At 39.6% G+C, this 1,123,819-nt stretch overlaps 1 protein-coding gene across 2 annotated transcripts; it reads right to left on the reverse strand.

Annotated features, from left to right (window-relative positions):
- Positions 1-117,690: 117,690 nt before the first annotated feature.
- On the reverse strand, positions 117,691-974,675 carry PLCB1 (phospholipase C beta 1). 2 transcript variants are annotated; one of them, XM_027560330.1, is made up of 33 exons: positions 974,498-974,675; positions 948,290-948,367; positions 697,477-697,545; positions 405,885-406,022; positions 376,228-376,307; positions 373,910-373,963; positions 372,816-372,891; positions 363,960-364,060; positions 362,569-362,735; positions 332,404-332,550; positions 316,020-316,177; positions 303,660-303,742; positions 297,231-297,315; positions 295,779-295,956; positions 291,518-291,585; positions 289,077-289,173; positions 286,725-286,809; positions 284,824-284,948; positions 279,389-279,543; positions 274,007-274,171; positions 272,218-272,317; positions 271,321-271,425; positions 270,201-270,310; positions 254,611-254,743; positions 252,693-252,746; positions 248,898-249,117; positions 243,040-243,220; positions 220,019-220,095; positions 219,825-219,914; positions 219,357-219,414; positions 218,459-218,545; positions 207,519-207,645; positions 120,883-120,953 (listed from the first exon to the last, which is right to left on the reverse strand). In XM_027560330.1, exons 1-32 carry the CDS (start codon positions 974,594-974,596, stop codon positions 207,550-207,552), a joined length of 3,519 nt encoding a protein of 1,172 aa, XP_027416131.1. In that variant the 5' UTR covers positions 974,597-974,675; the 3' UTR covers positions 120,883-120,953; positions 207,519-207,549. The 2 variants fall into 2 exon arrangements, with proteins under 2 accessions (XP_027416130.1, XP_027416131.1); XM_027560329.1 differs by lacking the exon at positions 207,519-207,645 and having other exon boundaries at positions 117,691-120,953.
- Between the last annotated feature and the right edge of the window lie 149,144 nt (positions 974,676-1,123,819).

Genomic DNA, 1,123,819 nt, shown 5'->3' on the forward strand with positions numbered 1-1,123,819 from the left:
GTTGGACACGACTGAAGCGACTTAGCAGCAGCAGCAGCAGGATCAGGTCTTTACTATACATCATTTGTGAAAACATCTGTTACTCACGTGAGTTCTCACAGTGAGTCTAACGAAGGCTTAATGTTAAATAAATTGTGACTATTCAAAACCAAATAGGTTAGAAATCTTTGGAAAGGACTGGAGAAGGTGATGAATGGGGAACAGAGACGAACACGCTTCAACTGCTGTTCATCACTAACCTTTGGACTTTTTCCGTACATTTTCTCATTTAAGTCTTCCAAAAAGGCTCCGAGGTAAGCATTATGGTCCCCATTTTATAATAATAAGGAGCCAAATCACAAGCTCATAACCATCCAAAGCAAAATGTGGGGAATTCTACAGGAAAAATGACCTCATTTCTTTAAAAAAAAAAATAGCATGAAAAAAGGAGGAGGAGCAGGAACTGTCACAGATAAAGGCTTAAAAGAAACAAAGCAAACAAAATCAAGATTTTGTTTGGAACCTGATTTTACCAAAAGCAAGCAAAACAAACCCCACAAAACCCAGGAATAGACACATTTGAGACACTGGTAAAATGGATTGGGGACTGAATATTAGCTATTAAGAAATTCATTAGGTGTGGTACTGTTGTTACAATTATGTTATAAAACAGAGCTCTTATCTGTCAGAGGTTGATTGGCAAAATTATATCTTGTCTGGATGGGCTTTAAAATATTCTACCAAAAACATAATAAATTAAAAGATAAAAATGAGTGTAAACAAGAATAAAAGAAAGAATCAACAGTGGCAGAATATTGATTGATTTTACTTTTTAAAGCTATTTTGAAGCAATTTTGGATTTAAAGAAAAGTTGTGCTATTTTTAAACACAGGGTCCTGAATATATATTGCCTAACTTCCCCTAATGTAAACATCTTATGTAACTGTGCTACTATTGCTGCTGCTGCTGCTAAGTCGCTTCAGTCGTGTCCGACTCTGTGCGACCCCATAGACAGCAGCCCACCAGTCTCCCCCATCCCCGGGATTCTCCAGGCAAGAACACTGGAGTGGGTTGCCATTTCCTTCTCCAATGCATGAAAGTGAAAAGTGAAAGTGAAGTCGCTCAGTCGTGTCCGACTCTTTGCGACCCCATGGTCTGCAGCCTACCAGGCTCCTCTGCCCATGGGATTTTCCAGGCAAGAGTACTGGAGTGGGGTGCCATCGCCTTCTCCGGAGTTGTGTCTACTTTTTCTCAATTCTAAACCCTCAGAAGAAGTTATAGTTGCTGATTCCTGGTTTTCACTGTTCCAAAGGGAAGAAATAATTTACTAACACTAGGTGATTTGAATTACTTGAAAACCCCACAGTTTTATACTAAGGAACTGACATGTAAGTTCTTTGAGTAGCTTGGCACGATTCTTGACCTAGAGATGAGAGGCTACTAGAAGAGAGAGATGTGCAAATTTAAAAATGACAATACAATGAGGTTAATGCTGCAGTGGAAGTACATATAAGGTTCATAGGTATGATACGGAAGGAAATGTCACCCAGAGTGGTTGACATGAATCCTTCATTGTGTCTCAAAGCATCCATTTTAACCACTAGGCTGTTGAATTTTAGGGTGGAGGGTGGATCTGGTTACTTACCAGGAATGTTGGGTGGAGGACGTGTGTATATATACCTTCTGCTCTTCTGGTTAACCTGTGTGTAACCAGAAGTCTGGAAGTCACAATGTTTAGAGTAATTAAATGAGTAAAACACAGCTGGATTTATCATAGAACAATGGAAGAGCCACACTTTCCCCCTATAATATGCACAAGTAATGCCAGAAAAGTGCTACACAAATGAAGTCAGAATTTTAAATGGTCATGTCTATTTGCCATTAGCCATCTGGAACATATAATAAGAGGAAATCCATTAGAAGGAAACATTCAAATATACTTGGCTTTCAAAAGTTGGAAGAACAGCAGAACCAGTTCCTATTTGGACTGGAGTTTGTTTATTTTGCTTATTTGAAATCAGAGCCAAAGGCCCTAATAGTTTTGACTAACTCTAAGTGTTTCTTTGTTTCTGTATATTTGGGCTGGACCAGTATCTGCAAATGAGACTTTGCAGATGGCAGATGACTTTCCTGTCTACTTTCAAGGACCTTCAAAATTTCTGGGAAATCGTTGCTGAAGTCAGGTCTTCTCCAAAAAGCTGCCTCTGCATCATGAGAATAAAAAGCATTATTTAATTCATAACCATTTACAGAGTCCCTGCTGTGCACGTAGGATCATTGTTGTGCTGTGGAAAAGAGGTGTGAGGTGTCAGCATGGGTAGAAATAAATGTGAAAAGAGTAAACCTTACCCTCAAAAAGTCTATGCTCCACTAGGGGAGATGAGTATATGCCTGAGTCCCTTCACTTTGCCAAGGGAAAGTGGGAGAGAAGGGCAACCCAGTAGCTGAACGGTATTGCAGAGGGTGCACATTTCCCCCGCCTCCCAGGAACACGGTTGAGCACCGAGAGCCTTCCTCATCCGAGTCATATCACCACCAGGCCAGGCAGGGGCCCCATCATGCATTTTATCCCTTCAGGGTTGGAAGCGATAGGAGAGCCTTAGGACTTATGGCCTTGGACAGATGTTTGCCTTTGACACTGGGAGGATGTCCATGGTGTCTCTGCTGGAAATTGTAGAGCTGGGATTAAAAATCCAAATCTGGTTGACTTAAAGTCTCATAGCTCAGGTCCTGGCACTGATACAAATCAGTAAGGCACTTATTCTCTGACCCCAGATTTTTCATTGGCAAATTAAGAGACTTGAAATCAGTAGTTTGAAACTTTTTTAAAAAAAGACAATATAATACTTCGTTCAGATAAAATACTACTCAAGCCCAGGGTGGAAAACAGATCAAAATAAACTACTTAGACTGAAGCCTGGATGAGAACCAGAGCCCTGATCTCCATCTCATTCTGTAGGAGTTGTGTGTGTTCTATTGTGTTATTTTTCAGAAAAGACTCCCTCTCCTCTACCCGTCCCATGGGAGAGTATACTTTACCACTCCACTCATGTTGGACTTGCTTACAAAGCGAGGACTTGCTTTGGCCAATGACGTAGAAGTAGACATGCCATCCCTCACATTCAAAAGGAGCTTCCACAATCGAGATGGCTTTGTATCTTGCACTCCTGGACTCTGTTGTGAGAAAAGTATGCCCCAGGCAGTCAGTGCTCTCTAAGCCTGGAAGGAAAGACAGGTGGAGCAGACATGAGTTTTACTCTTAGTCTGGAGCAGAACCTGCGTGACCAAACTGCAAACCCACGAGTAAGATATAAAGGTTTGCTTTTGAAGGGCATTGAGATTTAGGGATTCTTGTTACACTGCCTAATTACAGCAAAGGGCAACTAATATAAGGTTCTTAAACATAGTCTCAGAACCTGTGTCACTCAGATTATAGATCTAACTGGTGGAGAAAAGTGACAATCTAAAATACTAAGCAAAAAACACAACACTGATAACAACAAAACCCCACATTTATTCCACTGATAGTGTCCTTACCAGATAATAAAGTAGTTTTTGCTGCTTAGATGCCTAGTGTTGCTCTATTTCCATGTTTTGTTTACCAGATACTACCTACTTTATCATGTAGTACCTACTCTGGGAGCTGCCCCCAACTCAGGTGGATGCACCATACTTTGTAATGCATCACCTGGAGTTTTTCTTCTTTATGGCTCACCCTAAAAATACACTATGCGCTTCCTCAGGGCAAAGTTCAGCCTGGAGTATAGAGAGTCAAATAACAATGAGAATAGATAATATTTATTGAGCACTTGCTGCAGAAATACACTATTTCCAGAATGTTACGCTAACTCATTTAACCTTTTCAAGCATTTTATTATGCGTTTTTTTGGTAAATGAGGAATGAGGCTCAGAGAAGGTAAGGAACTTTCTGGAGGTCAAGCAGCCAGGAGATGGCTAAAACAGGTTTCAAATCAGGCAGAATGCCTAGCATGGCTTCTGAGTCAAGCTCTTCATCTTACCAGGGGTTCCTCATCTGGCATCCACAGACCCCTGAGTCCGTGAATAGAATCCAAGGGGGCCTTTTTATAGGAACGGGGAAAATTCTGTCTTTTAATACTTTTAACTGAATTGTAGCACTTCCTTCAATTGTGAATGTAGGCTGCAAACCACAGCCATGTTTTCAGAATCTGGAACTTTGTCACAAGGACGCATCATAGATATATATTTTTTTACATAGCAGTTGTGGCTGCTCTCTCGAAACACTGCTTACATTCTCCACTAGTAATTAGCAGTTTCAGTAGCTATCACACCTATCACTCCATGCTGTTTTTCAAATATTTTAACTGTTTAAAGAAACTGTTTTTCTTTGTAATCCTTTGTTTTAAATTTACACATTTAAAAAGCATTCCTTTTTACATTTTTAGTTTATATTGAGTATATTTGATTAACAATATTGTGTTAGTTTCAAGTGTATAGTAAAGTGATTCAGTTATACCTATACATGAATCTATTCTTTTTCAAATGCTTTTCTCATGTAGGTTATTACAGAATATTGAAAAGAGTTCCCTGTGCCATATAGTAGGTTGTTGTTGGTTATCTATTTTAATATTCTGAATGAAGCACTGAAACATGCTGCAACATAACGAAACCTCAAAATCATCATATTAAATGAAAGAATCTAGCCACAGAGAACCAGGTATTATATGATTCCATTTATATGAAATGCCCCAAAGTAGGCAAATCCATAGAGACGGAAAGCAAATCAGTGCTTGCCAGAGGCTAGGGGAAGGGAGACAGAAGCGACTGCTGAAGAATATGGGGCTTCACCTGGGGATGAAGAAAAATGCTCCAAAATTAGATTCTGGTGATGGTTGCATTCTGTAATTATATTGAAAACAACTGAATTGTGCATTTTAAACACATGAGCTTTATAGCGCAGAAATTATATCGCAATAGAATTGTGAAAACAACAGCACATTATTCTGAGAAGGGGATCACAGGCTTCTGCAGAATCCGGTTGGGTCCCTCCGCAGATTCTGGTGGGAATGCAAAGTCAGAATCCCAGCCTGCGGCTGTGCCTGACGAATATGCAGGGGCGTTCTGAGTTAAATTTTCTAAAAAGTGCTAGCTATCATGAATTTAAGTAATTGGATTGACACTATGAAATAAACCATTGACAGGATGATGTGAACACCAGGGGAAAGCTCCCAGGTCACTTTAAGAGGACCGGGGTCTAGTGTCCAACGGATCAAATATCCGTTGCTCTTTTATCGGGGCATCAAATTTCCTTTCACTTCTTGAGTTAAGACCCTGCTTCCCAGGAAGCCCCAGGGGCAGGAAACAGTGACTTCCTTTCCTTTCCTGCCTCCCCCTACCCCAAGGAGTTGCTTCTGCCGCTTCACTGGCAGAGCGGACTCCTGTGGCTTGTTTCCTAGGGATCGGCACTGAGCCCTGAATGAAAGAGTTGTTTTCATGGTGGCTTTGCTGCCGGCAGCTCCGAGATGGGGCCTCTGCCCCTCTGAGAAGACCTCGATGCCCACTGCGACACCGTCCAGGCCGAGTGGCCGCCTCCTCTCCCGCATCGGCTCCTCCCGAGCCTGCAGCAGCTCTGGGGCATTTTCTACCCTTCTGAACAGCTTCTCGTCTCGAGCACCTGCTCCGCTCTTGGGCTAGAAGTGTTTCCTCCACCTCAGAAGGGTGCTCAGCCTGGCTAGGCTCAGCTTGGACCAGCCAGGGCCTTAACGAGCCCCAGAAACAGTCAGCAATAAATTGAGGACAGGAGTTGGTAGATAAACAGCCCATTTTCTTCAGTCCCCAGGGAGATTACTCTGCAGTGTATTCCCAGAAGGAGTGAGCCTCAGATGTCCAAGCAGTAATCTGCTCATAAATACATTTTTTAAACCAGCTTTCCTTCCTTCCCTGTCTTACTTTGTCACTCCCTCCCCCTAAATTGTGCTTGTTAAGATCATCTCCAAAAAAAAACCTCTTTGCACCGAAGATCCTATCTCAGGGTTTGACTGAGGGGGGACTCAGCTTAGGCAGAGGCGCCCACTGAGCAGCAAACTCAGGGTCAAGCAGATTCTCTGGGATGTCGGCTCCTTGAACCATGAACACTGCCATCACTCAGATGTTTGAGGAGCTGCTATTTTGAATTGCCTTCAGATCCCACGAAATATTGTATTCAGAACTGCACACATTTTCACATATTGAACATAAAGCAAATTGTGTTTCCTTTTTGAAAATTGTTTTAAACTACCAGAAGTTAATTCTGGCCAAGTCAAAAAAGCAAGGTTGGTTCAAGTAAGGTGATGGAATTCTCCTTGTATGCATCACAAATGGCTCTCAGGGGGAGGAAGTGTTATCCAGTTCATACCAGCCATGAAAGGTAAGGCCAACCCAAATGTCGCCCATGTGACAAATGGATAAGCAAATGTGGTCTATTCTTACAAGAACTAAATATTATTCAGTCCTAAAAAGGATACTGACAGCAGTATCCTTTTCAGGACTGAACTGATACTACAACTGGGATGAACTTTGAAAAAGTTAAGGGAAAAAAGTCAGACACAAAAGATCACATCCTGTATGATTCAATTTGTGTAAAACATCCCAAAGAGATAAATCCATAGAGAAAGAAAGCAGATTAGTGACTTCCAGGAAGTGGGTGGAGTGGAAACAGGGGGAGTGACTGATTAATGGATATGAGGTTTCCTTTTAGGTTAATGAAAATTTCTTGGAAACAGATTGAGGGTCATGATTATATAATACTGTGATTGTATTCATACTAAATGCCACTGAATTGCACCCTCTAAAACGGTTAATAGTTAATTCTATGTTATATGACTTTCCCCTCAATTTTAAAAAGGCGTGCATTACAAATCTTATTACTTAGTGGTGATGTAGGATACTGCAGGTTGGGCTCATATTCTGACGATTTAGCAACCTTTTTGTGGACTAGCTAGGCTGCAGGAGGGATGGTCTGGACCAGGCCTGGGAGGCAGGCCTTCTTCTATGGAGAAATCAGGGGGGCTCTTCAGGGGTTGGGGGCAGTGATTACTCACTTCTCAGTAGAAGTATCTCAAGGTCTTGGCAACTAGACAGTTCTAAGTTTCACTGGCTGAGCCCCCTTCTCCCAGGGGACTACTGAGAGCCTGACATCTGTATTTGTTGAGTGGAATCTTCTATTTTTTTAATTGAAGTATAGCTGAAGTACAATATCACATAAGTTACAGGTGTAAAATAAAAGTCATACTCCATAAGCTATTATAAAGTATTGGCTATATGTGGAATCTAAAAGATGCAGCAAACTAGAAACAAAAAGAAGCAGACTCACAGATTTAGAGAACAAATCCATGGTTACCAGTGGGAAGAGGGGAGAGGGAAAGGGGCAGGGGCAATATAGGAACAGGGGATTTAAAAGTACAAATTATTATGTCCAAAATAAGCTACAAGGATGTATTCTATAGCCCAGCAGGGTCTTGTACTGAGAATAATTCCTTCTTCTAGCCCATGGTCCACAATGAGGGCATGGCTACAGCCTGGCTGTGTCTGGGGAGGGGCGGGGCTCACACCAGCGGTCCTGCCAGCATCTCACCCCGTGGCCACCAGTCCCTGATGCCAGAAGGGCAGGCACTCTGCAGCAGGATGCTAACCTCCTCCCTGAGCCCAGCCCTGCTTGCAGGCTGGGGAGTCCATGCTTTGAAGCCGGGTAGAAGCACAGGCAGGAGGCTGGCTCTACAGCTGTGCTATTCTAAGAGTGTTCCGGGACCAATAAGTTTGGTATCACCTGGGAGCGTGACAGAAATGCAGAAACCTGGGATACACTCTCGCCCTGCTGAGTCAGGACCCCTGAGAGATGTCTATGCACATTACAATCTCAGAAGTTCAGCTTTAGCAAGCAATCCCTTAGGTCACTTACTGTTTTGTCTCAAATTTTAGGCTTCTGTCTCCCGCACTTGCTGATCTCTTATGGCTGTAGTTTGGAATGGACACGTCTTTATATCTCTTTAGATGCTGTCCAGGGGTTTTCTGGAAAGAACCAAAAGCAGTTCTAGGAAACCCATACTCTCTTTAAAATGTCTTGTTTCATCTTAGAAATTCATATGAATGTTGCACTTTATTCCATGTATATTGATGTTTACCTGAACCTAAAACTGGTTGCTTTTTACCTACAAAATTTTTGAATGAAACTGGAGGCTTTAAGAAGTTGTAGTATATTTTTATTCATGATGGCTTTGTATCCCCAGCATCATGTGAATGCTGCAGTCTGCAGAGCAATGTAAAGTGACTCAGGAAGTTTGTGATTCAACAGGGAAACCACTGCATTTCAGGCTGTATATTAGGGTAAATATAAAGATGCAGATATACGATTAGACTTTGAATTTTTAACTTTGTGTAGTGACCACAAATAGCTGTGAAAAGAAGAGAAGCGAAAAGCAAAGGAGAAAAGAAAAGATATAAGCATCTGAATGCAGAGTTCCAAAGAATAGCAAGAAGAGATAAGAAAGCCTTACTCAGCGATCAATGCAAAGAAATAGAGGAAAACAACAGAATGGGAAAGACTAGAGATCTCTTCAAGAAAATTAGAGCTACCAAAGGAACATTTCATGCAAAGATGGGCTTGATAAAGGACAGAAATGGTATAGACCTAACAGAAGCAGAAGATATTAAGAAGAGGTGGCAAGAATACACAGAAGAACTGTACAAAAAAGATCTTCATGACCAAGATAATCACGATGGTGTGATCACTCACCAAGAGCCAGACATCCTGGAATGTGAAGTCAAGTGGGCCTTAGAAAGCATCACTACGAACAAAGCTAGTGGAGGTGATGGAATTCCAGTTGAGCTATTTCAAATCCTGAAAGATAATGCTGTGAAAGTGCTGCACTCAATATGCCAGCAAATTTGGAAAACTGAGCAGTGGCCACAGGACTGGAAAAGGTCAGTTTTCATTCCAATCCCAAAGAAAGGCCATGCCAAAGAATGCTCAAACTACCGCACAATTGCACTCATCTCACACGCTAGTAAAATAATGCTCAAAATTCTCCAAGCCGGGCGTCAGCAATACGTAAACCGTGAGCTTGCTGATGTTCAAGCTGGTTTTAGAAAAGGCAGAGGAACCAGAAACCAAATTGCCAACATCCGCTGGATCATGGAAAAAGCAAGAGAGTTCCAGAAAAACATCTATTCCTGCTTTATTGACTATGCCAAAGCCTTTGACTGTGTGGATCACAAGAAACTGTGGAAAATTCTTCAAGAGATGGGAATACCAGACCACCTGACCGGCCTCTTGAGAAACCTATATGCAGGTCAGGAAGCAACAGAACTGGACATGGAACAACAGACTGGTTCCAAATAGGAAAAGGAGTACATCAAGGCTGTATATCGTCACCCTGCTTATTTAACTTATATGCAGAGTACATCATGAGAAACGCTGGACTGGAAGAAGCACAAGCTGGAATCAAGATTGCCGGGAGAAATATCAATAACCTCAGATATGCAGATGACACCACCCTTATGGCAGAAAGTGAAGAGGAACTAAAAAGCCTCTTGATGAAAGTGAAAGTGGAGAGTGAAAAAGTTGGCTTAAAGCTCAACATTCAGAAAACGAAGATCATGGCATCTGGTCCCATCAGTTCATGGGAAATAGATGGGGAAAGAGTGGAAACAGTGTCAGACTTTATTTTTTGGGGGCTCCAAAATCACTGCAGATGGTGTTTGCAGTCATGAAATTAAAAGACGCTTACTCCTTGGAAGAAAAGTTAAGACCAACCTAGATAGCATATTGAAAAGCAGAGACATTACTTTGCCAACAAAGGTCCGTCTACCCAAGGCTATGGTTTTTCCAGTGGTCATGTATGGATGTGAGAGTTGGACTGTGAAGAAAGCTGAGCGCTGAAGAATTGATGCTTTTGAACTGTGGTGTTGGAGAAGACTTTTGAGAGTCCCTTGGACTGCAAGGAGATCCAACCAGTCCATTCTGAAGGAGATCAGCCCTAGGATTTCTTTGGAAGGAATGATGCTAAAGCTGAAACTCCAGTACTTTGGCCACCTCATGAGAAGAGTTGACTCATTGGAAAAGACTCTGATGCTGGGAGGGATTGGGAGCAGGAAGAGAAAGGGACGACAGAGGATGAGATGGCTGGATGGCATCACTGACTCGATGGACGTGAGTCTGAGTGAACTCTGGGAGTTGGTGATGGACAGGGAGGCCTGGCATGCTGCAGTTCATGGGGTCACAAAGAGTCGGACACGACTGAGTGACTGAACTGTACTGAACTGAGTGACCACAAAATAGAAACAAAGATTTATGTGAGGCATTCAACTAAAGCATGAGGGATTTAGAATAGCTCCATAAAAGATTTCTAGACTCAGTGACTGTCTTAAGTTGGGTTCCCTAGAAGCTGAGCCTGAGATAAGGATTTGGGTGGACAGAGGAGCCTGGCAGGCTACCGTCCATGGAGTCACAAAGAACTGGACATGACTGAGTGACCGAGCACACACACACACGCGGGCACACGTGATTTATTAAGGGGCCACTTGGAAGATGGGGAGTGAAGGAAGCAGGACGAGGTTGGGAGCTGAGCAAGGATGTGTCCTTAGGGAGAGTCTTGGCCTGATTCACAGGGAGCTCGGGTGCATGGGTGGTGTCACAGAGCTGTCTCACCTTGAGATGAGCGCATTTGGTACCTAAGGCTCAGTCAGCCATCAATGATGACTGAGGGGCTAATACTTCTGGGTGATGTGGTCCCTGTTCACCCCAGGACAATTCACTGGAGAAACAAATCTTTGTGAGCAGTGAATCCTCTTAGCAGCCAGTAAGGACATCTGGTTGTGCAAAGCAGCCCTCATTACAGACTGACATAGGAGTATTCAACACTGGTATTCCCATAATGCCATTCTTTCACTTAGAGACTCCTTCCTGTTTGATTTAATCCCTTCAATTTACCCTGATGCCATTTTCTTTTCCAAAGTGTTGCTGGATACCACTAGTGTGGAGAGCCACTGGTTTCTGCTCTTGAAAACAAAATTCCCAGTGGATCCTGGTGATTCCCACCCAGTGCCTTGCTTACTTGTCATCGCATTCAGGTGAAGTTCCTGGGGTGGCTCCCTTCCTTCCCACTTTTGATTTCAATGTGGTCCTGCCCTGGTAACACCCATCAGTTCAGGGGAGATTTTTCCTGAGCACAGAGTCCCAAGGAAATAACAAAAGGACAGCCCTGGCCTTATCGTTCCAGCTGATTATTTAAACAGCTGCCAGAGAGCTGCAGCTGCCTTGGCAAGAGTCCCCATGAGGAAGCGAGTCAGTCTACATGAGCAAGTTACTGCAGTCACCCCGCAGGGAGGCACCCCTGAGTATCCTTCAGACTCAGAGAAGGCAAGGATCAGGCTATGCAAAATCTGGAAGTGGTTTAATCAGGCATGAATTAATCAGGATTCTTGTGTCAAAATAATCTGGAGGCAGGCGCCTTCTTTTTCTTTACGCACTCCTTTTTCATGCTGTTTTCCTCTCTGCAGCCTTTCCCCTCTCCCCAGACTGAGACTGGTTGGCCATGGGCCATGAATGGAACCTGCAGTAGTCTAAACAGGCCCTAGCAGTTCAGAAATAATTTCTGAGAACTTACAATAAAAATGATTCCTGATGCAACAATTTTATTTCTTATTGTTCTAAGAATGCACTGTAAGTAATAAAAAATATGTCTGTTATGTATGTAGATATCCTTTCTGGAAAGAGCAGTCTTTAAAAAAAAATTATAGTGTGTTCCAGATTCTTTGCTATGTTGACTGATAACACTTGACCAGAGAGTTCTTTTTCTGTGGAGTCACTCATGAGATTACTGCTTCAGAATATATTTTGGGAAGTCTCATATTTTACATTGGTGTAGGGTCTCCATAAAAACAAAACCAATTGGAAATGATAGGTGATAGATAGATACATACTGCTGCTGCTAAGTTGCTTCAGTTGTGACCGCCTCTGTGCGACCCTGTAGACGGCAGCCCACCAGGCTCCCCCGTCCCTGGGATTCTCCAGGCAAGAATACTGGAGTGGGTTGCCATTTCCTTCTCTAATGCGTGAAAGTGAAAAGTGAAAGTGAAGTTGCTCAGTCGTGTCCGACTCCTAGCAACCCCATGAACTGCAGCCTACCTGGCTCCTCCGTCCATGGGATTTTCCAGGCAAGAGGACTGGAGTGGGTTGCCATTGCCTTCTCCGAGATAGATACATGGGGAGGTACTATATGGAATTTTCTTATGATTATGTTGGCTGAAAATTTCAAGGTCTGCAATAGGCCCAAGAGGGCTAAAGGTACAGCTCCAGTCTGAGTCTGAGGGCCTGAGAATCAGGAGAAACCATGGTGTTTTGATGTGACTTCAAGTCCAAAGGCAGGAAAATAACTTTTCAATTTGAAGACAGGGAAAAAAGAAATTTTTCTAACCCAGCCTTTTATTCTATTCAGGTCAACCTACATTGGGGAGGGTAATTAGCTTTCTCAGTCTACCTATTGAAATGCTAATCTCATCCAGAAACACCCTCACAGACACATCCTGAATAATGTTGGATCTAGTATCTGGGCATCCCATGGTCTAGTCATGTTGACACATAACATTAACCATCACACATCTATTCTAATCTCCCTTGGGTTCTAGTACCACAGGTCTGATCCTAATCACCTCTGTCTCTATGGACATGAAAATCTAGCTCTTGGGGCCACAGTTTGTTCATCCGTGAAATGAAAAGTCTGAATAAGACAATTTATGAAATTCTGACTATATGATTAAATATTATTTCATGAAATTCATAAAATGCAGTAATAATCATATTTGATCTTTCTTTGGGATAGAAGAGTCAGACCTTGATTTATATGTGGAATTGTGCATATTTTATAAAAGAGAGTCTGGACCTGTGGTGGCAGAGAAAGTGAGTTGCCTATCAATAACTGTAATTTTAACCCAAGGGAAAGCCTGTATTCCCAACCTTCTCTTAAAAGTTATGGAAGGCCAAAATATATAAGTGGGAACGGTTGGGTGGGATCTGGAAATATTCCTTTAGAAATTTTTGCACACTACTTTCTTTTTCCCTCTTCCTCCTGCTCCTTGCCTGGAATAGAGATGAAATATTTGGAGCTCCAGCAGCCATTTTGAACCATAAAGACATCTCAAGGTTGGAAAACATATACTAAGGATGGAAGAGCAAAACAAATAGAAAGAACCTAGGTTTCTCCTGACACCATGGAGCCTTCAGATTAGCTCAGCATAGCCACTTCTGAACTTCATTATATGTTGGGATGTTATTTTGAAAGTCCTTAAAGGAACTGAATTCACTGAATTGGTACCAGAGAGAGCCTAGCTTTTGATTTTCTTGGAACAGTATTTTTCAAACTTCAGCAGGCATTAGAGAGATTGTTAAAAAATGGATTACTGGTATACCTCTAGAGACTCTGATTAAGTAGGTCTGAGGTGGAGTCAGATAATTCACACTTCAATGAGTTCCCAGGTGATGCTGATGGTGCTGGCTCGGGGATCACACTTTGAGAACCACTGTCTCAGAACATCTCTAATTCATTTGAACGGGAAGAAAGAAACCTCTGCCTCTTGGCAAAATGGTGTCACAATCTAGATTATAGGGTGTCAGCAAAATTTAAATTTAACTGCCGAACACCTGACGAATGGTGTCCTGGGAAGTTTTCATTTAAATGAGCAGGAGAGGATGGTCTTGGGGTCTTTCTCTGAGAGCAAAATACTGAGAGGCCAGAGTTGACATCATTCGGCTTTGAAGTTCATGGGCAGAGAGATGGCTCCACAGAAGGCTGTGTGTCACCATTTTCAATGTGTGGCCTTGTTGTTTCCTCTTACCTCAAACAAATGTCCATCAATGTTGATAATAGTCTCAAACATTCTTTATTGACACCAAGATCCTGAGGGACATGTTTTTTCAGGTGAATTTAAACTAGTGTTTTGGAAAGTCACCTCAGGAAGCCCTCCATTCTGAGGGAATGTCACTTTCCCAAGTCTCCTTGGGGCAACCTGTATCTCTGTGAGTCCTTTGCCAGGCTAACATCACATCTGCATTCATCATGAGCAACTTTCATGGGGATATTGGCCAGAAAGTCCTGGGCTTTGTGGTCTTGAGTTTGTGTTCAGGTCTTTAAGGAGAAAGGAAATGCGAGCAGAGGTGGTTCAGGTCTTAGGAACCCCCAGTCCCTCTAGCCCATCTGCTTCTTTATCTCCTCTTCAGACTTTTCATTTTCAGGCAGAACCAATCCCACCAGGTCAGAGCTCTGTGTACTCACCAATCTGCTTCTACTTTTTCTTTTTGGCTACTTGGCATAGACCAAGTGCTCAATAAAGGTCTGTGAAATAAACTGGCCACAAATGTGCAAGGGTTTACTATTGTGATTATGTAACTATTACTCACTTAACATCATTGTATCATGACTGGTCAACAAAAAAATTATAGAATTCTATATCATGAAAACTACTATTTAATAGAAAACCCTGTAATCATTTTTAAAAATCCAGATGCAAATCAGAATTATCTTGGAATTTTTTTGAAAAATACAAGTGCCCAGGTATTGCTTTTTTTTTTTTTTTTGGTTAGAGTTCCAGATATGTTTCTAATGAGCAGCCATGTTTAAAAACAACTGGACTATATAAGGGTCTTTTATCTAGTTTATTTCACTTTTTCTATTTCATATTCAGTGCTCCCATTTAATTTAGTTTAAATTTTCCAATTTCTCCATTTCTTCTTTTTTTTTTTTTGATGTTCTTTCTCAAGCCTTTATCAAGTGTAGAAGAAAAGCTTTCATATACATATATATATATAACATATACAATATATATTTTAGAAAACATGAATTTTTGTCTAACTAAAAAATTTATGATATTTTGATTCCACTTGCTTGACTTACTATGACTAGAATGCTAGATTTCTAATTTTAAAAGATAGATAAGCAACAAGCAGCAAGGTTTATTATATAGCACAAAGAAATAGTATCTTGCAATAACCTATAATGAAAAATAATTTAAAAAATAATGTATATATTATATATATATGTATAACTGAATTGCACACAAAAATTATTCTACTTTTTGAAATTTAGTAATGTTTCTCTATTTGCCAGTTTTTCTAAATGTGCTATAGACATCTAATAACAACATATGAGACACAAAATACTAAATATATTTATGTAGAATATAAGATCAATATGTTAATTAAATATAAATCTATTATGTTTAAATTATTAATGACATCATTCAAGATCTCCTATTCTTATTTTTTTTGCACTTGATAAAATACTCTCAGAGAAATGTTAATATGTCTCACTATGGTTATATATTTTTTCTTTTCTCTTATATGTCTTCTGATTTTTATTTAATGTATCTTTGCTGTTAAGGTGTCTAATGGTTTATGATGTCTATCTTTTTTGTGAGTTGTACCTTTATCATCAAAAATATTCATCTTTCTTTTGTTTAAAATAAATAATTTTTTTTAAAAAAGAAAAATTGTGCGAAGAGTTTGACTCAACTCTGACAGCTCAGGTCAAACAACTGGTGGCGCTTTTATGTCCATCTTTCCTTCCTCCATCCCTCCTTCCTTCCCTCTGCATGGGGTTCTATTGGAGCTCCAAGTCAGTACTCCACCGAGATATAATGTACCTGCAATGATGTGGACGGGTCTTCACGAACAGTTTGATGGTGGTGTAACCTTCACCTGGGTCAAGAGAAGAACACGTCTCTCATCCCAGAGAGACCCCTGGTTCCATTTTCAGTCACTTACTACTTTTGAACTTTGTATAAATATCTGGCTTATTTAACATAGTGGTTTTTTTAAATTTTTTTTTAATTGAAGGATAATTGCTTTACAAAATTTTGTTGTTTTCTGCCAAACCTCAGCATGAATCAGCCATAGGTATACATACATCCCCTCCCTTTTGAACCTCCCTCTCAGCTCCCTTCCCATCCCACCCCTCTAGGTTGATACAGAGCCCCTGTTTGAGTTTCTTGAGACATATAGCAAATTCCCATTGACGATTTTACACGGACAGGGAGGCCTGGCGTGCTGCGATTCATGGGGTCGCAAAGAGTCGGACACGACTGAGCGACTGAAATGAACTGAACTGAACTGATTTTACATATGGTAATGTAAGTGTCCATGTTACTCTTTTCATACGTCTCACCCTCTCCTCCCCTCTCCCCATGTCCATAAGCCTATTCTCCATGTCTGTTTCTCCATCGCTGCCTGTAAATAAATTCTTCAGAACCATTTTTCTAGATTCCGAGTATGTGCATTAGAATACGATATTTATCTTTCTCTTTCTGACTCACTTCACTCTGTATAATAGGTTCTAGGTTCATCCCCCTCATCAGACCTGACTCAAATGCATTCCATTTTATGTCTGAGTAATATTCCACTGTGTATATGTGTTGAGACTCAGATGGCACCTTTCTTAATCTTTAAAATCGAATGACCTGATCTTGAGCCCCTACGGTATCGGGCTGCTGGACAGTCCTCTGAGTTAGTAGGAAGGCCCTCCCCTACATGTCCCCTAAAGGTCACAGCAAACCTGGGCTGGGGGATGGGTGGTCTCAGGCATCTGCTGGGGCCCCGCGCCTCCTCCGTCCATGGCTGGCTCACCGTCTAAGCCGGCCCAGAGCCTGGAAACCCAGCACCCTGGGCTTGTGGGCAGTGAGAGAGCTCTTGAGGCCCCAGGGCGTCAGGTGCCCTTGTAGCTGCCGGGGAGGCCTGTCCCCTCACAGGGCTCTGTCTGGGGTCCCTCTGTCTGGGATCCCGCGCAGGGCTCAGACCTGGCGCCCTCTGCCAAGGCCTCTGCCGCCTTGTCTCAGGAATCTCCTTCTTCCCCTTTTCCCAGTCACAGGAATCTGCCTCCGTGTCCTCATCCCTTACTTTCCCCTTACTTTTACAAAAGCCAGGAAGGAGATTGCTTTCTCCCAGCAGTTTCTCTGTAGCCCAGCCTGGGCCTGAGACACACAGATCGTGTCTGATGGTTCTCCTGAGGCTGGTTCTTCTGGGCTCCGCTAGTCTGCTCTCCGTCCTCTCAGCAAAATCGCCAATCCCCAATAAATTGCTCATTTTTGTGAATTATTAAAATCACTCTTTGCAAGCTATTTAATTCCAGTTTCTTCACAGTCACCTGGCAAGAAAAGAAAAAAATAAATCATGCAACTCAAAACTGCACTTAAATACCTGCTCAGTCTGTGGCAGAACCACAGAATGTTTGTGAGACGCGCCACCATGCTGACTAGTCTTACCTCAAATTCAAGGCCACAAATACCAAATGGCCTGAAATGCTTTAATACGTCCTAAGAATGTTCAACGTCCTGGCCTCCCTAATGACCATTCACACCTCTTTGCCTCTCCTCAAGCTTCCCACTCAGTTACTTCCCCAGCCCCAACACACACACCTTTCCACCTGCTTTGTTGAGAACATCCTTCAGATTCCTATGAGAAATCAGAGTTTGCTAGGCTGTCATCCCTCTGAAAGCTCTGAGGGAGAAGGCTTCCCTGCTCCTTCCAGAGTCTGGGGGCCTCAGCTGTTTGCTGGCTGGTGGCAGCATCACCCCAAACTCTGCCTCTTATGTGTCCTCGTCTCTTCTCCTTTTCTTCCAAGGACAACAGCCACACATTCCGTGGACTCACTAATACCTATATGATCTCATCTTAACCAACTACATCTGCAAAACCCTGTTTCCATGTAAGTTCACATTCACAGGAATCAAGAGTTGACTTGAATGTAGCATGATTCAACCCAAAGTACCACCTCTCTCCCTCCTGCTCTTGTGCAAGGCCTCTGTTCCCCTCTGTGGACAGTGGTTCATTGTGTCCCCTCCTTGAACTCAGCCTCCTTACTCAGTCCATGCTTGACCAGCATTCCTTGGAGACTGCTCCTGTCAAGGTCACCACTGACTTGGTATCTTGATGCATGATAGAAGACACTAAATTCACATCTTCTTTGATGAATGAATGAGTTATTCTTTCACAATGAACAGAAGAAAAAATATTAAAAAAAATAACCCAGGCACAGATAGGTGTAATACCACTATTCAAATGAAAGATTCTTAACTGGAATGCAGTGCACAAATCACTTCACAGTATGCAGTGGCTCTGGGCAGTCCCAGACAACTTATTGATCTAGTGAAGTTTATTGGCTTGACTAGGGCTGTGTCTGGGTATTTGAATGCCCTCATTCTTCTACCTTGAGTATGGACTCTCACAAGCTGATTATTTATCTCCATTTCTATTACAGGAAAAAAGTGAAGGTTAATTCTACCTGGAAAACACTCAGCCTCCTGATGGGTCTCCTGAGGTGACATCTTTTCAAATTCTACCTGGAAATCTTACTGTGGTCCTAGGGGGAAATAATTCTTTAAGCCCTGGACATAAATCAATTTTCCTCATTCTGAAGTGGTGTCTTCAGACAAATGCCAATCTCAAATGAGACACCAAGGCAGATACAGATGAGGTTATTGTAGGTAAGACTGATTGGACTTGATAGGGAACATTGACCTCCCTAACTACTCCATCTGTTTAAACCATTTTTTACACATTCAGAAAGTCTCTAAAATGACTGATCCTTGTTTTGACCAAAGGATGTCTCATTCCCAGGGAGACATTTCTGTAGACATCATAAATGGTGTAAAGGGCTTGTCTTTTCATTTATAATGAATAGGTTTTTGAAATCTGCTATTAATGTAGCTCCTTTAAAGACTTCAAAGGGAAGGAAATTCAAATCATGATAAAGTACAAAAATTTGTGTTTCAATGACTATGACTCTTTATCTTTTCATGAATTAAAAAATAAAATTATATCACAATATCCTTCCTTCAAAATATTTTCTTTCTTTTTGTTAAAACATAAATAATCCATATCACAAGAAAGGATGAATAAATAGAAGGAAAGAAAATTAATGTCACTGATACACATACCAGCTAGTACCATCATCAGGTGTTCATAGTATTAAGTATAAAGGGAGGAAATTTTTCTATATGGTATTACTTTCCCTCATGGCTCTAAAATAACTATGATTACTGATTATTCAGGAAGAATCTGGGAAGCTACAGGAATGACTGTTTAAAATGCTATACCAAGCAGCAAATGATGAACTGAGTTTTCCAGGCTCAAGTGGTGGATAATGTGTTTATGGAGTTATGGACAATTTTTCATGAAGGAAATGCTAAGATGTAACTTCAAAGACACAGAAGCTCTATTAAAATTTTCAGTGCTAATCCTGGAACAGTCAACCTAAGTCCCTTTTGGTTATCATAAGTATCCAGTGGCCTTGAATGCCTTGCTGGAATTCTAATGCTGCTGATTATTGTAATTTGTTAGAGACTTGATGCAGAGAGTGATCTGAAATCAGGGAAGAAATGATGGAGTTTCTGCTTCACAGATCACTCATGAAAAGAAACACAAGTAGTGCAGAAAATGTTGATAGATTTTGTCCCAGTAAATGCTTCATCTCTATTTTTTCTCTACAGAATTACAGGTCATTACCAGCAACAATCCATGTGACTGAATCTTCAATAGAAACACTTGGTCTGATAGCCCATGCTATTTTATGGGACAATTTTTCCAAGTGACATAAAGTAATTAAGAGTTATCATAAAAATCAATCTAGTCAATCCCACTTCTTCTAAACTCAGAACAATATTCATGACAACTTGTTACTAAACTATGTCATCAGCCATCAGAAGCAGGTTCTTACAGATTTGGAATTAGCAAACAATTTCTGGTGAAGAGCCTGATTGTAAGTTTCTGGGCTGTATGATTTCTCTCTCAACTACTCAAATCTACTTTTATAGCCCCAAAGCAGCTCTGGATTATACATAAATGAGAGAATGATGCTCTACTCCAATACAACTTTACAAAAATCAGGTGGCCTGTAAACCTTAGACCATCATTGCAAAGTCTTTCAGAGTTCTCCAAGCAAGTGGCCAATCTTGGTTATTTCTTAGCGGAGGCAGTGAGTTAGAGAATATCAAGATTGGAGAAGCCAAAGGTAAAATTTTTGGAAAATACCTACTCTGCAAAAAAATCCCCCAAATCCTGTACCCCCAAAAAAGAGAAAAAGAAAAGCCTACCTAAATTGTTTGTTAGCTTTACTTGGAAAATGATGGTTTACAAATTTTCTTAGGTCAATAAATAATTTTTCTCAAATGAAAATCTATCAAAATCTCAGTATATAAAAGAGATTAAAAAGAAGTACCTCTATTTGAAAGGGGAGATCTAATTGCTCTTCTCCTTTGCCCTTTCAGCAACCTTTAAATATATTTCTGGAAAGTTCTGGAATATCTTGACTAAAATTTAAAATGCTACAGGGTAATAGAAAAGACACATTTGCCTCTAATTAAGTTTATAAGATTCAGCAAATAAAAATACAGGATGTCCAATTAAACTTGAATTTCAGATCAACAAGTTGCACTTTTGTTAGTATAAGTACGTGATATGCCATATATGGAACATCAGTTCAGTTCAGTTCAGTCACTCAGTTATGTCCAATTCTTTGTGAGCCCATGAATTGCAGCACACCAGGCCTCCCTGTCCATCACCAACTCCTGGAGTTCACTCAAACTCAAGTCCATCGAGTTGGTGATGCCATCCAGCCATCTCATCCTCTGTCGTCCCCTTCTCCTCCTGCCCCAATCTCTCCCAGCATCAGAGTCTTTTCCAATGAGTCAACTCTTTGCATCAGGTGGCCAAAGTATTGGAGTTTCAGCTTTAGCATCATTCCTTCCAAAGAACACCCAGGACTGATCTCCTTTAGAATGGACTGGTTGGTTGGATCTCCTTGCAGTCCAAGGGACTCTCAAGAGTTTTCTCCAACACCACAGTTCAAAACCATCAATTCTTCAGTGCTCAGCTTTCTTCACAGTCCAACTCTCACATCCATACTTGACTACTGGAAAAACCATAGCCTTGACTAGACAGACCTTTGTTGGCAAAGTAATGTCTCTGCTTTTGAATATGCTGTCTAGGTTGGTCATAACTTTTCTTCCAAGGAGTAAGTGTCTTTTAATTTCATGGCTGCAATCACCATCTGCAGTGAATTTGGAGCCCCCCAAAATAAAGTCATATATATACTAAAAAATTGTTTGTCATTGATCTAAAATTCAAATTTAACTGGATATCCTGCAATGAAACAAGGCTATATCTTCTTCTTCTTCATTTTTTAATTTAAATAGTAAAAGATGTTTGTCAGTTTTTACAATCAATAGCCAGACAAAAAAATAAAAGAAATGTTACAGTTGCAAGCCATAATAGGAACATGATTAACTTAATATAAAATAATTGCATACAACTTGGGAGGTTAAACAGACTGATGTGGTAGAGTGGAAATGCATACATGCACATGTTTTCATCTGCCCAGCCAGTCTATGTCTTTGGTTGGTGCATTTAGTCCATTTACATTTAAGGTAATTATCTATATGTATGATTCTATTATTGTTTTCTTAATTGTTTTGGGTTTATTTTCTGTAGGTCTTTTCCTTCTCTTGTGTTCTCTGCCTAGAGAAGTTCCTTTAGTATTTTTTGTAAAGCTGGTTTGGTGTTGCTGAATTCTCTTAACTTTTGCTTGTCTGGAAAGCTTTTGATTTCTCCATCAAATCTGAAGGAGAGTCTTGTTGGGTAGAGTAGTCTTGGTTGTAGGTTCTTCCCTTTCATCACTTTGAATATATCATGCCATTCCCTTCTGGCTTGTAGAGTTTCTGTTGAGAAATCAGCTGATAGCATGATGGGAGTTCCTTTGTATGTTATTTGTTGTTTTTCCCTTGTAGCTTTCAATATTTTATCTTTGTCTTTAATTTTTGTCATTTTGATTACTATGTGTCTGGGTGTGTTCCTCCTTGGGTTTATCCTGCCTGGGACTCTGTGCTTCCTGGACTTGGTTGACTGTTTCCTTTCCCATGTTAGGGAAGTTTTCAGCTCTTATCTCTTCAAATATTTTCTCAGGTACTTTCTCTCTCCCTTTACCTTCTGGGACCCCAATAATGTGAATGTTGGTTCATTTAATGTTGTCCCAGAGGTCTCTTAGGCTATCTTCATTTCTTTTCATTCTTTTTTCTATATTTTTCCTGAGGCAGTGATTTCCACCATTCTGTCCTCCAGATTATTTATCTGTTCTGCCTCAGTTATTCTGCTATGGATTCCTTCTAGTGTATTATTCACCTCTGTTTGTTTTTTCTTTAGTTCTTCTAGGTCGTTGGTAAACATTTCTTGCTTTGTCTCCATTGTTTTCCCAAGATTCTGGATCATCTTCACTATCACTATTCTGAATTCTTTTTCTGGAAGGTTGCCTGTTTCCACTTCATTTAGTTGTTTTTCTGGAGTTTTATCCTCTCCCTTCATCTAGGACATAACTTTCTGCTTTTTCGTTGTGATTAACTCTCTGTAATATGCTTTTTGTTTTAGCAGCTGTGGGACTGTGCTTCTTCTTGCTTCTGTCTGCCCTCTGATGGATGAGGCTAAGAGGCTTGTGCCAGCTTCCTGATGGGAAGAACTGGTGATGGGAAAAACTAGGTCTTGCTCTGGTGGGCAGGCCTTGCTCACTAAACCTTTAATCCAGTTATCTGCTGATGGGTGGGGTTGTGCTCCCTCCTGGTGGTTGTTCAGCCTGAGGTGACCCAGCCCTGGGGTCTATGGGCTCTATGGTAGGGTTAATGGGGAACTCCAAGTGGATTTACACCAAGGGGGGCCTTCCTGGCATGATGCTGCCAGTGCCCCTGTCCCTGCATTGAGCCCCTGGTGGCCCACACCACCATAGAAGACCCTTTAGTTCAGGGTTTTAGTTTAGCTTAGCAGGAAGTTTTAGTTCAGTCTCTTGTGAGGTCACTGCTCCTTTCCTCTGGGTCGTGGTGTGCACAAAATTTTGTTTGTGCCCTCCAAGACTGGAGTCTGTTTCCCCCAGTCATATGGAAGTCCTGTAATCAAATCCCTCTGTCCTTCAAGGTCAGTTTCCCTAGGGATTCCCAGTCCCTTCTTTGGATCCTCAGGCTGGGAAACCTGACATGGGGTTCAGAACCTTCACAACAGTGGCAGAACTTCTTTGGTATTATTGTTCTCCAGTCTATGGGGCATCCACCTGATGGGTGTGGGACCTGATTTTACCCTGGTTGCACCTCTCCTACCGTCTCTCTACAGCATCTTCTTTGTTTTCAGACATGAGGTATCTTTTTTTTAAGTGGGTTCCAGGATCCTCCCAGCTTCCCTTGTGGCTCAGCTGGTAAAGAATCCGCCTGCAATGCAGAGGACCTGGGTTTGATCCCTGGGTTGGAAGATCCCCTGGGGAAAGCAAAGGCTACCCACTCTGGTATTCTGGCCTGGAGAATTCCATTGGACTGTATAGTCCAGGGATCTCAAAGAGTCGACACGACTGTGACTTTCATTTTCACTGTCAGCATCCTCCTGTCAATGGTTCTTCAACAGCCAGTTGCAATTTCAGTGTTCTCACAGGAGAAGATGAACGTATGTCCTTCTACTTTGCCATCTTGAATTGGAAGCCTCTACCTCTTTATTGAGCCTGTCTGTGCCTTAATCTGTAATGAGATGAAAATCCTCATATGTAAAATGGGAAATGATAGTACTTACGTAACAGGATTTTTTTTTTTTTTTGAATTTAAAGAAGTTATATTTGAAAGCACATAGAAAAGTTCCTGGCATGTAGTAAGTGTGATATATCTACCTATTAGCCATCATTTGTTATGTCGTTTGCCAATTAACTATTAATAGTAGTGATATTGGCTATAAGTAGTTGTAACAGTCCTGACTGATGTAACTGTTATGAACTGTTTTCCCTCAAAATTCACATGTTGAATCCCTAAAAACCCCTTGTGACTCTACATAGAGACAGGAGATTTCGAAAGGTAATTAAGGTTAAATGAAGTTATAAGAATGAGATCCTAATGCAATATGACTGCTGTGTTTATCCTTATAAAAAGAGGGAGAAACACCGAGGATATATGCACATAGAGAAAAGACCACATGAGAACAAGGCAAGGAGTGGCCGTTTACAAACTCAGGAAAGGCGCCTCAAGAGAAACCAAACCTACCTGCACTTTGGTCTTGGGCTTCCAGCCTCCAGATCTGTGAGGAAATAGTCTGTTATTTCAACCACCTAATCTGAGGCACTTTGCTATGGAATTGAATCTTTTGCAAACTAGTACAGTAATCATACATATGATTTCAGAAATTTTTTCCATTGGCTATTACAGAAATAGAGATATTTAAAATATAAGCAAAAAATAATATTTTAATAAACTGTTCTGGGGATTCCTTTCATTAAACACACTTTGATATACATCTCATTTTTGTGCTAAAAAAAGTCTCATTCTCCTTTGAAATTTGTTATTCATTTTAAGTTCATTTCTGTAACTGTCCCTTATTTTAAAATGGTCCAATAGATGAAAATTAAGTGTCTTGAGGAAGTGACGTTAGTTAGTTGCTCAGTCATGTCCAATTCCTTGTGATCCCATGGACTGTAGACTGCCAGGCTCCTCTGGTCCAACGAATTCTCCAGGCAAGAATACTGGAGTGGGCTGCCATTTCCCTCTCAGGGGATCTTCCCTAGCCAGGGATTGAACCTGGGTCTCCTGCATTGCAGGCAGATTCTTGACCATTTGAGCCACCAGGGAAGCCTTTGAGGAAGTGAGGTTTTAGCCAAAAGGAATACAATTCTAGTCCAGAGATAAATGGATTAAAATTCTGCTGCTTTAAATTTTCTTTTCTTCTTCTTCCTCCTCTTCTGTCACTAAGACTCATGAACTAGATAAAGAGTAGGCGTTTACTTTTAGTTGTTTTTTTTTTTTTTTTTTTTTTTTAATGTGTGTGTGCTATTCATTATTCCAAATAGACCAGGCAGTTAAATATAAAATTCACCAATATTCAGTGTAAACTGCCCATGACAGCATCTTGGAATCAGTTCTCAGTATTCTTGAGACTGTTCTTGTACTTTATTTCACATCAAGTTAACTTACCAGTAAATCCCTTTTATTGTTTTGTAAACACTTTGAGGCCTAAGTAATCTCCCATGTCCTGCAAAAATATAGATTCACTTTCTTCCATTAAAAGACACTCATGATATCCAGGATTTGCTTCAAAATAATGAGGGACTGAGGGGAATGAAATAAGATTAGTGGTGAGATGGTTTTTTTAGCTACATGATAGGTACATTGGAAATTGTTATGACATTCTCTCCGCTTTTGGATATGTTCAAAATTTTCCACATTGTGGTAAGTTTCCAATGCCTCACTCCCTCTAAGTAACAGAATCACATGTGCACACGTGTATGCCCTTTTCTATTTGTGCTGTTCCTCCCACTCTCCGGGGCATAGTGTATGTCCCCACTCCCCGGATACCGGCCTCAATCCAAAGACATTCTTTGGCCAATGAAATATGAGTAGACTTGACATGGAATATCCAAATGTTTTAAATGAGCCTGTGTGTTTTGCCTCGGCTTCTTACACTTGCCCTCTTGACCTTCAGAAAAGTGTGTCCTGGGTACCTGTTGTTCCTGTAGCCTAAGTCCTGGAGAGATTGTAGAGCAGACTCAAACTTCACTCAATATGAGGTCTAGCCCAGCCTAATCCAGTCCCAAATGACTACAGCACAGTCACCCACCAGACCTGGGATAGTAAAACAAATGTTTGTTTTTTCAAGCTGCTGAGATGTTTAAATTGTTTGTTATGGAGTGTTTTCATCAGAGAAACCTGACTAATACACACAAATGATTTTTCTAAATAAAGAAAAAACACTATTAAAAGCTATATTCCATGTTAAGAATTGTATGCTCCTGAAAGAATTCATTTAATTAAACTTGATTTAAGTTATTTAGTTGTTTTCCTATCTAGAATTCATCAATGTCCATTTAGCAAATTTGAGACCTTGTAACTGATTTTACCATTGGTCCTAAGGGTCTTGCCCTTTCGTAGTAATTGCGAGAAGTGACAGAGGACCTTTTCTGTTTCTGCTCTAAGGCCAGAGACACACCAAACTCTGTTTAAGGACAGGATGAATGTGATGAGGATTCTTACCAGAATCCAAGGGCAGGAACCTGGCTTAGCTGATCTGTAGGGGAACAAGAATTGACACTGAAACCAAGGTAAAAGCAGAGTGGCCACATCTGATTGTGAAAGCTGGGTACTCAGGGATCCTTGCATATCCTGTCTATTACACATTTTGTATTTATCATGATAATTTTCTGGCAGATGACATTAAAAGTGCCTTGTCCTATATTATAAAATATTTCTGTAAATGAAAGCAAAGTGTCTTGAGGAAATGAAACATTTCTGAAATTTGCAAAAGGCACATATGTGCCTGAAATGGTTTTGATAACTTGATTTCTCTCCCGATCTCTTTGATCAACTGACTTTCTCAGGTTATTTAGTATGTTTGCTGCTGCTGCTGCTGCTAAGTCGCTTCTGTCGTGTCGACTCTGTGCGACCCCATAGATGGCAGCCCACCAGGCTCCCCCGTCCCTGGGACTCTCCAGGCAAGAACACTGGAGTGGGTTGCCATTTCCTTCTCCAGTATGTTTAGTTTTTCCTAATTTCAACTTGTGCTTGGTGCATTGTATTAGATGAAAGTTAATGGTCTTTGAGGGAAGGATCACATTTTTTTCCACTTTACCATCAGTGTTTTAATTAGGGTTTTCCCCCAAAGGCAGAGTGTAACAAGTAGTTGATTTGGAAGGATACCCCAGGAAAGTATAAGGAAAGAAGTCAGGAAGTAAAACAGAAAAAGGAGAGAAGCCAATAAAAGGCAGCCAATGAGAAGGTGGCTTCAGGACTCAGTTCCCTGGGGGCCCTCTGTGACCAGGCATGACCTATGCCTCAGATTACCTTGTGTGATGGCCGATTTTATGTTTCAGCTTGACTAGTTTTCCCATATGGCTCATTGGTAAAGAGTCCGCCTGCCAAGGTTGGAAAGATCCCCCAGAGAAGGAAATGGCAACCCACTGCAGAATTCTTGCCTGGGACATCCCATGGCCAGAGGAGCCTTGTAGGCCACAGTCCATGGGGTCACAAAGAGTCAGACACAACCTGGCGGCTGCACATACATGCACAAATGCACAGGGGGCCCAGCTGGGTGGACCTATTGCTGGTCATGTCCATGAGAGTGTTTCTGGAAAGAACTAGCATTGAAGTCAGTAGACTGAATAAAGCAGATTGCCCTCCCAGTGTGGGTGAGCCTCATCCAATTCATTGACAAGAACAAAAGGGTAGAGGAAGGGCAAATTTGTTCTGTCTGCCTAACAACTGATCTGGAGCACTGGTCTTCATCTGCCCTCAATCTGGGACTTACATATTCAGTTCTCCTGGTTCTCAAGCCTTGAGTTTTGGGCTGGAGTTCAACCACTGGCTCTCCTGGCTCTCTACCTTGCTAATCATTTTAGCCAATTCCTTGTAATAACTCACGTATTTTGGGTTGTCCAAAGAGTTCATTTGGGATTTCTGTAATGTTATATATATCAGATCAGATCAGATCAGATCAGTTGTTCAGTCGTGTCCGGCTCTTTGAGACGCCATGAATAGCAGCATGCCAGGCCTCCCTGTCCATCACCAACTCCTGGGGGTCACTGAGACTCACGTCTATTGAGTCAGTAATGCCATCCAGCCATCTCATCCTCTGTTGTCCCCTTCTCCTCTTGCCCCCAATCCCTCTCAGCATCAGAGTTTTTTCCAATGAGTTAACTCTTTGCATGAGGTGGTCAAAGTACTGGAGTTTCAGCTTTAGCATCATTCCTTCCAAAGAAATCCCAGGGCTGAGCTCCTTCACAATGGACTGGTTGGATCTCCTTGCAGTCCAAGGGACTCTCAAGAGTTTTCTCCAACACCACAGTTCAAAAGCATCAATTCTTCAGTGCTCAGCCTTCTTCACAGTCCAACTCTCACATCCATACATGACCACAGGAAAAACCATAGCCTTGACTAGACGAAACTTTGTTGGCAAAGTAATGTCTCTGCTTTTGAATATGCTATCTAGGTTGGTCATAACTTTCCTTCCAAGGAGTAAGTGTCTTTTAATTTCATGGCTGCAGTCACCATCTGCAGTGATTTTGGAGCCCCCCAAAAATAAAGTCTGACACTGTTTCCACTGTTTCCCCATCTATTTCCCATGAAGTGATGGGACCCGATGCCATGATCTTTGTTTTCTGAATGTTGAGCTTTAAGCCAACTTTTTCACTCTCCACTTTCACTTTCATCAAGAGGCTTTTTAGTTCCTCTTCACCTTCTGCCATAAGGGTGGTGTCATCTGCATATCTGAGGTTATTGATATTTCTCCCAGCAATCTTGATTCTGGCTTGTGTTTCTTCCAGTCCAGCGTTTCTCATGATGTACTCTGCATATAAGTTAAATAAGCAGGGTGACAATATACAGCCTTGATGTACTCCTTTTCCTATTTGGAACCAGTCTGTTGTTCCATGTCCAGTTCTAACTGTTGCTTCCTGACCTGCATACAAATTTCTCAAGAGGCAGATCAGGTGGTCTGGTATTCCCATCTCTTTCAGAATTTTCCACAGTTTATTGTGATCCAGACAGTCAAAGGCTTTGGCATATTCAATAAAGCAGAAATAGATGTTCTTCTGGAACTCTCTTGCTTTTTCCATGATCCAGCGGATGTTGACAATTTGATCTCTGGTTCCTCTGCCTTTTCTAAAACCAGCTTGAACATCAGGAAGTTCACGGTTCACATATTGCTGAAGCCTGGCTTGGAGAATTTTGAGCATTACTTTACTAGCATGTGAGATGAGTGCAATTGTGCGGTAGTTTGAGCATTCTTTGGCATGGCCTTTCTTTGGGATTGGAATGAAAACTGACCTTTTCCAGTCCTGTGACCACTGCTGAGTTTTCCAAATTTGCTGGCATATTGAGTGCAGCACTTTCACAGCATCATCTTTCAGGATTTGAAATAGCTCAACTGGAATTCCATCACTTCCACTAGCTTTGTTCATAGTGATGCTTTCTAAAGCCCACTTGACTTCACATTTCTGGATGTCTGGCTCTAGGTCAGTGATCACACCATCGTGATTATCTGGGTCGTGAAGATCTTTTTTGTATAGTTCTTCTGTGTATTCTTGCCATATCTTCTTAATATCTTCTGCTTCTGTTAGGTCCATACCATTTCTGTCCTTTATCGAGCCAATCTTTGCATGAAATGTTCCTTTGGTATCTCTGATTTTCTTGAAGAGATCTCTAGTCTTTCCCATTCTGTTGTTTTCCTCTATTTCTTCGCATTGATCGCTGAAGAAGGTTTTCTTATCTCTTCTTGCTATTCTTTGGAACTCTGTATTCAGATGTTTATATCTTTCCTTTTCTCCTTTGCTTTTCGCTTCTCTTCTTTTCACAGCTATTTGTAAGGCCTCCCCAGACAGCCATTTTGCTTTTGTGCATTTCTTTTCCATGGGGATGGTCTTCATCCCCGTCTCCTGTACAATATCATGAACCTCATTCCATAGTTCATCAGGCACTCTGTCTATCAGATCTAGGCCCTTAAATCTATTTCTCACTTCCACTGTATAATCATAAGGGATTTGATTTAGGTCATACCTGAATGGTCTAGTGGTTTTCCCTACTTTCTTCAATTTAAGTCTGAATTTGGCAATAAGGAGTTCATGGTCTGAACCACAGTCAGCTCCCAGTCTTGTTTTTGCTGACTGTATAGAGCTTCTCCATCTTTGGCTGCAAAGAATATAATCCATCTGATTTCAGTGTTGGCCATCTGGTGATGGTCATGTATAGAGTCTTCTCTTGTGTTGTTGGAAGAGGGTGTTTGTTATGATCAGTGCATTTTCTTGGCAAAACTCTATTAGTCTTTGCCCTGCTTCATTCCGTATTCCAAGGCCAAATTTGCCTGTTACTCCAGGTGTTTCTTGACTTCCTACTTTTGCATTCCAGTCCCCTATAATGAAAAGGACATCTTTTTTGAGTGTTAGTTCTAAATGGTTTTGTAGGTCTTCATAGTACTGTTCAACTTCAGCTTCTTTAGCATTACTGGTTGGGGCATTGACTTGGATTACTGTGATATTGAATGGTTTGCCTTGGAAACGAACAGAGATCATTCTGTCGTTTTTGAGATTGCATCCAAGTACTGCATTTCGGACTCTTTTGTTGACCATGATGGCTACTCCATTTCTTCTGAGGGATTCCTGCCCACAGTAGTAGATATAATGGTCATCTGAGTTAAATTCACCCATTCCAGTCCATTTCAGTTCACTGATTCCTAGAATGTTGACATTCACTCTTGCCATCTCCTGTTTGACCACTTCCAATTTGCCTTAATTCATGGACCTGCCATTCCAGGTTCCTATGCAATATTGCTCTTTACAGCATCGGACCTTGCTTCTATCACCAGTTATATCCACAGCTGGGTATTCTTTTTGCTTTGGCTCCATCCCTTCATTCTTTCTGGAGTTATTTCTCCACTGATCTCCAGTAGCATATTGGGCACCTACTGACCTGGGGAGTTTCTCTTTCAGTTTCCTATCATTTTGCCTTTTCATACTGTTCATGGGGTTCTCAAGGCAAGAATACTGAAGTGGTTTGCCATTCCCTTCTCCAGTGGACCACATTATGTCAGTAACCCAGTATGTATAAGCCATATCTCTGTATATTAGTACTATCTTATTGGATTTCTGTCTCTGGAAAACCCTGAATAATATACCCCAAAGAAATAAAGAAGCTAGGGTGTTTCCCTACTGACTTCTGTCTTTCATTAGCTGAGGGCTACTCCTGGTGGCATTAAATCCCCAACTTCTGGGCTGCGTTGCAGGTAGGCTGAGGCAGCTTCTGAGGCTCTGGCAAAAGGCCTCAAACAGTGAAAAGGCGAGAAGCAGATGCTTCAGGTTGGGAGCTGAAGGAGCAATCAGAAACTGTCTTCACCACAGCTGCGGATGACTCAGGGGTGTGCTGAGGGGCAAGGTAGGGGCCATACAGCTGCTGTGATCATTATTTAATTATACCCAGAATTGGTATAAGGAAGAAAAATGTTTTTGCACTCAGTGTTTCAAATGAATTAATATTGAGGCTTTATAGTCAACCACCTGCAAAGGATATCTCAAGCCCTCAGGGAGAGGGATGAAGAACTGAAAGGTAAAACAAATCCAATGACAGCACTCCATCTCCATGGCCCCCTTCTCCCTCCTGTGTATCCCTCTGCTTGGAAGGAACGAAGACGCCAAGGGCAGGTTCATGTAGTGGAGGTGTGGCTGGGAGGATCCACACCCCGCCTGCCATCTGTCTTGTCTGATGGTGGGCCAAATTTATGCTATCTTACAGTAAGTACATGGACGTTTTTGGCGGTGCTGAGTCTTCATTGTTGCACGTGGGCTTTCTCTAGCGGCGGTGGGGGCTGCTTCCTAGCTGCAGCACGCAGGTTTCTGGCGGAGGTGGCTTCTCTTGCGGTGCACGGCTCTAGGGTACGTGGGCTGAGTGGTCGTTAGAGCATAGGCTCAGGAGTTGTGGCCTGTGTGCTTAGCTGCTCCATAGCATGTGGGGACTTTCTGGACCAGGGACTGAATCCACGTCTCCTGCATTGGCAAGTAGACTCTTAACCACTAGACCACCAGGAAGTCCAGTGTGTGGACTTTTGTCTTATTCTCCCTCAGTTTTAAAGTTTCTTAGCATCTGCAACCGGAGAAGACAATGGCACCCCACTCCAGTATTCTTGCCTGGAAAATCCCATGGATGGAGGAGCCTGGTAGGCTGCAGTCCATGGGGTTGCTAAGAATCGGGCACGACTGAGTGACTTCACTTTCATGCATTGGAGAAGGAAATGGCAACCCACTCCAGTATTCTTGCCTGGAGAATCCCAGGGATGGCAGAGCCTCGTGGGCTGCCGTCTATGGGGTCGCACAGAGTTGGACACGACTGAAGTGACTTAGCAGTAGCAATAGCAGTAGCATCTGCAACTGCCTTAATATTTTCTTGAAAGAGCTCTCTGGACATGTTGATATTTGTCAAAATCTTTCCCACAGAAAAATACAATGTATCCAGAGAAACAAGAAAGTGAGCACAGGATTGTCTAGACTATTATTTATTTATTTTAATTGGAGGCTAATTACTTTACACTATTGTGGTGGTTTTGCCATATATTGACATGAATCAGCCATGGGTGTACTTGTGTCCCCCATCCTGAACCCCGTCCCCCCCCCTCCCCATCCCGTCCCTCAGGGTCATCCCAGTGCACTGGCTTTGAGTGCCCTGTTTCATGCATGGAACTTGGACTGGTCATCTATTTCACATATGATGATATACATGTTTCAATGCCATTCTCTCAAATCATCCCACCCTCGCCTTCTCCCAGAGTCCAAAAGTCTGTTCTTTATAGCTGTGTCTCTTTTTCTCTCTTGCATATAGGGTCATCGTTACCATCTTTCTAAATTCCATATATATGTGTTAATATACTGTATTGGTGTTTTTCTTTCTGACTTCACTCTGTATAATAGGCTCCAATTTCATCCACCTCATTAGAACTGATTCAAATGTATTCTTTTTAATAGCTGAGTAATATTCCATTCTGTATAGGTACCACAAGTTTCTTATCCATTTGTCTGGTGATGGACATCTAGGTTGCTTCCATGTCCTGGCTATTATAAACAGTGCTACAATGGACATTGGGGTACATGTGTCTCTTTCAATTCTGGTTTCCTCAGTGTGTATGCCCAGCAGTGGGATTGCTGGGTCATATGGCAGTTCTATTTCCAGTTTTTTAAGGAATCTCCACACTGTTCTCCATAGTGGCTATACTAGTTTGCATTCCCACCAACAATGTAAGAGGGTTCCCTTTTCTCCGCACCCTCTCCAGCATTTATTGTTTGTAGACTTTTTGATAGCAGCCATCTACCAGTATGAGATGGTACCTTATTGTGGTTTTGATTTGCATTTCTTTCATAATGAGTGATGTTGAGCATCTTTTCATGTGTTTGTTAGCCATCTGTATGTCTTCTTTGGAGAAATGTCTATTTAGTTCTTTGGCCCACTTTTTGATTGGGTTGTTTATTTTTCTGGTATTGAGCTGCATGAGCTGCTTGTATATTTTGGAGATTAATTCTTTGTCAGTTGCTTTGTTTACTATTATGTTCTCCCATTCTGAAAGCTGTTTTTTCACCTAGCTTATAGTTTCCTTAGTTGTACAAAAGCTTTTAAGTTTAATTAGGTCCCATTCATTTATTTTTGCTTTTATTTTCATTACTCTGGGAGGTGGGTCATAAAGGATCCTGCTGTGATTTATGTCAGAGAGGGTTTTGCCTGTGTTTTCCTCTAGGGGTTTTATAGTTTCTGATCTTACATTTAGATCTTTAATCTATTTTTGAGTTTATTTTTGTGTATGGTGTTAGTGTTCTAGTTTCATTGTTTTACAGGTGGTTGACCAGTTTTCCCAGCACTGCTTGTTTAAGAGATCATCTTTTTTTCATGGTATATTCTTGCCTCCTTTGTTAAAGATAACGTGTCCATAGGTGCATGGATTTATCTCTGGGCTTTCTATTTTGTTCCATTCATCTATATTTCTATCTTTGTGTCAGTACCATAGTGTTTTGATGACTGTAGCTCTGTAGTATAGCCTGAAGTCAGGCAGGTTGATTCCTCCAGTTCCATTCTTTTTTCTCAAGATTGCTTTGGCTGTTTGAGGTTTTTTGTATTTTCACATAAATTGTGAAATTATTTGTTCTAGTTCCTTGAAAAATACCATGAGAAGACTGCAGAAGGGTAATGTTGATTGGATTTCTTCACACACAGGAAGGATAGAATCAAAACATCACGGGAGGTTTAGTCAATGGTATGGTTTCTCTGGGCTCACATCATGATATTCCACCAACCAATGTGCTGCTCTGGATCCGGATGGATGCAATGAGCTGGATGGTCTTGGGAGACAGAGGCAGGAGGCCTCTCTGTGAGCCTGTCAGTGGGGACATTTTCCTCCAGAAATCACACCCCACAATTCATGGAGGAAACTGATTTTACTGTGGAGATGATATAGAAAGCTAACTCACAGTGACAGGTTCTGAAGTGGGCATCTTTGACCATTTGACCCAAACTGTCTAGAAGGCATGCAGGTGGTTATAATTACACCAGAGAGTCTATCATAACCTACATAGATGCATGTAGCTTCTTCTTTGTCTTAGGCTGGGTTTCCCTCAAGCATACCCTGAGATAAGGATTTGTGTGCAGTGTTTTTTTTTTTTTTTTTCTTCAAAAGGCAACTTGCCCAGGAGAAACAAGAAATGGTGCATGACAGGGAAGGAGCCAGAGAGGATGTGGTTTCCAGTGAGGCTCCAGCCTCAGGCTGATCCAGTGAGGTGGCTCTGGAGCATAGAATACACACGCCTCAGAGTTTGTCCCCAGCAGAAGGAAGGGAGCTGGCTTTTACATTACATACAACTCAGTCTCAGACTGACGGTCACAGGAGACAAGGAGAGAGGTGAACACACTGAGTCTGAGGCACTTAGAACTCTTGAGAAATGGGGACAAAGCAGCTCTAGTGGCCTGAAGAATATCTACAAATAGAGCCATGGTGTAGGCCATTTGAACCACTCCTGGAGGTTCAAAGGGCAGAATGTGAGGTCTATGCGGTCAGGAAAAAAGACAACTTAGGTCAGTAGTTCCATTCTCATGTGTGAGTCATTCAAAAATGACTTCAGTTCTTCCCTCTTCCCTCTATCTGCCTTTGCACTAACTCCCTTCCATCAAATTGACTTCCCCAACTCTTGGTTCTAGGCTGGTCTTTTGACTTTCTTTGGCCTATAGCATGCAGTGAAAGTAATGTGCTAGTTCCAACCAATGTTTCAAAAGGTCTTATACTTGTCTGCTGTCTCCCAGAGCTGAATCAAGCTGCCTTATGAATAAGCCCAGGTTATCCTGCTGGAGGATGAGGAGCACACTATTTATTTGCTCCTATCAACCCAGCTAATAATTAGCCAACCCAGAGTTATATGAGTGAGAGCATCTTAGACAAGCCAGACCCTGAAGACATGATTTGCCAGCTGATTAGCACCAGTCTATAGATGCCTAAGCCAAGCCTTAACTTCAGAAGAGCTACCTAGCTGAGCCCAGCCCAGGTGCCAACTCCTAAAATTGGGAGATAAAAGGCTTGCCATTTTAAGCCAGGAAGTTTTGCATGGTCTATTGCATAATAGACAACTGGTAGAATTAGCTCATTACTGACCAGGGATTTTTGCAGAAACTAACATCTGTGGTCAGTAATTTGTTATGTAAGTGGATGTTGAAATGTTTCTAATCAATAATGTTTGGGTAACAAAAGACATATTAATATCAATTCAGTTCAGTTCAGTCACTCAGTCATGTCTGACTCTTTGTGACCCCATGAATCACAGCAGGCCAGACCTCCTTGTCCATCACCAGCTCCCAGAGTTCACCCAAACTCATGTGCATTGAGTTGGTGATGCTATCCAGCCATCTCATCCTCTGTCGTCCCCTTTTCCTCCTGTCCCCAATCCTTCCCAGCATCAGAGTCTTTTCCAATGAGTCAACTCTTCCCATGAGGTGGCCAAAGTATTGGAGTTTCAGCCTCAGCATCAGTCCTTCCAGTGAACACCCAGGACTGGTCTCCTTTAGGATGGACTGGTTGGATCTCCTTGCAGTCCAAGGGACCCTTCAAGAGTCTTCTCCAATACCACAGTTCAAAACCATCAAGTCTTTGGCGCTCAGCTTTCTTCACAGTCCAACTCTCACATCCATGACCACTGGAATAACCATAGCCTTGACTAGATGGACCTTTGTTGGCAAAGTAATATCTCTGCCTTTTAATATGCTATCTAGGTTGGTCATAACTTTCTTTCCAAGGAGTGAGCGTCTTTTAATTTCATGACTGCAGTCACCATCTGCAGTGATTTTGGAGCCCCCCAAAATAAAGTCTGACACTGTTTCCACTGTTTCCCCATCTATTTCCCATGAAGTGATGGGACCAGATGCCATGATTTTAGTTTCCTGAATGTTGAGCTTTAAGCCAACTTTTTCACTCTCCACTTTCACTTTCATCAAGAGGCTTTTTAGTTCCTCTTCTCTTTCTGCCATAAGGGTGGTGTCATCTGAGGTTATTGATATTTTTCCCGGCAATCTTGATTCCAGCTTGTGCTTCTTCCAGCCCAGAGTTTCTCACAATGTACTCTGCATATAAGTTAAATAAGCAGAGTGACAATATACGGCCTTGACGTACTCCTTTTCCTATTTGGAACCAGTCTGTTGTTCCATGTCCAGTTCTAGCTGTTGCTTCCTGAATTGCATATAGGTTTCTCAAGAGGCAGGTCAGATGGTCTGGTATTCCCATTTTATCTCTGGTCAATAATGTGTTAAGAAACAAAAGCTTTCTGAAAAGAATTTTCCTCTCTATGGTGCTTCCTTTGCTGTTTTCCATTAGTAGAATTCAGAGATAGTCTGAGAACACTTTCTTGACCCCCAGATTAAGAAAGCAGTGGAATAGACCTGGGTAAAGTGGGACGTGAAATTTCCCTGCTATGTCAGGTGTTACAAAGAAGGCAAATGGTATGAATAATCATAGCCAACAAATTGGACAGCCTAGAAGAAATTAAACAAACAAAAAAAACCATGCCATTATAAACATGCCATTTACTGAGACTGAATCAGAAAGAAATAGAAAATCTGAATAGATCAACTACTGGTAAAGAGATTATTTCAGTAGTCAAAAATCTCCCAACAGAAAAAAAGCTAAACATTTAAAGAAGAATTAGCACTAATCCTTCTCAAACCCTTCCAAAAAACCAAAGAGGAGGGAGCACTCCCAATCTCTTTACAAGGACAGCATTATCAACATATGTAAATGACACTACTGGGGAGAAAAAAGAAAACAGTATAAGCCAATATCCCTGCTGTATAAGGTGCAAAAATTCTCAGTAAAATACTAGCAAACTGAATCCAGCAGCTCATTAAGAGGATCACTCACCATGATGAAATGAGATTTATCCAGGGATGCAAGAATGGTTCAACACAGACAAATCAGTCAATATAATACATCAAATTAATAAAATGAAAGAAGAGAACCATACGATCATTTCAGTAGATGGAGAAAACATTTGAAAAAAATTCAACATCCATTTATGATAAGAACTCTTAACAAATTTAAGGCATAGAGGGAACATTTTTCAATATAAGCCACACATGACAAGCTATACATGACAAGAGCACACATGCATACATGACAAGGGCCATACATGAGAAGCTAACAGCTAACATCAATGATGTTAGCATTTCATCAATGATGAAAGGCTGAACGCTTTCCCTTCAAGATAAGGAACAAGACAAGGAGACCCACTCTCCCCTATCCTATTCAACATAGGGCTAGAAGTCCTAGCTAAGGCAATCAGGCAGGGAAAAGATATAAAAGATATCAGAATTGGAGAAGAAGAAGTAAAATTGTCTCTATTTATGTAAGACATAATTTTATACATAGAAAATCCTAGACTCAGCCAAAACAAAAAACAAAAAACTGTAGATCTGATTAATGAATTCAAATTTTCTGAAAAGAAAGAAATCAATCCCATTTACAATAGCATACAAAAATACTTATGAATAAAATTAAGGAGGTGGAAGATCTCTACTCTGAACACTGTAAGACACTGATGAAAGAAATAAAAGACAGACAAATAAATGGAAAGGTAGCCTATATTCGTGGGCTAGAAGAATTAATATTGTTAAAATGTCAATTTGACCAAAAGCCATCTATGGATTCAGTGCAATTCCTATCATTATTCCAAAGGCATTTTTGTTTTTACAGAAATAGAAAACACTCTTCTAAAATTTATATGGAGCCACAAAAGCCACTATAAAGACATAGAAATACTGAGAAAGATCAAATCAGGAGGTATTAGACTTCCTGATTTCATGCTATACTATAAAGCTATAGTCAGACAGTATGGTACTGGCATAAAAGCAGAAAAATAGACTGAGGAATCAAGAGACTAAAGTAAACCTAAGCATATAAGGGCAATGAATTTTTGACAAGAGAATCAAGAACACAATGAAGAAAAGACAGTCCCTTCAATAAATGGTGCTTGGATAAATGAATATTCATATGTAAAGGGATAAAACTAGATCCATACCTTACACCACTAAAAAAAATTAACTCACAGTATATTATACACTTAAATGTAAAACCTTAAACTATACAACTCCTGGAAGAACACAGGTATAAAACTCCTTGACAAGGGAATTGGCATTGATTTTTTTTGATATGACACATAATGCACAAGCAATGAACTAAAAAATGGACAACTGGGTCTACATTGACTAAACTAAAAAGCTTCTTCACATCAAAAGAAACCATCAGTGAAGTGAAAAGACAATCTACAAAATTGGAAGAAAAATTTGCAAACCATATATCTGATATGGAATTCACATTTAAAATACATAAAGAGCTCATAAAACTAAATAGCAAACCCCCCAAATAGCTCAATTTAAAAAAGGCTAAAGAATGTGAACAGAGTTGTCTTCAAAGAGGATGTAAGAAAGACCAACAGGTAACATGAAAAGAAGCTTAGCTTTACCAGTCATTAGGGAAATGAGATTAAAACCATACTGAGATATCACATCATGCCTGTTAGAATGGCCATTTACAAAAAAACAAGAGAGAACAAACTCTAGCACAGGTGTAGAGAAAAGGGAACCCTTGAAAAATATTGGTGGGATTGTAAATTGGTACAGCCTCTGTGGAAAACAGTATGGAAGATCCTCAAAAATTAAAAATAGAACTTCCGTATGAGCCAGCAATTCTGCTTCTGGAACTATATCCAAAGGAAATAAAAACACTAACTCAAAAAGATGTTGCAAACCCATGCTCATTGCAGCATTATAATGGCAACACACGAAAACAACCCAAGTGTTAACTGATGGATGAATGAATAAGGAAATGGTAGTAAGTACTGTTTAGCCATAAATTAATGACTAAAATTAATTATATTAATAAAATCAAATTATTTTAATAATGATTATTAAAATTAATAACACTATTAAATAATACTATTTAATAAAATTAAATACTATGTAGCCATAGAAACAAAGGACATTTTCCCCTTTGTGACAACGTGGATGGACTTTGAAAGCATTGTGCTATGTGAAATGTCAGACAGAGAAAGACAAACGCTATTTATTCCACTTATATGTGGAAATTTAACAATAGCAAATCAAACTCATAGTAGAAGAGATCAGATTTGTGGCTCCCAGAGTCAAAGGGTGGGGGAGGGGAAACTGTAGGAAGGTGGTCAAACGTTACAGACTTCCAGTTTTAAGACAAAAATGTACTAAGGATGCAGTGTACAAAAAGATAACTATAGCTAACACTGCTGCAGGACAGATACGTAAGAAAAATTGTTGAGGTTAAATCTTACAGTGGTGGTCATCAATTACTTTTCAGTAAAACTTGAAAAAAAAAGCATATATTAAAAAAAAGAAAAAGAAGACAGTGGGGAAGGAGGCCCAAGAGGAGGAAGCAGATGACACAGTGTTAACAAAGGCAACTAATTCCTAGGTCAGGTCAAGCCAAACCAGAAGCCAAAGGGTGAAATCAGGGCACGATGTCTAAAGGCACAGATCCAAACACGAGTTCTTCCTGAGCAAATGTTTCCCAAGGACTGTCTCTAGAGCTCACCTGTGTGCTGCCTCCTGTAGCTGCTCATTCTGCTTCCTCTGAATTGAACTGATTTTTCAAGACCCTGTATTAGCAATAATTCTTTCAGGTCTTCCTTCTGAGCCCGCTGCTTTCTGTCTACCTGTAGATAAATATGTGAAAGTAACATCTAGAGATTATCATGCTAAGTGGAGTAAATGAGACAGAGATGAATACCACATTGTATCACTTCTATGTGGAATCTAAAACAGAATGATACAAATAAACTTATTTACAGAACAGAAACAGACTCGCACTTCAAAAACAAACATTGTTACTAAAGGGGAAAGGTAGTGGGAATGGATAAATAAGGAGTTTGGGATTAACAAATACACACTACAGGGCACCCCACTCCAGTACTCTTGCCTGGGAAATCCCATGGACGGAGGAGCCTGGTGGGCTGCAGTCCATGGGGTCGCTAGGAGTCGGACATGACTGAGCGACTTCCCTTTCACTTTTCACTTTCATGCATTGGAGAAGGAAATGGCAACCCACTCCCCTGTTCTTGCCTAGAGAATCCCAGGGATGGGGAGCCTGGTGGGCTGCTGTCTATGGGGTCGCACAGAGTTGGACATGACTGAAGTGACTTAGCAGTAGCAGCATATGTAAAATAGATAATCAACAGGCACCTACTGTATATCCCAGGGAACTGTACTCAATATTCTGTATATGAGTATATTCCCTACTTGGGAGAAGAATCCAAAAAAGTGGATGTATGTATATGCATAACTGAATCATTTTGCTATACACCTGAAAATAACACAATACTGTAAATCAACTATACTTCAATATAAAATAAAAATTAAACTAAAAAAGAAAGTGAGGCTATACAGACACGCTCTACACAGCAACTTTTCAAGAAACTCTCTAATTAGGATATTTAATCAAGCCACTTGATGGATCTTGTGTGCAGGTGGCAGGGCCAGCAGAGACATAGGCATCAATCTCCATTATGAGGCAGGAGACTCGCTGCCAGCCAGGTGGAAGGAGAGTTGCACTCCGACAGTGCACACACAGTGCCCAGGTGAGGTGTTCTTAAAACTGGTTCATTATTTTGTGGTCTAGGCTCTGTTTTAAATTTGAGAATAGTTTACTAAATTATTCAGAATGTACCATAGGCAGAAGTGCCAAGTTCTTTTGCAGTCATTGATGGATTTGGCTTCTGGCTCCCAACTCAGGGATCCTGAGGCTTCCTACTGTTTAAAATCTCCAATGATGAAAGAAATTGCTCTGCCAAATACATGCACACTCTGAATGCCACCTGTTCTAAAATCCCCGTGTCAAATTGCTAAAATGGTGCTTTACCCAAAACCAGTGGTTACCAATAAAGATTCCACCTAGTTTTGGGAATCAAGTAAGTTAAGGGATGAGAAAACAGAGAAGTCCAAAGTGCTGGGGGGAAAATGTCCTTGTATGGGATTTGCTGTCCAGAGGGGTCCTACCTTTTAGCCAAACTGATTTGCCAGTAGTGGAAGTTCAAGTGCCTGGAAATAGGGTGGGCCTACAATTCTTCAGATTGTGCCTTATACCTGAATGTGCTGGTTCCATCCTTGCTTATGGCTGAACCTGTTCTCCTCAGGGCTTAAAAGCCCCCCAGAATGCTGGTTATCTCCAGAGGAGACAAGCCAACAGCTAGACTAGCAGGTGCTGGTTCATCCACAGGTCTTGCATGAGGACACCATTTGAATCTGGCAAACATTTTTAAAGAACACGCTCTGTGCCAGATATTATTCAGAGCTATTTGGGCTTAAAAGTCAGGGATGGCTCTCAAAGATCTCTCCTTTCTGGGTCAATGTAGGCTGTAACTAAATCTGATGGAATAAAAATGAGTCAGATAATGTCTCATCAGACTGTAGGTGAGAGAGAGATGAAATAGATGCAAACACCAGACAAGATGTGGGGCATCACCCTCTTTTCTGACCCCAGCCAATACTCTCAACTTCAGACCCCCTGGCAGTGCCCACCCAGCTCTTCCCAGGCTCTCTTTGGGGCCTGGGTTGGATGACAAATTTAGGTTAGTGTCTCTGACAACTAGAGAAATAAGAATTCATCTTCTGAGGTTTTGCTTAACCTTTCATGGCCACTGCTTGAACACCCTGCAAAAGCCCATTCTCCTAGCAGATGCCCCATTTACGATTTACAGTGACAGTTACTGCCAAAATGAATGGAACTATAGTTCATCCTCTGAAGTTCAGTACTGAAGTCTTAGCCACCATGATGAAGACTAGCCTGCCCCCACAAATCTTATTCACTAGATCTTCTTTCTTACACGCCAGTTATCCTTGGCGAGAGTGACCAAGGGTCGGGAATGGCTGGGAAAACCCGAGTAAGTTCAGGGTGATGCTGAGCCTGCTGTGTATTTGTGACAGCAGTTGGAATTTGTTCCCTATCGGATCCCTCAGCCCAGATGCTAATAAGTAGTAGTATCTTCTCACTGCTTTTCATCGCCTCTGCCTTTCTCCTTGTTCCGTGGCAAAATAGGGCACGCAGAGGGAGGCTGCAGCAAGAGACTTACACAATTCAGAGCTTTGGAGAAGAGCTGGTGGAGTTACATGCCTCGGTCCTAATTATTTTCCCCTTGGGCCCCAATTACATGTCAGGAGCTTTCAGTCTTTCCACACGTTTATCATCTTCAAATTCCCAAGGATTATAGAAGCCGAAAAGCCCGATCCCAAAGCTTAACATTGTTTCCAGTGCCAGCAGGAGGCTTAAGGGATTAGATCATGTGGAGCTGGGAGAGGACAGTTTCTGTCTTAAGTGGGTAAATAACTGCCTTAAATAACAGGGCTGCCTTGCTGGAAAATCTCCCTTTTCTCATCGTTGTCAGAGGTGCCACAGCATTACAGTTTCTTACAGTGACTCTGTGATCTTTGGACACAGGGCAAAGGCTGTGAGGGGTCAAAATGATGAATGCTTTACACAGGTCTGGCTGCTTGACATGAGTGTTTCACAGGTCCTAACTTTTTTTTTTTAAAAGAAGACAGTTGAAACTTTTATTAAATAGAAATTTCATTGCATTACAAATGATGAATTAGATAAAGGAGAATTCCAGAAGATATTGAACCATGATTTTCCTTAGTTTCCTTTCCTTAATCCCAGCATTTACCCTTTTTTCAAGGGGTCCTAACTTCCTTATTTTATTTTGATATGCTCCTGGAGAATTTGGGAAAAGTTGGGCTACATCCCCTGAGTATATTTTTAGTGTGGGGATCATAGATATTTTCTATGAAATAGCACAGGTCTAAAACAAAGTTTTACTTGGATAATATTATCTTCTGTTTATTGAATTCTTATTTAGGGCCAGGGAATATTTTTAGGTGCTCTGGTCAGGAGCCCAGTGTAAAGCACAGCATACACTCAGAAGTAGTGATTGAAAGGTGTTTAATGAGGGGAAATATTTGGGTAAAGTAACAGTGGATATTGTCCTGCTAGCAATAGTCATTATCACTGATTGGCCTGAAGGAGGTGGAGTTTTAAAGTTCCTCGGAAAGGACCACCAGACAGGAGAACAGGGGTATTTCCTTGGCTGTCCGGTCTCCTGGAATGCCTTCCTACTGGGCAAATCCAACCAGAATCCAGGGGCCAAGTGAGCCGGATGGTTCAGTCCTTACAGACCAGTGTCTTGGGGCACAGAGTTGGGCTAGGCAGGATCTCATATTCACTTTATTGTTATCATCACTATTTTATAGGGAAACAGGTTAAATAACTGGCCTATAATCGCCCAGGTAGATAGTGATAGAAACTGGGATTCTAATCCCAGAGAGTCTCCTTCTAGACTCTGAACTGCTTGTTACCATGTTATACTGCCACTGGGGGCCTCTGGGCACAAAACGCTGAGAGAATCCCAGAGTTTCTCTAGATCAGTGCTGTTCTGCTTACCACTCTTAGCAAACGTGGGTTCATCTGTGAGACCACCAGCCCCTGCACCACCCCTGCGCCACCCCCCCGCCCCAGCTGACTATCTGTTCCAGGAAATGTCCTTTTATTCACAGCTGAATTTCTAGTACAGAACCATAGTAGACACCTACTCATCATTGTTTCTAAGGAATGAATGAATTTATGGAGAAACTGCCTTTGGGCCAGGTTCTATCCTGGGTGTCACCTCGTTCCTTTCTGGAGAATGTCTTTCAGCAACCTCCTCTGTTGACTTGCCCCAGGAATCATCTGTTTTTTCAAGTAGAAAATTTTCATGTCAGTTCTCCAGCCTGGATGGGCAGAAGTTTGGAGTTTCAGGCCACAGCCACGAGTGGCTGAATGAGGGGGTTGCAGAGGCGCTGTGCCAACTTCAGCCGCTCTCTCCCTCTCAGGGATGGATGGGTCAACTTCTCCTCCTGCCTCCTCTGGCATGGAGAGCATGAATGCTTTACAGAGGATCTCGGGGTTCAGTCTGCTGCAGTCTTGGTTTTCTCCCTCTTTCTTTCCAGTTTCCCTGTCTTTCCCTCAAATATGCAGCTGAAAAGTAATACTCTCTGACTAAGGCTAGACCATATCTGGTCTCTATTTCTCCCATTTTTTTCAAACTGAGAAAAGCCCAGTGTGCTGAGCAGTTGGATTTAATTAACCAATACTCAAAGGAGATTGGTGGATGTACTTGTGGAAGGAAGCTGGCCAGGGCAGCACGGGGAGTTTCCAGGGGATGATTTACCCACCATCGACAAGAACGCTTAAAGACACAGACGCTAAATCGCTCATTTCCAATGGCATCTTGTATTGGAAAAAGAAAAAATCAGTAATATGCTTCCCTCTCCCACCTAGAGATTTCAGGTACACGCTGCATTATTGATGGTTTTCTGTGTTCTCAGACAGGAGAATACCTTGGCCTTTGTTTTGGGAGAAACACTTCAATTTCCAAGATAGTGTAGTGGAGCGGAAAAGTATGTGTGTGTGTGTGGTGTGTGCAGCAGGAGAAATTCTAAGACATCTCTTGGTCCATTTCTGTGTTTCTGGGCCAGTCCACATCATCCATGACTGATCTCTCTCTCTCTTTTTCTTTTTTGGTAAATAAATTGTTCTAAAGGAATTTTAAAAAAAAACAAAACAAAAACAAAACATAAGCACGACGAACTGGCTTTTTGGAGCTGTTGTTTAATCAACTTAATATATTTAAAATCTAATTTTTTAGACTCTAAAAATAATTTTTATACTTTTTCTAATGAAATTTTCTAATACACACAAACTACAATGCATAGTACAATGAACTCCTATATACCCACCACCAGATTCAACGATTATCAAGATTTTGCCACACTTGCTTCATCTATTTCTTTTCTTTTTTCTTAAGTTTTATTATAGATTTATTCCAGTATTCGTTCCTGGAGAATTCCATGGAGAGAGGAGCCTGGTAGGCTATAGTTCATGAGGTCACATAGAATTGGACATGACTGAGTGACTAACACTTGTATGTACTTGTATGAATTTATTATGAAGCAAGTATCAGAAATGTCCATTTGTGCCTACACACTGCAGTATAAACTGTAGTACTATGTACTATATATATGCATCCATAAAAATTACGGCCACTGATTTCCACAGGATTAATGTCAGCTAATAATAAAAATAATAAACACCATTACATTATTGAGGAGTTATGATCTAGAAACTATGTATTGCTTCAGTCAGGGCATGTTTGTGACGAGAGGCTGGAATTTCTTAGGACTAATTTTAAAAGCAGCATCTGTGCATCATTATCTCCCTGAACCACGGGCAAAAGTATCTGGTTGAAACCCAAAGGCGTGAAAGCAGGAAATGCAAAGTTTTCAGGAACAGAAGTTTCTCAGAGCCGTCATGTTTCTCTGACAAATCTATAGCAAGAGAAATCTGGTCCCTCTGCTTTTGTTCTGTCTTATCAAATTTTGCATGTATCCACTACTCCTATACAGTCCTCAGAACTTGAGGGTATGTGGTGAGGGAGTTGTTATAACAACTTCAGTCTGAAGCTCAGTTTTTAACAACGTGTTGCTGATTATACCATTCCTGAGATTCGCTGGTCTTGATGCTCAAGTTCCAAAGCTCCGGTTTTATGGGGTCATCTGTCTCTGGGTACAATTGTTTTCCTTCCCTGTCTCGTGTCTCTGACACTGGAGGATTCCAAAGGCAGGGCTCTGCACTTAGTGTTTAGCATGCATAGTGAAGCACAGGAGATGCTTTGTCTCCCTGGTTTCTATGGCTTATCCATGAGAGGATGTGGATGCTTGAGGGACCGAGATGAGTGTGCGGCTTGGAGACAAGGGGAATGGTTCAAGAGTGCTCCATCCAGCAGGAAGAGACTGCTTTCATTCTCTCCACATAAGTATCTTGCGACATGTCTGTTCATTATCCTCAGTCTACAAACCAGTTTCTTCTACCTTTGCTTGTGGCCAAACAGGTGACTCAATCTAAGTGCCTCAAATGAACGAACTAGAATTTCTGTTCCATTTTCAGTAATTTAGGAGGAAGGGTATGGTTGGCCCAGGACAGATTTGGCATTTGGTGTTCGTGCTTTATGCCGTTGATTGTGGCCAGAGTAGAGAAGGTTGAGAGACCTTCCCTGGCTACCTTGGGAGCTGGGGGACAGTTCTCAGAGAAAGGACTTTGGGATGGGCAAGCACACCTAGAAGGGATTTCTCGTCTCTAATTTAATCACCCTAGCATCTCACAAGGAAGATAATTTTATTCCCATTTTACAAAAAAGTTTCACTGAGGCTCAGAGAATTGCCAAGACTACATGTGTAGAGGATGTGAATGAAGCTGTCCATGATGTCAAAGCTCACAGTCTTGCCAAACCCTGGTCTATATGATTCTCAATTTTTAATCTATTAATTCAATAATTGTTCCCTCAAGTCTGGAGGGCTGAGTACATTTTAAAAATAACCTCTATCCTATTAGAAAAGAGGAGTGACTATTTCTGTATTTCAATATGGGAGTCACAGAATCATTTTAACTATTAGGGTTCAGCTGAAAGGTTAGGAATATATTCCCTACAGATGGAACCCCAAGAATGATGAAAGTAACATTTTATCAAGGAATCAACCAACTTTTTTGTGAAGGGCAAGGTAGTAGATATTTTAGATTTTGTGGGCCATAGGGTCTCCATTACAACTACTCAACACTATCGTTTTAGCAGAAAATCACTGAAGTGTAAAAGCTTCATGTTACAAAGATAGTATGTGGGTGCATGGGAATCACTGTGTTCCAAGAAAACTTTGTGGGCACTGAAACTTGAATTTCATATAATCGTCACATTACATAGTACCATTCTTTTGATTTTTTTTTTAAAAATAAAGAAAGTAGAAACTATTCCTAGTTCAGAAATCAAACAAAAACAGGTGGCAGGTTACATTTGGTTAGGGGGCTATAGTTTGCTAACCCATGGTTTAAATTATTCTTATCCTAATATTAGTTTATGTATACAATAAACATTGAGAAGACACCAGCTATATAATAGGCATTGTGGTGGGCACTGCATACATGATGAAAATAGATTTAGACTTTGCTTTTCTGGAACTCACCATTAGTGGGAATGCAATATTAGTCAAATAATCATGTCAAAATTTTAAAAAAATTCAATAGTGATAAAGGCCACTAAAGAAAAGACTGAGGAACTTGAGTATGTATTACAAGGGTAGGTGATCTAATTCAAGGGAGTCAGAGAAAGCCCTTATGTATTTAAGGTAATGTTTCTTTCTATCCCATGGGCTCCTCAACTGAAACTAACATTGCTAATTCCTCTACCGCACCCCCCACCCCCATCACACGGTGCCATTGGCTCTGGGACAAATGGTTTATCTACTACGATTGTATCCAGATAGTCTTATCCACATTTGCAGCTACTTGGATTTTCACTGAGATAAGCTATCTTTACATTTGTTTCCACTGTTCAGTTCAGTTCAGTTCAGTTCAGTTGCTCATTGGTGTCCGACTCTTTGCGGCCCTGTGAACTGCAGCACACAAGGCCTCCCTGTCTATCACCAACTCCCAGAGTCCACCCAAACCCATGTCCATTGAGTCAGTGATGCCATCCAACCATCTCATCCTCTGTCATCCCCTTCTCCTCCTACCCTCAATCTTTCCCAGCATCAGTGTCTTTTCCAGTGAGTCAGCTCTTTGCATCAGGTGGCCAAAGTATTGGAGTTTGAGCTTCAACATCAGTCCTTCCAATGAACACCAGAACTGATCTCCTTTAGGATGGACTGGTTGGATCTCCTTGCAGTCCAAGGGACTCTCAAGAGTCTTCTCCAACACCACAGTTCAAAATCATCAATTCTTCAGTGCTCAGCTTTCTTTATAGTTCAACTCTCGCATCCATACATGACCACTGGAAAAACCCATAGCCTTGACTTGATGGACCTTTGTTGGCAAAGTAAGGTCTCTGCTTTCGAATATGCTGTCTAGGTTGGTCATAACTTTCCTTCCAAGGAGTAAGCATCTTTTAATTTCATGGCTGCAATCACCATCTGCAGTGATTTTGGAGCCCAGAAAAATAAAGTCTGACACTGTTTCCACTGTTTACCCATCTATTTGCCATGAAGTGATGAGACCGGATGCCACTGTAGTATATTTCATTTCTAACCAGCTGCTTTTTAATTTGTCCAGGATTATATTGAATTCTAGTCTTGTCCCTTGAGCCTTTTGGAACTCCATCTAGTTTCATCTTGCTTGCTGTTTTAATCCTTATTAATTCTCAATTCCTTCAGCTAGGCAATTGATAAAGATATTCTGCATCCAGAGTAAAATATTCTTCCCTCTTGGGTGCATAGTTCCAGTGCACAACCTAAGGATTGCTTATTCCATTTTCTTTGCTCAGAAAGGTAGCAAATAATTCACTCAGTTGGCACTAGTACAATGCCCAGCTTAAGCAAATGGGTCAGAATATCCCAGGATACAGTGCAGGGAAGTAAGATATCCTCATGTTCAAAGCATCTAGGGGCTTAATGCAGAATTGGTCACTGAAATGACTGATACTCATGTAAACTCTGAATTCACAGAACTGTAGCTATAAACATTGGATGTAGGGTCAGAAAACATAAGTTGAGATTTTAACCCTGCAGCTTAACAGCTAGGGGACTGTGAGCCCTTCTAGGTTTTAGTTTCTTCAAATGGAGCAGTTAGATAACAATGCTTATTCTACATTATCAGATCAAGGATCTATTTTCATTACAGGGGAGCATCTTGTTGCTTCTTTGATGATAAATATTGAAGAAATTTTGTTAGTTGTTTTGCATTTCTGTGACTACTTGTTACATTCTAGATGAAGACCCCAGGGAACTTCAGTATAAGGAAGGAATCAGTTACATTTAATATAGTTATTGTTTTGGTCACATAGCATGACCAAAATGATTAGAAATTCATTGTTGTTCCTCCCCTCAAAAAGTGGGGTTTAATCCCCTCCCCTCTAGCTTGGGTGGGGTTGTGTCTCATGTGTAACCAACAGAATGCAGCAGTAGTGATGCTGCACATCTGAGTCAGCGTCAGTTCTCCTGGGTTCTCAGGGAACACTCAAGCCAAGAAAATGGGTTCTTGCCAGAGCGCGACCTGGAGTGGGACTGGGCAGCTGCTCCTTTCGTCTGCCCTGTCCCACAGTGGCCGGAATGGCCCCTCTTCTTCACTCACCCACACTGGGGAACATTTGCTGAAAAATCCAAAGCTGCCAGTGCTGTGCTCGCAGGAGCATTGCTGCTGTGTTCACCTGTCTTGAGGCTACTGTAAAAGAAGGACTGAAACCCAGAGGCAAGGAGGTTTAATCCAAAACTTTAGAGAATCAGAGAATTCCTGACTCCAGAGACCATTAATAAACAAGAGATCACCCAAAAGTCTCCATACCTACACTGAAATCAAGCTCCACAGAAGAGCCAACAAGTTCCAGTGCAAGAAACACCATGCTAATTTTCCAGAAAAACAGGAACACAACTCTGAACATTAAAAGACAGGCTGCCCAAAGCCATGCGAAGACCATACACACCCCAAAACACTACTGGACACTTCATTGCACTCCAGAGAGAAGAGATCCAGGTCCACCCACCAGAATGCAAACACAAGTGCCCCCAACTAGGAAATCTTCACAAGCCACTGGTCCAACCCCACCCACAGGAAGTAGACTCCACAATTAAGAGGAGCCATGAACTTCCAGCCTGCAGAAAGGGCACTGCAAACACAACAATTTAAACAAAATGAAAAGGCAGAGAAATATATATCAGATGAAGAAACATGATAAAAAAACCCACCAAACCACATAAAAGGAGAGGAGATAGGGAGTCTACATGAAAAAGAATTCAAAATAATGACATTAAAGATGATCCAAAATCTTGAAAGCAAAATGGAGTTACAGATAAATAGACTAGAGATAAGAATTGAGAAGATGCAAGAAATGTTTAACAAGGACCTAGAAGAAATAAAGAAGGGTCAGTCAATAATGAACAATGTAATAACTGAGATTAAAAGCACTACAGAGGGAACCAACACTAGAATAACTGAGGTGGAAGATAGAATGGTAGAAATAATTGAATCAGAGAGGAAAATAGAAAAAAGAATTAAAAGAAATGAGGACAACCTCAGAGACCTCTGGGACAATGTTAAATACCCCAACATTCTAATCATAGGTGCCCCAGAAGAAGAAGACAAAAAGAAAGGGCATGAGAAAATATTTGAGATAATAGTCAAAAACTTCCCTAAAATGGGGAAGGAAATAGCCACTCAAGTCCAATAAACCCAGAGAGTCCCAAACAGGATAAACCCAAGGCAAAACACCCCAAGACACATACTAATTAAACTGACAAAATTAAACACAAAGAGCAAATATTAAAAGCAACAAGGGAAAGTAACAAATAACACACAAGGGGATCCCCATAAGGATAACAGTTGATCTTTCAATAGAAACTCTTTAGGCCAGAAGGGAATGGCAGGACATACCATGAAAGAGAAAAACCTATAACCGAGATTACTCAACCCAGCAAGGATCTCATTCAGATATGAAGGAGAAATCAAAAGCTTTACAGATGAGCAAAAGCTGAGAGAATTCAACCTCAACAAACCAGCTCTTCAACAAATGCTAAAGGATCTTCTCTAGATGGGAAATATAGAAAAGGTTTATAAAAACAAACCCAAAACAACAAAGTAAATGGTAACAGGATCATAGCTATCTATAATTACCTTAAATGTAAATGGGTTAACTACTCTAACCAAAGGACAAAGACTGGCCAAATGGATACATAAACAAGACCCTTATATATGCTGTTTACAAGAGACCCACCTCAAACATAGCAACACATACAGACTGAAAGTGAGGGTCTGGAAAAAGATATTTCATGCAAATGGGGACCAAAAGAAAGCAGGAGTAGCAATACTCACATCAGATAAAATAGACTTTGAAATAAAGACAATCATAAGAGACAAAGAAGGACAGTACATGATGATCAAAGGATCAATCCAAGAAGATATAACAATTGTAAATATGTATGCACCCAACATAGGAGCACCTCAACACATAAGGCAAATGCTAACAAGTATGAAAGGGAAAACTAACAATAACACAATAATAGTGGGGGACTTTAATACCCCACTCACACCTATGGATAGATCAACCAAACATAAAGCTAGCAAGGAAACACAAGCTTTAATGATACAATGGATCGGTTAGATCTAACTGATATCTACAGGGTGTTTCACCCCAAAACAGTGGATTTCACATTTTTTCTCAAGTGCACAAGAACATTCTCCAGGACAGATCATATCCTGGGCCATAAATCTAGCCTTGGTAAATTTTTAAAAATCAAAATAATTTCAAGCATCTTTTCTGATCACAGAGGCAAGATTAGATGTTGACTACAGGGGAAAAAAAACAAAACTATAAACAACACAAACATATGGAAGCTAAACAGCACACTCTTGAAAAACCAACAGATCACAGAATAAATCAAAAGGAAATCAAAATGTGCATAGAAATAAACAAAAATTAAAACACAACCCCAAATCTATGGGATTTAGTAAAAGTCGTGCTAAGAGGGAGATTCATGGCAATGTAAGCCTACCTCAAGAAATAAGACAAACATCAAATAAACAACATAACTTTACACCTAAAGCAACTAGAAAAACAAGAACAGAAGAACTCCAAAGTTAGTAGAAGGAAAGAAATAATAAAAATTAGAGCAGAAATAAACGAAAAGAGAAACGAAGGAGACTATAGCAAAGACCAACAAAACTAAAAGCTGGCTCTTTGAGAAGATAAATAAAACAGAGAAATCATTAGCCAGACTCATCAAGAAAAAAAGGGAGAAGAATCAAATCAATAAAATTAGAAATGAAAATGGAAAAATCATAACAGACAACACAGAAATACAAAGGATCATAAGAGACTACTATGAGCAATTATACACGAATAAAATGGACAACTTGGAAGAAATGGACAGATTCCTAGAAAAGTATAACCTTCCAAAACTGAACCAGGAATAAATAGAAAATCTTAACAGACCGATCACAAGCATGGAAATTTAAACTGTAATCAAAAATCTTCCAACAAACAGAAGTCTAGGACCAGATGGCTTCACAGGTGAATTCTACCAAAAATTTAGAGAAGAGCTAATGCCTATCCTACTCAAACTTCCAGAAAATTGCCAAGGAAGGTAAACTCCCAAACTCATTCTATAAGGCCACCATCACCCTAATACCAAAACCAGACCAAAATGCCACAAAAAAAAAAAAAAAAAAAAAAAAGAAAAGAAAAGAAAGAAAAGAAAAGTACCGGCCAATAACACTGATGAATATAGATAGAAAAATCCTCAATAAAATTCAAGCAAACAGAATCCAACAATATATTAAAAAGATCATGATCAAGTGGACTTTATTCCAGAGATTAAGGATTCTTCAATATTCTCAAATCAATCAACTTGATACACCATATTAACAAATTGAAGGATAAAAACCATATGATTATCTCAATAGATGCAGAGAAAGATTTTGAAAAAATTCAACACCCACTTATGATAAAAACTCTACAGATAGTAGGTATAGAAGGACCATACCTAACACAATAAAAGCCATATATGACAAACCCACAGCAATTTTTCAATGGTGAAAAATTGAAAGCATTTCCTCTAAAATCAGGAACAAGACAAAGGTGCTCACTCTCACCACTACTATTCAACATAGTTTTGGAAGTACTAGCCACAGCAATCAGAGAAGAAAAAGAAATAAAAGGAATCCAGATTGGAAAAGAAGTAAAACACTCACTATTTTTAGATGACATGATCCTCTACATAGAAAACCCTAAAGATACCACCAGAAAATTACCAGAGCTAATCAATGAATATAGCAAAGTTTCAAGACATAAAATTAAGACACAGAAATCCCTTGCATTGCTATACATGAACAATGAAAAAACAGAAAGAGAAATTAAGGAAACAATCCCATTCACCACTGCAATGAGAAGAATAAAATATTTTGGAATAGATTTACCTAAAGAAACGAAAGACCTATATATAGAAAACTATAAAGCACTGTAAAGACTTTTTTTGTAAAACTACAAAGACTTCCCTGGTGGCTCAGATGGTAAAGCATCTGCCTACAATGCAGGAGACCCAGGTTCAATCCTGGGTCGGGAAGATACCCTGGAGAAGGAAATGGCAACCCACTCCAGTATTCTTGCCTGGAAAATCCCATGGATGGAGGAGCCTGGTTGGCTACTGTCCTTGGGGTCGCAAAGAGTTGGACACGACTGAGCGACTTCACTATCTATCTATAAAGCACTGATAAAGAAAATAAAAGATGACACAAATAGATGGAGACATATACCATGTTCATGGATTGGAAGAATCAATATAGTGAAAATGAGTATACTACTCAAAGCCATCTATAGATTCAGTGCAACCCCTATCAAGCTAGCAATGGTAATTTTCACAGAACTATAACAAATAATCTCACAATTTGTATGGAAACACAAAAAAACCTCAAATAGCCAAAGCCATCTTGAGAAAGAAGAATGGAACTGGAGGAATCAGACTTCCTGACTTCAGGCTATACTACAAAGGTACAGTCATCAAGACAGTATGGTCCTGGCACAAAGACAGGAATATAGATGAATGGAACAAAATAGAAGCCCAGAGATAAATCCATGCACCTATGGGCACCTTATCTTTGACAAAGGAGGCAAAAATAGACAATAAAGAAAAGACAATCTCTTAAACAAGTGGTGCTGGCAAAACAGGTCAACCACTTGTAAAAGAATGAAACTAGAACACCTTCTAACATTATACACAAAAATAAACTCAAAATGGATTAAAGATCTACATGTAAGGCCAGAAACTGTAAAACTCTTAGAAGCAAACATAGGCAAAACACTCTGACATAAATCACAGCAAGATCATCTATGACCCACCCCCCCAGAGTAATGAAAATAAAAACAAAAAGAAACAAATGGGATGTAATTGAACTTAAAAGCTTTGCACAATGAAGCAAACTATAAGCAGGGTGAAAAGGGAGCTTTAAGATTGGGAGAAAATAATAGCAAATGAAGCAACTGACAAAGAATTAATCTCCAAAATGTACAAGAAGCTCATGCAGCTCAATACCAGAAAAACAAACAACCTAATCAAAAAGTAGGCCAAAGAATTAAACAGACATTTCTCCAAAGAAGACATACAGATGGCTAATACACATGAAACATAAACACATGAAAAGATGCTCATCATCACTCATTATTAGAGAAATGCAAATCAAAACCACAATGAAGTATTATCTCATGATGGTCAGAATGCCTGCCATCAAAAAGTCTATAAACAATAAATGCTGGAGAGGGTGTGGTGAAAAGGGAACCCTCTTGCATTGATTGTGGGGATGCAAACTGGTACAGCCACTATGGAGAACAGTATGGAGATTCCTTAAAAAACTGGAAATAGAACTGCCATATGTCCAGCAATCCCACTGCTGAGTATGCACTCTGAGGAAACCAGAATTGAAAGAGACATGTGTACCCCAATGTTCATCGCAGCACTGTTTACAATATCTAGGACAGGGAAGCAACCGAGATGTCCATCAGCAGATGAATGTATAAGAAAGCTGTAGTACCTATACATAATGGAATATTACTCAGCTATTAAAAGAATGCATTTGAATCAGTTCTAATGAGGTGGATGAAACTGGAGCCTATTATACACAATGAAGTAAGTCAGAAAGAGAAACACCAATGCAGTATATTACACATATATATGGAATTTAGAAAGATGGTAATGAAGATCCTATACGAAAGGCAGCAAAAGAGACACAGATGTAAAGAACAGACGTTGGACTATGTGGGAGAAGGCGAGGGTGGGATGATTTGAGACAATAGCATTAAATCATGAATATTACTATATGTAAAATAGATGACCAGTGTAAGTTCAATGTATGAAGCAGTGCACTCAAAGCCAATTCTCTGGGACTACCCAGATGGATGGGATGGGGAGGGAGGTCAGAGAGGTGTTCAGGATGGGGAGACACATGTGTACCCATGGGTGATTCATGTCCATGTATGGCAAAAATCACTATAATATTATAAAGAAATCATCCTCAAATTAAAATAAATTAATTAATTAAAAAAAGAAAGAAAATCAAGAAAACAGAGTAAATCCCCTGCATATGAATGACTTCAATTCCAAGAGCACATTCCTAAGTCCAACAAAGTTAGCTTAGGTACCCAACTAACACAATTTTCTATATAGTACTGTAATGACTTATAATACTTTTCATACAAACATATAAAAAACAAATACAAAAAATAAAGATAATATTTTTAATCTTACAGTACAGTACCTTGAAAAGTACAGTAATCCTTGTTGGGCTGTTGTTGTACAGTAAAAGTACAACAGCTGGCATACAGGGGCTGGCACTGATTGAACAGGCAAGAAGAGTTGCTGACAGGAGGCGGGAGAGAAGGTGGGAGACGACGGAGCTAACAGACCATCAGCAATAGGAGGCAGAGGGCGAGCTGCCCTTTTACTCATGCCTGACATTGATGGCACAGATTCTGGTTCCTTGCTGGGTTCAATTCTATCTACTCTCTTGAAAAAATGTCCCAGTGATGTCTGGGTAGTAGATCTTTTTTTCTCATCATAGATGACATGGTACCACTGGATTGCACTCTGAACAACTGCTGCAAACTTCATGTACCCTTTTACGTTTGGGTCCTAAGCCTCAAAAACCAACAGTGCCTCCTCAAATAAAGAAAATCCCATCACCATTTCCTGCATATTGAATCTCCTCAGTTACTTCTTCTTCCTCTTGTGTCTCTTTGTCCTTTCTCTGGGGTCCAATTCCATCAAATCTTCACTAGTAACCTCCTCGTCTTCCACAGCAAGAAGTTCAGTGAGGTTGTCCTCTTGCATATCTAGCTCCAGCTTATGTAATTGGACATGCAAACACACACTCGCATCTTTGTAAGTTCTCAACTTGAAGGTTTTTATGTAGGAGACTTACTGTACCCAGAGACCGTCATGCTGAGGAGGCATGTGTAAGTGCTTTGGTTACCAGCCCTAGCTGAGCCTGGCTGACAGCATGTCCCACTGGCCAGCCATTTGAGTGAAGCATCTTGGATATCCAGCCCAGCTGAACTTTCAGATGACTGTAACCCAGATATCACCTGATTGCAACTGTCTGAGAGACCCTAAGAAATAACTGCCCAGCTGAGCTATTCCTGAATTCCTGATCCACAAAACCAAAAACAAAAAAACTAAAGCTGCTTTGTTTTTAACAAGGGGGTAACCGGGTATGTAGCAATACTGCCAGCAGTAAAAACCAAAAACGCAGTAACAATACCAGATGGATATGATTGTAACCAACCAAGATGGTTGGTAAAGATGCTGGAAGTGATGGTGAAATAACATAGCTTTAAAATGTTACATTTACACTTACTGATTGTGACTGATTTTTGTCACCAGGATAAACTCAAACAAAAAGCATGACAGAAGTACTGGGTTGAGGGCCAAGCCTTGGTGGCCTCCCATCCCCACTAGGGTGTTAGAGATAACATTTTATTCACAGTATTGACTTCTTTGAGCTTATAAATGTCATGACTGCTTCATACTGTCAAGCAAGGACTGGTTTTGCTTCCATGAATTATCTATGAAACACAGACCACGTTTGAACCTTAGTAACCACTTTAAAATGTGATGTTTGCCTACAAAACAAAAGAAAACTGCAATAGATGTGAAGGAAGAAGAGGATTCCAATTTCAAAAACATCTGTGTAGACTCCGTTTTTGTAAAATGGTTTTAATCTGGTTGAATTTAAAGATGACATATGACAAAACTCAAGATGCAATTTTTTTCAAAAGTATATGGGGAGTATCTGAGAGTTCATTCATTACCTGAGACCTGATTCATTACCTGAGATCTCTACAAGGGTCATTAAGTGTGTTGTTTGATTTTTGTTGTTTATTGAAATATAACATATATATATATATATATATATATATATATATATATAAATTTACTAAATATGGTTCAGTGATTTTTTTTTACTGCTAAACACTCCTAGGAAATCAGAGCCCAGGTATGAAAACAGAACACTGCCATTTCCCTAGGAGTCTGTCTGTATCTTCCTCCAGTTTCTACCTGTTCTAACCTTTAACACAATAAATTAATTTGTTTTGTTTTTGAACATCATATAAAAATGTCATAAATTATGTATTCTTTTGTCTGGGTTTCTTTTACTCAGTATTATGTTTGTGAAATTTGTACATGTGGTCAGATGCAACTGAATTTTGTTAATTCTCATTGCAGTATGGTACACCAGTATGCCAATATATAATACCATAATTTACTTACCCATTCTATTGATGGCCTCAATGGGTTTATAATATTTTATTCAGCTTAATGAAGAATTTTCTGCTTTAGCTGGAGTAAGTCAACTGAAGATCTTAAATATCCAATGTGATAGTTTTTGGAATATGGGCTCACTATGATCTTATTGTTGATCTCCCACCATGGAGAATTTCTGAATGGCAACCATTGTCTTTGATAATTTTTTTTAATGGCAAAAGATGCAGAGCTGACTCTTTGTGTGCCATGTTAATGATCTTCGTTGAGTCACGGAAATCCTCTGGACCTAGCATCCATTAGCATACAGCTCTAAAAATGTCTATGCTTTCTGTTGAGGGTAAGTTTATGGCAAGAAAAAAATTGAACTAAGGAAATCATTGAGCTCATAAGGCTTCACAGGACCAACCAAATCGAAGTTCTGATTGCAGTTTACAGTGTTAGTGGACTCATGAAGAACAAGTTAATGTTAGCTTCAGAAGCCATGCTGTGAGGTAACTCTCTTTATGTGAAAATATCAAATGACACTACCTTCATATTAGGAAATAGAATCCATGCAATTCACACCTGTTAGAAAAAAGCAAGCTCAATAACACTTTCCAACAGCAATGATGATTGTGATAAACAAAGGAGATCTTTTGGGATCAACAAGGGTATAGGACGGAAACAGGCTGTGATGTCTCCCTACAACTTAGACCCCTATCTGACTAGTTGACTCTTCTTTTGTATAAAACTAGGAAACATTGTGTCAAACGTAAAGATTCTCTTTACTCAGACTCCTTAAGTCACAACTTTATGCAATGCTATTTTAGGAAGGATTCTACCTCTACACCCTCTAATTAATCTAGCATTAATTCTGCATGTTTACAATGTGAATCCATTTTTCCTAAAGTTAGTTTCTTAAAACCTAGACATTGCTTTTTGGCTTGGTTCATTTTGTGGTTTGCTGGGGGTGATTTTTTATCAACTGAGGGAATATTAACTGCTATTTCAAATAAGCCACAAATATCAGTGGTTCAGACAATAGACATTTATTTCTCGCCCACACAGTAGTACAATGCAAGTATCCTTGGTCAGCAGATAGCCTTGAAGGTGACATCCAGGAGTCCCATTCTGTGCTTCTCCCTCCCCAGAGAGGAAGACATTTAGAGACCTTTGCAATTTAGATAGCAAACAAAGAGAGAAAAATAGAGAAGATAATTGATTCTGGAAAGGACATACATCACCTCCATCCACAGGGAACTAATCATCTGGCCCTGGTGAGATGCAGAGGACTCTGGGTAATATAGTCTGTTTGTGGGCAGCTGCTTTTCAGTTAAGTAGGGAGCACAAATTTTGGTGGAGAGCTATCCATCTCTTCTGTAGAAAGGTTGGGATAGTACATTTTACCTTATTTTATAAGGAAAAATTATAAAAGCCAACGTGGGTTTTAAGTAAAGTATAAGATCCTAAGACTTCAAAATTGGGTGTGCAAGTTGGGGTTTGACAGAAAACAACAAAATTCTGTAAAGCAGTTATCCTATAATTTAAAAATAAATAAATAAATAAAAATTGGGTGTGCAAAACTATATAATTTACCTTTTATAATTCAGAATAACTTAAATTTTGAAGCTCTATGCCTCTAGTATAGCACAGTCATTTAATTTGGGGTTGGGGGCAGCTATCCAAGGTATGCCTTTTCCAAAATTATTTGGAAAAATTCTAGCATTCTAGAATTCTAGAGGGCAGGGAGCAGGCAGGAATATTATCATTGATTCATCTGTTGACATAGGTCTTTGAGAAATACTCTCTATAGTAGAAAGTTTAGCTCTTCTCAGAGCATGGGAATTTTCATGGGTTTTCCCACAAATGAATCTCTTAGAAAAGAAATACTGAAGGGATGGCGTTCTGTTCCTGTTTGTGCTTAGATCCCAGAATGCTCTCAAGCACTAATCTCCTAATCCTAATTCCAAATAGAGGAATTTAGTTATAAATTTTAGCAAGAGAAATCCTTCTTCTTTCTCGTTTCTGGCCAAAATGTTCTATGTAAACTGAGATCCTCTCTTTTTTCCTGAAGTTTAGATTGTTCTTCAAACTTGCCAACTATATTACTGCCTCTGGACCTTTGCACTTTCCATCAATAATGGATATCCAGAACTTAAAAACAGTATTTGGGACCTAGTCCTCAGTCATTAATTTGTGAGGAATGACTTACTTTCAAGACAGATCATACAATTCCCATTTTACAGAAATAAATTCTATGACTTCATAACGCTAAGAAATCTTCAAAAAAAATTTCTAAAACTGGTAAATGAAAGGTCCAGAATTTTTTTAATTGAAGGATAATTGCTTTACAGAATTTTGTGGTTTTCTGTCATACATCAGCAAGAATCATCCATAGATGCAACTGTGTCCCCTCCCTCCTGAGCCTCCCTCCCATCTCCCTCCCCACCCCACCCTTCTAGATTGTCACAGAGCACATGTTAGGTTCTCTGAATTATATAGAAAATTCCCATTAGCTATCTATTTTACATATGGTATTGTAAATTTCCATGTTACTTTCTCCATACATCTCAGCCTCCTCCCCTCCCTCTGTGTCCATAGGTCGGTTCTCTATGTCTGTTTCTCCATTGCTGCCTTGAAAATAAATTCATCAGTGTCATCTTTTTAGATTCCATATATATGTGTCAGTATATGATATTTATATTTCTCTTTCTGACTTACTTCACTCTGTATAATAGGTTCTAGGTTCATTGACCTCTTTAGAACTGACTCAAATGTGTTCCTTTTTATGGCTGCGTAATATTCCACTGTGTATATGTACCACAGCTTCTTTATCCATTCATCTGTTGATGGACATCTAGGTTGCTTCCATGTTCTAGCTATTGTAAATAGTGCTGCAATGAACACTGAGATACATGGGTCTTTTTCAATTGACGTTTCCTCAGGGCATATGCCTAGGAGTGGGATTCCTGGGTCATATGGTGGTTTTATTCCTAACTTTTTAAGGAATCTCCGTACTGTCTTCCATAGTGGCTGTATAAATTTACATTCCCACCAGCAGTGCAAAAGGGTTCCCTTTTCTCCCCACCCTCTCCAGCATTTATTGTTTGTAGACTTTTTGATGATGGCCATTCTGACTAGTGTGAGGTGATATCTCATTGTGGTTTTATTTGCATTTCTCCAATAATAATGAATGATGTTGAGCATCTTTTCATGTGTTTATTAGCCATCTGTATGTCTTCTTTGGAGACATGTCTTTTTAGGTCCTTTTCTCACTTTTTGATTGGGTTGTTTGTTGGGCTGTTTGTTTTTCTGGTATTGAGCTGTATGAGCTGCTTGTATATTTTTGAAATTAATTATTTGTCAGTTGTTTCATTTGCTATTATTTTCTCCCATTCTGAGGTTTATCTTTTCACCTTGTTTGTAGTTTCCTTTGCTGTGCAAAAGCTTAGGTTCCACTTTATTTTTGTTTTTATTTCCATTACTCTAGGAGGTGGGTCATGGAAGATCTTGCTTTGATTTATGTCATCAAGTGTTCTGCCTATGCTTTCCTCTGAGCTTTCTATAGTTTTTGGTCTTACATTTAGGTCTTTAATCCATTTTGAGTTTATCTTTGTGTATGGCATTAGGAAATGTTTCATTTCATTCTAATTTCATTCTTTTGCACATAGCTATCCAGTTTTCCCAGCACCACTTATTGAAGAGGCTAACTTTGTCCATTGTATATTCTTGCCTCCTTTGTCAAAAATAAGGTACCCAGAGGCACGTGGGTTTATCTCTGGTTTCTTTATCTTGTTCCATTGGTCTATATTTCTGTTTTTATGCCAATACCCTACTGTCTTGATGACTGTAGCTTTATAGTATAGTCTGAAGTCAGGAAGGTTGTTTCCTCCAGCTCCATTCTTCTTTCTCAAGACTGCTTTGGCTATTCAGGGTCTTTTGCATTTCAATATGAATTGTGAAATTTTTTGTTCTAGTTCTGTGAAAAATGCCATTGGTAATTTGATAGGGGTCATATTGAATCTGTAGATTGTATTTGGTAGTATAGTCATTTTCACAATATTGATTCTTCCTACCCAGGAACATGGAATATCTTTCCATTTGTTTATGTCATCTTTGATTTCTTTCATCAGTGTCTTATAATTTTCCATATACAAGTCTTTTGTCTCCTTAAGTTTATTCCTAGATATATAATTCTTTTTGTTGCAATGGTGAATGGGATTGATTCCTTAATTTCACTTTCTGATTTTTCATTGTTATTATAGATGAATGCAAGTGATTTCTGTGTATTGACCTTGCTGAATTCACTGATTAGCTCTAGCAATTTTCTGGTAGTTTCTTTTGGGTTTTCTATGTATAGTATCATGTCATCTGCAAACAGTGAGAGTTTTACTTCTTCTTTTCAGATCTGAATTTCTTTTATTTATTTTTCTTCTGTAATTGCCATAGCTAGGACTTCCAAAACTATGTTGAATAATAGTGATGAGAGTGGACACCCTTGTCTTGTTCCTGATCTTAGAGGGAATGCTTTTAATTTTTCACTGTTAAGAATAACGTTTGCTGTGGTCTTATCATTTATGGCCTTTACTATATGAAGTAGGTTCCTTCTATGCCCATTTTTTGAAGATTTTTTTTATTATAAATTGGTGCTGAATTTTTCAAAGGCTTTTCTGCATATAATCATATGGTTTTTATCTTTCAATTTATTATATGGTGTATCACATTGATTGATTGATTGAGTATATTGAAGAATCCTTGCATCCCTGGAATAAATCTGACTTGATCAGCTTTTTAATGAAATCTGTTTGCTAGAATTTTGTTGAGGATTTTTTCATCTATGTTCATCAGTTGGAATTTTCTTTTTGTATGTGTTATTTTTGCCTGGTTTTGGTATCAGGGTGATTGTGGCCTCATAGAATGAGTTTGGAAGTGTTCCTTCCTCTGCAATTTTTGGAAGAGTTTCAGAAAAATAGGCATTAACTCTTCTCTCAATGTTTGCTAGAATTACCTGTGAAGTCATCTGACCCTGGGCTTTTGTTTTTCGGGAGATTTTTGATCACAGTTTCTATTTTGGTGTTTGTAATTGAGTTGTTTATGATTTCTATTTAGTCCTGGTTCAGTCTTGGGAGGTTGAACTTTTCTAAGAATCTGTCCATTTCCTCTAGGTTGTCCATTTTGTTAGTATATAGTTGCTCATAATATTCTCTTATGATCCTTTGGATGTCTGTGTTGTCTGTTGTAACCTCTCCTTTTTCATTTCTAATTTTGTTAATTTGACTTTTCTCCCTTTTTTCCTTGATGAGTTTGGTTAGTGGTATGTCAAGCTTGTTTATCTTCTCAAATAACCGGCTTTTAGTTTTATTAATCTTTGCTCATGTTTCCTTCATTTCTTTTTCACTTATTTCTGCTCTGATGTTTATAATTTCTTTCCTTCTGCTGACTTTGGGACTTTCTTGTTCTTCTTTTCCAAGCTGCTTTAGATGTAGTTAAGTTGTCTATTCAATGCTTTTCCTGTTTCTTGAGGTATGATTGTATCACTATAAACTTCCCTCTTAGAACTGCTTTTGCTGAATTCCATAGACTTTTGGTTGTTGTATTTTCATTGACATTTGTTTCTAGGAATCTTTTGATTTCCCTTCTTATTTTTTCAGTAACATCTTTGTTATTTAGTAATGTATTGTTCAATCTCCATGACTTAGTGTTTCTCAATTTTTTTTTTCCTCCCTGTAGTTGATATCTAGTCTCATAGCTTTGTGGTCAGAGAAGATACTTGAAACAGTTTCAATTTTCTTAAATTTAATGAGGCTTGACTTGTGGCCCAAAATGTGGCCTATCTTGGAGAAAGTTCTATGTGCACTTGAGAGGAAAGTGTGCTCTGCATTTGGATGGAAAGTCCTGAAGATATCAATTAGATCCATTTGGACTAATGTTTCATATAAGGTTTGTGTTTCCTTATTGATTCTGTTTTGATGATCTGTCCACTGGTGAAACTGGAGTGTTAAAGTCCCCCACCATTATTGGGTTAGTGTCAATTTCCTCTCTTATGCCTGTTAGTGTTTGCCTTATGTATTGAGGTGCTGCTATGTTGCGTGCATAAATATTTACAATTGTTATGTCTTCTCCTTGGATTGATTCCTTGATTATGTAGTGTCCTTTGTCTCATAATATTCTTTATTTTAAAGTCTATTTTGTCTGAAATAAGGATTGCCTCTCTGGCTTTCTTTTGGTTTCCTTTCACGTGGAATGTATTTTTCCATCCTTTTACTTTCCATCTGTGTGAGTGTCTAGATCTGAAGTGGGTCTCTTGTAGGAAGTATATATATGGGTCTTATTTTTGTATCCATTCCAGTCAGTTTGTATCTTTTGGTTGGTGCATTTAATCCATTTACATTTATTGATACATGCACTCCTATTGGCATTTTCTTGGTGATTGTATTAACTGTGTTAAATGTTTCTTGCATTTTCTTCGGTCTATTTTCAAGTCTTTAGAACATCTTTACTATCATTATTCTGAGTTCTCTTTCAGGTAGATTGCTTATTTGCTCTTGTGAGTTTCTACCTTGTTCTTTCATTTGTGCTATATTTCTCTGTCTTTCCACCATTTTTCTAATTCGCTCCATTTGAGGTGTCCTTTATCCAGGCTTTAGGGTTATATTCCTTCTTCCTTTTGATTTTTGCCCTTGGAGGGAATGGTTGGTTGAATGGTTTGTGTTGATTTCTTGTTGGGGTGGAGAAGGACATGGCAACCCACTCCAGTGTTATTGCCTGGAGAATCCCAGGGACGGGGCAGCCTGGTGGGCTGCCGTCTGTGGAGTCGCACAGAGTCAGACACGACTGAAGCGACTTAGCAGCAGCAGCAGCTGGTTGGGGTGGCTTGTGCCCATGTTCTCATTTCTGGGAGCTTAACCTGTCCCCCCTGGAGGCCTGGGGTCTTCTGCTGTTGCCTAGAGGTTGCTTTGTAGGAGTCGTTCCATATCTTGATGAATTTTTGACCTATTTGCGGGTAAGCTGGTGATCTCCCTGTCTTACTCCTCCACAATCTTCTTCTGCCTCTAGCTTCCACCTTTTAAAGGCAGCCACCACCAGGGCCAGCGTGATGATAATGGAGAATCAGGAGACCCACAATGCCTTCTTTCTGTAGTTCTGGGCTTTGTGAGGTTTTAGCTGAGTGCTGCTTTCTAGTAAGCTGATCTTGCTTCTGTCTTCAGGTATTTGCAGACACATCCACACACTAGCTTCTTACTCCCTCCTGAGAGTTCTAGAATTTTAACCTGGACAGTCGATCTGCATTCACATGTATTTTTAAAATATGTATAATATGTTTCTTTCTCCCAATTCATCTGCAGTGCCTTAGAGAGATTCCTGGACTTGGAATATGAAAAGTCTTTGTCTTAGTATATTTGCAATTTGGGGGAAATCACTTAGTCTTACTATGTCTCAGTTTCCTCATCTGCGGATTAGAAATAATGATGCATGTCTTACTGATGACTGGAAGGTTTAAATGGTTGTGCATGCATGCATGCTCAGTTGTGTCCAACTCTTTTTGACCCCATGAACTGTAGCCCACCTGGCTCCTCCATTCATGGGATTTTTTAGGCAAGAATACTGGAGGGGTTGCCATTACCTCTTCCAGGTGGTGAGTTAAGGCAATTATGTCAGGTGTCTGTGGTTGCAACAATATATTAGTGACAACCACACAGACAACCACACAGCCACAGTGGCATACAACAGTAAACCGATTGCTTACATATATGGGGCCAGCCGGGGTTCAGGTGAGCAACTCTGCTCTTGACTGGACTCATTTATGTATCTGGGGTTAGGCTGGCTGTCAGCTGATCTAGGCTGGCCTTGGCTGGAATGATTGAGTAATTTGGTTCTGTTCCATTTATATCTCATCCTAGCAGGTTAGCCTGAAAATGTCATTATGGTGAGAACAAGGGCACAGAGGGTAACAGAAACAAGAAAATGTTCTTGAGCCAAGGCTCAGAAGTAGCACAACATTGCTTCTACTACATTCTGCTAACTGAAGCATGTCATACAGCCTAGTCCAGGCTTAAAGACTGGGGATATTGACTCTACTTCTTTAGCATAGGGAATAGAATGGCAATTCACAAGGCCAAGGGCTTACTTATAGAGAGCAAAAACAATTGGGCCGTTAACACAACATTTTCTGTAGTGATCAATGAAGTTTAGTTCAATCTGAGGGGCATTTGGGCACACTAAAAAACTTGGAATCTGTGGGACAGTCATTCTGGAATCAGTTTCATTAACTCATTTAGCTTCTTCCTTTTCCATTCCATAGGGTGAATTTCTAGCTACCTTCTGAAAGGGGAAAAGAGGATAGACACCTCTCAGTGGAAAAAGGCCCACTCATCTAACTGGAGACTGCCCCTTACTGCAAGAAAATCCACAGTGAGTAAATTACCAATGTCTATCTCACTCTGTCATCTCTCCCAGTGAAAGAAAAGTCACTGTCTTGTTTCTAAATGAACTTAAAGCATTTCTATATTCAGAGGGCCAGGCAGAAATTCCATCAGTACAGTATCTAGGACAGTTAAGAAGCTCCTTCCTGTACTGTCTCAGGGTCTAGTGAGCATGCCCTGGGTATTCTAGTGGACTTGCTCACTTCCTGACCCTTCTCTACTACGCTGGCTCTGAAGACATTATGAGGTTAGGTGAGCTCCAAGATCATGGGATAATTGAAGAAGCAATAGGCACTTCTACTCTGGACTCCTGTTTCTTCTCTTACAGAGTATCTGAAGTAAAACACACCCCACCTTACAAGACTTATTTCCTTCTGAAATCTCCATCTGGTCTATCTGTAATCCTTATAGTAACATAACTATGACTTTTTTCCCCTCAGTGAACAAATTGCCCTGATGCTGTTTGCTGAAACAGAATTTGTCTCCTACCTGTTCTGGGCTTCATTGTTAAGTTTTTGTTACACTTCACCTGACTTTTCTAATTGTTTTGAGGTCTGTAGGTGAGTAGTGTTGATTTACAGGGTCGCTAAAAGTAACCAATAAGCAATCAGTAATAATAGAAAAGAGTTTTATCTGAGCCAAACTGAGGACTGTAACCTAGAAGCCACATTATCCCCAGATTACTCTGAGAAACTGCTCCAGAGAAGCATGGTTTTCAGTATAGTTTTGTATCTTGTCAGAACAAAGAACACTAAAATTGATGCAGCTACTGTGAAGATCAGTATGGAGGTTCCTTAAAAATTAAAAATAGAACTACCATGACCTAGCAACCCCACTACTGATACCCAGAGAAAACCATAATTCAAACAGATACATGCACACCAGTGTTCACAGCAGCATTATTTACAATAGCCAGGACAATGGAAGCAACCAAAGCATCCATCAACAGAGGAATGGATAAAGAGGATGGGGAACATATATATACACAATGGGAAACTATGCAGCCATGAAAGTGAGAATTGCTCAGTTGTGTCTGACTCTTTGTGACCCCACAAACTATATAGTCCATGGAATTCTCCAGACCAGAATACTGGAGTGGGATAGCCTTTCCCTTCCCCAGGGGATCTTCCCAACTCAAGGATTGAACACAGGTCTCCTGCATTGCAGGTGCATTCTTTACCCACTGAGCCACAAGGGAAGCCCAGTGCAGCCATTAAAAAGGAACAAAATTGGGTTATTTGTGTAGACATGGATGGACTTAGAGACTGTCACACAGAGTGAAGTAAGTTAGAAAGAGAAAAACAAATATTGTATATTAATGCATATATGTGCAATCTAGAAAAAATGGTATTGATGATCTTATTTGAAGAACAGAAATAGAGACACAGATGCGGAGAACAAATGTATGAAAACCAGGGAGAAAGAGGGAGTGGGAGCAATTATATTGGAACTCTCTCTCTCTCTCACACACACACACATTTATGGGTGTGCTCAGCTGCTTCAGTCATGTCTGACTCTGTGACCCTATGTACTGAAGCCTACCAGGCTCCTCTGTCCATGGGATTCTCCAATCAAGAATCCTGGAGTGGATTGCCATGCCCTCCTCCAGGGGATCTTTGAGACCCAGGGATTGAACCTGAGCCACTGAACCATATCTCCAGGGGATATATATATCCAGGAGAAGGAAATGGCTACCCACTCTTGTATTCCTGCCTGGGGAATCCCATAGACAGAGGAGACTGTTGGGCTCCAGAGGACTGGTGGACTACAGTCTATGGGGTTGCAAAAAGTCAGACATGACTGATCATTTTTCTCTTCTTTGATACTATGAATAAAATAGAAAACTAGTGAGTACCTTCTGTACAGCTCAGGGAACTCAGTGCTTTGTGGTGACCTAAATGGGAAGAAAATTCAAAAATGATAGGTATTTGTATATGAATCCCTGATTCACTTTGCTGTACAGTAGAAACTAACTCAAGATTGTAAAGCAACTGTACTCCAATAAAAATTAGTTTTCAAAAAGAACAAAGAACATTAAATAAATCAAGGATATGTTCCTTTAAGATTAAAAAAAAAAAAACTGAAGAACCAGACTAGCCACATATATATAGAGAGTCAGTATGGCCTTGGCACCTGAGAAGGGAGTCTTATTATCAAAGAAGTGCCAGAAATTCTTCCCAGGAAGATAGGCATTTAATCTTTATTTTTAACATGGACATTATTTGCTTCTGGTCAATGCGCCCTTTTGTTTAATAGTTAAAGAAGGTGTGCAATATATGTTTGCTAGGCCACAAACCAGAGAAGGCAATGGCAACCCACTCCAGTACTCTTGCCTGGAAAATCCCATGGACTGAGGAGCCTGGTGGGCTGCAGTCCATGGGGTCACTAAGAGTCAGACACGACTGAGCGACTTCACTTTCAATTTTCACTTTCATGCACTGGAGAAGGAAATGGCAACCCACTCCAGTGTTCTTGCCTGGAGAATCCCAGGGACGGGGGAGCCTGATGGGCTGCCGTCTATGGGGTCACACAGAGTCGGACACGACTGAAGCAACTTAGCAGCAGCACCAGGCCACAAACAGATTGTTCTAGTCAGTATAAAATTCAGTTAACTCATGTGCAAGCCAAAATGACTTCACCATACTTCAATGGATGAGAATTTCTTTTAACAATAACCCACTCCCTAAATCCCTTTCTGTACAGCAAGACTTCAATAGGTTAACTTCATCTTTTTTTCCCATACATACTCCACCCATGTTATATATAAAACTATATTTTTATGAACCTGCTTTGTTGACTATATAATAATGAGCAATTTCCCTCTCCAATAAATTTCTGTCTATAATGTCCTAACACAACATCCCTTTGCACATTTAACCAAGTGTTTTGTTGAGCACCTAGATATTTTTTGGTTTGTCATGTTCATAAATGAAGAAGAAAGTTCTGAATGTCATATTTCTGCAACCAGTTCTTACAGATGAGTTATTGTCATTGCATTCGATGTTTCCACTGTGTAGGGGATAGAGTTTAAAAGCTATTAAACCAGACACCTGGTTATAATCCCAGAGCTTTGATTTATCCTAACGGAGCCAGCCTAAAGTTCTCTACACAGGGAAGTCTGAAAACCTATATTCACAGGAAAAGATGAGTGGGAACTCTCCAGCCTCCTTCTATTCATCAGCATTTTCAATAATTGTGCCTCGCCCCCACTCCTCACTAGTGTTATGGAAGAGGGAAGACAGATATCCTATGCCCATCTTAGAGAAGGGGGTTCTGAAAATGTGAGTGCTTGGTCCAAGTCACACTCCTCAGAAATCGTGGGATCTGTCCTCCAGCTCAGACTTTTTGACACTCAGCCTGCTGTTTTCCACTGCAGTGTGTTACAGGGACTTATTTGCAATAATAATTGTTGTAACAGGTAACTTAAGAGTCGGACACAACTGAGCGACTGAACTGAACTGAACTGAACTGTTATTAGACTTGTATTATATGCAAGACTGTGTTCTCAGTGCTTTATATGTTTTAACTCCCTGAATATTCAAAACCATCATATGTGGTAGATGTTATTATTGTTGTTGTTATTTGCTGAGGTAGTGACTGGGAGAGATTAAACAGTTTTTCAAGATCACATGGTAGATAGTAATAGAACTGCAATTCAAACTCAATTAAGAGATCAAGCTCTTAGCCTCTGTAACCCATGGATAAATATTGACTGTTAAATATAATTCAGGGTTACCATGAGGTTAGCCTGGAGCCTCACCTATCAATATTATTGCCATGCTAAATCCCAGGAAATTCCTCCTCATCTTCTTTTTCCTTTTCATAATTCTCCTGTGAACACACACACACACAATTGGAACGTTGCTTGAGCTAACTCGAGATCACAGAAGAATGTCCTTATCATCAAAACAAAGTAATCCCTTTTGGTAATCCTTCTATCCCCCTACAAATCCCTTCTGGGCCAAATCTCCTTCAATCTTATTGCCTTCAGCTATAAATGATAAATTAATTGTTCATCTGTATTTTATTTCTTCTTGTTTAAAATATTACTTATTGTTTTCGTCTGATTACAAAAGTAGTATACACTTACTGAAAAAAATATGGGAAACAGAAAAGTATAGGCAATAAAGTAAAACCATCCAAAATCTCTCTGGACCTGAGAGATAACACCTGTTAATATTTTTTTCCTATCTTCTTCTGCACATCCTCCATAGAACTAGATCATACCGTAGTATTATTTCATGCTGGCTTTTTTCACTTAATGTATCATGAACATTCCCATGTTTTATTAAGTACAGTGTGGCTTCTAACAACTGCATAATATCCCATTGTATTAATTAATATAGTAATTTAATTAATACACATTGATGAGCATCATTTTACACACATCTGTGTCTTATTCCTGATAATTTTTTTAGGAATGATTCCTAGAAGTAAAATTTCTGGCTCTAAAGTGCACACTTTCAGGTTCTCAGTGTACCAGTTGTCAAATTCTTCTCTAGAAACAGGTACCAGTTGGCACATGTTTCCATATGGATTTAAAATGGTGCCTGGATCCTTTTTGAGCCTGTCTCTAAAGGACCAGAGCTCCTTGGTACTTTCTAGATCTACATCTGGCCAATCCAACCCCTGGGGATGACAGTTGTGGTCACTATGGGGCCACATACACCCAGATCCCCACAGTCAGATAGACTCATCTCTGCTCATAAGGTTTTTATTGATCCCATTTCAAAATGACAAAAGGAGTCCAGCCCACCAGACACTTCTGTTCATGGGATTTTCCAGGCAAGAATACTGGAGGGAGTTGCCATTTCCGTCTCCAGACAAGTTCAGAAATACCTACAGACTTAGTAGGTAGAACTAGAACATGCATCATCAAAACTCTGCTAAAATAAAAGCTGAAAGTAAAGGTTTCAAAGTAAATGAAACCCCAATCTTAACTGGTGTCTGTTCACTGAAATATTTATCAATATGTTAGACGCTGGACAGAAAGACACAGTGCCTGTCTTCAAGGAGGTAATGGTCTAAAAGTGGGCACAAAGAACTAGACCCATGCAGAGAGTAAACCAGGGTGTTTACAATAAGCAGAATAGTGTCCAGGGCTTCTCCTGTTGTCTTTGAATGGCAGATGGTAGGAGGTGAATACTACATAGACACTGAAGAGCTGCCAGACACATCTCACAGGGTCAGGACCAACTTTGCTTCAACTATCTTCTCATCCCTTCCTTATTGCAGCCTAAACGGTCTTAGTGGAATTTATTGGAGACACCAGGATTGAGTTTTCGGTGGAAAACTACTCCCTTCTATGAGATGTGGGAAGGAGATACTCTTTCCTCCCCATAGCCAGGTGAGAAGGGCCTACGAGGCTTGTTACCTGGAAGCAAGAGGGACTTCCTCGCTGTGCCTGACAGCTCCATGCATGTGTAGTTCTGATCATTGACACTTCGCACAAGTGAAGGTAATTGTCAAGACATGGAGGGGAAGTAGAGCAGCCCTGCCTCCACTTTGGGCACAGAGAAGGTTTTAAGTTTTTGAATTTGGGTCATTTACCCAATGCGGGCCTGGTCTGGCGCTGTCTTTCCATTACTCTGAATACTCGGGTGGCAGAGGGACCACAGCAGAAGGAGATTGTGAAGTGCACTGTGGGAGCTGGAGATGGGGAGATGAAGGGGTGTTTGATGAGCTCGCCTGGAAGCAGAGCCTCTTCCTGCCAGGGATCTGTGCCCTAGCAACAACTTCAAGGATGCCCCACCAGGAGTCGGCATTTGGACCACTAACCCATCAGGGCAGGATCACAGCAGCATCTGTGAAGATATCCTCTCTGCTGTGGGTGTCTGGCTCATTGGCCATCCTCTCAGTCATTCTAAATGAGCAAGAATGACTCATCTAAGTGACATATTTCTATGCTTATGCAAAGCTGTGTCTGGAGACACTGTCCTGGCTGTAAATATGCAGACAAAAGTAGCGTTTGGTTCCTCAGAGGAGCTTGCCTGAAGAGGCAAATATGAGATCAGGTCATGAAACGCACACATTTTTCTTCCTCACAGCCAGTAACCTCAGGGTCAAGTCCTTGACGAAGGATGGTGATTACCCATCTGCTGTATCCAGGAATTTCAGCCTTTGCGCTTTCAAAGGGGCTTCAGCTATTTGACAGTTTGCTTAATTTTTCAAACTGCCTCAGGCTACTTTGTAAGTGTTGAGGCAAATTTCAGTTGTGTATGTGTATATCCCAGTGTAGGATGTGAAGATTTACACATGGACCGGGTACCTTAGATCAATACCAAAGCGAGTGTGCTCTCATAATAAACAAATGACTACAGCTGGAGTGTAAGCTGACTAATCAGCAAGCATAGGTCAATGTTCAAGAAATCAACCCCAGTTTATTCTTATTCTTATATATAGGTTTATGTTCTAAGGTCTCTGCAGTTAGGCAAAGCCCTAATTTGGAATGCCTATTTCAGCTATAAGCAGAAAAATTACCACCTGAAGTCAGTTAGGGAATCTCAGTAAACATTTATTTCTGTGATTTAAAAAGATAACCAAAGCTAATTTATTTTAAAGCAAAAGAGCAATAAAGCATTTTCCAAACTTATTATGGACATCTGCTGTGGGCTTGACCCGGAGGATACAGGGGGAACAGAGTGGATGTGGTTTTGCCCTCAGAGAGCTCACAGTCTGGCAGAGCGTTTGCTTGCAGCGCTGATGGTCATTCCGGTAACTATTAATTCTTTCCCCATAATCACTATTTTGTTTCAATAATTCATGAATAAGTTGCCACAAAATGTGGCAGTCTAAAACAGTCACTTAATTTTTGCTCACCATCTTGTGGCTCAGAAATTGGGAAGGGTTCTCCTGGGGCTTCTCATATGGTTGAAGTCAAATATCTGGGGCAAGAGTCATCCGATGGCCTGACTGATGTTTGATGCCTGATGGGTCTGAGGTCCATGGGGGCTCACGTGACTGTCAGCCAGAAGCTCATCTCGGCTGATGATGGGAGCAGCTCCATATGGCCTTTCCAGCATGGTAGTCTCAGAGAAGTTGTGTTTCTTGTATAGTAACTCTCTTTCCCAGAACAAGTGCCCTAAGAGAGGCAACAGAAGCTAGATAACCTTTCCTGACTCAGCTTTTGGAAGTGGTATTCTTTTGATTTCAATCAAGTCACCATAGTTGGCTCAGATTCAAGTGGAGGAGACATAGAGCTCACCTTTTGATGGGAAGGGTCCCAAAGAATTTTGGGTCATGTTTTAAAACCACCACAATCATAATCTGAAAGAGAGATTTTTCAGGTGGTAAACGGTCTCCCAAAGTTTGTATGACTGTTTAGGGAACCTATTACAGCAGAGAAGGCTGAGACCATACTCAGACAGGACTGGAATTTGAATCTACACCAAGACAGCCTCCTCCACTCTCTCTCCCTCTACAGTTTCTGCAAAACTAATTGAAGCAATTATTTCTCTACTTATTCCATTTGATATCAAGCTTCTTAATAGCTATTTTGGGAGAGAAGCCTACGCTGTCACAACCAGTACTGGCACTGATACTTGTAGCATTTTGGCAAAGGGGAAATTTTACCCTGCTGAAACAAGAGCTTTCTTGTTCAGATTTGCCAATCAAAACCCAAATGAGCATATTTATTCTTTGAACTAGTATAAAATTAAGAGCAGAGAAGTTAACAGTTATTAAGGACAGCAGGTGTCATATGCTTGTCATATTGCACAAAACACCCCTGAGGTATATTCACCAAGTCAATCTATTTTTACCTATAACCTTTTTTACTTTCTAAGCGTAACTTTCTCACATCCACCTGATGCCTTCCACTCTGGAAGGACTTTCCTAGGAAATAAGACATTCTCTGATGAAATTTTGAGGGTTCAGTTTTTTATTTAAGAAAATTTTTATTACTAATATAACATTTTGACCTCATTGGGGGTAGAGATATTATTTAATATTATAGTATGTTCCCTACATATGAACAAGTTCTGTTCTGAGAGCACATTTGTAAGTCCATTAAGCACAGAAAAGTCAGCCTAGGTACCCAGCTAACACATCAGCCATATAGCAGTGTATAGTAATAGGCTTATATGTTTCACACAAATGATACACAACAACACAATCAGCCATATAGCAGTGTATAGTAATAGGCTTATATGTTTCACACAAATGATACACAACAACACAATCAGCCATATAGCAGTGTATAGTAATAGGCTTATATGTTTCACACAAATGATACACAACAACACAATCAGCCATATAGCAGTGTATAGTAATAGGCTTATATGTTTCACACAAATGATACACAACAAACACAAAAGATAAAGAAAACATTTCAAATTTTACATTACAGTACCTTAAAACCCAGCTGGCATTCAGGGGCTGGCATTGAGGAGGGAGAGGAGGTGTGGAGATGCACAGCTAAAGGAACGTCAGCAGTAGGAGGTGGAGAGAGAGCTGCAATTTCACTCACAGCTGACATGATTGGACACGCGCATGCCATTCACGTCTTTGTAAGTTTACAGCCTGAAGGTTTGTATGTAGGGGACTTACAGGATACCACGTTTGCCACAGTCTCAGCAAGTAAGAAACCTCTTGAGGCTCCTCACTCCTCCCTGAATTGTCTAGAATTCCAGTGCAGATGGGTCACTAGCTCAGGTCAAAGGGTCAGCATTATTTCCCATGACCAAGCAGAGAGGGGTCCAGAAGACTTGGTCAGTTTAAGGCTTTTATCTGCTATCATGTGGTGTCATTGCTAAACACAGCTCTTTGAACACTGCCCACTAATGTAGGATGGTGGTCTCAATCTTATAGGTGTTGGCATTATGCGCCACGTTAGTCTCTGAAAATCAGTTTTGTTTAGTGTTTATGCATGTATGTGCATGCTGAGTTGCTTCGGTCGTGTCCAATTCTTTGTGATCCTATGAACTGTAGCTCACCAGTCTCCATCTTCAAATATTATCACATTAGGGATTAGAGCTTCAACGTGAATTTCAGGGGAACACTATTGGATTATGATAGGCTTCCCAGGTGGCTCAGTGGGTAAAGAATCTGCCTGCAATGCAAGAGACGCAGGAGGTGCATGTTCAGTCCTTGGGTCAGGAAGATCGCCGAGCAGAGTTCCCTGTGTCGTACAGTAGGTCCTCGTTAGTTATCTATTTGTACACAGTAGTGTATACATGTCAGTCCCAGTTTCCCAGCTCATCCTGCCTCCTCTTCCCCCTTGAAGTTCATACATTTGTTCCCTATACCTGTGTCTCTGCTTCTGCTTTGCAAACAGGCTCATCTCTATCATTTTTCTAGATTCCACATATGTGCATTAGTATACAAAATTTGTTTTTCCTTCTGACTTACTTCACTTTGTTTGACAGTCTCTAGGTCCATCCATGGAGAAGGCAATGGCACCCCACTCCAGTACTCTTGCCTGGAAAATCCCATGGACGGAGGAGCATGGTGGGCAGCAGTCCATGGGGTCGCAAAGAGTCGGACATGACTGAGTGACTTCACTTTCACTTTTCACTTTCATGCAGTGGAGAAGGAAATGGCAACCCACTCCAGTGTTCTTGCCTGGAGAATCCCAGGGATGGGGGAGCCTGGTGGGCGGCAGCTGTGGACAAAACTGAAGTGACTTAGCAGCAGCAGCAGCAGGTCCATCCACATCTCTCTTTACTTACTTAGATGTTCTTACAAAATATCACCACAATGCCAAGGAGTTTGGGTTTAGAAGATTTCCAAATACAGCCAGGCACAGAGCTAAACACCTACCTGCCTTTCACCAACTTCTAGATCTTAGTTACCACCATATTAGGAGTGTTTTGAAGAATTTGGTTTCCTTCTCTCTTGATAAACCCTGGTCAAGATCACCCTAGACTATTACAGAATCTTACTGACTTAGAACTTCCAAAGACACAGGCCATCTCTAGATAGTTTGTCTTCTAGAATACTTCTTGGTTCCCAGTGGAATCTTCCCAACTTTTCTAAGACAAACACAGTACAAACCAAAGGACTGAGGAAAGGGCAAACTCTGGCCAAAAGGAAATAAGGATAATAGTGATGACAACAGTAACAAACAATACACTTTATGTGTTTACTATGTGCTAGGAAGCAACAGTTAGAACTGGACCTGGAACAACAGACTGGTTCCAAAGAGGGAAAAGAGTACGTCAAGGCTGTATACTGTCACCCTGCTTATTTAACTTATATGCAGAGTACATTATGAGAAACATTGGTCTGGAAGAACCACAAGCTGGAATCAAGATTGCCGGGAGAAATATCAATAACCTCAGATATGCAGATGATACCACCCTTATGGCAGAAAGTGAAGAGGAACTAAAAAGCCTCTTGATGAAAGTGAAAGTGGAGAGTGAAAAAGTTGGCTTAAAGCTCAACATTCAGGAAACGAAGATCATGGCATCTGGTCCCATCACTTCATGGGAAATAGATGGGGAAACAGTGGAAACAGTGTCAGACTTTATTTTTCGGGGCTCCAAAATCACTGCAGATGGTGACTGCAGCCATGAAATTAAAAGACGCTTACTCCTTGGAAGAAAGTTATGACCAACCTAGATAGCATATTCAAAAGCAGAGACATTACTTTGCCCACAAATATCCATCAAGTCAAGGCTATGATTTTTCCAGTGGTCATGTATGGATGTGAAAGTTAGACTGTGAAGAAAGCTGAGCACCGAAGAATTGATGCTTTTGAACTGTGGTGTTGGAGAAGACTCTTGAGAGTCCCTTGGACTGCAAGGAGATCCAACCAGTCCATTCTGAAGGAGATCAGTCCTGGGTGTTCTTTGGAAGGAATGATGCTAAAGCTGAAACTCCAGTACTTTGGCCACCTCATGCAAAGGGTTGACTCATTGGAAAAGACTCTGATGCTGGGAGGGATTGGGGGCAAGAGGAGAAGGGGATGACAGAGGATGAGATGGCTGGATGGCATCACCGACTCGATGGACATGAGTTTGGGTGAACTCCGGGAGTAGGTGATGGACAGGGAGGCCTGGTGTGCTGTGATTCATGGGGTCGCAATGAGTCAGACACAACTGAGTGACTGAACTGAACTGAACTGAGGCATTGTTCTAAGTGCTTTATATTTCTAACCCATTATATTTTCACAGTGATTTCTTATCTTAACAGATGAAGAAACTGAAACATAAGCAGGGCAGCAGCTTGTCCATGTGACATTGTTAGGAGTGTCACCAGGACATGGACCTACTAGGTATTTTGGCTCCAGAGTTCAGGTTTTTACCTGGACTAAGCTGAATGGCATCCTTTAACAGTGGGCAAAGTTTGATCCATGGGCCCGCATCACCAGTAGGACCCGGGAGCTTGTTAGAGATGAGGAATCTCAGGCCCTTCCAAAAGCTGTTGATTCAGACCCTGAATTTTAACCCCAGGTGACTTTGATTTTGAACGTGCACAGCAGTAAATGGCAGCTTGTAGCAAGCAGCAGTGAGCAGTAGCTGGAAGTACTTTCCCAGACCAGGAGTCCTAACCACTGGACCAGAGGGGCCGGCAGTGAGGGCTAGTGTCCCTAGTCCTTGCCTGCCTAGTCAAGAATGAATTCAGGTGAGGACATACAAGGTAAAGAGTAAAGAAAGCTTTTGAAAAGTGCATTCAGATCTTGGGAGAATGGCATTGAAACATGTGAAATATCATGTATGAAATGAGATGCCAGTCCAGGTTCAATGCACGATGCTGGATGCTTGGGGCTGGTGCACTGGGACGACCCAGAGGGATGGTATGGGGAGGGAGGAGGGAGGAGGGTTCAGGATGGGGAACACATGTATAATTTTTTTTTTTAATTAAAATTGAATAAAAAAAATAATAAAAAAGAAAAAAAAAAGAAAAAAGAAAAAAAAAAAAAAAAGAAAAGTGCATTCAGAAAGGTGCGTGGGCAGGCTGAGAGAGAGTCACACCTTTGGGAAGTTTAAATTCTTTAAAAGGGGCAGTTTTCTGGGACTTGTCTTCCCTCAGGTCCGTTGTCTTGCTTTGTCCCCTTCCCTGGTTAATTTGCCTTAGGACCCTCCCTTGGGGTGTGCACACCACTTAGCCAAGATGGATCTTGAAGTGAAGGCTTCTGGAAGGAGCAAGACTGCTTATGGCCTGGAATTATCCTCTGACTTTTGACTCCAAGGAACCTTTCTGCATACATGTTGTGTCTCTCTGATCCTAGAAAGGGGGAAGTGGAGATCCCTTAATCCTTTGCTCGAATAGAGTTTTGCCTCTCTTTGCCCTTGCCATAATTATTTTCTTGAGATGCTTACAAGAGACAAAGACTGGCTATTTACCCTGCTTCTGCTGTTACTTCCATTTCAGAGGGCAAACCGGAGACTGGTTGTAAACTCCTCAACTGGAACCCACCTCTCTCTTGTCTCAGGAAATGCAAAGAGGAGGCTAGCTGATTGCAAATGTCCTACCTGGAGCCCCTCTCTCTCCTTTGGGGGCACATTCATGTTGGAAGAGTGCTGCTCCAGAGTGGTATATGTCTGCTCACCTTAACTTTGCATAACTTAGAGTCATCCTAAACTCCTTTCCTTCTGTCATACCTGGCATCCAAGCCATTAGCAAATTCTGGCAACTGTTACTTAAAATACATTCAGAATCTAATACTTTCACCTCCCCCACTGCTATCACCCTGTTCTCAAGCTCCATCTCTTCTCCCTGGATTTGTCAGTAGACTCCTTACCTACTTCTGTCTTTCTGTTTGTCTCCCAACCAGCAGCCAGCCTATGAAGAGAGGGTGTTGCTCTACTTAGAACCATCATAGTTTCCTAGCCTACTCAGATCAAAACCCACAAGGCACTGCATAATGGCCGTTTGCTTTCTCCTCTGTGACCTCAGCACTTTACTCCTGCTCACTCTGCTCCATTCACACTGACTTCCTTACCTTTTAAGTATGCTAACAAACCACTCTGAAGTTCCCTTTTCACATTCCCTGGAATCACCTTTCCTGCCTCTATCTGCACAGCTTGTTCCTCAGGGCTCCCGGGGCAGCCTTCCTCAGCTGCTTTGCATCAAGTAGCCAGACTCCCCCCATCCTAGCTTTCCTGTCCCCCTTTCTCTGTTTGCCTTTCCCCTACTGCACTTTACCAGCATCTGAATACTTTTACACTTCACATTTCTATTTATTGCCTCTTAGCTACACTGTAATATAAGGTCCATTCACTGCTATGAATGGTCCTGCGCACAGTAGGTGCTCAGGCACCTACTGTGAATGCGGTAATGAGTGAATGAAGGAGGAGATACTTAAGTACTGAAGTGAGAGTTAAAGATCAGTAGGAAATGGCAGTTCCTATTTAAAATTTTTTTAAAAAGTCATCCTTAGACCCTCCATAGGCTAAAATAGCAGATTTTGCTTTAGAGTATATTGTTGGCCCCATGGAAATAGCAGGCAATAATGAACAATTAAAAGTTCTTTTTGAGGCCAAATGAAGCAATGAAACAACTCTAAGTTTCTGCCTCCTAACCTAGATGGCTGAGAAGGTAGTACAGGGGTTTGGTTTGGTTTTTTAAAATTCAGCTCATCTAGGGAATGCACTGATGGGTGGGGCTGTGGTGGTTTCATCTGGAACAGGCCAAGCAGCTGGTTGCTGGTTGACTGGCTGTCAGCTAGTCTTGGGTTCAGAATGTGCCAGAGACCATGTTGCAGCCTTCACGTGGTTTCCTTGTTTAGTCCTCATCACAGTTCGGTGGGGAGTAAGCACTCTCTATGTTAAAGATGAATTAGCAGAGGGCATTGTGCATCCTGAGTCCCGTGGTTCTAAGAGTCAGGATTCCCGCTTCTGCAGAGCATTTCCCCTGGGCTCTTATTCAAGTCTTGCGATGCTCTGTGGGTGCTGGGGGCACGTTCCTTAACACCTGGTTGAAGATGAGAGACCAAAGGTTCCTAAAACTTTAGAGACTGGGCTCAGATGTGGCACTGTATCAGGTGAGTCCTACTATCTCACCTCCTCTCTCCACATTCTACACCGTAACAAGGAGGTGGCTAGATACTACTGGCAATTCTACGCTTCCAACAAAGAAGTAAGTTCCAGCCACTCCCCAGAAGTATTGAATGCAAGGTATTTGTTACTTTGGAGAATTTAAAATGACCGTGAGATCTCCAGTGCAAATGAATCCACTCACCTGGGGTTGGACTTAGCATAGCCAAATTTGCTAGTTTAAGAGGCACAGAAATCTGAATATCTCCTTTTTTTCCCGAAACTTGGCCTCTATTCACTGGTGCTGAATAGAAACGTGGAGACAGTTTTGGGTGAAGTAGAAAAGAGTGGCTTTTCTTGCTTTGCCCTACAAAGAGGGCCACAGTGGGCTAATGCCCCCAAGACTGTGTGGCCCATCTGGAGGGGGTAGTGAGTTTTACAGTGTTCAGGGAGCAGGGTGTGGTTCAGGGAGCTCGTGGACAATTCTAGGATTAGTTGGCTTCAAGCTGAAGTTTCAGGCATTATCAATCTCCTGGTTCCAACCAGTCTTGGGTCAATGTTCTTGTGGTCAGCAGTGTTCATCCAGAGGTTTGCTTCCTGTGAAAACAACTTAGGAATGTGTGTCCGGCCTTTATCTGTATGGTTCCGGAAACTGAGAATTTGGTGGTTTGGCTATGTGGCAGAATTATGATCTAAACTGTTAGCAGTTTCCCAGCCCAAGAGCTATTTTCTACATCTTCAAATTTCCCAGCCATTAACTCTCGAGTCAATCTTTTACTTCAATGTACACAGTTTCACGGTCTCCCTGTGGACAGGACCAGGGCTACATTGCTGGAAGGATGGAATGTCCCTGTGTGGTCCAGCTCCTATGGCGGTGCCCGGAAGCAGTTTCCCAGAATGCAGCGCTCACTCCCAGGGGTTGGCAAAGTAATCCCAGGAGGCCAAGCCCAGCTGTACCCATGCCTTTAAGGAGGGTTTAGGGCTGCTCTCTGCTACAAAGGGAAAGTTGAACACTTGTGACAGAGATCATAAAGCCCACAAAACTGAAAATATTTGCTGTTTTTAGAAAAATGTCCTACCTTCCCTTCAAACCTCAAAATGTCCTAGTAGATAGGACAGTGGCCACCTGGCTCCTCCTCCAAGGCTCTGTGCCCTCCATAGGGTCTGCCCAGGGATCACTGCACGCTTACAGCTTTGATTGTGAGAAGTCCTATCTCCTGCCTTCATGTCATCTCAGTATTCAGATTATGCTGGAGGACACATGCTTGCGGTGCAGAAGCTGTTCTTGCTGGGTCATTGTAGGGGAGGGTATTTGGTGCAGGGGGAAGGGTTTTGCTTCCATATTAGCCCCAGTGTGACTCCAGAGTATTAAAGCAACTGTGACAGTGGCCCACCTCTCAGCTGGGGAAACAGTGCAGGCAGCTCTCAGCCAAGCTGACTGAGGCTCCTTGGGTTCAACCCAGAGTTGGAGAGATGGGCCAGGATGCATGGAGGGCTCCCTGGGTTATTCAGGAACAGGGTTGGGGCTGGGTTGTGTACTGAATTTCTCAAGTGAAGGCTGATCTCATCCTTGCTGGCAAAGCTGGCATAATTCTGGGTCAGAAATTATGGTGGTACCTAATTCTCTGTTGCCCAGCTTCAAGCTAGAGCTTGTGTTTCTCAGGGCAAGAAATACATGGGAGAGAGTATAATTCAAGTTAGAGATGATGGATGAATTTTAAGAATTTAACAAAATTCTATTCAACCTCCTGTATTCATATGACCATTTCTTTAGGGACAGATTTCAGATTTAATCAGATTCTTAAAGATATCAATGACCAAAAACCAGTTAAGTTTGTAAGATTCTGTTTTTTTCCATAGAACCCATTGGATATGTTTTGTTGCTTCCTATATAAAATTCCTTAAGAATCAGTAACATAACCACAGAATCATATGGAACTTCTGAAAGTGATTTATCAGGCATTAGTTGAGTGTGTACTGAATGCTGTTCACGGTATGCGTGTTTCAGTCAGTTTGGGCTACTATAACATAGTACCACACCAGATGGCTTATAAACAACAAAAAAGCATTTCTTATAGTTTTGGAGGCTGGAAGTCTGAGATCAGGATGCAAGCTTAGTTGAGTTCTGATGGGAACTCTCTTCTGGGTTTTAGAAACTATTTCCTTCTCACTGTATCCTCACATGGCTGAAAAAAAGCAAGCTAGTTCTGTGGCCTGTTCTTATAGAGGCACTTATTCCATTTGTGAGGACTCTACCCTTGTGACCTCTTCATCTCCTAAAGACCCTGCTGCCAAAAACCGTCACACAGGAAGTTAGAGTTCACATATGGAAGGGGGGCAGTATCTGCTACATGATTTTGTGAGGTTCAGGGCAAAATGAAAGTGTGGGAGCCTGTATAAAAGTTATTAAGAATTTTAAGATAGTGTCAGCAGTGTACAAAACCAAGCCTGGGCTTTGTGTGCCTACATGGGCTGAACAAAGTTTGAGCAAAGAATGCTCAAACTACCACACAATTGCACTCATTTCACATGCTAGTAAAGTAATGCTTAAATTTCTCAAAGCCAGGCTTCAGCAATATGTGAACTGTGAACTTTCTGATGTTCAAGCTGGTTTTAGAAAAGGCAGAGAAACCAGAGATCAAATTGCCAACATCTGCTGGATCATGGAAAAAGCAAGAGAGTTCCAGAAAAACATCTATTTCTGCTTTATTGACTATGCCAAAGCCTTTGACTGTGTGGATCACATTAAACTGTGGAAAATTCTGAAAGAGATGGGAATACCAGACTACCTGATCTGCCTCTTGAGAAATTTGTATGCAGGTCAGGAAGCAACAGTTAGAACTGGACATGGAACAACAGACTGGTTCCAAATAGGAAAAGGAGTACGTCAAGGCTGTATATTGTCACCCTGTTTATTTAACTTATATGCAGAGTACATCATGAGAAATGCTGGACTGGAAGAAGCACAAGCTGGAATCAAGATTGCCGGGAGAAATATCAATAACCTCAGATATGCAGATGACACCACCCTTATGGCAGAAAGTGAAGAGGAACTAAAAAGCCTCTTGATGAAGGTGAAAGTGGACAGTGAAAAAGTTGGCTTAAAGCTCAACATTCAGAAAACGAAGATCATGGCATCGGGTCCCATCACTTCATGGGAAATAGATGGGGAAACAGTGGAAACAGTGTCAGACTTTATTTTGGGGGGGCTCCAAATCATGAAATTAAAAGACGCTTACTCCTTGGAAGGAAAGTTATGACCAACCTAGATAGCATATTCAAAAGCAGAGACATTACTTTGCCAACAAAGGTCCATCAAGTCAAGGCTATGGGTTTTTCCAGTGGTCATGTATGGATGTGAGAGTTGGACTGTGAAGAAGGCTGAGCACCGAAGAATTGATGCTTTTGAACTGTGGTGTTGAAGAAGACTCTTGAGAGTCCCTTGGACTGGAAGGAGATCCAACCAATCCATTCTAAAGGAGATTAGCCCTGGGATTTCTTTGGAAGGAATGATGCTAAAGCTGAAACTCCAGTACTTTGGCCACCTCATGTGAATAGTTGACTCATTGGAAAAGATTCAGATGCTGGGAGGGATTGGGGGCAGGAGGAGAAGGGGATGGCAGAGGATGAGATGGCTGGATGGCATCACTGACTCGATGGACATGAGTCTGAGTGAACTCTGGGAGTTGGCGATGGACAGGGAGGCCTGGTGTGCTGCGATACATGGGGTCACAAAGAGTCGGACACGACTGAGTGACTGATCTGATCTGATCTGATGGGCTGAACACCCATGAAACCACACTAAAGGAGGGAGATCTCACTGGATGGATTTTCTTATGGAAATAGGAAGAAAGAGAAGGCACTGGAGTAGCTGAAATGAGGGAATGGGTGGAAATTTGGAATTGTCCTTCAGGGGACTTGGAGATCATACTGACTATGGACTTGAAAAAGAGTTACTGGGCAGAGATAAAGGCCCAGCATTTGTCAGAGAACCTGAGTTTGTAAGAATATGGTTGTGACTTTTCACTATTGGATTTCAGAAGATTAGTTATAGGGCTTTAAACAACCTGAATAGTAGGACTGAGGCTTTTCTAGGTATATGTTATTGAAGATCAAAGGAACAAAAGAATAAAAGTTAGTAATCAGACTAGTAGGAATTACTAAATCCCTGAGGATGGGTCAGGGGAATTACCATGCATAGAAGGTATTCATATAATGCCTGAGAGTTGAACAGCCTGTGGGTCAAGGTCTTAAAAAAAGATAAATAAGTGTAGAAAAATGATGAAAAGGAAGGAAAATTGAAAGATTGTGGACTGAGATGGTGTCACTGGGATTTTAGATTGTAGGTGTGGAGTTCTGAGTTTGATTAAGTCCAGGATCCAATTCTGTTGACTTGAGGCTGCTTGAAATGATAATGACTTGACTCACAGAACATCAAACTTCAAAAAATGTAAATCTTAGGATCTAATTGAGACGAGTTATTCTCCTACACGGAAGGAGCGTCCTTAACTACGTACAGCAAATTGGGTGTTGATAGATGCTGCTGCATATGGTGTGACAGATGGGAAAATCGGGGAATGTGTTCTTCCCTTGTCACAGACGTGTTTTCTCTTGGCTTTGCTCCTTTATGGGCACAGTTGTGCTTCTCACAGTTCTCATCTCCTCCCCTGTCAGCTGCAGAGAAAGGATGTGCCAGAGGGGATTGGGGAAGCTGGCTGGCATTTCACTGTCCAGGGAACCACAATACCATTTCCACTCTGATTTTGTAAATACATTTTTCAAAAAAGTGCTACAGACCATGAGTTTACACACACTGGAGTCCATATATTAGGCCCTGAGGTCCCCTTCCCATTAAAACTCCTCCATAAGGCTAATGCTTCTCCTTGATTCTAACAGTGAAAATTAGTCTCTCCTGTTTTGTATTTCATAAGAAAAATTCTGCAATATGTACACTTCTGTATTTGACTTCTTATGCTCAACGTTGCATTTGTGAGACTTACCTATGTTGTTACATTGACTGGTTTATCCATTCTCATTGCTGTATAATATCTCCTTGTATAAATACACAACTTATTTGTCCATTCTACTATAGGACACTTGAATTGTTTCTAGCTTGAGGCTACTAAGAAGAGAGTGGTTTCTTGTATGTCTTCTGTGAATTCTATTTACATTTCTTCCACCCTCTTCTTCTTTTGCCTTGAATCTTTCCCAGCATCAGGGTCTTTTTCTTTGCATCAGGTGGCCAAAATATTGGAGCCTTAGCTTCCAGCAACAGTCCTTCAAATGAATATTTAGAGTTTATTTCCTTTAGGATTGACTGGTTTGATCTCCTTGCAGTCCAAGGGACTCTCAAGAGTCTTCTCCAACACCACACTTCAACAGCATCAGTTCTTCGACACTCAGCTTTTTTATGATGGTCCAACTTTTATATCTATACATGACTACTGGAAAATCCATAGCTTTGGTTATACAGATATGAATTTGAGCAAACTCTGGGAGATAGTGGAAGACAGAGGAGCTTGGCATGCTACAGTTCATGAGGCTGCAAATAGTTGGATATGACTTAGCAACTAATGTAACTTTTACATTTCTATTGTGTCTGTACTTAAAGTTGGCATTGCTGGTTCCCAAATATACCTACATATTCAGTTTTACTCAATAATGTCAAATAGGTTTCAAAAATGATTGAGCTAATTTTCATTTTCATGGCACTGTAGGAGAGTCTCAGTTTCCCCACACCTTTGACAACGTTGGTCTTATTTGTCTATTTAAACTTTAGTCAGCCTTTTCAGTTGTCCGATATCACATTGTATTCCTTCCTATTTACCTGGTATGGGCCCAGGACTATGCTGGATTCTGAGGGATGCTCCCAATTTTTCAGGACCTCTCTACTTGCAAATGAAGGGAACTCAACTTGAACTGCTGTAAATAAACACAGAAATAGATTTTTTTTGTTTTTGTCTGAACTAAGGTATGGGAAGGAGGCTGAAGTGGAGACTTGGACAGTGTCAGGACCCTTGGTCTTTCATCTCTGCCTTTATCTGAGTTTGCAACTCTAGTTTAAATAGTGTATGTATCTTGGGGGCATTTGGGGGCAACAGAATGACAAAATAAATGTAATTTAAAAAAAGTCTGGTAGTGGTGTGTTGAACTGGGAATATGGAGACAGGAGGCTAAGGGGCTGGAGAATAGCCAGCCCCTGGATGTGGATATTTGGAAGACATTGCAAATATCAAGTATCTGAAGACCTTGACAACTGAATGGTTTGTCATGATGAAAGTGGAGAAATTAGTCAAATTAGTTATGAGGGTAGAGTGATGCTTGGTTTATAAGCATAAGCCTAAAATTAATAGCATCCATTTCTAATGATGAATCACTTATTCAGGACACAAAATTCAGTTGAGCACAGATCACAGCTTCTTCTGTCCTAATAAATATAGGATGTTGAGGGTTTGATCCATTGCTGTGTAATATATAACCCCAACATTGGTGGCTTAAAACAACTGTAAAGATTTTCTGGTTATCTCTCATGATTCTGAGGGCTCAGAGGGCTCAGCCTGGCAGGGTAGCTCATGGAGCTGCGGTCATGATGTCAGGGATGCTGATGTCCTCTGAAGACTTCCTTGGGCTTATGTCTGGTGGTCAGAGACTGGGAGCTCAGTTGACGATGTCAGCCGAGACACCTACACATGATCTTCCCTTGTGGCATGGACTTCCTCACAGCCTGGTAGATGGATTCCAAAAGCAAGTTTCCCAACAGACCAAGGCAGAAGTAAGTGCTTTACTTATGATACAGTCTCAGAAGTCTTACAGTGTTACTCCTTTCTGTTCTGTTGGTAAAGGCAATCACAAAACATCTGTCCAGGTTCAAGGGGAAAGGAAACAGCCTCATGACTTGATGGAATGGATGCCACCATCACATTGTAAGAAGAACACATGGGATGGGATTTGGTGGCCATCTTTGAAAAATAACAATTCAAAGGTGGAGGTAATTCCTATTTCTTCTCTTTTTTCGGTGTATTTCTAAGAATTGATAAGAACATGAACCAGAATGAGGGCAAAATGAATGGACAACAAAAGGAGAGATCAGAAGTATGAATTGTTGCTATAAAGATTTAACCAGATTTAAGATTCCGGACTGATACAGCTTTCTACCTCAGTGAAAGAAAAGTAAACTCAGAATGATGAAACTGTTGAGGTGAAGCAGGTCATTAGGGAATATCTAGCACATTCCTTCAACTCCAGACAAAACCAAGTGCAGCACATTCCAAGGAGAGATTTAAAAATCACCCTGTCTGGAATGTACCCATACATGGAGATTCTATAGAATTTTTTGATTGTGTGTTACAGGTTTATTAAAGAATTTGAAATCTTTAAATTTTTTTTAATGCTATCAGTGTTTATATTTCCCTCACCATTACATCTCATGGTATCATTGCAACCTAGGTCTAAATCTGAAATATGCAAACAGATTCTGTCAATATCCATGGGGTGAAAAATCTGCTCTAAACCAAAATGTAGCTTTTCATTCTCTTAAATGTTCCTCTTTCCTTTCCGGAAATATCTTACTGTTGCAGGAAGGGGAACCTCTTCCAGGGCTGGAGAATGGGCTCTTGTCTAATGCTTGGGGATGAATTGTCTGAGGAGACATGCATGTTGACAAAGATGCTTTATTGAGAAGGGGCTCCCCAGGCAGAAAGCACCAGGGTGAGGGAACCCAGGAGAACTGTTCCACCACATGGCTTGCAGTCTCAGGTTTTACAGTAAGGGGTTAGTTTCTGGGTTGTCTCTGCCGATCATTCTGACCCAGGGCCCTTCCTGGTGGCTCACGCATTGCTCAGCCAAAAGGGATTCCAGCCAGTAGGATTCTGAGAGTTTGGTAAGACATGCGGTGTCTCCTTTTGATGTTTTCTGAATTCCTCCAGTTGGTGTGGCTTGTTAATTTCGTGTTCTTTTCCAGGACCGCCTGTTGTAAAATAACTCACGCCAGTGGTTTCTATGGTGCCCAGCCAGGGTGGGCGGATTCAGTGTTTCCTCTAACAGGAACGCTAGATATTCCAAGATCTGCTAACTATACAGCCACCACAATAATTGAGGCTGAAGACTTACTTTAAGAGGAGAATCTATGTCCAAATAAAACTATTTGCAAAGAAACTGTCTTTAATCTAGAAAACTGATTATTGCCAAGATACTCATCCTCATCCTCTGGATAGTAGCCTCATTCTGTGGGGTTTGCCAAGCTGTCCAGCTGCCTCCTTTCCCATGTCTGTCTCCCTCCATCTGTCTCCTCTTCTTCACCTATGTGACCGTAAGACCCTGGGCTCCATACAACATGGTTTGAAAGTCATGGGTTCCCTAGAATTCTGAGCAGATGGGTAAGAATGATTAGCAGGGAACTTTTGAAGTACTCTCCACATGGCATTATCACTATCATCATCACTATCGTGATCATCTTTAGAAACACTAAAAACCTAAACCTGCATGTTCATAAGCTCCGTGCAAGGTCAAATAGAGAGGAAGTAAACAATTACCTCATTTGAAGAAAAAACAGCCCAGGCTGACAAGGCACAAAAAACAAAGCATGGGGGAAATAATTTCCCAAATTCAGAGTTAATATTAACATCTTTAATCTATTCTATCCAAAGAACTTAATATCCCCAGTCAACAGTTCTAAGAGAGGGGAATGGGTCTGGGAGTGACCAGCCTTGCATTGATTTCAAATCCAAGAAGAGAGATGCAAGATCTGTGCGGGGCTATGGGAGTCTCCTCTTTGTTAGAAGTCCAACTTCCTTTTCTTAGGCCTAAGCTAACTCTCCGGGTATAGTGGGGCAGTCCATCACAGAGTCCTGTAAACTTCCCTGCAACCATGGCCTGCAGCCCAAAATATTGTTAAAAGGCAGATCCTGATTGAGTAGGTCTGGGGTAGAGACAACATCCCATATTTATAATAAGCCCCTAGATGATGTCCAAAGACCACACCTGGGGACAAAGTGTTTAGAGAGACATCCTTAGAGTGTTTGAATGCGTTGATTTACCAGGTTACAACTACCTGAACAAGAAAGGGAGTACTTGGAAATTTCTGGCTCATCAATTGGAAACAGTGACAAATTCCATCTACTTTCTGATACTTACTGGTGGCTAGACAAGGTTAATTACTAGTTATAAGTACTGATTAAAAAAAAATGAAAGAGGTTCTGTATATACTCCTGCATTACAGGCAGATTCTTTGCCGTCTGAGGCAAAGCCTGACTCTATGCATACATGTATATATATAAAGAATATACTATATAATATTTAACATACTAAAGCAAACACACATATATGTGTAAATATAAAACTGACTCCATCCATCAAGAATTTGCCATTTAGGAATCTAGAGAGATGGTACTGACAAACCTTTATGTAGGCCGCTGTGGAGACACAGGCATGGAGAACAGACTTACGGACGCTGGGGAGTGGGGGAAGGAGAGGGTGGGCTGTGTGGAGAGAGTAACATGGACACATATACACTACCATATGCAAACTGGATAGCCAATGGAAATCTGCTGTGTGATTCAGGGAACTCCAACTGGGGCTCTGTAACAACCTAGACGGGTGGGATGGGGAGGGGGAGGGAGGTTCAGGAGGGAGGGGACATTTGTATACCTATGGCTGATTCATGTTGAGGTTTGGCAGAAATCAACACAATAATGTGGAGCATTTATCCTTCAATTAAAAATAAATTAATTTTAAAAAGAATGTGCCATTTATACTTTCCTGTTAAACTAATGTAGAACAAGTTTCACAGTGGCCTTTGAAAAGAAAGACAATGCAAACTGATTGCATCACTTTAGTCCCTTTGTTTATGACATCAGCAAGAATGGATTGGGTATCTATTGTGTCTCAAGCATTGGAAGCCAAGTAAGATAATGTCCTTACCTCTGGGGCGGGGGATGGTGATTCAGAGTCTTGTGTAAGAGACAGATACCCGTTTCTAGGCAGTGTGGTAATTTTATAACACTGAAGTTCTCTCTCCATATGTCTGAGAAGACATTTCTGTTTACAAACTTGTTATTGAAACTTTCAACAAAGCAGGTGCAAAATGAGAAAGAATTCTTATCCTGGAAAGCATATGGCTGCAACAGATGACTGTTTTCTTAGTACAGGAAACTGTCTAACAGTGAGAAAACGTCAGAAGCTTAAGTGAATGAAACGGAATCACAAATTCTTGACAACCTGCCAGATTGACTCTTCTGTGAAAACTAATGTTTGTTGTTTTGAAATGATGTACTTTCTCTTTTTTTGAGGCCCTCTACTCAATATGTGAGTTTAGTCTATGGCCAGTAGCTAAGCTTTCTCTCTTCTTGGTAGGTAATGACTTCTATGAAAAGCCCTGAGAGCAATTATGGATCGTGTCCACATAATAACTTCTTTCCTCTAAGAAGATTAAGTTTCGGCCTTTCTCTAATATCCTCAGATCAGTGACCAGAAAGTTTATCAAACTCTCCAGAACTGTGGCCAGCTCCTACAGAACTTCTGTGAGAGTAATTTAAAAATACAGGCATAGAGTTATGAAAACAACATCCCTTTTGCTGTGGTTATGACTCAAGGTTTCATTTTATCCTTTAGCACCCCTTCATTGGGTCCACAGATTCCATATGCTCATGCAGCTGTCCCGATTTCCTCAATTCAGAAAACCTCCTCTTGGGTTTGACACCAAGTTGGATAAATGGCAATCTATTCTAAAATCCAGATATCTTGGTTAATGCTCTCCAAGGACCAGACATTTCAGGCATGGTTTTGATAGTCATATAAAGGAGGGAAAGACAAACTGAAGCTCAATGAAGTTTACAAGGGCCACCAACAGAGCAAACCTCCGAGTGGGACTGAGCGGGTATATGGAGAGATTCAGACAGCTCCTTGGAATTTGCCCTTCTGTCAGTGATGATCCAGGGAGTCTGACTCATCCCCCATCATCTTTTTAAACTCTAACTGTACTCCTAGGACATGGGGAAGAACTCTCAACAATGGATGTCCTGCCTATAGAAGTTGTGTGTGCATGCTTAGTTGCTGAGTCCTATCTGACTCTTTGTGACCCCATGGATTATAGTCCCCCAGGCTCCTTTGTCCATGGGATTTTCCATGGAGGAATACTGGAGTGGGTTGCCACTTGCTCCTCCAGGGGATCTTCCCAGCCCAGAGGCTGAACCTGTGTCTCATGCGTCTTCTGCATTGGCAGGCAGATTCTTTACCACCGAGACACTGGGAAGCCCTTTTCTCAGGGAGCTTTGATATTTCTTAAGTGTCAGGAAGAAAGTGAGGGAGCAAGTTCAAGAAATGATTTATCTAGGTAATATTTCCCACCTGGACTGTCTCAGGATTAGCACAGGTTTATAGAGTGCCCACTTGTCTCCAGATTTCACGTTCACTATATCATTTAATTTTTTGTTACATTTTAATGATAGATCCACTTTTGTTTATTTACTTATTTAAAATTGTTGGTCATGCCCTACAGCATGTGGGATCTTAGTTCCCCGACCGGGAATCCTTGCCCCTGCACTGGAAGGTGGAGTATTAACCCCTGGACCACTGGGGAAGTCCGTGTATCATTTAATCTCGGCCATGATACTGTGAGGTAGGAACTTTTATCCATTTTGTAGTTGAGGAAACAAGTTAACAAAAACAAAGGAACCTGTACAAATTCAAACAGCTAGTTAAGTGATGGGACTGAGTTTTGACCCAAGATCTTCAGGTTGAATTTTTATTTTGTTAATCACAAATATGGCTTAAAATTTTAAAAACTTTTATATTGGGGTATAGTTGACTTACACTGTTGTGTTAGTTTCAGGGGTACATACAGCAGAGTCATTTAGTTATACATATACATACAATACGGAGAAGGCAATGGCTCCCCACTCCAGTACTCTTGCCGGGAAATCCCATGGACAGAGGAGCCTGGTAGGCTACAGTCCATGGGGTCACGAAGAGTTGGACATGACTGAGTGACTTCACTTTCACTTTTCAGTTTCATGCATTGGAGAAGGAAATGGCAACCCACTCCAGTGTTCTTGCCTGGAGAATCCCAGGGACAGAGGAGCCTGGTGGGCTGCCATCTATGGGGTTGCAAAGTTGGACACAACTGAAGCGACTTAGCAGCATACATACAATATTCTTTTTCAGATTCTTTTCCCATGTAGGTTATGATAAAGTATTGAGTAGAGTTCCCTGTGCTATGTAGTAGGTCCTTGTTGATTATCTATTTCATGTAACACAGTGTGACTTTAAATATGATGCTTGACCAAAGGGGCTTAGGGCCCAGTGTAAAAAAGAACACTGGTCTGAGGCGTGGAAATTGACTAGAGCAAGTGTGCCCAGGACATACATTTCACGGATAATGTATCCATTGCCTCTGTACCTCCCAAGAAATCTCCTGTTTGTCCACTTAGGTTCTAGGCCTTGTGTGTGTGTGGTTTTTGGAGAAATAGAAAGAACTGGAAGAAACACATATGGTTAAATAGTTGCTGGGATATTTAGGACTTCAAGAAGCTGATGATGGGGAGAAAACTGTCTCATGTGATAATATTTACCTCTACCTTGACGCTTTTGCATCTTCTTGGATTCATTTAATTTTTTCTAAAAAAATTAGGGACTTGTGTTTCTTTGGAATGTGATCACGCACATTGATTGATAGCTGGCCATGGTCGTCCAGTTACCTCTGGGATCTACAGTGAATAGAGAGTCGCTGAGGAGATGGGTCCTGTCTGTCAATCCACTCTGACTAATATTTGCTTCAAGGTTTTATTGTGCAGCTTGGTTCCAGGGTTCGCTATGAAACATTAGGGCATCTCGGGGGGCAGGGCACTTCCGCTCAGGCTTGAATTCACAATCAGTTCACCTTGCTCCACAATTTCCTCAGAAAAACATGTTTGAAAGGAGTTTGTGTCCGATCCCCTAGTCCCTTGACTCTGTCTTAGAGAAATGACACCATGAAAGTGGCTGACTTTTCTCCTTAGAATGCACAATGACAGTAGAATAAGCAAGCAACATTCATATCAAAGAACCTACTTTCAGATTTCTTCCATTAGGAGGACATCTCTTGATGTGCTTAAGAAGTTCTCCTGCACAGATTACATCTGTGAAACTGGCCAAGGATCACGTTCTGTGCAGAACAGGCTGCCTGGGAACAGAGACCAAGACAAAAGGAGGATGAAGACCTCAGAGGCAGGGACAGATGGGATGGGAAAACCTTATGGAAACTGCTCGTAAGTAATTACTTGAACATCTCATCTGAGGCATTTGAATGTCCTCACCAAGGTCATTAGCTGTGTATGGAGCAAAGTCTTATTTTTAAAGTTTGACGCAGTCCGAGGAATGCTTTGTTCCTAATTTAGAGCACTTGTACTGGGAGCTTCCAAGCCCCCGGCGTCCACTGCCACCCACCGCGTGCTTTGCAGTGGGCCAGAGTCTGCTGGTGGTGAAGTCCCAGAGTTCGTCAGCCCCACAGGGAGCAAGCAAAGCCTGGGAGAGAGCTTATTTTGGGGAATTATTTAGAAAGAAAATGAGCTTTTGAAAAAGACCTCTTGGGTATTAGAATTTGGATTCTATTTCAGTAAGTATTCACTTCTCTCCCCTTTCTATTGTGGGCAGAGGATTCTTTTTTGCTCTTTTAATTTTGGGATTGGCCACGTAACTTACTTGGCTTATAACATGTTTGCAGGTAGGAGGCAGACAGAGGTCTTAACTGAACTTGTGCAGTTCAGCATGGCTCTTTCACCCTGGTGATTTTTCAGAAGAGCTTCTTTTGGGTAGCTGCCTCTCCTATGGAGAGCAAATTTGAAATCAATGCATAGTCTGGTGGACCCACAGCCTAATGCAGAACCATCCAGCTGAATCCAGCCCAGATCTGTGATCTGTTAGGATGTTTATTACATAGCATTATGATGACGGTAGATGACTAATACATGGAGTTAATAATTTCTATTTTTTTTTCTGTGTGGGGATGGATGTTTATGTAGACTACTATGATAGAGTTAAAACTCCTTTCACACAAGGTATGGAAGGGAGCTTCAATTAGCTTCAATTTAGAATTCTGAGACCAAAGAAAGCAGAGGCTTGTGACACAGCAAGCCACACTCTAACACAAACATCAGTTGCCCTGAAGTGAGTCCACAGACAGCCAGGTTTAGCAGACACTGAACGGCAGTGTCAGAGCATTTAAGTTAATTTGGTCCATAAGCCTGAAAAATTCATCGAACCCCTCTGGCCCATACAGACTACTTTAAAAACTGTCTAAAGTGTGAACTTAAGTTGAAAATTTTAAAAAGTCAAATTTAAGTTGAAAATTTAACTTAAGTCAAATTTAAGTTGAAAATTTAACTTAAATTTTAAAATCTCTAGCGTCTCTTAGAAAAAATCAGAATGCCAGAAAATGGTGAGCTCACATTTCTTGCCGATAACAAATGTGAGAGCTGAGTCGTTCCCCTTAGTTATGCTTTTCGCCTTGTGAAGTCCCTGCTGTGTTCTGTTACTCATTTTCAGCTGTCTAGTGTGATTCAGCTGCTTGTCTCATCCTTAAGGACCGGGCATTGGGAATTGTGTAATCTCTTAACTCAACAACCCTCTCTTCCTTTTAAGGAAATCTACAGAGGTAAAGAAAGACCCCCTGTTTAGCTCAGAGGAGATTCTCAGTAGGGTGACCCTACATCAGTTTTGCCCAGGATAGTCCAGGTTGATATCTATTGTTCTGGGTTAGTTTATCAATTTGCATGAAAGGCTATGGAGGCCCATCTGGCAGGTGACACTGGCTTTTAGTACCTCAGATGCATCTCACATGCCTGTTCATTCAGTCTTTTGTTCACAGCATGATGGTCTCTGGTTGTTCAAAGTCTTACATGGCGCTCAAGGCAGAGGCTGTAACCCCTAGCTGGCACTGGCTTCGGTAGTGGCATGCAATTACTATCATCTCATTCTATTGGTCAGGATATCACCCAGATTCAGGGAACGGAACTTAGATACCACCCAGTGCTGAATGAGTAGGCAGTTAGTGACCAGAGCCAAATCTGTTATTCCACTCAATGTGCATTCTTTCATTCCAAGAAGCCCTATGTGTCTCCATTCTCCATTTCACTTTTGATTTTTCCACTTGCATTACACTATTACACATATTATATTATTAATGTATGAGCACCTGTGTATTCTAAGAGAGGTAAGCCAAGAATGGTCTTCTAAAGGTCTTAAAAAATATTGGAATTATGTGCAAAAGTTGTTTGCACATAATTTGGACAGTCAGAGCTCTCTGTTACAGACATAGTTCAAGAATTTATTAAAGGGTTTAGATAGCTCATCACATCCCTAAAAGGGTCTGAGAACGAGGCTTGGAAACTACACAGCTAGGAACAACTCCAACGTTATAGCTCAGACTGCTCTGGGGAAGAACTCCTGCCTCTGCTCTTGGATGAACTCACGACACCTCACCAGCTGCCACGGAGCACAGTGCCAGGACCTCCACCCATGCTGTTTCTGAAAGCTCACCATCTTGGCCTTTATCCTAGCCAGAATGAATCTGGACATCCCTGCTTCCAAATGCCTTGTACATTTGTACCTGAATGGTTGGTCCTAGGCCATGTGTCTGTACCATGGTTGCATCTATGGGAAGTGAATTTCTAGCATCTCTTCTGGGGATATGCAGATTCATAAGGTGGAAAAATCCTCAAGCACAAAAACAGTGTTTATAAGGTACTGAGGAGGCAAAAATCACAAAAAAGTCCACCATATGAATGTGTACATGCATGGACTTTTCTGAATCAAGGTTTCCTAGTTTTCATGATATCTTCAGAGAGCATCCTAATCCTTACCTAATAAGAATCACTGTTATATGGACTTCCCTTGCAGAGACACAAATCTGTGTGTTTGTGTCCATTTGTGTACATGAATCCTTTATACTTTTTAGAATTGAAGATTGTGAGGTTCAATTTTCTACCTCTGTCTACTCCAATACCATAACTCATTAGTAAAAGCCAGATGGATACAAGAGTGGTATTTTTGTTTATTGCTAAACTTTGCCAACAAAGGTTCATCTAGTCAAGGCTATGGTTTTTCCTGTGGTCATGTATAGATGTGAGAGTTGGACTGTGAAGAAGGCTGAGTGCCAAAGAATTGATGCTTTTGAACTGTGGTTTTGGAGAAGACTCTTGAGAGTCCCTTGGACTGCAAGGAGATCCAGCCAGTCCATTCTGAAGCAGATCAGCCCTGGGATTTCTTTGGAAGTAATGATGCTAAAGCTGAAACTCCAGTACTTTGGCCACCCCATGAGAAGAGTTGACTCATTGGAAAAGACCCTGATGCTGGGAGGGATTGGGGGCAGGATGAGAAGGGGACGACAGAGGATGAGATGGCTGGATGGCATCACTGAGTCAAAGGACATGAATCTGGGTGAACTCCGGGAGTTGGTGATGGACAGGGAGGCCTGGCGTGCTGCGATTCATGGGGTCGCAAAGAGTCGGACACGACTGATCGACTGATCTGATCTGATCTGAAACCTGTTTTGTGTCCTCCTGTGGGATAATGGTAAAATATAAAGTTCACTAAAGCCTTGATTAACAAGAATGCTTATTTTAATAGATTTTTTGTTTAACTTTTACTTTGAGAACAGAATGGCAATATCAAAAGAAAACAAAAATAACAGACTGCTTCCAATAAGGATTTGTTCTAAAAATACCCTTTCTGGGGTGAGAGTAGCTTAGAATAAGACCACATTCAGCTCAGGTTTCTACAATTTCCAATACTTGATGCATAAGCAGATTCCTAGGAGGTGATTTAACTCCCTATTTAAAAAAAACAATTAAAAAAAAAACAATTTCCTACTATTTAAAAAAAAACAACTTTTCTCACTATTTTCTTGCTATTTAGGCAAAATGTAGAGTAAAACATTTTGGGAGATTCCAGACAATAGAACTTAGATTCCAGAACATTAGAACTTAAAGAAACCACAAGTCTGAGACTTAGAGAGGGTGAAGTATTTTACAAGATTAGCAAGCTATGGCAGAGACTGAACTGAAACTGAAGACTTCTTATTCCCAATGTGGTATCCTCTCCTCTAAAACACCTTAGGAAGGTTTGTAACAAATATTTTGTATCAGTTAGTTACTGCTGTGTAACAAACCACCTAAAAATTTAGCAGCTGAAAACAAAACCATTTATTCATGTTTACAAGTATGCAGGTTGGCTGAGTGGTTCTGCTGCATTGGGCTTTCTCTGCCTCTTTAACTGGGCTCACTACAGGTCCATGTTCAGTGGTTGGTTGGCTCGGTGGCTTAGCCAGGTTCGGTTGGGCTCTATCACACATTATCTGATATAATGTCACATCTGGTGCTTCAGCTGGGAAAATGAGGTCACCTCTGCTTCATGAGGTTCTATTCTTCTGCAGGCTACACAGACCTTTTCTCATGGTGATCTCAGGGTTCCAAAAGGTAGAATCTAGTCTGTGAAATGGATTATTGGAATCATCCCTCTCCATTATCCAAAGCCCCTCTTAAAGCCTACCCAGATTCATGGTTGAAGATGAGACATCACCCCATTGAGGGCAGAATCTATTAAGTCACAATACCAAAACATAGAGAAGCTGTAAAAAAATTAGTGCCATTTGTTTTCAATCAATTTGTGTGTGTGTTTATCACTCAGTCATGTCAGACTGAGACCCATGAACTGTAGCCCACCAGGCTCCTCTGTCCATGGAATTCTCCAGGCAAGAGTACTGGAATGGGTTGTATTCCCTTCTCCAGGGGATCTTCCCCACCCAGGGACTGAACCTGTCTCTCTTGCACTGCAGGCAGATTCTTTACCATCTGAGCCACCTGGGAAGCCCTTTAATCAATCTACCATAACTTAATTAATTCATTCAAACTTTACTGTCTTTTGTAATACTTTATTGGTTGTGTCTGGCCTAGTGCTACAATAAGCATTAGGGATATAATAAAGTCAATCCTCTACTTATTTCCTAGTCAAAAATATCATATAACCAAATCATTTTTTTTTTTTAGGTAATTTGGTAACTCAGGATCAGTTTTGTTTGTTTGTTTTTAAATCACTGTCCTGAAAGTCTTTAGTCCTTAAATTTGATATTATACCTTCTATTAAAAATCATGCAAAAAGTTCAAGAGTAAAATAGTGTACATAAATTAAAATTGACTTTAGTGAGACTAATTGACTTCTCAGAGGTGCAGCCAACAGGGAACTGTCAGGCTAGATGAGTTTTTACACATCTAAGGGAGAAATTGGAGCCCTAAATGCTAAATTTAGCTTCCAGGGATATCATAGGTACATTTGACAATCTGAAGGTCTTTAGATTATATGGAGAGTTTTTACCATTTCTATTTGATATTTCATATGTAATTGCTATTTCAGGTGAGATGTATGAGGGAGACTGTAGAACGACAAATGAGCCACTTAACTTTTAGACTCCAATTGACTAATACTAACTGGTTATTGGTAGCAATATTTTCATGTTATCCAGATGTAGGACCTGGTCTAGGCAGAACTGAGGATGTCCTTTAGGCAAATAGCTTAAGATTTTCAAAATATACCCAAGAGAAACTGAGTAACTCTCCTGTAGAGAACAACTAAAATGTTAAAGTAGAAACCAAAATATTTGCTTACAGGTAATGAGGAGATTGGGAAATGAAGAAATTTGGAAAGGAGTACGTCAAGGCTATATATTGTCATCCTGCTTATTTAGCTTATATGCAGAGTACATCATGAGAAATGCCAGGCTGGAAGAAGCACAAGCTGGAATCAAGATTGCTGGGAAAAATACCAATAACCTCACATATGCAGATGACACCACTCTTATGGCAGAAAGTGAAGAACTAAAGAGGCTCTTGATGAAAGTGAAAGAGGAGAGTGAAAAAGTTGGCTTAAAACTCAACATTCAAAAAACTAAGATCATGGCATTCAGTCCCATAACTTCATGGCAAATGGATGGGGAAACAGTGACAGACTTTATTTTTTGGGCTCCAAAATAACTGCAGATGGTGACTGCAGCCATGAAATCAAAAGACATTTGCCCCTTGGAATAAAAGCTATGACCAACCTAGACAGCATATTAAAAAGCAGAGACATTACTTTGCGACAAAAGTCCATCTAGTCAGCTATGGTTCTCCAGTAGTCATATATGGATGTGAGAGTTGGACTATAAAGAAAGCTGAGTGCAGAAGATTTGATGCTTTAGAATTGTGGTGTTGGAGAAGACAGTCCCTTGGACTGTGAGGAGATCAAGCTGGTCAATCCTAAAGGAAATCAGTCCTGAATATTCATTGGAAGGGCTGATGCTGAAGCTGAGGCTCCAATACTTTGGCCACCTGATGGGAAGAACTGGCTCATTGGAAAAAACCCCGATGCTGGGAAAGATTGAAGGCAGGAGAAGGGGACGACAGAGGATGAGATGGTTGGATGGCATCACCGACTTGATGGACATAACTTTGAGTAAGCTCCGGGAGTTGATGATGTACAGGGGAACCTGGTTTTCTGCAGTCTATGGGGTTGCAAAGAGTCGGACACAACTGAGCAACTGAACTGAACTATTTGGAGCCAAGGGAGGTAGCAAATAAGACAAATAGCAAAAAGCATAATATTATAACCTTAGAATTAGAATCTAGCACATAATAAGAATAATTCAATATATTGAATGTTTTTACTATGAAAAGAATATACTCTTTTATTATTTCTGTTCACACCTGTTGTCTTAACTTTCAGCAATAAAATTAAATAAATTTGATTCCTTAATCAGAACAAATTGCTTTACACATTATTTACATTTTGCCAAAGTCTACAGCTTTGGAATAGAAAAAGCAAAGTATAGTATCAAGCATATTCAAGAGAAAATTCAGGTGTGGCCAGGTCTGGGTCTGCCCTTTGCTGTAGGTAACTGGGGAACCACTTAGGGAAGCAACTCTTGGAGGATCAAAAGGCATTAAATGCCATTTGATGCTGAAGACCCTCTGTCCTGGTCTGGGTGAGTGTGAGTGCAAATGCATATGTGAGGCACTCTCACAATAAAAGGGAATTAAACCTTCCCTTTTTATCTTTACTGGGATACAGCCTTACAATATGATTCATTTTTAGGAGATAACCTTAAAGATATACTTTTCTGGAAACAATTATAATCAAGAAAAAAGCTGAGCTTCCAATCCAGTTGAGTCTGGGGCAGAACTGGTTCCTGGGAACATGGTAGGTGTTTATTAAATTGTGTTAACTGAATGTTTGGAAAATATTGGTACTGGAGTATTTAAAGCCTCTCCCAGTATAAGAATAATTCTATTTTTGCTCACTTCACTTATGAGTCTTTTTGGGGCTGAATTAAGCAAGACCGGAGCATTCAAGAAGGATAGGATGATTTACATTGGTAAGGTTAAAGGATAATTCAGAAGGTTAAAGAAAATAGGATAAATCCAGAGATGAAGGTATGGGGGAGAGAAGGCAAGAGCTTGAAATTTGGAGAGAAATACTTTTTCAATTTGAATTTATATACATATACATGTATGCATGTAGTTATTTATTTAATTTTTTAAGCAGTGCCATCCTGCCTGCAGGATTTTAGTTCCCTAACCAGAGTTTGAACTCTGGCCATAGCACTGAAAACACTGAGTCCTAACCACAAGACAACCAGGGAACTTCCAAAGATCCTTTATACCTGATAATCATATACAGAGAGACAAAAAGAAATGGGAAAAACAGTTTTAAGAGACTTTGTAGCATGTTATGAACCAAATCCTATTTTGGTATGTTTTATAGATATTTCACAACAAATTTATTTCCTTTGCAGCTATTTTTTGGATCTTGGACTGTTGCTGCTTTGAATGCACTGCTCTCTGGAGATTGAGCTTTCTAGCAATTTTAAATAAATGAAATGTACAATTGTCGGTTCTTATGAAGTAGAAATTTCTTTGAAATAAAGTGAAAGAAAGGAAATTATGATATCTTATTGATTCTAGAACACACTTTTACGTTTTTAAAATTGCTAACATTTTTAATTGAAGTCTCATTGATTTACAGTGTTATACTGCTTTCAGGTATGCAGCACAGTGATCCAGTATTTTTATAGATTGCTGCTGCTGCTAAGTCGCTTCAGTCATGTCCGAATCTGTGTGGACACAGCCCACCAAGCTCCCCCATCCCTGGGATTCTCCAGGCAAGAACACTGGAGTGGGTTGCCATTTCCTTCTCCAATGCATGAAAGTGAAAAGTGAAAGTGAAGTCGCTCAGTCGTGTCTGACTCTTAGCGACCCCATGGACTGCAGCCCACCAGGCTCCTCCATCCATGGGATTTTCTAGGCAAGGGTACTGGAGTAGGGTGCCACTGCCTTCAAAAGTTATTACAGAGAACAAGATGGTGGAGGAGTAGGTGGACGTGGAGTACATCTCTCTCCACGGATGCATCAAGAACACACCTTTAGACACAGAAGTTAATGCAGAACACCAGCTGAAAGTGGACAGGAGTACCTGACCAGCAGAAAAGAATATATAGAACCATGGAAAACTTGGTAGGATGAAGGAACTAGGGGGAAAAACAGGAGTGTTAGTAGGACTGGATAGGCCCTCAGTGGGGAAGGGGGCAGGGAACTGAAGCAGAGGTCCGATCCGCACATCAGGGCAGTTGTCTAAGTCAGAGGAGAAGTCATTTAAGGCTGAGAGTGAAACAGCTGATCTGTGGCAGCCTAAATGGAATGAGAATCAGATAGTCCTTGCTGCAGCCATATATACCCCAGACAGGGATGCAGGTCCTGTGCAAGGTGCAGTGGCTGGGAGCTGGAGTTTGGGGATTGTGGAGCGATCCCAGGAAAGGGTTGCTGTTGACTGTGGAGAGATGGATCAAAGGGATGTGAGGGAGGAGACTGTGGTGGGAAATGCCTGTGGAGGAAAGCCAGGCAGCCATGGAAGCAAGGAAATACTGCTGAGTTACATGTAGAGGGTAGAGCCATCACCATAGCCTCTCTCTCCACACATGCCAGCATCGGCAGCTGAACAATAGAGAGACTGGCCCTTCAAACACCTGATGCACAGAACCACAGAGCAGGACCCCACCCTGGGTGCCCCTTTAAGTGACTGATGCATTGATCCGAAGGGTAGGACCCCACCCAGGGGGGCAAGCCACTATATTCCTGATGGACTGAACAACAGAGAAGGACTCCAGGCAAGGGAGCCCTCTAAGTGCCCGAACTGGCAGAGCTATGGAAAAAGACTGGCCAAAGAGGCCTTCTGATGGCCAGCTACAAGAGGCTTGAAAAAAGACTCTGATAGGGCTGTAACTCCTGTGGTGGAGGCAGTCTGTGTCCCTGCACACTTGGCACCACCAGGGTCCCTGCAAGCCAAGCAGCTGCACCACCTTCACACTCAAATCTCACTGGGGCAGAGGTGCCACAGGCGGAAAAAAAGTCTGTGTCTTTGTGAAGGGTTGCTTCAGACGTGTCCAACTCTTTGCAACCCTGTAGACTGTGGCCTGCCTGGCTTCTCTGTCAGGGGGGTTCTCCAGGCAAGAATACTGGAGCGTATTGGTCAATACTGGCTGTCATGTCCTTCTAGAGCACTATATTTCCTGCTGCCCTCGCCGCCAACTCTCTTGAGTACCTGGTGCTGCCAGAACCCCTGTCACCCAAGCAGCTGCACCACCTCCACACGTAGACCTCAGATGGGCAAACCCAAGTCCTCCAGGGCAGCTTCAGGAGCAAACCTCATTGGATGATCCACATGCAAAGGTGGAAATAAAACCACAATTGAAACCCAGGGGCAGTGTGGCTAAGGAAGAAGACCCAAAACCTTCCCACCAGCTGTATAAACTGCATATTAAAACCACATGATCACCTAGGCAGACTCTGTGTCTATGGAGTATATAAAAGGGCATTGAGACAAAAGAAAATTTAGACAAAAGAAAACACACTAATTCTGATAGCTGTGGACATTGGAGGCCAGAACACACAGGAGTAGGACCAGATTAGAATCTGAGCTGCCCCCACAGCAGGCAGAGATCAGCACAGTGTTGCAGGGCATCCTATGGAGGTGAGGTGGACTGTGACTCCCAGAGAGGGACTCTGACAGCGGTGACTCAAGAAAAACATTATTCTGATGTTTTGACTTGTTCTGTAGATTGTTTTGGATTTTTTTCCTTCTCCCCCCTTTCCCCACTCCCCGCGTTGTAGTTGTCGATTTTATTGGCACTATGAAATCTAACTAAGCTTTTGAGCTTTTTTCCCCCTCAGTCGCATTTTATTATTGTTGCTATAAACCTCTGCCTCTACGTTGGGCTTTTGCAGTTCTGTGGAGTTTTGTCTTTTTTTAATCTTAATTTTTTAAATCTATGATTATTTTTCCTGCATTTATTCCTTTGTTTGCTTTTACTGCTGTTCTTTTCCTCTTGCAGTTAAACTTTAATGTATATAAATCTTCTTTATCTACCTCTATTTAACTTTGCATATCTATTCTTTCTTTCCTTTTCTCTCAACGTATTTGTTACTTTTGTTTTCATTGCTTTATTCTCCACTTGGCACCTTGCTCTAGTTTCTTTTTCCAGTTTGTGCCTTAGTGAGTTTTGTTCTTAACTGGTAAATATAATTTTTTATTTCCTTTGTTTACTGGGTCAATCTACTGTACTTTATTTTTGTTGGACTGTTTTGACTTTGCTTATGAGTGTATATGTATATGTGTATATTCCATTATTTTAATTATTATTTGCCTGATTTTGTAACTGCCATTTATCTGGGGTTCATCTTTGGTTTATCATTTTTGGGTATTTGTTTTAATCTCACTTAATGCCATAACAAACCACTTGTGGAATCTTTGTTCCTGACCAGAGATCAAACCCTGAGCCTTTGGAGTGGGAGCACTGACTCCAAGACCCTAGACAGCCAGAATAGTAACCTTAGGGAGTACTGAATAGTGAGAACTCACACAGAGACAAGACCCAGCATTGCCCAATGACAAGTAGTACCCTGTGCAGGACACCTCATTTAAAGAACAAACAAAACAAAAATACAAACCAAATCATCAGGAGACAGGATTACCACCTCACTCAGCCTTGCCCATCAGAGGAAAAACAAACAAACAAATGAACAAACAAAAACTCAGCACAAATCTCACCCTATACAAAGCTTACACAAACCACTGGACCAATCTTAAAAGGGCAGAAGTCAAAAGGAAGAAAGAATTAAACCTTGATGCCTGGGAAAAGGAGACCTAAAACACAATAAGTTAAAAAACAATGAAAAGGCAGAGAAATACTACACAAATGAAGGAACAAACTAGAAACACAGAAGTCCAAATAAATGAAGAGGAAATAAACAAACTAACTGAAAAAGAATTCAGAATAATCATAGTAAAGATGATCAAAACCCTTGAAAACAGAATGGAGAAAATGCAAGAATTAATTAACAAAGATCTAGAAGAATTAAAGAATAAACATACAAACAACACAATTACTGAAATTAAAAATACTCTAGAAGGAATCAATAGCAGAATATCTGAAGCAGAATAATGAATCAGTGAGCTGCAAGATAAAACGGTTGAAATAACTTCTGAAGAGCAGAATAAAGTAAAAAGAATGAGAAGAACTGAGGATAGTCTCAGAGACCTCTGGGACAATATAAAATGCAGCAACATTCAAATTATAGGGGTCCCAGGAAAAGAAGAGAAAAAGAAAGACTATGAGAAATTTTTTGGAGAAATTATAGTTTAAAACTTCCTTAACATGGAAAAGGAAAGAGTCAATCAAGTCCAAGAGGCACAAAGAGTCCCATACAGGATAAATCCAAGAAGAAACATGCCAAGACACATACTAATCAAACTAACAAAGACTAAGCACAAAGAAAGAACATTAAAAGCAGAAAGGGAGAAGCAACAAGTAACATACAAGGGAAACCCCATACGTTTAACAACTGATCTTTCAGCAGAAACTCTGCAGGCCAGAAGGGAATGGTAGGATATATTTAAAGTACTGACAGGGAAAAACATACAACCAAGATTACCTTACCCAGCAAGGATCTCATTCAAAATTGATGGAGAAATAAAAAGCTTTTCAGACAAGCAAAAGTTAAGAGAATTCAGTACCACCAAACCAGCGTTACAAGAAATGTTAAAGGGACTTATATAGATAAGAAATACAAGAGAAGAAAAAAGATCTACAAAATCAATCCCAAACAATTAAGAAAATGGCAATAGAAACATATTTATCAATAATTACTTTAAATGTAAGTGGATTAAATGCTTCAACCAAAAGACATAGACTGGCTGAATGGGTACTAAAACAAGATCCATATATATGCTGTCTACAAAAAACTCACTTTAGACCTAAAGACACATATAGATTGAAAGTGAGAGGATGGGACAATATATTCCATGCAAATGGGAAGCAAAAGAAATCTGGAGTACTACTACTACTACTAAGTCACTTCAGTCGTGTCCGACTCTGTGCTACCCCATAGACGGCAGACCACCAGGCTCCCCTGTCCCTGGGATTCTCCAGGCAAGAACACTGGAGTGGGTTGCCATTTCCTTCTCCAATGCATGAAAGGAAAAGTCAAAGTGAAGTCACTCAGTCATGTCCAACCCTCAGCGACCCCATGAACTGCAGCCTCCCAGGCTCCTCCATCCATGGGATTTTCCAGGCAAGAGTACTGGAGTGGGGTGCCATTGCCTTCTCCAAAATCTGGAGTAGCAATCCTCATATCAGATAAAATAGACCTTAAAATGAAGAATATTAAAAGTAATAAGGAAGGACACTACATAATGATCAAGGGATCAATCCAAGAGGAAGACATAACAATTGTAAATATCTATGCACCCAACATAGGAGCAACTCAATACATAAGACAAACCTAACAAACATAAAAGGAGAAATTGAAAGTAACACAATAATAGTAGGAGACTAACACCTTACTCACACCAATGGACAGATCACCAAAACAGAAAATTAATAAGGAAACACAAGTCTTACATGATATATTAGATGGGATGGAAGTAATATCTTCAGGACATTCCATCCAATTGCAGAAGAACACACCTTCTTCTCAAATGCACATGGAACATTCTCCAGGATAGACCACATCTTGGGTCACAAATCAAACTTCAGTAAATTTAAGAAAACTGAACATCTTCTCCAACCACAACGCTATGAACTAGATGTCAATTACAAGGAAAAAACTGTAAGAAACACAAACACATGGAGATTAAACAATACATTTCTAAATAACCAACAGGTTACTGAAGAAATCAAAAGGGAAATAAAACATTTTCTAGAAACAAACAACAATGAAAACATGACAACTCAAAGCCTGTGGGATGCAGCAAAAGCAGTTCTAAGAGGGAAGTTTATAGCAATACAATCTTAACTCAAGAAACAAGAAAAACATCTAATAGACAACCTAACTTTACACCTAAAACAACTGGAAAAAGAAGAACAAAAAAGCCCCCAAATTTAGTAGAAGGAAACAAATCAGAGCACAAATAAATGAAAAAGAAATGAAAGAAACAGTAGTAAAGATTAATAAAACTAAAGACTGGTTCTTTGAGAAGATAAATAAAATTGACAAACTTTAGCCAGACTCATCAAGAAAAAAAGAGAGAAGAATCAAATGACCAAAATTAGAAATGAAAAAGAAGAGGTTACAAAAGACAATGCAGAACTATAAAGAATTATAAGAGACTATTATGAACAACTATATGGCAGTAAAATGGATAACCTGAAAGAAATGGCCAGATTCTTAGAAAAGCTCAATCTTCCAAGACTGAACCAGGAAGAAATAGAAATTATGAACAACCCAATTACAAGCACTGAAACTGAAGTTGTGATTTAAAAAATCTCCCCAAAAAACAAAAGCCCAGGACAAGATGACTTCACAGGAGAATTCTATCAAACATTTAGAGAAGAGCTAACCTCTATCATTCTAAAACTCTTTCAAAAAATTGTAGAGGATGGAACACTTCCAAACTCATTCTACAAGACAACCATCACCCTGATACCAAAACCAAAGACAACACAAAAAAAGAAAACTACTGGCCAATATCACTGATGAAAATAGATTCAAAAATCCTCAACAAAATTTTAGCAAACAGAATTCAACAGCACATTAAAACTCTCATACACCATCATCAAATTGGGTTTATTCCAGAGATGCAAGAATTCTTCAATTACACACAAATCAATCCATGTGATACACCACATTAGCAAATTGAAAGATAAAAGCCATATGATAACCTCAACAGATAAAGAAAAAACCTTTGACAAAATTCAGCACCCATTTATGATTAAAACTCTTCAAAAAATGGGCATAGAAGGAACCTACCTCAACACAGTAAAGGCCGTATATGATAAGCCTACAGTAAACATTATTCTCAATGGTGAAACAGTGAAAGCATTCCCCCTAAGATCAGGAACTAGACAAGGGTGTCCACTTTCACTACTATTATTCAACATAGTTCTGGAAGTCTTAGTTACAACAATCAGAGAAGAAAAAGAAATAAAAGGAATCCACATCAGAAAAGAAGAAGTAAAGCTCTTATTGTTTGCAGATGACATGATACTGTACATAGAAAACCCTAAAGATAATATAAGAAAATTATTAGAGCTAATCATTGAATTTAGCAAAGTTGTGGGATACAAAATCAATACACAGAAATCACTTGCATTTCTATATACTAATAATGAAAAATCAGAAAGAGAAATTAAGCAATCGATCCCATTCACCACTGCAACAAAAAGAATTAAATATCTAGGAATAAACTTACTGAAGGAGGCAAATTGTACACAGAAAACTGTAAGACACTAATGAAAGAAATCAAAGATGATATAAACAGATGGAGAGATGTTTCATGTTCCTTAGTAGGAAGAATCAATATTGTGAAAATGACTATACTACCAAATGCAATCTACAGATTCAATGCAATCCCTATCAAATTGCCAATGACATTTTTCACAGAACTAAAACAAAAAATTTCACAATTCATATTGATTCACAAAAGACCCCGAATAGCCAAAGAAATCTTGAGAAAGAAGAATGGAGCTGGAGGAAACAACCTTCCTGACTTCAGACTATACTATAAAGCTACACTCATCAAGACAGAATGGTACTGGCACAAAATCAGAAATGTAGACCAATGGAACAAGATAGAAAGCCCAGAAATAAACCCATGCACCCATGGGTACCTTATTTTTGACAAAGGAGGCAAGAATACACAATGGGCCAAAGACAGCCTCTTTGATAAATGGTGCTGGGAAAACTGGACAGCTACATGTAAAAGAATGAAATTAGAACTCTTCTAACACCTACACAAAGATAAACTCAAAACAGATTGAAGACCTAAATGTAAGACCAAAAACTATAAAATTCTTAGAGGAAAATATAGGCAGAACAGTCGATGACATAAATCGAAACAAGATCCTCTATGATCCACCTCCTAAAAGAATGGAAATAAAAACAAAAGTAAGGAAGTGGGGCCTGATTAAACTTAAAAGCTTTTGCACAACAAAGGAAACTATTAGCAAGGTGAAAAGAATGGGAGAAACCCTCAGAATGGGAGAAAATAATAGCAAATGAAGCAACTGACAAAGGATTAATTTCCAAACTATAGAAGCAGCTCATACAACTCAATACCAGAAAAACAACCCAATCAAAAAGTGGGGAAAAGACCTAAACAAACATTTCTCTAAAGAAGACATACAGATGGCTAACAAACCCATGAAAAGATGCTCAGCACTGCTCATTATTAGAGAAATGCAAATCAAAACTACCATGAAATATCACCTCACACTGGTCAGAATGGCCATCATCAAAATGTCTATAAACAATAAATGCTGGAGAGGGTGTGGAGAAAAGGGAATGCTCTTGACTGTTGGTGGGAATGTAAATCGATACAGCCACTATGGAAGACAGTATGGAGATTCCTTAACAAACTAGGAATAAAACCACCATATGACATAACAATCCCATTCCTAGGCAAATACCCTGAAGAAACCAAAACTGAAAAAGACACATTATCCCATTGTTCATTGCAGCACTATTTACAATAGCTAAAACAAGGAAGCAACCTAGATGTCCATTGACAGATAAATGGATAAAGAAGTTGTGGTACATATACACAACGGAATATTACTCAGCCATAAAAAAGAACACATTTGAGTCAGTTCTAATGAGGTGGATGAACCTAGAATCTATTATACAGAGTGAAGTAAGTCAGAAAGAGAAAGATAAATATCATATTCTAATACATATATATGGAATCTAGAAAAATGGTTCTGAAGAATTTATTCACAGGGCAGCAATGGAGAAACAGACATAGAGAATAGACTTATGAACATGGGGAGAGGAGAGGAGAGGGTGAGATGTATGGAAAGAGTAACATGGACACTTACATTACCATATATAAAATAGATAGCCAATGGGAATTTGCTGTATGGCTCAGGAAACTCAAACAGGGGCTCTGAATCAACCTAGAGGGGTGGGATGGGAGGGAGATGGGAGGAAGGTTCAAAAGGGAGGGTTCATACGTATACCTATGGCTGATTCATGCTGAGGTTTGACAGAAAATAAAATTCTGTAAAGCAACTATCCTTCAATAAAAAATAAATTCTTAAAAAAGTTATTACAAAGTAATGAAGATAATTCTCTGCACTGTACAATATATCCTTGTTGGTTACCTATCTCTATACATAGTAGTTTCTATCTCCTTGTCCCATAGCCCTATCTAGCCCCTCCTCCCTTTCCTCTCCCCACTGGTAACCACTAGTTTGGTTTCAATGTCTTTGAGTCTGTTTCTTTTATGCTATACGCATTTGCTTATTTTTAGATTCCAAGAATAAGTGATATCATAGAATATTTGCCTTCCTCTGTCTGACTTACTTCACTAGGCATAATATTCTCCAGGTCCATCCGACTGTTGCAGACAGGAGCATTTCATTTTTTCTATGACTGAATAATATGCCGTATCTTCTTTTCCCATTCATCTGTTGAGAGGACTTAGGTTGCTTCTGTATCTTGGCTATTGTAAATAAGGATGTTATGAACATTGGAGAGCATGCATTTTTTTGAATTAGTGGTTTTTGTTTTGTTCTGGTTATATACCCAGGAGTAAAAATGCTTGAACATATGGAAGATTATATGATAGAGATCATATCGTAGATCATAAGGTGGAAAAGCTCTATACATTAGGCAAAAACAAGATCTGGAGCTACCTGTGGCTTAGATCATCAGTGCCTGATCACAAAATTCAAGCTTAAATTGAAGAAAGTATGGAAACCACTAGGCCATTCAGGTATGACTTAAATCCCTTATAGTCATAAGGGAATATACATTATACACTGGAGGTGATGAATAGATTCAAGGGATTAGATCTGGTAGACAGAGTGCTCGAAGAACTTTGGACAGAAGTTTGTAGCATTGTACAGGAGGCAGTAACCAAAACACTCCCAAAGAAAAAGAAATACAAGAAGACAAAGTGGTTGTCTAAGGAGGCCTCACAAATAGTTGAGAAAAGAAGAGAAGTGACAGGCAAAGGAGAAAGGGAAAGATACACCCAAGAAAAAGCAGAGGTCCAGAGAATAGCAAGGAGAGATAAGAAAGCCTTCTTAAGTGAACAATGCAAAGAAATAGAGGAAAACAATAGAATGGGAAAGACGGGAGAGTTCTTCAAGAAAATTGGAGATACTGAGGGAAAATTTCATGCAAAGATGGGCACAGTAAAGGACAGAAGTGAAAGCCACTCAGTTGTGTCTGACTCTTTGTGGCCCCATGGACTGTAATTCTCTAGGCCAGAATACTGGAGTGGGTAGCCTCTCCCTTCTCCAGGGGATCTTCCCAACCCATGGATCAAACCCAGGTCTCCCACGTTGGAGAAGACTCTTGAGAGTCCCTTTCACTGCAAGGATATCAAACCAGTCCATTCTAAAGGAAATAAGTCCTGAATATTCATTGGAAGGACTGATACTGAAGTTGAAACTCCAATATTTTGGCCACCTGATGTGAAGAACTGACTCATTGGAAAAGACCCTGATGCTGGGAAAGATTGAAGGCATGAGGAGAAGGGGACAACAGACAATGAGATGGTTGGATGGTATCATCGAGTTGATGGACATGAGTTTGCTCTGGGAGTTGGTGATGGACGGGGAAGCCAGGCGTGCTGCCCTCCATGGGGTCACAAAGAGTTAGACATGACTGAGCGACTGAACTCAAAGGGCAGAAATGGCAGGGACCTAACAGAAGCAGAAGAGATTAAGAAGAGGTGTCAAGAAGAACTGTACAAAAAAGGTCTTAATAACCCAGAGAACCATGATGGTGTGGTCACTCACCTAGAGCCAGACAGCCTGGAGTGTGAAATCAAGTGGGCCTTAGGAAGCATTACTGTGAACAAAGCTAGTGGAGGTGATAGAATTCCAGTTGAGCTATATAAAATCTTAAAAGATGATGTTGTTAAAATGCTGCAACATGATAGCAAATTTGGAAACTTCAGCAATGGCCACAGGACTGGAAAAGGTCAGTGTTTATTCTAAACCCAAAGAAAGGCAATGCCAAAACGTTCGAAATGTTTGAACCACTGTACAATTGTGCTCGTCTTACATGCTAGCAAGGTAATGCTCAAAATCCTTCAAGTTGGGCTTCAGCAGTATGTGAACTGAGAAATTCCAGATGTACAAGTTGGATTTAGAAAAGGCAGAGAAGCCAGAGATCAAATTGCCAACATCCATTGGATCATAGAAAAATCAAGGGGATTCCAGAAAAACATCTACTTCTGCTTCATTGACTACACTAAAACCTTTGACTGTGTGGATCACAACAAACTGTGCAAAATTTCTTAAAGAGGTGAATACTAGACAACCTTACCTGCCTCCTGAGAACCTGTATGTGGCTCAAGAAGCAACAATTATAACCAATGCTCAGTGCGTAATGAATCTGCCTACAATTCAGGAGACACAGAGATGCAGGTTTGTACCCTGGATGGGGAAGATTCCCTGGAGGAGGAAATGGCAACCAACTCCAGTATTCTTGCCTGGAAAATCCCATGGACAGAGGAGACTGGCGAGTTATAGTCCACGGGGTCACAAAAATTGGACATGATGAAACAAAACAATGGAATAATGGACTCATTCAAAATTGAAAAAGGAGTATGTCAAGGCTATATATTGTCACCTTGCTTATTTCACTTCTATGTAGAGGACATCATGTGAAATGCTGGGCTGGATGAATCCCAAGCTGGAATCAAGATTGCCAGAGGAAATAACAACCTCAGAAATGCAGATATGAAAGAGCCTCTTGATGAGGGTGAAAGAAGAGAGTGAAAAAGAAGGCTTAAAACTCAACATTCAAAAAACTAAGATGATGATATCTTGTCATCAAGATATCATGATGGCATCTTGCCATACTTCATGGCAAATAAAAGGGGAAAAAGTGGAAAGAGTGACTGGTTTTATTTTATTGGGCTCCAAATCACGGCAGATGGTGACTGTGACCATGAAATTAAAAGCCACTTGCTCTTTGGAAAGAAAGTGAAAGTTGCTCAGTCTTGTCCGACTCTTTGCAACCCCATGGACTGTATAGTCCATGGAATTCTCCAGGCCAGAATACTGGAGGTATTTCCCTTCTCCAGGGGATCTTCCCAACCCAGGGATCGAACCCAGGTCTCCTACATTGCAGGAAGATACTTTACCAGCTGAGCCACAAGGGAAACCCAAGAATACTCTAGTGGGTAGCCTAGCCCTTCTCCAGCGGATCTTCCTGACCCAGGAATTGAACTGGGGTCTCCTGCATTGCAGGTGGATTCTTTACCAGCTAAGCTATGAGGGAAGCCCAGAAAGCTATGACCAATTTTGCTTGCTGTTGTTCAGTGTCTCAGTCGTGTCTGACTCTGTAACCCCATGGACTGCAGCACGCCAGGTTTCCCTGTCCTTCACCATCTCCCAGAGTTTGCCCAAACTCATGTCCATTGAGTCAGTGATACCATCAACCATCTCATCCTCTGTTGTCCCCTTCTCCTCCTGCTTTCAATCTTTCCCAGAATCAGGGTCTTTTCCAGAGTCAGCTCTTCTCAACAGGTGGCCAAAGTATTGAAGCTTCAGCTTCAGCATCAGTCCTTTCAGTGAATATTCAGGGTTGATTTCCTTTAGGATTGACTGGTTTGATCTCCTTGAAGTCCAAGGGACTCTCAAAAGTCTTATCCAGCATCGCAGTTGAAAAGCATTAGTTTTTTGGCACACAGCCTTCTTTATGGTCCAACTCTCACATCCATACATGACTACTGGAAAGATCATAGCTTTGACTATATGGACCTTTGTTGCAAAGTACTGTCTCTGCTTTTTAATACGCTGTTAAAGTTTGTCACAGCTTTTCTTCCAAGGAGCAGGGTCTTTTAATTTCATAGCTGCAGTCACCATCCACAGTGATTTTGGAGCCCCCAAAAATAAAGTCTGTAAGTGTTTCCATTGTTTCCCCATCTTTTGCCATAAAGTGATGGGACCAGATGCCATGATCTTCGTTTTTTGAATGTTGAGTTTTAAGCCAGATTTTTTCACTCTTCTCTTTCACTTTCATCAAGAGGCTTTTTTGTTCCCTTTAGTTCTACCTCTACTTTCTTGTAAATTCCATTTGCTTGAAATATTTTTACATCTCCTCATTTTAATTCTCTGTGTGTCTTTAGCTCTGAAATTAGTCTCCTATAGCCAGCATATAGATGAGTTTTTTTGGTTTAAACCAATAAGCCACCCTTTGTCTTTTGATTGGGATGTTTATTTCATTGACACTTAAAGGATTGATAAATATGTACTTTTGGCATTTTATTTAATTTATTTTTTTTAGCTTCTAATAGCATTATTTTATTCTTTCATTGGCTTTTTATTTTTTTTTAAATTTTATTTTATTTTTAAACTTTACAATATTGTATTAGTTTTGCCCAACATCGAAATGAATCTGCCACAGGTATACCCGTGCTCCCCATCCTGAACCCTCCTCCCTCCTCCCTCCCCATACCCTCCCTCTGGTATAGATCAGTCTTACTTTTGGCATTTTATTGTCTTCATTTGTTTTTATAGTTCTCTGTTAATTTCTTCTTCTTTTTATTTCTTCCTCTATAGTTTGATGATTTTCTTTAGTAGTATGCTGGGATACACTTTTACTTTTAACTTTCTGAAGTTGGGGTGTGCCTTTATGTTTGATGAAAAGTCATAGTTTTATTGGCAAGATTTTTCTAGATTATTGATATATTTCTTATTGACACATTGAGTTTTTTGATAACATAAGTTTGATAACATAAATTGTTCGCTTCAATTCTCAAAGGTTATGTGGTAAATATTTCCTTAGCAATATTCAAACTTTCACTTGTCCTTAATAAATTTCCTTCCATAAAAAATTCACTAAATCCCAGTGAATTCTGCCCATTTTTATGGGACTTAATTTTTAGTTTGTTCTTGAAAGGCAGAGTCAAATCTTGGAAAATAAACAAATACATGAGATTTAGTGAAAAAAAATAAGCAGACCAATTACTTTTTGGCTTCACATAGAAAATAACCAGGAGCATATTCCAAATTAACTCCAGGTATTCAGTAACTAAGGGAGGAATGATAATTGAGAGAGGCTTCTTAGATAAAGCTTTGGGATAGATAGGCACAAAAGGGATTGGAGGACAAAAATCAAGAAAGGGGACCCAGATTTTAAAATATTTACCCAATTAAAAACTCAAAAAGATTTTGAATAGACATTTCTCCAGAAAAGATATGCATATGGTCAAGACACACAACATCATTAGTCATCAGGAAAATGCAAATCAAAACTGCAGTGAAATACTTTTCACATCTACTAGAATGCTGATAATCAACATGACAGAGAACGACACGCATTGGCAAGGATGAGGAGAGACTGGACTCTTCATACATTGCTAGGTTTCTAAAATGGTGCAGCCACTTTGGAAAACTATCTGGCTATTCCTCAAAAAGTTAAATGGAGTTAATATACAAATAAGCAATTCTACTTCTACGTATATACCCAAGAGAACTGAAAACATTTCCAAGCAAAAGCTTGTACGTGACTATTTATTTATAACGGTCAAAAAGTAGAAATAATTAAAATGTCCATCAAGTGATGAATGAAGGAATGAAATGTCTATAAAATGGTGTATTATTCAACTATTAGGAGGACATAACTACTGATTCATGTTGTAAACTGAACCTTAAAATTTTTGTGCCAAATGGAACAATCCAGACCCAAAAGGCCACGAATTATATAAATCTGATAATTTAAAATGTCCTGATTAGATAAATCCACAGAGATAGAAGATAGCCTAATGATTTCTGGGGGTTAAAGAGAGGAGGCAGGGAAAAGGAAGAGTGGAAAGTCCTGTTGATGAAGATGGGGTTTCCTTTTGGGGAGATGAAAATGTTCTGAAATTAGAGTGGTGATTGATGAATAACTTTTGACTAAACTAAAAGCTATTGAAAGGTGTACTTTCAAAAGATGAACTTTGTGTATGTGAATAAACTGCTAAATAAAACTGTAATTAAAAATATGTGCAGAATGCCCAAAGAAACAACTGAACTGTACATGAATTCCAGGGGACAAAGAATGGCTCCTGAGTTCACAGTTGTGGGCAAAATGGGGCTGTTGGTATATGCACTGCAATGCAAAGTGAGACTAGCTTTCTCCATCTGTGTTCCAGAATCTACTATTTGGTGACTGATGGACTTTCATCTGTCTCTCGCAGTGTTGTGTTTTGGGGTTGGTCCGGCAACTAAGGGTGGTTCTGTGTGATCTAGCCCTGTTATCAGAGAGCTGTGAATAAATAATACTGTAGCTTTGCGTTAGTAACTCTTATTCTTCATATATAAATTGTTATTTTTTCTACATCAGCACTAATAACTGGATAAGTAAACAAATTTATTCTCAATAAATGAAAATTTACTGAGGGATTTAATTATGGTGTGTTTGGGGATGAGATGTGACTTCTGATATGAAAGGTTGTCAATGGAGGATGGGCCAGTACACTGCAGTTGGTACGTACTCTATATGTGGAAGAAATTACATGGTTTTGATGGATTCATTGTGTCAGTGGCCACCCTGTGTCCACATGATTTTCTCTATAGCACCGTAGTATCCTTTTAATCTTAAACAGGACTGGTCTTGTGGCTTATGTTCACCAACAGAATGTGTTGGGAGTAATGGTGTGCTAGTTCTGAGTTTAGACTTCAAGAAGCCTTGAAGGCTTTTGAAAGGCTTTTGCTTGTTCTCTGGTTGCTGTCTCGGACACGTGAAAAACCCATTGCTAGCCTGCTGAAGGGTGAAAAAAATCACATAGAGAGGAGCCAAATCAGTCTAGTTGTTCCAGCCAACATTCCAGACATGTAAAATAGCCCAGCCAGGGTTAACCACCAGGAACTCATAGTTAACTGCAGGTTGACAGATGAGCCCAGATGAGATCAGCCTAGTCAAGCCCAGGTGAGCAGAACCAGGTACTTATCTGTAGACTCACGATAAATGGAACATTTTTTAAAAAATATAACACTGAGTGTTGGAGGTGTTTGTAATGCAGCAAGAGCTAACTGATAAAGCACAGGTAAAGGGAAGCTTGGGCAGATCAACGAAAGCTTCCTAGAAGAAGTGAAATTTATTCTATAAACCTCAAGTTCAATCAGAGTTAGGGAAAAGAGAGAACTTGAGTGTGTGTATAAGTGTGTTTTCAGGAGGGTTCAAGGAAGGGAAACAGAAAGTTTGAATCTAAGTAGTTGAGGGAATAGTATTTAAAAAGCCCAGAAGGTGATAAGGCAGGAGTGGAGAGTTACGTACAAACCAAATCATGTAAGATCTTAAACATTTATTATGGGATTTAGACTTTATCCTGAAGACAGCTGGGGTTGTTTTAAAGGCTGTTAATCTCAGTTTTGTTTGTATATGATCAGTCTGGCTCCAACATGTAGAAATGGTTACATGATTTAAAACTAGAGGCTGCAAACCATTTAGAACCTTGGCAGGTGGGAGGAGATGGAGGCTGAAACTAGCATTAGCAGAGGGGATAGAAAGAGAATGGATCCGCAGGCTATTCCACAGGGTCAGAACTGACCCAGGTTGGTGGATTATTGGAAAGGGGATGAGGGAGAGGGGACTGTCAGGAATGATGTCCACCTTTTGTCTTGGGCAACTGAATTGATAATGATTTTATTCTTTGATGTAGAAAACAAAGGCTATAGAGCAGGTTTGAGTGTAAAGAAATTCGGTTTGGTGCATACGGTATGCGGCAGGTTCAATTTTCCACAGATGGCCGTGCATATATTTTCATATACTTCAATGTGAGTGACATTGCTCCCAAAGTGAAATGTGTGTGTGAAATGTGAAATGTGCATGCTTGCGTGCATGTGCTCCATTTGACTTTTTGTGGCCCCTGGACTGTTGTCCGCCAGGCTCCTCTGCCCATGGAATTTTCCAGGCAAAATACTGGAGCGAGTTGACATTTCCTCCTCTAGGGGATCTTTCCAACCCAGGGATTGAATTCACATCTCTTGCATCTCCTGCACTGGCAGGCGGATTCTTTACCACTGAGCCACCTGGGAAGCATTTGGAGGCCTATGAGACATTCTCATAACTCACATGTATATTTCTTTTTCAAAAATCAACATGGCAGACTCTTTTTTATCTTTTGTATAAGAAAACTTACGTCAAATACCCTGTCAGTGCTTGTCACATCCATTCTTTGTCAAAAAATCCTTTGACAGTTTCGCCTTCCTTACCTTTGGTCGAAGAAGGAAGGGAATAAGGGAGAGTCCTGAATACAGGAGCAACTGGCAAGTTCAATGCCACTCCGGATGGAGGGGTGGACTGGCAGAGTGCTGGCAGCCGGGCCCTTGAGCACAGGCACTGCAGCCTCTGGATTTCCTGCACAGGCACTAAAGCGCCCCATGAGGGTGGGCATTATGGCCCTAAAAACTGGCATCAGAGCTGCTCCCACCTTCCTGCCCATCAAAAGAAGCTTGCTCCCAACACCACGAAATAATAGCTGGGTTGTGTTAAGAAATTTTTATTGTTTCCTTTGGATTTGTGATGAAAGCACATAAAATTACAAGTGGAAGAAACATCATGCCACAAAATTGCATAGAATTATTACAAAAATGTGAATTATGCATTTTAAATAATTTGAGATAGAAGAACCAAAATATGTACATTTTAAGAGCTTCAAATATTTTGTCCTATCTTTTTTTTTCTTCTGAAAAGGCAAAAGTCACAATGTCCAATCCATCACAAACAATATTTATACAGTGCACAAGCGCAACATTAAATTCAAAGTAATGCAAGCAATGGCCCTTTCTTTTGGAATTATTTAATGACTGCTTATCTATCACAGGAGTATTAATTAATGTATGGTGATACTGAAATGTTATAATGAACTGTTAAAAACCAAAACCACATGGCATGTCATTAGAACTTTGAAAATTGGTTTACACGGCCAAAACCACGCTATTCTCAGTAGTGTAAAGGATCAGAGGGGCACAGTCTAATTTAATACACAGTTCTACTCTCTATTATAGGAAAACCACAGTACAGAATTTCACACATTCAACAAGGAACAAGGCAAATACAGAAAGGCACAAACTGCACACCATATAGACCCTTTTTCTTTATCTTACTCTAGTTCAAGTAATATTAATATTATTAAATGATAGTATCACTGTAGTAGTTTCAATGATGCAAGATGGACAGTGTTACACACTAGCCCCACAACTGCAAAAAGTGTTACTGTACAGATTTAAAAATGTGATTACAGGAAATGGCCAAATACAAACGTATTGCAAAGTGGTTACAGTCACTAAGATAATGGACTCCAACTACTGAACAGTTTTGTGTAAGTCAAGGTTATTCAACTTCAGTCTATCTCTGGACTAAAATGTGATACGACGTTCTGTAATAATCACCACTGTGTGTTTTGGTTATTAATGCTATTGTTAGTTCATTCTTCTGCAGTTTTATACAGTCTGTAATTTTGTTTATAAAAATGCAGCATTCTATTTTGACCATTCTTGCTTCCTTATGATTAATGCCTTTCTTTCAAAGTGCAAAAGTTGAATGATGTACAAAAGTGTTCTCATTCAGTAGAAGTGAAGCTTTATTAAGTGTCTAATTAACACCCCAAATCCTTTAGATCAAAATATAATCATCTCCAAAGGGGATGGGATTTTTTTCCCCTTGTGTCTCCCTAGATGTGTTTTTTTTAATCAAATACTTTTTCCTAATGTTTGAACTAAGCCTTCATTTTGATTAAAACTTAATCGTGATCCCTAGTTATTGCTTAAAGTTAAATAGAATAATTTTCATAAAAATATGAAATTCTTGAAACACAATTTTCAGGACACAACTAGCTTTTGTGTTTTAAAATGTTTTGCTAAGCTACAATCAGGCAGGTTTTTTTAAAGTAAAATAAAACTGAGCATCTTGCTTCAGGGCTTTAACTTCAATGCTACTTGTGTTACTCTCTAATTATATTTTCCTCTATATAATTATTCTCTCTTAAGACCTTTCAATAATGTTTTAGATCCATTTTATTATAATATAATTTGTTTCTCTAACACCACTTAACATAGGAACTTAATTAAAAAACAGTTAAGTGAATTAAATGTACATAGCAAATATATAATGAAAGATTTTTTAATGTGAGAAATAAATTGAAATCTGTCAGACATAAAAGTTATGGAAAATACTAATACATTTCCATATTGCTGTCCTATATATTTTTGTATATTCTTACCATTAAAACAAGCTTAAAATACTTAAAATCCAGTTTTTGATCTTGCAAAATACACATCAAAACCATATTCTAAGTTTTCAATCTACCTCAACTTGCATCAAAATCTGTCAACTGTTTCTTAGAATTTTGACACAATTTAATTTCCATATAATCTATATGTTTGACCGTTTTCTTCTCTATGTTGAATTTGGTTTTAAGTCTTGTGGAAGAGATTTGGGTCATTGCCAATTAAGAAACTCATATCCAAACTCATATGAATGTGTGTGTGCTGTGTATGCACTTATATGGCTGAGTGCATATATATATACATGGAGATTAACTTGTAACATTTATATGTAGGTCTGTGTAGTCTCTAGATAAATATTCAATCTTTATCTCTGTATTAAAATAAAGGAACCATAAAGAAGTCAGACAGCAAAATGACTGCTGGAACCTGTTCACTCTGACTGAATCTCTGCTCAACAGACATTGGCTCAATGAGTTTTATTCAACTGAACAGATCTTTGCAGTTTTTTTTTTTAATGATTTTAGGCCAAGGACCAATGAATACCCAGACTCTGAGTGCAATAGTTGACTCAGATAGCACACTGCCTGGAAGTGTGCAGCCACCTTGCTCATGCAGCCAAATGTACAAGCCATGTTGTCAAGTCTGGAGATGGCTTCACTGAACATCAAGGCAGAAAGCCGGCATATTAAGTCACTGTGGTATCCAATAAAGCCGTGTCAGCAACAAGTACATTGATGCCTCTATGATAAATAAATCAGCAAACAGCAAGCCACCAGTGCTTGCAAAGCAAAGGATGAAACAATTTAATACGCATGTTAACCCAAAGATATGGTAGCTGAGGGGCAGTTAGGGGAAAAAAAAGCTCAAAGTTGGCTGTGCAATAGTGTTAAATAATGCTATGCATTTCTCAACTATTTCTATTACTTTGACATACTTTACACCAGAGCTTCAAATAAAAACATGAGCTTGCTTTTCTTCAAAGAAGACACTATCCTTCATTAAATGTTCCATTGAGCCTGGAAGTTACCTGCTTTGAATGTACTATTAGAAAGAAAACCAGAAGCCCACATACATGCACTCTTTACTAGCAGATCTGCAGTAGTTTCCACATGACACATGGAGCTTGGGCACAGGAAGCTGCATGGATCCTTCTGGAACTCTCCCTCCAGGTGGATTTTAATCTAAGGGATGCCTCTCAGGAAGATGCTCCTGGGCAGTGATCTTTGTAAGAAGAGAGAGTTTGATGGAGCTGGAGCGACAATGCGTGTTCTGAAGGCCTGGCAGGAATGATCACAGAGGGGTATCAAACTCTTTTCCTGGGTTTTCTCCTTCCAATTCTTCACTGGAAGGAGGCTTCTGGTTTAGTTTTCCAGAGTCTGAGGTCATCAGGGGAGGGGCAGAGCTGTGATTGCTGTCTTCACTAATCTTCCCTTTCATGGCTTCCTGCACAAATTCCAAAATCTCCAGGGGCAGCCTTTTGAACTTGTCTTGGTATTCCTGCTCCAGTTCCACCTGTAGCTGGGAGACAGCAAGAGACAGAGGGTGATTTTATGTCATTTAGGTTTCTATGAACACCCATGGAGGAGCTCCTTGAGAGATGGACAAAGACTGGGGAGGAATCAATTAATTTTAATGTCATCCACTGGTCCCTACTATGGAAAATTCTTCAAGGATGGAAATACCAGACCACCTTACCTGTCTCCTGAGAAACCCGTATGCAGGTCAAGAGGCAACAGTTAGAACCAGACATGGAACAATGGCCTGGTTCAAAACTGGGAAAGGAGTATGTCACGGCTTTGTATTGTCACCCCACTTGTCTAAATTCTATGCAGATTACAGCATGTGAAATGCTGGACTGGATGAATCACAAGCTGGAACCAAGATTTCCAGGGAGAAATACCAACAACCTCAGATATGTAGATGATACCACTCTAATGGAAGAGAGTGAAGAGGAACTAAAGAGCTTCTTGATGAGGGTGCAAGGAAAGGGTGAAAAAGCTGGCTTAAAACTCAACAATCAAAAAATGAAGATCATGGCAACCAGTTCCATCACTTCATAGCAAATAGAAGAGGAAAAACTGAGAACAGTAACAGATTTTATTTTCTTGGGCTCCAAAATCACTGCAGATGGTGACTGCAGCCATGAATTAAAAGATGCTTGTTCCTTGCAAGAAAAGCGATGACAAACCTAGATAGTGTATTAAAAAGCAGATACATCACTTTGCTGACAAAGGTCTGTCTAGTCAAAGCTATGGTTTATCCAGTAGTCATGTATGGATGTGAAAGGTGGACCATAAAGAAAGCTGAGCAATGAAGAACTGATGCTTTCAAACTGTGGTGTTGGAGAAGACTCTTGAGAGTCCCTTGGACTGAAAGGAGATCAGACCAGTTAATCCTAAAGGACATCAGTCCTGAATATTCACTGGAAGGACTGATGCTGAAGCTGAAGCTCCAATACTTCGGCCACTTGATGTGAAGGCCCAACTCATTGGAAAATACCCTGATGCTGGGAAAGATTGATGGCAGAAGTGGGTGACAGAGGGTGAGATATTTGATGGCATCACTGACTCAGTGGACATGAGTTTGAGCAAACTCCAGGAGATAGTGAAGGACAGGGAAGCCTGGCGTGCTGCAGTGCATGGGGTTGCAATGAGTTGGCCATGACTTAGCAACTGAGCAACAGCAATAACAACTGGTTACTTATAGAGAAGATGTAAATCCGAGGGGAGTTGGACATGTCATTTGTCCTTACCTAAAAGTCAATTCTGAGTTATGTGTGGCAAAATAAAGTTAAAGGCCATTTATTTAATATAAATACATACATGCAGAGGTGGGTCTGCTGAAAAAGTTTACAGAAGTAATCTGCCATGATGTGAAGTTCTTAAATTTAGAGACTGGCAACTCCTGATAGCTGGGGGTGCAAAGTCAGGCAGAAGTCAGGCTGTGAGAGCCAAGGAGTCCACTGGAGTCGACAGATGGTCAAGGAGTGGGCTTTATGATGTGCAGCCTCACCCAGAGGCTGGGGAGCCAACACTTCTAAACAGGAGCTCAGTGCGTTTCACAAACCCGGCATAGTTAGGCAACCAACTTGAACTTCTATAGTGACTTCTTTTATCGTATCTTTATTCCTTTTTTAATTCTAATTTTTATTTGCCTTGTAAATTGTTTCAATTGCATTTTAAACTGCCTTCAGATTTATCTGTTTAATGTTCTGGAGAACTTTCAGTATTTCAAAATTATAGAACTTTTCTTCAAATGCAGACGTACGGTGGCCTCAGCCATAAAACAGGTAAAAGCCTGGAGTCTGGCTGAAATGGGGTGAGGAGAGGTGGGTGCTCCCTGCTGGGAAGCTCTGCTGAGCAGAGTTCAATTGAAACCCAGAATCTTGAATAAAATTCTCTTTGTTTATCGAATGGTAAGCAGGGGGCTTAATCTTAGAAGCCGCATGTGAGACCAAATGCTTTTTCTAAATGCCCAAGATCTTGCATTTCTCAGCAACTCACAGGTAATTCCCATGTGGATGTGGCTGATTGATCCCTGATTCAGACACCCTGATGATCTTCCTGTCCTGGTTCTACTCTGAGCTCCCAGTTTTGCTTTGGTCTTGACTTGGCTGTATGTCTTCCATCTGCAACTTCAGGGCGGTCTGAACGCCGAGGAACGCCGAGGGCACAGACAGTCCTCAGGGCACCTGCCCCACCATGTCCTGATTCCCTTTTCTCACCCACATTCTGGACAGCACCAGCAGCTTGAAAACATCCCCTTTAGTTCACTTGCTTTTTCTCCTTGCTTCTATGCCAGGGAAGTATGGCCAAACTTTGTTATTTAATACTGAGCAGTAATCCCTTATCTACAATTCTAAAATCTCCGAGGTTCTATAATTAAGAAGCTTAAAAATTTGTCACAAAATGGTCTTTGTGACACTAATTGATATAAGCCTATTTATCAGTTCAGTTCAGTCGCACAGGCATGTCTGACTCTTTGCAACTCCATGGACTACAGCACACCAGGCTTCCCTGTCCATCACCAATGCCCAGAGCTTGCTCAAACTCATGGTCATCAAGTTGGTGATGCCATCCAACCATCTCATCCTCTGTCATCCCCTTCTTCTCCTACCTTCAATCTTTCACAGCATCAGGGTCTTTTCCAATGTGTTGGCACTTCGCATCAGGTGGTCAAAGTATTGGAGCTTCAGCTTCAACATCAGTCCTTCCAAAGAATATTCAGGACTGATTTCCTTTATTATTGACTAGTTTCATCTCCTTGCAATCCAGGGGACTCCCAGATAGTCTTCTCCAACTCCACAGTTCAAAAGCATCAGTTCTTTGGTGCACAGTTTTCTTTAAGGTCCACCTCTCACATCCATACATTCAGTTGAGTTCAGTTGCTCAGTCATGTCCGACTCATGTGATCTCCAAAACTGCAGCACATCTGCCCATCCAATCATGATCACTGGAAAAACCATAGCCTTGACTAGATGGTCCTTTGTTGGCAAAGTAATGTCTTTGCTTTTTAATACACTGTCTAGGTTGGTCATAAGTTTCCTTCCAAGGAGCAAGCGTCTTTTAATTTCATGGCTGCAGTCACCATCTGAAGTGATTTTGGAGCCCAGGGAAATAAAGTCTGACACTGTTTCCATTGTTTTGCCATCTATTTTCCATGAAGTGATGGGACCAGATGCCATTATCTTCATTTTTTGAATGTTGAGTTTTAAGTCAGCTTTTTCACTCTCGTCTTTCACTTTCATCAAGAGGCTCTTCAGTTCTTCTTTGCTTTCTCCCATAAGGGTGGTGTCATCTGCATATCTGAAGTTACTGATATTTCTCCCGGCAATTTTGATTCCGGCTTGTGCTTTATCCAGCCAGGCATTTTGCATGATGTACTCTGCATATAAGTTAAATAAGCAGGGTGACAATATACAGCCTTGTCATACTTCTTTCCCAATTTGGAACCAGTCTGTTGTTCCATGTCCAGTTCTAATTGTTGCTTCTTGGTCTGCATACAGATTTCTCAGGAGGTAGGTAAAGTGGTCTGGTATTCACATCTCTTTTAGAATTTTCCATAGTTTGTTGTGATCCACATAGTCAAAGTCTTTGGCATAGTCAATAAAGCAGAAGTAGATATTTTTCTGGAATTCTCTTGCTTTTTTGATGATCTAGCGGATGTTAGCAGTTTGATCTCTGGTTTCTCTGCCTTTTCTAAATCCAGCTTGAACATCTGGAAGTTCACGGTTCATGTACTCTTGAAGCCTGGCTTGGAGAATTTTGAGCATTACTTTACCAACATGTGAAGTGTGCGTTAGTCACTCAGTTGTGTCCGACTCTTTGCGACCCCTAGCTTGTGAGATGAATGCAATTGTGTGGTAGTTTGAACATTCTTTGGCATTGCCTTTTTTGGGGACTGAAATGAAAACTGACCTCTCAACTCCTGTGGCCACTTGCTGAGTTTTTCAAATTTGCTGCAATATTGAGTGCATTCAGGTATGGTCTAAATCAAATCCTTTACGATTATACAGTGGAAGTGACAAATAGATTCAAGGATTAGATCTGATAGACAGAGTGCCTGAAGAACTATGGATGGAGTTCATGACATTGTACAGGAGGCAGTGAACAAGACCATCCCCCAAAAAAGAAATGCAAAAAGACAAAATGGCTGTCTGAGGAGGCCTTACAAATAGCTGAGAAGAGAAGAGGAGCTAAAGGCAAAGGAGAAAAGGAAAGATATATCCATCTGAATTCAGAGTTCCAAAGAATAGCAAGGAGAGATAAGAAAGCCTTCTTCGGTGATCAACATGAAATAAAGGAAAACAATAGAATGGGAAAGTCTAGAGATCTCTTCAAGAAAATTAGAGATACCAAGGGAACATTTCATGCAAAGATGGGCACAATAAAGGACAGAACCGGTATAGACCTAACAGAAGCAGAAGATATTAAGAAGAGGTGGTAAGCATACACAGAAAAACTGTACAAAAAGATCTTCACGACCCAGATAATCACGATGGTGTGATCACTCACCTAGAGCCAGACTTCCTGGAGTCTGAGGTCAAGTGGTCTTAGGAAGCATCACTATGAACAAAGCTAGTGGAGGTGGTGGAATTCCATTTGAGCTATTTCAAGTACTAAAAGATGATGCTGTGAAAGTGCTGCACTCAATATGCCAGCAAATTTAGAAAACTCAGCAGTGGCCACAGGACTGGAAAAGGTCAATTTCATTCCAATCCCATAGAAAGCCCGTGCCAAAGAATGTTCAAACTACTGCACAATTGCACTCATCTCACACGCTAGCAAAATAATGCTCAAAATTCTCCAAGTGTGGCTTCAACAGTACATGAACCAAGAACTTCCAGATGTTCAAGCTGGATTTAGAAAAGGTAGAGGGACCAGAGGTCAAATTGCCAACATCTGTTGTATCATAGAAAAAAGCAAAAGAATTCCAGAAAAACATTTACTTCTGCTTTATTGACTATGCCAAAGCCTTTGACTGTGTGGATCACAACAAACTATGGAAAATTCTAAAAGAGAGGGGACTACCAGACCACCTGACCTGCATCCTGAGAAATGTGTATGCAGGTCAAGAAGCAACAGTTAGAACTGGACATGGAACAACAGACTGGTTGCAAATTGGGAAAGAAGTATGACAAGGCTGTATATTGTCACCCTGCTTATTTAACTTATATGCAGAGTACATCATGGGAAATGCTGGGCTGGATATAGCACAAGCTGGAATAAAGATTGCTGGGAGAAATATCAATAACCTCAGATATGCAGATGACACCAACCTTATGGCAGAAAGTAAAGAGGAACTAAAAAACTTCTTGATGAAAGTAAAAGAGGAGAGTGAAAAAGCTGGCTTAAAACTCAACATTCAGAAAACTAAGATCATGGCATCTGGTCCCATCACTTCATGGCATAGTTAGAGAAACAATGGAAACAGTGACAGACTTTATTTTGGGGGGCTCCAAAAACACTATAGATGGTAACTGCAGCCATGAAATTAAAAGATGCTTGCTGCTTGCAAGAAAAGCTGTGACCAACCTAGACAGCATATTATAAAGCAGAGACATTACTTTGCTGACAAAGGTCTATCTAGTCAAAGCTATGGTTTTTCCAGTAATTATGTATGGATGTGAGAGTTGGACTGTAAAGAAAGCTGATTGCCAAAGAATTGATGCTTTAACTGTAGTGTTGGAGAAAACTCTTGAGAGTCCCTTGGACTGCAAAGAGATAAAACCAGTCAATCCTAAAGGAAATCAGTCCTGAATATTCATTGAGAAGACTGATGCTGAAGCTGAAGCTCCAATAGTTTGGCCACTTGATGCAAAGAACTGACTCATTGGATAAGACCTGATACTGGGCAAGACTGAAGGAGGGAGGAGAAGGGGATGACAGAGGATAAGGTGGTTGGATGGCATTACCAACTTAATGGACATGAGTTTGAGCAAGCTCCAGGCATTGGTGATGGATAGGGAAGCCGGGCGTGGTGCAGTCCAAGAGGTACAAAAAGTCAGACACTACTGAGCAACTCAACTGAACTGAACTGAACTGAGTGTAGCACTTTTACAGCATCATCTTTCAGGATTTGAAATAGCTCAACCAGAATTCTATCACCTCCAGTATTTTTGTTTGTAGTGATTCTTCCTAAGGCCCACTGACTTTGAACTCCAGGATGTCTGGCTCTACATAAGTGATCACACCATCATGGTTATCTGGGTCATTAAGATCTTTTTTGGTATAGTTCTTCTACCACCTCTTTTTAATATCTTCTGCATCTTTTATGTCCATCCATTTCTGTCCTTTATTGTGCCCATCTTTGCCCATCTTTGTATGAAATGTTCCCTTGGTATCTCTAATTTTCTTGAAGAGACCTCTAGCCTTTCCCATTCTACTGTTTCCCTCTCTTTCTTTGCACTGATCACTTAGGAAGGCTTTCTTATCTCTCCTTGCTATTCTTTGGAACTCTGCATTCAGATGGATATATCTTTCTTTTTCTCCTTAGCCTTTTGCTTTTCTTCTCAGCTATTTGTAAGGCCTCCTCAGACAACCATTTTGCCTTTTTGCATTTATTTTCTTGGGGATGGTTTTGATCACCACTTCCTGTTCTGATGTCACAAAACACCATCCATAGTTCTTCAGGCACTCTGTCTATCAGATCGAATCCCTTGATTCTATTTGTCACTTCTACTTTATAATTGTAAGGGTATTTATAATCATAAGGCTATTCGTAACCATTGTTTAATCCCACTTCATGTGAATATCCATACATGGTACTGTAGCTATATTAATTTGCTTGATTATGAGGGTGACCCAGGCCCCCTTGGGGTATATCATGCTTATGGTATATGCATCATATTCTCTTTCTAAAATCAGCAAATTTATGAATTTTGAAAAACAAGACGTCCCAAGAGTCTTGAATTGTGGATATATTTAAATGGCCTTTTTTTTCTCTTTTCATATCAAAAAGTACCTAATAAAATTGCTTGGCCTGAGTATTGAAAGTTCCCTATTCTCCTCAAATATTAAATGTCGGGCATTTATGAATATGTTTTGCTGGCATATGAATTCCAATCAGCCAGGAAGGAAGCGTGCTATGACAGTGATACCCACAGGGCCCTGAGGGTCACACTGCCATGATGGTCAAGTCACCTTCACAGACAGCTGCACCCTCAGGGTCAGGGGACAAACCATGGGAGGATCAGACGCAAGACCATGGCCAGTTCCTCCCCAGGTTGGGTTTTTACACTGTCCCACTCAGGCATAAGTGAAATCTCAGTGTGGTGTCTGATGTTTTCCATTTACCTCCATCCTGACCTCATCATGGATTTGCCTCAGTTTTAGTTCAGCAACATGGACAATTAAAGTTTTGCTTCCAAGGAATGTAGGGAAAAGGAGGAAAGCATGGAGCCCTGTATTTAAGAAACAGCAGATTTCATTTAGGTTAGTTTGGGCAGCCTTCAGCTATAAATATATTGTACCTGACCTAGCAACCAATTTCTCTTAGATGACTGGTAGACAAGACCGCATGGTGCCTGGTAGGCTGTTACTTTTTTTAATTTATGAAAAAAAAAAGAAATGTGAGAAAATGCCAAATAAACATTTAAACTAACATTTTCTAATAATATTTTAATAATCTAATTTAATAATTATGATTTTGTACCCAGTTCAGATATGTGGCTATTTTTTCTCACACCACCAAGCAATCCTCTGTGACCAGCTGGGTGTCCTACAGTTAAACTCAGTTCTGACATGATTTACCTGGAGATAGAGTCAGATCACACAGTTTAGGGGCTCAGTCCACAAGACTGTGCCCTGCCCTCACCCCCACCCAACTTTAATGCCGATCTTAAGTCCAGGTTGCCACCTGTACTTCTGCCTGACCTGCTCTAGTTTGGAGGCTCCCAGAAGCCCCTCACTGGGATCCGTTTCTTTGAGAACTTAGCGAAACATTTTACTTACTAGATCATCGGTTTATTATAAAGTGATTTAACTCAAGAACAGCCAGATGTACAGAACAAGGTATGGGAAAAAGGCACAGAACTTGCGTGACCTTCCCAGGTGGGCCCCTCTGCCCAGTCTCCACCTGTTCACCAACCTGAAGAGCTCTGAACCCAGTCCTTTGGGTTTGTGGAGGTTTCCTATGTAGTCATGACTGATGTCACTCCTTGCCTTTGGTGACTGAACTCCATCTCCAGACCCTCTTCTCTCTCCACAGGTCGATAGGAAGTACCTGAAAGTATCAACCCTCCAATCACTAGAATGGTTCCCCTGATAACCAGTCCCATCCTTAGGTGCCTCCCCTAAATCACCTCCCTAACATAACAGAAGGAGAAGGCAATGGCACCCCACTCTAGTACTCTTGCCTGGAAAATCCCATGGACGGGGGAGCCTGGTAGGCTGCAGTCCATGGTGGGTCGCTAAGAGTCAGACATGACTGAGCGACTTCACTTTCACTTTTTACTTTCATGCATTGGAGAAGGAAATGGCAACCCACTCCAGTGTTCTTGCCTGGAGAATCCCAGGGATGGGGGAGCCTGGTGGGCTGCCGTCTATGGGGTCGCACAGAGTCGGACACGACTGAAGTGACTTAACAGTAGCAGCAACAGCAGCAACATGACAAAAGACACCTTTATTGCTTTTAATACTTAGGAATTCCAAGGATTTCAGGAGTTCTGTGCCAGGAACTGGGATGAAGACCAAATGCATATTCCTTATTATAAATCACAATATCATGATAATAATAATAATCTAATTGTAATTTTTTAAATTTAAAAATTGATCCAATTGTGGCTAAACTATAATTTTGGTAGATTCCTCCTTTTATCATGGGTTAGTTTATTATGGGTTTATTATGCTCTAAACTATTGTAATAAATCCAAATGATTAATTTATAAGCTAAATTAAATGTACATTAAATTGCCATATATTTCACTCTTAAAAAGTCTTATTTATTAGTGAATTACAAAAGTGCATTTATTATTGAATTCCAACTTAGAGCTTTTCTTTTTTTATTTTTCTTGTAAATGGAACACTTATTCATTGTAAGAGAAAACATGAAAACTATGTAGTGCAAGATCTGGCTCTGTTTCCTAAAAGCCCCATTGATGAGGAATCTAGAGCTATTCTGGTCCGAGGGTTGCAGAGTCAGGTGTTCGGGGGAAAAGGCAAGTCAGGAAAAAAAGAGAAGTGGGCTGTGTGCAAGGAAGTGGGCATTGGGGAGGGCACACCAGTCTAAAAGATCTAACAGGGGTGCCAGACCCTCGCTCAGACAGAAGCTTGCCAGATTCTAATTTTCAAGAGAAGTCAGACATGCAAATTTTCATGTAAGATCTCCTGAGTTTTTATTACTGGCAATCAATTCAGTTCACACTCATGAGTCCTATTGTGGAGAGTTTCTAACTTCTCTCCTCACAGACTTAAATGTGACTGAGATCAGAGGACCTGAGAGTTTGGGTCCCACTGTGGAATTTCAGTTTGGACCCCTCTTCATTTTTTCTCCCTACAATCGTGACCACCACCATTTACTATTGATTACTCCCTGCTCGTGTCCAGGGGGATGATCTCCCATCTAATTGCCACCTTATGGTTCATGTACTCAAATACAGCGAGCTTCAATTCTGTGCAACTCAAGCTTTGTGTTCTGCATAGATGGACTGTACAAATGGGCAGCAATTCTTCACCCCTCCTTGTAGTCATAACCTTTGCAGCTCTTCCCACCAAAAGTGGGATGTATTTTTCATTTTCCTGAGTCTGGGGGGGCTTTGTGATTTGCTTTGTCCAGTAGAATAAGCCAGAGATACAGTATGCAGTTCTGAGCCTAGACCTCAAAAAGCTTTGTGTGTTTCCACTCTCACTGCTGGAAGCTTATTCAGGTGTTGTGTGAAGAAGCGCAAGCTACCCTGCGGGAGGAGGAGACACATGGCCCAGTTATACTCTTTTCCATCACTTCAAACACCAGACATAAAAGTGGAGCTATTATAAACCAACCAGCCCTTAACTGACCCCTCAGCCAAACAGAGACTAGAGCCAGGCTACTGGGATCAGCTGGCCCAGATTAGAACTGCCGTGCCAGTTCACAGACTCATGAGCTCAGGAAGTGTTTGCTTTATGCACTTAAAGTTTCATGGTTATTTGTTAGATCAACAGTATTATGACAATAACATATAGTGGGGGGAAATCCATGAATCCACACAATTTTATTCAATTGGTGCCATCTTTCTATTGTTATGACCTCTAAACACATTGTTGAGGGAAAAATCACCGCAGAACAGACACATCGTCATGAGAAGGTTGATTTTGCAGGATATACCTTGGAGCTTGTCTCTATTAGTAAACATGAGCTCCCTTGACCTTAGGTTTGTAAGATCTATTTCTAGAAAATGGGAAAAAAGAGGGAAGAACACTGTCGAATTTAATCTCCAATTTTAAGGCAAATTGTTACATTATACTCAGATATTAATACATAAAAGCATAGTCAGAGTTTGTTTTATAGACTGAGTTCTCCAATTTGACTGCTGCTGCTGCTGCTAAGTCACTTCAGTCGTGTCCAACTCTATGCGACCCCATAGACGGCAGCCCACCAGGCTCCTTTGTGCCTGGGCTTCTCCAGGCAAGAACACTGGAGTGGGTTGCCATTTCCTTCTCCAATGCATGAAAGGGAAAAGTGAAAGTGAAGTCGCTCAGTGGTGTCCGACTCTTCACGACCGCATGGACTGCAGCCTACCAGGCTCCTCCGTCCATGGGATTTTCCAGGCAAAAGTACTGGAGTGGGGTGCCATTGCCTTCTCCGCCAATTTGACTAGCTAGACTCAATTTCTAAATTTCTTAGTTAACTTGATTTTTCAAAAGATGTTGCCCACTCATTGCTTCTGTGAACTCTGGAAAGTTAAGCAGGAAAAGGCAACACAGTCAAGTTCAAATGTGTTCAGTGCTCCCTGATTATATTGTCCAACATTTTTTAACTCAGAACTCTTCTGTCTCTGGTATTATTTTCAGCTGCCTTAAGAAATAGAGATCTGATCTAGTTAAGCAAGGTTTTTAGATACATAAATATAAGTGAAAACCAAGGAGAAAGCAAAGTTACTCTTAAAGATTTGTTTACAAATGAATTCAAACACTCAGTATAGCATAAATGTGTTATAAATAAAAATAAGCCAGATGACTGAGTTATTAAAGTGATATAATCAAAACCAATTTTTTAAGGAAACAAATCAAAATCAGAGAATAATGAGCTACAGTAGGATAATGAAGACAGAAGAACTACTGAAGCTTAAAAAAATGCTACAAACAATTCACAGATATTAAGAAGATAGTCACAATTTGACCTCAAGTCCAACTCAAGTCATTTTACCCAATGAAGTATATCAAAGACCTTAACATAAAACATAAAGCAATAAGAATTTGCAGAGAAGACTTAGGGAAATAATTGTATAACCATGGGGCTTCAGAGGTGGCTCAGTAGTAAAGAATCTGCCTGCAATTCGGGAGCCACAGGAGATATGGGTTAAATCCCTGGGTCAGGAAAATCCCCTGGAGGAGGGCATGAAAAGCCACTCCAGTATTCTTGCCTGGAGAATCCCATGGACAGAGGAGCCTGGCGGGCTACAGTCCATAGTGCTGCAAAGAGTCAGACACAACTGAAGCGACTTAGCACTCATGTACACATAGAGACATTTTAAGCAAGAGAGAAAAATCATAAGCTACAAGTATTATAGGTATATTTATCTAAGTGAAAATAGCCTTTTCTGGAAAATGGGCAAAACCCAAGCAGTTCATAGGAGAAGAAAAGCAAATATTCAATATACATATGAGAAGACGTTCACTCTCACTAGCAATCAGGGATGTGCCATAGCCTAATGCCTTTTTAAAGGGCATTATACTGGTAAAAAAACCTTTTTTTTTTTTTGAGATAAGCAATAACATCTAGTGGGTAACTGACACTTTCAAACATTAGACAATAATCTGATTATATTTATAAAAAGGAAAAGGTACATAGCTCTCGACTCAGCACTCCACGTTTGGGAATCTGGCCCAGAGAAGTAGAAATACTAACTGGTAAGGATGGAAACACTAACATACTTACTGCAGCAGCTGCTGCTGCTAAGTTGCTTCAGTCCTGTCCGACTCTGTGTGACCCCATAGACGGCAGCCCACCAGGCTCCTCCGTCCCTGGGATTCTCCAGGCAAGAACACTGGAGTGGGTTGCCATTTCCTTCTCCAATGCATGAAAGTAAAAAGTGAAAGTGAAGTCGCTCAGTCGTGTCTGACTCTTAGTGACCCCCCATGGACTGCAGCCTACCAGGCTCCTCTGTCCATGGGATTTTCCAGGCAAGAGTACTGGAGTGGGGTGCCATTGCCTTGTCCTACTTACTGCAGTGCTGTAGAGCCAAAAACTGAAAAAATAACAGCTAAGATAACAGCAGTGAACACCCAGAAAAAACCCTCAATACATTTTTGCCACCTGTGTATTGTCATTGTTTATCATTATATTTTGGAGTGAACCATTTGAAAATAAATTTCAGACATCAAGGCACTTCACCCTTAAAAATAAAGACAATTTTCCTACCTAGTGGCAATATCTTAATCATTTAAATAAATTAATAATTGCTTAATATTAGCTAACACCTAACCATGTTCAATTTTCCCATTACTCTTCCTAGTTTTTTCTAGTTTTTTTTTTTTTTAACTAAAATTCAAAGTTCATTTTTGCATTTGATTGTTATGTCTTTTTCATTCTTAGCACTTGAATTATTTATTGTTTTACATTTTTTTTATGACTTTAGATTTCTTTGAAGAACCCTATTCAACTTCCTTGTGGAATTCCCACATTCGGAATTTGTCTGATTATTTCCTTATGGTGTCATTTAAGTTGATCCTAGAAACCCTAAATTCTCTGTAAACTGGAAGTAAGAATCTAGACTTGGTTAGATGGAGATTAAACATTTGTTTGGTCAAGAACAGTCAGCAGGAACTCTTTTTGGGGTTGGCCAAAAAGTTCATTTAGGCAGAAAAGCCTAAAAGAACTTATTTAAAAATTTTTTTTAATTGGAGGGTAATTGCTTCACAAATGTGTTGTCCTCCGGGGTAAAACATAGCAAATCGGTTGTAACTTCACTGAGCCTCCCTTTTGAGGCTTCCCACTAACCCCCTCCCCGTCCCACCCCCGCCAGGTCATCACAGAGGGCCGGCCCGGTTCCCTGGGTTATACAGCAGGCTCCACTAATTACCTGTTTTATATACAGCTGGGTGAGCTTTTTGTCCAGCCCAATAAGTCTCGCATTGCCTCAGGGCACCGACTGCCAGGTGGTTGCATTATCTGGTTTTAAGACTGATCACTTGGCTAAAAGTAGTAACTAACAGACCTCAATTTTGTCTGTTTTTTCTTTTGAAATCAACACTTATTCTGAGGGGTAAAACTCTATCCACAGTAAAATTTCCTTAGAACCCTTTCATGAATGTGATGAGTCTTGCTTATCTCTTTGGAGGTAAACTCTTCCTTATTTAGCTAGCATTTTTCCTGTAAGGAAGATGTGGAGATGAACTAGAATTCCTCCTCAAAAGGCAGGACAATCTTTTAATGATTTTTGTTTAATTACATATATTGTGGTTAAGGAGTTGGAACAATAATTATTTCAAAAGATGGCAACTGTTTTCTTTTTCTTTTCTTCCTTTGAAAATAACAGGAGATGATATTTTAATTTTTAATTCCTGTTGTCCAAATCAGTTGCAGCCATCATTCTTTCTGAAGCTCACATTCTGCCACATGTGATCAGGGGGCTCCTTTCAGGCTGCCTCGTGGGTGCTTTTGCCATACACCCTCCCCTCTTAGTTTTTGAGCACTTGCTTGATTTTTGAGGTTTAACAAGGTACCTTGGACATCCTGTGTATTTTCCTTGCCTCAGACCTGATATCAGGCACTTTTCGAAGGAGCCTGTGCAGAAGGTAAGCCAAGCTCTGGGTGCTAAAACGTTGACTGCGACTGGACTGTCGCTGTGTTTAGGGCATCTCAGGGGACAGAATGCGTATTTTGAAAAAATCATTAGTACATATTTCAAATTTAAATGTCACATAGTAGAGTTTTTTCTTAACTTTGGTTTTTTTATTTGTGGTTTTAAAATTTTGTACTTTATTTGCGTATTTGGCTTTCTGATAACATTAAGCTATTTACTTACTTGATTTGCATGCAATACACTGAAATAGTTAGAAAATTATGATCTATCAACAAAATGACCATCTTTGCATGAAATATTCCCTTGGTATCTCTAATTTTCTTGAAGAGATCTCTAGTCTTTCCAATTCTGTTGTTTTCCTCTATTTCTTTGCATGGATCACTGAGGAAGACTTTCTTATCTCTCCTTGGTATTCTTTGAAACTCTGCATTCAGATGCTTATATCTTTCCTTTCCTCCTTTGCTTTTTGCTTCTCTTCTTTTCGCAGCTATTTGTAAGGCCTCCTCAGACAGCCATTTTGCTTTTTTGCATTTCTTTTTCTTGGGAATGGTCTTGATCCCTGTTTCCTGTACAATGTCACGAACCTCTGTCCATAGTTCATCAGGCATTCTGTCTGTCAGATCTAGTCCCTTAAATCTATTTCTCACTTCCACTGTATAATCATAAGGGATTTGATTTAGGTCATACCTGAATGGTCTAGTGGTTTTCCCTACTTTCTGCAATTTAAGTCTAAATTTGGCAATAAGGAGTTCATGATCTGAGCCACAGTCAGCTCCCAGTCTTGTTTTTGCTGAATGTATAGAGCTTCTCCATTTTTGGCTGCAAAGAATATAATCAATCTGATTTCGGTGTTGACCATCTGGTTATGTCCATGTGAAGAGTCTTGTGTTGTTGGAAGAGGGTGTTTACTATGACCAGTGCATTCTCTTGGCAAAACTCTATTCGCCTTTGCCCTACTTCATTCTGTACTCCAAGGCCAAATTTGCCTGTTACTCCAGGTGTTTCCTGACTTCCTACTTTTGCATTTCAGTCCCCTATAATGAAAAGGACATCTTTTTTGGGTGTTAGTTCTATAAGGTCTTGTAGGTCTTCATAGAACCGTTCAACTTCAGCTTCTTCAGTGTTACTGGTTGGGGCATAGGCTTGAATTACCGTGATATTGAATGGTTTGCCTTGGAAACGAACAGAGATCATTCTGTCGTTTTTGAGATTGCATCCAAGTACTGCATTTTGGACTCTTTTGTTGACCATGATGGCTACTCCATTTCTTCTAAGGGATTCCTGCCCACAGTAGTAGATATAATGGTCATCTGAGTTAAATTCACCCTTTCCAGTCCATTTTAGTTAGCTGATTCCTAGAATGTTGACGTTCACTCTTGCCATCTCCTGTTTGACCACTTCCAATTTGCCTTGATTCGTGGACCTAATATTCCAGGTTCCTATGCAATATTGCTCTTTACAGCATCAGACCTTGCTTCTATTACGAGTCACATCCACAACTGGGTATTCTTTTTGCTTTGGCTCCATCCCTTCATTCTTTCTGGAGTTTTTTCTCCACTGATCTCCAGTAGCATATTGGGCACTTACCAATCTGGGGAGTTCCTCTTTCAGTGTCCTATCATTTTGCCTTTTCATACTGTTCATGGGGTTCTCAAGGCAAGAATACTGAAGTGGTTTGCCATTCCCTTATCCAGTGGACCACATTCTGTCAGATGGGCTTGATAAAGGACAAAATGGTATGGACCTAACAGAAGCAGAAGATATTAAGAAGAGGTGGCAAGAATACAGAGAAGAACTGTACAAAAAAGAGCTTCACGACCCAGATAATCACAATGGTGTGATCACTCACCTAGAGCCGGACATCTTGGAATGTGAAGTCAAGTAGGCCTTAGAAAGCATCACTAGGAACAAAGTTAGTGGAGGTGATGGAATTCCAGTTGAGCTATTTCAAATCCTGGAAGATGATGCTGTGAAAGTGCTGCACTCAATATGCCAGCAAATTTGGAAAACTCAGCAGTGGCCACAGGACTGGAAAAGGTCAGTTTTCATTCCAATTCCAAAGAAAGGCAATGCCAAGGAATGTTCAGACTATGGCATAATTGCAGTCATCTCACACGCTAGTAAAGTAATGCTCAAAATTCTCGAAGTCAGGCTTCAGCAATACATGAACCGTGAACTTCCAATGTTCAAGCTGGTTTTAGAAAAGGCAGAGGAACCAGAGATCATATTGCCAACATCCTCTGGATCATCGAAAAAGCAAGAGAGTTCCAGAAAAACCTCTATTTCTACTTTACTGACTATGCCAAAGCCTTCAACTGTGTGGATCACAATAAACTGTGGAAAATTCTGAAAGAGATGGGAACACCAGACCACCTGACCTGCCTCTTGAGAAACCTGTATGCAGGTCAGGAAGCAACAGTTAGAACTGGACATGGAACAACAGACTGCTTCCAAATAGGAAAAGGAGTACATCGAGGCTGTATTTTGTCACCCTGCTTATTTAACTTATATGCAGAGTACATCATGGGAAATGCTGGGCTCGAAGCAGCACAAGCTGGAATCAAGATTGCCGGGAGAAATATCAATCACCTCAGATATGCAGATGACACCACCCTTATGGCAGAAAGTGAAGAGGAACTAAAAAGCCTCTTGATGAAAGTGAAAGTGGACAGTGAAAAAGTTGGCTTAAAGCTCAACATTCAGAAAACTAAGATCATGGCATCTGGTCCCATCACTTCATGGGAAATAGATGGGGAACAGTGGAAACAGTGTCAGACTTTATTTTTTTGGGCTCCAAAATCACTGCAGATGGTGATTGCAGCCTTGGAAGGAAAGTTATGACCAACCTACATAGCATATTCAAAATCAGAGACATTACTTTGCCAACAAAGGTCCATCTTGTCAAGGCTATGGTTTTTCCAGTGGTCATGTATGGATATGAGAGTTGGACTGTAAAGAAGGCTGAGCACCAAAGAATTGATGCTTTTGAACTGTGGTGTTGGAGAAGACTCTTGAGAGTCCCTTGGACTGCCCTAAAGTCCATCCTAAAGGAGATTAGCCCTGGGTGTTCTTTGGAAGGAATGATGCTAAAGCTGAAACTCCAGTACTTTGGCCACCTGATGCGAAGAGTGACTCATTGGAAAAGACTCTGATGCTGGGAGGGATTCGGGGCAGGAGGAGAAGGGGACGACAGAGGATGAGATGGCTGGATGGCATCACCGACTTGATGGACCTGAGTTTGGGTGAACTCCAGGAGTTGGTGATGGACCAAGGAGGCCTGGTGTGCTGCGGTTCATGGGGTCGCAAAGAGTCGGATACGACTGAGAGACTGAACTGACCTAATAAAATGACCAAGTGAAACTTGTAACTTTTTTGAAGTTCTTTTTTTTTCTTCCACAGAATACATCCCATGAAGAATGTAATTACATTACTCCTAAATTCACTTGAAACAATTATATTCTTTGCACAGTTGTGTTGCTTTGATACATACATAAGGTCATTGTTTTAGTTTGTTTTCTCATTAGACATTTTAGATTATTTCATTTTTTCTTTCTTTGAGAGCATCTGCTATATTTTAAACATTTAAGTGCTCAAAGCCTTTTTACCTTTTAAAAATATCTCTGGCCTTTAGGAAATAGATACAGTAATATGGTACTATAATTATCTTGTTCAAAGTATTTTGAAATTTAATGCTAAAAGTTAGGAAAATGATAAAACAAGTAAACAAGCAAATAAAAATCAATGAAACTTAGAATCTGTGTAAAATACAACAGAAGGCTTCCACTTAAAGAAATATAATTTATCCAATAAATGTAAACCAATAAATTTTCCTGAAAACAGGGATATATAATTATGTTACTGTGATAAATGAAGAAAGTCGACATACAGGAGTATATGTACTGTGGTTATGAGAATATATTCTAAGAATATAGAATGATTTTGAAAAGAAATCCTGATATATAAACTGTGGTGGGATTATGAATATTTTTATTTTTTACTTCTCATTTATGATAATGTGAATATTTATTTTTAGCACAAAATAACATTATAAAGGAAAAACAAAATTTAATATATATTTAAAAATACAAAATAGAAAAACACAAATGCTGAATGTGGATGACTGAATAGGAAAACCTGATGAAAAATTATTACAGAGACTATGGTATTTTAACCTTAATGTCTTCAATTAATTAGCAAAGAGGCTATCAAAAACAAAAGTATAAAAAAGTACATACTCAGAGTGGATGGTTTCAAAATCAGTCTGAACAACCTTGCAAAGTTTTGTCTTATTTTTAGAATAATCTCATGAATTTGTACTTTGACCAAGAATAGAAATAACAGAATCACATAAAAATTACAGAGTGAGGTCAGTCAGGTTATCAGAGGATAGACAGAAAATGGGATATGGGAAAATGGGACTACATTATATATCCCAATCATTCTTGGTTGTGTTTATTTGTTTTCCTCTAAATTTTTGTAGAATAAGTTACAATGGGACTTTGAGTAAAAATGGTGGAGCAATTCCTTTTTCTGCTCCAAAAAAAGGGAAATGCTAAATGAAACAGAGTGTATTCATTTATTGAAATTTGTAAATGATTTCTCATATGAGAAAAGGAAACCCCAAAGTCATGGGGATACAAAGGAACTCAAAGCCAAAAGGCCCATGGATGGCCAAGTAGATTGGCTATTTTGGGTGGTTTCATGTTCTAAGGCGATGGGGAGAAGGCCTAAGAACTTGGGATGTTGAAGTGCTGAAACTAAAGTCCCTGCAGAAAGCCTGGAGTCTCCACACTTGAAATGAGGACTCATAAAACACAATCTGTAATCTTGGGGACAAGTTGAAGAAGCTAGTGATTCATGGGGCTAAATGGAGGAAAAATGTCAGCAACAAGGAATCAATAACCCAGACCAGCACAGTAGTGAGAGAAATTTCCAAATTCACATTACCCCTGTTCAAGGGTACTCAGTGTCAATAAAACAAAGAAATAACTGTTCAAAAATTGAGACTTCTCGGGGATCCATTGGCGAAGACCCTGAGCTTCCAGTGCTGGGGGGCCTGGATTCCATCCCTGGTCAGGGAACCAGATCTTGCATGTTGCAACTAAGACCCAACACAGGCAAATAAATAAAATATTTTTAAAAAACTTCAAAAATTAATAAAACCCAAAGGTCTCAGAGCAGAGGCACAGCAAGTTCAGACTATTTGGAGTCTCTACAACCCAAGATAGGAATAACTTCTGTAGATAAAGAATTCCCACTGAACTTGAACTCAAAGTTCAAAATTACAAACCACTCAGGTAAAATGCAGCATTTGTTCAACCTTGTGATTCAAGGTTGCTATCAGCAACGGAAATCTAAAGAAAATGAGTAAATGATGATCTGCTTATTTCTAGGTCAAAATGGAAAGTACTCCAGACCAACATACAAATAAATGGAATAGTTCACGCTAATGTGGAAGAATACAATTAATTCATAATGGGGGTACATTCCTGATGCTTTTAATCAAGTGCTGGACTGTGGTGCATGCCTATATTTTTGGCAGATTTTTCCTAAATAATTACATCTTCTTGAAAATGATGTTAAAATGAATTTTCATCTTTTGAACAAATGCCAACAAACAATACAGCCTGTTGCAAAGGGCAAGGAAAGCAACAACAAATTAAACTGATGTCATAGATCAACACAAGTGGATTCTTCATTGAGGGATAGATAAGATCCTCTGGCCACACAGGGTGGTTGCATTTTACTATTGACCTTGGGCAATTTATTTAATGTCTTGGAATTTAAATAGTCTCATATATAAAATGGGAATAATAATATCAGTTTCCATAGACAAGGCTGTTATGGAAAGTTTAAATAAGATAATGCATGTTAAATAACTAGCATATTGTGCTTGCTTGTTAATTAATTTTGTGTAACTTTATCTCTGAAGAGAGAGAAAAGAACTCACAAATGAAAACATCCAGTACCCTGTTTACTAAGTGGTCTTTGTTGTTTCCATTTATATCATTTGAGTCATTATTTGGTCAATGCAAGATAATTATGGTACTTGTTAAATCTCTCTTTTTTGGACTCTCTTATGGGTTGCTGTTGATTTTTGAAGCATCTATTAACAAATATTTTTGAGCACCCTGATTGGTGCAAGGTCCTGTGTTTCATGCTGTGAAGAATGAAAACCTTAGAATTTTTCCAGAGAGACAAGCGATGTGGACAGGCACATAAGTCAGGCTGAATGGCTGCCATGATAAGATGTGCTGCTGCTACTGCTGCTGCTAAGTCGCTTCAGTCACGTCCGACCCTATGCTACCCCATAGATGGCAGCCCACCAGGCTCCCCCATCACTGGGATTCTCTAGGCAAGAATACTGGAGTGGGTTGCCATTTCCTTCTCCAATGCATGAAAGTGAAAAGTCAAAGTGAAGTCGCTCAGTCGTATTCGACTCTTAGCGATGCCATGGACTGCAGCCTACCAGGCTCCTCCGTCCATGGGATTTTCCAGGCAAGAGTACTGGAGTGGGGTGCCATTGCCTTCTCCATAAGATGTGCTATGGGTGTTAAACATGAAGAGTAGATCAGAGTCTTGAAGTGATCCGAGAAATACTTTATGAAGGAAGTGAAAGTGAAAGTCGCTCAGTCGTGTCTGACTCTTTGTGACCCCATAGGCTATACAGTCCATGGAATTCTCCAGGCCAGAATACTGGAGTGGGTAGCCTTTTCCTTCTCCAGGGAATCTTTCCAACCCAGGGATCGAACCCAGGTCTCCCGCATTGCAGGAAGACTCTTTACCAGCTGAGCCACAAGGGAAGTGGGGCTTAAATCGTTGGGCTTTGTGGGAGTCTGCTAATACACTTGGTATTATCACTGTCCTGGGGCAGAAGCTTTAAAACTTCTCCCCATGGGGTATACAATAAGTGAAATTTACAGGGTGGGGTGCTGGAGCTCTCTAGCTATAACTTCTCTTGTATAAGTACAAGTTTATCTATATATGGATACATCTGTAAGTAGATATAGATATGTCTCTCTATATATCTATATCTTTGAGTCTGCTCTAATATATAAATTAAATCTTTACCAAATTTCTTTAGTGTATGTAATTAGCCACAGATTACAATGGAGGAGCCTTGTGGTCTGTGATTGAGAATACTTTTTAAAAATATGGCTGCCTGTTAGAAGTGACATGATAAGCAAGTTTCAGGTCAGTGCCTCTCAGAAGTTAATGTACATACAAAGCACCTGATGATTTTGTTGAAATGCAGATTCTGATTCAGTAGATCTGGGGTGGAGGCGTTGAGATTCTGCATTTCTAACGAGTTCTGGGGTGGTGCTGATGTTTCTGGTCTAAGGACCATTGTTTGAATAACACCACTTTAGACAAAGGATGTCCAACAAAGTTCTCCTTTTGGGTTTCCCTACTCAAATATTATTTCAAGATCTGGATTTATCTTTAAAAAACCCTCTTTTTGTAGATTTCATACCTCTGAATCTCTGAAGTTGGCCAGTGTTCAGATTTGGATTCAAAATATTTGTTGGTGGCTATTGAGTAAAGGCAGAATGAGGATTTTCCAGTCAATAGAAAGGAAAGATGGAGGGATCAAGGACAAAGTAGGCAACAGATCCAAGTGCTGAATCAGGGGCTTCCCTGGTTCACTGAAGGTCCAGTGGTTAAGACTGTGCTTCCACTGCCAGAGGCATGGGTTTGATCCCTGGTAAGAGAACCCAGATCTCACACGCTGTGTGGCATGGTCAACCACCTCCCCGCTCCCCACCAAAAAAAACCTCCACCAACAAAACTGAATCAAGCGGTAGATCCAAACACTGAATCAATAAAAGAGGAAAGACAGGAGCTAGAGATCCCGTGGTTTACTAAGCATAGTTCCTAACACGTATTTGCATTTTAAATTTTATTTCAAACCAAAAGCCAAATGCATAGCTTTTATGTGTTGTTGTTGTTCAGTCACTGAGTCATGTCCAACAGCATTCCTTGTCCTTCACTGTCTCCTGGAGTTTGCTCAAACTCGTGTCCATTGAGTTGGTGACGCTTTTGTGTGTAAACTCCTCTATACATACATATACTCCATGAAACTGCCCATCGAGAAAAGTGGCTCTTCATACATCAAAGAAAATCAGATTCCTTTGACTTTTTTCCTAGCTCCAACCTCATTTCTTCTTCACTGTCCTTTCTGAAATAAATGTCTCTTGAAATGCTGCAATTTCCCAGCTTAACCTGTAATTTATACCTTTTTTGATTCTTAAAATGTATTTCATAATTTCTTTTGTAAGCAATTTACAGGTGTCTAAAGATTATTGTAGAAACCTTTGAAAGGGACATTAGCAATTATATAGTGAGCTCTTCTAAGATGAGGTAGTATTGGAAAGGAATTTTAGAAATTATATAGTCAAACCTTTTTTCCCCTTAGTACAAACCTGTGACTGAAAGAAGTTAAGTGGTTTTCTCAAGGACTTAGTTTGCTAATAGCGAAAGCAGGACCAGAACCTAGTTGATTCTCCTCTACAATAGACTGACTGGATTAATGGCCTGATGCTTACCTCTCCCTGTTTCCACCCACCGTCTTTGCCTTATAACTCTAAGTTTCTCTTAGGAAGGAGATAGACTCTATTTCTCCACCACTTGAATATGAGGTTGTCAAACACCGTTTTTGGCCAATAGAATGTTAGCAGAAACCACCCAAGCAGACACTTGGAAAAGCATGTGCACATTTCAGTTTTCACTCCTGTTATTCTGCCATGGGCATGGGAGCATGCCTAGACTAGTCTAGTAGAGGATGAGGCCTATGGAATAGAGCTTAGTCACCCCAGTCATCCCAGTCACACAGCCCAAAGATCAAAGAGCAGCTGACTGGTACCCGGAGATGTGAACAAGTCTGGCTGAGATTAGTAGAGTCACCTACATGACCTACTTAATTAATCATAGATGTTGAACATGCCAAACTAAGACCAGCTATATTCAGCCCAGATCAGTTGAACTCTGAAAAGTCATGAATTAAATAAATATTGCATGTCAGTGAAGATTTGTGGTTTGTTACACAGTGGTTATTGTAGCATTTCCCTATGACCCTCATAATTTCTCTCAAAAGTGTCCATGAAACTCTGTGGTGAAGGATACCAAAATCTGAGGATGTTTAAGTTCCTTATATAAAATGGTGCATATAACATATGAGCATTCTCCCATATCCTTTAAATCACCTCTAGATTACTTTGAACAGTTAATACAATGTCAATTCTATGTAAATGCTGTAAATTCAATGCAAATGCTATATAAATTCTAATAGTTGCTGGCATATGGCAAATTCAAGTGTTGCTTTTTGGAAATTTCTGGAATTTTTTTCCCAAAGATTTTCAATTTGAAGTTGGTTGACTCCACAGATATGGAACGCATGCATATAGAGGGTTGACTATACAAAAATGTAAGGCAATAATTATGCCATTTGGTAAGCCACTTCATCCCAGCTAACCTGTGCATTCTAGACCTTGAAATTTTTGTGTTAGAATTGGAGTTGTTTTTGCTGTTCAGTCTCTAAGTCATGTCTGACTCTTAGCAACCCCATGGACTGTAGCACACTAGGCTCCTCTGTCCTCCAGCATCTGGAGTTTGCTCAAACTCATGTTCATTGAGTCAGTGATGCTATATAACCATCTCGTCTTCTGTCCCCACCATCTCCTCCTGCCTTCAATCTTTACAAGAATCAGTGTCTTTTCCAATGAAATGGCTCTTCACATAGGTGGCCAAAGTACTGGAGCTTCAGCTTCAGCATCAATCCTTCCAATTAATATTCAAGGTTGATTTTCTTTAGGATTGGCCAGTTTGGTCTCCTTGAAGTCTAAGGGATTCTCAAGAGTCTTCTCCAGCACCAGCTTGAAAATATCAATTATTCAGTGCTCAGCCTTCTTTATGGTTGAACTCTCATGTCTGTACATGACAACTGGAAATATCACAGCTTTGATTAGATAGATCTTTGTTGGCAAAGTGATGTCTCTGCTTTTTAATATGCTGTTTAGGTTTGTAATAGCTTTCCTTCCAAGGAGCAAGCTTCTTTTAATTTCATAGTTGTCACTGTCCACAATGATTTTGGAGCCCAAGAAAATAAAATCTATCACTGCTTCCACTTTCCCCCTGTCTATTTGCCATGAAGTGATGGGACCAGCTGCCATGATCCTAATTTTTTTAATGTTGAATTTTAAGCCAGCCCATTTACTCTCCTCTTTCACTTTAATCAAAAGGCTCTTTAGTTCCATGTTGATTTCTGCCATTAGAGTGGTATCATCTGCATATCTGAGGTTGTTGACATTTCTCCCAGCAATCTTGATTCCAGTTTGTGATTCATCCTGCCCAGCATTTCACATAACATATTCTGCATATAAGTACAACAGTTCTCCTTTCCCAATTTTGGACCAGGCCATTGTTCCATGTCCGATTCTAACTGTCACTTATTGATCTGCATACAGGTTTCTCAGGAGACAGGTAAGGTGGTCTGGTACTCCCATCTCTTTTAGAATTTTCCACAGTTTGCTGTGATCCACAGAGTCCAATGGTTTAGCGTAATCAGTGATGCAGAAGTAGATGTTTTTCTGGAATTCTGTTTTGCTTTCTCCATTATGTGACAAATGTTGGCAGTTTGACCTCTGGTTCCTCTTCCTCTTTGAAACCCAGCTTGTACATCTGGAATTTCTTGGTTCATGTACTGCTGAAGCCTAGTTTGAAGGATTTGAACATAACCTTGCTAGCACGTGAAATGACCGCACGTGTGCAGTAGTTTGAACATGCTTTGGTACTCTTGTCTTATGGATGCCTGCTCCTAAAGCCTAGTGAAGTTGACTCTTCCTAAAACAGAGTTCCCCTGCTGGGTTTATGATTAATCTCTCTATTCGAAACTTTATTCCATTTCTTGTCCACCCTGGTTCCCTTTAAGACTGAGGAATACCAAAGAAAAGGGGAGATTGAAACTGAGCAGGACCCTGCTGGGCTCTCCTGGGTATAAAAGCCCCTCTTTGTCCCCTGTTTCTTGTTTGCAGAAAAAGCCTTTAGTTTTCTATATCTTCCTGAGTTCCAAAGAGCAGGCACAAGGAGTTACTAATTAGAGAAGTGAAGGAATGCCGAAACGAAGGAAACACATTTAAACAAGAAAAGAAATGAAACAATAGTCAGTGACAAAACAGAGTCCTAGTTTCTGCTCCAGAGATATACACACGGTTTGACACATACCTGTGAGTTGTTCTGTAAAAAGTAAGATACCCCCACCCGGGTGGAGGATGGTGACTGTATGCTGATCACAAGCACAGAGACTCCAGACTGATTGGAACTAGAAGGCTCATGGTTAAGATCCCTGTTACCTCACCACCTACCAATCAAGAAAGTCACTTAACCTGAAGCCCTCACCTCAAATACTGTCTTAAAAAACCCTTCCTTGAAAGCCATTGGGAAGTCTGGGTCTTTTGAGTTTGAGCTGCACACTCTCCTTGCTTGGTGCCCTGCAAATAAATGCTGTACTTTGCTTCAGTACAACCCAGTGTTAACAGATTGGCTTTGCTGTGCAGCAAGCAAGTGGATCCCAGCGTGCTTGGTAACACTAGGAATTTTCTGTTTTCAGTTTGCTGCTTTCTGTAGGAAGACTCAACTGGGGCTTATCACAGCTGGGAATAAAAATGACTGTGAAAGAGAAAAACAATTTTGATTTTAACAAAATGATTATTCATAGTCCAGAGACACCCTGTCAAACTGAAAGATGCTATTGTACTTAAAATACCAAAAGATGGTCTAAATCTTTGAAGACCTGTGCTCCAGGCTGTGGGAGCTAAGTAACTTGAATGAACACATATTCTGTACATTATTAACCATTATTTTTTAAATAAGGAAACTGAAGCCTACCATCTAAGCGGTCTAGGGCAGATTCAAGGTCTAAACATCAAATTCTTGCCTTCTAACCAAGGCTCCACCCCTACCATTCCAGGCCAATCTCCTCCTTCTGTAAAAACATGGTTTGTGAAGATTTTAATATTCTGCACGTTGAGAGAAGTATAACAAATAACTTCAGCGTATTTCCCTTATGTGTCTAGGATTTTAAAGTTGCTGTCACAAATAACTGGGAAGTGTCTTATACTGAAAAGTGATGCTGAGGAGGGGTTTCATAGTATAGGGTCTAACTGACATGCTCTTTTAATAATAGAGTACACTGGGGAGAATGGATACTGGTACACGTATGTCTGAGTCCCTTCACTGTTCACCTGACACTACCACAACATTGTTAATTGGCTATACACCAATAGAAAACAAAAAGCTAAAAAAATAACAGCAACAGAGTGTGGGCATACTTTGGAGATACTGTGGTTTCAGTTTCTGACCACCACAATAAAGTAAATATTGCAACAAAGCAAGTGGCATGAACTTTTTGTTTCCTAGCATGTATAAAAGTTACATTCATACAATACTATGGTCTACTAAGTATACAAAAGTATTGTATCTAAACAACAATGTGCATACCCTAATTAAAAATACTTCATTGCTAAAAATGCTAGCAGTCGTCTGAACCTTCCATGAATCAGAATCTTTTTGCTGGTGATGTGTTTGAAATATTATGAGAATTACCAAACTGTGACATAAAAACACAAAGTGAGCAAATGCTGTTATAAAAATGGTACTGATAGACTTGCTTGAAACAGGGCTGCTACAAACTCTCAATTTGTAAAAAAATAAAATAAAAATAAAAAATCGCTATCTGCAAAGTCTGATAAGGTGATGTGCAATAAAACAAGGTATGCCTGTATGGGTTCATGGAAAATAATAACGGCTCCAATCTGGCTGCAATTAGCCTGATTTATTTCTAAACCTTCACTGGGCTTTTCTGTTTGTGTCTGTCATGCTTGGAAGACACTGGCTGTTCACTCCCCCTATGCAATTTTTCAGTTTAGGATCTGTTTATTTGGTCAGCTGGCTATTTTCCTGTTTGTCATTAAGTGCAGTCTAATTTAATCAGACTATTTCTGTAAAGAGTCAGCTACTCCAAGAAAGGATAAGCAAATGGAAAACTGGAATAATGAAAAATTCTAGTTTAAAAGAGAAAATAAAGATCTCTTGGGATAGAACCTATCCAGTATATATAGCTAGTAAATTGCAATGAAATAGGGAACCACAAAAATAATGATGGTAACGCAGTGAAAATAGTAATTGCAGTTTTACTGTGTGTTTACTGTTTGTTATGCACAGTTCTTAGGACTTTTCATGTATGAATTAATACAGGAACATTAATTTCAAAATCTCTAAATTCAGAAACAACATAAAGCTACATAAAGCAGTTTGGCATATGGCATAAAGCAGTTTGGTATACGGCAATAGAGAAATACCAACACCTGTGGCCAAATGGAATTGTATTTCCTGTGTAAAATACTCAAATTAAAAAATGGTAATATGTACCAAAAGCCCAATAGAAGGCTCAATTTAGTCTGCAGTTTGTGGCTCCTGATTTAGCTGCTCTATAAAGAGCAAGGGCATGCCAACAAAGGGTGTTTTCTGTCTACTGGAGGGATGCTAAGAAGACACCACCAGAAGAATCTCATTCTCTCAACCACAGAAACCCTGAAAGATCAATAAAAAGCCTCTGGTCAATGGAAATATAAGGCCATTCAAGGGCTAATTATTTTTAGATGAAGTGTGTACATTTTCTCCATCAAGTGGAATGCCACCAGCAGGGAAGAATTGAACTTGCATTATGATTTCAATTCCTATGCTGAGTCATACTAGAAACAAATGTCTATAGTACAGATGGTGCTGTAATCGTTTCAGATAAGTGGGAGTCCCAGGGACTTGTCCTCCTGGCAGTCTTGGGATAGGAGCCCTTAAAACCTGCCAGAGTGGCCTCCCAAGGTTCTCCAGGAGGTCCTGCCCTGATGGGCCTCTCTTTGGATCAGTGTCCTCACCTGTACACACTTCTGTCTTAACTTCTTTTAATTCATAATTAGCCCCACTTGATCTCCAGCTAAAAATGCTCTTTCTTGACTTAAAGCCTGTGCATTTAAAAAGCAAGAGACAGACTGTGTCGAGCGTCCTTGAATGAACTCAGCCACGTCCCTGGAGAATGCTCTTCTCCTGATCACCTAAAATTAGTTTTGGTTTTTCTTTTTATAAATGTGTATTTCACAAGTGGTTAGCTGTACTTGGGTTTTATCAGGATAATTGATCTTGATGTTTAGGGAGTGAGTATTTTCTAGACAGTCACGCCTTCTAAACATGATGTTTATGTCTTCTGCCTAAAAGGCTGTGGTTTTAGGTTGACCATTTATAACTTGATCTGAGAGGAAACTAGACATTTGATCTCTTGGCCTCAGAGGGGTTTGGAGAAGTCTGGTTGTCACTCCTTAATTCTCTATCCAAGGTCAAGTTGGAAACTATGATGAATTTTCTTAGAGACAGCAAACTGAAACAAGGCTGAGAAGAAAGGTAAATGAGATACTGGGGCCAGGCTACGATCACAGACAGTGGTCCTCGGGTCCTTGGTTACCAAGAGGAGCTGCCCAATCTTGCCAACTAGACTGCTCCATGTTTACTCAAAGTTGGTACATCTGATTTTTCAAAGAAAACTAGCAGTCTGGATCATCCTGTTAAATCTTCTGGTTTGTCAGTGTTAGCATTTATATTAGAAATTTAAAAAACACCTTGCAGGTCAATTTGCAACTTCTAGACTATCTGGGTACTATATTCTGTGGGTATGTCTTTGGACTTGATAGGTAACTACCCAGAAGTCTACCAAGGCCTCCCCACTTAGGAACTGGCTACCACCCTCTTTGCTGCATGAATGGAGACATAACCATATTGTGCTGGTGTCCTGAATCTGTGGCAGGATGCTCATCATTGGGAAAAAGAAGATCCTTATATATGAGATAAGCTTTTGACTCTATACTGCACCAAGCTCCTCTGTCCATGGGATTTTCAAGGCAAGAGTACTGGAGTGGGTTGTCGTTTCTTTCTCCAGGGAATCTTCCCAACCCAGGGATCGAACCCAGGGCTCTCACATTGTAGACAGACGCTTCACCGTCTGAGCCACCAGGGAAGTCCCTTTATATATGAGATAAGCTTTTGACCCTATTCTAGGCAGCTCCTCCAGAAGGAACTTGTTAAATAATTTGATGTCTATTTTTCTATTTCCTTCTTTATCAAAAGCTGGTGATATGACTACTAAACCCATGGGGTCTGGAATATGGAATCTGATAAAACTAATTGCAAGGTGTTTTTATAGAAATGCTTTTTTTTAAAGTCTTTAAGGCCAGATTCTTTCTCTGATGGGTCTCTTTCTTTCTTTTTTTTTTGTTCATGAAGTCTACAGAAGTGATTTGGAACACAAAGTGTTTGCTCTGCTGAATTTACCTTTGGGGTCTTACATGAAAAGCAAAAACTGAAAGTGAGAGTCACTCAGTCATGTCCGACTCTTTGCGACCCCATGGACTGTATGTAGCCAACCAGGCTCCTCTGTCCATGGAATTCTTCAGACAAGAATACTGGAGAGGGTAGCCATTTCCTTCTCCAGGGGATCTTTCTGACCCAGGGATTGAATATGGGTCTCCCTTATTACAGGCAAATTCTTTACCACCTGAGCCACCAGGGAAGCGCTTACATGAGTGGCAGTTAATTCAGTGTCTACATTGTAGACAATGACCAGCCATCCCCTGAATTTACAGTCACCCTCCAAAGTGTCTGCTGTGCCTGGATGGCAGCTGCCTTGACAGGGACAGTGCTTATAGGTCCTTTTCACCATCTTCGCCCCTGGGATGGGGGTAGGCATTTGACCTGCCCTTGCAAATGAAATATCAGGATTGGCTTCTTCCAGGCATATAGGGGCATCTCTACTGTCTCTTTCCCTTTTCCAGCAGAGTCCTAGACAATGGAGCTACATAATGAAAAGGATATGGTTATCTAAATTACCATGTGGAATCATGCTGTCTACTATTGTTGAGAATCATTTATATATTTAATGATTAAGTCTTGCTAAGAAAGTAGCATCAGATTTGGAAACTATTTTGTAAACCTAAACACATTTGACTGTTGTCAGGGTACAATGTCAGATATAAAGTACCAGATACAATACCATTGGACTCTGGATTATGGAGGCTGCAGCATTATAATCTTGGAAGGCAGGGACGCTTCTCATTTATTCAGAAGTATGGATAACTGTAGAAGTGATTATACCATAGAAACCTTTGGAGTAGATTGCCCCTGACTCTCGGTCAGGTCCAAGCCGCGGGTCCTTAGTCCAGTCTAGGGTGAGGGCTAAGCCGGCCAAGGCCCCACCTCATCCCCAGTTCTGAGTTTTGCGTGACATATTTGGGACTAGGATGGCTCGCTGGCTGGCAAGGTCAACTGAGAACTAGAACTGGATTGGTAGAATCAAGTAGCTTTCCCTAAATAGCCACTTATTCCTGTGTAAATAAAGATGCCCATGACCCATCAGAAGGGCTTTTAATCCCCTCGATTGGGTGATTTGAAGAAATCACCCAGGTTTTTGAAAGTAGCCTCAGGGTTATACACACCAGGAGATGGTTACCTCATGGGAAGGTGGAAGCAGAAAGTAAGATTTGGTAAACTAGCTCTGCTTGTTTTCCAAGCAGATAAAAAAGGAATAATGTTTTAACATCGGTTTGCAATAATAATACTTAATTGGGAAGTCACCCAGTTCTGTCCTTACAAGCATAGCTTCATGATAGCCATAGACTGTATGTTCTGTATACATTTTAATACAGTGATAACAATGGAAGAAAACAGAGACTTTTTCACCCCCATAATTTCCTTGTAGAAGAGAAATAAAGATTGATGGAAAGTGATAATGCCTTTGGGGTTCATAACATCAGCTCTTTCTTTTAGCTGTTAAAGTAGGTATATAAAGTACTCAAGATCTATTGTTAGAATTAGTCTCTAATTTTACTTTAAATGCAGAATAACCAAATATTTCCCAAGCAACTTTAAGAAGCTATCTTTACAGTACAAAATTGCCTAATAAATATGAATCATAACTAGGAGAAACATTTGTCATATCTATACATATTCCATTAACCTTAACATAAATCATGCAACACAAAGTATGTGAGAATGTATTAGTTAGCATAACACTGGCTGCTGTAATAAATTGCACCAAAATACGGTAGAATTCTATTTCTTTGTCATGTAACAATTCAGTGTGAGTGTTTCTGGTTGGTAGACAGTATGCTTCCACATGGAAACTTAGAGAACCATATCCTTTTCATTACGCAGCTCCATCGTTGTCTAGGATGTCTAACTTGCTAACAAACACACACCATATACTGCTACCTTCCTTTTCCCATCTCCCTTCCCTACATTCCACTAGTTTCCTGGAATCACTTCTCAGAATCACTGCATGTACTTAAGTCGATGTCTCAGGGTTTGCCTCTGGGGGTACCCAAACCAAGACATTAGCTCAGCTTTTGAATTACTAGCTGGCATATATTAGGTGGGCTTCCTTGGTGGCTCAGCGGTAAAGAATATGCCTGTCACTGCAGGAGATGAGAGTTAGATCCCTGGGTCAGGAAGATCCCCTGGAGAAGGAAATGGCAACTCACTCCAGTTTTCTTGCCTGGGAAACCCCATGGACAGAGGAACCTGATGGGCTGCAGTCCATGGGGTTGCAAAGAGTCGGACATGACTCATTGACTAAACAAAAACAACAACATATAAAAATTGCAGGGGGGTTATTATAATTTTGAGATTGATGTGTCCCAGTGTCTAATGCACATTGATATTATTTGACTTGCTTATAAACTACTTGAGCTGAAGATCTACCTTAAATCATCCAATGCCTAGATTTAGACTGAAAAAGCCATTCCTTTCTGAATCTACGTAGATCTAACTGGTCTTGAAGTGCATTATATTCAAGCAGATGCTTTTCCTGCTTTTTCCACTTGTGTCCCTGTTGAAGTGTATGAATTTTTTCAGTTAATCATTGGATTGCTAATGAATATTTATTGAGCATCTACTAATGTAAATGGTTGGCTCTGAGGTAGTTGGCTTGAGGAATTCTGAATAGTGTTTCACAGTTGTCTCTTAAGGGTTAGAAACTTAAAATACAATTGGTGAGCCAAGTCAAAGTTACAAAATAACATGAGCTATTCATACAAGATGAACTGCCTGTTCAGTATGTTTTATTGATTTGCGAACTGTGAATCACTGTGGGGAGACCTGCCTCTGAGCTAATCTATCAAATTAAAGCTTCTAGTTACCATGAAAATGAACTAATCACCAGTGTCTTAAGCACAGAGAAGTTTCCTTTCACTAGGCCTTTAGCGATGTTCCTGTAATATTGTCAAATAACAATGACTTACTATGAATATTTATGAAGCTTTTATTATATGCTGGGTACTGGTTAAACGACTAACATGAATCACCTGCATCTATTACTTCTTTGAATTCGTACATTACTCTATGAGGTAAATACTACCATCAATTAGTAGCTATGTCACACAGCTGTAAATAATGAAGTCCAAATTCAAACTATGTTATTATTACACTACAGTTTCTCTTATAATAACCATCTCTTCTGTTAAACATGAGCAAGAAGCCATATATGTGTATTCCCTCAAGGATTCACTAAAGCAGAAAGCTGGCAGGAGATTTTTAATAGAATGGAGGAAGAACAAAGGCAAAATTGATATGTGCTATTATGGTAGGTGGAATGGAGACAGGACATTATATTCTCTTTTCTTCCCTCTCCTGTTCCCACTGTGTTATCCAGGTCTTACCACATTCAAGTAGATATTTATTCTGCTGAACAGTCCATAATCTTTGAAAATATTTTACATGGTCTAATATACTTCAACTTGGAGTCTACACTGGAAAAAAGACTTCAGTAAAAAACCAATACCAATACCTCAGAATTAGAGAGTCTGTAAATAACCAGACAGATAAAGAAGGAAAAAAAAAAAAAAAAAGAAAAAGCAGGTTCTTGAATTAATATAGGTCTGAGGTAAAAAATTCAAGAGGTTTTCCAAAGATAGCCAGAATGCCGCTCTAGAAGGAAAAGTTCTCCAACTCAGCTATGTGGGATAAAATCACCTTATAAAGCATTGCTACTCAAAGTACTTTTTTGCTTGTACTCAAAGTACATTGCTACTCAAAGTATCTTATCAAGCTTACCCCAGACCAAGAGAATCAGAATTTTTATTCTGAACAAGATCTCTAGGTAATTCATATGTATACAAAAGTTTGAGAAACATGGATTTAAATATATTTATTATTTTTAAAATATGGATATGAAGGGTTAAACTGAAAAATGTTTAAGTTGTGCTGTTTTGAAATATTTTCTATTTTTCAATAGATGTTATTTATAAGAAAGTTACAAATACAGGGCTTTTTTGAGATAAATTCAAGGTATTGAGCCAGTTAAGGATGAACCCTTTCTTCCTGAGTTCTGGCCTTAGAAGTGGATGAACCAACTAGGAATAGGAAGGTCTATCTTACCAGACACAGGGTGTTATGGAGTTATCGTAACCAAGAGGTCAGTTCACACACACGGATAGACACGTTAACCAATGGAATGGGATGGGTGGCTAAGAAACTGGCCTGTGTATGTATGCAACTTTGATATATGAACATGGTGACATGACAGATCATTGGGAAAAAGAGGAACTGATACATAAATATGTCTTTTAGAAGACAATATAAATAAATATAATTCAGACCTTGAGGGTAGTTAAGGATTGCTTAAACAAGCCTCAAAAGCTAACACTAAGCGTTAAAACAAAAATTTTAACACTTAAAATTAAGAAATCTGTTAATCAAATGACACTGTCAACAAAGTAAGAAACAAGTTATAAATTTGGCCAAGATGTTCACAATAGACCCCCGACAAAGGTGCAGTATTGAGAATGTATAAAAACTTCTATAAAGCAATAAGAAAAAATGACCAGTTTTTAAAATGAGTATAAGAAAGGCATTTTACTTAAGAAACACATCTAGCCAAAACCAGAGTTACAGCAAAGAAACAGAAATGAGAATACATACACTCATTCATGAGATGTCATTGTATTCCCATCTTCATGGGAACTCTTTAGAAATCTGACTTGAATATTGACTGTTGGCAAGTGTCTGGATCAGGGTTCCTTATATACTGCTTAAGAAGTGTAAAATGACAGAGTTACATTTGGCTTTGTCTTGTAAAATTGAAGATTCATATTCCTTGCTGCTAAGTTGCTTCAGTGGTGTCTGACTCTGTGCGACCCCATAGACAGCAGCCCACCAGGCTCCTCCGTCCCTGGAATTTTCCAGGCAAGAACACCAGAGTGGGTTGCCATTTCCTTCTCCAATGCATGAAAGTGAAAAGTGAAAGTGAAGTCACTCAGTCGTGTCCGACTCTTAGCGACCCCATGGACTGCGGCCCACCAGGCTCTTCTGTCCATGGGATTTTCCAGGCAAGAGTGCTGGAGTGGAGCAATTTCACAGTTTGGTATACAATCAAGAAAAACTCTTCGGACTTCCCTGGTGACCCCGGGAATAAGAGTCTGCCTTGCAGTGCAGGGGATGTGGGTTCAATCCCTGTTCCAGGAACTATAATCCCACATGCTGTGGAGCAACAAAGCCCAAGCCCACATGTGGCAGCTAGAGTCTGAGATTTGCAATGATGGATCCCAAATACTGCAACCACGATCCGACATGCTCAAATAAATATATACATAAAAGAAAAACTTATATTAGGGTACAGGTGCAGGAACATTCATAGCAGATCTGTGTATCACAGTAATAAACGAAAAATCCCTAAAGTGCCCCTCAGAAGGAGAGTGCATAAACCGTAATATACTCATGGAGTAAAATGTTAGACTGCAAAACAAACTACAGCCACATTCAACAGTATAAACACACATATGCAGATCTAATTAATTTTATTAAAAATTCTTATTATTACAAAAAAGATCTTCACGACCCAGATAATCACAATGGTGTGATCACTGACCTAGAGCCAGACATCCTGGAATGTGAAGTCAAGTGGGCCTTAGAAAGCATCACTATGAACAAAGCTAGTGGAGGTGACAGAATTCCAGTTGAGCTATTCCAAATCCTGAGAGATGATGCTGTGAAAGTGCTGCACTCAATATGCCAGCAAATTTGGAAAACTCAGTAGTGGCCACAGGACTGGAAAAGGTCAGTTTGCATTCCAATCCCAAAGAAAGGCAATGCCAAAGAATGCTCAAACTACTGCACAATTGCAGTCATCTCACACACTAGTAAAGTAATGCTCAAAATTCTCCAAGCCAGGCTTCAGCAATATGTGAACTGTGAACTTCCTGATGTTCAAGCTGGTTTTAGAAAAGGCAGAGGAACCAGAGATCAAATTGCCAACATCCACTGGATCATGGAAAAAGCAAGAGAGTTCCAGAAAAACATCTATTTCTGCTTTATTGACTATGCCAAAGCCTTTGACTGTATGGATCACAATAAACTGTGGAAAATTCTTCAAGAGATGGGAATACCAGACCACCTGATCTGCCTCTTGAGAAATTTGTATGCAGGTCAGGAAGCAACGGTTATAACTGGACATGGAACAACAGACTGGTTCCAAATAGGAAAAGGAGTCCATCAAGGCTGTATATTGTCACCCTGCTTATTTAAATTCTATGCAGAGTACATCATGAGAAACGCTGGGCTGGAAGAAGCACAAGCTGGAATCAAGATTGCCGGGAGAAATATCAATCACCTCAGATATGCAGATGACACCACCCTTATGGCAGAAAGTGAAGAGGAACTCAAAAGCCTCTTGATGAAAGTGAAAGAGGAGAGGGAAAAAGTTGTCTTAAAGGTCAACATTCAGAAAACGAAGATCATGGGATCGGGTCCCATCACTTCATGGGAAATAGATGGGGAAACAGTGGAAACAGTGTCAGACTTTATTTTTCTGGGCTCCAAAATCACTGCAGATGGTGATTGCAGCCATGAAATTAAAAGACGCTTACTCCTTGGAAGGAAAGTTATGACCAACCTAGATAGCATATTCAAAAGCAGAGACATTACTTTGCCAACAAAGTTTCGTCTAGTCAAGGCTATGGTTTTTCCTGTGGTCATGTATGGATGTGAGAGTCGGACTGTGAAGAAGGCTGAGTGCTGAAGAATTGATGCTTTTGAACTGTGGTGTTGGAGAAGACTCTTGAGAGTCCCTTGGACTGCAAGAAGATCCAACCAGTCCATTCTGAAGGAGATCAGCCCTGGGTATTCTTTGGAAGGAATGATGCTAAAGCTGAAACTCCAGTACTTTGGCCACCTCATGTGAAGAGTTGACTCATTGGAAAAGACTCTGATGCTGGGAGGGATTGGGGGCAAGAGGAGAAGGGGACGACAGAGGATGAGATGGCTGGATGGCATCACTGACTTGATGGACGTGAGTCTGAGTGAACTCTGGGAGTTGGTGATGGACAGGGAGACCTGGCATGCTGCGATTCATGGGGTCGCAAAGAGTCGGACACGACTGAGCGAATGATCTGATCTGATTATTACGCATAGTTGTTGTTCAGTTGCTCAGTCGTGTCCAGCTCTTTGTGACCAATGGACTGCAGCATGCTGGGCTTCCCTGTCCTTCACCATCTCCCAGAGTTTGCTCAAACTCATGTCCATTGAGCCAGTGATGTCATAGTATGCACAGAGAAAAGTACATATATCCTAAGTGTGATAGACTGATACTTTAAAAGGCCACACTTCTTCATTCTTCACCTGTGTATTTTATTTTTTGTCAATAGAGGATGACAAAAGTGGCACTGTACGAGTCCTATTTCTCAAAGGCCCCTGTGCTTCCATTCTTGCTCTTTGAACACCATCACCAGCATATGAATAAGCTTGGGCTTGCCTGTTGTCAGATGAGAAGCTAGGTGGGGAGACCCTGAGCTCCCTGAAGCCAACCTAGACCAGCCTAGAGCCAGTTGACTCCCAATCCTGAAAGAGCGTCCAGCCAAGCTCAGCAGAGTTCAGCTGACATGTGAGTGACATCGAGAAAGACCAGAAGAGTCCCAACTCTAAAACTTGTGACTAATGCTAAATGCTTATTGCTTAGGCACTGAGTTTTTGACTGATATTTGTTATGCAACCACAGATAATACAATAAGTCAATGGATTTATGCTTTTTCTTTCATAAAGTAAGCACATTCATCTAACCAGTGCCCAGATCAGGAGAACAAGAATAGCATTTGAGAAGTTTCCCTTTTACCATCTTTCAATTGCTAGTCACCCTGTCCTCCACTGAAAGTAACTATACTTTTAACTTAATCTAAATGTAGTGATATCATGTATGCTTTTGTATCTGGCTCCTTTCACATAATATATCACTTGTAAAAAGCATTCATTATGTTGTGCGCCGTTGCAGACTATCCAGTCTCATGGCTGTGCAGTAGTCAATGATGTGACTATATTACACTCTATTTATCCATGTAACACTTGATGGACATCAGGCTGATTCCAACTTGGGACTATTACAAACAGTACAACTATAAACATTCTGGTATTTGTCTTCTGGTGACTATATGTGCACATTTCTGCATATATTATATTATATTGTATTATATTATAAACAGACCAGTGGGGCTTCCCTGGTTGCTCAGTGGTAAAGAAACTGCTTGGCAATGCAGGAAATGTGGTTCGATCCCTGGGTCGAGAAGACCCCCTGGAGAAGGCAATGGCAGCCCACCCCAGTATTCTTGCCTTGGAAATCCCAGGACAGAGCAGCTTGTTGGGCTGCATCTCTATGTGGTCTCAAAAGAGTCGGACATGACTTGGTAACTAAAAACAAAAACAACATATAGACCAGTATGGTCTTGTATGAACCACTGAGAAGGGTGTGTTGTGAACTAAGGATTATTATCAGGTGTACACAATTCTGTACACCTGATGTAGTATCCATTTAAAAATGTGTAGAGGCACCTAAATGAAGGATACAGTTTGATCAGAAGGGCTTCCCAAAAGTCACCAATCTATGTGGCAATTTTATATTTGAAAAGATCGAAGACCATGAAGTTTAAATGACTTGGCCAAAGTCATTCAGATATTTTTCATGACATGAATCCATTGTGGAAAAACATTGTAAAGACAGTTTGGTTTTCTTTCTCTATGGTTTATGCATGGCATGAATTCTGTTTCCTTACAAATGCCAAATTCTGATGTTGAAAATGTTGCCAACATAATCTAGCATTGGAGGTCTCAATTGCTTCTTAAAATAAAATATTCCTGCTTTCTTCCGTTTGAAGTGTATTCTTTCTTCAGATAAATTTTCTGAACTTTCTTATTGAACTTGCTGAACTTTCTTATCGAACTTGCTAGAGCGCAGAATGAGGAAATTATAAAAGTAGGCTTTTTGTTCTGTTTTGCCAGTAATGTCATGAATTGCATCACATTTCTTACATTTCTTAGAAGTTGGAGGCAATCCTGCCTGGGGAAGCACTGATGATTTGGGGTAAGTTCTGTTGCAGCTGGACAAACTTGGCCTTTATAGACTTCCCTCTTCAAGTTTAAATCAAGAGGAAGATTTGACCACAGAGTTTCAATGGAAAACTGCATCGTTTTTATATCACTTATTGCTTACCTAAGAGCACAATTCAAAGTATACTCTGGGCTTCATTTCTCTTATTAGACAATCGCCTAGAATTTGTAGGGGTGGATTTCAGGGAGGACCAGGCCTCTCTTCCCCCCTTTTCTGAAATGTCTGAATCTTTCTCTTTTCTAATCACAAGCTCAAGAATGTCAATAGAGAAAGATTTCCAGATCAATTTTACATTTCGATCACATTCCCTTCTTAATCTGATGTTTTTGCTACTTCCAAAGCAGAGAGAAATTCTAAATTTCACCACACACACATCATTTAAAATCCCCCCCTCCCTGTTAGGTTATTTAAACTTTTCCTACATATCAATTAGTTTGAAATAATAAGTCTTTAGGCTATCCACTAATTGCTGCACTGTAGACACGATCTGTATTTAAAATTATGCCAGGAAAATTAAGCTGCAGCACAAAGGAGTCTTGGCTAACAGAGAAGGCGTCTTAGCCCTTCGGAGGAGTAGAGAGAGCTAACGGGGACAGGGAATACACAGGGGGCTCCTTTCCCAGTTCGTCATTCACCAGGGTGAGATGTGAAAACAGACTGCTCCAGCTGTAGACTCCTCTTCTTGCTTTACCGTTCGCATTTTGAATTCTTACTGTATTTGGTCATGCGAAGGCAGAAGAAAACGGTTGTCAGCCAAATGTCCTTTTCTAGTAGAAATTTATTATAAATAGTCTCAAGGCAACTCGCCTTCATAATGAATTTCCCAACCTCTCCTCCCACTGCAAAAACAACACATCTTGGGCTGTGATCTTCGTTAAAGAGGATGGAGAGAGGAGAGGTGTGACAGCCGGCAGCCTTACCCATCAGTGGCTCGATTTTGGTAAACACGGTGGCTTTATTGGAAGAAATATCACTTACAAAGAAGAGGAGGTGGCAGGATTCCCTATAGCTGGCTGAAACCCCTGGCGCTTTGAGAGTTTCATAAACTTCCCTCTAACCCTCATCAAAGCTCTAAGTTGAGCTGAAAAAGGCCAGCTGAGATCTGTCCGACTCAGTCCCACCCTACTGAGCTGTAGTTTCAACAACTGAGAATTGCGGCATCAATTTTTAAAAAGGAGGATGGAAAGAAAGAAAGAAAGAAGGTGACTCACAGGTGAATTTTTTCATACCCACCCCCCCCCCCCCAAAAAAAAAGTTTCAGTTTATGGGTGTATATTTTGCCTTCAAGTGTTCTTGCCTGGAGAATCCCAGGGACGGGGGAGCCTGGTGGGCTGCCGTCTGTGGGGTCGCACAGTGTCGGACACGACTGAAGTGACTTAGCAGCAGCAGCAGCTCCTCTCCCCTTTCCTCTCTGACTTCTTGTTTTTGCCTTGTTTTGCGATAAATCATTTTGATTTCAGGTCTGGCAAAGGGAAGTGCTGCGGAGTCGTTCTCGCCCTCTAGTGGTGAAAGACTAGCTTAACGTGCAGGTCTCCCGGTTATCCTCAAAAGATCCTATGAGATCTTGGTAAGCAGGAACGGCATACAGCGAAGGAAGAAGCAAGTACATCTTGCTAACTGAGGCACAAAACAAACCGAGATGGAGTACAGACATTCACAGACACAGTTCACACCTCTGGCGTTTAGATGCTGAGTGTAGTTCCGTGAAGCGGCTTGGTGGTACCCCTCTCCTGAGTTGAGTTCTGCCGCAAAACAGATGCTGGACACTATTCTCCTCCTTTTTCAAAGTGAAAATCCTCTTTGAATTTCTTTAGGTTAGCCAAACAGGTCCTAATGTAGGTCTTTCATAAAAATGTAGCTGCATAAAGTGAACTTTGGAAAAGCGGGGGATCCTGTACTAGAAACAGTTTATGACAAGTAATGTTAGCATTTTCTTTGTAGAAGAATGCTTTTGCTGGATCCCACCCAGTCATAATATGTCTCAGCACAGAAGATTGCTGAAGGGGCAGCAAACATCCCATTCTGGCTGTCATTGTTCAGGAGATTCACACAGAAGTAAGAGATTTTTTCCAGGGAAATTTCACACCCTTGCTTGTATTGAATTTATAACTTAGAGGCAGTTATCCTTAAGTCTTTACAGTTTTCTCTGCTGTAAAGTGTTCAGAGCAGCACTGCTCATAATAGTCCATCAAGAATGAAATGGGTAAATGAATTGTGATGTATTCAAATACACCCAACTGTGGCTACATACAACAAATAAGTGATGCCAGATGCAGAAGACTACAAACTGCATGGACCTCCCTGGTGGCTCAGATGGTGAAGAATATAACTGCAGTGCAGGAGATCCAGGTTCTATCTCTGGGTCAGGAAGATTCTCTGAAGAAAAGAATGGCTACCTACTCTAGTATTCTTGCCTACAGAATTCCATCCACAGAGGAGCCTCATGGGCTACAGTCCATGGGGTCATAAAAGAGTCAAACACAACTGAGCAACTATCACTTTCACAGACTGCATGAGTCTACTAATGTAGAGTTTCAAAACTTCAAAAAAAAAATCACTAAGTTGACTGAAGTTGGAATGATTATTTCACTATGGAGGTAGTATTGACTGGAGCTGAGGATAAAGGAGAGTTCTAGGACACTGATAATATTCTGATATATATTATAAGAATTATATATTATTTATTATATATAATTATTATATATTAATAATATTATTAATATATATCATATATATGATATATATAATATCATTATAATATCTTATATTGATATAAGTGGCAATTTCATTATCTTTTAAAAAATTTGTCAAGCTGTTCACTTATGGCCTGGACATTTAATGTTTCTTCCCATGTTTATTCCCTATGGAAATAGGTGAACATGGAAATACTCTATTTTACTTTTAATATGTCTGTCATTTATTTGAAATGCTTTCCCTGGATGAGCTACTTTTCAGAAACTTCAAAGTGTATACACATTTTTGTGCCATCTTGAAATGTGTCTGGTTGGTAGGGGTGATTATGAGGGCTACTTCCCACTCACCTGCTGAAGGAAGCTCATCTCTCCTCCCCGGTCCTTATCTCCCCACTGGTCTATGGACTGTTGCCCTGTAAACGACACTGTGACCTCTGGTCACCACGCTGGGGCCATGCTAAAACCAGAGCTCACTTCCCAGACACTGGGGTGGTCCAGGGGCTGCTTGGATGTAGTGCTGGCGTATTAAGCATCCTCTGTCTGGGATATCTAGCACTGCTGCTGCTGCTAAGTCGCTTCAGTCGTGTCCGACTCTGTGCGACCCCATAGACGGCAGCCCACCAGGCTCCCCCGTCCCTGGGATTCTCCAGGCAAGAACACTGGAGTGGGTTGCCATTTCCTTCTCCAATGCATGAAAGTGAAACGTGAAAGGGAAGTCGCTCAGTGGTGTCCGACTCTTCACAACCCCATGGACTGCAGCCCACCAGGCTCCTCCGCCCATGGGATTTTCCAGGCAAGAGTACTGGAGTGGGGTTCCATTGCTTTCTCCGTATCTAGCACTAGGGAGGTACAAATGACAGGCAAAGAGTACAAGAAAACAACAAACATTACACAGAGAGGAAAGAGTGGAGGGAATCAGAAAGAAAACAATGCTTCTGTAGGTTTGTGAGGACCTCTGGCCCTTTCCCTTCTTAGGCTCTAAAAGTGACCCTTTTCACACTTAGCAAATCAATCCCAGAACAAGGAATGCCTCTTAACTTGGGGCTCGTTATCTGTCTAGGACCGACCCCTGGATGATGTGCTTTCTGAGAGCAAGGGAAAGGTGAGGACCCACAGGCCCACCCTGAGGACGCTGAGATTCAGCCAGCTGCGCCTGCGTGGGTGAGGGTCCCCACTTCTAGGCCTGATGAGTCTCCAGAGGAAGGGGAAAGGGGCGATAGAACAAGCGGATAGGAGAGCAGGCGTCACTTCCGGGGAGCAGCCCAGGCCGGCGGCAGCAGACTCTTCCCGGTTAGAGGGGGTGAGGGTTTCCGGGTTCTGGCCTGAGGATGGCTCTGTTGTCGATGAAGAGGTACAGCCTGTGATGGGGCAGTTTGCTCAAGCTCTTCAATTAGCAGTTAGAAAAATAATCAACCTTTCTCTTGGGAGACCTAAGGAGAAGATGCCAATGTCAGTAGTTACTGTTTAGAAATGACACTTGGTAATCGCAGGTGTGGCTGAAGTGACAGAATAATTGAGAGGCAGGGAAGAAGCACAAAATCAAGAAAAAGTGCAAAGAGCTGATGGCTCTGATAGCACAGCTGTGGTGATCATGGCAGACATTACTAATCAACTGTGGCAGTCTCTCTGGGGGAGTCTGCATAGCCATGGAATCCTCATCAACATAAAGTGCCAGACGTCTACCACGATATGTTGGAGGTGGCAAGGAAGAAGAAACATGTCATCAGGATAAGACACTTGGGGACTAAAGGTTGGATGGGCACTTGGGGTTATTTGCCACCCAGTATAGCAGTGGCCAAGCAATGACTATCTCTTAGGCTAGTGTGACCTGTTGAAGCAAGGTTCTTATATAAGGAAATACTCATATCATAAATGAAAAGGGATCTTGAACAACAGGAAACTTGCAGTTATTAACGATAAACACCTATAGAAGAAGATGTAAAGTTTGGAGTATAAAGCAGTGGTGATGGTGGTGGTGGTATGTGTCTGTAAGGCAACAATGAAAGATGGTGATTTGGGCTACAGGGAGCGCATATGCTCATCTAAAGTGGGAACCCACTGCTCTGGTCCAGCCAATCACTGCCAACTGGTGACATTGACTCAATGCAGCTGTGATCTCCAATATTTCAATAGAAGTCAGAAAACATTTTAAAATAAGAAATCCCTTGATTTTTAGAAGTTAGAAATCAGTTCAAAGAGAAAATTATAGTAAAGAAAAAGTACTCTGACAACGGTGAGTCAGCTAAATTGTTTCTTCTGTTTATTTCAGCCTGGTTGTCTGTCTGCAACATCTGGCTCATGGATTTTGCTTGGAGTAGGATTTTCAGAGACTAACTTTGACAGCAGGCTGGGTAATTTCTTCAGACACTTAGGCTGAGACTCACCAATCAATTGCCCTGTGGAGTTTAGCCTTTTATCTCTTCCTAACCAAGTAAAGGGAGCCTAGCCTTGTTTCTAAGGAACATTTGCCTCATCCATGATTCATGAGGGCTATTGGTACAACTGCTGCTGCTGCTGCTGCTAAGTCGCTTCAGTCGTGTCCGACTCTGTGCGACCCCATAGACGGCAGCCCACCAGGCTCCCCGGTCCCTGGGATTCTCCAGGCAAGAACACTGGAGTGGGTTGCCATTTCCTTCTCCGATGCATGAAAGTGAAAAGTGAAAGTGAAGCCGCTTAGTCGTGTCGTGTCTGACTCTTAGCGGGATTTTCGAGGCAAGAGTACTGGAGTGGGTTGCCATTGCCTTCTCCGATTGGTGCAACTACAGCCTCTTAAATGCCAAGCACATTTCTTGGTTCTATAAGCTCAGGGAGAAATGTGTCTTGTGGGTATTTTTGAGCAACTTGGTCCACCCTGAAGCTACAGGGTCTGCTCTTGCTGTGACAAACATTAACATTCACTGTCACCTCCTTTGGTCTCAAGGGACAGAAACTCTGCTGGGAGTCACACAGCTCCCAGTTGAAAACGGCAGCACATTTACTGCACATGTGAGTTCTAGGAGGTCGTGGAGGGGAATGGTTTGGAGAAGGACTTCCAGGTTCCAGGTGCCTTGACTGACGTCTCACCTCTGCCAGTGAGGAGCTGCAGGAGCTTGGGCCAGTGGCCTGTCTCTGAATCTCAGTCTCAGTTCCCATGCATAACATGAAGATGCTGAATCCGCCCCACAGACAGAGTGGAAGGTCACAGGAGAAGACTCAGTGCTTAAGCCCCTAGAAAGAACTCATTCAAATAAGCTCTCTTTATTCAAAATCCTGAAGCCAAGGTGGGCTTCACTTTCCAGGGGAACATCCAGATGAAGGCAGTGCCCAGCTGGCTGTTTGGCTTCTCTGGTATTTCTTTTTTTTTTTTTAATTTAATTTTATTTTTAAACTTTACATAATTGTATTAGTTTTGCCAAATATCAAAATGAATCCGCTATTTCTAAGTCACACGTGATAACAGCATTCTAGCAGAAAGAGCTCCCATAAGCTGAGGGTGCAGCCAGCCTAAATCTCTAATTTTCTCAAAGCCTGTGGCCACTCTCCTCAAATTAATAGTTTGGAAACTCTAGCTCTTTGGCTACCAAGCTCCCAAAACATGATGCATCTGCAAAAAGCATGATGAATTCCTGGTTTGACATTCCAAGTGTGGCCTCCTCAGTGTTGGGACACTTAGGTGGTGTGTCGTAAGAAATATAGTGGGTCTTTGGTTCTTACACAGTGCTCTTAAAACCCTTGGAATTTCCTAAGTGATTGGAGTGTCTTTATATCTGAGTTAATGCTGATGAGGTAACTTAGAGTAGGGCCCCTGGGTAATATCAGAATGAGACTAATCAAAAGAAGGACCAAGTGATGACAGGGTTGGAAACTTCAGCCCCTAGTACCAATCACCAGGGAAGGAAGGAGTTAGCTTCAGAATGGTTTACAAAAACTTTTGAACAACAGTGTTCAGAAAGTTTCTGCATTTGAGAAACCCTGCTGGGAGGAGGGTATACCCTAGCTCCTAGGGACAGAAGGTCCTGCAGTCTGGATGCTTCCAGACCTTGCCCTGTGTGCCTCTTTATCCATTGTTCATCTGTACCCTTTTTAACAAACTGGTTAACGAAAGTGACATGCCTTTCTGAATTCTATAAGTCGTTCTAGCAAATTGTCAAACCTGAAGAGGAAACTCCCAATTTATAGCTTATTGGTCAGAAGTATGGGGAGCTCAAGACTTGTGATGAGCATCTCAAGTTGGAGCAGACTTGTGGACAGAAACCTTAAGCTGTGGAGTCTGTGCTAACTTGGAGAAGTTAGGGTCAGCATTGAATGGGAGGACCCCAGCTACTCTCAGAAAATTGGCTGGTGTCATGAAACACATCACTGGGAAACCAGGCTTTCCTTCCCAAGTGGCTCTGGGTGCCCTTTCCAGGCCCACATAGTCTCCTTCCCTTAGTCAGTCCTCCTGAGGGCAGACCTTGCTGCCATTTTGCATATACCTAAGTCTGGGGCATCACCAAGGGAGGACGCTTGATGGGAATAAGGACGGATCTTGGATACATGTGCTGAGGTGCCCCCTCCTGTGGACAGAAGATCCTCTTGGATACAAGAAAATGAGTTGAGTGGATGGTGAGGCATTCGAAGGGAAGGGAGAAGGCCATGGGTTGAGAGTCTCCTTTTGTCTTGGGTCCTGCCAATATTATGAAATGGGTGGTCTTGACCTTCTGAATCACAATCTAAGGATCGTGGCTGAGAACCTTGCTGGAGTGGTTGCTAAATTTATTTAAACAGAAGTACTTAACCTTGGCTGCACATCAGAATTGCCTGGAAGCTTTCAATGTGACCAGGCCTTATCCCACACCAATGACATCAGGCTCTTAGCGGGTGGGTCCCAGGCATCAGCTCTTCTCAAAGATCGCCTGTGATTGTAGTATTTAGCCAAGGGTGAGAGCCCTTGAGGTTAGTAAGATTAGATGGATCGTGGGCCAGGGCTCAGTGTGACAGAGCTGGGGATTATTTTAGAGGGTAAATCATGGCATCCCTAAAAGTGTCAGCCTCCACCTGGCTCCAGCTGACTGAGGCCAGGTGGGAAGAAGGCTTGCTCTGGCCAGCCCATCCCAATTTTCAAGGGAAGCTCCAGGTGCTTACATGCGATTTCACACTTTGGATATGTTAGTAGCTAATTCTACACAGCAGTAGTGAAACAGCTACTGTCATGATTTGGTGTTTGGGCGTCTGAGTTAGAGTCTTCCTGCTCGCAGTGTAGTCCAAATAGTAGCATCGGTTTCACCTGGGAGCTTGTTATAAAGTCAGACTATAAAGGTAGACTTGTTATAAAGTCTGCACAGACCTTGGAGAAGGAAACGGCAACCCACTCCAGTACTCTTGCCTAGAGAATCCTGTGGACAGAGGAGCCTGGTGGGCTGCCGTCTATGGGGTCGCACAGAGTCGGACACGACTGAAGCGACTTAGCGTGCATGCATGCCTTGGAGAAGGAAATGGCAACCCACTCCAGTACTCTTGCCTGGAAAATCCCTGGTAGGCTGCAGTCCCTGGGGTCACTCAGAGATGGACACGACTGAGTGACTTCACTTTGACTTTTCACTTGCATGCATTGGAGAAGGAAATGGCAACCCACTCCAGTGTTCTTGCCTGGAGAATCCCAGGGATAGGGGAGCCTGGTGGGCTGCCGTCTATGGGGGTCGCACAGAGTCGGAAACAACTGAAGTAACTTAGCAGCAGCAGCAGCTACACAGACCTACTAAATTAGAGCCTGCATTTTAATAGGATTGCCCAGGTGATTTGCATGCATATTAAAGTTTGAGAAACTGATTAGCAGGTTAAATAGTATGGTGACAGCCAAGACCAAACTGTAGGAGTGCTTCCTTTATGTGCCACCAGTTTTCCTGAGTTTCCTGGTTGTAGAATTGTATACCTCCTGCTGTGTTACTTCAACAGTCAGCGCCTGCCCGGGAGGAGACTGGGCATCAGACGGCACCTACAGCTCTGCTCTGTCTCCGCTGTTAACACCAATGTTCGTGCTCTGTTGCTCATGTTGCTCTCCTACTTTTCTGAAAGGTGAAATGTAAGAGAAGCTCTTTTCCAACTTTAAAACATTCACATTTAGTTGTTCTTCCTTCCCTGCACTGTCCACCGAGGCCCCTAGAAGGCTTCGTTTTAAACGTCCCGCTCCCTGCGCGCAGCATGTTCACAGTTCGTGTTCACTTCATTTCCCGAGCATTCTTCCCGCTCTCAGCACCTTTGCTATCCGGATCATGCTCTTATCATTACGATTCAACTTAACTGACGAAAAACAGGCTTTCAGAAGCTTGGCATAATGGAAAGAGAATTGACTTGGATGAAAGTTTAGCCAACTACAATTTCAAAGTAAACTTCTTGGTATCTGGGCAACAAATGCAATTAAGTTCATTAGAGAGATATCAGTCTTGGAGTGGTGTGTTTATCAATTTTATTAAGCATGTTAGAATAATGAACCAACCCTTTAGCCTTGTGGACTTTCTTGACTATTGCTTATTTTCTATTTTGCTGATTCCTAGTTTCATTTTTTATATTTCCTTCCTTTTACTTTCTCTGGGTTTAAGGTGCTCTTTCCTTTTTACTTTCTTGAGACGGATGCTTAGAGTATTAAGTTTCTTCTTTTTTAATACATACATATATATGTATGCATATGTATGTATATATACATGCATATATATACACATATATATGTATACACACATACATGATGGAATATTACTCAGCCATGAGGAAGCTGGCCCTGGTCATTTTATTCAGGCTTTGAGGATGTTGTAAAGTACGGTATTGGCAGTGGCCAAATTTCATTCTATTTTTACACTGATGTCATCATTTCCTTGTTTTGTCCAGAGTTTATTACAATTGGCAACAGTGGCCACACAAGCCAAGGTGCTTAAAACTACTGACAAAGGGTATTCGTTCCAGCTATGAGAAAGGTTGGACAATGCTAATGTCTTATTTACATTTACCCCCTTGTTACTCTAAAACAGAGACCACATCAGATAACTAGCTTTTGGCACCAAGCAAAAGAATCCAGTCAAAGCTGCTCCAAACAAGTTCAACATCCCTATAAAATGACTCCAAGATGTTACAACAAGCATGAATCACACATTCAAGGGCATGAGCTCAGTCAATGGAGAACCTGAATTTGAAACTGCAGAACCTGAGAGCCTCCCACATATATATATATATATATATATATATATATATATATATACACACACACACACAACCAACAGATATCATGACCTGCATAGTTCAGATTTATTTCCTTTAGTGACATTTACTCTGGAATCCTGGTCTTAATATATACTGGCACAGGTGTTAAGAATGGAAATTACAAACCAGGAGTGGCCTGCACACGTTTACCCAGTGCTTGCTGAAAAGCCCTTGCCAGCAAAAGGATTTGTCTTATGGAAGAACAGAATTATGAAGGCAGAAAACACTCGGGATCCACCTGAACACAGAATCAACAGAACTGCTGATCCCAGGTACTATGATTGCTCTGATTTTTTAAAAATCAAGATTGGTTTTAGAAAGAAAAAGGTGAGAGCATTAGCCTCATGATTCCCACAAGAGGAGAGATAACTTGTCTGTATTTATAACAGTCATGAGAAGAGGTTCTTTTCTTTAAAATACAGCCATAGCTTAAGGTAATTAAGGTAACATGATGGAGTGTATTGTTTGAGAAATCACTCCATATAGTGACTTAATTGCCATTACTTACTTATTTTAAGGAAACTGCCTCATGAGTTAACAACAGGCTACTTCTGCACATAGATTGCAATCCTAGAAATGCTGATAGAAAGGTTTTTATTAGTTGCTTTCTCTCTCTTTTTTTTTTTTTACTTATAATTGTGGATGCTATACCTGCATATAAAATAAAAACTGATTTCAATTTTAAAAAGAAGGGGAAGTCATTCAGTACAATGGGTGGCTTAGATCACACTATTCTTGATGAGATTCATTCTGAAGAGGTCTCTTACTAAATTAAAAAAGAAAATGAAATCAACGGAGGATTTCATGTTCAATTTGCTCTTACAGCATTTGTGAATTTATTGCCTCAAAAAAAAAAAAAAAAGCATACTGACCAAAGTTATTGGGAAGTTTTGAAAGCCTGGAAGTTTCAAAGATAGAGTCCATACTTTGCTCTGAGATAATTCACTCAACTTCCCAGTGCCTTTGAAGACTTTTGCACCTTCCCTAGATGTTTGCAATATTCTTCTCCACCCAGCTTGCAATGCCCTTTCTCCTGTGCAGCTTCCATAGACTAATCACTCTTTTGCTGTTATTAAATTTTTGTCTACTGAAGGTCAGAGTCACATAGCCCGGCCCTTATCTCTTCTCATCATTTCACTTTGTTATATCACCATAATGAGATTACCAGCAACTGAAAGCAGGGACCAGGCCCTTCATCTTTAGATGCTCCCACTAGTTTTGGATTGGCTGATTGAGGTGCAGGGCTGTGCATGGGCTCAGACAGGAGAAGGCCTATTGATGCTGCTTCAGAATAGTCTGCGAGATACTTTTGCGCCCTATGACAGCACCGCAAATGCTGAAGAATTCTCAGCAGTGAAATGAGAACAAAACACTTGGTGAAGTATGTAAGAAAAACAACACACACATCAGCCTTGAATGTTTTGGAGTTCACAGCTTTAGCAGTTTCTTTTAGAAGTACTTAAAAAAAAAAAAACTAATAATGAAAAGAAAGTAGGCTTTGGAGCCTGCTATAATCATGTCTGATGTCTTGTCCTACTACCTGTGTGTTGTGAGATCAGTCACTTAGCTGGTTTGAGCTCTTTGTTTCTTCATGGTGTGTGTGTGTGTGTGTAGTTGTGATAATATCTATTTCCCGGGTTTACTGGGACATGACACATAATGTTAAATCCAGACCCCGCTGGATCATCCATTGAAGGCTGACCCTCCTCCAAGTAAGACGGAATTCTCCTGTCTAATGGTCTTTAAACTGAAGCATCTTCCTGGTTCTACAGCAACTTCTGGCTTTTGAATTTGAACTAGGACACCTACTCTGCAGATTTTGGACTTGCCAGCTTCCATAAGTGTGTGAACCAATTCCTTATAATAAATCCTTTTATATCTCCTATTGGCTCCGTTTCTCTGGAGAGCCACCTCCACCAGGTCACCCTCTTGGTTATGCCTTCCCCAGCCATCCTAGTAGTCAGGCTTCCCAGGCGGATCAGCAGGAAAGAATCTGCCCGCCACTGCAGGAGACGCAGGTTCAATCCTTGTTCCAGGAAGATCTCCTGGAGAAGGAGATGGCAGCACACTCCAGTATTCTTGCCTGAAAAACCCCATGGACAGAGGAGCCTGGAAGGCTACAGTCCATGGGGTTGCAGGGCTGGACACGACTTAGAGAATAGCAACTACAATAAACCATCCTAGTAAGAATGGAGAACTTCCACTCCCCATCCCGTCTCTCCCTTTAATTTTCTCTGTAGTTTTTGTTTCCACCCATCATGTTATATATTTTGCTTCATTATTTTACTTATTACTTGCTATGAACACTTCATGGAAACAGACATTTTTGTCCATTTTCTTCCCTGCTGTATCCCCACCACTTAGAACTATGCCTGGCACACAGAAGATGCTCAAATACCTGTTGAATGAATGAACTTGAGAAAAAAGTACAAGAGTTGCTTTTTGCCAAATACTGTTTTTTGAGCTCTAGAGATTTCACACATACAATTTATAAGAAATGAGGTTGTAATGGTTTAGACTACTGCCACAGAGAATGTTCCAGATAAGGATGTGCAAGCACAGGAAGGGAGAAAGACCTTCAAGATATCTCACCCAGAAAGCAGACATTAGGAGAGGCTACCTCCTCTAGGGTGGGGGGTAGCATACCCAGATAGCATATTAGTTTCTTGTGGGGACTGTAACAAATTATCATACATTAAGCGGGTTATTCTATTACAGTTCTGGAGGCCAGAAGTCTGAAATCAAGATGTTGTTGGGAAGACCACAACCCTTCCAAAGGCTCTTGTGGAGAACTGGTTCCTTGACTCTTCCAATTTCTTGTGGCTGCCAGCTTTCTTTGACTTGGGCATTCAACACTCCAGTCTCAGCCTCTGTGGTCACATTGCCTCCTCTTTTCTGTGTGTCAAACCTATCCTTGCCTCACTCTTATAAGGACATGACCTACTGGATATAGGTCCCACTTGGGAAATCTAGGATGACCTCTTCATCACAAAATTCATCACTTAATTACATTTTCCAAGGGTCCTTTCCCCAAATAAGGTAATATTCATAGATCCAGGGAATTAGAATGTGGACGTGTCTTTTAGAGGACACCCTTCAATCCACCATAGTTTTGAAAAGAATTGGAGTTTGCTATGATTATACAACAATTCTTTATTGTTTCCAGCTGCCAATATGGGCTGCTTTCTGAGGGATGTGAGTCTTTGACCACATCTGCTTGGATTTCCCTAAGGACCCAGATTAATTCATGTGGTTAAATTTTAAACAACTACTTACTGAAGATCTTTGCTCAGGAAGCCATGTGTTGAAAGCATTATCAAACGTTTTCCTTAAAACAAGGAGTCAAGTGTGGGTCAGGCTTTCAGTCCGGATTCTTTCCACTCATTTCCCATAATCTTATGATAGGGATTCTTACAATCTGGCTCAAGAGCTACCATGTGCTTCAGTCCATGGAAAAGAAATACAATGCACTTTCCACTCAAGTTTACAAAATGTCAGTAGTCATCAAGATCATTTTTCAAACCATGATACCGTACAAGGACATGCAAAGAAATCCAAGTTCAGAATTTCTGGCTGTATTTCCTGGTGCTAGCCTTTATATCTCCTGACTGCATTTTCACCTTCCCCTGACATTCAGGAGACCTGAAACTTTTAAATGAAATTTAATTTGTTTAAAGTATTATAATGGACACTTTTTAGGACCAAGTGTTCCACAATTTATTTAAGTATCATACATAACTAACTCTCCATTTCTCTGATTAAGTATAAACAATTGTTCTATTTCAATTTTAAGACCACTAAATTTTATTGCAGCCAGTAATAGTTTTTATTTTGCTGTTAGAAATGGAACCACTTAAGTCTTAGTCCTCATCATCCCTAGGTCAATAACATGTTTATTACAAGGTCATATACAAATGGCAAGTAATAGCTACCAAGTGAATTCATTAGTCTGAACAGTCTGAACTTAACTTTCAAAATCCCATGAAAATTACATTTTAACTGGAAGAATGGGGAAGTATTTGTGAAACTTACTTCACAAAATTCATTTATCAAAAAATAAATTCCCATTTAAACTCTTTTATTTCAGGGCTTAGCTTTTAAGAAAAAGAGGCACATTATAATAAAAGGAACTGGTGAGATTTACTCAACATCCCAATATCTAAGGTATGTCCTGAGGTCATTAGTGATGGACGTCACTCTTTTATAATGACCTGACCTTCATGCTGATAACCCGAAGGCACTGGAAGCCAAGGTCAAATCATGCAGTGATTTGGATAAACAGCAGGGAGAGTCTAAATAAGTCTTGAGAAGAGGAAAGGTCACTGGTTAGCCTCTGGTTGACATCTGGATGAAACCTGATGGGATGGCTTATCACGTGGCAGACAGGCGTGTGAGCCAGTGACAAAGCTGGGCTGCCCTCTCCCTGCGCAGGCTGTCCTGAACTTGAGAAGATGTCATACACTCTGAGCGCAGAGGGCCCCACCTGCGGAGAACAGCATTGCTTCTAAAGGTTGCATCTGGTCTCAGAGTCATCCCTGTGGAATCTGGGCTAGAATATACCTTCTGCCTAGATATACTGATGCAAGCCTTTGGATACATTTGATTGCAATAACACATGGAGATTCACATTTAAGAGGTAACCATGAGACTCAAATATTTTTAAAAAGCAATTATATAGTTTTGTTTCATTTAGAAAGGGTGGTTGTTCTGTTACATAAAGGAACAGGGAAGTAGTGAGTTAGCAGTCTGCTAATGTGTTCTTTATCTTTCTTCATCATTGGTTGTGGAATAGTCTTATTCTACAAAAGATATATTGGGTGATCCTTACTTCTGCTTTCTTCTCAAGGGCATAGACACGAATAGCCTTCTAACTAGTCTCCTGGTTCTCTTTTCTACTAGAATGGAAAATGGACCATGTATCTTCAATGGTTGCTATTGTCCTCTGAGTAAAACTCCAAAGCCCTTATGGCTTCTCACAGCGATCTGCCTGTTCTGGCTCCATGTTCCTCCTCAGCCTCATCGCTATCCTAATGGACTTCTTTCATTTCCGCCAGCGGTCCCCTCACCTCTGGGCAGCCATACCTGCTCTCCCTCTGCCTGGAACCTCTTCTCATAACTTCTAGAGTCCTCACTCTTACGCACACCTGTTAGTGCCTCAGCATTCACATCCTCTAGGAATGACACATGGTGAAGCTAAGACTCTGTTTTATTATTAGCAGGTTATTTCTTGCTACAGCAGTTATATATCAAAGACCACTGGTCCAATAAGCATTTAAAAAGAGACTTAGGGTTATAAACATAGACAATTTGAAATAATTATGAAAGACAGTTTGGCCTCATGATATTTTCTGACAAAGCCATCCATCTATCTGGTCTCAGGTACTGTGCGTGGTGAAAAAAGACCTAGTGCTTCCAAAACTGCCACTCTGTGCTTCAGTTCAATTCAGTTCAGTTGTTCAGTTGTGTCCGACTCTTTGCGACTCCATGGACTGCAGCACGCCAGGATTCCCTGTCCATCACCATCCCCCGGCGCTTGCTCAAACTCATCACAGAGTTTGATGGACACATCAAGTCAGTGATGCCATCCAACCATCTTATCCTCTGTTGTCTCCTTCTCCTCTTGCCTTCAATCTTTCCCAGCATCAGGTCTTTCCCAGTGAGTCAGTTCTTTGCATCAGCTGGCCAAATTATCAGAGTTTCAGCTTCAACATCAGTCCTTCCAGTGAATATTCAGGACTGATTTCCTTTAGGATTGATTGGTTGGATCTCCTTGCAGTCCAAGGGACTCTCAAGAGTCTTCTCCAACAACACAGTTCAAAAGCATCAATTCTTCAGCACTCAGCTTTCTTTATGGTTCAACTCTCAGATCCATACATGAGTACTGGAAAAACCATAGCTTTGACTAGATGGACCTTTGTTGGCAAAGTAATGTCTCTGCTTTTTAATATGCTGTCTAGGTTGGTCATAATTTTTCTTCCAAGGAGCAAGCATCTTTTAATTTCATGGCTGCAGTCACCATCTCCAGTGATTTTGGAGGCCCCCCTCCCAAAATAAAGTCTCTCACTGTTTTCATTGTTTCCCCATCTATTTGCCATCAAGTGATGGGACCAGATGCCATGATCGTTGTTTTTTAAATGTCGAGTTTTAAGCCAAGTTTTTCACTCTCCTCTTTCACTTTCATCAAGAGGCTCCTTAGTTCTTTTTCACTCTCTGCCATAAGGGTGATGTCATCTGCATGTCTGAGGTTATTGGTATTTCTTCCGGCAATCTTGATTCCAGCTTGTGCTTCATCCAGAACAGCATTTTGCATGAAGTATTCTGCATTTAAGTTAAATAAGCAGGGTGACAATATACAGCCTTGACATACTCCTTTTCCTATTGGAACCAGTCTGTTGTTCCATGTCAAGTTCTAACTGTTGCTTCCTGACCTGCATACAGATTTCTCAGGAGGCAGGTCAGGCGGTCTGGTATTCCCCTCTCTTTCAGAATCTTCCACAGTTTATTGTGATCCACACAGTCAAAGCCTTTGGTATAGTCAATAAAGCAGAAGTTGATGTTTTTCTGGAACTCTCTTGCTTTTTTGATGATCCAGCAGATGTTGGCAATTTGATGTCTGGTTCCTCTGCCTTTTCTAAATCCACTTTGAACATCTGAAAGTTCACGGATCACATACTGTTGAAGCCTGGCTTGGAAAATTTTGAGCATTACTTTACTAGTGTGTGAGATGAGTGCAATTGTGCGGTAGTTTGAGCATTCTTTGGCATTGCCTTTCTTTGGGATTGGAATGAAAACTGACCTTTTCCAGTCCTGTGGCCACTGCTGAGTTTTCCAAATTTGCTGGCATATTGAGTGCAGCACTTTGATTTGAAATAGCTCAACTGGAATTCCGTCACCTCCACTAGCTTTGTCTGTAGTGATGCTTCCTAAAGCCCACTTGACTTCACATTCCAGGATGTCTGGCTCTAGGTGAGTGATCACACCATCGTGGTTATCTGGGTCATGAAGATATTTTTTGTATAGTTCTTCTGTGTATTCTTGCCAGCTCTTTTAATTAATATCTTCTGCTTCTGTTAGGTCCATACTCTGTGCTCCAGTTTAGTTCAGTTCAGTCGCTCAGTCGTGTCTGATTCTTTGCAACCCCATGAATTGCAGCACGCCAGGCCTCCCTGTCCATCACCAACTCCTGGAGTTCACTGAGACTCACGTCCATTGAGTCAGTGATGCCATCCAGCCATCTCATCCTCTGTCGTCCCCTTCTCCTCCTGCCCCTAATCCCTCCCAGCATCAGAGTCTTTTCAATGAGTCAACTCTTCGCATGAGGTGGCCAAAGTACTGGAGTTTCAGCTTTAGCATCATTCCTTCCAAAGAAATCCCAGGGCTGATCTCCTTCAGAATGGACTGGTTGGATCTCCTTGCAGTCCAAGGGACTCTCAAGAGTCTTCTCCAGCACCACAGTTCAAAAGCATCTATTCTTTGGCACTCAGCCTTCTTCACAGTCCAACTCTCACATCCATACATGACCACTGGAAAAACCATAGCCTTGACTAGATGGACCTTTGTTGGCAAAGTAATGTCTCTGCTTTTGAATATGCTATCTAGGTTGGTCATAACTTTCCTTCCAAGGAGTAAGTGTCTTTTAATTTCACAGCTGTAATCACCACCTGCAGTGATTTTGGAGCTCCAAAAAATAAAGTCTGACACTGTTTCCACTGTTTCCCCATCTATTTCCCATGAAGTGATGGGACCAGATGCCATGATCTTCATTTTCTGAACGTTGAGCTTTAAGACAACTTTTTCCCTCTCCACTTTCACTTTCATCAAGAGGCTTTTTAGTTCCTCTTCACTTTCTGCCATTAGGGTGGTGTCATCTGCATATCTGAGGTTATTGATATTTCTCCTGGCAATCTTGATTCCAGCTTGTGCTTCTTCCAGCCCAGCGTTTCTCATGATGTACTCTGCATAGAAGTTAAATAAGCAGGGTGACAATATACAGACTTGACGTACTCCTTTTCCTATTTGGAACCAGTCTGTTGTTCCATGTCCAGTTCTAACTGTTGCTTCCTGACCTGCATACAGGTTTCTCAAGAGGCAGGTCAGGTGGTCTGGTATTCCCATCTCTTTCAGAATTTTCCACAGTTTATTGTGATCCACACAGTCAAAGGCTTTGGTATAGTCAATAAAGCAGAAATAGATGTTTTTCTGTGCTCCAGGGATCTCAATAATAATTTCAAAATGCTTTCAGTAATAAAAAGTTTTATGCTAAGGTTTTTGTTTTGTTTTGTTTTATTTAAAAGCCAAATGGCCTAAATAAAGCCAAATAGCTTATACATTTCTAGTTTGTTCTACTCTCCCCATTCTTTAATATTAAATCAAGTAAATCAGATGCGTGTCAGTGGGAAATTTAAATGTCAAAATGGATGATATTTACCACTTCCCTTTTACTATGGAAACGCTGGATCAATGATTCCTTCCGGGAGTGCTCCTGTTAACATTATAATGAATCAAGGACACTGGATATACCTGTTGGCTGGAGGATATAAAGAAAGTGCAAACTAAGGTAGGTATACAGGATTCAGGCTCTGAAACTTTAGAGACTGAAGTATAAGTGTTCATGTTCTTAAGCTGAATTCCCTCCAGCAGCCAACGACAGGTTGAGGTCAACTGACATGAGAGGTCAGTGGGCACACATTTCTAAGGGGAGACTTGTACACATGCCTGAACTTGAGTCATGCCCAGGAAAACCTAGACAGCAATCTTTGGGGTCATGGACTCTTCTTAATGATTTATTCCTGTGAAGTCAATAGGCTCAAAGCTAATGCTAAAGAATTAGAGGCTTAAACAAGAAATACATTTGCTGAGGATTTCCCCTGCCTCTCAGATACAATCTTGTCCAGCAACTTATCAAATGCATAGGCTGGGCTCCCTAGGGTGCTTTGTAACAGACCAGTCAACTCACAGGTATAGAAGATACAATCCTACTCCTGCAGAAATTCTCGATAGCCTTGTGGCATTTCTAATAGAGAATGACTTCATTAAGTTCTTGCATGGATTTAAGCCTGGCCTAATAAGAGACTACAAATTCGTCTTAGTGAATGTATTCTCAAGAGGTGGGAAGAGAGGATAGACTAAGAGCTGAAGGATACTGAGTTGGCTAGGTCCCACTGCAAACTAATTTTTCATTGTCTCAGCCATTAGCCTAAGAGAAGGTTAAAAAGATAATTGGCATTGCTGTCAAGAGGGTAAGTGAATTTCCTTGTTTCATATTGTCAAGCCTTTGAGAGAATATAATTTGCCTTTTGACAATGAGGAGGATAGTGGACCACGGAGAGAAGTGAGCTTTAGACAGTATTTTTTAAAAAATTACAAAAAGACACTGAGAAAGCTGAGGGTTTGATGAAGCCCTTAGGATTCATGTTAAAGGTGACCTCCCAGTATTTCTGGAGGCTTAACACTCCAGTCACATCCTGAAAGGCAGGGTGGTGTCCTACAGCAATCAAGTCAAGACATGGGTTCTGCACACGTGTTCTCTTCCTCTGATGTCCTTTTTCAAACCATACAGGTCAGCCTCTAGTAAAGTGGGTTGTGACACTGTTACAGGGAAGAATAAAATCTGACTATATGTTGGATCTGTTTCTTTTACTTTAACCTTTTCTACTCATTGCTTCTGTTCACTGCAAGGACACTGTCTATACATAATGGCCTGTCTCAGGGAACCCTGCACTTCTGCCTGAAATGTTAAACCAAAATGCCTTTTGTTCAGGGAAACATCCTGACCCTGTACTCCTGTGAATGCATACAGGAAGTAAGAAATTAACATGTCTTTTCCCTGAGGTGGGCCATTCCAGGAGATGTTTGCGAGACTTGTGACCTTTCTGCTTTACTGTCCCACTTCCTACCCTGCTGGATTCCAGCAGGCATCCAGACCCCAATAAAATGGTGATTTTGAGATGATCACCAGTCTACCATCTTTTCAGTCAGCCTGAAATAAAGTCATTATTCCTTGCCTCAATACCTTGTCTCCAGTGAACTGGCCTGTCATGTGGTGAGCAGAATGAGTTTGGACTTGGTAACAACACTATTACCCTCCCTCCTTTAACTCAAATGTGGGCAAACTTTTCTGAAAAGCCCGAGTAAATATTTTAGATTTTGCAGGCTTTAAGGTCTCTATCATGGCTACTCAATGGGGCTGCTGCCAGGGGAAAAGTCAAAAACAGAATGAAAAGGATGGGGTTCAGCTGTGTTCAACAAACTTTATTTAATGACACTCAATTTTGAATTTCGAATGACTTTCCCTGCGGTCTAGTGGTTAAGACTCTGCTCCCAGTGCAGGGGCTCTGGGCTTGATCCCTGGTCAGGGAACTAGATTCCATGTGCCACAACTAAGCATTCCCACGCCACAACTAAAGAGCCTGCCTGCATGCCACGTAATGAAGATCAAAGATCCCTGCTGCAACTAAGTGCAACCACAGTAAATAAATACATATTAAAAAAAATAAAAGTTTCTTCCTTTGATTGTTTTTCAATCATTTCAAAATGTAAAATCATTCTTAGTTTGTGGGCTCTGCAAAAACTGGTAGGAGCCTGGATCTGATTCTTTCTTCAGTTCAGAGCTGTTTCACAGAACTTTCTGCGATGGTGTAAAAGTTGGATATTGGCACTGTCCAATAGTATAGACGCTATTGAATTGTGGCCAGTATGATGGAATAACTTAATTTTTAATTTTAATTAATTTAAAATTAAGTCACTATTTGTGGATTAGTGGCTTCCATGTTGGACATGCAGTTCCATTATATTCTTTCCTACTATCTTGAAAAAACATTATTTCCTCTTACCTATATTAAAATGAACAGCAAAAGAAAAGGAATCCTACTTGCTGCTTAAGTTATATAGTTAGTGCTCCTTCTGGGGATATTACAGGTTGGTGTTTTGGTTTTAATTACATAGTAAATATGGGCAAACACACAGAGAACATGTGAATATTCATAGTGCACACAGGCACACAGGAACACAATGCAGCTCTTTCTTGGCATGACATTACTACCATGTTCAGTGAATGAATAATCATGGAAAGAAAACCATGCTTATTAATAAGGATCTTTCCATCTCATGCACTGCCTACTATGGAAACACAATATTGGACAATGAAAACCATTGTATAGCATGAACTTAAGCTTTTTAGTTGGTTTCTTCAATTATCTGTCACAAAATTCTATACTTTCTTTAGCTATACTTTGCAATAATGAACTTGCAAAACTGACTGAATGGGTGTCCTCTTCTAAAATATGCAAAAGGATCATTTCTAAGTAAATGACAGTGAAAACTCCAGGTCATCTCAAATAAAATCTCAGAGCATCTCTGGGCAGCACCTCATGCAGATCTCACAGATAGATCAAGAAGAGAGTAATTGACCCTTAAAAGACAAAAGCATAAAGTCACTAACATTTAAATGGGTTTGATAACAAGCATCATTTAGCAGGCATATAAAGTCCTATTCATGAAACTCTAACCCAATTATAAAATATCTTTTATTTTGATTAAACCCATGTATGGTGAAACTTCTCCTATCATCCCTGGAAGAGGCAATTCATGGTTAACTAAGGAAATTCTAGAGTGAGAGATGGATGATAGTTGTCTATCCTTGGTAAAACAACACAACACAAAACAAAATAGGAAAGAAGTGTAAGTAAATTTTGGGGAAAAAAAGAAAAAGACTTGCCCCTGCAATCTTGTGTTCTTTTCAGAATAACCCCAACCCAAGGAGCATCTTAAAATCTCTTCAAGGCTCCATCTGTGGTCTCTTCTCTCTTTTGATAGTCTTTCTCTTGGAAACTTCATTTAATGCTCAGGCATTCTTCCATCTTTATATTATATATGATTTTCAAATCTTTTTTTCCTCCAGAAGACTTCTCTCAATTCCAAATGGATATATCTCACCATTTCCTTAACTTCTCTACTTAGATTTCAATCATACCATGTCCAGTACTAACCTCTCCTCATCTTCAGCTTTTCTGTCTCCTGCCATTCTCTAGGCCAGTGTTAGATGACAATACTCTCCCAGTTGCACACACTATTAACCCACATCACTCCTTGACTTCTTCCTTGCGCTACACTGTATCATCAACCCAGTACTAAGCTCTACCTCTCACATTCTTATACTTCTCTCCATCTCCAAGTCCATACTGTGAATGTCTCTTGCTGCATTGAGTCCTAACTAATCTCTTGCATCCTGTTTGACCTTTCTACCCTTCTGTTTGTTCTACACTTCAATCAATAGAAACCTTTTCAAAACCTAAATCTGATCATATCACTACCTCTACCCAGGGTTAAGGCTTATTAGAATAAAAACCAACCTTGCTAAGGCAGCAACCAAGGTTGTATGGGTTTCACTTCTGTCAACATTTCTTTTCCCATCATACACTCTTCCTCCTTGTTCTCTGTGCCCTACTGGTTCAGTTTCTTGAACACACTATGGTCCCTACAGCTACAATGTCTTTGCAAGTACTAATTCTTATTTCTAGAAGGGCTTCCCTTTATTTTCTTGGGCTCCAAAATCACTGCAGCTATGAAATCTAAATTAAATTAGACAGTGACTAATTGAAATTAAAAAATTAAAAAATGAAATTAAAAAATGCTTGCTCCTTGGAAGAAAAGCTATGACCAACCTAGACAGTGTATTAAAAAGCAGAGTCACTACTTTGCCAACAAAGGTCTGTCTAGTCAAGGCTATGGTTTTTCCAGTAGTCATGTATGGCTGCGAGAGTTGGACCATAAAGAAAGCTGAGCACTAAAGAAATAATGCTTCTGAATTGTAGTTTTGGAGAAGACTCTTGAGAGTCCCTTGGACTGCAAAGAGATCAAACCAGTCAATCCTAAAGGAAATTAATCCTGAATATTCACTGGAAGGACTGATGCTGAAGCTGAAGCTCCAATACTTTGGCCACTTGATGTGAAGAACTGACACATTGGAAAAGACCCTGATGCTGGGGAAAGGTTGAAGGCAGGAGGAGAAGGGGACAACAGAGGATGAGATGGTTGGATGGCATCACCGACTTAATGGACATGAGTTTGAGCAAGCTCTGGGAGATGGTGATGGACAGGGAAGTCTGGCGTGTTGCAGTCCATGGGGTCATAAAGCGTCCACATGACTGAGTGACTGAACAACAACAACAGCAGCAAGGGCCTCCCTCCATCCATACACTCCCCCTCGCTCCATGGATCTGCAACATTTACTCAGTTATGTCCTACTGAGCTTCAGCTCTCAGTTCAAACATTACTTGCTTCAAGAAATTCCCCCTAATCTTTATCTTTCTATTAGATCATTCTGTAGTTTTCTTCTTAGAACCACGTTTCTTTCCTACAGAGGTGTCTCATTCATTTATGTGATTATTTTGTCTCATACATTTTTGTGATTATCTGCTTTTGTCTATCTCTGTCACTTCTCTGAAGCTCCATTAGAGCGGGGATCATGTCTACTTTTACAAACCATGGTTTCCCAAGAACCTGACATGGTGCTGGCACGTCAGTACATTTACAAATGTTTGAGTAGATGAGTGAGTGCAGCAATGGAGACCTGGAGGTAGTGTGATTGAGTCCATGGAGGGCTCTGGATATGGGAAAGTGTATAATATCAACCTTCTTTGCAAGCCCAAAGTACTTCAAGGGGTTTTCTCCTCTAAAGCTAGTTTTGACCTGTGGACTCTGTGGCCCAACACCAATTAATATACAGGTCATTGTGGTGTGTGCCAGAGAAGGCAATGGCACCCCACTCCAGTACTCTTGCCTGGAAAATCCCATGGACGGAGGAGCCTGGTAGGCTGCAGTCCATGGGGTCGCGAGGAGTTGGACACGACTGAACGACTTTGCTTTCACTTTTTACTTTCATGCTTTGGAGAAGGAAATGGCAACCTACTCCAGTGTTCTTGCCTGGAGAATCCCAGGGACGGGGGAGCTTGGTGGGCTCTCGTCTCTGGGGTCGCACAGAGTCGGACACGACTGAAGCGACTTAGCAGCAGCAGCAGCAGCATGGTGTGTGCTCTTGTGTACCGTTTACAAACTCAATCCTTCTTGCCTCTAAATTACCTTTCTTATTTTCCCTTGATCTTATTTCCCTCATTTATTTTCTATTGATTTTTATCTTTCTATTCTGAACACACTATTTTAATCTGTATTCCATCTTATTGGAATCTTTTTATAAAATAACATTTATAATTATACTTATTAATCTCAGTCCTTACTGTACCAGTAAAGGTCTGAAGTTCAAATTGGGAACCAGTTCTGATGGTCAAAGGAAAACCCAGTAGCCAGTTGGATACACAAGCCTCTCTGTCTTAGTATTATTATTATTATTATTTTTGTCCTTGAGGCTACTTGTAGTTTTTATCACGCATTCTTTCTCATCTGCTCCCTGCTGTCCTTGAATGCCCCTGAATTTCTGGGCATGCAACAAAATTAAGGTAAATGAAGCAGAGATAGGACTTACTCAGACTCATAGCATCCAATGAAAGTAATAGTGAAATCATACAGCCAGTATTTCAACCTGTGCTGTGATCTTTGGATTTACCTTCAATGCAGTCTTCTGGGAGGGGGTAAATGTCTGAGGGTCTACGCTTGGTATATCAGCACTCTTTCCCAAGGTTCCCTCTCAGAGATATATTTGCATCCATCTGACATTGATTCATGTGGCCAGATGGCAGAGGACAGAGCTGGATCACTTAACACAATGTGTGACCCACTTAGAAGTTGAACAATCTGTGATTTAATATTAAATAAAAGAATTGAGCTTTTGAGTTAAAAATGCAGATTGGCTTGTTGGTTATCTTATACTCAGCATGAATAGTCTGAATGCTGAGTGCATCGGTTTGACATAAAATGCAAAACTAATTCCCCAAGGGTGGGTGATGGGATGTGTTGGTAGGTGTCATTACCAATCTAGTGCGGTGGTAACAAAAATCATTGAGAACTAAGAGTGCACATTTCAGCACCTAAGGAGTGAAAGGTCACTAGCAGACAACTGTGATAACCCATGGCATGGTCAGTAGTGTCCTACAGTAGTTAGAAAGCACAAATTCCTCAAAGAATTTCTGAACTATCTCACAGAGATTGTAGAGGGTAACTGCACCCTTTATACCCTCTTGCTTTGAGCATGTTCTCTGTTGGAAACGGTGTAAATAAAAAAAATATGAATGGAATCAGAGCATTCCATAAAAACAAAGATATAGTTGGGGCAAGTGTCCCTACATCAACCAGTGAACCAGTTATGTTAAAAAATGGCCTGTTCAAAACTGGACACAGATATGTCTAATCAAATGGTAATATTTTAGCATGATATAAAACTGGGTAGAGCGCATTGACTAGGAAGCTAATGTAGCATTGTATCAGGGATATTGCAGCATCTTCTTTGTTCTCCCCGGGTCATTTCTCATCTTTCTTGCAACAGACCAAAAGTAGAAGCATGATTTCACTAATCAGTCTTGGAATTAAAAAGGGTTTTCTCAGCTGGGTTTTTCAATGATATTTATGAGGAAACATTTAGAGAGATGTAGGACCATTATTTCAGAAACTGATGCAGTGACTCATGTTTTGTTGCCTCTTATTTTTTGCTGTCTGGTGGAAGCTCTGGCATTTGGTGCTATGATGGCCTTTCTATCCTAAAGCTTTCATTATCTCTGATATTCTCATCCTCTAATCTTCATGATGTCTTGAGGTGTCACTATGGAAATACCCCCAAATACCCTTAAACAGAAATACCCAGAATCTTGTCCTTAGTTCTTCAGTATCTTGGCCTCTAAATTACTCTGTTTTTGATTTTACACTGACCTCCACAAGCCCTTGCACCTAACAGCTGGAGCCCTGTCCATCCCCAGCATGAGGTTCCTGGTACTACCTTTCTGTTCAACCTACATCCTGGCATCTAGTATAATGCCTAACACATTAAAGATGACAAATACTTGTTGAATGAAGGAAGGAAGGAACTGGCTCTTTGAAATTTAATGTTTCCCAAATTAAAAAAAAAAATTATCCAGAGACAGACAAAATTATATGTAGAATCTAAAAACATGGTACAAATGACCTTATTTACAAGACAGAAATAGAGTCACATATGTAGAGAAAAAACTAACAGTTACCAAAAGAGGGAAGAAGGGGCCGGGTTAAATTGGGAGATGGGTATTCATATATACACATTGCTATATATAAAACAGATACCTATAAGAACCTACTGTATAGCACAGGAAACTCTACTCAATACTCCATAATGACCTATATGGGAAAAGAATCTAAGAAAGAGTGGATATATGTATAACTTAGCTGTACTGCAGAAACTAACACAATATTGTAAGTCAATATACTCCAATAAAAATAAAAAGTGCTAAGTTTTTTGCCCAAAATATTTAACAAAAATATTTATTAATGCCATTATTTTTTTTTAAGTATTTACTTATCTGGCTGTGCTGAGTCTTAGTTGTGACACTTGGGAATCTTTAGTTGGAGCATGTGGGATCCAGTTCCCTGACCAGGGATCAAATCCAGGTCCCCTGCATTGGGAGCATGGAGTCTTAGCCACTGGACCACCAGGGAAGTCCCCATTATTTTTAATTGACAATCTACATGCCAACCTTAGTGAAAGTGAAAGTTGATCAGTGGAGTCCGACTCTTTGCAACCCCAGGGACTATAGCCTGCCAGGCTCCTCTGTCCACGGCATTCTCCAAGCAAGAATACTGGAGTGGGTTGCCATGCCCTTCTCTGGGGATCTTCCCGACCCAAATCTCCCGCACCGAAGGCAGACTCTTTACCTTTTGAGGTACCTGGGAATCTGCCAGGTACTTAGGGCAAGACTAAAAGAGATGTGGCCCCTGTGCAGAAGTAAGGCCGCTAGCAAACACGTAACCACATGAACATGATAGGGGATAGTGTTGCAAATAAAAGGAAACAGACAGAGGCAATAAGAGTCTATTACGTAGTCTGAGAAGTTCTCTGTATGGAGTTGCTATTTGAACTGAGGACTGAAGAAAAAGGAGCAGCCACAGGGAAATGTGGAGGTGTGGTGGCTGGCAGCAGAAGGCAGAGAGGACTGGCCCAGGACTGCGCTGGGCTGAGCGGCGCAGCACGAGGGAAGGGGCAGACTGCAGAGGGAGTGAGGCAGCGGAGAAGCCCGCGGAGAAGGAGGACTTCATTTAATACTTTCCGACACGCCCACAGGGCGGTTAGCAAAGGAGCGACTTGATTTGAGTGAGTTTATTTTCCCTTTCTACATGTAATCATGGCAAATCATTTCAATCCTAGGAAAAATACTAAAGATGGCAGCATATGAAAAATCCCACCTGTTAAATTGAATTTAGTGTGTCAAAACATCATGATTACTCTTTCTTTCTATTTAAAACCTATGTTTCTTAAATATTAAATAAATATAAAAGTGGGTAAAATACTCATAAGATATCAAGAACAGTTTATTACTAATTAATACCCACTGCTGAGGCTGCTGCTGCTAAGTCGCTTCAGTCTTGTCCGACTCTGTGCGACCCCAGAGACGGCAGCCCACCAGGCTCCCCCGTCCCTGGGATTCTCCAGGCAAGAACACTGGAGTGGGTTGCCATTTCCTTCTCCAATGCATGAAAGTGAAAAGTGAAAGTGAAGTCGCTCAGTCGTGTCCGACTCCTAGCGACCCCATGGACTGCAGCGTACCAGGCTCCTCCGCCCATGGGATTTTCCAGGCAAGAGTACTGGAGTGGGTTGCCATTGCCTTCTGACCAGTTTATAAAACATTGGGCTTCAAGTTCTTATTGTGCCTCTCCACAATCTCATCTCTCTGACGACTCAGAAGGAAAAGCAGTCTAGGGTTTTGTTGTTTGTTTGCTTATCATTCCCACACTTAAAAAGTACTTTACCAAGTTTGCATTCCTAAGCAACATACTAATCTGCTTTGCAGGTTTTTAAACTCATAAAAGTGGAAGCATGTTCTCTGGCCACTTGCTTTCCACTAAATACTGTGGTCCAGGTTGCTGTCTGTGGCTCTAAGTCAAATTTATTTGGTGGTGGTGGTTCAGTTGCTTAGTTGTGTCCAACTGTTGCTACCCCATGGACTGTATCCCCCCAGGCTCCTCTGTCCATGGGATTTCCCAGGCAAGAATATTGGAATGAGCTGCCATTTCCTTCTCCAGGGGAACTTCCTGACCCAGGGATTGAACCTGTGTCTCTTGCACTGCAGGTGGTCTGCTGCATTGCCAGCAGATTCTTTACTAACTGAGCCATCAGGGGAGCCCTTCATATTTAGTTTGTTGCCATGTAATATTCTTGTGTACATACTATTAAAATTTCTTCATTCTACTCTTGAAGCATAGTTATTTCCAATGTTTTGTTGGTATAAAGGGTATTGTTATGAATTCTTGCCCAGTTCTCCAGATGCATGTAAGTGGGAACTTCTCTAGGGAGTTTCTACCTTGGTGAGGAATTTCCGGTCCTGGGAATGTATTATCTTCAGCTTTCCTAGATTGTGTCAAGTTGTTGCCCAGTGTGTTTGGACCAGTTTACATTGCTAGGGATAGCAATCTAGAACTGTCCTAGGCGTACCATTTTCTTGCAAATCACCTGACATCAGCAGACATAAAACTTTTGCCAATCTGACAGTATACAGTAATATAACCTTAGGGCTTCAATGTGCATTTCCTTAACTACCAAAGAGGGCTTCCTTGGTGGCTCAGATGGTAAAGAATCTACCTGCAATGTGGGAGACCTGGGTGTGATCCTGGGTTGGGAGGATCCCCTAGAGGAGGGCATGGCAACCCACTCTAGTGTTCTTGCCTGGAGAATCCCATGGACAGAGGAGCCTGGTAGGCTACAGTCCATGGGGTCACAGAGAGTCAGACACGGCTGAGAGACTCAGCACAGCACAGTTACCAGTGAAGTTCAGCCTACTTATGTTACTGACCATTTGTGCTTCTCAACAGAAGCATGGAAGTTCTTGCACATTTTCCAGTTGTTTGTCTTTTTCATTTTTTAATAGAAATTAAGTTTACATTTTTATTTTTAAATTTTGAAGTATTATATAATTGTCGTAATTTTTTCAATAGTAATTATATTTTAATTTTATAATTTATTTATTTTTGAAGTATAATTGACATACTTTTTCTTAACCTATAGAAATCTTATATATCTTATGGACATTAATTTTTGATGTTATATGTGTTGCTGTTACATTTTTCCACTTTCTTTAAAGAGTTTTATATATATATATATATGTATACATATACATAATTTTACTTATTTATTTTCGGCTTTGTTGGGTCTTGGTTGCTGTGTGGGCTTTTCTCTCACTGCAGACAGTGGGGGCTACTCCCTAGCTGCGGTGTGTGGGCTCCTCACTGCAGTCTTCTCTTGTGGAGCGTGGACTCTAGGGCTTCAGGAGCTGTGGTGCTGGGCTCAGTATTTGCAGTTCCTGGGTTGGAGCACAGGCTCAATAGTTGTGGTGCACAGGCTTGGTTTTGCTCCATGGCGTGTGAGATCATCACAGACCAGGGATAGCGCCCATGTCTCCTATAATGGCAGGTGGATTTTTCACCACCAAGTCACCAGGGAAGCCCTCCAGAGTATTTTGATGAACAAAACAGCTTTTAATTTAGGCCAAATCATCAATATTTCCTTTTATGTCTTGTTCTTTTCTCTTGATATTGTTAGAAAAAGCTTTCCCTTTCCCCAGTTCACAAACATACTCTCCGTTACCTTCTAAAGATTCATAGTTTTATATTTCATATTTAAGTCTTAAATGCATTTGGACTTGATTTTTGAGTATGATGTGAGGTAAGGATCCAATTTTTTTTTTTTTTTTGGCATATCAATAACCAATAGCCCTGACAGCATTTCTCAAAAACCCTTAGTTTCTTAGATAAAATTTTGAGTGCCAATTTTATCATAAGTCAAATTTTCACATCTCAGTACATTTGTTTATAGAGCACCTATTGTGTCAATGTTCAACTTGCCAAATTCCACCAATATCTTAACTACTATATTTTCATGATGACTGTGTATGATAAGTCTTTACACTCATACTTTGTTCCTTTTAGGAGACTCAGCAACTTATGGGCTTTTGCTTCTCCATGTAAATTTTGGAATCAGTTTGTCCAATTCTACAAATGTTGAGGGGACTTTTTTTTTGGCATTGCCTTTAATCTATAGATCAATTTGGAAGAACCCATTTTTTTATGCTATTGACTCTTCTAATTCATTAGCATATTATAATAGGTCTTCTTTGATGTTTTTCAATAGAGTGTTATATATTTTTCCATGATCTCTAATACATGTTGCTAAAGTTACTGGGTACTGTATATCTGCTACAGTATTAGAAATTTTAAAATTATGCTAGCTGCCTATTGCTTACTTACAGATATGCAATTGGTTTTTGTATATTAATTTTATACTCAGTAAATTTGCTAAACTCTTATTGATTAAAATAGTTTATATGGAAATCCTTTTTAATAGAGAGTCATAGCAATTGCAAATTATATTTTTCTTCACATAATGTCTAATTGCTATACCACTTTTTTTTCTTTTTCTTTGATAGAAGGGAATAATAAGGGAATAACAGTGGGCATCTTTATCTAAGAGGACTATTTTAAGTATGAAATTTCCCTTGGATTTGAGTTTTGTCTTGTTGTACATGCACATAAAAACATTATTAAAGTTTTCAATTTGTGTTGTTTTATCTGAATTTTGTATACTTTAATGATATTTTTGGAGGCGTTTGGAGGGTTTGGATATATTTGGAGGGGTCTGCTTGAAATATTGATTGCTAAAAGAAATATGAATATTTTCTACTAGAGAGGTAGATTCAATATTGCCAATATTTTTGCTTTATCCATTATAAGACTGCACATTATTTTGTGCACAGAAGTTTAAAATTGTTATAGTCTGTTAGAGAACTGAAAATTTTACCATGACATAACAGCCCTCTTTCTTTTTACCTTAAAATTCATTTTATTTGATACAAACATAGCCCATGCAGGTTTCTTTAGATTAGCATTTTCCTGGTATATTTTTTCTTTTCCTTTCCTAGTCCTCATTCTTCAGCTATGTTCTTATTAAACAAAGTAACTAACTAAAAATAACAACAACAGTAACATAACAAAAAAGCTGAGCTGAAAATCTTTTATGTTTATAAATGGAAAAATTTAGCAGACATACTTATTTAATTCCTCTAACTAGGATATAGATTTATGATTTCCTTCAGTGAAGGTCCTTTTATGGCACTCAGCCCTTCCTGCCACACTCTCACCTAAACATCTACAGTCATCTTGAGTTGATTGAAGGTGTGTTTATTGCTTTCACTCTAAGTGATACTTTCCCTAGATATAAATTGCTAGATTAGCAAATATTTTCCTTCAGCACATTGATGATATCATCCCACTGTTTTATTTTTCTTCCATTGTTACTGCCAAGAAATCAATTATCTAATTTTTATTTCTCTTTAGTTGTTTTAAAGATATTTCCTTTAAGATTTTAAACTTTTTCCTTTCCCTTCTGAAATATCAATGTGATGTATTTAGATATAGAGATGTTTAAAATGCTTCTTGATTAGGATTTCTGAATCTATGAGTTTGGGTCTTTCATCAATTCTGTCCACAACATATTTTGAATATTTTACTACCCTCATTTTTGCTCACCTCTTTTTCTCACTCTATCTTTCATGCCTCTTAATCTCTGTATTTTATTTTCTCTTTGACATTCTTCTATATTCCTGAGTCATATTATAGACCTCTTTTTAAATTTACTACTTTTCTCTCTATTGCTGGAACGATTCATTACATTTTAAATGTAATTATCTATTCAATTATAGAAATTCAGTTTGTTTTCAAACATACATCATTGTTTTCAGTTGACTGATCTTCACTCGTATTGTCAGTCTTAAACATACTTCTTTAACATCCTGTTCTCATAATACCAAAATACTAAGTTTTTGTAGGGCTCGTTCTACAGTCTTCTCTTTCTGCTGTGGTTCTCACTCATGGACTTTCTCTATATTCACTGTAATTGCTTTGATGAGTTGATATTTCTTGGAACTTTAATAGCTTAAAGCCTGCTTTGAAAACAGCCTCTTTTATAGACAAACTGATTAGTTATGCCAGGAGACCAGAGGATTTCCAAGATGAGACAGATTTACACTAAATTCTGAATTTGTCAGGTGGTGTGAATTGAATTCAGGCTTCAAGTTCACATGAGGGAGAGCTTTTAATCACAAATTCTCAGGAAGGATTTTTTTCTACCTCTGTTTAAAACCCAAGTTGTGCGAGTAACAATTTTCTTGCAGTTCTCTGAGATGACGGCTTCTTTATTCATGCCTTCCCTGAGATTATGTGGCTTCTTGCAGTCCCAGGTTTATGTGGTGAGTCTATTACTAGACTTCCCACTTTCGCTTCATTTCCTGTTTTCCCATTCCTCATGCATCATGAAAAATCTAAGCTCAGTAACTGGCAGATAACTTCAAGGTGAAAGACAGCTTTACTGCTCTGTCTACCTCTCTGGGTACTTGCTTTCACTAGGAGCATGTTCTTTGAGCATTCCTTGATTTCTTTTCCATTCACTGACTTATTTAAACATATTTTAAAAGTAATACAGAATCTTTGTTTTCATTGGAAACTCAGGACTCTCCAACTTGCTTTGGGACGTTTTTACATTTTAGATCCTATCAACAGCAGATGTAGGTTTTTATATGGCAGAGGAAAACAGGTGGCTTCAGGATTGCTTCAGAATCACTGTAATTCTACTAAAAACTAATCAAGTTTGAAGGGCTTATTATCAGAAATGCAGTGATATCCAGAAACCATAATTGCTCCTTTTAGTCTAAACCGGCTTTTTTAAAGCTAGAAAATGAGACAAAGAGAGCACTACAAAGAAGTGGACCCAGATGGACACTTACAGAAAAGCTTACAATTTCAAACAGTCTCCTATTTTGAACTAACTTTTACCAGTAATGGAGTCTTTTACATTAAAATTCAGAATATTTTTGATCACCTACATAATATATAGAGATAGATTATTTTAAGAAATGCATGCAAATACATAATATAGAAAGCGTATAGCATCCTGCCCACCCTCTCCAATCTCTCGCACTTCTTGCTGTCCATGTGATTTTCTAAAATTTTCTACCTTAGGATCACCAGAGTTAGCAATAGCTCTGTTATCCCACCTTTGAATGATTATAAATTCAACTTGTCCACAGTCCATCAACACATTTTTCCATGAATAATGAGAACAGCAGAGCATGACACCAGAGTCTGAACACAAGATGTTGTCAGGTTGGTAGAAAAATCCTCTATTAAGTCAGGGCAGATAAATCAATCAGGGAAAATGCTGTTCCTGGACACTGCAAGCAAGCCTTCAAGGTTATGTAATCAATTTTTCAATTAATATGCTTCTCTGTCCTTTTAATTGTGTATAAATTAATAGCAGCTGAGAATGAATAAAGAAAAGAACACAGAAGGAAGAAGAATGGAACAAACAACAAAATAGAGCAGAAATCACATTTATCTGATGTCTGCGCAACAGAGAACGGAAACGTGATCTGAAATCAAAGGGAGCTGGATTTTTCAAGTAGTGGGCCTTATACCTGGGTATAATCAGGGTAGATACAGCTGTGTAGCAGGACACAGCAAGATGCACTCATTTTAGAACATGTTTGCTGATGTCATAGTAGAAGTATGTGTATAATAACATTTACACATGTTTTTAAAAAGTCAATGGATTAACCAATTTAAGAGATAGGTAATATACATGGTACAAAACCCAAAGTGAGTAAGAGGTTATTTACGGGCACTCATACCCTCATTGTATTATAATACAATTTCACTGATAATAGGTTACTAAGTTTCAACACAGGCTTCTTTAGATTAAAGGTATGTAGGAGAAGGCAATGGCACCCCACTCCAGGACTCTTGCCTGGAAAATCTCATGGACGGAGGAGCCTGGTGGGCTGCAGTCCATGGGGTCACTGAGTCGGACATGACTGAGTGACTTCACTTTCTTTTTCACTTTCCTGCATTGGAGAGGGAAATGGCAACCCACTCCAGTACTCTTGCCTGGAGAATCCCAGGGGCAGGGGAGCCTGGTGGGTGCTGTCTATGGGGTTGCACAGAGTCGGACATGAGTGAAGCGACTTAGCATGCATGCATAGCATGTACCCAAACAATGAGTAAGTCTGCTTCTGCTTACATATATTAATACATGCAATATACGTAGAGAAAATATTTTAAATATATACAACATATTTAAGTAAATAAATATATATAAGTATGCATCATGGATGGATGGACAAATAGACAAACGGACTGCTTTCAAATCCACTGCCCTCCAGTTTCAAGAGACAAAAAAATATTAAAAAGAAAACCCATTTTCTATTTTACTCCTTGACATGTGAGTACTATAATTCCTAGATTAGAGATCTCTATGATAAAATAGTTCTCAATAAACAATTCCTAGGTTTTTCAACTAAATTAGCTCTAATCCTTAGAGAGAATGTCCCTGAAAGCCAGAATCCTGGTAATGCAATGATAGAAGGGCGTTGAGGACCATCCCAAGTGTCTTTATTCTTCATCTTGGGCTCTTACAAAATCTCACATAATAGTTTTTACCCATGTTAGTTTGCCAATAGTATTTAAATACTCAGGAATTGTAAGTATGTAAATGATCATAATAAAACTCTGGCCAACACACTTTGTATATTTAGGTACAAAGCTTTAAAGAAAAGAAGTGATTATTTGTGAAAGTTGCAGCTGAGCCACAGTTCTAGGGATTGTGTCAGCATGGAGAGGAGACTGGCAGGCCAGACAAAAGCTTTGCTGGCTTCGCACCCTTGCTGGGAGGTACCTTCACCTATGGACGCATCTACAGGATTAACCCGTTGAAATAACAGCAGAGAAGTGGCTGTCAAGAGCCAGTCTTATTAATCTATTAGGAATATCTAATATTAGAGCTGCTCTCAACAGAAGGGTATTCTGAGCTCTTACATATGAAATGGGCATTAAAAATAAATTTCTGCAGAATTAAATTCAGCAGAATTGAGCATAATTTTCAGCCCCCAAACAGTAAACATTTCTTCTTCTAAAAATAAGCATTTAAAAGGTTTTGACTAAAAATCTTGCTGAAGCATTTGAGCAGAGTTCAATTTGGTAGAGAAGTTGATGGGCGAGAACAGGGAAAGGTTCGCGCCACCCAGGCAAGGATGCCTTTTGTTCCTGTGCGACCTAACCTTCATGAAACTGTCATTCACCTCACTACAAACATCTCTGTGTCACAGCAAATGCTGGGTCAGGAGAGGACATGGTGTCCAGGAAACCTGCAAACAGGTTAGAAAACTCCCAGGTGACCCATTCCTTTTCAAATGCCTCTGAGCAGCTGGCCCTGCACAGTGCAGTGCCTGAGCTCCCTGCCTGTGAAGTGGCTGTCATTTAAGTCACAGTGGCGGCACTTCCCCAAACCACTCTCCCTGGAGGTATCGGAGCTGTTTTCAAATGACGGTGAGAGGAACTGTGCTGCTGCTGCTGCTAAGTCGCTTCGGTCGTGTCCGACTCTGTGCGACCCCAGAGACGGCAGCCCACCAGGCTCCGCCGTCCCTGGGATTCTCCAGGCAAGAACACTGGAGTGGGTTGCCATTTCCTTCTCCAATGCATGAAAGTGAAAAGTGAAAGTGAAGTCGCTCAGTCGTGTCCGACTCCTAGCAACCCCATGGACTGCAGCCTACCAGGCTCCTCTGTCCATGGGTTTTCCAGGCAAGAGTCCTGGAGTGGGGTGCCATTGCCTTCTCCGGGAACTGTGCTAGCCTTTCTATTAAAGGAAATGTCAGTTTCCTTAGAGTTGCTTCAAAATTCCAGTTTCCTATACTGTTAGTCGTAGGTTTCTTTCTCTTTAGCTAAAGTGCAGTCTTTCAAGATGTTCTTCCTATTTTCAATTCTCCAAGATGGTGGCTAAATCTCTATAGATCATGGGTCTTCAAAGTGGGGGAAGAGTTGGTGGTGGCTGAGACCCACTAGGCTTCCCTTACATCCCACAGGTCTCTGCTGTGAAGGGGCTGCTCTAGGTTTTTCCATGGACTAATGGCTACTGCCCATTTGCGATGATTGATTGGTGGCTGCTGCTTTAGTCCATGGTCTGGACCAACTGACCTGGGGGAACCGCTTTGTCTTGTTCTTAAGCTTCTACTGGCCACTCCCACCACCACCATTTCCCATCACTGGGGCATTCAGAAACACCCCAGTCCTTCCAAGGCACACATGATATGGGAGCCAGGAGCTTTGCCCAGAATCTTCCAGATGCTGGCCCGGAGAGAAGAAATCAGAGAGGTACATACACATCTCACCTCCTGCTCTATCCTCACTGTCCTTTCCTTCCCCACAATTCCTAGGGTTAGAAAAGGCAGGCCCTCCTCTCCCTGTGTCATATCCTGAGTCCTGGGGTGGGTGGTTAGTAAGGCTCTAGCCCTTCAGGCCTGGAGTTAAAAGAAACTAAAGGAATTTGGAGAAATTCCTTTCTCTCTTGAAATCTCTCTTTTCCAAGATTTCTGGCCTGTTAATTAGGGTCTTCTTCCTTGCTGGCATCTGGTCCTATCATTTTACAGCAAATAGATGGGGAAACAATGGAAAGTGAGAGACTTTACTTTTGGGGGCTCCAAAATCACTGCAGATGGTGACTGCAGCCATGAAATTAAAAGATGCTTGCTCATTGGAAGAAAAGCTATGACCAATCTAGACAGCATATTAAAAAGCGGAGACATTACTTTGCTGACAGAGGTCCATCTAGTCAAAGCTCTGGTTTTCTAGTAGTCATGTACGGATGTGAGAGTTGAACTATAAAGAAAGCTGAGTGCAGAAGAATTGCTACTTTTGAACTGTGGTGTTGGAGAATATTCTTGAGAGTCCCCTGGACTGCAAGGAGATACAACCAGTTCATCCTAAAGGAGATCAGTCCTGAATATTCATTGGAAGGATTGATGTTGAAGCTGAAACTCCAATACTTTGGCCACCTCATGTGAAGAACTGACTCAATAGAAAAGACCCTGATGCTAGGAAAGATTGAAGGTGGGAGGAGAAGGGGACGACAGAGGATGAGATGATTGGATGGCATCACCAACTTGATGGACATGAGTTTGAGTAAACTCCGGGAGTTGGTGATGGACAGGGAAGCCTGGCATGCTGCGGTTCATGGGGTCTCAAAGAGTCAGACACGACTAAGTGACTGAACAGAACTGAACTGAATTGATGCTGCACTCTCATTAATATATCCTTTTTATGCTGACTATTGATTCATCACATGAAAACATAACCCTGCCAACCACTTCCTTGGCAGTCATTTATTTAGTAATCTCATGATAAACTAGCCTGGATCCTAGGTTACATGTGCTCACTCATCTGTTCTCAAGTGTGTCTTCCCTTGACTCCTGACATCCCTTGTTACTATTCCAGATTTCTAGGTTCCTTCAAGTCTGGGCTTTGAGAAGAGGGTTAGACAAGCTGTCTACTGTTCCTTGCCTCCAGCTCATCCCACTCTTGTTTCACTTTGCTCCCACCTTTCCTGTGACCCCTCATTCAAATCCAGGGCACCAATAACCTTCTGGTCACCAAACTCAAGTGACGCCTGGTCACTGAAGTAGCATCTACTCAGTTCCAGAAACACTATGGGTGACTCCCTTCCTAGGGAGGCCTTTTATTTCTCTTGCTTTCCTTCCCAACTCACAGGGTGTAGCTTTTCCGTCCCTTTCAGGCCTTTTCTCCTCTACCAAACTTCTTAAAATGAAGAGTTGTCTGGAAACAAAGTCCTAGGATACTTTCTCTTTTCCCTCTCTATGCCAAGGATCTTATCCATCCTATTCTTCAGTTCAACCTAGATTCACAATTCTCAAACATTTGCACATGTAGGTTATCTGGAGAAAGGGTGAAAACTTCAAGTCACTTAATCTTTTCTGCTTGAATGCCTTCTTCTCTCATCACCCTCATGATAGCCTCATACGATATGCTGATGATAAAATAAATTGTAAATGAACAGGGTTGTAGTCAGAAAACAAGCTGTTCTGGGGTGTCAATTTGGAGTGAAAGACGTGGGTAGGCAATGAGTACTGTCCCTCTGTGACTCGGACAAACCACTTTTACCTCCTGGGCTACAGAGTTTAGAGGCCATAGGTGTGACTTATTTTTAGTTTTAATAAAAGATTGAATGAGAATTGTGCCAAGTGACATTTCATTTTCAAAGTCTGAGCTACTTCTAACTGGCTTGGAAGAAAAGGGTAACATTGGAGTGAAATGTTTACTACAAAAAATAAAATTTCATCTGAAAGCTGTTATTTACCCCAGTAGTTTTCTATTTTATTTCATTTATTGTTACTTAAAACTGTTAGTAGAGATAAAAATGGCCTCTTTAAAATGAACAAGGCCAGTGTTGGCTTAGTTTTAACTATGGGGTAGTATTAGCAGTGGGGGGGATATTATGTTATAGCTGAGGCAGTTTTCCAGTGGGAGACATTGCTAAGTGGGTTAGAAAAATGTTGTCAATGCTTGGATTAGTTTTGAGGGGACTTTTCTGTCGCTCTCCAATTTTTTGACATGTGCAGAGCCTGAAAGTTCACAGGCCAGAAAGCAGCATTGACTCTGGTGGAGGAAACATATAAAAAAAGGTTTTAAAAGGTAATATATCAATATATATAAAGAAGGCTGAGTGCTTTCAAACTGAGTGCTTCAGAGTCCTTTAGAGAGCAAGGAGACCAAACCAGTCAATTCTAAAGGAAATCAACCCTGAATATTCATCAGAAGGACTGATGCTGAAGCTCCAATACTTTGGCTACCTGATGCAAAGAGCTGACTCATTAGAAAAGATCCTGATGCTGAGAAAGACTGAAGGCAGGAGGAGAAGGGGACGACAGAGGATGAGATGGTTGGATGGCATTACCGAGTCAATGGATATGAGTTTGAGCAAACTCTGGGAGATGGTGAAGGACAGGGAAACCTAGTGTGCCTCAGTCGAGTTGCAAAGGGTTGGACACGACTGAGCAACTGAACACCAACAACAATATCAATATTACATTTTAGTAGAAAGTTTAATTTACAAAAGATGAGTAAGAATGTTTGCAAAAGGAACTCTGCATAATTCTGACAAAAACTTATGCCATAAACAGTTAAGATTTGTGTCAGTGGTATGCTGGTCAATATTAATCGGCCGTTCTCCTGGGGGGAAAATAGCCTGCTTTGTAGCATTTGTTGATTTGGTGTAAATATACCCCCTGTAGCCTATTTCAAGTTTCTAACATGATGCTCCTGAACTGAGAGTTAGGAAGAGGTGTGTGGTAGGAATCCTTTGCGGTGCCGCTACAGCCACCGTAGATGTCACCTACCTCCAGGGCACAGACGACAATGAAATGTCTTACCTAATTAGCAATGGTGACTTTGGGATATTTATTTCTTTTGTTTTTTTCTCCTTTTCCTTTTTTTCTCTTTTTTATAAATTGAAGTACAACAATGTGTTAGTTTACAATATTATGTTAGGTGTACAGCAAAGTGATTTATATATATGTATATTCTTTTTCAGAATCTTTCCCCTTATAGATCCCTTTGTTTTTAGTATGATTTGTTTAACTGTAAATTTATATAATTTACTTTTTCCCTGGTGGCTCAGAGGGTAAAGCGTCTGCCTGCAATGTGGGAAACCCGGGTTTGATCCCTGGGTCGGGAAGATCCCTTGGAGAAGGAAATGGCAACCCACTCCAGTATTCTTGCCTGGAGAACCCCACGGATGGAGGAGCCTGGTCGGCTACAGTCCATGGGGTCACAAAGAGTCAGACACGACTAAGCGACTTCACTTTCACTTTCTTTTCACTTTTTAATAGCGTTTGTGTTTAACAACCAGCTCACAGAATCCCTGGAAAAATTTTAAATAAGTTCCTGTGAGCTAGTATAACCAACTCTAGCTCACCTCTAGTTTTTCCTCAGAAAAAAAGGAAAATCAATATTAATATTTGCTTAAGCAATATTGCTTAAGCAGTCCATTCTAAAGGAGATCAGTTCTGAGTGTTCATTGTGAGGACTGATGTTGAAGCTGAAACTCCAATACTTCGGCCACCTGATGCAAAGAGCTGACTCATTTGAAAAGACCCTGATGCTGGGAAAGATTGAGGGCAGGAGGAGAAGGGGACGACAGATGGTTGGATGGCATCACCGACTCAATGGACATGGGTTTGGGTGGACTCCAAGAGTTGATGATGGACAGGGACGCCTGGTGTCCTGCGGTTCATGGGGTTGCAGAGTTGGACATGACTGAGAGACTGAACTGAACTGAAGCAATATTTAATTGCATTCAAGTTATGAGAGGTGGAACTTTGCTTTAGATTTTTTTTTTAACTTGCTAATTTTCCAGAACCCTATATTATAGGTTAATAGACCAATAAAATACAGGAATTAAAATCATGGGTTGCTAGATCAGTAGGTGATAGTTTTCTGCATACATATATTAACTGAGTGTGAGGTATGTATCTCCTCTCAGGGGAAAAAAAAAAACAGAAAAAAGATATTTGTTTTTTGAATGATGTGTTTTATGAACTGAACTGTGTCCTCTCAAAATTCATATATTGAGGCCTCCAACATACTGACTATTTAGAAATGGAGCCATTGAGGAAGTGAAGTGAAGTGAAGTGAAGTTGCTCAGTTGAGTCCAACTGTTTGCGACCCAATGGACTGTAGCCCACCAGGCTCCTTGGTCCATGGAATTTTCAGGCAACAATACTGGAGTGGGTTGCCATTTCCTGCGCCAGGGGATCTTCTGACCCGGGAATTGAACCCTGGTCCAATGGCACCCCACTCCAGTACTCTTGCCTGGAAAATCCCATGGACAGAGGGGCCTGGTGGGTTGCAGTCCATGGGGTCGCTAAGAGTCGGGCACGACCGAGCGACTTCACTTTCACTTTTCACTTTCATGCACTGGAGAAGGAAATGGCAACCCACTCCAGTGTTCTTGCCTGGAGAATCCCAGGGATGGGGGAGCCTGGTGGGCTGCCGTCTATGGGGTCGCACAGAGTTGGACACTACTGAAGTGACTTAGCAGCAGCAGCTCCTGCATTGCAGGCAGATGCTTTTACCATCTGAACCACAGGGGTAGCCACGAAGGTTAAATGAAGTCATAAGGATAGGGCCCTAACCTGACAGAGCTGGTGTTCTTATAAAAAGAGCAAGATGTACAGAGTTTCTCTCTCTCTCGAGTGCAGGTCAAAGGCTGGGTAAGGACACAGCAAGAAGCCACAGCCGACAAGGAGACAAGAGGCCAAGAGGCCTCACAGAAGCCATCCCTACTGGTACCTTGATCTTGGACTTCAGACTGCAGAATGGTAAGAAAATAATTTTCTCTTGTTTAGGCCACCCTGTTGGAAATATTTTGTGATGGCAGCTTAAGCTAATACAACATTAAATTATGAAATTATGTGCAACTCCACAGCAGTTGCACGATCCTTGCACCGCAGACTTTTTCATGATGTCATGAGGAGTTCCTTCCCATCTGCTCCTCTGCTGGATAAACTCAGACTTCATCCTGTAGGTCAGGGATTACCAGCTCTGGGAAACTTTCCTAGGTTTCCCCAGGAAGAGTCAGCCCTTCCTCTGCTATAAACAGCTCTATTATAAAGATGATAATAAGAGTTTGGTTCCAACACAAATCCTTTGTAGAAAGGCAGATTATACATTAGAAATCCAGATTCAGCATGTTACCTTTCTGGGCTGTCCATATGTTAGCCACTAGCAGCATGGAGCTGTTTATGATTAAATTTAAATAAAATTAAACATTCAATTCCTCAGTTACACTAATCACATTTTAAACATTAATTAACACCTGCGGCTACTGCACTGAACTCTGAGACATGGAACATTTCCATCACTGCAGACAGTTCTATTGGACAGGGTTGCACTAGACTGTAAGCAATCTGTGGTGGGGCCAATGGGGGTGTGTGTGGTAAGGCTGCAATCTTATTACATCATTTTATTTTCCCAGCTCGTAGCCCAGTGCCTGCTATGCAGTAGCATTCAATAAATAATTGAATTAAAAGAAAAAAATTGATGCTATTTACATAGTTGTAGCTCCGTAAGCATTCATGGTTCCTAGAGACCAGAGAAATGAACACACATATAAACATTTATTTTTATTACTGACAAGTAAATGAAAACTAAGAAATTTCATTTTCCCTGGGATGAGAACACCCATATGCAGCATTAAGATATAATTATAGAATTTCTCTCTCAGGTGTTCATATAGCAATCTATAGCTGTTAACTCAGAAGCCCAGTATTGATTCTAATTTCTTTTTTCTAGGTCATCTATGCTCCATTGTTCTATAACTGACCCTATGGACTCATTAAATCTTTCAGCACGATATTTATGCAAACCTATTTAATGAGTCCTCCAACACCTTGAATTCTCTGGATCTCATACCTATTATTTTAGTGGCAAACTTCTGAGTTTAATTAACTGTATTCTTCATGGACTAAAGGAGACCATAAAAAGTCACGCAGTTGGTACACAACTTTCAGACAATCTCTTTGATGCCGCATTTAAAGATCCTCAAAAAGACATGGAATAATCCTTGGGAATCTCTTTGGGTGTTTAGATATTCTACCTCTCAGAAACTTTTCTCTCTTGCTTAAGTCTTTCATAATTTAGACCAAAGCAGTTCTTCTCACTCTAACTCCAGAGCAAAAGGAAAACAGGGCCCCCCATCCTATGCTCTGGAGAAACCCCTTTCTGTGTTTTAACTCAGACATAAACATTAGACTGACCAAAAAGTTCATTTGTGAACTTTCTGGACAACCCAAACAATCTGAAAGGAGATACTGCTCTTCCAAAATGTTGCTTTGGATTTCCTAGTAATCTCAGGGTAAATACTAGGACTGAGTAGAAATATTATTTGAATGAAAAACTGAAAGCTGTAAAAATAATTCTTTAACAAATACAAATAGACCACAGAGCAGAGCTGTGTGTGGACCCCAACTCCTTTCTCATAATGCAGGATGTGACTTTCCAAATGGGAGAAGTAGGTAAGTTAACAAGGATGCTCTTCTAGAGTTGGGCAAAGAGGAGGGTTTAAGAGGACAGAGTGTGAAGAGATGAGAAGAAAGGTATTCTCAAGGGAAGCAAGCCCCCTCAGTCTCTGGTTGGTCTCAGCATCAACACATACAAGCTGGGTGTCTGTGAGTGGAGACGCGGGGAGGAGGAGGAAAGACAAGATTGGGAGGAAGTAAGGACGTCTGACCTCAACCCCAGTGCTTTAAGGAGTGGGGGGGAGGGCGTTCACCAAGCATGGATCCTTTGAACGTACTCATGCAGGCCCCACCATGTCTGATTCCCTCCCACAATCCCCGCCTACCATTCCCACTGGATGCATCAGACACAGAAAACAGCTACCCATACCTCAAGCACAGGTTTCCTGGAGATGAGGCCTGTTTTCACCAGGCTGGAAGTTTTCTAACATTTAATCTTGGGAGAGGTTCTTCTCCAAGACATTTGTTAATAACAAGTGATTTTGAGAAACTTAATGTCCTGCCAATTCCTCTTGCTGTTATGACCAATTTGGGGACTAAACCCCTGGCAACATTTGGTGGTGATTTGTAGAGGCTGGGGTGTGCCACCAGCAAACAAGCTTTGTTCCATGTGACTGGTGTCTGGCCCTTCTAAACACCCAGAGACCTGCTTCCTGCAGCAGAGAGGCTGGGAGTCTCTCCATTTTACAGATGAGTATACTGAGGCACAGATGGTGTGCCCTTATTGCTTGCCTGTCCATGAGATGTTAGAAAGTGATATCACACCCTGACATCTAGATCACAAAATCATAGTTTCTGATATTCACTGGGGAGGCTGAAAGATTCAAAACATGGAGTCTCCAAGGCTTGACACTTCTTGTATGACTTTAATAAAGTAATTAAGCTTTCCAAACTTTACTCAACTGTATAATGGCAAGAATAAGATGACACATGTGATACACTTTGAAGGTGTCGGCAACATAGTTAAGTGCTCAGTAAATGCTGGTTGTTCTTGTTTTTATTATTTAAGTGTCAGGAAAAAATGTTAATGTGCTTCTATGGCCTTGAATTGCTCTTTTTTTTTTTTTTAAGAGTGTGTAAGAACTGTGGTTTTTGTGTTCCCTATTAAAATAGGCATAAAGCAGACACTTAATGCAAATTGATGGTTTTCCAAAGCTTTATCAGTGTCGTTTTCAGAAATTAATTTTGTTTACTTATTTTTGTTTTTATTATTATTATTTAAATAGATCATTTTATAACTCTACCTAAAGGTTAACGCATACATACAATGAGAAAACATCCTTTTTTGTTTTTAATCTTGCCCTATTTAGTGATTTATATTTATTAAAAAATAGTTAACAGAGTTAAAAAAATGATTAACCTGATCAGCTTCACCTATTAGTCTTTAGTTAATAACAAGAAATATATTTTTTATCCCTGAAGGTTTGCATTCACGAATGAAAAGATGTGAAATTTCAAGTGTTTATATGATGAATATTCTTGGGATCAATTTCATAGCAAAAAAAACTCATTCCTTTCCAGCAAATGTGTGATAGTTTTAGGTACTATTACTTTTCATTATTCATTTTGTTTTTAACTTTATCAATGGAGATACATTTAAGGTGAAGAAGGGACATTTAGGGAAATATTAAACTTGGTTCTGAGAGACTTAGGTAGGTTGAGAAGTCCAAGGAAAAAGGGGTCTGGGGCTCTTAAGGAAGAGAAAAGGACAAACTTTTTTTCTACACTCACTCACCTTAGTCACATAGACATTTTTTTTTTCTTTAAGCCAAGAGCTAATGATTACACAACAAAACAACTCATCTTGCTCGAGGGTATGTTTTTCCTTAAACTCTGTACCAATGTATTCTGCTTGAGGACATGTTTCTCCTTAAGAAAGTGAAGTTGCTCAGTAGTGTCCTACTCTTCACGACCCCATGGACTGTAGCCTACCAGGCTCCTCCGTCCATGGGATTTTCCAGGCAAGAGTATTGGAGTGGGTTGCCATTTCCCTCTCCAGGGGATCTTCACAACCCAGGGATCGAAGCCGGGTCTCCCGCATTGTAGGCAGACGCTTTTACCATCTGAGCCACCAGGGAAGTCCTTCTTAAGAACTTTCTGACTAATCTTGTCATCTTAAAATGTAAATTGTAGGAGTAGATCTAGTAAGACCTTTACGAACTTGAGACATTCTTTTGATTTATTGTTAATAACTAATAGAAAAAGTATAGAACTCCCTTGCTAAGACTAGTGACAGGGTACTCTCCGTCCCCCTCTGACATCTGTGTTGGAAGCTTCCTCTGTCCTCTTTCACTAATAAAACTTCTGCCACACAAAAGCTCTGAGAGGTCAAGCCCGGTCCCTGATCCTGAAGTTAAATCTTCTTTGGAGACCATGAATCTGATATCCTTCACCGTAAGCTATCAGTACAAAATATACTTTCCATATACTGCTGTAAAAGAAGAAAATTTTGCTCTTTTGCAAATAGAAAAAGTGTAATTGTTTTAAATTTTAGCAATGAGATCTATTTTTCCATGGAAAGTGTGAAATTGGCTTATTTTTATGTTGCCTTTTTATATGTGGGAAGCTAAAGGGGTCAAACTAACTATGTGATTAGATAATTTTTTAATGTCCAGGTATTGTGGGAATCTCTCTCTCTTTTGAAAATAATTATTGTTGCTAAGCAGGAAGCTCACTCACATTCTGAAGGGAGATCAAATTGCGAACCAGCCATTACAAGTCTGATGGAGCACAGTGACAAAAATGTAACCTTTAAGTCTCTATTGCATTTGTTTTGAAAGACAAAACCCAAGTCATTTGTCTGTGATTCACTGTCATTCAGAGAGAATTCAATACTCTACCTGGGGTATTAAATGTTTCACAATAACTCAAAAATACCAGGCCTAGCAAGTGTAACAAAAAAGCAATCCAATGCTTATAATAAATGACTTTAAAGGCAGCCTAAATTTGATAACCCAGTGAGGAAGACATCTTCAAGGTCTCCCTGACACCTTCCTGGGGAAATCTACTCACCCCTCCCGCACCCCATCTTCCAATGTGAGCTTTATTACAAGGTCACTACAGGGACAAGATCATCACTGCTGGGAGGACATGGACAGAATTCATAGCCACCCTGTGGTTTGACTCTCAAATAACATTCTCTGCCCTCTAGTGTCACCGTCAATCAGTTCAGTTGCTCAGTCATGTCTGACTCTTTGCAACCCCATGGACCGCAGCACGCCAGGCTTCCCTGTCCATCACCAACTCCCAGAGTTTACTCAAACTCATGTCCATTGAGTCCATGATGCCATCCAATCATCTCATCCCCCGTCATCCCCTTTTCCTCCTGCCTTCAATCTTTCCCAGCATCAGGATCTTTTCAAATGAGTCAGCTCTTTACATCAGGTGGCTGAAATATTGGAGTTTCAGCTTCAACATCAGTCCTTCAAATGAATATTCAGGACTGATTTCCTTTAGGATGAACTGGTTGGATCTCCTTACAGTCAAGGGACTCTCAAGAATCTTCTCTAACACCACAGTTCAAAAGCATCAATTCTTCGGCACTCAGCTTTCTTTATAGTCCAACTCTCACACCCATACATGACTACTGGAAAAACCATAACTTTGACTAGATAAACCTTTGTTGGCAAAGTAATGTCTCTGATTTTTAATATGCTGTCTAGGTTGGTCATAGCTTTTTTTCCAAGGAGCAAGCGTCTTTTAATTTCATGGCTGCAGTCATCATCTGCAGTGATTTTGGAGCCCAAAAAAATAAAGTCTGCCACTGTTTCTCCATCTATTTGTCATTGAAGTGATCGGACCGAATACTATAATCTTTGTTTTCTGAAAGTTTAACTTTAAGCCAACTTTTTTACTATCTTCTTTCACTTGCATCAAGAGGCTCTTTAGTTCTTCTTCACTTTCTGCTATAAGGGTGGTTTCATCTGCATATCTGAGGTTATTGATATTTACAGTCACAGTCAATAGTACAAAATAAAAAGATATCAAAGGGTCAGACTCTTGATTTGGCCAAAAAATTAAAACACAATAAAACATCATGAAGGCAGCTTAAAGCTTTTCCTTCCAGGTGCTTCAGCCAGAAGCATTAGATCCCTGCTATTCAAATGTGGTCCCTGGAGATGCAGCAGCCAGGATACCAATGGGAGTGAGTCAGAAATACAGATCTCAGATCCCATCCAGACCTCCTGAATCAGAATCTGCATTTTTTTTAAGGACCTCCAGGTAATTCATGATGCTCTGAGCTACAGCATCACTGTATGTGGCAACTGATGTAGAGGATGACAAAAAACTTATACCTCTTTCTCAATAAAATAGCTGTTTCTCACTAATTCCTCAACATGTTTCTAAACTGCACTGCTTCACAGATCAACAAGTACTTGAAGACAAAACCATTAAAAATCTCACTACAAAAAAAAATAATAATAAATAAATAAAAAAAATAAAAATCTCACTACAGATCTATTTTCAATGCGTCAGAATAGAAGTTTGCTTTCTCTGTAATCATAACAAAGCCTCTTTTATCCCTGAAATGCACACCGATTGCAATGGCATAGTTCATTTTCTTATTAGCAAATAGATATCATTATGTATTTCCTCTAGCAAGTTAAAAACCTCTTTAATTTTCAAGCTTCAGTTTGTTCCAACTAGAAGTCCCTGGCCCAAGCTCCCTATTGGTGAGATAGTTACAAGAGTTCTTGGTTCTAAAGAATCAGTAAATCCTGAGATATCCCCTTGAGTCAAAGTACCATGCAGGAATACAACGACTTTTACTGGAGTTTTAAAAGGAGAGGTGTGATGAATTGAGTGGAGTGAATCAAGAAGATTTCCTGAGAGTTAATTTAACCCCATTGGATTTTAAGGTCATAAGACTGGAAACCAGTGCTTTGAGAAGGAGGAATTTAAAACATGTTTCAAAAGTGGAAATAATAGTGTGAGTGTAGGAAAGATCAAGGACAAAGGGGAAGCCAGTATTGCAAAGAGAAAAACAAAAAGATGACAGAAGACAGCAATATGGAAGAAGGGAATTTACAACAGAAGAAGAGAGAACAGTGAGGAAGCAGTAAACACCCAAGGAAGACAGGCGAAGATTAGAGACACATCACCCACCCGACCACGCAGGAAAATGGTGAGAGTGTAGAGCGCGGAGCAGAGGTGCAGGGCCACGCACAGTGCCTGTAACCCGGACGGCCACACGCCATCCTTCTCTTAAAAGTGCCCCCTCCCATCGTGTCCTACCTGGCCGGAAGGACACCGGTCTCACTGGTCATCACTTGAGAGCTTGAGGGTTGGGGGGAGTAAAGTTGGGGGAAACAGAGGGATCCTCATGGCAAGTTTCCGACAAGAATGAGGAGGAACCGTCCCCCTGTGTGGAAAAAAAGCGAGGCTGTCATTTTTGCGACACTGAAACTGATTTCCGAGTCATCTGCTGTTTCAAATTCTCTGTCTGGGAGCTCTGTTAGAGTGCCTTCTAGAATGGAGATTTAAAACCTCCAGTGCCTTTATGCTTCAACACTTCTGTCACAGATGCAATGGAATTGGCAATGGAATTTTCTTTGGTTCTTCCCTCCCTTTGTAGGGATTAGATATTCACAACTCCTGCTTTTGAGAAATTCTCCATGAAAGTGCACTACTGTCAAGAAACCTAAGAAAAGACTGCACTGAGTCACAGACAGTAGTTGAACAATACAGTCCAGTGAGTCTTTGCTTAACAGCTATACTTTTAGGGACTATACTTTCCTCTGGAAAAGACAGAACTATTTTTTAACATACGAAATTAGTTTCGTTATCTGTCAGCATAAGCAATTGAAAATTAAATTGAATTTAAAAATTATGCATTGAGCACCAGCTGTGAATCAGGCATTGTTCCTAGATGCCTAGAACTCAAGAGCATCAGTGAGTCAAAGCCCTGCCATCATGGAGCTTACTTTCTAATGGAGAGAAACCCATACTGAGTAATACACTAAGAAAGAAGTCGGTGAACTAAAGAGAGGTAATAAATGCTATAAAAACCAGAAAGTGCAGCAGAATAAAGGAGAGAGGTGATGCCAGGGATGGGAGGATGGACAAGGAGTGTAAACTTAAAGTGGTCACGGAAGGCCTCTTTGAAAAGACAGATTTGAGCCAAGACTTGAAAGGCAGGAGACAGTTGCCCAAGCAGACATGTGAGAAATGAATATTCTTGGCAGAAAGAATCTGTGCAGTAGTCCAAGGTGGAATTGGCCTGGCTTGTTGGGGCCCAGAGAGGAGCCCAGGATGGCCTGAGCAGAGAGGAAGGTCAGTGAGGACAGGCAGGGCTGCAGCTAAGTGGGGTCAGATCACGTCACACCTTGTCGACTCTGACTCTGAGATATAAAGGGAGCCGTGCAAGGATCTTGAAGAGTGGTCTGGTTTATGTTCCCAGAGGGTGACTCTGGCTGCTGTGCTGGGAACTGTCTGTGACTGGGCACACATGGAAGCAGGAAGACCCCTTAGGAGGTTATTAAGAAATCCTGGTGAAAGATGGCAGTGACTTTGCACTGCATGATTGATCTACAGTTGATAGCTTAATGATTATAAACATGTCCTAACTGCTTTTATAATATTTTTCAAGACCTAGGGTTATTTTCATTCCATCAAAAACAGAGACTCCATAAAAATTTAAGACTTGAAACAGTGTATTATGTATTTCCCCAACCTAGTGAAATCCTTTTCAACCAAAGCTAGAAGACAACATATTTATTTTTTAGTCACCAAATATATTAGTGCTATGGCTACTATCTTAGATATGATTTTTCCATGTATTAGCATAATTAGCTAGATCAAAATCTGTTTTGATGCCCAAATGATTAGGCACACTAAGCTTCCCCCTAAGTGCATCAAGTTGTATATGTGTGTGAGAAATGGCCATAAAGAGTACATAGTGGAAAACCCACCCAAACTATCAGAAACATGATAAACTGTTTAACTATTCTAGAGTCAGAAAAAGTTAAAACCAATTCTATTGATAAAACTCTTTGAAATATAAAATATTATTCATCTTGGTTTCAATTACAAAATCAAAGATTTGTCAAATTCAAAGATTATTCTCAGCAAATGAGTATAATAAATGCAGGACCTGTGTCAACTGCTTTTTGTTGACAGGAAATGTATAAGCAGGACTCTAAGTGGTAGGTAGATTTGTTACATTAATTTGGCCTTAATATGTGGAAACTAGAGTGACTCTTGTTCTGAGAAATTGCTTTCCTATCTGAACGGAAACTTTCTTCAGCATGTGCCTTTTTGCACTAGCCTTTTCTCTAGTTTCCACATATCACTTCATCAAAAATTTCAAAGCACTAACACATTTCCTTTTGGAACTTCTATAAGTAAATATTTGTCTTGGGTTGAGTTTGGCCATTCTCACCCTGAAAATGTTGAAGGTCATAGAAAGATCAGATATTGGTGTCCTGAGATCTATTAAATTTTACATTTAATAGTCTGTTTGATTATTTTTACTATGCTAGTTATATCAGAGCAGGGCTTTAAAAACAAACTGGAGCATGACAGAGGATGAGATGGCTGGATAGCATCACTGACTCGATGGACGTGAGTCTGAGTGAACTCTGGGAGTTGGTGATGGACAGGGAGGCCTGGTGTACTGCAATTCATGGGGTCGCAAGATTCGGACACGACTGAGCAACTAAACTGAACTGAACTGAACTGGAGCTAAATTAGGAACAAAACATCTAATGACTGTTGGCAAAATTCATATTAATCATGCACAGTGATAGGCACACAGTGTTGAAAGAAAAGTAAATCCAAAAGGTTCTGTGGGCCATCCATAGTTTTGGACTTCTGGTTTATGGCAGGTGGGTAGATGAAAGTCAGTGGGGTTGAAGTCCATCTCAGTGGACTTCTTTATTGATAGCATCTTTATTGACGGTAAACTCAGTGCCTGTTGGGAAGACTCAACTCCACCAATATAAATGTTATCTGTTATAGCAGGTGTTGAGTGTTGTCTTTGGATCCACTTTCCTCCATCCATTACACCCATCACCACACTCCCACACATTTTCTCATCCTTAGAAAAGGAAAATAAGGACAAAGGAAAGGAAAAGAAAGTTAATAGGGTGGAGGAAAAGGGGAGTAATCAATGGTGCCCAGGAGAATCTCAGTTCCAAATCTGTTTAAATCTCAAACTCAGTTGTCTTGTAGGGGCCAACAGATAACAGAGATGCATGCAGCAGCCTGGGGAATGCCCTGCAGGTCTGAGGAGCAGCTTCCTTTCAGTTCTAGAAATGTGTTTCCATGTTGGATCCCTGTAATTATATAATCTAATCTTTAAAGAAAGAAAATTGAATAAGAAAAGTGCTGATTTAAAAATAATTGTGAGATGGTTTCATCCTGGCTTCAACCTGGCTAGGCTGGACATATGCCAGAGTTTCCTTTCTGTATGTTCCCAGTTAGAGTGGGTTGGAGGGCTGATTAGAAAGGCAGCAGCCACATAACAACACACATGCCTTGTTGCTGATCTGTTGACTTGTCCTGGGGTGAAGCAGCAACTGGGCCTGTAATCACTTTCCCTCCTGCTTGGGTCTTGCTTTAGTTGTTCTGACTCCTAGGCCAGCTAGGCGTGTGTGTGCATGTGTGTATTCAACCCTGTGACAGAATTTCAGCTTCTTCAGGTTATCCTGATGGCCAAGCCCCACTGTGGTCTTCTCTTCCAGACTTCCTGCCAGCCAGGGTCCAACATTAGACTGAGAGACAGCCTTGTGGAGACTGCACAGCCAGCCCCCACAATGACATGAGCCAATCCCCTGTAACACATACACATAACCTCCTCCTGGCTCTGCTTCTCTAGTTGAACCCCAACTGATACAGATGCTCACATAATGTCCAAACTGACACTAAACCCAATGTATTTTAGAAACACTATGTGGAAAATTTCTATTTCTGGTAATGGTTAGGTTATTTGGACCATTATTCTCATTGAAAAACAACTAGAAAAGCTGAATTTGATATTAAAACCATATTCTTTAAAGAAACTAAGAATCACAAAAATTTAAGGAATGATCAGGCCTAAACTCCAAGGGATGGCAAAACCTACACAGGTAATTAGCAGGGAAGTTGCTTTTTTCCTAAGGGGCTTTTGCTAATGTTGGAAATTTTGAATTTATCTTTTGACAGCCTTCTAGGATAAGGACAAAATTCAAAGAAAGCCTGTGGCTTGAAGGAATGAGGAATCTCACAGGAAACCTTTCCTACAATAAGCCAGACACACAAATCATAGATTTGAAAATAAAATACATAGAATTTCTAGAATTAAATAAAATACAAAAGCTATAATTAACAGAGTGGATGAGTGAAATAGCAGTATAAACAAAGAATTAGGGAATTAGAAAAAGGACCAGAGATAAAATTGTCCACAGCACAAAGGATGGAAAATACTAGAAAGAGTTAAAAAAAGGAGAAAGAATAAGAAGGTCCATTCTATCTTATATGTAAATAATGTGATGGAAGGAATTTTTTAGAATACATATTAGAAATCATTTTACTGACATGATAGCTGAGATTTCACAGGACTAGTGAAATCTAACCATCCAGTCACCTCAAATGCTTATATAGATACATTAAAGGAATGTGCATAAAACATAAAGAACATTACATAAAACTTAAAAAAATATCTAAATGCATGCAAAGGAGGAAAAATACAGGTTATCACCAAAAGAATTACACTAGGATTTATAGTTAACTTCTCAGTAACAGGAGCAACTGGATGAATCTTATTTTCAATGTTCTAAAAGAAAATAACTGCCAACTTAAAATTTTATACCCAGTGAAAATTTTATACCCAGTGAAAGCTGCAGAATGAATGTCAAATAAAGACGTTTACACACAGAAATGAAAACAAACAAACAAACAAACAAAATCCAAGGAGTTTACCATGAGTAGACTCTATGAAAGGAACTTCTAAAGGATGTAGCAGATAATGATCCCAAATGGATGATCTGAGACACAAGTATCCAGCTAAGAAGTTTGTGAATATAAAGATAAATCTAAATGAATGCTGCCTATATAACACAAAATAATAATGTCTTGTGGGTGTAGAAATCTATATAATTAAATTTCAAAAATAAATCAAGAGGAGACAAATGGTGTTTAAAAAACTGTTTTAATGTTTGAATATTGCCCAAAGGAAGTAAAGCATGACTAAGCTTTACTTTAAAGAAAATAATGAATAGCTATATATATTTTTAAAAGGCAATTCTTCACATTGATAAAAATTAAAAGGAAATTTCTTCCAACCAGAAAAATAAAAAAACCAAACCAACGGATGGATCATCCAGTACTTGACAAAAGTAAAACTGGTAAGCATCCAGTTTGTACTCTTTGGTCTGGCTTTTATGAGAGGGCCCAATGAATGCTGGCAGAGAGAATGCACATTTTTCCAGAGGATCAGAGAAGGCACAAATGAATCATGGAATACAGGAGCATCTACTTTAAATCCCTAAATTGGTCTCTCTCTGAACACTGGGAAGGCAGACTGAAATAACTGCGTGTAGGGTTCTACCTCAGGGCCCAGTGGTGGGTCTGACAAGACTAACTTCACCCAGAGGGATGAGACACTCACCCTGTTACAAAGATGTCAGAGGAGAAATGAGGAAAATCAGTCTATATTCCCCTGGTGAAGAGGGGGGGAGGGGGAAACAACAGTAGCTACATGATGAAATGTTCTTTGGGTAGAAATTAAAATGCCCTAAAGCTTCCTGGAATTCTCTCTTGCTGATGAGCTCAATTAAAACAGAAAACCTGTGTTCTAAGAAGCATCAAAGACAAATTAAGCGTCAGAGAAAAAGCAAATTACATATTTATCGACTTTTATGAGGTTATGGAGATGGTTCATTAAAAAGTCCCCTGAAAAGATGATTCTTCTCATAATGATAGCCCATAGCTGCAAAATGATCAATAGATATTGGAAGAACCACAGCAGATTCAGGGCAATTCCTGATTAATGATGCTTCAACATATTAAACTAAATCTCTTTGAAGTGTTCAAGAAAAAGGCAGATATCTTTTTCAGAATGAATCAATTCTGAGTCACACACAACCACAAAAGGTGTTATTTCTTTGCACTGGCAGTTGGGTCCTTGAGTTGTTTCTAACACTGTCTGTACACATAAGCTCTTTCCTGCTGACTTTGGCAAACCCAAGTATGGAAATCCCAAGGAAAGCAATTATGTCACTGAGTTGAAAGACTGGTTAGGGTTTATTGCATTCATCTTAAGAATTCTGAAGGTATAGATTTTAAAAAAAGGACACTTTGAACGAATCTAAAAACAGCAGCCATTCAAAGACTGAATCAAATACCTGGCTGCAAATAAACATGCAGTTGAGCATATCTCCAGAATTTAGATCTCTATTGACAAGGTGCTGAGTATTCTTTCTTAAGAACTTAATAAATTTCCGTGGGATTTACGTACAGGAATGTACAATATAATGTTATGCCCAATTGAGGGCCAAAATGTTTCTATTGTATAAGTTGCCTCTACGGATCATTTACTTCCAGTTTCCTCAACTCTCTCAAAAATTACACACAAAAGAAACAGACTTACTGAATCTCCTTTCAAATGTGAAAAATGGATTCTACACATAAGCTTTCACACTGGGAGGGGGCGGAGGAAGCTTGCTAAATTTGGTCCCCTACCAAATACATATCAGCAGGATGAAAGTTCTTGCCCATGAGTGGAAATGAAATGGATTTTTAACCTGGTTTTGCCTGAGGCACCTTATTCTGTTCTGTTGTGCAAGGGTAAAAACGTTTGGAACTTGAGTTGATCCTTCAAGATCGTAAGCACATGGTTGAATAAAAGGCTATATTTTCAATTAATCTACATCCGTTAACTAGCTCTAAATCTAGCTAGAATTCCTTGCCTCTGAAGAATGGTTGTTTTTGAGCAACTGGATTTTCAAATTTCTTTGGTCAAAAAAAAATTTTATACTTGTTAGTTCACTTTTAAAGGAACTGTTTGGTTACCAAACACTTGGAAAATCACACAGATTGTGATTGTGGTTCAGGAAAACTGCAAATAGTGACACTTGGAGAAAAATAGGAATGGAAAAAGGGCATCTTCCTTGTTTAAGTGGAGGTTAAGAACAGAAAGTACATGATCACAATCATTAGAATAAGTGTATGAAGAGGAAGAAAATGATTGTAATCAACAGTACGGCAAAAGCCACTAATGAATGGGAAGAAATATGATGCCATGTAGTGCATGATTTGCTGTAAGTGAAAGATTAGCCTTTCCTGGTTTCTAATTAAAAATTGCTTATCCCACCTGAAAAAAACACTTGAAGGAGGAACTTTATTCTCTTCGGCAACTTCTGGCAAAGTTTGTCATCTTTCCTCTTCATAAAATTCAGTTCAGTTCAGTTCAGTCGCTCAGTCGTGTCCAACTCTTTGAGACCCCATGGACTGCAGCAAGCCAGACTTCCCTGGCCATCACCAACTCCTGGAGCTTGCTCAAACTCACATCCATCGAGTTGGATTCATAAAATTGCAGCTATCTTAATATTACCTACTACATTGTCAACTCAATTTCCCTTGTCCAACATTGAGTGATGAAACAGTTTATAAATTTCTACATGTCATAAAATCACCCTGTCTTCTCATCTTTCTGACTGAATGGAACTCACTCAATTAACCTTTCTCTTAGACACTGTTGGTCACTTTCACTTCCTTGAGTTGCCCCTCTTTCTATTTTGTTTCTACTTTTGTTAGTTTCCCTCACATCTATGTCAGGTTTTAAAGGGCATTCCAATACTGGATGTGAAGAGGGATTATTTCAAAGCCAGTGCTATTCTATTTTTGGTCCACATCCAGTAGTTACATGAGCAAGGAGGACTGCTCTTCTGGCCTGGCCTTTCACTTGCTCAGTTAGCCATCCTGTGTTTTGGTCCTCCATTTGAAAGGCACTTGACCTTATTGTTTTATTCCACTGATAATTAGTGCTCCTTCTGGTCACGGTCATTTCCCTTTATTAGTCACTGTGCCTACAATATTAAAAATCATGGTTTCTTATTACAGTGTGGTTCCAAAGCACATGTCATGCTGTCAAAGCACAAAATTTTTAGGCCCTGAAGAACACTTCTCAATAAATGCTTTAGTTGGACATAGAACCAATGATCTTCGAGGGCAACCTTCAAATCCAGACACAATAGGATGGTCATTAAGAGCAACCTCATGAGTGAAAAGCAAAGAGAAACCATTATGGTACCTATTTGCAATAAAAAATAAAGACAACTGAATGACTAAAAATTCATAAACACTTCAGATCTCTTTCTAAGGGGCCAAGAAAGAAATGGAAACTTGTTGTACATGTGGTAGGGCACACACAGTTAATTACCTACCTAATTGGTGTCTCTCCTCTTAACAAGAAAACATCAGTTTTGTTCAGAAGCCTGGTGAGTGTGGAACTGAGGAGAAAGTGAACTTCCTCTCCCCTTCTGGGTAAGTCCTAATTACTTTAAGCCTATCATGAAAATTACACTCTCCTGCTTGTAAATAGTTTAGGAATGGGCATATGACACAATTCTAGCCAATGAGGGGAGGCCTATTGAGGAGATTTAGGAAGTTTTCCTCAAACTTATAATCAGTTACAAGATGAAGACTATTTGCCTTTGAATAGTTTTATGTAAGGCTGTAATGCATGGAGCTATGGCAGCTATCTTGTAACTGTGGGTTTGCAGCCTGGGGATGAAAAGCAACAATATAAAATAACACAGGTAAAATTCTGAAAATACTCTGATTCTTGATGAGGTTATTCAACCACTAAATTAACTATTCTTGAACTTTCATCACCTTTGAACTTCCAGTAATGTGATTTACTAAACATTATTGCATAATCCAGTTTTAACTGGGTTTTCTGTAAAGTTGCTGCTGTATGCACACTGACTGATATATTATCCAACAGTTATTTGGTCTAATGTTTGGTTATATTAATGAAGACATTTACTACTGAATTTGATTTTAATCATGGTGAACCAGAGCAGTAACATAAAACCTTTGTAGAGTTATTTATACTGAGACTTAAACACATTTGTGATTGCATTTTATTTATGAGTAAAGTGGGCTTCTGAGGTGGTACTAGTAGTAAAGAATTTGCCTGCCAATGCAGGAGGCACAAGAGATGTGGATTTGATCCTTGGATCAGAAAGATCCCCTGGCGTATGAAATGGCAACCCACTCCAGTATCCTTGCCTGGAAAATTCCATGGGCAGAAGTGTGCAAAGAGCTGGAAATGACTGAGCACACACACACACACACACACACACACACACACACACACAGAGTAGTTGACATTTTTGGACAAAAATGAAAATGAAGCAAAACTGTGTGGGAATAACAATGTTTTCCAAGAGAGATTTTGTAGAAATATAAAAATTGGCTAGTGAAATATCAATCTTAAGCTAAGTATATCATACCAGTGTACAAAGCAATGACAAATTGGAATTCAGACAACATGGATTGAAAATGTATGTATTTGAATATATCACTGGGGACTCATTATTGTTAAGGCATTTCTGAAATTTCAGTTGAACTTTGATCTCTTGTTCCAAACATTTGCAGTTCATGGGGTTACAAGGAGTCGAACACACCTTAGCAACTGAACAAAAACATAAATCTTTTTAAACATAAATTTTTTAACATAAATTTTAAACATAAAACATAAATATTCATGAACATAGAATATTAAATATTCTTAGCCACCCTCTCAAGTCGATTATGCATTAGTAAGGTGGAATACATTTTAACATAATTTTAGACATTGCAATGCTCTCTATTTAGGATTGATTTTATTTTTTAAAAGCTCAAATGTTTGGAGCAAGACATCCAGGTTTGACTGAAATTTCAGAAACACCTTAACAATAACGATTCCCCAGTTATATATTCAAATACATACATTTTCAATCCTTGCTGTCTGAAACAGTATTAAATTGTGTATTTATATAAAAATATAAAAATTAACAGCATGCCTCAGTAATTATTAATTCTTGGGTTTTCCTCACAGTTAGAGAATCTATATTCCCAAGTCAAAAAACTTTGAATTAGCAACATTAAATAAAAGTTCTGTCCAACAAGTATGAAAGGATAAGAGCAGACACAACCACAAAAATGTATTAATATTTTAAATTAGCCACAAGAAACCTTTAAGAAGTAGACTGATGAATGGACTATTCAAAGAAACAAAAGTGACAGTTGATCTCTGCAGGTACTTAATGGCAGAGCCTGTTAAAGAAGGTAATTTAGAAGGTGTTTACAAGAAGGTATCTTCTGTTAAAGAAGAACAGGAAAACTGAAAAGCACACTTTTCACAAACAGAACAATAGTCAATGACAAATCAAAATTAATGGAATGATCTAAAACTGAGGTTTTGGCTGAGAGTATTTGATTTATATATATTTAGTTTAAATATGTATATTTAAAGTTAATATTCATGAAACAATTGATTTTTACCAAATAAACATAAGGTAATTTTAAAGTGGAGCCCCAATAAACTATTATGGGGAAAAATTATTTTCTTTCTGGTTTTTTTTGTTTGTTTGTTTGTTTTGGCTTAAGAGAATATTTTGTTAGATTAAATACCAGGGTAATTTTGGTACAAGACATCCTCTGCTGGACAGAGCCTGACATTACAATATTACATCATCTGTTCAGAGCTACAGAGGCTTAGCTAACTTCTTTTTTCTTTCCTGGGAGGTAGGGGGTGAGGGGGTGGAGGGGGAAGGTGTGCTTTAAAAATATCTCTGCCTGAGCTGCATCCAAGACTAACTAAAATCAAACTTCAGGATCTGAGTTTCATGTATTTGCAGTTTTTAAAGCTGACCAATATTGGGGAAGGAAATGGCAATCCACTCCAGTGTTCTTGCCTGGTGAATCCCAGGGACAGAGGAGCCTGGTGGGCTTCTGTCTATGGGGTCGTAGAGTCGGACACGACTGAAGCAACTTAGCAGCAACAGCAGCAGCAGCAGCAGTGATGATAAATGCTTACTGAATATTGCTGTCAAGATTTTTTTCCATCATTGAGAAAGTTACATGACTTTCACGTGCAAGAACTGGTCTGAGACTGTGTGAGAGGGATCTATGAACTAGGGAGCTTTTATTCTAATTAAATGGAAAGAAAATGAAGTTACTGTGTATGATTATTTGGTTCAGTTTACCTTGGGCTTTTCATCCAGGATCTGCTGGCGGATTTCTTTGTGTTTCTCTACGAGTTTTTCTTGCCGTTTACTTTGCGCCTCTTCTAACTGTAAGACAGTTACAGAGAAAGTCATTTTCATCTAAACATTCAAGTGAATGTTTTCAGGAAAAAAAAAAAAAACAAACTTTTCAGATCTCTGGCATGCATTTAACTATTTCACATCCTGGTCAGAACTGTCCTTATAGGAGACATGTAAGTGTTGAAGCTGGGTGATGGGCACACAGGGGTGGGAGTGATATGACCACTGGATATACCATTTTCACAGCTTTGTTAATGTCTGAAAATCTCCATAATACCAATTAAAATTAATTAAAAACCTTTAGAAGTTGTCATCTACCATTGGTGACAACTAAAGTTTCTTTGGGGCTTCCCTGCTGACTCAGTGGTAAAGAATCTGCCTGCCAATGCAGGATATGCGGGTCTGATCGCTGATGTGGGAAGATGCTCTGGAGAAGGAATGGTAACCCGTTACAGTATCTTTGCATGGGAAATCCCATGGACAGAGGAGCCTGGCGGGCTACAGCTCATGGGGTCGCAAAAGAGTCAGACACAACTTAGAAACTTAACAACAGCAGCAACAAAAGGTTCTTTTCAGGGAGGTCCCCTTGACATCATGTTTCTAGGTTCCTGACTCTAGAAAAGATTCTTAACATCTATCTTGAGATGAACCTTTTTATACAGAGGTTTGCAATTAAACTTGCAGAAACACTGATTACACACTGGCTGCTCTGGGCAGTTGCTCGGCTGGGTGCTGGTGATAAAGACTTAGCGTGAAGTGTGGCATTTCCCTCCAGAGACTCACACAGTACTCATCAAACACGGTTTGCAAAAGAGAGGGATTCATGAACACGACATACCCTCTTGATGTACTGCACCACCTCCTGGATGTATGACCGGATCATCTCTGTCTTTTCCCTGAAAGTGAATGACAAAGAAATCATCACATGAACTCATCCATCATCGACAAACATGGGAACTGTAGGTTTCCAGATGAAAGTTTATGGAACTCTCAACTTTCTTCTTACTGCTGCAAGGAAGATACAACTTGTCAGCTCTGACAGAGGTCAGGTTCTACCCAAGGCACAAGCTCTATTTTCACTAAATGGCAGGAAGGCTGTCTGACAATATCAGAAGAGAAGATAGAGCTTTTTCCTTAGGGCCTGTGGGCACCTCAGTGCTTCACTGAAAACCCTTACAAAGTGGGTCTTTGGTAGGTTAATTTGAGGAGAAATTTCGCAGATAGGTCTTTGTACGGTTGAGCCGCTGTTATTCTGTATAGGACAATCCCCGAGTAAAAGGTGGGAGAAAGGGTTCTTTCTACTTACTCCTCCATCTGGCTTTTGTCTTTGGATTTTGCTTCTGTTATCTTCTCCTGCCTCTTTTTATCCATTTTCTTCTTTAATTCCTTCTTCTCTCTGAAGACAAAATGGAAGCAAAAGGGAAAAATGGTCAATTCAATAGCAATTTGTACTTAATACATTTACATATACAAATCCAATGTAAGAGAATGGAGGCTTACTTCTCACAGATTTCTTTGAGCTTCTTTAACTGATTATTCTGACATTCTTCAGCAACATCAGTCAATTTTTGAATAAGCTGGCGGGGGCGGGGGGGTGGGTGGAGAAAAAAAACACGCCAGGTGGCTATTTTACATGATCACAAGCAAAGCACCCTTTCCCTCCCCCACCCCACATCAAACAGTATCTGAGGTTAGAAAAATCTGTGATTGATGTTTCTGTGCTACGTGTGCTAAGTCACTTCAGATGTTTCTGACTCTTTGAGACCCTGTGGACAGCAGCTCACCCAGCTCTTCTGTTCATGGGGTTCTCCAGGCAAGAATATGAGTGGGTTGCCATTTGCTTCTCCAGGTTAGCAAGAGTAAAATCGTCAAACATTTTACAACACATTGGTAATAAGGAAATAATTTTAGACTATACATTATCTAGGTTTTAATATGTAATTCTTACTATCTCTTTCTAATTAAACAGGATTTCTTAGATTATTGGGCTTGCTTTTGCCAAGTGCAATGATAGCTAACAGTGTGGACCCAGGTACCAATTCCCACTCTATGACCTACTAAAACTATGATTTTGGTCATAGAGCCTCCATTTCCTGAACCCACATTTTCTTGGTTATAAATGAGATAATCAATGCCTTTCTATCTTGGAGGTACTATGAAGTTTAAAATAAAAGTGAGTGTGATACAAATGTAAGTTTGCCGAGGTCCAGCCCTGGCTGATCCAGGGAGTTCGAAGGGGAGACAGTGTCGGCGATTAATTTAAATATTCATCAGAGATATAAAGAGTAATAGAATGAGGATAGCTCAGTAGGAAAATTCAGCGGAGAAAAGAGGCCGAGTAGCTTGGTTTACGTGGAAAATCAATATAACCTGTGACATCAGGTTAGCTCTGACCATGGAGGCCACAGGCGCCCTCTCGAATAGCGGAAGGTGCCCCACCTTAGGCACCTTCTCTAGTGGGTCTTAGAAGCCCAGGCAAATAAATGGTCGCAGAGGACCTCCACGCTCCATATGGAGACTCAGCCAGAATGTGAAAAGAAAGAATGACATGGGGAGACCAAGCTTCAGTGAGCAAGGCCCGTAGCTTTATTTTCAACAGGGGCTTTTATACCCTAAGTTGCACATAGAGGATAATAGGAGATGTGAAATCATGCAAAGTCAGCAGTCTTTGATCCTTATCGAAACCAGGGTTTCTTTCCTGCAAACTTATCTTACACAAATGGTTTAGGTGATTTACATCATCTTCTGGCCAGAAGGCCTATTAACATTTTATGACTCTTGACAAAGGTTTGTCAACAGTAAGACTTATTTTCTCTAAGAGTAATTATTTTAAGGTTTGGCACCATCCTCTGAAGGTGTTAGATAAAGTTGCATTCCTATAGGGCAGAGGTGCAGTGGGTTTACAACAAAGGAAAAAATTTATTACCTTAAGGGTCTAAAGTTTTTAACACCAAGGCCACTACTTATTTTTTCTACATACCAGGTATATTAATTAATACACATTCAAGGATACTTGGCAGCAAGCATTGGCTCATCAATGAAATCCTTTACTAGTTTTATTCTGACAGTTTCTAACTCTCTGAGAGGCTCTAAGCTATTTGAATATCTTCCCGTGCTTCCCATGCCTCTCGAGGCTGGGAGACTGAAAACAATCCTATACATAGCTGTAGGAGTCTGGGTAAACTTGTCAGGCGAGTCAGAGAGCTATCTGAGGGGTTTGGATTTAAACACTCCTAATGCCCAGGAACTTTATTAACTGGAGCTGTAAGTTAACTCTTTATCAGAGAGAGCGAGATGGTGGTGGGGGACAGCCCCCAGTAAAGTCAGAGGTGAGAGCACAAAGCAGTAAAGTAGGCAGACTCTGGTTTTGGGGGGTAGATGCTCGAGAATATCCAGGGGGACTCCTGAGGCTCGATCCCGCTTTTGCATATGTCGAGCCTCCTTCCTCATGACCTTTGCCATGGGTGGAGGTCCTCATGCTGGCTCCCGGCATAAGTTATAATCAACTGTGATTTATAATTCTTGGTTTCCAGTTATTATTCATTGCTTAATCACTTCAAGGATGATACGAGTTACCCATCTTGGAAACTGATGTTTTGTATCCTGTGTGGGCAACTTCCAAAGAGCACTGGAAATTCTCTTCTGTGCTACCATTTTGAATTTTGTCTTGCATTTATTTGCTTACCAGACTAAGATTCAAGAGGGCAGTGGCTATGTTTTCAAATCCCCAGCTCTCCACAATTTCTAGCTTTCAGTAGGTGCTCAATAAAAGCTTGTCAATTATGGGAGAGTAACTGTGCCTTCCAAGCACTGCTCTTTCTTTATTCTACATGAAGAACCTATGGAACCTTCTGCCATTGCTTAGGCAGCAGTAGCACCTGGACTTAAGCCTTCTTACTGGTGCACCAAATAGATGGTGTGGACTTCCTGTTGAACATTTACCCTGTTCCCCAGAGATGGAGATTCTCATATACAGCTGCCATTTATATATATGCCGTAGCTACAACAGTAAGGCAATATAATCATAATGCTAGCAAACTTTCATTGATAATTTACACATGCCAGGCACAGTTTGATAAGTTTTAAATGTACTAACTTATAATATTTAACTTATTCAGTCTTAAGAGTTGTCCTATGAGGTCATATTGACACATGAGACTCAAATTTGGGGCTCAGGGCCACAGAGAAGTACTTGGCAGAACTGGGGATGTGTGTGTGCATGCATGCTAAGTCGCTTCAGTTGTGTCCAACTCTTTGAGACCTTATAGACTGTAGCCCATCAGGCTCCTCTGTCCATGGGATTCTCCAGGCAAGAATACTGGAGTGGGTTGCTAGGCCTTCCCTCGGGGGATATTCCAGACCAAGGGATCAAACCTGTGCCTCATTATTTCTCCTAGCAGGTAGGTTCTTTACCACCAGAACAACTACCTGGGAAGAGCGGAACTTGGTACAAACCCAGATAAATTAGGCTCCCAAGCTTGTGGTCGTCACCACTTTCCCAGGCCACCTTTTTGTTATGATTTTAGAAATTGTTTTTAATAACCTCTTCTTATCTGAAAGAATAAAAGAAGCTGAGGGAGAAATTCTTTTACAGAATTGCCATAAAGAATCCACATTAACATGAAATTGAATGCACTCATCCGTGAGGCAGATTAAATCTGAACAAATATTAACTGGAGCTTGGGGCAGCAGAAAACCTATTTGATCATTCAAAAGACAGTACCTGATCATGACTGTCACAATTAAAGAAATCAAGAAATATTACATCCTGCTAATGCTATTTATCAAATGAGTTAGATGTAAAATCCCACTGCAGACTCTTGCCATTTCCTTGAGGATTCTCACAACACCTCTATTCTAACTGAGAGGTACCCACAGGGCTTTCCCCTCCACAGGGGACCTTCCTCCTCCCCAGTTCAGCCCAAGGAATTACCGAGGGTAATCCAGGGATCCCCAACCTTGGTGGCAACATCAGAATCTCTTGTGAGCAACTGCTTGAAAACACAGATTTCAGGGCCTGTTCCTAGGCCTATTGCCGCTACATGTTTAGGGACAGGGCTGGGGAATCAGTGTTTTCAAAGTCTCTGTTGATTCTGGATTCTTTGCCAGATATAGGGGGTCTCAGGGGTCTCTCATTTTATAGCCCCTGCTAAGTCTCTCAGCAGTGCTTCTGAATTCAGTGATATCCATGCTTCTGCTGCCATGTTCTCATCTCCAACGTTCAGCCTTGTCCAGGATCATTTCTCGATTTTGCCAGCTCCTGCTCACATTTACAGCTCCCTCCCACCCTCTTTCTCAGCAACATCAACATCCAGGCAGTGAAGCCACTGAGCCTGAGATCGCTCAGCCCTTCAGCTCACTCAGTTCTGAGGTTGACTTCCATCTGTGTTCAGCGCCCCCACAGCTGCCAGCACCGACCTCCCTCCCGTGCGCTGCACACCCTGGCCTTCCTCCTTGCTCCTCCCTTGGACCATCTGCACTTGCTGCTTATTCTTTTCAGAGCTAGTTCCCACCTCCTGTGCTCCCAGAACACACACATTCATCTAAACTATTCAAATCAGCCACCATTCAGCAAATATTTGTCAAATGCTTACTTAATACCCGGCATTATTCTAGAAACTCTGAGCTATGCATTGGCTTTATAGATCCTGCTACTTGAAGTGTGGGACAGGATTCATCAGCATTGGCACTGCCAGAGAATGCAACAAAAAATGCAAGTTCTCAGCCCCTACCACTTTAGATTAAATAAAGATCTGCATTTTAATAACATTCCCAGGAGATTCATGTGCACGTTATTGAAGAAGACGGAAACAGTGTAGAAACTGTTATGGGTAGAATGTTGTGTCCCTCCCAAATATCAATAAATATATTGAAATCCTGACCCTCAATGTAAGAGGTGGGAACTTTGGGTGATTAGGAGCCTTCATGAATGGATTAGTGCCCATAATTATAAAGCACCCCAAGAGCTCCCATACCCTTTGCACCACATAAGGACACAGAATAAAGCTCTCTATGAACCACGAACTGGGCTCTCTCCAAACACTAAATCTACTGGCATCTTAATGTTGTACTTCTCAGCCTTCAGAACTGTGAAAAATAAATGTGCGTTGTTTAAGCCACCCAGGCTCGAAGGCACCCTTTCAAATTCCCTCTTCTCTGTCTCAAAAGAGCTGTGAAACTTTATCTTCATTGTCTTCATTACCCCAAACTCAGCTAGCTTCCTCAACCCCTGAGGCAGGGATAATGCTTTCTTCCTTGGTGGTCGTGAAAGCTGGAGACGGACATGCGATTCCACATGCACCACGTCACAGGCTCTTGGTTTCCTTACCCCGCCTTCCCTGAAAAAAGGGGCTCCCCTCGCATTGCTTCCCATCTTCCCCCCTGCAGGAAGACCACCATTTCACTTTCTTCTCTCAAACTTTCTTCATATTGGACACACTCTTTCCTTTTGCCTAAAAACACATCTCTATTTTCTTATCCTCCAGAGCACTGAACTTTTGTTCCATCTTTGACTTTCCTTTTCTTTCTGTGCCTAAAATGGAAGACTGGCGGCTGCTTCCACAACTGTAATGCCCCACCTCACACCCTTCAACCCCACCATCTCGCTTCCACTCCAACCATTGGCATTTACCTGATTTCGCTTTAAGATTACAAAAACTCTTTTGTTATTGAACTCATTGGCCAAGTCTCAGTAGTGAACTTTTTATTATTCTAGAGATCCACAAGTTTTTTTAGTTCACAGTACCCTTAAGATCTCAATAATTTTTTCATGGCACCCCTAAGCCAAAAAAGAAGGAACAGTTCCATTTATCAAGAGATTAGGTTTAAATAACTCAATAGAAGTGCTTTGAACAGATTCCAATAGATGCTGCTGTTTCTTTCAAAAATGCAAACATCTCACAATGCCCTTGTGAGTTCAACATGGTATCTTGTGGTGCCACAGCACACGGTTTGGGAATCATGACTTTATCTTCTTGATAGTATGTCAGCTGCCAACCACTCTCATAAGAAACTCTCTTCTCTTCCTTTACAGGATCTTCAACATTTCCCACATCAGTCTTCTCTGACTCTTTTAACTGCTTCAGTACATTTTTGTGTCAATGGCCTTTGAGCATCTCTAGCTGAGGACAGCTCCCCAGCATCTCAACATCTCTCATAGAAGATGAGTCATCGTATTTTCCCATTAGGTATCATCACTCAGTTTAAAAAGTGTACATTACATTTTACTGGCCCCTTGAGTGATTTCCCCATCTAGTGAGTCATGGGAATTTGTTCATTTATCTCGTCATGAAGTATCTCTTAACTTTGTGTTCACAATACTCTGTGCAGATTCTCATTAATCCTATCTGGACTTGGCAAGCATTCCTTCCTTGCCTTCAGTCTCTTCTGAATTTTTCTACTCCATACCAAATTGCATTTTTCATATGTCCCAGAGTCTTAACTGGCTATCTATCCTCAAATATGTTATCTGTTGTTGTTGTTCAGTTGCTTAGTAGCAACTGACTCTTTGTGATCCCATGGACTGCAGCAGGCCAGCCTTCCCTGTCCTTTACCATCTCCCAGAGCTTGCTCAAACTCATATCCATTTTTGGATGGGTGCCATCAAACCACCTCATCCTCTGTAATCCCCTTCTCCTCCTGCTTCAATCTTTCCCAGCATCAGGGTCTTTTTAAGGACTCAGCTCTTCGCATAAGGTGGCCAGAGTATTGGAGCTTCAACTTCAGCATCAGTCTTTCCAATGAATATTCAGGATTGATTTTTTTAGGATTTACAAGTTTCATGTCTTTGCAGTCGAAGGGACTCTCAAGAGTCCTCTCCAACACCACAGTTCAAAGCAACAATTTTTCAGTGTTCAGCTTTATGGTCCAACTCTCACATCCATACATGACTACTGGAAAAACCCAGTTTTACTAGACCAACCTTTGTCAGCAAAGTAATGTCTCTGCTTTTTAATACGTGGTCCAGGTTTGTCATAGCTTTTCTTCCAAGGAACAAACATTTTTCAATTTCGCATCTGCAGTCACATCTGCATTGATTTTGGAGTCCCCCCCAAAATTCTGTCACTGTTTCCATTGTTTCCACATGTATTTGCCATGAAGTGATGGGACCGGATGCTGTGATCTGTTTTTTGAATGTTGGGTTTTAAACCAGTTGTTTCACTCTCCTCTTTCACCTTCATAAGAGGCTCTTTAGTTCCTCTTCACTTTCTGCCATAAGGGTGGTGTCATCTGTATATCTGGAGTTACTGACATTTCTCCCAGCAATCTTGATTCCAGTTTGTGTTTCATATAGCTCGGCATTTCACATGATATACTCTGCATAGGAAGCATTACTACAAACAAAGCTAGTGGAGGTGATGGGATTCCAGCTGAGCTATTTCAAATCCTAAAAGATGATGCTGTGAAAGTGCTGCACTCAATATGCCAGCAAATCTGGAAAACTCAGCAATGGCCACAAGACCGGAAAAGGTCAGTTTTCATTCCAATCCCCAAAAAAGGCAATGCAAAAATGTTCAAACTACTGCATAATTGCACTCATCTCACACACTAGTAAAGTAATGCTCAAAATTCTCCAAGCCAGGCTTCAGCAATATGTGAACTGTGAACTTCCAGATGTTCAAGCTAGTTTTGGAAAAGGCAGAGGGACCAGAGATCAAATTGCCAACATCTACTGGATCATCGAAAAAGCAAGAGAGTTCCAGGAAAACATCTATTTCTGCTTTATTGACTATGCCAAAGCCTTTGACTGTGTGGATCACAATAAACTGTGGAAAATTCTGAAGGAGATGGGAATACCAGACCACCTGACTTGCCTCTTGAGAAACCTATATGCAGGTCAGGAAGCAACAGTTAGAACTGGACATGGAACAACAGACTGGTTCCAAACAGGATAAGGAGTATGTCAAGGCTGTATATTGTCACTCTGGCTATTTAATTGATATGCAGAGTACAGCATAAGAAATGCTGGGCTAGAGGAAGCACAAACTGGAATCAAGATTGCCAGGAGAAATATCAAGAACCTCAGATATGCAGATGACACCATCCTTATGGCAGAAAGTGAAGAGAAACTAAAGAGCCTCTTGATGAAAGTGAAAGAGGAGAGTGAAAAAGTTGGCTTAAAGCTCAACATTCAGAAAACTAAGATCATGGCATCCGGTCCCATCACTTCATGGCAAATAGATGGGGAAACAGTGGCTGACTTTATTTTTTGAGCTCCAATATCACTGCAGATGGTGATTGCAGCCATGAAATTAAATGATGCTAACTCCTTAGAAGGAAAGTTATGACCAACATAAACAGCATATTCAAAAGCAGAGACATTACTTTGTCAACAAAGGTCCATCTAGTCAAGGTTATGGTTTTTCCAGTAGTCATGTATGGATGTGACAGTTGGATTATAAAGAAAGCTGAGCACCAAAGAATTGATGCTTTTGAACTGTGGTGTTGGAGAAGGCTCTTGAGAGTCCCTTGGACTGCAAGGAGATCCAATCAGTCCATCCTAAAAGAGATCGGTCCTGGGTGTTCAGTGGAAGGACTGATGTTGAAGCTGAAACTCCAATACTTTGGCCACCTTATGAGAAGAACTGACTCATTTGAAAAGACCCTGATGCTGGGAAAGATTGAGGACAGGAGTAGAAGGAGATGGCAGAGGATGAGATGGTTGGGTGGCATCACTGACTCAATGGACATGGCTTTTGGTTGACTTCAGCCGTTGGTGATGGACAGAGAGGCCTGGCGTGCTGTGGTTCATGGGGTCACAAAGAGTCAGACACAACTGATTGACTGAACGGAACTGAACTGAACTGTTCCTGGGGTTCTCAAGGCAAGAATACTGAAGTGGTTTGGCATTCCCTTCTCCAGTAGACCACATTTTGTCAGAACTCTCCACCATGACCCGTCTATCTTGGGTGGCCCCACATGGCATGGCTCATTGAATTTCATTGAGTTAGACAAGGCTGTGGTGCATGTGATCAGATTGGTTAGTTTTCTGTGATTGTGGTTTTCAGTCTGTCTTTCCCAAAGAAAGGCAATGCCAAAGACTATTCAAACTACCGCACAACTGCACTCGTCTCACACACTAGGAAATTAATGCTCAAAATTCTCCAAGCCAGGCTTCAACAGTACATGAACTGTGAACTTCCAGATGTTCAACCTGAGTTTAGAAAAGGCAGAGGAACCAGAGATCAAATTGCCAACATCCATTGAATCATCAAAAAAGCAAGTGAGTTCCAGAAAAAACATCTATTTCAGCTTTATTGACTATGCCAAAGACTTTGACTGTGTGGATCACAACAAACTGTGAAAAACTCTTAAAAAGATGGGAACATCAGAACACCTGACTTGCCTGTTGAGAAATTTGTATGTAGGTCAGGAAGCAACAGTTAGAACTGGACATGGAACAACAGACTGGTTCCAAATAGGAAAAGGAGTACGTCAAGGCTGTATATTGTGACCCTGCTTATTTAACTTATATGCAGAGTACATCATGAGAAACACTGGGCTGGATGAAGCACAAGCTGGAATCAAGATTGCCGGGAGAAATATCAATAACCTCAGATATGCTGATGATACCACCCTTATGGCAGTGGTGAATGTGAATGTGAAGAAGAACTAAAGAGCCTCTTGAGGAAAGTGAAAGAGGAGAATGAAAAAGTTGGGTTAAAACTCAACATTCAGAAAACTAAGATCATGGCATCTGGTCCCATCACTTCATGGCAAATAGATGGGAAAACAGTGGAAACAATGACAGACTTTATTTTTGAGCTCCAAAATCACTGCAGATGGTGACTGCAGCCATGAAATTAAAAGACGCTTGGTCCTTGGAAAAAAACTTAGGACCAATCTAGACAGCATAGTAAAAAATCAGAGACATTGCTTTGCCAACAAAGCTCTGTCTAGTCAAAGCTATGATTTTTCCAGTAGTCATGTATGGATGTAAGAGTTGGACTACAAAGAAAGCTAAGCACTGAAGAATTGATGTTTTTGAACTGTGGTGTTGGACAAGACTCTTGAGAGTCCCTTGGACTACAAGGAGAGCCAACCAGTCAATACTAGAGGAAATCAGTCCTAAGTATTCATTGGAAGGACTGATACTGAAGCTGAAACTCTAATACTTAGGCCACCTGATGCAAAGAACTGACTCATTTGAAAAGACCCTGATGCTGGGAAAGATTTTAGGCAGGAGGAAAAGGGGATGACAGAGAATGAAATGGTTGGATGGCATCACTGACTCTATGGACATGAGTTTGAGTAAACTCTGGGAGTTGGTAATGGACAGGGAGGCCTGGCATGCTGCAGTCCATGGGGTCTCAAAGAGTTGGGCACGACTGAGTGACTGAACTGAACTGTACTGACCCTGACCTTGGTGATAGTTCTGGTGCATCATGTCCAAGCCATGGTCTGTCTTGTTGAAAATACTTTTAAAACTACATAATTTTGATATTTAACAAGCTAAGCTTTTAGGAACAAATGCCTTATTGTGAAATCCAGGCATGTGTTTTTTTAATGTGGCTTTTGTATGCAATTAATGAAAATAGTATTTCCCTAGCATCCCAAAAATGTGTTTTAAAAAGGATAATATCTGTGTTTAATATGACAAATGTCCTTCCACTCTGCTCAGTTTCCCTGTGTCTCCCCAACACTCCCATACTATAGACCCTTCCCTGTAACATTCTGCCTTTTCCAGCTGTTTTTAAAAACTCTTACTATAATTCTGCTCTTATAGCATTTACTGTTTTCATTTAAACTTCTTCTACTTAAATTCCAGGAGGCAGAGTGATTAATATTATAAATTTGTTAATAATACTGGTTTTCCAGTAGTCATGTATGGATGTGAGAGTTGGACTATAAAGAAAGCTGAGCATTGAAGAAATGATACTTTTGAATTGTTGTCTTGGAGAAGACTCTTGAGAGTCCCTTGGACTGCAAGGAGAGCAAACCAGTCAATCCTAAAGGGAATACATCCTGAATATTCATTGGAAGGACTGATGCTGAAGCTGAAACTCCAATACTTTGGTCACCTGATGTGAAGAGCCGACTCATAAGAAAAGGCCCTGATGCTGGGAGAGACTGAAGATGGGAGGAGAAGGGGACGACAGAGGATGAGATGGTTGGATGGCATCACTGACTCAATGGCCATTAGTTTAAGCAGGCTCCAGGAGTTGGTGAAAGACAGGGAAGCCTGGCATGCTGCAGTCCATGGGGTCACAAAGGTTTAGACATGACTGAGTGACTCAACAATCACAACATTGTCGGACTCACATTAAACTAGCAATGAGATTACATCTATGCATATATTTTCTGGTAAGGAGAAGCCTGTGTGCTGCTTTGGAAAGGAAAAATACTAATATACAGGCTTCCCTGGTGGCTCAGCAGTAAAGAATCTGCCTGTAATGCAGGAGCGACAAGTTAGTTCCATGGGTCAGGAAGACCCTCTGGAGAGGGAAGGGCAACCCACTCCAGTATTCTTGTAGGGAAATCCATAAAGAGAGGAGCCTGGCGGGCTACAGTCCATGGGGGGTCACAAAAAGTTGTACACAACTGAGTGACTAAACAACAGCAACAATAATACTAATATACAGAGAAAATCAGGAGAGAGAGAGGTAGATAGGCAGACAGACATAGAAAGAGCTGTAAGTGATTTCTGGCAAGTGTCTGTCCACTCCTTCCCTCCTCCCTTGTCAGTCCTTTTAGGTCAGTCCTTTCTTACATGATCTACTCTGTGTAATTTTATAGTATATACTCATCTTGTCCAGGTCCAATATAGGTTTCCAACACTTGCAACTGAGAGAATCTTGACAAAAATAAATAAATACATAAAAATTTCACCTCTTAAACCCTAAATAAGATGAAGGACTCTTTGAGTATTAGGCCTAGGATTTCTATTGCATGAGGCATGAAAACTGAACCCAGAAGGATTTTTCACACAATAATCGAAGTGCTTTTTAACTAACCTAAGGGTACCCTCATTTCAATGTATTTTTAAGCAGACAGGCTCTACTCAAAGAGCCGTTACATCATATATTAGTCACAAAACTCACCGAAGATAGAAAAGAACAAAGGATTAGTTTAGAATTCCTAGGGGAGAAAAATCAGGAGAGTACATAGTAAACTGAAATGCAGTAAATAACATTTAATTTTAACTTTTAATATGATTTTTTTTCTGACCCAAAGGAATAGACACTTTTAAATTATTTTGCTTATTTATTTACCACTCATGACAACTCTCCTAGTTAAGTATTCCAAACCTTCTAAGGAATGAAAAAGAAAAGCCCTGGGGAATATAATGTCATGCTTATTCTCAGCTCCATGCTGAGTTTCACTTGGTTTAGTCATTTGAGGGTGAAAGAATGGTTTCCAAGGAGAATAATAATTCCTTAACTCTAACTGGAAAGGGATTAAAAGAAAAAAGTATGTGGACAGAAATTGCCATGTTTGGAAACTCTTCTAAGAAGGATAATTTGGGGAAGTGGGCAAAGAGTCAACTATAGAATGTTCATGATTGCGCTCAGTTTTGTCCAAATCTTTGTGGCCCACGTACTGCAGCCCACCAGGTTACTCTGTCCATGGAATTTAATGCAAGAATACTTGAGCAGCTTGCCATTTCCTACTCCAGGGTTTTTTTCCAACTTAGGGATCGAACCCACATCTCTCGTGTCTCTTGCATCACAGGTGGATTCTTTACCACTGCACCATCTGGGAAGCCCAGTAGAATGTTCATCCTTCAGGAAAACTCATTTCCCTTCTCCTTCCACTCACAGCTGGGAGAGAGAGCACCTACTCTTGCCTTTTTAGAAACTTTTTTATTTTATATTGGAGTATAGCTGACTAACAATGTTGTGATAGCTTCAGGCCACGGCAGACTGACCCAGCCATACATACACATGTATCTATTCTCCCCAAAACTCCCTTCCTGACCAGGCTGAGCAGACCTCCCTGGACAGCACTTTTGTGCTAGTCAAAGCATCCATTCTGAGCTCTCACCATAATTTTTTTTTCTATGAAGAATTAATTTATGTTGCTTCTAAACTAAATAACAATCTATGTATTACATACATTATTGATAATTTTAAAACAAGGGGAATGTTTATACTGGGATGTAAACTGGCTTTTCAAATTGAGAAATATTCATTTATTCATTCCACTTGTATTTTCTGAGCACCTATGATGTGCTGGATACTGTGTGATGCTCCAGCTAGGAGCTGGTGGACAAGTCCTGTCCAGGTGGAGCTCATTTCACCCACCAGCTCCCTTTTCTTCTCCAAAGAAGGAGAAAGTCTTGGACTAAATGAGCAACCATCTTGATCATTTCTGAGGCAGTCTATCATACCTATGAAATTAATTCCATTTTATATTTCCATAGCTAAACAGAATTTGGAGCTGCTCATTTGAATCTAAAGATTTAAACAATCCTTGAAATTTCCTTTTTTACTTGCTGGGCAAAGCAAAAAATGAAAATGAAAATCTGATCGCAACTCCTAATCAATGTCAATAAGTTGGCCTAATGAATCTATAACATTTAAAATTATTTTTCACTTTTGAAATATACCAAAGTAAATGTCAGTTTCTTAGTTTCTGGGAAATGTAAATGGGTCAATGTAGCATACTCCCTTGAATGATATTTCTGATATTTTTTTATGAGGCTATCAACTGGAAATGCTTTGATGCATGAGACAGGGTGCTCAGGGCTGGTGCACTGGGATGATCCAGAGCAATGGGATGGGGAGGGAAGTTGGAGGGGGGTTCAGGATGGGGAGTACATGTACACACATGGCTGATTCATATCAATGAATGGCAAAAACCACTACAATATTGTAAAGTAATTAGCCTCCAACTAAAATAAATAATTAAAAAAATAAAAAAAAGAAAGAAAAAAATCAAGAAATTTGGTAAACAAAACTCTGAATGAAGTTGAGATGTTTTATCACCGTAGATGATGCTTACATTTTGCTATCTTAACTCTTGAGCCTTGTTTCCTCATCAGTAAAATATGGCATCTAAATGATCGCTAAGATTCCTTTGATAAATTATAAAATTATGTTATTCTATCATTATAAATTTTTTTTTAGAATTCAATGATGATTTTAAAATGTCCTAAAATAATAAAAGTAGATATTTATGGCCATGAAATATTTATTTTAATGATAAAGGGAATTTATGTTATGATAAAAGTTTCATTAAAAATAATTTATATATAGCTTTAAGTAAAAATTTATAACAAGCAAAGACTTATCCCTTTGTAATTGTAAAAGACTAATGAACTTACTTGTAAGAGTTTTGAAAAGTTGGTGAAACAACTATTTTTGATTTAATTGAAAGAAAAAGATTGCATAGGATCAAATCAGTTGGAATCATCACATCTGGTTAAACCAATTGGAAACAAAAATCCAAACCACCAAAATTTTAGGATAAGGCTTCACAATTCTGAAAGATGTCAAGACCATTTAATTTAGAATAAATGAAATAAACAAACATTGCTTATCAGTCAGATGTGGGAAAACAGCAATAACCTTTCAAACTGGAGGTTTTCAAATAATTAGCAAAGGAGACATGCCTAAAACAGGCATGACTTGTCCTATGGATCATAACTGAAATAATGCAATAAATCAAGGGCTTAATATTTCAATGTGTGTATTCAGTCCCTCGGTTGTGTCTGACTCTGTGACCCCATGGACTGTAGCCTGCCAGGCTCCTCTGTCTGTGGAATTTTTCAGGCAAGAATACTGGAGTGGGTTGCCATTTCCTACTCTAGGGCATCTTCCCGATCCAGGGGTTGAACCCACGTCTCTGGCGTCTTCTGCATTATCAGGAGAATTCTTTAACACTGCACTGCCTGGGAAGCCCTTAATATTTCAGTAGTCCATTTGAAAGCTAGACCTAGAAGATCTGCCCATGAAGATAAACAGCACAGCATGTCAGCTCCTTTTTTTCTTAATGCAAAATACATCATTTCAAACATCTCTCACTTACCAGATGGAGTGCAATGAGTCTTGTAATTCCAGAGGGCACAAACTAAATTATCAGACTTGTGGATTCTATTTTGGAATTATCCTTTCAGCAAAATTTCTTCTGTTCTCTAAGATCCTTTAAGTTGGTATAAGACAAGACTATTATTTTCTTTGCCTTGGGGATGGGTTCTGTTTACTGACTCTTTTCCCTTCATCTTACCTAAGTAGTTATCAGTTAACACAAAAAATACACTGACATATTGTGCACACACACACCCACAACAACAACATTTGCTTATTGATTTAAACTGAAATCCCTAATTATCATTTTAATAGATATGAGAATTGAATGATCTCTGTAGTCTATAGAAGTCAGAGGGAAACCAGAAGTCAGAGGGAAACCAGAAGTCAGAGGGAAACTTAACCAGTATTCTTGTACAAACTTTTTCTTTTAGAAATAAGGATACATACACTTAAAATGGTGAAATGATTTAGCTCAAGCTGCATAACTAAAAATGGAAGCCATGTCTTCTCACTGTAAATCTTGTGCAAACTGTCCTTTGATAAAGAATGGTGACTATGTTCTAGGCACGGTGTTAGGTTTTCTGTGGATTATTTTATTGACTCTCACATCCAAACTGTGAGGGCTATGTGTTGATTTTTGCAAAGAAAAATGGCCCTCATGCTCCACCATTCCCTGAATTCACTCTTTGCAATGAGTTGCAGGTCCCCTGAAAAAGATACAGTCCATTTCCCTACCCCTGTATCTGGGTGAACCTTACGACTTGCTTGGAGGAAGATGTTATAAGACCTGTCAGGAACTTGCCCCCTTCTGCTTGCTCTCAATTAGAATCCTTTCCAATTTCCATACAGAGAAGCCCAGTTAGCCTTGCTAGATGATGGGAGATGTATGTCAGTCACCTGCCTGGGCCAGCTGACAGTCAGCCAAACTTCAGGAGCAGAGCCTCTAGGTAACTGGCAACTGAACCACAGATCATGAATGAGCTCAGCTAAGAGTAGAAGATCCTTCCAGAGAGTCAAGTTCAAATTGCTTCACAAAGAAACATGGGCTAAATAAATAGTTGTTGTTTTAAGTTTTGAGATGTTTATTATGCAACAAAGCTAACGAATATGGATAGGCATACTACTAGAAGGTTCGTCTGTCTTCGCAACTGTGTTCTTAACCATGGTGAGCCCCTGAGGGTAGGGACTACATTTAGGCTGGGGCCACGGGAATCCCCCTACCAGTATAAGAGCTGTGGTAGGCCTTCAGTAACTATAGCTTATATGATTACATAAGCATATTTTACACTCTCCAATTTGCCCAACTTCCCAAAATAATAAATTAAAAGACATAGCATAGACTCTGTAGGTCAAAAGAATAAGACAGTCCAACAGAAAAGTAGGCAATGGATATAAATTGTTTGTAGAAAAAAGAAATACAAATGGGCAATACACATATGGAAATATGTTCATTTTTTATCATAATTAAATCAATAGAAATGACAATAAATATCATTTATTTATATATATACGGATATATATTTATCTATATATATATTATATATAATATATATATATATATATTAAATATATACGGATATATTTATCCGTATCTATCTATCTATCTGAGCTTCGCAGGTGACACTAGAGTTAAAGAACCTGCTTGCTAATGCAGGAGACATAGAGACTCAGGTTCAATCCCTAGGTTGGGAAGATCTCTTGGAGGAGGGCATGGCAACCCACTCTAGTGTTCTTAGCACGCACTCACTCACTCACTCACTCAATCTATCTATCTATCTAATCTAGAACAACATCAGTTCAATGAATTATGCAATGATGATCAGGAAGACTGACAAATAAGAACACATTTTGACAATTATTTCATTCTTTATTTCACTACTAAAGCCTTTTATTTATTTGTCATTTCTTTTTTGGTAGAGAAAGTAAAGTTTTCAGGAAAGCTAGATCATCAATTTCCCAAGAAAAATGACCTACATTAAAGTCAGAATATTGGAAGAAGACAGATCACACCACCACAGCCACAGCAGATTAGTTACTTCTTGACACTGAAGTTACTCCTGGCACATATAGAACCAGAGACAGCAGAAAATTCAAGATTGGCTTCCAGAAAGGCTGCAGCAGCAAATAATGCTGATAGAAATCATCAGAAAAGAAGATGCTGAGCTCCCTCAGTCTGTAACAGGACATCAAAAATTGCAATACAAGTTTATATTTGAATTCAAGAATTCCTAGCCAATCCATGTATTGTTAAAAAAAAGGGGGGGGGGTGGCGTTTACTAAAAGCAGTGATTTGTGTACATTATCTCACTATTTTTTCTTACAGTTCAATAAAGTGAGGATTATTCTTATCTCCACTGGACAGATGAGAAAACAGAAGCCCTGAGTGGTCACATAGCTACTCGGTGGGGGACTGGTGGCCAGAAATGATGACATTTGACCCCACACCCTCACTCATCACCACTTACACCTTGATGGGCCTTTCCGTTAGCAGCTGGTCAGTATCCACCCAGGGCTTTCACTGTGAAACATAACTTCCATTCCCCAGAGTTGACAGGGAACTGGGGCACCCAGTGAACACTCAGCAGGTGCTACTGTGGGTTTGAGGCCCGAGACTGCTTGCCGATGGGACGGATAGGAGGGTATATGAGAATAATCCCCGCCATGAGATCCACGTGAAGGAAGGAGAAATGAACGGCTTGGAACACTTGGGATACAGAGTATGAGAAGAGGAGGAAAGGCAGGGAGGAAAGCACACTAAGACTCTGCAGAGGGTAAACAGAAGGGTGCTGTGAGAGGGGATGCCCCTGAAAGGGAGAAAGAGGAGGGAAGACGGAACAGTGGGTCTAACCCTGTGGCAACTGAGAAGCGACCCCATGGATGTCACTGTAAAACCTCTTTTCCTTGAGCTGTGGGTATTGTGCCTTGAATGTGATGCTGGGGCTGATTCTGAAAGTAATCAAGAACCCTCAGAGGGACCCCCTAGGAATTTCTCTTATCAAGCTCACATTTAAAATTAAGACCTTATCCTAATGGTGTCAGGGTCAGCCTATGGCAGCTGATGAAAAACAGGTAGGTTAGAGCAGATTCCCCAAACATAAGAGTTCTTTCCTGAACACAGAGCCTTCACTGGGTTCCACAAACCCCCAAGATATTTATGAAAATTTTTCAGAGGGCGCAAACACTTGAATGGGGTCAGAGAACTGACATCTTTATTTTCACTTATGCCCAACTGAAAGTGTTTGCTTCTATCATATGAACACAGGCAGGAAATCACAGAGGGGATTTCTATAGCATCTGTCCCCTTTATGACTAAGAGATAACCATTCAGCTTGACGGTCAAGGTGTGAGAAGTAGAGACAAATTTTCTATCTCAACCTAGAACCTTATGCTTATTCTAAAATGCATTTTGAGAAAAGGCTCTAAAACCTGTTTCTCTAACTTTAAAGTATAGCAAGTCACCTGGGCATCTTATCAAAACGCAAATTGTGATTTAGCAGGCCTGGGGTGGGACCTGAGACTCTGCATGTCTAACAGGCTGGCTTCAGGTGATTTGGGGATCGCACTGTGAGTAATTGGGCTACAGAGCTGTTTGCACATAGAATTTTAAGGCTAATTATTCTTATTTGGACAGTAGAACAAGTCCTTTGAAGCTACAGAGTGTATCAATCAAGCTTGGTGTGCCTCCTACAAAAACATGAACAGTCACCTCAAAAATATTCTTTTGGTGTTTATTTTTATGGTTAGGCAAATTGTTCCCACACCTGTGTCTCTGTATCAGTTTGCTGGTATCTGTGGTTTCATTTCTCATGTGGTGTCATGACTGGAGTACACGTTCCCTGCGTGTGTGCTGATCACGCCTTTCTCATCTGTATCTCCAGTGTCTATCAGAGGGTTTGGCAGATATTAAGTTGTAATGAATATTTGGCAGGGAGTTTATAGATGATGTGGTTTCTTTCTCAATCCTTAAACTGTGGGTTTACATTTGCATTTAATTCCCAAAGCAATTTTAGGAGATAAAATATCTTCTGTTTAATTTCCTCATCACCCAAATACTCCTTTTTACCTGCGGCCTATTTGCTGTTTAATTACACTTCCATTTGTCTCATTTAGCTTAAAAGGACATTTTTAATTCAGAACCATAACCAAAGATAGAATTGGCACTTCCAGGTGTCTTTCAATCAAAATACTTCCTGGTAGAACAATTTCTAGTTATTACAAATGGGGTTGATACAAAGTTCTAATCCACATGTCAGCTATAAAGACATGTCATATAAATTGAGGATGCTCTGAAATGACTTTAAAATAAACTCTGTGTTGCTCTAAATCCAAGATGTTTGGATCTGAGCCTTCTTAAAAGCGCCCACACAAGTGTGTTCAAAGGCACTGGGGCATTCTCTAACCCCAGATCCACAATCACAGTGGTGAAAGAGGCAGCATTTCAAGCAGGTTCCATACATTTGGCCTGAAAGGGCAGCCTGGCTTGGACATATGCATTTGTTTTTCTGAAAACCCTTTAAAGCTTTCACTATGGACTCACTCATTCCTTCCTGGGGAGAAGGAGGCAGAAGCACATGTTCTGGGATGTCACCTGCACCGGGCCCTTCCGGTGGGTTTTCCCACCTAAAAGTTCAGCTTGGTCTTCTTTAGCTTCCTGCCAACCTTCTCCTTCAGGGGACAGTCTGTCCAGCAGCTTTCTATGCCCCATCTAGTGGTATCTGATGTGGTGTCAACACTCACGTAAAATTACCCCTGGGACTTTGAGCTCGTGTAGCTGTTTCTTGGGATTTCTGCACCTCATTTCTGAAACTCAAGCCTCCTTGTCCCCAGGAGGCCTTTCTGGAATATGTGGGTTTCTGTTTCCACTCACACCCCTAATTTTTATTTCAGGAATCTGCTATGAATCCTGGGATTCCCTCTTATTCCACCATATCTCTTCTGAATAGCCATGTTTCTTTCCTTGGGGAAAGGATCCTGCTGTGGACTGGTGCTCTGAGGAAACTCCAAATGATTATGCCTGGATTGCTTAAGTCTTTGTGGTTCAAAAACTAACTAATTTAGTTCGTCGTGGAAACTTGGGAAAGTCACTACATTTCTCTCAAGTTTTTAATCTGCAAAATGGGCTGACAACAGTACCAACTGGTAGTGTTCTGAAGATTAAATTGGATAATTTCTCCATGATTTAGCACAGCGTATGGTCAATGGCAACCCACTCCAGTATTCTTGCCTGGAGAATCCCATGGACAGAGGAGCCTGGTAGGCTACAGTTCACGGGGTCGCAAAGAGTTGGACACGACTGAGCAGCTTCACTTCACTTTACTTTACTATGGTTCCATGGGGAGTGTTCAATATACAGTTGCTACTTTAATTTTTATGATTGTTATTATTTCTGGAGTCCTAGATATGCAGGACTGAGAAGACCAATGGTAGTAGACTGTAGCTCCCAAAGCTATTCTCTCCTGTTAAAATTCACTTGTACTTTCTCAGGCCTGGCAAGGCAATCTCTAGCTTATAGGAAACCTGACCTCTACCCAACTGTAATTTCACTGCTTGATCTTATTTCAATAGTTCAAAAATAAGGCAGCCCCTCAACAGCATGTGAAGCTTTAAAAATAAATCCTTGAGCCCAATGTTTAGATTTAAAGCAGTGGGTTTCAAAAGGGGGGCCTGGGACCAGAAGTGTCAGAATTGCCAGCCCCACTCTAGGCTTGCTGAACTGACAGTTCAGCATAGGGTCCAACAATCTGTGAGTTAACCACCCTCCAGGTGATTCTGATGCCTCTCAGGTTGACACTAACTGACCAAGTGGAATCTGATTTTTGACAAGCTCCTCCTGTGATTTTGACCTGCTCTTTCACATACTATCATTGCAAGCTAGACCAGTAATAGAACAAGAGCATTACCCTGAACCATCTAACACACAGTCGTGACGAAACCATCCACTGTTTACCACCTACCAGCAGAGAAAGCTTCAGAATTCTCTTTCATGGAGAGGCCTCCAGCAATGAAATGAACAAATCATATAAACACCTCTTAGAATCCATTTACCCTAGGTACACTGATTTCTATTACACTTACTCATTTGTTTTGTTTTTGGCATAAACTTATTTTCAAGGCTACTTTATTGCTTGATTCATTTAATTTACCTGTCACCAAACATTTATCATGTCCCTATTAGGTGTCAAGCCATCAACAACAATGAAATGCAAGTTGGTGCAGTCACTATGGAAAACCGGCGGTTGCTCAAAAAAGTAAAAGTAGACTTGCCACCTGATCCAGCAATACCGCTCCTGGGCATGTATCTGGACAAAACTATAATTCAAAAAAATACATGCATCCATGTGTTCATAGCCAATGGCTACTGGCTACTGGGGCTTCTCAGATGGCATGGTGGCAAAGAATCTGCCTGCCAGTGCAGGAGACACAAGAGACGTGGGTTCAATCCCTGAGTCAGGAAGACCCCATGGAGTAGGAAGTCCAATATTCTTGCCTGGAAAATTCCATGGGCAGAGGAGTCTGGTGTGCTATACTCCAGGGGGTCGCAAAGAGTTGGACACCACTGAGCACAGCGCAGCAGCAGCACATTGGCTATTGACAGTAGCCAAGACAGGGAAGCAACCTAAATGCCCATCTGCAGATGAATGGATAAAGAAGATGTGGTACACATATACAACAGAATGTTACTCAGCCATAAAGAAGTGAATTAATGCCATTTGCAGCAAAATGGATTGACTTAGAGATTATCATACTAAATGAAGTTAAGTCAGAGAAAGACAAACACCATCTGATATCACTTATATATGGAATCTAAAATATGACACAAATGAACCTATCTAGGAAACAGACTTACAGACACAGAGAACAGACTTGTGTTTGCCAAGAAGAGGTGGGAGAGGGACAGACTGTGAGTTTAGGATTAGTAGATGCACAGTATTATGTAGAGGATGGATAAGCGACAAAGGCCTACTGTAGAGCACTATATTTAACATCCTGTGATAGGCCATAATGGAAAAGAATTTTTAAAACATGTATGTATATATATAATTGATGCTTTTGAACTGTGGTGTTGGAGAAGACTCTTGAGAGTCCCTTGGACTGCAAGGAGATCCAGCCATTCAATTCTAAAGGAAATCAGTCCTGAATATTCACTGGAAGGACTGATGCTGAAGCTCCAATACTTTCGCCACCTGATGTGCAGAACTGACTCATATGAAAAGACCCTGATGCTGGGAAAGATTGAAGGCAGGAGGAGAAAGGGATGACAGAGGATGAGATGGTTGGATGGCATCACCGACTCAATGGACATGAGTTTGAGCAAGCTCTGGGAGTTGGTGATGGACAGGGAAGCCTGGCATGCTGCAGTCCATGGGGTCGCAAAGAGTCAAACATGACTGAGCAACTGGACTGAACTGAACTGATATATAATGGAATCACTTTGCTGTACAGCAGAAATTAATACAATATCATAAATCAACTATATTTCAATAAAGGGCTTCCCTGGTGGCTCAGATGGTAAAGAATCTGCCCACAATGCTGGAGACCCAGGTTCTGTCCCTGGGTTGAGAAGATCTCCTGGAGAAGGGAATGGCAACCCACTCCACTGTTCTTGTCCATTATTCCACGAACACAGGAGCCTGGCAGGCTACAGTCCACAGGGTTGCAAAGAGTTGGACACGACTGAGCAACTAACACTTTCACTTTCATTAAAAAAAAGAAAAAAATGGAGTGTCACAATTACTGAGAAAACATTTTGGAGGACAAAACTGGTCATTCATGGAAATGGTGGCATTTCCTTTCATAGGGAGCCTCAGAAACGGAGTGGACAACATTCCATACTGGCCACTTAAATATTGCCTTTTCTAAATCTAGGCAAGTGGATTGTATAAACTTTTCTGCTCTTTTTATACCACTGCAAAGCTACACTACTGCATAAAAAGTGAACCTTTATTTGCAGTGTGTTCTTAATTTTCTTAAATATAACTGTTTTCCAATTCCTTGTAAGATTTTCAAAATATCCCCCCAAATGATTATAACCAAGAAATGAATTAGTGAAAATAAAAATAAAACATAGCCTCATTGGAGAATAGAGAAGAATTTGGAAAAGATATTAGAATAATGGAATTTACAAAATATTAGTAGGGTGGATGCTATTTGCCTCATGTAATTTCCATTTCTAAGAAATGATGTCTTTGTTGCTTTTTAAAATCCAGCTCCTGAGTTTTGATCATGCTTTTATGTCAAGCATGTGTTAAATCACATGTCACAATATGGATCTGAGAAACGCATCTTACCTCTCTCTATAACCTGGTAACAAAATTAGATTATTCATTAAGGAAGCAAAATGAAAGTGCCAGCCAAACTTGCTGCTGCCTCCTGTTACATTATCCAAGAGCATCAAACGTGTATACCTATGGCCAATCCATGTATGGCGAAAACCATCACAATATTGTAAAGTAATTATTCCTTAAATTGAAATACATAAATTAATTTTAACATTCTTTATAGAGAAAAAGGTTTGGGTATAGACACATAAATCACATTTTTAAGGCTTACCAGTTTAATGTGTTCTCGTTTCTGGTATTTTTCGCTATAGTATTGCTCTTGTCGAAGATTAAGCAGCTGCTGCTGCTGTTTGTCCTTCAGATCTACTAACTTTTGGGTCATCTCGGCATCCAGGGCAGCAAGGTCTTGCTCAATTGTTGATGAGACGTGGTCAGGGCTACTGGGTTCTGATCTGCAGAGACAAAGAGCTCGGCTCACAAAATGTGCAGTTCAGAGCAAGGTAGAGAGAGGGCTGCTCACCAAAGTCCTTCCTAGAGAGAGGAATGTGTTTGGAAATAAATAGTCAAGTGGTTGAGACAGAGGCTGATACCCCAAGGACAAGCTTAGCAAGAGAGGGTCTCCAAACACGGAAAGTGGATGAAATTTGTGTTGCTCTACAAAGAGGTAGGGGCTGAAAAGGAAAGCCAGGTAGCTAGGGTTCCTCACGATGGTGCCGAAGAGGATAAACCTCCTTGGGAAAAACAATGTCTAATAAGGACTTTTTGAGGCTTTTGTTTTTTTAACATAGGATGTATAACACAATTCCCAGCTACATCTCTTCTATGCATTTCCTATACATTTCTCCCCTACAGCATTGATAATGCTGTAGGGGAGAAATGCTGAATTTTGCTTCCAGATGATGCAGATTGACAACAGAGAGCATAGGCAGACAGCACGGCAACACTCCCACCTGACATGTTCTGTTTCTTGACATCTTTTAATAACAAAGATTTGTCATTAACATAGTTTTCTCTGGGAGCTGAACCAACTTCATTGATATCTCCACCCAAATAGCACTTTGGTTCCAAGAGAAAGGAAGATGAATTGAGTTCATTATAATACATTTGTCAAGAGCTCACTCTGTGCAAGGGGAGTTCCTTTGAGTTATTCATAGAGAATTACACAGATATTTAGAAGCTTAGGACTAATGTTGAAACAAAACAAAGCAGTTCTCACTAACTTATTATTGTGCTAAAGTATATAGTGTGGTTCCTTCAAATTTTGTGCTCTTACTTCTTTAGGTCAAATAGAGAGGCGGTGTTGGAAACAGTACTAAGAGCAGGTCTGTTCTTTTCATTTACATAGAAACCTCTGCAGGAAGAACCACCCAGAACATCAGATTCTGTCTCTGTGGTTTCACTTGTGACCAAGTGGAAGAGGTTTCTTGGATCAGCTGGTACTGATTCCTCTTGCTTTCTCTTTGAATTAGGCCAACACAATAGTGCCATATGGATAAGCAGTTGGTAGAAGCTAGTGTTAAGATCCTAATTTGTCAAATAAGGCATTCAGGAGTCCCTCAAAGATCTAAACATCAGCATGGCAGCACTGAAGTTGCCCTCTATTCTGCATGAATATAAGTCTATTTATCAGCATCAGAGTGTTGGTGGGGCGACCTCCATCTTGGCACAGACATGAGATACATTTGTCATCTTCTGTAGCAGGAAGTTGGTGCAGCCAGAACAGAGGTGATGCTTGAATGAGTGACAGCCACGCCAGCAGAGGCACCAGGGTAACCTTTCGTGACCACTCAGCAGGTAACAGGGGTGCTCTGCTTGGCTTCTGGCTTTCACAGTAAGCCAACAAGAAGGCACAACCACCTCCAGTTTGCATCTGAGGAAACAGGTTCAGTGAGGCAACTTTCCTGAGGACACAGTACGAGGGAGCGGCAGTGCTGCTCACCACAGGACAGCCGTCTAGAAACTGCAGTCTATGCTCTGGGAACAACACAGTGCCCGATGGAAACCGTCTGAATGATCTGCTCTTTGCATTAGGTGAAAGCTCAGTTGAGATGATGGGTATTTGAATAAGAAACTAATCTAATCTAATATTTCGCACACGAAACTTACAAACCAATGTACCTCAGTAAAAAATACATCTAAAATGTAGTTATTAATTCATTTGAAAAGAACAAGCCCATTACATATTAATATGTATTAATTCCCTGAGCTTCCCTGATGGCTCAGGTGGTAAAGATTTGCCTGCACTGTGGGAGACCTGGGTTCAACCCCTGGGTTGTGGAGATGCCCTGGAGGAGGGCATGGCAACCCACTCCAGTGTTCTGGCCTGGAGAGTCCCCATGGACAGAGGAGCCTGGCGGGGTCGCAAAGAGTCGGACACGACTGAGTGACTAAGCACAGCACACACACACACATTAATATATTTTGTGAAAAATAACCATACTTTCTAAACACAAAGAAAGTTAGTGGGATTTTTATGGACATTGCATCCATTTATTACTCTGAGGTGTTCTCAGGATTTTTACATGTATCATAGGGAGATGGACAAACAATCAGATCTCAGTGGCTTTGCCTCTTGGAAAAAAAAGTTTCTCCTGATGTATTTTCTGATGCTAGATGCTTAAGAATTTTTGTTTGTTTGTTGAAAGAAAGTATAGGAAAATAACCAAGGGATGATGTTTCTGCATCATCTTCAAAAACAAGGTTGAAGACATTATTCCCTGTTGCCTAATGTTGCCTGCATATGATCCAAGAGATGCACTGAATCTTTTTCTTTGTAATTTATTAGTGATACCAGGAAAATGTTTCTTCCTCTTAGAAAAGAAAGCAAGTTTCCTTTAACCAGATAAGGAGAATTATCTCACCCATATTTCCTTTTCTCAGAAGCTAAGGGCTAACTTCAGGGTTCAAGGACAGAAATTACATTAAAAAGTTAGTGCTGTCCAGTTGAAATATAATATGGGCCATGTATTTGATTTTTTTTGACATAGCTATCTTAAGAAGAAAAAAGAAATGAGTAAAATAAATTCTAATAATGTATTTTGCATAGCCTAATCATTTCAGTATAGAATTAAAGTAAAATCAATATATGTTAATTTAAAAACATGAGTTTTCTAGTGAAGTCTTTGAATTCTGGTGTGCAGCTTGTACTTGAAAAACACTTTAATTACAGTGTGTCGCTGTTTGTGGCTGGTGACTCACGTACTAGGCAGCAGGTCTGGCAACTGGTAGACAGGCTGTGTGCATGTGTGTGTATGTGTATGCGTTTGGGTTTTTTTTCCTACTTTTATAGGATTTTTTTTATGTCTTCTATGATAAGTTATTTCAGTATTCTATTGGAAGTTTGCACGATATGACTTATAAGTAAATAAATATAGGAATAAACAAATGACTACATACATAGCACTAAAAGAGAAATTCAGGAGAAGTTTTAGGCCAAGTTTTCCTTAACTGTTTGTAACTGTGGGTAAATGTTAAGCCTTTAGTTTTCAGATTCCTCCCTGAAGAATTGACAACAGTTCACCTAGATGGCTTCTAAGGCTGCTCCAGGTCTAAAACATGATGATTTTGCAGATTTAAAAAGCCCATGTACTAGATTTTGATTGTTTTAAAGTTAAGCACATGTTAAAACATATATCACAAGATGCATCTGGAAAAGGCCTCTTACCTCTCTCTAACTTGGCATCAGGATTGGAATACTGAGTAAGGAAGTAAAAGGAAGGAATGGTACAGTCTTCCTGACTCAGTTTTTATGCTCTCATATTTTCCCACATTACCACCTTAGGCACACTGGGGTGATAACTGAATAGGTCATGTTCACTGCTATGTCCCCATTGGTTGAATAAATGTGTGAGATGCTTCTCCCCAGAACTATCTGAGTACCTGGAGGTGTGGGGCTTAGGCCCTGACAAGGCATTATCTGGACAGAGGTTTGTGGGTTTCAGATAGGGCAGCAAAGGGTAGTAGAGATTCTCTTTTCAGTAAGACCAGTTGCCCCTTCAGTGAGGTTCTAGTCCACAGCAAAATGTCATATCCCCCAGGTTGCAAGTTGCATGCTTATTTGCTTCAGTTCAGTTCAGTTCAGTCACTCAGTCATGTCCGACTCTTTGCAACCCCATGAATCATAGCACACCAGGCCTCCCTGTCCATCACGAACTCCAGGAGTTCACTCAAACTCACATCCATCAAGTTAGTGATGCCACACAGCCATCTCATCCTCTGTCATCCCCTTCTCTTCCTGCCCCCAATCCCTCCCAGCATCAGAGTCTTCTCCAATGGTCAACTCTTCGCATGAGGTGGCCAAAGTACTGGAGTTTCAGCTTCAACATCAGTCCTTCCAATGAACACCCAAGGCTGATCTCCTCTAGAATAGACTAGTTGGATCTCCTTGCAGTCCAAAGGACTCTCAAGAATCTTCTCCAATACCACAGTTCAAAAGCATCAATTCTTTGGCGTTCAGCCTTCTTCACAGTCCAACTCTCGCATCCATACATGACTACTGGAAAAACCATAGCCTTGACTAGACAGACCTTTGTTGGCAAAGTAATGTCTCTGCTTTTCAATATGCTATCTAGGTTGGTTATAAATTTTCTTCCAAGGAGTAAGCATCTTTTAATTTCATGGCTGCAGTCACCATCTGCAGTGATTCTGGAGCCCAAAAAAATAAAGTCTGACACTGTTTCCACTTTTTCCCCATCTATTTCCCATGAAGTGATGGGACTGAATGCCATGATCTTAGTTTTCTGAATGTTGAGCTTTAAGCCAACTTTTTCACTCTCCTCTTTTACTTTCATCAAGAGGCTTTTTAGTTCCTCTTCACTTTCTGCCATAAGGGTGGTGTCATCTGCATATCTGAGGTTATTGATATTTCTCCCAGCAATCTTGATTCCAGCTTGTGCTTCCTCCAGTCCAGTGTTTCTCATGATGTACTCTGCATATAAGTTAAATAAGCAGGGTGACAATATACAGCCTTGACGTACTCTTTTTCCTATTTGGAACCAGTCTGTTGTTCCATGTCCAGTTCTAACTGTTGCTTCCTGACCTGCATATAGTTTCAGTCATGTTCAAATCTTAGCAACCCCATGGACCGTATGTAGCCCATCAGGTTCCTCTGTCCATGGGATTTTCCCAGCAAGAATACTGAAGTGGGTTGCCATTCTCTCCGCCAGGAGGTCTTGACGACCCAGGGATGGAACTTGTGTCTCCTGCATTGTGTATCAGCTGCAATATGGCTAGTCAACCAGCTGGTCTTGGGCCTACAGGCTAGAACTCAAGGGTAGAACTTCCTGTGTATCTAGTCTCAAAATCTGGTCAAAGAAAGAAATTTACAGGCAAAAGTGAACTGAGGGGACACCAGAGCTGTAGAGAGAGGAGGGGGTTGGGTGGTTTTCCTTCTTGCAGTGGTATAGATCCAAAACATGGTACAAAACACTGAAAATTCATCAACTATATTTCAATGAAAAAAGTCAAGTAAAAACCACAAAATGACAATTTGCAAAGGAAGAAATATAAATTGACAATAAATATACCAAAAATTCAACTTAATAAAGAAGTGCAGATTAAGATACTAAAAGCATCACTTTTTCCTCCATCAGTTTGCACTTTCATATCTTGCTGATAGCTACAAACTGAAATAGAAGTGTCTTTAAATTGATCTAGGGATCTCATTTCTAGAATTTTAAGAAAATAATTAAGAATATGTGAAAGATTTATCCATACATATTTATCACTACATTCGTTGCAATGCTGCTGCTAAGTCTCTTCAGTCGTGTCCGACTCTGTGGGACCCCATAGACGGCAGCCCACCAGGCTTCCACGTCCCTGGGATTCTCCAGGCAAGAACACTGGAGTGGGTTGCCATTTCCTTCTCCAATGCGTGAAAGTGAAAAGTGAAAGTGAAGTCGCTCAGTCGTGTCCGACTCTAGCGACCCCATGGACTGCAGCCTACCAGGCTCCTCCGTCCACGGGATTTTCCAGGCAAAAGTACTGGAGTGGGGTACAACCCTTATGTTCAACAATAGAAAATCATTTAGATAAATTATAGTTTGTGCATTAAAAAAACATTGAAAATGCACACAAATAACTCTCTTCCTTTATACTATAAAACAAACAAAAAATACCCATTCAACTTACTTTTTCTTATTGTCCTTTTTGGCTGTCTTTTCCAGAGCTGCTCTCCTTCTCAAGTAGTCGTTCTGGATTTCATTGTATTTTGTAGTGTGCTCTTTGATGAGGTCGGTGGTTTTCTTGTGGTGTCTCTTAACCAGGTCTTTCATTTCCTTGTAGTGCTTCTTTTGAAGTTTCACAAACGACTTCTGCTGCTTTAGCTCTTCAATCGTCTGCGCTTCTACTTCTGCAACAAATGGGTATGAGAGCTGAGAGGGTGGGAGGGCTGGGCGGACAGAGCCTCGGCTGCTGAGCAGTTATCTGTCTGACCCTGGCCCACAGGCTGGAGGGCAGGGCTTGGAGGTTGGACGGTGCTCCCGGCTGCTGGCTACTGCGTGCTAACTTTGTGACTATGTTACCAAATTTCTCAGACTCAGTTTCTTAACTGGTAAGTTTTTTAAATGTTGCTGCTAAGTCGCTTCAGTCGTGTCCGACTCTTCGTGACCCCAGAGACAGCAGCCCACCAGGCTCCCCAGTCCCTGGGATTCTCCAGGCAAGAACACTGGAGTGGGTTGCCATTGCCTTCTCCAATACATGAAAGTGAAAAGTGAAAGTGAAGTCGCTCAGTCGTGTCCGACTCCTAGCGACCCCGTGGACAGCAGCCTACCAGGCTCCTCCGTCCATGGGATTCTCCAGGCAAGTTAGGGTTCCCCAGATACAGAGCCCAAGGGAGGGATTCAGGCATGTGTGATCTACCACGGGGCTCTCAGGAGGGGAGTGAGGGCAGCGGGTACAGAAGCAGCAGCAGCTGATGCGGTCTCGGCCAGGGTCTGCTTCTGCCTGACCCCAGGGAGTGCTCTGCAGCTGTGAACTATAACTACAGGGTCAGTTTCACCTTGAAGCAACATACTTGGCAACGACAGTGGGAGAGGCATAAGCTCCTTGGAGAGGGGGCTTCATTTCAGCTGGGGGCAATTTTCTTTCTTTTAATGAAAGACCTCCTACACAATCTTCATCTATCCCTGTGGTTTGCTGCTGCTGCTGCTAAGTCACTTCAGTCATGTCCAACTCTGTGCGACCCCATGGATGGCAGCCCACCAGGCTCCTCCATCCATGGGATTTGCCCGGCAAGAGTACTGGAGTGGGTTGCCACTGCCTTCTCCGTGTGGTTTGCTAATGTTTGCAAGTAGCACTACACCTGCTTTGATACAAATCTTTGATGCCTAGAACATCAAATGCATCAGGGCATTGTCAGAGACACAGCTGTGTAACAAGTAGCTCAAAGGGATATAATGAGATATGCTGCATGATCGAGTACCTGACACAGCAGCTAGATATTTCTCAGATGAGAAATCCCTCTTCCCGATCAGTGTGCCTTCCGTGAAGGCAGTTTTCAAAAGCAGAGGAAGTTCTGAGCTGTTAGCAACCAACGTTCACTACAGCTGGGAGCTGGGAGCACCAGATGGCAGAGGCAACTTGGGTGGGCACCAAAAGGATTCACTTCAAGGATCACACAATGTCTATTTCTTAAGGTTGTTATGGTGATGGTGAAAGAATTAATGCAGTTTTTAACAGTTTCTGGCTTAACAAATGTGTGCACAGGTTCTTGAGCACCATTTCTCGGGGGCACTATTCACAGGATGGACATGGCAGGTTTGTATGTTTCTCACAACATTGCTCCAGTATAAATCAGTAAGATGAAGGAAGGTCCTTAATGTGATTTGCCCAAAGGCACCATGAGGTTAGTGGTAGCTTACATGACTACATAGTGTTTTATTTAATGCCAAGAAAACACTTAATGTGACAGAGCCTGAGCTTAAAACAGTCTGCATTTTATTGATTTATTTAATCAATTTTAGAATATGCACTTAAAAATATGTAAACATTTCTAAAACTAAGATGCATCATATAGTTAATGGATAGTCACAATTTGTTGGTGCTTTTCCTTCTAGGCACTCTGTGAGTAACGGGAGACCTGAAATTGGACGGTGCCTTAAATTCAATGAATTATCATTTATTTAGACCTGGACTAAGTCATGGTTCACATGTTTCCAATCCTTTGATGTGAACTTTCCACTTCTGGGAACAAAAATAAGTTATTATAAATATTTAGCACTGTCAAGAGATTCAGAGATAATATATGCCATGAATAACAACAGACCTAAATAGAAAATGGAATGTCTAGTGGATAAACATTGATATCAGAGTAATAATTTATGTTCTTAAATGCTAAGGTCTTTAAGCAATTGAAATATGCTTCCCTTTTAATAATGGATCTATTCTCCTGACATTCAATTCCTTTTGAGAAAGAGGCCAGGGAAAGAAACACGTCCATTTGTTTAACAGTTTCCCTCAGGCCTGAGTGGACTTACTATGGTTGCATAATGACTTATTATGTTAAAATTTATAATCCTAAGGAATCACTGCCGTTTTGGTGACATATTCAACCCCACTTCTTTAAAAATGATGTGCAATGTGTCAGCTGTGGCAAGTTTTAGGAACAAGGCTCCAGGTGTTCCAATTTATGATTTAAAATAATCCCATTGAAAGTACTATTTAAAAAAAAAAAAACCTGTGGATAAAAGGCTACTTTTTGAATATGTCCTTAAACATAAAGAAAATGTCCATTTATATAAGGAAATAGATAGCACTCATAAGCAAACCACCCTGATATAATCACTGCTAATATATCGATACAAATACCCACTTTTCATCTATGCATTTGTGTATTTTTAAATAATATTGCAATCATGCTCTGATTTATTTTTTCTCTTGTTTTGTGTGTGAACATTTTATTGTTTCTCATGGAATGAAGTCTATAAACACATGTTTTCTTTTCATACATTTCGAAAATAATTTTGATGCATATTTTATGTGTTATTTTGGTGAAATCATAAATACACCTTCCTTTCACTTTTCACAAAGTGAACAGGCTTCTATAGCCACCACTTAGACCAAAATCAGGATGTTATCAGACCCCAGAGGCCTCTTTGTGACTCCTGCCCTTGCACCCAGCCTCCATGTAGAATCCAAATCCTTGTTTCTAAGAACACAAATCACTTTTGCCTGTTTTTGCACTTTATGTAGCTGGGATCGTAAAGAAAGTGCTCTTTTGTGCCTGTTCTCCTTTCTCCAACATTATGCTTATAAATTTCATCCATGTAGTTTGTGTAATTGTAGTTTATATCTACAGATGAATCCTATTTTATTCTGTCACTGAACCACAATTTATTTATCCAGTCTCCTGGTTATGGATATCTGGGTTGTTTACGGTTTGGGCTTCTGACCTGTAGTTCTGCTTTAGGTGTACATTTCTGTTGTATATTGGGCCAACATGCTACATAAAGCTACACACTGCTCACTGTATTAAAGAAAGGTCATACCAATTTTAGTCCTACTAGTTTAAGAAACTTACTGACTATAAAGTAGTTGCAAACTGTATCATCATTCTCAAACACCGTGTATTCTATGGTCACAAATAGTCCATATTCTGCATTTCTAAAACATGCTTTATTGTGGGTACTTCGGGAAGACTGCATTCCTGTTCATTGGGTCACATTTCCAACATGAAACTATTCCTTGATTCCAAAATATATGAAAATATGTTATTTTTTATATCAATAAGGTCCTATCTACCAAGTATGGTTACTTCTCTGTGATTACATTATGTAACATGGGTTGAACCAGGATATATCTGTAGATGGTTTTAGAAAATAAATACCAACCATGTTATATTTCAACGATAAAATTTCCTCCCCTCTAAATACTTACACTGTGTAATATTCAGGTGTCTAAATTCATAGGGGGCAAGATGGTATTTACCTGTTAAAACACTCTGAATAAGATCTTCTGTTTTGGCAGGTGCCTTTACAGAACCTAAAATAAAAAGACAAAATAAATAGCCTCCTATAACTTTTAAAATTATCTTCTTCCTGTAAAACAACGTTTGGCTCTGATCTCTAAGTTTCGTTATTACAGATTACAAATTCCTGAAGAAAATTACCCTAAAAACATTCTAAGACACGTCTTCTTTTGTAATTTCGTGTCAAACAAATTAAATGTGAACCTATATGCTCCATTTATAGAGAGAAAGGACATCTCTCCACTTTGAATCAAAACTCTGTCAACAAATTCAGTTTTGACAATGCTACCGCCACCTTCTGGCAAAATCAGGAGTGACAAGTGAAGACCACTGGTAGGTCAGCAGGCAGGAACAAAGTTGCAGGCAAGACCTATTGGGTGCCAAAGTCACTGGTCAAAAGTTTAAGGAGAAACAGGATAGTCTCATGGTCTTGAAGTCTCTCCCCCAAGATATTTATTAACTATAAAGGGGAAAACTACAACTCTAAGTGGGGGAATCAGGCAGGTGGCACCTTAATCAAGTGACCCAACATGAGGTACAGCAACATCAGGTATTCCTGACATGATGCTCTGAGAACAGCATCGCTTCTGTGACGTTCCTGTCACAAATGCACACCTCCAGTCTACCTGTGAGAAAACATCGGGCCAATCCAAGTTGAGGTGCCGTCTACAAAATAACGGACCAGTACTCTAAAAGTACACAGGGCATGGAAAAATGAACAGACTGAAGGACTGTTGCAGATTCAAAGATGCTAAGGACACATGACAATTAATACAGTGTGGGATCCTGAGTTGGAACCTGGAACAATAAAGACATTAGTGGAAGGCAGGTGAAGTTCAAAGCCTATGGTTTAATTCAAGGCACTATGCCAATGTTAATTTCCTGGTCTGACTTTGACCGATGTTAACACCAGAGAAAAGGAATCCATTTTTGTAATGTATTCTGTGTTATTTCAAAAATGGTTCTAAAACACCCAGTTAAAAAAATCAAATGCTAAAATGCTAAGTTTTATCCTACTCTCAAAAGCACAAGGTTATTCGCTATTTAAAAAACTTATTCATATTCTAGAAACACAGAGAATGTTTGTATTTGGTACATAAAATCTTCATTTGAAAATATCACGTCTTGTTTATACTTGTCACTCCTTAATATTAATCTCAACAATCTCCTTTCTTAAGTAGCCTCCATAGGAGAAGAGAAGCTAAAGGGAAGAATTTTAGGATCATGGAGAATGGTGTCAGTTTTGCCTTCACTCTACATTAGCAACATGGCCTTCAAGAAGTAACTTGTTTCTGCAATTTAAAACTGCAATTTATTCATCTGTACTGTGGGGACGATGGTGGAATCAGCCCTCAGAGGCCTAGTCTGAGAGTGAAATGAGATAATCCATGTGAAGGGCTGAGCATGCTCAGCACGTGGTTGGCACTTAAAATCAGTGAAAAGTGAGATGGAGAAAGACGGGAAGGAATTCTTGGTAGAGACTTAATTTAGTGAAGCAGAACTAAGAATGTACTTCTAAAGCATAAAGTATAAGGTGTTTGAAGAACCCCTCAACACCCTGCCAGCAGATGGACCAACATCCATTAATAAATAAAGATATGGGGAATCTGGGTGATATTTTGTTTTGGTTTCACAAGTTATTAGCAGAGCCAGATGAGCACTTACGAGTCTCATAAAGGACTTACGAGTCCTTCTTTCTTTCCTCCCTCCCTTCCTTCCTTCTGTTATTCATCCCTCAGCAAACATTCCTGGACCGCCTCCTAAGTCCATGTGTCTCCCTCGCCTCATGATGCTAACTCAGTCATGCTGCCCGCTTTTAGTGTGGACACACTAGAGACTGCTGTTTACGTAGTGCAGCTCTTTCCTCGGAATGTTTACCTGGAGCTGGCTGGCTGTGCAGAGCCTGGGAGGGTGGTTTGGGTGTCAGGGACGTTGTGTGATTCACCCCGTTTTCTGCTGGAGTTGGCCTGGCTTCACTCGGAGCTTCTGATGGTGTTTCCCCAGGATCAGCCTAAAATCATAGACATACTTTCATTTTCCACACTTCTTACAGTTCTTTTGTTATCTTCTGAAACCCACAAAGTTACATTTGATGCCATTTCCACAACGCATCTGGACTCTGAAATATCACATTTGAATCTATGTGGAAAGCAGGATAAAAACAGCATGGTATTGAACCATGATTGTGGTAGGTTAATTGTATTAAAGCCCCAATATCTATGCCTTCCTGTGTTCTGGCCCTTGAGTGTGTCCTCCCATACTGACAGTGGAATTGAGCATGTGATTTGCTTTGGTCAAATAAAAGAGCAGCAAACTTAATGTAAGCAATGGATTGAAAAGCCATGTGCAAATGTTTCTTCTCTCTCTCAGACCCCTGCTATAGCCATGGAGCATGAGAATCCATGTGGAGGCGAGCTGAGTCACACAGGCAAGGACATCCTGGACCAGGCAGCCCCAAGCTGACCATGGAAACTTAAGTGAGTCCAGCTCAGATGAGCTGAGACTAGTCCAGATCAACAGAACTGCCCAGCTAACCAAATGACTCATGAACAATAATAAGCAGTTGATGTTGTAAGCCACTAAATTGTAGGACTATTTGTTATGCAGCAGTAACCAACTGACAGTGGTTATAAGTGTTGATTTTAGAGTCAGACTTATCTGGGCTATAAGGCCCTGCCACTTATCAACAGTGTGATATTGAGCAAGTCACTTAACTGTCTGCCACTCATTTTTCTCATCTTTATTGATGAGGATATGTATTGGACTGGCCAAAAAGTTCATTTGCATTTTTTGAGACACCTTACAAAAAAAACTCAAACTTTATGGCCAACTCGATATGTACTGGGGATCATATTGTCTACATTGTAATGCTGTTTAGAGAATCAAGTAAGTTACTATTTATAAAGTGCTTAGAATAATTCCTGGCCCAGAGTATATATGTGCATGTTAAAGAGACAAAACATTTAAGCTTGTATAACACTACCAATGAATAATAGTAACAAATACATCAAGTGAAAGTGAAGTCCCTCAGTCACGTCCGACTCTTTGCCATCCCATGGACTGTAGCCTACCAGGCTTCTCCATCCATGGGATTCTCCAGGCAAGAATACTGGAGTGGGTTACCATTTCCTTCTCCAGGGGATCTTCCTGACCCAGGGATCGAACCTGGGTCTCCCGCATTGGAGGCAGATGCTTTAACCTCTGAGCCACCAGGGAAGCCCTATTAACATGTATGAAATTTCAAGACTTCCCTGGTGGCTCAGACGGTCTGTCTACAATGCAGGAGACCTGGGTTCGATCCCTGGGTGGGGAAGATCTCCTGGAGAAGGCAATGGCAACCCACTCCAGTATTCTTGCCTGGAGAATCCCATGGACGGAGGAGCCTGGTAGGCTATAGTCCACAGGGTCGCAAAAAGCTGGACATGACTGAGCGACTTCACTTTCACTTTCTATGAAATCTCTACTGCATTCCCTATAGCAGCGAGTCTGCTATGCACTGTGCAGAGCAAACATTTAATGTTTGATGAATAAATGTTGATCTTAATAAAACAGTTGCCTCCATAATTATATACCATCTCAGTGGTGCTTTCTGGGGTTCTACAATTCTTTTCTCAGAATTACCTTCTGAGTTCAGGGTGGATTTTCCTGACAATGAGGCTACCCCAATGCTCTACTTTGCAGTATCATTAAAAATATAATTAGGAAATGGCCAGAAGTCATTTAGAGCCCAATGTTATGACATTTTGTCATGTAATTACAGAAAGCAGGTTGTATTACAATAGCATTTTTAGAAAATGTAAGATGAGAATGAAAATAATTACTCTCATTGTCACAAGTGGCTTTTTTAAAATTTATTTTAATTGGAGGCTAATTACTTTACAATATTGTAGTGGTTTTTGCCATATAAGTGACTTTTAATCTGTTCCCCAAAGCATCTTTAAAACATGTTCCAACACTGCTTTTGGTGATGGATGGCAAACTTATTTTAATTCAATGAACAATCCCTGTTTACCTACCACAGCCTGCTCTGCTCAGAGCTGTGACGCTGAGATGCAAGAGATGAGCTGGGGTCAGTGGTGATGGTGGGGCAGGGAGGCAAGAACCTAGGCCTGTGGAACTCACGATACAGAACGCTGGCTTCTGAAAGATGGCTGCTCCGAAGGGGGAAGTTCTGGTGTGTGTTATTCAGTTACATCCATCAGGAAAATTCTCCTTAAAATCATGATGCCCAGGAGGGGATTGCATATTTTTTGTTCAGCAAGAGATTGCAACCTGAAGGCTTATGGTTCCACTAGAGTGCATGGAAATGCTAAGTGTTGCCAGATTTTAAAATGAAGGAGATTTTACCTTAATAAAATGGATTTCCTACTTCACTTGAAAAATCATATAGGGTACCACTGGACCTGCAATCTCACTCTGGATGAGAACAGAGGGGTTTCTGCTCCTTTAGCACAATTCCATCTTACTCATTTACCTGCCTTGGTCCTGTAGTCACTGGGTTTGCAGGAGACACTTGAGAAGAATGAACTATCAGAGATGTTTGACCACAAAATTCCTAAAGAAAGTGTATTTACATTGCACAGAAGAGAGCTGAAGTAAAGGGAGTGCTGGAAAGAGGACCGGGTCATCAGCAAAGTTACCCCCAGCTTTGTCCTCTGGCTTGAATACTGTGAGGGAAAATTTTACGCCTCCCAGTTGTAGGGGGTCTCCACCGTCATCAAACTCAGCCACCTGGGAAGTAGGGACAGAAGGTGCTCTGTTCCATGGGCAATCTGGAACCCATTTATATCCGGGCAGGTTTCTGGAACCATGAGGGGAATAAACTAGATTCTTTCCGGTATGACAGCTAGCTGATACCAGCCGTCTGGAGGAAGACAGGGAAGAGGACAATTTTGATGGAGCAAAGAATGGAGGTGGTGGAAAGTCAGTTTCCATGAAGGCAATCATGTGTGGCTGCTTTTTGGCAATTAGGAGGAGTGTCAGGGGCCCTCAGGCTGGAGGCATATTCAAAATGAACGCAGAAGGTTATTTCACCTGTATCCAGTTTGCAGGTATTCCATGCCAATGTGTCCCCTTGGGAAATCAAGTTCAATCATTAACTCTAGTTGAGATGCAGGAAATAGAAACCTCTGCTTATCAAGGGTGTGTAAGACAAAGCCCTTACATTCCAGAAATTGATATAATGTATGAATTCAAAGACATTTTTAAAAAAGCAGATACATGTTGGCTTTCCCTTAAGAATCCACCTTGCAACGGAAGGGACACTGGTTGGATCCCTGATCTAGGAAGATTTCATATTCCTTGGAGCAACTAAGCCTGTGCACCGCAACGACTGAGCTCAGGCGCCCAGGAGCCGGTGCTCTGGGGAAGCCACCGCAGTGGATCGCAGACACAGGACAACGAAGCGAAGCCCCTACCCCCCGCAACTAGAGAAAGCCCGTGTGCAGCAAGGAAGACCCAGCACAGCTGAAAAATAAACAGATTTTTTTTTTTTTTAAAGCAGATTAACGTTGAGGAAATACAACTGGCAAAAATTTTGTAGTTACAACTGAGGATCAAGAGATCGTCAAAGCCTGGAGCTGGATTTGGGGCAGGCTCTGGATAAATGCTTGGTCCGGGGGTCCTGCTCCAGGAAGGGCAGGCTGCATGGCATACATAATCCCAGGGTCACGTGGGGCCCCTCGCACTGTAACAAGCAGTTGGTAGAAATGATGGAGATGAGCAAAGCAGACGAGATGGAATGTCACAGGGCGAAGCGAGGCTGTGCCCAGACCTGGAGAAGGAGCCGCTTAGAGCGGTGACTGCTTTCAGCTCGGGCTTCCAGGAAAGTTGGAAAACTGCGTTTTTGTCAGCTGTCTCCCATTTTAAAACCACTGAGAAGCCAAACAAAGCTCATCTTCAGAGTGCATTTGGCTGAGAAGCTGCGCACCTGGGCCCTGCGCTCGGAGGAGAGAGCTTGCCAGGATTTCAGTCCGTCGGGGCCAGCTGTGTGCCCACCAGACGGCTGGAAACCGAGTGGGTGGGGCCACCTGCCTGCAGTCCCCGCCCACTTTCCTTATCGGGGCCAGCAAAGGAGGGCAGAATGCTGAACGCTAAGGACTCGGGGCCCCTTGTGCAGACTGACCCTTGTCAGAGACCTCTTAGGATTTCCTGGAAACTGATTATAAGCTAGTGAGAATTTATAGTGGCATAAGCATCAGACTGATGCTTAAAATATGTTGCTAAAGAAGGGCAGTATATACAGATTTGAATTGGCATCTCCCTGATGAAGATCACCATGTGCCAGACACTGTCACACATGCCAGCTTCATCTCAGCCAGCAGGGAAAGCAGTCACTCAACTCCATCAGACGGCGGAGATTAGTTGTTCAGTCGCTCAGTCGTGTCGGACTCTGCGATCCCATGGGCTGAAGCATGTAGGCTTCCCTGTCCTTCACCATCTCCCAGAGCTTGCTCAAACCATCAGGGGCATTAGTAAGTGTCTTTACTAAAGACTTTGTTAAAAGTCACTAGTAACTTGCTGGAAGCCACAATGTTAACAGGGGCATTAATGTTTGAATATATGTTACAGTCTAAAGTCTAGGTTTTTCTACCGCATTAGTTCACCCTCTATTCTGATAAGAGCAACTTAAGCAACCATAATAGTAACTTACTTTATTGATGAGCTACAGAGATGTATAAATGTAAACATTATTCTCAAAGAGCTTACTCTGTTGTACTAAAAAAGCATTCGTGTATTAAAAATGAGTTGAATAAAACAGCTAAACACAAGAATTTGTGGGAGGGAGCCCAATGCAATACTATAATTTCTAATATCATTGAAAGGTTGAATAATTCACATGAGATGAAATGTAAAAACCAGATCCCTTGCCCCACTCACAAGCATAAGTGGAAGGCAATACTTGTGACTTTATTTCTCCCCAGTCCAAATATTCTTTTTCATGAGTTAGAATAAAATAAACCTGCAATCCTTTCTCATTGCACTGAAAATTACAATAGAAGCAAAAGAACTAGAAATATTTTCTCAATTTAATGGCAAGACTCTTGGGATCCAATTAAACAAATTTTCAAGGAAAGAAGTTTCAGAAGTTTATTTCACTTGCACTAAATTTTGCTTACGTGAGTAGAGAAAAATGAGTTACAACAGAAATAGTTCACTACTCTCCAGTGGCCAAGTGGAAGCATTACACTATTTTTCTTTCAAAACATGAAATAGTAGATGTTTTTAAAGCCAAGATTTTATAAAAAATATTTTTATCCTTCCTATTTCCAATATGAACAGAAAAACCTTAAAATATAACATAAGTAGATCAGTAAAAAATATAACTAGAAAGACCATTTTCACAAGTTTTAGAGGAGGAAAGGCTACGTGGAATGCTAGCTAAAAAGACTTCAGTCCCAGGCATTAAAAATTGGGTCTGACGATGAAGCAATAGAGAACTAGGATTTAGGGAATTTAGTGAGGAGGTTCATATGGTAAAGTAAAAGGTTTTCCAAATACCAGATGTGTGACTAGGCTATTGGTAGTGTTGGTGTTCTGCCTGAGTCATCTAAAAATACAAAAGTAATTAGCCTCCAATTAAAATAAATCAATTAATTAAAAAAAAACACCACAGTGCCTTCCATGTCATTGTTAGGATAATACTATCTTCACTTGGATGCCAGATGGGTGAAGGCAAGGGCAAAGTCATTACTGTCTCCAGAATATTTAGGTCAAGGCTCATAATTTCACCATGTAGAGATCTAGTTCACTCAGGATTAATTCAGGCAGTGGAAGTGGCTACATCAAAACCAGCCTTTCCCTTAACAAAGAGCTTTCTTAAACACCTGTACAATTGGTACCTTAAATTTATACTACTTGAGTGAAATTAGATTATGTATCTGCCCCACATTTCTAAAAAATTTACATTTCTAAAACCTGTATCCTAATGTATGTGTTCTAAAGCACTGAGGGATGATGTATGCTAATATTTGCAGCCTACTTTTAAATGCATTAAAAATCAGATGGAATAATGAAAGAATAGAGGGGTTATATATGTGATCTATATATCCATATATAGATGGATATATATGTGATAAAGAAAATGCATCAAAATCGGAATTGTGGAATCCAGGTGATATACGGGTGCTCTTTGTATAATTCTTTCAACATTAGTGCATGTTTGAAAATCTTTATAATACGTTACGACAAAGCCTCTATCTTTTTAAGAGTCTATCAGAGTGAGTTAGAAGCAAAAGACAGCTTTAAGGAGCTGAGCAAATTCATTTGTTGATTTCAGTTTTTGTCATCATATGTGTCATCATCAAAGAAACTATCAGCATTCACGAGGTATCTCTTTGATGAAGCCTTAGTGACAGCTGCAAGTTACATGCATATGTGTGAATTTTAATTAAAGTCAGTTTCTTTCTCCAGACTGTAAGGACTATAAAAGCATCTGATTTTTCTAATCATTATATCTCTATATTGCCCAGTATGGAAACTGACACAGTGTGTTAAAAAAACCCAACTTTTATTAAAATGAATGCATGAAGAAATCGTTTGTTTCCTCCTCATGTATAATCAATAAACGAAGTATTAGTGACAGAGTCCTGAAATTAAAGAACCACTTGAATGTTATGGTAAAAAGATATTTTTTGAATGAATGAATCAATGGGTGAAAAATATGAAGATGCTGCTCTTCCTGTTGTCTGTGGTTAGAGAATCTGCATTTAATTCATAGTTGCAATAATTTATTTAGAAGGAGATTAAATGGTGACAGGACATAGCTCTGCTGAGTATTTTGTGTTGCGTATGTTACTCTTTTTACCAAATTTAATTTATTGGAAATATTTTGATATAGTCTCCAAAGAAATCAGCAGAAACAAACTCTTTGAGTCAGGCAGAAATCATGGATTTCTCCTTTAAAGAAGTCGTGGACCAACCACCCTTCACATTCATTTTTTTGTGTCTTTCATATTAATTAAATGAAATCATTTGGCAATGACTATGGCCTATCACTCACAGAACATATTCTGGGTCTGTGATGACATGGAGGGTGGGGTGGGGTGTGTGGAAGGGAGACGTGTATGCTTGTGGCTGATTCACATTGTTGTAGGGCAGAAGCCAACACAGCTCTGTGAAACAAGTATCCTCCAATTACAGAAAAAGAACAGATTCTGGACAATTCCCCAAGAAGAGTTTTTCCTGTCACCCTTCCCAGTTTCCAGACGACAGGTGAGAATGCATAGAATTCTTGACTTTGTAATTTCATTTTGATTCCATGTGGGGAGAGCCACGTGCTTAAGAGACAGACGTAGGGCTCCAAGCCAATGGTTCTCAACGTGTGGCCCTGGACCGGCAGCATTAGCGTTGCTGCAAACTCGTCAGAGTGCCAGTTCTTGGTCCATCCCAGACCTGCAGAACCAGAAACTGTGGGGGCAGGCCCAGTGTTTCTAGGAGCCATCCAGGTGATCCTGATTCACAATAATACTAAAATCTGAGAGCTCCACTACTCAAAGCATGATCCAGCAGCACCGGCATCACCTGGAAGCTTATTAGAAATGCATAATTTTGTGCCCTGCTCCAGACCTATTAAATCTGAATTTGCACGATAGCAAGATCTGTATGCTGGAGAAGGCAATGGCAACCCACTCCAGTACTCTTGCCTGGAAAATCCCATGGACGGAGGAGCCTGGTAGGCTGCAGTCCGTGGGGTCTCTAAGAGTCAGGCACGACTGAGCGACTTCACTTTCATGCATTGGAGAAGGAAATGGCAACCCACTCCATTATTCTTGCCTGGAGAATCCCAGGGACAGAGGAGCCTGGTGGGCTGCCTTCTCTGGGGTCGCACAGAGTCAGACACAACTGAAGCGACTTAGCAGCAGCAGCAGCAGCAGCAAGATCTGTATGCAGATTAAAATTTGAGAAGTCTTGCTCTAAGGCAGAGTGAAAAACTGTCATTTTTTAAAATTAGTGCCAAATTCTTAAATAGTGGATAAAGTGTCAAGCTTCCATCTTGGAAAACTTAAATGGCATCCAATGCCTTATTGAGTTTAAACACTATACGTTTTTGAGAGCACCACCTTGGACTTTTTGCTATTGGATTATTTTACTGCCAAAATTCACACTAGACCATAGGATATTTTTCATCCTGAATAATTAAACCCTTTGAAGATGGCCAGTGTGCTACACACAGAACTAAGAAGTAAATGGTTTTAGATAAATTTCAGCTCACTTATAAGAGCATGGGTGAGAAAACTAAAAAAGTAGGCCTCTTGGAATAACTGAAATTTGAGTATTAGCAAATAGCTTTCTCTTTCAACATTAAAAGGACGTGAAGATCACTCACACACTTCACCTGTATCATGCACATACAGATGATAGAGGGCTAGCAGGCAGTGTACAAATTAACCTAACAGATCCCACATATATAAACCGAACTCTTTGAAGAGTCAAGTGCTAATAATATCCAGTGATTTAAAGGAAGAAATCTTGACATTTGATTAAACAGAATACTGAATTCAAAGTATTACTATTTAAGGTAAATGTCTTATATTCCGTGCTCAGTCTTCCAGGTGACCTGCTAAAGGGGCCAGAAAGATGAACAAGGGCTAGTCCTTATTAAAGGTTAGTAGAAAACTACAGTTTTGTTATTGAGGTAGTGCAATGTGGTGTAGTGTTGACCTTTGCTACTCAGGGTGTGAGCCATGCAACGATGCTATCCCATTGCTGGGGCTTGTCAGAGATGCTGAGGCCCACGTCCTAGCCCAGACACACTAAAGCAGGGTCAGCATGTTGTCATGATGCCCCGCCCTGCACATAAACTTCCAGCAGTGTTGATGTAGAACATGAATTCTGGAGCCAGATTGCTTGGATTTCAATCTCAGTTCTGCTCCTTAGTATCTGTGTGGCACTGGGCAAGGAATAGAATCAGTCAGTGCCTCAGTTTCTTCATCTGTTAAGTAGGAATAATAAATAATCATTAAGAAATACGGACATTTTAGGACTTCACATGTGTTAATAGATGAAAAGGGTCAGAATGGTGCCAAGTTCACAGGAAACACTCAGTAAAATATTTCTTCACTCCTTGTGCTGAAAAGAAGTCATGTTCAAATAGTGCATTTGGAATATCACATACTATTTTGCAGTCAAGCCACTGGATATTTACTTTATGCTCTTCAGAGGTTTATTTTGAAAAAGAGAAAATAAAAGTGGTACTGATATCTCATTAGTGGCATCACTCAGTCGTGTCTGACTCTTTGTGACCCCATGGACTGTAGCCTACCAGGCTCCTCCATCCGTGGGATTTTCCAGGCAAGAGTACTAGAGTGGGGTGCCATTTCCTTCTCCAGAGGATCTTCCCGACCCAGGGATTGAACCCAGGTCTTCTGCATTGTAGGCAGACACTTTACCGTCTGAGCTCATCAGTCATCTCTAATAACCACATTAAACTAGTAGAGCTGTGGAAAATTTATTTTTAATTAAGAACTTTTGTAAAGGAATACTATACATTCATAGAAAACATGCTAGAATGATGACCACCAAAAATGTTAACCTGATCTGCAAGATTACTGAGAGGCCTTTTTGTTTCTTTATTATGTTTTAAAATTTTTATACACCATTTTATCTAGAGAAGTAACTAAAAATATTATAAAGCCTTAGTAATGACTCAGATTAGGTAACTTTCTACGACTTTACTAACCCACGATCCTGATTTATGACTTTAAAAGAGACAAAATAAATTCAGCAACTCAAATCTATTATTCCTTAATTTCTAATTATATACTGGAATTATATATATATATATATGTAACTATATATTTTTTTTCACATGATCTGAAACAAATGTCTATTGTTCAAAGCAATGGGGGAATTTTTAAATTTCCTACTTTTTTGGTTTGCCAATTACCTATGAAGATAATTTATTAGACTATTATAATTCTGGGAATATTTTGTAGTTCAATAATGTCTTTCATTTTCAAATAGAAATGACCTTTATAACTACCAAGTTAAAAGGATTATACTAAAAAAGTCTTTGCTGCTAAAATAGTGTCTCCAGTGTCTGCCATGTCCTAGATAGAATTTTCTTTTGAGAAAACCATAGTTACTTCTTTTCAGTGGCCTCATTCAAACAAACTTACATTATTACAAGACAAAATAAAGGGCATGCTGGTGTTCAAAGGTGTGAAATGCCATTTTTCTCGCAGCACTATATGGTAAGGGCAAATAATTTTTCTTCTTGAGTTTTAGAAATGAGGTCAGTTAAGGGTTTAGACATTTCAAAGGAAAAAAAATGTATTTTCTACAGGACCATGTAAAATTTATGCGATTCAATGTGAAATTTATGTGATTCAATGCTTCTAAAATTATTTCTGCAACTGAAAATGTTCAAATATTATTTGAGTGTAACCAACATTATACATTTACTGAAAATCCTTATGACCATTGTTTTAGAGGAAAAACAAAAGTAATGTTGACCTAAAATTCTACTTCTGTATTTTTATATCCATTATTCTTATATTCTCCACAAATAGCTTTTATTTAAAAAAAAAAATTAAAGTATAGTTGATTTACAATGGTGTTAGTTTCAGGTTTACAGTAAAGCAGTCAATTATACATATATATATATTTCAGATTCTTTTCCATCATAGGCTGTTACAGTTCTGTTTGCTATGTGTGCTGTTTATCTATTTTATATATAGTCGTGTGTATCTGTTAATCCTAAACTCCTAATTTGTCCCTCCTCCCTTTCCCTTGGGTAACCATAAGTTTGTTTTCTTTCTTTCTTTTTTTTAATTTTATTTTATTTTTAAACTTTACATAATTGTATTAGTTTTGCCAAATATCAAAATGAATCCGCCACAGGTATACATGTGTTCCCCATCCTGAACCCTCCTCCCTCCTCCCTCCCCATACCATCCCTCTGGGTCGTCCCAGTGCACTAGCCCCAAGCATCCAGTATCGTGCATCGAACCTGGACTGGCATCTCGTTTGTTTTCTACCTCTGTGGGTCTATTTCTGTTTTGTGAATAAGTTTATTTGTATCACTTTTTAGTTAAGTAAGACAGAGAAAAAAAATATTACATGATATCACATATACGTGGAATCCAAATAGCTTTTTGGTATGTGATATTTGGTGCTTTGAAAGGACAGTGACATAAAAGATCTGCAGTCTCAAAGGCCTTAGGTCTCCTACTCTGCAAAGTGACATTTTTCTCATTAGAGAAACAGTCTCTAACTGTTTCATTACAAGGCTTTTACCTCTATTACTATATTATATAAGCTGAAATTGGTGGTGTCTTGAAATCTCTTCAAGTCACAGCTTACTCCTTGGAGAAGATGGCCAACATCTAGGTACAAGTCGATGATATAGAAAGAATTGTTTTGAAATAGTAGCAAAACATAATTTTATCTGAAAATGCTTTCTTTAAACACCTATTTTTTTAAGAAAATAAATTGCATCCAGTTGATTAAAGAGATTCCTGTTTTCTAATTAGAGAAGGCTTAATAGTAATCTAATTATATCTCCATATATTATCTTTCGGAGAAGGTGATGGCACCCACTCCAGTACTCTTGCCTGGAAAATCCCATGGACGGAGGAACCTCGTAGGCTGTAGTCCATGGGGTCACGAAGAGTCGGACACGACTGAGCGACTTCACTTTCACTTTTCACTTTCATGCGTTGGAGAAGGAAATGGCAACCCACTCCAGTGTTCTTGCCTGGAGAATCCCAGGGACGGGGGAGCCTGGTGGGCTGCCGTCTATGGGGTCACACAGAGTCGGACACGACTGAAGCGACTTAGCAGCAGCAGCAGCATATTATCTTTACCATGAATTATATTTTATGAAACATGTTATTAAGTTAAAGTCAGTAGAAGAGAAAAGAGTTTCAGAGCTTGGAAACCCACTGATATCTAAGGGGAGCCTTTAATTTCATATTGGTGTTTATATGAGTAAAACAAGAAATTCACTGAAATCTCTAGTCTTAATCTTTTCAAAGGCCATTACAAAGGAAAAAAAAACAATATTATCTTTGAAGAAAAACTGAAATTAAAGATGTAACTATTGTCAAACATTTAAATTCTAGTTCCCAGAAAAAAAAAAAAAAAAAACAACAGAAAGTGTATTCAATCTTTGGGATTCCTTATTAGCAGAATTGTATTTGGGATTCTTGTTTGCGTGATAAATTGAGAGGATGTTCTCAGGTGAAAACTGCAGGGAAGTGAGGAAAACAGACTAAGACAGGGAAACAAGATAAACCCAGAGTGGTTTCAGCTGGAGTCTAGCCTCAGCCTGATCCTGTAGCATGGCGGGTGGGGTGGGGCATGGGAGCTTGAACTGCAGCATTGAAGGTGCCCATCCAGAAGCGAGAGCCTGGGCTGTTATTCTGTATCTGACAGTCACAGGACACAGTCACCTCCTTGAAAGAAGAATCTGCTAGACATCTGATAGAATCTGCAAGGCAGTTCCTATCAGCCTAGGCCAGGCTTCTGGAGAAGTTTGCGGCTATGAGCTGTTTTCAGCCCACCCTGCAGCAGCTCTGCAAAGGAACTCTGGGCTGGTACCAGCAAAATCTGCTTGCTCTCTGTGCCCTCTGGACCAGCCAAGCAGTGAGTGCTCAGACTAACTGCTCAAATTCAAGCAGTAGGCCTAAGTGGTGCTGTCTTTTTTTTTTTTTTTTAAGTGGTGTTGTTTTATTCAATTCTTTTTAAAATTTATTTATTTGTTTAATTGCAGGATAATTACTTTACAATATTGTGATGGTTTTTGCCATACATCAACATGAATTGGGCTTCCCTGGTAGCTCAGCTGGTAAAGAATCTGCCTGCAAAGCAAGAGACCCTGGTTCCATTCCTGGATCATGAAGATCCCTGGAGAAGGGATAGGCAACCCACTCCAGTATTCTTGGGCTTCCCTGGTAGCTCAGACAGTAAAGAATCCACCTGCAATGTGGGAGACCTGGATTTGATCCCTGGGTTGGGTAGATGCCCTGGAGGAGGGCCTAACAAACTACTCCAGTATTCTTGGCTGGGGAATCCCCATGCACAGAGGAGCTTGGCAGGCTACAGTCCATGGGGTTGCAAAAAGTTGGACACAACTGAGCAACTAAGCACAGCAAAGCAACAACATGAATTGGCCACAGGTATACAAGGAAAAGCTTTATAGACAAGTAAAAGCTAAGTGGCTTTTAACATATGAAAAAGAAACATATGCTAAGCATAGGTGTCAAAGACACAACATTGGAAGTAATTCATGTCTACTGTTAGGTGTACTTTTCCAGGAGTGTAAAATTTCCCTATTACTCCATTTTCTGCATACAAAGAAAAACATTATTTATGAAACTTTCCAGGCTAACTTTAAATTTCATCAAACAGGACAATATATTTATGGGTTCTATAGGATATGATGCTTGCAATGTAAATAAGAGCCTGAAAAATTTTATTTTGACATTAGATATTTTTCTTTTTTTAAAGAATATTTATTTATTTGACATGCAGGATCTTCACTGTGACATGCAAGATCTTTCACTGTTGTGTATGGACTCTCTAGTTGTGCACACAGGCTTAATTGCTCCTCAGACATGTGGCATCTTAGTTTTCTGACCAGAGATAAAACCTGTGTCCTCTGCATTGCAAGGCAGATTCTCAACCACTGGACTACCAGGGAAAACCATATTTTTCTTTTTTTCATTTCATTTTCTCTCACATTCAATTAACTCAACATCTTAGATCACAAATTTCTAAAATTCTATACAAAAAACAAAGAAATAATCATAAATGTGCTAAAAAACATACTTATATGATGTTTACTGAAGATCTATTTAAAATATTAAAGTATTCAAAATATCCAATTAAAATAGAGATTAGAAAGATAATGTGCAGCTATGTAATGGAAGATTACAAAGTTATTAAAAGTCATGTCATAGAATATTTTAGGACATGGAACTGTTTGCATTAAGTGAAAATAAAAGGTTAAAACACAGATTGTGAATATTATCCCATTTTATGAAAAAGTACTAATTGTGCATAAAGAGACCAGCTGCGTGTATACCCCTTATGTGCATAAAGAGACTAGCTGCATGTATACCCCTTATGTGCATAAAGAGACTAGCTGCGTGTATACCCCTTATGTGCATAAAGAGACTAGCTGCATGTATACCCCTTATGTGCATAAAGAGACTAGCTGCGTGTATACCCCTTAGGTACAGTGTTGGGAGTCCCAGGTGCCACTAGCGGTAAAGAGCCCACCTGCCAATGCAAGAGACATAAGAGACGTGGGTTCAATCCCTGGGTCGGGATCCCTAAGAGGAGGAAATGGCTACCCACTCCAGTAATCTTGTCTGGAGAATCTCATGGACAGAGGAACCTGGCAGGGCTACAGTCCATAGGGTCGCAAAGAGTCAGACATGACTGAAGTGATTTAGCACACATGACGCACACGTGTACAGTGTTATCTCTGTGTGGCTTGGGTGTTTGGATTAAAGGTGATGTATTTGGGATTTTCTTTTCTCATTTCCATTTAAAAATTTTTCTATGACAAGTCTAGGTTTCTTTATTCTTTTGGAATAAGAAAAAGCTGATTTAATAATATCAACTTGAGTGGACTTGCTATTAAAGTCACCCAAACAAATTTCAAGGTTTTTTCCTATACTGATAATTCTCCAATTTTTCATCTGTTTCCCTGAATCTATCCTCTGAATATTCAAATGAAGTGTGAAAATAGCTAGTTTTTAATCACTATTTGTAATGTTTATGTCATCCCAATAATCATGAAATTCTATTTCAGTCTACATGGAAACTTCATATTTTTTTTTTTAAATAAACACGTCAAAGATTTTATTCAACTCGTTGATTAATGACTAAATCAATCAGATGACAAGGCAAATTCACCAGGATTTTGAGGAAGCTTCATATTTTTAAACTTCACTTCTAATATTTCTAGGCCCTTTCTTACCTATTCTTTGCATTGTGACATCTAATTTAGAATAACACACCAATTATTTTGGGAATATGTATTATAATACATAAATACACAGTAATAATAGTTGCCACTTTGTGGCCTATATAACAACAGGTACTGTGTTAACTTTTGTACTATAAGAAATCACAAAAGCACTTCGAAAACCCTGTACTTTAAAGACAAAAGAAAACAAATGACTTGATGATCATCTTCTTTTCTACATGTTTTATTCACCTTTAATCAACATGAAATGATCTAGAAAATTTCCCCTCAAACAGCAAGATATCTACTGTTTAATGTGGTCACAAAAGAAGATGCTGGTGGTGGCCACAGAATGCCAAAAGAGAATGAAATATGAAAAATTCAGGGTATCTTCTAGATGTTTTGGGAGATGAGGCTGAACTCCACTAAAGTGGTTTTCCAGTGTTCTCTTTTCCTTTCCTGAGGGTGATGTTATGTAGGAAAAGCTAGCAACAAGATTCGGAAATCATGCTTCATGCCATGCACAAGGCTAGAACAACCCTCTCACCTCTTTCTTCACTTCTTCTTCATCTTCCAGTGTCAAAGCAGCCAGTTGTTTAGCTCTCTGCTCCATCAGATTCACATATCGGATTGGATTTGACAAAGCTTCAATCACATCTAAATAGGAAAGAGACATTTTAGATTGATGGTCCTGGAGATATTGATTAGCCACCATGCATCAATCTATCCATCCATCCCTTCATCCATCCTTCCAATCACCCATCCATCCATGTATTTGTTCATCACCTCTCTACTTGTCCATCCATTTACTGATTCACCATCCATCTTCCATCTTTCCATCTACCCATATAACTATCTACTTATCCATCCAACACTTTGGAAATGGACAAGAGCCCACTGGCTGAACCTCAGGAAGACAGAACTCAAAGGTCATCTCTGAGTCACACTGGACAAGCTCCAATTCAGGATGTGCCAGTGCTCCAAATTTTTAAGTTTTATTTGAGCATTTCATCCAATTCAGACATGGCCCACAAATTTGTCCTGTTTCCCACACTGGTGATTCACAGGGGAGACATTTCCCATAGAAAGGCTGCTTTACAGACTGTTGAAACAACCCAGTGATTTGGCAATATGGGTATCATTTGAACATGATGCTGTCTAGCTGGGATGAGTTATGGCTGCTGTCTTCAGATTGGACACCTGCTCCAAGACTGCCATAGTCTCCACCACTTCCCAGGATCTTCCACTCAGGTACCTTGGCACCACAAGCATTTAAATGTATGATTCCAGGCTGACATCATCATAAGTTAATTTCTATAGTTTAAGATTTCACTCATAGAAAGGGTCAGGATTCTAAAACTGGCTGAAGGCAAATTCACTGCACAGACCTAGATAGACTGTGTAGTATCAGGTAGCATTGGTTAGAAAGTACTGAACTCATGAGAATAATATTACCAATGGATAAAAATGCTCAATAATTTATTGAGATTTAAACTAAAATTTATTCACAAAGGTTTGATGAATTTACTTCTAAACATGCATACAAACATAGAGGTGATGCTGAGGTCACACTCTTTTGCCTTTGTTTAGTCCTGTTTTTTTTCCACTGAGTCACAAAACTACGGATGACCCCAGATGGAGCTCTCCTTCCGGGTTAGGTGGTTTACCTGCATATGTGTCTGGGACATAGTCCTTCACCTCTATGTAGACAAAGAGCGCTGGCAGCATGAGAGGCTGGTTCCTCTCATTCCTCAGACAGATGTAGTGATAGCCTGGGGGGTGACATGATACCATGCATCACAGTTTCTCATAATGCGAAACATCTGTTCGATCGGAGTACTTATTTCAGATGACTCTGGATGACCAACAGCTTACTTCTACCTCATTTTAATCATATGCTCTTGACTGACAGGCTATTATTTTTCTCATCAAACAGGAAACTAATGTTGACTCTGATTTTTTTTCTCCCTTTCCAACCCTGTTTTTCCCCACAAGAGAGAATTTGAAACCATGTGTCACAGATTGAATTATCAGTCCAAATTTGTGCCCTGTATATGATTTCTTGGTTGGGGGGTTAGCCTGTTTGGACAATGGGATGTTAGTGATGTGTACAAGCAGAGGCTTCACACGCACTTGCAGATACAAGCGTGCATCCCACTGGGCTGCTGTGAGATGCCTGGGAGTGCAACTGCTTCTTCACCTGGAGCCCCTGCGCGAGCAGGTGTGGGAAGCCCACAGCCTCAAGCACAGCTGCACAGCCAAACCTCACCAAGCCCTACTACTCCATGCCTGTGAGCACGAAGATGAAACACCTTTTATAAGCCTTTTAATTTTCAGGTAGTTTGTTACACATTACATCTGGCAAGAGCTGACTGGCCTAGTAGTCATAGCACATCACAAAAACATAATATTGCCAGATGAAATATATAATCTCATAATCCTTTTTACAGAGTGAAACACCAAAACAACAAGTAGCTTCCTACATCCTTCTTTAATAATCTTCTAAGGCAGTGATGATTTTCTTTACAACTTTGATAAAAAGTTTCCCACAATGCTATCCATACCTGGCCGAATTGCTTGTACTGGCAAGATTCGGTGACCAATAAATTTACCTCCTTCTTCATAAACTGCTATCCTCAGACAGGCTAGCGAAGGAAGAACCACCTATAGGACATTGAGAATACATGTGGTTACAAAAAGGAGTGACTCCCAGCGAGAATTAGAAAGGTAATATTCAAACAGGCCCTACTTTTCCAAATCCAAGTAGAAGTTTCTGCTGAGCCAATTGATAAAAAGTTAAGTTACTGCTCTATAATTTAGATTTTCAAAAAGAGAAGGATTACCAGAGATATGGCTTCATCTGTGTTTTATCACCTTTTCAAAATGAGGAATCTGTTCAACAAACAGACCATTTTCTTTTGACATGAACATTCTCAAGGCAGAAATGACAAAAGTTCTATGTTTAAACACTGTGAATTAATGGTTTAATCACAGTTTGAGCATTCACTATTATATTTTCAAAGCAAACTACCTTTGTACTTTGGAGCAAATGCAAAAATTATAAAGTAGCCTTCAAGGATAGCTTTCAAAATAAGATTGCTTTATTTATTTGTAAATTCCCAAATTAGCCATAAGTAGTACTCTTGCCTGGAAAATCCCATGGCTGGAGGAGCCTAGTAGGCTATAGTCCATGTGGTCGCAAAGAGTCGGACACGACCGAGCGACTTAAAAAAAAAAAATTGCTTACTTTTTTTTTCTCTCAGTGTAAAACATCTGGAGTACATATGCAACTATACTATATCAACATGTCAAGACCATGAGGCCAATTATACCTTAGATATGTATTTCTTTAGAACATAAGAAAACTAACATTTATTGACGACTTTCAATGGGTTAGATATTTTCTAAATGTTTTCAGTATATTTAGAAAATACTCATATAAGAATGCTATGATGTAGACAGTATTACTAAATCCAATTAACATAAAAAAAAAAAAAAGCTGGAGTGCAGAGATCTTTACCACAGATAGGATACCCTCTTTGCAGAAGACTGCCTTTGTAGATATTTTGGCCAGATAAAAGCAAAGTGATAAAGAGTGCACTCTACTTTCTACTGCACTTAATGTCTTCCTTTTTGTTTAAACCATGTGTGAAAAAGATCTGTTTTTTGGTGAAAGCAGAGGGAAAGACAAGTTGAATGTAAAAGGTAACTCTATCAGATAGAATCCAGACAAGTTACAAAGACCAGTGCCAGTGGTTGGAGATTCCAGGAGTTTAATGCTATGCTTTTTAAAGGAAGCACGGACTTCCTTTATTTTGGCTACCATATTACTCCCTATTTACCATTCCACTTCATTCGAATTGTAGTGAAGATATATCATTTATCACTTGTATTATGAGAGGCTATGAGTTAAAATTACATGTTATTCTGGTCTTCCAAATGAGGTATCCTAGAATTAATTGATTCACAATTATGAAAAATCCAAGCAAGCCATTCACAGAAATCTTGAGGTTTTCAAGACAGTTTTGAAAATGCTATTATATTATTAATGTGTAACTTCCCAAATGAAACAATAAGTAATTCCTCATTTCATATTTTTTCCAGTATGCTGCTGCTGTATAGAACACCTGAAATGACTCTTTGCGACTCCATGGACTCCTCTGTCCATGGCATTCTCCAGGCAAGAATACTGGAGTGGGTTGTCATTTCCTTCTCCAGGAGATCTTCCTGACCCAGGGACTGAACCCAGGTCTCCCACATTGTAGGCAGATGCTTTACTCTCTGAGCCACCAGGTAAGTCATAAAACACCTAGAAGAAGCATTAACATCTAACGTGAAGGACATAAGACCAACCTTTTTGAATACAATGGGTTCTTCTTCCCAGATGGGATTTACAGCGTTTCCTTGTGATGTTTTGGTCTTAAATGCCTTCCTCCTTGTGTCCACAGGCAAACCAAACATATCCACTTCCACATAAGTCCCGACTTTCTTATCAGAGAGAAACTGACCTGAAATAATCTAGAAAGTTTTTTTAAATTAAAAAAAAAAAAAAAACTCTTAAAAATGAATAACAATTATACAAGAGAAAACTTCAGGGAGGGACAAATGCTAATGATGACTGTTGAGCCATAATCAAAGTAAAACATAAACAACAGTACAAATATTATTTCTTTTCTGGTTAAAGAATTGTTAGAAGAATAATGATAATGCCAGGGTTAGGGGTTAATTAATAAGACAAAGTTGTATAGGGGTGAAATACATGAACAAGCATGAAAAGTTTGATGAGATTATGGCTTTTACATTTGAGAGATACTATCTATTAAAAGTTAAAAGTTGATTTTTAGAGCCAACTGAATATAAGGATTTTTCTAATACTTAATAACTTTATAAGAGAAAAAAATTCTCATTTTAGCATGATTCAGTTCAGTTCAGTTCAGTTCAGTTGCTCAGTCGTGTCTGACTCTTTGTGACCCCATGCACTGCAGCATACCAGGCCTCCCTGTCCATCAAGAACTCCCAGAGTTTACTCAAACTCATGTCCATTGAGTCAGTGATGCCATTCAACCATCTCATCCTCTGTTGTCCCCTTCTCCTCCCGCCTTCAATCTTTCCCAGCATCAGGGTCTTTTCAAATGAGTCAGCTCTTTGCATTAGGTGGCCAAAGTTTTGGAGTTTCAGCTTCAACCTCAGTCCTTCAACATCAGTCTAGACCACCTGACCTGCCTCTTGAGAAATCTGTATGCAGGTCAGGAAGCAACTGTTAGAACTGGACACAGAACAACAGACTGGTTCCAAATAGGAAAAAGGAGTACGTCAAGGCTGTATATTGTCACCCTGCTTATTTAACTTATATGCAGAGTACATCATGAGAAACGCTGGGCTGGATGAAGCACAAGCTGGAATCAAGATTGCTGGGAGAAATATCAGTAACCTCAGATATGCAGATGACACCACCCTTATGGCAGAAAGTGAAGAACTAAAGAACCTCTTGATGAAAGTGAAAGAGGAAAGTGAAAAAGTTGTCTTAAAACCCAGCATTCAGAAAACTAAGATCATGGCATCCAGTCTCATCACTTTGTGGCAAAAAGATGGGGAAACAGTGGAAACAGTGGCTGACTTTATTTTTTGGGGCTCCAAAATGAAAATGAAAATTAAATGAAATTAAAAGATGCTTATTCCTTGGAAGGAAAGTTATGACCAACCTAGACAGCACATTAAAAAGCAGAGACATTACTTTGCCAACAAAAGTCCATCTAGTCAAGGCTATGGTTTTTCCAGTGGTCATGTATGGCTTTGAGAGTTGGACTATAAAGAAAGCTGAGTGCCGAAGAATTGATGCTTTTGGACTGTGGTGTTGGAGAAGACTCTTGAGAGTCCCTTGGACTGCAAGAAGATCCAACTAGTCCATCCTAAAAGAAATCAGTCTTGAATATTCATTGGAAGGACTGATGTTGAACCATGATTGTAGATGAAATTAAAAGGTTGCTTAAGAATACAAATTTAACACATAGCATAGTAGAAAGTCTAGGATTAAAAAAATCTTCTTGTTCATAAAATTCAATTTGACAGAGTAGTTATAATACCATGCTACTCCAATTCTCAAAATTGTTACACTTTAACAAAAAGCCACAATAATGATAAAAGTACTAAAAACAAATACCAACTTTAAACTATTAAACTCAGTTTATCATCACTCCTAACTGCACTGGTTAACCATCCACATGATTGTGGTATCCTTTGCCTAGCTATAAAGCTAATGAATATCGTGGAATTAAATGAGGTTTTAAAACTACACGCTCATAATTTTCAGAATCTGAGGGGTTCTCGACTGTTATAAAAGTTAATGGAGACAGACACAATGTCCTTCTGCTTTAACAACAGAGAGGGAAATGTGGAAAGCAAGTGTTGGTGGAACGGACTCAGTGATCTGTGTTATCTGATTGACAAAGCTTCACTTTCTGAGCTCCAGTCGGTGACAGGAGACAGAATCACCAAGATGATGGCTGGGCTGGAAACGGACACAATGGCGGCCTGGGGATGGCCATGGTGACTGGGGAGGCCAATGGCAGCTGCATGCTGATGTGGTTAGAGATGCCACACAAGTTAGAAAGTTATGAGGAGGAGGCTGTTTACCCTGGGAATGCATTTACCCTGGGAAAATGCATTTCTCCTGAATATTCTCTGTGCCTGAGTGCATGAGACCTGCAAGGAACAATCTCTTTGTTTCCTTTGAGGTTCTACGTGAGAACAATGTAGCAGACATTTTATAGTATGTTTGAAACTTCCAAGTTAAACGAGTCATGCTGGGAATTCAGATGCATCAAAGATGGTGTGTGCTTAAGATTTTTTTTAAATGAGTTTCAAATTTTTTCTTTTCCTTTTTTTATCTTTATCTGCTCAGCATGTGGATCTTAGTTCCCCACCCAGTGATTGAACCCGCACCCCCTGCATTGGCAGTGTGGAATCTTAACCACTGGACCCCCAGGGAAGTGACAATATGCTTAAGATTTTGATTAAAATAGACTTCTTAACTAAATTAATAACACTGAGGCTCAATATTCTCTTAAGTAAAATAGGATCATGGAACACAACCAGAGCTCAGAGGTCCACTCTGGCATTATAAAGTCTATGTCAGGGGATCAAAACAAAGGCAATACTGGGTGGATGTGAGCTGCATTTTGGCTCCAGCCGTCATGGTGAAGGCAGGATTCTGCTGCAGGGTCTCTGAGGCATTATGGCCTGTCCATTCAGAGGACACTGACATCTCCAGAGCAGCGTCTCCACTCTGGACTCGGGCAGCAGTGTACACATGTCTGGGACTCAACTGTTTTCCCCAGTTTCTCTATGTGTTTATTTATAATCACTTACATTGTCATGGTAGAATTTTCAAGAAAGAATAAACAACAAAGCAAACATATAAAATGAGATGAATTGTCAAACAAGGACAAAAGATTATTTTGATAAAATATCAATATCAGTTTGACCTGACTACAACTACAGTTAACAAGAATTCTAAAATAGCATTTTATCTGTGAGTGATGTTTGAGTTTATCTTAATCAAACTTGACAGGAATTAAACATCCTTTGCTGAAAACAATTTCCTAAACTAAATATAATCTTGAAGCTCTAATTCTGCCAACTCCACTTGGCAGATATATGGGGTGAAATAATTTCAAATGATATCATTGAGAAACACTCCAGTGCAACTTTATTTTTAATCTCTAGTGTAAATGACATAAATTTTAAAGTAAAAAAGGGTTCAACAAGCTTAGAATAGATATAAATTAGTGAAATTGTTATTGTTATTGTTCAGTCACTAAGTCATATCTCTTTGTGACCTCGTGGACTATATAGAGTACTTTTTTAACACAGTTTTTTATATGCTTTTGGTTTAGGGTCAATCGGAAAATTGCATTTATGCTTTATTAAAAAGGTTTCTTAGTGCTGCAATTATCCAGTTAAACAGAAAAGAATAGAACTGCTTTATGATCCAGCAATCCCATTGCTGGGCATACACACTGAGGAAACCAGAAGGGAAAGAGACACGTGTACCCCAATGTTCATCGCAGCACTGTTTATAATAGCCAGGACATGGAAGCAACCTAGATGCCCATCAGCAGATGAATGGATAAGAAAGCTGCGGTATATATACACAATGGAGTATTACTCAGCCATTAAAAAGAATACATTTGAATCAGTTCTAATGAGGTGGATGAAACTGGAGCCTATTATACAGAGTGAAGTAAGCCAGAAAGAAAAACACCAATACAGTATACTAACGCATATATATGGAATTTAGAAAGATGGTAACAATAACCCTGTGTACGAGACAGCAAAAGAGACACTGATGTATAGATCAGTCTTATGGAATCTGTGAGAGAGGGAGAGGGTGGGGAGATTTGGGAGAATGGCATTGAAACATGTATAATATCATGTATGAAATGAGTCGCCAGTCCAGGTTCGATGCACGATACTGGATGCTAGGGGCTGGTGCACTGGGACGACCCATTGGGAAGGTATGGGGAGGGAGGAGGGAGGAGGGTTCAGGATGGGGAACACAGGTATACCTGTGGCGGATTCATTTCGATATCTGGCAAAACTAATACAATATTGTAAAGTTTAAAAATAAAATAAAATAAAAAAAAAGTAAATGAAACTTAGCTACAACAATCAATGGCTTATAGGGTTCATGTAAAAAGTTTTTTATAAAAATGATTTCCCATTTATAGTATTAAAAATATTTTCTCACAGCTAAAAAATACCTTGTATCTCCTATAAAATCAATTTCAAAGACTGCAGAAATCATTTGCAATTAATTTTTTGAGGGTCAGATATATGTTTAATGATGTGATTCTTGTATTTAAGCCACCAGGGAAGCCCTTAATACCATTACTCACTATGTGTTATAAATTCCTGAATACTCTGATAGATTTTCAAAAGCCATGCTATGGTAACTGGAGGACTTTTATTCAATATTTAATAATTTATTTAGAGAATACCTTTATTTTCTCTAATTTTGCTCAGTGTGGCTATTTTTCTAAAACTAACGGTGGGAGAGAAGACCAGATTTCTCCAATATGAGTCACTGATTTTTGTGGTTTTGGCTTTCCTGGTGGCTCAGACAGTAAAAAATCCACCTGTAATGCAGGAGATCTGGGTTTGATCCCTGGGTCGGAAAGATCCCTTGGAGAAGGGAATCCCCTCTCCATATTCTTGCCTGGAGAAACCCATAGACAGAGGAGCCTGGCAGCCTACAGTCCATGGGTTTGCAAAGAGGTGGACACGACTGAGTGACTAAGCGCATACACACACACACACACACACACACACACACACACACACACAGCTTTTGTGGTACATTTCTCTGTAGGATCTTTGCACCTAAAGAAAGGACTAGCCTTTCTTTAGGTGAATCTCAGCAACTTGCTTCACTGATTTTGGATCTAATTTTTGGCCCATTAAAAAGTGGGGCATCTTGTGCATATAGCTTTTGAAAACTTTTAAATAATTTTTAATATGAATATGAAAACTTTTAATGTGAATGAAAACTTTTAATATGAATATAACTTTTAATATTAAAACTTTTAATATGAACTTTCTGAAACTTTTAATATGAATATGAAGGAAGTGAAGACTTTATTGGGAAGTAAATGCTTAATGACTAAATTACTTTACACAAAATAGGTGTTGTTGAAGACTTTTGCTGGGTACAGTCGTGTGATGGGGTGAACATACCTTAACAGATAAAGTGTTGGCCACTATGCCGTCCACGATGCCTTCTGTGAATGGATCAAAGTGCTTGTCAGGTCTCCTCATGAACTCCGGCTTCAGCCTGTAGCCACTCTTCCCATTATATTCATACATCCCCATGTTTATCTGCATAGCCAGGTCTGTGAATAAAACACACAAACCTTACTGGGACTGTATTTACACCTGGAGCAAGAACATAAGATTGTATTACAATATACTTCTGCTCCCCCTTTAAGAAGAAAGACTTATCATTATAGAAACTTAGGAAACAGACAAGAAAAAAAAACCAAGCTGTCATCTCCAAATTCAGAGGTAAACCACTGCCAACAGGTTGGTGTATATTTTGTTTTTCTATTTAAAACATATTCATATATTTGAATATATAAATTATATGCAGTATGTCCATTTCATTAAATATTCATTTGCTTTAATTTTAACAACTGTATAAAATATTTTTGGATAGATATACCTGAATACACGGACTATACCAGGCCCCACTCTGGACATATTTATGCCTCTTCCAAATTTTTATCATTACATATAATGTTTCGATTTTACCACGAAAATTGTTGAGGTGTTGTTGTTGAGGTGAAATCTTTGAAATCTTTGAAGACATCATTAATGATGCTCTTAGGAGTGAATTCTCTAGGTCAGAAAATATGTTTATTGCAAAAGCCTTTTGATAATTCTTACTAAGATGCCCTTCAGAAAGTTTAAATCTCCAATCCATGTTTTTGAGGATGGACTTCTTCATACTTAACCAACAGTAGATACTATAATTCTTTTTTTAATTTATAGGAAAATTTTTTTCTTTTAATTTTTTTTATTTGTTTGATTACTTACTACCAATATCTAATCACTCCTTGACTTGTTTCTAATGGACAAAGATTCCTGGTCAAAGTTTGCTAAGACTTGATCAATGTATGAAATAAATGTCTACATTATTTGCAATTGCTAGAGCTAAACAAACAAGCTTTAAAGTCATAATGAATTTGAGAAGCTATCAATTTGTTCCAGATTGTCTGAGTTACAACTCATCTCTATTTAGATGGACAAAAAAGAATTTGATAGTAGAATTATTTCAAAGTTTCATGTAACAGGGAAAAGTCAGTGAATTTTTATTTATCATTTTGTAAGTTATTATGACTGTGATACCAAAACTGGATAAAGTACCAAAATTATGCTTGAAAAATTAACTTCAAAAGCCTAAAAATTAATTGCCAAGTCATATTTTCTAAAAAAACAATACATAAGCAAGTAGAATTTTTCTCAGGAACAAAACGATACTTACATATTAGGAGATATACTAATAAAATTTATCACATTTCTCACAAAGAGGAAATGAACATATGATCATCCTGATAGATGCCAAAGAGACATTTAATAATATTCAACATAAATTCCTAAAACCAGTGTTGTCATTTAGGCCACATGTAGATTCCTTTAGTGTGTGAAAGACTGTCTCAAAGTCACAGCTAGCATCTACTCATAGGCATCATGATGTGAAATTCTCATTAGTGTCAAGATGAAGTGTCCACTCTTAATACTATTTGTTAATATTATTTTAGAACAGTCAGTCCAAGGCAAAGAAACACTGAACGGTAATAGAAAAGGAGAATTTCCTTTTACATATATTAAACCATATTATTAAACATTATAATAATAACAAGGTTATTGGCTCCAGGAAGGTGAAAAATTTATTAATGGAGAAGACTTATAAATTGAAAAAATGGACCCAAATTAACAATGAAAAAGGCAACCTCTAGTATAAAAGACTGATCTCTTACCAAGATTATACATGAAAATTTAATCTGTGTAGATGAAAGGGTTAAATCACATGTGAAAAAGAAACTACGAAAGAAATAGGAGGAAGCATGGATTGACTTTCAGATGTGGAGCTTGTGATTGTTAGAGTACACTAAGATTCCATAAAACCAAACATTAATCAATCCCATCTCTTTTGTCCCATAAAATAAGACAACATAACTTTTATATTAAAAGTGCTGCTATAAATGAACAGAAAAATTGATAGCAGTCCTGAATAAAAGCAGAAATGCAAAAATAAAAACCATATCATTCCATCATAGGGGATTGCAGTGCAGAAGTAGGAAGTCAAGAGATACCTGGAGTAAGAGGCAAGTTTGGCTTTGGAGTACAAAAGGAAAAGGGCAAAGGCTAAAAGAGTTTTGCCGAGAGAACACACTGGTCATAGCAAACGCCCTCTTCCAACAACACGAGAGGATTCTACACATGGACATCACCGGATGGTCAATACAGAAATCAGATTGATGGTATACTTGCAGCCAAAGATGGAGAAGCTCTAGACAGTCAGCAAAAACAAGACCTGGAACTGACTGTGGCTCAGATCATCAGTTCCTTATTACAAAATTCAGACTTAAATTGAAAAGTGTAGGGAAAACCATGAGGCCATTCAGGTATGACCGAAATCAAATGCCTTATGGTTATACAGTGGAGGGGATGAATAGATCCAAGGGATTAGATCTGGTAGACAGAGTGCTTGAAGAACTAAGGACAGTAGTTCATAACCCTATTCAGGAGGCAGTGACTACAACCATCCCAAAGAAAAAGAAATGCAAGAAGGCAAAGTGGTTTTCAGCAGGCTTTATAAACAGCTGAGGAAAGAACTGAAGCAAAAGATAAAGGAGAAAGGGAAAGATATACCCAACGAAAGGAGAATTCCAGACAATGGCAAGGAGAAATAAGAAGGCCTTCTTAAATGAAGTATGCAAAGAAACAGAGGAAAACAATAGAATAAGGAAGACTAGAGATCTCTTCAAGAAAACTGGAAATATCAAGGGAATATTTCATGCACGGATGGGCACAATAAAGGACAGAAATGGTAAGGACCTAAGAGAAGCAGAAGTGATTAAGAAGAGGTGGCAAGAATACACAGAAGAACTATAGAAAATTAACTTCAAAAGCCTAAAAATTAATTGCCTAAAGGAAATCAGGTCTTAATGACCTGGAAAACCACGATGCTGTGATCACTCACCTAGAGCCAGACATACAAGAGTGTGAAGTCAAGTGGGCCTTAGGAAGCACTACTATGAACAAAGCTAGTGGTGGTAATGGCATCCCAGGTAAGCTGTTTCAAATCCTAAAAGAGGATGCTGTTAAAGTGCTGCACTCAATATGTCAACAAATATGGAAAACTAAGCAGTGGCCAGAGGACTAGAAAAGGTCAGTTTTCATTCCAATCCCAAAGAAGGGCAATGCCAAAGAATGTTCAAACTACTCTACTACTATGCTCATTTCACATGCTAGTCTGTTTATGCTCAAAATCCTTCACGCTAGGCTTCGGCAGTATGTGAACTGAGAACTTTCAGATTTACCAGTTGGGTTTAGAAAAGGCAGAGGAACCAGAGATCAAAGTGTCAACATTCAATGGATCATAGAGAAAATAAGAGAATTCCAGAAAAACACCTACTTCTGCTTCAATGACTATGCTGAAGCCTTAGACTGTGTGGATCACGGCAAACTGGAAAATTCTTAAAAAGATGGCAATACCAGACTATCTTATCTCTTGAGAAACCTGTATGTAGGTCAAGAAGCAACAGTTAGAATCTGTCATGGAAACTCACTGGTTCAAATTTGGGAAAGAAGTACGACAAAGCTGTATATTGTCATCCTGCTTATTTAAAGTATATGCAGAGTACATCATGTGGAATGTCAGGCTGGATGAATCACAAGCTGGAGTCAGAATTGCTGGGAGAAATATCAACAGCCTCAGATATGCAAACGATACCACTTTACTGACAAAAAGGGAAGAGGACCCAAAGAGCTTCTTGAAGAAAGTGAAAGAGAAGACTGAAAAGGCTGGCTTGAAGCTAAGCATTCAAAAACTAAGATCATGGCATCTAGTCCCATCACTTCACGGCAAATAGAAGGGGAAAAAGTGGAAGCAGTGACATATTTGCTTTTCTTGGGCTCCAAAATCACTACAGATGGTGACTGCAGCCATGAAATTAAAAGATGCTTGCTCCTTTGAAGGAAAACTATGACATACCTAGACAGCATTATTAAAAAGCAGAGACAGTACTTTGCAGACAAATGTCCTATAGTCAAAGCTATGGTTTTTCCAGTAGTCATGTATGGATGTGAGAGTTGGACCATAAAGAAGGCTGAGGGCCAAAGAACTGAGAGTCCTTTGGACTGCAAGGACACCAAACCAGTCAGTCCTAAAGGAAATCAGTCCTGAATATTCATTGGAAGGACTGATGCTGAAGCTGAAGCTCTAATACTTTGACCCCCTGATGGAGGAGCTGACTCAATGCAAAAGACCCTGACGCTGGGGAAGACTGAAGGCAAAAGGAGAAGGGGAGCAGAGGCGGAGATGGTTAGGTAGCATCACTGACTATGATGAATTTGAATTTGAGCAAACTCCAGGAGATTGTGTAGGACAAACATGAATTTGAGCAAACTCCAGGAGATAACGGAGGACAGTGGACAGTGAGGAGAGTGGAGGACAGCCTGGGGTACTGCAGTTCGTGGGGTTGCAGAGGGTTGCAGGCTTAGTGACTTAACAACAACAAAAATAAGAGCACAAACTTACAATGTGCAACTTCAACACTCAAAGAAATGAAATGAAAAAGAACAAGGAGATATTTGTCTGAATTATTACTATTATTTAATAATAATAATACTTAACCAAGAACACAAATGTGAGGGAAAAACATACCATATACTGCTGATTGAGAAGAAATCTCGTGCCACATTTTTGATGTACAATTTGGCATTGTACAAAGGCTCTTAAAACTTTCACTTAATTCTATTTTAGGAACTTTTCCAAAAGAACATTAGGAGATAAACTTGATAATTTATATTTCAGCCTGTTCTCAGGGCATTATTTATAGCAGAAAAAAAAGTCCTAAAGTTCAGTGATAGGAAATGTGCTTTTGTTAATTCTGAGATGTACTTAATATACAGCTATTAAAATTCATGTTTCCATATAATAAATATATATGAAGATATATATTTTAACAAGGTATTAAGTGAAAAAGCATATATATGCATAGCCAAAAACTTACAGATCACAAAGCCAGAAGTTAACAATGTTGAGAGAATCTCTGAGTGGAAACATTCCTGGAAGTTTTATTATTTTCTTTATACTTATTTTGAATTTATAATATTTTTTAGAATAAATGTGTATTACTTTTAAAAGTGTAAAAATTTGTTTGAAAATAAGTAAAACAAATCTAAATAAAGACATCTATAAACTATCAGAGATAATTCCTAAATATTCAAAATTTGCCTTTTTTGTAATGATATTTTCTTTATGAAAATGTGTTTTGTTTGTTTTTTCAATCCAGTGTGGCAGTCTTTCTCCTCCTTGGGATGATTTTCAGGCACTTGGAAATGTGGCTTTTATAGGATGGAAATGAATACTAACTGTGACTTACCCACTGTTTGGAAATTAAGAGCAACCATTTGGCAGCCTGCATTCCAGAAGAGCTGAGGCATATAGTTAGATGAATCCACGCGTGTTCCCTTTGGATATATCCTGCTAAGCTGCATTTTGTTATATCTGGGCCATCATGTTAAGTAGTGAATACAATTACAAAAAGAATTAGCCAATAATACTAACTGAGAAGCTGCTTCCCATCTTTCTCTGAGGGGGAAATGAATTAAAGATGGATGATCTCATTGAACTAGTGAGTGAAATACGTAAAAAGCTTTCTGAACAAACAGAATAAATGTGCTTTTATAATACAAATGGAGCGTCATCTTTGCAGAGCCTTGTGGGTAAAAACTAATGAAGCAGCAAAAATGGTTGAGTCAATGCAATTTTTTGGAGATTATTAAGGACTGGCTTAGTGATTAAGGACATAAAAGGAAATCCAAATGTAGCAAATCATAGGACAGGATGATATTGTGCTTGGCAGAAGCAGATAACATGAACTGTACAGCTATTTTTGAAATGCTCTCTGCTCATTTTCTTAATCTTCTCAGGAAATGCTCTTTGCCAAAACTATGGTACTCTTTATGACTGATAACAAGGTTAATATAGCACAGAAGACTTTGACTCATATTTTGATTCCTACCATCATCAGTTTTCTATCCTGAGAACCTTTTAGTTATTGAATGATGCTATATCTTTAAAACACAATTAACTATTGCTATTACCAAGCTTTAAAGACTGCTCCTGCCAATGCAGGAAATGCAAGAAACACAGGCTAGGTCCCTGGGTTGGGGAGATCAACCTGGAAATGCAACCTGCTCCAGTATTCTTGCCTGGAAAATCCCATGGACAGAGGAGTCTGACAGGCTACAGTCCATGGGGTTGCAAAGAGTCAGACACGACTGAGCAACTGAGCGCACACACACACACACATTACCAAGTTTGGCAGAGGTCAGCTCAGGTTCTGGGCTTGACAGGGGACTTAGGCCAAAGAGGGTTTGAAATTTAATTCTGAAACTTGTTAGCTGTATGATCCAGGACAAGTTATTTCCCTTTTCTGTGCCTCAGTTTCTTCATCTATAAAATATATATGATACCTATATCATAGGGCTGTTGTGAGGATTACATTAGGACATAACAAAAGTCTACCATGTAGTTAGTACTTATTGATTACTAATGATTATGTCTATCGTCACTTTGTTTATGGAGTTTACATCTGTTTCCTCTCCTATTGTTAATGAACTTTAAAGATGATATTTTTTCTTTTATATAACTAGGACATTTAATATTAATTTTATGAAAAAAATTCTAATGTTTATGACATTTTATTTTAATTCAGGAATGAAATTAAAAAACTGTCATCAGGAGTCTCAACAAAGCCATTATTAGTAATATAATTTATTATATATATTATATATTATTAGTAATATATATTTATATTCTCATCATCCCAACTATTTTCCAAATGGATGTCTATTACACGTAAGCATGTGAGACACCAGAAAGGTATCTCTATTATCTATATAATATTCTTTACGCACATCATATTTTACATATGTATAAAGTACACACACACATTTTACATATGTGATCCCTAACCCAAACAGCAAGCCACAAAGCTGGTATCATCATTTCTGTTTATAGGTGAGAAAACTTGGAATTGCCAAGGGATATAGAGCTTGATGGTGTGAAGGTAACCTGAAATTGTCCTTTACTCCAAGGCCAGTTCTCTCCCACGGGCCAGACTATCCTTCTCACCACTGTATATGAAACCTGAAAGTATTTATCACTCCCAAGTGACAGACTTTAGCCATTTCATGAAGCTTTCCCTTATAAAAGACAAAAATTAAACCAATAGCAGAAGACTTCATTTATGTCAATTCAGCACATGTCCAAGGATACTCTACAAATTCCACCGGAGACTTTGTAAGTTGCTCAAGACCTTTGGTTTCCACAAAGGAAGACATCTCGAAGCTTCTATTTCTTTCTGTGTTAACGACAGCAAAAAAAGTGAGAAATAAAATTCAGTGTTATAAATAATAGCATATAAGAAGTAGGCAAATGTCCCATGAAACTGAGGGCAAAGACCCTCAAATAACTTTTATATTTAATTTTAATTTTCAGTCTTAGTTGTGTATTCTAATATTTGCTACCTGGTTAGGTGTTGTGCAAGTTAGGGACACGGTGGCCTCAGTGTTAGAAGATGAATTTTAGACATGGAGAGTGTGGCCAGGCAAGCTGATCTGTCAAAAGAGGACCTTTTGTTCTAAATCCATTTGGATTGGTTTCTTGAAGCCATCACTGAGAATTAACAATACAGGCCACGACCACATGTACATTCCTGCCAGATGTCAGCACTTGACTATACCCACATTGTCATCACCTCAAGCTTGTAGGTACCCTTTTGGTTGAAAGAACTAATGTGACCTTAGAATTTTGTTATTTTAAAGCAGAAGGATCCTTGAACATTTTCCAGTTGGATGGCCTCATTTTCAGATTACATGTCAGGGGCCACAGTGGTGAATATCCTAGAAGGTCTCAATATTCTTGGACACGGAGCAACATCTTGAAAGCGAAAGTCAAGCTTCCAATTAGAGTGAGAGAAACCAAAAGAAGTTATCTTAGTTTAGAAAGACAAAGAGCCAAACAGCTTCTCTGACCTCTTTCCAACTAGAAATCACACTGCTACATATAAAGACATGTGACTTGGAGCTCAGTGATTTAAACCAAGTTACCGTCAGGCATTGTTCCCTCTTTGATGCCCATTTTCCAGAGTAAAAGCCTCATTTTTCTTCCCAGTCATTCCCACATTCCTCCTTTATCCACCTCTTCACCTTCCCCGATTTAGTCAACTCGAAAGGAAACGCTTGCTTCTCTTGGCCCATCAAAATTCTACTTTCATATGACTATTTTAAGCACAGCTGTTAATTAAAATTAAGTTGCTTTAATAGGTTCTTTGTAAACTATGTGCAGTGTTCTTTTGGAAAAAGTGAGAAAATGGTGTAAGATACAAGGAGAAAGTACTTGTTTGTAAATCTTTGGCTGGTGCTGTTGTTATCAGGTTCTTAAGGCCTAAATGTACCAGCTCCTTCCCAGTTTGGCTACTTGTCTGGGAGCTTTTGAATCATGAATTAAGCAAACATTTAGCAGCCAAAGACAGTCATAGTAATATAAAAATAACCACTTTATAGGATGTTTCACAGCTTGTGGTAAGAAGACTAGTAATTATAACATCAAACAAACTGTTGAAATTTTTATGTCTAAACCTTATTGAAAGTTAGGCTTCCCTGGTGAGTCAGACAGTAAAGAATCTGCCTGCAATGCAAGAGACCCCAGTTCGATCCCTGGGGAAGGGAATGGTTACCAATTCACTATTCTTGCATGGATAACTCAATGAGCAGAGGAGCCCGGTGGACTCAGTCCATGGGGTTGCAAAAAGAGTCAGACACGACTGAGCACTTTGATAAAATGGCTCCTTTCTCTTGCATCCAGTATGGATGGGTTGTCGGATGAAGTAAAACATCAAGTGATGTGAAGTTAATTATATATTCCCCTAAGTATATAAAACATCGGCTGAACAAATGAAATGTGGGTCAACCGATTTGGTTCCATTTCTATTTATCAGGATCGATCAAGTCTCTGCTTCCTTTTAAAGGATGGCTAAATAGTTTATTTCAACACTGTCATTTATATAATTGCCCTGTGTGGTCATGAATGAAAAACAATGTAAAATCCTCAATTAACTGTACTCTGGTCAGGTATCTTTTAGATAATCATATATAGCCTATAGGTCTATTTAGAATTTTGGGAAAATATCATGGAATATGTTCTCATATGGTTATATAGATGTATACAATACATATAAATATATACTTATGTATATCTGGGGTTTCCCAGGTGGCCCTAGTGGTAAAGAACCTGCCTGCCAATGCAGGAGACTTAAGAGACTCTGGTTTGATCCTTGGGTTGGAAAGATCGCCTGGAGAAGGGCATGGCAACCCATTTCAGTATTCTTGCCTGGAGAATCTCATGGACAAAAGAGCCTGGTGGGGTCTCAAAAAGCTGGACACGATGAAGCTACTTACCATGTATGTTTATTTAGATATATAAAAATCAAACAGTAAAGACATGCATATTTTAAAAACTTCATAGAATAGTTCTAATAAGGGTAATATTTCTTTGGTCTAATTATCTTGCGGGTATAATATACTCATTATATACTACACCAGGGGTTTTTCTCCAGGGCAAACTTACTTTTTGAAATTTCAAATGACTCGAACTTGACTGGCTGGATATAGTTCACCAGATTAGACATCTCTTCTGTGGCCATGGCCTCGCTCCCTGCGGTCCCCTGGAAGCAGGAGTAAAAGCAGTGTTCCCAGAGTCAGCATTATGTTAGTGAGGGTTGCTTTCCCAGGGCAATGATCAAATGACCCATGAGGGCAGAAAAGGATCACTCCTTTTCTGAAAACAGTTATTGCCAACAGAAAATGGATCAGAGGAGAAAGGAAAAGCAGCACCTCGCGTTACACAGTGAGGGGTGGGCCAGGGCGGCTCCCCGAGCACCCAGTTCCAGCAGCGTCAGGACCACCCGAAAGCTTGCAGGAGAGCAGCCTCCCAACCCTCCTGAACCAGGATCTGTAATGTACTAAGGTGACCCAAACGCACAGCAAAGTCGAAGAAGCCTCGAGCTGTGTCCCGTCTGTCAAAGCAGGGAGTCTGCAGGTGATGTCTGAAGTTAATATATCGAGAATTCATTGTACAAGACATGCCGAGGGGTCACTGTGCCTGTGCCCTGCAACTACTGAAGCCCGCTCACTCTGGAGCTCCTGGATTGCAACTAGAAAGTCTGTGTGCTGCCAGGAAACAGTCCCTCTGACACAACCAAGATCCTGCAGGCCACAACTAAGAGCTGACACAGCCAGATAAATCAATAGTTTAAAAAGAAGTCATCATACAATACGAAAATGAGCATGTAGGTGACCACTGGATGAATGGAGAATTGTTATTGCAAAGGGTCGCCAGTGAAAGTGGGTTGGGGTGGACAAACAAATATTGCTTTTCTTTAGAACCTTTCCGATCGGCCTCCCTTCCTAGCTCCTGGGCGCCGATTAAGCAAGCAGCACAATGCATCTTTCCCGCTGGCTCAGTGGTAAAGAATCCGGCTGCAGTGTGGGAGAAGACAGGTTCGATCCCTGGGTTGGGAAGATCCCTTGGAGAAGGAAATGGCAACCCATTCCAGTATTCTTGCCTGGGAAATCCCATGGACAGAAGAGCCTGGTGGGGCCACAAAGAGTCAGACACGACTTAGCGACTATACAACAATACATAGCAGGTCAGGAGCTCAGGTTCTAGAGCCAGTCTGAGGCAAGTTACTTAACTGTTCTGTGCCTCAGTTTGGTCACCTATAAAACCAGGAAAAAATTAGTCTCAATAACAAATAGAATTCTTGTGATTATTAAGTGTGTTAACTTAGGTGAAAGAGCTCAGAACAGTGCCTGGCATATTAAAGCCTCATGTTGCTTTAGCTAATATTAGCTATTCTATAAATACCACTTTGATGAAGTTTTTAATAAAGAAGAAAACCTGCACTGCAGTAACTGATATGGGCAGACCTCTGTAGGCTGATTTAACATTTTCTCCCACTTTTAGAAGGCAGAATACAAGGCAGACAAGGCTTCTTCTAAAAACTTCTGTAGCAAGATTAAGATTAAATGCTAAATAGGAAACAGCCATTGTAAATGGTTATCCAGTTAGTAAGACAGTTTTAAAATGATCAAAAGTTACTGATAAAAAGTTTACACAGTTGAAATAATTCTCAAGAAAAGCTACTTTGTAATAGTTTTTCTTCTGGGTATTAAGTTGAAATTTAGTGGGGAAAAAATAAGAATTTAGACTACATTCAAGGAAATAATTATAAGAGGAAGAACACTATGTCAGAACAGCTTATTATTTGTTATTTATCTTTATTAATTAAATTGTAAAGATATAATTACTGAGACATACTTTTCAATATATTTGAAAGCAGATTCAGTATAAATGTTTTGAACAGGACTCCTGCTAAAAGTTTTAAAATGTCAATTGACCTATCCTTGATTTGCTTCTAGAGTCTGTGCAATTAATACTTCTGAGTTATTTGGGGAATCTTGAACTTCTAAATATTAAACATACATAAATATTCAGTAGAAATCTCTAGTGGTTCCAAAATTATAAGAATGGGGAATTCCATGAAGGTCCAGTGGTTAGACCCCAGGCTTCTACTGTTGGGGCTTGGATTCAATCCTTGGTCAAGAAACTAAGATCCTACAAGCCAGGCAGCCAAACAAAGGTCAAAATCACCACGAGGAAATTAATGTCAAGTTTACAAACATTTTTCCAAACCTCATGTCTTCTCTGGACTTTGGACCATGACATCCATTTAACTGCCTCGAAAACTGAAGTGGGAAGATGGAGATCACAAATTTTGAACTCACCCTCAAGATACTACATTTGATGAAAGACAGCCTCAGCAAAACTGTTCCTTAGAACTTTGCTTAACACAATACTTGGTTTAGTGATCAATTTTGCATTTTCAGTTTTAAAGTATTTTTACCACTAGATGGCAGAAGGTGACCAGAACTACATTCAGAGTGAGCGGACTGGAATGGCAAGTTGGTGAAAACTCTCTGATCAGAAGTCAAGCCCTAGAAACCTACCTCATCCATTGAAGACTTTTTACAGTCATCATCATCGTCATCATCGTCACTCTCTGTATCAGCTTCTCCTGTCAAATTTTAATAACAGACCATGAAGCAAACAAGCAATTACAGGTTTGAAGCACATGTGACATGTATATTTACCAAACATTTCCTTGAAAGTTGGCCTTTCACTAAAATTATCCTTTTGGATATTTAAATTTTATTAATTATAAAGCGTTATACTGGGTTTGAATTGTTTTTCTATATTTGATGTGTGAAATTTCCAAACTCTATAAAAGATGCTTGTCTTAGCATTTTTATCTATGTTTTGCAAAGCATATGGCATCTTTTACAGTTAGCTCTCTCTGGTACACATATCCTATCTTGATGTATACATCCTCTTTCAGGGTCTCTATGACCTAAAACAGATAAACGATCACTTTTCCATCTTTCCCTTTCCTTCTCAGCCGTAACTCTTCATGTGATTCTTGGCCAGTGCTCAGTGACCTTGGCCAGAGAGGACATCATGGAAGTGGAAGTAGAGGACAAGAGCTGGGACAGGAACAGGGGCTATAGCAGCAACCTGATTCTCCAGAACTGTAAGGTACTGACTGTATCCTGTGATTTGCCTGCAGGCTTATCTGATGGAGGCATTGTTGTCTAAGGGCTTCCCAGGTGGCACTAGTGGTAAAGAACCTGCCTGCCAATGCAGGAGACAGGAGATGCAGATTTGATCCCTTGGTTGGGAAGATCCCTGGAGGAGGGCATGGCAACCGACTCCAGTATTCTTGCCTGGAGGATCCCGCAGCCAAAGGAACCTGGCAGGCTACAGTCCATGGGGTCGCAAAGAGCTGGACACGACAGAAGCAACTTAGCAGGCACACAGGCATGAACTGTTGTCTAAACAGTGCATGTATCTTTACAAATGGCATATTCTATTTAAAAGGGCAGAATAAAATGGATGAATCTTAAATAATTATGCATGGGAATCTCCCTCAGTCAGATCTCATGCAGTTTCATATTTAGCCAATATGCTGGCTTTTCAGTAGATTGTTTTTCTCTCCAAAGTTGAGGTGGATGTTTACATCCTTAATCATCATTACATACTTAAAGAGTCACATTGGCATGCAGCATTATGTTCTTCACAGCTCTGGGATTCAGTTAGACCCAGTGATATCAGTTACATAACAAGATTTTCAAGTAAAAAGTAATGAAAGCATACTTCTAAATTGTTTGATTTGACTTCCAGTGTCCAGACAGTGCAATAGCATAATAAACCCAGTAGATGGCAATCATGGCTCGACAACGAGGCAGTTTACATGGGCCAGCACCTCCCCTTCCTGCCATCTATAAATTAACTCCCCTGCTCGGGCTCTGTAAAAGGCACTGCCACTGCCTCCAAGAAGATTATTAATGTTTTCATTTGGCTGACAACGAGAGCAGTGGGCAAAGTATTCATGAAATAATCTTTAGAGGAAAAAGTTGTCTGGGACCAACATGGTTTATTATTTACGGCTTGTTTGTTAAAGAAAGCCACATATAACTGTTTTATGAAGCTAATATTGTGTTAGTTAATAAGGGTGAATCAATTCCACTTTGAATAGAAAACACTGCTTATTCTATAGAGATACATTCTTTTAAGAGGTTGATGCAAAATTTCTTACAGTCAAATTTATTGTCTCAAGTTTTGGTAACCACTTTTTTTTTTTTTTTTAATTAAAGAGGAGGTTCTTTTTATTGACTAATTTAAGTGTGCTTCATGGTACAACACACCAGAATTTCAAATAATCATGCCATTCTCCGGTTTATGTGGGAAAGAAAGGATTTGTCATCCTTTACTCTATGAGTAGGGACCTGGTTTCTCCCTTAGATTTTGGAGGGAACTTGAAGGAATCCTGTTGCGTAATGTTAATAATAATAAATTATCCTAGTTTTTTAAACAAGTGTACAGGCAAAGGGCTGGATCTCTTGGGGGAAGATCTTACCAAGAGGTGCTAAGAAAAGTAGATTAGCTTTGGTATAAGAAATATTTCATTTTTCAAGTTACTTGATTTCCCAATACTGAGCACACTGACAAGCCAAATGGCAAATTGTAGCAGTCTTTATTCAGGGGCCTACTTACATATATAAATGTCAAAAAATTTCCATCACAATAAATAAATATTGCACAACAAAGAATGGGGCTAGTTTAGGAAATCCACTGAATTACTAACAGATTGTAGCTCTTTCTCTGAATTAAGCAATAATGTTCATCGCCTGTAAAAATCGTCATTTGTGTCATGCATCCAGTTAATAAGAAGAAGAGAACTGGCGAAGGTAAAACAACAAGCTCCCACACACAAGGGAAGACTTGGTTTACTCAAGGGATAGAATCGTGCTGGGAGATTGGTGGCCTGTTAGTGACTTGCTTTCCAAAACTTCAAAAAGAACATTCTCACTGAGACTAGAAGTTATTTTTGAAAAAAGAATCAGAATTGTGTAGTTATGTTTTAAACACACTTTTAAAAACTACCAAAAAAATCTTTCTAGGAATTACATAATGTCTGTGGACAAGGATTTTAATGTAAACAATAAAAGTAATTGGTAACTATGATGGAAAAGTAGAAGAAAAGATAAGTCAGGCTCTTGATGAATCTTTTCTTTTTTTCTGATTTACCTAGAGTTTGTATTTTAACTTTTTAAATTTATTTTTAAATCTTTTAATTGACATATGATAGATATACAGAGAAGTATGCATACCACATGTGTACAGTAATGGTACCCAGATCAAAACGTAACCAGTGTTCAGAAGCCTCCTTGGGTCCCTTCCGGTCACCTCTTCACCAGGAGTAACCCTCTCTTGACCTCCAAAAGTCCTGGTTAGTTCTGCCATTTCTGTACTTTATATAAATGGGATCAGACAGTGGATACTTACTTTTGCATTTGACATCTTTTCCTCAACATTATATTTCTAAATGAGAGTCATCTATGTTGTTGTGTGCACTGAAGACTGCTACACATTATTCCATGAGGTGAATATTGCACAATGTATTTATCTGTTGATGTGCTACTCTGAATAGTGCTGCTTTAAGCAGTTCTTGCCCATACTTCTTGGTGAGCATCTACATGTACTTCTGTTGGCTCTAGACCTAGGAATAGAATTCTCTGGGGTACAGGGACTTCATATGCATCTGTTCAGTTTAGCTTCTGTAGAGGCTGCCAAACCCTTTTCCAAAGCCACTGTCCCAATGTTAGCTAAATTTTTATTGAAGAACTTTCTAGATTCAAGCTTAAAGTTTGCTTCACATATTCAGCCTCCAATCAGGAGATCTTCATAATGCCATCACTTCAGATCTTTTCAGACTACCAAGATTCTGACTAGAACTGGAAAAAAACTTAGACTGAATGACAAATAATTCAAAGGAAATGGGTGACTGCTTTGAATTCTTTTTTCATCAATCACAAAAGTCTATTTCAACTTAAATCTAATATGAAAATAAATGATACTAAACATCATCTAGTAGCTCTAGTAGATAATTCAAGTAACCTACCATTTACATTTTAAAAGAGTTCTGGAAAATATGGATGAACTGAATGACTCAGAACTCTTCAACAATGAGAATGCATTTGGTGACCATCTTGGGTCCAGATCTGCAGTTAATGTCAAGGGATCACTGTCCTGAGAAGCTTAAAAATCACCTGGCTCCTCCAGAGATTATTTGGCTTATATGGCGACCTCCCCAAAATGTCCATGTCCTGTGAACATCTCCTGTGTCCTGTGAATACATGGCACAGGGGACTTTTCAGATGAGATTAAGTTAAGGACCTTGAAGTGGGAGAGATTATTCTGGATTATCTGGATAGGTCCAGCGTAATGACGTGAGTTCTTAAAAGCAGAGGACCTTTTCCAACTGTGGTCCTAGGGAGACATGGTGACAGAAGAAGTGAGATGGGATCTTGCTGGCTTTGAACTTGGAGGAAGGGGGCCATGAGCCAATGGATGTGGGTTGCCTCTAGGAGCTGAAAGTGCAAGGAATGATTCCCTCAAGCTCCAGAAGGAAAAGCAGCCCTGCTGATGCCTGGAGTTCAGCCTGGTGAGGTCACGTGGGCCTCTGCCTCACAGAACTGGGGGCTCATATGTTTGTGCAGTTTTAAACCACTGGCTTTAAAACAGAAATAGAAAACCAACACAGTTTACTGTGCCCAGGTGGCAATGTTAAAAGTCCTTCTAAGTTACTTCCAGAGCAGCCGTTCTTAAACCCACACATAACAGAGGAATGAGAGTCTACCAGCCTCTCACCAGCTCCTGGGGACGAGGGCTCAAACACACTGGAGGAGTCGCTGTACGTGTTGGAAGCTTGTTCTGAGAGCTTCTTCTTGCCACTTCCTTCTGACGACTTGTGTGATTTCTTCTTATTTTTCACCAAAATTTTGTACATTAAATCCATAGGACTTGGAAGGGGAACTCCAGATTCCAACTAAGAAAGAAAAACACGTTCTTTAAAAACACTGACCTTTCCTTTCAGATTCTATCCCCAAACCCAAGGACTGCATTAGATACCACAAGCTTCTAGACTGTTCTTTACTACCTTCAACACAGCTCATTAAAGTATCTTATGTAGGGGCTGGTTCATAGCTCTTCCTTTTTTCACATGAAAGGTATATTTTAAATACTGTACCCTTTATTTTTCCACAAGAAATACACATGAATACAGCCATAGACATGTATTGGGTGATTTGGCCTGCTAACCTAAAGTTTCATGAGTTTTCTGTTGGGCATGAATCCAACCATCTTGATTTAGAACAGATTGGAAGGCCTCGGCTTGGATTATCAAAGGATGGAAACCTGTCACAGTGTGACTCCTGCCAGGAAGATGGCAAAGACAAGCAGGAGCTTCTGGGAAAGTCCTCAGAATCCACTTTTCAGATGATGCAGTTTAAAAGCAGCAAAGTCCTCATCCTGGCATGAGACTGTAAAGTGGCACATCTTCTTGGCCTCAGCAGAAGTGGACTGGGTGGCTTCAGATTTACCCACCGCCCTGAGATTCAAGCTGTTTGCAAGCCTTGTTTCTAGTGTATTCAGCTTGTCCATCTAATGGGGAAAATCAATTTCCCATGAGAAGGATATTATATATCAGACAGCATGTGCGCAAGTCTCAAGACAGGTTATTTTTAGAAAGTCTATGGGCTTCTGTAAGCGGGTCCTCGATTCTTCACTTGCAACCAATTTGAGGACTGGTGTGAAAACAGGAGAGACGGGTGGAGAGTGGGGCAGGGGCTGAGGAGGGAAGAGGCAACGAGACCATCTTTCTGCTGCTTTCCTTCCCCAAGCAGGGATACGGCCACAGCAACAGGGCAGCCTGGATTGTGCTGGGCACATGCGGAAAAGAGAAGCGTGGCCAGCAGGGGCAGGCTGGAATGCCCCCCACTGCCTTCAACGTCCGGTTTTCCTGGCCCGCGTCTTTCAGAGGTGAGGATCCCGGACGTGCTCAAAGCCTGCGCCCCGGGGCTCCCTCTGTGGGCGGATGCTGTGGTGGGGATTTTGCAGCCCCGGCTGGCTCTCGAGGGGCAGGGAGCGGAGCAGGGTGAGGGCAGAGGAGCAGTCAGACAGGGGTTTGCCCCCTCAGGGGCTCCCCGCCAGCCTCCCGAGGGCTCACAGTCAACTGCGTGACACACACCAAGAGACAGACACACGGAGCGGGCTAAGGGAGCCCCCCTAAGCCGGTCATAGGGATGGGCTCAGAACGCTTACCGGGTACTTGTCCAGCGGCTCCATGAGGAGGGCGTCGCCGAAGATGAGTCTGCAGTACTCCGCCATCTTGGCTTGCTGCTTCGGCCTGAGGGGAGAGAGGCGAAAGCGGGCGGTGATGCAAGAGGCGCCTCACTCAGCATGGCTGCACCGTACAGGTCACAGACAGACGGCATTCCTCCCCTTACCGTTGGGACTGCTTTCATCTTTCTAAATTCCTGCTTGCAATTCCCACTTGTGTGGATGTGAATGCCACAGGCAGGTGGAGAGAGGAGGCTCTTCCACCGAGGACACAGATGGAGGGGACAGCAGGTCACCTGCCTATTCCTGGATGCTTGAATGTCCCAGGGTTAGAGACTCAGTCCCTTTTGGTTAATTTCCCAATTCTAAGTCAAATGCCAGATACTTGGGGGTAGAACTCATTCATGACTCTATGTGAATTTTTGGGTGAGATTTGTCTAACAGATGGAGTTGCACTGCAAAGAAGTATTTAAAAGGAGGTGAAGAAACAGGGAGGAAGGTGGACAGAGAAAAAGAGAGAATCTAAAAATGCAGAAGCGAAAAGGCTGACAGGCAGAAGTGTGTCCACTTGGGAAAGGGCACTGAAGGAAAGACAAGTGAAGCAGGCATCTTGGGGAACGGTGTCTGCAGCCCTTTTGTGCACAAGAGGGGCACAAAGCTGGTGTCAGCCTAATGAGGTGCCAGGGGAACTTGGTCTGATGGGAAAAGGCTGGAGCTGTTAAGTTGGTTGAGCTGAGTTCCAGGCTCTCAACCTCTCAGGGTCTATAAAAAGTAGAGGAAAATAATTGTTCTTGGAAAGGGGCAGAGGATGCTGAGGAGACGAAGTGAAGTAATAGATGCAAACACCTTTGAAGAGGAAGATGATCCCAATGCTACAAGGAAGCCTCTGCCAGCTAGACGGGAGGAATGAGAGCCTGCTCATGTATAAACAGAGTTGATACGAAGGAACATCCATAATCTTTGAAAACTGCTTCCCTTGACCTTTTAAAAAGCCATTCTCGTTCTGTAGGATGTTAAATATCATTATAAAGGTATCCAATTCCATCAGGTTTTATGGACTGTGATTTTGATCTATAGGCTGTTGGACTCGATTTCCAATAGTTGTCTCTACGTGCTGCAATGTTAATACATTTTAGCAGAACTGGGGCTGTAGTAAGAATAAGTAAGTGATAAAACTTCTTTACTACAGTGCAAATTGATTAACAAATGTAATTCTAATTTTCATTCCTTTTACCATGACTATTATACCTGGATCATGGACCATGCTTTTTCCTGGGAAGGGGGGTGTTTTGGGGGTTCAAATCATATTGCAATGGATCCACAGGGAAAGCACTCTTCATATCCCCTTTCTAAAAAACATATATTTAGAGGAGGTGTCAAATGAGTTCTCTGGGCTTCACATTCAAGCCCAAGTTCACTACCTTCTTGAACTGCAAGGGGAGGCAAAGCAGAGCTTCACAGAACTTGCAAAACTCTACACGACAACTCCCAAATTCTCATGACACCCGTTTTGACCAGTTGGGGATTATCCTGTGTGACTCACGCAGCCTTTGGAATATCCTGCAGTTCTCCCAGCAGTATCACTGATGGAGGAAACCCTGCCAACTGAAGAACTGATCCTAAAAGCACTGGGAGTGGTTGTTAAAGGATAACGTGTTATAGTTGAGGGACAAGCAGAAGTGGCTGATTTGGCAAAGCATCCCTGGGCATTCACAGTTCAGACGCCTTTGCCCAAAAGACAGCTGGTTCCAGGGCTCCACCAAGCCAGTGGGCTCTACAGCTGTAGATTAGAAAAGCCCATTGAGCCTGGGCCTACATGTTCCATGCTGCCCCAGGGTTCTCCAGGCGAGTGGAGTGGGTTGCCATCCCCTCCTTCAGTGAACCACGGTTTCTTAGAACTTTTCACTATGACTCGTCCGTCTTGGGTGGCCCTGCACTGCGTGGCTCCTAGCTTCACTGAGTTACACAAGCCCCTTCACCACGGCAAAGCTGTGGTCCATGAACAACAATAACAATGTGAATAACAACAGCAACTACTTTCCAGGCTGCACAAAAGAAACTGTCCAACCCTTCCACTTCACTTTCATGGAATGATGCTATTAAATGGAGTTTTTCTGTTCCAAGTGTGGTCCACAGATTAGCAGCATCAACAGGGTTTGGAGCTGGTTAGAAAAGCAGATTCAAGGCCTCCTGGGAAGACAGGCAAGTTCCATGTTGGAATCTCAGGTTCTGAGTCAGAAAGGAAGGAAAGAAGGGAGTAGGGTTCAGGGGTCTCAAGAGGCCCCCTCTGGAGGATTCTCATATACCCTCAAGTTGGGGAACCACTGTGATGGGTGAACTAACTCACCAGGTTCCTCAAGGATGTCACTTTCCTTGAGAGCCCCAAGTTCCTTTGCTCAGAAGCCTGGAGTGAAAAGGAAGGATTTATTCCCTAACACCCTGCTTTTGGGATTTCTAGTGGAGCTGTATTCTCACTCTTAGAGGAACTTCAAGATGATGTCCCAGGTGTGTCTAAACAGGTGGCAGGTAGACTCTGTCCTCTGTCATGCGGTCCCCAAATCAGACCCTGGGGAGGATTTTGCTAAGCCAAAATCTTACTCGATTCCACTAAAGAATCACCTCGGCTTTTAATGCTGCAGGTGCCAGAGCTCTGTCCCCAGGCCCCTGATTCACTGAGCTGGCAGTGAAGCCTTGGAACTTGCATTTGTAACAAGCCTGCAGGTAATAAACAGCTGGTTAATGAACCTCAGTGTTTAGAGCAGTGCTCTGTCACTTCACCAAATCACCTGGGGTCTTAAGAAAATGAAGATTCCAAGGCAAAGACTGGGGTGAGGCCTGAGATTCTGCATTTCACACCAGACTTATATGGACATGTTAAACATTGGCAAGATGATCAGTTTTCTGACCAAGGAGCAAGCCCACATCATCCAAGGTGAACTAAACCAACCTCCTTCTCTATATATGAAATATATATGAAGGATTTACAAATCCCTTCCTATATATAAAGGATTTACAACTTCTGGCAATTAAGGACTTCATCCAAAATCTCACATTCTCTGTGGCTGAACCAGGTGTGGTGGTTTCTTCACTTGAGTGTAGTGGAGAATTCTTTTAGTCAAAGTGCTAGTTTACAAATTACAAAGTAGGTGGCCCATCAGTTAACTGGGACTTGTAAAAAATATGATTCAAAGTCTTAGTATACAAATTCAAATACAGGTGTGGAGGTGAAGCTCAGAATTCTGCATTTTATGGGGCTGTGACATAGCAGGTGGAAGAAAAGTTGTCAGCTGCTCACTGAAGATTTCTCCTTGTCACTCATTGATAGGTAGTTTCAAATATTAGGAGAGAAAACCAAAAAAAATTCAGAGGTCTCCTTCCTTTTTTTCCAATGTGGGTTTGTTTTCAAGGCGTGGCTCAAGTGGGCTGGAACTAGGGTTCTGATTCTGGCATTTTGTATACACAGTACAAAGGAGAAAAAAATAACTGTTGCTAGAGACGGAGAAGGCAATGGCACCCTACTCCAGTACTCTTGCCTGGAAAATCCCATGGACGGAGGAGTCTGGTAGGCTGCAGTCCATGGGGTCACTGAGGGTTGGACACGACTGAGCGACTTCACTTTCACTTTTCACTTTCATGCATTAGAGAGGGAAATGGCAACCCACTCCAGTGTTCTTGCCTGGAGAATCCCACGGACGGCGGAGCCTGGTGGGCTGCTGTCTATGGGGTTGCACAGAGTTGGAGACGACTGAGGTGACTTAGCAGCAGAGATGGCATATAGGTTTCAGATATTTTGGGTGTGTGTGTCCTGTGTTGAGTAAGATTCTGTATCTGGTGTATCTAGTTCAGTGGAGAGGAGTGCTATAACTGATGAATGGTATCCACCACTGGTTTGTTCAGCAATGAGGTGGGATAGCCCACGATTCAAACATAACGTTTTACCGGCAAAGGGGAAGCTTGTCAATTTTCTTGGGGTGTGTGACAGTCCTCCCAGGAAAGAACTGTAGCTGAATGATGTTGATATGTGTGTGAGGCTCAAGGACAATGGAAATAGGAAGCAAAAAACTTCCTCCCACAATACAATTCAGCATCTCAGGATTTCACTGCCATTCCATCATCTCAGTGGTTTGGGATCAATATCATAGCATCCTAGGAAGGCTGTTTTCCTGATTTCTTTTGTTATTCATGCATTATTAATGAACTTTTAGCAGCTCAATTTCTCATTTTTTTTTCCAACCTGAAAGGGCTGTATTAGGGGACAATCTTTTTTATGTTATGTCCACTGTAGATTTAGTTTTCATGCTCAGTTTGGCTCTCTGTATGATTGGGGTTGAAGACTAAAAAAATATGCTGTGGTTAAGGTCGTGAGCCACAAAAACATGACCACTTGCAGGCTGTTGCCTTGTGGAATGCTCTGCTTGTCTTTATCCATGTTTGGAATGCTCATGATCCTTTGGTTTAGGCTTGGGGGTGGTATTGCTTAAACAGATGAGTTTTGAAGCCACATTAGCCAAATTTAAATCCCCACTCTCACATTTTAGCTGCCTGGCCTTGGGCAAGTTACTCACCCTCTTTGGGATTCAGTTTCATCACTTGTAAAATATGGACAATGATAAAAATATTTATTTCTGGGAGCACCTGGGTTTGTGGTGAGGTTACATGAGCTAATGCTTGGAACCTTGCTTGGCACATAATATATAGTCAATAAATATTAGCTGTTGTTTAGTTTGTGGTGCTGGTGGTTGTTGATGCCTCTCTGGCTACATGGTAAAGTCCAATGACACTCAAGGGTGGACACTCAAGGTTATGACACTCAAGGATGGTACCGGAATTTTTCATTTTGTCTAACTTACATAGAAACATTTCCTGAAGAAAATGAGTGTACTAGACTTGGAGATATTTCTGCAAAAAGGAAAGGACACGTCAATCTCTCCAGGAAGTAGTGTTCTTGAAAAAAAGGCATTGTTAGAGCCCAATTACAAATAGATGGGCCGAGATGAGGAAAGTCACACGCACATCAGAGTTGTCACAGCAAGTGAAGTACTAAATACAGGAACTAAAGAGGTTCTCCTTTCATTAGAAAAGAAATTGCAATGAAACAGAATAAATGCTTTTCTCTTCAGTTGCCCCTCAGGAGTGCAGGAGTGCTAGAAAAACTATGTGCCAAATGATTACATTATTCACTGGATGTTGTTTCCTAATGAAATAGAGTCATGAGCTGGTAAATGTAGTATGGATTTCCTGAGGGCAAACTAGAAATACAAATAATTATAATTTGGTTACTTCTAAATAAGGTCTCTCTTCACATATATATAAACAAATGATTTAACTATTTTGAAATTGCTCAAGCTGAAATTCGGTCACTACCTAACTGGTTCTTTAAGGTTTAGTGAATTCTTTAAGAATTAGTGAATTGAAGCCTGTGTTGCAAATTAGTTGGACAAAGGGAATCCGTGGCCTGGAAAAGATTTTCTACTGGAAGGAGGATAAAAAGAGATCTAAGAAATCTGTGGGCCAACTTGGGATAGGTGTTGTAGGCTTTTAGTGGAGAAAACTGGCTTAGGTGGCAGCTTAGATGCTTGAATGAAACAGAGAGCTTCCCAAACGCTCTTGTGAGCAGTGGTGGTCAGTACTAGTGACCATAGTGTCTGACTAGTCTCCAGACATTAATTCCAGAGACTAGAATTTTAGTTTGTTCAATTTTGACTCAACGTAGATGAAAATCTTTCACGTTGAAGCTCTTTAGATTGAGTAACTGTGTGATAAATTAATATGTACGTATCTGATGTAAATGTGCCTAACTCTGATCCTTTGCCTTAAAATGAATGAAAGAGGTAAGTAAAAATTACCTATTTTTTATGTGGCTCAGCAAAAAACTCACATTGTTTTGAAATAAAATATTAACAAATGGGAAACCAACAAAAATAGGAAGGAGGGAGAATTTGGTGGTCTGAGTTCTGTGTAAGTACAAAGTGGCAAAATATAATTAATATATTTAACTCACCTCTATCAGCTCTAGTGTGTACAGAACCGGCCATTTTAGGGTGGCAAAACTGACTATAAATTTGCACACAGTAGAAAGAGCTAATGAAGGAGGGTTATAAGAGCAGCCACTGAAATAGAGACATGTATTATATAAGGAAATGGGTTTCATTTCATTGTAAAAAGAGGAGTCCTTAAATTAAAACCCTATCATGGCAAGAAAATAGATTCCACAAGTCCAATGGATCATTCTAATATTAATGAAATTTAAACCGATGAATCCCATCATATACAGATGAACATATGCCACTTAATATACAGCTTAATTGAGGAACAGCATTAATAATGTCAAATATCTTAAATCTGATGAACAATGATTAAACATGCTCTGTCTGGAGAAAGGACTCACTACTGAATGTGCTGAATACTTACGAGTCCACATGGTTCTCAAATGAAAGCAGAATTGGAAAAGGTGAAGTCTTAAATGCACATTCAGCAATGGCTTCAATCACTTCCTAGAAATGAGAACATATGTATTCAATAAGCCAGAAGTTTAATGTGTCTATTTTTTTGAGTTAAACCCTTTAATACCATTGTCTTTTTCATTCATAGAATTGTATCAAATGGCCTAAAATAGCTAGAAGGGGTTTGCGGGCTGCTGGATTGTAAATTTTATTACTCTTACCTTAGCAAGATAAAAGAAAGAAAACTGGATTTGGGTGGAGGGGAGTCATAATTGTGAAGGGGAATGGTTCTCCTCTTTGGTAATTACATTTATTATTTTTTAATAATGAACTCTAATCTCATTATAAGAATTTTGGACAAAGAGAAGGCAAAATTTTTCATCCATAAATTCACCTGTTGAATCAAACCACTGCAGGCATTTTGTTATATTTATTTCTACATTTGTTTCTCGTGTATTTGCATAACTTAGTAAATATTTTATTTGTATTTTAATATTGTTATGAATATTGTTTATTGTTTATATTGTTATGAATATTGTTTATTGTTATGTTTACTGTTTATATTGTTTAATATTGCTATGTATTGTTAATATTGTCATCCAAAGTATACAGCTGAAAATTTTTAATATTCACCCTTTGCAATCATCTCCCCAGTCTAAGTTAAAACATTTAGTCACCCCCCCACAAAGCTATGTCCCCATTAGCAGTCACTCTACATTTTCCCAACCCTATCCCACACACTCAGACATAGGCAACCACTAATCCATGTTCTATCTCCATAGACTCACCTACTCCTAACATTTCAAATAAATGAATCATACGACATGTGGCCTTTTATGTCTGGCATCCTTCACTGAGCCTACTTTCAGGGTTCATCCATTCTGTAATATGTGTCAGTACTTCATTTTTTAATCTATTTTTTTAATGTATAGGTCACAGCTTTAATATCTGTATACAATTTTAGGGAGTGGCAATATCATAATTTATTTAACCACTATCCAATTGTTGGACAGCCGTATTTTAAGAGCTATCATTCAAATAATTCTCCAAAGAAACTCTTCATTTTTCCCTTTAATTTTGAATTATTTTTAAAGAATGAATTATCAGAAGGGGAATTATCAAATTAAAAATAAGAATATTTTTCTAGTCTCCTGTGTTTCTCCAAATTACTTTTCATCTTAGACTCCCTAGAATAATAGAGCAGCTTTCAATGCATATTCACCAACTTTGGACATTAGTTTTTCAAAATGTTTTCCTTGGTATTAAAGGATGGTATTAAAGGAGCTGGTGTTAAAGGATGGATCTTATTTATTTTTAATTATATCACTGTCAATACTCTTGTGGCTTCACATCCTTTTTTTTTTTTAATTTTGTTTACATTTATTCTTTACATCTTCTCCTTCCAAGTAGGAATTTTTACTCTGAATCCTTATGCCTGAGGCCTTTCCATTATCTTCTCTACTTTCCTTGAAGAATTCATAGCTTGCTTTCTATCCATGCCAGGAAGCTATTTCTCTGGCCGCAGAGTATAAATAAGGCTTTCTAATTCTAGACTGCATTTGCATATACCCTCTAAGAAGGAATTGACTGCATGGAGCAAAAGAATCACTCACTGTTTCTAACAGTGAATTCACAGATTGCCTTTCATACATTATTTTAGTTGATACCATCAAAAATAAGTGTGCTATAAATAGCAAGCAATGGTCAGATTTTAAACTCTTTATTTGATTTATTTGAGTGTGGGCTTTGGATTCAAACAGGCTTGTATCTGAATCCCTCTTCTTAGCCTTACAAGCTGTGTGACCTTGAGAAAAATCACTTAATACCTCTGTACATTTAGCTTGCTGGCCTGCAAAGTGGGAGTAATAAGCCTCATTCCACAAGCTTGTGAGGATGCAGAGAGAGGAGATAAAGGACGCAGCTTGGGATGGGCAGACAGTCTCAAGGGAACCAAGGTTACTTACTTGCTGATGCCTCCCTCTCCATTCACCCTAAACCCAACTAATACAAACATAGCTGCCATTAGATGAGCGTTTACATTCCAGACAAAGATCTTATCTCATGTCATAGACATTCCCTAAGGAAAATACTGTATGTCATCTTACAGATTATAAAATGAAAACTCAAGAGATATTAACCAATATGCCCAAGATCACAGAGAAGAGAGTCCAAGAAACCCCAGGAAATTCTGTCTGACTCTAGAGTTTGTGCGCTTAACTATTTTGCTAAATCCCATGCAGCTAATTGGAGAGGGCAATGGCAACACACTCCAGTACTCTTGCCTGGAAAATCCCATGGATGGAGGAGCCTGGTAGGTTGCAGTCTATGGGGTCACTAAGAGTTGGACATGACTGAGCGACTTCCCTTTCACTTTTCCCTTTCATGCATTGGAGAAGGAAATGGCAACCCACTCCAATGTTCTTGCCTGGAGAATCCCAGGGGTGGGGGAGCCTGGTGGGCTTCCATCTATGGAGTTGCAAAGAGTTGGACATGACTGAAGTGCCTTAGCAGCAGCAGCATGCAGCTAATAACCTTAGCCACCTAAGATCAAAGGCCTCGAAAGAATCACACAGCACTAGTCACAACAGCCAAGACATGGAAAAAACCTAAATGTCTGTTGACAGATGAATGGATAAAGAGGATGTGGTATATATATACAATAGAATACTACTCAGCCATAAAAATAACAAAATAATGCCTTCTGCAGCAACATGGATGCAACTAGAGGTTATCATACTAAATCAGAAAAAGACAAATACCGTATGATATCACTTATATATGGAGTCTAAAATATGGCACAAAAGAACCTGTCTATGAAACAGAAACAGACTCACTGACATAGAGGTGAAACTTGTGGTTGCCAAAGGGGAGAAGGGGGGGGGTGGATTGAGAATTTGGGGTTGGTAGGTGCAAACTATTACTTATAGAATGGATAAACACCAAGATCCTACTGTATAGCATAGGAACTATATCTAATCTCCTGGGATATGCCATGATGGAAAAGAATATAAAAAAAGAATGTATATATGTATATTACTGAATCATATTGTATGGCAGAGTTTGCAAAACATTATAAATCAACTATACTTCAATTAAAAAAAAAAGAACTGCAAAGAGATATCATAAGGGAAGTGGGTAGATACATGGGATAAAAGGGGGCTAGATTTTGTTTATTTCCTAAATTTGGCACTGTTTTATTGGCTACAGGCAAAGCACATGAGAGCCACTCTTGATTCCTCTTTCTATCACATCTTTTAATTCATATGTAATCCTGTCCAAATATATATTTGGAATATAACCAAATATTTCCACCTCCACCTCTATCATCCTGGTCAAAAATCCTTGTACTAACTGCTGGGATAGATTTTGTTGTCATCCCCACATATTCACTCCCCTTCCTGTGATATCTGTTGAAAGTGGCCATGGCCTTGTGTTTTGTTTTCGTTGTTGAAATGCATGTGAAAATGACACAGAGTTTTGCTGAACGGGTTTTAGAGAACCATCTTGGTTTTTGCCATTTTTCTTTTCTGATTGCAATGAGCAATCTCAGATTGGTGCTGCTTTTTCTGTATGGATTGCAGATAATATAGCAAGGAGAGATAAGAAAGCCTTCCTCAGTGATCAATGCAAAGAAATAGAGGAAAACAATAAGAATGGGAGAGACTAGAGATCTCTTTAAGAAAATTATAGATAACAAGGGAAAATTTCCTGCAAAGATGGGCACAATAAAGGACAGAAATGGTATGGACCTACAGAAGCAGATGATATTAAGAGAAGGTGGAAGGAATACACAGAAGAACTATACAAAAAAGATCTTCATGACCCAGATAACTGGGTAAATAACCCAGGTAACTCATGTAGATCCAGACATCCTGGAGTGCAAAGTCAAGTAGGCCTTAGGAAGCATCACTACGAATAAAGCTAGTGGAGGTGATGGAATTATAGTTGAGCTATTTCAAATCCTAAAAGATGATGCTATGAAACTCAATATGCCAGCAAATTTGGAAAACTCAGCAGTGGCCACAGGACTGGAAAAGGTCAGTTTTCATTCCAATCCCAAAGAAAGGCAATGCCAAAGAATGTTCAAACTACTGCACAATTGCACTCATCTCACACGCTAGCAAAGTAATGCTCAAAATTCTCCAAGCCAGGCTTCAACAGTACATGAACTGTGAACTTCCAGTGTTCAAGCTGGTTTTAGAAAAGGCAGAGGAACCAGAGATCAAATTGCCAACATCTTTTGGATCATCAAAAAAGCAAGTGAGTTCTAGAAAAACATCTACTTCTGCTTTATTGACTATACCAAAGCCTTTGACTGTGTGGATCACAACAAAATGTGGAAAATTCTTAAAGAGATGGGAATACCAGACCATTTGACCTACCACCTGAGAAATCTGTATGCAGGTCAAGAAGCAACAGTTAGAACTGGACATGGAACAACAGACTGTTTCCAAATCAGGAAAGGGGTATGTCAAGGCTGTATATCATCACCCTGCTTATTTAACTTATATGCAGAGTACATCATGAGAAATGCTGGGCTGGATGAAGCACGAGCTTTAATCAAGATTGCCGGGAGAAATATCAATAACCTCAGATACGCAGATGACACCACCCTTATGGCAGAAAGCAAAGAAGAACTGAAGAGACTCCTGATGAAAGTGAACGAGGAGAGTGAAGAAGTTGGCTTAAAACTCATCATTCAGAAAACTAAGATCATGGCATCTGGTCCCATCACTTTATGGCAAATAGATGGGGAAACAGTGGAAACAGTGAGAGGCTTTATTTTTTGGGGCTCCAAAAATCACTGTAGATGGTGACTGCCAGAATGAAATGAAAGGACGCTTGCTCCTTGGAAGAAAAGCTATGATCAACCTAGATAGCATGTGAAAAAGCAGAGACATTATTACTTTGCCAACAAAGTTCAATCTAGTCAAAGCTGTGGTTTTTCCAGTAGTCATGTATTGATGTGAGAGTTGGATTATAAAGAAATCTGAGAGCCAAAGAATTGATGCTTTTGAACTGTGGTGTTGGAGAAGACTCTTGAGAGTCCCTTGGACAGCAAGGAGATCCAACCAGTCCATCCTAAAGGAAACCAGTCCTGAACATTCATTGGAAGGACTGGTGCTGAAGCTGAAACTCCAATACTTTGGCCACCTGATGTGAAGAACTGACTCACTAGAAAAGACCCTGATGCTGGGAATGATTGAAGGTGGGAGGAAAAGGGGACGACAGAGGATGAAATGGTTGGATGGCATCACTGACTCGAAGTACATGAGTTTGAGCAAGTTCTGGGAGTTGGTGATGGAAGGAAGCCCTGGTGTGTTGCAGTCCATGAGGTCGCAGAGTTGGACACAACTGAGCAACTGAACTGAACTGAATCCCAGACCTGCGTATCACCATTTAGGCCAATGAGAGGCCTGAAGGTGAGTGAAAACCCAAGGGCCTATGTCGCTTTGTGTTTGACCAATGCAATGCACACATTGTAGAGTCCGTGTCCCCACCTGTCTTTCTTGTTCTCTGGGTGGTGTTCTCTCTATTCCCACAGTAGAGATTCTGGTGTGCCCTGAAATGCTGCTGAATTCTAGGTTTCCTAGACCTTCTTGACTCATGTATCCTGAGAAAGTGAAAGTGTTAGTCACTCAGTCATGTCCAACTCTTCACGACCCCATGAACCGTAGCCCACCAGGCTCTTCTGTCCATGGAATTCTCCATGCAGGAATACTGGAGTGGGTAGCCATTCCCTTCTCCAAGCGATCTTCCCCATACAGGGATCAAACCCTGCCTTGGGGGTGGATTCTTTACCAACTGATCTACCAGGGAAGCCCTTTGTGTATCCTGCCTGCCCCTTTCCTGCCCCTGATACTGTACACATTTGGTCTCTGCATTTGACTGAGAGCCCCATGTTCACACTGAAGCCTGCAGACACACCAGTCACATCCTTCTCAGCTCCCACTGGGCCTCTTACCAAGACTGGGCTGTGTTTCATTTGCCACGTAGTGTGGCCTTCTGGCCTCTTCCTAGAGGTGAAGTGGAGGCCAAACGTTGTGTCTGGGCACTCCCCACATCCTCTATCATGACAGCTTTACAAATGACTTCATTCAACCCCCCACTTCACCCTGACTTAATAACGCCTTGCATATTTAATACTGCTACTATTTAAAAGTGTGGCTTTAAAAGTTTCAATTATAATGTCAGTAGCTAACATTTATAGAGTACTCACTATGTACCATGTATCATTCTAAGCCATGTTGTATATTAAGTAGGGTCACTGAATTCTTCCCTGGTGGCTCAGTTGGTAAAGAATCCACCTGCAATGTGGGAGACCTGGGTTCGATCCCTGGGTTAGGAAGATCCCCTGGAGGAGGGCATGGCAACCCACTCCAGTATTCTGGCCTGGAGAATCCCATGGACAGAGCAGCCTGGCGGGCTAAAGTCTATGGTGTCGCAAAGAGTCAGACATGACTGAATGACTAAGCACAGCACTGAATGCTCAGCACACCTCTAGGAGGTAAGCACTGTTATCACCCCCATATTCTCCTGAGAAAGAAGCTGTATCTGTAAGGGAGCTTCCCCTGGTCCTGCAGGCAGTCAGTGCCAGAACCCCAGCCAGCAGCTCCCGAACTGCACTCTGAACCTCAACAGTCTCCTTGCTCTCCTCTTCCCAGCCTCGCCCTCCTCGCTCTCCCCATCTCCACCATAGCTCTAGCCTTGGAAACCTTTCTGAACCTTTAAACACTGCCGAATTTCATCTTACAATTTTACTAGTTATTTTTCAGTCATTAACTCGTGTCTGACTCTTCTTGTAACCCCACGGACTGTAGCCTGACAGGCTCCTCTGTCCATGGGATTTTCCTTCTGGAAGTGGGTTGCCATTTCCTTCTCTAGGGGATCTTCTTGACCCAGGGATCGAACCCATGTTTCCTGCATGGCAGAAGGATTCTTTATACCTGAGTCACCTGGGAAACCCTAACAATTTTACTTGAGAGAACTTAAAAAACAAGTTCCCTGTGAGGGCTTTTGGTTTTTCATACCTTTGGAATACTTTGCATGGGGCACCCGAGGATGAGGATTCTGCTGAGGATGAGACCAGTCATAATTTTTAAGTTTGGTGCCAGGTTCGATCCCTGGGTCAGGAAGATCTTCTGGAGAAGGAAATGGCAACCCACTCCAGTATTCTTGCCTGGAAAATCTCATGGATGGAGCCTGGCAGGCTACAGTCCATGGGGTCGCACAGAGTTGGACATGACTGAGCGACTTCACTTCACTTCACTTCTTTCACATAAGCTGTCCTTAGTGGACGACGGGCCTGAAAGTACCTTACTGGTTGATTGCCCCTTATTAAGCCAAAATCACTTTTTTCATAGATTTCTAATACTGGATCCAGTAATCTATACACTATATGGCTCAATTACTAGCTTCCAGTGGGAAAAACTGCCCTTGAAATCCTTTATCCTTGACAGACAATAGCAGGGTATATTTGGATATCCATTTTATGTGAGCATTTATGTAGCAGTTAAATTGCATCCTAAATTATTATTACTTCTCTCAGAGAATGATGCTTTATTTCCAGAAATGCTCCATTTAACCACATACTCAAATTTAATATATTTTTATTATATACTTTATCACTTGACTCTGTTTTCCATCTTACATAATTGCTGGTTGTTACAAAGGAGCCGCCTGGGATGGGGGAGGGGGGCAGGAGCAGCTTGGGGGTGGAGGAGGCAGGTGGGCGTCCAGGGTGGGAGGAAGGAGACTGCATGGGAGAAGAGAGAATGCAGACCAAATGGCAAGTTACTATGTCGTGACCATTGGAGAGACTAAGGCAGTGAGACAAAGACACCAGCAGGCAGATATATGGGGTGTGTAATAAATAAATCCAGAATGCAAAATAAAAAGTCCTCCATAAAGAGGCTGAATTACAGCATGTCCACTTTCCCAGAACACACATTTTTATTTTGGCCCAACAATAAATAGGTGGTAGATGCCAATAGGAACTTCCGCTGTGGGGATACATCATAGACCTCACAAAGCTTTCCAGATCACATAGACTTAGAGCAGATAAACTGTGTGACATAAAATGATGGACTTTTGCACTTGGTTTATTTTGCTGCTGCAATACACACTGTGGCTATAGAATATAGTCTAATTACACCATGCAGATCAGGTCCAAATATACAGGATAGCCCAGACAGGCAAACATTGAGAGAATTTTTTCACCACCTATCAACATAGGCATTTTACAGCAAAAATGGAGAAAGACAAAATTCATCTTCCTGATGAACAGAGGCAAGAAAGACTAAAAATGAAGTCTCCACTATAGTTTGTCTATTTGTTTGGGGGTGGAAATAAAGTGAGAAAGTGTTGTTCATTTGTGTCTGATTCTTTGAGACCTCATGGACTGTAGCCCACCAAGCTCCTCAGTCCATGGAATTCTCCAGGCCAGAATACTGGAGTGGGTAGCCTTTCCCTTCTCCAGGGGATCTTTCCAAACCAGGGATCGAACCAGGTCTCCTACATTGAAAGCAGATTCCTTACAGTCTGAGCCACCAGGGATGGAAAAAGTGGCAAAATTCTGTAAAGCAATTATCTTTAAATAAAAATAAATTAATTAAAAAATTTTATTGTTGTTCAGTCGCTCAGTCGTGTCCGACTCTTTGTGACCCCACTGCAGCATGCCAGGCTTCCTTTCACCAGTACCTATTACATGCCAGTTCTTTTTAAACATTTTTTTAAAGATTTTTTTTCTGGACCATTTTTAAAGTCTTTATTGAATTTATTACAATATTGCTTCTATTCCTGTTTCGGCGTTTTGGCCACGAGCATGTGGTCTCTTAGATCCCCAGCCAGGGATTGAATCCACACCCCCTGCATTGGACGGTGAAGTCTCAGCCACTGTACTGCCAGGGAAGGCCCTTTGCCAGACTCTTTTTAAAGTGCTTGGGGAAGATTAGAAAACAAAACAAAGATCCCTATTTTTATGGTGCTCAATGCTATTAGAAGGCCACAGCTAATGGTGCTAATGGTAAAAAATCTGCCTACCCATGCAGGTGATATAAGAGATACAGGTTTGATCCCTGGGTTGGGAAGATCCCCTGGTGAAGGAAATGGCAACATACTCCAGTATTCTGGCCTGGAAAATTCCAAGGACAGAGGAGACTGGTGGGCTACAGTCCATGGGTCACAAAGAGTTGGACATGACTGAGTGAACACACACCACAGCCAATAAAGAAGGAACTCAATAAATAACTGAGTAAATTAAGCAGAGTGTTAGAAGGTGCCACTTGGTAAATGGAAGAAATAAAGTGATGGGGAGCAGACCAGGGAGGTGGGAGTGGGTGTGATGGCTGGTCACAGTATTAAATAGGTCCCAGGAGGCCTCCCTGAGAAGGTGGCATTTGAGAAAGACTTCAAGGAGTTCCCTGGTGGCTCAGATGGTAAAGAATCTGTTTGTAATGCAAGAAACCCAGGTTTGATCCCTGGGCCAGGAAAATCCCCTGGAGGAGGGAATGGCAACCCACTCTAGTATTCTTGCCTGGAGAATTCCATGGACAGAGGAGCCTGGCAAAGAGTCGGACACGACCGAGCAACTAACACTTGCAAGGAGTTAAGCGGTGAGCCATGCAGATAACTGGGGGAAGACTGTCTCAGGCAGAGGCACAAACTGGCAAAGGCTGGGAGGTGTCCCTGCCTAGCTTGGTCAGGAAATGGCACAGAGGCCCGTGGAGCTGCAGCCCAGGGAGTCACGGGCAGGGTGACTGAGGGTGAGAGAGCACAGGGCCGTGGCCCCGTTTCTCTTCTTACCCTTTATGAAAAAGTCACTGTACACAGTCGGTGCTGGAAGAGCAGGCTGCATGCTGATAATCAGGCAGAGCGGGGCTGGGACTTGGGTGAGGCACATGACGTGCCTAAGTGCAAAATTTAAAGAGATGCTCAATCTCAGGTGCCACCTCTGCATTTACACACCAGTGAGAATAGACACCTCTATAAGTTTTGCATGTAAGACATTTCGCTCACCTCCCTCTAGTCCTAATCCTGATGCAGAGAGTTCCTGCTCTGTTTCTGCAAAACAGGCTGGAATTTCTATTCCTCACGCTCATCCCCACCCAGCACCACCACCAGACACTCACATCTCTGACAAAATTATCTATCCTGCAAACACACAATAGCAGGAAGCAGAGCTGTGCCAATCAACCGCCAGGATGACGAGTTTCCTGCTCTTTTTTGGCCGTACCTCACCCGCAACTGCCGTAGCCAGAGAGAGGAAGCAGAATTCTGAGCTAGATTTAGTTTTTTAGTCTCTAAATCTGTCAACAAGTGTGTGCATGTGGTTGAAAAATTGTGCTTCTGGAGCCCAGGAATAGATGCTCACCAGCCCGTGACTCTGGGGTCACAAATGTGATTGAAGGACCACTTGTAAGGTCGAGTGAACAGGGAGATTCATTCCAAGCTGACTTGATGGCTGAGGCAAGAAGCAAAAGCTTCATATAAAATAAATATGCCTTAGAATGTGCTTGGTGTTTATATTCCCCCTGTAGTCCCCCTTACCCCTAAAGGAACTCAGACAACCTTGAAGATTATAAATGTTTAAGAAAATATAATTGCTCCTCACATGGACTCATGAGTGGGTGGTGGGCAGGGCTGTGAGTGGCCCTCCTGGAGTGGGTATGTGCACAAGTCCATCGGTCCCCTAGCTCACAAGGCTTCCATCTGGATGTGTTGTCTCCCATTGCATGATCCTCTTCATCCATCAACAGATGGATGAACCCAAATTGCATCCACTCCACACATGGTTGTGTGTCCCCCACTTTTTAAAAAGATCCCAACAGGTTAGGGCTGGTATCTTAGCCGACAAGGGACCATGGCAGGAGATGGGAAGGTGGGGGACTACAGAAATGGAACCAAAACACATGGATCTTCCATTAAAGAAAAACCAAAAGACATTGAGTGCTCACCCCATGAATGACCTGGTGAAGGTAATATTGTATCAGTTTTACAGATGAAAAGTTAACTTACAGAACAATTAATATAATTTGTCTAAGGACACACAACTGATAAAAGCAAAGACAAGATTCAAACTTAGCTATGTTGATGCCCAAATTCATTGCTCCACAGTGAGATAGAATCGAACAGGTTTCTATTGCTTTTCTTTGATTACCAGCTCAATAAAGTCTGAGCAGTGAAATACCAAAAAAAAAAAAAAAAGAGTGCTCAACTTCAGGAGCAGATAAAACTTCTAAAGATTTTCATCAGAATTAAGGTCAACCACATATTAAACATTGTTGTAAAATTTTGTGAAAGTGAAAGTCACTCAGTCATGTCTGACTCTTTGCGACCCCATGGACTATACAGTCCATGGAATTCTGCAGGCCAGAATGCTGGAGTGGGTAATTGCTATATAGTAACCTAAGTTTCAGAATACTTTGGCCACCTGATGTGAAGAACTGACTCACTGGAAAAGACTCTGATGCTGGGAAAGACTGAAGGCAGGAGAAGGGGACAACAGAGGATGAGATGGTTGGATGGCATCACCGACTAAATGGACATGAGTTTGAGCAAGCTCCAGGAGTTGGTGATGGACAGGGAAGCTTGGTGTGCTGCAGTCCATAGGGTTGGACACAGCTGAGTGACTGAACTGAAGTTTCAGAAATCATGAAAAGTCAATTTCATAACATAGTAAATACATTTTAAGGTGTAAATATTCCTTCTGAACATATATATGCTGTCAAGTAAAATATTAGGAAATCCATTTGTCTAAACTGAATCCTGGCTGTCCCTTGAAAATCTTGGTTCTTTTTGCTGCCCTCTCAAATGATAGATGTTCATTTTATCACATCCCAAGTGTTCCAGGGCTAAAAGCTGGGAATTGGAAACTTTTTGCTCCCAATGCTCCCAATGTGGAGAAGGCAACCCACTCCAGTACTGTTGCCTGAAGAATCCCATGGACAGAGAAGCCTGGTGGACTACAGTCCATGGGGTTGCAAAGAGTCAGACATGGCTGAAGCAACTTAGCACAGCAAATTCTTTATATATGTTGTATTTCGCAATGACAAAATACAATTTAAAAAAAGAGAATGTGCTAAATAGGCAAATAAATTGTTATTTCCTTTTATAAGACAATTTCCTTAGATTTTGGTGATCAGTTCATCTGATGCCAATCACTCATGTGAAAACTGCTAAATTTTAGCCTCAGAAATTACTAATATGATTAATAGCCTATGGACTTAACTGTGATCCTTATACTGCTAAACCTGCTGAAGCAGATTTTACCCAAAAAGGGGGTCAGGTCTCTCTAGCTTCTTCTCTTAGTAATATTCATTCACTCTACCTTGAAGGATATTTCTGTGGTCATGGTGAACCCATGGGTGATGACTGGCTCCTCTTCTGCAGTTCGTCCCTTCCAGCAGTCCAGCTCCACACAGCGACAACCAGACAGGAGCACTTGGCGATACATCTCAACGGAGGAGTTTCCAGCCAGCTGGCCAGCTGTAAAATGTCAATAAAATGAATCTCAGACTCACACAAAGCAAGGAACACACTGATGGTTTCCTAGAAGAGATCTTCAACAATGGGAAAGCAAAGAGTTCAAGACCTTGAGTAGTTCTCAGCCTTTCTTCTGTCTCAACATACCAGAGGTAGTAACATAATCCCAAATGGAACTGTTGCCCCCTAGCAGGGGTTTGGAGAAGAGAGACTAAAAGGATATGTAACAATAACAGCAACTCATGTTTATTAACTGCTAACCATGTGCCAGCTATAATTCTTTGAACTTTATATATATTACTACATTCAGTCTTCACAAAAATCTGCCCAATATAACTATCTTTGTTATTAAATGCCTATTTTCAGATAATAAACATGGCATAGAACATTTTATTTGTCCAAGTTCCCTACGCCTGTAAGTGGAAGATCAGGATTATAACTTCAAACCTCAGTCTTGTCATTCTGACTCTCCCTATGAATAAGTATTATTGACAGGCTCTTGTATTATACAAGTCAAACCTTCTGTCATTTTTGTCCAAGGCACAAACACTTAGCATAGCTAAACATTATCTTTGCAAAATGGAAAAAACTTTGTAGAACTAAATTTAAATTTGACAAATGAAGTGTAGAATTTGTACTCTATAAGACACTGTTTAACAAAATTAAACAAGACCTAGATAAATGGAAAGACATCCCATGTTCACGGAGCAGAAGACTTAAAATTGTTAAGGTGGCACTATGTCTCAAGTTGATTTACAAATTCAATTCCCATAAAAATCTTATCAGTCTTTTTTGTATAAATTGATCCCAAAATTAATATGGAAATTTAAAGGACCCAGAATAGCAAAAATGATTGTAAAAAATAAGGTCAAAGTTGGAAGACTTCCCAGCTTCAAACTTAACTACAAACTGCAGTGATCAAGGCAGAGTGGTACTGCCATAAGATTAGACACATAGGTCAATGGGATAAAATTGAGACTCCAGAGATAAGCCCTCACAATTATGTTAAACTGACTGACAGCTAGGATTCTAAAACAATTCACTACAAAAAATCATCTTTTTAAGAAATGATGCTAGGACAGCTGGATTGCCATATGGAAAATAGTGAAGTTGGATTCCTATTACATCATACAAAGAATACACACACACACACACACACACACACAATCAATGAAGCTCCTAATTGTATGGGCTAAAATGATAAAACTCTAAACAGAGAACGTAGAGGTAAATTTTTGTGACTTAGGTTAGGCAATTGTTTCATAGATAAGACATCAAAAGTACAAATAGCAAAGAAAATAGACAAAATGTACCAAAATTAAAAACCCCTGGAAGCAGAACTGAAAATCTCCAGTAAAGTGATATGAATTGTAGTCAACAAGCACTTGAGAAATCTGTGGGCAGGGGTAGAAGCCCAGCTATTTCTATTTCACTTAAGAAGTCAATGGAAGGTTGTAATTTCTTGATAAATTATTTATTTATTTATGGTTGCACCTTGCAGATTGCAGGATCTTTGTTCCCTGACCAGGCCTTGAACTCGGTTCATGGCAGTTACAGCTCCAAGTCCTAACCATTGGATTACCAGGAAATTTCTTTGATAAATTTTTTTGAAGATTAATAATAAATAATTTTTGAGGCAAGTCCACTACCATCAACACACAAATGGAAGTTTTTGGATTTCCACATTAAAGATTTCCTGTGAGTTATATTCTATATGCCTCCATTTTTTCAGCAGTAATTTAAAACTGATATATCAATGAAAACTGTCAAAATGATTTTGAAATGGACAAGATCTGCTTAGTGGAGACACACAGGACAGAGAAAATGGGATTAAACCTATGGCTTAATTTTAGTTTTATACGCATTTCACAACATCCAGTATCAGCATAGCAATAGGGTGACATTTTTCAGTTCTATAGAGCCCTAGTAAATGCATGGAAAGGCTGAATAAGTAGGTTTGCAAAATCACTTTTCTTTAACTGGAAAAAATAAGGCATTTTAAATACACAAATATTTGCAAAAGCAGAAATGCTGACAAAATAACCTAGACAGTTTCTGATGCTAGATAATTAATTTACCATTTATAATAGCTTCAAAGTTTGTTGTAATAAAGATTTTTCTGCATAAACAAAAAAGGGAGAGTGGGAATGAAGGAAAAATGATGTTCATTTACTTGTTAAACTTAAGGGAGGGCTACTTTAGCTAAAGAAGTGAAGAATTAAAATAATTAATCAGGTTAACTCATTAAAAATGCTAGCTCCTGCAGAAAATTGCACAGCTATTCAAGAGTAGAGCAGATTTTCTTGTGTACTACCTAGGATATTATTTAAGTATATTACTGACTATATCCAATAGTGTTACAAATGTGCAATTTCATTAATATTTTGTTAAGTGTTACTAACTTCGGTAAGTAAGACATAACAGAAAGACCTAACAGAAGCAGAAGATATTAAGAAGAGATGGCAATAATACACAGAAGAACTGTACAAAAAAGATCTTCACAACCCAGATAATCACGATGGTGTGATCACTCACCTAGAGCTAGACATCCTGGAATGTGAAGTCAAGTGGGCCTTAGAAAGCATCACTATGAACAAAGCTAGTGGAGGTGATGGAATTCCAGTTGAGCTATTCCAAATCCTGAAAGATGATGCTGTGAAAGTGTTGCACTCAATATGCCAGCAAATTTGGAAAACTCAGCAGTGGCCACGGGACTGGAAAAGGTCAGTTTTCATTCCAATTGCAAAGAAAGGCAATGCCAAAGACTGCTCAAACTACCGCACAATTGGACTCATCTCACACACTAGTAAAGTAATGCTCAAAATTCTCCAAGCCAGGCTTCAGCAATATGTGAACCGTGAACTTCCTGATGTTCAAGCTGGTTTTAGAAAAGGCAGAGGAACCAGAGATCAAATTGCCAACATCCGCTGGATCATGGAAAAAGCAAGAGAGTTCCAGAAAAGCATCTACTTCTGCTTTATTGACTATCCCAAAGCCTTTGACTGTGTGGATCACAATAAACTGTGGAAAATTCTTCAAGAGATGGGAATACCAGAGCACCTGATCTGCCTCTTGAGAAATCTGTATGCAGGTCAGGAAGCAACAGTTAGAAGTGGACATGGAACAACAGACTGGTTCCAAATAGGAAAAGGAGTATGTCAAGGCTGTATATTGTCACCCTGCTTATTTAACTTATATGCAGGGTACATCATGAGAAACGCTGGACTGGAAGAAACACAAGCTGGAATCAAGATTGCCGGGAGAAATATCAATCACCTCAGATATGCAGATGACACCACCCTTATGGCAGAAAGTGAAGAGGAACTCAAAAACCTCTTGATGAAAGTGAAAGTGGAGAGTGAAAAAGTTGGCTTAAAGCTCAACATTCAGAAAACGAAGATCATGGCATCCGGTCCCATCACTTCATGGGAAATAGATGGGGAAACAGTGGAAACAGTGTCAGACTTTATTTTTCTGGGCTCCAAAATCACTGCAGATGGTGACTGCAGCCATGAAATTAAAAGATGCTTACTCCTTGGAAGGAAAGTTATGACCAACCTAGACAGCATATTAAAAAGCAGAGACACTACTTTACCTAGAAAGGTCCATCTAATCAAGGCTATGGTTTCTCCAGTGGCCATGTGTGGATGTGAGAATTGGACTATAAAGAAAGCCGAGCGCAGAAGAATTGATGCTTTTGAACTGTGGTGTTGGAGAAGACTCTTGAGAGTCCCTTGGACTGCAAGGAGATCCAACCAGTCCATTGTGAAGATCAGTCCTGGGTGTTCTTTGGAAGGAATGATGCTAAAGCTGAAAGTCCAGTACTTTGGCCACCTCATGCAAAGAGTTGACTCATTGGAAAAGACTCTGATGCTGGGAGGGATTGGGGGCAGGAGGACAAGGGGACAACAGAGGATGAGATGGCTGGATGGCATCACTGACTTGATGGACGTGAGTCTCAGTAAACTCCAGGAGTTTGTGTTGGACAGGGAGGCCTGGTGTGCTGCGATTCATGGGGTCACAAAGAGTCAGACAGGACTGAGTGACTGATCTAAACTTCGGTAAGGAAGTTGTCGGTAGCAAACAAGCTTTAGAAGAATGACATAGCCCAAGGACATGACATAAACTGATTAGAACCAGTTCACGTCCAAAATGGTAGACAAGTCCACTTCCACTATACCTCAAACCTCAGAATGTACTCATTGTAACACATCAGCAAGTTAAATGACACACCCACAGGCACCATGACAGCTCCAAGTGTTGTTCAGTCAGTCATGTCTGACTATTTGTGACCTCATGGACTGCAGCACACCAGGTTTCTCTGTCCTTCACCATCTCCCGGAATTTGCTCAAACTCATGTCCCTTGAGTTGGTGATGCCACCCAACCATCTTGTCCTCTGTGGTCACCTTCTCATCCTGTCTTCAATCTTTCCCAGCATCAGGGTCTTTTTCAATGAGTCAGCTCCTTATATCAGGTGGCCAAACTATTGGAGTTTCAGCATCAGTCCTTCCAATGAATATCCAAGATTGATTTTCTTTAGGATCTCCCTGAAGTCCAAGGGACTCTCAAGAGTCTTCTCCAACACCATAGTTTGCAAGCATCAATTCTTCGGCATTCAGCCTTCTTTATGGTCCAACTCTTACATCCTTACATGACTACTAGAAAAACCATAGCTTGAACTATACAGACCTTTGCCAGCAAACTTATGTCTCTGCTTTTTTTTTTTTTAATTTTATTTATTTATTTTTGGCTGCACGGGTCTTCGATGTTGTGTGCTGGCATTCTTTAGTTGTTGGGGGGAGGCTACGCTCTAGTTGTGGTGCACAGCCTTCTCATTGGTTGTCTTGTTGCAGAGCACAGGTTCTAGAGAATGAGTTCAGTGGTGGGGCTTAGTTGCTCCATAGCATGCGGGATCTTCCTGGACCAAGGATTGAACCCATTTCCCCTGCATTGGCAGGCCAATTCTTAACCATTGGACCACCAGGGAAGTCCATGTCTCGAGGTTTGCCATAGCTTTTCTTGCAAGGAGCAAGTGTCTTTTCATTTTATGGCTGCAGTAACCATCCACAGTAATTTTGGAGCCAAAGAAAATAAAGTCTCTCACTGTTTCCATTGTTCCCCCATCTATTTGCCATGAAGTTATGGGACCAGATCCATCATCTTCTTTTATTTGAATGTTGATTTTTAAGCCAGCTTTTTCACTCTCTTCTTTCACTTTCATTAAGAGGCTCTTTAGTTCCTTTTCCCTTTCTGCCATAGGCATGTTGTCATCTGCATATTTGAGGTTGTTGATATTTCTCTCCACAATCTTGATTCCAGCTTGTGCTTCATCCAGCCTGGCATTTTGCATGATATAATCCAAGGGTGACCATCAAAAAATTGGGCAGTGGCCCAATTTCTGGAAATCTCTGCCCTTTATCCCAAATAGTTGGAATAATCTTACCACTCATTAGCCCATGAAATTATCCAGCCCATAAAAATTAACCACACTACCTTTTAGGGTTGCTCTTGCCTTCTGAGATGGTCTACACTGTCTGTGGAGTGTAATTCTAAATAAGTCCACTTCTTACCTATCACTGTCTCTCACTGAATTCTTTCTACAATGAGACATCAAGAACCAGAACTTCATTAAGTCTTGAGACCAGGTGTGTGATCTCAGTTAAAAGACTGTGGGCTCAAATTCCATCCTGAGTTGCAAGGTTTCACACTGAAGGTATATCTTACTTAACCCACAGCAGAGTGTTTGTCATAAAAGATTCAAAATGTTTCCAAAACAGTTTTTTTTTTTTTTGGATTTGCTTTCTACACATATATTTTTTTATCATTCAAATAGAAGGGATTTGATATACATTTTGAATGTTGATCAGTTAATATTTTGAAAGACATGGTAAGGCATGGAGTTGAGTTTGTGAGACAGAAAGATTCTGAAAAGAAAAACAAATCAAAACAAAGAAAGGGAAGGGGGAGAGTGTATATGTGTTTGTTTGTGTGTGAGTGTGTGTGTCTGTGTGGTGTTTACTGTTCAATATCTAAGACTCCCAAAATTTCTCTAAGGTAATTTGGTTCATTCTCAAAATGAACAATTTGTATTTGAAATGGAAACCTCTCAAAGGAAGCATTAAAAACCATGCATTTATCCATAATTGCCTTATTGCTTGGAATGCATATTTGGTTCTCCGTGTTTTCCTTCATTTATGGAGCTTTTTTCCAAATATATGAATTATTACTGATATTCTCCCCTACTCCATTTCTGCTTAAAGCCTCAAAGCTGGTTTATTGTTCTCTAAAATTTCTAACTCCTCATTATTATATTCCATCCACTCATTATATTTTCATTTTATTAGATCTGATAAATTGACCTTCTGGGGCCAGGGGATTGCTGTGGGTTAGGATTAATGATATGTCATGAGTCATTCAACCCTTGTTGTTTCTGAAACTAGTATCTGACATCATCTCTGCCTGGCTGTGAACATATTTTGGAGTACATTCCAGGCCCATGATTGAACTTTGGAACTGAAACTCTATCTCAGATTAATTCATAATACCACCCGGAGTCATAGCTCTGCACCTTTTCACTTGACTGCATTCATTTCGGGCAGCTGGTTCCATTCGCTTGAGCTTTGTCTCAGATTATCCAAGGCATCCATAGATGGAAGAGACCAAAAACTGAAAATAACAATTCCTCCATTAACACAGTCTTCTGAGAAATTTCTCATCTTGTGGACTATGATGATCGATTGCCTATATTTATATTTACTATTATTTATTGTCTTCTCTTCAACCTCAGGGAAAGAAGGTTATAGAATGTGATGCATTTGTTAATTCAGTGGCTTTCTTCAGTAAACACTGTCTCCTTCAACAAATGGAGATGGGCCCGTTTCTCCTTGCTTGAAATTCTGTGAAACCAACAGCTACACTTGAGAAAACTATTCAAGATACAGAGGATGTGTTGTTCATCCTGACCATCTCTAGGACTATTGGTTTGATCTGATCTCTCTCTTCCGTATTTTCTATCTGCCAACTTATACTTAAATTGAAGTGTAGTTGATTTACCACGCCATGTTAATGGTGCAGCAAAGTGGTTCAGTTATACACAAACACACACAATGTGTGTGTATATACTTTTTTACAATCTTTTCCATTATGGTTTATCACCATGAAGCTCTTTTGAAATAGACCCAATTGCCATGGGATGGCTTAGGCAAGTGGGAAAACAACTTTAAGCATATTCCTTATTGATTATAGGAGCCTCACCACTAGGGTCTATGCACATTTTCAAACATTCTCCGTGGGAGGCAAATACTGGTGGCTTAGGATGCAAAAATGACACAAGACATCTTCCTTACCCTTACCATTTAGGCAGGGAGGTAAGTATTGTATAAAGAAAGGAGAACATTTTTTTTTTTTTTAGGGGAACATTCTTATGTGTCAGGGAATTTAAACCCTCACCCCACTATCACACTTCTGGTTGTCATTTCTTCCTCTCTTTCCTTGGCAACAGAATAATCTGTTTAGATTCTAATAAGCTTTAGGGTCTCCTTCCCAGGTCTGGGGTAAATCTTAATTCTTCTCAGCCAGTCATAGTCGTTCTGTGGCCCCTGCTAATGCTATTTGTAGGTCATTGCTATATGGTGTAACTCTGCTCTACATCCAGTAGGGAATAAAGGAAAGTCTACTGGGTGGGGAGTGGGGAACCTCACTCACACAAAGGGCCACAAGACAGAGATGTCCCTGGGCCACACGTGGAGCTTATTTCTTAGGAGGCGATGCCCCGGGTGCACAGCCATCTTGAAACTGTAAGAGGAGCGAAAATATGGAAAGCATCTGGGTCTCTTACGACACCAACAATTCTGGATTTAATCGACCCTCAATCACTCTGCTTCTGGATTTCTTGTTGTATGAGGTAATAAATTTCTTAATGTTTAAACCACAGAGTAATAGTTTCCTTTTACATAACCAGGTGGCACCAGTGGTAAAGAACCCATCCGCCAGTGTAGGAAACAGAAGAGACATGGGTTCCATCCTTGGATTGGGAAGGATCCCCTGGAGGAGGGCATGGCAATCCACTCCAGTAATGTTGGCTGGAGAATCCCATGGGGTGGACAGGTGACCCTCGGTCCATCAGGTCATGAAGAGTCAGACATGACTGAAGCGACTTGGCACACATCACCCAAAACATACTGGCTGTTTCAACTTCCTTTCATTTTCTAAATGAAGAAGTTAAAGTTTAGAAGAGTTCATTTACTTAAACACAAAATTAAACTTGGTCTGTTTATTATTTGCTAAGCTCAACTCTTTACATTCTACCACCCAACTTTCATTGGCCTGTGTGCTAACTAAAAATTGGCACTTGCCATCTGCCTCTACAAGAATTAGGTCACTAGTCCCTGTAGACCTTCATACACACTGAAAGGAGTTCAGGGTGGAGACGACTCTATGCTCTGGGAAAAAACTGGCAGAACTGGTCTTCAGATACTTATATATCTCCAGGAGAAGATCTTATGAGCCCAATTGTTGCATCTTCTCATCCCTAGAAAAGCACTAAAATGTCTAACAGTGACACCAGCTCCTTGTGACTAGCAGCAAGCCTCTGTCAAAGCCTCCATAGCCTCTGACCACACATACCCATCTTCACTAAAATCATAGATACTATCTTCCCTCTCTCTTTGGAGCACTTTCTCAGAGCTATCTGAAATGTTGTTTCCCAGGCTATGGTCCTGATTTTGCCCCCAATAAAACGTAATTCACAACTTCCATCTTGTGCATTTTTTCAATTGACATATGTGCTCTTTAAACAAAAAATAGATGATGAAAAGTTGCATATGCCAAGGACTAAATGAGTCGAAGAGATGAAGAGAGGGAGTGACAGTAAGCCAGGGTTGGTAGTGACTGACAACCAACTGAGGTTGGAATGACTGATTCTGACAAGAGTGAAACTATTTTAAAGGGTATAGGTATATTTTTAGAGCTTTTCTGCAGTCAAGAACATACATCTTAGGAGTTGAATAATCAGATGGTTTAATTCATTAGACTGATAGCTAAAACCTCCAATGTACTGCTTTATTTCCTAAGCTGAATAAAAAATGTGAATTATTCAGAGATAACATCACTTTGCTTTTCCTGAGTATATGGAGCCATTATCTCCCACAAGCTGGAATCAAGATTACTGGGAGAAATATCAATAACCTCAGATATGCAGATGATACCACTCTAATGGTAGAAAATGAAAAGGAACTAAAAAGCCTCTGATGAGGGTGAAAGAGGCCAGTGAAAAAGCTGGCTTGAAATTCAACATTCCAAAAATTAAGGTCATGGCATCTGGTCCCATCACTTTACGGCAAATAGATGGGGGTAAAGTGGAAACAGTGACAGATTTTATTTTCTTGGGCTTCACAATCACTGTGGACACTGACTGTAGCCATGAAATGAAAAGATGTTTGCTCCTTGGAAGTAAAGTTATGATAAACATAGACAGTGTATTAAAAAGCAGAGACATCATGTTGCTGACAAAGGTCCATATAGTCAAAGCTATGGTTCTTCCAGTAGTCCTGTACGGATGTGAGAGCTGGACCATAAAGAAGGTTGAGCACCAAAAAATTGATGCTTTTGAATTGCAGCACTGGTGAAGACTCAAGAGTCCCTTGGACAGCAAGGAGATCCAACCAGTCAATCCTAAAGGAAATCAACCCTGAATATTCATTGAAAGGACTGATGCTAAAGCTGAAGCTCCAATACTTTGGACAACCGAGCAAAGAGCTGACTCACTGAAAAGGACTCTGATGCTGGGAAAGATTGAGGCCAGGAGGAGAAGGGGGGTGACAGGATGAGATGGTTGGATGGCATCACCGACTCAATGGAGATGAGTTTGAGCAACCTCAGGGTGATAGTGAAGGACAAGGAAGTCTCAGGTGCTGCAGCCCATGGGGTCTCAAAAAGCCAGGTATTAGCAACTGAACAACACCTCCCATACTGTTTGGAGTATGGAAAGATTTACTTAGAGCTAAAAAATTTTAGGTTGAAATGAATGGACACTGTTCAGTCCTGCTGCTGCTGCTAAGTCACTTCAGTCATGTTCGACTCTGTGCGACCCCATAGACGGCAGCCCACCAGGCTCCCCCGTCCCCGGGATTCTCCAGGCAAGAACACTGGAGTGGGTTGCCATTTCCTTCTCCAATGCATGAAAGTTAAAAGTGAAAGTGAAGTCACTCAGTCGTGTCCAACTCTTAGCGACCCCATGGACTGCAGCCTACCAGCCTCCTCTGTCCATGGGATTTTCCAGGCAAGAGTTCTGGAGTGGGTTGCCATTGCCTTCTCCAGTTCAGTCCTGAAACAATCTTGTTTTGAGTCATAGGGTAGATTTCTCAAAGGAAAACAATAATTTAAATCATAGTCACTACTTGATGTACTGCCAAGTCTATCCAAAACCCTAGAAAATGACCATTGTAATTAAAAATCTACTTATTTTGTGAGTGTATTTCTCCCAGTGATCCAATTTTATTTTTCCTTCTGGGTGTCTTGATAGTCAACAAAGGGGCAATAATGAGCAGGGAAATAGACATAATAATCAATAATGCATTGCTAAATGGATTGGTTTTTATACTGTTTATTAATTTTTACACTTCCTTAGAATGCTCAAAAGAAAACATTTGAAATATTGAAATTCTCCTTTGAATTTAGACTGGCATTTCTCAGGAAATACTCCAAGGAGATAAGTTCTTAAAATGTTACAAGGAAATAAGTAGTGTGGTCATGACTTGGGGCGGGGGCGGGGGGGTGGGGAGGATTGATCTTAACCTTAGTGAGAGTGTCTCTGTAAGTCTTTTTTCCTGTATTTGAAACATACTGCAGTAAGTGTCAACCTTTCTTTGTGCCTAGCATTTTAAAGGCTCACGTGAATAGAAAAACTTTTCTTTTTCCACCAAATACACCTTGTATGAAATAATGTTTCTATAGAAAATGTTTCTACTTCTTCTGGAACTGCTTGTAAAGTATAAAATCTAATTCATTTTCTAGATACTGATTTTAACATTTAACTGGATTCTATGGTGTTATTAAAATTTTATAATATTCATGATTGGCTTTTGGAAGTTTGAATTTCTGTATTACAGATGTTCATATTTACCCAAAGATCTCTGAAAGATGAGTTGTACATGAGGTTTATCTATATTTAAAACAAGGACACTAATAATATCATATGAATATCATACAAAGTAAAACCAAATTTTACCTCAAAAGACGATTTCAGTCAAAATCTCAAGATCCTATATTAGAATTTATATGTCGTTTTTAAAATTAATAATATAGAATTCTCCTTAATTCCGCAGAAGGAAAATAAGAAATTTTGACTGGTATTGGGACAAAATAATGTTTTAAGCATGGAAATTTACATAATGCAAACTTTAGTTTGACAATATATGGCTCTGAAAAATGAAGATTAGTTTAAAAACAACCTTAAAGATCAGAACATGATCTAACATAGTAACAGTTTTAAAAATTGAATATTTAAAAATATGTGAATTCTAATACTACTAGAAATTTAAAAATTGGGGAGAGTTGGTATACTTGGTCAGAAATCATGTATATTAGATGGTGGTGATATGAAATCACTGTTTAGAAATTTGGAGCTAGCTATTGGAGTTCTTTCTTCAGTGAAAAATAGAGTGGACCCTTCACTTTTTTAGTAGTTGAAAGACCCACTTTCTGAAAACTATTGGCCATTAATATGCTAACATCCCAAACCCAACTTACACAAAGAAGCCAAGTTCTTTACCTCATATGTGCTTAAACAAGTTAATCAGAGGGAGGGCAAATTAAGAAATTAATTGGATTAAAAATACTTAGTAAAAAGCAGTTAAAAAAACAGAGCTGCTAAGAAAAAGTTAACAGTATTTTGTAGTTTTATTGCTTGCATTGATATTGAACAAGTTTCTTACAGTTATTATTGTGTTGCCAGTCAAGCAAATGAGTGATTATGAATAATTTGGAAGGAATCAAGACTGATAAAGGAAGCACAGCTATAGAATCAAGAAATGAGAAGGAATAGAAATGGTTAAGTGAACTCTTGTGCCTTCACAAGAAAACAAAAAGTATCTTTTCTTGCTTTGTTCACTGAAATGGTCCAGAAACATTCCATAGCACAGGGTTCAAATTGCTGTTATCCATACACATATTTTTCACACACTAAAAGCAACAAGGACTCATTGAGGGTAAAGTCTGATTCCATGCATGGTGCAGGAAGGAACAAGGTGAGTCTGCAAGATCTCTATGTGCCAGAAAATAAGGCCATCTTCAAAGATTAATGGGTCATGTGAAGAAGAGAGAGCAGCCAACCTAAAAAATGTTCCCACTGACCACAGCTGAGACAATCTGACATCAAAAGGAGAATAGAGGCTGTGGTTGAGTGAATCTACATAAACTCTGAAAACTTGAGGTCCATAATGATACACATTAATTGACACACCCAGTCAATCTTGCAACTCAATTGTTTTGGTACCATTGCCTCTTTTATTTTATGGCAAATAATATAGATACTAATGGATGTAAATATATTCATTTTTGGACTTAAAAGGGGCTATTTGTAAAATTACTGCATATTGTGACTTCTAGATGAAACAACATCTAGAATTCACCCGAACATACATTTTTATGAGTTTTGTGGTCCTAAGTATATGATGAATGCAAGATTCAATCATGTGTCAAAGTCTTCACAGTTACATTTCTTAGTATCCTATTAAGTCAAAGATCTAGACTCTTAACTTGAGCTTCCATGAAAGTGAAAGTGAAAGTCAGTCAGTCCTGTCCGACTCTTTGTGACCCCATGGACTATAGAATCCATGGAATTCTCTAGGCCAGAATACTGGAGTGGGTGGATCCTTTCCCTTCTCCAGGGGATCTTCCCAACCCAGGGATGGAACCCAGGTCTCCCACATTGCAGGCGGATTCTTTACTGTCTGAGCCACCAGGGAAGCCCAAGAATACTGAAGTGGGTAGCCTATGCCTTCTTCAGTGGATCTTCCCAGCCCAGGAATTAAACTGCGGTCTCCTGCTTTGCAGGCTGATTCTTGAGTTTCCATACACCTCCTCAAACTTAGATGAGAAAAATGATTACATCTTCAACTCAAACCACCATGTGCAGTTTAACATTCTCTTCAGTTATGAATGCAGGTCACAAATCACTGTAGTATTAGTGATACTATGACTTTGTAACTACTAGAAATCACAGACATTTTCATATCATATTTCAACTGTTACAAATATCACATGCATTATTTATGATTCTTAAAAATTGTGTTAATAAAATACATATGATTTAAATTGTGTTAGTAAAATGTACACAACTGTATCAAAAATTTGTTTTTTAATATTTGATAAAAATATTTCAAGGGGATTTATTTCCTCTTTAATTTTACATACATTATTTTATGCATTTAACATCCTTAGAAGGGTTCATAGGCTTCACCAGAGTGCCATATACATCAATGACACCAAATAAGATTAAGGATCTCTGAGAGGGAAAAAAGTCCTTTACAAAGTCTTAACAATTTGAGTGGGAGCTACAAAACTTTTGTAATAAGCCTAGGAAACAGAATCCAAGAAAGTGGGCTAAGTGGAGACTCCCTTCTTGAAGCTATGAAACCTGTAGTAATTTTAAAAGAAGACTAAAAATATTCTAACACTCCTCCCATTGAGGGCTGTGGTCTGTGTCCCCTACCTTGAAATTGGGCAGGGTTCTGACTTTTTTGACAAAGCAGTGACAGTACGGAACTTCAGAGGCTAAGTGCACAAAGACAATTAAGTTTCCACCGTGTTCTTTGGGACACTTGCTTTGGCAGCTATAAGCTGCCATGTAAGATGCCCACCTAACCTGAGGAAGTCCAAGCCACACAGGGAGGCCTTATAGGCAATTAGGTCAGCAGTCCTAACTAAGCCCAGCTATTGTGTCGCTAGCCCAAGAACCAGACATGCTTGTGGAGAAGCTTCCAGATGATTCCCACAACCAAGGTGTTTGCATCACCCCAGGCGTTGGCTTCCCAGCTGGAGCCCAAGACGACAGAGAACAGGAACAAACCGTCTGCTCTGTGCCTTGTCTGAGTTCTTGACCTATAGAATATGGACCAAAATTAAATGGTGGCTCTTTTATGCCCATGAGTTTTTATGTGATACGAGAAGAGATGACCAGAATGGGTTTATGATGAGCCAAACATGAATCTAATTAGTTTTATACCATGAATCTCTCTTAGTAGGCAATGTGGTTGAAACAAAACAGGCCACACAAATAGTCTGAGAGCCATCCAATTTTCAAGAAAATCATGCCGTTGCAGTTCAGTTGATGGTAGAACTCAGTATATGATTCTGACTAGATGGTCTAGGATCATATGGAACCATCCTGAGAGTGCCCATTCCAGCTTTCCGGTGGCCACATATCTGTCTAAGAGGCATTTCTACTCTAAGCTATTTTCACCAAGTATGGGCTACCAGGCCAACCCTGGATTTGATGCCAGCACAACATACATTTGTGTCTAGAGGAATGAATTCCTTTAAGGAATTTAGAAGAAAGAACTGCTTATTTGTCAGATGGCTGAGCCCTGTGAAAACCTCACACATATTAAGTGCCTGGATCTCACTGCCATTATGTGCATGGCACTGCTGGTCTGTCTTGCTACACAAACCACATGCCCCCAGACAATAAGTTATAAACGCACCAGAACCACCCCTAAGGCATGGTGAGCAGCTACTATTTACAGATACCAAATGAGACCCCAGACTTTACTTTGTTTGCATTATGGTACATAAGGTCTGACTATCTTATATTCATTTGGATAATGGATTATGTGAAGAAAGAGCATGTAAGGTTTTTAAAAGTCTTTTTTTTTTTTTAACCAGTAGGTCTTTTTTTTACAGTCTTTCCAAAGCTAGTAATCAGAGAGTATTCTATAAGAAATATATTTTTATTATAAAAACATTTTTAGCTTATAGAAATTGGTATTTATTAAACTTTTAATTCTAAACTATATAGAGATTATATATATATATGTTTTAATATTTTTTCTATTTAAAAATCTACTAAAGACTAGATTGTCAATCTACTCAATTGATATTCCTCAATTTAGGGCCAAGTTAGGAAACATAGTGTTGCTTTTTTCCTCCTTTATTATAATATTTTGGAGAAGGCAATGGCACCCCACTCCAGTACTCTTGCCTGGAAAATCCCATGGATGGAGGAGCCTGGTAGGCTGCAGACCATGGGGTCGCGAAGAGTCGGACATGACAGAGCGACTTCACTTTCATTTTCCCTTTCATGCACTGGAGAAGGAAATGGCAACCCACTCCAGTGTTCTTGCCTGGAGAATCCCAGGGACGGGGGAGCCTGGTGGGCCACCGTCTATGGGGTCGCACAGAGTCAGACAGGACTGAAGCAACTTAGCAGCAGTAGCAGCAGCATTATAATATTTACAACAAAGTATAAGTTGTTGCCCACAAGAAATTTGTTTATGTCTTAAACCCTGTACCTTCCCTGGCTCAGTGGTGAACAATCTGCCTGACAAGCAGGAGATGCGGGTTTGATCCTGGGTGGGGAAGATCCCCTGGGGAAGGAAATGGTAACGCACTAACCCACTCCAGTATTCTTGCCTGAGAAATTCTGTGGACAGAAGGGCCTGGTGTGATAAAGTCTATGAGATTACAAAAGTCAGACACAACTTAGCAACTAAACAACAGCAATAATAAAGCCCTGTCCATTTTGAGAAAAATTATTAATTTACCTTAAAGCCAAAGTTATTTAAGGTTTTGGAAATTTTCTGTAGATGAAAACAGTCCAGAGAACTAGACAGGATAATAAATGGATTGAAGTCCATTGAAGAATGAATTCAGTTACATAAAAATTCCATTGGTCTGAAGATATCAGACATGGATACATTTCAGATGAGTTGAAAATGTAGGAAGTGTGTTACAGTATTAGTTGCTCAGTCGTGTCTAATTCTGCGACCTCATGGACTGTAGCCTGCCAGGCTCCTCTGTCCATGGCGATCTCCAGGCAAGAAGGACATGTGAATAAATGATATTGTTACTTTTGGGAAGAGCCTCTAGTCATGGAACCCCCAGTTCTCAAAGGATTTTTCACAGGAAGTGAAAGGAAATCCACCTGTACTTCTGAACAACAGAAAGCAGAGGTTGGTGACATTCAGTGAGACTGGCTACAATAATTGTCAAAGAACTATAAATTCATACCTGTGAGGTAGGTGTTGTGTGAGGAATTAATGAAATAGTGAGAAAGGGGCTGAGACATATCTTCATTCAAATCCAGTTTCTCAGGTGAAACGACTCCATTTTCTTCTCCACTCAGATAGCGCATAAATCCATCCACTGATATCTGTCCTAGAGGAAATGAAGAGTTAAGAGGAATGTGAATGTAATATTTTTATGGGTTTCTGATATCATATTATTATTTTTTTGCAGAAAACTCTGGTAGCATCCAAGATGGAAAACATTAGCCACAACTGCAATTTGATATGGATAAACAGTAGTCTAGGGTCATGCTGCTTTACTATTCTTATCCCCGAATGCCAGAAATAATAGAGAAAATGTAATTACAAGAGTCTCACAGACTTTCGGAGAATTTAAATACCTAAACATGGATCAACTGTTTTTAAAATATAAGAATGGTTACAATCCTATGCATGGACACCAAAATGTTTTTAGTGCTTATCTCTGGGTAGTAAAGTTAAGGGTACATTTCCCAATGTTCTCTCATAAAAACATGTTACTTTTATGATCAAAAGACTTATTCACACATGGTTTTATTATTTAAAATAAAGTGAAAATGTTTTCAAATAATAATCTTTTTCCTCTGAAAAAGGAAATAAATATGACCATAACTGAGGAATAAAAATCTGAATGTTCATAAAAATGAAGGTCCTTAACATTTCTTATTTAGAATGACTTTTCTTCAAATGAAAGAAATATGACTCACACTTTAGTTTACTCAGATTCTATTTAGAATTTTTCTTTTGTTGTAATATTTCTGAGGTGACTAATACTAAATATTGAGATAATTCTTTATCATTACTAAAGTAATTTTTATATAATACATGGAGAGAGCCATCTTCACGGTTTTGGCTCATCATCAGAGCTTGTTTTTTTAATATTAACAATCAAAGCCTCAAAACCCAACCAACCAACCAAAGAAACAAAACAAACACAACCACCAGGTCATTTGTGAATAGTGAAGATCTTTCTGGTAAATATTAGAGGATAGTATTTCTTTTTCCTTGTTGAAAAAGTTTTCTATTAATATAAAAGTAGTATATGTTTATGGAAGAAAAAAATAGGAAATGACAAGAGCAGAGAGGGAAGAAAACTGAAATTTTTCTGAACATGCCTAACTCTTCATTCAGAGAGAATTACTATTAAAATCTTAGTATATACACTTCCAGAGGAAGAAATGTATGTATGCATGTGTATGTATAGTTCTTTTATGAAGATGCAATCATATATATATATACTGAAAAATATATTATGAACATCATCATATAATATTAATATTTATATTTTGAAAGTGAAGTTGCTCAGTCATGTCTGACTCTTTGCGACCCTGTGGACTGTAGGCCACCAGGCTCCTCCATCCATGGGATTTCCCAGGCAAGAATACTGGAGTGGGTTGCCATTTCCTTCTCCAGGGGAACTTCCTGACCCAGGGATCGAACCCAGGTCTCCTGCATTGCAGGCAGAGGCTTAAACCTCTGTATTATAAAATATATAGAGCTATAACATGACTAACTAATATTTCATTATCTTTGGAGTTCTCATTTTTCACTAGTATAAATAATATTGTATTGAATACTCTGGTAGCTGAATCTTTGTATAAACTTTTTCCTCAGAATGAGTCCTCTGCAATAGAATTGCTGGTTCAAAGACTGCATATTTTTCAGACTTTTAGTATACGTAATGATTTGCTTTCTGTTAAAAGTTCTAGCAATTTACTCTTTCACCAGTGGTTTGCCTTCTCTTCATCCCGATGTCAAACTCAGAGGTAAAAACATGATAGCAGGGGGGTGGTCCTAAGATGGCAGAGGAATAGGATGGGGAGGCCACTTTCTCCCCCAGAAGTTCGTCAAAAGATCATTTGAATGCTGAGAAACTTCCACAAAACAACTTCTGAATGCTGGCAGAGGACATCAGGCACGCAGAAAGGCAGCTCATTCTTTTCAAAAGGAGGTAGGACAAAATACAAAAGATAAAAAGAGAGACAAAAGAATTAGGGATGGAGACCTGTCCTGGGGAAGGAGACCTGAAGGAGAAGTTTCCAAACACCAGGAAACCCTCTCACTGGCAGGTCTCTGGGGAGTTTTGGAATCTCAGAGGGCATCATAACTGGGAGGGGGAAAAAAAAAAAACCCACAGACTATGTGTCTAACCGCAACTCCCAGAGGAGAAGTAGCCCAGACACTCATGTTCACCACCAGCGAGCGGGGGCTGAACAGTGAGGCGCAGGCTGCACGCTTAGGGTAAGGACTGGGCCTGAATGCCCTGAGGGCAATCTGAGGGAGCTAACGTGAGATAGCAACCCAAACTGTGGGATAGCCAGAGAGAGAAAAAAAAAAGAGAGAATTTTCCCGCAAAAAGCTCACATCTTTTTGATTTGAGCAGCCTGGCCCATTCATAGAACAAAGGACTGAGAGATCACTAGAGGAGAGCTAGCCAGCAAAGACGGGCCCAGCCCCCGCAGGAGGCAGAGAGGCAGGCAGGCAACAGCCAGAGGCAGAAGGCAAGGGGCAATCTCGGCCCCAGAGATGGCATCCTTCACCAAACTATGAGCAGGCTCCCAGTTGCTAACCACATCTTCCTGGGATTTTGGACAGTTGACATCCACCAGGAGGGTTGCAGTCAGAGATAAGTTCCTCAGAGGAGACACAAGGCACACCTGAGATGGCACTCTTGTGGTGCACCCAGGAAACCAAGAGGCTGGGACAGGGGAGGTGATAAAATGCCCCGCCCAGCTGGGACGACTGCGCTCACCATGCACCTGGTCGCCTGAGCTGCTCGGACCTGGGAAGGGGACAAATCGCAGGCCCAACCGAGTCTGTGCCTTTGTGGAGTACCTGAAAATCTGAACCTGAGCAGATTAGACCTGGGAAGTGCATGCAACCCAGGGCCCACTTTAGACAGCTCCCTGCAGAGCAATCTGGAGCCTGAGCAGTGTAGACTGGGGAAGCACACATGCCGTGAGCAACGGAAACCCAGTGTGGCCCAGGCACTGCGAGCACTCCCCCCACACACCAGTATATTTGTTTGCAGTGCTCCTCCCTCCCCACAGCACAACTGAACAAGTGAGCCTAAATAAGTGACCACCTTTGCCCCCTTGTGTCAGGGTGGAAATTAGACACTGAAGATACTTGCAAACAGAGGAAGCCAAAATAAACAAAGAAGAGGGAACCGCTCTGGAAGTGACAAGTGCAACAGATTAAAACCCTATAATTAGCATTGACTACATTGGAAGGGGCCTATAGACCTTGAGAAGAAGTATAAGCTGGAACAAGGAACTATCTGAAACTGAACTGATCCCACATTGCCCTCAACAGCTCCAGAGAAATTCCTAGATACATTTTTAATATTATCATTTTTTAATTTTTAAGTTATTACTCCTTTAATTTTCATTTTGATAACCTATTACTTTGTTAAAAAAAAGACTATTTTTAAAGCAAATTCATATATATATTTCATAATTTTTGCAATTTTCTTTTGTTTTTTTATTATTGTATTTTTGAGAGTCTAACCTCTACTCTAGATTTTTAATCTTTGCTTTTTGGCATTTGTTATCAATTTTGTACCTTTAAGAATCTAATCCTCAGTACACATTTTTACTTAGGGGTGTGATTACTGGCTTGATTGCTCTCTCCCCTTTTGACTCTCCCTTTTCTCCCCAGGTCACCTATATTTCCTTCCTCCCCCTTCTCTTCTCAACTCTGTGAATCTCTCTGGGTGTTCCGGGCTATGGAGAACACTTAGGGAACCTATTACTGGCTAGATCTGTCTCTCTCCTTTTGACTCCCCCTTCTCTCCTCCTGGTCACTGCTATCTCCTTCCTCCCTCTTCTCTTCTCTATGTAACTCCGTGAACCTCTCTGAGTGTTCCAGACTGTGGAGAACAAATAGGGAATTGATTACTGGCTAGATTGCTCTCTCCCCTTTTGATTCACCCTCTTCTCCTCTTGGCCTCCTCTATCTCCCTCCTCCCTCTTGTCTTCTCCATGTAACTCTGCGAACCTCTCTGGGTGTCCCTCACTGTGGAGAATCTTTTCTCCATTAACCTAGATGTTTTAACATCTGTGCTGTTTGGATGGAGAAGTCTCGAGGCTACTGTAAGAATAAGACTGAAAACCAGAGGTAGGAGGCTTAATTCCAAAACTTGAGAACACCAGAAAACTCCTGACTCTAGGGAACATTATCATGTATACCTGTGATGGATTCATTTTGATATTTGGCAAAGCTAATACAATTATGTAAAGTTTAAAAATAAAATAAAATTAAAAAAAAAAGAAGAAGAGTTCATCCAAAAGCCTCCATACCTATACTGAAACCAAGCTCCACCCAAAAGCCAACAAGTTCCAGAGCAAGACATACCATGCTAATTCTCCAGCAACGTAGGAACATAGGCCTGTGCATTAAAATACAGGCTGTCCAAAGTCACACCAAACCCATGGACACTTCAAAACTCACTGCTGGACACTTCATTGCATTCCAGAGAGAAGATATCCAGCTCCACCCACCAGAACACAGATGCAGGCTTCCCTAACCAGGAAACCTTGACAAGCCACTAGTCCAACCCCACCCACAGGGAGCAAACTCCACAATAAAGAGGAACCACAAACTTCCAGCATACAGAAACACCACCCCAAACATAGCAATCTAAACAAAATGAAAAGGCAGAGAAATATTCAACAGGTAAAGAAACATAAATGCCCACCAAACCAAACAAAAGAGGAGGAGATAGGGAGTCTACCTGAAAAAGAATTCAGAATAATGATAGTAAAGATGATTCAAAATCTTGAATACAAAATGGAATTGCAGATAAATAGACTAGAGACAAGGATTGAGAAGATGCAAAAACTGTTTAACAAGGACTTAGAAGAAATAAAAAAGCGTTAATCAATAATGAATAATGCAATAACTGAGACCAAAATCACTCTGGAGGGAACCAACAGTAGAATAACTGAGGCAGAAGATAGGGTAAGTGAGGTGGAAGATAGAATGGTGGAAGTAAGTGAAGCAGAGAAGAAAAAAAAGGAAAAAAGATTAAAAGAAATGAGGACAATCTCAGAGACCTCTGAGACAATGTTAAATGCCCCAACATTTGAATCATAGGAGTCCCAGAAGAAGACAAAAAGAAAGGCCAAGAGAAAATACTCAAGGAGATAATAATGAAAACTTCCCTAAAATGGGGAAGGAAATAGCCACCCAAGTCCAAGAAACCCAGAGAGTCCCAATCAGGATAAACCCAAGGCAAAACACCCCAAGACACATATTAATCAAATTAATGAAGATCATACACAAAGAGCAAATATTAAAAGCAGTAAGGGAAAAGCAATAACACTCATGGGGATCTCCATAAATATAACAGCTGATCTTTCAATAGAAACTCTTCAGGCCAGAAGGGAATGGCAGGACATACTTAAAGTGATGAAAGAGAAAAACCTACAACCCTGATTACTATACCCAGCAAGGATCTCATTTAAATATGAAGGAGAAATCAAAAGCTTTACAGACAAGCAAAAGCTGAGAGAATTCAGAACCACCAAACCAGCTGTTCAACAAAAGCCAAAGATCTTCTGTAGACAGGAAACACAGAAAAGGGTTTATAAACTCGAGTCGAAAACAACAAAGTAAATGGCAACGGGATCATACTTATCAATAATTACCTTAAATGTAAATGGGTTGAATGCCCCAACCAAATGACAAAGACTGGCTGAATGGATACAAAAGCAAGACCTCTATATATGCTGTCTAAAAGAGACCCACCTAAAACAAGGGACACACACAGACTGAAAGTGAAGGGCTGGAAAAAAATATTTCATGCAAATGGAAATCAAAAGAAAGCAGGAGTGGCAATACTCATATCAGATAATATAGACTTTGAAATAAAGGGCGTGAAAAGAGACAAAGAAGGACACTACATAATGATCAAAGGCTCAATCCAAGAAGAAGATATAACCATTACAAATATATATGCACCCAACTTAGAAGCAATGCAAATATGTAAGGCAAATGCTAAGAAGTATGAAAGGGGAAATTCACAGTAACACAAAAATAGTGGGAGATTTTAACACCCCACTCACACCTATGGATAAACCAGCTTCCCTGGTGGCTCAGATGGTAAAGCGTCTGCCTGCAATGTAAGAGACCTGGGTTCAATCTCTGGGTCATGAAGACCCCCTGGAGAAGGAAATGGCTACCCACTCCAGTACCCTTGCCTGGAAAATTCCTTGGACGGAGGAGCCTGGTAGGCCACAGTCCATTGAGTCGCAAAGAGTTGGACATGACTGAGCGACTTCACTTTCACTTTAACTCTTATGGATAGATCAACTTAACAGAAAATTAGCAAGGAAACATAAACTTTAAATGATGCAATGGACCAGTTAGACCTAATTGATATCTATAGGGCATTTCACCCCAAAACAATGAATTTCTCATTTTTCTCAAGTGCACATGGAACATTCTCCAGGATAGATCACATCCTGGGCCATAAATCTAGCCTTGGTAAATTCAAAAATATTGAAATCATTTCAAGCATCTTTTCTGATCACAATGCAGGAAAAATAGATGTCAATTACAGGAAAAAAATCTATTAAAAATACAAACATATGGAGGCTAAATAACACACTTCTGAATAACCAACAAATCACAGAAGTAATAAAAAAAGAAATCAAAATATGCATAGAAATGAATGAAAATGAAAACACAACAACCCAAAACCTATGAGATTCAGTAAAAGCAGTGTTAAGGGGAAGGTTCATAACAGTACAAGCTTACTTCAAGAAACAAGAGAAAAATCAAATAAATAACCTGACTTTACACCTAAAGCAAGTAGAAAAAGAAGAAATTAAGAACCCCAGGGTTAGTAGAAGGAAATAAATCATAAAAATTAGGGCATAAATAATTGAAAAAGAAACAAAGGAGATGATAGCAAAAATCAACAAAACTGAAAGCTGGTTCTTGGGGAAGATTAAAAAAATAGAGAAATCATTAGCCAGATTCATCAAGAAAAAAAGGGAGAAGAACCAAATCAACAAAATTCGAAATGAAAATGGAGAAATCACAACAGACAACACAGAAATACAAAGGATCATAAGAGACTACTGTCAGCAACTATATGCCAGTAAAATGGACAACTTGGAAGAAATGGGCAAATTCTTAGAAAAGTAAAACCTTATAAAACTGAACCAGGAAGAAATAGAAAATCTTAACAAAGCTAAATCATCTAAATCATCACAAGCACAGAAATTGAAACTGTAATCAAAAATCTTCCAACAAACAAAAGCCCAGGATCTGATGGCTTCACAGGTGAATTCTACCAAAAATTTAGAGAAAAGCCAAAACCTATCTTATTCAAACTGTTCCAGAAAATTGCAGAGGAAGGTAAACTGCCAAACTCATTCTATGAGGCCACCATCACTCTTATACCAAAACCAGACAAAGATGCCACAAAAAAAGAAAACTACAAGCCAATATCACTGATGGGTATATGCAAAAATCCTTAACAAAATTCTAGCAAACAGAATCCAACAACATATTAAAAAGATCATACATCATGACCAAGTGGGCCTCATCCCAAGGATGTAAGGATTCTTCAATATTTGTAAATCAATGTGATACAACACATTGACAAATTGAAAGATTTAAAACCATATGATTATCTCAGTATATGCACAGAAAGCCTTTGACAAAATTCAACATCCATTTATGATAAAAAAAAAAAAAAAAACACAAAAAAAACCTCCAGAAAACAGGAATAGAAGGAACATACCACAACATAATAAAAGCCATATATGATAAACCCATAGCAACATTATCCTCAGTGGTGAAAAAGAAAGCCTTTTCCCTAAAGTCAGGAACAAGACAAGGGTGCCCACTCTCACCACTACTATTCAACAAGTTTTAGCTACAGGAATCAGAGAAGAAAAAGAAATAAAAGGAATCCAGATTGGAAAAGAACTAAAACTCTCACTGTTTGCAGATCATGACATCTGGTCCCATCACTTCATGGGAAATAGATGGGGAAACAGTGGAAACAGTGTCAGACTTTATTTCTTTGGGTTCCAAAATCACTGCACATGGTGATTACAGCCATGAACTTAAAAGACGCTTACTCCTTGGAAGGAAAGTTATGACCAACCTAGATGGCATATTCAAAAGCAGAGATATTACTTTGCCAAAAAAGGTCCGTCTAGTCAAAGCTATGGTTTTTCCAGTGGTCATGTATGGATGTGAGAGTTGGACTGTGAAGAAAGCTGAGCACCGAACAATTGATGCTTTTGAATTGTGGTGTTGCAGAAGACTCTTGAGAGTCCGTTGGACCGCAAGGAGATCCAACAAGTCCATCCTAAAGGAGATCAGTCCTGAGAGTTCATTGAAAGGGCTGATGCTAAAGCTGAAACTCCAGTACTTTGGCCACCTCATACGAAGAGTTGACTCATTGGAAAAGATCCTGATGCTGGGAGGGACTGGGGGCAGGAGGAGAAGGGGACAACAGAGGATGAGATGGCTGGATGGCATCACCGACTCGATGGACATGAGTTTGAGTAAACTCCAGAAGTTGGTGATGGACAGGGAGGCCTGGAGTGCTGCGATTCATGGGGCCGCAAAAAGTCGGACACGACTGAGCGACTGAACTAAACTGAACTGAACTATCCTTGAATGGTAAGAGATATGTCACCTGTAAATGGAAAAACTGTTTACTCACAGTGTAAATTTTTTATATCCAATAAATTTCTCAAAATAACTGATGAGTACATTCCCTAATTCTGGAAACATTATAGTTAAATTGTCTTTTATATTTTCCAGGAATTAATAAATAAATGAAAAGAAGAAATCTGGTTATTGGCTTTGAATGAGTGGAGCTATTTAAATGGAAATCTTAAATAGGAACAATTATCTGCACTACAAACTGCTTAAAAATCTACTCTAACATGCACCTTGATTAATATCAATAATTACCAAAGGAAAAAGTGCTAAGATAGTTTCTCTTGCATTAGAAATGAGAAATGTCACACAACATTCCTTACACTGTTATATTTGTGTGACCAATTCCTAATAGAGGCAAAAGTTTATATCTTCAAATAATCATCACCTAACAAAGTGATCATTTCAATCATTCTGATTGATGAGTACTCTTCGGTTACTACCTTTGAAGCCTTCCTTTGAAATTCATTTACAGTGGGATGCCTATATTCTTTCAGACTGGTTTCAATTTTTGTAAAAAAACCAAAGTCAATGTCAATGCCACTTAGGGCCAAAGTTATTTCAGTGGGTAGTTTCCAACAATATTTTAAAACTTAAAACATGTAGAGGTAAAACATTTGTTAAAAAATTGAATTTCTTCCTAGTTTTCTATTTCATCCCTTTTATTAGTAGGAACAAAGATCATATAGCAGGAGTACAAAAGATGAAGATCTGGGATACTTAAATTAAGCTTTAGAAGCCAGGGTGAGACAGCCTTGCTAGGATCAGGGCTACTGGGGCGCCAGGTCCTGGGTCTTTCCCTGCTCTGCCTCATTGGCACTTTTTAAAATAGAAAAAATTGGTGTTATTTTTACTTATTTTTTTGTAAAGTGATTTTCAGTTTGTCATTTGAAGTTTGGGTGGTCCGTCATCTGCATTGTGTACAATAATCATTTCACTCTGATTAATGCCATTTTGCCAGCTTCTTCTCAAATGAGTTTCCGTTCCTCCCTCCCTCATCTCTTCCTTCTCCTCTGTCTGCTTACCTTTGACTCACTTAACATTTATCAAATCTCTGCAATGTAATGAATTCACAGAAATATAAAGCACAGCAAAGCCTCTGCCTTCAAATAGATCATAATGTAACAGAAAATAAGACCATTCACCCCTTGAACAGCAGGCATGCACTACTCCAGAGCAGGACATGCATGTCTCTTTGTCATCCTTGGGAACTACCATGATTCTCTGTGCACAGTTGGTACAAAGTCAGCACTTACTTTGATGATTAGTGATTCAAAATAGAAGAGAAATTGTTTTGAAACTGGAAAATCACCAAGGATGGCATAATTTTGATTCTTTTATCTGCTTAGGTCGAATCATACGAAATTGTTAAAATCTGGCATTTTTAACCTACAGTTTCATACAACTCAATTTCTACTGCTATTCCTCAAAGCACACAGTAAATGCAGGTGTCTTTGGGGCCAACGAAGGAAGGTAATATGACTCCCGGAATAAAGTGTGCCCCAAGGAAAATTCACAAGTGTATACTTCTTCTAAAGGCATGCAAATATGGTGTGGCCACAAATATCACTTTTTATGTTGCTGCAGTGAACACTGAGTCTGTGTTTGTGTCTGATATCTTGAGAATAAACATTCTTTGATCTGATCAGCAACTTGTAAAAGCAATTAAAACAAACTGTATGCCAATATGGTTTGGGTAATAAGTTAATTTTAACTTTTTAGCCTCAATTTCTATGTATTACCTCTAGTGCCTTATGTTGAGAAAGGTTCTGAACCATGCTTGTGATTAATTTTTATGACAGTGATGGGTACAGGATAGAAAGTTATTCCCAAATGAGAATATTAAAATTATGGTCAATTGGTGCTCTGAAACATGCCAAAGAACACGTGTCAAAATTTTATTTAGTTCATTAATGAGGAAATCAGGAACATGACAAATCTATTTCAAAAGAGGCTATGAAATATTGACACATACATATATGTATGTCAGAACCCCTCTCAAACAAACAAACAAACAACACCAAAACCAAACTTATAAAAATATAGCTAAATTCAATATAAACCTGGTTAAAGTTCTATAGGTTAATTAAGTGTATCCTTTGGGTTATCTACTCTACCTTTATTATTTCCTGGAAATTAAAGATTTTAACATAATTTTTAGCATAGATTGACATCAGTAAAAAACAGAGTTAAGTGAGTCAGTGTTTGTAAGGATTATTTACAATTAATTATATCAAATAATTTCAAAATCCCCAGTGAAGGAATTCAGAGAAGGCAATGGCAACCCACTCCAGTACTCTTGCCTGGAAAATCTCATGGATGGAGGAGCCTGGTAGGCTGCAGTCCATGGGGTCGCTAAGAGTCGGACACGACTGAGTGACTTCATTTTCACTTTTTACTTTCATGCATTGGAGAAGGAAACGGCAACCCACTCCAGTGTTCTTGCATGGAGAATCCCAGGGATGGAGGAGCCTGGTGGGCTGCCGTCAATGGGGTCACACAGAGTCGGACACGACTGAAGCGACTTAGCAGCAGCAGCAACAGCAGCAGTGAAGGAATTTGCCTTCACTGAATAAGGACATGTGAGTCTGGAGGACAGTTCAGAATATGATTGCAGACTGCAAGTAGGCAGACACCTGGGAGTAACTTTTCAACCGCAAAGCTTTGTCTTGCTAACTAAAGGAGCAAATATGCAAGACTTTTAATGTGTCAAATGATTAGACAGGGATATGTTGAAATCAAGAAAAGCCAATGAAAAAGTAAAGAGGGAGTTGGAGGTTTGTAAGTTACAAGGCATCAACTAAAGGGGTCAAAAGTTCATTTGCAAAAATGTAGATATGTTTGACATAATGAATTAGCCTAAAAATAAAGTTCTGACTAGTAAAGGCTTTCAGAATAAAACACACCCTTAGAGGATGTTCTTTCCTTGCATGTAACCAACAGCTGGAATATTGCTGTTGCTGTTGACTTAAATGTACCAGTACTTTTCCACCAATGTCTTACTGTTTTTGCAAAGCTGCTTATGATTTTTTCTTTCAGGTCCACTGAGGCATGCAGACAAAAGAAAAGCCTTGTGAATTAAGATAGGAAAAACAGTGTTTTTCTAAACAAATTTGTCAAAATTAGTAACAGTACAAGATATGTGGCTTCCTTTCCTGCCAGCAGTAACCGATCAGTGACAAATTCTTCAACTACAGGAGAGAAAACTAGATGGGCTCGTATGTTTCTTTCAATTCTAAAATACTACGAATTCAAGTAGTTAAATATATTAGGGATAATTACCAGATAAAACAAAATGTCATGTATTAGAATGAGATTATGAAACATCAAACCAAAATTAAAAGCAATGTGATGATTTCATGGAATAAAATCAACAGGAAAAGAAGTTCAGAAGGATAATGCCAGCTGGGAAAGGCTAAAAATAAAGCCGTTTACATATTTTCTTAATAAAAGATTGATATGCTTCCAAGTGGACATGTCACTCTTATAATGGCACCTAAAGATCTTTATAAGCATATACATTATCTGAACTTCTTGGAACAAAGTAGGAAAAATACATCTCTCACAGAATGTAGAAACAATGCTCTACAAAGCTTTTTGGTTCAAAAGAAGTTCTCATGTATATTGAGAAAAAAGGCTGGTGATCAAAAGTGAAAATATCTGATTTAAATGGGGAGGAACCATCTTATAAAGGGATATGAGAGGAAAGTGGAATGACAAAATGATGGTCCCTAATGGCCATTTATACGACGTCTCATTTCTCAGCAATATCTTCACTGCAAAGAAACTGGCAAATGTCAGGTGGCTTTGGAATGCCAGGAACTGGACCTCCTTTGACTTCTGTGTCCCCTTGTAGATAGTGACTGAGGCTCCACTGGTATCTTCCTGAACATGTCAGAAAGACAGAAATTTGAAATTCTGTGACAAAAGGAGACCTTCCAGGGATGCTTTTATTTATTTATTTATTTTTAATGAAAAAAAAGTGTTGTTTTTTTTTTTTTGGCTCTGCAGGGCCTTCGTTGTGGTGCACAGGCTCCTTGCTGCTGCTCTAGGGCTTTCTCTAGTTTCAGCAAGCACTGCTATTCTCTAGCTGCAGGGCTTTTTTTTATGGGAGTGGCTCCTCATTGCAGAGAGCAGGCTCTAGGGCATGGGCTTCCACAGGTGTAGTGTGTGGGCTCAGTAGTTGTGACTTGCAGACTCTAAAGTGCTGGCTCAGTAGTTGTGGCACATGAGCTCAGTTGAGCCATGGTATGTGGGATCCTAGTTTCTGGACCAGGGATTGAACCCATGTCCTCTGCACTGGAAGGCAGATTATTAACCACTGGACCACCAGAGAAGCTTTTATATCTTACAGTAAATCTAGGACATTCAGCTGGACCCATTTCATGTTTACAAGTGCATGCCAAGGCCTTTAAATATATACTGGGGAACAAGCTATTCCACTGCCTTCTTTAAACCTGGAGGCATCCTGTGGACCTTTGGAACAATTAAGAAGATCTGTGTCCAGAAAAGGGAGCTCTGGAGAACAGAATGGAACAATCTTTGCTTTCTGGACTTGTTTTCTTATTTTCTCTAGTCCTGACACTCATTATCTATTAACTTTTAGAAACCTACTTCCCACAGAACTTTCAAGCTTGACTTCCTGTTCCAGGCATCTAAGAAAAGATATTTCAGCTTAAGTCTCTACATCAAGAAGACACAGTTATCTAAACCTCTTTGCAATTTGTTCAAACACAATAAGTATTCTCCCAGTTTCATTTTCAGTCACTTTTTTCCCACTTCTATTCTTTGTTGAATCTCTTTCATTTTGTCTAGACCATGTCTTCCTCCTTCATATTTAGTCTTCAGTTTAGTGTGACCACATTTGTCAGTAGCTTCCTGGGAAAGGGTTCCTAGCTTTTGAATTTTTTGAGCCTTGGATGGTTAAAAATCGCTTCATGACTTTTGTATCCTTTACTGATGGTTTAGTTGGGTATAATATTTTCTTTTAGTTTTTGACAGAAAATTGGCTTCATTGTCTTTTAACTTCTAGTATGGCTATTAAGAGATTTAAAGACTTATTGATTGATCATCCTGAAAACATATATGCCCTGTTTTCTTGGGGCTTCTCTGGTGGCTCTCCGCAATGCGGGAGACCTGGGTTCGATCCCTGGGTCGGGAAGATTCCCTGGAGAAGGAAATGGCAACCCACTCCAGTATTCTTGCCTGGAGAATCCCATGGACGGAGGAGCCTGGTGGACTATAGTCCATGGGGCTGCAAAGAGTCGGACACGACTGAGTGACTTCACTTTCACTTTCCTGTTTTCTTATTTGTTTATTTTGTCTCTTTGGAAATTTCAAATATCTTATTCAGTCCCAGTTTCTTAAAATTCACAATGATATGCTTTGTTATTGGTTTATCCCCTGTACTGGATATTCTTGGAGCCTTTGGAGTTGGAAAGCTATTTTCCTATTTGGAACATTTTTATAAATTATCTCTGTACTTATTTCTGTTCTCACTATTCTGGAATATTTGATCAAATTTTACATTTTTATACATATCCCTCCAAGTTTTCTTTTTATTTCCTTGCTTTACTCTCTAGGAGCTTTCCACAACTTTATTTCAAATTCTTCTTTGAGTGTTTTGTTTCTGTTACCCTCTATTTAATATCTAAAAGTCAGTTTATATTCTCTGACATTTCTTTTAAAAATAGCATTTTTTCCAATGGCTTAATATATTCTATTATCATTCTAAGGATATTAATGAGATATATATATATATATATATATATATATATTTGGAGTTTTCTTCTCACTACATATTCATTGTTTTCCCCAAGGTAGTTTTATTCCTATTTACTTCTACTTTTTAAGGAAGTTTTCCTTATATATCTAGTGATTTTTAATTGTCTGTTCATATTTCAAATTGGTGGACTAAAAAGTTAATTGGAATTTTCATATCATCAATATATATGAAAGTGAATCTTAAAAGTATGAGAGCTAATAAGGCATTATTGTAGAGGGATCATCAGTCTTTGTCTCTTTGGAGTAACTCCTAATGTCAATACCTTTAGGTCTTTCTTCTTGAGCTGATCAAGTCCTGAGAAATCTGTTTAATTATTTGCAGGGAGAATAAAAGCCTGGACGCCAGCCTTCCAGAGCTAATGTGGGAAGAAGTAGCCAGTATGTTTATGATCCTTATATTGCTTTGCTTTCAAATGATAGGTAGCTCTGCTTTCACCTGGGGCTTTGTCTTCCCCAGACCCTCTGTTTTCTTGTCTCCAATAAGTGAGTCTTTAGTTTCCTCCCAGGTGGGAGTTCTATGTGTGTACGTGTGTGTGTGTGTGTGCACACGCACATGCTTTGTCGCTCAGTTTTATTTGACTCTCTGAGGCCCCGTGGACTATAGCCTGCCAGGTTCCTCTGTCCACGGAATTTTTCAGGCAAGTTCAGGGAGTTCTGATTACTGCTTACACAGCTGTCAACAGATTCTCCTTATTTTAGACTGTGGCTCTAAACCCACTTCAGAGGAAATTAACATGATCAATTTCTGAGACTTTTAAGGTTTTCACAGAATAACTTAGGTTGGTCCCCAAAGTCTCACACAGTAACCTATGATCAGTTTTCTCAGATATGATATAGCTAGAAACCTATATGTAGCTGCCAAAATTATGAGGCTATTGTCTTTCATCCTATTATTATTTCCACCCTTGCTCAATTATGCCTTAAAATATCTTTTAATGCAATTTTCATGTAGTCTTAAGAGAGAATTTAATTATATGAATATGTCTAGGCCATTCTATTTATCCTGATGTTCCATGGTTTTTCTACTACACCAGACTGCAAAATTTTGCTAATTAAGTTTAAAAAGTTAGATTTCATATGCTTTGTTCTTTAATCCCACTATTTTTAGGTAAAAGGAAATCAAATGAGAGAAACTGAAGGCTCTCTGTCATAGTCCTGCTTTACCTGGCCAGGGGTTCATGATGAATCTCCTTGGTTTTCTTTAATTCATATATTTTTGGTGAAAAGTATGCAGTGATTCATATCACCACAAATGGCATTGTATGGATAATTTGTCAGCCATATTTTCCATGCTGTATCTTTTCCCAGGTAGGAGGTCAGTCACAAAGGCAGCCTGAGCTCCCAGGTACTTATCAGGTGGGAGTATTTAACAGGTGAGATACTTCCTTTCTTCTAAGACCCTCTTACCCTGCTCTGATACAGGTGGCAACAAAGCATTATAGCTTTGTCTCAGGGAATGGAGAGACAGAGGAGAAGGAAAACTAAAGAATACCTTTTCTATTTGGTTCTAAGGATACTCTATTGGGTTCCTTGTCCCCAAGTCTAGGGGACATCCCAAGTCCTGAAGAAAGAAACCTATGGCTCCTTTCCCCAGAGATGCTCCAGAAATTTCCAAGCCCCCATATTCCCCATCAGCTGGAAAAGCAGAAGAGTTTTATTTTATTTTTTGGCCCTTTGGCATGGCGGTGACTTAGTTCCCAGAGCAGAGATTGAACCTGCACCCCCTGTACTGGAAGTATGGAGTCTTAACCACTGGACCACAGGGAAAGTTTTATCTTTATTCTTTCTCTCTGCCTAGCCCCTGAGGGAAGCACTAACAGTTCAGTTCAGTTCAGTCGCTCAGTCGTGTCCGACTCTTTGTGACCCCATGAATTGCAGCATGCCAGGCCTCCCTGTCCATCACCAACTCCCAGTGTTCACTCAAACTCACATCCATTGAGTCAGTACTGCCATCCAGCCATCTCATCCTCTGTCGTCCTCTTCTCCTCCTGCCCTCAATCCCTCCCAGCATCAGAGTCTTTTCCAATGAGTCAACTCTTCACATGAGGTGGCCATAGTACTGGAGTTTCAGCTTCAGCATCGTTCCTTCCAAAGAACACCCAGGACTGATCTCCTTCAGAATGGACTGGTTGGATCTCCTTGCAGTCCAATGGACTCTCAAGAGTCTTCTCCAACACCACAGTTCAAAAGCATCAATTCTTCAGCACTCAGCTTTCTTCACAGTCCAACTCTCACATCCATACATGACCACTGGAAAAAAGATAGCCTTGACTAGATGGACCTTTCTTGGCAAAGAAATGTCTCTGCTTTTGAATATGCCATCTAGGTTGGTCATAACTTTCCTTCCAAGGAGTAAGCGTCTTTTAAGTTCATGGCTGCAATCACCATCTGCAGTGATTTTGGAGCTCCAAAAAATAAAGTCTGACACTATTTCCACTGTTTCCCCATCTATTTCCCATGAAGTAATGGGACCAGATGCCATGATCTTCGTTTTCTGAACGTTGAGCTTTAAGCCAACTTTTTCACTCTCCACTTTCACTTTCATCAAGAGGCTTTTTAGTTCCTCTTCACTTTCTGCCATAAGGGTGGTGTCATCTGCATATCTGAGGTGATTGATATTTCTCCCGGCAATCTTGATTCCAGCTTGTGCTTCTTTCAGCCCAGCGTTTCTCATGATGTACTCTGCATGTAAGTTAAATAAGCAGGGTGACAATATACAGCCTTGATGTACTCCTTTTCTTATTTGAACCAGTCTGTTGTTCCATGTCCAGTTCTAACTGTTGCTTCCTGACCTGCATATAGGTTTCTCAAGAGGCAGGTCAGGTGGTCTGGTATTCCCATCTCTTTCAGAATTTTTCACAGTTTATTGTGATCCACACGGTAAAGGCTTTGGCACAGTCAGCATTAAATGTCTAAAACCATGAAAATAGAAGCAGGGGACTAAAATAATTCACAATAGAGTAAGTCAATCCTCAAACAATAAAAGAGTTGACTGTCCTGCCTGACACTGACATAAGTTACCTGCTCTATTAATACTTTCTCCTCCTAACTTCTTTGATCAGTATTGCTAGAATTTCTTTTGAAATTCACAAGTAAGAAGTTTATTTGAAAAAATCCATAGGCCCTTGCCTTCTACCCAGAAGCTTATAAAAGTGACTTTCAGTGACGTTAGATAACAAAAGCTGATGGTCCTCCTTGAACTGATGAGGAGGCTGACGGCAAGTCCGTAGCACCAGACTCACTCATGATACCTTACATGGGCTCTCTGACCAGGAGGGAAAAGGACAGCAGGGAATGGTTGTAAGCTAATCTCTAAACAAAATTCATGATTCATTACTAAGGTGCCTTGTTTTGAAAGTTCCTGGTCAGGCTCTTTCCTGTTCAGTGTATGTGTTTTACTGGGATGGTTACCTTGCAAATGACCTCATCATGGCATTCAAGCAGCAACACGGGACGGCTGCTGAGTTCATCCTGACAGCAGACATAAGGGAACAGTGGCACAGCGCTAAAGTAAAAAACAGTGATGATGCCGTGAAGGGCCAAAAAAAGACGATACGGCTGTCTATGTTGAAAAAAAAATGCTAAGAAAAAGAATGTATTCTTACTTGAAAGGAAATATACTACAAATATGCAAGCAAGATGGTAAGGAAAAAGAGAACCAGCTTTTGAAGAGTTTAGTGAATTTAGTCTATTTCCTGTATAGTACTTAACAAATCTTTATATACTGTTTGCGTGCTTAGTCGCTTAGTCGTATCCAGCTCTTTGTGACTCCATGGATTTGTAGCTTGCTAGGCTCCTCTGTCCATGGAATTCTCCAGGCAAGAATACTGGAGTGGACTGCCATTCCCTTCTCCAGGGGATTTTCCTGACCCAGGGACTGAACCCAGGTCTCCTGCATTTCCAGCGGATTCTTCACAGTCTGAGCTACCAGGGAAGCCCGTATACTGTTTACTATAAGCAAATATTCATTCCATCCTCACAGTAACTCTCTGAAATGGGTACTATTTTTATGCTTATTTTATGCATGAGAAACTCCAGGCAAGTAGCTTGCTCAAGGTCACATGGCTTACAAGTGAATAAAATGGGATTTGAATGCAAAACCAGGTTTTTTGTTCCATGCCATTAACTACTATGCTAGCCTGCTGTAGAGCACATACTCTAGTACTGGAAAAAGGCATCAATAAATCATCACCATCATCATCATCCCAACAGGAAGGGCTAGCATTACCTGGGCAGTGATCACGTGCCAGGCACAGAAATCCTATAAGAAAGGTACTTTTTAATTCCCATTTTCAGTTGAGCAAACTAAGGCTTAGAGAGGTTAGCAACTTGTCTAAGGTCACAGGGGTACTCAATTTGAGTGCTGGAGGCAGTGCCAGGGCAACAGAAAGGCAGATGGTAGTGAGTGTGACTGACGATGTTTTATCTCCATAACTTTCCCAGCACTAGCCCGGATGAGAAACAAGGATGATGAAAAGGAGAGAACCCTGCCTCTGTAGCAGTTGGCGTCAATCTGGGCACCACAGATTAGTCCTAAAAATAGCCCCAAATGTGACCAAGGAAGCATTTTTTCCCATGATTTACTTATCTCTCCAAAACGTGTGACTTTAATCTTTCTGTTAAAAGAAGCTGGGCTCAGGCAGGACAAATGACCCATCTGGCAGAGGCATAAGGAAGGATTAGCTCTTTGATTTGGCTTTGTCTATCAAGGTCTAAAATTCTTTTCCAGACTTAATTTACATTCTATTCTCTGCAAGTAATTTAGAGGCACCCGCTAGCATTTTTATTCTCCCAATCATGAGTCTAACTCTTAGAAAGAAAAATAAAACACAGGAAAAACATGTTGTGCCAAGGTAAGCACAGCAGAAGTGCTAAACAGAGGCTGTGATATTGCTTTGTGGGTTTTGAAAAAAAATATACAGGTTACCTTTTAAAAGGAACAGCCAAATGCATGCAAATATTATCTTTCAAGGCTGGAAGCACAGAGAAATCTCTACAAATTATGCTTTGGAAGACAGATGGCCTAAGAATCCTCACAGAGTTATCACACAGTTGAGATGGGCAACTGGACAATATCTCTGCCAGCTAGCGTGGCCACCAGCCTCACTTTTTGGAGTCAAATGCCAATTGGGCAGGATCTGGCACTCACATGTTTGGATGTCACTGGGATTAGGCAGTTGAAAATCCATTCATCATCATTCAAACCCTGCTCTTACTGTAATGATACCAGAGCATGTTGGAAAGTTACTGGTCCGACGGCTTAGCACCTCCTAAAACCACTTCCAAGCACAGCCCTCAGAAGTAATTTCCTTGGCTCATATTGGTTCTCAGTGCTGTGACTGTGATGTGTGTTCTGCTAGACCAGCTAGGAGAAAGTAAGTGCAGATAGTTCAATATCCCAGGGCTCACCAAAATCTATTTGCCTGTTATTTCAGAAATAATCTATTAAATGCCCCCTTTTTAATTATCTTTTCTCAGGCACAAATTTGCCTATTATGTTTGCCAACTAGCTGTGTTTTTGTGTAATATGTGAACTTTGCTGGCTTCTTTGTCTATTTTACCCATTTCTTTCCAATTCTGGAGTTACTATACTCCATAAATGTCCTCACACATTATTATTTTATCTTAGGTTGGAAAGTGTCATGCATTCTTAATCTATCTTGATGGCAAAAACTGCTCGCTCGCTCTCTCTCTTTAGTCGCTCAGTCGTGTCCGACTCTTCCGACCCCATGGACTGTAGCCTGCCAGGTTCCCCTGTCTATGGGACTCTTCAGGCAAGAATACGGGAGCAGGTTGTCATTTCCTTCTCTCTATAACCGTAACTATATAAAAATACAAGCCCAAGATACCAATGATAATATCCATTAAATGGATATGTGTTCTGCAGATCAACCTCATGACCCAGCTGTCATGGCTTCTGTGCCCCTGTATGTAGTTCTACTTGCATTCAGTTGAACTTGTTAATGTGGTTTGTATGGAAGTTCTTAATAATAACACCTCGCTTTGAATTAGCACTTTTCCTGTTTCAAAGTATTCTCACATCTGCAATTTCTTTGCATCTCACTGTTCTACTTGGTAGGTAAGACGGCATTTTATTATTTAACAGGACAGATAAACTTTGACTGAGATTAAGCAGTTCTTTTAAATTGACATGATTAGATAAGAACAAAATCCAGATTAAAACTCCACATTCTTAAACATGGGTTTGGAGTGTTTTTTTTTTTTTTCCACTAAATTTATGTAAGGGCTGATTGATCATTTAAAGCTAGAGGTACACAGAGGGTAGGGAACCAGTCTATCACATTTTATTAGTGCGCATCACATTGCTCTATCAGAGGAGACCCTTCACAATGAATCTCAGTCATGTCCAACTCTGTGCAACCCCATGGACTGTAGCGTGCCGTGCTCCTCTGTCCACGGGATTCTTCAGGCAAGAATATTGGAGTGGGTAGCTGTTCCCTTCTCCAGGGGATCTTCCTGACTCAAGGGTCGAGCCTGGGTCTCCTGCATTGCAGGCAAATTCTTAACCATCTGAGCCACCAGGGAAGCCCGCTGACAATAACACATAGGAAACCAAAATGTTCTAGGTCCTAGACCAGGACGTCTGTTTAGATTCTTCGAATCTAAACAAAGAGAAATAGCAACATGAAAAAGAAGCACTTTAGGTTCCTTTTCTACATTTAAGGTAGAGTGTTAGGTGAGGAGTTTGATTTTTTTCAAACATCCTCATTTGTCTTCTTAAAATTGTGCTATCCCTACACTACAGGTAATTTTGCTTCTGTAACTGGAGTCCTACAGATGGCACTGGTTCAGAGAGACAGGCCTCCTACCATCTCTACAATGAATGAATGAAATTATTGGTCAGTCTCAGCTTCCTGACATTAATCAGCCTCTGCCATGGCATATATTTCAGCTTTTTTGTGAAGCATTAGGGTAGACAGCCCACACCTCACTTCATCTGGCTTCCTTGTGGTCATCATATATTTTCCATGGAGTTGACTCCCTTTGCATTCAATTTCCTTCCCACTTATTTGGTATAAAATCAACTATCAGCCAAACTCAGCTGTGGCACACTTTGGGGCCAAGTGCCTGTGGCTTCAAGGCTTTTCTACAGCACAGTGCAACTGCTAAGCTGTTTCTTCTAACTGAGTCATTGGCCTCCATCCCTACCCCTGCTGAGAAGGGAAAATGTGTAATACTGACTGCTAATGCTTTTTTGTGATGGGAGGTCTAGAGATCTAGAGGAAAACAGCCATTATCTGCTTTGTCCCAGTAGTTCTCACACGCAATGGCAACGCATCTTGGGAAGGCATAATCTGATGAGGGAAAGATGTTTTAAAAAGACTTGGCAGACTGGGGTGGAATACGCTACCAATTCCCTTCCCTACCTCTTAAAACTTGCATTTGTTTTCGTCTTTTATGATATAAACAACCAGACTGGTTGTTTTCTGAACAGAGGCCACTTCAGCTTTGAATGAACCCAGTTGTGGCTTTCTGGCTAGAGTTGTGATTCTTAGCAGACACTGAGGTTACTGAGAGAAAAACACCAGGACTCCTGGACCAGGCATTTGCCTTCCTCAAGCCCACTTCCTGCCTCCTGGGAAACAAGGAAATGCAATCAGAAAAGGAAATCCAAGGAAGTTACCAAGTGAACTAACAAACAATGGACTCATAATGGCTCTCTAGAAAAAAATATATATTTTTTTCATTTCTGCCAATCTCAAATATTTCAGAGAAGTCTATGAACAGATGAAACACAGAGTTAAGAGGAGCTTGGAATATACTCACAGAAGCTAATGTCATTCTTCTATGACCTTCCACAGAGGTTAGAAAGTCAATAGGTGGGATTTAAATGGGCTCATAATCAGTAAAATACTAGAGTGGCTTTTCAGCAGCTTTCTCAGCATAGGAACTTTAAGGCATGAAAAGAACTGGCTTTATCACACAGCTTTTATCTGTCTTTGTCTTTTGGGAAGAAAACCTATCTTATTTGAGTTGACTCTGTTCACTGATTTCTGTTCTTTTATTTCTTGTATTGCTACACAGATCATGCATATAAAAATATTTAAGTGAATGCCACCTTAACAGTGAGACAGATCATTAGGCCAGTCAATATCACCTCCAGATGAGTGGTTTTAGACTGAGCATCTTGAATCTCCTGGGGTTTGGCAGAAGTGCCTTCAGAGGAAGGTATGGAGCAGAAGAAGAAACAGGAGTAGGGCAGCTGTCTTCAGCTACAATGCACGGTCCCCAGTTCAACCAAATAGTGCTTCTACTGGTTGGAAAAACCAAAAAGTTTTTCTTACACATTGACCAATGAGTGAGCCATTGTTAGAAGAAACAGACATAAAAGTATCCTGTGTCAAAAGCGGTCTGAAAACTACTGCTATGGATGCAAATTGCTAACTTCTAAATAGATGACACTGCCTTTTCTGAGCAAGTCCTAACAGAGGGCTCCATGTGGAGTCCAGAGTAGTGAAGAGAACTCCGCACTGGGACACAGAAAATACAGTTCTACTCTCAACATTGTCACTTCCTTAGCTGCCACTTCTACGACCAGTGAGATAGGGCTAAAGGGATAAGTTGCTTGTACACAAGAGATCCTGTGATTTTGAGGCTTCCAGCCAGGACTTCAGGAGTGATAACAGCTAAGACCTTAGTGACAGGTGAGAAAGAATGAGCCATGAGCACAGCCCTTTATTTATTTTTTTCCTCTCAGTGTTCAGCTACACTGACCTTACCCATCTTTCACTTTAGATTCTGTTAAGGCCATTTGTAGAAAAGTGTTTGCCTTAGTTTAGGTTCTTCTAAAAGTAGGCTTTGAGATAAGGATTTGAATGCAACAGTGGAAGGTAACCTAGGAACTAACAGGGGAGTGGAGAAACGAGAAGGGAAGAAAAGGCAGCTAATAAAGGGAATGTTATAAAGTAGGTTACAGTTGTTGGCAACTGGGTTTTAAACCTACTTGAGAGCTTTGGAGGATATGGAGAATACTTATTTAACTGTCCCACACAGTGGGCAAGGAAGAGAGGTACTACTTCCCGAGGGAAATTTACTCCTGGGGACATGAAGTCCTGGACACTTGGAGGTTGGCTGTAGTTGGGCTGAGAGAAAGAAAGACCTGGAGAGTTGCAGAAGATGCCGTGGACTAAATTGGAACCATGAATGCCAAGGGATAGGGGATAAACACTGATGTTTACTAGTGTTGGTATCATCCCATTTTACAGATGAAGAACCTGAAGTTCAACAAGACAAGTCAAAGTCACTTAACTGGCTTAACCATAACACAACACCAGCTTATTTTAAAAATTATGGCATGTTTCACTTCTTGAGGATACACAATACACATTTATAAAAATAATCATCATTTTGATAACTTCTACCTAGTAAAGAGAAATGGTGCTGGGAAAATAATGATTTTTAAAATTCTAGTAGGAAAATTAAGTGTTAAAGTAAATAGTAAGATTCCAGTATAAATCTTTATACTTTAAAATATAATTATAATTCAACTTAATAAAAATATAGATAAAATATTTAAGTCAGAAATGAACATTTCTGCACAGAAACGACTTGCCATATTTTTTCAGGTTTCATCATCAAATGAGTCTAATTTATTATTAATTGCAATAAGTTAAATAAGCCTGTTAGTCAAGACACAGGAGCATTCAGGAAAGTCTTGCCCAGTGCTCTGAATCTCACTTTCAGACCCACAAATGGGTTGAAATTATTCAGCATAAATACTAATTCTTATTTTTCATTAGTTCAGACCAACAAGAGTTCAATGGGCAACAGTTAAGATATGCAACCTTCTTATCATGAGCAACTTATTTAATTCTTCCAGTAAATCTCTCAGAATATATTCAAAGATGAGCAAAGTAGGGGGTGGAAACAGTCAAAGGTTTAAATGGCTTCCTAAGGTATCATAATAGGTGGATAAACAGTGATGATAAGTTGTTGATTTCTGACCAGTTTTAGTGAGACCTGCTGTTTTATCTGCCTGGTGACTAGTTTTTTTCCAGGTAGCACACTCAGGCTTAATTTCAGGGAACCACCTCTCTCCCATTCTCAATCCAAGTAGTTTAGGTATCTGACTCTTTATTGGCTCTAGGGGGAGTCATGTGACCAGTGTTTGTCCAATTGGTATACTCCATCCTCCAGGCCACAGGGGTCCTAGTTCAGGAGTGGTCCTGGGTGACTTTTAAGCCGTGCTCTGGTTTCTGGGATTTTGATGGAACTATGAGTAAGAGGAGTTTCTGCATACTGAGACTGGCAGGCCTGGAGCTGCTGGTGGGTTTCTTGCCAGGAGAGTCTGTCCAAGAATTACGGTCAGTACAGAGAACGTCACTGGGAGATGAAAGATGGGTCTTGAGAACATCATTTGAGCCCCTGGATAAAGTTATGCTGCAAGTCATTAACACACTGGCTTTTTGCCTTTATGCACCAATTATAAGCATATATGTTTATATGCATCAATTTCTTTCTCTGCTTGTTTCAGTTAAGTTTGTCATTTTTCAACTAAAGGAGTTCCACCTAATACTGCAAGCTGCAAGACTGCCAAACCCAGTGCCCAATCTAGCACACTCTGAGTGCTTCTTGCTGCTGATAATAATGACACAATATAGTTCACTTGTAGGAGTTTCTTAAAATGATATTGAAAATACAATGGGGTTATTTCTAGTGATGCAAATCATCATTAGTGTAGGTGGATTTGGAACAAAAATGCTTTCTATACCTGAACTTCTATTTGCTTGGTTTAAAACAAAATAGCTCTGCTATTATTCATTTTGAGTTCACCTATTAAACTACTAACTCACAGTATTTTAATAATTTAATTGCAACAAAGCAGGGAAGCTTTCATATGCCACACCTCGTAAAAATTTCAGGGAAAGAACATGTTAAAAAAGAAAATTACCTTGAAACATTTGCTAATATTATAATCTATTATATTAATTCAATTGTTTAACAAATACTTATGAACACCTGCTTTTCACAGAAGAATAAAAGTATGAACAAATTAAACTTTTCTTTTGGTTTGGCAGCTTAAACAGTATTTGGTCTTCTTTCACAGACATAACTGCTGAATCTAGAGGTCTGTAGGCTGTTACCTAAGGCACCAATACAAATATTTCATTTTTCATATGAATTTTACTCACTGTCTTCCTTCTAAAGAGTTTAAGTGATAAAAAATTAACAGTTTAAGAAACATTAATCTTCAAACTTACATTCATGACTGTTCAATAGAGGCAGGGGTCATTGTGTAGCCCTATGTTAAGCATAGTTAGTCCTCAAGTGCAAACAACATGGTAAGGAAGAAACATTTGCTGACTTGGGGCTGCATGAATTTTTTAGTGTGTGATTTTAAATTATAGAAATAAATCTAAAATCTAACTCCCTTGAGAACAGTAGCTTCTGCAACAAGATTCCAACTCTGTGCGACCCAAACACATGAACGTTTGGCCTTAGACAGCACAGAAACCTTCCAATTATTTATAACCAGTGCATATCCACAGAGACTGAAACTCCAGCGTGGAATGTGGATAACACACTGACAATAGCAGCACAGAGCATCACCCATGGTCAGCTCTTCCGGGTTTTCATTTCATGTTTCCAGGTGCTGTGCCTATGCTCAGTCTTAGCCATTAGGCTTTTAGCTACATTAAATTTTTTTCATTTAAATGAAAATTACCTTCTATGTTGAAATTTTATAAAATGCACATAATACTAAACATTAGCACATGTCAAGTTTGTGTGTTGTCTATTTGTTATGCACCTAACTTTAGAATACGTTTTTTGATATCAGAGAGTATAAGTGCATTTTTGTTATTACATATGTATATTCTGGCTTCTCAGGTGGTACTAGTGGTAAAGAACCCACCTGCCAATGCAAGATTAGCAGGAGATGTGGGTTTGATCACTGGGTGGGAAAAATTCTCTGGAGGAGGGCATGGCAACCCACTCCAGTATTCTTGCCTGGAGAATCCCATGGACAGAGAAGCCTGATGGGCTGCAGTCCATAGGGTCACAGAGTCGGACACGACTGAAGCAACTTAGCATGCCTGCTTGTATATTCTGTATGTATCTTATTCCCATCATTTTATATCAAATATAGGCAAATATGGAAGTGTTTTTCTCAGATTTTTGAGACTGAGTTTGGGGGTCATTTTAATTAATGCTTGAACACATTTGAAGAACTAGGCAAAATGTAAAGTACAACAGAAAAAAATATAATATTAAATTTCACTACTTATTTTCTTAGGTGTTTATTGATTACAATGGAAACTTACATTACCATTTGTAAAATATACAGCCCATGGGAATTTGCTGTATGGCTCAGGAAACTCAAACAGGGGCTCTGTATCAACCTAGAGGGGTGGGATGGGGCGGGAGATGGGAGGGAGGTTAAAAAGGGAGGAGATATATGTATACCTTTGGCTGATTCATGTTGAGGTTTGACAGAAAACAGCAAAATTCTGTGAAGTAATTATCCTTCAGTAAAAAATAAATTAATTAAAAAAGATATTAGCTCATTGACTGAAAATTAAAAACTGCTTTTTTGAAGAGTATCTTGATATGAGATCTTATTTTTTTTTTTTAACTTTACAATATTGTATTGGTTTTGCCATATATCAACATGAATCCGCCACAGGTATACATTTGATCTCAAAGACTTGGTTTCCTGCTTTGCAAAATGATAATGTATATTTTGAAAGTCACATAATAAATGAAAGCTAATTTCCTTGCATATCAATCAATGAAGCCATATAATAAATACTTTATTAAATTGTACTTTGTTGGACATATAAAGGAGTTCCTAAAAATATGTTAAAAGTCAAACATCAAATAATATGAACTGCAATGTCAAAAAAAACTTTGAACAAATTTGGAAAAAATATCTCAAAGTCTTGGTTACTAAAAAATTGAAGTCTAATCCAACTATTTCTTATTACTACAAACACATATTTCAAAATTGTTATCCTTTTGACAATGTTACAACAGTTGCTAGAAAAACAAAACAATCTTCTCTAATCTTTGTTGTTCACATAAACAGAGCCCAAGCAGCAGACAAAACGACTTGGTGTGAGACATCACAAGTTCATCTTCTTATTGAAGTTTTGGGATTGAGAAATGAATACTGTGGTTAAAAAAAATCACATCAAGGCTGACATGGAGACTTCACAATCAATTACCATATTAAGGTGTAGAAAAAATAAAGTTGTAGAAAAATAAATTAAATTGCTATTTTATGTCTTAAATTTTATTTATTCATTTATTGGTTTTGTTTTGTGAGATCTTAATTCCCTGACCAGAGATTGAACACAAACCCCCTGCAGTGGAAGCATGGAGTCTTAACCACTGGACCACCAGGTAAGGCCTCAGAGTTGCTGTATTAAATGTACCTGAATTATATATGTCTGCATGATTATGGAATTTATATCTAGTATGGCTGCAAAACGGCACTAAACACTCTTGCATTTGCAAGAGTCTAATCTTAATTTCCATTAGAATCAAAATTGGTTTCTCCAGGATGACAGAGTTTTACAATAACCTATCAGAACATTTTCCTTTGTATCCTCTACTTTGCCTGAGTCATGTATGGGGTGTCACACACTAGATGAAGTTCGGACCATCAGCAGTGTGGTGTGAGGGGATGAGAAACGGGCACGGTTTAGATTCTGAAGGGCCTCATCGGTTTCACAAGAGCTTTTTGTTTTCCTGGTGTCATGGGCTGTTTTTAGAAGTCTTGTAGGACTTGTTAAAACACTGTTAGTTATTTTTGGCGAAGTTTGGATTTCAGAAGGGAACGGTCAAGCTATCCATGCGAAATTTCCGAGGAGTCTCTGGTTTAATGATAGGGAGAAATCACAAGTCTATGGCACCAGGGAAGAAAGAGCATCAGACCTGGGGAGGCTGGAGGGCTGGCCTGGCAACACCAGCGTGTGCTGTTGGGCCAGTCGTTTCCTTCGACGTCAGCAACGGTAAGAATGATGCTACAGCAAAGGCAAAGTGCCTGACAAAGAAACAGACTAGAATGAAAATATGTAAAGTAATAAAACTAAAAACTAAAGTAAATCATCTCTAATTCTCAACTAATAACATGTAGAATAGAATTAATGATAAGATATTAGTTCGTTAGTGAAGTCGCTCACTTGTGTCCGGCTCTTTGCGACCCCGTGAACTGCAGCCCACCAGGCTCCTCTACCCATGGGATTCTCCAGGAAAGAATATTACTTTGATATTAATAAACACTTCCATTTCTCATTTAAAGGACTAGTTCCAGAAAAAAATGCAATATGCAAAAATAACTTTTAAATCTACTTTTATGATAACTATTCTTATTAATGACCATAAGCTTACCAGAGCTGTCTGTTACTTATGAATTACTTGCATATTAACAGGAAATATATTTCTTCTTAATGATTATTTAATTGCACTTTATTTTCTTTACTCCTTATGGAATATTGTCCAAGTTGGACAATATCTAGGCAATTTACAGTAACATCAGTAATAACATACTAATTTTCTCAGTGAAGGAATTTCAATCCAGGGAGACTTGGTCACTAGTGATAAAGGAAGAACTGATGATCCAGTTCAGAGACAATGATGCCACATATTAATACGATTAGAAACTCCTTGAAACTGAATTTTCATGATTTATTTTTGCAAGTCTTTTCTCCAGAATCAAAGATATAAATATCTCAATAACTTTCTGGCAATTTAGTTCATCTATCTGATACCAGTTTTTTCCTCTTACAAACACTAAATTCTTTAAGCACAGAAGAACAAAGTTTAAAATATTATTTCAAGTGGAAAAATTCAATAGTGTAAGCTAGAATAAGATAAGGTTCTAATGGATTGAATATTCTCTTCAGTTTTAGTGATTTAGAAATATCTGTGGGTCATGTCACAGAACTAGAAACAGAACCAAAAGGGTAATTTTTAAGATAGTGAGTATCCTGTCTGAAGAAAGATGCATTCAGTCATGGGGAAAATTTAAAACAAAACAAATGATTAGACATTTAAAAAACAATGTTGCGTGCACGCTAAGTCACTTCAGTTGTGTCTGACTCTTTGCAACCCCATGGACTGTTGCCTGTCAGGCTCCTCTGTCCAGGGGATTCTCCAGGTAAAAATACTGGAGCTGGTTGCCATGCCTTCCTCCAGGGGATCTTCCCAGCCCAGGGATTGAACCCACATCTCTTAAGTCTCCTGCATTGGCAGGTGGGTTCTTCACCACGAGCACCACCTGGGAAGTCCCCAAAATGATGTTACATACACATGTATACATAACAACAACACAAACATCACACAGTGATGGCGATGGCTTTGTTGCTCAGTCATGGCTGACTCTTTGTGACCCCATGGACTGTAGTCTACCAGGCTCCTCTGTCCGTGGGATTTCCCATGCAGCAATACTAGAGTAGGTTGCTATTTCCTTCTCTAGGGGATCTTCCCAAGCCAGAGATCAAACCCAGGTCTCCTGTAGTGCAGGCAGATTCTTTACCAAATGAGCCACCAGATAAACATCACATACCAAACTTAAAAAAAAAAAAAAAAAAAAAACCCTAAATGACCCTTAATGTCCGTGACTATGAAGAGTGGCCCACTCACAATTAGAACTCGAGCCTCATTCTGGTGTGGGAAAAAGTGAACTGACCTTTTTTGGCGAGGCTGTTGTTAGGTTCATACTTCTCAATCAACACTTGGACTTGCTCTTGCTTTAAAGGTGGGTAAAGTATTTCATTTAGCCGGGGATCTCGCTGCTTGAGGTTGATAAAATCCATCATCTGATCAACTGTAAGGTATGGTTTGCTTTTGGCACCACTAAAAACAGTTAAACACCAGGAAATTAGCAGGTTTTTCTGTCAAGTCTCATGCATGTATTTGCATTTAGCAGCTCTGTAGAAATAAACGCCTGCCATACCTGGCAAGAGCATGCTATACTGGAATTCCTATCTTGCCCTAAACACATTGTGTTGCTCCATCACAACTGCTGTATCTCTGTGGGATGCAAACACTTTGCAATGACTGCCACCAAATCCCAATGCCCTTGAACTATACCAGATGCAAAAGAAAACCACAGTAGGGAACATGCATTCTGTGTGTGAAGGTGCAGCACTCTAAAGGGAACACAGGTTATGGGTTGCTGTTTTGATTATGATGCTAAACTGGTTTAGTCATCAAATTCTCATATTCTGCTTAATCACCCTAAAGATGTATTTATTACTCATTACTAAAAAGAACAAATATGATTGGGGACATTTTCCTTTTCATTAAAATTATGTTCAGCAAGAGTCTATAACTCTGCAATGTAGTGTGATTCAAACTTCCCTTTTCAATCCTGTTGACAACCCAAAGACAAGTTCAGAGGTACAGATGTTGCAGATGTTCTATCAATAACTGATGGCAATGAACTCAGCAAAGTACTGTGCTTGATTTCCATATGAAAAAAATTTTTATTTAGCTTATCAGTTTTGGATTGGTCTGTCAGCATGTGGATTTCAGTGTATCAAGGAGGTTAAATTGCTACTTCCCCATATTTGCCTTGGTGTTTTGATTTGCTTCTTAAAAAAATCATTTAAAAAAAGTAATGTCTGTATAATTTCTAATATAAAAGCAAATAATTTTCAGCTGGGGGGGAGGGTTAGTGATCTGAAATTCTCATTTCACTGATGCAATGCAGAGAAGTATGATGACAGGTTCCCGGTTCAGCATTCTTTCTACAACATGAGACTATCTCTGCAAAGACTCTTGCCTACATGCCACTCAGTTCTAGCCACAGTCTTCAAACCATGCAGAGACCCTCGAGAATATTAAGACAATGACACCCTGCAACAAGTCACAGCAAATTTCACTCATTACAAGCAGTGATTGAACCTCAGAGGTAGGAATGTGTGATGGTCTCCAACAAATGACGCAGAAACACTGCTGTTACTCACTGTACAAAGAATTTCTGACATCTCCCTCTACCACTCCGCTAAAGCCACACTGAGTACCACTGAGTACCACTGTAAGCAGGAACAAACAGGTTAAAATGTATTCTCTTACAATTCGGAAAAGATGTTATCAATTTCAGGTCGAGGACAAAGGTTGTTCAGGAAAACTCTGTACACTTCAGGAGTGAAATCTTCTTGAGGTATCGAATCATTCTGGGGAATAAAATAAGAGGGTCAGTAAATGGTCTTTTTCTTCATTATCTTTCCTCCCTGTTTTGTCTCTCTTTCCTCCTTCCCTCCTCCTTTCCTCTTTCTTTTCTTTTAAGAGCTCAGGGTAAGCACTCAGAAAGCATCTATGGGCTAGCATTACAGGGACACTAGTTTTTGAGGTACCAAAAACTAATTTTCTGTTTTCTCATTATATTTTAAGCTTAAGAGTTTTCTCCTTCTGAAGGGATGTTAAGGCAATTTCTAAAGTAAGTTAGACCTAGTGAAACATGGTCTGTTCAGCAATTTTTTTCTTTTAGGTTGCTTTTCCTGGTGACTTTAACCTCATTTTTAATTGTGATAAAATACACAGAACATAAATAAGTCATTTTCACCACTTTTAAGTGTACAGATCAGTGGCATGAAGGACATTCACATTGCTTATGTGCTGTTTAGCAGACTTTTGAATGAATGTATTTTTCTTTCAAGAACCTGGAGAAAGATATTTTCAAAATGAAAACATAAAATTCCAATTTTGTGTCTTTTTTTTTTTTTCAAACAGTGTTCTTTCTTTTTTAAAGTAAACTGATAAGTTGCAACACAGTTTTCCTAAGTAGGACACCAGTCATTATTGGTCACTGATTCCCCTCAGTCCTACTGTTTAGAAAGCAAGTCACTGATATAAAAGCTGACTTCTGTGACTAAACTGTCTGTTTAGTGCAGCTGCCATGGAAACTGGAAGCATGTCTTCCAGCATTTGTTAACAGGAAGGACACTCTTCACGCCGCTTTTCCTATTTCGGGTATGTGTTTATATGATTATTTTTATTTTTAAGCCCTTAAATCAAAGAAAACATCCTTCCTTTTACCACATACATATTTTTGTAAATATATTTTTATAGAAGTATCTAAAAATTATTGTCTGAGACTGCACTGCTTGCTAACAGATAAGAAAACTTAGCTCACCACTTGGCAAACAGCAGGAGTCCTATATTTGAGAAATGAATAAATAAAATAACATTTTCTTTACTAAATTGATTTATAGAACAGGAAAAAAGTCCATTTTGCAAAATAGCATTTTGAGACAACCAAACAACGCATATCATTTATATATAGCAAGAAGCATTAAATGATTAAGCTCAGTTACCTGGACACTAACTTTGAAATCATGAGTACAAGCAGCCAGTTCCAAGAAGGAAATTCCAACATATTGTTTCATGATGTTTTGCCACTCATAAAATGGGGAAAAGTTTAACCTATGAACAGCTTTCCAAAATTCCATTTAATTTACAAAGTGAGAGAAATCCTTTTGACTGGAGAATGTACACTTTTTTAACTGCCACACTCTCTGAGTTAGACACCCATGTCTCTTATAAGTAGCTTTGAAAATAGACAAAAATGAGCATTGCTATCATATTCTATGTCCAAGAGATACAGGGAAGAGAAATTTAAAAACAAATCTCCAGGAAATAATCAGTGCCTCATTTGGCCAACTCAAGCATCAGACTTTATTGGAGTTGATGAACCCCAAATTTGTTCTCTTATACTTATACTTATTTATATACTTATATAAATAAGTATATACTTACTTATATAAATAGTATATACTTATACTATTTCATTACTATTTAGAGCTCACTCTACTTGCCCTCCTCCTGATCTCACTAAAAGCATACAAGCAGATTTTGTCGAAGGTATCAATCATTGTCTTCCTTTTCTTAGCGGCTTCCTTTATTTTTCTCCCTTCTTGTCTTAGCTTAAAACCTCTTCTTCCTACACCAGGTTTTAATTTCCATTCTGTGCTACCCTCACACCATCTTGTCTCCTGTTTCAGTTCTTATTTAACGTGGTTTTGTGCTTCCAACTGTACAGTTTTCCGTGTTACTTGCTAACCTGCAGACCGACACAAACTAGGACCTGTGTGTTGCTTGTTAACTTCTCAGTCTCTGTAGCATATAGTACGTCCATAATAAATATTTACTAAATGAATGAATGTAATTTATGAAAAAGATGGAAGTTGATAGAAAATATGCTTCCCACAAGACATCAGATTCAACTAAAGCCATTTACAAAAGAGTCCATACACATTTCATAAAATGACATACTTTACTAAAACTCTATTTTTTATTTACCAGCTATAAATTAGAACTTCTTATTAGAGGGAACACATTGATGAAATAATCTGAATAAACACAATATTACTTTATTACCAGTTGGATGTTAGCACCTAGAAAATGGAAAATGTTTCAATACAGTTTCAGTTTTCTTTGGCCCAACTTGACTGATGAGGATACCCTTTGGGGTCAGTGGGTGAAAATGAGGGAAAAACATTTTGGAGAAATAAGTTGAAATGAGCATCACTGAAAGCTAAAGTGAAAGAATATGGAGGAGATATTGAGGGAAAAGCTATGGTCAGTTAATAATTCCTTACATTTTAAGTAAGGCTGGAATGTGCAAAGATCATTCACCTATTTTATTTTCCTGGATCTCATGATTTGGTAAAGTGGATAGAACAGACTCATTGTGTTTGAGCAGGACGAAACCCAAGGATGATGCCCAAGAGCATACCAAAACATCAGACACTCTTCTGTGAACACTTCTTAACCAACCAGGTAGAGATGACATGTTCTTGTTTTGCGTGTCTGCAATCCACCTGCATATACCTTCTCTATAGCACCCACCACACAGTTTCCTTTAGTTTTTATATTTCTGATCATCGACTAGACTGTGTGTTTTTGAATAAAGTGCACTATCTCTTATTTAATTCCTTTGTGTCTCTAGAATAATGCCTGGCAGATAATATACACCTAATGAATGTTTGCTGAATTCCCTCAGGCTATGGCACCAGACCTTAGATCTGTCTTGTGGTCCAGGACTTCGTTTACCTCATCATGCCTCCAACACAAAACAGATCATTAATGATTATTTGTTGCCATTACTATCAAACTTTTTTGGAAGGATTAAGAAGGCCAATACAGTCTGAATCAGGCCCATTTATTCCAGAAACTACAAAGTATTTTCATTAAAAATGGAGTTGCTTCAATTCTATGGTTGAATACAAAGAATCTACCTTCAGTATAACTTGAAGGTAGTACCGGTGGTGTTCACATTTCCAGATTCCAAAAACAGGTTATGAAATACCAAATTAAAAATAACAAAGTGAAGTAAGCCGGACAAAGACAAATATTATATCATTTATATGTAGAATCCTAACAAATGACACAAATGAACTTACATACAAAACAGAAATAAACCCGGAGGCATAGAAACAAACTTATGGTCACCAAAGGAGAAAGGCGAGGAGGGGTAAACCAGGAGCTTGGGATTAATACACACACACTTCTGTACGTAAAGTAGATAACCAACGAGGACCTACTGCATAGCACAAGGAGCCATACTCAGTATTTCATGATGCTCCATAAAGGAAAAAAAGAATCTGGGAAAAAATACATGTACATAAAAAAGAGAGAGAAAGTCATGTATATGCATATAAATAATTCTCAGAGGATAATAAGAATAAATATTTATTGAGTACTTACTATATGCCAAGCATATAGTTCCAGGAGCTTTACTTGAATGCTTTCATTTAACTCCTTGTCAGCTCTATGAGGTCGGAATGGTTAGTGATCACTTTTACAGATACAAACACTAAGGAGATGGGAGTTTTGAAAACTTGTCTATGGCATCAAGTTGGTGGGGGCAGGTTTTCTATGTTTTAAATTAAGGTTTCTTGATTCCTCAACTCATGCTGTAATCCAGAAAACTAAATTTCAAGCCAGTTTTTGGATATTGTTTGTATTTTCTTATTTATACATTTATAGATTTAAAAACTCTGTAATAAATAATTATTTAACATTCAGAAGTGTTATTCTGAAACATATTAATTTCAGTGGACTCTAATGAATAAGGAGTCCACATGCACATTTTATCTTGCCTAATAAATGAATCATTTTCCAGTAAATTCAGGATTTCAACCTGCTCTTAATATTTTTGTTCTAAAGAGATAAAACAAAAGTTACAGCCAGAGAGGACGTGAAATAATTACAAGTAAGCTACTGATAATGAACCAAATACTTAATGTGGTTCTAAAATGGAATTGTGTATTAGTGATTTTAACATTCACAGCTGAATAAGTAACTCTTATTTCTGATTTACATTCTGGGTATAAGGTATAGGAGAAAGTCAACATATTGCAGTTATCCTGGGAGAAGTTCTTTTGTGAATTTCATTCATACTATTCTTTACTAAAATGTATCAAATTCTGTAAATCCAAAATAATCACTTTTTTTGGGGGGGAGTATTACATGTATGTTGATAGCTATAGTAAAATTTATTATTTAAAAAATACATAGATTTATTCCTATTTTTTTCATTAAAAGGCCAGTGCTATGCCAAGATTATAATGTGATTCCAAATGTCACTAAGCTTTTTTTCAAGTTAAAAAAGCCTTAAATCTAAGGGAATTTGGTGCAAGTAAATTATTTTCTGTTCTCAGAAAGCTTGTGGGCAAAGTACCAATTTTATGAATATGGAAAGGTCTCAAAGTTCTCACTGAAATATATATTTGGATTATTAATAGAAGACAGTCATTGTTTTGCCTCTCTTTTTACATACAGTACTACTTTGAAACAATTAAGGTAACTTTAATAAGCAATTGAAATAGCTAAAGGAGTACCCATTAAGGTTATTGTTATTGTTATTTCGATGGATCATGTTGATCAGGATACGAGTTCAAGCACATTAATTATCCCTAACAATGTGCACAAAGATAATGTTTAAAAAAATCACAACAGGATGTCCACAGTATTTCTGGTAATGTATCTATTTACAGAACACAATTAAACCTAGTTGAACAGTTCAGTTCAGTCCAGTCACTCAGTCGTGTCTGACTCTCTGCGACTGCAGCACTCCAGGCCTCCCTGTCCATCACCAACTCCCAGAGTTTACCCAAACTCATATCCATTGAGTCGGTGATGCCATCCGACCATCTCATCCTCTGTCATCCCCGTCTCTTCCCACCTTCAACCTTTCCCAGCATCAGGGTCCTTTCAAATGAGTTTGCACAACCACCGGCTCTACGAGGCTCCCCATATGAACCGTAATTAACACAATCTGCCATTTATGTAACCTTTTCTTCTGTGAAGCGTTTAAAACACCTCTTGTCAGTACACCTTTGGTAATTAGTGGATATTTTCTAGAGCCACTGTTCTGTAGATATGAAATTACAGCAAAGATTCAAAATATATAGCCAGTTCCAGGAAACATGTGTCTCCTAGCTCTGAAACTGACTTTGGTTTATAGATCTTTTCACAGCATCTAATTCTACCACTCCTCCAAGTAGAGTATACTTTACTGTGAATAATGAGTTTTAAAAACTTTATGATGGAGGTTGATTTTTTTTTTTAAATCTCCAATTTGTTTTCAGAAAATTGTCATAACATTTAATTTACTAAAGATAAATATTGTTTCAATTTAAACCCTGCTATTTGAATCTCATTTTCCTTTAAAAACGTCTCCAGTTGACACTGGTTTGAAAGTGCAAACCTATAAATAAAAGACACAGTGGATTATAAAGACTCAATTTGTAATTATTGACTGAATTCTCAGAATCCAATTGTTTAGAAAGTTGTAATTTGCAGAGAACTGATTGATGGATTTGATTTTCTATTCAGTTTCTTCTATTCCTTTTTCCCTTGGCTAGATTTATAGTAACAAGTTAACATTTTTTATCTCCTCCCCCACAACAAGATGTTAGGTCAAATCAGGTAAAGGTCAAATCAGGAACAACTACAGAGAAAACAAATTCTTTGCACATCTTTCTAAATGTTTCACGCTTCTTTTTTCATGCTTAAATACAGTGATATTTTTACAGTTACTTAAACTGGTAAACTTTTTCCAGACTCACGGTGCTGCACAGTTTTCTTTTTCTGGAATGAATTTCTCTTATTCTCAATAGCAATGCTCCATTCCATTTGTTCATGGCGTTTTCCCCAATTTACATCTGTCAGTTGAAATTTTTAACTGGCACCCTCAGAGACTGTATAATCCTTGAATCTACCATATTATCAGGGATGGAGGGCACACAATAAGAGCTCAAGAGATACTCCTTGAGTCTGAATGGATAAAGAAGGTGTGGATAAAAATATAGTGGAATATATGTGGTGTATATAGTGCAATGCATTCATCCTTAAAGAAATTAAATAATGCTATTTGCAGCAACATGGACAGACTTGGAGAGCATCGTGCTTAGTGAAATAAAATAGACAGAGAGAGAATACTGTATGATTTTACTTATATGTGGAATATAAAATATGGCACAAATGAATCTACCTATGAAATAGAAACAGATTCAGAGATATCAAAAACAAATTTAGGGTTACCAAAGGGAAAAGGTGAGGTGAGGGGGAGATGGGGGGAGGGGTGGATTAGTGGTTTGGGATTAGCAGATGCTAAGTGTCAGACTTTATTTTTTCGGGCTCCAAAATCACTGCAGATGGTGACTGCAGCCATGAAATTAAAAGACGCTTACTCCTTGGAAGGAAAGTTATGACCAACCTAGATAGCATATTCAAAAGCAGAGACATTACTTTGCCAACAAAGGTCTGTCTAGTCAAGGCTATGGTTTTCCCAGTGGTCATGTATGGATGTGAGAGTTGGACTGTGAAGAAAGCTGAGCACCAAAGAATTGATGCTTTTGAACTGTGGTGTTGGAGAAGACTCTTGAGAATTCCTTGGACTGCAAGGAGATCCAACCAGTCCATTCTAAAGGAGATCAGCCCTGGGTGTTCTTTGGAAGGAATGATGCTAAAGCTGAAACTCCAGTACTTGGGCCACCTCATGCGAAGAGCTGACTCATTGGAAAAAACTCTGATGCTGGGAGGGATTAGGGGCAGGAGGAGAAGGGGATGACAGAGGATGAGATGGCTGGATGGCATCACCGACTCCATGGACGTGGGTCTGAGTGAACTCTGGGAGTTGGTGATGGACAGGGAGGCCTGGTGTGCTGCGATTCATGGGGTCGCAAAGAGTCGGACACAACTGAGCAACTGAACTGAACTGAACTATTATATTAATATATAGGATAAATAAATAACAAGGTTCTACTGTATAGCATAGGAAAAAACTGTATTCATAGTGGAATCATTTTGCTGTAGAGCATAATCAACACACATAAATCAATTATTTTTCAATTAAAAAAATAAGAAAAAATACTACAGGTCGAATTTAAAAAAGACATATTTGTTGAGTCAAGGACAGGATCTTAACTGTTACATCTTCTGGCTCCAAAGCATGAAACAAAAGAGCAATAATAACAAGCTTGATCATTTTCTTTTGCTTATTAAAGTGATGCTGAAACGTTTTGGGGAGCCCTTCCATAGTTCTGTCCTGTTTGCAGCATCAGCAACTTTTTCCACAGACAGCAAGAGACTGACAGCAAACAGTCACTCTTTTCTTTTCTGTTACCTACAAAAGTCTTTAATCTGTTTCATTTTTTTTTCAAAAAAATTCTCAATAAGAACTGGCCAACGCAACAGCTCTTGACACTTTTCATAACTTATTCACAATTTAAGAATGTTTTCTCAACTTCATTCAGTGCAACTTCAATGTTGCCAGTATGTTTCAAGAGACTCAGAGGTTCTTTCTTGGGTATAAGTGTTATTTTTGCTTACTTGTTGCTTAGATACGAGGATAAAAATAATTTGTAAAAGAAAGGAGTGTTCTGCATAGAGGACAAGAAAAAGGTTTTATGCAATATACCCAGTTACCCCAGAAACAACAGTAAATTGTTTTAGAACCAAGTATGTAGAAATGCCTTTAAATGAAGGCAAATTACTTTTTTTAGGAGGTTAATGTATAGTGCTGCTGCTGCTGCTAAGTCGCTTCAGTCGTGTCCGACTCTGTGCGACCCCACAGACGGCAGCCACCAGGCTCCCCGTCCCTGGGATTCTCCAGGCAAGAACACTGGAGTGGGTTGCCATTTCCTTCTCCAATGCATGAAAGTGAAAAGTGAAAGGGAAGTCGCTCAGTTGTATCCGACTCCTAGCGACCCCATGGACTGCAGCCTACCAGGCCCCTCCATCCATGGGATTTTCTAGGCAAGAGTACTGGAGTGGGGTGCCACTGCCTTCTCCGTAATATACTACGTGCCTCAAACGCACTAGGCGAAAAACCAAAAGCATCTCACGTCCTTGTCCTCTCACCTATCTGTCACTTAGGTGCAAAGTAGGCAACATCCAAAATGTTTTGATTCTGCACCCTTCCCAGACAAAGCCTTTTGAGCACTGCCCTGCATAGTATGCAAATAACATTTATTTATAAAAATGTACTGCCATTCTATTTATTAACTTATCAGTCTTAAACCTAGACTTTTAAAAGGGAGATAAAATGAAATTAATATTTTAAAATCCTCCTAATCATAATTCTTAATCATCAGTTAATATCTCAAGGAACATCAAGAAAGGATTTGTTATTAATGAGCAGCTTAAATTCTTGATAATGTTAATATTTTTTTGCCAATACATTTTTGGCATTAGTTGGTTATTTTTTTAAAAAATTTACAAAGAACAAGGGGCTTTCTTATTGAAAATACTGGGATTACGGGATTGAAAAAGATACATAGAGACCCATATATTGTAAATATTAACAAATGAGTCATATTCTTAACTTTAAAAATGTTTGGATAATATCGGGGCATGGTATATTTTAGCATGATTATCCAGAGCTATTAAGCAGTGGTAATTTTAGGAAGGCGTCATGCTCACCCTTGAAGATGGAAGACTACAAGCCTCTAAAGCTGTCTCGACTCGCTTCCGGTCTGCTGAGAACAGGCGGTATATGCTGTGAAGGGAAAGCAGGCCAGGTGAGAGAGCTGCAGATGCCAGCCGCAACACCCCACTCACTCAAACCTCGGCATCCCTCACCTGTAAAGACCTAAAATATAACACTTGGTCCAGTATCAGCATCTGCGCTCTGAGAGATATATGTGTGTGCTTTTCAAAATCAAAGTGTCTAATAGAAAATTAATATTTTGAGACAATGCTGACCCAATTAAAAACCATTGCATTAAAAATGCTTCTAGTATTAAGCTTTAAAATAAATATCTTAACAATTTTGTTTCCTTGCTGCCACCCACTGCTCTGAAAGTGTACATTGTTAATATTATTATTAATTAATACCTTTTTATGAGCAGAAGCTCACTGGTAGCTGTCAAAAGTTGAAGGCTTTTGACTGAATATGGTCTAGAAATGCACTTTTTTGGTCAGTGATTTTGCTTTAAAATATATAACTTAAATAATGGACAGTTTAATAATTTGGATTTATGGACTATTGAAACATTAGGAAATCTATCACCTGGAAACCACTAGCCCCATGGGAAATCTGGTAGAGCTGAGTTATCCTTGTCTCTTTGAGACAGATTTCCTTCTTCAGTTTTCCTTCTTGCCCCTGGCCTGCTTTGTCATGGATGTTCTCTGCCTAACTTCTGTTGACATTTGAGTTTGCAACCCTTTTTTCAAGGCTAGTGTCATCTTGGAAGAAAGAGGCATCACGGTTGCCTAATTCCCATTCCTACACTAGATCTGGGTCTCAGATGTTCTTTTAGGTTTAACAGCAAAGGTCTCCCATCCCCTCCACCCACTTCCTGCTTTGGTGTTCCTTGAAAGTGGCGCCACGGGGAAGGAGGAAGCCCAGGAAGCCTCTGTGAGGAAAGCAGCTGCACCGATGCACATACAGTGCATGTGGGGCCTGGCGACCACACAGCTCCAGGCTCCCCTGGACCAGAGCAGAGACACAGCACAGATTCAGGTCTCTGAGGAAACAGAAACAGAAAATAATGGGAATCGCTTGCACAGCTTACTTTTTGAGAGGAATGCGTCCTTCTGGAGTGACTTGCAGCTTAAGCTTAGTATACCTGTTGGAGAAGCAGAAAACAGTGTTTAATTTTTTTAAAAAAAGCTTTTTATTGAAGAATCAAATGCATAGAAAAAGGCTTTTTCATATGTACAGTTGGCTGAATCTTTACCTATTGTCCAGGTTTCTGCAATCAGCACCCACATCAAGAAAAAGAATATTCTTATTTTAATAGAACCCCAGGAGCCCTTCTCATGCCCCTTCCAGAGCTGGTCCCCCAAGAGCAAACCATTATCCTGCCTTTAAACATTCAGATTAATTTTGCACTTTACATAATAGAATCACACTCTTTTATGGCTTCTTTCACTCAATATTATGTTTTCAAGATCCATCCATATATTTGCTTTTCACTATGAATCTTTCACTCTCATTGCTGTATGGTATTCCATTGTGTGAATATAAAACTGCACTTATCTCTTTCACTGCTTCTGGGCATGTAGACAGAGAGAAGGCATAGGAAAGCTTCAGTTCGGTTCAGTTCAGTTCAGTTGCTCAGTCGTGTCCGACTCTTTGCGACCCCATGAATTGCAGCACGCCAGGCCTCCCTGTCCATCACCAACTCCCGGAGTTCACTCAGACTCACGTCCATCGAGTCGGTGATGCCATCCAACCATCTCATCCTCTGTCATCCCCTTCTCCTCCTGCCCCCAATCCCTCCCAGCATCAGAGTCTTTTCCAATGAGTCAACTCTTCGCATGAGGTGGCCAAAGTATTGGAGTTTCAGCTTTAGCATCAGTCCTTCCAAAGAACACCCAGGACTAATCTCCTTTAGAATGGACTGGTTGGATCTCCTTGCAGTCCAACGGACTCTCAAGAGTCTTCTCCAACACCAGAGTTTGAAAGTATCAATTCTTTGGCACTCAGCTTTCTTCACAATCCAACTCTCACATCCATACATGACTACTGGAAAAACCATAGCCTTGACTAGATGGACCTTGTTGGCAAAGTAATGTCTCTGCTTTTTAATATGCTTACAAACTCTATTGAGGAGTATATAACTGGGACACCAACTGCTCATGCACACAGCCATTCCATTCCTAGGTGTAGATGCGACAGAAATGCTTACAGCATGTTCCCCAAAAGGCACGCTCTAGAATGACCATAGCAGCTATTCATAGGGAGATGCCTGTTGGAAGTGGACGTCTGCAATAGGCATGATGAGCCAACTAGCTGTTTTACTAGCTGTAACATGCTATGTCTACGTGTCACTTTCCACCAACATTCTGTGTGGCACAGCAGATTTTCCAGAAAGTCTGTTAGATGAAGAATGGTAAGGAGACAATTGAAACAACAACAAAAAAAAGCAGAATAAAGGGAGGAGGAGAGGGGAAGGCATGTAGGAAGGGTCCTGAAGGTGACAAAGTAATGCGATGAGAGGATGACACGAAAGAGCATTTGAGTAAACCTGTGAAGTCCGGGTTAACAGCAAAAGAAATTCAAGAAAGAGCATGAAAGAAATGTGGACTGGAGTCTTTGGTTTGGAATGATGGGTATGTCTTACAGAAGAGGGAAGACAGAAAGTTATTAAATAAAAATAGAGGACCACCTAGTAATGTTTCCATTTGTGGTTTTGATTTCAAGGCTTTCCAACCTCCTGAACATCCAGTGTCCAAACTGATCACAACCAGCTTTCCTACTTGCTCATCTGGCAGAAATCATTATTTTCCTTGGTCAAATAAATTTCAGAAAAACTATGTAATTCAAGAGTGACTGGGTACTCCTGATTTGCTTTTTTTCTTTTCCTTTTCATTCTGCTTTTCCCCTTACATTCTTTTTCTCCTTTCTTACTAACAGTTGCTATGATTGTCTAGAAGAACAGGAATCAGGACATCAGCTAACTGATTTAAGCTGCATCTATCAGAGATCTTAGACTCTGGAGAATTGAGTCCCATATGTTGTTTGTTCTCTTCCTCAGATTAATAATTGATACAATGCAGGCAGATGTAGGGCTGAAGACTCTCTGAGATGAATAATTTTTGATTCTGGGCATAGTTGCCAGGATTTAGAAGTATCTCCTTACTGAGTGTCAAAGGCATTGACATTCTCAGTGTAACACAGATGTAGAGCTCAGAGGAAAGAGCAATCTTTACTGGAAGTATTCCAATTCCAAGCAGTGAACCTATCAGTTCTCTAACAAGTCCCAGAGGGAAATTTATGTTTATCAATGTGAGAAGCCAGTGCAGCATAAACAAAAGACTCACAAAGGAGAAAGGAAACTGACTCAGATGAAGCAACACCCTTTGCAATAAAATTAGAGCTACTTACGCCTTTTCCAGAAATGCGTCCCTGGACATGTTTTGGGCCAGCAGGTTTGTTGCCAAACTGAAAACCTCATTTGTCCATTCCTGAAAAATGTGAATCACACTTTCATTAGCTTAAATACTGTGCAGTCATTAGACATATGTTTTTAGCGAGGCTACTAGGAAGACAAATTAGTTCAATTTGTATGCCTAAGGGTTTTTTCCCTTTTTTCCCCTCTGTTAAAATGACACAATTAAATTCAGATCACTGAATGACTACTCTTTTCCTAAGGAAATGTTCTTTACCCATGAACAAAATTTTACCTGCTTTTTAAAATACCTAGAGATAAGAGAACTGATGTATTGCCTTTAATAACCAAGTATGTCTCACTCTTTTTCTTGCATTATTAACACATAGAGAATTTTAAAATGTAGTCAATTATATTTCCGACAGGGCTTCCCAGGTGGCGTTAGTAGTAAACAAGCACCTGCCTATGCAGGTTTGATCCCTGGGTTGGGAAGATCCCTTGGAGGAGGAAATGGCACCCTGCTCCAGTATTCCTGCCTGGAGAATGCAATGGACAGAGGAGCCTGGCGGGCTACAGTCCATACGGTACCAAAGAATCAGGTATGACTGAAGCAACTTAGCACATATGCATATTTTCAACACATCTGCAAATAAGATCTTCCTATTTTACTACTCAAGTCAAAACAGCTACACCAGGGAATCTTTAAATGTTAATTACAGTTCTAGAAGTGTCTCAACTAGCTGCAGTCCCAGTGTCACACGGTACTCAGTACTGTTCCCTCCCCTCAGCTCTGTCCAGTCCTTACTGCTGTCCTAATCCCAATCCCTACCTCACACCACCCAACTCTGATTTCTCTTGGCATCCAAAATAAAAAATGCAAAAGAACAAATCTACAAAAAAAGCTGAAGTTCCATTCTGGGTGATGATCTGGAACACTCAACATTCTGGGCTGCAAAAAAAGTCTCTAAGAGAAGATGAGATAAGAGCTAAGTAATGTAATCATCTGATGTTGTAGTTGACTTGACTCCCTCTTCAATGTTCAACAGCTTTTCCATCTAATTTTGTTATTTCTACTATAGTTTTTATTGTTATTTTGTGTTTTGCCTCCTGGTTTATGATAATATGCAAATAATATGCCATCATGTAATACAGAAATAATAGAGGTAAAACTTGGGGTACCAAGTGATGGGGGAGGGAAAGGGACACTTTAAGCAGAGTTTTGTGTGTTTGTTTTTATTTTAAAATATTGAGCTTATTTAGAAAAATCAGCACAATATAAACTGCCACACAAATAGTTATCAATGACAGATGCTCCTATCCATTCAAGTATAGATACGTAACTCCTTAAATTAAACATCTTTAATTTTCTTGAGAGTCCCTTGGACTGCAAGGAGATCCAACCAGTCCATCCTAAAGGAAATCAGTCCTGCATATTCATTGGAAGGACTGATGCTGAAGCTGAAACTCCAATACTTGGGCTACCTGATGTGAAGAACTGACTCATTGGAAAAGACCCTGATGCTGGGAAGGATTGAAGGTGGGAGGATAAGGGGATGACAAAGGATGAGATGGTTGGATGACATCGCTGAATCAATGGACATGAGTTTGAGTAAACTCCGGCAGTTGGTGATGGACAGGGAGGCCTGGTGTGCTGCAGTCCATGGGGTCACAAAGAGTCGGATACAACTGAGCAACTGAACTTAACTGAACTGAATTTTCCTTGACCATAAAGAAAGCTGAGCACCGAAGAATTGATGCTTTTCAACTGTGATGTTGGAGAAGACTCTTGGGAGTCCCTTGGACTGCAAGGAGATCCAACCAGTCAATCCTAAAGGAAACCAGTCCTGAATATTCATTGGAAGTACTGATGCTGAATCTGAAGCTCTGATTCATATACTTTGGCCCCGTGATGTGAAGAACTAACTGATTGGAAAAGAACTGACTGGAGCGTGGTGTGCTGCAGTCCAAGAGTTGGCTATGACTGAGCGACTGAACTGAACTGAATTTTCCCTGAAGACTTTTAAATTCTGGGGTTATATAAACTTAAGCAAAAAACATTCACATTAAGCACAGATCAATTTTGCACAAATAAGTGTGATCAAGCCACTTAAATTATCACCTGAAATAACTTGGACTTCAAAGAAAAATCTCAGATAACATTATACACCATATGTTCTGTAAAAAGATTCACATTATTCTGTGGGTTATAACTTACTGGCAGAATTTAGTGAGAATGGGGAGTAGCCTTAAATGAATTGGAAAAAAAGAAGGGAAGTTGTAACAAGAAAAGTAGAGTTGGGGAAAAATAAAAAAGAAAAGTAGAGTTTGGGGACTTCTGTGGTGGTTAACTGGTTAAGACTCCATGCTCAATTATGGGGGCTCAATTATGAAGCTGTCACAGTCCAGGTGAGAAGTATTGACACTCTACAGATTGTTAGTGGAGGGCTTGGGGAAGACAGTACAGAAGAGCTGTCAGTGAAGTAAACTTGATGGACACACAGGAAAACTTTGGAATAACTATTAATAGCTTTAAAATAAAATGTTCTCAGATTAGATTACTTTAAACTAAGAGTAATAACTACTGGCACTGATTTTCAAAATATGTTTCTGGTATAATACTTAATATTTTTCAGGTTAGGGGTCAAACTGTAGACTTTTCCAACTCCAAGGAAACCTTGAGTGTGTGTGTGTGTGTTAGTTGCTCAGTCATGTCTGACTCTTTGCAACCCCATGGACTGTAGCCCGCCAATTCCTCTTTCCATGGAATTATCCAGGCAAGAATACTAGAGTAGGTAGCCATTTCCTTCTCCAGGGGATCTTCCCAACACAGGGATCAAACCCAGGTCTCCCACATTGCAGGCAGACTCTTTTTCACCATCTGAACCACCAGGGAAGTCCATGGCAACCTTATGCATTGGTAAAAGTATTTATAATTGAGGGCAGTGTACCATTTTGTATATTTACTGGGGGCCAATTGCACACCAGAAATAGGTACAGTGAAGGTACTATGAAGAGCTAAGGAGATTTAATTTGGCCTGACATTTAATGTTGAAAGCTAAGACCTCTATTACATTCAGTTCAATAGAAATATAATGGGAGGTACACAAATAATTTAAAATTTCCAGAAGCCACTTTTTTAAAAGGTAGAAATAAACAGGTGAAATAAATTGAATAATAAATTTTATTTAACCCAATATTTCAAACATATTATTTGCTATATAATCAACATAAGATTATTGGGCAATTTTCTTTTCTTCTTATGCACTTGGTCTTTGAAATGAGGTGTGCATTCTGCACTTACAGCTATCTTAATTTGCACTGGCAACCTTTCAAGGGTTCAACATCCACACATAGTTGGGAGTTGTGGCTGCATTATTGGTCAGGACATGTCTTCTAGATCCTTTGCTCTTTCTATGGGTTCTTTATAAAGCCAGTTGAAGGACTGCATCATTACCACATTCACTGAACAGTCGTAGCTCATTCAGAAAGTAAGGCATAACTTATTTCATCACATTCTCAGAATGTGAGCATCTAAATTTCCAAGTATGGAATTCCTAGAATCCACTGATTTCCTGTAGCCTTTTGAGGTACGCAGAAGATCTAATCCAGCCTGAATCAAAGACTCAAGGTCTCAAGCAGTGACCAAGACAACTTTAGAAACAACACAATCCTTGGCTAGGTACTGGTGTCAGTCCATATTATATGGAGCTAAAACAGCATGGTATGTTGCAGTCCATGGGGTCACAAAGAGTGGGACATGACTTAGCAACTGCACAACAAAAAAACAACATGTGTTTACTTTGGGCTCCCCAGAACCTGAGACAGGATTTAGGAGAAATGGGTTTATTATGAAGTGTTCTTGGGCAACATTATCAGGAAGTGAGCAGGAATGGGAAGGGAAGAGGCAGAAGGGTGAAGTACCAAGCAAACTCTGCAGATGGTAATTTTGGTGTAATTCTTCCCTGTGCAGGACACTATTAAAACTTGAACTTTCTGATGAGCAGAAAGGGAGCTGGAGTTTGAAGATCCCTGTGCCTAACCTTCTTGGAGGGCACAAACAAAATTTTGTGCAGACCAGGACCCAGGAGAAAGGAGCAGTGACCACACAAGAGACTGACCCAGACTTGCCCATGAGTGTCCAGGAGTCTTTGGCAGAGGCGTGGGTCAGCAGTGGCCTGCTGCAGGGTCAGGGGCACCGAGTGCAGCAGTGCATGCATGGGACCTGTTGAAGGAGGTGCCATTATCTCATTACCTCCACCATAGTTTGGCCTCAGGTCAAGTTACAGGGAGTGAACACAGCCTCACCCATCAACAGAAAGTTGGATTACAGATTTACTGAACATGGCCCCACCTATCAGAACAACACCCAGTTTCCCCCTCAGTCAGTCTCTCCCATCAGGAAGCTTTCATACACTTCTTATCCTTCTCCATCAGAGGGCAGACAGACTGGAAACCACAATCACAGAAAACTAAGCAATCTGATGACATGGACCACAGCCCTGTCTAACTCAGTGAAACTATGAGCCATGCCATATAGGGCCACCCAAGACAGATGGGTCATGATGGAGTATTCTGACAAAACGTGGTCCACTGGAGAAGGGGATGGCAAACTACTTCGTATTTTTGCCTTCAGAACCCCATGAACACCATGAAAAGGCAAAAAGATAAGACAATGAAAGATGAACTCCCCAGGTTGGTAGGTGCCCAAAATGCTACTGGAGAAGAATGGAGAAATAACACCAGAAAGAATGAAGAGATGGAGCCAAAGCAAAAACAACAGCCAGTTGTGGATATGACTGGTGATGGAAGCAAGGTCCGATGCTGTAAAGAGCAATATTGCATAGGAACCTGGAATGTTAGATCCATGAATCAAGGCAAATTGGAAGTGGTCAAACAGGAGATGGCAAGAGTGAACACTGACATTTTAGGAATCAGTGAACTAAAATGGACTGCTGCTTCTGCTAAGTCGCTTCAGTCATGTCCGACTCTGTGCGACCCCATAGACGGCAGCCCATCAGGCTCCACCATCCCTGGGATTCTCCAGGCAAGAACACTGGAGTGGGTTGCCATTTCCTTCTCCAATGCATGAAAGTGAAAAGTGAAAGTGAAGTTGCTCAGTTGTGTCCGACTCTTAGCGACCCCACGGACTGCAGCCCACCAGGCTCCTCCGCCCATGGGATTTTCCAGGCGAGAATACTGGAGTGGGTTGCCATTGCCTTCTCCACAAAATGGACTAGAATGGGTGAATTTAACTCAGATGACATTTATATATACTACTGTGGGCAAAAATCCCTTAGAAGAAATGGTGTAGCCATCATAGTCAACAAGAGTCCAAAATGCAGTATTCATTTCCAAGGCAAACAATTCAATATCACAGTAATCCAAGTCTATACCCTGACCAGTAATACTGAAGAAGCCGAAGCTGAACAGTTCTATGAAGACCTACAAGACCTACTAGACTAATACCCAAAAAAGATGCCCTTTTCATCATAGGGGACTGGAATGCAAAGTAGGAAGTCAAGAAATACTAGAGTAACAAGCAAATTTGGCCTTGGAGTACAGAAAGAAGCAGGGCAAAGGCTAATAGAGTTTTGTTAAGAGAACACACTGGTCATAGCAAAAGCCTCTTCCAACAACATAAGAAAAGACAACCATGGACATCACCACATGGGCAACACCGAAATCAGATTGATTATATTCTCTGCAGCCAAAGATGGAGAAGCTCTATACAGTCAGCAACATCAAGACCAGGAGCTGACTGTGGCTCAGATCATGAGCCAAATTCAGACTAAAATTAAGGAAAGTAGGGAAAACCACTAGACCATTCAGGTATGACCTAAATCAAATCCCTTATGATTATACAGTGGAGGTGACAAATAGATTCAAGGGAATAGATCTGGTAGACAGAGTGCCTAAAGAACTATGAATGGAGGTTTGTGACATTGTACAAGAGGCAGTGATCAAGACCATCCCCAAGAAAAAGAAACACAAAAAGGTAAAACGGTTGTCTGAGGAGGCCTTACAAATAGTTGTAAAAAGAAGAGAAGTGAAAGGCAAAGGAGAAAAGGGAAGATATACCCATTTGAATGCAGAGTTCCAAAGAATAGCAAGGAGAGATAAGAAAGCCTTCTTCAGTGATCAATGCAAAGAAATAGAAGAAACAATAGAATGGGAAAGACTAGAGATGTCTTCAAGAAAATTAGAGATACCAAGGGAACATTTCATGCAAAAATGGGCATAATAAAGGACAGAAATGGTATGGACCTAACAGAAGCAGAAGATACTAAGAAGAGGTGGCAAGAATACACAGAAGAGCTATACAAAAAGATCTTCATGACCCAGGTAATCACGACGGTGTGATCACTCACCTAGAGCCAGACATCCTGGAATGTGAAATCAAGTGGGCCTTAGAAAACATCACTACGAACAAAGCTAGTGGAGGTGATGGAATTCCAGTTGAGCTATTTCAAATCCTGAAAGATGATGCTGTGAAAGTGCTGCACTCAATATGCCAGCAAGTCTGGAAAGCTCAACTGTGGCCATAGGACTGGAAAAGGTCAGTTTTCATTCCAATCCCAAAGAAAGGCAATGCCAAAGAATGCTCAAACTACCACACAATTGCCTTCATCTCTGGCTAGCAAAGTAATGCTCAAAATTCTCCAAGCCAGGCTTCAAGAGTACGTGAACCATGAACTTCCAGATGTTCAGGCTGGAATTAGAAAAGGCAGAGGAACCAGAGATCAAATTGCCAACATCCACCTGATCATCGAAAGAGCAAAAGAGTTCCAGAAAAATATTTACTCCTGCTTTATTGACTATGCCAAAGCCTTTGACCGTGTGGATCACAAAAAACTGTGGAAAGTTCTCAAACAGATGGGAATACCAGACCACCTGTCCTGCCGCCTGAGAAATCTTTATGCAGGTCAAGAAGCAACAGTTAGAACTGGACATGGAACAACAGACTGGTTCTCAATTGAGAAAGGAGTATGTCAAGGCTGTATATTGTCACCCTGCTTATTTAACTTATATGCAGAGTACATCATGAGAAACTCTGGGCTGGATGAAGCACAAGCTGGAATCAAGATTGCCGGGAGTAATATCAATAACCTCAGATATGCAGATGACACTACCCTTATGGCAGAAAGTGAAGAAGAACTAAAGAGCGTTTTGGTGAAAGTGAAAGAGGACAGTTAAAAAGTTGGCCTAAAACTCAACATTCAAAAAACTAAGATCATGGCATTTGGTCCCATCACTTCATGTCAAATAGATAGGGAGACAATGGAAACAGTGACAGACTTTATTTTTGGGGGGCTCCAAATCACTGCAGATGTTGACTGTAGCCATGAAATTAAAAGACACTTGCTTCTTGGAAGAAAAGCTATGACCAACGTAGACAGCATATTTAAAAGTCAGAGATATTATTCTATCAGCAAAGGTCAATCTATTTAAAGGTATGGTTTTGCCAGTAGTCATGTATGGATGTGAGAGTTAGACTAAAGAAAGCTGAGAGAATTGGACATAAAGAAAGCTGAGCACTGAAGAATTGATACTTTTGAACTGTGGTGTTGGAGAAGACCCTTGAGAGTCCCTTAGACTCTCCAAGGGTGAGTGATCCAACCAAGGTGATCAAACCAGTCCATCCTAAAGGAAATCAGTCCTGAATATTCATTTGGAGGACTGATGCTGAAGCTCCAATACTTTGGCCACCTGATGGGAAGAACTGACTCATTGGAAAATACTGATGCAGAAAGATTGAAGGCAGGAGGAGAAGGCGATGACAGAAGATGAGGTGATTGGATGGCATCAACGACTCGATGGACATGAGTTTGAGCAAGCTCCAGGAGTTGGTGATGGACAGGGAAGCCTGGCATGCTGCAGTCCTTGGGGTTGCAAAGTCAGACACAACTGAATGACTGATCTGAACTGAACTGTGCCTGTCAGTCTTGGGTCAGGGCTGCTGAAGGGGATGGCAATCCTCAGGCCTTTTCTGCTTTCCTTGATAGCAAAGGGGGATCTGGCATCCAGAGGGCACAGCCAACAAAGAGACATGGGTGCAGGTTGTTGAAAGTTAAAGCCAGTCCCCACAGGGTGTTGTGTGTGAACTGGTGAAACGGTTGGAGTGGATCTGGGCAGGGCACTGCTATGGGCAGCAGCAGAATAACAAATTCCAGGACGTTTGTTTGTGTACCAGAAGAAACTACACTGTGTAAATGGGAGATGGTAACCACAGGATCGGAGAACTGGTTCACACAGGTTCTGGAACCAGGCTGCTCAGACTTCCGTGTGCATACAGATCACTTAATGATTCTTGTTGTGTAGACAGATGCTGATGCGGATGCTGGGGACTGGAGGCAGAGAATCCTCATCCCAGGGGAGCGCCATGCTGGAAGCAGGAGGATTTACAGCCCTGACCAGAAACTTGGTAGAAATGTTGGACTTTAAGCTCCACACCAAATCATCTGACTGAAACTCTGCATTTCCCCAAGAAACCTGTATATATTTCATGCATATTAAAGTGTAAGCATTCTTCTGGGCCAGGGGTAGCACTTTGAGGAGCAACCTGCTCCAGGACCTGACTTAGGAAGCATTACTCTAATCTTTGTCTACTTGCTTCCCAAACAAAGAAGGAAATAATTTTGGCTATTAGTTTTAGAATAACCCAAAAGCCCTTCCAGCTGTATTAAGAACAATGTGGCTAAGAAGTGTGGCCAAAGCAGCTTAGAGCAGCCTTGGCTTATCATGAGATTATGACACAGTCTTAGCTTCAGGGTAGATGGAGCCTACACTGGCAGTGTTCTCATTTATCCAGTGCTGGGCCCTAGTTAGTATAGCTTTGGAAGGATGGCTTCTTATTTAATCTGGAGGATTTGTATTTCAACTTTCACAGGCAAAGTTCTGATGATTACCACTAAGCTGGGTTCAGCCCCTGCTGTCTAAATCCTGAAGCTCTTTAAGTTAAGTTTTCTGCCTTAGGATCAATCTCTTTTCCTGATGAGGACTACAGAGGCCTGAACTAGAGAAAACAGATCTAAAAATCACCTGTCATGGAATTTCATCTGGAGCTTAAATGCATGTGTTCTGTAACATGACTTCGGCAATTCCCTCACCCCAGGGTCGTTACTGAGATCTCAGTCTTGACACTATTAAATTTTCCAAACCTGTTACAAAGTTCTTGTTGTTCAGTTGATCAGTCATGTCTGACTCTTTGCCACATGGACTGCAGTGTACCAGACTCCTCTGTCCTCCACTGTCTCCCGGAGTTTGCTCAGATTCCTGTCCATCGAATCATTGATGCTATCTGATCATCTCATCATCTGCTGCCCCTTTCTCCTTTTGCCTTCAATCTTTCTAAGCATCAGGGTCTTTCCCAATGAGTTGTAGTCATGCTTCCTAAGGCCACTTGACTTCACACTCTGGGATGTCTTGCTCTAGGCAAATGACCACATCATTGTGGTTATCTGGGTCATTAAGACCTTTTCTACATCATTCTTCTGTGTATTCTTGCCACTTCTTCTTAATGTCTTATGGTTAGCTCCTTACTGTTTCTGTCCTTTACCATGCCCATCCTTGCATGAAATATTCTCTTGATATCTCCAGTTTTCTTGAAGGGATTTTTACTCTTTATCATTTTACTGTTTCCCTCTGTTTCTTTGCAGTGCTCACGTAAGAAGGCTCTCTTACCTCTCCTTGCTATTCTTTGGAACTCTGTGTTCAGTTTGGTATACCTTTCCCTTTCTTCCTTGCCTTTTGCTTCACAAAGTTACTCTACTTTTATTTCTAAAGTTATTTCAGTTCTGTCATTCTTGCCACAGGATTTATGTGTTTGCTTAATATTACTAACAATTGTTTCACAATGTTCAGTTACTCTCATTGGTATTGTTTAAGTATTTACTAGGCACCGAGGCACCTACTATTTAGTATTAGTAGATACTTTGCATCCAACAACTTAATTCTCATAGTAATTCTCTTGGAGGCAGGTACTGTTATTAGTCTCATTTTACAGATGAAAATTTAAGGTTTCAAAGCTCTTATAAAACTTATTTATATCCTCAGAGCTAATAAAACAAGTTTGGGGTTAGAGCACTGGTTTCTTAGGATCCAAATTCTATACTCCTAGATACTATGCTTTTTATCATTTTGTCCTAGATAATTTTAGGGTGGCTGAACATACAGTTGAACAAGATAAAAAAAAAGATAAGTCCACGTTACTGTATTTAAAACACTGATTTACAGTTGCTGCGGGCTAGGCACTGTTCTAACATTTTTGTAAGTAACTAACTCATTGAATCCTCACAATCACACAGTGAGATATTAATGTTATTATCAGTCCAGTTTTACCATTGAGAGAGCTGAGACACAGAGGCATTCAATTCAAGCGTAAAGTCTCACATCTAGTTACAGGCACACCTGAGATTTGAAACCAAGAAGCTTGCCTCCGGAGACTAAACACCTTGCTAACTATGCTACAGTGATGAAACAAACTGCAAAGCTTATAAATACCTTACCACTATGTCATAATGATGGTAGAGGGGAAACGATAACAGGGCTGAGGTTGATCACAAAGTGTCAGTCCAAAGCCTTAGAACTTGGATAGAGGAAGTCACAGATTCAACTCAAACTTGACTGGACTCACATGAAGAGAGAGATTCAGTCCAAACTTTTGTATCTAGTCATGCCATGTCTACCAGTCATGCTGTTGTTCAACAAGTGTTCACAGTTCGGAGAACATTTCTCCTATTGCAATTCACACTTCTTAACTTTTTGGCTCAACTTATGAACACAAGTTGATATTTCTGTTTGAAATACAGATATTTCTGTTTCCCATTGTTCTGATGCATACTATCTTTAATATTTTAATGTATTGTTAATCTTTCCTTTTTTCAGCATTACATATCTCTGTTATACCTGAAAATGCAGAAAATAGTGTAACTAACACATATCCAATGTAACAAATGGTACCATTTTGCGATATTTGCTTTATTGCTTTTTAACTGTTATATACTTAAGACACTGGTGCAGACTTATTCTGTGTTGTTCTTCTGCTTGATTCCATTCTTCTTGCTTTCCCAGAAGCAAGCTCTATTTTGAAAAGTAGGCATTAAAGAATATCTATTTTCATATGATATTCTGAGGACAATGGTCTTTATCAGTGTTCAACAAACCCCTGAAGGCTAAATCCAGCCTGCCACCTGTTTTTGTAAATAAAGTTTTACTGCTACACAGCCATGCTCATTCATTTACATATTGTCCATGGCTGCTTTTGTTCTACAGGGGCAAAGTTGAATAGTTGCCAACACAGACTCCCAAAGGGCAAAATATTTACTGACTGGCCCTTAACAGAAAAAAATTTTGCCAGTCCTGGTATGGACTCCTATATGGCTATATAAAGTATTACATAAATCATATCAAACTGGATGCATCCTTTGGCCAGCTGCTATTTGCAATCAACACTATGTCTTTAAAATGTGTTCCTACTTCTCATTTAGATCAAAGTTATTAATTTTAACTACTAAACTATTCCACTATAAGAATGTGTGCTCAGTCGCTTGAAGTTTGACTCTGAGACCCCATGGACTGTAGCCCGCCAGGCTCCTCTGTCCATGGGATTCTCCAAGCAAGAATACTGAAGTGGGTTGCCATGCCCTGCTCCAGGGGATCGTCCCGACCCAGGAATCGAACCCATATCTCTGGCATCTCCTGCATTGCAGGCAGGTTCTTTACCCACTGAGCCACCTGAGAAGCCCTCCAGTTGCTTCTTATATATATAAGAATATAAAATTTATTAATCCTTTCTTTTGTTGATGGACACACATGGTTTCTTTGCACAAACCAACTTCCTGCTGCCTCAAGCCACATCCAGAAGTTTCTTTCGGGTAACTACTATCGTGATGTTTTCTTTGGATGCGGCATCTTCAGCAGTACCAGATGCCGCTCGCTGCTTGCTCACCAAAGCAGTAAGGACCTTCTATGTTCCTTTTGGCAGTGTAGGGGAGCTTGTGTTTTTCTACATTTTAAAAAACACTTGCTATTATCAGCCTTTCAGAAATTGTTTGCAAATCTGATAGATGCAATGTGGGACCTTGGATTGGCCTTAATTGCCATCACTGATTTACCTGTCTGGTTGGCTTTGTTTAATTCCTGTCAGGGCTGTTCCACTTTATCTTTTCTGCAAATGTCCTGTTAACATTCATTTTTCTTTTGGTTATTTGTGCTTATTGTCTTTAAAAAGAGGAAAGTTTTGTTTGTTGGAGGTTTGTGCTCAAACACAGGGTGATAGTCAGTCTCAGTCTTACTGACAAAAACAGAGACACACAATGACTGTCTTGTAAATGCCACCTACGATCGTGTCATGCCAGGCACCCAGTTTACGGCTGTGACCTGACACCAAGCAGCTGGAGTCACAAAGAAAAGGCAGAGTGTGAACTCTGTCCTCAGAAGCATGTATTTGTTCAGTGAGATCTTTGGGGAAACAAAAACATTCTAAAAGGAACACTCAATCAATCTCTCTGCATATATTGAATATAACCAATTATGAGCCAATGGTTACCCTAATGAAATAAAAGGAGTCACAAATGATAATCTAAAAGCAAGTATTTTCAAAGTACCTGATTTGGAAACCTCAATCTATGTTTTTTTTTTTTTTTAAATAAAAGATTCTTGGAATAAATAATAATTTAAAATGGAATATTTTAATATTTGTGAGCTATGTGAAAGTCCTAACAATTTTAATAGCTTTCCATTATTTTTTAGTTTGTTGGCAAACTCCTATTGCCATAATTGATAATGGTGTCATTTCTATTACTTCTGCTCATGAGCAGGCAGCAGGTTGGGATTTGAGTAAGAAATCCCAACCTGGCTCATTCAGGGTTGCATTGCCTGGCTGAGTATGTTTCTCTTACCTGCTGGTAGGCATCAGAATTCATCTTGCCATGCATTTGTCTTAATGGCACAGTAAAGAATGTTTTCATCATGAAAGACGGTATATGAGCTGCAAAGACTTTCATTAAAAGCAGAAAAGACTGTCTGAGTAGTAACCGAGTTTATGGGTCTATATTGAGTATTTAGAATTTTGGCAAAATTTCTGATACAGTTCCCTTGTTTTAGGTGGCAGTGCTGATCTTATATCTTACATTCAAAATGTTCACCTGATACAAATATAACATAATTACCAAAACAAAACAAAAACCAGGAAGCATATAACAACCCAATATTATCAGAGTTGGGATACTAGAAAAATCATATTACTCAAATGACATAATATCAAGGAAAGGTGCATAGTTATTTTCAGACGATGTGATTCAAATATCTTTAGTCTATAGTTGCCAAAACCACAGCTCAAATTAGCCTAGGAAATATGAGAATTTGCCAAGGACACTGGATCATTCCTGTAACTGGAGGGAACATCTGACAAACTGCAGCAAAAACTTGTGTAGTTATAAGATCATAAGGAACCAGGGGCCTGAATGGCAGAAAGACTTTCTTCATTGCTTTTTCACTTCTCTCTCTTCCTGATATCATTACTTTCTTCCTGATTGACCAGCTTCTTCTCCATGGTCACCAATTGCACCAAGAATTGTCACATGTGGCTCCTCTCATCACTAGAGAGAGTCTGACTGATTTCCTACTTCCAGTAGGAAAAATCCTGGGAAAGGTCTCTTACTGGTTGCTCTACCTCTAGAACAATCCATTTGGATGTCCATGAGAACCAGATCACTGGGCCTGGAAGAGAAGCAGTGAGTAGAAGCATGAAGAGTATAGAAAACACTGCATATAGCCATTCATGGGAGTATATGAAAAAGCAGGAGGAAAAAAGGATATGTGTTATCCCACAACCTGTGTGGGATCTCACAGCTCTGTAACCATTCTTTTTATATCCCAAGAAATAGATATGCACTTGATGACCTGAGTTGACTGCATGAATGAATGAATCTGTAAATAAAAGGGAATTACATCCATGCTATATAATTTATGCTTTGTGAAATTCATTTTTATGTATCCCTTGTTATAAGTATTTAGTCACCATGGTTTGCTCTGGTGTTTTGGATAATAGCTTCACACATTTCCTATTGTAATTTGAACTGTGCTAGAATAGGTTATAAGAACTCAGAGTCCTGTGCATAGCAATTTCCAATTAATAAAGTACAGAATTTTTAGTTTTAGGGCCTAGAGCATCTACATTGGCTTCATAGATATGCTTTATGCTTTGTTCTGTTTGGGAATGCTTTCTGAAGACTTGTTGCTCAATTATTTTTCCCTGGATAAGTGAAGCACGCTGTAATAAATGGTACCTGATGGTCTAAGGAAGAGTTCAGTGTTCAAGTGCAGTGTTCAAGATATGGATGCAAGAATAACACTTTGAGAGCTAACAGTCTACTATATCCCTAATCCTGCTCTTACACCTTTTAACATTCTCCTGAGCAATGGGAAAAGCTTAATGTGGTAACAGCAAATTGAAAAAAATCTTAAGAGAATTCTTCAGAGGGGGGAGAAAAACCCCCAAAGAGCAACATACTTGGTACAGAGTGGAAAAAGAGAAAAATGTTTGCTTTGGTTACGTTTTCATGATGAGAGGTTTTCAGTTGTATCACTGTGAGTCTCACGTATTTTTTTTTCTTTTTTTTTTTTAATTTTATTTTTAAACTTTACATAATTGTATTAGTTTTCCCAAATATAAAAATGAATCCGCCACAGGTATACATGTGTTCCCCATCCTGAACCCTCCTCCCTCCTCCCTCCCCATACCATCCCTCTGGGTCGTCCCAGTGCAATAGCCCCAAGCATCCAGGAGACATCCACTTCTCTGTCCAGCTAGTTCCTGAGTCATTGTTTATTTGTATAACTGAGAAAGGTCCATCAAATGCCTCGGATGAAATTTCCAAAGCTTTGCTTCCATGGCGTTCATGTCACTACACCATATTCTTGAAGTGGTTCTGTCCAAAACGCTCATCTCACTTTTACAAAACCACTTGCTATTATGAACCCTAAGCCTAGCAGTATCCATGCAAATTATGACCTTGATTGCATTTACCAAGGTATTATGTATTATAGACAGTAAAAATGTATGTAACCAGGTTCTGAAATTATCATTGATACTATAGTTTTTAAGCAAGTCTATTTGAGGAGATCAAATGAAAAAAATTTAAAAGAGAAAAAACAGCTAATTTCTTTAGTAAGATGCATATCAAGGCTGAAAAAAGAGGAGCAATCACAGTTTCTTGGGAGTTAAGTGGTGCTGCTTTTTGTTAAATGGAATTTGTTTGACAAAGCCAAAACTGCATTCCATGAAACTGATTAGTAACTACACGCAGGTACTTGCTCATTAAAACTTAGTACACAAAATTTTAAAATATAATTTTCTCTATTGGAAACCAATTTGTTTTAAACAAACTTAATTATGCCCACCTCCACGTTTATTTTAAAACTTTTTTCAAGCCAGATTCTTCTTTTTTTTTTAATGAAGGAGTATTTGGCCCTTGGTAATTGACTTCACCTGTTAGTCCTTTCTCTCTGATAACTAGTCTTTGTCCTTGGTTCTGATGGCCTCACCTTCGGTCAATTTTCACTGCCTATGAGGGCGAAGGAAGGATGAGTCTTAAACACAATCTGTGCTTGTCTTTTCATTTAAATTTACACTACTGATACCTGTCTATTTAATGCTTCTCATTGACTCTTATATTGTTTATGCTTTTACTAGTTTATTTAAACATATATTTCATTGGGTTTCAGAACCCTACTCTGCCACTGTCTAGCTGTGGAACCCCTGCTGAGAGCTAATGTCCATTTTCTCCTTCTGTCCTGAATGAAATCTGACATTATTCAGGCCAGAAAATATAACTGAAAAATCTACTTTTCCCCAACGTCTCCAGCAGTGAGAGTGGCAAGGTGACACACGGTGAGTCTGGTGCCGTCAGCAGTCTACTGGGAGGCTCTGGGAAAGTGTGGTTCCTGATGTAGGGGTTCTGTCGTCTTGCTGCTGGGAACACACATAGCTGGAGTGGCAGAGGCATTCCTCTTCTTAAATTTTGTGGGGTTTCTTTAATATTTATAAACAATATATTTGCAGTACTTTTTTTTAATTGACTGGTTTTAGAACTTAACTATTGATTTTCACTCTGGTTGATGAGGTTTTCTTAATTTATTTAATTGGAGGGTAATTACTTTACCACACTGTGATGATTTTTGCCATGTATCAGGATAAATCAGCCGTAGGTATGCGTGTCTCCTCCACCCTGAAGCCTCCTCCCTCCCCACCCCATCCCCCTACACTGTCACGGAGCACAGGCTCCCGGTGCCCTGCTTCACGCGTCGGACTCCCACTGGTCATTTATTTCATGTATAGTAATGTATATATTTCAATGCTATTCTCACCCTCTCCTCTCACTGAGTCCAAAAGTCTGTTCTTTACATCTATGTCTCCTTTGCTGTCCTGTATGTAGGATCATTGGTATCACCTTTCTGGATTCCATATATATGTGTTCATATATAGTATTTGTCTTTCTCTCTTTGACTTACACACTCTGCACTGATGAGGTTGATGAGGCTTTAAATCTGTTACCATATCTCCCATCTCCCCTTTCTCCTTCCTCCTGATAGAACTGTCATCACTAGTTTTCTTTTTCCCCATCACTATAACTTCAAGCAACATACTCAAACCACTTTGTAATCCACCAATTAAAGATAGTATCATTCGCTTCTCTGTTTGTGAAAGGACATTTACCTGCAAATCTTTTCACCTCTGATTCTTGTTTAAATTTACTTTCTAACTTGTCAAAGTTGAAATATGTTTGTCTTATCCAGTATCCATAATTGACTTTAATATTTTGCATATAGATTGAGTCTAAAAGTTTAAAACTAATAAAAATAAAAATTTACATGACTGTATAAAAAGCAAATATACTTTTCTGTTGGGTCATATATTAGACTTTGATTATTTTACTTGCTGTAGTTATACCACCATGAACTACATGACTTTCAAAAGAAAACATTCCTAATACCAAGACAATATGGATCTTTTTTGACTGCTCCTTCTATTGTTGAAAATCCTGTATATTTTCAGCATGGTTTGAGTTTAACTAGTGCATTTCTTATACATTTATCTCTTTTTCAACTTTAATTTTCTTTTAGGGAGAAGAAACTTAAGCCATTTGCATTTATCTTATATCTTCTAGCTTCCTACTCATATTTCCTGAAGCTATTCCAATCCTACATTTTCTATTTCAGCTTCAAGACCAGCACCGTCCTTGAGCTCTAACTTGTTTTCTTGTATTATGTTTTTCATATTGTCTTCTCTTCTGCTTTCTCTTTTCATTGGCTACCACCCTAGCTAGACTGATTATACTTATATTTCTTATATTTTCACTTTTCTTACCCTTTTTTTTATCTTTCACTTTCTAGTTGTTTGTCTGCTGCCCTCATTGTTGTTGTTTTGCTTGGTTCCACATTCTGAGACATTTCCTTCACCTCCTCTTTTAGTAGTTTAGCAGAATTTTTATTATTGTTCCATTATTTTATATTTTATTTCTAAGAGAACTTTCTTATTTTTGTTACCCACTTTTCATAGCATCTTGTTCTTTTCTTAAGGGTAAAATATATTTAAAATTCTGTCTGAAGATACTTCCTAGTTTTTTTTTTAAACTGTTTCCTTAATTATACTAATGGGGCTTTCTTGGTGGCTCAGACGGTAAAGTGTCTGCCTACAATGTGGGAGACCCGGGTTCGATCCCTGGGTCAGGAAGATCCCCTGGAGAAGGAAATGGCAACCCACTCCAGTATTCTTGCCTGGAAAATCCCATGGACCAAGGTGCCTGGTAGGCTAAAGTCCATGGGGTCGCAAAGAGTTGGACATGACTGAGCGACTTCACTTTATTATTACTTCTTTCTTCTGTTCATCTTTGCATCCTTATCAATCAGTATTGTAGGTTTTTTCAATAGCTTGTGGATATTTTATTGTCAGTTCCCATCTTAGATGGGGCAACAGAAGTGCTGGCTGGGAGCCCTGAGTATGGGAGTGGGGTTGACCAGCGAGCAGACTTCTTTTCCAGTGAGCATGTGGGTTCCAGCCACCATGGTGTGATATCCACAAATGTTAGAATGAGAACTTTACTCTGGATCTTGAACTCCAGTGCTACCCACAATGATACTTTTCAATCATTTATCCAATTTCATAAAAGACACACCACTCAAATTTTTGATGCAGAAAGTAATTGGTTATTGATTATTCTATATGAGGATCAGGAGTAGGGAATGAAAGGCTGTTTTTTTCACTCCCACTTCTTACTCCATGTTCTGCTGGGCTGGTGGAACTCAAGCCTGGAGCATCTCTTGATTGTTTCTGAGCAGGTCAGGGACTTTCTCATCTGTGGTTTTCTCCACTATGACATCTCTTCATTTTTTGCTCCCTGCAAACTTAGTGAAACATGTCATGTCCTAGTGACCTACCTTGTTCTCTTCATCATTGTGTATTTATGTTCCTTTATCGTTATTTTCACAGTACCTCAAGAGAGATAAGACGTCATACCTGTGCTTGTTTTGCTGTTTTGGGCTAATACTATTTTAAAATTTGTGTCCAAAACCAAATTTCTGATCTTCCCAGATAGGAATATTTATTTCAATAAATTAAATTAAAAGAACCTCTGAGATCATCCTTAGTTCTCTCTCTCTCATGTCATGTATCTGGTTCATTCAGTAAATCTTTTGGCTTCACATTCAAAATGTATCAGGAACCTAACCATTCTCACCACCTCTATTCCAGGACTCTGCTCTTCCTATTTCTGTTTCTATACCCTTACTTACAACTTTTCAACAGAGGAACCAGAACAATCCTGTCAAAATGTCACCCCAAATCCATCCCTTACTCAAAACAATGTAATAGATACTTGTGTCATTGAGAGTAAAATCATTCTCACAGTGGCCACCTACCGCTATTTGGGTCACTTGCTGACACACCCAGCCTCTCCCTCTGCTCTCTCCCTGCTCATCATTCCCTCCACCAGTGTGCTGGGTCATACCTGCCTCAGCACCACTCTCCTCTGTGATGACCATTTGACACACTCCATCATTTGCAAGGTCTCCCTCATAGATCATCGTATCTTAGTGTGACTCTGGCTGATGAACTGATTTATTTATTTATTTATTTTATGACTCCATTTCATAGTCATTATTACCTTATTAGTTTTACCTCTGTATTATGTGCTTGTGTGTTTAGTGAAATATGTACTTATCACAGTCTGTGTTCAAATACTATTATACAATTTCAGGTAAAATATGAGAACTTTACAACAGCATATTTCACTTTTCTCTTTCTATGCTTCAGACTATTGTTGGCACACGTTTAGTTCTAAATTTAAAATATACTACGCAACATACTGCTATTATTTTCATATAGATTAAAAAAACTTTATTGAGATATAATTCATCCATCTAAAGTATGAAATTCAGTTGTTTTCTTTTCCTTTCTTTTTTAAAAATTAATTTATTTTAATTGGAGGCTAATTACTTTACAATATTGTATTGGTTTTGCCATATATCAACATGAATCCACCACAGGTGTACACATGTTTCCCATCCTGAACCCCCCTCCCACCTCCCTCCCCATGCGGTCTCTCTGGGTCATCCCAGTGTACCAGCCCGAAGCATCCTGTATCCTGCATTGAACCTGGACTGGTGATTCGTTTCTTATGTATCCCCCCAAATGCTTCCTATCTCCCTTCTCTGCTTTATTCCTTCCTAGCCCCTATTACCGTCTTATTTATTTTGTTTATCATCACCCTACCCCACCATTAAGTAAGCTTCATGAAGACAATCATTTTTGTTTATTTTATCCCCAGCACTCAAAACTGTGGCTGGTACAGAGTAGGCAATGAAGTATTTGTTGAGTGAATGATTATTATTATATAACCAATATATTAAAATGTAATTTTCAAAAAAAATTTATTCTTAAGGGCAGCCTATTCCTTGGGAGCATTTGATGCATTGGAAACATAAACGTAACAACCGATATTAAGGCAGTAGATGAAACAGATCAACCTGCCACTTTCAAAGGGTGTCAGGTATTTTTCCATAGTAATGAAGCATGGAAGCCAAATTTTCTTAGATTTCTTCTTCCTTTCCAAAAATTATAGTTTTTTAAAAAGTATTTTTGTGTCTTCTTTGAGGCTAGATACACAGGAAATACAATCAGGGCTTTCTCAGCTGCCAGAGAGGCAGAGGAATAAGGAGGAAGCAGCTTATTTCTGTTTTATTGGGCGACTGGAAAGAAAGGGAAGATGCTGCTGCTTAATCAGTTTCTGACTTTTTTCCTGGGGAAAAGCAGACTTGCACTCACAGTAGCCCACAGTCTGAAGTCATGCTTATTTCTGAGTGTTGGCATATATATCCTCCCTTAAGTTGGGCATTGATTCCTCTTTGTGGCACCCTTGAATCCTGCCTGGCTCAAAAGAAGCTCTCCTGGGGAAGGTGGGTAGGTATGATTTCTGCCACAGTCAACAGAATAGCAATTGGTTGTTCTTATCTGGATGTAAGAAGAGATTAATTTCTGAATTGCCTTTTTTTCTTCTTCCTTTTTTAAAACGAATGTTGTTTTTGGGGGGGGCGGTGTGACTTTGAACTTTTAAACCTTTATATGGATGTTCCAGACGGGTGACATTTTCACAATTTAAAAGTTTAAAATATATATCCTTTATCTGCCCCATAATCATCTGAAATTCAAGTGCAGAATGTGGGGTGGATCTCATTTTCCAAAAAAGAACATCCACGACTATCAAATCCTAAGACTAACAGAGAAATATATGGACCTTGTAAGAACTTGGGCCTTATTTATGATTGGATGAAGGAATATCCTAAGATGATATAGGTATGGCTTATTAATATGAGAAAGTGAGAATGCCAGTGAATGAAGATCTCATGAAACACAATAACCAAGAAGGCTAACTTTTCACGTGTGTAAAAAGCAATATATATTCAGTACAGTCATATTTTTGGCATGTATATTCTACCTCCAAGGAGATAGCACAGTTTTCCATTATGTTCCAAAGTATATTGCCGAAAAGAATATATGGTACCTTATTCTCTTTTTCTTCACCACTTTTTGTTTAAAAAGTCAAACTTATAGCCACTGTTCATCCACCATAAGTTGGTGCTAAATTCAAAAAGAAAGTGAGATAAACTTAATTGTGTACAGAAAACCTGTTAGTGTTTGAAAAGTCTTATCTCAACATATATGTCCCCAGAATAGAAAGAAATATATGAACTTCATGTCTCTTGAGGTTATTTTTAAATATCTATACTATTAATTTGGAGGGAAGTCTAAGAAAAGTGGAAAGTTTTTGAGGAATCAAGTTCTGTATCAGGAGTGGTCAGAGGACTGAGGCAGGACCATTCACTAGTCCCTCTTTCCCTTTTCTATTTCATTTAGTAGACTATAATTTCTTTTTCTTAAAAAGCGCCCCTTTTGTGGTGCAATCTCTTATTCCTTTCCCTGAACCATCTCAACTATTTAGCCAGTTGAAGATATTTTTCCTTTTCTTCAGAAAAATGTGGTAACTGATGGATAGAGGAGGAGGAGGACAATAAATGATTCTGGGTTGTGCTTGGAAGGATGAAGAAGGTGGAAGCCATTGGGCATCCTGGCAGACCTTGGAAGAGGCCCGTGTTCAGAGCAAGAAATCTGGAACAACTAGTTCAAGGGCCTCAATATTTTCAACTTAAAAACAAGGGGATTAGAGCACATGATGTTCAAAGTCTCGGGAGCTCTACAATATTCCATGAGCTATTGACTGTTTTCAAGGACCCACCAGCTTTTTTCTTCCTTTCTTGGTCCTTTCGTTCCTGCACTCTGTCCTGTTTTCCTTTCTTCTTTCCTTTTTTAAACGTCTTCCTCTGCCCCCGCAGAAGACACATTTATTGGGTACCTATTATCAGTTGAGACTAAGATAGATCTTGGGAACACAAATGACTGAACTATATTTTCTGACTTTGAGCAGCTCACAAATCCAGGATAGGGTGTCAGACATAGTGACAGATAATTATAGTGTGATAAATGCAATAGAAAATAGGCATGGGATGATCAAAGAAAAGGAAGAAACTCAGTTATTCATGGAAATCATGGGACAGAGGGGAGACAGGTGAGTTGTATACACGGTGAGTCTCTAAAGGAGGCTTGGAAATTCTGCTGATGCACAGAGTGGAGAAAGGATATCTAGGAAAGCACGTAAGTCCAAAGGCACTGGTTATGAAGGCAGGAGGAATCGCAAGTGGTTAGGAACTGCTGAGGCGGAATGGTGCTGGGTCCAGGCAGCGATTCGGCAGCTCCTAAGGGCACAGGCTATGCTTGTTTTCACCACTGGCAACTCCCTAGTGCTTGGCACATGCTAGGCCTTCAGAGAATATTTACTCACTAAATGAATGACAACCACATAGACAGAAAACTTCATTTTGTAGGTAATAATGCCACAGAAATGATTTGAAGTCTGATCAGGTTTGAGGCTTTTCAAGGATCATTGCTAGCAGATAGACACACAGAGGTGGAGAACAAAGAGAGAATTCTAGAAAAGGAGGTAGAAGGTAGTTACAGAGAAGACCTGTCATGGACTTGAACAAGATGGGAGAGGGTAGCAGGATGAGGAAGGAGAGGTGGGAGCTAATTAGGAAATTCAGAGAGCTTGCAACATATTTGGATGGAGGGTAACCAACTGGTGTGGATGAAGTTAAGGCAAGCTTCCAGATGACACTTCCCAAATGAGTGAACTAGACTCTCTATGATATTCATACCTGCTCAAGTAACAGATGTTACCCCCAAATTCTAAAATACACCCTGAAGGCTGATGTCAGTATATAAAACATTTTTTTGGAGCGCTCATTTATTTTGTGACAGCTACTTTAATAGCTAACATTTTAACAGAGATCCTCTATTAAACTTTTTCTCTTTTTTTTTGCATGAGTGAGTTAACATTTAAAAAACTAACTCTAACAGTTTGGAAAATTGGCAATATCCATCTAAGCTTTGGGCTTCCCTGGTGGCTCAGATGGTAAAGAATCTGCCTGTAATGCAAGAGACCTGGGTTTGATCACTGGGTTGAGAAAAATCCCCTGGAGAAGGGAATGGTTACCCACTTCAGTATTCATGCCAAAGCTGAATTCTGTCTCTTGGGGTGATGGACTATCTCGCTATCATAATGCACTGAACAAGGGATCTGGGATAGGAACTGGGCAGGTGGATGAGTGTCCAGGGACCCAGCCATGGAAAGGGACCTGAACCCAGAGGAAGACATGCAGAAAATAATTTTAGATTTCTTAATCCAAATAGAGAAGGCTTCACCTCTGCTGCCTTTGCACACAGAGATTCTTCACTAATCATAAGACAGATTCCATTTCTTACTGAAATTTTTTGATGAAGACAGGTTTCCCACTGGATCCTTGAGACTTGATAGCAAACACCAACATATTGCAATCCTGTGAATCCTGCCCCTAGTTCAGAGCAATCTGTTTTCCAACCCACACAATGGTGTTTAGGCTGCATGACTTCAGGAAGAAGCACAATTAGATGCCTCTGCATCGCCTCCCACCTCAAAGGAAAGCAGAATATTAGAAAGAGGCACTAGAATTGGTCAGGAAGAGGAAAATTATTTTATCTTCAGACTCTTTGACCAATGGAAAAATTTGCATGGACCTGATGAATGGTTAACTTGTTCACATGATATAGATTTTTGGGTTGATGTAAATGATCTGTCTTTTGCAGTCCATATTAACTTTACCAGTAAGATCATTTATATATATAATTTTATTTCAATTATTTATTTTGGCTGCACTGGGTCTTCATTGCAGCACCTGGCTTCTCTAGTTGCAGCGTGCAGGCTCAGCAGTTGTGACCCGTGGGCTTAGTTACTCTGCAGGATGTGAGATCTTAGTTCTCTGACCAAGGATTCAACCCAGATCCCCTGCACTCGAAGCGTGGAGTCTTAACCACCAGACCACTAGCAAAGTCCTCACCAGTCAGCTCTTTAAAGAAATTCACCAACTGGTGCAGAAAAAGCCTTGAGGATTTAAAAGTTACTTAGGATACTTACTTACTTATGCTTAGCTACTGACTTGTATTCCCTTTGTCACCGAGAAAACAGAGGCAACCAGAAAACCTCCATCATTCCCTCTACCACATGGACCGCCTACCAGCATCTCTACTGATGGACTCCACTTTTCCTCCTCTTATCAGTCAAGTGTCCTTGCTCCTGTCTGAGCCCAGTCCCTCTATTTGTGAACTAAGACAGATTCCACAATTTTTTTTTACACAATTTTTTTTTAACAAAGGACCAGATAGTAAATATTTTAGGCTTTGTACTCCATATGGTTTATGTCATAATGACTCAGCTATGTCTAGAGAAAGCAGCCATAGACAATATGTAAAGAAATGGGTTTGTTGTGTTTCAATAAAACTATATAAAAACAAGTGATAGGTCAGGCTTGACCTCAGGCTATACTTTCCTGAATGCTATACTAGGTCCAGCCATGCTTGCCTACTTAAGGACATGCTCCAGCAGTTCTCCAACTCTCTTGTATTCTTTACCGTCCACAGGATCATTGCCACCAGCATACATGCATGTTGTGGTTTCTCCCATCTTAAAACTATCTCTTGATCTTGCTTCCCTCTTCCAGCAATCTTCTCATCTTTCCCCTACCTTTTACATCAAAACTTCCCACAAGAACAATCTCTTTTGTCTTCTTCATTTCTCTCCACTGATTCCTGAGCTGCTGCTGCCAAGTCACTTCAGTCGTCTCCGACTCTGTGTGACCCCATAGACGTCAGCCCACCAAGCTCCTCCATCCCTGGGATTCTCCAGGCAAGATTACTGGAGTGGGTTGCCATTTCCTTCTCCAAGGCATGCATGCTTGCTAAGTTGCTTCAGTTGTTTCCGACTCTGTGCGACCCTGTGGACAGCAGCCTACTGGGCTCCTCTAGGAAAGAATACCGGAGTGGGTTGCCATTTCCTTCTGCAGAGCCCACTCCAATAGACTTTTGATTCCACTATTCCACGGAGTTGCCCTAATCAAGGTCACCAGTGACCTCCATACCCTTGAATCCGACAGTCAGTTGTCAGCTGTCATCTTACTTGACCTGAGAGCAACAGCTGGCCCTGTTGATCACTCTTTGCTTGAAATGCTGTCTTCCCCTGACTTCCAAACTCACAGACTTGCCTCACTGCCAGGGCACTGACCACTCCTTGTCAGACTGCTTCTTCTGATTCTCTCTTATCCCCTCAATCTCTTCAAGTTGGCGTATCAGTGACTCAGGCCTTGAACATTTTTTCTATCTACAGTTGCTTCCTGGCTGATCTCATCCTGGCTCATTAAATACTATCTATAACAGGATGACTTCCAAATTGATGCATTCAATGCCAGGCTCATATATTTAACTGCCTACTCAACATATCTGCTTGGGTATCTAATAATAATCTCAAACCAAACATAATCAAAGCTGAACTCTTGCTGCACACCACCAAATGTGCTCTACTTTAAATTCTCCCTATGGAGTACGTGGTGCTTCCATCCTTTCTGTCTGTTGGGTCAAAAGTCTAACATCATTCTTGATTCTTCTCTTTCTCTTACATGCAACATACAATCACAATTGTTCATGCTCTTGATGGTACCCTTAAGTAGATGTAGATATAGATACTCAGATTCCCTTCTTATCTCTACAAGCTCCCTCTTCCTTCAAGACACTGACAATCTAATTAAAATATTTCTATAGCTTAACTGATCTTCCTGCTTCCATTATTGTCTCTTCCCTTGCCGTCAATCATTGACTGAAGAGTTGTCAGATCATGTCTATCACCTGCTCCAAACCCTCCAGTGGCTTCCATATCCCTCAAAATAAAGTCCTTCAAAAGCCTACACCACAAAACAAGAAATCAACTTCTATTGCCTTTGCTAATTTCCTTTGCTGGTACCTCCAACTTTGCCAGGAGTCCTGTATTAATACCTGTGTGTGGAGTGTGTGGAGGACTGTTGGGAGTTAATAGTGGAGGGTGAAGGGAAGGATGATGATACCCTCCATCTCTCTGTAGCTCTGAGGAGGAATCAGGGCATCCCAGAGAAGGGGGCTGAAGTCAGGGACAACAAACACAGATGTGCTCATTGGTCCTCAAGGCAGTAGGAGATGCAGTAAGAAGTGTGAGACTCAGAGGACAGAGGTGAAACAAACCCCCTATTTTCCAAGTCTATTAAAGGGAGGTATCCCTTGAGGGAGCAGAGAGATCTGATCTTTAGGACACACAGGATTGGCAAATTGTGCTGCATATCAAGAAGAATACTGTTGTTTAACTACAAAAGACACCACTTTTGTAGTCCAACCACAGAGGGAAAAATTTAAAGATACAGTTTTCTCCCCAATCCATCTTTGAAAGGAGTTACTTGTCTAAAAAATAAATAAAAAAGTCAATCTCAAGTGATTTATGTAAAAAGAAAGCATGAAAATCTGGAAAAATATATTTAGGAAAGTTGAAGTCCTGGTTCTGACAAAAAAAATTAACAGATTTCTCAGGAATCGATGATACTGTTGCAGTTGAGCAACTTCCTTCAGATTTTTGCCTTCTCTGAGCACTCCATCAAGAAATACTCCCCTTCCTCCACCATCACACTCTTCTTCTGCTTTATCCCTCCACACAGACCTCCATCTGACCCACAATCAGTGTGCTTCATCATCACGATTTCTCTATTTTCTACAGAATGCTGTGTCCCTGACACTGGCACAGAGAAGGCACCTGACAAATGCGTGTTGAATGAATGAATGAGTCCGAATCCCTTTGTCAACAATTTCTTCCGGAGACATCTGGCTTTCAGAGCAGCTCAGGTTCCTGTTGGGCATTCTATACAATGAGGCAAACTGTCTCCTTCCGTGCGGCCACTACACAAGGCACTATGTACGTTGGCTCCCGAGACTAAATAGAGGGTGTGATGTTATGAGAGAGTGCTGACAATTACAAGGGTGGAAATTAAGTTTTCAGAGCACATGGTGTTTGCAAATCTAAACCTTCTGGATGAGCAATTTCAATGGGGGAAAAATACCCTACAGAATATCACAGTCAGGGAAGGCAAAACATATTCTGTAGCTTCATTAATTATACCAGGCAAGTAGCTGCTGGAAAAATGTCTATAGATGTAGTTCTGACAGGGAATACTACAGGGCTTGCTAATCACAATCTCTAAAGGAAATTAATGAGCAGAAGACCACAGAGAGGAGAAAATTAAAATGTTTAGAACATAAGTGCACAAAGGTTTATTGTGACATAAAATATGCAGATTGGTTTGTAATATGAAGTCTATATTCACTCATAGGAAAAGCCTCCCTGTAAGTTACTGTCATTTAGTAAATCCTTCTGACTGAGAGTTAATGAATATTATAAATTGGTCATTTTACTAAGAACTGAATATGATCGTAGTCTAGCAGTGATATTTTAAAATTATTGTAGAAATATTTAGTATTTATTTATCTATGTTCATTCATCCATCCAATCATACATACATATACTGAGAAGTGAAGTGTATACACTCAACTGATTACCAGCTGGTACCGGAATAAGGACTGCAAAGCAAGTACAATGCGGCCACACAGACAGTGTTTCACTGAACTGAAGTCTCTCCAAGCACAAATTATACCATAGATGTAAATGGGTGACTTAGTTCTTGAAGATATAAAATAGATTGAGTTTGTAAAACAGCCTTAAAAAGTAGCTTCTCAAGACTCCCGAGTATCAAAACTAAATAGTATTTTATTCATTCCATTGTAAGAATTGAAATTGCTATTATGCAACTTTTGGAAATAAACCTCTACCATAATCAGTAATTGATGCTTTAGAATTGTGGTGTTGGAAGAGACTCTTGAGAATCCCTTGTACTGCAAGGAGATCAAACCAATCAAACCTAAAGGAAATCAACTCTGAATATTCATTGGAATGACTGATGTTGAAGCTAAAACTCCAATACTTTGGCCACCTGATGCAAAGAGATGACTCATTAGAAAAGACCCTGATGCTGAGAAAGACTGAAGACAGAGAAGAAGAGGATGATAAGGATGAGATGGTTGGATGGCATCACTGACTCAATGACATTAGCCTGAGCAAACTCTGGGAGATGGTGAAGGACAGGAAAACCTGGCATGCTGCAGTCCATGGGGTTGGGGTTGCAAAGAGTAGGACATGACTGAGCGACTGAACAACAAATAATCACTAATAAATTAGAAGTCAGGACATATTATTTGGTGTATGTAGCTCAGAAAAATGTCAGAGCACAGAAGGTCAAAAAATTATAGATCATAATGCTCAGACAATGAACACTGGCCTGACATGACCCCATAGTTGTCATCCATGATGTGAGAAGCTATATAAGGCCACAGATATGATATGCAGATTTCAACTTTTACTTAGATTCATATACTTTTTTTTGCCACTTAATTTATTTTTTAATTGAAGGATAATTGCTTTGCAGAGTTTTGTTGTTTTCTGTCAAACATCAACAATAATCAGCCATAGTTACAGCCATGTCCCCTCTTGAAAGAAACTGTGTGTAGGGTCAGGATCAACATTGAAAGTGAAAGTTGCTCAGTCATGTCCAGCTCTTTGTGACCCCATGGACTATATGGTCCATGGAATTTTCCAGGCCAGAACACTGGAGTGGGTAGCCTTTCCCTTCTCCAGGGGGATCTTTCCAACCCAGGGATTGAACCCAGGTGTCTCACATTGCAGGTGGATTCTTTACCAGGTGAGCCACAAAGGAAGCCCAAGAATACTGGAGTGGATAGCCTGTGCCTTCCCAGTGGATCTCCCCAACCCAGGAATCAATCCGGGGTCTCCTGCATTGCAGGCGGATTCTTTACCAGCTGAATTACCAAGGAAGCCCCAGGACCATCGTTAGTATCTTACAAACTATAATCATGGAAAAAGAAACCTTTCCCTTCAATATGTTCATTTCAAGCTCTTTTAATGGCAATTGAATAGTTTTAGAGAAAACATCAAATTACTTGAGTCCAAGTTGCCCAGAAGTTCATAGCTTCTTATTTGATATACCCTGCCTTTCTTCTGATTATTTCTGTATTCGTCTGAAAGGCCCACTATCTTAGTAAATTAGAAACTCTTTAATGAAGAATCCGTATCTAATTCATCTTTCTAGTACATGGCTGAATAAATATTTTTTATTATTTAAGATTTTTATTTAAAATTTTAAGAATTTTTCATCCTTTCTCATATTAATTGAGCAGTTACTATGTACATAATCATGGATTAGGTGCTGCCCATTGTAAAAGAAATTGAATAGGTATTGAAAATGTCTGCCTTTGAGGAGACAGATGGAAAGAAGAAGGTAAGGCTAAGAGAAAATGAGTTGGGATAAGATGTTTAGATGAAATGGAATGTGGTTTCATCTATATTTTTGTTTGAAAAGAAATGATATCAAATGCCCAATTTCTAAGGAAAAAATCCATAATTTTAAGTCAACGCCATTATTTGAAAGTGTTTGAATCACACTCCTAATTGGCAGCAAGTTGATTTTTAGATGGAATTTTAACACAAGATAAATACGATGAAAACTCAAAGTCTTTCAAAGGAATCAGGATAATATCATACGAATTCAGATTGAGGTGATCAGCTTCAAAGGTTTCAATCCACCATACCTTGGCCACTTCTTCTTGGAAAGCCACGAGGTTCAAATGGGAGATGTTCACTAAGTCAGGCCCATACACCACTGTGATCATGCGATGTTCCAGGCGCCCAATGTTCCCCACATCCAGAAGTTCACGTAATTTAGGGTCCTGGATAATAAACAAAGATTGAAAACATTAGTCAGCTAGAGATCCCAACATGGCAGCATAATTTCAGAAGAATTAGAGCTAGAATGCCCCCAAAACAGTTTCCTTTTATTCTTTGATTTTTTTTTAATTTTAAAATTTTTATTGAAGTACAGTTGATTGACAATGTTGTGTTAGTTTCAGGTGTATAGTACAGTGATTTGGTTTATATATATATATATATACATATGTAAAGCTTCCCTATGTAATATAACATTTTGGAGAAGGAAATGGCAACCCACTCCAGTGTTCTTGCCTGGAGAATCCCAGGGACGGGGTGGGGCCTCGTGGGCTGCCGTCTCTGGGGTCGCACAGAGTCAGACACGACCAAAGCGACTTAGCAGCAGCAGCAGCAGCAGAGACAGAGAGGGAGAGGGCAATGGCACCCCACTCCAGTACTCTTGCCTGGAAAGTCCCATGGATGGAGCAGACTGGTAGGCTGCAGTCCATGGGGTCGCAAAGAGTCGGACATGACTGAGCGACTTCACTTGCACTTTTCACTTTCATGCATTGGAGAAGGAAATGGCAACCCACTCCATGTTCTTGCCTGGAGAATTCCATGGACAGAGGAGCCTGATGGGCTACAGTCCATGGGTTGCAAACAGTCAGACATGACTGAGTGACTAACACTTTCACTTTTCATATGTATATATTCTTTTCCAGATTTTTTTCCCTCATACATTATTACAGAATATCTAGTGTGTATATGTTAATCCCAAGCTCCTAATTTATTCTTCCTCCTTCCTTTCTTCTTTGGTAACCATGTTTGTTTTCTATGACTGCGTTGTAAATAAGTTTATTTGTATCATATTTTTAGATTCCACATATAGCGATATCATATGATATTTGTCTTTCTCTGTGTGGCTTACTTCACTTAGTATGATACTCTCAGGACAAAGTTGCCTTTTATTCTTAATAGAAATTGGTATGACTTGAAGTCTCTCACCACAGAAAGGTCCAGAGAGGTGAAACAATTTGCCCAAAGGTTGTGGAGAAAGGATTTCTGGATCAAGATTTATGATCCTCATGGTCTCATGGTAAGTGAAAGAAGTCAGAAAGAGAAAGACAAATACCGCATGATATCACTTAGCTGTAATCTATAAGTTCTGAAGTCATAGTAACAGAGATTATAGAGTGGTGGTTACCAGGAACTGGAGGATGGGAAAAAATGGGAAGATGTTGGTCAAAGGGTATAAATTTCCAGATATAAGGTGTGAACATCTATTGTCCAGCATGTGACTATAATTAATATTGATAATGTTATATTACATACTTGAAAAATAGGAGGGGAGTAGATCTTAAATGCTCTTACCGGAAGAAAAGAAGTGATAATTATGTGAGGTGATGGAGGTGTTAGCTAACACTCTGCTGGTAACCATTTTGCAACATATGAGTGTAACAAACCAACATGCTGTACACCTAAGCTTCCACAAGGTGATGTCAGTTATATCTCAATAGAACTGGAAGGAAGACCTCTGCAGTCAAGGTCATTCTGTCATTCAGTAACACATTTTTATGTGTCACAATTCTCCCTCGATTTCCTCCAATCAACCCATGAATTGAAATGCAAAAATCTCATCCCTCTCCTCATGGACACATTTTAAATGAAAAAGGTGGTTCTGGCGGAATCAAAGCACAGCAATGCCATCTAGGGCTGGGTCAGGAAACTAGCTGAGGGCGCAGCACGGGCCGCCTCCAGCATCAGCAATGGAGAAAGCACGGCTGTGAGACGCAACAAGATGCCAGCACAGGCGACTGCTGCTGTTCAGCTGCTCAGTCTTGCCTGACTTTTTGTGACCCCATGGACTGCAGCACACCAGGCTTCCCTGTCCTTCACCATCTCCTGGAGCTTGCTCAAACTCATGATGCCAGCCAACCATCTCGACCTCTGTGTTCTCCTTCTCCTCCTGTCTTCTATCTTTCCAAGCATCAGGGTCTTTTCTAGTGAGTCGGTTCTTCATATGAGGTGACCAAAGTATTGGAGTTTCAGCTTCAGCATCAGTCCTTCCACTAAACACCCAGGACCGATCTCCTTTAGGATGGACTGGTTGGATCTCCTTGCAGTCCAAGGGACTCTCAAGAGTCTTCTTCAACACCACAGTTCAAAAGCATCAATTCTTCGGTTCTCAGGCTACTTGATGGTCCAACTCTCACTTCCATAAACGAGATGGACTTTTGTTAGCAAAGTAATGTCTGTGCTTTTTAGTACTCTCTCTAGGTTTGTCACAGCTTTTCTTCCAAGGAGCAAGCGTCTTTTGATTTCATGGCTTCAGTCACCATCTGCAGTGATTTTGGAGCCCCCCAAAATAAAGTCTGTCACTGTTTCCATTGTTTCCCTTTCTATTTGCCATGAAGTGATGGGACTGGATGCCATGGTCTTAGTTTTCTGAATGTTGAGTTTTAAGCCAGCTTTTTCAATCTTTTTTTTCACTTTTATCAAGAGGCTCTTTAGTTCCTCTTTGCTTTCTGTCATAAGGGTAGTATCATCTGCATATCTGAGATTAGTGATATTTCCCCTGGCAATCTTGATTCCAGCTTCTACATATCCAGCCTGGCATTTTGCATGATGTACTCTGAGTATACATTAAATAAGCAGTGTGACAATATACAGCCTTGACGTACTCCTTTCCCAACTCGGAACCAGTCCGTTGTTCCATGTCCAGTTCTAATTGTTGCTTCATGACCTGCATACAGGTTTCTCAGGAGGCAGGTGAGGTGGTCTGGTATTCCCAACTCTTTAAGAATTGCCCACAGCTTGTTGTGATCCATATAGTCAAAGGCTTTAGTATACAGTCAGTGAAGCAGAAGTAGATGTTTTTTCTGGAATTCTCTTGCTTCTTCTATGATCCAATGGATGTTGGCAATTTGATCTCTGGTTCCTCTGCTTTTTCTAAATCCAGCTCAAACAACTGGAAATTCTTGACTCACATACTGTTGAATCTTAGCTTGGAGAATTTTGAGCATTACTTTGCTAGCATGTGAAATGAATGCAATTGTGCAGCAGTTTGAACATTCTTTGGCATTGCCCTTCTTTGGAGTTGAAATGAAAACTGACATTTTCTAGTCCTGCGGTCCCTGCTGAGTTTTCCAAATTTGCTGGCATACTGAGTGCAGCACTTTAACAGTATCATCTTTTAGGATTTGAAATAGCTCAGCTGGAATTTCATCACCTCCACTAGCTTTGTTCTTAGTGATATTTCCTAAGGTCCACTTGACTTCACAGTCCAGGATGTCTGGCTCTAGGTGAGTGATCAGACCATTATGCTTATATTGGTCATTAAGATCTTTTCTGTACAGTTCTTCTGTGTATTCTTGCTACCTCTTCTTAATATCTTCTGCTTCTGTTAGGTCCGTACCATTTCTGTCCTTTATTATGCCCATCTTTGTATGAAACGTTCCCTTGGTATCTCTATTCTAGCCTCACAAATACTGGGATTTGGACATAGAGAAATTCTGCAGTCTTTGCAGAGCAGATGTTCTTTAGGAAATCAGAAGCATGTATCTTTTGGAGACCTGGACCTGCTGGGAAAAGGATGTTTCCAAAGTTTCTGAATTCATAATAAAATCTCCCATAGTGCTCTGTTGGTTTGGCTGAATTTATTTTCCTTCCATAAGACAGGTCCTGAAGACAGTGAGAGGGTCATGCAGAAAATTAGCCTCAAATGAATCACTTAGCAAATTTGCAGCCAGCTTCTGAGCAAGGAATAACTTACACTCTTATTTATTTAGCTACATGCTGGATCAACACAGCTTAATGACTTAGGCTGGTTATTCTGATCTCCCTTCTGAGGTTTTTATACACAGCACCCTTGTAAAGAAATAGAGAACTATAAAAACAAACAAACAAACAAAAAAGAAGAAAGCAATATCTTTCCAGGTGAGTTATTTTATTTGGTGACATTAATTCTCCCTTTACTTAATAAACTTTCTCCTCTGTTTGGCTGCATGAAGAGGAACCCTTTCAGGTAATTTAGGAAGAGAGAAAATTTCATTTCAAAGCTGCACTCAATATAATAGAAACTTCAGTTTGACTAACACGTTGATAATTTATCAAGAACATCAGGTCTTTGTGAAAGATCAAACGCTATCACAAAAACATAATTTGCATGACCTAGAAAAGGAAAGGAATACAGTAAAAAAAAATGCTAAACAAACAAACCTAGCAAAACGGGAAATTTTTATCACTTTACCATTAATGTAAGATTAAGGAAAAATGTTCAGAAAGAATGAACTTTTTCTGAAGGCTGATTAAAGAATGATACCAGCTGTTCTGTGAAACAATTAACTGCATCCAGGTTTTGAACACCACTGAGGCGAGGTTCAGAGAGAAAGCACATTGATCAGTACTTAAATTGTTTTGTGTGTACTTGAAGAAAATTATAATCCTCAGAAACCACCTGAAACTTGTAATTATAAATCTCTAGTGATTGTAGCGTTCATTGATATCCTTATTTCTACATCGAACGGGACAATTTGGGGAAATGAAAGGGCTCTGACTTTGTACCGTTCCTTCCTTTCAGTGAGAGCCACGTGATCTATCCTCTGGCTCTTTTCTCTCTCAAGTATTTTCTCTTCCTTCTATACACTTTCCTGCCTGATTCACATGTCCATTAAAAATACTTTTGCCCACTTATTAAATCAATAGTTGAATATTGATTAAATCAATCAATAGTTGATTCATGGATTCATTAGAATTTCCCTTGAGAAATAGGCAAGTAGAAAGCATCCAAAGAATGTGCCCAGAATAGAAAATAATTCTGGAAAGACTTCTAGAATTCCCACTCTCTCTAACAATACTGTTAGGTACAGAATTTATAAGAAAGATGACTCTGTGGAATTTCCATTAAGTTTTCCCACTAATGACTGTTCATACATATTTTTAAAAGCTATTGGTTTTATGTAACTAAAATTTTGTAATGAAGTATTTAGAAGTGATATCTAGGATTGCAAGGATAATGCAGGCTGGCAAATGACAGTGATGATTGAATATGAGGGGTAGTTATTTGAGGATTTATTATTATATCTCTATGTATCTGAGATGAAAGTGAAAGTTGCTCAGTCATGTATGACTTTTTGTAACCCCATGGACTATACAGTCCCTGGAATTCTCCAGGCCAGAATTCTGGAGTGGGTAGCCATTCCCTTCTCCAGGGGATCTTCCCAACCCAGGGATAGAACCCAGGTCTCCTATATTGCAGGCAGATTCTTTACCAGCTGAGCCACCAGGGAAGCCAGTTAACAATTATACAATAAATGAAAAGAAGATTATTGAGCATGAACTGGAGAAGCAAGACATTTGGAACTATTTTTTCAAGGGAAACCTCACTAGTTTAGAGTCATGTAGTTCTGAAAGTAAACAGAGAAATCATTTAAATATATAAGAAGCAACTTTCTTTCTAATACCCTTTCTTGGTGATGGATCAGAATTTTTAAACTGTATCTTTCTTTTCCATCCTTAATGATTTTATTTCTCTTTAAAACTGACCCTTTTCTTCATCTATTTCATTTTTATCAACACCAAACTTGATTATATTAGAAATGCCTTCCTGAAGACATGACTTCACTTTTCTTTTCCCCTAAACTCTAAAAGTTTTCTCATTCTGAACACAACAGCTCAATCTGATGTGGTGGCTTCAAGCCTCATTCTTCATTCCTGAGCAGATTGATATGTGAAGGGTATTTTCGAAAAAGATATTGATCCTTTCAAGTACCAAAAGTTGCCCTCTATTGTTTTCCGCAGAGGAAATCCTAGGAGAGTAGGCAAAAGAGGGAAATTATCTGGAAGAATAAAGATCAAAGGCATCCAGTGTTTGCAGAAACTTCTAAGTGGAACAGCCTGAAAGTAAACGTGTCTAGGGAGTTCCTGGCACCAGTGGCTAGAACTTGGCGTTTTCACTGCCCAGCCAGTTTCAGTCCCTGGTTTGGGAACAAAGATCTGCATAGCACAGCCAACAAACAAATAAACAAAAACAAACAACTCTGGGGGACTGTTTCTCAGATCTGGGGACATGAGTGGCTGCATTTCAAAAACAAACAAAATAAAACTATGCTGTAACAATAACAAAAATCTACAGACAATTTGCATAAAACCCCTCCCCAGAACCTATTCTACTAAGGAAATTTATATCTTGCTTCTCATTGACGGAATCTCCTGACCAGTTTTCAGAAAAGGATTTACCTACATGGGTTACTACGAGATTCAGACATATTTCTTAGTTTCTGAAATGATAAACATTCTTTGCAATTTTTACAAAGAAAAAAACATGCTATCTCCACAACTCTATAAAAATATTAAATTTCTCTGTTGCAGAGCCTGAAAGAGTATAGCTCAGAAAAAAATCAGGTGAGGTGAACTTGGAATTTCTAGTTTCAGGAATCTGTCACTCAGGCCTACTCTCCCCAGAGAAGAGCCCTCATGATGTCTCCACAGCTGGAATTAGCCAGACCAACAAAGACTCCTGGCAGTTAAATGTACTTTTAAAGTTAAGTGCTGGATCATCTCTGTTGCCATAAAAGTTACAAAATAGAGACTGTCTGACTAAATAAACTCATTTTCTCTCAATCATCAGGATTCATGATTAAATTACTTCAGTTCTACTGCAAAGAAAGCTAAACTGCTCAGATTAATGATTCCCATTTCCAGGTAAAAGGCAACTGAAAAAGTCAAGACTAGTCTACACCTGAGATAGTGTGTGTTACTATAATTATATCATTCAACATGGTTGAAATTAATAAAAGAGAACATCACAAGCTAAAGGATGATTTTTAAAACAGTCAAATTCCAGTTTCAACATTCATTCTTTGATTTATATGACTTTTAAAGAAAAACTATTTGTAGTTCAGATATTCACAAAATAAAAAATCTTTTCAATACCTTTAGATTTCATTTTGACACAAGAAAACATTCTTGGTGCAGAAAACATACCTCACTCATTTTTTATCCCCATAAAATACATCTTGACTGGATGTTAGGCTTATGGAGGCAATTTACATATTAGGCTAATTTCATTCCTATCACTTAATACAGCGTTTTCAATCCGAATTACAGTTAAATGGATGTAACTTTAATTCATCATTTACATAAAAGCCAGGTATGTAAAAGTCTATTAAAACTCAGTACAGCAATCAGAAATGAAAGAGATAGATTAATTATTAAACTAAAATGACGTTAGTATGTTTATGCTTTATTTAACTCTGTTGTGAAAGAAAGATATAAACTTATGCTGAGGATGGTTTTCCATAAAAGTCATGAATTTAATTTTTGACTTTTGGAAAATAAAAAAAATAGATGAATGAATCAAATGTCATGAGGAATACCATTCTCTTCTTCAGGATGTACCAGTAGTTTTTAGCTCACACAGCCAGCAAGCCTTTTTGGATAAACACTCACCACGTGCATGGACTGAACACCAAAATGCCGAGCCCTGAACACCCCCCTCCACAGAGGGGAAGACTTGGAGTACGTGCGAGCTGTGTGTGCACGCCAAGTTGCTTCAGTGTGGTTGACTCTGCAACCTTATGGACTGTAGACCCCCAGGCTCCTCTGTCCCTAGGATTCTCCAGGAAAGAATACTGGAGTGGGTTGCCATGCCCTCCTCCAGGGGATCTTCCCGACCCAGGGATCGAATCTGCATCTCTTATGTCTCCTGCATTGGCAGGTGGGTTCTTTACCCCTACTACCACCTGGGAAGCCCAGGTGGATGTTGTTTATCCATTTTTTCCTGTAAGTGACAATGGGGGAGCTTGAATATTTTCAGCTTTTCTTTTAGATGGAAGGAAGAGTTAGGTGAGAATAGACTGACTATAGCAAAGAAAAGTGACTATCAGCAAATACTAGAAAGAAAAAGAGCGGTACCAACCTTCTTATCTTACAGAGGCATTATCATTATCATAGCTTGTTTGGGTATAGTGGTGATGAAGTTGCATACAATCTCCACCGCACATGGGAGACTTCCATGTACGAGTAAAGAAATCTTTCAGTGGTGAAGAGAAAGTTTAGTTGGCCCGGCTATGCATATCCATCCAAAATAAAGTGCCTTGAAGATGCCAGATATTATTTTATTGAGCTAAAGACTAACAAACTGTTGAAATATAAATATAAATACAATTTGATGGAGTTGGTATAAAAATTGAGCAAATAGTTCAGATGGCAGAACAAACTTAAATAAACTGGCATCCATTCAAGTCATGTTTTGTAGTGATATTTTAGGCAGCTCCTTAAAATATAAAATAATCCAAATGTGAAATTAAAATAGGAAAGAAATATGGTCTAATGGCGCCTCTTGTCTTGTTCAGAAAGAATGGAAGCTAAACAGTGAAGTTCAATCATTATTAGCACAATCATCTTTCAGTTCAGTTCAGTTCAGCCGCTCAGTCAGGTCGGACTCTTTGCGACCCCATGAACTGCAGCACGCCAGGCCTGCCTGTCAATCATCTTTATGGAATGTCAAATGCATGAAATATATAGCAGTTGTTTTTTTTCGAAAAGTCAGTGGGAAAAGTAGTCAGTTTCCTCCACCACATCTAGTCAGTATTTGTCAAACTGAAAAATTCTAAAGTATAGACAGCTTGTCATTCATTCCTCAAACTCTCCCCATGGCCTTCTTTGACACATGCAGCCACCACCTAACTCTCAGCTAAATTCATATGCACAGTCATTTCCACTCCAATGCATGAAGAGCCACACGTCCTGAGGGCTCGTGGTCTGTGCAAATCAGGCAATTAGCCCTCGTATCTTCCTTCCTGTTTAAAATCCACCATAGAAAGGTGACATGTAGTCCCCTTCAGCTTTGTGTGTGTGAGCTGCTTCTGGGTAAGTTTCAATATCACTGTGCCCAAGTTTTAGAATAATGAGCCCTGTTTGTTAAAAGAATGCAGATAATGTTTACTAAGTTGTCTCTAGGCCATGAGTCCTTTATTGGTTAGATTTTTTTTTTTTCCTATTTTGTTGTGGGATCTGCCTCCTTATTTGACACAGTTAGAGGGCACCCACGGGGTTTCTGAAACCTCAGAACATAAGTTTAAATTAAGCATATAAAAAAAGAAGGTCCAAAAATTCCCTACTAATGACAAACACAAACAATGCTCCCTTTGCCATTTCTGGAAAATCTGAGTGCTTAGCATAGATGCTAAGGACTTCTGACAGTTGGAGGGAGACTGTGGAAATTGTATCCTGTTTCACTGACTGAGTTTTGAGTAAGCCAGTTAAAAGTAATGCAACTTCTTGAGTTTTCTTAACCCTTCTGTGATTCAGTTTCTTTGTTACAGGAATAAATGAATAATTATATGTTAAGTGCTCAGGGCAGCACATAACAAGAAATCAATACTTGAAAAAGAAATCAATAGCCTGAAAATGAAATACAATATGGGGGCATCTACTGGATAATTTAATTTCTTAAGGGCACCAGAACATGTTAAACAAAGGTAGAAGCTGTAAATATATGCATGTAAATATAAATATATGTCTTTCTTGGTAAGTCACAAAGTAGATAAATATACGTAAATATTTATAAATATTTAGTTACAAATATATATATATATGTTTATTTATAAATATATATATTTATCTACTTTGTGACTTACCAAGAAAAACATATATTTATATTTACATTAATATATTTACAGCTTCTACCTATATTTTAAACACACACACACTTAACTTTTATATTTTCCTTAACTTGCTCTTCCACAAGAAGCATAATTTAAAGAGTGCTAAAAGACACTTCTACAACTATTATGTTTCTGACTCCTATGTTTAAGCAGCTTCGACTTATTTTTTCTGAGCTTCAGCTTAATTTTCACTCATATGCTTGATGATGATGCCTACTCACCTTAAAGCATTAGTGTGGTGATCAAAATTAAATCTGCAACTGTACTGTGTCACATGTAAAGAAATAATTCATATATTTCTTGTGATGACTGACATAATAAACTTAAGTATCACATGAAAAATAGCAGTGAAAAGACTGTAAGCTGCTTACCTCCTTATCTCTCCTTATTAAAATTCTAAAGAAATAGGAAGCTCAGGGGCTCCCCAGGTGGTACTAGTGCAGGAGACGTAAGAGACACAGGTTCCATTCCTGGGCTGGGAAGATCCCCTGAGGAGGGCACAGCAACCCACTCCAGTGTTCCTGCCTGGAGAATCCCACGGACAGAGGAGCCTGGCAGGCTACAGTCCATAGCGTAGCACAGAGTCAGACATGACTGAAGCAACTTAGCATGCACGCATAGAAGTTTATAGGAGAGAAATTTTCCTGTCAATTTGTTATAGGAAACTGAAGTAGTTTGAAGTAAATTGGATAATTTATCTAGAACCCAAATATATTGAGTTGGCCAAAATGTTTATTCAGATTTTTCCATAGCACCTTATAGAAAAACGCAAATGAACTTTTTGGCCAATCCAATAGATGGAATATGTGTTTATTAAAGATTCTAAAAATATTTCAAATTTTCAGATTTATATCCTAGTTTTACTCATATCTTTTTTCTTTTCCATTATTCTAGATAAATTAACTATATTCCATAATGAATAGAGATCAATAATGTATTATTAATTCAGGAACATAGAGCTATAAAGCTCTTTATAATTCAAAGTCTGGAGGAGGTCTGATGCCTACTTTTACAAGAAATAACTAGTAGCATCTAAACAAGTCCTGTATTAAATATGCCTTTTTATGCACATGCTTCTCTTTGAAAGTAAGAAAATGTTTTCTAAAGCTCTTTGCTATCCATCCTTCAAAATAACCCAACATTTTACCTGAAGCCCAAAGTTGTCATCTCTAAGACTGCAACTTTCAATGAGAAAACAATTATCTTGAGAGTTATTTGAATGTTTCTAGTCAGTAATATTAGGCAGGTCAATAATATCTCCATGCCATTATGATATCACCAAGATTGTTAGTACATTTCTAAACAGGAATGAAACGAGAATTCAATGACTTTGAAGCTCTCAAAACTTTACAAAAATTGTACAAAAAAGCAATTAAGTATTTCCAGGACATTATTAGCCAATTCTTTGCATTTTACTTGTCCACTTGCACTCAGTTTTTAAAAATTAATTAATTTATTTTAATTGGAGGCTAATTACTTTACAATGTTGTAGTGGTTTTGCATACATTGACATGAATCAGCCACGGGTGTACATGTGTCCCCCATCCTGAACCCCCCTCTCACCTTCCTCCCCATCCCATCGCTCAGGGTCATCCCAGTGCACAGGCCCTGAGCACCCTGTCTCATGCATCGAACTTGGACTGGCGATCTATTTCACATATGGTAATATACATGTTTCAATGCTATTCTCTCAAATCATCCCTCCCTCGCCTTACCCCAGAGTCCAAAAGTCTGTCCTTTACGTCTGTGTCTCTTTTGCTGTCTCGCTTATAGCATCATCATTACCATCTTTCTCAAACCTGGGTCTCCTGAATTCTAGGCAGACACTTTAACCTCTGAGCCACCAGGGAAGCCCATCTAAAGTCCATATATATACATTAATATACTGTATTGGTGTTTTGCTTTCTGACTTACTTCATTCTGTATAATAGGCTCCAGTTTCATCCACCTCATTAGAACTGATTCAAATGCATTCTTTTTAATGGTTGAGTAATAGTCCATTGTGTATATGTACCACAGCTTTCTTATCCATTTGTCTGCAGATGGACATCTAGGTTGCTTCCATGTCCTAGCTATTGTAAACAGTGCTGCGATGAACATTGGGGTACATGTGTCTCTTTCAATTCTGGTTTCCTTGGAGTGAATGCCCAGCAGCGGGACTGCTGGGTTGTATGGCAGATATATTTTCAGTTTTTAAAGAAATCTCCACACTTCTCTCCATAGTGGCTGTACTAGTTTGCATTCCCACCAACAGTGTAAGAGAGTTCCCTTTTCTCCACACCCTCTCCAGCATTTATTGTTTGTAGACTTTTTGATAGCAGCCATTCTGACTGGAGTGAGATGATACCTCATTGTGGTTTTGATTTGCATTTCTCTGATAATGAGTGATGTTGAGCATCTTTTCATGTATTTGTTAGCCATCTGTATGTCTTCCTTGGAGAAATGTCTGTTCAGTTCTTTGACCTATTTTTTGATTGGCTCGTTTATTTTTCTTGTATTGAGCTGCATGAACTGCTTGTATATTTGTGAGATTCTTTGTTGGTTGCTTCATTTGGTATTATTATCTCCCACTCTGAAGGCTGTCTTTTCACCTTGTTTATAATTTCCTTCATTGTGCAAAAGTGTTTAAGTTTAATTAGGTCCCATTTGTTTATTTTTGCTTTTATTTCCATTACTCTGGGAGGTGGGTCATAGAGGATGTTGCTGTGATTTATGTCAGAGAGTGTTTCGCCTATGTTTTCCTCTAAGAGTTTTATAGTTTCTGGTCTTACATTTAGATTTTTAATACATTTTGAGTTTATTTTTGTGTATGGTGTTAGAAAGTGTTCGTTTCATTCTTTTACAGGTGGTTGACCAGTTTTACCAGCAGCGTTTGATCACTTTTAAAGTCATTTACTTTAACTTTGTTCTCAAATATCACTTACCCTCTTTTTCATCTTTTCTGCTCCTTCCCACTCTTTTCAGTCATCTTTTCTCTTCACTATCAAAGTAGGCCCTGGGGGATTTTTAAATCCTTTGGAAACTGGCAAACTAAATGTTTTGACATCATCTTAAGAAGATTAACATTTAATGCATGGACTGTTTTAGAATGAATTTTAAAGTAACCCAGTTTCATATCAAGAGAAACCATCCTATTGTCAAGGATTAGCTCAAATTATTCCACTTCTTGAGTTCTCTAATTAATTCATTCAAATATTTGCTTTATGATTAATTCATAGCAAACTGACTTGGGGGCTCAAAAATAGAGCAGTATATAAAATGGAATCAAGAGGATTGATTCACGCACTTTCCTTTTTTTTTTTCTTTAATGATTCCCATTCACTATTTTTCGTGCAAAGTATGCTTTAGACAATACTGGAAGATTTCTTCAGAGTTTCATTTCAGTCCAGTGATTTCCTAGCATTGTTGGCAAATTTCAACAATTAAGGACAAAAATAGATTACACTGAACCATGAATAGGGTGGGCTTCCAGGTGGTGCTAGTGGTAAAGAACCCGCCGGCCAATGCAGGAGACAAGAGATGCTTGTTCAATCCCCGGGTGGGGAAGATCCCCTGGAGTAGGGCATGGCAACCCACTCCAGTATTCTTGCCTGGAGAATTCCACGGAGGAGCCAGGTGGGCTACAGTCCATAGGGTCAGAAAGAGTGGACACAACAGAAACAACACACACGCATGCGGAAATCGGTCGCCTCTCATGGCATGCTGGTACATGTTTAAGGGTTTCAAAGGTAAAAAAGAAACAAAAACAAAAACAAAACCCAAGCAAGCAAACAAGAAGAAAGCTCCCACAGCCCTGTGGGGGCCACAGTTGTGGCATTTCCTGCTTTTCATAGTGCGAATACTATCACCACAGCAAATGCGAGCTGCCTGAATAACATCACTGAAGTCAGACGTGGAAAGAGATGTACAGCAGCACGCTATTATATAATATTTCACTGCACAGATATAAGAGCTACAGATAGCCTCAAGATCACAGATAATCACAAAATACAACACAATACATAGAAAGCAATGTTTTGAGCATTTATTACCTTTGTTTTTAATATAATTTCTTTGCTTGTAAATTCATCTTTTTGAATTTATGATAATGGCTATGTTTAATAACCAGTAACAAATTTAGGTCTGGGGGGAGTAGATGGTACGGTCATGAACTGGGTTTTTAATACGCCAGTCTGAGGTGCCTTGGAGATCATTCCTCCTTGTGAAGGAATCTGATTGCCAGAGTCCTCTCTACCAGAGAATGGCTACAGAAACAAAGCCCCTGACTTCAGGTTTATCCTGGATTAGATCCTAAATACAGCAAAACAACCTGCAGAGCAAGATGTCAAATGGATTTGTTACTTTCTCCTCTTCCATGGATTTCAGGTCATTGTTCTTTAACCTGTCAAATATATATTTTTTCCTTTGGTTCATATCATTAAAAGCATTTTATATTTATCAAAATGTAGCCTAAGGAAGCCAAATGAAGTATATACATTTAAAGAACAATTTTTAAATGGCTTAAAGAGAGGTGACACATTTTGAATAGGTCTCCCGCAAGACAGATGTTAACAAAGATTTCTCTGCATTGTTACATTTAGTTAGTGGAAGTAGATGATTGAATTATAAGGCACTTTATCAAACATACTGATTTCTAAGCCCATTATATTTTAAGAGGGTCATTTTGAATACTGATTTAGAATAAACAAAGCATCTTCAAAGTGTGATATATTAGATATTTATGTAACTATAACAAAAGAACTATGAATTAGTGTCTTTATTATGAATTTGATTTTACAAAATCCAAGTGATTTGCAAAACTCTTAAGTAATTTAGTGGTATTTCAAGTCAACATATAAAACAAAAATCACTTAAGCACATAGAATGGAATTTTATGCAGCATTTAGAAGTCATATTTATGATTCAATATTATATGTAAGAGCAACTCTAAGAAGTTATACACATGATATTAATAATGATCTCTGTTCATTTCCAAGGCAAACCATTCAATATCAAGGATTTCCAAGTCTATGCCCTGACTAGTAACGCTTAAGAAGCTGAAGTTGAATGGTTGTATGAAGACCTACAAGACATTCTAGAACTAACACCCAAAATAGATGTCCTTTTCATTATAGGAGACTGGAATGCAAAAGTAGGAAGTCAAGAAACACCTGGAGTAACAGGCAAATTTGGCCTTGGAATACAGAACGAAGCAGGGCAAAGACTAATAGAGTTCTGACAAGAGAATGCACTGGTCATAGTAAACACCCTCTTTCGACAACACAAGAGAAGATTCTATACATGGACATCACCAGATGGTCAACACTGAATTCAGATTGATTATATCTTTTGCAGCCAAAGATGGAGAAGCTCTATACAGTCAGCAAAAACAAGACCAGGAGCTAACTGTGGCTCAGATCATCACTTCCTTATTGCAAAATTCAGACTGAAATTGAAGAAAGTGGAGAAAACCACTATACCATTCAGGTATAACCTAAATCAAATCCCTTATGACTATACAGTGGAAGTGAGAAATAGATTTAAGGGACTAGATCTGATAGACAGAGTGCCTGATGAACTATGAATGGAAGTTTGTGACATTGTATAGGAGACAGGCAACAAGACCATCCCCAAGAAAAAGAAATGCAAAAAGGCAAAATGGCTGTCTGAGGAGGCCTTACAAGTAGCTTTGAACAGAAAGGAAGAGGAAAGCAAAGGAAAAAAGGAAAGATATACCCATTTGAATGCAGAGTTCCAAAGGATAACAAGGAGAGATAAGAAAGCCTTCCTCACTGATCAATGCAAAGAAATAGAGGAAAATAATAGAATGGGAAAGACTAGAGATCTCTTCAAGAAAATTAGAGATACCAAGAGAACATTTCATGCAAAGACGGGCTCGATAAAGGACAGAAATGGTAGGGACCTAACAAAAGAAGAAGATATTAAGAAAAGGTGGCAAGAATACACAGGAGAACTGTACAAAAAAGATCTTCATGGCCCAGATAATCACGATGGTGTGATCACTCACCTAGAGCCAGACATCCTGGAATGTGAAGTCAAGTGGGCCTTAGGAAGCATCACTACGAACAAAGCTAGTGAAGGTGATGGAATTCCAGTTGACCTATTTCAAGTCCCGAAACATGATGCTGTGAAAGTGCTGCACTCAATATGCCAACAAATTTGGAAAACTCAGCAGTGGCCACAGGAATGGAAAAGGTCAGTTTTCATTCCAATCCCAAAGAAAAGCAAAGCCAAAGATTGCTCAAACTACCACACAATTGCATTCATCTCACATGCTAGTAAAGTGATGCTTAAAATTCTACAAGCCAGGCTTCAGCAATATGTGAACCATGAACTTCCAGATGTTTAACCTGGTTTTAGAAAAGGCAGAGGAATCAGAGATCAAATTGCCAACATCTGCTGGATCATCAAAAAAGCAAGAGAGTTCCAGAAAAACATCTATTTCTGCTTTATTGACTATGCCAAAGCCTTTGACTGTGTGGATCACAATAAACTGTGGAAAATTCTGAAAGAGATAGGACTACCAGACCACCTGACTTGCCTCTTGAGAAATTTGTATGCAGGTCAGGAAGCAACAGTTAGAACCAGACATGGAACAACAGACTGTTTCCAAATAGGAAAAGGAGTACATCAAGGCTGTATATTGTTGCCATACTTATTTAACTTGTATCCAGAGTACATCATGAGAAATGCTGGGCTGAAGGAAGCACAAGCTGGAATCAAGATTGCCAGGAGAAATCTCAGTCACCTCAGATATGCAGATGACACCACCCTTATGGCAGAAAATGAAGAGGAACTAAAGAGCCTCTTGATGAAAGTGAAAGAGGAGAGTGAAGAAGTTGGCTTAAAGCTCAACATTCAGAAAACTAAGATCATGGCATCTGGTCCCATCACTTCATGGCAAATAGATGGGGAAACAGTGGAAACAGTGGCTGACTTTATTTTTCTGGGATCCAAAATCACTGCAGATGGTAATTGCAGCCATGAAATTAGAAGACACTTACTCCTTGGAAGGCAAGTTATGACCAACCTAGACAGCATATTAAAAAGCTGAGACATTACTTTACCTAGAAAGGTCCATCTAATCAAGGCTATGGTTTCTCCAGTGAGAGTTGGACCATAAAGAAAGCCGAGCACAGAAGAATTGATGCTTTTGAACTGTGGTGTTGGAGAAGACTCTTGAGAGTCCCTTGGACTTCAAGGAGATCCAACCAGTCATTCTAAAGGAGATCATTCCCGGATGTTCTTGGAAGGACTGATGTTGAAGCTGAAACTCCAATACTTTGGCCACCTGATGTGAAGAGCTGACTCATTTGAAAAAACCCTGATGCTAGGAAAGATTGATGTCAGGAGGAGAAGGGGATGACAGAGGATGAGATGGTTGGATGGCATCACCGACTCAATGGACATGGGTTTGAGTGAACTCTGGGAGTTGGTGATGGACAGGGAGGCCTGGCATGCTGTGGTTCATGGGGTTGCAAAGAGTCAGACATGACTGAGTGACTGAACTGAACTGAACTGATTGAGTTGGCCAAGAAGTTTGTCTGGGCTTTTCCATCATGTGTTACAGAAAAACTCTAATGAACTTTTTGGCAAACCCAGTATTAGCAGTGCTCAGGCCTACATTGTGAGATGCTATTTTTTTCAAATGAAAATAAGTTTTGAATGTGAAGATGTTGCATACTCATAAAATGTCAACTAATTCAGAAAAGGGTAATGAAACTAAATTAACTGTAAATTCCACCAGCCTGAAGCAACCACTAAAAATACGTCGGAAAGCACCTTTCTAGATCAGTGTTGCCTGATAGAACTTCCTGTGTTGACGGCACTCTTATGTGTCTCTGCTGTCTAGTAGGGTTGCATTAGCCACAATTAGTATTCAAGTACTGAATACTTGGGGCTTCCCTGGTGGTCAGTAAAGAACCTGCCTGCAATGCAGGAAACCTGGGTTGAATCCCTGGGTTTGGAAGATCCCCAGGAAAAGCATATGGGAACTCACTCTAGAATTCTTGCCTGGACAATTCTAGAATTCCTGCATTGCATGTTGGCTCTTTATCAGTGAGCCACTGAGGAAGTGACCCCACAATATTCCATTATATAAGTATACCATGATTTATTTAGTATGTCTTTCATCACTGGATAGGTTTTACTTTTATAAGCAATACTTTAACAAACATCTTTGTATCTACATTATCATGTACTTGACTGAAGATCTGTTTGAGGTAGGGTCACGGGTATCTGCAATACATGATCTGTACTGTGAGGCATATTGCGAGATGCCCTCTAAAGTTTTTACTAGTTTATAACTCCATAAATGCCTGATGAGGTCTCAAACACGGGTTGTTGGCAATTTCATCTTTGATAGTTTACTGGAAGAAAGACAATATATTGTTATTTTGTTTTTAAAATTATTTGTGAGGATAAGTATCTATCTATGTATTGGATATTCAGATGTCTTTTATAGTATGAACTGTTTGTCCAGGCTGTTATCTCATTCTAGTAGGATACTTCTCTTTCTGGTTAATTTATAAGAAGATTTTGCTTTTATTGACACTTTGCCTGGTATATATGTTGCAATATTTTTTTTCCAAATGTGCCATTTGTCATAAATGCTTGTCATGATGCATTTTTCCTTGATAGAAAATTTTCAGATTCTGATATTCATATCTTTCAGTCTTTTCATTTATTTTCTGATATATTGTCATGTGTGATATTACAGAAATAATCAGTTTATAAGAATTTATTTTTTCTCTATCCTTTCTGTAATTTGAAAATGTTTACAAGAATCATGCATTCTTAATACATTACTGTTATAACAAGAAAAATAAAATGAGGAAAATGCTTTTTAAAAAAACTAAAAATCAAGTTTTCTTTTAAATCAGAACTTGTGCTACCATTTTCTTTTCTATTGATAGATGGGGATTCACAAATGTTAGACTTTGTAAGAGAATCTTATGCTATTGACTGAAGGTTACATATTAGTACAGAAGGGAGCAGTCTGTGAACATACATTCTGAATTTCCCCTTTGAGGTTATTGCAATACCCATAGGGTTGCTTAATGAATACAGCTAATGTTCCTGAAGTCAGTACCCAAATGTCATCATTGTTGAATATACTTCTAGAAGTCCTTGAAATGGCTCTGCAATAATCATGCTCTAATACCTGAGTACTTGAAATATATACATGTATGCACATACACAGCTTTTAAGCATTAGATGGGATGCTGAAAAAAAATACTTGATAGTGGTCATTTTACATGACTGCTTTTTTTCCTATGTGTGTGGCACACAGCTTTATCATGTTCAGGGGAGATTACAAATTCAACATAGTATTGGACATAACTTGAAGACCTTTAAACATCTTTTTTCTTTTAGAGAAATAAAGAGACTCATATTTAGATACTTAATACATACAGTAGAGCCAATATTCACAGTTTCAAGCTTCATTGCTTTATGGTTAAAAAGAAAGCAAATAGAATGGCCTTGCAGGCACCCACCTCACATCCAGATTCACTTCTACTTCTCTGTGAAGCCCTAACCTGTCTGGCTGACATACTTGAATGCACCATCCATGTAGGACCCTCACGTTCTTCCTGGAAGGTCTTTAACAGAAGGTAACTTTCTCCAGATCATCTCAGAAAATGCCCTTTGTTCAGAAGGAAGGGTGGCTTTTTCATTAATTGAGTTGGTAGTTTCCTTTTTGCTTAATGAAGCTTTGCCAGGAAGGGGCTTAAAGCTCACAGGGTGGGCTACGGGGGTCCACAGATGCTGAGACCCAGCTGTAACTGGGGCAGAGGGGTCAGTGGTAACCTGCAGAGCTGCGGCATTCAGTGGCTCCGTGATAACCCAGGGCACTCAGGGAACACAGGGTGCTCCATGTAATGCCTCCAGGATCTATAAGCAGAGGGTGATGGGCCTCCTCCAACTCTAGAACTCCTCTTGGTCATGGTAGAGGACAGGGCTCTTGGCTACGGAAAATAAGGCCATGAGGAGACAGGACCTGGAATGTACAGGGTACTGGGTTGAGGAGGGTCAGCTAGCTTTGGTTTACAGACCACCTTTTCTCTACTGTGCCCATCCAGTGAGCAACAAAGATGAGGCCTTCTGGTCAGCCTTCTTCAAAACTGCTTTTTGTATCTTTATATCACAGAATCCCAGGAAAACTGTGAATATTTACTTCTGGTGACCATTAGTATAAGAACTGATTCACCTATGTACAAATCAATATTCTTAGAGCTTTAATCACAAAAATGCTTTTTTGAGGTATTCTTTCAGTTGTACTCTCTCCATTAATTTAACAAACTTTATGCTTCTATTTTCCTTCCCTATACTTTTGTTGTTCAGTCACTCAGTCATGTCCAACTCTTTGCAACCCCAGGGACTGCAGCTCCCCAGGCTTCCCTTCCTTCACCATCTCCCGGAGTTTGCTCTGTATTAGTGCTATGTTAGTATCACGGCATACTCTTTGCTCTCAAGATTCTGATAATCAGGTAGAGGAGAAATGTACATAGATGCTTAGCGTGTAATGGGAGAAATGTTTTGGGAGCACTGAAGAAGGCCACCGACTATATTTAAGGACGTTAAAACCAGCTGTAAAGCTGGTTGGTTTATCTTCTTTTTAAATTAATTTTTACTGGAGTACAGTCACTTTACACTGTTGCATTCATTTCTATTGTTCAGCTAAATGAATCAACTGTATACACACACCCCTCCCTTTGGACTTCTGTCCATCCAGGTCACTACAGCGCATTGAGTAGCGTCCCCTTGCTGTACAGTCTGTTCTCAGATCTATTTTATCCGTAGTAGTGTATATGTGTCAATCCCAATCCCCCAACTCCTCCCATCCCCACTATTTCTCCCCTGGTATCCATATATTTGTTCTCTACATCAGTGTCTCTAATTGTGCTTTGCAAATCAGATCATGTATGCCATTTTTTTCTAGATTCCACATGTATAAAGCTGGTTGGTTTATCAACAGAAAAAAAGTTGTCTCAAGACTATAGCTCTTAAGAGTTCGCAGACACATGAATAATGCTAAGGAACTGTTCTGAAAACAGCAGTAGAAATACTTGGAATGCTGATCAAAGGGTCAGTGCTTTCTGCACACGCAGCCAATAAAACTCCTTACGCTGTGTTTGACCAATAAAATTACTTCCAGTTCATGTTATTAGCTTTCACGGTAATCCTAGTCCTCATTAAAAAGTTGTTTTTATAGCTTCTACAAGTGAAAAATATACGGAAATTATGTTTTTAGGAATTGAGGAACTCATAATTTTATTATTAAAATAAAGCCTTAATAGAGGCTTCTAACATTATCAGATAGACAACAAGGTAACTTGATGTGAATGAAATGAGTACATGGAACTCTTTCTTTATTTCATAACTAATAACTCAAGAAGATAGAGTCTGATGAGGACATCTTGCATACATATTCTCCTAACCTTTAAAACACAAGGGCTTTTACTTTAAAATAAAATTATGCACTCATACACAGGTTCACACACACACACACACACACACACACACACACACACAAATATATATATGTACTTCCCTATTCCACCATCAGTTCAGTTCAGTCATTCAGTCATGTCTGACTCTTTGCGACCCCATGAATTGCAGCATGCCAGGCCTCCCTGTCCATCACCAACTCCCAGAGTTCACTCAAACTCATGTCCATCAAGTCAGTGATGCCATCCAGCCATCTCATTCTCTGTCGTCCACTTCTCCTCCTGCCCCTAAACCCTCCAGCATCAGTCTTTTCCAATGAATCAACACTTCACATGAGGTGTCCAATGTATTGGAGTTTCAGCTTTAGCATAAGTCCTTCAAAAGAAATCCCAGGACTGATCTCCTTTAGAATGGACTGGTTGGATATTCTTGCAGTCCAAGGGACTCTCAAGAGTCTTCTCCAACACCACAGTTCAAAAGCATCAATTCTTCGGCGCTCAGCTTTCTTCATAGTCCAACTCTCACATCCGTACATGACCACCGGAAAAACCATAGCCTTGACTAGATGGACCTTTGTTGGCAAAGTAATGTCTCTGCTTTTTAATATGCTATCTAGGTCAGTCATAACTTTCCTTCCAAGGAGCATGCATCTTTTAATTTCATGGCTGCAAATACCATCTGCAGTGATTTTGGAGTCCCCCAAAATAAAGCCTGACACTGTTTCCACTGTTTCCACATCTAATTTCCATGAAGTAATGGGACCAGATGCCATGAACTTCGTTTTCTGAATGTTGAGCTTTAAGCCAACTTTTTCACTCTCCACTTTCACTTTCATCAAGAGGACTTTTAGTTCCTCTTCACTTTCTGCCATAAGGGTGGTGTCATCTGCATATCTCAGGTTATTGATATTTCTCCTGGCAATCTTGATTCCAGCTTGTGCTTCTTCCAGCCCAGCGATTCTCATGATGTACTCTGCATATATGTTAAATAAGCAGGGAGACAATATACAGCCTTGACGTACTCCTTTTCCTATTTGGAACCAGTCTGTTGTTCCATGTCCAGTTCTAACTTGCTTCCTGACCTTCGTACAGGTTTCTCAAGAATATAGAGGGTTATATTCTGCCACAGCCCTCTATAAATTAAAATTAAAGTAAAAATTTAGGTATAAATTCCCTCAGTGATATGGAACATAGACTGATTTTTCTATAAAGCTTAAAAATATTATATATTTCTTAGATGCTTATAGTTTAGCTTTCATTTAAGGTTTTGTCTTTTTTGGTTGTCAAATTTCTTAAATTAAAATACAGTATTTTAAAATGAAACTTATTATCATGCTCATAATGAAGTTGTACCTAAAACTTACACTATATTAAAAAATATTAACTCAAAATAACTCAGAGATCTAAATGTAAAATCACTAAATCCAAAATCACTGCGGATGGTGACTGCAGCCATGAATTTAAAAGACACTTGCTTCTTGGAAAAAAAGCTATGATCAACCTAGGCAGCATACTAAAAAGCAGAGACATTACTTTGCCAACAAAGGTTCATCCAGTCCAAGCTATGGTCTTTCCAGTATTCATGTATGGATGTGAGAGTTGGACTATAAAGAATGCTCAATGCCAAAGAATTGATGCTTTTGAACTGTGGTGTTGGAAAAGACTCTTGAGAGTCCCAAGGAGATCCAACCAGTCCATCTTAAAGGAAATTAGTCCTGAATATTCATTGGAAAGATTGATGCTGTAGCTGAAACTCCAATACTTTGGCCACCTGATGTGAAGAACTGACTCACTGGAAAAGACTCAGTGAGTCTGGGAAAGACTGAAGGCAGGAGGAGAAGGGGAGGACAGAGGATGAGATGGTTGGATGGCATCACCAACTCAATGGACATGAGTTTGAGTAAGCTGTAGTAGTTGGTGATGGACAAAGAAGCCTAGTGTGCTGCAGTCCATGGGTTCGCAAAGAATTGGACATCGCTGAGTGACTGAACTGGACTGAAATGTAAAAGATAGAGCTACAAAAATCTTAGAAGAAAAATCTATGTAATCCTTGATTCAGCTCTGGTTTCTTAGACACTGAGAGCACAAGCAACAAAAGAAAAAAGAGATAATTTGGATTTCATCAGAACTGAAAACTTTGTGCTTCAAAGAGCACCATAAAAGTAAAAAGTGATAGATGGAGAGAAAATATTTGTAAATTCTCTATGATAAGAAATTTGATAGATACACTGCTGGGGCCATGGAAAATCCTGCAGTCACTGAAAATAGCTTTGCAGTTCCTCAAGTTGCTAAACATAACATGATCATGTGATCCTGCAATTCCACTCCTATGTAGTCATCCAAATGAAATAAAAACATGTACAAACAAAATCTTGTACATGAAAACTCATAGTAGCAACATTCAAAACAGCTAAGAAGTAGAAACAAAGTAAATGTCCATCTGCTGGTCTGTCTCCACAGTGAAATAGTATACTGCAATGAACAGCAACAAAGTATTTTACACAGCACAGTATGGGTGAATCTTGAAAATATTATGCTAAGCTAAAGAATCAGGTCATGAAAGACCATGTATTGTATGATTCTGTTTACATTAAATCTCTGCTGCTGCTAAGTCGCTTTAGTCGTGTCCGACTCTGTGCAACCCCATAGACGGCAGCCTACCAGGCTCCCCCGTCCCTGGGATTCTCCAGGCAAGAACACTGGAGTGGGTTGCCATTCCCTTCTCCAACGCATGAAAGTGAAAAGTGAAAGGGAAGTCGCTCAGTCGTGTCCGACTCTTAGCGACCCCATGGACTGTAGCCCATCAGGCTCCTCCGTGCATGGGATTTTCCAGGCAAGAGTACTGGAGTGGGATGCCATTGCCTTCTCTGACGTTAAATCCCTAAAATAGTCAAATCTATAGTGAAAGAAAGTAGATTAATAATCATCAGGGTCTGGTTGGAGGCAGGAAAGGGTGCGATTGTTCATGAGCACAGGAAAGGGTGCAATTGTTCATGTTTTATAATGGTGAGAATATTCTTGGGGTGAATTAATTGGTGTGAGAATACAAATGTTCACCCAGGTGCCCCCTAAAGTATCTGTGTACCTCCACTATGCTGTGAACAAATCGGCTCTATGTCTCAGACAGAAGACATGAGTAAATATGGAATTTAGTGTTTTTGGAGAAGGCGTCAAAATATAGTTATTCTTGGTAACTGAAGAGTTTTCTTGGACTAATAGTGAATTGAAGGGAAAGAAGATGCTTAAAACAATGGAGGCTAACTAGGAAGATGCCTTGTGGTCAGCATTTATAACAACCACAGCTTTTTTTAAAAAATTAATTTATTTTATTTTTAAAATATAAATTTATTTATTTTAATTGGAGGCTAATTACTTTAGAATTTTAATGTATACTGTTAGCCTGGCTCAATGACAACTCCTTTAGGCTAATCCTCACCATTCCCACTTTTTCAAATACTGAGGAGCTTCTAAACTGTCCATCTCCTCATTCTTAAGCTCTAAGCCACAGATAAAAATGTTCAAACTAGGACTAAATTCTTTGGGAAATATATAGTCACAGCCTATTGGGGGCAGGAGGAGAAGGGGAATACAGAGGATGAGATGGCTGGATGGCATCACTGAGTCGATGGACATGAGTCTCAGTGAACTCCGGGAGTTGGTGATGGACAGGGAGGCCTGGCGTGCTGCGATTCATGGGGTCGAAAAGAGTTGGACACGACTGAGCGACTGATCTGATCTGATCTGCTCTGATCTGATGTCTATCTACTGGGAATCTAATCCCCAGTAACTAACATTGTTTTTGTTCTACTGCCCAGCCTGCTCTGTAAATGAATGAAAAAATGCAAAAAAGTTGGAGGAAAAGAACACTTATCAACCAATAAAGTTTCTCTCATTGGGAAAGGAATCAGAGAAAGGTATTTAAATTTCCCTAAACTTAAAAGTCCTAGGAATGCTGAGGTCAGTTCTTTAGGGTATATTTAAAAGATTAGGGTATCTATTTATATTTCAAAACATTTTAGGAACAAATATACAGTTCACCACTCTTGTACAATTGATCAACAATTATGATTAAGTGAAAATTGAATTCATTCAAATATTTGAATCTTTAAATAAAACAAAGCTTTGTTTGGAACCCCAAATAACTACCTCTAGTTTAAAAAATTTTCAACCCTCATTTACTTATTTATTCAGAAAATATTTGAGTTTCTACAGTGTGCATTTCCCTATGCCAAATGACTCATATTTATGTTTTTATAAACTGTGTTTTTGAAGTGTCATATGAAAAGCATTAGTGTCTCATGCAACAACCACTCTACTAATCAAAGTATCACTTTCTAAACATCGGGAAAATATTTCACTTGGATATTTAGCAAATGTCGCATGGTAATATAGAGCTATCTAATTTAAGGTGAGCATGATAAAGTCCTTTTGGGGCTGAAACAAGTTTGTCTGTGGGTATATCCTTTTATTTTAAGCTAGAGATGATTATATTTTGAGGCCCATTTACTACCTGAGTAAGGTGAGGAATTTTGTTTATCAACCTTATGGTAGAACCCCAAATCTTCACAAAATCCACAAGCTTATTCTCAAAGAAATATTTATTTTGCATGTGCTATATGACCCACCTCCCAGAATATTGGAAATAAAAGCAAAAATAAACAAATGGGACCTAATTAAACTTAAAATCTTCTGCACAACAAAGGAAACTATTAGCAAGGTGAAAAGACAGCCTTCAGAATGGGAGAAAATAATAGCAAATGAAGCAACTGACAAACAACTAATCTCAAAAATATACAAGCAACTCCTACAGCTCAACTCCAGAAAAATAAATGACCCAATCAAAAAATGGGCCAAAGAACTAAATAGACATTTCTCCAAAGAAGACATACAGATGGCTAACAAACACATGAAAAGATGCTCAACATCACTCATTATCAGAGAAATGCAAATCAAAACCACTATGAGGTACCATTTCACTCCAGTCAGAATGGCTGCCATCCATAAGTCTACAAGCAATAAATGCTGGAGAGGGTGTGGAGAAAAGGGAACTCTCTTACACTGTTGGTGGGAATGCAAACTAGTACAGCCACTATGGAGAACAGTGTGGAGATTCCTTAAAAAACTGGAAATAGAACTGCCTTATGATCCAGCAATCCCACTGCTGGGCATACACACTGAGGAAACCAGAAGGGAAAGAGACACGTGTACCCCAGTGTTCATCGCAGCACTGTTTATAATAGCCAGGACATGGAAGCAACCTAGATGCCCATCAGCAGATGAATGGATAAGAAAGCTGTGGTACATATACACAATGGAGTATTACTCAGCCATTAAAAAGAATACATTTGAATCGGTTCTAATGAGATGGATAAAACTGGAACCTATTATACAGAGTGAAGTAAGCCAGAAAGAAAAACACCAATACAGTATACTAACGCATATATATGGAAATTAGAAAGATGGTAACAATAACCCTGTGTATGAGACAGCAAAAGAGACAGACACTGATGTATAGATCAGTCTTATGGACTCTGTGGGAGAGGGAGAGGGTGGGGAGATTTGGGAGAATGGCATTGAAACATGTATAATATCATGTTTGAAACGAGTCGCCAGTCCAGGTTCGATGCACGATACTGGATGCTTGGGGCTGGTGCACTGGGATGACCCAGAGGGAGGGTATGGGGAGGGAGGAGGGAGGAGGGTTCAGGATGGGGAACACAGGTATACCTGTGGCGGATTCATTTCGATATTTGGCAAAACTAATACAATATTGTAAAGTTTAAAAATAAAATAAAAAAAAAAATATCAGGTCTTCAGTACAGTTCAGTCACTGAGCCGTGTCTGACTCTTTGTGACCCCATGGACTGCAGCACGTCAGTCTTCCCTGTCCATCACCAACTCCTGGAGCTTACTCAAACTCATGTCCATCGAGTTGGTGATGCCATCCAACCATCTCATCCTCTGTCATCCCCTTCTCCTCCCACCTTCAATCATTCCCAGCATCAGGGTATCTTCCAATGAGTCAGTTCTGCATATCAGGTGGCCAAAGTATTGGAGTTTCAACTTCAACATCAGTCCTTCCAATGAATATTCAGAACTGATACTCTTTAGGATTGACTGGTTGGAAATCCTTGCAGTCCAAGGGACTCTCAAGAGTCTTTTCCAACACCACAGTTCAAAAACATCCATTTTCGGTGCTCAGCTTTCTTTATAGTCCAACTCTCACATCCATACATGACTACTGGAAAAACAATAGCTTTGACTAGATGGACGTTTGTTGGCAAAGTGATGTCTCTGCTTTTTAATATGCTATCTAGGTTGATCATAGCTTTTCTTCCAAGGAACAAGTGTCTTTTAATTTCATGGATCAGTCACTATCTGCAGTGATTTTGGAGCCCACCCAAATAAAGTCTCTCACTGTTTCCAATGTTTCCCCATCTATTTGCCATGAAGTGATGGGACCAGATGCCATGATCTAGTTTTCTGAATGTTGAGTTTTAAGTCAACTTTTTCCCTCTCCTCTTTCACTTTCATCAAGAGGCTCTTTAGTTCCTCTTCACTTTCGGCCATAACGGTGGTGACATCTGCATATCCAAGGTTATTGATATTACTTACTCCCTGCAATCTTGATTCCAGCTTGTGCTTCATCCAGTCTGGCATTTTGCATGATGTATTCTGCATATAAGTTAAATAAGCAAGGTGACAATATACAGCCTTGACATACTCTTTTCCCAATTTGGAACCAGTCTGTTGTTCCATGTCTGGTTCTAACTGTTGCTTCCTGACTTGCATACAGATTTCTCAGGATGCAGGTCAAGTGGTCTGGTATTCCCATCTCTTGAAGAATTTTCCACCATTTGTTGTGATCCACACAGTCAAAGGCTTTAGCAGAAGTAGATGTTTTTCTGGAACTCTCTTGCTCTTTCAATGATCCAGTGGATGTTGGCAATTTGATCTCTGGGTCCTCTGCCTTTTATAAATCTGGCTCAACATCTGGAAGTTCACAGTTCACGTACTGTTGAAGCCTGGCTTGGAGAATGTTGAGTATTAGTTTGCTAGCATGTGGATGCGGAGAAGGCAATGGCAACCCACTCCAGTACTCTTGCTTGGAAAATCCCATGGGCGGAGGAGCCTGGTAGGCTGCAGTCCATGGGGTCGCTAAGAGTCAGACACGACTGAGCGACTTCACTTTCACTTTTCACTTTCATGCATTGGAGACGGAAATGGCAACCCACTCCAATGTTCTTGCCTGGAGAATCCCAGGGACAGTGGAGCCTAGTGGGCTGCCGTCTATGGGGTCGCATAGAGTCGGACATGACTGAAGCAACTTAGCAGCAGCAGCACGTGGATGAGTGCAATTGTGCGGTAGTTTGAGCATTATTTGGCACTGCCTTTCTTTGGGATTGGAATGAATACTGACCTTTTCCAGTCCTGTGCCACAGTTGAGCTTTCCAGATTTGCTGGCATCTTGAGTGCAGCACTTTCACAGCATCATGTTTTAGGATTTGAAATAGCTCAACTGGAATTCCATCACCTCTACTAGCTTTGTTCTTAGTGATGTTTCCTAAGGCCCACTTGACTTCACAATTCCAGGATATCTAACTCTAGGTGAGTGACCACATCATCGTGATTATCTGGTTCATGAAGATCTTTTTGCATAGTTCTTCTGTGTATTCTTGCCCCTCTTCTTAATATCTTCTGCTTCTGTTAGGTCCATACTATTTCTGTCTTTTAGTGTGCCCATCTTTGCATGAAATGTTCCCTTGGTAACTCTAATTTTCTTGAAGAGACCTCTAGTCTTTCCCATTCTATTGTTTTCCTTTATTTCTTTGCACTGATCACTGAGGAACGTTTTCTATCTCTCCCTGCTATTATTTGGGACTCTTCATTCAGTTGGGTATATCTTTCCTTTTCTCCTTTGCCTTTAGCTTATCTTCTTTCCTAAGCTATTTGTAATGCCTCATCAGACAACCAATTTGCCCTTTTGCATTTCTTTACCTTGGAGATGGTCTGAAAAATCCAGAGAGAATGAAAAGACAGAGCCAAAGTAAAAAAAAAACCAAAAAACAAAAAACAAAAAAAACCACCCAGTTGTTGATGTGACTGGTGATGGAAGTAAAGTCCAAGGCTGTAAAGAGCAATGTTGCATAGGAACCTGAAACGTTAGGTCCACGAATCAAGATAAATTGGAAGTGGTCAAATAGGAAATGGCAAGTGTGAACATTTGCATTTTAGGAATCAGTGAACTAAAATGGACTGGAATGGGTGAATTTAGCTCAGATGACCATTATATCTACTACTGTGGGCAAGAATCCCTTAGAAGAAATGGAGTAGCCATCACTGTTAACAAAAAAGTCCAAAATGCAGTACTTGGGTACAATCTCAAAAATGACAGAATGATCTCTGTTCATTTCCAAGGTAAACCATTCAATATCACAGTAATACAAGTCTATGCCTCTACCAGTAATGCTGAAGAAGCTTAAGTTGAACAGTTCTATGAGGACCTAAAAGACCTTCTAGAAAGAATACCCCCAAAAGATGTCCTTTTCATTATAGGGGAATGGAATGCAAATGTAGGAAGTCAAGAGGTACCTGGAATAACAGGCAAGTTTGGCCTTGGAGTATAGAAAGAAGCAGGGCAAAGGCTAATAGAGTTTTGCCAAGAGAACACACTGGTCATGAATATTCTTCCAACACCCTCTTCCAACAACACAAGAAAAGACTGAACCATGGACATCACCAGATGGTTGATACTGAAATCCAACTAATGAAATTCTTTGCAGCCAAAGATGGAGAAGCTGTATACAGTCAGCAAAAACAAGACCAGGAGCTGATTGTGGTTCAGATCATGAACTCCTTATTGCCAAATTCAGGCTTAAATTCAAGAAAGTAGGGAAAACCACCAGACCATTCAGGTATGAGCTAAATCAAATCCCTTACAGTGGAAGTGACAAATAGATTCAAGGGATTAGATCTGATAGACAGAGTGCCTGAAGAACTATGGAAGGAGGTTTGTGACACTGTACAGGAGGGTATTAGGTCTTAGAGTATGCGAAAATGGAATCTTCTGAGTTGGGCATGTTACTTACGCTTTGTGCTTTCTCTATTTTAAGGAAATATTCATGAATTTATTTTAAGAGAGAACCTACGCACATTAAAGAGTACAGAGTGCATTCATTTTAAGTCTACAGCTTGACATACATATTTTCTAGTCACATTTATATCTATTTTAAAAATATTCTCATTCTTCAGTCTCTCAAATTCACTCACGTTTTATCATCCTGACTGCATTCATTCATTCATTCATTCAACGCATATTATTGAAGGCAAACATGTGCCAGAGACATGTAAACAACACATATAATGTTTATAGTATAGAAGAGCAATGGACAAACAACTAAATGAATAAGAAAATTCCAGAAAGAGATAACTCTATGAAGAAAATAAAGTGAGACAAGGTGAAATAGCGAGTAGATTGAGGTTACAGGGCCAATTTTAGATGGAGTGACAAATGAGGGCTCCATAGCAAAGCCCAGACTGCAGAAGAAGGAGCCACACAAAAGTCTGGAAAATGATATTGTAGGCAGTGGCGGTGCTCTGAGGTGGGAAAGCACTGGCTTATGCAAGGAACATAAAGATCAAAAAGGCTGGAATACAGCAGGAGAAGGGCACAGTAATCTATGGTGAGGTTAATTGGGCTGGGCCATCATGTGGGCTCTTGTCAGGATGGAGTTTGGATTTGTATGGAAGTCCATTTGTATGGAACACAGGAAAGCTGTTAAGCTTAATGCAGGGGGTTGACGTGATTTGATTTACACTTTTGGAAATTCACTTTGCCATGTGAAAAGCTGGAAACAGGAGGGCCAATTAGGAAGCTATTTCAGTCTATTTCATGGTGGTTGGATTAACGTGGAGTAGGGATGGCAGTGGAGTCATTTTGGATGTGATCTGGACAAGAGGCGACAGGCCTTATTGAGGGATGGGATATAGTCACAGTGGCAGGTGGTGCTGAAGAAAGGAATTAGGGAGGTTTCCAGGGAGCCTTCTAATAGGGATGAAGGTGTTGCCATTTACTGAGACTGAGATTACATAAAAAAGATAAATTTAGGAGACAGGACCAATATCGCCTGAATAGACTGTTAGAAAAACTTCCTTAGTGATAGATACCTTTGGGCATGTTTCTAGCAACTCATTCTAGACAAAAATCTTATTTACCAAAGCTGATCTAAAAGAAAAGAAAATTTTTAACAGATCTCCAAATCAAAGAAAACTCTGAAATGGTTTTCAACTTCTTAAAGAAAGGTTCAGGGCTCATACAAGTTTGAGAGGAATTCTGTCAAATGTAATGTAAAATCAATTTTACATCAATAATTAGAAATAAAAATGAAATTACCAAGTTCCTTATTAAAAGCTTGACAAAGCTAGCATAAACAAAAACAGACCACTGACTTCTGAATATATAAATATCTTCGAAAGAATAGTAGCATTTTGAGCTGGAGAGGGCAATAATAATTAAATATTACTTCTCATAGCAGTAGTGGTAATCTAATGCTGATCAAGTGCTTATTCTGCATCAGACATATTTTCATATAATATTCAGATAGGAAGACAATATTAAAAAGAATATTGGAAAAAATTGGAACAAATATTTGACAGATAAAGAGAAAGGTTGATATTTTTTAGTGTAAACAGAGACCTTACATATCAATACAGTGGAAAAATACTCAGTAAAAGCACAAAAATGTAGGTATAAGGATGCTATGACAAACCTAGACAGATAGACATTGTATTAAAAAGCAGACACATCACTTTGCCTACAAAGGTCCTTACAGTCAAAGCTAAGGTTTTTCCAGTAGTCATGTATGGATATGAGAGCTGGACCATAAAGAAGGCTGAGTGCCAAAGAATTGATGCTTTCGAACTGTGGTGCTGGAGAAGAATCTTGAGAGTCCCTTGGACTGCAAGATCAAACCAGTCAGTCCTAAAGGAAATCAACTCTGAATAATCATTGGAAGAGCTATTGCTGAAGCTGAAGCTCCAACACTTTGGCCACCTGATGTGAAGAGCTGACTCACTGGAAAAGGCCCCGATGCTGGGAAAGACTGAGGACAGAAGGAGAAAGTGGTGGTTAGATAACAGAGATGGTTAGATAACATTACTGACTCAATGCACATGAATTTGAACAAATTCCGGGAGATAGTGGAGGACACAGGAGATTGGCATGCTGTAGCCTGGGGGGGGGGGGGTCACAAAGAGTTGGCAATGACTTAGCAACTGAACAATGACAACTAAGGATATTAGTTCACAGTGATACAATGATTATATTCACTTGTGGACAATTAATCAATTAATCTAGTAAATTACATCTGTAGGCTGGAATACTAGGCAGCCTTTAAAGTGGTACTGATAATATGGAAGAACACTTCCTGTCAAGGGAAATATGATATGCTAAGGGGAAAACAGGTTTCAAACTGGAATATGTTGTGCATTATTAACTGTATCTGTGTGTGCATGTGTGCTCTGTGCTCACAAGATACAGTGGATGTTATTTCTTAGTTGTGACGATTCAGGAAAATTGTTTTCTATTTTTTATATTTGTCTCTATAATATTTCTAATATATAAATTATAATATTTCTAATATAAAATATATTTTTATATTAGAGATAGATAAATAGATAGTTGGGAGGTCTATATAATAAAATGTTAATTTAAGACTTAATCTTTGTTTTTCACTCTAAGTGAATCTTCATAAGATTTTTTTTTATTTACTGAAAAAATATCCTAATAAAACTAATATATGTCCAGTAGCTATAACAAATTCTTTACGCACAAAAGACAATACTTGAAGAATTTTATGATGCATAACTGTAGGGGACACTCTGAGAGCATATCATAAAAGATAACATCTATATAAGAGTCCTTAAAGACAATAAACAACAAGGTCCTACTCTACAGCACAGTGAGTGAACTATATTCAGCATGCTGTGATAAATCACTATGGAAAAGAATACTAAAAATTCCCACCAACAGTGTAAGAGGGTTCCCTTTTCTCCACACCCTCTCCAGCATTTATTATTTGTAGACTTTTGGATTGCAGCCATTCTGACTGGTGTGAAATGGTACCTCATTGTGGTTTTGATTTTCATTTCTCTGATAATGAGTTATGTTGAGCATCTTTTCATGTGTTTGTTAGCCATCTGTATGTCTTCTTTGGAGAAATGTCTATTTAGATCTTTGGCCCATTTTTTGATTGGGTCATTTATTTTTCTGGAGTTGAGCTGTAGGAGTTGCTTGTATATTTTTGAGATTAGTTGTTTGTCGGTTGCTTCATTTGCTATTATTTTCTCCCATTCTGAAGGCTGTCTTTTCACCTTGCTAATAGTTTCCTTTGATGTGTAGAAGCTTTTAAGTTTAATTAGGTCCCATTTGTTTATTTTTGCTTTTATTTCCAATATTCTGGGAGGTGGGTCATAGAGGATCCTGCTGTGATGTATGTCAGAGAGTGTTTTGCCTATGTTCTCCTCTAGGAGTTTTATAGTTTCTGGTCTTACGTTGAGATCTTTAATCCATTTTGAGTTTATTTTTGTATATGGTATTAGAAAGTGTTCTAGTTTCATTCTTTTACAAATGGTTGACCAGATTTCCCAGCACCACTTGTTAAAGAGATTGTCTTTAATCCATTGTATATTCTTGCCTCCTTTGTCAAAGATAAGGTGTCCATATGTGCGTGGATTTATCTCTGGGCTTTCTATTTTGTTCCATTGATCTATATTTCTGTCTTTGTGCCAGAATGCAAACTAGTACAGCCACTATGGAGAACAGTGTGGAGATTCCTTAAAAAACTGGAAATAGAACTGCCTTATGATCCAGCAATCCCACTGCTGGGCATACACACTGAGGAAACCAGAAGGGAAAGAGACACGTGTACCCCAATGTTCATCGCAGCACTGTTTATAATAGCCAGGACATGGAAGCAACCTAGATGTTCATCAGCAGATGAATGGATAAGAAAGCTGTGGTACATATACACAATGGAGTATTACTCAGCCATTAAAAAGAATACATTTGAATCAGTTCTAATGAGGTGGATGAAACTGGAGCCTATTATACAGAGTGAAGTAAGCCAGAAGGAAAAACACCAATACAGTATACTAACGCATATATATGGAATTTAGAAAGATGGTAACGATAACCCTGTATATGAGACAGCAAAAGAGACACTGACGTATAGAACAGTCTTATGGACTTTGTGGGAGAGGGAGAGGGTGGGAAGATTTGGGAGAATGGCATTGAAACATGTAAAATATCATGTATGAAACGAGATGCCAGTCCAGGTTCAATGCACGATACTTGATGCTTGGGGCTAGTGCACTGGGACGACCCAGAGGGATGGTATGGGGAGGGAGGAGGGAGGAGGGTTCAGGATGGGGAACACAGGTATACCTGTGGCGGATTCATTTTGATATTTGGCAAAACTAATACAATTATGTAAAGTTTAAAAATAAAATAAATTAAAAAAAAAGAATACTAAAAATTAAAACAAGTAGATTCCATAAGGAATAAAACTCTACTCATGGAATATATATAACTGTTTATATAATTGCTTTATAGTATCAGAAGGGGGGTCCTGTAGAACATTTTCTGAAATTAAATTTTTAAAGGCTCATTTTTATCCTTTCTGCCTCTTTTCTAATCCTCATGCTAACAATCATAGGCAACAAAAAATTTCCCTTGTTCTGTTTATAGTTCAAAATCCTGTTTGACTCATGAAGAAATTCTAGTAAGAAAATTTCCATGGCCAGCACTCAAATTAGTTTTATGAATACTCTATGTTCTACTGTATACTCAGAAAACTTTAGTAATCATGCATTTAAACTGTATCATGTATCTATAAAAAATATTAAAATTATGATATATCCCATATCAAATGATTATGGGTTAGAGAATTTTTTCATCTCTAGGTTTATGGTCTAGATTGGCATAACTGAGCAGTTGCATTTCAAAGTGCTTTCATTTTTATTGTATCTTTTAAAAACTGTGGTAAGAGTCATGTAACAAAATTAACCATTTTTTAAGGTGAAGCATCCAGTGATATTTAGTACATTTGCAACGTTACACAACTGTTAACCTCTAATTAGCTCTAAAACATTTTCAGGACCCCAGAATAAAACCTAGTGTTCTAAGTAGTTGAAATTGGTCACTTTTACTTGTCCAACATAGATGGTCCTGAGGAAACCAAAACTGAAAGAGACACATGTATCCCTTTGTTCACTGCAGCACTATTTGCAATAGCTAGAACATGGAAGCAACCTAGATGTCCAACGACAGATGAGTGGATAAAGAAGTCATGGTACATATACACAATTGAATATTACTCAGCCATAAAAAGGAACACATTTGAGTCAGTTCTAATGAGGGGGATGAACCTAGAACCTATTATACAGAGTGAAGTAAGTCAGAAAGAGAAAGATAAATATCATATTCTAACTCATATATACGGAATCTAGAAAAATGGTACTGAAGAATTTATTGACAGGGCAGCAATGGAGAAACAGACATAGAGAATAGACTTATGGACATGGGGAGAGGGGAGGAGAGGTTGAGATGTATGGAGAGAGTAACATAGAAACTTACATTACCATATGTAAAATAGATAGCCAACAGGAATTTGCTATATGGCTCAGGAAACTCAAACAGGGGCTCTGTATCAACGTAGAGAGGTGGGATGGGGAGGGAGAAGGGAGGGAGGTTCAAAAGGGAGGGGATATATGTATACCTACAGCTGATTCTTGCTGTGGTTTGACAGAAAACAGCAAAATTCTATAATGCAACTATCCTTCAATAAAAAAAATTAAAAAAATACACACTGGATTTTGAAAAGAGTATAAAAAAGAATATAAAATATCCACTAATTATTTAAAAAATAGTTACATGCTGAAATGATATTTTGGATATGCTAGGTTAAATAAAATATTAAAATTAAAAAAAAAAGCAAAAGCTGCTAATTCTAAACGATGGAATTATTGGTTAGTATCAAGTTGAAACAAGTATCTATTAGTGCAAAAGTGGCTCTCAAACTTATATATGCATCAGAATCACTTACAGGGTTTGTTAATACACATTGCTGATCCCCATCCCAGGAGTGTGATTCAATAAGGTGAGACCTGAGATCTTGCATTTCTAAGAATTTCCTAGAGGATGCTGGTCTTGGGATCAAAATTTGATAACCACTGATGTATGAATTCAGAAACAGTTGAACTGACAAACTTTGAGTCTTGTTTCAGTTTTTAAGACTCCCTCCTCTTCGTAGAGAGAGCAAATGGCCCAGTTGGAGCCAGTTGGTGATGCTAAAACCCACCATCAGGGATAGCTCAAAAGCTATCTTGGGAGTTCCACTTCAGGAAAAGTGCAAATGTTAACTTGATTTTGGACTAGAGCCACTTTGAAAACCTTAAACATTGGGCTTAATCATAGATTTAGAGGAATGTATACCAAAAAAAAAGGGCACTTGATTCTTGAAATGTATTTTTACTGACAAGTTCCTTTCATAGTGAGTTAAGTCAATGAGCAAAAATAATAAAAAATAAACAAAAGCATCTGGAATATTTCAATTTCTCAAAATAAGTGAAAATCAAAATTTCTTTCTTGCTAGAGCTGCTGCTGCTGCTGCTAAGTCGCCTCAGTCGTGTCCAACTCTGTGCGACCCCATAGATGGCAGCCTACCAGGCTCCTCTGTCCCTGGGATTCTCCAGGCAAGAACACTGGAGTGGGTTCTTGCTAGAGCACTTATCCTGTTTTTCCATAGACAATAAATCTTTCATTCTTTATGGTTGCAGAGTTCTTAATACAGTTCCAATGATCCTACAATACAAACAATGTAGTGCTTTAACAGTGAGTTTTATGTATCTGGGGTGTTTGAAACCAAGGTGTGCTATGGACAAAAAACAAAACAAAAGCTATATGCTGGGCCTCTAACGGGGGATTTAACTGTTTTTTGGAGCCCGGTTCTCTAATAGGCAAGCCTTTAGAAAAATTCTACTGCTTGGGAAGAGCAAGGAAAGATCTCAACTGAGATACCAGCTTTAAACTGTTCAGTTCACTTTTAGAAGCCATAGAAATTAAGCTCTTTTTAAAAAAGAAAAGCCTACATATTTGACACTACTGTAATTAATGTAGTGTAACTCACAGCACACAGGTTTTCTAAATCATCAAGAACAATAGATCAAAAGAACAATTAAGCATAATTTCTAAGCTTCTTTAAAGACTCTCTCTGTTTGCCCTTTCAGTAATGGAAGCTTTTCTGTTAATATTCTTTGACCTGAATGCATTCATCTATTAGAATTCTAAAAATTTTGATTTGGTTTCAGCTAGAATCCATGACCTCTGATTAATGGTTGTGTATTACATATTTTGTGGATAAAATACTTTTGGACAGGGATAGATAAGTCTATTCATGTTAATTCACCATTGACATTCAGTGTTTAATTCAATTTTCAGAAGTGATGCTATTCCTGGCATTTCAGTAAACCCATTTTAATTAGTATCTCCAACCCTCTTTAAATGCCATTTTGTAGTTTATATACCTCCTTTAACTTAAGAAGCCTTCTTCTGGGATTTGCCAGTCAAACTTGCCTTTTATAATGAAAAAAAAAAAAGCTTCAAAATTTGGTGTCAAACACTGTCCTTTATATAGAACATCTATATGGATATTAGAAAACTGTGCTTTGTTTTTTATGATCAGTTTTCAAACCAGTTTCATCAGACAAATTGAATTCTTATCTTAGAAAAGGTGATGCCCCACTTGAAAACATGTTTACAATTAAAAAAAATTTTATGTGGACCATTTTTTAAATCTTCATTGAATTTGTTACAATACTGCTTCTATTTTTTCTTTTTATTTGTTTTGGCTGTGAGGCATATGGGATCTTAATTCCTTGACCAGGGAATGAACACATACACCTTGCATTAGAAGGGAACATCTTAGCCACTGGACTGGCAGGGAAGTCCCTAAAATGTGTTTTTAAGAATGTGAAATTAGATGAACTTCAAGTCTCCTTAAAGTAGAACTCATGCAGTTGTAGGAGATTAAATAGTAGTAGCAATGGTGGTAGAGCTGGAAAAAGGGAAGGAGGGCGAGAGACATAAATAGAACCATGAAACTAATGAGTTTTTCAGAACAAACCTTGTCTCAAAGTAAGGGGAGATCACACCAGTTAACATAAGGAGGTTTAGATGACTTGTCATTTCAAACTTGGCTCTCCATCAACATCTAAAAGCTTTCCAACAAATATGGATGCCTCCACTTTACTCTGATACAAAGGAAACTAGCTCAGGGTCATCTGGTTTAGAAATGACCCCCTGGGTGAGTTTGGCTTTGCCCCATTGTTGTTGTTCGGTTGCTCAGTCAAGTCTGACACTTTATGACCCCAGGGAATGTAGCACACCAGGCTTCCCCGTCCTTCACCATCTCCTGGAGCTCGCTCAAACTCATGTCCATTGAGTCGGTGATGCCATCCAACCATCTCGACCTCTGTCATCCCCTTCTCCTCCTGCCTTCAATCTTTCCCAGCATCAGGGTCTTTTCCAATGAGTCAGTTCTTCACATCAAATGGCCAAAGTATTGGAGCTTAAGCTTCAGCATCAGTCCTTCTAAAGAATATTCAGGATTGATTTCCTTTAGGATCAACTGGTTGGATCTCCTTGCTGTCCAAGGGAGTCTCAAGAGTCTGCTCCAACACCACAATTTAAAAGCATCAATTCTTTGGTACTTAGACTTCTTTATGGTCCAACTCTCACACCCATACTTGACTACTGGAAAAACCATAGCTTTGACTACAAGGAATTTTGTCCAAAAGGACAAGCAAACTTGGTTACCACTTCTATATCCACTAAAATAATTTCAAAAAAAAAAAAAATCAATTGGTTTCAATTGATTTTTTTTTTTGAAATTATTTTAGTGGATATAGAAGTGGTAATGTGAAATCTTACAATTTTAAAAGTGACTTGAAAAGTCACCTGATTCAACATTTCTGTTTTACAGTCATGGACTGGAACATTTAACAATGTTTAATAATTAGTCCATGGCCACCCTGCTTGGGAAAACTAGAACTCAGGACTTCTGACTTCATGTGCAACTTGTTTCTTGGGTTTTAATTATTATGTTACCTACACAAATGCCAGTATAAGCAATTCTGTATTACTACTCGACTAATTTGGAAAATTTACAACCTCAGGTAAGAGTGTTATTAACTGGGACACAATGGTGACAAGTGTCGTCGTTGTTGTTCAGTCGCCCAGTTGTGTCCAACTCTTCCCAACTCCATGGACTGCAACACGCCATGGGACACAATGGTGAAAATGTACAGCTATGTTATTTCTCCCCCATTCAAGCTTGCAGGATGAGTGCAAGTACTCTCAAAAATAGAAAGAAAAATTACAAAATGGAAAAACAAAACACTTCCGAGGTCTTCAATAAGGGGTGTCTCTGCTCCCAGGTTTATTTTGCTACTTCATGTTTGGTTTTTTCTAACTCCTTGGAATGCCATGGAGTTCTCCCTTGGATGGGCTGGAATATATATATATATATATATATATTTTTTTTTTTCCAGTCACACAGGATCTTATTTCCCCAACCAGGAATCAAATCCATACCCCCTATATTGGAAGTGTGGAGTCTTAACCATTGGATCTTCAGTGAAGTCCCTGGAATACATTCTTGTTGGAATTCCCCCTTACTTGAACCATAATGATATTATTATATAAGAAAGAATAGAATTAAACTAACACACTCCCTCTCGAGAGAGTCCCTGGCAGGGTACACAGTAAGAACAGTGCTGTGCATGGTCAGATAATTGTTTTAGTTTCTATCAATTAATAATAACCCAACTCATTTAGTATAAGCCCTAGGAGAATTCTCTATTGGTAATGCTCAGAGCTAAGTGGATCCTTCATCATTTCCCTTTTGGAGTTCCCAACAGTTTTTATATTTTATAGCTTTGACATTAGTCTTCTAAAATAGCAAAGACAGCAGATCACTTTTTGTTCTTAAGATTTTGGCACAGTTTTACAAACTATATAATGCTTTTGTGAAGTAAAAATACTTTCATCTACTAAAAGATATTTTTAGGCCTGCAAATTTAATAAAAATATCATCATTATATAACTTCTGAGAGCTCATCCTCTACACTTTTATGAACTCTTAAACTAAAACATACCATGTGATGCTGAAGACATATGTCTCAAAGATTCCACAGTGTATTTATATAAGGGTCTCCTTGTTTATAGCTCAGAGTTTTGAGTTAATATCATGGTTCTGGATTTCTGGACTCACAAGGTATAGAGGGAAACTTAAATTGCTCTTAATCTAATTTTCATCAAAACAAATATTGCAACAACAAATGTGAAAAGGAGACCTGTCGAACCTGCAAATTTAATATTACAAGTTTTTCCTATTTGAGAATGATCACTAGGGTCTATGGCACATTGGGATTTGTCATGGTGAGTATTAGACTATACAAGGCCATCAGGGAGTAGGGAAATTAGCAAGCCTGGCCTAGCCACTGGCCCATCATCTGCTTTTAAAGGCAAATTTCCTTTTCTACTCTGTTTCATATTGATAAGAAATCTTCCATCATTACATTTAGTTGTTTAACATGTTTTCTTTGTGAAAAAATGTGCCTAGAATAAAAGTCAAAGACTGAGATTGGTGAAATGATCCAGAAAGTTGACTCTTCAGACATATCTTCTGTGACATCAAGGCCATGTCAATTCTGTAAGTCATACTGCTTTTCTAAAAGTCAGACAGTGGAAACAATATCATAAAATGTCTTTGACCCAGTTTAATTGATGTAATTAATCAATAAGGCATGTTTCTTCACTAGGTCTGCATGCATTCGGCAGGGGGGGTTAATTGAATCTGGGGGTGCTGAGCTGGGTGCTAGAGTGGATTGAAATACAGTATTGAATAAGACATGGTTCCTTCTCTCAAGGAGATTTTACAATTTGGCAGGAAATATAAAATGTGAAAACCATGAAGAAGTATTAACAAACTGTTAAATTTGCATAGAGAGGAAGCAATAAATTTGATTCGATAGGAACTGGAAATAAGAGGTAGTGTCCAAATTTGAATTTAAAGAATGGAGAATATTGAACACATGGAGCTGTCAAGGAGCAGGAGATGTTAAGGAGCAGGGTTGCCTCAAGTTTGGGAAACAGTGGAAGTAATACTTAAAAAAAATAGCATGAGGACTCAGAGGATAAGGACTTAGCTTGGCATTCTCAGGTCAGTTCAGTTCACTTGCTCACTTGTGTCTGACTTTTTGCCACTCCATAGACTGCAGCACGACAGGCCTCCCTGTCCATCACCAACTCCTGGAGCTTACTCAAACTCATGTCCATCTAGTCAGTGATGCCATCCAACAATCTCATCCTCTGTCGTCCCTTTCCTCCCAGCTTCAATCTTTCCCAGCATCAGGGTCTTTTCCCATGAGTCAGTTCTTTGCATCAGGTGGCCAGAGTTTCAGCTATGGCATCCGTCCTTCCAATGAATATTCAGGACTGATTTCCTTTAGGAGTAACTGGTTGGATATCTTTGTAGTCCAAGGGACTGTCAAAAGTCTCCAACACGAAGTTGAAATGCATCAATTCTTCGGCGCTCAGCTTTCTTAATAGTCCAACTCTCACATCCATACATGACTATTGGAAAAATCAAAGCTTTGACTAGATGGACCTTTGTTGGTAGAGTAATGTCTCTGCTTTTTAATAGGCTCTCTAGGTTGGTCATAGCTTTTCTTCCAAGCTTTTAAAAGCAAGCGCCTTTTAATTTCACCACTGCAATCACCATCTGCAGTGATTTGGGAGCCCAAGAAAATAAAGTCTGTCACTGTTTCCACTGTTTTGCTGTCTATTTGCTATGAAGTGATGGGACTGGATGTCATGATCTTAGTTTTCTCAATGTTGAGGTTTAACCCAACTTTTTCACTCTCCTCTTTTACTTTCATCAAGAGGCTCTTTAGTTCTTCACTTTCTGCCATAAGGGTGGTGTCCTCTGCATATCTGAGGTTATTGATATTTCTCCTGGTAATCCTGATACCAGTTCATGCTTCCTCCAGCCTAGCATTTCTCATGATGTACTCTGTATATAAGTCAAATAACCAGGGTGACAGTATACTACCTTGACGTACTCCTTTCCCGATTTGGAACTAGTCTGTTGTTCCACGTCCAGTTCTAACTGTTGCTTCTTGACCTGCATACAGATTTCTCAAGAGGCAGGTCAGGGGATCTGGTATTCCCATCTCTTGAAGAATTTTCCACAGTTTGTTGTGATTCACACAGCCAAAGGCTTTGGCGTAGTTAATAAAGCAGAAGTAGATATTTTTCTGGAACTCTCTTTCTTTTTTGATGATCCAGCGGATGTTGGATCTCTGGTTCCTCTGCCTTTTATAATCCAGCTTGGACATCTGGAAGTTCACGGTTCATGTACTGTTGAAGCCTGGCTTGGAGAATTTTGAGCATTAGTTTACTAGCATGTGAGATGAATGCAATTGTGTGGTAGTATGAACATTCTATAAGATTTTGTATGTCTTCATAGAACCATTCAGCTTCAGCTTCTTCAGCATTACTGGTTGGGGTGTAGACTTGGATTACTGAGATATTGAATGGTTTGCTTTGGAAATGAACAGAGATCATTCTGTCATTTTTGAGATTTCATCCAAGTATTGTATTTTGGATTCTTTTGTTGACTGGGACGGCTACTCCATTTCTTCTAAGGGATTCCTGCCCACAGTAGAAGACATAATGGTCATCTGAGTTCAATTCACCCATTCTAGTCCATTTTAGTTCGCTGATTCCTAGAATGTCGACGTTCACTCTTGCCATCTCCTGTTTGACCACTTCCAATTTGCCTTGATTCATGGACCTGACATTCCAGGTTCCTATGCAGTATTGCTCTTTACAACATTGGACTTTACTTCCATCACCTGTCACATCCACAACTGGGTGTTGTTTTTTCTTTGGCTCCTTATCTTCATTCTTTCTGGAGTTATTTCTCCACTCTTCTCCAGTAGTTTATGGAGCCCCTACAGGCCAACGGAGTTCATCTTTCAGTGTCATACCTTTTTACCTTTTCATACCAAGATGGAGGAATAGGATGGGGAGACTACTTTCTCCCCCATAAATTCATCAAAAGATCATTTGAATGCTGAGCAACTTCCACAAAACAACTTCTGAACACTTACAGAGTACACCAGGCAACCAGAAAGGCAGCCCATTCTCTTCGAAAGGAGGTAGGACAAAATATAAAAGACAGAAAGAGAGACAAAAGAGAGTCGGAAACCTGTCCTGGGGAGGGAGTTGTGAAGGAGAAGTTTCCACACAGTAGGAAACCCTCTAACAGGCAGGTCTGTGGGGAGTTTTGGAATCTCAGAAGGCAACATAACTGGAAGAAAAAACAAAAAAACAACATAACACACAGCTAACCACAACTGCCGAAAAGAGAAATTTCCTGTGAAAGACTCTAACGTAACAACTTAATGGGCAGCCTGGCCCACTCACAGAACAAAGGACTGAGTGACTACCAAAGGAGAGCTAGCCGGCTGGGTAGTGCCCCTCCCCGCAGAGACGCAGGCTTATGACAGCCAGAGTCAGAAGACAAGGGACTGCTATAATCTCAGCCCCAGAGACGGTATCTTCCAGCCAACTGTGAGCAGGCTCCCAGCTGCTAACCACATATTCCTGAGATCCTGGATGGTTGATATCATCCAGGAGGATACAGCCTGAGATCACTCCCCAGAGGAGACATACAGCACATCGGAGATGGTGCTCTTGCGGCACACTGAGAAACTGAGTGGCCAGGACCGGGGAAGTGATTAAGACACACGGCCCACCTGGGACAGTGCGCTCACCAAGCACCTGGTCGTCTGAGCTGCTCAGAGCTGGGAAGGCAAAAACGCACGCCCAACCCACAAAGACTGAGCCAAAAGTGTGTCTGAGTGCCTCCTGTGGAGGTACAGGTCAGCAGTGGCCTGCTGCAGGGGCTCTGGGTGCAACAGACCTGCAAGGGTATGGCATAAGCTCTCTTGGAGGAGGTTGCTATTAACCCCACCATAGAGCCAGCAGAACTTACACAGGACTGGGGAAATAGACTCTTGGAGGGCACAAACAAAACCTTGTGAGCACCAGGACACAGGAGAAAGGAGCAGTGACCACACAGGAGACTGACCCAGACTTGCCCGTGAGTGTCCAGGAGTCTTTGGCAGAGGTGTGGGTCAGCAGTGGCCTGCTGCAGGGTCAGGGGCACCGAGTGCAGCAGTGCATGCATGGGACCTGTTGAAGGAGGTGCCATTATCTTCATTACCTCCACCATAGTTTGGCCTCAGGTCAAGCAACAGAGAGGGAACACAGCCCCATCCATCAATAGAAAATTGGATTAAAGATTTACTGAGCATGGCCCCGTCCATCAGAACAACACCCAGTTTCCCCCTCAGTCAGTCTCTCCCATCAGGAAGCTTTCATGCACTTCTCATCCTTCTCCATCAGAGGGCAGACAGGCTGGAAACCACAATCACAGGAAACTAACCAATCTGATCACATGGACCACAGCCTTGTCTAATTCAATGAAACGATGAGCCATGCCATGTAGGGCCACCCAAGACGGACGGGTCATGGTAGAGAGTTCTGACAAAATGTGGTCCACTGGAGAAGGGAATGGCAAACCACTTTAGTATTCTTGCCTTGAGAAGCCCAGGAACAGTATGAAAAGGCAAAAACTTGGCATTCTAGGTTGTGACAATTCACCCAAGACTGGAGGGAAAGGAAAAGAACTGAAGTCAAGAAAGGTAAAAACTTGGTAGTTCTAAAAAGATGTACAATATGATTAAAGGTGTGGAGACGTGAACCAACATGGTATACCAGAAATTAGACACTGCTGGGTTGTAACGGAGTGAAATGAGTATACAGCACCATGCAAAGAGAAGAGGTTGTAGTTTTTTGCCACTCCATCTCATCCTGAACAATTCTGCAGGAGGCTGGTCTAAGGAGGAGTCAAACAGTGACGTCTTCTGAGGTGTGCATATTTAAGTTAGTAAACTTGAGGAGTGGCAATGGAGTCTATCCCTTATGGCCCTTGCTCATATGATGGTACGGTGGCACTGGCTTGAGTGTGACTTACCTCTGGCAGCTAAGAGATCCTGAAAGGATCTAGATTTGGGTCCTACAACTTGCAGATATGCATCCAGAACAGAAGTGCTAAGAGTCTGGGATGTGTTTTGCTCCAGAAACTGGGCAAAATCTCCAAGGATCACATTGAGACTGTGACTATCACATGGGTAAGGGTGCCCAGTGGGGCTGATGAGAGGGTGCGCTCTTCCAAGTAGCAAAAGGCTAATGAGTCTTGAGATAATGGTGGATGAAAGAGATGTTTGAAATAGGCAATGAAAGGTCACTATGACTTACTAGTCCTAGTATTAAGGGAAACGATTATTCCACAGATAAATGACAATCTAGGAAAATCTACAGTGTAAGGTCAGATGGTGGTTGCTTTTGGTGGGGAGATAATTGAGGGAGATTTCTGGAGTACTAGAAATGTTCTATCTCTATGTAAGTGATGACTGTGTGTATATATGTGTCTATAAATTTATCAAGACATACCGCTAAGATTTAGTCCCTATACTCAATGTAAGTTATACCCTAATAAAATATAAAATTTAAGAAGGTGAAGTCGCTCAGTCGTGTCCAACTCTTTGCGACCCCATGGACTGTCACCTACCAGGTTCCTCCATCCAAAATTTAAGAAAGAGGAAACTAAAGATGAGATATTCACAATTTCTGGTTCTGAATCCTACTGCTGATATGATTTATGTATTTCCATATTTATAGAATTCCTATTTGGAATGGATCAAGGCATCCTGCCAGTTACTATTCCTTCATATTTTGGATATCATCAAATTTTGCCACTTGTTTATAATCCTTATACAATCTATCCATGTTTTAAAAATACGTGTTACTTTTTAGAAAGTATTCAAAATGATTCTTATTAATAAGCTAATTCCAGAAGTGTTCTTCCTGCAGTTAATTTACAAATGCAGATGGAAACTAATATTATTTTTCACTGCTAAAGTGCTTCATTTAATTTCTCTAAGGTTTTTGTATTTTGCCCCGGAAACACTCATTTAAATGCAGGTGTGAGGATGCATAAGCTTCTTAGCAGTGACTCATAGTGCTGACAGGCCCCTTTTTATGATTTTTCCAGACGGAGAGGAATGGTTCAGCATGTTAAGTAGCTACAGATGGTATAATTCAGCCCTTAATGGCTGCTCCACGTGATTGCCTATTGCCTCTAAATTGCTCTACCTTAAATGTCATGCTAATACACTGGAGTTTCATTTCTCCTTCTCTCAACTTGGTTAAACAAAGGAGGATCCAAAGTTCAACATGCAAAATTGAAAACTCCCCTCAAAAACATTTTGAGGTTACTACTAGATATGTACAAAGGAAGGAGGGAGAATTACAAATGAGATTCCAGAAAGCTCAAGAATCAAAGGGATGCTCTTTGCTCAAAGGAAGGATGAAGATCAAAAGTTCTCTAGACAATTCATTAGTTAGCACATGAGATATACCAGGGATCATATGCTCATTCAATGGAGGTTCTTCTGGACTGGGTATGATAAGTCATGTTCCCTAAAAGCAGAGCCTAAAATGGGGAGTCTCTTATGCTGTTTTTCAGATTCTTTTCCCTTCTAGGTTATTACAAAATATTGATTAGAGTTCCCTGTGCTATACAGTAGGTCCTTGTTGGTTATCTGTTTTATATATAGGAGTTACATATGTTAATCCCAGACTCCTAATTTATTCTGTGCCTCTTTCCCCTTTGGTAACCATAAGTTTGTTTTCTATGTCTGTGGCTCTATTTCTGTTTTGTAAATGGGTTCATTTGTATCCTTTTTAAAAGATTTTATATATAAGTGATATCATATGATATTTGTCTTTCTCAGTCTGCCTTACTTCACTGAGTATGAAAATCTCCAGGTCAAGATGGGAACTCTTAAGCCAGTGATTTTTTAAAAGAGACTCTTGGGGAAAAAACACATAAGGAAATAAGAGAAGCAAGATGGGGAAGGGGAAGCAGGTGGGCAAGGATGTGATTTCATCTGTGACTAGTCTCAGCATGATCCCAGAGGGAGCACTGGCACACACAGGGTACCACAGTGTTGTCCCAGCTCGTGGCAGGAGGGCTGACCTTGGATGCTACTGCTATGAGTCAGTCTTTGGCTACAGGCCACCACTGGGTGCAGGATATTACCATCCATGCATTTCCAGGCAAGGCAGCTCCCATCAGCTGAGGACAGTTCTCAGATGAAGGGGGTGGCTAAGGGTTGTTGGCAGCCAGGACACACAGCATCTGGAGGACAGACGCACTGCCTTAGGAAAGGGATGGTGTGGAGCACCAGCTGCACCTCCAGTGACTGAGCCCATCATGCAACGTCTGCCACACTTTTTCAACTCAGCTTTGGGCAGTGGTGTGCTCGTAAACGTTTAAAACCCAGTCCTTGGGTGGCCCTGATTTGTAGTACTATTTGCCAATTTCTAGCATAGGAATTCTACCAGCATAGCCAATTCTGACCTATCAGCCTGACTCCCTAAATATGGAATTGGGAAGAAATGAGCAGAATTAGCTCCTGTGAGCTGATGTGAGTTGGTACCAGCATGACTCTGGCTTACAGCATTCACATTTTATTCCTTATCTTGCCAAATCAAGATTCATGGTCTTTGGAACTGAATGGTAGCTGAGATACAGAAGTTTGGAAGAGTCTAGATCTCTCTAATCCAGATTTCTGAATTCAGGTGGTCTTGCAAAGCAGACCTAAGGGTGACCAGCCATCCTTGTTTACCTGGGCTATCTCAGTTTTGGCACAGAAACTTTCTCTTGCATCCCAGGGAAACTCCTCAATCCTGGACAGGCAACCTTGGCTGGTAGGCCACTCTAGCATTCCCCATAAAGTGCTATATGTTTTAATATTGTTCTTTCTGATTGCCCATAGTAATTGTCTATATTATGCATTGTAACATTTAGCTCTATTCTGATGAAAAGTTATTTGAACTCAAGATATCCAAAATGGAGCCAATTATCTTTATCCCCAAACTTATTCCTCATAATCATTTCTGAATGATCCAAGCAAGATTTTGAGAGTCATTCTAGGTTCATCTCTCATCTTCACCTTCCATATCCAAATGGTCACCAGATCACTTCTGTTAACAGTCATTGGCCAGAGCTAATTACAAGGCTCCAATTTAACTGCAAGGAAAACTGGGAAATGCAGGAAAGCATTTGGGACACGTAATTAGCACAGTGGTCTCAACTGCATGAGTGTGTACTAAGGACCAGGCGCTTCATTAGGTGCTGGGGAACAGATGTGGAAAAGACAGATAGAGTCCCTACCCTAAGTGAGTACAGGATCCTCTATAGTAGAGCCCCTAAAACCTTTAAAAAATGAAGCTTTTTCATATTATTTTTCTGATTAAAACTCATAAATTGTCCCTTACTGTTGGTGGAGTAAATTCCTTAGTACAGCATTTAAGGCCCTCCTTGATCCTGAACTTTCTGCTTAGCCTAATTTCTCACCACTTTTCCATAGGCATCCCAGGTTCTGGTCATACAGGAAGTGTTTTTAGCTCCTTATGACTAGCTCATTTCTACTTCTGTGGCTTTAAATATACAGTTCCCACTGCCTGAGATGTTATCCAGACCCAAGCATCAAATTCATCCTTGAAGATCTATCTGAAGCTGTTTGTGACTCATTTCAACAGAGTTGACTTCTAACTGTAGCTCAATCATTTGTTTTCCTATAATTTGTGCTCAGTAAATTGTGAGCCCCTTGAGAGTCTAAGTGCCATTTGATTAAAATCCCGCAGCATTTATCATAGTGCCTGGCACATAGCAGGTACTAAATAAATCATCATTAAAGTGTATTTAGCTGACCTGCCATCTACTTATCTGAGATAGCTTCCCCTGAAACATTTTTGTCCATTCAGAGAGTATGTCATATATTTTTCATACACATTTAGCAGAATGCTAAGATAGGCCTGTGTTAATGTTGAACACAGGGGGGGAAAAAAATCACAGAAAAAAGACAGGATAGCCAGAAGTCAAATGGGACTGAGAAATCCTTTAAAAATATTTTGAGAATGCTGTGGTCATTGTATCACCAGGGGGCCAGTTTACATGATTTTATGAAATAAAGTTGAGACTTACTGAACTCTCTCAGAACAGTAATATATTATTGCTTTAGGAATATAATTTTCAAATGGGGGTTGTATTAACCAAGCCTTTTTATTTTCTACTTTTCTGATGTTTGACATCTCCTCAGGCCTTGATGACACTCAAGGGAGTGCCCCTTCCAGGGTTAACTTCCTGGCCCCTTCCAGGCCAGTAGATAGTTTACCAAGAAGAGTAAACAGTTCATGCTGAAGGTTCATATACAAACCAACCAATTCAGAGCCACACCCCCAGCCCACCCCACTTCCTCTCTTGGGCCCTTCTACTCCCTGCCCTGATCACCCAGGGCTAACACTTACACCCCAGCTCCCACTGAAATTATTCAAACCAGCCAATCCTTGGCCTGCTGACCCCACATGGCCCATTCCTTCTAGGAGAAGCCACAGTAATGGCTCTTGTCTACATCTTCCCTTTTCCTCTTTCTCCTTCTGACTGACCCTGCTGCTTCTCCATAAGGCCAATCGTGCCATGGTGTGTGCCCTCCTTTCAGGCACTATGAGTAGCAAACTGGCTTTCCAGTGGCAGCTGTCTTCTGATCTGTTGGTCTCACCATAACTATGAATAGTAAAACCTACATTGTAAAACAGGGGTGGGATCATCTTCCATGAGCCAGAATGTAGGAAGGACATATAGGCATGTAGGGTTCTAGTCCCCCATCAAGAAGATACAAGTGTGATGTAAGTAGATTATCTACAAAATGGCTGTCATGATTCTGCCCTCTGTAACAATGACCATGCAAGGCTCCCTTCCCTCATGTCTCTCCTACCCCAACGACTAACTCTGGGTTTGGCCAATGGGACAGCACTGAACGTGATGCTAACAGAGGTTTTAAAAGTTCCTGACCATTGGTCACATCCTCCCTTGCTGCTGGGAGTGCCTCTGCTACCATCGGAACAAACTCAAGCTGGCCCACTGGAAGACAAAAGATTTCTTGGCAAGAGGTCTCAGCTATCCTAGCTGAGAGCCTAGGCATATGAGTGAGGTCATTGCTGACTGGCAAGATGCTACCTCAGATTAGATCTGCCTAGTCAACCTGTAGAATAGTGAGAAATAATAAGCATTTATTGTCCCATTCTGTTCCATGCAGCTGAGGAAACTGCCTTCCAGAGCATTACTAAAGTCTACTGTCATACCAGCAATTGGAAAAACTTCATATAATTCTAGAGAATTCAAGAGCAGGCCAGGTGCATTCCTCTGTATTTGTTCAATTCTTGTTATGGGAAAAAAATGAAGAGATCACAGTTTGAACAGTCTCAGAACTTACAAAAAAAAAATCTATTGCATTTTTTACTTTAATTTGATACCATATCCTTAAAATAGAATCATGGACATATTTTAAGAATTTCTGTTCATTGCCCAGGTGCTTTTATACTTATAATTAACAAGTGACAATTAATTATATATTTGCATATTGAGAAATCAAATTGTATCAGGTAGGAATTATCATATTAATGCCATGGAATGAACTGACCCAACAAATAATGGCTTAAAACAATAGGCAGCTCTTTGGTTCTCACTTCTGTGGGTGGGTTGTGTGGTTCTGCTGGTCCCAACCCGGTATGCTCACGTGCCTGCAGGTAGAAGTGCTGTCAGCTGACTTAGGCTAGTCTTGGCTGAGACAGCTGAGGGTACCAGCTCTGCTCCACGTGCTTCCTCTTCGAGCAGGTTAGCCTGGGCAAGTTCTTCTTATGGCATCTGAGGGCAACTCTAAGAGTAAGCCTGACTGCACTATGAATTCCTGTCTGTGAATTTCACATTAGCCACCACTTCACTTGCCACTGTGAATCACACTGGTTGAGCTTGAAGTCAGAGCAGAAGGCAATTATAAAGTTACATGTCTAAGGGCATGGCTGTAGGACGAGGAGCACATCACAGTGAAGAGCTGGGGCCAGGAAAGCAATCAATCTCCCAACAAAGCAAACAGCAGCAAGAATATCTAAAGGAAAATAGGTGCTCTGAAAACAAACTAGATTAATATTCTACCATCTGTCATGAATGCTTGGGAATGCAGACATATGTTTATTAAATTAATTGCACTGAACTAATATTTATTCCTATCAAGATGTTGTGACTGCTCCATTTTATTATTGATCTACTCACTTGTGATTATATATGAGAGGCTTAAAGAGAGCTTGAATCATTGCTTAAAAAACAGTTTGAATCAAGAGCTTCATTGCATGAAATTGTGATTTATTTCTCAGGAATCCAGGTCACAGTTGGGTTCTGTTTTTGATGACCCTGACTGGTAATGGACACAGAAGAAAAGTGTACTGTTTAAAAACCTAGAGAAAACTGAAGAGTAAGAAAGGGATATTTTACCTAAGAATTTAATTTCATTTCTACACTCTGGATAGTCCTTTAAACAATACTGGTTGGAACAAATTTGCATACAACTTTGTAATATATTTACTTCTCTTATAAATAACTTAGATATGTTCTCTATCATAACTTCTAATCATGATCCTTTTGATCAGTCAACACATCCTTTGTTTCCATTGCTTATTTAGGAGAAGTTATTTCTTGTTGATTAATTTTTATGGGTCAATATCTTTGTTCCCTTCACTCTGTGCTTCAACAGACTGAAGACTATTCAGTTCTGATCATGTACAACCTTCACCGAAATATTGCTTTAATCATCCTGGAGAGAAAAAGGTATTATATAGAAGTGACTGTCTCAAGTCCATCCAAAGAAAGTTGGTTCATTCAGCAAAAATATTAATGGCAGATATAATATATACCAAGCACTGGACTAGCCTCTGGAAAACACAACACACACACATGCACAATGTTGGCATTGTCCTTGCCTTGACTAAGCTATTCATCAGTGAAGACAAAGAAATGAGTACACCAAAGTAAATTACAAAGGCTTACAAAGGTTAAGATTATAGTTGTTATTAAGTTTTATTAGAATAAAGAGATGAAAGAGCTCTCTATGGCCTAGAGGACCAGGTTTATTAGTTGCTGGAGCAAATTTTTAAGAAGTGATCACAAAGGCAGAGGCCCCACAGCCCACACTGCATGGACCCAGTTGTAATGAGAATCTGGTATATATAAAAGCACAAGTGGTTTTCACAGGGCAGTTAAATACAGTTAGCAATAATGAGCTCCTTGGCATTTTAACTTTGAAAACAAAATCAAACAAAAACGACACAGGGAAGAAGCCAAAAGTAATTAATAACCTATAAATTAGTTTAGAGAAGAGAATTAGCATGGTTTTCTGTATATTCATTTACTTTTAGTCTTTTTTTTTGTAATTTAAATTTATTTATTTTAATTGGAGGTTAATTACTTTATGATATTGTATTGGTTTTGCCATACATCAACATGAATCTGCCACAGGTGTACACATGTTCCCCATCCTGAACCCCCCTCCCACCTCCCTCCCTGTACCATCCCTCTGGGTCATCCCAGTGCACCAGCCCCAAGCATCCTGTATCCTGCATCAAACCTGGACTGGCGATTCGTTTCCTATATGATATTATACACGTTTCAATGCCATTCTCCCAAATAATTCCACCCTCTTCCTCTCCCACAGAGTCCAAAAGACTGTTCTATACATGTGTCTCTTTTGCTGTCTCGCATACAGGGTTATCATTATCATCTTTCTAAATTCCATATATATGCGTTAGTATACTGTATTGGTGTTTTTCTTTCTGGCTTACTTCACTCTGTATAATAGGCTCCAGTTTCATCCACCTCATTAGAACTGATTCAAATATATTCTTTTTAATGGCTGAGTAATACTCCATTGTGTATATGTACCATAGCTTTCTTATCCATTCATCTGCTGGTGGACATCTAGGTTGCTTCCCTGTCCTGGCTATTATAAACAGTGCTGTGATGAACATTGGGGTACACGTGTCTCTTTCAATTCTGGTTTCCTCAGTGTGTATGCTCAGTCGTGGGATTGCTGGGTCATAAAGCAGTTCTATTTCCAGTTTTTTAAGGAATCTCCACACTGGTCTCCATAGTGGCTGTACTAGTTTGCATTCCCACCAACAGTGTAAGAGGGTTCCCTTTTCTCCACACCCTCTCCAGCATTTATTGCCTGTAGACTTTTGGGTCGCAGCCATTCTGACTGGCATGAAATGGTACCTCATTGTGGTTTTGATCTGCATTTCTCTGATAATGAGTGATGTTGAGCATCTTTTCATGTGTTTGTTAGCCATCTGTATGTCTTCTTTGGAGAAATGTCTATTTAGTTCTTTGGCCCATTTTTTGATTGGGTCGTTTATTTTTCTGGAATTGAGCTGTAGGAGTTGCTTGTATATTTTTGAGATTAGTTGTTTGTCAGTTGCTTCATTTGCTATTATTTTGTCCCATTCTGAAGGCTGCCTTTTCACCTTGATTATAATTTCCTTTGTTGAGCAGAAACTTTTAATTTTAATTAGGTCCCATGTGTTTAATTTTGCTTTTATTTCCAATATTCTGGGAGGTGGGTCATAGAGGATCCTGCTGTGATGTATGTCAGAGAGTGTTTTGCCTATGTTCTCCTCTAGGAGTTTTATAGTTTCTGGTCTTACATTTAGATCTTTAATCCATTTTGAGTTTATTTTTGTGTATGGTGTGAGAAAGTGTTCTAGTTTCATTCTTTTACAAGTGGTTGACCAGTTTTCCCAGCACCAATTGTTAAAGAGATTGTCTTTAATCCATTGTATATTCTTGCCTCCTTTGTCAAAGATAAGGTGTCCATAGGTGCATGGGTTTATCTCTGGGCTTTCTCTTTTGTTCCATTGATCTATATTTCTGTCTTTGTGCCAGTACCATACTGTCTTGATGACTATGGCTTTGTAGTAGAGCCTGAAGTCAGGCAGATTGATTCCTCCAGTTCCATTCTTTCTCAGGATTGCTTTGGCTATTCGAGGTTTTTTGTATTTCCATACAAATTGTGAAATTATTTGTCCTAGCTCTGTGGAAAATACCGTTGGTAGCTTGATAGGAATTGAATTGAATCTATAGATTGCTTTGGGTAGTATACTCATTTTCACTATATTGATTCTTCCGATCCATGAACATGGTATATTTCTCCATCTATTAGTGTCCTCTTTGATTACTTTTAGTCTTTTAAATTTATTTTTTAAGCTTTTTTTTTTTTTTAAATACCAGCTCTCATCAGACTCTTTAGATACTAAACTAGGACACTGTATCATAAGATAATTTTAATTAATTTTTTCTTTTGCTAGAAGGTCATCAAAGAATATGTGAAACTGTCTTATGACTGAATGTGTTGCCTTCAAGACTGAAAAATATTTATCTGTGATACATCTACATATAACACATGATTTGATTGCTGGTATTTCCTTAACAGAATTTATTTTACCATTCATTCTTTATCTCCATCTCCTCTGTTAGGGTTCTCTACTTTCTTTCCATGACTTGATCTTATAGAATTAAGATCAATTCTGCAATATTATTTACTTCCTATAGTGACCTCTGTTTGGTCTTCATCTCAACTAGAGGTATCATTCACCATCACACATAGCTTTTAAAATCTCAGAAATTTAGGAGGTTTATAGAATATTATGTAGTTCATTGAGGACTACCACTTAAAAAATTAAAACAAGAAATGGCAGGAAACATGATCCCACATTCAATTTTAGTTTGGCTAGATAAAGTTAAAAATGAGTGAATGCCTAAAAATATTACCAGGAAAAATGAGTAATGAATTCTTTCTAAGCCTTATATATCCATGTTATACAAATATTTCTAAAATGAATTTCCATTATTTAGGTGTGTGTGTGTGTGTATATATACACACACATACATGTGTCTACTACTACTACTACTAAGTCACTTCAGTCGTGTCCGACTCTGTGCGACCCCATAGATGGCAGCCCACCAGGCTCCCCCTTCCCTGGAATTCTCCAGGCAAGAACACTGGAGTGGGTTGCCATTTCCTTCTCCAATGCATGAGAGTGAAAAGTGAAAGTGAAGTTGCTCAGTCGTGTCCAACCCTCAGTGACCCCATGGACTGCAGCCTTCCAGGCTCCTGCATCCATGGGATTTTCCAGGCAAGAGTACTGGAGTGGGGTGCCATTGCCTTCTCTGATATGTGTCTATGTGTATACATATATACTTATGAAAGTAAATATACATATACTTACATGAAAAACTGGGAAACTATAAATTTAAATTATTGTCTGGAAATACTGTTTGAAAGTATGTCAGTGTTATGTTGTTTCCAAACCTTTTGCTAAAACTGAGAAAATAGATTATTAATCTCTGTTTTAAAATTAAGAATATCTAGTCAGAGAGAGTTCTTTTATTCTCCTTGGTGTCTTTTTTATTGCTTTATACTCTGCTCATCCCAGACAGAGGAATTGCATCAGTAATGAAGATAGGTTCATAGGAAAGCCTTTAACAGTCTGGCACAGTCTTTGAACTCCTAAATAGCATTTTTGAAAATTAAGATATGAAATCAGGTTAAGTGCTTCAGGAGGACAAGCTAAGCTACTTGCCTTTCATGAAAATTAGACAGAAATCCCCAAAAATCAGATGTTTTTCAAATATTACAATTGTGAAGTAATTTATACAATTAAAGCAATTATATTTCTTAAACAATTTTTTTTTAAAAAAAGCATTCTGCCCCTGAATATATGTGAGCATGTGTGATTTTAACTGGGATGATATTTTTATTGTATTGTATAAATTAGTCTAGTCTGTTGATGACCTACTTAATATGCATATATTTGAAGTATGGGTATCCCCCATGAAGCAGGAAGACTTGGTCCTCACTCAATTTGATCAATCGGTTTCAAATGGTGTTTGATGTACATCTCTAAACTTGTTATTGGCGTAAAATAAAGAGATAAAACATAGCACGGACCATTTCTGAAGGTGGATTGAACATCAACTCATATACAAGGTTGGGCGAAAGGCAAATCAAACCAAGATGATTACGGGTCAAAATTCCACCTGAAATCCAGCTTTAATTTGTAATTTCAAAATTTCAAACTGAAATCCTCATGTGCAGATGAACATGAGCCCCTCTGTGAGCACTCAGGTGAGTTGAGAAACAACCAAGAGTTTCCCCACTTATGGTCAATCAGTTCCATCCACCAAAGTGATGACCAAAACACCAATCCAGGAGAATTTATTTCCAGATAAAGTGCTAAGATGGGGTCACCACTTGGTCCAGGTCTAGTTCAAAAGACAAAAGGAATGTTAGCCCCACTTCTTATAAATTTTCTTTGCCCAATTTATGTCAGAGTCAAGAACAAAAACATGGCAGTCACAGGAAATCTATCTATCCCCAGATACATGCTGTGGGCACAATAATCAGCTTTCATGGTAAGAGGAGAATGGAGAACTCCCCATGGGGTCCTGATGCTGTCTACTCAGGTCTCCATGTCTGCTTCTGACTCTGCTTGGGACTAAACATATGTTAAGCAGTTCCCACGTTGAATGCTTCACTTGAAAGTCCAAGACAGCTAATTTCTTCCTCTCTAAATATTTGAAGATGCACAATTCACTGATTTCCATAAGACTCATATATTAAAAATCAGGATGTCTGATTTCTCTATCACATCTGTGCATCTTGGAGCAAGTCACTAAGTGTCACTATGACCTCAATATGTTGATCAGTGATTTAGACTCAGTGGCTGACTTTTTTTTCCCTGTACTGGGTCTTCATTGCAGTGTGTGAGCTCTCTCTCATTGTGGTGCACGGGCTTCCCTAATTGTAACCTGTGGGCTCAGTAGCTGTGGCATGGGCTCTCCATTTGTAGTGTACAGGCCTGGTTTCCTTGTGGCATGAGGGATCCTGTTCCGTGACCAAGGATTGAACCTGCATCCCCAACATTGGCAGGTGGATTCTTGGCCACTGCACCACCAAAGAAGTCCCTCAGTGGCTGATTTCCAATGGGGTCATGGGAGCCTCATCTGGACTACTAGCAACAAGCACTGGAGGAACTCTGTTTTAACTTCCATGTGTCTCCTTCCACCAAACCTCTGCTGGCATCCTGATAATTCCCCCATTATCATTTTATTGTGTGTTTAGACTTGACCTCAACTGCCAGCCTTTGTATCTTTTTGGATGGAGTGATTTTTCTGTGTCCAGAGACTGCTTAGTTTCTAGCAGCCTGGAAGTGCCACAGAATTAATATTGCCTAGAAACACCCTCCGGAGAAGGCAATGGCACCCCACTCCAGTACTCTTGCCTGGAAAATCCCATGGATGGAGGAGCCTGGTAGGCTGCAGTCCATGGGGTCGCTAAGAGTCAGACATGACTGAGCGACTTCACTTTTACTTTTCACTTTCCTGCATTGGAGAAGGAAATGGCAACCCACTCCAGTGTTCTTGCCTGGAGAATCCCAGGGACGGGGAGCCTGGTGGGCTGCCATCTCTGGGGTCGCACAGAGTCGGACACAACTGAAGCGACTTAGCAGCAGCAGCAGCAGCATAAACACCCTCAACCAGTGACTAAAGGAAGTTTGTGGATAAATACTCTAGCTCCCTTGCATCTCAGGTGGGAAACCTGAGCTTTGTACTCAATCCCAGTTTCCAGTTTCCAGTGGGATTGATTCTGGTTGCCCACGGTGGTAACTAGCTCAATAACACATCCTTTACTGACTATATTCCTTCCCTGTCTCACTTCCCCGTTTCACTTTCCCAAACCTCCAGGGTTATTTCTTGAGAATTCCTTCAGAATAAACTATTTCCAGTCAAATCCCTGACTTAGGACCTGCAACAAACTAAGATACTTTCCACTACTAAGTGTTTTGCAGTGAAAAATAATTCAGGATCATAAATGTTTATTTTTCTATTTTCTATTGACTCTGACATTCTATGATCTGAAGATTCCCTAGTCTTAACCTTAGCATTTGCTGTGTACGCTGATTGCTATTAATTTCTGAGATCTATTAATATATGCTTCAAACATGAATCAGACTATAAAAACAAAGTCTTAGAGGAAAATTTAAAATGTTCACATTTATTTTACTCTTCTTTTGCCCACTAAATGATGATCATCAACTACAGACAGCAAAGTATAAGTGCTCAATTATCATGAAAAAACAGGCTTAAAAAGGAGTGGAATTCTTGGCTTTTTGCCTTGTCTACCTTTGATCATTCCCTGAAAGTCATGACAGCAAATATCGCTGTAATCACCCACTGATACTCCAGAGTTCCACTCGGACAGAAACAATAAGTGAAATTAAAAAAAAAAGAAAAAGAAAAAGAAAAAAAGAACTCATGATTTTGGGAGCTTGGAGCAAGGCTTGATTAGCAGATATCGACATGAAACTCAAAGTGAAACCATTTAGATGTTGATCTTTTTACAGAGGGATCATAAGGATCATGTGGCCAGAGTCTAACACTCATGAATTAGAATGTGACTAATTGGGAATTCTTTTTGTTACTGATGGAAGTATAAACTGGTACAACCACTTTGAAAAACAGATGTATATGTAAGCATCCATACATATATTTGTTTTAAAATAGAAAAAATTATATTTAGAAATAGTCTAAATGTCCAATGGTTTAGAAAAGATATACAAAATTTGCAATAGGTTCAAGAGACCTTTTAAAGACATACACAGAGATTTGCCCTTCCCTGCTAAATATACTCCAGTATGTCTCACTGTTCTTTGCATGAAACTCAGATGAAATTACTATGCTTTCCAAAGTTCTACATAATCTGGTATCTATGAACTGCTCCAAACTCTTCTCAGCCCACACTCTTTTTCATACCCAATATCTTTGTTTCACAGGACTGTCGTTTCTCCAGAATCTAAGGATCCTTTGCATTAAAAAAAAAAAAAAAATTAATTGGAGGGTAAGTACTTTACAATATTGTAGTAGTTTTGCCATACACTGACATGAATTAGCCATGGGTGCACATGTGTTCCCCATCCTGAACCCCCCTCCCATCTCCCTCCCCATCCCATCCCTCTGGGTCATCCCAGTGCACCAGCCCTGAGCACCCTGTCTCATGCACTGAACCTGGACTGGTGATCTATTTCACATATGGTAATATACATGCTTATTTAACTTCTATGCAGAGTACATCATGAGAAACGCTGGGCTGGAAGAAGCACAAGCTGGAATCAAGATTGCCGGGAGAAATATCAATAACCTCAGATATGCAGATGACATTACCCTATGGCAGAAAGTGAAGAGGAACTAAAAAGCCTCTTGATGAAAGTAAAAGTGGAGAGTGAAAAAATTGGCTTAAAGCTTAACATTCAGAAAATGAAGATCATGGGATCTGGTCCCATCACTTCATGGGAAATATATGGGGAAACAGTGGAAACAGTGTCAGACTTTTTTTTTTTTAGGCTCCAAAATCACTGCAGATGGTGACTGCAGCCATGAAATTAAAAGACGCTTACTCCTTGGAAGAAAAGTTATGACCAACCTAGATAGCATATTCAAAAGCAGAGACATTACTTTGCCAACAAGGGTCCATCTAGTCAAGGCTATGGTTTTTCCAATGGTCATGTATGGATGTGAGAGTTGGACTGTGAAGAAAGCTGAGTGCTGAAGAATTGATGCTTTTTACCTGTGGTGTTGGAGAAGACTCTTGAGAGTCCCTTGGACTGCAAGGAGATCCAACCAGTCCATTCTGAAGGAGATCAGCCCTGGGTGTTCTTTGGAAGGAATGATGCTAAAGCTGAAACTCCAGTACTTTGGCCACTTCATGTGAAGAGTTGACTCACTGGAGAAGACTCTGATGCTGGGAGGGATTGGGGGCAGGAGGAGAAAGGACGATAGCAGATGAGATGGCTGGATGGCATCACTGACTGGATGGACGTGAGTCTGAGTGAACTCTGGGAGTTGGTGATGGACAGGGAGGCCTGGCGTGCTGCGATTCATGGGGTCGCAAACAGTCGGACACAACCGAGTGACTGAACTGAAGTGAACTGAATATACATGTTTCAATGCTATTCTCTCAAATTATCCCACCCTCGCCTTCTCCCACAGAGTCCAAAAGTCTGTTCTTTACATTTGTGTTTCTTTCGAACTTTAAGATAAGAGATCAGATAAGATATAGTTGCTCAGTTGTGTTCAACACTTTGCATCTCCATGGACTGTAGCTTTCCAGGTTCCTCTTTCCATGGAATTCTCCATGCAAGAATACTGGAATGAGTAGTCATCCCCTTCTCCAGGGGATACCTTCCCAACCCAGGGTTCCAATTAAGGGTCTCCTGCATTGCAGATAGATTCTCTACTGCAACCATCTGAGCCACCAGGGAAGGCCTCTCATGCTAACAGGCCTTCTTACACTGCTATATTTAAAATGAATAAACAACAAAGTCCCTGTGCACAGGGAACTTGGCTAAATGCTATGTGGCAGCCTGGATGGGTGGGGAGTTTGGGGGAGAATGAATACATGTATGTGTATGGCTGAGTGGCTTTGCTGTGCACCTGAAACTATCACAACATTGTTAATCGCCTACACCCCAATACAAATAAAAAGATAAAAAAAATACTAATGGACCTTCTTGATCTATACCATGACTTTGTTTGCCTGGAAAGCTCTTCTCTTCATGCACATCTCAACTTAAACGTTTTCTCCTCAAGAGTCCTTTAACCAACCTTTCCAAACAGAAAAAAATTCATCTTGTTACTCTAACAGGCATCTTTCTTTAATTCCTTCACATCGTGTGTCTTGTTTATTTGTTTATTGTTGGTTTTCTCCCATGGAGATATCAGCTCCATGAGATCAGGGAGCTTACTTGTCTCATCTAATGCTGTGTATGTAGTAGCTAGAATAGTATCTGGAATCAGATTGGTACTTAGTGAATATGTATATACTAAATGTGTATGAACAAATGAATCAGCTTGGTGGCTCAGTTGTGCTTCCTCTGGAGATGGGTGTGTATGTGTGTCTATATCTGTGCATATATGTATCTACCTGTATACATGTATATTTGCATACCATAGTAGGTACTGGCATTGTTTCCTCAGCACTTATGCTCACTGTGTAATAGCCACCAATTTTGAATGGAATCAGCCCATCTACAGTTGTAGAGCAGTGCCCTGATTGCCTTAAAGTCAGTCTTATCATCTGGCCATACTTTTGATTCAGTGATGGCCATGTTGTTGTTCAGTCACTCAGGCCTGTCTGACTCTTTGTGACCCATGGACTGCAGCACGGCAGGCTTCCCTGTCCTTCACCATCTCCCAGAGTTTGCTCAAACTCATGTTCATTTGAGTCGATAATGCCATCCAACCATCTCATCCTCTGTCATCCCCTTCTCCTCCTGCACTCAGTCTTTCCCAGCATCAGGATCTTTTCCAATGAGTCAACTCTTTGCAACAGGTGGCCAAAGTATTGGAATTTCAGGTTTAGCATTAGTCCTTCCAATGAATATTCAGGGTTGATTTCCTTTAGGATGGACTGGTTGGATCTCCTTGTAGTCAAAGGGACTCTGAAGAGTATTCTCCAACACCACAGTTTGAAAGCATCAATTCATTGATGCTCAGCCTTCTTTATGGTCCAGCTCTCACATATAACCCAGTGGTGGGCATATAACTCAGAACTTTGGCATTTTGTTCAATGCTTGAGGAAGAGAAGTCCTATTCTGAGCCTCAACATGACCAAAGCAGCATCTAGTTCTAGTTTCTGCTGGTATCAGAGTGACAACCAAGAGAAGAGCCTGCTTGCATGTGAAAGCAGACATTCCAGAAGGCAGAGTGAAGAGAAAGTAACCAACTAGATTCAACAAACTGACTGACATGCTGGATCAAGCCTGAAGCCCAACCATGGGCTTTCCAGTTACACAGGGCACTGGGTTCACTCATTCACTGCTCAAGCAAGTACAAATTGGATTTTCTGTTACTTGCAAATAAAACACTGTACCTGACAATGGTGCTAAATTCTAATTACCATTAGCAGTTTGGGTATATTTTCTTCCAGTAAATTTTAAAGCTGTTAAAAGGTAAGATAGTTGTAACCAGAATGCACATATAGCTTCATATAATTTTCTTCTAGTTATTGTTATAGCATAAATATTGACTTTCATGCTAATTCTTATCTTCACAACCATAGTCTTGTTGATTATATAAATATCCACTGATTGCATACACTATAACTTAACCATTTGTCCATTTTTCAGACACATAGGGTATTACCACTTATGCTTTAATTTCTTCTCAAAATTCTCCAAGCCGGGCTTCAACAGTACATGAACCATGGACTTCCAGATGGAAGCTGGATTTATAAAAGGCAGAGGAACCAGAGATCAAATTGCCAACACCTGCTGGATCATCAAAAAAGCAAGAGTTCCAGAAAAAAAACATCTACTTTTGCTTTATTGACTATGCCAAAGACTTTGTGTGGATCAAAACAAACTGTGAAAAACTCTTAAAAAGATGGGAACACCAGACCACCTGAACTGCCTCCTGAGAAATCTGTATGCAAGTCAAGAAGCAATAATTAGAACTGGACATGGAACAATAGACTGGTTCCAAATCAGGAAAGGGGTATGTCAAGGCTGTATATTGTCACCCTGCTTATTTAACGTCTATGCAGAGTACATCATGTGAAATACTGGGCTGGATGAAGCACAAGCTGAAATCAAGATTGCTGAGAGTAATATCAATAACCTCAGATATGCAGATGACAGCACCCTTATGGCAGAAAGCAAAGAGGAACAAAAGAGCCTCTTGATGAAAGTGAAAGAGGAAAGTGAAAAAGTTGGCCTAAAACTCAACATTCAGAAAACTAAGATCACACCATCTGGTCCCATCACTTCATAGCAAATAGATGGGAAAACAATGGAAACAGTGAGAGACTACTTTTTTGGGGCTTTGAAATCACTGCAGATGGTGACTGCAGCCATGAAATTAAAAGATGCTTGCTCCTTGGAAGAAAAGATATGACCAACCTAGACAGCATATTGAAAAGCAGAGACATTACTTTGCCAACAAAGGTCCGTCTAGTCAAGGCTATGGTTTTTCCAGTGGCCATGTATGGATGTGAGAGTTGAACTATAAAGAAAACTGAGTGCTGAAGAATTGATGTGTTTGAACTGTGGTGTTGGAGAAGACTCTTGAGAGTCCCTTGGACAGCAAGGAGATCCAACTAGTCACTCCTAAAGGAAATCAGTCCTGAATACTCATTGGAAGGACTGATGCTAAAGCTGAAACTCCAATACTTTGGCTACCTGATGTGAAGAGTTGACTCATTGGAAAAGACTTTGATGCTGGGAAAGATTGAAGGTGGGAGGAAAAGGGAATGACAGAGGATGAGATGGTTGGATGGCATCTCTGACTCAATGGACATGGGTTTGAGTAAGCTCTGGGAGTTGGTGATAGACAGGGAGGCCTGGCATGCTGCAGTCCATGGGTCACAAAGAGTCGGACACAACTGAGTGACTGAACTGAATTTAATTTCTTAATGCTTTTTACTCAGAAATTTAATTATTAGGTCATAATGTATGTAAATTGTTTTTCCTTTTGAAAGACAATGCCAAATTGCTCTTAAAAATGATTTATTTTTTTTAAATTTATTTTTTTTCTTTTCTTTTTAATTTTATTTTATTTTTAAACTTTACAATATTGTATTAGTTTTGCCAAATATCGAAATGAATCCGCCACAGGTATACCCGCATTCCCCATCCTGAACCCTCCTTCCTCTTCCTTCCCCTCCCCTCCCTCTGGGTCGTCCCAGTGCACCAGCCCCAAGCATCTAGTACCGTGCATCGAATCTGGACTGGCGACTCGTTTCATACATGATATTATACATGTTTCAATGCTATTCTCCCAAATCTCCCCACCTTCTCCCTCTCCCACAGAGTCCATAAGACTGATCTATACATCGGTGTCTCTTTTGCTGTCTCATACACAGGGTTATTGTTACCATCTTTCTAAATTCCATATATATGTGTTAGTATACTGTATTGGTGTTTTTCTTTCTGGCTTACTTCACTCTGTATAATAGGTTCCAGTTTTATCCATCTCATTAGAACCGATTCAAATGTATTCTTTTTAATGGCTGAGTAATACTCCATTGTGTATATGTACCACAGCTTTCTTATCCATTCATCTGCTGATGGGCATCCAGGTTGCTTCCATGTCCTGGCTATTATAAACAGTGCTGCGATGAACACTGGGGTACACGTGTCTCTTTCCCTTCTGGTTTCCTCAGTGTGTATGCCCAGCAGTGGGATTGCTGGATCATAAGGCAGTTCTATTTCCAGTTTTTTAAGGAATCTCCACACTGGTCTCCATAGTGGCTGTACTAGTTTGCATTCCCACCAACAGTGTAAGAGAGTTCCCTTTTCTCCACACCCTCTCCAGCATTTATTGCTTGTAGACTTTTGGATTGCAGCCATTCTGACTGGAGTGAAATGGTATCTCATAGTGGTTTTGATTTGCGTTTCTCTGATAATGAGTGATGTTGAGCATCTTTTCATGTGTTTGTTAGCCATCTGTATGTCTTCTTTGGAGAAATGTCTATTTAGTTCTTTGGCCCATTTTTTGATTGGGTCATTTATTTTTCTGGAGTTGAGCTGTAGGAGTTGCTTGTATATTTTTGAGATTAGTTGTTTGTCCGTTGCTTCATTTGCTATTATTTTCTCCCATTCTGAAGGCTGCCTTTTCACCTTGCTAATAGTTTCCTTTGTTGTGCAGAAGCTTTTGAGTTTAATTAGGTCCCATTTGTTTATTTTTGCTTTTATTTCTGATATTCTGGGAGGTGGGTCATAGAGGATCCTGCTGTAATGTATGTCAGAGAGTGTTTTGCCTATGTTCTCCTCTAGGAGTTTTATAGTTTCTGGTCTTACGTTTAGAGCCCACTTTCACCATTACTATTCAACATAGTTTTGGAAGTTTTGGCCACAGCTATCAGAGCAGAAAAAGAAATAAAAGGAATCCAAATTGGAAAAGAAGAAGTAAAACTCTCAGTGTTTGCAGATGACATGATCCTTTACATAGAAAACCCTAAAGACTCCACCAGAAAATTACTAGAACTAATCAATGATTATACTAAAGTTGCAGGATATAAAATCAACACACAGAAATCCCTTGCATTCCTATACACTAATAATGAGAAAACTGAAAGAGAAATTAAGGAAACAATTCCATTCACCATTGCAACGGAAAGAATAAAATACCTAGGAATATATCTACCTAAAGAAACTAAAGACCTATATATAGAAAACTATAAAACACTGGTGAAAGAAATCAAAGAGGACACTAATAGATGGAGAAATATACCATGTTCATGGATTGGAAGAATAAATATAGTGAAAATGAGTATACTACCCAAAGCAATTTATAGATTCAATGCAATCCCTATCAAGCTACCAACGGTATTCTTCACAGAGCTAGAACAAATAATTTCACAATTTGTATGGAAATACAAAAAACCTCAAATAGCCAAAGCTATCTTGAGAAAGAAGAATGGAACTGGAGGAATCAACCTACCTGACTTCAGACTCTATTACAAAGCCACAGTTATCAAGACAGTATGGTACTGGCACAAAGACAGAAATATTGATCAATGGAACAAAATAGAAAGCCCAGAGATAAATCCACGCACATATGGACACCTTATCTTTGACAAAGGAGGCAAGAATATACAATGGGTTAAAAACAATCTCTTTAACAAGTGGTGCTGGGAAAACTGGTCAACCACTTGTAAAGGCATGAAACTAGAACACTTTCTAACACCTTACATAAAAATGATTTAAATATTTAATACCATCAGCATTCTGCTTGTATTGGACTTTGTCACAATTTCACTTTTTAAAAAAAATTTAAATGCATTTAATATTTGATTTCTTGTATATTTTAATTTGCATTTTCTCTGATTCTTAATGTTTGGATAATTTCTCATATATATTTTATCATTGATATTTATTCCTTTGGGAAACATTTGTCACTTCATAGTTGGAATTTATAGTGAGCTTTTCAAACTCACTGCGGCCAATGCTATCAGTATCCTAGTGATATCTTCTGAGTTCTCATCACTCCCATGTACCCAGATAAATGACTTTCCCAGAAAACAGCAGAAGCTCTTTGCTTAAGAGATTTGTTGCTGGTGCTCACTTGATCCAAGAATGGGACAAGCATGAAATGCTTGATTCAAGTGCCCTTACACAAAGCAGAAGCATCCATCATTCAAAATCTGATAGGAGTTAGCATATAACTACCCCAGCTTCCTCTCCTTCATGTGGAAAACAGTGAGGCCAAGTCTTTACATTCTCACTCAGAGCACCCCAGTGGGACTGAGTTCCAGTTGTCCATATTGTCAGTTTCTTGATGATTCACATCATGTTGGCTGCTTTCCCTTTCCTGCATCATTTCTCACTCCTATATTGGTGCTTATTGACATCACCTTCCAAATAAATTCTGTGCTCAAAACCTTCTCCCAGTCTGTCTCTCTCTAGGGTATGCAACTTAAGACATGCATCAGGTGAGATTTACTATGGTATAATAACTTAATACTTACAGAGAATATAAAATCTTCCCTACTCTACATTAGAACTCCTCAAATTCAAAATGAAGCAGTTCACTTTTCTTTAGAAATAAACAGAAGTACTTGTACAATGTACATTCACTATTTAAAATTTCTTAAAACACATTAAAGAAAAAGAAGTAAAAATAGCTAATGATTTGTTATGATTTTTAATCTAAAAGGAATATTTATTTGTTATATTGTAGCTTTGGGATTTGTTTGTTTGTTTGTTTTTCCCCTCTGGGGGAATTCTTAGAGTTTTTGATAAGTACAAATTTCTTTCTCCCTAGGCTTCAATCGTCATGCTTTAAGGAAATCTTTTGAAAGGAAGGCAGCATCTGTTGCAATAACTAGGCCCTTTCATTAAATTTATCCTGTAAGAAAAGCCCACATAGTAACTGGTTTTTGACCTCAGTTCAAATAGAGCTTTGGCTAGGAAATTCTCAGAGGTAAAATAGCAAGAGTAATGGGAACTTTTCATATTTTAAAGTTTTCCAACAACCACAATGCACTTTTTTCCAGAATATATTTGGTTTGTGCTATTTGAAGTTCATCTGGAATTTAGATGGTGTTTTACAGATTTTATGAAGAGTCTATTATCCAGGTATATATGACCTACTGTTCTAAGGATTCATAACATAAAAAGAAATTCTTCTTTCAAAAGATAGTTTGTTGCTAAGACAATATCACAGCTATACATGTGTATCCTTTCCAAATACTGCATTTTAGAACTTCTAACTTCTTTGGATATTTCAGTATGAGATCCATAATTCAACTGATCTTAAATTCCCTTTAAAGTCATTTACTTCAAAGTCATGTCTTTGATTGCTAAGCCACAACTTCTAAATAATATTTTTAAAGAAATTTTTACAACTTCAATGGGCATTTCAGCACTTGTTGCTTTTGAGGCGAATAGGAGCATGTACCACCTACTAATAATGATTATTGGTTAACTTATTTCAAAGCATAATGAAATTGTTTCTGATGTATACTAGTGATGTTACAGGCTTATAGAATCACAATACTCACTCAAAATGTATGAAACCTGTAAGGAAGATTTTGCCGTTATAATTTAGAGAGATGTTCCATCCAGATCTTAATATTGTTGTAGAATATTGCACTTATGAACATCATGTGCTCAGGACTCGGGCTTTCTACAAGGCCAAAATGAGGTGTAAAGATTGGGATGTCTGAATAACTTAAGCTAAAAGCTGTTAGTATAATTGAGTGAAAGGGTTCAAGAGAGAGGGGGAGACTGAATGAAATCACCACAGACCTCCACCAGAGCCACTGCTTTAACAGTCCTCTTTATCTTGTAACTGAAATACTTGATCCCCGGTTTGGTCCATCCTAATCGGAGCTCAAGATTCAGAACACATCAGTCAAGAGGCTTCCTGGAAACCTATATTAGCTTAGCTGGCTGAAAAGTCTACTCCCTTCCAATGTTTATGAGGCAAATTCCTAGGTCCATATCACATAATGGCTCCAAATACCAATAATACCCTCATTGTGAAAAACTAGATGTGGTCTGATCAAGTTACCTGATGCAGAGGCAGAGTCCCAAGTGCTGTTCCTGCTCCAGCTCTCCCGGCAAATCTAAACTGTCTGTTGCAGAGTAATCTGAGGAATCCCCAAGTACAACTGATACTATCAAAACTGGAGTATCAGCATATTCTGACTGGATCACAGAAAGGATCTTCTATATAGATGTGATGTTTCCTGAATGTGTGGTTTTTAAAAATCAGAAGTGAATTATACTCTCAAGATAGCTCAAGCTAGGTACCTGAGATCCAGAAACTCTAAAACAGGCTCCAGCACCCTTAAGTACTATATAGTCACATATCATAGCTAATTGTGCACTAAATTTATGTTACATCACTGGGAATAGTCCAAGGAAACTCAATAATGCCTGTTTATTAAATTTCATGCTATGATTATCAAGCAAGCACAACAAAGCTAAAATATATTCTACGGGAACTTCAACTGCTTAAAAGGTGTCCAATGGAAACGTTATATTTTTTGGTGATATTTAAATAATGATCACCATCTCACTCATAGTCACATGATTATGGAGAAACATTATGTTTCACATTTCCAAAGATAAACCACACATTATTCCATTATTTCTCAGCCCTGTTTGACTTTGAAAGTGCTGGGATATCTGTTGTCCTGTTTATTAGTAAAAAGCAACTTTTAGGTGAAGTATGCACTTGATTCATAGACTAAAAAAACACTGTAAGTGTGGGTTCACCCATTCACTTGGCATATATTTTTAAACTTATTTATTGTAATTGGAGGATAATTTACAATATTGTGATGGGTTTTGCCATACATCAACATGAATGGGCCATAGGTATACATGTGTCCTGAACCTCCCTCCTTCCTACCCCATCCCTCTAGGTCATCCCAGAGCACCAGCTTTGGATGCCCTGCTTCATGCAGGGAACTCACACTGGTCATCTATTTTATATTTCAATGCTATTTTCTCAAATCATCCCACCCTTGCCTTCTCCTGCTGAGTCCAAACATTCTTTATATATAATGATGTCTCCATCTATGAATGAGGTGCAGGCTGGTTTGAGGTACATTTCTCAAAGAAATACAGCTCACAAGTAGAGAGTGGCTACTGTAAGGTTGTCAAATATACTGTGTAAAATTGGAACCAATTTGGAGGTTTAAAACTAATATAAAAATTAAAAAAGGAATTATTTAAAAATATCTATGTCATATCTAAATTCTGTGTGTGTGTGCTAAGTCACTTCAATTGTGTCTGACTCTTTTGCAACCCCATGGACCGTAACCTGCCAGGCTCCTCCGTCCATGGGATTTTCCCGGCAAGATTACTAGAATGGGTTGCCGTAACCTTCTCCAGGGGATCTTCCTAACCCAGGGATCGAACGCATGTCTCTGGCGTCTCCTGCCTTGCAGGCTGATTCTTTATTTAAGTTATGTAGTTGATAGCAAAAAATGAGGTGAAACTTTAGAACTGTTGAGTTTGTTTTTGTTTTCTTTTAATATATAAGAACTGATTTTCCTTCTTATGAAGCAAACCCAGCATTGGGATCCAGGCTGATGTGGTGGCTTCATTCAGTAGGCATACAAATCCCTTGTAAATTTCGGCTCTACCATCCTTAGCAATGACTTCTGACTGCAAAGTCGCTTCATGGTCCAAAATGGCAGTTGGAGCTTCAACCTTTACCTCTGTCCTATGGGCATCAGGAAAAACAAAGGCAGGGAGGACAAAGGGGACAACCTGGCCTTGGTAGACATACCCTGTTGGAAAAAACTTTAAAGTCCTACCTTATGCTCTTGCCTACATCATTTGATCATAAATTAGTCACACAACCAAACCTAGTCTTTCAGCTGATTACATTGCCACCGTGAATATTACTGAAAAAAAGGAGGGAAAGGGTATTGGTTGAGCAAATACACTGTATATTTGTGTATATATGTGTGCTCATTCAGACCTACTTTCTAGTCTTCCTCATCCTGCTATGGGCTCCAGGAGAGACACCTCAATGACGTATAGCCACCAGCCTTCAATCTGTGGCTTTCCTTTGAGTTTGGACAATGAGACACCCCAATGGGAGCCTGAAAGTGGGGGGGAGGGAAGTGAAAGAGCCTTTATTCCTTCTGCTCAAGCCAAGTCCAAACCCTTACAGATGGAAACTTGTTATTCTTCAAATGAGATCTTTTAACTCGATTTGTCTTCTTTCTTTGATAAAGTTGTACCACCCCTCCCCATACTATTTTAAGAAAATCAAGTACTTGCTTTCTAATTCTTAAGCAAAGTTTCAATTCATTGAGTGAATGCAAGTCTTATTTTCCAATTCACAGAAGGACAGTTACAACTGAAAATCATTTACAAATTATCTGCCTTCCTACCTTGTGGTTTAATATATTATGTACACTCCTTTTTTTTTGGCTGTCAGCCTCAGAGGTCTACATTATAAGCCACCAGGAAGGTGCAGTTTCAGGCAAGTGGGAGAGGAAATGTCATTCATGGTCCACAGATTGGCCAGCAATGTGTCTCTCATAAAGGTGAGAGGATGTTTACTTTAACAATCCAGATCTCCATGCTGTACTTTTCCTGATTTAGAATTTATTTTAGTTAGTAAAAATAGAGTGTCACCCAAACTTAGTCATTTGAGATTAGAAATATTTTAGAAATTACTTCATTTCAGGGATTTCTAATATTAAGATTATCTCCCCAATGTTGCCTAATTTAAATCCATGTTATGCTTATTAAAAATGCCACCTTTTTCTTTGAAGAGCTATTTCCTGTCCACAGAGGAGTCGGTGTACAATTTGGCTAAAAGACTGCATACCATTCTGTTGGGAGAGTTGGCTTCATACAAATTAATGCAGCCAGAGCAAACGAGATTGCTTTGGCATGGTCTTTGCTTAAATATGCAGCAAAAGCAAAAACTATTTCAATGAGCAGGGACACTTAGTCTGGTTTTTGCTCTTATTGAAACAATTACCTTTCCTTTCCCAAACTCTCAGATACACCCTTGCTTTACCAGGCCACAGATAAAGCACTGCTTTCTATAAAGCAGAAGTTCTCAAACACGACCATACATTTGGATCACTGAATAACTTTTCAGAGTCCTAGTCCCTGGATTTCACTCCATCCCAAGTACATCAAGATCCTGGAGTGGGGCTGGACATTAAAGCTTTTAAGGCACCCAAGGTGATTCCAACGTGCAGCCATGGTTGAGCACCACTGCTATAAAAGGACATGGTTCAAGGTGTGTGTAGAATGTGGGTTTAATTTATGTGTCCCACTCAGGCAGCCCTTCCTCATTTAGCTATGATGGAGTGTGGTTAAACAGGCTAAGAGCTAACTGAGCAAAGATCTCCCTCCCCTCCATCTTTCTTCACCCAGGGGAAAATCTGCTAAAACGAAATCAGAAAGCATGCTAAGACTTTGTTTTATCTCATACCAGGGAGAATTTCTTGCTGCAAGGATATCAAATTGACTTAGCTCTATAATTTCAAGTGACGCAGTATGTGTGTGTGGGATGACATATTAGCTCATGTGTGTTGACTGTAGTGAATGTTCTTCATTTTATACAAAAAATTCCATTAACTGTAGACTTGACTTTCTTTAAGGGATTTCTTAATTGATGACTTGATGTTAATTTGGTTACAATATAAAGCATGTTTATTCTATAAACTACAGTCTCTAATTGCATCTGTTAATGAAAGTTAATCTTTGTGCAAATTGAGGCACTGAAACAAGTTTATGTACACAAACGAAAGGTAATGAGTAGAGGAAAAATGTAAAAAAAAAAACAAAAACACTTTACTTTTATTGACAGAATTAAGCCTTAGTAGTTATTTCAACATGACAGAACAGAAAGTGTTCTTGGACATCTACCTGAAATGTCAAACCTATTAGATTTCTAGTTTCCATTGTTATGTGGGCTTGGTGCCAACTTGAGCTAACTAATAGACATATTTTCAAACTGCTTATGTCCCAACTGTCTTAGAAGTACAGACTAAGAATGCTGCTGCTGCTGCTGCTAAGTCACTTTAGTCATGTCTGACTCTGTGCGACCCCATAGATGGCAGCCCATCAGGCTCCCCTATCCCTGGGATTCTCCAGGCAAGAACACTGGAGTGGGTTGCCATTTCCTTCTCCAATGCAGGAAAGTGAAAAGTGAAAGTGAAGTCGCTCAGTCGTGTCCAACTCTTTGCGACCCCATGGACTGCAGCCTTCCAGGCTCCTCCATCCATAGGATTTTCCAGGCAAGAGTATTGGAGTGGGGTACCATCGCCTTCTCCGAGACTAAGAATGAGGGTCCCAGAATTATACATCATTCCACTGCTCAATACAAATCTTATTTACATGAGTCACAATCATATTATGTTCTAAGTTAAAGATACCAAATTTTACAATAGAAAATGTAAATCTAGTTCCATTACTTTAGGCTAGAAGATATAGTCACACACCACAACAAGATGGTAAAGTATACACAGAAGGCTCTCTAACTAAAAGATACATGAATAGGCAAATAATTTCTACCCATAGTGTTCAACACTCTACCTGAAACCATCCTTGACAAATCCCAGGTCATTTCTCCACGGCAATTTCCCCATCACTTGGCCTCTTAGACAGGACTCTGCTCATGTCTTCCCATAACTTGATTAATCCGCACATTCATCTCTTGGACAGCTTAACTCTACTGACCATTAAGCTCTTTCTAATGAAAAACCCTAATTATCCTGCTGATACGAGAGTTTATTCTTATTGTCATTCCTCAATGAACATAGTGAAAAGAAGACCATCCTGTGGCTTACTTAAAGATACTCTTGCAGAATTTGAAACTGCAAAATGTATGATTTGGATAAAACATACGCACATGGCCAAGATTGGATGGGAAAACGTGTATGATTAGTTAGCTCTTTTTTTGACCCTGGTTGCTTTTATATTTTTGAGCATATTTAAGAGTTGATTTAAAGTCTTTTTCTAATATGTTCAACATCTGCTCTTTCTTGAGAAGAATTCCAGGTAATTTCTTTTTTTCCTGTGAATGGTCAGATGTTCTCATTTCTTTGCATGCCTCCCTCATAACTCTTTGTTGAAAACTAAATATTTTGAATATTATGTGATGACTCTGAAAATCAGATTCTTTCCCCTTCTCAGTGTTTGTTGTTGCTGCTTGTTATGGGCTGGAATTGTTTCTTTGTTTAGTGAATTATATAAACCATGGTAAAATATACATATTAAAATTTCCCATTTTAACAATTTTAAAGTATTTGGTCCAGTGGCATTAAGTGAACTCATATTGTTGTGCTGTGCTATCATCACTGTCAGCATCTCCAGAACGTTTTTATTTTCGCAAACCAAAACTCTGTCCTCATTAAGCAATAACTCCTCATTCTCCTCAACAGCCCATGGAAACTACCACTTTACTTTTTGCCTTGAGAAATGGACGATTGCCTGCCATATCAGTAAACCAAAGATGGCACAGTCATCAGCAACTGCAGCCATCGCAGATGGTGAGCCAGTGAGCCCCGAGGGAACAGGAAGGAAAGAACACCTGCCATCCAGCAGCCATCAGACTGCAGCCACTTCCTGAGGAGGGTATGGGGCAAGGCTAGGTTAAATGTCACAGAGCTCTCATATAGTGTTTAAGTGGCGTTTGCCTTGATTTACCTTTTGCTTGGTTCCTTTACATCTTTGACCATTTTTCATGTTTGATTATGATAAGTTTTACTAGTTTTATTGGTGTTTCTGTGGAGGAGTGGACCCTTGGAGTTCCCAGTCTTCTATTTTTGCTGACTTTATCACTAAACCTCACATTTATAACTTTATACTTTTAATAGGGTTATTCAGTTCAGTTCAGTTCAGTGTCTCAGTCGTGTCCGACTTTGCGACCCTATGGACTGCAGGACGCCAGGCCTCCCTGTCCATCACCAACTACCGGAGTTTACTCAGACTCATGTCCATTGAGTCAGTGATGCCATCCAACCGTCTCATTCTCTGTCATCCCCTTCTCCTACTGCCTTCAATCTTTCCCAGCATCAGGGTCTTTTCAAATTTGTCAGTTCTTTGCATCAGGTAGCCAAAATTTTGGAGTTTCAGCTTTAGCATCAGTCCTTCCAATGAATATTCAGGACTGATTTCCTGTAGGATGGACTGGCTGGATCTCCAAGGGAGACTGGCTGCAGTCCAAGGGACTCTCAAGAGCCATCTCCAACACCAGGTTCAAAATCATCAATGCTTTGGCACTCAGCTTTTTTTATAGTCCAACTCTCAAGTCCACAGATGACTACTGGAAAAACTATCGCTTTGACTAGATGGACATTTGTTGGCAAAGTAATGTCTCTGCTTTTTGATATTCTGTCTACGTTGGTCATAGCTTTTCTTCCAAGGAGCAAGTGTCTTTTAATTTCATGGCTGAAATCACCATCTGCAGTGAATTTGTAGCCCAAGAAAACAAAGTCTGTCACTGTTTCTACTGTTTCCCCATCTATTTGCCATGAAGTGATGGGACCAGATGCTATGATCTTAGTTTTCTGAATGTTGAGTTTTAAGCCAATTTTTTCACTCTCCTCTTTTACTTTCATCAAGAGGTTTTTTAGTTCCTCTTCACTTTCTGCCATAAAGGTGGTGTCATCTGCATATCTGAGGTTAGTGATATTTCTCCCAGCAATCTTGATTCCAGCTTGTGCTTTATCCAGCCCAGCATTTCTCATGATGTACTCTGCATATAAGTTACATAAGCAGGGTGACAATATACAGCCTTGGCAGACTCCTTTTCCTATTTGGAACCAGTCTATTGTTCCATGTCCAGTTCTAACTGTTGCTTCCTAATTTGCATACAGATTTCTCAGAGGCAGGTCAGGTGGTCTGCTATTCGCATCACTTTCAGACTTTTCCACAGTTTACTGTGATCCAGTCAAAGACTTTGGCATAGTCAAAAAAGCAGAAATAGATGTTTTTCTGGAACTCTCTTGCTTTTTCAATGATCCAACAGATGTTGGCAATTTGATCTCTGGTTGCCTTTTCTAAATCCAGCTTGAATATCTGCAAGTTCACGGTTCACATACTGTTGAAGCCTGGCTTGGAGAATTTTGAGCATTACTTTGCTAGTATGTGAGATGAACACAATTGTGCGGTAGTCTGAGCATTCTTTGGCATTGCCTTTCTTTGGGATTGAAGTCTTCCCTGGTGGCTTAGAGGTTAAAGCATCTGCCTGCAATGCGGGAGACCTGGGTTCGATCCCCGGGTCAAGAAGATCCCTTGGAGAAGGAAATGGCAAAGCGCTCCAGTATTCTTGCCTGGAGAATCCCATGGATGGAGAAGCCTGGTGGGCTACAGTCCACAGGGTCGCAAAGAGTTGGACGCAACTGAGCGACTTCACTTTCTCTGGGATTGAAATGAAAACTGACCTTTTCCAGTCAGTTTTAACCTTTTTAATAGGGTTGAATTGGATTGACACGGCAGGTCAAGCAGAGGATTATGATGTCAAGCCAGTGGTATGAGCTTTGAAGTAAAAGAGGCAGGTCTGATACAATCTGGACACACATCCCCTCTTTTTTCCCCTTCTCAACTTACATCATATAATTCAGAAGCATGAGGTAAACACCAACTCACAGTCTGACCATCCACCACCACCTGGAGGGTGGCATCTCACTGAATGTAAGAACTTAGCTTTAGCTGTTTGAGGCAGCTTTTACAATGTAAGTACTTCTGAGACATACTTTCTCCCTCCTACTTGGTCTTAAGACTTCTCTGGCAAGGTCACACACTTGCATTTTCTATAAATTTCTGGCTGTATTTTAATTTTTAAGTGTTTCTCTCAAATGTGACAAGTTAAAAGCAAGTGGAAACAATTTGCTTTAATGGTAAGTTTGGATCCAGTGTGTATATTAGGGTAGGTTAAGGTGCCCGCTGTCTTCATAAATGCTACAGGAGCTATTGGTTGTCAGGGCTTCATTACAAGCATCAGAAAATTGCTTAAGTTGGAGGGGAATAGACTATAATTTCCATGTCTGCCCCAAATAATCAGTTACTGACAACTCAGACAATTCTTACCAATAAAGATAAATCCAACTTTCTCTTTTCCATCAAAAATTAGCATATTATTTTCAGAAAGAATTTTTTGAGTAATTTCTAGACCTGACTAAAATTACATGAAAGAACAGTGAGTCAGTCATATGACTGAATTTTAAATAAATAGAATTTTAATCAGTGACCATGAGTGTCTGTGGATATGCTGAGCACCCCATCTTTGCATGATCAAAGGTCTATCTGATAATAACCAAAACATCTAGGTTAATGTTATGATTGAAAAATTCTTTGAATTAAAGATCTTTCTGTGATTTATGTCAAAGAGTGTTCTGCCTATGTTTCCCTCTAAGAGTTTTATAGTTTCTGGCCTTATTTTTAGGTCTTTGATCTATTTTGAGCTTTTTTGTGTGTGTGGTATTAGGGAGTAAATTTCATTCTTTTACATGTAGCTATCTAGTTTACCCAGCACCATGTATTGAAGAGACTATTAATGAAAATAAAAATAAAAACAAATGGGACTTAATTAAACATAAAAGCTTTTGCACAGCAAAGGAAACCATAAAATTGAAAAGAAAACCCTCTGAATGGGAGAAAATATTTGCAAACAAAGCAGCCAAAAAGGGATTAATTTCCAATACATATAAATAGCTCATGCAGCTCAATATTAAAAAACAAACAAACCAATCAAAACTGGGCAGAAGATCTAAATAGAAATTTATCCAAAGAAGACATACAGATGGCTAAAAAACACATGAAAAGATGCTATTCAGTTCAGTTCAGTTCAGTTCAGTCGCTCAGTCGTGTCCGACTCTTTGTGACCCCATGAATAGCAGCATGCCAGGCTTCCCTGTCCATCACCAACTCCCGGAGTTCACTCAGACTCATATCTATTGAATCAGTGATGCCATCCAGCCATCTCATCCTCTGTCATCCCCTTCTCCTCCTGCCCCCAATCCCTCCCAGCATCAGAGTCTTTTCCAATGAGTCAACTCTTCGCGTGAGGTGGCCAAAATACTGGAGTTTCAGCTTTTGCATCATTCCTTCCAAAGAAATCCCAGGGCTGATCTTCTTCAGAATGGACTGGTTGGATCTCCTTGCAGTCCAAGGGACTCTCAAGAGTCTTCTCCAACACCACAGTTCAAAAGCATCAATTCTTCAGCGCTCAGCCTTCTTCACAGTCCAACTCTCACATTCATACATGACCACAGGAAAAACCATAGCCTTGATTAGACGAATCTTTGTTGGCAAAGTAATGTCTCTGCTTTTGAATATGCTATCTAGGTTGCTATTAGAGAAATGCAAATCTAAAGTACGTGAGGTATCACCTCACACTGGTCAGAATGACCATCATCAAAAAATCTACAAACAATAAATGCTGGAGGGGATGTAGAGAAAAGGGAACCTTCCTACGTTGTTGCTTGGAATGTAAACTGGTATAGCCACTATGGAGAACAGTATAGAAGTTACTTAAAAAACCAAAAATAGAGCTACCATATGATCCAGCAATCTAATCCTGGGCATGTATCTGGAGAAAAGTATAATTGGAAAAGTTACATGCACCCCAGTGTTCATTGCAGCTGTATTTACAATAGCCAGGACATGGAAGCAACCTAAATGTCTACCAACTGAGGGATGGATAAAGAAGATTTGGTACACATATACTTAGCCATAAAAAAGAACAACATAATGCCATTTGTAGCAACATGGATGGTCCTAGAGATTGTCATACTGAGTGAAGTATGTCAGACAGAAAAAGATAAATACCACATAATATTGCTTATATGTGGAATCTAAGAAAAGAGTACAAATGAACAAATCTACAAAACAGAAATAGAGTTACAGATGTAGAAAACAAACTTATGGTTACAGGAGGTAAACAGGAGAGGGAAAACTGGGAAGACTGGGATTTACTTATACACACTACTATATATAAGAGATAACTACTAAGGGTCTGCTGGGCTTCCCTGGTGGCTCAAGAATCTGCCTGCAATGCAGGAAGTGCAGGAGACTCAGGTTCGATCCTGAGTCTGGAGAAGTTCTCTGCAGGAGGGCATGGCAACCCACTCCAGTATTCTTGCTTGCAGACTCCCATGGACAGAGGAGCCTGGTGGGCTACAGTCCATAGGGTCACAAAGAGTGGGGCACAACCGAAAGAAGTTAGCAGGCACGCATGCAAGGATTTAATTATAGCACAGGGAACTCTACTGAACACTCTGTAATGGCCAATATGGGAGGAGAGTCTAAAAATGAGTGGATATATGTATATAAATAAGTCAATCAAAAAAAAATAAGTCAATCATTTTTCTGTACACTTGAAATTAACACTACATTATAAATCAACTATACTTCAATAAGGTTTCTTTTTTTTTTAAGAAAAAAAGAAAAATTCTTTTAGTTAATGTGTCTAATCTCTTGGGTATCTGTCAGCTTCCTTCAACCTGATCCTGTGATCACATCCATCTCTCTTCTCCCAGTTTAATCATTTTGCTTTTTTCAAATCATAAACAATTCTGCCTATTCATTAATATCAAGCAATAGGGCAATAGGACTAGAGAAAGACACAAGTAAACGGAATTGTGCTATATTCCACATATTGGAAATCTTTCTGATGTATGAAATGTCAGTGTGTAGAATTTACTTATCTGGCTACTTTGAAGGATATTAAAATGTGGTAAAATTTTTCTCAATGCAACTTTAGATATTCAATATGAGGCCCTATTTTAAAAGGGAACAAAATAAAAGCAATCACAGATTTTACCAAGAAACTGATTTTTTTTTTTTTTTTTTAACTTGGCCATTGACAGGGTAAGTTTCAATTTTCTGGAGAGTTTCTTTAAATAGAACAGTACTGATTCCAGTAATTTCACATGAATTAGATCATACCATAGGCTGAATTTGAATTTAGCTTCCAAGCTAAAGTAGAAAAAAACCCCAAACAGATAATACCAGTATTGTTAATCAGGAACTCAGAAGCTGGGCAATATCTTTAGTTAATATTGCTGCTGCTGCTGCTAAGTCGCTTCAGTTGTGTCCGACTCTGTGCGACCCCATAGATGGCAGCCCACCAGCCTCCCCCGTCCCTGGAATTCTCCAGGCAAAAACACTGGAGTGGGGTGCCATTTCCTCCTCCAATGCATGAAAGTGAAAAATGAAAGTGAAGTCGCTGAGTCATGTCTGATTCTTCTCGACCCCACGGACTGTAGCCTACCAGGCTCCTCCGTCGATGGGATTTTCCAGGTGAGAGTACTGGAGTGGGTTGCCATTGCCTTAGCATTCCTTTATTGAGATGTGATTGATATACAGATAATGTACTGTGTTCAGTTCAGTCACTCAGTCATGTCCAGCTCTTTGCGACCCCATGAATCGCAGCACGCCAGGCCTCCCTGTCCATCACTAACTCCCAGAGTTCACTCAGACTCACATCCATCGAGTCAGTGATGCCATCCAGCCATCTCATCCTCTGTTGTCCCTTTCTCCTCCTGCCCCCAATCCCTCCCAGCATCAGAGTCTTTTCCAATGAGTCAACTCTTCACATGAGGTGGCCAAAGTACTGGAGTTTCAGCTTTAGCATCATTCTTTCCAAAGAACACCCAGGGCTGATCTTCTTCAGAATGGACTGGGTGGATCTCCTTGCAGTCCAAGGGACTCTCAAGAGTCTTCTCCATCACCACAGTTCAAAAGCATCAATTCTTCGGCACTCAGCTTTCTTCACAGTCCAATGTACTGTGTAGATCACAACAAACTGTGAAAATTTCTTCAAGAGATGGGAATACCAGACCACCTTACTTGCCTCCTGAGAATTCTGTAGGCAGGTCAAGAAGCAACAGCTGGAACTGCACATGGAATAACAGACTGGTTCCAAATTGGGAAAGAAGTATGTCAAGGCTGTGTATTGTCACCCTGCTTATTTAACTTATATGCAGAGTACATCATGAGAAACATGGGGCTGGATGAAGCACAAGCTGGAATTAAGATTGCCAGGAGAAATATCAATAACCTCAGATAGGCAAATGACATCACACTTATGGCAGAGAGTGAAGAAGAACTAAAGAGCCTCTTGATGAAAGTGAAAGAGGAGAGTGAAAGAGCTGGCTTAAAACTCAACATTCAAAAAATGAGGATCATGGCATCTGGTCCCATCACTTCATGGCAAATAGATGGGAAACAGTGGCTGACTTTATTTTCTTGGGCTCCAAAATCACTGCAGATGGTGATTGCAGCCATGAACTTAAAAGACACTTACTCCTTGGAAGGAAAGTTATGATCAACCTAGACAGCATATTCAAAAGCAGAGACATTACTTTGTCAACAAAGGTCCATCTAGGCAAGGCTATAGCTTTTCCAGCAGTCGTGTATGGATGTGAGAGTTAGACTATAAAGAAAGCTGAGCACCGAAGAATGATGCTTTTGAACTGTGGTGATGGAGAAGACTCTTGAGAGCCCCTTGGACTGCAAGGAGGTCCAACCAGTCCATCCTAAAGGAAATCAGTCCTGAATATTCATTGGAAGGACTGATGTTGAAGCTGAGACTCCAGTACTTTGGCCACCTGATGTGAAGAGCTGACTCATTTGAAAAGACCCTGATGCTGGGAAAGATTGAAGGCAGGAGGAGAAGAGGACGACAGAAGATGAGATGGCTGGATGGCATCACTGACTCGATGGACATGGGTTTGGGGAAACTCTGGGAGTTGGTGATGGACAGGGAGGCCTGGCGTGCTACAGTTCATGGGGTCGCAAAGAGTCAGACAGGACTGAGCGACTGAACTGAATCTTGTTAGTACCTTTAAAAATTTAAGCCACTTTAGTGAATATATAGTTGTAGAATAGTTTTTTTTGGGGGGGTGGGTAGTAAATGATTTTATTAAGGCTCCTATTTTTCTCTAGATTCATTTGCTAATTTTTTTGTTTTTAAAATATTTCTACATTCCCAAATGCTATCAATAGTTGCACACAAGAATAAGAAAAACATTATGCACACAAGATTAGAAAAACAAATGTTTCATTGTTTATGTGTGCAAATATCAGAAGCAGGCACATGGCAGAAAGTATACCTGTATAAGAATCTGGAGTTGTTTTTTTTTGACGGGGTTGATTTTTTTAAAATTTTCTTTTTTGGCTGCACCTCTGGGCATGCAAGATCCTAGTTCCAGACCAGGGATTGAACCTGCTGTACCTGCAGTGGGAGAGCAGAGTCCCTAGGAAAGTCCGGTTGTTTTGTTATTTTAATAAAAAGCATTCAAAGACTGAGAACACTGTGGATCTTAAAACAAGATTTCTAGGCATCAGATTCTTGTTTTATTTCAGGAAGTTATTTCACTTTGAACTTGCAGTTGTGTTGCCCTCATTGACCAACATTCGCTAACTGAGATGTTTGGCATTCCACTAAAACTTCAATGGCAAATCTAAACAGTGAGAAACTGTCCACATTCTGCCTTACAGCAAAACCCAAAGGAACCCTGAAATTGCCTTTTTTGTACTTGTAACGAGTGTGCCTTTTGAGTTGTGATTACTGTGTGTGTCATGAGAAACTATTGAATGCACACAGGTTATAAAATCACCCTGGTCCTGATATCTGACATAACTATGGCCTCCACTTGGGAACTGGGCACAAAGCTCAGCTGCTGAAGCTTCAGCCCCACACCACAGAAGGCAGTTATGGATGCAAATAGGACTGTTTTTAGGGGTCATTGCATCTATGAGTGTGCAGCTCAGGAGGAGCTTTCTTTAGACACATGCTCCTTGCTTACCAACCCAAGATTATCCTGGATTCTTAGTAACTCCCCAAGGTGATTAACACATAATCACTATGAAATCAGCTTGAAAATGCTTTTCCAGGTATAAAACTTACAACCTGGATGGGGAAATGGGAGTGCTGGGCCACATGTGAAATGTCTGCTGCCTGGGGGTGGTGATGCGGGGAATGGCGTCGGGCTATGCACCTGAAATTTAGTCCACCACACTCAGCCGGTCAAAGAGCAAGTATTCACTATGGAACTGCACATGTACGTGTGTGGTGGCAGGGAGTGGCTCTGGCATCTGGCTATGCACCTGGAATTTAGTCTACCACACTCACTTGGTCAAAGAGCAAGTATTCACTATGCAATTGCACATGTATGTGTGTGGTGGTTGTGGTGGGGGGGGGGGGTTGGCCTTACATTTCTTTCCTAATGAACTTTTTAAATTTATAAAACAAAGCAGAGGCAGAAATGTAATCCCAGCAAAGTCCAATCCATTGTATTCTAGTTGGCATCCTATTTTTTGTAAGGGCAGTTCAACCTGAAATGCTGACACAATTTCCCAGAAGTTAATCAGGTATTGATTGTTTTCCCCATCCTTCATTCTCCTATTTCTCTCCTCTATCCACATCCCTAAAAATCTAGCAAATATGGTGGAACACCAAGAGCCAAGGATGTCTATTCAGAGAAGTAATAAATATTGAGGTAGGGAAATAGAACTTCAATGTCTTCTCTACACAGTAAGCAAAGGAAGAAATCTCTTTTTATTTTTTTAAACCATATTCACATTTTAATAGTTATTTTATTGATTATTTACTTATTTATTTGCATCAGGTCTCTGGGGTGGCACACAGGATCTTCCCTGTGGCATGTGGGATTTTATTTCTGTATTTATTTTTTAGTCGCAGCATGAGGACTCTTAGTTGTAACAGGTGGGGATTGAGTTCCTGGGACTCTTGCATTGGCACCATGGAGTCTGAGCCACTCACTGTACCACGAGCGAAGTCCTCAGAAGAAATGTACTTTGAATCTGGGTTGGGCAGGTGCCAAAATAATCACAAATAATACTAAAATATTTAGTAACCCACACGGCAGGCACACAGATCACCTAGAACAGCTGGTGTCTGTAACACAAGACGAGGGTCTTGGAATCTCCTGTCGTGGTCTTTTTGACCCTCATTTGTGGAATCACGGGCAGAAACTCGTACCAGGGCAGTGGCCAAGTCCTCTAGAGACTTTGGAGAAGCAGCTCTTTACTAACTGATATAAAAGTACTTCAATATTTTAACAATTAGTTGGACATAATAGTCTGATAAGCCTAGCCTTAAGCCTCAAATCTCAATTTAATCTCAGCTTTTCAAGAATACCAAGCCCGCTCTCTCAGTTTGCATTGTTCTTTCAGAAGTAGATCTTCTTACAGAAATCCAAAGTCATTCCCTTTCACAGAAAAATCTAAAGCCAAGACAAGGATTCTAACACAAGTAATTTATTCGGAAAATACTGGTGGGCAACGGAAGTGAGAAGGGAAGGGGGGCAGTGAGGCAGTGGTATGGGGCAGTGAGGCAGTGGTACACAGCAGTGAGCACTTGGATGACAGGCCTTTGTCACTGGGGCCCTCTGCGGACGCTGTGGCCAGCTGGGGCTGAGGAACCGAGTGTTAACTCCCGGACAGCACGGGCTGCAGGCTGCTTCTGGGAGTGCTCACCCCCAGTGCCCAAATGGACTGTCCATCAGAGAAAGCCCTGGGCAAAAACATCCAGTTACAGGGTGGGAGACAGCAGAGAGCGCAGGACAGACAGGAAAGGTCACCACCACCCAGAACACCTCCATCAGGCCTTTAGAAGACATGAGGCCCATGAAAGAGGAAAGCTGAGTACACATTTCAGTTGGAACCAAGAAAAGTGACCAAGTGTTTAGAAATACAAAAAATGTTTCTCATAAATTAGAATAAAAGACTGAGAATATTTACTTTTTAAAGCAGATATTTATTTACTGCTCTGATCTACTCATTAAAAAAAAATTACAGTAGATCTCTTCTCATATAAAGATTTTTTTTTTTTGTAGCATTTGTTAGAGCCAACTTAAAGGTAAAATTTCTACCCTTCTAGAAAATCCCAATTAAACTAAAACTAAAAAAATCCCAATTTAGCAAGAAAGGAATTTATGAGTGATTTGTGGTGAAATGCAGTCACTAATATTTTACATTCAAGACAATTTTGATATTACACTCAATTCAAATTATTCCTGTTAATCAGCCTGGATCTTATTTAATGCAAAGCCTAAATGTCTGTTCTTCGTCCACCTCACTTCTCTGTTTTAGAATCTAAATTGGTATAGCTCTTAGTTTGGTACTGGTAAAAATTTCATCATTCAGAGAAAGAAAGAGAGGGAGAGAGAATGGATTAGCTAGTAAGCTGGGATTCTCCAACATCTTAACTGCTCAGGCTTATTCTTTTAATTCATTACACATCATGAATTTCATGTAAGGTTTGCAAGAAACCATAGAAAAAACTTAAAAGCAAAGCATTGGTTTAAAGTTTGACACTAAGAATAACTCAAGGCACTGTGATGGTCCAGAGAACGAAGGGAGGTTTGGGAAGAGTATGAGCTAGGGCTTACTTTAGTAGTCAGAGCTAAATGGTATGTACAATGGAATCACTTTGCTTTACACAGATTACACAATTAACACAACATTGTAAATCAATTATACTTCAATAAAATAAATTTAAAAAGTTAAATGTCACTTTGCCATCTGGACTTTCCAGTGTGTCCTGAACTGCTCCGAAACTGTTTTTAATTACTAATTGGCTTAAAAAAATAAGAATACATAAAAGCAACCACTGACAACTGGGTCTAGATTTCCTTCTTTAATTGCACTTTCTCTCAAATATAAGAGTAGCTGAAGGGAGGGTTTCATTTTTATGTGCTTAATTTATCTCCTCATATCCCTTTTAATTTCTTTTGATCTTCAAGAAATATGTCTTCCTTTTCCTTTCTGCATCACTGAAGACTATTTGTTGAGAAATGGTAAAATACTTCACTTTCTTGGAATCCAATAATTTTCCAGTGGTTAAGTCTTCTTGATCAACATTCAAAGCACAGCAAAACACTCTAACTTATTCTACAAATATTCATGAGAACCCACATGGGTTAGATATTGAATTAGATATTGAATATATAAAGTTAAATAGATACAACCAAAGTTTTTATGGAATTTACAGTCTAGTGGTGGAGATGGTGGACGCAAATAAACATAAATTTACAAATGGAAATAAAGGCTCTGAAGTACAATGAGTCAGTCCACTGAACGTGTGCATATAGGATAAATAAGGGATAGATAGACAGACAGACACACAGATAAAGATTGATCCTAGAGGCAGAGTCTCGGTAGTTACACAGACTTCTCTGAGGAACTGGCACTTGAGATATAAGGTGAAGGAAAAGAATGAACCAAAAGAAGAGATGGGAGATAAAATGCAGTCTTGATGGAGGGGCTCTCCTTCTCTTGAAGGAGAGGAGAATAGTAACAGATTGTCTGGAGAAGTAAATGGGTCTAGAACAGGACTTTGGTCCTGGTACTTAGAGCAATGAAAGCTATTAAAGGGGTTTAAATCTGGGGCTCACTTGATATACTAGTTAATCTGAAAATATCACTTTGACTATAATGTGGACCAAATGCTAGACAGGAGCACAAGTGAATGGTGGGTAAACCAGTTAGGAAGTCACTGTGAAACACTAACCGACAAAGCAGGGATGGTTGGAAAAGAGAAAATGAGTGCACCCACGACATGCTAGAATGGATTTCAGAGGTAATATTCAGGAACACTGAATGGTCTGGAAATGGACTGGAAGGACAAAGTATAAAAGATGACACTTAAATCCCCAGCCTACAAAACTGGACGGAAGGAGGGGACACCATATAAACCAGGGAGGCAGCACTGTTATAATGCACTTGACACATGTCCCCATGCAGGAATAATTTCCTTTGAATCAACCTTAGGTTTCGTAAGGAATAACTGTCTGGTCCAGATCTGTGATGGATAATTAGATCCTCTTTTGGGTAAAACCCAAAATTCGAAAGTACCGTAATTGTTTATTTTTAAAAAGTGATCCTGAAATCAGCTATAGCGCTTCAGTAAACAGAAGAGCGAGAGTAGATATGGAATGAGCACAGACACAAACTGCTGGATGCTGACTGAGTAGCCTGAAGAGACAACGAGCTGGCTTTATTATGAGTTTAGGGAAATGAGAAAGTTCTGCGAAGTGACAGCCTGCCACTTCTGATTCTTCAGAGAAGAAATGGGTACATTTGTTTTATCAGTGGGGCATTACAGCACTAACTGTTAATTAACGCCAACTCTTGATTTACAACCAGGAGGTGCAATTATACAGCTTCAGATACATATAGCAAAATATGTTCTGTGGAAACAATGAAGTATACAAAGCCACTGCCAGCAGATAATATTAAGAAAAGCACAGGCGAATTCCAAAGAAGAACTCATTTGCTGTGACATTAAAAAAATAAAAACCTCTTATTTGCAAAATAGAAATGTGATTTTTGTCAGGAAGCTTTATGGCACTAGTTATTTCCTACAAACACACCACTTGAATAAGAAGCAGCCAGCCCACAACAATGGTAATAATGTTTATTAAAATATCATCAACTGCTAATTTCAGCCACAGATCTGAGATTTGTCATCCATGTTCTGAATATACTTATTTTTGTAGTAAGGTCTGTTTAGGGGGTGACTAAGCTTTGATACACAGGTTGCATTATATTCTCTTTCTCCCACATTGTAAGTGTATGATATGAGTTTATCTGTAGAATCAGAGTAGCATTCTTGGCATTATAAGAATGTTCTGAATCACAGTGTTGTCTCAAAACACAGTTTAGGAACTAATTTGTGAATGTATCATATGTTAACAAAATACAACCAAGAAGTTCACTGGAATGATCTTTGATATCCATCCAAAGTGATCACTGGACCAGGAAATCATCTCTATGTTCTAGATTGTGTAAGACTATGCAGATGTATTGAATAGATTTTCTAGTGTTCTGCACTGTGTCAGGAAGGAGAAAACTACATTTTCTCAAAAATTTCCAGTAAAGCCACCATGTGGATTCCACATACAGCTTTCTGCTAGATATTCTGCAATGGTGATATACAAAGAATGCAATATTTATTTCTTTTTTTGATAATTTTGCCACCTTAAGTAGGTTACTTTAACTTGAGCTTAAATCCCTCTATCTGTAAAACTGACATGACCTTACTCTTCTCACAAAGCCATCTTGAAGATTAAATAGGATAACAGATGCATATGTATTCAGTATAGAAAAAATACCCAATAATATTAGCTGTACCACTGGCACAACTAACTTGGCATGTGTTAAAAATAAATATACTATCTTTCATCCAAAGCATTCTTTTCAAGGATTTTCATTTTGGCTGGAAATCTGAACATCTTCTTTGATACTTCTTGTTTACCTCCCACACCCAGGAAGTTTTAAAGTCCAGCCCCTTTTTAATATCAATGTTACTTGTATTTGTGCTTATGAGACAGGAAATGGGCAAGGCACAACCATTAAAAAATATTATACAACCACTAAGAAAAACAGAATACTACAAAAACCAGTTACAACCTACTAGGCCCAAGATGGCAGAAGATTTGATTTCCAGGAGACCTTGGCCTCATTATATACTCACTGTAATACATCAGAATCTAAATGATGCACGCACAGGGGCCATGATTATTCGGAGGCTAATCATAAAGGCCAAAAAAGTGGATGGTGGTCCAACTCCTGGAAATCCTCGCCTTTTTCCCATAGCAGTTGGAATATTCCTCCCACTCTTTAGCCTATGAAACAACCCAGCCCATACAATCAAATCACCCCTCTCCTTGGGACCATTTTCTCCTGCTGAGATGGCCCCCACTCTGTCTGTGGAGTACATATCTTCCTGAATAAACTTGCCTTCACTTTGTTATGACTCACTGTTGAATTCTTTCGTGCACTAGACCAAGGCCCCTCATGTGGTGGCCCATCCCAGGGACTCACCTGCGACCTGGGACTTGACCCTCCTCTGGCACCTCAGTTTCCTGCAGCACTTAGCTTCTTCTCCCTACCTACTGTACTAGTTCAAAACTTCACTTTCTGTCCCCTTGATCATTGCATTAGTTTCCTAGTTGGCCTCCCTATTACTGATCTCTCCCAACATGAGTGCACACACAGCAAAGTTGCCAAATGCATTTTCCACTGGCACACTTCAAGTCATACTTCTGCTCAGAAATCTCCAGTGGTTTCTCATTTCCAGCCAAGAAAGGCTGGCGCATAAAGCCTTCCAGGGTCCTGTCCTCAATTCCCCTTCTTCAGCCTGGTCTCCCGCACTAGTGCCCTGAACACCATTCTAAAATGCCCTGTATTTTTTGGACTCCTACTTTTCCACCAGAGCTTCCTTTCCTGTTCTCAGGGGATCCCTACTCACTCCTGAATGCTCACTTCAAACACCATCTCTCTCATGAAGTCTTCCAAGAAACAAGTGTTTATCCCTTTTCCAATTCCATTGTACTACGTTTTTTCTTCTGATATTTTCCACATATGGTTTTGCATTCAAATTACTTTTAGACATATATGATCCATCCTTCCAGATGACACTGAATCTGTGTTTTATTTATCTTTTCCTTGACTGTGTTTTTGGAGAAGGCAATGGCACCCCACTCCAGTACTCTTGCCTGGAAAATCCCATGGGTGGAGGAGCCTGGTAGGCTGCAGACCATGGGGTCACAAAGAGTCAGACACGACTGAGCGACTTCACTTTCTCTTTTCACTTTCATGCATTGGAGAAGGAAATGGCAACCCACTCCAATGTTCTTGCCTGGAGAATCCCAGGGACGGGGCAGCCTGGTGGGCTGCTGTCCATGGGGTCGCACAGAGTCGGACACGACTGAAGCGACTTAGCAGCAGCAGCAGCAGTGACTGTGTTTTATTCATCTTTGTATATAATTCCAGGCCTTGCTCATGCTAGAATCTCAAAAAGGTCATTGAATACATGAATGTAAATATCTTTTCAAATCTACTTTGTGACTTTCAAATTTGTTACATGTGTCCTTTCTTTACTAAACACATTTTTGCCTTTCACCATTTTTTCTTTTATTGAGAAGAATCTACCTAAAATATGTATTAGAAGTAGCCGATGGCACCCCACTCCAGTACTCTTGCCTGGAAAATCCCATGGATGCAGGAGCCTGGAAGGCTGCAGTCCATGGGGTCTCGAAGAGTCGGACATGACTGAGCGACTTCCCTTTCACTTTTCACTTTCATACATTGGAGAAAGAAATGGCAACCCACTCCAGTGTTCTTGCCTGGAGAATCCCAGTGATGGGGGAGCCTGGTGGGCTGCCGTCTGTGGGGTCACACAGAGTCAGACACGACTGAAGTGACTTAGCAGCAGCAGCAGCAGCACATGTATGGAGAAGGCAATGGCACCCCACTCCAGTACTCTTGCCTGGAAAATCCCATGGATGGAGGAGCCCGGAAGGCTGCAGTCCATGGGGTCGCTGAGGGTCAAACACGACTGAGCGACTTCACTTTCACTTTTCACTTTCATGCATTGGAGAAGGGAATGGCAACCCACTCCAGTGTTCTTGCCTGGAGAATCCCAGGGACGGGGGAGCCTGGTGGGCTGCCGTCTATGGGGTCGCACAGAGTCGGACACGACTGAAGTGACTTAGCAGCAGCACATGTATGTGAACATCCATAAAAGCTGACCACATCCTGAAATTGTCAGTGTCACTAGTACCCAATATTTGGAGTCATTTCCAGCTTCTTGGTCTCGTTGACATGAATGTAAACAAGGATGGAAATGTTAGTAACCACTCACATCTATACGGTCACTTTGAACTTTCAAAGCACTTTCCCAGCTCTTATGGTGCACTTGACCCTTAAGCCGTAAAGTGGGAACAGGGGTTCTGATCACTACTTGAGAGAGAAGAAAGTGTCTTCCCAAGGAGAGGTGACTCACCCAAGGTCACAAAGCTGGGAAATAGTAGAAGTGGAAACAGAAATAGAAACTGTCTTCTAGACGCTGATTAGGTGTTTCTTCATTTCAGTATCTCATTGGATTCTCTCTTCTTTTATTCTGCCAACTCCTAAGCTTTTGGGGATCCAGGAATGATTTTTTGCAGCATACAATCTTATACATGCCACACATGCTGTTTCTCCCCAAGTTTGGAGGGAAGTGTGGCTTCAACTGTAACACTTCATAAAACGTTTTATCTCACTGCTTTATTTTACATTATTTAAATTTATCCTTGGTAGGATGTGCCTGACATTTTTTTATTTTTAACTTTTGGGGATAATTTTCATAGAATGCATTCATTCTGTGGATGCATAGATGGGTTTTGACAAACGGCTATGTGTGTTTTTCCCACAGTCAAGATACAGACTATTTCCATCAGGCTTTGTAGCCCATGCCCCATTTCCAGGCCACCACTGATCTGCTCTCTGCCTAACATTTGAAGCTGTGCTTTGCATTTGCAACTGTAGGGCAGGTCAATTAGCTTTGGGTCTCAATGTCCTGATCTGTACAAAAGACACTGAACATCACCTCTAAGGACCTTTTTGGTTCGAAGTATATTATTATATTAAGTATATGAGAACAATAACTCCCTAGAATTTGAAAAATAATTTTCTAATCAAATCAGAAAGAAAGGCAATTTTGCTCATGTCACTGAACCCTTTCTATTCTGTTGTTCTTTCCCCTGAACTCCACCATTTCTGGTCAAAAGCTTCTATCATGTGATTTCAGAACAGGTGTCTGTTGAAGATTATAAAAAAAAAAAAGGTCCTAGACCATACTCACAGCCACAAGGATACTTAGGCAAATCTACATAATAGCCACTGAGACGTTTGACAAGAGTGATCCATTAATGTGGAGAATGTGGGAAGAACACATCTATTGTATTCAAAACGATCAAAAGTGGCTGCCACTTTCGCTAGCTCATTGTCAGGATTCCCACTGATGCTTGCTTTTGGGTTTTACTTGCTGGGGTTTAAGAAATACACCCTTTCCATTTAGGCAAAGATTAGGTGAATACCTGAGGCACAAATGGATTGTCACATGGTCAAATTCTTGTCTATGAAAGAAAATGTCATGCCAACACAGAAGCCTGGAGACCATTCACTTCTGAAATGTTGACCTGGCCATTCATATGCATGTTCAGCATGGCAGAAAGAAGAGGAAGGGGGGCTGTCTGAGACTACTATATGAGTTAAATCAACGAGTGCCTGCATTGACAGGGCATCTTGCGTGCAGTGCTTCTGCTACAGAATGTGCTTTCAGTCTATTTAAAATTCTACCTCTGATTGGGAGGAAAATTACTCACAGCTGGGTAACAAAGTCACATCTGTGTTCAGTAGCTAGCTGAAACCACCTCATTCCTATTTATCTGATCTGAACTCTACTGCTATTTCAAAATCTTATGCAAATATAAAGGGAGGGAAATTTGAAGGGAAAATTACATCTCAGAAGTCTTTGTGGCTTCTGGATTTGAGACACTGCTTAAAGGTCAGTGTTGATTCAGTACTGGATTATTAAACCATTACATGAGGCATGGAGCAAATTATGTTTTTACTCAGCTACTTCCAAAAAAATGAATATAAATCATCCAAAAGAACAGTAGATTATAGACCTTGTCCTGAATGCTCATCAGTACACACCCCCATTTTATCATCTTTCTTTCTTCACTTGGATTTGTTGATTAATTATTCAATCATCACAATCATTTACAGCACTTTTTATTTGTTTGTTTATAAAATGAGGAGAACACTGCCAGAAATAGAGCACACTTGTGTGTCCAGAAGAGTGGGGCTTAGTGACCCTTGGCATTGACATCTCCACTTTGCAAGTCATTGCAAGTCTGCCCTCTTAGCATGTTACTCTTCTGTCCCATGACCACCAAAGGCTCAGCTCTCAAGAAAGTCTGAACATCTTGGAATGACCTTCAAGACCTCCCTCAAGGTTTGAAGAGAGTTAGCAGTTTGCCAGAAGTCGTATTACTACTAAATGATGGCGCCCAGATACTATCCCTCACGGAGTTGGTTCTAAAGCCTTAACAACTAATTTCTAATCATACAGCTTATCATACAATCTATGTTTAATCTAGAAGTGCTTAACTGAGATAAGGGATCCATTAAAGTGGTTCAGATGGTAAAGAATCTGCATGTAATGCAGGAGATGTGGGTTTGATCGCTGGGTCAGGAAGATCCCCTGGAGAAGGGAATGGCAACCCACTCCTACATTCTTGCCTGAAGAATTCCACAGACAGAGACAGACAGCCTGGCAGGCTGGGGTCAGAAAGGGTCAAACACGACTGAGCAACCACACAACCGAGGCAAGAACCTCATTACTTAAAATAGAGGAGACGGAACAAAAACAGGTCGGTGTGCCTTCCTTTTCTATTTGAACGCAGGGTCGGTAATGCCTTTTCTTGTCACGTGTTTGCACATATGACACACGAACACTGTCCGAGGCCAGGCCGTCCACATGATAAAAAATAGCACACCTCACTGCATGAGCAGGAGAATTATTAAACAAACAAATAAATATAAGGAATCAGGGTTCTAAATCACTGGCTTGTAACAGCCCTGGAAAAAAGTGGTATTTTCATGAGCCAAAAACAAGTACTAACTTCAATAGCTCAATTGAAGGTGTAACAATGCTGCCTTTATTCACCGTCTGTCAACAATGTGGAGAAGGTGGGAATAATTCCAGTCATTAGAGTATCTGACACAACCTCCATTCCGCTTTTCATCAATGGGGGTTTATGACCAGGTGCGCTCCAGTGGTTTGGAAACATTTTAAAGGAAAACAGGCTTGTGGGGTCATGAAGGCTTGAGGGGTAACTTGAGAGATGAGAGGGAGGGAGTTGTCTGGAGGTTCCAAATGAATCAGGAGGAAGGTTTGTGTGAAAGGAGCCATTTAGCCTGACAGGTACAAGGCACAGGCTTTCTGAGACACAATGTGCTTCTAATTGCTGGCTGAAAAGTTATTTCCTTTTCTGTCTTCTAAAATATGCAAGACTTTTTCCATGTTGTGATTTACAACTGGGTTAGGTTTCAACCACCTGTGGGTCTCTGCAAACTGTGGCGTGTGTTCCCAGTGAGATAACATGTTTTGACAGAAGCTTCACCACATCAAGAAAGCTAGAGGGATGAAAAATCCCACCCTGCTCTCTGGATGAGACGATTATTGACACAGAAAGACAATATCAAAGAATCGCTCATTCACTGGACCCCAAAGTTAAATAAGGACTTCAATATAAATGAATTTTTCAGATGAATGAAAAAAATCTGTAAACCTTTTTCTTTTCTGCCTTGAGTAGAGTATAAAGAGCACTTAACATTTTAAAAAATAAACTAATATCATTCTATGAGCATCCATGAGTATGCTGTCCTAGATGGAAAATATATTGAATCATTCCTCTTACTATCAATTATTAATTGATTGTTTAGTAGGGAATAAGACTGACATGACCTCGACTCCATCAGGGCTGTTAAGATACGGAAGACCATTTGGTCAACTCTCAGTCTGATAAGCTTGTTACATTCTTATCTCTGTGTATTTCCATTGGTGTTTGTGTTTTTAAAATGTCACTCAATTAAACAACAAAAAGAAAAAAGGACAAACAGAAGGAAAGAGAGAAAGACAGAAAGGAAGACAGAGAGGAAGAAAAGACCATTGTGAGCATCTGGTCTGTGTCAAGTATAATCTCAGGCACTGGCAATATAACAGCAAACAAGACAGGTGAGTCTTTTCCTGTTCTCCAGGGGAGAGATTGTAATTTATTATCTTTAGTTCTGTTTATCCTCAGCATCAGCATTGCACCTAAGATAGTTACTAAATATGTGTTCACTGGGTCCCTGAATAAATGAACATGAACTGGTATGGTACAGGCTGGGAAAACATATTTCACAAGTTTATTTGAAGTGCATCAAAAATCAGAGAAAAATGATTTCAAATTATTTTTCCAGAAGCATTTCTTTAGAGTATTCATGACATCAGAACTAGCACTTTACTAAATGGTTTCTTTTGCCATAAAATTGACTAAAGAAATGGTTGTCTGTTCTTTGTAAATGGCACTTCTGCTTTATCTGTGAGAATTAAGAGTATGGTGAAAATATTTGATGACTTTTTTTAGGGTGAGACAGTTAAGAAGTTAGCCATGAAATGAAATGGGGGACTGGTAAGGGTAAGATATTTTAAATTTATTCTCTTACAGTCCCAGAACTGAGGCACTGTCCTTTGATATCAAGAAATAGGATTGTTAGAGAGCTTTGACAAAATGTCAGATGTAGCGTGAAATATAGTACAAAGAAACAAAAATACAGCTAAGTGCTGGTTAATTTGTGGTGTATTAGCATGCTTCTCGGAGAAGGCAATGGCACCCCACTCCAGTACTCTTGTATGGAAAATCCCATGGACGGAGGAGCCTGGTGGGCTGCAGTCCATGGGGTCGCTGAGGGTTGGACAGGACTGAGCAACTTCATTTTCACTTTTCACTTTTATGCATTGGAGAAGGAAATGGCACCCTACTCCAGTGTTCTTGCCTGGAGAATCCCAGGGACGGGGGAGCCTGGTGGGCTGCCATCTATGGGGTTGCACAGAGTCGGACACGACTGAAGCGACTTAGCAGCAGCAGCATGCTTCTAATAAGTGGATTTAGTTTGTCCTTCTGTGTTGATACTTGCAAATTGTCTGTTTCACCCCATGTACATATTTTAATTGACTATTTGCTCATTAATTACACATAAGACTAACTGAATCCATGGACTATCAATCCCCAATGCAAACAAAATACCATTTACTCATACATTTAGACACATAATGCGAATCTCCAGTGATCTCGCAAAGAGGAACACTAGTCACTAGTCTTGATTGAGTCAGTGCTGATGTGGGTGGCCTTTAGTGAGTTCTGCTTCTACTCACTCTCCCAGGCACTCCACAGTCATGGAAAGACAGTGATTTTAAAGTTGAGAAACTTATCTTCAGTAGAAAATAATTTGTATCTTCTCTTTCAAAAATTTTCAATCCAAATATTAGTTTGCTATCCATTTAACTATATGTGTTATTATAAGTAAATATTTAAAAATTTCACCTAAATGCTTTTTCCATAATATAAAATTATACTGAAGGATTTCAGGAAGGTCCTTTTATTAGAGCATTCTACTTGGCAAAATGCTGCTTAAGAGTTTTCACTTTCTATAGTTGATGGTCAGATACTCTGCGTGTTTTAGGTATGGATGTTTTAAGTATGCTTTAAGTCATCCTGCTTATTTAACTTATATGCAGAGTACATCCTGTGAAATGCTGGACTGGATGAAGCACAAGCTGGAATCAACATTGCTGGGAGAAATAACAATAACCTCAGATATGCAGACGACACTACCCTTATGGCAGAAAGAGAAGAGAAACCAAAGAGCCTCTTGATGAAAGTGAAAGAGGAGAATGAAAAAGTTGGCTTAAAGCTCAACATTCAGAAAACGAAGATCATGGCATCTGGTCCCATCACTTCATGGCAAATAGATGGGGAAACAATGGAAACAGTGAGAGGCGAAGATCATGGCATCTGGTCCCATCACTTCATGGCAAATAGATGGGGAAACAATGGAAACAGTGAGAGGCTTTATTTTCTTGTGCTCCAAAATCACTGCAGATGGTGACTGCAGCCATGAAATTAAAAGATGCTTACTCCTTGGAAGAAAAGCTATGATCAACCTAGACAGAATATTAAAAAGCAGAGACATTACTTTGCTGACAAAGGTCTGTCTAGGCAAAGTGACGGTTTTTCCAGTAGTCATGTATGGATGTGAGAGTTGGAGTATAAAAAAAGCTGAGTGCTGAAGAATTGATGCTTTTTAACTGTGGTGTTGGAGAAGACTCTTGAGAGTCCCTTGGACAGCAAGGAGATCCAACCGGTTCATCCTAAAGGAAATCAGTCCTGAATATTCATTGGAAGGACTGATGGTGAAGCTGAAACTCCAAAACTTTGACCACTTGATGAGATTCATTGAAAAAACCCTGATGCTGGGAAAAATCGAAGGTGGGAGGAGAAGGGGATGACAGAGGATGAGATGGTTGGATGGCATCACCAACTCGATGGACATGAATTTGTGTAAACTCTGGGAGTTGGTGATGGACAGGGAGGCCTAGTGTGCTGTGGTCCACGGGGTCGCAAAGAGTCAGACACGACTGAGCAACTGAACTGAACTGAAGTATGGATATGTCTTTTTAAAAACTTTTTATTTTGTATTGGAGTATAGTAATTAATAATGTTTTGATAGTTTCAGGTGAACAACGAAGGGATTCAGCCATGCCAGGAGGTGCTGTGTGTGTGTGTGCTCAGTCACTCAGTCCTGTATGACTCTTTGGGACCCCATGGGCTGCAGCCTACCAGACTACTCTGTCCATGGGATTTTCCAGGCAAGAATACTGGAGTCAGTTGTCATTTCCTTTTCCAGGGGATCTTCCTGACCCAGGGATCAAAACTGGGTCTCTTGAATTGCAGGCAGACTCTTTACCATCTGAAAGAACAGGAGGAGACATAAGAGATGTGGGTTTGATCCCTGGGTTGAGAAGATCGCTTGGAAGAGCACATGGCAACCCACTCTAGTATTCTTGCATGGAGAATCTCAACAGAGGAGCCTGGAAGTCTACTTAGCAGGCTAGTACATAGGGTTGCAAGGAGTTGGACACAACTGAAGCGAATTAGCACGCGTGCACATATATGTGTCCATTCTCCACAGACTCCCCTCCCATGCATATCTTGATACTATTTTTTTTCTTTTGAGAATTCAATTCAGTTCTACATATAATTCATTATTCACTCTGAATGCCCAGGAAGATCTGCAATACCCATCAATCAAAATTCCTCACAAACAAGTGTTTGCACACAAACACTTGAGGAAGACGGGAACTGTGAACTTCAGTGTAAGACTCATTTTTTCTTCTAATAAATCCATTGACTTTTAAAGATATTCTCATATTTGATGACAGTATAACACAGCTTAAGAACAGAATCTTTAGGACTGGTATGAAAGGTGAAAGTCACTCAGTTGTGTCTGACTCTTTGTGACCCCACAGACTATACAGTCCATGGAATTCTCCAGGCCAGAATACTGGAGTGGATTGCTTTTCCCTTCTCCAGGGGATCTTCCCAACTCAGGGATCGAACCCAGGTGTCCCACATTGCAGGCAGACTCTTTACCAGCTGAGCCACAAGGGAGAGGCACGAGTACAAGGGAAAGTAGTGCCCAGCTGTGGAAGTCATTCCCTGATATGGATGCCTGACTCTAAGAAAGAAGTGGATATGCTTAGGATCGCTATGGCTCCCTGGTGGCTCAGACAGTAAAGACTCTCTTGGTCAAACAAGAGAGGTATTTCAAGTAAATGAAATTTTAAATAAATACACCCAAATTTATTGATAAATAAGGGAATCTGACATCTGTTGAGGTTATTCCCAATCCTAAATATTTTTCGTAAGCAAAGTTTCTGGATGTAGGAAGAAAAGTTTTGAACTTAATGGGCATGAGGATATCACCATACGGTAATAAGCATTTTCATCACATCCTTATTGTAAGAAAGATGCTTGCAGACCCCTGTCTAATTTGTGGCAATTCCAGAAAGCGGCAGCTGATGTTCAAAGATGGGTTACCAGTCCCTTCTCCAGGGGGTCTTCCGGACCCAGGGATTGAACCTGGGTCTCGTGCTTTGCAGGCAGATTCATTACTGTCTGAGTCACCAAGGAAGCTCTAAGTAGTCAAACCCGATAGACTGGGGCACTTTGACATATAGCAATAGGCAACTTGGGCCACATGCCTTTTTAGGGAAATAGTTGAACACTAGTATGACTGATGGAGACCAAGGTAAACTATAAGCCAGAAGGCGCAGCATGAAAAGCTCATCATGATTTAAACCTTAAAAAATTTATTAGGGGCTTAAAATGGTGATTTTCCTCACATTTTTTTATATATAGCTATACATTTTCTTTCTTTTAAAAATAATTTCTTCCATTATAAACTAATACAACAGTTTAGCAAAACACTTGGAAACTGGAGAAGAAAAAAGTATTCTCCTAACTCCACCAGGCTTACATCATTGCAGTTAGCTATTTTGGGAAATTACCATCAGTATTTTTTTTCCCCTTGATCATGTGCATTTTGTGATATTAGCATTATAACCAAGGGTGGATCTAGGCTAGTGGTACCTGAAACTTATATGATGTAATTGGGGTGGGGGGAAGGAAAAATCTTATTTCGAGAGGAAATTTAAATACTTTTACTTGAAAATTTTCTTTCCAAAAATATATAACCATATGAAACACATTGCTACAAAGTCTCTAGGAGCTTTTAGAGGGGCTTGTGTAAACGAGAGGCCCTATAGATTAGGTTACACTCATGTCGCATGCTCAGCAGCTCAGTCGTGTCCGACTCTTTGCAACTTCATGAACGGTAGCCCACCAGGCTCCTCTGTCCATGGAATTGAATTACCCAGCAGGAATACTGCAATGGGTGGCCCTTTCCTTCTCCAGAGGATCTTCCTGACCCAGGGATAGAACCCACCTCTTCTATGGCCCCTGCACTGACAGGTGGATTCTTACCAACACATTCCATTATTCTTGTCTGGAGAAGCCTATGGGCAGAGAAGCCTGGGTCCACAGGGCTGCAAAGAGTAGGACAGGACTGAAGCGACTTAGCATGCATGCACATAATGAATACATACATATATTTATATTTTATTTTCTCTCATAGTATATATCAAAATAATTTTCCATGTCAAAGCCTAGCCTTTATGATATGAGCTTTAAAGATTGCATATTTTCCTTTTGAGTTAGTGTCCTTTACTTGCCCTGAGGCAGAGTTTTTGAACCTTGTAACTATTGATATTTTCATTTGGGAGTGGGTAATTCTTTGTTGAGGTGGATAGTTCTGTGCATTACCAAATGTCTCCTCAGGGGCAAAACTGCCCCTCCCTTTGACAGCCACTGCCCTAATAAAACTCCTACTCTGGTTACTTATATTATTTCTTTTTTTCCATTATAATTGAAGCATTTTCATGAATATAATTTTGTTCAAGTTTTAACTTTTTAAGTTAAACTCTTAGAAATGGAATTATTATGTTAAAGAGAATGGCACTAATATGGCTTTTGATGTATAGTGTCAAATTCCCTTCCCATTATCTTAATTATAGGGCAACACAAGTTAGTATATATGTAGGTTCATCATATAATTATATATTATAATGAATCACAAAGTACTATGTTTAAGCTACACAATATAGTTATATGATTATATTTAAGTCACTTATCTTGCTGATAAATTCTAACTTTGTCTCATAGTCTACCCTCCTATAGAATGCTCAGCAAAGAAATTCTGAATTGACTCTTCCCCCTTTTCTTACTTTAAAAGTAAAAAAATTTATATTTTGGAACAGAATCGTTCTACTTCTGTCAACCAGGAGAAGGGACTTGAAAACATCATTCCAGTGTGTTGTTTCCCTCACTATCTGCCCAGTTTAGCCCTTCGCAAGGAAAGCCCGAGTGTGAATTCAGAAAGCAAGTAGGAAAGCTGTTTCAGTGTGATGGGCCTGCTGGGTTGGGGACACTGTTGGCTTCTTGCTGGGCTCGCTCTCTGCACAGGGAAGATAGAGCAGGCTCGCCAGCCTGGGTCTCCACCTCATGGTGGAAATGAACTGCAGCTCTGGAGTCCCCCTGCACCCCCAACCCCAGAGATCAACAAAGATTTCACTTTTTATGTGTCAGTAAGAGAATCTAAAACATGGCTTTTTTGCTCTGATGCCTGCTGTGAATATCTGTCTCTGACAGAAATCTCTCAAGCCTGACTCTCTTTCCCACATGTTGGAAACATTACCTCTGGTTGCTTTACTCCAGTTTCCTAGTGTTTAAGGAGCTGGGCACGCCTCTCTGAGCTGCCTGGCCCAATGGGGTTTGTCTCTGAGGAGGCCACAAGCCCCTCCCACAGGCCTGCCTCGCCGTTGGCTCCTGCTCAGCTATGATGGCCAAAGCCCTCAGCCACTGGGTAGGTACTGTTGTTAGGTGAAAAGCTAAGTGGAGATGATGTTGTCATTGATCTAAAATATTCCTATAGGTGAATATTAGGTAAGAGTTCAAGGAATCAGTCTCTGTATTAAAGTAAGGCTGTGCATGCGTGCTAAGTCACCAGCTGTGTCTGACTCTGTGTAACCCTATGGACTGCAGCCTGCACACAGAGGATCTGTTTAAATTTTAAAAGAGTGTGCCATTTACTTTTTAAGATGAAAAGATGACTGTTCATCAAATTTCTGACAAATACTCATAGAAGCAATAGATAGAAGTCATAAATATTAGTTAACATTGTTGATATAAAGACATATTCACAGATACCCCAGAAAAGTATAGGTAATCCTTCCCTAAGAGATCACAAAATTAATGTACACTTACAAATTTACTTAATGACTAGCCTCTGCAATGTAAAACATAAAATTCACAATTCTCAGAGTATTGTATCAGAAGAAGAAGAATGATTCTGAATTCCTGTGATCTGAATTTTGATTGAGGATCATACAGTGGATTGTGAAAGACTTTATTGAGACTATATGGGAAATTAATATATGTTTATTAATAAAACTGAATGGCTTTTAGTGTGTTTTGAAGAAAGGAACTGACATACTACAGGTAGACAAGCAGCATAAAAGTCTGCCTGTGAGAACGTTCCACGGCAGTCCACGCTCACATACCAGGACCGATCAGGGTGGTTTGTCCTTCCATCTCCCCTGCCTTCCTCCCACATTTCCTTTCTTCTTTCCCCAAATCCCTCTTTTCTTTTCTTTTTTTTTCTTCTCTCCCTTTCACTGTCCCATTTTTTCCTTTTCTTCTAAAGACTTTTTGCCAAATTTCATGAAAATAGAAGTGAAACATAGATTGTCTTTAAATCTTAATATATTCTCATCCATACTCTCAAATGAAGGCAGTGGCACCCCACTCCAGTACTCCTGCCTGGAGAATCACATGGATGGAGGAGCCTGGTTGGCTGCAGTCCATGGGGTCGCTACGAGTCTGATACGACTGAGTGACTTTACTTTCACTTTTCACTTTCATGCATTGGAGAAGGAAATGGCAACCCACTCCAGTGTTCTTGCCTGGAGAATCCCAGGGACGGGGGAGTCTGGTGGGCTGCCGTCAATGGGGTCACACAGAGTCGGACACGACTGAAGTGACTTAGCAGTAGCAGTAGCATACTCTCAAATTCCACAAATGGCTTTATGGCTTTATTCTGTTTCTGTTCACTGTGAGTCTTCATAATCAGTTAATATAAATTTACCATGTAAATTCACCCAGGAATGCCCTTGACAAAAGCGGACACACAAATGGTGTGTCTGTGCCAGGGAAACGGCAAACAAAGGAAGGGACACCGGGGCCTCCCTAGCGACTCTCTGGCCAGTTTGGGGAGCCTGGTGTGAAGGGCAGGCCTGTGCGCCACGGGTCTGGGAGGACCTGCTTCTCCTCCTGACACCTGGCAACCAAGACGTGTACCTCACCTGCCTTTTAATGGGCGAGATTATACAGTGTCTGTGTGTTTAGTGACTGATACAATAGCTTTCTTGCTGAAGAATCTAATATTACCAATAGCTCAGAAGACCTCACTAAGTTTCCAGTTTAGATGCTCATTTTGTTTTATTTAAATAGAAATAAATGCAGGCAATGTAAAGTTGGTTCACAAAGCATATTAGACTGGCAAATAAGGCACTTTCTAGAGTAAGAAAGGAAACAAAATAATAATGTCTCAGAAAAGGTAATGGGTCTCTCCATACCCCAACTTACAGGTTAAGCAGAGCCCAGTAGATCAGACTTTACCATTAAATCCACTATTATTTGAACATTGCTATATATATATATATATATATATATGTGTTATTTTTAATTTCTAGTTTTTAAAAATATAGTCAAATAAAATTAAACTAAAACTGCTTTTAAAAAATGACTTATTCTTTAACAGTTTCATGGGTCCTAAAATCTTGGATAAGTGGTAATGATTTTGTTTTTGATATAACATCATCACAACATTTTCAAGATATATATTTTTTAGTCTAGAAAATGTTATAAACTCTTGGTGAACCACTTTTTCTATATCTTCCCTTCTACCCACAGTCTGCTCGGGTGCTGTGCCAGTTTCAGGTGAACAATGCAGGGACTCAGCCATACCCAGGGGTGCTGCACGTGTGTGCTCAGTTGCTCAATCCTGTCCGACTCTCTGCGGCCCCAGGGACTGGAGCCCACCAGGCTCTTCTGTCCATGGGATTCTCCAGGCAGGAATACTGGAGTGGGATGCCATGATCTCCTCCAGGGACTCTTCCCAGTTCAGGGATTGAACCCAGGTCTCCTGCATTGCAGTTGGATTCTTTACCGACTGAGCCACCAGGGAAGCCCCTACTGGGGTGGTCAGGATGAATTCTTTAATGCATGAGGGGAGAAACAGAGTTTTAAGAAGCATTGATGAAATTACATAAAAGAGCATTAATTTTACATGAGCTCCACATATCCTAGAGAGTAGATTATAAATACAAATGTGGAATGTCGGCCTCATTTACTAGGAAGATGTGTTCTAGGAATGAGGAATACAGGTACTAACTTCAACATAACATTCTAATTGCAGCTACTATGTCTTGCCATTTTTGTTCATAAAGTAAATTTCTTTAATCTAATTGATTTAGACTAGAGTCAAAACAGCACAGAACATGCATTAACCATATTCACCGTTTCTCTGGATCACAAATATGTGCTGCAAGTGTAATTTAGTATGATGTTTATCTCCCTCACATTATGCCTTTTAAAGAGGAAAGCATTGCAGAGTCCTTTCTATACAGTTTAAATAAATTGCTAACAGTGTGTACTTTCCTCTGATGAAACTTGCATTTTCATCCATTCTAGGTTCACTCCTCTTTAGGCAGAAAGATGATTCTACCTATCTTTCTAAAGTGTCTACTTCACTTGTCCATCCTTTAGCCCTTCCGTGTATTATTCCATCAAAGCTCAGTTTTAATTTTTACTGCTGACTGTCATCTAATCAAAAAGATTCATAGTTATATTAATAGATCAGTAGAAAAGAATAGAAATCCACAAGCAAACCAAAAACACAATTATTTGGTCCATAATAAAGTTGACATAACAAGTAGGTAGTGGAAATGATGAATTATTCCACTATTGTATAAATAAATTTTATAAAATATTATTATATTAGATACATATATTACTTATACATAAATATATTAAACAACTATATATTTGTATAGATGAGAGTGAAAGTGGAGAGTGAAAAAGTTGGCTTAAAGCTCAACATTCAGAAAACGAAGATCATGGCATCCGGTCCCATCACTTCATGGGAAATAGATGGGGAAACAGTGGAAACAGTGTCAGACTTTATTTTTCTGGGCTCCAAAATCACTACAGATGGTGACTGCAGCCATGAAATTAAAAGACGCTTACTCCTTGGAAGGAAAGTTATGACCAACCTAGATAGCATATTCAAAAGCAGAGACATTACTTTGCCAACAAAGGTCCGTCTAGTCAAGGCTATGGTTTTTCCAATGGTCATGTATGGATGTGAGAGTTGGACTGTGAAGAAGGCTGAGTGCCAAAGAATTGATGCTTTTGAACTGTGGTGTTGGAGAAGACTCTTGAGAGTCCCTTGAACTGCAAGGAGATCCAACCAGTCCATTCTGAAGGAGATCAGCCCTGGGATTTCTTTGGAAGGAATGATGCTAAAGCTGAAACTCCAGTACTTTGGCCACCTCATGCGAAGAGTTGACTCATTGGAAAAGACTCTGATGCTGGGAGGGATTGGGGGCAGGAGGAGAAGGGGACGACAGAGGATGAGATGGCTGGATGGCATCACCAACTCAATGGACGTGAGTCTGAGTGAACTCTGGGAGTTGGTGATGGACAGGGAGGCCTGGTGTGCTGCGATTCATGGGGTCGCAAAGAGTCGGACATGACTGAGCAACTAATCTGATCTGATCTGATATTTTCAATTGTATAAATACATATATTATAAAAGTTACTATCATTATTAGGATCTGGGAAAAAAGTTGGATCTCAGACTCACACTTTATATCACAATAAACCCAGAACAACCAAATAATAACCAGATATGTTTGTATATAAAACCTGAAAGCATTAGTTATGCTAATAGCAGATAAGACTTTTTAATAATTGATTGGTCTAATAGTAAAGATGTAGAATTGTTTAAAAGTACAATCTTGAATTTTGATTTAGAGGAAAAGATACATTGTGTTTAAAAAGGTGAAAGTGTGAGTCACTCAGTCATGTCTAACTCTTTGTGACCCTATTGACTGCAGCCCACCAGGTTCCTCTGTGCATGGGATTCTTCAGGCAAGAATACTGTAGGAATGGGTTCTCATTTCCTTCTCCAGGAGATCTTCCCAACCCAGGGATCAAACCCGAGTCTCCTGCATTGCAGGCAGATTCTTTACCAAATGAGCCACTAGGGAAGCCCTGTTCATACATTGTGTTCAAGAATATGTAGGCATTTTTGAAAAATGATCACATATTAGCAATAAAGCTAATGTTATCAAATTTCAAAGTATTAGTATCATATTCAACATATTCTCTGACCACATGCAATTTAATTTAAATAAATTACAAGAAATGCCCCACTTTTTTATAGGTACAAAACACACTTCTAAACAGTTTGTGAGTCAAAGTGTAAATATTAATGGAACTAGACTATATGTATTAAGAGATGAATTACAGACGTACTATGCATTAAGGTTGGTAAGACTGAGACAAAATAACAGTTCAAGAAAAATTAACTAGTCATATATTTAAATTAGAGAATAAAATAGGCTTGAAATTAAGAAATGCTACGTCCAATTTAGAGATTTACAAAATATAACTGACAAATGATATGATTTCACTCACTCAACTGAAAAGCTTAACCTTTAAGTACTAGCAAGGATATGGTTTCACAACAACTCTCACCTACTCCTGATGGTAAGATAAATTAGACCACCTGTTTGGAAAAGTTAATAATAACATAATTGGGTTGAAAATGCTCACAGTCCATAATGCAGAAATTTCACTGTTAGTTATACTCCAAGAGTTACAAAATTTTTGAAAACATGTACAATGGAAGACGTTGACAAGAAGATTCATGCAATACAGAAATAGTATAAATGTTGATTGGTACAAAAATGTCTACTGCTAGAATGGATACATGAACTACAGTGTGTTCTTACAATGGAATATCGTATAAGCAAAGACGGAAGAACTATGCTCACACAGATCAATATGAATGATCTCAGAAATATAATGCTTTGAGGAAGAAGCAAATTGCAGAAGAATTTATACTGAATGCTTCCATTTAGGTACCTATATTTTAAAGTAATACATTATTTAGGAACCTATATATGTATACATATATATATATATGAATCTATATATATATATGTATAACTACTCTACTTATTCTTGAGAAGGGAATGGCCAACCACTCTAGTATTCCTGCCTGGAGAATTCCATGGACAGAGAAGACTGGTGGGCTACAGTCCATGGGATCCCAAAGAGTCAGACAGGACTGAGTGACTAACATTACACTATGCTACTTATAAATATACACATATATAGAAGTGGTTCTTCTATATACAGTGAGCTTCCCTGGTGGCTCAGATGATAAAGCATCTGCCTGCAATGTGGGAGACCCGGGTTCCATCCCTGGGTTGGGAAGATCTCCTGGAGAAGGAAATGGCAACCCACTCCAGGACTCTTGCCTGGAGAATCCCCGGGACGGAGGAGCCTGGTAGGCTACAGTCCATGGGGTCACAAAGAGTCGGACACGACTGAGCGACTTCACTTCACTTCACTTCATACAAGTGGTAAAAATATAAAGAAAACACAGGGCATCATAAATAAACATTCAGGACAGAGGAGGGAGGAGCGTCGGGATGGGTTTGGAGGGGCCCGCGGGGAGTGTCCAGGCGCCAGGGACATTCTCTGATAGCACAGAATCGCCCTACAGCGAGCATGGCGCCTGCGCGCACTGGTCGTGTCCAACCCTTTGTGACCCACGGACTGGAGCCCACCAGTTTCTTCTGTCCATGGGATTTCTTGGGCAAGAATACTGGAGTGGGTTGCCATTTCCTCCTCCAGGAGATCTTCCCGACCCACGGAGCAAGCTAATATCTACTAAAATCGCCAAAGCACATACTCTTATAAAACTAAGTACCAAAAATAACCCCCCCACAGATAGTAATGTGCATCTAAGGTAATTCACTGCAGCACTGTTTGTAACAGTGAAATATTGGAAACTTTCTAAGTCATATCCTAGAGTAGCTGGTTGACTCAGCTACGGTTCATCCATGCAATGAAATACAACCGAGACAAAGAAAAGATCCTTCAAGTGTCTTATGACTTAGTGCATGAAGACTTCAAAGGCACTGTTGACAAAAGGCTTACAGCATTGTATATAATATGTCAACAACATACTCATAAAATAGGATGAAAAATATATATACTTGTAAATTTAAAATTATCTTAAAGTATGTGAAAAATCAAGATCATTGTTTGAAGGGAAAGTAACAGGGTGGTTGGGAAACAGCTAAGAGTGGGCTTTTTATTCTGCATCATTTTATACATTTTTCCTTTTGTAAAAAACATTTCATTTTATATTGGAATATAGCCTATTAATAGTGTTCTGATAGCTTCAGGTAGACAACAAAGGGATGTTGAACTATTTGAAGATGTTATTTCTGGAGAAGAGGACAGAATGGACTGGAGAAGGATGTGAGAGAGACTCATGCTTTTTATCATCCATCGTTTATTTGTTCCTTTTGAATTTGGTGACTGCAATACAACACTAATATGAACTACTGATAAAATAAAAGACCATGAAAAAATAAAAATAAAACCATCCAGTTCTCATTTACTAGGACTCTGTTAAGAGACTGAACCAAAAAAAATCTGTCAATGATTAGCCAAATACCATAGAAATGGCACTTCCTTAAAAGATGGAACTTTTCCTGATCTATAAAAACATATCACAAGAAGCCACAGGGTTACTGAAAACCCCCGCAAATGTTCCTTGGGCATGTGTCATAAGTTGTGCAGGAAGTGCTGTTGTTCATAGTGTCTTGGAGAAGAAGTAAAATATATTTAAAATAACTGACAGAAAATTGAAATTATCTTTTTCTCAAAGATACAAGAAACTGTTAATATTGCCATCAAGAACACAGAGGGGCACATTTGTGAATATTTTAGTCTTTTGGAAAATGATAAATGGAGATATAATTAAATAAAATCATGAAATTACTACAGATTTTCATAAATTTCTTGATGAGAACACAATTTAAAATTTATCAACACTTCTTAAAATAGACCAAGAACAAACAGGCAAAATAAATCAGTGAAAAGTAAAAACATCAAGTATGTGAGTTTGTTCATGGGATTCTCAAGGCAAGAATACTGAAGTGGTTTGCCATTCCCTTCTCCAGTGGACCACATTTTGTCAGAAATCTCCACCATGACTTGTCCGTCTTGGGTGGCCCCACAGGGCATGGCTCATAGTTTCATTGAGTTAGACAAGGCTGTGGTCTATGTGATCATATTGGTTAGTTTTCTGTGATTGTGGTTTCCATTCTGTCTGCCCTCTGATGGAGAAGGGTAAGAGGCTTATGGAAGCTTCTTCAGGGGAGAGACAGACCTGAACATTCATTCATTGGAAGGACTGATGCTGAAGCTGAAGCTCCAGTACTTTGGCCACCTGATGCGAAGAATTGACTCATTTGAAAAGACCCTGATGCTGGGAAAGATTGAAGGTGGGAGGAGAAGGGGACGGCAGAGGATGAGATGGTTGGATGGCATCACCGACTCAATGGACATGAGTTTGAGTAAGCTCTGGGAGTTGTTGATGAACAGGGAGGCCTGGTGTGCTGCGGTTCATGGAGTCACAAAGAGTCGGACACAACTGAGTGACTGAACTGAACTGATGTGTGCTTGAGATATGATAAAAATCTATTATTGAAGAGACTGAACATGCAAATATCCACATGTGGACCTACCTGTGCCTCCACAATGAGAAATCATTAAGAGGTTGGTGTGTGGAGCTCTGTTTTCACTGTCAAACAGTCACAACTTTAGCAGAATCTCCTCAAACTTTTTTATTTTGTCTGTTGTGATCTTTTAGAGTTATATAGGAAATACCCTTTCAGTTTCTATAGGAATTGTCACAGTTTTTAATCTCCTTTTTTTGTCATTAGGGAGATTGAGAATTGAATACTATATGATCTAATCTTGGCCATATGTGTCCACAAGGAAGATACATAACCTCTCTGGGTTTTAGTGTCATTTTCGGTAAATGATAATGTCCCTTCTATGCCTATCATTCTATAATGCCAGAGTGACCACTAGAGGCTTCTAGAATTCCTGTAACTCTCATTAATAACTCCTTTTTACACTGACACAAATCAAAGCAGCAATTCCATGAGTCTTCTCTTACAAGATGTTATCGGCTACAATGATTAAACAAATAGGACTTTATCTTCTTTTACATGAGAAGTATGAAGTATATGGATTCTGTCATTGGTTTACCAGCTTAACAATTTCAGGACTGGCATCTTTACAGTTCTACTGGGCAGACCCTCAAGGTCACAATATGGCTGCTGCAGATGCTGCCAAACAAGGTAAAGACTCTGCATCATCAGGCAATTCTGCACTTTCCAATTACAGGCAATCACTGTTCTAGTATCTATTACTATAGACTAACTGTGCCTCTTCTGGATCTCATATAAACGGAATCACACGGTATCTAATCTTTTATATTTGGCTTCTTTAACTTTTTTTGGACATTCATTCACATGACAGTAATTGTTGAATAGTATCATGTGGTATGAATATACTATAATTTCTTTATCCATTCTCCTATGGATAGGTATTTGGATTGTGTCCAGCTTTGTGCTACTGTTTGAATAAGATTGCTATGAACGTTCATGTGCAAGTCTTTGTGTGCACTCATACGTCTATTGGGTAAAAATCCAGAAGTGGAATTGTTGGGTCATAGGTCCAACGTATGTTTAGGTTTACAAAATACTGCTCCCTCTAAAATGGCTACAGCACTATTTTGCAGTTATTTTTGATGACTGCATAATTCTAGAATTGATGCATCATCAAATATGTAATTTTTCTATACTGTTGGACAGTTAATTTATATTGTTTTCAATACTACTGTCTTAAAACAAATAGAAAATTTTGCAATTAATGCCTTCGTGAAATTAATTTTTATCTGTTGCTGGAATATTTCTGCTGTTGGGATATGTATTTGAGACACCAGGGGAAGAGTTAGTGTATTATCATCACTTTTTACTTTACAAAAATCTGGAGTAATTTACACTGCCTCAAAATTTTGAGAAATCTATTGTTTTAAAGCCACTTCTTTTTATTTTAATGCGTTTTAACAAGGATAGAACTTAAGTATACAGCTCAGTGAATTTTTTACAAATATAAAATTCACTACCTATGGCCTAGATCAAGAAAGAATATTTTTAGCACCTTAGAAACTACATCTCTCCTAGACTATACCAGGGCTTACAGAAGCAACTGCTACTCTGACACTGATCCTGTAAAATGACTGTGCTTCTGTTTAAACTTCATATAAGTTAAACCGTTTATACATATTTATTCTCATATGCAAGGTTTAAAAGACAAAGTAGAGCTTAATTTTTAATTTGATTGGAATGAGCACCACCTAGTATTTCATAAAAATAATGGTCACCATTTGTGGAGCTCAGAGCTGCATACCAGGTGCTATCTAAGAAATTTACATCCATAATCTGATTTGCTCTTTTCAATAACCCAATAAGAAAGGGACAGTTATGTCCATTTTCTGATAATAAATCTTAGGCTGAGTGGAAACTAGATTGATTGCACATCTCACAAGGCTAGTATGTGACTCAGCAAGAATGCATACCCAGGTGTATTTAACATCATCTAGCTGTTTCTGGACACGACTGAGCGACTTCACTTTCGCTTTTCACTTTCATGTATTGGAGAAGGAAATGGCAACTCACTCTAGTGTTCTTGCCTGGAGAATCCCAGGGACGGTGGAGCCTGGTGGGCTGTCGTCTATGGGGTTGCACAGAGTCAGACACGACTGAAGCGACTTAGCAGCAGCAGCTGTTTCTGATATCCCTGTGCATGGCTTAACAATTACCTGAGATCAGTCCTTTAGAACTGCAAATGCTTGAGCACCAGGTAAAAATCTAAACAATTATCAGAGGATGATAGCACTAGCCCTGCTTTTCTCCACTCTTCAATAAAAGCTAAAGCCAAGGTGCCAGAGATGAAGGATTGAAAGCCAATTTAATGACAGATGTAATTACCAGGCATGATTTTCAGAATAAACTGTTTTCTTCAGTCACCACAAGCTTTACTAGAAAACTGAAACAGTGGGTGAATGATAAGACAACTTATCATATTACTGCTAATTGGGGCCATTTTTCATTAAAATGGCATTATTGCCCCCAAGACATCAGTATACAAAATTATTCAGAATGTAGTGAATTGAGTATCCTGGAAGAGCAGCATGGATTCAAAAGTATACTTTGAGTAAAGACAACTCTCACACAATTTTACCATATTGGAGGACAATAAAGATGTTCATTACCCAGGAATGGATGATATAAAGAAAAATCAGAGCTAAGGCTTAGAGGTGAAGCTTGGGCACCATATAAACCAAGAGACTTTCTAATCCCAACTGGTCAGATGATATTAATTTGTATAATATATTGGAAATTGCAAATAGATTTTGCATTACAGAAACAAGGCCCCAGTTTAAAAAAAAAAAACTGAGAAAATGTTAGAATACATTTGATAAAAAATGCATGCACCTAGAAAACATGACATCATCAATTAAAATGAAGCAGCCAATACTTAAGTAAAATTTCAGGCCTGTGTAAAACTTCATTTATATGAATGAATACAGGAACCCAATTGGTTTTTCTAATAATTCCTTTAATTGACAGATGAATGGATAAAGAAAATGTGGTACACACACACACACACACACACACACACACACACACACACAATGGAATACTACTAAGAAACAAAAAGGAATGAAATAATGATATTTGCGACAATATGAATGAACCTAGACATTATCATACTAAATAAAAGACAAATATTGTGTGCTATCACTTATGTGTGGAATCTAAAAAAATTATAAATTATAATTTTATAATGATAAAATTATTTGCAAAACAGACTCACAGTCATAGAAAACAAACATGGTTACCAAAGGGGAAAGGAGGGAGGGATAAATCAGTAGTCTGAGATTAACCATGATGTGTGATCACTAACCCAGAGCCAGACATCCTGGAGTATGAAGTCAGTAGGCCATAGGAAGCATCACTGCGAGCAAAATTAGCAGAGGTGATGCAATTCTAGCTGAGCTATTTCAAATCCTAAACAATGATGTTGTGAAAGTGCTGCACTCAATATGCCAGCAAATTTGGAAAACTCAGCAGTGGCCACAGGACTGGAAAAGGTCAGTTTTCATTCCAATCCCAAAGAAAGGCAATGGCAAAGAATATTCAAACTAACATACAATTGCACTCATCTCACACGCTAGCAAAGTAATGCTCAAAATTCTCCAAGCCAGGCTTCAACAGTATGTGAACTGAGAACTTCCAGATGTTCAAGCTATATTTAGACAAAGCAGAGGAACCAGAGATCATATTGCCAACATCGGTTGGATCACAGACAAAGCAACAGAATTCCAGAGAGACATCTATTTCTGCTTCATTGACTACAGTAAAGCCTTTGACTGTGTGGATAACAACAAAATTGTGGAGAATTCTTAAAGAGATGGGAATACCAGACCACCTCACCTGCCTCTTGAAAAAGCTGTATGAAGGACAAGAAGTAACAGTTAGAACTGGACCTAGAACAAGAGACTGGTTCAAAACTGGGAAAGAAGTAGTTCAAAGCTGTATACTGTCACCCTGCTTATATAACTTACATGCAGAGTACATCATGTCAAATCCCGTGCTGGATGAAGGACAAGGTGGAATCAAGATTGCCGGGAGAAATATCACCTCAGATACGCAGATGACAGAACCCTTATGGCAGAAAGCAAAGAGGAACTGAAGAGCCTCTTGATGAAAATGAAAGAGGAGAGTTAAAAAGCTGCCTTAAAACACAACATTCAAAAAATGAAGATCATGGCATCTGGTCCCATCACTTCATGGCAAAATAGATAGAGAAACAATGGAAACAGTGAGACACTTTATTTTTTGGGGCTTCAAAATCACTGCAGATGATGACTGCAGCCATGAAATTAAAGGACGCTTGCTTCTTGGAAGAAAAGCTATGACTAAACTAGACAACATATTAAAAAGCAGAGACATGAATTTTCCAACAAAGGTCCATCTAGTCAAAGCTATGGTTTTTCCAGTAGTCATGTATGGATGTGAGAGTTTCCCATAAAGAAAGCTGAACTGAGAATTGATGCTTTTGAACTGTGGTGTTGGAGAAGACTCTTGAGAGTTCCTTGGACTGCGAGGAGATCCAACCAGTCCATCCAAAAGGATATCAGTCCTGGGTGTTCATTGGAAGGACTGATGCTGAAGCTGAAGCTCCAATACTTCAGCCTCCTGATGCAAAGAGCTGACTCTCTAAAAAACCCTGATGCAGGGAAAGACTGAGGGCAGAAGGAGAAGGGGGCAACAGAGGATGAGATGTTTGGATGGCATCTCTGACTCAATGGGCATGAGTTTGAGCAAACTCTGGGAGACAGTGAAGGGCAGGGAAGCCTGGCACACTGCAGTCCATGGGATCGCAAAAAGACAGGACAGTGACTGAACAACAACCGTAACTACTTGGCAGGCCTGAAATGCAGCCTAACATGTGCCTAGGAAGAGGAGGGAAGGATGTGAGTGCTGCTGGAGCTGCTGAAACTATTTCTGCAACACAGGAGTCACTGGAGCCTCTAACTTCACTGCTCTCCATCCTGAACTGGACCAACACCACTCATAAAATGGTGAACTCTCACTGGTTGTCAGACCTCATGGCTCTGACCGGTGACCCTGCGGTCTCATCAGCCTGGCACTGGTTTCAGTTCCAAATGTAGACAATGCCTCTGAGAGGATCTACCTCTGTTTCAAGTCTTCCCATGTTCTGGCAATCCTAGACTCCAGGCTTCTGACACAGGTCCTTTCAGGGTCTGACACCCTAGGGGCAAGATGCCAGGGAGAAGGTATCGCAGGGGTCCCCAGCCCTCGGTACAGGTCCATGGCCTGTTAGGAACCCGCCGCACAGCAGACCATGAGTGGTGGGCCAGGGAGAGATGCTTTATCTGCATTTACAGCCACTTTATCACTCACATCACCGCCTGAGCTCAGTGGGTTCACAAGATTCTCTTAGAAGCCTGAACCCTATGGTGAATCGGCATGTGACAGAGCTAGGCTGCATTTTCCTTATGAGAGTCATCCCAAAACAATCTTCCCACCCCACCCTAGTCCGTGGAAAAATTGTCTTCCATGAAACCTGCCCCTGGTGCCAAAAAGGCTGGGGACCGTTAGTCCTAACAAAATACTCCTGACCCACTCCTTGCAGTTTCCTGAATGGAGTGTGATGCTATCTCTCTATGCAAATTGCCTAACTCCTCTAACCTCCTGATGGATTTTTTTCTTCCTTTTCAATATTTGGATCCAGTCCCCACCCTTCAGTGGTTAAACTCACTCTCTGTAAGAAGTGGCATACACACAGTATACAGGACCTGTCACCTTTTACTGAATGTGTTCTTCATTCATCTGTAACTGTAAGAATTGCGAAGCCTGGAACTGTGTCGAATTCCTCTCTGTGGCCATAATAAAGGGGACGTGGAAAAGCTTTGAGGAGTGGTTTCCTGGTTGAATGAATGACCTGCCACCTTGACTATGCTGCTGCTGCTGCTGCTAAGTCACTTCAGTTGTGTCCGACTCTGTGCGACCCCATAGACGGCAGCCCATCAGGCTCCCCCGTCCCTGGGATTCTTCAGGCAAGAACACTGGAGTGGGTTGCCATGACTTGACTATTACATCCATCTTGCCTGAGATTTTAGCTACCAGAGTTTTGAAATTTAAAACCCTGATTTGCAATTAGTAATATGGAAAATTAAACTAAAAAATAATGCATAAATGGATGTTAGGGCGTTAATTTCTTTCTGCCTATACACATCTGAGATTCTTAAAGAAACAATTCAATCCTAGTGTTCCAAGTTGGCTAAATATAGCTATGGCTATTTGGCATATTATAAAATTAACTGACTCACAGACTTTAGACATGACTTGTATTTACACATGTAAAAGGCAAACTGCCCCTGGTGGGTTTGATTGTTGTCCTGAAAGGATCACTCATTATCCTTCAAACCCAAGAAAGGATGACATCTCTCTGCTCCTTATAATCTGGGCGTGGTCATGTGACTTGGTTTAACCTCATCAGGAGCAGAGGGATTATACATTGGGATGAACTGAGAGCCTGGCTTTGACCAATATAATAATAGGAGCAGATGCAGAGGAGGCTTGCAATGTGCCTGCGGGGTTGGAAGTGCTCTTCTATGCACCAGCCATTGCTAGGGCAAGGCTCAGAGGAGGAGCCTGAGGAGCAGATGGGCCCCCAGTCTCCCCACTGAGCTGCCCAGCTGACCTGACGGAAGTGAGAATAAATGTTGTTTACACCTCTGCACTTAGGGGTGTTTGTTACACATTGACACTTAATATGTGCATTTTCTATAAAGACATTTCTTTATATGGTGCCTCCCTCAAAGCCAAAGACATGCCCAGCTAGACAGTAAGTTATTTCTGATTGAAGCCCTAAACACTGACTTGATCCACGCTGGGGGAAGTAGAAATTGGGAAGGAAGTTCTAATTAACTACTCTTTAAAGGGATGATATAAGTTTCTGGACAGAGCATGCATCAATTTGCATAACTCTATGGGACACAGGAAAACAGCTACATTTGAAAGCTGGCCAACACTGACACAAATTCAGACTGTATGACAGGAAGAAAGTTGTGGGAGAGGTAAATGATTAGGGTAACATTTCTAATAATTATATATGACCTGAGTATATTTACTGTCATAATTACAAATACAATTACAGTAATGGTGTCTTCATGCTAACAGTTATTAGTTTAATAAAATCACTGCTCTAATAAAGCAGATGTTAGTACTGAAACAGTTTTTAATTGAAGGGCTATTATTACAATCACCTTAAAACGGAACATTAAAGAAGTGGTACTACTGTTAGAGTGCGGGACTGTTTCTCCTGGGCGGAATATATTTAAACAGCCACCATTTTTTACATAGCGATACAGTTAACTCCTGACCAATGTGGGCGTTAGGGGCACCCATTTGTGTTTCTGCATTCACAGATTCAAGGAACCAAGGATGTGGAGCTATAGGGGCTATTCATTCATTGAAAAAAAGTCTGCGCCTAAGTGGACCCCAAGCAGTTCAAACTCATGTTATTCAAAGGTCAACTGCATTTTCTGTCTTGACTAACATTTGCCTTTGGTTCTCCTTCACCACCATTCCTGACTTTTATAAGTTAATTCATGTCAGTAAGTAGAAATATCTTTTAACCTAAGACCTAGCTATGTGATCTCTAGGTCTAACCCAGAATTGCAGAACCACAGTCTGACTACAGCAAGATTCATATGCACATTAAAATATGCAAAACTGCTGTAAAAATAGCTCCTTATCACAAAAATGTATTAAAAATCTAATGTCCAAAATTACATGGTAAAATCCAGGGTTTATTTCTATATAATTGAATCAAAGTCAATAGTAACAATGTGGTCTATGCAGCAGTTTTAGCATCACCTGGGAACTGTTAGGAACCCAGCACTTCAGCCCATCCCTGCAGGACTATAGAATAATCTCAGTTTTAACAAGATATTCAAGTGATTTGTATGAATATTACAGTTTGAGAAGCTGAGCTCTGTGTTTCCTTTCTAAAGAATTTCTTTACATCTGAAGCAAAATATAATACTATAGGAATATTCATTTATCCATACTATATGGGCTATATCATGAATAAACTAAAATTTACTGTTTTAATGTTTAACCATAGTTTTTTTTGTTAGGGCGGAAACAACATTATGGGAAAATAGGCACAATATTGCTTAGGGATAGGATTTCTTATTTTTATCTTCTTAATAATGAAATTAACTTTCTTTTTAATAATGAAATTTAAAATGATTTTGCTTCTTCACCTCTTGCATCCTTTACATTCATCTGAAACTATTAATTTGGCCCTATCTTCACCCAGTAAGTTTTAGGAAACACTATGCTATTTAATGACAGCAACTAGCAGTAGGGGGAATAGAATTTTTACAAGACTTTAATGGGGATGTAACTCTTGTTTTCAGCACTTGCTGTAAGTACAGTTCAATTCAAACATTTTGAATTATTCAGGATATTCTAACACACTTGGTGCATTAAAACAAAGATAACTGTTTATATTTATAGAATGTAATTTGTCTTACTGAAACTTAACATGAAATGCATTCTGTACCCTGCTGTCATTTAATAGATTACTTTTCCTGCAGTAAATGAGTGAGTATACATGTATGCCCTTCATTACTGCCAGAGACTCTAATATTGAGTTCATGGCTTAAGAAATTTGTCCCCATCTATAGCTCATGTGACTTTCTCTTAGATGCAAAAATATCTCTGGTCTCTTCTCTTTGATTAATTTTGCCTGTTCTTGTCCATCACATGCATAGAATAATACAGTTGAGTTCATTTCAGTCACTCAGCTGTGTTTGGCTCTGTGACCTCATGCAGTGCAGCACGCCAGGCTTCTATGTCCTTCACCATCTCCCAGAGCTTGCTCAAACTCATGTCCCTTGAGTTAGTGATGCCATCTGATCACGTCATCCTCTGTCGTCCCCTTCTCTTCCTGACTTCAACCTTTCCCAGCATCAGGGTGTTTTCCAAAGATTTGGCTCTTCTCATCAGGTGGCCAAAGTATTGGAGCTTCAGCTTCAGCATCAGTTTTTCCAATGAATATTCGGGGTCAATTTCCTTTAGGATTGACTGGTTTGATCTCCTTGCAGTCCAAGGGACTCTCAAGAGTCTTCTCCAACACCACAGTTCAAAAGCATCAATTCTTCAGTGCTCAGCCTTCTTTATGGTCCAACTTTCACATCTATACATGACTAATGGAAAAACCATAGCTGTGACATATGGACTTGTTTATGTCAGATTTATATATTGAAACTTTTTGTTTCAACATTTAAAGAAAGAAGCCACATAATAAAAAAGGGGAGAAAAGTTGATATAAATTCTTCAAAAATTTAAAACAATTCATTTAAAGAATATTTTGGAGAAGTTGTAGTAGGTTTATATTTACACAGCTTCAATACTTTCCCCAAACACAACCACAGCGAAGAAAAGAAATTATTTAGTAATAATAACTTCTATGAAATAATTAAAAGAACTTAAAAGACCCTGATGCTGGGAGATTGAAGGCAGAAGAAGAAGGCGACAGAGGATGAGATCGTTGGATTGCATCACCGATGTAATGGATATGAACTTGGGCATATTCCGAGAGATGGTAAGGGACAGGGAGGCCCGGCTGCAGTCCATGGAGTTGCAAAGAGTTGGACATGACTTGGCAACTGAATAAACAACAAACTGAAACTATATCACCCATGTCTAAATTGTGATTTTTGTTATGAAACAGTAACTTAGTTATAGTTTCTTTACATATTTTTCTGTAAATGCTCACACTATCTCAATGAATAAGAAATATTTTAAAAGTGGTGATTGCACTTTACAGTTTTGTGATTAGAACTTCATCATTCTTTTAATTCCAAAATAATCAATCACTTAACCACAAATCCAATAAAATTTAAGTCATATGGACTGAAATTTTAGAATACAAAATATTTTTTCTGCTTCTACTTAAAATAATGATTGTTCTATCTAAAAAAAAATAGGTGCAAACATGGTAAAAATCCTCTCCTTTAGAAGTAGTCCACCTGAGGTTTAATTAACTTCTGCAGAAAAGTAATTAAAAATTAATTCTCTTCTTCTGTGAGAAGAGTAAATTTAAAAATTACAGATTAAAAAAGATCAGTATTATCCGCCAAAATACAATTCAGACAATTAATTTTGTTATAAATATAGAGGATTCATTTTGGCTAGTGAAAATTTCTCACTTGGAAGCAACCTGTCCCAGTTCTGAAGTCATTTGGTTACTAGAACAAACAAGATCCTCATTATACTTGACACTAAACTCCCTCTGATATCACCGAATCTTTAGGGCTCAGACATAGTAGACAAAATGATGACTTCTACATACTGAGAAAATCTTCTCAGACTCTTTGTCCCTTGTTATCCATAAAATCTGTATTAATCAATTAGTCAAATATTATTCAGTCCTGCACTGTGGATCATAAAATTATAGTCCCTGTCAGAAATGATGGTGAGTAAGTGTTCCCTAATGTAGTTCCTCAAAAGAAAGCAGAAATATAAACAAAGAGATGAGCAGATATATAAACAAAGCAGATGGCAATGCTTTTTCATGCCTCCACCAGCCCTTAAGTGGCTTAATGGAGCAATGGTGTACCAAGCATTCACCTGAAAATGTACATTTACTCCTGGGTCTTCAGAAGCAAAGCTAAACTGAAGTCACCTCAACAGTCTAAGTACTGACAAAACAACATTTTTTTTTAACTGACATCTAATATTTTTAATGGTTTTTCTCATGCCAGTGTCTTTAGTAGAGGGTGTCACTATCTAAAAACTAAACCAACTTAATGTTAGTTAACTCTACAGCTACTGTCATTTTTTTCTTCATTATATTTTATAAGCAGAAAGAATAATATAGTTCAATGAACAGCATTAACTAGCTTTCTGTTAGAATATAAGCAAGATGGTAACCATCAACTGCCTTTGATTAGACCTCACTGAAGGATTTTTCATTTGAATTTGTGTGTATTTACAAAGCACATGGAAAATGCGTTCAATAACCTCCCTGCTTTCAGCTCAAAGTGATGACTTCATTTCCAGTTATCTTACAAGGATTAGTGCTCGTTCTTGTAATTTTTGTTTGGAGGCACTCTGAAGCAAGTGCATTGTCGTTGTCTACCCAGACCCAGGCAGAGGATTCGTATGATGTTTCTGCTACAATACAGCATGAAGACCCCAAACATTAGTAATACCAGTGAAGTTTAAACACTGAATTGCTACTACTGAAAAAGTACAAAACTTTGGTAGTCAATTAATTGTATTTTTTAATAGATATTAAAAGAAAATACTAAAATATAAATATTTAGGCAGTCATGTAGACAAAGGTGAATTGGAGGAAGTTGTCTGCCCCAGGAGCAGATAACGGAGGAATGGATTATCTGAAAGAACTTCTAAACATCTATAACTACAAGTTTTTTTATTATTACTGTCATCCTTTCCTGGCAATTCTTAACAAAGTCAGTGATAAAATACTTCGCTCTCACCTCCTCCCTTCTCCCGCAAAAGAAAACTCTGTTGGCTCAAACAATTGCTGAGCTTCCTACTGAATTTTCATAAGACACATATGAAATACAATTCTCTCTATAAATGTAACTGTTTGTATTTATTTGGGTCTCAACACAGTGACAAAGTGGTGACTTTTACATTCCTAGATAATCTTCTCAGACTCTTTGCCCCTTGTTAGCCATGAGATCTACATTAATCAGTCAATCAAATAAAGCATTATGCAGTTCTCAATTGTGGGTTGGAATTTATAATCATAGCCACAAATGATGGTGAACAGTGTTCCATAATGTGGTCGTAATATTTATTTAACTATATATTCTCATTCTACCTTGACTTTAATAATTGCTTACTATGGATTGCAGCATGTGGGAAAACATACTCCCTAACATTTTAACTATCCCAAAGGGTTTGCAACGTATTACTTACTATGATTTTGACAACTGTTACTTTCTCAGATCAGCCTTGAAGTAACCTTAGATTTACTGAGGTCAACTAATTCCTACCTAGTATGACCATGATCTTATAACTTATTGTTGAAACCATGACACTTGTGAGACTAAAAGGATTTTGACTAAGGAGCAGGATTTATTATATTAATAGCCACATATAGCAGCTGTATTGAAGATATTTTAAAGATAATATTTCAATAATAACATCCTATTTAAAATGATGCTGTTAAAGTGCTACACTCACATGTCAGCAAATTGGGAAAACTCAGCAGTGACCACAGTATTGGAAAAGGTCAGTTTGTATTCCAATACCAAAGAAGGGCAATGACAAAGAATGTTCAAACTATCTTACTAGCTCATTTCACAGGCTAGTAAGGTTATGCTGAAAATCCTTCAAACTAGGCTTCAGCAGTACATGAACTGGGAACTTACAGATGTACAAGATGGATTGAGAAAAGGCAGAGGAACCAGAGATCAAATTGCCAATATTTGTTGGATCATAGAAAAAGCAAGGGAATTCCAGTAAAACATCTGCTTCATTAACTATGTGAAAGCCTTTGACTACGTGAAAGCATCACAATAAACTGTGGAAAATTCTTAGAGATGGGAATACCAGACTACCTTACCTGTCTCCTGGGAAACCATGAGTAGGTCAAAAAGCAACAGTTAAAGACCTTCATGGAACAACCGACTGGTTCAAAATTGGGAAAGGATTACGACAAAGCTGTATGTTGTTATCCTGTTCTTTTAACTTACATGTAGAGTACATCATGTGAAATGCCAGGCTGGATGAAATGCTAACTGGAATCAAGACTGCCAGGAGAAATATCAACAACATCAGATATGCAGATGATATCCATCCACACACCAGAGTTAAAACTTATATCCAGAAAAACAAGTTAAATTCTCCTCCTGTGTCGAGTTATTCCCTCAAGAAAAATGAAAAACAGTGCTTTCCCAGTTGTCTGTTTTAACAGATTTCTCCAGTAATAATAGCAAGTAATTTGCATGTAATCTAACCCATCTTTAATTAAGTTGTTATCCCATTCACTCCCTTAAAGGCCAACTTGTATCTCCAAACAGATGTGACATAATTACCAGCTCGAAGATTGCTTCTCAGCTGAGCCCACTGTATTTCCCTTCCTCTCTTTTTTACATGCTAAAATTTCCATGGCTTCTTGGAGAAGAGTTAATGTCACTGAGCAATTTGACGATTTCAGAAAATTGTCTCCATCAAATCTAGCAAAACAGGATATATTTTACAGAGCATTTCACTTGATATCCCAGCAATGAGAAATTTGGCATTGTAAAGACTTTATAGGCTTTTAAATTTTTATCTGAACACACCAAACAGACACCAAGGTTCTATTTCTTTATTCTTTCTACTTCTTTCTTCCACTAATTGGAAAAGGACATACACATTTAATTTCTATTTTATTCACCAACTGCATTAATTCAAAATGTCTCTGGTGAGATAACCAACATCAATATCTATTCCATACATCCCAGCCCATGTTTCCCTCATAGTCACAGAGGGTTGACACAGAGCAAGTTACTGAGCCTCAAGAGTGTCTTCTCCTCACTTAGAGAAGAGGCAACAGACACAAGAAAAAGAAATGACCCTGGAAGAAAGCATAGGGCAAAAATAATTGCCACCGGTCCTCCTTGAGTAAGGGCTTGTAGTTTCATCTTCGTAGGAGGAACTACCCTGTATGCGCCTTCTGGAGAGAAAAGCTACAGAAGAGCAGAGCTGCTCAGGTCTCAATGCTGTTCTGGAAATACTGGACAATTCAGGCTTTAGGGGCCTCCAGATAGTCTCATTTTATGTTGCTTTTTGTTTTCCTGGTGACTTATGGGAAAAACTGTTTTTAAGGTGAGGTCAAAGAAAAAGATAAGAGAAACTCAAAAGAAGGAGAACAAGAAGAGAGGCAAAGGAGAAAGTCTGGAGCAGGGGCTGAGGCACAGGCATATTATTTTTTAGTTATGTGAATTTCATATGAAACCCCCAAAATATTGGGGCTCAGGAAACAACTAAAACTTAAAAGGACTTCTGCTTTTGATTGATATTCCTCAGAAAATATTTATCAGTGTGTTTGCCATCAATTTGATATTTCTGGACACATGGAAGAACTGCAAGTCTCCACCCAGGGTATGTCAACTGGAGTGGCCGGGGTCACTTTGAGTGGACACTTTCAAGAACTACGACATGATTTGTCACTGCTCCTTCCTTCTGCTACAGTAACTGGAGGAGTGATTTGATGCAACCGATGGGGGCTGCTCCGTCACGGGGTCCTCAGAGTGAACGTGACGCAGAGCACAGCGCCTGCCAGTCCACAGGCAGAACCCGACTGCAGTGCAGCTCGACTGAGAAATATGCTTTGTATTAAACTCTTCTGCCAAACAGGCAATTAAAACTATGCCTTTGAAGTAAAGCCTCATGTCCCTTCTTCCTCTCCTTGTCCCAGCTCCAGCCCTTTAGAGATGTCAGAGTGTCATCCTGCATAATGAAGGAAAAATAGACAAGGGTAGAAACAGGGACAAAACCAGCTACATTGTTTTCTCTCCTGCAAACTTATGAGTTTACAGGCTTTTTAAATGAATGAGTTTCATATTAGACTCCCCTGGGCTTTTAAAATTTTATGTTAAATGTTTATTTAATATTTAAATGAGAAATATACTCCCATGATTCAAAATTTTAAAAATGTAAACAATGAAGTCTTTCTCCAAGGCTTGATTCTATCAGCCCAATCCTAACCCTCAATTCCTTTTTATTTCTTTTTAAAATCTTTATTGAATTTGTTACAATATCGCTTCTGTTTTATGTTTTGGTTTTTTGGTCAGGAGGCATGTGGGATCTTAGTTTCCCAATTAAGGATCAAATCTACGCCTCCTGCCTTGGAAAGTGAAGTCTTAACCACCAGGGAAGTCCTTGTTCATTTGTTTGTTTTAAATATACACATTTTTCCTTCCAGAGACTTTTACTTTTTATGTCTGTGGTAGTATCAGGGCTTCCCTGAGAGCGCAGAAGGTAAAGAATCAGCCTGCAATGCAGGAGACCCCACACACTGTCATATTAAATATCTTTTTTTAAGAGAGACTATTTGTAAATAAGCAATCTAAATCATTGTAATTTATGAGGAAAAAAGGAAAATAAACCAATAGAGTTTGGTTAAAAGTTTATGAGATAAGAAATTAAGTAACTTTCCTTTCTCTCCATATTCATCCAAAAAGTTGTCCAATAGGTAAGAAAAGAGAAGGGACAAAACTGATATTCTTAAGATTTGGTCTGTGGAGTATTTTTCATGTATTTTGATGTAGCAGATAGAGCATCTACTGACCCTTCAGGTAAGAGAGAAATTAATGGAGTTGGAGGGAAGAAGTGATGTCAAGGAGGGGATGGGATTGAACTACATGTAGGAGTTGGACAGAAGCATCTTGCCAGAAATCCCAGGAAAAGGAAGAAGCTATAGTTTTTAGTAAAACTAAAGCTTTACTTCAAAGGCATAGTTTTAATTGCATGTTTCCCAGGGAAAGGTAGCATCTCTTAGAAATAAAAGAAATAGCTGATCTGAGCAGCTACCACCATGGTTAGAGAGTTGGATGTTGTTCTAGGAGTCTGGACACATTGTATTATTGGAGGTGTGTTGTGTATTATTGGAAGTGTGTTGGAGGAAACATTTCATCAATTGGAGACTGTAAAGATTACTTCTTAGTATTCCTTTACTATTGGTGGCTTTCATGGTTAAGTGTCCAGTGTATCCTCTTCTCTATTAACTAATTTGATCTTCATATTAAGCTCTAAGGTGGATCTCATTTTCTCATTGTTCAGATAATGGTCAACTTAGGTACCAAGATTTCCCAGCACATAGCTGGTCAGTAAAGGGTCACACACTCTTTCCTGTTTAGCCCTGCCCAGGACTGTGGAAGTGTAGCGACTGACTGAAATTGAGTTGTAGAGGACATTGAATATGCCCAAGGTTTATGGATTTTCTATAACTTGGAGAAAGGAAATAGGAAAACATGAGACATGGTAATAAAATAAAATTACATAGTTTTGTGAACGTATTCTAAAAATTACCAACAAAATGGAAAAATATTGTCTTGGATTGGGATCTGTACACATTCACCAAGAAACAGTCTAAGAATTTTTCAAAATTCACACAGAACAAAATACTTTCTCCAAGGTCTGGAGAGTAGCACTTGAAAAACTACTCACAACAAACAATAGAGTTAGTATAAACCAAAACTTTGCAAATTTTATAATCTATGAGAATGTAGTTGTTCAAAGAATAACAAGAACTTGAAAATATTCAGTGGATAAATGCACTTAGATATGGAAAAACTAAATTAAATGCAAATCAGTGCGCCAAAAAATAAATAAACACTTTATTTCCTCTAAATAAGGACACATATGCATGTAAAATATGATATATAACTGTAAATTAAAGATTTTCAAAGTGTAAACATATATATCTGCCTTGTCATTGTTAGAAAATTAGAAAATGTTAGAAATATGTTAGGAAATTAATTTTCAGAAAAATGTATGGCTATTAATACTACCTTTGTCATTCACTGTGACAGAGCTGACAGGAGCAAGAAAAGATTTAAATGTCAGAACAGTTCATGTCAAGTATTTTTCCTTTTCGGAATACTTTAAATATATACATATATTCATAGTTACGCTATCTTTAGCATAAGCATTGTTAATTTTAGTTTATACAGCAGTATTTTTATGCAGTAGTCATTATATATATTTAAAATAGAGAGCAGTCAGTAATAAAGAAGATAAATGCACAGATGCCTGAAAACCACTGTCAGCCACATAGACCTGCATCATAGCCAACCACCTAAGAATAATCCTGACATTTACATGTACACATTTGACCAAATGCTGGGACATTAAACACATCTGGATACACATTAAAGGATGTATATCATTCAGATTATGATAAGATAAAAATATTAAACTATAAATAAATATAAAAAAGCTATCTAAGAAGATTCCAAAAAGTATATTAAATATAAAGAGCTAGATTAAAAGTTTGGAACCAAGATATATGATGCAAAATCCAAATGTAAGGAAGCTAATGGAATTACATTCATATCAATCAAAGTTTGAGAAACAGAACATTTCTAGAAATAAAGGATCATTTTATAAGAATGAAAGCATTGCTTAATCAAGGAGATATAGCAATTCTAAATATGTATGCAACTATTACCATATGTTAAAAATACATAAAGCAAGAACTGATAGAAGTTAAACAGAAGTAGATGAAACTGCAGTTCAATTGAAGATTGCAATATTTTTCTTTTGGCATTTAATACAAGTAATCAAAAAACTAGAAAAGATCTCAAAGATCTGAAGGACACTATTAACAAACTAAATTGAATTGATATTACAGATGAATGTACTCAACAATGACTAAATAAATATAGTTTCAAACTTAAAAAAAAAGAAGTAAATGTTAAATTCATTTAACAAAGGAAGGGAAGTAAAAAAAAAAAAGGAAGGGAAGTCATTGACTATAAATTTTATATACTTTTATATTTGATTATTTATTTATTTTTGAATTGTATTCTTCATGCCTTAGAAGAAAGTACCAACCTTAGAAGAGGTAAAACACAGGCATTATAGAAGTAAGAGAAACCCAAAGGATATATATGTATAAAACTTGTCCCACAAATAGTAGCATATGGTAAACACTGCTGTACTTTTTAATATCTTTTAGAAAGGAGACTGTCTGGAAATACTTCTTAAGACCATAAGCATGTCCACTACCAAGCAAAAAGCACTCGTGTAGGGGAAGCTCATCTCCACAGAAGACTCGTGGAGCAGCCTAGGACCGCAGCAGGGACATGACCACAGACGGACACTCCACTTGCCTCAGCCTGAAAATCTCGTGGGGCTGGGGTTGATGCCCCGCAGTGTAGGAGGGGCTGTGCAGCAGGCGGGCAGGGCCTTCTCTGCAGAGCAAGCCCGGAAGGTGGGCAGCATCCAGAAGCCCTCGCAGGGGCACAGTGGAGGTGGCCTGGATGAGCACACTGTATCCGACTGCAGAGTGCACTTCATCTTGCTTTCTTAGCAGCACACTGAAGGCCTCTGCTAGGCACCTGCTGTGTACAGGAACGTTCACTGTCTCTCCCAGGCTGTCTGACTGCCGAGAAGGAAGTTCCTGAGCAAATCGGTGAAGTGAATTTTGAGTTGGAAATTGTGCCAAGTGATTTGGTTTGGCAAGGTTGGTCTTTGTCTGTCCCTGGCCCTGAAGGGAATATGCCCTCTGTCTGGTTGGTCCACGTTACATTTCTCTCAGAGCAGCTGGCCGTGAGAGAGAGAGAGGAGGAGGGCCTGGGATCAGCTCTAGGTATCAATGTGTTGTCTGGACCTAAAGGTTAGGATATCTTGGAATTTTTTAAACTGAGGTATAGTTAATTTACAATGTTGTGTTAGTTTTAGCTTGTGATGCTCCTGGCCCTGTTGTAAACTATTTCAGGCATGACCTCCTTTAAGCCTCAAAATCACTGTACCAGCAAGTTAGAGTCAACCCTATGAATTCCATGTTACAGAGGAGGAAGCTAAATTTTAGGCAGGTTAAGCCACTTGCCCACAGTGGTAATAATAGTAAAAGTGACTCCAAGACTTGGATTCAGGCAAAAAAAAAAAAAAAAAAAAATCTGATCTGCATATGGGCTTGTAATCACTAATAAGAGATACATAATAAAGGAATAAAGGATTTGGTGAAAGTTTACTTTTCTAAATTGACAGAAAAACCAGTACTTAAAGGCTATGAACTCTTTGTGCACATAGTGAATTCTAACTATGACTTCCATGATCCCTGTCATTTTGCCATTTCTACCATCATTCCTCGGGCTTCCCCGGTGGGGCTAGTGGTAAAGAACCCACCTGCCAATGCAAGAGACGTAAGATGTGGGTTCAATCCTTGGGTCCAAAAGATCCCTCTGGAGGAGGACATGGCAACCCACTTCAATATTCTTGCCTGGAAAATCCCATGGACAGAGGAGCCTGGTTGCAAAGAGTTGGACACGACTGAGTGACTTGGCACACAGCTACCATTACTACTCATGGGACAAGGATTGTGCAAAGCTCTAGATGTCAGCAAGGACTGGTCTTTCATATATCTTAAATGGCTTTAAATCCTAGAGCCTAGAAGAGTATATAGAACCCATACCCAAACATTGGCTGTATTGGTGGTTAAGATATCTGACTTTTTGAACTCTCGAGAGAACAATCTGTATGATAAGAAAGAAAACTGAACAATCTCTAACATGTTCTGTGTAAATGCTTAGACTCTGCTTCTTTTTCCTTAGCTTCTTTATAGGTCATGGCCTGATTTTAATAGATGTTTCATATCAAAGTGACCTTTCCCTAAATGAATAAACTACTTTTAAAAAAGCACTGGAATACTTGATCCAGCTCAACTGTCATGCAATTCCCTGCTAAATTTCTTTCTTTTTTTTTTTTTAATTCCCTGGTAAATTTCTTATATGATGATTTTTGTTAAAAAAAAATATCAGTACCTTCTTTTTAAAAAGTAGAAAATCTGAGTCATCCACTTAATATCCAACTATCGGTAAGCTGTGAATGGATTGGTGATAGAAGCAAAGTTCGATGCTGTAAAGAGCAATATTGCATAGGAACCTGGAATGTTAGGTTCATGAATCAAGGCAAATTCGAAGTGGTCAAACAGGAGATGACAAGAGTGAACATCGACATTCTAGGAATCAGTGAACTGAGATGGACCGGAATGGGTGAATTTAATTCAGATGACCATTATACCTACTACTATGGGCAGTAATCTCTTAGACGAAATGGACTAGCCATCATAGTCAACAAAAGATTCCGAAATGCACTATTTGGATGCAATCTCAAAAACAATAGAATGATCACTGTTCATTTACACGGCAAATCATTCAATATGACGGTAATACAAATCTATGCCCCATCTAGTAGTGCTGAAGAAGCTGAAGTTGAACAGTACCATGAATGCCTACAAGACATTCTAGGACTAACACCCCCAAAAGATGTCCTTTTCATTATAGGGGACTGGAATGCAAAAGTAGGAAGTCAAGGAACACCTGGAGTAACTGGCGAATTTGGCCTTGGAGTATGGAATGAAGCAGGGCAAAGGCCAATAGAGTTTTGCTAAGAGAACGCACTGGTCATAGCAAATACCCTCTTCCAACAACGCAAGAGAAGACTCTACACATGGACATCACCAGATGATTGACACTGACATCAGATTGATTATATTCTTTGCAGCCAAAGATGGAGAAGCTCTATACAGTCAGCAAAAACAAGATCAGGAGCTGACTGTGGCTCATATCATGAACTCCTTATTGCCAAATTCAGACTTAAATTGAAGAAAGCGGAGAAAACCACTAGACCATTCAGGTATGACCTAAAGCAAATCCCTTATGATTATAGAGTGGAAGTGAGAAATAGATATAAGGGACTAGATCTGATAGATAGAGTGCCTGATGAACTATGGATGGAGGTTCGTGACACTGTACAGGAGACAGGAGTCAAGACCATCCCCATGGAAAAGAAATGCAAAAAAGCAAAATGGCTGTCTGAGGAGGCCTTACAAATACCTGTGAAAAGAAGAGAAGTGAAAAGCAGAGGAGAAAAGGAAAGATATAAGAATCTGAATGCAGAGTTCCAAAGAATAGCAAGAAGAGATAAGAAAGCCTTCCTCAGTGATCAATGCAAAGAAATAGAGGAAAACAACAGAATGGGAAAGACTAGAGATCTTTTACAGAAAATTAGAGTTACCAAGGGAACATTTCAGGCAAACAGAGGATCAATAAAGGACAGAAATGGTATGGACCTAACAGAAGCAGAAGATATTAAGAAGAGGTGGCAAGAATACACAGAAGAACTGCACAAAAAAGATCTTCATGACCCAGATAATCACGATGGTGTGATCACTCACCTAGAGCCAGACATCCTGAATGTGAAGTCAAGTGGGCCTTGGAAAGCATCACTATGAACAAAGTTAGTGGAGGTGATGGAATTCCAGTTGAGTTATTTCAAATCCTGAAAGATGATGCTGTGAAAGTGCTGCACCCAATATGCCAGGAATTTGGAAAACTAAGCAGTGGCCACAGGACTGGAAAAGGTCAGTTTTCATTCCAATCCCAAAGAAAGGCAATGCCAAAGAATGCTCAAACTACCACACAGTTGCACTCATCTCACACACTAGTCAAGTAATGCTCAAAATTCTCCAAGCCAGGCTTCAGCAATACGTGAACCGTGAACCTCCAGATGTTCAAGCTGGTTTTAGAAAAGGCAGAGGAACCAGAGATCAAATTGCCAACATCCACTGGATCATGTAAAAAGCAAGAGAGTTCCAGAAAAACATCTATTTCTGCTTTATTGACTATGCCAAAGCCTTTGACTGTGTGGATCACAATAAACTGTGGAAAATTCTGAAAGAGATGGGAATACCAGACCACCTGACCCGCCTCTTGAGAAACCTATATGCAGGTCAGGAAGCAACAGTTAGAACTGGACATGGAACAAGAGATGGGTTCCAAATAGGAAAAGGAGTATGTCAAGGCTGTATGGAGAAGGCAATGGCACCCCACTCCAGCACTCTTGCTTGGCAAATCCCACGGACGGAGAAGCCTGGTAGGCTGCAGTCCATGGGGTCGCGAAGAGTTGGACATGACTGGGCGACTTCCCTTTCACTTTTCACTTTCATGCATTGGAGAAGGAAATGGCAACCCACTCCAGTGTTCTTGCATGGAGAATCCCAGGGACGGCGGAGCCTGGTGGGCTGCCGTCTATGGGGTAGCAGAGAGTTGGACACAACTGAAGCGACTTAGCAGCAGCAGCAGCAAGGCAGTATATTGTCACCCTGCTTATTTAACTTATAAGCAGAGTACATCATGAGAAACGCTGGGCTGGAAGAAGCACAAGCTGGAATCAAGATTGCCAGGAGAAACAGCAATAACCTTAGATATGCAGATGACACCAACCTTATGGCAGAAAGTGAAGAGGAACTAAAAAGCCTCTTGATGAAATTGAAAGTGGAGAGTGAAAAAGTTGGCTTAAAGCTCAACAATCAGAAAAGGAAGACCATGGCATCCGGTCCCATCACTTCATGGGGAACAGATGGGGAAACAGTGGAAACAGTGTCAGTCTTTATTTTTTTGGGCTCCAAAATCACTGCAGATGGTGACTGCAGCCATGAAATTAAAAGACCCTTATTCCTTGGAAGGAAAGTTATGACCAACCTAGAAAGCATATGGAAAAGCAGAGACATTACTTTGCCAACAAAGGTCCATCTAATCAAAGCTATGGTTTTTCCAGTGGTCATGTATGGATGTGAGAGTTGGACTGTGAAGAAAGTTGAGTGCTGAAGAATTGATGCTTTTGAACTATGGTATTGGAGAAGACTCTTGAGAGTCCCTTGGACTGCAAGGAGATCCAACCAGTCCATCCTAAAGGAAATCAGTACTGAATATTCATTGGAAGGACTGATGTTGAAGGTGAAACTCCAGTACTTTGGCCACCTCATGCGAAGAGTTGACTCATGCGAAAAGACTCTGATGCTGGGAGGGATTGGGGGCAGGAGGAGAAGGGGACGACAGAGGATGAGATGGCTGGATGGCATAACCGACTCGATGGACAGGAGTCTGAGTGAACTCTGGGAGTTGGTGATGGACAGAGAGGCCTGGTGTGCTGCGATTCATGGGGTAGCAAAGAGTTGGACACGACTGAGCGACTGAACTGAACTGAACTGAACTAAACCATGAACTTCCAGATGTTCAAGCTGGTTTTAGAAAAGGCAGAGGAACCACAGATCAAATTGCCACCATCTGCTGGATCATCGAAAAAGCATAAGAGTTCCAGAAAAACATCTATTTCTGCTTTATTGACTATGCCAAAGCCTTTGACTGTGTGGATCACAATAAACTGTGGGAAATTCTGAAAGAGATGGGAATACCAGACCACCTGACCTGCCTCTTGAGAAACCTGTGTGCAGGTCAGGAAGCAACAGTTAGAAGTGGACATGGAACAACAGACTGGTTCCAAATAGGAAAAGGAGTATGTCAATGTTGGGGGCCAGAGTGAGGTACTCCGCCCGTGACAAAGGTCATGAGGAAGGAGGCTCGACATACGCAAAGACTGTATATTGTCACCCTGTTTATTTAACTTATATGCAGAGTACATCATGAGAAACGCTAGGCTGGAAGAAGTACAAGCTGGAATCACGATTGCTGGGAGGAGTATCAATAACCTCATACATGCAGATGACACCACCCTTATGGCAGAAAGTGAAGAGGAACTAAAGAGCCTCTTGATGAAAGTGAAAGAGGAGAGTGAAAAAGTTGGCTTAAAGCTCAGCATTCAGAAAACTAAGATCATGGCATCTGGTCTCATCACTTAATAGCAAATAGAAGGGGAAAAAGTGGAAATAGTGACAAATTTTATTCTTGAGTTCCAAAATCACTGTGGTGGTGACTATAGCCACAAAATTGAAAGACAGTGACTCCTTCTAAGAAAAGCTATGACAAACCTAGACAGCAAATTAAAAAGCAGAGACATTTTGCTGACAAAGGTTCATATAGTCAACGCCATGGTTTTTCCAGTAGTCATGTACAAATGTGAATGGTAAACCATAAAGAAGTGTGAGTGCCAAAGAACTAACGCTTTTCAACTGTGGTGCTGGAGAAGATTCTTGAGAGTTCCTTGGACAGCAAGGAGGTCAAACCAGTCAATCCTAAAGGAAATCAACCCTGAATATTCATTGCAGGAGTGATGCTGAAGCTGAAGCTCCAATACTCTGACCACCTTATGTGAAGAGCCAGCTCACTGGAAAAGACTCTGATTCTGGGAAAGATGGAGGGCAAGAGGAGAAGAGGGCAACAGCATGATACGGCTGGATGGTATCACTGACTTGATGGACATGAGTTTGAGCAACCTTGTGGAGATTGTGAAGGACAGGGAAGACTGGGTGCTGCAGTTCATGGGGTCTCAAAGAGTCGGACATTACTTAGCAACTGAACAACAAATAAAATTTTTAAAAAGTGCATTGGACTTCATCATAATTAAGAAGTGCTCATCAAGAAAATATTCCCCAAACATAAATGTGATAATGAACCCTTTCCTAGAATATAGAAAGAAGTCCTTAAACTCCATCACAAGAAACAGGAACAATCTAATAAAAACAGGGAAAAGCTTTGAGCAGACATTTCACAATGGAAGATATCCAAGTGGCTAATATGAGAAACCATGATCTGGGTGCTAGGCATGCTGCTGCTGCTGGAATATGATGATTATGCCACAGAACAAAGAAGTAATTTTGTTGTACATGAGTGAATATTGATACTTCTAATTCCAATGTAATGTTATAGTATTTTCCAAATTATAGCATTTCCACACAATAAAATAAAGAATTTTATTTTACATGTGTTATATGAATTCAAAGAAGGACCAAAATAACCCTAAATCTTCTAGAGTGTATACATGATTCTTCCCCATATGATGATCTTCTGTTCCTTCTCTTCACTGAACACCTGATACGAAGTGTCTGGCACTGATTCTGTACAGGCATACCCCCTTGTATCTCAATTTGCTGCCTTTTTACACATTGAAAGTTTGTGATGGCCTTCTGTCAAGCAATTTCTATCAGCACTATCTTTCAACAGCATTTGTTCACCTTATGTCTTTGTGTTGCACTTTGGTAATTCTCACCATTATTCTCAACTTTTCCTTTTGATTATATTTGTTATGATGATTTGTGATCAGTGATCTCAAATTGCAGTGGATGTTACCACTGCAAAATAATTATGACTCACTGAAAGCTCAGGAAGACAGTTATCATATTTTGGCATAGAATATTTTAAAATTAAGTTATGTAGATTGTTTTTTGGATATAATGATATTGCACACTTAATAGACTATAGTATAGTCTAAGCATAACTATTACATGCATTGGGAAACCAAAATTGTTGTGTGATTCACTTTATTTTGAATTTGCTTTATTGTGGTGGTCTGGAAGCAAATCTGCAGTATCTGTAAGGATATCTGTATATCTTTCTTGCTTCCCTATGATAATAAAAATTGCATAGTTTTTTGACTTCTCCCAATGTAACTCCTGCTCAATGTTGTGTTTTTTAATATTGCATTAGTGTTTGACAGGCCAGGTGGATAGATGAGAAGGCATCTCACTGAGACAAGTGTAAGAGAAATATGTAGGAGAATATTATAAAAAAGCAGTATCTGTATTTTCCCCCAAATTATTTTTTTTTACCCTTACCTGGAATATCACATAAGTCCCTGTTATTATAGACTTGACTCATTAGAGTGGTCATAGTAAAATAGTTTTTCTCTAAATGAAAATCACATAACTGGTTTGAAGTTCAACAAATGTACATCTTGGCACAAGGGCAGATTTCAAAAGTTCACTTCTACCACTCCCTCAGCAGATTGAGTCTTATTTTTCTCATGGGTTTTCAACCCTGACAAATGAAACAGGAAGATTTGTGGATAATCTGATTACTTTTATTCAGCATACACTCAGAAGAATGAAACTGAGGCAAAAATGTTATTTTTCCCAAGGATCTCTGCTGCAGCTGAAACCCCTTTAACCACCATTATGTGAAAAATCTAACAGGATAGACCATCAGAAGCAGGCATGAACCATTTCAGTTGAAGATACTCTTGGCCAGTCTCCAGCTGATCTGGAAGCTGAGAGCACTTTCAGAAGTTGCTCCAACTGAGATCAACTTAGCCCAGCCTGGATCAGCAGAGCCAGACAGCTAAGCTTAGCCACACTGTAACCAGCTGAAAATGAGGCCACATGAAGAGTTGTCCTAAGTCACTAAATTTTGAGACAGCTTGTGACGCAGTAAAGCATAACTGCATTGGTCATTATTACATGGTCATATGTCCTAACTATCCTTCTTCTGGATGTTTATTCCCTTCAGAACGTAATTTCTATAAGGGCAGGGGCCTTTGGCAGCCTTATTTTACCATGTGCCCCAAAGTCTCAAAAGAGTTCATAATTATCAGTAGCTCAATACACATTTGTGGAGTGAAAAAAATGAATGTTTCATACAATTATTTTGAAGGTTAAATGAAATAACCTATAAAATGAACATTTCAATTCTTGGCATTTAGCTTACTATAAGAATAGATTTTTGTTATAGACTTCATGATCTTCCTAAAAGATAACTAGTGACCAAGGGGGAAAACACACACACACACACACACACGACAGTCACTATCACATAAAAAGACAAATGCAGACAGAACTTACCTGTTTGTGAAAAATATAATGCCCTAGATGAACAAATGAATGTAGTGATTAAAGAGAAACACTCCCTAAGAAATAAGACTAAATGTCTGTAGTTAATGATCTTCTCACCTGTTTACTATTTATTAACTAATTTAAAAAATTCATAAGGAGCTTAGATATGTTCCATGCCTTATTTATTTAACTTTATTTATTCAAACATAGTTTGTTTACCAGGAAAAATATCTTATTAATCTTACTGGGTTGTTTTGATCATTCATAGAGATAATTGGGCTTCCCAGGTGGCTTAGTGGTAGGGAATTTGTCTGCCAATGCAGGAGACACAGGTTTGATCCTTCTATCAGGAAGATCCCCTGGAGAAGGAAACAGCAGCCCACTCAAGTATTCTTGCCTGAAAAATTCCATGGAGAGAGGAGCCTTGCGGGTTACAAAGAGTTGGACACAACTTAGTGACTGAGTAGGCATGCACAGATAATCATTGTAGTCATCAGGAAGTCAAAGTAATGCTTGGATCTTCATAAAATCATCTAAAAGTATAATCCACCAGTCACAACCAATCCATTTTATGGTCAAGTGCATGGTTGAATCATTTATAATTAATTGGCTTGTTATTGCTGTGAGCAGCCTTCCAAAATGGAAAAAAAAAAAAAAAAAATTGCCTTGCTTTTCAGAAAAGGCCAAGGATAAGATGGGTAATTTGGATAGTAATTTTCTCCTTAAAACATATTTAGTAACTGTTGCCAGAACTGTATTCAAAATATTATCTTCTAAATTACTTTCCAAAATTACTTTTGGACAGACAGTATTTACATTAATCCTTACATATCATTTTTAAGTTCAGTAACATATGGGTATTTCAAATATCTGATAATGCATTTAATAAATTAAAATATTTTGCTATCAACATGTGAACAGAAGGTATATACAAAGTAATATGCAGATTTTCTATTTGCTTCCAAAATTAAATGTTTTTTTCTACATAAAATGCACGAGCTTAAATAAAAATTTTGTAGACCTTTCCTTTTTCCAAGCAATTACCTTCATTAGCTCATCTAATGTATAATTAGGTATCAGATTCCTCAGAGACATATATATTACATATATATAATATCCCTGCAAACAGAATGGTCCTTTATAACCTTATGTCAAGCAAGCTTCTAATATCTTCACAATAGTTCAGCCCAAGTACACAGAGATCTCATACAGGCTAGCATTTTTTTTTTTTTAAGAGCTAACATTTATGTACCTTTTGCTTTGTGCCAGGCACTGTTCTTTTTCCACCTGGGGTATGGTTGCTTTAAAATGTTGTATTCGTTTCTGCTATACAACAAAATCAATCAGCTATATGTATCCATATACCCGCTCCCTCGTGAACCTGCCTCCCCAAACCCCCGATCCCAGCCACCCAGGTCATCACAGAGCACTGAGCTGAGCCTCCTGCCCTCTACAGCAGGTTCCCAGCAGCTGTATATTGTTTAACACCTGGCCAAGAACACGCGTCAATCTCAGTCTCTCCGTTCACCCATGCTCTCCCCCCGCCGTGTCCACACTTCTGTTCTCTACACTGTGTCTCTAAATTGTTGCTTCGTCTCTAAGTTGTGCCTGGCTCTGTGCAGCCCCATGGACTGCAGCACACCAGGCTCCTCTGTTCTCCACTATCTCCAGGAGTGTTTTCAAATTCATGTCCATTGAGTCAGTGATTCTGCCTAACCGTCTCATCCTCTGCTGCTCCATTCCCCTTTTGCCTTCAATCTCTTCAATTTCTAGCCTAACCATCAGTATTATTCTCAAAAATGAAGGATAATTTTTGAGGCATCCATTTGAGTATGAAGGTTTGGTATGAACAAAAGACTATACGTTGCAGGGTTCATTCTTTTACTTAGGGTCCACTCTACCACAGGCTGTCATTGACCAGTTTCCAAGTTACATCAATATAGATAGCATTTAAAAATGTTGTTAGCTAACCCTGTGACAAAAATTAACCCTGGAAGAAAATCTACTTCTATAAGTGGCCTTAAGGTATCTTTTGACACTGTTCATCAGCTTCTCTTTAAAAGGCCCAGAAGAAAGACAGAACTGAGGACATCTCTAGTTATTAATTATGGCAAAGTTGTGATACGTATAAATGACCCCATATTTGTAAGAGTAAATTCTCCTTAAATGCTTTAAGTCTAGGACAAATCATCACTGCAGTGTAAAATACAAGCCTCTCAGTTTTTCATTCACAGTAGACATTTATTTGGAGAAGGAAATGGCAACCCACTCCAGTGTTCTTGCCTGGAGAATCCCAGGGACAGAGGAGCCTGGTGGGCTGCCGTCTATGGGGTCGCACAGAGTCGGACACGACTGAAGTGACTTAGCAGCAGCAGAAGAAGACATTTATTATATGTCAGGGATAATACTTGGCACTGAAAAGAAAACAGGAAGCAAAAAAGCAATGTCCAAACTCTGTAACACCCTCCTTCAGATGGCAGACAGAAGACAAGAAAGAAAATCTAGTAAATATAGACGATAATATCTCACTGTGATAAGTATTCTGAATAAAGCAAACCATGGAAACATGAGTGGTTGGTGGGAAGAGACTCTATTACTTTGAAAAGAGTGATCACAGAAGGTTTTTTTTGGGAAAATAATATTTTGCTGAGCTGCAAAGATCTGGAAAATTTGTGGTGAGAATCAAATATATACAAAAGCTCTGAGGTAGGAAAGAAGTTGGATTTTGAGGCCAGTGCAGGTCAGTGGCATGACTGCTAAGAAAGGCAGGTAAGGCCTGACCGAGGACAGCATGAGCACATTACAGAGACATCAATGCTACCCAAGCCCAGCTGACCCGAGACTGTAGGGTCTGAAACCAAAATGTCACATTCGACTCCACTCATTACTGGCTTATCCTCTCTAAAGTCTTGTTTCCTTCAGTATAAAACAGACAATGATAAAACAAATTTATGCAAGGGAAGGGCTTAAAATGGTGAGTCAGTGTTCAATTCTCAGTGGCTGGTGCTATTCTTTTCCTTCTGTTCATGGTTTCATACCTCTTCTTCTCCATAACATTTTTTTAAAGATTTTGAACTAAATCTGAGATGAGGGTTAAAATCACAGAGTAGAGTTTAAAAACAAAAAAAAAAAAAAAAAAGAGAGAGAGAGAAAGGAAAAGGGAAAATAATATTTATTGAGTGAAGTGAAGTCGCTCAGTCGTGTCCGACTCTTTGCGACCCCATGGACAACCTTCCAGGCTCCGCCGTCCATGGGATTTTCCAGGCAAGAATACTGGGGTGGGCTGCCATTTTCTTCTCCAGGGGATCTTCCCAACCCAGGGATCGAACTCGGGTCTCCTGCAGTGCAGACAGATGCTTTACCATCTGAGCCACCAGAAAAGCCCTATTGAGGACTAGGTACTAAATATCATGTTGGGCTTTCTCACTGTGGCTCAATCATTATCATAAGAAATTTCTGACATAGAAAAGTATCATCTGTATTTTACAGATCAGGAGGCTGAAAGTGAAAAGTTAAGTTACTATTCAAGCTCCAAAAGAACCTAGTAGTAGAGCTGGTCTGTAAACCACAGGAGGTAGGGAGGGAAGGAAGGAAGGCATGAAGGAAGGAAAGAGAAAGAATGAAAAGAAATGTGGGAGAGAAAGGAGGAAAGAGAGAGAGAGAGGAGGGAGACAGGAGGAACGAGGGCCAGAAAGCCAAAGGGGTGGAAGCCAATTGTCCTGGGGGAAAAGCATTATTGAACGCTGCCTAATAAAGAAAGAAGTAGAAACTTACCTAAAAAGTCAGCTAGGGGAGCATTGTGACACATTGAAACAACTCCCGGAATCACAGCCTGAGAATGGTCTATTTTACCTCCTCTCTTAGTTCCTAAAGTACTTCCTTCACTCTGGCAGCTGGCCTTTGTTTTCAGATTTAAGAGCAAGCTAGCTTCTGAGATGAAAGAAAACATTCAAGTACTTAAAATACATTACTAATTTTAAAATGTTATGATGGATCCTGGCATTCCCCCCACTACAACAATACAAGACCTATCTTGTCTCGAATGTATTCTTATATAATTTGAGTTAATTTCCTGATAATTATCATCTTAGAATTCCTTAAACATACAATAATTCAAACCAAAATACTTCTGAACATATACTGAAAAATCTAGAGAAAACAAAATAGAAACATTTAAAAAGTAGAAGGAAAACAGTTTTCCAAAATGCTATTAATTTTCCAATGTATCAAACGCTCAAGACATTGTTAATTCATTTTCATAATCTTCTAAAGTGGAAAGGCAGATCAAGGTAAGGACTACCTGATCACCTTTTAATCATGCCAAAACACGCAGTACTCTGAAAACTGTACAAGAAATGAACTATCAAAAGCTTCTTATTTGCTAGGTCCTGAAAATCATTCAGAGATTTAAGAATTTATCCAGACACCCAGAATAAACCAGAGTCCTTCATCTATCCTAAACTGTGCCACAATTGGAAACTGCCATAAAATCAAAACATTAATTAAACTCTGCTGCTGCTGCTGCTAAGTCACTTCAGTCGTGTCTGACTCTGTGCGACCCCAGAGACGGCAGCCCACCAGGCTCCCCCATCCCTGGGATTCTCCAGGCAAGAACACTGGAGTGGGTTGCCATTTCCTTCTCCATTGCATTCAAGTGAAAAGTGAAAGTGAAGTCGCTCAGTCATGTCTGATTCTTCACGACCCCATGGACTGCAGCCCACCAGGCTCCTTTGTCCATGGGATTTTCCAGGCAAAAGTACTGGAGTGGGGTGCCATTGCCTTTTCCATAATTAAACTCTAATGATGCATAATCTTTGGATTAGATAAAAATTAAATTCATTTAATTAAAATTAAACTTTGGATTAGATAAAAATTAAATTCATTTAATTAAAATTAAACAAAAAATTAAACTTAAAGAGAAGATTTAATCAATGATATATTTACTTTCATTCTAAATTCAAAACTTGCTTTTGTAATAATCCAAGTTTGTGTTCCTTTTTTGCCACTTTCTGTTCCAAGCAATAGAACATGTAGGGCCCTTGATGATCAGAAACATCAAGAAATCAGTGAAAGATGAATGACATATAGAATTGACTGAAACAAAAAATCATAATGCAGAAGCAGACTTTTACAAAAGAAGAGAGCTGCCTATGAGAATTCACACCTCAAAGGTGGCAGGCATGGATGAAGAATGGGATTTGGGGACTACCACTGGGAATCATTCACAGCAAACTCATTTCAGTGATGACTTCCTGGGAAAGAAAGATATTGGAGATAAGAAAATACAACTACCAATACAATATTGTAAAGTAATTAGCCTCCAATTAAAATAAATACATTTAAATTAAAAAAAAAGAAAATACAAGGATATTGGAGATAAGAAAATACATTTTACTTTATTTGAATTTTTTGACTTTGTTACAATGAGAATGCTATTATTACTCATGTACATACGTAGTCAAAAATGTAATTCAAGAAATAAACAGAAAAATGAGCACATATAAAATAACCTTTGTATTATGGAAATTAAGGCACGAAAACAAAGTCCCAACTTAAGACTAAGTTATTACATGAAAAAAATCTACCTCTGGGAATATCTGTGCTTAAATTTAATCCTATTATGTATTCCAAAGCGATATTCTTAGATCCTGACTTATGTCTACGTTATAATTTGAGCCCAGAGGAAATGCATCATTTTCCTCCTTTTTATCACACTGAAACTATATGCTGCTAAAATTATTCCTTAACACTGGTACAGGAGGAAATCTGACTAAAAAAAAAATTTCCTGCTTAAATTATTTACCGTTATGCCATGCTATTTTTTAAAAGGCAAGAAAAGACAGTTATGCCAAACATGTCCATAAAACTTTCTTTGATGCAAACTTTAAAAAGATTTATTTGAACAGTTTATCAACATCACCAGAATTCCATTTGGAATGACCATTTGGAAGATGCAGTTGACTATCCAAACTACACAAAAGTGAGTAACTCACACACGCAGTCAAATATGTTCTTTACATGACAGAAAGGCTATTTTCAGAATTCTAAACAATGGAGCTCTATGTAAGTCAACAGGAAGTGGGCAACAAGTTTTTAAAAGAAAAAACAATCGAGAGGTGCTGGTTGGATAAAAATGGTTGGCAAAGCAAGTATTCATTAGAAATGAGAAGGTTTGCTAGCAAATGGTGTGGCTAAGATAAATAATACAATTTGGACCTGTCTTTCGTCCACCATACATGTATATGTACGGCTGAGTCCCTTAGCTGTTCATCTGAAACTATCACAAGATTGTTAATTGGCTATACACCAATACAAAATATTTTTGGTGTTATAAAAATAAAATAAAAGACTATGTACTGATTTCTAAATCAATTTAGTTATTTCTACTTCTAAGCAGAATGGAGTAACAGAGATCAGAATAACCCTCCTACTTGAAACAACAGTCAAAATGCATGAAGCCACTCTTTTTAAGACACAGAAAATCAAATAAAGAACAGTGGTATCTGGGTGATGGTGAACAAATGAGGTGAGTCTTATTACAACCCAGCTATTGTCTAGAGAGAGCTGGCAGTCTGTGGTGCAAGGAGAAGGGACCTACGCAGATTCCAGGGATTCTCTGAATTGAGGACATAGAGCTGAGTAAATAGGCAGACTAAGTCAAGAGGACTGGAGAAAGGAGAGCTGCAGGGAGAAACAAAGCAAAACGGTTTTTGTCTTGATAATAAGAAATATCTAACAGTAGGTTGGATGAATACTCCTGCAGTCTAAAAAATCTTAAATGCAAGACTCGCAAGGACTAAATAGTTTCTTAGTAACTTAATTGTGTCTAGAACAAAGCCATGGCCATTGGAATAGAAAAATTTCCAGCACCTAACAATGTAAAATTCACAATGTCTGAAATCCAATTAAACCTTGCCAGATTTTCAAATAAGTAGAAATATAAAGTACACAAAAAGGAAAAAAATCAAGCAATTGAAACTGACTCAGACCATACAAATGTTAGAAGTAACATACAAGGACATATTAAACAGTGTTCATGACTATATTACACATGTGCAAAATGTTAAGTAGAGACATATTGTTGAGTCGCTAGGTTGTGTCCAACTTTTTTGCGACCCCATGAACTGTATCCTGCCAGGTTCCTCTGTCCATGGGATTTCCCAGGCTAAAATAATACTGGAGTGGGTTGCCATTTCCTTCTCCAGGGAGTCTTTCTGACCCAGCAATCGAATCTGTGTCTCCTGCTTTGCAGGTAGATTCCTTACCACTGAGCCACTCAAGTAGAGACATGGAAGATATTAAAAAAGACCCATACACAAAGATAAACTCAAAATGGATTAAAGACATAAATGTAAGACCAGAAACTATAAAACTCTTAAAGGAAAACAAAGGCAGAATACCCAATGACATAAATCAAAGCAATATCTTCTATGACCCACCTCCTAGAGTAATGGAAATAAAAGCAAAAGTCAAAAAGTGGAACCTGATTAAACTTAAAGCTTTTGCACAGCAAAGGAAACTATAAGCAAGGTGTAAAAAAGACAACCCTCAGAATGGGAGAAAATAATAGCAAATGAAACAACTGACGAAGGATTAATTTCCAAAATATATAAACAGCTCATACAACTCAATAGCAGGAAAACAAACAACCCAATCAAAAAGTGGGAGAAATACTTAAACAGACATTTCTTCAAAGAAGACATACAGGTGGCTAACAAACACATGAAAATGTGCTCAGCATCGCTTATTATTAGAGAAATGCAAATCAAAACGACAATGAAATATCACCTCACACTGGTCAGAATGGCCATCATCAAAAAGTCTACAAATAATAAATGCTGGAGAGGGTATGGAGAAAAGGGAATACTCTTGCACTCTTGGTGGGAATGTAAATTGATACAGCCACTATGGAAGATGGTATGGAGATTCCTTAAAAAACTAGGAATAAAACCACTATATGACCCTGTATAATCCCACTCCTAGGCATATACCCTGAGGAAACCAAAACTGGAAAACATGTATGTATCCCATTGTTCATTGTGGCACTATTTACAATAGCTAGAACATGGAAACAACCTAGATATCCATCGACAGACGAATGGATAAAGAAGTTGTGGTACATATACACAATGCAATATTACTCAGCCGTAAAAAATAATGCATTGAGTCAGTCATAATGAGGTGCATGAACCTAGAGCCTATTATACAGACTGGAATAAGCCAGAAAGAGAAAGATAAATATTGTATACTAATGCATATATATGGATTTAGAAAGGTAGTACTGAAGAATTTATTAACAGAGCAGCAATGGAGAAACAGACATAGAGAACAGACTTATGGATACAGGGAGAGGGGAGGAGAGGCTGAATGTATGGAGAGAGTAACATGGAACTTACATTACCATATGTAAACTAGATAGCCAACAGAAACTTGCTGCATGGCTTAGGAAACTCAAACAGGGGCTCTGTATCAACCTAGAGGGGTGGGATGGGGCGGGAGATGGGAGGGAGATTCAAAAGGGAGGGGATATATGTATACCTATGGCTGATTCATGCTGTGGTTTGACAGAAAACAACAAAATTCTATAAAGGAATTATCCTTCAATGGAGCCTATTATACAGAGTGAAGTAAGCCAGAAGGAAAAACATAAATACAGTATACTAACGCATATATATGGAATTTAGAAAGATGGTAACAATAACCCGGTGTACGAGACAGCAAAAGAGACACTGATGTATAGAACAGTCTTATGGACTCTGTGGGAGAGGGAGAGGGTGGGAAGATTTGGGAGAATGGCAATGAAACATGTAAAATATCATGTAGGAAACGAGTTGCCAGTCCAGGTTCGATGCACGATGCTGGATGCTTGGGGCTGGTGCACTGGGACGGCCCAGAGGGATGGTATGGGGAGGGAGGAGGGAGGAGGGTTCGGGATGGGGAACACATGTATACCTGTGGCGGATTCATTTTGATATTTGGCAAAACTAATACAATTATGTAAAGTTTAAAAATAAAATAAAATTAGAAAAAAAAGTAAAAAAAAAATATATATATATATAAATTAAAAAAAAAAAACTTCTAGAAACAAAATTACACTATGTGAGATGAAAAATCTTACAAATGACACTTGAAGCCCAGATGGCTTTACTGGTGAATTCTATCTAGCATTCAAAAAATGAATAATACTGATAATTTATAAACTCTTATGGAACATTAAAAGAAAATTGAACACCCCAACTCATTTCATAGTCCAGCTTTACCGAGTGCCAAAATCAGACAAAATCATGAGAAAAGAAAATCATAGTTCAATATGCTTTATCAGTACAGATGCCAATTTGGAAGCAAATTGAATCTAATAATATATGCAAAAAACTATATTGAATGATCAAATGAGGGCTTTATTCTAGGAATGCAAAGGTGGGCTTATTAATCAATGCAATTAATCATAAAAACAAACTAAAAAGAAAAATCATATGCTCACCTCATGGATGCAAAAAAAATTGATAAAATCCAACATACATTCTTGATAAAAAAAAAAAAAAAAAAAAACCCTCAGCAAAATAGGGATTTTTGTCTCTTAAATAAAGGGCATCCACAGGTAATATCAATATTTAATCATGAAAATCTAAATACTCTCCCTTTAAGATCAAGAACAAGATAAACATCACCATTCTTGCCACTACTATTTAGCATCGTCCTGGACATTCTAGCCAATGCAATAAGGCAAGGCAATTGGATTAGAAAGAAAGAATAACAAGATTGTAGAAAATTTACTGGAATCTATTAAAAACTATTATAACAAATAAGTTTAGCATAATTGGAGTACTCATGACCAATACAAAAATCAATTTTATCTCTGTAAATTTTTTTTTTCTGTATATGGGAACATATAATTGAAATGAAAAAAGCAAAAGCATAAAAGCATGGAATTTTCAGCAATAACTTGGGGAAAAAAAGGGTGCAAAAAATGTGTACACTGAGAACTAAAAAAATCATTGAAAAAAATTAAAGAAAAACTAAATAGGGACTTCCCTAGTGATTCAATGGCAAAGAATCCACCTGCCAATGCAAGAGACCAGCTTTCAATCCCTCATCTGGGAAGATCCCACACGCCCCGGAGCAACCAAGCCAGGGCGCCACAACTACTGAGCCTCTGTCTGGAGCCTGAGATGCAACTTTTGAGCCAATAGGCCACAACTTCTGAGGCCTGAGAGCCCTAGAGAGCCAGTGCCCTACAATAAGAAAGGCCACCGCAACGAGAAGCCTGCACACCGCAACCACAGAGTAGTCCCCGCTTTCTGCAACTGGAAAAAAGTTAGTGCAGCAACAAACCCAGTGCAGCCAAAAATAGAGAATTTTTTGAAAAAGAACTAAATAAATGAAAAGACATACCATGTTCACGGGTCAGGTAACTCAATATTTTTTAAATTGTAAATTTTCTCTAAACTCATCTATATAGTTAGCACAATCCCAATCAAAATCCATGACCAACGGAATTGCATAGCTGAATCACTAATTGTCTCTTAAAACTTTTGTGAGAAAATGGTTTACACTGCTTCTCCTATATATCAGAGTTCAAAGCAAGACATGCGTCCCATCCTTACAGCAATGGGGCATGAAGAATAGTCCTTTAGAATGAAAGGACTCAACAGGGAAGACAGATGGAAGGAGCAGTAAATATCTGACAATAATTTAACTCACCACAGTACTGGAATCCTCTCTTGCCTGGTTCAAGGCATTTTCTATAGTGTTCTCCCTGGATTCCTTCTATTTTTACCTCCACAGGTGACTGGATCACTGTGAATGAGTTCTCAGATGCCAGCAAGGAGGCAAGACTCTTAATAAATAAGCCAAATATCTATCCCAATGGTAGCATTGCCATTGGGGTTGACTCATTTGAGCTGACTCATTTGACTCAAAAGAGCTGACTCATTTGAAAAGACCCTGATGCTGGGAAAGATTGAGGGCAGGAAGAGAAGGGGATGACAGAGGATGAGATGGTTGGATGGCATCACCGACTCAATGGACATGAGTTTGGGTAAACTCCAGGAGTTGGTGATGCACAGGGAGTTGGTGATGGACAGGGAGGCCTGGCATGCTGCGGTTCATGGGGTTGCAAACAGTCAGATACGACTGAGCGAGTGAACTGAACTGAATTGAATTACCCCAGTGGAACTCCTGCAGCCCCATCTGAGAGTCCCAAATCTGCAGAGAAGAAAGGGCTCCTCTTTAGATTCAGATATTGAAGGTTCCAGGGTAAACATGATAACCCCACAAAATTCTCTTCAAACCAGTACTTCCCCAAAGTGAGAGCTTTTTGGAGCTACCCTGGTGCTGTTAATATGATCCACGGCCTTGCAACTGTGCTCTGGCCAACCTCAGTTCACCCAGAACCCCACCAGTCCAAGGCTCAGACCCACTTGACTTCTGGAGGGGTTTATGGTTTTTACCACCTCCCTGATCCAATCCACAACTTGATACAATATAAACATTTTGAAAAACCTACTAAATCAAAGATAGCTTTTGAACTCCAAGAATTTATTGGAGGAAGAGGGTAAATAGAAAAGGTGTGCCAAGTTATGTGTTTTATAAAATGAGCAGCTATATAAAGATATGAAGACATTTTCATTTCCCGTGACTATTTATCTTTCTAGGTCATTCAGCTGAAATATTTTAGTTATGTAATACTGATCTTGAGAATAATATTCAGTTCATAGCAGAACTTTCCTCTGAGTTTCTTTTGCACTTTGCTCAGATTCTCTGTTTTGCCATGTTATAGACAGGTCTGAGGTACAGATGTTTACTTATAAATTATTTACAGATCTGAGATCACCCTCAACCACCCCCCTTCCCTCCCCCAACTGACTGTGCGTTTCTTCTTGGGAGTAAGATCCATATTCTACTTCTTCTGGTTTCCCCCAGACCTTAGCAGAGTGTACATACTTTTAAGGTATTCAATAAATATATGAGCACTAAATTATTTAATGTTGTAAACACTGCTTATCAGAACCATGTAAAATGAGGTATTTTATTTAGGAAAATGTTTCTTAATCTCCATCTGTCTTCTTAACATGCCACTGCTGAGATTAAACAGGACTATGAGTCTTCGTCGTGTTGCATTTTTCATTATATGAGCTATCAATCAAACATTCATATCAATGACAACACTGTTTAAAACAGAGTCATTAAATCTAGGAAATTTACATAGATTCACTGAATTCTTTTATTAGGAGGTTTACTGTGTTTAACACCAAAAATATAGTTACCAAATACAGTTCAATAAATTTTGACACTATGTTATGATGAGAAGACAGAAAAACTGTAAAAATGTTCATTGGTTACTTCAGAACCATGAAGTTTTAAAAGATCTGAGGGGTCTAACTGACAGCTGGGAGCACCACCCTAGTGAAAGGGATGTGGGCTGGACACTAACACATTTGCTGCTTTAAAAAAAAATATTTCTGTTTATGATAGTGATGGTTTCAATAGTAGAGAACTATCAACAATCTAAATCTCTAAAAAACATCCAAATTGAAGTATAGCATAGCTACCCAAAACAAGGCTTTCCATTGTTTTACTACAGAAAATATCAAACTTATGCAAGTGTACAGAAAGGTGAAAGTTTTAGTTGCTCAGTGTTGTCCGACTCTTTGCAGCCCATTGACCATAGCCCACCAGGCTCCTCTGTCCATGGGATTCTCCAGGCAAGAATACTGGAGTGGGTAGCCATTCCCTTCTCCAGGGGATCTTCCCAGCCCATGAGTTGAAACCAGGTCTCCTGCACTGGAGATAGATTCTTTGCCATCGGAGTCACCACGGAAGTCCACAAGTGTACAGAAGAAGCACACAGAGGTCCCATAAGGACTTGCATGCAACAAACATCAACCAAGTGCTAGCCTGTATTCTCTAGACCTGTTTCATTGGCCTCACTCCCCTTCTCTGATTATTCTGAAGAAATTGTCAAGCTGAATGTTTTCATCATAAACATTAATGCAAGATTTTTGAAGAATTTATGATGAACTCTTAAACTTTTAATGTTTTACATGAAAACTCAGATTACAAAAATCTATATAAAATGCTATCCCAATAACTTTTCATGTGTGTGTGTGTATACACACACACACAAATAGTTTGATAGAGGAAAAAAGTGGTGTTAATAAATAAAATTTTTAAGAGGGTATTATCTGAAAATTGTGAGTTTATATTTGTTTGTACTTTTCAAATTTTCTATAATGAATAGGTTCTTTGTCTTCAGTCCTCAAATGTTTTTACAAAAATGTATCTAAATTATACCTTAAGAAAGCTGGTAAAAAAAATAAATGGTTATCTTTAAAAACCACTCCACTTTTCCAGGCCAACCTCTGAAATGGGTCATCTATTGAAACAGATAATTTCATCAACGTGTCTCCTTTGTCCAAAGAGATGGGCCATGGGTTGCTGTAGAAACTCTCTGCATCAGGTAAGAAGAGCTCTGGCTTGGAAGTCTCATATGTCTGCTCATCCCCCTGCATCTGATCAAACCCGTTAAGAAAGACTTGGTGCCTATCCTATGTTGAAAAATGCCGGTCACCCCAGAGGAAGTGGAAGACAGCCAATCTCATCTTACAAAGTAGTTCTTCAAACCCTTCTGAATCTGGGTCATCACCACAGATGATGCAGGGCAAGTGCTGATCTCCTGGAGAAGTCCAGGACAAGAGTAGCTGGAGTCTTTGCTATGTCTTCTGGAAGCACTGATAAAGGTGCAGCTGCAGTCCTCCACTCCTTTCTTTCAGAAATCCAATCAGATATGGCCAAACCAGTACCCAAAGTGGGGGAAAAAATGTCATGCTGGACCTATTTTGCAATTTTGGGGATTTAGTCACAAAACATCTCTAACATGTGTTACATAAGTATTTCTACTTAAATTTTAAAAATATATATGAACAAAGAAAAAAAAAAAAACAAAACCTGAGAATAGCAAGGACTCCATCTTCTGATTCTATTAATATCTTGTAACTGGATAAGATTTTGAATTCACACAAACGTGTGCACATGCAAATGTATCCACATGCATACAAAGTCACATGGCTCATTTTTTAATATGAAAGAGAAGTTTTAGGAAGGACTTGAGAGCATAAAGCACTTGAAATGCTCACATTTCTGTAAAGATGTCTACTGCTGCAAATGCAACAAGATTTCTTTCCATGTGGAGTTTAGAGGACAAGGATTATATGAAATAGCAAACCCAATGTCACTTGCATCCAGTCCTGATGAGGATGCAATGATCTATTTCTACTGTTCATATCACAAGAGATATGTTTGAACATATCTCTTGATATGAAAGAGATATGTTCATAAACAGATACCATTTCTCTTTTATTAACATATACCTTCACAGGTGTCAGCAACTCTGGAGATTTTAGAATAGAAACAATTGAGAGGAAAAAATGAAAAATGAACTTGCTATATGGCTATTTTATCTTTCTGAATCTCAATTTTTTTTTCACCTTGAAAGTCTAAACTAGGAAAGTAACTATCGCATTGAACAAAGGTATAGATTTGGATGGATTAGAATCACAGATATCTGAGATACTCGGTTGGAGTTTGCCTTTTCTCTGCTTTATCTTTCCTGAAAAGATTAAGATCCTTTTAAATTAGTGGACAAAAACAGCTTGATCAACTAATATGCCTCCTCATATTGTAGCTAAATTGTAGAGTTAGAACAGGAACATTCGGATTTTGCCACTGCCAGGACATTAAGTGTCATTCATCCAACAGATAGCGGGCACTTACACGCTAGGTGTTTGTTTAGGTTCTGGAGACACCACAGTGGAAACCCACCGCTCCCGGCCATCCTGCTTCTCTGGAATGTACGTGCAGTGGCTTGTTCCAAACAGGTTTGACTATTTATTTAATTTCATAACAAGTTTCTGTGTTCCCAGAAAATATTCAGAAACTCAAAGTAATGGGTATACAGACAACATCAAGCTACTTCTCTTTTATTGATTCCTATTGAAATTAATCTTTTATTATTCATCAAAGGAAAGATCCTTCTAAATATGCCACTAATAACAAACTCTAGAACTAAAAGCTTATAGTTCCTTTAGTGTTTCAGAGGGATGGTCTTAATCATAATCCGATTGACTATTAAGTGCTCATGGTATGGTTTGATCAGCAAATTATATGTTATTTCTGTCTGTTACCATCTGGGAAAATAGTACATCTTTCAAGAACATCTTTAGTTTATGCCATAAGGGTGAATAATAACTGTTTACTTGGTTATTACAAAGTAACTGATGGGGAAATAAACAATGCAAAAGATTTTGGATAAAATGGGGAAGCCAGTTAGAGAAAATGAATGTGTTACAGATAATAGCAATAATTTGAGCTCCAATATGGAACAATCAAGATCTTACTGTATTTGGCATCTACTGCACAGTGAGTCAGTTCACACTGACTCTTCCTAAATCCAAGTCATATGTCCTTATTTAAAAAGCCATCTGTATTACCAAGTAGCACGCCATTTATTTCCAAATGATGAGAATTTGGAATATAGAAAGTATAGAATAAAGAAGTATAGAAACTTCTCATAAAAGTCTACAACTATTGCATTTCCAGTGGAAGCAATGATTGTTTTTGTCTAACTCATATAAATAATCTACTTCAGTGTTTTTTTAATCTCATTCTAATCTCAAAACCACACAGGGAGGCTCTGCCAGTTACAAAACCATCATATTCAAAACAAAACAAAACTACCATGCACCATAACAGTCACCTACAGTTAAAGACAGGAGAGAGATGAAAGCAGGGAGTCAGGCACTTAATTGGGAATTTCAGGGTGCTCTAAAACACGTTCTTAATGAAAGAGATGAAATATCATCACCAAAAATCAAAACAAAACCTCCCATTATAGATGACTAATTTGATAAGAGATTAAAGTGTGAGAAAGCTGACTAGTTTTTAGTTACCTAAAGTGCAATGGCCAGACTCCTACTAAAACATCTTGCTGAGTTAAAAGTATCCTGCAAGTTTAAGACAATAAATGATTATTCATGCCTGTGAAAACTCTGAGTGTACAGGTTTAAGGCACAGGGAGGGGACTGGGTAGGACAGAAAACACAGGCAAGCAACACTAACATTCTCATTGGCCTTGAAATGTTTTGGCATTTTATTTTGAGCATAAAACACTCCAGAGTTTTATGCCTACACTGAAATTAAATTTTCTAACTCCACCCAGATTATTTTTCCACTTGACATGTATACTATAAACACTGCCTGTGTTGACATCTGCATTCAATTCAGTAAAGTTTAATTTCTATATTTTCTTTCCTCATAACAATATAACATTTTTTGGACTTGAACAACAACTGAAAAAACTCCTAAAATAGCTACTTTAACAAAACCTCTATTTCCTAACACAACACTGAAACATTTTGTCTATCATTTAAATGGTCCTTTCTGTGTTACCAAGTCAAATAAAAAACTAATCTATAATAAATGAAAACAGGACTAATCATCCTACTAATCCTCTATTATGTACAGTCCAAAACATTTAACAAACGTTTTAAGTCTAATTTTAACAGGGTCTGCAGTCCCACATATTTTAAGGTTTATGGTGTAAAAGCAATATTTTGTATTGTTAGAAAACTTTTCAGCTCCTGCTCTTGGTTCAGTGAGGTGGAAAAACAAATGTCCTGTTAAAACTGTGAAGTCAGACTCAGGTTTCCCGAAGTCGTACTTGTTTAAGGTATCTGTGGTAGACTGAAGATCAGGAAATCTTTGACACTGCCCCCAAGGAGAGGAGGTGTTTCTGTTTCTCTCTCCCACCCACAGTTCTCAGTGGGCTCTGCTGTGACTAATAGAATGCAGTGGGAGTGACATCGTGCTAGTTTCTGAGACTGAGCTTTAGGAGACTGACAGCTTCCTCTTCTTGTCTCAGAACACCCTGAGCCAAGGGAAGTCAGACTACCTAAAGTTGCCATGCTGGGGGAGTGTCACCTGAGAAACATCTAGAGAGGTTTTGCTACTGCTACTAAGTCATTTCAGTCGTGTCTGACTCTGTGTGACCCCATAGACGGCAGCCCACCAGGCTCCTCCGTCCCTGGGATTCTCCAGGCAAGAATACTGGAGTGGGTTGCCATTTCCTTCTCTAATGCATGCATGTATGCTAAGTCGCTTCAGTCATGTCTGACTCTGTGCGACCCCATGGATGGCACCCAGCTCCCCTGTCCACAGGATTCTCCAGGCAAGAATACTGCAGTGGGTTGCGATTTCCTTCTCCAGGAAAACAGTGATGCTAACCATTCCCAGCTGTTTCCACTCTCTGGCTCAGGATGCAACAGACACTGTGGAGCTATGACAAGTCTCTACCCACAATACTCTGCCCACAGCCATGGCAATAACAGTAATAAAACAGTTGTTTCAAGTCTTAAGTTTTGGAGTAGTTTTTTATGTGCAGTAGCTAATTAGATCCTTCTATCTAAGTTTCTCTACTTCTCCTAGATACTTTATCTATTTTCCTTGAATTGCAGTGTATTCTGCCAAGATCTGGAGAGAATTTAAAGGCTATCTCTGTACATCCCGCATCTGTGAATATGGAGTAGAGTCCAGACATCTACATTTTTAATGCTTTCCTTCTGTAACTTAGATGTACATTAACTTTGAAGAATCACTAGTATTAAGTTAATTAAACAATAAGAGTATTAGATTGAAGTGACCTTAATGCCTTAGCAGCAAACCAAAAATCTAAGCCTGTAATGCCTCAAAGTTAGGAAACTGAAACCTAATTACAACCCATGACAAACACCAAATAGACTTTCCCAAAGAAGGCAACCACTCACACTACAGCCAATCAAACAATTTCCTAACTTTGGTTCCATGTCTTCTCTATAAAAGTCCTTGCCCCAGCCCCTGTTAGTAGAGTACTCCTAACCATTTTCAGTTGATGCTGCTGATTCCAGTTGATTTTTGCTCATAAAATCTTAACTTTGTAAATATGTTCCCACTTGTCTGTTAACACTGGCACAGCAGAATGAGCCTGTCAATAACTAGGTGTGTTTGTTCAGATCCAAATTCACTGGCTGAAGCCCTCTGGCTCTGAAGTTCTGTGCCCAACTCTGGCTCATGTTGTTTCCTAGAACTTGGCTTGAAAAGGTACAGATGATAAAATTTGTTTATGCATATAACAGATTTCTATGTGACTAATGAATGCATATAATAGCTAAAGCAAACCTTGATTCTCAATTAATACCGGTCAAGTATAGGGACTATTTTATGTTCTAGGAATAAGAAGAAATATAAAATTTGCTACAGTTTCTGCCCTTAATCAGCTTACAATTTATCTGAGGCATTAAAATGAATCATGAATGCAAGAAGAAAAGGAAACTTCAAAAAAGTTAAATATTGAATAGCCTTTCTTTCCTTTCAGTTGTTACTGTTTGTTTTTCCTCCCGCTCCTGTCACAATTGCAATAGTGAGAAAGGAGATTTGTGGAGGGTTAGCAGAGGAATATGCAATTATTTACTCTTTTAATCCAAGGTCTATGTTCAGACAAAGCCAACCTAGCAGAAAGTTTCAGATGCAGATATGTAAATGTGTCTCCAAGGCAACATTCTATGTGACAGTTGTGCCTTTCACATTCCATTTATTTTTTATTTGAAGAAACCTTAAGATATAGCTGGGAGGCTTCTGTTTCCATGTTTACTGTAGGAATCTAACTGCCTCAGTCAGTTCCCCCTGAATGGGGTCCCACGCAACAGGAGTTCTGGGAAGCATCCTTCTCTCAATTTTGACTTCCAGAAAGCTTAGGGCCGCATGACAGCTTCATAAGAACATTCCTTCACTTAACATTATTTATAAAGAATCCTCTTGCCCTGGGCACATTTTTCAAAGTTGGAGTGAGCAAGGCCCTTGCTCTCCTGGAGTTGGTATTTCAACTGTGGAAGGATGATAACAACACATAAACACATATGTGAACAAGAAACTACTTGGTTTTGATGACTGCTCCAAAGAACATAAAGCAAAGGGAGGTGACAGAGGTGACTGAAAAGCTTATGAGGACAAGGTGGTCAGTGAGACAATCTCTGAAAAACTGATATCTCAAAAGAGACCCACAGCACATAAAGGAGTGATCAAAAGATCTGGGAAACTGACCGGTGCAAGAATAGGAAAGAGCAAAGGCTCTGAGAGGTAGGCCAGCGTGGCTGTTAGGTCTGTGTATCCGGGTTTTGTTTGCCTTGCTTTGGCTTCCTAATTTATTTTTTGGACGGGCTCTAATTCTTGTTTTATAGTTATTTTATTGAATATACTTTGCCTCAGTTGTCTTTGGTCTTTTATAGAATGAAGAAAGATTGCCAAAGGAGTTAAATGGTTTTGGCAAGACACAATTCTTTGTTCAAAGCCCTAGTACATTCTCTGCAACACTGTTTGCCCAGAATATTTTAAATTGCATGTGTGGTTGGCACTGAATTTCTCTTGGACAGTATTATTCTCAGTTCAGTTCAGTCACTCAGCTGTGTCCGACTCTTTGCGACCCCATGAATCGCAGCACGCCAGGCCTCCCTGTCCATCACCAACTCCCGGAGTTCACTCAAACTCATGTGCACTGAGTCAGTGATGCCATCCAATCATCTCATCCTCTGTCGTCCCCTTCTCCTCCTGCCCCCAATTCCTCCCAGCATCAGGATCTTTTCCAGTGAGTCAACTCTTCGCATGAGGTGGCCAAAGTACTGGAGTTTCAGCCTCAGCATCAGTCCTTCCAATGAACACCCAGGACTGGTCTCCTTTAGGATGGACTGGTTGGATCTCCTTGCAGTCCAAGGGATTCTCAAGAGTCTTCTCCAACACCACAGTTCAAAAGCATCTTCAGCACTCAGCTTTCTTCACAGTCCAACTCTCACATCCATAGATGACCACTGGAAAAACCTTTGATGGCAAAGTAATATCTCTGCTTTTGAATATGCTATCTATGTTGGTCATAACTTTCCTTCCAAGGAGTAAGCGTCTTTTAATTTCATGGCTGCAATCACTATCTGCAGTCATTTTGGAGCCCCCAAAAATAAAGTCTGACACTGTTTCCACTGTTTCTCCATCTATTTCCCATGAAGTGAAGTATTATTCTAACCTTACTCAAATCAAATGGCCCAAAGTTGCTTATAAATTTAAGGTACTAACTCCATAATTTTAATCAGAAAGACCTCAAAGAACTATTGATTCAAGTGCTTTGATCAGAAGTAGAGAAGTGTTGATCAGGTGAATCACTTGGCAAGAATTTAGAAGGATAATCTTAAACAGCAAATCACTGGAAAAAAATGTGTTCCACATTTTTAAGGACCAACTTCATATCACTAATGTTAACTTTAACAATTTGATGAAACAATTTCAGCTGGTATATTAGCATGTGGCATGTAATTAATGAAACTATGAAAATATATGAGTATGATATCACTCATATGTGGATTCTAAAATATGACAAGAGTGAACTTATCTTGGAAACAGAAACAGACTCAGAGATACAGAAAACAAACTTATGGTTACCAAAGGGAAAAGGTTGGGGGAATGGATGGATTGGGAGTTTGGGATTAGGAGATACAAACTATTATATATAGGATGGATAAACAAGGTCCTACTGTATACCACAGGGAATCATATTCTGTATCCCATTATAATCTATAAAGGTAAAGAACATGGAAAAGAATGGGTGTGTGAGAGTATATATATATTATATATATATATAATACTGATAAAATAATATAAAACTGAATCACTTTGTGTAATAAAGCATCAAATAGCACAACATTGCTGTATAGTAGAAATCAACACAACATTGTAAATCAACTATACTTTGATACAATAAAATTTAAAAAAATAAATTATATGTGTATTTATACAATCTTTGTGTGAGTGTCACATTATGGAGCAGGGAAGATGAAACAGTGGGAAAGGATGGAACAAGAATAATCAGGAAACGTTATGCTGAGACAGAGGTTCCATCAGTCATGGAGCCCTACTATACAGCACGTACTTTGTACTCATTATCTGCAATGCTCACTGCAGATGAAATTTATTATCCTCATTGTACAACTGAACAGACTGAGGTGGGAGGCTGGTTAAATGCTCAGAGGTACACATTTAGGAAGAGTAAGATCACTATCTCAGCAGAAAGTATTTCTGGAGGATCTTCTGTGGATAAAATATTGTATCAGCTGTTGGTCAAGAGGACAAAGTAGAAGACTTTTTATCTTGAGCTTACAGCAGAATTAGAGAGTACACACGCTTCAGTGTGTTTGAATTTAATGTATATTAGATGAAAAAAGAGGGCTGGTGCAGAAGACCATGCTCTCAAAGAATACTGGTCTGGTTAATCAACTAAAGTTTGACTTAACCAGTCTCCTTTCTCTTTGTTTGTGTAGATGAACACTGTGTTCATTTCCAAGGCAAACCATTCAATATCACAGTAATCCAAGTCTATGCCCCAACCAGAAATGCTGAAAAAGCTGAAGTTGAACGGTTCTATGAAGACCTACAAGACCTTTTAAAACTAACACCCAAAAAAGATGTCCTTTTCATTATAGGGGACTGGAATGCAAAAGTAGGAAGTCAAGAAACACTTGGAGTAACAGGCAAATTCAGCCTTGGAATACAGAATGAAGCAGGGAAAAGACTAATAGAGTTTTGCCAAGAGAATGCACTGGTCATAACAAACACCCTCTTCCAGCAACACAGGAGAAGACTCTATACATGGACATCACCAGATGGCCAACACCGAAATCAGACTGATTATATTCTTTGCAGCCAAAGATGGAGAAGCTCTATACAGTCAGCAAAAACAAGACCAGGAGCTGACTGTGGCTCAGATCATGAACACCTTATTGCCAAATTCAGACTTAAATTGAAGAAAGTAGGGAAAACCTCTAGACCATTCAGGTATGACCTAAAAAATTCCCTTACAATTATACAGTGGAAGTGAGAAATAGATTTAAGGGACTAGATCTCATAGATAGAGTGCCTGATGAACTATGGACGGAGGTTCATGACATTGTACAGGAGACAGGAAAAGAAATGCATCCCCATGGAAAAGAAATGCAAAAAAGCAAAATGGCTGTCTGGGGAGGCCTTACAAATAGCTGTGAAAAGAAGAGAAGTGAAAAGCAAAGGAGAAAAGGAAAGATATAAGCATCTGAATGCAGAGTTCCAAAGAATAGCAAGGAGAGATAAGAAAGCCTTCCTCAGAGATCAGTGCAAAGAAATACAGGAAAACAACAGAATGGGAAAGACTAGAGATCTCTTCAAGAAAATTACAGATACCAAGGGAACATTTCATGCAAAGATGGGCACGATAAAGGACAGAAATGGTATGGACCTAACAGAAGCAGAAGATATTAAGAAGAGGTGGCAAGAATACAAAGAAGAACTGTACAAAAAAGATCTTCACGACCAAGACAATCACGATGGTGTGATCACTGACCTAGAGCCAGACATCCTGGAATGTGAAGTCAGGTGGGTCATAGAAAGCATCACTATGAACAAAGCTAGTGGAGGTGATGGAATTCCAGTTGAGCTATTTCAAATCCTGAAAGATGATGCTGTGAAAGTGTTGCACTCGATATGCTAGCAAATTTGGAAAACTCAGTAATGGCCACAGGACTGGAAAAGGTCAGTTTTCATCCCAATCCCAAAGAAAGGCAATGCCAAAGAATGCTCAAAGTACTAAACAATTGCACTCATCTCACACGCTATTAAAGTAATGCTCAAAATTCTCCAAGCTAGGCTTCAGCAATACGTGAATCGTGAACATTTAGATGTTCAAGCTGGTTTTAGAAAGGCAGAGGAACCAGAGATCAAATTGCCAATATCTACTGGATGATTGAAAAAGCAAGAGAGTTCCAGAAAAATATCTATTTCTGCATTATTGACTATGCCAAAGCCTTTGACTGTGTGGATCACAATAAACTGTGGAAATTTCTGAAAGAGATGGGAATACCAGACCACCTGACCTGCCTTCTGAGAAACCTGTATGCAGGTCAGGAAGCAACAGTTAGAAATGGACATGGAACAACAGCTTGGTTCCAAATAGGAAAAGGAGTATGTCAAGGCTGTATATTGTCACCCTGCTTATTTAACTTCTATGCAGAGTACATCATGAGAAACGCTGGGCTGGAGGAAGCACAAGCTGGAATCAAGATTTCCGGGAGAAATATCAATAACCTCAGACATGCAGATGACACCAGCCTTATGGCAGAAAGTGAAGAGGAACTCAAAAGCCTCTTGATGAAAGTGAAAGAGGAGAGTGAAAAAGTTGGCTTAAAGCTCAACATTCAGAAAGCTAAGATCATGGCATCTGGTCCCATCACTTCATGGGAAATAGATGGGGAAAGAGTGGAAACAGTGTCAGACTTTATTTTTTGGGGCTCCAAAATCACTGCAGATGGTGACTGCAGCTATGAAATTAAAAGATGCTTACTCCTTGGAAGGAAAGTTACGACCAACCTAGATAGTATATTCAAAAGCAGAGCCATTACTTTGCCAGAAAAGGTCCATCTAGTCAAGGCTATGGTTTTTCCAGTGGTCATGTATGGATGTGAAAGTTGGACTGTGAAGAAAGCTGAGCACCTTAGAATTCATGCTTTTGCACTGTGGTGTTGGAGAAGACTCTTGAGAGTCCCTTGGACTGCAAAGAGATCCAACCAGTCCATTCTAAAGGAGATCAGTCCTTGGTATTCATTGGAAGGACTGATGCTAAAGTATTCAAACTCCAATACTTTGGCCACCTCATGTGAAGAGTTGACTCATTGGAAAAGACTCTGATGCTGGGAGGGATTGGGGGCAGGAGGAGAAGGGGAGGACAGAGGATGAGATGGCTGGATGGCATCACCGAGTTGATGGATATGAGTTGTGTGAACTCCGGGAGTTGGTGATGGACAGGGAGGTAATGCAATTCATGGGGTCGCAAAGAGTTGGACATGACTGAGTGACTGAACTGACTGAACTGATAGGCTTCAGACAAGTAGAGAGAAAGCTGCTCCCACACTGTTTCCTCCACCATTTCCTCAGCCTAGATAACTCCACTCAGTTAGTAGAGAACCTTTAGAAAAAGGGATAAGAAAGAAAGTTAAGCATCCTGTTCTGTTCACATCGGCCAAATATCTATTTGCCATTTATAGCAGTTTCACACTCTGCAACTTTCTGATTATGTTTTGAACATAAGATTTCAAAACCCACTTTATTATGTACAGTCCCATTTGGCAAGCAGTCACACACACACACACATACACATACACACATATATATAGAAATATAATATATTCCAATAAATAAATAAATATATATATATATCCCAATATATAAAATCAAGTCCTTTGTAATTAAATTGCTTTCTGGTTTTCTGAGTGTAAATTATATCTGCAGGCAGTATTCTCAAACATTTCTCTACAATCAAGACTATATGTGGTTGACTGGATAGCTAAATAATTTTGAAAATATTGCTCTTATCACTTTCAATTAGGGGGATTTATTGAATGTTATACAAATATATTGAGAAATAACCTTTTAAAATTCACTGCTATAGGTTAATGGGCATACTGCTTTGTGAAGCTTGACAAAAGACACACATTTCACCCTAGGCTTACAGAATCACAGTTTTAAAATCATTTCCTTCAAGCACAAAATAAATTGAGCTGCAGAAAAACATAGCTTTTATTGAACTGTGAATAAATGACATACTTAAATAATTTCTTAGCTGTAGCCATTCATGAAAATTCATATCACTATTAAGCTTTATTTTTTCTTTTAATTCTAAGCCAGAAAGATTTCCTGATATTTAATTTTTCATCTTTCATAAAAGAAGGGTATATAATAGACACCAACTCTTACTTTACTAAAGTAAAATATTATTCACAAAAGCACTGGCTTTCAGTTGCTTTTATTATCTGTGAATTTCAGATCAAGGAACCAATTCAAATTATTTGTTTAGTGCCTCAGTTCAGTTCAGTTCAGTCGCTCAGTCGTGTCCGACTATTTGCGACCCCATGAATCGCAGCCTGCCAGGCCTCCCTGTCCATCACCAACTCCCGGAGTTCACTCAGGCTCATGTCCATCGAGTCAGTGATGCCATCCAGCCAAGTGCCTACTACATTCAAAGTAATATTATCAAAATAAAGGACAAATAAGGCACAATCTAGTCGAGGAAAAAACAAATAGAATAAAAAATAGTTCCATCCAAAATAGTAATTAAGGACTGTTACATATAAGGTGGGCTTCCCAGTGTTGCTAGTGGTAAAGAATGTGTCTGCCAGTGCAGGAGAAGTAAGAGACATGGGTTCAATCCCTGGAGGAGGGCATGGCAAAGCACTCCAGTATTCTTGCCTGGAGAATCCCCTGGACAGGGGAGCCTGGAAGGCTACAGTTCATAGGGTTGCAAAGAGTCAGACATGACTGAAGAGACTTCGCATGCATGCACATATAAAGTAGTCTATGATTCCATTTGAAAAAATTAACAAAAATGAACTAAATTCATTGCACAGCCAAGAAAGAACAATCAATGTAAAATGCTTACTAAGGATTCACTTTGGTCAGACTAAATGCAACCCCTGTTAGCAGCAACTAATTACGGCTTCCTAAATCATTACCTTTTAAGTACAAGGCAAACAGCATGCAGTAATCAGCTACAAATGAAAGATAAGATGAATATTGAGTGTTAGTATTATTAACACTATTATTATTAACAAAGGAAAGAAAATACTTTCAAAATAAAATATACATATCAGAAGTCATCCAAAAATCCACAGTATTTAGTATTTTCAAATTAGTTCAATTTCACTAGGAATTTGTTAGCAATTAATATCAGAAGATGCCACAAGACTCTTTTAAAGCAATATGTATGGATATTTTTGTTGTTTGCCTGGTGATAACATGTATAAAACCTTAATACACTATAATTTAATTTTTTTAACTTTTTATTTTATATTGGGATATAGCTGATTATCAATGCTATGTTAGTTTCAGGTATACAGCAAAGTGATTCAGTTATACATACATAAGTATCTAATCTCTTTCAACTTCTTTTCCCATTTAGGTTGTTACAAGGTATTGAGCAGAGTTCCCTCCTTTTACTTTTTAAAGCCAACCTTAACACAGTTCCTGTTGTGGTTCTCAGCTATCATCAGAAGCTTCCCTCCACCCAGCTGCTGTCCCACTCCTGGGACCATTGTCTGGTTAGAATTTGGAGGACTTGATACGAAACCCCCCTTGTACAGCGGTTATCAGTAGATATGGAACCTTCCGCTCTCCGCTTGTGACAGAGGTTGTACACAAAGACTGTAATCTGTCCACACCAAAACTACTGTAAAATTGCAGGGAGGCCCCAGAGGACTCCTTCGAGGATAAACATGCCTTTCTCAGTAATCTCCTTAGGAACAGCTCCTCTCCACCTCCTCCACCTCCAGTTTCTGGACTAACCTTTTCCCAGTGCTTAAAGTTTGTTCCTTATCCCTTGAACTACCAATTGTCAGCTAAACTTATATTGTTATTTTTCTGTTCATTTTGCACTGCTGAATGAACAGCACTTGATCTCATCCCTGAGTTTTTACCCTCGGCCCAGCTTGGGCATTGGACAGGGACTCTGACTTGCCACCCACTCAGGCACCAATTCACAGCTTGTGGAATCTTCCGGTAGCAAGCGCTTGACCCCAATGTTTTCCCTTTGTATTACTGAGTACTTAGGAGCCCCAGAGATGGGGAAGGCTGCTGGCCTGGCTGATTTCTCCTCTGTTTCTTGGCGACTGTCTCACTACACATAAAACCTCTAGAAACCGGTATTTGGCTATTTCCCTACCAGCATCACACGCTAGAGCTCAGCTTAGAGGATGCCCATTCACAGAAATCCCAGAACCATGACAGCATGCAAGTGCTTTTTGGGTACAGACTGGTGTCTGCAGGACCTGTACTATGGTGGGATCTGCTACTATTTATTCCACACACCCAACCGCAGCAAAGATGGGGAGCAAAAGAAATGCGAACTCATGATGCTGTTTACATGGGTGTTCAGGCTGTGAGAGTAAGAAGCATATAAACAAGTCTGTTCTGAACAAGCCTGCAGTCTAGTGAGCCATCGTGTGCGTTCTGTAGCATCTTCTGTGAGTGGAGGCAGAGACACAGCACACAACGATTTTCCTCCCACAACTTTCCACTGCCAGTTTATAGTTACAGATTTTTATAAGATCACAGCTGTTCGATCAAAGGTCAAACATAGAAATTATTTCATGTAAGCCAGTATTTTACAAGTTCTTGTGTGTTTTAGTAATCCTGTATCTCCTGAAATACATTTCAGCACTCTTATTGTTGAGAATACACTGCATTTGCGTGAGTGCTAAGTCATTTGTCGTGTCTGACCCTGTGCAACCCTATGGACTGCAGCCCGCCAGGCTCCTCTGTCCGTGGGATTCTCCAGGCAAGAATACTGGAGTGGGCTGACATTTCCTTCTCCACACTGCATTTTTCTACAGCCTAAATAAAAGTGTTTGCATATAAATACATAATTTGGTGGCCTACTTCTATTCTATAAACAGTATACTTTGTTATTGTTAGCATTCTAAAGTAGATAAGGTAAAACAAGTGCAGTTGATAATAAAAAAGATATGAAATAAACATGTGAATTTATTCAGCATATCATTCTGTACTATTTTGAATATTATTATTATTAACACATTATTACCCCCAAATAAAGCACACTTATTTATATTGGAATTATAAATCCCATTTTCTACATGGGAGAGTTGAGAACAGGGATTCCAAATAGCATCTATCTAAAGAATTAGGCATGACTGCCAGACTGCAAAATTGTCTCTCTAAACTACATAGTGAAGATTTTACAAGTATAACAGAATGAAGTTCATGAAATATCAGACCATAACATCCAAGCAATCTTGAGCAATTTTAATTTATATAAAGAACCTACTCAAATTAACATTTGCAGTTTTTTTTAGATCATTACTAGAGGAAAACTTTTTTAAAAAATTAAAATTTTATTGAATCTTTATACTTTCCATTTTAAAGTTAGCAAAAACTACCAGGAAACACCATAATCCATACCCTTGAGGAAAAAATAATGAAAGTGATAACTATTGAAAATATGTTTAATTTCAGAACTAACTCCCTTCCTTAATAAGAATTAGAAAAACAGCTACAATTTTCCCAATATGTGTAAAATTCTGCACCCACAATTAAAAATGCGAGCTCTAAATTAATGTTACGTGTTTAAGAGTAATTTATCATACTATTTGTTCCCTATCATCATGTGCTGCTAAATTCTTTTGCCTTTGTTAAAACTGTTGCCTCTAAATGGAATGTCCTCCACCCTGTATCTATTCAAGTCAAGGCCCACCAGCTCAGCTCAAACTGACATCGCCCTGGACTTGCCTGGTGGTCCAGTGGTTAAGAATCCTTCTGCCAATACAGGGGACACAGGTTTGATCCAGGGCCCCTGGAAGATTACACACGCCACAGGCAGTTGAGCCACAACTGCTGAGCCCATGCACCCTGGAGCCTGTACTTGGCAACAAGAGACAAGTCACTGCAATGAGCATACCCAAAGCAGACAAAAATTTAAAATAAAAACAAAAAAACCTGACATTGCCTTTCTCTATTTTTTTTTTTTTGCTCAGACTATCTATACTCTGCTGTTAAGCCTTTCCTTGATGCTTTTTCACTACTTCAGAACTTAATAATACACTATTTACATATTGTTTGTTAGTTAAATACTCATGACTTCAACAAGTTTCAAGCAGGTGACTATTCCCATTCATCTCCATCATCTTTAGCATGATGCCAGGCATAATGTAGTTCCTCAGCAAATACTCAGCAAATCACTCCTTGCGTCTCCTGGGTTTTAGCCCAGTGACAGGAACTGCCTCCCTGCAAAGTAGCAAGAATATGAGGATAGCTGTCTTTATGGCCAAGAAATTCCAGACTTCAACTGTCTATTCAGTTTCCTTCGGATTACCTTATACTCAGTAGATTTGAAGCTGAAAGCAAGTGATGAAAATGTCTGTGAAAAAGTTGAGGAAAAATCATGAAAAACACGGCTAAAAAGAGATGGATTGCTGATATAAAGCACTAGTTATAGTGACCTGGGTGCACTTTCCGTACCTTCTTCCTATTATTTTACAGCATCTCAGAAGCTTCAGGTTAGGTCGAAGTACCATTATGTCCGTTTGTCTTCTTTTAGTCTTAGTATCAGGCAGAGGCCCAAACTATCAGACAGGAAAGGAGGCATTTAATACCTTACAATTATGTTGCTGTGGCAACTATCCAGGTTTGCCTCCCACTCAGTAGTGTCTCTGGAAATTGAACGTGGATTAGAATGCTTGGGGGACTGTTTGAACTGTAGATTCATGTTCACTAGATCTGGATGGGGTGTGAGAGTCTCTATGTGTGATAAGCTTGCAGGTGCCACTGCTGCGGGTCTAGAGATGACTTCTTAGATCCAGGCCTAAAGATTCTGAGTTAGAGGTCTCGGAGGTGGGGGGACGGGGTGGCCTGAGTATCTACGCTCTTAGAACATGCTGAGTGATCTAAAGAAGATCTTGAACTGACAAAAACTGGAACGCACTCTTATCTTACTAACAAAAGTCTTTTTTTGTAACACTGGTATTTGAACAGTCCTTCATGGTAAGAAAATATTGTGATTGTGAAACTTTTGATCACTGCTCTGTGTGATAAGGAGGATGCCTCCCTTCTAACATTTCAAATTATTTGACAGTATATAACTTCCTCACCACTTTGAATACCTCACACATACACATATATAGATACATGAGACATTTTAATGCAAGATAAGGTCAAGTAAGGCCTCTCTACTCATAGTGACCCAAGGATCTATGGTGTTAGCCTTACCTAGGAGCTTCTAAGAAATGCAAGATTTCAGTCTCCACCTCAAATTCAATGAATCAAAATTTATATTTTTAATCAAATTCTAAGGTGATAGGTTTGCTCATTAAAATTTCAGAAACAGTGCTCAAATGAAGAAATTCTCCTGCATGTTTTCAAATGATTCACGTTGATTCATTTCACAAATGGGATGACTTTAATACAGGGACCAAAGCAATTAAGAAAATTAACTTTAGCATCCAGCCAGAATGAGTAATATGAGGGAATGCACTGTTGGCTTCTTCTTGTCTTGCTTCAGCAAAATAAAACTGAGGTGACAGCAAAGAGCAGAATATTCATTCCTCAAGGTTACATACAGCTTTTCTACCTAAGGGCACATGTCTTCAGATCAGCTGTGCTGACTCTCCTAACAAGGAGTAAATGATTGGGGTGTGGTTGCTTCAGGAGTGAGGTTCAGGTTCCTTTTGTACATTTAACCCTTTTCTTTTAACCCTTTCCCATTACTCTACACTCTCTTCAAATTTCGGAAATTGCTCTACTGGACAGTCTGCCCAGTAAACACTCTTGCAAAAGTAACCAGTGGAGGAGATGGGGACCCAGATACAGCTTCTGGTTGGTGCCAGAAATGACTGTAACCACCTTAAGCTCAAAGTGTCCAGACCATTGCGTCTGTGTCACCTGGGAGCTTGTTAGAAATTCAGAATCTCAGGCCCCAGCCTAGTCCTGTGAATCAGAATCTGCAGTTTAACAAGATCCCTAAGAGAGTCATAAATATCTTAAAATTTGAGAAGCACTGGTACATGATATGGTGTTAGATACTGTCCAGGTAGAGAAGCAGCCATATGTATGATTGTGAGTCACAGAATTAATAGAAGCTATCTCAGGGGGATGAAGACTTGTTCTTAAAGAAAAAATCATGTATGCTTTGCCATATATCCCAGTATTAATTAATTCTGTGTGAGCTGATTCTACTTGTATTGGATTAACCTGTATGTTTTTATACTGCATATAAACAATGCTCCCAAATGGATGTTAATTGTATATTCTTAGATGTTATGCTGCTGCTGCTGTGCTAAGTCGCTTCAGTCGTGTCCGACTCTGTGCGACCCCAGAGACGGCAGCCCACCAGGCTCTCTCATCCCTGGGATTCTCCAGGCAAGAACGCTGGAGTGGGTTGCCATTTCCTTCTCCAATGCATGAGAGTGAAAAGTGAAAGTGAAGTCACTCAGTCATGTCTGACTCTCTGCGACCCCATGGACTGCAGCCTACCAGGCTCCTCTGCCCATGGGATTTTCCAGGCAAGAGTATTGGAGTGGGGTGCCATTGCCTTCTCCGCTTAGATGTTATACATCCATCCAAATATACACGCATTCTATATGGATAGTGATATTTCACAATGCCAATTATCTCAAAAAATTAAAATTAGTGCAAGTATCTGAACTTTGTTTTTTTTTTTTTTTCCCAGAAGAAAACATGTAGAAAACAATGGCATTTGAATTCCAACTCTTCATTATTAGCTCTGTGGATTGAGTACAGATTGAACCTCCAAATCTCAGTTTTCTCGTTTGTAAAATTGGAATCGTCAAGCCATACTTTGTGGTGTGATACAAGCACCTTGCTTTTGTTCTTCATTTCTTCAGAAACTCAGGTAAGCGCCACAAAATGGTTTCCTTTTTCACCACTTTGTTTTTTTAATTGAAGAATAATTGCTTTACAGAATTTTGTGGTTCTCGGTCAAACATCAGCAAGAATCAGCCATAGTTACACCCATGTCCCCTCCTTCCTGAACCTCCCTCCCACCTGCCTCCCCGTCCCACCTTCTGGATGGTCACAGAGGCCCTGCATGTGTTCCCTGAGCCATATAGCAAGTTCCCGTCGGCTGTCTATTTCACAAGTGGGATTGCAAGTTTCCACGCTGCTCTCTCCATACATCACACCCTCTCCCTCCTCCCCTCTCCCCGTGTCCACAGGTCGAAAAATGGTTCTTGAACAAATCAAAATGTAAGGAAAAAGGCTGCCTAGAACATCCTAGGTACTGAGTAAATATTAGTTTAGCTTAATAATTTCACATTTTCCATGTAAGATCTTTGATTCCAAATATTTTAAATTTCATTTTAAATTCCTATATTAATATTTCATTATTTGTCCTTGCTACATATGCTAAAGAATATATATGTATGTTTGTGTGTGTATGTGCATGTACATATAGTCTTCTTTTTTGAAACAACTATATATTGTTGTTAGATGTCTGGAGGCTTTTGTTTAGTCAATGTTTGATTATGACAGGAATCTTCAGGAGAAAGCAGTAATATACCAAAGGATGCGGGGAGATAGCAGTGGTCTGGCCCTGAGGGGAAGAGTATTTTATCCCTGAAATTGTTCAAGCATTATGATAACAAAGAGTACACCAACTCTAAGAGCACTTATAATTGTTTTAAATTCTTCATGGACGATGTATGTCCTTATTGCCTGAATCCAAGCCCTCTCCACCTTCTCCAATCATCCAAGGCCCAGAAATGACAAGCTGTAGTCCTCAGAGAAGGAAATGGCAACCTACTCCAGTGTTCTTGCCTGGAGAATCCCTGGGATGGGGAAGCCTGGGGGGCTGCCGTCTATGGGGTCACACAGAGTGGGACACGACTGAAGCGACTTAGCAGCAGCAGCAGCAGTCCTCAGCTATGTCAGCGCCAAGTATCATCACTCCTGGTATTTCCTCACGAAAGAGAGGCCTCAGTGGGGTAGCATTGTGGGTCTTTACGGCAGTCAACAGCAGCACCTACAGGCTTTTTTGCGTCCCAGCTCACCCATGCAGACTCCCCACCCCTCTCCCTCTCCTTCCCTGTTGCTGCTCTATAAACTTGTCAAGCACAGTGACAGCCCATGGAGTTGTCTTCCGGCTGTTCCCACCACCTGCAACCTTCTCCCCCTAGATTTCCGCATAATTTTCCCCTCACTTCCTTGCTTCTCTCTCTGCTTCAATGTCATACACTCAGACCACTTTTTCTTCCCGTCATGTACCTCCGACCTGGCATTAGACAACAGCTTTATTTGCTTATTATCCATAAGAAGAGAGATTTTATTTTATTCCCTGCTAAATCTCCAGCACTTAGGTTACTATCAGACACATAGCAGGTGGTCAGTATTGCTAAATATGTAACTAAAAACCATCTCGCTATTCTGTCCTTCTTTGCCACTTGGGATTGGAATGAGAGGAAGGCTGTCATGATGTGCCTACCTAGTCTCCAATATGTGCTCAGGTGAGACACTGACCAGAGTCAGCATCATAACAATTTTTCAATCCAACAAATTCTCTTAGAGGCATCAGTGGTGCTCTGGAGCACATTTCCTGTGTTTAAAAATAACCCACTGTGTTTCTGTAATCAGTTCAGTTCAGTCGCTCAGTCGCGTCCGACTCTTTGCGACCCCATGAATCGCAGCACGCCAGGCCTCCCTGTCCATCACCAACTCCTGGAGTTCACTCAAACTCACGTCCATCGAGTCGGTGATGCCATCCAGCCATCTCATCCTCTGTCGTCCCCTTTTCCTCCTGTCCCCAATCCCTCCCAGCATCAGTCTTTTCCAATGAGTCAGCTCTTCGCATGAGGTTTCTGTAATAGGGAGGAACAAAATCTGACTATATGTTGGATCTGTTTCCTTTACTTTAACCTTTGCTTTTCATTGCTTTTGTTAATACAGTCACCAAAAGAATTCTGTCTATAGCTGTAAGCATATAATGGCATGCCTCAGGAACCCTGCCCCTCTGCCTGAATGTTAAGCTAAAGTGCCTTTGTCCAGCTTACAGGGAGACATTCTGACCCTGCTCACCTGTGAATGGCTGCAGAAAAGAAGAACTCAGCATATCCTCTTCCCCAATGCTAGCCAAGCCAGGAGATGTTTTGCAAGATTTATGGCCTTTTTACTTAATAGTCTCACGTCCTCACCCTCTCTGTCTATGAAACAAACTGTCATCCAGAGCCCAGTAAGATGGTGCCCTACGCCACTAGTCCATCACCTTCTAGGATATCTGACTTTCTGAATAAAGTTACTATTCCTTGCCTCAACACCTAGTCTGATTATTGGTCAGTCATGTGGTGAGCCGACAAACCATGGATTTGGTAACATTTCCGTTTGAGAAAAAAGTCACTACATTATACAAAAGAGATTAAAGTTCTTCACCAGGTCTATGTACTGCTTCTGGCTCCAAGAATCAGACTGCTGAGTGCCCAGTCTCCCTGAGAATCTGCTTTGGGAATAATGACATCATGCCTTAACTCCTCAGAATCACATTTTCAGCCACTGGGCAGTTCAGACAAAACCAATTACATGACATCATTTTCTATTTCAGAAAGGAGGCCAGGGTGCTTGGGTAGGTCTTTACTTCCATTAGCACACTGGAGATATGGCAGGTGGTGGAATCTTCCTGCTAATGGTAGCTGTTTGAATGATCATAACAAGGCTGGGCTGTCAAAATCCATTCTCCAGTCAGGTGTGATGCTCAGCTACTCAGTCTGATGTTGTAAGGGATTCCAGAGATATAAAAATGAGCCAGTTATTTGTTTGTAAATTGAAACTAGATCCTTTGTTCAATAAAATTTGCCTTACCAGGAATGCAAAAAAAAAAAAAAAAATCTTTGAAGCAATTTGAAAAGAACTTATTTAGGAAATTACTTAAAATGATATATATTAATTATTAGGCTGAATTTTAAATGCATAATTAATGTGTATGTTTTATTTCCTTTGTAGATAACTAACTCCTTTTCATGACTCAAATTAATTTTAACACCATGAAAAAATACAAAAAAGCAAACATCCAGAGAGAGTTGTGGCCAACACAGCTGCATTTCATCTTTTAGGAATCCCCATGGGGTACATATTCCAGAGGGAAGATATGGTCAAGTGACCAACCTCTAGCTGGTGGAATAAGACCTAAAGTGTGTGCTAACAACCAACTTCCACTGGTGATCCTCCATGTTCCTTTCCCTTTTGGCCTGCTGCAGCTTAGCAGGGTAAACTGGAAGTCTCTATTTGAAGATGATGAGCTATAAAATGTAAGAATCCTGGGTCTGTAAGTCATGGCCTGAAAAGAACAATCCACCATCTGGAGCATTTTGTAAACAATACACGTAGAGTCAAGTTCCTGAGATTTGGAGGTTCATGTTTTCTAGCATCTGGCATCAGGGAGGAAAATGGACTCCCTTCTTACCCTTCTTCTACCTGCATCCCGTCTTTATAATCTAGTGCTTTGATGTCATTCTTTAATCATCCAGAATAATTGAGTGATCACTGTAAGATCTGTAAATGAAAACTGTTGCCTGCCATAACAAAGAATGTCACCGCCATCAATTCACTACAGTTTCCTCCAGAGTGAGCCCTGAGGGGACTCCGGATGGAGACAAATGGGCTGCCAGCTGCCAAGCCCTCAGCCAGGGCACCTGCCCCCACTGGTATACCCTGGGGGATTCAGAATGAGAAAGAACGAGATCTTAGCCCCAGACAGCTGAGGCCCAGATCAAAGCAACTATTTCAAGGAGCCCAGACTCTTGCATCTTCCCAGACACAGAAAAGTGCTAAATTCATCAACTTGAGATGTCTGGTTTCTTTAATCTTAATGTTTTGATCTTCCAGCTACCTGGTATTTGTTGCAAAACCCCCTACACATTCTGGTTCCCCTCTTAAATCTTTGGAGCAGTCTCTCAGAGCTATTCTAGAAGCTGTCTCCGGGGCTTAAAGTCCTCAGAGAGTCCACCAAATAAAACATGATTCTCAAATTTCAGGTTGTGAATTTTTTTTTTCAATCAACAAATCTCAATGATTAAGATCACTTTTCATTTCAGAGAGTCATTCTACAAAATGATGGTATTCCTGGCATCAGTGTAGCTGGTCAAGATGGCTTTAACTATTATATCAGAGCTTGGTTTACACAACATCTACCTTCTACCTAATAATAAAACTAATTATCAGAACACCATCACTAGTACCATGGGCACAAAAATAAAATGAATAATACATGAAATAAGCAAAATGTTAAAGTTAAATGAAATAAAATAACAAAAAGAGAAAAAAAAAACTTTTCTGAGTTATATGCAGTAATTTATTTTGGCCGAAAATAAATTCCACAGTGGTTTGCAAACAATAATATCTTTAGAATCAAGTTATCTACGGTTAATTTGCCTTGAAACAAAAATTCGACTACTTTGCCAAAAATAAAACAAAAATTAAAAGCTGAATTTCCTAAGGAGCACATCACTAGTATCCTTAGGGGAAATCTGTTAGATGATCATTTTTGCATGTATTATGAACACTGGATCATTTAAAAATCTTTTATATCTTCAACCCGAAGCAACAGTAACTGGCAAAAGCTATTTTTTTGTGGTTTGGGTGAGGGCAATAAGAGAGTCAGGAACAAATAAACTCTCAATTCCTATTTCCAGAAATAGCTGTATTCCCTACACATTTATGAGAAAATTTCAGGTTCACCAAAATATTATGTAAATGATATTTCCCAGAATTACATTGGCTTCATTAAAAAGAAGATTTTGGTTTAATTTAATAGGGACAGAGAAACTTTCCCAGCTAGACCTATAGCCCACAAGTGGAAGGCTGGTCAAAGCTCACACCTTGAAAACCAGCATGTGTTGAATTTCAAGCTCTTTGAAATACCTAACAAAGAAGGCCCGCATATTACAATTCACTTACCAGGAGGTCAATCATGAACTTTAGTGAAAAATCAACACGGCAGCTAGCAGAGAGGAATCACAAACTATTTGTCTCAAAAATCCCCAGTTGTTTTCCTTTCTGCTTAATTAATATTAACTTTCATTTGGTAAAATCTCAGGCTCCTTCCAATATTAATTATGATAATGTAACAGGTAACTTAGAAGGAAATGGCAACCTACTCCAGTGTTGTTGCCTGGAGAATCCCAGGGATGGGGGAGCCTGGTGGGCTGCCGTCTATGGGGTTGCACAGAGTCGGACACGACTGAAGTGACTTAGCAGCAGCAGCAGCAACAGGTAACTTACCAATTGCTGCTTCTCCACCTGGCTGTCATCCCTGTCCTATCATCACCATCAGAGCTCCCAAGAGTAACTCCCTTTCTATCATGGAATCTAGTATTTTTAAGGGCTGCCTTGGTGGCTCAGATGGTAAAGAATCTGCCTACATGCAGGAGACCTGGATTCTCTCCCTGGGTTGGGAAGATCCCCTGGAAAAGGAAATGTCAACCCATTCCTGTATTTTTGCCTGGGAAACCTCATGGACAGAGGAGCCTGAACGGCTACAGTTTATGGGGGTCACAAGAGTTGGACACGACTGAGCAACTAACAGTTTCAGGTTTTAGGAAGATATCTGCTACCTGTGATATTGTGAACAAGGAAAAACAAATATTTGCTAATTTCGCTGTAACAATGCAAAGCTAATAGCCACAGTGCTTGGTCATTGCATAGTTAAAAGAGCAAAGGGATTAAATTCGGACAATGAGATATTTTGTGAGAAAGACTGCATTCTCATAACTTTTATTACAATATATTGTTTTATAATATATTGCTTTAATTGTCATATTTAATTATTAGTTATTCTTGTTAGTCTCTTATAACGTATTATTTATAAATTATACCATAGGTATATTTATATTTGTCATATAATTTATATATAAATTATATGGTAAAGTGCTTCCTTTACATGCAAAGGTATTAATAAAAAATTTTTGACTTCCTAGACAAAGGGAAAAAAATATGTATGGTGAGGTTGCTAAGATCTACAGTAGGAAATTATACCTATAAGACATCATAAGAGACTAACAACTCTAATGTGTATATATAGGAGAAAAGAACATGTATTACTTTCAGGTATCTTTGGAGGTCTTGGAACATATTCCCCAAGATAAGGGGAGATTATTGTAGACGCAAGCCCAACCCCCACAGAAAACACTTATGATGCTCATTTACATATTAAAGTTTCTAGGAAGCTTTTTAGCTAAGACACTGCATTCTACTTATTGAATCTAAGGTTCTACAGACTTTCAAGCTACAGAATTGCTACTAACATCTAGGAACATTCATTCAGATATACCCATCTGAATGCAGAGTTCCAAAGAATAGCAAGGAGAGATATGAAAGCCTTCCTAAATGAACAATACAAAGAAATAGAGGGAAACAATAGAATGGGAAAGACTAGAGAACTCTTCAAGAAACTTAGAGATAACAAGGGAATATTTCATGCAAGGATGAGCACAAAAAGGACAGAAAAGATATGGACCTAACAGAAGCAGATGATTTTAAGAAGAGGTGACAAGAATAAACAGAAGAACTGTAAAAAAAAGATCTTAATGACCAAGATAACCATGGCAGTATGATCACTCACCTAGAGCCAGACATCTTCCAGTGTGAAGTCAAGCAGGTCACAGGAATCATCACTATAAACAAAGCTGGTGGAGGTGATGGAATTCCAGTTGAGCTATTTCAAATCATAAAGATGATGCTATGAAAGTGCTACACTCAATATGCCAGCAAATTTGGAAACTCAGCAGTGGCCATAGGCCTAGAAATGGTCAGTTTTCATTCCAATCCCAAAGAAAGGCAATGCCAAAGAATGTTCAGACTACCACACAATTGCACTAATCTCCATGCTAGTAAAGAAATGCTCCAAATTCTCCAGTTCAGGCTTCAACAGTATGTGAACCAAGAACTTTCATATGTATAAGCTGCATTTAGAAAAGGCTGAGGAACCAGAGATCAAAATTACCAACATCCGTTGGATCACAGAAAAAGCAACAGAATTCTGTAAAACCTATCAGTTCAGTTCAGCTGCTCAGTCGTGTCCGACTATTTGCAATCTCATGAACCGTAGCACGCCAGGCCTCCCTGTCCATCCTCCTGTCCAGGCCTCCTCCAGGAGTCCACCCAAACCCATGTCCATTGTGTTGGTGATGCCATCCAACCATCTCATCCTCTGTCGTCCCCTCCCTCTGTCATCCCCTCTGTCCGTCCTCCTGCCCTCAGTCTTTCCCAGCATCAGGGTCTTTTCAAATTAGTCAGCTCTTTGCATCAGGTAGCCAAAGTATTGGAGTTTCAGTTTCAACATCAGTCCTTCCAATGAACACCCAGGACTGATCTCTTTAAATATGGACTGGTTGATTTCCTTGCAGTCCAAGGGACCTTCAAGAGTCTTCTCCAACACCACAGTTCAGAAGCATCAATTCTTTGGTGCTCAGCTTTCTTTATAGTCCATAATGACTACTGGAAAAATCATAGCTTTGACTACACAGACCTTAATTGGCAAAGTAATATCTCTGCTGTTTAATATGCTGTCTAGGTGATCTGAACTAGGTTGATCATAACTTTCCTTCCAAGGAGTAAGCGTCTTTTAATTGCATGGCTGCAGTCACCATCTGCAGTGATTTGGGATCCCAGAAAAATAAAGTTAGCCACTGTTTCCACTGTTTCCCCATCTATTTCTCATGAAGTGATGGGACCAGATGCCATGATTTTAGTTTTCTGAATATTGAGCTTTAAGCCAACATTTTCACTCTCCTCTTTCACTTTCATCAAGAGGCTCTTTAGTTCTTCTTCACTTTCTGCCATTAGGGTGGTGTCATCTGCTTATCTGAGGTTATTGATATTTCTCCCACAATCTGGACCCAGCTTGTTCTTCCTCCAGCCCAGCATTTCTCATGATGTACTCTGCATATAAGTTAAATAAGCAGGGTGACAATACACAGCCTTGACAGACTCCTTTTCCTATTTGGAACCAGTCTGTTGTTCCATGTCCAGTTCTAACTGTTGCTTCCTGACCTGCATATAGGTTTCTCAAGAGGCAGGTCACGTAGTCTGGTATTCCCATCTCTTGAAGAATTTTCCACAGTTTATTGTGATCCACACAGTCAAAGGCTTTGGCATAGTCAATAAAGCAGAAATAGATGTTTTTCTGGAACTCTCTTGCTTTTTTGATGATCCAGCAGATGTTGGCAATTTGATCTCTGGTTCCTCTGCCTTTTCTAAAACCAGCTTGAACATCTGGAAGTTCACGGTTCACGTATTGCTGAAGCCTGGCTTGGAGAATTTTGAGCATTACTTTACTAGCGTGTGAGATGAGTGCAATTGTGTGGTAGTTTGAGCATTCTTTGGCATTGCCTTTCTTTGGGATGGGAATGAAAACTGACCTTTTCCATTCCTGTGGCCACTGCTGAGTTTTCCAAATTTGCTGGCATATTGAGTGCAGCACTTTCACAGCATCATGTTTCAGGATTTGAAATACCTCAACTGGGATGCCATCATCTCCACTAGCTTTGTTCATAATGATGCTTCCTAAGGCCCACCTGACTTCACATTCCAGGATGTCCGGGACTAGGTGAGTGGGAGTGATCACACCTTTGTGATTATCTTGGTTGTGAAGATCTTTTTTGTACAGTTCTTCTGTGTATTCTTGCCACCTCTTCTTAATATCTTCTGCTTCTGTTAGGTTCATACCATTTCTGTCCTATATCGAGTCCATCTTTGCATGAAATGTTCCCTTGGTATCTCTAATTTTCTTGAAGAGATCTCTAGTCTTTCCCATTGTATTCTTTTCCTCTATTTCTTTGCATTGATTGCTGAGGAAGGCTTTCTTATCTCTCCTTGCTATTCTTTGGAACTCTGCATTCAGATGCTTATATCTTTCCTTTTCTCCTTTGCCTTTCGCTTCTCTTCTTTGTACAGCTATTTGAAAGGCTCCTCAGACAGCCATTTTGCCTTTTTGCATTTCTTTTTCTTGAGGATGGTCTTGTTCCCTGTCTCCCGTACAATGTCACAAACCTCCGTCCATAGTTCATCAGGCACTCTATCTATCAGATCTAGTCCCTTCAATCTATTTCCCACTTCCACTATATAGTCATAAGGGATTTGATTTAGGTCATACCTGAATGGTCATACCTGAAAGGAAATGGCAACCCACTCCAGTATTCATGCCTGGAAAATCCCATGGATGGAGGAGCCTGGTGGGCTACAATCCATGAGGTCACAAAGAGTCAGACATGAGTGAGCGACTTCTGTGTGTGTGTGTGTGTGAATGGTCTAGTGGTTTTCCCCACTATCTTCAATTTAAATACTGAATGTGGCAATAAGGTGTTCATGATCTGAGCCACAGTCAGCTCCTAGTCATGTTTTTCCTGACTGTATAGAGCTTCCCCATCTTTGGCTGCAAAGGATATAATCAATCTGATTTCAGTGTTGACCATCTGGTGATGTCCATGTGTAGAGTCTTCTCTTGTGTTCTTGGAAGAGGGTGTTTACTATTACCAGTGTGTTCTCTTGGCAAAACTCTATTAGTCTTTGCCCTGCTTCATTCTGTAATCCAAGGCCAAATTTGCCTGTTACTCCAGGTGTTTCTTGACTTCCTACTTTTGCATTTCAGTCCCCTATAATGAAAGGATATCTATTTTGGGTGTTAGTTTTAGAAGGTCTTGTACATCTTCATAGAACCATTCAACTTCAGCTTCTTCAGCATTACTGGTTGGGGCATAGACTTGGATTACCATGTTATTGAACTGAGATTGCATCCAAGTACTGCATTTCAGACTCTTTTGTTGACTATGATGGCTACTCTATTTCTTCTAAAAAAAAAGTCTACTTCTGCGTTATTGACTACTTTAAAGCCTTTGACTGTGTAAATCACAACAAACTGTGGAAAATTCTTGAAGAGATGGGAATACCAGACCACCTTACCTGCTTTCTGAGAAACCTGTATGCAGGTCAGGAAGCAACAGTTAGAACTGGACATGGAACAGTGGAGTGGTACCAATTTGGGAAAGGAGTATTTCAAGGCTGTATATTGTTACCCTGCTCATTTAACTTATATACAGAGTACATCATGCAAATGCAGGCTGGATGAAGCCTAAGCTGGAATCAAGATTGCTAGGAGAAATATTAATAACCTCAGATATGCAGATGATACCATTTGAATCACAGAAATTGAAGAGGAACTAAAAAGCCTCTTGATGAAAGTGAAAGAGGAGAGTGATGAAGCTGTCTTAAAATACAACATTCAGAAAACTAAGATCTTGCCATCTGGTCCCATCACTTCGTGGCAAATAGATGGGGAAACCATGAAACAGTGAGATATTTTATTTTCTTGAGCCCCAAAATCACTGCAGTTTGTGCCTGTAGCCATTAAATTAAAAGATGCTTCCTCCTTGGAAGAAAAGCTATGACCAACCTAGACAGGATATTAAAAAGCAGAGACATTACTTTTCCAACAAAGGTCCATTGAGTCAAAGCTATGGTTTTTCCAGTAGTCATGTATGGATGTGAGAGTTGGACTGTGAAGAAAGCTGAGCACAGAAGAATTGATGCTTTTAAACTGTGGTGTTGGAGAAAACTCTTGAGAGTCCCTTGGACTGCAAGGAGATCCAACCAGTCAATCCTAAAGGAAATCAGTCCTGAATATTCATTAGAATGACTGATGCTGAACCTAAAGCTCCAGTACGTTGGCCACCTGATGAGAACTGACTCACTGGACAAGACCTTGATACTGGGAAAGACTGAAGGCAGGAGAAGGGGACAACAGAGGATAAGATGGTTGGATGGCATCACTGACTCAGTGGATGTGAGTTTGAGCAAGCTCTGGAAGATGGTGAAGGACAGGGAAGCCTGGTGTGCTGCAGACCATGGTGTTGCAAGGAGTCCAACACAACGGAGAGACTGAATAACAACAACAATCAGTCCCATTGGCTCCAGAATCATTATCAGGTGTTTTGGGCATCAATAGAAGTTATCAAAATCTAAACTATTTATATTATGGAATTTTTCTACCTATTTTGTTCCTTTATTACAGTAAAGTTCATCAAACTATGTGCATGGTTTATATAATTAAAAAAAAATACATATCTATTCCTTCCACTGAAGAATTGCTTTATAAATTTTATTTTGATTAATGTCTTTAAATGCAACATGACACTCCAACTGAAAGTTACAGTAAATGGTGAAACATTCAATTTCTGAGACTCATACTGTATCTTCTAGATAATATTTTAAAAATACTATGAATGAATAAATCTGTATACCCATATGCCAAAGCAAAAAAAAATAAAATAAAATCTTGCAGACGTTCTAAAGACTCCTGAAGGAAGTTTTGTACAAAAATCACAAGCTTATTATTTGAGGATGATTAAAAATAAGATCTATGGAATATTTATTTCCCCTTCTAGATAATGACATTAAGTAAAACCTGCTTCTTTGCAACTGATGTTGTGATATTACCTAAGTAGAAGTTAAAACAATGCAAGAGTAACTATACAAAAAGTTCCCAGTTTAAGCATTCCAAGACTACAGTTAGGAAAATGAAAAAACTCTCATGTGTTAAACAGTAGGTCATATTAATGTTGTCCTGAATATAGTATAGAAGTGAAAAAAAATAAAAGATTGAGGGCAGGAGGAGAAGGGGTTGACAGAGGACGAGATGGTTGGATGGCATCACTGACTCAATGGACTTAAGGTTGATCAAGCTCCAGGAGCTGGTGCAGGACAGGGAAGCCTGGTGTGCTGCAGTCCATGGGGTCGCAGACCAAAACACGGGACCATGACATTCTAAATATTTTAAATGAAAGGAGTTTGTAAAGCAGCATAAGCTGCTACTGCTGCTAAGTTGCTTCAGTCGTGTCTGACTCTGTGCGACCCCACAGACGGAAGCCCACCAGGCTCCCCCGTTCCTGGGATTCTCCAGGCAAGAACACTGGAGTGGGTTGCCATTTCCTTCTCCAATGCAGGAAAGTGAAAAGTGAAAGGGAAGTCGCTCAGTCGTGTCCGACTCTTAGTGACCCCATGGGCTGCAGCCTACCAAGCTCCTCCATCCATGGGATTTTCCAGGCAAGAGTACTGGAGTGGGGTGCCATTGCCGTCTTCGAAAGTAGCATAAAGAGGATGGTAATTCTGACTTCTCCTCTGCTCTTCTTCTGTGAAACAGGTTACAGGACCATCCAGAGGGAAGTGCTCTCCTCCTGGAGGAAAGGAGCATCCTTATATCCAAAGATAAGAGATGTCCAGAAGATTCTGAACAAACAGGCCTTCCTAAGTTTGCCCCAGTTTATAACACTTACCTGTACTCCTGGATCTATCATATATCTTTACACCTGTCATTCTTCAGCAAATCTAGCCTAAAATACTAATCAGCTATTTCTTTGGGTCTTGTTTTTTTCCTATGCAGGTTCTTGTGTCATGTAAAACTTGCATTAAATAAATTTGTGTGCTTTTCTCCTGTTAATCTGTCTCTATCACTTTAATTTTCAGATCTAGCCAGGGACTCTAAGCGGGTCAAAGAAAACGCTTTCCTCCCCTACTCTATTAAACCAAATATTGACCTGTTGTTACTAATTGGCAAATCTTAGTTATCATGATTAAGATTAAGAAGAGGTGACAAGAATACACAGAAGACTATACATAAAAGATCTTTATAACCTGGATAACCACAAGCCTGCCATCCTGGAGTCTGAAGTCAAGTGAACCTTAGGAAACATTACTTCAAATGAAGCTAGTGGAGGTGATAGCATCCCAGGTGAGCTATTTAAAATCCTAAAAGATGACGCTATTAAAACGCTGCACTCAGTGTGTCAGCAAATTTGGAAAACAGCAGTGGCAACAAGACTGGCAAAGTCAGTTTTCAGTCCAGTCTCAAAGAAGGGCAATGCCAAAAATGTTCAAACTACCATATAATTGTGCTCATTTCACATGCTAGCAAGGTTATGCTCCAAAATCCTTCAAGCTATGCTCAGCAGTACAGGAACTGAGGACTTCTTAATGGCAGAGGAACCAAAGATCAAATTGCCTACATTGGTTGGATCATGGAAAAAGCAAGGGCATTTCAGAAAAACATCTACTTCTGCTTCAGTGACTACACTAAAGTCTTTGCGGGAGAAATTCAATAGCCTCAGATATGCAGATGACACCACCCTTATGACAAAAAGCAAAGAAGAACTAAAGAGCCTCTTGATGAAAGTGAAAGAGTAGAGTGAAAAAGTTGGTAAAACTCAACATTCAGAAGACTAAAATCATGGCATCCGGTCCCATCACTTACTGGCAAATAGATGGAGAAACAATGGAAGCACTGACAGATTTTATTTTGGGGGCTCCAAAATCACCTCAGATGGTGACTGCAGCCATGAAACTAAAAGATGCCTGTTCCTTGGAAGAAAAGCTATGACCAACCTAGACAGCATATTAAAAAGCAAAGACATTACTTTGCCAACAAAGATCTGTCTAGTCAAAGCGATGGTTTTTCCAGTAGTCATGTGTGGGTGTGAGAGTTGGACTATAAAGAAAGCTGAGTGCTGAAGAATTGATGCTTTTGAACTGCGGTGCTGGAGAAAACTCTTGAGAGTCTCTTGGACTGCAAGGCGATCAAATCAGTAAATCCTAAAGGAAATCAGTCCTGAATATTCACTGGAAGGACTAATGCTGAAGCTGAAACTTCAATACTTTGGCCACCTGATGCGAAGAAGTGACTCATTGGAAAAGACCCTGATACTAGGAAAGATTGAAGGCAGAAGGAGAAGGGGACAACAAAGGATGAGATGGTTGGATGGCATCACCAACTCAATGGACATGAATTTGAGCAAGCTCCGGGAGCTGATGATGGACAGGGAGAGCTGGTGTGCTGTAGTCCATGAGGTAGCAATGGGTAGGACTCGACTGAGCAACTGAACTGAACTGAACTGAAAGTCTTTGTGTGGAACACAACAAATGGTGGAAAATTCTTAAAGAGACAGGAGTATCAGACTAACCTACCTGTCTCTTGAGAAACCTGTATGTGGGTCATGAAGCAACTATTAGAACTGGGCATGGAACAGTTCAAAATCAGGAGAGTAGTACGACAAGCCTGTATAATGTCACCCTACTTATTTAACTTACATGAAGACTATATGAAGTGAACTACCAGGTTGGATGAATCACAAGCTGGAATCTAGACCAATGGGAGAAATATCAATAATTTCAGGCATGTAGATGATACCACTCAAATGGTAGAAAATGAGGAGAAACTAAGGAGCCTCTTGATGAAGGTAAAAGAGAAGAGTGAAAGCCAGTCTTTACTGGCTGAGCTACAAGGGAAAACTCTTCCCTCCCCTTACCTCTTCCTTTATTCTTTCACCGTGGTCATTTCATTAATTAATCACTTTCAAACAAAAGCAAATGGTTAACCAGAGCAAAGTAAACAAACCCACAAAAATCACGACTCAATTTTTCCGACTCAATTTTTCCAACTCAATTATAAAGATATATAACCCAGTTCTAAAAAAATATATGAGAAAAGGATCTGAATAAATATTGTCCAAAATGAGAAACAGAAATGACCAACAAGCACATGTAAAGATGCTCACCATCTCTAAGATTGGGTAAATGCAAATGAGACATCAACTCATATCTAGTATAACGGTTATAAACAAAAAGACAAATAATCACAGGTGTTGCTGAGGATAGGGAGAAACTGGAATTGTAATGCTCTGCTGATGTGGGTGTGTGTTAGTCACTCAGTCGTGTCTGACTCTTTGTGACCCCACTGACTGCTGATAAGAAAGTAAAAAATGCAACTCTGTGTACACAATCTGGAGCTTCCTGAAAATTTAAACTCAGAGTTACCATATGACACTTTCCTTGGTATATAGCAGAGAGAAATGATATGGGAGAGAGGCAGCAAAGACACCACAGATGTAAATGCCTCAGAACTGATCGACCCATCCTCATTTTAGGAAGGTGAACAAATCCTGAGGGATACCTAAAAGAAAACCCACATCTGGAGATGTAACAGTGGAACTGGAGAACAAGCAAGGCACCGTAAAAATGTTGTTTTCAGTCGCTAAATTGTGTCCAGCCCTTTGTAACCCTGTAGACTGCAACATACCAGGCTTCCCTGTCCTTTGCTATCTCTCAGAACTTGCTCAAACTCATGTCCATTGGATCAATGATTCCTTCCAACTATCTAATCCTCTGTCGCCCCCTTCTCCTCCTGCCCTCAATCTTTCCCAGGACCAGTGTTTTTGCCAATGAGTTGGCTCACTGCATCAGGTGGCCAAAGCACAGGACCTTCAGCTTCAGCATCAGTTCTTTCAAGGAATATTCAGGATTGATTTCTTTTAGGATTGACTGGTTTGATGTCCTTTCTGTCCAAGAGAGTCTTCTCCATTAGCACAGTTCAAAAGCATAAATTCTTCAGCGCTCAGCCTTCTTGATGGTCCAATTCTCACATCTATTCATGACTACTGGAAAAACCATAGCTTTGACTATACAGACCTGTGTTGGTAAGTGATGTCACTGCTTTTTAATATGTTGCCTAGGTTTGTCATAGCTTTTCTCCTAAGAAGCAACCAGAAGAAAAGGTAACTTCAGGTAGAGCAAATGGACTGACAGCCAACTTGTCAACAGCTTTAGTGGGTCCCAGACTGTGGGAGATCCTTGTCATTGTGCCAAGAGGCAACCAGTGTCAACCCAGAACCAGAGCCCAGTGAATCTTTCAGTATAAAGGATAAAATTAAGTTATTTTCATTTAAAAAAAAAAGGTAAATGTTTAACAACAGATCCTAACTAGAGAAATTTGTACAGAATGCTCCAGACAGAAGGAAAATAATTACAAATGCAAACGAAAAATCAGAGACACATAGGCAAACTAAGAAACCAGTAAACATACAAGTGAGTTTAAATAAGCATTGATTATATTAAAATACCTATTTGTGTGGCTAAAGAAGATAAAAAATAAATAAATATTGGATAATAGCTGAAATTTGAATGTTTAACATTTTTATTATTTAAGACAAATATAAAGATGTTGATTAAATAAGAATTAAGTATTAAGTTAAAATTTCCAGGATAACCAAGAGATTAGAGAAAAGAATACAATATGCAAATTCAAACTAACTCAGCAGGGAAAAGAAAAAGAATAAACCTGGAAAAACTGAGACAAATATAGAGCAGTGAAACATGAATGATTGTAGCTAATTGCATCAACATAAATAAATTACAAGTAGCGCTACTGAATGAAAAATCAAGTTTCACAGGAATGTATACAATATGATTTTGTTTATATTCAGTGTGATTTTTTGTCAAAGGCTCCTAAAAGCATGTAAAATTAAACAACATACTTTTAGAGCTTTTTGGTCTGTAGTACAACTATAAAGAGAAGGATGGGAAAAATAAGCATGGAATTCATAACAGCGGTTATTGCTGGGGAAGAAAAGCTGGAGATAGGGTGGGATGCACAGACAGCTTCCAAGATAGGGCAAGTTGGTGGTGTTCATGTATGTGCTGATTAGTCACTCAGTCGTTTCCAACTCTGTGACCCCATGCTCTGTAGCCTGCCAGGCTCCTCTGTCCATCGAATTTTCCAGACAAATATACTGGAGTGGATTGCCACTTCCTTCTTCAGGGGATCTACCTGACCCAGGGACTGAACCCACATCTCCTGCATCTCCTGCACTGCATGTGGATTCTTTACCACTGCACCACTTGGGAAGTCCCATTTTATTATTATTCTTTGAATATTTTATATGCATTATAAACATTTCTGTATATATTCAATACACAATTAAAAGCATGTGTGTGCAAGTACAAACACACACAGACACACAGACACACACACTAATATGCTGTTCTGTGCCAGGTCAGATTGTTCCTGGAAAAAAATGCCTTTATTTGTAGAAACCTTAGTTTAAGGAGATGAACACAATCTAAAAAAATAAAGGTCATCATGTCAGGGAGGTGTCTAGAAATCAGAGGGCATTGGAAATATCATTACATGAACTAACGGCAATTTTTCCATCTAAGAATGGAGAAGTTAAATGGCTTCAGGATGCTTTTTATAGCATTTAGGTGCTTTTTATAGTCAACTAGTTAGACGGATCCATGGAAAAAGTTAGTATTGATCCATGGCAATTTATGAAGTCATATAGATTCGGGTTTATTAAAGGGCAGACATTCTGCTCTCTATCTCAGACATGGTTCAGAGCTGAAATTTGGCAACACAGGAAGAGTTAAAATATTTGCATAAGGACAGATTTAGCCTTCTTATGGGATTTCTGGTGTTAGATAACGTTTGAAACACGTTATAGTCAGTCTTTGGAGAAGGAAATGGCAATCCACTCCACAATTCTTGCCTGGAGAATTCCATGGACAGAGGAGCCTGGTGGGCTACAATCCATGGGGTCTCAAAGAGTCGGCCACGACTGAGAGACTGAGCACATAATCAACCTGGGCTTCCCAGGTGGCACTCGTGGTAAAGAACCCGCCTGCAAATTCAGGAAATGTAAGAAATGTGGGTTTGATCCCTGGGTCAGGATGATCTCCTGGACGCAAGCATGGCAACCCATTTCAGTATTCTTGCCTGGAAATGCCATGGACAGAGAAGCCTGGAGGGCTACAGTCCATGGGGTTGCAAAGATTGGAAATGAATGAAGCGACTTAGCATGCATGCTGCTGCTACTGCTAAGTCACTTCAGTCATGTCCGACTCTGTGCAACCCCGTAGACGGCAGCCCACCAGGCTCCCCTGTCCCCGGGACTCTCCAGGCAAGAACACTGGAGTGGGTTGCCATTTCCTTCTCCAGTGCATGGAAGTGAAAAGTGAAAGTGAAGTCGCTCAGTCGTGTCCGACTCTTCGCGACCCCATGGACTGCAGCCTACCAGGCTCCTCCACCCATGGGATTTTCCAGACAAGAGTACTGGAGTGGGTTGCCATTGCATGCATAGCCAATCTTCAGATATGAAAATTTCCCTTTGGGTCACTTTATACTTCATGGAAACATCTCTCTTGCTTTATAGATATCAGGCTTTCAGAGGCTGTCCAGAACTATGTTTTACATTTTTATGGTCATGTTTTGTACTCATATGGTCATTTTTCACGTGATATTTCTACAACAGCCTGCAATTCTCTGGTTTCCTCTTTGATAGTGGAACTCCTAATTATGGATGCTTGATGCAGAAAAAAACAGCAAACATATAAGGTTTTCTTTTGCTTACATAACAATGTCTGCAGGTTTGTAGGGCTGTTACAGCTGTTTAGGGTTCTGGGTTTTAGGTTTTTCTGCTCTGATATTTTCACACTGTGGATTTTGTCTCCATGATCACAAGATAGTTACCAGGCCTCAATTTTTCATTTGAATGAGACTGGAATAACACAAAAAGGTATTCTCAGAATTATTTGTTTTTTTCATTCATGGAAGGAGGCTCTCCATAGTGTTTTCTGCTTATTGACCAGTGGTAGTTCATGGTCTATCACATTTGAGACATGATTAGGAAAATAAAGTATTTTTCATCCAAGTCTTACTGCGGAGGGAGGTGGAAAGAAAACACACTGCAGTGATGAGACAGTTGGAGTTTGGGCCCTTTTTCCTGCCATAAAAACTCAGACCAAAGACAGCGTTGACTCAGTCTTAAGAAACTGTTAACAGTTAACACACCATGTTGGTTTTTACTTTATCAAGACTGGCTGATTTACTTTAAAATGTAATGTATAGTGAAGGTAAAATGTCTATAAAGAAACACTGATGAATGCAAAGAGGAAGATGAATTTTGCAATATCAAGTTTTAAACAAAACAATTTATTTAATAAGGTTTAGGGGCTTCCCTTGTGGCTCAGCTGGTAAAGAATCTGCCTGCAATGTGGGAGGCCTGGGTTTGATACCTGCATTGGGAAGAACCCCTGGAGAAGGGAAGGGCTACCCACTCCAGTATTCTGGCCTAGAAAATTCCATGGACTGTATAGTCCATGGGGTCTCAAAGAGCAACTTTCACGTTCACGTTCATGGAGCTTATTTAAGAATACATAAAATCAGACAGCTGCATTATAAGCTATAAACACTTTAACTGAGAAACATAAAATCAATCCATCCTATTTCAGAAATGCCTTGATTTATCTTAATCAATCATTCTTAAATCATTCTGATGAAGCTCTCAGTTCAATGCATTTATAAATCATGATTGTAGAAAGGTCACTGGATGGCTGTTCCATGCCACCACCAGTAGTAAGAAGGCCATCAATATTTTCAGAACTCAACACATTTGCAAACAAAAAAAAGAGCTTAAAAAGTTTATTCAGTCTCAATGGCAGCTCAATGTGTTTATACATGTAAAGTGTTTCAAATAGTCTGTACACTTGCTAAATGTTAGCTCTTGTGATTTTTCTTATGCTCATGAAGCAAACAATGCTTTATCGAAAAGGGATGTGGAATAAAAAAGGCTATTCCAAAGCCAATCTGCTCAATAAAAGATGTCTGTTGTTCATTTGATCACTATAAACAAGTGGGACATTAGGCTTTTGGCAAGTTGGAGTGGGGTATATTTAAGATGAAATGGATTCATACAATTCCAATTACACTTAGCAAGACATTTATGACCCACACTTATTAGCAAATCTAATCAAAGAGCACATAGTTCCCAAGCAAAAATACTATATCCATTTCCAAAAAAAAGCAATGCAATGCCATACAGTGAGAGAAACTTGTAAAAGTCTTCCTCCTTGACCATCTGATCTGTTTTCTCCACATGAAGAAATATACAAACTGCACGTGAGTTTGTGGTATCATTTCACTTCCCAATTAAGACTGCCATCCTGTCCACATAAGGCATCTTTCTCTATTAGTTCACCAGAAATAAAAATATTTAGGGGACAGAAAGAACACATGCTAATATAACAACAAAAACTAGCATTTCCAGAACAAATATCACTTGAAAAAGTGATTTGACAAAAATTTCATGTGAATAACACCTGTGAATAGCAACCCTATGTGATAGGTATTACCATAATCATGATTACTATTTTGAGATGAGTAAATTGAAGCTTAGAGGGATTAAGTGACTTGTCAGAAATTATCCTGTAATTGGTGGAGGCAGAACTACCTACACACTATGCCATGTAGCTTTTAAAGTAAAACAATTTTTTGTTGTATGACAGTTCCATGAACCTGCTTTCAAAATTGGAAATAGATCTCTCACTAGGGATGCTGTTTACACGGACACATAATGTTCTTAGCCCTATGCAAGATTCTGGAAGTTCAGAGATCAGTTCAGTTCAGTCGCTCCATAGTGTCCGACTCTTTGCGACCCCCGTGAACCACAGCATGCCAGGCCTCCCTATCCATCACCAACTCTGGAGTCAACCCAAACCCATGTCCATTGAGTTGGTGATGCCATCCAACCATCTCATCCTCTGTCATCCCCTTCTCCTCTTGCCCTCTATATTTTCCAGCATGAGGGTCTTTTCAAATGAGTCAGCTCTTTGCATCAGGTGGCCAAAGTACTGGAGTTTCAGCTTCAGCAACAGTCCTTCCAATGAACACCTAGGACTGATCTCCTTTAGGATGGACTGGTTGGATCTCCTCGCAGTCCAAGGGACTCTCAAGAGTCTTCTCAAACACCACAGTTCAAAAGCAACAATTCTTCTGTGCTCAGCTTTCTTTATAGTCCAACTCTCACATCCATACATGACCACTGGAAAAACCATGGCCTTGACTAGATCGACCTTTGCTGGCAAAGTAATGTCTCTGCTTTTTAATATGCTGTCTAGGTAAAAAGCTGTCAATCTTGAGATCACCCTTTCGAGACTGGGGAAAATCAATGAACTGTAAAGACCTTATTGTAAGTCCTCTGATGTAGTCAAATATTGTGGGCAGCTATTAAAATACAGACTAATTAAAATCAGTAAAATAAAACTTCAGTTTCCCAGTTACACTAGCCACATTTCAAGTGCTCAGTACTCACACAGGACAGTTGTCACTGCTTTGGACAATGCAGATATGGAATATTTTAACTGCTGCAGAAAGTTCTATGAAAAGGCACTGCTCGAGGGCCTTCGGACTCATGGTTGCTCTGAGCATCATCTCATCACCTGGGAGCTGGTTAGTCATGAAGAATCTCAGGCCCCATACCAAACCTACTGAATCAGAACAATTGCAAAAGCCCCCAGTGATTGCTATGAATATTCAAATCTTAAATGAGGTGTTTTATAGAAAAGCTTAAAGCTTTCCCCACTCAAACCAAGTAAAATATGTGAGATGGTGAGTGTGTGGAAGAGGGCAACAGTGAGGAATATTTAGAAGACTATAGAGGATTTTATATCCAGAACAAACACTAGAAGGTCAATAATAACAGACGTCCCTGGTGGTCCAGTGGTTGATAATCCACCTGCCAGTGCAGGGGTAGTGGGTTCAACCCGTGGTCCAGGAGGATTCCACATGCTGCAGAGCAACGGGGCCTCTGGGCAAAAATTACTGAGCCCGTGCTCTGGAGCCTGTGAGCTGCAACGACTGAGCCCACACACCACAATGACTGAAGCCCACATGCCTAAAGCCCTGATCTGCAACAAGACAGGCCACCACAGTGAGAAGCCTGAGCACCTCAGTTGGAGAGCAGCCCCTCTCACTGCAACTGGAGGGGCCTGTGCTCAGCAGTGAAGATCCAGCTCAGCTAAATAAATAAAATTTTTTAAAAGTGTCAGTAATAAAACGAATGGTCATCAAATATGGATAACCTACATATCAAGCAGCAGAGATTTGCTCATGTTAAAAGCAATCACTTCTTGTGGACAGAATTTTGGACTGTGCTTGGTGCAGACAGTACATTCACCTTGTGTTCTGATAAATGTTTGAGAAGAGGGACTGTTTTCAATGGAACTTGAGCAAGCAGAACAATCTCTAGGAGGCGTTCACAGGGCTCTGAGCAGGGTGTACTGGAGGTAGACGCACTGAGAGTCAGCAAGCATGTATCTAGAAATTATGCTCGAAGCCCTGAGTAAGAAGAGGATCACTTCCCAGCTCTGAGGGAAGGCCAGGAAAGTAGTTGTGGGGCCCCTTCTGATTGCTCTTGGGTGATCTCCACATGTGACTATAGCCAAGAAGTCTAGAAAATGCTGTGAATGCTGTGATTAAGAAGGATGTACTGGAAATCAGAACCCACCATGATAATGTCTCTGCTATTGCTTCATTCTAATCTTGAGTATGGAAGAAAATCTCTACCACTTTTCTGTTAACAAAGAAGATCTGCACAAATAAGTCTTTTCTATCCATAGAGAGCAAACTGGCTTAGGAACATAATACATTAGTTCACAAACATCTTCTAAACTAAGAATTACCAATGAAATTGGCATAATATGAATGTAATTCAGTTGTCTGATATTTACATTCATTAGACTTGGGGAAGATATTACACAGTAAGTTGATTACACGTCTTTCACTAATTCTAGGAAATCCTATTGGTGAATGTACTCTCATTCATCACTCCAAGGTAATTTTTAGAAACCCTGCCTAAGAGTTGTACCATTCAAAGTAGTGGTTTGTGAAATAATCTCGAATATAGTGGGGGCATGTAGAAATGTCGTGACCTCCAGGGAAGATCATGGCATGCAATGGTTTCAATGATCTGAGGTCATCTGAGGTTCCTGGAACAATCTCAATAGATAATTAACATGGTCACATTTTTCATGAGCATCATGGTAGTCACATTAAAAATGTTAATATCACACACCTATTTCATAAAAGCATACTTAACTATCAGTCTTTTAATACGTGAAATCTTATACTATATAAGAGCATTTATTAGTGACCCTAAATCAAGTCTGCACACAAAATTCAAGTGACCAGAACCTGGTAACAACAATAAAGGCAGCTGCAACACATAACAGACTAGAGTCTCAAGCATCACATTACAAAGGACCAGACCACAAAAGTAAGTACTCAACGTCAATAATTTACTATATAACAATTCTCTAGGAACTATATTAATCCCTGTCCAAAGAATATGATCAAAAAGCAAAGGATGACTTCCAGACAGATGCACATTCAGATCCAAATACAATTACTATGCAAATACCTTATGATAAAATTAACTTGCTTAGCCAAAACTTTTTCTTGGAGATAAGTAGACAGATTTCCATGATGTAGCTGCATAAGGGTTTTTTTGGTTCACCTTGTAGCCCATTGTGTTCCTACAAAGATGGATATGAATAAATACCACTGTCACCTCCTTCCCTTCAAACCAATCACATTCTTCAGAGATACTGCTAGATCTCAGCTTTGACACTGTCTAATGCTGAAGCTGAGGCTGAAGCTCCAATACTTTGGCCACCTGATGCCAAGAGCTGACTATTGGAAAAGACCCTGATGCTGGAAAAAATTGAGTGCAAGAGAAGAAGGGGGTGACAGAAGATGAGATGGTTGAGTGTTCACTGATCTGATGGACGTGAGTTTCAGCAAACTCATGGAAATAGCGATGGAGTGTCTCTATATGGTGTGCTGCAGTTGAGGGCGTCGCAAACAGCCATGACTTAGCGACTGAACGACAACGACGACATCGATGTAGCCTTATGCCTCCATGTAAAATCTTGACAAGCAATTTACATTTTATCCTACATTGACTTTTAATTCTGTTGAAATAAAATCTAAACATTTCATAGAGTAGACACCACGTTATTAGAATATTTGGTAGAGTGTCAAGCTCTAAACAAACATTTCATGTATCTGAGTGATCTTTCTGGAGTGGATGGCACGTTATTATCACTGTTTTTAAGTAAGAAAAGTTATTTTTGAAGGTCAGATTCTTTATCTGTAAAGGAAGAAGTCACATAAGAATTGAGAACGACAATCGTACACGTCTTTCATCTCAGGCAGGTGATGTCAGTGAGGTCATCACTGACCAAACGGGACAAGCAGCAGTAACGGACTGCGGAACTCAAGTTTTCCATTTCACCTGAGGATGGTGGGGTCACCTAGTGCTTAAGGGTAAAAGCTTTGGACATTTCTTTGGACAAGGAAATCTCCTTCCCCTTGGAATCAGCATGTCCAGACCTATGTGGAAGGTTCCCTTTCTATACATTAAGCAAAGGACTTATAATTGTTGACAGATAAAGAAGCTGGAACACTGGAACTTATCATTAAGTTGGAAGTGGAGGGAATGAACACTTAATAAGCTAAAATGTTCATCTGCTCATTCAACAGATATTAATTGACCAGAGAAATTGAACATACAAACAGACAATGGCCAGACCATATATGACAAGACAACTCTGACCACGATCTCTGTGGTAACCAGACTATGAAGCAAAACTAAAAGCTCTGCAACAACTGGCTACAAACAACCATTATTTGGTCATGACTTTCATCTTTCCTACTTACGTCCCCACCATCCTTCCAACTCAGGATCAACCAGAGGAAGCCAAGTATGCTTCCTCAAGCACTTCAGATGCCCACTTCTAGTCAGCTGAACTCCAGCTTCCCCATGCCCAAATCCTTCCCAAAAACCCTACCTGAAAACTTCTTTGTTTTACTGTAAAGGCTTCCTATTCTTCTGCCTGCCTTGGAGTCTCTGCCAAATACAAGTAATCGTTGCTGACACCCTTGCCAGGTCTAAATGAATAGTTTTGTTAATTCACATTTGCATGGTCTTCATTTATTTCCACAAACACATATTTAAAACAACTTTAAAAAGTGATCCAGAGGGATGGTATGGGGAGGGAGGTGGGAGGGGGGTTCAGGATGGGGAACATGTGTACAGCCATGGTGGATGCGTGTTGATGTATGGCAAAACCAATACAATATTGTAAAATAAAACAATAATAATAATAAAATTAAAAAAATAAAGTGTAGTGAATTCATATCATTCAGTCATATTCACAAAAATTTAATAAAAACAGTTCACACACACAAAAAAAAGTGATCCTGAAAGTGAATGAAGAGAGTGATTTTACAAAGAGGAAGGCACTCAGAGTGACACACAGGATGGCATGCTAAGGACAGTACTGACAGCTGAGTGTATCTGGAGGGTAAAGAGGTGTGTAGGGGTGTGTGTGTGTGTGTGTGTGTGTGTGTGCTTGAGAGTATAAGTATGAGATGACTTTGAACAAAGAAGCCAGGAAGATCATGAGGACTTTAATGACAAACTTGCATGTCTATATACATTTATCCTCTAATTATAAGAACAGTCAAAACATTTAAATAGGAACTAATGGGATTTCATTTGAATTTATAAAATGTTACTGTAGCAACAGGATGGGGGATGGATGGGTGGTAGGGAATCCATGAGGTGAGTATGCCTAGGAAATCATCACTGTGGTCCAGATGACAGATGCTAAAGACCTAAACATTGGCGGTATGTTAGAAATGATACTTATGTTACAGACACACAACTGCCATGGTACAGAGTGAACCAGAGAAGACTGAGAATTACTCCAGGTTTCTAGGCCACGTGCTCATGGAGAATAAAAACTTAGGAAGTAAATCCCAACAATAACTAAGAACATCTGCTAAGTGGTAGAGGTGGGGCACAAGGTCAAGATGATGGAAGCCTGGGAAGCTCACATCACCCCTGAACATGCTACATCCCAGGTACACTTAGATGCTGAATGACAACGGACCGTGCTCTACCCTTGAACTCTCTCTCCCTTTGCTGGTGGAGGTGACATACACATAAATACATGTTCTTGTATAAAAGGATAATCGGTTAAGAAATCTAATGACCTCTACCAAGTCCAAGGAGGATAATTCTGGATAAAATGCACCATATATAAAGATAGTAGGATGTTTTTCTTTCCCTTCTATGCATGTTAATTCTTTTCTTTCATATTAGAATGTATTTAATTTTCGCTGTGTGAAGTACATGCTTTTAAAAGCAGAAAAACCTATTCCTTAACTGCTACTTCAAAGGGGGTGATCAGGTAAAAAGAAAATCAACAGTGCAACTTGTGAAGATAAGGCACTGCCACCAAACTAACAACACTGTCATTTACCAGAACGAAGCAAAAAACTCACCTCAAATCTTTTGCTCAAAAAGCACAGCAAAGACAGGAATCTACTTAACACTGTGAATAAGCATATTAGCCATTTTATCTCATGCCTATATCATTTCACTTGTAAAGAACTTTTTCTGCCCCGGGGGTGCAGGTTATTCTGTAAGAAACTACGTAAAGGCAGATACTAAAAGTTTTTTTGTTTTATGGATTTTTTGGGGGGTCCCATGTTTCAAAGGAGAAGGATAGTATGGTAAGACATACATCAAAATCTTTCTTTCTTAAAAACAAGTCTTAATAAGCTAAGATTATGAGATAAATTCTTTATACTTTCCTCTTGGCCACTCTTAAACCTAATCTTTGGTTCCTTCTGCATCAATCATGAAAGCAAGATCACAGTCATTGATTAAACTATAATATGTATTCCTCTAATTTACCATGCAATTTTGATTTTGATGTAAAAAGCCTTGATTTTTATGTACACATCATTTTGATTACTGTCCTGTCTTGATTACAATCCTTGAACACAGTTGAGAATTAATACTCAGCACAAGGATGAGCGCTTATGAAGGAAGCAGGCAATCTGCATAAGCATCCATCTGCATGACTGTGGTGAGTGGGGGCTGCCCAAGGACAAAGACCATCCATAGCCACTTCCCTCACTGCTTGCTTCCCCACCACATACCACAGAGCCACAGAACCAAGAGTTACAGGTCTGAGATAAATTCAACCAGAATGCAGTCTGAGGTGGACACTGTGGGCTTAGAAATATTTATTCTCCTTGGTTTTTTCTGCCTCTTCATCTTTGTACAGAAACAAATGCTACTCTTCCAGGGTTCACTGAACTGTGTTAACAGAGCTTCCCACTGTAGAAGCTGGCTGTGTTCTGGCACATAAACCATTATTTGTTTTAGCTCAGACTCTCTTCTGTGATATTCCTGAAATACATCACCTATATGTTAATTCAACTCATATTTTCAGCATGCCAACACGTGCTTAGCACTTTTGAGAAACACCATGCTGCTGCTGCTGCTGCTGCTAAGTTGCTTCAGTTGTGTCCGACTCTGTGCGACCCCATAGATGGCAGCCCACCAGGCTCCGCCGTCCCTGGGATTCTCCAGGCAAGAACACCAGAGTGGGTTGCCATTTCCTTCTCCAATGCATTAAAGTGAAAAGTGAAAGTGAAGTCGCTCAGTCGTGTCCGACTTTAGCGACCCCATGGACTGCAGCCCACCAGGCTCCTCCGTCCATGGGATTTTCCAGGCAAGAGTATTGGAGTGGGGTGCCATTGCCTTCTCCGGAGAAACACCATAAATACTTGGAAATTGAACTTCAATTTCCAAATGAGAATCTTGATACTTGCCCAAGATAATTAACTAATAGCAGAGCTGGGGTATGAATCTACTTCCTCTCCCTAAAATTTCAATGTTTTCCAGTAGGCTATATTGTATCTTTTTAAGTCATTTCAGCATATGTTCTCACAGGGCTAACAAATTCCCAGGAGGGCCCTACTCTCCTTTTACCTTGAACTTCCAGCTTTGGCAAAGAAGGTTAAGAGCTGAGTGAAAATCATCTTCAGAAAAGAAAACTTAAAAAGAATAATCTCTTTCTACCAGAGAATATTTATTTCCTAGCAGAGGCATAAGAAAAGAGAGTTAAAGTTAAATGGAATGATGTTTTGCAAATTAATAACCATCTGAAGTACAGTTGTTTTATGAATATTACCATTTAAGCAAAAATTCACCATAGAAATGGTTTCAAATTTTCCTAGTAGATCTCATTATACTTGGTAGAAATTATAAAAATATGACAGAACTCGAAAACTGAGTTGCAAGGAACTTTGCAGAGGATATCAATCCCCCCAAACATCTATATCACAGGATTTTTTTTTAGATGAGGGAAAGAAATAAGGAAAGAAGGAAGGGAAGAAATTGCTCATAAGAAGTATAAGCTTTTTTAAAGAAGGCAAGCTCTTGCAGGTTTATAGGATGAGTCAGAAATAACCAAGTCCACTTAAAATTTGTATCTAAATACAAATTGCAATTGTTTCTTGTAACTAACTCTTTTATTTCTTATCACAAGGTTAGAGTGCATTATTAAAAGGAAAATAACATTTGATATGAACACAAAAAGATATAGCTGAATACAGAATCCATGAATGAATACCGTGTTTCAAAAATGAAGACTGTGTTACCACTGATGAGAAGCAAGCTTATGGTTTGTGTATTATTGCAAAGTTTGGTATTCATCCAACTGCTGGGATAGGTCTAGAGCACGGCGGCATGAGGACCTTATCTCACCTTGCCCTTTGGTACACATGTCCTACAGGCATCGCGTCCAAATCTGTAAAGTATTTCCTTTAGGTACAAACTCTCTCTTTACAGCTTAGCAGCAAAGTGATGAAGTCTAGTGTGGGGGCTTCTATTAGTTGGGGTTTATTCTAGTACCACAGTTCCTTCACAAAATGTTTGTCAACTGTCTGAGGTAGCATAGATACCAGGAACCAGTTCTTATTTTTACCCACTCTAGTATTTCTGCCTGAAGAATCCCATGGACAGAGGAGCCTGACAGTTCATGGGGTCGCAAAAAGTAGGACATGACTAGCGACTAACACTTTCACTTTCACTGAGTCATTAATGGTGGATTAGTGGAGGATGGTAGAATTTCTCAAAGAAAATCTTCCAGCTAGATTCACTGTTGGCACAAAATGTAGAATCTCTGGTGGCTGCTTTACTAAAAACAGAGTCCTTAAAAAGAAGCATGCTTTCTAAAGGCTAAGGGAAAAAAGTATGCATAATCTAGTACTCTTCTTGGAGCATAAAGCAAAGTCTCCAGATACCAGAGGAGCAGAGACTAAAGAAAGAAAAGATGAAAATAGTGGTACATTTGTAGAATTCTGATGTGACAAATGTGGACAAGCTTTATCACTCCAGAATTGTACTTTTTTCATGTAAAGAAAAAAAAAAAAAAACAAAAACAAACAAACATCTAAAAATGGTCCCAATGCAATGGAAGGTAACACAGAGCCCAGAAATTTAAAAGAAAATAAATGGTCCCAATGGATGCTTCTACCTATTCATTAATTTCAGAGATGGACAACATATTGAAAGAAAAATATATGTGATGATTTTGTTCACTACTTTCAATAAAACTTTTTGTAGCTGTTTTAATCCATTAGATCTAAATATTAGGTTTGAAGTATGTGGAAAGAGATTTGGCATGCAATTTTTCAAAAGAAATGAAAACACAATCATTTCACCTACAATCTCTGACTCATCTAAGACCACAGGAAATAAACAACAGACACTTTCGGGAGGGGGCTGGTAGGAAGCCTAGAAAAATGGTCTTGAAATATTCCTGCTAAATCATTAGGCTTTTTGAGGACTTCAAAGGGTAAAGATTCTCTTTTATTTTATTGAATAATTGAATTCCAAAGAGCAAAGCTCAATATATTAACTATTATATAATTAGAGATTTGATGCCACAGAAATAATCCCCCATTAACTTAGGTTTTCTGAAGTCGACACCACAGTGCAATGGACCCTGTAGTCCATTAGTGAGGTGGCTGTGACAAACACAGCAGTTACATGTAACTAGGGTATGTCTTAGTTTTTCACCCAGAACAGCATCTTCACTTCGGGATGTGAGTGCAGGAAGCTTATCTGGGAGAAGATCTCAGAAGTAGAAAAGAGGGCTGTGGACAATGAGACAGGGAAGGAAAAATTATTGATGAAGGATACAAGAATGAGTTTATTACAACTGTGCATTGAGTGGTGGCTGAGTCCTGCTGGTAACATTCTCAGAAACTCTGCCTAAGAAGTATTCTCTTAGGGGATAGACCGCCTGTGAGTTTACCCAAAAAACATCTCCTATCATTCCACAGGTTGAAGGCTGTCCCTCGAGGACGTTAACTTCCCTGTATTCTATGTTGCACCTGCCCACTGACTGGTCTCTGACCTCCCACATGCACTAGAGGTGAGGGGCTGGTGGCACCTGCTCCAGTGTCTAGGGGCCAAGGATGAATGGTGAATCACCACCATCAGTTATAGAGATGAAGGATGGAATAGTAGCTGAAATAGTGTTTGTTTAGTGTCAGTTCCATGGCACTGTTACAGATTATCTATACTCTGCAGTTTCCTCATCAATAAAATGGTGATAATAATAGAGTCTACAATGCGCATAAAGTGTCTGATAGAGGACCTAGCATGTAGGAAGCATTCAGGGAAATGAATTGATTTCATTTTCCTAAAGAAATATTTCTAAACATCTTTTTTGATCACCAGAAATGCTCACCAAGCCAAGAAAATGTATCCAATTTCTTTTAGTCTTTTTACTTTAATTTTCCCCGAAGCCTATGCTACACTCCTTTTCCCTTTAGTTGGCATTTGAAATAGCCTATTGATGGGTTATGAAATGTCACACTCCCTGGAAGTTGCTATGCTATGGAATCAGAAAAGATTAGAAAAGAAAGGGAGCTCCAAGACCAGCCCATCCAGAGGCTTGTGCCCTGCCTCTCCACAGATGAAAATTCCTTTCTTAACTAGAAGCCTGTTGACCTCAGTAATTGAGACTGATTTGGGTGAGAGCCATTTCTTTTTTTTGTTTTTTAATTTTAATTTTTTTTTAAATTAATTTTATTTTATTTTTAAACTTTACATAATTGTATTAGTTTTGCCAAATATCAAAATGAATCCACCACAGGTATACATGTGTTCCCCATCCTGAACCCTCCTCCCTCCTCCCTCCCCATACCATCCCTCTGGGTCATCCCAGTGCACCAGCCCCAAGCATCCAGTATCGTGCATTGAACCTGGACTGGCATCTCATTTCATACATGATATTTTACATGTTTCAATGCCATTCTCCCAAATCTTCCCACCCTCTGGAGTATTACTCAGCCATTAAAAAGAATACATTTGAATCAGTTCTAATGAGGTGGATGAAACTGGAGCCTATTATACAGAGTGAAGTAAGCCAGAAGGAAAAACACCAATACAGTATACTAACGCATATATATGGAATTTAGAGAGCCATTTCTTTACTTTGTTTTCATCACCTCTCATACAAACAGCTAAAATCCAGACAGGGCAGCAAAGCACAGTTTGAAAAGCTAAAAATGTTCTTCCAAAAAGAAGTAGTCAGTAGAAAGGACACTCATTTTTCAAAAATGAATTACCCTTGAGATATTACATTGACATTTTCTCCAGATTTGATCAGAAATGGTAGGCATGCTACTTCCACCCGGATGATGAAACAAGTTTATATAAGAAGGGCTTTCACGGTCTGGGGGCACTGCTTGTCTTCAGCGGTGCCCTAGCACAGCGATTACTCTGCCAGCTCAGATCTCTTCTGCAGCCTCCTAAACACAACACATCTACAGATTTGCTTGAAAGTATATTAGCCACTTTTCCACACAAAAGCTCTGCTTTCATCAAAAATATGTCGTGTGTTGTGTATCTTTGAAAAGCTGTAATTATCCATTCCTAATGGTACAAACAGAAATAGATGCAAGACTGATGTGTGCCACAGGTTTCCAGAGGCTGCTCCATCAGGGTAAAAATACCAGGTGAGGCCAAAAGGAAAACACAAACTCTGTGACGTGTTTTTCCCACTCAGTACATTTTTCATTCTGGTCAAGAAAAGAAATCCCTTTTCAAAGGGGTTTGTTCCAAGTCAGTGAGATATTAGCACCAAATACAGTTTCTTGAAGAAGTCTGCAAAGCTGGTGAGACAGAAGCCATTGTGTGCCACCCGAAGGCAAAATCCAGCAGGCAAAATCCTCTTCACAGGAAAATATAACTGGGACTGTCAGGCCTTGTTGGGACAACATGTCTCAGGACAACCTCCAAAGAGCCCATGTGAAAAAGGCAACATAAATATAAACAAAGGTTGCAGCCATTTCCCTGATATTCTATCTAACACACTAGACTTTTAAATCACAGAGTCACAAGGGGAAATTAAAGGTCATCTTGTCACCTTTTCCTTCTGTCATGCCGCTCCCCCATGCCAGCCTTTATTACAGGTTCAGTTCAGTTCAGTAGCTCAGTCATGTCCAACTCTTTGCAACCTCAATGACGGCAGCACGCCAGGCTTCCCTGTCCATCACAAACTCCTGGAGTTTACCCAAACTCATGTACATTGAGTCGGTGATGCCATCCAACCATCTCATCCTCTGTCATCCCCTTCTCCTCCTGCCTTCAATCTTTCCCAGCATCAGGGTCTTTTCCAATGAGTCAGTTCTTCCCATCAGGTGGCCAAAGTATTAGACTTTCAGCTTCAGCATCAGTCCTTCCAATGAATATTCAGGACTGATTTCCTTTAGGATGGACTGGTTGGCTCTTCCTGCAGTTCAAGGGACTTTCAAGAGTCTTCTCCAGCACCACAGTTCAAAAGCATCAATGCTTTGGTGCTCAGATTTCTTTATAGTCCAACTCTCACATCCATACATAACTACTGGAAAGACCACAATTTGACTAGATGGACCTTTGTTGGCAAAATAATGTCTCTGCTTTTTAAAATGCTGTCTAGGTTGGTCATAGCTTTTCTTTTAAGGAACAAGTGTCTTTTAATTTCATGGCTGCAGGAATCATCTGCACTGATTTTGGAGCCCAAAAAAATAAAGTATGTCACTGTTTGCATTGTTTCCCCATCTATTTGCCATGAGGTGATGGGACCGGATGCCATGATCTTAGTTTTCTGAATGTTGAATTTGAAGCCAACTTTTTCACTCTCCTCTTTCACTTTCATCAAGAGGCTCTTTGGTTCTTATTTGCTTTCTGCCATAGGGGTGGTGTCATCTGCATACCTGGAGTTATTGATATTTCTCCCAGCAATCTTGATTCCAGCTTGTGCTTCATCCAGCCAGTATTTCTCATGATGTTCTCTGCATATAAATAAAATAAGAAGGGTGACAATACACAGCCTTGATGTACTTCTTTCCTGATTTGTACTTTTTTTCCTGATTTGCTGTTCCATGTCCAGTTCTAACTGTTGCTTCTTGACCTGCATACAGATTTCTCAGGAGGCAGGTAAGGTAGTATGGTAGTCCCATCTCGTGAAGAATTTTCCAGTTTGTTGTGATCCACACAGCCAAAGACTTTGGCATAATCAATAAAGCAGAACTACATGTTTTTCTGGAACCCCCTTGCTTTTTCAATGAACCAACAGATGTTTGCAATTTTATCTCTGGTTCCTCTGCCTTTCCTAAACACAGCTTGAACATCTGAAGTTGACAGTTCACATAGTATTGAAGCCTGGCTTGGAGAATTTTGAGCATTACTTTTCTAGCATGTGCTGCTGCTGCTAAGTCACTTCAGTCGTGTCCGACTCTGTGCGACCCCATAGATGGCAGCCCACCAGGCTCCCCCATCCCTGGGATTCTCCAGGCAAGAACACTGGAGTGGGTTGCCATTTCCTTCTCCAATGCAGGAAAGTGAAAAGTGAAAGTGAAGTCGCTCAGTCATGTCTGACTCTTAGCGACCCCATGGACTGTAGCCCACCAGGCTCCTCCATCCATGGGATTTTCCAGGCAAGAGTACTGGAGTGGGGTGCTGTTGCCTTCTCCGTTCTAGCATGTGAGATGAGTGCAATTATGTGGTAGTTTGAACATTCTTTGGCATTGCCTTTCTTTGGGATTAGAATGAAAACTGACCTTTTCTAGTCTTGTGGCCAATTCTGAGTTTCCCAAATTTGACGGCATATTGATGCAGCACTTTCACAGCATCGCATTTTAGAATATGAAATAGCTCTCCTGGAATTCCATCACCTCCTCTAGCTTTGCTCCTAGTGATGACTCCTAAGGCCCACTGGACTTCACATTCCAGGATGTCTGGCTCCAGGTGAGTGATCAGACCATCATGGTTATCTGGATCATGAAGATCTTTTTTGTACAGTTCTTCTGTGCATTCGCAAAGAGTTGAGCATGACTGAGCGACTGAATGGAACTGAACTCTGTGTATTCTTGCCACCTCTTCTTAATATCTTCTGCTTCTGTTAGGTCCATACCATTTCTGTCCATTATTGTGCCCATCTTTTCATAAATGTTCCCTTGGTATCTCTAATTTTCTTGGTGAGATCTCTAGTGCTTCCCATTCTATTGTTTTCTTCTATTTCTTTGCACTGATCACTGAGAACGTTTTCTCATCTTTCCTTGCTATTCTTTGGAACTCTGCATTCAAATGAGTATATCTTTCCTTTTCTCCTTTGCCTTTCATGTCTTTTCTTTTCTCAGCTATTTGTAAAGCCTCCTCAGACAACCATTTTGCCTTTTGCATTTTGTTTTCTTGGGGATGGTCTTGATCACTGCCTCCTGTACAATGTCACAAACTTCTGTCCATAGATCTTCAGGCACTCTGTCTATCAGATCTAATCCCTTGAATCCAGTTGCCACTTCTACTGTATAATCATAAAGGATGTGATTTCGGTCATACCTGAACGGTCCAGTGGTTTTCCCCACTTGCTTCAATTTAAGTCTGAATTTGGAAATAAGGAGTTCATGATCTGAGCCACAGTCAGCTCCTCATCTTGTTTTTGCTGACTGTATAGAGATTTTCCATCTTTGGCTCAAAGAATATAATCAATCTGATTTCGGTGTTGAACATCTAGTGATGTCCATGTGTAGAGTCTTCACTTGTATTGTTGAGAGAGGGTGTTTGCTATGACCAGTATGTTCTCTTGGTAAAACTCTGTTAGCCTTTGACCTGCTTCATTCTGTACTCCAAGGCTAAATTTGCCTGTTACTCCAGGTAGCTCTTGACTTCCTACTTTTGCATTCTAGTCCCCTATAATGAAAAGGACATCTTTTTTGGGTGTTATGTCTAGAAGGTCTTATAGGTCTTCATAGAACTGTTCAGCTTATTCAGCATTACTGTTCGGGGCATAGACTTTGATTACTGAGATACTGAATGGTTTGCCTTGGATACAAATAGAGATCATTCTGTTGTTTTTGAGATTGCATCCAAGTACTGCATTTTGGACTCTTTTGTTGACCAAGATGGCTACTCCATTTCTTCTAAGGGATTCTTGCCCATAGTAGTAGATATAATGGTCATCTGAGTTAAATTCACCCATTAATCCATTTTAGTTCACTGATTCTTAAAATATTTATGTTCACTCTTGCCATCTCCTATTTGACCAGTTCTAATTTGCCTTGATTCACGGACCTAACATTCCAGGTTCCTATGCAATACTGCTCTTTACAGCATCAGACTTTACTTCCATCACCTGTGACATCCACAACTGGGTATTGTTTTTGTTTTGGCTCCATCTCCTCATTCTTTCTGGAGTTATTTCTCCACTGATCTCAAGTAGCATATTGGGCACTTACCAACCTGGGGTGTTCATCTTTCTGTGTCCTATCTTTATTACAGGATTTCCTGCTAAAATCATATTCCACATAGTAATTATCCAGTTTTACTGACAATGACAAAAAGGCTTTCATTAGTCTGTTTCCTGTAGGACATCAGGAAACTAGAAAGGTATTTGTGATGACAGGCAAAATGACATTCCCTGTAATTTCCACTGTGTCTTCTTCTGACTCTCTATAACATCTTTCCTATTGAACAATCTTTCACATTTTCATAAAGCCAATGCCACTCCTCAGTATGTCTTTTCAACCAGAAACAAAACTCTCCCCAATATCCTGGACTGTTTCTCATGTAACTTCGGTTGCAGACCATTCACACCCTAGTGATTATCAGTAGTTGTCTAAGTATAATTTGTAGAGTATGTGGTCAGCACAGCTTTATGTAATTTTTTTCTCATTGAATAATCATTATGTCTTGGGATCTTCAGAGAAGAGGAATATGAGGTATCCTTCTGTCCCAAATTTCACAGCCAGTAAGTGCAGGAGCTGAGAGTAAAACCTAGGCCACTAAAATCCAGCACTCAAATTCTCTGCTTGGAACCATTTGCTATACAGCTTTCTTGTTTGTTTACCTGTTCATGGGAGTGTGCCAAACTAGAAGCATGTCTCCAGCTGTGGTCTGGTTGGTACTGTGTATAGTTGGCTTTTGATTTCTTTTAATGCTGCCTAGAATGTGATGAATACTTTTATACAGCCAAATCACAGTTACCTGACACTGGATTTATGATCAAAACAATTCACTCAGTATGTTGCCAGTCATATATGCACATTGTAATTTGTGTCCAATTTCAATGCAACTCCAATTCTATATATCCAGGATTCTAGATCATTGAGACCTCTTTGAATCATCATTGAATTAACTGTATCTCCAAAATTGTGTATCACATATTTGAAAATAACATCTTCCATGATACCTTCATAGACTTTCTTGGTAAAAATAACTGATCAGAAGAAGGTTATACTCCTGAGATATAAGCCATCATAAACACCCATTCATTGGGGATGACTATACAAAGAGATACTAATTTACTTGGCTAAATGACCTACTTTTGCAGTCTCTTGATGCTCATCTTGTTCTTGTCTAAGTATCCGCAAGCAAGGGACTTAAACAAAACCCCATATCAGTCAAGATCCCACCCACTCATGCCCCCCTCCCAATTTTAATCACAATATACATGAAGTGAAGAGACTTTAATGAAGGTATAGAACACAGTGTTCTAGGCAGGTTAGGACAGCCAATAAGGGAAGCTGGTATAGGTAGGATGAGCCCCTGTGGGGAGCTGGGTCTGAACAGATGGGGTGAAGTGGAAGGAGAGGTATGATGGGAAAAGAGGGACTGTATGTGGTTAGAGCTGCAGCCATAAAAGACAGGCTACCTTTGGGGAGATACAGGTGAGGAGATATTCCACCAGTGCCAGAAATGTGGTGCTGAAGGAGACAGGAGTAGACGATAAACACCCTGCATTTCCCTCCCCCTGCCCTCCAATAGCCTGATAGGTTTCCTCCTGGCCAAACTCAAACTTTCCCCAACAGTCACCATCCCAGGGCAAGCAGCCGAGAAGACAATGGTGGAGACTTGACCTCAGGGGAGGCGAAATGAGTGGGAGGAAGCAGAGTGAAAAATCAGCATCTGTTCCTTCTACAGCTTGGCTAATGGTCAAAAACTTTCTTGCCAATTTCTTTATCACATTGGTAAATGTGATTTTTAAATTGATATTGAATGACATACTCTTCCATTACCAGGTAAAAATCAGGGGTCTCACCCCATCAAGATGCAGGAACTGGCCTCTTCCATACCAGCTAACAATTCTAGAGAAAAATAGAGGCTAAGGCCAGGACCCACCATCAAGTGCCATTTGCATTAAACTTCACAATGCACTTTTAGAATCAAAATGTCAAATGCAATTTTTTCCTGTTCTCTGGAAAACAGCTTTATCGAGTCGTTTTGGGTGGTACTAATGTTCAAGAAAATAAAGATGACTCAGTAGCTATTTCATAATTAAATAGTATTATCCCAGCACACTTGGTTTTTTATGTTTGGCTGTTTTACTAGTTTTTCTATAGCATGGCAGAAGTACTTGAATCTCCTGAGTTTCATCAATAAAACCAAGAAGAATTGAAAAGATAATATTATATCTTGATAACTGATGTCAAGAAATATCTACTGAATCAGTTGCAAAAGAAGATAATTTTGATTTGGGCTTTCACTAAATTTTTAATATAGCTATTCATTGAACTGGACTTTAATTTTTTTTTTAAATCAAGAAATTATTTTAAAAATAAAGAGGCAAATTAAGTATTAAAGATACATACAGACTTCTTTAGAAAACTCTCAAAATAAAATTCAGTTATACTCATTGTGTCTTATCTTATTTTCTTCTACATGAAATCAGAACTAGAACAAAGTGTATTTCTTAAAACCAAATCTTTCTTTGTACATTCATTTATCCTGATACAGTGCTTCCTTATATTAATTATATAACAGGTAAAGATAAGGTACCTTATTGCTACTGCTCAGCTAATCCTCCTTACTGATAATTAAGTTGGCTTAAGAAAAATTTCCAACACAAAGAGCTTCATAGTTGAGCAAGCCAAGGGGAATGGTCCTTCTTCCTAACCAGCATTTGAAGATGATCGATTCTCCCACCTACCCTTTAGGAATTCTTACTCCCACTGGAAACATGAATATTTTCAGAGCCATCTTCTGTCCTGTTTGGTCATTGCTCATGTTTCATATCTACTTGGTTCATTAATTAGTAAGGAAACATACTTCCAAGTGTTCATGCATAACCATCTATATTTAGAGAAATGTTAAGTTACTCAGCAAACCTCCAGACTAAGGAGTATTTATTATTTCCTATTTTCATGAGTTGGAATTACACTGATTAAATTCCTTACTCTGTGATCAGATTATCTTGCAACCAGTACACTGCAGGGTATCAAAAGTGTTGGTTAGAAAATGAACTCAAAGCAATTCTTTCTTATAACCAATCTCTCTACCCTTTAGAAATTTATGTCATATTCAGGAAGTCTTTGGTTGATGGCCTTTATTATCAGGCTCTTCTGTAAGTATCCTATTGTGGTCTGTAAGCTTGAAATTGATACTTTCCTATAGATTTCAACTACTACCATCTAATTCTGAATTTATTCTTTTTATTAAAGAGAATCACATGGGTAAAATTTTGCACTCAAATTCGGAAATAAGATTGCTCAAAGCCAATGAACAAATGGTGATACTGCCTTAATTGCATCATCAACAGTTAGAAACAATGACTTATCTTTGGCTTAAAACTCAACATTCAGAAAACTAAGATCATGGCATCCTGTCCCATCACTTCATGGCAAATAGATGGGGAAACATTTTCTTGGGCTCTACAATCACTGCAGATGGTGACTGCAGCCATGAAATTAAAAGACACTTGCTCCTTGAAAGAAAAGCTATGAACAACCTAGACAGCATACAAAAATGCAGAGACATTACTTTGCCAACAAAAGTCCATCTAGTCAAAGCTATGATTTTTCAAGTGGTCATATTATGGATGTGAGCTGGACTATAAAGAAAGTCAAGTGCTGAAGAATTGATGCTTTTGAACTGTGCTGTTGGAGAAGACTCTTGAGAGTCTCTTGGACTGCAAGGAGATCCAACCAGTCAATCATGAAATCAGTCCTGAATATTCATTGGAAGGACTGATACTGAAGCTGAAGCTCCAGTACTTTGGCCACCTGATGGGAAGAACTGACTCATTAGAAAAGACTGTAATGCTGGGAAAGACTGAAGGTAGGAGGAGAAGGGGATGACAGAGGATGAGATTGTTGGATGGCATCACTGATTTGATGGACATGAGTTTGAGCAAGCTCCAGGAGTTGGTGATTGACAGTGAAGCCTGGCATGCTGCAGTCCATGGGGTTGCAAGAGTTGAACACGACTGAGCGACTGAACTGAACTGTGTATAATAATAATAACTGGAACATTGTGATCAGGAGATGTAGCTATTTATTTGCAGAGATACAATCAGATTTCTTGTATCAGATGCTTTTTCTGAAAAGACTATTGAATGACAGCAAAGACTTTTGAATTTGTCCTGTTTAAAGTCTCTCTACTGTAAAATAGTGCAACTGTGTTAATTTTTAGCTGTGTGCTAGCTGTAATACACAGACTTCCCAGATATTTGCAAACATGAGTAAGCCCTGAAGAGACAAGTATTTTACTGGTTAAAAGGGTGAGAAGAAACAACAATAGCAGTCAATTCCTGTGGAAAGTCCAGAAAACAAGTAATCTCTGGGGACGCCTTTGCTCTGAGTTCGCCTTCTCTTTTCAGTGAACCAGCTATAACTGTTAAGCAGTTTTCTTAGACAAAAAAATGTGAATAAAATAGTTCAAAGTTTTTTGAAGAATGAGAACTACAATAAAAATGATAAATTCTTATTTATCATCATCTATAAAAATATTAACTATGGGATTCCAAATGTTTAAGGCTTTCTTACCAGCAAAATATTGGTCACCATTAAAATGATTTTCCAGCTTTAGAGATAAGTTTTCCAGTCATTGATTGATTGCTGGCTTTCAAGTACAAGGCATTTCTATCCAAATACAGCTAATTTAAATCATCCCATTTCATGGTGACCTTGATGTGATCAGCTTATATTTCAAATGCTCTAATGAAAGCTCTGAATATGTGAAATTCTGCTTTTCAGGATCCCATTGGTTCTTTAGGACAAAATGCTTTGAAACTAAGATAATCCTTTATATGAATCATTCCTATACACTTAACAAGATAATATATATGTCCCTACAAATAAACTAGCAAATCTCTCAGTTCAGTTCAGTTCAGTCGCTCAGTCCTGTCCAACTCTTTCTGACCCCATGAATCACAGCACGCCAGGCCTCCCTGTCCACCACCAACTCCCGGAGGCCACCCCAAACCCACGTCCATCAAGTCAGTGATGCCATCCAACCATCTCATCCTCTGTTGTCCCCTTCTCCTCCTGCCCCCAATCCCTCCCAGCATCAGAGTCTTTTCCAATGAGTCAACTCTTCTCATGAGGTGGCCCAAGTACTGGAGTTTCAGCTTTAGCATCATTCCTTCCAAAGAAATCCCAGGGCTGATCTCCTTCAGAATGGACTGGTTGGATCTCCTTGCAGTTCAAGGGACTCTCAAGAGTCTTCTCCAACACCACAGTTCAAAAGCATCAATTCTTTGGCGCTCAGCCTTCTTCACAGTCCAACTCTCACATCCATACATGACCACAGGAAAAACCATAGCCTTGACGAGACGAACCTTTGTTGGCAAAGTAATGTCTCTGCTTTTGAATATGCTATCTAGGTTGGTCATAACTTTCCTTCCAAGGAGTAAGCGTCTTTTAATTTCATGGCTGCAGTCACCATCTGCAGTGATTTTGGAGCCCCAAAAAATAAAGTCTGACACTGTTTCCACTGTTTGCCCATCTATTTGCCATGAAGTGATGGGACCAGATGCCATGATCTTAGTTTTCTGAATGTTGAGCTTTAAGCCAACTATAAAATAGAAAGTAAAGGTCATGATAGTTTCAAAAGTGAACCAGGGATGATTTAGTCAAAGTAAATTTTTATTTTATTTTATTTATTTTTTTTTTTTTTGCTTACAAGTCTGTCATTTAATTAAATCAATGTTTTAATTTATGTTACCTTCTAACTCTCATTTATAAACATATCAACTTTAACCTATTTTTGTAATATTTTTATATTACAATAAATGTATATTCCACATTTTATATTTTCATAATTTAAAATTATGTCAAGTACATTTTTAAAAGTTTAAGAACTTCGGTACACGATACATAAAAAAGAAAAGAAAAAAAATCTAGCCAGTCAAAAGAATTGGGGAAAGATTTAAATCAAATATAAGGCAGAATTTAAAAAACATAGTAGAAGAGGATAATATTAGAAAAGATTCAAGTCTTATTTACAGATCTCCTATCCACATATCATCTACCTAAATATCTAAATGTCATACATCCAAATATCCAAATGCCAAGTTGTGATTTTAGAGAGTAATAAAGGCCTGCTTGGGATGTGGTCTGAATAGTATGAGCCATATACGCCTTTGAAAAAAAATTCTGATAGAAAATCCAGCTTCCTTGGTTAAGTATCTGAGTATTTATGTAGCACAGTTTTTCTTCTGAAATAGTAAGCTTATGTTGATTGTATTTATGTATTTAGGGAAAAATTACATCCTGCCATCTCTTGAAGGCTATAAAAGAAGAGCTTTATGTTTTAGATATTGTTTGGAAAGGGTCAGTAAAAGAATTCCTTGGTCATAAGAAACACACCAGTGTGCTAATGTCCACCTCAAAGCCCGACACCTCTACCACAGCTACTTCAGCCACTGACTCTGAATCCTGTGGATGGAAAAAACAGAGGGAGCCGGCAATTTGCTCTCTGTTAAAGGTTAAATTGTTTGCTCAGTCTTGCCGAAATATTGACTGCATGTTGGTTCTATGCAAAGCACTGGGGATGCTAAGGTAGTTTAAGGGAACCTTACAGGCTCTCAAGAGATGCTCAGAAATTACTGTTGAGAGGGGGATCTGAAGAACATGATCTTCTGAGAGTGTGTTTTGACCCTCTTTTCTCCCCAGTTTTCTTTCTGGAGTGAAGTCAACAACCTGAGACCAAACAGCCAGTGTCTGGAGGGCACACGTAAGGTCAAGAGCGCTGTGCCAAGTTCCTTAGGAAGAGCAGGGGATTTGGTTTCCTTCACCTCAGGGCCAGATGAGACAGCCAGCGGTCACTGAGTAAGCAGACACTCTCCTTGTGGTTTGGGGTGAGGCCTGAGAATTCTGTGGCTGCTTAAGAAGCAAGGAGATGAGCTGGGTCCCAAGGATCCTCTGGGAAGGATTCCTGTACAGAAGCCATGGAAAGACAGACCTCAGAGCACCCAGCCAGAGGCAGAAGGAACTGACTGCTGAAAGACTGTGTGGCCAGGAGACAGTGAGGCTTGCACTGAGATGCCCAAGAACCTCCTTTCATGTTGATATGAGCCATATACATCTGTATCTATTTATATACCTCATAAGGTTCTATTTCAATCTATAACTTGTCTTTTACCTTTGTCAGCATTTTTGGGCTTCCCAGGTCGCTCAGTGGTAAACAATCTGCCTGTCAATGCAGGAGACGATCTCTGGGTTGGGATGTGCGTTTGATCTCTGGGTCAGGAAGATTCCTTGAAACAGGAAATGGCAATCGACTTCTGTATTCTTGCCTATAAAATTCCATGGACAGAGGAGTCTGGCAGGCTGCAGTCCATGGGGTCACAAAGAGTCGGACACAACTGAGCACACGACTGAGCATGACTGGCCAAACCAAGATTCAACAGTCCTAAACAGACAGCCTGCCTGCGTTTTCCTTTCGGATTTCTGAGTTTTATATTATGTCTAGAAATGTCTTCTTCCCCTCCACAAATGTAAAGCACATTTTCTACATATTCTAGTAATTTTGTATTTCCCTCAATGTTTTAGACATTTATTCCTTCTGGAACTTTTTATTTACACAGTGTAAGGCAGGGTGCCAAAATGAATTGCATTACATATAAACATAACAAAATATAAAGGTTTTGCCCAAAACCCTTACAGAAGATACAATTTCCCAAATAATTGGAAATGTCACTTATCTTGTTGTTATTCAGTTGCTCACTTATGTCCAACTATCTGCAACCCCTTGGACTAAAGCACACCAGGGTTCCTGTCCTTCTCTGTCTCCCAGAGTTTGCTCAAACTGTGTCCATTGAATCAGTGATGCCATCCAACCATCTCATGCTTAATTACCAAAACTAAACATATATGAAATTATGTATACATATGTTGTGTTAGTCAATCAGTCGTGTCCGACTCTTTGTGACCCCATGGAATGTAGCCCACCAGGTTCCTCCATCCATGGGATTTTCTAGGCAAGAATACTGGAGTGGGTTGCCATTTCCCTCTCAATGCATACACATATAAAATACTAATATATACAAAATAAAATGTAACATAGAGGTGTAAAATACCCACCACTTCATGGGAAATAGATGGGGAAAGAATGGAAAGAGTGTCAGACTTTATTTTTCTGGGCTCCAAAATCACTGCAGATGGTGACTGCAGCCATGAAATTAAAAGACGCTTGCTCCTTGGAAGGAAGGTTATGACCAACCTAGATAGCATATTCAAAAGCAGAGACATTACTTTGCCAACAAAGGTTTGTCTCGTCAAGGCTATGGTTTTTCCTGTGGTCATGTATGGATGTGAGAGTTGGACTGTGAAGAAGGCTGAGCGCCGAAGAATTGATGCTTTTGAACTGTGGTGTTGGAGAAGACTCTTGAGAATCCCTTGGACTGCAAGGAGATCCAACCAGTCCATTCTGAAGGAGATTAGCCCTTGGATTTCTTTGGATGGAATGATGCTAAAGCTGAAACTCCAGTACTTTGGCCACCTCATGAGAAGAGTTGACTCACTGGAAAAGACTCTGATGCTGGGAGGGATTGGGGGCAGGAGGAGAAGGGGACGACAGAGGATGAGATGGCTGGATGGCATCACTGACTCGATGGACATGAGTCTGAGTGATCTCCGGGAGTTGGTGATGGACAGGGAGGCCTGGTGTGGTGCGATTCATGGGGTTGCAAAGAGTCGGACACGACTGAGCGACTGATCTGATCTGATCTGATAAATATATAAAGTGTATAAAATTATTGATGTAATTTACTTATGTTTGAATGCATGACATTCAAACATTGCATAGTTTGTATAGTCTATAAAGAGATGTGATCTCAGTACCCCTTACGGGTAATTTCTTTTCCCCCAGCTGTCCATCCTCTAGGGTTGCAACAATGTGTACATGACCTACTAAGTTCTCAAAGATTTTTCCTAATACCTAATGACTATATAATTGGTAATTTTACCTAATATTTCCTGATAATCATCTTGAGAGCACCCAAGGGCCCAGTAAAAGTTGTATTTAACATCAAGTTGGATATTTTTCTTTTCCATTTTTGTGCATATTGCCACAGCTAACATATGCACATTTTATTAGCCATCTTGGCTCAAAAATGTTCATGATAATACAAAAATACTGCTAGAAAGAGACACCACATCAGAGAGAATAAATTGATGTGAATTCAATAAGCTTTCACTCTACTAGATGACTGGCTATTTGAGAAATATATATTAAATGCACTAAGGACAACAAGATGTGTGTTCATATGTCTGTATATAGTTTATTAAAAACATTTCTAAAACAATAGCTTTATAATGAATTAGCATTCAGTGCAGCCATTCTAAATGAGTCATGCCTATCTGAATAGTTTCTAATCTCTTGTACTCCACTAATCTAGTTTTCTCTTCCTATACTAGTAAGTGATATTAATATTTTAGTAAATAGGCTCTTTGGAATGTTCTTTCTTCTAACCCTAACTCCCTCAAAACCTTCAGATGATTCTAAATATGTTTTCCAACTTCCACCCCTTGAAAAAACTTCTATTTTTTTGAAGTCTTTTCAGAGAAAAAAAAAATTTCATTCATTTCCCTTTATTTGCAAACAGAACTCCAGTCCACATGGTTTTGATTAACCAACCTTGCTTCTGGCTACAAGGAAGGGATTGGATTTCAAGCCAAGCTACCAGATCATCAAAGCTCATGGCCAGAGTGACTAGGTCAGGGGTTGGCCCATGATATAAAATGGTTCAAGGAAAGGTACACCAGGGTTCTTGTTGGAGCAAAGGGAACCAAGGCTCTTTCTTGAATTGGAGCTAGAAGTATGTAAGTCTAGAACTGGGCAGGACTGCATGGAGGGGAGCTAACAGATATTAAGATCTGAGAGATGATAGGGGAGGGGAGAGAGAAGAAGAAGAGAAGGAACAGAAACATATTAGCTGATAACAGATTTTTTTTAAATTACAAACCTCTTTCCATGTAATAACAAAGCAAAAGCATTGCCTTGAAGTGCTTGCTTGCTTGTTTTTCTGAACACAAAGTGAGGTTTCTAGATTTAGTGAAGCAGAAATAGGCATTGATCAAAAAATTAATGTATGTACTCACATATCAATATTCTTAATGCAGGAGCTTTCAAAATAAGTATAGAAACACATCATTATCTTTCTCATATGGAAATGAAATTTAACCCAACTCATTTAGGGATCATCCAGCATTTTTCTAATTTATCCTTAGAGATGCTTGAAATCTTATTATAGTTCATCTTTTCACCTGGAGTTAGTCAACCACAATAATGGTATTTCAAAATGCACAGCTTCAATGAGAGAAGAAAAAGAAATAAAAAGAATCCAGATTGGAAAAGAAGAAGCAAAACTCTAACTGTTTGCAGATGACATGATCCTCTACAAAGAAAACCCTAAAGGCACCACCAGAAAATTACTAGAGCTAATCAATGAATGTAGTAAAATTACAGGATATAAAATTAATACACAGAAATTCCCTTGCATTCTTATACACTAACAATGAGAAAAAAGAAATTAAGGAAACAATTCCATTCACCATTGCAATGAAAATAATAAAATACTTCAGAAAAAATTTAGCTAAAGAAATAAAATACCTATATATAGAAAACCATAAAACACTGATGAGGGAAATCAAAGATGACACAAATAGATGGAAAAATATACTATGTTCATGGATTGGAAGAATCAATGTAGTGAAAATGAGTATATTACCCAAAGCAATCTATAGATTCAATGCAATCCCTATCAAGCTACAACAGTATTTTTCACAGAACTAGAACAAATATTTCACAATTTGTATGAAAACACAAAAAACCTCGAATAGCCAAAGCCATCTTGTCAAAGAAGAATGGAACTGGAGGAATCAACCTTTCTGACTTCAGACTATACTAAAAAGCTACAATAATCAAGACAGTATGGTACAGCCACAAAGACAGAAATATAGATCAATGGAACAAAATAGAAAGCCCAGAGATAAATCCACATACCTATGGACACCTTATCTTTACAAAGGAGGCAAAAATAGACAATGGAGAAAAAAAATTCTCTTTAACAAATAGTGCTGGGAAAACTGGTCAACTACCTGTAAATGAATGAAAAGAGAACACTTTCTAACAACATACACAAAAATAAACTCAAAATAGATTAAAGATCTAAATGTAAGACCAGATATTATAAAACTCTTAGAGGAAAACATAGGTAGAACACTCTCTGACATAAATCACAGCAAGATCCTCTATGACTCACCTCCCAGAGTAACTGAAATTTAAAAAAATAAACAAATGGGACTTCAATTCAGCTCAGTTCAGTTGCTCAGTAATGTCCAACTCTTTGCAACCCCATGGACTGCAGCATGCCAGACTTCCTTGTCCATCACCAACTCCCAGAGCTTGCTCAAACTCATTTCTATCGTGTCAGTGATGCCATCCAACCATCTCATCCTCTGTCCTCCCCTTCTCCTCCTGCTTTCAATCTTTCCCATCATCAGGGTCTTTCCAATGAGTCAGTTCTTTGTATCAGGTGGCCAAAGTATTAGAGCTTCAGCATCAGTCCTACCAATGAATTTTCAGGACTGATTTCCTTTAGGATTGACTGGCTGGATTTCCTTGCAGTCTAAGGGATTCTCAAGAGTCTTCTCCAACACCACAGTTCAAAAGCATCGATTCTTCAGTGCTCAGCTTTCTTTACAGGCAAGTCTTACATCTATACACCACTACTGGAAAAATCATAGCTTTGACTATATGGACTTTTGTTGGCAAAGTAATGTCTCTACTTTTTAATATGCTGTCTAGGTTGGTCATAGCTTTTCTTCCAAGGAGCAAGTGTCTTTTCATTTCATGGCTGCAGTCACCATCTACAGTGACTTTGGAGCCCAAGAAAATAAGATCTGCCACAAATAGATGTTTCCCCATCTATTTCCCATGAAGTGATGGGACCAGATGCCATGATCTTAGTTTTTTGAACGTTGAGTTTTAACCCAACTTTTCACTCTCCTCTTTCACTTTCATCAAAAGTCTCTTCAGTTGCTCTTCACTTTCTGCCATAAGGGTGGTATCATCTGCATATCTGAGGTTATTAATATTTCTCCCTATAATCTTGACTCCAGTTTATGCCTCATCCAGCCCTCCATTCTGCATGATGTCCTCTGCATATAAGTTAAATAAGCAGGGTGACAATATACAGCCTTGACCTACTTCTTTCACAATTTGGAACCAGTTCATTGTTCCATATCTGGTTCTATCTGTTGCTTCTTGACCTGCATACAGGTTTCTTAGAAGACAGATAAGATGGTCTAGTATTCCCATCTCATTAATAATTTTCCACAGCTTGTTGTGATCCACACAGTCAAAGGCTTTGGCAGTGTCAATGAAGCAGAAGTAGATGTTTTTCTGGAATCTCTTGCTTTTTCCACTATCCAATGGATGTTGGCAATTTCATCTCTTGTTCCTCTTTCTAAATCCAGCTTGAACATCTGGAAGTTCTCGGTTCACATACTGTTGAAGCCTGGCTTGGAGAATTTTGAACATTACTTTGCCAACATGTGAGATGAGTGCAATTGTGTGGTAGTTTGAGCATTCTTTGGCATTGCCTTTCTTTGGGATTGGAATGAAAACTGACCTTTTCCAGTCCTGTGGTCACTGCTGAGTTTTCCAAATTTGCTGGCATATTGCATGGGACCTATGGGACCTAATTAAACTTAAAACATTTTGCACAACAAAGGAAACTACAAGCAAAGTGAAAAGGTAGCCTTCAGAATGGGAGAAAATAATATCAAATGAAACAACTGACAAAGAATTCATCTCCAAAATATACAATTATCTCATGTAGCTCAATACCAAAAAATAAATGCCCCAATCAAAAAATGCACCAAAAACTAAACAGACATTTGTCCAAAGAAGACATAGAGATGGCTGACAAACACATGAAAAGATGCTCAACATCACGCATTATCAGCGAAATGCAAATCAAAACCACAATGAGGTACCATCTCACATTGGTCAGAATGGCTGTCATCAAAAAGACTACAAACAATAAATGCCGCAAAGGGTGTGGAAAAAGGGAACCCTCTTACACTGCTGGTGGGAACGCAAACTAGTACAGCCACTATGGAGAACACTGTGGAGATTCCTTAAGAAAATAGAATAGAACTGCCATACGACCCAGCAATCCCACTGCTGGGCATACACACCTAGGAAACCAGAATAGAAAGAGACACATGTACCTCATTCATTGCAGCACTGTTTACAATAGCTAGCACATGGAAGCAACCTAGATGTCCATCAGCAGACAAATGCTTAAGGAAGTTGTGGTACATATACACAATGGAATATTACTCAGCTATAAAAAATAACATGTTTGAGTCAGTTCTAATGAGGTGGATGAAACTGGAGCCTATAATACAAAGTGAAGTAAGTCAGAAAGAGAAACACCAATACATTATATTAACGCATATATATGGAATTTAGAAAGATGGTAACAACAACCCTATATGCAAGATAGCAAAAGAGACACAGATGTAAAGGACAGACTTTTCGACTCTGTGGGAGAAGGGGAGAGTGGGATGATTTGAGAGACTAGCATTGAAACATGTATTTTTACCATAAGTAAAATAGATGACCAGTGCAAATTTGATGCATGAAGCAGGGCACTCAAAGCTTGTGCTCTGGAACAACCCAGAGGGATGGGGTAGGGAGGGAGGTGGGAGCGGGGTTCAGGATACGGGACACATGTACACTCATGGCTGATTCACCTCCATGTATGGAAAAAACCACTATTATACTGTAAAGTAATTAGCCTCCAATTAAAAAAAATTAATTAATTAAAAAGAAAAACAGCTTCTTTGGGAAATAACGGTTTGATTTTTAGTCTCTCTGATAGGGGGAAATGGAATATTAACTTCTCTGAATCCAAAAGCTTACCTGTGAGAAATAGAACCACAGGAATAAAACCAGTGACATAATGGTGATATTTGCATTACAACTGATTACAACTGATGTGTCACTAAACCACAGTTATTAGCTTTTCATTGCTATGTAAGAAATTACCACAAATCTTGCAGCTTACAACAACACACATTTTCTCTGTTTCCATGTCTGAGTATGAGCAAAAGCTTTGCTGAATCTTCTGTCAGAGGCTCACCAGGCTGCAACTAAGGTATCAGCCAGGCTAAATTATCAAGAAGAGACTGGACTGGGGAGTAATTCTGTTCTGCGATCATTCAGGTTGTTGGTCATGTTCAATTCCATGACCTGTGTGCTTGAAGGGCCTGGATTTTTTCTGGCTTCCATAGATCCCAGGGGCTGCCCATGGTTCCTAGAATCTGCCATGTCCTCGCCATGTGGACCCCCTGCAACATGGCCACAATCTTCATCAAGTCTCTAAGGCCAGTCTATGAACTTAGGGATGGCCCAGTCTCTTTCTTAGGGGCTTCCACTTAAGTCAAGCCCACCCAGTGTGATCTCCATTTTAAATCACTCTAAGTCAGCTGATGTGGGACTTTAATTATGTCTTCAGAATCCCTTCACCTTTGTCATATTCTACAACCAAGTCCTTAATTCTGCTCACCCTCCGGGGGGCGGGGAAGAATTATGGAAGATTTGGAAACAGAGGGTGGGGGACCAAGGGGCCATCTAGAATTCCACCTACCACATCTATGTTCTACAGTTTCGTATAAGAATACAAAGTGTCTTACTATTTAGAAGGTAATTATGCAAGAACTAAGCAGAGTAGCAAAGGGTGAACAATTCAAATCAGCAGGTAGCTTGTAAGTTTCACACCAAATTCCATCCCCGATGGGTTAACTATGTAGCTTAATTCAACAGGTATCCTACTGCAGACATGTCACATGTCATAAGATCAAGAGCTGTGACTACATGGCAAGGTCCCAGGACAATGTGTACACAGTTTCACTAGAATGTGTGTGTGTCTACTGTTCAAGTGCTTAAGAGGCTAGGTAGATAGAGTGGAAACAGTGCACATTTGGAGTCCTGACATTGTCAGTGTGAACATCCTTTCCACTAAACAGTTCTGCCTTAGGAAGTCTCAGCCGCATTACCCATAAAGGGGAAGGGACAGTCCTTCTACCTCTGTGCTATTAGGGTAAGACAGTGTGAAAGATGGCAGTACTGGTTAAGGCTACAGACTCTGGAACCAGGAAGTGACATCTGGTTCCTATAAGCTGTATGACCATGCGTGAACTATACAACCTCTCAAGACCTTGATGCTCACTTCTGTTTTATAACATTAATAATGGCTTCTGATTCATAGTATTGCTGAAATGCCACGTACAGTGCATAGTGTATAGATATGAACTGCACAATAAATGTTAGCTCTTATATTTTTAATATATACAAAATGTTTGTTATGGCAATTTATTAAAGAAATATTAATTGAGCATCTGATCTATTCAAGGCACTGTTTTAGGAGTAGAGATAAAGCAGTTAATAAGAAAGAAATGCTCACTCTCCTGATCCTACATGTTCATACAGAAAGTATAGATATTATTACTACTATTTCTTTTAACTGTGTCCTCTGCTACATGCTATACCATAAAAGATAGAGGCTTGGTACTTCATTACTGTGCAACCTTAGTGTCTAGTGTTTTGAATAAATTCATCCAAATTTCATATGAATGAAAAATTTTTTAAAAAACCCACAAGATAAAGACCATGCTTTCAAAAATGTTTACATTTCAGAAGGAAGTGCAGACACTAACTAACTGGAATCAATTCAGGAATTAAAAAATTGTCAACTCACTTTCTGTCTTTTCCAGGGACACACATTTTAGAATGTGTGTGCTTTTTAGTTTATGAATATAAAATCAAATTCATAAGAAGGAAAAGAAATAAGCATGTTAATCACAGAAACTAATAGTCACTGTGATTGAAGATCATCTTGTAATTTTCTGGTAATAAGGGCAAGAACAAAAAACACGATGGGCTGACTAATACATCCTTTTCAATAGAAGGAAGTTTACTATTCTTCCAGAGAATCAGCTTGTCCCCTGGTGCCACCCACAATTATCATAGATTCATAGAGTTAGAACTAAACACTTTTAGCATCTATATACGGGTTCTTTCACACTATTTCCTGGGACAATTAGCAGTGGAATATTATAAGATGGATACAACCATTATCATCTGATAAAACCCACCCATTACAATAATGCTGATGATACAGAAGGTGATGATGCTGGTGGTGGTGTATTCATCATTTACTGAATGCTCACTCAGTGCCAACTCCTCCTCTACGTTCTTTGTATATTTTCTCATTTGATCCTTGCAACAATCCTGGGAGACAGTTGCTTTTACTACTTGCATTTAAAAGTTAGGAAACTGAGGCACAGGTGATTAGAAAACTTGCCAAAGTTCACACAGACAGAATACGGCACCAGCAAAGTCACTCCACACCACCTGTGCTTGACTTTGCAATTAATTCATAGGTCCTCTCTTTTCGAGAGACCTTCAGAAAGCATGTGCAAAAATGTATTCCATATTACAAATCAAAATAACCATATTCTCCCCAAATTTAAAACCATCAGACTTTAACAATTAATTTCCAGGCAATTTTTCTAGAATCCATTCTTGCTCCACAGTTCTTAGAAAGTTAGATTTTCATTTACAGTTACTAGAAACTTTATAGTTAAAATTTTACAGTTATTAAAAAGTTAAGTTCCTAGATGTTAACAATTGCACTCCTGATTCTGAGGCCTTTCTCTCTTGACCAACTAACATTGTGTAAAAAAAGGAGAGTATGTTGCAAGGAATTTACTTCCTATTGTAACTGTCCTCCAGAAAGTTAATTGTGCTAATAAACCATTCTGGGTCTAATTAGGAATTTGGTTAACCTCAGCTGACTGTACCCATGATGCTGAATCCATTCATTCCAGGAAACTGGTTCTAGCCAGGGTTGGTGAACGGATCCCATGTGTGATGAGAAAAGCCTGCAGGCGGCACAGGCAAGGGGAGTCACACCGCACACCCCTGCGGACACTCTAGGGAGAAATCAGTCAGAAACGGTGGGTTCAGTACTAAATTTAACTCAGGACAGGAAGTAGTTTCCATGCCAGTTGAATTTTTGTGCCTCTGTGCTGTGAATTTAGGAGGCTGAGTGATTATCTTCCCTCCTTTTTCTACTGAGAGCTAGGCGCCATCCATCACAGGTTTAATGTTAGCAACTTCAAATGACACTTCCGGGTTCCTGTCTCTTTGATCATGCAGGAAAGAGATTCTTAGAAAAGAAGCAAACATGGAATTGAAAGAAAATAGGATTTTAAAAAGACTACCATTAACCACAGCCCCTAATCATCTGACAAACAGTGAAAGCCACTTCTGAATTTTAGCATACGTTACAGACTGATTTGTGACTCCCCAAAATCACACATTGAAGGCCTAACCACCAGCATGATGATAAACAGGGAACTAATGAAAATCAAATGAATATAAGAGTGCAGTACTGGGGCTGTTGGACTAGCGGTCCTACCTGAAGAGACACCGAGAAGGCCCTCTTTCTCTGTCTGTACTCACAAGGCACACACAGGGGATGGCGGCCATCTGCCAGTCAAGGTAAGGAGCCTGCAGATGAACCTCACCTTGCTGGCACCTTGAATTTGGGTTTCTCAGCCTCCAGAATATGAGAAATGAATTTCTGTTTTTAAATCATCCATCCTCTGGTATTTTGTTATGGCAGCCCAAGCAGACTAATTACAGCATCCAAGCCCTTTCAAATCAAACTGTTAAATTAAACTTCATCTAAGAATTTGTTCTTTGTGAAACCTTCACATGAAAATTTGAACTCCAAAGTAAACTTTACTGACACTGTTATCAGGAGATCTTCATAGCATTGTGCAGAATGTGCCAACATGGACAAAAATCCAGAAAGGAGACATCGCAAAGAACACTGAAGCCCTCCCCACACTGCACATGCCAAATACGGATCTGAAGTCCACCATTAAAAATTTGGAAATTTTAAAATCTCTGGAAACCACAAATATGGCCGTGAGTTTGCAGTAAATTCATTTGGTGGCAAAACTTATCAAGAAAGAATGAAAAACAATTTATGGTACTTAAAAATCACACTTGGATCCATACATCTGTTGCATTTGGTTGGAAATAATTTTTTTTCTTTTTTCTCCTCCCTCTCCATCTGCCTTTCCATTGTTTCTTTTTACAAAAGTAAAAAGCAGTGACATTCCCACTCAGGTAAACATTCTTCTAGTATAGCATTCTGATGATAATCATAACCCACTGTTCATGTCTATCCGATGACAGTGAAAATAGTCTAATGATAAGAATTGTAGAGGTTTTGTTATTCACATTAAAGAACTTAAACATTTGGAAGAATGCTTCAAACTGAGTAGGTTTTTTGTTTGGTTTTCTTTTCTACCTCATTTGGAACATAGAATTAAGTAAACTTAAAAATATATAAGCTTAATATTGAATAAAACAATATATCTTAAATCAATATACATTATATAAACTGACTTAAAATTCAACATTCAAAAAACTAAGATCATGGCATCCAGTCCCATTACTTCATGACAAATAGATGAGGAAACAATGGAAACAGTGATAGACTATTTTTTTGGGCTCCAAAATCACTGCAGATGGTAACTGAAGCAATGAAATTGAGACACTTGCTTCTTGAAAGAAAAGCTACGACAAACCTAGATAGCACACTAAAAAGCAGAGACATTACTTTACTGAAAAAGGTCTGTCTAGTAAAAGATATAATTTTTCTAGTAGTCATATTTGGATGTGAGAGTTATACCATAAAGAAGGCTGAGCACCAAAAAATTGATACTTTTGAACTGTGGTGTTGGAAGAGACTCATGAGAGTCTCCTGGACTGCAAGGAGATCCAAACAGTCGATTCTAAAGGAAATCAGTCCTGAATATTCATTGGAAGGACTGATGTTGAAGCTGAAGCTCCAATACTTTGGCCACCTTATCCTAATAGACAACTCATTTTAAAAGAGTCTGATGCTAGAAAAGATTGAGGGCAGGAGGAGAAGGGGACAACAGAGGATGAGATGATTGGATGGCATCACCAAATCAAAGGACCGTGAGTTTGAGTAAACTTAGGAAATAGTGAAGGGCAGGGAAGACTGATGTGCTGCAGCTCACGGGGTTGCAAAGAGTCGGACACAACTGAGAAACTAAACAACAACAATCAATAAACAATGAGAAATTGTGGGAAAATATTTTCCCCTGATTTCCACTTTCTCATCTTTCTTTCGACGAAAAAGTAAAATGGAAATTTCCCTCATTAGCACTGCTATAGTTTTGTTAGCTTAGTTTTTGAAAAGTAAATTCTTACATCGAGTCACTTTGAGTCCTAACATCCTTGGTGCCCTAATGCTCTCAGTTAGCTTCATCAAACATGTTACCTGCAACTTGCATTCTTGGCCCAGCTCTGCATCCATTCCATTCCCTGGCAAGGTGGTCCTGAGGTTAGTGTGCACAGGTGTACCAGCTCAGCCTGCTCTAGCCATGTGCCCAATTTTCCTGAGAAGTATAATCTCAGCCTTAAAAGCGATCTGGGAGAACCTCCTGTTTCCTTTGCCTCTAACTATGTCTGGTTTTCAAATCACCTGCAGCCTCTCTCCAGTGACCTAAACCTTTGCCGATCACCTCTACCCTCTCTACTTTAGAAATTCTTCCATCTTGAACCCAACTTTGCTCTTTTGCAAATTTAACTGAAAACACATTGTACGTTTTTCTGCTTCTCCCATGGACTTACCTTCTGGTTTAGACCTGTCTTCAGATTCACACTTTTAATTGCCCAATCACAAAGTAAATAATCCTTGGCTTTACTCTAGGTTTCAGACTCTCACCCTCACCAAATGCTTCCAGTTTCTCAGTCTGATCTGTGCTTCTGTTGCCCAATTTTGAATTCTAACAACCGATTTACTGTGGCTAATGCAGATCCATGTTCGAATTCAGGCTCTGACAAAAGCAACAAAGAGACTAAAGTTAACTTGGTTTTTTAAGCCACAGACATCAATTCCCCTTTATAAGCCATTAAGGGTTCACCCATAAAAGTAGTAAAACATAATACCTAATCAGTTCACTCGCTCAGTCGTGTCTGACTCTTTGTGACCCCATGGACTGCAGCACATCAGGCCTCCCTGTCCATCACCAACTCCCGGAGCTTCCTCAAACTCATGTTCCAGTCAGTGATACCATCCAATCATCTCATCCTCTGTCGTTCCCTTCTCCTCCTGCCTTCAATCTTTCCCAGTATCAGGGTCTTTTCCAATGAGTCAGTTCTTCACATCAGGTGGCCAAAGTATTGGAATTTCAGCTTCAACATCAGTCGTTCTAATGAATACTCAGGACTGATTTCCTTTAAGATGGACTAGTTGGATCTCCTTGATGTCCAGGGGATTCTCAAGAGTCTTCTCCAACCCCACAGTTCAAAAGCACAAATTCTTCGGTGCTCAGATTTCTTACAGTCTAAATCTCACATCCATACATGACTACTGGAAAAACCATAATCTTGACTAGACAGACCTTTATTGGCAAAGTAATGTCTCTACATTTTAATATGCTGTCTAGGTTGGTCATTGGAGAAGGCAATGGCACTCCATTCCAGTACTCTTGCCTGGAAAATCCCATGGACAGAAGAGCCTAGTAGGCTTCAGTCCATGGGGTTGCTAAGAGTCGGACACGACTAAGCGACTTCACTTTCACATTTCACTTTCATTCATTGGAGAAGGAAATGGCACTCCACTTCAGTACTCTTGCCTGGAGAATCCCAGGGACGGGGGAGTCTGGTGGGCTGCTGTCTATGGGGTCGCACAGAGTTGGACACGACTGAAGCGACTTAGCAGCAGCAGGTTGGTCATAGCTTTTCTTCCAAGGAGAAAGTGACTTTTAATTTCATGGCTGCAGTCGCCATCTGCAGTGATTTTGGAACCCCCAAAAATAAAGCCTGTCACTGTTTCCACGGTTTCCCCATATATTTGCCATGAGGAGATGGGACCGGATGCCATGATATTAGTTTTCTGAATGTTGAGTTTGAAGCCAACTTTTTTACTCTCCTCTTTCACTTTCATCAAGAGGGTCTTTAGTTTTCTTCACTTTCTGCCATAATGGTGGTGTCATCTGCATATCTGAAGTTATTGATATTTCTCCCAGCAATCTTGATCCATATTCCAGCTTGTGCTTCATCCAGCCCAGTGTTTCTTATGATGTACTCTGCATAGTTAAATAGCAGGGTGACAATATACAGCCTTGATGTATTCCTTTCCTAATCTGGAACAAGTCTGTTGTTCCATGTCCAGTTCTAACTGTTGCTTCTTAACATGAATACAGATTTCTCAGAAGGCAGGGAAGGTGGTCTGGTATTCCTATCACTTTAAGGATTTTCCACAGTTTGTTGTGAACCACACACTCAAAGGCTTTGGTTGTAGTCAATAAAGCAGAAGTTGATGCTTTTCTGAAATTCTCTTGCTTTTTTGATGTTGGCAATTTGATCACTGGTTCCTCTGCGTTTTCTAAATCCAGCTTGAACATCTGGGAAATTAACCGTTCATGTACTGTTGAATCCTGGCATGGAGAATTTTGAGCATTACTTTGCTAGTGTGTGAGATGAGTGCAACTGTGTGGTAGTTTGGACATTCTTTGGCATTGCCTTTCTTTGGAATTGGAATGAAAACTGACCTTTTCCAGTCCTGTGGCCACTGCTGAGTTTTCCAAATCTGCTGGCATATTGAGTGCAGCACTTTCATAGCATCATCTTTTAGGATTTGAAATAGCTTTCCTGGAATTCCATCACCTCCACTAGCTTTGTTCATAGTGATGCTTCCTAAGGCCCACTTGACTTTGCATTGCAGGACGTCTGGCTCTAGGTGAGTGATCACACCATCATGGTTATCTGGGTCATGAAGATCTTTTTTTGTATAGTTCTGTGTATTCTTGCCACCTCTTCTTATTATCTTCTGCTTCTGTTAGGTCCATACCATTTCTGTTCTTTATTGTGCCCATCTTTGCATGAAATGTTCCCTTGGTATCTCTAATTTTCTTCAACATATCTCTAGTCTTTCCTATTCTACTATTTTCCTCTATTTCTTTGCATTTATCACTGAGGAAAGCTTTCTTATCTCTCCTTGCTGTTCTTTGGAACTCTGCATTCAGATGGGTATATCTTTCCTTCTCTCCTTTGCTGTTAGCTTATTTTCTCAGACGTTTGTAAGGCCTCCTCAGACAAACATTTTGCCTTTTTCCATTTCTTTTTCTTCGCGATGGTCTTGATCACTGCCTCCTATACAATGTTGAACCTACATCCATAGTTCTTCAGGTACTCTGTCTATCAGATCTAAACCTTTGAATCTATTTGTCACTTCTATCTGAATGGTCTAGTGATTTTCCCTCCTTTCTTCAATTTAAGTCTGAATTTGGCAAAAACTGTTCATGATCTGAGCCACAGTCAGCTCCTGGTCTTGTTTTTGCTAACTGCATAGAGCTTCTCTATCTTTGGCTCAAATAATATAATCAATCTGATTTTTGTACTGACCATTTGGCAATGTCCATGTGTAGAGTCATCTCTTGTGTTCTTGAGAGAGGGTGTTTGCTATGACCAGTGCATTCTCTTGGCAAAACTCTGTTAGCCTTTGACTTGCTTTGTTTTGTACTCCAAGGCCAAATTTCCCTATTACTCCAGGTAGCTCTTGAGTTCCTACTTTTACATTCCAGTCCCCTATAACAAAAAGGATATCTTTTTTTAGGTGTTTGTTCTAGAAGGTCTTGTAGGGCTTCATAGAACCATTGAAGTTCAGCTTCTTCAGCATTACTGGTTGGGCCATAGACTTGGATTACTGTGATATTGAATGGTTTGCCTTGCAAATGAATAGAGATCTTGTGTTGTTTTTGAGACTGCATCCAAGTACTGCATTTAGGACTCTTTTGTTGAATATGATGGCTATTCCATTTCTTCTATGTGTTTCTTGCCCACAGTAGTAGATATAATGGCTATCTGAGTTTAACTTCACCCATTCCAGTCCATTTAGTATTTATTATCTAACAATCACAGGTTAAGAGGATTAGAGAGTAGAGGTTAAAAGGACTGTAGAAGAGATCCTCCCATTTTTAGTGTTCCTTCCTTTTACTCTAAAGAGGATCATTTAAAAATCTTCCTAACTGAGATACATTGATGTTTGTCAGAGGTTTTACATTTTTCTGATCATCCCTCTCAGTCAAAATGCACATCATCACTCAGTACACTGATACGTATAGATATACATGTACGTGAAACATACACAAATTAGCCCTTAACCTTATTAGCTGTGTTACACTGTGTTGTTTTCTACTATATTATACTCCATTGTATTCTACTTCATTTTTAAAAAGACAACCCTCACAACTGATTTCATAACCCACAGATAGGTCAGGATCTGAAAATCCCTGACAGATAACCTCATTGTATGACCTTAGAGATGGATGGATGAAATCTATGATGCTACTTCCGAAAAGCTATAGGAAGTCTTCATACCTTGAGCTGTTTTGTGTAGTTATTAAAGAGTTTAGAAAATTTAAAAAAATCCAAGAGAGTTGTTCCTCCTCTGGAAATTAAAATTGAATGAGTAAGTAACTGGGTAGCTACTTGATGTTCCTAGCAAACTCCTAAAATGTTGAAGACAAGCAAGAAGGTATATCCAGACATCTCCTATCTGAAGCATGTTCCCAGGTCAGAGGAGGAAAGGACACAAATGAGTAAAGTTGTTTACAACTTTGATCCACAGATAATGCTTGTATAGACACGGAACTCCTCTTTTCTTACTGGGTGTCATGTCCTGGAGGCTTTTATGAATGTTTCTCTTTTAGGAGCCACTGATGGCTGAATCAAAAATCTAACCCACAGTACACAAATTCTTTATCAATTGCCATGGCACAGAATGAAAACTTTTTCCACTTTAATTCTAATATTTTTGAGAACTGTTTGACAAAGATAGCAAGCAAAATTCTAGATAGAAGTCAAAGAAGCTCCTAACTTCTGACACACTCCTATTCTCCATCATTTCTCAAAGACAATATGGATCGCCTGAGTCTGCAATCACCCCTTCACTAAGATTTCTGAACTCATCTTTAATATTTAATGTGTCACACTTCCCTCTTCATAATGCTTAGTATGTCTTTGCAGTTTAAGTGTTTTGGGAGGATACAGAATACAAACCAGAGGTTAATAATCCCACTGCCCATTCTACTGACGCTACACATTTCTTTACTGTGCAATTTCTTTCTTTTTTAAAAAAAATTAAACATAGTCATAAAAACCTTTACCATTGACCTCAGATTTACTTTTTGAGACTCAGGCTATGAAAGCTTCAGCTGAGTATGTCCATCTGGGCCCACCTCTGGTCTTATCTTCCTGCCTCAGTTTTATTTCAAACAGTTTTTTTTTTTTTTTTTTTCCTTTTTTTGGAACCTGTTGCTTTTTTTTGCCACTAATTTTTTTTTTTTTAATTTAAGGATAATTGCTTTACAGAACTGTGATTTTCTGTCATATATTAACAAAAATCAACAAGAATTTCTTTGGATAAATGTCTTTTTTTAGGTCTTTTCCCCACTTTTTGATTGGGCTGTTTTTTTCTTCTTTTGGAACTTGTTGCTTTTTTTTTTTTCCACTAATTGTTTTTTTTAACTGAAGGATAATTACTTTACAGAATTCTGTGATTTTCTGTAACAAATCAACAAGAATCAGTATGTATTCTTTAGAGAAATGTCTTTTTTTAGGTCTTTTCCCCACTTTTTGATTGGGCTGTTTTTTTTTTTTTTTTTTCTCGTATTGAGTTGTATGAGCTCTTTGTATATTCTGGAAATTAATTCTTTGTAAGTTGTTTCATTTGCTATTATTTTCTCCCATTCTGAGGGTTGTCTTTTCACCTTGTTTGCAATTTCCTTTGCTGTGCAAAAGCTTTTAAATTTAATTAGGTCCCACTAGTTTATTTTTGGTTTTGTTTCCATTATTTTAGGAGGTAGGCCATAGAAGATTTTGCTTTATGTTTATTTTGATTTATGTCATCGAGTTTTCTGCCTATTCAAACAGTTTTTAAACACTTCCCTCTTCAGACAGCTCTCTGTGAATCCCTCACTCCTCAAGCTCCATCTGACCCCCATCCCCCTTTATTCTCTAACTCAGTGAAGATCAATTATGATTAGCGAATCAAATTTCAAGGTGCTCAGACGCCAGGTTTCCTTTTAGACCCTCTATTTGGGGGAACAGACTAGACTTTCATCTTTCATGAGTCTACACTGGGAATCTGGGTGTATCCATGTTCCTGGTCTTTATTATTCTCTTGTGATAATAATCTTTTTTTTCACTTTGGGCACTTTCTCATCCTCATTATTTTCCTCTGTGTTCTGAATATCTCAGCCTATATGACAGTCGGAAGCTTAGAACTGTAAATGGGCTTACATTTAAATTCCATTTTCCTTATCATTTCTTTTTTGAGCTTCAAATTTGGTGTGTGTGTGTATGTGTGTGTATAAATACACAAGCATGTGTGTGTACAAAGGAAACTAGTTAAATTCTTTGGTTTTCATGAATGGAGTGAAAATCAAATTGCATAGATTTCCTATTTTCTTAAATACCACTGGAAAGAAATAGACCTCTTCCTGCCTTAGTGTTATGATTTATTTTAAGCCTTGTCCAGAAACTACTGAAAGTTAAAGAAGCGCATAGCTCATGGCCCTGGTCCCCAGTGAAGAATGATCTCTGTGCTGTGTTTCATTTTCTCCAATCATCCTTCCACATTTCAGGGAAAGAAATCACATTGTCACCAAGCCTCTTGCTTTTCCAGACAGAGAAGAAGCAGTACTTTCCATGGTCTTTTCAATTTTGCATAAAAGTAGGATCTGCTGACAGTGGTGCCAGAAAAGTGTCACCATGAAATTCAAAGTGAAAGAGGGATGAGCTTAAGCAGGTTTCCCCACTGCTTGCTGGAAGATACCAGAAAAATGAGAAGGAAGTTTTAAAAACAGCACAGTAGGGCTCTCTCTTGAAAAACTTGCAAAAACTTTTTTTTTTCTAAACTTGTGTAGTGTAGACATAACACACCAGCTGAGTGGAATGGAGAGTCTAGAAATTAAGGGCTCAGCTCTTCTGGACGTAGCTGCTGATGGTGTGTAAGACTTTTGCATACATTGCCTAGCAGCTTTATCCTTCCATTTCAGAGGCAAAGGATATGCAATGATGTTTCAAGGATGAAGATGAGATTTCTTTAAAAAATGAAAAAGAAAAAGGGATCAGTTCCAGATAAATGACAGATGTATTTCCTTCTAGACCTTTGCATTCAGAGTGTGGTCCATGGCATCACCTGGGAACTTGTTAGAGATACAGAATCTCAGGTCTAGCCTAGACTTGTGGAAGCAGAAGGACCTTTTAAAAGGCTCTCCAGGGGATCTGGATGCACTTTGTAGCTTGAGTAGCTGGATACACTTTGTAGTTGTCCTAGCTGACTAGATTGGGTCTCTCTGAGTGTTGGTAAGTATAGAGGTGGAAGAGTTCTGCTAAACTAAACCATCTGTGCTTAACTCAGGCTATTAAAAATGATAGTGGTGAAGCTGGAAGACAGCCTAGAGGGTTAATGTATTCTTATCATAAAAATATTCAGAAATTCAGGTACGAGGAGAGAGTCAAAAGGGAGATTTGGTCTTATATCAAATACTTTTTTTCCTAAAACATTCTACAAATGCTAAAAAGAGCCCCCCTCCACCTCCTGTATTAAAACGATGCTGTCACAGTGAAAATCAGAGAAATTAAGTTCATCTCAACAAAATAATAAATGTGTTATTGAACATATCTTGTTGTCTTTCAAACATAAGTGTGTTATCTGAGCTCCGTGGAAATATATTTTCCTGTTTGAGTTCCTGTTCTTTGACTCAAACATAGATCTTCACAACATATTCTGCCGTGTTGTAAAATCTTGCCTCTAGCAGCTTATCTCATAACTCATAGCTGTGGAAGCAACTCCACGCTCATTACTCTGTTTGGTCGGTGTTTTGAGAGTAGGGGGATAAACCGCAGGCCGAGCAGGGTCAATAAGAAAATTGCAAGCTATAAGGAGTGTGTCTAATTCCTGGATTGTGGGGTGACCCCTCTGTCCTCCCAGAATCTTAGTAAAACACTAAACCTTTCTTTGTAAATCCTGGGTCTCAAGCTCTTGGGCCTGTGGTCTACATTTTCAAATTCAATTCATATACGTTCATTATATATTGATTGTGCTTATGATGTACAAAGCACTTTGGGAAGTTTCTAAAAGGTACACAGAGGAATGACCCTTGGAGTCTGAAGCTAGGTGCAGAGATTAATGGAAATATAGCACTTGCCAAATTTGAAGGTCAAAACTTTTCTGTTGTTAGTTTGGCTTTACTGCCAATCATAATATAAACCACCTAATCTTAGATGACGTATTATCCTAAAGGGAAGAAGGTAAACCTAGCATAACTAGATGCTATAATGAACGTCTTGGCCAAGCTTCTGTGTATTCTGAAAAGCAGAATTTTTTGTTTCTCTGAGACAAATAAAATCTTATTCTAAATATTGATAAACAAAATTTCTTCAGATTCTGGAATGAGCTACTACCACTGGAGATTCAGGGCTTAGCAATGGCATTTCCCTCAACCTGAAATGCTCATTTCTTGGCTTTTCCAAATGTTTCCTCTTTCATTAATGATGCTTTCTTAATCCCATCAAAACAGACTCCTCAGCTTCAGGAAGCTGTTATCACTAAGTACATGTGATAGGTCCATAATAATTTATTCACTATCGAAGAAAATGAGATTACGTCTCAGAATTAACTTCTTTAAGAACTGGTTTGGTTTAAACTTTATTCACATATTCATTCATTCAATATGTCATTTAGCACCTACTATGTGTCAGGCATTGTTCTGTGCTGAGTTGTGGTGACAGGGGATGGGGGTGGTAGGTACAGCAATGAACAGTACAGATTGGTTCATTATATCTTGAGGCTCATGGACTAGCTGGGTGCATGCCTGACAATAAACATGCAAAAAATTTCACAAAAAGATCATTTTAAACAGTGCAAAGTGTGGTTAAGAAAATAAAACTGGCGAAGATGAGAGAAATGGTAGTTACAGTAGCTACTTTATTTGAGCCATTTTACTTACCTAACATATATAACCTTTGCTATGTGCTAGGATTACTCTTTGGAGAAGGCAATGGCACCCCACTCCGGTACTCTTGCCTGGCAAATCCCATGCACGGAGGAGCCTGGTGGGCTGCACTCCATGGGGTCGAGAAGAGTCGGACACGACTGAGCGACTTCCCTTTCACGTTTCACTTTCATGCATTGGAGAAGGAAATGGCAACCCACTCCAGTGTTCTTGCTTGGAGAATCCCAGGGACGGAGGAGTCTGGTGGGCTGCCATCTATGGGGTTGTACAGAGTCGGACACGACTGAAGTGACTTAGCAGGATTATTCTTGCTCCTTGGAAGAAAAGTTATAACAAACCTAGAGAGTGTATTAAAAAGCATAGATATCACTTTACCAACAAAGGTCCATATAGTCAAAGCTATAGTTTTTCCAGTAGTCATATATGGATGTGAGAGCTGGACCATAAAGAAAGCTGAGCACCAAAGAATTGATGCTTGCAAATTGTGGTGCTGGAGAAGATTCCTGAGAGTCCCTTGGGCAACAAGGAGATCAAACCAGTCAACCCTAAAGGAAATCAACCCTGAATTGGAATTCATTGGAAGGACTGATGCTGAAGTGGAAACTCTAATACTTTGGCCACCTAACGCAAAGAGACAATTCACTGGAAAAGACCCTTATGATGGACAAGACTGACGGCAAGAGGAGACCGGGTGACAGAGGATGAGATAGTTGGATGGCATCACTGATTCACTGGACATGAGTTTGAACAAACTCAGGGAGATAGTGAAGGACAGGGAAGCCTGACATACTGGAGTTCATGGGATGGCAGACAGTTGGACACACCTTGGCCACTGAGTAACAACAACAAGGACTACTCTAAGTTCTTTAAAAATATTAAATCATTCATTCTTGAAAATATGACTACCAAAAAATACATTTATCACTGCCGTTTTATACATGAACTCTACCCCCTAGGCATGGCTTCCCTGGAGATCTGGCACCCCACTTGGCCTGCCTATAACATTAACATAAACCAGTCTACACAGCCCATGTGGCTATGCCTTGCAATGAAATACTTGCCCTATACCGAGTAAAGGGTATTACCAAATGCACATTTTCAAGGGAAAATGCATTGTTGCATCTAATATCAACTGTATTTAAATTTCATAAGATAAAATCTTTTACTTTTTTTATTGAAGAGTAATTAAGATATAATAAAATATATAGGTCTTAAGTGAAAAAAGTTACCAAATCTGACAAATACATATACCCATGGAACATCTATCAAGATACCATTTCCATCAGCCAAGAAGAGTCCATTCTGTCCCGTCTCAATCAACTGTATCCATTTTAGTTGCTTCTGTTGATGTTTTGCATCCAAACAGTGTTTAGATTTCTCATCAATGTTTCACCTGCCAGTACAAGCCAATAGTCATATTTGAAAGTTACAATATCCATTGCAATTTTTAAAAGCAAGCTGAAATTATGTATTTCTTGCCCTTTTGTGTGCATATCAGTCAGTTCAGTTGCTCAGTCATGTCCAGCTCTTTACGAGCCCATGGACAGCAGCACGCCAGGCATCTCTGTCCATCACCAACTCCTGGAGTTTACTCAAACTCATGTCCATAGACTCGGTGAGGCCATCCAACCATCTCATCCTCTGTCATCTCTTTCTCCTGCCTTCAATCTTTCCCAGCATCACGGTCCTTTCCAATGAGTCAGTTCTTCACATCAGGTGGCCAAAGTATTGGAGTTTCAGCTTCAGCATCATTCCTTCCAATTAATATTCAGTACTTATTTCCTTTAGGATGGACTGGTTGGATCTCCTTGAAGTCCAAGGGACTCTCAAGAGCCTTCTACAACACCACAGTTCAAAAGCATCAATTCTTTGGCCCTCAGCTTTCTTTATAGTCCAACTCTCACATGCACACATAACTCCTGGAAAAACCATAGCTTTGACTAGATGGACATTACTTTGCTGGCAAAGTAATGTCTCTGCTTTTTAATATGCTGTCTAGGTTGGTCATAGCTTTTCTTCCAAGGGGCAAGAGTCTTTTAATTTCATGGCTGCTGTCACCACCTGCACTGGTTTTGGGACCCCCCCCCAAAATAAAGTCTGTCACTGTTTTCATTGTTTCCCCATCTATTTGCCATGAGGTGATGGGACCAGATGCCATGACCTTAGTTTTCTGAATGTTCAGTTTGAAGCCAACATTTTCACTTTCCTTTCACTTTTGTCAAAAGACTCTTTAGTTCTTCACTTCCTCCCATAAGGGTGGTGTCATCTTCATGTCTGAGGTTATTAATATTTCTCCCAGCAATCTTGATTACAGTATGAGCTATATCCAGCCTGGCATTCTGCACGATAATCTGCATATAAGTTAAATAAGCAGGGTGATAATATACAGCCTTGACGTACTCCTTTTCTGATTTGGAAACAGTCTGTTGTTCCATGTCCAATTTTAACTGTTCGTGCCTAACCTGCATACAGATTTATCAGAAGGCAGGGAAGGTGGTCTGGTATTCCCATCTCTTCAAGAATTTTCCACAGTTTGTTGTGATTCACACAGTCAAGGGCTCTGGTGTAGTCAATAAATCAGAAGTAGATGTTTTACTGGAACACTGTTGCTTTTACGATGATCTAACAAATGTTGGCAATTTGATCTCTGGTTCCTCTGCCTTTTCTAAATTCAGCGTGAACATCTGGAAGTTCACGGTTCATGTACTGTTGAAGCCTGGCTTGGAGAATTTTGAGTATTACTTTGCTAGCATAGGAGATGAGTGCAATTGTGGGGTAATGTGAACATTCTTTGGCATTGCCTTTCTTTGGGATTGGAATGAAAACTGACCTTTTCCAGTCCTATGGCCACTACTGAGTTTTCCAAATTTGCTGGCATACTGAGTGCAGCATTTTCACAGCATCTTCTTTCAGGATTTAAAATAGCTCTGCTGGAATTCACCTCCACTAGCTTTGTTCATAGTGATGCTTCCTAAGGCCCATTTGACTTCACATTCCAGGATGTCTGGCTCTAAGTGAGTGATCATACCATCGTGGTTATCTAGGTCATGAAGATCTTTTTTGTATAGTTCTTCTGTGTACTCTTGTTATCTCTTCTTAATATCTTCTGCTTCTGTTAGGTCAGTACTAATTCTGTACTTTATTGTGCTCATCTTTGCATGAAATGGTCCCTTGGTATCTCTAATTTTCTTGAAGAGATCTCTAGTCTTTCCCATTCTATTGTTTTCCTCTATTTCTTTGTACTGATTACTGAGGAAGGCTTTCTTATCTCTCCTTGCTGTTCTTCGAAACTCTGTATTTAAATGAAAATATCTTTCCTTTTTTCCTCTGCCTTTCATGTCTTTTCTTTTCTCAGCTCTTTGTAAGGCTGCCTCAGACAGCCATTTTGCCTTTTTTGAATTTCTTTTTCGTGGGGATGGTCTTGTTCACTGCCTCCTGTACAATGTCACAAACCTCCGTCCATAGTTCTTCAGGCACTCTATCAGATCTAAACCCTTGAATCTATTTGTCACTTCCACTGTATATTCGTAAGGGATTTGATTTAGGTCATACCTGAATGGTCAAGTGGTTTTCCCTACTTTCTTCAATTTAAGTCTGGATTTGGCAAAAAGGTGTTCATGATCTGAGCCACAGTCAGCTCCTGGTCTTGTTTTTGCTGATGGTATAGAGTTTTTCCATCTTTGGGTGCAAAGAATATAATCAGTCTGACTTGGGTATTGACCATCTGGTGATGTTCATGTGAAGAGTCTTCTCCTGTGTTGTTGGAAGAGGGTGTTTGCAATGACCAGTGTGTTCTCTTGGCAAAACTCTGTTAGCCTTTGACTTTGAATTTTGTACTCCCAGGTCAAATTTGCCTGTTACTCCAGTAACTCTTGACTTCCTACTTTTGCATTCCAGTCCCCTATAATGAAAAGGACATCTTTTTTGTGTGTTAGTTCTAGAAGGTCTTGTAGGTCTTCATAGAACCATTCAACTTCAGCTTCTTCAGCATTATTGGTTGGGGCATAAACTTGTATTACTGTGATATTGAATTGCTTGCCTTGAAAACGAACAGAGATGTTTCTGTGTTTTTGAGATTGTACCCAAGTACTGCATTTTCGAGTATTTTCTTTACTATGATGGTTATTTCATTTCTCTTGAGGGATTCTTGCCCATAGTTGTAGATATAATGGTCATCTGATTTTAATTCATCTGTTCCAGTCCATTTTATTTCACTGACTCCTAAAGTGTCAATGTTCAGTCTTGCCATCTCCTAAGTAGATTCATGGACCTAACTTTCTTGGTTCCTAGGCAATATTGCTCTTTACAGCATTGGACTTTACCTCCATCATGAGTCACATCCACAACTGGGCATTGTTTTTGCTTTGGCTCCGTCTCTTCATTCTTTCTGGTGTTATTTCTCTACTCATCTCCCATAACGTATTGGGCACCTACCTACCTGGGAAATTCATCTTTCAGTGTCATATCTTTTTGCTGTTTCATAATATTCATATGCATATCTTCTTCAGAAGTGTTAGTTGCACTTTGATTTTGGTTCAATACCTCTGTTTCCATAACTCCACCTGCTGACACGGTGCTTGGGCAAAGGCTTGGGCTCCATTGTCCTCTGTAATCTAGACTCTCATCATGCACAGCCCACTGATTATGGAGCAGGTCTCTGAAGATGTGTCCTACCATCCTAAAATCTAGAGAGAAGGTACATACAGATACTATTTGGGTTCCACACCTTCCCTGAAGTTCCCAAACTATTTAAAATCTGCACAGGAGGTATTTTCTCAGCAGATCTCTAACTCATGGAAGTTCAGTTCAGTTCAGTCACTCAGTCATGTCCGACTCTCTGCAACCCCATGAACCGAAGCACGCCAGGCCTCCCTGTCCATTACCAATGGCTGGAATCTACCCAAACCCATGTGCATTGAGTCGGTGATGCCATCCAACCATCTCATCCTCTGTCATCCCCTTCTCCTCCTGCCCTCAATCTTTCCCAGCATCAAGGTCTTTTCAAATGAGTCTTTTTGTATCAGGTGGCCAAAGTATTGGAGTTTCAGCTTCAACATCAGTCCTTCCAATGAATATTCAGGACTGATCTCCTTTAGGATGGACTGGTTGGATCTCCTTGTGGTCCAAGTGACTCTCAAGAGTCTTCTCCAACACCACAGTTCAAAAGTATCAATTCTTCTGTGCTCAGCTTTCTCTATAGTCCAACTCTCACATCCATACATGACCACTGGAAAAACCATAGCCTTGACTAGACAGACTTTCATTGACAAAGTAATGTCTCTGCTTTTTAATATGCTGTCTAGGTTGGTCATAACTTTCCTTCCAAGGAGTAAGTGGCTTTTAATTTATCGGCTGTAATCACAATCTGCAGTGATTTTAGAGCCCTCAAAAATAAAGTCAGCCACTGTTTCCCCATCTATTTGTCATGAAGTGATGGGACCGGATGCCATGCTCATGGAAGTGAAGGTGGTAAATCAGAATGAAAATAGGCCTGTGCTTCTCAATCTTGAATGTGCCTATGGACTATCGGAGGATCTTGTTAAAATGCAAATTATCATTCAGCAGGTATGGGGCTGGGCCTGTGTCTGAATTTCTACAAAGTTCTGGGTGATGCTGCTGCTAGTAGCCCAAAGACCACAAGTTGAGTACTCAGGACAAATTTAAGGTCAGATTAAATAAACATTTACCAATGTGCCAAAGTTCTAGGGCATAAAAGGGACTCTGCTAAAATAAATTTAGGGGTTATTGGGTTAAATTTAAAATGGTTTCTTTAAGATAGGACTCATAGAACCCCTAACAGGCTAATGCAAATTGTTACTTATGGTATATGAAATTTTCCATGTTTATTAGATCAAGGAGCACTTTTTTTGAAGAGCATCAGATAGGTCCACTGCCTATCCAGTAGGGTGAAGGGACCCTGTAGATCCTTCTGAACCTAAACTTCTAGTATTTCTAAGGAAGCTCTCTCAAGCTTTTGATTATCTTGACAAAGTAAATAAAACACAAAACTTCCCATTGTTTCATATTCCTTATTTCTTTTTCTACCTTTTTGAAATTATAGAGTCCATGAACTTTCAGGGCCAGAAGGCTAAGATTCTACATTATTGGCAACTTAATGCCTAAAAACAAAGAAAAGTGGGTAGCTAGAAAGCTGTGTACGATGTAACCTATGAAAGTAAATTACTGGCATCAATGAGCTTCACAAATAATGGTTATCTTATAGGATTCATTTTTCCCACATTGTAACAATGCTGTTCATTCCTCTCACTAGCTTAACTGGGAAACTCAGTCCTCTGTTATTTCTCTAAATAGTGACTTTCCCTCAGTATGCCTCTTACGTGGGACATGATATTTGTCTGACAGCTGAGTTTTTAAATTTCTTTTAGAGTGTCAAACTGGTCTATTTTATTGAGGTATTTAAAATACAAACAGACTTTAAAAATATGCACTTCTAGTAAGCTTAAGAAATTCAGAATGGTGATGGCAAATTTCTCTTTCTGACTGGAATCTTTCCATTACTCTCACAGACACACTTGGATTTCTGAAGTACAGCCTTTCATTGTCTTATGATAGTATTGTTTTAGCTACCTAGGTGCACTGATTTAATATACAGGCTTTCAAAATTGTGTTTACTGAAAGTGAAAGTGAAGTGAAAGTGAAGTTGCTCAGTCGTGTCCAGCTCTTTGCGACCCCATGGACTGTAGCCTACCAGGCTCCTCAGTCCATGGAATTTTCCAGGCAAGATTACTGGAGTGGGTTGCCATTTCCTTCTCCAGGGGATCTTCCCAACCCAGGGATTGAATCCGGGTCTCCCGCATTGCAGGCAGACACTTTACCATCTGAGCCAGCAGGGAAGCAGTATTTACTGAAGATAACATTAAAAACATCACTAAAGCTATTCAGTAAACTCTGGTTACTCTAAGATTTCACATTTATATTTCAAATACTCCCAAAAAAACCTGGAGGAGGGGGTCACAGAATATTTAAACATTATAAATTGGAGTCATGCCCTCTGCAAGGATCAGGGGCAGGAACAGGACATGCAGACCAGTGACAGTGACGGCCCAATACCTGCAACTCGGCTCTGCTCGCTTGTTCTCATTGAGCTAATTCAGGAACCTCTCTCATTTTCATTATTATCCATAAGGTAGATGTTATTACCCATTCTTTACAGGCAAGGAAATGAAGGGCATTTTCTGTTATGAAAATGTATACTTGTAAGTGTCTTAGCGGTATCCTCAGAGCTGTCAAGAGTCAGCTCCATTAATCAGAATTACTGCTGTGACCTTATTAAATAATGGAACTTCGACAGGCTCATTTCTAATATGCAAATACATTCATAATAATTTCAGATACAAACTGATGCTCACATAGATGCCCAAGGCCTACAAATCAAAGACAATGACAAACCTACCACAGTGTTAAGAGAATAGTTATCTCAGAATTTTCAAACGTTATAAGCAAACTGGATACATAAATATCTGAGTTACAAATAAACTGTACTTTTGAGCAAATAGTCCAATTTCCTGCTATTACTTCCCTGTGAAATTATCCTAACAATTACGAACATTTTTGGATGGTTTTTATAAGGTAAGCACTGTCCCAGGCCTATTTAAGTCACATTTCTGAAAATATAAGCTTACTTAGTAAAAAGATGTTTCCCGTGACAAACACAAAAGCCACAGAAAGGTGTTACAGAAGCACCAACAGGCTCATGAAAAGGTACTCAAGATCACTATTGGAGAAACACACTTCAAAACTACAATGAGGTATCACCTCACACTGGTCAGAATAGCCATCATTGAAAAGTTTACAAACAATAAATGCTGGTGAGGGTGTGAAATGAAGGGAAACTTCTTACCCTGCTGGTGGGAATATAAATTGAGGAAACTACCGTGGGAAGCAGTATTGATATTCCTTAAACAGCTGAAATAGTGTTATCATATGATCCAGCAATCTCACTCCTGGAATATATGTGGAAAAGACGGAAAATCAAATTTGAAAAGATACATGTATCCCAATTTCATAGCAGCATTATTTACAATAGCCAAGACAAGGAAGCGACCTAAATGTGCAACAAGAGAGGAATGGATAAAGAAGATGTAGACATATACAATGAAATACTGTGCTGTGCTGTGCTTAGTTGCTCAGTCATGTCTGACTCTTTGTGACCCCATGGACTATAGCCCGCTAGGCTCCTCTGTCCATGGAGATTCTCCAGGCAAGAATACTAGCATGGGTTGCCATGCCCTCCTCCAGGGGATCGTCCCACCCCAAGGATCTAACCCAGGTCTCCTGCACTGCAGGCAGATTCTTTACCACCTGAGCTACCAGGGAAGCCCACAATGGAATATTATTCAGCCATGAAAAGAATGAAATAGTGCCATTTGCAGCTACATAGATGAACCTATTTAACATCATATTCAACTTATATGCAGAGTACATCATGAGAAATGCCAGACTGGATGAAACAAAAGCTGGAATCAAGATTGCTGGGAGAAATATCAATAATCTCAGATATGCAGATGGCACCACCCTTATGGCAGAAAGTGAAAAACTAAAGAGTCTCTTAATGAAAGTGAAAGACGAGAGTGAAAAAGTTGGCTAAAAATTTCAGAAAACTAAGATCATGGCATTTGGTCCCATCACTTCATGGCAAATAGAAGGGGAAATAGTGGAAACAGTGACAGACTTTATTTTGGGGGGCTCCAAAATCACTGCAGATGGTGACTGCAGCCATGAAATTAAAAGATGCTTGCTACTTAGAAAAAAAGTTATGACCAGCCTGCTGCTGCTGCTAAGTTACTTCAGTCATGTCCGACTCTGTGCAACCCCATAGACGGCAGCCCACCAGGCTCCCCCGTCCCTGGGATTCTCCAGGCAAGAACACTGGAGTGGGTTTCCATTTCCTTCTCCAATGCATGAAAGTGAAAAGTGAAAGTGAAGACGCACAGTCATATCCGACTTTTAGAGACCCCATGGACTGCAGCCAACCAGGCCCCTCTGTCCATGAGATTTTCCAGGCAAAAGTACTGGAGTGGGGTGCCATTTCCTTCTCCGTATGACCAGCCTAGACAGCTTATTAAAAAGCAGAGATATACTTTGATAACAAAGTCTAGTCAAAGCTATGGTTTTACCAGTAGTCATGTATGGATGTGACAGTTGGACTATAAAGAAAGCTGAGCACCGAAGAATTGATGCTTTTGAACTGTGGTGTTGGAGAAGACTCTTGAGAGTCCCTTGGACTGCAAGGAGATCCAACCAGTCCATCCTAAAGGAGATCAGTCCTGAATATTCATTGGAAGGACTGATGCTGAAGCTGAAACTCCAATACTTGAGCCACCGATGTGAAGAACTGACTCATTGGAAAAGACCTTGATGCTGGGAAAGATTGAAGGCGGAAGGAGAAGGGGGTGACAGAGGATGAGATCACTGGATGGCATCACCGACTCAATGGACATGAGTTTGAGTAAATTCTGGGAGTTGGTGATGGATGGGGAGGCCTGGCGTGCTGCAGCCCACGGGGTCGCAAAATATGGGACACAACTGAGAGACTGAACTGAACTGAACTGGGTGAACCTAGACATTATCATACTAAGGAATTCAAGCAAAGAAAGATGAATATTATATGATATCTCTTACATGTGGAATCAAAAAATGATATAAATTAAGTTATTTACAAAGCAGAAATAGACTCACAGACATAGAAAGCAAACTTATAGTTACCAAGTGGGTGAATTGGGCAGGCATAAATTAGGAGTTTGTGATTAACAGATACACACTACTATATATAAAACAGATAAACAACAAGGACCTACCGTACAGCACAGGGAACTATTTAATATATTCAATATCTTATAATAATCTATAATGGAAAAGAATCTGAAAAAAGTACATATACACATATATGTAACTGAATAACTTTGTTGCACACATAAACTAACACAACACTGTAAATCAACTGTGCTGCTGCTGCTGCTAAGTCGCTTCAGTCGTGTCCGACTCTGTGTGACCCCAGAGACGGCAGCCCTCCAGGCTCCCCCGTCCCTGGGATTCTCCAGGCAAGAACACTGGAGTGGGTTGCCATTTCCTTCTCCAATGCATGAAAGTGAAAAGTGAAAGTGAAGTCGCTCAGTCATGTCCGACTCTTAGCGACCCCATGGACTGCAGCCTACCAGGCTGCTCCATCCTTGGGATTTTCCAGGCTAGAGTACTGGAGTGGGGTGCCATTGCCTTCTCCAAATCAACTGTAGTTCAACTTAAAAAAAAAGAAAAAAGTATTACAGAAGCTGCTAAACATTGTGTGAAGTTCAAAATAAGTGTCACAAGTTTAATTTTATACATCAAAGACATGTTAACTTTGATTTTAAAAGATTATATGAAAAAGCTTTCAAAACTTAGACATCTTATAAACAACCACTACTTACTGTCATCAATGTCAATATTTTTTTTTTTTTAGCCCTCATAGAAAAACTTTATTGGAAAGCAAGGAAAACTACCAAGATACGAATGAAGACAAAAAATAAAAAAAGTTCAGACATAAAGTGTATGACCTTGGTTTAAGTGGAAATGGAACCGTTTGGTGGTTTGTAGTTAGTGACCTATATTTTCACTTTGTGACACTGCTGCTGCTACAGCTAAGCCGCTTCAGTTGTGTCCGACTCTGTGCGACCCCAGAGACGGCAGCCCACCAGGCTCCTCTGTCCCTGGGATTCTCCAGGCAAGAACACTGGAATGGGTTGCCATTTCCTTCTCCAAGGCATGCATGCTAAGTCGCTTACATTGTGTCTGATTCAATGCGACCCTATGGACAGAAGCCCACCAGGCTCCTCTGTCCACAGGATTCTCTAGGCAAGAATACTGGAGTGGGTTGCCATTTCCTTCTCTACAATGTCAATATTTTAACATCTTTAATTTTCCACATGATCAGGGATGCTTACATAAACAATAGCTACAATAATCATGTGAAAATTACACTAATGAGCTTAACTGCAATTATCATGTGAAAATTATATTAATGAACTAATGGAAACATCCTAAAAGTATTTTATACTGGTGGGGATTTTAAGGTTCGTGGGACCCTTAGAAAGCTCAGTGTTGTTCCCTCTTCTCTGTGTAGGCAAGGTGGCTTTGGGGGTTTTGAGGAAACCCAAAACCATTTTTTCCAGTCTCTCTCCAGGATAGCTAGGTTAAGATAGTCAGAATCATCAGTGTGTTTGAGTCAACCCAGACATTAAAAATACTTAGTCATTGTATGAAAATTAGACTATAATTAGAGAAGAAGGTCACAAAGTAGTTATCCTTTTTCTAAAATGTAGATTTTTATTTTCTCATTATAGCCTACTTTTTCAAAACCCAAAGATCATCTTTGAAAAAACAAAGAAAAAGAACAAAGAAAGCTTTCAGAAGGTGTTCCACTAAGAGACTGCCCTTAATCACTCACTACAGATTTCAACAAAGTAAGAACTTACATATGCTCATTTCTAAGTTCTTTTTAGAGCATGTGAACAGAAGCCATGATCTACATGTTCTGAAGATATTCATTCCCAGGGTTGGTCTGTGACTTTATAAGTGTCCCTGATCTCATGATGCTTTAAGGCTTGGAGGCAGCCTGACGAGTGGGATGGAGGGAACAGATGCTAATGCAGCTGGCACAAGATCCAGGAGGCAGAGCCACTCAGAGTGACAGGGAAGCAGGGTTACTAGAGCAAGTCCATCTCACAAAACTGTGGGAGCTGGTGAAGGGGTCTATGGAAGATTGGTGCTTTTGCATTTACTGGTGGGACCCACATGGCTGTACATCAGGCAACTTGGAAAGACAGATGGGAATGAAGCGGGAAACAGTGAGGGCAACCAGGTCTGACTCCCAGCACCTTCAACCTTATATTCCGCGGACCTGCAGAACACCCATGAGCTTCAGGCTTGAACTTGATGAAAAGGATCCACCCTGAGTTCAAGGACGGCAGGTTGCTGCCCACTCCAACTGGTCAACTGCAGACTAGTGACACCATGTATAAGGCTCGTGGGCAGCTTGGCTTTCCTAGAGGTAGGTCTGCAGGCTATTTAAGCATGCCTCAGAACATCCTTCTAGAAGAATTATTATGCAAGAATAAAAATGGCCTTTTAGTATCTGATGAACTGGATTTTCTCTTGTAAGATTTTCTGCTCAGACATTCTGTCTTGTTACAAAGTATGTGGGATTCCATTGAAAATAGAAATTAAATAAAAAATCAATTAGAGAATCTAATTAGGCTGTATACAGTTTCATGGACATTTTTTTATTTAGGTTTATTACACTGAACTGAAATCATTTGTCAACCTGTAGGGTGAGGTCTTCTGTTCAGTGTTGCAGTTCTAATTCAAGGACTCAACAAAAGTAATAAATGGATGAACTCTTTAACGAATAACCCCCAAACACTGGTCTTATACAGGACAAAAAAAAAAAAAGAACTACTGGGACAATAACGTCCTACTGCCATGATCAAGTCCACCTTGCAAAAACTACATGTGTAGCGAACCTGGTCCTTTGAGCTGCGGAAGAGGTCCCTAGGATTACAGCAGTCGTTATACTCCTGGCACTCACGCCCCCCCTGGCATGTTCAACTTTCCCTTTTCTGCCAAATAGTCTCCTTCGTCAGTCTACTTACACTCAGTCCTCTAAACCCAACACAATCAAACCCAGCTCTGTTTGCATGAACCTCTTGGAAGTCTCTATATCTGTTTCTAATTCTTCAAGCATTGGTTCAAATGCTCCCATGTCCAGAAGAGTCCTTACTGAGACAGCTTTGGTGCTCCCCTTGGCTTTCTCACACACACATTCTCCCAAATATCCACAGAATCTCCTTCTGGTCCTACTCATGTGATTGTGGGTAAAATATATTCATTCAAAGGTTATGCTTCTTCTTCTTAGGGATATATTAATATCTTACCTCCCAAAGGGACAACAGGTTGCTTAAAGGAAGTGAACGTATCTTTGCATCCTTTGCAATTAGTAGGACTACTTGTCCTGGGTTTTATTGTAGAGCCTTCAGAATTGTGTTTTATGTAGGAAAGTCAACCTGATAATATATAACTAAATCTGATTTTATGCAATATTTTTAAATCTAAAGGACTTTTTTTCTATAAATACTTGCCCTTATTTTCTACCCATCCAGAACTTATTGTACTAGGAACTTATGCAAATGGTTTTCAGTAATTTTTGAGATAAACATAAATGAAGGCACACAAGGAATAAAGAACTCCTTTACCATACCATGCATGTCCATTCTCTTGCTTCTGCAAGTATAATTCAAATACAATATCTTGAACTTAGAAGTAGCTAAACACACACAGGCCAAATGGAACTTCAACCCAAATTATGCCTATGCTTTTTGACATTCATTAGCATCTAGGTTATTTTGTGTTTCTGGAGGAGTAGGCAAAGAGATGGAAAGGGTTAGTCTCAGTAAAACAGACATAACTGATGGTTATCTCAGATAACAGATAACAGATATCTCAGATAATAGATAACACAGTTATTGATGAGGAAGGGTACAGAAGAATAATGACATTAGAGCAGAAAATACTGTCTAGGGTTTACAAAAGCTGCTGTACTCTGGGGCCCAGAGCAAGGTACCTAAGCCAAATAATTAAAGACTAGGAGACCTAGGTGAGATTCAACTGTCCTGGTTCTTAGTCCTCACTCCCCAGTAGCTCTCATTATCTTTCTCCAGGGTAAGAGCCTATTACAGAAGCAATGAACACTATGGTCAAAAATCTGCAGGCCCCTCCCCACCATCATCACCACTTAGGAAGTCACCAGAATCTGAGGCAGACAGTTCCCAGATATGCTGGCGTCTTCCTCCCTCGAACCCCCACAGCCTCTCAGATGTTCCCCAGAGGAACTGAACCCCAGTTACCACATCTGTGACCCAGGAGGCAGTGTGCCCTGCACTGCCCTCCTTCCTATCCCTGCTTTGCTCTCACCACTGCACTCACCGTGGTTCTCGGGATCACTGGCAAACAGACGTCCCCAGGTTCTTGTCTCAGAGTCAGATTTAGGGGAAATCAAAGTAAGACATATAATAAGGGCTCAAATACAATAAACTGTTTAACCAACATCATTCTCCAATTCTAGCTCTCAGGACATTGTCTTACTTTGAAGTTTTTAATGATAACTTTAAAATCTCAGTCCCAAGAATGAAACTGGCAACATGTTTATCCCTCCCTCCCTTTCCCTTCACTTCAGAGAAATAAAGAACATGCTCAGATTTAACTGAAGATGCTCAGTAAATATCAGACAGCACCTCCTATGCAAGGACTTTGTGTTTCTCTCATAAATGGATGAATCAACGGATCATTCAAGGGGACACATTTTATTCATGCTTGGAAAAGATTTAAAGTAAGCAGTTCCAGCGCTATTATAGCTCACCCTGACAGCGTCACTCTTCTGTGGGTAAAATGAGCATGTTCCTAATGCGTTTTAGCCCGTGGTAAAATAAAGAATAGAGTTTCTTTCTGAATGGGTGATTATAGCAAAGTGAAAATTGCTCCAGGGCAGGGCCTTTCAAGCTTTCATACTACTTGCCTTAGGATGTTGTTAAAATGCATATTCTGGATCAGTAGGACTGAGTGGGAGCCAAGATTCTGCACTTCTAATAAGCTCCCAGATGTTGATACTTCTGATGCAAAGACCACACGTTGAGCTGTAAAGCTGTGAACCTGTGCCTTCCCCTAAGGCAGCCACTAGCTACATGTGCTTATTTAAATTAGAAATTAAATAAATTAAAATTTCATTTTCCTCAGTCACATTAGTTATGTTTTTTAATTTATTTATTTTAATTGGAGGCTAATTACTTTACAATATTTTAGTGGTTTTTGCCATGCATTGCCATGAATCAGCCACGGGTGTACAGGTGTCCCCCATTCTGAACCCCCCTCCCACCTCTCTTCCCCATCCCATCCCTCAGGGTCATCCCAGTGCACCAGCCCTGAGCGCACTGTCTCATGCATCGAACCTGGACTGGTGATCTATTTCACATATGGTAATATACATGTTTCAATGCTATTTCTCAAATCATCCCACAACATTACTTATGTTTTAAGTGTTCAGTAGCCACATAAGGCTAAGTGGCCCTACCATACTAGAGAGCACAAACAGAGAACATTTCCAGCCATGCAAAAAAGTTCATTGGATACATTACCTTAAACACTGGAGAGATGTTCGCAGATATCTTTTGTTTATTACTCTTTTAATCTTTCTCTCCTACCTTCCCCACTCCCTACTTCCCTCCAGTTCTCTACACTGTGGAGTTTTTGTTCTTGTTTTTTACACTTTCATAAGAATTCTGCAATGGGGGACTCACAGGCATTCTCTGAATACATTTCTTCTCCAAGAATTGGTTGAAACTCCACAGGCTATCTAAATGATGGACCCTCCATAACTATCCTATTTCTAGTCTATATTTTAAGCTTTAGTGAATGACATATTCATTTAGACAGTTTGGGGCAAACACACTAAATGTGATATGGCTTAAATGTCCTCTTAGAATACTAGCCACAGCAATAATCTTTCTCAGTTTTATTAACCAAAATACAATATTTGTACAAGTCATTCATGTCTTAGTGTCAAGTCTGAGAAAATAAACACTTCTAATAAAAAAAGAAAGATTTCTGCCTTTGTCCTGATAGTGCTCTCTCAAACTACCTTTTCATAAAAATGATACTTCTAAATGAATCATATTGTAATTTATCTCCCTAAGCTGAAAATACTTCAGAAACATACTTGTTTGTTTCTTGGTTAATCTGTTAATGTCTCAGAAAGTTAGGATTGGCTGTTGGATAACAATTTTTCTAGAATATATAGATACACCCAAAGTTCAAATGCAGCATGAATTGCCTGATTATAATGAAAAGCACTTAGATTTAGAAAACTATAGTAGATGGCAGAATATGCTGTAGGCAACTCTTCTATGGAAGGTGCTAGAAATGGCACCAGTTCAATCCTTCTAGCTCTTGAGTTCTAAAATCAAATTTGAGACATGGAGGGTTAAAAAAAAAATTAGAACATAATATTTCTGATCCTCAAAATAGAGAAGGATCTAGAACTGGGCTGTCTCCCGGTTGTCCTTAACCTTCATGGTCAAACAGCAGTGATGGGAAGCTTCCAATGTTAGTCCTTTCATTTTTTTTTTTAATTTTATTTTTTAACTTTACAATATTGTATTGGTTTTGCCATATATCAACATGAATCCGCCACAGGTATACACGTGTTCCCCATCCTAAACCCTCCTCCCTCCTCCCTCCCCATACCATCCCTCTGGGTCGTCCTAGTGCAGGCTAACAAACACATGAAAAGATGCTCAGCATCACTCATTATCAGAGAAATGCAAATACAAACCACTATGAGTCCTTTCATATTTAGTTAGAGTACTTCGACAGAGCCTGTGAAAAGTAGCAAGTAGGAATCAACTCAACTCCAAGACCTGGAGCAAATTCAATAAAACACTCAGCCTATTTCAAGTGTTTGATAAACTTCCTGCACATTAATTACGCAGACTGGTAGTGGAAGCAGAACCTCATATTTTCAAAGGTCCTAATTTATTTATATTGACAACCTGAAAAAAAGAAAAACCCAGGCTGTTCACTGTTCTGTGTTACTGCTGTTAAATTTTAACAATTAAAACAAACCTGAGAGTATCTGCTTATAGTAAAGGTTTACTGTGGCAGTATACCCAACTTTGCCCGAGAGAGGGAAACAAGTAATCCTGTACCATTTTAAACAAGAGGGTAAGGCAAGAAAGAAATGGATGATATTACTGGTTACACAGATGAAAAGATGTAATATAAAGTAAACTTTGAATCAATTATTAGAAATCAAATTCACATATATATGTACATAATAGAAGTTTTCTAGGGAATCCAATGTACGAAAACAAAACAAGCTTCAGTGTTTGCATGATTATCTACATAATTTGGTGAAATTTTTTGGAAATAAACAATATTGGAGCTGGAATTTCCCCATGTGATTCAATACACTGGGTAAATTATCTGTTAAAATGTATATAGATCACTGTGGAAATTTTTTAAACTATCTAAATTCATTAAAAAAAAAATCATTATGCCAAAACCCGAATATAGGCACTATTAACATGCTAGTGTATTTCTTCTATATTGGTTTTCTTTGAAAAGTTCATAAACATATACATATATTTCATTATTTTAAATTAAGGGCAAACTAATTAGTTAAGTGGACAAGAAAACAGATGCAGACAAGAACTATAATCTCTGTGTCAGGTGCTGTGCACATTCCTCATAGGTCTAACCACATGAATCTTCTGATAACTTTATAAGACAGGCACGGTGTTACCTCTGTTTTAAAGATGAGGAAGCAGAAGGTGTTAAATAATAGGCTTGTATTCTCTAAGGGAACATTTCATACAAAGATGGGCAACATACAGGGCAGAAATGGCAAGGAACTAACAAAAGCAGAAAAGATTAAGACGAGGTGGCAAGAATATACAGAACTATACAAAAAAGATCTTAATGACCTGGATAACCACAACGGTGTGGTCACTCACCTAGAGCCAGACATCCCGGAGTGCAAAGTCAGTGCAAAGTACATTCCTGACTTTGTAGGAAGCATTACTACAAATAAAGTTAGTTGAGATAATGGAATTCCAGCAGAGCTATTTCAAATCCTAAAAGATGATGCTGTGAAAGTGCTGCACTCAATATGCCAGCAAATTTGGAAAACTCAGCAATGGCCACAGGACTGGAAAAGATCAGTTTTCATTCCAATCCCAGAGAAAGGCAATGCCAAAGAATGCTCAAACTACAACACAGTTCACTTCAGTTCAGTCGCTCAGTAATGTCCAATTCTTTGCTACCCCATGGACTGCCACACACCAGGCTTCCCTGTCCATCACGAACTCCCGGAGCTTGTTCACACTCATGTCCATCGAGTCAGTGATGCCATCCAATCATTTCATCCTCTGTCATCCCCTTCTCCTCATGCCTTCAATTTTTTCCAGCATCAGGGTCTTTTCCAAAGAGTCAGTTCTTCGCATAGGTGGCCAACGTATTGGAGTTTCAGCTTCAGCTTCAGCATCAGTCCCTCCAATGATTTCCTTTAGGATGGACTGGTTGGATCTCCTTGCAGTCCAAGGGACCCTCAAGAGTCTTCTCCAATTCCACAGCTCAAAAGCATCAATTCTTTGGTGCTCAGCTTTCCTTATGGTCAAACTCTCACATCCATACATGATTACTGGAAAAATCATACCTTTGACTAGATGGACCATTGTTGGCAAAGTAATGTCTGCTTTTTAATATGCTGTCTATGTTGGTCATAGCTTTTCTTCCAAGGGGCAAGCGTCTTTTAATTTCATGGCTGCAGTCACCATCTGCAGTGATTTTGGAGCCCTCCAAAATAAAATCTGACACCATTCCACTGTTTCCCCATCTATTTGCCAGGAAGTTATGGGACCAGATGCCAAGATCTTATTTTTTGAATGTCGACTTTTAAGCTCATTTCACAAGCTAGTAAGGTGATGCTCAAAGTCCTTTAAGCTAGGCTTTAGCAGTACACGAACGAGAACTTCCAGATATACATGATAGATTTAGAAAAGGCATAGGAACCAGAGATCAAATTGCCAACATCCATTGGATCATAGAAAAAGCAAGGGAATTCCAAAAATCATCCACCACTGCTTCACAGACTATTATTATTTTCTTAGGCTCCAAAATCACTGCAGATGGTGACTGCAGCCACAAAATTAAAAGATACTTGCTTGGTCCTTGGAAGAAAAACTATGACAAGTATAGTGTATCAAAAAGCAGAGATATCACTTCATCAACAAAGATCCATGCAGTCAAAGCTATGGTTTTTCCAGTAGTCATGTATGGATGTGAGAGTTGGACCATAAAGAAAGCTGAGCGTCGAAGAATTGATGCTTTTGAACTGTGGTGTTGGAGAAGACTCTTGCGAGTACCTTGAACTGCAAGGAGATCCAACCAGTCCATCCTAAAGGAAATCAATCCTGGGTGTTCATTGGAAGGACTGATGTTGAAGCTGAAACTCCAACACTTTGGCCACCTCATGCGAAGAGCTGACTCATTTGTAAAGACCCTGATGCTGGGAAAGATTGGAGGCAGGAGGAGAAGGGGATGACAGAGGATGAGATGGTTGGATGGCTTCACCGACTCAATTGTCATGAGTTTGAGTAAACTCCGGGAGTTGGTGAAGAACAGGGAAGCCTAGCGGGCTGCAGTCCATGGGGTCACAAAGAGTCGGACATGACTGAGTGACTGAAAAACAACATGGTTAAAAAAGCTGATGAGTATGAGACTAAGAAATTTGTCTCAGCTGCCACGCTTGGTAGTGGCACAGCTAGAAACAGACTGTAACAAAGCTGTCATTTTTACAGTGTGATTTCAGCTACTTAGATTAAAGTGCTAATATGCTTCAAGGTGTAAAGCTTCCCCAAATTAAGCATCATTGTATTGAGGATGTCTTTTCTACTACCTACAAATTGACACTACACTTAACTTTAAAATCGAACAAGATAATATATCCAAACATCTTTAAAATATAAGAACATTTGGTAATGGAAGCCTAGCATTTCTGTCATTGCAATTTTAAGAAATATTTATTTGTTTACTTTGGTTGAGTCACAGTTGTTGCACGTAGGCTCTCTAAGTTATGGCACGCAGGCTTAGCTGCCCCACGTCATGTGGGATCTTCGTTCCCTGACCATGGATTGAACCTGTGTCCCCTGCACTGCATGGTGGATGCCCAACCACTGAACTACCATGGAAGTCCCATATGTCATTGTAATTTTTTAATAAAATTTCCTTCAGAATTTATAGGTATATCAAATAATTATGCTATACACCTAAAACTAATAACATATTATATGTCAATTATACATCAATAAAATAAAAATAATAAATTTCCAATTTGGTATATTTTTACAGCAACTATGTTAGATTTCTGTCAATGGACACACAAAAACTGTTGCCAAGATGGTTGAGAAAATCTGACTAAACCCCACATAAAGTTTCCCCAGTTGTTACTATCTTATAGGAGAAGGCAGTGCATGATACATTTGTTACAACTAAAGAACCAATGGGCTTAGCTGGTGGCTCAAATTGTAAAGAATCTGCCTGCAGTGTGGGAGATCCGTGTTTGATCCCTGGGTTGGGAAGATCCCTTGCATAAGGGAATGGCAACCCACTCCAGTATTCTTGCCTGGAGAATTCCATGGACAGAGGAGTTTGGCAAGCTACAGTTCATGGAGTCACAAAGACTTGGACATGACTGAGCGAATGACACACAGAGACACAAAGAACAAATACTGATGCATCTTTTTGAACGAACATGCATACTTCAGCGAAATTTCCTTAATTTTTATCTACTTTTTTTTTAATCTGTTCCAGGATTCCACCCAGGATACTAGATAATCTTCAGCCTATAAGTCTCCATAGTGTACTCTACTGTGCCTGTTTCTTAGATTTTCCTTTTCGTTGATGACTTTCAGTTTAGAGTACTGTTCAGGCATTTTGAAAAATATGTTTTGTTGATGTTTGGCTCATGGCTGGACTGAAATTGTCAATTTTAAGGAGAAAGACCACTAGCTAAAGTGTCACCTTTATGACATCATATAAAGGTTACATACGGCAGAAAGTGAAGAGGAACTAAAGAGCCTCTTAACGAAGGTGAAAGAGGAGAGTGAAAAAGTTGGCTTAAAACTCAACATTCATAAAACTAAGATCATGGCATCTGGTCCCACCACTTCATGGCAAAAGATGGGGAAAAAAATGGAAATAGTGACAGATGTTATTTTCTTGGGCTCCAAAATCACTGCAGACAGTGACTGCAGCCATGAAATCAAAAGAAGACACTTGCTCCTTGGAAGAAAAGCTATGACAAACCTATACAGCATATTAAAAAGCAGAGACATCACTTCACTAATGAAAATCTGTACAGTCAAAACTATGGTTTTTCCAGTAGCCATGTATGGATGTGAGATTTGGACTATAAAGCAGGCAGAGCACCGAAGAATTGATGCTTTCGAACACTGGAGCTGGAGAAGACTCTTGAGAGTCCCTTGGACAGCAAGGAGATCAAACCAGTCAATCCTTAAGGAAATAAATCCTGAGTATTCATTGGAAGGACTTATGCTTCTTTGGCCACCTGATGCGAAGAGCCAACTCATCAGAAAAGACCGTCATGCTGGGAAAGCTTGAGGGCAGGACGAGAAAGGGGATAGAGGATAAGATGGTTGGATGGCATCACCGACTTAAAAAGACATGAGTTTGAGCAAACTCCGGGAGACAGTGAGGAACAGGGAAACCTGGCATGCTGCAGTCCAGGGGGGGTCTCAAAGAGTCAGACACAGCTGAGTGACTACAGAACAACAGTCATCAACCTGATTCAGTGCTGATATCCTGACCCTGACTACTTTGAGGCAGTGGTTGGTGGGTTGCCCTAACGTAAAGTTTCTCTTTCTCCTCCTTTCCATAGTTTTCTCTTTGGAATGCAGGCAACATGTGAAGCCCACACTTAGAGTCTTAATATTCTACCATATTAAGGGATCATTATTTACATCAGTTATTTGGACTCTTCTCTATGGGAGAATTTTCTATTATTATCTATTATTTCCCATTTTAAAATTTTATTCAATCATATAGTTATATACTCACAGAAATTTATTTAATACATTGGGTTATAAGCCAATATTACATTATTTATTTTCTTGCTCACATGGTTCCAGCATAACCTTCGGGAGCTATTTCAGATTGCTCTAGTGTTCCTTTGATACACCCTCATTGTTTAATTTTTTGACTACTTACTTTATGGACTCAGAAATGAGCCAAGTTTATCATGTCAATTCTCTGTCACAGCTCCAGGATCAGCCACCTCTCCACGGAGCCCTGTTCTTGTTATTAGAGAATGGTATTAGAAACCAAGTTCTGCGAACTTGATGTTCTTATTGCTTCTGGGGAGTATTATTGCTCCTAAGTTTTGTTAGGGGGCAGAGCTTGAGAATATATGTGTGTATGTGTATACATATAAATACATATGTGTTGTTCTGGTGGTTGTTTAGTCACTGAGTTGTGCCTGACTCTTTGCAACCACATGGATAGTAGCCCACCAGGTTCCTCTGTCCATGGAATTTCCCAGGCAGGAATACTGGAGTGGGTTACCATTTCCTTCTCCAGAGGATCTTCCCAGCCATGGGATCAAACCCATGTCTCCTGAAATGGCAGGTGGATTCTTTTACCACACACACACACACACACACACACACACACATACACTTGTGTGAAAGTGAAGTCGCTCAGTTGTGTCCAATTCATTGCGACCCCATGGACTGTAGCCTACCAGGCTCCTCCATCCATGGGATTTTTCAGGAAAGAGTACTGGAGTGGGTTGCCATTTCCTTCTCCAGAGGATCTTCCCAATTTACATTTATATAAAACACTTATATATATATATATATATATATATATATACTTGTTTATGTACACATATCTATATTATTTACCTATTATCATGTGTATCTTTGTTAAGCTGAACATGGATTCATACCAATGTCTCATTATAATATCACAAGATTCATTCTACCTTTTAGCCGTTGGCTATCTGTAACAAATAAAATATTAGGAGATTATGGACTGAAAGTTAATGGCTCAACGGTAAAGAATCTGCATGCAATGCAGGGGACACAGGACATGCAAAATCGATCCCTGGGTCAAGAAGATCCCCTGGAGAAGGAAATGGTAATCCACTCCAGTATTGTTGCCTGGATAATCCACGGACAGAGGAGTCTGGTGCTCTACAGTCCACAGGACTGCAGAGTCGGACACGACTGAGCAAACACATGTGATGCAATGGACTTAAAGTTAAGAAAACGACCTTCTTAAGAGCTATTAGAGGCAGAAACTGAATCTTGATTCTTTACTTAGTTACCAGTCTATTATTTTCCCACTCTAAAATATCATATCATTTATCCTAAGTTCTCACCATGCAATACCATAGTCCAACAATTCATCAAAGCACTCTTAATAAAAGGATTTTTAAAAGAATGTATAGCCCAGTGAAGCTGATGCTGCAAATTCTTGCTTTTTCTGGGAATTCACAATGAAGTTAATACAACCAAACTATAGGACTTGAGTAGCCTTACTTTTTGTATTTTATCTATTTTCTAGTGCTTCTTCAGTGAGCTTTCTTTCTAAAAAGGCTTTCTGCTTGACAGGCTTTGTGTAGATGGAATGACCTTTTGCCGTGTGGGAATACTGGAAGGCAAATGTCAACTTGGGAAAATAAATAAGACCTGGTCTCTAATCACAAGGAGATAAAACATAGTAACTTGCTTTCTGTTGATTCTTAAGGCATAAAGCTTGTCCTAAAATAATGTGTTGAAAACACTTAATATAAGGCAATTTTCTCCTGCATGAACATATATACCCTATGCTATGACCGTGGCTATCGTGTGAAATAATGCCACCTTATTCCTGCACACAACCTTAATGTTAGGCTTGTACCTTAGTAACTTGAATTAATTTACGTTTTCATTTCTAAACATTAGAGTTCACCAAAGAAAGACAAAAGCAGCTTTTCCCACTATGGTCTTCATTGACTTTAAACTGCACATTTAGGACATTTAGTTTCTGCAATTACTCTGTATTTGTGCTTTCTTAAATTGAAGCAATAGAACATATAAGAATAACGAAGGTGAATTTGTGGCAACATGGGTGAACCTTGAAGGTATTACGCTAAGTACAGTAAATGAGACAGAGAAGTCAAGCACTGTATGTGATCTCACTTGTATTTATAATCTAAAACAACAACACAAAAGCCCGACTTAGAAAAAGTGATCCGATGTGTGCTCACCAGAGGTGGGTGGTGGTGCTGGGAGGTGGATGACATGGGTAAAGAGGGTCAGATACACAAACTTCCAGTTATAAAATAACTAAGTCATGGGATTATTGCAGAGGATAGTTAATAGTGTTGTATTGCACATTTGAAAGTTGCTAAGAGATTATCTCTTAAAAGTTCTCATAACAAGAAAAATATTCTGTAGCTACATGTAGTGATGAATGTTAAAAAGACTTATTGCGATGATGATTTCACAATACATACAAATATTAAGCTAATATGTTTATATCAATTATATCTCAATTTAAAAAAAGAATAGATAAGGTGAATTTGTAACTCATGCTACAAAGGAAGGACTTGACTTAAGCCTCCAAATCCTCCATCACACTTACAGTCACTGATGTGTTGATAAATGTTAAAAAGCATATATCAAAAAAAAAAAAAAAAAGGGCCCTGATTAGTAGTGTCTGTCAATTCTAGAACTGTAAATACTTTGGTGGCCAATTTCAAGCTATCAACATGAGGCACAGATTTGAGCACTGATATGCAATAGTGATCCATTATATAGCATTTCCACTATCTAGATATTATAATTGTAAATAACACTGAGAGCATAGATAATAATAAAAATAAGCAGGACATGGTAGGGGTATTCAGTAATTTTACTTTTTTTTATTTAGTAAATTTGCCTACTTTCAAGGTAATGCATTTTCTTTATTTTTTTAATTATTTTTATTTTTAATCTATTTTTTTTTAGTATAACTTGTTCTTTTTTTTTTCTAATTTTATTTTATTTTTAAACTTTACATAATTGCATTTTCTTTAAAGTTGATACAATTTAATAGCTTCTGAAAGCTAAGACTTGCTCTTTAAGAAATACCACTAGTAAAGACTAGTATTTCAGGGGAAGGGTAATTAAAAGCATATACATTTCTTAACTTGGGGTACAGTTGCTTTACAATGTTGTGTTACTTTCTGCTGAACAATGAAGTGAAAGAGCTCTAAGCATAATATATCCCCTCCTTCTTGGACCTCCCTCCTGCCCCACCCTCCCCCCAACCATCTAGGTTGCCACAGAACACTACAAACAAAGCCAGTGGACATGATGGAATTCCAGTTGAGCTATTTTATATCTTGAAAGATGATGCTGTGAAAGTGCTGCACTCAATATGCCAGCAGATTTGGAAAACTCAGCAGTGGCCACAGGACTGGAAAAGGTCAGTTTTCATTTTGATCCCAAAGAAAGGCAATGCCAAAGAATGCTCAAACTACCGCACAACTGCACTCATCTCACAAGCTAGTAAAGTAATGCTCAAAATTCTCCAAGCCAGGCTTCAGCAATACGTGAATTGTGAACTTTCAGATGTTCAAGCTGGTTTTAGAAAAGGCAGAGGAACCAGAGACCAAATTGCCAACATCCGCTGGATCATCGAAAAAGCAAGAGAGTTCCAGAAAAACATCTATTTCTGCTTTATTGGCTATGCCAAAGCCTTTGACTGTGTGGATCACAATAAACTGTGGAAAATTCTGAAAGAGATGAGAATACCAGACCACCTGACCTGCCTCTTGAGAAACCTATATGCAGGTCAGGAAACAACAGTTATAACTGAACATGCAACAACAGACTGGTTCCAAATAGGAAAAGGAGTACATCAAGGCTGTATATTGTCACCCTGCTTATTTGACTTATATGCAGAGTACATCATGAGAAACGCTGGGCTGGAAGAAGCACAAGCTGGAATCAAGATTGCCGGGAGAAATATCAATAACCTCAGATATGCAGATGACACCACTCTAAAGGAAGAAAGTGAAGAGGAACTAAAGAGCCTCTTGATGAAAGTAAAAGAGGAGAGTGAAAAAGTTGGCCTAAAGCTCAACATTCAGAAAACGAAGATCATGGCATCTGGTCCCATCACTTCATGGGAAATAGATGGGGAAACAGTGGAAACAGTGTCAGACTTTATTTTTGGGGGCTCCAAAATCACTGCAGATGGTGACTGCAGCCATGGAATTAAAAGACGCTTATTCCTTGGAAGAAAAGTTATGACCAACCTAGATAGCATATTCAAAAGCAGAGACATTACTTTGCCAACAAAGGTCCATCTAGTCAAGGCTATGGTTTTTCCAGTGGTCATGTATGGACGTGAGAGTTGGACTGTGAAGAAAGCTGAGAGCCAAAGAATTGATGCTTTTGAACTGTGGTGTTGGAAAAGACTCTTGAGAGTTCCTTGGACTGCAAGGATATCCACCCAGTCCATCCTAAAGGCGATCAGCCCTGGGTGTTCTTTGAAAGGAATAATGCTAAAGCTGAAACTTCAGTACTTTGGCCACCTCATGTGAAGAGTTGACTCATTGGAAAAGACTCTGATGCTGGGAGGGATTGGGGGCAGGAGGAAAAGGGGACGACAGAGGATGAGATGGCTGGATGGCATCACCAACTCGATGGACGTGAGTTTGAGTAAACTCCGGGAGTTGGTGATGGACAGGGAGGCCTATCGTGCTGTGAGTCATGGGGTCGCAAAGAGTTGGACACTACTGAGCAACTGAAGTGAACTGAACTGAACTGAAGACTTCTTAGATTTTCTTTCTATAATACACATTTTCTTATCGTGCAGAGTATTCAAAAGGAAAGGGAAATAAGTAACAAGTGACTTTAATTGATCACGAAGATTAATTGTCTAAAGCTTTGAAATAAACAGTGTGATGAGGAATAAATTCAAATATCTAACAGCAAAGTCATAGAATACTCAAACTCCCTTCTATGATTGGATCTTTGCAGAATCTTATGCATTGTCTTGCTCACACATTTTTATGGAGAGGCAAAGTATGTCTTGAACAACACTAAGAGACTTAAATGGATGGTATTGGGGGTGGAAGGGAAGTCCAAGAGGAAGGGCATATACATGTACAAAAAAAACTGATTCACTTCATTGTACAACTAAAACTAATCTTTACAACTTTATTGTTGTAAAGCAACTATATCCCAATTAAAAAAAAAAAAAACGTACTAAAAGATACAGGTGCTGTGGAGAAGATTGTCATGTGTACGATAAACTGAGGATTAATAATCTGTCAAAACATTTTAACTCCCCAAAGAGCTTAATACCTTGCTTCTGGGAGGAATAAGGTAAAAAGCAAAGAAGGATGATAACAGAAAACAATCCTGGGAATCGTCCTTTTGTCCTTTGTACAAGGTTCTTTTCAATCTCTTATATTTAGGTCAGCACCAGAACTTCTCTATGCATTTCTCTGCATAGAGAAATACAAACCATGGGATGTACAAGGCAAAATCGGGGTTGGTTAAAACCATTCAGGAGAGACAAGACCTAGGAATGTTATGATTCCATATCTTGATTGAACACAATAGGAACCTGACGGCAACTGGTTTCATGCCCACAGATACTTCCCCGAAATAAAAACTTATGCCAACAAACTCTTAGCACAGACTATTCTTTCCATAAAATCATAAAACTCATTGCTTTTAATGATGGCAGACTGGCAATATTCCTTAAACTAAAATTTGTCTGCAAAGAAAACAACAATTTTACTCGTACAAAATGAATATTGCCCTTTTCGCTTATTAAAAACAGGTAAAAAGTAGAAAACTTCTGTTCATACGTAAATATCTACGAGACCAAAATCAGCCTGATTTATAAGTCAAAGTTCAGGATGGATTCAGAACAACAAATGAAATTATAGACAATCTCTGGCTCTCAATTAATGAAAAAGAAATTATTCTAATTTCCAATAGAATGGACATCCAAATTAAGAAAAATGAGCTACTTGTGTCTCATCCCCACAGAGATGCAGTCTCCAAATGATCTTGAATGAGCACTGGCAGACTGTTTCTAAGTGCTGAATAAAATTATCCTTCAAAAATGAGTCCTGATTGACCTCTGGACCTAGATTGGCCACCGCAGCAACGCACCCCTGTCTCCTTTTCAAACATCTATTGAGATTCCACTTAAATGCTATGTTTGCAGTGCAGCCTTGCCTGCTTTCTCCCACTCCTGTCATCTCAGTTCCCAGCCCCAAAGGACAAAATTAAATTCGTGTTATCCCTGAATGCTTTCTTTGCCTTCCTATTTTATCACTTTCCACATCTGAATTTGAATTATAGACATCTGCATACTACCTGCCGCTTTCTTGTTTCAAGTATAAGAACTATGAGAGCAAGGACTTTGTTTCATTTCTCTTTTTATATCATTTGGGACAAATCATAGGGATGTTCCAGTGGGAGGTGTTTAAAATTTTTATTGAATTGTGTATGTGTGTGTGTGTTAGTTGCTCAGCCATGTCCTACTCTTTGTGACCCCATAAACTGTAGCTCACCAGGCTCCTCTGTCCATGGAATTCTCCAAGCAAGAATACTAGAGTGGTAGCCATTCCCTTCATCTAGAGATCTTCTTGACCAAGAGATCCAACCCAGGTCTCTTGCATTGCAGGCGGATTCTTTACCACCCGAGCCACCAAAGAAGCCCTTTATTGAATTAGGCAGTTCTAATTCAAAAAGAGTTTAGAATCTAGTGAAATATTGGATACAACATTGATTAATTTTTTTCCCAGCAATAAAGGGAGGAAAACTTTATCAAATCATCAAAATACATACTTAAGTTCAAATATAAAAAAAATAGATATAAAATTCAAAAATGAGGAGACAACATTTTCATTTGTTACATATGGTGTGGCTATATACATGTTAGAAAGAAAAACATCAAGTGAAAAAGACTGAAAATAGTTCTGTGAAGTTCCTGGATATGCAACAATATACCCCAAATCAGTTTTTCTTCATTAAATACAAGGCACTTAGAAATATGAATGAAAGCTCTACTTAGAACAGCATCAAAGTGATGGAATATCCAAGAAAACAACTTAAATGTGTATGTTCTATGGGCCCCCTGCCTCTGGGATCTAATGCCTGAAGATTTGAGGTGGAATTGATGTGATAATAATGGAAATAAACTACACAATGAGTGGAATGCACCTGAACCATCCCGAAACCACCACCCCGCACCTGCGGAAAAACTGTCTCTACAAAACCAGTCCCTGGTGCCAGAAAGATCAGAGACCACTGAATGAAGCCTTGAGAACATTAAGAAGGCCTGTAACAGACAACCGGAATAAAAATACAGACATGCTCTACTTGAATGGAAACACTCAGTATGCTAAATATATAAACTGCTACTGTATTAATTTAAACACTCTAGTAATATCAATAAGTAATCTTTACTGATGGCTTAAGTGATAAAGAATCTGCCTGGAATACAGGAGACTCAGGTTCTCTGGGTCAGGAAGATCCACTGGAGAAGGAAACGGCAACCCACTCCAGTATTCTTGCCTAAAAAGTTCCATAAACAGAGGAGTCTGGTGGACTACAGTCCATGGGGTCGCAAAAGAGTTGGACATGACTGAGTGCAAATGCAGACTAGACCAGAATAAATAATCAACGGGAATTTTAGGAAAATAATATAAATTGATCTTGAAATTCATATGAAAATAAAAATAAGTGAAAAAAAAAAACTTAATGAAGTAGGACTATCTCCATTAAATAATAATATGTATTAGAAAGCTACAAAAATTAAAACACTTCAGTATTAGTCTAAACTATATAGAAAGTTCAAAGATACCAGAATATAGAGAGGCTTTCAGAATATAATCAGGATAGCATTTAAAACCAGTGAGAAAAAGAGAGATTATACAATAATTAATGTTGGACAACAAGGTAGCCATGTAGAGTTCAATAATATTGATACTGTAGTAGACATTACGAGGTCAGTAATACAGTAAGTTCCCTGTAGATTATACAAATGAGTTCTGTTTCAGTTCGCTTGTAAGTCCGACAAAGTCAGCTTAGGTACCCAACTAACACAATTGTCTACATAGTCCTGTACTGTAACAGGTTTATAATAATTTTCACACAAATAATACATAAAAAACAAACACAAGAATAAAGAAAACATTTTTAACTTTACAGTACAGTGCCTTGCAAAGTATAACAGCTGGCACACAGGGGCTGGCACTGAGTGAACAGGCAGGAAGAGTTTCCGACCAGAGGAGGGGGAGGAGGCGGGAGATGGTGGAGCTGAGAGGTCAGCAGCAATAGGATGTGAAGTAAGCTGGGGTTTCACTCACATCTGACACTGATGACATAGGTTCTGCTGGATTCAATCGCATCTACCCCTTTGAAACAATGATCCAGTGACGTCGAGGTTGCTGCTGCTAAGTTGCTTCAGTTGTGTCCGACTCTGTGCGACACCATAGACGGCAGCCCATCAGGCTTCTCCATCCATGGGATTCTCCAGGCAAGACCACTGGAGTGGGTTGCCATTTCCTTCTCCAATGCATGAAAGGGAAAAGTGAAAGTGAAGTCGTTCAGTCGTGTCTGACCCTCAGCAACTCCACGGACTGCAGCCCACCAGGCTCCTCCGTCCATGGGATGTTCCAGGCAAGAGTACTGGAGTGGGGTGCCATTGCCTTCTCCGGATGTCGAGGTAGCAGCTCTTTTTTCTTCTTGTCATAGATGACACAGTAGCAGTGGACTGCATTCTGAATGGCTGCTGCAACCTTTGTGTGTTGTTCTAAGTTTGGGTCCTGTGCCACAAAATCTAACAATGCCTCCTCAAATAAAGAAAATCCCCTTGCCATTTCCTGTACCATGAATCTCTTCAGTGCTTCAGTTACTTCTCCCGCTTGTCTCTCTTCTTCCTTTCTCTGGGCTCCAATTCCATCAGGGCTTCATTCGTCAGCTCCTCACATTGCACAAGTTCAGTGAAGTTGTCCTCTTGGAGGTCTAGCTCCAGCTTCTCACTGGGAGTCACTAAGCTGCTGAAGACTTCTTTGGACTCCTCATCAATCCTTGCAAATCTCTGAAACTCATGAACAAGCTGTGGGCAAAGGTTCTTACAAACTCCAGTCATGGTGATGGCCATAACTTCACACCAAGCAAAGCCAATGTTTTTTTATAGCCTTGTAGATGTTAGTCCTTCCAAAATTGTTGCAAGGCTATTCCTGATCTGTCGCTCACCTTTACTGACTGATGAAAAGTATGACATAAATAATATTTCTCAAAAGTCACTATAATTCCCTGGTCCATAGTTTGGCTGAGCAATGTAGCATTGGGTGTTAGATGTACTACTTTGACATTGGAATGAAAGTTGGCCATGTGTAGGGAGTGTGGCCCATTTGTCAGGCAGCAAAAGAATGTTGAATAGGATGCTCTATTCCAAGCAATATTTCTCTGTCTCTGGGATAAAGTGGTGGAAAAACCAGTCTTGGAAAATGGCCTCTGTAACCGAGGCTTTGGGGTTACTCTTCCACACAATAGGAAAATAGCCCATGCTATATTTTTAAGGGTTTTTGGGTTCTCTGAATGATAAACTAAGACAGGCTTCAGTTTTACATTGCCAGAAGCGCTGCCACCAAACAGCAGATTGAGCTTATCCTTTGCTGCTCATACCCTCCCATCAACTTTTCCTCCTTACTGATATAGAATAACTTTGGTCTGGCACCCTCTTTCAGTACAGTCTTGTCTCACCACATTAAAAATATGCTTGAGTAAATACATGCCTTCATCAAAAATTTCTTGAAGCATTTCAGGAAATTCCCGGGCAGCTACCATATCTGCACCTGCTGTCTTGCCACTTTTACATAATGAAGTCTGGGTCTAGCCTTGAACTGATGAAACCTGCATGGCTCGTATTAAAAGATGCACACTCTGATTCTTCACCATGTTTCTTCTTCAAGTCTTTGTAAACGCTTTTAGCTTTCTCTTGAATCAGCGTTAAGCTGAACAATACTCACCGGTGACGCTGATCCTGCCTCCACACACTGAGAAGCTTCTCCATCTCCTCCATCCTTTTCCATGATTCTTCAGTATTATTACTGACATAATCAGCACGGAAAACTTCACATGCTCCATGATTTTGTCCTTGTTCTTTAGAATCATGCCAATGGTTGAAAGATTTATGTTATGAGAACAAGTACAGCCTACCATCTTTTTGCCTCACTTCAATCTCTCAATTATTTTCACTTTTTTATATTATTTTTATTGAAGGATAGTTGTTTTACAGAATTTTGCTGTTTCCTGTCAAACCTCAACGTGAATCAGCCGTAGGTACACATATTGCTTAGCAGTACCAGTTACATCACTGCTGTTTTTATGCTTCCTTCTGGACATCCTGGGCTTGAAATAAAGATACTGCACTACTGTGTTGTGTACAGTGCTGCAAAGTAGACGAAAGCACAACCACTTGTACAGCATGCACGCACGTGATGTTTTGCGTGAGACGCATGAACTAACTTATGCGATTGGACATGCCAACACAAGGTCAGATCTTTGAAAATCAGCAACTTGAAGGTTTGTACATACTGGACTTACTGTATTTGGTCTTCCCTTCTTCTCTGGGCATATTGGAAACTATACTGCCCAGTCCCCATGCAGCTGAGCTGGACCATGTGACTAGATCTGGCCAATGAAATGTGAGTAGAGGGAATATGGGTCACTTCTGGGCTGACCCATTGAAGTCTCTGTTGATTCCACAGCTGCTTCTCATCTCCTTACCCAGCAAAAGTAAAGGCTTTCTGTTGAGATGGCAGAGCTCAAAATATAAGTAGCCTATATTGCTAAGGGTAGTTTGGAAGGTTTCAGACCTCCAGCAAACAGAGGAAGTAAGAAATTTCTGATGTGCTAGTCCACTGACATTGAGCAGTTGCTTGTTTTCAGGGACTACCTTAGCCTATCCTGACTAATGAAGATCCCTTTGTCACTGTCATAAAATAAGGTCCAGATGGCTTTTAAAGGTACAATCATAAAAAATTAAAACATAAAAAGATCAGAATAAATCACAAAATTATCTTTATTATTTTATAATGGATGACTCTTACAAGTAGCACTCTAAATTGGAAGCTCACAAAGAAAATGATTAACAAATCTGATGACCAAAAAAATCTGGAAAGCAAAAATTCCACAAAATCAAATTAAAAAGTTGGAAATAACACATGACAGACAGCTCTTAACATATCAAAATATAAAGCAATTTTAAAAAAAGTAAATAATCCACTGGAAAATGGGCAAAGGTTCAGTTCAGTTCAGTCACTCAGTCATGTCCAACTATCTGCGACCCCATGGACTGCAGCATGCCAGGCTTTCCTGTCCATCATCAACTCCAGGAGCTTACTCAAACTCAATCCATAGAGTTGGGCAAAGGTTATAAGAAGAAATACAAATATACTGCATAGAAGAAAAAGTTCTTCACTCATCATGGGAGAAACACAAATTTTAATAATAAAGAGCTATCAGTGTTTCATCTATCATATTTACAAAAATCAAAAAAGGTTAGTAAAACACTATTAACAATGTAAATAAATAGGTAATTTGAATGTTATTGATGGAAGTATAAATCAATCCAATTTCAAAAGCAAATTGGTAATATGTTTTATAATTTAAAATACATGTGGATACAAGAATTTCAGTTGTAGGAAATTCAAATGTACCCATATTATATCCCAAAATATATTCAATAAATCCATATTGAAGCATTATTTGGAGCAGCAGAAACTTATAAATAATAAAATACTTATTAAGAAGTAACTCAAAAAATAAATGCTGGTGCATCTATAAAATAAAATAGAGTTTTGAATGAAGTAGATACATGGCATAATTTCTGAGACATATTGTTGGAGTTAAATAGCATTTGATAGTATGCCATCATTTATATAGAGTTTAATGTTTTTAATTGGGCTGGTAAATGCATAGATTTCCTGGGCAGTGGGGTGTGGCGGTGGGGGTAGTGGTGGGAAGGAAATAAGTATGAACTGCTGCTTCTGGGAAGGGAGCAGAAGAAATAAGGGTAGAATGTATACTTTTTAATGATAACCTTTAACATTGTTAGAATTTATTTTTTTAGTTAGATGCATGTATTGCTTTTTTTCCAAGAATAAAAACAATTTAAATACATTAAGCTAGACCAATTCTCCTGTTATTCAAATGACTAATAACATTTGAATGCTCACATCTCAAAGGTTATAAATGGTAAGAATGGTTATGTTCCTGGTGATCACTGTTAAGAAAAATTCTGACTCAAATAGACAGGTCACAGACCTGTCTACTCCTATTAATCTTTGAAAAGAAAAGTTAGTCAACCTGGAACATCATTTTAACTGTTAGAATGGGAAACTGACAGCTCTCACCTTCCGTAGATGAAAATCCAATCAGAAAATGTGACATTTTCACCTACATAATGCAGCTCCAGTACTTCCCTCGGCCACACAAGCAAAAGGGCACGTAAAAAAGACTTTATGTAAGATTTGTAGTCCATAAAGTTGACAGACTTAAAAAGCACAGGGCAGATGCAGCATTAATCTGCTCCCACGTGATTTATGGCTATTTAAAGGGCCTGCCAACATGAATAATGCACAGGAGTTATTTTTACATAAAACATGCTCAAAAATTATACAATGGACAACTCGAGGATGGCGTAGTTTTCTAAAAGTCAAACTTTTAAGGCAGAAAACCACACATGTTCTCTTGTTTTTGTTTCTTGCATCTTGTGGTTAAATTTACAAGATGTCAATATCCATTGCTGATCTGATTATGATTTTGTTTTTGATTTCTAGGGATTTAAAAAATAAAATTAAAAAAATTAAACATTTTTAAGTTAGCAAAGTCATGTCATAACTACATAAAATACATAAAACAAACAAGAATTGCCTCAGGGCAAGATAATTTTTCTATGAGAAGTTTAAAGTAAAGGAGAGATTAGTATTGAGAGCAAAATTCAGCAGACATATGGGTTGATTAAAAAAAAAGTATAACTTCCTTTTTTTTTGTTGTCATTTTGGAGTAATATTTCACTTTCCCCTTGTAGAACCCAAGTTTACTGAACAGTGAAATAGAATATAGTCCAGAAATAGGCTCAGGCACATGTCAAAAGATTAATATATGAAAAGAGTAGAACTTCAACTCACTAGGACAAAAGTTAGACAGCTAAATAAATTGTGTAAAAAATGGACTTTATAATAAATGGTGTTGGCACAAGTGCACAACAAACTGAAAAAAGATACAACGCGATTCTTAAATGGTATTGAAACACCTTGACACCAGATTAACACAAAAGATGGACTTAAAAAAAGAGTGTTGTATGGCAGTTCTATTTCCAGTTTTTTAAGGAATCTCCACACTTTTCTCCATACTGGCCGTACCAGTTTGCATTCCCACCAACAGTGTAAGAGGGTTCCAAGAATAGCATTGAAACATGTATATTACCTTATGTGAAATAGATCACCAGTGCAAGTTCGATGCATGAAACAGGGCACTCAAAGCTGGTGCACTGGGATAACCCAGAGGGACGGGGTAGGGAGGGAGGTGGAAGAGGGATTCGGGATGGGGACCCATGTGCATCTGTGGCTGATTCATGTCGAAGCATGGCAAAAACCACCACAATATTGTAAAGTAATTAGCCTCCAATTAAAATAAGTTACTTAATTTAAAATTTAAAAAATAGTGTTTTAACAAAAGGACATCAAGTTGGAAGAAGATAAAATTGGATCCATACCTCAAAAAATACAACATAAAAGATTTCTAGATGATCCAAGATCTAAACGAAAAAACACGAAACCACACTAGGAGAAAACTACAGGTGAATGTTTTTAGATACAGAAAAAGACTTTCCGTGACTCAAAATCCAAAGGCAATAAAATAAAAATTTAACAAGTTGACTACATAAAAATAACAAGTGAAGACTTACTTGCATGGCAGAAAATCATAAGCAATATCAAAAGGCAAAAGATAAAGCAGGAGAACATTTTTGCAGCTTTATGATAGATAGAGGTAACTAACTATCTTAAGGAACTGTAAGAAAAAACTAAGGAGGCTAAAAAAGCAGGTAGAAAAATGCAAAATATATGAACAGAAGTTGACAGAAAAAACAAATATGGTTCTTAAACACATGAAAGAATGCTTAATTTCAAGCAGAGTAAGAAAAATGCAAGTTAAAACTGTTTTAATAACATATCTTATCAAACTGACAAAAATATACAACTTAACAATATACCTTGTGTTAAGGCTGAGAGTAAGGGGGGGAAGATATTCTTATACATTACAGGGGGAATAAAAGCAAATGAAACAAAGCAAAAATCCTATGAAGGAGAGCTTAGCAAAATAATCAATCCTAGGAATTTATCCTGAAACTAAACCTCTGCATATGTATGGCAAGACATACATGAAGTTTTGCGTGCTTGTTGGTTTTGTTTTTGAAATTGCAGCTTCATACAGTAAACTACTGGAAACAACCTCCATGCTCATCCACAGAAGACCAGTTGAGTAAACTACAGTACCCCATGCAGTGGAGTAATATACTGTTGTATACAGGGACGAGAAAGACCCCAGGACCAACAGAGAGGGCCCTCCTTGCTTATACACCAGCGGGTGTGGGTACCCACAGGGCGCCCTTAGGGAACAGAACTGCCACTGTGAGAAAGAAGACACACGCACGTGGACCGAGAGAAAACGAACTCCATGATAACAGGTGTGATCAGATGTATCTGAACGAGTAATTCCACTGCTAGGACTACAATTTAAGGAAATAACAATAAAGACACAAAATAATAGAGGTTTGTTTCAGAGTTATTTATAACAGATATAAAATGGAAATTGTGTAATTATTACATAGTGAATTGATGGTAAATATTTCCCATTTCAGTGGATTATTATTCAGCCATAAAAGTGATAAGTATGAAAAGTATTTAGCACCATGTCTGTGCTTACCTTGTCATGTTAAATAAAAGAACTTTACTGTGTCATGTATGCAAATGCATAGATGAACAGAGTGTGATCTTTTGGAAGATAAACACATGATTGGGTTTTTCTTTTAACATATTTGGAATTATTCAGGCTTTAATGTAACTTAAGTTTTTTTTTTTTTTTTAATACATTTTTGTAATAGCTTCAGTGTTGCCAAAATTGAAGACCGAATCTCCTTCCATCACTCTCTCTAGCTTGTTCTTAAACTATTCCTTATGCAAGTTCTCATTGTTGGTGACTGAGTCTTTATTAAGGCAATAATTTAGAACTGGCTTCTAAAATAATTGGCTTTCTCTCCTCACTCAGAGCCAAGAGGATTTATTTAGAGTCAAGGCAGCATAATTCTAGTGTTTCAGTGCACTGCTAGAATTAATGGCGCATGAATTTTTTGCCTCATGCAACTAATAGCAACAAATTCTATTAAAGCAATATGTTTTGTTATGATTAAAGAAAATATTGTGATGGACTTTGATTCACCAGTCTGAATTTCTGCCCTTGAGTTAACCAGACCACACCTTATTCACTGTGGCAAAGACACCATCAACGTAAGTCAAGTAACAGCCCTGAACTTCCTGCTCCTCCCTGCCTCCAAGACTGCATGGTTTTGATACATTATTTATCATTTAACATCTTGTTGCCAGATAAGCTAGCTCAATTTACAAAGACAAGGCCTGGTTCAGCACAACATATTACTTTTCTCTTGCAACTTCATATTTTCTCAATTCATAATCTCAAATTGGGCACGGATATTGGTAAATTAAAACCAAAACATTTTAAAATCTAATTAAAAGAAGCTTGATAAATTTCTCAGTTCTTGGAGCATTTCTGAAAATTTACCTAAATAATTTGGGGTAATGTAGCAAAGCTAAGTATCAGTCAAAAAATTTACAGAGCAGAGAATCAAACTATATGATTTCTTGTAATTTATGCACCAGAATAATAATTTAATTTGCTTTTTTTTTTTCATGGAAAAAATAAGAGATCTTGTTGTACATCTCCACTATGCTCTACAGTATCCTTCAAACAAATTATGCGACTAAGAATTATCAACTAGAAACATGAAAATTTGAGCAGCTACCCATAAAATTAGATATCCAATCTAGTTTGCTATTATTGACACAATTTATTCTTTAACATGCTTTCCAAAATATCCATCAATCATTAATTCATGAAATCTCTCATGCAATCATCTTTCTTGATGTTTTAAGAACTTTTTCTCTTTCAATATTGGGCACTGATAATTTATTTGAAAGCATCACTAACTATTAAAATGTGTAAAGAAAGAAATTTTCTTTCATTGTTCAGCTATTCCACATTCTTAGGTGTATGTGTGAGACAAAACTAACATGAGATCTTAATTTTACTTAATTTTCATCTGGTATCCATATTTGTAAGCAAAAATATATAGATAATGACTTCTAAAGAATCTTTAATCTTCAAATAAAATTACATGGGTAGAACTAGATTAATATAGAAGTGTTTTCAGTACAGTTCACTCCAGTCGCTCAGTTGTGTATGACTCTTTGTGACCCCATGGACTGCAGCACGCCAGGCCTCCCTGTCCATCACCAACTCCCGGAGCTTACTCAAACTCATGTCTGTCGGTCATTGATGCCGTCCAACCACCTCATCCTCTATCATCCCCTTCTCCTCCTGCCTTCAATCTTTCCCAAAATCAGGTCCTTTCAAATGAGTTATTTCTTTGAATCAGGTGCCAAAGGACTGGAATTTCAGCTACAGCATCAGTTCTTCCAGTGAATATTCAGGACTGATTTCCTTTAGGATCTCCTTGCAGTCCAAGGGACTCTCAGGAGTCTTCTTCAACACCACAGTTCAAAAGCATCAATTCTTTGGCACGCAGCTTTCTTTATAGTCCAACTCTCACATCCATAAATGACTACTGGAAAAACCATAGCTTTGACGAGACAGACCTTTGTTGGCAAAGTAATATCTCTATTTGTAATATGTTGTCTAGGTTGGTCATAGCTTTTCTTCCAAGGAGCAAGTGTCTTTTAATTTCATAGCTGCGGGCACCATCTGCACTGATTTTGGAGCCCCCCAAAATAAAGTCTGTCACTGTTTCCACTGCTTCCCCGTCTATTTGCCATGAAGTGATGGGACCAGATTCCGTGATCTTAGTTTTCTGAATGTTGAGTTTTATGTCAATTTTTCCATTCTCCTCTTTCACTTTCATCAAGAAGCTCTTTAGTTCTTCTTTGCTTTCTGCCACATGGGTGGTGTGTCTGCATATCTGAGGTTATTGATATTTTTCTCAGTAATCTTAATTCCAGCTTGTGATTGATCCAGCCTAGCGTTTCTCATGATGTAAGAGAAACGTTTCTCTGCATATAAGTTAAATAAGCAGGGTGACAATATACTGCCTTGTTGTACTCCTTTTCCTTTTTGGAACCAGTCTGTTGTTCCATGTCCATTTCTAACTGTTGCTTCCTGACCTGCATACAGGTTTCCTAAGAGGCAGATCAGGTTATTCCCATCTCTTAAAGAATTTTCCACAGTTTGAGGTAATCCACACAGTCAAAGACATTGGCATAGTCGGTAAAGCAGAAGTAGGTTTTTTTCTGGAACTCTCTTGCTTTTTCGATGATCCAGCGGATGTGGCAATTTGATCTCTGGTTCCTCTGCCTTTTCTAAATCCAGCTTGCACATCTGGAAGTTCACAGTTCACATACTGTTGAAGCCTAGCTTGGGGAATTTTGAGCATTACTTTGCTAGTGTGTGAGATGAGTGCAATTGTGTGGTAGTTTGAACATTCTTGGACATTGCCTTTCTTTGGGATTGGAATGAAATATGACCTTTTCCAGTCCTGAGGCCATGGCTGAGTTTTCCAAATTTGTTGGCATATTGAGTGCAGCACTTTCACAGCATCATCTTTTAGGATTTGAAATAGTTCAGCTGGAATTCCATCACCTCCTCTAGCTTTGTTCATAGTGATGCTCTCTAAGGCCCACTTGACTTCGCATTCCAGGATGTCTGGCTCTAGGTGAGTATTCATACTATCGTGATTATCTGGGTAGTGAAGATCTTTTTCGTACAGTTCTTCTGTGTATTCTTGCCACCTCTTCTTAATATCTTCTGCTTCTGTTACGTCCATACCGTTTCTGTCCTTTATTATATGCATTTTGCATGAAATGTTCCCTTGGTATCTCTAATTTTTTTGAAGAGATCTCTAGTCTTTCCCATTCTATTGTTTTCCTCTATTTCTTTTTTTTAAATTTAAATTTATTTATTTTAATTGGAGGCTAATTGCTTTATAATATTGTATTGGTTTTGCCATACATCAATATGAATCCGCCACAGGTGTACACGTGTTCCTCATTCTGAACCCCCCTCCCACATCCCTCCCTGTACCATCCCTCTGGGTCATCCCAGAGCACCAGCCCCAAGCATCCTGTATCCTGCATTGAAACTGGACTGGCGATTTGTTTCTTATATGAGAAGGCTTTCTTATCTCTCCTTGCTATTCTTTGGAACTCTGTATTCAAATTGGAATATCTTTCCTTTTCTCCTTTGCTTTTCACTTCTCTTCTTTCCACAGCTATTTGTATTGAACTCCTTATTGCCAAATTCAGACTTAAATTGAAGAAAATAGGGACAACCACTAGACCATTTATGTAGGACCTAAATCAAATCCCTTATGATTATACAGTGGAAGTGTTTTCAGAGTCTTCAATAAAAATAAACTTTTTTCAATTCCTATTTTAGACAGCAGGGATTTGCCTGTAGCAAAGATAATCATTTTAATTGAACAATAATCATAATAATTGAAGAAATTAGGGAAAACCAGTAGACCATTCAGGTTTGATCTAAATCAAATCCCTTATGTTGATACAGTGGAAGTGACAAATAGATTTAAGGCATTTGATCTGATAGACAGAGTGCCTTAAGAACTATGGACAGAGGTTCATGACACTGTACAGAAGAGGCAGTGATCAAGACCATCCTCAAGAAGAAGAAATGCAAAATGGTTGTCTGAGGAGGCCTTACAAATAGCTGAGAACAGAAGAGAAGCAAACGTTAAAGGAGAAAAGGAAAGATATACCCACTTGAATGAAGAGTTCCAAAGAATAGCAAGGAGAGATAAGACAGTCTTCCCCCCTGATTAATGCAAAGAAATAGAGGGAAACGATGGGATGGGAAAGACTAGCGATCTCTCAAAGAAAACTACAGATACCAAGGGAATATTTCATGCAAAGATGAGTGCAATAGAGGACAGAAACGGTATGGACCTAACAGAAGCAGAAGGTATTAAGAAGAGGTGGCAAGAATACACAGAAGAACTATACAAAAAAGATCTTCATGACCCAGATAACCACGATGGTGTGATCACTCACCTTGAGCAAAACATCCTGAAATATGAAGTCAAGTGGGTCTTAGGAAGCATCACTATGAACAAAGCTAGTGGAGGTAATGGATTTCAGTTAAGCTATTTCAAATCCTAAAAGATGATGCTGTGAAAGTGCTGCACTCAATATGCCAACAAATTTGGAAAACTCAGCCATGGCCTCAGGACTGGAAAAGGTCATATTTCATTCCAATCCCAAAGAAAGACAATGCCCAAGAATGTTCAAACTACCACACAATTGCACTCATCTCCGCTAAGTCACTTCAGTCGTGTCCGACTCTGTGCAACCCCATAGACGGCAGCCCACCAGGCTCCCCCATCCCTGGGATTCTCCAGGCAAGAACACTGGAGTGGGTTGCCATTTCCTTCTCCAATGCAGGAAAGTGAAAAGTCAAAGTGAAGTCGCTCAGTCGTGTCTGACCCTTAGCATGGACTGCAGCCCACTAGGCTCCTCCATCCATGGGATTTTCCAGGCAAGAGTACCGGAGTTGGGTGCCCTAGCAAAGTAATGCTCAAAATTCTCCAAGCCAGGATTCAGCAGTAAGTCATCCGTGAACTTTCACATGTTCAAGCTGGATTTAGAAAAGGCAGAGGAACCAGAGATCAAATTGCCAACATCTGCTGGATCATCAAATAAAATAAAATTAGAAAAAAAAAAAAAACTAACCTGAAAAAAAAAAAAAAAAAAGCAAGAGAGGTCCAGAAAATCATCTACTTCTACTTTATTGACTATGCCAAAGCCTTTGTATGTGTGGATCACAACAAACTGGAAAATTCTTCAACAGATGGGAATAGGAGACCACTCGACCTGCCTCCTGAGAAATCTGTATGCAGGTCAGGAAGCAACAGTTAAAACTGGACATGGAACCACAGACTGGTTCCAAATCGGGACAGGAGTACATCAATACTGTATATTGTCACCTGCTTATTTAACTTATATGCAGAGTACATCATGTGAAATGCTGAGCTGGATCAATCACAAGCTGAAATCAAGATTTCTGGGAGAAATATCAATAACCTCATATTCGTAGATGACACTACCTTTATGGCAGAAAGGAAAGAAGAACTAAATAGCCTCTTGATGAAAGTGAAAGAGGAGATTGAAAAAGTTAGCTTAAAGCTAAACCTTCAGAAAACTAAGATCATGGCATCTGGGCCCATCACTTCATGGCAAATAGATGGGGAGACAATGGAAACAGTGAGAGACTTTATTTTGGGGGGCTCCAAAATCAGTGCAGATGGTGCCTGCAGCCATGAAATTAAAGGGCGCTTGCTCCTTGGAAGAAAAGCTATGCTTTTCTTTTCTGTGCCTCTATTCAGCATATTAAAAAGTAGACATATTACTTTGCCAACAAAGCTCTGTCTCGTCAAAGCTATAGTTTTTCCAGTAGTCATGCATGGATGTGATAGTTGGACTATAAAGAAAGCCGAGTGCTGAAGAATTTTTTATGCTTTTAATCTGTGGTGTTGGAGAAGACTCTTGAGAGTCCCTCGGACTGCAGGAAGATCCAACCAGTCCATCCTAAAGGAAATCAGTCCTGAATATTCACTGGAAGGACTGATGCTGAAGCTGAAACTCCAATCCTTAGGCCACCTGATGCAAAGAAATGACTCATTTGAAAAGACCCTGATTTTGGGAAAGATTGAAGGCAGGAGGAGAAGGGGATGTCAGAGGATGAGATGGTTAGATGGTGTCACTGACCTGATGGACATGAATTTGAATATTTCTGGGATTTGGTGATGGACAAGGAAGCCTGGTGTGCTGCAGTTCATGCAGTCACAAAGAGTCAAACACGACCAAGTGACTGAACTGAACTGCACTGAAAACTAATTGTCAATAATTAATTAATTTCTCAAATCAGTGTATCTGTCCTAACCCAGGAAACTTTATTAAATTCACATTAAGGTATTCTAATAATGAAAGCAAATGTAGTTCATGCACAGATAGAAAATGACAATTTCTACTAAAAACGGTGAATTTCAATTTTTAGTTAATATTTGTAAAAAGAAAATTTATGCTTGTTTTTTTTCTTTTTATTAAACTGTTTTTTGTTTTGGAGTATAGGCAATTAATAATGTTGTTATAGTTTCAGGTGGACAGCAAAGGGATGCATGCGTATATATGCATCCATTCTCTCCCACACTCCCTTCCGTCCCGGCTTCCACATAGCTGGAGCAGTACCCTGTGCAATACAGTAAGGCCTTGTTGGTTATCCATCTTAAACATAGCAATGTGCACCTGTCCATCCCAAACTCCCTGATGATCGCTTTCTGCCATCCTTCCCCACAACAGTCTGTCTTTTAAGTATCTGAGTCTGTTTTGGAAATAAAGTTTTTTGCACGATATCTTTTTAGATTCCACATATAAGGGATGCCATACAATGCTTCTGCTTCTCTGTCTGTCTTACTTCACTTGGGACGACAGTCTCCAGTTCACAGGTTGGACGTGACTGAGCAACTGAGCACATGTGCACAGGAGCAGAGGCTCAACCCCTGAACCACAAGCGAAGGCCCTGTGCTTGGCAGTGTTGGATCAGACATTACAAATTCCGAAAACTTCTTGGAAGGATATGTTTAATTTAAAAATTAAATATTTAAAATATGAATAATGAGCAAAAATTATTTTGAAAAAATGTTTTTCAAGATATGATTAAAACGAAATCTGCTACAGAGGGGAAAGCCTGTGTAATGTGGATAGCAAATGCATGTATCTAAAGGAACATATTGAAACTATAGGTGATCAAGAAAGGAGTCTAATTTGTCAAATAATAGCCCTGACCTCAATTCTATTAAATGTATATGCCAAAGACCTTTAGCTTTTGGAGTAAGGATAGCTGCAGTTATAGAGTCCCAACTGTGAAACATACATCATGTTCTTTAATTCTCACAACAACCCTGAAAAACAGTATTATGAGCTTCATTTTACGAATAAGGAAATCAAGACACAGAGAAATTGATTTCTGACTGTAGCCCCAAAGATAACATTGACTGGGCCTCTGAATCACTGCTGTCCCTTTAACAGGAGGTTAACAGAATTAAAGTCTCACTTCAAAGCATTAAAGTCAATTTATGTGACTAGATAGTCATCTCACACATAGACAGACAGACAGACAGACTCTCTCTCTCTCTCTCTCTCTCACACACACACACACACACACCCCTATAAGGGAACCAGAAGAAGAGATGATTGGAAAAATTATTGGTCCCCAAGTAATACTTAACTTACTTTTACTTTAACCTCAATTCAAGCTTTATCTTGATTTCACATCCTTCCCAAAATCTAAGCGGTGTCAATTTTAAACAAGTGATAAGATATAAAGCTGTAGGAAACTGATCTCCAGAATTATCAGCAGACCTGGAATACCCTCCTAGCAGTATACAAGCATTTGTCTAAATGCCAAACCACATCCCAAATACCATGGAAATAAGTCAATTCTTTTGTCAATTTGAATACTGGTAACGCTGATGACTTTTTTCTTTAATTTTATCTTATTTTTGGCTGCTCTGGGTTTTTGCTGCTGTGCTCAGGCTCTCTCTAGTTGCACGAGCTGGGGCTACTCTAGCTGTGGAGCACAGGCTTCTCATTGAGTGGGTTCTTTCTTGCGGAGCAGGGGCTCTAAGCACGCGGGCTCCAGGAGTTGTACATGGGCCCAGTGTTTGGAACTCCTGGGCTCTGGAACACAGGCCTGGTAATTGTGGCACACAGGCTCAGTGGGGCACGTGGGATCTTCCCAGATCAGGGCTTGGACTCTGTCTCCTGCAATGGCAGCTGGATTCTTTACCACTGAGACAAGGGAAGCCCCGCTGATGACCTTTTATCATAAGCCAAGGTCTACATTTTTTTATAAAATGAGGAGGATAATGCTAATAAAGTTTAAAATCAAAAATAACACATGATATAGTACAAGATAAAATTAAACTGCATATCATCAAGGGATATTTACCTATAGAAAGACTTATCTGGTTTAGATCACTCAAAACCTTGATCTTTAAACATCTCTAATTAGGTATCTGCATTACTGAATAGGAATAAGCACCACTCTTAAACTAGTGTTTCAGCCTCAATATGGAGTGTGATTAACTTCATAAAAACCAACTATTAACATATTCACCAAAGGTAATTCAGCAAGAACACTACTCCTGTGAGATATGCTTGACAAAGAAGCCTGTTGTCAAAACAAGACAAAACAAAAAAGGATAATGGCCACAATCCATGTCCAATACATCAAAGGCTCTGAGAAGTCCTGTAATAGAGAAACCCAACATTTATGAAGCTTAGCTGACATTTTTTACTCATAACAACTGCTAGTATTCCAGAACTCATGTGGAGAAATACGGTCCTGTTTTTTGTTTGTTTTTTTTTTAATTTTCTGTCTAAGAAAAAATAAAATACATCATCTTCACAAAGTTACATCTATCCATTCATGGCCAACAGTGATCAACAAGCTCTTCCAGCTCCACTGGTCTTCCTAAAATCTGTAAAGCTTGGATGCAACTTACGGTATCAGGAAACAACTGGATGCTGAAACATGAAATGGCACTGAGAAGATGTGCTGGTGTGAGAATCAAAGGTGAATTTCCTAACCTCTTAGGACCAATGGTGCTGTTTCACAGGTAAACAACAAATATTTTGCTTAATTAGTTAGGCTGTTCTACCTTCTATAAACCTCTATGGATGTTAATTTCAGTAGCCTCTGGAAAGCTCATTTCTGCCTTTAACAAGGATCTGTTAAGTAGCAAATAGTTCACTATGTTATTTTAAATGTCACTTTTTACACAAAATCAAGGCTATTTCTTAGGGTACCTGAAATTTTGTATTTTAGATAGCAAGAATGTTAATTATGTTCATATTCAGGAACAAGAGAAAACTACAGCGAAAGCATTCTTTCATCCCTGAAAATACCTTTGTGTCAGCTATCTCATTCTCCGGAAGGGGAGGACACATGCATACCTACGGCCGCTTCATGTTGATATATGGTGAAATCCATCACAGCATTGTAAAATAATTATACTCCCATTAAAATAATAAATTAAAAAAATCTGCAATCTGGGATTTCGTACTATTGTGGTAGACAAAAGGAATTAAGGAATTTTCAGTCATTTTCCAATGAAGGGTAACAAAATTAATTACTATATATTCTTTTTTATTTGTATTTATTTTCATTGAAATATAGTAGATTTACAATATTGTGTTAATTTCTGCTGTGCAGGAAAGTGATCAGTTGTACATTTATATACATTCTTTTTTTAAACTTCAGGATGACTTTCCTAAACATTTTTATTTTATACTGCAGTATAGTTGGTTAACAATGTTGTGTTAGTTTCAGTTGTATAGCCAAGTAATTCAGTTATACATATACATGTATATATTCTTTTTCAAATTATTTACCTACTAGGTTTCTATATAATATTGAGCAAAGTTCCCTATCCTATACACAGGGAGTTCCTTGTTGGCCATCAATTTTAAATATAGCAATTTTCCATTATGGTTTATCATGGGATAGTCAATATAATTTTCTGTGCTATACAATAAGACCTTGTTTATCTATCTTGTATACATTTTCAAATTCCTTCCATTATACCAAGCTGCTCGTGACTGTGGCTGGCAAAGTCATTTCAGGTATATGCATCATTTAATTCTCACAATGACTCCGTGGTAGTCATAAACATTACTTTCACTCCCCCAACTTTTTCTTCTCTTACATCACGGGTCAAACTACATTCCACTTTTTCACCCTGTTTGTGCACATGTTAAATTACAGGAAAAGTACATTAGAAGCTAATCTCCAACAAGAAGGTAGTTCAAGTAATACATGTGCTTAATTACCCATCAGATTCACTGAGACTTAAGAAGAATAAACCAACATTGAACCCAAGGCAGGCAGGCAGTTAAGTCACAAGGAGTGAACTCCTAGAGTGTATCCAACATTAGGATGTGTGTCTTGTTACCAGTGATAATTCAACTCACCAGACAACCTTAAATCTAACTGGTATTATTCTCACAGAGAAGCTAAGAAACCTTCTCGGGATCTCTCAGTTAAGATGACGCACTGGGATTTGAATCTGAGTCTCTTTAAATAACTTTGGTCTTCCCTTTCCAAACAGTGCTTCTAATTTTACTTCAGTGGTTTCAAAGTGCAGAAAAAGATACCAACATGTTCTTAACTGTTCTTAACTGAAAGTAAATTGCTCTAATATCGTGACAGCAGCCATGAAATTAAAAGACGCTTACTCCTTGGAAGGAAACTTATGACCAACCTAGACAGCATATCAAAAAATAGAGACATTACTTTGCCCACAAAGGTCCGTATACTCAAGGTTTTTCCAGTAGTCATGTATGGATGTGAAAGTTGGACCATAAAGAAAGCTGAGCGCCAAAAATTGATGCTATTGAACTGTGGTGTTGGAGACTCTTGAGAGTTCCTTGGACTGCAAGGATATCCAACCAGTCAATCCTAAAGGAAATCAGCCCTGAATATTCATTGGAAGGACTGGTTTTGAAGCTGAAACTCTAATACTTGGGCCACCTAATGCAAAGAACTGACTCATTTGAAAAGACCCTGATGCTGGGAAAGATTGAAGGTGGGAGAAGAATGGGGATGGCAGAGAATGAGATGTTTGGATGGCATTATCAACTCAATGGACATGAGTCTGAGTAAGCTCCGGGAGTTGGTGATGGACAGGGAGGCCTGGCATTCTGCACTCCATGGGGTTGCAAAGAGTAGGACATGACTGAGCGACTGAGCTGAACTGAACATTATTTTGATTGTTGAGAAAATCTATTTAACTCTTTACAAATCTAGGCAGTTTTCTAAATAAGAATTTTAAGTCTTAGCACGAGTTGCTGTGATGGTCCACTACAGACAGGTGTTTGGCTGCAAGGATAAGTATGCTTCAAGTTCATTTTTCTACAGTTAATATATAAAACTAGATGTCTACAGATAGGTTTAAGTAGAGCTGCTGCTGCTAAGTCGCTTCAGTCGTGTCCGACTCTGTGCGACCCCATAGATGGCAGCCCACCAGGCTCCCCCGTCCCTGGGATTCTCCAGGCAAGAACACTGGAGTGGGTTGCCATTTCCTTCTCCAATGCATGAAAGTGAAAAGTGAAAGTGAAGTTGCTCAGTCGTGTCCGACTCTTAGCGACTCCATGGACTGCAGCCCACCAGGCTCCTCCATCCATGGGATTTTCCAGGCAAGAGTACTGGAGTGGGGTGCCATTGCTTTCTCCAAAGGTATAAATCTCTCATGTGGAGTAAGTCATAGCAGTACCTGAATTCTACTGTAAATAGGTAACTAACTTGCTTTTGCCTGCTACAATACATGGCATGAGCATCAGTTATACATTTTACTTACTAAAAGTCATTTAGGGTGAAGGCTAAAATGTATTTAACATACACGTGGACATGGGAGTTGTGTCAAGTGCTTCAGATGCATTTAACCACTGAGTCTTTACATCAACCAAATAAGATAAACATAGAGATTATTTTCATAATTCATATGGGGCAATTAAATCTCAGAGATGTGGAATCACTTCCTGAGTTATATATAGCTAGTAACTGGATTTGGCTTGGCCATTTGACCCAAAGCTTGTACAAGTAATGACTATACTATAGTAGGCACTTAGATGTGCAAAGACACATGTTGGGGGCCTGGGGTACAGAAGAATGGGCACAAATGTAATGATGATACAAAAATAATATAAGCTGCAATACGGATCCTCTGCAAAAGCAATAAATAATGTGTATTTCTGAAATAATTCCAACTATACATTTCTATCCACTTTAACAATCAAATTGATTATAAAGAATCTAATTATTTATATTAGATCTATTGTGAAATAATCCTTTGCATGTAGTGAGAAAATATTGTTATGGGCTGAACTGTGTCTCCCACCCTTCCCCTGTATTCCTAACCACCCGCACCACAGATATCTGTTAACCAGAATGCAGAGAGTAAGGAGTGTGCCTGCAGTGCAGGAGACCTGGGTTCGATCCCTGGGTTGGGAAGATCCCCTGGAGAAGGAAATGGCAACCTACTCCAGTATCCTTGCCTGGAAAATTCCATGGATTTAGGAGCCTATACAGTCCATGGGATCGCAAAGAGTCGGACACAACTGAGTGACTTCACTTCATTAAAGTCCTGAATCCTTCAAGGAAATCATGATAAAATGAGGCCATTAGGGTGGGCCCTAGTCCAGTACACTGACTCCTTACAAGAAACGGATCAGGACACAGTTAAGTACAGGGAGAGGTCCGTGTGAAGACAGAGGGAACAGCCAGCCATCTACAGGTCGACAAGAGAGGCTTCAGAAGAAACCATGCCTGCCAACACCTGATCTCAGGCTTCAAACCTCCAGAATACTGAGAATGCAAGTTTCCATTGTTTAATTCACCCCATCTTTGGAACTTTGTTAGGCAGCTGGAAAACACTCCTACGAGAAGCACACTTCTTGTTATATTAAGTACAGCTGGGAAAGTTGAGGGAAGACTAGACTCAAAACTAGACTTTTGATGAGGGAATATTATAGGAAAGTTCTCAGTACCTTACTGTGTAAAGTCCTTATTTTAAAAAGAGAAACATCTATTTAAGCCGATTTTTTTTTCTTTTCTTTTCTTTTTTTAATGAAAGCAGTGCAGACTTTAACCAAGGAAATTTAAACATGGGAATCTCTGCTGCTGCTGCTGCTGCTGCTGCTAAGTCACTTCAGTTGTGTCCGACTCTGTGCGACCCAATGGACATCAGCCCACCAGGCTCCCCCGTCCCTGGGATTCTCCAGGCAAGAACACTGGAGTGGGTTGCCATTTCCTTCTCCAATGCATGGAAGTGAAAAGTGAAAGTGAAGTCGCTCAGTCGTGTCTGACTCTTCGCGACCCCATGGACTTCAGCCTACCAGGCTCCTCTGTCCATGGGATTTTCCAGGCAGGAGTACTGGAGTGGGGTGCCATTGTGGGGAGCTTTAAAGAAAGTATCAGTGCTTGAGCCCCACAAAAGACATTCTGATTTAATTTATCTGGGTGAGGCTTGGACATTGAGATTTTTAAAACTTCCCCAGTGTTTCTCATATCTCTATATTAGAAACAAAGTTTGCAAACCCTAGTTTAGAGAGAAATTCACTGTGTAGAATTAAAGTATTATCAGCTATATCCACAAGGTGGCGTATTATGGCATTTGAAAGAATTAAAATTGAGAAATGTTTCCAAAACCCAACTCTGTACCACTGCATGCAAAGCAGACTGCATTTAGGTTGAAGTTACACAAGACAGGAGCAATGATGGAATGAGTCAGAATCTTCTAAAAAGACCTGAAGTTTAGTTAATGCGTGGTACTAATCCTGTCACCCTGCTTTCCACAGGAGGTCCGACGCGGCCAGAAGGAGAAGGCTCCTAGCTGTCAAGGCCTTCACCCACTATTAACCTCTGCCAGAACTGTGACCTCTCCCTGGCCGCTCAAGAACTCTTCAGGGGCCTTTGAACTCTTTGGCAGTAGATACTAAGACAGAGGCTTGCTATTCTTTTTTAAAAACAGAATCTTTCCTCAGCCATACACATATTTAGTTCACCATGTTTTACAGATGGACACACACTTACGTACACTGAGTAATGGAGGCATCACTCAAATATTCAGATTTAATTGTTGATAAGAGACACACCAACCCCTTCGCAAATTTAGTAATTTATACCAACATCCCAGAAGAGACTTATCCTATCTGTGACTGGTTATGAAGAAGTTAAAAACTTGTAACCATTAGAGAAGATATTCTATAATTTAATGGTAGCTTTAAAAGCCTTCCCTTATTCATTATAGAATGTCCATGAGGTTGAGGGGCAGGTGGAAGAGACTGAAGAGTTTTAAACACAAAGATCTACTAAAGGAACCATTCCTTACCTTCCTTAGCATCCTGATATTTCTGCTACTAAATCTCCAACTAGTTACATAAAGGTTTTTGTTTCCAAGGAAACCACTGACATCTATGGAATTTAATGAACATGAAAAAGGAGCTATGCCATATAATTTACATCTGGAGATAAATGTGATTAGCTGTCAAAACGATTAAGCACACATTGATAATTCTGTGAATTTTTAACCCTTTTTTTCTCCATTTGGTAAAGATGTAAATAAACATTTATGTAAATAAAATGACAGAAGAAAATCCTGTACCCCTCTTACCCCAAATCAGCTGTGGCACCATGTCGGGTAAATTACGAAACAGTTGGAACCAAGATTATGGGCCAAAGGTAAATCTCCTCAGCAAGTGAGTGGAAAGAGAGAGACCTTTATCTTGTTGTATAAAGGGTTTTCTTATTCTTTAGTAAACCTCAAATATCTACATCAAATTATGACTGTGGTTTCACATAATGGTGGAATCTTCAAAAATCAGGGAAATAGCTTGTAATCAGCAAAGGGAGACAATAAAGAAAGCACAATTCCAGGCCTCAAGGATGATTCATTAAAACCACTGTTGTATAACATCCAAATAACAGCTCATTATGAGATTTTATATATTGGCATCCAGATTCTATGATGAGCTATTTAAGATTTGACAACCCTTAAATAAGTAGCCTATTTTGAATATTAGCAAGGAATGCTGATCATATAGGGAAAATATTAAAAGTGTATAAAATTTTATCTTCAATAAAGTTACAAGTATGCAAAACTAAAAAGAGTAGCAGGAAACTACCATTTTATTCAAACGATGACTCCTTCCTCCTTTTAAACGCTCTTAGGCTTCCAAGGTATACCTTCTTCTCATTCTCCTTCCTTCTCAGTCTCTATTTTTATTATTGTAGCAAAATACACATACCATAAAATTTATTATTTTAGTGATTGTCAAGTGTTGCAGTTTAGTGACATTGAACAAATTTACATTGGTATACACTATCACCACCATTCATCGGCAGAATCTTTCATCTTCTCAAACTGAAACTCTGCCCTCATTAAACAGGAACTCCCCGTGCTCCCTCAATCCAGCCCCTAGAAACCGCCAATGCTACTTCTGGACTCTCTGAACCCGACTATTCTAGGTACCTCTTCTAAGAGGGATCGCATGATGTTTGTCATTTTGTGTCTGGCTTATTGCACTTAGCATACCTTTTCCTAGGCTTATCCTTACTGTAGCAGTTAAAATTGCATTCCTTTTTAAGGCTGAATACTATTCCCTTGTGTGTATCTAGGGCATTTTGTATATCCATTCATCTTCTGATGGACATTTGGGTTTTTCCACCTTTTGTAAGTAACGTCACCATGGACACTGGTATATAAGTACCTTTACGGTTCCTGCTTTCCACTCCTTGGGGAATAAACCAGTTTCAGTCTCTCTCACTGTTCCTCCTCATCCCCTTGAAGCCTAAATGCTGGAGATAGCATGGTTTAGATATCAGAAGTTTCTTTTATACCTATAATCCTTAAAGGCCTCCCTTGACTTTGAGTTTTGAAGAATCAAAGTTATTAACTCCATGGCCAACATTACCCCACCTCCAGATTTGTAGATTCAAATACGATACCAGGTAGAAGCCTGATAAGCATCTCAAGCTTTAAATATCCAAAAACCAAACTAAATTTTTCTGTTTAAATGAGCTTCTTCCTTCCCATCTGCATGAAAACCCAATTCCCACACTTTCCAAAGTCAAAACGCTAAAAGTTGTTCTTGAATCCCTTCTTTACCCCATCCCTCACACCCAAGGCACTGGCAAAACCTTTTGTCTTTAAAACACATTAGACTCTGGCTTTCTCTACACCTTTTGGTCAAAAATCATCATCAACACTGCCTGGGCACTGGCAACAGCCATTTGGTTGGTATCCTTCTTCCTTTGTCCTCTGTGGTCTGTTCTCAAGGCTGTGGCCAATGATGCTTTTTAAAAGCTAGGTCAGATCTTTGTCACTCCTCTGCTCAGAACATTCAGATCCTTGCTCATGTCTCTCAGAGGAAAAGCCAAAATCATTAACACGGCCTATGAAGCCCAAAATATGTGGCCCCCAGCCACCTACAGCCACCTATCTGACTTCTGCTTTTCTTTGCTGTACTTCGCTGTAGCCACACTGCGCACAGAGTTGGTTCCTCAAACATGCCAAGCTTGTTCCTATTTCAGGGTCTTTGCTCTTATTGCACCCTCTGCCTGGAATCCTTCCCCTTCCCTTAATTCATGTCTCTGCTCACCTGATCTCAGCAAGACAGCCTACTCTGCTAGGGCTCAGAAAACCAGCAATCCTCTCTGCCACTCAAGATCTGTGGCCCCTTATCCTTGCTTGATTCACTTCAGTGGGACTTATCTGCCATCTGTTTCCCGACCCCGAGGGGTGCTGGAGGGAACCTGCTCACAGGGCTCTAGGCTGTGTGCATATTGCTTTCGAGCTCTAGGTGATGGCAGGATCTGGTTTGAAACTCCCCAGGTTTGGAATATTCACCCAAAAGAAATGAAGAAACACAGCAGATCAGGGATTTCCTCCCCACTTCCTCCCTTCTTTCCTTCCTACTCCTCCCTCCCTTCCTCCTTCTCTCTCTATCTCCCTCCCTGTCTTTCTTTCTTTTGCTTTTTTCCTGGAAAGCCAGTTTACCACCACCACCTGTTTCCTGCTCCTAAAAAGTATGTTATATGAGAACAGAGTTGTTTTTTTCCTAGTGCCCAGAACAGTGCCTGGCAGAAGCAGAAAGTCAATGGTCATGTGTCAAAGCAACAGTGAAATTGAAAAGGCATCATTCTGCTATAAGGATTAGAAAAACAAAACCCGATCAGCTTTTTGTATTTAGTTGTACCCTAACCTGCCTTATGTGATTGTGGTGATATATACACAGGTTTCCCGCATTATCCAAAAGTAGACCATTCCTGTGAAAGTTTCCATAAGCTGAAATGGCATAAAGTGGAGAAGCAGTTGCCTTCAGACACATCTTGCTAAGCCAGGCACAAAATAAGTCGAGATAAAGCACCGGTGCTCACAGAGGCAACGCAAAGCTTGCTGAGTTGCTGAGGACAGTTCCCGGGGAAGGAGCTTGGTGGTGCCCGCTCAAAGCTCACAGTATACTGCCTCTGTAAGGGCTCCTCTGCTGCAAACAAGTGCTGAGTGTCATTTTCCCACTTTTGGCTTTTATTCTTTTTTGTTAAAGTGAAAATCCTCTTCAGATTTCTTTCATAGAGCCAAAGCAGGTGCTAATGTAGGTCTTTCATAAAATGAAGTGGTGTACAGTGAACTTTGGAAAAGCATGGGGCACCTGTACTGCTGCTCTGTGCTGGGCCCTTCACTGCTGTTCTGTTACCATACCACTGCACCCCACTACTGTACCCCTGTTCTGTGCCACTGTCCTGCTGACTGTGCTGCCGTGTGCCCGAGCTGTGCTCCGGTACCACTGCACGCTGCTGCTGCTGCGCTGCTGTGCCGGGACCTGCTGTACCACTTAGAATTTAACTGCAACCTGGATACATACAAGGCTCTGCTGTGCTGTGCTCAGTCATCTCCGACTCTTTGCAACCCCATGGACTGCAGTCTGCCAGTCTCCTCTGTCCATGGAATTTTCAGGCAAGAAAATGAGTGGGTTGCCATTTCCTTCTCCAGGGGATCTTTCCCAACCAGGGATCAAACCCACGTCTCTTGCATCTCCTGGGTAATTATCCGTTGAGCAAGAGAAACAGTTTACTTTGCATAAAGCACAGTTTGAAAGTACAACCATGGAAATCCTTGTCAGTGATACTGTGGCATATGGATCATGAGACCTGAATAAACCCGGGAGCGTGTAAGTGTGGTGTTGCTCCTTCTGGAGTCCAGGGCAATCTTAGAACTGCTTCCAAGAAGACATGTGCAAAATTTGACATGTCTTTCTTCTTTTTAAGTTCATGATTTGCTATGACCAGGGTAGGAAGTTTTACCTCAGTTTTATAAACTGTAAGATGGAGTGCCTTGGCTTGATTAACTGACCTTAAACGTTGGAATAAGCAGCTAAAAAAACTTACACGCATAAAATCACGTGCTCCCCTGACACTGCTTTCATCGATGAGAAAGCAGAGGCATGGAACAACCTGAGCTCGGTAATGGCAGGGCAGGCATCGGAGACCACAGCTCCACTTCCCTAGGCCCATCTACTTTTCAACACTCCTAAGGATGAGATACTTCCTAAGAGGTAAAGGAATTACCCTTTTTAGCGTCATTTCTGAAAACTTTCTGGGACAAGTAAAGAATCCCCCAGGAGATGCAGGTTCAATCCCTGGGTTGCGAAGATCCCTGGAGAAGGAAATGACATCCCACTTCAGTATTCTTGCCTGGGAAATCCCAGGGACAGAGGAGCCTGGCGGGCTATAATCCATGGGGTCGCAAAAGTCGAACACTACCGAGCATGCGTGCAATGAGGATTTGGGGTAGCCCATACAAAAAATATACTTTTTGTTCTGTTCCAGAGCATAAACTCACACATACAAAAAAAGTATCACAAAATTTGCTCTGCACAAGACTCTGATCTTTTTTATTCTAGTCAAGCCTATTTTATTTAATTAATGCTATACCACTAATGTATCAGAAACCATAGTGATACACACTCCTTTAAAAATCAAAGCTCCTTTTGAAATGAAGATACAGTGAGTGTGTGTATACGGCATAGATAAGATGCATATAACATAGAATCTTTCTCTTACATGTGCTTTATAAACCTGGGGGTGCAGGGGACAGGAGGGGAGGCGAAAGGGAGCGGAGGGAGAATACAAAAAGGGAAACATAAACACATTTTATATCTCAAAAAATAAGGTACTTTTAGTTTAGCAAAATTTGAATAAACATTTCCTAATTTCTCTCCAGTGAGAAACTGCAGACCTGCTAACCTGAACAAAAGCTGTATACAGCAAAGCAGATCTGGAATTGAATGCATTGTGTCGGGAGTAGACATTTAAAATTCATTAACACATAGAAGCTTTTTTATTTCCTATAAATGTTATTTCAAATCACAGCAGGCATAGGAAATAGTCATCTTCAACTAGATTGTGAATTTTTCTATAATGAGATGCTGTGAAAAACAAAAATAATAGGACTACATGGATAAATATCTGTGGGGTGCTTGCGTATTTTGATAAACACTCTCTGCTCCACACATGTTCTGCCTTCCTCTGATCTTAGTCCCCACAGAAAGCCTTCCTCTCAGTCTGTCTCCATGTTGCATCACCTTCCTGTCCTAAGCTTCCCAACTTTTCTCACTAATCGTCATCCTGCTGCATCTAGTCTCGCCAACACAATGGTCCCCTCCTACTGAGCTTTCCTCTTCCGGACCAGACGCCTCCTTCTATGAGGTGGTTATGCTTCAGTCTTTCTGGAATACTCTGTAGGAAGCTAACCTCTCTTTTGGTGCCTGCTACACAGAATTGCTGCAGTGTGGGAAGCTGGGTGCTGCCAGGGGTGATGTACAGAGATGGCCACCATGAGGACCCTGAGGATGAGAGAGGAATTCCTTCCAACACCTTAGAAGCCAGTTCAGTGAAAGAAAAAGACATATATTCCTTGGTAACAGTTCTTGAGCAGCTGGATGAGACTCAATGCAAACTCAGAAATTTCATTGAATTGTTGAACACATTCCAATCATTTTTAATAAATTAACTTTTTATTTATTCAGTTCAAGATAAGATTTTCTTTTGCAATTTAAAGATCTTAAATCTGGTATTAATAACCTACTCTTTCTTGCCTGTCATTCCACCAAGTCCCTTTCAGCCAAGCCTCTGCTCCAAACTGTTTTTACAACATAAGCTTTTCTAGTTTGAGTGAAATGAAACTGATTTCTGTAAATTTGAGATTTAAATAATGATAAATAAAAAATAATGATGATAATAGTGATGATAATGGTTACTATTTAATGAGTGCTTATTATATAGTAGTGATAACTTCAGGCAGTGGTGTTCAAATTTTGTGACAAATTTACTTTTCAAAACCCAATGTCCACACTACACACAGTAACTAGATTCTTGTAGCATCTCTGGGAGTAGAAAACAAGGGTCAGCATTTTTTAAAACTCCCCAGGAATTCTATAAGTGCTTAAATTTGAGAACTCTGCTGCTGGTAGTTTGCTAATGAATTATTTGATTTAACCATTACAACAATGATATGAAGTATTCATTTTTATTATTAGTATCTAGTGTCTAAGAAACAATGCTCAGTTGTGGATGTGCTGCTGGTGAAGGGAAAGTCCAAGGCTGTAAAGAGCAATATTGCATAGGAACCTGGAATGTTAGGTCCATGAACCAAGGCAAATTGGAAGTGGTGAAACAAGAGAGGACAAGAGTGAACACTGACATTTTAGGAATCAATGAACTAAAATGGGCTGGAATGCGTAATTTAATTCAGGTGACCATTATATCTACTACTGTGGGCAAGAATCCTTTAGAAGAAATGGAGTAGCCTTCATAGTCAACAAAGAGTCTGAAACTTGGGTACAATCTCAAAAATGACAGAATGATCTTAGTTCGTTTCCATGGCAAACCATTCAATATCAGAGTAATCCAACCACTGTGCTGAAGAAGCTGAAGTTGAACGGTTCTATGAAAATGTTCTTTTCATCACAGGGGACTGGAATACAAAAGTATGAAGTCAAGAGATACCTGGAGTAACAGGCAAGTTTGGCTGTGGAGTACAGAATGAAGCAGGGGAAGGATAACAAAGTTTTGCCAAAAGAAGGCCTTGGTCATAACAAACACCCTCTTCCAACAACACAAGAGATGACTCTAACATGCACATCATGAGAAGATCAATACTGAAATCACATTAATTATGTTCTTTACAGCCAAAGTTGGGGAAGCACTCTACAGTCAGCAGAAACAAGACTGGGAGCTGACTGTGGCTCAAATCATGAACTCCTATTGTAAAATTCAGACTTAAGTTAAAGAAAGTAGGGAAAACTACTAGACCATTAGGTATGACTTAAATCAAAATCCTTACAGTTATACAGTGGAAGTGAGAAATAGATTCAGGGATTAGATCTGACAGATGCCTGAAGAGCTATGGATGGAGGTTTGTAACACTGTACAGGAGGTGATGATCAAAACCATCCCCAAGAGAAAGAAATGCAAAAAGACAAAATGGTTGTTTGAGGAGGCCCTACAAAGAGCTGAGAAAAGAAGAGAAGTGAAAGGCAAAGAAAAAGAGGAAAGATATACCCATTTGAATGCAGAGTTCCAAAGAATAGCAAGAAGAAGTAAGAAAGCCTTCCTCAGTGATCAGTGCAAAGAAATATAGGAAAACAAAGAATGGGAAAGACTAGAGATCTCTTCAAGAAAACTAGAGATATCAAGGGAACATTTCATGCAAAGATGGGCACAATAAAGGACAGAAATGGTATGGACCTAACAGAAGCAGAAGCTATTAAGTAGTGGTGGCAAGAGTACACCAAAGAATTATTAAAAGATCTTGATGACCCAGATAACCACGATGGTGTGATCACTCACTTAAAGCCCAACATCCTGGAAGGTGAAGTCAAGTGGGCCTTAGAAAGCATTACTACAAACAAAGCTAGTGGAGGTGATGGAATTCCAGCTGAGCTGCTTAAAATCCTAAAAGATGATGCTGTTAAGTTGCTGCACTCAACATGCCAGCAAATTTGGAAAACTCAGCAGTGGCCACAGGACTGGAAAATGTTAGTTTTCATTCCAATCCCAAAGAAAGGCAATGCCAAAGAATGCTCAAACTACTGCACAATTGCACTTATCTCACACACTAGCAAAATAATGTTCAAAATTCTCCAAGCCAGGCTTCAACAGTATGTGATCAATGAAATTCCAGATGTTCAAACTGGATTTAGAATAGGCAGAGGAATCAGAGATCAAACTGCCAACATCCATTGTATCATCGAAAAAGCAAGAGAATTTCAGAAAAACATCTACTTCTGCTTCATTGACTATGCTAAAGCCTTTGACTGTGTGGATCACAACAAACTGTGGAAAATTCTTCAAGAGATGGGAATACCAGACCAGCTTATCTGCATCCTGAGAAACCTGTATGTAGGTCAAGAAGCAAGTGTTAGAACCAGATATGCAGCAATGGACTGTTTCAAAATTGGGAAAGAAGCATGTCAAGGCTGTATATTGTCACCCTGCTTATTTAACTTGTATGCAGAATACATCATGTGAAATGTAGGGTTCGATGAAGCAAAAGCTTTAATCAAGATTGCTGGGAGAAATATCAATAACCTCAGATATGCAGGTGACACCACCCTTATGGCAGAAAGCGAGGAAGAACTAAAGAGCCTCTTGATGAAGGAGAAAGAGGAGAGTGAAAATTTGCCTCAAATTCAACATTCAAAAAATGAAGATTATGACATCCAGTCCCATCACTTCCTGGTAAATAGAGGAAGAAACAATGGAAATAGTGACAGACTTTATTTTCTTGGGCTCCAAAATCACTGCAGATGGTGACTGCAGCCATGAAATTAAAAGACACTTGCTCCTTGGAAGAAAAGCTATGACCAACCTAGACAGCATATTAAAAAGCAGAGACATTACTTTGCAAACAAAAGTCTGTATAGTCAAAGCTATGGTTTTTCCAGTATCATATATGGATGTGAGAGTTGGACCATAAAGAAGGCTGAGTGCCTAAGAACTGATGCATTTGAACTGTGGTGCTGGATAAGACTCCTGAGAGTCCCTTGGACTGCAAGGAGATCCAACCAGTCCATCCTAAAGGAAATCAGTCCTGAATATTCATTGGAAGGACTGATGCCAAAGCTCCAGTACTTGGGCATCTGATGCAAAGAGCCAACTCATTAGAAAAGGCTCTCATTGTGGGAAAGATTGAAGGCAGGAGGAGAAGGGAATGACAGAGAATGAGATGGTTGGATGGCATCACTGTCTCAATGGACATGAGTTTGAGCAAGCTTCCGGAGATGGTGAAGGATAGGGAAGCCTGGTGTGGTGCAGTCCATGTGGTTGCAAAGAGTCGGACACAACTGAGTGACTGAACAACCATGACAACATGCAAAGAAACTGGCTTTGAAAACGTTAAAGTATATTGAGATGCTTGAACTCCAGCAAGGAATGTAAAGTTAAAAAAAAATCAAGAATGTGGATTAAAAAAATAGAGAACACAAACCTAGGTTGAACAAACTTTAAAAGCCAGAGTATTCTGAGGTTGAAATCTGTCCTGAAGGGTAGCATTTTAGGATCAAATAGTGGTTTATCAACCAAACAGAATACATACGCTAGTGCTGTTCATTTCTCAACATTCAGTAGACATTTATCAAACTGTGTCCATATATGAAATATTTAACTTAAGTAGGCTGAGGGCTGCAGTAAAAGAATCAAACCTAAAAGGTCTATGTGTGCCAGAGGGACTGACTTGAACTCCCAAAGCCTAGAAACAAAAAGGGTCCGATGGAGGGCAGGCAACTGACTTTAGCCAATAATGACCATGAAACTTCAAATTAGGCCAATGAATTTGCATCAAAAGACAACATTTGTAATTGTTATCAATATAATTCTTGGAACTAATAGGCTTATGTAAAACCCGTCTAAAATCTTGGGAGAAGAATAAAATGTCTACCCTGAAAACTGAACAATTCTGAATCAGCAACAAAACATTAAAAACAATAAGCTTGATACAAAAATGAAAGACCAAACTATTGGAATACCATTGTATTTCTAAGTGAGTGAGCAAGTGAGTGAAAGTTGCTCAGTCATGTCCGACTCTTTGCGACCCCATCGACTATACGGTACACGGAATTCTCCAGGCCAGAATACTGCAGTGGGTGGTAGCCTTTCCCTTCTCCAGAGGATCTTCCCAACCCAGGGATCGAACCCAGATGTTCTGCATTGCAGGCATATTTCTAAGTGATTGATGCAAATAATGGACAATTTTCAGGTGAAACACAGAAACCTTTCTGAAAATAATTTTGATTTTTCTTTCTTTTCATTTACCACATTTTCCTGTAGGTCATTTTAACCTCTTCAGCAATAAAATTTGTATTGTATTTGGCTGTTTGCTCTATGACAAAATTTGCCAGCAACTACCACACTGTTAGGTATCTGAAGACTATCACTCTGCGTGACTTTCCTCGCTGCATCTCCACAGCAACAGATAATTTTTGATGTCAAAGTACATGTTTTGACTTTTAAGGAATAAAGCAAAACATGCAGGTAGATACTCAAATAGAAAATCGCTGGTTTTATATCAATTATGGAAGGAGGAGAGTCCCTGAATGGCACCTGCACTTTCCTATTTGCCAACATTCTCTCTGTGCTACAGAAGAAGTCCTTAAAATACTAAAGAAGTATTAAAATTTAAATACACTAAAGCGTAGTTTCCCAGTTTGATAACAAGTCAATACATCCTGCTACTATACCCTACCAGATAATCTAAATTTTTAAAATATATGTAATGTTTTATTCAACATTTTGGGGGCCATGCTACATGACATGTGGAATCTTAGTTCCCTGACCAGGGATCAAGCCTGCACCCTCCTCAGTGGAAGCACGGCGTCTCAACCACTGGACCACCAGGGAAGTCCTATATTCAACGTTTTAAAACAATCTTCCAAAACTAAATTGCAAACACTGCTTTAGATGTTTCTTCAGTAAGTTTTTCAAATCCAAGTAAGTCAACATTCCATATAACTGATTCCAATGTCTGTGAGTGTTCACTAGGAACATTTGCAAAAAGATTTGACACTCTAGCTTCAGGGATGAAATGACTCCAACTGCAAAACATTTGAGCTAAAAGATCCTGTTTATCTGACTAAAAGGTAGGTTCATGTATGCTTAAAAGGCTCAGGGAATTTTTCAAACACTTTAAAGCACATTTTGAGTATTTAGAATTACCCAATAACTTTTGCATTATTATTTAAAAAAAAAAAAAGATCCAAGGGCATAAAGCAAGTCCTATGTCCACTGATTGTATATTTGCTCATTGTTTCCATCTTTTATCAAAAATGGTACTGTTTGGACATACCGGCTTCTGGAAGGACTGGCTGTTTTATTGCATTTTATGTCATTCTACAACAGAGAAACTTTTAATTGGGGCAATTAATTGATACCATGACACAGCTAAATAATCAAGGCAGCATCTGGTGTGTATAGCATGCTCCACTTCCTACCTTGGGCGCCTTGGCATGTTTCCCACATCTGGCGTCTTTGACAAGGCTGAGATCTAACAGCTCCGTCTCCTGGAAGGCAAAAGTGTGAGATCGTTAAGCATCCACACAGATCTTTTTTCTTTTGTTTCATAGCATTGACATCACTTTAAAAATAATATTATCTTGAAACTTGCCTGAAAATTTCCCTGCAGTTGGGATATTTTTCTCCTCTTACAGGCACTGCCTGTCAATGGAATGGGAGTGGAAAAGAAAAGACAGCTACCTACTAGTTCTCAGCTTCATATATCATAATATATTCTGAAAGTACAATGGTTTGGGTCCCCAGTCTATCCTATAAGCCATTCCTAAGTCATGATGAGTCAGGCCTTCCTGTTCCCTTGTTGAAATATAATCCTAAGAGTCACTCTGAGTGTTTTGAGGATTTGTGAGTGGGGTGAGGTGTTAGGGTGGGAGTTGGAGGAAGTGCCACCCCCAGCTCGCAGCATACCCAGCCCACATGGCCAAGCTAAAGAGATGGGTACGCCTCCCATACCTGCACCCCAAGCCTTTTGCACACACCCTTTAGGCCTATCTTTTCATTTATTCATTATATATTATTGAATGTCTATAATATTCAAGTTACTCCAGGATATAAGACACATAAGATAAGGCAGCTTCTCTGAATGGACTTGCAAAGTAAAGAAATACATATACGCATAAGACAAGGGAGAGTATGTTAACGCCAACTTTAAAGTTAACTGCTATGATGGAGGGGGGTTAAAAAGAAAAGATTACTTTTCCCCTAGAGGCTCAGAAAAAAAATTCTGTGGAGGAGTCATTGAGCCTGGAGAAGAGAAGTGAGGAGATAAAGGTCTCCCCCAACTGATGGTCCCTCATGGGCAAACATCCAGCCAAGAGAGGACCAGAGGTTTGAGCAGAACCTTGAGGTCTTCATGACTCTTAGTTGCTCAGAGAAGGAGGACAGTGCGTGGGAAGCAGATGGGAGGGGGAGATGCAAAGGAAGAGAGGGATGAGAGGGGATCTGTGTACACCTACGGCCGATTCATGTTGAGGTTTGACAGCAAACAGCAAATTTCCGTAAAGCAATCATCCTTCAATTAAAAAAATTAAATTAATTAATTAAAAAAAGAGTGAGTGAGGGAAGGCGCAAGGGAAGCCACAATGGTGGTGCAGGAAGGTGCGTGCGCAGGCGGCATGCAGAATTCCACTGTGGGCACAGGACGTATAAAAGGGAGCGAGAAGACCAGAATGGATTTGGGTAGAAGGATAGAAACCCTAAAAGTCTGGCGAGGGACACTGAGCCATGGAGTCTGGGACATGCACATCACCGAGTTACACAGAGAACTCTGCCACCAGCCAGATGAGACTGGTGCAGTGAGCAGAGACATCCAAGCTGGGCGTTAGACAAGGAGCCACTGGGATGGCTCCTCTGCGCCCCTTCTCCCAGCGGGAGGTGCTGCACCCTCACAGGAGGGGCGGTAATTTCTCATAGGCCCCGGCTTTTATGAGGACCACCACCTGGGATTCCCAGCCAATCCCTTCAAACAGCCGCCCCCGACTCCAAATGTTTGGTGCAAAATGGTCTGATTATTTTCCTGAACTGAGCTGAACTGAAGGTTGATTTCATGATTGCAGGACAATAAGGGTCAAAGATGTGATGGACTCTACACTGGGGTGCAAACCCCACAGCAGGTACAACAGAACCCCGGGCCTTGCACAGCTCTCCACGAGCGGAAGGGAGCACAGCAAACAATGCCTTTTCTGCTTTCGCTCACACCGGCCTTCGCAATTTGCTTTCCCCCATTTTAGTGAATTCCTTAACCCATTATTGTGCATGGCTCTGTGGAGACCCTCCCAAACCCTGGTGTGTGACAGGAAGCAAAACCAGCAAGGATCTTGCAGGACAGAGTAGCGGGCATGATGCTTCCTCCAAGGATGCACCGTCCACAGTATCAAAGGTCACCTGGTGAGAGTTAGGAACCAACAGCTCTCAAATGTGGGAATTAAGACTTCACCCAGGCAAAGGCATGCAGAGGATTCAGGAGATAGGAGGTGGGGCAACTGGCCCACGTTTCTTCATCTTCATGGCAACAGCAGCCAAAACATTTACTGAAAGAGGAGAAACAGGAAGGGAACCAAGCTTGAAGAAACTTAATCTAAAAGACAAGAACTGAGTGGAGTGTTGAGAGACAGAGACCAGATGAAGGTCAAGGTGTTAGGAATAAAGACAGAGGATGGTTGGATGGCATCACCGACTCGATGGACCTGAGTTTGAGCAAGCTCTGAGGGTTGGTGATGGACAGGGAAGCCTCGTGTGCTGCTGTCCATGGGGTCGCAGAGTCAGACACAACCAAGGGACTGAACTGAACCAAACTGACTGACGATAGGAGGTAGAACTGACTAAAGTAAAGAGAGAAGGCATTGACAGTTCTAGGGATTCCAGCTTCCTCACTGGGACTCGGAAGTTTGGGCAAAAGCGACAGTGCATAGAGGAGATGCTGGTTTGAGGACTTTATCCATTTGGAAATACCCGTCATTAATTCAAGGAAGCATTATTTATTGAATCCTGCAATGTGTCAGGTACAGACTAGATACTGAGGAATGACACCTCAAAATATAAAGAGACACTCATGCACAAAGCTGATGATATACTCTAAAGGAGACATTTCAAAGTGCATTGCAGACATGGGCCACAGAGGGCTAAGGCATCTTTTCAGCCAAATAAGGATGAAAAGGAGTCTGCCAGCCTTCTAATTCTGCGTTCTGGGGGGAGGGCTCCAGGGAAAGGAAACAGCAATTACAAATGCGAAGAGGCAGGAGTCCTGAGCAGAAAACAGGTCACTCTGGACACACCGCAGAAGTGCGTAGAGGGTCACCAATCACTTCCAAACTTAGCAGTTGTTACCTGTATGTTCTCTTTGTAATAATTCATAAAACACTGACATGTTTTTCAAGCTTTTTTTCCCCATAAACATAGCATCATGTTATATATATATGCAGAATAAAAATCACACCCAAATACATGGTACATTTACCTAATTGCACACTAACATCTTCTATTCAAGGAAATTTCTCCTAGTTGAATAACAATAGACTTAAACTTCACTTATTTGTTTTAAGCACAAAGCCCAAATTGAATTCGCAAAGAAACAGGCCTCCGCAAGCAGCGCTCTACAGACTGTCCTATTACAGATAATGGCCACTGTTTTCTGCTTCCAGCTCAAGAGCAAACACTCATTTCCCAAGTCACAGAGGGGTAGTTAACATTCATTTTGATACCACAGCAACTTAGAAACTTCTCTGCTGCGTGTGTAAAATTGTGCATGCAGGAAAACCACCACAGGGCACTCTGAGCACGGGTAATGTGGTGTGCGAAAGGCCCCCGTGGAAATCTATCCACAGACTCATTGAGCTAGGAAGACATGATTAAAACAGCCTCCCACTTCTATTAACATGCAACCGCCACCCCTCTGGGATTTAACTACATCCTATTTGCACTCCACTAAAAAGAAAATGAGGAACACAATGGAGGGACTGCAAAAATGTTACTTGCGCCATTAAAACTCTTTCTAGGTTAATTTTCTAGTGTTAATAGTTTTAACAACCCACTTTCATGATGCGAAAGCAAGGAAATGGCCCCTTTCTCAGTTCATTTAAGAGTGACTGTTTTCCAGGTCTATGGAATTCACTATTTCTTTATTATTTTCTTTAAGAGAGGGAGGCCCCATGATTTTTAATACCTGGGTTTGAGGAAGGGCCCTAAAATGAACTAGCCATTTATTTGTGCAATCATCAGACCACAGTGAGCATCAACTGTATCATCTATACAATGAGTATGATAATACTTTCTACATCAGTGGTTCTATAGACCACACTGGAGTCACCTAGAACACGTGCAAAACATAGACGGTTGAGCACCGTTCATCAGCATTTCTAGTTCAGCAGGACTTGGGTTCACCTAAGAGTCCACATCTCTAACCCGCTCTCCTGTGATGCTGTTCCATGGACCATAATGGAAAACGCGGATGTACTCATTCACAGAATTGCTATTATAAGGCTTTTTAGGTGAACATGACAGATAAAACTATGCATTATATGTTATATTATGTTGCATGAAAAATTTAAAATGCTTACTTCTTTATACTCGGAATGGGCAAATAAAAATTTACACTTATTAAAAGCAAAAGTGTGACTAATGGTGATTAACCTAGGCTCAGATCTTATCTATTGAAGATAAACTATTGAATGACAAAAGCCACTATCTCCTATTCTAATGTGTACTTACCATTAGATTTTACTCCATAGAATAAATGTTCCTGCTTGTAAATTTAAGCAATCATTGATTTTTGATGAAAATTGCTACACTATACAACTTTTGTGTTACACTTTGTAACATTAAAGACATTTAGCAAAGTAAAAGAAGAAAATGTGTCCTTCTGTCTCACCTCTAAGCCCACCCAACAAGGAAAGAGGGTTGGGGTGCCCAAAGGCCTGTGATCAACCTGGAACAGTCAATGAAGAATGAACTAACAGACCCCCTTTTATTTCCAAGGCACACAATGGCCCCTGCAGAGCTCAGAGACCACATTCCTAGCACCCCCCCCCCCCACACATACAGTGACATATTGACAAACGTGCCTTCTCTCTAAGTCAGAGTGGATAAAAGTCAATTAACAGTAATCAATGATTTATTTTTGATACTTTGAATGAATGATGAGAAAACCAAGACAGAAAAGCTAGGAGAAGACCAAACTGTCTCTGATGTTTATTATTCAGCAAAAAGACTTCAATTCGTCAGCCACCAATACACTGTGAGGTAGATGAGTCATGAAATGCACTGCAAACTCAGGAAAGAATACAATTTAAAACTCAGCCCTCTTCCAGAATACCAATTTCTATGCATTGTCACCAAATTCTATTAGTCATCCAATACATTAATGTGCTTCGAGTTCACACAATATACAATCAGAGCAGCAATTACAGTCATAAATATTACACAGAGAAGATATTAATGGCTGGGTATGTATACTTCCCCATGTGTTATATTCATTAAGTTGGTCAACCCCGATTTACCAAAAGTAGAAGACATTAATATGTTTTATTGGCTGCCAACCCCCTAAAATGTCCAGTGTTTAAATAAAGCAACTTGAGCATCATTCGATGAAGTGTTTTAATTTAAAGAGAAGCAGATAAAATAGACTCTGTGTTCTTTAACTTGATTTCTATCCTGAGGGAGTGAAAATCTGTTTAGTATACCTCCTAAAAAAATATTCCCTGCACCCACCTTCACCTGGTCTCTTGCTTTCTTTGCTGCCCAGCCTCAGATGTCTTTCCCTCCCCTGTCTGCAACGGAGCCTCAGGAGGAAACACACAAGGAAATGAGATGCCCAGGTCACCAATACCAGCCACAGCAGAGGAAAGAGAAAGATGACACATCTGGATTTCTTTATTTAAAAAATTCTTGGTGTAATATAGTGCAAATTTCATAGAACTAGAAGGCAGAACACTTAAGCTGTCTCTTGGAATTACCATTTGTAATCTGTGTACCGTTAAGTCAGTTACTACAGATGCCTGTTTCTTAAATCCTTGTGCGTCAAACAGAGATGCCAATGCCATCAATATCTTTCTCAGTGGGCTGTTGTTTAATCTACTGAGATATTAAACTGAGATCTCCACTTAGCTAGCAGGGACTCCTGCATCTATATAAATTCTTATGCTGGCAATAGCTGCTATGCCAAGAGAAAGGGAAAGGAACCCAGGAGAAAAGCCAGTAACGTGTAAGTAAAGCACCTAGACGAAAAGCACAGAAAGCAAACAAGAAAACAAACAAAAATGAAAATCTAGTACTTGAGATATTTCATTAAACGTTGAGTCCACTTGGAAAGGAAGTTGGTTTTACTTTCAGTGTCACAGTTAAATGCAAAATAAAATTAATATTTGAAATTGAGAACACGTGAACTAGCATGTCTTATGAATTTTATTATAAATATTGACATAGTTTTCAGCCAAATAAAGCTGAAAAATTACTGAATGAGACAAAAAGAACCAAAATCAAGTAATATAATTAATATGACAACAATAATAATAATTTTAACTAATAATAGAGAATCGACAATGTGCCAAGAATTGTAAATAATTTGTACATACTATCTCGTTAGTCTTGACTGCACCACTGTAGCATCGGTACCATGTTCCTCTACTTTGAAGATAGGAGAACTAGCAGAGACCTTAAATGACTACTGCTCATCAGTTGAATAACTGCATCACGAATCTCAACTTTTTGCCCACCTGTAGCAAGCTGAATTCCAAGCTGACCACCAGAACTCCTGCCCCTGACTTCTGTGCCTCTGTGGAAACCTCTCTCACTGACTGTGGCCAGGACCTACAACTTGCTTCAAGGCAACAGAACACAGCAAAGGCTATTCTTCCTTCCCACAATTATGTTACCTTATGTGGCAAATGTGAAGGAATCTTGTAGGCGTCATGAAATCTCTGAACAGATAACTTAAATTTAATTAAAACAAAGACATCCTGGGTGAGTCCTTCAGAAGTGACTGGCAGCGATAGACTCGAAGCCATAGAGATGCTCACGTGCTGGCTTGGTCCTGGATTGTCTCTGGAAAGGGAAGGCCTCTAAGAGCTAAGGGCCTCAGTCCTATGGTGACAAAGAACCACAGACCTTTGTCAGCTGTGGCAACAATATGAATGAGTTTGGTAAAGAAAGTCTAGCTCCAAATGGAAACGCAGACCAGTAGATGCTTTCATTGCAGCCTGTGAGACCCTAAGCAGATGAGACCCTGACCCACTTGAAACTTTGAGATAATATTAATAAATGTGAGTTGCTTCAGGCCACTAAGTTTGTGGTCATTTCCTATGCAGCAGTGGATAACTAATACACTATCCCATTGTTTCCACGTTCTAAGGCAATTTAATTAAAATGTAAATGACTTTACATATCTTGGCACTCTCCCCAGCATAAAAATGACTGCAAAGCTGTCATCTTTTTTGACACATCCAACAGGAAACAATGACTGTAATGTAACCATAGACTTTTGGTACTGGAGGAGATCATAGGTGAGGAAACTGAGTTTCAGAGAAAAATATATCCATTGCCAAAGATCACTGAGACTGAATACGGGATAGGAAAAGAATTCATTTTCCCCCAGATCTATATTTTTTTTCCACTAAAGAAATCTTTTTCAGTATTAAAAAATAGCAGGAATATTAGCAGAATAATACAAGTAGAAAATGAACATGTGTCTTTATTCATGTACCAAAAAAAAAGAATCATGATAAATGATTCTTTATCATGATTCTCATGATAATTGTCTTTAATGTAACAGAAGTTTAAAGAGGCTGTGAAACTGGGTCACAATATGTGAAGTATACTGACAAATACCTACTTAACTTTTCCTTTGTACATAACCAGAAAGATAGTTCAGCCCCTTATTATGCAACAGCCAAATTTCCTCCTTCTAACTTCCTTCTTCAACTCTCTGAAAAACTTTCATATATTCATCTAATAATAAAAAAGCTGCTTAGGTTGAAAGTTAATGCAACTGAACATAAAATTATATCCATAGCACCAAACCTATTATTACAATATAACATTAATAAAACTTAATTCTAACAGCATACATGGTTATAATTACACATGTATAAGCCCATGCATGTAAGACTATGGGAGAAAAGAGATCTAGAGCATATAATATCAGAAAATATATTTTAGCAATTTTTTAAAATGATGAATGAAAACCTGGAGAGACTTAAATGGATAGTAGCTGGATTTACTTTAAACTTATTTGATTATTATTTTAAAAACTGAGAAAAAGACTATAATCAACAAGGAAAATCTATACATATACTAAAGATATATTCAGGAGTATAATGAAAGTTTATGAAAATATGTTTTATTTTCCTAGCTCATATCTATTAACAGGATATGTATCCCCAAGGAGGGATTCATGGCATGTTTATGGACAAATAATGATATTGCATTTCCTAAAGACTCAGGGTTTTTTAAAAATTGTATTACAGTGATAAATATTGCATTGTCAAATTTTTCTATTATGCCCTTTCTCAGCAAAAGTCCTAATTTCAGGCTAATCAGATGAACTAGAAACAGCATTTATTGGCAAATAGTTTCATAAATGTAGAAAACTATCTTTATGGATATTTAGGTGAGCATAATATCCAATCTCCATAAAATGTCTCTTAAAAAGAAATATGGAAATAATATAGATTAATCAGGCAAACAAGCTGTTTCCACTTGAAAAGTCCAGATAATTTAAACACAGTCAGATTTTCCCCTTAAATCATCTAAAATGTTATCTCTGGTCTACACCTATTTCCCTATGGCTGAACAGCCAGCCAAGTTTTTTTATCTGGTAGTTCAAGCTGCTTCTAGTCTCTTAATCTTACCATACTAGAATATTTGAGCATACCATTTATCTGCTTCCATGACCTAAACTCTTTCATTTCCCTAAACTGGTAGTTCTTAAAATGTGGTTCCTGGACCAGTAGGATCAACAACAACATCACCTTGGAATATGTGCAAAACGCAAATTCTCAGGCCCTACCCTAGACCTACTGAATCTTAACCTCTGGGGTGGGGCCCAGAAATCTGTATTTTAATTAAGCTTTGGGGTGATTCAGAAGCAATCTTAAGTTTGAGATCCTCTATCCTAGATATTAAATGGAAACAACAGCTGAGCATAGAGAAGGCTACTTCACCAGGGCTGGAACTTGTAAAACATTCTGTAGAAGCTGGACAAATTACCTATGTCCATGTAATATGAAATAACTGCATCAGAGTCCCCAGAGCAATGAGAGAACTGATAATAAGACTGTTTGAGAAAAGTCTTCAGACTACTAAGTTTATCAATAGTATCAGTATCGTTACAGATTAAACCAGTGATTTCCTTATCATGCCCTAGAGCCTGGACAAAGTCAAGGAGAGGTTCTAAAGATGCTTGGCCTATTGTCAGATGTTGTGATTCAACCCTGTAGCCAGGTTGGGAACCGAGATACTTCCTTTTCTTTTCAATCACACAGTCATGGCATGTATGATGACTTTTAAATTTTCTGAAGTATACAAAAACGTCTTTGTCCTTGCTTTCCCTGGTAATCACACTGTATTAACAATATCACATCAGAGTCTCATGTTTTCTCCCTCAGCTACACATTCCAACACATTATCATAAATGTTTCTGTCCAAAAGTTTGCTTTTATCTTGCCATGACTCTCCCAGTGTTCTGGCAACCACACATCTGTTTTTTTAAGATTTAATAAAACTTTTATGGCTTCATGAAGGATATTCTAAAGCCTTTTTAAATCTGTGATTCATGGAAATTAAACAACATACTTTTGAGCAACAATTTAATCAAAGAGAAAATCAAAAGTGAAAATAGACAATATCTTAAAACAAACAGAAGGAAAACACAACATCAGCATGTATGGGATGTGGGAAAAGGAATAACCCTAGGGTTTTGGTGATCTTTTAATCTCACATGACATCCTGAACACGCAAGGAGTTAATGTAGCTTCTAAAATGAGATATTTGAAGTTGACAAGTATACAACATGTCATTTTCTTTTCAAAGAAGACTTCCTTCTTAAGATCACTTTTCATTTTCTGGCAAGACAAAAGCCAACAAAGCTCTTTCCAATGTTCACGTGTAGGGATAAGGACTGGGTATATGTCCAATGAGGAGTAACATGCTTAATGAATTGTCCCTAGAAGACGAATAGTCATTGAGTCAGTGAACACATCATTCCTAAGGTCTTGACTGTGTGCTCTAAGTTCATCAGAGGTAAACTCCTTTCTATTTGACTGTTGATCAACCTAACGCAAGTACACATAAAAAAGCCAGCTATTCATACCGAGAACTGTAAATAACAGAAAAAGTTCACTAAATCCAGGGTCATGCCCTGTTTACCAGGAAATTCTAGTAAACTTCCTGTAGGAAACTTGATTGATGCCCACTCTGATGCTCGCCAATTCCCTTTCCTGACTGGACACCATTCCCAGTGCCTGAGTGATCCTCTCTTAAGCACTGACCCTGACTGCGATTGGCCTCCTGGAGCACTCAGCCCATTTGCATAGAGACTTGGAAGAGCCTGGGGGGCAATGCAGCAGAGGGCGAGAGTTCAGGAGGGACGGGAGCATCACAGCTCAGCCACCTTGTCTCGGGTTGAGCACATTCCCAGGCCAAGGCTCCCCTTAGGTTGGTGTCTGCTCTTTCATGGCCCTGTTTCCCTCTCTCTTCTTGTTGTCTCGGGGAAGCCCTACCTTAATAAAATCTCTTGCTCGCTACCACTTGTATTTGGGTCTGTTTGGAGAACATGATCCAAGATAGCTATCATTTCCAAATAATCAACTTAGAAATTAATGTTAAACTCAAAAGCATTCTGAATCACGTGCATACAAATTTTAAAATCACATTTTTATATTTATTATTGTCTTTGACCTTTGATATATTCTGTGTACTTTTGGAATTCTTAAATTTTCTTTGAAGAACTATTATGAAACATCTACTAAAATGAGCATTTTTTGAGACAGTGATTCTTGGTCACTGTACACGGTATTTTATCTTGTATCATCCTTAATCCAGTGTTAAAATATTTTGATTATTTCCTGGAAATAGTTATATGAGTATATATCATCTAATCTAACATGTAAATAGTCTTCTCTTTTTCCTAGTGAGAAAAAGATTATAAAAAACATCAGCTTACCTAATTTCCAAACTAGAGTTCCCTTTTGTCATATTTAGGGCTGAAAAGAAATATGTTCATACCCACTATATTTCAGGCCATTTTCTTTTTGGTAAAGATTTATTCTATTTTCAATCACCTACTACGGTTTCCCTTCTTTAAAAAAATATACCCCTAGGGAGAACATACACACTTTACTCCAAAGGTGAATAAAAATAATTCATTTTATAATTTTATCAAAACTTTAAATGTGAATAAAGATGACTTTAAAAAAAAAAAACCTTTCTATAAACAACATCACTTTTCTAGGTATTTTTCACAAACCCTATTATTTTGGTATTACTACTTCTTTATAAATGGTGAGGGAGTAAGTGAGAAGCAAGCACAGTAAGACCTAGAGTGGGGCAGATTTGAAAGACGATGTAGGGAAGACTGTTAAACTGGAAACTTACAGCTCTTGAGGGGAGAGTCCTACAGGAAAAGGGGAAAGAAAAGACCGAACTACCATTAAGGGGTCAGACAAGGATAAAGATCAAGAAGAAGGCAAGTGGCTGCATGAAGTTTATCACAGGAATTTGGGGATAACATGGAGATAGCACAGATTTAGAAGAGAGATAAAATTGGGATTTACACATTTATAGGAATCAGACTTTAGTGGCTAACATGGAAAGAAGGAATTCTATTAAACATAAAGTTTAATGAACTCTAAAAGGTCACTAAATATTAAAATGTTTTAAGGAGGAATTATAGAATTTTAAATTACCAGAGTAAGATGTGGACAGCAATGGGAGGTGGGAAGTAGGCTACTTGTTCAAAGGAAGCTTGAGTGAATGAACTTGCTGGACCCCAGCTTGAAGCAACACACCTATATCCTCCACATTTGCACTCCATAACATAAAAAAGGTACTCGTACTTTGTAAAATTTCTTTCACAAGGCCTAATGTTTACTCCAATTACAGCTTCAGAACAGCAGGTAGAAACAAGACAGAAGGAAAATTAATAGAAGATACTGTCTTTTTCCAACCCATCCTTGTCTTGACCTTTATATGAAGTTCATGTGGCATTTCATCTCAGGAGATCAGATATGCTGGGGTCAGCTCCCAGGCTGGCCATTACCGGGCAGAGTCACAGCAGAATGGGCAAACCCAAGACTAAAATCGGGAAGGAGGAAAGAAGCAGGGGGCCCAGGACAACCTCGCTGCGTGATGAAGCTGTGTGATGACAGTCACTGGCAAGCATGCCAATGTGACTCCCTGAAAACTGACTCTGAGGCACAGAGGGGCACTGGACCCTGGGTTTCTGTCCATGCTTAGGCATGAGATGCACCTCCTCAAGGCAGAACTCTCTGAATACACAGAGGAAGTGTAGAGTCGTGCCAAGGAAAACAACCATAAAAACCCTTCCTGGGATAACCTTGCTGAAATGTTAAATCAGGTGATGAAAGAAGAAGCAAGGGAGAATGGAATAGATCCCAAATAAAACTGGCAAAAGGCAGGGCAGAATTTCTTTGTATCCTTTCCTTCCTTCAAATCAAGACATTTTCCTTGCTAATGCCTCTTTTGTAAATATAATTGAGATAAATAATTACATAAAATTTTTCATTTTTTATGAAAAGAAAAAAGTCCAAAGAAATATTCTGACTCTCCTTGGCTGCTTGAATGTTACCTTGCTGGTGTGTAAATTGTCTTTTTACTCCAGATCATCTCCTTGAAGAATCACATATTGATCATCACTGGTCACCTTTTGAAGTGAGTCCTATATGCTGACTTTAGGCAGGCTCCGTACTTAAAAAACCAACCCAATGTAATTCTTATTCTTTCATTCCACAGTTTTTCATGTTAGGTTAAACTACTCTATTCTCTAGAGTATACAACAAGTGAATTTTATAATCTTCTATGCATGCATGCTAAGTCACTTCAGTCATATCTAACTCTATGCAACCCCATGGAATATAACCTGCGAGGCTCCTCTGTCCATGGGATTCTCCAGACAAGAATACTGGAGTGGGATGCCATGCCCTTCTCCAGCTGACCTCCCTGACCCAGGGCTTCAACCCACCTCATGTCTCCTGCATTGGCAGGCAGGTTCTTTCCCACCAGCACCGCCTGGACCACGTTCAGAGCCCCTGGGTATATGATTTTCCAAACAAATAACTTATGAATCCTTAACAGAACGGTTGAACACCCAGAGAACAGAGCTCTTTTCCTTTTTTCATTATTGTACAACAGATTTCTTCTCGCTTAGGTGAAAGCCTTAAAAATAAATTGTCTTCAGAATTACTTAAGAAAGTAAATGGCTAGGAGAAAATCCTTAAATCTGTATAGCTCAGACCCTGCACTCATGCTTATAGAAAATATTGTAGCTTGATTTTTCATAACATTTGCATAATTTTCTGGTTATTTTGCTTAATGTCGGAGCAACTTACTCACCTGTAGCGTTGGCCCAATCACTCTTACAATTCTAATAACCAGTTTGTCTCCTTTTAGGCCCCATAATAAAAATGAATTGCGTTTTCCAACCTAGCTTATTTGGGTTTTCAATTTTAAGTCAGATAAATCATATTTGTTCTATGTGGGTCAGTCAAAATTAAGTACAGAAGTCTCCATGTACCAAATTTGGTACTGTTCTACCTTATGATTATGGAATTAAATTAACTTGAGTCTTAAGCACTGTATGTCTTTTGGCATTCGTATTATTTTTTTTTTTTAGTACAAAAGCTGGGACATATCAAATATTCCAACCTTCAAGAAACTGTATAAATTCAATAACTTTATCCCTCCTTCTTTGATATTATTTGATAGAAAGATAATTTTACTTAAAGTACTGTCCCTAGGCTAGCAGCAGCAGCATCACTTGGGAACTTGCTAGAAAAAGAAATCTATGGGTCCCATCCCAGACTCACTGAAGAGGAAACTCTGGCAGTGGGATCCAGAAATCTGTGTTCTAACAAACCCTCCAGATGATCCTGATATCCTCTCAAGTTTTAGAAACACTGTGACATGGACACACATAAAGCGGAAACAAACAGCATGTGGCTTTCTTGCTTGTAATTGCTTCACTTATAAAAGCTCACATTCAAATGAAAGCACACAAATTAAAGAAAAAGTACCTCACATTCTTTAAAGAAAATCATTGATGTTGATAATGATCAGATGCTATTTTAAAATAAAAATATGTGAATAATTGAAAATTGAGATGCCAGGGAAGAGAGGAAGTGAGAGAAAGAGGGAAGAAAATCTACCAGTCCAAGTACAAAGGGAAGTATGTTACAGACACGACAGTCCTCATTTATCTCATATTCATTCTGCAAGTCTGTATTTAAGAAAGAAAAATACAGCACAAAGAGGTTCTTTGTTACATAAAATATCATTTGATGCTGAGACTGGAGTGAGTGATTTCCTTAATATTATTTTAGTAATATGAAAGCATTCCCAAGAGCTTTAACAACACTTTCTGATAGAATTATTATTAAGTCATTTACAGGGCACAGAACTAAAGGGTTAACTGCACCATGGCACTTGGCAATTCTGAAGGACTGTGTTCTCATAGTGCCAACTGCTTCCTGTACCCAGGTGGGTGGGCTCCTGAAGATCAGCATTAATGGCCAGTGCAGGGTCTAAGGAAGCGTGGAGAACTGTCCACTGAAAGTCTGCACTCTGCCTTACAAACTGCAAGGAATTGCAGGAATTTCACCACCCAATCATAAATCATATTTCAGAGCACCCTTTGAATTTAAGGAGGGTCACATGAGAAGTTTTCATAAGCAGAACATAAATGGAAGGGATGAGGACCATTTCCAAGCCTTTTGTCCCCCTTCTTACATTACACAGAGGTCAAAGAGAGCCTAAGAGATACTGGAACCACAAGACTGAACACAGCCTATGTCCCTGGTCATCGGTAGAGAATAGGCATCTTTAGACCAGATATACTGACACTGAACTCTGAAGTGAATAAGAAATACTAGAATACTTACGTTAATACTTTGACATCCCAGATTTTATATTTTATAATAGTACCCAAGTGAAGTGAAGTGCTCAGTCGTGCCCGACTCTTTGCAACACCATGGATAGTAGCCTGCACCAAGCTTCTCCGTCCATAGGATTTTCAAGGCAAGAAGTACTGGAGTGGGTTGCCATTTCCTTCTCCAGGAAATCTTCCCAATCCAATAGTACCCAAACATCCACCCAAAGATGGATAAGCTCTATACAGTAAGCAAAAACAAGACCAGGAGCTGACTGTGGCTCCGATCATGAACTCCTCACTGCCAAATTCACTTAAATTGAAGAAAGTTGGGAAAAACACAGATCATTCAGGTATGACCTAAATCAAATCACTTATGATTATACAGTGGAAGTGACAGATTCAAGGGATTGTATCTGATAGACAGAGTGACTGAAAAATTATGGATGGAGGCTCGTGACATTGTACAAGAGGCAGTGATCAAGACCATCCTCAACAAAAAGAAATGCAAAAAAGCAAAATGGCTGTCTGAGGAGGCCTTACATATAGCTGAGAAAAGAAGAGAAGCTAAAGGCAAAGGAGAAAAGGAAAGATATACCCATTTCAATGCAGAATTTCAAAGAATAGCTAGAAGAGGTAAGGAAGCCTTCCTCAGTGATCAATGCAAAGAAATAGAGGAAAATAATAGAATGGAAAAGACTAGAGATCTCTTCAAGAAAATTAGAGATACCAAGGGAACTTTTCATGCAAAGATGAGCACAATCAACCTAACAGAAGCAGAAGATATTAAGAAGAGGTGGCAAGAATACACAAAAGAACTGTACAAAAAAGATCTTCATGACCCAGATAACCACGATGGTGTGATCACTCACCTAAAGCCACACATCTTGGAGTGTGAAGTCAAGTGGGCCTTAGGAAGCATCACTACGAACAAAGCTAGTGAATGATAGAACTCCAGTTGAGCTATTTCAAGTCCTAAATATGATGCTGTTAAAGTGCTGCACTCAATGCACCTGCAAATTAGGAAAACTCAGCAGTGCCCACAGGACAGTTTTCATTCCAATCCCAAAGAAAGGCAATGCCAAAGAATGTTCAAACTACTGCACAATTGCACACACCTCACACGCTAGCAAAGTAATGCTCAAAATTCTCCACGTCAGGCACTTATCTCACACACTAGCAAAGTAATGGTCAAAATTCTCCAAGCCAGACTTCAACAGTACATGAACCGTGAACTTCCAGATGTTTAAGCTGGCTTTAGAAAAGGCAGAGGAATCACAGATCAAATTGCCAATATCCGCTGGATCATCAAAAAAGCAAGAGAATTCCAGAAAAACATCTACTTCTGCTTTACTGACTACACCAAACTCTTTGACTGTATGGATCACAACAAACTGTGGAAAATTCTTCAAGAGATGGGAATACCAGACCACCTGACCTGCCTCCTGAGAAATCTGTATGCAGGTCAAGAAGCAACAGTTAGAACCAGACATGGAACCACAGACTGTATCCAAACTGGGAAAGGAGTACATCAAGGATGTATATCCTCACCCTGCTTATTTAACTTATATGCAGAGTACATCATGAGAAATGCCAGGCCAGATGAAGCACAAGCTGGAATCAAGATTGCCTGGAGAAGTATCAATAACCTTAGATACGCAAACGACACCACCCTTATGGCAGAAAGTGAAGAAGAACTAAAGAGTCTCTTGATGAAAGTGAAAGAGGAGAGTGAAAAAGTTGGCTTAAAACTCAACATTCAGAAAACTAAAATCATGGCATCCGGTCCCATCACCTCACGGCAAATAGATGGGGAAACAGTGGAAATAGTGAGAGCCTTTATTTTGGGGGGCTCCAAAATCACTGCAGATGGTGACTGAAGCCATGAAATTAAAAGACACTTGCTCCTTGGAAGAAAAGCTATGCCCAACCTAGACAGCATATTAAAAAGTAGCGACATTATTTTGCCAAAAATGGTCCATCCAGTCAAAGCTACAGTGTTTACAGTAGTCAAGTATGGATGTGAGAGTAGAATTGATGCTTTTAAACTGTGGTGTTGGAGAAGACTCTTGAGAGTCCCTTGGACCACAAGGAGATCCATCCAGTCCATCCTAAAGGAAATCAGTCCTTAATATTCACTGGAAGGACTGAGGCTGAAGCTGAAACTCCAATACTTTGGCCACGTGATGCAAAGAACTGACTCATTTGAAAAGACCCTGATGCTGGGAAAGATTGAAGGTGGGAGGAGAATGAGACGACAGAGGATGAGATGGTTGGATGGCATCACTGACTAGATGAGCTGAGCAAGCTCTGGGAGTTGGTGATGGACAAGGAAACCTGGCATGCTGCAGTCTGTGGGTTGCAACGAGTCAGACATGATGGAACAACTGAACTGAACTGAAATGAATAGTTAGGATACTCCAGGTAATATAAGGCTCATATGAACTTTTTTATCTAAAAAAAGTAAAAGACAAACCCAACCATTTCAGATCATAAAACATCAGAGACACACTGTCATTTTAATCATATGTGCTGTCAACTTGACCAGGCCATGGTGTACCTGGATATTGGCCAAACATCTGGGTGTGTCTGTGAGGGTATTTCTGGAATGACATGAGCATTAGAATCAGTAGGCTGACCTAGTGGCTCAGATGATAAGGAATCTGTCTGCAATGTGGGAGACCCTGGTTTAATTCCTGGGTCAGCAAGATCTCCTGGAGAAGAGAATGGCAACCCACTCCAGTACTCCTGCCTGGAACATCCACGGACAGAGGAGCCTGGAGGGCCCCAGTCCATGGTGTCGCAGAGTTGGACATGACTGAGTGACTATCATACAGAGGCTGAGAGAAGCAGACTGCCCTCTGCATGTGGCTGGGTATCACTGAATCCTCTAAGGGCCTGGAAACAGTACCAATGATGGCCCAACTGAGGAAGAACAAAATTGGTGAATTAAAAAAAAAATAAAGAACTCAGATTGTCTTTACTCACAAATGACAAGATATTTTACACAGGAACCCCCAAAGAAGCTATGAAAAAAGTACATCTGGATAAGGACTCCAGTAAAATTGTAGCATACAAAGTCAATGTATAAGAAGTCAATCACTTTTCTATATCCCAGCAATGAAAATTGGAAGTTTAAATACATATATATATAAAATTTATAATCACACCAAAAATTGAAACACTTCAGGTTAAGTCTGACAATCTATGTCAAGGATCTTACATGTGAAAAACTACAAAATACTGATGAATGAAGTCAAAGAAGTTGTAAATAAACTGGGAAATACTTCATGCTCATGGATGGGAAAATTCAATATGGTAAAGATGACAGTTTTTCCCAACTAAACTACAGATTTAATGTAGTCCCAACTAAAAATCCAGAAACCGTTTTTTTTAAGGTATCAACACACTTAAACATGTTTATGGAAAAGCAAAGAACTGGGAATTAGCGAACACAACACTAAAAGGAAAGAATAAAGTTGGAAAATTCACACTGCCAGATTTCAAGTCTTACTATAAAGCTATAGTAATTAAGACACTGGTATCAGAGAACACTTGCCAAAACTTCAACGGTACTTCTTCCATTGACCAGCAACCCCATATTTCTCCTCACAGTACTGTTTCTCCACCTGGTCCCCTCAAACCAGCTTGTCACATTTCTCCATCTTACTTTGTTCCTCTCACTTGGGTCATTTTAAATGCCCCAGCTTTCCAATTTCCATGAGAAATGCCGCCAACCCCCAACAAAGCACCCTGCTTCACTTTTCTGCTTTGCAGATACAGTCATCACACTGCAATCATCCACTCATTTCTTTGACCACAGAATTGCAAGTTGAAATGCAAACAGTAAGGTTTGTTCATAGAAAGAATCCAGGCACCAGTTGCAAAGTTTTCCTGGAAATACAGCCAGGGGAACTACACGGTCTATCATGGCGGTGTGACACTCCATCAAGAGCAGCTGAAGGAAATGAGCATTAGCAAAAGATCCTTCACCAGGACGTCAGCGGAAAACATGTCATACTAAGATAAACATCTAAAATCCCTTCATTCTGTTGACAATATATTCACTGTATCCCATTTCCTCTTTTTGTCACCTATCTAATCTTTCCTTCTAATCTTCAAAATCTAGTTCTCTGCCCAAACTCCCTGGTCTCTTTCAGTCTTTTTCAGCTGTTTCCTCTGAGGATTTCATTTCCTGTGCTAATCTTTTGCTCTTTGCTCCACTGGTTCTATTGGATTGAACTGCTACACAATGGGATGCTTTCTATTGTTTTGCGTGTGAGCGTGTGTATGTGTGTGTGTGTGTGTGCACGCATGCACATTTTTCAGTGCTTTTTCACCTTAAAGAAAATCTCTTAAAGGCCAAAATTCCATTTCACACTTCTTTTCAATCCATATACAAATATATTTAATTGATTAATATCTGTTTCTAAGCAAACATTCTGCCCTAATTTTAGCATGAACTGGGAAAATCATGTAAATTTCTGAATATAAATGTCATTTAATCCTACCTATTATCATAGTGAATGTATGTTCAGCGATAAGTTAAAAAAACTGGTGAAAATAACAGTAGCTTAGACAGGCTAGAGACTCACTTCTTTCTCAGGTAAAGAAGTCCTGCAGACAAGAGCACGGTCTGGGAGGGCTGCACCGCAAGGCGGCTGGTGTCCCACCTTTTCTGACTGACAGTGTCTCTGTCCTCAGCGTGTGATATAGACCTCATGGTAGAGATAGCTGCTCAAACACAATTTATATTGGGAACACTTCAGCCAATATGTGATGGAGTTTTCAACCCTCCCACTTCAGCAAAGAGGGAGGGTTACACAGCATATGCCCTTTCTTCTAAGAAAATATCTGCTAAGGCTCACAGGCTTCTGCTTACACCTCTGAGCCAGAATTTACTCTCACGGGCACACACTAGCTGCTAGGGACATCGGGAAGTGTGAAGAGCTCAGTTACTAGCTGACTTCCTCTGTCTGGAAGAAGGACATTTCTGCACATGTGTGTATTAACACAACTTGTGTGTTCAACAGTAAAGAAATAAGCATTTGCTAAAAGACAATAGAGTCAGTGCATGAACAATTCCCCCCTTCTCTGGGATTGTCCTATGACCTTCTCAAGAACATGATCTCTCAGAGACGACTGCAAACACCTCTTTTCCAACAGAAACTTGCAATATGCCTACATCTCCCCCCAGAGTACTCCCAATCTTTTTCTCTTGGGCGAAAAATTAACCATCTTAGTACCTGGCTTCTTAAGGACCTGTGACTTTTCTGTCTTTGATTTAATTGAAACTAAAGGAAACTTGAGATTTTATAAATCTCTCATCATAGAATTAAGTGCAAATTTAACTTAAAAAAATTCATCATCCTTATGCTTTCTTAACTCTAATGTCTAAGTCAGTCCCTTGTAATAGTAACACTGTCAGTAAACATTGGAAGAAGCTCTAAAAGAAACAGTAAGTGTGACAATATTTTGAGGAGCTGTTCTATTTATTTTTCAATCATTCCAACTCCCCTAAAATAGCCACATTCTCAACTAACAGCTAATAAAGAAGTGCCTGTATCCATTATGTACCCAGTATCATCCAACTAATGAAAATTTCCATGAAAACCAATCCATGGCAATAAAAAAGCACTCATGACATGTACTTTAGACTCGTCATCTAGCTCCAGTTAGATTCTCCCTTTAGTCCAGCTCCACCTGCGGGTTTGGTTTCAGTCCTGCTCCTCAGAGTTCACAACCATGGTTTCTTTCCTGGTCAGCACAGATAATTAAAATAAGACACCTACTCTTTTGCAACAAATTGCATAATAAGACATTTCAAGACAATGGACAGTATGCTTTTACCCTGCATACACTAGAATTTTCATTGTACAAAAACACTTGCTTGGACGTTCTTGCCTTTTATTTAATAAATAGCAAAATTCAAAGGTAAGACATATTTGCTTTTCTTAATCAGCATATTCTTAACCCTTTCCTATTTGTAGCTTTACACAGGAACCATTCAGAGTTGTTTTACTGCTTAACATCAAAGCTAAGACTATCCAGGGAGCAAAGACTATTTATTTTCATAGTTTCTATATTTAGAGTCTTGGCTTTGTTTATAGTTTTCTCTCCTCCACCCCACAAACACTTGAAAATTCCCTTTTCTCTTTTAATCCTGTATCTTCCCTCTGTCTCTCTCACTGGCCAGCTTTTTACCAAGCTGTGCATTTCCTTTTTGAATTATCTTCCAGATGATTCTTGCCTTTCCTCTTTGATTTCTCTCTGGAGAGGACAGAAGTTGCCTTTTGGAACTGAAGAAGTGTTCCAAGGACACAAATCCTACTGTTGTTTGTCTCTCTGGGAGAAGGAACACATTCCAAAGGCAATTGTCAAGTGCAATTTGAGCTCCCAAGAAAGAATACTTTTCACCCCCCAAATCAGTGGATATGTTTAATGGCTCATTTAAAAAGTGAACATCAGTTTTATTTTAAAGCAGGTTAGGATGTGGGGACAAAATTTTGCTTGTTACTGCCTTGATTAATGTAACAACATAATACTAAATGACAGAGGTGCGTGCTTAACAGTTCAAATAATAACTAATGATTACCTTGGGAAAAGGCACGATGTGGGCAGTGCAGACCAAAAAGAACACCAGGAAACAGTATAAACTGAATCTTTATTATGCGAAGGGTCTTCCTCTGATGCATATCTCTTACATCTAATTTTCACTACTGAGCAAAGTACAAGGTCAACATCACAGTCTTAAAATGTCAAATTCATAGTAATTAATTATTCAAGCCTTGAAAATCAGATTGGCTTAATTATCTCTACCACGTGTAGGCCTTCCTACGCGTGGAAGGATAAATGTGAAGGACTGAGTTGCAGAGGCAGATAAAAACTAAGGAAGAACATGGAACGGTGAAATTTATCAGCAAGAAAAGGTTAAGATTAGTTCAGTCAGGCCCATGATTTGGGGGTAACATATTGAATAGTGTGTCTCCGTCTTTATAACATCAGGCAATTATATTCAGTAAGTTCTTTTCTTTCAAAAAATATTGTAGAAGTCTGTGACACTATTAAAGCTCTTTTACAATTTTGTACCCTGCCACAATCTAACATAAAACATGAATATCCTTGGCCTCCCTACTTTATATCAGGACCATTTTTAACCTCTTTATTCTCATCAAACTAGAAAGCATCTCATCTTCTCCCTCCAGTCATTTTGAATGTGTGAGGAAATCATCATTGTTAAAGTTTGGTTAAAATTGAAGAGGAGAGAAATTGCAGACTATCTCTTCTGTCCTTCGTTCTTATAAAAATTCTAGGGAAAGACCTGGCTTTCGTCCAGCTCACTTTTAGATTCTCAGTAGACCAATGGTTCTCCATGGTGGTGGTGGTTTAGTCTCTAAATCATGTCTGACTCTGTGCTACCATGTGGACTAGAGCCTCCCAGGCTCCTCTGTCCATGGGATTCTCCAGGCAAGAATACTGGAGTGGTGCCATTTCCTTCTCCAGTGGTTGTCCACAGGGAACAGTTTTGCTGCTCACTGCTCCTCCACCTTGAGCTCTGGGCATTTAGCAAAGCCTGGAGACAGTTTGGTTGCCAGTGTGGTAGCATGATACTGGCATCTCTGGATAAAGGACATTGGTACAGCTGCCCTTCCTCAAATGCCCAGGCCAGAATCTGTACCAGCAGAGGGATGGTGCACTGACCCCAAAGGGGTCTGGTCAGAAGACTGATGTCATCAGCTTCTCAAGGCTTCCAAATTTATAGTCCTAAAGAGTGAATATACTACTCATTAATATGTGCATAATTTAAAAAATACTATCTCAAAACCTCAGATGTGATGATTTTTAGCTCCCTTTTGGGGGTAAGGACATTCTGCTTTTTTCACTAAAAACATCAAAATCCTAAGCATGTAGTCTGTTTCCTGACATGAACAATATATAATATTAATCAAGGGTACTGATGCTTTCAAATTGTGGTGTTGGAGAAGACTCTTGAGAGTTCCTTGGACTGCAAGGAGATCAAACCAGTCAATCCTAAAGGAAATCAACCCTGAATATTCACTGGAAGGACTGATGCTAAAGCTGAAGCTCCAATACTTTGACCACCTGATACGAAGAACTGACTCATTGGAAAAGACCCTGATGCTGGGAAAGACTGAAGGCAAAGGAGAAGGGGACAACAGAGGATGAGATGGTTGGATGGCATCACTGACTCAATGGACACGAATCTGAGCAAATTCCAGGAGACAGTGGAAGACTGAGAAGCCTGACGTGCAATAGTCTGTGGGTTGCAGAGTCAAACACGACTGAGAGACTGTACGACAAGGGTACTGATGGGCGAAAATGCAGAAGAATGTAATGAGCAAAAGAAACTCAAATTTCAGCCTGCAATTCATTTCAAATCTTTCAATTGCATCTGTGTCAACGCCTAAAAAACCCAGCACAAACAGCCCAGCTCTTCCCTTTTTCCTTCTAAGGCTCAGTGAAGAGTAAAGGGAGAGTCAGCTCCTGACAGTTTTCAAGCTTTTTACTTTTCAAAAACTCTACAAAATATGGAGAATGAGTATACAGTGTACCACATATACTGAAAAATAAACTTCAGTTTGGTTAGAGCAGTTTCCCACTTTTAATTGCCTTAGGTCTTACAAACAGAACGTGGAGATCATTAAGGGGCAGACGTTCCTCTCAGTGTGCCAAGATATCCTGCTCCCCTCAGTCTGCTGATGGTCAGACATTCGCCTGCAGCGAATACCTCCTCCCTCCCTCCCACATTCCTAGGAAGACCAGACCAAATAAAAATGGGGACACGACAGAGGCTATTGCCTTTTGGGGCAAAGCACATGATTTCCAATGGGCTTAGAAAGAGGCCTGCACGTGTGGGTGTCAGCAAGCTGGGGAGGGAACCAGAGCAGAGGCAAGGGAGGTATCAGTCTGTGATATCTCTGGGGTCCCAGGAAGCAGAACCCCATTGCCAGGGGCTGGAGGAAGACCAGGGCCACCAAGGGCTCAGATGCTCTCAGAAGCCTAGAAGAACTTGGCCGTGAAATGGAAACATAGCAAGGAAGGTCACTTGACACAGACAAAGCCAGAGCATCAGGCCATCGGGAAACCAAATTTTAGTACAGCTCCATAAATAAAGGGACTGCTTCCACCCACAGGAAAGAATAACGTGTTCCCTTTTACTTGTGTGCAAAGAAGAAGGTGGACCGAGGACAGGGTGCCCAGTTGGCACAGACCGCAAGACCAAACCAACCCATGAAATCCAGCTCTCCGGTGGGTCAGGAAAGCTGGAAGCCTGCGTCTGGCAGTGCATTCTGGAGGCCAGTCAAGCCTCTTTATGGGCTGCATTTGGAGTATTTACAGATTCAAAGAAAAGGAATTAGGACCAAGATCCCCACAACAAAACAGGCAGTAGCAGCAGCAACAAATAAGCCTCACATCTAGCAGTCTGGAAAAGAAATAGCTGGGGTCTCACAGGAGAGAACTGGCAAAACTACTGCAGAGCACAGAACAGCTCAGGTCAGGAGACAGGGAGGAACTGTCTCTTGCTGACACTTGTCAGTTTCCCAAGACACTGGACTCAGGGTTGACAGTAAAATTCTGATGTATGGTCTGATGAGCCCATCATTGGTATCATGTTTTTATTACAGATTACTAAAAAGTTTACAGACATCATTCTTTACTGTATGTTTGTTCATTCTCAACAAAGGCTTCTGTTGTCTGCAGAAGTCCCTGAAATAAAGAATTGCCTGAGGCCCTGATACATACAGGCATGAATGCCCGGCAGACGGTGGCTACCGCTGCCAATAGACAGCCCAAGAGGCAGGCTTCTGACAAAATCCCATCTCAGGATGCTTGTCCCCAGACATATGTGACATCACGCTGAAGTGTCTAGAAATGCATTCAATGGCCCACTGAGTTTCATTGGCAGTTGTATAAACAAGGTGAGAAAATCCTCATTTTTAGGGTTTTAAGGAGAATTCTGGTGACTTGATAAAGAAAGTAGAGGGGGCAGAGAGACAAGTCAGGGGCTGCTACAATAATTGAGGGCAGTGGCTCTCAATGTGTGGGCTCCAGTCAGCAAGATGGTTAGAAATGGGGAATCTCAGGCCCTACCCCAGAGATGACGATGAGTCATCATCTCTGTCTTATCCAGAGTCCAGGTGCTTAGTTGGTCTATTAGTTTGAAAACCTGGACCAGGTAGTAAATAAGATTCTAGAAGAAGGAGTTGCTGTGGATGTGGGGAGGACGGGCAGATTGGAAGAATGCCTTGGGGGGTTAGTGAACAGCACTGATGTTTCATTTATAATCTAGTCCAATACAAAATATAAAACTACCCCTCAGATACCCATGAGGACTGGGTTTGCTGGCCTGTTGAGACTTGAGGGTCCCCAGGGTCTACCACAGCTGAATGACAGCGATTTTTCCTCCTGTGGAATTCCACAATCAGCCTTTCCAATTGTCCTCTTTGCCTCAAATGCAAACATTTTGGGGTTGGGGGAAGTTATATATGAATTCATTAATACAACGCATCTGAGTTTTTCGTCTCTTTTTTGGGAAGCACAGGCAGAAGGTGAGGGTGCCATGTGGAGCCACCAGAGAGGCAGAGATGGGATTTGCTGCGATCAGATGAGCCCCAGTTTGAGGTTTTTGGGTGCCAGCTCAGAGCTCTGAGCCATGACTCAGAGCTACCTTCGCTTGCCAGCCACAGGTCAACAGTTCACAGGAGCGTGAACAAGCCAAGGGAGTGTGCTGCAGATTTGGATAGAGAAGGCAAAGTCCAGCCTGGGACACAGAACCCGACGCAGGAAACACCTGCTCTCTCTCGCCACAGAGTGTCTTACAGCCAGCTGCTCCATGCCAGTAATTCACGGAGAGCATGGATTTCATGATTAACTAGAGTCAGAGGGAAGAAAACGGAGATCGGCTCATCTTCCTCTCTTTGCTTTAATTAAAAGCTAGTTCCAGTTCATCCTAGATTATTGATTCATTAACAAGTAAACTCATATATATCTTGTAATTTATAAGCTGCAAGTTTCACAGATGTATATTCTTACTTGAAAACTTGTTACAGGACTTATAATGCACTGCCTCATCAGGTAATGATTCTTTGCCACACTCAGTGCAAAATGAGATGAATGTCTCTCGGTGTTTGATATATTCCTTTTTGAGTCACTGTAAAGCCAAACCTTGAAATTCTCAATGCTCACTCCCTGCTGCTGCTGCTAAGTTGCTTCAGTCGTGTCCGACTCTGTGCGACCCCATAGATGGCAGCCTACCAGGCTTCTCCGTCCATGGGATTTTCCAGGCAAGAGTACTGGAGTGGGGTGCCATTGCCTTCTCCACGCTCACTCCCAAGGAAACATAAAATGTTGGTTCTTCCAAGTTGCTGTCGTAGAAGATGTTCTAACCCACCAAGTCTTCCCCATCCTCTCAGAAAGCACGCGGAAGCAGCGCGATGCAGGGATTTTCACTGCAGCAACTCTGCTGACAGCTCCTGGAGTCAGAATGACGAGATGGGAATCTTTGCTCTGACATCTACAGTTATTGACAAGTACGAGTTACTGAACTTCTCTGTACCTCAGTTTCCACATATATAAAATGAAGATAATAGTTCCTACTTCCCAAGGTCATTGTGAATATGAAATAGATGAAAGTATGCGAAGTGTTAAGAAGAGTAACCAGCACGCAGCAGGTCATAAATGTCACCTACCAGTATTGCCAGACATGCAATTTGACAGAGAGTGTGCCATGAAATGTTAGCATGAATATCAATCAATGAGAGTGTCAAGTACAGATAAATGCTGTTTTTTTTATAGGTAGAACTTGAGGCAAAGGAACAACAGAAGCTGCTTTGGTTAGGACAGTCCAGAACTAAGAAAGCCTCCGCAAGCAGGTTAAATCCACGAGAAGTAACATTGCCATGATGATCTGGGAGAAGAGAATTCAGGAGGTGAAACTGGCAAGGATGGTGCCGCAGAAATGATAAAGAAGAGAGAATTTCATGGAAGAAGTAGGTCCCTGAGCCACATCCCATGTCAAGTGATGTTAAGGCATCAAGTGAGATGAAAACAGATGACAAGGCGTAGGAAAGGGTGACTGTGAAAGGACCTTTTCAGCAGACTTGGGAGGGAAGCAGAAGGGGAGCAAGAAGAAATGGGAGAGACGGGCACACTGGAGTCCTATCATGGCGGATACGGCAAGTCAGCTGACTCCAAGATGGTGAGAAGGAAGCACTAATCAGAGATGGGGTGAGGCAACCTAAGGCACAGAGACAAGAATCACAGGGCTGGACTGTGTCCCCGGGGCGGGGGATCACAGCGGAAGGAGGGAGGTCCACGAGCAGGCTCCAGAGAGCTGAAGAAGGAGGCAGCAGGGAGTGAGCACATGAGCCAGACTAGGGACGGGCCTCTTACCTGAACGCTGTATGATGAAGAGCTTGGGTAAGTGAGCAGCTGTTAGATGGCAGAGTTTAACACAAAAGCCATGACCTCTCTGTCCCCAGGACTCACCAAGTGCCCTCTGTCATCATCTGTAAGGCAGCCTTGGCATCTGTGTGATCCTAGGATGATGATAATGTAGGGTAACTCTGTGCATGTGCTCAGCATGTGCTAACAAGTTTTAAAGGGGAGGCACTCTTTACATGTCAAGAACAGAGTGAACCAATGTATTAAAACCCTAGAAAATGCAAAAGAGGGATCTATATTTAGCCTAAGGTGCTTAAAACTTAATCCTTATCCTGGGAAGTAGGGAAGAGGAACTCTGAAGGGCCCCAGACCAAACAGGCAGGACTTGAAAGTCTACAGTGGAAATGGTTCCTGTTTTGTCTTATTTTTCAGAGTAAGTTTCTGGCTGAGCCTTGAAAAGGGAAGGGACCTGGATAAGTATTCATAGAGCAGTTCCAAGGAGGGCTTTTGACAGGAATGATCATTTAGGAGACCCACGGGACTGGAGAGGCCACACATAAGCAGCAGAGCAGCAAGGGTCGGGCAGGGAGCAACGCCTTCAGGACTTGCAGAGCAGAGGCTGTGTCACCAGAGCCGGCGCAGCACCCGGGACCCACTGTCCATCACTCACAGCATCCTCATCCCCATCTCAAAGGTGAGGCACAGAACCACTGAGATGGTCAGTGACTCGCCCAAAGCTACATGCTCCTGTGAACATGTGACTCCAGTGCTTCAGGGTTAGAAGGCCAATGAATTTAATCACCAAAAATAGAAGGACAGGGATTTTGTAAAGCTGAAAGAATGCAATGTGGGTGTGGAGAGAGAACAAGCAGAGATGAGGTCAAGGTGCAAGTGGGATGAAAACCAGTCCCAGAATTAATTCTGTAACACAGCCAGTCTGCCAATGGTGTCATTTTTAATGGAAGGTTGGCAGGCATCACCAGGCTGCAAAGAGATTACGTCCTAATGATGGGAAAGGGCAGCTACCTCTCCTGGGCACTAACTCTCATTCATTCCATGTCTCCCATCCCCAGCCTTTTCTCTTTCCTACTCTCTCCAGCTCAAGGATACATAAGGCTGAGGAGCTGCCCACATTAGGAGCTGCTGCTGCTGCTAAGTCACTTCAGTCGTGTCCAACTCTGTGCGACCCCATGGACTGCAGCCCACCAGGCTCCTCCGTCCATGGGATTTTCCAGGCAAGAGTACTGGAGTGGATAGCCATTGCCTTCTCCCACATTAGGAGCAAAGGAGCTTATCACTGTGATCAGGACCATCCTTGTATGTTCACACGTTACTGGTTAGAATACAAATAACACAGACTCTTTGGAAAACTAGGAGTTTCTAATAAAGTTAAATAGACACCCACCCTATGACTCAACAAGTCCCCTACCCAAAAGAAGTGAAAAACGTATTTCACAAAAAGTATGTATATACCGTTTATAGCAAATTTCCTCATAATAGCTCAAAACTGGAAACAAACCAAACGTCCATCCACTGGAGAACGGACAAACTGTGGTAAAGTTACACAAAGGAATATGACACAGCAATAAATATGAGCAACAGAACATGAAGCCACATGGATGAATCTCGAAAACAATGTGTGGAGTGAAAGAAGCCAGACACATAAAAATATGCTGTGTGATGCCATTCAGAAGAAGGGTTAAGAATCAGTAGAACAAAGCTGGGTGGTTATTAGGAATGTGTGGGAGCAGCAGGATAGACACTGCCTGGAAAGGGCAAGATAGAAATTTCTGGTGTCAGGATAGTCTTCTATCTTGAGCTACTCTATGGTTACACAGGTGTATACATTTGTCAAAATTCAGTGACATATTTGAGATTTGTGCATTGTACTATATATAAATTATGTCTCAAAGAAGGACCATTAGCATGCAAAATAAAAATATTAAAAACTGTCCTTGTTCAGAGAACTGGGGAAAGAAAACCTCTTCCCTGGTGACTTTTAAGTGACTTCCCTGGTGACTCTATAATCCTTTTTCAGGTCTGCTAATCAAGTTCATAGCATCATCACACATCACAAAATGCAAAGAAAACCAACACATCAAGGAACCTGCACCAGAGCGACTCAACAACTAATTTTGCCCTGGATCATTTTATCGATTTTTCCCTATATGATGGTATTGATAAAAACGCATATGTACCGTTAACATTAACAATTGAATGATCATGCTGGGGCTCCATTGGCGGGTTACCCTCCTGCAGAGAAAAAGGACGGTATGTGAGCTTTCCTGAGAATGTGCCAAGCTCTATGAACAATCAACATGCCTCTCATTGTTAAAATCCTGCCTTAAATGGTTTTGGAATCATGGGAATGTATTATCTGTTATTAAAATTTAATAAACTTCAGTATTCGGAAAATAGAAACAAACAGCCTCCGCTAATTCCTAGAACTATGACTCACTCACTCCACAAGGAACACCGATGTCCCCATGTCAACAGCACTTCTGGGCATCAGAATCTTCGTCATGGGCACCTTTGGGGCATTGGCCTTATTCCACTTCTCATCTTTCTCTCCAACTTTTAGCAGTGGCCACAATCTGTTGAAATGGGTATACTTCCTTGCTATGGACACATTTGTGGCTTAAGTTATCAGGGGTGTGTGCTTGGTCACTCAGTCATGTCTGACTCTTTGCAGCCGCATGAACTATAGCCCACCAGGCTCCTCTGTCCATGGAATTTTCCAGGCAAGAATACTGGAATGGGTTGTCATTTCCTACTCCAGGGGATCTTTCCAACCCAGGGATCAAACTTGCGTCTCCTGTATTGGCAGGCAGATTCTTAACCAGTGAGCCACTTGGGAAGCCCTATGATACCAGGAACTCACTCTTATTTAATTACTCCTTTTCATCTTGCTTACAGAAAAAAAAATAACAACAACAACCTTAAAGAATGAATACTAAATTTTAAGCATAGTTAACTTACTAAGAAAATAAGCCTCTTTGGAAAAAAAATGCATATATGAATTAACTTCTTTCTTAAAGATGATATAGAATACTTCAGGCATTATGTATAATTTTGCAAAAAAAATTAAATTACTCAAATCAATGCTGAGATGCAGATATCCTTTAGTTTTAGCAAATGTCATAAAATTATATCTATAAATTAAAAAAAAGTCTCATAGGCATCCTACAAATGCTATTTTAAGTTTTATTTAATGAACCATTAGTCCAAAGGATCCCATACATTCAAGACCTTTTCACCAATTCTGTAAATCAGAATTTACAAAACACATCACAGATCTCTCAAAGGCTAAGCAAAGTATATTTAAAAGACTAAGTTATCACAAAAATATACTCTATTGATAATAAAATGAAAACCCACACTGTGATACAAGTTTAAATTACTATCTTATTTCAGATCATCCTAATGAATTATCCCACTGTGGTTATAATCATTGAGATCACCAGCTGCGGAGCTAGCTTTAGAGCTGGGTGACCTTGGGAAAATTATTAGTTTCTCTCTACCTCACTTTATTTTGCTATAAAATGGGATAATAGTGCCTATTTCACAGATCCATACATTAGGTTAAATATATTTTTGTGTATATATACATATAAGTAAATAGATGTAGGTTTAAGTTTATGTAAAAAAAAAAAAGAAAAAAGAAACTTCTAGAAAGATATCACCCTACTGTTGCTGCTAGTAAGTAACTTTTAAATATGCTGTTTGAATCTCTGACTGTGACTACATTATTTTTTAACCCTTTACTCTAGTTTTTATCCATTGGAAAATTCAAGATCAGTTTTCTATTAATTCTTCCTCAGAGAGCTGAAATAACTCCCTGCTTCCCCTTGGATTTCTTCTCTCCAAGCTAAAGGTTCCAAATGTTCTCAGTGGCTCCTGCTGTTGCAACATCCTTACATCCCCATTCTAGATCCCTCCGTGCTGAAAACAGGTCTCTAAGAAGCAATGCCAGAACCCAGGTCTTGTTGACAAGCACTAGCAATCAGCTGATCTCCAGGAATGCTTTCTTCTTAGCTAATAACTTCATTTGGAAATGTCATTTTTAAAAGCCATGATAGAAATTAGTCCTAAATAACATAAATGATTAGAGTTATTTTTGTTTGAGATGCTCCAAACGTATTGTCAATGCTAGGAAGAGCCCTAAAATGCATTAATTTTGTGGAACAGAAGCAAAAGAATAATTGTCCTGTGTACAGTCCTTGAAGGAAGACAATATAGGGGCACCTTGCAATTTTCAAGACAGGAAGAGAGCAAGAATTGGGGTGTCATGGGGGAGATCTGGACACAGAGATACTCAAGGTTAGCCAACAGGAACAGTTGAGAACATTTAATTTTGAAGACAGGAAGACAATATAGGGGCACTTTGCAATTTTCAAGACAGGAAGAGAGCAAGAATTCAGTCGGACACGACTGAAGTGACTTAGCAGTAGCAGTAGCAGGGGGAGATCTGCACACAGAGATACTCAAGGTTAGCCAACAGGAGTAGTCGAGAACATGTAATTGAGTTCCTACAAATAAGGTGACAACTGATGTAACAGCCTAGAAAATATAAACCAAGAAAAGAACTTTAATAGGAAATAGGTAGGGGGCCAGGGGTTAGAAGTGGGTATGTAGAACTTTGTGTGAAACTCACTTTTCATAATTCAATGTCGAGGAAATCTAGAACAAGTCAGCGTGACACAGATGGGCTGTGACAGGTCTGCCTCTTGGCATAACTGGGTGAGGCCTGGTCAGTTGAAGACCCCAGCTGGTCACCTCTAGCACGAAGGGAATTGCAGACACATTATATTTTTCCTGTGTATGTTGATCCACCTTCCCCCGCACAAAAATATTTATTCAGAAACCCTAGTATAAAAAGATATTTTTTTTCCTGTCAACTTTCAAGGCTATTTTGAAAACATATATTATAGCAGTGGAGCAAAGAAAATATTCCCCAAGCAACAGAAAGACACACGTATAGTGCAAGCCTTGATGGGTAGACTCTCGTTCATTAAGGCCTGTGTTAGTCGCTCAGTCGTGTCTGACTCTTTGCGACCCCATGGACTGTAGCCCGCCAGCCTCCTCTGCCCATGGGATTCTCCAAGCAAGAATACTGGAGTGGGTTGGCATTTCCTTCTCCAGGGGATCTTCCTGACCCAGATCAAACCCAGGTCTCCTGCATTACAGATGGATTCTTTACCATCTGAGCCACCAGAGAAGACTCATTAAGGCCTGCTGCTGCTGCTAAGTCGTGTTAGTCGTGTCCGACTCTGTGTGACCCCATAGACAGCAGCCCACCAGGCTTCCCTGTCCCTGGGATTCTCCAGGCAAGAACACTGGAATGGGTTGCCATTTTCTTCTCCAATGCGTGAAAGTGAAAAGTGAAAGTGAAGTCGCTCAGTCGTGTCCAACTCTAGCTACCCCATGGACTGCAGCCCACCAGGATCCTCCGTCCATGGGATTTTCCAGGCAAGAATACTGGAGTGGGGTGCCATTGCCTTCTCCGCATTAAGGCCTAGTACTGTGTTAATCTGGGCTGACACCACTGCGTTCAGAAATAGCAATGGCTGTGGGAAACAGATGAGGTTTCTAACCCAGTGTCTGAACCTGGAGCCCCTGCAAAGAGCACCTGGGCACAGTCTGCACGGTCTTACCAACCATGATGTAAGAACAGGAGCAGCCATGCATGGAAAAGCATGGAGCAGAGTGATGCATGGGCACAGACTAGCTTAGGATGTGAATGAGAAACCAAAGAGCCAGAGACCACAAAGAACAAGAAGGACCACAGGGGAGTGGGCAGGATCGCAACATTTTTCCAAGTCATTGCTGATAGAGGGTTTCCTACTTCTTTGTCAAGGGCCTGGAATAAAAATTGGAACCATATGAGTTGCAGCTGAATATTAAGTTTAATTTAGTTTTTCTTTGGAAAGAAATACACTTCGAAACTGTCTTAGTCTCAGCACTGCCGACCTGTGGGCCGCATGATCTCTCTGTTGTAAGGGGCTGCCACATGCACTGTGGGGTGCTGAGCAGCAGCCTTGGCTCCCATGACATGCCTTCCCTCAAGTTGTGACAACAAAAAAGGTCTCCAGACATTGCCAAATGCCCCCTGCAGAGGGAAGGAGAGGGCAAAATTGCTCTGATTGGAGAAACACTGCCCTGAAGACACGAGACAAACATTTTCTTTACTGAAGAGTAACATAAGCGAAAGTGTTGGTCATTCAGTTGTGTCCTACTCTTTGTGACCCCTTGGGCTGTATCTCACCAGGCTCCTCTGTCCATGGAATTTTCCAGGCAAGAATACTGGAGTGGGTTGCCATTTCCTTCTCTGGGGAACTTCTCGACCGAGGGATCTAATTTGAGTCTTCTGCATTACGGGCAGATTTCTTTACCACTGAGCCACCAGGGAAACCCCTTCTCTACGAAGAGTGGCATAAGGCATTGCTAAATTCAATGACTTGCTCAGCAGTTTAAAGGGTGGACAATAACAGAATCGTTGGTTCTGACTTTGAACCTAGATTAAGGCAACAGCACCCTTGTCCTGGGCCTTCATAGAAGATAGACTAAGTGACTCCAGCTGCTGTAACAGACAAAATCCCAGTATCTTATCTCATTGCAAGATTCATCCTTATAATCCAGTGAGGTGTGCCTGTCAGATGGCGTTCCTCCAGGTGCTCACTCAGGACCCCCATCTTCAGATGTCTTTGGTCCCATCATCTTTAACGCATGACTGGAATCCCCTCCATTCTAATTGGCCAGTGAGAGTGAGCAGGGGATGGTGAGGAGGGCATCTAACCACATCAACCAGGACGCACCCACATAGGCCCTCACATCTTTAGGGGAAAAACGGTCCGGCAGTCCTGCACTACTGGAAAACTTTTTCCAACATCGTGAAAAGGCATATGTATTTTTAGTGTTTTCCTAGCCATCTGTGCCATGATTCTGTATTTCCCAAAGGCAGCTACATAAGTACTCCAGCCTAATAAGAACCCTGTAAGTTAGACAAATATGATTGCACTTGTATATGTCTTATTTCTCCATTTTATATATGGTGAAGTTTAGACATGGGTAGTTCCTGTGACTTGAGGGTGATATCATAGAGACAGAACCCCAGAATCTGAGTCTCAGTGGAGGGTTTCCAACTACAGCACAGGATATGTGTTTTAAGAATAACAGAGAGTGACATTAGCTAAAAAGAGGAATGGTGTTATAGTCACTGTCACTGGAGTCTGATTTGTCTGTACCATTAACAGCTACATGTGCCATCAGACAAGTAATTTAGTCCCTCAGACTTCCATTTCCACATCTAAGGATAATCACAGAGGTGGAGATGAACTTTAAATGAGATGATATATAGAAAGTACTTAATACAATGTCCAAAATTTTGGCTATTGATTTTATGCCACAAGAAATAATACATGATATACAAATTTACAGAACTGTCTGCCCAATACACATCAACATTAGTTCTATGAATTTGGAAGTCTATTTAGGTTTGCCCACAGGGCTTCTCTACTGTAGCTCAGCTGGTAAAGAATCCCCCTGCAATACAGGAGACCCCAATTCAATTCCTGGGTCAGAAAGATCCCAGGGGGAAGGAATAGGCTACCCACTCCAGTATTCTTGGGCTACCCTGGTGGCTCAGATAGTAAAGAATCCAAGAATCCACCTGCAATGTGGGAGACCTGGGTTCAATCCCTGTTTGGGAAGATCCACTGGAGAAGGGAAAGGCTACCTACTGCAGTATTCTGGCCTGGAGAATTCTATGGACTGTATACCCATGGGGTCACAAAGAGTCAGACACAACTGAGTGACTTTCCCTTTCACTTTTCAGGTTCGTCCACATTTTTTTTTTTTTTTTCAGGTTCGTCCACATTTACAAAGAACAAGTAAAGGCTCATTGACTTTGGCAGATTTGCTAGTTACAGTAGAAACCAGGAGAGGAGGCAACTGGGAAAGAAAGTGCAAATGAATCAGTGCAAATCCACTCCCCCTACTGGAATGCAGCCCAGAGTGCAAGCCCCACTGATGGCAAGGCAGTAGAATCATGTTCATTTAAATACCAAGGGCAGCACTCAGCATTATGAAAGATGCAAGCAAGACCAAATGCTTGGCGTGCTCTTCTGTCAATTCATTGGCCAGAAACTGTAGGGCCGAGAACAGAAACCCCGCACCCAACCTCGCTTTCCAGTTCGTGGTTTTGAATTATCTTATTTTGCAGATGAGGAAACAAAGGCCCAGACAGAAGGGTGGTTAAATAAGAGACAAGAATCCCAAACTCACGTTTGCTAATTCTTGGGCCAACTGCCCTATCTATGCTGCTTTCCTATCTGTGTTACTTTATATTCCACGTTCTACAGAGGGAAGTTATATAAGCCACATGAGGCAAATACAGAAGTCTACAGAGTAACTGTGCAGAAGCTGCCAGTTTTTCCCATACACAAACACCTCTTCCAGTTTAAGAGATATTTCTCCCAAAATGACAGTGAGTCCCCACCTTCTGTGAGCATTTGACCTTATTTCTTTAATAAAAACAAAACAGAAACCAGCAACTTTACTCCAATGACAACCTCTTTGTTAAAGATCAAAATACTCCAAAGCCCCTCTTTCCATTGGAGGCTTGATAATGAAAGATGAAATGGTTTGGTGCATGTGGACGTCACACCTCGGTAACTTCTGTCAAAAAGATGGACACGAAAAACAGCTCTCACCAGTTTGGCAAACATATTCCCCCAACCACAAAACCTCATGAACAGCATCAGCCTGCCAAGAACAGAGGCTTCATCTTCAGCAGAATAGTGTAAAAAAGAAAAATCTCAAATGTCAGCTCTGGGTAATATGCTTCCAGTGATTTTAATAAGAAAAAATTTCACATGGATTGACTCTCATTCTTTTAAGGTGTAAATCTGGCCTTGAGAATATGATAGCAACCATAACATAACAAAAGCAAGTCTCTATGTCAAAAACATTCTTTTCAGATAAAACCCTAAGAATTGGTTCTCAGGGCCAACTCCTAATTTCAGCTATGTAAGATTTTAATATCATCTGGAAGTCAAGCAAAATCCCACTAGGTATATTACAGCTTTGTTTATTTGTTTTATTGTCTGAGTTTACATTATAAATATCTTTTGATGTGTATGTATATGTGGGTCTGTGTATATGTGTGCATGTGTTTGTGACTGAAATTTCTGCTAGTCCACTGTTTTTGAATTACAAAAATGGCTATTTCTTAGGGCTCAACCCCACATATTCAAGAAATGCCTAATATATATGAAAAATGCAGTGTACACTGAAAACCTACTTCATGCCCTAGAAGAATATGACATCATACTTCCTACTTCTCTCCTTCATAGTTCATTCTATTTTACATCCATCCTTTATGACACAGCAAAGAACTTAGAGGTTTTTATCAAAGATCCAGATAATATTCCTCAAACTCAACCAATAAAAAATGCCATCAAAATGCCCAGACACAGGCTTTCAGAATCTGTTACGTGACAATGAGCTTATCCTTAAAGTAGGCCTACAGAACGCTCTGCTGACTTCAGGAAACTTTGAACACTATTGAGAAAATAGAAATCCGAACCAGTCTCTTGTACAGAAACAAGAAAGCTCTAAACAATGACATGTTCATCAGAATCACAGAACTTAGAGCTAATCAGTGGATATAAGATATAAGCATTGGTCTGATGCCACTGAACCAATGGAAGGAGCTTGGTTAACCCCATCTAGTCACCTAGAGCAACACTCAAGAGGCTTCTGATGAACCCTCTGTACTAAGGCAGCATGGCTCTTCTATGGCTATAAAATTCATCCTCTTGAATATTTATATGCAACAAGAAAGAACTATGTCCTTGTTAAGCATATAGGCTCAGGAATTAGACTGTCTGGGTTCAAATATCACCTTTATAGTTGTAGCTGTGAGACTCGATGCAAGTTACTTAATCTCTCCTTTCTCCAGTTTCCCATCTAAAACCGAAAATGAGAGTAAGGTATGCCCCCTCTAGTTGCTGCACTGATGAAGTGAGTTAATACAGTGTAAAGTTCTAAGAACATAGCCCAGCACAGGATAAACAATTGATAAATGATAACTATTATTAATGATTTAGTATCACTATTTCCATTCATTCTAAGGCCCCAAATTGAATCCTACATTTTTTTTAGGCAGGAGTGAAAGAGGGTCTTTAACTAAGTGGGTTTTGCAACCAAGAAAGAATTATTCTTGAAGACCTTGTCACCTATTTTTCTATTTTAAATACAAAAAAAAGCATTTAATGACAAGAAAGAAATCTGAAACACAGTTCCTTTACAAACACTGAAGTAATGCTCATTTTAATGCCCGTTTCTGCTGTCAGAGGTTTCATGAAATTCATAATGTGGGGTCCTAATGACATGGCACTATGTTGAGCCAGCCTAGAATTAGGGAGATCTAACTCTAGTGTATATGCTGGGACAGAGCTCTGAGTATTGTTCAGGTCAAGTCTGAGGCAAACTCCGTGAGTGAACCGCAACCCAATCAAATGATGATTTTCACAAAAGAACAACGCTAAACAGTCTCACTGCAAATGTAGCTTTGGGCTCCACCAGCAGAGAAAGATATCTTTGCCACTGGTGGCCTTATCATTGTATATATGACAAAATATGGTAGCTTCAAGAGGAAGCTGGATCACTGAGATTTTTCTTGCAGTTGAAAGAAGGAAATGGTACTGTTGTCTGCATGCAAGGTGGAAAGAAAACAATGGCTGCAAATGTGGCTGATAGAAATGAGTCTTTATTTTAGCCTGGTAGGACAAAATGCTGCCTGACCTCACATCTGGCATCTCTAGTTGAGAGACTTCCAATCATTTCCAAAAACATCTGGTAGAAAGGCAAGTAAATATTCTAGAAGTCATCTCTGAAAGAGGCTGATATTAACAGGGACACATTTAAAACCAAACTTCTCCCTTATGGAATACTGGCTATAAGTGCAGGAACACAGAATTAAATGTTATTTAAAACATCCCAAAGCTATCCAACTGAGCAGTAGTATTGAGTGAGGATATCACTTGAATGTTGCATTCTTACTTGACTCTGGATTTTGAAAATATTGGAGCCATTCAAGGTTGACTGTGTTGATCACAATAAACTGTGGAAAATTCTGAAAGAGATAGGAATACCACATCACCTGACCTGCCTCTTGAGAAATGTGTATGAAGGTCAGGAAGCAACAGCTAGAACTGGACATGGAACAACAGACTGGTTCCAAAAAGGGAAAGGAGTATGTCAAGGCTGCATATTGTCACCCTGCTTATTTAACTTATATGCAGAGTACATCATGAGAAAAGCTGAGCTGGATGAAGTATAAGCTGGAATCAAGATTGCTGGGAGAAATGTCAATAACCTCAGATATGCAGATGACACCACCCTTATGGCAGAAAGTGAAGAACTAAAGAGCCTCTTGATGAAAGTGAAAGAAGACAGTGAAAAAGTTGGCTTAAAGCTAAACATTCAGAAAACTAAGATCATGGCATCCGATTCCATCACTTCATGGCAAACAGATGGGGAAACAATGGAAACAGTGACAGGCTTTATTTTGGGGGGCTCCAAAATCACTGCAGATGGTGGTTGCAGCCATGAAATTAAAAGATGCTTATTCCTTGGAAGGAAAGCTATGACCAACCTAGACAGCACATTAAAAAGCTGAGACATTACTTTGCCAACAAAATTCCATCCAGTCAAGGCTATGGTTTTTCCAGTAGTCATGTATGGATGTGAGAGTTGGACTTTAAAGAAAGCTGAGGGCCAAAGAATTGATGCTTCTGAACTGTGGTGTTGGAAAAGACTCTTGAGAGTCCCTTGGACTGCAAGGAGATCCAACCAGACCATCCTAAAGGAAATCGGTCCCGAATGTTCGTTGGAAGGACTGATGTTGAAGCTGAAACTACAATATTTTGGGCACCTGATATGAAGAACTGACTCTTTGAAAAGACCCTGATTCTGGGAAAGATTGAAGGTGGGAGGAGAAGGGTGTGACAGAAGTTGAGATGGTTGGATGGCATCACCAACTCAATGGCATGAGTTTGAGTAAACTCTGGGAGTTGGTGATGGACAGGGAGGCCTGGTGTGCTGCAGTCCATGAGGTTGCAAAGAGTCGGACACAACGCAGAGACTGAACTGAACCTAACTGAAGGTTGAATGCATTTCCTGATTTAGCACTCAAGGCTGAGTTATTTGTATCTAGTTAGTTAGTTGAATTGGAGAAGGCAATGGCACCCCACTCCAGTACTCATGGCTGGAAAATCCCATGGGTGGAGGAGCCTGGTGGGCTGCAATCCGTGGGGTTGAGAAGAGTTAGACACGACTGAGCGACTTCACTTTCACTTTTCACTTTCATGCATTGGAGAAGGAAATGGCAACCCACTCCAGTGTTCTCGCCTGGAGAATCCCAGGGACGGGGGAGCCTGGTGGGCTGCCGTCTATGGGGTGGCACAGAGTTGGACACGACTGAAGTGACTTAGCAGCAGTTAGTTGAATGCATGCTGTGTGCTAAGTCATTTCAATCATGACTGACTCTTTGCAACCTCATGACTGCAGCCCACAAAGCTGCTCTATTCATGAAGTCATCCAAGGAAGGATACTGTAGGGGGTTTCCATGCCCTCCTCCAGGGGATTTTCCCAACCCAGGGATCAAACCCGCTTCTCTTACATCTCCTGCATTGGTAGGTGTGTTGTTTACCACTACTGCCACTTGGGAAGCCCAATTAGTTGAATAGATGTCCATTATTAGTTGGTGATATCATAATATAATATTATGCTTATGGCTCATTTTTCTTTCTAAGCAATCTCCCTGCTCCTTCCCCAGGGAGTCTTCTAGGAACCCTGGAGCAGCAAGAACTCTCTTGAGATATTTTATTTTGGGAAGTCTACCTCAGAGCATATTAGAATTCAAAATAGCATCAACTTTAACATGCCTATGGTAGCAAAGCAGTAGAACTGTAGTAAGCTATGGTTTTACATGTCTATGTACTTATTTAATTCATATATTATATAATTCCTATATAATAATGCCTAAATATATACATCTTCCTCGGTGGCACAGTGGTAAAGAACCTGCCTGCCAACGTAGATGACACAAGAGGTGAAAGTTCAATCCCTCGGTCAGGAAGATCCACTGGAAGAGGAAATGGTAACCAATCCACTATTCTCGCCTGTGAAATCCCATGGACAGAGGAGCCTGGTACCCTACAGTCCATGGGGTCGTGAACAGTCGAACATGACTGGGCACTGGGCACAAAATATATGTCCTCCTAGAATAAAGACATAAAAAATAAAGCAAACCAAGAGAAATTATGCAGAACAACAAAAATCAAAATGTAATGGCTAGGACCACTATCAAGCAATGCACAAAAAAAAAAAAAAGAAAGAAACACGAGTCATATGCTTCAACATTAAGATAAGAAAAGCCAACACAGTGGCAAGAAAGGCTGGCTGCAGACACCAGCAATTCCTGCATCTGCCTCCTCTTTCCATTTTGAGCACTCTGCATAAGCAGCAGAATTCAGATTTTAGCTATGACAAAGAAGTTTAGCAAAAGGAATGAGAGGAACAGAGTTTTGGTGACCAATATAAGAAAATCACCCCTAATTATGTTCTCATGTGTGTGTTTATGTGTGCATGCAAGTGTATTACCACATATGCATATATATACTAGTATTTATGTATTATATATAATATGTATCAGTGAAATGAATTAAAGATAACTGGTTTTATATGGTGAAACCTAGAACACAATAACCTTTTCAACTATCTATTAAATAATTTGCTGTTGTTTAGCTGCTAAGTCACATCTGACTCTTTGCAACCCCATGGACTGTAGCCTGCCTCTGGCCATGAGATTTCCCAGGCAAGAAAACTGGAGTGGGTTGCCATTTCCTTCTCCAGGGGACCTTCCCAACCTAGGGATTGAACCCACATCTACTGCATTGGCAGACAGATTCTTTACCACTGAGCAAGAGGGAAGCCCACAGAAAAGCCTCAGAAAAGTATCTGGAGGCCTAAGTATTCCCCAAGAGCATTTCAAAATTGGAATATAGAATTGCACATGAAGCCAAATTAGGAAAACCCTTTTATCCACCAACCTAAACTATGATGGGAAAGCTTTCTTTGGTGGGGACTGCTAACTGGTCTCCAATATACAGACTGCTTTTCTTCCTTTTGGTAAGTGCAACGTCTACTGTTGGTTGGACTCTTGGCCATTGATCTATAGACTGCATTTCCCATCTTTCCTTGCAGCTAAGCCTGGTGACAGAGAAGGCAATGGCACCCCACTCCAGTACTCTTGCCTGGAAAATCCCATGGACAGAGGAGCCTGGTGGGCTGCAGTCCATGGGGTCACGAAGAGTTGGACACGACTGAGGGACTTCACTTCCACTTTTCACTCTCACGCATTGGAGAAGGAAATGGCAACCCACTCCAGTGTTCTTGCCTGGAGAATCCCAGGGACGGGGGAGCCTGGTGGGCTGCCCTCTATGGGGTCGCACAGAGTCAGACACGACTGAAGCGACTTAGCAGCAGCAGCAGCAGCAGCAAGCCTGGTGATTTGACTCTATTTTTGATGATAGTATGTGAACACCATGATCTATTAACACTCTAAATCACGCCTCTAAAAGACAACCACTTGTCCTCTACTTTCTTCTCCCTTCCCACAGCTGGAACACGCATATGGTGCTGTGACCCATATTCAGCCACATAACTACTCCAGCACACACAGGGCAGAATCAAGGTAAAAGAACGCAGCATATCTGTACTACTTGGGGCAGGGTCACCTTCAACTGTCCATAGGTTCACACATGGGAAAGAACGTGGAAAAGAAAGAAACCTTCCGTCTTGTTTACCTCTTTTGTTTGGGTCCCATGAAAGTATCCATGGCAACACTCAACATTTGAAAAGTGAAAGTGAAGTCCCTCAGTCGTGTCCGACCCTTTGTGACCCCATGGACTATAGCCTACCAGGCTCCTCTGTCCATGGGATTTTCCAGGCAATAATACTGGAGTGGATTGCCATTTCCTTCTCCAGGGGATCTTCCCAACCCATGGATCAAACCCAGGTCTCCCGCATTGTAGACAGACGCTTTACTGTCTGAGCCACCAACATTCAACGTTTATCCAATATCAAATATTAACTTTTGCTTCAGTGTATGTTTCAGGCTTGATAATCTGGTATACTTTTGAGGAACTTCTGGAAAGGCACAGAAGCAAATAAAAACAAGATGTGACCTGGTTATTGATTTCTTTTTAAAATTTGTTTTTAAAAGGAGGAGACATTGAGGGTTACCTGGACAGAAGATATGTCTAATAACAGGTACTCTGTGGCTTCAAAATGTCATTGTTTGGTAGCTGAATTAAGTCAGAGTAGAAATTTGAAGTAAACAGCCTGTACCAAGAACAATTTTCTGAATCATGAGAAAGAAATGTACTTTTAGAGACTGGTTAAATCATAGGCCAAGGAAAACCATAACCTATTATTCTTAGAAAGCCTTAGAACACTTGCAAATTACCACCTCTGGGCATCATTCTGCTCTGCTTCAGGAGCTGGTCTGGAATGCAAATCTTCCAGCACTGGAGTCTTATTCTTGGTACATGGGTGAACATTTATAAGCTGACAAATGAGCAATAATACAAAATTAAAACCACATAAATTGCTTTGTATTGAAAATCTATTACATAGAGGTCAATATTTACTCCACCATTTCCAGAGAATTAATTCTTAGTGTCAAGAGTTTTAAGAATATAGCTTAGGAATCTTTTTGAAGTTAGAGAGGCCCATGTAAACACATACGGAGATATTTACACTTCCAAGTAGGAACACGTAACAGAGAGCAAAATATTTACTTACACTATCCCAAAAGGTAAATCTCTTTTAAAAGAATTAACTTTTAATTACTCTTAACTAGAGTAGAAAAGCAAGTAGAAGTACTTTATAGCTTCATACAGATTTTAAATATATTCTAAAATGATTTGCTCCCTGGAAAAAACAGCTTCTTTAATAAACTGCTCAGTTCAGTTCGGTTCAGTCACTCAGTCGTGTTCGACTCTTTGAGACCCCATGGACTGCAGCACGCCAGCCCTCCCTGTCCCTCATCAACTCCCAGAGCTTACTCAGACTCATGTCCACTGAGTCGGTGATGCCATCCAACCATCTCATGCTGTGTTGTCCCCTTTTCCTCCTGCCTTCAATCTTTCCCAGCATCAGGGTCTTTTCTAATGAGTCAGTTCTTCACATCAAGTGGCCAAAGTATTGGAGCTTCAGCCTTAGCATCAGTCCTTCCAATGGATATTCAGGACTGATTTCCTTTAGGATGGACTGGTTGGACCTCCTTGCAGTCCAAGGGACTCTCAAGAGTCTTCTCCAACACCACAGTTCAAAAGCATCAATGCTTTGGCACTCAGCTTTCTTTATAGTCCAACTCTCACATCCATACATGACTATTGGAAAACTATAGCTTTGACTAGACTTTGCTGTCAAAGTAATGTCTCTGCTTTTTAATAAGCTGTCTAGGTTGGTCATAGCTTTTCTTCCAAGGAGCAAGTGTCTTTTAATTTCATGGCTACAGTCACCATTTGCAGTGATTTTGGAGCCCCCCAAAAATAGTCTGTCACTGTTAACATTGTTTCATCTATTTGCCATGAAGTGATGGGACTGGATGCCATGATCTTAGTTTTCTGAATGTTGAGTTTTAAGCCAACATTTTCATTCTCCTTTTTCACTTTCATCAAGAGGCTCTTTAGTTCTTTGCTTTCTGCCATAAGGTGGTGTCATCTGCGTATCTGAGTTTATTGGTATTTCTCTCTGTAATCTTGATTCCAGCATGTACTTTATCCAGCCAAGCATTTTACATGATGTACTCTGCATATAAGTTAAATAAGCAGGGTGACAATATACAGCCTTGACATACTCCTTTCCTGATTTGAAACCAGTCTGTTGTTCCACGTCCAGTTCTAACTGTTGCTCCTTGACCCGCATACAGATCTCTCAGGAGGCAGGTCAGGTGGTCTGGTATTCCCATCTCTTTAAGAATTTTCCATAGTTTGTTGCAATTCACACAGTCAAAGGCTTTGATGTAGTCAATAAAACAGTAATTGTTTTTTCTGGAATTCTCTTGTTTTTTCTATGATCCAACACATATTGTCACCCTGCTTATTTAACTTATATGCATTACTTCCTGGCAAAAAGATGAGGAAACAATGGAAACAGTGACAGACTTTATTTTTGGGGCTCCAAAATCACGGCAAATGGTGTGTCCTTTGCAATTCAGGTCAAGGGTGCTGTCCTTCCTGGAGCTCACAAATCCCCAGGCAAAGTCAGCCTCCCATCCTCTGCATTTTCAAGGTTTTTCTTAACATTATGCTATACCACTTAATTGTGTGATTATTTGTTTGTCCACCATCATCCCATTTAACTAGGACCTCCTTGAAAACAGCTCTAGATGTTCAAGAGCATGAACTTTTAAGACAACCAGCGTTCAAATCCTAGCTACATCAAATCATATGCATGTGACTTTAGGCATGTTACCTTACCTTCCAGAGCCTGATCTCTAAAACAGGTGACATTATTAAATTGGCAAGCAAGTCTGAGGGTTAAATGAATTAATAATAAATATCTCAGACAAATTACTGGCACATAGTAAGTGCCATATAAGTGTTTTTTTCAAATCAGTTCCTGATTTCACAAATGCCTAAAAACAACTTAAAGGTAGATTAACACTATAGCAAGCTAGCTTCAAGGATAATATGAATCTCACAAGCAAGCATTGCTGTTCAAATATTCAAAACTTTTCCAATGGAAACATAACTCCATGAAACGCTGGGATGGCCACAACCTAACAAAATTATCTCAAGAGTAGATTCCAGAAGGACGGTCTGAAATGCAAAATCTTAGCTCAGAATGTCTGTCCTTCCTTTGAAGACCTGAGATTGAAATCTAAAAGACTGCTTTAAAGAATATATCTTTAAAGCATTAATATATCTAACCAAGACATTAAGTTGTAGTAGTTTTAAGTCATTTACTTATTAGAAAGAAAGTCTGAAATCTCTCTTTTCTTTCGCCTCACTTGTTAACTCCCATGACTTTCACTTCTATGAATAGTTAGTGAATAGTGAGTGCCTTCTAACTGCTTGTACCATGATTGTTACATGAAAAACGTCTGTTTAAAGGCAATGTTTCACAAGAAAAGTAACTGAAAGCATGTCTCCTTATTGTGTCAGTGTCTAATATTATTTTAAAAAATTGGTATTTTCACTCTCTGAAAATCATTAAGAAAATTCTCTTTATATATATAGTCCCTATGAGTACCTGGCAAATATCTAGCACCCCAGTCATAGCATCACAGTTTGGGTTTTCTTCTAGAAGCAGTGATTGTGACAAGGATTTGAGCACAGTCATTTTTTCTTGGAATGTGAAGAGAGAGAGGGAGGGAGGGAGGGGCTGAAAGCCAATAAATGTGTGATATCAAGAAAGACTGGTTCTGCAGACCTTTGGAAAGATCTCATTAGAACTCTCAGAGCCAGAGTAAAACGTGTGTCAAATTGTCACGCCCAAGGCCCGAGGGAGCCAGGCACTTGCACATCGATTTCCAAAAGTTGCAGTTTGAGGCCTGCTCCAGTGGTTATCAACACTCAGCGGCACATCCGGCTGCTACACGTTCTAGCAGAGCAATTCAGAATTTTGAGAAAAAATAAAAGGAGCAGAATTCAGACACACGTTGTATATCTGAGCATCGGGAAAGGGACTGAGCGCACTGACAGGTTTGAGGGGAAGAGAAGTGGGTGCTGATGGCATCCACTATGCCTGGTCAATCCTCTGTGCATTTATAAGCTCCAGAAGGAAAAGAACTTAAATAATTGGGAGAAAGAACCTAAGAAATAAACACAACCTGTGTCTGCTCATTGAGAAAGTGATTCCGGAAATGGATTGGGATACTGATGCCTACCCACTCTTGAGACCAAAATAGCACTGAAGACCAATGAGAAAACGCCTCTTCACTTCAATTACACTTTAATAAAATAAAGTGAGAGGAAACCAGTGCTCTTATTCTCTTGCAACACTTCTCTCTCAAGAGATCTCAGGACTCCTTGGTCCCCAGGTAGAAGACCTGTCAATGGCAGATTTTGTCCAATAATACTAGGCAAAGTTTCACTCATTCAGCAAACATTTGCATGATATTTGTGATACATAAATTATAATTTACAGGACAGAAACATATCAGCCAAGTAATTGTTGGCTGATGTGATTAGCCTTTTTTGTACCCTCTCTAACAAGGTCTATTATTTAGAGCATCCTTTGGGTTGATTATGGATTTGGGAGAATGTTGGGAAGTTTTCCCTGGTGCTTCTACAGGATATTAAGACCCATTTTTCTGTAATATTCTGTTAGTGTGACTTCTGCAGTGATGAGTAAATAATCTTTGTTAATGAGTTGACAAACAACTGTGAGCTCCTGAAAGACCTTGGACTACTTCTATTCATAATTTTATTTTATTTTTATTTGTTCTTTCTGTTTCCTTAGTCCTCACCAGCATTCCTTTGTGTTTAGTTCCTCTATATTATAAATGTTCTTTGAGTTAAAACATTACTAAGGTATTGATTTACAGTGTTAGATAGCTGTCTTCATCACAGCAGCCTAGCGCAGTGTTATGCCTGTAGCACCCACTGCAGATGTCAGCTGAATTCAAGGGAGAAAGCAAGACTATGAGTTTCTTCTTGACTTAGAAGTCAACATCTTCCTTCTGAATCTCCAGTTTTCCTGTTTAACACTGCCCTCTAGATAAATACATTTAAAAGAACAGCTAGACACCACATTCAAATTAGCAAAAGTACTGCTGTATAATAATTTTGATAAATTAGCCTTTTTTTTTTTCCAGCAGTGACCAAACACAGTGTTAGGCCAGAGGCAATGGGATTGCAAAACTGATAAGGCCCTGTAATGATGAAAGAGCACTGCACACATGGTTTTGAGAATCTTAAAATTCTCTGATAATCCTTTCCTCAGGATGTGGAGTCTCAGGCTTCTCTGGTGAGTCAGGGGTAAAGAATCTGCCTGCCAATGCAGGAGATGCAGATTCAGTCCCTGATCCTGGAAGATTCCACATGCCATGGAACAACGAAGCTGTGTGTCACAGCTACTGAGCTTGCTCCGTGGAGCGTGGGAGCTGCCACTACTGAACTTACGTGCCACAAGCACTGGAGCCTGAGGGCCCTGGGGCCTGTGCTCTGCACAAGAGAAGCCTGAGCAGGGCAACTGCAGAGGAGCCCCCGCCTTTGGCAACTAGAGGGAAAGCCGAAGCAGCAACGAAGACCCAGCACCCCCCAAAATAAATAAATTATTGTTTTTTTAAAAAAAGAAGTGGAGTCTTTTCCTTACACATGGGGCTTTAATGATTTGCTTCTAACTGACAAAGGCCGAGGTCATGAATCAGCTGGTTGCCTGGTTCTCTCTCTTTTTCTCTCTTGACATTGCCGCTTTGGAACACTGGGGCCCCAGGTAAGAAGCCCAGCTCTCCTGAATCCACGCTGCTCAAAGACCACATGGAAAAAACAGACACAGAGATGCTCATGCCCAGGAGCCCCAGCTGCTCCACACCCCAGCTGCCGGCGTCTTTCCTGCCAGATAACCAATGTTTGAGTGGAGGGTCTGCCCTGGCAGTCCAGTGGTTAAGACTCCCAGCCTCCAATGCAGGGCACACGGGTTCAATACCTAGACAGGGAACTAAGATCCTAGATGCTGTATGCCACAGACAAAAAGTAAAGACTTTTTAAAGATAAATAATAACAAGTAAATAAAAATGAGTCATGAAAAATGTATGGGTGGAAAAGGAGGCCTTTGAGGTAATTTGGGCTCCAGGCACCTTTTGAGTGAGGATTCCTTACAGATTTCCAATGATTATTACCATCTGGGACCTGGAATCATAATAAATAATAGTAACAAATGATTGTTGCTGTTTTACAGAACTACATTTGAGATATGTTATATATATATATACAATACAACAATTATATACCCATAGATAACTGTTACATTATGTGTTGTTGTTCAGTGGCTAAGTTGTTTCCAACTCTTTGTGACCCCATGGACTGTAGCATGCCAGGCTTCTCTGTCTTTCACTATCTCCCAGAATTTGCCCAGGTTCATTTCCGTTGAATCAGTGATGCTATCTAACCACCTCATCCTCTGCTGCTTCCTTCTCTTTTTGCCTTCAACCTTTTCCAGCATCAGGGTCTTTTTCAATGAGTTGGCTCTTCACATCAGGTGGCCAAAGTATCGGAACTTCAGCTTCAGCATCAGTCCTTCCACTGACTATTCAGGGTTTATTTCCTTTAAGAGTCACATTGTGCCTGTGGTGGATTCATTTTGATATTTGGCAAAACTAATACAATTATGTAAAGTTTAAAAATAAAATAAAATTAAAAAAAAAAAAAGAGTCACATTGTGTACTTGTAAATAAATTGTCCTACTTTAAAGTACCCATGACTATATTTTAGAAAGGATGCCAAATATCAAAAAGAAAAGAATGGCCAGATTTTTCAAATGCGTGTGTATCAAAGGTAATTCTGGCATTGAGTCCATCTTGGGACTCAGTTTCCGAAGCAATTGGTGATCTGGTGTGGACTGGAAACTCTTTTCACACGGTGGGATGGACATTTGACTACCGCAATAAAATTTTCAGAAAAGCTTCACTTCTTTAATGAACACAAACAGTTCCTTTCAATTCTGACACATCACAAGGTATATTTTTTATGTCAGGTCTGTCGGACTTTGACATGCAGTCCAGCCCCAAACAATTCGACATCTGTCTGGTTAGTAGCAATGACTCCCTCTCCTCTGACAGACCACGGAGGCTGCCCGCCCTACTCAGCGTAGGAGAATTCTGAGGAAACCTTCCCGAATGTTCTCCTTCATCTGTCATTTTTCATTCAAAACACTGGAAGTAAATTTATGGGCACTTCTACTTTCTGAGAAATACCAAGTGTTGATTTTAAGTATAAGTGTTTTTCTACTTTATGTCTGATGACATAAAAGCTCTTTAAAAGTAATTTAAGAAATGCTTGTAGAATATCTCCTACTCTTTATTCTATTTTTATAACCATCTTATCGGAGAAGGCAATGGCACCCCACTCCAGTACTCTTGCCTGGAAAATCCCATGGACTGAGGAGCCTGGTGGGCTGCACTCCATGGGGTCGCACAGAGTCGGACACAACTGAGCGATTTCACTTTCACTTTTTACTTTCATGCATTGGAGAAGGGAATGGAAACCCACTCCAGGGTTCTTGCCTGGAGAATCCCAGGGATGGGGAAACCTGGTGGGCTGCTGTCTATGGGGTCGCACAGAGTTGGACATGATTGAAGTGACTTAGCAGCAGCATAACCATCTTATAATTTAATGAGTTATGTTTCTTAAGGGCATCATCCACAAGAATTATTAAGAGTCCAGCGTCACATTCTACATACAGCACTGTATTCTACCTGCCGACTGTCTCAATTTATACATTATCCCTTCATTGGTAGTGTTCTTACACATTATCTCAGTGATCTTTACCTTATAGGATGAGGCTATGTAACCTTAGAATGCAAGGGAAATGGAGAAAAGGAGAAGGGTTGACAGAGGGAAAAAAATCATAGAAAAATTAATTGCAAAATTAGGATGGTTTACTCATTTAATTGTTGGAATCTTATGGTAGATGTCTTCAGTAGGGCTCTCTATGAAACACACCTGAGACAAAGGCTTAAGTGCCAGGAGTTCGTCGAGGAAAGTGGGGCTGTGGGGCAGGGAGGTAAAGGAAGCCAGAAGCTGGTACTTATTAAACAGGGACCATTACTGGTGATGGGTCTCCATCCTGCTGTGGAGAAAGCACCACGGGTTTGCCCAGCTGAGAGCCTGGGGACTTGGGCTTCGACCAAACCCATCAGTACTGGCAGAGTGCTGCTTCCAGGTGCTTTAACTCTACACTTTTGGCCTGCCCAGCACATGCTAAGAACATTCCGGAGGCCAGAGAGATCTCTTAGCTAGGAAGTCACAAGTACCTACAGCAAGAAGAGGCAACGCTGCCAAGGGGCCACGGGTGGTGGAACCAACACCTCCGCCGCAGCAACGCTCTTCCTCCCCAACCCCATGTGCAAGGTAGACCAGAGGACGGCGGTGATCAACGCTCTTCCTCCCCAACCCCATGTGCAAGGTAGACCAGAGGACGGCGGTGATCAACGCTCTTCCTCCCCAACCCCATGTGCAAGGTAGACCAGAGGATGGCGGTGATCAACGCTCTTCCTCCCCAACCCCATGTGCAAGGTAGACCAGAGGATGGCGGTGATCAACGCTCTTCCTCCCCAACCCCATGCAAGGTAGACCAGAGGACGGCGGTGATCAACGCTCTTCCTCCCCAACCCCATGCAAGGTAGACCAGAGGACGGCGGTGATCAACGCTCTTCCTCCCCAACCCCATGCAAGGTAGACCAGAAGACGGCGGTGATCAACGCTCTTCCTCCCCAACCCCATGTGCAAGGTAGACCAGAGGATGGCGGTGATCAACGCTCTTCCTCCCCAACCCCATGCAAGGTAGACCAGAAGACGGCGGTGATCAACGCTCTTCCTCCCCAACCCCATGTGCAAGGTAGACCAGAGGATGGCGGTGATCAACGCTCTTCCTCCCCAACCCCATGTGCAAGGTAGACCAGAGGATGGCGGTGATCAATGCTTTTCCTCCCCAACCCCATGTGCAAGGTAGACCAGAGGATGGCAGTGATCGTTAACTAGGAATTTTCACTTCCACGGAGACATCTTGATGACTTGGTTAACGTAGCTCTATTGCTACCGACGGAGAAGGCAATGGCAACCCACTCCAGTACTCTTGCCTGGAAAATCCCATGGACGGAGGGGCCTGGTGGGCTGCAGTCCATGGGGTCGCTAGTAGTCGGACACGACTGAGCGACTTCACTTTCACTTTTCACTTTCAGCATTGGAGAAGGAAATGGCAAGCCACTCCACTGTTCTTGCCTGGAGAATCCCAGGGACGGGGGAGCCTGGTGGGCTGCCGTCTCTGGGGTCGCACAGAGTCAGACACGACTGAAGCGACTTAGCAGCAGCAGCAGCAGCATTGCTACCAAAGTCAGTCTAATTTTATTGCTAATCCAGTACCAATGGAGTATATTTTAGGTGATATTCTAACAACCAGGGACTATTGATAAAAATATTTAAAGGATCCCTTGCCCTTTTGGCTTATTATCAGAAGCCTACTGTCTCTATCCCAGGACCCATATCACCCCTCCAACTGCTTCAGAGTCTCTCCTAACCTCCAGGGAAGCAAAACTGTTTATTGAAAAAGTTTATTTTTACTAACAAATATGCCAAACACACAGGCAGCAGAACATAAAAGTTTATATGAGGAAAGCAGAGGACTGAAAAACAAATTTATGAAGTACTTGGAGAATAACAATAAGGGGTTTGATGAGTAACAACTGGGAGCAGGCAAAGGGCTGCCTGATTTTAAATCTGTTTTAAATTGCAATTTTTTCATGTGTGTTTACATTCTGTTATAAAATGAAACAAGTACAGAACCATAAAAACAAAATAAACCAAGGAGAATACTTTTGCAAGTTGCAAGATCATATACCATCTTCTTTCGAACATAGAAAACCAGTTTACTACCTAAATAATTTATTTCAATGATGTGTGCTTTTAGAGCACCTCAGAGTGATGGGTGGATGAACCCCAAACTGAGGACAATAGAAAAATACTGAAATCCACTCTGCTTTTCTTCTCTTGTGTTTTCCTCTCCCTCCATCTCTTCTTATCCTTCTGTCCTTTTATTTTTATTTTCTTCCTTTTTCCCTTATTTCTTTCCTTTATTTCTTTTTAATGGAGAATACCAGAAACTAGGATGCAGGGAAAAAGAGAAAGTGTGGATCAAAAGATATAAACTTTCAGTTCCAAGAAAATTAAATTCTTGTGACCTACTGCATGCATGGTGACTCTGGTCAATACTAACGTATACTTGAAATTTGTAAAGAAAGTTTTCAAAAGTTTTCACCATAAAAAAGTCATATGAGGTGATGGATTTATTAATTAGCTTGATTATGTTAAACACTTTTTTGTATACAAAAACATCATGCTGTACACTAAAGTATATTTAATTTTTATTTGTCACTCATAAATCAGTAAAGGTGAAAGAAACTATTTCTCATTAAAATCCTTTTCCATTTCATGATAACATGTGAATGGATGGCAAAGGAAAATCCTGTTAGTTAGGTACTGAGCGGGGAACAGGGTAGACTCAGAGCCTGGTGAACAGTGCCCACGGAATCAGCTGGCAGTCGTGGCTGGGCTTTCCTAAGCGGTGACCTAAAGGAAAGCAGCCAGAACAGCGAGGGGACCACGTGTGGCAGTCCCCCCTGGAGCAAGGGCTTAGGGCTCTGAGCCTGGAACGACCCTGTCTGAGAGTATATCTCGCCACTGCCATTTATGAGCTGTGTAACTTGGAACAACACAGTATCTATGAACTTCAATTTCCTCATCTGCAAAAAGGGGACATTCATGATGCCTGATATGTATCTTCTAAAACTCAGATGTGCTAATACAGGGGGCTCCTAGAACAGAGACTAGCATATAACAGATACTCCATAAGCATTAACTGTTGTTGTATGGACTTTCAGATATTTGTGGTTGATTCCTACAATCCTCAGTTTTGTATGTACGTGTGTCCATGTTCCTCCGAAAGATCCTAAAGTGAAAACTTATTTACTTTATTAATAACAACACAATAATAATATAAAGAAAAGCACATTCATTCATGCATTGTATACCTCTGAGAAAAGTTCCATGCACTGATCTAAAGCCAGGTGCACACAGGCAGCCAAAACACCAAGTCACGGATCTCACCCTGTCACTGCAAACCTGGTGCTAATACTTTCAATAAGCTGCTCCTCCCCTCATCACATCACATGGGCAGTGACCCTGGGCATGGGCCTCACTCTGTGCCTTAGTGGTGAGGGAGAGGGTCTTTATTTCATCAAAGTAATGCACTACCATGACAGAAAAGCACCACTATACAGAAAAGAAAAGCATTAACCATTCCTCCTTACCCAGAAGAGGTGTGAGGACATTGCTCCAACTGGCTCATGAACAGCTTGGTAGACTGCACGCATGGCCCCAAGTCAGCAGACTCTCTGTACCCACACCTTCGGCCAGCAAGAAACTGGGTCTCTTTCCAACAGATCTTGAATCTGGCTAGCCTTGTGATGTTCTTTGGTCATGAGAACGCACCAGAAGTGACAGCGTGTCATGTGGAGCCTAGACCTGCAATCTTCCTGTGTCTCTGTCTCTGTTTCTCTCTCAGAGCCCAGACTAGCCAATGTGTGAAGGTCCCTGGACCAACTGGCTGAAGGATGAGACCCGTGACTCATTCACCCCTGCCACTGTAGTCAGCCAACTGGTGACAGACAGAGGACAACAGCCAGACACACAGGTAAGCCACACCAGAAGGCCAGAGCTGCCCAGGTGGCCTCTGCCCACTCCAACCCAAATGTACAGGAGCTAAGTAAATGCTTATTGTTTAAAGCAATCAAGGTTTGGAATAATTTGTCATGCAGCATTATTTAGCAATAGATAACTGATAAAATAGTGAAGGTAAGATTCCAATAGTAGCTTTTATAACTCTAAGACCTATGTCCTTGAAGCTGTACAAAAACAGCCACTGCATAATTAAAATATATGTGTATGTGTATGTATATATAAAATACATTACATTACAAAATTATATATTGAGTAGACACAGACAATGGCTTCCCCAGTGGCTCAGGGGTAAATAATCCACCTGCAGTGCAGAAGCCATAGGAGACATGGGTTCGATGCCTGGGTAGAGAATATCCCCTGGAGGAGGGCATGGCAACCCACTGCAGTATTCTTGCTTAAAGAATCCCCATGGACAGAGGAGCCTGGCCAGCTATAGTCCAAGGGGTCGCAAAGAGTCGGACATGACTAAGCAACTTAACACACATGCAGATAAAAATAAACTACCATACAACTAAACAAAGCCTACTTTAAGTGGGATGGATTAGCTATGGGAAGGAGAATAAAAATATATCACTTTGGCCAAACAAAAAATGTGACAATTTTTAAAAAATGAGAGAGCATAACTCTCACTTTTAATACTTAACAGATTATAAAGCATTATATTTAAGGATTTTACTATTTGACTCTCAATATTATTTGAAAATCAGACCACAGAATTATATACAAAGATAAGCATTTTATTGGTTTATCAAAAACATTGTTTTCCTAACTTTTTCTTATCTGCTCTTCAAGGAACATAATACTGTCATGCAAACCCACAAAATACATACATAAGAAAATGCAGTGCCCTTGGGTAAAGCAATAATAATGAAACTTTGTTAATGGCACCCGTCACACACTGACCATGCATTTACCATGTGGAAGGCACCCTGCTAACCCAGGGATGAATAAAGCAGCCTTAGTCCTTTCCTGATTGTTCTGTGTAACTGAGTAGCAACATAGAAGCTACTTTAAAAAAAAAAGAATGGGGAGTTTCTAAAAAATAACATCTAGCCTAGTACTTTTTAAAATATTCCAAAATGAAAGGTTCAGAAGATCTGCTTTTGACTAGTCAAAATGGTCTTAATTCCGATGCACTGTATTCAGTAAAAATTTTCCCCAGGAACATCAAAGGAGGAGTTAATAATGATACAAATACTTATCTTTGATGTGATTAAAGAATTTTATAAAAACCCTGAAGGTCTTATAAACTGTACAAAAAATTAGAAAAAAATTGTTTTATTAACTCCTAGAATGAATACTGGGATATATTATGATAGAGCTCAGGCTTTAGAGAAATAATGCCTGGTTATAACTGCCATTTTATTTATGAATTCCAAGTTCACTGTTGGCCTGTGCATTCTGATATAGAAGTTGAGATACCAAATTTAAAAAGAAGAAAATAAAAGAAATAACTCTTAATGTATTCTCCTTGGAATAAAAAAAAAATGCTAATAATGCTTGAGAGGAAATAAGAAATGAGAGTTTCAAATAGACTAAAAGAGAACAGATGAATGAGTTATTAATAATTATCTTTAAAACTATAGTTTTATTGTTACAAGGTGAATACTAACATTTTATGCTTTATGTCTTCAATGAACAAAATAACCAAAATTAAACTGAATCAAAATGGGTAAACAATTAATAGTAAAAGCAGGTACCAGAAGAGGCTGAGGATCCTCTCCTATTGTACAGCTTTAACAATAACCTGGGTTGGTTTTTAGCTTTTATATATCAATTCTGGGAACAAATGGGGTATAGGAACTGTTATTTTAATTTTGTGATACAAAGGATTTGCAATTTCTCTAATTTCACATACTTGCATGTGTTTGGGGGGAGGGTTGGTAAAACTGCTCACTCAACGAATACTTACCCCAAGCATTCCAGGAGGTGCCAGGAGACAGAGTGTGCTAAGCATGGCCACCCCCGCCACCATGGAGCTGTTAGTCCATGATGGTGGACTTTCCTTAAAGACATCATTATTGAAAGGAGGTCGTGATTACAGAATGCCTATTGCAGTGACTCACAGAAGGTCTATTCTAGTCTGAGAGGCTCAAGAAGGCTTCCCAAGAACTCCCCAAGTGAGCTGAGATCTCAAAGAAAAGGTCTCAAAGCCAAAGGAAGATTAGGAGACACAATCTCTGCCAAGTGAGAACACTGATGAGTCCAAGGAACCGCAAGGAGACATTAGTGAGCAGAGCAGGGTAAGCACAGTGGACAAGAGCAGAGGACAAGGCTGGAAACCATGGGGGAAGCCAGAGGCCAGCTCTCAGCCAGTGTGAACTCAGACCAGCACAGTAACCTCACCTGGAAAGGCATCAGAAATGAAAATCATCAGGCTCCACCCAGACCTCTAGAATCAGACCCTCTGGGGTGGAGCCCAGCAAGCCCTCCAGGGGAATCGGATGCACCTTAAAGTTGAGAAACTGAGGTTGTTTTTAAAGCTCTTCTGTGTCCTCTGCATGTGTGCTGGTTGCTTAGTCGTTCAGTCATGTGCGACTCTTGCGACCCCATGGACTGTAGCCCACCAGGCTCCTCTGTTCAAGGGATTCTCCAGGCAAGCATACTGGAGTGGGTTGCCATGCCCTCCTGCAGGGGATCTTCCCGATCAGGGATTGAGCCCACGTCTCTTGTGCCTCCTGCTTTGGCAGCTGGGTTCCTTCACAAGTGCCACCTGGGAAGCCCTCTATGTACTGTACTTCCCCCAAATCCTCAGAGACTTGCTGCTTTTTCTCATTTCCTTTCTCTTGTGTCATTCAGCCTCTGTGGCCTCTGCCCTATTTTGCTCTCACAGTCTCACACTGCCTCTTTTTACTCAGTTATTCATTCATTCAGTATTTCTCGACACCTACTATGTGTTTATAACATATTATCAAACAAAACAAAGATCTTTGTCCAATACCTGAGCAAATTAGATAGGCTGGAAGGTGATAAGTGTTGTGAGGGGCTAAAAGGAGAGTGTTTATAAGCAGAGTGCTTGTTTAGTAAGCAAGTGGCCTTTAATCCTCTCAACAAAGCCAATTTATAAATGGGAGAAGAAACTCAACATCCAGGAACCAGGAGTTACTAGGTAGCTTCCATCCCATGTGTCTCTGCCTCCCCAGTTTTGATGTCTCTCCATGTTCCAGCAGTTGCAGCTTTGCTTACTTGGAAAGCAGACACTGAGATAGAGATTTCTACACAAGTATCTATTATGAGATACCTATGGGATCAGCACCTACAGAAGGGAGGAGAAAGGAGGAAAAGTAGGAAGGGAAGGAAGCAGGTCCAGGAAGGAGAACTTAGTCTGTGACGCAGTTGCTAAAGAAGTCTTAGCCAACCCTACTGGAGCTATGAACTGAGATGACCCTACAGAGTTGTCCTGAACTGGAGAGCGGGGTGGAATCCAGTACAGGTTGATTCCTGTACTGGAATCAATACTTACTGGATGTCTGCAGCAAGAAAGGATGTAATGATGAGCAAGACAGCTCTCTCTGGACAACACCAATCCCCAGAGAGGGGCCTGCCAGGGGGAGACTGTGAACCAGTACCTAGGACTGGTTAACTCACCAGTTTGGGGTGAGAGGGGAAAGATGTAAGTAAAAGCCCCCAAAACAGTTCCCTTCAGCTTTCCCAGAATCTTCTGCTCCAGAGTATGTCATGATAGCATCTTCCCCGAGAACGCCCCCCCAGCGTGGTTCTGCGGTGAGAGCACTCGGTTGAGTTCATGTCAGAACCTAAGTCTGCACGGAGCGCACCAGCCCTGAGGACGTCAAGAGGCACGCCAGTGCTTACTCGAGGAGTAAAACTGCCAGGATGATCATTGCTTATAACCGGAGGGAGGCAAAGAAATTAATGGAGATGAATACCATGAAGTCCCCTGAGAGCTGGCAAACTGAGTCAAGACTGCTAATCATTAGAAAAACCGGAGTGAAACATCTCAGTCAGTATGGTCAATTTCCCCGGAAATCCACGAGTGGTCATGATTAACGCAGTAAATATTTAATTCCAGCACTGACAATTGCCCTCTAACCCCACCATTTACCTCAGCGGCTCTGAGAGCTTAGACTAACACACAGGCTCCTTCCATTGTTCTTATCTGGCTTTCCCTCTGGCTGAGCTCACAGAATTGCAGTAAATGTGGAAGCAAGACTGACAGACACAAGAAACGGAACAAAGACAGGATGACAAAAGTATAGACTTAGAACTGGAAGGGGCCTCGAGGGTTGAAAAAGTCACCCCTGCATTCCCTATTACACATGAGAGTATTAAGACCTAAAACCGAGACAGAGAGGTTATGTGGTTGTACCTAAGGTCACACGGACAGATCTCCTAAGCTGAAGCTGGTTCTCTTCCTGTTGTCAAACAAGGTGACTAGTGGCCACTCTGCCATGCGTCAGCTTAGCTGAGCTGAACAAAAGTCCCAGTTTCCTTCCCTGCATATCTCTGATGAGGGTGGGTCCCAAGAGATGCTGTGCAGAAGCTGGAAGAAGTGAGCGACAACCATACTGTTCCTCACACTCAGAAGCTCACACACACCATGTTTCTAGTTCAAGTCCATTGCCTTATCTGATGGATCACTTAATAGACACGCAATGACTCTGCCTTTTTCTGCTCTTACATTCTATGCCTCCTGGTCAGTCATGTGTCTAGCTCCATGAAGAGGCTTCTCCTGGATACCTGCCTGTCAAGGTCAGAGGAAGTGAGAATTGTCACAGGTTCAGTCTGTTTTGGTGGCATCTGTCCCATTCCTGGTCATGAGTTCCAGCCTGTACTGTTCTTGCCCATGTTACACTTGTCTTCTCTTCCTTGTAGGTTTCAAGTTCCAGCTTCAGATGTGCTGGACAGGCCAACAGACACTGTTTAGTAGCCCCCACAATTGTCTAAGTTACAATTGCTATAAATCCCTGTAACAAATCTGAGTTGGTGGTGCTCCATCTGGAATTAAACTTGACTGAAATTAGGTGCTGATGGAATCATTGCTCAAAGTAGTTCCTGGTTTCTTGCAAGTGGTTGACATGTCGTTAGATGCAGGCTCAACAATCTTCCATTCTTCTCATCAATTATCATCATCTAAGACTTCCAACTTAGGAGTTGTATTTATTTTCATTTTAAATGTATATTTGCCTCATTTGCAAATTTTTCTGCTGCTTACTAATAAATTAGTAGCTAGTATTTGTTGAGTGCTTACTAGGGACCAAGAACAACACTATTCATCATGTGTCATATAGTGTTATTTCTTAGCACATGAGGAAATGCCGGAAACCTAAGATTATATAGTTTTCCCAAAGACACAGAGTTAGAAATCAGCAAAACCAGAACCTATAGTCAGGTTGGTCAACCGAGGCCCCACCCTTAGCACTTTACTGCCTCTTATGAAGATACTGTGCTTGAATGAATTTTTTTTTAATGATTATCATCACTACTTTCCTCCAGAGCTTAGAAAATATAAGGCCATTCAAAGAAGAACTAAGAATTGCTTTGGTACCAAATATGAATGGTTCATCCCCTTCTTGCATCCATAACAGATGTTAGTAATCCGTGATGATGCTCATTCCAGCTCTTTCTGGTTATGACTGTAGTTCACTTCAGTTCAGTCACTCAGTTGTGTCTGACTCCTTGCAACCCCATGGACTGCAGCACGCCAGGCTGCCCTATCACCAGCTCCCAGAGCTTGCTCAAACTCATGTCCATTGGGTCAGTGAGGCCATCCAACCATCTTATCCTCTGTCGACCCTTCTCCTCCTGCCTTTAATCTTTCTCAGCATCAGGGTTTTTGCCAATGAGTCAGTTCTTTGCGTGAGGTGGCCAAAGTATTGGAGCTTCAGCCTCAGCATCAGTCCTTCCAATGAACATTCAGGACTGATTTCCTTAAGGATGGACTGGTTGGATCTCCTTGCAGTCCAAGGGACTCTCAAGAGTCTTCTCCAACACCACAGCTCAAAGGCACCAATCCTTCGGCATTCAGCTTTCTTTATAGTCCAACTTCACACCCACACATGACTACTGGAAAAACCATAGACTACACAAACTTTTGATGGCAAAATAACGTCTCTGCTTTTTAATATGCTGTCTAGGTTTGTCATAGCTTTTCTTCCAAGGAGCAAGTGTCTTTTAATTTCATGGCTGCAGTTACCATCTGCAGTGATTTTGGAACCCCAAAAAATAAAGTCTGTCACAGTTTCCACTGTTTCCCATCTATTTGCCATGAAGTGAAGGGACTGGATGCCATGATCTTAGTTTTCTGAATGATGAGTTTTAAGCCAACATTTTCACTCTGCTCTTTCACTTTCATTAAGAGGCTCTTTATTTCTTCTTCACTTTCTGCCATAAGCATGGTGTCATCTGCATATCTGAGTTTATTGATATTTCTCCTGGCAATCTTGATTTCAGCTTGTGCTTCATCCAGACTGGCATTTCACATGATGTACTCTGCGTGTAACTGTAGAGTTGTTCTCAATATCATAGCTAAGGCAGCTGGTACTGACTGAAGATGATATTCAAGAAGCTAACTTAGAAAAGGAATATAATGTAGGTAGAGATGAGGAAGAGGAAATCGGCATTGAATTTGGAGAACAGATCTCCAGTTAATCAACATACTTATTAAGCTCTTACTATAGTTTGAGCAAGTTCCCAGAGATGGTGAAGGGCAGGGAAGCCTGCTGTGCTTTAGTCCATGGGGTCACAAAAGTCTGATATGACCGAGTGGCTGAACAATAACATAGAATAAACACATTTTGGGGACACAAATAAGACATGGACCCTGAGTTTAAGAAACTTACTGGAACTTATATTGAAGTCATAAGACATTTACACACATAAACATGATCATTAATAGCAGGTAGTATGTCAGCGTTGAGCAATGATACTGACATTTGGTTTCCAGGAAAGTGTGAATTTGAGCTGGGTTTTGAGAAGTACTTGGGGCTTGGATAGATAAACAGAAGAGGGGGAAAAGATATTCCAAGAGGAGAAATGATTTGTGCAAAATTTCTAATGGTAAATGAAAAAGATCAAAATGAGTAGGAGCCAGGTGTCTGGATAGGGAAAAAAAAAGAAAGAAAATATGAAGTTAAAATTCGAGCTTTAAGGTTCCAACTAGGGAGATTTGCATTTCACCTGATAAAATTCTAGAGTTGTGTAAACCTGATGCATCAATGCCTATAATTCTTAATCCCTCCCAGTATTCACACCTTTGCCCACTCATCTTGCAGGTTCTCCTACAGTAACCCCGGGCCTGAGTACGTTACATAGCTTGGCCAGTGGGATCTCATCAAATGTGACCCAGGCAGAGGCATGAAGAGTGGATAGCTTGCTTGCTCTCATCCTTGTTTTTCAGGAGAACATGATCAGGCTGGCTGCTGGAGAATGAGAGAGAGACAGTTCAGCCGTCCGGATGGCTCCAAACAATAACCAGTTGACCACCAGGCACAGGAGTGAGCCCCCTGGGACCGGAAGAACCGCCGGAAGAGCGTCCTCCCTGTGGGTGAAATGCGGATTCTGCAATCATCACGAAGCGCTGTTCTGTAGCTATTTGAAACAGTCTTTTACTGTTCTTGTTGATTCTCCTTACTTAAAAAGAAACTGCTAGGGTTTCTGCTTAAAACAAAATTCATGCTGCAAGTAGGCTGAGAAGCCCTCCAGGGCACCCCAACTTTTTCTCTAGAGACAAAGAAATGGATTTCCCTTCCTTTCACATTTCATTAAAATGCAAATGAGCATAAACATTATTTTCAATGTAAAGTAAGCAGAGTAAACAGGTAAATTTTTTCCATGACTCTATCATCACAGTTACTTTGAAGAGAACAGTCACTTTGCAACAAATGGTGGCCCTTTCAGACACAGAAGAGGTGACTGAAGGATGAAGTCATTTTTCCCCCGAGAGAAAACATAGAGGCTCTTGGCTCCCAGGAGTTACAAAGTGTCTGGAATGAATGTGCTAATGACTCAAGGATTTATACTTCTGTATGTGTCCCTCCTGTTGAAAGTTCTACAGATGGAATGAGTGTAAATGAAGACTTTTCAGATGGTGTAAGGAAGCAAGACAAGTAAAATGTTGAAAACATGCCTTTCCTGTTTTTCTCTCGTATATTATTAATAATATGTGGGAGGGTGATTATTCTTGGTTCTGTTTCATACAAGAAAAGTCACTCTCCCCAAGCATAAGATGCAGCTGGTTTCAGGTAAGGAAAATATGAAAATGGCCAATACCTCATTACACAGACCTAAGTACCACATGTAAATTCATATTAGAGGCAGCCAGCGCTGCTGCTGACTCTAATATTAAGATTACTTACTGATTAAGGTGGGTCCCTTGGTCCTGAGACACGCTGGGACCTGGGACCCTTGACTGCAGTGCCTGCACCTGGAAAAACATCTCCTCAAGCAACAAAATACAAAGAAACTACCAGGGACTAAAAATTACTGTGTGTGTGTGCACATTTGGGACAAATTATGGACAATAAGATGCGAAAGGACCCAAAAAGGCCAACTGCCACTTCGGAAGATCTGGGAGCAAAAACGGTGCTGGGAGCAAAAGCAGGGTCTGCACACGCACCTTGCACTCACCACCACCGTAGAGCTGGGCAAACCACCCAAGCACCCCCTCCCGATCCGACCCCTGGACACACCTCTACCTCACCCCATGTAAGGAGCTCTCCCACACCTGCCTTGGGTAGCTAGGAAAGGAAACGACTTATTTTTACTCCCTCCTGTGGGTGCAGGGGCCCCAGTAAAGCCCTGCCTGAAGTTCCTGACTGGCCTCTGATCAATTTATATTGACTGGAGAAGGCCAAGAAGTCTGGTTAGTATCAGTTCCCTTAGAGTTCCTTTGAGGCCCTTCACCATTCTCATGGGGAAGATAAATAGGAAGACAAGTGTCTGAGCACAGCCTTTGCCCTGATCCCCAAGGGAACTCTGGAGCTGGACTACTTTTAACAGGCCTGTTGTCTGAGGGGAGATGGGTGTGTGTGTGTGTGTGTGTGTGTGTGTGTGTGTTGGGGGTGGATCTGTATTTCTCTGACAAGACAGCTCCATCAGACAAGGGTAATTCTCTGCGGAGGGAGGAAGCCTCAGAAAGCATCACAGCTGGGATGGAAATGCACAGCCTTGTGTAGGGAACGTGGATGAGCTACCCTGTGATTTCTCCAGCAGCATGGAGTCAGAGGAGAGAGAGGCATCAGCAGAGGAAAAAATCCACCAAGGAGATAGATGGAGAGCGAGGAGTCCTTCTCTCTGCACCTAGACATTACTGAAGGTGTGTTCTGTTGCTCAATTTCCTAGCCCTCATCTGTGCATTCACATTTCTATCAACTGTGTAATAAGGACTGACTGTAACTTCAAGGCAAGAACTCAGAGCCAACTTCCATCAGACCCATCTGCCTCATGTCCCACTTCCTCAGGTTCCTTGCCACGTTCAAGTGGCTTTTTTCAAAGCCAAAGCATTGGTAAAAGCAAAAGATCACTCCAGAGTTATAGTAGCATTTTAGAAGCTAAGATTTTCTGAACCATCAGTCAGCTCACTGTCTGAGAACTGATGCATTCTACAGAGATTAAAAACTAAGCTTTCCCTGAGAAACAGGGTGAAGGAAGATGGATCAAAACGAAGGCCAAATGGTCCACTTTCTAATCCAATCAAATCATGGTTGAGCACATAAAAATTATAAACCAAGACAGTGTTTCTGGAAGCAGACACCTTTCTACAGGGATCTAGAGATTCAGGTAAATATCTGAAGTAACAGAATGAACATATGCACACCTGATTTCCAAGTACTGTTGATTGAACTGCCACTAATTATGCTACTTTAGTTCAAAGTCCGTTTTTGTGTGTTAAGTACTGCATGCTAACCAACTGCACCATGGAGCTCTTAGTTTTTCTAAATATCTAATACAATAACCCCAGATTTTGCAATAAAATATTTTATTAATTTATGGTGGTGGTTTAGTCGCTAAGTCATGCCTGACTTTTTGCGACCCCATGGACTATAGCCTGCCAGGCTCCTCTGTCCATGGGATTTCCCAGGCAAGAACACTGGAGTGGATTGCCATTTCCTTTTGCAGGGGATCTTCCCAACCAAGGAATTGAATCCAGGTCTTCTGCATTGCAGGCAGATTCTTTACCAACTGAGCTATGAGGGAAGCATACTTTTGAGATAAAACTGAACTGAATATACATTATATAGTGAAACACACAAATGTTAACTATACCTTCCTGAGTTTTAAATGTACACACATGTAACTCAAACCCCATCAAAATATGAAACATATTTATCACCCCAATCCTTGCCCCCACCACTGAAAAGCAACTACTGGTCCTTTTTTTAAACCATCAATTAATTTTCCTTGTTCTAGAACTTCACTTAAATGGAATCAAACAGTATACACTCTTTTGTCAAAGCTTCTTTCACTCAGCACCATGTTTTTGAGATTCATCCATGTGGTTGTATAAGACCTTCAATCTTCTGTGTTGCTAGGTAGTATGCAATAGAGACATTCTAGAACCAAACATCTTCCAGCTATAGTCCTGATGATTAAAGCTGATTAAAAATGCTGATTCAGAGAATTTGGAAAATTTCTAAAAAACATGATGTCTTTTAAGAAAATATTTCAAAGTGTACGGGGCAATATGTCTCCACTAGAGAGACCCACAGCCACAAAAACAAACAAAATCTTGAAAGTCAATCTTCCAGAAATCCACTCCTGCTCCACAATAAGATCACACACACACACACACAATCTGTTTTAATCATTTGCAAATGTCTTAAAACATACAGTAAGAAAAAACACCACTCCAGATCTCACTGGAGACATTTTATCTTTAAGACTCAGGGCTGGCCTAAGAAAGCCAACCGACCATTTTTCTGTTCTTGGGCATAACAGCAGTAATATAACTTGAAGAATAATTCCCTGGGTGCTTTATTTCTGGCATACTCTCTTAATTGGCTAGCACGCTAATCCCTTTCTTAGAAGAACACTTAGCACTGGAAATGTGTGAGGCAAACACAAAAATACAAGTCCTGGTTTGGTATGCAAATTAGCACCATGGAAACCAGCCTGGCAATGCTGAGCTCAGGGCTATCTATCTGCAGGGAGCAGATGAGCTCTGAATCAGAGCCTGAAGAAAAGTGCTGTCAACACGATTAGGGACACAGATTGCTTCTCACCCTGTGGCTCCCTTAATTCTGAACTAGGAAACTTAAACTTGACATTTCAGTGGACTAGATCATCATGGGGCCTCTACTTCTCATTTGTAACCTCAGCTGACAAAATTTTTAGTCATTTAGAATACAGACATCAAAGTGTGACATTATTTTAGTTACTATTTCCAGATCTAAGGAATATATTTGTAGAAATATAATGTTATGCTTTGCATTCAAACAGTAAAATGAATGCTTTTCTGTGTCAGCTGTTATGTGGGCAACAGGAATTCTCTTGTCCTTGGTTCTACTGGCATGACCCTTGTGGTCTAAGAATGTCTCGGGCATTCTTCTGGGGGAAGAGAGAATTTCTCTCTTAATGCCTCAGAAGGGATATTTCCAAGGACTAATCATTACTCTCTTAGAAAACTGTATGTGACCCTCTTGTTCACAGAAGTATTTCTCTTATCCATAGTGCCTCCCCGAGTCCACTCAGAGACCTGAACAGACCTTTTGACTAAAAGCTTCCGTTCCACGCGTAAGAGAAGAGTTGGTGAAGACAGTTGTCCAGCCCCCAAAGACTGCATTAGAGATTTCAAAGGCCACAAAGACAGTGACAAGACAACCAGCACATGTAACAACGATGGATCACCAGGGTTTACAGCATGCTGTCCATGGAAGTCAGGGGGCCCATGGTCAGGAGGGCAAAACAGCTTTCTTTTTACTAGCCTCTAATGAAGTAATTTCTTTAATTAAGGGTGTAGATAATAAACCACTTTAATATTGGTGATATTTGTTATTTTTCCACCAATAAAACCATGACAGATGTTTTCATATGGGATTACAGATATGCCAGATGTCCATCACACATGCTCAGGGCTACTTCACGATTACAGTACTTACTCGACTATTAGACCCATGGCTAGAGCTTACTCTTAATGCATTAAAAAAGAGGCATACATACCAAATACATACCAGATGCATTAGGAAAGAGGAATAATTACCAAATATTACATAATTAATATTTTCCAAAAATATGCTGAAACTGTATTTCACAATAGCTTCCTGTTCATGTATAAAATTATATACTTAAAAATCTTATTTAAAAAATCTTATTGAATTATGCCATAATAAAACCAACAAACAGCTATATGCACAATAACATGAAGCCCAAAAACATTATAAGGAGGGAAAAAAGCTACACACAAAAGACTGCAGATAGCATGCAGTTCACAAGTATCTTTGGTGGTAGAAATAACTGTTATTGCCTCTAAGATAGGGAGGTGATTATGCATACATTTGTCACAACTGCACATAACATACGTTCATTTTACAATATGAAAATTTACCTTAATAAAATGCTGACAACAATATTATTCCAGGGGCTTCATCAAAGGGGCCAACAACTCAGAAGAGGTTCAGTTCAGTTCAGTTCAGTCGCTCAGTCGTGTCCAACTCTTTGTGACCCCACGAATTGCAGCACGCCAGGCCTCCCTGTCCATCACCATCTCCCGGAGTTCACTCAAACTCATGTCCATCGAGTCGGTGATGCCATCCAGCCATCTCATCCTCTGTCGTCCCCTTTTCCTCCTGCCCCCAGTCCCTCCCAGAGTCTTTTCCAATGAGTCAACCCTTTGCATGAGGTGGTCAAAGTACTAGAGTTTCAGCTTTAGCATCATTCCTTCCAAAGAACACCCAGGGCTGATCTTTAGAATGGACTGGTTGGATCTCCTTGCAGTCCAAGGGACTCTCAAGAGTCTTCTCCAACACCACAGTTCAAAAGCATTAATTCTTTGACACTCAGCTTTCTTCACAGTCCAACTCTCACATCCATACATGACCACTGGAAAAACCATAGCCTTGACTAGATGGATCTTTGTTGGAAAAGTAATGTCTCTGCTTTTCAGTATGATATTTAGGAAGAGGTTAACAACCCCTAATCTCCCAACAGTGTCTTGGAGTTGCAGGAAAGCCACATCAGCATCAAACTGGCCCTTGAGTTGCCCAGACCTCATAAGTGACCCAGGGTGAGCATCCACAGCCCTGCCCAGAGAGTCTCTCCAGGCCCCCATCCAGTTAGCCCACCCTACATGAACAATCTTCAGACTCAGTGTTCCATGCACTCCCCAGCCCAAGACAGATGGGAGCAGATGCTTGGACACCTTGCAAGGCCATGGCGGATTGAGAGAAAATCCCCCCTCCAGCTAAAGCACGTGACATCCCACCCTGAGCCCTGGTGCAGCAGAGCCCCCAATGCTGCAGTGATATTCCCACCTCTGGAAAATGGTAAGGGACACTGATAATTGCATTCCACCAAAGGGTGTCTTCACTCTGGTTTTCCAAAATCAAGTACCAGTCAGGCTCACTCTAGAAGTTCATCTGACATGATCATTGATAGTTGAGAAAACTGAAATTGAACCATGTTAAAAAACTCATCACTACCCTTATTCCAGAAAGCACAGAAGAACTAAAGAGCCTCTTGATGAAAGTGAAAGAGGAGAGTGGAAGAGCTAGCTTAAAACTCAACATTCAAAAAACTAAGATCATGGCATCCAGTCCTATTCAGTTCAGTTCAGTCGCTCAGTTGTGTCAGACTCTTGGCAACCCCATGAATCGCAGCACGCCAGGCCTCCCTGTCCATCACCATCTCCTGGAGTTCACTCAAACTCATGTCCATCAAATTGGTGATGCCATCCAGCCATCTCATCCTCTGTTGTCCCCTCTCCTCCTGCCCCCAACCCCTCCCAGCATCAGAATCTTTTCCAATGAGTCAACTCTTTGCATGAGGTGGCCAAAGTATTACTTCATGGAAAATAGATGGGAAAACAATGGAAACAGTGACTGACTTTATTTTCTTGGGCTCCAAAATCACTGCAGATGGTGACTGCAGCCATGAAATTAAAAGATGCTTGCTTCTTGGAAGAAAATCTATGACAAACTGATAGCTTACCGTGAATGGTGTCAGATTCGCGATCTCTGAAGATTTAGCTTTGGGACCAGGGATCAGGCTTGATCATTTAAGACCTTCTGTGTAGCAGAGTTTTATTAAAGTATAAAAAGGGACAGAGAAAGCTTCTGACACAGAGACAGAAGGGGGGCAGAGAGCCCCCTCACTAGTCTTATCAAGGCCTTATACACTTTTACCAAACCACTCCCACAACATACATTTTAATTTAACAAGATTAGAATTAGCAATAGGTTTTATCAGACCCATTCTCACAACATAGTCTTAAAATAACACAATTAGTCAGAAGGTTCCTGTCAAGAAAGAGAAACATGTCCTTGAGCAAGATACGTGGCTATATTGACTAAGACAAAGCAATGCAGCAAAAATGTTTGTCCTGTTCTCCCTGAGAGCCCCAGACCCCTTTCTCCTCCTCAGGGACCCCAGATTTCTTATCAATCTACCTAAGAATTGACTCTCTCAAAATTTAGACAGCATATTAAAAAAGCAGAGACATTACAGACAAAGCTCTGTAAAATCAAAGCTATAGTTTTTCCAGTGGTCTTGTATGGATGTGAGTGAAACAAAAAGTCACTCAGTCATCTCTGACTCTTTGTGACCCCATGGATTATACAGTCCATGGAATTCTCCAGGGCAGAATACTGGAGTGGGTATCCTTTCCCTTCTCCAGGGGATCTTCCCAACCCAGGGATAAAACCCAGGTCTCCCGCATTGCAGGCAGATTCTTTACCAGCTGAGCCACAAGGGAAGCCCGTGAGAACGGATGTGAGAGTTGGACCATAAAGAAGGCTGAGCACTGAAGAATTAATGCTTTTGAATTGTGGGGTTGAAGAAGATGCTTGAGAGTCCCCTGGACAGCAAAGAGATTAAACCAGTCAATCCTAAAGGAAATCAGTCCTAAACATTCCTTGGAAAGACTGATGCTGAAGCTACAACTAATACTTTGGTCACCTGATGCATAGATCTGACTCATTGGAAAAGATCCTGATTCTGGGAAACATTGAAGGAAGGAGGAGAAGGGGATGACAGAGGATGAGATGGTTGGATGGCATCATCGACTGAACAGACATTAGTTTGAGCAAGCGCCAGGAGTTGGTGAAAGACACGGAAGCCTGGCGTGCTGCAGTCCATGGGATCACAAAGAGTCAGACACGACTAGGTGACTGAAATGAACTGAAAACACTCATCATCAATTAACAGAAGACAAATCCAGGTGATAATCACCAGTTGTTCATCTTTTCAAATAATAGATATCTCCTCAGTGCCAAAGAGCCAGACAACCTGTGCACCTGGCACACATATTGTTCTAGATTCTATGGAAAAACTGTTAAACTGCTTGGAGAATATGGAAAAGACCAAGGGCATCTGTTGGATTCAGACGTCAGCATGTCTTTGACCTGTCTTCTGGGCTGCGATGTCTGAAGCTATTTCAGGGGAATGGTCCACCAGAAAGGGTGGTTTAGGAGCTGGAAGTCATGTGTCCAGATGGAGCTCTGTGAGAGCACATACATCTAGTGGGATGTATGACTCTGGTTCAGTCACTCCCCCTTCCCTACCTCGGGTTCTTCATCTCCAAAAATAAAGGTTAAAAAAAAATACTGAGCCTCCAGCCCCATCAGGTGATGATCCCAAGGGCCGCACTATTGACCGTGTCTCGCTGTATCTCACTGTTTATGAACTCTGGGTAGGCAAGGCATGAGCGGGGAAGCTGAAAGAAAACCTACAGAGTCATAGGAACCGCAGACATGTTTATTCTGTCCAGGCTGGCACAGTAGCTGTAGTAGAAGCAGAGATGCTATATTCTCTCGTGGTTGACCCATTGGGCACATAGCCATAACACAGCCATAATGCGGCCATAACATAGCCACAAGGGCTTTTCGGCTGGAGCTTACATATGTTTACGGAGTAAAAGTGGCCCATGGCCAAGCAGGTACATGTGAGGTGCATCGCAGTGCGATAAGTGATCTCAGCTGTTACATTACCATGTATTTACAAATCGTGGGTCGAGAGAGCCTGACCACGGCCATCTTGGCCAATCTGTTCTTTCCCTACAGATCCAAACATAAAGCTTTTCCCAATAACACTCAGTTCTAAGTCTACAATGTTTTCTCCCAATACTACTTGCTTTTAGGTCCACCTTTTCAAAATTTCCTTTTAGGTCCACCTTTTCAAAATTTCCTATTTGGCTGTTTATTCAAAATCACCAAATTTGATGTTATTTTCATATCAAAAAGAAAGCATGGATGAGAATTTGTATATGGGATTCAAAACGAACAGCATTATAAAGGCACAAGAGCGACAATGTTTACACTGGCAGGCTTTATTGCTGTGCTTATTGTAGCTTTTATTACACTAAATTTAGAGGTGTGAACAACTCATAGAGTGCTGACTGAGCTCATAAACACTGCCTGGGTTCAGATCCACTTCTCCCACTTAGTACCTGTACAATTTTGGACAAGTTGCTCAGCTTCACTCTGTGTTTTTGTTTTCCCATGTATAAAACAGGAAAGTTTACAGTGCTTTATTCATTTAATCCTTATGCAGATTAAATGGTATTTGCAAAGAATAGAGATTACTTGGAAGATGGTAACTGCTATATATACATGAGTGGAATAATAAATTAAAAGCAAATGTTTTACTCAGGAAAAAAAAATTGATATGGCCTTCCTATCTCATGTGGCTTTTCATTGTTGGCTGTGAAACACTGTCCCCTTGTTGAAAGAAGGTCTCATGCATAAAGTAGTAACATATTTTGCTTGTTCAATCAAAGCAAAAGTTTCTGGATTAACCACTTTTATTTTTAAAGCTCCCTGTAAAACAGACAATAAATAGCTCTACTGTATAATTTGTAGAAAAGAAATAAAGCACCATAAGTCAACTACACGTGTTCTTAACTAACAACACAATTAACGATGAATAGGACAGTGAGGGGAGTCTGCTGAACACACACACACACACACACACACACACAACAAAAAACCAAAACCTTATTAACACTGAAATACTGTCTGAAGGATGAAGGGGAGCAGCCTTCTCTTTGTAGTCAGGTCTTCAGTGGACTATTTCAATTGATAATTGGTAGTAAAGCAATGGATTGTTCAATTCTTCCACTAGATTTACCTCTGCAGATTCAGTCCATAATTCATTTGAAGATGACATCGGAGAAAGAAGAAAGGCCAGGTTTACTTCATTTTATCCAATTAAAGTTGAATCCAGAGACTAAGAACCTTTTACCTGACCTATCGGAGTGCCCCTGCCTGCAAGCACATTTGCCCAGACCCACGGGCACCCACGTCAACCCTGAGGTCTCCAGGCACACTGCATTTACAAGAAACACTATTTTTAACCACTAAATGTGGATGCTTAGTTTATTCTATTTACAGATCATTGCAGGATGCCAGCTAAATGTCCCATTTTACATCATCCCTCACCAGACCTGACGGTTGGAAACACTTAGTTCTGCTCTGCTTCCATTGTGTTTCTGAAGTCATTTGAATGATTTAAATCAGAGATAAGTATTTGCAAATGAGGTAAAAGAAAAAAAGATGTGTCTGAAAACTCCAAACTTCCTTGCTAAGAAACCACTCAGTTCTAGTTTAATTCTAGAGGATTGGTTAACGCTTCTAAACTGCAGGGGCAGTTCTCTGATGTACCGTTTCAACATAATTTTTAAGGATTCTTTGTTTCCAAATCAAATATCTATTTAAATTGAAAAGAAAACTATGTAAAAGGAGAAATCTTCATTCACTTTTCAATAAATACACAATCTAATATTCAAACAACAATAATTGTAATGGTATTGTATTTTACTGAGCATTTACCACGTGCCAAGCATTACTCTGACAGTGTAAGACATTAGCCCAATTCCCAAGTCTCAAAAAGTCGGTATTAGTTTCACTTTCAGAAGAAAACACTGTGGACTGCAGACACTGAAGAATTTGCCCAAAGTGAGAAACTGACACAGCATTCAATCCAATACTTGGGTAAATTTGATCAAAAGATAATGAGTGTCTTTCTTACACTTGCCTTATGTACAAGATTCCACAGGTTGGCATGATCAGTGACTAGTGACCTGGACCTAAATGTGTCCAGGAATCCAAGTGGGACCTTCCAGACCTAATGATTTATAATTAAGATGGAGAGGAAAGAGCTGGAGAAAGCCAAGAGAAGACAAGCCTGAGACACCCTTTGATCTTTCCACCCTTTCTGTTCCTCCTTTTCCAACAAATCACTTATTCCCCAAAAGTCTGTCTCTGTAAACTGTAGCCCAATAAAGCAACTTATTCTATGAGATTTATCCACTTGCTTTATATCCTCTAAGAGTGTTTACACCTCAAAAGAGAAATGTGTTAATCTCAACAAACCCTTATCCAACCTGTTGGTGGTAGACATGGAAGAACAGGTCCTCACTTAGACTCCTGGGGTTCACTCCAGGGAGCATCCCTGCCCATTGCTTCTGGGCCCTCATCATTAGGGGGCCACTTGCATAGACCCAAGTTATTTTAGCAACCCACAAATCAAGATTCCTACATTCAGATTTTCTCTTTGTAAGCAGCTCTATAAAAATCAAAGCTAGCCATTGCACTGGTATAGAAATGAACATTTCAGTAAATGATTTGGACAGCTTCTAAAAGCTGAATCTACATGGCAGTGCATATGAGCTGAGGACCTCAGGATTAAGGAAAAGATAAATAGTAAGGCTGAAGGAGGTTCAGGTAACCAGTTTTGGGGGTGATTTTTCCTCTGAATGCCTGAGAACAAACCATAAACCAGAAAGCCCCTTGCCCCATTCTCATACTGTTAGGGGTCACTAGTCATGGGGGGCCTGGCTGTGCGATGTAGGAAGGGGCTCCTTATTCATTCACCACAGGCAGTTGGAGCCCAGGGCAAACCTCAGTAGAATGGAACCTCCATGGTTTTGACCCAGAAGTGCCTGATCTTTTTTTTTTTTCTCTCTACTGAATTGTTATTCTTTAATCACTTGGAGTCTATTTCTCAGCAGGACAGACAGGGCTGATAGTGTTTGCTGAGTGTTGAGAGGCTTAATCAAGACAACACATTACAAGTTACAAGCACATGTTCATGTGGAACAAATTTAGAAACATGAATTTCCCACAGGAAATTGTAAATGGCTTCTGTCTTCCAAAAAGGTATGGTTGAAACAGACAAATAAGAGCATAGGAGATGTGTGCATTCTGGATTCAAATCCTTGTCTCATTTTTCCTCATCTGTAAAATGGGATAATCCTAGTAATCAGTTCAGAAGATTGCTGTAGGGATTTATATGAGCTCTTAGAACACTGCCTGAACCAATGCATGTACTATTTATGATAATAATAATTATCATTTGCACAAGACCAGGTGGACACACACACACACACACACACACACACACACACACACACACACATACACACACACACACACACAATCATGCCCCTTGAAGCCTGTTTGAAAGATTCAGGGATGTTTTGCCCATAGAAGAGGGAGAGTGTGAGACATGCCTTCCCTTTTATTAAAGAGCTATTGGGCATAACAAGGGTTTTGATTCATTGTGTTTGGCCCTCAGGGATAAATCAGCCTCAGTGGATTAAAGCAGCAGGGGATTCATTTTGGCTCCAGTTTAAGAAAAAAAAAAAAATGTAAACTGGCCTAGCCACTCAGAGATGAAGCTGCTCCTGGAGGGGGAGTTTCAGGTCACAGGAGAATCTAAGCAGCACTGGGTACGCCTTTGGCAGAAATGGTCCCTGCAAGCATCAACCAAGTGATGGGAACTGACAACTTTCACAAATCCTCCCGAGCCTGAGGTTTATGACGATATAAGAAATAATGAGTTCAGGAACATAGATGCTCCATAAATACGCCAGCGATTAATGTTGGAGACACTGAAAAAATGCCTTTGAGCCTGTCAGATTTGTTCCCTCTTTCCTGCTGCAACTAGAACCTGCTTCTCTGTGTCTGCTGGTACTTAACTGCTCACCCCTCAGAGTTGGGGAGCTGGCGTGGAAGCTTGCTCACCTCTCTGTCTGAGACGATCTTTCAAGAAAACAGCAAGAAATGCTATTCATTTGAGATGAGAACCTGGCCTTCGGTGCACCATTCCATTTTAATTCATGGCTTATTGGCAATCGCTCATCTCCCGCTGGAAATTAATTAAAGCTGGTGTTCCACAGGAGTGGTATTTGCTTTGAATACTAGACCCCACCATTGAAAGTTTGAAATGACAAAAACATGTCTCCAATTTAGGGCTCAAAGAGGCATTTCAAGAGCCCCCTGTCGCTCACAGCTATTCTGGTCCGAACAATGTGCTATAAATGTTCTCAGCGACAATGCACAGGGTGGATTTTAGCCACCTGGAAGTTCCTGCTGATTTTGCCAGGAAAAAAAAAAAAAAAAACGTCTACCTAAGGCTGGACATAAAAGGCCAATTTGGAGGACAAAATATGAGAACATCCCATTTGCAAATTTTAAAATGACCCTCTTAATATTATGCTTCTCTAGTTCTTTTATGAAAGAAGTAATGTACCATGTATAAGAAGGGTAGTAAAAAGTTAGTGATTTATCTGCTTTGAATTTCCCTCATTTCTCTCCCAAACCCCTTTTAAAATTTACATGCATCTGCTCAGGAGGAGAAGCCCAGCCCTCCTGGCAGGGTCAGGAAGCAGCAGCTCCCCTTGCTGCAAAGACAAACTGACTAGGAGACAAAACAACCCAGGAAATAACATCATGATCTTTCCTCTGAAATCCCAGATCTATACAAAGAGTTATGTAACATAAAGGGAGCAGGAACCCTTCTTTCAGCCCAGACACTCTTCTATTTTCAGGGGGTGTCTATGGAAGCAGACCTTCCACTTTAGGCATGTACACAGGATACTGAGATGGGTCAATCCTGCCTGGTCCAGGAAAGAATATTCTTTATTTGTTCTCCTAGTAGAGACCACTGACTCTCTCCACGTGTACCAAGCCATATGTACCCACCTCACAAATAATGGTGAAATCCAAGTAATCTGTTACAATTCTATATATCTGTTTATCCTTTTCATCTTTTGATACCAGGCCTGTCTCCTACTATTTTCAACCCTCTATCCCTTTGTCCAGATACTATATTAGTGACTTAACATGGTATTTGATCAATGAAATTGTTGCTTGGGGGAAAAAAAAAGACCCTAGGTTTTTTACCTGAAAGAGAAGACAAAAATAATTTGTCTTGAAGAGTTCATATTTGGTTGGCCATAAGTTTACGGGTTTTTTTGGAAGACGTTCCAAATATTGGTGCCCATGTAGCACCAATCCTGTATATGAATAAACAAGAGTTTATGAAATGAAAGTTAAAAATTGAAAGAGTCATTAGAGTATGCAACTATCAACTTCTGTCAGCAGCTGTGATTTGAATGTTCTTTAATGGAAAGAGGAAAAAAAACTAGAAAGCTATATTTTGCACATGCAATGAGAAGATACAATGCATTACTATTACATTTCTCATGGAAAGCCAAAGTTTCAAATATATAAAGTACAACACTGACTTCTCATGTTAGATACAGTATAATTAAAAAGCTAATTTTGACTTAATGTACCCTGTTTAAATTGGACTCATAGCTTATTTAAATTGATCACTTATCTGGGCCTTAATTTCAAGTTACCAGGGCCTTGAAAAATTGTCATAAAATCTTCAGATGCTACCATAAAAGAGAAGATGAGTTCAGTTCAGTCACTCAGTTGTGTCCGACTCTTTGTCACCCCATGGACTGCAGCAACTGAGGTCTCCCTGTCCATCACCAACTCCCGGAGCTGGTTCAAACTCATGTCCATCGAGTTGGTGATGCCATCCAACCATCTCATCCTCTGTCGTCCCCTTCTTCTGCCCTCAATCTTTCCCAGCATTAGGGTCTTTTCAAATGAGTCAGTTCTTCCCATCAGGTGGCCAAAGTATTGGAGTTTCAGCTTTAGCATCAGTCCTTCCAATGAATATTCAGGACCGATTTCCTTTAGGATGGACTGGTTGGATCTCTTTGCTGTCCAAGGGACTCTCAAGAGTCTCCTCCAACACCACAGTTCAAAGCACCAATTCTTCGGCGTTCAGCTTTCTCTATGGTCCAACTCTCACATCCATACATGACTACTGGAAAAACCATAGCTTTGACTAGATGGACCTTTGTCGGCAAAGTAATGTTTCTGCTTTTGAATATGCTGTCTAGGTTGGTCATAGCTTTTCTTCCAAGGAGCAAGTGTCTTTTAATTTCATGGCTGCAGTCACCATCTGCAGTGATTTTGGAGCCCAAGAAAATAAAGTCTGTTGCCATTTCCATTGTTTTCCCACCTATTGGCCATGAGGTATCAGACTTAATGCCATGATCTTCTTTTTTTGAATGTTAAGTTTTAAGCCAGCTTTTTCACTCTCTTTCACTTTCATCAAGAGGTTCTTTAGTTCTTCTTTGCTTCCTACTATTAGAATGGTATAATATACATATATAAGGTCATTGATATTTCTCTCTGCAAACTTATTTACAACTTTTGCTTCATTCAGTCTGGCATTTCTCATGATGTACTCTGCATATAAGTTAAATAAGCAATGTGACAATATACAACTTTGACATACTCCTTTCCCAATTTGTAACCAGTTCATTGTTTCATATTCTGTTCTAACTGTTGCTTCCTGACCTGCACACAGATTTCTCAGGAGGCAGATCAGATGGTCTGGTATTCCCATCTCTTTCAGAATTTTCCACAGTTTTCTGTGATTCACACAGTTAAAGGTTTTGGCATAGTCAATAGAACAGAAGTAGATGTTTTTCTGAAACTCTCTTTCCTATGCTCCAACAGATGTTGGCAGTTTGACCTCTGGTTCCTTGGTCTTTTCTATATCCAGCTTGAACATTTGGAAGTTCTCAGTTCACTTCCAGATGTAAATCAAGAAGCCTAGCTTGGAGAATTTTGAGTATTACATTACTAGCATGTGAGATGAGTGCAATTGTGCGGTAGTTTGAACATTCTCTGACATTGCCTTTCTTTGGGATTGAAATGAAAAGTGACCTTTTCCAGTCCTGTGGCCACTGCTGAGTTTTCCAAATTTGTTGGTATATTGAGTGCAGCACTTTCACAGCATCATCTTTCAGGATTTGAAATAGCTCAACTGGAATTTCACCATCTCCACTAGCTTTGTTTGTAGTGATGCTTCCTAAGGCCCACTTGACTTCACATTCCAGGATGTCTGGCTCTAGGTGAGTGATCATACCATCATGTTTATCTGGGTCATTAAGATCTTTTTTTGTATCAGGTCAGATCAGATCAGTTGCTCAGTCGTGTCTGACTCATTGCGACCCCATAAATCGCAGCACACCAGGCCTCCCTGTCCATCACCAACTCCCAGAGTTCACTCAGACTCATGTCCATCAAATCAGTGATGCCATCCAGCCATCTCATCCTCTGTCGTCCCCTTCTCCTCTTGCCCCCAATCCCTCCCAGCATCAGAGTCTTTTCCAATGAGTCAACTCTTCGCATGAGGTGGCCAAAGTACAGGAGTTTCAGCTTTAGCATTATTCCTTCCAAAGAAATCCCAGGGCTGATCTCCTTTAGAATAGACTGGTTGGATCTCCTTGCAGTCTAAGGGACTCTCAAGAGTCTTCTCTAACACCACAGTTCAAAAGCATCAATTCTTTGGTGCTCAGCCTCCTTCACAGTCCAACTCTCACATCCATACATGGCCAGTGGAAAAACCATAGCCTTGACTAGATGGACCTTTGTTGGCAAAGTAATGTCTCTGCTTTTGAATATGCTACCTAGGTTGGATATAACTTTCCTTCCAAGGAGTAAGCGTCTTTTAATTTCATGGCTGCAGTCACCATCTGCAGTGATTTTGGAGCCCAGAAAAATAAAGTCTGACACTGTTTCCACTGTTTCCCCATCCATTTCCCATGAAGTGAAGGGACTGGATGCCATGATCTTCGTTTTCTGAATGCTGAGCTTTAAGCCAATTTTTTTACTCTCCACTTTCACCTTCATCAAGAGGCTTTTTAGGTCCTCTTCACTTTCTGCCATAAGAGTGGTGTCATCTGCATATCTGAGGTTATTGATATTTCTCCTGGCAATCTTGATTCCAGCTTGTGCTTCTTCCAGTCCAGCGTTTCTCATGATGTACTCGGCATATAAGTTAAATAAGCAGGGTGACAATATACAGCCTTGACTAACTCCTTTTCCTATTTGGAACCAGTCTGTTGTTCCATGTCCAGTTCTAACTGTTGCTTCCTGACCTGCATACAGGTTTCTCAAGAGGCAGGTCAGGTGGTCTGGTATCCCCATCTCTTTCAGAATTTTCCAGTTTATTGTGATCCACACAGTCAAAGGCTTTGGCATACTCAATAAAGGAGAAATAGATGTTTTTCTGGAGCTCTCTTGCTTTTTCCATGATCCAGAGGATGTTGGCAATTTGATCTCTGGTTTCTCTGTCTTTTCTAAAACCAGTTTGAACATCTTGAAGTTCACGGTTCACATATTGCTGAAGCCTGGTTTGGAGAATTTTAAGCATTACTGTACTAGCGTGTAAGATGAGTGCAATTGTGCAGTAGTTTGAGCATTCTTTGGCATTGCCTTTCTTTGGGATTGGAATGAAAACTGACCTTTTCCAGTCCTGTGGACACTGCTGAGTTTTCCAAATTTGCTGGCATATTGAGTACAGCACTTTCATAGCATCATCTTTCAGGATTTGGAATAGCTCAACTGGAATTCTATCACCTCCACTAGCTTTGTTCTTAGTGATGCTTTCTTTTATTTTTATTTTTTAGTGATGCTTTCTGAGGCCCACTTGATTTCACATTCCAGGATGTCTGGCTCTAGGTGAGTGATCACACCATCGTGATTATCTGGGTCATGAAGATATTTTTTGTACAGTTCTTCTGTGTATTCTTGCCATTTCTTCTTAATATCTTCTGCTTCTGTTAGGTCCATACCATTTCTGCCCTTTATCGAGCCCATCTTTGCATGAAATGTTCCTTTGGTATCTCTTTTTCTTTAGTCTTTCCCATTCTGTTGTTTTCCTCTATTTCTTTGCATTGACCGCTGAAGAGGGCTTTCTTATCTCTTCTTGCTATTCTTTGGAACTCTGCATTCAGATGTTTATATCTTTCCTTTTCTCCTTTGCTTTTCGTCTCTCTTCTTTTCACAGCTATTTGTAAGGCCTCCCCAGACAGCCATTTTGCTTTTTTTGCATTTCTTTTCCATGGAGATGGTCTTGATGCCTGTCTCCTGTACAATGTCACGAATCTCATTCCATAGTTCATCAGGCACTCTATCTATCAGATCTAGGCCCTTAAATCTATTTCTCACTTCCACTGTATAATCATAAGGGATTTGATTTAGGTCATACCTGAATGGTCTAGTGGTTTTCCCTACTTTCTTCAATTTAAGTCTGAATTTGGCAATAAGGAGTTCATGGTCTAAGCCACAGTCAGCTCCTGGTCTTGTTTTTGCTGACTGTAGTACAGAGCTTCTCCATCTTTGGCTGCAAAGAATATAATCAATCTGATTTTGGTGTTGACGATCTGGTGATGTCCATGTATAGAGTCTTCTCTTGTGTTGTTGGAAGAGGGTGTTTGTTATGACCAGTGCATTTTCTTGGCAAAACTCTATTAGTCTTTGCCCTGCTTCATTCCGTATTCCAAGGCCAAATTTGCCTGTTACTCCAGGTGTTTCTTGACTTTCTGCTTTTGCATTCCAGTCCTTGCCACCTTTTTCTTAATATCTTATGTTTCTGTTAGGTCCATGCCATTTCGGTCCTTTATTGTGCCCATCTATGTATGAAATGTTCCCTTGGTATCTCTAATTTTCTTAAAGAGATCTCTAGTCTTTCCCATTCTATTGTTTTCCTCTATTTCTTTGCATTGATCCCTTAAGAAGGTTTTCTTATCTCTCCTTGCTATTCTTTAGAACTCTGCATTCAGATGGATGTATCTTCCCTTTTCTCCTTTGCCTTTCACTTCTCTTCTTTCTTCAGCTATTTGTAAGGCCTCCTCAGACAATCCTTTTGCATTTCTTCCTCTTGGTATTATTTTTATCACCGCCTCCTATACAATGTTAAAAACCTCCATCCACAGTTCTTTGTATACTCTATCTAACAGATCTAATCCCTCCCTTGAATCTATTTGTCACTTCCAATGTATAATCCTAAGAGATTTGATTTAGTTCATACCTGAATGGTTTGTAGGGAATGACCTACTGTCTTCAGAGAAAAAGCATTTTCTTCAATTTAACTCTGAATTTTGCAATAAGGGGTTCATGATTTGAGCCACAGTCAGCTCCCAGTATTGTTTTTGCTGACTGTATAGGGCTTCTCCATCTTTGGCTGCAAAGAATATAATCAGTCTGATTTGGGTATTGATCATCTGGAGATGTCTATGTGTAGAGTCATCTCTTATATTGTTGGAAGTGGGTGTTTGCTATGACCTGTGCGTTCTCTTGGCAAAATTCTGTTAGTTATTACCCTGCTTCATTTTGTACTCCAAGGCCCAACTTGCCTGTTACTCCAGGTATCTCTTGACTTCCTACTTTTGCATTCTAGTCCCCTATGATGAAAAGGACATTGTTTTTGGTGTTAGTTCTAGGTCTTGTAGGTCTTCATAGGACCATTAAAAAAAAAAAGAGAAGTAGTTTCCTCAAATTAGAGAGTTGGCATGCATTCCTCTAAGAGAAATTAGTTTAATTTTAGACCTTTATTGTTTTTCTTGACAAATTAAGAATTATTTGTGGAACATCTATACTAGCCAAAGCCCCAGGTAAAATGTTTCACAGAATACAAAAAGTACGATGTAATTGTTAGTAGTAGCAACTGCAGCAAGAAAAAAAAAGTAGAAAAATCCACAAGTAATGAAAACACATCTGAAAACAATAAGTATTCACATGTGCAAAGTTTCTTATTGTGTGCCATGCACCATTCAAAGTATATCATGTTTACTGACACGTCAAATCTTCCCACCTACTCTTGGGAGGAAGGTGCTAATATTAACTTCATTTTAAGTATAAGATATTTGGGCCAAAAAAGTTAAGTGATTTGCCCAAGGTCATACAGCTAGCCAATAGCAGAGCCAGGATTTGAACCCAGGAAATCTGATGCCAAAGTCACATCCCTGGTTGACAGATTTCCACTCGGGAAATGACAGAAAAACTGCTGATGTTCTGGAGTCTTACCATGAAATCTCAAAGCAACAGACTCAGTTCTATCCTTCAAAACAAATCCACTGGCTCAAAGCATATGCACAAAATTTTCATAATATCTGGTGCTTCCTGTCGCAGAGACTAGGAAGGGAGGCAGAGGGTATTCCAGATGGCGGAAACAGCATGAGCAGCAGGCTGATGGGGCTCAGGATCCAGCAGCAATAGGCGGTTCATTTGCTCAGTGTACAGAGGGTGGAATGGGATGCGTAGTGGCTGGTTGGCAGAGCAGTGGATGGGGCTCAAGTACCACATTTCTTGATGACTTTTTTCTCAAAGGATTTAGATTCCTCTTGAATCCATGCAACTGCTCAATTGTACTTGTGAAGTTTGCACTGGTTATTTGTTTAAAAAAAAAAAAAGAATATTATGGATCTTTCAAGGGCTTCTTAGTTCTTAATGAATTCTTCTGAAAACCCTTTACAATAGACAGAGGATGACTTAACTATTAAACTGTGATTTACCAAACTCAGCTCTTGGAAATGGCTTGCTTTTGAACTGCAAGAAAGTTTTACTAACAAAAATGTTGCCCTTTTAGTGGAAGATGATACTGCCTCACTCACCATTAGCAGGGTGTACATTCCTTAGGATACATTCCCTGAAAGAAGAGTTGAATTTCCAGGTAACAGTAGGGTTTCTCCAGCTCCCTTGACTGGTTCCTGTGATTTTAGCCAAGAGTGTAACAGGCAGAAATAGACAGGGAAGACTCCTCTGAGTTCAGTATTATAGTGCTGATTCCTGCCCGCATTTCTGGTCCAGGGAGAAAAGACATCACAGTTACAGCCATAGGAAGTGGGGCATTTCTCAAAGGCTCACGATGAAGGGTCTCATGGGAAATGTGCCAATTCACCATGGGCCTGAAGTCCTTATCTCTAGCTGCGGATGTAATAGCACCCTACTCTGGGGCACACTGAGACCCACCCCTACTGCTGATTCTGTCCTGTCACATATTCCACATCAACAAGCACTAACCATGAACCAGGCATTGTGTTAGACTCTGAGATGGAAGAAACAAAAGGAAGCTCATCTCTTCCTGTTATCTCAGGGATAATAAATGGAAGTAGTAAACAGGAATTTTAAAATAACCACTTCCAAACATACGGCTATGATGTAATTGAAAGGGTGCCCTAGAGAGGTAAGACTCTAATTTGGGGAGAAAGGCATCTCTGACTTTGGTATGGCAGATTTACTGCATTAATGGGTCCATTTCATCCTCCTCCCTCCATCCATGCCTCTCACCGTGGAATCTGCAGGTTTTACACAAGAAGCAAAGTCTGATACCCTGCCCTTTGATCCCAAATTCAAAAATGTGATTTGCTTTAAGGAATAGGATGCTAGGAGATGTGATAACCCAGAGTAACAGATTTGGGGTCTCTACTTGAGTTCTGCTATCCACATGGAGAATATTCTCCAGCTGGGCTGCTGGAGGATGAGACATAGATTAGGACCAAGACAACCCAGCCTCCTAGCTGATGCCATCCCAGATCAGCCAACACATCGCCGGGCACCAGACAGGCGAGTGAGCTCAGCTAAGCCTGGCAGAGTGAGCAGGGCAAACACCACCCCCAAAATACGTGAACAACAAATGCCCACTGTTGTCCTGCATGCCAGGGAGGCTTCATGGTTATGAAACAGCATTAAGTGACAAGAGATCACTGACATACAAGGTTACATTGGTGCTGAGTGCTAAGGAAGGGGCAGCCAAGAAAATCCACCGGAAGTCCTTGGCCTTGAGAGAAAGTGCACATGGAGGGCCGTGTGTGGATTCAGGACCAATACTGGATATAAAATCAGCAGGACGTTGTGATAGATCAGATAGTGGAAGACAAGGGTTCAAGAGGCACCCAGGGATGACCCTATGTATCCAGGGTAGGCCACTCAGGAGACGGGTATGGAATTTACTAGAAGGGGGATCGAGGAGCAGCCATTTGGGGTGTGTGGAGGCTACGGGTTCAGCGCGGACATGGAGTCAGGGAGTGTGGCAGACAAGGGGCGGCAGTGTTGGAGACCCAGGATCAGGAGGCTGGAGAAGGAAGGTGCTAAGAGTGTGGTTGCGAGAGGACAGCAGGTTTATCTCCACCTGTGAGACCGAATGACATGCCTCTGAGCAAGACTGCTGGCTGAAAATAAAGGAACGTCTGGGCCTGAAAGAAGTGTGTGTGTGTGTGTGTGTGTGTGTGTGTGTGCACGTGAATTGTTGTTGTTCATTTGTATATTGAGGTACATTGAGGAATATGTTTTATTGTGACTTCAATCAGAAACAAAACCCCAAAACTCAAAGACACCATTCTAAGGCACAGTTATTGGGTTGCTTGACTCCCCCTAGCCATTACAGTTGGTCAGCATAATGCAAAGCATAGTCTAAGAAAAGATTCCAAACAGATATCTTTCAGAAAAGTCACGGAGACACTCCTGGAAGAAAACAGATCCAGAGAGCCATGGTGGTGTGAATGAATCAGGGGAAGAACAGCTGCTGTAACACTGGGACTTTGTCTAAGATAACTGGGGAACTTTTACAGTCTTTCTTTTGCTATTTCTTCAGTAAAAAGTTAATGAATAAATGTGGTTTGTCTAACCTCCCCTCACCTTCCCTCCTTTCCCGCCTCCTTCGCTCTCTCTTTTTATTCTTTCTCTCTCCCTGCGTTTCTTTAATTGTAATGAAGCATGGTTATTGTTAGAGTGGTACTTCAGATATCTCTTTCTTTTAGCAGAACATATGCCCCATGCATCTGTTGGGTCCTTTGGGATGCTCCACTGCATTTAAATTTCCATGTGTTGTGTAATATCATCTAAGCTTGGAATACAATTAGTGCTGAATAAACACTTCTGAAATTAAAGAAGAAATGGTTTTACATGCAATTATTTATTTTTCTGATAGAGTGCCTGAAGAACTATGGACAGAGGTTCGTGACACTGTACAGAAGGCAGTGATCAAGACCATTCCCCAATAAAAAGAAATACAAAGAGGGAAAACAGTTGTCTGAGGAGGCCTTACAAATAGCTGAGAAAAGAAGAGAAGTGAAAGGCAAAGGAGAAAAGGAAAGATATACCCATATGAATGCAGAGTTCCAAAGAATAGCAAGGAGAGATAAGAAAGCCTTCCTCAGTGATCAATGCAAAGAAATAGAGGAAAACAATAGAATGGGAAAGACTAGAGATCTCTTCAAGAAAATTTGAGATACCAAGGGAACATTTCATGCAAAGATGGGCACAATAAAGGACAGAAATGGTATGGACCTAACAGAAGCAGAAGATATTAAGAAGAGGTGGCAAGAATACATAGAAGAACTATACAAAAGAGCTTAATGACACAGATAACCACAATGGTTTGATCACTCACCTAGAGCCAGACATCCTAGAATGCAAAGTCAAGTGGGCCTTAGGAAGCATCACTACAAAGAAAGCTAGTGGAGGTGATGGAATTCCAGTTGAGCTATTTCAAATCCTAAAAGATGATGCTGTGAAAGTGCTGCACTCAATATACCAACAAATTTGGAAAACTCAGCAGTGGCGACAGGACTGGAAAAAGCCAGTTTTCATTCCAATCCCAAAGAAAGGCAATACCCAAGAATGTTCAAACCACCGCACAACTGCACTCATCTCACATGCTAGAAAAGTAATGCTCAATATTCACCAAGCCAGGCTTCAACAGTACATGAACTGTGAACTTCCAGATGTTCAAACTGGATTTAGAAATGGCAGAGGAATCAGAGATCAAATTCCCAACATCTGTTGGATCACAGATAAAGCAAGAGAGTTCCCCAAAAACATCTACTTCTGCTTTATTGATTACACCAAAGCCTTTGACTGTGTGGATCACAACAAACTGTGGAAAATTCTTCAAGAGATGGGAATACCAGACCACCTTTCCTGCCTCCTGAGAAATCTGTATGCAGGTCAAGAAGCAACAGTTAGAACTGGACATGGAACAACAGACTGATTCCAAATTGGGAAAGGAGTACATCAAGGCTGTATATTGTCACCCTGTTTATTTAACTTATATGCAGAGCACATCATAGGAAATGTTGGGCAGGATGAAGCACAAGCTGGAATCAAGATTGCGGGGAGAAATATCAATAACCTCAGACACTCAGATGACACCACCCTTATGACAGAAAGTAAAGAGGAACTTAAAGAGCCTTTTGATGAATGTGAAAGAGAAGAGTGAAAAAGCTGGCTTAAAACTCAACATTCAAAAAACTAAGACATGATGGCACCCTGTCCCATCACTTCATGGCAATAGATGGGGAAATGGAAACAGTGACAGACTTTATTTTTGGGGCTCCAAAGTCACTACAGAAGGTGACTGAAGCCATGAAATTAAAAGACACTTGCTCCTTGGAAGAAAAGCTATGACCAACTTAGACAACATATTATAAAGCAGAGACATTACTTTGCCACAAAGGTCCATCCGTCTAGTCAACGTTATGGTTCCAGTAGTCATGTATGGATATGAGAGTTGGACCATAAAGAAAGCTGAGTGCTGAAGAAGTGATGCTTTTGACCTGTGGTGTTGGAGAAGACTCTTGAGAGTGCCTTGGATTGCAAGGAGATTACACCCATCAATCCTAAAGGGAATTAGTCCTGAATATTCATTGGAAGGACTGATGCTGAAATTGAAACTCCAATACTTTGACCACCTGATGCAAAGGACTGACTCATTTAAAAAGACCATGATACTGGGAAAGATTGAAGGCAGGAGGCGAAGGGAAAGAGATTTCATGCAAAGAGGATGAGATGGTTGGATGGCATCACTGACTCAATGGGCATGAGTTTGAGCAAGCTCCTGGATTTGGTGATGGACAGGGAAGCCTGGTGTGCTGCAGTCCTCCGGACTGCAGAGTCGGACATAACTGAGCAACTGAACTGAACTGAATTGATTCATTTTTCTGAGCAACAGATCATAACACATACAAAGAGTAAAAAGAACAAAATTCAAATACTTAAATAAAGAATCAGTGGTTCACACTGGTTCATGCCATGGGGAAAAAGAAACCCAGATTCCACACTTCTAAATGGAAGTCCCTGTTCAGTCACTGAATAAAGCCTTTTCTCAGTACTTTAAAGTATATCAGTTTAAACAACAAATATTATGACTATGACTGAGTCCTATCTCTTAAAATAATGAATACTTTGAGGAACAGGAAAACAATATGTACTTTTTCCTCAGTACCTGTGAGCTTCAAGGACTGTTGAATGGAAAACAGAAGCTATTAGTGATTCTTCTGTGTTTTCAGCTTTATAGTCTTGATTCAAATTCTTACTTCACCTTATTAAAGAAAACCAGAGTTTGGTGGGATTGTGATTCAAAATGACAAATGAAAAGTGTGAGAGCCTGCCAAATCATATAGAGAAGCTTTGGGCAGCAAAATGAAAAAGGACACCCCTAGGTACTGAGACAGCAAATGCACGTGGAGGTTAAAAAGCAAAGGTGGCCCCATATGGGAGCTGCTCATATAACGCCGGCAGAATGCACTGAAATTAACAGGTCTTGACTGACCAGAATGCCTCAGACCTTCCTGAACAATGTCAAAACTCCTTCCCCATGGTCATGTACTAATGATACCGACATCCTGAGTCCCAGGAAAGCTTTTTGTGGCCAATCAATACCATCCTTTCTCAGCCATCCCTCAGTGGTCATCATTATTATGATTTGCCTTTAAATTGCTCTTCCCCATCTTCTCCCATTCCTCTTTGGAATTTCTTATCAATAAACAATTAAAGAGAACACATTATTTAGCATACTTTTTCCTACTACTTTGGTATTGATAATTTTGAACATCAGTATACTCATTTGATCTCGGTATATTGGACATTATTACCACTCACATGGCTATTCTCCTTTTTTGAATTTAGCTTCATCTTTCCTTGCAGATAAGGAAAATGGCTGATAGTTTTCAATAAAAGGAAAAAATCCTCAAGTGATATAGTTCAATACCAGGGCCATCTAATCCTTGATTTTACATGTAGATAAATAAATTTACTGTTATCTTTCAAACTAAGGGAAAAGTTGGTACAATAATATAACACAGGCTATAGCTGAATAAAAATTATTTTGTATCAAAAAGTAAACGTTTCCACAAATGGGAACCAATAAGGTGATAACTATATTAATTAGCTTGATTGTGGTAATCATTTAACGATTCATACACATATTAAATCATCACACAACTAAATATATATAATTAAATATACACATTTTTATTAAATATGCACAATTTTTACTTGTCAATTACACCTTAATAAATCTGGGGGTAGAGGAAGTCAACCTAAGAGACAATAATCATAAAATTAAAAGAATAGGACACTTCTAACTGGTTCCCAAATCAATAGAACTGCTATACAAAAAAAGTAAACACTTAAACCCTCTCATTTTCTATATAAATGGGTACTCAAACATATGATACTTTCATCACCTACAGCTCATGTCTAGATGAAGTTGTAGCATGTGCAGTTACTACACACTCTTACAACCTCTCTCTGTACCTGCCCCACACTTTATGAAGAGTGGTAACTACTCCAGAGACCTTCCATCTGTGCCATGATTGGTGGCAGAAGAACAGGATAATAAAGGCTGGACACACCTTGGCTGACTTAACAAAATACCTAGAGGAAGGAACACAAAACAAGGAGACGTAATTCAGGAGAAAATGACTATTCATGTCTTCCCTCCATCTTCTCCCTTGTTTCCTCAAGTCACCTTTCCTCCTAACCTCAAGACTGGTCTTTATAACTCTGAAGTTTAACGGGTAAAAGGACCTAGGAGAAATCTGCTAGGCAAATAAGCTTGTGTTATTGCCTCAGCTGGACGAGACGTAGAGAACTCCTGGTTCTTGGTGAGTATGTATTTGTTTCTATGCCCCACCATCCTTACTATATGAAGGTTAAGAGGGCAGGACACAGAGGAATGAGGATAGTGATAATCCTTACGATGCCCGAATAACACTGATGGGTTCGGGGAATGACTACAGATAATTTTGCCAGATAGCTGGACATGATACACATATACACACATTATTTAAGATACAGCATTGCACTAAATAAACCTGTGTATTTCTCACATCAAGCCACACGAAGGCTTAGTGGATGCAATTAGATTGACATATTCAATGGCTGGTTACTATAACACATATTTGTTTGTAAAATATGGCATTGTTCTGACAGATGGTCTTACCATGAAAACAACTATAGTAATTATCTTAGCATAGATGTCAATTCCCTGACTTAGTTGGTCAAGGCAAACTTATTCAGTAAACAGTCAAAATCAGTTCAGCGATCTTTCTCCTATTTAAAAAAAAATGTTAAAATTTATTCATCATCTCAGTAGGTTGAATAACTATTTAATAGCATTAAACCAAACACAAAGAGACATTCCTTATTATGTGAATGCATGTAAAATATAACCCATAGAATATTTACCTGAAATCCTACGTGGGAAAAATAATTGAGGATTTTATATATATTCTGAATATAGCCAAATGATAGCTAATGTCTTTAGGTCAAAGACATAATTGAAAAATCAGTGAATTTCGAACTTACAGATCAACCCAGAAAATGTGTTCGATTTATTTATTTATGTATACTATATTAATTATTTCTGGTTACAAACAGATTTGGTACCTTATATATCCTCAAAATATTTTTATTTTAAGGCAGGATATAAACATGACTAAAATAAGGTCACATTTTGCCCTGGAAGCTTTGAAAATTCTCAGGAAATATGCAGATAAACTCAAATTCACAACACAAGGCAAAAAACACGAAATGACTGAATAGTGAGGGACAACCTTAATAAGCAAACTTCTCTTTTTTACGTGTTAATACTATTTTGTCACTATATATATATATTTATATTTGAAATGACATATTACATGATATAATGGTGGTTTAGTTGCTAAGTTGAGCCCAACTTTTGCGACCCCATGGACTGTAGCCTGCCAGGCTCCTCTCTCAATGGGATTCTCCAGGCAAGAATACTAGAGAGGGTTGCCATTTCCTTCTCCAACATGATGTAATATTGTGTTACAAATATATATGTATAAAACTTGTATATGTTTTGTTATAAATATATATATTATACATATGCATATACTCTAAATAATTAAAATAAACACCCATTTATCCACCTCCCCAATTGAAAATGTAGATGACCAATACCATTGCATGACCTATATTTGCCTTCCATATCACATCTTTTTGTCTACACAACTGCCAGAAGAAAACATTTCCTTAAAATTCGGAGTTGACTGCGGGCCTGTGTTATTTCTTGTACAGTTTTATCAAATAGGTAATATCCATAAATAGCACACCTAAGTTTTGTTTGCTTTGAACTTTATAAAAAGTGTATCTACAGTATGTAGTTTTCTAGAATTTTATTTTTTTCAAGTTTGTATTTCTTCGATTTACAAATATTATTGCATTTAGCAGTTCATTTGTTTTCTCTGTAGCATAGTATCCTGGTGTAGGAATACACCACTAATCTCTAACTGAGGGTCATTCCGATTTTTACCGTCTCTTTTTCTGTTGCCATCATGAGCATGCTATTATCCATTTTCTTGTAGTTTTCTTGGTGAACCTGTGCCAGACTTTTGGTAGTCTATCCCTGGTGGATTTTGTGGATTGTACAAAATATAATGTTCAATTTCACAAAATGTTATGGAACTGTTTTCCAAATTGCAAGAGTGATCCCCACACCCAACTGGAAGACTAAAAGCAGTCTTGATAATGCACACCATCTTGGGATTGACCACCTTTTACATTTTCACCAATCTATTGAGTAGACAGCATTTCCTGGGATATTTGCATTTCTCTGACTAATGATGAGATTAGAATGACTATATATTGATCTGATTAGAGACAAAGGAGGGAGGAAAAATTTACATCACTGTGGGGAGGTAGGGAGGAGAATGTTGTCTTTGGTAAACTGGGATACTTTGTCATTGCCTTGCACCATGACCAGGTAATAATTTTTTTTTCTAAATATATAATTTAGGTCATCCTCTAAGGAAGCTTACAATCTCACTTAGAAAATGACTCCTGCATGAACAAAGTTCAGAATGAAGTACATTCTTATTGTCCCCAGCACCAGTGGCTGCTCTATCATGAAATCTTTCATGAATGAACACTTGCATAAGATGCCCAAAGATGAGCAACTCAAAACGGATATCTTCCAACCACCTCATGCTCCAAAGTGGAAATGATCTTTTCTACCCCAAGCCTTTGCTTTTCTTCCTCTAGCCTTTGCTTTCTCTGCGGCACTGTCTGTGCCGACGCACATTCTCAGAATGGAACAGTAAGTCACCCTTGACTCTGTTATACCTTCCAAGCCTTTCATATACCTTGACTCTGTTATACCATTTATTAAAGGTAGAATCCTGACAGTTTTACCTCCTGACTGTATCTGTAGCTCAGTGAGTCTCAAAGCATGGTCCACAGACACTCGGTTATCCTAGGACCCTTTTGGAGCATCCCTGAGGTCAAAAATATTTCATAAGGATCCCAAGAGGTCATTCCTTTTTTTCAATATGTTGACAGTCACACTTTTTACACAAAAGCAACAGTAGATAATACTGCTGGTAACTTCACATGAATCAAGATGATGGCACCAGCTTCTAGGGTATCCGAAGTCATTGGATTCTTCTTTCTCACACACTATTAGAAAATATGTCCTTCTTGAAGTAGTAACACTTACCAATTTTATTACAACTTGACTCTTTAAAGCATGTTTTAAAAAATATTTTGTGTGGCAAACAGGAAGTATGCAGAAGTTTTACTCCTGTAAGATACTGAAGCATAATGGGGTTGACTGAATTGCAAAATAAAGCTGTTCTTCCCATGTGAAACCTTGCTTTTACTTGAAAAAATGCCTGACAGGAAAATCATGGTTATTTAGACTTGGGGACATAGCAGATATTTTCCTGAAAATGAATGGAGTCTGTCACTTTGAGGTAAATAACTGACAGCATTTGTTGCCAGAGATAAAATGCAAGCTTCTGAACACAAAGTATTTTGAAAAACTTGTATCCATCACCATGAGCTTCACAGCTTTCAATGCATATACACTTATCTGATGAGATCAGTGGTAGTAATAATATTAATGAATGGGTTCATATATGAAATCCGTTCATGCTAAGACCAAATAATATGTCCTGAGAACTATGGCAACAACCAAAGAATATACTTTAACATGGAAAGCTCATCTCTACAGTGGCTATTGACCATCCATTCATTATTGAGCACCTACGCTGGGCTAGGTCCTGGTACAGATCAGTAATAACAAAAAGACAAAAATTCCAGACACCTCAGAGAAGTTCTGTATATATTAATTAAGTTAATGCTTAAAATAATGTTATGAGAAAAGCAGTATTGATGACCTCATTTTACAGTTGGGGAAAATAAGCCATAGGGAGGTTGAGTATCTTGATTAGGTCACAAGCTTGCAAGGAATGGAAACAAGAGCTTATTAAGTCTATTCATCATAGTACTATTATGCAGGACAATATGATACAGTTTAATCTCATTACAAATTCTTTAAATTACCCTCTGACTTTAGAAAAACAATAACACCAAACATTCAGAGCATCCTTAGTAAGTTCTAGGCACCCTTCAAACAGCTTAATGGAAGTTAATCCTAGGAAGTTAAGTGTAGATTATGTGCCCATTTAACAGACGAAGAAGTGAAAGTGAAAAGTGAAAGTCGCTCAGTCGTGTCCGACTCTTTGCAACCCCATGGACTATACAGCCCATGAATTCTCCAGGCCAGAACACTGGAGTGGGTAGCCTTTCCCTTCTAAAGGGGATCTTCCCAACCCAGGAATCAAACCCAGGTCTCCTGCTTTGCAGGCGGATTCTTTACTAGCTGAGCCACAAGCAGAGCCCAAGAATATTGGAGTCGGTAGCCCATCCCTTCTCCAGCAGATCTTCCAGATCCAGGAGTCGAACCAGGGTCTCCTGCATTGCAGATGGATTCCTTACCAACTGAGCTATCAGGGCTTGGAAGCCCTGATAGCTCAGATGAAGAAACTGAGGTTTAAAACTTAATGTAATTTGTCAGTGTTAAATACCTAACAAGAAGATGAGCGTTAAATTCAGCCCTTCTGCCCTTTGAGATCCTTTTGTTAACCATTAGGCTATACTTTCAGAGAAGGCAATGGCACCCGACTCCAGTACTCTTGCCTGGAAAATCCCATGGACGGAGGAGCCTGGGAGGCTGCAGCCCATGGGGTCGCTAAGAGTCGGACACAACTGAGCGACTTCACTTTCACTTTTCACTTTCACACATTGGAGAAGGAAATGGCAACTCACTCCTGTGTTCTTGCCTGGAGAATCCCAGGGATGGGGGAGCCTGGTGGGCTGCCGTCTCTGGGGTCGCACAGAGTCAGACACGACTGAAGCGACTTAGCAGCAGCAGCAGCAGCAGGCTATACTTTCTTGTAAAGTCCAATTGTTCTTGGGTTCACATTTTCAGAAATGACAAACCGATTACCAGTTATTAAGATTTGAGAAGCTTGATGTGAAAATAGAAAGGAATCAACTTGGCAGGCAAGCAAAACCTTTGTTGATTCATTCATCCAACCTTCATTGATACTTAGGGATTTGATGGTTATCTTAAAATTCGCTGATCTGAGAAAGTCATCAAGAGTCTCTCTAGATTTTCTTTTTGTTCCTTTCTTTAGTCGAGCTCTGTTGTTTTAGAACTTCAGAATGTCCTAGAATTACTGCAGAGGGTTGTGCACTTAAAATTACATAGAAATGGCTTGGAGACATTTGGGAGCACGTTCAAGGGCAATTTTGACGATGTGGCATTTTCTCCCCTATGGACTGACTTTACAATCATCCTTCACTGTAACTAAATCAGAGCAACATTTTTTCTTACAATAATCCAGAGAGAACACAGAAAAACCCTCCAATATCTATAGCAAAAAGCACTCCTGAAGCCATGTAGGGTGGCAGCAAGAAGGGACAGAGGATTAACCTAGGAGTCAAAATGGGTTAAGGGCTTCCCTGGCAGCTCAGCGGTAAAGAATCTGCTTGCCATTGCAGGAGACATGGGTTTGATTCCTGAGTCAGGAAAATCCCTGGGGGAGGAAATGGCAAGTCACTCCGGTATTCTTGCCTGGGAAATCTCATGGGCGGAGGAGATTGGTGGGTTACAGTCCACAAAGAGTTGGGTTCGACTTAGAGACTAAACAATGACAACAGAATTATTTAAAACATACATTTCATCATTCATAATGCTGTTTTCATGAGATTCGAGAGTGCTGACTTCTCAGTGCTTCAATTTCCATGACTGTAAAACGGGGGTAAAAACAGCACCTACGTCATGGCAAAGTGATGAAGATGAAATGAGGATAATTTGACAAATGCTTGGGATATTTGTCTGGCATATGGTGAACAACTGTGCTTTGTTGATTAAAATATAAGGAAAATGAAATTGTCTTACTGAATTACATAATAAAGCACACAAAGATGAACACACATTTCTCATATCTCAGAGTAAATCAGAGAGAGGTCATGCATCCTTCGGGTCCGTCAGGCCCATCAGGAACGTATTCTTAGCGGGTGGCTGAGCATACATGTCAACAATGAGTACTCCCTGGCCTCTCTGAGTACCTTCACAGTGGGGACAATACAGTCAGAGGGGAGAGACTTTCCCAAACCTTGAGTCTGGTGTCAGACCACACTGCTTCTGTTTTATTTTCTTCCTGTGGCCAGGACGAAGGCACACAGGTGAGCAAACAGCAGCTGGGTCTGAGAGGTCACAAGAGGTGGCATGGTGGCACCACCATGCCCACGTGGTCCCAGTCAGGAGAGCCGGTAATGACACCGCAGAGCTGGCAGTCCCTAGGAATGAGCTGAATTTATTTCTCCTTGGCCTGGAATGTACTTTCTTCTTCCTCCTTCTCCTCTGACAGTGCTAAACATAAATGTTGCATTTGCAAGATTAATTTTTAAACCCATTAAAAATATTACAACATAGAAGCTTCTATTCAATTTTCAGTTTGGCTGGAAATACTTTGTTTTTTCAAGGGTCCACTTGAAGCCAACTTGCCATCATGATAGCTTTCTGAATAAACTGATGAAAAAAAATCCCAAAGCACTTTATGGTCTGTATAATCTCATCCATAGACAGAGTCTAACTCTGTTATTCTAGACTGGGAGACAGAGTTGTATTATAAAATGTAAGATAATTAACAGCCCTAGTTAAATGTCTCCGAGTCGTGACACAGTCAGACTCTGGGTACTATGCAAGGTTAGGTGCAAGAGACTGGGGACTGGTAGGAGGCGGGGCACTGCTGGTACACAAAATAAGATCAAAGCCCTTGATACATGGACACTAACAGATGCCGAAGGTGCCCGGCCCACACCCCCTCGACACTGACCATTCTCACGTCCTCCCGAGGCCACTGCCCTAAGTGCCAAAGCACTTCCATCTCTTCGACTGATGGTTTTCTCTGGCCGCCTTCGCTTGCCAGGCCTATGCGCAGAAGGGCTGGGGGTTCACGCCTTTCCCCCAAGGCCTACCCCTCCACACGTGGCTGGTGGGAGCGGTGAATGAATATCCTAGCTGACTTGTTCCTTAGTTGGAATCACTCTAAAGTAGAAGACCTATGCTGTCCCTCAAAGAAGCCCAGAGATGGAGCTCCCATAGTGGTAACTAGTTTGACAATGAACCCACCATGAATGGGTGTTACGGAGTCTTCTTTCCCTTTCTCTCCTCCCATCACCTACAGGGGTTTCCTGGCACTGCCTTCCAAAAAAAACTACATGCACAAAGATCCTTATCTCAGAATCTCCTCCCCGTCCACCCTGCCAGAGAAACTCAAACCAGGATAGGGGTAATCCAGAGTGCTCTGTTGAGGTTTGGGAGTCAATTTTCTTCCTTTCTGTCTGTACCTCAACAGTAAAATCAATTTCTACTTACCTATCAAATAAAAGGCAAGTCTCAAATTTTCATAACTGTTATTATACAGCTTCCTTCTAACAGCTTTCAGGAAGCCTACCGTACCATTTTAGGTACCCAGAAAAAGTTAATGAGACACAAGAAGCCAAGAAATCAATTAGAGTGAATCAGGCTATAAATCTCCAGTTGCCTGCTGTTTAACATTACATGTTGAAATATCGCAAAAGACAAATCAAATGATCTTGGAGAACTTATTTATAACTGTTATCATTCACCTCTATTAGGCCCTGGCACTCACTCATTCATTACTTTTAAGCAGCTGGGAAACACTCAGAACCTAGCACCTAATGGGTTCAAATCACGGAGGCTAGAAGATACAGTGCTGGAAATCCTTTCTTTGAGTCACACACACTCAATGAGCCGGAGCTTCCTGGGGCCATATCAAGGCTTCATTCATCTTGAGATCAGACACATAGGCTTCACTTATTGGCCTGATCAACCCTACTCAGAACTTCATCTTTCAGCAAAGACTTTCCTTTTAATAGCATTTAAGATGGCATACTTAGGAGTCAATATGCCTGGGTTCAAACCCTGGTTCCACCTCTAACCAGCTGTGTAATTTTGAGCAAATTACTTAACCTCTCTGTGCCTTACTTTTCTCATCTATAAAATGGAAATAATAATAGAATCTACATCATGGAGCTGTTATAAAGATTAATGAGTTGAGCTACATCCAGCAGGATTGGCAGTAAAGAATTGGATAGAAATACAATTCCTCAAGCCCCACACCAGACCGCCTATACCAGAGGCTGCATTTTACAATCATGAGGGGACTGTGTACACATTAAAGTCTGAGAAGCACTGACCTAACAAACATCAAGTGCTTGAAGCAGAGCTCAACAGGCTAAAAGTGCCCAATTTTCACTATTATTATCTCAGCTAATGAGATGTTACCCTAGGAAAGTCTTTGCTGCTGCTGCTGCTAAGTCGCTTCAGCCGTGTCTGACTCTGTGCGACCCCATAGATGACAGCCCACCAGGCTCCTCTGTCCCTGGGATTCTCCAGGCAAGAACACTGGAGTGGCTTGCCATTTCCTCCTCCAATGCATGAAAGTGAAAAGTCAATGTGAAGTCGCTCAGTCGTGTCCGACTCTTCGCGACCCCATGGACTGTGATCTCCAAAAACTATGTAAGTGCTTCTGTGAAACCATTCTTTTACGGCACATGCTTCTGTGAAACCATTCTTTTACGGCACGTGCTTCTGTGAAACCATTCTTTTACGGCACATGCTTCTGTGAACCATTCTTTTACGGCACATGCTACAGTCACCCTTTTACTTATTTTCCATAGTTACTTGATTCACGTCTTTCTCGTTAACTTATTAGCTCATGTCACAGATCCAATTTCCTAAAAGGAAATCCTTGAGGGGAAGGTACTTGGATATGTGATTTGTTGACTTAAAGGGGAAACAGATAGTGGAGGGGGGGAAATACAGGATATAGAAGCCAAGTTGAGTTTGCCTCTGCCTGATCCTATAGGGAGCTCCAGAGTGTAGATTATATCAGTGTTTCTAGCCTTGAGGCAAGGAAGCTGAACATTCATCTTCATACTCCAGTCAACTGCTGGCCAACAACGTCCCCAGGAGGAAACTCCCAGGCACTCCTGGCACCTTTGAAGAGGAGTCAAGGGCTGTCTTCTGAAAAGGGAGCAGGTGTTGGGAGTGAAGCATGTGAAAGGGGGGGATGGGAACCCAGGACCGAGAAGCAGGGACCCAAGACCATCTGGGCACGAAGCTGACACGGCCCAATACAGCCAGGCACTACCCAGATGTCGGATGATCCCAAATGGGCCCCTTTGACACCCTACCTCGCGCCACCCCCAGGCACTCATTCATGTAGTCAACAAATTATGTTCCGATTATCTACTAAGTGCCAGGTACTGTTTTAGAAACTGGTGACAGAGTAGTGATGAAATATGGGGCTTATGAAATCTAATGGAGAACAGACAATAATAAGCAGTAAACACACAGATGTACAAGATACTTCCCACCACTGATACCTGCTCAGATTGTATATGCAGAGTAATAGACTGACTTCTGGGGCCTGGAGAGGAAGTGAAGCTGGTAACTGCAGTTGGAACTGCAGCATCCCACGTGGATCCCCTCTGCTGGACAGGAGCCCCACCTCCACAGACGTGGCAGGTTTTTGCTACCAGCCCCACCCACACTCTGCTGGGGAGAATGGTCCCTTTCTGAAGAGTACACCTTGGCAGAAGAGCACCACTCTGGCAGGAGGCAGCTAGAACCCACCCCTGGGCCAGAGAGGCTGTGGGGAGCCAAGGATGGGCTGCAGTCCATGAGGGACAACTCCTACTCCGGAGCTAGCTGAGGGATCAGGCTGAGGCGGGACCCTTTTCGCGCTTTCCTCACTTCCTTCCAGCCCTACTTTGTTCGGATTCCCTCACTCTCTTTCCCCTGACAGCATCCCCTCAATACGCAGCTTGTGGGGAATCCCACTCTGCTTCCAAGGGACCCGACATAAGACAGACACTTCTCTTCTCCCCAGAATTCTCTTTGCCTACACAGCCCTGGGCAAGAGTCCCAGCCATAAATGAGCAGCCACTGCTCTCATTTGCTTACGGCCTCCAGGCCCTCCAGGAGAGGAATCAGGGTAGCAAAAGGCCCCACTTCCACTCGCACTGGCCTCCTGATGGAAAGGCAGGAGTGGAGAAGGGCAGACCTAAAAGACAGACCTCAAGGTCTGCCAAGAATTCTTGATATCCTGGTTGGGAGAGCGCCCTGCTGTCCAGCTTACTGGCGACCAGCCTGAGGCATGGAGAGACACACGACTGAGGATTACAGCGTGAACAGAGGAATCCTCTAGCTTACAGTGTGCTTAACACACACAGGTGCCAATTATACGTATCAAAACGCCAAAGGCAGCATGTACCTATGGCCCTCTTCTAGAAGGATGAGAAGGTCTCAACCCTTAATGCTTAAGATTCACTGGTCACTAACAAGTTTTTAACTGTCCAGAGTACTTTAGGTTTCTGAGGTAGCTGGGAGGCAAAACTCATGGTCATATGTCAATGCAATAAATTCCTTGATCAATTACCAGTCTGTATAGGTGATGCTGAGATGATGAACAGGTTGAAAGGGTCCAGGCTGATTTTCTGTACATCCATCAAGCAGATACTATGATTCTGTTGGCTTATTACACCTGGTGGAGACAGGGAACATGCTTGCCTTGCCGGCAGCTTCCCAGAGGACCAGTGCTGAGGGATTGCTCTCCACCCCATAGGGATCAGCAGCACGGAACCACGGGTGCCATCTGGCTCCCTGCCCTCCCCACACGCCCAGCAAGCCTCCCGGGACAGATGAAGCATTTTGGGTGGCTGCTGCTGCTGCTGCCAAGTTGCTTCAGTCGTGTCCGACTCTGCAACCCTAAAGACGGCAGCCGACCAGGCTCCCCTGTCCCTGGGATTCTCCAGGCAAGAACACTGGAGTGGGTTGCCATTTCCTTCTTCAATACATGAAAGTGAAAAGTAAAAGTGAAGTTGCTCAGTCATGTCTGGCTCTTAGAGACCCCATGGACTGCAGCCTACCAGGCTCCTCCGTCCACACCCAGCAAGCCTCCTGGGACAGATGAAGATTTTGGGTGGCTGTGCTCGTCAATAAGCTGGGGACACCCTATCTCCTTCTTTATTCACATCACAAATTTTATATTATTAAACATTCCTGACACGTGTAACACAATGCTAAATATATATATACACAAATTTATAAATTTATGTTCATATTACATCCAATAATATTATATCATAGATATATTACATGTATTATAAATAATATACAAAAATACACTTAGTGTATAGTGTTAGTTGCTCAGTTGTTCCAGCTCTGCAACTCCATGGACCGTAGCCCATAAGGCTCCTCTGTCCATGGAATTCTCCAGAAATATATGCATACATAAATATAAATATAAATATATATATATAATATTGAAGTGTGATCCTTTGGAGTACAGGATAAAGAAAGTCACACATGAACAGTAAAAAAATTTTTTTTTAATTATTATTTTTTTTTAAAGAAATAGCACAGTAAAAATTGGCTACTGATTTCTGAAGAAAATATATTCATCTGAATCTTACTTATCACAAAAATGTAATAAAGTCCTGTCAAACTTTTTTAAAGGTAACTATTAAAACAAAAGATGAAAAATACGGATCTGGGTATATATCAGTCTTATAGGTCACTTGAATATTTTTTTCATACATAAAACAAATGGAAGAATTATAAAGAAAGCCACGGATAATTTCAACAGGAAAAGATCTTTCAAATTCTTTAGGCTAAACCATCGTATGTCTTAAAAAGAAAACAGGAAGTTAGGAAGATATTTCACTACAAATCTAATAGATAAAAGTATTATGATTATTGTGAAGAGATCCTCTCAATATAAAGAGCTCTGGACCTCTGGAGTTGCACCGAAGTAAATCTCTTAGAAATATTCCCAATCTCTAACATATAATAGGTACTATATACTTATTTTTTCAATAATTAACACTTAACTACCAAACAGGGAAATGGGTAAAGAGCACACACATACAATTTACAGGGAAGGCAATATGCAGGACCACATATGGGGTGCTGTAATCACCATCACCCGGCTCCTGAATGTTGCCTGCTAACAGCTCCTAGTGGCCCTTTCTGAAAATTGCCTTCAAGCAAACGTGAGCTGCCTCACCCAGAACCGACAGAACCTCAGCTAATCAGTGACTCTTTTGGGTGAAAGATGTCTAGGCAACAGGAGGAGGTAGAAAAACAATGTATGATACTTTGACAGACTAGAAAGAAATCATTCAAATAATTTTTGCAAGAATACCAAATAATATAGAAATATGGTCATTATAGGGCTTCCCTAGTGACTCAGATGGTAAAGAATCTACCTGCAATGAGGGAGCCCCTGGATTGATCCCTGGGTCAAGAAGATCTCCGGGAGAAGGAAATGGCTACCTACTCCATTTAGGAGTATGTAAATAGAGTAAATGGAGTATGTAAATGTATTTGCCTGGGAAATCCCACGGACAGAGGTGCCTGGGGGGCTACAGTCCAAGGGGTTGCAAAGAGTTGGACATGACTGAGTGATTAATACTTTCACTTTTCACATGGTTATTGTATACTATGCAGGTCATAAATATATTTATAGTTTAAGTTAGTGACACATATATAAGGCAATCTGAGAAAACACACTTTATTATCTTATGCTATGCCTCTCAGATCCCATCTAAAATCACCAATGGACTATAACAGGCAGGAAATAACAGATCAGCCCTGAAACAATACCAACAATATTAAAAATTAAACTTACACTACACATAAAAGGAAGGGAAATTGAAGGAAAACACCAAGGGCTACCTTGCATGTTTCCATCTTGAGAAACAAACACAACATAATCGAAAGTGATCTTTGCAGGATCTTAGGAACACATCCCTAGAAATGGTGGATACAAGTGAGAAGGCCACAAGAGCAGCCTACCCCAGTGGAGAGTCCCCAGCATTATGAACCATCTACTCAAACAAAATTTTTATTATCTTCTAACTTGCAGTATATTTCGATGATGCAGCAAGTAGAACGTCAAGTCTGGACCCATTGTGTGCCTGACAAGGAGACTAGTCCAAGAGAAAAATTAAAAACAGAAAACCACCACGTCCTTTGTGTGGAAATTAACAAGACTGTGTCAGTCAGGCCCTCTCACCCCAGAATCTCACACCCTCTCACCCCATGTTCCACAAGCAATGACTGTTCACAGCTGTTCAACAGCTGAGATTGCTTATGGCACTACACAAGCACGTCCCAAAGTGCTCACCTGGTCGCAGGCTACTTTGTGCAGCTCGCCTCTATGGGCACCGTCTGGGAAAGCTTTGCTGCGGCACTGGGGCTACACTGGGGCAGCATCATGGTTATGTTTTGTGAGGTTATGTTATGGCTATGCTATGGCTATGTTATGGCTGTTGCTACGGCTGCTGAGTCAGCAGGAGAGAGGCTGTGTTATGGCCGTCATGCTAGCCAGGAGAGAATAAACCTGTCTGCAGTTCCTACGGCTCCTCGCGTCTTTTTCCAGCCTCTTAGCTCAAGCCTTGCCTATCCTGGGTTCAGCAAACAGTGCGGACAGTGGGAACAGCAAGATAACTGGCATCATGAACAGGATCAGCAATACACCTTCAAGTAGCTAAGTCACTGAACTAGCAATATAAATATATTAATATAACACCCAGAAAAGGATTCCTTTTTTAAAAATTAATTTTTTTTTTTACTGTAAAAATAGGAAAGGATCCAATCATCATTATTTCAGTGTTACAGACAAATGTCGGGTCTATATCCAGATGACTCTTTGTTCAAAGACGGAGAAATATTAAAACAAATAATAATGTTTTAAAAGTTTGATCCCTAAAGATACTGCATTTATGTGTGTGTATATATACATATATGTATACATATAAAACAAAGAGAAGGAACATATATTTGGGGAAACATTAACAGAGAAAAACAAGTGAAGCATCTGCTTTATGACACCGATAAAATTCCATGAAACAAGAAGTATATAAATAATGAAAACACAAGGCCAGAGGATGAGATAAAACAGGAGCTAAGACACAGGCAGAAATAATATCAGAGCTGAATAGCCAAAGAAGACTGAAGACAACATCAAGAAAGAAAAATATCATAGCAACATTAGTCTTTGCTAGAAATACGGTGCCTAATTGTCAGAGCAGAAAAATTGAGCCACTGATACAGAAAAAAAATCTTTTAAACTCAGAGTGTTTTTATTTTAAAAAGATAAAATCAATGAGAAAGAAGATAACACATATGAAAAGTACACACAAATAGTGCAAACTGATACTCCACAGGCTAAGGCCAGATAAATCCAGCAGGATTAAGAATTAAGGAAAAAGCAGAAGGAAACGTTTCCAAATCTGTCCATCTAAAAAAATTCCTGAGATTCCAAGTGAAAGTTATAAAATATTATCAATGTCAATACATGTGATAATGACTTGATTTTTACAAAAATACTTCAAGGGGATAAAAAAAAAAAAGTCCTTAGAACATTAAGGAAGATAAAAGCAGCAAGAATTTCTTACAAAGAAATAAAAATCAGGATACCTGGACTTCTTTTATTACATACCAGGTCAACAGAGTTTCAGAGAAAAATCCTGTAATGAAGGAGTCTATACAATTATCCTAGTACTTGGGTAAAATTAATAGAATGATATTTTGATATGCATGAGAATATCAAGCTTAATATATATGAAATATTTCTCAAAAGTATCACTAAAATGTATATTCTAGTCAACTAGATACAAATCAAAATTATAGCTTAAGAATGGGGGAATTGTGATAAAAAGATGAAAAACTGCTGTACAGCAGAAATTTAACACAATACTGTAAATCAACTATATTGAATATGATTTTAAAATATAAATGTTCATTTAATAAAAGGCTGAAAGAGTAAGCAATTAGATTTATTACCAGATTTTATGTTACTTGATTCTACAGACAGTGACTCAGTTATACATACATACATATATATGTGTGTGTATCAGTTCAGTTCAGTCGCTCAGTTGTGTCTGACTCTTTGCGACCCCATGAACCACAGCACGCCAGGCCTCCCTGTCCATCACCAACTACCGGAGTTCACTCAGACTCATGTCCATGGAGTCGGTGATGCCATCCAGCCATCTCATCTTCTGTCATCCCCTTCTCTTGCCCCCAATTCCTCCCAGCATCAGGATCTTTTACAATGAGTCAACTCACTGCATGACGTGGCCAAAGTATTGGAGTTTCAGCTTTAGCATCAGTCCTTCCAATGAATACCCAGGACTGATCTCCTTTAGGATGGACTGGTTGGATCTCCTTGCAGTCCCAGGGACTCTCAAGAGTCTTCTCCAACACCACAAGTAAAAAGCATCAATTCTTCAGCACTCAGCTTTCTTCACAGTCCAACTCTCACATCCATACATGACTACTGGAAAAACCATAGCCTTGACTAGACGAACCTTTGTTGGCAAAGTAATGTCTCTGCTTTGGAATATGCTATCTAGGTTAGTCATAACTTTCCTTCCAAGGAGTAAGTGTCTTTTAATTTCATGGCTGCAATCACCATCTGCAGTGATTTTGGAGCCCAAAAAAATAAAGTCTGACACTGTTTCCACTATTTCCCCATCTATTTCCCATGAAGTGATGGGACCGGATGCCATGATCTTCGTTTTCTGAATGTTGAGCTTTAAGCCAACTTTTTCACTCTCCTCTTTCACTTTCATCAAGAGGCTTTTGAGTTCCTCTTCACTTTCTGCCATAAGGGTGGTGTCATCTGCATATCTGAGGTGATTGATATTTCTCCCGGCAATCTTGATTCCAGCTTGTGCTTCTTCCAGCCCAGTATTTCTCATGATGTACTTCTGCATGTAAGTTAAATAAGCAGGGTGACAACATACAGCCTTGACGTACTCCTTTTCCTATTTGGAACCAGTCTGTTGTTCCATGTCCAGTTCTAACTGTTGCTTCCTGACCTGCATACAGGTTTCTCAAGAGGCAGGTCAGGTGGTCTGGTATTCCCATCTCTTTCAGAATTTTCCACAGTTTATTGTGATCCACACAGTCAAAGGCTTTGGCATAGTCAATAAAGCAGAAATAGATGTTTTTCTGGCACTCTCTTGCTTTTTCGATGATCCAGCAGATTGTGGCAATTTGATCTCTAATTCCTCTGCCTTTTCTAAAACCAGTTTGAACATCGTGAAGTTCACGGTTCACGTATTTCTGAAGCCTGGCTTGGATAATTTTGAGCATTACTTTACTAGCGTGTGAGATGAGTGCAATATAACAAATATATATATAAAAAATATATATATATATATATTCGTGTTAGTTGCTCAGTAATGTCTGACTCTTTGCGACCCCATGGATTATAGCCCGCCAGGCTCCTCTGTCCAGGGGACTCTCCAGGCCAGAATACTTCCCTTCTCCAGGGGATCCTCCCGACCCAGGGATCGAATCCAGATCTTGTACATTGCAGGCAGATTAATCCTGGGTTTGATCCCCTGGAAAAGGGATTTCCACTCATATTTTGGTCTGGAGAATTGCATGGACATATAGTCCATGGGTGGCAAAGAGTCAGATACAACTGAGCAACTTTCACGTATATATATATATATATATATATATATATATATATATTATGCATATATTATTCATATATATATAATATATATGTATTCTTTTTCATATTCTTCTCCATTGTGGTTTATCATAGGATATTGAATACAGTTCCCTGAGCTATAGAGTAGGAACTTGTCTTTATCCTTCCTATACATAACAGTTTACCTCTGCTAACTCCAATCTCCTAACCCTTCCCTTCCTCACCACCCCTTCACTTTCGCAAATACAAGTCTGTTCTCTGTACCTGTGAGTCTGTTTTTTTTTTTTTTTTTCATAGATATGGTGATTTGCATTGTATTTTAGATTTCACATATAAGTGATATATGGGTATTTGTCTTTCTCTTTCTGACATACTTTGCCTAGTATGATAATCTCAGGTTCCCCATGTTTCTGCAAATGGCATTATTTCTAAATAAACATTTATCAATTGCTTACTCAATGTGAATAAAGACTTGCAAATTTGGTAACAAAACACATTTCAAAGAATATAAATACTTGAAACAAACGAGCAACTGAAACTGGGAAATTATTTGACCATAATTAAAGACATGTTAATATCTTTATTATACAAAGTATAAAATACAAAGTATTTTCATACTTTAATAAGTATGAAAAGAGATATGGGGCATAAAGAGGAAATTTAAACTAGATTCTCAAATTACCAAGAAATTTTTTTTAAAGGTTCAGTGTTGTTCACTATCAAGGCATTTGAAATTAAAACAATAATAAGAGATCACTTATTAACTTCCAATCTTAAAAAAATATACTAGTTAGTAGTAGGAAACACTTGGTATAATATGTATGCTTAGGTATAACTGTGACAGTCTAACTTTGTATCACAAGTCTGAATTATTAACAAATTCAAAATGGTCATTTCATCTCTAAGTCAATGATTTTGACATGAAAAGATTTATAAATGTGGATGATTTTAAAAAATATATTCAAAAGTATGACCTCATTTAAATATATGATATATATTTATCATGCTGCTGCTGCTGTATGTAAATATCATACAGTCATTAAGAGAATATAGTGAAGTTCATTAAATTTGGGGAGAGGTGTTCATAGTAAGTTATTATAAAAAAATGAACACAGTATATTTTAACATGTAGTACAGTTCTGTTTTACAATATCGACTGCATTAAAGTAATGAAAGGAAATGTTTCAAAAGTTAAGGGCAAGATTATCTTTAGGTGGTGAGTTTATGAGAGATACTTATTTTCTTCTTTATACTTTTATGTATGGTGGCAAAGATCACCAGCTATTCCTGTAGTAATAGAACCACTAATTGTTCCTAAGTACATGACTATCTGAAATTAAATTTTCCAGTTTCTGTTGTGTCACTGAGCATATATTAATGAAATTTACATGGAAGCAATGTATACTACCTCTAAGAATGTCCAGAATATTCTTCTCTCTATTCTACTCCTCGCTGAAAGGTAACTATGAAGTCTGGAGTGGAAGCAGCCATATTAGATTACGAGCCAAAAGCAACGTTTGATGAGGGCAACATAATACATGAAAGGAGTCCACGTCCTCAGTACCAAAGGCACCACGTCAGCTCTTGACTGTTCATCTCAGACTAATGTGGGACAGAAATAAACTCTAATCATAAGACACTTGGACCTTTGTTATAGTAACTAGATGATATTCTAACCAATATTCACACTTTTCAAAATTTCTACCATAAAACCTTATTAATTTTATGGGAGAAAAAAAAGTATCAAAATAAAGAGAAATGGAGGTTTAATTGAAAGCAGCTTGTCTGACAACTTGGATGCACACAGTCAAAAAATAAAGCAAATTATAAACTTTTGATAGATTATTTTCCCTTACTTTGCTTATTTTTTAAACAAGTAGATTTGAGGTAATAAAATCTATCTACATCCTGCCTCCATATCGCTGCTGTCATTTTCTTTGCTGGATATAGCAGAAAATAAAGGTTATTTCATTGATAACCAAAAATCTGAACCAAGAGTTGACAAAATAGCTTCCTGATGAAGAAAGGAAAAGAGAATATGAGTTACACTTCTTGATTGTCTCTCAATGCAAATTTAAAATATCAGATGACTTTAAAGCTGAGAGCCAAAGAGCTCTCTTACCCAACATGGCTAGCTGACCTAACCTAGGTCAAATAGCCTGGAGATAGATAGATAAATATATATATAAAAAACCTTGTCCCCAAAAGAGGCAATAAAAACCAAGATTAGGATCATAAGGGAGAAAGCATGATTTACACACTTTAGATTGCTTATGTTTCATCTTTATCCTCTTCCCCCTTTTATTGTAACTAAAAATAGCAGGAAGGACAACATTAATGCTTGACATACAGCTGATTCCCACAGTAGGTATTATCTATGCTGCCAGAGAAACTGCTGCATAAAAATGATACATTCCGATAGGAGATCACAGCAACTCACATCAAATGCAAACCAATGTACACAACAGTTACAAGGTATTAAATATGAAACGAAAACCTGAGCCTTTGAACACAAAATGTTTAAATGGCTTTTTAAAAGTTCCTGGTTAGGTTTTACTATGATAGTTTACCTAAAATTTTCTTTTTAATGAAAATAATTTGTGGCTGTACAACAAACATACTAGGAAAACACAAAAATAAAGTGAAAAATCAAACATCTCTAAATTCTGAATTACTAAGTAGACAGCATTTAGCATACTGCCTGTCACAGTAATATATATGCAATACCTTCCACAATTAGAATCAGATCAGATCAGATCTGTTGCTCAGTCGTGTCCGACTCTTTGCGACCCCATGAATCCCCGTATGCCAGGCCTCCCTGTCAATTAGAATGGTAAAGGATAAAAGGAAGGGAGTATTCTAAATGGAGATAAGTATATCAGTTATTATTTGTTAACTTAAAAGAAAAATAGGACAAAAGTAAAAGGGAATAATTGAAAACCACCATGCCAAAAGAGAAAAAAAAAAAAAAGAAAAGAAAATAACAGCAGGCAACACCTTCATCCAAATTCTACCTATATTTTTGAAAATTTTTAAGGCCAAAGACACAAAGTCAAATTGGAAGTGAATTAAGGGGAAAAAAGAAAGGCTACCTAATCGAAATCTCTGTGTAGATATTTAATTTTGGATGTGTGAAGATTTATTTGTAAAATGAGTCTGACAGTTTAAAGCTATCCAGTAAACAAACATCGTCCCTTCATATGCACTTTTAAAAATCTGATCTTTGCTGCAGAAGTATTTACTGAGTAGAGTTCATGGTGTCTACAACAAAACGATTTTCAAAAATAATTTAATCAAACACATAGCACGGGAGAAAAACAGGAAGAAACTGCTTTTAAAAGATTGCTACAGAGAAAACAAACTTATGATTACCAAAGAGGAAGAGGGGGAGGGGCTAAACTAGGAGTTTGGGGTTAATAGACATGTACTTCTCTCTCTATATATATAACAGATAAACAACAAGGACCTACTGCATAGCACAGGGAACGATATTCAATGTCTTGTAATAATCTATAATGGAAAAGAATCCAACCAAGAATATATATATAAAACTGAATCATTTTACCTGAAACACTGTAAATCAACTACACTTAAAAAAGAAAAAAAAAGAGTCTTAGGTTTACTTAGATGACTTTTTAAAAACATAAATAAAAAGTCCCAGTGATTTTAAGAATGGCTTCCTACATATAACCCTTGAGCGTCCTAAAGTACCACACCTCTTCTTAAACTCACTGTCCATGATAAGCCGTCCATGATAACATTTCCAACAGGATGTTGCTTTCAGAGCTAAATGCATATTTTCAAAAGAAACATGCTAACATTGTTTACCCTGATTTTTTGATTCAACTTTCAATGCCATCTTACTGCAAAATGAGACATTTTCAATGGGGAAAATGACTTTATTCAGAAACTTAATGTGTGATCCAAACAAAGAAGTCAATTTGGCTTGCTCTGAGGCCTGTCTGTGGGGAGAACTGCTATTCTGGTTCAGGCCCTGGCCAAACAGTGTTCAGTCTAAAAAAGAAACAAAGAAATCCATCTTCCTTCACAGTTTTTTTTTTTTTTGTAATACTTAAATGCCTAGTGTTCAATGACCTAGGTTTAAAAGGGTCTCCAAGGAAACTTAATACAGAAAGTTGGATTCTGAAGAAAAATAAAATTTAACATTCATAGTTGAGATACATGTTTTTTTTTAATATTTGCACAATTGTTTATATTTTCTGGAAAGTGATAGAGATTGAATATGTAAAATCAAGTTTTTTTGCAGTTATCTAATTCAGGTTATTGATAGCTTATTGATATACGATTTAAATTTTTAAGAATTAAACATACTAATGACATAGCTAAAATATTAAATAGAATGGAATAAAATTAAGAAAATCGCACTCACTCCATCCAATTCTTCCACTACTATCTTTACCACATAACCGCTTTTATTATTTTTTTTTAAAAATTATTGTGAAATATAACAACACAGAAAACTGGATTCAAAATGTACAGTTAAAATTTTATAAAAAAAAAAAAAATTTATAAAGTGAGTACCCAGAGAAACGGAGCACTGCCAGCACCTCGGAGGACCCCTCATTCGTCCTGACTCTATCCCCTCACAAAAGACAGCCTCCACCCTGCTGCTGCTGTAACTCCTGCAGAGCCTGCGTTACTCGCATCACTTCACTTACACCCCTACACTCTATAATTTAGCTTTGCCTGTTTTATCATTGATATAAATGGCCTTATGTACATTTAACATTATGCATTATGTCCTGTAGAGCTCCCTGTGTGCAACATTGGGTTTGAGAGATTCATCATACTGAGTGCAGCTGTAACACCTTTATTTTCATCTCTGTTCTCTTCTATGAATATATTGTAACGGGTTTTCCTATGGTAAAAACATACACACTATAACACTGACTATTTTAACCATTTGAAGTATAAAATTCATAATGAGCTTCTATGTCATAGATTTAAGTCTTTTATATCCAGGTTTCTTTTGAGTGATATGACTTCCCTTATCAAAGAACATCTAGATACATAGGAACTATAATATTGAACTTATAATATTGAAGTATAATATGTGAATTTCTCATGAATCTTGGAAAAATGAAAATTCTGATTCAGAATATCTAGGCTGGGGTGTGAGCTTCTGTATTCCTGACACACTCTCAGGAAGTGCTAACACTGCAGATCCAAGTGCCCAGCTGAGTAGTGTGGATGGTACAAAACATTCAAAGCAACTTAGAGAAGCAAATCAAGTAAAACAGTCATTCATTTAAAATAATCCAGATTTAAGATGCTGCACTCAAAATTTTGTTGTTTGGTCACTAAATCCTGTCTAATTCTTCTGTGACCCCAGGGACTGTAGCTCCCTACCCCGCCCCCAGGCGCCTCTGTCCTGGGATTTCCCAGGTGAAAATATTAAAGCGTGTTGCCATTGCCTTCTCCAGGGGATCTTCCCAAACCAGGGAAGACAACACTCAAAATACCTTCTCATTTTATGTAGCTAAGTATGACGGCATCCTCATAAAAATTGACTCCATGTATAATTTCCGTGTGAGCAAAGGGAATAAACCTCTTGCAGAAATGCAACATAATGAACAGTGAGCTATGCTTAAGTGAGGTTGAGATCAAGTCAAGGATGTAGCAATCCAAATCCTCAACTCTAGTGACCTTTCATGGAAGGGCCATGGGTGTGTGGTCACATATGGGATTTCCTTACTGCCCTGGGCCTGGACACAGGTTGAGAAAACTAAACCTGTTCCTGGGGACCACTGTACTGATAGAAAGTGCATCTGAGGTCCGTCCCCAACGGAATCCATTGACTTTACTTACATCATGTTTTAACCAGTGAAACCAACATGTTCCAGACAAAAGTTCAAATGGAAAACCTATAGAGTTTACACTTTAAATATTATGCAAAATCTCATTGAAGGCCAAAACTCCTCAAAGAGAATGTTTTTATTATAACAAAGCCAAATGAGGAGACTTCAGTTGTTGCTGCTGTAGACAATACTCAGAAAGCACTTACCAAGTGCTTTCTATGTATTTGCTCACTTCACTCTCATAGCTGCAGTATGAGGCAGGTTTCTCAAGCAGCGCTCTACACAGAGTAAAAAGAAGAGAAGAAAATCTAAGTGTACCCTGTTATTCTCACATGTAAACAAGATGGATATTCAACGGGAAAAAAAAAAATCAATTAGCATTTGAAAGTACAGAAAGTCCTAGCTCTTCACCTGGAGATACTAATCCAATGTCATTCTGCCTTTCAAATCAGTGAGAATTCCTGCAGAATATATTTCAGAAAGAAAAAGATCTTCCAATTTTAGACAGACTTTATTTTAGCTACTTCTTTTTTTAACGTTTTGCTTTCAAAGCATTAAAGATACTGGAGTTTTAAACAGTCTTGATAATGTATCTTATCTGACTGCTTACCATTTCCCTTTAGGTTTATAAATCTCACAGCAAAGAAAAATAAATCAAGAGAAAAAAATAAGAATTTCCAACCACAGAAAAGTCAAGGAGGTGTGAATTTTCTTTCTTATCCAGCTTCTTAGTGGTAACAACAATAAAAAAAAAAAAAAAGAAAGAAAGAAAGAAACTGGAAAAGATATGAGACCCTTGACACTGTCAAGAGCTAAGAGTAAAAATATGAAAGCGGCTGTTCAGTTAAATATCCTTCTCAGAAGCTGAGCTCACACAGGAGACTCTAGTCCTCCAGACTGCCTCCCCACAGAGACAACACACCACCTTCAAAGGCCAGAGAAGCAGCTTTCTGGGCTTAGGTCAAAATCCTGTACTGATTTTCAGGTTAAGATGAAGGATGAAAGCTGCTTTGCAGAACACATTTTTTAAAAAGAACAAAAACAGATAAACACAAGATACAACCAAAGCAAATAAACAAGAAATGAAGCTTGACCCAGTGCAACAGCTCAGACAGCTAAGAAAATAAGAGAAACTTCTGGTGCAGAGTGTTGCTGTGAGTCACTGTTAAACTTCAAACACCAATCCTTCCCACAAGCCGATGAGGGAGTCCAACTTACTGGGAGTTTGTGTCCTACCCACAAATCAAGAAAGAAATAGGCTGAATAAGTTTTCCTTACAGTTTCCCTTGTCTGAGAAATACAGACATGCCTCTGGGTAAGGAACATGATAGAGAATGATTCTCCCTGAAATAAGGGAGGAATCCATCAAGTGTTGCAGAATGAATTGAGAAAGCTATCTCAAGACTGAGGATGCCTGCCTATAGGAAAGGGAGGCACCCCTTGTCCTTGATACAGGACATTTACCAAAATGTCAGAAGGGAAAATAAACCCTAGAATTCAAAGAAAGAATGTACAGGCCCCTCAGTACTTTGGCCAGCCTTCTTTTTGAAGAAAAACAGAAAGAACTCACAACTCTCAGCTCTCAAACCATAGCCTGTGAAGGGAAAACACTCTGGTCTCAGATAAAGGAAGAAGTCCAGACGTCACCAATACTTTATTCGGAAAAAAACCAGAATGTCTCAAAAGGACCATTCAATCAAGAAAAGAGCAAAGCAACTATGCAAAATATCCCAGGATAGAGGTAAATAAAGAAAAGAATGTTTAAAACATCTGGGCATCAAAAACAAATACTGTATCCTTTTGCCGGGGAAAATCAGGTTCTCCTTAGACTCTTTGCCAGGCAACATCTAGTGCTAGAAGATACTGGAATAACGGCTGCAATGTGACCCAAGAATTTCACATCAAGGTGTATTTTAACATAAATGAGTGATACTGGCAAAAATGGAAGCCTTCATGAAACACATCTACTTCTGAACCCCTCTGAAATATATCTTTACATAGACTTTGACCATGAAACAGAGCCAATTTAGAGAGGACTGTAAACAGTTTAGAAATGCAAAGCCATGGTGAATGGTGGATGGACAATATTGACTTCACTGAAATACAGGATTAAAACTAATCAAACATGGAAATTATAGTTCTAGGACAATGCGATTTTTAAAAAATCTGATTGTTTTAATGTAAACATGACACAGGTAACAAATACGGAGAGATGGGGCCAGGTGGAAAGGGAGAGACACTGGGGGATGAATGTTTTCATGCTTCATAGACAGGTATTCAGTACAGGTCGAAATTTTAAGACTCCATGTTAAAACAGTTTCTTCAAAATTATCCTATTTTTATACAACTATTTTAATCCTTCTAGCTATATTTTTATCTATATATAAATGCTTATAAGTATATTTGGAATGACATTGACCTAATGTTAATGATGGCTATTTCTGGGCATTAGGATTTCAGGCAGTATTTGAAATTTTTATTTTTGTCTTATTTTATTATCTGTCAAACATATACATATATACATACATGAATATATGTGTGTGCAATACAAAAATAGTGCCATGTTTTAAAAAAGGACTGAAAGTAAATATCAGTTCAGTCGCTCAGTCGTGTCCAACTCTTTGCAACCCCATGGACTGCAGCACGCCAGGCCTCCCTGTCCATCACCAACTCCCAGAGTTTACTCAAACTCATGTCCATCATGTCGGTAATGCCATCCAACCATTTCATCTTCTGTCATCCCCTCCTCCTCCCACCTTCAATCTTTCCCAGCATCAATGTCTTTTCAAATGAGTCAGTTCTTCACATCAGGTAGCCAAAGTATTGAGTTTCAGCTTCAGCCTCAGTCCTTTCAATGAATATTCAGGACTGATTTCCTTTAGGATGGACTGGGTGGATGTCCATGAAGTCCAAGGGACTCTCAAGAGTCTTCTCCAACAACACAGTTCAAAAGCATCAATTCTTCGGTGCTCAGCTTTCTTTATAGTCCAACTCTCACATCCATACATGACTACCGGAAAAACCATAGCTTTGAGTAGATGTACCTCTGTTGGTAAAGTAATGTCTCTGCTTTATAATATGCTGTCTAGGTTGGTCATAGCTTTTCTTCCAAGGAGCAAGTGTCTTTTAACTTCATGGCTGCAATTACCATCTGCAGTGATTTTAGAGCCCCAAAAATAAAGTCTCTCACTGTTTCCAATGTGTCCCCATTTATTTGCCATGAAGAGATGGGACCAGATGCCATGATCTTAGTTTTCTGAATGTTGAGTTTGAAGCCAACTTTTTCACTCTCCTCTTTCCCTTTCATCAAAGGCCTCTTTAGTTCTTTGCTTTCTGCCATAAGGCTGGTGTCATCTGCATATCTGAGGTTATTGTGGAAAGTTGTTAATGCTGGCTCTTTATCATCTAAAATAAGTTTTTATGTTAAAAATCTCCATCAGTTTCTCCTGTCTTCACTCATCACATCTATTATATAGGATTTTTTGTCCTGTATTTCCTTTTCTATCACTTTCAACAGTGTTTATATATGGAGATACCTTTCCATCTTCTATGTTGTTACCCCTTGAACTGTTGTTATCTGAATGTCACAGATTAGCAAACAAGTCTGTCCAAGTACATCTTATACAGAAGAGGTGACATCAGAGCCCAGATCTGTCTCAGCCCATGGTGTTTATACCATATTATTTTAGAAATTATTTATTATCTTACTCTATTTTTTTAATGTATCCATGTAGAAAACTAATGCCTTTGAAATGTACTGAAAATCAAATTCATGAAATAAATGGAAAATTTTAATATTCCTAAAATCCAGTATTTTGAAGGAGCTTTGAAAAATTCATATAGAGGGAGCACATGCGAGGCAATTCTTTGCCTTGGCTCAGCCATCGGGCAGTTCGCCTGCTTATAAACATTCTTAGGGCTTCCCAGGTGGTTCAGTGGTAAAGAATCCACCAGACAGTGCAGGAGACGAGGGTTTGAACCCAGGGTCAGGAAGACCCCCTGGACAAGGAAATGGCAACCGACTCTAGTATTCTTGCCAAGGAGATCCCATGGACAGAGGAGCCTGACAAGATACAGTTCACGGGCTCAGAAAAGAGTCGGACATGACTTAGCAACTCAACAACAACAACAAACATTCTCAATCTGGATGCTTTGAAGCAGCAAAGTGGGAGCATTTCACTGATGCAGGGCCTCCCTACATTACCACCAAGTTGGTAATTTATTTTCCACTGTGAAAGTTTAGCAGCAAATTACTGTTGCCAAATGGCATATATGGAAAATATAGCCCCCATTTTGAAATGAGTCAAATTAACAATCAGAAATGAGTTTTAAAAGCAATTCATTCTTGCCAGTTTCAATTTCTGAGACATTCAGATTGAAGTTCATTGCAGCCAAAAGTAAGTAGCTGTTCATTAATATTAATGAAATAAAAAGCCAAGTCATAAAATGAGAGATAAATACTATGAAATGATTATATTACCCACCAATATCTTTAAATATGAATTGGTTATTTGCAAACCTCCCTTATTAAAATTTAGTTCATCCAACATTAATGATGGTAATTTCTAAAGGGTAGAAATTGAAGCAAGTTTTCTTACCTGTTTGATCAACTTTATTTTCTATTTATTACTATCTCTTTAGCTGGTTTCAGGAACTGTTTTCATGTATTTATTGTCACTGCTTAACTCTTATTTGTTCTCCTTTGAGTTTCAAAATTCTGTCAATGAGTGAATAATTCCCTTGAAAACAGGGAAGTCACAGATGCATTGTATCTTCATCACCAGATGTTTGGCATTCAGAGGAGCACAAATGTAGAAGGTAGCAAAATGGCTATGTATGAATTACAATGCTGTCAATTTCAGCAATTACATTTAATTCATCGGACACTTTAATTTTTTATTTCTTAAACTAAAAGTTGTCACCCAAAATTTGAGGCAAACAAAAGGCACTAAACTCCTGGTATCTGACAGAAATGGTATCGGGACATATTTCTAGATGGTTCATCACTGTCCACAAACTCTGGAAAAAATAGTAGGAAAAAAATCTAGAAAGTGGTTCAGATTTTTCCAATTGAGTGTACTCAAGGACTATTAGGAAAACATCTTCATCAGGAGTTACTGTTGTTTCTGACTTAATAGCACAGGAGAGAGAAAAGTCCTATTAAGACTGCTACTGAACAGGAGAACTATGAACATGGCAGTTGGAACAATTCTGCTGTACCAACTGCCCCTTAGAACCAGGACCGCTGATTCCTACAATAAAACCACTTATTATCATCTTCCTTTTTTCCCTCTCTTTTCTATCTTCCCAAGATGCTGTTTGACTAACAAAACATATGCCACTACCTGCATTATTTTTAACTGTGCTAATCATATATTAGTTCAATTTTCTAGCTCACACATCCCAAGGCACAAAAACATGCTCTCCATATACCTAGTACCTCTCCTTCCCAATACAAAAATCAATCTATCCAAATACAATATGTTCTTAGGTAGAGATTCTTGCTTTTCTTCCGTAGACTCAGATCTTAAAGGGCAAGTATTGGGTGTTTCTCAAATCACTGAGCTCATTTTTTCTGTTGTTGTTTCAAAGGTTGTCTTGATCAAGGACTTTAAAGAATAAAACTATAGATCACCAGGCAACTGACTGATATTATGCAGGATACCAAAAAAAAAAAAAAGTTTGAAAGGAACCAAGGCACATAACAAACTGTTCTTCGTCGTCATTCCTTAGAAATCCTTCACTATCCACCTCCTCCATCTTCGGAGCTTAGGTAGGTGGAATGGGCTGGTTGATAAATGTAGACTAATTATATAACTACACTTCTTCTTTTACAAGATGTTATACCAGAGTCACCTCATTTCTCCCCTGTTTTGTAAGTGGGTTGTAGGATATGTAAGCCCATAGCAGTGGCAACAGTGTTAAGTCGCTCAGTCGCGTCTGACTCTGTGGGATCCTGCAAACTGCAGCCCGCCAGGCTCCGCTGTCCATGGGATTCTCCAGGCAGGAACACCGCAGTGGATTGCCATTCCTTTCTCCAGAGGATCGTCCTAACCCAGGGACCGAACTCAGGTTTCCTGAACTGCAGGCGAATTCTTTACCATCTGAGCCACCAGGGAAGATCTACTTAAGCCCATACACCTACATTAATATTAGTTTTATTTCTGTCCTTTGATTCCAAGGCTTTCAAGCTCTAATTTTACACTTTTAAGGACAACTTTCTTTGAATACAAGACACTCTGCCCTGCCTCTTTTTCTATTAATCAAACAATTCATAAGCCAAGCTCTCTTATGCCCCAGCTATTTTATATGCTACTTAAATAATCTTACGCAGAAATGTCTCTACCTTAGATCAAATGAGTCCGGAAGTAATAACAATGTAAGAAACAAGGACTGACCACAGTTTAAGGCAACAGCATCATTTTAAAATAATTTAACCTAATTTTCAAGTTTTAATTAAGTTTAGAATATGGTTAATTCTCTCAAGGGTGGCAATAAAACAACATGATTTTGTGATTATACTGGGGAGGGATGTAGCAAAATCTTCATGAAAGCTCAAGAAATATACAACAGATGGCCAGAAATTTCAATCATATAACCTGCTATTGAATGCCTTAAACGTTAATGTTATACAATCAACAAAAAATGATGAGATTAGACCAAATCCCAGGAGGGAAATGGGAGTTAGCCAGAATGTTATTATTTCCATCTCTCTCTCTCTCTCTCTCTATTTTCCTGACATTTCTTCTAGGCAAACCAAAGCTTCAAAGGGAATGATCCCTACCACCTTCAGTGAAACTTACTGTAAAGAAAAAAATTTAAATAGCAAACAAAACACAATGGCATGGCAAGTAACACATGGTCCTGGTTGAAGAATGTTCAGTATTCTCATTTTGAGTTTAGGTGCAACAATGCATTCTATTGTGTGGCACAGGGGTTGGTGTCCACTGTGGATAATTTCTTCCATATTTGCGTAGGTTTGTTTTGCTCTATCAGCAGAAGTGGTGCAAGATGAGCCTGAAGTCAGTTATATAACAGCAGTTCTATAAATTTTAAATGACTGAGGCATTTCATCCAAAAACAGATGACTTATTCCAAACATTATTGACAAAGAAACAAAAATCTTCCACCAGTGTTCACTTTCAAAAAGTGAAGAAGTGAAGAAGAAGTGAAGAAGAAGAGCAACATTGGGTTTTAATCACAGACATCAAGATTAGCACACACCAGAGAGCAGATTCAAGGAAAAAGAATTTTAAAATCTTAATCTTAGGAATTCTCAATCCAAGGTTTTCTTTGCAAAATTCCATTCTCTTGTTTTCCCCCAGATTAATCAATCTATTGCTTGATCTAAACATATATCTTTCCTTCATTAAATGAACATGCAGTACTACATGTGGACAGTTGTGTCCAAAGACCCCACATATTAACCAGTATCAACAACCTTGGAGATTTTCAAGCCCGTGTATGTCATATCCACCATATCCACCATTATGTCATAATCAGTGTCAACCTTTTTTGGAATCTAAGTCTGCCAACACTTTTCCCTTCTCTTGAACTTTTCAAATTTCTGAAAAGATATTTTTGAACAAAAAAGGTATTTAAGAAAGGACATACAGTGTGTATTTCACCAAGTAAAAGGAAGGAAAAAGAAAGAATGAATAAGTCAATGCAATGTGATTAGAAAAGTGATTTTAAGAGGAGATCTGCTTGCAGACACTGGCCCTCTGAGTATGTAAATTTGGTGCACAGTGTTTTGAAAAATCCCCATTAGCATTTGATTTTCAGGAGGAATAAACAATTGTTTTTGGTAAATTATTTACCAATCATTCTGGCCACAACCCTAAAGATTATTTTCAATTTAGCCCTATTTTGACTCAAAATACACATAAATTTTTATCACTGATGTGGTACCAAGAAAAGTGTCAGGCTAGGCCATGGGAATGCCTAGTCAAGTTCATTGACACCACATATTAAGAGCTGACCTACAGCTGACTGCAGACACTTGCATGTATGCTGTTGAGACATGCTCAAATCAGCAGGACCACCACACCTGGACTGCAAGAAGCAACAACTAGTTGTTGTTTTAAGCCCTGAGTTTTGGGGCAGCTTGTTACACAGCATTACTGAGGCAACAGCAAACTGATACACAATTCAACTGCCAACACACAAAGCCTCAGCATTGGCTGACCAAGGAGAATTCAGAGGTTTGTCAACATGTTAAGACAGCATTCAATAAAGTAAAGAACTTTAAAAGTTAGACAATCTTATTTAAACTCTACATAAACATCCAGGTCAATACGACTATTTTTACAATTAAAAAATGAATTCTCCACTCTAATCTTAATGAGTTATTTTTGCCATGACACTCACATGATTTCCTAATGGTGATTGTAGAAAAAAATAAAACAATGGTTCAAAAATCACTAAAATCTGTTACTTCTGTCTTGGCACATGCTCATCCTGTTAAGTCACTGTTATGGTGAAAAGTTTATGATTTTGTTAATAATATTGTGATAACATAGCAACATATTTGAAAATTGTATTTATGCTCCAAAATTCTCTATTTTAGAAATTACTGAAGTATAGGCAGTACAGAACCAAAAAAGTTTAAGCACAAGATAACATTAAGATGTAAACCTGGGCTTTACCAACAAGAATAGGTGCTCTGAAAATATTTTTGAAAGCATAGATGAAAGGATGAAAATACTTATGAAAGAGCTAGCTCTACATTCCATCAAAGATCCCTGGTACTAAAAATTATGGAATGACCTCAACTTAGAAATTATCAGTGATATCATTATTGGATGTTAAACAGCTCCCCCACCCTTTGGCAAATCTCAAATGATATTTAGTCATTCCCTTTTAAAATGAAAATGTTTTAAATTAGATAATTCCAACAATAACTACCCTAGTCCCACCACATGCCAGATTCAGGACCAATTGTTCTATATGCATTACTCTTAATTTTCACAACTGTCCTATAGGCTAGGCACTGCTATTCCCATTTTATGGATGAGAAAACTGACACTGTCCAAAATCACACAGCTAATAACTGGTAGGATTGAACTCAAGTATGTTTGCTCTTAAACATTCAGAATTATGTACAAAGTTAGACAAATGATAAGTTTTTGACAAATTTTGACATGATTTTGATATTTTGAATTTTGGTAATTCTTGACATGGCCAGGTCCTGGCCTTATGAAGAGTTTCTGCTCAAGGAGTTGGAGAATCTGGATCCACATTTCAAGGTTTCCCTATTAATCATTTCTCATAATGCATCCCAATCGTAGATGTTGGTGACTCATGCAGAACTGATAGATTTTCCTAGGGAAATATGAAGGAAATACCAAAAATCTTTAGCATGAGACTTCAAATCTGACTCCTGTTGAGAGGAAACATCCTTTGATGCCAATAAATATTAACCTTCTATATAGTAAACCATGAACTTTCAGATATTCAAGGTAGATTTAGAAAAGGAAGAGGAACCAGATATCAAATTTCCAACATCCGTTGGATCATTGGAAAAGCAAGAGACTTTCAGAGAAACATGTGCTTCTGCTTTACTGACCATGCCAAAGCCTTTCACTGTGTGGATCACAACAAACTGTGGAAAATTCTTCAAGAGATGGGAATACCAGACCACTTGACCTGCCTCTTGAGAAATTTGTATACAAGTCAGGAAACAGCTAGAACTGGACATGGAACAACAGACTAGTTCCAAATCAGGAAAGGAGTACGTCAAGGCTGTATATTGTCACCCTGCTTATTTAGCTTATATGCAGAGTACATCATGAGAAATGCTGGGCTGAGTGAAGCACAAGCTGGAATCAAGATTGCCAGGAGAAATATCATAACCTCAGATATGCAGATGACACCATCTTTACGGCAGAAAGCGAAGAAGAACTAAAGAGCCTCTTGATGAAAGTGAAAGAGAGTGAAAAAATTGGCTTCAAACTCAACATTCAGAAAACTAAGATCATGGCATCTAGTCCCAACACTTCATGGCAAATAGATGGGGAAACAGTGGAAATAGTGATAGAGACTTTATGTTTTGGGCTCCAAAATCACTGCAGATGGAGACTACAGCCATGAAGTTAAAAGATGCTTATTCCTTAGAAGAAAAGTTATGACCAACCTAGACAGCATATTAGAAAGCAGAGACAGAGTGAAGTAAGCCAGAAAGAAAAACACCAATACAGTATACTAACGCATATATATGGAATTTAGAAAGATGGTAACAATAACCCTGTATACGAGACAGCAAAAGAGACACTGATGTATAGAACAGTCTTTTGGACTCTGTGGGAGAGGGAGAGGGTGGGATGATTTGGGAGAGTGGCACTGAAATATGTATAATATCATATATGAAACGAGTCACCAGTCCAGGTTCGATGCACGATACTGGATGCTTGGGGCTGGTGTACTGGGATGACCCAGAGGGATGGTATGGGGAGGGAGGAGGGAGGAGGGTTCAGGATGGGGAACACATGTATACCTGTGGCAGATTCATTTTGATATATGGCAAAACCAATACAATATTGTAAAGTTAAATAAAATAAAATTTTTTAAAAAATTAAAAAAAAAAAAGAAAGCAGAGACAAATTCACAAATTTTCCAACAAAGATCCATCTAGTCAAAGCTATGATTTTTCCAGTAGTCATGTATGTATGTGAGAGTTGGACTATAAAGAAAGATGAACACCAAAGAATTGATGCTTTTGACCTGTGCTGTTGGAGAAGACTCTTGAGAGTCCCTTGGACTTCAAGGAGATCCAACCAGTCCATCCTAAAGGAGATCAGTCCTGAATATTCATTGGAAGGACTGAGGCTGAAGCTGAAACTCCAATACTTTGGCCACATGATGTGAAGAACTGACTAATTGGAAAAGACCCTGATGCTGGGAAAGATTGAAGGTGGGAGGAGAAGGGGACAACAAAGGATGAGATGGTTGGATGGCATCACCGACATGATGGACACGAGTTTGAGTAAACTCCCGGAGTTGGTAATGGACGGGGAGACCTGGCGTGCTACAGTCTGTGTGGTTGCAACAGAATCAGACATGACTGAGCGACTGATCTGAAGAAATACATATATATATATGTACATATTATATATTTATAAATGTAAAGTAAGAATTGAATTCTCAGCTTTGTGTTACAGAGTGTAGGCAGTCAAATTTCTTCTGAATTTATTGAGTCAACTGATGTCATATTTAAGGAAACAATCTCAGGACATTTAATGTCACAATTTGAAATATTATATCAGCTGAATATTTTGTTGACAATATGATGTCCAGTGTTTCCTTATAGATGAAATAATTGTTATTAATATTTTTCAGTTAACTATTTCAGGGTTTAATCTAAACTAACAACAGGGCTTCCTGTTGGCTCAGTAGTAAGGAATTTGCCTGCCAATGCAGGAGCCACATGAGATGCAGGTTCGATCCCTGGGTCAGAAAGATCCCCGGGATAAGGAAATGACAAACCACTCCAGTATTCTTGCCTGGGAAATCCCATGGACAAAGGAGCCTGGAAGGCTACAGTCCATAGGGTCGCAAAAGAGTCAGACACAACTCAGTGACTAAATAACAACAATAATATTGAATGTTTAGCATGTGTCACACACAATTTTAGTTGCTGTAGACATTTACTAATTCTTCCCCATTTAACAGAGGACGGAATCAAGTTTTAGAGATTAACTTGTTCAAGGTCCTCAGGTAGTCAATTTACGACTGTATGATGTATATGATTGGAATGCTGACTCTATTATTTCTATGCTGCATTAGAACCAGAAATACAGGGGAACATAAGAAATTCACAAAATAAAACTGGGCTTCTAGGTATCTAAGAGCATCAGTTACAGCAAGGGTTTTCCAATAATTGGAGGCAATTCTAAATTTGATTCTCTTCTGCTCAGTTCTGTGCTCTAAACTGTCTTCCTGTTTCCTTCACTGAGGTTTTCATAAAGCAAGGACCTCATGGTTATGCATTCCCCACTCTTTCTTTCCTCCAGGTGTCTGGGTATTTCTTCTGATAAGAAAGGAAGGAAAAGATCCAGCTGCTATCAAGAAGAGAGCAACCAAGAGTACCCTGTCAGTGACTGTAATTAATAATGCATCACTGTACACTTGAAGGGTGCTGGGTAGATCCCAAGCATTCTCCCCACACCCACAGAGTTCCCTGTCAGAGGTCTCTGGGTCTGCCAGGATGACCAAGGCATAGAGACTTGTGTGTTTGATAGAATATATCTCACTGATAATTAACGTTAGTACTAATTAAAATACTCATACCCTCTGCTTAAGAAGGAAAGTGAGTTGTGTGCCTTCATCTGTCAGGGTCCAGCAATTCATTAGACTTTGTCCTTTCAATTATTCCAGGGTAACAAGTAACCAAATGGTCAAGATTCACTTTTCCCCACTACCTCCTTAAGTGAACAGAGGGAGTTGGTTATTCTCCCACTCCTAGATGAAAACTTAGGCAGACTCCATGGATTTTTCAGCTACACTTTCCAAGGGCACCCAATCAGTACCTCAGACCATAAAAATGTCATGTTGATTTCATGTCAAGGCTTTACCTCGTATGGTACAAGGCCAGTGACAAAACTGGAATCTTGGAGGAAGGAAAGGTTCGTAATGCTCTCCTTCCCTGAGCAGCTTGGTCAGGTACTGCCTTCTTGCCTTTCCATCACGGTTCCTGACAACTGAGAAACAGTGAAGACTTGGGGGAGGCAGGACAGCTCTTCCCTCACTGCTATGGTAGTAAGCTGAAATTAACTTCTGTAAGCTGCACATGTTCAAAACACACAATCCACATCTGTCTGTCTCTCTCATTCTCACTTTCTCTTTCCTGCTTTTGTGGATTCTTCAGAGATCCCGATTGTAGGTTAGGTGCTCTAGATGTAGAGCCTGAGACAGGGATTCTTGTGCACAAGATTTTTGAGAGAGAGCTCTCAAAAGAAACCTCTAAACAAGATGAGTAAGATGAGACAGAAGAAAGAGGTTGGTAAAGAGCTTGTTTTAGCTGAAGTTTATTATCCGCCTGGTCCCTGGAGAGCTCTGGAGCACGGCTCTAATGCCTTGAGGCAAAGATGCTGAGTTTTTACACTGTTGTATTTTTCAGTCAATGGCCATGGGCAGCCTCCAGATTGATGGGAGCCATAAACCACAAGGCACTTCTGGGCAAGGAGGCTCCTGTCAGCCAGGGCGGTCCTTCAGAGAATAAGAGCAACTATGAATTGCTAGCAGCTGGCACCCACAGTCGCCTGCCGATGCATGCAGCTCCTCAGGTACAGATGAGGCCAGAGCACCATCACATGCTAACCTCTCTCCCCTGCCCAGGGCTCTTCTACCTGCAACTCTGTTGATGGGCACGACATATTATCTAGCAGCTCATTTTCTATTCCCTCCTTGACATTAAGCATAGACATGCTGTGTTATACTTAGTTCTTCAGTCAAGTCCGACTTTTTGTTACTGTATGGACTATAGCCTGCCAGGCTCCTCTGTCCATGGGGATTCTCCAGCAAGAACACTGGAGTGGGTTGCCATGCCCTCCTCCAGGGCATCTTCCCAACCCAGGAATCAAACCCAGTCTCCTGCATTGCAGGCAGATTCGTTACTGTCTGAGCCACCAGGGAAGCCCCTAAGCATAGATAATCCTAGCTCTTTTCTGCTGGGTTCCAATTGCCCCTCCTGAGAGCCCCCATGGAAAAGATAGAGAGAGACCCCATATTAGCCACAGGTTATTCTGAAAAAAGCCCAACTGAATCCTGTCTCATGACACTAGACATGTATGATTGGAATCAGAGAACATTAAGAGCTCTCACACAAATTTTCTTCCAAGCTCTAGTCTCTACTTTCTCACTCTTTCCAAGCATCGGGCTATTCCTGGTGATCTACATGAACCAATGTAGCAGGCATTGTTTTTACCCCTTGTTTTTACATTGTTACATTTGTTACATTGTTTTTTCACTGGCTTACACGAAATCAGTCACTCAGTCATGTCTGACTCTTTGCAGACCCCATGGACTGTAGCACACCAGGCTTCCCTGTCCATCACCAACTCTGGGAGCTTGCTCAAACTCATGTCCATTGAGTCCATGATGCCATCCAACCATCTCATCCTCTTTGCATGAAATATCTTTCCCTTTGCCTCCTGCCTTCAATCTTTCCCAGCCTAAGGGTCTTTTCCATTGAGTCAATTCTTCCAATCAGGTAGCCAAATTATTGGAGTTTCAGCTTCAGCATCAGTCCTTCCAATGAATATTCAGGACTGATTTCCTTTAGGATGGATTGGTTGGATCTCCTTGCAGTCCAAGGCACTCTCAAGAGTCTTATCCAACATCACAGTTCAAACCATCAATTCTTCAGCACTCAGATTTCTTTATAGTTCAACTCTCACACCTATATATGACTACTGGAAAAACCATAGCTTTGACTAGATGGACCTCTGTTGGCAAAGTAATGTCTCGGCTTTCGATACTGTCTAGGTTTGTCATAGGGAGAAGGCAATGGCAACCCACTCCAGTACTCTTGCCTGGAAAATCCCATGGATGGAGGAACCTGGTGGGCTGAAGTCCATGGGGTCACGAAGAGTCAGACAAGACTGAGCGACTTCACATTCACTTTTCACTTTCATGCACTGGAGAAGGAAATGGCAATGCAGTCCAGAGTTCTTGCCTGGAGAATCCCAGGGATGGGGCAGCCTGGTGGGCTGCCGTCTATGGGGTCACACAGAGTCGGACACGACTGAAGCGACTTAGCAGCAGCCACAGGTTTGTCATAGCTTTTCTTCCAAAGAATTCCCTGGTGGCTTAGAGGGTAAAGCATCCGCCTACCATGCGGGAGGCCTGGGTTCAATCGCTGAGTCAGGAAGATCCCCTGGAGAAGGAAACAGCAACCCACTCAAGAACTCCTGCCTGGAAAATTCCATGGACAGAGAAGCCTGGTAGGCTACAGCCCATGAGGTCGCAAAGAGTCGGACACGACTGAGTGACTTCACTTTACTATTCTTTTCTTCCAAGGAGCAAGCATCTTTTAATTTCATGGCTGAAGTCACCATCTACAGCAATTTTGGAGCCCCCAGAAATTAAGTCTCTCACTGTTTCCATTGTTTCCCAATCTCTTTGCCATGAAGTGATGGGATCGGATGCCATGATCTTAGTTTTCTGAATGTTGAGTTTGAAGCCAACTTGTTCACTCTCCTCTTTCACTTTTATCAAGAGGCTCTTTAGTTCTTTGCTTTCTGCCAAAAGGGTGGTGTCATCTGCATATCTGAGGTTATTCATATTTCTCTTGGCAATCTTGATTCCAGCTTGTGCTTCATCCAGCCCAACATTTTGCATGATGTACTCTGCATATAAGTTAAATAAGCAGGGTGACAATATACAGCCTTGACGAACCCCTTACCCAATTTGTAACCAGTCTGTTCCATGTCCAGTTCTAAATGTTGCTTCTTGAGTAGGTCAGGTGATTTGGTATTCCCATCACTTTAAGAATTTTCTACAGTTTGTTGTGATCCACAACAGTGAAAGGCTTTGGTGTGGTCAGTAAAGCAGAAGTACATGTTTCTCTGGAACTCTCTTGTGTTTTTGATGATCCAGCGGATGTTGGCAGTTTGATCTCTGGTTCCTTTGCCTTTTCTAAATTCATCTTGAAGATCTGGAAGTTCATAGTTCACAAACTTTGGAAGCCTGGTTTGGAGAATTTTGAGCACTACTTTGCTAGCATGTGAGATGAGTGCAGTTGTGTGATAGTTTGAACATTCTTTGGCATTGCCTTTCTTTGGGATTGGAATGAAAACTGATCTTTTCCAGTCTTGTGGCTACTGCTGAGTTTTCCAAATTTGCTGGCATATTGAGTGCAGCACTTTCACAGCATCCTCTTTTAAGGATGTGAAATAGCTCAACTGGAATTCCATCACCTCCACTAGCTTTGTTCGTAGTGACACTTCTTAAGGCCCTCTTAACTTCAGATTCCAGGACGTCTGGCTCTAGGTGAGTGATCACACTATCATGGTTTTCTGGGTCATTACGATGTTTTGTATAGTTCTTCTGTGTATTCTTACCACCTCTTCTTAATATCTTCTGCTTCTGTTAGGTCCATACCATTTCTGTCCTTTATTGAGCCAATCTTTGCATGAAATGTTCCCTTGGTATCTCTAATTTTCTTGAAGAGATACCTAGTCTTTCCCGTTCTATTATTTTCCTCTTTTTTTTTTTTTTTTGTATTGATCACTGAGGAAGTCTTTCTTTTCTCTCCTTGCTATTCTTTAGAACTCTGCATTCAAATGGGTATATCTTTCCTTTTCTCTTTTGCTTTTCACTTCTCTTCTTTTCACAGTTATTTGTAAGTCACCTCAGACAACCTTTTTGCATTTTTCTTGGGCATGGTCTTAATCACTGCCTCCTGTACAATGTCAAGAAACTCCATCCATAGTTCTTCTGGAACTCTGTCTATCAGATCTATCCCTCGAATCTATGTGTCACTTCGTCACTGTGTAATTGAAAGGGATTTGATTTAGTTCATACCTGAATGGTCGAGTGATTTTCCCTACTTTCTTCAATTTAAGTCTGAATTTGTCAAGAAGGAGTTCATGATCTGAGCCACAGTCAGCTCTTGATCTTGTTTTTGCTGACTGTATACAGCTTCTCCATCTTTGGCTGTAAAGAATATAATCAATCTGATTTCATTATTGACCATCTGTTGATGTCCATGTGTAAAGTCTTCTCTTGTGTTGTTGGAAGAGGGTGTTTGATATGACCAGTGCGTTCTCTTGGCAAAACTCTATTAGCCTTTGCCCTGCTTCATTCTGTATTCCAAGGCCAAATTTGCCTGTCATTCCAGGTATCGTATGACTTCCCACTTTTGCATTCCAGTCCCCTGTAATGAAAGGGACATCTTTTTTGGGTGTTAGTTCTCAAACGTCTTGAAGGTCTTCATAGAACCATTCCACTTCAGCTTCTTCAGCATTACTGGTTGGGGCATTGACTTGGATCACTGTGATATTGAATGGCTTGCCTTGGAAATGAACAGAGATCATTCTGCCATTTTTAAGATTGCATCCAAGCCCTGCATTTGGACTCTTTATTGACTATGAGGCCTACTCCATTTCTTCTAAGGGATTCTTGCCCACAGTAGTAGATACAATGGTTATCTGAGTTAAATTCACCCACTCCAGTCTGTTTTAGTTCACTGATTCCTAAAATGTCCATGTTCACTCTCGCCTTCTGTTTGAGCCCTTCCAATTTACCGTGATTCATGAACCTAATATTCCAGGTTCCTATGCAACATTGTTCTTTATAGCATTGGACCAGACACATCAGAAACTGGGTGTTGTTTTTGCTTTGGCTCTGTCTCTTCATTCTTTCTGGAGTTATTTCTCCAATGATCTCCTGTAGCATATTGGCCACACACAGACCTGGGGAGTTCATCTTTCAGTGTCTTATCTTTTTGCCTTTTCATAATGTTCATGGGGTTCTCAAGGGAAGAATACTGAAGTGGTTTGCCATTCCCTTCTCCAGTGGACCACGCTTTCTCAGAACTCTCCACCAGGACCTGTTGGACTTGGGTGGCCTACAGGGCACGGCTCATAGATTCATTGAGTTAGACAAGGCTAGACTACAAGACGGCAGAGTAAAGGATGCGTGCTCATCTCCTGCTAACTCCAAAGTTACAACTTGCTGCTGAACAACCATTGACAGGAGAATGTTGGATCTCAGCAAAAAAAGATTCTGACATCCAAAGGCAAAGCAGAAGCCCCAGCGAGATGGTTCAGTTCAGTCGCTTAGTCGTGTCCGACTCTGTGACCCCATGAATTGCAGCAAGCCAGGCCTCCCTGTCGATCACCAACTCCCAGAGTTCACTCAAACTCATGTCTATGAACACATAAACACATGGTGATGCCATCCAGCCATCTCATCCTCTGTCGTCCCCTTCTCCTCCTGCCCGAAATTCCTCCCAGCATCAGGGTCTTTTCCAATGAGTCAACTCTTCGCATGAGGTGGCCAAAGTATCGGAGTTTCAGCTTCAGCATCAGTCCTTCCAATGAACACCCAGGACTGGTCTCTTTTAGGATGGACTGGTTGGATCTCCTTGCAGACAAAGGGACTCTCAAGAGTCTTCTCCAACACCACAGGTCAAAGGCATCAGTTCTTCGGCGCTCACCTTTCTTCACAGTCCAACTCTCACATCCATACATGACCACTAGAAAAACCATAGCCTTGACTAGATGGACCTTTGTTGGCAAAGTAATATCTCTGCTTTTCAATATGCTATCTACGTTGGTCATAACTTTCCTTTCAAGGAGTAAGTGACTTTTAATTTCATGGCTGCAATCACCATCTGCAGTAATTTTGGAGCCCCCCAAAATAAAGTCTGACACTGTTTCCATTGTTTCTCATCTATTTGCCATGAAGTAATGGGACCAAATGCCATGATCTTAGTTTTCTGAATGTTGAGCTTTAAGCCAACTTTTTCACTCTCCTCTTTCACTTTCATCAAGAGGCTCTTTAGTTCCCCTTCACTTTCTGCCATAAAGATGGTGTCATCCACATATCTGAGTTTATTGATATTTCTCCCGGCAATCTTGATTCCAGCTTGTGCTTCTTCCAGCCCAGCATTTCTCATGATGTACTTCTGCATGTAAGCTAAATAAGCAGGGTGACAATATACAGCCTTGACGTACTCCTTTTCCTATTTGGAACCAGTCTGCTGTTCCATGTCCAGTTCTAACTGTTTCTTCCTGACTTGCATATAGGTTTCTCAAGAGGCAGGTCAAGTGGTCTGGTATTCCCATCTCTTTCAGAATTTTCCACAGTTTATTGTGATCCACACAGTCAAAGGCTTTGGCATAGTCAATAAAGCAGAAATAGATATTTTTCTGGAACTTTCTTGCCTTTTTGAGGATCAAGCAGATGTTGTCAATTTGATTTCTGGTTCCTCTGCCTTTTCTAAAACCAGCTTGAATATCTCGGAGTTCATGGTTCACGTATTGCTGAAGCCTGGCTTGGAGAATTTTGAGCATTACTTTACTAGCATGTGAGATAAGTGCAATTGTGTGGTAGTTTGAGCATTCTTTGGCATTGCCTTTCTTTGGGATTGGAATGAAAACTGATCTTTCCAGTCCTGTGGGCACTGCTGAGTTTTCCAAATTGATGGCATATTGAGTGTAGCACTTTCACAGCATCATTTTTCAGGATTTGAAGTAGCTCAACTGGAATGCTATCACCTCCACTAGCTTTGTTCATAGTGATGCTTTTTAAGGCCCAGGAGGGATGAAATTGCATTTAGAATCAAATCCCATACCCACCAGAGATACTCAGAAAACTTAATCAAAACCTTTTGCGCACCAGGAGATCCCACAGAGACAGAGCCAGATTGGGCTTTGAGTGTCTCCTGTGGAGGTACGGGTCAGCAGTGGCCTGTCATAAGGGCAGAGGCTCTGGGTGCATCAGACCTGAGTATGGCACAAGCCCTCTTGGAGGAGGTCACCATTAACCCCACCAGAGAGCTGACAGAACTTACACAGGACTGGGGAAACAGACTCTTGGAGAGAACATACAAAACCTTCTAAGCACTAGGACCCAAGAGAAAGGAGCAGTGACTGCACAAGAGACTGAGCCAGACTTGCCCATGAGTGTCGAGGCGTCTCCGGGGGAGGGGCAGGTCAACGGTGGTCTCTGCAGGGTAGGGGCACTCAGAGCAGCAGTGCATGCATGGGCCCTTTTGAAGGAGGTGCCCTTATCTTCATTACCTCCCCTATAGTTTGGCCTCAGGTCCAATTACAGGTTGGGAACACAGCCGGCCCATCAGAACAAGACCCAGTCTTCCCACAGTCAGTCTCCCCCATCAGGAAGCTTCCATAAGCCTCTTATCCTTCTCCATCAGAGGGCACAAGAGTCCTATTTTAACATCCTGATGAACTGGACTATTTTGCATACGACACCCTCTTTTTGGGGGGCAGAGCACCTGGCAGTTACATGATTATGTCATTTACCCCCAAATTACCCGATGCAACTGCAGGAAAGCCAGTGCAGTGCTATTGTGTCAAACCTGGTATCATTTTATGTTCTGTGAAAGACAAAAGCATTTCACATAATTCATTAGAGGTACACTTAAGATTTCGAAAATGCAACATTTTAACTACATTGTGAAAATCAGAAAAAGAGAAGCAAATTTTGAACTTAAGCAACAAAGGAGCAGTGGTGATTGTTTGAGCTGGCAACATACACTGTTCTTACAACACCTTTGGACTAACACTTCCTCACCGCAACCCTCACTCCCCACACAAAAAGTATTAGTACTTCTTTTATCATCTTATTTCACTGCTTCCAAAATGAGTAAAAACATAATTGAGAATACTTGTTATTAGCAGAAACTAGAAACAAATAACAAATTTCCCTCAAATGGGAAAATGAATGAACCAACCGTGCTGGATCCATACAATGAAATACTACTCAGCAAGAAAACGAATGAGTTACTGACAAAAGCAATGATACAGATGCATTTCAAATGCCTTATGCTTTATGAAAGGAGCCAGATTCAAAAGGCTACATACTGTATGATTCCACTTATTCTAATTTTGGAAAAGTAAAATTATGGGGAAGGAAAACAGACCGGTTTTTGCCAGGGGCTGGGGGGAAAGGGCTAATTGCGAAAGGGTCCATGGGAATTTGGGGAGAGGGATGACAGAACAGTTCAATATCTTGGTTGTGGTGACAGTTACAAGCCCTTAACATTTAGTATTTTAAAACACAGAAATGTAGACTTACAGACGTAAATCTAACTCTATGCAAATTATACCTAAAATTTTAAAAATAATGGACAGTTTACCAATAAATTTTGTTATATAAGCAAAAAATAATATAATTAAAGTAAAAAACATAATTCACTTACTTATTTATAGCCTTAAGAATCTCTGCCCCTTTTCAATTTGTGAGCCTCAGAATCTTGAATTCTAAGAGAAATTCGAAAACACTGGGTCCTCAAAAATTACTTTTAATTTATAATGAATATTTCTTCATAATTAATTAATCCTAATCCATTGCATATCAGATTGTTGGAGTATTTATTGAAAAAACATTTAAAGTAGCCCTCCAAAAAATCAATCCCATCTAAATATCTGTTTCACTGTATCTGTTTGACAAGGAAGTTGTTCAGACACTGCTTGCTGTTCTCATGGACCAGGAGCAGATAAAAGCCAAAGTCAACGCATCTTTTGATTTCTCCACAGGCATGGGGTACGGGAGGTCTTTGTCAGCTCTACGTTTTGGGGACTGATGCAGTGACTGGGCATATGGCAGGAAAAGGCTGACCTCGAGACCCATTTCTTCAAACAACAAATGAAAGTCATACTCCACAATTTTTCCTATCACATAGCTCACCCCTCTCAAAACAAATCCACAGCAGGGAAGGGGGTGGAACCAAATCAAGAGTAGCAAAGTCAGTAGTAAAAATTTTACGGTATTGACATAACCTGTTACCCAGGCCAGCTCCACGACCAACCAATGCATTTTATGGGGTCGAAGGATCTATGAAGAGAATTATAATTACTTCCTTTTCTTTGTGGCAGAGTTCAGTCAATATTAAATTTGGTATGGAGGGCTCATTTTCAGGGGATAATTAGAAACCACCAAATGAAGATTAAAGTCCTTAAACACTGCAAGAGTGAAGGATGAGTCACATGTCCAAGGCTTAATATACTCTCTGTAAAAAGCATGCCTTATATAATATCGGGACATTTCTGTATAATGATTTATGATACTTAACAATATAATATTTAATAATATAATAATATAGTTTTTGTATATTTCTGAGAAATATAGAGGCTGAGTATAAACTTCAATAAATCCAGTTAATTCAATATACTTTAGTTGACAGCTAAGAGTATACACCTTGGTTCAGAGAACTGTATGTGTGAAATCTTTTTTTAAAAAAGAAACAAGTTTCATGGACATTCTCAGTGACCTTCAAGCTAACATCCCCTTTATGGGCGGCAGCACCACGCGTGCATCTGTGTTGGGGTGGGGGCACTCATCGAAGGCTTCCAGCTCCTTGGGAGAATACCTTTGTTTTATGTTTCTGTCTCTCAGACTCCTGATACAGGACAGAACACATGAGTTCAAGCAAGTCTGGAATGAATCAGTGAAAATGCATGAAGGTTGAGATAAAAATGATAGTGAGAACTAACATTTATTGAATGTGTATCACCCATGGCCACTGCACTGTTCCTTATTGAATCTTCACAAAAACTTATAAGTCAGGTACCAGTATAATCCCCATTCTACTGAGAGGTGTATAAGATAATGTGGGACACACAGGTAACGCGTGATAGAATTCAAATTCAAATCCAAGCAGTCTGTCTTTGGAATCAGTCACCTTCCTCTACTTCATAAGACTAACTTGCTAATTATATTAGACTACATACAATAGTTGCAGGCAAGACAAGTATATACAAATGCCATATTGTGCTTAAGTTTTCCTTATAAAATTATTGCCATATAAATAGGCATTTAGCACCACCCTTTCTAATTCCCTTCTAGTTGCCTCTAATTTCCTTTCTAATTTGTTCAAAATGAAACAAATGATTATGTAAAAATCACTCGAGTACCTAGTTATTTCTAGACTTAGTTGATGAAACTATTCTCAGCAGATTATATTCATTTTATCTGCAAGTTTTAAATGACACATTAGCCTTTCTGGCCCAAGTTTTGGGCTAAATATAGCAATTACGTTCAACAGGTGAAGGTCACTTTGGAGAACGTGTCATTGCAAAAACTAGGACTTCCAGATACATCTGTGGGAAGAAAACATATGTAAAAGGACCTCTTTAAATTTTAGCCTCAATATCAAAATCTGGTTTGACTTACAGTCCTATTTACCCACACTCTTTTAAGAAAGCATTTATTCAGTAAGGCATACTTTATAATGTTCTGAGAATAAACACAGTCCTTCCATTAGAAACAGTCAACTTTTAAAGCATAGTATTTATTGCGATCAAACTGAAAGAAAAACTGACCAGTTAAAGTAAATATTCTACTTATTAATGCATCAATTACATTTTTTGAGTGAACTTTTATTTTTTTTTTAATTTAAATTTATTTATTTTAATTGGGTGCTAATTACTTTCAATATTGTAGTGGTTTTGCCATACATCTACCTGAATCCGCCACGGGTGTACACGTGTTCCCCATCCTGAACCCCTCTCCCACCTCCCTCCCCGTACCATCCCTCTGGGTCATCCCAGTGCATCAGCCCCAAGCATGCTGTATCCTACATCGAACCTGGACTGGCGATTCATTTCACATATGATATTATACATGTTTCAGTGCCATACCACCCTTCCCTCTTCCACAGAGTCCAAAAGACTGTTGTATACATCTATGTCTCTTTTGCTGTCTCGCATACAGGGTTATTGTTACCATGTTTCTAAATTCCATATATATGCGTTAGTATACTGTATTGGTGTTTTTCTTTCTGGCTTACTTCGCTCTGTATAATAGGCTCCAGTTTCATCCACCTCATTAGAACTGATTCAAATGTATTCTTTTTAATGGCTGAGTAATATTAATTTCCACATTTATCTTCTTTTTACTAGAAGTTCAGACAGAAGCAGGAAAGATGGTCCTTATGGACATTTATCTGAAAATCCGTTTACCTTGCTCCGAAGAAGAGGACAGCAAGAGAAAAATAATGTTAGGTTGATTGCACTGATGGTTCCAATTAATGACATTCTGTATCTCTGTCCTTTGCCCTGTGACTACTTTGCCATTTCTCTTATCCGGAGGTAGAGTCTATTTGCTCTTCCCTTAAAACTGGCTGAACTGTGACTTGCTTTAGCCAGAAGGATGTAGTCAAAGTAATTCTGTTCCAGATCCAGTTTAGCCTCAGCATGCTTTCCATTATTTCTCTTCTTCTTTCTTTCTTTCTCATTCACAACCCTGTCTCTGACTTCTGAACAGACTACTCGAGGATGAGAGGCAACTGGGGTGGGTAGGAGCTGAAGCACCCCAGTCAACAGCCAGCCAACCCTTAGAACCAGAGCTTAGCAGGCTCAGGGCTGACTACACACACAAGGGAGCCAATCAAATCCAGAGCAACCCAGGCTAGCAGAGGTTAAAGCACAGCCCTGCCGAGCTGGTACTAAATAAATGGCTGTTGTTTAAGTTGCTTGTTTTGGGATGGTTTGTTACACAGCAATAACTGACACAGGAAAATACATGTAAAAATAATTTAAATGATATTTCAAAATCTGTACAGCCTTTTAAATATCATCTATTTATGAGATATTTATATCTCACAGAAGAAGCTAAATTATCATTTTACATATAGTATATAGGGGGGCTTCCCATCTGGCACTAGTGGTAAAGAAACTGCCTGCCAATGAAGGAGACATAAAAGACACAGGGTTGGTCCCTGGGTTGGGAAGATCCCCTGGAGCAGGGCAAGGCAACCCACTCCGATATTTGTGCGTGGAGAATTCCATGGACAGAGACCTTGGCAGGCTACAGTTCATAGGGTCACAAAGAGTCAGACACAACTTGCAAACAATTATATAATCTCAATTTCATTTGCTTGATGTAACTTTTATATATATATTTAATTCTCAAAAAATGTGTTGAACTGAACTGGATATCTGGTTGTCAATCACTCAATGATTTATGAAAGTGAAAATGGAGTCACTCAGTCATGTCTGACTCTTTGTGACCCCCTGGACTGTAGCTTACTAGGCTCCTCTGTCCATGGGATTTTCCAGGCGAGACTACTGGAGTAGACTGCCATTGCATTCTCCAGGGGATCTTCCAAACCCGGAGATCGAAACTGGGTCTCCTAAACTGCAGACAGGCACTTTAACGTCTGAGCCACCAGGGAAGCATGTTGATATATGGCAGAACTCAACAAAATATTACAAAGCAATTACTCTTTAATTAAAAATAAATTTTAAAAATGTATAAAAACAAAGACAATAACCTTTATTCTGGATTCAGAAATAATAGGCTTATGACATACAAATACCTTAAGATTTTTTGTCACAATTTACATTTAATAAAATAATTACCTAAAAATAAAAATTTTAAACAAAGATTAAGGCAGTTGTATTCATTGGTATTGGGTTTGTTTTGCTTTGCTTTTCAGCAGTGATTTTCAATAAGGATATTTTAATTTCCATCCAGTGTTTGGGTAAACATATATATATTTACACAATCTATATATATTTATATAAATATGTCTTTTATGTCTCCTGCATTGGCAGGAGGGTTCTTTAACCACTAGTGCCAGCTGGGAAGCCCCCCTATATACTATAAGTAAAATAATAATTTAGTTTCTTCTGTGAGATATAAATATGTATATATTTCTCAAAACAATATCTATACTTAAAATCTCTGTTATATATGTATTCTATTCTACTGTTCTTTTTTTTTTCTTTCTTTTAATCCTGATCTCTAACCAATAAACTGATTTTACAACCTACTCAAGACCTCTGGTTTGAAAAACATTGTCTCAGGAGTTAGTTTCCATCTGCTATGAATCATAGTCATTGAAAAACATTTTCATGATAAAGTACTTGCCTAAGGGTTAAGCTGTTCTTTGCTCACAATTAAGACTTTTTCTCTATTCTGAGTGGCCATGGGCAGTTTTTTCAATACAGTAATGACAACGATTAACAACTGCCTAGTGGTTTTGTGATTACAAAACATTTTCATATATATTACTTCAAACCTCGATTGGGTTAATTGGCAAATGAAACACAATATTCTGCCATTAAGTTTAACTGTGGTAGATCTTGTAATTTTATTATTCAAGATAAAGTGAACCTTCAGCAAGTAAGATACCTCATACCATTTTCACATGTCACAGTAATTTAGATTTGAATGTGTGATGCACAGGGATTTTCTCGAAGAAATACACAGTCTTTGAACCAAAACGCCTATCTTTAGTTCAGTTCAGTTGCTCAGGAGTGTCTGACTCTTTGTAACCCCATGAACTGCAGCATGCCAGGCCTCCCTGTCATCACCAACTCCTGGAGTCCACCCAAACCCATGTCCATTGAGTTGGTGATGCCATCCAGCCATCTCATCCACTGTCGTCCCCTTCTCCTCCTGCCCTCAATCTTCCCCAGCATCAGGGTCTTTTCCAACGAGTCAGCTCTTCGCTTTAGGTGGGAAAAGCACTGGAGTTTCAGCTTCAACATCAGACCTTCCACTGAACACCCAGGACTGATCTTCTTTAGGATGGACTGGTTGGATCTCCTGGTAGTCCAAAGGCCTCACAAGAGTCTTCTCCAACAACACAGTTCAAAAGCATCAATTCTTCAGCTGTCAGCTTTCTTTATAGTCCAACTCTCACATCCATACGTGACTACTGGAAAAATCAGAGCTTTGACTAGACGGACCATTGTTGGCAAAATAATGTATCTGTTTTTGATATGCTGTCTAGGTTGTTCAGTGCTTTTCTTTCAAGGAGTAAGCGTGTTTTAATTTCATGGCTGCAATCACCACCTACAGTGATTTTGGAGCCCCAAAAAATAGTTTGTCACTGCTTCCACTCTTTCTCCATCTATTTGCCATGAAGTGATGGGACCAGATCCCATGATCTTCGTTTTCTGAATGTTAAGTTTGAAGCCAACTTTTTCACTCTCCTTTTTTACTTTCATCAAGAGGCTCTTTAGTTCTTCTTCACTTTCTGTTTCTCATAGCCATATAAAATAAATCAACCATGTCAGACTGCAGTTTTTTTTTGTTGTTGATTTTTTTTTTCTGGTTTGGGTAAGTGTTTTTTTTTTTTTTTTAATTTTTAAACTTTACATAATTGTATTAGTTTTGCCAAATATCAAAATGAATCCGCCACAGGTATACATGTGTTCCCCATTCTGAACCCTCCTCCCTCCACATACCATCCCTCTGGGTCGTCCCAGTGCACTAGCCCCAAGCATCCAGTATCGTGCATCGAACCTGGACTGGCAGCTCGTTTGTTTAGAAGTTACTACTTTGAGCCATGGTCTAAAGAATTCTCAAAGTCAAAGACCTATAGTCACAGGCTGTGTTTACCAAAGTGGAGGGGGATAACGGAGGGAAGGATTGGGTTTGGGATTAGCAGACGCGAACTACAACATAAAGGATATATAAACAACAAGATCCTACTGTGTAGCACAGGGAGTATATTCAACAATCTGTGATAAACCATAATAGAAAAAATAAGAAAATTATTTTTCAGTGAACACAACTGAATCACTTTGCTATACAGCAGAAACTAACACAACACTGTAAATCAACTATATTTCAATAAAGATTTTTAAAAAGATCTGTAATGAACATTGGGAGGCAGTAGGAGGTTTATGAAAGAGGGAATATATATATATATAATTATGACTAATTCGCATTGTTGTACAGCAGAAACCAATACAACATTGTGAAACAATTATCTTCCAATTACAAAATAAGTCTGTAGTTAGAAAACAATTAATAAGCCTAGATATAAGTGGCAAATTTTTTCTTGACAAGTGTCCCTCAGAAACAAAGGGCCTGCTTTATGGTAAAGTCCTAATAAGCTGTGGAAAATTCTGAAAGATATGGGAAAACCAGACCACCTGACCTGCCTCTTGAGAAACCTGTATGCAAGTCAGGAAGCAACAGTTAGAACTGGACATGATAGCCAGGACATGGAAGCAACCTAGATGTCCATCAGCAGATGAATGGATAAGAAAGCTGTGGTACATATACACAATGGAGTATTACTCAGCCATTAAAAAGAATACATTTGAATCAGTTCTAATGAGATGGATGAAACTGGAGCCTATTATACAGAGTGAAGTAAGCCAGAAGGAAAAACACCAATACAGTATACTAACGCATATATATGGAATTTAGAAAGATGGTAACGATAACCCTGTATACGAGACAGCAAAAGAGACACTGACATATAGAACAGTCTTATGGACTTTGTGGGAGAGGGAGAGGGTGGGAAGATTTGGGAGAATGGCATTGAAACATGTAAAATATCATGTATGAAACGAGATGCCAGTCCAGGTTCAATGCACGATACTGGATGCTTGGGGCTAGTGCACTGGGACGACCCAGAAGGATGGTATGGGGAGGGAGGAGGGAGGAGGGTTCAGGATGGGGAACACATGTATACCTGTGGTGGATTCATTTTGATATTTGGCAAAACTAATACAATTATGTAAAGTTTAATAATAAAATAAAATTAATTAAAAAAAAAAAAAAAAGAACTGGACATGGAACAACAGACTGGTTCCAAATAGGAAAAGGAGTATGTCAAAGCTGTATATTGTCACCCTGCTTATTTAACTTATATGCAGAGTACATCATGAGAAATGCTGAGCTGGGTGAAGCACAAGCTGGAGTCAAGACTGCCAGGAGAAATATCAATAACCTCAGATATGCAGATGACACCACCCTTATGGCAGAAGGCGAAGAAGAACTAAAGAGCCTCTTGATGAAAGTGAAAGAGGAGAGTGAAAAAGTTGGCTTAAAGCTCAACATTCAGAAAACTAAGATCATGGCATCCAGTCCCATCACTTCATGGCAAATAGATGGGGAAACAGTGGAAATAGTTGGCTGACTTTATTTTGGGGGGCTCCAAAATCACTGCAGATGGTGATTGCAGCCATAAAATTAAAACACACTTACTCCTTGGAAAGAAATTTAAGACCAACCTGACAGCATATTAAAAAGCAGACATTACTTTGCCAAAAAAGGTCTGTCTAGTCAAAGCTATAGTTTTTCCAGTAGTCATATATGGATGTGAGAGTTGGACTATAAAGCAAGCTGAGTGCTAAAGAATTGATGCTTTTGAACTGTGTTGTTGGAGAAGACTCTTGAGAGTCCCTTGGACTACCAGGAGGTCCAACCAGTCCATCCTAAACGAGATCAGTCCTGGGTGTTCATTGGAAGGACTGATGTTTAAGCTGAAGCTCCAATGCTTTGGCCACCTGATGAGAAGAGCTGACTTATTTGAAAAGAACCTGATGCTGGGAAAGATTAAGGGCAGGAGGAGAAGGGGATGACAGAGGATGAGATGGTTGGATGGCATCACTGACTCAATGGACATGGGTTTGGGTGGACTCCAGGAGTTGGTGATGACAGAGAGGCCTGGTGTGTTGCAGTCCATGGGGTTGCAAAGTGTCGGACACAACTGAGTGACTGAACTAAACTGAACTGAATAAAGTCACTAATGCTACCATGGTTTCTTAACTATGTTAATTTGAATAATAGTACAATATATGGGAATGATAACTTAGCCTGTAATTGCCTCTTATTAATCCTAGTTTTGATACCTTTAGAGGGTTTCTCTAAATAGAACTAGTATAACAGAAAGTAAGGGGATTAGTCCTAGGTGGGCATGATGTGACAATTGCAAATATTGTATGTAATTTAAAGGCACCTTATCAGGATCATTTTTAAAATAAACACATAAAGTAAGTTCACATATCTCCTCTAATATATGCAGGATTCTTGGCCAAAAACATCTATCCTAATTTTTGCAAATGATATTTATGGCTTGGGCTAAAATTTCCAGTGGCTGTATCATTTGAGGTTCCAAAAATTGCTGCATTTCAAATAATATAAAAGAACTGGATAGATTCACCCCCGGAAAACTTAATTGTGTGTGTGTGTGCGCTCAGCCACTCAGTGTCTAACTCTCTGCAGCACCGTGACTGCAGTCCTCCTGGCTCCTCTCCCCACAGGGTCACCCTTGCAGGAATACTGTAGCGGGTGGCCGTTTCCTCCTACAAGGGATCTTCCCAACCCAGGGATCAACCAGCTGCATCTCCAGCAGCTCCTGCATTGACAGGTGGCTTCTTAACACTGAACCACCTGGGAAGTTGAAAACTCAATTAGAGGACTCCAAAAGATGCTCCAGTGGCTTAAAAAAAAAGGGCTATATTCCCAAAAGTCATGTGACGATTTGGGGGGTGGGGGAGGTTCTACAAAACGAATAAAAGCATTATACATAACACTTTTTTTCTTAAATACAACCTTTGATTTAAATGTATATGTAGCAGTCACTGTTCGGAGAAGGCAATGGTACCCCACTCCAGTACTGTTGCCTGGAAAATCCCATGGATGGAGGAGCTTGGTAGGCTGCAGTCCATTGGTTCGCGAATAGTCGGACACGACTGAATGACTTTACTTTCACTTTTCACTTTCCTGCATTGGAGAAGGAAATGGCAACCCACTCCAGTGTTCTTGCCTGGAGAATCCCAGGGATAGGGGAGCCTGGTGGCTGCCGTCTATGGGGTCACACAGAGTTGGACACGACTGAAGTGACTTAGCAGCAGCAGCAGCAGCAGTCACTGTTATCTGTCAATTCAATATCCCTACTTGGTGAATAAAATCCCAATTTCAGTTAGATCAGCAATGCATTCTGCCATAGGCAATCAGTCATGACTTGTCTAACTTTGATGGCATATTATAGTCATGTGGGGATAAATACAGTCCTCTTGTATCAGTGTAAAAGACACAGATCAATATAATAGAAGGGAGTGCATAAACTCACATATATAAAGTCATTCAAATGGGACTGTCCCCAATAAATTTAAATATGTGGTCACCTAAATACACCAAATACAAACAAGTCAAACAAAAACTACAATGGCACCATAGATACTGTTTTATCTCACACCTATTTAATTGATACTAATTTTAGCCTTGAGAGGAAGATAGGATGTAGACAAAGTGCATTCCCTTCATGTGCTTCTCCATCAAATACTCAGTGTACTGGCTCGTGGAATTCTAACTCAGAGCTTTGTACTGCAGGCTTAAATGAGGGGTGGTGGGAGGGTTAATCAAGTGAGAATTCGATCTGCCTCGGTGTGTCAATGAGGTATGATTAAAGGAATCTCAGGAATAGTGTAGTCCAGCTGCATTGCTTATGCATGAAAACAGCTATTGAATAAATCTGAAATGTCTTCAAAATGAAGCTCATATTTATTCTATCGATACATGAGATCACTAGATCAGAATTAGCCATTACAGATTTGTAAGACCCACTTCTCATCCTATTTTCCTCAACACTCTTCAGGCATAATAGAAAGGAGATACCATATAAGATGGAGGAGGAAACGGTAACCCACTCTAGTATTCTTGCCTGGAGAATGCCAGGGACAGAGGAGCCTGGGGGGCTACAGTCCATGGGGTCACAAAGAATCAGACACAATTGAGCGACTGTGCGTGCATGCGTGCACCATATAAGGTGTTCTTGGTGTTAGTAACCCTAACACTTGTGTTGAATTAGACATAGTTTTTCCCAAATGAAGCCAGTCATTTCATGCCATCTGCAAGACCTGGATATCACTCCTTACAAACTGGAAGTACTGTGTTCCCATTGGACATGAGACCACCAGATGCCTGATTCCAAGTATTGCCCCTTGAGAGTTAAGCTTGGCCAAAGACAGCATCTCCATGTTTATTTGAGCAGCTGTATATGGAGGCCCCAAGTTCTTCTTAGGTTTCTTTTTTCCCTTTCCAGTCTACAGTGGATGTATCACTTTATCCTTGATCTCTCATCATCAATATTTTGCGGACTACCTTCCTCTCTAGCCTTGAATGTGAAAGTGAAAGTGAAGTCGCTCAGTCGTGTCCAACTCTTTTTGACCCCATGGACTGCAGCCTACCAGGCTCCTCCATCCGTGGGACTTTCCAGGCAAGAGTACTGGAATGGGCTGCCATTTCCTTCTCCAGGGGATCTTCCCGACCCAGGGATAGAACCCAAGTATCAAACCCAGGTCTCCTGCATTGTAGACAGATGCTTTACTGTCTAAGCCACCAGGGAAGTCTTCAATAGTGACCTTTAATTGAGCCCTCAAGCAACATCATCCAGGTGCTCCAGAACTTCCTGCCTTTTCAAAGGGCTTACAAAGAGCAGTTGTCAGTATTGACCCAACAATGAGAAAGCACTCATACCATGATTCCTACGTCTAGGGCAATAAACACCATTCATTTATGGCCATTCTCAAATCCAATAATTGCTATGGAAACAAACAAATGAGCTCAAACTTCATCATCACAAAATCCGTTCCACCTCTAAAGGTTTGGGTTTGAGTATAAGTCACAAGTATGTAAGTTCCACTACTGGCACATTCTCTTTCCTGTCTGAATCATAACAGATGCCTTCCAGAAGGAGACACATCCTTCCAATACCTGCCAGGCAATGAAGATAGGAACCACTTTGAACAGCATTTATAGCTCTTTATGATCTGAGCTCCACCCACTCTCAACTACATCTATTCTTTCTTTTATTTTTTTAGATTTGCTTAACATTTTTTTTGGAGCTGCTCCTTGACTTACACTTCATTCTCCAATAAAGCAGAGTCACTGGTAGCTATGGCGGCTCTGGAGGGTTTTGTTCTTTCGACCTGGTAGGGAAGGTGTTGCTTCCCTACCTGAAATGCCCCCCATGCTCTTATCCACCTGGGAAACTCCTCTACATCTACCAAGTCTCAGCTCCAAGCCTATGTTCCTACTCTCCCTGACAGATACAAACCTTCCCTCATGAGAATTTCACTGTACTTGGCCTAGCCCTTCATCAGAGTATATACCCTAAGTCTACATTGTTTTATCTTTGTCTCTGCTATAAGTGACTAAAGGGAACTGTGTCTTTCACGTTCTGAATCCCCAGCACTTAACAAAGTCCCTGGCATAGGTTAGGGCTCAATAAATACTTGAAGACGGACAACCTCAAAGTAAGATGAAATGCATCAGTGTCCAGCAATGCCTACAGTATATTGTTGGGTTCAATAAATATTTGTTGACTGACACAGAGAAAGGAAGACTAAATTGATCAGTTCACTGAAAAAATTTGAACGGAACTTCTGCAAGTGTATCTTATTGGTAGTTTTTCCTAGTTTGCATAGACTATAGATTAAGGGATTTTTTTAAAAAAGGATTAAAAAGCCATTCAAAGATGGCAAAAGCTATAATGCTGCTGCTGCTGCTAAGTCGCTTCGTCGTGTCCGACTCTGTGCGACCCCATAGATGGCAGCCCACCAGGGCTGGGATCCCTGGGATTCTCCAGGCAAGAAACTGGAGTGGGTTGCCATTTCCTCCTCCAATGCATGAAAGTGAAAAGAGAAAGTGAAGTCGCTCAGTCTTGTTCAACTCTTAGCGACCCCATGGACTGCAGCCTTCCAGGCTCCTCCATCCATGGGATTTTCTAGGCAAGAGTACTGGAGTGGGGTGCCACTGCCTTCTCTGAAAGCTATAATGAAGAGTATATAATTACTAATTATGCTACAGATGCAAAGGCAGTTGGAGTACTAGGTTACAAAAGCCAACAGACCACAATCAGTTCAGTTCAGTTGCTCAGTTGTGTTCGACTCTTTGCGACCCCATGGACTGCAGCACACCAGGCTTCCCTGTCCATCACCAACTTCTGGAGTCTACCCAAACTCATGTCCATATATAGATGATGCCATTCAACCATCTCATCCTCTGTCGTTCCCTTCTCCTCCTGCCTTCTGTCTTTCCCAGCATCGAGGTCTTTTCCAATGAGTCGGTTCTTTGCATCAGGTGGTCAAAGTATTGGTGTTTCAGCTTCAGCATCAGTCCTTCCAATGAATATTCAGGACTGATCTCCTTTAGGATGGACTGGTTGTATCTCCTTGCAGTCCAAGGGACTCTCAAAAGTTTCCCTCCACACCACAGTCCAAAGGCATCAATTCTTTGGTGCTCAGCTTTCATTATAGTCCAGCTCTCACATCCATACATGACTACTGGAAAAACCACAGCTTTGACTAGACAGACCTTTCTTGGTAAAGTAATATCTCTGCTTTCTAATATGCTGTCTAGGTTGGTCATAACTTTTCTTCCAAGGAGCAAGAGTCTTTAATTTCATGGCTGCAGTCTCCATCTGCAGTGATTTTGGAGCCCCAAAATTAAAGTCTCTCACTGTTTCCACTGTTTCTCCATTTATTTGCCATGAAGTGATGGGACTGGATGCCATGATCTTAGTTTTCTGAATGTTGAGTTTTAAGCCAACTCTCTTTTTCACCCTCCTCTTTCACTTTCATCAAGAGGCTCTTTAGTTCTTTTTCACTTTCTGCCATAAGGGTGGTGTCATCTGCATATGTCAGGTTATTGATATTTCTCCTGGCAATCTTGATACAATAATAAAGTAAAATAAATAAGACTGTATCACAGAAGGTGAAGTATTTATAGTGGTGATTTATGCTGTATGCTAGACAGCATACTAAAAAGCACAGACATTAGTTTGCTGACAAAGGTCCATCTAATCAAAGCTATGCTTTTTCCAGTAGTCATGTATGGATGTGAGAGTTGGACTGTGAAGAAAGCTGAGTGCCGAAGAATTGATGCTTTTGAACTGTGGTGTTGGAGAAGATTCTTGAGAGTCCCTTGGACTGCAAGGAGATCCAACCAGTCAATCCTAATGGAAATCAATCCTGAATATTCATTGGAAGGAGTGGTTCTGATGCTGAAGCTCTAATTCTTTGGCCACCTGACGCAAAGAACCAACTCTTAGAAAAGAACTTGATGCTGTGAAAGATTGAAGACAGGAGGAAAAGGGGATGATAGAGGATAAGGTGGTTGAATGGCATCCCTGACTCAATGGACATGAGTTTGAGCAAGCTCCAGGAGTTGGTGATGGAAAGGGAAGCCTGGTGTGCTGCAGTCCATGGGGTCGCAAAGAGTTGGACAAGACTGAGTGACTGAACACAACTGATGCTATATGATTAGTCAATAATTTTCTTTTTAATAAACTAATGAATAATTGCCAAGTATTAAATGGGGAACACAAAGCAGTAAGACAGCCTTTGAGACATACCTTGAAACCTCTGTCTAAGCCTGCATGTTACAACCCTGGCTTCAGATCCTTACATATACAGGGCGATGCCCATCAGACACAGAATAATAGGCTTAGACCTAAATCTTAGTTTTCAACAATTCCTGATTTGTTTGATTTTCTGGTGTATAAGAGAAAATGCGCTCTTTCTTAGATAATTCTACACAAAACGTACCCAGCCAGAAATTGGAGTGATTTGTCCTGTTAGTACTCTGCACCGAAAACAATGACGGTAACTCTCTGGCAGCAGACTTAAGCCTCAGTTCCTCAGGCTTCTAATCCACTGTCCTCATTGTCATAAATTTTGAATGGGTAACACTGGAAGCATGAATAATTAGGGAGGGCATAGCTAATACACTCAAGCAGTCACATCAGAGAGATGGCACAGACAGCAATCTGCCAATAATCAAAAGAAACAAATTGAAGCTTAAGGCCTTCTGAGTATGAGAACTGATGGAGTCAGATACTTAGACAAGCCATCTCATCATTGTTGTTTCAGACTGACATACCTGAAGACATAGCTTCCACGGAGGCTCAGATTTCAGGGTGGCTGCTGCTGCTGCTAAGTCACTTCAGTTGTGTCCAACTCTGTGCGACCCCAGAGACGGCAGCCACCAGGCTCCCCTGTCCCTGGGATTCTCCAGGCAAGAACACTGGAGTGGGTTGCCATTTCAGAGTGGGTGAGACCCAAAGTCACAGGAAACAAGGGGAAGTGGAAAATGAGCTCTCCATTTGTGATACCTTTTGTCAGTCAAAATAGGTTGAAAATGCCACATCATTTCAATAGCCTTCATAATTAATTTTGGAATCTTGCCACCATTCACCATTGAAGATTCTGATTCCAGTTCTCAAGCAGCTTTAGACAAAGTATTTTTTCCAGCTGCTTCCAGTGATAGACAAGTCCTTAATTCAGACAAGAATAATGTACGAGGAATAAAAACCATATTCTTGTTTAGTTGCTAAGTCATGTTTGACTCTGCAACCTCAATGGACTGCAGCATGCCAGTCTTCCCTGTCCTTTCCCGGAGTTTGCTCAAACTCATCGAGTCAGTGATGCTATTTAACCATCTCAGCTTCTGCTGCCCACTTCTGCTTTTGCCTTCCATCTTTCCCAGCACCAAGGTCTTTTTCAGTGAGTCAGCTCTTCACATCAGGTGGCCAAAGTATTGGAGCTTCAACTTCAATAACAGTCTTTCTAATGAATATTCAGTGTTGATTTACTTTAGGATAGACTTGTTTGATCTCCTTGCTGTCCAAGACTCTCAAGAGTCTTCTCCAGCACCACAATTGGCAAGCATCAATTCTTTGGTGCTCAGCCTTCTTTATGGGCCAAAAGCCATGAGTCACAGATAAAGTGTTTTACTAACTTATCTCCAAAATTATCAAAATTGGTTATTGGCAATTTCTAATTTCTCATGAGACCCAAACATAAGGATCATTGGAAATAAATATATCTTAAATAGCTCATTTTTCACAAATATAAGTGCCTTTTTAAATATGTCAAACACCATGAGCAGCTTTTTGGCAATTTCCTATTTCTAATAATTCTCTTATTTAAATCAAGCCCTCAGATTTTATTATTTAATTTTCTCAACTAAAAGACTATAATGGAAAATTTCTGTAACTAGAATATTTCATTTTAATAAATATTTATGAAACTTAGTATTTCATTTTCTAAAAGAGGAATTTTAGAACTCCTTCTCAATCCTGAAACTTTCTTTGCTTTCTAAGCTGCCCATTCCTAAAAGCTCTAGTTAAAAGTTCACTCTTTTAGAAGTAAATCTCTTAGGTTAGCCATTCTTTTAGGAGGAAGAGCCCAATATGACCTGAAAACGAATCACCAGTTATTTCCTTAAAAGGAATAGTAAGAAAGCTGATTCTTGAACACAATCTTCCTTGGTCTCTAATCCCCTCATCAAATATCCCTAGCCACACTCAGATGACACCTGCCAGAAGACTAACAGGGGAGACTGAAGCTTGACACTGACTTCCTGGGTGTTTGATATTCAGAGATGGACTTGTTCCTACTGTTTGATATTGCTTTAGTTGCTGCTCCCCAGAATAATGCGTGACTTTGACCTAAGCAATAGCCTTGTCTTTGCTACCGGAGGGCCACTATCTAACCAGAGATTTGTCTTGCTGTTCCCTAGAGAGGGTGCAGTGAACACTGCTGTTGCCCACCAAGATCTGCCACTTCCATCCTTTCTGTAACTTCCACACACTTGCCTCCAGCTTCTATCTGCTCTGTTCCTAAATGCTTGCGACCATAGCCTTCCTCACAGGTTTTCCCAGGGCCACTAAGGGCTGCCCATGCAGTATGAAGAGTTGGAAGGGCCTGGAAGTTACCCCAGGATGACCCATGACCAGTAGAGTCTGATGCAGGAGAATGAAAAGAGGCTCTCTCACCTCAAGGCAGGACACATTCCAAGACACATTTACACTCTAGAGCACCCCACAGACCATGCTGAGGCTCAAACTACCCCTGAAATGAAGCCCTTATTTGGCTTCTTCCCCACCCCTGGCCTGTTGCCACCACACTTTTGCACTGTTTCCTGGGATCCTTCCCTGATATCCCCTGCACAAAACCCACATCTCGGAGTCTGAATCTGGGGAACCCAAACTAATATAAAAGGCTGATGTAAGGGCTGTTCAGTTGCCAGGAGGAGAGGGAGTAAAAGAGAAAGAAAGTCAGTATTTATAGACCCTGCACTAGGTGCTTTATATGCGTTATTTCATTGGATCTTACCAAAATATGATACATGGAGTGTCTGGACACTTAAAAGAAAACTCTAAACCTAAGATAGAGAAGCACAAGAAAGTCTGCACAAGTGATCCACTGTCCTATGGCCTCCAATATCTGACATAATAAGGGCATACATCTATTCTGCTCCTTGTTTTCAAGAGTAAGATTAATAAAGATATACAGATGGAAATAGGTACATGAAAAGATGCTCAAAGTCACTAATCATCAGGGAAATGCAAATCAAAACCACAATGAGAGATCATCCCATACCTGTTAGAATGGCTATCATCAAACAGACAACAAATGTTGGTGAGAGTGTGAAGAGAAGAGAACCCTTCTGCCCTATTGGTAAGAATATAAATTGGTGTAGCTACCATGGAAAACAGTATGGAACTTCCACAAAAAATTAAAAATGGAACCACCATCTGATCCAGTAATGTCACTTCTAAATATTTATCTGAAACCAAAAAACCCCACTAGCTCAAATAGCTATACATACCCCAGGTTTACTGCATCATTATCTACAACAGACAAGGTATGGGAAACAGCCTAAGTGTGGACTGATGGACGAACAGATAAAGAAAATATGGCACTGATATACAATGGAATATTATTCAGCGATAAAAAGGAAATTGTGCCCTTTGTGAAAACATGGATGGACCTTGGAGGGTGTTGTACTAAGTAAAATAAGTCAAAGTAATATAATACACTCTAACATATTTTTGCTCTGAAAAACAAAAATAGCTCAAAAATACAGGGAACAGATTGTTCTTTGCCAGATACAGTGGGAAGGGAGTGGAAAAATGGGTAAAAGTGAGCCAAAAGGTACAAACTTCCAGTTATAAAAGTCATAGGATGTAATGTGTATCACGGTTAATATAGTTAAAACTGCACTGCACGTTTGAAAGTTGCTCAGAGTAAACTGTAAAAGTTTTTACCACAAGAAAAAATTATTAACTATATATGGTAATGGATGGACTTACTATGGTGATCATTTCTTAGTATATACAAATATTTAATCACTATATTGTATACTGAAACTAATATAATGTTATACATATATATATATATAAAACTAACATAGTGTTACATATTATAATGAATAACATTAACTATTCCTCAGTAAGAAAGAGTAATAATAATAATAAACATTTACTATTTTTTTTTTACCACAATGTGGCAGACTAACATGTGTGTGTGTAGCCTAATGTCACACATCTTATAAGTGGAAAATCTGTAATATGAATCTCAGTTTGGTCAATTCCTGAATCCATACCTTCATCTACTATACCATGTGACTAAAACAAAAAAGGACCATTTACTAAACCAACAAATTTTACATGGTTTTCTACGCCTCCATCACTTCACTTCAGCTAGTAGAAATATCATGTTGAAAGGATGAGTTAACAAATATCTCATTTTAAGCTTCCAAAAGAAAAAGAGAGATGGTTCCTAGAAAATCCTCAAACAACGTGAAAATCAAATTAGACAGTGCATATGGCCAACAACCAAGAAGTGAGAAAATCCTGCATCTCAGTCAATGAATGCTGTATGAAACTGACATATTTTCCTACGCCTCAGATTATTTAACTGTTAAATGCACGCCCTTCTTTAGCACAGTGGGCAAGGATGCTGGGAACTGAGAGTATTACGAGAGGATGCTGAAGATGTAAGAAGGGTACCTGTCTTCCAAAGAAAGCATGACAGTGTTCTTTGGGAAATGCACAACTTACGTACATTATAAGCCACATGAATTAGAGAATTTGGTTGTGATACAATGATTATATAGCCAAATAGTCACATTCCTTTGAAAAGCCATAAATAATGGCATGTCCTCTGGCTTCCTGAGAAATAGAGATTAAAATCATTCAATACAGAGGAACTTCAATCAAGAACATGAGAACGGCTCAAAAGCCTGAGAGATTTAATTCAGCTTAGACATACAGACTGAGCCAAAAGAAAACCAGCTGTTTGCAAGCCAAAGAATACACATCTCATTTTCAGCAGAAACACAAACACAGCACTGATAAGAAATCAGTGCCAAGTTCTATGGGATAAAAGGAGTAAAACTTATTTTTCCCTTTTTTTTCCCCATTTTGGATGAGAGAAATTTTTCATCATCCTAGATCTTCCTGCCCTGTGAGTTGGTGGCAATTCCCATCAAGTGGCTGAATCTGGGATAGGCTTGTGATTTGCTCTGATTTAGAGAATGTGGAAGAAACCATTGTGATATAGTTCTAAGTGTAGGCCTCAAGAGTTTGTGTTTCCGTTCTCCCTCTTGAAACTACATGGTAACTGTTTGCATACACCTGACAAAGTCTGATACCCCATGGACCAGTTGTCCCCACAGTCCCAGTTACAGTCAGGAACACTCCAGGCTGCGCTGCTCAACGGACCCAGCAGCTAACACAGATTCTTGAGTGATCCCAGATTAAGCCAGAAGAACCATCCAACTAAGCCCAGCCCAGATTGTAGACTCACAGAATCATGACCAATATAAATGGCTGTTGTTTTAAGCCACTGAATTTTGGATGATTTCCTACACATAAATAGTTATCTGATACAAACCTCTGCTTTTGTTATGAACATTGACAACTGATAGTGTAATTCCAACGTTTTTTTGAGAGGCATTCTATTTTATGTTTTCTGTAGATATTTATATATAAAATAAAATGTCTAATGAACATTACGTTTGAGAGGCAGTGTTGCATGGCAGCTAAAATCATAGGCTCTCAAAATGGGACACGCACAATTCTAATCGGACATCTCCTGTTGACCTTGTATAAACTACCTCAACTTTTTTCATCTGGAAAATGGGAAAAATAATAACATAGAGCACCTCACTTGGTGCTCACATCAAACATGTATACTCCTATATACCATGTTTTTTATTCTTTTATCTTCCCTGTATTGTTGGGGGGGTAGATATAAATGTATCCCCCTTTGATGGATGAAGAGACAGGCTCAGACAATGTAAGTGACACAATCTACTCACTGCTTTTGAATTCAAGACTTTCTCACCACAGTGCACAAAAGACCTTGCTCAACCAAAGCCCAGACACACAGGATTGTTTGAGTAAATTATGGCATATCTACCCCATGAACAATTAAGCACCATAACATATCACTTGATTTGCTGGCATTTTCATGGAGTTTTATTGGGAGGATTAAAGCAAGATGTAATAAAATGTATATGATATTATACTATTTTTGCAGCACAAGGACAAAGAAATTTGTATCTATGGGCATATACATACATATATACATCTAATTATATATATAAAATAAATGTGCCTTACCATATAAGCATAAAAAAATTAGGTAAGATACACAGTAGATTGTGACACCAAGTGAGGAAGTGACATGGGGAGAAGAACCACTTCAAATAAACTGCACTAAAAAAAAATCCTCCAAGTAAGCATATGATCCTATTTACATGACATGGTGTAATATATGTATGTATGTATGTATATATGGATACACAGATATATAATTTTTAAGTAAAAATATACTGAAAATGGAAAATATTCTTTTATTGAATATATATAATATGGTATAAAATATAAAAATATTATTACTTAGTCTACAGGCCAAAAAACATAATATCTCCAAAGCCACATCATTTTGCTACTTTCCCAATAGAACCAATGTACTTCTTTGCAATAAATACAAGGAAGTTAAAGCCTCCTGTATTTGTCTCAATACTTCATTTGCACCCATCTCCTCCTCAGTTTAGCCAGGTAGCAACCTTCTGCATTAGAATTAGCTTGTCCATGCTCACCGGAATTGGAAAGAGGAAAACGCAGCATGAATTCCATACATTTACTGGGGTATAATATGCATGTGGTGAGGTTCTCTAAGGCACAGCTGGATGAATGTTTACATATGTTTACACTCATGGAGACACCATCTGAACTGAGATCTGCAGCATCTCTATATCACTCCCAACTGCTCAGGTGCCACTTTCCAACATTATCTTCCCAGAAGGAAAGCAAATCACTATTCTGATCTCTATCACCAGAGATTAGTTTTGCCTCTTCTTGAGCTTCATACAAAAGGAATTTGCTGTATCTTTTGCATCTGGCTTCTTTCATTCAATATAACATTATTGAGATTTCATTCATAATACAGCATGTATTAATAGTTCATTCTAACAATGTGTTTATCCTTTCTCTTATTGATAGATGATTAGGTAGTTGCAGCTTGGGATTATTGCAAATAAAAAATTTTATGAACATTCTAATAACTGTCTCCTTAAGAACACATATGTTCATTTATCTTAAATTCATATGGTAGACACATGCTTTCCTTTAACAAATACTAATAAAAAGTTTTCCAGTGTGGTCCTAACCAATTTACACTCCCACTAGCAATGCATGAGAGTTCCAATTATCCACATCTTTGCAAAATTTGGTAATGTTGGTGTTTTCAATTTTTTTGCCATTTTGGTGGTCATGCAGCATATCTTTATACTGATTAAAAGTGTATATCATTATTAGTTTGCTATATTAATTTTTACCATACAAAATCCATACAAATCTCAGATACAAAGGATAAATCTGATCTTAATCAGTAAAAGACTACTGTTTTAATTCTTCAAAAATTAGAGAACTAAAGCATTTGCCACATTTAATTTTGAGGTAATGCATAAAAATGTTGAAGAAATTGAAATTTATTATACAAATAAATGATTAGCAATATACTGCTCTTTGGAAACTAGATGATATTTGTTTTCAATTCTAAGAGAACAGCTAAAAACAATTATTATAAGCCTTTAGTGTTTGACCTTATTACAAGTTTTGGGGAGGAAAATATTCTTGGTTTCTGATTCTACAGCCAAATTACAAAGCATTCCTATGTGCAATCATATTCTTAATGAATAAAATTGAGTGGTTTTAGGAATTAAAGTGATTGTAAGTCAGATCTGTAGTTAAATAAGGTAACCACTACAAAGCATATGGCTTGTCTCCGTAAAGGTTCTATTTATACACATCGGATGACAACCATTAAGCGGTACATAGTCCTCTTAGCTCGAGTTATAGAGATCTAAAAATACATTTCCTGGCTTCCACCAGGAACTGGCAGAATCTCAAAAAGGAGTTTGTGTCTTGGCCAAAACACAATCATTTTTTGAGACCGATGTTATCTGCATTAGGCTAAGTCCCACTAGTAGAAGTGGAAGAAACGTTTATCCCCGTATTTGAAATTTAACCATCTCCTGTTTGCCTTTGTAGTCTAAGGCACAGTTTGGGAACCACTGGACATAAGCCTTAGCACAGGCATGAAAGCAGATTCCAGCATAGGTATTTTTATTGTAATTGGAGGGTAACTGCTTTACCCTGTTACAAACTGTGTTGGTTTCTGTCGTACAACAATATGAATCAGTTATAAATATACATATACCTCCTCCCTCTTGAGCCTGCCTCACATCCCCACCATCTCACCCTCGGTCTTATTCACAGTAACATTGGACTTTCTTCTAGATTTTTCCCTACTGGAGGGACCTCATTTATCACTATTGTTTCAGTACAATATTAGGTCATGATATTTCTCAGGTATTTCAAGACTGACCTGTCCACCTGGAAGCTCAGTCAACAAATGCAGAGATAGCACAAAATGATGCAAATTTGGATGGAAGGCAATTGGCCACTGATTCAGTTCCTCATTGTCCTCCAAAACCCATCCCCCATCTCATCTCTTTAACTTCAAATTACCATGGCTTACCACCCTATCAAATTCCCTTTGCCCACTGCACGTGTAGCCTATGGCCAGTGTTCACCCACCACAGACAGATCTGAAACCACATTCCCAACAGATGTGTTCTCCCTCTCCTCAAAACTGCATTCCTTCTCCTCCTTTATCTCCCAAAGGCTCACAGCTTTGTCTAATACTTGGACCTGAAAGCTGTCTTTTCTTTATAACCAGTCAATAATCCTGCTTGTCCTCTCCAAGTAGCTTCTGTCTGCTTTGCCATCCCTGCTCCACTCCCATCTCTCCAAATCTAGTCGCCACGGCCTATTCTGTTATCTCTTAGCCCATCTCTGTGCCAGTCTCGCACCCTTGCAACTTACTCTTCACTAAACCCCTTCACCTTGCACACTTTCCTCTCTCAATTAGAGAGCCAAGTGCATGTGTTTTCACTGGCTTTCAAGATACTCCATAAGTCTGACCACACTCACCTCCCATCTCTCACTCCTGTAGTTCAAATGCCTTCTTAGAGAAGCTGCCTGTGCCACGATATACAAGATCCCGCTCCCAGGCCAAGGGAAGTGAGCACGGGAAGCTGACTGCACTTGAGGTAGACCTCTGGCCCTTGGAATCTGGCACCGCGGCCCACCGATGCTAGTGCACCTCTGCTGCAGTGGGGCAGCCATACCCAGGGCAAAGCAAACGAGCTCTCCTAGAGAGACAGAAAGTAGCAGGAAGGAAGTAGTAGGAGGGAAGAGACACTAACTTCCCTCGAGAGACACAGGTAGTCGTCTGAGCTCTGCACTCCGCATTTCTAGCTGCTATTTCTCATCAGTCCCCACTGGGTTTCTCGCCAAAGTCCTTTATCCTCCAAAATCATGCTGCCCAAAGCCAGGTGCACAGGGTTCTGATCCTCGCTGTTAAATGTGAGTAAGCCATATTTGACACCCTACCTGCTCGCAGCTGTGTGTCTCTGTAAAGACTCCTCCTCTGCCTTAACTGCTACCCACCCCTCTTCATCAGACTCCTAACATCACTTTTTCAGACTTAACTCAAGCTCCACTCCACTTCTTCCTAGAGGCTCTCTTTGCTCCAGCTTTCACTGATTTCTGCTGAGATGGGAGGCAAGGTGGTAGAAAGAAGGAGAAGAGGCTTAAGAACTTTTATATTTACTTGTTATATATTCCTTTCTTCTCTCAGACTCTATTTCCTAATACAGAACTTGAATAAAATAAAATTCCCTCCATGAGTCTCTTGTGAGCCTATATTAGACAACATACATGAAAATGTCTACTCAGTTCCTGGTTCTATTCAGGGTCTACTGAAAAGTTCATTGTATTTCTTGCATTTTTTTGGTTCCTGTAGAACTTTTGCTTCAACATCAAGCTGCCACTAGGCAGCAACAAAGACATATCAGTTCTTCAGAAATATGTATGATGCGGGCCCAATTTTCTTCCAATATTGGAAAGTTCAAGTGATATATTCTTCCATGTCAAGAAGTGAAGAGAACCCAAATGAGGTTGACTGAATGCCCGTCCTAGATCACTAGGTGGCTATGACCCATCCTGACCCCAGGATATGAAAGGACCTCTGGAGAGTAAATCCTCACTCCATTAAAATGATTTTTTTTTCTAGAAGCTAAAGATTTAATTTTTCAAGTATATTACTTGTTTGTATTTTTCCCATCAACTCACTCTGCAGATTTTCTTATACTTGGAAACATATCAAGCAAAAAAATAAAGATGACTTAGTTGATAAGTATATGAAAATAAAATTTCTAAACCAGAAGAATTTCAATTACATTAGGAAATACTCCAACCATGAAAATTTTAGTAGACACAAGATTACAGGATCACACAACCTGGAAAACATAAAACCAATAAGTAAAGAACCTTGTTTTTAATAGTTTCCCATAACTCCTAAATTGAAAACTATAATTATATTATTCTTCAACTTGTTGATTTAAATGACCAATCAGAAATGGTTTTGCAAGTTAGCAAACAGTAAGACAAATATAGAGCAAAGTTTCAAGGAGGCTAGCTTAATACATTGGAGAAAGAAATGGCAACCCACTCCAGTATTCTTGCCTAGAGAATCCCATGGACAGAGGGGCCTGGTGGGCTGTTGTACATAGAGTCGCACAGAGTTGGGCACAACTGAAGTGACTTAGCAGCAGCAGCTTAATACATATTAATAATTTCATATACACATTTCCTACAAACATTAATAATTCCCTACATACATTCCTATAATAATTTCATACATACATTCCTTCTTTTATAGATGAACTAATGCTTTTGAACTGTGGTGTTAGAGAAGACTCTTGAGAGTCCCTTGGACTGCAAGGAGATCCCACCAGTCTATCCTAAAGGAAATCAGTCCTGACTATTCAATAGAAGGACTGATGCTGAAGCTGAAACTCCAGTACTCTGGCCACCTGATGTGAAGAACTGAGTCATTGGAAAAGACTCTGATGCTGGGAAAGATTGAAGGCAGGAGGAGAAGGGACAACAGAGGATGAGATGGTTGGGTGGCATCACTGACTCAATGGACATGAGTTTGAGTAAGCTCTGGGAGTTGGTGACGGTCAGGGAGGGCTGGTGTGCTGCAGTCCATGGGGTCACAAAGAATCGGACACGACTGAGCAACTGAACTGAACATACACTTACATTAATAATTTCCGATATACATTTCCTCTTTTATAAATTTGGAGGCAGTTTGGTCCACTTACTTAGTGATTCAGATCGTAAAGAATCTGCCTACAATGTGGGAGACCTGGGTTTGATCCCTGGGTCAGGAAGATCCCCTGGAGAAGGGAATGGCAACCCATTCCAGTATTCTTGCCTGGATAGTTCCATGGACAGAGGATCCTGGCAGTCTACAGTCCATGGGGTCGCAAAGAGCAGGCACAGCTGAATGACTTTCACTTTCACTTTCTTTCGCTGGTGCAGGCATTAAAAATCTGTCAGGGAGATAGGACACCTGATTCCTATTCCTTAGATTTTTATATTTGCCAAGTTATATAATTTCTGTGCCTCATTTTCCTCATTCCTAAAATTAAAAGATTGCTGGTCGGAGAGAAAATTAGCAGGCAGATTCTTTACCAGCTGAGCCACAAGGGAAGCCCAAGAATACTGAAGTGGGTAGCCTATTCCTTCTCCAGCGTATCTTCCCAGCCCAGGAATCAAACCGAGGTCTCCCACACTGTAGGCAGATTCTTTACCCACTGAATGATCAGGGAAACCCTTTAAAAGGTAATTGCTGCTGCTGCTGCTGCTGCTAAGTCACTTCAGTCGTGTCCGACTCTGTGCGACCCCAGAGACGGCAGCCCACCAGGCTCCCCCATCCCTGGGATTCTCCAGGCAAGAGCACTGGAGTGGGTTGCCATTTCTTTCTCTAATGCATGAAAGTGAAAAGTGAAAGTAAAGTCGCTCAGTTGTGTCCTACTCCTAGCGACCCCATGGACTGCAGCCTACCAGGCTCCTCCACCCATGGGATTTGCCAGGCAAGAGTACTGGAGTGGGCAATGTCTATTAAAATGTAAAGTGCCTATAAACTTCTTACATTTTAATACCAGCATCTCCCTTCTCTTTGGTGTCCTAAAAAAAGCCAGTGCAAAGAGGCTTGTGCATTCCAGCACTATGCATAACAGGGGAAATTCTGAAACAAGCCAAATATCCATCTGAGAGAGTGACATGAAACAAACTATGGGCCATCCATATGATGAAATACGGTGTTAAAACATGGGGTAACAGTTGTCACCACATCTGATAAAACGTGTGAAACAGCTGTTTGTTAATAGGCAGAGTTAATGTCTCTAAGACATATCATTAAATATAAAAAGCAAGTTACATAAAACATGGTGCTATTTATTACACACACACTAAATGGTAATATGTATTTTCTGTAGATACACATATTCGTATCTCAATGTTCAAGACAAGTTCAGAAGGTTGCAGAGTAGACTGATCACATAGCCAGTGCTTCTTTGGGAAGCTGGGAAGTGCCAAAGTGGACACTGACTTCATTTTGTTGCTTTCGGTTTTTAGACGGAGAAGGCATTCATAGATTCTATGTATAATTACAATTATTTTTTTAAAATTAAAGTCTTAGCCTAGACAATCTCAAAGCCCTTTCTGAGTTCCATGTTTGTTGAGAAAGTATGGATGATTTCTTAGTTGGAAATCTTAACATATCTCACATCTTAACATACCTAAACTTCCCTTGCTGCTCAGATGGTAAAGAATCTGCCTGCTATGTAAGGACCTGGGTTTGATCCCTGGGTCAGGAGGATCCCCTGGAGAAGCGAACAGCTATCCACTCCAGTATTTTTGCCTGGAAAATCCCATGGATGGAGGAGCCTGGTGGCCTACAGTCCACGGGGTCACAAAGAGTCAGACACAGCTAAGCAACTAACGCCAAACTTAACTAGTCTTTAATATCTGTTAGTCTAGTATTTTGTAAAACCATATCTGATTTATAAGCAAATAGTTGCAGATAGTTACTTATCATTTCAAAAGGAAGTGACATAAATGTGAAATAGTTTTATAGATTTGTAACCAAATTCTTAGAGCCTTGGGCAGGATTTTTACCACAGTTTCCAAGTCAGCATCAACAAAGGACCCACTTTATAGCATATTAGTGGCTACAGTGTTGGGCTCTTCTGGACTGAAAGAGATCAAAGTACACTGGTGTTGCTAATTCTGTAACAAATTACTAACACAGAGAATGAAATGCTATTTTGTGTTTAGTAAAAAAGACTGCTATAACGCATCATATCTTTCAAAAGTATTAACCAATCAACTCAATAATCCAATCAATATTTTTTTCTCAAGATTCATCTCAGAATATACCTAACTTGACTTTATCTTTCTTCCCCAAGTATTAGAGAGAGGAAACACAATTATAGAAAACTGAAGCACTATTTAGTAAAACTAAGTACAACTTACTGGAGGCAAAATGTAAGACTTTTGCAAATTACCTTTGGCACAATCTCCAATGTCTCCATGCCCATTACCGGCTCATTTGTAAAACTCTCTAAATTGGTCCCCTATGTCTTACACCCGTTGATGGTGACACTATGAAAGAGTATTATTAGTACTGCAAGCAACGGCTTAAAAGTATTTCTGCATCTATCACAAGAAATTTAAGTGTCTGAGAACTCGTGAGAGACCTTGTTCATGACTTTATTTCACATTCCAACTAGGTTTTAAGTTGAATTCCATGACCTAACTGATTTCTCTTCTGGAAGAAGTTAGCTCCTTGTCCCTCTCAGTCTCATCCTGAGAAAAGAGAGTCTCTCCTTTTTTCTAGGTTCAATACTGAGCTTGATAATCCAATCTCATCCCGCCTTCCTCAGGACTTTAATTACGAAACTTCCTTTCTTTCTCTTGCACCTCCAATTTCCCCTTTCCCCTGATTCCTTTTGTTCTACATGGAAACGTTCAGGCTTCTCTAAATAGAAATAAAGGCCCTTCAATCAAGGATACTCCCCTCTGAACACAGCGTCCTTCTCCCTCCCCAGGGACTGGCTTCCGCTCCCGGGTGCCTTGATGGCATCTTTCCTGTTACTCCGTAGACTCCACTGTCTCCAAGACTGTCCATTTCTTTATACTTTTAGGCCCAGTGGCCTGTCTCATTCCTTACTGCCTAAAATCACTTGACACCACGATCCTAACACTCCCTGAAATTTGCCCCGTTTCCTTCTTCCCAGGAGCTCACTGCCTCCTGTCTCCCCCTCTCATCTTTCATGTAATGTGACAGTCCTTACACATCTTCTGTCTTTCTCTGTTTAGAGAACTCATCTAGTATGTGCCACCTTGCATGATGAAGGCATAAAGGGACACTGATCTGACTATAGCTTATGTGAGTGGCTTGCCCTCGAGCATACCCTCAGAGAACAGAATGAGAAGAGCTGTCCTTGGACTCGGACTTGTGCAATCAGGGGTCTCTGAACCCACGTGGAACCCCTGCTTTCCCAGTGTGTCCACTGTCACTTTCGGCAACTGGTTCCCACATCAGAATCATCGCCCTGTTACTTCTCATTCAAGAGCAATTCCATAATCCCAAGTGCCTGCTGGATATTTCCACCTGGGTAGTCTGCCAGCTCCTCAAGTCAACTTAACTGAAATCCCAGTCTTACATCATTTAGTCCTCCCTACACACTCCAAGTCACCTTTCTTTTCAATAAATTTCTCAAGAGCACAAATCATCACTTATTCACTTCATTCAACTCACTCCTACCAGGGCCATCCTGAGGGCATAACTCAGAAAGTATTTTGTCATTTGGACCATTCACTTTCTTTCTGAGAAAGATGTTATGTCCTCAGAGAAGGAGTAAATACTGAATTCAAATCTACAATGCTGTCAAATTTAACTTTCTTTTTGTAGATTCTACCTTTTATTCAATAATCTACTATTAACCAACTGATTTAGTATCTTTATTACGTATTAATTTTGTTTGTCTATTTGTTTTATAGTTGTTAGGTGTGTTTATGGACTTTCTGTTTTGTTTTACTGATGTGTTGATTTCCATTGTCAATAAAATGCTGCATTATCTGTCTTACACTGTGTTTGAAAATTTAATCAATTTAAAAGCAACATTCCCTTTTAGTGTTTCTCAAGTAGCTTCTCCAAAAAATTTCATGTTCACTTGAGCTGTTTTCCAAATTTATAAAATAACTTTTTAACTTTGAATTTGCATTCATTTAATTTGGGAATGGTGTGTATCTTTAACATTTTATTATATCTATAAATATGGTATCTCTATTTAAAACTGTTTTTTATTCCTTTGAAAATGTTTTAGTTTTTGTTTCTTTTTTTAATGTATAGATTCCATCCACTCCATAAGATTTTTTTTTTTAATGTAGGTATTTTTTATTTTTGGGGTTGGGTTGCTGTTTTGACTATCATCTTCACAAAATTTTCATTAGCAAACACAAGGAAGCTTCTCATTTCATAAATTTATTTTGGAAATATTCTCTTTACTGAATTCTTCATTAGCATTAATCTTTTTAGTTGTTCCTGTAATCTTAGAGTAGACAATCATACTATATGTAAATTATAAAATGGATTTTTTTCTAATATTTATAGTTTTCAATTTCATTTTATTGGCCAATGTTCACTAATATGAATGACAGTTAAAAACTTGGCTCCTTATCAATTTAATGGGAATATGTCTCCAGAATGTTACTATCATATATGATGTTGGTTGCTAGTTTGACATAGAATCTTACCATTCTTAATTTGCAAGATCTCTTAAAGATTATCAGGAGTAGATGCTGAATTTTATTCCATCTTTTTGTCACTTTATCAGTATGACCTAGGTTCAATCCCTAGGTTGGGAAGATCTCCTCAGTGAGGGCAAGGCAACCCACTCCAGTATTCTTGCCTGGAGAATCCCCATGGACAGAGGAGCCTGGCAGGCTACAGTCCATGGGGTCACAGAGAGTCAGACACAAGTGAGAGACTAAGCACAGCACAGCACAGTATGATCTCATCATTTTCCTCCTTTTGACTGTTGAAGTATGCTAATATGGATCCTTTTCCCAGTATTAGAATATTCTTACACTTCAGGATCAATCTCTACTTTATTATGTCGTATTTTTCTTATCCTGCTAGATTGTATGTATAGACACATTCAATCTTATTCACCTAAAGGACTAATTCTGCATCATGGTTTATAAATGAAATACATTACATGAATGAATAGGAAGTAATGCAGGAAATATCTTCATTTCCTCAATGCTCCACATATATTTCAACATTGTTGGAACAAAGGCTTTAAAATTATCATAGGTAATAATTTCCAAGAAAATCATAAATAAAGTACATATTCAGAAACGTCCAATAACTAGTCTCTTAGCCCCAAAAGAAGTTACACAAAGTGGACTTGGTGAAATAGCACTAGAGGAGTGCTCCCTTTTAGGGGAAATTACTTCCTTTTTAAATGACTACCTCGGAAATCACTATTCATCTGACACATTCACTAGGTAATTTTGAATCTCCCAAAGATAGATTCTAACAAAGAGAAAAATAAGTTCTAGCCATGACATCGTAGACAAAAGGGGTTAAGCTGTCAGCATTATGTTCCTGGTGATTCTTAACATCGTGGTAAATAGAGACAGACACTCACACTGTCTCTTGAGACACTGAGGATCAGCCAAGAGGTCTATTTTTAGTAAAATACTGCTTTCAACCTAATAAATTGCTACTCCAAAAAACTTTACCAATTGTTGCCAGAGCCACAAAGTCAAAGCAATAACAACAGAGGCCAAAAAAACCCTGGATTTTCAAACAAAAAACTTCACATTCACTAGATCCTTCCATGACAATGAGTATGTGTATGTCTTTGAATGGAGTAGCATTGTGAAGCATTATATCAGGCTCCAGGAACAAGATTTAATAGGATGTGGAAATTTTACAGTTGACCTTTAATGTAGTACTATGTTGAGAAGGAAGAAGTTCAAAAAGGGTGAAGTGTTACATTCCATTATGGCTGGAAATTTCAGGCCAGAATAAGCAAGGCAAACTCATGGCAGGATTTCAAATTCATGCACATGGCTAAACCAGTAACAACCAATTTGACAATCATACACTGTGCATTGCTGGAAAACTCTTTCCTGTTTCCTTTTTAACTCTATGGCTCTTACTTGCTTCTTGAAACTGAGCACTAGGTAAAACCACTTTGGAAAACTGTTAATATTTACTGAAACTGTACGTATGCACGGTCTATTTATTAGCGGTGTGCAGGCTGGCATCCACCAGCTCATGAGCACACTGTACACATGTCCTCTCCATTCTATGTTTGAGTACATGACTGCTTATAACTCAGTAATTTCACTCTGAGTTACAGACATGCCCAGAAGACATGCTTTCTCCACATGTGCAACATAGACATGCACTAGGAAATCCACTGTAATATTATTAACAACAGCTCCAAACTAGATCTAGCCAAATGCTCATAATTTTACAATGGACAGATGAATATTGGATCAATCACACCGTGGAATACTTTTCAACAACGAGAATTACAATTGCATATGACAATATGGATTAGTCTTACAGACTATGTTGAGTGAAAGAACCCAGAGCAAAAGAGGCCCTGCCTTATGTTTCCATTGATATAAAGTATGAAGCAGACACAGTTAATCCATGCTGTTCAAGGCAGGAGGTGACCCTTGTGCGGAGGGGCAGGAGCATCTGGATGGGAGCAGGGTAAGGAGGGCAGGGGTACTGAGGGTTAGGTTGGGAGTAAGTGAGGACTTCTGGGATGATGGGAATGTCCTGTTCCTTAATCTGGGTGTCAGGGTGCAGATTACATGGACATACTCATGTTGTAAAAGTTCAAGAACTGTGTACTTTTCTAACTGTATTTTGTATCTCAATAAAATATATACAAGAAAGAAAGAAGAAAGCTCAGACAGATATCAATTTCTCAAGGGAGTTTCCCCTATCTCAGACACCTGTCCACCTACCAAAAGGTTGTGAGACTTTAAACAGAAGTGTAAAGATTGTATAAAATAACTAGTACAGACCCTGGCATAAAGACTGCCCCCCAAAGTGTATTTATTCTTATCATTCTCTAACTCACACCTTATCTGTGTTACATATCACTTTATATAATTATTTGTCACTGTGCTGTAATCATGTTTTTACTTCATTTCCATTCCCACTAGATGATCAGCAGCTTGAAGCACAGGACAACATCTTAACCATACCCTCAGGGGCTAGAACAGAGTGGGTATCTAATAAATATTTGATGGGATAGAATGAAAGTCTGTAACAAAGCTCCAGGACTGCTTAGCAGGTCCCAGGTGACATGTGAGTTATTTTCTCAGTCCATTTAACTGACCATGTAGTTGAGTTACAAAGGAAGCAAAAATTGCCATCCAGAAATGAGAGTGTGCTCAGGCTGAGAAAGGTACATCCTGGGTTGGAGAGGGAGTTCACTTTGCTATGAGGAAATGTAAATGTGTATACAGATAAGGAAATGTATACACATTCCCTCATGATAGTGATTTTATTTCCTTTGGATCTCAAAGCAGTACGTGCACTGTCATATTCATCGCCATCTTCACAATAACCAAGACACAGAAATAACCCAAATGTCCATTAACAGATGAATGGATAAAGAATACACACACACACACACACACACACACACACACACACACACAAACACAGTGGAATATTATTCAGTCTTGAAAAAAAAAAGAAGAAAATTCTGCCCTTTAAAACAATGTGGATGGACCAGGAGGATATTCTACTAAGTAAAATAAGCCAGACAGAGAGAGACAAATACTGCCTGATCTCACTTACATGTGAAATCATTTAAAAAAAAAAAAAAGAGTTAAATACAAAGAAACAGAAAGTAGAACGATGATTTATCAGAAGCTTCATCGACTACGCTAGAGCTTTTCACTGTGTGGATCAAAACAAGCTGTGGAAAATTCTTAAAATATGGGAATACCAGACCACCTAATCTGTCTCCTGAGAAATCGGTATGCATGTCAAGAAGCAACAGTTAGAACTGGACATAGAACAACAGACTGGTTCAAAATTGGGAAATGAGTAATCAAAGCTGTATACTGTCACCCTGCTTATTTAACTTCATGCAAAATGTTGGGCTGGATGAAGTGCAAGTTGGAATCAAGACTGCCAGGAGAAATATCAACAGCCTCAGATATTCAGATGACACCAATTTAATGGCAGAAAGTGAAGAGTAACTAAAGAGTTTCTTGATGAAGGTGAGAGAAGAGAGTGAAAAAGCTAGCTTGAAACTCAACATTCAAAAAAAAAGAAGATAAGATCACAGCATCTGGTCCCATCACTTCATGCAAATAGATGGGAAAAACTGGAAATAGTGGCAGGTTTTATTTTCCTGGGCTCCAAAATCACTGCAGATGGGAACTGCAGCCATGAAATTAAGACACTTGCTTCTTGGAAGAAATGCTATGACAATCCTAGACAGCATATTAAAAAGCAGAGACATCACTTTGGTGACAAAAATCCATATAGTTACAGTATGGTTTTCCCAGTAGTCATGTTCAGATGTGAGAGTTGGTCCATAAAGAAGGCTGAGAGCCCCAAAATTGATGCTTTCAACTGTGGTGCTGGAGAAGACTCTTGAGAGCCTCTTGGGCATCAGGGAGATCAAACCAGTCAATCCTAAAGGAAATCAACTCTGAAGATTCATTGGAAGGACTGATACTGAAGCTGAAGCTCCAGTACTGTGGCCATGTGATGCAGAGAGCTGACTCTTTGGAAAAGACCCTGATGCCGGAAAGGTTGAGCGCAAGAGGAGAAGGGGGCACCAGAGGATGAAATGGCTGGATCGCATCACTGACTCAATGGACATGAGTTTGAGCAAATTCTGGGAATTAGGGAAGGACAGGGAAGCCTGGCATGCTGCAGTCCATAGGGTTGCAAAGAGTCAAACAAGGCAGCGATTGAACAACAATACCAACTGAACTGAGGATAAAGATAGTAAGTTATACAGTATGTGTATTTTACCCACCATACATGAAAAAGAAATGTTGACACATTTCCATTTAGAGCCTGACCATAGCATCAAGGCAATGTCAGAGTGAGATGCTAACACCAGCTGCTGCAAGGGGACCCCAGAGTCTGCTAGGATCAAATATGATCAAGTCTAGACAGGCAGTGGCAAGAGTGATGAACTAAGATGGGAAGAGGACTTCATCACCCTCCCAGTCCAGAACAAGAGAACAGCAATGTCGTGCCCATCAGAGCCTGGCATAAAGACATGGGAAACCTCTGGGGAGAGATAGTGCCCAGCCTGAAGGGCAGATATTATGAAGCCCAGGTTTTCCGAATGTTGAGAAGGGCTGATTCAGTCTTCTCAGAGGATTCTAGAAAGAAGAGTAAAGCAGAAAAGCAGACCCCAGTGATGGTGGAGACTTGGGATATAACTCCTGGGTCCTTTCTGCTTGGCTGGAGCACAACCAGAGAGCTAAGCTGGGTCACCATCCCATAACCCTTCTCCAGTGCCAGGGCCCTTTCTGGAGAGCAGAACAGCAGCAGAATACAATGCTTGGGACTTTCAGATCATGAATTTCACTGTTCTGTAACTTTGTATTATTTAGCTATAAATGATGGAGCCACAAAACTCTATGTTCATCTAGGATGCTATTGGTGACCAGAGTACGACGTACCAAAACATCCACACAGCCACAGATAAAATGAGGAGTCTGGAATGCATGATCTTTGAGGTTCCTCCAAATTCTAAATTCTTTAGCTAATAGCTGCTTAAAAAGCTAACAGATATGCCAATACTGGATCACAGTTAAAACAATTAAACTGAGCATCACAGGGGGACTGTCACCTCTGATTCACTCCCAGGCTATGTCTTCAGTTTAAGAGACTGATGACTGTCCATCCTTCTACTGTGGATCAGTCAATCAAACCGACTGACTTTGGGAGATACATCTGACCAGAGACGATCCTTTCTGTGGGACCCTCCCTCTGGGTTGGTGAGTTCACTCAGGATATCAAATTATAGACACGAAAATACATTGCTTACTGTGCAAAGAATGAAATAAAAGAAAAAGGAAGAAGGGGACAGAGGAAGAAAGTAAAGAAAGACCTGATGATAGATTTTACAATCATTCATTCAATATTTGTACCAACATAGCACCAGTTGTGTGCAGAAACTGAAGTGTTATGAATTCAAAGTATCACATACACCTTGAGAGACTCCCTTTATAGAGTTTATAGATCTAAGTAGTGCTTCTCAATCATTGGTAATTTTGTCACTCAGGAAACAGACAACAATGTTTGGAGATATCTTTGGTGGCTGCAACTGGGGGTATTACCCGGCACATGGTGGGTAGAGGTCAAAGACACTGCTAAACATCACACAATGCACAGAGCACCTCCCTACTTTTGGCTCAAAATGTTAAAAGTATCAAGACTGAGAAATGCTGATCTAAAGGGAGAGAATAAATCAACCACAACAAAGAATGAAACATATGCACACATAGCCTTATACCTAAGAAATGAAGGGGGACAATGTAAAATTGTGCATGCGTGTGGGGGTGGGGTATATGGATGGCTTCTAGAAAAGCTTTTTGGAGCAGTTTACCCATGAGATGAACATACAGGTTAATTGAAGAATGTGGGGACTTTGGTAGAGAGAAGTAAAGGAAACAATTGTGTTCAAGACAAAGGATCAGCAGGTATGAAAACACATGAGAACTCAACTATTAATACACAATCATTCACGTCAGAGAGAAGGCCAACCTGGGGCACTGCAGGATTTGGAGCTTGAGAGGTAGGCAGGGGATAGATGATGCTGACCTCTGGATGCTGAACTAGAGACTATACTAGCACTGTCCAATCAAAATTTCCTCCACAGAGTGGTCTTCTCCAGTGAGCATTTGCAAATCACTAGCCCTGTGGACAAACATGGAGGAAGGGATGCAAATCAAAGGGATTTTTAGAAGCCATTCCAGAAATCCTGGTGGACAGTGAAGATAGAGAAGCAAGTGCAGTTCCAAGAGGAATGGAAGGGGCATAATCCCCAAGATTTGGTGACTGAGTACATGAGTGTGGGTGGAGGGCATGTGCTTGTATGGTCACTGAACCCAGCATCCTCTACAGGGGCAGAATCTGTTTTGTAATTAGAGCAATACCTCACTCATAAGAGATGTGGAGCTTCCCTGCTAGATCAGCCGGGAAGGAATCCACCTGCAATGCAGGAGGCCCAGATTCAATCCCCGAGTGTGGAAGAGAGGGAAATGGCAACCAACTCCAGTATTCTTGTCTGGAAAATCTCATGGACAGAGTCCATGGGGTCGCAAAGAATTGGACACGTCTTAGTGACTAAACCACCACCACCAGATGTAGCTGACTGACTTACTGGAGTGAAAGTAGCTCAGTCATATTGAAATGCACTTAATTAGAATGATCACTTTCATATATCATCGTATCTTATTTTTAGATAAGAATTAATCCAGTCTCATCCTTCTATTGACAAATCATCTTTTTGAGTGAGTTGTTTAAGAAAGTTTGCTAATACCATATATTTTTCTTGAATTTCTGTGAGTGTTAAAGTCAGTGACTATTTATTTTTTTTTATTAAGTTTTAGTAGAGTTTTGTTGCTTTACAATGTTGTGTTAGTTTCTACTATACAGCAAAGGCAATGGCACCCCACTCCAGTACTCTTGCCTGGAAAATCCCATGGACCTAGGAGCCTGGTGGGCTGCAGTCCATGGGGTCGCTAAGAGTCGGACACGACTGAGCGACTTCACTTTCACTTTTCACTCTCATGCATTGGAGAAGAAAATGGCATCCCACTCCAGTGTTTTTGCCTGGAGAATCCCAGGGACAGAGGAGCCTGGTAGGCTGCCGTCTCTGGGGTCGCACAGAGTTGGACACAACTGAAGCGACTTAGCAGCAGCAGCAGCAGTACAGCAAAATGAAGCTGCCACACAGTTACATACAATCCCTCCCTTTTGGTCTTCCTGCCCATTGAGGTCACCACGGTGCATTGGGTAGAGTTCCCTGTGCTGCACAGTAGAATTAGTTATCTATTTTATACGTAGTTAAGGGGCAGCTTCTGACTCCTAAATCCTTGAGGCACTCTTCATTCGAGCCCTAAAATTTCCACTTTTATTGCACAACTTCAACTTCTCTATGTTAACTCCCAAATGCTGCATAATGAAAACTTCCCCAAGTGTGGCTGTATGAACCTTAAACCAAAAAAAGGGAAGGTACAGAATTGGGAATCTAGGGTTAAATAACTAAAATGTACTCATTCAGAAGTCAACTTAGGCAGTGAAAACAGCACTCTTCTAATTGTTTCGTTTATCTATTGTTTGTTTTTCTTTTAAATTATCTGGAGATTTTCTAGGGGACCTTGGGTCACCTAAACCGTGGCTGTCCAATATGGTGGCCATTAGTCCTGAATGCTGCTGGTTCAAATTGATATTTGTCATATGTGTAAAACATACATACTGGAATTCAAAGACTCTGTTCAAAGAAATGTAGAATACTTCAATCATTTTTTATATTATTTACATGCTGAAATTATAAATACTCTAGATATGGAGTTGAATCAAAAATATTTTTATATTAGTTTCACATATTTTTCTTTTATTTTTCATAATGTGGCAACAAGAATATTTAATATTACCTATGTAACTTGGTGGTGAAGAACCCACCTGCCAATGCGCAAGACACAGGAGACATGGGTTCAATCCCTGGGTCAGGAAGATTCCCTGGAGAAGGGCATGGAAACCCACTCCAGTATTCTTGCCTGGAGAATCACATGAACAGAGGAGCTTGGCAGGCCACAGTCCATAGGGAAGCAGAGTCAGACACAACTGGAGCAACTTAGCAAGCACATGTAACTTTAAGGAAAGCACCAAATCAATCCTGAAAGACTTAAATGCACAGAGTTTAACAGTAAGCCCTGGAAAAAGAAGTAGGAGGCTATAATGTAAAGAAGATAAAGAGGAAAAAGCTCAAAGAGTCCTGGGAACTTCTCCAAGTATAACCTAGAAGATGTGAGAGAAGCACTCAATTATGGTTCATTGCTATATATATATATTCACTATATCTATATATGCACTATATATATATATATATATATATATACACACACTGCTTCTCCACAGTGTAGAGTCTAAGTGTATAATCTAAGTAATAATGTGTATAATAATAATAATATAGTATAATAATAAGTGTATGATCTAAGTAATAATGTGTATAATCCACAGTGTATAATCTAAGCTTAGTCATCTCCATCTACTTATGCTTCATTGACTATGCTGAAGCCTTTGACACTGTGGATCACAACAAACTGGAAAATTCTTCAAGAGATGGGAATACCAGGCCACCTTATGAGCCTCTTGAGAAACCTGTATGCAGGTCAAGAAGAAACAGTGAGAAGTGGGCATGGAACCACAGACTGGTTCAAAATTGGGAAAGGAGTACATCAAGGCTGTATAATGTCACCTTGTTTATTTAACTTATATGCATCATGTGAAATACTGGGCTGGATGAAGCACAAGCCAGAATAAAGATTGCAAGGAGAAATATCAATAACCTCAGATACGCAGATGATACCACCCTTATGGCAGAAAGCAAAGAGGAACTAAAGAGTCTCTTTATGAAAGTGAAAGAGGAGAGGGAAAAAGAGAGTTGGAAGATGGTGACTGCAGCCATGAAATGAAAAGACACTTGCTTCTTGGAAGAAAAGCTATGACAAGTCTTGACAACACATTAAAAAGCAGAGCCGTTACTTTGCCAACAAAGGTCCATTTAGTCAAAGCTATGGTTTATCCAGTAGTCACGTATGGATGTGAGAGTGGAACCATAAAGAAGGGTAAGCATCGAAGAATTGATGCTTTTAAACTTTGATGTTGGAGAAAACTCTTGAGAGTCCCTTGGACTGCAAGCAGATCAAACCAGTCAATTCTAAAGGAAATCAATCCTAAATATTCATTGAAAGGACTGATGCTGAAGCTGAAACTCCAATACTTTGGCCACCTGGTGCAAAGAACTGACTCATTGGAAAAGACCTTGATGCTGGGAAAGATTGAGGGCAGGAGGAGAAGGGGATAACAGAGGATGAGATGGCTGGATGGCATCATCGACTCAATGGACATGAGTTTGGGCAAGCTCGGGGAGTTGTTGGTGGACAGGGAAGCCTGGTGTGCTGCGGTCCACGGCATTGCAAAGAGTTGGACACGACTGAGTAACTGAACAACAGCAACAAGCCATCCGCATGACGGTGTTCTCAGCGTGACCCAGGCACAATCTAATGCAAAGGTGAGAGAGAGGACTGGGCCAAAGGGTGACCTCACAGAGCCCAGCAAACCACACGGGGAGAGGAGACAACAGCCAAGAGCACACAAATTCCAAGGATCAGTGCCAAGATGAAGGACTGCGGTTGGGGAAGACCGGATCAGGAGGGGAGCTTGTGACTAGAGGCAACTGAGAAGGTCATGAACAACGGGGCCACGGCGACCTCCAAAAGATACTGAATTCTCAGTGACCACAGAAGACTTGGCTTCACATCAAACAAGACGAGAGCCCTCCATCAACCTGTGAGCATTATTACGGGCAAGATGCCCCTCCCTGTGCACGCAACTGCCATCTTGTGATGGGAGGGACAAAAAGCCAAATTCTCACACAAGTGACAGGTGATGAAGTGGAAACTTTAAAAGACCAATGAGTGAGCTGAAGTTTAAACTAGAAAAAAACTGAGAGATATTTACCTGGAAACTTCAAATGTTTTCTGTGTTCAGGAATATTAACAGCTTGAAAATAAGATAAAATTTAATCAGGTTTACTTTTAAATTCCAGCCCCACTTGGAGAAGTGAGAACTTGAGGTGTGAACACATTGGCTTTCTCTACAGAGCTCTTTTCAGGGAACCTTCTCAGGGATCAGTGAAGAATCTCTTCAGACAAGCGGAGTTAAAATAGCCCATTGTATTTATCACTTGGTAGGTAAATCAAAGCAGTAAAACAGCAGGGAAAAAAAAAAAAAAGAACTCTATAATACCAAAGGCAAAAAAAAAAAAAAAAAAACAGATCTGCCTAAAAGCTCACCTCCAAAGCTGAAGAGGTATCTAAAGTATGCAAAGACATAAAATGTCAGGAAATTAAGGACCTGCTCAATTTTTAGGACTTCAAGCTATTGTAAAGCCCAGTAACTGATCTAATATGACTAGATTAAAATTTTTTCTCTCTTCATATGTGTCAAAAAGAACCATCAGTTCAGTTCAGTTCAGTCGCTCAGTCGTGTCCAACTCTTTGCAACCCCATGCGTGCAGCACACCAGGCCTCCCTGTCCATCACCAACTCCCGGAGTTCACTCAAACTCACGTCCATCGAGTCTGTGATGCCATCCAGCCATCTCATTCTCTGTCATCCCCTTTTCCTCCTGCCCTCAATGCCTCCCAGCATCAGAGTCTTTTCCAATGAGTCAACTTTTCGCATGAGGTAGCCAAAGTATTGCAGTTTCAGCTTTAGGATCATTCCTTCCAAAGAACACCCAGGGCTGATCTCCTTCAGAATGGACTGGTTGGATCTCCTTGCAGTCCCAGGGACTCTCAAGAGTCTTCTCCAACACCACAGTTCAAAAGCATCAATTCTTTGACGCTCAGCTTTCTTCACAGTCCAACTCTCACATCCATACATGACTACTGGAAAAAGCATAGCCTTGACTAGACGGACCTTTGTTGGCAAAGTAATGTTTCTGTTTTTCAATATGCAATCTAGGTTGATCATAACTTTCCTTCCAAGGAGTAAGCACCTTTTAATTTCATGGCTGCAGTCACCATCTGCAGTGATTTTGGAGCCCCCAAAAATAAGGTCTGACACTGTTTCCACTGTTTCCCCATCTATTTCCCATGAAGTGATGGGACCAGATGCCATGATCTTAGTTTTCTGAATGTTGAGCTTTAAGCCAACTTTTTCACTCTCCGAACAGTTCTATGAAGACCTACAAGATATTTTAGAACTAACACCCAAAAAGATGTCCTTTTCATTATAGGGGACTGGAATGCAAAAGTAGGAAGTCAAGAAACACCTGGAGTAACAGGCAAATTTGGCCTGGGAAAATGGAATGAAGCAGGGCAAAGGCTAACAGAGTTTTTCCAAGAGAATGCACTGGTCAGAGCAAACACCCTCTTCCAACAACACAAGAGAAGACTCTACACATGAACATCACCTGATGGTAAATGCTGAAATCAGATTGATTATATTCTTTGCAGTCAAAGATGGAGAAGATCTATACAGTCAGCAAAAACAAGACTGGGAGCTGACTGTGGCTCAGATCATGAACTCCTTATTGCCAAATTCAGACTTAAATTGAAGAAAGTGGGGAAAACCACTAGACCATTCTTCTATGACCTAAATCAAATCCCTTATGATTATACAGTGGAAGTGAGAAATAGATTTAAGGGACTAGATCTGATAGACAGAGTGCCTGATTAACTATGGACTGAGGTTCCTGACACTGTACAGGAGACAGGGATCAAGACCTTCCCCATGGAAAAGAAATGCAAGAAAGCAAAATGGCTGTCTGGGGAGGCCTTACAAATAGCTGTGAAAAGAAGAGAAGTGAAAAGCAAAGGAGAAAAGGAAAGATATAAGCATCTGAATGCAGAGTTCCAAAGAATAGCGAGGAGAGATAAGAAACTCTTCCTCAGTGATCAATGCAAAGAAATAGAGGAAAACAACAGAATGGGAAAGACTAGAGATCGCTTCAAGAAAATTAGAGATACCAAGGGAACATTTCATACAAAGATGGGCTCGATAAAGGACAGAAATGGTATGGACCTAACAGAAGCAGAAGATATTAAGAAGAGGTAGCAAAAAAAAAAAAAAAAAAGAACCATACAACCACTCAAATATTCAGTGTATATAAATAAAACACAATTCCCAGCCTTACACTGGGCATTTAAAAAAAGGTTTATGCACACTTTATTCAGACCCTGTTGTGAAAAATCCAACTGGGAAAAAAAATCACTTCTGAGACAATGGGGAAATATTTGACTCCTAAGAGGATACTGATATAATGTAATTACTGCTACATTTTTAGGTGTGACAAAGAGAATCCTCTTCTTGTGACACATACTGAAATATTTATGGATGAAATGATAGGATAGTTCAATAAAGTCATCTAGTGCTTTGGGGCAGCAGAAATTAGGTGGCTATTCTGATGAAACAAAGTATTTATGACTTAAATTTGGGTTTTAAAAGGTAGTGAACAAATAGATGGGGAAACAGTGGAAACAGTGTCAGACTTTATTTTTTGGAGCTCCAAAATCACTGCAGATGGTGACTGCAGCCATGAAATTAAAAGACGCTTACTCCTTGGAAGGAAAGTTATGACCAACCTAGATAGCATATTCAAAAGCAGAGACATTGCCAACAAAGGTCCGTCTAGTCAAGGCTATGGTTTTTCCTGCGGTCACAAATGGATGTGAGAATTGGACTGTGAAGAAAGCCGAGCATCGAAGAATTGATGCTTTGAACTGTGGTGTTGGAGAAGACTCTTGTGAGTCCCTTGGACTGCAAGGAGATCCAACCAGTCCATTCTAAAGGAGATCAGTCCTGGGATTTCTTTGGAAGGAATGATGCTAAAGCTGAAACTCCAGTACTTTGGACACCTCATGCGAAGAGTTGACTCACTGGAAAAGACTCTGATGCTGGGAGGGATTGGGGGCAGGAGGAGAAGGGGACGACAGAGGATGAGATGGCTGGATGGCTTCGCTGACTCGAAGGACGTGAGTCTGAGTGAACTCCGGGAGTTGGTGATGGACAGGGAGGCCTGGCGTGCTGTGATTCATGGGGTCACAAAAACTCAGACACAACTGAGTGCCTGAACTGAACTGAACTGAACATGTTAGAGTTTGTTGTGCTTCTCTTTTTGGGTACATTTGAAACTTTCCATAATAAATAAGTCTTTAAAAATAAATAGCAGAGAATGGATAAACAACAAGGTCCTATGGTACAGCACAGGGAACTATATTCAATATTCTGCAATAAACTATAATGAAAAAATATGAAAAAATATATATATAACTGAATCACTTTGCTATACAGCAGAGGCTAATACAACATTGTAAATGAACTATACTTCAGTAAAAAAAAAATTTTTTTAATAAAAAATATCAGAAACATATGATACCGAGCTAAAGAAGCCAGACATCAGAGAGTACACATGATATGATTCCACACATATAAAGTTGAAAAACAGGAAAAACTAATCTATGTAAGAGAAGTCACAATACTCTTGGTGAGGAGAAGATGGAATGGAGGGAGCAGACAGGGACCCTGGTTGGTGCTGAGAATGTCGTATTTCTTGATCTGGACAATGGTTACAGGATTTGTTCATTTTGTGAAAGTTATCTTGAATTGAGTATTCATTACCCACATACTCTTCTGTATGTATAACTCCATATGTTTATGTATGAAATGTTTTAAAATTTCCTCAGAAAGCTGAAACATTGAGTATTGGCTACCACTCAATCCATGAACATACATTTATGGTCTATGTGGGCTTGCCGGGTAGCACTAGATGTAAAGAGCCCACCGCCCAATGCAAGAGACATAAGAGACGCAGGTTCGATCCTGGTTGGGAAGATCCTCTGGAGGAAATGGCAACCCACTCCAGTACACTTGCCTGGAGAATTCCATGGACAGAGGAGCCTGGAGGGCTACAGTCCCTAGGGTCACAGAGTCCAGAGTCAAACACCACTGAAGCAACTTAGCAGGCACAAGGTTCACTAAGAGATTTTAATATATAGTCTCAGTTGTTTCAACCTAACATCACAACTATGAAAACAAAATAACTTAAAAAGTATTAGTCATAAACAAAATGCTTTCATGTTCTGGTCTTGTCTATTCCCAATAATGATAGCATTTATTGGAGACCCATTGGGTGCTGGTTGAATTCCTAACCCCTCAATCCATCCTAAGAGGTGAGCATCATTTTACATGTATAGAAAAGGAATTTGTGACTCAAAGGAGTTAAGTTACTTGATCAAAGCCGCAGAGCTAGTCATCCAGAATTCAAACCCACACTTACCTGGCTCAGAAAACTATGTGACTATTTCCATTTCACCACAATGATTTCCAAAACAAGCATCCATCAAATGTGAAAATTAAGTTACATGTTTATTTTACATCAAGCAGAATGTTTATTTAAATTTGGGTTTCTGTTTTTAAGTGAAATAACTCAAAATGAAAACAATTTGAAACTGTAAGCAATAGTTTGGTTTTAAAAATTCCATCAACCTCACACATGCGAATCACACATGCTGAGTCTCCTGAATTCATGTACTGACTCTATGCCTCTTGTGATTTCTAAAATTTAATTGTCTCTCTCCAAGCAAGTACTTTAGGGTTGATGCTAATTCCCTCACCTGAACTGAACATGCATTTTATTCTGAAGAATGGAGTTCTTTGAATCACTCTTGGAAAAGTCACTTTTAAAACTATTAACACAATATGCCTCCTTGAAAAGGAAGTTTAATCTACATGCATGTGTTTGCATTGAGTCACTGTTAAGAATGTATGCTCTTTTCAAATTTTACAAGTATCTGACTGGATGTTTATATATCCAGAACTTAATCCTTTCCCATGGAATTTAACCAAGATTTTATGCCCTGGGAAATGAAGAGACCTGGACGTAATTCAACAAAAGCAAATGTGCACAGTAAAACAAGTTTAATGCTCAACTGCTGAATTTTAAAAGTTGATACACATTATAATCAATTGTAAGCAGTCATTCTTCTATTTCCTTAAGAAAAGAAAGACTGGAAGGTCAGTGTTGGGACTTTACCAAGCCTTCAGGCTTGAAAGCTCAACTCGGGTTCCTCCAAATGGCTGGCCTCCAGGGTATTTGCCAATGTGACAGTAAGAATGAATCTGTAAGTCTTGTTCAGGACAGTCTTATAGCCTCCTTCTAAATAGAGCTGTGCTGCTGCTGCTGCTAAGTCACTTCAGTCGTGTCCGACTCTGTGTGACCCCATAGACGGCAGCCCACCATGCTCCCCCATCCCCGGGATTCTCCAGGCAAGAACACTGGAGTGGGTTGCCATTTCCTTCTCCAATGCATGAAAGTGAAAAGTGAAAGTAAAGTCGCTCAGTTGTGTCCAACTCTTAGCGACCCCATGGATTGCAGCCTACCAGGCTCCTCCATCCATGGGATTTTCCAGGCAAGAGTACTGGAGTGGGGTGCCATTGCCTTCTCCAATAGAGCTGTAATAGAGCTGTGAGACAATACAAATGTTCAAAGAAGACATTTGACTTGACTGACAAGTATCCTAAAAGGGTAAGTCTCCTGAGAATTGCCCTATGTTTTCTACAGTAGAAATGCAACTAACTCTGTATATGGAACATAAACAAAAAAGCTTAATAAAGATGGAGTCAAAGAGAATGCCACTTAAAAGAACCACTGCTCAGTGCTCCAGTGAGATTGGAACATTTACCTATTAGTGGAAGCTTGATCATGTAATTGAGTAAAGCTGCTTGAGAAAGTCAATAAATATTGAGTTATATATATTGCTCATGAGTAAAGTGGTTATTTAGCTGGTTTATATAAATGACTGGTCATGCATACTTGTTGGACAGTTGAACAGTATTTTTTAAAACAAACAAATAATGACCCAACGTGAAAAGAATACAGTGAAAGCACTGGACTTATTTCACGAAGAAGGCCAGAGTAACCAAGGTTGAGAAAGACCATTTTTTTGTATCTGATTACAGTATTGAAGATATAAGTTAAAAAAAATACTTAAAATAATGTAAGATGGGGCAATATAAAAAAAGTCTAACATACATTTATTGGAGCCCCAGAAGGAAAGGAGTGAGAGAGAAGAAAGAATCAATATCAAAATATATATTTAAAAAAAAAGGCTAAAATTTGCCAAATTTGGTGAAGTTATGAATTTGCAGTTAGACACTCAACAAAACCTCAGTAGAATTAATACAAAGAAAGATACATCTAGACTCTTCATTTTTAAAAAGCTGAAAAGCAGAGATAGAGGGGGAAAAAAAAAAAAACAACCTTGATGCTAAAAGAGTAAAACAAGATACTACCTACACATGAACAATGATTTGAATTACTATCATGGGGACAAGAGTTGGACAAACATCTTTAAAGTGTTGAAAGGAAAAAAAAAATGTCACCCTAGAATTCTATATCCAGGAAAAGTATTATTCAAGAATGAAAGGAAAATAGAGACACTCCAAAGCAAAAACACTAAGATTTTTTTCTTCAGATCTTACTTCAAAAATGTAATGAAAAGACATCTAGAACTGAAATGGAAAGTTAGTCGTCAAATGAGGTTAAGTGACCAGTTCTCATTATTGTCAGTATGACAAAGGTTAATTCTGATGTTTTGAGGATGAATCCTAACGGAAGCTCTTCAGAGTGAAGGGATGTGACACAAAACGTAAAACCTGAATCTTCAGAAATGAATAATGAGCATTGGAAGCAGTAAATACGGGAGTAAATTCTTTTAAAGACAACTTTTTTTTGAATTTCTTTAAAATATATAATACTGCTCAAGAAAAATTATAACATTATCCTGTTGGGATCAGAATGTACGTAGATGTAATTATCACACAACTATTAATACTAGGGAACCAAGAACCACATGAATGGCCCTATAGGGTTGCTTGGTAATCTATACAACATGGCACAATATTAAAATAATGAAAAAAATTTAAGCTAAGCCTAAATTTCCAGACATTTGATCTTTTCACTTCAGTCTAACAAAACAAGCAAACAGATGTCTGAAAAATATTGATAAATATACAAGCCTGTGGAATATGGAATTTTCAGGTCTCTTTAAATATTGAAACTTTTTGTGAATCTGAACTTTGACTTTGATCTCCTCTATAAGTTTCTCGTAATACTTATTTTGTAAATGCATTCAGGTTGCTATTTTGAGACTTTACTGCTGTTTGAGAACAATTCATTGACAGAGAGACGGGAGAGCCTGGCCTGACTCACAGAAAGTAGTGAGAGTGCGTGAGGAGGGTCTGGCTTGCTCCTCTCTCAATCAAAAATGCTGGAAAAAGCCACTCTGGGAGCTGACATTTCAAATCTTGCTTTTATTTTGAAACATAAACCAAGACTTCAAAGCAACTGCAAGGTCAAGGACTTTTTCAAATTCCTCCTAACTTTCTATTCCTGGGTTCCTACTCAATAAATGGCAAAAAGCTATTGCAATTACTTTAAAAATGTAACGAAAAATACATCCAGAATTGAAATGGAAGTCAGTCAAATGAGTTTAATTGACCAGTTTGGGTTATCATCCTCACAACAAAGGCATATTCTGATGCTTTGAAGGCAAGGTGATCAAGAACTCTGAAATCAAAATGGAAAATGTCATTTGTTTAAGCTCTTTTTTGATACCTTGGTAGAGAATAAATATATGGAATTGGACTATTGGGCTTCCCTGGTAGCTCAGCTGGTAAAGAATCTGCCTGCAATGCAGGAGACCTGGGTTCGATCCCTGAGTAGGGAAGATACCCTGGAGAAGGGAAAGGCTACCCACTCCAGTATTCTAGCCTGGAGAATCCCATGGACTAAATAGTCCATTGGATCACAAAGAGTGGGACACGACTGAGTGACTTTCACTTTCATTTTTGTCTCAAGTTACCTAGTATAGTAAATAACCAGAAATCTTCAAAAAATATTCCAAATGACATGTACACATACCTTCCAAGCCTCATTTAACCTTCAGATCATTTAATAGGATACAGCTATTACCACCTGGATTTTGCAGCTGAGAGGTGGAGTATACCCAAGCTTCCAAAGCATTGCCAGTGGTAGAACCGAGATCCCATCTATGTCAGTCTCAAATGCTGGTGCTTTTAAATCTTATGCTTACTGCTTCTCTTTCCACGAACGTCTGGTTAATGATAGTGGTGCCGAAGACGCTAGGCAAACTTCCAGAAGCATGAAGTTACCTCTGGTCCTGCCCCATTCTTCACAGGAGGGAAAAACAACCACACCTTGTATCAGTTTCCTAGAGCTGCCTTCACAAAGTACTGGGTGACTTTACACAGTTCTGGACGCTAGTGGCCCAAAGTCAAGGTGTCAGTAGGGCCATGCTCCTCTGAAGGCTCTAGAGAGGAAGTCCTCCTAGCTTCTGGAGGTCAGTGACAACCTTGGCATTCCCGGGCTTGTAGCTGAATCATGCCAATCTCTATAATGTCTTTACATGGGACTCTTCCCTGTTTGCTCTCTCTTCTCTTTATAAGGACACCAGTCATTGGATTTAGAGCCCATCTAAATCCAGGATGACCTCATCTTAACTAATTAATCTGCAAAAAAACAATAATATTTCTATATAAGGTTAGAGTCTGAGGTTACAGGCATGTGTGAATTTTGTAACTATTAAGCCCACTACACCCCTTATGAATGCACCACTCCTCTGTGAATAAACCCAAATTCGATTCCATGCTTTCTGTGGGAATTATTAAACTTTATGTTTGGTTAGACCACCTTACCTGTCTCATGAGAAATCTATATGCAGGTTAAGAAGCAGCAGTTAGAACTGGACATGGAACAACAGACTGGTTCCAAATTGGGAAAGGAGTACGTCAAGCCTGTATATTGTCATGCTGCTTATTTAACTTATATGCAGAGTACATCATGCAAAATGCTGGGATGGATGAAGCACAAGCTGGAATCAAGATTTCCAGGAGAAATATCAATAACCTCAGATAGACTTCAGTAACCTCAGTGGACACCACCTTTATGGCAGAAAGCGAAGAGGAACTAAAGAGCTTCCTGATGAAAGTGAAAGAAGAGAGTGAAAAAGCTGGTTTAAAACTCAACATTCAAAAAACTAAGATCATGGCATCCTGTCTCATCTATTTCATGGCAAATAGATGGGGAAACAATGAAAACAATGAGAGATTATTTTTGGGGGGCTCCAAAATCACTGCAGATGGTGACTACAGCTATGAAATTAAAAGACGCTTCCTCTTTGGAAGACAAGCTATGACCAACCTCGACAGCATATTAAAAACCAGAGACATCATTTTGCCGACAAAGGTCTATCTAATCAAGGCTATGGTTTTTCCAGTGGTCATGTATGGATGTGAGAGTTGGACTATAAAGAAGGCTGAGCACCGAAGAATTGATGCTTTTGACCTGTGGTGTTGAAGACTCTTGAGAGTTCCTCGGACTGCAAGGAGATCCAACCAGTCCATTCTAAAGGAAATCAGTACTGAATTTTCATTGGAAGGACTGATGCTGAAGCTGAAGCTCCAATACTTTGACCACCTGATGCTAAGAACTGACTCATTGGAAAAGACCCTGATGCTGAGACAGATTGAAGGCAGGAGGAGAAGGGGATGACAGAGGATGAGACGGTTGGATGGCATCACCAACTCAATGGACATGAGTTTGAGAAAACTCCAGGAATTGGTGATGGACAGCGAGGCCTGGCATGCTGCAGTCCATGGGGTCACAAAGAGTCAGACATGACTCAGCGACTGAACTGAACTGAATGTTTGGTTAGGACTTGATGGTTTTCAAGTTAGGTTAGGACTTTATGGTTTATCTGATTTCTCTCTTTTGATTTTAAAAATAAACTGGGCAAGAAATATATTTAAATATATATACCTCAGCTTTTAGATGATGAAAACAAAATTTTAAGTCACTCAAAGTCCAACACTCAGTTCAATGTCATATCTGGAAGTGATACCTATAATATATGACTCCAACTCATTTTACCTTCCCAAGCCCACCAGTGCCCCATGCAAGGGTTCATCCACTCCCCAAAGATAAACTACATTCTTATTCTACCTCAGGCACTGTTTTAATCACAAGATGCACAATGATATTCAAAACTGACTACTTGTCTGCAAACAGTTTGCAATCTAGACACACACACACACACAAAAATCACTTGTGAAATCCAAATTGTTTAAGCTGACCATATATACCTATTAGAAGTAACAATGTATTACACTTGTGAAAGAGTAAGTTTCTAACATATAACGATTCAAATTCTTATCTATCTGTCTAATGTCACACTCTTAGGCAGAAGGAAAGTATCTAGGGAAACAATCTTGTGTTAGCAACTGAGCTTAAATACAGAAGTGTGTGAGTATGTGAATGGGTTTAGACATAAATTCAAGCGTGCTTTAGGTGAAGTGCCTGTTCTTCACCAGACACTAACCTCTACCTTTTGTACGAAAGTTCAGAGAGAATTATCAACATCATCCTCAAATAAACAGAGCTTGGCAAGCTAAGATTACATTAAATCCCTCATGGGACAATTTGTGCCCATTTAACAAATACCTTCCTCATGGACAGAGGCCACCGTCCAGCCTCCAACAATTGCCCAGGCTCCACACCTCTCACAGACGCTTCCCCAGGGCACTTGCTTGTACCAGTGGATCCCACCCATATAAGTCGCAGTTCTGCCACCATCTAACAAATATTGGCAATAAAATAAAATTTGTTTAGAATGTAACCATTATCTAGCCATCCACTTACAAATGGCTTAAGAACAAAGAAAGAAAAAGAAAGTGAGTTACTCTGAAAGCACATGCATTTCAATATATCAGTGCCTGGCACAGCTTCACTAGAAGACACGGGAAGTCTTCGGATTTTTGTACAAATAAGGAGACCCACACTGAGTGCTTCAGGCTGACGGGGCTGCCTTGCATCGGGATGCCTACACTGGGACTGATGTTGCATTAGTGACATTCTGAAACGCTGAATAATTCTTGGTAATGCTCTGAACCAAATAAAGTATGATCATCCCTCAATTCACAAGGCAGTTGTGTCCTGGAAAGCTCAGTGTGTAATAAAACTCCGTAACACCTTACTCTTGCAATTATGTGTAAGATGGAGTTATATGTAACTTCAGAACATTCTAAGTTTTTTTTTTTTTTTTTTACCTACTTCAGTGTGTGCTAGGAAATTTGAAAACTGTACAGGATACGCTAGCCCTTTCCCATCATACCCCCAAGCAATAGAACAACCACCCTCCACAAAATCCTGAAACACATTCTAGACCATGGTACTACCTCAGACCCACTAATTCACACTCTGTGTTTTCTATTATTTTCCGGATTTTGTCTAGCTAACTACCTATTGCTATTTACCAATACTTACATTGTGCTTGCTATGTGCCAAGACATTTTTATAAATATCAATACTAATTCATTTAATCTTCAAAACTCTATGAAATAAGTATTATTGTTCTTGCCAGTTTAGGTAAGGGGAAAAAAAAGATTTAGAAACCTGACAAAGACCACACAACTAGTAAGAAGCGGAAGCTGAGATTTGAACCTAGAATCAATACTCTGTACCAATACAGAGAATTTAACATTCATTGAATTGCCCATTTTTTACATCCTCCCAGGGAAGCAGATGCTGCTCATCTGTTCATTAGACTTCGAATAGCAAAGTACCACACCACATTCCCCACTGATGTCAGCAAAGACTACACACACGTGCGTTGTCCACCACGTGAGCCCCTCTGAACCTTGGCCATATGATGCACAATCTAACTACTGCTGAATGGATGGGCGAGTAAATGGAAGAAGTTCATCTCTTTCAGCAATTAATCCAACTCTTTCCAACTTTCCTCAGAATCCTCAATTTTATGACTCATGCTCTGGTCAGATGTCTTTATCTCTTACTTTGGTAAGAAGCTTGGGGTCATTGACATCAAAAGCCCATAAATCCTTCCCATCACCTCCAGGTTACCGTGCAGCTCCACCCACTCCCCCACCTGCAGGTTCCTGTGTGCTGCTCTCTTTCCACCCAGCCTCTGTCCACCTATTTCCTTCTGGAACCACATCCCTTCAGCCTCCTCTGAGCTTTCTTCCCTGTCAACTGATCAGTCAGCTTATTGTTTGTCAACTCTTTCCATCTCTGAACACCATGACCCAGTCTCTTCACCCCCACTTGTGGTGGAGACCCTCTGCTAATAATAATCCTAGACCCCTTGCATCAGAAGGTGTCTTTACTCAGAATTAGAGAACATACTTTAGCTTCTGGGTCAAGGTCCCAACTACTTTAAAAAGAAATGTGGATAAGGGATGTGGTCTGGGAATGACTGGGAATAATGTCACCTTTAGTAAAGCAGAGTGTATTTAAAACAAGGTTTAGGAGAGGTAGACCAAGGCTGCACAGCAGCCGCTCACCATCATGTGGACATGATTAGAGAGGTTATGTTGAGAAAGGGAGTGAGGCAAACCGCACCGGAGGCATGCTGTGTACCAGTGACACGTCATGAAGAACATCTCTGGGGAGGGAGGAGGATGCGGAGGTTCCACTCCTGATCATGGCAGGTCAGAGAAACTGGTTGACTTAAACACCATTTCATTTTGTTCTGGCTTCTGAATGTTCCACTAGCAGACAGAACTCCAAGTACGTGCATACTCATAACAGATATTTTTGTGTTCATGTATAACAAGGGGGATCAGCTCAATTTCTCTTTTATGATATATCTTTTGTATGCATGGTTCTATAGTATACATTGACCTCTTTGATAGCAAGGATCTTCTACTTCCCAGAAATCTATCTTGAGCAGAGTGGGCACCATAAATCTTGATCAGATTTCTATTCCTACTTAAATATACCCACTTCATATCTTTTCTCCAAATTTTCTTTTGAAACTCAGATGCATCTCTGAACTCTAACCTAGTTTTAGAAATACCTCTCAAACTGTGGAGACCAAAACAGAACACAATAAACTCTGCTTTGGCTCTTTGGAAGACAGTTTCACCATTCCAGTGTAGCCCCAGGTTCCTATCTGTTTCAAGTGTCAAGAAAAAGTCCTACAGCCTGATGCTGAGCTTGAGACACACCACACCCTTAGGTCTGTATAGTGTTCTTGTTCTCTAACCTCAAATTCTATCTTCCCCAGTAGATTTTCTATATTCATCCTCTGGCTAGAAGTCTATGCACAAAATATGGACTTAGCTCCATTATAAAGACTCCCTGGGTCAAAAACATACAGTTTACATAACACTTTGTAAGAACTCCCAAATACGGCATCTCTGTGACTGTGGGAGTCTTCCAGCTTCTCTGAAGTTATGTCCCCATGTCCTAGAATTATGCAAAATGTCAAAGGATCCTAAAATATCAGCTAATTTGAACAAACTCTTCAAAATCATGTAAATAGCTGTTTAAATGATAAGAATAAAAGACAGTCCAACACTGAATTATTGAGTGCTTAGAGTATCATCACATTAACCATACATAAAATAGATATTTCTCTTATATTCATGGTGTGTGTGTTACTCCTTTATATAAGTGTAAATATATCTATATAAGCATGTACTACATATAAAATTTAAAGTACAGCAGACTATTCAATATTTTGCCCCATTTAAGTCCTTCTCTAAGATTTTCAAACTTGTTTCCAGGATTAATCATTTTGTGCAAGTTTTGGATCTATGCCCAGAGCACTTGGTCTATATAATCAAAACAAGGCTGATAGTCACAGAGCATGCAGCAAATTCAAGTTTGTCAAGACAGGCCCAGATCTCTCAGTGTTCACAAGCCCGCCTGAGCCTCAAACTAGAATTCCAAACAGATTGCATAAGCTGTTGAAGTTTTCAGATTTTTATGGCCTTTTGAGATTCACAAGATTCATAAATGTAAAAAGCCTATGGGCTGGCTTCTACTCATAATCTGGTGGCAGTAGGCGGGAGGAAAAAACTGGGATGGGAGCTTTCTGGGAGTCAAGAGATCACAAAAACAAAATGGCTGTTTAAGTGGCCTTAAACGCACAGGGCAAGCACACAGCTTCTGCATTGAGTGTGTGCTCAGTCACTTCAGTCATATCCAACTCTTTGCGACCGTATGGACTGTAGCCTCCCAGGCTCCTCTGTCCATGGGATTTCCCAGGCAAGAATACTGGAGTGGGTTGCCATGCCCTCCTCCAGAGGATGTTCCTGACCCAGGGATTGAACCCACATCTCCTTCATCTTCTGCATCAGAGGCGGATTCTTTACCACTCAGCCACCAGGGAAACCCTAGCTGCTGCACTAGGCCTAGTAGATTAGATGTAAATAGTCCTGAAGAAGTTGAAGTGCAGTTGGAGACACAAAAGACTTTATTAGCTAGTAGCACACAAATAAATTAAATGGTGAGAGACATATTTCATCCATAACTGCACCATTTTCAAATTAGCTTAGTTTTTCTTTGAAGAGGCTTAGCAATCCCACAGACACAATCCTCAAGCAAGAAAGTGCAAAGAGTCTCCAAAATAATTCAGAAGCAGTGCTGGGCCCTTTGTATCTGAGAAAATAAAAGACAAGTTAAATAGCACGTTATCCCCAAACCACCATCCAAACCCCATAATCACTTAATTGTCAACACAAAGGCCACATCAGAGAATATTAGAACATAAAATAGGAATGAGACTACTTTAGTCCTTAAAACAAAAAACATTAGTCCTAAATCGGGGGAAAGCAATACTGCAAAATGACGTAAGGTACATTTAGGGAGCCCTTTAATGAATAAAGACACAGATACTTGCATCAGCAGACATTGGACCTATTTCTACCAATATCATTTGCATAGTGTTCACAGAGTTGAAACATTCCATCCAAAATGGTACCTTCCTCCCACCACCTTTGCTTAACTTTTGCTTTCTAACAGCCTTAATGAGGAGGATTTTAAAAACACGGTTACGAATGTCCTGGCTTTGGTCAAGTACTTAAGGATTAAATTATATTGACACTGTTAGTTGTAGACACTACATTGGACTGGGACTCTCTGTCCAGTAGGAAATTGATGTTAGTATTATTTCTTTGCTAACCTCTGGAAAATTACTGCATTGTTGAAAAGAACTACTTCCAAAAGAATTATGAACTATCAGCTAACATGAGTAACTGGGACAAGGTGAGCAAGATAGTAACTTTTTAAACTTTAAGCATTATTTTCATATTTCATTACAATTTATATGTTAATATATATCTAACCACCAGACCATTCAGGTACGACCTATATCAAATTCCTTATGATTATACAGTGGAAGTGAGAAATAGATTTAAGGGACTAGATCTGATAGACAGAGTGCCTGATTAACTATGGATGGAGGTTCGTGACATTGTACAGGAGACAGGGATCAAGACCATCCCCATGGAAAAGAAATGCAAAAAAGCAAAATGGCTGTCTGAGGAGGCCTTACAAATAACTGTGAAAACAAGAGAAGTGAAAAGGAAAGGAGAGAAGGAAAGATATTCACATTTGAATGCAGAGTTCCAAAGATTAGCAAGGAGAGATAAGAAAGCCTTCCTCAATGATCAATGCAAAGAAACAGAGGAAAACAACAGAATGGGAAAGACTAGAGATGTCCTCAAGAAAATCAGAGATACCAAGGGAACATTTCATGCCAAGATGGGCTCAATAAAGGACAGAAATGGTATGGACCTAACAGAAGCAGAAGATATAAAGAACAGGTGGCAAGAATACACAGAAGAACTGTACAAAAAAGATCTTCATGACCCAGATAATCACGATGGTGTGATCACTCACCTAGAGCCAGACATTCTGGAATGTGAAATCAAGTGGGCCTTAGAAAGTATCACTATGAACAAAGCTAGTGGAGTTCCAGTTGAGCTATTTCAAATCCTGAAAGATGATGCTGTGAAAGTGCTGCACTCTATATGCCAGCACATTTGGAAAACTCAGCAGTGGCCACAGGACTGGAAAAGGTCAGTTTTCATTCCAATCCCAAAGAAAGGCAATGCCAAAGAATGCTCAAACTACCGCACAATTGCACTCATCTCACACACCAGTAAGGTAATGCTAAAAATTCTCCAAGCAAGGCTTCAGCAATACATGAACCATGAACTTCCAGATGTTCAAATTGGTTTTAGAAAAGGCAGAGAACCAGAGATCAAATTGCCAACATGTGCTGGATCATGGAAAAAGCAAGAGAGTTCCAGAAAAACATCTATTTCTGCTTTCTTGACTATGCCAAAGCCTTTGACTGTGTGGATCACAATAAACTGTGGAAAATTCTTCAAGAGATGGGAATACCAGACCACCTGACCTGCCTCTTGAGAAACCTGTATGCAGGTCAGGAAGCAACAGTTAGAACTGGACATGGAAAAACAGACTGGTTCCAAATAGGAAAAGGAGTAATCAGGGCTATATGTTGTCACCCTGCTTATTTAACTTATATGCAGAGTACATCATGAGAAATGCTGGGCTGGAAGAAGCACAAGCTGGACTCAAGATTGCCGGGAGAAATATCAATAACCTCAGATATGCAGATGACACCATCCTTATGGCAGAAAGTAAAGAGGAACTAAAAGCCTCTTGATGAAAGTGAAAGAGGAGAGTGAAAAAGTTGACTTAAAGGTCAACATTCAGAAAACTAAGATCATGGCATCTGGTCCCATCACTTCATGGGAAATAGATGGGGAAACGGTGGAAACAATGTCAGACTATTTTTGGGGGCCCCAAAATCACTGCAGATGGTGATCGCAGCCATGAAATTAAAAGATGCTCACTCCTTGGACGGAAAGTTATGACCAACCTAAATAGCATATTCAAAAGCAGAGACATTACTTTGCCAACAAAGGTCTATCTAGTCAAGGCTATGGTTTTTCCAGTAGTCATGTATGGATGTGAGAGTTGGACTGTGAAGAAGGCTGAGCGCCTTAGAATTGATGTTTTTGAACTGTGGTGTTGAGAGTCCCTTGGACTGCAATTAGATCCAACCAGTCCATTCTAAAGGAGATCAGTCCTCACTGTTCATTGGAAGGACTGATGCTAAAGCTGAAACTCCAATACTGTGGCTACCTCGTATGAAGAGTTGACTCATTGGAAAAGACCCTGATGCTCGGAGGGATTGGGGGCAGGAGGAGAAGGTGACGACAGTGGATGAGATGGCTGGATGGCATCACTGACTTGATGGACATGAGTTTGAGTGAACTCCAGGAATTAGTGATGGACCAAGGAGGCCTGGTGTGCTGCGATTCATGGGGTCGCAGAGTAGGACACGACTAGCGAATGAACTGAACTGAAGTGAACTGAATCATGTTACTTGCTTATGAAAACACACACAGATACACATCAACCTCACCTTGACTTCCACCTTTGCTTACATTCTTCACTGGCTTCCTACTGCACTGAAGAAATAAACGTGGCCAACCAGGCAATCTTTATTCTAGTCCTTGTTCTGGCTTGACCTTGCACCAGCCTTCACCTGGTGTTCTGAGCTCAGTCCCAAACATGCTTTCAGCTCCTCAGACTCACTTGGCTGCCTCCTGCCCCAAAGCCTTTGCACATTCAGTCTTCTTTGATTACAGATCTCTTCCCAGACCCACCACCATGATGGGCAATTCTCTATTAAGGCATCTTCAGAGGTAGGATCTGTCCCCAGCGAGCCCTTCCCCGCCAGTCACCAGCATCAGACTGAGCCAGCTCCTTCTGTACTCCCAGGCCTCTTCCCACAGGTAAGAAATGCACATGCCTTCCTTCAATTATCTCCATCGCATCTGTGTCCCTGACCACCTGGATTGTAAGTTTCATAAAGGAAGCTAGGGAAGATACTGCTTTTGTTCACAGTTGTGGCTTCAGCCTCCAATGCAATTCTGGACCTAATAAATTCTTGGGTGAATTATTGAATATAATTTTGATCACTATCCAGTTTTGAGATAATATAGAGTCCTTATGTGCCAGCAAGAAACATGGTATCTGAAGGGCAGCTGAAGAGCCTTTAGAGAGTGGGGAAAGGAACACAAGAAGTGACTTGCTTTACAATTTTCAAATTTGCAAACAATAAAAAGTTCATAATGTTGATTTTTAGAATGGCTTTTGTGGCAGCACAGGTAAAAAATTAAATTCTCACATACTCTGATGAAAAAAATTCACATAAGAACTCCAAACAATATAAAAGAATGTTCTTTAGGAATCTCTGTATGTGGGGTGTAATTAAAACTTAAAAGTGCTCTAAATGTCTTTTCTTAGGTAAATAAGCAATGGTGTGTTCATGCAAGGACACATCTATCTGTCATAAGCAAACAGTGAACAACCTTTTTTCCAAGGTTAGAAACTGTAGAGATATTTTGCCTTTTGTGTTATATTGTCTATATGGTTTGTGTTTTCTTCTTGATATCACTTTAATAATCCTAAATATAATCTTATATATAGATGGGAGAGTTGGACTATAAAGAAAGATGAGCCTGAAGAACTGATGCTTTTTAACTGTGATGTTGGAGAAGACTCTTGAGAGTCCCTTGAACTGCAAGGAGATCCAACCAGCCCATTCTGAAGGAGATCAGTCCTGAATGTTCATTGGAAGGACTGATGCTGAAGCTGAAACTCCAATATTTTGGCCACCTAATGCGAAGAACTGACTTATTGGAAAAGACCCTGATGCTGGGATAGATTGAAGGCGGGAGGAAACGAGGATGACAGAGAATTTGATAGTTGGATGGCATCACCGACTCAATGGACATGAGTTTGAGCAAGCTCTGGGAGTTGGTGATGGACAGGGAGGCCTGGTATGCTGCAGTCCATGGGGTCACAAAGAGTCAGACACAGCTGAGAGACTGAATTGAACTTATAAGCCTAAGACACAATAATAATTAAAATTGCTACTCCATGAGGTCCTAAAATACAGAACTTGGAATAAGAATAATCACCATCATTCAATCATTTCATTTTATAAATTTGAGACAAAGGGACTCAACAAACAGACATAGAGATGGATTTGTTGGGCAAAGGCCACAAAACTGAAAGAGAAGCTGGACTCTCACTCCAGTGGTCTTTACACCAATCATATCTCCTTGATATAAATTTTGTTTAGAATAAAATATATTTAAAATGTATAGATATTCTTTTTGAAGAAACTACGTATCAATTAATATAGTGAGCCAAAAAATCAGATGCTGTTCTAAACTTTGTAAGTTGCTTCTCATTTATTTATGCTCAAGGTTTTGATGTTCTTGAACATAAAGTAGGGTAATAAAATTGCAGCTTTTTCTAATGTACCCATAATTAAGTGTCTCTGTAACAATTCTAAATCTTGCTCTCATGCAAATTATACAAGAGAGGCACATCCATCATCAGAAGTTAAATAAAAGCATGGTTCAATAAATTAAAAAATGGTTCAGTAAATAAAAATCTTGTACCTGTGCATACCAGACTGAAGGCTGCTAACATCAGAGCAAAACTGCTGAAAAGGATTCAAGTCCCAGTTAATGCCCAAAGCAACAACATTCGTATTTCAGCAGCTTTTAGTTGCTAATAAAGGAAATAAAAAAGTCTTATAATATGAAAAGGATATTAATAGCTTAATGAAGATTGACCTAGAAAGCAGATTTTTATTTTAACTCAGGATAGAATTATAGATAATGAACTGCTTTGAATAATTTATTTTAGGAAAATTGATACAAGAGATTTTTCAATGTTTCCCAATAATAATTCATGGAAGAACTGCAATAGATTTCAGTAAGAACTGGAATAAACATATGTACCACTATAAAATACAAACTTAAGAAAAACGTAAAGAATTTCAGCAAGCAAAGACAACTTGGTCAATATTTTCCTAATTTATTTCATCATTAGTATTCACAGTTCTGCATCTATTCCTGTTTTGAAGACTTTTATGGCAACCCACTCCAGTACTCTTGCTTGGAAAATCCCATGGATGGAGGAGCCTGGGTCCCATGGAGGAGTGCAGGCCATGGGGTTGCTAAGAGTCAGACATGACTGAGCGACTTCACTTTCACTTTTTACTTTCACGTATTGGAGAAGGAAATGGAAAACCACTCCAGTGTTCTTGCCTGGAGAATCCCAGGGACGGAGGAGCCTGGTGGGCTGCCATCTATGGGGTCGCACAGAGTCGGACACAACTGAAGCGACTTAGCAGCGGCAGCAACAGCATAGACCAGTCCATACCCCCTGACTATTTCATTTGAATATAATTATGTGCAGGGAATCTGAAAGTTCAACTTCAAGAAAATATATTAAGGCTCATCACTGGCATTTTCCTCTTAATAACCAACTCTCCTGACATGTGAACACATCAACATTTTCCGAAAGAAATGCACTGTTTACCAAGCAAAGCCTGCCCCTCATCCAGTCAGAATCTTACTAAAAGGTATTATCCCATGGGCACCCAAACAAAGGGATGATAAAAGGCTCCTGCATCTAAGACATCATTCATAGGCTTGTAACGGTGCTTTGGAGTGTCTGTCATGAGTACACTCTAAGCGCAGATATGTTGTCAAGTAAGGCAATTTGAGGGCTACAATATTCATTTAACACAAGTGTCTCTCCCATCCCCTGCCCGAGGGAATAAATGCACCCATCCTGAGGGGGCATCCCATGAGAACAAATGGAAACAAAGTGGAAATACGTCTAAACAGCAGTATAGGGCCCCTTCACCAAGACAAAAATGCACAGCAAAGCTTCACGCCTCTTCTGTCTCCCACTCAGAATTCAAAAATTAGATGCATATCATGGCAGTTTGTATTAACATGTTTATTTTAATTGTAAAATTAAATCAGGCTTTTTCTGACAATGATGGCCAGGTTTCTGAATTAAATTACATGATGAACATTTCCCATAAACTGAATGAGTTAAGACTGTAGTACCAAGCTTTGGGTAGAAATAAAATTATGATAAAAGCTTTTCTCAGAAAATATTATATATTCAAAGTGTATTGAGATTACCAACAAGCTGATTTTCCAAAACCTGCAAAGGTTACACTTGCTGCCTTTAGGTGAAAGACTAACTGGTAGAGAGAATTATCTCTTGATGTCTTTCCCTTAAATTCAGAAAGTGAAAGACCTTAAAATTGGCAAATAAATCATTTTACAAGTAAAACTGTTTCCAATAATTTAACAAAATTTAGAGAGTCTTATTAAGAGTCTGTCAGTCAATAGAATAATAAAATGACTTTTAGTGATATATCAGTAACATTTTTTTGATATATAGCATAGGAGTCCAAAGTATCGAGGGGCATTGCTATAAGAAAAGTATTTCTATTAGCATCCATCTATGAGCATACTTATCAGTATGTATGTTGATAAAAGGAATACTCTTGATGCTGAAGCTTATTTCATTTTAACAATCATAATTTTCACCACAGATACATGAATTTTTTAAAGATAGCATTGTTTGTCTCACTAATAGATATAATTCCAATAAAGTTTTACTTTTTATTTTAGAATTATTATAATATATAAATTATAGATATTTAATCATCATTTATCAAGAAATAGCTGTGTTTGTCAATTATAACTAATAATAATTAAACTATTCCATCCAGTATAATGTTTTCAACACTTGGAGACTATGTTCACAGAATTTTTTTAATTCATATATAAATACCCACATATATATATATATATACCTTTGCTGCAGAAAAAATAATAAAATAATCAATACAAGTATTTCAAGTATAAATATCTTAGATTAAAATTCTACAGGAGTGGTATAGAAGTTCAAGTTAAAGCAGAAAGCAATCATAGATCTCTTATTAGAAGGGGACTTTGATGTTTTCCATTGTTTAGTATTATTATTTATCTGTTTAGCTGCACCAGGTCTTAGTTACAGCACACAGGATCTTTGCTCGTCACTGTAGGCAGGTGGGATATTTAGCTGTGGCATGTGGGATATAGTTCCCTGACCAAGGATTGAACCTGGGCCCTCTGCACTGGGAGCATAGAGTTTTAGCCACTGGACCACCAGAGAAGTCCCAGCTTAAGTGTTTTCTAATTGGATAATGTTGGCATAAAAAAAAAAAAAAGGTTTTTGGATTCCATGGGAGACAGCAGGAGGGTCAATTTTTGGGAGATCAATTTTTTTAGTATTTATAATAAAGGTGGAATTTACATCTTTTGCAGCTACTTAAGCTCAGATTTTAAAATGTAGACATTACCGTAAACACTTGTAAAGAGACAACAGATTATCAAAGTTATTTTCAAGGGTGGTTGTAGTTGTTCAGTTGCTATTTCACGTCCAGCTCTTTACAATCTCATGGACTGCGGCACACCAGGCTCCTTTGTCCTCCACAATCTCCTGGAGTATGCTCAAATTCATGTCCATTGAGTCTGTGATGCTATCAAACCATCTTATCCTCTGCTGGCTCTTTCTCCTCTTGCCTTCAATTTTTCACATCATCAGGATATTTTCCAATGAATAGGCTCCTTTGGGTATTCCCTGGTGATCCAGTGGTTAGGAATCTGCCTTGCGATACAGGGGGCACAGGTTCAATTCCTGGTGTGGGAACTAAGATCCATCCCTGGTCAGGCATGAAACTAGAGAAGATTCTTGAGAGTCCCTTGGAAAGCCAGAAGATCAAACCAGTGAATCCTAGAAGAAATCAACCCTGAATATTCATTGGAAGGACTGATTCATTGGAAGCTAAACTCTAATACTTTGGCCACCTACTGAGAAGAGTTGACTGAAAAAGACCCTGATGCTGGGAAAGACTGAGGGCAGGAGGAGAAGGGGCAACAGAGGATGAAATGGTTGGATGGCATCATCAACTCAATGCAAACTCCAAGAGACAATGAAGGACAGGGAAGTCTGGCATGCTGCGGTCCATGGGGTTGCAAAGAGTCAGACATGACGGAGTGTCTGAACAAGAAGGCTCTTTCAAGGGTATGTTAGCTGAAACACTTGGTCACCTTGGATCTAAAAGATCAGGCAAAGTGGAGCTCAAGTCTGTTCTACCAATGATGGTTGTCTCTAAAGTAGGTCAAAGTTAAGAGACTGTGAAACATCATTAACTATGGACTGGCTTTCCTGAAAAAATTGCCTGTGTCAGTTTGACTATATTTCTGCCCTGTGTAAATCAGAAGTTTCCAGGCAGAAAGAATCATGTTTTGTTCTTCTTTGACAGTACTCTTGAATGCATGGCATATGAGTCAATTAACTTATTAAATAAATGATTAAATTTCTCTTGGATGGTCCTTCCTACTTTATTACAAACTGCCCTTTGGTGACAGTGTAAACTGATAAAGTATTTAGAGTATCTTTCACAAATTTCGAATCACCACAGTTTTTTTATAATTGATTTATTTGGCTGAGTTGAGTCTTAGCTGCAGCATGCAGGATCTCTCACTGTGGAACACAGTCTCTGTAGTTCTGGTGCGTAGGACTAGTTGTTGTGTGGCATATGGAATCTTGTTCCCCAACTAGGAATCCAACCCATGTCCCTACACTGCAAGGCAGATTCTTAACCATGAAGTCCCTCAACACAGTTTTTGACTCAACAATACTACTACTAAGAATCAGTACTATAGCAGTATCTCCACTTGAGAACCAGTTCAGTTACTTCAATCCCTCAGTCGTGTCCAACTCTTTGCGACCCCATGGACTGCAGCACGCTGGGCTTCCCTATCCATCTCCAACTCTCAGAGCTTACTCAAACTCAAGTCCATCCAAACATCTCTTCCTCTGTCATCCCCTTCTCCTCCTGCCTTCAATCTTTCCCAGCATCAGGGTCTTTTCCAAGGAGTCAGTTCTTCATGTCAGGTGGCCAAAGTATTGGAGTTTCAGCTTCAGCAGCAGTCCTTCCAATGAATATTCAGGACTAATTTCCTTTAGGATTGACTGGTTTGATCTCCTTGCAGTCCGAGGGACTCTCAAGAGTCTTCTCCAACACTACAATTCAAAAGCATGAATTCTTCAGTGCTCAGCATTCTTTATGGTCCAACTTGAGCACCAGGATGTATATTAAAAAAAGAGCCCGTCACTTTTTTAATAGAACTCAAAGAGAAATAACGTAGGTGTCTTAAAGAAAGAGCAGATCTCTAAAACAAACTATAGTGTATACCAACTATGGAACTATTAAAAAGTCATAAAACTTTTAGGAACAATACAAATAGAGCTATATATACAAACATTGGAAAGTTGGGATTGACTTATTGTAAAATAAAAAAAGGAAGATGCAGCCGATGCACTTAATGACCATATTTTTTTTTTTACAAAAACAAATATTATACAGCTGGACATACATAGCTATTCAGTTTATTTTTTTAGTGTTCTGTGTCATAGTTAAGTGTTTTGACTTGGTATACATACTGCTAGGTTCGGATTCGAATTCAGGCTTTCACCATGTGAATTTGTACAAATTACTTTTCATTTCTCCCTGTCTTGTTTTCCCCTGTATATTATGGAGGTTTATAATAGCACCTATATCATAAAAGATTGTAAAATTTAAATGATAAATGTTTACAAAAGCATTCAAGTAGAGGCAGGGCTAGGGTAAACACTCATCAATGTTAAATACAATGATTATATGTATTTCTAAGTTTTCCTCTTACTTAAAATAAAATATTCTGTATAGCAACACACCAAACTGACCCCAAACATGACTTCTGGGAAGGTCAGGAAATGAAGACAAACTATACTTTTATATCACATATAGATACATTTGATTTTTTTTTTCCAATAGAGATTTTGACTTTGCAGTTTGACTATCATCAACTACTTTCATTAAGCAAGTACTACATTTGTAATTTTTAAAAAATGACAAAAGCATTTTTAAGCTTATAGAAGTAAAATAATACAACACATCACAGTAAAATTACCATAAAATGACACATCCCTTTTATTTTCCAAAATTACATTTTACATACACCCATTGTTTTAAGACAATAACTAACTCCTCTGAGAGCAAAGGCTACAGTTGCCAAGGAAATTTCTTTCCTACTTTTATTTACAATGGAAAAGTTATTTGGTTGCTGAACTGAAAAACTGCATACTGGTTCCTGAGAACTGTTCATTTTATTCTACAACTGTTGACAAACCTCAAGGTTAAACACCTTGTGTAACCTCAATACTATTTTTTTTAAAGGTTCTTTTCTTCTGCCCTCCAAGTTTAATTAAAATAGCAATCAAAGTTCCTATGGTCAAGGCGGCTGCCCCTCAAAGACCATCTGTACAGTCCATAGAACAAGTTTTTCTTTAATATTATCTCTGCCAGTATTAATCATCCTCTCCAAATATAACCGCCAGCAAAGCACTTTTAGAAACAAACACATAAATTCAATCTTGACTACCTGATCATAATCTTCACTGAAAAAGCCAAGAAAAGCTGAGGAAAATGTTCATATCAAGCAGGACCAAAATCTCTTGCATATTTTACTTAATTGATCTGTGGATTTGATTAAATAAATTAAGTTCATGGATAAAAGTGTTTATTTTATACACTAACTTATCTTAAACAGTATTTTCATTTTTCCTTATTTTCAACAATCTCATGAAATAAATGAAAAACATTGCTTTAGTCCTCACTGCTAATTTGATTTGCATATTTTTTATATTTGATATCTATAAACAACCATATCAAAAAACGTGTATGAACTCCTTGGGACAGAGACCATACTTTTATACCTGAAGAAGAGTACATCCTAAAATGGATATAATGATATTAAGTCTATGTTTTATTAAGACTTCTATGTGTGTAAGTGGGCTCACTCAGTTGTGTCTGATTCTTTGAGAACCTGTGGACTGTAGCCCACCAAGCTCCTCTGTCCATGGACTTGTTCAGACAACAATACTGGAGTGGGTTGCCATTTCCTTCTCCAAGGGATCTTCTTGACCTGGGCATTAAACCAGAGTTTCTTGTGTCTCCGACACTGGCAGATGGATTCTTTACCACTGGGCCACCTGGAAAGCCCTTCTTGTATATTAGTGAAATAATGCCTGTTAAATCCTTTCATTAACTTTTTAAAATGCATACGTAAACAAGAGACAGGAAAATATTTGCTTCCTAGCAGCAATATGTGAGTGGCAGAATGAACCAAGCATGTCTGTGTTTGCTAATATATGGGAAAATGACACCTACTCCCTTCCCCTTCCATTGCCAACCCTTATCAAAGGTTGTGTCTATAATTTTCATTTAAAATACAGCTGGTTTTTCAGAACTTCTAATTTTAAATTTATTGTACAGTAAAAAGGAATTAGCTAAATGGACATGGGGATCAGGGGGAGAGGCTAAGATGTATGAAGAGAGTAACATGGAAACTTACATATAAAATACATAGCCAATAGGAATTAGCTGTATGTCTCGGGAACTCAAACAGGGGCTCTGTATCAACCTAGAGGAGTGGGATGGGAAGGGAGATGGGAGGGAAGCTCAAAAGGGAGGGGATATATATATACCTATGGCTGATTCATGTTGAGGTTTGATAGAAAACAACAAAATTCTTTGTTATCCCTCAATTAAAAAATAAATTATTTTTTTAAAAAGGTATTAGCCAAAGAAACACTCCAAAACATGATCTTGCCTTATGATCCTACATTCCAAGAATTTCTTTAAGTCAATGGAACAAGCCACTGGATCCTAGAACAGCACCTACAGTGTCTCAGAGGGAAAAAGAAAGAAAGACAAAAAGAAAAATAGTTTTCTACAGTTTGGTTCCAATGTCTGTCTATTCTTTGGGATCCTGACAATAGGAAACAAACCACCAAATGTTCTGTAAATGCCAGGAGTACAACACTGCTGCTGGGGCTGCTAAGTCGCTTCAGTTGTGTCCGACTCTGTGCGACCCCACAGACGGCAGCCCACCAGGCTCCGCCGACCCTGGGATTCTCCAGGCAAGAACACTGGAGGAGTACAATAACCCCCAACAAAAAGCCAAATCCCTCCCCAACCTCTTCCATCCATCAGCATTGCAAATACCCCTCAAGACTACAGGGAGAGTAGGACTCAAATGCTAGCACTTGAAAACATTATCTGCGATTCCAAAGTTGTAATGCAGACGAAGAAAGAAGGCAATTATTTAAAAAGGAATGCAATTTTAAAGAAAAATAAAATATGACATTGTTGAAGAAAATACTGCTTCTGGGAAGCACTGACTCTGAGATGCAAGGCCTCAAAACCACGCTTTCAACCTCTCCACTAGTGTTCAAGTGCCCACCTGGGGCCAGATGTTGTACTGGGTCACTGCAGAAGGGGAAATGGATCGAATTTATCTTTATAGTGATTCAGTGATTCATTCAGAGTCCAAAATTTGCAGAGCATTTCCCTTTCTATTTAAGGCCAGAGCCATGTATTACAAGTCCTGCATTGTCTCTTATAATACAAACTAGATTTAAAACCCAGCCAGTCCATCGCAATTTATGTATTGTATTTCTTAGTGTTAACTTAAGATTAATCTTCCATTTTCTTCCCTTTAGAACTTTATTTGCAAAACTTAGAGATTTTCATGGCAGAATTTGTTGTTTTATGCACATTTTTTTCACTTCAACTTTTTTTCATTATAACAACAGAAGGGAATTTTAAAGAAAAAAATAAATCGTTCTTAATACCACAACTCTAATGCAAAAGCTGGCTTCATTAGTAAATATACCCTCCCAGTCTTTATCTATAAATGAACATATTTCACATATTTATTATCAGGGTGAAAGCACAATATTTTTTCTGCTTGTCTTTTCCCCTCATTTCATATCTAAATATTTCCATATTGCCTCATTTTAAAAATATATTTCTCACAGTAGTTCACTAATTAATTTTGCTGAAATACCATGAATTACATTTACTTTTTGCAAGTTTTTACTATTCAACTCATATCTAATTATTTTGGTCTTGAAAATACTATATGACTATCTTCATGTGTATTTACATTTTTTCTCTTTTGAAATATTTTCTTGGGTTACATTTATATGATTCAGCATAGCAATTCTGATAATTTTGCATACTTACCATACTTAGGACTAAAAATAATTTAAAACAGTGTGTTAATAAAGACATAGTACAATGCATTATTTATTTCGTATCTCATATTTTAGGTAGAAGCAAAATCTAGATGCAGCTCCAAAAATAAATTACATTAATTTTGGCAAATTGCTCTATTACACAAGCGACTGTAACAATTTCCAACTCAAGCTATGGACATTTCCTTTACAAATGTAACAAAGATTTCTACATTCTATTATTAAACTACCCAACATCCAACATTTCTACCTCATTTTACTGAAATTGGCAATTCTAAAACTAAGCAAATTTAATGGAGGGACAATACATAAGATATAAACATCTTATTCAAAATACTGGCAATATATAGTAATGATTAAAATATAAAGAAGGATAACAGGAAGATGGGAGAGGGACGAAATACCTTTGGAAAAAAAAAATGAAACCACTGTGCTAATATCTATACAAGCCATGAGTAGGGGAAAGAACATGTACCAATGTGTTCTTTTCATATTCTTTTCTTCTGTGAACACAGGTCAAAGCTGGATTTCCAATGAAACATCATAGTATGATTTTAATTGATTCTTGAACTACTTAAAATTATTTCTATCAGAGAATTTAAAAGTCCATGGTATCATATAATAAGACATTTTTCATAGAAACATAACATCAAAGGTGATTTATTCTTATAGAATTAATTTAATTTTCATGTTATAATTTTCAACATACACAAAAGTACACAGAACAGTATAAGGAACACTCATAGCCATAAACCATCCTCAAATTACCAACCATGGCCCATCTGTACCATATATACAGATCATCCTCTCCCCCCACTGCTCTACTCTGTTTTAATTATATCCCAAATATCATGTAATTTTATCTGTAAATAATTTAAGATGCATCTCTAAAGGTGTGGACTCTTTTTTTTTTCACAATTATACTTTAATTTCCAGCTTTTTTTTTTCTTTTTAGTTTTTTTAAAATTAATTAATGTATTTTAATTGGAGGATACTTTACAATATTGTGGCTTTTGCCATATATCAGCATGAATCAGCCACAGGTGCACATGTGTCCCCCCATCCTGAACACCCCCAACTCCCTCCCCATCCCATCCCTCTGGGTTATCCCAGAGTACCAGCTTTGTGTGTCCTGATTCATGCATTGAACTTACACTGGTCATTTGTTTTACATATGGTAATATACATGTTTCAATGCTATTCTCTCAAATCATCCCACCCTCACCTTCTCCCACATAGTCCAAAAGTCTGTTCTTTACATCTGTGTCTCTTTTGCTGTTTTGCATATAGGATTGTCATTATCATCTTTCTGGGTTGTATGGCAATTCTATTTCCAGTTTTATAAGGAATCTCCACACTGTTCTCCATAGTGGCTGTACCAATTTGCATTCCCACCAATAGTGTAAGAGGGTTCCCTTTTCTCCACACCCTCTCCAGCATTTATTGTTTGTACACTTTAAAAAAAATGTATTTATTTATTTTAATTGGAGGCTAATTACTATATAATATTGTGATGGTTATTGCCATACATTGACATGAATCAGCCATGGGTGTACCTGTGTTCCCCATCCTGATCCCCCCTCCCACCTCCCTCCCCATCCCTTCCCTCAGAGTTGTCCCAGTGCACCAGCTTTGAGTGCCCTGTTTCACGCATCGAACTTGCACTGGTCATCTATTTCACATATGTTAATTTATGTGTTTCAATGCTATTCTCTCAAATCATTCAACCCTCTAAAATGCTTTGGGTAGTATACTCATTTTCACTATATTGATTCTTCCAATTCATGAACATGGTATATTTCTCCATCTATTTGTTTCATTTTTGATTTCTTTCATCGGTGTTTTATAGTTTTCTATGTATAGGTCCTTTGTTTCTTTAAGTAAATTTATTCCTAAGTATTTTATTCTTTTCGTTGCAATGGTGAATGGGATTGTTTTCTTAATTTCTCTATTTTTTCATTGTTCGTGTATAGGAATGCAAGAGATTTCTGTGTATTAACTTTATATCCTGCAATTTTACTATATTCATTGATTAGCTCTAGTGATTTTCTGGTGGAATCTTTAGGGTTTTCTATGTAGAGGATCATGTCATCTGCAAACAGTGAGTGTTTTACTTCTTATTTTCCAATCTGGATTCCTTCTATTTATTTTTCTTCTCTGATTGCTATGCTAGGACTTCAAACCAATTTTGAATAGTAGTGGTGAGAGTGCGCACTCTTGTCTTATTCCTGATTTTAGAGGAAATGCTTTCAGTTTTTCACCACTGAGGATAATGTTTGCAATGGACTCTATCTTTTAACATAATAAAACACCATCAAATTAGCAATAATTCTTATATACCATCAAGTACTCAATGTTCAAATTATCTCATAAATGTCATAATTTTCTTTTTAAACTACAATCTAAATATAGGCTATGCATACAGAGTAGCCTAGTAGGCTACAGTCCATAGGCTCACAAAGAGTTGGACACTACTGAGCAACTTCACTTTCCTTTACTTTCCTTTAAGTACTTTAACCTACAATTTCTCTTTCTGTCATCTTTCTTCTTGAAATTTATTTGTTCACTAAGCCAGGCTGATTGTCCTAAAGAGTTTCCTATTTTCTGTAGTATGTATTGTGCCTTTGTATCCCCTATGGACTAGTCACATGCTTCTCCTCTTAGTAGTTCCAAAAAAAATCAATAGTTGGACCTAGTCTTTTAATGATATAAAGGTAATATGTGTATGCTAATAACGTTAGCAGTCAGAGAAGAACCAGATAAGAGAATCAGACAAGAAAAAAATTAATTTTTCTTTATTTTGGCAAATTTTAGAATATTAATGCCTTCTATGGTCCTGCTATATTTCAAAGCAACACTCCTAAATCAACTATTTTAAATAATTAAATTTTTTAGTTTTGTCTTTCCTGATTATTATGATCAATGGATTTTAGTACAAAGAATTTACAGGAAATTTCAAGAGGGATATTCAATTTAAATGCAAAAAATATTTCCAAGATAATACTTTATTATCATAGGTGGTAAAAGTAGAGAAAGTTGAACTGAGTTCAGCATCAGAAAAGTAGAAGCAACCAGTGCTATCAGATAAATGGTAAGGAAAAGAAAAAAGATGGAAAGGGAACCTGTGTCTTAAGCCAGAAAATCACAAGTGTGTCACATAGTGTGCACTTTATAAATAGTATTTGTTGAATGAATAATAATCATACACAAAGGATGAATAGAGTATCCTGGGGTATGCTCAATAAACAAGTCTGTCTCTTTCTGTAGGAAATAATAGAATAAATGATCAAGAATGACCACACCTCAGGAATTCTCTGCTGGTCCAGTGATCAGAACTCTGTGCTTTCACTGCCCAACACTAGGGTTCAATCCCTGGTCAGGAAACTAAGATCCCACAAGCTACATGCAGCATGCCCTACCCCTCAAAAAAGAATGATCACATCTCCACACCTCAAGTGTGACCTGTATCAGCTTTTCACTTTTAGGAAGAAAAGAACCCTTATTTCCATTTTGTTTTAGGTTTGTTGCTCTCCAGAAATGACTCTAACTCAAGGATTTGACTGCAAGTTGGTTATCTGGAGGTGACCCCAGGGAGGGGAGTTGAGAAGTGAGTCACGGGAGGGAGGAAGGTGATGAAAGGTGAGTTCTAATGAACAACTGATTTACTGGGGCTGAATCTTGCAGGAGGATACTTGAACTCTGTGGAATTTGCGTTAGTGTGGTACCAAAGGAAGGGCAAAGAACCAGGGGATTTATGAAGCAACTGCTGCCCACAGTCCTCTTGGGCATTCCCCCTGGAAAAACTTGTTCTTCAATTTTCAAAAAATACTCTCCAACTTTTCTCCCCCATCTCATTGACTGTTCTTTAGCAAGAGGTGGGCTGGCTCCTCCTCATTATAAGCTTTAAAAGTTTCTGTTGATCAGATAGCTGGTCTCTTTGTGCATCTCTTTCTGGACAAGGTCATCTTCTCCCTTTGCTAGAGTCATTACCCATGTCCTGCTGATATGTACAGCTCACTTTTCTGAGCTCCAAACTCACTGCCCCCATTGCACACTGGCATCTTCACCTAAATAGACAAGCTCCTATTCAAAACAGAATTCACTATTATTTTTACTCATCACCACATTGGAAATCACTTTATACCTGTGGTGGATTCATTTTGATATTTGGCAAAACTAATACAATTGGTAAAGTTTAAAAATAAAATAAAATTAAAAAAATAATAATAATAAACATTTTTTCCTTCCCAATTCTCCATTCCAGTTATGACATAATTTTCCCTCCTGTTTCTCAAACCAGAAACCTCCAGATCATCTCTGCTTTTTCCTCTTTCTTATTCTCCACATTAAATGTGCCATCAATTTCATCTGTCTCCCACATTCCTAGTACTAATACCATTGTTCAAACTATGAACTGAATTCTCAACGAGGTAGTAATTTTTAACATTTTCCAGACTGTACATGATTCTCCATACAACTACCAGATCAATCTATACAAAAAAACAACACAATACATAAACCCTTTCAGCATAAACTTCTCTGGTCCATAATTGACATTCACTGCGCTCCCTGTACAATCTGCCCTTCCCCAAAGAAGCAAAGAACATCCATGATTCAATGCTTTCATCCCCTTCTACCTGAAAGACACCTCCCTTCCAGGCCTAGACCAAATTCTACTTTCTCTGTATGTCTTTCCTCATCTCTGCCCTGACATCCACCACCACACCTTTGAAAAACTGACTGATTTCTCTCCTGTGCTATTTCAACACATTTTTCATGACATTAGATTCCCAGTCATCATATTATCTGATGTGATTGTTTTTGTAAACAACCTCCTCTCTCTCTGCTGCTGCTGCTGCTGCTAAGTCACTTTAGTCATGTCCAACTCTGTGCAACCCCATAGACGACAGCCCACTAGGCTCCTCTGTCCCTGGGATTCTCCAGGCAAGAATACTGGAGTGGGTTGCCATTTTCTTCTCCAATGCATGAAAGTGAAAAGTGAAAGTGAAGTCGCTCAGTTGTGCCCGACTCTTAGTGACCCAATGGACTGGAGCCTACCAGGCTCCTCCGTCCATGGGATTTTCCAGGCAAGAGTACTGGAGTGGGGTGCCATTGCCTTCTCCACTCTATTATAAACCTTTTATTTGTATGTGAAACCTCAGAACACAATGCATTGCCTCACACACAACGTTCTCTCAATATATGTTACTGAATTAAACAAACAACCTCCTATGTATGATATCAGAATAATTTCATCCAAAAACCTAAACATCTTCTGCATTTGAATGTCTGCAAATATGTTGCAAGTATCCACAGACAGATACATATCACTGTAGAAATAGATTTTGTAATAATGTGAGCATTATTCAGGTATACAATGGCTGAAGTTCTAAATATTAACAAGAGTGAAAAATAACTAACCAAATACCAAGAAATAAAGAAAAACATTCCAAAATACTGCCTTTCTGAATATCCTAGTTGATAAATAAAATTAAGATCAACCATGTTGGAAACTTTCATTCTAATATATGTATTAAATACTGGGAAGAATCAAGAAGGACCTATAGAATAATTTCAGTTTTTCATCATTGAGAATAATTTATCATTATTAATAATTTACCACTATTCTCAATGGTGAAAAACTGAAAGCATTTCCCCTAAGATCAGGAACAATTTAAGGCTGTCCACTTTCACCACTATTATTCAACATGGCTCTGGAAGTCCTAGTTACAGCAATCAGAGAAGAAAAAGAAATAAACAGAATACAGATCAGAAAAGAAAAAGTAAAGCTCTTCTTGTTTACAGATGACGTGATATTGTACATAGAAAACCCTAAAGATACTGTCAGAAAATTACTGGAGCTAACTAATGAATTTAGCAAAGTTTCAAGATACAGAATCAATACACAGAAATCACTTGCATTTCTATACACTAACAATGAAAAATCAGAAAGAGAAATTAAGGAATCAAGTCCATTCACCATTGCAACAAAAAGAATTAAATACCTAGGAATAAACTTACCTAAGGAGACAAAAGAGCTGTACACAGAAAATTATAAGACACTAATGAAAGAAATCAAAGACAACAAAAACAGATGGAGATTTATTACATGTTCCTGAGTAGGAAGAATCAATATTGTGAAAATGACTATACCACCAAATGCAGTCTACAGATTCAATGTGATTCTTATCAAGTTATCAACAGCATTTTTCACAGAACTAGAACAAAACATTTCACAATTCATATGGAAACACAAAAGACCCAGAATAGCCAAAGCAGTCTTGAGAAAGAAGAATGGAGCTGGAGGAAGGAACATTCCTGACTTCAGATTATACTATAAAGCTACAGTCATCAAGACAGTATGATACTGGCACAAAAACAGAAACATAGACCAATGGAACAAGATAGAAAGCCCAGAAATAAACCCATGCACCTATAGGTACCTTATTTTTGACAAAGGGGGCAAGAATATACAATGGGGCAAAGACAGCCTCTTCAATAAATGGTGCTGGGAAAACTGGACCGCTACATGTAAAAGAATGAAATTAGAACACTTCCTAACACCATACACAAAGATAAATTCAAAATGGATTAAAAACCTAAGTTTAAAACCAGAAACTATAAAACTCTTAAAGGAAAACATAGGCAGAACACTCGATAACATAAATCCAAGTAAGATCCTCTATGACCTACCTGCTAGAATACTGGAAATAAAGACAAAAGTAAACAAGTGGGACCTGATTAAACTTAAAAGCTTTTACACAGCAAATAAAACTATAAGCAAGGTGAAAGACAACCCTCAGAATGGGAGAAAATTATAGCAAATGAAACACCTGACAAAGAATTAATTTCCAAAATATACAAGGAGCTCATACAACTCAATACCAGAAAAACAAACAACCCAATCAAAAAGTGAGAAAAACACCTAAACAGATATTTCTCCAAAGAAGACATACAGATGGCTAACAGACATATGAAAAGATGCTCAACATGGCTCATTATTCAGTTCAGTTCAGTCACTCAGGCGTGTCTGACTCTTTGTGACCCCATGGACTGCAGCATGCCAGGCTTCCCTGTCCATCACCAACTCCTGGAGCCTACTCAAACTCATGTCCATCGAGTCAGTGATGCCATCCAAACATCTCATCCTCTGTCGTCCCCTTCTCCTCCTGCCTTCAATTTTTTCCAGCATCAGGGTCTTTTCCAGGGTCGTCTCACATCAGGTGGCAAAAGTATTGGAGTTTCAGCTTCAGCATCAGTCCTTCCAATGAATATTCTTTAGGATTGACTAGTTGGAGCTCGTTGCACTCCACGAGACTCTCAAGAGTCTTCTTCAACACGACAGACCAAAAGCATTGCTCATTATTAGAGAAATGCAAATCAAAACTACAATGAGATATCACCTCACACTAGTCAGAATGGCCATCATCAAAAAGTCTACAAACAATAAATGCTGGAGAGTGTGTGGAGAAAAGGGAAAGCTCTTGCACTGCTGGCGGGAATGTAAATTGATACAGCCATTATGAAAGACGGTATGGAAATTCTTTTTAAAAAACTAGAAATAAAACCACCATATGACCCAGCAATCCCACTCCTAGGCATATACCCTGAGGAAACCAAAACTGAAAAAGACATATGTATTCTTACTGTTTATTGTAGCACTACTTAACAATAGCTAGAACATGGAAGCAACCTAGATATCCATCAACAGATGAATGGATAAAGAAGTTTTGGTACATATACACAATGGAATATTACTCAGCTATAAAAAATAATACATTTGAGTCAGTTCTGACGAGGTGAATGAACCTAGAACCTATTATACAGAGTGAAGTAAGTCAGAAAGAGAAAGATAAATATTGAATTCTAACTCATATATACAGAATCTAGAAAAATGGTACTGAAGAATTTATTTATAAGGCAGCAATGGAGAAACAGACATAGAGAACAGACTTATGGACATGGGGAGAGGGGAGGAGAGGGTGAGATGTATGGAAAGAGAAACATCAAAACTTGCATTACCATATATAAAATAGATAGCCAATAGGAATTTGCTCTATGTCTCAGGAAACCCAAACAGGGGCTCTGAATCAACCTAGAGGGGTAGGATGGGGAGGGAGATGGGAAGGAGGTTCAAAAGGGAGGGGATATATGTATACCTGTGGCTGATTCATGCTGAGGTTTGGTAGAAAACAACAAAATTCTGTTAAGCATTATCCTTCAATTAAAAAATAAATTAATTTTTTAAAAAAGAAGGACCTATAAAACCCAGTACAGGTAAAACTGAGTTTTTATTCATACTGTAGGTAAACTGTGTTCCTCATGCATCTGCTCTTTTTTTTTAAGTTACACTTTTCAATTTATTCAACATTAATCTAAAATAATGTCACTGGTGTCATCGACTGCAAATCCTTAAAGTAAATGCTGCTCTAGATGTGCAAAACATCACATTTTTTGAGCTATTCACCTTGCTTATGTATACGTGGGAATTCTAACTGCTTGCAAAGTAAATCTTTAGTTCTACCTGAGTAATAGTTTGTATGAGTTAGGAAGATTCCTGAAGCAAATTTTCTTGTCTGTTTTTAATATATTTTGAGATGAAGGCTTACTTCTGTGTTAAGTATGGAATCACATTGTTGAATTAGGTAGACACCTACATTTATTTTAAGCCTGAAACTATAGCAATTCTCTTGGGCACCCCAGCTGGTGCCATGAAGAATATATTTGAGGCTTCTGCTAAAAATGGCTTTGGACTTTTTCTCTGGTTTTAAAATAAAAATTGCATAACCTCGTCTTGGTCATGTATATAAAGAAGGAAATTCTATAACAGATAAGAAGCAAAGCTTATTACTTAAAATTTAAAGGTCAACATGCTTCCCTAGTGGCTCAGCTGGTAAAGAATCTGCCTGCAATGCGGGAGACCTGGGTTCAATCCCTGGGCTGGGAAGACCCCCTGGAGAAGGGAAAGGCTACCCACTCCAGTATTCTGGCCTGGAGAATTCTGTGGACTGTATAGTCCATAGGACCACAAAGAGTTGGACACGACTGAACAACTTTCACTTTCTTTCAAAGGTTAACACAATAAAATACAGTATCTAAAATAGAAGAAAAAGGGAGGTGACTCTTTATCATGTTGGCAAGGGAGCCCTTTCTTAATAACACTCAAACCAGGGGCTAAAAAGTAAATAACTGAGAAGATTTGGAAATATTTTAAAAACAGTAAACAATGAATAAAGAAACCAGTAAGAAAATATTTCAAACATTTTATGAAGCTATATTATCTTGATATTGGAAAAGGACAGTACAAAAACAAATAATTCTATGTCTGTCTCACTTGTGAATATAGAAGCAAAATATTAGCAAGCAGATTTTAGCAGTGAGCAGTAGATTTATCCTAACATATAATAAAAGTTGATTTTAATATATGCAAAGAAGTCTCTGACAAAAATTAACACTAAAGCCCTTAGCAAATCAGATATAAAAGGGAATTTCTTTAACTTGTTAAGGAGTATCTCCTAAAAATCTAAAGAAGACATCATGCTTAACAGTAACCATGAGAAGCGGTTCCTCTAAGGCGAAGGAAAACACAGATCCAGGCAGCTCTGCCTTTACTCAGTATTGTGCCAGAGATCCAAGTTGAGAAGACAAGAAAAAAATATGGTAAAAGGTTTGGAAAGAAAAATGTCACTATGTACAGATTATATACTTATTACTTTCCTACACAGAAAATCCAAGAAAATATTCAGAAAAAAATTATTAGAATGCAAAAGACAATTGATCAAGATTAGTAAAGCAACATCCTAAGACTTTATAGCATTTCCTACACACTAGAATAACCAATTTGGAAAGGTAAAAAACAAAATGAGTTCATTTTCTGTCACAAGAAGACTTTAAAAACACCTAGAAATAATAAATAATAATAATAAATAATAAAATATGAGGTCTAAGACCTTTATAAAGAAATTAGATTAACAAATACTGCTGAAACTATACTTTCTATAACATAAGTGAAATGATAAAATTCCTGTCTCATACCAAATTAAAAATTTATTCCATGTTGATTAAGGCTCTGAATGTTAAAAAATAAATATTATAGATTTTCTGAAGAAAGTATTGGAATCTATCCTCATGATACAAGAGCTGGGATGGATTTCTTAAGCACGTCACACAAAAAAACATAATCCACCAAGGGAAAGATTCATAAAACTCATCTCATTATTATGATCATATAATGGTTAAAAGATACTTCTTCATGTCAAAAAATAGCATAAACAAAATTAAAAAAGAGACTTCCAAATGGGATAAGATATTCACAGTGCAAATGATTCAACAAAAATTAGTATCTATCATAAATGAACATATTTTTAATTAATAATAGAATACAGTGGTAAAATCATGAACTTTAAAAACAACTGTCTGACTTTGAATTTCCATGTCTCCATCCAGTAGCTATGTGGGCTTAGGCAACTTATTCAGTCTCTCTGTACCTGAGTATATTGATTTGTAAAGTGGATATAAAATTAGGACCTATCTTTAAAAAGTTTTCCAAGGATCAAATAAACTAATATGCATAAATTCTTGGAGAAGTACCTGTCACAGTAAGCACAAGTATTGCTTCATTATTTTATGTTAAATATGAGTCATAGGTACAAAGATGTCTGTCATTTATGTTTTTAATTTTTCTGTAAGTAATATTTAAGTAATTATGAAGTTAAAAGATAAGTTACAAAATAGAAGATTTTTGGCAATATAACTGATATATCACTAAAACATAAATCTATAAACTTTATAAGAATAAGATATACAACCTAGTTAAAAAATTAGTAAACTATAACCAACACTTTATGAATGATAATAGAAGGTATAATATATACAAGGAGGTTCAACTTCAAAGTAATCAAAGAAATAAAATGAAGCAATGAGTTATTTTCATTTTGGTGAAATTTTCCTATTATGGCAAATGTCCACAGAAGTGGACAATTTCCTATTGGTGGGGGTTAAAATTGAGAAAATCTTATTGTGGAAGCCAATTTAAATATATGCAACCAAAGACTCAAACATGTGTATGTTTGCATTAATAATCCAAGCCTAGAGTTATATCAAAAAGGAAATATATGGGCAGAATACAAAATCAACATACAAGGATGCCAACTGCAACAGTGTTGAGAATGGTGACATTTTCAACAATATGAGACCAATTCAAGACAGTATGGAATACAGAATACAGAAGGGAACATTACTGAGCCTTGAAAAATGATCTATTGCTCTGTATTCATATAGTCAAGGAAAATATTTCTATTAGTAAAAGCAAATAAATAGTGTGGGTATATATAATTATCTCACTTTTGGTAAATGTAATTGTATAAACAATTACATAAACACATAGAAAAAATCTCAAAATATACTGAAAAGTTAACGTGTTTCTGTCCAGACAGTGGGTTCTAGTGCATCTGTCTGTCTGTGCCTGTCCATTTGTCCATTACCACTGCTTCCTCCCAGGGCCCACAGTCTTGGCAACCCAGAATGGATAAAGGAGTCCTTGAAAAAGGAGGAAAATGCTCTGACCTACAGCAAGACTACAAGGAATGTCTTGGAGGTTGTTTGCAAAGGGAGGTGCACTTGAGAGGCAGCCCCTTGCCCAAGCCCACTTCCGAGCAACTGTCTTTACCCCTCCTCTTACCCTAGCTTATAAGAACACTTTGCAATATTTGGGTATGAAATTTTAATTTCCTATTTCAATATGTATAGGAAAAAATATCAGACTAAAATGCTAAATTGTAATTCCATCTCTCCTCCCTTATGCTTTTGTGAGTAAAATACAGAGTAGGAAGCTAAAATTACAGGTCACCAAAAGCTTGCTCAGTGATGATGCAGAACTTGAATTAGAGGAAAATTGGTCAAACAGCCCCTTGTCAAATGATACTGCAAAAGATCATTTTCTCCCTGATTATGATGAGAAGGGCACATGATCACTTCTGTGATGTTCTTGTCAAAAACACATAACTTCATCTAATCATGAGAAAACACCCCAAATCTCCAAAGTCAAATGGAGATACAGTCTACAAAATAACTGACCCATACTTTTCAAAAGTGTCAAGGACCTGAAAGTCAAGGGAAGACTGAGGAACTGTCACCGATTGCAGGAGGCTAAGGAAACCTGATAACCAAATGCAACACAGGTTCCTGGATTGGATTCTGGAACAAGAACAACAACAAAAAACAGCTGAAATACAGCAATGTTCAAATTAGGTCTGTAGATTAGTTAACAGTATTGAATCAATGTTAATTTCCTAGCTTTTAAAATTATACTATGAGGATGTGAGATGTAACATGAGAGCAAGTTGTACTACCTTTGCAACTTTAGATGTATGTAGATCTAAAACTACATGCAAGTAAAAGGTTACAAAATATATAGGGTTGTAGGATAAAGAAGGAAGTCTTTAAAGCTCAGTCTCTCTCTCCCTCTTTATCTCATTTGCTTCTTCCTCTTGCTCTCTAAGCTCTAGCCTCATTGGCCTCATACTGTAAGCTCTACGTGTGGCAAAAGTAAAGTTTCCCTACAAAGCAAAGATCCACAGGACTCATCTGCCTAGAACACGAGGTGCACCCGACCTTGAGCCACATTTTACCTAGACTTCAGCTCCCACCTGCTAAATGCTTTCTGAGCCCACGGACTCAGGTTCCTTCATCATTCACTCTTATAGTATGGTCTATCATCCCTAACACCTATCTCAGTCTATAATCACCAGTATTTATTAAGGAATTCATTCACTGAATGAATGACTTTATCACTGAATGATAAAGACTCCTTTACATAGCTCTAATGACATCAGAGACCAACTTTGTTATCTCCAGCTCTAAGGTTCTGGCACAGAGTAGATGATCAGTAAGTACCTTCAGAATAATGAATACAGAAATGAATGAATAAAGAATATACTTGGTATAAAGATCATATCACCTCTAGCTGTGTAAGTTATTGTGTTATAATGAGAAGAACCCTTATCTTCAATGATATAAAGACAAATGACTGCTATATCTTCTAAACTTCTTTCCCTAAAACTACTTTCTTTCTGCATATTTTCTTCTTTACTTTCTTAAAATATTTTTCACTTAATAGCATGTGGGAAAGCCCATCTCCATAATGTAGAATAATTATGTAAAAATGTGTTGTAGAATATTTTTTTCTACTTAAAGCAGAGAAAGTGGCTTCTAAATTGTATGTACAAAATAAAATCAGTATAAGGGCCCCAGAAGAAGTCATTCAAGGTCTATGGAAAATTAGAAATTATGAAATACCAATTGAATCTGTTTACTTCTTCAATTTATTAGATTTCTCTTTAGCGAAGTTATTGCAACACTTTTTAGTGAGCAGAAATTGATTTAGACAAATGGTACTGTGCAACCACTGATAGAAATGCCTGTCCCTTCTGATATGAAAAAAACTATGAGTTTTCCAGCAATGAGACAGCAATATACCTTTAAAAAAAAAGGTTAATGTTTACTTAATAGATATTTAGTCTCATTAACAGATGTCTTGGTGAAAATAGATCAGTCCTTCCCATCATCAAACAAATATCCCATGAATCGAAGAAATAAATTTCATCCATGTGTCCATGTATTTTTCTTTATCATTCACTACACTTTTTGCTTGAATTATTGGTTATGTGATAACACAGACATGTCCCTTTCCAAAAATCAATGTATTTCCACATCCTTAAGTCCATGATTGAGAATCTGAACATTTATTCTGACATGGCAAGCACGGTTATTTTAACTGCCATTAAATATTAAAAATGCAGCTGTACATTTATATTTTAAAAAATGACATGAGGCACTTATGGGAATCTTTCCAAGATCAGCACTTCAGACTGTAAAACACAATGATAGATAGGAGAGGGTGAGATGTACAGAAGAGTAACACAGAAACTTATATTACCATATGTAAAATAGATAGTCAACAGGAATTTGCTCTATGTCTCAGGAAACTCAAACAGGGGCTCTGTATCAACCTAGAGGGGTGGGATGGGGCAGGAGATGGGAGGGAGGTTCTAAAGGGAGAGGATATATGTATACCTATGGCTGATTCATGTTTAGGTTTGACAGAAAACAACAAAATTCTGTAAAGCAATTATCCTTCAGTAAAAAAATTTTTTAAAAAGAGTCACATCTCATGATTCTCTGGAAAGATTTATCACAAACCAATTATTTCAACCCAAAGAGGGACTAAATTTGAAAAAGGAACAAGGGCAGAGACTGAGAGTGCCCCAGTGAAGTTCACAAAAGACAAGATTTTAAGGGAAACATGATTTTCCTACATTGAGGGTGAATACTGGATTAGATTGTTACATATGTTCCACAACATAATGGTCAAAGTAAGAGTGATGCACACAAGACAGAAGCTAGTTTTTAGCTCTGATGTTTTTTCTTTTGCATGTAACATAAGACAGGAAGCGGCTCATATGCTGTTGGCCCCACAGCACCCACAGGGGTTCATGATTCTATCTTTCTGCTCTGCTGGCTTAGCGTATGGTTTCTGATTTCAAGGTCATCTCACTGCCCAAGATGTCTGTTGAGGCTCTGGACACCAAACCTATATTTAGGAAGAAAAAGGCAAGGGAGAAAGACCCTCCCTCATGGATAAAGAGATCCATGTAAAAATACTAACATGTACACAGCAACTCTAAGATATCTCACTAGTCACAGAACCACACCTAGCTGCAAGGGAAGCTAGGAAAACATTTTTTTAACCCTAGAGGACAATGTTCTGATTTAAAATCAAAACAATCAGAATAGATGTTTGGACAGAAAATCCGCAGTTTCTGCCATTCCTATAAGAATCCAATAGTCCTCTTTTTAATTTTTTCTCAATAACTAGTATGTGAACACAGTTCAAAAATTTGAAAGTATAAGAAGGTTTACACAGTGGAGACTTTCACACCCACCCCTGGCTCCATCTGCCAGTTTCCACCTACCACACAACACTTTTATTCATTTTTTATATTTACTTCCAGTTTCTTCATGCAAGTACATGCAAATGAGATTATCCCTGCCTTCCCTCTAGGAGCTATTTCAAAATCAGTACATAATACATGTCTTCATTTCTTCCCTTTGAAATTTTTCTTTTACAACCTCATAGTATTGCATGGCTGGATCGACCAGGGTTGATTTGTTCAGTCCTCATTTTCAAACTTTAACTTAGTTTGAGCTGTTATCTTTTTCTGTTACAATGGACTACAGTGCAGTTTTTCTACACTGTGCATAAGTGAATCTGCAAGAAAAATTATAGAAGCTAGACTTCTAGCACAAAGGGCATATTTGTAATTTTGATGGATATCACCAAGGTGTTCTCCATATGTTTCATTATGATTCACTCCTACTAGCAACATGTGAATGTGTCTGTTTTCCCACAGCCTTCTCTACAAAATATGTGTCAAATTAACAGTCCTCTTTATCCTGGATATTTTTTGTCAGCATCTTACTGTATCCTGTTATTATATCATAAATTCTATATGCAAAAGCAAAAATTCCAAAGGCTGGACATCGCTTTGGTAATGGGCATGAACAAAAATCTTAGCAGAGTTACAGATATAATAAAATGTACATACATAAGGTACTAAAAATGGATATTTGGAAGTCACTCACCCATTAGGGATAATCTACTATAGTTATAGACTTCCCTGGTGACTCAGATGGTAGAGCAACTGCCTACAATGCGGAAGACCCAGGTTCAAACCCTGGGTTGGGAAGATCCTCTGGAGAAGGAAATGGCAACCCACTCCAGTACTCTTGCCTGGAAAATCCCATGGACAAAGGAGCGTTGTAGGCTACAATTCATGGGGTCGCAAAGAGTCGGACATGACTGAGAGACTTCACTATTATACTTATAGGATGTTAGGGACCACTTCCTTTTCCACCCTATTTTCATTAGAACTGACAGCAAACTGGAGATCTCCAACATATGCATTCATCCCCAGTTCCCATGGTATTTGGCTACACTCAGTAGCTACCTGCTTCTTTATAGCTGTATCATTTTATTTACACTGTTTCTTAGAAAGTTTTCTTCCCACCTTTGTCCATGTCCAATTCCTCCCAAGTCTTCTCTGTTTGTCTCTAAGACACTCTCTTCACCCCCTGAACCCTTAGTTACTGCACTGGTGCTAGGCAGGTGGCATTTCCTCCAGTCCATGATATGAGTTCTGCTTTCGTACTTGCCTTGGGACTGAAGCATGTCATATCTCCATAACCCACCTGATCATCCAGGTGACGCTACACTTGTTTTTCGAAAACTCTGAATGCCAACTAAGAGGCTTTCATGTTAATTACTCTGGAGGTACAGCTGACGGTGAGCCCTCCTCCTGCACCTCTAACCCATCCTCACAGGTGGGTAATCCTCCCGGCTGTGCTGTGCTTAGTTGCTCAGTCATGTCCCACTCTCTGCGACCCATGGACTGTAGCCCACCAGGCTCCTCTGTCCATGGGGATTCTCCAGGCAAGAATACTGGAGTGGGTGGCCATGCCCTCCTCCAGAGGATCTTCCCAACCCAGGAATCAAACCAGTCCTCCTGGCTACACCTGCCCTTTATGGGATTCTTCAGTGGTCATCTTAACCCCACCACTTAGTGTCTACACTCCAGTCATTTTTTTTTTTTTATTACTTTCTAAGGCAAAAGACCTCCACTTGGCATAATACCATTTCTTGAAACACAGACTTAAAAAAATAAACATGAGAGAGTCAGTAGAAACAGATGATTCTAATGGGCAGGCATCTCCCTAAAGTCATCAGGTAGAAGGATTTAACCTTCTTTATTACTACTAAAATAGTGCTACATTAGAAAGTCTAAATACATTTGTGACGTTTAAAAAAAAACTGATTTCCTAAAAGTTAGTTTGTATTACTTAATATTGCTACACTGACTCTCCCACAGGTTGTATTGTTAAGTTAGGAATGTTCTTTATTTTAGATAGATTTTGCCAACTTTTTATTGTATCTTAATTGTATTTGCACTAAATTCCATACTTAAAATTAGAAATCCAATATGGTGATCAAATTCCAGGACACCGGCAATGAAGTTCACCTAAAAATTCAGCTTCAAAGAGGTACAACAGTTATGGCTGGATATTAAGGTCAAAGTCAACCTTCCTTGATCTTTAATCCAAACCTGCTTTACAAATGCGTATAAAAACTGTGCTTGACTAAGTGCCAATAATCATTTCCTTGGCAAATCATTGGGAAAAAAGAGGAAACTTCTAAGTGACTAAGAGAAGCAAAGGAGTTATTGAATAAGTGACTCTCATCTAATCAGCTTTTGGACCATTTAGCAAGTTTATAACTGAAATTTAGCCCAGTATGTGACCATTAAATAATTAAGTTCACTTTATTTCACAGTGATGTAGCATAACAATTTGCCCCAGTGCAACTAATGTCAGAATTGAATCCATTCACTTGCATTTTCTTGTTTCTCTATATATCATATTATTTAAAAAACACAATTAGGTATATATCATCAAATTTCCTGATTTTTAAAATTATACACTCTAGTAATGTCAATATATATATATATATATATATATATACACATATATGTGTGTGTGTGTGTATGTGTATGTATGTATGTATATATATATGGAATCATTTAGAGGTCAAGAGGTATTATGTCTTCACCTTACCTCCAAATGGTTCAGAAAAGAAAAATATGTGGATTGATAGCTTGGTAGATAGAATGATGAAACCAGTGGGAAAAATTATAAAACATCATTGAATATGTATGAAGGATATAGAGCTGTTTCTAGTTTTAGTCTTGCAAATTTTCTGTAAATTTGAAATATATCAGAATTAAAAGTTACCCAAAAAGATATTCAGCTGGAAAGGTATTCCTTCAAAAGATATTCAGTTCAAAAATTCTTATGTGTGTATATACTCTGATCTAATGAGTTTGCTATATTATACCTTAGATTTATTTCAGTCTCTCTGAGCTTCTATTTCATCCGATGATCAGCTTTTCCCTGTCAAATTATTACAGTCATCAACTTGATTTGCTGACTATGTACTGGCCGGCTACAAATAAGCAATCAACCAGCTTGTCTACCAGACCTCGGTCACTCACTTGGGAAAGAACATTAAATATTTGAAACTGTGGAATGACCTTCAGTGAACTGCACCTTAACAGAACCTGGGTATTTAAAGAACTACATGAACATCTCCAGGTCTCTGGTTACTTATTAAATGGTTCTGTGGTGAACCTGGAGAGTTAATGCTCACCCTTAAATACCCAACTTCTACCAGCCAGGGACACAGGCACTGAGAACAGAAAACCATCGGAGTTTCTGTACTTCCCAGGCTGTTTGTAGGTAACCCAGTGTCCAGTTTGGTTTGCCTATAAACATAGCGGCCAGCCAGCCCAGAGGCCTTACTGCCAAGATGATTGTCTGAAACCTTCACTTTGCTGTGCCTTCATAAACACAGAGCTATATGTGGGTATTGAGCTCATTGAGCACAGAATTTGTACATGACAGGGAGGCCCAGGGTGTTTCAAACTTCAAAATTATAATATTAGTAATCAGGAACAATTAGTTCAAAAAGAAAGTATAAAAGTGAACAATTTCACAGAATCAAGCAAAAACTGCTAACTTTTTTAAACACTAAATACAAAAGAAATATTAAGAAATGACTTATCTGAGAATTTCAAATAGTGTGTACACTCTGACCTATTTAATAATTAACTAGGTTTCACAAAAAGGGGATTAGGAATATGTGTTATGAACAAAATGGGGAATGCAGACCATACTTCAGGAACACAGCAGTACTACTGTCAGGTGCCATTCAGAATTTAGTTTTTAAAAAACTAACTTACATAAGTACTCTGACTTTACTGTTTGGTATGGGGTCTATAGTTTTCATATATTTATATATCCATATATGGGGAAAAGAAGATCAGTGAAGCCACTTCTTCATATTAATTCAGGACATGCTACCTTGTTTTCACATCATGACCCTTTCTTAAATATTGAATAAAATTTATATTTTCTTCTATTCCACACCTGTACAACTCTTTTCCTAATAAAACATTCCATGAGAGCACAGTAAACAGTTACGTATTGAGGCTAACGGGAGAGGAGAATGACAAATATCAAAGAGGTGTGAAGTTGTCACTTCTTGAATCCTTCTCATTTAAAAAAAGGTAAGTTTATTGAATGAATTTCACCATGAATGATATGACTGAAGAAAATCTGAGTGAAAATTAATGACATTATCATATTCATGTCTCATAAGAAAACACAGATGAAAAGGTACTGCAATTCTGACAAATTTCATAACTTAATAGAAAATTCTAGCACATTCAACCACAAGTTCATTGTGTCTCCTATGACTGGATAAAAGTATACCTGCCAACACTTCTGGTATAGAAGGAAGAGACACTTTCTATGTGTAATGTCTTTCCTTCCATATAAAATGCAAATGAAAGTGTCTTTTGCCTGCAAAGAAAATTAAAATTCTTCCTAATACTAGTAATAGGAAACTTAAATCATGCTCATTTAGGCAACCTTATTTTTAAATATTACAATGACTCACCTCTTGGGACACATCTCAGTTTAATTTCTAAATCATTTGATGTGCAGAGTTTTTCTCTGAAACACTTAAAAATATTTTAATTACCAATCAAATCACAATCACACTAGTCATATACTAACTATAACAGTTAACCATATAATACTTTAAGAATTATGAGTTCACCTTCTGAGAATCCATTTCCTGGGAATCAATATCCAATGCTTATGTGTTAATGTTTGACTATTTATCTCATTTTCTGAGACACTAACATAAGTGGCTGAGACTAGTTTGAAAAGTGAAAAACATCATATTATCAATCAATTTGATCTCTGATTGGTCTAGGATTACAAATGTGAACGAAAATGAATGATTCCCAGGAAGTTTCCAAAGAACTGTGAAACCAGTTTGTCATTCGGTGGCTATTCTTATCAGAGAATTAGCATGATAATAATGCCATAAATCTATTGTATAAAAACCTAAATGACATTCTTTTAGTTTTCAATTTAATTTTCATAGGAAAATGAATCTCTTCTCCTAATGAGATTAAACATATAGCATGAGAGGCATGTACACACAACAGAGTCCAGGTTTTTTATAACTGTTTTCTTTTTATGGAAAGCAATAATTATAATTGTGTTAGACTGCATTATTGTTTCCTGTACTTCACCCCTCCCTGTCTCTTTGCAGTTCCTCTCACTAGACCCTCTAGGTTGGGTCTGTCATGTAATGTGCTTTGTCTAAAGGAATGTTCGTGGACATGACATAAGGAGAGACTGCAAATGTACTTGTTCGGTGGGTTGTGCTTTAACCCTGAGGAGAGCCTTCTTTAGATGTCTGTGAGCTTGGGCTCCACAGTGAAAACATGCAGGAAAGACCAGAGCCTAACCCACGGCCAGAGCTGGGAGTGGACGTGAAGTCAAGGCTCACTGTGAGTGCGTGTGAACGTTGTTCAGTCGTGTCCAACTCTTTACAACCCCACGGACTATACAGTCCACAGAATTCTCCAGGCCAGAATACTGGAGTGGGTAGCCTTTCCCTTCTCCAGGGGATCTTCCCAGCCCAGGGATTGAACCCAGGTCTCCCACATTGCAGGCAGATTCTTTACCAGCTGAGCCACAAGGGAAGCCCAAGAAGACTGAGTGGGTAGCCTATCCCTTCTACAGCAGATCATCCCAACCCAGGAATAGAACCAGGGTGGACTCTTTACCAGCTGAGCTATCAGGGAAGCCCCGGGAGTAGACTTGAAGTCAAGCCTAGCTGAGTCAAGCCTAAATCAGCTAAACTCCAGCAACCAGCAGATGAGAGCTAGAAACCTTGATTGTAGTTGTCTGCAACAAAGAATCTGTGGTTGTTTGTTACATAAATACCTTATTAATACAGTAATCAATTATGTAATGCTTTATCTTGTCCATATATTTATACACAGGCACAGTACCACGATCACCATAAAATGTGTAACAGTACTATACATTTACTGATTTAGTTACCTGCTTTTGATATTTTCTGTATTTCTACATATGGATTAGGCACTGTCCGCTCTAGCACCGGGAACTTTCCCATGACACACAAAAATTATCATTCACAACAACATTACAGGTAGAAAATCTGCCACAACTCTGCCTCATTCATCATTGCAGATTTTGGCCTTTATTACAAATATAAGTGCTGAAGAATTGTCAAAAAGGAGAATTCTAGGAAGATGAGAGATACACCTGTCAATAACCTACAAACCCCATTACTGGGCATATACCTTAAGAAAACCATAATTCAAAATGGCATATGTACCCCAATGCTCACTGCAGCACTATTTACAATAACCAGGAGATGGAAAAAACCTAAATGTCCAACAGAAGACTGTATAAAGAATATGCAGTACATATATACAATGGACTATCACTCAGCCATAAAAAAATAATAAAATGAGATCATTAATAGACCTAGAGTCTGTTATAGAGAGTGAAGTAGTCAGAAAGAGAAAAACAAATACCAAATACTAACACATATATGTGGAAACTAGAAAAATGTCACAGATGAATTTATTTCCAGGGTGAGAATAAAGACACAGATGGAAAGAGCAGATATGTGGGCACGGGGAGGGCAAGGGGATGGAACCAACTGGGGGATTAGGATGGACATATACACACTAAAGTGCTGCACTCAAGCCAGCAAATCTGGAAAACTCAGCAGTGGCCACAGGACTGGAAAATGTCTTTTCATTCCAATTCCAAAGAAAGGCAATGCCACAGAATGTTCAAACTACTGCAAAAGTGCACTCATTTCCCATGCTGGCAAAGTAATACTCAAAATTCTCCAAGCTAGGCTTCAACAGTACATACACCAAGAACTAAAACTTTCAGATGTTCAAGCTGGATTTAGAAAAGGCAGAGGAACCAGAGATCAAATTGCCAACTTCCATTTTATCATAGAAAAAGCAAGAGAGGTTCAAGAAAACATCTATTTCTGCTTCATTGACTACACTAAAGCCTTGGACTGTGTGGATCACAGCAAACTGTGGGAAATTCTTAAAAAGATGGAAATACCAGACCACCTTATCAGCCTCCTGAGAAACCTGTATGCAGGTCAAGAAGCAACAGTTAGAACCAGACATGGAACAATAGACTGGTTCCAATTTAGGAAAGGAATACACCAAGGCTGTATATTGTCATCCTGCTTATTTAACTTATATGCAAATAACATCATGTGAAATACCAGGCTGGATGAATTACAAGCTGGAATCAAGATGGCTGGGAGAAATATCAACAACCTCAGATACACATATGACTCCAGCCTTGTGGCAGAAAGCAAAGAGAAACTAAAGAGCCTCTTGATGAAAGTGAAAAGGGAGAGTGAAAAATGTGGCTTAAAACTCAATATTTAAAAACCAAGATCATGGCATCTGCTCCCATCACTTCATGGCAAATATATGGGGAAACAGTGGAAATCGTTACAGACTTAATTTTTTTGAGGTCCAAAATTACTGCAGATGATGACTGCAGCCATGAAATTAAAAGACACTTGCTCCTGGGAAGAAAAGCTATGACCAACCTAGACAGCATATTAAAAAGAAGATACATTACTTTGCTAACAAAGGTCTGTATAGTCAAAGCAATGGTTTTTCCAATAGTCATGTATGCATGTGACAGTTCGACCATAAAGAAGGCTGAGAGCCCAAGAACTGATTCTTTTAAACTGTGGTGTTGGAGAAGGCTTTTGAGAGTTCCTTGGACTGCAAGGAACTTGCAACCTTTCAATCCTAATGGAAATCAATCCTGAATTTTCATTGGAAGGACTGATGTTGAGGCTCAAGATCCAATACTTTGTCCACCTGATGCTAAGAGCTGACTCATTGGAGAAGACCCTGATGCTGGGAAAGATTAAAGGCAGGAGAAGAAGGGGACGCCAGTGGCTGAGATGGTTGGATGGCATCACCGACTCAATGGGCATGAGTTTGAGCAAGCTCTGGGAGATGGTGAAATACAGGGTAACCTGGTGTGCTGCAGTTCATGGGGTCACAGAGTCGGACAGGGCAAAGCAACTGAACAAAAACAAACATACATTACCATGTGTAAAATGGATAGCTGGTTGGAAGCTGCTGTATAAAACAGGGAGCTCAGCTCTGTATTCTGTGATGACCTAGATGGTGGGATGGGGAGGTGGGAGGGTGAGTCAAGAGGAAGGGGATATATGTAATAGCTGATTCACTTTATTGTACAGCAGAAACTAACACAACATTGTAAAACAATTATACTCCAAATAAATAAAAGAAATGGAGTGGCAAGCCCTATCCATTCAATTCTATTCACTTAAGCAATTTTTGGGGTAATGAAACATTCATAAATCCTCCTTTAAAATTAGCTAGATGACAAAAGTCTAGCTTACCAAAATGTGAATCAAATTACTGAAATTAAATTAAGTTAAATCTTTTTAATCATGAAGAGAAACTTGTAGACTACATCAGTACTGTTACAGAATAAATGGAAGGAGGAACCAAAATCTAGAATTTTGGTCATGACAAAAAAGGTCCAGACAGCTGGTTGGATAGTTGAGATGAAGAGCAGGAAAAGGTGAAGATAACTCCAAGGTTTTAACTTGGGAAGGAAAATAAGATAATGCAATAAACTGAAACAGGGATATAGGGACACAGAATGGGGGAGGGGTGAAGGAATATGAGTTCGTTGTGGGGGGTTGAGTTTGGAGGGCCTGCAGGGCAGCAAAGTGGAGATATACAAAAGGCAATGGGAAATAAATTTGGCACGTGATCAAAACTACAGACTGAGACTAAATAATGACTGTCCATGTGCTAGGGATGGAAGAGGTCATCCAAGAACAAACACTAAAGGAAGAGGCCCAGTGTAAGCCTGGGACAGATGGACTCAGCCTGCTTAGCTCCTCTGAAAATCATCCACACTTATGCTAAGGCCACAGCCCCAGCTGGTGCTCCCAACCAATGCCTGACCCTAGACAGAGACGGATGCAGACCCTTTCCTAGGTGAGGAAACTCCTCTTGCCTTTGACTCCTTCAAGTTTGTTGTACCTTCCTTAAAAGCCATGCCAGTCTAGGATACTTCCAACCAACCCCTTCTCCCTCTCTCTTTCACTCAGGGTCAAACTTACAACGCAGGCTGAAGGGTCTCCCAACCTCCCCAGCTCTCTGCAAGGTTCACTCACAGAGGTGTTTCCCCTAATTAAACCTTTTCAGGTTTAATCCCATCTTGGCATCTGCTTCTCAGATCATCTGGGCTACTGCAGGCTCATGGAGGCACCCAGGTGACTTTCCTCCCCTTGTTGTTTCAATCAGACTGTTTTAGCATCACACAGGCAAAGAGGTTTGCAAAACATTTTGTACCTTCTGCACACAGAAAAATAATTATCCTCAATGCTTATATCATAGTCAATAAAGAATAAAGTTATTAAGTGACCTACCTCTCTATTAAAGAGCATTCATACATTCAAAACCTAAACAATATGGTAAAGAGTTAAGAATATTAGCATCAGTTTTATGATACATGCAATACAAACAAGTACAAAAACTCAGATTATCCTTGCAGTTCATTCACATACTCATGGAGAATATATATATATATATAATTTCACAAAGAATGTATTAATTAAATCACTTGAGAACTAAAATTCCTTCATGAATAAATTTCATATTCAAAAGTTAAAACTAAGATTCACAAAATAAAGAAACAATACTAGACTCCCTAAAAATGAAATCCAAACTTCTGGGTAAAATTAAAAGATATGAGCCATTTTTAGTAAATTCTTTCATCTTAGAAAAAGTCTCCAAAACTACAACAACAAAAGAAAACTAGAAGGCTAAAAGAAAAAAAAAATACAGTTCGGTAAAGACACCACCATCTCATTCCAGAAGAAAGTGGAATGATGCTAACAACATTTTGAGGTAGAAACAAGTGAGACCAAAGAATTTTAAGTGTTTCCTAGTAAGGATTCACAAACCAAATTGTGATAGGCAAATATTCTCATTCATGCAGCAATTTAAGACCTAGAATCCTCATGAATCCTCCTTTTAAATTGGCTGCATGACAAAAATGCAGCTAACCAAAAAGTAAACCAAATGACAGAAGTCAGGAAAGAAGAGTCTGAGACAAAAAAAGTGATGCTGAGAATTGAACCCATTCAGCTAACGCTTTAACTTTCTTTTTGGAATAACTAACGGTCACTGACTAATAAATCACAATGATTTTGGAGAGCTAGAGTCCACTAGTGCGTCTCCTGCCCAGCCATTCACACACCAGGCAGATACTTTCACTAAAGTCATATAACTGTCTACATGCAAATACAGACAAGGAACATTCTTATCTCTGTTTATTGCACACTTTCTGAACATGAACATTTTACTGATCAGCATATCTCAGAGATCTTTCTACGTAAATACAAAGAGCTCTCCTTGCTCCTTTCCCCTCCTCCTCCCATCTCCTCCTTAGCTGCAAAACATGAAAGAATAAATTATGTCAACTAGTCCCTTATGGTTGAACACTTAGGGTATTTTAAGATAGACTTGTTAAGCAATTCTGAGATGAATAACCTTGTACATATGTCATTTTCTACATGTACAGATATACATTACTTCTCAGCTGGTGCAGTGGTAAAGAATCCACCTGCCAATGCACAAGAAGCAAGAGACATAGGTTTGATTCCTGGATCAGGAAGATCTCCTGGAGAAGGAAATGGCAATCCACTCCAGTATTCTTGCCTAGAAAAGCCCATGGACACAGGCGCCTGGTGGGCTACAGTCCATGGGTCTCAAAGCGGTAGACAAGCCTGAGTGACTGAGAACACATACACACCAGAGATATACAAAAAAAAGGCAAACACCCAGAAGAGAAATTACTGGATTGAAAGATAAATGCACTTAGAGTTCTGGTAGATAGTACTGAATTACACTACATGAGAGTGGCACTTATTTGCACTTTTCCCAGCAATACACGATAAGGCCTATGTCAGACTTCACAATTATTGACAATCTTAGTTATTGACAATTACCATTATTGACAATTGGTAAAAAATGGAAATCCACTGTGGTTACAATTTACATTTCTACTATTATGAATATGCTTTGGTTTTCTTTGTCATATCTAAGCACTTTTTGCATTTCCCATTTTAATTTGATTGCTGGTCTTTAAATAATTTCAGGGGTAATGACCATGGAGTAACGTGGCATGGTAGAAGCCTTAAAAATATAAGAATTAATATTATAACTAATATAGTTGGAGATTGTGAGAGTAAAGTGAAAAAGATGCAAGATTTATCTAATTTCTTAATTGTTTATGGCAATAATTACACACAGTTAAAGGGCAAAATTTTGGTTACATAAGTACTGACTTGAACTTCAATTTCTTTCATAAATTTTTTTTTAATTTTAGAGAGATCCTTTTGAAACAACTTACTTTGCAGTGAAATTGTTATCTGGAGTTCAACCCTTTAGGTTATATTCAGATTATTTTTCATGCAACTTTGATGTAAAATGAAATCTAACATGTTAATTGAATTATAATTACCATATTTTCCATTTTTTCTAAAAGAATTTCTATTTATGTGTTACTTTTCTATATGTATAAATGTATAGGTCAATATCTGAAATATATTCTCCAAAAGTTAATGTGTTTCTGAGTGAAGGTGTCTGAAGAAAAATTTATTTTATTGTATTATTATATTATTATTTTACATTTTATAATGACTCTATACCATTATTCAAAAAAAGTTGTTATTTAAAACTTTAAATTTTATTGTTTACCATTATTCAAAAAAAGCTGTTATTTAAAACTTTAAACTTTATTGTTAAACCATTATTCAAAAAAAGCTGTTATTTAAAACTCTAAAAACTAGAAGTAGTCAGAATTTTCAAGATGATATATGCAAAATATGTAATTTACGGTCAAACCAACAAAACCATCTTTCTTTCTTGGAAAGATAAAGATAAAACAGTAATTTTTTGTTATACTAATAAATAAATTAAATTAATTAGAATAAAAATTTATCTTAAAATTTTATTTAATTTTTATTTAAAATAAATTAAATAAATCAGATACCAAGAGTCACTTTTATCTATGTGGCTACAAATAAAACAACTGAATACTGTTTAGATTTAATTTGAGAAATTATTTCCTATACTTCAAAATCATATAGTGATCTGTGGACCATGAAGCAAAAAAACTAAAATGCATTTTTAAAAAGCCAATTATAATTAATTCTCTCTTTGCACATGCCGTTACCTGACTAGAGCATGCAAATTTTACCCTAATGTACCTGGAGCCTGATAGTCATATTTCTCATTCTGAACTAAAAAGTAAATCAAAGTTTGTTTCATTTTATTTAAAGGCCCCCTTCTGTAAGCCATATTTACAAAAACTACAAAATATTTTCTTCTCTAGCTAACTTCATATTTGATTAACAGTATATCAAAACATGGAGAAGGCAATGGCACCCCACTCTAGTACTCTTGCCTGGAAAATCCCATGGATGGAGAGCCTGGTGGGCTGCAGTCCATGGGGTCGCTAAGAGTTGGACACGACTGAGTAACTTCCCTTTCACTTTTCACTTTCATGCATTGGAGAAGGCAATGGCAACCCACTCCAGTGTTCTTGCCTGGAGAATCCCAGGGACGGGGGAGCCTGGTGGGCTGCCGTCAAAACATACCTGCATTAATTTAAAACTGATTGGCATGGCCTTAAAATACTCTCTATGCTTGTTTGTTTTATTTAGCAGGTGAAAGATCAACTGCATTGGAGAAAATTTAGACATGGTGTACATATAAGTGTAGAGTACAGAATTTCAAGTTAACCTAAATTTGAATTGTAATTCACAGCTACTAAATTCTTTGACAAATTCTTCATTTCACAGTAGCAATTTTGTGAGTTAGATAAATCTTTTTTTCCCATTTTACATATGCCAATCAGAGATATTAAAATATTTGCTGAAAGTCAAATATCTAGTTAAATGGAGAACTAGAACCCCAAAGGCTATACAGTCCATCTCTTTGTCTGTAATGGATAAAGACAGCTGTATCTGTTATCTGCAATAATGCTGCATAAGACACAACCATAAAACCTCAAGGCAACAGAATATATATCTAACTTTGTTAATAAGGGTATAGGCCAGATGAATGGACCTACTGATCTGGGCCAGCCTCAGCTGAGCTCAGCTGTCTTGCTCACACACATGCAATCAACTAGCAAGTCACATGGTTAGCCAACAGTCCAGCAGGACTCACCTCTGCTCCATGTGGTCTGCTGGCTTCTATCAGGCAGGCCTGAGCTTGTTCTCTTGACCAACAAAGAAGCAGAAGCACAAAAGAACTCTTGTAGTCTAGGCTCTGCATCATTTCTATCACATTCCACTGGACAACAAGAGTCACAATGCTAGCCAAACTCCAAGAGGTGAGGGAATAATCTCCACTTTTTTAATGGGAGAACCAGCAAAGTGAAATTACAGAGGTGTGAAGACAAGGGAAAATTTGAGGCTACATATCCTCCACAACAGTGTAGCTGTTGTTAACATGGTTCACATGCTTTATTTCTGAGAGAACTGCTAGTGCTGAGTAGTTTTTGACCTACATTTCAGAAAGATATGAGTGAATACTCATATTTACTGTGAGTGAATACTGCTGTGAATACTACTGCTTCTGTGTCTTACAGAGATTTCACTGCAGGTATCACTCACTAAAAAAGAGATGGCATGATCTTCTTTATAGGGACACACTTGAAGAAAACAGTTTTCTCCATTGATATGGAGAAAAGTCCAAACCAATGGCAGTGATATTATTAGCTACGGTCATCATAAAGCTTCTGAATGGCCAGTCTATTGGCTTTAATCAACACTGAGAATAATTGTATGTCCTGCTTGGAAACTAAGTAAACTGCAAAATGGTAAATTTCTTTGAGTCATTGTGCAGGCGCTCTTTGGTGTACCAGCTATACCTCCAAATTCATCTTTTTTTTCCCCCATATCCTAGTTTTCTGTTTGCTCTGACATTTTCCTTTAAAAGAAAACCCTATTTATTATATTAGTTTCTGTTTTCAAAAGTAATACATAGTCATCATAAGAAAGTCTGAATATGAAAGGCATAATAAATAAAATAATTCCACCCATATTCCTATATTCCTTCCACGGAAGGAAGACCCATGTTTCTTCTAGAAGCAGAAAATATTAAGAAGAGTTGGCAAGAATACACTGAAGAACTATACAAAAAAGATCTTCATGACCCAGATAACTATGATGGTGTGATCACTCACCTAGAGCCAGACATCCTGGAATACGAAGTCAAGAGGGCCTTAGAAAGCATAACTACCAACAAAGCTAGTGGAGATGATGGGATTCCAGTTGCGCTATTTAAAATCCTAAAAGATGATGCTGTTAAAGTGCTACACTCAATATGCCAACAAATTTGGAAAACTCAGCAGTGGCCACAGGACTGGAAGAGGTCAGTTTTCATTCAAATCCCAGGAAAGGCAATGCCAAAGAATGTTCAAACTACAGCACAATTGCACTCATCTCACAGGCTAGCAAAGTAATGCTCAAATTTCTCCAAGCCAGGCTTCAACAGTACGTGAACCGTGAACTTCCAGATATTCAAGCTGGATTTAGAAAAGGCAGAGGAACTGGAGATCAAATTGCCAACATCCACTGGATCACAGAAAAAGCAAGAGAGTTCCAGAAAAACATCTACTTCTGCTTTATTGACTATGCCAAAGCCTTTGACTGTGTGGATCACAACAAACTGGAAAAGTCTTCAAAAGATGGGAATACCAGAACACCTGACCTGCCTCCTGAGAAATCCGTATGCGGGTCAAGAAGCAACAGTTAGAAGCGAACATGGAACAATGGACTGGTTCCAAATCGGGAAAGGAGTACGTCAAGGCAGTATATTGTCACCCTGCTTATTTAACTTCTATGCAGAGTACATCATGTGAAATGCCAGTCTGGATGAAGCACAAGCTGGAATCAAGATTGCCAGGAGAAATATCAATGACCTCAGATATGCAAATGACACCACCCGTGTGGCAGAAAGCGAAGAGGAACCAAAGAACCCCTAGATGAAAGTGAAAGAGGAGAGTGAGAAAGTTGGCTTAAAACTCAACATTCAAAAACCAAGATCATGCATCCAGTCCCATCACTGCAAGGCAAACAGATGGTGGAAACAGTGGAAACAGTGACAGACTTTATTTTCTTGGGTTCCAAATTCTCTGCAGATGGTGACAGCAACCATGAAACTAAAAGACACTTGCTCTTTGGAAGAAAAGCTATGAGCAACCTAGACAGCATACTAAAAAGCGGAGACATCACTTTGCCGACAAAGGTCTGTATAGTCAAAGCTATGGTTTTTGCAGTAGTCATGTATGGATATGAGAGTTGGACCATAAAGCTGAGCACCAAAGAATTGATGCTTTTGAACTGTCGTGTTGGAGAAGACTCTTGAGAGTCCCTTGGACTGCAAGGCGATCAAGCCAGTCAATCCTAAAGAAAATCAGTCCTGAATATTCACTGCAAGGACTGATGCTGAAGCTGAAGCTTCAACACTTTGGCCACCTAATGCAAAGAACTGACTCATTAGAAAAGTCCCTGATACTGGGAAAGACTGAAGGCAGGAGGAGAAGGGGACGACAGAGAATTTGATGGTTGGATGGCATCACTGACTCGATGGACATGAGTTTGAGCAAGCTCCAGGAGCTGGTGATGAACAGAGAAGCCTGGCGTGCTGCAGTCCATGGGGTCGCAAAGAGTTGGACACAACTGAACTGAACTGAACTGAAGCACTGAGCGTTTACTCTGTGTGCTATACCAAACATTTCAGATGTGTGATCTCATTTAATCCTCACCAGATTCTTATGAAGCAGCAATATTATTCTCCTTGTGGAGATGAAGAAACTGAAGCTCAGAGTGGTTAAATAGCTTCCTCAGAGACACACACAATGTTGAGATGTGTTTTGAACCCAGGGGGTTGTATTTCAGAGTCAATTATCTTACTCAGGGCATCTTTTCCAAAGAACACTTCCAAAGATCTTACTCCAAAGAACAATTAGGGAGATTGTGAACTAATTTTATAAAGTACAGATAAAGAGATGGCAATAAAGTGAATGTTTTAACCTCAGTGGCTCCCAGCCCAATATACACTCACTGGATAATGGCCTTCCTTGCCTTTCACTGCAGGCTCTGTTGGCTCAGTTGGATACAAATATGCTGATGCCTGCGTCTTCCCAGAGCACACTCAGCTTAAAAAAAGATGAGCTCAGAGTAAGGACTGATCCCTTCTCATGCTTCATTGACAAAACCGACTAACTCATCCTCAGTCAAACTCATGTGTTTCTCATTCCAGAAAAATGCATTTGCGGCCTAGGACAGAAGAATAGATCTGGAAAGATTTCCACCTCTCCACTATGGAAATTTCCCCACAATCATTTTCCAGCAGTAAAGAACCCTGAGGTTTAATTTCCACTTCCCCAGGGTTCTTCCAGATTTTGAGAGCTGTCACTAACAGGGTGCTGCCCAAGTCATCGTGGGTTGAAATGTGGCTCCACTGCCCCATCACCTCACAGGGATCCTTTCATCTCCAAACATCAACGGCAGACCCAAAGTCTAGGGTATGAAGAGAGACTCCCACCTCACAGCAGTATAGGATTCAGTGCTGCATGCATGCAGTCAACACAACAGTCTGGCTAGGGTATTTAGCACTGCCTCAATATCTCAATAAGCCTTGGAAGCCATTTGTTAGTTCTGCCCCACTGGGACACTTCACTATTACAGAGTTTCCTATGATTTGAGGAAAAGATTCCTTTTCTGTATTACAGATGATTTGTATTACAAATCATCCCCTTCTGTGTTTCAAGACCTCTTTGCAGTATGGCTTTGCAGACCTTGATATCAAGAGCTGGCATCTATTTCCTCACCCTATGAATGATTTTATTTCACACATAAGTTGGGGCTGCTGCTGCTGCTGCTAAGTCGCTTCAGTCGTGTCCGACTCTGTGTGACCCCAGAGACGGCAGCCCACCAGGCTCCTCTGCCCCTGGGATTCTCCAGGCAAGAACACTGGAGTGGGTTGCCATTGCCTTCTCCAATGCATGAAAGTGAAAAGTGAAAAGGAAGTCGCTCAGTCGTGTCCAACTCTTAGCAACCCCATGGACTACAGCCTACCAGGCTCCTCCACCCATGGGATTTTCCAGGCAAGAGTACTGGAGTGGGGTGCCATTGCCTTCTCCGTAATTTGGGGCAGAAGTACCTATATAGCAATTTTGACTCTAGGGTCTTGCAAGTTCCATTCTCTCTCAGAACTCTGCCAACCTACCACAAAAACAAGATGAAGGATCAGGGACCACTGGGATCAGATCCGAGTCAGCAGCATCCTAGCTGCAGCCTCAGACATGAGACAGTCATGATCAACAGTTTCAAACCCATCCCCAGCTTCCTGCAGTCACCAGAGAAGCCTGGGTAAACCAGAACAGGGGTCTGCCTGAGCCTACACCACACTGTCAGCCCACATAGCAGTGGCTGAAAGAAAGGCCAATATATTTCGGAGTGGTTTACTGCACAGCAAAAGCTAACTAATATATTTAATCTGTATATAACTACAAGAAATAATTAAGGGGGGAATGATAAAGGGGAAATCTCTCTGAACAGACAACTTAAAATTTAATAAGGATGATCAAACAGTGCCTTTTCTTTTGTAAAGTAGGTTTATTTACAATATGTTCAACTCCGCCACTATATAATAACATGACCTGAATTAAATCACTTGTATTATAAAATTTTACTTCTTTTGGAAGGAATGCACATTGGTAATTAAGAGATGTGCACTTTAACTTGAGTTACTTTACTAGCTAGTTACATGATTGTGCCAGATTCCATTCTCTGACCCTCAATTACAAGAGACAAAAATGATGGGATTAGCTGTGATAGTTTAATTAAGGCCAGGTCCAATTCTAAAATGAAAGATTTTATGCCATGTTGTCTGAAATATTAGCATTTTTACCACTACATTTCTATGATGACATAAAGACACTGCATTTAACCCTCCAATCACTATCACCCTCCAGTCACTATCACCAAGGTGCCTAGCACAGCCCCAAGTCATGATGACATGCACAGCAGTGAAGAGAATGGCCATATCCTAGTGCTATGCTAGAATTTTCTTTTAAGCTTATGAGAGGCAACTGTGTCCTTCTCTTCCCAAATTTGTGTCCAGTGGTGATGTAACAGTAGCTTAAAATCAGACACAGTGGAAGAATTTACATCATGGAAATCAGCAAATGCCAACAAATCATTTTTCCCAGCAGGAGAGCCAGTTGTTAAAACATTTACCAGGACAACATGGACACTTCTCTCATTGAGTCAACATTCTAACAGGGGTGCTAGACGCCATATAACTTTGTGCAAAATATTTTGTGACAACTGTGAGGAGTGTGGCAAAGCAAGGCAGGGAGTGATGCAAACGGCAAGAACACACCCTGCAAGCAGAGGGGAAGTACTGTGACGGCTCCAGGTGGAAGGAAGTGGGAAGGCGTAGTCTCACCAGTACGGCTAGTGTGACTGCAGCACAGAAAGCAAGAGGCCAAGAGCTTGACTGGAAGGTGGAGAAGGAAGGGGAGAGGAAGCTCTCCAAGGTCCAGATAGTGCAGGTCTAAGGGGGTGGTACCTTCAGTAAGGCAGAAGGACCAGGTCAAGGGTGAAGGGAGGAAGGGATCACTACCCACCTTAAAAATGTTGTCTTCTGGGTTTCAAGGGGACAAGGTATTGGATGGTGACATAAATCTGCAAGTCTCTGTGTCCAGAAGCTGCAAGTACAGATGTGATTCTGAGAGTAGAAAAGAACGGCAACGTAGAGCCAACCATGAAAACTGAGTGGGGTAGAGGAAAATATACGAAAGCAAAGAAGTCAAGAAAATCAAATGTTTCATAGAAATGTGGCAATCAACAATACTAATAATATTCTGATAAAAGTTCAAGCACAAAGAGCTAAAAATGGCCAATATATGCTGACATATGGTTTTTCCATATGGTCATGTGTGGATGTGAGAGTTGGACTGTGAAGAAAGCTGAGTGCCGAAGAATTGAGGCTTTTGAACTGTGGTGTTGTGGTGTGTTGGAGAAGACTCCTGAGAGTCCCTTGGACTGCAAGGAGATCCAACCAGACCATTCTAAAGGAGATCAATCCTGGGTATTCTTTGGAAGGAATGATGCTAAAGCTGAAACTTCAGTACTTTGGCCACCTCATGCGAAGAGTTAACTCATTGGAAAAGACTCTGATGCTGGGAGGGATTGGGGGCAGGAGGAGAAGGGGACAACAGAGGATGAGATGGCTGGATGGCATCATTGACTCTATGGACATGAGTTTGAGTGAACTCCAGGAGTTGGTGATGGACAGGGAGGCCTGACGTGCTGCAATTCATGGGGTCATAAAGAGTCAGACACAACTGAGAGACTGAACTGAACTGATGCTGACATAAAGGTCAGTGGTAGCTTTAGAAGGAACAGTTTGGAGTGATGTGTGCAGAATCCAGGTTGCTATGGACAGAGGAGGTAGTGAAAGGTAAGCAGAGAATACAGGCAAGTCTTTAAAGATGCTTATGTAAATGACAAGGAGAAAGAAAAGAAAGCAGCCAGTTGGGGTCAAGAGAGTGCCTAAAGCTTTCTTTAGAGGTGGGACAGGCTTGTCATGCTTAAGACTGATTGTATGGATCTGGTGAAAGAGGGAATATTGATAATACATGAAATAAAAGGGATAAATATTAGTTCAAAATCTTTGGGAAGTCAGGGTCTAGGACCAAAGAGGTAGGCACTGCCTGGGAAAGAGAAGGGAAACGGGAGGAGAGAGCAGATGAAGGTGAAGGTGGGTTTCGGGGACTCACGGCAGGAAGAAGCTAGAGAGACTCCCCCTCCCACCCGCCACCGCCACACTCCCTCTCTCTTCCAGGAAGCTGGTCACAAAAACTACTGGGGGAAAGGCAGCTGGATAAGTTCTTAATAAACAAGAAAGAGTCAGGAAAACCACTGGCTTTGGGTCCTGACAGACTTGGCTTCCCACCCCCTGGCACCCTGTGATCCTAGGTGAGTGGCACAGCCTTGCTAGACTTCGTTCATTTGATTAACGGTCATTTGAGCAATCGTCGTATGCTAGCAGTGGACTAGACATGCCAACCGTACTGGATAAAGTACTTAAAGACTTCCTGACTTATTGCTGCTACTGCTGCTGCTAAGTCGCTTCAGTCGTGTCCGACTCTGTGCGACCCCATAGACGGCAGCCCACCAGGCTCCCCTGTCCTTGGGATTCTCCAGGCAACAACACTGGAGTGGGTTGCCATTTCCTTCTCCAATGTATGAAACTGAAAAGTGAAAGTGAAGTCACTCAGTCGTGTCCGACTCTTAGCAACCCCATGGACCACAGCCTACCAGGCTCCTCTGTCCATGGGATTTTCCAGGCAAGAGTACTGGAGTGGGGTGCCATTGCCTTCTCCTCCTGATGTATTAGGCAAGTATAATGAATGAGACACAATTAGCAGAACATGATGACAGCTAAGCTGAAGGGGAGCACGAGGCACACCAGGGGGGCCGAGGAAGGGCCCCGTTCTAGGCTGGGAGCGTGGGATACCTTCTTGGGGCAGCCACCCTGCCACAGCCTCGGCTTCCCAGTGCAAAATGGGGAAAACCAACCCAGAAATTAACAACACAGTCTACAGAAGGCACACAGGCATGATGCGTGCAAAACAGTGGTCTACCAATAAGCTCTCCTTTCCTTCCCTAGAAGTCCTTCTGGTACAATTGAAACAAATTACAAAATCCAATTTGTATATTAGACTAATATACAAAGTTCCATTTGCTGCACAAATTTCCACGTTCTCCTTGTTTCTCAATATGTATTCTTCTCTAATTATGCATTACAACCATTCCTGAGAGCTATAGCTCCACACAGAAAAATGCACAAAACAACATACAATGATGTTTTGCACAGGGGATTGTAGAGAAGATTGCAGAAGTGTTGTCTTCTCTTTCCTCTTTCACATTTATGGGCCAGGTGCAGCTGGATCCTAAATATCTGAGTCCCTGCCTTCCTTCAAATACCTGAATGTCCTATGATTCAGTTAGCAATCTTGACTGAAAAGGGACAACGTCCCATCTGAAAACAGCTTAGACAATGAAGGAGATTCACTCGCTCATGGATTTGAGACGGTCTGATTTATGTCTCAAATGACATCGCTGAGGATCTGGTCCTTCACTGGTTTGTCTTCTGTGGGATCAGCCTACCTGTTAGGCTCCCAAAGTGGTATCTGAAGCACCCGAACGTCTTCATCCAAGGGAACAAAATATGAAAGTCATGTCCACAAAACATCTTAACAGGACATGATTCAACAAAAAAGAAGAAAGGTCTTTCCCCATAAATTCAAGGAAACTTTCACTTTTCACTGGCTTTGACTAGCCTATTCCTGACCCAGTCTCTATGCAGTGACACCCAACAGAACTTTGTTAGTGATGGAAATGTTCTTTAACTTTATCTGCCCACAGGTAGCTATGGAGCACTTGGAACGTGGCCAAGTGTGGCTGAGGAAATGCATTTCATATTTTAATTAATTAAAATTCAAGTGTAAAACTCAACATGCCACTTTATGGGACAGTGCAGATCTACAGTGGGGAATGGGTGGGTGTAGCTGACTTAGCTACTCAGTGCCCACTGCCTTGAGCTGGTGATGGAATTAACCCCCATTCATTCCACAAAGGAAAGTCATTCTGCCTGGTGTCCTATAGCCCACCATTTTTATTTCCTATAGATTAATGGCTCGACTCAACAAGAAATCTTTTGCCAAGGAGTTACTGATAAATCTAACACAGCACAATGCCATGTGAAAGTCATTTTAGAATAATAACCTTTTAAAGCTTAGAGTGAGCTCAGAGCTCACACACTTCAAATCCATATCTCATAGAGAAGAAATGGGCTTGGGGCATCAATTACTTTGCTCTGGCAGTTATGAGTAAGGCCTGGATTTGCTGACCTTCAGCCATTTTCTACTGTAAAATCAGTCTTTACACCACAGCAATCCAACAAGCCCACTCTAGCAGAACTGACTGCATTCCACAGGAGCCTTCATAATCATTAGCTTATTGAAGCTTCCAGTAAAGGATATTGCCACAGACACCTGATATTGTACACCCAAAAGCCGAAATGAAAGAGGCTGGATCCGACAGGCCCTGTCTGATGCAGGTAGCCACATGTGGCCATGGTGGTATGGTGACCAATGTTGCCAAGCCTTCTGATTTTCTGAGAAATACAGATTTGCAATATGAACTCTCAGATTTTTTAATGCTGGCTTTTACATTTTAAGATGTTATGCAAACAAAGCAAGATCTATCTGTCCGTGAATTGTCTGCACCCGTGGTAGAGATTTTTTAAGTCTCACTTAAAATCAAAGCCTTCAGAGTAGTTACTGCTGCTGGTGGCCCTGTGTATCCATGCATGCCCATTGACAGCTTTCAAAGGCAACTTTGTCTGAGAGCTTTCTCGAAGTCTGGGGACACAAGTCTGAAGGCTCCGTGGACACAGAGAAGAGCTGGCAGAGGTGCTACAGACAGAACAGCCCTGGGAAAAGCTGTCTTCAAACAGAGACATATGGGAACTGGTGGTAGATATCAAGCTCTCTTACCTCAATCAAGATAATGCTGGGGTGTGCTCCATGCCCAGAGGTCCCAGTGGGATGGAGATTCAGTTGCCCAGAGTGTTAATGGGTATCTGATAATTCACCCTCTATCACTGCCTTCCTTTGCCTGTCTCACTTCCCCACTGCTCAGTCCATGCTTCGGGAGCTCACCTTCCAAATAAACTACTTGAACTTGAATCTTTGTTTTGAGGTCAACTTCTGGAAGAACTCACCCTACAAACACTAAAAAGCTGAAACTGTTTTAGAATTTTGTTTAGATTTCTGTTTTGTTTATTGAAGTATAGTTGATTTACAATGTTGTGTTAGTTTCAGGTGTACAGCAAAGTGATTAAGTTATACATATATATTTTTACAGATTCTTCTTCTTTATAGGTTTTAGAGAATATTGAATATAGCTCCCTGTGCTATACAGTAGCTCTTGGTTGGTTATCTATTTTATATATAGTAGGGTTTATATGTTAATCTATTTTGTTTTTAATTTTTCCCCCAGTCATGAAATATGTTAGGGCTAAAATAGATGAAAATTTCACAACCTAAAGTCCCATCTCCTCTGATCATCTAAGTCTCAATATTCACAATGTGGGGCTGAAACTGCTGGCCTCTTCCATAAGGAAGCCAGGCTATAGGAACATACGTTCATCTAAAAATAGAATCCATTATGTATATCAGCACAACACTTAGTTTCTTAGCATAGCAACTGGTTCTGCCCCATAAAACTTTTCATTGAGGCATTCACTTCACCAGGTGCATTGTTCACCATGCACAACACTAAAGAGAAATCTCATGCAAAATCTTTCTCATAACAATGCATATTGAAGACTGAAGTAAAAACCAAATATTCTTATGGGAGAAATATGGATTTTTACCACTTAAATATATTATTTAGAACTGATTATATCACAGCTTCCTATCACCCCTGCATATGACCTCATTGTCTCCGGTTTCCCTGCTGGGCTAATGTGTCAATAAAGAAATAATTTCTACAAATTAATAAAAAATGACATGTTGTCATAATTTACCAAGATGATATCTGCTTTGCATCCATAAAAGAAGTTTAAGATATAATATAATTATATAAAATCATTTTTGAAACCACATTTGCTCATTCAAAAGTATAGCTAGTTTAATTAAATATGTTCAAATAGCAACTTGGTTTAACAGAAGATCTAGAAAAACATAAAGGTTAATAAACAGGCATGAATGCTGACGACATGTTCAGCAAAAATAAAACGAATACCTAGTACTTAGAACATCCAGGGAATGGAAAATTAAATGAATTTTAATCAACTGAATATAACAAAAGTATCTATTTTGTTTCAATCTTGGATACTAAGACTCCTTCTAAAAAAGTTAGTAATTTCCTGCCTTCCTAAGTACAATATATAGGGAATATTATTCAATTGTAGCTAAATAATTCAGAGTCTTGTAGGGCCTCTGGGTGCTTAAGCTGAGTCTGATTTTTGATAGAAATGAGGCCACAGAAGGAAAGGCAGAGTGAGCACAACCCCTCAGGAACTTCACTGAATTGATTTGCAATGTCAGTTTGCTTCCTATCAGTGTTCACCTTGGCTGCACGTTAGAATCAAACAAGGAGCATTAAAAAAAAAAAATCCAAGGTCCTGACTGCACCCCAGAGCAATTAAATCAGATTCTCTGGGGATGGGACCCAGGCAGCACAATTTTTGAAGCTCCCCCAGTGATTTTAATGTTTCCCTGTGCAGCCCAAGTTAAGAACCACTTCACACTGTTTGCCTTTTCCTTGCACATGCAATATGCCTACTGAGATTTCTTTTAAGACAGATCTAAGGGGGAAAAAAATCTGAGAAAAACAGCTTTACAAATTAAACAAGATCTTTAAAAAGCAAGAAGTTAAGGGTCAGGACACACAGCCAGGCTACCTGGATTCTATTCCCATCTCTCTTCATGAACTGTGTCATGAGGGTCAGCACTCATGTATATGTCAATGTCCTCACCTGGAAACGGGAGTGATAAGAGGCCTGACCTCACAGGTTCGTGGAAACGACACACACACACACACACACAAACCGGCATGCACATGCACACATATACCACAGCAGTGACTGGTGTGCAGAAAACTCCATATATGTGATTGCTATTATTGGTGATGATGATAACAGTAATAATAACAATAGATAAAAGGTGTGTGCAAATTGAACTAGTGCATATGAAAAGAAATTTATGTGATACCAAGTTCCTAATAATCAGGTTGTTTAACCTTTTAAAATTATTTAAACAAAGTAAAGATAAAATGTGAAAAATGGAAATTTTTTATTTTGGTCTATTTTGGGTAAATACTTAAATGACAATTTAAGTAAAACAATTTTCCACCTTTATTTATTTTACCAGATGGAAAAAAGAGGCTTGCCATGCTGATTAAATATGGAAAGAGTTTGACAAGAACCCCATCAGTAGAATCAAACAATTCTGCATTTGCAAGAAAATGAACTAGAGGACAACCAAACATGCTCACTCTATCTACAACATCTATAATTCAAGCAAAGAAGCATGACAGTGAGTCAATACCAAGTGTCTGGGAATTCTATTCACAATAAGGGCAAATGGGCTTTCCACATAACAAGGAATAGAATTATGAACAATACAGATGTATTTCCTCTATAGATTCCTTTAATCTGGTGTCTCAAACTAATTTTTATCAAAAGGTACAAATAACCCATCACAATAACTTCATAGCATGGAAAGCATCCAATTTAATTGTTACTACAAGACTAGGAAGAGCTAAATATAAGCAACACATAAAACTGAGGCAAAATTTTGTAATTAAATTATATTAGGGGTGATGAAGTTTGAATTAAAGCCAGTGTGCTACATATTTCTAAACTCTGGTTACAACATATTCAAATGAGCACTGCTGTTGTTATCGGCCTGATGAAGTGCTGTGATAGAGACACGAAAATCAGATTAATTCACTAACACCCTAAAAACGATTCTAAAGAAAGTACAATGATGCCATTTCATAATAATCAGCTTGATTTCAAAATACATTTACCAAAAGACCATGAATCACAACCTGGTAAAGGCTTCCATTCTAACAACATGTTCTTCTGTTGCATCTACATAGGCTAAGCAATCATAGCATCTGGCTGTCCTACACTAGCTCGAACTCATTGAGGCAAAAACTCTGGGACTTGTGGCAGTGAAAGAAAGGTTGGAAATAAGTAAAGCTTAATCTGGAAGCAAAATTGATGAAAAGTGGCTTGCTCCTCAGTAATCCAACAGACCACTATCTAAATTATACTCACAAATAACTGCAAGCTTACTCTCTCAGGATCTTATTGGAATGGAGAACGAGGAGCTGCCTGGTGCCAATACAGCAGTGAAAATCCCAAAGTGATTATCTTAGGAAAAAAGATACAGACAACCATGGTGGAAGCCAAGTCTGCTTGTGAATAATAGCATTTCTCCTACCCAAGACTTTTAAATCATCTTTAAGTTCATTCCACAAGATGCTTCCAATTCCTGAGGGTCAAAAACCTTTCACCTATGATGCAGTATTTATTAGTGGATTACCCTCAGTGGGAAAGTCTTCACAACGATAAATCCCTTCTTTTGCCTTCTGTAGTTCTGCTCCTGAAATGTTATGAAATACATAAACATCTTGTTTGCTCAAACAGACCTAAGGCTCAATGCTTTAGATCAAAGACCACAACAGAGTCTAAAGAGGAAACAATCACTATTGCCTTCAAGAAGAAAAAATATTTTTAAATATATGTAAACAGACAGTCACTTGGCTTTCAAAACAGAATGTTTGTAGTCCCTAAAAATTAGTTAGGGACTAACTGTTTAGTCAGAGACTGTTAATTATATACCAATAATAGAAACTACTACAATGGACCTTGAGGGCATTATGTCAAGTGAAATAAAGCCAAATAGAGATGAATATGACATGGCATCACATATATGTGCAACCTTCAAAGGTGCGGAGGTGTCAGACTCACAGGAACAGAGAGTAGAAATGTGGGTGCTGGGGCTGGGGCACAGTGGGGCCAGGGGGATGGTGGTTCAGACACTGAGCCATGTCCGACTCTGGAACCCCACGGACTGCAGCCTGCCAGCCTCCTCTGTCCACGGGATTTCCCAAGCAAGAACATGGGAGTGGGTTGCCATTTCCTTTTCCAGGAGACCTTCCTGATACAGAACGAATCCATGTCTTCCTGTTTGGCAGGCAGATTCTTTACCACTGACCACCTGGGAAGCCAGGGGAACTAGGAAGAGGTTGGTAAAAGGCTGTGAATTTTCAACTACAAAATGAATAAGGGCTGAGAATCTAATGTGTAATATGGTGAATATAGTTGATAATACTGTATTATATGAATGAAATTTGCAGAAAATAGAACCTACATGTTCTCATACAAAAAAAAGAAGAAAATAAGTGAGGTAGGTGATGGATGTGCTAATTAACTAGATGCAGGGAACTCTTTCACAATGGATACATATATTAATTTCTTTACTTTTATTTTTTTTTAAATCACCACGATGCACACTTTAAATATCTTACAAGTTTATTTGTCAACCATACTTCAGGAAAACTTACATTTAAATTTTGATTTAATTTAAAAATTAAGTCTTAAAAAAGCCACCACAAAGACTGAGTCTACAAAGCGGTATACATCGTTCTTGGACAGAGGAGCCTAGTAGGCTACAGTCCATGGGGTCACAAACAGTCAGACACAAACTGAGCAACTAAACAACAAAGCATTGTGCTACATGCTTCGTGTATCATATTTAACAGCAATGCTGAGAAAGTTAACACTCAGTCTTACAGCTTCCCCGGTGGCTCAGACGGTAAAGCGTCTTCCTGCAATGCAGGAGACCTGGGTTTGATTCCTGGATCGGGAAGATCCCCTGGAGAAGGAAATGGCAATCCATTCCAGCACTCTTGCCCAGAAAATCCCATGGATGGAGGAGCCTGATAGGCTACAGTCCATGGGGTCGCAAAGAGTCGAACACGACTGAGTGACTTCACTTACAGATGAGGAAATGGAGGCTCAGATGGTTGAAGAGATTCATCAGATATGACTCACTGGACATGAGCTAGAATTAGATCTCCAATCCACATCAGTCAGACTTCAAGTTCTGGCCTCCCATATGAAGACTCAACTAAAAAATCTCCCTGGCTTAAAACAAAGTATTTACCTAACAGGTTCCAGTTACGGTGCCTCTTAGTAAGAAATCCTTTTAACTCCCTTAATTATGGGGCATCTCCATTAAGTTGTTAGACATTAAGGATCCATGTTAGGCAGTTCCTAAACGAGGATTCTACTAAAATGAGTTTATTTTAGAGATGTCTCCAGGACACATGTGGAATAGAGACAGAAAAGGAAGGAAGTCCATGAAGGGTGTGTTCTCAAGCCAGTTACATCTGAGGGTAAAGGGGCCTATTGCCCCTGGAGTGCACGAGGATAAAACAGAAAGCTTGTACCTTCGAGTTATGCCACCCAGAAGTTTATGGTATCTGCCCATCAAACTTGTTTGCTCAGGTGGGTGTTAGTTCGTTCAGTCACTCAGTCATGTCTGACTCTTTGCAACACCATGGACTGCAGCATGCCAGGCCTCCCTGTCCATCACCAAATCCCAGACCTTGCTCAAACTCATGTCCATCGAGTAGGTAATGCCATACAACCATCTCATCCTCTGTCATCTCCTTCTCCTCCTGCCTTCAATCTTTCCCAGATTCAGGGTCTTTTCTAATGAGTTGACTCTTCACATCAGGTGGCGAAAGTACTGGAGTTTCAGCTTCAGCATCAGTCCTTCCAATAAATATTCAGGACTGATTTCCTCTAGGATGGACTGGTTTGAACTCTGTGTAGTCGCAGGGACACTCAAGAATCATCTCCAACATCACAGTGCAAAAACATCATTTCTTCGGCACTCAGCTTTCTTTATGATCCAGCTCTCACATCCATACATGACTACTGGAAAAACTATAGCTTTGACTAGACGGACCTTTGTCAGCAAAGTAATATCTCTGTTTTTTAGTATGCTGTCTAGGTTGGTCATAGCTATTTTTTCAAGGAGCAAGTCTTTTAATTTCATGGCTGCAGCCACTATATGTAGTGATTTTGGAGCCCGAGAAAATAAAGCTTGTCACTGTATTCACGTTTCCCCATCTATTTGCCATGAAGTAATGGGACTGGATGCCATGATCTTTGTTTTTTGAACGCTGAGTTTTACGTCAGGTTTTTCACTCTCCTCTTTTACTTTCATCAAGAGGTTCTTTGGTTCCTCTTCGCTTTCTGCCACAATGGTGGTGTCATCTGCATGTCTGAGGTCATTGACATCTCTCCTGGCAATCTTGATTCCAGCTTGTGCTTCAATTGGCCTGGCATTTTGCATAATGTACTCTGCACATAAGTTAAAGAAGCATGGTGACAATATACAGCCTTGAAGTACTCCTTTCCTGATTTGGAACCAGTCCATTGTTCCATGTTAGGTTCTAACTGTTGCTTCTTGACCTGCATACAGATTTCTCAGGAGGCAGGTAAGGTGGTCTGGTATTCCCGTCTCTTGAAGAATTTCCCAAAGTTTGTTGTGATTCACAGAGTCAAAGGCTTTGGTGTAATCAATAAAGCAGAAGTAGATGCTTTTGTGGAACTCTCTTGCTTTCTGAACCAGAGATCAAGTTGCCAACATCCGTTGGATCATAGAAAAAGAAAGATAGGTCCAGAAAAACAATGCCAAAGAATGTTCAAAATTTTGAGCATTATTTTGCTAGCTTGTGAGATGAGTGCAATTGTGAATTAGTTTGAACATTCTTTGGCATTGCCTTTCTTTGGGATTGAAATGAAAACTGACCTTTTCCAGCCCTGTGGCCGCTGCTGAGTTTTCCAAGTGTGCTGGCATATTGACTGCAGCACTTTCACAGCATCATATTTTAAGATTTGAAATAGCTCAGCTGGAATTCCATCACCTCACTAGCTTTGTTCGTAGTGATGCTTCCTAAGTCCCACTTGACATTCCAGGATGTCTGGTTCTAGCTGAGTGATCACACCACTGCAGTTATCTGGGTCATGAAGATCTTTTTTGTACAGTTCTTCTGTGCATTCTTGCCACCTCTTCTTAATATCTTCTGCTTCTGTTAGGTCCATACCGTTTCGGTCCTTTATTGTGCCCATCTTTGCATGAAATGTTCCCTTGGTATCTCTAATTTTCTTGAAGAGATCTCTAGTCTTTCCCATTCTATTGTTTTCCTCTATTTCTTTGCACTGATCATTGAGGAAGGCTTTCTTACCTATCCTTGCTATTCCTTGCAACTCTGCATTCAAATGGGTTTATCTTTCCTTTGCCTTTGTCTTTTCTTTTCTCAGCTATTTGTAAGGCCTCCTCAGATAACCATTTTGCCTTTTTGCATTTCTTTTTCTTGGGGGTATTCTAGATCACTGCCTTCTGTGCAACATCATGAACCTCCGTCCACAGTTCTTCAGGCACTCTGTCTATCAAATCTAATCCCTTGAATCTATTTGTCACTTGCACTGTATCATTGTAAGGGATTTGATTTAGGTCATACCTGAATGGTCTAGTGGTTTTCCCTGCTTTCTTCAACTTAAGTCTGAATTTGGCAATAAGGAGTTCACATTCTGAGCCACAGTCAGCTCCCGGTCTTGTTTTTGCTGACTATATAGAGCTTCTCCATCTTCAGCTGCAAATACAATCAATCTGATTTCGGTATTGACCGTCTGGTGACATCCATGTGTACAGTTGTCTCTTGTATGGGTGTCAGCTCCCAGGCAGTGTCATGAGCTCCAGAGGTCAAAAAAAGCAAAGGAATGCAAAAGCCACTGGGGTCTAACTCTCAGCCACAGGAGCAGTAAGGACTGGGGCTTAGAGTTGGGACTATGTTGTGTCTATTAATTTCTTTACGTGAAGGAAACCTGGTGAAGGTGAAGGAAAGGACTTAATCCATAGATGCTGCTGCTTGTTGGCAATGACTGGCGTCCTGCTACAGGCCTAGCAAAGATACCAGCCTTCCAGCAGTGATATGCACATGCTCTGCATTGTTTTCTGAGATAAATCAGCTGTTGTTTCAGGGTTCAGGGGAAGCTACCAAATAAAAGTGTGTAGAGCTGATCTTTTAATTTATAATCACATTGTTGTGCTCAATGGACAGTTGAGTGTCCTACCCCAATTACCATAGACAAGAAAGTTCAAAACTGACGTTTCTGGTATATTCTAGAGAAGTGTGTGTGAAAGAAGAAGTGCTGTTGATAAATAATGATTAATAAAATCTGTGGTGCCTGGTGGTTCTTTATGGAGCCCAGACTATTTTTTAACACAATATTACTAGCTTTTTTTATAGAGGTTTATGATACAACAGTTTAAATATTTACAAACTCTTGACTTCTTTGCTGAAAAATATCACCATGTAATATGTAAATATGTAATTTCTGAACTTTGCATTTGAACTCAGTATAGAAATATAAGGTTACTATAAGAGAAGGCAGTCTATAGTTTTAATTAACAGAAACTTACCACTTTGAAGGATCCCCAATGACTGTCTCATGCAAAATAATAGGCCAGAACAAGACAACAGATGGAACAGATGGTGGAGTCCTCCCATGTCCTGTTCCCTAGAAATGACTGAATACACAGGCATAAACATATGTCTATAATCTAGAATCATGGGTAAACAGAAGGTGTTGTACTTCTTGAATCAGAAAGCATGGAAGGCAGAAGATAAATGGAATAAAAACCAAGTAGGAGGTGACACCCCAGAAACTCACAGGCATTGAAACAGGAATAGATCTGGACCACCCAAACCAGGTGGGGGAGGTGTCAGCATTGGGAGTGAAGTGGGAACATCTAATCAGGACAATTTGCCATCATAGTTCGCACTTCCCATACCCTCCACACCCCAGCCAGAAGAAAATTACATGCCAGATAGTGATACCAGTTCCAACCAGAAAAAACAGGGACCACCCAAAGACAGGACTAACCATTTGAAGAAATTAGATTTCTGAGATCATCAGTCCTCAAAATACATGATATCATCGCTATGGTCTGAATGTTTATGTCCCCACACTCCATGCCAAATCCTTATGTTGAACACCTAATACCCAAGGATGGTATTAGGAGATTGGGCCTTTGGCAGGTGATTAGGTCCTGAGGGCAGAGTCCTCCTTGATCGGATTAGTACCCTTATAAAAGAAGCTCCAGAGGGATCCTCAGGCTTCCCTGGTGGCTCAATGGTAAAGAATCCACCTGCAATGCAGGAGACTTGGGTTCAACCCCTGGGTCAGGAAGATCCCCTGGAGGAAGAAATAGCAGCCCATGCCAGTATTCTTGCCTGGGAAATCCCATGGACACAGGAGCCTGGCGGGCTACACTCCATGGGGCTGTGAAGAGTTGGACACGACTAAGTGATTAAGCACCAACCCAGAGACCCTTAGCCCTCTCCACCATATGAGGACACAAGAAATCTGCAGCACAGAAGAGGGGCTGTGAAGAGTTGGACACGACTAAGTGATTAAGCACCAACCCAGAGACCCTTAGCCCTCTCCACCATATGAGGACACAAGAAATCTGCAGCACAGAAGAGGGGTCACTCTGGGCCATGCTGATACCCTGGTCTTGGACTTCAAGCCTCCTGAACTGTAAGAAATATGTCATTTATGAACTACCCATTCTACAGTGTTTTGTTACAGCAGCTCAAATGGACTAAGACAATTTTACATGAATTAAAAATCTGAACTAATAAAAATGATGGGTAAGAGTATAATGAATAAGAAAAATCTTAAATAAAGCAAAAAGCAAAAAAAAAAAAAAAGTTGGAATGCAAATATACCAAATTTGAAAATGTCATCTTTTGTCATGTATAAAAGTTAAGAAATTCAAAGATAAGCCACAGACAAGAAGAAAGTGTCTGAAATATCCCTAACAGCTAAAGGATTAACATCCAGAATAAATGGACAACTCTCAACATAAGGCAAAGAACTTAAGCAGGTTATTGATGTAAGAGGAAACAGAAATTGCCCATAATGCTGGAAAATGTACACAGTAGCAAATTTGCTCAGTAGCAAATCAGGCAACAGCAAATCAGAGCAGAGATACAATGGTTGCATCAAATTGACAAAAATTAAAATGTTTCTTAATAGTGTTGGTGGGAATTGAGGAAAAAGTTCCTCTCACACAAGACTGGAAAAGCTATAAAATGACACAATCATTAAGTAAAATTTAGGATATATATAGCCTTCAATCAGCAACTGTACTCCTCAAAATTTACCTCAGGGATGCCTGACCCATATACTCAGAGAGAGATACATAAGACGAAGTATTACTCCAAAGTACAAGACTGTTTTCATGTAGCCCCAAACTAGAAACAAATACCAAGAGTCCACCAAGGAGAATATTTTATTGTTAAATAAAATTTGGTCATCCATTCCCTGGGCCTCTCAGGTGACACAGTGGCAAAGAATCCACCTGTCAATGCAGGAGACGCAAGATACTAAGGTTCAATCCTTGGATCAGGAACATCCCCTGGAGCAGGGAATAGCAACCCACTCCAGTACTGATGTCTGGAACATTTCCTGGACAGAGGAGCCTGGTGTGCTACAATCTATGGGGTTGCAGAAAGTTGGACATAACTGAGTGACTAAACACACAGCCATTCCATGGGATATTATAGAGGTATAAGAATAATAAAGTGGATACACATGTACTTACATGAAAAGTTCTGTAAGACATACTGTAAAGTGAAAATCAAGTGTGTGGAAAAATAAAAATAGAATGATGTTATTTAGGATACAGATGGATATAAACAAAACAAAATATTTCCATAGTTAATACACACACAAATTCATTAAAGAGAGACCTGGAAATATACCATGAAGCTGTTCCCAGCAGTTGACTTCACACTGCACTGCACAGTTTGTGGGATTTTAGTTGCCTATTCAGGGATCAAACCTGGGTCCTCTGCAGAGTCTTATCCACTGGATCACCAGGCAAGTCCCACCAGCAGTTGACTTTGGACAAGGCCAGGATTGTGGTCAAAGGTGGGGAGGAGTCAAGGACATAAACAGTGCTTTACTCTCTTACAAAAAGAACCTGTTAATATTTGCAGGTTAGCAACAAAAAGAAAAATAAATATCTGTAACAGAAAAAGATCAAGTAGTAGGAATGCTTCCTTTAAAACGTGTATCTCTCCTTCTCTTCCTTTTTAATTTCATTATGTGATCCTCTTTCCCCTTCCCCAAGTTCCTGTTTTAGGGATACAAGGAAGAGTTTACTAAACTATACTGAACTTCTTGTATCTGAACTGGTGGTGACTAGTTTCATTTTTACACCAATCTTGGCCCAGGGTCAGGGCCTCAGGTTGCAAGGCAGAGGTCTACTTTGTTTCATATTCTAACAGACTATGTTTGGGTTCACCTTTTACATGGACCCCCCTTTTCTTCTTTGGCTCCCATACAGATTCTTCTTGTAGTTCACATGTTTTTCATGGATAATGCTTCCTACCTTGGTTTCCGGTCCTGACATGGCATAGCTCCAAAGAAAAGTCATAATTTAATTCAGGAAACCTCTTCCATACTCAGCCTGTACAAGAGCCCTTTCTCACTCATGATCACAAATAAACTGATCCTCTTCACATGACACGCACTGACATAAGAAAACACCCCATGCTTAAGATAGTCATATTCAGAATCTCGTTTCTGCTAATTACTGTCAGTAAAATTTACAGAGCCAACATTAAAAGGGAAAGAATGATTAGAATAAGCCCAGAGCTGATACCAAGGATGAACATTTCCCTTAAGATGATGTTCATGTTTATCTGCTCCCCACCAACCCCCAAACATGCCTTCAATGTTTCATCAGAAGCATATTTCTGCTACCTAAAGTTATTAGAAACACATTTCTGCTACCTAAAAGCCAGCTCTGGTTTTTTACATTCTTCAATCTGTTATCTGGGTTATCAATCTTCTTTGCCACCTACCAATTCTATGGTGGCAAATCAAAGGCTGGGTTATAGGACACGTATGAAGGTTCACAAAGAGCAAAATCAGTGGCTTCAAATCAGTGGTCCATGGTACAGTGTGGTCAGGACAGGAGAGAGGATCTGGATAAGAACCCATCAAATGTGAGGGTTCTCCTCCAGGGCTATAAAAAGAAAATCCTGTAACAATATTCTTTACTTCTTAAGCCACTCAGCTCACCTCTGAGCAGACTAGGCTTCAACCGATCACTAATCAAAGAGCTTCATAAAACAGGGAGCTTAGCTGGTGCTCGGTGATAACTTAGGGGGATGGGGGAGGTGGGAGGGGGCTCCAGAGGGAGGGGTCTATGTATACGGAAAGGTGAGTCAGCAGAAACCAATGTTTGTTGTGCAGCAGAAACCAATACAACATTGTAAAACAATTATCCTCCAACTAAAAATAAAGAAACATTTCAAAAAACAAAGGACTTACAGGCTTCATGGACCAAGGAGAAACACGGACAAAGATGAAAGAAGAAACTCCAGGGAAAAGAGGTGAATCACACAGATACCAATGCAAGCTTTCAAGCAGAAGTGAGGAGGGAATCGGGGGATAAACTTTAAAAAGTATCATATTTTTTTTTCCGAGATGTAAACTCTGTAGTACATGTGATAGATTCACATCACTAAGACTAACTGTCAATTAAAATATTTTAAAGAAAGTGGGCCTCTAAGCAATATCATGATTGCAACATTCAACCCATCCCTTCAAATAATGTTATGCAAAAACATGGACTTAAAGCTTGCCACTGCTCACCTGTGAGCACCATCTCTGCTCACATGCATTTAAGCTGCTAATACATCACTCACAGGGGTCCATCTCCTAGAAGTGGACTCATCACTCTCTCTGGCTCTAGAACTGGGCTTAAAGCCAGAAGATTACAAACTTGGAATCATGTAAAGTTTCATTTTTTCTTAAATTACCTCATCTTTTAGATATTAATATATGATCATTAAAAAAAACAAACCTCCAAACTCTGATATATGACTGATGGTTGACTTAGAAAGTGGAAAGTGAAAAATGAAACTACCATCTCTTGGCTAGAACTGAAAGATTGATGCTCATGAAAAGAAAAGTAATAAAAAGACAGAAGTATTGCTACCACAACATCTGTTTCATCTGGTCATAAACTGCATTACAACCAAGAGAAAATGGTCTGTATTCAAAAACTGAGTTTTTTTCCTGTATTTGAAAATAAGCATTAGTCAAAATACTGGGTTCATGGAACAAGAGATGTACATCAAAGAGCCTCTGGTCCTAAACACTTTCTCTTTCTCAAGCAAAGAAATATTTATGATTGGTTTTAAAGGGGAGCTTAACCGAGTTGCTATGAATTATTTAAAATCCCCAAAATATCTTCTGCTGCTTTTGTAGAAGCTTGATTTACAAGCTGAAAAATCAAACTGACAGTCCAGTCTCTTGTACAAATACCCAACTTTAAAAATGCTCTAAGCATTATAAATATATCTTTCATGAATATAGCTTCAACAGTTCTAAAAATAGCCTTTAGGAGGAAAAAAAAAAAGAAAAAGAACCCTTTCAAGCCATTGTTTTATACATAACAGCAGGAAACCAAACAGAATGTCAAAGCCAAAGTGATTAACACACCCAGTAATAAACATGAACAGTCAGTATGAAATCTTACTCAAACGCGGCTTTTGACATTAGCTTGGGGTCTATATCTGTGGCCCCACGTCTATCGCCAGAGGTGACTATAAGGCCCATATTCAGAAAGCAGCTCCAGGACAATAAAGGTAAAATCTGTCCTTTGGAAGATATGTTAAAGAGACACATTCAGGACTGACCCTGGGGGCCATATATTACTTTCCAGCCCCCTAAGAATTCCCCCGGGCTCCAACCTGACCCCAAACGAGCCACTGCACAGAGCAGTCTCTGTACCATTACTCACTGATGAAGTCCAGGTTGCCCCCAAAGGCAGAAAGCTAGGCTGACAGCCAATAACCCTGGATATAGAGGCGTAACACCAGGATGTGAAAAGGTTAATAGTGCCTCACAATTTGGTCCAGATATTTTATCGTTTCAGTATCACTTTGGCAAATCTCAATAAAACCTGCCCCATCTTTCCAAATATCAGAACTTACAGGACCAAAATATACTGTGGTCAGTCGCCTTGGAGATTCAAGTGCAGAACCACAGCATTGTCTATTGAAATAATAACCACTTTCTATGAATAGTCCGGTCTAACTGCCTGTTAAACTCCAAATAAATTTTATGATCTGCAGACATTCTACTTTTTAATAATTCAATATGGAATCAGCTCAATTGGTTCCATAATAAATGAGATTCTAAATTTATGATATGGTGGACAGAAAGCTAAAACAGGAAAAAATTCCCAAAAATGGAAAGACTTTTATTCCTGATTTTCTAATGTGAACCAATTATCAAAGCCAAATTCCTGACGAGGCTGGGAGGCTGCCTAAGCAACAAAGGGCAGAGGAAGAGAAAGGGAAAGTCACAGTTACAGTCATTGGGCCACAGGGGCTCTCTCATCCCTTTTCTTCATTCCCTATGGATAGAGCTGGGGGGAGACTTAGAGCAGTAACACCGACTAACTTCCCTCTACAACAAATGCAATTCACGGTTCCGTGCTCTTGTCCTGAAAAGTGCCAAATGTTCTAGGATTTAGCACATCTAATACTTCAGGCTACAGTCCTTGGAAACTCTCCAGACATTTCCATTTTAGGCATTCTTTTTAAGTAGAATCTTTAAATAAATTACAAAGAGTCATCCATGAAACAAATAGAAACCTGAATACTTTGCAAATCAACAACTCGCTGGAAAATGTAAAAGAGACATATCTCACTTCTTACCTTGTTTTGATCTGTCCAGTAAAAGAAAAATCCCTGAGGGTCAGTCCTCAAAATAATCGGAGTGACAACAGTGGAGTCCTAGAAGTGTAAGAAAACACATGTGTATCAATATATGCCACAGTAGAAAGTCTTACCTGGGATGACTTAACAAGTTAGCAATTAAGAGTTTCTCCAAGACCATCGATATTAGTAAAACTTTCAAAAAACTAACATGATATCTTTAACATCAGAGGATTATTAATTACATAACTGGAGATGCTCTCCTCATAATTAGAATACTATTTAAAAAGTAAAAGGTCAGTGATGCATGTATTTATTGATTGAGGCACGTTTTTAAAGGCATTGGCATGTTTTCTGTTAAAAAGCTATATTTAGTTTTCCAAATACAACACTAAACATTACACACTTTATATGATTAAAATTAATTAAAATCCATGCTTGAGGATATTATGTTAAACTACATTTGCTCTATAAAATGATCTTAATTGTACTAAAGAGAGTTAACACAGCATTTAGGTATTGCTATTTCCAAGGTAACAGTAAATAAGGCCATCTTCTACATTTTCAGAAAGCTATACACAAAATTGTTTCAAATTTAAATTTCACACAATAAAAAAACATCCTAGTCTTCTGAGTTTAAAGCATGCGTATTACAAAGCAAAAACTGCCTGCATTGTAATTACAATATTTAACATTTCTAAAATACGTGTTCTTTTCTTTTGACAATTTTCACAGAGGCATACCATCTGCACAAAAAAACACATGTCACTGGATATGGATTTTTATACTGAAACACTGAAGTCTTTGCAGGGATTGCATTTTTTTTAAAGAGACATAAATAACCAGTTTATTCCAACTTTTTCATACACATTATAACTGTGGTACGTCATATCCTCTTGATCAAAAAGATCTGTAATAAATTTAGAACTTGCAGAGATAATTTTGGAATTTAGAGTTATCTTCCTGATGGGTAGAGTGGATCTAAGGCTTTGTGCACATGGTAAGCTTTACTCTAAAGTCAGGTCAACTCGTAACTGCAGGCCAATCCCTTGAGCTCAAATCACAGCCTGTGCCCTCCCTGTGCCTCAATGTACGCAACAAAAACTGGGGAAAAAAATAAGATAATAATCATACCTCCCTCAGAGGTTTTAAGTTAGAATTAAATTTCATTCCTATCCCAAAGAAAGGCAATGCCAAAGAATGCTTAAAATACCACACAATTGCAATCATCTCACATGCTAGTAAAGTAATGCTCAAAATTCTCCAAGCCAGGCTTCAGCAATATGTGAACCATGAACTTCCAGATGCTCAAGCTAGTTTTAGAAAAGGCAGAGGAACCAGAGATCAAATTGCCAACATCTGCTGGATCATCAAAAAAGCAAGAGGGTGACAGAAAAAAATTTATTTCTGCTTTATTGATTATGCCAAAGCCTTTGACTGTGTGGATCACAATAAACTGTGGAAAATTCTTCAAGAGATGGGAATACCAGACCACCTGATCTGCCTCTTGAGAAATCTGTATGCAGGTCAGGAAGCAACAGTTAGAACTGGACATGGAACAACAGACTGGTTCCAAATAGGAAAAGGAGTACATCAAGGCTGTATATTGTCACCCTGTTTAGTTAACTTATATGCAGAGTACATCATGAGAAACGCTGGACTGGAAGAAGCACAAGCTGGACTCAAGATTGCCGGGAGAAATATCAATAACCTCAGATATGCAGATGACACCAACCTTATGGCAGAAAGTGAAGAGGAACTAAAAAGCCTTTTGATGAAAGTGAAAGAGGAGAGTGAAAAAGTTGGCTTAAAGCTCAACATTCAGAAAACGAAGATCATGGTATCTGGTCCCATCACTTCATGGCAAATAGATGGGGAAACAATGGAAACAGTGACAGACTTTATTTTTCTCGGCTCCAAAATCACTGCAGATGGTGACTGCAGCCGTGAAATTAAAAGACACTTACTCCTTGGAAGGAAAGTTATGACCAACCTAGATAGCATATTCAAAAGCAGAGACATTACTTTGCCAACAAAGGTCCGTCTAGTCAAGGCTATGGTTTTTCCAGTGGTCATGAATGGATGTGAGAGTTGGACTGTGAAGAAAGCTGAGTACCAAAGAATTGATGCTTTTGAACTGTGGTGTTGGAGAAGACTCTTGAGAGTCCCTGGGACTGCAAGGAGATCCAACCAGTCCATTCTAAAGGAGATCAGTCCTGGGTGTTCTTTGGAAGGAATGATGCTAAAGCTGAAACTCCAGTACTTTGGCCACCTCATGCGAAGAGTTGACTCATTGGAAAAGACCCTGATGCTGGGAGGGATTGAGGGCAGGAGAAGGGGACGACAGAGGATGAGATGGCTGGATGGCATCAGACTTGATGGACATGAGTTTGAGTGAACTCCGGGAGTTGGTGATGGACAGGGAGGCCTGGTGTGCTGTGATTCATGGGGTCACAAAGAGTTGGACACGACTGAGCAACTGAACTGAACTGAAATAGGGTAATTTGGGTAAAGCACCTGGATCAATTCTTGGCACATAAAAATATTTATTATTATTGTAGTAAATTATTGTAGTAACTTTTAAAAGTTGAATTATTAAAATATTAAATGACTATTACAGTATTCTTTTTTATTGGGGTAAATATATATATATATATATACACAAATATATATATATTTATATATACATATATAAAAGTCACCATTTTTAAGTGTAATGTCATTAAGTTCGTTAAGCAAAGTATTTAATGTACTTTCACACTACTGTGCAACCATGACCACCACCCATCCCCAGAACGTTTTCACCTTTCCAAACTCAAACTCCATACTCAATAAACACTAACTCACCATTCCCTCTTTGCCCCGGGCCCTGACAATCACCATTTCTGTATCTATGACCAGACTGCTCTTTGATAACTCACATAAGTAGCCTGGTGGGCTACAGTCTATGGGGTTGCAGAGAGTCGGACACAACTAAGAAACTAACACTCACGCATAAGTAGAATCGTACAAGTATTTTTCCTTTTGTATCTGGTCGATTTCATTCAGTATAATGTGCTCAAGCTTCATCCATGTCACAGTAGGTATCAAAATGCCCTTCCTTTTTAAGACTGAAGGGACTGGAAAGCAAAAGTAGGAAGTCAAGAAACACCTGGAGTAACAGGCAAATTTGGCCTTGGAATACAGAATGAAGCAGGGCAAAGACTAATAGAGTTTTGCCAAGAAAATGCACTGGTCATAACACCCTCTTCCAACAACACAAGAGAAGACTCTACACATGGACATCACCAGATGGTCAACACTGAAATCAGATTGATTATATTCTTTGCAGCCAAAGATGGAGAAGCTCTATACAGTCAGCAAAAACAAGATCAGGAGCTGACTGTGGCTCAGACCATGAACTCCTTATTGCCAAATTCAGACTTAAACTGAAGAAAGTAGGGAAAACCACTAGACCATTCAGGTATGACCTAAATCAAATCCCTTATGATTATACAGTGGAAGTGAGAAATAGATTTAAGGGCCTAGATCTTATAGATGGAGTGCCTGATGAACTATGGAATGAGGTTCATGACATTGTACAGGAGACAGGGATCAAGACCATTCCCATAGAAAAGAAATGCAAAAAAGCAAAATGGCTGTCTGGGGAGGCCTTACAAATAGCTGTGAAAAGAAGAGAGGCGAAAAGCAAAGGAGAAAAGGAAAGATATAAACATCTGAATGCAGAGTTCAAAGAATAGCAAGAAGAGATAAGAAAGCCTTCTTCAGCGATCAATGCAAAGAAATAGAGGAAAACAACAGAATGGGAAAGACTAGGGATCTCTTTAAGAAAATCAGAGATACCAAAGGAACATTTCATGCAAAGATGAGCTCGATAAAGGACAGAGATGGTATGGACCTAACAGAAGCAGAAGATATTAAGAAGAGATGGCAAGAATACACAGAAGAACTGTACAAAAAAGATCTTCACGACCCAGATAATCACAATGGTATGATCACTGACCTAGAGCCAGACATCCTGGAATGTGAAGTCAAGTGGGCCTTAGAAAGCATCACTACGAACAAAGCTAGTGGAGGTGATGGAATTCCAGTTGAGCTGTTCCAAATTCTGAAAGATGATGCTGTGAAAGTGCTGCACTCAATATGACAGCAAATTTGGAAAACCCAGCAGTGGCCACAGGATTGGAAAAGGGCAGTTTTCATTCCAATCCCAAAGAAAGGCAATGCCAAAGAATGCTCAAACTACCACACAATGCACTCATCTCACACGCTAGTTAAGTAATGCTCAAAATTCTCCAAGCCAGGCTTCAGCAATATGTGAACCGTGAACTTCCTGATGTTTAAGCTGGTTTTAGAAAAGGCAGAGGAACCAGAGATCAAATTGCCAAAATCCGCTGGATCATAGAAAAAGCAAGAGAGTTCCAGAAAAACATCTATTTCTGCTTTCTTGACTATGCCAAAGCCTTTGACTGTGTGGATCACAATAAACTGTGGAAAATTCTTCAAGAGATGGGAATACCAGACCACCTGATCTGCCTCTTGAGAAATCTGTATGCAGGTCAGGAAGCAACAATTAGAACTGGACATGGAACAACAGACTGGTTCCAAATAGGAAAAGGAGTTCGTCAAGGCTGCATATTGTCACCCTGTTTATTTAACTTCTATGCAGAGTACATCATGAGAAAGAATGTTTCTTCCAGTCCAGCTGGAAAAAACACAAGCTGGACTCAAGATTGCCAGGAGAAATATCAATAACCTCAGATATGCAGATGACACCACCCTTATGGCAGAAAGTGAAGAGGAACTCAAAAGCCTCTTGATGAAAGTGAAAGTGGAAAGTGAAAAAGTTGGCTTAAAGCTCAACACTCAGAAAACGAAGATCATGGCATCCGGTCCCACCACTTCATGAGAAATAGATGGGGAAACAGCGGAAACAGTGTCAGACTTTATTTTTCTGGGCTCCAAAATCACTACAGATGGTGACTGCAGCCATGAAATTAAAAGATGCTTACTCCTTGGAAGGAAAGTTATGTCCAACCTAGACAGCATATTCAAAAGCAGAGACGTTACTTTGCCAACAAAGGTTCGTCTAGTCAAGGCTATGGTTTTTCCTGTGGTCATGTATGGATGTGAGAGTTGGACTGTGAAGAAGGCTGAGCGCTGAAGAATTGATGCTTTTGAACTGTGGTGTTGGAGAAGACTCTTGAGAGCTCCTTGGACTGCAAGGAGATTCAACCAGTCCATTCTGAAGGAGATCAGCCCTGGGTGTTCTTTGGAAGGACTGATGCTGAAGCTGAAACTCCAATACTTTGGCCACCTCATGAGAAGAGTTGACTCTTTGGAAAAGACTCTGATGCTGGGAGGGATGGGGGGCAGGAGGAGAAGGGGACGACAGAGGATGAGATGGCTGGATGGCATCACTGATTTAATGGACGTGAGTCTGAGTGAACTCCGGGGGTTGGTGATGGACAGGGAGGCCTGGCGTGCTGCGATTCATGGGGTCGCAAAGAGTCGGATACAACTGAGCGACTGATCTGATCTGATCTGATCATTTTTATTTACTCATCCATCAATGGACATCTGCGTTGTTTCCAACCTTCTCTTATTGTGAACTATGCTGCTATGAAAATGGTCTACAAATAACTGTTTGCATCCCTGCTTTTAATTCTTTTCCATATATACTCAGAAGTGGAGTAGCTGGATCATATGATAGTTCTATATTTAATTTTCTGAGGAACTGCCATTATGTTTTACCCTGACATTCTTAAAATTCGTACTTAATGTGCAGTCTGAAAATATCCTTTACAAGGCTTGTGCTGCTGCATAGAACTTCAGCTGGAATTTTAAAATTCCAGAATTATTTCTAAATGTAAAAAAAAAGACATTTGGAAACAAATTTGATATTAAAATGCAAGAATAATTTTTAAAACATTTTAGGCTTCTCCTATGAGATTACATGCATAAAAGTTCAAAGCAATATTTCCAATAAATTATAGCAATATTTTCAGTTCCATTATATCACCTACTCTTCCAGAGTTGGGCGAAATAAAAGTTTCCATCAGGCTTCACAGAACACACAACCCCATTTCCAGGTAAATTTGCAATTAACCTGTAGATGTAACTTGTCATTCTCATGTCAGTTCTTTTTCTTATCAGGGTGTTTGACAAGAGTATTGGATAAGATTCTAATCAAAATCTTGGTGACAGTTCACTGCCAGGATCCCAGACAATCAAATACTTAAAGTTAGCAGAGTAAAACTGCTCAAATTTATATGCTGAACATTGTGTTAGGCTGTCTTGGTGCTTCTGATACTGCTATTCCTAGCTTATTCCTTCTCCTCCTCCAAAATTAAAGTTCCTTTGTTCAATATTGTTTTGACCCCACTCTTCCTGCCACAGTTCTTCTGCTAAATGATCATTTATCTCGGCTCTCTGCCTACTTCCTCCATAATCACCTCTAACTGGGACTTGGCATTCTTGCCATGCAAAGCAGGATCCTACCCAGAAATACATGAATATCCACTTTCAATTCCACTGGTTTTTTCTCCACCTCCCACATAGCAGCAAGTGTCTATTTTCTCCCCACAGTGAAGTAGCCACTCAACCCAGACCTCAAGTATTCCTTTTTAAATCAATTTTTATTGGCACACAGTTGCTTTATAGTGTTGCATTAGTTTCTACTGTACAGCAAAATGAATCAGCTATACATATGTCCTCAGCTGCTCGGTCATGTCTGACTCTCTGCAAACTCCTGGACTGTAGCCCTCTAGGCTCCTCTGCCCATGGGATTTTCCAGGCAAGAATACTGGAGTGGGTTGCCATTTCCTCCTACAAGGGATCTTCCCAACACAGGGATCAAACCCACATCTCCAGCATCTTCTGCATTGCAGACAGATTCTTTACCAGTGGGTCACCTGGGAAGTCAATGTACTCATATAACTCCTCCCCTTTGGATTTCCTTCCCATTCAGGTTAACACAGTACATTAAATAGAGTTCCCTGTGCTACAGAGTATGTAGCCATTTCTCCAAAGAAGACATATAGATGGCCAATGAACACATGAAAAGATGCTCAACATTACTCATTATTAGAGAAATGGAAACCAAAACTAAAATAAGATATCACCTTACCCTGGTCAGAATGGCCATCATCAAAATGTCTACAAACAATAAGTGCTGGAGAGAGTGTGGAGAAAATGGAACCCTCCCGCACTGTTGGTGGAAGTAAAAATTGATACAGCCACTATGGAAAACAGTACGGAATTTCCTTTAAAAATTAAAAATAGAACTATCATATGACCCAGTGGTCCCATTACTGGGCTTATACCCAGAGAAATGCATAATTCAAAAAGACACATGAATCCCAATGTTCATAACATCGCTATTTACAATAGTCAATTTAGGAAGCAACCTAAATGTCTATAAACATTTAGGAAGCAATCTAGACATTTAGGAAGACAACCTAAATGTCTAGCAACAGAGGAATGGATAAAGAAGCTGTGGTACATATATACAACAGATTACTCAGCCATGAAATGGAATGAAATTGTGCCATTTGTAGAGATGTGGATGAACCAGGAGAGTGTCATACAGAGTGAAGTAAGTCAGGAAGAGAAAAACAAATACTGTACATTAATGCGTATATACATTAGAAGAATCTACATGGGATCTAAAAGAAATGGTATAGATGATCTTATTGGCAAAGCAGAAATAGAGACACTAGACGCAGAGATCAAATATCCTTACTTGTCAGAATATCTGCTCTAGTTTGAAGTTTGAAATACATGGCCATCCTTCATTTCCAAGGCAACTGCAGCATTTCACTGCAGAATAACAGAGATAACTCTCATATGGTCTAGTTTTTATTCTTTCTCTCTCCATCAATATCTATGTCTATTCCATAGGACAGTGGTTTTCAAACTTTTGGTGCATCAGATTTACAGGGGGGACTTGTTAAAACACAGACTCTTGAGCCTTTTCTCTTAAGTTTCTCATTTAGGAGATATTCTCAAACCGGAATAGAGTTTGAGAATCTGCATTTCAACTTAAGTTTTCAGTGATGTCAGGAATACAATGATGCAAATGCCAAGAAACACCAGTAAGCTTAAAATGTAGACGTCCCTGTTTCTTGTAAGTAAATGGCTTGTATCCAGGAATTCAACTTTAATTTGCTTATTTAAAGTTTTAAGGTATTTTTCCAATAAACTTCCACCTTGAAAAGAAGAAAATTAATAAACACACTGTCTTAAGTTAGTAATTGTGGATAATGTACAGTAAACTTCTATGTACCTCTCTTTCCTTCTAGAAACCATTTCACTCTCAACTCTAACGCCTCAAAAGTGAAATGTATTATAATGATATAAGCTGCTGTTTTGCTATTTACATGAGTTCCCAAAAAAAGATTTTAGGTCAAATAAAAGACAGTCAAGGAACAAAGTAAAAGGCCTCCATAAAACCTCAATTTGGGGGAAAAAAAAAAGAAAGATAGTACAGCAAGAAAAAGTCACTGGAATCAATATTACAATCAACAAAATCCTATGACAGCTTTATTCGCTCATGATTTGCTCATCAATGTGCTGATATGAGGGCTTCTCAAGTGGCTCAGCGGTAAAAATCCACCTGCCAAAGCAGGAGACATGGGTTCAATTCCTGGTTTGGGAAGATCTCCTGGAGAAGGAAATGGCAACCCACTCCAGTACTCTTTCCTGGAAAATCCCATGGACAGAGGAGCCTGGTGGGCTACAGGCCACATGGTCACAAAAGAGTCAGACCTGACTTAGCAACTCGTGCTGATATAAAGCAATAATAAATGCTAATACAATGTTATATGACAATCATATCTCACTAAAATGATGAAATGTGAAAATGAATAACTATAAAGTAAATTACATATCCTGGGGTATGATCTATAAAAATACTGAATCAATATGCTGTACACCTGAAACTAACATAATAAATCAACCATACTTTAATAACAAATAAATAAAATGTCCTAAAGAAACTGGTAAGCAGTGACAAAATAATCCAAACTCCCTCCTGATAGTAGAATATTCTTTACAAAAACTCCCTGACCAAATAATAACAGACATATCCTAAAAATTTTTATCTGAGTTGCATTTAAACTTTAAATGGATTTTTTCTTTTGGTATTTATAAAATTTTAAGAGGTAGACACTATTATTATCCCCATTTTACAGATAAATAGACTCAGGTTTAACTTAACTAACTTGTCCAAGGAAACCTAGCTAAGCTAGTAAGGGTGGTACTGGGATTAAACCTTTAGGATAGACTCTACACCACTGCCACTCAGTGATATTTCATTATTGACCTGCTGAAGAGCTTCTTTTGAAATCTAGTTTTCTAATCATCCTCCATGAAATGTTAATATCACAGATGTTCTGAATATTTATTTAGACATTGTGTGTATACTGTGCTTTATATAAAATAAATAGAGTTAAGCTTTTTATCCCTCAAGAACCATTTTTCATTTCTTTGGAGATGATTTGGTCCCAATTGAGAAGGCATGCTCTCTACCTACGCTGCTGAATATGGGCTCACCTGAGACCACAAAGCATTTGAAATGTGACAAGTTTGGCCAAGATGTGTTATTATATTGATTATACATTTAAATCAATGAAAGTGGGAAAGCAGTAGTCGCTCAGTCATGTCAGACTCTTTGTGACTCCACAGACTGTAGCCTTCCAGGCTCCTATACCCATGGAATTCTCCAGGCAAGAATACTGGAGTGGGTTGCCATTCCCTTCTACAGGGAATCCTTCTCTACAGAGGGAAATGACGTGAAATACAGGGAGAAGTCAGCCACCTACAATGCCAGACTCCTATGCCCATGGAATTCTCCAGGCAAGAATACTGGAGTGGGTTGCCATTCCCTTTTCCAGGGGATCTTCCCAACCCACGGATCGAACCCGGGTCTCCTGCATTGCAGCCAGATTCTTTACTTTCTGGGCTGCCAGGGAAGCCCATGAAAATCAATATATTGGGTTAAATAAAGTATATTGCTAAAATTAATTTCACCTGTTTCTTTTTACTTGGTTTAATATGGCACTAGAAAATTTTAAATTTCTAGTGTGACTTATTTTATATTTCTACTGGGCAGAGCAGCTCACAGTAAGTATTCTCCTTAATAGGGAAATCTTTTTCACAGTAAACTTGTTTAGATAATTCTAGCTAGAAAGTTTCAGTACTTTTTCCTATGTATGCAGCTACCATTCAGTTTTAACATCTAAGCAGTCCAAAATCTAGTTGCTTCCAAGTGTCAATTCTTCAAGTATCTGAATAGAACCAATACACTGCTGCTCTCTGAGCTCTCCTTTACCAGGCCAGGTGCATAATGAACTGAATTGTCCCTCTCCAAATTCATATGTTCAAGTGCTATGCAGTGCTTCAGAGTGCAACCTTATCTAGAGACAATCTTCACAGAGATGATTCAGTTAAAAGAATTTATTAAAGGTGGGCCCTAATTCAGTAGGATTGGCGTCCTTATGAAAAAAGAAATTTGGACACAGACACATACAGAGGGAAAATGACGTGAAACACAGGGAGAAGTCAGCCACATACAAGCTGAGAAGAGAGGCAACAAGTCCTTCCCTCAGGGTCCTCAGGAGGGGCCAACTCTGTCAACACCTTATCTCAGACATGCAGCCTCCAAAAAAATAAGAAAATACATTTCTGTAGTTTAAGCCTCTCAGTCCATGCTACTTTATGGACACCTCAGAAAACTGATACAAGCTGTAACAGGAAGGCTGTAACCCATTTTTGCCTTTTGTCGAGGGCCAGCCCACAGCCCCACAGCCCACACTGTCAGAAAGCCCACCCACCCACCGAGGCTGACTGTGGGCCTGACTCCACGGTGAGTCCACGTCCTCTTGCTACTGAACAAGAGAACACAAGCGGCAAGAGATGTGTGCTTCTCAACTAATCAATGTTCCAGAGTCAACAAGGGAAAAGAACCGGCCGTGCTCTAAGGGATTACCCTAGACTTGCCTCAGACAAGCAGCAGAGCCAAAGATGGAAAACACATATATGATGGGGAAGAGTCATGTGAGAGAAAAAGAATTCCCAGGGTCGCAGAAAATCAGATGTGATGCCCAACAGATGTCAGCAACACAGCCCTGACTATGAGATACACATGCACACACACACACAGACACACAAAGACACACACACACACACACAACAAAGATGGTCTTAGATGTTTGAGTATGAGACTAGGATCAGTGAAGTAAACCCAGGTGCAACAGCATGCATGAGAAGCTTTTCCCCAGGGTCTGTCCAGTCTGAAATTTCCCGAAGAACAGGAAAGCAGAGGAGGGAAGAAAGTCCAGGATGGAGCAGGCAAACAGTGGAGAGAAGTGCCATTAAAATAACTGCCATTTACTGACAAGTATAAAAATCTCTTTTAACAAAATACAACAAACAGTTGAAAGCATGCGCCTTCAAATACTATACAAGGTACTGCAGGTCTGTACCAGGGATTCAAATGAACATCCAGATCTCCCAACCAATCATTTAAGGAAGATATAGATGTAGGTCTGGTGGCTGTAAGGTGGCATCTCGCTGTGGTTTTATCATATTAATGCATTTCCCTGATGACTAATGACAAGTGATAAACATCTTTTCACACGCCTACTAGCCATGTGCACGTGCACGCACATATAGTGATCCAATACTTTTTGTATATGATAATGTCTTCTTTCCCTTTCTCTCTCTCTGTCTCTCCCTCTCTTTGCCTATGCCATACAGCATGTGGGATCTTGGTTCCCCAACCAGGGATCAAACCTGCCCCTGCAATGGCAGCACAGAATTTTAACCATTGAAGTATCAGGAAGGTCCTGGCTCAACACTTAATCAGTTAAGATTTAAATCAATGGCTTACATTTTAATCAAGGATTTTGAACCAGGGCAGTTTTGCTCTAGGGAAATGCTGGCCATGCCCAGAAACAATCTTGGTTGTTACACTGGCAGTTTTTTACTGGCGTCCAGTAGATAGATGCCAGGGATGCTGCTGAACATCCTACAGTGCACAGGCCAATCTCTTTAACAAATAATCATCTGGCCTCAAATGTAAATAGTGCTGAGGTTGAGAAACTTCACTTAGTGGCTTCACATTGCCTTCATGATAAAATCCTGCAATGGCCTAAGCAGCATATATGCAACCCCTTGCCCTCTCTCCTCATTATCCGAGCCATTGAGCTCCCCATTTGCTTATTCTTCTCTGTCCTTCAAAGTCCCCTGTGCCTTCCCTCCTTGGGATGCTCACCAGTGCTGTTCCTTCGAACTCACACACTTCCATCCTCTTGTTAGCTGAAGAACTACTTATAACTCAGGTCCTTCCCTACACAGAATTTCTCTAGGGACTCCTTCCAAACTTCTTACACTCATTTGTATTTTTGCACTTTTTTCTGTAGTACTTAGCACAAGTAGAGTGACATCCCTTACCTCTCTTTGCTGAGCATCTATCTCCCCTAGCAGAATATCAACTCCATGAAGGTGGGAACCAAATCATTTATCATCATCAATCTACAACACTAGCAAAATGTCCAGCTTATAAGAGGCATCAATACACATTTAAAGTAGGAACTCTGAACAAAAGGGTGGATGGAAGGAAACTGCAGAAAAAGAAGCAAGGTCGATTCTGAAAAATATCAGCTGGCAAAATATCACCTGCCAATAGCATTGGCAAGAGAAACCAAAGCAGTGGCAAAGGCAGAACAAGGCTCTGGAGGACAGGTGGGAGGGGAGGAGAGGGCAGGGGGAGCTGCATCTCCCCGCAGAGGAAGGGAGGAGGGGGAGGGCGGCAGCTGAAGAGGAAGGTGGGTGGAGGGCTCTGCTGGAGTCTATGCCTGCATTTGTGGGACTACAAGGCGTATTTCCATGTTCTTAGAAGAGCGTCAGCAGAATCTTTCACAGACACTGTCAAAGGGGAGGATAATTATGAATCCAGGATCCAGAGAAACCAGCAGGCATGGGCCCCCGGACACGGAGAAGGTACGCTGCTTCCCCAGGAACAGAAGAGAAGGCAGGACCATGGAGGTGATCCAAGTACCTTGAACTAGGAGTGGGGAAGGGCATACATCAATGCTATTGTCCTGGTAACTTCCATTCCCTCTATACAGAAGAAACAGTGTAGGTGGAATTTTTAGTATTAATAATATTTTAAAACTATATGTCTTTTACTTGCTATTTTTCTCATTTTGGCGATAAAACTCACATATTCATTTTTCTCCTTGTGAATCATTATCCTGATAGAGAGGATGTTTTCACAACCGTCAGTCTTTTGTTCATCACTCCCAACACTTCTGAGTTTCTTTAAGGGCAATTTTCCTTGCAAAATCTGGGTAAATGTGTATCTTCAGAAAACAGAAGCCACTGGTAACATCCAGAATAAGAGATGTAAATACACTAAGCATCATAATTTTCAACCAATATTGAATCACAATTGAGTGCACCCTCAACTTTAAGCCGTATTTAGCCTTCACAGGAAACGCATGCCTGTGACAGCAATCTACGTGCTGACAGTAAACGTTTTGCTTCTGGAACTCACATGGAGAAACCAAAGTTAAGAAGGCCGCAGAGTCCCTCAGACTCCGGGAGATTTCAGAGCAATGGAAGGATGGACCCAGCACCACACGTGACATGGCATGAAGAGGTCTTGGGAGCGTGACTGTCCTCCAAGTCTCCCTAAGACCGCCCGCCTCCCTTCCCAAGAACCCACTGTGAGGGAGGCACACACTAGATGATTCCTTTATTCTACAAACATTCTCTGAGCACCAAGTCAGTGCCAAGCCTCTGCTTTGTCCTAGGGAAAGAAGATGAATAACACAGAAGCCCTGGTCCAGTTAAGGTATCACCACCTCCCTGGAGGTACCTTCCTGTCCTGGCAGCTTATATCTGACCTCTCAGTTGTCACCACCTTGAATTCCTGCCTCTTGCCTGGGCTCATGGGGTAACTTCTACACTTCCGTCATGCCCACCTTATCTTCCATCTTTCAAGATCAAAAATTTCTCATAGGAAGCTGTGGGATCAGTCTTAGGGGAATCCAACAAAAGACAGCATTTGCAAGTATGTTCAGAAGAGAAAAAGATGGAAAAGCACATGTAATGAGTCTTGTTAGATACAAAAGTGTCACTTACTAGGTAATGAAAAAATGACCTTTGCTTTAAACACCATTCTTAAATATCTTTCCATAAGCATGTTTTATACTGACTAATGTAGAACATTTGAAGACTAGACTGTCTTTGTGCCTCAAAGCAGCAATGAAGTTTTCCTACATTTCCAAGTCCTATGTTGTATAACAAAAATGGACTTTGTGTGTACATCATAAAAATATTGCAGCTGTTTATGTAGACACTAGCAAAGAGGGATGAGTTTGCAAGGATCTCAGCCTCATTTGTATGAATCCTAAAATCGGGGGATTCTTTGGAAAAGTCAGTGAAGCACTTTCAGCTTGTATTCATTTGAATTCTATTAAAAGCGTTTTGTTACCCAAAGGTTCCTGTTTCAAACCTGTTTGCCACAGTAGACTGGAAAGTGAAGTTGCTGAGTCGTGTCTGACTCTTTGCGACCCCAGGTACTGTAAGCCAGCCACACTCCTCTGTCCATGGGATTTTCCAGTTTAGAATACCAGAGTGGGTTGCCATTTCCTTCTCCAGAGACTAGAAGAGGCCCATAATTTAACCTAAAGACCCGACTTTGCCTCTAACTAGTTGTGGGCAACTTGGGCAACCCACCACCCACTAGCCCCAGCTGACATCTACATAAAATAGGAATAGTAACACTTGATACAGAGAAAGCAATGGCACCCCACTCCAGTACTCTTGCCTGGAAAATCCCATGGGTGGAGGAGCCTGGTAGGCTGCAATCCATGGGGTTGCAAAGAGTTGGACACGACTGAGCGACTTCACTTTCAGTTTTCACTTTCATGCATTGGAGAAGGAAATGGCAACCCACTCCAGCCTGGAGAATCCCAGGGACGGGGGAGCCTGGTGGGCTGCCATCTATGGGGTCGCACAGAGTCGGACATGACTGAAGCGACTTAGCAGTAGCAGCAACACTTGATCTTTCCCTACCACTTGAGGTGGTCTTGATGACTGAATGGGCATGGCTATAAATAAATAATGGCCTTCCCAATGGCTCAATGGTAAAGAATCCACCTACCAATGCAGGAGACATAAGGAACAAGGGTTCAAACCCTGGGCCGGGAAGATCCCCTGGAGAAGGAAATGGCTGCCCACTCCAGTACTCTTGCCTGGAGAATCCCACAGACAAAGGAGCCTGGCAGGCTGCAGTCCATGGGGTCACAAAGGGTTGGACACGACTGAGACAACTTAGCATGCATAAATAAATGATAGTGGTTTGTAAATATCAGGGCCTGTTACTAGGACTCACTCTCAACACTGAACCCAAGAGGTAGTATTATAGCAAAACTCATTATACTCAAATGTAATATTGAAGGAGAAAATTACATAGGCTGTGTGGATAGTTATTGCATCTCAGGACTGAAAGTCACGGAATCCTAGAACCGTAAAAGGCCATGTTGGGCAGGTATTAATGAAGGAAACAGAAACCTCTCTGGAAGCTTTGTACACAAAGGAATTTAATCACAGGCACTTGACAGCATCATTAAAAGGACCGGAGAAGTAGACTTCAGGTTGGGTCTCTGTGAATGACCCTGGAATGTGATACACTGACCCTGGAGTGGAACCGCTGCCTCCACTCCATTCAGAAAGGTGAGAAATCAAGACGAAACTCCTGAAGTCACACACACAGCAGCTTAGCTGGACAAAGGAAGAGTAATCCGAGAACAGGGAGCAGCCATGATGGCCACCACCTCTCTGCAATCAGACACAGGGAAAGGACACAGAAGACAGCACTTCTTCCTGCAACAATCCACGTGTCTGCAGAAACAACTCAGAGACGGCAGAGAAGGGGCCTCCTTCACAGATCAGCCTTCCACAGCCCATGCAAGTGCATCTCATACTAGTGGGGCTGAATTTACAGCCAAAATAGTAGATGCTTCCAGGAAGTCCAGTAAATATGGCTTTAGATTCCCAGACTCTGTATTATAAAAAGTCCCACAAAGAGGATGAGGGGATGGATGCTAAGTGACATTCAACCAAACAGCACACTTGACAGAGAATCCTAGTCAGCCTCCTTCATCATTTTTTAATCGACTGGACCACTTGCTGACTGGCTCTGGGATCTTTCTTTTTCAGCTTATTTGGCCTCTTCTACAAAACAAATCAAATTAACTTTCCTTTACCTATTTTATAAACAAGTTTCAAAGAAAAATTGATTTTTAACAGCGAAAAAGATTTTTTGCTGAAAATAGATTTTCTTAATCTATGTATCAATGTTATATATTAATAGCCACCATGACTAGTTTAGATAAAAGCACTTTGCTAACTAATTTGTTCTCCTTGAACTTGTTTATAAAACTTCACTGTGATGAAAAGAAAAAAAAAAGAGCAAATATTGTGAAGTAAAAACGTCCTTGCTCAAGAGGGAGGGGATATATGTGTATTTGATTCACGTCATTATATAGCAAAAACACATATTGTAAAGCACTTATATTCCTATTTAAAAATAACAGTAAAGAAAAGCATACTTGGAATTGGGCTTCTCAGGTGGTGCTAGTGGTAAAGAACCCGCCTGCCAATGCAGGAGACACAGGTTCAATCCTGATCAGGAAGATCCCCTGGAGGAGGAAATGGCAATCCACTCCAGTATTCTTGTCTGGAGAATCCCATGGACAGAGGAGCCTGCCAAGCTATAGTCCATAGGATCACAAAGAGTCAGACACAACTAAAGTGACTTAACACACACACACACACACACATTTGGAATTAAGAAGGAAAAAAAAAAAGAATCCTTGAAAACCATATGTAGGATGCTTTTAATTGCCCTTTAACACTAAATTTTTCAAAATTTTATATAATAATGTTTCTCCATTGATAATAATTTTGTTTCTTGATAAATGCATATAGATTTAATCAACATCAATTATATTTCAGCATTTTTCAGAAAAAAAAAACAAAAACAAAATAAAAGTTTCCCCAAATTGAAAATAATATGTGAAGAAAATAATAAAATCAAATCTCAGAGCACAAAGTGGTCAGAGGGGAACCTGAAGAATTCTCCAAGAGTCTAGCTTTCTTTATATTCTATTTCATTTACTTTTTTTTTTTAATTACAGAAATCGATGGCATCCTCAGGGTCTCATGTGTAAATCTCAGAAACACGTCCTAGTTCCTTACCTTAGCGCAATACAGGGGCACTGGCTCTGATTGTGGGGTCTGATAAGGAATAGATGGGGAAAGGGGAGCATTATGAAATCTATCTGAGCAGATGGAATTTACAATAGGATCCAAAGCCTGAATAGACCTTCTATTAGCTCCAGTAACAGGAAAACTAAGGCCTTCAGTTACAAAAGATTTGTCATTTAGGTGGAGACCCAGAGTGTTAGTTAACAATTCACAATCAATCCCATTCCATTTTCTACCAGCACTCCTTGTTCATGATAAAGTGAAATGATCCTGATAAGAAACACCTAACCATAGATAACGAAGCTTGATATAAAAAAAGCAAACTGTTCCTGGCCCATTTAAACAGTCATTGCAGGTAAACATCATTTGAAGGTATTTACTGATAGGATAAAACTTTCCTGGGAAGGATTGGAGATACGCTAATAGCCAGGGTAAATTATCCTAATGTGCCACAGATGGGAATATCAGGTCAGGGAAGATAAGAGAAAAACTACTAGAGAAAAACACATTCCAGAAACAGCACTCTACTACTATGCTTTGCTATGCCAATAAAAACCTGTAGGCATTATATTTCTTTGCTCAATTACCAGAGTTTTGTTTAACTGTTTTCTCCAGGGGGCATTTACCTGCTTCACTTCCCAGGCTTTAGGACAGATAGATAAGGATCTAATCAAGGTCCATCTAAACCCAGGATAAGTCATTTTTGTTATTGCTGAAGAAGGTCCTAAAGCAGTAATAAAAGTGCTTTAGGTTTTTGTTTTCATTGAAAATAAAAAGAAAATAGCTTTCTTAGATCAAAGAGAAGCAACAGCAACCTATAGAGCTATAAGTCAGAGGAGTGGGTATAGGGGGCTGGAAGGCAGCACTCAGGACCTCGTAGGTGAGGGCTGGCAAAGCAGTTTATCTCGATCTGGTGCTGATCACAGCATTCATTTGGTGAAAACTGATCCAGCTGGACACAAGGTTTGCAAGTTTAACTTCATGAATGTTACACTCTGATCAACAGCTTGAAATAGGTTTATTGGTTCACTTTGGAAAAGTGATATTCTTACACTTAAGGCTGCAGTAATCACTGTCAATGAGAAAGTCACAAAAGCTCTTTGGAAATGAAAAGCGGACGTATCTGAGCATATTTAAGTTGAGAGGGCTTCCCTTGTGGTTCAGCTGGTAAAGGATCTGCCCACGATGTGGGAGACCTGGACTTGACCCCTGGGTTGGGAAGATTCCCTGGAGAAGGGAAAGGCTGTCCACTCCAGTGTTCTGGCCTGGAGAGTTTTCCTGGAGACCCCATGGACTTTTCATGGGGTCGCAAAGAGTCGGACACAACTGAGCAACTTTCCCTGAGAGGGCACCTGCCAGCCCTCTGGGGCTACCTTTGGATCCACAATCTGCCGACCAGCACTGTTTCTCCCTTTCTCTCAGGCAGCTCGCTCCAAGTGAATGCTGCTGACTTCCCACCTCAGAAACCTTCCCATCTCCTTCCTCATTAATATCGTCAGTATCATCTTGTCACCGCTTTGGAAACTGCAAACTTCAGATTCTACATAATCCGAAAGTTCTAACTGAGCTTTTGTGTAGGATGTTGGGAAAAGCACGATATACTACTAAGGTTTTTTATTATCATTACCTGTTTTAGCTGTGGGTTTTCTGGTGCAGAGGGCAGAGTGGTGTAGAAAGGAGAGGGCGTTACTTGCTTCAGTTCTTCAGCCTTTTTCCCAAACAATGTACCCAGTCTAGCAATTATGACTTTCCAATGTCAGATTACTCTTGTGACATACAATGTACAATGCGAGATTTACATGTATCTATTAATATATAACTTTTTCTTGCTAAATCACAAGAATATTGTTCACTGTTTCCTCCCCTTTCCAGGCATCAAACCTGTGTACTTATTCTGTGTGTGGGTGTGGGGGGGTATATATTAAGGTTTTTAAGTAGAAATAAAAATTTAGAACACTTTGGAAATTGACTTGCTTTAAAGAGACAGAGTGCTGATTTTTATATATTTTTTATACATTTATATATTTCTCTGAAATACATTTTTTAAAAGGGTAAAAAAATGGATTTTTTTTCCTTTTCAAATTATAAAGCATGAGAATCAAAATATACATTAAAGGAAATGGCAGGAAGGTCTAGCTCCTCCCACTTGGATTATAAAACTGTCATCCAACACATACTGACCACCTTGATAGAGTTCACGGCCCTCTGATTATTGGGAGACCATCACTCTTCCCAGGTGGCACTAGTGGTAAAGAACTTGCCTGCCAATGCAGCAGACACCAGAGACGTGGGTTCGACCCCTGGGTTGGGAAGATACCTGAAGAAGGACATGGCAGCCCATTCCAGTATTCTTGCCTGGAGAATTCCATGGACAGAGAAGCCTGGAGGGCTACAGTCAGGGTCACAAAGTCAGACACAACTGAAGTGACTTAGTAGGTATGCATCACTTTAAAAAGATGGTTTAAGAACGTACTATATAGCACAGGTAACTGTACTCAAAGCTTTGTGGTGACCTAAATGAGAAGGAAATCAAAAAAGGAGGGGTAATCATTGAGAAAGTCCCTGATGCTGGGAAAGATCGAGGGGAGAAGAGGGTTTCAGAGGACGAGATGGCTGGACGGCATCACCAATGCAATGACCATGAACTTGGGCAAAGTCCAAGAGATGTTGAGGGACAGGGAGGCCTGATGTGCTGCAGTCCACAGGGTCGCAAAGAGTTGGACACAACTGGGTGACTGAACAACAACAACAACATATGTAAACATAAAGCTGATTCACTTTGCTGTACAGCAGTAAAAACACAAAATTATAAAGCAACTATATTCCAATAAAAATTAATAAAAAATAAAATAAAGATTAAAACATACTTTATTGAGTGTTGTGTGTCAGGCACCAAACAGAGCAAGGCATGTACCTTTGCTCTTTTAATGGTACCAGCTACTCTGTGCAGCAGGAGATACTACAAGCCTCACCTTACACATGAGGAAAATGAAGTTGCAATGCATCAAGCTATTCATCCACAACTGATCTCTGAATTTGGAGGGTGAGAGTAGAGAAAAGGAAACAATCAAATGAGCAGCCCTCCATGCTCCAAAGTTTGTGGAACAAAGACACAGATCTTTAAGAGGAAGAATGGGCAAACTTAGAAAACAGATTTTCAATGATCCATTAGAAAGCATAATGGTGCACTCAAAAATGATGAGTTTGGGGCAAATCCAGGACTGGGAAACCTTTGTCTTTTCCTCCACATCCTGTCCAACATGGAGAAATGAGAGGGGTCAAGCTCATAATCTCCCAAATTCCCTAGCTGTGATGGGGAAAGTAACTCATATCTCACAGACCTCTCTCAAATGCCCAGTCCTGTACACACACCTCCTACCACCAGAGTCTGATCAGATACAAATGCAAAATAAAAGCAAGGTACATCCTTTCAAAACACTGATGAAACAAGTCGCCACCGTAGGTTAGTTCCTTATCTACTGGCCAAGCTCTGGACAGCAAGGCCTGGCCTTGATGTTCAACTAAATATACCTATACACCATTATTCGTTGTTCAGCTGAGCTATTTAAAATCCTAAAAGGTGATGCTGTTAAAGTGCTGCATTCAATATGCCAGCATTTTGGAAAATGCTGCATTTGGAAAAATCAGCTGTGGTCTCAGGACTGGAATGGGTCAGTTTTCATTCCAATCCCAAAGAAGAGCAATGCCAAAGAATGTTCAAACTACTGCACAATTGCACTCATTTTGCATGCTAGCAAAGTAATTCTCAAAATCCTTCAAGTTAGGCTTCAACAGTATATGAGCTTAGAACTTCCAAATGTACAAGCTGGATTTTTAAAAGGCAAAAGAACCAGAGATCAAATTCCCAACATCCGCTGGATTATAGAGAAAGCGAGAGAATTCCAGAAAAACATCTACTTCTGCTTCACTGACTATGCTGAAGCCTTTGACAGTATAGATCACATAAAACTGAGGAAAATTCTTTAAGAGATGGGAATACCAGATCACCTTCCCTGCCTCCTGAGAAACCTGCATGCGGGTCAAGAAGCAACAGTTACAACCGGACATGGAACAACAAACTGGTTCAAAATTGGGAAAGGAGTACGTCAAGACCGTATACTGTCACCCTACTTATTCACCTTATATGCAGAGTATATTGTGTGAAGTGCCAGGCTGGATGAATCACAAGTTGGAATAAAGATTGCCAGAAGAAAAATCAACAACCTCATATGCAGATGATACCACCCTAATGGCAGAAAGTGAAGAGGCACTGAAAAGCCTCTTGATGAAAGTGAAAGAGGGGAGTGGAAAACAGTGGCCTAAAATTCAACATTCAAAAAGTAAGATCATGGCATCTGGTCCCACCATTTCATGGCAAACAGGGAAAAAATGGAAACAGTGAAAGACTTTATTTTCTTGGGCTCCAAAATGACTGTGGATGGTGACTGCAGCCATGAAATTAAGATGCTTGCTCTTGGAAGAAAAGTTATGACAAACCTAGACAGTGACATCACTTTGCTGACAAAGGTCCACATATCCAAAGCTCTGGTTTTTCCAGTGGTCATGTATGAATGTGAGAGTTGAACTATAGAGAGAGCTGAGCGCCAAAGAATTGATGCTTTTGAACTGTCGTGTTGGAGAAGACTCTTGAGAGTCCCTTGGACTGCAAGGCGATCCAACCAGTCCATCCTAAAGGAAGTTAGTCCTGAATATTCATCAGAAGGACTGATGCTGAAGCTGAAACTGCAATACTATGGCCACCTGATGCAAAGAACTGACTCATTTGAAAAGACCCTGATGCTGGGAAAGATTGAAGGCAGGAGGAGAAGGGGACAACAGAGGATGAGATGGTTGGATGGCATCACTGGCTCAACGGATATGAGTTTGAATAAGCTCTGGGAGTTGGTGGTGGACAGGGAGGCTTGGAGTGCTGCAGTCCATGGGGTCACAAAGAGTCAGCCATGACTGAGCGACTGAACTGAAATGAACCGATTCATTGGAAGGACTGATGCTGAAGCTGAAGCTCCAATACTTTGGCCATCTGATGTGAAGAGCCAACTCATTAGAAAAGACCCTGATTGAAGGCAGGTGGAGAAGGGGATGACAGAGGATGAGATGGCTGGATGGTATCACCGACTCAATGGACATGAGTTTGAGCGAGCTCTAGGAGTTGATGATGAACAGGGAAGCCTGGTGTGCTGCAGTCCATGTGGTCACAAAGAGTCGAACACGACTTAGAGACTGAACAAGAACAGTTGTTCAAACATGGAAATATTTCCATTTGTCCCTGGAGACACCGGGGACTCCCAGGCCTTCCCATGATTGGGCAAAAGAAAGGTTAATATCTGGACTTAATGGAACAGGATCTCTCCAGGACCCCGTTCCAGCTCCACCCCCACTTTCTGTCTTCTGTGATTGGTTAACTCCAGTGTCAAAGCTTTAAACTACCACCCTTAAGAGTGTCCACAGCCTCACCATGACATTGGTAGGTAGCCAACAGACTATGTGGGCACTGCACCCTCTGGGTGACATCTTCTGTTCTATATGGGGGTCAGGACAGCAGGACTGGCGACTACGGTGCTTTAGCCACTCAAGGAACAAGGGAGAGTCTCTTCACAATTCTAAACAGTCCCAAATGCATCATTTCCAAATGTACCATTAAACTTTCTAATGGGTTATTGAAAATCTGTTCTGAGTTGCCCATCCTCACTCTTAAAGATCAAAGAGGGTTTACAATTTTTAAGTGAGGTCAGATATTTGAGGTATTTTAAATTATTTCCAGAATTTACTTTTCTTCATTAGCAGATGGGGCACACCCTTGGGGCAAGGGGGCAGCAGGTATTTCCCAAAGTCAGATCCAAAAGGAAAAACACAGCAGCCTCCCCTGCTCAAAGGCAGGAAGTCAGACTAGACAGCCTCTCAAAACGCTTCTCTGCTTCCTTTCCTTTTCTAACACTCCCACTAGAAGCAGATGAAAATGCTGAAAACGTTTCATTGACTGTAAGAAATTCAAAAGAAATGCATGAATGTGAGTTAAGTCAACCTGGGCATCAGAGACCGTTCCTAAAATATCCCAGAAGATCTAAAAAGATTATCCATGATTATGTTACTGAGGTTGTTCTACCTCCTAGGTAGGCAGAAAGGTAACAGTTGGAAGAATTCTCAAAATGCAAACAGAGATAAAATGAAATCAACAAACCAGTGGAAATATATGCAAGCCAACAAGATTATGCTCTCTACCATACTTTCCAAGTTTTGGTTTTTTTTTTTTGTCCCCACAAATCTTATCTCAGTGGTTTAAAAGTGTGGTTCCCCAAACCAGTAGCACCAGATCTCAAGATCTGGTGAGAAATGATCCTATTCTCAAGATCCTATGAGAAATGCAGATTCCCAGACTCACTTCAGACCTTCTGAATCAGAAATTGAGGCTGGGTCCCAGTTGTCTGAATCCTATAAAGCTCCACAGATATTTCTTAAGTATGCTCAAGTGTGAGAAGTACACTATCAGCTACTGCCAACTTTCAGAAGAAACAGGAAATGTAGCATTCTCAGACTGTGCAAAACACACCGAAGATTCAGAGAGGTTAAGTGACTAAGCTAAAGTCACACAGCTGACTGGTAAAAGAATCAGAAGGTACTCATGGACTGAAAAATCTAGTTCTCCATCATCTTCAACACACAGTTTCACGAATATACAATATAATTAGCCAGATAATCAAAACTGGTTTGATCCCAGAAGAACAAATATGAACTGGGAAGAGGAGAGGGTGACACTAGGGAAGAAAAAAACCATCCTAAGAAAGTCTGGGTTCTCTCACTCCACAGATCACCATGGAGACCAAGAAGACCAAACAAGGAACTTGAATTGCATTCTAGATAACTTGACTCCTGCGTGCAGCCTGGGTTCTCACCTTTGAAAAATCTGAGATTCCACCGGCTCTCTCCTTAGTCCCCACAGTCCTCCTACAGGGCTGTCCCAGAAACTCACTGTTCAATGCTCAGAGGGAGCCCTTCTTAGCGTCTGCAGGCGGCATTCAACTAGCAGGCTCTCCAACACTCTCCCTGCATCCCTCGTACTCTCTATATCACTGGTCCTCTAGAAAACATTTTTTCTCCTTCACCTAGGCTATAAGGTCTGCTATAAGGTCAGCAGAAGGGTTACCGCTTTCTGTATCACGCCAGGCTCTAGTACAGGGCCTGGCATTAGTAGGTAAGAAAGAAATACGTGTTACATAAATGCACATAATAAAAATTATCTACCTGGATATATCAAAATGTGTTTCTAGGGAAGACCGTCACTTCCAGTGACACTCATATTTTCTTCCAAACAAGACATTCTGGATCATTACTTAAAAGGAATTTAAAAACATGGCTGTGAATAAATCCAGAGCTTATACTGGAATATCCTTCTCTATCCTGCAAAGTCTCTCTCTCTCTTTTCCTTCTACTCTTCATTCTTTTTCTCACTAAATCCATCATCACATCATCTCTCTATCTAAGGATCTCCAGAAAAGCAAGACTGTTTTATTTGTTGTTTAACTGCATTGTCTTTGTTTCTCCTTGACACAAATAAAGCCTTTCATCTGTGGCTGAATTTATTGTTTAGATTCTACTATATTCCATTTATACAAAACATCCAGTCATTAGACTAGGACAGAGGAGAAAGGTGTAAAGTCCATAGTAAAAGGTTGCCTACAGCATTTAATAATTGGTATGAGCTTTCAGGAAAGCTGTGGTCTCAGCCTCTTAAGTCCCGTTGGCACTTCCAAATGGATAAAATACAGACACAGACCAGCTCTGCTAAGTAACTGGATTCTCTACCTGGAATATTTAAATTGTTTTCAGACACTGGAAAATGTCTTAAGGAGATTAAAGAAAAATACTCTGGAGAATAACAGACTATAATTTACTAGGTGGAAAATCTTTTCAACAAGAAAAGATTCTCCTATAATTTCTCCTGTTTAAGAGATGCCTTAGTCATTTGGACCTAACTATCCTCTGATCCAGCGGCTCAAGGATCTAAGGACTGACACCTTAAATGACACCCAAGACATAAATTCAGAACTTATTGTTCTCCATCTGAAGATCCCCATGTATACAACAAAATTATTAATTTAAATGTTTGAAAGCAATGGGGGGATTCATTTTAAGTCCTAGGGTCCAGGGTCACTGGAGATCCGGGCTGGGCTTTTGCCCGTCCTGGCAAAAGATAAAGGTAAATCGAAGGAATGTCTCGTGTTCTATGTCTATTTCGAACTGAAGACTCAGCCAGCTCAGTTCTCAGAAACTCGCATTCCCATAGCCTGCAGGCCCAGCGCGCCCCGCTGACCCCTCAGTGACTTCCTGTGCCCTCCCCCGGTGCGTCCTCCCGACCCTTCTCTGGGCCCTTCCCTGCGGAGCCCAGAGCTGAAGTTTGGCATCACCAGCCACCTGTCGGCTGGGCCGCCGTGTCCTCTTGCCTCTGCCGCGTGGGCACCCAGAAAAGCGCTAAGAGGTGAGCCACCACTCAACAGTTCGGACTCCGAGGCAGCTCCTTCTCCAAAGGGGCCAAAGGAGGTGCCGGTCGGGGGCGGGGTGTGCATCTGCCTGCGGAGAAGGGCGCTACTTGTCCACATCCCAGCGATTTCCAGCGGGTGCCAACTTCACCCTCCCCACTTTCCAAACTCTCAGGACCAGTCACCGGCAACACCGGCCCCTCCTGCGCTTCTGCTCCACTGGCCCCAAGATCCCAGACCCTCACGGGGCGCCGGTCAGACCCAGCCCGGACGCCCACTGCCGACCTAAGGGCCCAAGAGCGTGTGCCCAGCGCCGCCGTCGCGCGCCCCGAGGCCCCGCGCCCGCCCGGGCGCCCGTTGCGTAACTCGCCCCCGCCCCGCCCCCGCGAGCCGCCCGCCGCCCGCGCCCCCGCCGGCCGCCCCCACTTACATCCTCCCACTTGACGAATTTGGTGCCCTTCTTGAGGCTGTCGGACACGCACACCGGCTTGAGTTGCAGCGCGTGCACTCCAGGCTGTGCCCCGGCCATCAGGGCTCATCGGGGCTCCGGGCGACCCGGGCGCGCGCGGCAGGGACGGGGCGCGGGGCGCGGGCTCCTGCCCGGCTCCGGGGGCGCTCGCCTCCGCTCCGCGCCGGCCTCCCCGGCCTCCCGGCCTCCGCACCGCCTCCCGCGAGACTCAGCAGCCGGGGCGCGCGGGGGCGAGGCGCCCGGCCATGCCCGGGCGGGACGCGGGATGTGGAGCCTCGGAGGGCGGAGAGCCGCCGAGCGGCAGCCCGGGCTGCCAGCCGCCGCCGGGAACGGCTCCTCGGCCCCCGCCGGGTACGGCTCCTGGGCCCCCGCCGCCTCCCGGCGCCGCGCTCAGCACATCCTCCCGACTCGGAGGGAGCGCGCGAGTGACACACGCCCGGCGCCCCCCCGCCCGGCTCCTTCCCCTGCCGCCTCCCGCCCCCTTTCCCCGCCGCCGCGCTCGCTCCGTCCCTCCTTCCCCTGGCGGCTTCCAGCCCAACTTTGCGCGCTGGGTCAGGCGCCGGGAAGCGTGGACGCAGCGGCACCTCCCGGCGCCCGGGCCCCACTGCAGCCGACGCCTGCGCCGCCGCCCTCTGAGCATGCCCGGTGCCCGGTGGCGCGGTGCCCGCGCTGCCGGGGGTCAGGGGGCCCGGGTTCCCGGGGGCTGGCTGAGGAGCGGGCGCCAGAGCCCGGGGTGTTTCTGGGTCCAAACGGGGTGGAAAATGGAACCGTGGGGAGGGAACGGAGAGGCAACCCGCAGCGTTCCTCTCGAGCTGGAGCGCTCCAGCGCTGACCACACACCAGCTCTTTGGAAGAGACAATTATTATTTATTGGTAGAGAAGGGAGCAGTTGAGAGGCTTGGAGTGAGAGCTCTTTGGGGAAAGCTCGCTGCGCCTGAGAGTTTGCAGCGTCCTAGTCTTGAAGCCCCAGCACCCGGTTGTTGTGCTTCTGAGAAAGCAAGCCCTTTCTACGAGAAACAATGGTTTTATTTCCCAGGATGACAGAAGGCCCCCGAGTGAGTGTGTGTGTGGGGTGTGTGTGTGTGTGTGTGTCCGTGTGAGACAGCGGAGGAAAGAAAGGTGTCTTACAAATAGAAACTTGCTCATTTAGGAACACAGGGGTAAAGATGCTTTTTGCACTCATTCAACAAACATTGCTTATTTCTTTTAAAACAAAGAAAGAGATACCCCCTTCAGAACAGATCAGATTTAAAAGACATGTAATACCAGTGGTTTAGAGGGTGAGGAGCAACTGGAGATTTCATCCATTGCTACAGAGAATATAAAATGGTAAATCCACTTGGAAAAACAGTTTCTTATGAAGTTAAACATTTACTTATCACAAAACCCAGAAGTTCCACTTCTAGGCATTTGCCCATGATAAATGAAAATGTATCTTCACACAGACTTGTTCAGTAATGCTCATAGCTAGCTTTCTTCATCATACCCTAGAACTGGAAATCACAAATGTCAGTCAACAAGTAAATGGATAAACACAATGTGGTATGTCTAACTATGGAATAATATTCAGTAATTAAAAAAAAAAAAAGGAATGGGCATAAAACCACACAGACAAATCACATAGACTCTAAACCTAGTGAGAGAAGCTGGACACAGTAGTCTACATACAGTACAATTCTATTTGAGGGATTCCAGAACAGGCAGTCTCTGTGTTGACTCCTGTGGCCAGGAGTGGGCAGAGATTGACAGGGAAGGGAAACCAGGGGACTTCTGAGAGTGATGGAAATATTCCATATCATGTGTGTACACAATACAGAATTGCAGAACTGTACACCTGAAATGAGTACATTTCATTGTAGGTAAATTATATCTCAATAAAGTTAATTTTAAAAACCAAGAAACAGAATATGAACAAAGAAGGAGAGAAACAGTCTTTTCTCTTAAGTGTTTGTTCTTTCTTCCTCTGCCCACGAGGCATCCAAGGCCCAGTGTTTACAAACTTGGTCAAAATATTACCCAAAATATGATGGGGAAATTTGCTATTAAATACATCAATGCATTCAAAAACTATGTATTGATTAGCAGCTGTATACTAGACGCTATGATAATCACCAAGAATAATCTGGTGAACGAGTGTCCTAACTCCTGCTCTCTTTTGGGTGTTTTGGCTGATCCTTGGAAGCCAATTGATGAAAGTGAAAGAGGAGAGTGGAAAAGTTGGCCTAAAGCTCAACATTCAGAAAACGAAGATCATGGCATCTGGTCCCATCACTTCATGGCAAATAGATGGGGAAACAGTGGAAATAGTGTCAGACTTTATTTTTCTGGGCTCCACAATCACTGCAGATGGTGATTGCAGCCATAAATTAAAAGACGCTCACTCCTTGGAAGGAAAGTTATGACCAACCTAGATAGCATAATCAAAAGCAGAGACATTACTTCGCCAACAAAGGTCCGTCTAGTCAAGGCTATGGTTTTTCTAGTGGTCATGTATGGATGTAAGAGTTAGACTGTGAAGAAAGCTGAGTGCCAAAGAATTGATGCTTTTGAACTGTGGTGTTGGAGAAGACTCTTGAGAGTCCCTTGGACTGCAAGGAGATCCAACCAGTCCATTCTGAAGGAGATCAGTCCTGGGTGTTCTTTGGAAGGACTGATGCTGAAGCTGAAACTCCAATACTTTGGCCACCTCATGTGAAGAGTTAACTCATTGGAAAAGACTCTGATGCTGGGAGGGATTGGGGCAGGAGGAGAAGGGGACGCCAGAGGATGAGATGGCTGGATGGCATCACCGACTCGATGGACATGAGTTTGAGTGAACTCCGGGAGTTGGTGGTGGACAGGGTGTCCTGGCATGCTGCGATTCATGGGGTCGCAAAGAGTCCGACAGGACTGAGTGACTGAACTGAACTGAACTGAACTGGAAGCCAATTGCTAAAAAGAATCTCTTTAAAGACTGACTTGTTTCATTTTGATCATATGTCCCTAAACTGAAACCTGAGTATATTGTCCAAAGACCCTCTATCAGCGGCCTTGGCTTGCTACATGCAGAAAGCCCCATCACATTCTCACATTGCTCCTCTCTGCTCTAGAAAACAGCAACACAACTCCACTCACAGCATTCCTGCCCTTCTCAATTGTGCTTACAACTCGTCCTACCAGGCTTGTTCTTCTCTCTTTTCTATTATTCCTCCACTGACTGCCACAATCTCTCAGTTATCTACTGAAAAGATTAGTGGTCTATTAGGCTTTACCAGAGAAGGCAATGGCACCCCACTCCAGTACTCTTGCCTGGAAAATCCCATGGATGGAGGAGCCTGGTGGGCTACAGTCCATGGGATCGCTAAGAGTCAGACACGACTGAGTGACTTCACTTTCATTTTTCAGTTACATGCGTTGGAGAAGGAAATGGCAACCCACTCCAGTGTTCTTGCCTGGAGAATCCCAGGGACGGGGGAGCCTGGTGGGCTGCTGTCTATGGGGTCCCACAGAGTTGGACATGACTGAAGCGACTTAGCAGCAGCAGCAGCAGCAGGCTTTACACCAGAGTGACATAGAAGGTAAGACAGATCAGAAATATGCCCTCTAGAAGAGGGGTTTGGAGGATTAGAAATAGACTGTAGGCTAAGTGACAAGATAGACTCAGCCTGTTCGTGGTGGCCGATTGCATCATCTCTCTGTATTCCCTGTCCCTTCCCCTTTGTCATGTGACCTTATAGTGACCTGTGTATTCATGCCACTGATATCAGCCAATGAGATGTTAGAAGACTTGACCTAAGAAAAGGTTTGAAATATGCTCGTGAGGATGGGCTGAAGTATACTTGCCCTCTTGGATTTCTGATTATTGCCATGAGATAAATGTGTCTCAAGAAGCCATATGGGGCAGATGTAGGCCCGACCTACAGCCTGGAGGCAAATCCAGCAGAACCCATCTTAGGTCTGCCAGAGCCCAGCCACTGCAGACTTGTGAGCATAACAGTATGTGCTCGCTGTTGAGTCTACCGAGCTGGCCAGGGACTATGGGATCATTTGTTATGCACGCTTCCTGTGGAAGTAGCTGGTTGAGTCATCTAGCTAGTATTCCTGATCTTTCCCAGCTATTGCTCCTTGCTGTGAATGTAAGGAGAGTAAAGCTGTAGAATTCTGAACAGTGCTTGGCTTCAAGACAGACATGGACTTTGGGAGCTTTTTCTGCCAGCAGAAGGATGTAGTTTGATCCAGGAGAGCTGTGGGATAACCTTCTTCAACATGTAAGATGAGGCTTGAGGCAACTTGTTTCAACTCCCTCATTTTCCACACCTCTGCTTAAGATACAAGACAGAAGTAGTTCTAAAGGTGGGGACTTTTGCCATGCAAAAGGTTCGGCAAGAACATCCAAAATTGTGTGAGCCAGGCCTGTGATCCATCAAGTTCAGTGCTCTGTTCTGTTTTTAAAACAAGAGAAAGGTCTGTTTTATGTGAGAGCACAGAATTGCCCTTGGGAATGCTCGCCTTGGGGAGTTGGCAAAGCTAACCATTATTGAGCATTCTCCATATGCCAGGGCACTGGGCTAAGCACTTCCCAGATACCCAACAGCATAACACTTACTGTGCAACAGCAGCCTCCCACCCTCTTTTCCTTGTTAAGCAAACCATGATTTGGTCAGATAGCAACATGTTCAGGGGAGGGGGCTCCTCCTCTTCCCAGAAAATGAACTCTGATAGGTCTGTTGGTCTAAACCAATTATAGAATCACATTTCTTCTTCTCTATGGTTGGTTTGGAAGGCCATTAGGAGACCCTGGTATGCCCAGTGGACTAAGGGAGATAGAGTGTGTTCCTCTCCCTGACCCTTTCTGTCTCCATCACCCTGTAAAGAGGACAGCCAGCTAGAAACAGGCAAACAGGCTGATCAATCCTTCATGGGAGTGTTAACCCTTTCAACATCTCTAGAATTCCTGATAAATGAGGCACTAAGTGTCTTTATTGCTTAAGCCTGGGGCCATTTTATTGTTATAAAATTGAGACTTGGAGAAGTGATTTGACCTGCTTAAGGTTACCCAACTTGGATCCAGGTTTGAGACCTATGATATCTGACTTGATAACTTAACTCTTAACCACCATGCTAGGTATCTCTAGAACTAACAACTCAGATCTGAGTAGTTTTCCCGTATTGAACTACAGTGTAATGTAAATAACCCCAATTCTTCTAGAAAACTAGTATGTAGCCCAGTCTCTCGGCAGTTCATCACTCACTCAAGGCATGCCACCGTGGGAAGGAAGGGTGTTTTGATTTGAACAGCTGGCTTTTTCTAAAAGCCAGCTCTACCAATGACTAGCTGTGTGACAATGGGAGAGTGTCTTCCTCCTTCTGAAATACATAAGCCTTACATATTAATAGTAATTAATAATGGTGATGAAGGCCTACTATGTGCCAGGCACGCTTCTAAAGTTTTACACTTTTAATGCATTAATCTTCACATTAACCGCAGGAACTGGGTTATCATTATCATCTCCATTTTATAGTAGAGAAAATTGAGTCAGAGAAGGGTTAAATACATGTACAAGATTTTTCCAGCTAGTAAGTGGAAGAACCAGAAATAAATCCCAGGTGACTTGGCCCTGGAGGAGACATTTAAATACCACACTATGCTATCTTGAAGAGTTATTGTGAATATCAAATGAAATCATGTATGCTAGTCTCTATCACACAGTGCTAATCACTAATAGTTAATGCACTTATAATTATTCTAAAATTGTACTATATTGCCTTTGTGTGCTCTAGAATAATGTTTTATGAGCATTATTCAAAGACAGCATCCTAATTCTGTGGTCTGTGATTTAGTCAACTTATTTCTCCCTGCACTGATTCTATAAACTTTAATCATATCCATTTTCATCTCTAACCTTCTAGAATTCAAAAATTCTTTTCCATTACCAATAAATGAGTTCTAATTGCATCCAAGCATCAGGGTTCCTCTCAGTTCAGTTCAGTTCATGTCCGACTCTTTGAAACCCCATGGACTGCAGTTTGCCAGGCTTCCCTGTCCATCACCAGCTCCCAGAGCTTGCTCAAACTCATGTCCATCCAGTCAGTGATCTCATCCAACCATCTCATCCTCTGTCATCTCCTTCTTCTCCTGCATTCAATCTTTCCCAGGGTCAAAGTCTTTTCCAATGAGTCAGTTCTTCATTGGGTTCCTCTATCTTTTTGGAAATAACACAGAGATATGGAGGAAAAAGTGGCCAGAACCAGCTTTCTCATAATCACATCTGGGTTACATTAAATAGTCTTTGGGATGTAAAACCTTCCATCTGTGCTGCTCCATGCCCTTCCCCTGCCTGCCTGTCTGGAATGAAGATGACCCCCACAGTGACCTTGAGGATCATGTGTTGAAGAGACAGAGCCTCAGTCAGCCTGGTCCCTGAAGGACGCAGGCTGAAGGTCATGCGGCCACTTGCACAGTACAATTCTGTTATCAAGAGTTAAACTTTTAGAGTACTCAAGCTAAGAAGTAAATGTCATTCCCATCATTATTACCATTATTAAATTTCACATCAATATGAGATAAGATTTGAACATCCTAGATGGTAGGTAAGAATGGGCATTGTGATGAAATCACCAAGTTCTGACTCAGTGAGTTCTGTTATCAAGTAAAACCCTAAGATGGGGCAAGGACTCAAAAAAAAGAAAAAAGACAGCTTAAAATTATCACAAGTGTCTGGAGAAAAGCTATGCTTTTCCTTCCCCAGGGGCTCTCGCTTGAACCCTTTCTTAATAGCACAATGCATTTTCTCTAAATTCTATCATACAAAAGAAAAAAAAGCTTTCAGATTGCTTTAGTTATGTTACAAAAATGGTAGGTTTTTTTCCTTCTTGAAAAACAAGAACAATGACCTGATATTCATTTACACTCTATTTTGTCCTTCATTTAAAGTAAAAGCTTTCACTGAAATCTGTCTGATCATCTTAAACAGCATTTTTGGGGAAAAAATTAGAAGCACAGATCCAAAAATGTCTAAAGAGAGACAGTCTAAGAATTCAATTTCACAGAAGATGCAGGTGTTAGAGTGCATGGCCCACGGAAGCAATGCCTCAGGACAGGAAGCATCAGAGAAAAACCACTGCACCTCACCTGCTTCTCTCCTGCCATCTCCAGACCCCCCGATAGAGTGGTGAGACACCCAGGTCAAGACATAATCTTCATGAATCATTTTATCTTCTCTGTTCTATAAAGTAATGTCAGAATCCCCCTAATCCTCTCTCACTTCAAATATCAACATAACCAGCAATCTTTAGGTCCCTAGGGATATCTCACCAGAATTTAAAGGAAATGTGTTACTTTTGAGCTTTTGAATATATGAATAAATGAATTCACATTAAAAAAATATTTTGGCCTACTGACTAGTTTCAGATAATAATTCTCCACCTAATTAAACTGAAGTTAAATTCTCTAATTTTGAGCCTCTTCTTACGGAAAGATTTCAATCACCATTTACTGGTACACTGACATACATAAAATATGGATAACCATCTTTTTGTATTTTCCCAGTCTTTTAACAAACAAGAACATGACTTTGGTTCCTATCTGGACTTCTCTTTTCTGGCATTTTCTCATTTCACTATGGTTGCTCCACCTTAGGGGTCTAGAGCAACCTTTTCCATTATAATCAATCATACAATTATGTAAAACATAAAAAATCAGTAGGGAAAGATGCTCCTCATGGAGTCTCTGTTAGAGAGAGTCTGATTGCCTATCCAGTATCCATTTTCCTAGAGATCAAAAGCAGAAGGATTCCTTTGGCTCCAAATTTCAAAAGTTTCCGGTGGCGGGGGGTAGGTGGGGGGTGGGTTGGGGGGTAGGATTTTAAACCAGAGGGCAGGAAGAGACCAAAGAAAGAGGCAGACACTCCAGATTGGTAGATGGCAGGTTAAAAAGCAAGGGAACCTATTGGATTGGCCAAAAAGTTCATTTGATTTTAAGTAATAGACATTTTTTTTTCACCAAGAACTTTATTGAACAACATATTTACTAACCAAACAAAATTTTTGTCCAATCCACTATATACCTGGTTTGTCTCCAACACCGGAAGAAGAGTGGATCTCTCCACTGGCCCACCAGAATCGTAAACTTTATACTTAATGGGGTTCAGTCATATGGCCCATTCAGATGGTCTCAACAACTCAGTCCTTCCGGGGCTGCATTCTTGACAACTGCTCCCACTGTGAAAGTTGGGCAGAATGTACATTTCAGGGACAGGAGATGGGACAGGTAAAAAATCTATTGCTCAGATTCGGCTTGTGGCCAAACAGGTCACATCTTCTTGATGACCTCCTGCAACAGACTCCCATAGAATCAGGGATGGCTGTGTGCTTTGTTCACCTGCCCTTCTTTCTGATTCTTGCTGCACTGAATGCCTACTTGAGGGCTGAACTTGGAGCCATGAGGTGACCTTGAGAATGGAAGTCAGAAAATAGACAGGTAGATCAAAAAGATAAAAGTCCTTGGTTTTTCCAACAATCACATCACCAAGACCACCAAGATATTAACTCAGAAAAAAAAAATTCTATCTTGTTTAAAATCCCTTCAATTTGGGGGTGGGGGCATGGGTTTCCACCTATGCAGCCATAACCAGCGCTGACTGATTCAGAAGCAAACATGAACTCTCTAGGAGCTTCTGATGCTGTAGTTTTGTTCCTCATCAGTTTTCTAAATGAATTTCAGTGCTCTGTGCCAGCAGGTTATGAAAAATGTCTTTTGTTTTTTCATATATTTCCTCGGGGTTTCTGTTCCTGAAGAAATTGCTGGTTTTCAGTCATTCCACCAATTCAGGATGAGGGTAGGAACACTGGTTTTCGTGGAAAAGAATTGTATCAAAGTATTTGTGAAGTTAATAAGAGAGATGGCATAGTGATGCATTTTATTAAAAATAAGTCCCAGTGCTACTATAGCAGCTACATAAGTAGAGATGGATGTCGCCATGTATGTCAAGCTATGATGATTTACAGAGACTGTGAACTTGTGCTTTTTCTAACTTGCATACCATCTTTTACTTTAACGCTGACATTATAATATGCTAGGGAATTGACAGGGCTTCCTGGGTGGCTCAGCAGTAAAGAATTTACCTGCAATACAGCAGACATAGGAAACACGAGTTCAATCCCTGGGTTGGAAAGATCCCCTGGAGAAGGGCATAACAACCCACTCCACTATTCTTGCCCGGAAAATTCCATGGACAGAGGAGCCTGGCAGACTACAGTCCACAGGGTTGCAAAGAGTTGGATACGACTGAGCACACATACAGGGAATTGACAGAATAAGGGTTTCATTCTTTATCATACTAAATAGCATGACTGAAAGGAAAGAAATACATTTCAGCTTCCTTTTAATTTTAAAGACATAAATAAATAAATAATCCCACATCTTTATTGATCCAGCTTTGTAATGCCAAACTGAATCATAGATTAAGAATAATGTTGAGCTGAAATTTTGTATTCACAAAATAAGTACCAGGCTAGCACTTTAAGGCAGATAAAAAATTGAGTCAAATTGTACATGTATTTATTGGTTAAATACAGATATTTTATGAACATATATGCATTTCTCTAATATAGATTACCTGCACTGGTATGCATTAAATAGCAGATTCCCTTATACAAATGTGTACAAAGAGCAGAGAACAGCTAAGCCAAGGAACCGATGGCAGTGACTATGTCACAAATTTTAAAAGAAAAATAACTTGGAAAATGTTTTACTTAAAATGGTAGTAAAAAAATTCAGATTATAAATTTGAAGATGCAAAACACCCACTTTACTTGACTATAGAGAAAAAACTGAAATGCCCTAAAAAGAAGTAGTCGCCTTTGTTTGGGAAAACAGTTAAAAAGAAAAGTTAACTTGTAAATAAATAGACAATGGAGGAAACTGCCCCCTTCCAAATAAAATGCATCTTTTGTTATTTGAGCTATGTTGTTGCCCCTGTGCCTTCCAAAGGATGAAACAGTGTAAGATTTGCAATCACCCTGTATTCTAATTCTAATCTTACCAACTGAAGATAGTAATATTCTCTCCTGTCACTTATTCAAATTAATTTATTAGGAAGACTATCTTTAGTTGTATGGCAGGATTGCTGGGCAAATATTTTAAGGTCAGAGAGTAAATATTTTAGGCTTTGTGAGTCACATGGTCACATGATCTTATCACTGTTCAACTCCATCCCTGTAGACTGAAAATAGCTATAGACAGTATGTACATAAAAGGGTGTGTCTGTGTTCCAATAAAACTCTTTTTACAAAACAGGTGGCAGGCTGGATTTGGCCCATAGGCTGTAGTCTGCAAACTTCTGTTCTATAGGAAGAAAAATATTCAAGACTTCTTGAACCCTTCCCTGAAAGTAATTGAACATTTATTGCATCATAAATGTCCCATTTATTTCTCTGTGGCATGGAATGTGTAGCTCCAATAAATTCTACTAGTAAACTATAAAGAAGTAAGCCCACATAATACAGCAGATCAAACCCAAAATATATTCTATACATGAAGACAAGCAACTGTCTGAACTAGGTGAATATAAGTGAATATAAAATGTGGCCCATAACAACCCCTACCAACAAAAACAGACTGGCAATAGCAAAACCTGCAGTAATGAAAATCTAAGGAAATCATCTTGCAAAATCGTGTTGCCCATAAAATAATGTTTGGTATATCTAATTGGTAATTATTCAGATTAACCCTTCTTGCAAATATGTGAGAAATTCTGTTGTTAAAACAGCACTTCTCAGTGTTATTAAATAAATTTGAATAAATATATGCACCCAGCATATAGAAATACAGAGTTCAATTCTCACTAAATATGGCTAACATATGTTCTCTGGGGTTTCTCTTCAACTCCATACTTACCCCAGGATAGCACAATCTCTTAAAAGATATAAACTGAGTTCCTACTGTGTGGTAGGTAATCTATTAAACTCAAACTCTATACTTATTTTTCTCTCTTTTATGGCAACATAGGAAACTTAGCTCTCTAGTCAATGAGAATCTTATGATATCACTTAGCACCTAACTATTCAATTTGTATTCTACAGACTGGCAACAGCCTTGGGGCACTCTTTAGAAATACAGAATCTTGGGCCACCTCAGACCGCTGTATCGTAGTGTGCTTTTATCCAAAGCCCAAGGGATCGGTATGCATGCAGGACATGCATGCATGCTCTAAGTGCCTCTGTAGTGTAACAGTGTCATAGACAAGCGATTGTCCAGTATCCTGGAGTCCTGATTCCAACTTCCTAAGTAACCAATTTCTTCCCAAGGAATATCTTGGCATTGAGGAGAATCTATTTTATTACACATAAAATACTAAATCGTAGTGCCTTCCAGGCATACATCTTTAGCCTCACTTCCTGAGATATGTGTTCTTTACAGAATAGCTGAAGTCAACTTCATATAATGTCACACTTTAAACTTTGATGGACTGTTAAAGTTGAGCAACTATCCATGTTGACTCCACACTCCATGGGCAACATACCAACTGGCTAATTGCAGATGTTAGGATACGTTTAATGGTGCTATTGTGGAAAACTAAGGTTGCACCACATGAGAAATCTAACATGCTGCTTAATTTCTATGCTTGGAGAATTATTTGTCTTGATGCAATCTCTCTTTTTCATCCCTGAGCATTGGGAGTATTGATTTTTTTATGATAGTAAAGCAACCAGTGCTACCCCAAAAAATGCACTACTTGCTAATAGTTGATATTTGAATTTTTAAATGTTGAGATTTTCTGTTTACATAATGATTTGTCTCCTTTGTATGCATTTAATTTCTGATCCCTCATTTAGGCAAAGACATAAATTTTGATTAGATCAATTATTACCTTGCTTCATTTTTGGAAGCATTTTTTAAATAATAAAATATGTTCTATACTTGCATAATTGTTTTTTATTCCAGACAAATGGCAAAAGAAGGTTGGTCACTGCTTCTTGTGGACTAGCCTTAGCTATAAAGTTGCTTGGCAGGTTTGGGTTCCCAAGAGTGTGAGATTAAAGCTACAGACAAAAGTTAGACAAAGAACTGTAGTACTCACACATAGGGGGAATATATGTTTCATGACTAGAAAATACTAGTAATTGCTTGGTGATAGTGATGAATATCTCTGTGTGTGTGTGAGAGAGAGAGAATGTTCATGTTTAAAAACTCTCAAAAACCTGCTTATTTGGGGAAATATTTGTCTTCATTTTCCAATAAAAGCAATGTCATGGATACATTGCTTTTATTTAGATTTTATGTTCATCGAATTACACAAACTCTGTTTTTAAGTGCCAAATGAATTTACAGAGCTTCTCATAGGCGCAACTTCCTGTCCCAACCCCACCCAATTTCCCTCTCTTCAAATGTGAGTACTTTTAGTCGTGCCATCTGATTCTTTTGACAGTTAGCTGCATATCACTGAACAGTACATTTTGATCATGACTAATTGATTCACTCTGTCCCCTATCTGTTGACTTCTCAATATGGAAGATAAGGAATTTGCTTTTTATCATCCTTTCCTCATCTTTCCTCTGCCGTCATTATCCCACTATAAATGTAGGTATATCTTAAGTTTGGTTAGCTTTATATTTCATATTTATGTTATGAAATATGTTATATTTCATGTTTGTGTTATGAATACTAATCATACATATGTGAATGTATATATATATATATATTATAATCATAGCTGAGTCAAGCAACTGTCATAATTGCTTTTCATTTCCTGCACAATATTATTTTCCCTATACCTTGTTTTATCATTTGGTCAGATTGTTTTTTTACTTATTGCTAACTCCATATAGTTACAGCCTCCGTTGCTGACATCTCATGACATGTGGAAACATGTTGACAGTCTTACAATCTTTTTCATGAAAATGTCGTCCCTGGGACTTCTGACCCTCTCCAATCTGAATCCTCTGTCCAGATCTTTGTTCCACTATCTTCTCAGGCTTCTTCTTCAGAAGGTTGAGAGTGGATTACCTTTGCCTTGTTACTGTGCTGGAACTTCCAATTCTTTTCTTCCTCATTTTTGCTTAACCCTTTGGTTTCAAGAATTTTATCTTTATGCGCTTCCTGGGAAAGTATGGAAGAGAGATATATTATTTGGGACCTGATATGTATAAACATTTTGATGTTTTCATTCCACTCTTCAAACTTAATTGATATTTTGGCTGAACAGAAAATTCTAATTTAGAAATTATTCCTCTCAGAATTTGGAAGGGTTTGTCTTTTAGCTTCCAGCATTAAAAGCTAGTTCTCTTTCTTGATTTTCCTTATGAATAATTTTTTTTTTCTTTCTTAAAATTTGTTGGACTTTCTCTCTGCCCTCAATGTTCTGAATTTACAGGAATTTTGGACTTCGGTTTGGGTTATTTTTATTCACTACACTGGGCATCCATTGAGTTCTTTCAATTTTAAAAACGGTGTTGTAATTCTGAGAAATGTTCTAAATGTTTTTATTTATTACTTCCACATCTCAATTTCTCTCCTTCTGAAACACTTCCTATCTTGAATATTGGACTTTCTGGGTTGTTTGTGTAATTTTCTTATCTTTTCTCTCTGCCTGCTTTATCTTTTTGTTTTACATTCTGTGGTATTTTCTAACTTTACCTTCCTTCTCTCTTCTGTTCCAGTTTTCCTCTTGCTATCATATTATGACTTTTAAGGAGCTCTTTTTTTGTTCTCTGAATAATCATTTTTATAGCATCTTGGTTTCGTTTCCAATTCCCTTCAGGGTATTAACTGACTTTTTATTTTTAAAGTCTTCTGGTGGCTGGTCTTTGTTCCTGCCTGGTTATTTCTCCTGCTTCCTTTGTGTCTGTCTTTCATAACAGAAACTTCCCACAAATATCTGGTGATTTCTGGCTGTGGTCTGTTTAAAAGAGAGAAGCAAAAAGTTGAAGCAGTGACAGATTTTATTTTCTTGGGCTCCAAAATCACTGTGGATGGTGACTGCAGCCATGAAATTAAAAGAAGCTTGCTCCTTGGAAAGAAAGCTATGACAAACCTAGACAGTGTATTAAAAACCAGAGACATCACTTTGCCAGCAAAAGTCCATATAGTCAAACCTATGGGTTTTTTTTTTCAGTAGGGGTGAATGGATGTGAAAGTTGAACCATTAAAGTAGGCTGAACAACAAAGAATTTATGCTTTTGAATTGTGGTGCTGGAGAAGACTCTTGAGAGTCCTTTGAACTGCAAGGAGATCAGACCAGTCATCCTAAAGGAAGTCAACCCTGAATATTCATTGGAAGGGCTGATGCTGAAACTCCAGTACTTTGGCCACCTGATGCAAAGAGCCAACTGATTGAAAAAGATCCTGATGCTGAGAAAGATTGAAGGCAGGAGGAGGAAGGGGGCAACAGAGGGTGAGATGGTTGAATGGCATCACTGACTCAATGGATGTGAGTTTGAACAAACTCTGGGATATAGTGGAGGATAGAGGATCCTGGCTTACTGCAGTTCATAGAGTCACAAAGAATTGGACATGGCCTAGCAACTGAACAACGGCAGCAGCAGCAAAGAAAAATAAAAACTAATTAAGACTTCCAAAGTCACGGGCAAAGCTTAGGAAATGTGGCTTGCTCTGTAGGCTGATCAGACTGCAATATTTCCTTGTGTAACTTCAGTATCAATGTTTTTAGTCTTTCCTCTTATGTTAGTCAGATTTCTAAGCAAAAATTTCTCCACAAGTTACTATGAGTGTGTTTTAAACAAAGCATAAATTCTAGATATCGTCATTTATTGAACGCTCACTATGACTTTACATATATTACTTCATGTATTATTATAATAATCATATTAAATAAGTAACATTATTATCCCCAATTTAGATGTGAGAAGATGAGGTTTAGAAGGTGAACTACTCCCTTGTGTTTTCATGCTTAGTCACTTCGTGGTGTTTGACTCTCTGTGACCCCATGGACTGTAGCCCGCCAGGCTCCTCTGTCCATGGGCTTCTCCATGCAAGAATACTGGAGTGGGTTGCCATGCCCTTCTCCAGGGGATCTTCTTGACCCTGGAGTCAAAGCCGGGTTTCTTGCATTGCAGGTGGATTCTTTACCAACTAAATCACTGGGGAAGCCCACCCCCTTATCAGTGTCATCTAATTAGCAGCATAGGAGCTAGAATTTAACTCTTAAACTCAGCTTTCTCCTCTGCATCCTTAAAGGTTATTATTATTTTAAAATGTTGCAAATATCTCACTCAATACATGAATTCAGTGAACAAAAAGTTACAATAGACAATCAGTTAATGTTCAGTAAATAAAAGCCAAACAGAACTCTGAAACAGAAGGCTACACAAGATTTTAATCCCCAAACATAGCCTGTAGATTGTCACAGGCCTTTGAGATCAAAGGCAGTTCAACAAGCTGAAGAGATGGAAAATTTGAGAGAAACAAGAATTCCAATTAGAATTTTGGACAGTGAAATATTAGAGTAACACTAGTTTCCTCATATAACCCACTAAGTGTATGTTATATACACTATCTGACATTTTTAATCCTGACAAGAATGAGTAAAAGCCCTGTAGGTTGCAGAATATCATGAAAGTTTTATTCTTACTTTATATATTTTATTATACTATATTTTATTTTAATTTATTATATTTACTACTATATTTTATTATAATTTCAAACTTTCTCTTAAGAATGACCATGGCCAGGCTGTATTTTGAAATATCTAAAACCATCAGTGGAGTTATAGTCACTGTTTTCTCAATTATATAATTTAAAATTTTCTGCTTTGATTTGTTTTTTTTTTTTTAATTTCATTGAAGTATAGTTGATTTACAATGTTGTGTTTAATTTCTGCTACAGAGCAAAGTGACTCAGTTTTATATATATGTATTTTTTCATATTCTTTTCCAATTATGGTTTATCACAAGATGTTAGACAGAGTTCCCTATGCAATACAATAGGACTTTGTTGTTTATCCATCCTATATATAATAGTTTATATCTGATTTAGCTGAATTTATTATATTATCTAGTTTTACTTTCCTAATAATATTTTTACCACTTTATTTTTTAATAAAGGATAATAGCTTTATTATCCTTAATGTAATAGTAATAGCTAATATGCTTAATGAGGGATAATAGCTTTACAGAATTGTGTTGTTTTCTGTCAGACATCAACAAGGATCAGCCATAGGTACACCCACGTCCCCTCCCTCTGGAGTCTCCCTCCCCATCCCACCCCTCTAGGTTGTCACAGAGCCTCTGGTGAATTCCCTGAGTCACACAGAAAGTTCTCACTGGCTATCTATTCTACATATGGAATTGTAAGTTTCCATGTTACTCTCCCCATCTATCTCACCCTCTCCCTCCCCCACCTCCTCGTGTCCATAGGTCTGTTCTCTCTGTCTGTTTCTCCATTGCTGCTCTGAAATAAATTCATCAGTACCATCTTTCTAGATTCCATACATATGCATCAGTATATGATATTTATATTTCTCTTTCTGACTCACTTCACTCTGTATAATAGGCTCTAGGTTTATCCACCTCATTAGAACTGACTCAAATGCGTTCCTTTTTATGGCTGAGTAGTATTCCATTTGTACATGTACCACAGCTTCTTTACCCATTCATCTGTAGATGAACCCTAATAATATTTTTAATTTTATTTTGTCCATATTTATGAAGATACAGGCAAAAAAAGTTTATTAACAAAGGCCAAGCAAAAATATATTATTTTCATTGATCTAAATTCCTCTTTGAAGCTCCATATTTAAATGAAGAAAGTGTCTACACTGCAGAAGCAAAGACTTGCAAATAATCCACCAGCTTCCCCGTCTACACACTCACCTTTTAGTGTTAAGCTATGAATGATTGCACTATATAACCACCCTTTGTACAAAGGCCTGCATTTCCAAATATGATTAAGTAAAGATAACTTTCCTCCCTCTAAAAAATAAGCAAGTGAGATGGAAGTTTTCAGAAAATGACATATGTTTATTCTGAAAATTAAATCCAATACATAAAATAAATAGTCTTAAGAATTATCCTGTCGTAAAGGTGGCAGAGAAAGGTGTCACACCACCAGTTACTGTATCTTATTTGATTGCTTAGGTTGCACAAGTGAAATACTCCAGATGTTAGAAAATGTAAGTCAGCCAAACTTGTACAGCCATAAAAATAGATGACATGTTTTATCCCTCTAAGTACAAATTTGGCTTTGTGCATGCAGATCGCTTATTGCAGTGGCATGTTGGCATAGCAATGTCAAAATTCTGAAACCTTCCAGATGTTTATAAGCCCTTGCTTATTGCTCACAAGACAATTTAGGTTGAGTAGTATGGAAGGCCGAATGCCAAAATGGCCCCAGTTCTCTCACTCCCCCTGTGGCTGTACACTGCAGTGTGATTTTGGAGCTTCTTCCATCCAGCAGTGGAGTCTTCATCTACCCCTCAAATCTAGCCCAGCATTGTAACTTGCTTTGCCCAAAAAAAAAAAAAAAAATGCAGAAGTGGCAATAGACCACTTTTGAGCCCAAGCCTCAACCCTGTATAGCCATGATGAAAATAAGCCCCAGTTAGCCTGCTAGATGCATGGAAGAAACCAATGAAGAAAAGCTTAGTCATTCCAGCTGAACCTATCCAAAACAGCCTAGAGCCAGTCCACCTCCAAACATGCATTAGACCCCTGCCAAGGTCAACACAGTTGCCTCCCAACCCATAGATGACTGCAGACATGAGTGTGTCCAGCCAAGCCAGCTGACCCCATACTCAAAAGCAATTATAAATGTCTGCTTTTTTAAACCACTGGGTTTTGAAGTGGTTTATAACACACAATTGTAGCAGCAATAGATAAATTATGAGTACACATACCCCTAGCTTGTAAACCAAAATTTTGCTAAACTTATTAAAAACTTAAATATATATATATATAAGTCTTTAGTATTCTTTCTCTTTACAAATCCAAGTTTCTTCCACTTGACTGAAGTCACTTCGGTCATGAATTTCATATTTTCTTTTTAGAAATGCTGAAAGATTCCATCTTCACCGATTAGAATCCTGACTCTAATATTGATCAACAGTAACACAACAGTATTTATGCAACATGAAAATAAACTGATGTTTCAAATATTATGACTCATCATCTGCACTAACCTAAAAAGTAACTTTCATTTTTATGACTTCATTTTTTTAAAAGCACTTCTGGTTCTAGAGAAAATTCAGGAAATAAATTCTGATTACCCTTATTTCTCACATAGAAAGAAAGTCTAAATCTTAAAAGTAAAGTAATTTTTCCTTTATCATGCAACTTTCCTGACTGGTTAAAATAAAAGCACATTTCCTCTATTTTAATTAAGACATTGCTACTTCATGAACCCCAGGCACTATTCTGGAGTAAACAAAAGGCAAATGTAAACCCTTTCAAATATTTAAAATTGATGTTTAATAACTATAGATTATTTAATAACTATGTATTATGCAGTTATATTATAATTAGGTAGCACTTGAGAGACTTCCAAACCCTGGGGATGCAGGAACGGAAAATAAATGTTTCCTATCCATAGATGGAAATACCCAACTTTGCAGAGGTAACAAGTTCACAGGGTCATACAGTGGTGGAACCAGATGTATTTCATCCCGCTTTTAGACATTGTTGCCAGAAGCTTGAGTCTGACCCTTTGCTTGAAAGAGATTTATTCAGATCACTTCCTTAATATTCTGTGTGCACACGTTGCACACCAACACAGCTGAGATCATCATGGTCCAAGAGGAAAAGTCACGCCAAGTAAGTTAAAGAGGAGACTACTGCTGGATGAGCGGTGTTGAGAATTTTCAAGCTCGGACTCATTTGGACACACCACACAGAAGAATCTATTCATGAAGCAATAGACCAAACTGATTCATTGGCTTCTGTGGTGTGTGTTGTTTGGAGTTCATCATCAGAACAATCTTTGAATAAGTATCTTGTTCTCTCAAAAAAAGAGGGGTAAATGCACTGTCATATTCAATTAATGAAGAATATCCTTTGATACTAGCAGTGTGGCTAGATTGTGCCTGTAGTTACTGGGCAAAGAGTATGCCAGTTGTTCTTTGGAAGATCTGCAGTGCAGATTACGGCCTGCAACTCTCTGGAACCCAGGACTGTAGCCGCAACTGACAGCCGCACACCATGGACGTGGTGAGTTAAACCGCGGATCCCATCTGTTTATGCTCCTCGACAAGAACGAGTCACTCTTCCAAAGCGTGGCACCAGCCTCCTTAGCACAGCACACCCTTCCGAGTACACTGGCTTCCCCAGTCTCCAGCAGGCGGAGATTGAGTACTCATGGCAGCTTCACTCTGTCCCGGAAGGCTGGGGGCGACAGGTGCTCTGCGCTGTCTTCTGTCGACCTCCTCGAACCCCCTCCCCATCCTCCTTCCTGCCCTCCGCCCTGGCCCTCCGGGTGTTAATCTGGACAGATTTATCAACAGAAAGAGGTAGATGAAACTGGAGCCTATTATACAGAGTGAAGTAAGCCAGAAAGAAAAACACCAATACAGTATACTAACGCATATATATGGAATTTAGAAAGATGGTAAGGATAACCCTGTATGCGAGACAGCAAAAGAGATACAGATGTATAGAAGAGTCTTTTGGGCTCTGTGGGAGAGGGCGAGGGTGGGACGATTTGGGGGAATGGCACTGAAACATGTATAATATCATATAAGAAATGAATCGCCAGTCCAGGTTCGATGCAGGATACAGGATGCTTGGGGCTGGTGCACAGGGATGACCTGGAGGGATGGTACGGCGAGGGAGGTGGGAGGGGGGTTCAGGATGGGGAACACGTGTACACCCGTGGCAGATTCATGTTGATGTGTGGCAGAACCAATACAATATTGTAAAGTAGTTAGCCTCCAATTAAGATAAATTTAAATTAAAAAAAAATATCTTTCTCTTCATTTTCTGGCTTCTGCCGTGGTACACACCAGGATGCAATGCGAGGAAGAAAGGAAAGTGAAGTCAGGGCGTTTATTCTCCTGTCCCCTGCCTCCTAGATCTCTGTGAGTTAGCTGGCTCCATCTCCTGAAGAGCCCACTCCTGCTTAGTTGCCCTTATGTGATGCTCTCCCCATGGGTTCCAGGAGCTCCTCTTTACCTCTCCAGTTCTAGGAGTGGTAGAAACTCCCAGTTCTGATCACTTGGCCCAGTGTCCTGCACTCTCCTTTGTCTTCTTCCTTGACCTTTATAATAATAATGTAATAGTCCTTTTATCAGCCCTCCCCATTTACTCAGCTTGAGTGTGTCATCTACTTTCTGCTGGGACCCCTGACTCACTCTTTGTTGGATGGCATCTCGCTAGACCCACTCAAGGTTATTGTATTCATTTATTCTGAAACATATGTGACATTGATTGCAATTTAATGAGCCATTTACATGCTGTACTGAAAAGCACAAAAACTTGGTTTTCATCCCAGTCTTATGTGACTTAGTTTTGTGACCACAGGCAATTAAATTCTACTTTGAAAACTTTTTTCTAGTCATCTGACATATGCCAGGCACTGGCTAGGATCTGGGAATACAAAAATAAATGCAAGATATCCACCCCTGTGAAGCTCATAATCCAAACAGGTGAGGTAGAGACATAAAGATCTTCAGTACAATATGAGCAAATATGTGATGGTTTATATGTGTTATGTTTACCTACGTGACCTTCGGTATCCTTGTTCAGTAAACGAACACAATGATATTTGTCCTGCTGATTTCATGAGATGAGAAAACAAGTTATTTGGTACTATGAGTGAAAACACTTTGAAAGAATTAAGAATATTCAACAGTAAAGTTATTAGTAGAAGTATTACTATCATGTTATCATTATGTCTTCTGCTTTACTCCTTATCCTTTTATGACTTTTTATGACCTCTTGTACTGTAATCCACCAGGCTCCTCTGTACAGAAGGTTTTCCAGACAAGAATACTGGAGTGAGTCATCATTTCCTATTTCATCCTGATCTTCCTGACCCAGGGATCAAACTCACACCTCTGCTGTGTCTCCTGTATTGCAGGCAGATTCGTTACTGCTGAGCGACCAGGGAAGCCCTATCCTTTTCAAATGAAATAATTATAGTGTTAATTCCTCCCCATCTTTATCAGAAACTTAGGTATTACTTCTCTCCAGGAAAAATTTTGACTAGCATGAATTTAAAGAAGTAAGAATAAACATTTTGAACAGCTAAACTTATGACTTTAGTCTCATTTTTAGCAAGCAGTATTTATGATAGATGATAAAAATTAACTCACAAAGTAAATGGAATCCTGTTGAGCCACAAATAAATCTGCCCAGATAGGAGTTGAAGACATTGCTTCAACTAATTTAGAAAGTAATTAATAAAATAGTTTGCTGGTTGTACTCAGGTGGCTTTCCATGCAGATAAATGATCTTCTGTAACTTTAAACTTCTAGCTGAACTATTTGACAAAAGAATTAAGAATCAGTTGTTTTCCTCAAAATACACAGATGTTAGGTCTGATGCACAACTTTTGTCTTCCCTTTCTTAAAGCAATATCAGTATCTCTTTGAGAGAACTTAATTCACATAGTTTAGGTTAGGGTGCTCATCTTTTACCTCTTTTCACCTGGGAACACATGATCCAGGTCTAAAAGAGTCAGAGAATCTCAAATACATGGCCACAAAATTTGGCTTAAGATTTGTCATGTGACCTGAGGCAAGACAATCAAATCTTCACTGAAACGATTCTGCTGCAATTACTTGGAAAGACTCCCATGTACCCCGGGCATCTTGCTCCTGTGAATAGAGTGTTCAGAAGATGGAGAGTGAGATAGATGATTCATCCATAAATTAAGCCAAATAAACACATGGACTTTTCAATTACATCAGCAGGAAGAGGAGAAAAATCCTTTCTTTGCTTAAGCTAAGTTGATTTACATATCTGGCAGTGACAATCAAGTCTTGACTATTGCATATCACCATATAACTTAAAATGAAAATAACTGAATTAATTGGAAAATAAGATCCACCTTTTTGCTTAAAAAATTTTGAAGAAAAAAGAACTTTGAAATATTTTAATTACTATTTTCAAAGCAATATGAGATGATTTTGCAGTTGTAAAACAAACATAGGAAACTATGATCAATGAATAATTTGAGAAAAAGAAAGGATCCATGTAAATTCAAAATAAAGCTATTGAATGAAATGTTTCATTGAGGAACTGGAAGAAAGAATCATTTAATTTTCTAAGACACATTCAGTCAATGACTATTAATTAAATATCTACTATGTGCCTCGTTCTGATAGTATATATTAGGTTCTTCAGTTATACCAGTGGAAGCAGATACAGATCACTGTCCTTCAGAACTGACCTTCTAGCTGCTAGAGAAAGACAATAAATATAAACATAATAAATAGATAAACATCAGAGTATTAGGCAACAAATAAGAACATGGAAGGGCTTCCCTAGTAGCTCAGCTGGTAAAGACTCCACCTGCAATGCAGGAGACTCTGGTTCGATTCCTGGGTCAGGAAGATTCACTGGATAAGGGGATGGCTATCCACTCCAGTATTCAGGCCTGGAGAATTCATGGACTATACAGTCCATGGGGTCGCAAAAAGTTGGACACGACTGAGTGACTTTAACTTTCAAGAGCATGAAAACAAACTTGGGAATACTGTGGGAAGGGGGAAGATTTTACAACTTAAACAGGACCACTGGGGACAGCTTACTGTTTAATTAAGATATAAGCAAAGACTTGAGAGAGTGTAGAGAGTGGGGCAACTGAGTATCTTGGGGAAATGGCAGTTCCAGGCAGAGGGACGAGCTTGCACAAAGTCTCTAAGGCAGGAGTGTGCCTTGGAAGGTAGAGACAGAGCAAAGAGGCTATGGAGCTGGATTAGGGTGAACAAGGTGAGGGTAGCAAGATGTGAAGCCAGATACCAGAGGAAGATCATGTAAGATTTTATTGGCTATTATTGACTGCATTGATCACCGCCTCTTCCAAATGTCACAAACCTCAATGCATAGTTTTTCAGACACTCTATCAGTGATCCAGGAGGCAGTGATCAAGACCATTTCCAAGAAAAATAAATGTAAAAGGCAAAATGATTGTCTGAGGAGGCCTTACAAATAGCTGTGAATGGAAGAGATGTGAAAGGCAAAGGAGAAAGGGAAAGATATACCCATCTGAATGCAGAGTTCCAAAGAATAGCAAGGAGAGATAAGAAAGCCTTCCTCACCAATCAATGCAAAGAAATAGGGGAAAATAATAGGGTGGGAAAGACTAGAGATCTCTTCAAGAAAATTAGAGATACCAAAGGAACATTCCATACAAAGATGGGCACAATAAAGGACAGAAATGGTATGGACTTAACAGAAGCAGAAGCTATTAAGAAGAAGTGGCAAGAATACACAGAAGAACTATACAAAAAAAAAAGGTCTTAACGATCCAGATAACTGTGATGATGTGATCACTCACCTAGAGCCAGATCCTGGAATGCGAGGTTAAGTGGGCCTTAGGAAGCATCACTACGAACAAAGCTAGTGGAGGTGATGGAATTCCAGTTGAGTTATTTCAAACCCTAAAAAGTGCTGCTATAAAAGTGCTGCACTCAATATGCCAGCAAATTTGGAAAATTCAGCAGTGGCCACAGGACTGGAAAAAATCAGTTTTCATTCCCATCCCAAAGAAAGGCAATGCCAAAGAATATTCAGACTACCATACAATTCCACTCATCTTACATGCTAGCAAAGTAATGCTCAAAATTCTCCAAGCCAGGCTTCAACAGTACATGAACCAGAACTTCCAGATGTTCAAGCCAGATTTATAAAAGGCAGAGGAATCAGAGATCAAATTGCCAACATATTCTGGATCATAGGAAAAGCAACTAGTTCTAATGAGGTGGATGAAACTGGAGCCTATTAAACAGAGTGAAGTAAGCCAGAAGGAAAAACACCAATACAGTACACTAACGTATATATATGGAATTTAGAAAGATGGTAACAATAACCCTGTGTACGAGACAGCAAAAGAGACACTGATGTATGGAACAGTCTTATGGACTCTGTGGGAGAGGGAGAGGGTGGGAAGATTTGGGAGAATGGCATTGAAACATGTGAAATGTCATGTATGAAACGAGATGCCAGTCCAGGTTCGATGCACGATACTGGATGCTTGGGGCTAGTGCACTGGGACGACCCAGAGGGATGGTATGGGGAGGGAGGAGGGAGGAGGGTTCAGGATGGGGAACACATGTATACCTGTGGTGGATTCGTTTTGATATTTGGCAAAACTAATACAATTATGTAAAGTTTAAAAATAAAATAAAATTAAAAAAGAAAAAGCAACTAGAAATACATCTACTTCTGCTTTATTGACTATGCCAAAGCCTTTAACTGTGTGGATCACAACGAACTGTGGACAATTCTTCAAGAGATAGGAATACCAGACTACCTGACCTGCCTCCTGAGAAATCTGTATGCAGATCAAGAAGCAACAGTTAGAACTGTACATGGAACAACAGACGGGTTCCAAATTGGGAAAGGAGTGTGTCAAAGCTGTGTATTGTCACCCTGTTTGTTTGACTTATATGCAGTGTATCATGCAAAATGCCAGACTGGATGAAGCACAGCTGGAATCAAAATTGCCAGAAGGAATATCAATAACCTCAGATATGCAGATGACACCACCCTTTTGTTAGAAAGTGAAGAGAACCAAAGAGCCTCATGATGAAAGTGAAAGAGGAGAGTGAAAAAGCTGGCTTAAAACTCACATTCAAAAATTGAAGATCATGGCATCTAGTCCCATCACTTCATGGCAAATAGATGGGAAAACAATAGAAACAATGACATACTATTTTCTTGGACTCCAAAAACACTGCATATGGTGACTGCAATCATGAAATTAAAAGACACTTGCTCCCTGGAAGAAAAGCTATGACCAGCCTAGAGAACATGTTAAAAAGCAGAGACATTACTTTGTCGACAAAGGTCCTTCTAGTCAAAGCTATTGTTTTTCCAGTAGTCATGTATGGACATGAGAGTTGAACCATAAAGAAGAGTGAGCACCAAAGAATGAGAAGACTCTTGAGAGTCCCTTGGACTGCAAGGAGATCCAACCAGTCCATCCTAAAGGAAATCAGTCCTGAATATTCATTCCAAGGACTGATGCTGAAGCTGAAGCTCCAATACTTTGGCCACCTGATGCAAAGAACTGAATCACTGGAAAAGATGCTGGGAAACATTGAAGGGGACGACAGAGGATGAGATGGTTGGATGGCATCACTGACTCAATGGACATTAGTTTGAGCAAGCTCCAGGAGTTGGCGATGGACAAGGAAGCCTGGCTTGCTGCAGTCCATGAAGTCACAGAGTCAGACATGACTGAGTGACTGAACTGAACTGATTGACTGTGTTTGCTTTCAGAGAAATGGGGACCCACTACAGGGTTTGAGTAAGAACATCATGACCTGACTTATGCTAAGCCTAGTTCACTCTGGCTACTGTATTGGGTAAAATGCTAATACTAAAACCATGGATGTAAAGGAGAAAAATTATTTTAAAGCACAGTTAAAAGCATCAAAGTTCAGTTTAGGAAATATAACATCTACATAATAGATGTTCCCCCAAAAAAGAAAACAGAAACTGAAGATGAGGAGTTGGAGCCACAGGGTAAATAAATAATCATAGAAATCATAGCAAAAACTTCTCATTGCTAAATGAAAACACAAGTCTTCTACCTGAAAGCACCCTGAGATCTGGATAAATTAAAAAGATCAATAGCTGAAATCAAGTTAAAAAAATTTTTTTAAACACCAAAAATATTTTGTATTGGGGTATAGCCAATTAACAATGTTGTGGTAGCTTTAGGTGAACAGTGAAGGGACTGAGCCATATACATTCATGTATCCATTCTCCCCCAAACCCCACTCCCAACCAGGCTGGCACATAACATTGAGCAGAGTTCCATGTGCTATACAATAGGTCCTTGTTGGTTATCCATTTTAAATAGAGGAGTGTGCACCTGACCTTCCCAAAGTCTGTAACTATCCCTTCCCACACAGCAACTATGAGTTTGTTTTCTAAGTCTGTGAGTCTCTTTCTCTTTTGTAAGTTCATTTGTATCTTTTTAGAGTCCACCTGTAAAGGATGTCATATGATATTTCTTCTTCTCTGTCTGACTTACTTCACTCAATTACTTCACTTACTTCACTAGGTCCATCTATATTGCTGAAAATAGCTTTATTTCATTCTTTTAATGGCTCAATAATATTTCATTGTGTATATGTGCCACATCTTCTTTCAGTTCAGTTCAGTTTAGTCGCTCAGTCGTGTCCGACTCTTTGCGACCCCATGAATCGCAGCACGCCAGGCCTCCCTGTCCATCACCAACTCCCGGAGTTCACTCAGACTCACGTCCATCGAGTCAGTGATGCCATCCAGCCATCTCATCCTCTGTCATCCCCTTCTCCTCCTGCCCCCAGTCCCTCCCAGCATCAGAGTCTTTTCCAATGAGTCAACTCTTCACATGAGGTGGCCAAAGTACGTCTTCTTTAGCCATTCATATGTCGATGGACATTTAGGTTGTTTCCATGTCTTGGCTATTATAAACAGTGCTGCAATGAACATTGGGGTGCATGTATCTTTTGGAGCCATATTTTTCTCTGGATTGGGACTGGGATTGCAGGGTCATATGGTAGCTCTAGTTTTAGTATTTTAAGAAACCTCCATACTGTTCTGCATAGTGAGTGTACCAATTTACACTCCCACCAACAGTGCAGGAGGGTTCCCTTCTTTCCACACCCTGTCCAGCACTTGTTGTTTGTGGAGTTTTTGATGATGGCCATTCTGGTGAGGTGATGTCTCGCTGTAGTTTTGATCTGCATCCTCTGATAACTAGTGATAATGAGAATCTTTACATATGCCTCTTGGCCATCTGTATGTCTTCTTTAAAGAAATGTCTGTTCAGGCCTTCTGCCCAGTTTTTGTTTGTTTTGATGCTATTAAGTGTCATAAACTGTTTGTAAATTTTGGAGACTGATCCCTTATCAGTCACATCATTTGCAAATATTTTCTCCCAATCTGTGGGTTGTCTTTTTGTTTTATTGTTTCCTTTGCTTTTGCAAAAGTATCTGAGTTTTAAGGAAGTCCCATTTGTTTATTTTTGCTTTTGTTTCCATTATTCTTGTCAATAATTACTTTTCATTTGCACTGTAACATTGTATTTAAACTTTTGTTTCTATATATATATATATGTATATATTATTTTTATAAGAAATAAACAAAATTTAAATTTTTGGTTTTCTGTTTCTCATTTTCACTGAAACTTAAAGAATAAAGTAGAATGTCTTGAAAAGATATCCAAGAAAACTTTCACAGGTGATGTGCGATATCTAATGTATGAACACCAGGAATGTTATCTGTTATAATGCAACACAAATAGAAAAGTCTGTCTATGAAAAAGGCAACTTTTAAACTTTCTCCCAAGTCAAGTTGCAGTATAGAATATAATAGGCAGTCACAGCAGAAATAACTAGTTATTTGAACCAATAACAAAACTTTAATTCTATAATTAGTCTATGAGTTTGCAACTAAAACAATACAGGTTTAAAAGATACACACAATACTCCAACACATACTTGTCATGGTTAATTGTAGAAGATAATTTCATTGAGTATAACTCTAAACATTATTGAGTACATATAAGTACATATATGAGTACATATAAGATCAGGAATAGAGAAGATAAGGAGTAGATATATAAGAACATCTAAGTACAGGAATAAATCCTTGTTCATAGAGAATTTCTTCACGTTTTCCATTTTTCCAAATACTTTATAGTATAATTTTTTATTATAATATAAAATATTATATTTTGGAATATTTATAATATAAAATACTTTTATATTTTACAGATGAGGAAGACTGGGCTTAGAAATAAATTTACTAAAATAGCAAAAATAAGATATGAATACCACATGAGTATCTGGAGTGTGAATGTTGTTAAAACACTTTCTAATTTTTCTCACTGAACTCCACCCTAAAATCATGAACAGAGGAACCTGGTAAGCTACAGTCCATGGGGTCACAAAGAAGCAAAGCCCCAATAGCCTGTGTGCACTGCTTAGTGAAGGAACTTTTAACAAGGTATGCTAGTTCAAATGCCCTTGCAAAGTGTCTTCTACCAATGGCATCCTAAAGAACCCCCTTGAAATTTCATGCTTCCTTTGCAGCACTTTTCTTATTGGCAATTCTCTTTGACTGAAAATGACTGCTCTTTCTGTTCTGTGTCTAATCCCTGTCATTTAAGATCAGAAGGGCTTTTGTTGTCCTCATGTGGTTAGCTATTGGGGACTAAAATCTACTCTGTTTTCGCTTTGCTAAGCTAAGTGTCTCAGTGGGTTGCATCATAAGTGGAAAAAATTTGTTTTGTTCACACAAAAGCTTTGTACCTGTGAGGCTGAAAGTTTAGTTCTTTTTCCTCCTTTACTTAATGAGTTGTACAGTGACAAGCTGACAAGCATTGTATCATCCTGACGCTACCATGATCGAATCCAGGCTCAAGTGTCTTGCAATTCTTCAACTAAGAATGTCAGTTCCATCTGTATATTTTTTTAATTTAACTTTTTATTTTGACACCATTGTAGATTTACATCCAGTTTTAAGAATAATATAAAGAAACCCTTTGTACATTTTACCCAATTTCCCCCAAAGGTAATATCTTAGAAAACAGTAATGCAGTATCACAACCAGAATACTGACACTGATACAGGGAAGATACAGAGCGCTTCTGTCACTACAAGAATCCCTCACATCGTCTTGCTATAGACACACCTGCTTACCTCCTAACTCCTCCATTTCCTTAACCCTTGCAACCACTAATCTGTACTCCATTTCTATAAATTTTTTTCAAGAATATTATGTAGTAGAATCATATCATATAAAACCTTTGGGGATTGGCTGTTTCCCTTCAGCGTAATATCATGGAGATCCACCCAGGTTGTGACACTTATCAGCGTGTGCTTACGTGCTCAGTTATCTCTGACTCTTTGCAGCCCCGTGGACTATAGCCTGGCAGGCTTCTCTGTCCACAGGATTTCTCAGGGAAGAATACTGGAGTGGGTTGTCATTCCCTTCTAAAGGGTCTTCGCTAAGCAGGGATCAAACCCACATCTGCATTGCAGGCAAATTCTTCACCACTGAGCCACCTGGAAAGGCTGCGTGTATCAATAGTTTAATTGTTGAGCAGCATTTCATAGTGTGGATATATAACAAAGTATATAGCCATTCACCTGTTGAAAATCTGCCTTGTGTTATACTATTATGAATAAAGTTGTTATATGCATTTGTGTACAGGTTTTTGTATACACATAAGTCTTTACTTTTCTGGGACAAATACCAAAGAATAAAATTGCAGGATTGTATAGTTGTTGCATGTTTGGTTTTTTACAAAACTAACACACTCTTTCCATGAGTAGATACGCTATTTTACATTCCATTCAGCAACAGCTGAGTGATCTAACTTCTTTCCATTATTAACAGCATTTGGTGTTATCAATATTTTTTATTTTAGTCATTATGATAGTCCTCTAATGATAGCCCATTGGATTTTTAATTTGTATTTTCCTAATGGCTAGTGATGTTGAACATCTTTTTATGTGCCTATTTGCCATCTGTATATCTTTTTAATTCAATGCCTGCTGGAGGAGGTCGCTGAGAGGACATGACTGCTAGGTCAAACTCAACACTGGACCGGGCTGCTTACTCCCTCCTTTATGGTTACAATGTAGTTTCACCCACTGTTTCTGCACTAGAAGCCACTTCAAGGTCACAACCTTAAGAGACAAACATGTCATTGAGACCATTTGGGCTGGATACATGATTGAACTTGGTTAAGGCATCTACACAAATTCTTAAGATTCTGGCAGGCAGGTGCAGACCTACTTATCTTGTGACAGTCCAAGAAAAGCTTCATGTGTAAGTTCTTTGCTTATTAAACACAAACACCTACTTGAACAGAGTATTGAGGGAAAAGGAACCCTCTTATACTGTTGGTGGGAATGTAAATTAACACAGCCACCACTATGGAAAACAGTATGGAGATTCCTTAGAAATCTAAAAATAGAGCTATCATATGATCACACAACCCCACTCTTGGGTGTATATCTGGAAAAGGTGAAGAGTCTGATTCAAAAAGATACATGCACCCCAATGTTCACTTATTTACAATATCCAAGACATGAAGCAACCTAAATGTCCATCAACAGATGAGTGTGGTATATGTTTGTGTGTGTGTATATACACACACACACAATGGAATATTACTCAGCCATAAAATGAATGAAACAATGCCATTTGTAGCAACATGGATGGATCTGGATATTATCATATTACATGAAGTAAGACAGAGAAATACAAATATCATAAAATATCACTTATATGTGGAATCTTAAAAATGATACAAACGAATGTATTTACAAAATACAAATAAAGACAAAAAATAAACTTATGGTTACCAAAGGGAATAGCTGGAGGAGGGAGGGAGAGCTAAATTAGGGGTTTGGGATTAACATATACACACTACTATATATAAAATAGATAAACAATAAAGGCCTACTGTATAGCACCTCAGATACGCAGATGACACCACCCTTACGGCAGAAAGTGAAGAACTAAAGAGCCTCTTGATGAAAGTGAAAGAGGAGAGTGAAAAAGTTGGCTTCAAACTCAACATTCAGAAAACTAAGACCATGGAATCCAGTTCCATCACATCATGGCAAATAGATGGGGAAACAATGGAAACAGTGAGAGACTTTATTTTGGAGGGCTCCAAAATCACTGCAGATGGTGACTGCAGCCATGAAATTAAAAGACACTTGCTCCTTGGAAGAAAAGCTATGACCAACCTAGACAGCATACTAAAAAGCAGAGACATTACCAACAAAGGTCCATTTAGTCAAGGCTATGGTTTTTCCAGTAGTCATGTGTGGATGTGAGAGTTGGATTATAAAGAAAGCTGAGCACCAAAGAATTGATGCTTTTGAACTGTGGTGTTGGAGAAGACTCTTGAGAGTCCCTTGGACTGCAAGGAGATCCAACCAGTCCATCCTAAAGGAAATCAGTCCTGAATATTCATTGGAAGCACTGATGCTGAAGCTGAAACTCCAATACTTTCGCTACTTGATGTGAAGAACTGACTCATTGGAAAAGACCTTGATGCTGGGAAAGGTTGAAGGCAGGAGGAGAAGGGGATGACAGAGGATGAGATGGCTGGATGGCATCACCAATGAGATGGACTTGAGTTTGAGTAGGCTCTGGGTGTTGGTGATGGACAGAGTAGCCTGGCGTGCTAGAGTCCATGGGGTTGCAAAGAGTCGGACATGACTGACTGAACTGAACTGTATAGCACAAAAATTATATTGAATATAGTAGCCTATATTATAGTAGCCTATATTATAGTAGCCTATAATGCAAAAGAATCTAAAAAAGAATATATATGTGTACCAGCACACACAGGTATGTATGTGTACATGTATAACTGAATCACTTTGCTGTATACATGAAACTAACACAACATTGTAAATGAATTATGCTTCAACTAAAAAATGTTTTTAAAAAATCCACAAACCCTGACACCTACGAATCTAGAGTAGTCTGTCTCTTCTCTTTGATCTCCTAGAACAGGAGCCAGTTTCAAATTTCACTGAGTAAACTCCCAAGGCTGCAAAGCACCAATGTTTCTTCATATCTTTAGACTATATTCTAATTGGACTGCTTGGTCTTTTATTTTTGAATTTTTAGTGGTCTTTATATAGTCTAGATACTAACTAGTCCTTTGATATGTGACCTGACTATACTCTACTGGTCCCCTGATCTCAGACTTTCAGCCTCCAAGATTATGAGCAATAAATTTCAGCTTTTTATAAGCCATACAGTCTGTGTTTTTCTTATAGCAGCCTGAATGGACTAAGATGTATGATTTACAAATATTTTCTGCCATCCTATAGCTTAACTTTACATCCTCTTAGCACTGTTTTTCAGTGTTTAATGAAGTCAAATTTATGATTTTTTTTTGGTCTAAGAACTCTTTGCTTAGCCCTAGATCCCAAAGATTCTCTCATAATTTTTATCTAAAAGTTTATAGATTTACATTTTATATTTGTCTGTGATCAGTTTTGATGCAATTTCATAATAAAATGTGAAGTTTAAATTAAAGTTTTTGTATCATTTTATTTTTCTTTTGCTTATGAATGTTTTGCCTATGGCTTTAACAACATTTATCGAAAAGGCTTTTCTTCTTCCACTGAACTACTTTTACAAATTTATCAAAATCAAATTCATATTATATCTCTATTCTGGCCCATTGATCTATACATCGATTCTTCTGTCAATACCACAGTCTTGACTACTGTACCTGCATAAAAAAATGTTAAAACCAAACAGATCAATTCCAATTCTTCCCACTTTAATATTTTCAAAGGGTTTTTTTGTGGGTTGGGGGCAGGGTATGATGAAAATATTCTGGAATCAAATAGTGATAACAGTTGTACGACTTGTGAATATACAGAAAACCACTGAATTGTACACTTTTAATGGGTAAATTTTATGGTGGGTGAATTGTCTTAATACTTTGAAGGAAATGTGCAGAGTCGGAGGAGAAAGTAACAGGTCTCTTCTGATCAAGAAAATCTTAACTTAGTGCTGACTTTCAGTCCTCATTTCCAGTTTGGTGCGTTCACTACTGACTTCCGCTTCCTCACTGGCCTGATGTTTATTTCTACATTTCTACCCTAACAGACATTCCATGGGAGCTCTTAATGGAACTGAAATTTTCCTGTGGGTCTCCAGGTCACCTCAAATTATCTGAAATATTTTGCCTACTTCACCTATGTAATTGCATTTATCTAAAACTCTGTGGACACTTTGATTCTTACATTTGTCCAGTTTGATTTCTGACCACTTATTTGACCAATTTACTGTATTTTCTCTTTGCTGTTCAGCTCTGTAGTTGGATCAAACTAGACTATCTGGTTATGCAAACTTCTTATCTTTAGTGTCTGTATGCCCACGATCACTATCTAATGTCTAGCTTCAGTAATCTTCAAATATTTTGGCCTTGAACTCCATCAGTAAAAATTGTTTTTTTGTTTTTTTTTTCATATACCATCACAACATATCTGTCTATGTACTAATATATTTATACATTTTTATTCAGATCAGTTATTGCATTAAAAACTGTCACGAAAAAATAAATACATAAAAACTGTCACAAAACCTAATAATATAAGATAACATTTTTTATGTTCATGTACCCTGTGCATCAGGAACTTGGGTGGGGAATGATGGTCTCTCTTTGCTCTGTAATGTTTGGAGTTTCAATTGGGAAATTCAGTTGCCTGTGTCTGGAATCATCAGAAGACTTCTTTAATCACATGCCTGGTGCCTTGTCTGAGCTCAGCTGATACTTTCGAAAGATCAGGGTGTTTTATAACTTGGGCTCCCTCACAGCATAGTGGTTTCCACAGTGGCTCAGGTTTGCCAGGGCAAATGTTTCAGCAAACTAGATAGAAGCTGCACGGCCTTTTGTGACCTAGCCTGGGAGTTGCATAGTCTTTCCTCTGCCACACTCTATTAATATAAAGTAAATTCAAATTCAGAGAAGGGGACAAGGACTCATCTCTTCATAGGAGAAATGTCAAAGTACTTCTGGTTTTGCTTTAACCCTTCTGCACGTGACATTACATGCACTCAAAAAACAAATTTAAAAACCATGAGATAAAAATAAATATCAACATAAGCTGTAATATTTCCTTTTTGCCCCTTGAATCATCTTGCTCATGTCTTTGGGTACGGACCCCACATTGGAGATGCATTGGTCTAAATAAGTGAGAACACTTGTCTGCTGAAGCCTTAATGAGGCTGATGTTCACATAAGGAGCACACTCTCATGGATGTACCACTTTTATGCACACTTCTCAACATACTTGTTGCAACTCTACCTCTCTCTCTCCCACTCTAGAATTTATATTACAATGCAAAGAACTAATTATGATATTTTTTGCAGAAGTAATCTTGAATCCATCCTCACTTGATAATAAATATTATTCACAGTACAATAGTAAGAAATTACTTGCTCTCACTTCACAATAGATTGTGACACCTCAGTGCAGTGACACAAGGATCAGTTCAGTTCAGTCTCTCAGTCAGGTCCGACTCTTTGCGACCCCATGGACTGCACCACACCAGGCCTCCTTGTCCATCACCAATTCCTGGAGTTTACTCAAACTCATGTCCATTGAGTCGGTGATGCCATCCAACCATCTCATCCTCTGTCGTCTCCTTCTCCTCCCACCTTCAATCTTTTCCAGCCTCAGGGTCTTTTCAAATGAGTCAGCTCTTTGCATCAGGTGGCCAAAGTATTGGAGTTTCAGCTTCAGCATCAGTCCTTCCAATGAGCATTCAGGACTGATTTCCTTTAGGATCTCCTTGCTGTCCAAGGAACTCTCAAGAGTCTTCTCCAACACCACAAAATTTTGACCACAGTTCAAAAGCATCAATCAAAGACATAAAGATCAACAGTTATTATATCAAGTATTGTCAGGTAGGTCTCGTCTTGCACCCCCCCATCCTGTAATCCACGTCTGAAAAATTGCCCAAGATAGTGGTTGATGGATGGATAATCTTGAGAGAGACTGACATATCATTTTAGTGAAAAGTCAGAGACATCTAAGAGGAAATTCAGCTCTGAATATCTAAGACCTTCAGTCCTTAGATAAGGACTAAGGGAATCTAAAAATAAAGATCACAGGATGGCAATATTTAATTAAAAATATCTGCTCTTCTGTGCTGTGATGTAACACCCTCTTCAGTTGTTACAATTGTGTCCTATGCTGGTGACCCCTATCCTCCCTGAGGGGCACAAGGTGAGAGAAGAGAAGCCCTGCTGAGTTACAAGAGTAAACTCTAAGACAGAATTTCACAAATAAGAAAGTGGCTAACTGCTAACTGTGAGGCTATAAACCCTCCTTGGAAACTTGTGGAAATATTAAGGAGGGAAAGAACATTTACATAAGACTCGGAGTGGGAATTCAAGCCAGTTTTGTAAATCTCAAAGGACACGATGTAATATTTGGTTAGAAAAGTATAAAGCCAACAAAAGAGTTGGCTGGTCCTGGGCCAAAAGTCCAGTTTCCTCCAGTCTTTGTTGACAAAGTAAAGGAACCCGACTCAGCTGCCTGTAAAATGAAGTCAGGAGAACCTGCCATGCGGTAGGTATGGCCGATAAAAAGCACTGCTAGTCTCCAGCATCCACTGCCCTGTCTCATGCGTGCTCCACCATGGGGCAAGTTTCAACAAGAAAAGCAACAGGTCTCACACCACATGGAAGGCACACCATGGAGTGCACAGGATGATCTATTGGAACTTGGCAAGAAAAGACTTGAACCCTTGTCCTGGGAAGAGGGACCCCTTCTAGTGCCTGAGAATGGGCTCTTGTCTAACACTTGGAAATCAACTGTCTGGGGAGAAACCGGTGCTGACAGCAAGACTTGACTTTATTGGGCAGGGCACCTGCGAGGAGAGCAGCAGGGTAAGGGAAATCAGGAGGGCTGCTCTGCCATGTGGCTCACCATCTTGGGTGCTATGGTGACAGGATTAGTTTCTAGGTTGTCTCTGGCCAATCATTCTGACTCAGGGCTCTTCCTGGTAGCATATGCAAGCTCAGTTCAGTTCACTTCAGTCACTCAGTTGTGTCCAATTTGTTGTGACCTCATGGGCTACAGCACACCAGGCTTCCCTGTCCATCACCAACTCCCAGAGCTTACTCAAACTCATGCCCATTGAGTCGGTGATGCCATCCAACCATCTCATCCTCTGTCACACCCTTCTCCTCCTGCCTTCAATGTTTCCCAGCATCAGGATCTTTTCCAATGAGTCAGTTCTTCACATCAGGTGGCCAAAATACTGCCCCGCATCAGTCCTTCCAATGAATATTCAGGACCAATTTCCTTTACAATTGACTGGTTTGATCTCCTTGAAGTCCAAGGGACTCTCAAGAGTCTTCTCCAACACCACAGTTCAAAAGCATCAGTTCTTCAGCACTCAGCCTTCTTTATAGCCCAACTCTCATATCCATACATGACTACTGGAAAAACCATAGCTTTGGCTATATGGGCCTTTGTTGGTAAAGTATTCTCTGCTCTTTAATATGTTCCCTAGGTTTGTCATAGCTTTCCTTCCAAGGACCAAGCACTGCTCAGTAAAGATGAATTGGTAGAAAATGTGGACTGGCATCTCCTTTTGATCTTTTCCAAATTCTTCTAGTTAGTGGTGGCTTGTCGTTCTGTGTTCCTAACCAGGACCACCTGTGGTAAAATAACATACAAATGGTTACTGTGGTGTCTGGCTAGGACGGGTCATTTCAATTAGTGTTTCCCCTAACACTTCCATTTTACTTGTTTTTTATCTATACTTTAAAATGTGTGTACTGTGTTAGTATGGAAGAGCATATATGTCATTTATAAATAAGTTTATTTTAGAGATGGTCTGCACAAACTGTTTTACTGATTTGGGCATCAAAATGTTGGATATTGCAAATTTTGAGGATAGGGTATGGTTTTAGGACCTCCTAGAGTTGAATCAGAGCATGCTTCTAGGTAGCCTAGCAAGATTCAAAGGATCTGCTAAGCTCTAGCTCAAGGAATAGATATTTTTTTCCCAGTTTTTCTATATGTACCACAGCAGTTAGTTGCTTTTAGGACTGTGATGGGTGAGAAATACTAAGATGAATTATACAAGTTCCTTGGGAAAACATCTACTAAGAGAGGACAATATTCCTTGTAATATTAAATTACCCCATACATCACTTTAAGTCATAAATCTGGGAAGATATGTATTGATACTTCCCTCATTCTTCCACCACTGACAGATAACATGATTCAAACTCACAGTATGTGCTTTACCATGAAAACAGAAGGAATTGATATTCATTCTCAGACACTGCTGCTGCTGCTGCTGCTGCTAAGTCGCTTCAGTCGTGTCCGACTCTGTGCAACCCCATAGACGGCAGCCCACCAAGCTCCCCCGTCCCTGGGATTCTCCAGGCAAGAACATTGGAGTGGGTTGTCATTTCCTTCTCCAATGCATGAAAGTGAAAAATGAAAGTGAAGTCTCTCAGTTGTGTCTGACTCTTCATGACCCCATGGACTGCAGCCTACCAGGCTCCTCCATCCATAGGATTTTCCAGGCAAGAGTACTGGAGTGGGGTGCCATTGCCTTCTCAGACACTACATGTGTTAATTTATTCATTCTCAGGCACTTTACATGTTCATCTAATCCTCATTGCAGCTCTAGAAAATAGCCAGTTACATAGGAACCAGAGACTATGCAACTTGCCTATTATGTCACAGCTAGGATGGAAAGATCTGAGAGTCAGATCTAGTTTTTCTTGATCTCAAATGCCATGTTCTCAAACGCCATGTTCTCAGCGGTTCTTCTCATCTCGACAAAGATATAAGAGTTCTTTGAAGCCATAGGATCTAAAGCTATCTTTCCCTTGTGTTTTTGGAATAAATGAGAGGCACTGCCCACAGCCCTGATATTTTAAAAAGGAAGTAGGCACATTAAAAGATTATCAAATTCATTTTAAAAAGAGAAAGTGAGATCATTAAAACTCTAGTCACGGAGTTTAATTGTTGACCCCTGAATGATTTGTGGTGCTCCCTTTGACACTCAGCAACCAAATGTTGAATTAGAGAAATGATAATTGGAAAAAGTTAATTGTCATCTCGTTCCCATTAAACCAATTTTGTGAGACAATTCAAGAGAGTAGATGGCTTTGCAATTTCCATGCACCATTTGTTTGCTAAGTCACTCAGCCCTGGATACCATTTATTTTCCAATACAGAGTCAAATACATCTATAATTTCTTTAAAAAAAAATGAGTTTAGACAAAGAGTAGATGTCGGTTTGATGGAAAAAGGTCAGTGGGGGCCCTTTCAGCAATAACCCCATTGGACAGAGAGCGTATCTCCCCTTAAAGTGTATGCACTTCAAAGCATGCTATTAAATGATAAGAAGGAGGAGGAAAATGTAATTTCTCCAGAATAATTTTTGCAACCACAGAAATATCTTGCTCAAGTGGACACTCAGTTCACTCCTAAATGTGCATTGGTTGGGACTGTGATGAAATACTTAGAATATCTAAGGAACTGTGTCTTCTGGGAGTTACAGATAACAAAACCATTGCCTACAAAAATCATATTTCTATTTCCTGAATAGGTGAAAAAAAAACACAAGGGGACTACAGATGTGAGTTAAAATCCATTCAGAACAGTGGGCTTGCAAACGGAACTAGTAATAAATTCCAAAAGAAAGAGTGAATCTCATCTGAAGAATCATGAGATGTTAATACAAAATATTTGAAAGTAGTTCTTTTTTTTTTTTTTTAATTTTATTTTATTTTTAAACTTTACATAATTGTATTAGTTTTGACAAATATCAAAATGAATCCACCACAGGTATACATGTGTTCCCCATCCTGAACCCTCCTCCCTCCTCCCTCCCCATACCATCCCTCTGGGTCATCCCAGTGCATTAGCCCCAAGCATCCAGTATCGTGGATCGAACCTGGACTGGCAACTCATTTCTTACATGATATTTTACATGTTACAATGTCATTCTCCCAAATCTTCCCACCCTCTCCCTCTCCCACAGAGTCCATAAGACTGTTCTATACATCAGTGTCTCTTTTGCTGTCTCGTACACAGGGTTATTGTTACCATCTTTCTAAATTCCATATATATGCGTTAGAATACTGTATTTATGTTTTTCCTTCTGGCTTACTTCACTCTAAAGGAAAAAGTAATCGAAGGTTTATGCTCACTGCATAAAATTGTCTGATAAAATATGTAGATAGTCCTTTAACTATTTGGAGTATTTTACATACTCAATTCCTGTTTCAGTGATGTTAAATATGCAAAACATTTTTTTTAAAGCATTAGTAAGTAAATTAGAAAACACATACACACACACATGCGGGGAGCCGGTGAGGCATTCCACTCGTGACAAAGGTCATGAGGAAGGAGGCTCGGCATACGCAAAGGCGGGATCGAGCCTCAGGAGTCCCCCCGGATATTCTCGAGCATTTTCCCCCAAAAAACCAGAGTCTGCCTACTTTATTGCTTTGTGCTCTCACCTCTGACTTTACTGGGGGCTGTCCCCTACCACCATCTCTCTCTCTCTGTGTCAAAGAGTTAACTTACAACTCCAATTAATAAAGTTCCTGGGCAATTAGGAGTGTTTAAATCCAAACCCCTCTGATGGCTCTCTAACTCGCCTGACAAGTTTACCCGGACTCCTGCAGCTATGCATACGATTGTTTACAGTCTCCCAGGAGAGGCATGGGAAGCTTAAGATATTCAAATAGCTTAGAGCCTCTCAGAGAGTTAAAAACTGTCAGAATAAACTAGTAAAGGATTTCATTGATGAGTCAATGCTTGTTGCCAAGTTTTCACATCCCCTGAATTGTATCCTTGAATATGTATCAATTAATAGTGGGTATGTAGAAAAAATAAGTAGTGGCCTTGGTGTTAGTAACTTTAGACCCTTAAGGTAATAAATTCTTTCTTTGTTGTAAACCCATTACACATCCGCCCTATAGGAATGCAATTTTATCTTTGGAAGATGGTGCCAAACCTTGAAATAATTACTCTTAGAGAAAGTAAGTCTTTGTTGATAAGTCCTTGTCAAGAGTCATAAAATGTTAGTAGGCCTTCTGGCCAGAAGATGATGTAAATCACCTAAACCATTTGTATACGATACATTTGCAGGAAAGAAACCTTGGTTTTTGATAAGAACCAAAGACTGCTGACTTTGCATCCCCTATTATCCTCTATGTGTAACTTAGGGTATAAAAGCCCCTGTTAAAAATAAAGCTACGGGCCTTGCTCACCAACGCTTGGTCTCCCCATGTCATTCTTTCTTTTAACTTCCAGCTGAGTCTCCATCTGGAGCGCGGAACCCACCACGCTGACTAATCATGCCTGGGCTTCTAAGACCCACTCGAGAAGGTGTCTAGGGTGAGACACCTTCCGCTATTCGAGAGGGCGCCTGCGGCCTACGTCAGTGGTGCAAACTTCTTGTCTTGAAGTTTTATTGGTCTCCCGCGTAAACCAAGCTACTCAGCTTCTTTTCTCCACTGAATTTTCCTACTGAGCTATCCTCATTCTATTGTTCTCTATATCTCTAATTAGCATATAAATAGTCGCCTAGGCCGTCTCTCCTTCGAATACCCTGGATCAGCTGGGGCAGGTCCCCAGCACACACACACACACACACACATTAGAGTCACATAGAATCACCAAAGATGGGGAAGGCATCTGTTGTCCAAGCCTGACCTATCATTTATCCAGAAATATCTACTTTTTAAATATAATTATCTCTCCTTCAGGGCTTCCCGGGTAACTCAGACAGTAAAGAATCTTCCTACAATTCGGGAGACCCAGGTTCAATCCCTGGATCAGGAAGATCCCCTGGAGAAAGGAATGGCAACCCACTCCAGTATTCTTGCCTGGAGAATTCCATGGACAAAGGAATATGGAAGTCCATGGGATCACGAAGAGCTGGACACGACCAAGCGACTACACTTCCACTTTCAACTTTCCTTCATGCTCCCCAATCCTGTTGAAATCTTCAGCCTTGCATTTCTTTTCTTGATTCAGTAGCCTCCAAAGTACTTTGAAAATAAAGGTTGTCCTGTGTGTCAGTTGATATGGTGGCTAACCATGCTTATTAAATATTTCCTTCCACTTAGGGTTTTTTGATAAGTTGTTAACTTGATCCAAAAGGAAAACAGATTCCTTATATTCTCCACTGTTTTATCTATACCTTCTGCCTGTTTTCCTGTTTCTGAGTGAATGCTAAATTATTCCGAGCCACGGTACACTGTCCTCCCTTACTCTTTTCCTTTCTCTCAAATTTCACATTATATTCTCCTCCAGTAATATTTTCATCCCCTCAAATGTTCATTTATAGAAACATAAGGGGCCAAATATTAGGCACCTAGCACCTACTCTGTACCAGGCACTAGGCAAGCTTCTCTAGCTATATGGAGGCAACAAGGGATGAAAAAGAGGAGCTATTTCATATACTTTTCTACTTCAAGGTTTGCAATAAACATCACTTTATCAGCTGGCAAATGCAAAGTATTAGCTGTCAGCTACAGCAAGTTATGAGAAATGGTTAGAATTAATCAGATAGAAGCGTAGGGCTAGAAGAGATTTTAAGATGCCACTTCTAGGTTTATCAGCCTTTTGTGGTTTGGGAAATGTAAGTACTAATTCAGTACAAACTTTTATATACATGCTTCAGAAACAAAATGATAAAGATGCCCATTTTTAAAAATAAAAAATATGTGACAATAGATTATTGGTGACATCTACCTTCTTTTTTCCTCTTAACTCTGATAATCACCTGGCCCTCTCATTCACATATTTCCCAAAACTGAACTAATCAGAAATGTTGGCCCATTTCTCATAAATCAGTTCTGATAAGATTAAAAACAGTGACTTTCAGCAGAAAACTAATTGGAGAAATCCATTTTAGATCTCTTTCTATATATATATACACATACATATATATATAGAGAGAGAGAGATCCCAGATTCACAACCTTCAGTAACCCAAGAGTTCTTAAATGTTCAAAAATAAAAACTTCTTAAAGTTTAATCTGAATCCACTGTGCTAGGATTTAGATCTATTTCTTCTTGGTCAAACTTAGCTATTTCAAAACAATTTTTTAAAGTCTACACTTGAATTACTTACTTTTTTCACAAATTTCACATAATTTGTTTATAAGATCTAGAATCCCTTGCCTGTATATAACTAATCTGATCCTTAAAATCATATTTCTGGTTCCATTAAAATTTTTTACTTCAATGTAATAGTTTTTGTTATTATATTAAAATAAGGACTACTTGTTGAGTGCTAACTAGGTGGCAAGCTCTGGAATACTATTTACATAATTTGTAGGGAGTAGGGATCAAGAATTAATGCTCTGGAAAAAAAAAAAGAATTAATGCTCTGGAGTCTGAAAATCTATGTTTGAATTCTTGCTTTACCACTTGAGGAAATTATTACCTTTGTTTCAGTTCATTCATTTGCTAAATTATAATAAGAAATTACTTATTCCTTATTCTGCTTCTAGCAAAGATGAAATAAAAGGACTAGATTTACCTTTCCATCAGAAATAATGAAACAACTGGAAAAAATAGACAAGTGATGGTTTTCAAGACAGTGGCATCAGAAACCCAACAATGGTAATCCTTAAGAGACATGAAACAAAACAACAACAAAAAAAGATGAGCCTTGTAATGGGCCCAGTTTACAGCCTTGAGAGAATTTCCATATTCTGGCACAGGGAAGGAGAAACCCAGGAGGGTCCAACAGATTCTGTGAATTGGCGAGATAGCTGAGAATAAGTTGGCTTCACATCTCTTGACAGAGCACTGTAAAGGGGTGAGCTGCAGAAAGAGAACCCTGGAGATATGTAGAGGACCTCCCTTGAATATTCAGCAGAGCATCCATCAATATGTGCATAAAAAAGAATTACCCAAGGTCAGGAAAAAAATCATATGAAAGGGTTAACATTAACCTTGTTTGGCGTTCATTCAGGACTGGTAATAGTAGCTGTACCAACTACCTCCAGCTTCACAGGACAAGACATTGGGTTCAGTACTTAGAAGGTACTCAGTAGTTGGGAATACTTAGCCCTAGACTAAATATCCCATGAATATGCCAAATTATAAAAGCAAGACTCTAAAAAAATAATCTAACTGTTTTCAAGTAACTTTCTTCCAGAATAAAATTCAAATATATTTCAAGTAATATAAAACATTTTAGCGTCCCCAAAAAGGTAAAATTTAAATCAGTATGAAGTGTCCAATTAAAATTCCTAGGTAGGAAAATAATCAGGAAAGTAATATTCATCATAAGAAGAAAAATTAATCCATTGAAATGGATCTAGAACTGATACAAGTATTAGAATTAGTAGAGAAGGACATAGACATAGTTCCCATACATTTGAAAAGGTAAGTAGAAAAATAAAAGATGCAAAAGATTAAATTAAAAATCTAGGAATAAAAACTATAGTGTCTGAGATGAAAAATACACTGGATGAGATTAACAGCAGATTCAACATTGCAGAATAAAATGTTAGAGACTTAAAGATATAACAGTGGAAATTATCCACAATGAAATACCAAGGGAGGAAAGAAAGACAAACTTGAAAATAGCATCAGTGAGCCATGGAACAAAGTCAATTGCCCTACTTGTATGTGTGAACAGAGACTCCAAAGAGGGCGAGGCTATTCAAAGACAGAAAAGTTGACATTTTTCCCAACTTGAAGAATGTTAAACAAAACAAATCCAATAAGCTCAGTGAACAAGTTCAAGAAATATTTTTAAAAGTACACCTGCTGCTGCTGCTGCTGCTGCTAAGTCGCTTCAGTCGTGTCCGACTCTGTGCAACCCCACAGACGGCAGCCCACCAGGCTCCCCCGTCTTTGGGATTCTCCAAGCAAGAACACTGGAGTGGGTTGCCATTTCCTTCTCCAATGCATGAAAGTGAAAAGTGAAAGTGAAGTCGCTCAGTCGTGCCCGACCCTCAGTGACCCCATGGACTGCAGCCTTCCAGGCTCCTCCATCCATAGGATTTTCCAGGCAAGAGTACTGGAGTGGGGTGCCATGGCCTTCTCCAAAAGTATACCTAGGTACAGCATAATCAAATTGCTCTAAATCAGTAATAAAGATAAAACCTTAAAAGCAGCAAGAGGGAAAAAAAAAAAAAAAAAGAACATGTTCTGTGTAAGGAAACTAAATTAACTTAGCAGATGTCTTGTCAGAAACAACACAAGAGGGAAGACAATGGTGCAACATCTTGAAAATACTGAAGCCTCCCTACCCACCCCAATCCCCATGCCAGAAAAGGAAAAAAAAAAAAAAGGAAAGAAAAATCCTATCAACCTAGAGTTTTGTACATAAGGAAAATATTTTTCAACAATGAAGGTAAAATAGTGATATTTTTTCAAATAAACAAAAACTGAAAAAAGTCTCTTGCAACTTATCCACACTATAGGAAATCTTAATGAAATTCCTTTAGGCAAATAAAAAATGACTACAGACAAAAATATAAATATATAGAAAATAAAATGAAGTATCCTGGAAATGATAACTACATGTGTAACTATATGGTGATTATCTTTCTTATTTATTTAAACATCTTTTTTTCTTTTCTATAAGCAAGAACTTTTGCTGTGTTTTCTTTTAAATTTTATTTTATTTTTTATTGAATTATAATTGATGCACAAAATTATATGTTACAGTTGTACAATATAGTGATTCTCTATTTTTAAAGGTTATGCTCCATTTATAGTTGCTGTAAAACACTATATACTGTTGTATAATATATATTTACAGCTTATTTTATACCTGATAGTTTGTGCCTCTTAATCCCTTACCACTATACTGTGCTTCTCCTTTCCTGTTCCCTACTGGTAACCACTCGCTTATTCTCTGTACTTGTGAGTATGCTTTTTTCATTATATTCATTAGTTAGTTGTGTTTTTTTAGAAAACACAAATAAAAAATATCATACAATATTTGTGTTTCTCTGATTTATTTCACTTAGCATAATACCTTTCAGGTCTATCCACATTGCTGCAAATGGAAAATTTTTCATTCTTTTTATGGCTGAATAGTATTCCACCACTTCTTCTCTATCCATTTATTCACTGATGGATATAGATAGGTTGCTTCCATACCTTGACAACTGTAAATAATGCTGCTTTGAACACTGGGGTTCATGTATCTTTCTGAATTAGTTTTTTTTTTTTTTCCAGATATATGCACAGGATTAGAAGTGCTAGGCCATATGGTAGTTCTATTTTTAGTTTTTGAAGAAAATTCCATACTGCTTTTTACAATGGCTGTACCAATTTACATTCCCACCAATAGTAAATGAAAGTTCTTTTTTCACGTTCTTCAAATGGGAGAAAACAATAGCAAATAAAGCAACTGACAAAGAATTAATCTCAAAAATGTACAAGCAGTTTATGCAGCTCAATACCAGAAAAACAAATGACCCAATCAAAAAATAGGCCCAAGAACTGAACAGACATTTCTCCAAAGAAGACATATAGATGGCTAACAAACACACGAAAAGTTGCTCAATATCACTCATTATCAGAGAAATGCAAATCAAAACCACAATTAGGTACCATTTCACATGGGTCAGAATGGCTGCTATCCAAAAGTCTACAAGCAATAAGTGCTGGGGAGGGTGTGGAGAAAAGGGAACCCTCTTACACTGTTAGTGGGAATGCAAACTAGTACAGTCACTATGAAGAACAGTGTGGAGATTCCTTAAAAAACTGGAAATCGAACTGCCACATGACCCACCAATCCCACTGCTGGGCATCCACACCAAGGAAACCAGAACAGAAAGAGACAAGTGTACCCCAATGTTCATTGCAGCACTGTTTACAATAGCTAGGATATGGAAGCAACCTAGATGTCCATCAGCAGATGAATGGATAAGAAAGCTATGGTACATATACACAATGGAATATTACTCAGCTATTTAAAAGAATGCATTTGAATCAGTTCTAATGAAGTGGATGAAACTGGAACCTATTATACAGAGTGAAGTAAGTCAGAAAGAAAAACACCATTAGAGTATATTAATGCTTATATATGGAGTTTTGAATGATGGTAACGATGACCCTATATGAGAGACAGCAAAAGAGACACAGATATAAAGAACAGTCTTTTGGACTCTGTGGGAGAAGGTGAGGGTGGGATGATTTGAGAGAATAGCATTGAAACATGTATAGTATCATATGTGAAATAGATCACCAATGCAAGTTCGATACATGAAACACAGAACTCAAAGCTGGTGCACTGGGACAACCCTGAGGGATGGGATGGGGAGGTAGGTAGGAGGGGTTTCAGGATGGGGGACACATGGCCGATTCATGTCAATGTATGGCAAAACCCACTACAATATTGTAAAGTAATTAGCCTCCAATTAAACTAAATAAAATTTTTAAAATCTATCAATATTAATAGACTAAAAAAGAAGAGCTCCATTTTCTTCTCTATAGAGGGAGAAAAAGCATTGATAAATTCTGTAAATATTTACTTAGTTCAGTTTGGTTGCTCAGTCATGTCCGACTCTTTGCAATCCCATGGGCTGCAGCATGCCAGGCCTCCCTGTCCATCATCAACTCTTGGGATTTACTCAAACTCATGTCCATTGAGTCAGGAATGCGATCCAACCATCTCATCATCTGTTGTCCCCTTCTCCCCACGCCTTCAGTCTTTCCCAGCATCATCCCAGCATCCTGAATCCTGGCATGTGAAGTCAAGTGAGCCTTAGGAAGCATCACTATAAATAAAGCTAGTGGAGGTGATGGAATTCCAGCTGAGCTATTTCAAATCCTAAAAGATGATGTTGTGAAAGTTCTGACCTCAATATGCCAGCAAATTTGGAAAACTCAGCAGTGGCCACAGGACTGGAAAAGGTCAGTTTTCATTCCAATCCCAAAGAAGGGCAATGCCAAAGAATGTTCAAACTACCGCACAATTGCACTCATCTCACAAGCTAGCAAAGTAATGCTCAAAATTCTCCAAGCCAGTCTTCAACAGTATGTGAACCATGAAATTCCAGATGTTCAAGATGGATTTATAAAAGGCAGAGGAACCAGAGATCAAATTGCCAACATCCGTTGGGTCATCAGAAAAGCAAGAGAGTTCCAGAAAAACATCTACTTCTGCTTTATTGACTATGCCAAAGCCTTTGATTGTTTGGACCACAACAAATTTGTATTAGATAAAATCTAAATCAGGAAACTAGGAATAAAAGGTAAGTTTTCTAACCTGGTAAAGAACACTCATGACAAAACTATAGCTAACATCATAATTAATGGTGAAAACTGAATTCTTTCTCCCTTAAATTAGGAGCAAGACAAAGATGTACAGTCTCATCACTTATATTCAACACTGCACTGAAGATTCTATCTACTGAATTAAACAAGATAAACAAGTTTAAGTCATTCAAATTGGACAGAATGAAACAAAATTGCCTTCATTCTGAGATCAGCTAATCTGTATTGAAAATTCAAAGGAATCTATAAAAAAACTTCTCAAACTAAATGAGTGTAACAAAATTGCAGGATATAAGATCAAGGTAAACATTAATCATATTTCTATATACTAGTAATTGGGGCTTCCCTTGTGGCTCAGAGGGTAAAACACCTGCTGCAATGCAGGAAATCTGGGTTTGATCCTTGGGTTGGGAAGACCCCTGGAAAAGGGAATGACTACCCACTCCAGTATTCTTGCCTGGAAAATTCCATGGACAGAGGAGCCTTTTGGTTGTTGTTTAGTCTCTAAGTCATGTCCAACTCTTTGTGACCTCATGGACTGCAGCATGCCAGGCTTCCCTGTATTTCACCGTCTCCCAGAGTTTGCTCAAACTCATGTCCATCGGTCAGTGATGCCACCAAACCATCTCTTGGTCTATTGCTCCCTTCTTCTCCTGCCCCAAATCTTTCCTAGCATAAGGGTCTCTTCCAATGAGTAAGCTCTTTGTATCAGGTGGCCAAAGTATTGGAGCTTCAGATTCAACATCAGTCCTTCCCGTAACTATTCAGGATTGATTTTCTTTGGGATTTGGTTTGATCTCCTTGCTGTCCAAGGGATTTTCAAGAGTCTTCACCAGCACCAGAGTTCAAAAATATCAATTCTTCAGCATTCAGCCTTCTTTATGATCCAACTCTCACAACTCCAGTATGTGACTACTGGAAAAACCATAGCTTTGACTGTATGGAACATTGTCAGCAAAGTGATGTCTCTGCTTTCTAGTACACTATGTTTGTCATGGTTTTTCTTCCAAGGAGCAAGTGTCTTTTAATTTCATGGCTGTGGTTACTATCCACAGTGTTTTTGGAGCCCAAGCTCCAAAATAAAATCTGCCATAATTTCCATTTTTTCCCCAACTATTTGTCATATGTGTTGGGACTGGCATGATCTTAGTTTTCTGAATGCTGAGTTTTAAGCCATTATTTTCACTCTCCTGTTTCATTTTCATCAAGAGGCTCTTTAGTTCTTCTTCATTTTCTGCCATAAGGGTGGTGTCATCTGCATATCTGAGGTTATTGATATTTCTCCCAGCAATCTTGATTCCAGCTTGTGATTCATTCAGCTTGGCATTTTTCATGATGTACTCTGCATAGAAGTGAAATAAGCAGGGTGACAATATACAGCCTTAATGCACTCCTTTCCCAAATTTGAAGCAGTCCATTGTTCCATGTTCTGTTCTGTTTCTTTGGACCTGCATACAGGTTTCTCAGGAGGCAGGTAAGGTGGTCTGATATTTCCATCTCTTTCAGAACTTTCCAGTTTGTTGTGATCTACACAGTCAAAGGCTTTGATGTAGTCAATAAAGCAGAAGTAGATGTATTTCTGGAATTACCTTGCTTTCTGTATGATCCAGTAGAGTTGGCAATTTGACTTCTGGTTCCTTTGCCTTTTCTAAATCCAGCTTGAACATCTGGAAGTTCTTGGTTCGTGTACTAGTGAAGCCTACCTTGAGCTAGAGTTTTGAGCATTACCTTGCTAACATGTGAAATGAGTGCAAGTGTAAAGTAGTTTGAACATTCTTTGGCATTGCTCTTCTTTGGGATTTGAATGAAAATTGACCTGTTCCAGTTTTGTGACCACTGCTGAGTTTTCCAAATTTGCTGACATATTGAGTTCAGCACTTTAACGGCATCATCTTTTAGGATGTGAATAGCTCAGCTGGAATTCCATCATCTCCACTAGCTGTGTTTGTAGTAATGCTTCTTAAGGCCCAGGTGACCTCACACTCCAGGAAGTCTGGCTCTCAGTTCAGTTCAGTCACTCAGTCGTGTCTGACTCTTTGCGACACCATGAATTACAGCACACCAGGCCTCCCTGTCCATCACCAACTCCCGGAGTTCACCCAAACTCATGTCCAAGTCTGGCTCTAGGTGAGTGATAACAGAGGAGCTTGGCATGCTGCAGTCCATTAGGTGGCAAAGAATCAGACATTACTGAGTGACTAAAGACTAAGGATTCTCCAGGCAAGAACACTGGAGTAGGCTGCCATTTCCTTATCCAATGCATGAAAGTGAAAAGTGAAAGTGATGTCGCTCAGTCATGTCCGACTCTTAGCAACCCCATGGACTGCAGCCTAACAGGCTCCTCCGTCCATGGGATTTTCCAAGCAAGATTTCTGGAGTGAAGTGCCATTGCCTTCTCCAAACATACTAGTAATTAATAATCAGAAATTGAAATTAAATAACACCATTTAGAATAGAATCAAAATATTAAATTCTTGGGGATAAGACTGACAAAACATGCAGAAATCCTAATTACTGAAAACTACAGATTTAATTAGAATATATTCTTAAGTGAAATTAAAAAGACCTAAATACATGGAAAGACAGACATCCCATGTTAATGGATCAGAAGACTCAATATTGTTAAGATAATTTTTTTTGAATTTGATGAATGGACTCAATGCAGTACCAATAAAATATAGCAGACTTCTTTGGAGAAATTGACAAAGTGACTTTAAAATTCATATGAGAAAGTGTAGAAGAGTCAAAATAATGGAGAAACAAGAGCAAAATTAAGGACTAACTCTATTTTAATACTCATGAAGCTACAATAGTTGACAGTGTCTTGTGTTAGATAAATGCACTGGAATAAAAAGTGCATAAAGACATCCTATTGACAACTGAAACAAATCAGTGGAGAAACTTTTTTTTTTTTTTAACAAATAGTACTGGCTCAATTGGATATGCAAACACTAAACTTTGATTCATATCTCTTACCACATATAAAAATAAACACAAAATGAACTGTAGACTGCAATGATAAACTTAAAAATTTTAAACTTATAAGAGAGACTATAGGAGGAAATCTTTATGTTTTTAGGGTAGGCAATGAGTTCTTAAGTAATATACCTAGAGAATAATCTATTAAAAATTTATAAATTGAACTTTACCAAAATTAAAATTTTTTTGTCTTCAAAGGACAGTTTTAAGAGAATAAAAAGAAAAACCACAAGCTGTGAGAAAATGTTTGCCAATCATATATCTGATAAAGGATTTGTATCTAGAATAAGTAAATGATCCTGAAACCCAAACTATAAAACACCTAACCAAATTAAAGTGGGCAAATTCTTTGAACAGACACCTCATCACAGAAGACACATAGAAGGTGCATGAAATAAGCATGTGGAAAGATGCTCAACATTATTAGTCATTAGAGAAAGGCAAATTAAAGCTATAATAGGATAGCACAGAACACTTGCAAGAATTGCTGGAAATAAAAAGTGCAATTATACCAAGTACTGGTGAGAATGTGAAAAAACTAGAATGCTCATACATTGCTGGTGGAATATAAAACATAAAATGACCTTTTATTAAACTATGACAGATTTCATTTGTCATACAATACACTTATTCCAATCCTGATTATTTGCCCAAGAGAAATGAAAGCATAAATGCATATAAGCTATTGTACATAAAAGTTCACGGTGTCTCAGATGATGGCAGAGTAGAAGGACATGTGGTCATCTTCTGTAAAAACACCTAAAACACAACTAGCTGCTGAATAACCATCAACAGGAGAATGAGATTGTTGGATCCCACCAAATAAAGATACCCCAAGTCCAAGGGCAAAGCAGAAGCCCCAAGAAGATGGTAGGAGGAGCACAACTGCATTTAAAATCAAATCTCATACCCTCCAGAGACCCTCAGAGGGAGCAAGCAAACCCTCATGTGCACCAGGACCCAGGGAAAAGAGCAGGGACTTCCAAAGAGACTGAGCCAGATCTGTCTTTGAGTATCTGAGTGTCTCCTGCAGAGGCATGGGTCAGCAATAGCCTCCCAGGGGGACAGGGGCTCTGGCTGCAGCAGAGCTGGAGATGCAGCAGGTCATCATAAGCTCCATGATAGAGCCTCTGAGCAGATGACCTAGAAACTGGAGAACAATTATGCCAAAGAAGTTCTCACACTATTGAAAAAGTTCTAGGTCCCACAACAGATTTCCCAACCTGGGGGTCTGGCAAAGGGACTTAGAATCCCCAGGGAATTTGACTTTGAAGGTCAGTGGGATTTGATTATAGAACTAATACAAGACCGGGGAAACAGACATTTGGAGGGCACAAACAAAACCTTGTGCATACCAGGACTCAGTAGAAACAGCAGTGACCCCACAAGAGCCTGAACCAGACTTACCTATGAGTGTCCAGGAGTTTCTGAGAGGTGTGGATCAACAGTGGCCTGCTACAGAGTCAGGGGCACTGACTACAACAGTCCTGGGAGCCTCAGTGTGCTGGCATACGTCCCTTTGAAGGAGGTCACCATTACCGCCATTACCCCTACCAGAGTTTGGCCTTAACTACAGGCTATGAGGAAACACAGCCCCACCAGTCAGCAGATAATTGGATTAAAAATCTACTGTGCATAGCCATGCCCACCAGAGCAAGACCCAGTTTCCCCCAAAGCCAGTCCCTCACATCAGGAAGTTTCCACAAGCCTCTTATCCTCATGAGTCAGAGGGCAGACAGAATGAAAACCACAATCACAGCAAATGTACCAAACTGATCACATGGATCACAGTCTTATCTAACATTAATGAAACCATGAGCCATGCTGTGTAGGGCTACCCAAGATGGATGGATCATGATGGAGAGTTCTGGCAAAACATGGTACACTGGAGAAAGGAATGGCAAACCAGTTCAGTATTCTGCCTCAAGAACCCCAATGAATGGGGGTATGAAAAGGCAAAAAGATATGACACTGAAAGATGAACTTCTTAGGGCGGTAGGTGCCCAATATGCTACTGGAGAAGAGTGGAGAAATAACTCCAGAAAGAATGAAGAGGCTGAGTCAAAGCAGAAACAAGGCCCAGTCGTGGATATATCTGGTGGTGAAAGTAAAGTCCACTGTTGTAAAGAACAATACTGCACAGGAATCTGGAATGTCAGGTCCATGAATCAAGGTGAATTTTAAGTGGTCAAACAAGATGTCAAGAGTGAACATTGACATTTTAGGAATCAGTGAACCAAAATGGACCAGAATGGGCAAATTTAACTCAGATGGCCATTATATCTACTACTGTGGGCAAGAATCCCATAGGAGAAATGGAGTAGCCCTCATAGTCAACAAAAGAGCCCAAAATGCAGTGCTTGGGTGCAATCTCAAAAACAACAGTTTGCTTCCAAAGCAAACCATTCAACATCACTGTAATCCAAGTCTATGCACCAACCGCTAATACCGAAGAAGGTGAAGCTGAACAGTTCTGTGAAGACACACAAGACCATCTAGAACTAACAACAACAAAAAAGGTGTCCTTATTATCATAGGGGACTGGAATGCAAAAGTAGGAAGTCAAGAGATAACCGGAGTAAGAGGCAAGTTTGGCCTTGGAGTACAAAACGAAGCACGGCAAAGGCTAACAGAATTTTGCCAAGAGAATGCCACTAGTCATAGCAAGCACCCTCTTCCAACAACACAAGAAGACTCTACACATGGACATTACCAGATGGTCAATACCGAATTATTATATTCTTTGCAGCTGAAGATGGAGAAGCTCTATACAGTTAGCAAAATAAAGACTGGGAGCTGACTGTGGCTTAGATAATGAACTACTTATTGCCAAATTCAGACTTAAACTGAAGAAAGAAGGGAAAAACCACAAGGCCACTCAGGTATGACCTAAATCAAAATTATAGTGTGAAAGTGACAGATTCAAGGGATTAGATCTAATAGACGGAGTGTCTGAAGAACTATGGACGGAAATTCACAACATTGCACAGGAGGTGGTGATCAAAACCATCCCCAAGAAAAAGAGAGGTAAAGAGGCAAAATGGATGTCTGAGGATGTCTTACAAGAGCTGAGAAAAGAAGAAAAGTGAAAGGCAAAGGAGGAAAGGAAAGATATATCCATCTGAGTGCAGAGTTCCAAAGAATAGCAAGGAGAGATAAGAAAGTCTTCCTAAGTGAACAGTGCAAAGAAATAGCAGAAAACAATAGAATGGGAAAGATTTCATGTAATGATGGCACATAAAGGATAGAAACAGTAAGGACCTAACAGAATCAGAAAGATTAAGAAGAGGTGGCAAGAATACACAGAAGAGCTATACAAAAAAGGTCCTAATGACCCAGATACTCACAGTGGTGTGGTCACTAACCTAGAGCCAGGCATCCTGGAGTGTGAAGTCATCTGGGCCTTAGGAAGCATCACTACCAACAAAGCTAGTGGAGGTGATGGAATTCCAGCTGAGCTATTTCAGATTCTAAAAGATGATGCTGTTAAAGTGCTGCACTCAATATACCAGCAAATTTGGAAAACTCAGCAGTGGCTAATGGACTAGCAAAGTTCAGTTTTCATTCGAGTGCTAAAGAAGGACAATGCCAAAGAATGTTCAAACTACTGTGCAATTGTGCTCATTTCACATGCTAGCAAGTTAATATTCAATTTCTTCAACCTAGACTTCAACAGTGTGTGAACCAAGAACTTCCAGATATATAAGCTGGATTTAGAAAAGACAGAGGAAACAGAGATCATATTGCCAAGATATATTGTGTCATAGAAAAAGCAAGGGATTCCAGAGAAACATCTGCTTCATTGACTACACTAAAGCCTTTGACTCTGTGAATCACAGCAAACTGTGGAAAATTCTTAAAGAGATGGGAATACTAGAATACCTTACCTGCCTCCTGAGAAACCTCTTCTAGGCCAAGAAGCAAGTTAGAACAGGACATGGAAGGATGAACTGGTTTAAAATTGGGAAAGGAGTACATTGAGGTTGTACTTGCTAACTTAACTTATATGCAGAGTACATCATGCGAAATACTAGGCTGGATGGAGCACAAGCTGCAATCAATATTGCCAGGAGAAATATAAATAAACTCATATATGCAGATGACACGAATCTTATGGCAGAAAGTGAAAGAGAACTAATGAGCTTCTTGATGAAGGTGAAAGCTGAAAGTGGAAAAGCTAGTTTAAAACTCAACATTCAAAAAATAACATCATGGCATTCAATTCCGTCACTTCATGGCAAATATGGGAAAACAATGGAAACAGTGACAGGCTGCATTTTCTTGAGCTTCAAAATCACTGCAGATGGTGACTGCAACCATGAAATTAAAAGGTGCTTGCTCTTTGGAAGAAAAGCTATGGCAAACTAGAGACCATGTTAAAAAGCAGAGACATTACTTTGCAGACAAATGTCTCTATAGTCAAAGCTATGGTTTTTCCTGTAGTCATGTATGGATGTGAGAGTTGGACCATAAAGGAGTCTGAGCACTGAAAAATTGATGCTTTTGAACTATGGTGTTGGAAAAGACTCTTGAGAGTCCTTTGGATTGCGAGAAGATCAAACCAGTCAATCCTAAAGGAAATCAATCCTGAATACTCATTGGAAGGACTGATGCTGAGGCTGAAGCTCCAATATCTTGGCCACCTGATTCAAAGGGTTGACTCACTGGAAAACACCCTAGATTGAAGGCAGTAGGAGAAGGCAACAACAGAGGACGAGACGGTTGTCTCGTCCTGACCCAATGAGTTTGAGTAAGCTCTGGGAGTTCGTGATAGACAGGGAAGCACTGGCATGCTGCAGTCCAAGGGGTCACAAAGAGTCAGTCATGACTGTGTGACTGAACAACAACATAAATGCTCACATTTGTAATACCTAACAAATGTGCTAACAAAGGTGTGTCTAGTCCAAGCTTTGGTTTTTCCAGTAGCCATGTATGGATGTGAGAGTTGGACTATAAATAAAGCTGAGCACCGAAGAATTGATGCTTTCGAACAGTGGTGTTGGAGAAGACTCTTGAGAGTCCCTCGGACTGCAAGGAGATCCAACCAGTCTATTCTAAAGGAAATCAGCCCTGAATATTCATTGGAAGGACTGATGCTGAAGCTGAATTGAAGCTCCAATACTTTGGCCACCTGATAAGCAGAACTGACTCATTTGAAAAGACCCTGATGCTGGGAAAGATTGAAGGTGGGAGGAGAAGGGGTTGATAGAAGATGAGATGGTTGGATGGCATCACCAACTCAATGCACATGAATTTGAGTAAACTCCGGGAGTTGGTGATGGACAGGGAGGCCTGGCATGCTGCAATCCATAGGGTCGCAAAGAGTCAGACATGACTGAGGGACTGAACCTAACCTAACTGAGTATCTAAAGCTGGAAAGAGCTCAAGTATCTTTCAGTAATGAACGGACAAACATATTGTAGGATATTCACATAATGGATTAAGCTCAGCAGTGGAAAGGAAAGAATTATAGATATACACGATGATATGAATGCATCCCCAAATAGCCATAAGTGAAAGACATCGTGTTGTAAAATAATATAATCTGTATTATTTCATTTATATAAGATTCTAGTAAATGCAAACTAATCTATAGTGATTATTTTCTGAGGAAGAGAAGAGATAAGGAATGGAGAAGGAAATAATCCTTATAAAAAAGGATTTTTTAATAATCGTTATAAAAAATCTTGAAGAAACTTCTAGGGATGTGGGCATCTAGGTTGTAGTAATGGTTTCATGGATATATGCAAACTTAAAATACTGCACATTGTAAATATGTGCAGTTTTCATGTAAACAGTGAATTTATATATTAAAAAAAAAGTCCAGTAAGAAAAGTATCTAGAGTTCAAGATTTATTAGCCATAGAATAAGTAATCATATATAAAGCACTTAGCATGTTTCCTGACTCATGTAAGTTTTTAGTCAGTTAGATTTTTTTGTGTGTTGTGAACCATTTTTTTGTCAATCCGCAATTCTCTTGAGTTGAGGAATCATATATTTACCCTCAGTTTCATGCAAGTTTAGAGACCATGCTGGAAATCTCTGCTGAAGCAAAAACAGTTGGCCTTCTGGGATCACCTCAAAATTAAAGATAGGAAAGAGAAAATGTACCAAAAATTAATAAATACATCAAGGTGATATACCAAGTCTGAATTTGGCTCCTAAATGAAGAAAACTTACTGCTTTTGGTATGCCCTATATTAAAACATTTCAGAGGGTTTAAAACTTCCCCAAATTCTTTCAGAATTTATAATCTGATTTAAATGTGCAAAATTGCCAAATAAGGTGTCAGGTCGGGTTCCTGAGATGTGATTTGAATCCAACCAGCAACTGAACCTGAGACATGGAGTTAGAGTCCAGATACGGATGGCCCCAGGAACACTGATTGTTATTAGATGTTATCTCATGGCACCCCACTCCAGTACTTTGCCTGGAAAATCCCATGGATGGAGGAGCCTGGTAGGCTGCAGTCCATGGGGTCACTAAGAGTCAGACATGACTAAGTGACTTCACTTTCACTTTTCACTTTCAGGCATTGGAGAAGGAAATGGCAACCCACTCCAGTGTTCTTGCCTGGAGAATCCCAGGGACGGGGGAGCCTGGTGGCTGCCATCTATGGGGTCACACAGAATCGGACACAACTGAAGTGACTTAGCAGCAGCAGCAGCAGGAAACACTGATAGTGGAATAGGGAACTGAAACAGAGTGGGAAATCAGGCAATAAAGTTTACATCATCAAATAAGTTACTACTGTGGGTAACTGTTTCTTCAGTGTAGCTGGGGAACACTTGGAGACAGCGTAGAATACATATTAGAATTATGCCAACAGAGCGGCAAGGGAGATTTGTGCATCTGTCTTCCAATCTCTGTGCCAACATCAGTTGGACTTTGCATCCAGAACATTATCCTCCCTCTGGCATTTCTGGCTTGCCAAGAGCATGGGCCAGAATGAAAGCTAACAGGCAGAGAGCAGCAGGTGTTTGCACTAAATAGCTTTCCTAGTGTAGAGTTGAGTACCATGGGAGAAAAAGCAGGCTCTCAACAGCCTCAGCTACATAAATCAAGCAGGAATGTGGCCTTCCTTCAAGTGTCCTTCCCAGTTAAATTATCTTTAGAGTCTATTTAAGCTACCAATCTTTTCCAGCTGCTATTGAATGAATTGCTTCACCACATTTGGTGTATGACTTCAATTGGTTAGTAATGTAGTTGGGAAAAGCTGTAGGATTCCAAGATGCATTGCAGCTGTCTGAGGCTTGTTATTAACAAGGACAAGTTCATTGAATAGTCTGATCTGGATTACTATTGTATAAATTTTCATCCTAAAGAAGCAAAATCATCGACATGTCTAGGCAAACATCACATGTGTTTTGTCTGTTTTAAAAAATAGTTGTGGGTATTTATTACCATTCTGTTGATAATTCATTTTTTACTCTCTATCATGTTTTTCAGAGCATGATTATGTTATTGTTTTCCATTTCCATTTTCTGGAAGTGACATGTTTTACACAGGAAACATGACTACAGAAAAACTCATTAGACTTTCTCCTAAATAACATACTTTTTCTATCAGCCTTAATCAATAATATAATTTGCTTTATCCCAATAACAGTTGATGACAGAGATATGAAATTTTATCATTATCAAGAAACTATTACAGGGGAATTTCCAAACCCAACTGAAAATCATGCTAAAATGCTCAGAACAGGGGAGGTATTCAAGTGTGCTTTAGCCATCATTAGCAGAAATTTTATAGAGATTCTCAAACATTTAATGGGGCATGGAGCTAGTTGATTTTAAAGTATTTTCCTATCCCAAGATTCTGGATACTTTACAATACCCACAGAATTTTCCATTGTGAGGTGGCCTGTATTGGTTACCTATGCTGAATAACAAATTACCCCCAATTTAGGTAACAAGTCTTTAGGCAATAAACCTTTATTATCTCACAGATTCTGTGGGTCAGGAATCTGTGTGTGGCTTAATTGCTCTTCCATCTTAAGGTTTCTCACAGGGCTGTAATCCTGTTATGAGTCAGAGCTCCATTGGGGGAGAATTTGCTTGTATGGTTACTGATAGGATTCTGTCCCAGGTTGTTGGACAGAGTCCTTCTTGAGTTCTTCACTCAGGCCTCTTTCTAGGGCAGCTGACAATGTGGCATTGGCTTTCTAATGAGCAAGAGAAAGCCAGAATGGATAAGCAAGTTGAAACTTAATCTTTTGTAGCTAAATCTCAGAAGTGATATCCTGTCATTTTTGCCACATCCAGTTAGTTGCAAGCAAGTCACTGAGCCCGGCCCACACTCAAAAGAAGGATTATATCAGTCATGAAACTCCAGAGGGAGTGGTCATCAGGAGCCATGTTAGAGGCTCCTGTAGGACCAGAAACTCCCCTAAGACAAAAAGCATCTCTTCTCCCAGGCTGCCCCAGAAGCTGATATTGTCACATACTTTCTAGGAAAGGGTTTTCTATCTCTTGATCCCCAAATTATGTGAAATGCAGTGTGTTTTACAGGAGAGTTACTTTCAGGAGCAGACATGAGAAGTCAGGAGGACAGATCATCTTTAGGTTCATTATACCTGTGACAGAGGCCATTTTGCTTTTCTTTAGGGTTGAAAAGCAGAGAAGAATAGTTAGTATTTCTAGGGGGATCAAAATATGGAAGGCCACTGTGCAGGAGAAAAGGTTGGGCCAGTAACATGGAGCACACTGAGGAGATGAAAGGATTTCAACTTTCTCAAACAAAAGATCAGTAAAGACAATCTTTTTTGTCTTGGGCAGTCCTGATTTCAAGATTTCCAGGTATATTAGTTTATGAAATCACAAGGGGATCAAGTTCTCCTTCTGCTTAAAAGTTTTCTCTTGGTTTCCCTTAATGTATATAACATATGACCAGCTTCTTAGCTATTTATTTATTTAAAAATTTTTTTAAATATTTATTTATTTTTAAAATCTTTTGGCCACACCACATGGCATGTGGGATTTTAGTACCCTAAATAGGGATCAAACCCATGTCCCCTGGATTGGCAGCATAGAAGTCTTAATCACTGGACCACCAAGAAAGTCCTTTCTTAGCTGTTTAAAACTCTCTCTATCTATATACACTGTTTTTTCGGTCTTTTCTCTAATAACACATCCTCCATTTATTCTGTTTCAGATAAACTGACTCAAGGGATTGAGGAACTCCCCTGATCGGGAACCGCATGTGCATTGTGTCCACGTACTTGCCTTTCCAGAGCTACGGTCAGAGTTCAGAGTCTAGCTCAATCTTTCCACAGCACAATAATCTGCTTTCCCAAACAGGCATGGTTATTATGGTTTATTCTATTTACTTGAAAATTAATGCTGTGCTGTCTTGAAGCTGCTCATTTATTATTACTTTTTTCTATTTAAGTCATATCATTTGTCTTGTTTATATCTCATTTCTCCAGATAGAGTTTAAGTTGTTTGGGGGCCAAGAACTTGCCATGGCTTTTTTTTTTTTTTTTGTAGTTTTAGAGTTTTGCATATTGCTTGTTACTGATGTGCAGTTTAGATATGGGGTCATTAAAACAAACAAACAAACAACCAAGTACCTTACATAGACTTTGGTGTAGCTAGAATGGATCTATATTGTTAAACACTACCTGTGAGAAGGTCACCACTTTTTAAGCTTGACATCTTGCAGATCTGCTGTGTCATCAGCCACTGGCTTTGTGGCGTCTTTGGGCACGCTGACCCACACAGAGCACTGCAGCCAGAGTGCAGGGATTTGGCCTGTTTCAGTCACTGTTTTCTCCCAGGGCTTAGGAGAGGGTGACTGGCAAATAATAGGCACTCAGTAAACTCTTAAATGAACGAAGAACATAATTAATCATTGCCAATCTAGGGACTGGAGGCAGGAGGAGAAGGGGACGACAGAGGATGAGATGGCTGGATGGCATCACTGACTTGATGGATGTGAGTCTGAGTGAACTCCGGGAGTTGGTGATGGACAGGGAGGCCTGGCATGCTGCAATTCATGGGGTCGCAAAGAGTAGGACATGACTGAGCAACTGAACTGAACTGAACTGAATCATAATTAAATTCCTAATCCTTCTGTGGGTTTGATCCCTGGAGGAGGGCATAGCAACCCACTCCAGTATTCTTGCCTGGGAAATCCCATGGACAGAGGAGCCTGACGGGCTACAGTCCATGGGGTCACAGAGTTGGACATGACTGAAGTGACTGAGCATGCACGCATGCAAACTAGACAGTCAAGAATACGTATACATCTATGAGAATTTCGTGTATTAATTAGGTGATATCTCTCATCAGCGAAGTAGTCACTAAATGATATTGGGAAATAGATTTTTCATCTGGAAAAAATAAAGCTGGAACCCTACCTCCTACTCACAAAAGTTATTTCCAGCTGGGTTTACATCTAAATATATAAAGAAAACATAGCAAAAGTGACAGAATATGTTTAAGACTTTGGCAAAGTGCTGAAAATGCTATGCAGAGAAAGTTTGATGAATTTTAATCATATAATTTTAGTTAATTATTAAAATAATTATAAAATATATGATGATTAAAGTTAAAAGAAAAGTCAGAAAATAGGGGAAACAATATATCACACAAAATAAATAGATATTCAGGATATATAAATGATTTTTACAATTAGACAAGAAACTACTTTCATAAAATACAAAGAAACAGTTAAATAAAACATTTCCAATCTCTCCTCCGAAACAACTATACATGGTGGTTAAAAAAAGATGAACAGTTCTTTATGTTCTGACAAGGCAAGAACTCTGAGGCATTTCTAAGTAACCCAGATAGAGATACAAGTATATTAAATTATTCATATATCAAAAATCCCTATATATTTATATTTCTATAAGGTCTTCCCTTGAATTTCATAGGAAATAGGAAATCCATACCTAAGGAAATGCAAATGGCCAGTATGTGGAAAATAAACTCAACTGCACTTGTTTTCTATATTTTCATAAGTGTCTGAATGTATTCACAGACATCCACACACTCTTATGCGCCCACATACAAGCATCACAAAACAGAAGAGAGGGTACATATATGGTGGGAATGCTGGTATTGGTGACTACTCAAAGTGCTCTTGAGAGTTCCTTGGACTGCAAGGAGATCAAGTCAGTCAATCTTAAAGGAAACCAATCCTGAATATTCATTGGAAGGACTGCTGCTGAAGCCAAAGCTCCAATACTTTGGCCATCTGATGCGAAGAGCTGACTCATTAGAAAAGACCCTGAACCTGGGAAAGATTGAAGTCAGGAGGAGAAGGGGATGACAGAAGGTGAGATGGTTGGATGGCATCACTAACCCAATGGACATGAGTTTGAACAAGCTCTGGGAGATGGTGAAGAACTGGGAAAGCCTGGCATGCTGCAGTCCATGGGGTCACAAAGAGTCAGACATGACTGAACTGAACTGAACTGAATGATTTAATTCCCAATGTTCCTATTGTTTGCTAGAATAAATGTATCAAAACAAAACAAAATTTTCATCCTGGAAAATTACCATATTCATTTTTAAATACTTTTAATATGAAATATCAAACCATGTGTTCAAAAATGCCTCTAAAAATGCAAGCCAGGTCTTCCCTTGTAGCTCAGAGGTAAAAAATCTGTTTGCCAATGTAGGAGACACAGTTCCATCCTTGATCCTGAAAGATCTCACAAGTCTCAGATCAACTAAACCCAGGCACCACACTATTGAGCCTGTGCTTCTGGAAACCACAACTGAGCCCATGGTACTGCAACTACTGAAGCCTGCATACCCTAAAACCCATGCTCCACAGCGAGAAGCCACCACAGTGAGAAGCCTGCACACCACAGCTAGAGTAGGCTCCACGTACTGCAACTTGAGAAAAGCCCGCACAGCAACCAAGACGAAGCTCACCCGAAAGTAAATAAACACATAAAATTAGGTAGATACATTCCTAAGTATTTTATTCTTTTCATTGCAATGGTGAATGGAATTGTTTCCTTAATTTCTCTTTCTATTTTCTCATTATTAGTGTATAGGAATGTAAGGGATTTCTGTGTGTTGAGTTTATATCCTGCAACTTTACTATATTCATTGATTAGCTCTAGTAATTTTCTTGTGGAGTCTTTAGGGTTTTCTATGTAAAGGATCATGTCTTCTGCAAACAGTGAGAGTTTTATTTCTTCTTTTCCAACCTGGATTCCTTTTATTTCTTATTCTGCTCCGATTGCTGTGGCCAAAACTTCGAAAACTATGAGAGTGGATACCCTTGCTTGTTCCAGACTTTAGGGGAAATGCTTTCAATTTTTCACCATTGAGGATAAAGTTTGCTGTGGGTTTGTCATAATAGCTTTTATTATGTTGAGGTATGTTCCTTCTATTCCTGTTTTCTGGAGAGTTTTTAATCCAAAATGGATGTTGAATTTTGTCAAAGGCTTTTTCTGCATCTATTGAGAGAATCATATGGTTTTTATCTTTCAATTTGTTAATGTGGTGTATTATATTGATTGATTTGTGGATATTGAAGAATCCTTGCAGTCCTGGGATAAAGCCCACTTGGTCATGATATATGATCTTTTTAATATGTTGTTGGATTCTGTTTGCCAGAATTTTGTTTTTAAAACACAGGCCTAATTCACTATTAAGCATCCTAAGAGTTACTGCTTTTTCTGACCATATAAAGTTGCCAATGGTTGGCTGATCTCAGCCTTTTTCTCTCTTTTTTTCAAAAAATAATTTTTGCCATGTGTATTATTAATTATTGGGGACAAATTTATACCAGTTCACAATTCTTTACATGTTGAAATCAATTCCCTAAATATTGGGAACTGATTCTTCTTTGAGTTGCATTCTTGTATAATGTTTCATGTTTTCTAGAAGTATTTGTATATGCTTTTAAAGGACTGACTGCTGCACTTCAGTCCTTTAAAATAATGGTAATGTATTTTTTCCATATATAAAGGGTCACTCAAGAGAGTAGGAAGAAAAAGTTATTTGGGTCCATGGGTTTTCTCCCTAATGGCTGCTTCTAGTTGGCATTTGTAAAATTTACCAAAGTAGAAGACATAAAACTTACACTTCATGATAAAATGTGTCAAGGTTCTGTTGGTTATTTATAACTTTGGCAAAATCACAGTCATCTGAATTATTTCAAATGTAAAAGCCAGAAGCTGACTAACCTTGGTTATCTCTTCCAAGTATGCAATAAGGCTGCTTCTGATAAATTCTGTCCTGAAACTCTTATTTAAAGAATCCTTGTAGGCCTACAAACCATGTTTGATTTGTGAGTTGCACATAAATTATCCATGTGCTTACTCTCAGTAGGGTTTCCTAGGGTCTTCATCAAAGAGCAAGTCTCTCTCCAATATTCTGAGTCTAATGACACCTGGAGAAAATGTTTGAATAAGGACACCAATCCTCCCAGCAGGAGCTCAGTTCAATCTTGAGGAAAATGTAGCACGGAAGTGTAACCCCACCAATCATGCTTGCTTCAAAATTGGAAGTTGGAACTTCTACTGACAGCCAGCATCCCTCCAACACGTAAGGCCGAAGTGGATAGGACTACTTTCTCCCTGTCTGTTTGATATTTACAAACAGTAGATTCCTGGAATTGCGGAGCTGGGTAAACTCACTTCAGAGCTTCTATTATTAACAGTGGGGAATAAAATGTAACAGTCCGGGAACTGAATAAAGAATGTTATTTGTACCACAAATAACATAGAGTCACAAACTGAATAATAATAAAATGGTTTTTGAAGTTGACCACTTTAGTAAATATTCTTATAAGGCTACAAGAAAAACCATGAGTACTTATGAGTATGTATGGAGGATGAGTCTTACTAATATCCTGAAGTTTTCACACTTCCTTGCGTCTGTGGTAGTGCTTGCCTCCACTGATTGTGGCTTTGGACAGGTAGTTATTGACCCAAACAGAGCTCTGAAAAAGCACTTGGGTATTTCACTTTCTTTCTTGGACCCCTGCACAACCTCAAGAACACGTGTGGATTAAACTTCAGAGGATGAGACCTAAGCTGTCCCGCTGAAGACATGTTGCATCATCCAGTACTCAGCCAACCCAGAAGTTGACATCAGACACATGAGTGAGCCTGGACAAGATCAGCAGACCTACTAAGATGAGCGCTACATCCATGCAAAGTAACAAGTGATTATTGTTTTAAACCACTAAGATTTGGAGTGATTTGTTAACCAGGAATTTGTGATATTACATGTGATCAGATTACAGCGATGAACTAGAAAGCTATGAGTTAAATTAAAAAAGCTGATAGTGAAGATTATATGTCTTTGAGTTTCTTCGTTTATTTATATGTGAAGAGAAGTGGAAAGTGTCAGTCACTCAATTGTGTCCAACTCTGCAACAAACAGTCCAACTCACATCAGCTTTCCAGCCTGAGATGTGACATGTGATAAGACTTCAAAGCAAGGAGATTTCATCATAGACATTTTTACTGACAGCAGTGAGAAATGTTGTCATGTATATTAATTTAGGCAGTTTTCTGAAAATCTTTGTTGCTGTCTTGGAAGAAAGTGAAAGTTTTAGTCCCCCAGTCATGTCTGATTCTTTGCTCTTCTGTCCATGGGAGCCCTCCAGGCTCCTCTGTCCATGGAATTCTTCTGGCAAGAATACTGGAGTGGGTTGTCATTCCCTTCTCCAGGGGATCTTCCTGACCCAGGGATTGAATCTGGGTCCCCTGAATTGAAGGCAGATTCTTTATCAACCGAGCCACTAGGAAGCCCCAGTTACTCTCTTGGGCTAATATTATTCACAGAGAACACAATTGCCACACAGAATCCTTTTTATTTTTAATTTTGAAAAATAATATAAAAATAGAAGGATAAGAAAAATGTTTATATCATTCACCCCACATTTAAGCATGATTATATTTTATATTAATAATAATGTGTTTAAAGAAATAATAAAAACAGGCCTAAAAATAAAATAATAAAATTTTTATTGGTTTCTCCTGGAATCACTTTCTTCTCTCCTTTCCAAGGTGATGGTTATCATGAATTTGGTGTATATTTGGTCATTTTTCAAATAATAATAATAAAGAATCACTATTATATATTTTTATTTATCTCAATATTTTTGATGTTTTAACATATAATTTCAAAGCATAACTATAACATTTGGCTATTGATGGACATTTGGGGTGTTTTCTATTTTCATTATTGCAGAAAAGCCCAAAATATGTACCTTTGTTCATATCTTCTTGAGAATATACCTAGAAATGGCAATCTGTTTCCTAGCTATGCATCTTTTAATTTTTATAAAATGGTGCTAAATTGATTTCCACAGCAGTTGTGATAACTTACACTTTTACCAACAGAGCATATGAATTCTCATTTTCACATACTCAGGCCATACTTGATTTTATCAAACTTGTAAAGATTGTGTCAATCAAATAGGTATATACTTATTCTTTAAGTTTCATTTATTTCCCTGAATGTTAGCAAAAATAACCAGTTTCATTTGTTTACTATCAACGCAGGTTTCTGTTCTGTGAAGTACCTGATCATTTCATTTGCCCATTTTGAGTGATTATTTTTATGTTAATTGATATAATTTTCATATGTACTATGCTTTCTGAATACTGTACTAAATCTTTGACTGTTATGTGTGTTATAATGTCTTGTCTCACTCTGACTCATGTCTGTTTGTTCATGGTATCTGTATTAGTTATCTATTACTGTAAAACAAATGACCACAAACTTAGGTTAAAACTACACGTGTGTTTTATCTTACAGTTTTTGTGGGTCAGCAATCTAGATGTGCCTTAATGCAGAACTTCTGACAAAGCTACAATCAAGACGTCACACAGGGTCAGGGTCTTATTTGAAGGACCAGCCGAAGAAGACTCCCCCCAGATATGATTTTTGGCAATATGCAGTTCCCTTTGGGCTAGACTAAGGGACTAACTTCTTTTCTGGCTGTTGAAAAGGCAACATGGCAACTCGTTTCATCAAAGCAATCAAGGGAGAGAAGGTACCGGCAAGACATTTGTCAGAACATTTAGTAATCTAATCATGGAAATGAGTTGCCTGTATCTTGGGGGTTACTGTTGGTTAGAAGCAAGCTACTTCAGGGGATTACCCAAAGTCATTAATACCAAGGTAAATGAATATTTGGGGACCCTGCTAGAGATTACCTACTTCAATATCTTATTTGTACAGAAGCTTTTAATTATGATGTAATTCAACCTGTCAATCTATTACTTTCAATAATGACTTGTTTACGATTTAAATTTTCCTTTAAGTCTATATTAAAAAATCATTCTATATTCTGAGGTAGAAAAGATAATACTGTTATAGGTTCACTTTTTTTCAAAGTTAGTCTTTACCTACTTAGCATATTTTATGATACGAATTTTGGATTACATTTTCCATATAGGAAACCAAATATGCTAATTCATCTGCCACTCAGAATTTCAAATCCTTATTTTTTCTCATATCAATGTCCCATGCATGATTTTGTTTCCTTTTGTTTTATTCAGTTTATTTATTTATTGAAGTACCACTACTACACTTTACAAAAAAAATATCTTAGTTATGGTATCTTTATCATGCATCTTGATAATTGGTAGGAAAGTAATCTTTCTTCTACTTTTTCAAAATGATCTTAGTTATTCCATTACTTTTCCTCTTCTATACATCTTAAAATAAGTTTGTCAAATTATTTGATAAATTGTGTTTACTGTTTATTGGAATTGACTATATTCTCTGTTATGGCTAGACACAAAAAGAATGGAAATCTTTTTATATTGGATTATTTCATCCAGGATATATTTCACCATTTCATAAGGTCTTTCTTTTGTTTTTTTAATTTTTTAAAACAAATTTTCTCCAAAAAGGGCTTATATAGCTTTCGTTTCAGATCATTTATTCAAATTTATTTAGACATCTAGTAATTTTTATTACCATTTTGAGTTACCTTTTACATAGATTTTATATATATATATATATATATATTTATACACACACACACATATATACATATATATATATATATAAAGTCCAAATCTTCTGTTTGAGTAAATCTGGGTTTTCACAATATTGGTTTACAAAAATGGAAAAAGGACATTGCCTGTATAAGGTAACTGCTCTCTTCAGTTTGACCAAGTTTTCTGGTATGGGAAGACTGAGTCAGCATAATTTCTTTTATTCACTAGACAGAAACAGATAAGAATTATTCCATGAAAATGTAAGCACAATGATTCTCATTTTAATTTATTGTTTAAAATTAAATTAGAATGTGTGTCAGGCCCTCTCTACTGAAGCTATAGAATCAAATCCTTGTGGCTTCATGAACATTACAGAGCTGTGGAGCTCAAACTTCCTCTCCTGTATGGGTAGGAATAATGGGACCTTAAACTCTAATTTGATTCTTGCTGGTGTTTGTTCTTAGTGGAAAATGCACCAATCCACTGAGCTATGCTGTGCTGGGATTTTCTTGGTCATGCAAAGGCTTATACAATATTCTTCCCATGTTCAGACTGATGCTAAGATCTCTTAAGTTGGTCTCCAAGGATTCAACCTGCAGCATGTACCCACCTCTTGGGACTTTCCAGGTGGCTCAGTGGTAAAAAATCCATCTGCCAATGCAGGAGATGCAGGTTTGATCCCTGCATGCACACACACACACACACACACACACTCATAAATTGAGTTTTGCTGGGTCTTCTGTCACAATTTTATTTTTCCCTATTATTGCTAATGATAAGTAATTTAAACCATTTTATAAAGAGGACCTAAAATAGTCAAAATTAGATGAAATTTTAGAGGTAATAGTCCACAGTCCCAAGAAAACAGATGCTTGTGGAAGGTGCTTTTTCTTCTACCCAGAGATAACTATTCTCTGTCCTTTTCTATTTGGAAAACTTTTATGAAATATTTGGGGATCAGTGGCATCAGTGATCTCATGTTCCTGTTTTAAATCTCAAACTAACATAAGACAAAATTTTGGATACCCTTTTTCCAGATGAGGAAACTGAGGCTTTAGAATTGGTAACAAACTAGCATCCTAGGTTGAAATAACAAAATTAGAATGTCTTCTTGACTTTGAAGTCCATGCTTATAAGCATTGTATGGTTATAATGTTTCTTTTGCTCATATACTCTGAATTATAAAGCATAAAAATATTTAAAATGACAATGTATTATTTTTTGTATTAAGACCTTGATTATTTAGAATTGGATTAATCACACACCCTGGTATGTGACATTCTCATGTACAGCTTACCTTTGTGGCTATATTATTTACTTAATAATAAATCAGCCAACTACCAAAAAAAGAGGGATTTCCCTGTTGGCTCAGATGGTAAAGAATCTGCTTGAAACACAGGAGACCTGGGTCCAATCTCTGGTCCAGAAGATCCCCTGGAGAAGGAAATGACAACCCACTCCAGTATTCATGCCTGGAGAATTCCACGGACAGAGGAGTCTGGGGGGTTACAGTCCACAAGGTCACCAAGAGTCGGACACACATCAAAACCAAAGCTAAACTTAAAAAAAAAAATTGCTTATTTGTTTATGATTCCATTGGGCCTTTGTTGCTGTGCACGGGGCTTCTCTAGTTTTGCTGAGCAGGGACTACTCTAGTTGCAGTGCTCAGGGTTCTCACTGTTGTGGCTTCTCTTGCAGAGTGCGGGTTCTGGGGCACACAGGCTTCAGGAGTTGTTGCCCATGGGCTAAGGATTTGCAGCTCGTGGGCTCTAGAGCATGACCTCAGTAGTTGTGGCACACAGGCTTATTTGCCCTGCAGTATGTGGAATCTTCTCAGACCAGGGATCAAACTCATCTCCTCTGCACTGGCAGATAGATTCTTAACCACTGGACCACCAAGGAAGTCCAAAAGCTAAACTTTTGATCATGCTGCTGCTGCTAAGGTGCTTCAGTCGTGTCTGACTGTGTGCGACCCCATAGACGGCAGCCCACCGCTCCCCCGTCCCTGGGATTCTCCAGGCAAGAACACTGGAGTGGGTTGTCATTGCCTTCTCCAATGCATGAAAATGAAAAGTGAAAGTGAAGTCGCTCAATCGTGTTCTACTCAGCGACCCCATGGACTGCAGCCTACCAGGCTCCTCCATCCATGGGATTTTCCAGGCAAGAATACTGGATTGGGTTGCCATTGCCTTCTCCGAAACTTATGATCATAACCTTTCTAAATAGGATCCCTTCCCTTTCCACCTTTATCTCTCATTGCTGTAGATAACTATTATCCCGAATCCTATGTTCATAATTTCCTTTGATTTCCTCTCCCTGACCCAATATTTAAAACATAGTTACTGATGGTTTTAAAACTCTCAACCTTTTTCAAACATTCAAGACTTTAATCCATCAGGAGTTCATTTTTTAATATGATATGAAATAGAAATTCAACTTCATTATTTTCCAAATAACCAACCACTTTACCTGTGTTCTATTATTGAATGATCCATCCATTTTTGACCTGTTATAGACCAAAGTTCATTGCTTACTAAGGCCTCTTTCTGCATTTTTGTTAAGTTTCATCATTTAATATTTCTCTTCCTGTGTCATTACCTCCTTGTTTTAAATTTCATAGCTTAAAAATATATGTGGATTCCTGGTAGGGCAAGCTGGCTCTTTCTGCTTCAGAAGGAATTTTCAAACAAGTCCTGAGTATTCCCAGCCTATTACACTTCCTTGTAAATTGAAGCTTTATCTTTTCTGTTTCCAGGAAAAGCTCTGTCAAGATCTTAACTGGAATTTCATTAACTCTATAGGTAATTGGGGTGGGGGGCGGATTAGAATATTTATAACAACAATTTAATCATAAAAATCTCTCCATTTATTTATAATTTCTTTGGTTTCAGTTCAGTTCAGTCGCTCAGTCATGTCCGACTCTCTGCGACCCCATGAACTGCAGCACACCAGCCCTCCCTGTCCATCACCAACTCCCGGAGTCCACCCAAATTCACGTCCATCAAGTCAGTGATGTCATCCAGCCTTCTCATCCTCTGTCGTCCCCTTCTCCTCCTGCCCTCAATCCCTCCCAGCATCAGTCTTTTCCAATGAGTCAACTCTTTGGTATTGGAGTTTTAGCTTTAGCTTCAGTCCTTCCAAAGAACACCCAGGACTGATCTCCTTTAGTATGGACTGGTTGGATCTCCTTGCAGTCCAAGGGACTCTCAAGAGTCTTCTCCAATACCACGGGTTTATCTCGATGCAATTTTATAATTTTCTCTGTTGTGGTCATGAATATTCTCAGTTTGATTTATTCCTAGGTCCTTGGTATTCTCTGATATTATTGTACATGGTATCATTTTCTTTAATTATGTTTCCTAGGTATTTAAGGGCTTCTCTTATAGCTCAGACAGTAAAGAATCAGCCTGCAATGCGGGAGACCTGAAATTGAACTAGGGTCTGTTACATTGCAGGTTGATTTTTTACCAGCTGAGCTGCAACTCTATTACATCTAATAATATGTTTGTGAATTTTTTGTGGTTTCTGTGACCCATGCAAATAGTGAAACAAACATCCCATGTAAATAGTGAAAAATGCAATTCTTAACTTTTCAAATCCTTATGTGTCTCATTTCTTTTTCTTCTCAACTGCACTAGACAAGACCTCCAATATAATATGTAAAAGTAATGATACCAGAGATCATTATAATTAATTTTAAGAGGGTATTTTAAATGTTACTTCATGTAGAATGATGTTTAATCTAGTTTTAGATTTTGTTTTTTAATTTTTGGCAGAACTTAAAATTGTCTTCTACTCCAGTTTTAGTGAATTGTTTTCTTTAAAAATCATGAATAGGCACATATTTTGTAAGTGCTTATTTTCTACAACTTTGAAACTTATTATGTATTTTTTCTCTTAATGTGACATAGTGACAAAGGCACTGAGTCAAGTGTCATTACCTAATTCGTTTCCATCCCAGGGCTCAGTTTTTGGCCCTCTGTCATTTGTTGATACCATAGGCAATTTGAGACATACTCCTGAGTAGAGATACAAGGATCTTTGTGACTAGTCTTCCTGTCACTAGGGGGAAGAAAGTTACCCGGAGAGAAGACCTACATAATTGTTCCTACTTTAAATGATTTAAATATGCTTCTTTCTTTGACATGGGTGTAGCTCCTGCTAGACAAAGTTACCTGAACTTATGAAAATTTTGATATAGCTTAATCAGTAGATTTGGCACAATTTTACTACTTTCTGTTGCTTTACACAAGAACTACATAATATCACTAAAAGATTAAAAATGCATTCATGACTTGTTTCTTCCCAGTTACTTATATTTCAAAGACATAGCCAAGTATACAGAAAAAGAATGGGAACTAAATAAAAATATGAGCTATGGTCCCTTTTGATGACTATTTAGATGTCATCACAGTTAATTCATTAACAGAGAAACTGCCATATGATCAGATGAGATTTTTCTTTCAAGATTGACCTAAGTAATGAAAGGTTGAAAAAGAACTGAGCAGAGTTTCTGGAATGAGATTCCCTTCAGTTGTTTGTGTTTCCCACAAAATATACATGATTGGCTCCAGAACAAAGACACAGCAAAGGAAGTAAAAATACTTATATTTCCAAAGTCTAATAACAATGTCTGTTTTGAATTTTTATTCTTTTGGTGAATTGGAGAATAGTACATAAATTATGAATATTCTAATGAATTTAACACTAGTTTCTTCTCTGTTCAAAAATGTTGCAGCTGCTTATGAGGGCAGAGCTTCAAGTTCTCAATCTCCAGTTTTTCAAATAAACAGACCTTAGGTCACATTTGTCCTGGGTCCTATTTCTCCTTAGCCATCCCATAATGGTAAAGGGTAGTTTCTAGATCCAGATTTATCAGTTTTAAGATTTTAGGAGAGCTTCTTAATTTCATTTTCTGTAAAAATTGGACCTCTGACAGACTCAGCTTACTTCTAAAGGTAATTTGTTTAATTAGGTTATGCTATATAAGAGTCACTAATATTTACAAATTGTTTCTTTACAATTTGATTTGAGGCAGGCATTACATTTTACAGCTAAGGAGGAAATCAATCCAGTTTTTGACAGGAATATGTTCCAGGGAAAAGAATGAAGTCATCACACTTTTTATAGATCATCCTTCTCCTCCTTCCTTTTTTTGAGGGCAGAAGTCACATTTTACTTTTTTATCATGTTGGTCATTTGAACAAGTGATTTGTTTGCCAGCACTTGGTCTGTTCACTGTATACTACTTGTGTGTGTGCTAATGTCAAGGGAGCTGCAAAGTGCAGGTAATAAAAGTGACTTGAAATGAATATGAGCTTTACTAGGTAAGTAAATATAATTTGGGAATATAATTTGATAAAAGTCCATTTTCTACCTGTTGTGTAATCTATAACGCTTAGGTTATAACTAAGTAAGACCACTGAATATGCCTTCTCAGGTCAGCCCCTGTAATAGCTTCTGTCTTTAATTCTACTTCCTTTCTTCTAACATGAGATAAGAGAATTATCAGCATTTCACCAAAAACATATAAACCTAATAATGTTACTAAGTGGAATCTGATATCATTCTTATAAAATGAAATTTGTGATTATCTGGAAATCCACTGGAAAAGATAAAGACTATGAAACAGATCATACACATGGGAAATGGCCTTCCCTTCATGTTAATGGCTCACTTACCACCAAATATTATCACCAATAGTATTATCCTTCTGTCACATGTTCCACCTTAAGCTTGTAATGTCTGGACCAAAAAAAAAAAAAAAAAAAGGAATACAATGTGAATTGTATGTTTTTTTTTCAGATTACATCTTTTTACATTTTTAGTAGGCTTCAATTTTAAGATAATGAGATAAAATGAAATATCCTTGACCCACAAAATATAATATTATTCTAAATTTATTGGTGAAGATAGAGCAGAGCACTTAGCATCTTAAGAGAGAAAGTTAATAAAAGTGAGGGTTCAGGATGGGGAACGCGGGTATACCTGTGGTGGATTCATTTCGATATTTGGCAAAACTAATACAATATTGTAAAGTTTAAAAATAAAATAAAATTTAAAAAAATGATTGCATTTCAGTAAGTTGTTCTTTAGCAATTTATATCACTTACATGTATACGCATGCATAGTTTTTGGCACTACTCAAACATGACTCCATCAGCTAATACTAAGTCAATTAAACATAACCCATTCCATCTCTCTCCATTTGGGTTCCTGCATTAGCAGTCAGTCAGTTCAGTCGCTCAGTCGTGTCTGACTCTTTGCAACCCCATGAATTGCAGCTTGCCAGACCTCCCTGTCCATCACCAACTCCCGGAGTTCACCCAGACTCACATCCCTCGAGTCAGTGATACCATCCAGCCATGTCATCTTCTGTCGTTCCCTTCTCCTCCTGCCCCCAATCCCTCCCAGCATCAGAGTCTTTTCCAATGAGTCAACTCTTCGCATGAGGTGGCCAAAGTACTGGAGTTTCAGCTTTAGCATCATTCCTTCCAAAGAAATCCCAGGGCTGATCTCCTTCAGAATGGACTGGTTGGATCTCCTTGCAGTCCAAGGGACTCTGAAGAGTCTTCTCCAACACCACAGTTCAAAAGCATCAATTCTTTGGCACTCAGCCTTCTTCACAGTCCAACTCTCACATCCATACATGACCACAGGAAAAACCATAGCCTTGACTAGCAGAGTTGATTACAAAGATTTGAATGCAAGAAGTATATTTGGAAGGTGATCCAGGAAGTAACAGGGTACTGGTGACATCTACTCCACAATCCAGTTGTGTCTCAGGATGTCCTAGAATAAATACAAATGAGAAATAATGTGATTCACTAAAGATTTAATCCTACAAGACCTCTCTTTATCAGTGATGCCAAAACTCTTATATGTACCACTATCACAGAAAATTGTCACAACATATTTTAATTATCTATTTTCTCTTTAGTTTCTGCTTTCTCTCCCACCCCATAAAACCTTCTCTGACTGCCTACCATCAAGAAATCTGTCTCCTTTAAATCTACATAGTGCTTATTGTCTGTACCAGTTATTAGCAATAGCCATGTTCTCCTTTGTAATATACATTTATGCACCCATTTTCTCACATCTTGATGTACATATCTACAGCCCAGTACCTAACAGTTAGTGAACATCCAAAAATACTTTGCTTATCTTGCTTGCTGTAAATAAAGGAAATTCATGGTTCCCAAAATTTAACACCTAAGAATTACAAATTTACTTGCCTTTAATTTTAATAAAAAGAGTTGGGGTCCTTACAAAATAAGAAGGAAGCCAATATAAAATGAACAATAAGTAGTAGCATTACAAACTTTTCTATTAGAAACGATAATTTTTAAAAATTAAGAATGCAGAAATGTATTTTTGAGCTATGCAATATTTATCAAAAGCTTCTAAAAGCTTCTAATGCATCCATGACCATTCACTGAATTTTACCTGTGTTGCCATTTAAAAACTGAAAATGTTTCTTTTGCCTTGGTAAAAAGCAAGTCTGAGAGTTTCTGTCAATTGTTATACATCTCAGTTTTCTCTGAAAATAAAAGTGACTTTTCCCTGTCACCACCTCCCATGCCCAGCTGAAAGACTGTTACCTTCTCCAATGATGTAAACTATGGAAATAAGTAACTGGATGCTACTGACCTAGGTCGTGCAGCCTCAAAATATAGTGGTCTTGCAGGAGCCATAAACTAAGAAACACCTTCCTGGCAGCTTTGGCCAACCAATTTGATTGTTTACAAGACTAGGATAGATTTAAAAGTGAAAGTGAAGTAGCTCAGTCATGTCCGACCCTTTGCAACCCCATGGACTGTACAGCCTTCTAGGTTCCTCCGTCCATGGAATTTTCCAGGCAAGAGTATTGGAGTGGTTTGCCATTTCCTTCTCCAAGACATCTTCCCCACCCAGGGATCGAACCTGGGTCTCCCGCCTTACAGGCAGACAGACGCTTTACCGTCTGAGCCACCAGGGAAGCTAAAAGGATGGTTTTAGCTCACTATTAAAATCCCAAGTCATGGCCAAAACATACATGCCTCAATATTTTTCAGCTATTTCGAACAACTTGAAGACTATGGAAGCTCTATTCACATGATTGACTTTTGCTCAAAGAAATACCAAAATGTTGCTCATCTCCACTGCACTCTTGGCAGTTAATTTTTTAAAAGATTTGTTTATATCTTGCAGTCTTCAGTAGAGTGACAAATAAATTCAGAACTTCAGTAAGGTGAGAAATGAACTTTGAACTCCAGTAAAGAGAGAGAAACTGTGCATACCATTCCTTTAATCAAAACCATTCAGTATTTTTCATGAAACAATCACATCTAAGCCTCTAAAGATACACTTAGTGTGGTGTTAAAAATAAAAGAGCAGATAAGCCAACTTAATCATGTATTTTGAAAAATTAAGCCAATACTGCAAATAAAATCTTGGAGGTATAATGTATAAAGAGATTCAAGATCTATTCTAAAGATTTTGGATTACATAGTGACAAGGAATAGATTATGTAGTTAATGTATGACTAACACACTATAGAAGAAGCTTTTCATGCAAAATAAATTTAGCAAGCTATCTTATTTATAGTTTTATTTTATGATTTCCCCTGCTGGAACCTTTTCAAGAGAAACTAGTTGGCATTAAGAAAAATAAAAAATCTATTCATCACTTTTATTTTTTTTAACTTCTTCACATAGATTTTTTTAAACTTACTTTTTCAAGACTTCTGGTAGATATTTAGCTTTCTTTATATTCTCTCAGAGGAAAAACGTATTTCAAGACAGCTGTAAAATCTATAAATACAATGAACAGAATCTTTTTACTCTAAAATAGTGCTCATTCAAGGTAAGAATATCCTCTTAAATTCTGGATTTCTTTCAGATGGCTATTTTGAAATGTTTTGTCTTATTTCAGTTACATTTTAGTATTTTAGGCAACTTTTACATCTGTGAGCCTTGAACTGTGTTAGTTAAAGCAGCCCAAAATAAGTAGCAATAATAATAAATTTCAAGGCAAGATTTACAACACACAGAGGCCATAGTTCAACTAGGATAAAAGTATGTCTGAATATGATTTTAAAATAAATATTTACTAACATCCTGTTTGTAGATATTTTGATTTTTAGTGACAATTGAAGAAAGTATATATTTACTTTCAAATCCTGGGAACTTTTCCAGGACTAAGATAAAGCATCAGCCAGTTTTAATAGTGTGAGTCAACATTATATACGGGGATTTCTCACAGTGAAGTGTCCGCAGTGCCTTGTATTTTATGACAACTATGTAGAATTCTAGAATCAAATTCAAAGGGGAAATAATAGTAAAAAGCAGCAATGCAGTTTATTGAAAGTATAACATCCTAACCAATCACCTAATGACATCCTTCCAGTAGGAATTTTCTCTGTCTTAAGGCTGTGAAATTGGCTGTGTGTGTGTCTGTGCTCAGTCACTCAGTCGAGTCTGACTCTTTGTGACCCATGGACTGTTCCCTGCTAGGCTCCTCTGTCTGTGGAACTTTCCAGGCAAGAATACTGGAGAAGGTTACCATTTTATACTCCAGGTATCTTCCTGAACCAGGAATGCGTGCCCTGCATTGGTTGGCAGATTCTTTACCACTGAAATGGGCTACTAGCCCTGGAAGGGGTCTGCTTTCCCTTGAGCCAGCCCACTGTTCTAACAGCAACTCTCACGCTAATAAATTCTGTTCTTCTCTCAAACAAACAAATAAAATATGCCTTTTATATTTTTGTAAAGGACACCACTTAGAATAAGATCCAGACTTAAAAGACGGAAGTAAAGAAGAGAAGTAAGCCAAAGCCTATTAATACAATGAGAACATCCAAATTTTCACAATGACAGCAGAGCCAGTTCACTCAGAGGTTAGTTAAATAATAGTTTTAAGGACTCACTGTCCTTTCTGAGAAAATGAACAGTATAAGGCTAAAGCTCTCACAATGCGAACAATTGGAGCAATCACGCACATAGATTAATACATACTCACAAAATACTGACTTCATTTACTGAATCACTGGAGGCACTTTAAATGTTTATTTGCATTTTACAGTTAACATAGTTGTACTGAAATCTCAATACTAATTTACCTCTATTAGATATCACACAGCCCATTGTGATTGCCAAGTCCATTGCAGGTTGTACCTTACAATCGTGGGTGTATTTGGCTGTGGTTACCTTTGATAATGGGAGGAAGAGTATAAACAAACAGATAAGTTAATGTTAATTTTGGGGGGAGGAGGGTTACTTTTTGGATAACAAACTGCACAAAGGTTCTTGAGAAAGATTAAGATTTGAGGTTGATTGTATGCATTCCTATATCCAAGTGCTTAGAACAATCCCTGAAACAGTTAGGAAATTTAAAATTATCTTCCAGAGGAATGAACTACAGTGATACAGCACTAATATAATAATAAAAAGACAACTTATTTGGAAGATCTCTTTTCCCATATCAGTTCAGTTCAGTTCAGTCACTCAGTCATGTCTGACTCTGCGACCCCATGAATACAGCATGCCAGGCCTCCCTGTCCATCAACAACACCCGGAGTTTACCCAGACTCATGTCCATTGAGCTGGTGATGCCATCTAACCATCTCATCCTCTGTCATCCCCTTCTTCTCCCACCTTTAATCTTTCCCAACATCAGGGTCTTTTCTAATGACTTAGTTCTTCGCATCAGGTGGCCAAAGTATTGGAGCTTCAGCTTCAGCACCAGTCCTTCCAATGAATATTCAGGACTGATTTCCATTAGGATGGATTGGTTGGATCTCCTTGCAGTCCAAGGGACTCTCAAGAGTCTTCTCCAACACCACAGTTCAAAAGCATCAATTCTTCGGTACTCAGCTTTCTTGATAGTCCAACTCACATCCATACATGACTACTGAAAAAACCATAGCCTTGACTAGACGGACCTTTGCTGACAAAGTAACCTCTCTGCTTTTTAATATGTTGTCTAGGTTGGTTATTTGGAGAAGGCAATGGCACCCCACTCCAGTACTTTTGCCTGGAAAATCCCATGAATGGAGGAGCCTGGTGCCCAATGGGGTTGCAAAGAGTTGGACACGACTGAGTGACTTCACTTCACAAACAATGGTGGAGGTAATGAAGAAAATGGTGACCTCCTTCAAAAGATACCTTGTATATACTTCTACACTCAGTGCCCCCAACCCTGCAGCAAGCCATCACCAACCCACACCTCCACTGGAGACTCCTGGACACTCACAGGCAAGTCTGGATCAGTTTCTTGTGGGGTCACTGCTCCTTTCTCCTGGGTCCTGGTGCACAAGGTTCTGTTTGTGCCCTCCAGTAACCCATATAAAAGCATTCAAAAATATGGAAATTACTTAATATGATTTCCCTTAACTACTCATTTTTTATGGTGTTGATGACTTCCCATTCAATTGGGATTTTGGAATGAAGATACCATGAAGGAGAATTTTTGTATTCACAGAGAAATCTATAGTATGTTTTAGATGTCTATCATAAAACATGTCATCAGTATAGAATCTCTATTGTTTCAATGTCCAGATTTGTTTGTCTAACAAAGTTACCCCATATTTTATGTTTACTTTTCTGCTTCTTCCTATGTTTTATTTTTCCCCCACAATGCTCTGATCTTGGTAATACATTTTTTTTTCATCTATTCTCATTGCATTAATAAATTCAAAGGAATTAAATTATCAGATTAAAAAGTCTCACAGTAAACTCATTGTCTTCTTCCCAAATTTGGACCATCCAGTCCTATTAAGACTTTGTAAAATTATAAAGTACTAGTTCAGCTGTAGGAGTTGCTTGTATATTTTTGAGATTAGTTGTTTGTCAGTTGCTTCATTTGCTATTATTTTCTCCCATTCTGAAGGCTGTCTTTTCACCTTGCTATTAGTTTCCTTTGATGTGCAGAAGCTTTTAAGGTTAATTAGGTCCCATTTGTTTATTTTTGTTTTTATTTCCAATATTCTGGGAGGTGGGTCATAGAGGATCCTGCTGTGATGTATGTCGGAGAGTGTTTTGCCTATGTTCTCCTCTAGGAGTTTTATAGTTTCTGGTCTTATGTTTAGATCTTTAATCCATTTTGAGTTTATTTTTGTGTATGGTGTTAGAAAGTGGTCCAGTTTCATTCTTTTACAAGTGGTTGACCAGATTTCCCAGCACCACTTGTTAAAGAGATTGTCTTTAATCCATTGTATATTCTTGCCTCCTTTGTCGAAGATAAGGTGTCCATATGTGCGTGGATTTATCTCTGGGCTTTCTATTTTATTCCATTGATCAATATTTCTGTCTTTGTGCCAGTACCATACTGTCTTGATGACTGTGGCTTTGTAGTAGAGCCTGAAGTATTTGTCAAAACTAATACAATTATGTAAAGTTTAAAAATAAAAAAAAAAAATAAATAAAAAAAATAAAGATTTTCTTTTATTAAAAAAAAATAAAAATAAAAAATAAAGTACTAGTTCAGGTCACTTCGGTTCAGTTGCTCAGTTGTGTCCGACTCTTTGCAACCCCATGAATCACAGCACGCCAAGCCTCCCTGTTCATCATCAATTCCTGGAGTTCACTCAAACTCATGCCCATCAAGTCAGTGATGTCATCTAGCCATCTTATCCTCTGTCGTCCCCTTCTCCTCCTGCCCCCAATCCCTCCCAGCATCAGAGTCTTTTCCAAAGAGTCAACTCTTCTTATGAGGTGGCCAAAGTATTGGAGTTTCAGCTTCAGCATCAGTCCTTCCAATGAACACTCAGGACTGATCTCCTTTAGAATGGACTGGTTGGATCTCCTTGCAGGCCAAGGGACTCTCAAGAGTCTTCTCCAACACCACACTTCAAAAGCATCAATTCTTTGGCAGCGCTCAGCTTTCTTCACAGTCCTACTCTCACATCCATACATGACTACTGAAAAAACCATAGCCTTGACTAGATGGACCTTTGTTGGCAAAGTAATGTCTCTGCTTTTCAATATGCTATCTAGGTTGGTCATAACTTTCCTTCCAAGGAGTAAGCGTCTTTTAATTTCATGGCTGCAGTCACTATCTGCAGTGTTTTGGAGCCCAGAAAAATAAAGTCTGACACTGTTTCCACTGTTTCCCCATCTATTTCCCATGAAGTGATGGGACCGGATGCCATGATCTTAGTTTTCTGAATGTTGAGCTTTAAGCCAACATTTTCACTCTCCTCTTACACTTTCATCAAGAGGCTCTTTAGTTCGTCTTCACTTTCTGCCTTAAGGGTGGTATCATCTGCATATCTGAGGTGATTGATATTTCTCCCAGCAATCTTGATTCCAGCTTCTGCTTCTTCCAGCCCAGCGTGTCTCATGATGTACTCTGCATATAAGTTAAATAAGCAGGGTGACAATGTACAGCCTCGATGTACTCCTTTTCCTATTTGGAACCAGTCTGTTGTTCCATGTCCAGTTGTAACTGTTGTTTCCTGACCTGCATACAAATTTCTCAAGAGACAGGTCAGGTGGTCTGGTATCCCCATCTCTTTCAGAATTTTCCACAGTTTATTGTGCTCCACACAGTCAAAGGCTTTGGCATAGTCAATAAAGCAGAAATAGATGTTTTTCTGGAACTCTCTTGCTTTTTCCATGATCCAGGGGATGTTGGCAATTTGATCTCTGATCCTTCTGCCTTTTCTAAAACCAGCTTGAACATCTGCAAATTCACGGTTCACATATTGCTGAAGCCTGGCTTGGAGAATTTTGAGCATTACTTTACTAGCGTGGAAGATGAGTGTAGTTGTGCGGTAGTTTGAGCATTCTTTGGCATTGCCTTTCTTTGGAATTGAAATGAAAACTGACCTTTTCCAGTCCTGCGGCCACTGCTGAGTTCTCCAAATTTGCTTACATATTAAGTGCAGCACATTCATAGCATCATCTTTCAGGATTTGAAATAGCTCAACTGGAATTCCATCACCTCACTAGGTTTGTTCGTAGTGATGGTTTCTAAGGCCCACTTGACTTCACATTCCAGGATGTCTGGCTCTAGGTCAGTGATCACACCATCGTGATTATCTGGGTCGTGAAGATCTTTTTTGTACAGAAGTACTAGTGGTGACCTAAAATCTTCAGTGTAATTTAGACCACTCTTCCATTCTCTTCATTCAACAGGTTATCAAATTTAATCAAGCTTGTTTCAAAAATATACTTCAAATGTATCAACCCTTTCAGATTTTCTCTCTCACCAACATATTAAAAAGCAGAGACATTACTTCGCCAACACAGGTCTGTCTAGTCAAGGCTATGGTTTTTCCTGTGTTCATGTATGGATGTGAGAGTTGGACTATAAAGAAAGCTGAGTGCGGAAGAATTGATTCTTTTAAACTGTGGTGTTGGAGAATACTCTTAAGAGTCCCTTGGACTGCAGGAGGATCCAACCAGTCTATCTTAAAGGAGATCAGTCCTGGGTGTTCATTGGAAGGACTGATATGGAAACTGAAACTCCAATACTTTGGCCACCTGATGGAAAGAGCTGACTCATTTTAAAAAACCCTGGTGCTAGGAATGATTGCGGGTAGGAGGAGAAGGGGACGACGGAGGATGAGATGATTGGATGGCATCACCGGCTCAATGGACATGAGTTTGGGTAAACTCTGGGAGTTGGTGATGGACAGGGAGGCCTGGAGTGCTGTGGTTCATGGGGTCACAATGAGTCAGACATGACTGAGTAACTGAACTGAACTGAGCCTATGATCAGGCTCACATCATATACCGACTCTTGCAAAAGTCTTTCTGGTTTTCTTGCTACCAAACTTAATTTGGTTTCATCCATTCTTTTCAAGGTTTCTAAATTTACCTTCCCAGATTATATGCACATCTTTTTATCAATTTAAAATCACTTCCCTAGTCCCTAAAGGCTACAAAACAAAATCCAGAAAGACAGTCAAGATCCACCATAATCTTTGCAGCCTGTATCCCTCTACTACCTTTTGTGTGCCAGTGTTTCCAGATCTTATGATCCTCTGAACATTACATGTACAATATTTTGTCAGTTCTTTCATTGTTATTTTTTAATGACTTGATATGTTCTTCTTGCCTTCAACTCCAATATATCCTACTCATCCTTTAAGGTTTATATCATATGCTGCTGCTGTTGCTGCTAAGTCGCTTCAGTCGTATCCAATTCTGTGCGACCCCATATGCTAGTTTGGTATTAAAACGTCTACATGTCGATTTTTATTTCATCTGCCTATGCAGTAGACTAGTACAGTCCAGACTCCACGTAATGGTTCAACTGATATCAAAAGGTGATAATTATGAAAATAAGCCTCAGATTAATTGTGCTGAGTATTATCAGTGTATCTTATAGATATTAAAATATCATTCATTCATAGACCAAAGATAAAAATATCTAGGTCAATGAAATGTCAAAAATCAAATTATAGTACATATACATTGTCAAAGATAAAACCTTTTAATGTCATTATTTTGGCCCTCACTTTGACATTTAAGATTATATTTATCATTGAAACAAAAATAGTACAGTGTCTGAAGTGACTTTGATTAGTTTATTTCTGTTCCAGTGCCCGTTCATTTTTATTGGCTCCATGAAAGTGATTCATGTGTGTTTGTTTGTTTGTTTGTTTTTCACTCAGCAGTGACTCTGGATTTCATCTTCAAATGGAATCAGTTCAGTTCAGCCTCTCAGTTGTGTCCGACTCTTTGTGACCCCATAAATCGCAACATGCCAGGCCTCCCTGTCCATCACCAACTCCTGGAGTTTACTCAAACTCACATCCATCGAGTCAGTGATGCCATCCAGCCATCTCATCCTCTGTCATCCCCTTCTCCTCCTGCCCCCAGTCCCTCCCAGCATCAGAGTCTTTTCCAATGAGTCAACTCTTCACATGAGGTGGCCAAAGTACTGGAGTTCCAGCTTTAGCATCATTCTTTCCAAAGAGATCCCAGAGCTGATCTCCTTCAGAATGGACTGGTTGGATCTCCTTGCAGGCCAAGGGACTCTCAAGAGTCTTCTCCAACACCACAGTTCAAAAGTATCAATTCTTCAGCGCTCAGTCTTCTTCACAGTCCAACTCTCACATCCATACATGACCACAGGAAAAACCATAGCCTAAGAAGAGGTGGAAAGAATACACAGAAGAACTGTACAAAAAAGATCTTCACGACCCAGATAATCACGATGGTGTGATCGCTCACCTAGAGCCAGACATCCTGGAATGTAAAGTCAAGTGGGCCTTAGAAACCATCACTACGAACAAACCTAGTAGAGGTGATGGAATTCTAGTTGAGCTATTTCAAATCCTGAAAGATGATGCTGTGAAAGTGCTGGACTCAATATGCCAGCAAATTAGGAAAACTCAGCAGTGGCCACACGACTGGAAAAGGTCAGTTTTCATTCCAATCGCAAAGAAAGGCAATGCCAAAGAATGCTTAAGCTACCGCACAATTGCACTCATCTCACACGCTAGTAAAGTAATGCTCAAAATTCTCCAAGCAGGCTTCAGCAATACGTGAACCGTGAACTTCCTGATCTTCAAGCTGGTTTTATAAAAGGCAGAGGAACCAGAGATCAAATTGCCAACATCTCCTGGATCATGGGAAAAACAAGATAATTCCAGAAAAACAACTATTTCTGCTTTATTGACTATGCCAAAGCCTTTGACTGTGTGGATCACAATAAACTGTGGAAACTTCTGAAAGAGATGGGGATACCAGACCACCTGACCTGCCTCTTGAGAAATTTGTATGCAGGTCAGGAAGCAACAGTTAGAACTGGACATGGAACAACAGACTGGTTCCAAAGAGGAAAAGGAGTACATCGAGGCTGTATATTGTCACCCTGCTTATTTAACTTATATGCAGAGTACATCATGAGAAATGCTGGGCTGGAGGAAGAACAAGCTGGAATCAAGATTGCTGGGAGAAATATCAATCACCTCAGATTTGCAGATGATGCCACTCTTATGGCAGAAAGTGAAGAGGAATTAAAAAGCCTCTTGATGAAAGTGAAAGTGGAGAGTGAAAAAGTTGGCTTAAAGCTCAACATTCAGAAAATGAAGATCATGGCATCTGGTCCCATCACTTCATGGGAAATAGATGGGGAAACAGTGGAAACAGTGTCAGACTTTATTTTTGGGGGCTCCAAAATCACTGCAGATGGTGACTGCAGCCATGAAATTAAAAGACGCTTACTCCTTGGAAGCAAAGTTATGACCAACCTAGACAGCATATTTAAATGCAGAGACATTACTTTGCCAACAAATGTCAAATGGAATATTTAGTAGCAAAGATCATCACATTTTTAGGCTATTCTTTATCAAATAAAATACTGACATTAATATATAATGTTAATTTGTGCTCTTACTCTCTGCCAGGTGTCATATTGAGTGTTTGAACATGGATCCTTTCATGTAATTATTGCCTCCTCTGTGTTATAGATACTATTATTATCTTCATTTATAATTTCCATAACTACTTGTAGGATGAATTATTAGCAGCCTTTAAAACATAAACAATTCATTGCCAATGGAAATATAAAATGCTAACTTCATTAATCACCAAGGGAATAGAAATGAAAACTACAGTTTAATACTTTGACATAAAATGTCTAAAATGTGGTTTAAGAGGGAGGAGATATATGTATAGCTGATTTACTTCATTGCACAGCTGAAACTAACACAACATTGTAAAGCAAGTATACTCCAATTCCCCAATTAAAGACAAAGATATTGTCAGTTGTCTGATATGAATCAGTAGAAATTCTAACACATTGCTTTAGGGAGAAAAAAAAAATTGTTCCATCACTCTGGAAAACTATGTGGCAAAATCTACTAAAGCTAAAAAATAATGCCTTTTCTTTAACCTAGCAATTCAACTCCTAGTTAAATAGACACAAAGATGTGTACCAAAAAGATATAAAGATGTTCATAGCAGCACTATTTGTAGTAGTCCAAACAAAACTACAAACACCCACCAATATCAGAATGGGTAAATGAATTGTAGTTTGTTCAACTCAAATAATTCACACCCAGCAAACAAAATGAACAAAATACAACTACATTCAATGACACAGATGCATCTTACAGAATAATGTTGAACAAAACATATCAGATACAAAAGAATACATATTATTTTATCCCATTTATAGAGAGTTCATAAGAGATAAGCAATGGATAATGCTAAAAGTTAGAATAATGGCTACCTTTGGGAAGTTGAGTCACATTTTATTTTTTCAGGTGGCTCAGTCGGTAAAAAGAATCTGCTTGCAATGCAGGAGATTGCCTGCAGTGCAGGAGACCTGGGTTCAATCCCTGGGTCAGGAAGATTCCTCGGAGAAGGAAATGGCAAACCACTCCAATATTCTTGCCTGGGAAATCCCATGGACAGAGAAACCTAGTGCGCTACAGTCCAAGTTGCAGTGAGTAGGACACGACTAAGCAACTAACCACCACCACTGGATGTTTATTGCATGGATGTGTTCAGTTCATGAAAATTCATCTCTTTGCAAACATGATCTTTAAACTTTTCAACATGCTTGTCATTTTTCAAATGAAATTTTATGTATAAAAGTAAACATTTGCTGTTTTTCCTAAGTTTGTGGCCTGAGGCTGGAGGAGAGCAGCCATTTTGTGACCATGAAGCAACTTCATCATACATTCACTCCTCAATTAATGCATGATTGTCGAATTAATTGACTTGAGGTTAGATAAAGATAATTTGAAAATAATGGAGAGTTTCATTCCACACCAGAGGGTCTTTGCTCTGTCTCTTGTCCCCCAGAATCTCACTCTCCATCCCCCAGACTCAAGTCTTCTGGCAGCTGCTTAAACTTGCCAAGCAGGAGGCATGACTTCTGCCCTGAGCCTCATGGTTTCTGCCTGGAGCTGTCCCTCAAAGGTATCTGCAGAGCTTGCTTCCTCGCTTCCTCTATGCTTCTGCTTAAATATCTTCTCATCAGAACGACCTGCCCTCAGCCCCACATGTAAAACACAACATTTTTATCCACACCCTCTCCAGCATTTATTGCTTGTAGACTTTTGGATCACAGCCATTCTGACTGGCGTGAAATGGTACCTCAATGTGGTTTTGATTTGCATTTCTATGATAATGACTGATGTTGAGCATCTTTTCATGTGTTTGTTAGCCATCAGTATGTCTTCTTTGGAGAAATGTCTATTTAGTTCTTTGTTCCATTTTTTGATTGGGTCGTTTATTTTTCTGGAATTGAGCTGCAGGAGTTGCTTGTATATTTTTGATATTAGTTGTTTGTCAGTTGCTTCATTTGCTATTGTTTTCTCCGATTCTGAAGGCTGTCTTTTCACCTTGCTTATAGTTTCCTTTGTTGTGCAGAATCTTTTAATTTTAATTAGGTCCCATTTGTTAATTTTTGCTTTTATTTCCAGTATTCTGGGAGGTGGGTCATAGAGGATCCTGCTGTGATGTATGTCGGAGAGTGTTTTGCCTATGTTCTCCTTTAGGAGTTTTATAGTTTCTGGTCTTACGTTTAGATCTTTAATCCATTTTGAGTTTATTTTTGTGTATGGTGTGAGAAAGTGTTCTAGTTTCATTCTTTTACAAGTGGTTGACCAGTTTTCCCAGCACCACTTGTTAAAGAGATTGTCTTCTCCATTGTATATTCTTGCCTCCTTTGTCAAAGATAAGGTGTTCATAGGTGTGTGGATTTATCTCTGGGGTTTCTATTTTGTTCCATTGATCTATATTTCTGTCTTTGTGCCAGTACCATACTGTCTTGATGACTGTGGCTTTGTAGTAGAGCCTGAAGTCAGGCAGGTTGATTCCTCCAGTTCCATTCTTCTTTCTCAAGATTGCTTTGGCTATTCGAGGTTTTTTTGTATTTCCATACAAATTGTGAAATTATTTATTCTAGCTCTGTGAAAAATACCATTGGTAGCTTGATAAGGATTGCATTGAATCTATAAAGGGAACTCTCTTACATTGTTGGTGGGAATGCAAACTACTACAGCCACTATGGAGAACAGTGTGGAGATTCCTTAAAACACTGGAAATAGAACTGCCTTATGACCCAGCAATCCCACTGCTGGGCGTACACACCGAGGAAACCAGAATTGAAAGAGACACTTCTACCCCAATGTTCATCGCAGCTTCCAGGACATGGAAGCAACCTAGATGTCCATCAGCAGATGAATGGATAAGAAAGCTGTGGTACATATACACAATGGAGTATTAGCCATTAAAAAGAATATTTGGGGGGAGGGCTTCAAAATCACTGCAGATGGTGACTGCAGGCATGAAATTAAAAGATGCTTACTCCTTGGAAGGGAAGTTATGTCCAACCTAGATAGCATATTCAAAAGCAGAGACATTACTTTGCCAACAAAGGTCCATCTAGTCAAGGCTATGGTTTTTCCTGTGGTTTTGTATGGATGTGAGAGTTGGACTGTGAAGAAGGCTGAGCACCAAAGAATTGATACTTTTGAACTGTGGTGTTGGAGAAGACTCTTGAGAGTCCCTTGGACTGCAAGGAGATCCAACCAGTCCATTCTGAAGGAGATCAGTCCTGGGATTTCTTTGGAAGGAATGATGCCAGAGCTGAAACTCCAGTACTTTGGCCACCTCATGAGAAGTGTTGACTCATTGGAAAAGACTCTGATGCTGGGAGGGATTGGGAGCAGGAGGAGAAGGGGACGACAGAGGATGAGATGGCTGGATGGCATCACTGACTCGATGGACGTGAGTCTGAGTGAACTCCAGGAGTTGGTGATGGACAGGGAGGCCTGGTATGCTGCGATTCATGGGGTTGCAAAGAGTTGGACATGACTGAGTGACTGAACTGAACTGAACTGAAAAAGAATACATTTGAATCAGTTCTAACGAGGTGGATGAAACTGGAGCCGATTATACAGAGTGAAGTAAGCCAGAAAGAAAAACACCAATACAGTATACTAATGCATATATGTGTTATTTAGAAATAACTAATTTCTAATTAATACATAATTCCATATATGGAATTTAGAAAGACGGTAATGATAACCCTGTATGTGAGAGAGCAAAAGAGACAGAGATGTATAGAACAGTCTTTTGCACTCTGTGGGACAGGGAGAGGGTGGGATGATTTGGGAGAATGGCATTGAAACATGTATAATATCATATAAGAAACAAATAGCCAGTCTAGGTTTGATGCAGGATACAGGAAGCTTGGGGCTGGTGCACTGGGAAGACCCACAGGGATGGTATGGGGAGGGAGGTGGGAGGGGGGTTCAGGATGGGGAACACGTGTACACCCGTGGCAGATTCATGTTGATGTATGGCAAAACCAATACAGTATTGTAAAGTAAGTAGCCTCCAATTAAAATAAATAAATTTAAATTAAAAACAACAACAACAACATTTCTCCCTACTCTCTTACATTTATTTTCATCACTGAAATTCTTATCTATGCTGTTTAAAATGTTACTTATTGAACTGCCTCTGCCCACTCAAACTTAAGCTCTGTCAGACCAAGAGTTTTTTGCTGTTGGTTCATGGCAATAACCTCGGAGCCTAAAACATTTCCTGGGAATATAGAATAGGTATACGATAACTATTTTTATTAAAAAAAAATATTTATTTATTTTTGGCTATGCTGGGTCTTCATTGCTATGAGCAGGCTTTCTCTAGTTGTGGTGAGTGGGGCTACTCTCTATTTGCCATGAGTGGGCTTCTCATTGCAGTGGCTTCTTTTGTTGCAGAGCACAGGGTCTAGAGCACATCGTTGTGGTACATAGGTTTAGTTGCTTCTTGGCATATGGAATCTTTCTGGACCAGGGATCAAACCTGTGTCTCTTGCATTGACAGGTGGATTCTTAACCACCAGGGAAGTCCATGATAACTATTTTTGAGTGAATGATAGTAACATATGACTTTATTAAAGCCACTGATAATCTCCAGGTATCTAATTGTCCCTTTTCCTCTCTAATTGAGGCAGAAAAAGTTTGGTGGAGAAATACCACAGGATGATGGTGGAGTGGGAAGTTCCTAGGTCCCCTGATCCATGATCCTCACTCCCTGCCATGTAACTGGATCTCTCTTACAAGGTGAATGTTCAAACAGCCTCTTCTCTCTCAAAAAAATCCTCCTCTGAAAAGTCAAACCAACTGCTCAGACACATTTTAAATATCAACTTAGAATCCCCTAAATTCCCCACTGTTCTTTCATTTCCTCTGTATGGTTTTGTTTTCTCTTCAATACTTAGGCCCCAAGCAATAAAGAACTTTTTTCATATTGGTAGATAGGCAGATCCTAGGGTCAACGACAAAGCCTCTTAATATACAAATCATGTCCTACAGCATAGACATGCATACAAATATAATCCCTTATCATTCAACAAATATCTATCTTGAGTGTGAGATGGGGCAGGGTGAGAGGTGTGGGGTGTGAATATAATGATAAATAGTTTCAGATGTTTCCTGCTTTTAGTGAGGTTTACATTCTGCTTTATGGAATGTTTTAGGTTGGATGTCTCAGAAATAGATCTGAAACAAGTACATGGGATGAATGGCCTACATGAAAGATGTTAGGTGGGAAGGAAAGCAGGCAAGAGTATATTGAAGAACTGTTAGTGCTCTGGGCAACTGGGGCTGAGTGCTGCTCTGTCTTTCTAGGCTCTGTCACAAAGTACAGCTCAAAGCAGTCCCACCCCATGGCCCATCAGTTTTCAGCCATCATTGGTTGAGGCCTGCTCATAGGACATGAACACATGGCACTTTGGCCAGCTCCTTTGTGCATGTTGAGCATGATTTGTAGCCAGAGGAAGACCCATACAGAAAATATTGGATTCTTAGAGTGGGAATCCCATAGAGTGGAAGACACGGGAAGGGGGAGCCATTAGAGGACCCACCCTTGCTGCAGAGGACTGGCAGTACATTTAGGAAGAAAGGAAAATTCAAGAGAAACAAAAAAGAACTAGAATGAATGGGTAGCTCTGTTCAGTTGGCAAAGAAAAGTCGTTCTCAGTGTTGATGCTCAGCTGAAATATTCAAGACATGAAGGAGTTGGTGCCGCTTGTATCAGAGGAAGAGCTTCCTGGGGTGGAGGACATCCAGGACAAAGACCAGAATGAAGGGAATAGTTTGATACATTTAAGAAACTAAGAGGCCTGCAGGTCAAAGTGAAGTAAGCAAGTGAAAGAAAGGGACAATGTCAGAGACCTGCAGGTGCCATGAGTCACTGAAGGTTCCATCATGGGAATCCCACAAACTTGCATTCATGTCTAAAGTTATACAGACATTATGCATTATACATACACATATGTATGCCTGTACATCTGTATATTCATTAGATAAACATTTTAAAATATAGATACATATTTATATAATTATTCACAATTGGGCTTCTCTGGTGGCTCAGATGGTAAAGAATCTGCGTGCAGTGCAGGAGACCCAGGTTCGATCCCTTGGTCGGGAAGATCCCCTGGAATATAAAATGGCAACCCACGCTAGAATTCTTGCTTAGAAAATACCATGAACAGAGGAGCCTCGCAGCCTACAGTCCATGGAGCACAAAGAGGTGGACAAAATTGAGCGACTAAAACTTTCACTTTCACTTATACACAATTAGTAGTAGTTGCTGTTCATTGCTAAGTCATGTGCGACTCTTGGTGACCCCATTGTTTGACAGGCTCCTCTGCCTTTCACTGTCTCTCAGATTGCTCAGATTCACATGCATTGACTTGGTGATGCCATCCAACCATCTCATCCTCTGTCACTCCTTCTCCCGCCCTCAATCTTTCCCAGCATCAGTGATTTTTCCAGTGAGTTGGCTCTTCCCATCAGGTGTTCAAACTTTTAGAGTTTCAGCTTCAGCATCAGTCCTTCCAAAGAATATTAAGGGTTGATTTCCTTTTGGATCGACAGGTTTGATTTCCTTGTACATTTTCCCATATCTATTTGCCATCAAGTGATGTGACCAGATGCCATGATCTTTGTTTTTTAATGTTGAGCATTAAGGCAGCTTTTTCACTCTCCTCTTTCACCTTCATCAACTCTCCTCATTTCACTCTCCTCTTTCACCTCAACTAAAGAGGCCCTTTAGTTCCTCTTTTTGTCTGCCATGCAGATGGCACCACCCTTATGGCAAAAGTGAAGAGGAACTGAAAAGCTTCTTGATGAAGGTGAAAGAAGAGAGTGGAAAAGTTGGCCTAAAGCTCAACATTGAGAAAACGAAGATCATGGCATCTGGTCCCATCACTTCATGGGAAATAGATGGGGAAACAGTGGAAACAGTGTCAGACTTTATTTTTTTGGGCTCCAAAATCACTGCAGATAGTGACTGCAGCCATGAAATTAAAAGATGCTTACTCCTTGGAAGAAAAGTTATGACCAACATAGATAGCATAATCAAAAGCAGAGACATTACTTTGCCAACAAAGGTCTGTCTAGGCAAGGCTATGGTTTTTCCTGTGGTCATGTATGGATGTGAGAGTTGGACTGTGAAGAAAGCTGAGCGCCAAAGAATTGATGCTTTTGAACTGTGGTGTTGGAGAAGACTCTTGAGAGTCCCTTGGACTGCAAGGAGATCCAACCAGTCCATTCTGAAGGAGATCAGTCCTGGGATTTCTTTGGAAGGAATGATGCCAGAGCTGAAACTCCAGTACTTTGGCCACCTCATGCAAAGAGTTGACTCATTGAAAAAGTCTCTGATACTGGGAGGGATTGGGGGCTGGAGGAGAAGGGGACGACAGAGGATGAGATGGCTGGATGGCATCACTGGCTTGATGGACGTGAGTTTGAGTGAACTCCGGGAGTAGGTGATGGAAGGGAGGCCTGGCGTGCTGCGATTCATGGGGTCACAGAGTCGGACACGACTGAGCAACTGAACTGAACTGAGAGTAGTATCATCTGCATATCTGAGATCGTTGATATTTCTCCTGGCATCTTGATTCCAGCCTGTGATTCATTCAGCCTGGCATTATGAATGATGTACTCCTCATAGAAATTAAATAAGCAGATTACAATATACAGCCTTGTACTCTTTCCCAATTTGGAACCAGTGAGTTGTTCCAAGTCCAGTTTTAACTGTTGCTTCTTGACCTTCAGATATAGTGGTCTGATATTCCCATCTCTAAGAATTTTCCACAGTTTTCTGTGATGCACACAGTCAAAGGCTTTAGCATAGTCAACGAAGCAGGAGTTTTTTGGAATTCCCTTGCTTTTGCTATGATCCAACAAATGTTAACAGTTTGATCTCTGATTCCTCGGCCTTTTCTAAACCCTGCTGGTACATCTGGAATTTCTCAGTTCATGTACTACTGAAGCCTAGCTTGAAGGATTTTGAGCATAACTTTACTAGCATGTGAAAATAGAACAATTGTATGGAAGTTTGAACATTCTTTGGCATTACCCTTCTTTGGGATTGGAATGAAAACTGACCTTTTCTAGTCCTGTAGCCACTGCTGAGTTTTCCAAATTTGCCAGTATATTGAGTCAGCATTTTAACAGCATCCTCTTTTAGGATTTTAAGTAGCTCAACTGGAATTCCATCACCTCCACTGGCTTTGCTGGTTGTCATGCTTCCTAAGGCCCAGTTGACTTCACACTCTAGTATGTCTGGCTCTAGGTGAGTGACCACACCATCCTGGTTACCCAGGTCATTAAGACATTTTATGTATAGCTGTTCTGTGTATTCTTGCCACCTCTTCTTAATCTCTTCTGGTTATTAGATCCTTACAATTTCTGTCCTTTATCATGCCCACACTTGCATGAAATGTTCTCTTGATATCTCTAGTTTTTCTGAAGAGATCTCTAGTCTTTCCCATTCTATTGTTTTCTTCTATTTCTTTGCACTATTTGTTTGTTTATTTAAGAAGGCCTTCTTATCTCTCCTTGCTATTCTCTGGAACTCTGTACTCAGTTGCGTATATCTTTCCCTTTCTCCCTTGCCTTTCAGTTCACTTTTCTCAGCAAAGCCTCCTTGGACAACCACTTTGCCTTCTTGCATTTCTTTTTCTTTGAGATGGTTTTGATCACTGCCTCCTGTACAGTGCTATGAACCTCCACCCGTAGTTCTTTAGGCACACTATCTACCAGACCTAATCCTTTGAGTCCATTCATCACCTCCACTATATAATCATAAAGGTTTTGATTTAGGTCATACCTGATTTGCCTGGTGGTTTTCTCTACTTTGTTCAGCTTAAGCCTGAGTTTTTCAATAAGGAGCTCATTATCTGAGATACCATCAACTCCAGGCCTTGTTTTTGCTGACTGTATAGAGATTTCCCATCTTTGGCTGTACAGAATTTTATCAATCTGATTCTGATATTGACCATCTGGTAATGTCCATGTGTAGTCTTTTCTTGTGTTGAAAAAGGGTGTTTGCTTTGACCAGTGTGTTCTCTTGACAAAACTGTTAGCCTTTGCCCTTCATTTTGCTACATTTTGTACTCCTAGGCCAAACTTGCCTGTTACTCCATATATCTTTTGATTTCCTACTTTTGAATTCACATTCCCTGTGATGAAAAGGACATATTTTTTTGATGCTAGTTCTAGCAAGCCTTGTAAATCTTCAGAGAAGCAGTCAACATCAGCCTTCAGCATTAGTGATTGGGGCACAGACTTGGATTACTGTGATGCTGAATGGTTTGCCTTGGAAAGGATCTGAGATCATTCTGTCATTTTTGTGATTGCACCAAAATACTGCACTTTGGAATCTTTTATTGATGATAATGGCTACTCCATTTTTTCCAAGGGATTCTTGTCCACAGTAGTAGATGTAATGGTCATCTGAATTAAATTTGCCCAGTCCTGTCCATTTTAGTTTACTGATTCCTATGATGTTGATGTTCATTCTTGCTATCTCCTGCTTGACCATGTCCAATTTACCTTGATCCATGGACCTAATATTCCAAGTTCCTGTCCAATATTGTTCTTTGCAGCATCAGGCTTTACTTTCATCACCAGACACATCAACAACCTAACATCATTTACACTTTGGCCCAGCTGCTTCATCTTTCTGAAGCTATTTGCAGTTGCCCTTTACTCTTCCTCAGTAGCATATTGGACACCATCTAACCTATGGGGGTCATCTTCTGGTGTCATATATTTTTGTCTTTTCATACTTTTCATGGAGTTCTGTGGAAAGAATACTGGAGTGGTTTTCCTTTTCCTCCTCCAGTAGACCACGTTTTGTTGGAACTCTTCACTATGACTTGTCTGTCTTAGGTGGCCCTGCACTGCCTGGCTCATATCTTCATTGAGTTATGCAAAACTCTTCACCATGACAAAGCTGTGATCCATGAAGCAATACATTTGGTTAAGTACTTATTTATAAATACCAGTCTAATGGATGATGAAAATAATAGAATCTGCTTTCATTCCCAGTCATTGTGCAAACATGAACAGTGTATACCATGTGTGAAATAGATAGCCAGTGGGAAGCTGCTATAAAGCACAGAAAGTTCAGCTCGATGCTGTTTTGACCTAGAGGGATGGCCTGGGGAGGGAGAGGGAAGGTCAAGAGGAAGGCTATGGGTATTCATATGGACGATTCACTTTCTTGTACAGCAGAAACTAACACAACATTGTAAAGCAATAATATTCCAATTAAAGAATGAACACTGTAGACAAATAAGTGTATATTTTGTGGTCCCTGGTTGAAGTATCTGTGGATAACCCTGAATGTCTAGTCAGATATAACCAGCACACTGATGAGGAGAGTTACTGAGACAGTAACAGTGGGAACTAGTTGGGAGAGAAAAACAGAAAACAGATGGATGACAGGCAAATCTAAGTTGGGACTCATTTTAGGTTTTTGATTGAAACTCCTTAAAGCAAAGAAGTATTATAAAATGAAAAGAGCTGAAAATATGCTTTAAAACCCATCGAACTTGAAGCTTGAAGCATGATGGGTAACATTTTTCTTTTCCTATTATTTTTCTTCTTTTTAGAAAAATTGGCTGTCACAAAATCAGAGAGTTTGAGTAGTGAGTGACTCACTCCAGGACTCATCTCTAATTTTTTAGGTCTTGTTTTTTTTTTTTGTTTGTTTGTTTGTTTTAAACCAGATTCAAAGTTAGTGGGAAAGGCACAGGTATGAGTTAACTTAAATTCAGCATGCATTGGCATTACTTACAGTGATTTGGAGAGCCTTTGAACAAAGGAGAAAAGATTACTGATAGTGAAATTAGAGAACTGGGCAAACACATTGTGTGGAGTTGACAGGGAAATGTTTGTGCTACCCCTATTTTAAGAAAATGGTATGGTAGCAGGAGAAAATCAGTGAGGCAGCATTGTTCTCAGTTGTTTTAAAGGCAAGGGGTCATGGAGACAATGTAGATACAGGCTAATTTTTAATGGATTTAAAATTCATTTCTAACCTATTGAAATCTTGTACACCATGTGCAATGACTCACTGAGTTATTGCTGAGAAGGAGCCGGATAATGGAAAAAGCAGAAATATTCATGTTCTTTCTCCAAGGGGCCTCCCACTGCCCTTGACTGTTCACTATCTGTCCTGCAGAAAGCTCATGATAGCCTAATCAACAGCATTATCAAGGATTGAGCCTTAAACGTCAGCCAGAGAGGGTGTTCCATCCCCAAATCTGACTTCTGGCCCAATTTTTACAAATTATACACTTGGATAATCCCTTTGTCATCCAGTTGCTATGAGGCCAGCTGTTCTTCATTGAAACATAATCATCCTTCGATGTTCTCCATAAACACGCTGGTTGGGAAGCAAAAGCAACTGCATTAAACCAGAAGGAATTCAGTGAGAATATGATTGATTAGAAAGAGACCACTGCTCCCCGCCAAACTTGCATGGTTTCCATCAGATTGATTATTTCTAACTTTTGTTAGTAAAAAACTAAAAATGACCTGGAACTATGAAGACAGTTGAGAAATTAAAGACTCTATGGCAAGATAGATTTTTACTCTTTTCTGTTATTTTTTAAATGTTGTATATTGAAATCAGCCCAAGTTTTCCTCATTGGGTGAATAGATTTTTAAAAATGTGGTATATGGTTCATGGAGTCGCAAAGAAGTCAGACACAACTGAGTAACTGAACTGAACTGAACTGATAGTCTTACAATACTTAGAATACTACACAGCAAGAGAAGGTAATGAGCTCATCATGTATGAAACGAGTCGCCAGTCCAGGTTCGATGCACGATACTGGATGCTTGGGGCTGGTGCACTGGGACGACCCAGAGGGAGGGTATGGGGAGGGAGGAGGGAGGAGGGTTCAGGATGGGGAACACAGGTATACCTGTGGCGGATTCATTTCGATATTTGGCAAAACTAACACAATATTGTAAAGTTAAAAAAAAAAAAAAGAACAAATTAAAAAAAAAAGAAGGTAATGAGCTATGGATAAATACAACCTGGATGAATCTCAAATACATTATAGTAAGTGACTCCGCATATATGACCTCCTCTGAAAGATTATGGGGAAATGGGATCAGTGGTTGCCAAAGGCTGGAAATGGATGAAAAGAGCTGACTATAAAGGCACAGTAGATTATTACTTGAAGTGATGGGATTATTCAACAACATAATTGTGGTAGTAGTTATCTGACTGGGATCATATATTTTAATTTGTCAAAAATCATAGAATGGTGTATCAAGAAAGAATGAATCTTACTGTATGTAAATTATACATTAATAAACTTATCGATAGGGCTTCCCTTGTGATGCAGGGGTGAAGAATTCACCTGCCAATGCAGGAGACACCAGAGACATGAATTTGATCCATGGGTTGGGAAGATCCCCTAGAGTAGGAAATGGCAACTCACTCCAGTATTCTCGCCTGGAAAATTCCATGGACAGAAGAGCCTGATGGGCTACAGTCAATGGGTTTGCAAAGAATCAGACACAACTGAGCACACACAAACCTTATTTAAAAATTGTTCTTGGTTGAAAAGTCCATTTTGTTTTTACTTTTTAGAAGAACAGCACACCACTCTTGCTTTACATAGCATGCCGCAATGCACATGGTGCACACTATGAGGTGGTATGGGTCAATGGCCTTTCTGAGTTTACAGGTGTTATATGTTGCTTTGATTTACTGATGTGGGTAATAGGAAATGAAGGTCATACATAGTCTTTTTCTTTCATCAGTAAAAGGCAGTTTTGTTGAAGGCCCTCCTGCTTGCTACCAACACAACCTACTTAGGATTCAATGTAATAAAAATTTTTGAAATATGTCCCTTATTAACTCTTTTAGAGCTCTTTTACCTTAACTAACCAAAATCTGCTCCAAACTAGAATTATAAAAGAAAAGTTGAGAGCTAGAGTTAATAGCACAATTTGCAAAAGAATCAATATGTCATGATGTTAGAAATGCATTTAAGCAGTTTGGATTCTTCAAAGAGATTAATGATATTCTGTTGGTTTAAAACACAGCCTAAATTCTTTGACACTATTCCCATTAAAAGGTAGATAATCTGTGTACCTTCTTCTGTATTAATCAGTACAGTAGATCAGAAGTGGCAGTATGTGGCTTCTGAGGCAAGGTCACTGAGGGTTCTGCAGCTTCTACAATATAGTGCTAGAACACTTGATGTTAAGTCCGGAGCCTAACTCCTCTGAGCCTGCCATGTTGTAAGGGAGGCTAAGCAACATGGCAAGGCCACACACATGTAGGTGCGCCAGTTGACAACCACAGCTGAGTCCAGTCTTTGAATCATAACAGTTCAAGTAAGAGATGTATGAGTGAAGAAGCCTTCAGATGATCCCAGCTTTTAGCCAAATAACTGATGAGACACCAGGCATCCCAGAGTAAAGACAAGCCATCCTCACTGTGCTCTGTCCATGATTCTGACCTGCAGCATCTGTGACCATAATTAAAGGATGGTGGCTGTATACTGGCATTAAACCACTGAGTTGTAGGGTAGCTTGTTGGGCAATGGTAGATAACTGCAACAACGTGTGGGGCAAAAGGTCAAACAAAACAAAACACCTTAAAAATCAGAGACTATTTCTTGGATTTAAGGAGACTTAAGTAAACTGAATACCAAGGAGAGATAAGACAGCCTTCTTAACTGAACAATGCAAACAAAGAGGGAAACAATAGAATGGGAAAGACTAGAGATCTATTCAAGAAAATCAGAGATACCAGGGGAAAATTTCATGTGAAGATGGGCACAAAAAGAACAGAAATGGTAAGGACCTAACAGAAGCAGACAAGATTAAGAAAAAAATGGGAACTGTGCCAGACTATTTTTTTGGGCTGCAAAATCACTGTGGATGGAGACTACAGCCATGAAATTAAAAGATGCTCCTTGGAAAAAAAGATATGACAAACCCAGCTTGCTTATGCTTAAGTTGCTTCAGCCGTGTGTGACTCTTTGTGACCCTATGGACTGTTGGTTCCTTTGTCCATGGGATTCTCCAGGCAAGAATACTAGAGTAGATTGCCATTTCCTCCTCCAGGAGATTGTCCACACCCAGGGGACAATCCTCCATTGGCAGGCAGGTTCTTACAGCTAGCACCACCTAGGAAGCCCCTATGACAAGCCTAACAGTGTATTAAAAATCAGAGACATCACTATAGGGACCTTATAGTCAGTTCAGTTCAATTCAGCTCCGTCCCTCAGTCATGTCCAACTCTTTGTGACCCCATGAACCACAGCACGCCAGGCCTCCCTGTCTATCACCAACTCTTGGAGTCCACACAAACCCATGTCCATTGAGTCGGTGATGCCATCCAACCATCTCATCCTCTGTCATCCCCTTCTCTTCCCACCTTCGATCTTTCCCAGCATCAGGGTCTTTTCCCAATGAGTCAGCTCTTCTCATGAGGTGGCCAAAGTATCAGAGTTTCAGCTTCAACATCAGTCCTTCCAATGAACACCCAGGACTGACCTCCTTTAGATAGAATGGTTGGATCCTCTAGCAGTCCAAGGGACTCTCAAGAGTCTTCAACACCACAGTTCAAAAGCATTGATTCTTCTGTGCTCAGCTTTCTTTATGGTCCAACTCTCACATCCATACATGACTGCTGGAAAAACCATAGCCTTGACTAGATGGACTTTTGTTGGCAAAGTAATGTCTCTGCTTTTTAAAATGCTGTCTAGGTTGGTCATAACTTTCCCTCCAAGGAGTAAGTGTCCTTTAATTTCATGGCTGCAATCACCATCTGCAGTGATTTTGGAGCCCTGCAAAATAAAGTAAGCCACTGTTTCCACTGTTTCCCCATTTATTTGCCATGAAGTCATGAGACCAGATGCCATCGTCTTAGTTTTCTGAATCTTGAGCTTTAAGCCAACTTTTCCACTCTCCTCTGGCACTTTTATCAAAAGGCTCTTTAGTTCTTCTTCACTTTCTGCCATAAGGGTGGTGTCATCTGCATATCTGAGGTTATTGATATTACTCCCAGCAATCTTGATTCCAGCTTGTGCTTCTTCCAGCCCAGTGTTTCTCATGATGTACTCTGCATATAAGTTAAATAAGCAGGGTGACAATATACAGCCTTGACGTACTCCTTTTCCTATTTGGAAGCAGTCTGTTGTTTCATGTCCAGTTCTAACTATTGCTTCCTGACCTGCATACAGGTTTCTCAAGAGGCAGGTCAGGTGGTCTGGTATGCCCATCTCTTGAAGAAATTTCCACAGTTTATTGTGATCCATACAATCAAAGGCTTTGGCATAGTCAACAAAGCAGAAATAGATGTTTTTCTGGAACTCTCTTGCTTCTTCGATGATCCAGCAGATGTTGGCAATTTGATCTCTGGTTCCTCTGCCTTTTACAAATCAGGCTTGAACATCTGGGAGTTCATGGTTCATGTATTGCTGAAGCCTAGCTCAGAGAATTTTGAGTATTACTTTTCTAGCGTGTGAGATGAGTGCAATTGTGCGGCAGTTTGAGCATTCTTTGGCATTTCCTTTCTTTGGGATTGGAATAAAAACTGCCCTTTTCCAGTCCCATGGGCACTGCTGAGTTTTCCAAATTTGCTGGCATTTTGAGTGCAGCACTTTCACAGATTTGAAATAGCTCAATTGGAATTCCATCACCTCCACTAGCTTTGTTCGTAGTGATGCTTCCTAAGGCCCACTTGAGCTCACATTCCAGGATGTCTGGCTCTAGGTCAGTGATCACACCATCGTGATTATCTGGGTCGTGAAGATCTTTTTTGTACAGTTCTTCTGTGTATTCTTGCCACCTCTTCTTAATATCTTCTGCTTCTGTTAGGTCCATACCATTTCTGTCCTTTATTGAGCCCATCTTTGCATGAAATGTTCCCTTGGTATCTCTAATTTTCACGAAGAGATTTCTTGTCTTTCCCATTCTATTGTTTTCCTCTATTTCTTTGCATTGATCGCTTAGGAAGGCTTTCTTATCTCTCCTTGCTATTCTTCAGAAATCTGCATTCAAATGGGTATATCTTTCCCTTTCTCCTTTGCCTTTCACTTCCCTTCTTTTCACAGCTATTAGTAAGGCCTCCTCAGACAGTCATTTTTCTTTTTTGCATTTCTTTTCCATGGTGATGGTCTTGATCCCTCTCTCCTGTACAATGTCACAAACCTCCATTCATAGTTCATCAGGCACCCTGTCTATCAAACCTAGTCCCTTAAATCTATTTCTCACTTCCAGTGTATAATCGTTAGGGATTTTATTTTGGTCATATCTGAATGGTCTAGTGGTTTTCTCTACTTTCTTCAATTTAAGTGTGAATTTGGCAATAAGGAGTTCATGATCTGAGCCACACTCAGCTCCCAGTCTTGTTTTTGCTGACTGTATAGAGCTTCTCCATCTTTGCTGCAAAGAATATAATCATTCTGATTTTGGTGTCGACCATCTGATGATGTCCATGTGTACAGTCTTCTCTTGTGTTGTTGGAAGAGTGCATTTGCTATGGCCAATGCGTTATCTTGGCAAAACTCTATTAGCCTTTGCCCTGCTTCATTCTCCACTCCAAGGCCAAATTTGCCTGTTACTCCAGGTGTTTCTTGACTTCCTACTTTTGCATTCCAGTCCCCTCTAATGAATAAGACATCTTTTTGGGGTGTTAGTTCTAGAAAGTCTTGTAGGTCCCATAGAACTGTTCAACTTCAGCTTCTTCACGTTACTGGTCAGGGCATAGACTTGGATTACCGTGATATTGAATGGTTTGCCTTGGAAGTGAGCAGAGATCATTCTGTTATTTTTGAGATTGCATCCAAGTACTTATAGTCCAAGCTATGTTTTTTCCAGTAGTCATGCACAGATGTGAGAATCGGAGCATAAAGAAGGCTGAATGCCAACTAATTGATGCTTTCCAACTGTGGTGTTGGAGAAGATTCTTGAGAGTCCTTTGGATAACAAGGAGATGAAACGAGTCAATCCTAAAGAAAGTCATCTGAATATTCATTGGAAGGACTGCTGCTGAAGCTGAGACTCAATACTTTTGCTACCTGATAAGAAGAGCCAACTCATTGAAAAAGACCCTGATGCTGGGAAAGATTGACAGCAGGAGAAGGGGATGACAGAGGATGAGATGGTTGGATGGCATCATCAACTCAGTGGATAGGAGTTTGAGCAAACTCCAGGAGACAGTGAAGGACAGGAAAATGTGCTGTGCTGCAGTCAATGGGGTGACAAAGAGTCCAACATGACTTAGCTACTGAACTAAATTATACTGAAGGTAATCTGACAACTAAATGGAATACATTATCTTCATTACATCTTTGGGGGCAAAAACAACCTAAAGAAAATATTAGGGACAAAGAAGGACTTTTCAAAATAAAAACTTGGGGAAAAGAATAGAGTAAAAAGTTAAAAGAGAGAGAAAGAGAGAACACACTTAGGCTCTGGAGTCATTCACCTGGGTTAACATTGTTGCTCTTCTCTTTGGGGGCTCTGAGACCATACATAGATAAACTCTTTTTCCATTTGTAAGGTTGCTAAGAGTATTCGGTCATCTTTTGTTATGTGAATTGAAAGAGAGAGGACATCATGTGTAAAATAGAACAACTGCCAGCTCAGTATCACTACAGAAAGTGAAAGTGATAATTGCTTAGTCATGTCCAACTCTTTGAGACCTCATGGACTGTAGCCCACCAGGCTCCTCTATCCATGGAATTCTCCAGGCTAGAATACTGGAGTGGGTTGCCATTCCCTTCTCCAAGGGATCTTCCTGACCCAGGTATTGCACTCAAGTCTCTTGAACCTCCTGCATTACAGGCAGATTCTTTACCATCTGAGCCACCAGGAAGTCCAGTATCACTACTAATAGTGATTATTTCTAACACAAGGAAAATCACTATGAACCCAGGCAACTGTTCTCTATTTCCCTCTCAGCCTCTCTCTGTGTGTCCACTTTAATCTTACCCTTGTCTTTGCAGAATGATTTGCCCTCTTTCTGAATACATGTCTTACTTTGTTGTCTCTCTTGAGCTTCTCTGTCCTCTGTTCAAGCAACCGGTCCAGAATCTCCTGTGTCCCTCAAGTTCACTCATGAAGACATAGTCCAATTATAGATCTTGGGTCATTCAGATTCAGTCAACTTTAGAAACAGGTTGAACAGGATCCTGTATTAAAAACATGACTGTGAGGCCCAGGATCTCTTAGAAAACAACTCTAAGAAAGGAGAAATGAGCTCTACAGACCCTTCTTAATTAGAAGATGGTTTTAACATAGAGCTGAGTGTTGAAGAATGGATGCTTTTGAACCGTGATGTTGGAGAAGACTCTTGAGAGTCCCTTGGACTGCAAGGAGATGCAACCAGTCCATTCTAAAGGAGATTAGCCCTGGGTGTTCTTTGGAAGGAACGATGCTAAAGCTGAAACTCCAGTACTTTGGCCACCTCATGCGAAGAGTTGACTCATTGGAAAAGACTCTGATGCTGGGAGGGATTGGGGGCAGGAGGAAAAGGGGACGACAGAGGATGAGATGGCTGGATGGCATCACTGACTCAATGGACGTGAGTCTGAGTGAACTCCGGGAGTTGGTGATGGACAGGGAGGCCTGGCATGCTGCAATTCATGGGGTCACAAAGAGTCGGACACGACTGAGTGACTGAATTGAACTGAACTGAGCTGTCCATTTTAGGTCTATAGAAACTATTTTAATTGTGGAATTAGAGTTGTATCTGATGTTTATTTTTTAATTGGAGAATAATTGCTTTACAATGTTTACTGGTTTCTGCTGTACAACAATGCAAATCAGTCATAATTATACATACATCCACTCCTTTTGAGCCTCCCTACTCCCTCCCATCCCACCCTTCTAGGTCATCACAGAGTGCCAGACTGGGCTCCCTCTGTTATATGGCAGCTTCCCATTAGCTATCTATTTTGCATGTGATAGTGTATGTATGTCAGTGCTACTTTCTCAATTCATCCTACACTCTCCTTACCCCACTGTGGCAACAAATCTGTTCTTTGCATCTGTGTCTCCATTCCTTCCCTGCAAATACTTTCACTAGTACTGTTTTTCTAGATTCCATAGATATGAGTTAATGTTAGGTATTTTTCTCTTTCTGACTTATTTTACTCTGTATTAGAGGCTCTAAGTTCATCCACTTCACTAAAATGGACTCAGATTCATTCTTTTTGATGGCTAAATAATATTCCATTGTATAAATACATCACATCTTCTTTAGCCATTCATCTGTTGATGGGAATCCAGGTTGCTTCTTCATTCTAGTTATTGTAAATAGTGCTCCAATGAACACTGGGGTACATGTGTCTTTCTCAATTATGGTTTTCTCTTGGTATATATGCAGTAGTGGGATTGCTGAGTCATATGGCTGTTTTATTCTTAGTTTTTTAAGGAATTTCCATACTGTTGTTCATAGTGGCTATATCAATTTACATTCCCACCACCAGCACAGGAGATTTCCCTTTTCTCCACAGCTTCTCCAACATTTATTGTTTGTAGATGTTTTGATGATGATGGCCATTCTGATTGACGTGAGGTGATACCTCATTGTAGTTTTGATTTGCATTTGAATGATACTGAGCATTTTTTTCATGTGTTTATTGGCCACCTGTATCAGGTGTTTATAATCTTAAGACAATATAGGTAATGGCCAAGTGAAATTGGGAAACCTACTGGGCTTAAAGAAATGTCTTGCTTTTCTAATGCTTCTATTTCAAAAATCATTTGCCTGCAATAAAATGATTGTGAAAAAAAGTGTTGTTTATCTTCTCTGAAGCCAGTAGCCTGGAAAAGAGCAAGAGTGTACTGTAATATCATTTATGTCTTATGAAATAAATGTTGAATTTGTTGCACTTAAGTTATTGTAAACCAATAATAAACTTTTATAATCTCTTAAAATATTTTAAGTACATAGTATTACAGGAATACATTCTTATAGAAACTTCAGTAAAGCATATGCTATGGCCAGAACTTTGATAGTAACAAATTAGATATGTACCCTCAAAAAAATCTCTTTTATGCTCTACATATTTTCCTGATCTCTGATAATCATTTTCACTCATTATTGGGAAAACTTAATACAGTCACTTCTGATATAGTTGCTGCATTGAAGGTTATGAGGGCTTAAAATGTAAATAATCTAGTAAAATTGTACTCCATATTTTAATAATTCTTGTCAAATTGACAATTCATCACTGGTATAAATAAGAATATTCATTCTCCTACATGTTTGTCAAGCTAGATGCTTTGAATTTCCTTGTTTCTAATAATCCAAGCATTTGTTGGGTTAAATTCTATTCTGGTTAGTATCAGTGAGTTTGAGAACCTTTTCTTCCTTTAATTGCCCTTTTATATTTGTCTTCTGTAATTTGGTTGATTTGTAGATGCTGTTTATATGTTCTAGATTTAATCATTTTTCTATTACGTATTTTGAAGGGATGTTTTCAAAGAGAGCCCATTTTGAAACACATGCACACAACCTCATCCACAGGGGTTGAGAAGATGGGCAGAGGTTTGTAAGGGATTTCTTAGGAGAGCCTCTGATGTGAGTTCCATCCCTGCCCAACCCTGACCCTGGGTAAATGGTCCTGTTTTCTCCTCACATCTAAGTGAGCAATGCTGCCTGTAAGGTTGCAGTTGGGGAAAATCTGACTGCTGGTTGTCTCCTGCTCAAGATGTACAGAAAGTGAGAGATGGAAAAGAGAGAGAGTATAAAGGGCTGCATTGGAAGAATAACTTCTTCCCACTCAGGGATACAGGGAGGTGGGAGTCCACCTGTGTGACCCCTGAGGAGGGGTCTGCCAGTTACTGGAAGTATGGACCAGAGAGTCATAAAAGGTATGGTTGGGGCTGGGGAGGATCACCCTGGTTTCCAAAGACCACACCAAATTTCCCAGGAGGGTCTCCTTCAAACACATCAGACCCAGAGTACAAGACATCAGCTGTGACAGAGGCCACCCCTAGCTAAACAGGAACTTCCCTGCTTTATCCTTTTACCGTTCCTTCCTTAATTGTACACTTTACCATCAGGCAGGGTCTAAAACCACAACCATATTCCCTTCCCTAAGAGCTGGGGCTCCATAAAGGCAGAGGAGGAGCAGGAGAAATCTTATCTAAGAGAGGTTTGAAGTGTTAATTAATACCTTGGACCAAAATGAGAATGTGTTTCTGACTTAACATGAACATAGTACAGAAAAGCCATGATACCCATTAAAGCTTCTCCTATTTAAATCATCTTTAATATGTCCACTGGGAGACACAAGTAATGTTACTTTTTGTTGTATCCCTTACACCATGCCTTCATTAAAACACACTGCAGATGTTTTTCCCTAGTTTGTCCTTTGGTTTTCTTTGTGTTATAATACGTTTATAGACATTCTCGACTCTAAGTCAGCTAATCAATCTATCATTAGAAAGACCTTCTTACCCTAGGATTATAAATATGTTCTACTTAAAAAAATTCACATTCCATATTTTAGTTTCCTACAGATAGTTTTAGATACATCTGGAATTCATTTTGTGACTATTATGGTGTCAGCTCTCCATGGAATACTTGCCCTCAGCTGGGGAGAGCTGCCTTGCTCAAGGTCACGCCCCCTTCGCAGGGGCAGCATGCACCCAATGACTGATCCCTGTACAGGACACTTTCTTCTGACCTCAGTGCTGGATACTCAGCTTCAGAGGCTCCACTTAGGGTTGGCCAAAGTCACTGAGACTAAATTGCAACCCAGTTTCTCTCTTGCCCACTGCTGCTTTGTTCTCATACCCCTCAGGTATTGATCCAGAGAGCAAATCCTCAATAAACTTCCTGCCAACAAATCTGTCTTGAAAATTGCTTCTTAGGGAAACTGATCTCCAACGAATTTGAAAAAATTAACTGAATTTATTTTTCTTCCAAATGCAAAATTAACAATCTCAGTACCTTTTACTAAACAATTAATCCTTTTGATTTAAATGTCATATTTATTATATATTAACTTTCCCATTGAAAACAGGTCTGCATTTGGATCATTCAGCCTATTTGATTTTTCTATTTGTATTTTCTGAAAGTATTGTCACATTGCTTTTATTCTGTACATCTAGAGTAAACTTTGTTATCAGGCCAGACAAGTTACTAATTACTTTGTTTGTTTAAAGAAAATAATACATTGGCTTTATATCACTTTGTCAACAAAGGTTTATATAGTCAAAGGTATTGTTTTTCTAGTAGTCATGTGCAGATGTGAGAGTTGGACCATAAAAAGGCTGAATGCTGAAGAAATGATGCTTTTGAATTGTGGAGCTGGAGAAGCCTCTTGAGAGTCCCTTGGATAGCAAGGATATCAAACCAGTCAAACCAATGAACCCCAAATGTTCACTGGAAGGACTGATGATAAGCCTGAAGCTCCAATACTATGGCCACCTGATGCAAAGAGCCAGAAGAATACCCTGGTGCTGGGAAAGATTGAAGGCAGGAGGAGAAGAGGGCAGCAAAGGATGAGATGGTAAGATAACATCACTGATTCAATAGACATAAACTTGAGCAAACTATGAAAGATAGTGGAAGACAGGGAAGCCTGACGTGCTGCAGTCCATGAGGTCACAAAGAGTTGGACACAATTTAACGAATGAACAACAATAACAACATATATTAGCTAGGACTTCCCTGGTGACTCAGTGATAAAGAATCTGCCTGCTAATGCAGGACGTATGGGTTCGACTCCTGGATTGGGAAGATATCCTAGAGAAGGAAATAGCAACCCACTCCAGTATTCTAGCATGGGAAATCCCATAGACAGTGGAGCCTGGTGGGCTACAGTCCATGGAATAGCAAAAAGTTGGACATGATGTAGCAACTAAAAAACAACCAATTATATTGGCTATATTTTTTGTTTGTTTTTTTCTTCTTCCAGATGAAATTTAAATGTATTTTCTCAAGTTTATATAAAAATTCATATAAAAACACCAATGTAGACTTTATTTATTATTGCATTGAATTTAAGGAACATTGTGTAGAGTGGAATATTTACAATATTGAATTTTCTCTTCTAAAATTTGTGCATGTTCTTCTGTATATTCATGCACTTTTCATTTTGGTAGAGTTATCTTTTTATATACTGTATTGTTATCACCTGGCAGATTTATTTCTAGACATTTAAGAGTATTTATTACTGTTCATGAATGGTATCTAAGATTTGTATGTTAATCTTACATTTGACCACCTCAACAAATTCTCTTCTCAGTTGTAATGATATTTTGATTTCTATTCAAATTTTGGGGGCAGATGATATCATGTGTTATTAATGTTGGTTTTGTCATTTCCTTTCTAATAAATGTGATTTAACTCCTTTCTTGTTTATTACATTGGTTATTATCACCAATATAGTGACCTTGATAATGACCTTTGCTTTGTTTAAGATTTTGATAGGAATTCCTCTTACATTTCACTGATAAATATGATTTTTGCTGGAAGCTTCTGATAGATACTAAATACATACTTAAAGCTGAGTCCTAAAAGTAAGAGATTCATGTCAGTGAGTCAGTGAAACCTGCTCAGTCATATCCGACTCTTTGCGACCCCATGAACTCTACACTCCATGGAATTATCCAGGCCAGAATACAGGAGTGGGTAGCCTTCCCCTTCTCCAGGGGATCTTCCCAACCCAGGCTCAAACTTGGGTCTCCTCCATTGCAGGCAGATTCTTTCCCAACTGAACTACCAAGGAAGCCCTGATAAGAGATTCATGAGTAAGTGGCAAAATAACAATAAAGCGTGGTGAACCCAGAAGTCAGAGAGAGAGTGATGGGTCTGATTACCCAAAATGGTAACTTTAATCAAAAAAGAACTCCTTCAAGGAACAGATGGCAACCTTAACTAACTAACTAACTAAATAAAAAGGATTAAATTATAAAACAGAAAGTTCTTTTGAGAACAAAATCAAATGATTTTCTATTTATGCTTCAGGAGAGATATTGAAAGGGAGAGTAGGCACAGCTGAGATCAGAAACAACCGGCAGGAAAACCCTGAGTAACAAATATCTCTAAACACAAATATTAATTATAAAGATTTGGAAATCATGATGAAATCAAAAGCCATTTGAGTACCACCCCGGACGCTTTAGTATGCAATTAATAAGAACCCCAAATAGAGATAAAGGAAAGGATGGAGAAGAGGTAACAACTCAATAATAGGATAAATTTTCTCTTAGTGGAGGGAAGATAAATTCTTCATAGTTAAAGGGGTGAATAAGTTCCTCACAGGGCTGATAAGATGAGTCTTGACATATCATGGAAAAATTTCTGAACTTCAAGCATAAGTAGCAACTTATACCAGATCTAAAAAAGAAAGAAAATAATTCCTTTAAAAAAAAAAAAAAAGAGAGAGAGAGAGAGAATTGGCATGGTAGCTCCAAGGTAATCAAAACTAAAAAGAACATAAATTTTGTAATAACAATGTAAAGAAGGAGAATTTAAGATTGAAAGTGCTAACAGGATAAAGGAAAATTATGCACAAGAAAAGGTACAATTACTGATGAAGATAACAAGTTATAGACTAATGAATATGACAGCTAAATCTGCCAACAAAACCAGTCAGAGATGCAGAGAGATCTTAATAAAATAGAACTATGGTGAGATACTATAAACATCATTTTAAGAATCAGTAAGCTCTTGAACAGGAAATGAGGGACAATCAAACATGGATTTTATGATATAGCAAATATTTATATGTAGAGAATATGTAACTTCCCCATATACATGGAACATTTATAAAAATTGCTTACATAATTGACAACCCAGAACATGAAAAAATCAATTTTATAAGCCAAACCTTCTGATTTAAATCTCTAAACATAATAAAATACATCCCCAAACTAAAGAATTCAAGCTATTAATATAACACCAAATGACCTTTGAGTTAATTAGAAAAACAAAGTTAACATGAAAAGCTACATATAAATGACTATAAAGTTCACACCAGTTGAGACATAACTAAAGCGTAATCTCAGGAAAACATAGTTTGAATGTTTTTATTAATAAAGAGAAAGAGAATAAAGAAGAAAACAGTACTTAAGATGCTTAGTATATGCTAGATAATGTTCTGTGTTTTTTATCTATATCATATTATTTAATTCTCACAAAATTTTAGGAGGGAAATATTATCCCTATTATTTAGATGAGGAAACTGAGGCACAGAAAGGTTTAAATAGCTTGATGAGTGTAACATAGTAAGTGGTAGCATGAATCTTCAAAACTAGAGAAGTCTGGTTCTATTGTACACCCTGAATCACTATATTAAAACTCATCTTAAGAAGTTGAAGAAAGGAATTCCCGGTGTTCCAGTGGTTAAGACTAGCTGCATTCACTGCCCCAGTCAATCCCTGGTCTGGGAACTAAGATCCTGAAAGCCACAAGGCACAGCAGAAAACAAAAATAAAAGTTGTTTAATATAAATGAAAATAGAAAGAGGTAATGTATAAAGATATATAATGAAAATTTAAAACTAGAAAATAAAAAAGTAACAATTGATAAACAAATCCTAGACCTAAAATAGATAAAAATGGTTAATGAATAAAAGAGATAGTAAAAAAATATTCACTAATAAGAATGAAAAAGAAGATATAAAAGTGAAGAGATGAAACAAATAAAAAGAAATGATTATATGGAATTCTGTGACATAAAATTAGAAAGTTTAAAGAAAATATATACTTTCTTAGAAAAATAAATATTTTCAAAATTGACCCCCAAATTTGTAAAAAATATGAAGAATTCTTTTGCCTAAGGACAGAAGGAAAACAATTATTCTTTTAAAAAAATATGAAAATAGCACTAAAACCAAATGAATGATTGCTATGTTTTTCAGAAAAGATATGTTTAATATTAACTCCTTAGTGGAGGAAAAACTTGGAAAACTACCCCTCTTCATTATATAAAATCAGAATATCAAAAATAATACATTGGGAAAAATAAGGTGGATACCAGGAATATTTTGACAGTAAAATATCAGAAAAATCTTTCCATTTATGTTGTCAACAAATTATCAGATCTCGTAACCTCTGGATGGATGTTCATAACATTGTACAAGAGGCAGTGACCAATACCATTCCAAAGAAAAAGAAATGTGAGAAGGCAAGGTCATTGTAAGAGGAGGTCTTAGAAATAGTGAGAAAAGAAGAGAAGCAAAAGCCAAAGGAGAAAGGGAAAGATATATGCAACTGAATGCAGAGTTTAAGAGAATAGCAAGGAGAGATAAGAAAGCCTTCTTAAGTGAATAATGCAAAGAAATAGAGGGAAACAATAGAATGGGAAAGACTAGAAATCCCTTCAAGAAATTGAAGATATCAAGGGAATATTTCATGCAAAGATGGTCATAGTAAAGGACAGAAATGGTAAGGACCTAACAGAAGCAGAAAAGATTAAGAATGGGTGGCAAGAATACACAGAAGAACTATACAAAAAAGTCTTAATGACCTGGATAACCACGATGGTGTGGTCACTCACTTAGAGCCAGACATCTTAGAGTGTGAAGTCAACTGGGCCTTAGAAAGCATGAGTATGAACAAAGCTAGAGGAAATGATGGAATTCCAGCTGAGCTACTTAAAATCCTGAAAGATGATGCTGCACTCAATGTGCCAGAAAATTTGGAAAACTCAACAATGGCGACAGGACTGGAAGAGGTCAATTTTCATTTCATTTCAATCCCAAAGAAGGGCAATACTAAAGAATGTTCAAACTACTGTGCAGTTTTGTTCATTTCACATGCTAACAAGGTAATGCTCAAAATCCTTCAAGCTAAGCTTCAACAGTACAGGAACCAAAAACTTCCAGATGTACAAGTTGAATTTTGAAAAAGCAGAGGAACTAGAGATCAAATTGACATTAGTTGGATCATAGAGAAAGCAATAGAGTTCCAGAAAAACATCTACTTCTACAATAACTACTGAGAATCACAACAAACTGAGGAAAATTCTTAAAGACATAGGAATATCAGATCATCTTACCAGTCTCCTGAGAAACCTGTATGCCGGTCAAGAAGCAACAGTAAGAACCAGACATGAAACAATAGACTGGTTCAAAATTAGGAAAGGAGTAAGACAAGTCTGTATATTGTCACTTTCTTATTTAACTTATATGCAGAATACATCTTGCAATCCAAGCTGGATGTATCAAAGCTAAAATCAAGATTGCTAGGAAAAATATCAACAGTCTCAAATATGCAGATGATACCACTCTAATGGCAGAAGGTGAGGAGAACTAAAGAGCCTCTTGATGAAGGTGAAAGAGGAGAGTGAAAAAGCTGGCTTAAAACTCAACATTAAAATATATATATATTAAATATATATTAAATATATATATATTAAATGGCATCCTGTCCCAGGACTTCATTGCAAATAGAAGGCACAAAGATGGAAGCAGTGACAAATTTGGTTTTCTTGGGCTTCAAAATCACTGTGGATGGTGACTGTAGCCACGAAATTAAAAGATACTTACTCCTTGGAAGGAAAGCTATGACAAATCCAGACAGAATATTAAAGTCAGAGACATAACTTTGCCAACAAAGGTCCATAGAGTCAAAGCTATGATTGATTTTTTCCAGTAGTTGTGTATGGATGTGAGAGTTGGACCATAAAGAAGACTGAGTGCTGAAGAATTTATGTTTTTGAATTGTGGTGTTGGAAAGGATTCTTGAGTTCCTTGGACAGTAGGGAGACCAAACCAGTCAATGCTAAAGGAAATAAGCCCTGAATATTCACTGGAAGAACTGATGCTGAATCTGAAGCTCCAATAATTTGGCCCCAGATGCGAAGAGTCAGCTCATTGGAAAAGAACCTGATGCTGGGAAAGATTGAGAGCTGGAGGAGAAGCGGCAAGAGAGGATGACATGATTGGATGACATCAGGGACTCAATGGACATGAATTTGAGCAAACCCCGGGAGACTGTGAAGGACAAGAAGCCTGCTGTGAGGCAGTCATGGGGTTGCAAACAGTCTTAGTGACTAAACAACAAGTTAAAGAGAAAGCAAAAATACAACATACAGACATTAAAAAGGAATTTTAGAAAATTCAGCACCATTTGCTATACAAATGTAAATAAAATAAGGAAAATAATATTCTCCCACTTCAAAAAATAATTGCCACCATTCTGATTAAGAATCACTAAATCCATACCCATTAAAATAAAAAATAAGAAAGAGATGCCTACTATTGTCACTAATCACCACTACTTTGAGACTGTCTGCTGTATAGGGAAAGAGATTTGTAAATGATATGCCTTATGAGGGGTTAATATTGAAAATACATAAACAACTCATACAACTTAATATCAAATATACAAAAACCAACCCAATCAAAAAGCGAAGAAGAGCTGAATGGACATTTTCCCAAAAAGACATACAGATGGCCAATAGGCAAATAAAAGAATGCTCAGTATCACTAATCATTCAGTTCAGTTCAGTTGCTCAGTCATGTCCTACTCTTTGTGACCCCATGAACTGAAGCATGTCAGGACTTCCTGTCCATCAGCAATTCCCGGAGTCCACCCAAACCCATGTCCATCAAGTCGATGATGCCATCCAACCATCTCCTCCTTTGTCGTCCCCTTCTCCTCCTACCCTCAATCTTTCCCAGCATCAGGGTCTTTTCCAATGAGTCAGCTCTTTGCATCAGGTGGCCAAAGTATTGGAGTTTCAGCTTCAACATCAGTCCTTCCAATGAACACCCAGGACTGATCTCCTTTAGGGTGGACTGGTTGGATCTCCTTGCAGTCCAGGGGACTCTCAAGAGTTTTCTCCAACACAAGAGTTCAAAAGAATCAATTCTTCGGCACTCAGCTTTCTTTATAGTCCAACTCTCACATCCAAACACGACTAATGGAAAAAACATAGCCTTGTATAGACAGACCTTTGTTGACAAAGTAATGTCTCTGCTTTTTAAAATGCTGTCTAGGTTGGTCATAACTTTCCTTCCAAGGAGTAAGCGTCTTTTAATTTCATGGCTGCAATCACCATATGCAGCAAATTTGGAGCCCTCCAAAATAAAGTCAGCTATTGTTTGCACTATTTCCCTATCTATTTGCCACGAAATGATGGCAGCGGATGCCATGATCTTAGTTTTCTGAATGTTGAGCCAACTTTTTTACTCTCCTCTTTAACTTTCATCAAGAGGCTTTTTAGTTCTTCACTTTCTGCCATAAAGGTGGTGTCACTTGCATGTCTGAGGTTATTGATATTACTCCCAGCAAGCTTGATTCCAGCTTGTGCTTCCTCCAGCCCAGCACTTCTCATGATGTACTCTGCATATAAGTTAAATAAGCAGGGTGACAATATACAACCTTGACATACTCCTTTTCCTATTTGGAACCAGTCTGTTGTTCTATATCCAGTTCTAATGGTTGCTTCCTGACCTGCATACAGATTTCTCAAGAGGCAGGTCAGGTGGTCTGGTATTCCCATCTCTTTCAAAATTTCCACAGTTTAAGGCGATCCACATGATCAAAGGTTTCAGCATAAACAATAAAGCAGAAATAGAGGTTTTTCTGGAACTCTCTTGCTTTTTCGATGATCCAGTGGATGTTGGCAATTTGATCTCTGGTTCCTATGCTTTTTCTAAAACCAGCTTGAACATCTGGAAGTTGTTCATGTATTGCTGAAGCCTGGCTTGGAGAATTTTGAGCATCATTTTACTAGTGTGTGAGATGAATGCAATCGTGTGGTAGTTTGAACATTCTTTGGCATTGCCCTTCTTTGGGATTGGAATGAAAACTGCCCTTTTCCAGTCCTGTGGCCACTGCTGAGTTTTTCAAATTTTCTGGCATTTTGAGTGTAGCACTTTCACAGAATCATCTTTTAGGATTTCAAATATCTCAACTGGAATTCCATCACCTCCACTAGCTTTGTTCATAGTGATACTTCCTAAGGCTCACTTGGCTTCACATTCCAGGATGTCTGGCTCTAGGTGAGCAATCATACCATTGTGATTATCTGGATCGTAAAGATCTTGTTTGTATAGTTCTTCTGTGAATTCTTGCCACCTCTTCTTAATATCTTTTGTTAGGTCCATAAAACTTTGTCCTTTATTGAGCCTATCTTTGCATGAAATGTTCCCTTGGTATCTCTGTTTCCTTGAAGAGATCTCTAGTCTTTCCCATTCTATTGTTTTTCTCTATTTCTTTGCATTGATCACTGAGGAAGGCTTTCTTATCTCTCATTGTTATTCTTTGGAACTCTGCATTCAGATGCTTATATCTTTCCTTGTCTCCTTTGCCTTTCATTTCTCTTCTTTTCACAGCTATTTTTAAGGCCTCCTTAGACAGCTGTTTTGCCTTTTTGCATTTCTTTTCCATGGTATGATCTTGATCCCTGTCTCTTGTACAATGTCACGAATCTCCATCCATAGTTCATCAGGCACTCTGTCTGTCAGATCTAGTCCCTTAAATTTATTTCTCACTTTCACTGTATAATCATAAGGGATTTGATTTTGGTCATACCTGAATGGTCTAGTGGTTCCCCTACTTTCAATTTAAGTCTGAATTTAGCAATAATGAGTTCATGATCTGAGCCATAGTCAGCTCCTGGGCTTGTTTTTGAGGACTGTATAGAGTTTTCCATCTTTGGATGCAAACAGTATAACCAATCTGATTTTAGCGCTGGCCATCTGGTGATGTCCATGTGTAGAGCCTTCTCTTGTGTTGTTGGAAGAGGGTGTTTGCTATGACCAGTGCATTCCCTTGGCAAAACTCTATTTGCCTTTGCCCTGCTTCATCCTCTACTCCAAGGCTAAATTTGCCTGCTACTCCAGGTGTTTCTTGACTTCCTACTTTTGCATCCCAGTCCCCTATAATGAAAAGGACATCTGTTTGGGGTTTTAGTTCTAAAAGGTCTTGTAGGTCTTCATAGAACCATTCAACTTCAGCTTCTTCAGCATTACTGGTTGGGGCATAGACTTGGATTACTATGATATTGAATGGTTTGCCTTGGAAATGAACAGAGATCATTCTGTCATTTGGGAGTTGTATCCAAGAACTGCATTTCAGACTCTTTTTATTGACTATGATGGCTACTCCATATCTTCTAAGGGATTCTTGCCCATAGTAGTAGATACAATGGTCATCTGAGTTAAATTCACCCATTCCAGTCCATTTTAGTTCTCTGATTCCTAGAATGTTGACATTCACTCTTGCCATCTCCTGTTTGACCACACTCAATCTGCCTTGATTCATGGACCTAACATTCCAGGTTCCTATGCAATTTTCCTCTTATAGCATCAGACCTTCCTTCTATCACCAGTCACATCCACAACTGGGTGTTGTTTGTGCTTTGGCTCCATCCCTTCATTCTTTCTGGAGTTATTTCTCCACTGATCTCCAGTAGCATATTGGGCACCTACCAACCTGGGGAGTTCATCTTTTAGTGTCCTGTCTTTTTGCCTTTTCATACTGCTCATGGGGTTCTCAAGGAAAGAATACTGATGTGTTTTGTCATTCCCTTCTCCAGTGGACCACATTCTGTCAGACCTCTCCACCATGACTCATCAGTGTTGGGTGGCCCCACAGGGCATGGCTTAGTTTCATTGATTTAGACAAGGCTGTGGTCCATGTGATCAAATTGGCTAGTTGTCTGTGATTGTGGTTTCAGTCTGTCTGCTCTCTGATGTCCTCTCTCAGCACCCAGGGAAATACAAATAAGACCACAAGGAGATATCACCTCACATGAGTCAGAATGGCTATCATGAAGATGAACATAAATAGCAACTGTTGTCAAGGATATGGTGAAAAAGGGCCCTTTGTTCACTGTTGGGGGGTTTGTAAACTAGTGCAGCCATTCTATAAAACTGTATGGAGTTTTCTCAAAAATCTGAAAACAGAATTATTGTATGGCCCAGAATTCTACCCCTGGGTATATATCCAAAAAAACTGTGAACACTAATTTGAAAAGACAAAAGCATCACAATGCATTATTTATGATAGTTAAGATATGAGAGCAACCTATGTACCTATCAACAGATGAATGAATAAAATGATGTTAGATACACATACACATGCACACACACATATACAGAGTGGAATACTGCAAAGCCATAAAAATGAAAATTTTGTTATTTGTGACAACATAAAACTTGGAGGATATTATGCTTAGTGAAATACATAGAGAAAGACAAATACTGCATGATATGTGTGGACTCTAAAAGTTAAAAAATGCTAGTGCATATAAAAAAAGAAAAAGATTCACAGATATAGAGCACAAACTAGCTAGTGGTTACCAGTAGGGAGATGGTGGGGGGGGAGGGGCAAGATTGGCATGGAAGATTAAGAGACACAAACTATGTAATAAATAAGATACAGAGTAACAAGATTAAGATTAAGTAGTGCGCTCATCCTTGCCAGAGCACCAAAAATGCAACTAGTTGTTGAACAGTCATCAACAGGAAAACTCTGGAACCCAACAAAAAAAGATACCCCTCATCCAAGGACAAAGAAGAAGCCCCACTGAAATGGTAGGAGGGGAACAATTATGATAAAATCAAATCCTATACCCAACTGAGTGGGTGACTCAAAGTTGAAAACAATAATACCAAAGAAGTTCTCACATTGTTGTGAAAGTTATAGGCCCCACATCAGGCTCCCAGCTTGGGAATTTGGTCAAGGAACTGGGAATCCCCAGGGAATCTGACTTTGCGGGCCAGGAGGGTTTGATTACAGAGCTTTCATAGGACTGGGGGAAACAGAGACCCTTGGAGGACACAAACAAAATCTTGTGTGCACCAGGACCCAGGAGAAAGGAGCAGTGACCCCCACAGGAGACTGAGCCAGACCCACCTGTGAGTGCTTGAAGGTCTTCTGCAGAGGCCTTAGCTGGGAGTGGCCTGCCCCAGGAGATGTGTCTCAGCATTAAGTCCTCTTGGAGCTCACCAATAGCCCTACTGTAGAAGCCTATATACTTAGGCCAAACAAATAACAGGGAGGGAGCACAGCCCTACCTATCAGAAGACAATTGGATTAAAGTTTTACTGAGCACAGCCCTGCCTACCAGAGCAAGACCCAGTTTACCCCACAGCCAGTCCCTCCCATCAGGAAGCTTGCACATGCCTCTTACCTCATCCACCAGAGGACACACAGAAGAAATAACCATAACCCAATCAATCTCTAGAACTAATACCACAATCACAAAAAGCTACCCAAAATGAAAAGAAATAGGATTGTGTCCCAGATGAAGGATCAAGATAAATCCCCAGAAAAACAACTAGATGAAATGAATAGGAAACCTCCCAGAAAAAGAATTCAGAATAATGATAGTGATGATGATTCAGGATCTCAGAAAAAGTATGGAGGCAAAGATTGAGAATATGCAAGAAATGTTTACCAAAGACCTAGAAGAACTAAAGAGCAAACAAACACAGACGAACAATACACTAGAAGGAACCAACAGCAGAAAGCTGAGGCAGAAGAACAGATAAGTGGCCTGTAAGACAGAATGGTGGAAATCAATGCTGAAAACAGAATATAGAAAGAAGAATGAAAAGAAACGAAGACAACCTAACAGCTTAACCTCTGGGACAACATTAAATGCACCAGTATTCACAGTATAGGAGTCCCAGAATGAGGAGAGAAAGAGAAAAGACCTGAGAAAATATTTGAAGAGATAATAGCTGAAAACTTCCCCAACATGAGAAAGGAAATTGTCGGCCATGTCTAGGAAGCACAGAGAGTCCCAGGAAGGATAAACCCAAGGAGGAACACCAAGACACATGGTAATCTAATGGACAAAAATTAAGACAAATATGTTATTAAGACATATTAAGACAACAAGGGAAAAAAATACAACATACAAGGGAAAACCTATAAGGTTATCAGTGGATTTCTCAACAGAAACTCTACAAACCAGAAGGGGATGACATAATATATTCCAAGTAATGATAGAGAATAACCTATGACCAAGAATACTCTATCCAGCAAGACTCTCATTTGGATTTGATGGAGAAATCAAAAGCTTTCCAAACAAGCAAAAGTTAAGAGAAGTCAGCACCACTAGACCAGTTTTACAACAAATGCTAAATGAAGTTCTCTGGACAGGAAACACAAGAGAAGGAAAATATCTACAAAAAGTAAACCCCAAACAATTAACAAACTGGTAATAGGATCACACATATTGATAATTACCTTAAATATAAATGGATTAAATGCACCAACCAAAAGACATAGAGTGGCTGGTGGATACTAAAACAAGACTTATATATATCGTCTACAAGAGATCCACTTCATACCTACAGACACTTACAGACTGAAAGTAAGGGGATGGGAGAAGGTATCTCATGCAAATGGAAATTATAAGAAAGTTGGAGCAGCAACACTCAAATCAGATAATATAGACTTTAAAACAAAAGAGGGACAAAGAAGGACACTACATAATGATCAAGGGTTCAATCCAAGAAGAAGATATAATAATTATAAATATATATGTGCCCAACATAGGAGCACCTCAATATGTAAGGCAAATACTAAGAAACATAAAGAGAGATATTAACAGTAACACAATAATAGTGGGGGACTTTTAATATCCCACTTTTATCAATAGACAGATCATCCAGACAGAAAATCAATAAGGAAACATAGGCCTTCAGAGACACTTTAGATGAGCTGGACTTAATTGATATTTATAGAGCATTTCATTCAAAAGCAGCAGATCACACATTTTCCCCAATATTTTTGGAATATTCTCCAGGATTGACCACATGCTGTGTCACAAGGCAAGCTTAAGAAAATAGAAATCATATCAAGCACGTTTTCTGAATACTACGTTATGAGATTAGAAATAAACTACAAGAGAGAAGCTCTAAGAAACACAAACATGTAGTGGTTAAACATTATGCTACTAAACAACCATTGGATTACTGAAGAAATCAAAGAATAAATAAGACAGATATCCATAGACAAATGAAAACAAAAGCACAATGGCCCAAAACTTATAGGATGCAGCAAAAGCAGTTCTAAGAAAGAAGTTTATAGCAATACAATCTTACCTCAAGAAACAAGGAAAATCTCAAGTAAACAATCTAGCCTTACACCTAAAAAATTTAGAGAAAGAAAAACAAACAAAATCTAAAGTCAGTAGAAGGAAGGAAATCATAGAGATAAGGGCAGAAATAAATGAAATAGGGACAAGGGAAACAATTGCAAAGATCAATGAAACTAAAAGATGGTTCTTTGGAAAGATAAGATAGATAAACCTTTAGCCAGACTCATCAGGAAAAAAAGGGAGAGGATTCAAATCAGTAAAATTAGAAATAGAAAAGGGGAAGTTACAAATGAATCCACAGAAATACCAAGAATCATAAAAGACTACTATGAACAACTGTGGGCTTCCCTGGTGGCTCAGATGGTAAAAAGTCTGCCTGCAGTGCAGGAGACCCAGGTTCGATCCCTGGGTCAGGAAGATCCCCCAAAGAAGGAAATGGCAACCCATTCCATATTCTTGCCTGGAAAATCCCATGGATGGAGGAGCTGGCTACAGTCCATGGGGTCACAAAGAGTTGGACACAACTTAGCAACTTCGTTTTCACTATAAACAACTGTATGCCAATAAAATGCACAACCTAGAAGAAATGGACAAATTATTAGAAAGGTACAGTCTCCCTAGACTGAACCAGGAAGAATAGAAAATATGTACAGACCAATCACAAGCACTGAAATTGAAACCATGATTAAAAACCTCCTAACAAACCAAGGTCCAGTGCCTGACAGCATCACAGGCAAATTTTATCAAACATGTGGAGAAGAGTTAACACCTATATGCCTGAAACTGTTCCAAAAAGTCACATATCAAGGAAAACTTCCCAACTCATTTTATGAGGCTACATCACTCTGACAGAAAAACCAGATAAAGATACCACAAAAAGAAAATTACAGGCCAACATCACTGATAAACATAGATGCAAATGTCCTCAACAAATACTAGCCATCTGTATCCAACAATACATTAAAAAAGGTCATACATCCCAGGGATGCAAGGATTTTTCAGCATCTTTCAGTCAGTGAGTGTAATGCACCATACCAACAAATTGAAGAATAAAAACCATATAGTCATTTCAATAGATGCAGAAATAGCTTTTGACAAAATTCAGCACCTATTTATGATAAAAAAAAAAAGAAAACACTCATGAGAAAGTGGGCACAGAGAGTACAAACCTCAACATGATAAAAGCCATGTATGATAAACCTACAGCTAGCATCATAATCAATTGTGAAAAGCTGAAAGGATTACCTCTAAGATCAGGAAAAAGACAAGGATGTCCACTCTCACCACTTTTATTCAGCATAGTTTTGGAAGTCTTAAAAACAACAATCAGAAAAGAAAAAGAAGTAAAGGGAAACCAAACTAAAAAAAAATTAAACTGTCACTTTTTGCATATGACATGATACTATACATCAAGTAATTAGCCTCCAATTAAAATAAACTAATTTAAGAAATAAAAATAAAAAAAAGAAGATCCTAAAGATGCTACCAGAAAACTACTAGAACTCATCAATGAATTTGGTAAATCTGCAGATTAGAAAATTAATATACAGAAATCTGTTTCATTTCTATACACTAACAATGAAAAATCAGAAGGAGAAATTCAATAAGCAATTCCATTTACCATTGCATCAAAAAGAACAAAATACCTAGGAATAAACCTACCTAAGGAGACAAAAGACCTGTACTCTGAAAACTATAAGATGCTGCTGAGAGAAATCAAAGAAGACATAAACAGATGGAAAGATATACCACGTTCATGGATTGGAAGACTCAATATTGTAAAAATGACTGTATTACCCAAGGCAATCTGTTGATTCAATACAATACTTATCCAATTACCAATGAAATTTCTCACAGAACTAGAACAAAATTTCAAAATTTGTATGGATATACAAAAGACCCCAAATAGCCAAAGCAATCTTGAAAAAGAAAAATGGAGCTAGAGGAATGAGGCTCCCTGACTTCAGACTCTACTAAAAAGCTATAGTCATCAAAACAGTATGAAACTGGCACAAAAACAGAAATTAGATCAACGGAGCAGGTAGAAACCCCAGGAATAAGCCCACGCACCTGTGGTCAATAATCTATGACCAAGCAGGCAAGACTACACAATGGTGGAAAGATGGTCTCTTCAACAAATGATTCTGGGAAAACTGGGCAGCACATGTAAAAAAATGAAAGTAGATCATTCCTTAACTCCATACACAAAATAAGCTCAAAATGGATTAAAGACCTAAATGTTAAACCAGACACTATAACACTCTTAGAGGAAAACTTAGGCAGATTATACTCTGACATAAATCACAGCAACATCTTTTTAAATCCATCTCCCAGAATAATGGATATAAAAGCAAAAATAAATGAATGGGACCTACTTAAAATCAAATGCTTTTGCACAGCATAAGAAACAATAAACATAGCAAAGAGATAACCCACAAGTTGGGAGAAAATATTTGCAAATGATCTGACTGATAAGGGATTAGTCACCAAAATTTGCAAACAGCTTATGACACCTAATAGAATCAAAATGAACAACCCACTCAAAAAATGGGCAGAAGACCTGAGTAGACATTTCTGTAAAGAGAACATACAGATGGCCAAAAAGCACTTGAAAAGATGCTCAACATCGCTAGTTATTAGAGAAACGCAAATCAAAACTACAATGAGATATTACCTCACACTGGTCAGAATGGCATCATCAAAAAAATCCACAATAAATGCTAGAGAGGGTGTTGAGAAAATGGAACCTTCTTGCACTGGTGGTGAGAATGTAAACTGGCACACTCAGGAAGCAACAGTTAGAACTGGACATGGAACAACAGACTGGTTTCAAAGAGGAAAAGGAGTATGTCAAGGCTGTATATTGTCACCCTGCTTATTTAACTTATATGCAGAGTACATCATGAGAAATGCTGAGCTGGAGGAAGCACAAGCTGGAATCAAGATTGCTGGGAGAAATATCACTAACCTCAGATATGCAGATGACACCACCCTTATGACAGAAAGTGAAGAGGAACTCAAAAGCCTCTTGATGAAAGTGAAAGTGGTGAGTGAAAAAGTTGGCTTAAAGCTCAACATTCAGAAAACGAAGATCATGGCATCTGGTCCCATCACTTCATGGGAAATACATGGAGAAACAGTGGAAACAGTGTCAGACTTTAGTTTTTGGGGCTCCAAAATCACTGCAGATGGTGACTGCAGCCATGAAATTAAAAGATGCTTACTCCTTGGAAGAAACGTTATGACCAACCTAGATAGCATATTAAAAAGCAGAGACATTACTTTGCCAACAAAGGTCCGTCTAGTCAAGGGTATGGTTTTTCCAGTGGTCATGTATGGATGTGAGAGTTGGACTATAAAGAAAGCTGAAAAAAAAAAAAAAGAAAGCTGAGTGCCGAAGAATTGATGCTTTTGAACTGTGGTGTTGGAGAAGACTCTCGAGAGTCCCTTGGACTGCAAGGAGATCCAACCAGTCCATCCTAAAGGAGATCAGTCCTGGGTGTTCATTGGAAGGACTGATGTTGAAGCTGAAACTCCAATACTTTGGCCACCTGATGCAAAGAGGTGACTCATTGGAAAAGACCCTGATGCTGGGAAAGATTGAGGGCAGGAGAAGGGGACGACAGAGGATGAGATGGCTGGATGGCATCACTGACTCAATGGACATGGGTTTGGGTGGACTCCAGGAGTTGATGATGGACAGGCAGGCCTGGTGTGCTGTGGTTCATGGGGTCACAAAGAGTTGGACATGACTGAGTGACTATACTGAACTGAACACTCACTATGGAGAACAGTATGGAGGTTACTTTAAAAACTAAAAGTAGAGCTACCATACGACCCTGCAGACCCACACCTAGGCAGAGAAAACATGGCCTGAAAAGATAACATGCACCCCAATGTTCATTGCAGTACTGTTTACAATGGCAGCAACTAAATGTTGGAAACATTGGACATGGAAACAACCTAAATGTCTATTGACAGAAGAATGGAAAAAGAAGATGTGGTATATATACACAATGAAATATTACTCAGCCATTAGAAAGAATGAAATAAGGCCATTTGCAGCAACATGAATGGACCTAGAGAGAGTCATGGAATGAAATAAGTCAGAGAAGGAGAAATATCATACAATATCCCTTTTATGTGGAATCTAAAAAGAAATGATACAAATGAACTTATAAAACAGAAAGAGACACACAGACTTAGAAAACGAATTCAGGGTTTGCCCGGGGGGCAGGGATAGCTAAGGACTCTGGGAAGATACTGTGCACTGCCATATTTAAAATGGATAACCGAGAAAAGCCTGTTTGTATAGCACATGGAACTCAGGTCAATGCTATGTGCCAGCCTGGATGGAAGGGGTGTTTGGGGGAGAAAGGATGCGTGTGTATGTTCACCTGAAACTCTCGCAACATTGTTAATTGGCTATATCCCAATACAAAATGTTTTTGTGTTATAAAAAACAAAATTTAAATAAAATAAAATAAGATATTAAGATATATTGTATACTACAGGGAATAAAGCCAATATTTTGTAATAACTTTAAATGGAGTATAATCTATAAAAATATTGAATCATCATGTTATAGACCTGAAACGATCATAATATTGTGAATCAACTGCTGCCAAGTCGCTTCACTTGTGTCCAACTCTGTGCAACCCCATGGACTGCAGCCCACCAGGCTTCTCCATCCATGGGATTCTCCAGGCAAGAACACTGGAGTGGGTTGCCATTTCCTTCTCCAATGCATGAAAGTGGAAAGTGAAAGTAAAGTAACTCAATCGTGTCTGACTCTTAGCAACCCCATGGACTGCAGCCTACCAGGCTCCTCCATCCATGGGATTTTCCAGGCAAGAGTACTGGAGTGGGTTGCCATTGCCTTCTCCCATGAATCAACTACACTTTAATTAAAAAAATAAAATGTATGTGGTTATACTACATAATACTCAATGAGCTATAACAAATTAAAGAATTATAGGAAAATTAGACTCTATGAAAAATTAGTCTATAGAGGAAAAAATACAAATAAGCAATAAACATGTGGAAATAATGCTCAATTTTCCCAGTCCCTTAGAGAGTAGAATTATCAGTAACAGCAGATAAAACTTTATATCTTTCAGACTGGAAATGAATCACTACACCTGCTTCTGGCATAGTTGTGGAAGAAGGGTATCCTCTCCCCTGGCTGATGAGAATGTGTACTGTAAAAGGGGCTTTTGGAATGCAATTTGCAATACTTGTTCAAATTCAAAATATGCATGTTCATACTTCCTGAAGTCCTTTGAAAATATATCCCATTGAAATAAAAAGTTTGGTACATCTGTGTATATAAAATGTGCATTATATATACAAGTATTTTTATTGCAGCACTCTTTTAAATACTAAATGATTGAAAACAAAAATTCCCATAACAGGAGTAACTGATTAACTGAGGGACATCTATGCCAGCAAATGTTGTGCAGCCATTAAAATAACAAGTTAAATCTCTAAGGTGGACTTGGAGCCAGAGCCACACTATCTTAAGTGGCAGAAGCAAATGAATAGAATTATATGTGATACCATCACAGTTTTTAAACAATACTAAACCTTCTAATGTGTGCTTTTTATAAAATTAGGTCAGTTGGAGAAAATAGATATTTTTATTCTGTCCACTGGGAAAGAGATGTTGAGATGGGTTTAAGAGTGCAAGAAGTTTTGTGGTGGCTAGTGTCTGAAAGATTGAAGGGGGGAAAATGCAGGATAGGATAAAGCAAGCCATAGACTATAATTCAGTTCTGTCAAAGCCTTGACCAGTACAATGGGAAGCCCTGAAACTAAAATTGCCCACTGAAGAAGTCCCACGTAGGGCACAAATGCCCAGTCATTGGCTGACTTCTGTCCCAAGCTGTGCAGCATCAACTCAAAAGCTGAGGGGGAGCTTGAAGTTCATGGCTTTTAACTAACTGTGTTCCTTGCAGCTCAGTGTCCAGTTCTTTCTTGAAAGGAGATCCAAGCAGCACATTTCCAAGGCTGAACATATACTGGGATTTTGGTAGGGGTGAAAACATAAGACTAAAGGGTGAGGGTGAGGTAGAGGTGATGAAACAGGAGAAGACTGTGGTGCTTTATCGTTCTCTTGCTTTTGTTTACAGATTAACCACATATCCCTAGATAAAGTTGAGTTTCATTTGTTTATTATCTTCATAAGAATGGAATTATGTGCATTCTTTTGTAACTTACATTTTTTTTCCTTTAAAAATTATATTCTAAAATTCATGCAAATGAGAATTCTAGTCTATTCATTTTCACTGCTACATAATCTGTTAGTTATGATTATACCACAATTTATTTTTTCTACCTCTGCGATGCACAATTGTGCTGCTTACTCTCTTTGGGAGTCTATTACAATCATCTCAATCTATGTCTGCTGAATTTCCCCATCATGTATATACCTAAGGCTTGAATTGCCAGGCTATGCATATGGTTAGCTTTACAAGATAATGACAAATAATTTTATAAAGTGGTATTTTAAAAGTTTTTATCATAGATTTTACATAAAAGTATGTAAATTAATAGTGAGGCAGAGTGGTGAGATTTCAGATGATCTTTACTTTTCTATATGTAGCATTATTTATGTAATCTGGGGGGAAAGCTCAATAAAGGTATCTGCTTGAGAAAAACCTTAAATCTTCAAAAATATAGTAGCCATGGTAACACATACTGTAATAAGAAAAGCAAGCCAGGACATCTCATTAAGAAAACTAAACAAAACTGAGCCAGCTCTCCTAGTCCGCTATCTGGGAAATGTTACAGATAAACAAAAGCTATCAAAACAGATGAGAAATCATAATCCTTGCATCTTAATCCAGCTCATTTAACTTTCCTTTGACAGAATTCCTTCCCAATTAAACTGGGGCTGCCCTTTGAGAAAGGCATGCTGTTGAATGAAAATGAAATATTTGAATGGTTTCTTTTGACTCTGAGAAGCAAGAAGATGTAAAAAACACAATGGGTTGAAGTAACTTTGTAGACAATGTAAAAGCCAGGATTACAAACATGTCCAGTTTTCTTTTACTGTTTTATGGATACTGATGTTTCTGTTTCAGGGTCAAAGTATGTTCCCCATTTTTGAAGTTGTTGAACTGTAACTTCCCAGTCAGTTTAAGTAATAATTGAATTTTCAAAGATACTTTTGTTGTAGAATCCAAGCACATATTTTGCAAAAATAGCATCTTTGCTAGATGCCTCTTTGGATTTTTTTTCTATATTGCCATAAGCAATATCTCTCAATTTCATTTTAGAATACAGATGAAAGTTTGCTAAGTGTTAATTCATGTCTCATTACCCTGGATGAGAAATTTACCAAATTTTCAACAGGGAAGATTTGAAATATGCTTCCAAGTGACAAAAGGGTTATTGGTCAGTGTCTATTCAAGGAACAGAAATCATGCCAGTTTTGTTGTCAGTGAGAAATCAGTACAAAGAATGATTAATGCAGCAGAGAGAAAAGAAAAAAAAAAAAAACTATTTCTCAACTTAAAATTGCAGGAAACAACTAGCACTCATAAGGCTAAGAGAAGAAAAGGGAAAGTGTTGGACTAATCAAAACTAGACATTTAAAGAAGGGGTTCTGTAGACCTGAACCTCGGGTCTCTACATAGAAGATGCTGGTGAATTGCACTTGGAGGAGGGGTCCTGTGGGCCTGCCACTCAGACTTGTGTGGAGGAACAGGGCAGCTGGTGGTGGGGTCTCTGGGCTCAGAGGACGGGCCCCAGAAAGTGAGAAAAACTTGGGTGCATATTAAAGTTCACTCTAAAATTCAGGACTGGATCAGAAATAACCTGGTCTCGGGTGGGGAAAACAATGTAGGGAAAATATAGCCATTGGCTGAATATATTCTGTACGTCTCTCATCTTACTAAGTGGATCTATTCTATTATATGGCTATTATGTTACGTGGAGTGACTTTTCCAAGTTACACAGGAAGAGCCAAGCAGATGTGGAATTCACTCTGTCTTTCGTTTATAGTCACGCGGTCCGTTTCAGCTGCATTTGATTTTAGACCCTCAAAGAAGGACAGTTCCCCCGCCCCACCCCGTGTGTTGATTACTGTAACAGGGAAACTTTTAAAATAAACATAGGAAAATATGATTGTTTTAGGAGATGCAACAAAGTGTTGTTTCACTGTAGTAACTGTCCGCTGTCAAATTCAATAGTCATTTAATTGATTTTAAAGAAATAGCATATTTTTGAAGTGATATTTATTAGTTTAGGTAGAATGAAGAAGATGCGAGCCAAGTGACTACATTCATTCACTCAACAAATATTTATTTGGTTCTTGCTGTTTTCAGACTGAATAAACAGTGTGAACAAAAAACTTCTTCAAACATGAAAGCCAGCAAGTCCTTATTTATATGACAGTAACAAAGGAGTGTGGGCTTCTCTGGTGGCTCAGTAGTAAAGAATCCGTCTGCCAATGCAGGAGAGGTGGGTTTGATCTCTGGGTCGGGAATTTCCCTTGGAGAAGGAAATGGCAACCCACTCCAGTATTTTTCCATAGGAAATGCCATGGACAGAGAAGCCTGGTGGGCTACAGTCCATGGGGTCACAAAAGGGTTGGGCATGACTCACAACTAAAACAACACAACAAAGGAGCATATATTGCTATTTAACACCTGCCTTTATGTTACAGATTATATATTTATATAATATGTGGCACATATAATTTACATACTTAATATTTTGTTTTGTTTGTTTAATCACACAGTCATGGTTGACTCTTTGCAACCCCATGGACCGTAGCCCACCAGGCTCCTTTGTCTATGGGATTTCCCATGCAAGATTATTGGAGTGGGCTGCCATTTCTTTCTCCAAGGAAATCTTCCTGGACCAGTGATGCAATCCAAATCTTCTGCATTGGAGCTGGATTCTTTACTCCTGGGCCACCAGGAAAGCCCACAGTAAATATTGTTGTTCAGTTGCTCAGTCATATCCGGCTCTTTGTGGTCCCCTGGACTGAAACACACCAGGCTTCCCTGTCCTTCACCATCTCCCAGAGCTTGCTAAACTATGTCCATTGAGTTGGACTGCAAGGAGATCAAACTAGTCAATCCTAAAGAAAATCAATCCTGAATATTCATTGGAGGGACGATGCTGAGACTAAAGCTCCAATACCTTGACCACCTGATTCAAAGGGCTGACTCATCAATATGATTTTGGTATTGAGCATGTGGTAATGTTCTTATGTAAAGTCATCTCTTGTGTTGTTGGAAAAGGGTGCTTACTATGACCAGTGCGTTCTCTTGGCAAAATTCTGTTAGCCTTTGCTCTGCTTCATTTTGTTCTCCAAGGCCAAATTTGCCTGTTACTCCAGGTATCTCCTGACTTCCCCGATTCCAGCCCCCTAAGATGAAAAGGACATCTTTTTTGCTATTAGTTCCAGAAGCTTCTGTAGGTCTTCATAGAATCGTTCAACTTCTGCTTCTTTGGCATTAGTGTTTGGGGCACAGACTTGTATTACAGTGATGTTGAATGGTTTGCCTTGGAAAAGAACTGAGATTATCCTGTTGTTTTTAAGATTGCACCCATGTACTGCATTTCAGACTCTTTTGTTGACTGTGAGAGCTACTCCGTTTCTTCTAACAGATTCCTACTAAATATATGCTATTTAAAAAATATATATACTACTGAGGTGAAGTATTAAAGATTACACAAAGCTATAGAGACAATAGGACTTCCCTGGTGGCTCAGATGGTAAAGCGTCTGTCTACAATGTGGGAGACCTGGGTTCGATCCCTGGGTCAGGAAGATTCCCTGGAGAAGGAAATGGCAACCCACTCCAGTACTCTTGCCTAGAAAATCCTACGGATGGAGGAACCTGGTGTCCATGGGGTTGCAAAGAGTCAGACACGTCTGAGCAACTTCATTTCACTTCAAAGACAGAGACAAGGCTTCTGTCATCTAGAAATTCAAGTATCTGAGTAACAATTATGTTTGTATTATAACGAATAATCTGAAATAAATAAATCAAATGCAAGAATAATGGAGCTTTGTAAAGATCCTACAGAAAAGAAAGGACTGTATACTTATAGACTCTATTGCCATCTTGTGGCGCAAATCTTAAAAGCTGGCTAGAACCAATCCACAGAACAGTCAGGTTGCCACCTGCCTTGGGAGCACAGGGCATTGTTCTCAAGAACCAAATGCCCTAGAATATGATCTTCTTTTTTGCTCCCAGCCAGTATGCAGGTTTGGAGAGTTACCATATGAAGTACAGGTTCCTTATTTGGATTCTAAAAGAAGGGTTCAGAAGGAAATTGTATCAATGGAATACAAGATATGTTTGCACCATTTCACTTAGCATAAAAACTAAGTTATCATTTTAGGAAAATTTTTATTTTTCCTCTTATATGAAAGGTACATGTGGCTTCAGAAATAGTGCTTATAGTATTTTCTTTTAAATAAAGATATGAGAATTATCGATGATTTTTATTTAAACTGTTTGAAGGTATGACTTTTTTTCTAAACTTTGTTTTCCTGACTTTGACAACAGACGGAAATCAGATTCAGAGAAATGATCAACCTAAAAAAAAAGGTAAACTCTTCGTTTAAAAGGTTAGTGTAGCATTGTATTAAGAAAACAAACCAATTAAGCTTTGGAAGACCCATAACTTGACCTTGGGGGAAAGGACATGTGCGTAACTGAATAAATATGTCTCAACCTGGGTTTCCTGATTTATGTAAAAATGACAAGCACTTGGATCAATGATTACAGTAAAAATAATTTAAATTTTTTTCTGAGTGTAAAAACAGGAGATGTATAAGATATAAAAGTTTGTTTGGGTTGGGCTATGGCTTTAATGTTTACCTACCACTTGGTGGTGGTGATTTACTTCTAATTCATGTCTGGCTCTTGGACATAACCCTAAGTCATGTCCCAAGGACTGTAGCCTGCCAGATTCCTCTATCCATGGGATTTCCCAAGCAAGAATACTGGAGTGGGTTGCCATTTCCTTCTCCAGGGGATCTTTCCAATCCTAGGATTGATCCCAAGTCTCCTGCATTGCAGGCAGATTCTTCAACCAACTGAACCCCAGAGAAGCCTGTTATCTATCAATCATGTAGACAGTGGAAGAAATAAGATATATTACATATCTGCAGTGGAGAAAACTTCAGAAATGTTTGCTTTTGCTTAGCTAGTTGCACAAGCACACAGTTCTTAGGATGCTATCATTATTTCATGCAAAATTTCTTTCTCATTTTATTTTGCTTTCCCCTCTCCTCACACCACAAGTATCGTGCTCCAGATATCATTCAGTTCTTCTTTTCACCCCCAAGCTCTTTTTAGAATCCTCCTTTTGCTGTTTCTGCTATAGCTCTTTGCATCTAATTACACAGTATCCATCACTTTTTTGTCTCCCTGTGTTTCTAATGGTAGCCAATAGGATTGCCTCAATGCTTGGTACCACAAGTAAGACATCGCTGAGACCTTAGATAAGCATCCTTTCATACAACCTTTATGCAGGTTTTTCTCTGATTTATATTTGCAAAGGTATTTCATAAGGATTTTGCAAGAATAATTTTAGAAAATTATTATCTTTCTTTTGAATGTTGCACTGTCTGAAGTTGTACCTGAAGTTCAATATGACTCACATTTTCCTGTGGCCTTGCTATCACTTGGTATATCACTGGTGTTTTTTTCTTCTTTTTTTCAAAAAGATAGGGCCATTATTGTAGCATTCCACTTATCTGATCTCTAGGGTGATAAACTTCATAGTCTTTCTAGTCATTTTTGTTTCTACTAAGAATGCCTCAGTCTTACTTTTTGCCTATTTTTCTATGGGTTGCCCATCCTTTTTCTAGTGTCCTTGTATATTATTGATATTAATAACATAGATTATAGTGCATTTCACTTCCCCAACTTTGTCTATGATTCCTACACTGAACAGGAATTCTGAATTGTGTTTGTAAAGTTAATCCGTCCATAGTTTTGCCTTATGATTTGTGTGGGGTTTTTTTTAGTGTGTTTTTTAAGACATTTTTACCCACCCCAACACTTGTTGAAGGTATAATGTGACAAAGGTTTATTTTTATTTGTTTATCCAGTTTTCTCAACACTACACCTTCTAGTAAACAAGTCATCATTTCCCTACTGATTAGAAGTGCCACCTCTATATTATGCCAAGTCTCCATATACACATGTGCTTGTTTTCTGACTTTTCTATACGGTTCCAGAATTTTGCCTTTAGTACAATGGCTTTGTAGCATTTCTTCATTTCTGGTGAAACAGCATTTTGCTCACAGACCAGAGCCCTAGCCCTTGGGAGGCCTTTGGTCTAGAATGGGACCCTTTTTGAAGCTTGACATATGGCTAGTTTAGCAAACTCTCCCTCATATATCATATCAACATAATCATTTATATGTGTCCGTTCCCAAGGCTGGGAAGAGAATGTCAACATCTGTGTCATCAGTTCTTGGTGACAGGGGATCAATACCAGCTCCAGAGCTTAGAACTAGAACTTCAAGGAGAGACTGAAAGAGAAATGGGGGAGGGTGGCAGCTAACCAAGCTTAGCTTTGCAACTGATAAGGAGGAAATTTTGTCCCCTCCATCATGTTTTTATGAAAAAATTTTAAAAGTAAAAAAAGGAATCAAAGTATGTTCTATCTCAGAGAAGAAACTCCACAAATTTAATAAATCTTACACCAAAAGAGCTTGAGCAATAAAAGACTGGAAATTTAGTTTCCTGAATTTTCATAAGAATTTTATGCAAAGTATTTAAATTTTTTTTAAACTCCAGATTTTCTATTTTATTGTGTAAGATAAATAATGATGTTTAAGTGTTTAATTTTAATATTATAAAGTGACAAAATGTTATATAAAGTCAAATACAAATTACTTTAAAAAAAACTGTCATTACACCTCTTGTTTTCATTTACTTTCTCCACATTTACTGTGCTTTAGAGTCATTTAAATTTTTTAAAAAGTCTTTCTCTTTTTTCCACTCACTTTGTTTCTCTTCTCAAGTTTATCTGTTTTCTTAAGTATCATTTACATTGCTCTTCTGTATTTTCCTTCCTTCTTTTTCTCTTACAACCTACCATCTTTCTTCTGTATGGAGATTAAATCACTTTTCTTCCAGGATAATTATTTGGCTTTTGTAAATCCCAGTCATTTTTATTAACTGCATGAAAATTGTTTTTATTTTAAATGAAAAAAAGGAGAAATTCTCATTTTAAAATTACAAAATTACAAAATGAGCTGAGAATCTCCTTTGGTGCCAGAAAATTAGAAAGTGATCAGAAAAGGATGTGGACATGTCGAGAGGACCTAGGCTTCAACTGAAAGAGGCCAAAAGTTACATCATTTTGAGCAAAAAAATAAATAATGAGAATATGTATTGGCTTCTAATCCACAGAATAAAGGAAATATCCATGTATTCCTCCTGATAGAACAAATAGCTGAATAAATAAATATGTGGGAGAAAACAGAAAGCTCTATCTATAGAAAGACTCTAACATAGAAGGAATGAGGGAATAGATCATGACAAGGCAAACACCAGAGAAATAATTATTGCAGGCAAGAGTCACCAACATAAATTCTGAAAGCAGTAGGCAAAGTTTGAGAAGCAGGCTTCGTGCATAGTTTCAAAGCGTCTTCCCCAGGATACTAATTTTAAAAGAAAAATGGTAACTTTATGGAGCAGAAACCTAGCAGACAACACCTTTACCAAGAGAACAGGAATAACTGATAATAAGACATATTTTCATCTCACCCTCCTGATAAGATGCCCTGAGCAGGGTACAGCATCTCTGGTGTGCTGTTCTAGACACAGATGCAGAACTTCAAGATAATCCTGAGAAAATACCAAGTCAACCCAAATCAAGAAATATTCTGCCTGCCAACGTCATGAAAAACAAGGAGACACTGTAGTATGGTTACAGATTGGAGAACAAGCAGACATGGCAGCTAAATAAATATATTCTAGTGTTTTGAATTAGATCTTGGAACAGAAAAATGGACATAAGTGGGAAAAGTGGTGAACTTCAAATAAAGTAACATAGCAAATAATATTGTACCAATTGTTTATATCCTGGTTTTGATGGAGGCCCAGGGGAAAGCTTGCTTGCCTCCCATGTCTGCAAGTGTCAATGTCTGCAAGTGTCCAGCCCCTGGTCTGGATGCTGCCAAAGTCAGCGTATCTGGAGTCCTGTCAGCTCTTGAGGTGGCGAGGACAGAATCATCTGTGATGGGCTTCATGTATGAAAAGCCAAGGGGTGGGAGGGCCCATTCAGGTCTGGGAGCTCAGGGATGTCATCAGGCTCAGTGCCCCTTCCACCTCTGATTCAGCTTTCCTGGAGTGACCTCCTTCTCAGGGGACCCCAGAACCTTTAGATTCCTTCCCTCCTCTCCCTAGCTCAGCTACAGAAAAGAATTGTCTCATAACCAAGTTCCATCCAAGGGGCTTCCTTGGTAGCTCAGATGGTAACAAATCTGCTTGCAATGCAGGCTACTGTCCATGGGGTCACAAAGAGTCAGACATGACTGAGTGACTAACATACAAGTTTGATCATTGTTGGAGGAGCCTGGTGGGCTGCAGTCCATGGGGTCGCTGGGAGTTGGACACGACTGAGCGACTTCACTTTCACTTTTCACTTTTCACTTTCATGCATTGGAGAAGGCAATGGCAACCCACTCCACTGTTCTTGCCTTGAGAATCCCAGAGACGGGGGAGCCTGGTGGGCTGCCGTCTGTGGGGTCCCACAGAGTCGGACATGACTGAAGCGACTTAACAGCAGCAGCAGCAGGTGTTAACATCAGGGAAATCTGGGTAAGGGGTGAATGGGAACTGTCTTCTTTTTTATAATTTTTCTTCAAATCTAAAATCTTTTCAAAATTAAAAGTTATGCATTTTGATGTACTATATGTATGTGTCTGTATTAAACATTAGTTTTCTCTTTCTTGGACTTACATTCTGTGCTTGTGTTAGTTCATATTATTTTTTATTTACTAAAAAGAAAAGCCTCCTCAGTTTTCTATGTACCTTAAGTTGAACTTCACATTTGTATTTTAAAAGCAACAGCAACAAAACACAGACTTTCTAAATAGCTTATATATTATCCATAAATGTGCAGTATGTTTTCTTGCTTCCACCAGAGAACCAAGAGGTTATTGTTTTGAATTTTTATGACTGCCTTGATGTTCTATTGACTTCTTAGAAACTGATAAGAAAAATAATGAAAGAAATTACCCATCTCTCCCTGAGCAGGGCAAACTGCATTCTCTTCCCAGGATGATTTATTCTATGACAGTGCTACTGTTGTGTTGTTTGGTATGACGGGAGAGGGATGGGACTAAGAAAGTGAAGATAGAAATTAGAGTACAAAAGCCTCCAGGGAGGGGGGAAAATCTTCACCTAATCACTATTCAGTGGCTCTGCTTGGTGGCTCTAAAGGCTACCTGTGTTGTCAGGCACCTGCTATCTACTGCTGCACTTAGGCTAACTCCTTTGTTCCCAGTAGTTAAGCATTTCTCCTTAGCATTTCTCAAAGGAAGTAGTTCAATTATGTAATGATGAGAGCTCTACTTTGAATACTATGTACATTTATTATTATAAATGAGTTAAGATGTACATACCTGTATATACAAGCAAGGGTTCTCAAGCAGAGGCAATTTTGGCTCCCAGGGAACATTTGGCAAATTTGGAAATATTGATGATTGTCAGCACTGGGGGAGACTGTACCAGCATCTAGTGGATAGAGGCTGTGGATGTTGCTAGATGACCTACAGTGCACAGGACAACCCTGCCCATCCCCCCTCCCCCCGCCAAAAGAATTGTCTGGTGCAAAATATCAATGCTGTTGAATATGCTAAATGTATGTTTTTTTAAGGAACTATTTTAAGTACCAAATCAGAATTCTTAAGTCATACACCCAGCTAGTTTTACACACATTAAAAAAAAAATACTCATACTTCTTCCTTCTTAACATGTTTATACTAACAATGTAAGCTGATCGACTAAGCCTTATTGTATCATCATCATCATAATAATGAATAATTTTTATACAGAACTTTAAACTATTCTCAAGATTTTTTTCACACATTACACTATTTGAATCTTGGCTTCGGGGTTTTATAATGTGAAGTCATTCCAGGATAGAGTCCATTAATCTTTGCTGGCAATATCCAAATTCATATATCTAGGGGGTCTTAGCAACAGTCTGTACTACCACAGAGGGCACGGGGGTGTCTAAGTAAGATAGTTCTCAGAATCAACCTTCAAAAGCCCATGGTGTTCTAGAATAAGTAGACTATTAATGATCATGGATTATGTATCTACTTAAACTTTTGGCAGTAATCAAAAGAAAATCAAATTAGGTTGTTGCTATGAAGTAGTATAATAATATTCCCTCTGATTTTTTCCATTCTGAGAATAGTTGAGAAAAGAATTATGATTGCCATTTAGAAGGAAGCTATTTTCTATTCGTTTTTTTCCCAGTAAAATGTAATAATATTTATTAGACTAGAAGAGAAGCTTAAATTTTCATGAAACTGTCTCACGTTTTAATTATCATGTTATTTTTCTCAGCTACCACTAAATGATAATGATTTCCAAATAGTCATTTCTGCACTGTACCATCTCAAATTCAACATCATCAAAATGCCAGATTCCTTGTCATTTTCACAATTCCATCCCTCTTCTTTCTATGGGTTCAGTTTTGACAGCATGAGTAGCCTCACATCGCATGAAATCTTAGGGTGATCACCAATTCCTTCCCTTCATTCACTTCCTAAAAACCAATTTTAAGAACTGTATTAATACTTTTTTTGTTTTTTAATATATTTTAAAATTATAATAAAATATATTAAAATTTTTTTCTACTTTAATTGTTTTAAAGTGTATAATTCTATGCCATTAGTAGCACCTACAATGTTGTACAATCACTACCATTATCTATTTCCAAAACTTTTCATCATCAGAAATAGAAACTCTACCCATTAAACAGAAGGTTATGCACAAAATCCTCCAAGCTAGGCTTCAACAGTATGTGAACTGAGAACTTCCAGATGTACAAGCTGGATTTAGAAAAGGCAGAGGAACTGGAGATCAAATTGCCAACATCCGTTGGACCATAGAAAAAGCAAGGGAATTCCAGAAAACATCCATTTCTGCTTTATTGACTACACTAAAGCCTTTGACTGTGTGTATCACAGCAAAATGTGGAAAATTCTTAAAGAGATGAGAATACCAGACCACCCTACCTGCCTCCTGAGAAACCTGTATGCAGCTCAAGAAGCAACAGTTAGAACTGAACATAACTGACAACAGACTGATTCAAAACTGGGAAAGGAGTGTGTCAAGGATGTATGCTGCCACCCTGTGTATTTTAGTTACAAGCAGAGTACATCATGTGAAATTCTGGGCTGAATGAAGCACAAGCTGGAATCAAGATTGCCAGGAGAAATGTCAATAACTTCAGGTATGCAGATAACACCACCCTTATGGCAGAACCTGAAGAGGAATGAAAGAGCCTCTTGATGACGGTGAAAGAAGAGAGTGAAAAACGTGGCTTAAAACTCAACATTTGGGGGGAACAAGATGGCGGAGGAGTAGGTGGACGTTGAGTACATCTTTCTCCACAGATACATCAGGAACACACCTTCAGGCACAGAAGTGCATGCAGAACACCAGCTGAGAGCAGACAGGAATACCTGACCAGTGGAAAATAATACATAGAATCACGCAAAACTCAGTAGGATAAAGGAACTAGGGGGAAAAACAGGAGTGTTAGTAGGACTGGACCTGCCCTCAGTGGGTTGGGGGAACTGAAGCAGAGGTCCGATCCCCACATCAGGGCAGTTGTCTAAGTTATAGGTGAAGTCATTTAAGGCTAAGAGTGAAACAGCTGATCTGTGGCAGCCTAAATGGAAATAGAAACAGACAGTCCTTGCCACAGCCCTACATACCCCAGACAGGGATGCAGGTCCCCTGGAAGGCGCAACGACTGGGAGTTGGAGTTTGGGGTTTGTGGAGCAATCACAGGGAGAAGGCTGCTGTTGACTGTGGAGAGACAGATCGAGGGGATGTGAGGGAGGAGATTGTGGTGGGAAATGCCTATGGAGGAAAACCCGGCAGCCATGGAAGCAAGGTGATACTGCTGAGTCATGTGTAGGAGGTGGAACCATCACCATAGCCTTTCTGCCCACACGCCAGCATCGGCAGCTGAAAAATAGAGAGGCTGGCCCTTCAAACACCTGATGCACTGAACCACAGAGCAGGACCCCACCCAGGGTGCTCCTTTAAGTGACTGATGCATCCATCCGAAGGGTAGAACCCCACCCAGGAGGTAGGTCTCTATGTTCCTGATGGACTAAACAACAGAGAAGGACCCCAGGCAAGGGAGACTTCTAAGTGCCCGAACTGGCAGAGCTATGGAGAAAGACTGGCCAAAGAGGCCTTCTGATGGCCAGCTACAAGAGGCTCAAAAAAAGACCCTGATAGGGCCATAACTCCTGTGGTGGAGGCAGTCCCTGTCCCTGCACACTAGATTCTGCCAGGGTCCCCACAAGCCAAGCAGGTGTGCCACCTTCAAACTAAACCCTCACTGGGGCAGAGCTGCCACAGGCAAAAAATGTCTTGCATCTATGTGCACAGGGTCGCTTCAGTCATGTCTGACTCTTTGTGACCCTGTAGACTGTGGCCTGTCAGGATTCTCTGTCAGGGTGGGAGTTCTTCAGGCAAGAATACTAGAGTGTGTTGGCTAATACTGGTTGCCTTACCCTTCTAGAGCACTGTATTTCCTGCTGCCCTAGCCCCCAACTCCCCTGAGTACCTGGTGCTGCCAGAAATGCTGCAACCCAAGCAGCTGCACCACCTCCACACCAGGCCCTCACAGGGGCAAACCCAAGTCCTCCAGGGAAGCCTCAGGAGCAAACCCCAGTTGACGACCCACATGAAGAGGTGGAAATAAAACCACAACTGAAACCCACTCCTGTGGTCGCACCGTGGGAGGGGTGGCTCGCCCCTCCAAACCTGGCCAAGGCCAGGTTACACCCGGGCGTCCCCATGGGGGAACGCCCCTTCGCAGGAACACCCCTGCAGGGGTGGGCACCAGGAGGAGGGAGAGCGTGGCAACAGGTCTGGCTCCCGCAGCCCTTGGATTTGGGGAGTGCTGCTGCTGGGGGCTGTAACACTCGGGGTTTGGCCCGCCCCCACAGTACCGCGCCCCCACCTCCAGAGAGAGAGGGGGACAAGGGAATGACAGGGCACCTGAGCCACCTTCCCTGCTGGCCTTCCCAGCCATCCCGGACTGTGGCTAAGGAAGAAGACCCCAAAACTTCCCACCAGCTGTACAAGCTGCAGATTAAATCCACATGATCAAATAGGCAGACTCTATGTCTATGGAATATATAAAAGCCACTGAGAGCTCCCACAACAGAAAACTCAGTAGTTTTGATAGCAGTGGACATTGAAGGCAAGAACACAGAGGAGTAGGACCAGATTAGAATCTGAGCTGCCCCCACACAGCAGGTCCAGAGACCAGAACAGTGTTGGAGGGCATCCTAGGGAGGTGAGGTGGACTATGACTCCCAGAGAGGGAAAGGACTCTGACAGCAGTGACTCAAGAAAAACCTTTATTATTCTTATGTTTTGACTTGTTCTGTATACTCTTTTGCATTCCCCCCCCCCCCCATTATTCCCCCTCTGTTGTAGTTGTCGATTTTATTGGCAATATGAAATCCAATTAAGCTTTTAAGCTTTTCCCCCCATCAGTCACATTATTTTTTTATTTTTTAAATATAAATTTATGTATTTTAATTGGAGGATAATTACAATATTGTATTGGTTTTGCCATACATCAACATGAATCCGCTACGGATGTATACGTGTTCCCCATCCTGAACCCCCCTCCCACCTCCCTCCTCTTACCATCCCTCTGGGTCATCCCATTGCATCAGCGCCGAGCATTCTGCATCATGCATTGAACCTGGTCTGGCGATTCATTTCACATATGATATTAGACATGTTTCAATGCCATTCCCCCAAACCATACCACCCTCACCCTTTCCCACAGAGTTCAAAAGACTGTTCTTTATATCTGTGTCTCTTTTGCTGTCTCACATACAGGTTATCGTTACCATCTTTCTAAATTCCATATATATGCGTTAGTATATTGTATTTAGCACGGGCGGCTGCAACCAGCGAATTTAGCCCGGGCAGCGGCTACCCCAAGTCCGAGGTCAAGGGCAGAAGCCGGGAGCACCCCATGCCCGAGAGGAGGCGGCCAAGAGGATTTACCCCATGTCCGAGGTCAGGCGCAGAGGCTGAGAGTGCCAGGCTGCGACTGCACAGGAATGGCTGAGAGGAGCTCCCCCACGTCCAAGGTCAGGGGCGGCAGCCGAGAGGAGCTACCCCAAGTCCGAGGTTAGGGGCGGTGGCCGAGAGGAGCTACCCCACATCTGAGGCCAGGGGCAGCAGCCGGGAGGAGCAACCCCGCCTCCAAGGAGTGGTGGCTGCGTGGGCACAGGAGGGCCTAGAGAAGCTATTCCACGTTCAAGGTCAGGAGGGGCAGCGGTGAGGAGATACCCCTCATCCAAGGTAAGAGAAACCCAAGTAAGATGGTAGGTATTGCAAGAGGGCATCAGAGGGCAGACACACTGAAAGCATACTCACAGAAAACTACTCAGTCTAATCACACTAGGACCACAGCCTTACCTAACTCAATGAAACTAAGCCATGCCCGTGGGGCCACCCAAGATGGGCGGGTCATGGTGGAGAGATCTGACAGAATGTGGTCCACTGGAGAAGGGAATGGCAAACCACTTCAGTATTCTTGCCTTGAGAACCCCATGAACAGTATGAAAAGGCAAAATGATAGGATACTGAAAGAGGAACTTCCCAGGTCAGTAGGTGCCCAATATGCTACTGGAGATCAGTGGAGAAATAACTCCAGAAAGAATGAAGGGATGGAGTCAAAGCAAAAAGAATACCCAGGTGTGGATGTGACTGGTGATAGAAGCAAGGTCTGATGCTGTAAAGAGCAATATTGCATAGGAACCTAGACTGTCAGGTCCATGAATCAAGGCAAATTGAAAGCAGTCAAACAAGAGATGGCAAGAGTGAACGTCGACATTCTAGGAATCAGCGAACTAAAATGGACTGGAATGGATGAATTTAACTCAGATGAACATTATATCTTCCTCTATGGGCAGGAATCCCTCAGAAGAAATGGAATAGCCATCATGGTCAACAAAAGAGTTTGAAATGCAATACTTGGAAGCAATTTCAAAAACGACAGAATGATCTCTGTTCCTTTACAAGACAAACCATTAATATCACGGTAATCCAAGTCTATGCCGCAACCAGAAACACTGAAGAAGCTGAAGTTGAATGTTTCTATGAAGACCTACAAGACCTTTTAGAACTAACACGCAAAAAAGATGTCCTTTTCATTACAGGAGACTGGAATGCAAAAGTAGGAAGTTAAGAAACACCTGGAGTAACAGGTAAATTTGGCCTTGGGATACGGAATGAAGCAGGGCAAAGACTAATAGAGTTTTGCCAAGAAAATGGACTGGTCATAGCAAACACCCTCTTCCAACAACACAAGAGAAGACCCTACACATGGACATCAGCAGATGGTCAACACTGAAATCAGTGTGATTATATTCTTTGCAGTCAAAGATGGAGAAGCTCTATGCAGTCAACAAAAACAATACCAGGAGCTGACTGTGGCTCAGACCATGAACTCCTTATTGGCAAATTCAGTCTGAAATTGAAGACAGTAGGGAAAACCACTAGACCATTCAGGTATGACCTAAATCAAATCCCTTATAATTATACAGTGGAAGTGATGAATAGACTTAAAGGCCTAGATCTGATAGATAGAGTGCCTGATGAACTATGGACTGAGGTTCGTGACATTGTATAGGAGACAGGGATCAAGACCATCCCGATGGAAAAGAAACGCAAAAAAGCAAAATGGCTGTTTGAAGAGGGCTTACAAATAGCTGTGAAAAGAAGAGAAGCGAAAAGCAAAGGAGAAAAGGAAAGATATAAGCATCTGAATGCAGAGTTCCAAAAAATAGCAAGAAGAGATAAGAAAGCCTTCCTCAGCAATCAATGCAAAGAAATAGAGGAAAACAACAGAATGGGAAAGACTAGAGATCTCTTCAAGAAAATTAGAGATACCAAGGGAACATATCATGCAAGATGGGCTCTATAAAGGACAGAAATGTTATGGACCTAACAAGCAGAAGATATCAAAAAGAGATGGCAAGAATACACAGAAGAACTGTTAAAGAAAAAAAAAAAATCTTCACGACCCAGAAAATCACGATGGTGTGATCACTGACATAGAGCCAGACCTCCTGGAATGTGAAGTCAAGTGGGCCTTAGAAAGCATCACTACGAACAAAACTAGTTTAGGTGATGGAATTCCAGTTGAGCTATTTCAAATCCTGAAAGATGATGCTGTTAAAGTGCTGCAGTCAATATGCCAGCAAATTTAGAAAACTCAGCAGTGGCCACAGGACTGGAAAAGGTCAGTGTTTATTCCAATCCCAAAGAAAGGCAATGCCAAAGAATGCTCAAACTACTGCAAAATTGCACTCATCTCACACACTAGTAAAGTAATGCTCAAAATTCTCCAAGCCAGGCTTCAGCAATATGTGAACCGTGAACTTCCAGTTGTTCAAGCTGGTTTAAGGAAAGGCAGAGAAACCAGAGATCAAATTGCCAACATCCACTGGATCATTGAAAAAGCAAGAGAGTTCCAGAAAAACATCTATTTCTGCTTTATTGACTATGCCAAAGCCTTTGACTCTGTGAATCACAATAAACTGTGGAAAATTCTGAAAGAGATGGGAATACCAGAGCACCTGACCTACCTCTTGAGAAATTCGTATGCAGGTCAGGAAGCAACAGTTAGAACTGCATGTGGAAAACAGACTGGTTCCAAATAGGAAAAGGAGTACGTCAAGGCTGTATATTTCACCCTGCTCATTTAAATTATATGCAGAGTACCTCATGAGAAACGCTGGGCTGGAAGAAGCACAAGCTAGAAGCAAGATTGCCAGGAGAAATATCAATAACCCCAGATATGCAGATGACACCAGCCTTATGGCAGAAAGTGAAGAGGAACTGAAAAGCCTCTTGATGAAGGTGAAAGAGGAGAGCGAAAAAGTTGGCTTAAAGCTCAACATTCAGAAAACGAAGATCATGGCATCCGGTCCCATCACTTCATGGGAAATAGATAGGGAAACAGTGGAAACAGTGTCAGACGTTATTTTTGGGGGCTCCAAAATCACTGCAGATGGTGACTGCAGCCATGAAATTAAAAGACGCTTACTCCTTGGAAGAAAAGTTATGACCAACATAGATAGCATATTGAAAAGCAGAGACATTACTTTGCCAACAAAGGTCCGTCTAGTCAAGGGTATGGTTTTTCCAGTGGTCATGTATGGATGTGAGAGTTGGACCATAAAGAAGGCTGAATGCAGAAGAATTGATGCTTTTGAACTGTGGTGTTGGAGAAGACTCTTGAGAGTTCCTTGGACTGCAAGGAGATCCAACCAGTCCATTCTGAAGGAGATCAGCCCTGGGATTTCTTTGGAAGGATGATGCTAAAGCTGAAACTCCAGTACTTTGGCCACCTCATGGGAAGAGTTGACTCATTGGAAAAGATTCTGATGCTGGGAGGGATTGGGGACAGGAGCAGAAGGGTACTACAGAGGATGAGATGGCTGGATGGCATCACTGACTCGATGGACGTGAGTCTGAGTGAACTCCAGGAGTTGGTGATGGACAGGAAGGCCTTGTGTGCTGCGATTCATGGGGTAACAAAGAGTTGGAGATGACTGAGTGACTGAACTGAACTGATATTGTATTTGTGTTTTTCTTTCTGGCTTACTTCACTCTGTATAATAGGCTCCAGTTTCATCCACCTCATTAGAACTGATTCAAAAGTATTCTTTTTAATGGCTGAGTAATACTCCATTCCGTATATGTAGCACAGCTTTCTTATCCATTCGTCTGCTGATAGACAACTAGGTTGCTTCCATGTCCTGGCAATTAAAACAGTGCTGTGATGAACATTGGGGTACATGTGTCTCTTTTCCATTCTGATTTCCTCAGTGTGTATGCCTAGCAGTGGGATTGCTGGGTCGTATGGCATTTCTATTTCCAGTTTTTAAAGAATCTCCACACTATTCTCCATAGTGGCTGTACTAGTTTGCATTCCCACCAACAGTGTAAGAAGGTTCCCTTTTCTCTACACCCTCTCCAGCGTTTATTGCTTGTGGACTTTTGGATAGCAGCCATTCTGACTGGTGTGAAATGGTACCTCATTATGGTTTTGATTTGCATTTCTCTGATAATGAGTGAAATTGAATGGTTCTATGGATAGCATCACTGACTCGATGGACATGAGCCTAAGTGAACTCCAGGAGTTGGTGATGAACAGGGAGGCCTGGAGTGCTGCGATTCATGGGGTTGCAAAGAATCAGACACGACTGAGCGACTAAACTGAACTGAACCTAACTGAGTGATGTTGAGCATCTTTTCATGTGTTTGTTAGCCATCTGTATGCCTTCCTTTGAGAAATGTCTATTTAGTTGTTTGGCCCATTTTTTGATTGGGTCGTTTATTTTTCTGGAATTGAGCTGCAGGAGTTGCTTGTATATTTTTGAGATTAATTCTTTGTCAGTTGCTTCATTTGCTATTATTTTCTCCCATTCTGAAGCCTGTCTTTTCAACTTGCTTATAGTTTCCTTTGTTGTGCATAAGCTTTTAATTGGGTCCCATTTGTTTATTTTTGCTTTTATTTCCAATATTCTGGAAGGTGGGTCATAGAGGATCCTGCTGTGATTTATATCGGAGACTGTTTTGCCTGTGTTCTCCTCTAGGAGTTTTATAGTTTCTGGTCTTACATTTAGATCTTTAATCCATTTTGAGTTTATTTTTATGTATGGTGTTAGAAAGTGTTCTAGTTTCATTCCTTTACAAGTGATTGACCAGTTTTCCCAGCACCACTTGTTTAAAAGATTGTCTTTTCTCCATTGTATATTCTTGCCTCCTTTGTCAAAGATAAGGTGTCCATAAGTGGGTGGATTTATCTCTGGGCTTTCTATTTTATTCCAGTGATCTATATTTCTGTCTTTGTGCCAGTACCATACTGTCTTGATGACTGCGGCTTGTAGTACAGCCTGATGTCAGGCAGGTTGATTCCTCCAGTTCCATTCTTCTTTCTCAAGATTGCTTTGGCTATTCGAGGTTTTTTGTATTTCCATACAAACTGTGAAATTATTTGTTGTTAGCTCTGTGAAGAATACCATTGGTAGCTTGATAGGATTGCATTGAATCTATGGATTGCTTTGGATCAGTTCGGTTCAGTTCAGTTCAGTCCCTCAGTCGTGTCCAACTCTTTGCGACCCTATGAAACGCAGCACGCCAGGCCTCCCTGTCCATCACCATCTCCCGGGGTTCACTCAAACCCACGTCCATCTAGTCACCGATGCCATCCAGCCATCTTATCCTCTGTCGTCCCCTTTTCCTCCTGTCCCCAACTCCTCCCAGCATCAGAGTCTTTTCCAATGAGTCAACTCTTCGCATGAGGTGGCCAAAGTACTGGAGTTTCAGAGTTAGCATCATTCCTTCCAAGGAACACCCAAGGCTGATCTCCTTTAGAATGGACTGGTTGCACCGCCTTGCAGTCCAAGGGACTCTCAAGAGTCTTCTCCAACACCACAGTTCAAAAGCATCAATTCTTCAGCACTCAGCTTTCTTCACAGTCCAACTCTCACATCCATACATGAGCACTGGAAAAACCATAGCCTTGACTAGACGGACCTTTATTGGCAAAGTAATATCCCTGCTTTTCAATTTGCTATCTAGGTTGGTCATAACTTTTCTTCCAAGGAGTAAGTGTCTTTTAATTTCATGGCTGCAGTCACCATCTGCAGTGATTTTGGAGCCCCCAAAAATAACGTCTGACACTGTTTCCACTGTTTTCCCATCTATTTCCCATGAAGTGATGGGACCAGATGCCATGATCTTCGTTTTCTGAATGTTGAGCTTTAAGCCAACTTTTTCACTCTCCTCTTTCACATTCATCAAGAGGCTTTTTAGTTTCTCTTCACTTTCTGCAATAAGGTTGCTGTCATCTGCATATCTGAGGTTATTGTTACTTCTCCCGGCAATCTTGATTCCAGCTTGTGCTTCTTCCAGCCCAGGGTTTCTCATGATGTACTCTGCCTATAGATTGCTTTGGGTAGTATACTCATTTTCACTATATTGATTCTTCCAATCCATGAACACGATATATTTCTCCATCTATTTTTGTCCCTTTTGATTTCTTTCACCAGTATTTTATAGTTTTCTATATATAGGTCTTTTGTTTCTTTAGGTAGATATATTCCTAAGTATTTTATTCTTTTCATTGCAATGGTGAATGGAATTGTTTCCTTAATTGCTCTTTCTGTTTTCTCATTATTAGTGTATAGGAATGCAAGGGATTTCTGTGTGTTTATTTTATATCCTGCAACTTTACTATATTCATTGATTCGCTCTAGTAATTTTCTGCTGGAGTCTTTAGGGTTTTCTATGTAGAGGATCATGTCATCTGCAGTGAGAGTTTTACTTCTTCTTTTCCATTTGGATTCCTTTTATTTCTTTTTCTGCTCTGATGGCTGTGGCCAAAACTTCCAAAACTATGTTGAATTGTAGTGGCAAAAGTGGACTCCCTTGTCTTGTTCCTGACTTTAGGGGAAATGCTTTCAATTTTTCACCATTGAGGATAATGTTTGCTGTGGATTTGTCATATATAGTTTTTATTATGTTGAGGTATGTTCCTTCTATTCCTGCTTTCTGGAGAGTTTTTATCATAAATGGATGTTGAATTTTGTCAAAGGCTTTCTCTGCATCTATTGAGATAATCATATGGCTTTTATTTTTAAATTTGTTAATGTGGTGTATTACATTGATTGATTTGTGGATATTGAAGAATCTTTGCATCCCTGGGATAAAGCCCACTTGGTCATGGTGTATGATCTTTTTAATGTGTTGTTGGATTCTGTTTGCTAGAATTTTGTTAAGGATTTTTACATCTATGTTCATCAGTGATATTGGCCTATAGTTTTCTTTTTTTGTAGCATCTTTATCAGGTTTTGGTCTTAGGGTGATCGTGGCCCCATAGAATGAGTTTGGAAGTTTACCTTCCTCTGCAATTTTCTGGAAGAGTTTGAGTAGGATAGGTATTAACTCTTCACTAAATTTTTGGTAGAATTCAGCTATGAAGCTATCTGGACCTGGGCTTTTGTTTTCTGGAAGATTTCTGATTACAGTTTCAATTTCCATGCTTGTGATGGGTCTGTTAAGATTTTCTATTTCTTCCTGTTCAGTTTTGGAAAGTTATACTTTTCTAAGAATTTTTCCATTTCTCCCAAGTTGTCCATTTTATTGGCATTTAATTGCTGATAGTAGTCTCTTATGATCCTTTGTATTTCTGTGTTGTCTGTTGTGATCTCTCCATTTTCATTTTTAATTTTATTGATTTGATTGTTCTCCCTTTGTTTCTTGAGGAGTCTGGCTAATGGTTTGTCAATTTTATTTATCTTCTCAAAGAACTAGCTTTTGGCTTTGTTGATTTTTGCTATGGTCTCTTTTGTTTCTTTTGCATTTATTTCTGCCCTAATTTTTAAGATTTCTTTCCTTCTACTAACCCTGGGGTTCTTTATTTCTTCCTTTTCTAGTTGCTTTAGGTGTAGAGTTAGGTTACTTATTTGACTTTTTTCTTGTTTCTTGAGGTATGCCTGTATTGCTAAGAACCTTCCCCTTAACACTGCTTTTACAGTGTCCCACAGGTTTGGGGTTGTTCTGTTTTCATTTTCATTCGTTTCTATGTATATTTTGATTTCTTTTTTGATTTCTTCTGTGATTTGTTGGTTATTCAGCAGTGTGTTATTCAGCCTCCATATGTTTGATTTTTAATAGTTTTTCTCCTGTAATTGAGATGTAATTTTACTGCATTGTGGTCAGAAAAGATGCTTGGAATGATTTCAATTTTTTTTTAATTTACCAAGGCTAGATTTATGGCCCAGGATGTGATCTATCTTGGAGAAGGTTCTGTGTGTGCTTGAGAAAAAGGTGAAATTCATTGTTTTGGGGTGAAATGTCCTATAGATATCAATTAGGTCTAACTGGTCTATTGTATCATTTAAAGTTTGTGTTTCCTTGTTAATTTTCTGTTTAGTTGATCTATACATAGGTGTGAGTGGGTTATTAAAGTCTCCCATTATTATTGTGTTGTTGTTAATTTCCCCTTTCATACTTATTAGCGTTTGGCTTACATATTGCAGTGCTCCTATGTTGGGTGCATATATATTTATAATTGTTATATCTTCTTCTTGGATTGATCCTTTTTCCTTCTTTGTCTCTTTTCACAGCCTTTGTTTTAAAGTCTATTTTATCTGATATGAGTATTGCTATTCCTGGTTTCTTTTGGTCTCTATTTGTGTGGAATATATTTTTCCAGACCTTCACTTTCAGTCTGTATGTGTCCCTTGTTTTGAGGTGGGTCTCTTGTAGACAGCATATATAGTGGTCTTTTTTTAATTTAATTTAATTTTTAAACTTTACAATATTGTATTAGTTTTGCCAAATATCGAAATGAATCCGCCACAGGTATACCCGCGTTCCCCATCCTGAACCCACCTCCCTCCTCCCTCCCCTACCCTCCCTCTGGGTTGTCCCAGTGCACCAGCCCCAAGCATCCAGTACCGTGCATCGAACCTGGACTGGCGACTCATTTCATACATGATATTATACATGTTTCAATGCTATTCTTCCAAATCTCCCCATGCTCTCCCTCTCCCACAGAGTCCATAAGATTGATGTATACATCAGTGTCTCTTTTGCTGTCTTGTACACAGGGTTATTGTTACCATCTTTCTAAATTCCATATATATGTGTTAGGATACTGTATTGGTGTTTTTTTCTGGCTTACTTCACTCTGTATAATAGGTTCCAGTTTTATCCATCTCATTAGAACTGATTCAAATGTATTCTTTTTAATGGCTGAGTAATACTCCATTGTGTATATGTACCATAGCTTTCTTATCCATTCATCTGCTGATGGGCATCTGGGTTGCTTCCATGTCCTGGCTATTATAAACAGTGCTGCGATGAACATTGGGGTACACGTGTCTCTTTCCCTTCTGGTTTCCTCAGTGTGTATGCCCAGCAGTGGGATTGCTGGATCATAAGGCAGTTCTATTTCCAGTTTTTTTTTTTTTTTTTTTTTTTGTATCCATTCAGCCAGTCTTTGTCTTTTGGTTGGGGCATTCAACCCATTTATGTTTAAGATAATTATTAAGTATGATCTCGTTGCCATTTACTTTATTGTTTGGGGTTCGAGTTTATACACCCTTTTTGTGTTTCCTTTCTAGAGAAGATCCTTTAGCATTTGTTGGAGAGCTGGCTTGGTGGTGCTGAATTCTCAGCTTTTGTTGGTCTGTAAAGCTCTTGATTTCTCCTTCATATTTGAATGAGATCCTTGCTGGGTACAGTAATCTGGCCTGTAGGTTATTTTCTTTCATCACTTTAAGTATGCCTTGCCATTCCCTCCTGGCCTGAAGACTTTCTATTGAAAGATCAGCAGTTACCCTTATGGGAATCCTCTTGTATGTTATTTGTTGTTTTTCCCTTGCTGCTTTTAATATTTGTTCTTTGTGTTTGATCTTTGTTAATTTGATTAATATGTGTCTTGGGGTGTTTCACCTTGGGTTTATCCTGTTTGGGACTCTCTGGGTGTCCTGGACTTGGGTGATAATTTCTTTCCCCATTTTAGGGAAGTTTTCAACTATTATCTCCTCAAGTATTTTCTCATGGTCTTTCTTTTTGTCTTCTTCTTCTGGGACTCCTATGATTCGAATGTTGGTGCATTTAACATTGTCCCAGAGATCTCTGAGATTGTCCTCATTTCTTTTCATTCGTTTTTCTTTTTTCCTCTCTGATTTATTTTTTCTACCATTCTATCTTCTACCTCAGTAATCCTATCTTCTGCCTCCGTTATTCTACTATGTGTTCCCTCCAGAGTGTTTTTGATCTCATTTATTGCATTATTCATTTTATATTGACTCTTTTTTATTTCTTCTAGGTCCTTGTTAAACCTTTCTTGCATCTTCTCGATCCTTGTCTCCAGGCTATTTATCTGTGATTACATTTTGTTTTCAAGAT

The sequence above is a fragment of the Bos indicus x Bos taurus genome, chromosome 13 (assembly GCF_003369695.1).
Source record: "Bos indicus x Bos taurus breed Angus x Brahman F1 hybrid chromosome 13, Bos_hybrid_MaternalHap_v2.0, whole genome shotgun sequence".
In the NCBI taxonomy this organism is placed as follows: domain Eukaryota; kingdom Metazoa; phylum Chordata; class Mammalia; order Artiodactyla; family Bovidae; genus Bos; species Bos indicus x Bos taurus.

Excerpts from the sequence above, each read along its gene's own strand:
- PLCB1 (XM_027560329.1), bottom strand. The coding sequence starts at position 974,596 with ATGGCCGGGGCACAGCCTGGAGTGCACGCGCTGCAACTCAAGCCGGTG. Across the intron at positions 295,957-297,230 it reads AGCCGCTGGACAAGTACCCG|TTGGAATCTGGAGTTCCCCT; the intron begins GTAAGCGTTCTG and ends TTTCTTTCTTAG. Across the intron at positions 249,118-252,692 it reads TATTCAGAGTGTTTTAACAG|AAGTAGAAGCGCAGACGATT; the intron begins GTAAATACCATC and ends CATTTGTTGCAG.